We start from the raw sequence: 1153433 nt of genomic DNA on the forward strand, positions 1-1153433 counted from the left end.
GAAAGTAAAAGTAATTAAAATTTAATGAACTAGATGGTCCGCTCCTGCTCGGCAAAGAGTAGGTCTTATTTAATCCCGAAGGACGACACGATATCTGGCCCCAAATTGTTGCTTCTCATAAATAATAATGAAAAAGCGATAATCTCTTAACCTCAAAGCAGCAAGTTCTAATGGGAGAATTCTTTTTTTTTTTTTTTTTTAGTTCTTTTTAATGTTTATTTTTGAGGGAAAGACAGAGTGTGAGTGGGGGAGGGGCAGAGAGAAAGGGAGACACAGAAGCTAAAGCAGGCTTCAGGCTCCGAGCTGTCAGCACAGAGCTCCATGCAGGGCTCAAACTCATGAACCGTTGAGCTGAATTGGACGCTCAACCAGCTGAGCCACCCAGGTGCCTGTCTAATGGGAGAATTCTGATCTTGGATGAGAGCACACTTGGATTGGCATCTCTCCAGGTGACCCTTGGAATCACGTGTCTCCTTCTGACACCCCCAAAGGGGGAAATGCTCGTGTGAACAACTCCCTTTGACTCAGACCCACCAGAACCACAGCAAACAACTGCCTGACAGTATTGAGTTGGCGGTCACTGGACGTGTTCAGGGATCATCGGCATGTGTCGAAGTTGGGGGCCAGAGTCCCTGCTTTGAGAGGATTACGTGATCCCCGAGTTTCTGTGGCTCATGAACCTAGTTACTGCATCATTCACGGAGCGACAACAGGGAACGGTCATTACCTCCTAATGAGGGCTCAGCATTACCGGGGAAGCAATGAGAATGTTTTCCAACGCCGAGTGTGAAATGCTTGTTGCTGCTAGCTGGGATGCTCCAGCACATAAATCAATTCCTGAGTTAATTAGTCAGTGTCTGCTGAACACCTTGAAAATGGAAAGAGCCATATAACAAAAGTTATATAACAACTCTCCAGCTGCAGCCTGTTCCCCCCCCCCCCCCAAAAAAAATCTTTGGAATAACTTTGTTCTGACGATTCATCTTTGCCTGTCTCCGAAATTGTGAACAAACAGATTAAGGGAAACAATTAACAAGAAAACATTTTGAAACCTCTCCTCTGCTAGAGGATGTAATTTGGCTGAGTGTTGTATATTTACTTGAGTTGATTGAAAGAGGGAAAAGAAAAATCATCTAGCCCCATATGCAAATCAGCCAGTGAAGTGTCGAGAGGGTGTGATATTTTTACAAAACAGTCCAGCTGGCTTACACTGTTGGTTTAGGGAAAAAAAAACGTTCTACCATTTTCATTCCTAAGTTTAAGGTTTGTTTTGGAGATGGAAGGAAACTTCACGACTTGCTCTCGTTCCTGGCTAATGCTGACATGGAAACGGTGGGACGAAGAGAGAAATGGATGGGTGACAAAGGTAAATCGAGAGACTTGTGTCTCATGGGTGAGGGAAAGAGAGTTTGGTGGTGAACAGTCCCACTTCTTCCCCCATGCCTCCCATATTCTGTGATAATGAAGCATTTTGTGTGTCTGCGGTAGAATTTAAACTCATAATGTGACTTGGTACTGTGAGGAAAAAAATAACGTCCGTCCTGGTTTAAAAATTTCGTCTTATCTGGTCATTTGGTTGCGCCCAGCTTCCCTTGACTAAAAAGGCTCAGCCTGTCAGGTATGTTTTCTCTCACTTTCCATCTCAAAGATGGTATTTGGGGACGCCTGGGTGGCTCAGTCGGTTGGGTGTGCAACTCTTGATTTTGGCTCAGGTCATGATCTCACGGTTCAGGAGTTTGAGCCCCAAGTTGGGCTCTGTGCTGGGTGTGGGGCCTGCTTGGAATTCTTTCTCCTCTCTCTGCCCCTCCCCCGCCTTAGAATAAATAAACATTTTTAAACAAAAGGAAAAAATAAATGGAATGGAGTGAGGCTTACACACATCTTGCTCGCGTGGTGGGGAATTGGTGAGATGCTTAGCAGTGCTCTGATCTTCAGGGGTGACCTCTCTTGTCCATCCGGAAGCTGCTCGCCTTGCTAGGGCTTGCAGCTGAAGCTTCTGTCTGGTTGGGGCCCAGTCTAGACCAAAGCCGGGCTGTGACTCCCACTGGGCTGGGCCCCCATGGTGGCCCTGGAGAGCCACCACATCACCGCTACTGTGACCTCCTCTGGTCCTCTCCCACCCTTCAGACTCTGTCAGTCACTGGGGGTCTTGTATTTTGAAGGAGTGCAAAATACATACCCCAGGATGTGCCTCTTTGGCATAAGGATTATCTTGAGTCGGTTATTTTTAAGAAACAGCAGACATAGGAAAATCTCTAAAAAGGGAGTAGAAGTTACCATGTTGTGAGGGACATTAACATTTATAATGGAAGTCTCTGTTTGTAAAGTTGTCTTTCTCTCTCTGTCAGGCAGAAGAGAATAACTAAATCTCTGGAAACTTTTGTCAATGGAGAAGGAACTTAAATCTGCGTAACAACCATACCCTGGCCACCCTGCTTTGCCTGGTCACCTCCCATAACCTGCCTTCCTCCCCCCTAACACCTTCTTTTGTCTCTAACTGGAGATGGTATTTAAGGTGGTGGCTTGGGCCACTTTGGGGAGTTACATGTTGTTAAACTTCTGTTTGTTTTTGTCCTGTTAATCTGTCTTATTTGGGGGTGGGTGGGTGGGTGTAGTGATGGTGTCACAGCCTCGAAACCCAGATAGGCAGAGGGAAAATTATTTTTCTTCCCCTCCAGTATACCCCATTTGAACTGAGGGAAGCTGTCAAGATGTGCCCAAAGCCTGCTCACCTGACTCTGTGACTCTGTGGCCAAGTTCACTTTGAGTGGCAGCATCCTGGGAATGGATGTACAGGGAAGCCTATTATTGTGATCTTCTTCCAGAGCCCTAGATGGGGAGAGAGGAAGACACACCTTTCCTCTTCTTTCTATGGCCCCTCAGAGTGGAAAAGAGGGATTTGTCTGTCCTCTTCTTTTGGTTACTATATGAGTGCCCTAGGGCTGCCATAACAAAGCACCACAAAGTGGGTGGTCTAAACAATGGAAATGTATTGTTTTTCAGTTGTGGGGCTGGGAGTCTGAGATCAAGGTGTTGGTAGGGTTGGTTCCTTCTGAGAGCTGTGCGAGAAGACTCTGTCACAGACCTCTCTCCTTGACTTGTTGATGGCCATCTTTATGTTCATAGGCATTCTGCCTGTATAGCCGTGTCCAAATTTCCCCTTTTTATAAGGACGCCAGTCATGTTGGATTAGGGTCCACCCTAATGACTTCATTTCAGCTTCATTACCACTGCAAAGACCTACCTTCAAATAAGATCACATTCTGAGGTACTGGGGTTTAAGATTTCAACATATCAATTTGAGAGGGGAACACATTTCAGCGTATAGCCATATTCTGCCTCTTCCATGGAGGAACCCCGGTCATGGAATTATCTCCATGAAGTGGTTGTTATGGGCAAGTGGGTTACCTCTTCTTCATTGTGTGGATGCCTCCGTGACCTGAATCACTCAGGCTTGATGGTTAATATTCCAACGGAGGAGAGAAAGGTGTTTAATCTTTTATTAAAGCTGCAGCCTTATTGCAAGACTATTACTGCCTTTGTAGTTAATCCTACTTTACATGTCAGAAGCTGAGTATTAAGCTGTATTTATCTTTATACTTTTTCTGTGACATGTTTAATCTTCCGCATAAACATCCCCTCCTCCCAATTTGTGCCTTCCCCTAGGAAAATGGATGCCCCAGACCAACTAGGACGAAGGTCATGCAATGAGAAAGGTAAAAATATCAAATATTGCTAAGTTTTAAAATATTATCCCCATTCCAATACATTGATGGATGAAGCCAGTAACCTTTGGAAGGAAGTTTGCCAAGCTGATTTTTAATCAAGTATTTATTGAAACCCATGGATCTTGATTGAAGAGAGAATCTGGTGTTCAGTTTGTAAATATGAAATTGGAAAAAAAAAATGTAATGCAGGGGAGGAATTGATTCCAGAAGCTGAAGAGGTAAGCTCAACTTAAGACAAAATGTTAAAAGCAAACATAGATGGAACATGAGGTGGTTGTAAGTCTTGGTCCCTTTTCTCCCCTTCCCCCTCCTTCCTTGATTTTCCTCTCCTAGCCCCTTCTCTCTCTTTAATTTGCCTTCTGCGGAGCCTGTCTGCAGGCCCTACAGCTGGGGACGGAACATTTAGTACTGGGATTAACTGCATATGAGCTGAAAGAGCTTTTACGCATTGCTGCAGAGCTCACTAAAATTTGTGTTGCTTTTGGTTTCCGTTTTTATTTTTAAAATATTAAGTGCACCACTGGGGGCACCTGGCTGGTTGAGTCCATGGAGCGTGCGACTCTCGGTCTCAGGGTTGTGAGTTCCAGCGCCACGCTGGGTGTAGAGATCACTTAAAAATAAAATCTTAAAAAAATATATAATATTTCACCATCCAGAGAAAACTGTTTCTCCTAATATCCCTTTTACTCCTATTTTAATACAACGCATTTCATTTTTCTATAACATGCTCTTGACATACCCGTATACATAAATATTTCTGTGATATCGTAAGCTTGGGCCACATACCAGATACATCTCCTGATTCCCCACTTCTCATTCGATTTCCTATGCGACAGCATAATTGACATCATAGTCACTTTTAATATTTGCATCATGTCTCAACACACTGATTTCTTCTCACTTACCATTTTTCTCTGTGGCACAATTTGATAGTGTCTAGTTCGGCAGTTTAACGATGACAGCCTTCCTCGAACATCAAGGCTTTCATCCTCCCACCCCCATTGAGTTGGTGGCTTAGGACATATTCCTTGCAGTGGGATTCTGGGGTCAATAATTATAAACACTCCCCTGGCTTCTGATAATTAATTTAATTGGGAAATGAATACTGAATTTTACAAACAAATGGTCATGCAGACCAGCTATCCTGAATCACGTTCATGCTATATAAACCTAGCCTTCCAAGTACATGTTTGCTAAATGTGTCAGTCTTCGTGTGAGTAGCGTGTCCTTGGCTTTGGAGAGCGACAGTATTTTGCCTGAGGGCAGGATTTCTGCTCTACTTCTGCTCCCTTTCAGTCCCTGGGACATTCATTCTTAGCCGGCTGGGAACTCTGATAAATGCATCCAGCCGGATTCTGGCTGCGTGAGGTGGAGCTTGGGAGGAGAGGTGGTGTCTCTAGTGTACTCGTGTCTTTTTCCAGAATATTTCTGTAGGCGGAAGGAGTAGGTAGTGTTGTCAAGGCCTGAGAAACAGGACGCAGCTGCTTCTCAGAGCTCTGTGAGGAGACGGGAGGTTCACTTGTGAGCTGCTGTCTTTCCTCTTTCAGACGAAGCCAGAGTTGAGATATCTCGCTAATGGAGTTCTCTGGAGAAACAGAGGTTGCCTTTCACGCTGCAGCCTGCAGCCGACTCTTAGATACTCGCAGCAGCTGGCAGGGCTGCTGACAAACATGTCCAGAGATAGGTTTGAAAGAGAAGGGAGATAGAAATGACTCTTCTTGCCGCCCTTGCTTCCTTCCTTCCTTCCTCCCTCCCTCCCCCCTACTCTCTTCTTCCTTCCTTCCTTCCTTCCTTCCTTCCTTCCTTCCTTCCTTCCTTCCTCCCTCCCTCCCTCCCTCCCTCCCTCCCTCCCTTCCATCCTCCCTCCCCCACTCCCTTCTTCCTTCCTTCCTTCCTCCCTCCCTCCCTCCCCCCCACTCCCTTCTTCCTTCCTTCCTTCCTTCCTTCCTTCCTTCCTTCCTCCCTCCCTCCCTCCCTCCCCCCCACTCCCTTCTTCCTTCCTTCCTTCCTTCCTTCCTTCCTTCCTTCCTTCCTTCCTTCCTCCCTCCCTTCCATCCTCCCTCCCCCACTCCCTTCTTCCTTCCTTCCTTCCTTCCTTCCTTCCTTCCTTCCTTCCTTCCTTCCTTCCTTCCTTCCTTCCTTCCTATTTTATCTTTCTCCTTTTTTAAGCATTAAAACACTCAGAACATTTTCCTTCATGGGACGAGCCAATTCTATGCTGCACACTTAATAACAAGACACGTAGCTCCATTACAACGAGCAGTGGGAAAATTCCAGCTTTTAGGCCCCTCCCCAAAGCTGGATGCAGGCAGCTCCCCCCCTCCCCCCCCCCCCCCCCCCCGCCCCAGACTTTCCCAGCTGAGATGGACTGAACCCGGAAGCCGGCATGGAGCCAGCAAGTGATGAAGGCAGGTGCTTGGTCTCACAGTATGACACCTGCTTTCTAATCAGCTGTGGAAGGAGAATGCTGTTGTTCATCTTGAAGTGATAGGTGATGAGGCTGGGTCTGGCTCTATTAAAGAAGCAGCAGTGTCTTATTCCAGAAGTGCTTCCAGGTTGGATGGGCATGGCCACATCCCCCGGGTATACTATAAACCCTATGGAAATAGGCTTAGAACAGTGCACATAGGAAGCACCTGATAAAAATGAGGCACGATGGAATACTCCTCAACAATAAAAATAATAAACTGCTAATACATGCTGCCTCATGGAGAAGTCTTCAAAACATTATGCTAAGAGAAAAAAAGCCACACAGGAAAACCCACATGTTACATGAGATTTCCAAAAAAGGAAAAGATATAAAGATAAAAGCCTATCAATGAGGACCTCAGGCTGGGATGGGAAGATTGAATACGAATGGCCATGACAGAACTTTTTCAGGTGTTGGCAATGTTCTAGAACTGGATGCTTCTCAATGGTACTGATGTTGCACCATTCTGTACATTGATTAAGAACAATTGTAGTGCAATCCAAAAAGATATATGCATTCCTATGCTTACTGCAGCATTATTTGTAATAGCCATTATTCGTAATAGCCAAGATATGGAAGCAGCCCAAGCGTCCACCAGTAGATGGATGGATAAAGAAGATGTGGTATATATACATATGTACCAATATATATATAATATATATGGAATACACACACACACACACAGACACACACACACACACACTGGAATATTATTCAGCCATAAAAAATGATATCTTGCTATTTGCAACAACATGGATGGAGCTAGAGGGGATAATGCTAAGTGAGATAAACTAGACAGAAAAAGACAAATTCTGTATGATTTCCCTTATGTGTGGAATCTAAAAACCAAAACAAACAAGCAAACAGAAAAAACAGACTCTGGAATACAGAGAACAAACTGGTGGTTGCCAGAAGGAAGGTGGGGGATGGGGAATGGGCGAAAGAGGAGAAGGGGATTGGGAAGCATAAATTTCCAGTTATAAAATAATTAGGTAACGGAGATTAAAAGTACAGCATATGGATCATAGTCAATAATAGTATAACACATGGTGACAGATGGTGACGACACTCACCGTGCTGAGCACTGCGTAACATATAGACTTGGTCACCATGTTGAACACCTAAAACTACTATAATATTGTATGTCGACCATACTTCAATAGTAAATTTTTAGAAATTGTAGTGTACCATTAGAATGAGTGTATTTTTATGGAATGTACATGATACTTCAGTAAAGCATCACAGAAACTAAAAAGAAAAAAGCAAACTTAAAATTCTCGAAGGAACGAAGGAGGGTGTCACATCCATAAAGCTGTTGATCATGAAGTGAGGACACGTGACTTTGAAGAAAGCCTATTTGGATACCTTGAAAACAGCCCAATTTTGCAAAAGCAATGTATTTTTCTTTGGCAACACTGGAAGTCAGAGTATGGGGAAGGAATATGTATAAAGTGCCGAGGGAAAGAATGTGAGCTGTAATTCTATCTCTGGCCAAATAATCACTTAAGAGTTGGAGTAACTGGCATTTTATGTCCTATAAGGTCTTTATAAAGTTGTCACCCATAGATTTTGTATGGTTGTATTCCGGTTAGCAGATAGGAGAGTCCAGCAGCAAGACGTGTTATACAAGGTGTAACAGTGGGAACATGTAAGTAAAGTGTACTTTTTAAGCATGTTTATGCATTTATTTTGAGAGAGAGAGTGCAAGCAAGGGAGGGGGGCAGAGAGAGAGAGGGAGAGAGGGAATCCCAAGCAGGTTCCATGCTCAGCGTGGAGCCGGATGCAGGTCTCTTAATGCAGGGCTTGATCTCATGACTGTGAGACGATGCTGTGAGCCAAAATCAAGAGGTGGACGCTTAACCAACCGAGTCACCCAGGCACCACTGTACTTTTGTTTCAAATTCAGCCTATATTAGAAAGGTAGACCTCCGTTTGCAGGCTATGCATGTAGTGTGTAGAGATGAAACGAGAAAAAGTGTGTTAAGGATCCTGGTTCATCGTGGGGGAGACTGTTGAACCACATAAAACTACCATCTTCTGCAAATAAGAAATGACCCAATACTGGCAATTTTACATGGTTCAACCAAATCAGTACTGATTTACCCTTTAAAAGTATCCACAAAAAAGAATAGAAATGGAATAAATATTCAAATCAATAGAGGGAGAAAGGGGGTGTTTCAAAAAACAATAAGCAGGGATGTGGAAGCTGCTTTGGGTGGGAGCCATGCCTGGCTGACTTCAGGACCCCCACTTTCACCGTGGGGTGCTAGGAGCCCACCCTAGTGGTCCATGCTGGATGCTGCGACTTCCTCCCTTCTGACCAGAAATGTATGAACAGTGCAGATTGAGAAGCTGATACCCATTCTAGCCTCTAGGAGACCTTCTGGTTCTCAACTCTCTGCCCTCTAAGGGGTGGAAACTCAAACCCGTGTTAGGGATGAAATGGGATCTGTGGTCATGGACCCCTCCCACCCCCATACAATAGGTGGAACTTCTAGCTACAGGTGCTCAGGGACTCTCAGCCTCTGTCCTGTGCTCTCAGGTGGCTCTGTCTCACAGCCAGTGCTCTGAACAGGTAGAAACAGGCTCTGGTTTGGGAGGAGGGGCCCTCCAGGCCCCCATCCCCAGCCCAAACAAGGAAGGCCAAATGGAGCCCAGGGTGAGGTCCAGAGAAAAGAGACCTGGGGTGCTTCTGAGGAGGCTTCTGCTCTAGACTAAAAGGGGCTCAAGCAGCTCACCCCATGTTCATTAGCTGGGGCTCTCCAGAGAGCCAGAGCCAAGGGGGGATGCAGAGGTAAGAGGGAGAGTCTGAAATTGACTGTATGGAATTGGCCTACTTGACCATGGAGGGTGGCAAGTCCGCAGTCTACAGGCTGGAGACCCAGGGAAGCATTCATGCTTGCAGCTGAAGGCTGAAAGCCATCTGGAGGCAGAAGTTCTTCTCCTTCAGGGACCTCTTCTTTGATTGAATGACCTACCTTCATGATAGAGGGGGATCCACTTAACTCAAAGCCTGCCCACTTAAATGTTAATCTCACCTGAAAAAAAATACCTTCATAGTGACATCTACCCTCATGGCTGACCAAATGTCTGGGAACCGTGGTCTAGCCGAGTTGATACATGAAATTAACCATCACCTTAAGGTTGGGGCCAGCTCCTCCAGGGACAGGGCAGCTGGAGACTCCACATGTTAATTGTGACTTTGGGGCTGCGGCAGATGAGAAGATGAGATCCCATGCTTCTGAGTCCTGCTTGGGGGTCCTTATGTGAATACCAAGTACACATGACTCTGCCTCCCTACTCCCTCCTCCCTGCCTTTTCTGAAATAACATGGGAAATGTTCTCTAACCCTGTTGGTATTAGGAGGTAGTTTGGTGATGTGCAAAGTCCACAGGATTTGGAGACAGGCAGGCGGACCTGGCTTCAAATCCAAGCTCCACCATTTATCAGTCATTGTAGGGCCTTGAGTAAGTAACCAAACCTCTCAGAGAATCAGGTTCTTGAAAATAAATCGAGAAGTTCTAGTGAGATAATGTGGGTAGGCCATGACAAATAATAGTCAGTCAACAAGAACTGGCCTCCCCACTCAAGGCAAGAATAGGGGAGCTCTCACAGGCCCAAGCGGGGGCACATCAAGATTATTTGGCTGCTTTAAAGCAAAAGATAACAAATGGAATTGTTAACTCAGGTTATATAAACACTCGTCTTTGGCAATGAATACAATTTCTTGGATACTTTCCTTCTGATGGTCTGTGTTTCCATGGGATGTGTACATTAGACACCAAAAAGACTTTGAACGGAGACTTCCAGGTTTGTAGGCAAGCTCTGCCTGGAGCTGGCAGTGTAGTCTCAGCTGAGCCATTTCACTCTTTGTGGGGACATCTGTAAAGACGGGATTGGGCCTTGGTCTTACTTTCCTTTTCAGCTGTAATATTCCATGATTCTGCAGGCCAGTGTTTGTGTTCTAAGATGTACAGTAAGGTGTGCCATTTTATAGTTGGCCTCAAGCTGTGTTTAGGAGAGTTACAGTGCGATGTGACTCGGCCATGGGACTGCATAGCTTACAGGTGGAACATCAATCATTCCCAAGAGCAGATGCCTGGGTTTTAATGAATTTTGCCTCTTAGTTCTCTTTTTTTGTGTATTGGCACCCTGTTTTCTCCCTAACTACTTTTAGTCTGGACATATTCAGAGTCTAGATTCTATTGACACAAGGTATACATTCTGAAGCCTTTAGAAATTAATTTTTCAGTTTGTTTGGAACTTCTGAATGCTAAACTGTTTTTTTTTTTTTAAATCTTGCAGAGTACTTTCCTTCCTTCCCAAAAAACCTTTTCAATTTTTTTAAAGTTTATTTATTTTGAGAGAGAGAGAGCATGAGCAGGGGAGGAGCAGAGAGAGAGAGAGAGTGAGAGAGAGAGAATCCAAAGCAGGCTCCACACTGTCAGTGCTGAGCCTGACGTGGGGCTCAGACTCACGAACCATGAGATCATGGTCTGAGCTGAAATCAAGAGTCAGATGTTTAACCAACTGAGCCTCCTAGGCACCCGTTAACCTTTTCGATTTTTCATTTGAAAGCATAAATTCAAAATTATGAAGAACAGGGTATTTTCTTGGAGGGAAGATACCATGTGTCTAATCTTGTTTTCTACATGGTTAAAATTCATGGGAATTTGTCTGAGATGTCTCTGCTTTTAAAGTAGCCAGGACTCAGCCTTGATGTCCTGTGGTTTGAGTGGGCTCCATCTGGTAGTGCCATGTTAGGGCAGGTTGTCTGAGAGAAGGATGTGTCCGTGGTTTGAAAGAGAAACTCTCCCTATGCTACTACTGCTCATGGGCTATGCTTCTAAGACACAATCCCTAGGCCACAGAATGAGAACCATGGACACTTAAATCCATGGGTAAATGAGGTGTAGACTCACAGTTGGATCTATTTCTTGTTTTTTTCTATACTTTATTCCCTCCAAAAAAACACTGAGCTAGTACCCAGAACACCTGACTTCCAGTTTGTACCCTGCTTCTAACTGACTGTGTGGCCTTTAGGATGTCACTCTCTAGACATTAGTTTCCTCATGTGTGAATTAGAGCAATGGAGTAAATTGGGAACAGCAAATACACTATGCACACATTACCAGTCGCCCAACTCATGCAAGGAGCAGACATCACTAATCAATTGTAGCACTGCCAGCTACATAATGGTTAATTGATCAGCATGGAAAAGGGCATCTATGTGTTGTCCTTGCATGAAATGTTATCTAAGGTCTGTGAAGGCAGTTTGTTTGAAATGTCAGAGAGTGGAATAGGTTGTCAGTGGGCCAGACTCTCATCTACCTAGAATTAGGAAAGTTGTACTTGAAGCAAGGGGGAATGGCTAAAATGACCTTCAGATTACCCAACATGTCTCTAATCCTGTAGCAATTGAACTCAACCAAGACAACATCTATTAAACATCTACTTTGATAAAACCCTCTGCAAGTGACACTGGGGTGCAAAGACAGTTCCTGGCCTCAAAAAAGTCAACTAGAGGAAGCAGGTAGAATGGTCTAAGCATGAATAGCCCTATAAGTAATGTGTGGGAAGTGTTTTCTTGCCCAGTTCTGAATGCTTTAAATACAAAATCTTGTTTAGTCCTCTCAACGACTATGAAAGGAGGTATTTTTATTATCCCTGTTTTTCAGGATGAGGAGACTGAGACCCAGCGAGATTCAGAAAACTCCCTAAAGTCACACAACTAGTTAGTAGCAAGCTGGGACTAAAACTCAGGTTCTCCCGCTCTGGAAGGGGATTCTAAGGAGATTAGGCTCATTGTTAGAGAGGGCAACATCTGCCTCAGGAGATGAGAATGATTTTAATAGGCGAGGAAGAGAGTAGGGCCTTTCAGGCTGAAGGAATGGAGCCAGCATTGGGTAGAGTCATGGAAGGGCAAGGAGAGCTCCAGGGCCAGCACTGACCACGTGCTCATGTTCTGTTTACCAACACTCCTGAGCAGATGCGAGTCCCCTGCTTGAGTGCAGGCTCAGTAATGTCGGTTCTGTGATGGCTGGTGCAATAAATTGTCAGTGCGTGCAGCGGGTGATGAGGTCGGAGGTACCACTCCTGTGGGACTAAGAAGACCCATGATTGGCTGACCTGATTTAAGGGTGATAATTCAGGCATTAATGTGATGAGGGCAAGTGGTGCAGGAGGCTGGTAGAGTTGTCTGGGTCAGAGGAAAGGAGGAGACCCCAGATAAAGAAAGTATCTGTGGGACTGAGGGAAGAGTATGACTTTTAGGGGGAGCCAGTGAGTGTGGATGGGCAACCTGAAGACTGCTCTTCATGGTCTGGGTGATGGAGATGATGGGACACACACATACACACGTGGATGTGCACCCACACTCACACTTGTCTGTCCTGGTCTGACACTGTTCTCAAAATCATTCAATGGTTAAGTGAATTATGCTTTAGGGCAATGAGATTTGACTGCATAATATAGTGGCTCGTCAGATTCACTACATAGAAAGTGGATCCAACCAAATATGACCCTCCAGTTATTGAGTTATTGAAGCAGATAGCATGTAAAGGGAGGCAGATATGCACCAAAACAAAGCTGGAGGGTATTGCGAACCAGGTATCCCTTCCAGAAGGTGCAGACTGTTGCCTCTGATCCCAGAGTTATTGATCTCAAACAGTGCATTTCCAAAGCATTAGGGAAATATTCTGTCTGCACACACAGTCAAGGCCAGGAAGCAGTGACATGGTGCAGAGATAAAGGTGATGTGAGAAACTGTCAGAATCAACATCAGGAGCAGAGAAAACTTATGGGCTCGGCAGCTCCAGCCCAGTCACCATGACGAAGTCTGGGTGCTTGTCGTGGGGAAGCTGCAACCAGGGCCTAGGAGCGGGTTCCTTGCTGGGACTGGTTTTGTCTGACAGTAACCTGATGAGGTGGTCAGATGGGCGTGACACGGATAGGAAGTTCTTGCTCCCTTACTTATCGGCTTTGACTTTGGCATCAGCCAAACTCTGGGAGCCTCCATTTCTTCATCTATGACAAGGACATGAAGGATCGTTCCTTGTAAGTGGTGCAATTAGCACGTAGTTAGTGCTCAGGAAACATGAGCCGCGGTCATCTAACCATTAGACTCATTTAGAATTCTCCTGTGTCTACGTAGATTCTGTGCTTTAGATCTCAGACGATTCCAGGTAGACTTTTTATCCATCAGATTTTGGTTTATTTACAGTCGATTCTGGCAGGAGTCTTAGAAGTCATTTACTCTAACCTCCAGAAAGAATTCAGAGTATAATGCGTGTGCTTTCGTTTGTATTTCTTACACCAAGCAAAGCCTCCCCACTGGGAGTAGATGTGTGACCCATGCAGAAATCAAACCAACAGCAAGTCCCAACCAGGCGGCAGGTGGACAGTTTTCAAAGCGGCTGCTCACGCCAAGGTGGGTGGCTGTGGTAAGCACAGGGGGCTCTGTGGGGCGCAGGCCTTCTGAGTCATGGGGAGACTTTCCAGTAACATTCAGGCTGCTGTTTATTACCAGTGAGATCTGGGACAGGAGAGGGAGGGGGTGGGAGCCAGCGGAGAGAAAAAGAGATCTTTTACTCCCCCAGCAGAAACAAGTTTGCAGCACAAACATTGAAGATGGGCCATGCCGCCTTCTCCTCCTCCTCCTCCTCCTCCTCCTCCTCCTTCTTTTAAAGTTTCATCCATTTATTTTGACAGAGAGATAGAGCAGTGCAGAGCCCAACGTGGAGCTCAATCCCACGACCGTGAGATCATGACCTGAGCTGAAGCCAAGAGTCAGACACTCAACCGACTGAGCCACCCAGACACCCCGAGCCATGCCTTCTTGAATTCTAGGATTTTGACAAAAATTCGCAGCAGATAGGAGCAGATGGAGCCAGAGCGATGGAGGTAATGATGAAAATTCTAGATGTAGCTTGAAGACCTTCACCTGTTAGTTAGGCTCTATTTGCTGGGCTGTTCTAATGCATCCGTCACAGCAGGTTTGGGTGTGTCCCCACTGGTGGCTGGAGGGAGCTAGCCCCGGGGTGGGCAGGCACTATGGGCCACACAGGAAGGGAGGACAGCAGCTTCCCCCCCCCCCCCCCCCTCCTCTGTATCTGCTAGAACAGTTCATGGCTACCAGTCTCCGGCTCATTTCCCAGCCGGGCAGGGGTCCAGCCCTCACCCTGGCCTGGGTGGTTGGGTCCCTGAACTTCTTGGCCAGGTTTTGCGAGCGGCTGCTGCACAGGGTCTGAGCCCTGCTCCCAGCGGTTCCTGCTGCGATGTGGACAGAACTTTCCGGCTTCCGACCCTTGTCTTCTGAGGCATTGACTCCCTGCTGCCGCCCGTCATGTGTCTTCCCAAGCTCTTGGTGAGGCAGGTCCGGGTGTGATTGTAGGTTAGCTACCGCCCTTGGATTCACTGATGGCAGCTGTCCACCCTGTGTGACAAGGAGGCCCTCCGTGTTCAGGTTGGTGCCCTCCACCCAGCTCTGTCTGGTTCCTCCCCCTCCTCCACTGAGAAATCCCTATCTCCTCCTCTGAATTACTGACCTGGAGCCTGAGAATTTTCTGCAGTTTATACCTTCGCTCTGTGATTTGTGGGGCCCAGCACAAAATGAAAATGTGGAGTCCCTTGTTCAAAAATTCTGAAACATTTCAGGATGGAGAAAACTGAGCGGTAAACCAAGCACGGGGCCTTTCTCAGCTCCCCGTCCACAAACCCAGCCCTGGCCTCACTGAACGAGGTGTGACACAGCCGAGGCCAGGGGGCTCATTCAGAGCTGGTGCTGGGCCTACAAAAGGGACCTGTCCCTGTCCTGGGCAGTGGGACAGAATTGGCTCCCACACTGTGGTCGTCTGTTCTCTACCGTTGCATGTTGTATGTGTGACTGTGCACTTAGGAAAACTTTATTAAATGATACACTGCTCGTTTTATAGTGGGGGAGGGGGCTGTCCTTAGTAAATAGCTTTTACTATCGTTGTCACTCTAAGTCCTATTTTGAAGGACCTCTTCAGGTACTGTTACAGTGAAAAGTCTAAATTAAGTGACTCTGCATGAAGTTGTACCTGAGTTTCTGTTCCAGACGGCCAGCTTGGTGAGTGGCCACCCAAATTCTCGAATAACACAGGAGGAGCTTGGCCAGATGGATAGCAGTGACCACCTGAGGAGTTTGACCAGGTCGCTCGTGATCCTTGTATATACCTTGGATTAATGTAGACCTGGCTTTGGCAAACAAAACAAAGACAAAACAAACGGGATCATACTGACTCAGTCAGCAGATGTTCTGTTCATCTAGATAAGTCTCTCCATCAGGTGTTTCTAGGGCTTTGAGGGGGACCAAGATGCAGTTCTGGCCCCCAATCTCTATCCTAGTTGGGGTAGAGATTGCGGTGTGATACCGCTGGGTTAAGCGGTGGTTTGGCCCTGTGTTCCCGAGAAGTCCAGCTCATGCCGGCTGCGGGAGGCTGCATAGTGGTGGGATGAGCGAGGTGCCCAGGGTGGACCGCAGCAACCCTGGGCGGCCAGAGACATTGTCTTCATGGGTCTCGACAGTGTCGGGTCTGAGTCTGGGCTCTGGGGTTGCTGGCCTCGAGCAACGCACGCATCTTTTCTGAGATTCTGGTTCCTCCTCCACAAAATGGAGAACTCCTCTCCCTCCCACAGTTGTCAGGATGAGATGCTGACGTGAAAGCACTTTGGAGCCACATAATCCTCCATAAATGTCAGGTGTGAGTGCTGGCATGATCTCCCTCCTCCCCGTTCTGCAGCTCTTCCTTCCAATCCGACACACCATCCTTCCCACGTGCTCAGCTCGTAATTCCTTGGGAATCTTCTCCAGACCTTTCCCTTCTTGGGAAGAACCTATTTCTCATCTCTCCTCCAAACTTCGACTAGTCGGCAAAGAGCGGAGAATCAGATAAACTAATTCACATTAAGGTGTGCATTAGTCTGCCAGTGTTGTCGGGATAGAATACCACAGACCAGGAGGCTGAAACGACAGCTACTTGTTTTCTCATGGTTACGGAGGCTGGATGTCCAAGATCAAGCTGCTGACAGGGTTAGTGTCCTTGGAGGCCCCTCTCCTTGGGGCGCAGATGGCTGCCCTCACATGCTCTTCTCTGTGCTCGTGTGTCCCTGGCATCTCTTGTGTGGCCATATTTCCTCTTCTCGTGAGGATGTCAGCCGGGTGGACTAAGGCCCACCATATGATATCATTTAACTGTAATTGCCCCTCTAAATGTCCCTTCTCGAAACACGGCCACATTCTGAGCTTCCGGAGGTTAGAGCTTCATCATAAGAATTCTGGGAAACACTATTCAGCCCATAACAAAGCGTTAAGGATCAATGATCTCCTTCTAAAGCGCCTTGCATTGATGAAGAGGATGCCGAAGGAGGAATCATAAAGGAAGATTCTAGCATCTCATGACCAGTTGGGTGTGGTGGGGGGTGGATTTCTGGCCGCGGATTTTCTTATCACCCTTCACAGACCAATATATAGGCAGCCACCTGCTCTGCCCGTGAACACAGCTGACGCCGAGTAGATGGACCGCATTTCATTTTCTTCCTGGATTCCAGCGAAATATGCCACTCTCACCTCCCCGCCTCTAAGGAACACCAGTATTTTTTAAATAGTTCCTTGAATAGCAGCTGTTTCAGCCCTGCCTGGAGGATTGAGCCGTCAGCCTTGCCAACTGTTGAGTACTACAGGGAGAGGCGTTCTGTGACTCTGAGAAAGGAAGAACTCCAGAGTGCCCCCTGGCAGGGCACAGCCGCGAAACAGCCACTTTTCACAGTCACGAAGCCGGCCCTGCTCCAGCCGCAGCGAGTGCTAGAGAGAAATTACTCGCTGTGGTTTTGGGGGGAAGCAACAGAGGGGATTTGTTTCTTTTTTTTTATTTTTCTTTTTTTTTTTTAAGCTTTCTGCAGAAACAGCAGGGTTCTTGCCGTGGGTCATTCAGAGACTCGGCGCGCTAGAATCTGGATACGTTGCTGGCAGAAAACAGCAAGCTGAGCCCAGCGGCTACCACTGTCCTTTGTAGGGGGTGTTAGGAAGTCCACCTGTTCCCCCAAAGAGATGGGACTTCTTCACCTATCTATGACTCCCCCTTTCATTATCCCCTTGCTTGTAGAAAATGGGTATGAGTGAGTGAGTGTGTGTGTGTGTGCACGCGCGTGTGCATACACAGGCACACTAACAACTGTGCCATTTGAATTCAGAGATCTGCTGGAGCTTTTAGAAACAAAATACTCAACAAATGCAAAATAATTTTATCTTGCTAATCAGAAAGGATGTCCTTAGCCCTTGTTAATGTGGGAGGAATGCCCTTTCATGGCTACACACACACACACACACACACACACACACACAGCTAATTTTATGCACTAAGAGATACATGAAATATTCTCCAGCCTCTCTGTCCTTCTTTCACAGAAACTGTGATGCTCGCTGTGGCCTCCAGGCCATCGTCATAAGCATTGCTTTCTCTAGTTTCATCCAGCTCTCAAGCTATCATCCAAAGCCTGTTGTCTGTTTCCATTTGCAGCACTCCGGCAGCCTGCTAGGGGCTGGCCCAGAATCCGTAACTAACTGTAGCCTTTGCCAGTAGGAGTCACCGGCTGAATTCCCCGGTCAGACAAGACCTGGGGAAGCTTCTCCATCTGCCTGCAGTGGGGATCGGCCCTATGCTGGCAGAATGGCGGCAGTTCAGAGAAGACTGGGGCCAGGCAGCTTTCCGCTAGGATGTGATCTGTAGTCATTTGCCAAGAAGCTTCCCTTGCCGTGCTGAGCTGCAGCTGTCTGGAACAAAGGAGTAGAGACAAGGTACATTCTCGGGGATAAAGAAGGTCACCACCTTCAGCAAAGATAAATAGGGGATGAGAAAAGGTACAGAAAAGCTAAGGGGAAAGTAAGATTCCATCACCCAAGAGACAGAAAGGAAGCAAAGGTCTCCTGGTGCCTGGATTGAAATAGGAAGTAGATGGTGAGAGCAGACTGAGTCACACGGTGGTTGGTGACAAAGAGCCCCAGTGTTCAAGCGACAGGTTAATTTCTTGTGCGTGTGGCTTATTGCTCATAGATCAGCCAGAAGCTCTGTCTCTTGTGATCATCCAGGAACTGGGCCCACGGAGGCTCCGTCTTGACTTCTAGGCAAGGAGACGAGAACGTGTGTTAAGTTTCTATTGAGCGCTGGGTCTTTAAGCTCCCACACCAAATAGACATGTGACACATGTGACTGTCACATGTCACTACTAAGGTGACAGCTGGCTCACACCTAACTTCCAATCCTACCATGCTTAGAAGGAGAACAGGAGGGGCATCTGGGTGGTGCAGTTGGTTACGCGTCCAACTTTGGCTCAGGTTATGATCTCGCAGTTGGTGGGTTCGAGCCCCACGTCAGGCTCTGTGTTGTCAGCTCGGAGCCTGGAGGCCGCTTCAGATTCTGTGTCTCCTTCTCTCTATGCCCCTCCCCAACTCATGTTCTAGCTCTCAAAAATAAATAAATATTAAAAGAAGGAGAACCAGAAATTCGGGTGAACACTAATGACTACCGGAGTAGTCAGAGAATGAGAGAAGGACAGAGGGAGACACAGTGAGTGGGAACCAGGATCACACGCATCAGCAGAGCTGGGTGGGCTCTGGGTAGGGACATCTGCATGTATCATGGAGGGCAGAAGTCTGGCAGGCAAGTGGTGTTACCATGTTCCTACACATGGAGTCTTGAGGTCAATATAACCTTGCTCCTTTCAGCTGCTACATTGCTATGAGGGGACACACACACACACACACACACACACACACACACAGCCATGAAATCTCATCAGCTGAGTAAATTCACCTTTGCCCCATTCTCTTTGTGTTTTCCACCTAGGACACCAGTTCAACTATGTCAGAACTTTTCACAATGTCCTATTTGTCTTGTCTCTTCTGTCTCTTTCTGTCTTTTTGTCTCTCTTTTGTCCCTCTATTTTTTTTCTTGCTTAGCTTCCAGTGTACCTATTTTCTTTTCTGCTGTATCTAATCTGACACTAAACCCATCCAAAGTGGTCTTGATTTCAGTTGTGTTATTTTTCCACACTAGAATTTCCATTTGGCTCATCTTTTCTAGTTTTTAGTAGTAATTTCTTGTTACCCACTGAAATCTTTCATCTTGTCTTTTCTTTCTCAAACATATTTGTCCTGGCTGTTTTGAAGTTTGTGTCTGTTTTATTATCTGGACCTCTTGTGGGTCTGTTTCTGTGGTCTATTTTTGTCTCCATTTTTCGTCATGTTTTATCTTTCTATGCACCAAATTCTCTTCTAATGAGTGCCAGATATTGTATATGAACATCTGCAGAGAGAATTTGAGGCTTTTAATGCTGTGATATTCTTCCAGAGAGGATGCACTTTTGCTTCTGGCAGGCATCTGGGCTACAAACACTCATAATTCCAAGTTGCCTTAATTCAATCAAGGATTTAGATTATTTGAAATTGAGCTTCAGACCCTGAGGGGGCTGGTCTGTTGGTTCACACTTATTTCAAGGGCAACTGATAGCCTAGGGTATTTTCCTGGGCTCCCCTCCCCAGCAGTCTCTGAAACCCATAGTGTCTCTGTCTCTCTCTGTCTCTTTCTGTTTCGTATTGAAGTATAGCTCGCAAAACGTTACGTTAGTTTCAGGTGTACAACACAGTGATTCGACAACTCTATAGGTTATGCTATTATGATATCATTGACTGTATTCCCTATGCTATAACTTTTATTCCCATGACTTATTCATTCAACTGGAAGCCTGTGTCTTCCCACCCCTCTTCACCCATGTTTGCCCATCCCTCCCCAGCCCCCTCCCCTCTGCCAACCATCGATTTGTTCTCTGTCTTTGTAGGTCTGATTCTGCTTTTTGTTTGCTTTTCAGATTCCACCTATACACGCAATGATGTGTGGAGAACGCTGCTCAGGGTTGCAGGCTCTCAGCTTCCACCTGCAGAATTTACCAACGCCTCTAGGGGCAAGTGGTCCCAGATGCCAGACTCGCCCCTGGGCCTCCTTTCTTCCTTAGAACTGTGATTCCTCGCTGCTTCGGTGGCTCTCTGATGCCTCCCAACAGATGTAGTTCTGGTTGCCCCAGCCTTGCTCGCTGTTCTTGGGGGAAGAACCACTTCCAGAAGTGGAAATTTGGGAGGTGACATTTGGACCAAGACCTGAGTGAGAAAAGGCTGGCATCGTCAGGACCCGGGATCTGGGGAAGAGTGCTAAGGCCAGGAGATATCAAGAACAATAACTTGCAGTGAGTGACAACATGGCTGTCTGTGTCCAGGGAGTAGACAGGCCATTGTGGGTGAGGATCAGTGAATGAGGAGGAGAACAGTAGGGTGAGAGGCCAGCTAGGTAGCCGGGGCCAGACCATGTGGGTGCTGGAGGTCATGGAAAGGAACACAGACCCTTCCCTTAAAGAAGATTCAGAGGGATGTGGACACATGTGTTTGTGGAAAGGGCTCCTTCTTCTTGGAACTGCCATCGTAGAGTGGCTCATGGATTGTGTTCAGTTCCCAAACACTTGAAATAAATGATCCAGTGGTCCTACTTGTAGATCTGAAAACCAACCAGAATTCCTAAGTTTTTGGCTTATTCATAAACCAGGCAGTTCCCCTCCATCAGAGCACATTGCTAGAGAGAGCAAATGGGAATAAACTCAGAAATGCCATTCATTGGCAGATAGTAGCTGCTGGGATGCTAGGGAAATGGCCAGTTGATTGGATGCTTTTCCATCCTCCTTTTCTCTTTTCCTTCTCCCTCCTTCTTTCTCTCCATTACCTGTTGCTTCCACGCCATCCAGTGTGCCATCCAAAGTCCCCACGATGTCCAGGCCTTCCAGAAAACTCAAGCTATGCCTCCTGTTCCCTGAGCTTTATGACTCCATTTACTGATGGACCTCTCTGCCTTGGAAGGTAAGAAATACACATTGAGTAAGTGTGTGACTGAGTGTCTAGGTAAAGCAATTCACAAAAAGGTCTAACTATACTTGACTGTCTCTGGACAGCACAGTTTACCTAAATGAACTTATTATTTCTAGATGATGTATTAGAGCTAATTTTGAGCAGGATTTCAACATAGTTTTCTTTCCTTAAGAAACCTTCCAGGGAATAGAATGCCTGTTCTCAGCCCAAAACCCCGACAAATTATCTCCGTTCCTCTCTCACTGTTTGGAAGTGGCTCGGCACCTCACGAAACTTAGGAGACAGAGGTTACTGCTTCTGGGGACATGCCTTGGTGTGGGAAGGAAGGTACTAAAACATTCAAAACTGGAAGTCATGTCTCCATAAATTCGAGGGACTCACATTGTTTTCAGTTCATAGGAACTTGAAATCAAGGACTCAGAGTCCTACTTGTAGATTGAAGATGTTATCCTTGGTTCTGAAGTTTTGGTGTTTTCAGAAACCAGGGAGCTTAGCTACAGAACCTCCTGCAATACGTACCTGGCAGGCCAAACGTGAAAGAGAGAACCTGTGTCCTAAAGTTCCTGCTCCTGTTTAGCCGGTGACACTTAGCAGGGTCGATCTCCTTCTATATGCTTGAGGATCTTAATTTCATATGGTCATATGATTGGTCTGAATCCAGGAATGGATGGCTGCAGGAGTTTTCCACCAAAAAATATGTCTGAAAGAGTGAGGGGGGAAAAAGGACAAGAAAAACATCTCTGTTTATATTAACATTTTCTCAAATGGCATTATCTAATAATGTGTCCTTTGGGCTCATCCCACCCATAGTCAAGATTTCTGGGCCTATGAATGCATCTTGTGCAGGAAGTTCCATCCATTCCATTTAAGGGGGTACAGCATGCCTTGTCATGCTCAGCTAGGTGTTTCCTGCCTCCCCTGTCTGACTGATGATGTGCCCTTGATACAGCTGTGTGTGCGATCCACTGTCCTTTCTGGAAGCGCTAACTCATTTTCACTCCAGAGCCCTTCGTAGAAGACATGTCTACTTGCTTCGTTGTTTCCTGCGACATGTCCGATGAGCTGAGCAGCGTTCTGATCGTGTCATTCCAAACTTACCAGGAAGTTATCTCCATACTGAGCTCTTTGACAAGAGAATTCAGTGACAGCAGTATGCAAGAACAACAGCTCTGGGCTCCAGAAATGGCTCTGTTTTCCTTCCCCATAGCTTCAGCTCAGGCAGTTAGGCTCACAGATGGAAGCACAACAGAGGGCCCTCCTGGGAACATTCTTAAATCTGATTCTAGAATCAATACACATAGCACAGGAAGTGCCTGCAAACAAATGCCTTGCATCCATGAGGATGAGGCTCTGTTCCCCGCCTGACCTGCATCATCGGAACATGGCCCGTCCATCTGAGCAGAGCTAGGTGAGAAGCATCTCATGGGAAGGAAGTGAGCAGTGGATGAGGCAAAGTGATTTACTTGAGGTTACTTCACAAATCAGTGCCAGATTTTCCTGAGAGAACCTAACCTCCTCTTCCCCAAGCTCAAGACACGGAAGCCTGCTGCTAGCCAGCACGAAGGGTCTGAGGGGCCAAGAATTGATTCACTGGTACATTGAGTGACTCTTTTGGGAGGGAGGTAGGGGCATCTCTCATGCCAGGAATTGAGAACACAGCTGCCGACAAGCTGATGTGGCCCCGTTGTCACAGAACTTTCATCCTATGGGGAAAGACAGACAACAAAAAGCGGACACACAAACAACGTTGTGATCAGTACTGCGAAGGAACCCCACAAGGTGAGGCTTGAGAGTTTCAGAGAGTGGTCAGGGAGGTGCCTCTGAGGAAGGAACATTCAGGACTCCCAAGATCAAAGGAAGAGCTGGAGCCAGCCAAGCACAGGTCAGAGAAGTAGGGGAACAGCTTGGCATGTTCCAGAAACTGTCACAATATCAGCGAGCCTGGCAGTGTGGGGAGCAAAGGGCAGAGTGGCAAAAGATGAATGGAAACAAGGGAGCTGCCAGCCTGGATTCTATAATAGGTTAGGGGCTTTGATTTTACTCTGGGCACCCACAGAGGCTAGTGAAACTTTCCAAGCAGGAGTGGCTGGCCACAAGTTGATTGGTCCCTTTAAAAGACCATTCTGGATACATGTGGAAAACTTAGACTTTGAGGGGCCAGAGTGGCAACGGGAACTTCTTGCATCACCGAGAGATGGCGGGGGTGTGGTGGACCAGGTGGTGGGCCATGGGGTGGCGGGAGTGGGCAGAGTCTTGTTATATTTTGGGTGTAGAATTGGCAGGGCATCCAGATGGTGGGCTGTTCGGTGGGCAGGATGAGAGGATGGAGGAGCCCAGGGTGTTACCTAGATTCTTGGCATCAGCAACCGTCTGAATCGAGAGAGATAGCAGAGGCCACTCTCAAGGCGGGGAAGACGCGGGGAGGGACGGGTTTGCATCTCCTCTCCAAACGCACAGGTGAAGAAAGCTGTTGAATGTATACATTTGGCGCTGAGAGGCGTTGTCTGGGTTGAAGATAACAATCTGAGAGTCATCGAGATATAAACGGTATTTAAGGAAATTGGAATCGACTAGACTGCCAGGGAAGAAAGTGTAGCGAGAAAGCAGACACGAACCTGCAGCACGTCAGAGTTTCAATGTCATACAGGGGAAGGGAAGCCCATGGGGTGACTAAGCATAGTCTGTTCATTTCCTGTTGTACTGTAAGCAGTACCACAGACATGGTGGAAAGGCATGTGAATGGGAGAAAATATTTGCAAGCCACAAATCTGGTAAGGGGTTCACATCCAAAATGTACAAGGACTCATACAACTCAATAGGAAAGAAAGAAAGAAAGAAAGAAAGAAAGAAAGAAAGAAAAAGAAAGAAAGAGAGAGAGAGAAAGAAAGAAAGAAAGAGGAAAGAAAAAAAGAAAGGAAGAAAGGAAGGAAGGAAGAAAGAAAAAGCGAGAGAGAGAGAAAAAGAAAGAAAAGAAAGGAAGGAAGGAAGGAAGGAAGGAAGGAAGGAAGGAAGGAAAGAAAGAAAAAGAAAGGAAGAAAGGAAGGAAGGAAGAAAGAAAAAGCGAGAGAGAGAGAGAGAGAGAGAGAGAGAGAGAGAGAGAAGAAAGAAAGAAAGAAAGAAAGAAAGAAAGAAACACCCAAACGATCCAATTAAAAAATGAGCAGAGGAACTGAAGAGGCATTTTTCAGAAGAAAACCTACAAAGGGTCCAGGAAAAGATGCTCAACATCCATGATCGCCAGGGAAACACAGATCGAGACCACAATGAGGTATCACCTCTCACCTGTTAGCACGGCTGTCATAAAAAGACAAGAGGCAACAAGCTTTGGCAAGGGTGTGGAAGGAAGGGAACCTCGTGCGCTGGTGGTGGGAATGTGAGTTGGTGCAGCCACTATGGAAAACAGTATGGAGGATCCTCGACAAATTAAAAATAGCACTACCATATGGTCCAGCTCTGGGACAAGCCATGTGCCAACGTGACTATGCCAGGTGGAGAGGACCTGGCGAACAGAGCCTCTGAGGTTTGAGAAACTGTAAGAAGGCCAGTATAAGTAAGGGGAATTAGAGAGAGAGAGAGAGAACGAGGAGATAAGGTCAAAATGAGAGGTTTGCCAGATCACAACAGGACCGAGTAGGCCATGATAACGATTTACCCAGGGTGTGATGTGAATTCCATGGGGCTTTTGAGGAGTAAAATACAACTTGTGATTTTTAAATTAAATTTTGAAATTTTGAAATGATTTCAGATTTACAGAGGAATCGTGAGGATAGTAGAGAGAATTCCCGTACGCTCTCTGCTGGTGTTCAGCCCAGATTGCTCCTAACGTTGGGGTAATTAAGAGGCACACAGGCATTGCTATGGTATTGGGACACGGTGATCCAAGGGATAGTTTCATGGAGGACCCCACTAAGTACAGGTCAGGATTTGCAGGTAGATTCCCAAACCACCGTCACCCACTGATCCTTAGTTTGCCCAAATTCCCAACAGGAAGGGGCACATTGCTCAGCAGTGTCTACCCCACCTGCCTTTCTCAGGGACTATGTGGTCGGAACTCTCTTCCTACACTCCAAGATGCCAAGGTTTCAGAAAAGGAAAATTTTTTCCTGAATCATCAGGATTCTCTCGTTGGTGGCGCCTTGTAAGAGGTGTTATTCTACTCCGCACTTGTCCTCTTCTGTGCCCAATGCCTCCCTGGGATTCTGGACACGATTCCTTCTTCCTTCTCTGTTTCCTCCCTTCCTCCCTTCCTCCCTCTCTCCTTCCTTCCTTCTTTCCTTCCATCTTCCCTTCCTTCCTCCCTTCCTCTCTCCCTCTCTCCCCTGCTCCTTCCTTTCTTCATTCCTGGGATTCACATGCTCATTGGGATTTTCTCTGCCATCTGCCGTTGTGGGTGAGCAGGAGTGAGCACCCACCCAGCCAGTTGTCCGGCTGCCCCACCTTGCTGGCAAACAGGGCCCATCATGGCACATTCGTGAGGAGAGGTCACGGTGACCACAGGAAGAATTTCATCTTCTAGCATCATCCCCCATCTCACAGCTTGGATCAGTTGCATGCATTGCTTTCCTGGCTTTTGTCAATCACAAACTTCGAGGGCTCTGTTTCTGGTAGAAGAGGGGGAGGCAGTGGAGGCCGGGAGAAAGACACCCTGCATTCCACAAATATAAAAACGTAAAAATATCTCTCCTCAAGACAGAGTGATAAGAAACTGCAAAACCTGGCGGCAGAATTCCTTTTAGGGAGGAAATGGTTTTTAGCACAGCAGCGTGATAAACCTTTTGGCCTGTGAAATGATAGCTGTCAGAGGTGGCTTGGGTGGGTCAAGGGAGCTGCAAGACATTTGAATACCTCTGAGGGAGGGTTTCAGAGAGCTGGTGGCAGGGAGATAGGGGACATCCAGGGCGAAAGAAGGGCCAAGAACCAAGGCAGGATGCTGGCACCTGGGGAGAAGGGGCCACTCATGGTGGGAACAGCTGAAGAGCTCTGAAGGGCAGGGATGTCTAAGGCTCTACTCTACATGATCTGCTAAACTGGCTGACAGTGTAAACACCTGCCCTAACTCCCAGAATCCTCAGCAAAGTCCACCATGTAAATGGTGTGGGTTGTAAATCAAGGAAAGGGGCTGCTTTTGCTCTCTGCTTCCTCTGTAAAGTTCTCTGCGTGCCATTTTCCTGGTCCTGAGAAAGAGGAGAGGGTCAGCACACTGATTTGTATCATGCCCCCCAGTGTCTCACGTCTGTGGTAATTCTTCCCATATTAATTTTTTTAATGTTTATTTATTTCTGAGAGAGACGGCATAAGCTGGGGAGCGGCAGAGAGAGGGGGGGACAGAAGATCCCAAGCAGGTTCCGAGATGACAGCAGTGAGCCCGATACAGGGCTCAAACCTGCAAACTGTGAGATTATGACCAGAGCCAAAGTTGGATGCTCAACTGACTGAGACAGGTGCCCCCCATTACTTTATTTTTAATTTTTTAGGTTTATTTATTTTAAGAGACAGAGACAGCATGAGTGGGGAGGGGCAGAGAGAGCAGGAGAGAGAGAACCTCAAGCAGGCTCTGCACTACCAGCACAGAACCAGCTGTGGGGCTGGAACTCACGAAACCACGAGATCATGACCTGAACTGAAACCAAGAGTCAGAAGCTTAACTGACTGAACCACCCAGGTGCCCCATCCCCCTTTTAATTTTAAGATAAGAGCTTTGCCCTTAACAGGAGGAAAGCCTACCATTTCAGGTTGCCATTATTTTTTATATCATTTGGTAAAGAAAGAGTTAAAGCTTCGTCGGTGAGTATAAAAATCAGTAAGTTTTATGATCTCATAGTCAGATCTACCAGAGAGCCCCAGGAAAGGGAGAAGGGCTTAGACGTTAGTGATGATTTTCCATCACAACAATCCAGTTAGATAGAAGTGGGAGGCGGGGCAGCGGCTTGGTTCAAAAGAATGAAAATGAGAAATGGATTTTGAGCTGAGTTTAATGAGGCTGCTGCAAAGGTTGGCTTTAGGTCTAGGCTAACTTGACATTTTAAGGAAAAAAAATATCTGGGAAGAGAATCAGCAGCAAAGTAGATGTTGGTAGTACTAGGTTCTGGGGGGCGGGGGGAGGCCCACTAGGGAGATCAAAGACAGACTACAGAAAGTTAGGATGTTTGGTGGTCATTGGCCAGTAAATAACCAAAGAGGAGGAAACTACAACTAATCTGATTGTAAATTCCATGTGGAATGAATTAATGCTTCAAAGATCACTGGGGAGGGGTGTGGGCAGGATGGTGATAGGAAGGTTTGCCTCCAGGTTTGCCTATGGTGGCTCCAGAGAAAATCCTTACCCTTCGTGGGCAGGGGGAGCTGGTCTTGACTTCCTGAGACGGAGTCCTCTGGGAATGGGCTACGATACCTTGAGGGCTCAGGAAAGTGACTCCTATTGCTTTTAATTCCTTTCCCTCTGGAATTTCCAGCAGCTGTGGAAGCAGGGACTGTGGTAGGATAGCTTTGTTTTTAAAAATGAGATTTAGATTTAGCTCCAACTCCTGCTTATCAGGATTTTGAGCAATTCAATCTCAGTCATGCATTTTGGAGGAGGGGAGGGAAGGAGGTGGGTGGGGAGGGTGACCACCTCCTAAGATCATTCAGGAGTTCTTAGGGTTGGAGATAAATGCTTTCCAGAAAATCTGAAGGGAGACCGTATTAGTTTCTTGTGACTGCTCTAACAAATTAACCCAAACTCGGTGGCTTCAGACAAAAGAAATGTAGTCTCTTACTGTCCGTGTGGCCAGAAGATGTAAAGCAAGGTTGTTGGCAGGGCCACATTCCCTCTGAAGGCTCTAGGGGAGAATCCTTCCTTGCTTTGTCCAGCTTCTGGTGACTGTGGTGTTCCTTGACGTTCTTTGACTTGTGATTGCATCGGTTCATCTCTCCCTCTGTCTTCACATCACCTTCTCTGTGACTTCTCTTCTCTGTGTTATTTTCTGTATCTCTTATGACGATATTTATGATGGTGATTAGTGCCCACCAAGATAATCCAGGCTTGTTGCCTCATCCCAAGATCCTTAACCACACCCTCAAATATCCTTTTTCCAATTGAGGTAACACTCAGAGTTTCTAGGGATTTGAGATGGGTATTTCCTGGGGAGCCACTATTCAGCCTGCCCCAAGGACCTTCTGGTTTTCAGTCTGCTTTTGCATAATTGAAATGCTACATTGCCCTGGGGCATATGGTTCTTACTAAAGCTGGGGCTCAGAGACCTCTCAAGGAGGCTCCCAAGCCTTGATGTTTGGCCATCTCAGGTCTCTTCAGGCAAGAAAATTCTACTCTATCCCCTACTCAGTCTCAAAGATCTTTCTGTGGACCCTAGACGTGTTATTGCAAGCCCAGTCTCCATCCTCCAGCCAGCTTACTCCCAAAAAAGAACAGATTGCCAAACAAATTGACTGTTGTCCAGCCACAGACACACAATCTAGAGGTTGTGGGGGTTACTGGGGTCAGCCAAGAAAGATGTGAGCTAGGAAGTGACAGTAAAGGTTGGGTTATGGAAAGGCTAAAAGACATAGCAGTGATGTGTTGGCCTATGGGTCCTTGAAGGTGTGGAAAACAAGCCAGCATGGAGAGTAATTACTTACAACAGATGGATGGGAGCAATGGAAGGAAGTTCATAATGATCATAGTAATCAATAGTAATAATAACAGCACCCGGCAGGTGTGGGCTATTAATTATGACTATACACTATGCTAAGCACTTTACAGGCAGGTACTTTGTCATCAAAACTTCCCATTTTACAGAAGAGAAAACTGAGACTCAGCAAGACTGGGTAATTTAGTCAAGGTCATCTAGTTAAGGCAGAACCAGGATGGCCATTTAGGTTTGTCTAGTTCCATACACTGTACTTGGCTAAATATAAAGAAAACTGCTTTCCTGTGAAAGCCATTGCTTTGTTTCGAACATATAGCTGAGCAAGCCAAGCACTTTCCTTACTGTTTAGATGGTTTCTGAGTGCCTAGGAAGCCCTGTAATGATGTGATATGGACACAACTCATTCACATTCTGCACCGAAGCTCTGAACTTACAGCTTTTCTGTCCAGAGTTCAAGCTCCTGTGGGAAAACAATCAAATCTCCCAACTCACTGAGGAAAGGAGAAGCTCACACATACAGAGCTTCTAGAAAATGCTACTGACTCTGTAAGCATCCCTTTCCCTATCAGTATGAGAGTCTAAAGGTCCTCTTATGGAAGAATAAAATAGTTGTGCTAAGACTAATACTTAGTCTTAATAAAGATGTAATAAAATGTGATAAAGAAATACATTTATTGGGAAATTACTCACCAGCATCCTAAGTTCTGGAACGTATCAGAACATTTTGTGGTTTTGTCTCTGACCTGCTCCTGTAAAAGATCATGTGGCAGACCTGAGCTTTGAGCTCCTACTTTACCTTTAGTTGTTAGAAAATGCTTTTATTACAGAGTAAAGGGAGGAGTGAGCCTTCACCAATCGCAATCAAGGCATTTCACTCTCTTACAGCAAGACCTCCGGGGTCCTCACCAAGTCCTACAAGGAAGGCCCTGGATGGTGCTCTTGGCCCCAGCGTCCACGGACCCTGTGTAAAACAGGACCTGCAAGCTGTCTCCCTCCTTTGCTCTGTTTTTCTTCAGGGCACTCCTCTCTTCTGAGCCTAGCACAGAGCCTGGCACATAGTGCTCAATACAATCTCGTTGACTAAATAAATGAAGGAAAGGATAATTAACATATATTCACTCTTCATGCTGAAGAGGATCCAGGTTGTGCTGGTGTTTTCTTCAGAGAAACACCAGCGTGGACTCATCCTCCACCAGAGAAGACAGAGAAATGGAGCAAGTGCTGAGTTCTCCAGTCCCGGAGACGACTTTTGCTTAAGTGACCTAGAAAATTGAGATCAGACTCTGTTTTGACCCAAATAGAACAAGAACTGCTTCAAATTACTTCCTCATTTTGTCAGTGACAGCCACGCCCCAGTTTGCTGAGATAAATTAGATTTTATCCCAATGCTGTCATGGATCGCTGCCTAACTAATGATAAGTAAATGAAGTTTCCAATTTATCTCTTTTAAAAATGAGCCCAACTTACCAATTTTTTAAAACTTAAGACTATGATTTACATGCGGAGTTCTTCAGGTACTCCAAACAGATAACTGTTCATAGGCACCAAATTCTTTCAACAAAGAGCTTTTGTTTTAGGGCTTATATAATCCTATTTATACACTATATGCTTTGTCTAAGTATCAAAAGAGCTCCTGGTCTTTGCTTATTTGTTGTATATGTGATTTAAGGTCTGCCCCTTCCTTATTTGGATGATATTTTTCTCAGTTTTATTTAAAAAGAAGACGTTTGTCTTACGTCCTCACCTGAGTCACCTCCTTAGCAGCTATTTCTTTCTGCCTCATGCTCTATTCCTAAAAGAATAGACAACCATAAAATACAACATTCAAAAAATTAACCGGAGAGATCTTTTATGTTCATAGATAGGAAGACACTATCGTTAAGATGTCACTTCTTCTTCCTTGATTCCATGTAATTTTAATCAAAATCCCAGCGAGTCCTTTCATGGATATAGACAAACTGATTCTATGGTTCATGTGAAAAGCTAAAAGACCCAGAACAACCGATACAATCCTGAAAGAGAAGACAAAGCTAGAAGGCTGCCTGTTGGACATCAAGACTTACTATAAAGCCACAGTCATTTGGACAGCATGATACGGGTGAAGGAACAGACTGTTGGATCAGTGGAACAGAATAGAGAGCCCAGTAATAGACCACACAAATGTTGTCAACTTATTGACATAGGAGCAAGGGCATTGCAATGGAGAAAAGATATTTCAACAAATAGCACATGACCATATGCAAAAATACACACGTACACGCGCACACACACACACACACACACACACACACACAAAGCCTACCCATAGACTGTCCAGCTTCCATATAAATTAACTCAGAATACATCTTGGACTTGATACATAATGCAAAATGAAAAAAGTTCAAGAAGACAACATAGGAAAGAAATCGAGTGACCTTGGGTTTGGCGATGAGCTTTTAGATATGCCAAAAACGTGGGGTGCCTAGGTGGCTGTCAGTTAAGCGTCCGACTTCATCTCAGGTCATGATCTCACGGTCCGTGAGTTCGAGCCCTGCATCGGTGTCTGTGCTGACAGCTCAGAGCCTGGAGCCTGCTTCAGATTCTGTGTCTCCCTCTCTCTCTGCCCCTCCCTCACTCACGCTCTGTCTCTGTCTCTCTCAAAAATAAATAAAGATTAAAAAAAAAATCTTTAGATATGCCAAAAACGTGATCCGCAGAAGAAAAACGTTGGTAAATTGGGCTTTATTCAAATTAAAAAAAAACAAAAAAACTTTCCTATAAGAGATACTGTCAAGGGAATGAAAAGAGAAGACCCAGCCTGGGAGAAAATACTTGCAAAAATGACTTGTATCCAAAATATACAAAGAAATCTTAAAACTCAACAATAAGAAAACAAAGAACCCAAGTTACAAAAACAATGGGCAAAATATCTGGACACCTCACCGAAGAAGATTCACAGATGGCAAATAAGCATATGAAAAGCTGCTCAACATTATTCGTCATTAGGGAATTGCAAATTAAAACAAGATACTATTGCACACTTACTAAAATGGCCAAACTCCAAAAAGCTGACAATACCAAATACTGAAGTCTTTCTTAATGTGTATTTAGAATATATTGTTTCTCAGAATAATTGTGTATCCTTGCAAGAGAGGAACCAGAGAGGATATTTGCACCACAAAACTAACCAATAAGGTTACTCAAGAATAAGAGAGAATTTGGGGGCGCCTGGGTGGCGCAGTCGGTTAAGCGTCCGACTTCAGCCAGGTCACGATCTCGCGGTGCGTGAGTTCGAGCCCCGCGTCAGGCTCTGGGCTGATGGCTCGGAGCCTGTAGCCTGTTTCCGATTCTGTGTCTCCCTCTCTCTCTGCCCCTCCCCCGTTCATGCTCTGTCTCTCTCTGTCCCAAAAATAAATAAAAAACGTTGAAAAAAAAATTAAAAAAAAAAAGAATAAGAGAGAATTCTTACATCTCAGTAGGAAAAAGAAAGCAAACCAATATAGAACACTGGGCAAAAACCAGAATAATGTATTTTATCTAAGAAGAACCACATGTGGCCAATAGACACATAAAAAGATGGTAAGCCCCCAGGGGATTGTAAAGCCTGTGCACAAGTAGAACCCTATTTGATACCCATGTGATTATAAAAGTTAAGAAGTCTGACAATGCTAAGTATTAGTGATAACACGGTCATTGGGATCTCACATATAATGCCAGTGGGAAAATAAAGGAGCGACCGCTTTGTGACATAATTTGGCATTATCGTGTCCATTTCAGTGTTTTCACATTTGCAATTCCACTGTAGGTAAATATCCACCAGACCTTTGAGCGCTTGTGCATTAAGACGCACGTGTGAGACTGTTCATGGGAGTCTTGTTCTATACAGTAAAACAATGCAAACAACCGATGTCCTTCGACAAGAGAATAAATTGTGGTATATATGCACACAATGGACTATCACAGCACAGCGAAAAATAGATTAGCTCCAGCCACGTGAGACGACTTGGATGAATGTTAACTACGCTTGTTAAGTAGCAAGCGAAATCAAACAATGTATTGGTGGACAGACATATAGATGGGGTAAAACACAAAAAAGGAAAAAGGCTAAGAATGATCAACACAAAACCCAAGGTGTTAACTTGCTGCAGGAAGCAAGCGGGGAAGTGGGATAGTAGATGAGCATATGGGTGCGTGCGTGTCATTGGGAAATTTTTAAGTCTTTGGTGAGGTTGGCTTGGCAGTTTGTTATATAAGAAAAATAAATCTGAAAGCAAGAGGGGTTATGTAAGGACCAGTGATGATTATGCATCAGGAGCCAAGGAAGACACTTGGTACAGGGCCATGCACTTAAGGAGCAAAACTGAACAAAACAGAAAGCTTGCTGATAACTTGTGTGATAACAAAGAATGTCCAGCCTACTCGTGGGAATAAGAGCTGCGCTTGGGGACAGGCGAGGGGTAGGTGACAGTATCCCAGGGGGAAGCCTTTCTCCTCCTCAGAGGGTCTCTCTGAGCCCCAGGATCCCCTCATCTACCCCCGCCGGGCCCAGTTCTCTGTCCTAGCCTCCCCGTGTCCGCCGGTCGGTACACCTGCTGGCCCGTTGTCCCCGTGCCCACGGTTCTCCTCATCACATATTTGTCATATTTTCATTCTGTTTCCACTCCCAGATTTATATGATTTTGCTTTTGCCTCCGACGTGTGCTAATTATTGTAATTCGAAGAACGAACCACCGCAAAGCAAAGTGGTGGAGGCAGAGGACAAGGAATAGGACATGCCAGCCGAAGTGTGCTGAACCCCCTGTGGCACCCCATGCATCTCGCCTTTGCGCCTTGAAGAGAATAATAACCGGTGCTTTGGGGCGCCTGGGTGGCTCAGTCGGTTAAGCGTCCCACTTCAGCTCAGGTCATGATCTCATGGTTGGTGGGTTTGAGCCCCGCGTCGGGCTCTCTGCTGACAGTTCAGAGCCTGGAGCCTGCTTCGGATTCTGTGTCTCTCTCTCTCTGCCCCCCCTCCCCCCCCCCCCCCCCCCGCCGCTTGTGCTTGCGGGCTCTCTCTCTCAAAAGTAAATAAACATTAACAAAGAGAGAGACAGAGTAACTGTTGTTGGTGGCAAATTGCACAAAACAAGGAATCTGGACATGGGCATTTCCAGATGGTGTTGATGCACTGGTTCAACCAAGTCAGGACCCTGGATCAGCACCCGAGTTGCTCTTGGCTTTCCCTTGCCGGGTGCCAGAGGGCAGCGGTAATGCCCAGCACCGTTGCCTCGAGTGGCGACATCAAGCAGAAAGGAGGAGGGCTCCTCCTCACATGGCTTCCTCCTCATGTCAGCGAGGGCTGTCTTTCCCACCACCCCTCACTGCACCGTGTTCCTGCAGGTGTCATGATTCTGAACCAGATCACATGCTTACTTCAAAGTAGCAAAGAGGGGATAGGATTTCCATGATTCCTGTGGTTCAGTCGTGATCCCCTTGTGCCGAGCACAGAGCCACCCTCCACCTGCACACAACTGGGGTTCGGGGAGGAAGGACTGAGGAGGACATGGCAGTCAAGAAGGTAAACAAGGGTGCCTGTCCCCCTATCGGTCTCTTGTGTACTTCAGAGTTGGTACCGCAGGGGTGACAACAACGCTGTACGTCCACTAACACTTCTCAGTTTGCAGAGTGTTAGCGTACATTGTTTCACTGATTCTCACCATGAGCGGGAGAGACAGGAGAGCCGTTCTTCTTTGTCTTTCACAGAGAGGGGGACTGAGGATCGTAGGTGGTGAGTGATTCACCCATGATCTTGCAGCTTCTGGAAATAGAACGAGGGTTTCCGACACTGGCATCCAGCGTCTTCCACTATCTTCTCCATGGGCACGTGGCAGGGTAACTGACAACCCACGGATGTGGCTGGACTGTGAGTTCCCTATGAATTTCCTCTAGGAGCCACTGATGCCCCACTTGTGCCCAGCAGATGTCGCGTGATGGGTGCTGGTTTGGGGACAGGCAGTTGCGGAGAAGGAGTGGGTGAGGAAACAGCATTTTTACACAGACACATCTTGTGCAAAGTAAGCGATGCCAGAGCAGAGGATGAGGTCCCGCAACAGAGGAGCAGATGTGTGAAGGCTGTGTTCAGCCCACGTGGTAGGCAAGAGCTCCAAAAAGCGTCCCTGCAGTCCAACTTGCTGTCAGCATCAGCATCAGCGCCTAGCCTCCTCTTAGTGATTTAAACCAAGAAAGATAGAGGTGATGGCTTTCAGGAAGCACTTGGGAACATGCACAGAGGACAAGAAAAGCATCCGGTTACTCTGAAGCCGAGGACCCAAGGCCATGAGATCCCACAGGTGCTCCTAGCTCCGCCCCTAGGAATCAGCCAGAAGCTTCTCCAATGACGCGTGCTCAGGACAGGCAGGGGACTGTCTTCCCTGGAAGAGTAATTTGGAAATACATGTCAAGAGGTATAAGAATGTTAAGACCATTTAAACCACAGACAGCCCTCTTGAGACATCATATTAAGGAAATAGCTAAAGGGGAGGAAAGTGGAGGCTGGAGGGGTGGAAAGTGGATACCTATTTTGTTATACATACAGTTTTTCTACATATGTTAGAGAAAAGTTGGAAGCAAACACTCAACGGCAGGAAATAACCATATGATCTACTCAGTGGTATCCAGGCAGCTGTTAAAAAGTATAATTGTAAAATTTAGGTTTATTCAAGAAAAATATTTATTGAATGCTTGCAATATGCCAGACCCTGAAACAGTGAACCAAGCACACTGGGTCCCCTGCTTCTGCTAGTTTCTGCTGTGGTGTGCGTGGCACAGAAGGGCAGATACGGCAGGAAAAAGAATTGAAGGTTCGGAATTCAGGGAAAAATACAGAAAAGAAAGATCGTAAGTACAACATGGTCCTTTCTACGCAATGTATGTTCCAAGTCTGTGAACAAAGACCGGGAGGAAACAAGGAAAAAAAAATACATGGCCGATAGAATGATGTGATTATGAACAAGTTATTTCCTTTATTGTTCCAATGCTTTCAATGCAACACTACAAAAAAAAAATCTAAATGGGAACACAAATTATCTGATATTTTTAGCATTCACTCTGGTGTTTCAGAAGAAATGTGTTTATCCAATTGTGTAGAAGTCAAAGAGAAACTATAATAAAAACATATTTGAGGAAGGAAGGAAAGAAAGAAAAAGAGGAGGAAGGAGGAGAAGGAGGGGAAGAGAGAAGAGTAGAGGCAACGTTTGTGTTTGTGTCTGGTTTTAAAAAGACCCTCTTTCGTTCGTACTTGTCTCTAGGTCCCAGGCCCATGAGAATCAGGCAAAAGATCTAAAATGCCCTTCTGACCTAAATTCTGATTTGCTTGGGCAAATCAGAACCTTCTTACTCTTACCACCACAGTGGACCAGTGAAATCCAGTAAAGGCACGTTCTCCGAACAACTGCAAAACCAGCAAGCATTTGGTGGCCACCTGTAGCCAGCTTTGGTCACAACCTTGAAATTGCAAGTCTAATTATAAATATGGAAACTGTGTTTTCATGCATGTTGCCTGCGTCCTAGCCGCCCAGCCCTCTAGACACAGATGGCTTCAGGTATCGAAGGGCTATAATGTGTTTCTTTAAAATATCTTCCCCCCCCCGCCCCCTTCTTGTTTTCTAGGTCCAGCCATAATCTGTTTCAGGTTTCAGGCATTTGGGGTCGTGAAGGAATCCACAGCACTTTGGGTAAAGAAGCCCTTTTTGGCTGCTGCGTTTTTACCATCTGCTCCTTCTATTCCGGCTGCTTGGAATCCCACCTGCTGCTTCACTTGCCGTGTCATTTGTCTTCAGGTCCTGCCCCGGGCTCTTCTGTGCCATTGCCCTGCGCTGCAGAACAGATGATGTCTTGGAGCAGGCTGCATTTTTGTGAGCTGCAAGATGGTCCTTGCAGGTGTCTGGTGCATGAATTTTCAGCTTGCCAAATGCTTTGAGATAGGAAGCTAAAAATACACATGTGCGTGCGTGTGTGTGTGTGTGTGTGTGTGTGTGTGTGTGTGTGATTCTTCTTTGTGATTATGAGCAGCAAGGAAAAAGTGACAAGGGGATAAAGGCTGTGGATGGCTGCATTGTCATCATCACCATCGTCATCAAATAATATTTAGTAAGCTTCTTCTATATGGCTGACGTTAAGGGCAACTGTTGTCATTGTTGGACAAACGCTGTCACTCACTGGCATCCCAGTTGACACGCTGCAACAAGAATCACTGAGAAAGAAAGGAAGGGAATCTTCTACTAGATTTACCAAATCAATAACAAGTGAACAAGTGTCCGCTCTCACAGCTGGGAGACCACTACAAAAAAAAAGGCCGAGCAGATTTCCAACAGGAGAGGCTAAGGAGCAGATTTTTCGGGACATTGTGTTTCGATTGCTTCCTCTCTCTCACTTCTTAAAGAGCATTGGAGGTTGTTTTGCAAAGGTGAGTGATATTTTTGGTGGAGAGACAGTGGCAGTAAAGGAGGCAGGGATCCTTAGGTATGGAATTGGCTCTTCCACCGGGAGAACTTCCTTGGGAAAATTAATTTAGCCCCATGTGGAGAATTTAAAATTTCTTCGTCTAAAAATTGAGAAGGTTGGACGGGGTGGTGCCCTGCTTGTTTTAACACGGACATGCCACGTCAATTTATGGAATTTGAGAGAGCCTTTTGGTCTAACGCTGGCTCTCGGGCTGGAATATTCATGCACGGTGCTCTATTCCGCAGTGGAGTGTCATATATTGTGAGACTCTGGCTTTGTTCTTACGGGAAGTCAAGGGCAGTGAATAGTATTGTGTTGTCCCAGCACTAAGCTTTCTCAGTCTTTGATCACAGAGAGGACTCTGGATCCTACTCGTACTCCTTGCAAAGAACTATTCCTTCTGAATTGCTGCAGATCTCATAATTTTCCAATAGCCTGTTAGTAGGTATGATTTCTGTGGCAACACATTATACCGTCGCCACCCCTTTTTGTCCACGGAGCTCTCCCATCCTGTGGCTTTTCTGATGCTTTTTCCGCAGAAGCAGACATTTCTCAGACTTCTGCCCTTGGCCTTCTTTCCTCCTTTCCTCATTGTCTCTGTAAGTGAGATTATCCACTCCTGCAACTTCAGCTGCTATCTTTGTGTATTTCTTCCCCAGAACCCATCTGTACCTCTGACCACTTTCTGGAATTCTCAGTATCTAACTGCCTGCTAACCATTTCACCCAGATGTCCTGCCCATGCATTGAGTTCAACATATTTGAAATGGACCTCATCAAGTCCTCAAATCGGTCCTGGTTCCTAACCAGTGTTCCCCAGGTATTGTGTCCAAATTCCAAAGGCATCTGTCAATTACCCTTGGTGCCTACCTTCCCCTCAGGCCCCACAACCAATCTGGCCTCTGTAGTGTCTTGGCAAGCCTCTAACCTTCTGGACTTTCTGCATACTCACTTAGCTGTATGTCTGCAGCTCTCATCCTTCAGTATCAGTATTGTAACATCCTTCAAGTTTATGCAGAAAGTGTTGCCTATACTGCCTTTATCAACCTCTTCCTCCTGTCAGTTTCTTAATTGAAATATAATTCACACACCATAACATTCATCTGTTTAAAGTATACAGTTCAGTTTTTAGTACATTCACAAGGTTGTACAACTATCACCCCTATCTAATTTCAGAACATTTTCATCAACCCGACAAGAAACCACGAACCCTCCAGCAGTTACTACCTTCTTTCCTTTTCCCAGCTTTTGGCAAACACTCATCTACTTTCTGTGTCTATGGATTTACCCATTCTGGACATTTCACATAAATGCATGGATACAATATGTGGTCCCTGTGAGTGGCTTCTTTTACTTAACATAATGTCATCAAGGTTCATCCGTGTTGTAGCATGCATTGGGACTTCATTTCTATTTTATAGCTGAATAATAACTCCATTGCATGGATATACCATATCGTGTTTATCCTTCTGTTCATTGATGGACATTTGGGTTGTTTCCATCTTTTGAATATTCTGAATAATGCTGCTATAAATATTTGTCTGAACACTTGTTTTCAACTCTCTTGGCTGTCTTGGATATATTCCTAGAATAGGAGTAGAATTGCTGAGCCCACATTCGACTTTTTGAGAAACTTCCAACTGTTTACCAAACTGGCTGTACCATTTTACATTCTCACCATCAATGATGAGGGTTCTAATTTCTCTACATTCTGCCAATACTTGTTAATGTCTTTTTCGTTCTAGCCATCCCAGTGGATGTGCATTGGTATCTTATTGGGGTTTTGATTTGCTTTTCCCTAATGACTAACGATGTTGAGTATGTTTTCATAGGATCATTGGCTTTTTAGGTATCTTCTTTGGGATAATGTCTAATCAAATTGCCCATTTTTTCCATTAACTGTTTTTTAAGTACAATGTTTATCTTATATTTTTGTTGGTTTTTCTTTTTTCATTGATACATAACTGACATTTAACATTATATTAACTTCAAAGGTACAATGTAATGATTTTGGTGTTTGTATATATAATGAAATGATCACTGCAATAAATTTAGTTAGCTCCATTACTGCACATAGTTACATTTTTTTCTTATGATGAGAATTTTTACGATCTGTCTTAGCAGCCTTCAGATACGCAGCACATTATTAACTATACTCACCATGCAGTACATTGTATACCCACATACATATGTTACATACATACCAGTATTTACACCTGTTTTATTCTGGATCATTTTTAAAAATATAAATTCAGGTTTGATGATTTTTCTCCCTCTGCTGTATCCAATAGCCCATCAAAAAAATTCTTAGTATCTGTTATTATGCTTTCCATTTCTGGCATTTCTATTTGACGTTTTAAAAATAGGGGCGCCTGGGTGGCTCAGTCGGTTAAGTGTCCGACTTCTGCTCAGGTCATGATCTCACAGCTTGTGAGTTCAAGCCCCGCGTCAGGCTCTGTGCTGACAGCTCAGAGCCTGGAGCCTGCTTCAGATTCTGTGTCTCCCTCTCTCTCTGCTCCTCCCTTACTCACACTCTGTCTCTCTCTCTCAACAAACAAACAAACATTGAAAATAGTTTCTGTCTCTCTTCTTACATTAAGTTCATGCACTGGTCCGTCTTTTTTTTTTTATTAGATCCTTTAACATTTACATCACAGTTATTTTCAAGTCCCTGTTCCTGTTATAACATCTGGATCATCTCTGAATCTGATTCTATTTATTACTTTGTCTCTTGACCATGGGTTGTGTTTTCTTTGCTTTTCTATGTGTCTTGTAATTTGTTATTGAATGATGGGCATCATTTATAGAACAGTAGAGACTTGGGTAAGCAGTATTTACATCTGGAAATACAAACTCTAGTTCATTTGTTAGGGTGTGTGCGTGGGGGGGGGGGGTGGGAATGAGTCAATCTAGTTGAGCAAGATTTGAGTTTCCTTGCTGTTTGTTACCCTCAGTGTACCATGGCTCCATATTCCTTCAGGGTTGGGCTGCCAGAGGGTTTTCCTCAGTGTTCTCATTCCACTTTCAGCCTTCAGCTATCTTTGCACATCTAAGCAAATGTGGATTCTCTCTCCACATTCATTCCTCTTCTCCATTGGTAAACTGTTACTGTTGATTACTCAGTACTGAATTTATTAGGAAGGGGTAGAGAGGTTCTCATGGTCCTATTGGTCCAACTTCAGTTTTAGGCTTAAGGTTTTTGCTTCTTGTGAGAAGAACGTCTGGGGAAGCAGATGATGTTTTGTGACTGGCCGCTAAAGGCAGCATTCACCTGCCACACACCTGTGTCGATGAGACGAGCTCTCTCAGGTCCCCAGCCCTGCCACCTTCAGTCTTTCTTGTGAGTACCATGTGTAGGTTCATGGAAAAGTCTTGGGATGAGTGCAAATTTTCTGTGTGTCTGGGGCTCCCAGTTCTAAACTGATGGACTAGGCACATGTGGCCTTAAGGAATTTGTTCACTTTTTAGCTGATTTCTATTTCTCCTCCTCCTCCTCCTCCTCCACCTCCTCCTTCCCCTTCCCCTCCCTCTCTTCCCCCCCCCTTCTCCTTTTTGTACTTTCTAAGTAAGCTCCACCCCCAGCATGGGGCTTAAAGTCATGACCCTGAGATCAAAAGTTGGATGCTCTATTGACTGAGCCAGCTGGGCTCCCCTTAGCTGATTTCTTACCCACTTCTATCACAGCCTCTTTTTTGACCCATGTTCCTCCAGTGGTGAAAGAGTTACTATGTCCCAGTATTCTTGGAGGGGCTTGCCACTCTTTGGAATTCAGCTCCTTTGGTTGCCTTGAAACTGCAGCTCTCTGTTGGGTTCAAGACAAGTTAGGATTTTGTAGACTATCCTGCTTTTTCTCATTGTTGGGATCAGAGCAACATTCTCCTGGAGCTTTGCACAACATAGATAAGGAAAGGGCTCCCAGACTCATCTCCTTTTGTCCTCTCCTCTTTGTGTCTCTTTGCCTCTTCTCCTCTAAGCCTTACGCAAGCACAACATTCTGTGCTGCTGATACAATGCCACGCCATTTCCTCTGCCAAGGATATCTTGTCCTATCATTACCTTTTGCTTTTATTATTTATTTATTTATTGTTGTTTTATTCAATTTTTAAATTAAAAACAAATATTTTAAAAGGCTTGCTACTGAAGGCAGACACCCCTTGCTCCTTCTCTCTCCTCTGAGCCCCCTTTCTCAGAAAGAAACACTTTAAATGACACTGCTGGCTGGTTATTTCTGGATTTTTTTAGTTTTAGACAACATCAATTTATATTCCTCTTCCACCCTTCCCGCCTCACCCCCACCCCAAACATCCAACTATTTGGTCCTCCTACTCCAACTTCCAAAAATATTTGCCTATATAATAATTTTGGTAAGATCAATATTTAGAGTTTACTTTAATATGACCTTTGAAATGGTATTCCAAACTGAGCCATGGAGTAAACTATAATTATTTTAACTTTCCTGAAAAATCTTCTGCTTCCTCTAGAGTAATGAATTGTCTTGATTGCTTATTTGCTTAGTTTGTGTACTAATCCGGTACTGGTCATTAATTCAACCCCAGGCTCTGTGTTTATGTCTCCGTTTTCTTCTCCATACATTTAGATGCAGCCAGGTATTTTATCAATTTCATATTCTTTCTCATGTGGTTCAGCCTGACCCGACTGGCTGTGTTCTGTGCTTGGTGCCTCATTGATCTTGCTTGAGTCTTGCTTCTCTATCAGTCAACCTCTTGAATTCCGTTTCCTCTGCCATTTTTTTTTTTTTCTCTTTTGGTTTATTTCATTGTTTTGATGGAGAATATACTCAGATTGCTTCCTCGGGTAATTATAGTTTCTAAGGTTTTTGTCATGTAAATTAAAGGTAGTAAAGCTACCTTTGAAAAAACTACCTTTACCTTGTCAGAGTGATCATTTGATTGGATGTAGTGCTCTACCTTGATGATAAGGCTCCTTTCAAAAGCTTAAAACATTGTGACATTAGTTTCTGGTGCCATTTTGATCTCTGCTTCATTGTTTGTCTTTGGTATTCCGAAATTTTATGACATTATCCTGGGCACTTCTCGGGCCCTTTCGAATGGAAATTCATGTCATTTGGTTGTAAGAAATTATATTCTTTCATTAACAATTTCTTCCCTTTTCTCTCTTCCTCTCTGACTTACCCTTTGGGTGTTAGACCTCCTAAATTGGTACTTCAAATTTCTTATCATTTCTCTCTTGTAATGCATCTCTCTTTCTTTCTGTTTCATTTTCTGAGAAAATGCTTCAATTTTATTTTTCATTGCTTCTGCTTAATTTCTCATTTTTGCTCTTACGTTTTTAATTTCCAAGAGTTTTTTTTAATTCTCTGAATATTCCTTTTTGAAAAAGCATCTTGTTTTTGGTTAGTGGAGTAAAATCCTCTTTCTGATAAAGAAATATTTTTGAATTTTCTTCTTACATAGACTTTGTTTCCTCCAAGTTCTTTTTTTTACTATTTAAAAATTTTTTTTGGATTCTTGCACCTATTTTAGAACTTTTCTTAAATGTCTGGTGATGCTTAGTTGTCTGTTCATATTTCAGAGTGGGATGTTAAGAAGACTATTGGAAGCTCTGAGTTTGTTGATGGGGCATGAGGAATTTTGGGATTCGCTGCAGGGAATGTAGCTGGCTGCTGCATTGGAAAACTCTGCCAGTAGACGTTAATTCTTTCAGAGCCGTCCAGATTCCCCAAAGGTCTTCCAATCTCCCACCTCCCGGCATGCTGGGAGCCGATTTGGGGAAGAAGGCTGGGGATTTCAGCATCTGTAAATAGATGTTCACTTAATCCCCTTGCTTTCAGTATGGCACTTCATCCCCAGCTGGGCGTGCCATCACTAAAGTAGGGACCCTTTTCAGAATAAGCCCTTAGTCTTTCATTGGGCTGGGAAGGGCCATCCACTCATTTGTATGGAGGCAGTTGGCGGAGTAGGTCTCGGGCTCTCCTTTGTAAACAGTTTAGCACCATTTTACTTGGTCTTGCTTCTCTATCAGTCAGCCTGTTGTAATCCCTGTGTCCCATGCCTATCTTTCTCTTTTTTTGATTTATTTCATTGTTTTGATGGTGAATATACTCAAATGATATTTACACTGTCCCTACACACACACACACACACACACACACGCACACACGCACACATGCACATCTTCCAGAGGTAACCATTGCCACCCATTCGTCAGCTTCTGGCCATTCTCTGATGTAAACCAGATTGAGTTTTGGCTTTCTCCACTACTGGTTTAGGATTCAGCTTTCTTGGATCTTGCCAGCTCCCACTCTTCTCCCATCATCTTATTTTCTTGAGAATTGTTGCCTTCAAAAAAATTTCCTTTTGCTATCATTTTGGACGGAACAAGAGTAAATGTATAGGCTCAAGCTGCCATCTTTATGCAGAAGGCTCCAGCCGCCTGTTTTTACTTGAGTAACGTCCATTAGGCCTCCCCTTGAGCCTTCTCTGGTTCTTCTCCTCCATGTCTTCCCTGCCATTCTGGGTCATGTGCTTCCGTAATTCCTCCTGTGTGCTTCCGTGACATCGCAGTGCTCTCTGCAGGTAGTTCCTTTATCCATCCATTCAGTAAATATTTACTGAGCACCTACTATGGGGCCCATGAGGGCGCTAGGGTTACAGCATTGAATTAAGTATGCAGCCTTCACGGAACTTTCATTCTAGGGGGTGAACCAAACAACATGCAGGTGAACATACACACAAACATGATGATTTCAAGTAATGGTAAGTATTATGAAGAAAATAAAACAGGGTACCAAAGAGAGAGACGTGGGGTGAGAGAATGGTAGGACCCTTTTATAATGGGTCTAAGCTGTCTTTTCTGAGGTGGTTAATTCGCTCTCAGTTTGAGAGCGTGCAAAGTAATCAGGGTCCTCATTTAGAGCCCAGAGGCAGATGGATAGGTGAGAGAAGGGTCTGAAGATCCAGAGGAATGTTTTGACCACAGACTATAATTCCCCAAGGCCCCTGGGGGGGGGAGGTGGGGAGGGGTGTTGGGTAGGTGAGAAGGGCAGAGGACCAGCAGTGCAGGAGCAGGAGTCAGGTGATGCTGAGAGGAAGGTTTGAGCTGCTTGTGGTGGCTGAGGCGAGCAGGGGGGAAGGGCCCGATGGGGTAGTTCTGCTGACATTTTTTTCTTTTTTTCAACGTTTTTTATTTATTTTTGGGACAGAGAGAGACAGAGCATGAACGGGGGAGGGGCAGAGAGAGAGGGAGACGCAGAATCGGAAACAGGCTCCAGGCTCCGAGCCATCAGCCCAGAGCCTGACGCGGGGCTCGAACTCACGGAGTGCGAGATCGTGACCTGGCTGAAGTCGGACGCTTAACCGACTGCGCCACCCAGGCGCCCCTCTGCTGACATTTTTAAACGGAAGGTGAGGCAGACATCCACGCTAGAGCCCAGTGTATTTGGCCATGGTTTGTATTGGGATCACCAGCCTCCACTGGAGTCCTCAGGTGGGGACTCAAAAGCAAGCACGTGGGGCTGCACTATCTTCTTTGAGGGGTTCTCATGAATGTGTGTGGGAGCAAAGGTGGGCCCCCATTATTCATTATGACTGGTGATGGTGATAAGGCCTTCGGGAGGCAGAGGTTTGGGGAAGAATATTCTGAAAATTGCAGATTGTGAGAAAGCATCTGTGACCCTTTGGTGTCCTTCTCTCCTCTGTGACTGTCTTTCTGGCCTGGTCAGTCACACTAGTTAGATGATCTCTTGCCCAACATCCTTGAATGGAGACACACAGGGCTGTCAGTGTCAGGAATACCTGGCCAGCCTCTCCTGTGGACGTCACCCTGCTCTGTCCTTTGTCCTCTCCCCTCTCCCCTGCCCCTTGCTGACAGGACTGTGCTCACGAGTTTTGGCAAAGCTGGCAGAGAGAATCGCTTTGTGTCATGCTGCTTGTTGAGATGGCTTCTGTATAGGGTGGCCTTTTGTCTCCTTGGCTGTGGCCCTTTTGATAGGTCAGTGTCCTCATTTCCCCCATGAATTTGAGGGTCACTGACATTCTGTGTCACTCAGTGACTTCACATGCCACCACCAGAAGGGAAATGGGGTCAGGCACTCTATGTTTGCTCTGATGTCAGGGTTGCCCTTTTACCCCCAGAGCACTTTGTGGAAGGATAGACTTTTCTCCAGACTCACAGCTGAGGAAGGAAGGAGGGACACCCTACCAGTTAAATAAAAAGCCTCAAAAAGCTCCATAAATTCAACACCAAGAGTGAACCCTGATGTGAAAACTATGGGTTCTGGGCAATGATGATGCGTCAACGTAGGTTCGTTGATGGTGATGCATGTGCCGCTCTGGTGGGGACCATTCATAATGGGGGAGGCCGCGCATGTGTCGGGGCAGGGGGTGTATGGGAACTCTCTGTACCTTCTTCTCTTTTTTGGTGAACCCAAACCGCTCTCAAAAAATAAAGTCTTTAAAAAAAAATAAAGCGCTGTGAATTCCCAAAGCAGGATTTTAAAAACATGGTTTAAATTATAGGACGAAATAAGGTTACCTGACCCATGTGCCTAGAAAATTCGACTGAATTCTAAAGAACTTTGTTTTTATTTCCTCATTTGCAAGCCAATTAGCCTGGGCAGGGTCCTGGATGTGCCTTGCTGCCCAGAATGCGTGGGGACTGTTGGTTTAGCGCAGGCTGAGGCTCACTGGCTGTGGTTTCCCCCCAGGCTCTCCCCAGCCACCAGATGGACACTGTGCAGGCGTCCAGTTCTTATTATCTCTGTCGTTACCCCAAAGACAGAGGAAACCAGTGGGCCCAGGGGTCCAGGCAGGGTCAAGGCAGTGGGTGAGTCTGGGTATACTTCCTTCTCTCCATTCCCACTTGAGGGTTCTTTTTGAGAGCAAGGAGGTTGGGGTTTCTCTGCACCATGTCACCTCTTGGCCTGTCTCCGTTACTTTGTGAGGCCAGTGGGATTCCTGATTGTGACTTGTGTCGGCAAAGCCTGTTCAGAGAGATGAGTCTGAACCAAGACTCTGCTTACCAACTTGCTATGTTAGTGGCTAAATCACCAGAATTCTGGACATCCGTTTTCCTCTCTGTACAGTTGGAGGAACTTTCAGAGCCTTACAGCTCCAAATATTCTGTAGTTCTAATGGTTTTCTGGATGTCCATAGGTGATGCACGCTTCTTTTTGCCCTTTACTGGCAGGAGCTGAGGCTTTTATTGATTTGGTTTGGTCTGAGGAGAAAGGAACCCCAGGCACTCATATTCTCCTCATTAATTTTTCATGTTTCACAGGCAGCTCTTACTCCTCCCACCAGGAAAGAAAGGCTGAGCAGTGGACCATCAGTAGCTTTTGAGCATCAGCTATAAGCTGAGCTCCCTCACCTAATGGTCACTGAGTCCCAGTGGGTGACTGGGGGTGGAGGCACAATGCTTCCCTTCGGTCTCCTCGGAGGTAGTGTGGCTGAGAGAAACTGGGGAAGGAGAACAGAGAGACAGGGGAGAGGCAGGGCAGGGTGGGTGGGGGAAGAGAGGGCAGAGGGGTGGCTTGAATAATTGAATGGCAGTTGCTCTCCCCACAACGAAGCCACACCTGCCCTCCCTGGGCCCAGAGGATGGAGGTCATTTCCCAGCCAGTGCGGGGCTGGAGCCCAGGGTGGTCCAGTGGCTCTCTCCAAGTAAGAAACGGCAGCATTGCAACTTGAATTCCTACTGGTTTCTTCCCTGAAGCAGAGCTGGCTTCTGTCACCAGGGTACGTTTTGACCTTTCCAAATCGTCACTGAAGATAGTACTGTGTGTGACTGTTCGCTACTGGAGGACTCTTTTTCTCTTATCAGGGAAGTTCTGTGCGTCATGTTCCACAGGGCTATGGAGACCTGGTTGGCCTGGGGCACGCAGACATGGGTGACCACAGCGCCCTCTGCACACTTTGTTAAAGCACACATCACAGTATTGGGAATTGCTTGTGTTGAATTCCTTCCCCCTGGATTCTGAATGCTCCGAAGAGAGGTCTTCCTTACTTGTCTGGTTCCTGGGATCTCATCCAGAGCCAGGCACACAGGAAGTGCCCATCAAATAGTTGTCCAGTGGGTGGGAAATAAATATGACCCTGGCTCATATCTTCCCCTGGGGGTCCTGAGCTCTGGCATTTGGACTGAATGGTTACGGTTTATGGAAGCAGATTCTGTAGAGCGGCATCAGGGAATAAAGGGGGTCAGCCGAATTAAAGCCTTTCAGTGTATTAAATGCCCTGGCTTCATTTCCAGGCTTTTTGATGTAGCTGGGAAAATCCACACTGAAATTCAAAATGATCTCCTTGGAGATCATCTGATGCAATTCCCTCATTTTCTTAAACAAGGAGATTCAGAGAAAATAAATTTATCGAGTTCCCCATTGGTAAGCGCCCCTGCTAACTGCCTATTAGAAATCCTGCTTTGCAGTCCTATATTTTGACCAAATTATCTCGACTCCCTGTTTATTCACTTCTTCTAAGAATAAAAATGGCATGGAATTTAAAGAACAGAAATTGGAAAACTAGCATAGTAAATGCATGGTAAGGAGAATATTTAGGTGGCTTGCTTCAGAATGCAGATACTTATCTTTGTCTTGTTCATTGGCTGTCCACGAAGGACTTATTTATAGATGTATTTTCTGGAAAGGACAAAGGAGACCAAAGTCTATATTCTCATATCTCTTCCTTTCTTTCTCTTATGCTTAAGGTTTCCTGGGGGAGTTTTTTGTTTGTTTGCTTCGTTAAGTTTGCTATGTCTATTTTGAAACATAGAAAGTAAGCTAAGCCTCTCTCTCTTTTCTCCATTCTTGCCCAGGCTGTGTCTCTGTTCCCAGGTGAAGACTGGCTCTTGAGCTACATTCTTGGTGGCCTTCCCTTCTTCCTCTGATCACCAGTGAGGACACTGAGGAGGAAGAAGAGGAGAGCGAAGATGAGGAGGAGGAAAAAGAAGAGAAAGACAAGAAAATCAAGCACGGTCCAAGTCAGGAAATGAGCCAGCCAGGCTGCCATTGACATTGTGGTGAGTGTGGGTGAAACCCTCTGGAGGTATGCAATGACAGCTGCCTACTATGGGGGCCTTAAAGTTAATAATCCTGGAACAAAGGACATTTTTTTTCCCAGTAAAGGACCGTGGCCTCCCTTCTACAGATACCCACCAACTTGACCTCCTTTTTCTCCTTCTGTGAAGGACTGCGGGAAACTTCATCATGGCCCTGCGTCTGGGGACAGCACCCTCAAAGGAACTGCCGAACTTCAGAATCCAGGAGAACTTGACAGATAAGCTCTCCAGGGGGTTTGGGGATCTGACTCCACCATGATTACTCAGGCCAGTACTAAAGCTGATACTTTACTGAATCCTTTCCCTTATTAACCCTTTAATCCTCACGATATCCCCACTTCACAAATGAGGAAACTGAGGCAAAGTCCCCACAGCTGGCAAATCTGATGTGGCTCTACCACAGCCATTTGCTAGGGTGCATGCCTGGCCCCCCATGGTAAGAGGGTTAGTTCTAGTGGCCGCTGTCTGGTGGACCCCAAACCCCCTTTCTCTCCCTCACTGGCTAGCCCTGGCCTGCTCCCTAGTGCCTGTCATGATTCCCTCTCAAATCCTTGCTCTTTCCTCCAGCCACATAGTTTCAGCAACCTGGGGCTCTGGGTAGCAGGTTGGAACAGTTTCCTTCAGGAAGGGACTGAGGTTCCTTAACCCCGCTTAGCAGTTGTGCGGTGTTGGTCTTGATCTTTTGACACCCATGCTATCCCCTCAGAATGCCTGGGCCCATATAATGTATCTCTCAGCGAGGCCCCGAAGACATTCTCTCACCAAAGCAAGCGCTGGGGCTGGCCCAGCCTTGTGGTTCTTGCTTTGGCTTCAGGATGCACTTTGGCACAAACCGTCAGGGACCTTTGAGGAACAAAGTTTATTACTCACAGATCATTACACGGCACATCCGAGGGCCGCACAACAAAGTAGAGAGAGGGGATGGGCCTGGAATTCTGAGGATAGGGTGTCTTGGGTTTCTTGGGTTCACTCTTTCTTGGATCATTTAAGGCCTAAGAGTGGGAATTAAGGCACTGGCAGGAGAAGCGGAGTCACTCAAACTGTCATATGTAGCTTACCCAGAACCTTCTGAAAGAGGGGACTTTATGGGTTGGGGTGGCCTCATTCCTTATCTGGCTGTTTGGCCAGTAGCTGTGTCTTACAGCTGGCCACGTGTTTATTGGAGGTGGATGTCTTTGCCGTGGCTATCTCGGCAATCAAAAGCTTCACGTCAGGCGCGTACATTACAATCAGAAAGCTCGATGTCGTGCCTACGCTGCACGTATTTTTATCAATTATTTTTGGTCAAATATTGTGTCCCACGAGAGACTCAACACACTGGTCATGTGTAAGGTGGCTTTTTGCTGATGGAGAAAGTGGGAGCATGAGAGGTGGGGGAGGTGAGGGCTGTGCGGTCTCCTGCCTGCCTGTCTCTGGTGCTTTCTCTCCCAGGGACAGACTGAGCTCTGGAGGGACATCTCCTACTCGCTTCCAGCCAGAACGGCAAAGAGGAGCTCTCCGTCCACCACGGACCCCCGAGTTGGAGACAGAAATTCATTTTTTAGCCTAACTGGATGACTGGTCTTAGTTTCTACTTTTCTTTTTTTTAATTTTTAAATTGTTTATTTATTTTTGAGAGAGAGAGAGACAGAGCATGAGCGGGGGAGGGGCAGAGAGCGATGGAGACACAGAATCTGAAGCAGGTTCCAGGCTCTGAGCTGTGAGCACAGACCCCGATGTGGGGCTCGAACTCACCTCGAACTCACAAGATCATGACCTAAGCCAAAGTCGGAGGCTTAACCAACTGAGCCACCCAAGTGCCCCTGGGTGCCCCGGTTTCTACTTTTTAATCTCTTGATGGTTTCTGAATGTTCCTTTCTCTTTTTGCAGCCCTGAAATGCCATGCCATTCTTTAACGTCCAATTGAACCGGTGCACAATAGAATATTTCTTACCATTTGGGTACACATCAGCTCTGAGGGCTAATTTTACGGCTATGCTTTCTGACCAGACATTAGTAATATTCTGAAGCAAAAAGCGTAAAAGAGAGCTGTTGCCATTGAGACAGTACATACGCATAAACACATTTTTAGAAGCCAGTGATTTTGTTTCAGGCTTTTGGGAAGTCTGGCTTGTTATTTTCCGATTGTAACACAATGGAGGACTAGGTCTGAAATTATACAAGAATGCCTCAGGAGCGCCGTGCCTATTTTGTTTGCGTGTTTAATGCCATTACGAGGACTTATCATAAAGATTCGAATTTCTGTCCCAATTGAGTTTCCAGTCGCTGAACACGCCTAATCTCCCGTCTTCTCTTGAGTTCAAATCTTTATCTCATGTCTTCCTTAATGTAAATAGTAGTGCTGGGAAAGAAAACACGACGCACAATGTTTCACACATTGGACGCTGGTGAGTTCGGCTCTGAGGGGCAGGTAGCATGTCGTCCTGTGCACAGCTCTGTCTCGGCTCTATTTTTAAATAAAAAATACCTTTTTCTGTAAGAAGGAAAAGGCCCCCGGTGAATATTTGTTGAATGATTAAATAAAGGAACGAGTGGATGAATGCAGTGATGCTGATATGTACCAGTAAAGAAGTCACTTAGTCATGAAGCATATTTTTAAGCATCTGCCCATCCCCCCTCACTAGGATGAGGCCAGAGTTTTGTCTCACGTGTTCACAGGTACATCCCAAGTGCCGAGCACAGTGTCTGGCCCATAGAAGGCACTCAGTAAAGATATATATATATATATATATATATATATATATGTATATAAACATTTTTTAAAATGTTTATTTTTTAATTTTATTTTTAATTTTTTTTAACATTTATTTATTTTTGAGACAGAGAGAGACAGAGCATGAACAGGGGAGGGTCAGAGAAAGAGGGAGACACAGAATCTGAAACAGGCTCCAGGCTCTGAGCTGTCAGCACAGAGCCCGACGCGGGGCTCGAACCCACAGACTGCGAGATCATGACCTGAGCCGAAGTCGGACGCTTAACTGACTGAGCCACCCAGGTGCCCCAAACAATGTTTATTTTGAGAGAGAGAGAGAGGCAGAGTGTGAGTGGAGGAGGGGCAGAGAGAGAGAGAGAGAGACAGAATCTGAGCTGTTAGCACAGGGCTCTAATGGGACTTGAACCCACGAACTGCGAGATCATGATCTGAGCTGAAGTCAGACGCTTAACTGACTGAGCCACCCAGGTGCCCCAGTATTTCTTGAACAATTAGTGAATCTGAGGCTGTCACCCCAGACCACCCTCCCTCATCTCAGCCGGCTGGTTCCTAAATGTATAATTTTGGTCTCAAAGGGAATTGGGAGAAATATTTCAGGTGTGTTACAGGATCAGAGCAGGGTGCTTGCTGTTCCTGGTGCTATGACACGAATGTCTGTCCATGGGAGCCCTTGCTCGAAATGTATGGAAAGCAGCTGCAGACAGCAGCCTGAGCTTATTCACGTTTAAGGATTCTTCCAGATGACTTCTAACTTGTTTACAGTTTCCGACCAGTGATTTTGCACTTTCTGATTCCTCAAAATAGTCAGTTCTGGTGACTGCAGGGGCTCCAACGGATACTTGGCCACCCACGTTCCAAGCAGCGTTCTTTACAGTAGCCAAAAAGCGGAAGCAGCCCTGGTGTCCACCGACGGATGGAGGGGTAAACGGTGGTATTCACTGTAGTACGGCCATACCATGAAACACTCTTCAGCCTCAAAAAGGAAGGGAATTCTGACACAGAGAGCCTAGGTGCTGAGAGCCCCAGACGGGCCCAGCTTTCCAGACGACTCTACCACAGCCCTAGACACGTGATGGAAACCATCCTGGACCCTCCTGAACAGGCCCCCTGCCAAGTGAGTAGCACTGAGAGACCCCCTGGAACAGGAGAGTTGCCTGCTGAGCCCTTCCTGAATTCCTGACCCACATGGCTGTGAGATACAGTAAAATGGTAGTTGTTGTGTTAAGCCACTAGATTTCGGGCAGTTACATTGCGGTAGATAACAGCTTTGCCACTCAAAGTAGTTTCGCTTTTGGAGATTATCTGCTGTCGTTTAAGCTAACAAGGGTCAATTAACTAGGGAAATTCTCCTGCAAAGCTGCTCTGAGTCTTAAGAAATCTCTGGGTGGCTAGATTTCCTCTATCTAAGCCAAGTGAGCACCATTGCAGTTACCAGGACGATTGAGAAAACCCTACCCTTTCTGCTGCTACTGGCCATGCATTTGGGGGTGGTCACAGCCTACTGACGCGGGACCGCACCTTTGCTAGTGGAAAGACCTGAGCAATAACACTAATGGAACTGAAGAAAAAAAAAGAAAGAAATGGAATAAAACTCCTATTATATCTTGAAAAAAAATTAAGCTCCCGAACCATTTTGTTGTGGTGTTTTGGTTCTTGTTTAATCAGAGTAATGTGTTTGTATGTTTCAAAGAAATTCAAGTGCTAAAGGAAGGCATTCAATAAAAAGCATCTCCATCGCCGTTGTAGCGCCATGTTGAATAGACATGGTGTGAGTGGGCACACTTGTGTTGTTCCTGGTCTTAGAGGGAAAGCTTTCAACCTTCCTCCATTTAATATGTTAGCTGCGGCTTTATTATATTGAGGTGTGTTCTCTCTACACCAATTTTTTGAGAGTTTTTATCATGAAAAAATACTGGATTTTGTGACATGCTTTGTCTGCATCTATTGAGCTGACCATATGGTTTTTGTCTCTCATTCTGTTAATGGGTATTATCACATTTGTTGATTTGCGTGTGTTGAATCTTCGTTGCATCCCAGGGATAAATCCCACTTGATCACGGCGGATGATCCTTTTAATGTGCTGTTGAATTTGGTTTGTTAGTATTTTGTTGAGAATGTTTGCATCTATGTTGATTAGGGATATTGGCCCATAGTTTTCTTTTCTTGCACTGTCCTTGTCAAGCTTTGGTATCAAGGTAATGCTGGCTTCATTAAGTCAGTTCAGAAGTGTTCCCTCCTCTTCAATTTTTGGAAAGAGTTTGAGAAGAACTGGTGTTACTTCTTCTTTAAATGTTTGGTGGAATTAATCTGTGAAGCCATTTGATCCTGGAATTTTCCCTGTTGGAGGGTTCTTCCTTACTGATTCAATCTCCTACTTATTATTGATCCGTTCAGATTTTATATTTCTTCATGATTCAGACATGGTAGAAATATCCATGTCTCTAGATATTTATCCACTTCTTCTAGATTGTCAAATTGTCGGCATATAATTTTTTATAAATCTCTTATAATCCTTTGTATGTTTTGTGGTACCACTTACAATGTCTCCTCTTTCATTGATAACTTTATTTGAGTCCCTCTCTTTTTTCTTGGTAAGTCTAGCTAAAGGTTTGTAAATTTTGTTTATGTCTTCAGAAAAGAACATCACTGCATTTTCTTGATCTTGTCAATTGTTTTTTCTATTCTCTATTTCATTTATTTCTGTTCTAATCTCTCTTCTACTAACTTTGTGCTTAGTTTGTTCTTGCTTTTCCTGGTTCCTTGGGTGCTAAAGTTAGGCGGTTTTTTTGATATTTTTCTTTCCATTATTTGTTCAGGAGTTTATTCTCCACATATGTGTGAACTTTCCAGTCTTCCTCCTATTATTGATTTTTAGCATCATATTATTGTGGTCAGAAAAGATACCTGGTATGATTTCAATATTTTTAAATTTGCTGACTCTTTTGGTAACTGAATACAGTATATGAATGTATATATTAAGGTAATGTATGAATAAATGTAACTTAATATTCTCTTATTATGGAGAGGTCCATTTAGTCTAAAGTGTAGTTCAAGTCCAATGTTTATTTATTGGTTTTCTGTCTGGATAATTTATGCATTATTGAAAGTGGGGTATTGAAACCCCTGCCATTATTGTATCATGGTCTCTTACTCTCTTCAGGTCTGTTAGTATTTGCTTAATATAATTAGGTGCTCTGATGTTGGTTCCATATAGTTTTATATTTAATTTTTATATCATTTCGATGAATCGACCCCTTTATCCTCAGAATTATCTTGTCTCATACTCCCATTTTTGACTTAAAGTCAGTTTTGTCTTATAGAAATATAGCCACCTCTGTTCTCTTTTGCATTCCATTTGCATGGAATATCCCTTTCCATCTTTTCTTTTTGAGCCTATGTGTGTCCTTGAAGTTTAAGGGTGCCGCTTATAAGCAGCATATAGTTGAGTCTTCTGTGTGAGTATATGTGTGTATTTTCTCTATGTTGTTTTAAAAAATATCTATTCCTCCACTGTGGGTTTTTTTTTGTCTTTTTTAAGTAGGCCTCATGCCCAGCATGGAGCTCAGTGCAGGGCTTGAACTCATGACCCCGAGATCAAGACCTGAGCTGAGATCAAGAGTCAGATGCTTAACTGACTGAGCCACCCAGGTGCCCCGCCCTAAGCCTTTTGATTGGAAAATTTCATCCATTTATACTAAAAGTAATTATTGGTAGGTAACGACATACTATTGCCATCTTGTTAATTGTTTTGTAGTTCTTTTGTTCCTTGCTTCCTCTTTTGCCATCTTTCTTTGTGAATTGATTTTTCTGTAGTCGTAGACTTTGATTCCTCTATCTTGTGTATATCTACTATAGGTTTTTGTTTTGTGTTTACCCTGTGGCTTGCTTGAAACATCTCATGATGTGATAGTCAATTTTAAGCTGATAACAGTTTAATTTCGATCACATACCAAAACTCTATCCTTTGGGGTGCTTGGGTGACTCAGTGAGTTAAGTGTCCAACTCTTGATTTTGGCTCAAGTCATGGTCTCACAGTTGTGAGACTGAGCCCCACATCAGGCTCTGCACTGGGCATGGAGTGTGCTTAAGGTTCTTTCTCTCCCTCTCTCTCTGCCCCTCCCCCACTCATGGATACTCTCTCTCGAAAAACATTTTTAAATATAATTTATTGTCAAGGGGCTCTTGGGTGACCCAGTCAGTTAAGCATCCGACTTTGGCTCAGGTCATGATCTCACGGTTTGTGAGTTCAAGCCCTGTGTCAGGCTCTGTGCTGACAGCTCAGAGCCTGGAGCCTGCTTTGGATTCTGTGTCTCCCTCTCTCTCTGCCTCTTCCCCACTTGTGCTCTGTCTCTGTCTCTCTCTCAAAAATAAATAAAATGTTTAAAAAAATTTTTTTAATATAATTTATTGTCAAGTTAGCTAACATAGAGTATATACAGTGTGCTCTTGGCTTCGGGAGTAGATTCCCATGATTCATTGCTTGCATACAACACCCAGTGCTCCTCCCAACAAGTGCCCTCCTCAATGCCCATCACCCATTTTCCCTCCCCTCACCTCCCTATCAACCCCCAGTTTGTTCTCTGTATTTAAGAGTCTCTTATGTTTTGCCTCCCTCTCTGTTTGAAACTATTTTTTTCCCTTCCCTTCTCCCATGGTCTTCTGTTAAGTTTCTCAAATTCCACATATGAGTGAAAACATATGATATCTTTCTTTCTCTGACTGATTTATTTCACTTAGCATAATATCCTCCAGTTCCATCCATGTTGTTGTAAATGGCAAGATTTCATTCTTTTTCATTGCCAAGTAGTATTCCAGTGTGTGTGTGTGTGTGTGTGTGTGTGTGTGTGTGTGTGTGTGTGTATCACATCTTTACCCATTCATCAGTTGACAGACATTTGGGCTTTTTCCATAATTTGAGTATTGTTGATAGTGCTGTTATAAATGTTGGGGTACATGTGCCCCTATGAATCAGTACTCCTGTATATTTTGGATAAATTCTTAGTAATGCTATTGTTGAGTTGTAAGGTAATTCTGTTTTTAATTTTTTGAGGAACCTCCACACTGTTTTCCAGAGTGGCTGCACCAGTTTGCATTCCCAACAGTGCAAGAGGGTTCCTGTTTCTCCACATCCTCTCTAGCATCTGTTGTTTCCTGAATTGTTAATTTTAGCCACTCTGACTGGTGTGAGGTGGTATCTCAATGTGGTTTTGATTTGTATTTCCCTGATGATGAGCAGTGTTGAGCATCTTTTCATGTGTCTGTTGGCCACCTGGGTGTCTTCTTTGGAAAAGTGTCTATTCATGTCTTTTGCCCATTTCTTCACTGGATTATTTGTTTTTCAGGTGTTGAGTTTGGTAAGTTCTTTATAGATTTGGGATGCTATTTATCCCATATGTCATTTGCAAATATCTCCTCCCATTCTGTTGGTTGCCTTTTAGTTTTGTTGGTTATTTCCTTTGCAGTGCAGAAGACTTTTATCTTGATGAGGTCCCAATAGTTTATTTTTGCTTTTATTTCCATTGCCTTCAGAGACATGTCAAGTAAGAAGTTGCTGCGGCTGAAGTCAAAGAGGTTGTTGCCTGTTTTCTCCTCTAGGGTTTTGATGCTTTCCTGTCTCACATTTAGGTCTTTCATCCATCTTGCATTTATTTTTGTATGTGGTGTGAGAAAGTGGTCCAGTTTCATTCTTCTGCCTGTTGCTGTCCAGTTCTCCCAGGACCATTTGCTAGAGACTGTCATTTTTCCATTGGATACTCTTTCCTGCTTTGTCAAAGATTAATTGGCCATACATTTGTGAGTTCAATTATGGGTTCTGTATTCTGTTCCATTGGCTTATGTGTCTGTTGGGTTTTCCATGTAGAGTATCATGTCATCCGTAAAAAGCGGAAGTTTGACTTCTTTGCCAGTTTGGTTGCTTTTTATGTCCTTTTGTTGTCTGATTGCTGAGGCTAGGGTTTCCAACACTATGTTAAACAACAGTGGTGAGAGTGGACATCCCTGTCATATTACTGATATCAGGTAGAAAGCTCTCAGTTTTTAAAAATTAAGAAAACTCTATCCTTTTATTCCCTCACCCCCATGCTTTGTTTTTCATATGTAAATTTATATATTTTTATATTGTGTAACCATAGTAAATTATTGTAGTTATAATTTTTTTGTTTCAGGTGTATAATGTAATGATTTGATATTTGTATACCTTGCAAAATGACCACTGCAATAAATCTGGTCAATATCCATCACCATACATAGTTACATATTTTTCCCCTTGTAATGAGAACTTTCAAGGTCCACTCTCCTAGCTACTTTGAAATATACAATATGGGGGCACCTGGGTGGCTTAGTCGGTTAAACATCTGACTTCAGCTCAGGTCAGGATCTCACAGCTCGTGAGTTTGAGCCCTGTGTCAGGCTTTGTGCTGATGGCCCAGAGCCTGGAGCCTGATTCAGATTCTGTGTCTCTGTCTCTGTCTGTTCCCTACCGCTACTCATGTTGTGTGTGTGTGTCTGAGTCTCAAAAATAAATAAAAAACATTAAAAAAATTTTTTTAAATGAAATATGTAATATGGTATTATTAACTACAGTCAGTCTGCTATACATTATTTTGTACTTTTGACTCCCTTTACCCATTTTGCCCTCCTCGGGGAACAGGGCAAGTAGCAAGGTCTGAGGTCAACTGCAGGCTCCCTGGCATCTTCAGGGACCCTGGATATTGGTGTGAAAGACCACGTGTGCTAGTTCTCAGCATGGGTGCATGGCATTGGAGGCCGGTGTCAGGAATCAGGCTGGGGGCATGTAGGTGCACTGCTGAAGGGGCTGTCCGCAGGTGAGCCTAGCGCTACAGGCCCACGACAGGAGACGGGGCCAGACCCAGGCCCGCCAAGACTACAGGGGCCCTGGCTGTTGCTGTGTCCTCTGTGACTGAAGACTCTCTCCATGGGTGTGCACACGGCAGTGGAGGCCCGGGTTGGGCATCACCAGGAACTTCCATTACTTCCATCGTGTGTCTGCTGTTGTCGGCTGCTGCTTTTCCTCGCTCCTAGCCGTCTCTGTTCATCCGAGCTTTGCTTGTCCAGGTGGAGTGAAATCAAAGCAGGACCTTTGCGCTGTGCGCCAAAAGGCTAGAGAAGCTCAGCAGTCACCCCGCTCCCCCTTTCCTGGTGAGGGGAATTCTTTCCAGCTGGAGAGGTTCCTCTTGGTTCGGAGTAATGTTGGCTTTGGGGAGGGGATGATGCAGGCGAAAGGAGGTTGCCTTCTCTTCATGTGCAGTTATTCTTTTTGTTCCATTGTGTTGCTGAAGTGTCTTAAGTGGACTCCAGAGCTGTCTCAGAGCTGTTTTCACTCAGGGGCGGCTATCTAATTATTGACCTTTGTGGGGGGTCGGAGGCTGGGGTCTCCAACTCCATCATCTTGGTGACGTCACCCCCTGCCCCCCAATCCACTCTTGAGTTTGGAGCCTTGACGGATGGAGCTCCCCTACTGGCATCCCCTGCACTCTTCCCTAATGCAACTTCTGGACAGTAGCTTCTTCCACTCTTTTTTTTTTTAAACTATTAAAATATTGCACATATGTACCATATTCTAGAATTTGTCAGATTTATAAAAAATCTTAATAGCTTACTTTTCCCATTTCTTGCACTGTTTGGGGTTTAATTCCATTTGTATCTCTTCCCCACCCCCCCAGGTGAACAGGATTTGGAAAGAAAAGAGCAGTAGTCATGTATGTTCCATTTGTTCATCATCTTGAACCTAAAGCAAATAATACACTTTTGGATGTTGTCTTGGTTGAACCCAGGAGCCAGCATATTAGAGCTGTTTATTCTGGGTTTGGGATAGCCAGTTAACATTATTCAGGTCTCCACCAAGGAAGGAGAAGTTGAAAAGGTTCATGGAAGCAGTTACTATAGATTATAATTATTGTACTATGAAGGCAGTATTGCAGATAGGAAGGAAGTAAATATTTAAGTAGAATACATATATCTATGTACACCATATACCTTCGAGTCTGTATATAAATAAGTAGGTGATATATACGTTTGATTATTACTAGCTTTTAGCATGTAAATTTAGGAAGGCAGGAGTTTTTGTGTCTGTTGTTCATTATTCTATCCCCAGTGCCTGTTATGAATTAGGTGCTCAGTTAACACTGATCAAGTGAATGCATAAGTGAACTTACACACACACACACACACACACAGCCATTGCTGCTCTGGCTTGTTGCCAAGAAGTATTATATATATAGAAATTCAAATCTATGGGAACATTTAGCATTTGATAGGCTTTCCTTCTTCTTGCCAAACCATGACTGTGTACGGTTGGAAATGGTATTTCCACTCATTCTTTGGAAAGTTGTCTTCATTTCTAAACTGTTTCATCATCTAAGTTAATTCTCCCTTTCTACACTGTGTGCATACTTTCAATTTTATGAGCAGGTTGAAGATAAATTTTAAGGATGTTAATGACTATGTTTTGAGGATATAAAGCAGGAGAGCACTGAAATTTTCTTTGTACAGTTTTTAATGCTTGAGGATCCTTAGCAATTTAACAATGACTATTTAAGCAGAATGTAGAAAGTCATGTAGATGTTTTGGATGTAGTAATGCGATAATTGTGGGTGTTAGTAATACATGTTTATTTTTTATTTTTTTTGAAATTTAGTAATACAAGTTTATATGCAACACCAATATTTGTTAAACATTTTGTGATTAATTATGTTCATCCCCTTCGGGTCATTCCTGTGAGCAATATACGTGACTAAGTATTGCTAATCCTCATAACATTCTTGGGAGCTAAATACTATAGCCTGAAGGTAACACATGTCTCAGATATTAACTGATTTTCCATTGAAGAAAAAGGCTAAGAAGTCAGGAAAATGGGAGATTATGGTACAAATATTATGAATTGCTCTGAAAGTACGTGAAATGCTGCACAGTCCGTTCTGTCCAGCAGCAATGCTGTATCTTTTCTAAGCTTTTAGCTTTTCTTTCAAGGCAAAGTCAAGCTAGGTTTTGTTCCCCGCCTTCAGGCAGTGAAGCTCAGCCTCTTTGAGGACAGGGTGCCCGTGCTCAGTTTTAAACAACATGGAGATCTGGCACTTTCTGAAAGCCAAGGGAAAATAGGGAAAGGTGGAAGTGAGTTCCATCCTTAAATTCCTACTTTAATGCCAAGGCACTTCTTTTTTAAAAAAAAATTATTTATTTTGGGGAGAATGCAGGTGGGGGAGGGGCAGGGAGAGGGGGACCGAGGATCCAAAGTGGGCTCTGGCTCTGACAGGCTCACCGCAGTGAGCCTGATGTGGGGCTTGAACTCAGGAACTGCAAGATCATGACCTGAGCTGAAGTCGGATGCTCAACCCACTGAGCCACCCAGGTGGCCCCCAAAGGGACTTCTGAGGGCTCAAGCAGAGAATGAAGAATAAGAATCAGAAATGATATGGGGAGAAGACAAGAGCTGGATGAGCAGGAAGGAGCTGGGTATGTCCCTGATCTCTCTCGTTTCCCTAGTTTCCCAGCATGTTGCTTCTAATCTTCTTACTCCTTGCCCCCGCCCCCCAGCCCCCTGCCATCCCCTCCATCTTTACTGGAGGATCCACCTCAGCAACAGGAAAGGGAAGGCAGGGTGGGAGTACCGGTGAGCGCTGAGACACCACAATAGGGGAGGCAGAAGAGGAGGGCTTGGTTCTCACTCAAACTATTCAGTTCCTTCTCTCTCTGCTCCTTTTACTGGTCCATTTCACTTTGACACACCACTGGTCTTTGCCAATACAGCCACAGAGACTCTTTAATACAGCATTAAGAATCCGGTTACAGGGGTGCCTGGGTGGCTCAGTCGGTTGAGCGCCCGACTTCGGCTCAGGTCACGAGCTCGCGGTCCGTGAGTTCGAGCCCCGCGTCGGGCTCTGTGCTGACTGCTCAGAGCCTGGAGCCTGTTTCCGATTCTGTGTCTCCCTCTCTCTCTGACCCTCCCCCATTCATGCTCTGTCTCTCTCTGTCTCAAAAATAAATAAACGTTAAAAAAAAATTTTTTTTAAAAAGAATCCAGTTACCAAAAAAAACATCCCGTTACTAAAAGTGAATTGGTCTGTGCAAACCAGGTATACCAGATAGAGAGGGTGCTCAGTCTCCAGCTACCGGAGCATGATGACAGAAAAAGTGGAAATGCCACGGGGCTGCCCTGACATCCAGTATCCGTCACATGATGATCCTTGTCCCAGTGGTGAGTGGCAGAATTAGACAGAACAACTTGACCTAGCCAATCAGGGTGAGAGAAGCCCTTTCGAGATTAGGAACCCACAAGGCAAAGAGATAAAACTACAAATAGAACATGCTTCACACACAGTAACTGTGGCCTTTGTGCATAAGCGGTGGGGCTGTGGCTTAAGCGTTGGCATTGATTGTTAATGTTTCTAAAAATGGTATAATCTAGAGTCAGAAAGCAACTGTGCATGTCTGAAATGAATAATGAAGACATGAAATCACTCCTAAGAGGACAGCAGCCCCCTGATTAGCATACTAAGTCCAACATTTTCTGATTCTAGGTGAGATACACATCTTAGATGATTGTTAAAACCATTTCTCACATCATCTTACAATAATCCTGTAAAGTAGGAAGGAAATTCTTCGCACCCTCATTTGACCAGTGGGTCAGCCAAGGGCCCTGCCCTGCTCAGGTGACAACTGTTTCTGTCTTTGGCACCAACAATCACCTGCTCACCCGGTGATTCTGAGTCATTTAAAGTTTGTGTCTCCCGTGTCCGGGCAATATCTCTCACTTCTTTTGAGATATCCCACTTTTCTCTTCCATATTCCCTAGATCCTCACCAGTGTAGTCCGGAGTCCCCCAGCTGAGCCCACTTGCTTCCTACTGCCTTCCCCCAACCCAACCTCAGTTTCACACCACCTTCATGCCTCCTGATGTCAACATCATTTTCCCATGTCCCTGCAGTGCCTGGCCCGTGGCAGGTATTGGATGAACCCTTGGGGCACAGACTCCTTCCACACTCTATTGAGACTCCCTGGTCTGGCTAACTAGTTCTCTGTGCGTGGTCCATTCCCGGGGTCTCCCAGAACCCCACGCTGGCTCCCACCCATGCTCCCGTGAGGGGCTCCTGATCCAGAAGGTGCTCTGCATTTCCCCTTTCCCGCCCGGCAGTTTTCCTAACAGTCCAGGGCCAGCCTACCATCTGCCCCATGGAGGATGCCATGGGCTCTCCCTTTCCCTCATTCCTCTGAATGGTGCATCACTGTGGAACCTTCTTGCAAACTGTCTTACTGGTATCACTGTCCTTCGGTTGCAATTTTGTGACACTAGCTAGATGCTAAATCACTTGAGGGAAAGGACCAACCCTCTCTTCTCCCAGAACACTTATTTATTCATAACTGTGCTTTAGTGCATTCTCAACACTTCTAGTCGTCCAGGGCAGGGGAATAGGACTCAAGTCTCCAATTCTCTCTCCACAAACCCATTGTTCTGGAAGTTACAGCACTTATGCCCTAATTCTCTATTTTCTATGTTCACCCAGACAACTTGGCAGACAGTTCTATTAGTCAAGGAAAGTCAGAATTGTATCGTTTCACTGGAGACCAGATAAAACCACTTGCCTTTAGTTGTTCTTTTTTTTTTTTAATATGAAATTTGTTGTCAAATTGGTTTCCATACAACACCCAGTGCTCATCCCAACAGGTGCCCTCCTCAATGCCCATCACCCACTTTCCCCTCCCTCCCACCCCCCATCAACCTTCAGTTTATTCTCAGTTTTTAAGAGTCTGTTATGGTTTGCCTCCTTCCCTCTCTGTAACTTTTTTTCCCCCTTCCCCTCTCCCATGGTCTTCTGTTAAGTTTCTCAGGATCCACATAAGAGTGAAAACATATGGTATCTGTCTTTCTCTGTATGACTTATTTCACTTAGCATAACACTCTCCAGTTCCATCCACGTTGCTGCAAATGGCCAGATTTCATTCTTTCTCATTGCCAACTAGTAGTCTATTGTATATATAAACCATTTCTTTTTTATCCATTCGTCAGTTGATGGACATTTAGGCTCTTTCCATAATTTGGCTGTTGTTGAAAGTGCTGTTATAAACATTGGGGTACAAGTGCCCCTATGCATCAGCACTCCTGTATCCCTTGGGTAAATTCCCAGCAGCGCTATTCCTGGGTCATAGGGTAGATCTATATTTAGTTTTTTGAGGCACCTCCACACTGTTTTCCAGAGCGGCTGCACCAGTTTGCGTTCCCACCAACAGTGCAAGAGGGTTCCCGTTTCTCCACATCCTCGCCAGCATCTATAGTCTCCTGATTTGCTCATTTTAGCCACTCTGACTGACGTGAGGTGATATCTCAGTGTGGTTTTGAATATAACCAATTTGACCACATTTGGAAAAAGTGATTATTTACATTCAAAATCACTTCATATACTTGTAGAGATTTGAGTTTTTGTTTTTTTAAGAAATTGACAGATGGGAACATTTTTGTCTCATTCTGTGATTAAAAAAAACAATCGAATGTTAGTATTGTCTACTTTCTAGATAGGATAGTCTGAAAGTTGAGGTAATCTGGCCTGGCTTTATGTTATAATTCATATTTTCATTTCAGTGCATGTGGAATATTTTTGAATACTTACGGAGTCACACAGTTCCATAGTTAGCTCTTTGGTGTATAAATAGAACACTATCTTAAAAATAATTGTAACTGGGTGACTAATCTAACAGAGAGGTAGAACGACTTCTTGTTCACCCAAGTTGATTTCTCTGAGTTTCAGGGGCCATGGCCAAGGGCAGCCTCCTCACCGCATTTCTCGTCACCCCACGTTTCTTTTGCCCAGCTTCCCACACCTGGGCCCTGGACCATTCTTGTGAAGATCCAATCCAGTTTCTGTTTCTAACTAACCTGCATGAATGGTTCTGCCCCTCCTCTATCAGGATTCATAATGAAGACTGTGAGGTGGGGTCCTGAGTGACACCAGGGCCCCCAGAGGAAACCAGCTTCTTCCATGTGTGGCGACTCCTCCCTATACTCCTCACTTTTTTTCCTCCCAACCTCGGAGCGTTCTATGGAGTAGCTTTGGCTGACCCCACCCCGGCCATGTTGTCCACCCTCTGACAAGGTATCTAGTGCAGTAGTAGGCACCCAGTAAGTTCCGGGCTAAGTGGTTGGAGCCAGGCACCCTACTGATTAGGTCCCAGCTGACGACCGAATGTCTAGGTTGTCTCTGACCTTGATGATCCAATCATTGTGCTTTCTCTCTTCCAGAAGGCTGGGTCTTAGGAGTTAGCTTCCATAGCCTCCTGGTGATCCCAGCTCCTGGTTATTCCTGCCAGCACCATCCTGCTGGCAGCAGGCCACCATACCTGGGCCCATGTCCTAAGTTATGACAAGGGTGGGAGTGAACCTATGAATGATGACAATAGTGACAATTCCATGTATTGCGTATCAGTGATATGCCAAGACATTGTATTAGTGCCCGTGAAATGCTTTCTCATTTAATCCTCACAATGCCCTCATGAGGTAAGAATTTCCCCCTCCTTTTTGCAACTGAGGGAACAGAGTCAGTAAGTATAGGTGACTTGCAAGGATATATAACGAGTAAGGGAAAGTTGGAATTCAAATCCAGGACCACGCTTAGTGGTCAAGCTCACACGCTTAACTATTAAGACATGTTGACTTCCAACAGGGTTTCGGATTTTCTTTCCTTCCCACGAGTCCTTTTTTTTTAGACTTACGGGGTAAAACGTGTGAATCACACAAGCATGAATTTATTGTTCATTTGCATTATATCTTTGTCCAGTTTAGGGTAGTTCTTTTTTTTTTTTTAATTGTTATTGATTTATCTTTATTTCCGAGGCCTCTGGTTCAGTGCTGTGCGTGTATTGGGTCCCCAGTAGACAGGGACTGACTAATTAATGGTAGAGCCATGTTTCCTAAGTGTAGAGATACTAGACATCGTAGAACCCATCTCAGACTTTGTCCCAGAATCCAGTACCACTGGCAAAATCAAGTCCCTGACAGGGCGTCCGCCTCTGTGCCCTTGGTGACGCGTGTACCTGGTGCCTACAAGCAGCCGGGCTCCCAGTGACTGCCCTTCATGTGCTGACGTCTAGCCCTGTATAAACAGTTCTTTTTTAGAACAAGTTCTTAATTCCTACACCCTTTGGTTTATCACTAGTTTCTTGAGAAAGTAATCTGTCCGCATTCTCCAGTCATAGGATGATGATTCAGGCCAGGGATCTGGGCCATTTTCCGGGCAGTAGCTGGACTCCTGGCCTCGTCCTGTGAGGACCAGAGCCAGCACACCACAGAGAGGTGCTCCTTCCACCCTCTGCTACTGATGCCAAGCCTTCTGCTCCCTTCCGCCTGCCCACTCATGCCTCTGTGGTTGCCAGAGTAACCATAAAAATATTACTCCACATGCTCTTGGAACAAAATGTCAGTGCACTTTACTATTGTTTTAATTTAAAAACCGAAGTGTGAAAATAACTCCAGCCTGGAAGAAATTCCCTGTCTGGCAGACAACTCCCTTTGGAAATCAGAGATACAAAATCAGGATGAAGAACTCAAGAGTAACAGCAATACTTAGGTTTATTAAAAGGACCCACACTCCTATGTCTAGTGCAATAGTCAACGTGCAATAAATGCTTGTTCAGTGAGTGAATGACCCACACTCCTATCTCTAGTGCAATGGTCAATGTGCAGTAAATGCTTGTTCAGTGAGTGAATGAATGAGTGGAGAATGTGGCAAACTTTGGTGAAAATTTTAGGGAAAAAGTATTTGAAATTTAAAGTAAAAGTGCTAATCCCCGAATGCTATTATATATTTCAGGATGGTAGGTAGAGTCCACCAAGAACCTGAGAATGTGACTTTATTTAAACATAGAATCTTTGTGGATGTAATTACTTAGAGATATCACAGTGAATTGTTCTGGTTTTAAGGTGGACCCTAAATCCAATGCCCTTATAAAAAGAGAGGACACCAAGATATCTATATATAGAGAGAAAGGCCATATGAATATCATGTCAAGAGAAGCAGAGATTTGAGCTTTGCCGCCATGAGCCAAGGAACACCAACAGGAACTGGAAAACGCAAGGATGGATTCTTTTCTAGAGACTTTGGAGGGAGCATGGCCTGCTGGCACCTTGATTTCATACTTCTGGCCTCCAGAACTGGGTGAGAATACATTTCTGTTGTTTAGGACACCCAGTTTGATATAATTTGCTATGCAACCCTTAGAAACTAATACAGTGGGATTTATGAGATTAATATTGATGTTTCCTTATTTACTTATTAGTCAGAGAGCATGTCATGAACTCCCAAGGTGTGTGGAAAAGTGAACTTAGCATAATTATCATGGTAAAGAAAGATAATCTCTTTTCTACCTATTTTCTGTTCTTTGGTACACCTTTTCTCCATACACTTATAGTTGCTCAGTGATACAGATGTAATAGGAAGAAAAACAATGGGAAGTTTTGGCTGACTGGCTAAGGAGGAAGGTGGGATAGTAAGGGAGAGGATCTTATAGGTCATCAAGATTGTGCCTCTGGAGCCTAGTCTGGATAATCAATTTCTTGGCATGAGAAAGTGAGAAGAACTTAGAGTTCTTTTGGTTGGTCCCAAAGAGGACAAAGTCTTGAAAAAAACAGAGAAAAGGTGACGTATAAAGATGTCAAGGGAGAGAGATTGGGGAAAAAACGTGAGGAGACAGAGAAGAGGTGAGGAGAGAAATGGAGGGGAGAGACAGAGTGGAAGAGGTGAGAGAAGGGAGGAGAGAGGAGAAAGTCCTTGGGGGCAGGGGATGGGGGTTGAGGAGAGAGAGAAAGAAAGAGGAGGTGGGAAAAAGGGAGAGGAAGAGGAGTTAGAAAGAAAGGTAATTTTATCCAATCTGCCTTTTAATTGGAATGTTTAGACCATTTATATTTAATGCATTTAGTGACTTGTGTTTAAATCACCATCTTGCTATTTGTATTGTTTGTCCCATTTGTTCTTTCTGCTTTCCTCTTTTTTTCCTTCCTTCCTCTGGATCAGTCAAGGTTTGTTTTTTTTTTTTTTTCTTTTTTCTTTTCTTTTTTTGTTTTTTCCTTTTGAAAGAGAGCAAGTGGGGGAGAGGGGCAGAGGAAGAGAAAGAGGGAGAATCCCAAGCAGGCTCACGCTCGGCATGGAGCCCCACACAGGGCTCCATACTATGACCCTGGGATCGTGACCTGAGCAAAAATCAAGAGTCAGATGCTTAACTGATTGAGCCACTCACGTGCCCCAGGAATTTTTATTATTGTATTTTGTGTCTTTTTTTTTTCTTTTTGGTATATTAGCTATGCCTCTGTTTTACTCATTTATTTTCTGTGGTACCTTTATGATTAAAAAGATAAATCTTTAACTTTCACAGTTCAGACTGCAAATAATATCACACCACTTCATATCTAGGGTAGGAACCTTGTATACTTCCATTTCCCCCTCCCATCCATTGTGCTACTGTTGTCAAACATTTTACATAACATTATAACATGTATTATAAACTTCACAACACATGGTTATTAGTTTTGCTTTTAAATAGTTTACCACCTAAAGAAATTTAACAATGAGAACGATAAGAAAAAAATGTGTCTTATTATACAAAAAAGATCATATCATGTTACTTTCTTGCTTAAAACCTTTCAACAGTTTCCTCTTGTGCCTTGAATTAAATCTAAACTTAACATGTCCCAGAGCTTAAATCTAGCTAGGGGGAAGGAATGTGTTTTCAGCTGGTTCCATGTTCGTTTCATGAAAAGTTCTCAAGAAATGATAGCTAGCCTTATGATTATTATGATGATTATGATTATGATTATGATTATTTTAGAGAGCCAGCACAAGCAGGGGGGAGGAGCAGAGAGAGAGAGAGAGAGAGAGAAAGAGAATCTCAAGCAGGCTCCATGCTCAGTGTGGAACCTGCCCCAGGGCTTGATCCCATGAACCATGATATCATGACCTGAGCCACAATCAAGAGTCAGACACCTAACTGACTGAGCCACTCAGGCACCCCAACTAGTTTCATCATTAATTTAATTTCTGTCTCAGTGTAATTTACATAGCCCCAAAGAGGAGTCAACTAACCTAGCTATAAAAGCTCCTTTCTCTCCTTTCCTTTCCTTTCCTTTCCTTCCCTTTCCTTTCCTTTCCTTTCCTTTCCTTTCCTTTCCTTTCCTTTCCTTTCCTTTCCTTTCCTTTCCTTTCCTTTCCTTTCCTTTTTCCTTTCCTTTCCTTTCCTCTCCAGCCCCTTCCCCATCTCATTGGCCATACTCTGCCACCTAGTCCCAAAGGATTTTTGTTACAGAATATAACCTTTTGGATTTGTCATGTATCTCTTACATTTACCTTATGTTTTTACTAAGATATTTTGAAAATATGAGATTTCTGCTCTAGTTATTTGCTCTTTTGTCAAAGACTGCTTTCTTCATTGTCAGTGCTCTATATTCTGATGGGAGGGACAGGCTTCTTCTCTTCTTCAGAACACTGAATTTAATTGTACTGTGATTACTGTTACACTGAGTTTCTCAGCACCCATTTCTCTTAACCCTTTGGTAAACTGGCAGGTTTCCTTTTCTTGTGGTCTCTAAAATGACTGGTTTTGGGGGGCGCCTAGGTGGCTCAGTCAGTCAAGCATCCGACTCCTGATTTTCACTCAGGTCATGATCTCATGATGGGATAGAGCCCGCTGGCAGCACAGAGCCTGCTTGGGATTTTCTCTCTCTGCCTCTCACAGCTTGCACTTTGTCTCTCTCAAAAACAAATAAATAAACATCAAAAAAATAAAATGACTGGTTCTTATCCCCAAACTCATCTATATCTGTGCGTGGGCTATTGAAGTTCTCCATTATTGCTAACTCACCTAATTTGACATTTCCCCAGGGCTGCTAGCTTTCCCTGCTCAGTCTTGTGGCTGCACTCCTGACATGGTATCACTCCTCATGGTTCTACTTTGTCCCTGTCCCTATCTTTCTGTGTCTTTCTGGCCCTTCTGACTCACCTGCTGAACAGAAGAACACAATCTTGACACAGAAGACCTCCTCTTCCCAAATAGCCTCCCCATACTACCATTGCAGGAGAGCTCTTTGTTCACTTAGTAGTTCATTCATTGCTTCTTTCAATCAATGTCCACTGACTCCCTCCTATGGACCAGGCACTGGGAACGAGAGTGCTCTGTGTGCAATGAATTAGGTCACTCTCAGCGACCTATTGGCTTCTTACGGCTGATAAGTGTTCTAATTAAGAGACTTGGATAAGGAAGTTTGGGGTAGGTCCTTTCCTGATTGTACTGATGACGCTACATGGTAATGATGGGGTTACTTCAAGGTTTTTCAACTCTCACATCAGTCTTCCAACTGGTCCTTGTTTTCCCCAGTACTGCCTGCCCCTCCTTCCCCTGGGGCTTAATGGGCACGTTGTTATCAAACAGAAGACGCTCTCTTCTTTTAGGTAGAGCTCAAACACGGTGGAGCCAATACTCCTCATGCTGCCTCAAACTCTCTACTTGGACAGTTCAGTTCTGTAATATGGTTTGATAATTTGCTCCCTTTATTTCCTTCATTCTTTTCTCTTTTAACTACTATGAGCTAGATGCCATATCGCCTAGATTGAGACCCCAGGTTTTTCCTCTTTCTCTCCTATGTTTCAATTCTGTCTTTTTTTTTTTTTTTTTTTTTTTTTTTTATTTTTGGGACAGAGAGAGACAGAGCATGAACGGGGGAGGGGCAGAGAGAGAGGGAGACACAGAATCGGAAACAGGCTCCAGGCTCCGAGCCATCAGCCCAGAGCCTGACGCGGGGCTCGAACTCACGGACCGCGAGATCGTGACCTGGCTGAAGTCGGACGCTTAACCGACTGCGCCACCCAGGCGCCCCTCAATTCTGTCTTTTTATTCCACTTCCAGGAAAGCCCCTCAGTTTTAACATATAACACTTGGTTGAACTTTTAATTTTGGTTAACATTTGAATTACTAGGAATTCTTATGGGTTTTCTTATTATTCCTTTTGCATAGGCACTTGTTCTTGTTTTTTGGGCATGATATCCTAAAATGAGTGATGATATTCCTTGTTACTCTTGTTATTATTTAGCTTTATTCTACACCTTGTATTTCTTGTATCTTGAGGTCATTTTTCCTGTTTTTGCTGGTTTCTTTTTTTCTCAAGGTAGTGGCTTTGCTAAAACATCTGCTTTATCCTTGGCTTTATATTCTTATCTAGTATTAATGTATAGTGTACGTTAGGGGTCAAGCCCAAGCTGTGGTAACACAGAAGTTCCCAAACTACAACCGCCTAAACCAAACAGGTTTGTTTATCTCTCTCAGAGAGGAGAGGGGTCCTGATTGGTGAGGGGCTCCACTCTAAGGGTCAGTAGAGCCCAGCCAAAGGTGACCGCAGAAGTTAGTAGTGCTGCGGGTTTGGGGAGGTGTGGTAGAGGGAGGAGATAGAGAATAGAGAGCCAGGACATAACAAAAATCTCTGACACAGGATAGAGGGAAGATGAGTAGGGTTGGTGGCAATTACAGACATAGGTGGGAGCAACCCCTGGCCAGTGCATGATTTAGGGACAAAGTTCCTGTGCCTGGGGTGGGACCTGACAAAGGTCAGGCAGACTCTCAGTCTAGAAAGAGACAAGGAGTCAGAATAGGACCCAGGACAGAGCCTGAGGTGCTGTGCCCAGAGGGACTTAGAACCTTCTCCATTAAAAGTTTGCTTCAGACTGTGAGGCCACAGCTGCAGGGTTCCTTGCCTTAGGCTCTGTGACGGGGCTGAATGTTTGTGTCACGCCCAAAATTCATATCTGAAATCCTAACCCCCAAGGTGATGGTGTTAGGAGGTGGGGCTTTGGGGACGTGATTAGGTCATGAGGGTGGAGCCCATAAGGGATTAGTACCCTTATGTAAGAGACCTCAGATGGCTTCCTCATTCCTTCTGCCACATGAGGACACAGTAAGACGATGATCGTCTGCAGACCAAGTAGAGGGTGCTCAGAGATCTGCCAGTGCCTTGACCTTGGACATCTTAGCCTCCTGAACTATGAGAGGGAAATGTTTGTTGCTTAAGCCACTCATTCTCTGGTATTTTTGTTGTAGTGTGGCAGCCCAAATGGACTAAGACAGGCTCAGACTGATTTAGGGACAGAGGGGAGAGACCCAGCATACGTGTGGGATCAAGTGACTCCTTCTGTGGTTGCCTAAATAATAGGCTTTTGTTGTTGACGCCCTGGATTGACTTTCAATGTTTGGAAACAAGAAGGGTCTGTTTTTTTTCCTAAGATATTTTATACTGAACAGACTAAGATTTGTGAACAAATAATTAAAATGCATTTTGGGGTGATTCCAAATCAATGCCTGGGTGATTCCATCAGTTAAGCATCTGACTCTTGATCTCAGCTCAGATCTTGATCTCAGCATGATAACATCAAGTCCCATGTCGGGCTCTATGCTGGGTGTGAAGCCTGCTTTAAAAAAATGAAAAATATAAAAAATGAAAAAAAAATACAATTTAAGGATATACGAATTGAATTTGTAGAAACTGAAAATGAAATATAAAATGAAGCCAGAGCAAGAAGCCTGGACATTTTTTTGCATATACGTTTAAAAGAACAATATAGTAATTTCCATATATGGAAAAACAGAAAAAACATAAAAGGAAAACTAGTTGACTAAGCAGAATACTTTATAGGATATGGAATATAAGAATAATACGGGGCTGAAAGTAGGGCAGTTTACAAGGAGAACCATGAAGAAATACTGCCATTTAGTAGGTAAAATGTTCATAGAGCAAAGTTCATAGAGGAAAATTTAAAAAGACTAAACGTCTTAGTAATGAAATATGTAAATGAAAGATTTTTGTTCATTGGACAGACATAGAAATCTGATCTTAAATGATACCTACAGGGTGGAGGCATTTAAAAACAATTTCGTATCCATCCATGTATTTATCTCTATTGGAATAACACTATGTGATTTGACTTTGGAGGTATGAATTGAATCTAAGACTAAGGGGGAAAACATCTGGGGCATCCGTGTCCACAAGTTTTGCTTATTGACAATTTTATGTATGGGGAAGCATTGGTTTTTTAGAGAATTTGTGGAGAAGCTTGAACATTAACAAAAACAGTAAGTTGCCTATTTACAAAAAGAATAGTCCAGATGTCTTCAGGCTGACAGACACAACCTCCATATCAAGAAAGAAGCTGGAAGAAAATAATTGCGAAACCTTTTGATGAATATTTGAACAAGAGCAGTAGTGAACAGCATGGCTTTGGGAAGAACAAATCCTGTCAGACTAAATTAATCTCCTCCTATGACAGAATGACAAGTCTCTGGTTTGAGGGGGAGGTAAGAGATATTCACTATCATGACTTCAGCAAGGATTTTGATTTCTGCTTGGGAAGCAAGTAAATAGGTTAATTCCAGGCAATGGTGACTAGTGAAGAAGGAAATAGGACAGAATATCGAGAAGAGAGGCGATGGCCGCATGTGCCTTGGATGTGGCGGTCGGGGGGGTTTCTTGGAGAGGATGCTTGAGCAATCACAAGGAGCCAGTCATGCAGCGGTCCAAGGGGGAGAGCCCCATGGAGCGAGCAGCTGGTGGGTGACCTTGCCCTCTTTGGTGGGTAGAAAGAAGTCCAGTGGGGTTGAAGTGTAGTGAACAAAGGCGGAATATGGATGACAAGGGGGCTCAGAAGAAACAGAGGATGCAGGACCTTGAGGGTGGGGGATAGAGGGTACGGATTTTATTTAAGGGCAGTGGGAAGAGGTTTGAAGATTGTAAGCAGGGAATAACATCCATTTTACTTTTGTGAAGGGTCCTCCTGGCTGCTGTGTGGGGTGACAAGAGTGGGTGACAGGGGAAGTAGAGAGAGGCTACAGAAGGAGAGCAGAGGGCGAAGCCTTGGACTAGGATGCTGGTTGTGGGCATAGTTCAGAGGACCAGACCTGGAACACAGTTAGAGGTAGGACTTGCCATGGATTACACATGGGGAATGAGAAAAGAGAGTTGACCCAAGGGTTATGCCTGGGTCTTTGGCTTGATCAACTGTGCACCACCATTAGCCCAGATGGGAGAAGACTCAAGAAGGAGTGGTTTGGGGCAGAAATTTGGGGAATTGTTAGTTCCGTTAGGGATATGTCGTATCTGACTGTCTGCGCTCCATCCACATGGTAGTTGGATACTCCCACCGACTACTCTGGAGCTCAAGCAGCAAGGTTAGTGTTGGAGACAGACCGTTTATAAGTCATAGCATAGAGATGATATTGAGATGACTTCATTTCGATTCTCATGATTTCTCTGTGAGGTAGCTATACCCGGCAGCAATAGGTGAGTGGTGGGTATGTAGTGGTCCAGGTGTGACCAGATGTGTCTGTAGAACCCAAAGTCCAGGCAGAACAAGAGCAATAAGGAGGACAGATTACATCAATAAGAGGGGTTCCAGAGGCTCCTGGGTGGCTCATTTGGTTAGGCATCCGACTCTTGATTTCGGTTCAGATCATGATCTCAGGGTTCATGGGTTCGAGCCTTGCATTGAGCTGCACGTTGAAGGCACAGAGCCTGCTTGGGATTCTCTCTCTTCCTCTCTCTGCCCCTCCCCTGCTCGCTCTCTCACACCCTCTCTCTCAAAATGGATAAATAAACATAAAAAGAGAGGGGGGGGGGCTCCAGGGCCAATCTCTGTCCCACGAGCATAGCTTTACCAGATTTAGCAAATAAAAATATTGCACGGGACAATCTTATACTAACACATTGATTTGTTATTTATCTGAAATTAAAATGTAATTGGATGTTCTGTATTTTATTTGGCAACCCTAGTTGAACATCTAAAAGAGTCTGAAGCCTTCCATATATCTTCCTCTTTCTCCATCACATACGTCCCCCCCACAGTAGTTCTACTTTTTAGTACGTTGGGTTATAATGCTGTAAACCTGTTTCCCCTCTTAGACTTTGTGTGTTTCCTTCTACAACCTTGTACAACCCTTACACTGGAAGACCAGAGCTGAGTAAAGGACATTCCAACATTCATCTTGTGCTTGTTTGTTTGTTTGTTTGTTTGTTTTCTCCTGTTCCATGAATGAAATCTCAGGCCCCTAATGGGGCCCCTCTTGTCACTTTTAGTCATAAGATCAGTCTTGGTTCAATACCAGAATGTTTAGGCCAGTTTTATAGTCATGACTTTAAACTTCATCTCCTCTCTTGGAACTTAGGAGCATCTGGCAGGGAATCCTAAAGGTGGGGATGATGGGGTCCGCTTCTCTCTTATTTTCCTACCTTATCCCTGTCCTTCTCCCCTCTCTCCTCCTCCAGGCTTGGAAAGTGTCACCGAGAGGGAGAAAGAACTGGAAGGAAGCATGAGTAAAGTTACTCCCATTTGGCAGATCCTTAAAGGTGATTCTCTCTCTCTGAGATGCCTTCAGGGGTTTTTCAGAGGGCCCACCCCGCCTTCCCTCTGCTCCCTATAAGCAGCCATGCCCCTCCCCACTTCCCCCTCCCCTCGTAGTTTATGCTTCAATCTCTAGTCTCTGTGCTGTGGTCGTCTTGCCCTGGTGGGAAGTCCTCTTGGGTCAGGTGCCCTTAAAAAACAACAACAACAAAAAACCCTAACTTGCAGGAAAATGCCTCTGATTGTGCTAAATGCATCAGGCTGCTGGTGTGTCCTTGTCCCTTCCTCAGGGGAAGCCTCTCACTATTTGCCTTTCTCAGACAGGAATCAGATACGAATCTCTAGGGGACCCACATCACACTTTCTGTATCCCCTCATTGGCTTTGAGTGAGGGATGCACCTGTCCTCTCCTCCCCCAGACAGGGTGATAGATCCAGGATTTTGGGAGCACTCCACCTTCTCCAAAGATGTCAGATCTCTCAGCCACTTCAGACTCAATCCTTTTATATCCACAAGCACTAAGGGCTTCAACGTCAGTTTCCAGCACCTTCTCTGCAAGTCCTACATGGGTGTTCTGGAACTTCTCTTTATTATGTGGGAGTCTTTGCCACTTATTTTGTTGCTTTTGGCTTTGGTGCCTTAGCTGAAGTGGTAGATGAAAGATTATCATCTTACCATCTTTTGTTATATTTGTTTCTTTAGCCCCTAGTTCCATGCCTAGTATAGAGTAGACACCCAATAACTGTTTTTTGAACCAATTAATTATTAATACGAAACTACAGTTAGGAAAGGAGGTTGGCAATTCCCAATCCAGACAATCCATTGGTCTAGCACATGCAATTCCCTGAACCCTGAGATTTCACAATCAAAATGAGATGGGACAGGAGGGAATTCAGAGTGTCTGCTCAATTCCTGGCTCTCCTAAGCACAATATGAAAGAACATCAGTGACGGGCTCTTATGTAATGCGTTGGGCCATTTCAGTTGAAGTGGATCTTACGATGGGGCCACCACTTTTCAGCTTCTTAGGTCCACCCCTGAGATCTCTCCTTCTGCCTTGATCCTTCCTGTATTCCTCAATCACGAGGACCACTCTTTCTGTGTTCACCCATCCCCCAAATCTGGATGACACCTTCTTACCATTCAGCCTACAAATCACTTCCTCCCTATCACCCTCATCAGCCTGCCCCCCCCACCACCCCCAACTCCTCATCCTAAGTACCTGCCACAGCACTTACCTTTCTGCATTGTGTACCCCTGGAAGCTACAGAAAGGCCAGCACTATCTCATTCACTCTGCATTCCAAGAAGAGAGCACAGAACAAGGCAGTAAGTAATAATGAATAAGTGAGTGAACGAGTGAATGAATGAATGAATGGGCACTAGAGTATCAGTTGTAAAGCCTCCTAGGTTGGGTTTCACAGTGGATCTGTCCTGGCCTATAGCCTTCAGCTCTCGTCACACCCCAACATATGTCAAAGGGAGGGTGTTGGCTTGGGCAACCTCCTCCTTTATGACTCCCATTGGTGGCACAGTGCACCGGCTAACTGAAGTTTAAGTAGAGAATTGTGCCCAAGTATCACATCACAGAGCTTGATCAATGATTTTCATCTTGAGGTCCATAGATCCTTTTCTCAAACTCATATTCCTTAGTTCCACCATCGTTAGAAATGTCACCGTGATCATGGCATCCAATGGCAAATTAAAAAATATAATTCTGTTTGTATCATAACACTGTTACTCAGTTAGTATGTAGTTGAGCACTGTAGAAGTCAGTGTTTAAATTCTTCTGGACTTTCTACTCTTCCAAAAGTATTACAGCATTGGATGAGCATGTCACCTTCTCTTTTCCCAGCACCACCTGTGCCCCCAGACAAATGGATCTCTTATTGTCAAATCAAGTTGAAGCTAGAATATGGTAAGAACTTGTAGCTTAAAAAAATCAGTATGTTTTGTGTAGAAGAAGTTTAGTATGTGTGACATACTAAACTGAATATTAGCAAAATAGCAAGAGGCTATTTTGGTGAATTACATATTAATTTTCTTAGGTTTTGGCGAATGCCTGAAGTATTTCCATTTGGGAACTAAGCAAATGGATGTCTTGATTTGATGACATAAAATATATTTCTTAAGGGATTGAGGACGTTCTTGAGACCACCCTCTTAACCATAAAGTGGTAAAAGTATGTACTTATCTCACACATAAAGACAATTGTAAGGAGGTTGAGGCCAAATATATTGGTTATCTACCCAATGTTCATGTTCGTACACTTTCTTACCAACGGATCCATGATTTTGTAGAGGCTGTAATGTAACCAGCTAAAACCTGTATTTCATAGCCTCTCATATAAAGAGAGAAGACCACATTCTGGTCAATGAGATAGAAATGAAGGTTATTTGTGGGGATTCTAGGAAAACTCCTTACAGGGTGGGTTAACTCATATGGCCTGTGCCCTTTGTCCCACCATACACCCCTTATTCCCATTTGGAATGGTGCCACAGCAGCCATTTGCGACAATGAGGCTTGATTCCATGACCTAAGGATGATGCAGCTGAAACATACAAGGACGACAGCACACTGATAACATCACAGGAGCCACTGCACCAGTTTTGGATTGCCCACTTTTAGATTTGTTAGTTTCAGGCATGTTACATGAGAGAAACAATCCCCTATGTTGCTTAATCTCCTGATTTTTAGGTCTTTGTTCCTTGTAACCAAAAACGTTCTAAAAGACAGTGGCATATTTGTGGGAATGTAGTTCATCTACCAAAGAAACTCTTTACATATAAATAAGCATGACAAAATTAGAAAAATTTTTATTTTTGAAGTTGTTGCACTGAACATACCATCTGATTGATTTTATTTCAGAGAATATAAGTAATTTTAGTTCTAAATTTAAATCACGTACACACACACACACACACACTCTTCAGTGACTGTGTCCATATTCCAGGCATTGTGTTCTGCAAATTATATTCATTATCTCACATGATGTTCACAGTAAGCCTGTGAGGTATTATTATTATGATGCTCATCTTATACATGGGGACACAGAAGTTTAGACTATCAAGTAACTTCATAGTAAGTGGCAAAGAAAGGCCTGGAACTGCGTTCGTGTAGCCTCAAAGCCCACACTTATGATTGCTACCTTGTCCTACTTCCTGGAACGTGAACAGACGAGCATGAGCCCCTTTGTTGGAGACAGTCACCAGCTCAACAGCAAGGGTGATGGAATACAGGATGCCTTTGTGTGTGTGTGTGTGTGTGTGTGTGTGTGTATGAAATTCATCAAGTTGTACCTCTGGGCAAAATTCAACAGGTAAAGATACTCAGATGATTCCTAACACCCCAGAAGCTGACATGCATAGAGCATGGAGATTCAGGTTAGATGTTAAAGTGTGTAGCCAACTAGGCTTAGTTTAAGCCAGACTGAGCGTGTTAGGGCCTTTTCCTGAAAACAACGGTGGGCGTTCCCTCTTGGAATGGGGCACGATACGTACCATGTTTCCTGCCTCCCTGGCCTCATTGCCCACCACTCTCCCGCTCTTTTGCTCTATGTACTACACGGCCCTTCTTGCCATCCTACTAACAAGGCAGCTCACCTCAAAGCTTTGGCACACACCAGTCCTTCTGCATGGAATGCTCAGCCTCTAGAAAGCCACGAGGCACATTTCTTCACTTGATTCAAGTCACTGCCATGTGACTATACCAGCCTTCCCTTGACCACTTTATCTGCAAAATGGTCTCTTCTGTCACTCTCTGTCTCCTTATCTTGCTTTATATTTCTTCATAGCATTGAATGTATCTGACATCTAGATTTATTTATTTAGATCTATCTCCTTCCCTAGAAGAAGCCCCATGATCATGGACCTTATGCATTATTCACTAATACAAGGCCTGCTCCAGTAAGTATTTGTTGAATGAATGAATTAATGAATGAATGAGTGAAGAGTGAGTTCAAAGAACCTGCTCATGTGTTATGTTATTACATGAAAACATGGAAGAAATTAGGGAGATTGGTCCTATTTGGGGGTAGATTCTAGATTCACAAAGGTTTCTGGGTTACTTTTGTGTTGTGAGCACATCAAGGTGGTTAGTACCTTGCAACTCATGAATGACCTCCGGGTAGGGGAAGAGATAGAAGGAAGAATGGCGTTTCCAAATTTTCTCAAAAGGAAAATAAAGCTGGAAAATTGTGTACGAAGTGGTAGCAGTGACCTGCAGTCTATGACCATGGAGAATAGAGATTCTTAATTACTACATGTGAAGAATGAGCACAATAAGAAGTAGAAGCCTCTAGATGGTTGTTAGTGCATTTGGGGGATACTATCCTTAGACATGTGACTAGAATCCTGGACAATATGGGATGAAGGGCCGTGATTCACAGAAGGGAGTTACCATCTCCTGCCAGGGTAATCCAAAGCTCAGAAGTGGGCTTTGAATTACTCCTTGGAGGATGGAACAGATCTTGACAAGATTTTGTGGCCCTAGGCAGCAGAAGAAACAGCAAAAGAAAAGGCATGATTGCTTAATGCCCATATTTTATCTGAAGAACGGTAGCTTGGTTTGGGACCAACACAAGAGAGTACTCGAAAGTAAATCTTGGAAAGGAATCTGGAAGGCTTTATCATGGAGACCCTCAAACACGAGACTGAGGGGTTTGAATGTAATATGGTAGGTATCTGGAAGTCATTCTTCAATGGCTCCAATTCCTACTGTGCAAGGAAGTGGCTAGTTGTAGTATCGTTGTAGGAGGTTATTCTGGTAGAGTCTGGAAGATGGCTCACGGTAAAAAGAACAAAACCCAGGAAGACTAGTTAAAAAGTTAGTGAAATAATTGGGGACCTAAAGACAAGAATCAGGAAGATGTCTCTTGACCCAGAAAAGGACACTGATGTTAGGTGGCGAAGGTCAGGGAGTGTCTTAGTCTGCTCTGGCTGCCATAACAAAATCCCACAAACTGAGCAGGCTGCCTAACCAATAAAATTTTATTTCTCAAGGTTCTGGAGGTGCTCCCAAGGTAGGTTTCATTCTAAGGGCTCTTTTGGCTTTAAAATTTTTTTTTTTAATGTTTATTTATTTTTGAGACAGAGAGAGACAGAGCATGAACGGGGGAGGGGCAGAGAGAGAGGGAGACACAGAATCGGAAGCAGGCTCCAGGCTCTGAGCCATCAGCCCAGAGCCCGACGTGGGGCTCGAACTCACGGACCGGAGATCGTGACCCGGGCTGAAGTCGGACGCTTAACTGACTGAGCCACCCAGGCGCCCCTCTTTTGGCTTTTAGGTAGCTGCTATCTCACTGTGTGCCCACAGGACCTCTGTATTCTCCTTTCCTCTTTTTATAAGGGCATTAATCCCATCATGGGGGCCCCCCTCTCTCATGACTTTATCCAAACTTCATCATCTCCCAAAGGCCCCACCTCCAATATTGTCATACTCGGGGTAAGGCTTCAATGCATAAATTTGGGATCCCACAAACATTCAGTCTATAGTAGGGAGGAATCAAAGAGGATGATTAGCTTTTGGATCATAGTTTTGGTACAATAGGCATAGGCAAACCAGGAGGAAGACCCGCCTTAGGGAGTATATGACAGCCATAATGACTACTTGTGCAGGCACTGAGGCAGTTTGTGGTGGAGAGGTCTCTGGGGAGCCCATGGCTCCTCAGCAACCCTTTTACAGCAGAGAAGGGCTTAATTAGCAAACTTTTAGTCATGTAAGGTCAACCCCCTCATGGTGTCAGGGGCTCTGCTGACCCCAAGAGATAGATCATGTTCACTTTTATCATCTGTATGCAGTTTAGTCTTGACCCTGGATAGCAGAATACTAATTTTAGTTTGCGACTTCCAAATGGTAAGCTCAACTTAGGGAACTGATACGATAGTGACGAATAACTTTCAAGTCTTGAAAAACTGATCTCCCCTAAGAACCCAAACTACAGGCCAGGACACAAGTTGGATTTTATTTCTGATCACATCATAATCCCTGTTTCCTTTTCCAGAACTCATTTGGCATCCCATGAGCTCACAGGACCCCTAGGGTTGGTATGAAATCAGGAATAAATCTCCAGGGGCTGCCGGGACCTTTTTTAGTTGATGTTAGTCTAGACTCTTCTGTTCTGTGGTTTCTATGCTGGGTGGGGGAGGGCCAATGGCATGAAGCAGTGACAAAGATCTAAGGTTTGGAGACCCCTGACCCCGGCCTCACCACTCAGCAGCTGGATGATCTCAGTCTTTACTTAGCTTCTATAAGTCTTGGTCTCCTTTTCTCTAAAATGGCGCTGCTATAAAGATGGAAAGAAACAATAAAATTAAGTGCCTGGAGCACTTGCTCTGGGAGTAAATGCTCAGTGAATGAGCCTTTATCATCATCACCATCAATCACCATGACCATGGCCATCACCATTACTATCATCATTTTGATGCCATTCCTGACCACCTTGCATCAATGCAGACCCAGAGATTCAGGCTATGCCCTCCAAGGATTTGCTGGAGTTTGTTTTTAGTTCAGGTCTACATCAGAACGGTACTATTTTAGGATGCATGTAATAAAGATGGAAATACAGTGGACATTTTCTAAACTTTTGCTTTGTCAACTTCTGGAACAGGATAGGAAGAGATGCTGTGAAGACCTCCTTAGGTATTGACATTGGGAATCTGAGTTGATAAGCAGTAGGCTCACCCTTCAGATCCTGGGTCCTCTCCAGCCCAATTTCACCATGATCTAATGACAATGGCAGAGGCTTTCCCCTCAGCATTAGGGTCTTTAATTTATAACTGAAAGAAGGTGAACTAAAACGATAACCCTGAGTATTTTAGCTCATTTTCTGTAGAAATCTTCAGCAAGAAGTTACTTTTTCTAATGCTCATGTATATCATTGGTGAGTTTAGTAAGTTGTACATGTAAATGAAAAATCTCATTACTTGTCTTAGTTTTTTCTTCTTTAAGGATGTCTAGAGTTCTGCCTAGGGAATAGTGGGCTACACTGGCCCACTCTGAGTTGATGATTGTAGAAAAATTCTAATTGAAAACAAAATAGGAAGTGATGGTTTCCCCCCCCCCCCCACTTGCAGGATATAATATTGATCATAAAGTAAAACACCATTCAGATATGGACTAAAACATATGGAGATAACATCCTCTCAATGATTTTATAAAGTCCTAAAATGGAGTGTTATGGGAAACAGGTATGTTTCTACAGAGTACAAAGACTCCAATAAAGCAATATTAAGATGACAAATTTCAGTAACAAAAAGCAAAAAAAAATATATGTAATATTGATATAAAAAAAGAAACATTTTCATAAGAACTACAAGAACCAGGGGGAACCTGAGTGGCTCTGTTAGTTAAGTGTCCAACTCTTTTTTTTTTTTTTAATTTTTTTAATCTTTATTTATTTTTGAGAGAGAGAGACAGAGTGTGAGCAGGGGAGGGGCAGAGAGAGAGGGAGACACGGAATCGGAAGCAGGCTCCAGGCCCTGAGCTGTCAGCACAAAGCCCGACTCAGGGCTCAAACTCACGAACCGTGACATCGCGACCTGAGCCGAAGTCAGACGCTCAACCGACTGAGCCACCCAGGCGCTCCAAGTGTCCAACTGTTGATTTCAGCTCAGGTCATGATCCCAGGGTCGTGGGACTGCGCCCCACGTGGGGCTCCGTGCTGAGCATGGAGCCTGCTTAGGATTAACTTTCTCTCTCCCTCGCCCCTCTCCCCCACTCACTTCTCTCTCTCTCTCTAAAATAAAAATAAATAAAGCACTATAAAAACCAGAGATATTAAGTGTTGGATGCTTATGGAAGTTCTAAATAGACAAAATCTTTTTTTCTATTTTATGGAGTATAATTTTGTGCCTGTGAAAATATGTACGAACTGCCCCCAATATGTTAAGTCTACAATAAGAATTAAAGACATTGAACGTAAATTTTAAGCTGTAACCAAAATAGTTCCTTTTCTCAATTAAAATTATGGTCAAAATGGAGATAAGTTCGCATTCTATCATGCCATGATACTTCCAGTCAAAATCAATTTTTCTTGCCATGGTTGTTCACCAGAAGAAACTAGGAAATCATATCCGAACAAACTGAACCCGTCAGCTTTTTTTAGTTTTAATTTAAATTCCAGTTATCGATCATACAGTGTTATATTCGTTTCAGGTGTCCCGTTTAGTGATTCAGCACTTGCATACATCACCCTGTGCTCATCACAAGTGTGCTCCTTAATCCCCATCACCTGTTTTACCCATCCCCCTACCCACCTCGTCTCTGGTGACCCATCAGTTTGTTCCCTGTAGTTAAGAGTCTGTTTCTTGGTTTGCCTCTCTTGTTTTTTTTTTTTTCTATGATCATTTGTTTTGTTTCTTAAGTTCCACACATGAATGAGGTCATATGATCTGACTGACTTAATTCACTTAGCATAATACTCTCTAGCTCCATCCATGTCAGTGCAAATGGTAAGATTTCATTTTTTTATGACTGAATTATATTCCATTATATATACGTATATATACCATATACATACACCATTATATATACATGTATGTGTGTATATATATATATATACATATGTATATATATATATACACACACACACCACATCTTTATCCATTCATCAGTCAGTGGACATTTGGGCTCTTTCCATAATTTGTATTATAGATGATGTTGCTATAAACATTGGGGTGCGTTTATCCCTTTGGATTAGTGTTTTTGTATTCTTTGGGTAAATACCTGGGTAACCCAATTGCTGGATTATAGGGTAGTTCTATTTTTAACTTTTTGAGGAAACTTCACACCGTTTTCCACAGTGGCTGCACCAGTTTGCATTCCCACCAACAGTGCAAGAGGGTTCCTTTTTCTCCACATCCTCGCCAACACCTGCTATTTCTTGTGTTGTTGGTTTTAGCCATTCTGACAGGTGTGAGGTGTTATCTCATTGTAGTTTTGATTTGCATTTCCCTGATGATCAGTGGTGTTAAGCATCTTCTCATGTGTTGAAACAGTTTTAAAAAATATTTCAAAAATTCCCCTAGCTTTTAGTAACTTATTAGTGTTCTTGTGAAAATCATATCAATTTTTATAATTACGAAATATAGAAAACATATCAGAGTACCAAAAATAGTATTCATGCATATACTTATCACCAATATTAGATCACATGCTGTATTTCCTTTAGTTCTTTAAAAAATGAATATTATGATCATTCTCAAACATGTTTTTATCCTTCTAGTACAGATTAGAGATCTATAAACCTCATAGTATTGTATTTTTATGTTCAAGTCCACACAAATGTATGTTTTACAAAAGTTCTCTGCTCGGTTTGCTACTGAAGACTTACAATATGGTGAATATTAAGTACTCAGGCCATTTAACATGCTATCACTTGAGAGAATTAAAGAAGTAAATAAAACTCTTGGTAGAAAAATGTATAGCTTAGCTAATATGCCAAAATGTAAAACCAGTGAGTGAGAGTTTTTATATTTTACCTACTATGTGCATAGAATGGAGTAATTCCCAAACATACAATGTGCATGTTCAATCAAGAAATGGTCTGTGTAGGCGTAGTTATGCATAAAATACAGAAAAATTCAATTTTATGTCATAAATTTGGAAGATCAAACTATTTAATGTGAAATTATGAGCCAACTTCAGAGTATAGTCATCCTTCATGGAGGACTTTTACCTTTTGTGAGGACTCTGCTCATTTACAGATTCCTAGGAGTAAAAATACGCATAAATAGTAACCGTTTAAGATTTAGTTGTCATGGATCACTGTACAAGAATATGTCAAGCACTTTAGGTGACTAGTATCATTAAATATAACAGAACATTCCTGCTCTTACAGGGGAGGGAGAGTATTTATCACACCTGTTCTTTTTGGCATTCATTTTACTGGAAACAGGCAAAACCAGCTTAGCAAGTATAAAGTTGAGGAAAGCTGAAAATAAGATGTACGCTGCATAGAACTTGCTGGTAGGTTTTAGTAGCTCATTCGATGCCGCAAAATGTGTGATGTTAGGTAAACTGATGCAAAACCTTAATTTTACAGTTCTTTAATCTTTGTAGGACTGACGTTTGGAAACTTCGCGTATACTTATTAAGTATCTTAGGTGGCTGCGGTGGGCTAGGGACAAGAGATTAGTGCTTCTTGTCCACATCGTCTCAGACACCCTGCATTGTGTTAAGTCACAGCCCTTTGTCAAATGGCGACGTGGTGAGCTATTGGGTGGATTTGTGCGAGGTAAAGATACTGTGATATACGGTGAGGTGTTCAGATGTTCTGAATTTCTTCAGAAATAAATGGGTACCAAAGTCAATTTAGCTCATCAGCGATTCAAGTTTATTTTATCCCCTCCTTTCCTGCAGTTCCTAGTCGAATCAGAGTTTACACTCTGTTGTCTGCCTTGCACAACAGGTGTCTGCCATAGGCACTCCCCACATACTTGCGGAATGAATTTGTTCCAGTTCTGTGCACCGCGCACTTTGTATGGATGGCCTGTGAAAAGCAAGGTACACCGAGACTAGATATTGCAGAATCCCCTTGTCGGTCAGAAGTAGAGGAAATCCAAGTTTTAAAATACCCTGCCTGTGTGGGGCGACTTAATTTTCGATTACCCCCTCCGTGCGTCCAGCTGAAAGATGATTCTTGCGCGCCGCCCGGGGTGCCGCGCGAGTTACCGCCGCAGTCCCCTCCGGGAGGAGAGAACGCTGAGCCCCGGGTTTCACCGAAGGTCAGAGGGGCGGGCGGACCCGCGGAGGTGGAAGGCCGCGCGCTCCTCGGTGCTCGGGGCCCCGATACCCAGGGCAGCCAGTAAGCGGCGCTGGGCCTCGGGTTTGGCGGGCCCGAGCGGCGGGCTGCGGATTACCTGCAGCAGAGGGGAGCCGGCGAGCTCCTCCCCGCCCGCCGCCCCCACTCCCCGCCCCCACCGCGGCACCAGCCGGGGCTCCGCGGGCTCGGCGCACTCGCTCGGAGGAGCCGGGGCCGAGCAGTCGGCCGCCGCGGGCAGGGAGCGCGGGGCCGGCGCGGCTGGGCTGCGGGGTCGCCCTCCTCCCGCACAGTGCGGCGCAGGGAGGCTCCCGCCTCGGCCGCCCCCGCCCGCGCCTCCTCCTCCGCTCTGCAGGCGGGGACCGCCCGGCGCTCGCACCCGGCCGCCGCGGCCCCCTCCGCCCCCGGCTCCGGGCGGCGCAGCGGCAGCGGCGGCGGCAGCAGCAGCGGCGGCGGCGGGAGGCAGCGCGAGGGGCCGCCGCCGGGCTCCGCGGGGCTCGGGAGCCAGCCCCGGCGAGAAGGCGCGGAGCCATGGCCGATGGGGGCGAGGGCGAGGACGAGATCCAGTTCCTGCGAACTGTAAGCGGCACGCAGCCCGCGTTTCCCCCGGGGGGCCGGGGCCGGGCAGAGCGGCGGGGGGCGCGCGGGCGGGGCGGGGCGGGGTGCCCCCGGGGCCCCGGGGGAGCCGTGTGGGGGCGACGGGAGGGAAGGGTGCGTGTCCGTGCGCGCGTGGGGGAAGCCGGGGCCGGAGCGCGGCGGGAGCGCTGAGAGCGGGCGGGAGGCGCGCAGCCTCCGGTCCCGGGGCGCCGAGGACCGGCGCCTCGCAGCCGCCGGAGTCCCGGAGGAGGGCCCGTCCGGCCTGACCCGTGGCGGGGCTTGCGCCTTCCGGATCGCCGCTGGGGGTGGTGGTGGTGCGGACCGGGGGGCCGGTCGGGCCCCGGGACGAGGGCTGTCGCCGGGAATTCCGCCGCGGCGCGGTTTCCCCGGCTTGCGGGCTGGACCCGCGCGCTGTCGCGCAACCCCGGGACTCGCCTACTTGGCGTAGAGCGCGCCGCGGTCGGCTGGTCCCGGAGGAGGTGCGGGACGCGCCCCCCCCCCCCGCCCCCCAATCTCCCCCAAGTCAGGGTGCTGCGGAGGGGAGGAGGAATCGCCCCGGTGGTTACCGAGCTTCCCTGGCACGCGGGTCACGGTGCTGCGACCGTTTGCAGAACGTGGAAGGGATGGGAAGCGAGTGTGTGTGTGTGCGTGTGTGCGCGCGCGCGCACGCGGGGGTGGCGGGGACATCGTGAACGTGTCGTTCTCTCAATGCTGGCTTATTGAATGCCTAGTGCAGCAAAGTGTGAGCGCGTGTGCGTGTGTAGGGGCAGGGTGACTGCCCGGAATTTCCACACTGGGTGGCAGCAGGGAAAGGTTGGCTCCACACTGATAGAATTTTTTTTTCTCCTTAAGTACCTCCTGGCGCTGCTCCTTCCCCTCGCTGATTTGTTCGAACGCTGCAGATACTTCCCAGGCTGAGGCATTGCTCACCTCAGAGCTGGGACTGGAGAGCCTCTTGGCAAAAGAAAATGCCGTAACTTCGCGGTAGGAATAACCTAGTTAGCATTTGCAGCATCCTTTCTTTCCGTCGTTCCTTTCCCGGCACTTGTTTCCTCCCCTCCGAAAGATTTTTCCTTCCAGGATTCCCCCCACCCCCTCCCGAGGACTGCAGCTTCTGCTTCTTTTCCTCAACGGTGCAAAAGAGATCACTTCCCAATTACCTGCACAGTCACGAAAATCATAGATTTAAATTTTGAAATATTAGCCAGACAGTAACTTTTAGGTGTGAAAATAGTGTAGATGATGTATACAGGAGCAGAACAAGCGAAAATGGTCAGTTTGTTCAGGAACGTTGTAAGTGGCCATTTTTTTTTTTCTTTTGGTCTTCTAATTTTTGAAGGCATTTATTTTTTCCTTAATATTTACGGTGGGGGTGGAAAGCCTTTGTAAAGGATAAGATCTAGGGTCGGCCTCAAATGGGGAATGATCTGAACTAACGGCTACACGTTATGCACCATTATATATGCTGTTTGAAGTACAGCTGGCCCACGACTGGACTCTGAAGAGCCTGTAGGCTAAAACCTTGCTCGTGGGGAATGTTTTAAGCCTACTCATAACACAGTTTTTTTTTTTTTTTGTAAGTGAAAAACTGTCCATAGGTTTTAAAAAAATTAATAAAAGACGCATGGAAATAAATATGTTTCTCCAAACCACAACAGCTTTTGTTCAAGTGGACAAAGCATTATTTCCTGTGTAATTTTTAAAATTTTTTTTTTTTTTTCCCAAACCCCATAGGGTTAAAATCAGCTAGAAAAATTTGGAAGGCTTCACACATTCAAGGGCTTCCTGCAGGCTTAAATGTTAAGCCACGCTGGTGGACGTGGTGTTATCAGAATACTTAATAGAGACTGGGGTAATGTGCGTGCTGATGGGGTTCTGCACATATAAAGTAATGTTAACTCCGTGCCACTCAACAGCTGCCTTTCAGCTGGTGCGACACCTTTGATAAGTGGGTCCTGTGTAGAGATCTGGCAGTCCTAGGCTGGGATTTTTCTTTTAATAAAACATCCGTAGGTTGTGCTGATGATAAATGACCTTGAAGGAGGTGGCACAGTGGAGCAGGGGAATATTTTTGGTGTCGCTTAACGTTTAAAAGGAAAACATGCCGGTGCCTCTAAATTTTACAATTTTACGTGGCAATTCTCCAGTCCTTTACCACCAACTCCACTGCTTTCTGCCCTTGCTCCTTTCCATTTTATTCTCTTAACCTGAGACTGTGTTAATGATTCAGAGATGGTAATGGAGTTATTAACGGAGAGAATGTAGTTCTTACAGTAAATTCATCTCTCTCTCTCTTTTTTTCTTTCCCCAGGGCATTTCTCTGTTGTGTGCAATCTTCTCATTATGAGTTATTTCTCCTTCTCCTTCTGTTTTAAAGGAAATGGCCCAGAGAGGGTTAATAATCTGCATATTAGATGAAATAGTTATAGATCACAGTTGAAGCTATTGTGTTTAAAAAAAAATGAATATCAGTCATTAGGAGACCTTAATTGTGTAGTTGATTGATCATTTCATATATCTGATTAGAGCACCTTAAGTATTTTCTTGGATTCTTATTTAAGCATGGCTCATTGACACATCCTTGGGATCCTTCTGTCCACAGAAAACTTGATTTCTTCTTCTTCTTCTGGAAGACATCGGTGATCACTGTTAAGGGAAGCAAAGGTGAAATCTTTAATGAACTGTGTCCATGAGTTATGTCCACTGCTGTGAATTAACTCGTCATTTGTGAAGGGGAGTTTTGTCACTGGTTAGCCTGTGCCAGGCTTTATCATTATGCACTTGTGAGTTTGCTGACATTTCTTGCAAGTGGTTATGTGGATGAACGATCATCTTTGATTCAATGACTACCCCACCAGCTGGAAGCTTGCCCACTCTGATGTGTTTATCTTGGAGAGAAAGTGAGAATGTGGACGTGTAAACCCTGGATGTGCTAAGGACCTAATCCTATCGTAAAATAAGCCTTCAGCCCGTGATGGATTTGTTCAGTGTCCTATCCAAACATGCCTGTGATTTGGAATGGGTGGTTTATTTTATTTTAAAATTCTCAGTGAACTGTAATTTGGTACTAAAACCATGGATCTTTTTAGTAACACTCCTCTTATTTTCCTAGCAATCATAAAATTTTATAGAGGGAATTTCTTGACTTCAAGAAAGCCACGATGGAAGATGACCTTGGTCAGGGGTTAATTTTCCCAAGTACTTTGCTTTTCCTTCATTTGTGTCGGAAAGTTCAGTTACTCTTTTTTGTGTTTATGCGTAGATCGAGATTGAAAACTTAATCCAAGCTGCAGACATTATTCCTATGGGGATGTTTTGGCTTTCCTCCGGCCTTCCTTTGCAGAATGAGCAATTTAACTGTAGATTTCTTTGCAGGACGTGTACATCTTGCAGATAATAATAATAAGAATTTTAGAAAGTACTCAGCAATTAATAGTAAGAATCCTAAAGTATCAGGTCCAGCACCCAGCAGTGTGAAGTAGATTGAGCCGGAATGTTTAGCCTCCTTTGTGGAGGTACAGGAAGGTTAATTGTACAAAGTCAGTGACTCAACAGTGCGGAACTGAGACTGAAATTCAGATTTTAGGCTAATGTCCTTTCCAGGAGAGAAAGGCTGCATATCAGCAGTTCAAGTAGGTTTCAGCGCTCCAGCAGACAGGGTACCCAGTGGCTTTTGTCAGCTGTAGGAATGTCATGGAGTACAAAGGAAAAGACTCTGAGTGGGCCATGGGAATTTGCACCTTTTGTTCACTTGATAACGAAGGCATGACGATAGATGTGCACTGTGGTATTTTGTCAAGGGACTGATAGAAAGTGCACCCAGGCTTACATAATCGGACTTTTTTTTTTTTTTTTTTTTAAATTTGTGTGTACACATTCACAGGAAGGGCAGGATCTGAAACAATTAGGGCACTAATTTATTTGACATTCAGTCTTATTTGTACTTGGGCTTTAGGTAAGTGTTTTTTTTTTATCAAGGCTGAATTAGCCGAGAAAAGATTACAACTTCTGGGACTGTCCTTGGAGACAGGAGGAAGGCACACATTTGGCTCCTGAAACTGTGACATTACGGGACTTTTATTAATTCAGAAAAACATTTGTTGAGCACCTTCCGCATGCAGGGCGTGATATTCAGTGTGAAGGAAGCATCCAGAATACGGAGAGAGATGTGGTTTGCAATTATAATTGCAAAGAAGTGACTTAGAGGCTGGTGTGAAATCAGAAGGGAAGAAAACAGATGTAAAAATTCTAGGATATTAGGGTAGGAGGAGACCTTTAGAAAACGACATCTCGTCTACCCCCCTCCCCTCCCCCCACCCCCCACGGTCATTTAAATAAGGACTAAAGCTCAGAGAGCTGAGATGCTTTGGCCCAGTGTCCTACTCCAAATTAGGGGCTATCTTGGTTCCTGCTGTTATAACGAGACCATACAGTGGGGGAGGGGGGCTTAAGCAGATACTAATGGCCACAGTTCTGGAGGTTGGGGAGTCCAAGATCCAGGTGCAGGCAGCTGCCATGTGTGACCTCTTCCTGGTTTGCAGCTGGCCGTCTTGCCGTGTCCTCACAGGGCTGAGAGAGAAAAATCTTCTGCCCTGTGCGTCTTCTTATCAGGACACTCACTCCATTCCTAAGGGTCCTAGCCTCCTGCCCTAATGACCTCCTAAAGGCCCCACTTCCTGATGCCGTCCCATTTGGAGTTGGCATTTCCCCGTAGGAAATTTAGGGGGTTGCAAACATTCGGTCCGTAGCAGTGGCGTAGAGTCAAGGCAGGTGCGTGAAAATCTCTGCGGAACGGTCAGGGAGCCGTCCTCCCTACAGAACCCACCTGCCCTGTCGTATCCTTCTCTTTCCCCTTCCCAGGGTTCCCTGTCCACATCCGCCCCTGGCCTTCCAGTCACTGACAAGGACGCCGTTTTCCTTTTCTCTGAAGCTGCCGTTTCTCGCCCGTCCTAGACCTTGGCCCCTGCCCCCTGGTGCCGGGCCGGAGTCCGCACATTCTCCTCCTTTCCCTGCCTCCCTCTCCGCCGTTCTTCTGGTCCACCTTGATGCACTCGGATTTCTCCCGCCCTAAAGTTTCTCCATTTAGCCGCTCAGCTCTTCCAAATGTGGGCTCCACCCACAGCTGGTCTCTGCCTCTCCTTGTAATTGCTACCTAGCTGCTTTTACCCCGAAAACCGCTGAGCTGGATGTTTCCGGTAGCCCCCTCCATGCCCAATCGAGATGCGCCCCTCCACCCCTGTTCCTGTAGTCTCCACACGCTCTGCTAGACTCACCCTCCCTCCCGAAGTTCCTCTGTGCACTTTTGGAGACCTGGCACATTTGGAGTCATTTTGATATATATTTCTGATCAGGCTGGATCTTTGGAATAATAGAGTTTGAAAAGACTTCACGATGACCTCATCCAACTCTGAGAGCCAGAGCAATTATAGGAACTTTGTCAAAGTCATTCCTTCCTGTGGGAGCAACCCACCTCAGAACTGACCGTGCTCTGCCCCTCGCTGCCAGCTCTCCCATCCTGAGCTCATGTGTATTCAGCCCCCTAAGTGGCTCTTCCTCCAGTGGCTCTGTGTCGGCCAGTGGCACTGCCATTTTGAGCTCTTAGAAACACCAGCGTGGTCCTAACCTTCATAGACCTGCTCTGAGGTCTTTCTCCAACAGTTACCTAGCTTATGTACTTGGGGAAATTTTTTTTTTTTTAAATTTCCCTTATGGCATAAAGATAATATTAGGCATCTCAGGGGGATTTTTGAAGATCATGTGATAGAATTTATGTGCAAAGCCTATTCCACTGCCTGGCTCATGTAGGCACTCCATGCATCTGTTGAGTTCTTTTCTCTTCCGTATCTTACTTGTCATCATCTCCTGGGGTGTTTTCCTTGGCATCTGGCTCAGATTTAGATTTCTTTCACACCCCAGTACTTGTTGTGACCCTTCATTGTCCCTCTACCCCACCAGCCAACAGCAACCCACCTTGAATTCTCCTGCCACTTGAATCCTCCTAAAACCCTGTGTCCGTGATGCCACTCCCCAGTTCCACGTTCCTGTCACATGCGGTCTAGTTGCTCTGCCTGGTTCATGACTTTCTATAATCTGATTTTTTTTTTTTTTTTTTTTATTTATTTTTGGGACAGAGAGAGAGACAGAGCATGAACGGGGGAGGGGCAGAGAGAGAGGGAGACACAGAATCGGAAACAGGCTCCAGGCTCCGAGCCATCAGCCCAGAGCCTGATGCGGGGCTCGAACTCACGGACCGCGAGATCGTGACCTGGCTGAAGTCGGACGCTTAACCGACTGCGCCACCCAGGCGCCCTATAATCTGATTTTTGACACCTTACTTAAGTTCCCCATCCTCTTGGAGCCCCTGGGTCACTCTAGCCAATTGTGATTTTACCTTTCTTGAACCATCTCTCGAGTGTCCCCATTCCACACATTTTATCACTCATGTGTGGCCCTAATATTGCTCCCCTGAGGCTCTTTGGGGGGTTTTGTGACTGTTGGGGGCATTCATTTCCCATGATGCTTAGCGCAGTGTTCCCTACAAGGACAGGTTTGAGAGGAATCATGGAAATGGAGGACCAGGACAAGAGAAGAGTTCCTCCCTCTCTCCTCCTCCTAATACTTGTGAAGATCACGTGAATGTGTTCGAATGCAGAAAGAAGTTATCTGTGATGAGAGAAGTAGACAAACATCGTGGGGGTGGGAGAGTGTTAGTAAGATCCCTCCTACGGGCAGAAGAGTAGGAGGTTAGGGGAGGTGTGTGGGTGAGACAGACGAGGTGATGGTGGGCTGTGGGAGGGCTGCGGGGGCTCCTGGGCCATCAGGGGAGGGCATTTGGTGCTAGACATGTGAGGAGCATTCCAGAGAGGGAAGTTACCGAGACAACTGACCTAAGGAGAGAACGAGACTAAATGGAGGCCTGAGTGAGTCTGAGTGAGAGACACTGGGTCCCTGTCAGAATTTGCATTTCAAACGAGATGCTTCTAGATGGTGAGGTGACTCTCAGGGCGTCACAGGCGCTTCTGGTGGGGCAGTTGCGTCCACTTATTTTCATCTCTTGAATCACGGGAAGAATATTGGAACATGAATGGTTGTGTGACTTTGGGGGTGGAGGTGTCCTATGAAAATTCTTCTGGGAAAGGTCAAGTGGGCACTTGGCTCTGAGGGGCCCTCTGAGGTTGCCGTGTTAGGAGTTCCTGGGGTCAGCCAAACTCAAATCATTTAGAAGGATGAGTATAACAAAAAAACCTTACCCTTTTGGGGCACTTGGGTGGCTCAGTCGGTTAAGCTTCCAACTCTTGATTTTGGCTCAGGTCGTGATCTCATGGTTTGTGAGATCGAGCCCTGCGTCGGGCTCTGTGATGACAGTGTCCAGCCTGCTTGGGATTCTCTCTCTCCTTCTCCCTCTGCCCCTCCCCTGCTTGTTCTCTCTTTCTCTCTCTCACTCTCAAAATAAATATTAATAATAAAAAACACCTTGCCCTTGTGCCGGAAGTACATACTATCAGTGCCTTTTGAGGTCCTTGAAAATTCCCATCCTGGTAGATCACAGGGTCAGTGACTAAACTCCTAATCAACCTCTTTTTTAATCTTCTCTCCTGGCTTAGTGAGGACATCTCGGGCTTCCTGTTCTTACTTGGGTTAGTGAACAAGTGAGGATAGTTCTGGAGTTTCCTAAAACATTACAGTTGGCCTCAAAGCCCAGATAGGAGGTATATTTCTTGGTTCCTGTGGCCGAATGAAAGTTCTGTAGTGATGTTATTTTGCAGTTAAACAGAAATTTGAAGTTTTCCACTCACTAGGAGTGTCCAGAGGACCTGCGGGTCGTTGCCTCCGGGCTCGTTAACCAGGCAGAGTTGATTCCAGAGTAAGGGACCAAGAGAAGAGCCAGGGCCACCGAGTGCCCCGGTGAGACCTCCGCTAGGCGGCTGTGCGCAGGCACTGACCGTCGCCGACTGGAGACGAGGATTTGCCAGTTTACCTGAAGAAAACCTTAAATCTAGCTGGGGAGCCAGGTGAATGCAGGGCAAAGTGAGGAACACCGCGGAAAGAGCTATAGGAACTCACAGGGCGATGGGGCCTTGTTGGGTCCGAGGGGGGCTGAGGCAGGAGTCACCCAGGGGGCGCCATGAGCACACATTTGTTCACAAGGACGCACACTTATTCAACGTTTTTTTTTTTTTTTTTTTTTTTTTTTATTTATTTTTGGGACAGAGAGAGACAGAGCATGAACGGGGGAGGGGCAGAGAGAGAGGGAGACACAGAATCAGAAACAGGCTCCAGGCTCCGAGCCATCAGCCCAGAGCCTGACGCGGGGCTCGAACTCACGGACCGCGAGATCGTGACCTGGCTGAAGTCGGACGCTTAACCGACTGCGCCACCCAGGCGCCCCAAGGACGCACACTTATTAATGTGCGTCGGAAGGTCACGTGTGGCTGGCCAGTGAGGGTCACGGGTTCTACATCGTCATCAGCACATCAGGAAGAGCAACCGAGTGTGGTCCGCTTAATGTTTCCTTCGACAGCAAACACTGTTTTCCCCTGTGAAACTTTGTGATTTAAAAAACTCCCTGCAGGGGCGCCTGGGTGGCTCAGTCGATTGGGCGTCCGGCTTCGGCTCAGGTCATGATCTCGCGGTCTGTGGGTTCGAGCCCCGTGTCGGGCTCTGTGCTGACAGCTCGGAGCCTGGAGCCTGTTTCAGATTCTATGTCTCCCTCTTCCTCTGACCCTCCCCTGTTCATGCTCTCTCTCTCTCTGTCTCAAAAATAAATAAATATTTAAAAAAAAATTAAAAAAAACAACAACAACAAAAAAACAAGCAAAAAAAAAACCTCCCTGCACATGTGTTCCCCTTCTAACGAAATTTTTAATTATTTCATTTCTCTCTGAATTTAGAATCTGACTCATAATGGTCACATGAACCCGTGAATTTTACTTGTGTTTTAACACGTAACCAAAGATATAATACATAAACCAAAGATATAAACCAAAGATACGTGTATGGTGCCTATAAAAGATATGTTTTTGGAGGACAAAAAAAGAAAAATACGGGACAACTCAAATCCTTGAGTGTTGAGTAAATCGGGACATTGTTAAAGTCAGTACTAAATGTCACACTGAGTTTATAGCCATTGAAAGTTGTGTTCACTTGCTTTCCACAGCAGGTTTCCGATTATCAAATTAAAAGGAATTATGATTTAACTTCTTTGAGATTTCGGTGGAGTTTGTATTTCTTTCACATTCAAAGAAATTTTCATTAAGAAATTTTGGTCTCACACACACACATACACACGTATAACGCACTCACATGAGAGCAAGATAGTACTCCATATATATTTTTTCAAATCATTGTTTTAAGCCACTAAGCTTTGGGGTGGCTTCTTCTTTTTTATTTTTTAATGTTGATTTATTTTTGAGAGAGGGAGAGGGAGGGAAGGGGAGGGGCAGAGAGAGAAGGAAGACCCAGAATCTGAAGCAGGCTCCAGGCTCCAGGCTCCGAGCTGTAGGCACAGAGCTGGACGTGGGGCTCCAACCCACAAATTGCGAGATCGTGACCTGAGCCAGAGTCGGATGCTCAACCGACTGAGCCACCCAGGGGCCCCACTCCATATTTCTTTTTTTACCAAATTTTGACCCAAAAGTGAAATTCTATTAAATTAGTTCGGGGTGGCAGTGAAATGTTGTTCTCTGTTACTGCTTCTCATACTTGAATATCTCACTTTTGTTCTTTTGAACGCGGTAAGCGACAGGGCCCACGGGTGAGCCGTCTGTGAGAGATGCCATTTTGATGGGGGCAGGGCCAGAGACAAACCAGCATCATCCCATGTGTCTCTTGAGGTTGTCTGGGGGAATTCTTAGGGACATCTGGACAATTCTAGAGACTGACGGAAGTCACTTGAAGTATGGTGGCAGCCCCGAAGGGCCATCATCTCTCTGGTGTGGTCAGGAGACCAGGGCTATTTTACGGAATTATCTACCTACCACTGTTGGTGACTTCATTTCTCGTAGGTATATTCGTAGTCACTATCCAGAATGTCTGCTCTCGGTATTTCACTTTTATCTCCTCATGAAATCCGTACAAAATCCCTCAGAGGCAGGTACAAAGAAGTTCAGTCACTGGCCCCCTATTGCCAGACACAGGCTGTGGAGCTAGGGTTTCAGGCCCAGGCAGGTGGCTCTAGAACCTGAACACTTAAAGACTGTATGGGGTCCCTTTCGGCTGGAGATTAATTTGTTTTAAAACCAGAGGGAAGCTTGATGCCTTGCTTTTCTCTGTGGGAATGTACTTTATAATATCGAGTGTGAATTTCTTAAACTACCAGTGCCTCACAGGGTATGTGCCACATGAGAGGCCCTCCTTAGATGTTTGTGGAATCGAAGTGACTGGATTCTGTGAGACAATACGTTGATAATATGTTGACGATAAATACAGAATAGAGCAATCGCGTGCAAAGTTGACTAGGCTGTCCTAACTCAAGAGGCACACATCGGAAACTGAGTTTGTTCACGGTATAATAATACCAGGTACGTGGGAGACACTTGGCAGGCAGAAGCCAGCCCCGCAGAACTGAGGTGTCGAAACAGCGGAACTTTGTACGTGTCACCTGGGGACCGGTAGGCTCGTGGTCCTGGAGGGTTGTGCTCTGTAAATTCAGAGGAGACAAAAGGTGAAGAGTGGTGAATGTAGCCATAATGGGAGGGCTCAAAGGCCACCTCCGCGAGGTGGGGTAAATTGCCACGAAAGTAGGTTTGATTTTATCTAAGACGTGAAAAGAACGCACAAAGGGCAGCATCCAGAATGTAGAACAACGTGTCAGGCAGGAGCCGAAGCTCAAAATGCCACATGATCTCTGAAAATGCCCCCATCCCGATTCCTCTTTAGGGTTTCTGAAAGTTTGGATTCATTTTATTTTTGGAACAGTGGACATTTGGGGGAATAGGCTGAGGGATGAAAATACATATCGAAGCGCCTTTTTGAAAGGAGAGAATATTTTAAAGAACTGCCCTTCAGGGACACGTACAGTTATGAGCCTGTAGGGCAGAACATATTTTCTTTTCTTTCAGAGAAGAGCATGATGGAAGGATGATTGAGGCACCTGAAAAAGTTCGCAGACACACGCACACACACGTGCTCGCACGTCTTTACTGGATTTAATCCCCGATGGCATTTTATTTTTTCCCTTATTCTCTCTTAGCATATCCCTTCCATCCCTTCTGGTCTGGGACACCTCTGTCATGATTTGTCTTCACGGACAAGCCTCACGGTTGGGAGTTTTGCTCAGCTTACAAGTTCTGGCTTGTAGGTTCAATGAAACATCAGGAGAACGTTTCTTCCCGAGTCACAGACGAAATGAAAAGCTGAGCTGAATGCTTTCTGATTGATGGCTGTCAAGGAAGCCGGAAGCATCCAATTCTTCTGCTGTCCTCTCTGTGACAGTAAAGGGGGCCACTGTCTCCTGAAGACGGGGTATCATTATGGAGTATAAAGGTCCCACAACTGCGGCTACGGAGAACAGCATCCTTCAGGAAAGCCTGCAAAATTGGCCCAACTTAAGTCCTTTGCACACACATGAGGATACAGAAACTGCAAAGGAGAAGAGAGAATTGTGGTTTTACCTCTTCCTTCTCCTGTTTACTGTCTTGTCTCTCCCACCCCGCCTCCCCTGCAAGACTGCTTTGTATGTACGTATGTATGTAGTTACTTATTTGAGATATAATTGACACATAGCATTATATTAGTTTCAGGTGTACAACACGATGATTCGATATTTGTATACATTGTGAAATGATCAGCACGGTAGGTAAGTCTAGTTAACGTCATCCCCACGCATAGTCACAAAATATTTGTTTCTCCAGATGAGAAATTTTAAGATCTACTTTCTTAGCAGCTTTCAAATATGCAATACGGTGTTATTATCTGTAGTCACCATGCTGTACCTCACATTTCCAAGGCTTAATTATTTTGTGACTGGAAGTTTGCACCTTTTGACCCCCTTCACCCATTTTGCCCACCCCCCCCCCCCCCACCCATCCCCCAGCTCTGGCGACCACCCATCTGTTCTGTGTATCTGTGAGTTTTCATTGTGTTTCTGTTTTTGTTTTCAGAGTCTACATACAAGTGAGATGAGACAGTATTTGTTTTTGTCTGGCTTATCTCACTTGCTGTCATGCCCTCGAGGGCCATCTATGCCATCACAAGGGGCAAGATTTCGTTCTTTTTTATGCCCGAGTAACAGTCCATGGTGTGTAAATGTATACCGCGTTTTCTTTCTCCGCTCATCCTTCTGTGGACACTTACGTGGCTCCCATGTCTTGGCTGTTGTGGTCATACTGTCGTGGACGTGGAGGGTGCAGGTCTCTTTTGGAATTAGTGTTTTCCTTTCATTCAGTTAAATACCTAGAAGCGGATCCTGTGATAGTTTCTATTTTTAATTCCTTGAGGACCCTCCATACTGTTCTCTGTAGTGGCCGCCCAAACTTATATCCTTGTTAATAGGGCACGAGGGCTCCCTTTTCCCTGCATCCTGGTGAACGCTTGTTATCTTTGATCCTTTTGATAATAGCCATTCTGACAGGTGTGAAGTGATAGCTCGTGGTGGCTGTGACCTGTATTTTCTTCTGGTTCATTTTGAAATATTTGTTGACCACCTACTATGTGCCGAGCACCATGCTAGGTGCTGGGACTCAAATCTCTCTGGGCCTGTTCTGCTTCAAGGAGTTTATTGTATCTCTGGTGCGTGGGATGGGGAATAAAGAAACAGCAAATGTCCTACCGTGGATCAGATGCAAGAAGGAGATAACTGCTACGAGCCAGGATGTTGAGGAGGGAAGGATGTGTGTCTGATAATTATGGTTGCCTAGGGCTTCCTGGAGGAGGCGTTTATGGTCACAGTGTTTTCAGACTCAAAAGGAACGTCAGGTCCAGCTTAAGGATTTTCTAGTGGAGGCAAATGAAAGTTCCTCAAGAGTTTTGGCTCAGACAGGATAGCCACCATTCATTCATTCAATTCCCCCAGCAATCCATTACGTCTGCAGGGCAGTTGACTGCTTTCGTGCAGATCAGAAGATAGATGTAGGGCAGTGACTTGCTCAAGGGCAGCGAGTGAGGACATGATGTGGGTGGTGAGCCCAAGGTCTTTGTGGCACTAGACCCCGTTTCTGTCCTTCCCTCTCTCCCTCCTCCTCCTGTCCTTGCCTTCTTTCTTTCCTTCCAACAGTTGGAAAGAGTTGGGCAGGACTGTGGATGTGGCCGATGAAAAAAGAACTGTGGGTGTCCTGTCCGCCTCACTCTCCTATTTGGGTCATCTCTGCCTCTCCTTGGTCTTTTGAGCTGTTTTACAATTCCTTAAGTTGTGGGAAACACAGAGCAGTGATTCCTGAGTGTTTGGTTGTCGATCACGGAAAATGCAAAGTGTCTGGTGGAACGTGGGCACTCGGCAGTTTTGCACATTGCTAGCAAGTTCAAGTTCATTTTTCTGGAGGACTTTGATATGCACACGTCCTTCGGATTCTCCTTTGAACCTGCTCTCTTGTCATACTGGTCCTTTATTGCTTAGGAATTCAGGAAAACCTCAGACGTGCGTTCATTTTATGTTTGCTTAAGAGTCGTGTTTTTACCTCTTTAAAAGAAATCTTTGATGTCACCAGTGCCTTTTAAAGATGGGTAGAGAGGGAGGGAGCTAAAACACAAGAGACTCTTTTTTTTTTTTTTTTTAATTTTTTTTTCAACGTTTTTTATTTATTTTTGGGACAGAGAGAGACAGAGCATGAACGGGGAGGGGCAGAGAGAGAGGGAGACACAGAATCGGAAACAGGCTCCAGGCTCCGAGCCATCAGCCCAGAGCCTGACGCGGGGCTCGAACTCACGGACCGCGAGATCGTGACCTGGCTGAAGTCGGACGCTTAACCGACTGCGCCACCCAGGCGCCCCCACAAGAGACTCTTAAGAACTGAGAACAAACTGAGGGTTGGTGGGGGGTGGGAGGGAGGGGAAAGTGGGTGTGGGCATTGAGGAGGGCACCTGTTGGGATGAGCACTGGGTGTTGTATGGAAACCAATCTGACAATAAATTTCATATTAAAAAAAAATAAAGATGGGTAGATTTTGATGACTTGGGTGAGGAGGGTGAGCAGACAGGATCCCAGGTGAATCGGAACACGAGTGGAGGCAGGGTGTGGGTTTTCTCTGTCTTCCCCATCCCCGATGCGTGTTTACTCCTGTCTGCCCTGCTCCGTGTCCGGGAGGCTCCTGTTCTCCCCGGGCACTGGGAACACGCTCCTCCCTTGCTGCCTCCGGCCCAGGGCTGGTAACAGCTCCCCACCATTGCTGGCCCCGCTCTGTTGGACCCTGTCACCCTCCCTAGCGACTCCTTGCTCCTTTCATTAAACACCTTGCAGTGGAACCTTCTGGAGGGGCCGTCTCTTTTCTTGCCCAGGGCTGGTAACAGCTCCCCACCATTGCTGGCCCCGCTCTGTTGGACCCTGTCACCCTCCCTAGCGACTCCTTGCTCCTTTCATTAAACACCTTGCAGTGGAACCTTCTGGAGGGGCCGTCTCTTTTCTTGCAGGACCCTGGACTGAATAGCCGGGAGACACATGGGGCCACGTCTGGTGAAGAGACTGTGTGAGAGTGTGGGCTGTGGTAATCCCAGAAGGCTGGAGAGCCTTGACACCAGCAGGGGCAGGGATTTATCCTGAATCGGGAAGGTCAGAAGTGCCTCTGAAGTTATTCTTCTGTTTTCTTTTTCTTTCTTTTTTTTCCCCCCTCTCTGGGGAGGGAACTGGGTCAGAGCCTCTGTTAGGAAGATTAATATGGCAGCAATTTATAAGATGAATTGGTGTATGGAGAGATCAGATGGAGACTGCAGGTCGGAAGCCTGTTAGGGGACGGTCGCCGTGGAGTTGGCGTAAGATAATTCGGCCCGAATTTGTGTGCTGGCTGTGGGAATGCAAAGGAGGGGAGAGGTTTAAGAGATGCTGTGGAAGAAGGAGAGGAAGAAAAGGAGGAGCTTAGGAGACTCAGCGACACGTGGCCCAAGTGAAGGTTTCAGGGGAGGGCTGTGGGGTTAAGTGTGGACATACTGATTTAGAGGTACATTGTGGACTACCTTGCATCCTCCCCGAAGTGATGCATGGGAGTCCTAACCGGTGACTCAGAGCGCGATCTTATTTGGAGACACGGTCAGTTAAAATAAGGTCGTTAGGGTCGGCCCTAATCCAAGGTGATTGGTGTCCTTATAGAAGGGAAGTGTGGGCTCAGGCACGTACAGAAGGAAGATGATGTGAAGATACACAGGGAGAGTGCCGTGTGCGGACAGGACTGGAGCCGTGTTCGCGCAAGCCAAGGGATGCCCGAGGCCCTCAGAAGGACCCAACCCCGCTGACTCTCTGATCTCGGGCATCTGGCCCGCGAGACGACAGATACTGAACCACCCAGTTGTGGCTCTTTGCCGCAAGGGCCCCAGGAAGCGAATACGCGGGCAATGCTGGAAATGTGCATTTAGCGTTTGAAGAGAATGCGCCGGAGGGGGCCGATTTCGACGCCGTTGGCCTGACAGCAAAGGCGGGCGGATGGTGGTGTCCCATCAGGAGCACGAAGGGCGCCTGGTAGCCAAGGCTTGATGCGGTCTCTCCGAGGAAGGTGAAAGCAGATGCCGGGTGCAGGAGAGAGGTGAGGGTGGCCGGAGCTGAGGAAGACGGTGCGGACGGACATTTTCATCCCGTACGTTGGTGATGAGGAGGAAGGAGGGAGGGGGGGGTGGGAGCCTGGGGGGTGGGGAGGACACGAGCTTGGAAGAAGTTATTGATTACTTTTTTCTCATGGGCGAGACCATAATCTAAGTTAAGGAGGATGAGGGATAGTTGCTGGACCAAGACTGTAGGTGCTGGGCAGGAGAGCGGCCGTCCTCCCCCTGCTGCCGTCCTCCCCCTGCTGCCGTAACCGGGCACACGGGGACACTGATGCATCATCCCCTTATTGCAAATCCTTCATCACTGCTTTACCTAATTCGAGAGCACACGCTCTTTTCATTTGGTTTTAGGTTAGCTTTGCACAATTGCATTTTCAGCCGGGGACCTTTTGGTACGCGGTTAAAGTCAGAGCTTTGTTGGCTCTAAACTGGGCGTGTTTTGTTTGGATGTTGCATGGCGTCGTAGGTGATGGAATGAGCCACCTGGGCTTGAAGCAGGCCTATCTCAGTGGGGTGTGTAGAAGTCCCCAGTGCTGGTGTGTTTTTCTTTCCTTTTTTTCCCCTTTAGCTATGGACTCAAAAAGATTACAGGGCTTGTATAGGTATTTACAAATAATTTTTTAGCAAATGGACAGCTTAGGAGCATATTAAAACACTTCTCTGACAGTTCGGATCAGGGGAACGTGTTGAAATACCTTAGGAAACAAAAGGATTCTGCTGCTCGCAACTGCCCTTGGCTCTCCTAGTATGATAAATAGCTTAGCCAGCTCAACAAACTTCAGTAATTTTTCAGAAAATTAAGCAATTTACACTTTTGAGATATTTTAATTTCCATAAAAATTACATTTGTATGTAATTGGCACTCTACGGCAGATATAATTTGTAGCTTGCAAAACTGTGTTTTGTTGTAAATCTAAGTAGTAAATGCATATAGCATTTAAGCGTGCACATCCCAATTTGTCTCATACTTGAACACCAGGGATATAAAAGTAAAAGCTTTCAGCAGATGTCTGTGCTTAACAACAAAGAATGTATCTTAATCTCTTTATTGCCCTCAATCACTGCCTGCAACACTTTCTTAAAAGGAAGCTGCTTTTGAGATGACGATTATTGTAGGATCTGCCCCACTAGCCAAAGCACAGGCTCGCCCCCATGCATCGATACAGAATTAAGATAAAAGTATGTCACCTTTTGCCGCTATTAAATTAGATACATCTGACCTTGTTTAATGCACATAGGTGTGTAATGTATGTGTGATAAATATGTATACGTAATAAATATGATATGCCACATATCAAGCAAAGTTATACACTTTGCAACTTTTTAAGAACCTCTTCAATCAGTAATGTACTAGGTGAAGAATTCAGACACGCCCTCTGTCTTTTTGGTCTTGCTGGGATGTGCCTGGGGTGCCAGCATTTGCTACACAAACAAGTTCAAAGACTCTACCTTTCCATGTGCCAGGATTAAATTTTAGAACGAGCCCAGACTCAGACGTAGCAAGCCACGCATACCCAGTTCTCACTCCTTTCTTAGGAAATGGAACCACTCCGGGTGCCTGGGTGGCTCAGTCGGTTAAGTGTCCAACCGGCTCAGGTCGTGATCTCACGGTTGGTGAGTTCAAGCCCTGCGTCAGGCTCTGTGCTGACAGCTCAGAGCCTGAGCCTGCTTCAGATTCTGTGTGTCTCTTTCAGCCCTTCCTCTGCTCGCTTGTGTGCGCGCTTGCTCTCTCGCTCTCGCTCTCTCTCCCCCCTCTCAAAAATAAATATTTTTAAAAAGTTATAAAAAAGAAAAGAAAATGAAACCACTCTTGTGCAAATGTAAAAGAGGGTTTGGGCATGCCATGGGGGGCAAAGAGGAGCTGGACCAAATGATCTAGAGGCTTCTTCCTGTTGTCCCTGGGACTCTGTCATCATTTCATCCGGTTGCAGTGCTTATGGATGCTGATCCAGAGAGAAGGGGAGATGAGGACAATGGTAACACTCAAGCACAAACTAGAAGGTGGGAGGGAGGTAGCCACCCAACATTTTTATTTTAAAGTGGTAAGAAACTGCCATATCTACTGTGAGTAGAGCATTTTCTAGTTTTAGTCCTGCCAAGGACATTTTCTGCAGAACAAAATCTTGAATTTTGGATTGGCAGGATCGGCAGAGCAAGAAACAGGGCATAAGTTATATCAAAAAGAAATATTGTTCTGGAACGGCCCAAAGCAAGGACTGATGTCAGTAGGGAGTGGCACCAGTGATCCTATAAATCATACAGGGGTCATGCAGTCACACAGGAGGGAACAGAGAGACATTTGTCCCTTCCCTCTGCAGATGGGCAGCTTGAAGCCCAGAGTTCTGGAAGAGGGGGCATGTATAGAGATAACCCTGATGACTCAGGTTATAGAAATGGGTTTAAAATCTCAGCGTTAATAATGGTGATGCTGTTGCCCTCTGCCGTGAATAATGGAGCAAACTAGAATCTGACTAAAATGGAGCCTGGTGAATAAATCAAGGAGAAGGGCTTGCGATCTTTGCATAAGAGAGAAAATGAGTAATGGAACCCTCTTTTGCTTATTCAGGCCATCAGAAGTCAACATAATTTAATAGTACAACTTCCAAGATGGGGGCCAATATTGTGGATAAATGGAGTCTATTTTTTAAGGTTAGATAAATCCAGCCTATTTTTATGGGCAGAGGAAAATTATTGCTGACGTGATTTGATAAGGTTCTTCTGTGCCATAAACTGAACTACTGAGAACATAACAGTTTTTCACATGAAGTAGAAGAAAAACTACTCTAAATTATAGGAGACTAAGGCTGTGTTTATATTTGGGCATTGAATTAATATGTTTTGGGGCACTCATTTTTATTTAACTACACGATTGGCTTTGGGTTCCTTCAGTTCCTTATGAATCCCATAAATATCGGATTGACCATTTTTTAGATTGATGTTTTCACTGAATGGTGATATTATGAATATACTGGGTGGGAGGCACCATGATTATTTATGTGCGTGTGTTCCTGTTTTCAGCAAGGATGTATTCACTAGCTTCTATGTATCAGGAATTTGTGGGGTGCTGGGGGTTACCCTAGAGCTTCTTTCTTCATTTGTATTTTCAATTCGTTTTTATAGAGTCACTAATAAATCTCCTAAATAGCAAAGGGCTGAGTCTACAACCCAATGCACCAACCTAGTAAGATTTCCTTCTAAGTCTGTGTCAAGTCAGTTGTGTATTAGAATCATCCGGTCTGCATTTTCCCATTTTGTCCAAGGGGAGATTAACAAGGATTATCACATGCTGGCTGAAAACCCTCGTATTTGTAACAGTGGAGATAGAAAGTACGTGTAAATTTATATATTACTATTGTTATTATTATTGCATTCTTAGCGTTTCTAAATAGCTGTTATGTATCTGCCAGGCATTTTGCTTGACTCCATGGATATAATGAGATATATAAGACATAGTTCTGGCCTATAGGCAACTTTTCCTAAGACTGATTTATTGGTCTTCCCTAGATTCTTTTTCCTGTTGAATTTTTCTTAAGTAAATGAAAAAAAAAAAAAACTTAAATTCACAGTGTAATTAGATTATACCTATAGTAAAGCACGTAAGTTTTGTTAAGCTGGTTTAGTGCATTTTTTATTTGTTTTTAACATTTTTTAAAGTATAGTTGACACACAGTATTATGTTTCAGGTCTACAACTTAGAGCTTCGACAAGTTTATACATTATGCTATGTTTACCACGAGAGTTAACTGCCATCTGTCCCATTATGTTGCTGTTGCAATATCATTGGCCATAAGTCTTAAGTGCACAGCTTGATGAATTTTTTTCAGTATGAACACACCTGTGTAACTACCACTCAGACCGATCTGTAGAATGTTGTGTGCAATTAGAAACCTCTCTCACCCCTCCCCCCCCCATGGTTACCGCCTCTCCAAAGGTAACCACTGTTGTAACTTTTAGAAAAATAGATTAGTTCTGCCTGTTTTTGCATTTTATGTAAAATGGAATGTTACAACATGTGGTCTTCTGTGTCTGGTTTCTTTGCTTAATATTATGTCTGTGGGATGCGTCCATGTTGTTGTATCGAATGGTGGCTCATTATTGTCATCGTTTTATGCCACAGTTGACTGAATCATTTGGTTGATAGATACTGGCTTATTTCCAGTTTTTACTGTTATGAATAGAGCTGGTATTATGAATAATGCTGGTGTTCTCAAATGTTGAATGATCACCTGAAATACAGGTATGTGTACGTTTCTCTTAGGTGTGCGCCAATGAGTGAAATTGCTTACTGGGGATACTTGAGGCTCAGGCTCTGAAAACTTAACCAAAGTGGTTTCACCAGTCAATGCTCCCACCAACAGGACTTAGTCAATGTTAGTTTTTCTAATAAAAATTAATCCCTATGGCATATATCATTGTGATTTTAATTTTCATTTCATGATAACTCATAACACTGGACACCTTTTTGTATCTTTAATGGCCATATTGGATATTTCCTTGTGAAGTACCTATTCAACTGTTAACCCATTTTTAAATAAAATTATCATTTTCTCATTAATTGTTGACTGTTGTATATGCTGCCTGTGTCAGGCCTTTTGTCAGGTCTGTTGCAGAGATCTTCTCCAGCACGGCTGCTTTCCCCCTCTTTCATGGGCATTTTGTTGTGGTAGTTGAACGGTAGTTTTTCATTTCAGTGAATTTCAAGTTACTTTTCGTTCATGATGTGTTCATGTTATACCTTGTTTAAGAAATCTTTGCCTACCTAAAGGCCACAGAGATTTTCTTCCGTGTTTTCTTCTGGAGTTTTATTATTTTAACATTGACCTTGAAGTCTATAATCCATGTAGAATTGATTTTCCATTATAGCTTGAGGTAGAGTTCAGTTTCCCCACCACACCGCCATGGATGTCCACTCGATCCAGCACCAGTCATTACAAAGACCACTTTCCCCCCACTTTTTTGCTCTAATCCCGTGACTTTTAACTTGGTCCAGTTTTATATTGACTTGTTATGCGCTGGTGTTAGTCCCTCTGACTTTGCTCTATTTCCTTTTTCATTTCAGTTTAAATTTTGGAATTGGCTTGTAAATTCCAACAAAATAAACTGCTGGGACTTCTTTTTTTTAATTTTTTTTATTTTTATTTATTTATTTTTTTTAACATTTATTTATTTTTGAGACAGAGACAGAGCATGAACGGGGGAGGAGCAGAGAGAGAGGGAGACACAGAATCTGAAACAGGCTCCAGGCTCTGAGCCGTCAGCACAGAGCCCGACGCGGGGCTCGAACTCACGGACCGCGAGATCGTGACCTGGCTGAAGTCGGACGCTTCACCGACTGAGCCACCCAGGCGCCCCAAACTGCTGGGACTTTTAATGAGATGACATTGAGTCTATAGACTAATTTGGAAAGAACTGGTATCTTCACGGTGTTAAGTCTTAAATTTCTCAGGGATTATACTTAGTTTACTATGAGAGGCTTTTTGGATCAGATATATTCCTACGTTCTTGAAACTTATTGATGTTAATGTAAATGGTATCATTTAAAAATTATTTTCTAGAACCTAAGAATATAGTTACCTTTACATATTGACCTTGTATCCAGCAACCCTGCCAAGTTTACTTATTAATTCTAATAGACTACCTGTTGATTCTTTTGGATTTTCTCTGTACCCAATTATGTCATCTGTGCCTAACGACCCTTTTATTTTTTGCTTCCCCATTTTATTTCTTGTTCTTGTCCCATTGTACTGGCCAGGACCTCAGTAAATGACAACTGTAAGACATGATGGCAGATCTTTGATCCTTTTTCCCCAGTTTCAGAGAAAACTTAGAGAATTTCATCAACTATGATTGCTGTAGTTTGGTAAGAGGTTTTGTCGTGTTTTATTTTTTTGAGAGAGAGGGAGAGAGCGAGTGAGAGTGCAAGTGGGGGAGGGGCTGAGAGAGAGGGAGCCAACAGAATGTGAAGCAGGCTCCAGGCTCCGAGCTGTCAGCACAGAGCCCAATGCGGGAGTCAAACCACGAGTCCAGAGATCATGACCTGAGCCAGAGTTGGATGCTCAACTGAGCCACCCAGGCGCCCCCATATTTTCCTTCTTTTAGATTAATCATGATTGATCGGTTTGTAATTATCTTGGTATGTTAAAATCATATTTAACTTTCAGCAGATGAAACACGATCTTTGAAATGTAGAGATCCATGGTGAATATATATCAATTGAGGAGCGTCTGGACTGGGACCAGAGAAGGAAGGGCAGAGTGGAAAGTAAGGTGGCGGGGCAGTGATCGTCTCCCTGTGTGTGGCCAAGTTCAGAGGTTCCCAGTGGTGGCGGCAACGGTGTCCATCGGGAAATTGGCTATAATCAAGTATTTATTAACACTAGCTTGTGAGTTATATGTTCTTTTATTGCTCTTTCAGTGTTTATGGTAGAGATGATAGCATACATTCTTATTAGTATCTACCGTAAATGAGAACTTTTCTATTGTACTGGACACAAATAGTGCTGTAAAGACCCCATAACATTTTAACTTCATTTACCCCCTCCTGATTTTTTGTGCTATTGTAGTCATGTATTTTTTTTTTTTTTTATAAAATTTTTTTTTCAACGTTTTTAATTTATTTTTGGGACAGAGAGAGACAGAGCATGAACGGGGGAGGGGCAGAGAGAGAGGGAGACACAGAATCGGAAACAGGCTCCAGGCTCCGAGCCATCAGCCCAGAGCCTGACGCGGGGCTCGAACTCACGGACCGCGAGATCGTGACCTGGCTGAAGTCGGACGCTTAACCGACTGCGCCACCCAGGCGCCCCTGTAGTCATGTATTTTAATTCTCTCTCTCTCTCTCTCTATATATATATGTGTGTGTGTGTGTGTGTGTGTGTGTGTGTGTATATATGTGTGTGTGTATATATGTGTGTGTATATCTATCTATCTATCTATCTAGATAGATAGATAGATATAAACTCCACAGGACATTTTGATTGTTCTTTTAATAGTGAGTACTCATTTAGATTGATTTGTATGTGAGGCTGCCTTGTATCTTACTTTCCTTCTTGAATCACCATGCTTAAATCTGGGATCGTTATTCTGCTATCTGAAGAACTCCCTTAGGATTTTTTTTTTTTTTAAATCATAGGTCTATGCAAAATAAATTCTCAGTTTTTGTTTGAAAGCATCTGTATTTCTCCTTGTCTGAGAATAGAATTGGCAGTTGTCGGTGGCTCTTTTTTTTTTTCCAGCATTTGTAGCTTCTGTTTCTGTTTGAAAGGTCAGCTGTAAGTCTTATTTTTTTTCTTTTCTTAATGTTTGTTTATTTTTGAGAGAGAGAGACAAAGAACATGAGGAGGGGAGGGGCAGAGAGAGAGAGGGGGACACAGAATCCAAAGCAGACTCCAGGTTCTGAGCTGTCAGCACAGAGCCCCACGGGGGCTCCCAACTCACCAACTGTGAGATCATGACCTGAGCTGAAGTCAGACACTCAGCCAACTGAGTCACCCAGGTGCCTCTGGTTTTATTGTCAAAGATGATATTTGCTTTTCTGTTTATCCCTGTTTGGGATTTGTGAAGTATCTCAAATTTGTGGCTTGATATTTTTCATCCATCTTGGCTAGTATTTCTTCAAATATTGCTTCTGCCTCATTTTCTCTCTTCCCTCTTTTTTTGGACTCCAATTACATGTATATTTCTCCTTTTCCCTAAGTCTGTTTTATATTCTTGTTATGTTTTTACTTTTTTTCCTCTTTGTACTTCAATCTGGATATTGTCTTCTGACCTTTCTACCAGTTCCTAAATGTCTTTTGCTTTGTCTAGTCAAGCTGGTAAACCTATGTACTGAATTCTTAAATTTGCAGTTATTTTATTTTTTACTAATAAGATTTTGCCTTGATTCATTTCCTACATGCTTACTTTCTTGTCATAGTCTTCCTCTTTTTATCTGTTTTCAAAAATATGTATCACAGCAGTTTCCTAATAGATAATTCCAATGTTGATATCACTTGCAGATTTGTTTTTATTGTCTTTTGTTTTTTCTCTTGGTTTTTATTCATTTGGTCTCAGTTTCTGGCAGCCATGTTTTTTTTTTTTTTTTTTTTTTTTTTTTTTTTTTTTTTTTTTTTGGACAGCTGGGCATTATGTAAGGAAAATTGTAGAGGTGTGGGTGATGTTCTCTTTTTCCACATGTATTATTCCACAGAATATTCCCTATTCTTCCATAGATATATTAATATCTGGGAGGTAGGTAGAGTACGGGCACATCCCACTAATCTACCTGAGGTTTGTTTGTTTCCAGATTGCTTATATTTATAAGTATCTCTCTTCCAGAGTCTTATCTGAATGCCTGAAAAACTCTGACCTGCAGAGACTGGGCTAGTGGTTGGGATCCCACTTACTAATAGGCAAAATTTGTGCCTTGGCCAAAATACTAGTTTTATAGGTTACGATCCATGGACATGGCTTAAGAACAGTTGAGGGTGCTATTGTTACACAAACGCTGTTGAAACCTATTACAGTAGACAGGACTATGTTCACTGTCCACTGTCCCTTACCATTGTGGCTGTTTATGTAAGTGAATTCTCTGTCTTATTCTCCAGTTCCATATTTTCACAGGTGGATGGATGTTCTTTATTCTTAGGAATGAAAAACCAACAACTTCCCATTTGTTAATTCAATGTCATCCAACCTATATTCTTATTAGGATTACATTTGTCCTGAGTTCTGCAAAAATGGGCTTGGGTATGGGAATTCTTGAAGAAAGTCCTACTCTGTTATGATTGAAGTGAATGTTTAAATGAATTCTTGTTCACCAAAATCCATTTTTACTATGAGCTTAAGTAGTTTCATTGCCTTTGTTTTCTGGCTTTTGATGTATAAAACGAAATTCGTGGGCGTGTTGGTGGCTCAATCGGTTAAGCATCTGACTTCAGCTCAGGTCATGAGCTCATGGTTCATGGATTCGAGTCCCGCATCAGGGAAGCACAAGGCTTGCTTTGGGTGAACATGAGCCCTGCTTTGGGTGAGCCCCTGCTTCTCTCTGTCTGTCTGTCTCTCTCTCTGCCCCTTGCTTACTTGCACCCCCCACCCCCCCGCCCCTTGCTTACTTGCTCTCTCTCTCAAAAAAAAAAAAAAAAAAAAAAATTCTGTTGCTGTTTTTAGAATCTCCCTCTACTGTGGCCTTTAACTGACCTTGTCTTCCAACCTGCTCCTAGGTGAGCCAGTTGAGAAAAAATATATACAATGGAGACATTGTACTGGGGCAAAAATCTCTTCTAGCTCTTAAACTTTGGCATAATCATGGCAACCCCAGGAGAAGTGCCTTTTTTTGAAAAGAGTTTATTTTTTTTTAAAGTTTATTTATTTATTTGGGGAGGGTTGCGGGGGGGGGGTGGGGGGAGAATCCTGAGGACACTCTGTGCCATCGGCGCAGAGCCTGACATGGGGCTCAGACCCACAAACTGAGGTCATGACCTGAGCCCAAACCAAGAGTTGGATGCTCAACTGACTAAGCCACCCAGGCGCCCCTCTGAAAAGAGTTTATTAAAGTAAGAAAAGTTTAATGATGGATGGGGATAAATGGTCCTTTAGAACATTGTGATCTTGAACTGCTGATATTTTGTAAATGGAATTAAAAATCTTGTCTTTAGAGGCTGCTCTGGAAGAGTGTTAGTGAATGTATTCTAGGCCCTCAAAACCTTGATGTAATATATTTGCAGCTTATCCTGGTTACCCATCGTTTACTGGTGATCTGGCTATCTTTTGTGAGAAGAGGAAAAGCGAGGGGAAAGACAAGAAAACCACTCAGATGTTTAGCAATAGAATTTAAAGGGAGTGATTTTAAAAGGCTAATTGTCTCATGTGTATTGATACATAAACTTACTGTTTATGGGATTTAATCATTCTTGAAATTATTTGTGTCTAGAATAAGTAATACACTTCAAAGTGGGTGCAGCAAGTTGGACATTTATAACTTGCACGATGGGTACACAGTGGACTTTTGTACTGGACTTAATTATTAATGTTTGTCATCTGGATGGCTAAAAGTAGCCCAGAGAAATCGGGAATGTTTATATAACATTTAACTTAAGAGAGAAATATTTCCCAAGGAAAATCCGTGATGATGCTTTTTGTCAGTCACTGCTGTTGCCTTTCACAGTTTTTTTTTTTTTTTGAACTTAAGAAAGTACTGAATTATCAGGAGTGAATAATTTTCTTCAAGTATTTTGACAGAGTCCAATTCTTTCTTGTAAATAGTGTTAGCCAAGAGTTTGGACATTTATTTATTTATTATTATTTTTTAAAATATATTTTTTAATGTTTATTTTTGAGAGGGAGGGAGGAAGGGAGACAGAGTGTGAGCAGGGAAGGAGCCTTAGAGAGAGGGAGACACAGAATCGGAAGCAGGCTCCAGGCTCCGAGCTGTCAGCACAGAGCCCGATGCGGGGCTCGAACTCACGAATCGCGAGATCATGACCTGAGCCGAAGTCGGACGTCCAACCGACTGAGCCTTCCAGGTGCTTTTGTACTTTTTAATGTTTTATGTCGCATGCTGACCTAAAGCAGAGTAGGCCGCACATCCTGTTCACAGTCGGTCGAGAGCAAATCACCCGAGGGAATTAGAAGCAGTGAGATACGCGGGCCCTGCTCAGGGACCCTCCGATGTGGGGGAGGGAAAGCTGGCCACCTAACTGTGTTAAGCGGGTATTATCGATGCCGAGAGAACCGTGCGGCTTTTGAGGTCGGGTGGAGTTTGGGACGTTCTACTTCGCACCAGTCAGGATGGGCTTCCTGACTTCCTCGATGAGCAGATAGGGTGACGGAGAGACCGGTGAGGGGGCATTGTCAGCCAGGGAACAGAGGCGAGGAGGCGTGAGGCGTGACCAGCTGGCGCCCGGCAGCCAGGGCTTCAGAGTATTTCCATCAGTGCGCCAGCTGGCGGGAGGGGAGCACGGGCCAGCAGGAGTGCTTGGACGTTGGCTGCCGTCAGCTTAGAAAAAAAATTTTTTTTTGTAACATTTACTTTGTTTTTGAAAAAGAGAGGGTGAGCAGGGGACGGGTAGAGGGGGAGGGGGACAGAGGATCTGAGGATCCCTGCTGTCGGCACAGAGCCCGATGCGGGGCTCGAACTCACAAACTGTGGGATCATGAGCTGAGCTGAATGTAGTTGGACGCTTGACCGACTGAGCCACCCGGGCAGCCCAGGCTGGTGTCAGTATTGAAGCTGCGTGCTGTAAGCACAGAATGTATTTGGAGACTTGTATTTACTCTTAACAACCGTTTGGGGTTTTAGTCTTCTCTTGCGTTGTATATCAGAGCATTTCAATATAAAAACATATTTTTTAAGTTTATTTATTTTGAGAGAGAGAGAGGTGCTCCTTAATATAAAAATAATTTAAAATACTCAGCAGGTAGTTTAACTAGTGCTCCAGGAAGATGTAGCATGTTCACTCCGTGACCTTTTACGACCTCCACCCCCCTTGCACTGCTACAGACATCTGGGGCCTGGGGAAGAGGCTTTACAAATAGGAAGGTGGGGCAGCTAAGGAGTTAAAGACTAAACCACAATGTCATTTGAAGGAATTTGGATTTCATCTTGGAGTATTTAATTGATTGACTGTAGAACAAACATTTACCGAATGTCTAATTTGTGGTAGGTGTTGACAGTACAAATATGGCTCCTCTTTGGGCGGGCCCCTACCTTGAGCGAGTGAGTCAGACCGTGATAGGTGGATTAATCCAGCTACAACATGGGACATGGGTGGTAAGAGTGGGTCACGGCCAGAGAAGAGCTTCAGTGAGAGAACTTTCAGTTGGAGGCCCAGGAAGCAAGTTCGTGGCATGGTCTGTATTCAGGATAATCGTTAGAATGATTGTTGTCCAATATGGCAGCCAGTCACCACACACGGCTGTTGAACACTTGAAACATGGCTAGTGGGAACTGAGATGTGTTGTAAAGTGTAAAACACACACCAGGTGTCAAAGACTTAGTGGGGCCAAAAAAAAAAAAAGAAAAAGTAAAATATTAATACTTTTGCAAAAGTGATTGCATGTTGAAAGAATACTTGGACATATTAGATTATATAAAGTATACAGTTAAAGTTAACTTCACCTTTTTATTTTCACCTTAAAAAAATTTTTTTTTTAACGTTCATTTTTGAGAGACAGAACGTGAGTGGGGGAGGAGCAGAGAGAGGGGGAGACACAGAATTGGAAGCAGGCTCCAGGCTCTGAGCTGTCAGCAGGGCTTGAACCCACCAACCGTGAAATCATGACCTGAGCCGAAGTTGGATGCTGAACCGACTGAGCCACCCAGGTGCCCCATCAAATATCTCATTTTAAACGTAAAGGACACCGAGGGACACAAACAGCTTAGATGCACTGTCCAAAGTCTCACGGCCGCTCCTCATTCCTTCGGGTGTAATTCGTGCAAGCATTGCCCAGTGCCCGTCGCGTGTCAGGCAGAGTGTAGGACAGTTACCCAGACTTCTTGTCCAGGGCTCTCCTTTTATATTCTTTTAGTTACGTAACTCAGAGGCATCGGCCTGCCTGTCATCTGTATGAGGAGCTCGAAGAGTGAGCGAATCACTTGATAGCAACCTGTGTCTTCTCCCTGAACATGCGAGCATTTGATCAGTTGCAAAATATGGAGAAAATAGTTTATCCTCCAAAGATGAAGCTCTTGTGAATGTTAGGTTTGCAGCTTTCTTTTTTCATGTTTATTTTTGAGAGAGAAAGAGAGAGAGAGAGAGAGAACAGAGAGAGAGGAGACAGAGGATCTGAAGCAGGCTCTGGGCTAACAGCAGAGAGCCCAGAGCGGGGCTGAAACTCACAAACCATGAGATCATGACCTGAGCCATTCAGACGCTTAACTGACTGTGCCACCCAGGTGCCCCTTTTCACCTTTTAAAAAAAAATGTGGCTGTAAGAAAACTTAAAATCATACGTGTGGCTTGCGTTACATTTTTCAGACAGTGCTGCCCGGAGCTATGTGATAGTCTCGAGACCAGGAAGAATGGGTGGGTCCTCGGGGAGGCAGATGTCTCAGCGATAGGACACAGATGAGGCTCCTTTAAACCATAGGGGCCTCGAGCAGGATTCACCGTTGGGTCATTTGCATGCATCCTGTGTCACTTGCTCCTTTTCCCATAACCTGTTTCAGATGGTCTGCGTTGCCCCAACTTCTCGCTGCTCAGATGTATTTATGCTGTCGCCCGATGACTAGTCAGTGGCTCACCGTGGGTATAAGGCGTATTCAAATGCAGCATCGGCTGGGACCGGTGTGGAACCAAGGCACGCACCTTCTGTGTCCTGTGTAGAGTCTGGCCCGTGCCTGGTCACTGAGGATTGGGGAATTAAGTCCTTCAGAGATGACTCGAGAGGTTTTACCCTTGAGATGTGAATAGAGATGTGGTTGTCTTAATAGAGGTTGCAGGTGATGGTGATGAGTCCTTGACTTCACAGCTGTAGTCATAATCTCGCAGTTTGTGGGTTTCGAGCCCCACGTCGGGCTCTGTGCTGACGGCTCGGAGCCTGGAGACTGTTTCAGATTCTGTGTCTCCCTCTCTCTCTCTCTGCTCCTCCCCTGCTTGTGCTCTGTTTCTCTCTTAAAAATAAATAAATTACAAGAAAACAAAACAAAACTACATTGTTTAAAAAAAAAAAAAACTGGACCCTCCCTGATTTAGGTTGCATGCTTAGATGTCGGCACTGTGATCGTAAAATCTGAGGCTCTAAGCAAAATTTTGGAAAGCCTGTTTCATGGTTCTCCTTCTTCAGGGTTTTCCACCTTTTCTGCCCTTGTTTTTTTTTTTTTTCCCCCTACCTTCGAAAGAGGGTAAAATGTGGGAAGCAAGTTTGTGGGAAAGGAGGTCAACAAAAGTTCTGAGCCACAGATGTGATGTGTCTCCATTGGCATTGGTCCAGGATGCTCTGGTTTATTCCTTAGTCCCTGTGTGTGGACACCCCATGTGTGTAAGTTATAAAGGGACAACCTGGACCTCTGATCTCTCCCTGTGTACATACCCATATACACACACATATGTGTCCCCATATGTATATGCACCTACCTACATACATACATACATATGTCTGTGTACAAACGCACTTGAAGTTACCAGATAAAATTCCTCATGACAGTTTAGAACTTTCTTGATGAATTTATGCTAAGATGTGTTACATATGCCACACTTAGGTTGCATGTATGCCCCACACGTCTCTCGCCATACTATTCCACCCCCCAGTGACCCATGCAGATAGAAGGATGGTTTTGTTGGTGATTATCTGGAAACTTGCACTTCCTATTGGCTTCCCTTGCTTACAGCGGTAGGAGACCGCCACCCAAGGGCTAAAGACACAAAACCGTCACTCCTAAAAAATCGGCCTTTCCTTCTCCCAGTGCAGCTGTTCTTTCCTGGCTGCCATCACTGGACTCTTGTTTTCTTTTAAATACTCCCTGGAAGGCAGGACTTATCAGGGTCTTCAAGAAGGGAAAAACCAACAGCTGCAAAAGTCACTGTGAATGTTTGATGGTGGGGGGAAGAAGTGGAGACAAAAACTGACTGGAGGTGAGGCTTTCCCGCCCCATCACACACTGTCTCTGAGGTCACCAGCTGGAATGCTGGCTTGCTAAGATCAGGTTCTCAGAAGCTTTAATTGTTTAACATGGTGGCTAACGTTGGCGAGCACTTAGTAGGGGGCAGGTCCTGTTGTGAGCAGGGTTAGCTCATTTTCTCCTCCTGTGACCACGTGAGGTCTGTACTGTTATTGTCTCCATTTTAATGGAGGCACAGGGAGGTTAAATCACGCGGCTCGTCATTTTGAGCCAGCTCTCAGAGCCTGCATGTTCACAGCTTTCCCAGGCCGCTTTAAAACAAAAGGTATGTTGTAGGGGCCATCAGTGAGCTAAGATGCCACATCTTTCTAGTGGTCTGGAAGTGGAGTATTAAAAATGTTATTGTCGGGGCGTCTTTGTATGTTAATTTGTGGGTGCCACTTTTACGCACGGCCCCATTATCTTGTGGAATTAAAACCCTCGTGTTATGTTTCTTCAAGTATGAAGAAAATTACATAGGTATCATCTATATGATATATATACTATATATAGATATATTTATCTGTCCATAGGAAAACCTTAGATTGCGAGTGACTTGTTCTGCGAGCGTTCCACAAGACGACCAAACATTTCTAATAAATTGTAACTTGATCAATGAGTGACGTCTTGCCGTACGAGTAGTACGTGATGCCCGGTGTCCCATGATCCCAACAGAGCCGATGGTTCTTGAAATCCGCTCTGATGGACGAGTGCTTCGGTTTACAAGCATGTTTCTGGAACGAATTATGCCCGCAGCCGAGGTTTCACCGTATGTATTGTATGCATCTAGTACCCAGGAGAGACTTGCCTCTTCCAGCTGCCCCCTCCTGCAATCTGTAGTGCTATCAAATTCATAGTACCAGAGGCTTAACCACCGAGAGCTCCGATAAGCAGACGTGTGTGGGCCTCTCTGTTTCTTCTCTATGGAAAGAGTGTCAGGTTGGACCCTGCTATTGTTACGGTCCATTATTTGAGGAATGAAATAAGAAGGGAAATAAAGAGCAAGTTTATAATGGACTCGGTTCACATGTGACAGGCATGAGAGTCCAGCCACACCTGCATTGTCCGGTGACCTTGATTCTTGTGTCTCCTTGCCGTCCTTATAAGATACTAGAGAAACCGCAGGAAGCATGAGGAAAATCTAGCTGTTCTATGAACTGAAGACTGGATGTTTCCACAAGTTACCACATGACTTACCTTCTGTAGCCACTTGAGCTCTTTCTTTTTCCTGTGAGCGTTTTCAATGTTCTGTGGGGATCAGAACGTGAATTTGGGAGGCAGCGTGTCTGTGTCTTGCTGGGAAAAAGGCAAGGGGGCCGGCACACTGTTTATAAACATTCACAGCTCTTACCTTTCGTAAACAACAAACAAAATATTTTTGGACCACACTCCATGATTTCCCTGCCAAAAACGTTTGGAGGCAGCAATGCTTTATTTACTCACTGCCCCTGCTGTAGTACGGCTCACCACTCTCCAGGACAGGTGCCTGAAAGATTCCTGGTGGCCAAACGCTTTCTCTCAGCATTAGTCACCTTGAACTTCCCTGGTGGAGATGGGACCGTCTATTTAGGCCTCAAAACCCAGTGTATGTCTTATACACAGGACATCTCAGTGTGGACTGGCCACGTTTCATGTGCCCACTAGCCACATGAGATGGGTCGTATGGGATAGTGCAGCTCTACGCAGAGATTATCTCACTCTCCAGCCTGGTTTCCTTTGCTTCCCACGCTCCTCCCACTGCCCAGACGTGAATGCCTCAGGAGTCTGGTCTTCCCTCATCCGCACACTCTTTCTCCCCTTTGACCATCTCATCTGCTGCCGGCCCCCGGCACACAGCATCGAGGATGCTACCTCAGTGGGCCAGGGTGCTCCGTTGTTACCTCCAGTTCGGCTTGTCCAAAGTCAAAAGCTGGCTTCTCTCCTTTCGTCTGTTTTCCTGGCCTCTAATGTTGCCTCTGATTTTATAAAGCAGTAAGAGAACAATCAGGCCATGTAAGCAGACTGAATACTCAGAACCTGAGGGCTGAGGGCATCGTGGAAATTGAATGGCACTTACAAGAAAGCCCAACATACTGAATGACGTGCATAATTCTTACGGGCAGCAAGGTGACGACGTATATATAGCCATTCGCGAACATTAAGGTGGTGATTGCTTTTTTTTTTTTTTTTTTTTTTTAAATTTTTTTTTCAACGTTTTTTATTTATTTTTGGGACAGAGAGAGACAGACCATGAACGGGGGAGGGGCAGAGAGAGAGGGAGACACAGAATCGGAAGCAGGCTCCAGGCTCTGAGCCATCGGCCCAGAGCCTGACGCGGGGCTCGAACTCACGGACCGCGAGATCGTGACCTGGCTGAAGTCGGACGCTTAACCGACTGCGCCACCCAGGCGCCCCTAGGTGGTGATTGCTTTTATTCATGGGCAGAGCAAGCATGTTGGGAGCAAATGGGCAAGCGGGGGAGGGAGTGGCTCACGACCCTCTTTTTGGAACCTCCTTGCTGCCGGTGGAGTGGGGAGGGGAGTCGTGGTTGATGCCCTGCTTTCGTCAGTCCACGTCCTGGGAGCTGGTCTCGCCATTTTTGGTCACCCTTCGCAGTTTTAGTGCTTAGGGACTAGTGTTTTGCTTTTCATCAGGCACTTCCGGGATGAAAGAAAATTAAGAGCCGATCTGGGGTTCATGATAAGGTGAAATTAAGTGCTGGCTTCACCTGCTGCACCCACTCAGGAGGCCGGGGCTGACTTGCTCACGGACCCTGACCTCTGAGAGCCCGGAATAACCTTGTCACCGGAGCTGTAGCCTCAAATGCTGAATAGTGACAGGAGAGCTCGGGGTTCATGTGGCCTTTTTATTACTCTGTATTTTAAAAGTAGGTATTTCCCTGAGTTATCTTTCAGTCAAAACTATTCAAGGGTGCTATTGTCATTTTGAGCATGATTTGTAAAATTTGAAGGGAAATCTTAGTTTCTCTACAAGCTTGTGTAGTAGAGAACATCTAATTCATACCATTTTTTAAAAAAGTTTATTTTTGAGAAAGTGTGCATGCTCATGGGGAAGGGGGGGGGAGAGAGAGAGAGAGAGAGAGAGAGAGAGAGAGAATCCCAAGCAGGCTCCACACTTCCAGTGCAGAGCCCGATGTGGGGCTTGAACCCATGAACCGCGAGATCATGACCTGAGCCAAAACCAAGAGTTAGATGCCCAACCGGGTAAGCCACCCAGGTGCCCCTATAGCAGTGTAATAGTGAGCTCTAGGCCTGTTTGAATACTGTTTACAGTGGCATTTCCACCCCCTCCTCATGTAACTATTTTTTTTTTTTTTTTTTTTTTAATTTTTTTTTTCAACATTTTTAAATTTATTTTTGGGACAGAGAGAGACAGAGCATGAACGGGGGAGGGGCAGAGAGAGAGGGAGACACAGAATCGGAAACAGGCTCCAGGCTCCGAGCCATCAGCCCAGAGCCTGACGCGGGGCTCGAACTCACGGACCGCGAGATCGTGACCTGGCTGAAGTCGGACGCTTAACCGACTGCGCCACCCAGGCGCCCCTCATGTAACTATTTTATAAAACATTCGGCCATCTCAGCTGCGGGAAGGAAACTCTCACATGGTGGAAAAAACAAGGGCTTGGCGGCCAGAAATATCTGGGTTCAATTCCTGCTTCCACTGTTGGAAAAGTGACTTTCATCTCTCCGAGTCCCTTTCCTTTTGCATCAAGTAAAATCTGCCTCAGAAGATAGAATTCTTAACTTGCTCAATAAACGTTAATATCCTCTCTGCTCTTCCTGGGGGCTGGAGGGGGCAGAAGGAAGCCACAGGGTGTACAATAGCTGTACCTTGGAAATGGTGCAATTTGTGTGTGTGTGTGTGTGTGTGTGTGTGTGTGTGTGTGTGTGTGTGTGTTTAAGCAGATTGCTTTTCTGACATCACGAGCCAGGAGTGTTTGGAGTGAAATGCTCTGTTACTTGATTTCAGGTGGGGGCAGTATGAGGCTGATGGGCTCCTGGGGACTTGAGGGGAGAGAACAGCAGGGGGCAGGCTGCTGTGTAGACAGGGGCAGGAAGAGCGTAAGGCCCCTCAGACACTTGAAGGCGTGCTCTGTTTCTTTCCGTGGTAGCCTGCCAGGGTGACCGTAAGAAAGGACCACAGGCTGAGGGGCCTAAATAAGTGTCCCACAATTCTGGAGACTGGAAGGCCAAGATCAAGGTGTTGGGACGTCTGGCTTCCCCAGCAGTATCTCTGCTCTGCTTGTAGAGGGCTGACTTCTCACGGCCTCTTCACACGGTCTTTCCTCCGTGTGTGTGTCTGCGGCCTAATTTTCTCTTCTTATGAGGACACCAGTCAGATTGGATTAGGGCCACCCTAATGGCCTCATTTTACCTTAATTACCTCATCATAGATTTTGTGTCCAAATACGGTCACAATGCTGGTAGTTAGGGCTTCAATGTATACATTTTTGCGGAGGACACAGTTTAGTCCATAACACTTCCCATCTTAGCGACCAAGTTTTTTTTTTTTAACTCTTCTGTGTTCTGGATTCATCCTTTCCTCCTTCCCCTCTGTCACCTTTATCTTACTAAGGCTCCCTCGGTGGGAAAGGTGGGGAGCCGACCTCAGTTTGAGCCGGGGCTTGCTCATTGGCCATCCTACAGTGTCCTCGGTATTGAGGATGGCAGGCGGCAGGGGGTGGCCAGGAGCTCTGGTCGGGGCACGTTGCTTGGCTCTGTGAGGCTGGGAATGCTGGGGCCTCGGGAGGACAGGTCACGGGCATTGCTGTGGTTCGAGTGTGTCAAGATACAGGGCCTCCGTTCTCTCGCCGCAGCGGACCCTCGTTGGCTGAAAGCCCTAGACGTGATGCTTGTCACTTGGATAGAGCTGATGACAGTGGGCGAGTTGACACTCAGCCTGGAGGACCATGGATCGCCTGTATTGTGTGTGGACGTGTACCTGCACCTCTCAGATGGCAGTGCTAGGCGTGCTGTGGCGTGAGTTCTTCTCTTTCCAGAGGGCGCAGTGCATTTGCACGGCCACTGGCCATGAGAAAACTTCTCAGCTTGCACTGGCGAAAGATGGGGGGGGGGGACTTTAAAGCTTTAATTTCCCTGCAGGAGGGACTGTTTTAGGAACAACTTACGAATTGCCAACCGGTTGCTGTTGCTTTCCAGTACCACCTGAACTAGCACCTGGGCCGAGAGAAGAATGTACTGACTTAGCTTCAATCACTGGGCTTGGCTTTTACGGGGTGTATCTGTAGGAGAGCGTACCCTTTCGCTTACTGTTTTGCTTCAGGCGCAATCCTTGGCTTAGGATACGCTGCTTTTTTGGCTTCTGTCCTTCCTTCTCTTCCCCTCCTCTCCCTCCTTCCCCACCTTTTTTTTTTTTTTTTTTTTTAAACGTTGCTAACGTGATTACCTACCTGTGATGAATCATCCGGTTTTATAGTCTAGCAAAGTCAGGATAAAAAATGTAAATGTTTTTGTCTAAACAGAGATGCAAAGTGTGAGAACTGTAGTGAGTAATGACTCATGCTTCAAGTACCGTGTGTGGATGTAGATTTATTCCTAATACCAGATGCACCAGGACATGTTTTTTTCCCCCTTCAGCCCACAGAGATGTCAAGAAGCAGAAAATGGGGTTCACACATTTTTTTGTGTACAGGGGTGAAACTGGCCGGATCTCACCACATTCTCCGATTTGAGATGTTGACAGAATTGACGTCCCTCTCTGGGTCCGGCTGGCCATCTTCGGTTTCTCTTCTCATATTCCTCCTACCACCGTGGGGCTTGGACGTGTTTCTGAAATGAGCCTTAATAAAAATTTGAGATCTCCATTCAGCTCTCTGTGGTTTTCATCTCAGAGATTCTTCTCGGGGCGCCTGGCTGGCTCCATCGGTTGAGTGACCGACTTCGGCTCGGGTCACGATCTCACGGTTCATGAGTTCAAGCCCCGCGTTGGCTCTGTGCTGACAGCTTGGAGCCTGGAGCCTGCTTCGGATTCTCTCTCTCTCTCTCTCTCTCTCTCTCTCTCTCTCTGCCCCTCCCCTACTCACACTCTCTCTCTCAAAAATAAACACTAAAGAACAATTACAAAAAAGGAAATTCTTCGCATTATTTAGAATAGAGAACACACTCTGGACCACTTTAAATTTTTTTTTTTTTCAACGTTTTTTATTTATTTTTGGGACAGAGAGAGACAGAGCATGAACGGGGGAGGGGCAGAGAGAGAGGGAGACACAGAATCGGAAACAGGCTCCAGGCTCCGAGCCGTCAGCCCAGAGCCTGACGCGGGGCTCGAACTCACAGACTGCGAGATCGTGACCTGGCTGAAGTCGGATGCTTAACCAACTGCGCCACCCAGGCGCCCCTGGACCACTTTAAAGAGACAGTATTCCCTGCCCTTATTCCTCTGTGAATGCTGCTTTAAGTCACTGGTATGTGCCATCCATTTGGCATCTGCTGACACGAGGGGAGAACTGTGTCCAGTGACACCTTCACATCTAGAAGTGCAATGATGGCCACATTTGCTGTTTCTGTCTTTCAGAGAATGCTGGAAATTGATGTAACTAGATGGCAGATGTCATGCTCCCTGAATTTACTCCTCCCAATCCCAGATCACCTGGGACTAGCTACCTACAGATACGTGCCTGGGATACATACCTGGCATATGTACATTCATGGGTTGGTGGCCTTTGGGATTTGGTCAAGATGTGGACGGTTAGCGAGGTCCTCCTGGCCACCACCGCACTCTTTGTGACCACGACTCAATAAGTCTCGATGGCTGGTCGGGAGAGATGGGAAGCAAGCTCTCTCCTCTCCTTCTCGTCCTTTCCTTGCAAGAGTGGATCCTGTTGAACACACGTGCAAACATCTATGACGTGTCTGCTAGGTGCTGGGCAACAGGACATAAATGCCTTTCGTGACCTGTCATCGCAAACACCTGTGCCGTATGAGACCAAACAGAAACAAGAACAAAACCAGGGGTGTGGATGTTGTCCCTGACTTTTCTCAGCTAGTATCATTCCGTGATTTTGGGTCCTGTTACTTCATCAAAGAATAAAACTAGGGACTCACAAATGAGTCTGTGTTGGTTTTATGTTGCAGAAAATACTGAAGGGGTGAAGTCACTTTTCTACCCATCAGATTAATTCTTTCCAGCCTTGTTCCTGTGGTAGGTGGTATTTTCCCCGTAGTACTTGATGTGTTTAGACGAAGCTGTCGTGTGAAGGACACGTTACGTGCAAAAGAGGTGGCAGGTCAGTATTCTGAGACACAGCATTGTATTGGATTTCAGTTAAGTGTTTGTATTATTTATGAAGCCAAAATAACCCTTTCTTGACTGAGTTTTTACTCTAATGGGAAAAACGCTTTAGCTCGTTAATAGCAGCCAAACCTGTATGGTTGCACGAAACTGAATCGCTCATTCTCGGGTTAAACTCGCAGAGAGTCACCGTCTACTTTCTCCACCTTTTCACTGCTGAGCGCTCCCTTTGAAGTATTTCAGACCTCAGGAGGCATCTGCTCAGTCCGTCCTTTTCTTCTGCCTCCGTATTAGCCTGTTCCTGATAAGGAGTGGCTTTATTCCATCACTGATCTCAGACTAGTGTTTCTTAGGTGTAAATGAAGACAGCTAACATTTTGGTAGGCATGTCTCAGAATAAGCAGAATCCTTTCTTCCTATCCATCAGATTTTTATGTGCATTTCCAAAGAAGATAGTGGTTGTTAGAATAACCATCTCTTTTCTCTTGAATGCTTTTATTGTTGGAAATCATTTTTTGTTCAGCCCAGTTTACATTTGTCACTAAAAGGTAGTGAATCGCTAAGAAGTAACCTAAAGCCACGTGATTTTTAAGAGCTGAGCTCCTGAGCATGAATTAAAACTACAGTGTATCATGTCAGGTTTATGTATGACCTCACATTTTATCACAAAAATCTCTGAAAGGATACAACAAAATCCACACTAGCTTTGGCAAATGAATATTACATATTAGTTTCAGAAATGGGTGAAGATAAATAGGCTACAGTCTAGAAAAATAATTCACATGCCTTAACTCTTCCCAATGTATCCCATGTGATAGTGAAATGCGTAATACAAACGTAAAACTTAAGTTGGTAAGACTATATAATGAATTAAAAATTTTTTTTTTAACTTTTACTTCTTTTTGAGAGACAGAGAGAGACAGAGCATGAATGAAGGAGGAGCAGAGAGAGGGGGAGACACAGAATCCAAAGCAGACTCCAGGCTCTGATCTGTCAGCACAGAGCCTGGTGCGGGGCTTGAACCCACGAGCTGTGAGATCATGACCTGAGCTGAAGTCGGATGCTTAACCGACTGATCCACTAAGGTGCCCCTATAATGAATTTTTAATTAATCCCTGGCACTTCAGAAGATTACTCTTTTTTAAAAAAATAATTTAGAGAGAGAGAGAGAGAGGAAGAAAAGAAAGAGAATGCTGTCCATGCTGTCAGCACAGAGCCCAGCTCGAGGCTCAGTCTCGCGAACTGTGAGATCATGACCTGAGACGAGATCAAGAGTCAGGTGCTTAAGCCACTGAGCCACCCAGGTGCCCCCAGAAGATTACTCTTAATCAGGTGGTTTGCGGAGATAAGTTTATAAGGTTGGTGTGCTAGATAGGAAAATCCCCCCCCCCCCCCCCCCCCCCCCCCCCCCCCCCCCCCCCCCGCCGCAATATCCTGTCCTAATCTGTGGAACCTGTGAATGTTCCTGTACAGGCCACGGGGATTTAGCAGGTGTGATTCAATTAGGGATCTCGTGATGGGAAGATTATCCTGGATTATTTGGGTGGGTCCAACATTATTACAGGGTTCTGAGAAGAGGGAGGCAGGAAGCGGGGGAGATGCTACGCCACTGGCTTTGAAGCTGGAGGAAGGACGCCACCCAACAGATGGGTGCTCAGAATTTTAAGAAAGAATACAGCCTGGCCAACCCAGTTTAGACTTCCAACCTCCAGAACCGCGTGATAAATTTGAAACTTTAAAGACAACAAAGGGCACAGGGTGTGGCAAGGGTATCTGAAATAAAATTTATGAATCTAATCAGTTTGCCTTTGCAAAGGGAAGCCTTGGCTTCAACTACGAGACTTGGATTACGTAAGCCAGAGTTGGGCACTGCATATTTCTAGAATTTGGTCTTCAAATGGAATCCTATAAATACTCCCAAGTATGTACCACATACTTCCTCCGCGGCTGCCTCCGTGGGACCGTGCAGTGCTCTTCCAACAAAGCTGATCCAGACGTTACAGGACGGCTACCCTCTGCGTGTCGGAAAAGCGTAACATTTTACTGGGCCCTTGTCTGAAATCACTCTGTAGCCAAAAAGTGCCACACAAAATAAAAAAGCGTTATTTTTCATAATTTTAGCTGACCGCAGGTACCACTGACACCTCCTTCTCACTAAAGGGAGACAAATGCCCCCGAGGCACGCCGTAGTGCCTCCCCCTTAGCCTGGTATCTGGAGATCAAGGACTAACAGTGTTCCATCTGCAAGGGGGATTTACTTTGCTTCTGCAAGGCTTTGGGAAGCATTAACCAGCCACCGCCAAACAGTGCTCCTGGCTGCGGAGAGGTTCCAGGCAAAGGAGATCAACCAGAGAACGAGATGGCATACAATAGGCTTGTTATGAACTACTCAATGCGTGGCTCAACTTGGCTCAGGCAAGAGGAATCAGCAAGTGATAAGGCTGTCAGTTGGTGATACGGGAAGGTAGACTTATGGTTGACCTTGAACTCTGGACATTGCACGCAGGAGGGACAGCATGAGCCCCGAGAAAACTGGGTTTCCCTTGAATTGTTCTACTGGTTTCCCTTTTTTCATGCAGAAGTCTGCATCTTCAAATAAATTATTGTGACAAGTTGGACTTCTACACTGTCACAGGAAGATGGTAAAGGTCACGGCCCCCTGCGATCCTGAAAGTTGTTTTGTGTTTTCATTGACCTTCACAGTGTTGGATTTATGGGAAGGGGGAATAAAAACTGGATTTGACAGTCTATTCCTTCAACAGAAGGGACATGCCTTTGAGTTTATGACATTAAACAATGCCCTATTTCAAATACTTTCCACGGGAGAAAGAGTGCCCTTCGCTGTTTGACTACCAGTCTGGGAAATCTCTCCTTGGACTTGTTTTGTTAGGGATTAAGTCACGTGCAACTCTCTTCTCCCTCTTTTGCCATTGTACTCAAGATAATCCTGCTTCCTCCCTTTGTGATTTTTTTTTTTTTTTTTTTTTGTAAATCAGAAATTAACACTTCTAGTTCACGGTTCCTATGAGAATAGTTTCTTTACAGCACCTTGTGGAAGATAACAAGATTTAAAACTTAAAGTCTTGGGACTACATAGTTCTCAGTTCTCATTTCCCTGAGCAGCTTTGCTTCTTGGCAAACGGAATATACATTGGTGTTTTATTATTCTAACCGTGGTAATGGTATTTGGGAGTAGTATTGACTCTTATGCTGGTTCCTCTATCATCGGGAACCTGCTTCAGAAAAGAAAATATGGAGACCTTGACTATAAAATTAAGTAACTATAAAATTACTTGGACTAGAGATGCACATTCCAGAAGAGTACTGAGTGAGCTCTCTGGCAAGTTTGGAACATGTCTTCTGTGACCTAGACGCTAGAGGGCAACAGCTCGTGCCCCCTTTCAATCTGTGGGGGTGTGTTCAGAAAGCCTTTCTCCTAACAAATATCTAATTAGGAGTCCTCCACCCCCAAGGAGCTGGAATGGAGGCCTGTCCCACCATCGGCTGTGGGAGGAGAGCCCCAAGTGAAAGCTGTCCAGTCATACTTGTGATTTTAGTCTATTTTTGTCTAGCCTGTTTTTTCAAAACCGTACTAAAATTGGGATAGACTAATAGCCCTCTCTTAAAATTGGATTGATTTTAGCTTGAATATATGTTTTCTTTTCTTTCTCAACTTCTGGATGGCTCCTATTCCAACTGGTATGATTCAAGTATTCCAGTGCAGTCAAGGATCCAAACTATGTCCCTTAGGTAGATAAATAAATAGAGAGTGGAATTCTTTAGAGCTGCCAGACTGACCTTTTCCATCAGCGCTAAACCCTGAAAAAGAGTACAGAGATTTAAAGCCTTGAGTTAAAAGGGGAAGAGATTGAGCTATTTGCGTTAAGGAATCTAGAACACTCTATCTTGTTGGGTTCTTCATTCTTACGTATGAATTCATTTTCCTTCTGCTCAGCCGGCACGCTTATTAGCATTGAACCCAAGACCCCTGGGGACCCCAGGAAACCACACCCACAAGATCCCAGGTTCCCAGAAGCAGGGTCCCTCTGCCCCATTTCTGAACCAAGCTCTCAGGCCTTGGCAGTGGCCGGAGCTGTCCCCAGGGCTGGGAGCCTCGGGGTCTTTTGGCTCATCATCTCCATGACAGCCTGCTTCACGGCATGCTTCTCCTGCAGAACTCGCTGGGGTTTCTCCATTTGGTTGGTGAGGAAGCCTGTCTTCCTCTCGAAAAAGCCCTTGGCTTCCTCGGCTGTCTGCTCCCCACCAATGAGCACGTGTTCCGCATCATGTAGCTTCCTGGGGACACATGTAGAGCTTGTCGGTGGGGCGAGTCATTCTTACCTCTCTTGCTTGTGTTGGACGCGTTCAGATAGTCCTGGGCTTCCACATGGTTGGTCTGTACCACCTTGAGCTGGGTGGCGGGCACGGGCAAGGTCTCCGCTTCCTGGTCCACTGGGTTCTTGAACATTTCTAGCTGTGGTAGGTTTCTCTTGGTGATGATCACTGACTGTGAGTTTTTAATAAGGAAGTGAACCCCAGATGACAGAACTGATTTTCTTTTATGGGGTGACTGTTGAGATCTCTTCTGTTACTTAAATCAGGTTAAATAAGAAAATTTTGTTTTGGTAAGTCTGGCCTCTGGGTCTCTGGTATATTCACGATTTCTACTTAAAACCTATTTCTCTTTCTCAGGGATCCTGGTGATACCACCCTCTACTCTAAGAGATTGAAAAGATGAGACAAAAGGAAAGTATCTTTTCATAATACAATCAAAGCAACTTTCATTTTTGTTGGCAGGTAGGATATGGGTTTTAGGTAAAATACAAGTGGATGATGGGCATTAAGGAGGTCACTTGTTGGGATGAGCACTGGGTGTTATATATAAGTGATGAATCACTAAATTCTCCTGAAACCATTATTACACAATATGTTAACTAACTTAGATTTTTTTTTTAATGTTTATCTTAGTTTTGAGAGAGAGAGAGAAAGAGAGGGAGAGAGAGAGATTGACAGAGCGTGAGTGACAGGGGCAGAGGGAGAGGGAGACGCGGAATCCAAAGCAGGCTCCAGGCTCTGAGCCATCAGCACAGAGCCCGATGTGGGGTTCGAACTCACGATCTGCAAGATCATGACCTGAGCCGAAGTTGGACACTTAACTGATGGAGCCACCCAGGTGCCCCTAACTTGGATTTAATTAAAAAAAAAAAAAAAAAAAGAAAAAATATATAATTCGTATATGTATATATGTAAATTGATAAATATATAAATTTACATATGTAAGATTTACATATATATAATTTATATATGTATAATTTATATGTAAATCTATACATATATAAATTATATATATATATATATATGTATATGTATAAGACTCCATCTTACTCCTTCTGGGAATTTATTTTTCTTAACCAAGTATGTACTCCATGTACATCTGTTAGCAGTGATGTTAGTGATCATCACTTGGGCTGGAGACCTGGAGAAACGCAGCCTTACATTCTGTGGTATCTTGGCTAGCAAATGCCCCCAGGCCCATTGGCATTGGTGTTGCTCTGGTTTTGTTGATGCACATTTGTATTTTAGATAAATAGATTGGGTCATGAATTTCCAAGTGAATTTCCTTTTCCATTTTCTTTCTTAAGATGCACGCATGCATTAAAATTTTTGTACTTCAGATAAAAATCAAGATCAGCTCTGATGGTCTCTTTGGCTCCCTCTTCATTTCCCATAGGAATGGTAAAAATTTAATTATTCATGCATGAAAATGGCATTTGAGACCTTGAAAATGGAGACTATTTGGAAGGGAAAGTCACTTGTGGCATAAGAGCTCTGAACACAGAAGAAGGGTGAGTGGTGTAACCTTGACCATAGGAGAAGTCCAGGAGACCTGGAATGGACCCTGCTCTCTAGTCAGCAGGGCCCGAGGTAGCCTCTCCCTCCTGCACATCGCCGCCCCTGAGTCACATGCCCTGTGCCACACGACACGTGATGCAGAAGGGATCCGACGGCCACCAGGGTTCCTTGCCGGCATGGACTCTGAGTCCCGTTACCCATCTGATAAATGAGAAAATAGTGTGGGTGTTAGGGAACAAAGAACTCAGAATATGCAATACCAATATAAAGACCGTATTTAGGTTAACTCAGCCCAGCTGGTCCACAGACATTGCCGTTCTCTCCACATTCCAGAACCACAGATGGCCAGCCAGCCTCAATGGCTTCCTCTCCAGCCCTGTGCCATCGGTTACGGGATGAATCCAAGGACAGGGGCATAACGTGTAAGGACAAATGATAAGTTAATACTCCTGCTCTGTTTCACATCCCCTGTGGTGGATCAATAGGATCTTTTGTTCTGATAAACATTGTGTTTTGAAACATATTTAGGTATTTACTGGGGGGGAGCAGTGAAAGAAAGAAGAGGTGAGTATTTAGTGCCACTCACTATTCTGAGTATTTATTTAATTCTTCCCAAAATACTATAAAGTAAGTGCTCTTATTTTTTCTGTTTTACAAATATGGAAACTGAGGCAGGGAGGATTTTTTTTTTTTTTTTTGTAACTTTCCCCAGGTGAAGCAGCCAATTAGAAGCAGAGCTGGCCTCAGAGCCCAGCCCCTAAGCTCAAGTGCAGTCCGCTTCTGCCCCGTCTCAGCCTCAGTTCCTGGGGTTAGGGTAGCTGCACATCCATACTTTCCTCCCTGGGCTTCCCACCTGCCCTCGCTAGCAGCGTAGGTGAGAAATGGGGTAGTTTCCATTTTTCTTGGGTCCCCATTGGGATCAAGTTTGGAGCTTTTTCGAGGAATGCTTTCTGAAAAAAACCAGGGGCAGGGGGAGGATATGAAATGAGGAAAAGGAAAACGGAAAAGCAGAGAAGGAAATAGATGAGGTTGAGGAGAATGAATTTCTTTCCCTCATCCTGACATTCTGCACTGAGCGTCTCCTGGACACGCCTGGGCTTTCAAGGAGTTTCCCCGATCGATCTAGAATGTAAGTAGGCAGTTGCTGGGTGAACAGAAGCCACAGCAAGAGAGGCGTTGTGTACCTGGAATTCTTGGGGTTTTTGAGTCAGCCACTGATTCTTATCTTTTTGTGTGTGGGGGCTCTTTGGTGTCCCTCTGAAGTTATCCCGGCCCCTGAGGACAGAAGATAGTTCCTCACGTGGCCCTGCCCCACCTCTTCCCTCCCTGCTGCACTGACCTCTTAGTCACCCCTTCCATCCCATCCATCCAGACCCCATAGTGTCCCCTTCCCCCAGAACCCATTCTCTGTCCTGCCTGGTCTGTCCAAAGGGGACTGTCCCCATGGCTTATGTCTGCCACCTCCCCTCCTAAGCCGACAGAAGGCTCTCCTGGGGGCTGCTAACTCATTGCTGCATGACGGTGCTTCCTTTCAGCGTCCAGAAGCTTCTCTTTTGGTGTCTGGCCGATTGCCTAATGGCCTGTTGTCTGCGGTTCAGCTCTCTCCCTTTCAGCTCACTGGCGTGACTTCCGGGTCCGTGGCTCAGTGAATAAGCAACTTCAGACGCTTGGCTCTGGCCCCTTTGTTCTTGTAGACTCATCCCCTTATTGCGTCCAGGAAAATTACCTGCCAGATTTGACTTAAGACAAACAAATAGGACCTCCCAAACAAAACTCTGTTTCTTTAGGGTCGATGCAACAATACGTGGTCCCAACATTAGCAAGGGGAGCTGTCTCATTTCTATTTTTTTCTCCTTTTGGCTCATCAATTACATATTTATTGAGCACTTACTAGGCTCTGTAGAGGTTGAAGACAAACATACGGACACAGCGTGCGAGAGAATTCCTGCTCCTATAATGTTTTCAGTCTTGGTTAAAGCACATATACACAGGGGGCCTGAATGGCTCAGTCGGTTAAGCATCCGACTTTGGCTCAGGTCATGATCTCGTGGTCCATGAGTTCAAGCCCCGTGTCAGGCTGTGTGCTGACAACTCAGGGCCTGGAGACTGTTTCGGATTCTGTGACTCCCTCTCTCTCTGCCCCTCCCCTGGTCACAGTCTGTGTCTCTATCAAAAATAAACATTAAAAATTAAAGCACATCTGCACAGAAGGGGCTAATTAATAGTGTAAGGTAAGTGCCAAATGGGCCTCCAGACTGGTTTATAAATACCACAGACCTTTATTTGTACAGAAGCAAAAGCAATGCCCCATCGTTAATAGAGGAGTTACTGTCCTACACACCCAGGAAGCTCTTAAAGAATTCTACAAAAGGCACTTTTCATGTGTTTTTCACTACTTCTGTTTTTTTCACTTCGTTAGTAGCCTGGGGCTGTGGTGAGCCCCCAGAGATAGGATTGAGGCAGGTTGGTGGGGAACAGGACAGCAGGCGGGGAGAATACCCAGAGAGGACACAGAACAGGAGCGGGAATAGATCAGTGTACCCAGAGTCGAGGGTTCGTTTAGGGCCAAAGGTGGTGCTTTCTCGCCTGAGAAACACCCAGAAAGGTCAAAAACAGATTTCTGTCCCCAAACCCCACCCTGCGTGCACACACATACACACACATACACACACACCAACAGTCCTTCCTCCGTCAGTGTGTCTTCCTTCCAGATACAAATACAAGTATGTGCACTGCTCATTTAGGAAAGTAGTTACCACACCCAGGGCATTGACCTGACCTCCACACAATCAGGCAGACTCTGGCCTGGGCCTCGGGGCCTGAAGCGAGTGATGTGAGGAGACAGGGGACAGCGGAGAGCCCAGTCGGGTGTTGGTGCTGGGGTGCCCTAACTGCTCCCGTGTGGCTCTTGGCTGTGGGCCTCGTTTTGGCCCGCAGCTTGCTTGGGTTCCTTCCGGGCCTGGTGTACCATTCTCCCTGTCAGTCCGTGAGCACGCCGGCCCTGTTGACCTCTGTGTTGTTTGCAACCAGGAGCTCTGGTCTGGTTGTCCATCTGTGGTCACCCAGGCCTTTCGTGGCCTACATCATCCCGGCGAGGATCCTCCGTGGGTTCCCCACCTCTTGTGGCTGTATCGTGACCTTTAGTGCCCGTGCTCCTTGTCACTTATCACCTGGACCCGGACAGGGCTCCCTATCTCCAGCCCATCTCCCACCCTTGTTGCTTGCAGTAGGACCTGGAGGGGCCACAGTGACCTGTCATCCCTGGCAGGTGCCTGCTTGAGGCTTGGCCCGTGGGGATTTGTGTCCGTCTTGCATTACATCTGGTGCTTGGAACTCCCCTCGCTGGCGGTCTCCAGCTGTGCAGGCCCTGCAAGGGGTGGGGGGGGGGGGGGTTGCATCATGCTCTGGGCCATTTTCTTCTGTTCCACCAAACTGCATGCCTTTTCCCCGCTGCCCCGAGTCTTCCTAGGTGATTGGCGGGATAATTCTGGCTCATAAGTACCTTCGAGGGTCCTCCTTCGTCTCCTCGTTGTTCCTGCCTTGGTTCGAGCATGCCTGGTTTCTCACTGGGGCTCCTGTGACGGCCTTTTCACTCAGGCTCCTCCGGTGAGGTCTCTTCCCTCCGCCACCCCCTCCTGCCTGCCCCTGGGTCCCCCCCAAAACTGCCCTGTTCACACACCCCACTGCTTTCCCCAACCTAGAAGGCAGCCAGTGCTTTCTCCCTTCGGCCTCCTCTTCCTCTGCTCCTTCCAGGTGATGTTCTAGGGCCGTGAGTTTGCCAACATTGTTGTTTACATGTGCTGTGCCTTTCACAGCTTCGTGGCTTTGCAGGTGCTGTTGCCTTTCCCTCCTTTCTTTGCCAGGCAAATTCTGCTGGTTTGTCAGCCGTCTTTCTCCTCTCACACTTCAGGATGCCGTGCACAACTTGATTGCATGTTTAACCACAGACGGTTCTTCGGTTGTCTGTGAATGCACCTCTTTCTCTGCTGAGACCCCAGCATCTTGGAGGGTGGGGACGGCGTCTCCTCTAGCGTTAGCCCCGAGTTTCTAAGCACAGCGCTGGCGCACGGCAGGCCCTGTATACATGCTTACTGTTGTAGGATGGATTCTCAAGCAGACTAACCTGTGCCCTGATGGTAACGACTGTCAAGATCTCACCACATTCTCTCCTCTGTGGAGGCCCCGTCAGAAGTGTCACAATATGCTGAGAGTTTCGGGCACTCTGGCCAACTGGGGGGAAATGGTGCAGAAGGGCCTTCTGGAACCTTCCAAGTAAGATGTCAGAGAAAGGTTGCTGCTCCCTCCATGTGGGTCATCCCTTCTCCCGCGAGAAGGTTGCCAGTCTGGTGCACATGGTTGGGGGGAGTGGAGCGGAACCCCGCGCTAGCTCAGGGGCTTGGGGAAGGCTCCGGGGTTTATTAGGCACCTGCTATGCTCTAGACTTTAGATGACTAAGCTACATTGTTAATAAACACTGTGTCCTCATGGAGCTTAGATTCTGGTGGGGGAGACATAATGAAAGATAAACATATTACGTGAATTGCACGGTATGTTAGAAGGTACCGGGGCGCCTGGGTGGCTCAGTCGGTTAAGCATCCGACTTTGGCTCAGGTCATGATCTCGCGGTTCGTGAGTTCGAGCCCCGCATCGGGCTCTGTGCTGACGGCTCAGAGCCCGGAGCTTGCTTTGGATTCTGTGTCTCCCTCTCTCTCTGCCCCTCCACCGCTTGTGCTCTGTCTCTCTCTATCAAAAAAATAAATAAAATGTTTTAAAAAATTAAAAACAAAAACGTACTGTGGGGAAAAAATGAGAAGTAGACCAGGATAAGGGGCCTGAAGGAGGGAACGAGTAGGATTTTAAATAGGCGACAGTCAGGATGGGGCTGCTTTAGATGGTGCCGCTTGGGCAGACTTGGGGGAGGTGAGGCTATTTGTCCCAGGTCGTCCCGGCGGAAGGGGCAGCCACGCACGGAGACCCAGGTCGGGGGGTGTGCCCGGGGAGTCTGAGGAGGAGCAGGAGAGCAGGGCAGAGGACCCGGCTTCTGGCTGGCAGCGATCAGGGAATCCCTGTGGGGCTCTGAGCAGAGGGATGACTCCTCTGGCCGCTGTGTTGAGAACAGAGCAGGGGAGGTGAGAGGGTGAGGAACACCAGCTGCCCCAGAGCCACTCCCGCTGTGCCCCGGGGTCCTGCCGGGCTTGTCCCTGGTGGCAGCAGGTGGAAATGATGCCGAGGGGCAGGGCTCGGTGCACTGGGAATCTGGAGGCGGTGCAGGATTTCCTGGTGGTTCCCATGGGGGCTGTGAGGGGAGACGAGGGCTCAGGGTCTCTGAGGTTCTGCCGGGCGCGTGGAGCAGGTGTGGCCAGGAGGTTGGTTCTGGATACGTGGACGTTTTCCACCCCTGCCGGGGAGTCACGTGGAACAGCTGGGAGGTGGTTAGTTCGGGGGTCCAGGAGAGAGGTCTGCAGATACAGACTTGCCCTTGGGGACAAGGATTTCTCAGCATGGGGTATGTAAGGCGTCTCTTCCCCAAATGTGTGGAGGTGAAATCAGAATAAGACATCTGAGAATATGTGGGAAAAATAGGGTTGGAGGACTCACGTCAGGAGTGAACCAGAGGAGTCTCATGAACATTCTTATGTTTCTTTATATTATTAAAGTTGTTTTTAATTTTTATATTTTTTATTAAGAAAACAAGTGTTTTTAAACGTTTGTTCGGTTTTGAGAGACAGAGCATGAGCGGGGAAGAGGCAGAGAGAGAGGGAGACACAGAATCGGAAGCAGGTTCCAGGCTCCGAGCTGTCAGCACAGAGCCCGACGCGGGGCTCGAACTCACGAACCGCGAGATCATGACCTGAGCCCAAGTCGGATGCTCAACCGACTGAGCCACCCAGGCGCTCCTATTAAAATATTTTTTAATGTTTGTTTATTTTTGAGACAGAGCGCACATGCGTGAATGGGAGGGGGCACATTATGGAATGATATCAGAATGTCAGTGTCAAGGGACCCGACCACACAGTGCTCTGTCCTTCTTAACTTAGAGGTCATGGGTGCTGTGCTATAAATCCCCCGTTATGATTCCTTGCTTATTAGAAAGCGTTCCCTGCAATTGTAGTTTATCTGAGATGCTTATAAACTCACCTTGCCCTGTTACAGGTGATACGTGCCTCGTTCTGATTTCTGGCTCAGAGCTCCTGGCTTCCCTCCCTGATGTCCTGTTCCTGAGGCACAGTCTCTGTTATGGTTGTAGAGATGCAGAGGGGAGTGGGGCTTGGGGTGGAAGACACTTCAGTCTGAACTTGACCGTCCTTAGCCTTTTCTTGTGTCCCTGGAGCCATCCCTGGAAAACCTCTCCTCCTCTGCTAGGCTGCTTTACCTCCTGGCAAAAAGGTTCGAGCCCAGAGCTCCCAGCTTCTTTCATTTCCCCCGTGGGAGTGTTTCAGACTGACCTGCTGGATGGTGCTATAAACCTCAGTGCAGCTGGCTTATACATACCCAAATTTTGCATAAGCGGGACACCTAACACTACACTAATCATCAGGTTCGGATTAGGATTACTCACCTAAACAGCACCCCTGGGGAGGAACCGGGAATCTGCATCATAAGACCACACCCAGGGGAGGTATTCCAAGGGCCCAGTGTCCCCTAGTCCTCTTTCTCGCCCAGGTTCTGAGCAAACTGAGAAGAAAAACAATAACTAGGACAAAAGGGAGGTCAAAATGTCATTTCTTCCCTAATAGAGGCTTGGCTGGAGGATGTTGGGTTAAGTCAGCCCGCCTAGAGGCTTGCTGATTGAATTCTTGGAATGAGGCTTCTTTGCCTGGAGGCCCCAGCAGACCCTCCCTTGGGGCAGAGGCCTGGAGCCCCACAGAACCGCACAGGCTGCAGAAGTTCACTTCCAACGAGAGAAGGGGGCCCGGCTGGGCTGAGCTGAGCAGGGTGGGCGATTCTCCCAGATCTGTCAGTCTGAGAAGTTACTTCTTCCAGCAGGAACATAGGTAGAGGAGAGACCGAGAGTCCAGGAGTGTGCTGGGGGTGGGGTGGGGGGAAGTCCCTCCTCTTGGCAGTCAGGAGTGAGAAAAGCCTTCTCCCTCCAAACGCCCCAGGTGATTTGCAGGGTCTGGAAAATCTGGGAAGCCTGTCCTAGGATTCCTACAGTATTGTCTCCGGTCTCTGATTTTTCTCTGGAATGCTTCGCTTTTATGCTTTCAGGATCTCTGAGCTAACTCAGTTTCTGTGTTTTGGGGTGCTGGCTCCCAAGTGCAGCTACGGTGTGCGCCCCATGGTGGTTAGATGGGGACCTGCCTCACTGGGTCATCCATCACCAGTGGCCATGCTGGTGATGCTGTTGTTTCACACAGACCTGAGCAAACGGGTTTAATTTTGAAATCACCAAAAAGTTTTTGGCTTGTGAGTACTTGCCCGTATGTATGGAACAGAATAATCAGGGGAAAACCTAACTCTCTTTCTCTATAAACTATATATATACATATATATATATGTATGTATATATGTATATATACTTGCATTTTAAAATAATTATAGATTCACAGGGGTTGCAAAAATGTGCAGGGAAGTGCCACATGCCCCTCTATTTTTTTAAAATTTTTAAAAAGGAAAAATATTTTTTTTAAGCTGGCAAAAAATACATGCAGTGAAATTCAAAAGAACATGCAGTAAAATTCAGGCATGGTTTTACTCAGAAACTGGACTTGAAAAGGAAGACATTTTGTTTTGCATTGATTTTTGTCTGCGATGTTAACTGTATGTTTTGGAAAAATCTGCAAGCAGCATCTGATACCTGTGCTTCACACCCCCTGAACGACCAACACGCCTGTGGATTCTCCAGAAGGGCCTTTGTGGTGGGCCCGGTCAGGGAGGGCAGCAGACAGGATCTCCTGCCTCCAGCAGGGGTGAAACTCATTTAAAAACTATGCACAAGAGGGGTGCCTGGGTGGCTCAGGTGGTTAAGCACCTGACTCTTGATTTTGGCTCAGGTCTTGATCTATCTCAAGGTTTGTGGGTTCAAGCCCCCCATTGGGCTCTGCACTGACAGTGTGGAGCCTGCTTGGGATTCTCTCTCTCTCTCTGCTCCTCTCCCATGCTCTCTCCCAAAAAAAGAAACCAACAACAACAACAAAAACAACAACAACAACAACAACAACAACAACAAAATGTGCTAGGGCAGGTGGGGGAATAGGGAAAGCTAGATGATTGCTAGCCTACCACCGTTTTTTGGGGAAGGTTACCTCCCGGAGGACTTTTGCTTTAAATGTCATCTTCATGGCGTTCAGCGACCTTTATGGGGCATATAACCCAGCTTTGAGCTCCAGAGGAATTGCACAATATTACAGGTTCCAGAGTTTGGCTGTAAGATACACACATGGTCAGCTGCACTCCTTTGCTAAGCTGAGAAAGTCTAGTCCCCCTGCTGTGCCTTCCACGGGTAGGAATGTTGGAGACCCTGTATCCTGTATTCATTTTCCTTCTAGAGATGGAGAGCCCTAGAACTAAGTGTCCTGTGCTCGCTAGTGCTTCTCAAACTTAAGCACACATTGGAATCTTCTGGAGGGCTTGTTAAAATGTCTGGGGTACATTTCTAGCAAGTTCCCAGGTGATGCTGCTGCTGGTCTGGGGACCCACTTTGAGAAGCACTGCTGTAGACAAAGCCTGCAAATTCAGTGCACCCCAGGCACACACCTTCTACCTTGTGTCACTCTGGGTCTTTGCTGCCCTTCCTTCCTCCCTTCCGTGTGGTGCTCAGGAACCTCCTGGTATGTGCAATCTAACTTTCTGTTTTGATTAATTTGAACTGAGATTCAGTGTCAGCACATCTTTATGTTACTGCTGCTGGGCCATCGGCTCTGATGCTCTGTTTGTTATGTGGTCTCTCCCACAACCTCCCGGGGGAACTCTTGTGAGTCTCCCTTCATTGAGACTAGAGTTGGGTGGCTTTATCGAGGTCCAACGAGATCGCGGGTCTCAAATTCACAGCCTCTGTGAACAGTGCTGGGCCCGCTGTTCTCCCTGTAGCTATCATTAAAAAGCACCATTCAACCGAGTATATTTGAAGGTCTAATTGGCTTTATTAACTGATTCATGAGTCGAGCAGCATCCCATTTTGCAAGTAAAGGGGAGCTCTGAGGAGTTGTAAGTTGTACAGAATGGAGGGTTTTGTAAGAAGGAGGGTGGGAGGTCACGATCTCGCGGTCCGTGAGTTCGAGCCCCGCGTCAGGCTCTGGGCTGATGGCTCAGAGCCTGGAGCCTGTTTCCGATTCTGTGTCTCCCTCTCTCTCTGCCCCTCCCCCGTTCATGCTCTGTCTCTCTCTGTCCCAAAAATAAATAAAAAACGTTGAAAAAAAAAAAAAAAAAAAAAAAGAAGGAGGGTGGGGAAAGAAAGTATTTGCAAAAGAAAAGACTTGTTCCAGGCCAAGTAGCTTTCCCTTAGCAGGAAGGGCAAGGGGTGTTATCATGCAGATGACCTCATCATCTTCTAGGGGATGGACAGGGACCCTGTGGCCAACTCATCGGTGCTTATTGGAAATTTCCAGACTGACCTTAAGATTATGTTTCTGGGGGAGGTTGAAACTGCAGTTAGATTAGGTATTAAGCCCTGGTTTGGGGACTTGGCCTAAGGGACACCAGTTTGGGTCTGGGGTTTTCTTCTCAGAGGAGCCCTGGGAAGTCCTAACCTGGAGCATTTGCATCCTGTGTGAGGAATTGGAGGGTGGAGTGTGTGACTGAATATTTACTGTGAACGTGCATTTGGTGAAATTTCTGACACTGTTATGTCAGGCTGCTACAGGGAACAAATTTGGTTAGATGGACATTCATGGCACTGTCCTTGTTGAATCAGTTGTAGGACTGTCTATTCCAGCTGTTAATATGTTGCTGTCCTTTCTGTCAAAAGTAGCAGAGAATGGAGGAGAAGTTATTCTATTTATTTCTGAGAGGAAATGATTGTATCTCACTCCTTGCTGGCGACTTCCCACACACAATGCCTTCCACGCATGACAGAATTTCAGTGGTCCTGGCCAGTGGCCACTGCTGTGAGGATGTGGCCTGTCAGGCAGTTCTTGAGGGAAAGTAAAAATCTGAAGTCCTGTGTGTGAAGGGCGCTTCAGGGTAGGACTTGGAAATCCAGTGGAAAACATCAAGTAGAAGACCCTGCCACCTTTGGGATTCCCTTTTGCGGTGCTCATTTTTGCCTCTCCGTACAGGGTCACAGAAAACTCATGAATTTGAGGTCCTGTAAACCTGCTTGGTCTGTGCCCTGCTTCTGCCCCATGAGAGCTCTTCTGTGGGCTGTTGGGTGAGTTGTGGGGTTAGATGTCTCAGCCTGTAAAACTGGGATGATAAAATGTAACTCATGCCACGGTAAGGTCCATGGAAACAGGTGCCATATTTGTTGGTACCCTGGTGGCATCCCCCTGTCCCACCTAGCGGCCATCAGATGGACACCTCATCGGTCATTCCGCCAGGGGGTCGCGGGTAAGGGCTGGCTCCAGTGGCTGGTCAGGAGGATTAAGTGAAGTATGAGGAAAACAGGGGTCCCTCTCACTAATTATTTCCTCTTCTTCTCCATCTCTACCCTTTTTGGTTCCTTTAAAAATTTTGTTTACCTCCGCTAATATTTTTTGCCACGCTTATTATGCCTTAGGCAAGCAGAAGTCCAACCCACCTCTTTTACCTAAACTACACCATTTAAAAAAAATTAGTTGATGGCTCAGTCCTTCCAGGCAAATTTCTAGGATTCAGGGACTTAATGTTTTCTTCCTCTGACAACAAGCGCTCACCTTTCCAGCCCACATGTAACAGTCATCATAGTTTTACGTTTCTGGGGGGGGATCCACGTTTGTTTGATTTATTTCCCTATGAGGATGCGAACCTCTTAGGAATGGGGCCCATGATTGTTTCATGACACGTAGCTGACTTTTAAAATAACAGTTGAGTTTCTGGCTCATATTTAGTTTATGCTTCTTTGTGTAATTTGCTGTCATTCTTGTGTTTAGCTGGTTTATCCTTAATCCTGTATCTTGGTTGTTTGCTTTTTTATCCCTAAGTGCCCTAAGTCGCGGAGGCTCGGCATTATATAAATATTTGTTAAATAAGCTTCCTAGAATCTTACCAGGGCTGTGTTCACATATCTCAGCAGTATGCTGCTTCTCACATGTGCTGGGCACTTTCTGCATCACGGACCCAATACTTGGTAGGATGGAGAACCAGGCTCTGCTCTTGGGGTGTTAAGAATTCCTAAGGTTCAGCTTTTATAAGCCTGGAAAGGGAACTTTCCCCCCTCCCTCTGGTAGTAGGACCTTGCTGGTTCCTCTGTTACAGGACTCTGTCCCATGGTCATTTAAGGATGTGCCTGATGCTTGGAAGGTAGGATCATGTTGTACTAATGCATCTACTGGCACCCTGCGTAGTTAGTTGCCCGTCTGGAGGAGGGCACTTCCTAAATGTTTGTGGAGTGGAATTGAAACTTCCGTGGAACGGGGTAGAGAAGCACGCAGCACACTTGGGAGGAAAGGAGATAACCGGAACTTTGCAGGCAGAGGAATAGACAGAGCTAGAAGGTGGAATTCAGTAGGCTAACACCTGTTGGCCGGTAGAGGGCTGAATTTCAGTCCCTTTTATCTCGACATCTCAGAGTGCATTATTTTTAAAGATCCCATGAGGATAAACACTTGTTAAAAATATAGTATTGAGGGGCGCCCTGGTTGGCTCCGTCGGTGGAGCGTCTGACTTCGGCTCATGATCTCACGGTCTGTGAGTTCGAGCCCCGCGTCGGGCTCTGTGCTGACCGCTCAGAGCCTGGAGCCTGCTTCGGATTCCGTGTCTCCCTCTCTCTGCCCCTCCCCCACTTGCACTCTGTCTCAAAAATAAACATTAAAAAATAAAAAAAACCCAAACATATAGTATTGACATGCTGGTTCACCCTTCTTTGATGAAGTGAGGGAAATGGAAATGGAAAGCTCGGGAGGGCTCTCAGCTCGGCAGAACAGCTAGATCTTGGCAGGACACATGCTCTGTGTCATTTCTTGTTGCAAACAGGCACAACCATTTGCTTCTTCCTCTCGAGGCCGTTTGCTCAACCAACACGCGGTCAGCCGGGCACCTCTTTGCGAAGGGAGGAGAGACATTTATCTCACAAGTAGAGTATTTAAAGAAATACAGATGTCCCCGGGAAACCTAATGATCCAGCTGATCTCAATTCCCATCTAAATTGTACAGAAGTGATTCTTTTTGGTGAGACATTTTTCACAGGAGTGTGGAGAGAGGGAGAAAAGTCAAGAGGCCGGGGTCCCCCAAGACAGACCTGGTCTATTCACTTTGCTAGGATGGAGCTAGGTGCTAACAATTCTTTCCTCTTCATTGTGTTTACAGTTTCTTATCAAAAATATTGTTAAATTTGATCTGTAAAATATGATTTCTCTTTAAAATTTTAACCTCTGCAGATGACATTTCCCTGAAAAGTATTTTTTTTTTAATTTATTTTTATGTTTGTTTATTTTTGAGAGAGGGAGAGAGAGAGAGAGAGAGAGAGGGAGACAGAGTGTGAGCGGGGGAGGGGCAGAGAGAGGGAGACACAGAATCCAAAGCAGGCTCCAGGCTCTGAGCTGTCAGCACAGAGCCCGAGGCAGGGCTGGAACCCACGAGCCGCAAGATCATGACCTGAGCCGTAGTCGGACATTTAACAAACTGAGCCACTCAGCCGCCCCTCACTGAAAACTATTTGAATAACAGAAGATGTTCTACCACGTGAAGGTTTTCGAAATGACATCTGCACCTTTAGTGTGTGATCCTGAATTCTAGAAGTTTCTATTGTAGAATGTAAAAGTGTCAAGTGTTTGAATTTGGACACTGCAGGTCTGTTAGAGCTTGTAAAAACAAATACTTTTTAATTTTTTTATTTTTTTTTAACGTTTACTTATTTTTGAGACAGAGACAGAGCATGAACGGGGGAGGGTCAGAGAGAGAGGGAGACACAGAATGCGAAACAGGCTTCAGGCTCTGAACAGTCAGCACAGAGCCTGACGCAGGGCTCGAACTCATGGACTGCGAGATGGTGACCTGAGCCGAAGTCGGACGCTTAACCGACTGAGCCAGGCGCCCCCCCAAAAAAAATTTTTTTAAAAGCTGCCACTCTTCTTTTTTAATTATTATTTTTTTAAATTTTATTTTTAATTTTTTAAAATTTACATCCAAATTTGTTAGCGTATAATGCAATGATTTCAGGAGTAGATTCCTTTGTGCCCCTTACCCATTTAGCCCATCCCCCTCCCACAACTCTTCCAGTAACCCTCTGTTCTCCATATTTTTGAGTCTCTTCTGTTCCCCCCCCCGTTTTTATATTATTTTTGTTTCCCTTCCCTTATGTTCATCTGTTTTGTCTCTTAAAGTCTTCATATGAGTGAAGTCATATGATTTTTGTCTTTCTCTGACTAATTTCACTTAGCATAATACCCTCCAGTTCCATCCATGTAGTTACGAATGGCAAGATTTCATTCTTTTTTGATTGCTGAGTAATACTCCATTGTATATATACACACCGCATCTGTATCCATTCATCCGTCGATGGACATTTGGGCTCTTTCCATACTTTGGCTATTGTTGATAGAGCCACTCTTCTTCTACATCACTGGAAAATCCTTTTAGAAACCCTGCTCTGAAGGGAAAAACACCTGAGGGTAGATAGAACAGGATTCCACTGAGAGATGCCAGTTTAGGGGAGTAATGGGGGTGAGGGCCGGTCTGCCCTAGAGGGTAAGAGCCCATGCTCTGGAGCCAGACTTTCTGGAACCTGCACTGTGGCCTTGAGCAAGTCGCTTGGCCTCTCTGTGCTTTGGCAGCCTCTTACTGTAGAAAGTGGGAACTCAGGAATGGTGTTTGCCCTCAAGGGTTGTCTGGAGGATTATTGGAGCTGATGCCGATCCTTGGGGTTTCTCGGTTTATACGTGCTTAATATTCATGGGGACTAGCGATTGATGCCCGATATACATAGTATGTCTTATGCAATATTAATAGATTATTGTACATGCCTAACATTCATGGGGCTGATAATTAATATGCCAGTTTTACATGTTTTATGTAATGGTAATAGGGATTTCGTGCATGCCTTGCTACGGGGAAAATGAAGACATTGGGCCAGCACGGTACGAGAATATGCAATGTTTGAATTATGAAAGTTGTGGGGTTAGTTTCTGGTATTAGCAAGGAATAGTGTAAAAAGAATTTCAGCTTTGGGTGCTGAGGGTGGGGCTGTTGCTTCTTCCTTGAAGTCTTAGGGAGGGCATCTATTCTCCTTTTTTGGTTTACAAGACCGAAACACTACAAGGACTCTTCATTTGAAGAGGCGGTAGAGGTCCTCGGAAGGTAGTGACTGAATGTGTATTCAGCTGTGGGCCGTTTGGTGGCCAAGATCATCCAGGAAAGCAGCAAGGGTAAGGTAGTCACCACCAAGTGGCAGTAGTGGGGGGAGGGTGCCCAGACTTGGAGATCCAAATTCGAAGGGGTTGGGAAGGAAAGGAGGGCCAGCAGGGAAGGCCAGTGAGGACTCGGGAGCGGCTGGCAGCCCTGTCCTCTTGAGGTTTGTCTGCTTCCCTGGCACGGTCCACTGTGCAGGAAGCTGGGTTCTCTGACACATGCGGAAACCCTCCAGAGCCCCCAGCTCAGCCCCACCTTAGCAGGAAGGAAGACTCCCCGTGGTGGGTTAAAAAAGAATGGAAAGTGTTGTGGAGGCTTTCTTTAGGAAATGGGATTGATTTTTCTTTTCCTTGTGAGGACGAAAGCATTCTTTTTGGAAACGAAGTTGATTTTGTAGTACCTACTCCTAAAGACAAAGGTTCATTTTCACACAGAAAACGTGAAGCCCCAAACATCAGAACTGGGCTTTGATGACCATCAGAGGTGTGAAGTCTCCTGGCGAGAACCAACTTCCAGGCCTTCACGCTTCCAAAGGTGTGAAATGTTACTCTTCAAAAGCTGTAAAGATAACTTAATAACATCTGAAACTTGCTCCATAGTGTTTTGTTTTTTTTTGTTTGTTTTTTGTTTTTTATCCTAGTCCATAGATGGGAAGGTGGAATGAATGTGATATTGATGTTAACCTGTTGCCCTTTTTAGTTTTAGCGTATCAATTAGTTCTGTACTTGGAACAAAACCTGTCTTGTGTTTTCTCGCCTATAGCTGACAAGTGGAAGAATGTGTGGGCCTAGAAGAAAAGAGGAGAAAACTCTCATTTTGATAGGGTCAAAAGATGATTTCAGTTGATCTTAAAGTCTGCAATTAGGATATCAAATCTGAATACCTTCTGTTGAAGAATTAGGATTCTTGCCTAGTGACTTTGTAAGCCTTCTGGGTTGACCCTCGCAAGAATCTGCAAAGACAGGTCAGGTGTGATCATGGTCCTGGTTTCCTAGGGGAAGCTGAGCCCGGCTAAGTGACCCACCCACCTTGCATGGACTTGTCACTCAGGGAGAGAGGAGGCAGGTGGGAGATATGTTCCAGCACTTTCTTCACTGGGGACCTGTTCCAAGCCAGGCTTTGGAGAGTGGCGGCCGGCCAGAGCACCCCGCCTGTACTCTGGGAGTCTGGTCTGGTGGAGCAGGCAGACATAATGGGAGACTTTCTGATCTCGTGAAGGTGTGAGGAGATGGTCTGTAGTCCTAGAACATCGAGGCACACATCCGTGTGTGTGAGTCCGGGAAGAGCCGGGTCACGGGAGTCTGCATCTTGAAGGGTAAATAAAAGCTTCTCAAAGAAGGAGATGCTTTAGAAGGAAGAGAGAGTAGCACATGTAAAAGTGGACAGAGAAAACGTAGAACATGAGGTATTGATTGGGCGGGATGGAGGAGTTAGGTCGGGTTCATATCACAGGAGACCCTCTCTGTTGCACTGAGGGATTTTGACCGAATTCTTCAGGCAGGGGAGGTCAGTGGAGGTTTGTAAATAGAGGAGAAACATCAGGTTGTGTTATTAGGAAGATAAATATGGTAGCAGTGTGGAGGATGGACAGGGTGGGTGGAGGGATTTGTTTTTCTATTTGATTCTCTACTTAAATTGTGTGTTTTGGATTTCTGCACTGAGGTTAAGGAAGGCTTCATGCTGAGGCTGAGATATTGGACATCCTCAGGGAGAGCTGGGGTCTGTGACTGATGGGCTATCGTTTCAATCAGTTTTCATTTTTCCAAATTTTTATTTAAATTCTGGTTAGTTAACATACAGTGTAATATTGGTTTCAGGAGTAGAATTTAATGATTCATTACTTTCATATAACACCCAGTGCTCACCACAAGTGCCCTCCTTAATGCCCATCACCCATTTAGCCCATCCCCTACCCACTTCCCTCCATCAACCTTCAGTTTGTTCCCTGTTGTTAAGAGTCTCTGATGGTTTATTTCCTTCTCTTTTTCTCTTCCCATTTGTTTATCTGTTTTGTTTCTTAAATTCCATATGAGTGATATCATATGGTATTTGCCTTTCTCTGACTTATTTTGCTTAGCATAATACATTCTAGCTCCATCCATGTCATTGCAAATGGCAAGATTTCATTCTTTTTGATCAGCAAGTAATATTCCATTGTGTATGTATGTGTGTGTGTGTATCACATCTTTTTTTTCAACATTCTTTTTTCTACTAATTTTATTTTTTAAATTTCAATCCAAATTAGTTAGCATATAGTGCAACAATGATTTCAGGAGTAGATTCCTTAATGCCCCTTACCCATTTAGCCCATCCCCCCTCCCACAACCCCTCCAGTAACCCTCTGTTCTCCATATTTAAGTCTCTCATGTTTTGTCCCCTTCACTGTTTTTATATGATTTTTGTTTCCCTTCCCTTATGTTCATCTGTTTTGTCTTTTAAATTCCTCATATGAGTGAAGTCATAGGATTTTTGTCTTTCTCTGACTAATTTCACTTAGCATAATACCCTCTAGTTCCATCCACGTAGTTGCAAATGGCACGATTTCATTCTTTTTGATTGCCGAGTAATACTCCATTGTATATATATACCACATCTTCTTTATCCATTCATCCATCGATGGACATTTGGGCTCTTTCCATACTTTGGCTATTGTTGATAGTGCTGCTATAAACATGGGGGTGCATGTGTCCCTTCAAAACAGCACACCTGTATCCCTTGGATAAATGCTTAGTAGTGCAATTGCTGGGTCGTAAGGTAGTTCTATTTTTAGTTTTTTGAGGAACCTCCATACTGTTTTCCAGAGTGGCTGCACCAGCTTGCATTCCCACCAACAGTGCAAAAAAGATCCTCTCTTCCGCATCCTCGCCAACATCTCTTGTTGCCTGGGTTGTTAATGTGAGCCATTCCGACAGGTGTGAGGTGGTATCTCATTGTGGTTTTGATTTCTGTTTCCCTGATGATGAGTGATGTGGAGCATTTTTTCATGTGTCGGTTGGCCATCTGGATGTCTTCTTTGGAGAAGTGTCTATTCATGTCTTTTACCCATTTCTTCACCGGATTATTTGTTTTTTGGGTGTTGAGTTTGATAAATTCTTTACAGATTTTGAATACTAACTCTTTATCTGATACGTCGTTTGCAAATATCTTCTCCCATTCTGTCAGTTGCCTTTTAGTTTTGCTGATTGTTTCCTTTGCTGTGCAGAAGCTTTTTATTTTGATGAGGTCCCAATAGTTCATTTTTGCTTTTGTTTCCCTTGCCTCTGGAGATGGATTGAGTAAGAAGTTGCTGCGGTCAGGGTTAAAGAGGTTTTTGCCTGCTTTCTCCTCAAGGATTTTGATGGCTTCCTGTCTTACATTTAGGTCTTTCATCCATTAAAAAAAATTTTTTTTTTACTTTTTTTTTTTCTCCGAGAGAGAGAGAGAGAGAGACAGAGCACAAGTGGGGGAGGGGCACAGAGGGAGAGGCAGGGAGACACAGAATCCGAAGCAGGCTCCAGGCTCTGAGCTGTCAGCATAGAGCCCGACACGGGGCTCAAACTCACAGACTGCGAGATCATGACCTGAGCTGAAGTCAGGTGCTTAACCAGCTGAGCCACCCAGGTGCCCCTAGGTCTTTCATCCATTTTGAGTTTATTTTTGCTTACCGTGGAAGAAAGTGGTCCGGGTTCATTCTTCTGTATGTTGCTGACCAGTTTTCCCAGCTGAAGAGACTACTTGCTGAAGAGACTGTCTTTATTCCATTGGAGATTCTTTCCTGCTTTGTCGAAGACTAGTTGGCCATACATTTGTGGGTCCATTTCTGGGGTCTCTATTCTGTTCCATTGATCTGACTGTCTGGTTTTGTGCCATATCGCATCTTCTTTATCCATGCATCAGTTGATGGACATTTGGGCTCTTTTCATGGTTTGGCCGTTGTTGACAGAGCTGCTATAAACATCCGAATCTGTATTTTTGTATCCTTTGGGTAAATACCTAGTAGTGCAATTTCTGGATCATAGGGTATTTCTATTTTTAACTTTTTGAGGAACCTCTGTACCGTTTTCCAGCGTGGCTGTACCAGTTTGCATTCCCACCAGCAGTGCAAGAGGGTTCTCCTTTCTCCGTATGCTCGCCAACACCTGCTGTTTCCTGAATTGTTAATTTTAGCCACTGACAGTTTTCAACCTTTGTGATTTTCCAGCACACACACAAATAACTGCAAATAACTCTTTCTCCCATTTCTAAAGAATTTAGGGGAATGTGCACACATGTAGGTACATTTTAAAGGGGAGTTGATTGGAATTTATCACCCCCCTCCCCTCCATTTTTTTAAAAGAAATTTCTTGAATTAGACTCCCAGGTGCATCTGAAACTACGGTCGGGAACTGCCACCATGGAGGACGATAGTTCTTCCTACTGACTTAACACAAAGTGCTTTTCCACATTGTGGAAGCCACATAATGGAAGCCACAGACATTTCCCAGATGTAGCAAGGCGCTTGCTGTTTTCATCATTCAGTAATTTGTTTCAGCTACATACTGGATGCTGTGCTTGTCCCTGGGGAAGCAAAAATAAAATTATTCATGGTCACTGCCTCCAAGGGACAGGCTCATTAGTCAAAAATACTTAGCCTGTAGTCAAATTAATAGGTTAGAAAGTAGGATGGAGGTTGCCAGGGGCTGGGGGAGGAGAAAATGGGGAGTTCGTTTAATGGGCGGAGTTTCAGTTCTGCAAGATGATAAGGGTGCCTGAGGTTGGTTGCACAACAGTGTGGATATACTTAACACGACTGAACTGTATACTTAGAAGTGGTAAAGAAGGTAAGTTTAATAAGGTGTGGATTTTAACCACAGTTAAAACTAAAAGAAATGCTTTTGTGTGTATGTGTGCATGTAGCTTAATTAGTTTCAAAGCTGGTTTTGAATATGTTGGCTAGGAGTATTTCAGAAAGACTTAGTGTCTTCGCTTCTTAAATGAGAAAACTTTATGGGGCGCCTGGATGGCTCACTTGGGGTAGGTGGCCGACTTCGGCTCAGGTCATGATCTCCTGGTCTGTGAGTTCGAGCCCCATGTTGGGCTCTGTGCTGACTGCTCAGAGCCGGGAGCCTGCTTCGGATTCTGTGTCTCCCTCTCTTTCTCTGTCCCTCCCCTGCTCACGCTGTGTCTCTCTCTGTCTCTCAAGCACTGAATAAATGTTAAAATATATGTATATATGTATAAAATGAGAAAACTTTGTCCCCGAGACCTGGAGTGCCTACATCACTATCACACGGCCAAATGAAAGGAGAAAGATTAAAAATTTTTTGTAAGAAAAAAAATTTAAAAAGCTAACAAAAGCAATAGATATTCCCTAACCCTTCTTGAGATAATGTTGGTGTGTATGTCTGTGCCTCTTATACTATGTATAAATATACTTTATTTTATTGGTCTCCTTTTGAACACCATCTCATAACTCACCCTTTTTACTTCATGGTAGGTGGTGAATTTTTTCTAAGTCCTAAACCTTCCTCTACTGTATGATTTCTTTATTTTTTTTTTGTTTTTGTTTTAGAGAGCACGAGTTGGGGAGAGGGCTGGAAGGAAAGCAAGAGGAAGAATCTTAAGCAGACTCTATACTCAGTGAGTAGCCTGACACAGGGTTCGATCCCATGATGTTGGTTTTGTGACCTGAGCCAAGATCAATAGTTGGATGTTCACCCCACTGAGCTACCCTGGTGCCCTTCTACTGCGTGATTTTTAAAGCCCGTATAAGATGCCATAATAAAATGTATTCAGCCAATTATTATTATTTTTTTTTTTTTTTAATTTATTTTTGGGACAGAGAGAGACAGAGCATGAACGGGTAAGGGGCAGAGAGAGAGGGAGACACAGAATCGGAAACACAGCCAATTATTTAAACGTTTAACATTTTAGGTTGTTTGTATAGTTTGCGAGTACAAAGCATGATAGGATGAGCTTCCTTTTATATAAATATTTAGAATACTTCTATGCAAGTGGAGTTGTCGGGTCAAAGGGATGCTGTATTTCTAAGGATTTTTTTCTTCTCTACTTATTAACATTATTGAAGTAGTTATGACTGAATATTTAAAGGAACTTAAATTAATTTTTTGGACCTAATTCATGTGAAAAAGAAAAAAAAAACTTTTATAAAAAATGAATTTGGAATGACATTGTTCTAACTAGTTATAAAGTTTATTTCTAGTGTGGGTATTATGGGTCGAATTATGTGGCCCCAAAATACATATGTTGAAGTTCTAACACCCGATACCTCAGAATGTGACTGTTTGGAGACGGAGCCTTTAAAGAACCAGTTAAGTTAGAATGAAGTCATTAGAGTGGGTCCTAATCCAACATGACTGGTGTCCTTGTAGGAAGAGATTAAGATACAGACACAGAGAGGGGCACACGGGTGGCTCAGTCGCTTAAGCGTCTGACTTCGGCTCAGGTCATGATCTCATGGTCCATGAGTTCGAGCCCCGCGTCGGGCTCTGTGCTGACAGCTCCGAGCCTGGAGCCTGCTTCGGATTCTGGGTCTCCCTCTCTCTCTGCCCATCTCCTGCTCGCATTCTGTCTTTCTCTCTCTCTCAAAAAAAAAAAAAAAAAAAAAAAATCAAAAATGTAAAAAAAGATATAGAGAGAGGACCACGTGAAGGCGTAGGATGAAGACTGCCATCTGCAAACCAAGAAAAGAGGCCTCGGCAGAAACCAGTCCTCTTGACACTTTCATCCCCAGCTTCTGACCTCCAGGACGTAAATCGTTTTTGCCACGTAAGCACGCAGCGTGCTCCACTTTGCTGCGGCGGCCCTCGCGAGCCAAGACGGTGGCTGCTTGTTGCCATCGCATGCTGCACACGTGCTCGCGTCGCGGTGCACCTGAGTGAACACCGCGTGCTGGGCTGGTCGGAACAGCCTGGACTCCAGGTGTCCAGAGATGCACCTACAGGTGCTGTGTCGAAGGGGCCACCCGGGCTCCAGCGGGTCCCTCTCCAAGGATGACCAGTTTGTTGAGGGGGTCCACACGCATTCGGTGAGTGGAAGGAAAGGCTAGGTTGGCCTCTGTGGGTGTGAGGCTATTCTGTTCGTGTCTTATTGGTTGAAGTCGGGGTGAGAAAAATGGACTGGACTCCGTCAAGGTCCTGCAATTTGTGACCTTTCGGTACCAGAGCCACCTGGAGGAAAGCCCCATTCACCTGGATCTCTGAAATCTGTCTGTTGGAACCACCTCTTTGCACTGGATCTCATCTGTGATCACTATTCCTTTTTCATTCGTAGTCTTGGGTTCAGTTCGTAGCATGTATGCTATTAAGTGATGAGTGATTTCTCCTAACACGGGTTATCCAAGGACTGAGAAGTCCCCTCTCTCTGAGAGTCCAAGCGGATGCTTTAGGCTAACTACCCGGGTGCTTGTTCTTAAAAGCAGAGGTAATATAGTGTGGCGTTTATTTGTATGATCTCTGGAGTCAGACCACTTGGTTTTAACTCTTGTGTCCTCTGTTGACTTTGTATCCTTTAGCAGATTTACCAGCTTCTCTGGCCCTCCGTTTCCTCATCTATAAAATGGTTTAATAGTAGTTTTTTAATCACAGGGGCATTGGGAGGATTAATGGGGTGATTTTTCTGTGGTCCGTGTTACATTGCTTGACACATAGTAAAAGGCTGATAAACGTTGGTTACTATTATCCTATTGTTTAAACATCCCATCAGAAAGTACCTTAGGAAGTGCACTTTGAGTTCCAACAGTCCCGGACTACTTAGCTCCACGTAAGCGTGTGTCCGAAATCTAGTAGATTTGCCGTAGCTGAGTCATCTTTAAGATGCAGTCGTTAGGAGTCTGAAAAGAGACAACGTGCGCACAGTGTTGAACATGTGCCTGGAATCTTCTCAGTGCGCAATAAATGGAGGCGGTAAATGTGCAGCGTAGAGTCAAGAGGCGGGTCTGGGTTTGATTTGGGTCCACCTCTTCCCCTAAGTAGCTTTGTGACCGGTGAGTCCCTTAAGCTCTTCGAGGCTCATTGGTCTCCTCATTGGTAAAGTGTAAATAGTAGAACCTACCTTATTAGGTTTATTTGAAGCTAAATGTGCTTCATGGAGCTTTGTATTAATGTTTTTGCTGTTGGCATTGCTGTTTTCCCTGATCTGGCTCTCTTACATATATTCTAGCTAAGGAGGGATAAGGGCCTTCCAAAATGGAGTTCTGAGTGGCTGTGACACCCGTCTGTGTGGTGCATCTGTGGCCCTGCTGGTTGCCAGGTGATCTGGAGATCTGCGAGGCGTTCTTTCCCTTCATGCCTTGCGCATCCCTCCTGAGGCTGTGGGCTCCATCCAAGAAGATGACCTTTCTAGATGGGAGGGCAGCTCTGCAGGTGAAGAAAAAGGAGGGGCTTCCTTCTCCTGTTAGAACCCACAGATCTGTTAGAACTGCAGGTGTGAACTGCAGGGCGTGTGTGTGTGTGTGTATGTGTGTGTGTGCACATTCAGTTAGACCACTAACACATATGGGTGGTATGGAGAAGGCGTGGGACCAACTTATAAGGGTCAGAAGAGGAAATCTCTGAGAGGTGAGGCTCATACAATTTGCAAGGTCCAGACAAACCCACAAACGCCATCCTTTTGGGGTTGTATTTAGGTCAAGGAGAGGCATGAAAGGATTACTCAGGCCTCTGGTGAAACAGGGAAAAGAAGATAGCAAATGTTTGAGTACCAGCTTTGTGCCAAGCGTTGTGGCTGGCATGTTACAAATATTCTCTCCTTCAGTTTAAGAGTAACTGAAGCTTGAACACTCAACTCCTTTTTTTTTTTTTTTTTTGCTTCTGTTGTCTCCTTGGTCAAGGAGAAGCCTGTAAAAACTTACTTGTAAGAGAATTGAAGCCCAGGAAAGACAAAGAGAAAGTAAACTCCTAATAAGTTGCTTTCCTGATCCAGACCAACTACCTACTAGGATTTTTCCAGAATTTGTAGTGAAGGTTGCTGAACCACTGTCATTTGTCACTGAGGTTCTGTGGAAAAAGGAGAGGTCGTGGAGGACCGAGAATGGAATCTTACACACTTCACATTGGGGTTTTTGATGTTAGTTTCAGATGAAGTTCTGGCTTGATCGTCAAATACGGTAAAACCTTGGATTGCGAGTAACTTGTTCTGCGAGTGTTCCACAAGAATGAACGTTTCTAATCAATTGTAACTTGATAAACGAGCGATGTCTTGCGATACGAGTATACGTGACACCAAGTATCACATGATCACAACTGAGCCAGTGTTTCTTCTCTCTCTCTCTCTCTCTCTCTGTCTCTCTGTCTCTGTGGGATTATGGGTAGTCATCTCCCATGGTCGGATGCTTGGTCTCAGCCTGTGGTGTTTGGCAGAAATCAGTGATCTTTCAGAACGTTGAAAGGTGCCCACGACTGATACTAGTGTGTTTTTGGTCGCTTCAAAGCACCTATGGACAGTCCTTTTCTGTTCCAGACAAGAGTGAGCTTACGAATGCTTGCTTCATTCTAGGTCAGGCTGCCTGCAGATATAGACCCTTTCCTCTGCCACACTATTGCCGGTTACACGAAATACAGTGTATGACAAGAGTTTATTAATACCGCACTGTAGTCAACATCCATGTGAGCGTATGCAATGGCCTCCATGCAGAAAAAGATTCCATTGAGTGAATAGATAGCAGCGATTCCATTAGCGATAGTGAAGGTCGTCCTACACGATAACCCTTCTCTCTCTTGTCTCCTTCACACCAGCCATGAAACTTTTTGAAGGTAAGTGCAGGTTAATTTGTTTTTTTCTTTATATTTTCTTTATTATTTTGTATTATATTACAGTATTGTAATCATTTTTATGTGAAGATCTTTGGGTTGTGGAACAAATCATCTGAGTTTCCATTATTTCTTATGGGGAAATTCGCTTTGATATCCAAGAGCTTTGGATTATAAGCATGTTTCGGAACGAATTATACTCGCAAACTAAGGTTTTTTTGGATGCGTTCTGTGTGAAAGGGAAGCAGTAACCACCAGAGTCCCTCATGGGTTCACGTTCAAGCCACCATAGCGGGTGACCTCGTTGGATTCCTAAATATCACTACACTGGAAACTGTTTTAACTGTGCGGCATATAGATTCAGACATGGTGTCCTTGATAAAGTGTCTCTTGGTATCTTTGTGGGAAAAGGAGTGAGGTATAGGACAAAGTATAATGGATGATGGCTCATGAATGTGGAGACAAAGCTAGTTCAATGGCTGTTTTCTCAAAGTGCTAGTTGGTGAGTTGGGGTCCCCCACTTCCCGCCGGGAGGGAAGCCTGCCTTAGTAGCTTTGGGTTCAACTGTTCATCAGTGCTGTGAATGATGACAGGCTTCCCAGATCTGTGGAAAATTTAGTGTGAGTTAATGGGAGCTGCCAGAAAAATGGGATTGCACTTGAAGGTCAGGGATGCTGATGGGAATGATCCATTCAGGAGGGAGGTAATTCAGAGGAGAGGGGCATACTTTTAGCAGTGAAGTAGCTTCACATAAACTTCACTGATTTGAAATGAAAAGTGGGTTCCTAAATAAGGAAAGACTTAAGAGAATCATGACCTTTCCTTTTGCAAAAGCTGAAAGGGGATGTGCACAAAATGATGGCCGGTGTTGGATGAATAAAGACTTACTCAGCAAATTCTCTGATCCTCATTAAGAGACAGGAGAAGCACTTAGCTAGCTTTCTCGTAGGTGTGCTGCCTGATTTTTGTTCGGGATTGCACAAGTACTCATTTTGTCATTGCATACAAGTTGAAGCTATGTGTAAATGTGCTACTGCTTTCTCAAATATTTTTTATTGGAAGTTAACACTTTTTCTCCTTAAACATTTTTTAAAAATGAAAAGCTTTATATGTAAGGGCTAACGTGAATTTTCCAGAGACCCAGAGATAGAAAGACATTTAAATCTTCCTTGAAGTTAATTAATGAACAGGTGTCCATGTGCTGGCAATTGGGAATGAAGTAGCTCTGTTAAACGTTGTCTTGTAATTTGTGTGTGTGCCTTTTATTTTATTTAAAAAAAAATTTAATGCTTATTTTATTTTTGGGAGAGAGAATGAGCAGGGGAGACAGAGGCAGAATCCAAAGCAGGCTCCGGGCCCGAACTCATGAACCGTGTGACCTGAGCCGAAGTTGGACACTTAACCGACTGAGCCACCCAGGCGCCCCTATCCTATTAGTCTTGAAGAATCCTATAAAGGTTGTCAAGTGAGATACTGCTCGATAGCTGGGGACTTCTGTTTTACAGATGAAGGACAATTACAGTAGTGAGTGAGTGGTGAGTGACATTCAGGAAATAAGCTGGAGTCTGGTCATTGGTATATGGCCCATTTTGTGATAACCCAAACCTGTCAGCGACCTTGTGTTTGGAAATTTGGAGAAAATACTAACTTCTAGATTGTTCAAATCGGAATCGGAGAAAATATCGGAATCGGAGAAAATATTAGCCTCTAGATTGTTAAAATCAGAAGGAGTTGGAGAGGTTTGTTATAGCTTGTCACTCAATTCAGGGGCCACTTCTGTGGTGTCCTCGCAGTTGACCAGCATCTGCTTGGTTACCTTCGGGAATGGGCAGCTCACTGCATGTGTTTTCTACCGCTATTGTAAGAAATCACCACAAATCTGGTGGCTGAAAAACACACACGTATTTACTGTCCTGCTGGTTTGGGATTCAGAGGTCTGGGATGGGTCTCACTGGGCTAAATTCGAGGTGGTGGTAGGGCTGCCTTCTTTGGAAGGTCCTGGGAGAGAATCTCTTTTTCCTGCCTTTCCAGCTTCTATGGATTGCCTGCATTCCTTGGCCCCGTTCCATCTTCACATCCAGTAACGGCGAGCTGAATCCCGCAGTCCATCATTCTGACTCTTAGATCTGCTTTCCTCTTCCGCTTTTAAAGGACCCTTGTTGGGGCGCCTGGGTGGCTCAGTGGGTTAAGCGTCCGACTCTTGGTTTCTGCTCCGGTCATGATCTCACGGTTCGTGAGGGCGAGCCCTGCCTCAGGCTGCATGCTGACAGTGCAGAGCCTGTTTGGGATTCTCTCTCCCTCCCTCCCTCCCCCCCCCCCCACCTCTCTCTCTCCCTCTGCTGCTCCCCAGCTTGCTCTCTGTCTCTCTCTTAAAAAATAAACTTAAAAAAAATTAAAAATAAAGGACCCTTGTGATTACATTGGGTCCACTCAAATAACCTAGGATGATTTCATTTTGAGTTGTGCTGATGAGTAACCTTAATCCCACCTGCATCCATGATTCTCCCTTGCCAGGTAAGGCAACCTGTTCCCAGGTTCTGGGGATTCCACTGTGGGCTTCTTTGGTGGCTGGCCCTTTGCCTGCCATACTCACTGTCTTCTGAGCTAGTCTGTATTGTTGTCTTTTGGTTCTGATTTTGGAAACACCTGTGTGCTGACTTAGGACAAGGACTTCTATTTATGCAACAGATGAATTTTTATAAGTAGAATAAGGAGGGGCACCTGGGTGGCTCAGTCAGTTTGGTGTCAGACTTGATTTTGGCTCAGGTCAGCATCTCCCGGATCGTGAGATCGAGCCCCAAGTTGGGCTCTGCACCGATAGCATGGAGCCTGCTTGGGATTCTCTCGCTCCCTCAGTCTCTGCTCCTCCCTTGCTCTTTCTCTGTCTCTCTCAAAATAAATAAATCAACTTAAAAAAAAAAAAGTAGAATAAGCAAACCTGGGAAATCTTCAACCTTGAGCAAACCCACAGCATTGAATGCCGAGACTGAGAAAAAACTACGGTGGAAATTTAATTCATAGGGAGTAGGGTCTTGTGAGTGAGGTAATTTCTTGGTGTTTCCCAGACACAGGAGAAACTCTGAATCTTGAATGAGGAGCACAGAAAAATCTGTAAAACTTTGGGCTGGTGACTTCATGTTAATTGCACTGCTTTACTTAGCTGAGGTTGGAAAGGTATTTTTTTAAAAAATGTTTATTCTTGAGAGAGGGAGAGAAAGAGAGAGGCAGAGTACGAGCAGGGAGGGGCAAAGAGAGGGGGAAACAGAATCTGAAGCAGGCTCCAGGCTCCGAGCTGAGCCATCATCATAGAGCCCGACGCGGGGCTCAAACTGACGAACCGCGAGATCGTGACCCGAGCCCAAGTTGGCCACTTAAATGGACTGAGCCACTCAGGCGCCTCTGAAAAGGTGTTTTTAAGGTGACGGCCACCAGACCCGGGGGTCGGTTAGTTGTGAGTGATTGTAGGGAACTCTTGGACAGTTCTGACTTTTTAGAGATTCGAATCTGCTGAGCCATGTGAACTTGGTCTGCTCTCGGTGACTCCCAGCCACAGGGGAAATCACGAAGCAAAGTGATGACTTCATAAAGCCTGTTTAAAAAAACAAAACAATAATCCCCAAACTCGTAGGTCCTGTGATACTGCTTCATTCTGTTCACGTGGTAATTACAACAGCCGACTAATCCTTTCAAGGTGTTCTAGTGTGGTGGGAATGGCTTCATTTGGGGGACATTAAAATGCAATCACAGACTGAAAAGAGACTAATTAAGCAATGATATGAAAGTGTTAGCAACACTGTTCTTACATTAAGTTTGTCAAGTGGCAGGTAGAAAATTATCAAACCGAAGGAGAAATTGGTTTAGACAGTTTTTCCCACTAAGGCCCTTAGTGAAAAGCAAAATAAACATGTACTAAGTGGAATTTTGCCTTTTCCTTTGGTGCTTCTTTTGGTTGGGCAAGAAGAGACCTTTGTTACTGGCGAATTAAAACCCCTCTTTTCAAAAGGTCACCTTCTCTAATGAACGGAACAAAGTGAATGTTGGCAGAAAGCACGTGGCAGCCATGGGGGGGGTCTGCCACTCCCCTCCCCACTGCAAAAGAGTAGGTGGTGACACAGTGTTCAGCTGCTGGACCTTCCTATGTGCTGTAGGTCATGGCCGGCCCACTCTCTCGCTGGCCCGCTTCCACCCAAGGACTGAGTCTGGCAGAGGGAGACCAGGGCTGGGCTGTTCCTGCCCCACGGAGGACTCTTCTGATGGATAGTCTTTGCTGTCCTTCCTCTACCCCCCAGCCTCCTTCCTTCTCTGCCCCACTCGCTCCCCTTTCACAGGTGTCAGATCTGCATCTGGGTCTGAATGTTCTCCCTGCCTTGTCCTGCTTCATATCCCCTTTGTCCTTCATGGGTGTCTCCCCAGAAAATTGCTTGTATGTCTAAATCTTCCTTGGTGTCTGTTCTTTGGAGGACCTGAAGTGTTACACATGTAAAGAATCAGTGAATGAAATATAAGGTCACTTGAGGATGATGTTGAATTTCCCTTGCCAGGCTTGGGGTACGGTTGACCCAACTCCTCCAGGTCTGCCCGAGACCTTTTGGGTTTTAGCACTGAAAGTCCCATGTTTTGTGAACCTTACCCTGGGTAAACCTTGACGGTTGTCCACCCCAGTTGTGGGTGCACATGTATCTACTGACTGACATTTCCAGTCTTTTCCCTCAAGGGTTTGGAGTAACTCTCAGTCAAGGACTTACATAAGTTAATGTTAAAAAATTTATAGAATCAGGATGAAGCAAAGGAGGAAGCAAATGTCTTACCATAAGCACTGATCTATTTTGGGGAAACACTGTTTTTCTTGGCATTAAATTTTTAAAGGAATTTTCACATGGGGCTTCATATAAGGACAATGAGTAATGTAAACATTGTCCTTCTCAGTAAATCTTCAGTAAATCAAAAAATGTTTTTCACATGGTCCTTTCTTTGAGGGTTCTTTCCAAAACCAAGGGTATGACATTTAGGTGTGCCTTGCACAAATGTTGATTCGTGTTGATTTTATGAAGTTCTGGGCTAATGAAGTGTAAGTATACAGTGTTCTGTTCATCTAGAGTTATCCGAAGGAAAAACTTAGAATTTAGGAGGAGTAGTTGCATAGATGGTCTTATACCTTAGAAAAGTAGCTCTCAGAGAAGAAGCAATGGGCTCAAAATTTGCTCCTACTAAATATATCTGGGTAATGCCCTTAAAATTGACTATAAATGACAAACACAGTAGCAGAATGGTTAAAAACAAATACCTGATTTAGGTAGAAACGGGCTTTTTGTTTTTGTCGGTGCATAAGACCACAGAATGTTGAGATGATGATTTATGGAGTGCAAGGTAAAAGGTATGGAAGTTTAACGACCACAGCATTGATTCATGCAATAAATCTTGGTTGGATTCTTGTCAGGGTACTGGAGGTATACCAGTGGACACAATCTCTTCTCATGTGGAGCCTGTATCCTGGTGGTGGGGGGGGGGGATGTATGTCAGATGGCAAAAAGTGCTCTGGAGAAAAATAAAGCAAGGAGGGAAGTTTTCTTTTTTTTTTTTTAAAACTTTAAAAAAAAAATTTTTTTTTAACGTTTATTTATTTTGGAGACAGAGAGAGACAGAGCATGAATAGGGGAGGGGCAGAGAGGAGGGAGACACAGAATCCGAAACAGGCTCCAGGCTCTGAGCTGTCAGCACAGAGCCCGACGCGGGGCTCGAACCCACGGACCATGAGATCATGACCTGAGCCGAAGTCGGACGCTTAACCGACCGAGCCACCCAGGTGCCCCATGGAGGGAAGTTTTCAATGGGATCCTTGGGGAAGGCCACATGAAGGAGGTACTGGGAGCACTGGGTACTTAGGAGAAGGCCTGGGAGCAAGCCAGATGACCAGGTCTTGCTCTCTACTTGGTCACATGTTCTGAGGAGAGCCATCTCACCGTGTGATGAAGACACTCAAGCGGTCGTAGAGGGGCCGTGTGAAGAGGAACCAGGGTCTTCTACCAACAACCAGCACTATGTGAGTGAGTCATCTCGGCAGCACATCCTCCTGCTTCAGCCAGTCCCTTCAGATGACTGCGGCTCTGGATGGCAGATCGATAGCAACCTCATGAGAGACCCTGAGCCAGAACTATCGCCTAAGGTGTTTTGAACTCCTGATTCACAGAAACCATGCTTTAAGCCACTTAGTGTGGGGTTAATTTATTATATACTCATGGATAACTAATGTGGATGGCCTTACAAACAGGCTGGACACTTCAGAGGACAGAATCTATGAACTTGAAGACGGGTCAAGAAAAGTCAAACCATGGGGCACCTGGGTGACTCTGTCGGTTAAGTGTGTCTGACTTCGGCTCAGGTCATGATCTCACCGTTCATGGGTTTGAGCCCCACGTTGGGCTCTGTGCTGACAGCTTAGAGCCTGGAGTCTGCTTTGGATTCTCTGTCTCCCTCTCTCTCTGCTCCTCCCCCCACTCACACTCTGTCTCTCTCTCTCAAAAATAAACATTGAAAAAAATTAAAAAAGAAAAGTCAAACCAGAATATAAAAAATGAGAAGAATTGGAGAAACAGAACCAAATTAAAGAACAATACATCTGAGGTAATGTGGGGCAAATATCAAATACATGCAGTTGGGTTCGCAGAAGGAAAAGAGATAAAGGTACGAGAGAAATGTGTTTAAAAATTATTGGTAAGGACTTTACAAGATGAATGAAAGACAACAAACCTTAGAGCCAAGAATTTGAAAACTCCAAGCAGGATAATTACATAGAAAAACATACGTAGGCACATAGTAGTCAAACTGTTGAGAACCGAAGGTAAAGAGAAAAATTTTGAGAGAGTGCAGAGGAAACAGAACTGTTTCGGAGGAATAAAAGTTTATTGATGTCTGCCTTCTCATAGACTATCCCAGACAGAGGACACCTGAGCGCGATCTTTAAAGTACTGAAAGAGGGGCGCCTGGGTGGCGCAGTCGGTTAAGCGTCCGACTTCAGCCAGGTCACGATCTCGCGGTCCGTGAGTTCGAGCCCCGCGTCAGGCTCTGGGCTGATGGCTCGGAGCCTGGAGCCTGTTTCCGATTCTGTGTCTCCCTCTCTCTCTGCCCCTCCCCCGTTCATGCTCTGTCTCTCTCTGTCCCAAAAATAAAAAATAATAAAAAATGTTGGAAAAAAAAAATAAATAAAGTACTGAAAGAAAGAAAAAAAGTCAGCCTAGATGTTTTACCTAGACAAAAAGCTTTCAGAAATGAAGATAAAATAAAGACCTTTTCAGACCAGAAAATCTGAGCAAACTCATTATCGACAGACTAAGAGTATATGAGATCTTAGATGAAGTTCGTCAGGCAGATGGAAAATAACAGATGGAAGATCTACAGAGGAGTGAAGAGTGCTAGAAATGGTAACAATGTGGACAAATAAAAACAGACCTTTTTCTCTAATTTTCGATCTCCTTAAATAATAATTGGCTGCCTAAAGAAAAGTGTATTGGGGAGCTTATAACATGTAGAAGTAAAACGTGTAACGACAATAGCACAAAGGGCAGGAGGGTGCAAACACAAGGAGACTGTACCTTATGTGAAGTGGAATAATATAGACAGTGATGTTAACAATGTATATTATAGGGGTGCCTGGGTGGCTCGGTTGAGCGGCTGACTTCAGCTCAGGTCATGATCTCGCGGTTTGTGAGTTCGAGCCCTGCGTCGGGCTCTGTGCTGACAGCTGGGAGTCTGGAGCCTGCTTGGGATTCTGTGTCTGCCTCTCTCTCTGCCTCTCCCCTGCTTGTTCTCTCTCTCTCTCTCTAAAAAAATACATAAACATTTAAAAAATGCGTATTATAAACTCTGGCGCAATAACAAATTAAGGGATATAGTTAATAGCTATAGCATAGCATAGAGGTCATAGAGGAAAAAGTAAGAATTATCAATAAGAAAACCAGGAAAGGGGAAAAAAGATAAAATAAGTAAAAAAATGAATAGCAAAGTGGTAAATATACATTGAGCATATTGATAATTACATTTAGTATAAATAATCTAAATACTTCAAAGGCAGAGGTTGTTAGGATGCTTAAAAAAACAAGAACCCAACTCTATGCTTTCCATGGGAAGCCCACTTTAAATATAACGATACAGATAAGTATTGAAAAAATACTCAACTCAAACACTAATTAAAAGAAAATTGGAATTCTAGATAAATCTTCATCTAGATTCTAGATAAAGAAGAATTACAAGGGATAAAGAATGATATTACATGATAAAGGCATCAATTCATCAAAAAGACAATTTTAAGTGTACATTCATCTAATAGAACTTCATATGAAGGAAAAACTGATAGACTTGAAAAGATAAATTGACAAATTCACAATTACAGTTGCATAGTTCAACTCTCCTATCTCTATAATAAATAGGAAAAATTGAAAATCAGTAAGGATATAGAAGATTTCAACAGCATTTTCCATTCACAACATACATAGAACACTTACTCCAACCACTCAGTAGTACTTTGCAATTTTTTTTTAATGTCTATTTTTGAGAGAGACACAGAGCATGAGTGGGGGAGGGGCAGAGAGAGTGGGAGACACAGAATCTGAGGCAGGCTCCAGGCTCAGAGCTGTCAGCACAGAGCCTGAGGCAGGGCTCAAACTCACAAGCCATGAGATCATGACCTGAGCCAAAGCTAAACGCTGAACCAGTTGAGCCACCCAGGCTCAATAGTACTTTTCATGGATATTCATCAAGGGTGACCATATTCTGGACCATTAAAAAATTCAAATTTAAGAGGATTGAGATCCCAAAGTAGTTCTTCTATTCAAAACAGAACTAAACTAAAAATGAATACAATAAAGGTATCTACAAGATATCCAATATTTGGAATTAAATAACTTTTTTTTTAAATCCATAAAGAAGAAATGACAAGGGAAATTAGAAAATATGAAAAAACTTTTTTTAAAATGTTTATTATTGAGAGACAGAGCATGAGCATGAGAGGGGAGGAGAGAGGGGTAGACACAGAATCTGAAGCAGGCTCCAGGCTCTGAGCTGTCAGCACAGAGCCTGACGAAGGGTTCGAGCTCACAAACTGTGAGATCATGATCTGAGCTGAGTTGGATGCTTAACTGACCTAGGCACCCAGAAAATATTTTTAACTGAATAAAAATCAAACAATAAATCTTCCAAATCATTTTAAAATAAGGCAACAAAGGAGGGAAGTAGAGATGGGACAAATAAAAAACATATGGAAAGATGCTATATTTAAACCCAAATATATCAGTAATTATATTAAATGAAAATTTTCTAAAATTGCCAATTGGAAGATAAGGATTGCCAGCCTGGATAAACGAATGCAACTCAAGTCTGTACTATTTACAAGAGACATATTTACAACATAAAGACACACATATAAGTGGAATACTGACTAAAGCTATATTATGTAAACACTATTTTAAAGATAGGTGGTATAATGCAAGGTGAAGCAAACGTTAAGGCACAAAACATTAGTAGAGCTAGGGAGACCTTTTATAATGATAGAAGATTCATTTAATAGTTCTAAACTTGTATGTAACTGATAACATAGACATAAAAAATATAAAGTAAAAATTAGCAGAACTTTGAAGAGTAGTTACCAAATTGACAATCATAGCAGAGTTTAACACATCTCTCTTGATAACTGCTAAATAAACAGACAAAAGTTAGTAGCAATAAAGATGTGAACAATGATAGCAGAATTGACTCAAATGGTACCATGAAAAAACATTTCCATAGTACCAGGAAAAATATTTCCTATAGATTTTTGTCAGTACTCCTTTGCAGATAGAGTCTGTTCCTTTTTATTCTCAGTGTTTCAGAAGTTTTTTTTTTTTTTTTTTGTGAATGGATATTGAATTTTATCAAATATTTTCTCATCATCTTTGAGATGTTATAGTTTTTTATCTTTATCCTGTTAATGTGATGAATAGTACTGATTCTTGAATGTTAAACCAAGCTTGCATTCCTAAAATAAACCCAACTTGTTTGTTACGTGTTATGATTTTTATATATTGCTGATTTTGGCTCGTTCACATTCTGCTTAGTAATTTTGCTCATGACTGAGATTAAGCTGGAGCTTTTAGCTTGTCTCTCTTGTAATGTCCTTGTGGGTTTTGGAGGGAGTTTAGAGAACATTCGCTTAGCTCTTAAGGTTGAAGGTCTGATTCAGTTTACCAGCGGAGGAAGTGCTTGCACATGTATAGAGAGACATGTAAGAATTTTTACAGTAGAGTTCTGTGGGTAAGTTGTGGTTTTGCTACACAATATGATAGCGTATTTCAAAGACAACTAACTACAACTGGAGACAACAAAATGGAACATGATGTGTTGAGTGAAAGAAGCCAGATTTAAAGAATGTGTAGTGTATGTTGCTATTTTTAGATTTAAAAATTAGCAAAAATAAGCTAGTGTCAGAGATACATGCTTAGATGTTAAGAGTATAGAGAGAAGCAAGAAAAGGAAGTGAGATTATGCTTCCATTCGTAGAGAAAGATGAGGGATCGTCCTTAAGTTGGGTCATGATGGAATTTTGGGAGTAATATTTTATTTCCTGACCTGGATTGTGATTTCAAGCGTGTTTCATTGAGGGCTACGTATTTGTTTTGTTACTTTTTTGCCTGTTTAAAGTGCCTTGAAAAGGTACAAGTCAATTCATGTTACTCCTGTGCATGAAACCTGCACAGGCCTCCACACACCCAGAGAAAAAACCCTTGCAAGTCCTTGCAGTGGCCTGTGACGCATAACAGAGCCTGGTCCCCTTGATACCTGTGGGTACTCCTCTCTTCCTGGCCTTCCCCTCTCACGCTGCTTCAGCCACCCTGATTCCTTGGTGTCACTCCCCCACAGGCCAGGCCCGGACCTGCCTCAGGGTCATATTAATGGCATACTCCATCCGAACCATCACCCTCACTTTCCACGAGGCTCTTCCATACTTCCTGCAGGTCTGGACTCAGCCATGACCTTCTGAGTGAGGCCACCACTGTAATTCCTTCGGTAACTGGAACTCATTCCTCTCCCCGCATACTTTCCCTGGCTCCCTTCCCTGATTATCTTTTTTTCTAAGTATCCTCCTCATCTGATCCATTATGTTTTACTTACTTTGCTTATTGTTCATCTTCTTCATGAGCCCAACAGAGCCACGAGGGTGGGGTTTTTATGGTTTCTATCTCTACTGAACCCTCAGTATCTATGCACATGAAATATGTGCTGAAGAATATCATCGAGCGCAAACATAGGTGAGACTCATGAATTTGGAGTTCAGAGCAACGGTCTACGCTGGAGCCACACGTTAGGTCATTAGCTGGATGGAGGGCACCAAGAAGGGGTGAAAAAGACTGGAGGATTAAGGACAGAATCCAGGGAATTGAGGATCTAACAAAGGACTGGAGGAAAAGTAGGAGCCTATGACATTTTGAAAACCTACTGAAGAAAATCTTTCAGGGAGGATGTGACCGATAACAGTAGCCACATATTAGCCAAGTTTCCTGAGCCCTTTAGATATCATCCGCTTCACAAATACTCATTCGTAAACATTATTCATCCTAACAATAGCTTTTATGAGATAGATACTGTCATTCCCATTTTCAAGAGAATGAAAGTGAGATGTGGAGAGATTAACTGATTTATCCAAGGTCACCAGGAAGTTAAGTGGGGATCTAAGATTTGAACTCAGGAAGTCTGCCTCCAGAGTTTATGCTCCTAACCAGTTTGCCGTGCTACCTGTCAATTAGGTTAAATGCTGCTGATCTTGTAAGGTGGTGATTGGGAATTGGACTTATCACTCTGCAGCTTATTAATGACCTTGACATGGGGTCATGGGGTAAACTTCTGATGCCAGTGGTGTAGGAACAAATGGAAGGAGGGGAATTGAGTGTGGATAACTCCTTAAAAAACTCGGCTCTGGGGTGCCTGGGTGGCTCAGTCGGTTAAGTATCCTACTCTTGATTTTGGCTCAGGTGATGATCTTACAGTTCATGAGTTTGAGTCCCATGTTGAGCTCTGGGCTGACAGCATGGAGCCTGCTTGGGATTTTCTCTCTCCCTCACTCTCTCTTTCTCTCTCCCTCTTCTGCTCATGCTCTCTCTCAAACATTTTAAAAAATAAAAAAATAAAAAATTTGGCTGTGAAGGAAAGGAGAAAACGGAATGATAGCCGGATTGGGAAGCAGGGTCCGAGAGTTTTAATATGGGAGGAACAAAAGCACGGGACTATGTTCATGTAGAGGATCCACCTGAGAAGGAATATATGATGGTGCAGGAGAGAGAGGAGAGCAGTGTCCTTGAATAGGAGAAAGGAAGGGACGGGACCTTGTGTTTCTAGCTAAGGGTTGGCCTTACCTAGGAGCTAAGACAATCATCCATGTAAACAGGAGAGAAGGCAGAGAATATGGGCACAGTTGCACTTAGGTGAGTGAATGGCTGGGAGTTTGTGCAATTTTTCTGATTGCTTCTGCTTTCGTGGTAAGATAGGAGGCATGAGCTTCCACTGACAGGACTGGGGGAGAAGTTGAGTTTCAAGGAGAGAGGAAAAATGAAATACCCCAGGCTGTTGTGAGATCGAAGAGGGAAAGGTCCAAGCATTCCCTGTGGTCCTACTTAGTTTAGGGTTCAGGTGGAGTTGGGCCATTAACCACGGTGGTTTTCTCGGTCAATGTGGAGAGAAGGAAGGGATGACAGGGGATGAGTGTGTTGTGTCAGATGTGCCCTGATGTTTGTGCCCTGATGGTTTGTACTTAACCTGAATGAGGAGGGAAGAGAGGACTTTGGAGGAATAGAGATGGGGTTGGGAGGCAGGGGGCTGGTGGCAGGATCAGGGGTTGTAGGGTTAAGGGTATCAGACAAGGCCTCCAGGCAAAGGACTAGCAAGAATGTGAGGGAGATGCTTAAACGTGGGCTTCTGGGGGCACCTGGGTGGCTCAGTTGGTTAAGCGTCCGACTTCGGCTCAGGTCATGATCTGACACTTTGTGGGTTCGAGCCCTGCATCAGGCTTTGTGCTGATGGCTTGGAGCCTGGAGCCTGCTTCAGATTCCGTGTCTCCCTCTCTCTCTCTCCTCCCCTCCCTCGCGCTCGCGCTCTCTCTCTCTCAAGAATAAATAAACATTAAAAAAAAGAAAAACAGTGAGCTTCAGGAAGAATTAACCTTAGTAAGGTCTGGGGCATGACCTTAGTTACGAGGGTTGGACATCTGGCGGAGAACCAGATCATTGGAAGAGAAGACGTTGTGGGCCATTTGCTTAGATGTACCATGAGGCCATTGGTTTAAAATGCATTTCCATGACTGCTTTTCCTACTTGAGATTTGATAGGCATTAGTGGAGAATTTGTTGAGTCTGATAAGGACCAGAATATTTTGCTTGCAACCAGTTGAAAGAAGAGGTACAATGAACCCTCTTATAGAAATGGAGACGCCTAATGTGCACACCCATTCAGAATGCCTTCATTTTTAATGTTTTTATTTATTTTTGAGAGAGAGTGAGCGAGCGCAGGGGAGGGGCAGAGAGAAAGGGAGACACAGAATCCGAAGCAGGCTCCAGGCTCTGAGATGTCAGCACAGAGCCCAACGCGGGGCTCGAACTCAAGAACCACAAGATCCTGACCTGAGCCGAAGTTGACTTAGCGGACTGAGCCATGCAGGTGGCCTTTATTGTAATGTAGGCATGAGAAGAAAACGTGTGGAGTTGTATGTATCTCAGCCTTTTAATACTGTACGTTCAGGCTTGGACTGCCTCTCACAGGGCAAGTAGACATTCGTCAGTTGTGTGTGGGGAGTGAGTAGGGGGGAGCCCCTGTGTAGGCGGTGATCGTCCATTAGTCAGGAAAGGCAAGAAGGGATGTGCTCTGTTGGTCGTCCACATTTCCATTTGCAGCTGTTGGGGGCGCTTCCTGGGATTGACTTGTGCACGATCCCTCCGTGGCTTGGACGGAGTCGGCACTTGGGATGCGTGAAAGGTATTGGGCTGCTTCTGGGATACCGTGGTGGCGGAGGCCTAGGAGGTTCCTGGCTCAGAATACTGCTCTGGACGCCACTGCTGGCCCCCTCTGGTTTGGCGGGCTCTGAGCCAGTCCGACCCTGCGGTGGGCGCCCTCCCTTGGAGGAACCAACAACTGATATTTGGTGTCGAGTTGTTTTTCAACAGGGTGATCTGATGTTCTCTTTTTAATGGGTAAAGGCGAGCAGGGTAAAATAGAATTTAATACTTTCAAAGCAAGCAGTCGAGGGGCCGTCAACATTTTTGATCTGTCCTAATGTATACAATCATAAATAGCTGTAAGAAAGTGGCAGGGACTGGAGCGCTTGGGTGGTTCAGTCAGTTAAGCGTCCAGCTTTGGCTCAGGTCATGATCTCACAGTTCATGAGTTTGCATCCCGCATCAGGTTCTCTGCTGTCAGCACAGAGCCTGCTTCAGATCATCTATCTGTCCCTGCCCACCCACTCCCCCCCCCCCCGCCCCCCGCATCTCCCCTGCTTGTGCTCACTCTCTGTCTCTCTCAAAAATAAATATTAAGAAAAAGCGTCAGGGTCAAGGGTTCTGTTAACTCCTTTCACCCTTGAAACGCTTTGTTGTTGTTTTCATTCCCATTCTGCAGGTGGGAAAACTGAGTCACAGAGCCAGAAAGTGGCAGGGCTGGGCTTCAAAGCCAGATCGTTGGCCTCTAAACTCTTTGCCCTACTTGCCATCCTGTGCTGTCCTGTGTTCTCACGGTGGCAGGAAGCCGGCAAATGATGGAGCACAACCAAGCCAGCGACTTGAAAGTGGAGGCTGAGTCCAGAAAACCAACGACCTGGATCCCTTTTAGTGAACAAGTCCGCCGTCTGTAACATATCTGGTGTGCGAGCTCTCAGAGCTGGATGACTCATGCCATCGATGCCTTATGTAAGGTTACTCAGTTCCTTTAGTTTATTTTCAGGTGTCTTCAAGAAATCTTAGCAACGGCAACCAAGGATGGGTAGCATCACTTTGGATTTATCTTTGCCATACAGTAGCGTGAGGCAAGTAAAAAAAAAAAAAAAAAAAAAAAAAAAAAAGTTCGTGTAGTAGAATTTCATGGCGGGGGGGCAGTTTTCCCGATATTGTTCTGGCTTAGACGTTCCAGTGTACGCTCCGACTTCTACCAGGTTTTCTACCAGGTTCTTCTTGCTGCTTGTGTTTTATGTCAAGTTTTGACATATGACTATTTGAGCCTCCTTAACTGTGATGGCTTTGTCTCTTGTCCAGCCTTCCATTTCATACATCACATCTCTTTGGATCCCTCAAAGGGTCTTTGCCGTGACCAGCGAAGTCTTTCAAGTTGATAACTGTGCAGCAGAGAGAAAGGGCAGGGCCTCCCCCGTGGAGGTGGATACGCAGGCGTATTGGCTTGTGGCCCCTCCTCCCCTTGGTCACAGCGTCCTGGGGAAGGAGGGAAAGCTGCCCCCTCCAGCCTGAGGGACAGGGAGCAGAAGTCCCCAGTCAGTTCATGTTCCTGTGCTGCCTGCTGGTTCTTGGGAGAGAAAGATGTGTACGCTTGCCTTCCGTAACTTGGGTGTCCGTGACAAACTACCCTTCTGTCTTGACCCAATGGTCAACTTTGCCAACTGAATTTCATTAACGGTCTCTGCCGCACTAACGAAGTAGGAGCAGTCGTCTGCTACGTGCTCAGAACGCAGCTGCCATGTAAAGACAGTAACGTGGAGAATGCTCTCGCTACGGTACAGAGGCTGTTGGAAAGCTATCGAGCGGAGGGCAGGACGGTGGAAGGTGCTAAATAACCTTGGCTCATTCTTACTGTGAACGGTCCCGTCTCCTCTTTCCTGTCGTCACCTGGGCTGTGTGACAGCGTGCGTGCTGGGCAGGAGGGCTTCCAAGAGCTCCAGACGACGAAGGGCCAGATCAAACCTTTCTCTCTCGCCTTTCCCCGCCATCTAGGCCGTGAGACTCCCAACAAGCTTATAAGGAGCACATCCTGCTTCCTGCAGCAGGGGCTCAGGAGGCTTGGCATGTTGCACAGTGGTGATCATTTAGAATGTGTACTCAATGCCTTGGAACTCTCGAGAGCAGACCGTGTGTGGGAGGGACAAGTACTGAGCGGGGGCAGAAGCTTTGCCCGTTCTAACGCACCACGGTGCAAAAGCCAAGTTCTTAGTACATCAGAGGTTATAGAGTGGAAATTAAAAAAGAATACTGGAGGAAATATTGTAGATCCCTCTAACCGGTGGTCTCCAACTTACCCTTCATGAGCCTGTACTAGGGACCTTGCAAAATTTTACTTTGCCTTGCGAGTCACCAACTGATATAATTGTGTGTGTGTGCGTGCACACCCATTGCAACCATTAATTTCACTTCCGTTAATGAAAGATTCTCTGCCAGTGGTGTCGGTCTGAGTCAGCAAGAGTGGGAAGCATCACTTACCCTGTCATTGTCTAGCAGCTCGTTGCATGCGTTTGTTCTGCTGGGCTGACCTCGAATTCTCCAGCTCTAAAATAATTTGCTAGAGAGCGGGCTCTGGGCTGCCAAACAGTGTAAATATTAAGGCTTTTAGTGTCTAATGTGAGAATGTCCTTGCCACTGCTAATCTTTTCCTGGTGAAGAGGAAGAACAGGTGTGACCCTTGGGTTGTGGGTCGTTGAGGGTTGTCAAGAACGTCAAGGGTTTTATGAGGTTGCAATCAATGTAATTTTCAGTAAATTGGCAGCGAATGATGTTTAGTAAAGGGCAGTCACTTTGAAAAATGGGTTGTCTTTGAAGGCGATGCTTCTGTTTATCCATAGAGAATAAATTGAGATGTGCCGTGTGGTCTCCATTCAAATAAGTGTGAAAGACCAAAGGAAGAGAATTCCCTGCCTTTAACTGTCAGCTTTGGATGGATTTTAAGTAGTTTGTTTTGTAAAGGAAAATCTCCCCCTTAACTATCCGTAAGTTTGCATGAGCAGAAATTGATTTTTAAACTGTTTATTGTGAAATACAGTGTCCACACGTCTAAGAACAGTTAAATAAAGAAGCCAGTGCTTGTATAATCCCGACCCAACATAGGACCCTGTCAACACCACAGAAACTTGAGTGTGCTTTGCCCCTTCCAGGATAACCTGACCTTTTTGATAATCATTTATTTGCTGTGCTTTCTAGTTATATTACTCTTAGGCCGGGTGTTTTTGTTCTTGTTCATCTCATTTTGCTGGAAAGATCTATTGTCTGGGAGATGAGAGACTTATTTACTTATTGCTTGTTTACTTGTTTACTTGTTTTTTCCCCTGGCTTTCCCCCCTCCAGTCCAAGATGGTTTTTTCATTTAGAGTCTCTGGGATTATTTTTCTTAGATGTGGAAAAAAAAAAAAAGAGATTTGGTTAGATTAGCAGTTTTGTAGTTTGTTGTTTTTAGGTCACATGATGTTGTTTCTGAAACTGTGATAGAGAAGCAAATGAATTAATCTTATGTAAGCTTAGATTTATAAAACTTAGTCATTGTAACACCCATAAGTGAGAACACATGAGTGGTTGGCAGTATTTAATGTGTTAAATTTGTAATCTGGAGGTCCTCTATTTTGAAATGTTTATTTGTTTTTGAGAGAGAGAGAGAGAGAGAGAGAGAGAGAGAGAATGAATGAGTGGGGGAGAAGCAGAGAGAGAGGGAGACACAGAATCCAAAGCAGGCTGCCCGCTCCAAGCTGTCAGCACAGAGCCTGATGTGGGGCTTGAACTCACAAAACTCACAAGCCGTGAGATCATGACCTGAGCTGAAGTCGGATGCTTTACCGACTGAGCCATCCAGGCACCCCTCGAAGTCCCCTATTTTGAATTAATCCCATAATCCCATGCATAAGGTGTGTAAAGTTGAGTGTGTAATAGCCAATAAGCACATGAAAAGATATTTAATGTCACTAGTTACTAGGGAAATGCAAATCAAAACCACCCTGAGATACTACTCCATACCTCCTAGGATGACTATAACAAAAAACACAAGTGTTGGTAAGAATGTGAAGATATTGGGACCCTCCTATACTGCTGGTCACCATGTACGATCATTCAGTTAGTTGCTTTGGAAAACAGCCTGGCATTCCTTAAATGGTCACACCTAGAGTTGTCATATGACCCAACAGTTCTCCTTTTAGTTGTATACCCAAGCCAAAGGAGAACATATATGCCCACACAAAAACTTGTACACAAATGGTAATCACAGCATTATTCACAACAGCCCCCCAAAAGTAGGAACAAGGCCAGTATCTATCAACTGACATATGGGTAGACAAGACATGTATGCACACAATGGATTATGATGTGGTTGTGAGAAGGAAGCCCGTATGAGGCATGCCGGGACGTGATGGCTCTTGAATACGGAGTGAAAGAAGTCAGACGCTCAAGACCACATGTTGTGTGGTTCCATGCATATGAAGTATCCAGAATAGGCACATCTTTAGAGACAGAAAGTAGATTAGTGGGTGCCAGGGGCTGAGAGTGCTGGGAAGATTTGGAGGGTGCCACCTAAAGGGTGTAGGATTTCTTTTTGGGGTGGTGAAAATATTCTTTTTTAAAAAAAATTTTTTTTTGAGACAGAGAGAGAGAGAGAGAGAGAGAGCAAGCAGGGGAGGGGTAGAGAGAGGCGGGGGAGAGAGAGAATCCCAAGCAGGCTCTGCCCTGTCAGTGCTGAGCCTGACCTGGGGCTTGACCCCACGAACCGTTAGATCGTGACCTGAGCCGACATCACGAGTTGGCCACTCAACCGACTGAACCACCCAGGCGCCCCTGGGGGTGGTGACAATATTCTGAAATAGATTGTGGTATACGGAAAAGCCCTCAGCTGTATATTGCAAATGGATGAATTGTGTGGCAAATGAATCCTCACTCAATAAAGCCATTGTGAGAAAGTTAAATACGCAAAAGCGAGCTAATGATCTTGCATGATACACAGCAGGGGGTAGAAAAAGGACTCTGTTCCTGAGAGAAAAATGCCATGATAAAATCTCTGTGAGCAGCGTGTGATCAGTTATCCAGTCAGATACAGGATACCTTTCTATACTGACCATGACTTGGAGTCCTCTCGTCCGGTATTCCTAGTGACTTTGTTTCCATTATCACTAGACATTGCATTTTCCTAACATTTATAGTCATTCTTTTTTTTTTAATGAATGCCAAGACTGAAATGCAGTAACAGTTTCCAGTAATTTCACCAATGCTATGATACTTCGTTTTGTCAGTACGAGGATGTTAACAACACGGCATTGCTGGGAGGCACTGCTTGGGCAAGTGATGGCCAACATGTGTGGACAGAGATGTGTGCAAGTTCAAACTCAAGAACGAGAAGGCGGGGTGCCTGGGTGGCTCAGTTGGTTAAGCGTCTGACTTCAGCTCAGATCATGATCTCACAGTCTGTGAGTTCAAGCCCCGTGTTGGGCTCTATGCTGACAGCTCGGAGCCTGGAGCCAGCTTCAGATTCCGTGTCTCTCTCTCTCTGCTTGTGTGCGTGCTCTCTCTCAAGAATAAATAAAACAAACAAAAAAAGGAACGAGAAAGTGATTTTTATATGTAAGTGAGGTTTATTCAGAAGCTGAACACAAAGTTGATGACGGAGGACAGTTTACATTGGAATGCATATATTTCTTTAGCTTTGAAACCTATCAGGAAAAGAAATCAGAATCAAATGTCATGGAACCCTGAAGCACTATTGTGGTACATAGTTTGTAAACCACAATCACTAGATAATATTTTTCAGTTCTCTGATTTTGCTTTTTAGTTCCCACGTGAATATCTATTGACCTCCATCCAAAGGACTCCTTGGATTGATTTTTTTTTTTTTCTTTTTACTATGTGCCAATTGAGTAGAATAATCATTTGTGCTTGATTATTTGCATGGTCAAGTTTAAAATTATTTTTAGTGGTATTGCATGACAGAAACTTTTTGAAAAATGAGCACATGCAAATTTATTATTAAGCCAGTTATCACAGGTTAGATTTTGATTAATTGTTCTCCACACTGCTCTGTTAAACTGAATTTTCTCTGAAAAAAACTTAAAACACTGATGTCCCATCGGAGGGCATCTGAAAAACCCCAGCACAGAAGCCATTTATGTACAGCTTTGTATTCTCACAGGAGACAAGGGAGGCTGTTCGAGATGATCTCGTCCAACTTTCTATTTCCAAACAAACAGTTTGAAATTAGGAACTTCTAGTTGGTGGCATTTCTTGGTGAAGTCTATGGGGTAATAAATGTTAAGAGATTTGAATTCAGGGCATATTAAAACATTTTAAATAGAAAGCTCTGGAAACCCATGGAATTTCTGGGTCCAGACCATGTCTGTGGCCATGGAAGTAGCTTAATTATTATCAGGTCGCTTTGAACTGTTGTAGCTGAGTTGACTCGCTTTGGACCATCGGATATCTTTGGATTATCTGCATAAAAGCATCCATAGTATCAGGGTTTAGCCTCACCTTTCCCAGCCTCTTTGTGTCCCCTAGATATACAGAGCCAGGCTGAGTCAGCTTTTTCCCTATCAGCAGCTGCAGGTTAAGGAACGCACCTGTTCTGTTTTTATTCTCCCTTGTAGAAATATATTGCAATTTTTAAACACATTTTCCTGTTGGTAGACACTTAGACTGTTTCCCTTCTAAAAATTTCTGCTCACAAAACAGTTCTGCAAGGGACAATCTTGTCCATGTCTCACTGTGTACAGTGTGAGAACATCTTCCAGACATAAATTACGAATGGGTTGGCTGAGAAATAGAGCATACACCTATTTTATTTCTGTTTATTGTCTGACTGTGCCTTCTAGAATTTCTGGTACCATGGTGAATGCAACAGTGTTGGTGGATGTCCTTTTCCTGTTCCTGACTTGGAGGGGGATTTCTGATGTTTCACCATTAAGATGTTTGGTGTGGGTTTTTGGTAGACCTCTTTGTCAGGTAAAACAAATTCTCTTATTCCTTGTTTGGAAAGATTTTTTAAAATTATAAGTGGTGGATGAGTTTTATCAGATACCTATTTGGCCAACTTTGCTTTAATCCAGTGTCCAAGATGTTTCAAATGGGGCATCCTTCCAGTTTCCTAGTGTCTCCTATTTATGGGGTAATCTGGGGACCTCCAGTGACTTAAATTGAGCCTCTGTGTCTTGGGGAGGAGTCCTATAACTTTCAGTTAGCCACAGTCTGCCAGGAACCCCTGCTCTCCCATTCCCCTAAAGCGTTTGTGGGATTTACCAACAGATTCCTCCTTAAAACCAGCCAGTCAGATGTAGTCTTAAGCTTCTCAGTGGAGGGGTGCCCGGGTGGGTCAATCAGTTAAGCATCCGACTCAGGTCATGAGCTTCTGTTTTTTGAGTTCAAGCCCTGCATTGGGCTTTCTGCTGTCAGCACAGAGCCCGCTTCAGTTCCTCTGTCCCCCTCTCTCTCTGCCCCTCCCCAGATTGTGTTCTCTCTCTCCCTCCCTCCCTCTCTCTCTCTGTCTCTCTCTCTCTCTCTCTCTCTCTCTCTCAAACAAAGATAAACATTAAAAAAAATTAAAAACAAAAAAGAAGCTTCGCATTGGAGACACCTTCTGACCAGGTAGGGGCCCCACACTGCACTGATGAGTTGGGTCCTGCCCTCAGTCTTTGAGGGTATAGGGTGACCTCAACCTCCAGGGGAGGTGTGCACCCTAAGGGATCTGAGCACCCCTTTCCTCTATTTGTTGCATTTTTGGGCATTTGGACAGTTTATCAGGTGTTTGTATGAAACCAAAGTGCCGGTATCTGTTATTTATGGACAAAACGGGAAATGCTGTAAATTTCATGACATTTTATGTCCAGTGTCCTATTTGCTCTAAAGGAAAGTCCAGAAAGGCTGGCAGCTGGAGCTGTGAGTTAAGAAAATGAGAAAATGACCTCCTGTTCCATTTATCTTAGGTAAATGTGAATAGCATCTCTGGGTGTGGAGCCCAGGGAGGGAAGCGATCTGGTAGGATTAAGGCGACCACTCGGTGACGTGGAGTATTCCACAGACGCGTGGAGGACAGAGGAGTGCAACACCATTGCTGGTGGCATTGCTAGAGCAAGCTGCAGCCAAGAGGAGCACACCCATATCTTGGGGGCAAAGAGATTTTGCAAGCTGGGGTCTTTGATCTCATCTGCTCAGTGAGCTCAAGGTCAGATGCACGGAAGGGGCTCTGACCCCCAGAGCACAGTGCATTGCTCCCTGTTGACGGCTTATATTATTTTATTTTCTCTTCTCCCTGTGTCACTGGAAGCTGTGAACTGGGGAGAGCCCGTCAGGCTTGTCCCGCCTGGTCGTCTCCAGGACAGGGGGCGACCACTGCTGCGGGTGATGTCTGCTGCCTCTCCTCGCTCCCTGCTGGGAGAGACCCCCGTCAGCTCCAGGTGGCTTGAGACTACATTCCTTCTTCTTTCAGTGCCTCCTTGGCATTCTGAAATTTAATGTTCGCAGTTTGTCTTTGGTGAGTAACTCCTAGAGTCTGTGGCAGCACGTTTGTAAATGTGCCGAGGCACAAACATTTCCCTCTTGTTGGGTGGTTCTGATTTGATGGTGCAGAAGTGGAATGACTCTGCAAAACGTAAAATCAGGCCATTCCATTCAAGTTCTCCGGTAGCTTCCCATGGCAGCCAGGGTCGACCCCAAGCTCCCTCCCAGGGACTCATACCCTGGCCTCAGGGTCCTGCCTGGCCCACCAGCTTTCTATAAACCTCACTTTGGAGGGTTTTGCTTCTGAACGCAGACGTCCGCAGCCCTTCCTTGGAAGAGATTCCTTTACCATTGTACGTAGCTGCTTTGTACCAGCGAGTTTATGCCTCTGGTCACCCCCTAGCCCTCTCCATAGAGGTTCAGGATGGAAACAGGAAAGCCTAGCTTCCTGTTGAGGCAGAACGAACACTCTGGAGTTCCCACGTGGAATCAGGAACTTTGGCTGCAACAGCCTTCTTAGCTTGGCTTCCCTCTGCTCCCGGATCCCATCCCCAAGCCCCTACCAGCTTCCTGGGAGCTCTTCCCTACTGCCCCCCTGCATACAACTCTTCCTCCAAGAGTCTGCTCCACGGGAATCCAACCAAAGACCCAAGTTTAGTAGCCTGTCTCCAACCACTCTTGGGGAAATGGAATTAAAAACTCAATCTTCAAAAAAATCTTAAAAAAAAAAAAAAAAAAGTAAATGTTCTTCCAGTCCAGAAATCCTCTCTGCAAAGGTAGTAGAGGAAAAAAAACGTTTTATTATTGAATAAGCATTAAACCGGAACGTGATTACACGTGGGCAATCTGCTAAAACAGTAAAGACGAAGAAATCTCACTTTCGTGTATGGTGACGTAGACCCAGCCCATGGCATGCATGGTCTCAAGACAGACAATAACTAGTCCCCAGGTAAGACGACGTGACCTCACCATTTATTATACACAGTTCATTCTAAATTTACCTGGCCATTGGGGTGATCATCAGTATTAACTGGTTTTATACAAAGAAAAAGTTTATTTTTCCCATCTTTTAAAAGAAATTTTAATGTTTGTTTTTGAGAGAGAGGGAGCAGGAGCCAGAGAGCCTGAGGGGGGAGGAGCAGAGAGAGGGAGATACAGAATCTGAAGCAGGCTCCAGGCTGAGAGCTGTCAGCACAGAGCCCGACGCGGGTCTGGCTCGAACCCAGGACCTGTGAGATCATGACCTGAGCTGAAGTCCGACACTCAACACACTGAGCCACCCAGGTGCCCCTGTTTTTCCTGTCTTTAGGACAGGAGGTAATTGTGCAGTTGGAGCCAGGTGCAGCCCGCGAAGTGAGGCTCCTCCCCACCTCCAGAGGCTGGGACGTGGGGGTGCTCCCTCCCTTGGATGGTTATGTTCTGAAGAGATGGTTCTCAGGTCCTTGAGAAAGACCCACGTGGGTCATGTAGCTGGTAGAGCCTTTCATTAGCTGTAAAATAACTTACATAGATTTCAAAGAGACAAGAAAAAATGTACAATCACTAATTTTCTAAAGCAAATACTCAAAGGGGAGGTGGCACATCACTTCCCATATTTGTAACTGTGGGAATTAAGCTTATTTCAAATTACTTGGTCTTCCATCATGTGTCAGTCCTAGCTGCCTTAGAAACTGTCATATACCTTATGTTACTTTCTTCATAGCTTTCTGAATGCGCTATTTGATACATACACAATAGTATATGTAACACCTCGCTAAGTTACAAAGCCTAGTAATAAAGTGAATACTTGTGACCCTAGCACCTGGCTTGAGAACTAAACCATGGGTACCCTGTTCTACCCTTTTTATTCCCTTCCAGAGACTTCCTAACCTGAATTTCATGTTCGTTTTTTCCTTCCTTGTATCACATATTGCGTGTTTCCCTAACTGAGAGTTCTAAACGAAACCACTAATTTAGCTCTGCTTAGTTTCACACTTAAAAAAAAAAGGGGGTGGTGCACAGGTACCTGGGTGGCTCAGTCAGTTAGGTGTCTGACTCTTGGTTTCAGCTCAGGTCACGATCTCATAGTTTCATGGGATCGAACACACATCGGGCTCTGCACTGACAGTGAGGAGCCTGTTTGGGATTCTCTGTCTCCCCTCCCTCTGTCTGTCCCTCCCCAACTTGTACCATCTCTCTCTCTCTCTCTAAATAAATAAATATATTAGTAAGTAAGTAAATCAATAAAACTTTAAAAGGCACCCTGTAGGTTGTTTTTGGGGACTAGACTTTCACAATTAGCGTTGTGTTTCTTTTTTATTTTTAACGTTTATTCATTTTTGAGAGAGAGAGAGCACAAGCAGGGGAAGGGCCGAGAGAGACAGAGACACAGAATCCGAAGCAGGTTCCAGGCTCTGAGCTGTCAGCACAGAGCCTGACATGGGGCTCGAACTCACGGACCGTGAGATCATGACCTGAGCAGAAGTCGGACGCTTAACCGACCGAGCCACCCAGGCGCCCCATCAATTAGCATTGTGTTTCTGACACTCAGCTTATTTTTGCCTGAAGCACGTACATTCATTTTTGCTACCATCTAATACTTGGTGATGTGCACCTTTAAGCACGTACGTATCCATTCTCCTGTCTGTGGGCAAATGGGTAGTTTTCCTCTTCGGTGAAAATCTATGAACATTCTCGTGTCTCCTGGCACTGTAATCCGGAGTTACTGATGTGCACTAGGGTTGAACTACTAGGCACCTGTTTTTATTTTCCTTACAGCACGGATGCCTCTGAAGCTGCCTCGTTCATCTGTTTGTTTCCCTGTTTATCGTCTGTCTCCTTCTCTCCTGTTCCAGTGTGAGCTGTCAGAGAGTCCTCTGTGTGTTCCCGTTGGGTCGAGATCTGCTATACATGGGAACACCAGTGGCCCAAATCCTGAATAGTGGTTTTTTCTAAAAAGACCCTCCAGAGAATACCAACTCTCCATTTTGGTGATGGCAGCGAGGAACAAAAATGAGGAACACTAGGACACTGATGGTTGCTAGCCTGAAAATAGAGAAGTTTTAAGGGAGAAATTATATGCCTTGGCTGTATCTTTGAGTGTAGGGGTTTCTGACCGTCAAGATCTATTATTAAAGTTTGAAAGGGTTTTCTCTTCCAGCTGCCACTGTGTTGGAGTAAACAATCATGGTTAAGGCATTGAGGTCTCGGTCAACAGAGCAATAATGTAGGTATTGGTAAGAGTGTTAGGTTACAGTTTGCCAAGAGGTGGGTATGCTGATAATTGATACTGACTGAAGAGGGGTTTCGGATTAGCATCCGTTTGGATAACAGATGTGGTATGTGGTGCTATCTTGGGTGTAATGAAAACAGAATCAGTTGCTGGATTTCTCTTGAAAAGCCATCTTTTCAGAAGGAGCGGAAAGACTTCATCAGACGGCAGGGTTTGGAAATTTAGGGAGATGTCCAAGTAGGATTTAAAATCTTCGTGGATTTCCCTGTTTTTAACCCCACCTTCTAATCTGGTGTGTGGTATCTATGGACTGTGAGAAAGCTTTTCTGAGGGGCACGCCAGTTTTGCAAAGAGTTGCTTCTGGAGTCAGCGTGCGGTTTGTGTCTTTGAGAAGGTTGTTCAGTTGACACAGGAATGCATGAGAAAACAGTTCCAGGAGTCACTGACGCGGCCCTCCTGGGAACCCACTTCAAATATGCAGATAACGTGGCGGCCGCATTCCTGGAGGAAACCATTCCCACCGCGCGTAGGATCCTAGGGTTCCTTCCTTCTCAGAGCACTTGGCTGTATTGGCAGCTCTTTCCCCTGACCAGTTCATTGGTGACAGCTTAAATCCTTTGAGAACTCCTTTTCTTTCTTAACCAGTTTCTCTCCACTAGTAAAAATACTTCTTAGGAGTTGGGCTGTTTTGAATTGTCATTTTGCCAGTTTTTTTTTTTTTTTCCTTTCACTCGGAGAATGTGTGAATCTATTTCCAGAATGCATTGCCCTCATTTACTCTAGTAGTTTAATTTTTGAATTTTAAACTACAGATGCATCCTCCTGTTGAATCTTTGAACAAAGACACGGTAGTTTGCAGACCTACCTTCTTTTGGAGTGTTTGTTTTGTTTTGTTTTGTTTGTTTTTTGCACTTAAAATCTAGAATAATCACCCATTTATAATTAGGTTATCATTAAACATAACACTTAGCAAAAATCTAAATTTACCCTTAATCTTATGCCAGCTTTAAAATTTGGGGGGGGGGGCTGTAAATTCCCTTTATTCTGGACTGGGGATGACTAATGCCTAAACAAATCTCTTAGTAAGAGTCTTGGGGGTCAAGCAGACAACTTGGAAATAGGGATTTGAAATTCCAGGAAACTCCTTTTAGCTAAAAAAAAAAAAAAAATACTGACTGCCAGAAAAGATCAAGGATACCATGCTGAATTATATATTTACATAAGAGGCATTGAGAGATCTTTCTTTTTGATTAAAAACTGAAAGGGCTTTTAAAGCATTTTTAGCGTAGCTTAATTATTTTTTTTTTTATTATTTTTTTTTAACATTTATTTATTTTTGAGACAGAGAGAGAGCATGAACGGGGGAGGGGCAGAGAGAGAGGGAGACACAGAATCGGAAGCAGGCTCCAGGCTCTGAGCCATCAGCCCAGAGCCCGACGCGGGGCTCGAACTCACGGGCCGCGAGATCGTGACCTGAGCTGAAGTCGGACGCTCAACCGACTGAGCCACCCAGGCGCCCCAAGCGTAGCTTAATTGTTAAACAAACAAGCACCTAGTCAGTCTTGCGAATTTTGATACATTTCCCTTTTCTGTTACCTTAAGAGGGAAGGGGGTCTGTAGCTGTTCTCGTAGCATTAGCAGTATCCAGCGAAATCCAGCATTTCCAGCGGGCAGTGATGGGACATACACACAGTGACCTGCTGCTGAGGGCATTCTTTCTTCCCTCTTTGCAGCTGAACTTTTCCTCCTCACTGATCAACTTCCTCCTGCACAAGTGATGAGCCTCTTACACCTTCAGCATTTTGAACGTGTCTAGGGGCAGCCATGCAACGTTGAGATTCCTTCCGTGATCGCATTTTCAAATTTTATTGTAGTTGCTGCCTCTTACGTTATGCATAATGTAAAAATAAACTCCTCGACACGAGGGGCCATCTCTTAACCACTTGTACATTCTCCGCTGGTGTATCTGGCACATAGTCCTTGTGCCCTATTTGCTGAGCTGAATGTTGTGGAATCTTGGAGTGCTGTGGCTGTCAGAGAATCCGTTTTAACCGAATACGGCAAGACCGAACATGCGGTCAGTTATTGCAGAGTCGTCTTATATTGGGAGAGTAACCGAGTAAGGGGTGTTGGCCAGTTACAGTGGTGTTTTCTTTTTCTTTTTTTTAAATGTGATTTGACTTAACAAAATTTTAAATATTCTATGAAAAAATATTTAATGCTCGTTTTTGAGAGCGCGTGTGCACATGTGTGCATGAACAGGGGAGGGGCAGAGAGGGAGGGAGACACAGAATCGGAAGCAGGCTCCGGGCTCTGAGCTGTCAGCACAGAGCGTGACACGGGGCTCGAACCCACAAACCTTGAGATCATGACCCTAAGTTGGATACTTTGCTTAACCACCCAAGTGCACCTCAGTGGTGCTTTCTTAAAGACTTCTGCTACCTTGACTTGACCTTGGTCTCCTTACAGTACTCCTATTTGGTTTTATTCAGGACAGACTTTAAATATTTATTTTTGAGAGAAAGTGCATGAGCAGGGGAGGGGGCGGGAGAGAGAGAGAGAGAGACAGTGGGACAGAGGATGTGAAGCAGGCTCTGGGCTAACAGCAGTAAGCCCAATGTGGGGCTCAAACTCACAAGCCGTGAGATCACGACCTGAGCCGAAGACGGACGCTCAACCAACTGAGCCACCCAGGTGCCCCAAGGACAGACTTAACCCAGCCACTGGGCTTGTTAACTGTAATTATCTGAAAATTGGATGGCACGGTAGTTCTCTTGTGAACCGTGTTCTATAAGCTGTGGAGACGACATGGGTGTGTAAATGGGCTTTGGCTGAAGTGTTCAGGGTCTAATAAACATGAGACTGTGGGATAAATAATTTGAAAAACCCCACCTTTCCTTTCTAATCTCCTTTTCTTTGGGAAATTGGTTTTCGTCTCTCTCTGTATGTGGATGATCGTGTGGGTATTCTATCTCTACGCAGAAGTGTATTAGAAAAGACAGCGTGGTGTAAGGGGAAGAACATGAGTTTTGAACCCATGCGGGCTTATTTTTGAATCTAGGTTCTGGCTGTGCGATCCTTGGACAAATTACTCTGAGCTTCATTTCTTTATATAAAATGGTATGAGTTATATCTACCTTGTAGGATTGTTACACTGATGAGAGAGGATGAATGAAGTGACTGGCACACAGTAGGTATGAAATGGTAATAGTTACTTTTATCGACGTTGGAATTGCCCTGCCCTTTAAGATTGCCTAGATAAGATTTGGTCCCACCTCTATCCAGAGGCTTGAATTCCAAGAACCTCCCATCCCGTGACCTCACATCATCATGACATTGCTCGTTAGAGGTCAAACCATGGTCCAACACGAAATCAAATGCTCTCTTTCTCTGTATGCTTTTAAATATGAACGTGTCAGTAGGCCACTGTTACAGAAGGAGAGATACAGTAACAATCAAGAGCACGGGCTCTAAAGTAAGACACATCTTGTTCAAGTTCCAACTTGCTACTTCCCTTACTGTATCGGGAAAGTGATTGAATGTCTCTAAGCCCTGGGAAAGGTGAGCACCCTACCGGAAATGTTGTGAATTCTTCAGGTTCTTACACTTATGCACTTATTGCTGGCTCCAAGCTCTAGCTTCTTCCAGATTGGGTTTCTCTTTCGAGTAGACAAATCTAGTAGAGACACTGTTCAAAGCATCAGTGAAGTGTTCAGAGAGTCCGATGTACTGGGAGATAGTACGTCAAAAACTAAGGCAATAATTGTTTCCAGATGTGGTTGAGGGTGCATTGTTAGATCTGGGGAGTTTATTCAAAAGGTGTCTTTTGCATTATTTTCTATGCCTATATGTGCCCTTGAAATATTTGAAAATTAAGAAAGAAATTCAAAGGAGGAAGGATAGGCGTGTAATTAGTACGTGATACGGCTAGCTAGGTTTAGAGATATTTTGGTGAGATTTAGCAGTTAGGTCCCTCCAAACATACTTGGAGTCCTATCAGCAAATAAAGTAACTGACTCATTATAGAAGTTCATTTGATAAAAGTTAACCGTAGGCAACACTCTCTGCGGAGAGTACAAGTAGCAGGGTCCTGTTAGATCTCATTAAGAGTGAGATATGGGATGTCTTATTCTCCTTCAGAATGCAAAGAAGCTCACCCCACACCTGTTACAGACAGCCACAGTATCCTGGATTAATTTAACTTTTGACCTCTCCATGAATTTGATGGGAGCAACAAGATAGCTCATAACTGGTCTTTGGTGATCATATTACTTTGTTTCCTGATGAAATGAAACCCAGGCTCCCTCAGTGAAGTAGTGAAATGGGGCCCCTCTGGGAATTTTTATGGAGAGGAAGATCGACACCAGTATTTTCAAATGTAAGAGACATTGCCATCATGATTCACGTGCCGGCCTGTTTTCCACTCAAGAAAGCTCGTTAGTGGGGTTTTGAGGACTTAACGTGTGCTAGGCCCAGTGGCTAAGTATTCTCTATACATCCTTGCTTATGAAAGCCTTGTGAGGTTATGTTCTTTCATTATTTTCCTTTGTTCCTCACCTTTCCCAGGGCTTAGAGACATTGAATCACTTTCCCGATACAAGGGAAGTAGCAAGGTGGAACTTGAACAAGATGTGTCTTACTTTAGAGCCCGTGCTCTTGGTTGTTACTGTATCTCTCCTTCTGTAACAGTGGCCTCCTGACACGTTCATATGTAAAAGCATACAGAGAAAGAGAGCATTTGATTTCGTGTTGGACCATGGTTTGACCTCCAACGAGCAATGTCGTGATGATGTGAGGTCACAGGATGGGAGGAATTCAAGCCTCTGGATAGAGGTGGGACCAAAGCTTTTATTTTTGTGTCTTCAAGCAATTAACACTAGCATGTGGAAAGCCCCTGAATATAGGTTAAGGCAGGTAATTTTCTTGGACTTGTAGTTTGAAAGGTTATTTATTTATTATTTATTTAATGGCATGGTTCACACAACTGCTTTCTTTTCTATGAAAGAAAATACTACAGGTAGAACTTAGGCTAATGGAAATATTAAACCTATGGTACATTTTACTGATTTTTGATAATATATTTGGGGAATTTGAAAATGCAGGGATGAAGCTCTTGAGTGTTTCAACGGGAAGATTCTAGAAATCCTCCTAGATTTCATGTCTGGAGGCATTAGTAGAAAATCCCACAGATTTTGGCTTCAGAGGCTTTGCATTTGCTTTTGATTGTCAGGGATCCACTTCCCATACTACTGGAAGAAAATTCTGATTTGCTGGCATGAGAGTGCAGGGTTTAAGTCACAGTGCTTTTAGTTTGGCTCTGATTACTTCTTTTAGATCTCAGGGTCATGATTTTGAAGGTGAAATTTCACAAATAAACAGGAATCACAGGAGAAAATAGATAGGGTTGATTAGTTTTCCTCTTGAGTTTTACTTCTGATTAATTTTAGATCTAGGCATAATGATGATGCTGTCAGGAAAATAGTTTTAGGGGCCATTTAACTTTGCATTAGGATTGTACTGTGCTTGATTTTTAATTTTAAGCTTAGTATCACGACATTAGTATTCACATGCCATTTTGCAATTGCCAGAATTGTCCAGAGACCAAAGTGTACTTCTTCTTCTGAAAGACATTATTGCTTGAAAACTGGGTCTCTGCCTGCTCCAGTGATGGAGAAACGACCTTAACAGAGGGAGCCGCCCAGACTTTTGGTATTTTGACTGTAAAGAAAATGACTTTCAGTAATGCACAGGGCCCCTCTCAAAATGCTCTATGAATGGCTACTTCTAAATGTTACTTAGAAGTAACAAATGAAATGGTGTGTCCTGTTACAATGGATCTTTAAGCAGGGTGGTTAGTATATGATTGCAGAGTTCATTCAGAAAGACCTGAGTTCGAATTTTGCTACTCTTGCAATCTTTCTGTATTTCCTTGCAAACCCCCTATTTTCTCATCTGCTAAGTGAGCATATAAATAGTTTCAAAAATATCCAAGTGTATGGATGTTTAGCTCAGTGTGGGATCATTATTGTTATTGATATTGTATTGTTGCTTATGATAATGGAAGTGTCAAGGCGATTGCTGATGGAGCAGGGCAAGGGCCTTGTAATTGATGCCCTTTGGGAACTGAGGTGGGCTAAGTGTGGAGTCCGAGGTTTTTAAGCAACAGGACATGACCTGTGTTGATCTAGCATATATTTACGAAAGACCTTTACAATAGTCACCGTGCTGGGTGCCGGATCACATTCACTTTTTTAAAAGGTGATTCAAGGGGCACCTGGTTGGCTCAGTCGGTTAAGCATCGGACTTTGGCTCAGGTCATGAACTCACAGTTCATGAGTTCGAGCCCCGTGTCGGGCTCTGTGCTGACAGCTCAGAGCCTGGAACCTGCTTCGGATTCTGTGTCTCCCTCTCTCTCTGCCCCTCCTCTGCTCGCACTCTTCTCTCTCTCTCTCTCAAAAATAAGCATTAGGGGCGCCTGGGTGGCGCAGTCGGTTAAGCGTCCGACTTCAGCCAGGTCACGATCTCGCGGTCCGTGAGTTCGAGCCCCGCGTCAGACTCTGGGCTGATGGCTCGGAGCCTGGACCCTGTTTCCGATTCTGTGTCTCCCTCTCTCTCTGCCCCTCCCCCGTTCATGCTCTGTCTCTCTCTGTCCCAAAAAAAAAAAAAAAATAAATAAAAAACGTTGAAAAAAAAAAAAAAAAAAAAAAATAAGCATTAAAAAAAATAAATAAAAAAAGGTGATTCAAGGGGTGCCTGGGTGGCTCAGTCTGTTAAGCATCTGGCTCTTTGGTTTTGGCTTAGATGGTGATCTCACAGTTGCTTTGTGGGTTCCAGCCCCGTGTTGGGCTCCACGCTGGCTGCATGGGGCCTGCTTGTGATTCTGTCTCTCCCCTTCTCTCTCTGCCTCTCTCTCAAAATAAATAAACTTAAAAAAAACTTAAAAGGTGATTCAAGGTACAGACGCAGAGAGACTAGAAATAGAATGCTTAGGATGATATTGTGTGGATGCCAGTGGGAGATGATGAAGGTTTGGACAAAGAGTTGATGAATGACAGAGTATTTAGAGCAAAAATGGAAGTGAGGCAGATGAATTGGTCTGAGGAATGCTAGGATGGGAGAAGAATGAATTAGGGATGAATAACATGTTGGTACTTGGGCGAACGATGACTTTATTAATGGAGAGGCGACATATAGGAGAATAGAAATAGGTTGATAAGAGTTGGGAATGGAGACCGTGCCTGTCTTTCCTAGGACTTCTTTAATTGAAATCTAAATTTTTTTAAATAACGATGGGTCTTTATTACCGATAATTTTTCTGACAGTTCAAATTAGGTAATAATATTTCTATCAAATAACTCTTGTGCACTGTTGCAATACATTTGGTTGGATAATGAATTTAATGTTGAGTCAGCTGGCATGAAACAGTTCTAGATAGGACGAGGGATGTGTATGCAGAGCATATTTTTTGTGTAGTTCTTGAAGGTTATAAACTACAACTCAATAAATGTCTTTTAGTTTTTCAATAAGTTTGCAGGCAACCTGCAAAACCATTTTTAGGCCACGGGTAGAAAATGAACATCGTAAATTTAGATGATGCTTCTTTGAGTTGTTACATATTTTTTCATTTAAATCACCCCAAGGCTGTGTTTGTATTAGAAATAAAAATGTAGTCTTCTACTGTAGGAATTCTGTGGGCTGTGGAGTGGTGTTTCAATTCTGCAAAGGACAGATTAAAATAGTGTGTCTCTTAAAGTTTTCTGGGTTGGTACTTATTACTTTCAAAAAGTTTCATTCTCCAGGGAAGTAGATTTAAAGGGTGGATGACCCTGGGAAGCACCTTTGTCGTAAATTAATAAATGCGATTTAAGGAGAGGAGGACCACACACACATTCACACACACACACACACACACACGCACACACACACACCAAAAAAACTGCAGCCTGGGAGAAGGGCTTTGGGTTGCATTGCTGGCGCCAGATAACATTGGTAACCTCCAATTATAGCCCCCAAAGGGAAGAGGTCACAGGAGCTGTGGATTATGGATGGTGCACTTTTCTCTGCAAATCTGATTCTCGGCTTCTCTGCGCCTTTGGTTTCTGAGAGCGCCTCATGGGGCTGGCTTGTTCCTTCGTTGTTACTCTCCAGGGACACAAATAAAAGTGCTCACCTACTGATCAGTGAGTGATGCATTGCCTCTCTGAACAGAGTATTACTGGTGGGGCAGTCTGAGATCTGGAGATGTGCAGTGATTTGATGATGAAAATTTCCAGCTATTCTGCGATGAGGTTGTCCCCCTGGGCCCTGTGAAGATCTGTGGGCTAGGAAAGTTAGGTGCAGCTTGCTTGCTTGCTTGCTTGCTTGCTTGCTTGCTTATTTATTTATTTATTTATTTATTTATTTATTTATTTAATGTGCTGCAGAAGTTTCCAGAGTGTTTAGCATGCATCTACAACTAAGAATATAGAGTATATGGCTTTTTATACAATTACTTGACTTTTTTTTGTTTGGATTTAGGATCTAAAATTTTTATTTATTTTTATTGAGGTATAATTGACATGCAACATTTTATTAGCTTCAGGCGTACAATAAAACGTTTTGATATTTGTATAGATTGTGAAACGATCACCATGGTAAGTAAGTCTGGTTAGCATCCGTCACATACACAGTTACAGATTTTTTTTCTTTTTTTTTTAGATGTTCTATTTATTGTTGAGAGAGAGGGCACGAGTGGCAGCGGGGGAGGGACAGAGAGAGAGGGGGAACAGAGGATCCAAAGTGGGCTTTGAGCTGTCGGCACAGAGCCCAATGTGGGGCTCGAACTCACAAACTGTGTGATCGTGACCTGAGCCAAAGTCGAATGCTTAACCAACAGCCACCCCGGTGCCCCAGGAGTTTTTTTCTTGCGGTGGGAAACTTCAAGATCCACTCTCTTAGCAACTTCCCACTATGGATTACAGTATTACGTTGTGCAGTGCGTTACCATTCCCAGGATGGATTTTATAATTGGAAGTTGGTACCTCTGCATCCCCTTCACCCGTCTCATCTACCCCCGACCCTCCACCTCTCACAACCAACATCTGTGTTCTGTGTCTACGAGCTTAGCTTTTCTGTTTGTTTGTTTTTAGATTCCACATGGAAGTTATTTTCCGTTTCCGATTGGCCAGTAGAACACTGTTAAAGTGCTTACCCAGCTTTCTGAAGATTTAAGCAAAAAATAGGATTTAAGCAAAAGAATTCAGTAGTGACCTTTGTGGATTTGGACCTTCTTTGTCTTCCTAAGAGGTTTTATAGACTGCAGTGGGCATAACATATGTGGTTTAAAGTATATTATACTTGTATATATTTTTGCTTTTACTCTCTCCCCATTGGTTTCAAGAGTGAAGTAGGATTTTTATTTTATTTTTTAAATGTTTATTTTTGAGAGAGAGAGAGAGAAAACAAGGGAGGGGCAGAGAGAGATGGGGACAGAGGATCCCAAGCAGGCTCTGTGCTGCCAGCGCAGAGCCCGATGTGGGGCTTGAACTCATGAACCATGAGATCATGACCTGAGCTGAAGTCAGACGCTCAACCGACTGAGCCATCCAGGTGCTGCAAGAGTGAAATAGGATTTTTAAACGTGTGTGAGTCCCTCTATAACAAGCTATCATTCTTGTCAGCAGTGAAGATGGATGCTTGGAAGAATACTTCGTCACTCTTCATCCTTTCCTCCTGCTTTTGAGAAGTCTCAGGTGCCCCTGGGGCCACTTGGCATTTCATGCCTCAGGGGTCTTTAGGTCTTTGGGGATTAACTTTGGGCGGCAGTTTTCTCTTTCTTTCCTCAGATGAAACTCCCTGATAAAACAGGGGACCTGAAATAAATCAACACATGAAACTGATAGGCAGGCAGTGGGTTATGAAGCTAAAGACAGAGACCAGAATTTGATTTAGGGGGAAGAATAGATGGTTTGATTTGAAACAGAAGGTGGATGTTTGTGGTTTCGTATTGGAAGAGAGCTTAGCGAGTTTAATTTTTCACGTTTACTTGTTTTAAATTTTTAACGTTTATTCATTTTTGAGAGAGGGAGAGAGACAGAGCATGAGTGGGGAGGGGCAGAGAGAGAGGGAGACACAGAATCCGAAGCAGGCTCCAGGCTCGGAGCTGTGAGCACAGAGCCCGACGCAGGGCTCGAACTCAGGAACCGCGAGATCATGAGCTGAGCCGAAGTCAGACGCTTAACCAGCTGAGCCCCCCCATGCGCCCCTTAGTGAGTTTTTACTAAGTAAAGTAAGTGTCCACCTGCATGTTCCTGTGGTTTCTATGCAAATGATTTAGTAATTCAGGAGCGTGTGCCCGGCTGAGTATTTAACGGTCCTTCATGCAGTTCTAGATCTGATTGGGAGGAATAGGAAGGGTTAGTGTTGCGACTACTCTGCAGGGAGAGTGGAAGTTGAATTCTGAGTGTCTGGAAATTATAAAAGTTTGCCATGACCACGACATTGAGGGCGACAACACAGGCATAAACTAATGCTCTTGTCTAGTCCCCTTGCCACTTGACCAGCCGTTTGCTTATGTGGCACTCCTCTGCCCCTGGGGGCCTGTAGGGATCTTCATAGCCCTGATGGTGCCCTGTCACCTCTCCCAGCTGGGCCTTTACACGACTGCTCATTCTGCCCAGCCTCACATTCTGTCTTTTTCGGCTTTTCACCTGCAGGTGTCTGGTTGGACATTTAGGTCTCTGGGTTGGAGAGACCTGCCCTGGTCCTTTACTTAGCGGTGTGGGTCCTGTGTTCTCACAGCGTCTGGGGCACCCCTGCCACATCCCTGAGCATCATGTCACAGGTTTATCCAAGTGTGTTCTTTGCGACCCTCCTTCCCCCACTGGTGGTACTTTCCACAAAATCTGTGGTCAGAAACTTCTGGAATGGATGGTAATGATGTTTGCACAGCATTGTGAATGTACGTAAGGCCAGTGAACTGTGCACTAAGAAAATGCTTAAAATTATAAATTTTACCAAACAAAAAAGAAAGAAGTCTGGGAGAATACTCATTTATACTCACTTCCTGGAGATTTTGCATTAAAGAATCTGAGAAGTCTTAGGGCACCTGGGTGGCTGAGTACTTTGAGAGTCCAATGTGGGCTCAGGTCATGATCTTGCCATTCATGAGTTCGAGCCCCACATCTGGCTCGCTGCTGTCAGTGCAGACCCCGCTTCGGATCCTTTGTCCCCCTCTGTCTGCCCGTCCCCTGCTTGTGCTTTCTCAAAAAATAAACATTAAAAAAATATGAGAAGTCTTTTTTTTAAAAAATGCTTATTCATTTTTGAGAGAGAGAGAACATGAGCAGGAGAGGGGCAGAGAGAGAGAGAGAGAGAGAGAGAGAGAGAGAGAGAGAGAGAATCCCAAGCAAGCTCTGTGCTGTCCTCACAGATCCCAGTGTGGGGCTTGGGCTCACAAATCACGAGATCATGACCTGAGCTGAAGTTGGACCCTCAATTGACTGAACCACTCAGGCACCCCAGAATATGAATATGATAAGTCTTGAAAACCTGTTTAACTTTGCTTGACTCAGTGTTCCCAATGCTGAGATATTTTTTTTAAAAAACGCAATTACCTGTTAATGTCTGGAAATGATATTGTCATTAATATTAATTATTAATTTTAATATTGATATTAAAATGCATTTTTCCCACTTAACTGTGGCTCTCCCACACTATTTGGTGATCTTCCTGAGAGTACGGGCAGGACCGCTTTTGTAGTCCCAGAATAGAGGCCAGAATAAGCCTTCAATAAGTATATTGTCTATTCAACTATATTGTATATTCAATTCAGTAAGTATATTCAACCAGTACACTGACGTATAGAGTGCAGTGGGGTCATGAAAGGAAGGTGGAGGTCTGGACCACTGTCACGTTTACTGTGTGGGTTCCGCGACCCCTTGGACTCTGATTTCTTCACCTATGAAATGCAAGTGAAAAACAGCTTATGAAGATTACAAGCGTTGGTGCACTTTGAGTATCTGGCATCGAAGGTAAACAAAAATGGTAGTCGGTTTCCTCTCCCTGTGGAAAGTTAAATCATCATAAAGTACTTATAGACGAAGTGGTTCAGGTGTTCAGGATGAGATTCCTTCCCGCTGTGGGGAGTCAGGGAAGGTTGTATTGTCGTGGGGGGCTCAGGGATTGGCGGAGTTTGGACTGTGGAGATAAAGGGAGGAGACATTAAAGAGAGCAAGAAGAGTCAACGTATGGAGGGGAGAGAATGGAGCACTCATGGACTCTTGAGAAAAATGTGTCACCTGCACAGTGTATCCCTCCCAGATACTCTTTCTCCCTGACTCTTAAGGAGGAAATTAGCGATGTTTACCTGTATCTATCAAGATCGGACAGTTTTGCCTTAGTTTCCTTTGTCTCCCTTTTTTCTTGTCCTCCTACTCCTAAAAGTGCCTCGGCGTTTGCTTTCTCAACCTTCAGCTGGTCGCATTTTGGTATGCTGTGTCTTTGTCCAAAATATTGTCTACTGACAGCTGAACTCACGGGCTGTGAGCTCTTTTAGGGCAATAATTATATTCTTTTTCATCCCTTCAGTGCTTAGAATTGTGCTCAACCCAGAGTAGTTAGGGACTAAATGATTGCCACCTGAATGCATGAACGAATGAATGAATGAAGAAAGAAAGAATGGATCTAGCTCTGTGTGTCTGAGACAGGCTCAGGATCTCTCATGAGTTTATGTGAAGTGCTAGGCGGTAGCCAGAATTGGAGAACAAGGCCTTTCTTTCAGACTTGATGTGATTGGACAGAGCAGCATCCTTGTGATACATAATATATGGTCCAGGTTACTCAGTGTTGTCAGAAAGGCGTGAGCCGAATTGAGAAAAGAGAAGTGGAAGCTAATCGGTAGTCATGTTAGGTCCGGGACAGGGCGTGGTGTCTGGGGACCGCACCTAGGAGGAGGAACAGTGATCAGTAGACAGGAGAGTTCTGTGCAATGTGTGAATTGCTTTTATGACAAATACACTTACATATACACTAAAAAAAATTTTTTTTAATGTTTATTTTTGAGAGAGAGAGAGACAGAACATGAGCAGGGGAGGGGCAGAGAGAGAGGGAGACACAGAAATTGAAGCAGACTCCAGGCTCTGAGCTGTCAGCACAGAGCGTGACGCAGGGCTCGAACCCACGAGCTTTGAGATCATGACCTGAGCCAAAGTTGGACGCCCAGCTGACTGAGCCATCCAGGGGTCCCAATACACTTATATTTTCATGGCACTTGTGATTCGGCTCGTTAAACACTTTATTGTGTACTCTGCAAGGAGCTGGGCATCAGAGGGATACAAAGACCTTATAATAGATTGATCCTTGGGGAAATTTTCAATTTTATAGAGAAAACATACACATTTGAGCTAGCTTTTAAGGCCCAAATCAATCACCATCTCATCCATAACCTCATCCCCAATGAACACACGAGCTTATGAAATTATTAATGTGAGTTGGAAACTTAATTCTGTGTCCTGTTATTTACTAATTGCTTCCTATGTGGGGATTAGTTTTATTTTCCTCTCCAGAATGAATATTAGAGGCCAGGGACCATGCCTTACTAATGGGAATGATGAATACACCCTGTTAATAGAATAATTTTACAGGATCCTAAAGTCTCTAACAATCAGTACTTGACAAACACATACCGTATTAGTAGCAGAGTATATTATCTTACCAATGAAGAATACCTTAGTATTATGATAAAGCCATTCCATTTATAAAACAAGTTTATTATTCATATTGATTGCATCAGAGTCTGGACTGTGTACACAATAATATATTTTATAAACAAAAGCTTGTCAGTTTTTCAACCAGATACCAAAATAGTTCACTTTCATCATGGTCTTCAACTGCATTTTCTTCCCTATTTCCTTTAATATTGTTTGTAATTCTTAAGTTGTACTGTATGAAGTGATGCTCTTTTCTACTTGGTTAACCAGATTTTGCCACCCTGAAAGACAATGAAATCTTCTTTTTCCCTCTGATTTGAGTCCTTGTTTTGAACTTGAGACCAATGTTTGTGATTTTTTTTTTTTTTTTTTAATGGAAGGGATGTTTGAGAGTGTAGCCTTGAGTGTCTGAATATATCTTCATCCTGTTGTTAATGGAGTTGTCCATTTTACTAATGTCTACTGACAGCCTGTCATTGATGTTTATAGTTCTTTTCTGGGAAGGTAAGATTTTACAAGCTCAAGGTGATTGGACTATACTTGGGATTTCCACCACCTCCCTGCCTCCCCAGTAGATGATAAAGCAAAACAAGAAACTAAGAATTGATTCTGAAAACTGGTAAGAGAAAGAATTTTTCTTTGTAACAATTATAAACCATTATAATTTATATGTTATTAATTATTTGTGCAGGTAGAAACATAATACTCCAAGGGGCTGATTCACATTCCTGGATGTTAGACTCGTCATGGGGTTTTTGCTTATTTAAAGTTTTATTGCCCAGTGCATTGTTGCTATAGAAGCATTTATGAAATCCTATAATTTAAACTTGCTTAGTAGATAACTAAGTTACACATTGAACGGAGTGCTGTATTAAGAGATTCTGGGGGTTGGGGCACCTGGGTGGCTCAGGTGGGTAAGCATCCAACTTCGGCTCAGGTCGTGATCTCACGAGCTTGAGCCCCTGGCTCAAGATTTTGTGTCTCCCTCTCTCTCTGCCCCTCCCCCATTCATGGCCTGTCTCTCTCTCTGTCTTTCAAAAAAAAAAATAAAATAAACGTTAAAAAATTAAAAAATAAAAAGTAAATTTAAAGAAATTAAAAAAAAAAAAAGAGATTCTGGGGAACACCTGGGCAGCTCAGTCAATTAAATATCTGACTCTTGATTTTGGCTCACGTCATGATTTCGCGGTTTGTGGGATTGAGCCCCGAATCGGGATTCTCTCTCTCCCTTTCTATCCCCCTCTCCCAAAATTAATAGAGAAATTTTAAAAACAAAAGAGATCCTGATAATTGTAGATTAGGAATCACCTGTTTGAGCTGTGGACTATGCAAGCAAATATTACGGATAAAAAGAATTAAGTGTCTGAAGACAGTGTGTGACCAGATGAAATTGTGGTTGTACCTCCGTTAGGATTTTACTTGTCGTTACAAACCAGATGAATTTGAAGCATCTTCGGAGGCAGTGGAGAAGCCTTGGCTGTTTTGTTCCTCCTTAGTATCCTACCGTGTTTGAACTGGTTTTCTGAACTGGTATACAGCTTCCTTTGGGAGGATGAGGTGTGGAAGCAGGTCACCCCGCTTATTCTTTTCGTGGATCATTTATGAGTCTGGCATTGGTAACTAAATACAGTCTGTTACTACGGAATAATCATGCCGTCACGTAATTACGTAATTCATCCAAGAGATCTTTATTGGACTTCCTGTGTGTCCGGTAACACTCCCCTTCCCCCACTGCCACAAATAACCTTAACCTCTGTCATCAGGGAGCTTTAAAAAAGGCTAAATAGAGAGACTTAGGCATGTGATGACCAAAACCCTCTTTGAATTTAACAAACATAAGTAACTTAAACTTCACAAATATCTGATGGCCACAAGCATGTTAATGAACATTGGTGAGCATTAATGAACATCAGCCAGCGGTTTCTGATCATAAGTTGCTGTTGTTTTCCTTTAATAAAATGCTTGGGTTGCAGGAAAAAAATGTTTGTTGAGTAGTCGAATTTTACTAGGGAGTGAAATCACACACTGTAGGAAAATGCCACCATAACCATTCTCAAATATTTGAAATGTTCAAGTGCCACGATTCACAATTATCTGAGGATCCTAACCATCTGAATGATGCACAGCATGGATGACTTAATGTTTTTCATATTTAAATCAATGGCATCATTAGTTGCCTTTATTACAAAAATGTCTTAAATGTACTTGGCCCCAGCCTTAACCTTTTAGCTGGGTATGGTACTTGGATTGTGTAAGTATGGCTTAAAAGTCACTTCACCATTTCAAATACATAACCTCACAAAGGCAGAATTCTTTGAAATCCTTGTTTTATTCTTTTTACTGAAAAGAAGACGAAAAAAGAAGGAAGGTAAGAAGGAAGGAAACACCAGCGTTTGATGCCCCTCTGTTTTACAGACTCATAGTCTTAAAGACGTGGAAACGCCAATAGGCTAATTTTCTGGACCAGAATATGCCAGCGAGCAGGCTTCACTTGGAGTAGAGGTGTTTCCGGTCAGCAGTTCTTAAAGTGCTTCTTTTTTTAATGCTAAGAAATTATTGAGCATTTTGAAGAGCTTCTGTTTATGTGAATTGCACTTATCAAAATATTAAATTTATTAACTTATAACTTTTAATTATTTAAAACAATTATATTAACATAAGTAATGTCTTTTTTTTTTTAATGTTTATTGTAAGTGTGAGTGCACCTACGAGTGAGGGAGGGGCAGAGAAGAGGGAGGGGGAGAGAAAGAATCTTAAGCAGTAGATTCCACACTCAGTGCGGAGCCCTATGTGAGGCTCAATCCCACAACCGTGAGATCGTGACCTGAGCTGAAATCAAGAGTTGGATGCTCAACGGATTGAGCCACCCAGGCGCTCCAGTAACATATTTCTTTTTTGTTTTTTTAATTTTTTTAATGTTTATTTGTTTTTTGGGGGGGCGGAGAGAGAGAGAGAGAGATAAAGCATGAGTGGGGGAGGGGCAGAGAGAGAGGGAGACACAGAATCCAAAGCAGGCTCCAGGCTCTGAGCTGTCGGCACAGAGCCCGACGCGGGGCTTGAACCCACAAACCTCGAGATGATGATGTGAGCTGAAGTCAGATACCTAACCGACTGAGCCACCCAGGAGCCTCATCCTAGTAATGTATTTCTTAATGAAATATTAAAAAAAATAGTGGAAAGAATAACACTGTAGATTTTTGCTCATTTCTAATGTTTGGCTTCAGAGAAGACAGCTGGATTCTTCTATCTGCTTTTGTATTCAGTCTCCCGTGGTGTGTTCCTTAAGGTAGTTACTTGCTGGAAGTATTTGAAGAAAATACAGCCTCACATACATATGTGGTTGGAAAAGAGATGACTTGTGGAGTCCTGGGGCCCCTCTAGCGGTCCTCGGATCACATGTTGGGAAACCATGATTCTCACCTACGAATTGTTGAATCTTTACACTGTCTGGTACTTAATTTGACCAAAGATTGCCACCATTAAAGGCTCCGGGCTTGGTGTATCAATAGAACATCATGAATGCATTTAATATTTAGTAGATCTCTGGGGGTAGCTTAGGCTAGAATTCCAGAACACCCTCTTTATTCACTTACCTATTAAAAAGGGAGTTAGGCGTGTGCTCAGTATAACTCTGGGGTCCTTTTAAATTAGAGAAACAGGAATATTGAAAAGCAGAAGAATACTTACCCTGCCGTGTAGTGCAACAGTGTTTCAGGAAGATGGTTATGCCAGTTGGAAAAATAAAGCACAGGGGCTCCTGGGTGGCTCAGTTGGTCGAGCGTCCAACTCTTGCTTTTGGCTCAGGTCATGATCTCACGGTTGTGGGATCGAGCCCTGCGTCTGGCCCCATGATGAACGTAGAGCCTGCTTTAGGGATTCCCTCTCTCTCCCTCTCCCGTGCTCGCTCTCTCTCTCTCAAATAAAAAATAAAGTGCAATGAATATCCCATCATCTAAAGCATCTGTAGGTAGAGTTACGGTTTTCTCCAGGAGTCTAATCTGGCTGTTACAGGGGGTGGCTGAGACATGGTTTTAGAATAAATCCCCAAGGAGCAGAGGCTTCATCAGGCATAAAGGTTACTCATTTCTCCAGCTGCTACTTCGGTAGAAACGAGGACCAGGCAGAAATGCTCCATCATCTCCTTACCCAGAGGTAAATCCAGTGCTATTTGATATTCTCACCTACACATTGTGTTTGATAGAAGTAGAGATTGAACAACAGCAGACTCTGGCCTGAGATAGGTTCCTCTTTCAGCTTTTCGAATGGGAACACACAGGCACCCGTACCAACTACCGATGTTGGGAGCCCCCAGGGACTTCTAAGTACTTTCAACCCCGCACCTATGCTCAGAGTTAACCAGTGGTTCCTTCTTTTCAGACACCTAAGGGATATGCCGTACCACACTTCCAACAATAGCATCTCCTTAGAAGTTGCAAAGGATCACAGCTGCAAACTGCCCCCCACCCTCGCCCCTGCCTAGTGTTTTCCAGAATCCACAAGGTGTACGTGGGCAAACGCCAGATCCCTTGGGTCTCCCTTAGGAGTTGAGGACATAAACACTGCAGGTTTTATGACTGTACTTCACTTGATACTTAAGTAATTCTCTTGAATTCCTTTTTTCGTTCTTTTTAAAGCGCTTTTTACCCAAGGAGACCCAGTTCTCAAAGTCAGATTCGTGAGTGGTGGTTGGCGAATAGGTCTTCCCTTCTGAAAACCAGAGACAGAAGAGGGAGCTGAGGACAGACTACTGGCTTGTTAGCTGCTGAGTGTATCAGCTTACCGCACAGATTTGGTTCACGTTTGAGAGGTCAGGAATTTGGTATAGGCTTCAGCCACTGGATGTGAAATACAACCGTTTGTCTGCGTGCACGTTGATAGATTGAAACATGGAGGAGGCCAGCTAAGGGGCTGTACTAGCCTGTCACCTGCTCGCCAGGTGGCTGAGGGAGGCAGGTGGGGGTGGGCGTCTGCCTCTGCCCCTTGCAGGATCCGAAAAATAACTTTATAGGAATGTCCTGGAGTGAATCAGATTCACTGTCTCAAATTCAGAAAGCTCGCAAAACTGACGAATCCCATTAGAGCATGGACTTGTTATTAACTGATGCAGAGAAATGTTGCCATCGACCGGCCTGGGGTTTTGCGAACCCCATGATTCCTTGGTTCATCAGACAATAATTTTAGGCTCTTGGGGTATAGTGTGAACAAGACACCATTGTGTTGGGTGTGTTGGGAGGGAGGCAGGGTGAGGGAGCAGACATAGGCCACAAATAAATACAAGACTGAGAAAACGATCAGATAATGATGCATGATGTGCAGAAGGTGACCTTGGGAGGCTGTGGCGGCAAATGGCCTGATTGGGGGCCCACAGCGCACTGGCCAGCCCTTCTGGCAGTTAAACCAATGGGTGCTTGGTGAGGTTGGAATCAAAGACCCCCGGGATTCCCTCCCTTTTTGACAGAAAGGCTGTCTGTCATCAGGTTCATAAAGACAATCTAGTTCATGCCAAAGCGCTCTAAGTTGATTTTGCTTATCTTTGTTTATAGCTTTCTTCTACTTTGCGTGCGAACTCTCAGAAGGCAATTCCTCAACCCCCCTGCCCTGCCACCTTCCCCCCCCCCCCCCCATCCAGAATCCTCTGAGCTCTGTCTAGCTGCTGTCTATACCCCATGTGCCAGTTGTGAGGTATTGAAAATCATGGAATCATCTGGCCCTGTGTAGGAAGGTATTTTAGAGAATTATTTGCAGTGTTCGTGTTTTCAGGTCTCATGTCACTTACTGCTCATTTTGCTTTTTATTCCTGGAATGAACGTACTGATAGGGAGGGCGAACACTGAGGGGAAGCCGGAGATGGTTGAAAGTCAGTAACATTATGGCAATGAATTTGTTTTCAGGAGAACATCTTAGGGATGGATTATTAACAAATTCATGTGCACATTCCTGCTGAGTAGAGCGGAACCTTCTTGAAATGGATCAGAATCTTTTTGCTTTTGACTAACTTCATTTGAAAGCCCTGTAGAAACAGATCTGTGAATTATACATTTTTGAGACTGTCAAAAATGGGATTTTCTTAAGGTTGGGGTAAACTGTGAACTGCCTGTCCCCAAATTACCTAATATTGTTAATGTATTTTAATTAATATTCTTTCATTTATTATTCAAACTTCAGAATGGGAACCTGAGGGTGATCTTAATGCCCCACCTACCACACAAGAGTGAGTTTCCCTTGGGGGCCCTGGTTGGCTTGTCGTGAGCATGTGTTTTTATGGGGCCTGCCCACTCGACCCTGGGGACTTAGCTTCTTAGGGACAGGTTCCAGTCCCCTCACTACCTCACCTAGAACACCTGGGTGTTTTGCCACCTTCCCCTTGATTCTCTGATCTAATTTGTGAGCAGTGTTTTGAAAACTATTAGACAACACCAGCAATAAAAACAGATACTTTCTGCATGAATGTTTTTGGAGGCAGAAAGATGGGCCCATTAAGCATTTTGTTTTCCGATTCACATGAAACATTTGTACACATGGATGGTCTTTTTGAAATTTGTGATTTGCTGTTGTGGTTAGTGATATTTAGACTGAAGTCTCTCAAGGAGGGAGCCCAGGTTTTAAAATTACTTGGAAAATCTTCTTGTGACATTAGCCATATAGTGAAATTAGCCATATGTTATAAAATCAGTGCACAGAGTGGACTTTTGAGACGCACATACAGTCTAACCATGTGTGTGTATTTATTCTTAGACCTTGTTCCATCGCTGAGTCATGTGATGTGTATTTAAGAGAACAGCAATTCCACGGAACACTTACATTTCATGTTGCCCATTGGGCAGAAGAGAGCGTTGATGATTCCAGTTACAGATCACACTGCAGTGTGGAAGGTCTCCACGAGCTTAGAGCCTTTGCCACCTCACATATCATCAGTTTGGAGTTGAGAGCACAAAAACATCAGGGCGTACCGATTGGGTTCTAGAGCTTTAGGTCCGATCTCTGGATAGCAAGACTTAACGAGAAAATGCGTAGTCACCAGAGACTGTCCTTGGCGTGAAATTGCTTGAGATGAAGCTAGATGTCTTTATTTGGGTTCGAACAAAAACATTCAGAAAAGTAACGAAGCAACAAAGAAACTTAACACACAAAACCAACCTCGTCCTTGCACACTGGCTCTTAACACTTAGCATTCTAAGATCGTCCAAGGAAGCTATAACCAAAGCCTTTCTCTTCGATTTCCAAAGCCTGCTGTGTTGCATATTTGATGAAACAGACTGCAGATATCTGCAGTGGTGTTTGGGGGAATCCCTGCTGGCAGCTTTAGGAGTCTGTCCTTCTGGAGATTTCCAGGGGTGGACCCTCTACCTGCAGAATAGGGGAGAGAAGCATGATGATTAACCATCACATAAGTAGGCACCACAATGATGTGTGAACCCTCAGAATTTCCCGTCTTCAAGTAAAATTCCATGTAGGGTTAGAGTAGGGACCTCCCATCCAACAGAATTGTGGTCCAGCTTTTTGTTTTTTGTTTTTTTCCCGGAGGAACAAAGACTGCTTTAGCAGTTTGTCTCCGGTGAGGACAGTTTTGCTGAGTAATATCTCTGGGCACGATGGTGAGGATCCTTTTGTTTGCTCTAACTTTTCGATTGGATGGATTATGATAGCTTGATCCCTCTTACCTGGAAGACCAGGAGTAAGCAGTGCGGTCTGTCAGTGGTTGTTTTCTCTAAACTAGGGCATCATTGAAGCCCTGTGATGGTTTGCATGTAAGGAGCCCATGGCGATTTTGTTTGTTTTGTTTTTGTTTGTGCTTTTGAAAGCTGTGATTCTAAGTACAGGATGACTTTCTTTCTCTCAAAACAAAACACAGAAACAAACAGCAACAATAGTTCCTCATTTTCCTGGATACCCATCCAGCCTAAGGGAACCGAATTTGATTGGGATACTGACCTCAGGAGACCAGGAGTCCCGGGGTTGTGTCAGGCTGCAGCCAATGGCAGCACGGGCTGTCTTGGGAAAGGTCCGATGTTCCCTCCGTTGACCTGTCGGTGGTCCGTGTGGCTCCCGCCTGGGAGGAGGGGAACGTGGCCAGCTTCCACACAGAGGGTGGATGTTAGCCCCACTCTGTGACAGCGCTGTCCTTCTCAGGTTCCTGGGCATGACTCGTGAAATATTTCATTAGGGATGAAGCTTTAAGCAAAATGGCTTTGATCTTGATAGATTTCCAGGACGTCTCTGCATCGTCTTTTCTTCTTCAGCCTTTCTGGGGGAGGACTGTCAGCGCCTTACGAGGATGGAGGTGGAATGTGTATTGCATAATACTTGCATGTAGTTATGGGGGAAACCTAACATGGGAGAATTTAAAATCTTTAGATTTCATTGACCTGTTTTTGCTAATTTTGTAAACTGACTGCCATTAGGTTTGCCCCGCTTTCCAATGTTGAATGCTCTATATCTAGCTATAGATTTAGTTTGCTGGTTAAAAGGAATTTTGCCTTTTGGTATTTTAGGATGTTAATCTGGATATACTGGGAGTATGTTAGCCTTTCCAATTCTTTCCCCGCCGTGGTGTCCATGCGATTGGAAAAAACTTGGCTATTGATGATTCTGTTTTTGTTTTATTCTTTAGTCTTCCAAAAAGAACAGAGGTGATAAAATGTCTCATTTGAGATATTTTACTGTACGAAAAATTTTTTTCTTTAATCTTTGGGTCTTCCATAATGGGAATGGGAATTTTGAGTACCTTGGATATGCCATGGTGATTTCTGTTTTCTTTTGATGATGATAGGCTGAGCTGTTTGTTATTCATAAAATATTAAATTGTTATTAAATTATAGTTAGCATGAACATGCATTCATCACTTTCTAAATGTCATCTAATCAGATTTCTAATTTAATTTCCCCCCACACACCGAAAGATCATTTTGTTTTTGTCTTGGCTGCTTATGATACAAATAGGCTTCTGTGTGTGATTGCCTTCTTACCAGGCGAAATATACTTCTAATTTCTTACTGGTTTTTTAGAGTAAATATGGATGGAATGTTCCTTTTCTATTTCTAAATGCATAATGTAATTGAAATAATGTGAGCAAAAAAATGATAAAGGAGATCTGCTTGGAAATACTTGTACCATTTTTACTCAGGTAGCTTTTTGGTGTTTGGATAATTCACGTACTCTAGGCATGAATATGCTTTTTAGTGAAAATTGTCAGAGTGGATACTACTTAAAACCCTACCATTGGTGAACTGTTAGACACCGCTTAAAATTTTTATCACTAAAAATTGCTCTAAAGTCAGCTTTAGGTATTTAGGTATAGTTTGGACATTTCCCCCCTCCCTTTATTCATCTGCTGAGTGCTTAATGTGTTAAGTCATTACTCTAGGTGCTGGGGTCAGACTGAATGGTGAACAAAATAGACAAACGCCCTTCTCATGGGAAGCTTCTCTTGGAAGACAGGAAGATTCCCACAATAAACAAAATGAGCGAACCAGATAATGGAAGACCGGGATATCGCTTTGAAGAAGAAAAACAACACAGTAATGAGAGACAGAACAATATAGAGTTTGGGGGTAAGAGGAGGAGGGTGTCTTAGGTTGGTTGTTGGTTGATTTTTATGGCTGTGCTATTTGGGTTGAGTCATGAGTGATGAAAACGAGCCAGCCCTGACGGCATCTAGGGGAAGAGCCTTCCACACAGAGCAGCAGCAAGTGCCAAGCTCTTAGGTGGGAAGAAGCTTGGCAGGTTGGAGGGCACTGTGGTACAAGTTGGCGGGGGGGTGGCAGGGCTCACTGGTGGTCTCAGTCTCAGGCAGGTGGTCTGGGGATGTCAATGGCTAACAGCAGACTGGCAGGATAATTCTAAAATGTGACTAATACTGGGGTGCCTGGGTGGCTCAGTCGGTCAAGCGTCCGGCTCTTGATTTCGGCTCAGGTCATGACCTCATGGTTTGTGAGTTTGAGCCCCATGTCGGGCTCTGGACTGACAGAGTGGAACCTGCTTGGGATTCTCTCTCTCTCTCTCTCTCTCTCTCTGTCTCTGTCTCTGTCTCTGTCTCTGTCTCTCTCCACCTCTCTCCCTCTCTCTCTCTCTCTCTCTCTCTCTCAATATAAGTAAATTAAAAAAAAATGTGAATAGAAACAACTAGAAAGTTGTTTCTATTTAGTTGGAGTATATACTTTCATTAAACTGTATATTTCAGGGGCATCTGGGTGGCTCAGTCAGTTAAGCAGCCAGCTTTGGCTCAGGTCATGATCTCATGGTTTGTGAGTTCGAGCCCTGCGTCGGGCTGTGTGCTGACAGCTCAGAGCCTGGAGTCTGCCTTGAATTCTGTTTCTCCCTCTCTCTCTCTCTCTGCCTCTCCCCCCCCCCTCAAAAATAAATAAACATTGAAAAAAAATTAAAAAACCCTATATATTTCATTTCTTTTCACCCTCAGACCTATGTGGGTTTTTTTTTGTTTTTCAATCTTTGCAATAAATACTTGTTAAGGATACAAGAAAGAAATGAAAAAACTATCTCTGGCTATAGAAAATTTTTCCAAAAACCCTTGAGTAAGTACATGTGACTTACAGGCAGGTGTTGAACTTCTGTGTGGAGGGGTCGGGTGAAGACACAGCTGATGTAAGACACAAAACCCGCCTTAAAAGTGGTTCTGGAACACAGAGTAGCGTCAGGGTACGTGTGGGGGAGGAGGAGGAGACACAGAAGGAGGTGCACGTGTGGGTGCTGGAAGAGGAGGGGACATTGGTGGCACTGGCGATTTTAATCTGTACTCTTGCCTAGTTGTGGCATGTCTTGGAGGTTCCTGGCGGGGGGCGGTGGCGGCTATTGGGTATGATGGAGAGGAGAGTGAGGCCAGATGGGCCGACTGTTCTTGAAAATAGGTTGTCCTAGTAAGAGAAAAAAGTGTTCTTAAAAACAGTTTTAAAATACTCTGCCCTAGAATGTCCATCTTTGTCATGAAGTAATAACCGTATGAGTGAAGCAGAGAACCATGTTGATGGAGGTCGAGGACTTTTCTCATTTCTAACCACGCATTTGGCCGCATGTTTACAACTCACTAAAACCGTCCCGTGGATGACCAGCTACTTCCAGGGAAAACACGGGAGCGATGGAAACATCTGGATTTTATCTCCCTTCCGTGGACTCATTTTCCTTACTTGGTGTTAGAAACCTCTGGAGCTCAGTGCTCTAGGTAAGCTGCCAATTGATATTTTTGGCTGTTAGCCCCTTGCACTATCCGAATAATATCAGATCTTATCCGGGGAAAATCTCTGAGACTCCTCTGGAACTTCTCATTCAAAGTCTGCTTTCATCAGGGTTTCTCTCTAATCATGCGGTGCAGTGGTTTAGAAAAGGCTGCGGTAGATTCATCTGTCCCTCCCTCCTTGCTTCGCAGTTTTTATATTGTACAATCAGTAGCGTTGTGCCTTGCTTCCCAGAGCTCTATGCACACAGAAGTGGTTTCCATGCTCTTGCTTCTGGGTTCGTCTGCTTTGCTCCCATGAGGTTAAACGCACTTGGCATTCTTTTCCACGTCGTGCGTCCTTGGCTACCTTTGCCTCCATATCAACGGCTACTAAGCAGCAGGCTGGCTGGGCTGGGCCCTTCCAAGTATGAAGACCTTAGAAAAGAGCATAGCAGGTTCATCAAAGTCTGAGTTAAATGGTCTCTCTGCCCCTCACCACTAGTATTTGGGCATAATTAAAGCACTGTTTAATTTGTTTCGGGAGAAGAGATCTCGTTCCTCTTTAAGTCCAAGTATAGCTATAAAAGATGCATTTAATCAGTAGGCTCTTTCACTAGACTTCGGATTTTGTTTGCTGTTGGGTAGGTGAAACTCCTTTTGCTCCCCAGGCACGGATCCAGACACACAGCTTTCCGTCGTTAACCTAGCTTCCGTCATGGGAACCAGGTTTAACCAGTTTGGGGTTAGCACCTGTGACAAGCCTTATTTAAGTGATCGCCGGTGAGATCTAGTGGCTTCTAGGTCTCCAGTGGGTGCTGGAAGAGGAGGGGGACATATGTGGCACGGGCGATTTTAATCTGTACTCTTGCGTAGTTGTGGCGTGTCTTGGAGGTTCCTGGCGGGCGGGGCCGGGTGGGGTTGGTGGCTGTTGGGTATGATGGAGAGGAGAGTGAGGCCAGATGGGCAGACTTTTCTTGAAAATAGGTTGTCCTCGTAAGAAAAAAAGTTTTCTTAAAAAACAGTTTTAAAATACTGTGCACTCTGCCAGCGTGCACAGGAAGCAAAAAGAGATGATGATTTTTACAACTGCTTTCCTCTTAAATAACCGAATTTGAATTCTCTTTTTAAAGAGGAAAGCCACTGCTCCAATGAGTCTAACATCCTCATAAAGCCAGTGAAGCGAAAATAGAAAACTTTGATTAGGAGGGGTAACAAGAGATGTGAAACACAAATGCTTTCAGAAACTTACCCAGTCTTCTTTTGCCCTGGAGATGTTTTTGGCAAGACCAGTTTTATCGACTTATGCTCTTTAAGTACTCACTGCGCATAGAATGTTGGGGCAGGAGAGATTGCTGCGTCATCTAGGTGTGTGACTTCGGGGCCCCAGGGAGGTTCCCAAGGAATCCACATTTCCCCTTTCTGGGATGGCCGTTTGCATCATGCCATGCTGTATACACAGCATGATAGGTAGACTGGGGTGCCTGGGTGGCTCAGCCGGCTCAGGTCATGATCTCACAGTTTGTGGGTTCGAGCCCCGCATCGGGTTCCCTGCTGTCGCTGCAGAGCCTGCTTCAGATCCTCTGTTCCCCTCTCCATCCTCCCCTACTTGCGTTCTCTCGCTTGCTCTCTCTCTCTCTCTCTCTCTCTCTCAAAAATAAATACACGTTGAAAAAAAAAAAAAGGTAGACTTATAGCCTAGGTAAGATTGTTCACTGTGTTCAAGTAATGGGGGAATCAGATGTAGAGACCTGCTTAGTGGGCTGTTGGCTGCTTGTTGGGAATCAAAGCAATCCTATTGCCCACTTAATCCTCACCGTAACTCTCTTAAGGTTATCACTACTACTAAGGTGTTGTTGGCCCAACTTTTCAGACGAGGTTTAGGAAGACGAACTTGACACTCGGTGCCTTGTTCTAGATGTTACAGGTTCAACTAATGACTCTCTACTTAGCAGCTACGTGTCCCTAGCTGGGGTTCCAAGCGGTTCGGAGAATAAAAAAGGAAGCCTTAGCACACTTTGCTGGTGTCTGTCTTGCTTCATGGCTCACTGCTCCCCCCTGGGGTTTGGGCCTAAAGACCATTGGTTTGAGGCCTGGCACTCTTGATTATTGGCCCTGTGTCCCGGGCACATGACTGAATCTCTCCAAACCTGAGTGGCCTCGTTTGTGAAACAAGAATGGAGAAGGGTAGCAGAAGAGAACCCTTCGCACTGGGTTGTGGTGAGTTATAGGAGGTATGTGTAGGATGGGGTCCTGCACAGAGTCAGCTCCCCACGACGGTTAGCTCGTAATGTTATTGTGGTTACTTCATTGAGAAAACACCGAGTGGTAGTCCAGAAGTTGCAGGAGAGAAAAGCAGGGTCAGGTGGTAGTCGTCCCCCTCAGGAGTTACTGGTCTCGTTCTCTGTGCCTTAAATTTTGCACATCGACAGGCTGGGACGTGCCATCCACACAGACTCCTTGTCTGTATAGAAACACAGACACTTTTTCTGCACATTTCTTTTTGTTTTGTTCTAAGTTTGTCTTTAAATTCCAGTTAGTTAACATACAGTTTATATAGACATAAAACATACAGTTGTATGTATATATAACATATATATACAGCATATAACATACAGTTTATATAAGGTTTAGTTTACAATTATAGTTTACATTTATAACGTTTACAGTAGTTTCAGGCATACAATACAGAGATTCAACACTTCCATACCATACCACACCTGGTGCTCATCTCAAGCTCACTCCTCAGTCTCTTTCACCTATTTCACCCTTCCCCCCACCTCCCTTCTGGTACCATCAGTTCTCTATGGCCAAGAGTCTGTTTCTTGGTTTGTCTCTTTCTTTTTTTTCCCCCTTTGCTCACTTGTTTTATTTCTTAAATTCCACATGGGTGAAATCATATAATATGTGTCTTTCCTTCTCTGACTTGTTTCACTTAGCATTATACTCTCTGGCTCCGCCCACCCATGCTGTTGCAATGAGCAAAATTTCATTCTTTTTGATGGCTGAGTGATTTTCCATTGTGTATACGTACCACATCTTCTTTATCCATTCATCAGTCAATGGACACTTGGGCTGTTTCTGTAATTTGGCTCTTGTAGATAATATGCATGATTCTTTTTTTTTTTTTTAATTTTAATGTTTATTTTTGAGAGAGAGAGAGAGAGACATAATATGAGTGGGGGAGGGGCAGAGAGAGAGACACACACACAGAATCTGAAGCAGGCTTCAGGTTCTCAAGCTGTCAGCACAGAGCCCAACGCAGGGCTCGAACCCACAAACCATGAGATCATGACCTGAGCCAAAGTTGGACGCTCAACTGACTGAGCCACCCAGGTGCCCTGATAATATGCATGATTCCTAATTGCTGTGTAGGCATTGGTAAATTGGACAGAGGGGCGCCTGGGTGGCTCAGTCGGTTAAGCGTCTGACTTCAGCTCAGGTCACGATCTCACGGTCCGTGAGTTCGAGCCCCGCGTCGGGCTCTGGGCTGATGGCTCGGAGCCTGGAGCCTGCTTCTGATTCTGTGTCTCCCTCTCTCTCTGCCCCTTCCCCATTCATGCTCTGTCTCTCTCTGTCTCAAAAATAAATAAACGTTAAAAAAAAAATTAAAAAAAAAAAAAAGAAAATTGGACAGACTCACTGAAAGAGTCTACCTTTGTGATAAAAGATTAACATAGTTAATTTAAGACAGCATTCCAAGGATACTTAATTATGGTAGAGTATTCATGAGAATTTAAAAAAATGTTTCATTTTTGGGACACCTGGGTGGCTCAATTGGTTAAGTGTTTGACTCTTTCAGCTCAGGTCATGATCTCATGGTTGGTGAGTTCAAGCCCTGCATTGGGCTCTGTGCTGACAGTGTGGGGCCTGCTTGGGATTCTCTTTGTCCCTCTCTCTCTGCCCCTCCCCCACTTTCTTTCTCTCTTTCTCTCAAAATAAATAAAAATTAAAAAACGTTTCATTTTTATTCATTCAATATAGTTTAATATTTAATATTTAAGCGGAATATATTTAATGGGTTAGACCTTTATAATAAAGCAGCATGCCTCGGAGTTGTCCTTGAGTATTTTGAGTTTTAATCTTCCTTGAGGTTAGTGGTAGTATTAAAAAATCATAAACAACCACTATATTCTTGCTTAAATCAAGTTGGGTCGTAACTTGTGATCTGGTTTCTGGCCAGCTCTAAGGCATCACCTTTAGTCGCTTGTTCCTAAACGAGGTTCCCTTTGAACCGAACTTGGAGTTCAGATGCACCTGCTCTCTTTCATACTTGTGAACCTGCCTTCCTCATCACCCACCTGTTGCACCTACCCCTGTCCTCAGCCTGTGCTGACCTCACTGCCCCATTTGGGGTTCACCTCCCCACCTCTTTCTGTGATAGCACCTGAGAGAATGAACTGTAGTCACCTACTTAGTTCTGTATTTTAACTTTAGACCAAATCTGAAATTTATTAATCTCATGCTCTTTCTAAAATACACTTGTTGCTTTTAGCAGTCAGCACAGTGGGGAGGATGCACTTAGTTTGTGCTAAATAGCTAGGAGTAATCTCATAATGGGGCTGTTTTATTTTTTTTATTTTTTATTTAAAAAAAATTTTTTTTTTAACGTTTATTTATTTTTGAGACAGAGAGAGAGCATGAACAGGGGAGGGTCAGAGAGAGAGGGAGACACAGAATCTGAAACAGGCTTCAGGCTCTGAGCAGTCAGCACAGAGCCCGACGCGGGGCTCGAACTCACATACCACGAGATCGTGACCTGAGCCGAAGTCGGACGCTTAACCGACTGAGCCACCCAGGCGCCCCATAATGGGGCTGTTTTAGACCAGGCTGTTAGAAATACCCCAACAATGATACAGGATCACGATTGAGCAGCATTGGTGAAATCTTTTGATGACTTATGAGGGAAAGGTAATCCTTGTGATGGCTTCCACTTTAAAAAGAACCAAGTGACTGACTTACCTAAGTTAATCAATGAAGGCTAAAGAAACAATTAGTTAAAGTTTTCTCTTTGCAACATTTATTAACAAATATTTTTCTCCAGGTTTTAAGTGTATGATCATGAGTCAATCTTTATGATTGCAAAACCTTAGTCTTATTAATAATACATCACTTCTAAATGAATCATGTGCTTCTGCATAGCTTTTGAATATGTAAGTCTTAGAATACTCCTAATCTGAAGGCTCCTATTTTTCTGTTTATTTAAAAAATGTTATGTCTTGCATTACATTTTATAGATAGGTTGTTTAGCATATATTCTCTGCATACCACGTTCAATCTGGATAGTGCCCTCTAGGGCACCTTAACTGTATGCTATAGTTCTTGAATTTTTAACGTATTTTTCAGAAATACTTTTTTTCCCCTCTTTATTTTCCTCATGGTGGATCTTAAAATAGCAAATGGTTGCTCTGGAATCTGCTGTTATGCATGCCAGTCTGCTGGAAGCGTTCCAGGTTTATCTTCTCGTTTGGCCTTCAGAACATTTTGTATTTCTTTAGAGTCATGCCCATAACCATGTATGATTTCTCCCTTTCAGCATGTCTCTCTATACCTGCCTACTTGTAAGGCACAAGCTTGTATGTGCATCTATGATACATTTGGAAATTGGCTGTCTTGTACTTCATGTAGTAGAGCTAATGGAACCACTGATGTGAATTCTTTTGGAATCTAAACGTACCGTTCTTAATGCCTATGGCACACTTTATATATAATTTTGAATGCCTTTGAAAAGAGCCTTAAGATCAAAGTTGCTGTTCTATCATGTCCTAAACCACAGAGCAGTTCCAAAGTAGACAGCTGACTTTATCGTGTAGTGACCAATTCAGAAGGACCTGGGCAAAGACATTGGCGGCAAGAGAGCAGAGAAATACTCTGTCACCGACAGTAGAACAAATATTTTGAAGCTAAGAGTATTTCTGATTCCAGGCAGAGTGCCCTGCTAACTAAGACAGTCCTAGCCAGCACAACATCTGTTGGGTTCCAGATTCATCCTGGTCTTTCCCCTGTATTCCTCCTTTAGAGACAAAAGGGCCTCTTAATAGGACCTCTTTCCTTTCTTGACAGCCGTAATTTGGAAAGCCCGTAGCTGGTCTTCTCCGTCTGCTGTCTGTAGCGTTATCACTGTCAGTGTTAGGCACATTGTAGATACGATAGGTTAGAGAGTTAATTTTTAAATTATAATAATTTCCTGTGCACTCAGACAAATGGCGAATGTTATTTCAGTCACATTCAGCTTGTAAAGTTTGCTCAGCTAATATTGTCTAATTTCAATGGACAGTGGTTCCTACTTTAAAATATACTATTATATATAAACATTTATGGTCCTTACAAGAATCACAGAAACGGCTGTGAGGTGATTTTATTGGAGTCTGTCCCTTAGTTGGACTGAGCACTGTTTGAAATAAGTCAACCCTAGGTTTTGTGACATGCAAGTCTTACTATCTAAAAAACCAGACAGAGACCCAGCAAAAAAAGAGAACTACAGGCCAATATCCCTGATGAATATGGATGCAAAAATACTCAATGAGATACTAGCAAATCGAATTCAGCAGCATATAAAAAGAATTATTCACCATGATCAATTCATTCCTGGGCTGCATTCCTGGGATTCATTCCTGGGCTGCAGGGCTGGTTCAACATTCGCAAATCAATCAGTGTGATACATCACATTAATAAAAGAAAAGATAAGAACCATATGATCCTGTCAATCGTTGCAGAAAAAAACATTTGACAAAATTGAGCATCCTTTCTTAATAAAAACCCTCGAGAAAGTCGGGATAGAAGGAACATACTTAAACATCATAAAAGCCGTTTATGAAAAGCCCACAGCTAATATCATCCTCAATGGGGAAAAACTGAGAGCCTTCCCCCTGAGATCAGGAACATGACAGGGATGTCCACTCTCACCGCTGTTGTTTAACATAGTGTTGGAAGTTCTAGCGTCAGCAATCAGACAACAGAAGGAAATCAAAGGCATCAAAATTGACGATGAAGTCAAGCTTTTACTTTTTGCAGATGACATGATATCACACGTGGAAAACCTGAAAGATTCCACCAAAGTCTGCTAGAACTGATACATGAATTCAGCAAAGTCACAGGAGACAAAATTAATGTTCAGATATCAGTTGCATTCTTATACACTAATAATGAAGCAACAGAAAGACAAACTGATCCCATTCACAATTGCACCAAGAACCATAAAATACATAGGAATAAACCTAACCAAAGATGTAAAAGATCTGTATGCTGAAAACTATAGAAAGCTTATGAAGGGAATTGAAGAACATATAAAGTAATGGAAAAACATTCTGTGCTCATGAATTGGAAGAATAAATCTTGTTAAAATGTCAAAACTACCCAAAACTATCTACACATTCAATGCAATCCCAGTCAAAATTTCACCAGCGTTCTTCTCAAAGCTAGAACAAGCAATCGTAAAATTTGTATGGAACCACAAAAGGCCCCGAATAGCCAAAGTAATTTTGAAGAAGAAGACCAAAGCAGGAGGCATCCCAATCCCAGACTTTAGCCTCTACTACAAAGCTGTAGTCATCAAGACAGCATGGTATTGGCACAAAAACAGACACATAGACCAATGGAATAGAATAGAAACCCCAGAACTAGACCCACAAACGTATGGCCAACTCATTTTTGACAAAGCAGGAAAGAATATCCAATGGAAAAAAGACAGTCTCTTTAACAAATGGTGCTGGGAGAGCTGGACAGCAACATGCAGAAGAAAAACTAGACCACTTTCTTACACCATTCACAAAAATAAACTCAAAATGGATGAAGGACCTGAATGTGAGACAGGAAACCTTCAAAACCCTAGAGGACAAAGCAGGAAAAAACCTCTCTGACCTCAGCCACAGCAATTTCTTACTTGAAACATCTCCAAAGACGAGGGAATTAAATGCAAAAATGAACTGTTGGGACGTCATGAAGATAAAAAGCTTCTGCACAGCAAAGGAAACAATCATCACAACTAAAAGGCAACCAACAGAATGGGAAAAGATATTTGCAAATGACATATCGGACAAAGGGCTAGTATCCAAAATCTATAAAGAGCTCCCCAAACTCCACACCCAAAAAACAAATAATCCAGTGAAGAAATGGGCAGAAGATATGAATAGACACTTCTCTAAAGAAGACATCCAGATGGCCAATAGGCACATGAAAAGATGCTCAACGTCGCTCCTTATCAGGGAAATACAAATCAAAACCACCCTCAGATATAACCTCACACCAGTCAGAGTGGCTAAAATGAACAAATCAGGAGACTATAGATGCTGGAGAGGATGTGGAGAAACGGGAACCCTCTTGCACTGTTGGTGGGAATGCAAACTGGTGCAGCCGCTCTGGAAAACAGTGTGGAGGTTCCTCAAAAAATTAAAAATAGACCTACCCTATGACCCAGCAATAGCGCTGCTAGGAATTTACCCAAGGGATACAGGAGTGCTGATGCATAGGGGCACTTGTACCCCAATGTTGATAGCAGCACTTTCAACAATAGCCAAACTATGGAAAGAGCCTAAATGTCCATCAACTGATGAATGGATAAAGAAATTATGGTTTATATACACAATGGAATACTACGTGTCAATGAGAAAAAATGAAATCTGGCCTTTTGTAGCAATGTGGATGGAACTGGAGATTGTTATGCTAAGTGAAATAAGTCATGCAGAGAAAGACAGATACCGTATTTTTTCACTCTTATGTGGATCCTGAGAAACCTAACAGAAGACCATGGGGGAGGGGAAGGGAAAAAAAAAAGGTTAGAGAGGGAGGGAGGCAAACCATAAGAGACTCTTAAATACTGAGAACAAATTGAGGACTGATGGGGGGTGGGGGGGAGGGGAGGGTGGGTGATGGGTATTGAAGAGGGGGCACCTGTTGGGATGAGCACTGGGTGTTGTATGGAAACCAATTTGACAATATCATATTAAAAAAAATAAAAATAAAAACCAAACTTTAATATCAGATTTATTTTATAGTCTTACTTTAATAATTTCCATTGGCTGTCCAATTTACCCAATTTGTGATCAAGCTGTTAGTACTTTGTGTACCTGGAGAACCATGTGTTTTTTAAAGAGTATAAGTCTTTAACATTGCAGGGTGTTGCCTTTTGCTGGGATCTCAGTGAAAATATCCACATTTGATGCAGTTGGTCGCAAACCCTTAATTTGCCTTGGACTGCCCTGTGTCTGGTGAAGATGTTCTTGAAGTTGGTACAAAAGCTTAGTAAAAGGTTCAAGAGCACAGTGGTTCAGGAAACTGTGTCTGACACAAGTTAATACTGGGAGGACACGTGTCAGACGTTTCATTAATACGGGAGGAAATAATATCTTGGTATTTACTGAGATTACCGGGGCTTTTCCCAGATGAACTAACTAGATCTTTTCATAAATAAATCGTCTTTAGTATATGTTATGCTGTCCTTCAAAATAATCTCTCCTCATCAACCTCATAACGCATGGATCCTGGTTTTGGTGACTGTTAAAAGAGTATTTCTTTGCTCTCCTACTGGTAGTATCTTTTGCGTGTGTCCTTCTGAATTGACCACTATGTGATAAACTCAGCTGCCTGCTTTGGAATTGCTCTGTCATTTTGGGACATGATACGAATAGCAAATGGGATCTTGAAATTCTTTCCAAAATGATCAAGCTTTAGATATTTAAAATAATGTCACAGATACGTAAATTATGAACACTAGCAATACATTGACATTATGTGAGCACACCCCTCAGCTTAAGAACCATTGCCAGCTTCAATTGTTTCCTGGGATCTTTTTCCTGATAGAAATTCTCATTTCCCAGTAGATAATCTCTATCCTTATTTTTTTTTTCTCGTTTTCTTGCTTTCCCATGTAAAGAAAAAAAATTTTTTTAACGTTTACTTACTTTTGAGACAGAATGGGGGAGGGGCAGAGAGAGAGGGAGACAGAGTATCCAAAGCAGGCTCCAGGCTCCGAGCTGCTAGCACAGAGCCGGTCGTGGGGCTCCAAGTGGGGCTCCAACTCTGGAGCCTGGAGATTATGACCTGAGCCGAAGTTGGATGCTCAACCTACTGAGTCACCCAGGTGCCCCGCTTTCCCGTTTTTTTTGTTTTTTTTTTTTTTTTAAATTTTTTTTTTCAACGTTTTTTTATTTATTTTTGGGACAGAGAGAGACAGAGCATGAACGGGGGAGGGGCAGAGAGAGAGGGAGACACAGAATCGGAAACAGTCTCCAGGCTCCGAGCCATCAGCCCAGAGCCTGACGCGGGGCTCGAACTCACGGACCGCGAGATCGTGACCTGGCTGAAGTCGGACGCTTAACCGACTGCGCCACCCAGGCGCCCCTTCCCGTTTTTTAAAAACACACACCAGTGTGTTATTTGCTTGTTTCTGAGCTTGAAAAATGATTTCCCATGCCATCAGTGTGCTCTATTGCAACTTGTTAATGTCACTGAACATTATGTTTCTCACTGATTCACACCAGTGCTGGTAGCTGTAGATCATTTATTTGTGCAAGTGTACCGTATTTCACTTTGTAAATAAATAACCATTTATACAAACTATTGGTCATTAGACTCTTCCCTTAAGATTACTATTTTTTTTAATAGCTTCTAGGAACAGGCTTGTAAATGTCTCCTGAAGTACACGTGCCGGAATTTCTTCAGGATTTACACGGAGGAAGGAACTTACTGGGTTGTAGGGTATGTGTTCGTGTTCACGAGATCATGCCAAGTTGTTTTCCAGCATCCTCTCTTGCTGGGGAAGTGTAAGAATTTGACTTGCTGTATGTCTTTGCCGTACTTGACATTGTCAGACATTAGTTTTTGCCAAGATGAGGGATGTAAAATGAAATCTCACGGTGACTTTAATTACCATCTCTTTGATTCATCATGTGCTTGAATATCTCTTCGCGTGGCTATTGGTTGTTGGTCTTTCTCCTTCCAGAAGGTATGTCTTATTTGTCTTTTCAGCTGTAATTTTTCTTACTTTCTTTGCATATTCAGTTCTTTGTTGGTCACATGTGCCATCAACCTTGTCTTTTCCACTCTTCTTTCTGGAGTTTTATAGTGAACAGGCGTTCTTAATTCTTACAGTAGGAGAAATTTGTCTAGTTTTCTTCATAGTTAGGACTCTTCTGTGTTTGAAGAAAGCCTTCTCTCCTTCAGGGTCATGGTTTTGTTTTTGTTTTAATTTCCTTCTGAAAAATCTCAGCATTTTCCTTTCTAACCTTTGGGTTCTTTATTTTTTTTAATTTTTTTATTTATATTTTAATTTTTCAATATATGAAGTTTATTGTCAAATTGGTTTCCATACAACATCCAGTGCTCATCCCAAAAGGTGCCCTCCTCAATACCCATCACCCACCCTCCCCTCCTTCCCACCCCCCATCAACCCTGAGTGTGTTCTCAGTTTTTAAGACTCTCTTATGCTTTGGCTCTCTCCCACTCTAACCTCTTTTTTTTTTTTTTTCCTTCCCCTCCCCCATGGGTTTCTGTTAAGTTTCTCAGGATCCACATAAGAGTGAAAACATATGGTATCTGTCTTTCTCTGTATGGCTTATTTCACTTAGCATAACACTCTCCAGTTCCATCCACGTTGCTACAAAGGGCCATATTTGATTCTTTCTCATTGCCACGTAGTACTCCATTGTGTATATAAACAACAATTTTTTTATCCATTCATCAGTTGATGGACATTTAGGCTCTTTCCATCATTTGGCTATTGTTGAGAGTGCTGCTATCAACATTGGGGTACAAGTGCCCCTATGCATCAGTACTCCTGTATCCCTTGGGTAAAATTAAAAATAGACCTACCCTATGACCCAGCAATAGCACTGCTAGGAATTTACCCAAGGGATACCTTTGGGTTCTTAATAACCACTTAATGTAGGGCGTATAGTGTGAGGTGCGTACCCAAGGTTTTTAAAAATGTACATAAATGATTGTCCTCGTACTGTTTATTTACTAGGCTATCTTTGCCAGTTGCTACCTTTGTTGTACGTATGTTTCTGACTTCTGTGTCCTGTAGATTTGTCTGTCCCTCTGCTAACACTCTCTTGCCTAAATGACAATAGCTACTGTAATAAAATTGATATCTTTTAGGGCAATCTTGCTCTTCTTCTCCAAGAGTGTCCTGATTAGCAAGTTTTATCTCTGCCATGTGACAGGTCACAGTGACACAGAAACAGCACTGGGGCATCTACATTGCTTTTACTCATTTTCAGAAATAATTTCAAATAGTCGAGAGATATACTTGTAGAGCTTGTTGGACAAAGATTCACCAGACTTGCCGTCTGCTGATAAGGTTAATCACACTGTGACTCAGCTTTTCCTATTGTAGTTTTTACAGGCAAGCTTGAAGATTTGTCAAGACATTCATAAGCTGGTATTAGATTCTACTTGTGATCCCCCAGGGAGATCTTTTAGGAGCCCTTCAGAATCCTGCAGGACAGTCCTCTAGGAGGGGGAAAGAAGAGGAACAGCTAATATATATTGGAATCTATGAACTGTAGCTACTCCATTAAGCCCTTTGTATTATTTCATTTCCCTTCTCAGCACCTCTGTCCTGGGATCATACCTCTTGTCCTACGTCTGAGAGCACAGACTTGGAGGGTTAAGCAACTGCGGGGAAGTCCCATGGCTAACAGGTGTCTGAGTAGGGCTCCGTTCCCCTTGTGTTCCCACCCGGAACCCACATGCATCTCACTCACGCTACCTGCCCAGCAGCACCTGGGCACTGCCGACCGGGCTCTGGGATGTGACAGAGAGGGATGTACAGAGTTGGGCTGCGTCCTGTGACTGTTCTCGCCGAGCTCCACACTGGCACTGGATGTTGCTTGACCGACCAAGAGGAAGCAAAGAGAATCAAGAGGGTCATCGTGCCCTCTGTGAGCCTGGCAGACAGAACAAGGTGCCAGAATGGCCCTGGATTTCTGACCAAATTTCAGGTCTGTGGTACCGAGTGCTGAGGCTTTGACTGTGGGTCTGCGGATGACGGGAGGTCCAACCTACTGAACCTCGTCCTTGTCGTCCGCGATGGGCACAGTCCAGTGCAAGGGCAGGTCAGGATGCCTGACGGGCGAAGGCTGGTGGGGAGATAGTCAGGGACAGTGGCCAGATGGTGAACGCTGCATTTTGGTCCCCAGGTCTGGAAAGCGAGGCTCCTGGGGGGCAGAGGGGCGGGCACCGCACTGGTGGTGACCGACAGTGGATTCCAGGCTGCCTGTCCCCAGTTTCGGCTGCCCTCCTTCCCCTTTCAGTGGGAGACCCTGGGCTGCTGTGCAGCCTGTGTTTCCCAGTTTTCTGTTTGGACCTTGCTTTCTCTGTTGGCTCTCTGGTAACTGACCCTCTGGCCACTTCATTTGTGATACGCCACATGACTGAATGTCGCTCTGAGACTTTGCTGACTTTTGATCTTTCAGAGCGACCTCTGTTTTTATGCTTTGTCTTTCTGGTCAGCTCAGATAACGAATAATAATAATAATAATAATAATAATAATAATGATAATATAGTTACATTATTATTATTATAATCATCATCTCTGATCAGCGCAGGTCATTATTATTATGATATGCTAACCCTCACCGAGCAGATCCAGGCACTGCTGTAGGTGCACTGTCTCATCTAATCCTTAAAACAGCTCAAGTGAGAGGTTCCAATGGTTCTTTCCATTTTAAGTCCTTTGCTCAAGGTCAAGCTTCTGGGTGAGTGGGGGAGCCAGGATTTGAACTGAGGGAGCCCTTTGACACGTAAGCATCCCCCGAGAGACCAGCAGACGTCAGAATGGCCCAGGATGTGTCGGGTGATGGGGCAGCGCTGGGGACCCCCAAGACTCAAGTTCATGCGGGTTGGCCGTGGCACGTGTCAGCTAGGAATAAAGTGGGACATGGGGTACCGAACCAGCCAGCCCACCAGCCTCCGTGTCCTGGGGAAACAGCCACTGTTTGCAGGGAATTGCAGGTTTGCTAAACATGCCGGATGAATGCAGAGTAGGTTCTGTGTGCAAAGGGTTAAGAAAGTACATGATAGGGTTTTGAAAAAGAGAAGGCTTAGCGGTGACATAATTTTATTCAAATTTGCAGTTCCTGTTAACAGCCGACTCGTTGTGGGGCGCTAATCCAGAAGGACTAGGAGCTTGGCAGTGGAGAGCCGCGTCTAGCTGTTGTCAGAGCCGGGGACACAGTAAACTGAATTGCAGTTGGGTGCAGGCAGCCATGGTGTGGCCCAGCAAACTTGGTCTTACATTTCTTCTAAAATCATCGGGGCGCCTGGGCGGCTCAGTCGGTTAAGCGTCCGACTTCAGCTCAGGTCACGATCTCGCGGTCCGTGAGTTCGAGCCCCACGTCGGGCTCTGTGCTGACTGCTCAGAGCCTGGAGCCCGTTTCAGATTCTGTGTCTCCCTCTCTCTCTGCCCCTCCCCCGTTCATGCTCTGTCTCTCTCTGTCTCAAAAATAAATAAACGTTAAAAAATTTTTTTTGAAAAAAAATAAAATTATGAAATGCCAGGTGCATATGAAAGAACGCAGGTTATGTATGTATAGAGTATGTAGCTTAAACATAAAATACAACTCCCTGGGGCTTCTGCCTGGCCCCATCCTAGGCTCACCTCCCTCTCCTGGAAACTGCTGCCCTCTTGCCCTTAGTTTCTCCTTCACTTTGTGTCCTTGATTTTTACCACAGGATTCACAACATGCTCCTAAATAACATATTTTTAGATTTGCTTGCTTCTGAATTTTATAAAAATGGTATCCCGTGCCATCACACATATATTCTCCAGTGACTGGAACTGTGCTATTCTGCCGTGTGAACATACACAATGTGATTGGTTCTGGATTTGGAGTTTGGATCCTGGTGGGATCGAGGGACCCTCACAGAAGCCGGGAAGATTTGAAAGGTAGGCAGGGACCAGACATGTAGGCATTGCGGACCAGTGTAAGGGGTGTAGGTGGATTTCTAAATATAGCGAGATTCCATCAAGGTGTTCTAGGTAGGGACCTGAATACGACAGAACTTGTAATGAATAACCTCATATTTATATTTTAGGATATGCCGCTTTTCTGAGGGAACAGCCAGGAAAACAGATAACTCTGGCATGGTGCGATATGTGAAAACATTAGTGGGACAGCTGGACCGCCATTCTCTTTACCGGGCTCTTGCTTTGCTGGTGGCAAGGCACAGCTCTTCGATGCCAAAATCCTGACTCTGGTCCTTCTGGACCAACCACTATATCACATGTCGGTGGTGTGGGAGTTGCAGATTCGAATGAAGTTATAAGGCTCCACTAATCCCTGTCTTTTTCAAAAGCGTATCATCCCCAGTTTTGTAACCTTTTGCACGCGGGACCTCCGTGGCATCCATCTGTATATTTGATAGTGGAATCCTAGAGCGAGCCTTGGTCAAAAGTTTGGTGGAGGGTAAAGACCCTGGGAAGGGACTTGAGAAAGGTCAGTTGGAGGATGAGAGCCAGGAACAGGAGAGAAGAATTGAGGAGAAGGTGGAATTTGCCCTGTGTGTGAAGGAGGCAGTGGTAGTGACCGGCAGGATCACTGTGGGGGTGACAGCTCCCAGTGGATCCGCCAGTTAGGGGGCCACCTGTGACCTTTGATGGCAGTTTTAGGAAAGATGAGGGTATAGAAACCACCCAGTACCTAATGAAGGAAAGTGTATTTATTTATTTATTTATTTATTTTTAATTTATTTTTAATTTTTAAAAAATGTTTATTTATTTTTGAGACAGAGAGAGACAGAGCATGAATGGGGGAGGGGCAGAGAGAGAGGGAGACACAGGATTGGAAGCAGGCTCCGGGCTCTGAGCCATCAGCCCAGAGCCCGACGCGGGGCTCGAACTCACGAACCGTGAGATCGTGACCTGAGCTGAAGTCGGACGCTCAACCGACTGAGCCACCCAGGCGCCCCAAGGAAAGTGTATTTAAATGTTAGTATGGCATATTCACGTTAGGAGAAGGAGAGAATTTCCAGATAGGAAAGTTAAGGAGCATACCTAGACATGAGTTTTGGGGACTCTTCTAAAGTCACCTTAGAAGGAAAGTCAAATGTTAGTTAAAATTTAGGCTAACGGAGAAAGACAGGGATGGGCTTCCCAAATGTGGATACAGTGTGGTCTCATCCTTTGTTCCATTTAGAGACTCCCCTTGGCTAAAATACCAGTGATATGGGACAGGGGTGGAAGAGAAGGGAGGGTTTTCCTCTGCAAATGAGGGCAGCTGGTACTCATTAGATTCTCCATGATCCCTTTGAGTTCCTCTGATGACTGAAGACCCAGCTTTGTGTTGCCTGTTGCTTTTCTGGGAAAGTCCATGGTTAGAACTCTCTAATCCCATTTACTTAAGGGAAGGAGGCTCCAAACACTATAAGATCTTATAGTGAATTGACTGGGCTTCATGACCAATCCTTCCCACGTAATTTGTTGCTTTAGGAAGCCGCCTGTGTCCCTGTACCCTTCTGGGAGTTACCTGTGCTGGTGTGATGCCTAATCAACAGGGGGTGTGCTGGGAACCAAAGTGGCAGAACATCAGGGTCACTGCGGCAGACTGGGCTGGCACAGCCCGTGGGGCCTCTGGGGGCACCCTGCCTCCCCCAGAAGAGCTTATTTCCCAAGCCTCAGGAGGGCTGTGGAGAAGGATGGTGGGTGCAGAGCCGGGGGAGGGGGCCAGAGTGAGGGGGAGACTGAAGAATGAATTCTCTCACTGCCGTCTTGGGAGGACACGTGGCTCCTTCCCTTTCTCCCGATGATGAGATGAGAAAATGCTGACTAAGCTTTCTCTGCTCTAGATGATGCAAGTTTTCTCAGGTTATGGCATATAATTTACAAGAAAAGAACGACTTTCCAGGAACCATTAATTTAATCAAGAGTGTGTTTTTTTCAGAGGCTTACGTAATTTGTTTTCTGTTAAATAATAGATGTAACTGTATGACTTACAAGTTCTTGGCAGAATAGATCGCCTTTGACAAAAATAATACATAGTGTGCTCATATTTAAAAGTTAGGTCGTGATTGACTCCAACTATCGCTGAAGTGCCATTTGGGGTAGGTGGTAGTCCATAAATGATCTGGGAGATGGGGCGCCTGGGTGGCTCAGTCATTTAAGCATCCGACTCCTGATTTCGGCTCAGGTCACGATTTCACGGTTTGTGCAATCAAGCCCCACATAGGGCTCTGTGCTGACAGCTCACAGCATCCTTGGGATTCTCTGTCTCAGTCCTTCCCCTGCTCGCTCTCTCCCAAAATAAATACATAAACAAAAAACCCCAATGATCTGGGATGTTCACTGTTTATTTATATTTTTTTTATTAAAAGTGTGTGGAGCCTCCCACAGTCTCCCTGAAAGCAGGGCCAGTTTCTTTTTCAGTTGAGTTGAAGGCTCTCTTTCCTGTCTTTGTATAAAAAAAAAACAAAAACAAAAACCAGTCCCAAGCATCACTGTTCTGTAGGTACAATTAGCATGACATATTTAGATTTCGGCACGTCTTTTCAGATTTACTTTAGTTAGGTGTTGTGCTCAGTCACAGGCTGGATGTTTGTGTCCTCAAAATTCATAGATGGAAGCCTTATTCCTAAGCTGATGGGGTTAGGAGGTGGGGTCTTTGGGAGGTGATCAGGTCGTGAGGGCAGAGCCCTCCTGAAGGGGATGCGTGCCCTGAGAAGAGCCCCCAGAGGGCTCACCGTGCTCCCTGCCATGTGAGGACAGAGTGAGAAGTCAGCAGTCTGCATCCTGCCAGAGGTATTCATTTTCACCAGAACCCTACTCTGCTGTGCCCCTTACCTCAGAAGGCAACCTCTACAGCTGTGAGGGGCAAATGCCTGCCGTCTACAAGCCACTCAGTCTGTGGCACTTCAGTGTAGCAGCCCCAAGCAGACTAAGAAATGCCCCCTAGGCCTAAAGTAGAACTCCTTGCCTTTCCAGAACAAGGAAATCCACAGATTCCGCGTTACCAGCCCCTTCACCTTTGGGTTTAGAACAGGGGTCTCAGTCCCTCTCTGTCTTCATGCTGTTGGTCCTATAACTCACGACAGACCTCCAGGCCCATACTAGGGGTGGGGGGGGGGGGATACAACGGTGGAGAAGACGGATCCCCTCCCTCTGGAGCCTCATGGTCTGGTTGGGAAGGTCAGTGATGGCACGTGGCTGCGTGTGGTCAGGAGAAACCGAGTGGAAGTTCCCAGGCAGTTGTCAGGATTGGTTTCTCTGGGGGCCATGAGACTCGTGTGGTTACCACGTGGCTCCAAGGCTACAGAAAACCAAAGAAGCATAAGCGTTTGCTTCTTCTGCTGCCGTCTGTTTACCATAGTTGGAACGCAGCACGGTTTCTGGCAGTTCTACCGGACAGCCTTCCGTTTACCTGAAGTGCCTACGCTCGGAAAACCACAGAACGTGTTCCCTTTGGGGCCTGGTGAAGGGGCTGTTGTATTGCCGGGATCGTATTGCCACAATCTGTCTCTGGGTCCTTGGGTCCTTGGGTCAGGGGTCTGAGGGCCGGGGCTCCAGGACCTCCTGGGTCTACAACCCGGGAGCTGTTATCCAGCACCCCAAGAAATGTAAAGCCATCTTTGGGTAAACGATGCATCATGATTCATGAGAGGAGGTCTTGTCCTGCAGGGCTTTGGAGTTGGGAACTAGGAAGACCCTTTTCTCTCTCTCCGTCTCTTTCTCTGTGTGCAATTTCCAGACATAATTACTGCCTGTGGCAAACTCTTCCCATTAGTACAGATAGTCCATTTGGAGCTATTTTAATGCAAGCATTGTGGTTATGTTCGCCTCTTTTATAATCTACGGTTGCATATGCGAGAACAAATATGTGGTCCTTTCAGATCCTTAGGATAGCGATGAGAAGTCTGGATTCTACCGCCCAAGCCCTTGCGGTGGCATCTGGTTTTAGCTTAAGTGGATCAAACTGAACACGTGAATCTGGATATTGAAGTTGCTTAAACTTTTTTTTGACTTTTAATGTGCCCATGATCCTGAATTTTTGGTCCGGTGCTTTGACTTCTGTTTGTCTCTTTTTCCCACTTGGGATTTACCAAGATCGAAAGGCGTATTCTGGGTGACGATTCTGGGCATCCCTTCTAACAGAAGGACAGAAACACATAAGATCTAGTTGTTTAACAGGGCACATCACCGTGCCTGAAAAGTACGGGCTGTCCTTCCCCATACTTCCCCAGAAATCCCGTTGTCTTGATTTACTGTCGAAACTAGAGAAAGCCTTTAAAAACAATAATCATTTGCTTCTCCCTGTGGTTGTATCACCGAAGCCTGCAGTTAAGTTTTCAGCATCTGGATGTATTTTTGTCAAACAGCGGCAGTGCTAATAGGCTGCAGAGGACACAGCCCACACCGTGGCTGAGCCTCGTTCCAATGCAGCACTTTGGCTGTGGTCTGTGCTGGCTGGTGAAGGGAACCCGAGGAAAGGAGACCCGCTTTCTGCCACTTCCAACAGCCAGAGGCGGAGCTCACTGCCGCCTCGCCTAAGGAAGCCTGACTCCTTGCTAAGTTTGCAAAGGAAAATCAGTGGGAGCCTGAATTCCAGTCGGCGATATAGGAGGAATGGAGTGGTAGGGCTAGGATAGAGACTGCAACTGTGACAGTGCTCTCTTGGCAAAGGCAGGTGGCAGAAAGGCACAATCATCTGTGGACCAATAGACAGGGATTGTTTTAGGAACAGCAGGTCCTCCCCAGACCTAGAGGGTCCTCCCCAGACCTAGAGGGTCCTCCCCAGAGCAGGGATTGCTTCTACTTGGTTTTTTAGTTGCAGTTTGCTTTTCTGTTATGTCCACAAAAAATCTTCAAGCCCTTTGCTCCTTAGTGTTATGCATACTTGTAAACAATCTCCTTTCATACTTGGATGTAACTTCTTCTTCTCTTTGCACTGATCAGTAAAGCCATGTCACCCAGCCAGCAGCCTTAGCTGTGTCTCTCAGTCCTTAGGCCTTGAGCAGCTAGTTTGAGATGAGAAAGCTGATAGCGATCTGGTCTCACGGACTGTTCTCAGTGAAGGAATGTAATAATATATGCCTGCTGCAATTTTGCTGTGCACGGTTGGGGAATGAGCATGCTTCAGCTGTAAATAGGTTTCCCCAAAGGGTGTTTGCTAGCATTTATTTATAAATGTAGGTCAAAAAGAAGGGAGCTGAGTGAGGGACTCCTCAGCTGGGGCAACTCTGGGAGGCTCTATGATAAAAAGGGAAATTGACACGGGCCCCCTCTATTCCGGCAATTTCTCAAGCCCACAATTGCTGGTCGGCTATTTATTTCTGTTTAATTAGGAAAAGATGGCATCTGTGGTGAGTTTCACTCTGTGGCGCAGGTTAAGTGTTTAACCAGAGAAGGTACTAGATCATACAACGTGCAGCATCCTACTCAGTGGCACAGGCTGGGAGTCCTGCAGCCCTTACCAGAGTGTGACCTGTCTCAGCCTCGATATGTGTATAAATTGGACATAACCGTTCTGATCTAACTGTTGGGATTATTAACCGAGAAGATACATGTAAAGCTCTTAGCCCTGAGCCTGGCATCTATGTTCATTAAATGTTAGCAGTCATCATTATGTTATTTAGAATAGATTCTTACGTGACTTTATTTGGGGAGTCCAACATTGCAGTCTGGTTGAGTAAACTCAATATTATTAAGTTCCTTAGATTTTTTTTAACAGGATTTTTGTTTTATGTCTTTTTTTTTTTTTTAATTACGGTCATAAACACATAGGATTAAAATTTCCATCTTCACCAATTTTTATAACTTAAAAAAAATGTCTATTTATTCTTGAGAGAGCCGGAGCATGAGCAGGGAAGGGGCAGAGAGAGAGGGAGACACAGAATCCGAAGCAGGCTCCAGGCTCTGAGCTGTCAGTACAGAGCCTGATGCGGGGCTTGAACCCACGAACCATGAGATCATGACCTGAGCCGAAGTCTGATGCTTAACTGACTGAGCCCCCCAGGCACCCCTCCATCATCACCATTTTTAAGCGTCCAGTTCATTCGTGCTCAGTATATTCACATTGTTGTGCAGACACATCTCTAGAATGTCTTCATCTTGCAAAACTGAAACTCAGTAACCATGAAAGCCCTAATTCTTTATTTTCTCTTCCCCCCAGCTCGTGGAAACCACCTTTATACTTTCTGTGGCTATGATTTTAATGATATTAGAGACTTCCTATGGGTGGAATAATGTAGTATTTGCCCTTTTGAGACTGGCTTATTTTGCTTAGCATAATGTCTGCAGGGCCTCCCTAAATGTAGCATGTGACAGGATTTCCTTCTTTTTTGAGGCCACATGATATTCCATTGTATGTATAAACCACATTGTATTTATTTGTTGATGGATATTTGGATTGCTTCCATACTTGTATAGTGAATAATATACTACAGTGGATGTAGGTGTGCAAATATCTTTTCAAGATCCTGCTTTGAAATTTTTTTTGGTTAGTTACTTAGAAGTGGAATTGCTGAATCATATGGTAATTCTATTTTTAATTCACTGAGGACCCTCCATGCCATTTTTCCATAATGGCGGCACCATTTTACATTCCCATCAGCGGTCCACAGGGCTCCAACTTCCTCATATCCTCACCAACACTTGTTATTTTCTATTCTTCTGATAGGGCCCATCCTGATGCGTGTGAGGTGGTATTTCTTCGTGGTCTTGATTTGCTTTCTCTTGTGATTAGTGGTGTTGAGCATCTTTTCATATCCTTGTTGACCATTTGTATATCTTCTTTGGAGAATTGTCTACTCAAGTCCTTGGCCCATTTTAAAATTTTATTTTTATTTTTAAATGTTTGTTTAGTTATTTTTTCAAACTTTATTTAAATCTGAGCTAGTTTGCCTACAGTGTGTAATGGTTTCAGGAGTAGAATTTTGTGATTCATCAGGTAAATGTAACAAGTGCCTTCCTTAAATTTTAAATTGGATTATTATTATTTTTTTATGTTGAGATGTGTAAGCTACTTATATATTCTAGATATTATCCTCTTAAATGATACATGATTTGCAAGTATTTTATCCCATGACATAGGTTGTCTCCACAGTCTGTTGATTTTTTTTTTTAATGTTTGTTTGTTTTTGAGAGAGATTGTGCACCAATGGGAAGAAGGGCAGAGAGAGAGAGGGAGACACAGAATCCGAAGCAGAGAATCTGAAGCAGGCTCCAGGCTCTGAGCTGTCAGTACAGAGCCCAACTTGGGGCTCAAATTCACGAACAATGAGATCATGACTTGAGCCGAAGTTGGACACTTAACCGACTGAGCCACCCAGGTGTCCCGATTGATTCCTTTGGTGTGGAGAAGTTTTAAAGTCTGATATAGTCCCTTTTATCTGTTTATCCCCCCTTTGGCTGCCTGTGCTTCTGGTATCCTATCCAAGAAATCATGGCTAAATACTATGTCCTTAAGCTTTCCTCCTGTTTTCTTCTAGGAGATTTTTTTAGTTTTAGGTCTTAAGTTTCGGTCTTTAATCCATTTTCAGTTAATTTGGTATACAGTGTAAGGCGGGGGCCTGCTTCCTTCTTCTGCATGGGGTTGTCCAGGTTTTCCGACACCATCTGTTGTCCTTTTCCCATGGTGTGGTCTTGGCATTCTTGTGGATAATTGGCCGTATGGGCAAAGGTTATCTTCTGGGCTCCGTTCTGTTTCGCTGGTCTTGAGGCCAGTCCCTCACCACCTTGGTTACTCCTGCATTTGTAGTAGGTTTTGAAATCAGGAAGTGTGGGGCCTCCAACTTCATTCTTCCTTTTGCAAGCTCGTCCTGAAATGATCTCAAGGGGGCCGGTGAGATTCCATATGAATTTTTGGATGTTTTTCTGTTTCTGCAAAGACTATTATTGGAATATTGATAGGGCTTTCATTGAATCTTGACCGCCTTAGGTTTTATCAGACAAAACTTGTCTTGGCAAGAAAACTGAGTTGTCGGCTACAAAACATTTCTTTGGCTGTAGGGTGGCTTGTGTGGCTGAGTTTGAGTTCTGATTGAGGCCAGATGACAGAAAAGAGCAGCAGCATCAAACCAGGCAGACCTGTCTGTATCCAAATGGTTTCTCTCCCTAATTGATGAAAAAACTTTTTTAGCAACTTTTTGATTTAATGATAAAGGCAGTGAGCATTTATTTTTCTTTTTTTTTTAATGTTTATTTTTGAGAGAGAGGGAGAGGGGAAGGGGCAGAGAGAGAGGGAGACAGAGAATCTGAAGCAGGCTCCACGCTACCAGCTCAAAGCCTGTCGTGGGGCTTGAACCCACATATCGGAGATCATGACTTGAGTCAAAGTCAGACACTCAACTGACTGAGCCACCCAGGCGCCCCAGAGCATTTATTATTCTTGCTGACAAATATGTTTTATGTGAAAAACTCTCAATTAACTTACTTCAAAGAGCAATTGATTGATGGAAATGTTTTATAGAGGAAAAGGTAGGTGATAGTTTTCTTTTGTTGTTGCTGTTGTTACTGTTACTTGCTGAATAATATTTTCCACATTGTTGGGCCACATCTCTTCAGGGAGACGAGGTAGGTTTTGCGTATGTAAGGCCCATGTCTTTGAATACATTTTTGAATTTCTTCCATGGTCTCATCCCAACACCCACAGTGAGATAGGCAGAACAGAAGTTTCTAGAAAACATTCAGTGTGGGGAGGGAGACAAGACTCGTAGGATTTGGGTGATGTGTCTAAGACCTGGTGGCCCTGAGGGGCAGAGCCAAGACTTGACCCATGCTCCATGATCCCACGCCTGTCATTTCAGATGGTGTTTGGTGAGTTTAGTTAGTAATCTCAAATTCTGCGAACTCCGTTACATAACGGAAACGATAACAGAAACATGCATTTGACTACTAGGCTGGTTAATTAGCCTTTGGACAGTGCTTTTACATGGGGGTCAAAAGCTCATGGGAGACGTTAATTGTTTTAAAATCTAACAAAACGAAGAGGCCAGAGGGCAGTAATTTCACCTTCCAAGAACCAGAGACATGAGACTTGTAAACATAACTTACTAAAAGCCAATTTTCTTGATTTTTGTTTTACTCCACTTAAATGTGCTTCTTCAAATTAGGAATAACCAAATAGCCATTGATAATGCATTACCTGTAACAGTATTCTAGATATGATATGTCGTTAATTTATTCTATGTTATTTAGAACCCAAACATAATGGTAAAGCAGACATGACCGTTAAGTACCCTCTCAAATCCAAATGCTGTGGATACCATGACACCTGTTTGGAGCTTCTCTGAAAATGACCTTTTTCTGCCTTTGAAAAAGATCTTGAATGGTTTTGAGAGGCTTCTAACTGGTTCACATCATCACTGTGACATATTAAAATGATTTATTTAAGGGGAATTCATTGCTACCCCCCCCCCCCCCCCCCCCCAAAGATCAGTACCCTTACTCCCTCTGGCACTAGAGGTTCAGTATTGCATTCTGGGGAAGGTGTGGTTGTAAATTATAGATGAATTTGGATCTCATTTTTATATAACTCATTTGTTTTTAACATTTATTTATTTTTTTTTTTTTTCTTTTTTTTTTTTTTTTTTTTTTTTTTAATTTTTTTTTCAACATTTTTTATTTATTTTTGGGACAGAGAGAGACAGAGCATGAACGGGGGAGGGGCAGAGAGAGAGGGAGACACAGAATCGGAAACAGGCTCCAGGCTCCGAGCCATCGGCCCAGAGCCTGACGCGGGGCTCGAACTCACGGACCGCGAGATCGTGACCTGGCTGAAGTCGGACGCTTAACCGACTGCGCCACCCAGGCGCCCCACATTTATTTATTTTTGAGACAGAGAGAGACACAGCATGAACGGGGGAGGGGCAGAGAGAGAGGGAGACACAGAATCGGAAGCAGGCTCCAGGCTCTGAGCTGTCAGCCCAGAGCCCGACGCAGGGCTCGAACTCACGGACCGCGAGATCGTGACCTGAGCTGAAGTCGGACACTTAACCGACTGAGCCACCCAGGCGCCCCAACTCATTTCTTTTTAAAAACTCTGAGAACTTTGTGGAAATGATATGCACATTTTCTACTGGTGTCAAACTGAGAAGTCCTTATAAAGAGGCACAAAGTTGTTATAAAACTCTACAACAAAATTCGAGGCATCAGGACTTTGACCAAATTCAAAACGGATATATTTGTGACATCTCTGTCATGTTCTTCCTCACTGCGTTTCTAGTAGTTTAATAAAAAACTCGAATGAAGGGGACGTTGTCTTTCTCTTGAGTCAAACGTTGCCTCACAACTGCTGTTCCATCTTTAACTTCTCCTTTTTTCCTCAAAACTTTGAGGAAGCAGGATCCTTTTGATGTCTTTGAGCACTTGCCATTGATTGAGCCCTTGAAAAGAAATTCTGCTTGGAAATGTCTTTCTTCTGCATTCCCCAGCATTTCCTTTGCATAAATGCATTTAATTTCTTCTTCTCTTGACCTTGATGTAGTTGCTGGCAGAATACAGATATGATTTCATAGTTCTTTGGCATTCACTGGTTTCCTTTTCTTATCCTAGACACCCTGGCAGGGCTGGCTAGGACCTGGAATAGAAATCCAGAGAAGAGGGTGCCTGGGTGGCTCAGTCGGTTGAGTGTCTGACTTCTGCTCAGGACATGATCTCGCTGTTCATGAGTTTGGGCCCTGCCTTGGGGTCTGTGCTGACAGCTCAGAGCCTGGAGCCTGCTTAGGATTCTGGGTCTCCCTCTCTCTCTCTGCCCCTCCCCCGTTCATGCTCTGTCTCTCTCTGTCTCAAAAATAAACATTAAAAAAATTAAAAAGAAATCCAGAGAAGAAAAGAGATTCTGTGGTGATGATTGCAGTTCTTTCAGGCACAAAATCAAGGTCATTAATGAATTGATTATTCCGAAGTACTTTATGGAACCCCACTGTGTACTGTCTGTGAATGAGACATGGCACTGTAGTGCTAACCGACTAGTCCTGAGATTCTTGCACAGGAGAGGTACCTCTGGAAGCATCGAATGCTGATGGCAAGTTTGGGGTGGGGGGGGGGTAAGGGGTGGCTGGCTGAGCTAGAAAGGTACCGTACGGCAGGGCCCATGGCATTAGGCGGGCAGGTGCTGAGGTCAGAGAGTTAAGGAGATCAGTACTGATCACTGATGCAGACCCCATCCCCTGGCCCAGAGGCAGGCCTGCACTCATCTTCCGGGTTGATGTAGGGAGAGAGCAGGGCCCCCAGAATCAAGCTGTTGCTGGAGAGAAGGCTGACAAGGCATCTTTGCCCCTTGGGTCTAAGAACCGGGAGTCTGGATCGGTGTTAGCTCCTGGTTTGCAGATGTCACAGTTGTCCCCGTTTGACGCTTTCCTTGATACAATGAGAGGCAGCAAAGGACTGGTGGGAAGAGCGGGGAACCCTGCTCCCTTGAGAATCCTCTGAACCCCAATTTCTTCCCAGGGAAAGTGGGGCTCTTCTCGGCACGCACATAATGAGGTGATGTTTGCACAAGGGCCTCACCTAGAGCCTCGTACCTTTCCCGTGGTCAGGAAGCGTTTACTGAATCTGAACTGTGAATAGATATTTTAACGTTTACCCTGACTCTTTGAACTTTTTTTAAAAGTTTATTTATTTATTTAGAGGAGAGAGAGAGAGCGTGAGCAAGGGAAGGGCAGAGAGAGAGGGAGAGAGAGAATCCTAAGCACACTCCATGCCACCAGCACAGACCTCGATGTGGGACTTGATCTCACCATGAGATCATGACCTGAGCCGAAACCAGGAGTCAGATGTTTAACCAGCTGAGCCACCCAAGTGCCCCAAACTCTTTGAACTCTTAAGCCATTACTCAAGCTGTTAGGTTCATGCATGTAGGTATATTTTCTTGTTATTTTTCCGATATGTTTGTTTTACTACAGAATTTGAACTTGCTCACTGTATAAATTTCGGAAACTACAGGAAAATCAATTAAAAACCTCAGTTATTCAAATTAATTGAACTTGAAATAAACATGAAATCACCCAACATTGCGGCACTTAGAAGAGCCAGTATTGGGATTGAAATCTCTCTCATTGGTTTCCTTTAGTGTTTTCTTTCCGTAATTGGAATGTACTCTCCTGTCTTTTGCACACACAAATCCATATATTGAGGCAATCCTGAATAAGTGGTTAAAAATACAGATTTGGCACCAAATGGGACCTACCTTCTGGTGCAAGTCTACTATTAGTCATCGCATAACCTTGGGTTAGCCATTTGACCTCTTCATAGTGGTTTCCTCACCTGTGAGAGACCCAGTATTGCCCACCTCATTGTGTAGATTGGAGGAATCAATGAATTAGGCTCTGTGAAGGGCTTAGCATAAGACCCAGGAAGTAGCGAGCCGTCAGTAAATATTAACTGTGCTGCTTAATAATTACTGAGTAGTGAATATTAATGAGGAAATAAGACAGTTTTTTAGGAAAAGTCCTTCATAATTTTAGTCTTCAAATACCTCATTATTAAATTTTTTCTTTTAATGTTTTATTTATTTTTGAGACAGGGAGAGACAGAGCATGAACAGGGGAGGGTCAGAGAGAGGGAGACACAGAATCTGAAACAGGCTCCAGGCTCTGAGCTGTCAGCACAGAGCCCGACGCGGGCTCGAACTCACGGACCGCGAGATCGTGACCTGAGTCGAAGTCGGACGCTTAACCGACTGAGCCACCCAGGCACCCCAAATACCTCATTATTTAATAGTTCCCACTTGTCTGGCAGGTTGTGGAAATCCTTGGATACTGAAAGGGATCTGTTCATTTCTTTTCCAATCTCAAGAATCACCTTTTTTCAAAGGCACCATAGAAGTGCTTTCTTTTTTTCATAATGCAAAGGTCTTGATAAGCTAAGAAATCATTAATTACAAGTGTCAAATAAATGTCAGCTTAAGGAACAACTGAATATATTACGGCTTAAGAATACTTACTGACATGGACTTTTGGTAGGCTACTAATGTTCTAATAACATTATTTTTACTGGCATTATTTATTAAAAGTTTTTTTTCCTTTTGTGTTTTTATTTATTTTTGAGACAGAGAAAGACAGAGTATGAGCAGGGGAGGGGCAGAGAGAGAGGGAGACACAGAATCTGAAGCAGGCTTCAGGCTCTGAGCTGTCAGCACAGAGCCTGACGTGGGGCTCGAACTCACAAACTGTGAGATCATGATCTGAGCTGAAGTTGGACGCTTAACTGAACGAGCCACCCAGGTGCCCCTATTTATTTTTTTAATGTTTACTTATTTTTGAGAGACAGAGCATGAGCAGGGGAGGGGCAGAGAGAGACGGCGACACAGAATCCTAAGCGGGCTCCAGAGTCCGAGCTGTCAGCATAGAGCCTGATGTGGGGCTTGAACCCACAAACCGTGAGATCATGACCTGAGTTGAAGTTGGATGTTTAACAGACTGAGCCACCCAGGCACCTCTTTACTGGCATTTTAACCATATTAAATAGATATATTGAAACAAGGAAAAAAAACCCACAAAAACATTTCTTGAGTTGGGTGACCTGCATAGAATAGTTTACATATAGAGGCATACTTACCTGGCTTTATAATACTAACAATATTGCCTCTTTATATATTTAAGATATGCTTTGTGCCTTTCAAAACATTTTCATGTGTGTTATTAGACTTTCCATGAAGTTCTAATAGGTAGTTTAGCTAGATTAGAACTAAAGCCTTCTCTCTAATTCAACCGTCTTTTACTGAAACCATTGTATGTGGTTATCCAGGGTAGGATGTTTGTGATTTGGCTGCTAGGAATTGTCTACATGGAGAAAAATCTTCCGGCTTTAAAAACAAAGAAATTCCTATTTTTGATTCTCTCTTAATTAATGAGTTAATAATTAACAAAAATAAACTTTTCAGGTTTTATTTATAAAAATTAATTTAAAATTCAGTGGTTATATCTAGACTTCTATTGGAAGTCTATGAGAAGGAGACACAGAATCCGACACAGGCTCCAGGCTCCACGCTGTCAGCACAGAGGCCGATGTGGGGCTCGAACCACGAACCGTGTGATCATGACCTGAGCCGAAGTTGGACACTTCGCCGACTGAGCCAATTCTAGACTTATAAATGAACTCCTGCTTTCTGTTTAAGGATTATTTGCTCTTTTTAGTATTTTAAAAGATTTTACTTGGTGTGCCTGGGTGACTTAAGTCAATTTAGTAGTCATTTAATCCATATTCTCATAATTTGACCCTGGGGCTCAACTGTCTAAACTTGAGTGGTGTCCCTATAATTTCATTCCTGCATCTTAGTGGGAGAAGACCCTTTAGCGTTGAGTGAAAGGATGGAGGAGACCTCTGTTCCAGATTAGACCACAGATGATGTGACCAAGCTAAAACTACCACAACGGCAAATGGTATGAGTTGGAGGGCAGAAGATATCCTTGGGTTGAAAAAAGGGAAAACTAGCTAATTGCACTGTGAAGAACTTACTTTTGATTGACAGGCAAAGCTGCATCGATAGTATTTCATAGAACAATTTCAAGCCTTTTTATGATCACTTGACTGTTTAAGAGCTCATCCTTTTTTTTTTCTTCAATGTTTATTTTTATTATTTATTTTGAGAGAGAGTGAGCATGAGTGCAAGCAGGGGAGGGGCAGAGGGTGGGGAGGGGAAGAGAGAAAGAGAGAGGGGGGGCAGTGAGAGAGAGAGAGAGAGAGAGAGAGAGAGAGAGAGAGACTCCCAAGCAGTCTCCATGCTGTCAGCTCAGAGCCTGATGTGGGACTCGATCTCATAAGCCGTGAGATCATGACCTGAGCTGAAATCAAGAGTCAGACACTTAACTGACTGAGCCCCCCAGGCACTCTGCTCAACCTTTTTTATGGCAGTCAGTCTTAAGGAAACTTATGAACCACTTTGGTTAAAATTCAGTGAGGGGGCACCTGGGTGGCTCAGTTGGTTGAGTGTCTGACTTCGGCTCAGGTCATGATCTCATAGTTTGTGAGTTTGAGCCCCGCATCAGGCTCTGTGCTGACAGCTTGGAGCCTGGAGCCTGCTTTGGATTCTGTGTCTCCTTCTCTCTCTGCCCCTCCCTAGCTCACACTCTGTATCTCAAGAGTAAATAAACGTTACAAAAAAAATTCAGTGAGGGATAATTAAACATCTTTTCCACCCGATTCTGCTATTGCGGAGATGTTTACACAGGTTTGAATCTGATTCTGTTTTGTAGCGTAAAAGGTAAATAGCCTTGGTCTGATCTAGAGTATGTCTTCCTTCCTGTCAGTCTGGGCAACTTCTATGTATTCATTTTTAAGATCCAGGTTTTATTTTTAGTGAAATCTTCACTGGTTACTGTAGTCCCCACTTAACATATTTTACCTTCAGATTTGTCCATTTTTTTCAAAGATTTTAAAAAGTAATGAAATATTTTAAGCATACAAAATAGTGTCAAGACTGTTATAACAAACACTTATGTACCCACTCCCCAGATTAAGGAAATGATTCACAGCTACGGTTGAAATTTACCATGCACTCCTGCCAGATAACGTTCCCTCCTGTCTTCGCAGAGGAAGCCCTTCTCCTAAATTTGATGTTTATCATTCACATGCATGTTTTCCTTACGTATCCATACATTAGCAATATATGGCATTTTGCATGTTTTAAAACATGATAAAATGATATGATATTTTTTGTATTCTTTTGTAATGTGCTTTTTCTCTTTATTTTTTTATTTAAAAAAAATTTTTTTAACGTTTTATTTATTTTTGAGACAGGGAGAGACAGAGCATGAACGGGGGAGGGGCAGAGAGAGAGAGACACACAGAATTGGAAGCAGGCTCCAGGCTCTGAGCTGTCAGCCCAGAGCCCGATGCGGGGCTCGAACTCACGGACCGCGAGATCGTGACCTGAGCTGAAGTCGGACATTTAACCGACTGAGCCACCCAGGCGCCCCTTCTCTTTAATATTGTTGGGAGATTTTTCCAGATGGGTCCAGATATTCCACCTCACTGATTTGTCATTGTGTGGTATTTCTGCATTGTAAGCACATTGCATATATATCACAGTTTATTCATCCATTCACCTGTCTTTGTGTATTTATGTTGTTTTCAAGTGTTTTCCTTTTTTCTTCTTGAGACACCGTTCCAGTGAACATCCTTCACGTTTCCTTGGGCACAGGTAGAGAGATTCTCTAGGGCATAAGCCCAGTGCAGGAATTACTAAATTTGAGCTTGTGAGTTTTCAGCTTTTCTAGCTGTTAACAAGTTGTTGTCCTGAATGGTTATGCTAATTACTTCCCCATTTATGGTGAATAAGAAAGAATTCCTGATTCTTCACATCTTTGCCCAAAGTTTCTATTACCAGACTTTTAATTATTTTGCCAATCTGAAGGGGTATAATAAAGTTATCTTGAAGTTTTAAATTTACATTTTCCTGACTCTTAGTGACTTCACACATCTTTCTGTATATTTATTTGATGTTGGGTTCCTTCTGTGAGTTTCCCATTTATATTCTTTGTCCATTTACCATTGGGTTGTTTTCCTTGGTTTATTTCATGCTGTGGATATAAACATTTTTTCTTCCATATTTTGACTGTTTTCTCTCAGTTTCTGGCTTGTCTTTTAACATGGTATCTTTTGATGTATAGACTTTTGCACTTTGAATAAGTCAGGATTCTCAGCCTTTTTATGGTTTGTGTTCTTTTATCTAAGAAATTCATTTTATCCTTGAATTCATGAAATTTTCTCCTGTGTGTTTTTTTTTTTTGAAGTTTCTATGTGTTGCTTATCACAATTACTCATTTAATTCACCTGGAATTTGTTTTAAAGTTTATTTTTTTTTCTCGTATTAATGATTTATTGCTGTTCACCTTTTCCCCAATTATTGATACTTCAGCTCTGGTATATTTCAAGTTTCCATATACTTACGGGTTTTATTTTGTCCTTCCAAGGCTGTTCCGATTCTTTGCCATTGTCACGTTGTCTTAACTATGGTTTTATAATAAGTCCTTTCTTTATCTTTTCATTTTTAACACGTTCTTAACTATTCTGGGTACTTTGCATTTTGATATGGATTTAAGAATCAGGTTGTCAAGGTCTGTGAACTATACTGTTGACATTTTAATTAGAATGACATTGAATTTATGGGTCAGCTTGGGAACAGTTTTCATCTTTAAAATATTGACCTTTCCTATCCATAAAAATGGTCTCTCTCTCTCTCCATTTATTTTGTTTCCCTTTAATGTATATCAATCAGGTTTTATAATTCTCTTCCTAAAGCCTCATATGTCTTTGGTCACTTTGATTCTTAGATACTTATTTTATGTTTTCTTGCTCTTGGAACTTTTAAAGACTCCATTTACATGTTCTGTTTGTTCTAGGTGTGTATGAAGTAAATTGAGTTTTTTGTCAACTGATGTGATATTAGCCACTTTGCTGAACTCTTACTCAAATATTTTGAAGATTCTGTAGTCAATTATATGGTCTGTGAACAGTATGTTTTGTAATTCTCATATATATTTTTTCTTGTCTCATTGCATAGCTTAGATCTTTGGCACAGAGTTCAGTAGAAGTGGTATAAAGTGGGTGTTTAACTATGATGCTTGCTATAGGATTTTTATAACATTTTCTCAAGTTGAGAAATTCTCATCCATCCCGCTTTCACTAGGAGTTTTTTTTTTTTTAATCGATACTGAATTTTTTTAAGTACTTTTTTTTTTTTTTACTTTTATTGTTTGACCATACTTTTCTGTCTCTTAATCAAGTCTTATCTGTATTCCCTAATTATATAACTACCTAGCCATATTGAGGCCAAGTCTTTTCTGGATGAAAAAGACTGGGCTATTTTTATCCCAACCAGGAAATTGAACAAACATAATTAATCAAGCAAGTTTCTGAAAGATACATTTGTGTAGGTGTGGACACATCACAGAACTGATGTGGACGGAAGGGGATGTCTTCTTGTGGAAATGAGAGTGGTCGGGGTTGAGTGGAGGGCTGGAAGAAGGGGTGAACTTTTAGACTTGCAGTTGGGGGAACAGGAAGTAAAATGAACACACAGCTAAGGTTAAAATTACCTTTTTAGTAGTGCTACTCAGCCATTCTCTGAATTTAATGCCGTAGTGCTCCATAGCTGGAGTTTGGGGGCGGAGTACAGGAATTCAGGTAGCTGGACTGATCTAAAGATGTGGGTGTGCAAAGGGGTTGTCGCATAATGGCACTGGCACGTAGGGAATTAAGGAGGGAATTGTCCAAAAGAGGAGTTGATTTGATTCATCCCGGGCGGGTGGGATCGGCACTAAAGAAGGAAGAGAAGGCGGGAGTAGGGTTGACACTCCTGGACAAATAGTTGGTAATGGAGCAGCGGGAAGGATGGAAGGAGGTTGTTATCTGATGGGGAAATTAGAGTATATGACTTAAAAGAGGACTGCTTTCAGGTATTGACCAAGGCCAGGCTGTGGTCGTGCATTTTTCAAAGCTGATGATAGAGGGGTTTCCAGAGAGCACTGTAGGTGAGTCTCTTCTGCAGCTTGTCTGCAGAAGGAGTGGCCCACTTGTTCCCATCCAGGATAAAGGCACTTTTATCACCACAGCGCGATTTCGTTCATGTGTCACCTCTTCACAGGTGTCAAGCTGGTTTTCTGTCATCATACAAATGTGTTATCACCTGAACTGTGGTACGTTTTCGTGGAATGGAGTGTGGTGTTAGGCTGTTTAATCTTTGCATTTTTTCTGGGTTGTTTTTTGGTTTTTTTTTAGTTTATTTTGAGAGAGCGAATGAGTAGGGGAGGGGCAGAGAGAGAGAGAGAGGAAGAGAGAGAGAGAATGTAAGAGTGTGGAGCTCGAAGTAGGGCTTGAACTCACAAACCCGTGAGATCATGACCTGATCCAAAACCAAGAGTCAGACGCTTGACTGAGCCACCCAGGTGCCCCATAATCTTTGCATTTTAAAGGATATAGAGTTATAATCTTCTTTATTAAGGATGTTTGGGTACATTTGTGACTTATATTTTTGCAGATGGTGGTCTTTTTCCTTAGAATTCTTTGTGTGTTAGTTTGTATCCCTTTCATATTTATAAATAAGAAGAAACAAAGATTTCATTTTTTCAAATAGCCTTCTGCTCTGAGAGGTGTCAAAAAAATGCGGGGCACCCGGGTGGCTCAGTCAATTAAGTGTCTGACTTGGTTTCAGCTCAGGTCACGATCTCGTGGTTTCATGAGTTCAAGCCCCATACATATCAAGCTCTGCACTGACAGCAGAGTCTGCTTGGGATTCTCTCTCTCCCTCTCTCTCTCTCTTTTTTTTTTTTTTTTAATTAAAAAAATGTTTATTTATTTTAGAGAGAAACAGAGGATGAAAAGGGGAGAGGCAGATAGAGAGAGGGAGACACAAAATCTGAAGCAGGCTCCAGGCTCTGAGCTGTCAGCACAGAGCCAGATGCAGGGCTCGAACTCACGAACCCTGAGATCATGACCTGAGCGGAAATCAGAAGCTTAACTGACTGAGCCACCCAGGTGCCCCACCCCCCACCTTGCTGCCCCTCCCCTACTCTCACTATCTCTGTCTCTCTCAAAATAAATAAGTAAACTTAAAAAATTTTTTTTTTAAGTGTGAAAAGGTTTTCAACTTGGAGGATGGATTTGTTTGTTCCTGGTGTTTTGGAAAGAATCAGTGTCCAGAATTTATTTTGTCATCCACAGTTTTTAGGTTCTTGAAAAACTAGAAAAGGATTCAGAAAGTCACCATGGAAGGAATGTTTTTTTGGAAATATATTTGCTTTTTTTTTCTGTGAAGTGATAGTTCATTTATGACTTAAGGAAGATTTTCAACAATTTGAAAGATTATAGTGTAACCAAATTGGCCAGGTTTTCTATATTTACAGTAAGAATTTAACAAACTTAATTAAATTTCAGGCCAGCGCCATAACTGTTAGATTAATCCAATTAGGGTTAATCCAGTTAACTTGACAAGTGCCAACTTCATGGCAGATAGTTTGCAGGGTCCTGCAGAGCATATAAAATGAAAGTCTGACATGGCTTTTGTCTTCAAGGCAATTTTGCTTTCGTCATAGAGGCAAGATATTGTGGGATTAAAAATAATGCTGTGGAACAGCATAGGGTTACATTAAGTTTTAGGCTTCTTTCAACCCTCGATCTACGAAAAATAATATTATGTCTGTAGACATCTCTGATGCATGGAAAAAAACTGTATAGAAGAGTTTCCTACTAAAAATGAAATGATATATCCATATTTCCATTATAGTAATTAGATTCAAAAATATGCTAATTTGAATGTATTTCAGAAATTTATATTCACGAACTGATTTTTGTTTATTGCAATAAATATTTTTTAAGTTTATTTATGTATTTTGAGAGAGAGAGTGGGCGTGGGTGCGAGCAAGTGGGGGAGGGGCAGAGAGAGGGAGGGAGAGAGGAAATCCCAAGTAGGCGCCACACTGTCAGCGCAGAGCTAGATGCGGAACTCCAGCCCACGAACCATGAGGCCATGACCTGAGCCCAAAGTCAGATGCTTGACCAACTGAGCCACCCAGGCACCCCACAGTAAATATTTCTATAGCACTCATTCTGTATCTGTACTAAGTGCCTTACAACTGATAACTCATTTAACCTGTCAGAGGAACCATAGGTCTGTGGCTGTCCTCTCTCTTTTAAATATAAAGAAACCAGAGAGGTGAAGTAACTTGCCCAAGGTCACAGAGCGAATGTACGTACCGCAGAGCTAGGATCGGAATCCCAGTAGTGGGGCTCCACTGTGCCTCTTTATTTTTAGTTTCTTCTGTTTTATTCTTTACCTCCTATTCATGTTGTTATCCTTTAGTGAATGAAGTGATACTCCTCGGAAAAGAAGTGGGAAACTTGAAAATTTGGGGGGATTACTTTTGCTCTTCTGGACATCTTTTTAATAGTTGCCAGTATGTTGATGCTGTAGGTTTATAACTCTTCCATCCTTCACAAAAACATGCCATGGAAATCAGCAAGTACATTTTATTATATAATGATAATATCAGTTTTGAGTGCTTAGTTCTCTGAAGTCGGTTCAAAGGAACCTTGATTTTTCCCATCAGTAGCTGAAGTTATACGTGCCGTGACCATCTCTTTGAGCTTTTACTCCCTGAGCCTGATTGCTTAGGGGTCTTGGCCGATAAGGAATGTGGTGATGGGGCTGGGATGGCAGCCGCTAAGGACTCTGACTCTGTCAGTGTGTCATTTATATGAGAGTAATCACTGAAAGCTTCCCAATCTAGTTATTTCTGTCCCTCCTGCCATTCCTTCCCACCTAGATTTTAATGATCCAGGGTAGCATTTGTGGGAAGATGATAATTTTAATGATAAACATCACAGTCTCATCTTCTTGAGGTATGTTTTTAAAAGACGTCTGTTTCGGCTCGCCTGGGTGGCTCAGTCGGTTGAGCGTCCGACTTCGGCTCAGCTCATGATCTCACGGTCTGTGGGTTCGAGCCCCGCGTCGGGCTCTGCGCTGACAGCTCAGAGCCCGGAGCCTGCTTCGGATTCTGTGTCTGTCTGTCTGTCTGTCTGTCTCTCTCTCTCTCTCTCTCTCTGCCTCTCCCCACTCATGCTCTGTCTCTCTCTCTGTCAAAAATAAATTAACATTAAAAAAAATAAATAAATAAAAGAAGTGGGTTTCAGCCAGGGATTGAAAATGACTGGCCCAAGACATGTTGGCCTTGAGGCTGTCATAGCCTTGCCTGCCAGGCACTGAAGGAAAGAACAAAACCAACCCAACTTGATGCCTGTTTACTTCTGCTCTCTATTAGTGTCCCTTTGAGGTCCTGACACTGCCCTGCCTATTCCTCAAGGCCTAGTTTTATGGCAAGAACTGGTCTTGACAGCTGTCATTTTGCCTCCTCCTAACAGTTCTGGACAGATACGTTGATTTGTAGCGTCAGATGAGATGCACACCTAAGACAAAAATAGCTTTGTGATTCTTGCTGTGAAATCTCATTTGTGTTTTTCTGGCTGTTCTAGGGACATTGCAAGCAGACGTTTGCAAGTAGATGTTCTTTCCCCAAAAGCTTGGTGCACTAGGTATGAAATTAATGGTTGGTTGGTAGGTTCATTGTTGATGGGAATCCAGGCCAGCGCCTTCCATAAACTAGCATCAGTATCCTCCTCACCTAGCCCCCCACCCTGTTCTTCATCTTCGTCACTGAGGTTTCAAGGAAGGTCCCTTTGCATGTGGAATTCTCAGTGGATGGTAGGCCCTGGAGGCTGCTGATGTCTCTCCTCCATTAGCTGCGTGACTCTGGCATTGAACTGTGGGGAAGCTTTATCTGACAAGCCTGTGGTTGCTAACACAATCTGGCAGGTGATGGGCTGAGAGAGAGTATATTCAGAATTTGTTTGATGAGCACCATTTGGTTCTTTCCAAGCTATTTCATCTCATCTATGGATTTGCTGACTTACCTGCCAGATGCCAGAAAGACGGGCAATCACGACTTGGCTGGATTTTCTCAGAGAAGGCAGCTCCAAATGAGTGTGAGCGGAAGCTATAAAACGTCGATAATACACAAGTTGGGGAAGTAAGCCTGACCTACACAGAAACTCTTATGGTTCTTGTGAATTCTATACACAAGGAGAGCTTTTCATTTTCACGTCATCAAAATCCTGGATTTCCTTATAAACTTCGCTTTATGAAATTTTCCTCAAGATAGACGCGTGCGTGATGTGACGGATACGTTTTTTTTGTCTGATACTCGGTTCTCATCTCTTTGTCACTCATTTCTACTTTCAAGACTTCCTCCCACCAGGTTTCGATTCTGAGCATTTCCACATCAGGAGCAGGTTTGGTGGGCTCTAGGCATGATTTAAATTTTACCCTGGTCCCTTTCCTTTCTTTGCAGATGACACGTGGAGTTTCCTTTAAAAAAAAGTTTCCTTTGAAAAAGAACTTGTTGACTGAACAGTATTCATTCAGAAATTTTGAAGATGGGTGACGACATCTTTTAAGTGCTGCTTCTACTCAAATTTTCTTCTCTGAAATGTGGGGAAGGCAGGCGGGTGGCAGGCGGGTGAGGAGGGCCACATTGTGAATGCTCAGCCCTCCTTGATGAAATGTCTACTACAGGACCGACTTTTTAAAGTAAAATAATGAAAGTTTTCTTTAAAGAAAGCTTTTCAGGGGTGCCTGAGTGGCCCTTGGTTTTGGATCAGGTCATGAACTCAGTGTTTGTGAGTTCGAGCCCCAGGTGGAGTTCTGTGCTGACAGCGTGGAGCCTGCTTGGGATTCTCTCTCCCTCCCTTCCTCCACCCCCCCCTTCTGTCCTCCCCGCACCTCTCAAAATAAATAAATAAACTTAAAAAAAAAAGAACTTGTAGTTTAAAAAAGAAAGCTTTTCATCACCCTTTCATGCTAATACACCAACTACCTTTGCATGTGTGTTTAATTATAGTCTATATAGCTACAGTAATAGATGTATTTTCATATATTGACTTGTACACTTAATATCATGTCATACTATTATATTCCTCCCATGATTTAAATCCTCAATAAGATCGTATCCCATAGGTGCGCCTTAACGTAGGAAATTATTCCCCTATTGTGAGCTATTTAGATCACGTATGTTCTGTAGCTATTTCAAACAAGGAAAATTAGTTTATTCAGAAAACGCTTGTCCAAGCAGCCATCCATCTACTGTTGGATGCTTTCCTGGGCATATTGTATATTTATGGAAGAAGCCAAATATTTGAAAGATCAGTGGTGATGAAGTCGCCGGTGGGATAGCTCTTCTGGGAAAAGTTGTTTTTGTGAAATATTTTGTTAGTTTGCCTAACTCCATATAATGCCTATTTTTTCTAAATTTTCCTAAGATGAACCACAGAAAAAAATTCATTTATCCACTGGTAGGATGCAAGACTCTAAAAGGTTTCCATCCACAGGGTGCCTGGGTGGCTCAGTCGGTTAAGTGTCCGACTTCAGCTCAGGTCATGATCTCATGGTTCACGAGTTCGAGCCCGGCATCGGGTAGCCTGCTTTGGATTCTGTGTTCTCTTTCTCTCTCTGCCCCTCTCCTGCTCATGCTCTGTCTCCCTCAAAGATGAATAAACATTGAAAAATTTTTTTAAAGGTTTCTATCCTTTTTGACTTTGTACATAATTACAGATCTATAGTAGCATATTAATTTTTCTTATTTTGCAACTTAGGATCTTTGAAAATAGTTGAGGTATATGAGGTTCTAGAAAGATTTTATGGATTCAGATTTGCTCAGTGAGGCCCATGTGGCCATAGCCAACTGTAACACCTGGGATGGGTTGACACTAAGTTAACCAGTGAGAATCATGGGGAAAAGCTCACACACTACTAGGGCATAAATGCTCTATTGCAACTAGCACGAGGGCAACATATACGTGCATTTTGTAATGATTTTTATCTTGGCAGATGAAGTTATGTGTAGAGGAGCTAAACCTTTCAGAGTGATCTCTGACAACCACTGAGCCTGTGACAAAAAACGGGTTTGGAGTTTGCTGCCTCCACAGTGTCCTACTGTTTTGATTACTATCGCTTTGTAATATAACTTGAAATCCGGAATTGTGATGCCTCCAGCTTTGTTTTTCTTTTTTGAGGTTGCTTTGGTTATTTAGGGTCTTATGTTGTTCCACACAAATTTGGATTGTTTATTCTAGCTCTGTGAAAAAAGCTGCTGGTATTTTGATAGGGATTGCATTGAATATGTAGATTGCTTTCGGTAGAATGGACATTTTAACCATATTTGCTCTTCTAATCCATGAACACGGGATGCATTTCCATTTCTTTGTATCTTTAAAACATTTTTTTTAATGTTTGTTTATTTTTGAGAGAGAGGGAGAGAGAGAGAGAGAGAAACAGACAGACAGACAGACAAAGTGACTGGGGGAGAGGCAGAGAGAGAGGGAGACACAGAATCCAAAACAGGCTCCAGGCTCTAAGCTGTCAGCACAGAGCCCAATGCGGGGCTGGAACCCATGAACTGCGAGTTCATGACCTGAGCCAAAGTTGGATGCTTAATGGACTGAGCCACCCAGGTGCCTAGCTCTTTATTCTTGAATGCTCCTAAAACCTCCCCTCAGGTCTAGAGGCCAAATTGATATGCCTAGCCCTGGCTGATTTCTGATGTTGAGCGTGTGTGGGTCTGGGGTTGACCTTGGACTGAGTCAGCATTTCCCCTTGATCCTCGTATGCAGGTATGACCCTGTTTTTTCCCTGTCTCCACCATGATATGGGGCAAATAGACTTCTGTTCCCCCTGGGTTTGCATTCCTGGGTGCAGAGAGGTTGTGCTGACAGCCAGAGCTGTGAGGAAGGAGGGAACTGCTCCCCCCACTTCTGAAAGCAGGCTCTAGGGTCCGTAGTTCCATTCTGTTCCTCCAGGAGGCAGGACGAGGGCACCTGGGCCAAAGGTGGGAGTAATTGCTCAGAGATGGGTAACTACTTAATTGATGTGTTTTTGTTTGTTTGTTTTTTTTTTGTTTTAATTTGCAGCGCTGTTCTCTCTTGGCAACTCTTATGTGTTGTCATGGATATCTCTGTCGGAAGTTGTGGGAGAGCAAATGAAGCCTAGTGAGTTGGCTCTGGTCACAACAGAGGTGTACATGCTGGGAGGTGGGTCTGATCCAGCTCAGTGTTCCCTCTCAGCCATGGCCCTGGATACTGCTGGGGCCCTCCGATGGCATTCCTGGATGAAGACACAGATGTGGATGAGTGTGCATTTCTTCCCTGTTGGAACAGGGCAAAGAAACTCTCAACTTTAGCCCCAGTTTCAGGCATGCAGTGCCGTCCCATGGCATGGACTCCAGAGCTTGGGCCACGCCCACACTTTTATTTGATCATATCTATCCAACCAATCAGTTTGCTTGGTGATGATGGTAATGATGCTACAGTTTGTAGGGATTGGTTATGATCTTTGAGTCACGCTCTCTGGCATGATGATTTTTTCATTGGTACCCCGGATAATCCTGATAGTTTTTCAGAGTTCATATTCTTTCAGGCAAGGAGATGAAGCCTAGACATAGGCTTGCAAGAATTCTCCTTGCTAGTCGGTGGTCCATTTGGGATGAAAACCTGGTTTTCCCTGTACCAAGTCTAGTGCTCTTTTCTACCATTGTATCGATTCTTAAACCAAATCACTGAATCGTTTGCTTTGGGGAAGGCATTTTTCATTGCACTGGATTTATTCTTTGCTTTATCATTTATCCATTTGACAGGTCTCTGAAGCATGACTGGCCCACTTTTAAGAAATATCAACAGTGCCATGCTTGATTTACCTGAATGCCAAAGCGCTTTCAGTGTGTAGTGAATAATTGTGGTGTGTGTTTAAGGATTATTCTTAATATCCTTATTAAGGATACTCACCCCCTCAATTTCACTCCAGCTAGACTGATTTATTGCACCTGAGGAAGGATGATAAGTAGGATACCCACTTGAGGGAAGTGTCACCTTTTATGTGGGACATACTTAGGATAAAATTGATGATCGAAACAAATGAAGTTAATTAGATGAGGGAAATTAAATAGATAAATAAGATATCTGCAGTCAGATTTGCACAGAGCTATGAAGATATCTGCAAATTTTATGATAGTGCCATGTTAAGTCCCTTTGGCAGGTGACCAAGCATTAAAATAAATTGCAGACACCTGCCTTGTTTCTGCCTGCTCCTTGCAGTGTTTTTTCTTGCATTGTTGTTTATAAAGAAGTTTCTTTGAAAAAAGTTCAGAAAATATTAAAAATGATAACAGAAAAAAACTAAGCTCACTATGAACCCTATAATCCAGAGAGAAGTACCTCCATGTTTCTTTTTTTATACTATGCATATTAATTTTTTTCTCAATTAAAACTACATTGTGGACATGTTTCCTGGCTAGATGTTAATAAAATCAGTTACCCACCAACACTTTCAATGAACATTTAGGTTTATAAATAATGTTACAGGGAATATCCTGTTACATGTACCTTATTAAATTCTTAAGAAAATTTCTAGAAATAGCATTGCCAGACCAGTATGCACATTTAAAAAATTTTTTGAAACATCATGCCAAAAAAAGGAACCTTGATGTGCGGTCCCAGCCAGGTAAAATAATGCTCATTTCCCTTTGTTTTAACCACCATTGGCTATTATTACTCCTTGTCATTTGGCAGCCTGATAGGCTGCAAAAAGAAACCAAAGCTTGATTGGTTTATTTCCATAGTTTTGTATTTTGGTAGTGAGGTTGGGCCCTCTCTATCGTTGAGCGTATTGCTTCTTTTGTGAATGTTCTACTTAGTACTCTTTACCCATTGTTTCTGTTGAGAAACTCCTCAGCATGTAGAGCTGTTTATACGACAATATTCATCCTCAGCGAATCATATATGACTGCTCTTCCCAGTTTGTAATTTACCTTTAATTGGACTTATGGTGCTGAACTTTTGTTGTATTACTGTGTAGTCACGTTTTTATCTTGTCTGCCTTTTCTTAAAATACTTTGTCTTTTCTCCAAGTTTTAGGACTTACATCTTCAATCCATCTGAAATTTATTCGGGCGAAGCTTGAGGTAGAGCTTTATTCTGTTTCCAGATCATTAGTTAGCTGATTGTCCCAATCATCATCTCATTGATTTTCACCGCTTTAATGTCTATGCACAAACTTAGAAACTTTTTTCATATTTCTTTAATTAAGTTAACTTTATATTCTGTTTCAGTATGCAGGAGTAGAGCTAGTTTCATTCAAGACAGTTCTTTTTCCAGTATGGTGTTTGGTGTTTTCTTTTTGCTTTCTCGTTAATTTAATCATCCAGATGAACTTTAAGAATAAAAATATTTGGGGCTCCTGGGTGGCTCGGTCAGTTGAGTATCTGGTTCTGGATTCTGGCTCTGGATTTTGGCTCAAGTCATGATCCCAGGGTTGTGGGGATTGAGCTTCTCTCTCTCTCTCTCTCTCTCTCTCTCTCTCTCTCTCTCTCTCTGCACCTCTTTCCCTTCGTGCGTTCTTTCTCTAAAAGTAAATAAATAAAATACTCATTGAATATATTTCCAAAATAAACGTGAGAACTATACTTGGAGTTAGACAGTGTTCTTATAGTAGAGGCATCTTGGAGCACATGCCTAGCTAGCAGTTTGAAAATGACTTTAGAACTTGGCAAGAGCTTGCGGTTCTTGAGCAGGGAAAAAGAAAATGGCCCAAGGACCGCGCTCCTCACATGAGATGATATCAGCCTGGGGAAGGTGAGGATCCATGCGGTTTAAGTTCTTTCTCTTCTGTCAACAAGAAATGGCGACTGAATTCTGACACCCATGGTACTTTCGTTTGGTCCAAGAATTGAGCCGGCAATCCGTGGGTAAAGCGACCTTAAATTTTTTTTTTTTTTCCCCACAATCATTTGAGAAACTTCCCAGGAGGAAAATCTGTAGCGTTGGCAAGATCTGAGTGAAATACTGCTTTCTCCTTGTAAGGGTGCACATGAAAAGGTAGTATCTCCCATTCATCAGCCTTCAGTGTCAGGGTCTGATTGGTTTCCTAGGCATTCTTGAGCCAGTGCTTAAAAAAGAACATCACGCTTAAAGAAAGGTCTGCTAAGTAATTGCAATTAAGCTAACACCTCTAGTAAGTTACTATCTTGTCAGATCTTCCAATTGCACTTTCTTTCACCTCCTTTTAGGTCCTACTGTTTGTGAAGTTACTGTGAATCCTTTAGTATTTTTTAGCTGCCCTGTCTTTTTTTTTTTTTTTAAACACTTTTAGTTTTAAAATATCTTCTAGGTGTTTTGCGTGTAATGTGTAAAAATTTAACTAGAAGTTAATAGATGAGACAACTATTTCTTATTGTCATTTTCTTCCCTTAAGGATTACAATATTGTTGCCATTTAAAAATTTTTCATATAAATGAAATCAAAACCAGAGAGAGAAAATATGGTAGAATTTAAATTTGGGGAATGAAATAGCAAAGGCTCAGTTCAACCTCAACCTCACAATTATTTTTGATATTTCATAAGCCTACAAGTCCGAAGCATTTTTGGTACAGAAAACCAACACGTATTTTAGAATCTCGCAGAATGCTATCTTTGCAGGTTCTAAGCTCTTTAAATATTGATTAGCAGCAGTGGTGTGACTGTGGGTTTTTACACCTTGTTTTCAGGACGTTGATTTATTATTTATCATTCTTCCTTTTCTAAAACAAATTGAGATGCCGTACATGAGGATTCTTTTTTATCGGTAGTCCTGGAATCATATGGAGTATTTTTCTTCATGTAGTTATGTGTGTAAATTTCCCTGTATTGTTTCATGTTTCCTTTATATTCTCCTTCTAACTGGGTGTTTTGGCTCAGTGCTAATTATTTTAAACACATCAAAATACTTTTACGGGATTCGCACAAAAATGGGTAAGAAGGGAGGAAACAGACTAGGTTTTGAAGACCAGTGGATGCCAGTTTATTAGTCTTATAACTTTGGAAAATTATTATATTCTCATCTGTCTACTGAAGTCCTGTGTTGCCAAAGTTTCATATTTTAATAGATTAAAATTTTAGTAGAAGTATGGACGGAATGTTACAGATTATTCATTGAAAGCTGTCCACATACTTTCTATTAAAATCTCGTAATTATATCATTAAAATTGTATTAGGTCGCAAAGTTTAAGGAATTACAAATACAGAACTGTATAATGCCATCTCATGCCAGTGTTACTGACACTTTGGTTTATGTAAGTTAATACATCAATATTTGAAGTTTAGATGACCATGAATAAATACACGTAGTGAGGGGTATCTGAGTGGCTCAGTCAGTAAAGTGTGCGCCTGTTTGATTTTGGCTCTGGTTATGATCTTACGGTTCGTGAGTTCAAGCCCCACATTGGGCTCTGTACTGACAGCATGGAGCCTGCTTGGGATTCTGTCTCCCTCTCTCCCTGCCCCTCCCCGCTTGTGCTCTTTGTCTCTCTCTCAAAAATAAATAAAAATTAAAGAAAAAGAAAAAGAAAAAACTATGTAGCTAAAGAAGGAACATGTTATATCATTCTCAATATAAATCCTGTAATAAAATATGGAATGAAAAATATTTGTCCAATAATATCAAATATTAGGGCCTCTTGCCTTCAAATTTAACTTCAGTTCTGGTTTTTGAAGACTTTTGTGGTTCACAGATGAATTTTAGATTCCATATGATATTTGACTGTCTGAGTTTGTAATTCTATTTCTCCTATATATCTGTTTCAGTAGGTACATTAAATGCCTGTCATACTCAGCCTTCAATATTAGATTTTAAAAGAAAAATTTCTATGCTTTATTAAAAAATCAATAAAATAATAAAATACCTTAGGAACCTAAAATAAAACCTAGAAAAATAAAGATTCTTAGCCTTATGTTGGGTGCTAAATGATTGTATCTTTCAAAAACTGTAATGTATTCAATACATTATATAGATAGTGCAATTTAAAACATTCAACGTAAGGACACCTGACTGCCTCAGTCAGTAGAGCATGCAACCCTTGATCTCAGGGTCATGAGTTCAAGCCCCACGTTGGGCATGGACCCTACTTAAAATAAAAATTAAAAAAAAATCATTCAGTATAGGGCCCAGTGTACCACATACTCATGAATGGTTAGCGCAGTGCCCTGGGCATTATAGGTATTCAGTTGATGTTTTTGTAAGTGAAGGACTGTTCCCCAAATCTTTCCTGCCCCTCAGGAGTACCTAGAATTCCAACTCCAGGACTGCATAGTATTTGGTTTCTAATAAAAAGTAGGGTTGTCATACATTGGGGGCCAGGCTGATGAGAAAAGACCTTCTGCACTCTGCCCAAGGAGAGGGTAGGGGTGGCTTTCCCCATGGGGACCTTGACTTCCAGGTCACTGAGCCTCCCGGGTGGAGAAGTGGTCTCCAAAAGAGAGGTGAGGTTGGCCCCACTGTCTGTCACAGTTCTGACATGTGGAATTTACTTGGTCTTTCTTTCAAAGACATCCCTTACGATCCTTTGCTCTGTGTAATGCTAGTTCTGGTGACATTATTATAATAATTTCTTTTCCTTCTGGTGACTCGAGCTTCAGGTGGCTCGTTTATCTACTTGTCCTCTTGATGTTCGAATCTAAAAGACTTTTTTTTATTGTTGCTGAAGAACATGGGTGGAAAGTGAGATGTACCTGTACCCCAATGTTTATAGCAACACTTTATACAATAGCCAAATTATGGAAAGAGCCTAAATGTCCATCAACTGGTGAATGGATAAAGAAGATGTGGTTTATATATACAATGGAATACTACTTGGCAATGAGAAAGGATGAAATCATGTCATTTGCAGCAACGTGGATGGAACTGGAAGATATTATGCTGAGTGGAATAAGTCAGAGAAAGACAGAAATCATAGGTTTTCACTCGTGTGGATCCTGAGAAACTTAACAGAAGAACATGGGGGAAGGGAAGGGGAAAAAATTGTTACAAACAGAGAGGGAGGGAGGCCAACTCCTCCCTTCGTTTTTAAGAGACGAGACTCTTAAAAACACAGAACAAACTGAGGGTTTACGGGGGGTGGGAGAGAGGGGAAAATGGATGATGGGCATTGAGGAGGGAACTTGCTGGGATGAGCACTGGGTGTTGTATGTAAGCGATGAGCCACAGGACTCTACCCCAAAAACCAAGAGCACACTGTATACACTGTATGTCAGCCAACTTGACAATAAATTATCTTAAAAAAATAAAATAACCATAGGAATATCTAGGCAAGTTTAGTTTGGATAGCAACTGTTTGTTTCCAGGGACTTTTGTTAGCGGTTAGAAGTAGAGAGACTGGTGACAGAGGGCCTGACTGAATCCTGGCTGCATCCCGCATACACAACCCTGGGCTTGTAACTTCTCTGTGCCTCCGTTTTGTCCTCTGTCAGGTGGGGGAAACAACAGCACCTCGTGCCCAGGATTGCACACAGAGTACTTAAGCAGAGGCTGGTACCCCGTAAGAATCAGCTCAGTGAATGTTAGTGGGCGTGCCAACGGCAAGGTGTCATGCTGGCTCCAAGCCAAGAGGTTTGTGTCCTGTGATTAAATGGGAGCCATGACTGCTGACCCCCATCCCCTGTGCCCCCCCGAGGGGACCTCCACTTTTTCCCCTGCACCCTGGGTCCCCACTAGGAGAGAGCAGTGATTTGTACTTAGGATTTGTGGTCTGCATTTGCAGGCTTTGCTGTATTTGTTTTGCCCAAAGGGCTATTGCTGTGGTTTCAGAATGTGAAATAATAGATAATGGGGACAAGGGGATTAATGGCAAGATTTAAAATCACTTAGTGACTAATATCATGGTGGCCTAGGCGATCTGTATCTCCTAGATAGTGGTGGGGCCACTATCCTATTAACATTTCTAAGCTATTTAGAAATCGGCTGGATGCTTTTCGTTGCACGTTCATTTTTCATCTTTGCTCTTCCATTCAGGAAATACCAGGAGGGTGTAATAATTCCTTGTCATTTCTGGAAGGATAAATCAGATTATAGATTATTAGGGGTCATTTTTCATCTTGACGGTGGATAAACATTAAGAAGAATCCTTGGTGAATGGAAACTGATGGATTATGATCACAGGATTAACGAGACCACTCAAAATATTTCAGTGCTCAGCGATTGTTTTCTAGCATTACTGGAGGTGGATTCAGGAATATTGTGATTATGTACTGATTATTGAACACCTACTATCTCACCTAAATTTCCCAGAATAGGTGTTTTATACTTGGGGGAATGCAGGCTAGGAGAGGTTGAATAACTGACTCAGGATGTTATGGATTTCCACTCCTAACTTCATTTTCTTTCTTCCATACTTTGCAAATCAAAGCTCTTGATATAATTGACTGCTTCCTATAAACATTGTTTCTAACTTCAATAAAATCTAGCCTTCCATAGGAGTCCATTCACTGTGGCGAATTTGGCATTTGAGTCCTAGAGGCCAGTGTTGAGCTACAGGGATTAAATTAAATAATGTACAGAAAGTATCTAGGGGGCACCTGCCACATAGTCCCAGTGCTCTATCTTTACCCTGGTCTCTAGCATTGGGAGAGGCTCCTGTGGGACCTTTTGAGGTCTGCTGGAATGCAGCTGCCAAGAAAGCAAGCTGGGGCGTCAGACAGACCTGGGTCTGGGTATGGTACGCTCTAACTTTGGGCTGGAGACCACTTGGGGGTGCTTTCGGTTGCAATTAAGAGACTCTTATTTCTGATTGCCTTCCACCAAAGTGGGTTTATTAACTTAAGTCTAGAGGTAGAGCCTGTCCAGAACTGGATGCTCCAGGAGATACATCTCTCTGCTCTGCTACATCGGATGTTAATCCGTCTATTAACTCATGGCATGATGGCGGAAGGACTTGAAGTTATGCTGTGCAGATGTGGCACTGTCCAGAGGAAGAAAACACGCTATTTCTTCTGGGAGCCCTTTCCTAGTAGAGAGGAATATTTTTCCAGAAGGCCAGCTTCTCTTGTGTCTCAGTAACTAGAGGTTGGTCCGATGCCCATTTCTGAAATAAATTGCTCACCAAGTAAAAATAACCTCTGCAGCTCAGAGTGGGGTGGGTCCCCTTGGAGCACAGTGCTTTGTGGGGGAGGAGTGGGTAACTGCACAAAGCTAAGATCCCGTTAGACAGGAAGGAGGGAGGGGATGCTGATCTGCTAAGTCTCGATTTCCTTCACGTGTGAATGAGGGAGGCTAACACTTACCTCACATGGTTGTCAAGTGAGACCAGCATCAGAACAAGGGATTACCATGAATTTGAAGGTGCGGGAGACCAGGGCTGCCCTCCAGCCTCTACTTAGTCTTAAACTCCTCTACTTACTGAAAACTGTGCAATTTTAAATAATCTTGGGCTCTCCTTTTTTTAAAAAAAAAAAAATTTAACATTTTATTTATTATTATTTTTTTTTTTTTGAGAGAGAGAGAGAGCACAAGCAGGGGAGGGGCAGAGAGAGAGGGAGACACAGAATCCAAAGCTGGCTCCAGGCTCTGAGCTGTCAGCACAGAGCCCCATGCGGGGTTGGGACCCATGAATGCAAGATCATGACCTGAACCCAAGTCAGATGCTCAACCAGCTGAACCACCCAGGTGCCCCGGGCTCTCCTTTTTTAAAACTTTCTCAACAGCTATCTTTTGAGAGCCTGCCATGTGGCAGGCATTGTGCACGGAACCACACAGGACTTACCTGCCGTGTGTGTGTGTGTGCGTGCGTGTGTGTATTATTAGCTATGACTATGTGTTACACAGTCTGGATGATGGTTAGTGAACACCTATCGTGTCCTACCCTCTGTCACACACGCATCGTATGTATCGTCCACGGTCCTCACACCTGCTTCTCAGAGCAGGTGTTTTACAATTGAGGAAATGCATGTGGGGATGTCAAGCTTATATCATCAGGCGCTGGTTGGGGAACCACCTGCGGGGTCAAAACTACTCATTGTTTTGAAGCAGTCCTGGAAGTTCAAGTCTGCCTGGCTCTCCATTAATAGACATTGGAGATCTGTCTGCTTACCTTGAGAGCGGGTGGCTGAAGTATCTCACACATTTATGTCCCTTCAAATGTATTGCTTTTCTGTTAACTTATTATTATGGTTAGTAAAAGACTTGAATGAAAACACAGATTTGGTGAAACGCCACACCAGCTCTTCTTCACTTTTGTTTATTTAAGACATTAAATTTAGCCTCTGCAATGTGCCAGAAGCAGAGTGATTTTTCTGCAGAAAGTAGTCCGTGTTAGTAATAATGATTTGATTGACTTTGTTTTGGTCACAAGCGTGACATTTCTAACACAGCAGACTTTCCAGGAATTAAGATCTTAGGGAAAGAATTGGTTTTAAAAAGCGAAGGGCATAAGACTATTGGGAAATTTCAGGACCTCTCAGACATTCTGCTGATAGCGCCTGTATTTAATTTAGTCACATGTACTGCCAGCTTTCCAAGAAGATTCTTCTAATATTTGCTTTATTCAGCACATATTCAGAAGTAGAGTTAGTAACTGGTTTCTTAACCTGTTTCTGGATTAAGGCACATTTAAAGCATCTGTCTGATTTAACAAGGAAGGAGGTGTTTCTGTCTCTTTACCAAGTGTCTCACTGAAGTGACATTGTCCAAGCAGTGGTCGGCACAGACATGAATTTTGTCTTCCATGCCAGAGGGCCAGTATCAGCCCTGGGCCTAGGGGGATGTTGCATTAATGTTTTCCATTTTGTCAATGGCATCATAGTCTTTCAATGGGATGGGTAGTGACCCTCCTCTTTTCTTTTTTCTTTCTTTCTTAATTTCTTTCTTTTTCTTTCTTTCTTTTTTCTCTTTCTTTTCTTTTTCTTTCTCTCTCTCTTTCTTTCTTCTTTCTTTTCTTTCTTTCTTTTCTTTTTCTTTCTTTCTTTTCTTTCTTTTCTTTCTCTTTCTTTTTCTTTCTTTTTTTCTTTCTTTCTTTTTTCTTTCTTTTCTTTCTTTCTCTTTCTCTCTTTTTCTTTCTTTTCTTTCTTTTTCTTTCTTTTCTTTCTCTTTCTTTCTTTTTTTCTTTCTTTTCTTTCTTTCTCTTTCTTCTTTCTTTCATTTCTTTCTTTCTCTTTCTTTCTTTCTTTTTTTCTTTCTTTTCTCTTTTCTTTTCTTTTCTTTTCTTTTCTTTTCTTTTCTTTTCTTTTCTTTTCTTTCTTCTTTCTACAAATGTTTGGAATGTAAGGAACAGCTTTGTCCAGAATAGATGATGTGAGAGGTTTGAGAATAACCATTAGCAGATACTATGGACAGAAGAAGCCAGTGGGCTTTGGAAAGACCTGTATTATTCCAGGAATATTGCATTTATGTGAGGTTTTCTGTCCTCTTTCAGATGTATGAAAATGGAGGTGTGGGGCCGGTGTTGGGGATATGTTGGTGCATAATAAGTTGGTGTGTAATTAGTAGGCTAGAGAGAAGCTGTCCATAGTATGTCTTCAACCATACTCTAAACTTGTTGGGTTGCCACAGTCCTAGCTTTTTGCTGTTACTGTCCCTTTTTTCCTTGGAGTTTTGGTAGTACACTGGAAAGAAATGTCTCTCTTTTTCCTTGAAGTTTTCAGTCTTTATTTAGGGTTTTGATAGTAGCTGTGATGTAGTTAGAGCCAAGCTGGGGAAAATGTTTTCATAGCCCAGTAGCAGCAGCGTTTTCCAACCCCACACTTAACGTTTCTTCTTCATTGTACCATTTTAAGGGTACATGTGAGAGCAGGCTTGCCCTAAGTTAATTGTGCTTTTCTAAAAATGAGGTGCATCCCCAAGCTTCCATTTGAACAGTGGCCCTTGCCTGTCATAGAGCAATTTGAGCCCTAAAGGTAACATGTAGCCTGAACGCGAGTGCTGGGGACTCATCTGAGCCCGTTACCAACGCTCTGTGTGGCTCTGTGATAGGCAGAAGTCACCAGTGTTGCTAAGGTAAGGCATACAATCAATTTCAGTTACTAATGAGATGAAAGGTCTCTGATAGCCCGGTTAGCCTTTTAGCTGTAGGTATATTTGGTCAGTTAAATGCACTCTGGTATGTCAAATAACAAAATTTTCTTCTCTCCTGATTTTTTTTTAGGGTACATGATAAAGGGGAGAAATAACTGGTTGTTGGTCATAGAAAACCCTGGGCAAAAAGGACTCCTGGGTTTTCTTCTGTTACCCAAAAACATTTGATGGGGCCATGGGTTGGCCTCCATTGTTCTATCATCAGGCATATTCGTGCACATCAAAAACTTGGAGACCAGGTGATGCATGATTACTGACATGAAGGACAGCAACAGAAACACAAAGATCTTTTGTGTGTGTGTGTGTGTGTGTGTATGCTTGTGGAGTTTCGTCTTCTTGTTGAAAGGCAAGACCACTTTTTCAGGTGACAGTGCCCACAGTGGGCCAACTGATTCATTTTCTCACAATTTCTCCATTATCGTTAGTTCATCATTCTTGGTGTCCTACTGGAGCCATGAATTCATAAAATGGAATCTAACCTAACATGGGCAAGTCTTATCTCGTGCAATGAGGTAATAATAATAGTGATAATAAGAAAAAATGCTTATATTAGTGACACTAAAATTTTAGTTTATTATGTCCAAGCATTGTTCTAAGGTCTTTACATATATTAATCGTCCTATGAGTTACTATTATTGTCCCCATTTTACAGATGAGAAGACTGAGACCCAGCAAAGTTAAGAATTTTGTGCACGCTCTTGTAGTCGGCAGAGAGGGTTTCAAACATTGTCTCTCAGTGTCAGATTCTCTACTCTTAACCACTGGGCTGTGTTTCCTAAGGTTAGATTTTGTTTGAGTCTTTTCAGAAGGTGGTAATGTTTCAGTCTCTGTGAGCAGGCCCAGCCAATAGACTCCATTTTCTTGCTTGGGTTCCAAAGACCTTGGGAAATACAAGAGGAGAGGGGGAGAGACTATGACATCACATTTATTACTGATTGGGTGGCCCATTCTTCTTGTGGGCAGCGTGTTCCCAAGAGGAGGAAAGGCCAGAGCTGAGTCCTGAGTGCACCAATCGGCTAGGTTAGGAAGGGACACAAAGAGGCTCGAGAGGATCCTTCCTAATGGAAACAGGGGTGGTAAGAAGGGTCTCCCTTCTGCCCTCAGAGTTAGGAGTTGATGAAGTCTGGAATCTAGCAGAAAGTTAACAGTACCAGTAGAGGGGTTGCTGTGATGTCAAGTAATACTTTTGTGGTTTGGTGAAAAAAATTGCACGATGGTATGAATATAGGTGGAAACCTCCTGAGCTCGTATTAAATTGCTGCATATTTCACCTCTCCCTGATTTCTGGAACTACAAGTGTATCCCTCTGGACCCATGTCCTTTCATTTCCTCTGTGGTCCTTGAAGTGCTCTGTCTTTTCCCTTCTGTTTTCAAAGGCATTGCTTACCTGTTTTTTCTTACCGACGTGACCAGTTCTTAGGCTTCGGAAGGCATTACTGTCTTAGTGAATGTTATGATATAAATAGTAATTCTATTCATTTGGAAAAACACCTCAGCTCTCGAGGCACTGTAGAACTCAGGAAGCAGCATCTAAATAGATGGTTGTGAGAGAGAACTTAATAGATCATTAGACTTTAACTTGTTCCCCGTTGTCATAACCATTTAGGAGTGTTTAAAACTCAAGTGCTACTTTGCGGTATCGACAAGAAGGGATTCGTGGTGAGATCTGTGTTTCTTCAGAGTGACAAGACAGTGTAGGAGGCCAGATATTAATTTTGTAGGGTGCCCTCTAGAATGGAGTGGGGGAGGTGTGTATGTCACATGGCATTTAATAATAATTATGTGTAAACAGTGAGGACTTGTACTGTCCAGAACTTCTATAAAATGTTTTCTAAAACGCATCGCAGCCATTCTCTCCCTTTTCGTGGTTTTCAAATGCTGTTTGGTGTGGAGCTTGAACGAGAAGCCTGCAGTGATATGAGGGAGGCGGGGGAAAAAAAGAACAGTGATAGCTAACATTTATTGCATCTGACAGCGTGCCACGGACTGCTAACCACCTTAATCATTGCTTCCTTGAATTCCAGGAGGCATTTACCCTGCTGCAGATGCAGAATCTCGGGCTTGCAGTAGCGAAGTTAGCTCTGCACGGGCCTGCAGGTGACTGGGGGTAATGCTTTAAGCTGGGCTCAGTCGTGAGCATGCTAGGGTTTCATCGGGGTGTTGAATCTGCCTGCATCCTGGTGCTCCAGCACGCTGGGTCTAGCATGCCTGCCTGGGGCTGGGGAGGTGGTGTTTTATGCCAGTTAGTTCAGAGAGAGACAGAGGGAGACACAGAATCGGAAGCAGGCTCCAGGCTCCGAGCTGTCAGCACAGAGCCCGACGCGTGGCTCGAACTCAGGAACCGTGAGATCATGACCTGGGCCGAAGTCGGACGCCCAACCGACTGAGCCACCCGGGCGTCCCCATTTAGTTCACTTCTTAAGATTCATGTGCTGAGAGGTTTTTGTTCTAGCTTGGTGGTCAAAACACATTGAAGTAAAAACCAAAAGGCTTTGGACTGAAATTCACCATGCTCCTAATGTCGACTAACGTGGCTCAGTGCACCTTGGTGGGTTCTAACTGTGACGAGATTCCCCCACCACCCCTGCATCTGCTCCCAGGGCGCTGAAGGGTGTTGAAGATCAGCTGCCCCCAGCACCATCCCTGTTGGCTCCTGTGGAAAAACTCCAGCCTACAAAGGCATTCTTCATTGTTCTTTTTAGGGGGAGGGAGGGAGGGAAGGAGAATCTCAAGCAGGTTCCACACTCAGCATGGAGCCCAGCGTGGGGCTTGATCCCATGACCTTGGGATCATGACCTGAGCCAAAATCAAGAGTCAGATGCTCAACCAGCTGAGCCACCCAGGTGTACCAGAAGACATCCTTCTTTTTTTTTTTTTTTTTTTTTTTTTTTTTTTTTTTTTTGTTTTAAGTTTTTAAGCTTATTTATTTTGAGAGAGAGTGAGAGAGCTTGCACGTGCAAGCAGGGAAAGGGCAGAGAAGGAGGGAGACAGAATCCCGAGCAGATACCGTGCTGTCAGCTCAAAGCCTGATAGGAGCTCAATTGCACAACCGTGAGATCATGACCTAAGCCGAGATCAAGAGTCAGAAGCTTAACTGACTGAGCCACCCAGGTGCTCCCTTCCTTTTTGTATTTCAAATTTTTTTTTTAACATGTTTATTTTTGAGACACAGAGAGAGCACTAGCAGGGGAGAGGCAGAGAGAGACAGAGACATAGAATTTGAAGTAGGCTCCAAGCTCCTAGCTATCAGCACAGAGCCTGACGTGGGGCTCAAACTCATGAACTCTGAGATCATGACCTGAGCCAAGAGCCAAAGTCGGACACTTAACTGACTGGAGCCACCCAGGCAACCCTCCCTTCCTTTTTTAAATAGAACTCTCCCGTCTGCCTCACATGTCCTCCAGATGCTTTTCTCTATGTCATGATATCTTGTTAATCTGAAAGGTGAATAAAATGGTGAAATACTACATTACCCTAAGAAAACTACAATGAATTATGAAAAGCAACTATCTTTTATTTATACTGGGGGAACCACTGAATGGAAAAAAAAAACAACAAATTGTGGCTGACATAAACAGAGAGGGAAAATCAGCCAAGTTTTAGTTTCAATACATCTAAAAATATATATTTCTAATATTATCCCTAAGGCTACTTGATTTTTTTTTTTAATTTTTTTTTTTAACGTTTATTTATTTTTGAGACAGAGACAGAGCATGAACGGGGGAGGGGCAGAGAGAGAGGGAGACACAGAATCGGAAGCAGGCTCCAGGCTCCGAGCCGTCAGCCCAGAGCCTGACGCGGGGCTCGAACTCACGGACCGCGAGATCGTGACCTGAGCTGAAGTCAGACGCTTAACCGACTGAGCCACCCAGGCACCCCAACTTGATTTATTTAAAAGAGGATGTTGACTTAAACCTCTCTTCTATATGATATGAGTTTGAGACTTGTTATCAAGTCATTTAATGCCAAGTAGCTTTAGAAAAGGACAAAACCAGCCAGCAATCACTTGACTAATAAGTCTCAAAATTATGTTAATTTTTTTCCAAATGGAGGTATTTAAAAAAATTATCCTTGAAAGTGGAGACAAATTCAGTTTTTTAAAAACATGCCTGTCGACAGCTCTTTCTGCCCATGCGTCCTGTCCTGGTGCTATAATAAAATCACCTTTTTACACCAAAAAAACCCAAAACAAGTAAAAAGAAAACAAAACAAAAAAACCCTGAAAAGAAACAAACAAATAAAATGCCTGTCTGTTAACCAACTGTAGATTTGTTCTGCCCCTTGATAGATGGCTTAATAGAAGTCAGTTGTATAGTGGGATGTTTTTGTTTTTAAAATGATATTCCTAAAGTTATGACTAGTTGTAATTTAAAGTATACTTTTCCTTACATACAAGTTAAATCTGGTGAATTTCAGACGAACATGATTTTAGCATAACGAGTGAGGATTATGAGATTTGTTTACATAGCTGATTGTTTTGTCTGTAGCAGCTTTATATCAAAAAAAAGGTCGACTATATATTTTTATTTTTTGCATCTGTTTCTTCCTGGTTTAAAAAAAAATTTTTTTTTTAATGTTTATTTATTATTGAGAGACAGAGAGAGACAGAGCATGAGCATGGGAGGTGCAGAGAGAGGAGAAGACACAGAATCCGAAGCAGGCTCCAGGCTCTGAGCTGTCAGCACAGAGCCCGACGTGGGGCTCGAACTCACAAACCATGAGATCATGACCTGAGCCAAAGTCGGATGTTTAACCAACTGAGCCACCCAGGCCCTGTTTTTTTTTTTTTTTTTTTTTTTTTTTTTTTTTTTTTTTTTTTTTTAAGCCAGTTAAATGCCTTGCTGAGCAGAGGTGTAATAAAGCAAATTAGAGCTTTCTAAAAGTTCATCCAAAATTTAGTTGATGCTGATGATATGTATGTGAATCTAAGATGGAGAGCCCAGACTTAGCAGTTCACATGGCTCGTTAAAATATGTATCTACCTCTTCTGTATTGTTTTACTGACATGAATTTCTCCCAAGGCCGAAACTTGGTTAATCTCCGCATAACCCACTACATGGTTATGAATACAGAAGATGCTTTTTCACGTTCCCCAACGAAGGGGATTGTATATGGTGCTAGGAGACTCCGCAGTCAGGCACTCGGGACCTGACTGGCTTCTAGGAGGTTTATGTCTGCAACACTGCGGTTATGGCTTACGTAGGTCATTGTGTGTTGTCCAGCCTTTTCCACCTGCCCGCGCCCTCCCACCCAATCTTACACTACTTTGTTTTTTTATGTTTTATTTTTTTATTTAAAAAATGAATGTTTATTTTTGAGAGAGAGAGAGAGAGAGAGAACATATGCGAGAGGGAATGGGGGGGAGCAGAGAGAGAGGAGACACAGAATCTGAAGCAGGCTCCAGGCTCTGAGCTGTCAGCACAGAGCCTGACGCAGGGCTCAGACTTGTGAACTGCAAGATGATGACCTGAGCCCAAGTCCGATGCTTAACTGACTGAGCCACCCAGGTGCCCCTACTTTGTTTTTTAAAAGAGATGCCATAAATACTTATTTTCTTTGCCGTGGATTAGGGTGGTGAAGGACAACTCACTTAGCATCTCTAGGCCTCGCATGGGATTTTGCTCTGAGGGGATGAGGATGCCCGTTTTCCCCACTAGATGCCAAATAAGATGAGGCCTTTTCACTTCTGACCCAGCGTTCTGTAGCTTGTTTCTAATTAATTACTGTTTTTCTAATTTTAGGTAGGTAGCACCTTCTGTATGCTACGTGATGCCTATCTGTTCAGGCTGCTGTAACAGATTACCGCAGGCCTATAAGCCACACAATTTATTTCTCACAGTTCTGGAGACTGGAAGTCAGAGATCAAGGTGCCCGCACGGTCGAGTGAGGGCCGTCTTGGGGGGGTCACAGAGTTCTCACTCTGTCCTCACATAGGGGAAGGGCTAGGGAGCTTTGTGGGGTCTCTGTTTTTTTAAAGTTTATTTATTTTTGAGAGAGACAGAAAGAGCATGAACAGGGGACGGGCAGAGAGAGACGGAGAGAGAGAATCCCAAGCAAGCTCCATGCTGTCAGCACAGAGCTCAATAATACGGAGCTCGATCCCATGAATTGGGAGATGGTGACCTGAGCCGAGACCAAGAGTTGGCCTCTCAACAGACTTAGTCACCCAGGCGCCCCTGTGGGGTCTCTTTTATAAGGACACTAAGCCCATTCATGAGGACTTCATGTTCATGACCTAAGGCCCCACCTTGCACACCATCACTTGAGTGTTAGGATTCCAATGTGTGAATATTGGGAGACCTGAACATTCAGACCCTAGCACATTATAAAATGTGAATGGAGAAGAGAAAGTTTCGGATGCCAGGATAATAGGAAATTTTTCATGAATGTATTTCAAGACCGAAGGCATTTTTGTTCACTGTATCATCCATAGGACGTTTCAGATAAGCCCTGTGTAACTGATATTTTTATGAGCTTTGCATAGCAGGATAAGATATTGAGAGAAAAATCTGGGAAGCCTATAGGAAAAGGATGTGAAGATTGAAGAAACACCAGTTTGTTGTTAGGCAAGGCATATTTGTTTAGAGGAAGTACTCTGAGATAATTCCTGTATTTCCATGAGTATTGTAAATTCCCCTTTGGTAAGGGTCTCCAGTTTTCATGCCCAAAAGCTTTTAATTCTGAGAACACATTGCTGAATTGGAACCTAGACTGTTCTTAGAGGCTTGCAGATTGCTTTATGCATCTCAACTTCCTCTTTATGGAACCTTAAGCCCATCAGTTGAACAGAATTTTTTGTTCTTTTGGAGAGAGAGGTTTATGGTGTAAATAATCATTTTAGGTATTTAGGTAGCTTTTTATTTTTCTCTTGGTCTTATCCACTAAGTTTGTATTAGTTACTGATGGACCCCTTCTTGGTGACCTTTTATACTCTATTTCCATTGGGTGAATTTCTGATTAACGTTTACTGTATTTTTATGCATGTATCGTGGCTAGAAATGGGCCTGTGCATATATCAGTCAAGTGTAGTGGCTATTTGTCTTGCCATTCCCAGCTTGGTATTCTTACACTTATTTATTATTTTTGTTTGTTTGCTTATGCATTCCTTGGAGTGTTCCTTAGGAAGGATATGCCCTTTTAATATATCTCATTTAGGAATTCTGAGAATCAAAGCTTCAATTTATTTATTTATTTATTTATTTATTTATTTATTTATTTTTATTAAAAAATTTTTTTTAAACATTTATTCATTTTTGAGAGACAGAAAGAGACACAGTATGAGTGGGGAAGGGGCAGAGAGAGAGGGAGACACAGAATCTGAAACAGGCTCCAGGCTCTGAGCTGTCAGCACAGAGCCCGATGCAGGGCTTGAACTCACTGACCATGAGATCATGACCTGAGCCAAAGTCGGACGCTCAACCGACTGAGCCACCCAGGCACCCCTCAAAGCTTCAATTTAAATACATGACACAGTTCCTTCTCTGTTCACTAGCAAGCAAAGCTGAGATGATGAAGCGAAGCTATTTATTGCCTGGTTATCAAACATTTGGAAGTTTTGGGTTTGTCCACTGCCATTGCAACATTGATTTGTTCCCCAAGCATATGTGAAGACAGCAACGTTTTGATCATTCATATCATCTAAGTAACAAGAGATCTAAAAGAAGGATAGATCATTGAGATGCTTTCCCATCATCCCTTAGGGCTAGAAACCATGATCATTAAAATAGTTTTTAGGGCAAAGGTGAGGGTAAAGATGTACCATCATTTAATAGGCAAATACTAACTTTCAGCATGTCATGTGTATGTATATTTGAGGAAAGCATTTCAAACAAACCTTGGTGTTCACTCCATACTTACTTTATCCCACTATTGTTTTGCATTTTGAGTAGGAATTTTCTCAAACCTGCATTCACTCCCACATATTCTGAGTGAATATGGCATGTCTCCGTGCACAAACCTCTCTCTTCCCTTCCGCGGTGTTCTGTCATCCATTAACTTTTCAAATTAAGAATAAAACACCAAAGGGGCGCCTGAGTGGCTCAATTGGTTAAGCGGCCGACTTCGGCTCAGGTCATGATATCGCGGTCCGTGAGTTCGAGCCCCGCGTTGGGCTCTGTGCTGACAGCTCAGAGCCTGGAGCCTGTTTCAGATTCAGTGTCTCCCTCTCTCTGACCAGCCCCCCCCCCCCATTCATGCTCTGTCTCTCTCTGTCTCAAAAATAAATAAACGTTGGGGCGCCTGGGTGGCTCAGTCGGTTAAGCGTCTGACTTCAGCTCAGGTCATGATCTCGCCGTCCGTGAGTTCGAACCCTGCGTCGGGCTCTGTGCTGACCGCTCAGAGCCTGGAGCCTGTTTCGGATTCTGTGTCTCCCTCTCTCTCTGACCCTCCCCCATTCATGCTCTGTTTCTCTCTGTCTCAAAAATAAATAAACGTTAAAAAAAAAAAAAAAGAATAAAACACCAAAAACGTGATTTACAAATTGGAAAGGTTTATTCCTAATGACCAGTTGATGGCTTTCATTAGCCCTGATACAAGGATGTCCCCTCCATGTCTCAGACACTTAGGACTTGCTGTTTCAGCTCACCTCCCATTCACTTGTAGTGGTTATTATAAGATAATAGGTCAGTGCAAGACATTGAAATTTTGTTTTGATTTTTTTACTTGCATCGTTATCATTTTTTTTTTTCTTGCAAAGTTCCAGGAAAGAATTAGGAATTTAGGATAAATGCATGTGGGGCACATATTTAAAGAGCTAGAATAGAGTCTAAGGAACCAAGCGAGAGGTACAGGATGAACATCAACTTAGTAAAAGCCTTAGGTATCCACAAGTTTGTTGTGATATTTTAGTTTGCAGAGGAGGAAAGTTAGGTCTAGGAAGATTAAACAGTTTATCCAAGATTGTAAAAGATAGTTACTGGTAAAGAAAGAAAGTCTGAAGTTCTTCTGAGTGTTAAGAATAAGAAACAAAAAGTTCTGAAGATAGCAGGCAGTAAGCTCTTTACCCTTTGAGCAGTAAACTAGAGAAAAAGAACTTAGGCTGAATTTAAGTAATTTAATATGGAGTTTTTGACGGTAGAAGTTTTTACTAATAGAATGTGGTGCTTTGAGATGTTGTAATAGAAAATGTGTTTGGTACGGTTCTTTCCTGAAGGGTGGGAGGGAAATGATTGGAGGTCTCGTCAGTATCCTTTATTTATTGTCGTGCTCTCTGAAGATCCCATAATTCAGCAAAGGAAAATATTGATAATCAGATATTGAGAATTCTAACCTTTCCCTTGGTCCCCTGGCCTTGGCCTCTTTCTCCACTATGTGAAGCCAAGATGAGGTCTGTGGAACCATCCACGAGACCAGTGGTCCTGGAGTTCTGTTCTTTTCATCTGTAGTTGCCTGGTATGTCCAGGTTAATAATAGACCTGCGACTCACTTCAGATCTAGAAGAGATTCACAGTTGACCTTTTGCAGTTAATGGTTTGACTTTGTTTTGAAGTGGATAATGACGTAGTCTATAGAATATTTACCAGCATTTGTAAGCGGGTTGTGAAAAACAACAGAAAAGGGCACTAAACCAATCAGGGTGACTTGGGAGCATTCAGGTGAATGATCCTTCTACCTGGGTCCACTCAGCCTTCTACCTGGGTCTACCTGGGTCCACTCAGCCTCAGCGCTTTTCCCAATCAGACTCTCTTCTTGCCTTCTCTTTCAAGTAGACACATACATACTTAAAAATACTATAGTTTAAAAGATGGGGGCGCCTGGGTGGTGCAGTCGGTTAAGCGTCCGATTTCAGCCAGGTCACGATCTCGCGGTCTGTGGGTTCGAGCCCCGCGTCGGGCTTTGGGCTGATGGCTCGGAGCCTGGAGCCTGTTTCCGATTCTGTGTCTCCCTCTCTCTCTGCCCCTCCCCCGTTCATGCTCTGTCTCTCTCTGTCCCAAAAATAAATAAAAAACGTTGAATGAAAAAAAAATTAAAAAAAAATTAAAAATAAAAGATGGGTCCACTTTTGCCTATAAATGGAAATGTGTGTATTTTTGCTGTTGTTGTTCTTTTGAAAAATGCTTCTGAACCTATGCATTTGGGCGTGCCCAGGTTTTGACGGTCCTAGAGCAGTGCACTTGAGCCAGGCTCGTAATTTTTCTTTCTTAACAGTTGCTGCACTCTGTAACATATACACCAAGAAAGCATCTCATTTTTTCATCGGCAATTTACCCTGCAAGATTGCAAAGACTCTGAGGAATAATTAAGATTTAAATATTCCCAGCAGGGAGGGAGGGAGCTTGGATAAAGAAAATCTTTTTCTTTCTCTTTTAGGATTGTATCATGAGAGATCATTTGGTTTGCTCATTAAGACTGCCATTAATGCTTAAGCACAACAGAAAGTCACAGGCTTTTGCTGTATGTAGTTGTTTTCATCTGGGTTTAGTTCTCCAGTGTCCTAAAATCATTGAATGCTAGATGTTTTGAAAGGTTTGGAAGTTCTCCTGCTGTTAAGAGGTCACCACTGTCATGTTACTATGAAGGGTAAAGGATCAAGAAAATAGAGAACATAGATTCTTTTTTTTTTTTTTTAATTAAAAAAAAATTTTTTTTTTAACGTTTTATTTTTGAGACAGAGAGAGACAGAGCATGAATGGGGGAGGGGCAGAGAGAGAGGGAGACACAGAATCGGAAGCAGGCTCCAGGCTCTGAGCCATCAGCCCAGAGCCCGACGCGGGGCTCGAACTCACGGACCGCGAGATGGTGACCTGAGCTGAAGTCGGCCGCTTAACCGACTGAGCCACCCAGGCGCCCCGAGAACATAGATTCTTACAGAGGAGCAGTAACCTTATGGAAATCACCTTAGTACAAGGTCCCGTGGACATTTCCTACAGAAAATGACCTCCTTTCATTGAAAAGGTTTGAGGTTTGAGGTTCTGTGAATTTGAAGTTCTAATGTCGCCAGTATTGGAGGGATTTACTCAAGTTGCTGGTGGAACTCTTTTGGATGTATGTGGAGAAACCCAACTCCTATTGGTACCAAGAAATAAATAAAGGAGGGTGTGTGGCTGACTCGTGTGATTGGAAGGTCCAGGGCAGGTCTCAGTTCACGCATGGCCATTTCCAGGGACCCGAGTGATGCTATGAGGACAAGTCACCTTGGTTCTTGGCTGTGTTTTCTTTAGTATCGGTTTCACATTCAGAGAGGTTTTCCCTCTGACACGGCCGGATGGTCACCAGCAGCTCCAGGCACGCGTTCTACTAACTTGGAAAGAAAGAGAGAGCTTTTCCTTCCTGATAATTCATTGCTGTGATTGAGTCTCATTGCACCAACCTGGGTCATGTCACTAGGATGGAAGCCATTGGTCACAAGTGGGCCCCTCAGAGGCGTGGGAGTGCATAATTCATTTTGCCCAGATCACCTAGACTGAGAGTCTGGGAGGAGAAGTTTGCTCCAGAGAGGAATATCACGGTATCTCCCCAGAAGGGGCAGCGACTACTGGGCCATCCAGATGACAGATGGCCACTCCCTTCTGCTTTAAATGTACTGCCCTTTGCATTCATGTGCAAGGTGGTGTTTGAAAATTTGGAAGAAAAAATAACCTTTCCATGTTTAGTGCTTCCAGTCTGATTCCACTAGTTCGGGGTGGGGGGGGGGGCTCCCTCCTTGAAAGCCGTTCATAGCGAAGCTTTGGAAGTATGTATTTTTTAAGTTTATTTATTTTGAGAGAGAGAGAGGGAGGGAGAGAGAGTCCTGAGCAGGCTCCACACCATCAGTGCAGAGCCCCACGTGGGGTTTCGAACCCACAAACCGTGAGATGGTGACCTGAGCTGAAACCAAGAGTCAGACGCTTAACCGACTGAGCCACCCAGGTGTCCCGTATTTTAAACATAGTTTTTAAATAATTCATTATTTTTAGGTTTTATCACCACTAAAGATAATTTACGTATGTTTTATGATGGGGCCATTTAGACACCCTTTTGGTTCTGTTGGAATGCTTCTCTTTGAACTTTGGAGCTTGGAGAGGGCACAGCTCACCATGCACTGAGGAGCAGCTTGGGACAGTTTTTACATGGGCTTCTGAAGGCGAACACGCTCCTGTTAATGTGGAAGTAAAATTCAGCTGTATTTGCGTACCTGTCAGGAGTGTGGAACAGTAAGGATATAGGCTCCGTTAGCACATGCAGGGAGAGGTTCATTTCCATTAAAACATATAAATAGATGGAGGCCACAGACTGTCCAGAAAGAAGACTTGTACAAATCGAGGCTCAGGTTTGAAGTCAATTGAGGAGTTTTAAATACTATGTCAAAGTGGGAGGGAAGACTCAACCAAGAGAATATTGAGAAAGCACGGGGCTGGTCAAACATCCAGCTGATCTTGGATTCTGGATTGGGAGATCCCTGTTCGCTTTCTTCTCGGGGTCTAAACAGGTGTGTCCGTCAACACTGTTGACCATTTGCTTTAATTTTGGAAGCAGCTTTAATCAGAAGTCACATCACACCCGGAGTGTTTTAGTCTGTTTTCCTTCTTTGCCTGCTGTTCTGTCCCTCCAGTTGGCCCCTGTCTGTGCCAGCAGCATTACTGAATTATCTGGACCTTGCCAGTGCTGTTCGTTTTCAGGCGGTTATAATCACTTTCTGGACACCAGTGTTGTTCATGAAGTATTTGAATCCTCGAGAAGAACATTAATGAAAGTAATTGAACCTCACTTTTTTTTTTCCAGCTTGGTTGTTTATGGATTTTGGCTTATTATATTAGATTTGGTTTTTGCTCAGAAATAGGATTATACATGATAATTATTTTTTATTTTTTAAAAATGTCTTTTGGTGTTTTATTAATTTTTGGGAGAGAGAGAGAGAGGGAAAGAGAGCGAGTGCAAATGGGGGAGGAGCAGAGAGAGAGGGAGACATAGATCCCAAAGCAGGCTCCAGGCTCTGAGCTGTCAGCATAGAGCCGGACACGGGGCTTGAATTCATGAACCATGAGATCATGACCTGAGCCGAAGTCAGATGCTTACCCAACTGAGCCGCACAGGTACCCTGATAATTCTTACTTTTTAAATGCTATTTGTTTTTAATGGTTTGTTTCCATGATTTAATGACCACTGTTTTTTTTTTTTTAATTTTTTTTTTAACATTTATTTATTTTTGAGACAGAGAGAGAGAGAGAGCATGAACAGGGGAGGGTCAGAGAAAGAGGGAGACACAGAATCTGAAACAGGCTCCAGGCTCTGAGCTGTAAGCACAGAGCCCGATGCGGGGCTCGAACCCACAGACCGCGAGATCATGACCTGAGCCGAAGTTGGACGCTTAACCAACTAAGCCACCCAGGCGCCCCTAATGACCACTGGTTTAATTTGTTGATTCAGCCAAGCCATGGAAAATGTAAAATATTTGATTGCGAATTTCAGTGGGAGATGAACTGTGAGATCATGACCTGAGCCAAGATCAAGAGTCAGACACTCAACTGACTGAGCCACCCAGATGCCCTAGAAGAGAAAAATCTTTAAATGATTCACAATTTGTCATAAATAGTTCCACAAAATGTTTTTTTCTGTGAGATTTCTTGAGAAGAAGGGAAAAGAAAAAGCCCTCAAAACTATTAAATAGTGCAGGAAGAATAAAGCATTTGGGCTTCTGAAAAAAAAATAATGGTTTCTTTAAAATGAGCTTTTTAGCTACAGGTTCACTTTTCTTGTCATTTCCATCTGCTATGGAGTTTTAAATTACACAGACTTTCATATTCAGAGTGCCCACTCTTCCTGTCCTGCCCCTTTATTGTGGAAGGGCCCCTGTGAGGGGCAATCTTTGAAGAAAGAGGTTGTTACAATAACTACTAGGTGAAGGAAACATTAGAAATGGAGCCCACTCAGATGTCACAGACCTTCAAGGTGCTGCTGGGTTGGAAGCTTCATTATTTTCTGTCGCACAAGAGACTTCGTCTTTTCAGAGCTGATTAGGAAAAGGGACTCACATGACAGCTTAATAAGCTGTCCTTGCTGGCCATTGTAGATAAGTCACAAGTGTGCTGCACCATGGGAAGAACACACAAAGGAGAAACATTTTGTAGAACAAAGACTGTGCCGCGGGGTGTTTGGGCAGCAGGAGAGAGGTGGATAGAACCTTCTGGTGATGGAGGGGAGAAAAGATAGTTTCAAGAAGAGAACCTGCTGCTGGTTATGCTAACAGCAAAAGTAAAAGGCAGAGTCCAAGATATCTTAGATGGGTCTTAAAGTTGACAACTTAAACTGTAATTGACCCACAGAGGGGCAGAGCCAAGGATTCAGAGGTTTCTGTAACCTTGAACTGTCAACTAGAAATCATGATGCTTTGGGTTTTTGCAGAATCTGATTAGCACAAAGATGATACATAATTTGGAAAATCCGTTTATTTCAAAAGAGAAATACTGCTTCAGGTTGTATTTCAGTTATTGTTTGGCTAAATCATCTTTTGCCAAGACACCTTCAACATGAACTGGGGGGGGGGGGGTATTTTCTTGGTTTTTATTTTTCCTCATCAGTAATAATCCAAAGAATCCCAGGCAGGAAATTCTTTTTCCTTATTCACATGAAATTTATTTTTTGCTTGTAATATGCACTTGACACCTTTTGATTACTAGAAAGGACAGAAAAGGATGTTTTAATATATCTATATTTGCTCTAAGGAGCATGCAAAGCAAGAAGGGATGAACCCAATTTTCGTGATAAAGACTTAAGAAACTAGTCAAGAGACCATCTAAAAAATTCCATTTGGACTTTAATTTTTTAAAAAATATTTTGTAATGTTAGTTTTTTTTTTTGAGAGAGAGAAGAAGAGGGAGGGAGAGAGAGAGAAAGAGAAAGAGAAAGAAAAAGAGAAAGAGAAAGTTGGGGAGGGGCAGAAAGTGAGGGAGAGAGAATCCCAAGCCGGCTGTGCACCGTCAGCTCTGAGCCTGACGCAGGGCTCAAACTCAAGAACCGTGAGATCACGACTTGAGCTGAAGTCAGACTCTTAACCCACTGAGCCACCCAGGAGCCCCCCCCTCCCCCAATTTGGATTTTTAAAAGACATACAAAGGCGGTAGACATCGAATGTCCTCTTAGGCAAGTTTTTAACCTAAATATTTAAAAAAGTTGTTGAATTGAGCATTTTTGATAGTTTTTGATTGAGCATCCTTGACAGGATATCAGAAACCAGTGATGCTTTAAGTGCCAGGTACCTGTAGATGAAAGTATTGGGGAATACCTTTGGCAGGTTCATAATTTCTTTGTCCAAACCAAGTGTGGTATTTGTATTCCTCATAATATGGTTTTAATTTGTTAAGCTTTTTTTTTTTTTTTTCCTCTTAACACCGCGGTCTTTCATGGATGATATTGACCCAGACTAAGCTCTTACAGGTGATCAGATCTCACCTCTAGTTGGTTTGCCACACTGCTAAAACTGTGCGTGACCTTGTTCATGACCTGTGTTGCTTGTCTGGTTACCAGTTATGTGGATATTAGTACTAACCAAGTGTTACATAGTACTTCCCAGTTTACAAAGGGCTTCATGTGTTTAATGTTATCTTTATGATAATCGTTGTGATATAGCAAGGGTAGGGTTTTTTTTTTTTTTTGTATGAATAAGATAATTGAGTCTCATTGAAGGGAATTATTCTAAGATTAAGTAGCTAGAAAGTGAGAGATTTGGTATTTCTTGGTATTTTAACTTATCTCGACTAGACTTTTGTTGATATATTTTTTTTAATGGTTATTTATTTTTGAGAGAGAACAAACACGAACAGGGAAAGGGCAAAGAGAGAGGGAGACACAGAATCCAAAGCAGGCTCCAGGCTCTGAGCTGTCAGCACAGAGCCTGACGCGGGGCTCGAACTCACAAACCATGAGATCATGACCTGAGCTGAAGTCAGACGCTTAACCGACTGAGGCACTCAGGCACCCCTGATTTTTATTTTTATTTTTTAATTTTTATTTAATTTTTTTAACATTTATTTTTGAGAGATAGAGACAGAGCACGAATGGGGGAGGCACAGGGGGAGAGGGAGACACCCAGTCTGAAGCAGGCTCTCAGCTGTGCTGACAGCTCAGAGCCTGACATGGGGCTTGAACCCATGAACCATGAGATCATGACCTGAGCCAAAGTCGGATGCATAACTGACTGAGCCACCCAGGTGCCCCTGATTTTTATTTTTTATTGGCACCTTTTTATTCATTCGCTGGTCTATCACTTATTGAGAAAATCTGTAATATTCCAGGTATGATGCAGCAAGAATAAGGCATCGTCCTTGCCCTTGAAGAGTGTAGTCTAGGAAAAGAGAGGCATAGGCCCTTTTGGTGTGATGGATGCTGTGAATCACGGTCCCAGTGAGGACTTCCATCAGTGTACTTCAGGATTTACATTGTAGTTTATACCTTGACCCTGTGGAGGTACGTTTTTTTTGTTTTAAAGATATTTTTTAATGTTTATTTTTGAGAGAGAGAGAGAGACAGAGCACGAGCAGGGGAGGGGCAGAGAGAGAGAGGGAGACACAGAATCCGAAGCAGGCTCCACGCTCTGAGAAAGCCGTCCACACAGAGCCCGACACAGGGCTCGAACCCGCAAACCATGAGATCATGACCTGAGCCGAAGTCAGACGCTCAACTGACTGAGCCACCCAGGTGGCCCTAGTTTGTTTGTTTTTTTTAATAGGCGAATGTAGCAGCCTTTCCAGCATGCCTCAAGTAGTATTGGGATGAATTAAACTGGATAGCAGGTGGGGACGGGCTCTACAGAGGTCTATTACACATGCAGCAGGCCGGGACTACACTCGCAGGTGGCTCACCCCTTTCTGCTCCTCTTCTGTCCTCTTCTTGTTTGGTCATGATGCCCGAGTACAGGTATGCTCCAGTGTAATCACACACCTACCTGTTCTGCCTTCTGTCTCCCCAGTGGACTCTGAGTGCTTTGAGGTCGCTGGCTGCAGACATTGTCAGGATGTTTAACTCCACCTTTGCCCCTGCCTGAGGCCATGACCTCTCCACCTGTGCTCTTGACACGTGGACGTGCGCCTGTGTCCCCTCTCCCCACAAGCTTTTTCCTCTGTTGGATGTTTTCAGGACTATTCCCACCATCCTACAAACAGCTGATAATATAGTTTTCAAACATGTCAACAGTACCTCTCCTAGAACTTTCTCGTAGATATATATCGTCATGGCCTGGCTTCATCCAGACAAATGTCATCACAGAGCTTTTCCCTATATGGCTGTATAAAATATCAACTCTCGTTATATCTTTGTCCTCGCCTGCTTTGTTGTATTCATATCATTTCCCCGGCATTACTGACGGACCGCAGGAGTTTTGTCTGTTTTGATCACCTCTCTCCACAGTGCCCAGAAGAATGCCAGAAATATTATAGGAGCCCCAAATATTTCCTTCCTTTATTCCATATTCCCTTTCTGCTGCTGTACCATTTGCTGCTCCCCCCCCCCTTTTTTTTAAAAAAAAATTCAGTTTATTTATTTTGAGAAAGGGAGAGACAGAGCCAAGCAGGGGAGGAGCAGAGGAAGGAGAGAGAGAATCCCAAGATGGTAATCTTTAGCCTTTTTCTCACTTGGTGCTTGACTTCCGCTGTGCAACTCACTTATCCAGCTGGGTCCTGGTGTTCCTCCTCCCCTACAGCCCATTGGCCCTGATTCCCTAGGATTCTGCCTTGTCAAATTCCATCTTCCCACCCTCCTCATGTTCCCCTCCCAAGCTCCTGGTGTTGGCGAGCCCCCAGGATTCGGGGTTCATGTTTAAATTTTTTTTTTTTTTTTTAACATTTATTCATTTTTGAAAGGCAGAGAGAGACAGAGTGTGAATGGGGGAGGGGCAGAGAGAGAGGGAGACACAGAATCCAAAGCAGGCTCCAGGCTCCGAGGTGACAGCACAGAGCCTGATGCGGGGCTCGCACCCACAAACCGTGAGATCATGACCTGAGCCCAAGTCAGATGCTTAACCGACTGAGCCACCCGGGCGCCCCTAGCGTCAGGGTCTTTAAATACCTTGTCATACAGGTGACTCTGAAGTGTTTATCTTCAGCTGTCACATAGGACCTGACTTCCAGACTCCTTTCTCCAGCTGCCTGCTTGAAGTCTCATCTGGATAAAAGTCTTCCCAAACCTAATGTGTCCAAAGTTGACTTGACACCCGTCTTCCCTGCCGTCTGGCAGGCTTTCCCCCAGCATTCCCTGGTCAGGCCTCGAAGCTTGTAATCGTTCTCTTCACCGTCTCCATCCCACTTTCTGTCGGCGCTACCTTCTTATATTCTGACTGTGGCCACTTCCCACCGTTTACACAGGCAGCACCCTGACACAGGACTCCATCCTCTTTCGCTTCAGCTTCAGTAATAACTCTCAACTGGTAGTGCTGCTCCCAGCACGGAAGCCGGAGTGCTTCTTTTCAAGCGAAATGAGCCATGTCACTCCCCGGATCACAGCCCTCCATGGTCCCCGTGCTGCTTGGACTGAACACCGAAGCCCTTCCCATGGCCGGCAAGGCCCTCTGGGTGCTCCGCCCGGTCCCTGTGCCCGTCTCCTCCTCTCCACCCACCGGCCCCCTTGCTTTTCCTGAGCTCACCAAACCCTTTCCCATTGCAGACTTGTTGTATTTGCTGCCCTGGAATCTCTGCCTCGAATATGCCACAAGCTAACTTGCAACTGTCTGATCTTGGTTCAGTGTCCTCTCAGCAGAGAGGCCGATCCCGACCCCCTCCGTTACTCAGGGTGTCAATCCCTGTCCTTCTGTGTTCTTGGCTCTTATCACTGCCTGGTGTTCACTTCTGTGACGGCTCATCTGCTGATTATTCCCTGAGGAGCGTAAGCTTTGCAGGTACAAGAACTCGTTCTGTCTTGTTGATGGAAGCCTGTCTTGAGTGAGTGAACTTAATCCTTACAAAAATAGAAAGGATGAAGCAACAAGTATTTTTTTAAGTTTATGTATTTATTTTGAGAACTGGAGACAGCATAAATGGGGGAGGGGCAGAGAGAGGAGAGAGAGAGAGAGAGAGGGAGAGAGAGAGAGAACCCCAAGCAGACTCCATGCTCAGTGCAGAGCCCAACGTGGGACTGGAACCCACAAACTGCAAAATCATGACCTGAGCTGAAAGCAAGAGTTGGATGCTCAATCGACTGAGCCACCCAGGTGCCCCTGACGCAACAATTATTAATTAATAATCTTCTATATTCTGAGTACTCTGTCCTGGGTAGTTTGTAAATATATTTTTGATTAACTTAATGTCTTGCAACAACCATCTAAGGTGGGTGTTCACTTCATAGATGAAAATACTAGTCACCATGACTAGTAAAGAGAGCTGGTAACTGGCATTTAAACTCTGAGTTTATTTATTTAAAAAATTTTTAAAGTTCATTTATTTATTTTGAGAGAGCAGAAGCAGGGTGGGGGGGGGGAGAATCCCAAGCAGGCTCTGCACTGTCAGCTACCCAGGCGCCCCTAAACTCTGAGTTTAGCCCAAAAGTAATGCTCCCCCCACTTACATTTTTTATTATTCTAAATTAAATTGTGTGTTTCGGACAACTTATTATAACTGACCATTCGGTAATGTTATTGTTTGCACCTCGTAGATGAAAACCATTGAGGATGAAGGGTAGTGAATCACCGGGGGCCGTGCAGCCAAGAAGTGCTCTGAACAAGGGCTTCCCAGCCTGGGTGTCTGATTAGGGCTCCAGCGGGCTCTTCCTGTGCAGCTGGTGTCTGTGACAGGCATTTTGTGTGGCTCCCTTTATCCAGGGAGCGTTTGTTTGCCACCTCTTATGCTTGACCCTTTGTAAACTGGCATTTGCGAGTTCAGCGCTAAGCCTTCCGAAATCTAGCCCGAAAACTTACATCATGAATTTGCTTCATGTGCACGTTAACCTTTTGCCGATCGGTATGATGCTTGTGTAGACAGCGTGAAAGCAACACAGAGGCTGACGTTTGCTACTTCATGCGTACTCAGTCTCTACAGCACGGATGTACTGGACTCTTATCGGGAAGAGGTTCATGCTCAGGTTGAATTTACTGGATCGTTGATTCATTCCCAGGTCAACGAAGAGCTCTCAGCTGAGATATTCACTGATGGCAAGAAAAGTGAGATAAATTACTGGAAGCCTATGAAAATAGAGAGGTTTGGGGGCCTGCTACGCTGGATGGTAATCTCTGTTTTCATTAAAGGCTTACATTTATTATAGTCAGCAAGAACAGAATTTAATAGGTTTGCCAATTACCGACATAAATCGGAGGCTGAAACTGTCAACTACTATTTCACTGTTTTCCAAAAGGAATCTATAAATCTGTAGAAAAATGTGATACCTATACATTTTGCACTATGAGCCCTTGTATAAACGTGCAGGTGGGGAGGTCCCTATCAAACAAAACATATCTCAGAAACAAGATTGAGATAGTTTCTATGAATCGTATTATTACATGTTCCGTGATTTTGCTAAAAACTGTCTTGTTTACTCTCCTCTGGGTGGTTTACGTTCAATATATCTGTCCGGCCTGCTGTTAGCTTTTTTTGATCAGTCTGGAAAATTTGTCCTGGGTTGTGCAGTACAGGAAGAATGCACTTACTGGAGGTCATAGAGATGTCTGTGTAACACCTAAAGAGGGAGGGAGGGAAGGACAGAGAGAGAGAGAGAGAGAGCAAGTGATTGCATGCACACAAGAATGCATAGTGTCTGAAATTTCCTTATCTTGAAATAATATATTTGTTATTATATAATATATAATTACTATATATACATATATGTGTATATGTATGTATGTGTGTGTGTGTGTGTGTGTGTGTGTATATAGTGGGCATGTAGATTCAGATCTTAAAATTGCCTCTGAAATTACTTCTCCATCTTTTGGTATTCTTCCTTAGTGTTGGGATTATTAGTACCCAGTAGTTTTCTGTCCAGGGTCTTAATGTGGTTTATACAATCCGAGTCTAGTGTGGATCTGTGAGAATCTGTACCGCTGGCTCACTGTGGCCTCTTCCATTCTTCAGAGAAGAGAAGGTAGACTTCGAATATTCTAAAATATGCAAGCAATCTCAACCAGTATATTATGCATGATGTGTACCTATATTTATACTTCTATATGGGTCTCATCTGCTCTGCATAGATACTAAATATTTCAGACCAGTAGGACTGAATAAATATATTTAATTTTTCATAGAGGCATAACGTCTCATAAATGGCTTGTACGGTAGGTAGAACACTCTGGTATAATTGCAGAATGAATCCTAAGGGGTCAGCTCGTGGGGCGCTCTCTTTGGTCTCTTAATACCTTATGCTTTAGCACCAGCCAGGTGACAGGGGGAGACATTATTGAGTGCTAAGTTACTCTGCTTGTCTCCGTGTTTGATTTTCATGTTTTAGGTGCAAATAGGAGCTCTCGTTTTCTTTAATAGCTCTTTCTTTTATTGTGTTCCACCAAACCCATGTATAGGTGTGACAGAGAATAACATTCTTACACTTAGCACACATATTAAGATGCATTTTAACAGGGATCTTTCTATATGTGGCAATCTTCAATGCCAAGGAGAAGTTTCAGATCATTTCAGAGCTGAGAACGTAGGCTTCGACTTTATGCATGATATTTTCTAAGTGGAAAAGAGAAACAGATACATTTCTGTTGACGTTACTGTTGGTGAATATATCTGTCAAACCCAATCTCTATCTGGCATGAAGCAGACACTGAGAATGTCTGAAATATGTTGCCTTTCCAGATCTAATTTTTTACTTCCAAGTCAGCCTTCTTATGATAAACGTTAAATTTAATGCTAAATTTTTGTCAGCGGTTTCTACTGTTAGGATTCTGCATATATGACCTCATATCTTTTCCAGGCCATGTTAGACCCTCTTTAATTTCCTTTATCTTTTTTTAATTCCAATTCTTGTTCTATCACAGCTCTGGAAATATTTCAGAGATTTATTTTCAAAGATCTATAACAGGAACAAAGAAATTTCCTTTACCGCATGGTTTCTCAGAAATTCTTATTCTTCTAGGTGATATTCGTAGTTTCAATGTCCCCCCCCCCCCCCACACACATTTTGAAACAAAATTTCACCAGAGAATAGAGGGGATACGTCGTATCAGGATACTGGAATGGATTTTTCATGTGGTCTTATGGGTGAATAGGTCCTGATATGAGATATATATATATATATATATATATATATAGGAGAGAGAGAGGGAGGGAGGTAGGGAGAAAGGGAGAATCCCAAGCAGGGTCCGTGTTGACAGACAGATCTGTCCCTATGTAGGGGCTTGATCTCATGAACCGTGAGACCATGACCTGAGCTGAAAGCAAGAGCTGGATGCTTAACCAACTGAGCCACCAGGTGCCCTGCTCCTACTTTTTACTCCCTCTGCTGGGTGTTAGGATAGTGTGGAAACTGAGGCAAGTGATAATTGAAGAGGAAGGTACTCTACTGAGTCCTAAGCCAACACATTTATTTTATCACGTATTTTGATGAGTTTCAAAGGATATGGCAAATGTCAGTACGTTATTTTTTTCCTACAGTAGCCCAGAAAAAGTTTTAAACTGGTATTATTACATCTCCGATGTGGACGTTAAACGGGTCCATTTTCCTCTTCTGTCCTGTCTTCTACTTTGTTCTTTTCTCTGTCCTTTCTTAAAAATCTATTGAGTGGCATTACTTTAGACTGCCCTTTCTTAGTCTCACTTCTGACTATTGACTGGCTTTTAATTACTTATTAATGATACATCCAGCCTTCTTTCTCCTCTCACCGCTTCCTGCTACTCCTCCATTCAAACTAATTGTTACTTTCAATACGTTTTTCATTTGGTTTTGTTTCTAACACAGTTCAGTCCGCGTATGATAACTTCGTTCAGTTTACCTATAGCCACATCATCAGACATACATATTTTTTAAAGTTTATTTATTTTGAGAGAGCGCACAAGCAGGGGAGGAGCAGAGAGAGAGGGAGAGAGAGTCCCAAGCAGGTTCTGCACTGTCCGTGCAGAGCCCGACACGGGGCCTGAACCGAAATCAAGAGTCAGGCGCTCAGCTGACTGAGCCACCCAGGCACCTCCAGACATATTTGATGAAAGGGAAATTAGAGGATTAGGTTCAGTTTCTTGGTAGATTCCTACACTTGCCCAGCCAGACTCTTGGTGCAATGATTTTACATCGGTACATGCAGAAGTTTGAGGATAGGCTTTAGAGTCAGGCGGACCCAGATTTTGGCCCCATTCCACCACACCCCAGGGTGGGTAACCGCGGGCAGGCGATTTACCGTCAGGATGCCTTTTTCTTATCCGTAAAGTAGCTGCCTTAATGGCACTTACTCATACTCAGGAGCATAATGATAGTACTTAACTCCTAGAGCTCTTCCTTTTCTCATTGGTTGACTGTGTTCTGAGCCAGATGCTGTGCTCTGTGATGAGTAGAAGTTGCTAAGTAGAACTGACATATGGCTTGCCTTGATGTGTCACTGAGGAATTGCGCGGTACCTGGGATGTAGGTGCTTCACGGTCGTTAGGTACCCCTCGGGAAGAGGTAGGTAATACGTGGTGGTTCCTTTTCCTTTTGAAGGCATAGAAAGAATCCATTCATTCTTTTATTCTTCAGATATCCTTTATGAATGCCTACTATGTGCTGGGCACTGGGGGTCAGTATAAACAAGGTAGGCAGAAGACAATGAACAAGAAAACAGTTAAATAAGACAATTGCAGAACATGAGTCGTGTGCCTGGGGTTGGGTAGGAAGGGACGGAGAGGACTCTAAGGTAAGACCTCACTAATGGGAAGGAGCAGGCTTTGTGAAGGTCTGGAGGAAGAATATTTGTGCAAAGGGAAAAACAAGCAAGGCAGAACAAGAGGACTCTAAGGTAAGACCTCACTATTGGGAAGGAGCAGGCTTTGTGAAGGTCTGGAGGAAGAATATTTGTGCAAAGGGAAAAACAAGCAAGGCAGAACAGGGCTTTTCACGTCCGAGAAATAGAAGGGAGACGTGTGGCTGGATTGTAATGAGCAACGTGGAGAAAGACATGAGAGAGAGTTGTAGAGGTGGAGAAAATCGAGGGTGCAGGGCGTGAGATCATGAGAATGGGTTGACTTGCATAAGGCCTGGGTGGTGGGAGGGCAGGTTGAAGGAACACAGGAGTTAGTAGAAGGAAGTTAGATGTCTGCTTTTAATTACTTTGATGGACAGCGCTACTTACGGAGATGAGAAACAATGGGGGATGGCAAAAACTGGGGGGGATTTAAGAAAGGTTTACGTGTTGGGTATGCTAAATTCCAAGGGGCACATAGACCTATTGCAATGTGCTCATTATTTGTGACTATTCCTAAGGGTAAAGGCTTACCTATACCTTGTTTGATGTTTCTGTTGGTTTCTGCGGCATTTAAGAAAGGCATTCAAGAGCTCTGTAGATGATTCCGGCTTTTATTTTTGCTAAGTCATAGTTCGTAGGAGGCTGAAACTTCGTGTCATCAAGGCTTGCTGATGGCCTGTGAGACCAGCAGAGTCTCCATTGGTTACAACAGTGCAGGTCCTGCAGAAACTGGATGGTTTCCTTAGAGCTTACTGGTGCACCAAATTTACTCCGCACCGATGGCCGGCCTGCTGTAGTGTATCAGGATGAAAAAGGTAAAGTTCCTCTCCGATAGCAGTGTTTATTTCTCCCAAGCTGGGACCAGAAAGGCATCGGTGACATATTTATATATTCAGAGGAAACATTCTGCCTTGCGCCTTCTGTTTGCGTAGTACCCCTAGTGACTCGGAGATGAAGAAAAGGTCTCATGTCTTGACTGTCTCCAGTATCTGGGTGTTTCTGTCCAGCTCTCTTTCAGCTGACATTACCCAGGCACATGCTAACGCCGCCCTCACGGCTCATCAGCTCTGACATGCCATTTGATGTATGCACTTTGGCCCGACAGTCATTAGCACTGAGCAACAGACGACTTCTGTAATAGGTAAAAGAGACGAAAAACAAAGCGTCACTGTCATCTTGCATAAAACCACACACGCAGCCTAAACAGTTAAGGATGTTAACAAGGTATCTGTTAGTTTCCTCTACCAAAAAAAGAAAAAAAAAAAAAAGAGGAAGCTAGCGATAATTTATGCGGTAAGAGCGTACAAGGTATGCTTCATTTCTGTCTTTGAATTTCTACAAGAGCGGAATTCTCCTTTCTCTGTTTCATCTTTTCCATGGAACCATAAAATGTGAGTGCTGGAAGGGGCCTTGAAGGACATTCGGTTCATTTACCCGTAAGGAACGGAGGATCGCGTAGTCATTCTGCAGTGCCAAAGGGCTCCTGTTGCTGCAAATAAAACTATTACTCAGGAGAAGAGATTTTTCCCAAAGCTTCTGAAGCACTGAGTCACTGGTGCTTCCCATGCCTCAGTGGGCTTTGACACACCCTCACGTTCTGCGTGTGTGAGAGATTGTGGGTCTTTAGTTTTCCTTCAGTGACTTCAGTTTTAGTACAAAGCATATGTCTTGTGGCCAGGAATCCATAACTAGTCGCGTATGGAATCTGGCGTCCTTGAGGAGAATTCGATGTGATGGCTCCTCTCTTTTTCCAAGACTTGGGACCATTTTACTGATGTCCAGCTCAGTGTGGCCCCTTGAGATCGCCATGTTTGCTCCTGAATCTCATGATAGGCCCCACAGAAGAGAGTTTTTCCAGCACACGTGGACCGTTGATGACCTCGTTCCGAAGTGCCTACCTCAACCCATTCCTTGCGGCTGAATACCTTGGTTTCCAATCTTATTGCCGATTCCGTTCCTCTTCTTGCCTCTTCTGTCGAATGTGATGGTTGGTGCCATTTCCCATTCAGGATTCTGGTGCTGTTATGCACATTATTATGCGTGCATTCTCAGAGGAATAAATAAGGTTCTTCTCTGGGGAATTTATTTGGGAATGGAGCTGCCAGGTTGCAAGGCATGTGTTTTCGACATCAGTGCCAAATTGTTTCCTAAAATGGTTTTTAACGATTTATTCTTCCACCAGACATGTATAAGAGGTCCTATTTTTCTACATTGTTGCCATCACTTGGTTGAACCTCTTGTCCTGTAATTCACCATTTGTATTTCATCTTCTGAAATGCTATTCGTGTTTTGGGCCTTTTTTCTCTTTTTTTTCCCTCAGTGATTTTTAGAAGTCCTTTATGTGTGCATTTGTTTCTAGTATGAATTTCCAAAGTCTTCTTATAGTTTTGGGGTTGTTGTTTTACTTTATGGTGACTTTTATTGAATAGAGGTTCTTAATTTTAATAAAGTTGAGTTTCTTAATCTCTTCTTTTGTGTTATTTTTGTCTTGCTTGAGAAATCCTCATTTATTACAAAATTATACGGATATTCACCTGTATTTTCTTCTTGAAGTCTTAAAGTTTGCCCTCACAATTTAAGTCTTAAATCTTGGGGCGCCTGGGTGGCTCAATGGGGTAAGCATCCAACTCTTGATTTCAGCTCGGGTCATGATCTCACAATTTGCGGGATCGAGGGTCGCGTTGGGCTCTGTGCTGACTGCGCGGAGCCTGCTTGCTGTTCTCTTTCCTCCCACCTGTGCCCCTTCCCTGCTCACACTCTCTCATAAAAAAATAAACTTAAAAAAAGGAATCTTTAAATCTTACAACTGATTTTTTTTGTGTATGACATGATACAGGAATCCAATTTAGTTTTTTAAATAAATTATGTATTTATCTAGGCTTCTCGTCACTCTTATGTTACTACTCTAGCCCTTCTCTAATAAAAGTGCATTATTTTGTATTCTACATTTTCAGTTGCAAAGAGTTATTTTCCGATTAACTTAAGTATTTATGATTATGTTTAGTGTTGCGTAAATGGCAGGAGCCATCTAACTGATCAACAGGGAAGGATTATTAATGGAAAAAAATGGCCCATTTTCACTCAGCATATTTTTGTGGTTTATATCAGAATAAAAATCACCATACTAGGTTTTCAACAACTTTTACTGCCTTCCTAGAGTACCAATTTATTGCGGAGCATGCTTTTAATTGATTATTACTTAATATTATTATAATTTTATTATTATTTGTTACCAAATTCCACACTCAACATTTCTTAGAGCCCTTCATCTTTATTTTGCATCTTTGCAGTAATATGTCAGCAATTATTGGTAGCACTGGGTTCTTCATAGAGTGTCTTCCCTGGATGGGTTTTCTGTTGTGAGCTCCAGCTGAAGACTCGATGTTAGGATCAGTGTCTCCTCAGGTGAGATCTTTAATGTTGATTAAGGAACGAAGATTGCTCTTCATTCCTGACACTGAGGTGGTCGTGTGCCTTGCCAGCCCATCCATGGTTTTTTTTTTTTTTTTTTTTTTTTTTTTTTTTAACGTTTATTTATTTTTGAGACAGAGAGAGACAGAGCATGAATGGGGGAGGGTCAGAGAGAGGGAGACACAGAATCCGAAACAGGCTCCAGGCTCTGAGCTGTCAGCACAGAGCCCGACGCGGGGCTCGAACTCCCGGACCGCGAGATCGTGACCTGAGCCGAAGTCGGCCACTCAACCGACTGAGCCACCCAGGCGCCCCAGCCCATCCATGTTTTAGAAGTGTTGCTCTATGAGTAGTGGATTTCAGATGCTTTCTTCACTGATATGCTTTTCTTTTAAAAGTTTTTTTGATGTTTACTTATTTTTGAGAGAGAGAGAGAGATATAGTGAGACAGAGACAGAGTGCAAGCCTGCAGAGAGAGAGGGAGACGCAGAATCCGAAGCAGGCTCCAGGCTCTAAGCTGTCAGCACGGGGCCCAATGCGGGGCTCGAACTCACGAACTGTCTGATCATGCCCTGAGCGGAAGGTGGATGCACGACCGACTGAGCCACCCAGGCACCCCATTGATATGCTTTTCTAGCAGGTATTACCTGGCATTCTCCAAGAGAGTTGTACCTCCTGGTAAACATCATCTTGCCCTCTTTCTTAAAGATTATGATTTTTGGGGGCAATAATCTTGTTTACACCAGGCCTGGAGCTCGCCTGAAGGCCCTCTACAGTGATCACAGAGATAGACCTTGTCTCAAGTGCAAATTTGCTCGTTTTTCAATTAAAACCTTTCCACACAGACAAAGGGCACAGAGTTTCTCTATCATATGAATTCTTTTTTTTTTTTTTTTTTAAAGATTTTTAAAATCTTTATCTATTTGAGAGAGCGTGCGCACAAGCAGGAGAGGGGCAGAAAGAGGGTAGGGTGGAGGTGAGCAGAGGATCTGAAGCGGGCTCTGTGCTGAGAGCAGAGAGTCTGATGCGGGGCCCAAACTCACAAACTTGTGAGATCATGACCTGAGTCGAAGTTGGATGCTCAGTCGATTGAGCCACCCGGGCACCCTGTCTATCATAGGAATTCTTTAGTATGAAAAAAGGCTAGCCTTCTGGCTGAAATATTCCCTGTAATCATTATATTCATACAGTTTTTCCCTCTGTGTGGATTCTCTGATGTCCATAGAGGTAATATACTCTGGGTGAGGGCTCTTCCTTATTCACTGCATTTACAGCATTGCTCTCCAGTGTGAACTCTCCGATGTTATCTAGGGACAGAGTATGCATTAAAGGCTTTCCCACAGAAAGAAGGTACTCAGTGTGTCTTTTTTTTTTTTTTTTAAACCAGTGTGGATTAAAAAAATGTACTCTTAAGGGCTGAATGATGACTGAAGGCTCTTATACTAAGAATATAGTCATAGGGTGTTTCTCCATTCGAATTTCCAGATGGGCATAAAGGTTAAATCTGTGGCAGGGGACCCTTCACTTTATTTATAGGGTTTCTCTCCAGTGTGATGATTTTTTTTTTTTTTTGGTTGTACAGCTATAATTTATTCAATAGTAGCTTTCTGGTTTCTTTTCCTACAATCTGTCAGCAAATTCTGCCAATTCTACCTTGCAAATATACTATGTTTAAGTCGCTATGTCTTTAGTAGGTTCTCAATTAAACATGGGTGGCCTGGGCTTTGCATCCTTGTGATAGGCACCATTTCTGTTGGCATGGCTTAGTTAAACGGCATCTGTACCCCAACATAATGGTTCAGATTTCATTTACCATGATAGCTTATGAGTAACTGTGTCAAATACAGACGTCACTGCTCACTCTTCGGTGTACGAATCCCCATCAGATAGGTACCAGATGCACAGCATGATCAGTGACCAGTCACGTGGCTTCTTCCCGAGTCCGTGGGGATCGGTCACCACCCGTGTGTTCTTCGTGCTCTGCAAAGACCGTAGGCGTGCAGGTGCATTAGTTACGTCCTCGTCTCCCTTTCATCAAGGCATGGGACATTTCGCGAACATGGGTGAGTGGGAATTGGCTAACGGAAATGGAGGTGCGGTAAAGAAACGAAAAGTGGGGAACCTGGAAATGAAATTCGCATTGAACAGAAGAGGAGTTGTAGATGCTGAGTCTGAGTGTGGGAGTGCAGACACAGCTGCCACTTGACAAACCGTGGATGTGCAGCCAGAGGGACCGAGCGGAGGCGAGCTTATCGCCACGAATGAGGAATGTGGTTGTGACACAGAGGATGAAGATTGTTGCCGAGGAAGTAACACTGGCAAAGAAATTCACATTAAAGGAACTCTCAGAGATATTCTAGAACCCTGAAGATGCTGGAGAATGAGCCAAATGTAGGAGTGCGACAGTTTGCTGAGACATAGAGGGGGGTGCTCGTTCCACAGGGAAAATTACATAACCAGCAGGATAAGGCAGGCCCCGTTCAGACTGCTCCTGATGAGTGTTTTACAAAGAACAAAAATACTTTAATTCTCAGTGTTCTTAATGTTTAAAATTATAGGGAGCTAAATATTTTACTGTTTTTTTTTTTTTTTCCATTTCTCTGTACTTTTATAACTGGTAGAGTTTTTAATGTCTGGACCAAAATTTTCAAAGGTACAATCGTAAATAGTTTCCCCAAAGATTTGCTTTGCACAGTCATTTTTCTGGTTGTACCATTGTGTGAACTGAGGACTGTCTGTATTTTTTAAACAAATGACTGTAAACTCAGTGCAAGACCAGAAATATGGGCTGCTTCTTTTTTTAAATCGTCTCAGCTCATTTGCGCTGATAACCACATATTTGCTGTAAGAAAAACCAATAGTATAGATAGCATTTTATTTAGCCAATTGCCAGAAAAGCTAGAAGTGATGATGATGTCAAGGAGACAGACCAGTGACCGCTTATCACAGTTCCCGGAACGTCGGAAGTACTCGATGAATGTAACACGTATCTAGAATTTGCTCACTTCCGTCCACCTCCGCTGCTGCACCCTGGTCTGGATCACCTTCATCTCCCTGAATGGCTGAAGTCACTCCCCTTAGATCCTTCTGATTCTTTCTTGCCTCCCTGAGGTCTGCATTTAGTACAGGACCCAGTGGCCCCATTCCCTTAGTAGAAGCTAAAGTTCAGACACTAGGCTCAAGGTCTCTCAAGGTGTGGCCCCACCCACTACCTCCCACCATCTTCCCCCTGACTACTCTGCTTCAGCCCCAAAGACATCCCCCTGACTATTCTGCTCCAGCCAGAAGGATGTCCTCTGTTTCCTTGAACATGCTGGGTTCAAGGTCTTTCATGGTGTGGCCCCACCCAGTACCTCCCACCATCTTCCGGCCACAAGGCCATCCTCTGTTTCCCTGAGCATGCTGGGCGTTCAATGAACATGACTTTCATTGTCCATCCCCCCCAGGCAGTGCTCCTCCCGAAGATAGTCACGTGTCCCTTCTCCTTCCCTGCTTCAAGTCTTTGCTCAGAATTCATCCCCTCAACAATATCTGACAGTTGTGTTCATATTTTTATGCTTCCGACCCATAGCAACACTCCTGATCCCCCTTACACAGTTCCATTTTTTTTTCCATGGAACTTTTTACCTTTAACACGATTGACAAATTGACTGTGCTTTTGTTTATTGTCCCTCTTCCCCTGCCAGACTGTAAGCCTAATGAGTGCAGGGATCTTGGATTTAGTCAATGATTTATCTCAAGCGCTTAGGGGATATCCTATCATGTATATCCTCGGTAAATATTTATTCAATGACGAATGAATGTTTGAAAGAAGCTATTGATGTTGTTTGGTAATTATTTCCCATTTTGTACTACTTCAGCACTCTTGGCAGCATTTGTTAGAGAAATCATGTCTTATTTACTCATCACAGAATTGCCTGGAATGCAGCATTCTGGGGCTGGCTCCACCCCCACCCCTCATCCCTGCCTGCCCCAAATAATCTCTGTTCTTTTTTTTATTAAAAAATTTTTTTTAAAATGTTTGTTTATTTTTGAGAGAAAGAGAGACAGAGCATGAGCAGGGGAGGGGCAGAGGGGCAGAGAGAGAGAGGGAGACACAGAATCTGAAGCAGGCTCCAGGCTCTGAGCTGTCAGCACAGAGCCCGACACAGGGTTTGAACTCACAAGCTGTGAGACCATGACCTGAGCCGAAGTTGGACACCTAACCGAGACTGAGCCACCCAGGTGCCCCAAATAATCTCTGTTCCAAAGAGTTGTCAGGTCACAGGAAGACTACAAGAGCACCTAACAAAAGGAATTCAATCCAGCATATACTTATGAGGCATTCGCTGTGTCTACATTGGCTGATGCGATTGCCTCGGTTTTCATTAAAGAAGTTATTTGATTGGACACCCTGGTTTCTATGAAATTCAGTCTGCCCTGCTTGACCATAGGATACAAGGCATGTAGTCTTTTGAGTTGGAGCCAGTTGTGGAAAAATTATTAAGACATAACTGAGAAACAAAGACCAGTTACAGAAGGTCTAGACCTGGATAAACATTTCAAAATGACAAGCATTGTAAGCATCTAAGGAAAACACCTGGTGTGATGTGAGGGACTTTTTAATGACCAGGGTTGTGAAGAACATTTTTTTGACTTTTCAAGGGGGCAGTATGTTTGATTTGCTTAGATTGTATATGAAAAGAGTTGTAATTGAAGTTTTATTATGTTTATTTGGAAATGGGGAAATTAGGGACTGGACTGCTTTTATTTATTTTTTTTAAATCCAGTGATCTCATTGGGTTTTATATTGATGCTACGAACGCTTATGATACATTAACATTTGTCACAGATATAATAGGATCAGCAGTTTTCCTCAAATATTGCCCTTTATCCTGGCTGCATATAACCAGAAAATCGCCTAATGGAATCCTGTAATGCTGTCTTTAATTGGAAAGGTAGGATCTTACCTTGGCAATTCTAAAAAGCATCCCTATTTGTCAGCATGGTAGCACTTATTCATGAGGTAGTATAAAGTGGATTAAAATGATCATTTATTGGGTATATTTTCCCAGTGCAGTGTTAGATGCTGTAATTTAATAATTACATAAGTGAATGCATAATGACAGCTAAAGGGAATACAGTGGTATAGGAGCCCAAAACAAAGGAAGTGACATAGCCTGGTGGGTCGGGGAAGGCTCACCTCAGGAGTGGGTGCTTGAGTTAAGTAAGATTTGAAAGATAAATGTGTCTTAACTAGAGAGAGATAAAGAGTTTAATAGCATGTGCAAACTCCTGTAGGAATGAAGGAAGGTCGGCTGGAGGAAGTGTTGGGCTGGCACTCTTCTGTGCAGTGTGGAGCCTTGGACACTAAAAGAGTCTTTTGGTGTTTTTCCTTAGAGCAGCGGGAGGCCATTAATAGATTTGAAGCCAGGAAACATTACAGTTGGTTGATGGTTGTGTCCTCAAGTTGAAGCGCCGTTGGATGGGAATTTGCAGTGTGGAAAGCTATTCAGTGGGTTTTGAGGCTGACTAACCATGATGGTAGCTGGTGTGGTGAGAAATGGGTGGATTGGACGTAGAAGCCATAGGACTTGGGGATGGTAAGCTGGATATCACTCTCCCAGAAGCGCCATTTATCTTCATGAATCTCATGAAGTTGCTCCTAGAATATTTGGTTTTTACAATTTCATATTTCCAAAATTTGTGAAAAAAGAGTAGTAGTTGTGTCTCTTCAAGTTTGTTTTATATAAAATGGGAAATGGTGTCAGTTCAGGTGTTTCCAGGAACAGGCATGATACTCGTGTCTCATTATTGTGCTAGACATTCACGGTTAATGAACAGACTTTGAAATTTTAAAAAAATGAAATGATAGAATATGAGCAGAATGCACTTTTGTAGTGTTTTGATTATGGAAGATGAGTTGCTGTGAGTTGAATCAAAATTTGTTGCACTAGGTCCTAGGAATGAGACATGGGAACTCAGAAAACCAAAAATACCCAAAGGCAAATACTTAAGGAGGGTTTTAGTTGTTATGGGCTCGGGCGGCAAAAGTGATGGTCACAGTGTGCATTTAGGCACTCGGGTACACCAACGGCACATGCAGCTAAAAGGTAAAGGTCAGTGATGAGAGTTAGGAGCCTGGACCTCAGGACCAGGTAGCAAAGACTAATTCCGAAGCCTTATGACACAAGAGACACCCTTTCACTATAGCCTTATTGTTCTGTTACCTTAGCAGTATTAACTTTCTAGATCCCATCAGTATTAGGCTGTGCTTGGTTTGTTCTTGGAAAAGAAAATGGATTGTGTGTGTGTGTGTGTGTGTGTGTGTGTGTGTGTGCGCGCGCGCATGTACCTATATCCTTACGCACACATGTATATGTCGATAAAAACCAGATTTACTGCACATGGGTTATAATAAATAAAAAATAAAGCTACTTATTGAGACGTCTCAAATGCATAGTCAGTAGGCTCTCAAACCACAGTGGTTCTGGAGAAAAATTATGCTTTGAGATGAATGATGGGTAAATTAAAGGGAACTGGCAGGTATTTATGAATTGGTCTTTGGTCCATCCATGCTCAGTATATTTTACTTTCTGTCAGAAAGGAACCCTGTGCTTACTGGAATATAAAATGAAAACAGCTGCCAGGTAAACTGGAAAAAGCCTCAAAAGTCAGGCTAGGTTCTGTCATTCAAAGTGGAACCGTGATCTAACGTTCTAGCAGTAGCCTCTCTCCTTGGTGGGGTGGCCGAACTCTTTTGAACTTAAGGTTGCTTCGTGGCCAGGCACTCCATCACAGTGTTAAGGCACTAGGTGAAAGGGAAACTTGGCATGAGTAAGTTAGTTTTATACACTTAGTAGGGTAGTTATTAAGTAGTTATTATTTAAGTTGGTTCCTTTCCCTGATATTTTGGTATGGACCACATATTAATGAGCACCTTCACATGTACTCTTATTTCTGGTTCTGTCCAAAGTATATGGACTTGTTTTAATATTCATCTGTTATTGATTGCCTCCAAGCTCTTCTAAGAGACTACTCACGTGTCTCCTGGGATTTATATGCTTTCTGGGACCCGTTTGGGATCCTAATTCCTCGGATCCACTAGTTAGAAATGTAGGTTCAGCCTCACCCAAGACCGATAGAACCGGAATCTGCATTTCAGCAAGACTCACAGGTGATAAGATGTGCATTAAAGATTGAGAGGTACTTTTTTAGATAATGATTGTAGTAAAAAACCAATTGAGCCTCTAGAAGCAACATGGGGCTGAGGACTTTTAGATTCAGATCAGATTTAATGATCAGTTCCTAGAACTAGGTATGATCAGCCCTCTGTCAGCAGCAAGTTATTTTGAACCTCATTGTCTTCATCTGTGTATTTGTGGATAATCTTTATATAATGAGATGTGGAGAATAAGTAAGTTAATGCCAGGACTGACATACACTGTTCTTTTTGGTAAATATGGTGTGCCTTCTTTTCTTGTGTGGCTTACTGAATAGCACTATTATTCTCACCTATACCTTTCCATTTTCTTATTCTCATTCCCAAAGTGTCTTTAATGAGTGCATCAAAGTAATTATTTACTAAATGGTACTTAGATAGACTCCAACTTCCAAAGGAGCCCATTTTACCCAAGAGTGCGGTTTGCATGCTGAAGTTAGTTCCAGCGGGTGTGAGTGGGACCAGATAGCAAAAGGCTATGGGGATTTGGTAAGGCACTGAGCACATCAGCACAATTCAGGTCTTTGTTATTACACTGCCTCTTTGGAAAACACAATATATCTTTGATTTTGCAGATTATATAACCAACAGAAACACTTCATTATTTTTATTATAGCCATGCTGAGCATGAATTAATATTCAGATGTACTCATTATATGAAAATAATGCTATTTTTTTTAGCAGATGACTTTTAAGTTGTAACAATTGAATGTTCACTGGAAATTAATGGGCACCTGGAGGGATAGTCGGGAGGAAATTATTAAGAAATTGGACTTTGCCTGTGACTAGAGCTGTAGGCCAGTCATTAGATACTGCTTCACCATATAGGAAATAAAGCAAATGCATAGGATTATGAAGGCTTTAAATGCAAATTAGAGTTGTACTTTTCCAGTTGATACAGCAGATTCTTTGGGTTAACCCAAACGGCTTGTCTTCTGCTTTTGAATTTTTATCGCAGCTCGTCACCCCCCACTCTGCCATTTTTCCTGGGTAAGGGTCTTCTAGGATATACTTGTTTGTTCCTTTTCTCAGACTCTAATTAAAAGGGTCAGTGAGTATATCCTTTTACTACCCTGTTAAGTGTCTTGTTGCCTTGTGTTTGAAGTGTCAAAATGTAAGTGGTTAGACTTGTTCGGTATTTGCTACCTAGAACTTGTTAAAGTGAGATATTTTGTTTGAAAATGACAGTGGTATCAGGCACCTGGGTGGCACAGTTGGTTAAGCGTCCAACCCTTGATTTCAGCTCAGGTCATGATCTTACGGTTTGTGAGATCAAGCCCCGCATCAGGCTCTGTACCGACAGTGCAGAACTTGCTTGGAATTCTCTCTCTCTCTCTCTCTCTCTCTCTCTCTCCCTCTCTCTCTCCCCCCCCCTCCTCCTCCTCCTCCTTCTCTACCCCCCTCCCCTACTCAAGATCTCTCTCTGTCTCAAAATAAATAATCTTAAAAAAATGACGATGGTATCTCCCATTTATTGTCTATTTGGTGCCTTTTGCAGGTCAGTCATGGTGTGACTCCATTACCTTATCATCTTAGAGATGCAATACTTTGTCTAGGATCTTCTAACCTCTGCATGGCAGAGCTGAGATGGGAATCCAGCCATGGCTAGTTCTCAGGCCTGTGTTTCTTGCAGTCCTCGTGTTGCCTACACGGAGTCGTCCATTTACTGTCCTCCCCCTTGTATAACTTGTCCTGTAAGGCTGCTTAGTTAATTGGAAGCCAGTGTTGGGTTTCACAGGACTGAACTAGCAAATCCTCTCTGCCCATTTCTAAGCAACCAAGGGTCCTTTCAAACGTGGACAAGTAGCCTGTGTGTGGATGAACTGGGGTGACTTTCTAGGTTGGTCCGTTCTTGACCTGTTTTCCTCTGCTGGTTTTGGAGCGACGTGTGTGCCTGCTGTTGGAACCCATGTCGTTCTTGATGATTCGTGATGTCCTAGGCGTGTGTCAGGAAATCTCTTTGTAATTTGGATGATTAAAGCGGCGTGTAAGAGTGCTAACGTGGAAATTTTGTATTTTACCTTTTCTCACGTGGGTTGCCTCTGGGGACCAGCAATGAGAGTGAGAGAACTGTTGGCTGAGCTGAGCGGCTGCACCCTCTTTCTCCTGCTACCCCGTTACCTTTTATACAAGTAGACATTCTCTAGGGATCGACTCTGTGGGTCTTTTTGGCGAGTTGTTGTTCCCTTTGTCTCTGCTTTTTAATATGCACTAAAGTAATAGCGTCCAAGATCTGAGTTAGACCGCCTCGTCATGTCAGATCTCTAACTTTTTCTCCATTTTCTCTTTTTGCAGGACGATGAAGTGGTCCTGCAGTGCACTGCGACCATCCACAAAGAACAACAGAAACTGTGCTTGGCAGCGGAAGGGTTTGGCAACAGACTTTGCTTCCTGGAATCTACTTCGAATTCCAAGGTGGGATAAAGCCCTGGGAGGCTGTTCAGATATTGGGGTTTTACTCATGGCAGTCAAGTTATTGACGGGCCCTCTGTAATTGCCTGTGGAGCAGAATAAACGAGAGGGGGTGTGGAAGATGTTTTGACTCTTCACGAAACAAGTTTCTAGCTGGACCCCCACTCTTTGTAAGGAAGTCAGATAGGGTTGTTGGCAAGAATCAGACAAAGCCTTCGCCCCCGTTGTGGTGTTTATATCCTCGCGGGCAAGTAAACAAGTAAATAAGTGGTGTGATTTCAGAACGAAGCGCTATGGAGAAAGCCGAGTGATAGGGTAGAGATTAATGGGGCAGGGACTCGCCCTTTCACAAAGGGTGTTTGGGGAAGGCTTGCTGAGGCAGTGACATTTGAGCAGTTTGGAGTGAAGTGAGAGAGTAAGCAGTACTAAGTACTCTGGAACATTCCGGAAAGAGGAACCAGGTGGTGCAGGGGCCCCTGGTTAGGAAGAGGAGTTGTCAATGGGGCCTGGTCATGGAAGGCCTTCCAGGCCACAGCCAGGAGCTGCGGTTTCTCCCTGGGATGAAGGGAGGCCATTGGAGCAGGTGAGTGATGAGATCTGATGTAGACATTGCCAAGATCGTCCTGGCTCTCGTGGGGATTGGAGGGTGTTGAGAGAGCAAGCATGGAAGCAGGGAGATGGTCGGAAGGTGTCTGTGGAAGTCTGGATGGGAGCTGCTAGGTCTTCGGACCAGAGCAATGGTGGGGGATCTGGAGGGGGAGATTGAGAACTTGCTTTGGGGACTCGCACCATGTGCTGAAAGATTAGATTGTGTCGAGTGAGGGAAAGAGGAAATGAAGATGTCTCGTGGGTGGGAAGTCAACCAGAAATTGGTCAGTGTAGTCGTTTTTTGCGTCGTACTTCCTGACGTCCAGAACCCTTTGACGGGCAGTCTTACTCCATTGTTGTGGGAAGAGTGTGCATGGCTGTTGCTCTCAAATTCACTGCACAGGGGAGGATTTGGAAAGCTAACAGAGGCCAGGTCCCATGCCTAAGATGCTCGCCGGGCCTTGACACAACAGTGTCAGGAATGATTCTTCCATGCTTTGACCTTGGCCATTTGACTTCAAATGCTTCATTCTTTCCTTTATACCACAGTACTTCTCTGGTGAAATAATTATAATTCTGTGAAATAATACTGAGCACTGTGTACACATGATTCATTGATATAATAATAATAAATTGCAATTATTATAATATAATTATTAAATTATAATTGAATTATAATAATTCAACGTTAGTAACTTTACTACCACTTTAATAGTCAGTGGCAAAACGTGATCATGATGCATTTTATAGCTCTCCATAGATTTATTTACTTATTTTTAAATGTTTATTTATTTATTTTTGAGAAAGAGAGAGTGAGCAGGGGAGGGGCGGGGAGAGAGGGAGACAGAATCCCAAGCAGGCTCCATGCTGTCAACACAGAACTGGATGCGGGGCTTGAACTCATGAACCATGACACCATGACCTGAGCTGAAACCAAGAGTTGGATGCTTAACTGACTGAGCCACCCAGGTGCCCCTGTTACTTAGATCTGTTTTAATTTTACAAGTGTTTATTCAGCATTCTCTTTGTATTAATGACTGTGACACTTGTCAGTCGTGAAAAATGTTCTTCTTAAAAAGAAAATATTAAGCATTTTAACATTTAGGATGTTCCCTGTGGTTTCTGCTATTTTGTAGTGGCTGGAACCAGGCACACCATTTAGTTAGCTGGTTCTTGATTTTTCCCTTGTGTGGAACACAGTACTGGCTATTGTTTTCTTGTTCCTTTAACGTAAGAGCTGGTTTCCAGCACTAAAAATGAATGCTTCCTACTCAGTAGTGGGCATCTCATGTGGCAGGGCACTAATCCATTTAAACTGGTTACTTCCTCGGAGGCATGCTTAACTATCTCATTGTTAACTGATGACCTAGTGAACTGACCGCCTGAACCTTTTTTTGTTGTCATTTTGTTTTATTCTTTGTTCGTGTATTTGAAAATTTGCCTGAAGGATGAGATACTGAGGTTGTTCATCAAGCATAGAATGAAGTAGCAATTGAAGTCCAATAAACCAATTTGAACTTTTTTCTTTCTTTTTTAAAAATCTTTCTTAATGTTTATTTATTTTTGACAGAGAGAGAGAGAGAGAGAGAGAGAGAAAGAAAGAAACGGAATGTAAGCAGGGGAGGGGCAGAGAGAGGGAGACACAGAATCCGAAGCAGGCCCAGGCTCTGAGCTGTCACCACAGAGCCTGATGCGGGGCTCGAGCTTACACGTGGTGAGATCATGATCTGAACCAAAGTCAGATACTAAGCCAACTGAGCCACCCAGGCGCCCCTTAAGTTCTTACAACATAAGTACAGTCTTACTTGAAAACCTGCTACAATGTCAGGTTTTTGTTTTGTTTTTTTCCCCCATGTTTCCATTTGCCTTTGTTCTCGTATATCCTTCCTGTACTTTTCTGCCTGCTGAAATCCTGCTTGTCTTTCAAGAGCTATTTCAAATAGTCCTTATTCTGGGCTGCTTTTCCCCAAGTTCCTGAATTCTCTTCTCTGTGCTTCTTAAGTGCTTTGTTTATACTTCTGTTTTGTTGCCCAGTGGGATTCATTCTGTATAATATCTGCACCACTTTCTCTCCCTGACTATATCCATATGTATGTATGCTCCCAGACACATAGACCAGCTTCTGAATTCCCTGAGGACCAGAGCGTATTGACTTATTTTCTTAACTCTTACTGCTCGGTAACGAGCACAGTGCCTTGACCTAGTAAGTGATCCACAAAACTTAGTGGACCATTAAGTTTGAGGGGAGACCGCTGATCAATTATATTTTTTATAGACTTTTAACTTCGAGTAATAATGGAGTCAAAGCTCTGGATCTCTGTTCATGTTTAAAGTATGTAAGCCTGGGTACAGATGTGGTTTGTGCAGATGTATCTGGTTTTGACTTTCATTGGTGGAAAATGGGAGATGGTCCTTTTTCCCCCTCTCGAGTTTGTTGTCTCCTGTATTGATTATAAAAGTGGAGAGAACAAAGTTATCATTGGCAGTGAGCAAGGAGTCGGTCACTGTAAATTACATATGCATTCCTGGAAATGATCCCAGAAATGTCTTAAGCTGCAGAATCTTTTAATCAAAGACAGGGCTCTCTTGTCCAGAAGACTGTTTCATGCTGCTAGGATATCTCTCCATGCTGATTTCTGCCTGAAAGAGAATGGCTCGGAACTGCGGCGTAGGTTTTCCTGAAGAACATGCAAACATCAGATCTGATGCTACCTCAGTTTAGTCATTCCTAAATTAGGATCACGGATATTTACTGCACATTCTTTCTATGAATGCCTTTTCATTTTCTTTATTTTACGGTTGAGAAGTCAGGCTTTTGCTTTTAGGAACCCAGTCACTTTGAGATAGACCCACCTGCTCTCATTCAGTTTGAGGGGAAATGAGAAGCTCTCAGAGAGGCAGAGGGTTTCATTTCTGCGAGTCTTTACGTAAAAGTAGGCAGAGCTTGGAAGAGAGCAGAACTTCACGTACACACACAACACAGTGACACGTTACTAGGTGACACGTTATCCCCACATATGTGTTGGGACATGAATGACAGGAAGTGGAGGAAAGACAGCACCATTTCTGTCGTACCCAAAAATCAGTTACAAGTACTCATGGAGAGCATAGTGGGCCAGTGTGGAAACAGCAGCTGAAACCAAGAGGGAGCAAAGGAGATATGGTAAGAACGAGTATTTCTGGAACAATCTTGGCCCATGAATTTGGAAGCTAATCTAGTAAAACCCCTTCCAGACAAGCCTTATGTTTTTTTTAATAAATATTTTTTTTACTGTTTATTTTTGAGAGACAGGGAAAGACAAGGCACAAGCAGGGAGAGGTAGAAAGAGGGGGAGACCCGGAATCCAAAGCAGGTTCCAGGCTCCAAGCTGTCAGCACAGAGCCCGATGCGGGGCTTGAACTCATGGACTGTGAGTTCATGACCTGGGCCGAAGTCGGATGCTTAACCGACTGAGCACCCGGGCACCCTCAGACAAGCCTTACTTTGAGAATAAGCTTTTGAGAATCAAATATGGATTGAGCAGGGTGATAGGGGCAAAGAATAGACAGGGATCAGGTAAAAGGGAGGGAGGGAAACAGAGCCACCAGATCTCAGAAAAGAAAGGCTGTGTTTTAAATACTGGGTAAAAACAGAAGAACAAGTTGCCTAGAGCCGTGCCGCTAGAGAAGCTGACCCATTCTCCTTTTGTCCAAAGAAGCTCCTTCCAGCCTTATCTGTTTTTCTGAAATGTTTTTGTTACCTGTAGACATAATTCTGCTCCTGGTTGGTGTCTCTCTTTTTATTATGTATTTATAAATATATAAAAATATTTCTATATGTTATTTATTTCATATATGCTCTTTTATATAATTATTTTTATATTTAATATAGAAACATATGATACATTGATATATACTATATTCATATATTTAAATATATAAATATTTACATATTAATTATTTTATATATAAATTGTATATAAATTACATTATACGTATACGCATAAATGTATAGTGCACATATATATTATATGTGTAATTATACCATTTATGTCATGTACATAAAATTATGCTATATGTAAAACAGTTATATATACACATAATTATATAAATTACATGTAATTTATGTATTTATATATTTATATAAAGATATATGTTATATGCATATAACTATACTTTATATAAAACCATATATGTGTGTATATATATATAATTATGTATAATTTATAATAATGGGTGGAGTAATCTAGTTTATATTTATTTACATAGTTATTTGAAGTTAACTTTTATATATTATATATATATATATGTATATACAGGCATATATACAGGTATATATATTTACAGATATATATATATCTGTGTATATATATACACAGATATATATATATGTGTGTATATATATATACAGATATATATATGTGTGTATATATATATATATATATATAGATAGATAGATATAGATATATATATGCTTTTATATGTTAAAGAGACAGAATAAAGAGCAGAATAATTTTGAGTCAGGTCCACCAGACTTAAAACTGTTACATGATGTTTCAAAATCAAATAAAGAAATTCAGAGACAACAGCATAGATTATAAACTCAGAAAAAAGGTGAGTAGAGAAGAGAAAGATTTGAAAAGAGCTGAAAGATCACAGGACTGAATTGTAAACCACAGACACACTAACTTTAGGAAAGGACACCAGAGCGTATAAACCCATGGTAATGCCTTAAGAGTAACAGAAGAGGGAAAAGTGAAAACCTGTTAAAAAAAAAAACAAACCCAAAAACTAGAGGAAAGAGATGACAGCACCTGAGAGGCTTCCAGGTTCTTGTCCAGCACGTAAGATGCTTGGAAGTTGCCACTCTGTCCTAACAATAAGTAAAAAGCTGGGCAAACTGAAAAACCAACAACCCTTCTTAGATCCGTGAGGCAGTGAGGTCACAGGGCAAACTTCTGCCCCCAAATCGGAGAGAGTGACAGGCAGGTGCACAGAATCACAGCTCACGTGAGCAGTGACCTCTAAGGAGCCGGTGCCTGATGGGACAACCTGAACTGAACTGATGAATCGCCGGGGCTCCGTATGGACGGCTCTAAGCATTAGAAAATCCTGGGGCCCCACAGTTTTGGGAGTTTTCCCTCCTGGGGCTCCCCCTGGTTCTCACAGTGAATATTGGAAGAAAATTCCCTGGTGCTTCTGCCAGGGAGAGGGAAAAAGAACCATTTTGAGATATTCCAGAGGATTATGTTTTTAACAAGATATGCCCTCTGGAGAACCTGTTTTACCAGAACTCAACCTGCTGCAATTATGTCAGTGACTGACCTACCCAGGGGAAAGGAAATTCCTAACTCCAGCCCGCCTTAGCCATCCCGTGCCACCTAAGAGGGGGGAATACTGAGAAACTTGTGAAATTCACAGTCCAGAAGAACAGGCTCACTGAAAGACTGAGACCTAATAACAGAACCAGAAAACACTTCCTCTTCCCGTACCTTACCAGCTCGTTACTAAAGGGTTGTTTACAGCAGTTCCCTTTACCCAGTACCTCATGCGTGGCTATCAAGAAAAAACAAACAAACAAACAAAAAACCCAAGTACTGAAAGGCAGTAAACACATTTGGAAGGGACAGAACAGGGATCAGAACCAGACTCCGATATGGCAGCAGTGTTGGAACTACCAGACCAGGAATTTAAAACAACTATGATTAATATGCTAAAGTCTCCAGTTCATAAAATAGACAGCCTGCAAGAACAGATGGGCAATGTAAGCAGAGAGATGGAATTCAAAGAAAGAAAAAAAGAAATGCTGGAGCACAAAAACACTGATGGAAATTAAGAATGCCTTTGATGGGCTTATTATTAGACTGGACTCGGCTGAGCAAAGATTCTGTGAGTTTGAGGATATCTCCATAGAAACCTCCAAAACTGAAAAGCAAAGAAAAAAGTTGGATTGAAAAAAAAACAGGACAGGGGCACCTGGGTGGCTCAGTGAGTTGAGCATTGAACTTCTCTTCAGGTCATGATCTCAGTTCGTGAGTTCGAGCCCCGCATTGGGCTCTGTGCTGACAGCTTGGAGCCTGGAGTCTGCTTCAGATTGTGTGTCTCTTCTCTCTCTCTCTCTCTGACCCTGCTGCCTCTCTCTGTCTCTCAAAAATAAATAAATGTTAAAAAAAAAAAAAAAACAGGACAGAATACCCAAGAACTGTAGGACAACTACCAAAAAATTCTAGAACCATGATGAAAGGAATAGAAGAAAAATTTGAAATAATAATGACTGAGAATTTCTGCAAGTTATTCTACAATATCTAACCACAGGTCCAAGAAGTTAAGACAACGCCAAGAAGAGTGAATGCAAAAACCCCACTACACGTAGGCATATCATTTTCAAGGTACAGAAAATTAAAGATAAAGAAAACATCCTGAAAGAAGCCAGAGGAAGAAACACTTTATACCTGTAAAAGGGCAAAGATAAGAATTGCATCCAATTTTTTGGAAACTATGCAAGAAAGAAGGGAATAAAGTGAAATATTTAAAATGTTGGGAGGGAAAAGCTATCAACCTAGAATTCTGTATCCTGCAAAATTGCCCTTTAGAAGTGAAGAAGAAATGACTTTCTCAGACAAAAATTGAAGAAATTTTTTGCCAGTAGACCTGGCTTATAGGAAACATTGAAAGAAGTTCTTCAGCAAGAAGGAAGCTCAGAAACTTGAGTTTACATAAAGGAAGGAAGGAAGCATTGGTGAAGGTAAAATTAAAGTTTTTTTTAATTTTTCTTATTCTTAATTGATATAATAGATAAAAGTTTGTTCAAAATAGTAACAGCAACACTGTATTTGCCTATGTATGCTTATGTGTAAGTGAAGTGAATAATAGCATTTCTACAAAGGATGGGGAATGAATTAGGATTGTTTTGTTAAAAGGTACTTTCACTATCCATGGAATAGCAAATATAATGTTATTTGAAAGTGGACTCAGATTGGTTGTAAATGTATATTGCAAACTCTAAGAAAACTACTTTAAAAAAGTAAAAAGAAAAAAAAGAAGGGGGGGAATGCCTGGGTGGCTCAGTTGGTTGAGCATTTGACTTTTGCTTTCAGCTCATGTCATGATCCCAAAGTCATGGGATTGAGCCCCGTGTTGGGATCTGCACTGAGCGTGGAGCCAGCTCAAGATTCTCTCTCTCTCTCTTTCTGTCTCCCTGTCTCTCTCTTTCTCTCTCTCTCTCTGTCTCTCTCTTTCTCTCTCTCTCTCTCTCTCTCTCTCTCTCTCTCTCTCTCTCACCCCTCCCATGCCCCTCTCCTCTGCTCACACTCTCTGTCTAAAAAAGAAAAAAAGTATAACTTATATGTGAAGAATGGAGAGAAAATAAAATCATATGAAATATTCAGTTAAAGTCACCAAAGGCAGAAAAAGAATGGAACACAAAAGTAGAGCAAAGAATAAGGGCAACACTGTTTCCGATTCTGTGTCTCCCTCTCTCTCTGCCCCTCCCCCGTTCATGCTCTGTCTCTCTCTGTCCCAAAAATAAATAAAAAATGTTGAAAAAAAAAATTAAAAAAAAAAAAAAGAATAAGGGCAACAAATAGAAAACAGAAACAAATATGTAGATCTTAATCCAACTGTGTCAAGAATTACTTTGAACATCAACGGTCTGAATGCATGAATTAAAAGACTGAGATTGTCAGAGTGGATCAAAGATGACACCCAACTATTTCTTGCCTGCAAGAAACCCACCTTAAGTATAAAGACACATAGATTAAAAGTAAGTGGATGGAGAAAGCTATATCATGCTAAAAATAATTGAAAAAGTAGGAATAGCAGCCTTTTGGGTAAGGAAAATTATCAGGGGAAAGAAGGGCGTTATATGATTATAAAGGAGTCAATTTTCTAAGAAGACATAACAATCAACATGTATGCGTGTAACAACAGAGCATCAAAGTATGTGAGGAAGAAACTAATAGAACTACAAGGAAAAATAGATGAATGCACTGTAATAGTTGGAGACTTCTGTCCTCCTTTATCAGAAATGGGGAGATCCAAAAGGCAGAAAATTAGTAAGGGCATAGTTGAACCACACAACACTATCCATCAACTGGATGTCATGGGTATGTATGGAATACTTTATCCAACGGTAGCAGAATGCATATTTTTCTCAAGCTCATATGGACACATTGACCAAGATAGACCATACTCTGGGCCATAACATACAACTTAACAAATTTAAAAGAACAGAGATCATGCAGTGTCTGATCTTAGACAACAAGTGAATTAAAACAGAAAGGTTGAAAATCTCAAAATACTTGGAGATTAAGTAACGCCTTTAAATAACATTTGGTTAATAAATCTTAAGATAAATTTAAAAATATTTTGAACTAAATTAAAATGAAAACACAACTTACCAAATTTGTGGGATGCAGCAAAAGCAATGTTTAGAAATTTAAAGAAATTTAAAGGACTGGGTGCATCTATTAAAAAAGAGGAAGATCTAAAATCAATAATCTAAACTTCCATGAAAGAGAAGAACAAATTAAATCCAAAGTAAGTGGAAGAAAAGAAATGAAAAGAATTAGAGCAGAAATCAATAAAATTGAAAACAGAAAATCAAAATCAATTTTAAAAAGCTGTATTTATTGAACAGACCAATAAAGTTAGTAAGTTTCTAGCCAGGCTAGTTAAGAAAAAAGGAGAATACAAATTACAAATATCAAAAATAAGAGACATCACTATATATCCCACAGACATTAAATAGATGATAAAGCAATACTATAATTCTCTGCCCCAAAATTTGATATATTAGGGGGAATGGACAAATCCCTTGAAAGACACAATCTGCCAAAATTCACACAAGAAGATATAGACAACCTGAATAGGCTTATAGGTATTAAATTGAATCAACAATTAATAACTTTCCATACTAAAAGCAGCAGGCCCAGATGAATGGTGAATTTAAATCATTTAAACCATCAAGCATTTAAAGAAGAAACTAGACCAGTTAACTATAATCTCTTTCAGAAGCAAAAGAAATATTTCCTAACTCATTCTCTGAGGCCAAAATCATTCTAAAATCAAAACCAGACAAACACATTACTAGGGGAAAAAAAACCCTGAAGGTAAATACCTCTCATAAACAAATGCAAAAATCCTTAACAAAATATTAGCAAATTGAATCCAACAGCATATAAGAAGAATTATATGCTGTCACCACATAGGATTTATCCCAGTTGAGAAAGGCTGGTTCAGATTCAAATATCAACTCGTATAATTTATCACATCAACTGAGAAAAAATGAAAAGTCATACAGTCATATTAATAGGCTCAGGAATAGCCTTTGACAAAACCCAACACCTATTCATGATAAAAACTCTCAGTAAAGAGGAATAGAGGGAAACTTTCTCAACTTCACAAGAACTATGTATAGAAAACCTATAGCTAACATCTTAATAGTGAGAAAGTTGAAGTTTTCCCACTAGGATCAGTAACAAGCCAAAGATGTCCCCTCTCACCCCTGATTTTCAACATTATCCTGGAAGTCCTAGCCAATGCAGTAAGACAAGAAAAATAAAAAAAGGCATACAGCTGGGGAAGGAAGAAATAAAACTGCAGATGATCTTTTCATCTATGTAGAAAATCTGAAAGAATCAACTAAAACCTTCTAGTATTAATAAATTATAGCAAGGTTGCAGGATACAATTCTAATATACAAAACTCAATTGCTTTCCTATGTACCATCAGTGAACAAGTAGAATTTGAAATTTAAACACAATACCATTTATATTAGAAAGCAAAAAAAAAAAAAAAAAAGAAAAAAAGAAAAAACCCTAGGTATAAACCTAACAAAATACCATAAGATCCAAAATAAAAACTCAGATGAAAGATATCAAGGAAGAACTAAATAAATGGGGAGATATTCTATGTTCATGAATAGGAAGACTCAATGTTATCAAAATGTTAGTTCTGTCTAACTTGACTTATAGATTTAATGCAATCCCTATCAGAATCCTAGCACGTTATTTTGCAGATATTGACAAACTGTTTTGAAGTTTATTTGGAGAGGCAAAAGACCCAGAATAGCGTAATATTGAAGGAGAAAACAAAGTTTCCTTATAAAGCCACGACATTAAAGACAGTGTGGTATTGGTGAAAGAATATACCAGTAGATCAGTGGAACAGAATAGAGGGTCCAGGAGTAGACTTACAAATATAGTCAACTGATTTTTGACAAAGGAGCAAAAGTAATACAATGGAGGGAAAATAGTCTTTCCCAATAAGAGGTGCTGGAATAACTGGACATCTTAATTAAAAAAAAAAAAAAAGTAAATCTAGACAGAGACATTATACTCTTCACAAAAATTAACTCAAAATGGATCACAGATTTTAAAATGTAAAACTACAAAATCCTAGAAAATGACATAGTAGAAAACCTAGGGAATGTTGGGTATGGTGATGCCTTTTTCATATAACACCAAAAGCACAACCCATAAAAGAATAAATTGGTAAGCTGGACTTCATTAAAGTTAGAAACATGTGCTCTGAGGAAAAATAGTGTCATAAGAATGAGAAGATAAGCCTCAGACTGGAAGAAAAAACTTGCAAAAGACACATATGATGAAGGATTGTTACCTAAAATATTGAAAGAACTCCTAAAAGTCAGAAGTAAGAAAGCAAACAAATGGATTAAAAAATGGGCCGAACACCTTAACGGACTCCTCACCAAAGAAGTTATCCACATGACAAATAAGCACATGAAAAATTGCTCCAAATGATATGTCATCAGGGCAGTGACAATGAAAACAATGAGGTACCGCTAACTCTATTAGATTGGCCAGATTCCAGAACACTGACACCACCAAATGATGGTGGGTGGGGAAGTGGAGCAACGGGGATTCTCATTTCTGGTTGGTGACGATGGAGAATGATTCAGCCATGTTGAAAGACAGGTTGGCAGTTTCTTACCAAACTAATTATGACCTTACCATGATCCAGGAATTGTACTCCTTGGTATTTACCCAAAGGAGTTGAAAACTTAACGGCCATGCAGAAAGTTGCACATGGATGTTTATAGAAACTTTATTCATAATTGCCAAAACTTGGAAGCAGTCAAGGTGTGCTTCAGTAAATGAACAGTATAAACTGTGGTATATACAGATGATGGAATAGTATTCATCACTAAAAGAAAATGAACTCTCAAGCCACAAAAGGACATGGTGGAAACTTAAATGCATATTACTGAGTGAAAGAAGCCAATATGAAAACGTACATACTGTAGGATTCCTGCTATATGACATTCTGGAAAAGAGAAAGCTCTAGAGCCAGTGCAAAGATCAGTAGTTGCCAAGGGTTAGGAAGGAAGGGAGGGATGGATAGGTGGAGCATGGAGAATTTTTAAGACAGCGAAACTATTCTGTATGATAGTATAGTGATGAATATGTCATTATACATTTGTCAAAATTCATAAAATTCACAGCACCGAGAGTGGAAACCTAATGTAAACTATGGACTTTGGATGATTAGATGCATCAGTGTAGTTTCATCTGTCATAACAGATGTCCCAAGCACTGTGGTGGGGGATGTTAATAATGGGGGAGGCTATGCAGGCAGAGAGTGTATGGGCAAATCTTTGTACCTTTCATTCAGTTTTGCTGTGAACCTAAATCTGCTGTAAAAAAATTGTCTATTCAAAAAAGCACAACAGAACATCTTAGAAGAATGTCTAATGTACTTAAAATAAAAGATCCTGGCAAATACCAAAACTCAGGAATGCTTGCTTGAAACTACACGTTGCAAAGCATGGTGCATACTTTGGAAAATCGATTTCTTTGTTGTTCAAGACAGATATTCTCATAAAGTATATTAATTAAAGGTAAAGAAGAAAAAATATGTTGAATCCAGGCAAAAGGATAAGTCACTTTTAAAGGAAAGGAGGTCACGTGTCATCAGATTTGTCAACACCAATGCTTAAGAAACTCAAGGAAAGGAAATAGGAGTCAAGGATTCCAGCCAAACTGACTTTTTGTGGAAAAGCTATAAACAAACTGCTATGAATATGGAAAAAATTAGGGATATTGTTTCCATGAGCCCTTCCTTAGGAATTTACTGGAGAATGAGCTCCAGTAGATACTCCGGCATGAGGACTGGTTGTGAGCAAGCAACGTGCTCAAGAAGCAACTCAAGAAGCTGAGACTCCAGATGATTTGAAGGAGAGAGCATCACATGTAGTGGTCCCATGCTTGACTCTGTGAAGTTGGTATACGACCAAAACATGGGAGAAAAATGGGGAGACTTTATAAATATTATATTAAACTTCCATATCAATAGCTGTAAGTGGACTTAACCTATTGAAATAAGAAGAACTTACGATTTTCAGGTTGATTAACATAGCCAAATATGACATTTTGTATACTAAAACAGAGATAAAGAAAGTACAGATAAAATGTTGGACAGGGGGATACTAAGAAGCACAAGTAAAAATAAAGTGACTTTCTCAACCCTCTGACCAGGTGTAATTGAGACCAAAAACCTTGAAAAGAGACAAAGAAGGCTGTCTAACCAATGTTAAGGGGTATGCTTCACAATGAAGACGAAGTAGGTGTATGCACCCAGTAACAGAAACCACTTCCTGAAGCCAGAAACTACAGGTGCCAAGAGGAAAGAGAAACTCAGTACTAATAGGAGATATAACACACTTCAAGTGGAAAAAATAAGTAAAATGCTTCGTATAAAAGGTCGATGAGGTCGACCTTATAAAGACTTGTCAAAATCTGAACCTCAGAGAGTATACATTTTAAAAAATTTTATTTATTTTTGAGAGAGAGAGCACGCACGAGCACGAGTGGAGGAGGGGCAGAGAGAGACGGAGAGAGAGAGTCCCAAGCAGACTTTGCATTGTGGGTGTGCAGCCCAGCGCAGGGCTCCATCCCACGAATCCTGAGATTATGATCTGAGCCAAAGTGGGATGCTTGACTGACTGAGCCACCCAGGTGTCCCGAGAGTATACATTCTCAAAAGGTTCACATAAAACAGTAAAGTATATTGGGGTGCCTGGGTGGCTCAGTCTGTTAAGCGTCCGACTTCTTCTCGGGTCATGATCTCATGGTCCATGAGTTTGAGCCCCATGTCGGGCTCTGTGCTGGACAGCTCGGAGCCTGGAGCCTGCTTCAGATTCTGTCTCCTGGTCTCTCTCAGCCCCTCCCCTGCTCATTCTCTCTCTCTCTCAAAAAATAAATAAACATAAAAAAAATTTAAAAAAAAACACTAAAGAATATTGACCATATCTTAGGTCACATAAAGAGAACCACAGTAAATTGCAAAGAGCAGCAGTAATACAAACATGACTCTACAGAAATAAAACCAGAAGTAATTTTTCAAAGAAAAAGACAAATCCCCATAAAGTCCCTTCTACCTAAGAATTAAAAAGCCACACTATTAAATAAATGTTGAGTGAAGGTAGGAGCCTCAAATAAAAATTGAAGAATTTCTTGAACATAGTGAAAATGAATACATGATATTGTGACATGTAGAATATGTGAGACACAGCTGAGGAAGTTCTGAGGATAAGAATTTTAGCATTAAATATATAAATTAGTGAAAATGAAAGAAAAGAAACCCACAAATGACTTCAACAACCACCTAAAAACTAGAAAATAAAGTAAGCAAAAGAAAGCGATAGGATGCAATTAACAGAGTAAGAAGGAAATGGATGAATTAATTTAAAAATTGGTTCTTTGAAAAAATCAATAGGCAAACCGCTAATTAATCCAATCAATACAAAGAAAAAAAGCACAAATATTCGAATATTAAAAGTTACATAAAGGAAGGAGGGGGATAATGATCAAAACAGAGGAAATTAAATCATAAGAGACCATTTGCTCAATTATATGCAAGTGGATTTGAAAACCTTCATGAAATGAATCATTTTCTAGGAAAAAATTAAATTTAGCACAGAAAGTCTGAGCAGACTAATTATTGAATAAAATAAGGCAGTAAAAGAATTTCCTGACAAGAAATGCGCCGAGTCAGATAATCCCTACTTACCTATACTACTTAAATTATTCCAAAACATAAGAAAAGAAAGAAAACTTCCAGTTTATTTCAAGTAAGTATAACACGGATTCCAAAATCTTAAAAAATTATTTTGGAAAACAGTGGATCAATTTCACTTACGAATATTGATACAGAAATCTGAAATAAAATATTTTTTTAAAGAAACCAATGTTGGGACACCTACGTGGCTCAGTCAGTTAAGCATCTGACTTTGGCTCAGGTCATGATCTCGCAGTCTGTGGGTTCGGGCCCTGCATGAGGCTCTGTGCTGACAGCTCAGGGCCTGGAACCTGTTTTGGATTCTGTGTCTCCCTCTCTCTCTCTGCCCCTCCTCCACTCACACTCTGTATCTCTCTCTTTCTCTCAAAAATAAACAAACATTAAAAAAACAATAAAAAAAAATAAAGAAACCAATGTTGCATTAAAATGTGCATTATGACCCAGTGGTTTATTCTAGGAATCCAAGAGTGGCTCAGTACCCTCCCCCCCCCCCCCCCCGCCAAAAAAAAAATCATTAATAATATTCTTCATGTCAGTTGTCCTAAGGAGAAAAATCCTTTGGATATCTCTGAAGATAGGGAAAAGTCAGTAACAAAATTCAGAGTGTATGTTTCAGAAATTTATAAAATAAGAATTGATGGATAGCTCACAAACATTATGTACAAACACTTGTGCACATACACAGACTTCAATTAAAAAGTGAGCACTTTATTTACAGGGAAATGCTCATGATCAGAATTAGGTATAAGTTAAAGAAGGATGGTCAGCATCTCTCTTGTGCAAGTGTGTATTGTAGGTTTGAGCTGATGTAATTAGACATAGAAACTTAAGTTTGGATAGGAAGAGCTCATCGCCGCTGATTGGTGGTAGTCTAAGAATTGCAAGAGAACCAGTGGAAAAACTGCAAGATGGATGAGGAGAGAAATCCATAAAATAGCTGGTCATAAAACGAAGGTATCAAGAGCCTCTCTATACATTGACCCGTTCGAAAGTATACTGAAGCATATACGTACATGTCTGGAGTGATACCTCATATGCACGTGCAATCTACACGTGTGTGAATACAAATTCAAGTTTACCTTAAGTTAGAAAAGGGATCAGTAATAGTTTGGGGCCAGTGTTTTATCAATAAAGTCTCCCAAAAGGGAAAATTCATTAAAAAAAAAAAAAAAAGATTCTTGGCAGGCCTATGTGGCTCGGTTGGTTGAGTGTCCGACCTTGGCTCAGGACGTGATCTTGTGGTTTACAAGTTCAAGACCCACGTCGGGCTCTGTGCTGACAGCTCAGAGCCTGGAGCCTGATTCAGATTCTGTGTCTCCCTCTCTCACTCTCTGCCCTTCCCTGACTCATGCTCTTTCTCTCTCTCAAAAATAAATAAAAACATTAAAAAAATTAAAAAGAATTCTTGTATCATGATCTTATTGCTACAAGCTTAGTTTTCTGGTGTTAACTTTTTGTGGATGCAGGAGAGAGAGAAGAATTTTTAAAATCTGTTTCAGCCTAACACTTCAGTGATTCTGGATTTCCAAGACTGGTCCATATCTACTGCATGTATAAAACAACACTGTTGGTTTTTATCAGGCTTCCAAAAAGCAAGCTGAGCCTTGTAGATAGAACAGTATCAAGAGCTCTTTCCATTTCTTCCAATTTCTGTGGCATCACTTTAATTAAAAGTATTTCTTCCCTTAATGGAACATGGTAGAGCAATATTTTATCTTCAGTGACTTCTCATTCCAGGATATTATTCACCATCATAAATAATGCATTAGGATATTAATGATGCATAATAGTTGTGATACTCCAGATGAACTACTCTTCTTATTCAAGTGAGAAATTTTGAATAATAAAAATGTCAGTATGGAATAAATTCTGGATGATGTAAGAAAGATTCACTTTAAAAATAAAGTTTATGAAATATTTAAAAAAATTTTTTTATATGTATTTATTTTTGAGACAAACAGAGCGTGAGTTGGGGAGGGGCAGAGAGAGAGAGGGAGACACAGAATCCGAAACAGGCTCCAGGCTCCGAGCTGTCCGCACAGAGCCCGACGCGGGGCTCGAACCCGCCAACTGTGAGATCATGACCTGAGCCGAAGTCAGACGCTCAACTGACTGAGCCAGCCAGGCACCCCAAGTTTGTGAAATATTTTAAACATGGTAGTTTGGTGGTTTAAATATGGTAGTTTGTCAGTGTGTTTCTTTTACAATTAATTGAAGTAATACAATTAATACAAGAATTCTCCCTTAATACAAGAATTAAGGGAAAATAAATATTAGCATTCTTGTTTTTTTTGTTCTATTTACTTTATTGTGATTTTCAGAAAATTTTATTTTGGGCAAAAGGAAGGAAAAAGGCCAGTGTGGTTGGGAAGGAATGTACATGACCAGTAGTCATAACTTGTTTCTCAGAATCATCCTGCTTTGGTCATATAATCATTTCTTTGCCAATACTTTAAGAGGAACACATCCAGTTTATAAAGAATGAACGATCAACGATCGCATACTTACACAAAGTTTTGCTAGAACAGAAACATTAGGAGAAGATGCCTAACAGTTTTTGGCAGATCATGGCCAGAGGGGAACTATTTGTTAACTTATAATTTGTAAGTCGTGTGGAAATAGTTATTCTTAGCATCTCACGTATACATTGATGCTGCCCAGTTAAGAAAGGGTGGCGATACAAAAGGACAAAGATGATGTAATTGAAATCCCTCAAGGAGGCAACATGCTAGGGGATACGTGAATAATACAGTAGTGATGCGTTGTCTTATGAGGTAAAGACTCATTCTGGGAATATTTGTAAGTTTTTAAACAATTCTCGTTATAGTAAAAAATTCCCGTTATGTTTCTTTTTTTAAATTTATTTAAAAAATGTTTAATGTTTATTTGTTTTTGAGAGAGAGGGAGAGGGAGAGGGTGAGTGGGGGAGGAGCAGAGAGAGAGAGAGGGAGACACGAATCTGAAGCAGGCTCCAGACTCTGAGCTGTCAGCACAGAGCCCGACGCGGGGCTCGAACTCACAAGCCATGAGATCATGACCTGAGCCGAAGTCGGATGCTCAACTGACTGAGCCATCCAAGCGTCCCCCATTGTGTTTCTTGAAATGAAATGAGAACTTGAGAACATATGGACATCTAACACTGGAAAACAGTCTAAAATCTGGGAGAGATATTCACTAATTATAAGGTAGATGGAACCCGTTGGATAAAAACCTACCTGGAGTTCACGCCTGACACACACAGGTTCACTGCAAACACCGTAGAAAGGTGGGCAGATGCTGTAATCCACCTAAGGAGCCTGTGTGCCTTTGCTCAAGGGGCTGTGCTCACAAGGAAAGTGAAAAGCAATGTTGTGTCCCCTCCGATGACTCCATCACCAAATTCACACTCCTGGCCAAATGGTGTGGGTGTTGGTAGACGCGAAGCTGGTGATGACCCATTGCATTCTTAGTCCTCACAAATAAAGTACTGAAGGCATATGCAGAAGAGGGGAACAGCATGAGCAGACACAGAGCTGAATGAAATGAATGCCTGTGAAGAAACTGGAAACTGCAGTAGGGTCTTGTACACTGTTCTACCTTCTAGATCTGAAAGTCTGGTTTAGCCATCACTGGAGTGAACACAACTGTAGCAGATGATGATCTCCCCTAGGTGTTGACCCACTTTTTCTGTAAAAAGCCAAATAGTAAATACTTTAGGCTTTGTGGGTTAAAGGATTTTCTTACATCTACTCACCCATGACACTGTAGCACAAGAACAGCCATAGACAGTATATAACATGGTTGTGTTCCATAAAAACTATATTGACGGGCACTTAAGTTGGAGTTTCTATTAATTTTGTGTCATAAAACGTTATTCTTGTGATTTTTTTTCAACCATTAAAAAATATTGAAGCCACTTTTTGCTCAAGGGCTGTACAGAAACAAAAACAGAGCCAGATCTGGTCCATGGACTGTAGTGTGTCTATGCCTGATATAACACATGGAAAATATTATATTTCTTTTTTTAAATTTTTTTTTTTTTTCAACGGTTTTTATTTATTTTTGGGACAGAGAGAGACAGAGCATGAACGGGGAAGGGGCAGAGAGAGAGGGAGACACACAGAATTGGAAACAGGCTCCAAGCTCCGAGCCATCAGCCCAGAGCCTGACGCGGGGCTCGAACTCACAGACCGCGAGATCGTGACCTGGCTGAAGTCGGACGCTTAACCGACTGCGCCACCCAGGCGCCCCAAAATATTATATTTCTAACGGAGAAGCTACAACAAATACAACAGGGGTGACAATCGAAGATATGATGGAAGAAAAATGTTCTGTCTGCAGGTTAAATGTCCTCGCACTATCCTAAAATTTGGAAAGGGAGTGCTTCTGGCTGGAAGCATGAGTGAAGTTTTATGAAGGCAGAGGCATGGAGTGTGAGTGGACTTCTTGACAGATGGTGATGAAGAGTTAATGAGTATGTTTGACATATGAATAAGGGAATAAAGGAGTAAAATAGGAGTATCCATAAATACAGTGTGATGTGGAAAGAAGCATTTCACAAGGAGGATGAGGACCAAGGAAGAGGAGGAGAGGCATTTGTCTGTGAAGAATTCCTAAGTGTTTTTGTGGGGGTTGAGGCAGGCCTTCAAATGCCAAGTAACCTGTGCAACTGTATTTGAAAGATAAAGACCGCTCCTGAAAGCTTTAGAACAATGGACTGTGTTATTCCAAGCTTTGCTACTATCAGAGGCAATCAAAGCCAGACACTGGTTAACATGATAAGGACAGATTTTAATCAGTAACACACTACTGCAGTGGGGAAGGAGGTCCAGTGGGAACTGAACTCAATTTTGATTTGTGCAGAGGCCATTTGGTCTGTTAGAGGAAGAATGAGGGGGTGAGGAGGGGGGAAGATGAGGGCTTGGTAGAGTAAAGGGAAGTGAAAAATAATGAACGAATGGTCAAGGTAAATGCTGTTTAGTCCAGCTGTATCTACTAGCTGGCAGTTATTGAAGTTAGGATTCTCTTCTGGGGAGACGGGAACAGAGGCCCTGTCCTTCCTGATGATTACATTTCAAGGAATGGCTTTCAGGTTTTCAAGAAAGGCACTCTTGAGTTGCGGGAGATATACGTATATCCCAAAGGGACAGAGGAAGGATTCACAGTTGTAAAGGCTTTTCAGTAAATGCTCTGAGAAAGGGTAGTAGGTCCTAGTGCCAGGTGTCAACTAGAGCAAAATATAAATTCTTTTGGGGGTCTTGAGCTTGCTCAGACAGGCTGTTTAAGGGTGGCAAGGGTCATCCTAGGGGTATTGCCTTGAGCTATTAGAAACTGTGTTAGTGATTAAGTCTTCCAGTGTGGAGGGGAGAGGACGGACAAAATCATTTTTGTTGAGAGTGAAGTTTTTATAGGCCAGTGTTGAGGCCTAGTTGAAAAGAGCGTTCTGAAGGGCCTGTAAGAGTTTGGTCAAGGAGCAACTCTTTGTCACTACTCATCGATGTGTATATTCAGACATGTATAACCTTCCCTGGAGGTATGAACGAGCCTGACTGAGTTTACTGGAAGAAGGCATGCCCTTGTGTCTGCTTAGTTCTCTCTGCTCCTGGAACACCTTTGCTCAATGCTTCCCTTGAAGGAAGCCTTTTCATCCTTTAGGCCACTGTCCAAATAGGTCTTCCTTTGTAACACTTTCCTGCATTTCTGATGCATCCTCCTCCTCCCTGCAAAAGTAACTCTCTCCTCTCATGCTCTCTCCTCTTCCCCTCTTTTCCCCCCATCCTCCTCTCCTTCTTTCTCTGTCAAGCAAACTGAATTCCTTCTACTGTACCTCTTGCTGCTAAATCACATGTCTCTGTACATTTACTTTTTCAAATTACTGTGAAATAATAATCATTAAAACACCTTCAGGCAGAGAGTATCTCCTTTATCTTGTGTTTCAGGCACATAACACATCTCTGAAGGAAGTAGATGATCAATGAATGGTAGTTGATTTCTACTGATTCTGTTCTTTCCTTTGGACCAATGGCTTAATTAATATTGATGTATCTATTTTGACAGTTCGCCAGTTTGTTTGGCTTTTTTAGTCCTGCTGTACCTTCTAAAGAATGCATAGACTCTGTCCTCCTGACTTAAGGAATTAATTTAATGGCTTTGATTTACCAGGGTAAATATTCATACTTGTGACTATAATAAAGCTTAATCCTGTACAGATTGATAGTGGATTTGGTACAGTGCATTGCAGGAATAATTAATTTACTACTTTATGTAAAGAATGAATCTTTGAGCATCTTTGCTCATACAAAGAGCATCTTTGTCAGCATGCTCATACATAATTAAAAAATATAAATTGTTGTTGACAAAGTTGATCAGAATGAAATGCTAGGATTTTATTTTTTTTTTTGCCAGAATAACTATCTTGGCATAGAAATTTTTTTATTTCACATATTGCTTTATAGTAAGTGATAACTTGAGATTACATTTCTGTTTATTTTGTTTAAATTATAGGTCAGGCAATATTACTTATAAAATGCTTAGCATGTATTTTACTATTAAAATATCCTCTTTCTTGAAAAATGTAATCAGGCTCCCACTGGAGGGGAAGAAAAGAAACCTAAAATAGCCAGAGAACAACATAAGCGATTTATTTATTTTTTTCTTCTCTTTTGTTTTGTTTTGGTTTCTTTTCTTTTGAGAGCACGAGTAGGGGAGAGGGGCAGAGGGAGAAAGAGAGAGACTCTTTTTTTTTTTTTTTAAATTTTTTTTTTTCAACATTTTTTATTTATTTTTGGGACAGAGAGAGACAGAGCATGAACGGGGGAGGGGCAGAGAGAGAGGGAGACACAGAATCGGAAACAGGCTCCAGGCTCCGAGCCATCAGCCCAGAGCCTGACGCGGGGCTCGAACTCACGGACCGCGAGATCGTGACCTGGCTGAAGTCGGACGCTTAACCGACTGCGCCACCCAGGCGCCCCGAGAGAGACTCTTAATCCACGCTGCATGTGGACAGAGCCTGATGCAGGGATCGATCCCATGACTCCAGGATCATGACCTCAGCCAGAAGTCAACTGACTGAGGCACCCAGGTGCCCCATGAGAGATTTATTTAATCAGATGTACTGTGAATCAGTTAGGAATAGTGGCAGGTTCTATAGAACATCAAATAAGGGAAAGACCACTATAAGCTGGCTTGTCAGGAAAGATTTCAGAGCTGAGATACGCTAGAAGCAGGCCCTAGTGTAGTTGTAGGGCTTGGATTGGTGATGAATATATTTGTGTCCTGTGCAGAAAGGGAAGAATACTGAGCTATGAATGAACTTGAAGATGGTCAGGAAGGGGAGAACAAGGACAACAAGGAGAGTGCTAACAAGAGGACAGGCTAGTTCAGAGTCAAAAGGCCAAGGGAGGAGAGCATTTTTGGTGGGAACAAAGTGACAAACCATATCATGTGTAGCTGAGGGGCAGAGCAATGGGAAAATCCAACGGGTATGCGTAGAACGCCTTTGGAGAACTTCAAGTCGTTTAAATGTTGCGCTGAAATTGAAAAACATGTTCATGAAGGAGGTAAGTAAGCACATGAAAAGGTGATCAACACCATTAGTTATTAGGGTAGTGCCTATTAAAACCACAGTGGTGTACCACTGCACAACCAGTAAAATGGCTGAAATTGAATGGACACATAGTACCAAGAGTTGATGATACCAAGAGCAGTTTTCTCCTTCCAGTGTGGATGACAATGCAAAATGGCACATTTAGGAAACAGGTTGGCAATTTTAAAGCGTAAATTTATGTACAGTACACCAATCCGTTCCCAGCTATTTATCTGAGTTGTATACCCACGTTTCTGCCCAAACTCTTAGACTCCTATGTTTGGAGCGGTGTTATTTATAAACAACCCAAATTTCCACAAACTGATAAAGCGTTACCATTTAGCAATACAAAGAATAGAATTTTTAATCTCTTCAACAACACAGGTGCATCTCAAGAGCATTAAGTGTCAGAAGCAATACACTAAAGACTACATACTGAATGATTCCATTCATATGAAATTATAGGAAGACCAAAGCTTCAGTGACAAAAAGCAGATCAGTGGTTGGCAAGGGCTGGAGGAAGGAGGTGGGAATTTATTACGGAGACATGAAGACATTTTTATTCCATGAAATATATGGAAATGATTTTTTTTTATGGTTGAGGTCACAGTTACATGGATGTAGACAAGTATTGAGCTCATTAAATTGTATACTTAGAAGTGGCAAATTTTATTGCACTAAATTATATCTCAGTAAAGCTGATGTTTTAAAAATCCAAAAAGGCAAAGCCATGAAGCCGGATAAGTATATATTTGATTACATTAAAATTAAAGACTACTGCATGTCAACAGAAGCCATTTAGAAAAAAGCCTCAGATGGTAGAGATTATTTTTAACATGTTTATATAAAACTGGTAAGATACTACTGTTCAGAGTATATAAGGAACTCCTACCAATTAATAAAGAAGAAAGAATATTCAAGTACAAAAATGTTCAAAAGGTTTGAAGAAGTAGTTCATGGAAAAGAAAACTCAAATTGCTTCCAAATATTTAAAAAGATGCTGAAGATCATAACCAGGGATGTACAAATTAAGAACATTCCAGTTCCTGTGCATGAAATTGGCAAAAGTTGGTAAGTTTAGCAGTGCCAAATGCTGGAAAAGATACGGATCAGTGGAAATTTTCGTATAATCCTATTAGGAGTATAAATGGACACAACCACTTTGGAGAGCAATTTTACAACGAATTATTTTAGGCCTTTTTGTATTAATTAAAATAATTATACCGACATTAGACCTAAATGTTGGTTTAAGATGACACTCTCTAGGACCTGGCAAATACACTCCAAGAAATATACCTGGCCTAGACCAACTCTTGCACATAGCCTCATGAAAATGTGTATACATACTTGTTCATTTCAACATTTTTGTAATAACAAAAGCAGTCAAAAGACCACCATTCACCTGTTAAAATGGTGAAATCCAAAACCCCGAAAACACCAAATACTGGCAAGGATGTGAAGCAACAGGAATTCTCATTCATTATGGGTGAAGATGCAAAATGAAAGAGCCAATTTGGAGGACAATTTGTCAGATTCTTGTAAAACGAAGCATCCTCTTAACCATACAATTGAGCAGTTGTGCTCCATGGTATTTACCCAGATGAGCTGAAAATTTATATCCACATGAAAATCTACACACAGATGTTCGTAGTGGCTTTATTCATCGTTACCGAAACCTGGAAGCAATTCAGATGTCAGTAGATGAGTAGATATACAAACTGTAGTCCATCCAGAAGATGGAATATTAGTACTAAAAAGAAAGGAGGTATCGAGCCATGAAAAGACATGGAAACCTTACAGATCTATTACTAAGTGAAAAGCCAATCTGAAAAGGTTACACACTGTAAGATTCAAACTAGATGACATTCTGCAAATGGCGCAACTGTGGAGGTCAAGTTAGTGGTTGCCAAGGTGTTAGGAAACTAGGATGAATAGGTGGAGCACAGAGGATGCTCTGTATGATGCTGTAATGGTGAATCCATGTCATTGGATATTTTTCAAAACCCATGGAATATACAGCAGCAATAGTGAACTCCAACGTAAACTGTGCACTTTGATAACGATATGTCAGTGTGGATTCACCAATTGTAGCAAATGGACAACTGTGGTGTGGGGAGGTTGTCTGTGTTGGTAGGGATGGGGGGGGGTGGAGGGCTATATGGGAACCTTTTGTACTTGCTGATCCATTTTTTGTGAACCTGAAACTGCTCAAAAAAATTTATTTTAAAAACATACAAACAAAAGGTCTCAGTAGGGAAATTGTCAGTAGGGAAATTGATAATTAAATAGTATATTTAAACGACTTTGGGGCGCCTGGGTGGCGCAGTCGGTTAAGCGTCCGACTTCAGCCAGGTCACAATCTCGCGGTCCGTGAGTTTGAGCCCCGCGTCAGGCTCTGGGCTGATGGCTCGGAGCCTGGAGCCTGTTTCCGATTCTGTGTCTCCCTCTCTCTGCACCTCCCCTGTTCATGCTCTGTCTCTCTCTGTCCCAAAAATAAAAAAATAAAAAAAAATAAAAAAAAAAAAAAAAAAAAAAAAAAAACGACTTTATATATATATATATGTATATATATATATGTATATACACAAATATACATATATACATATACATATACATACACATACATATACATATACATACACATATATATATGTGTATAGTATATATATGTATATATATATACAGTGAAACTATAAACCTAAATACCAACAAAAATAAACCCCAAGAACATAATGGTGAGCAAAAATAAAAATCAAATTGTAGATAGAGACACAGAGGAGGATACCATTTATTCATGTCATGTTACAATATGATAAACAAGTCTAATTAGTATTAGAAAATAGACATATGTAGTAAAATTCTAAAAAAAATGCACTTGAATAATAAACACTAAGTTCAGCCGAATGGTTAGTCCTTCTTCAGAGGAACAAGCGGGATAAAATCAGGGCTGGATTCCTAGCTGGCTTTAGCTGTGTATATAATAATTTATTTTTTATTTTTTAAAAAAAAATTTTTTTTTCAACGTTTTTTTTTTATTTTTGGGACAGAGAGAGACAGAGCATGAACGGGGGAGGGGCAGAGAGAGAGGGAGACACAGAATCGGAAACAGGCTCCAGGCTCCGAGCCATCGGCCCAGAGCCTGACGCGGGGCTCGAACTCACGGACCGCGAGATCGTGACCTGGCTGAAGTCGGACGCTTAACCGACTGCGCCACCCAGGCGCCCCAATAATTTATTTTTTAGCTGGTTATTGCAACATGGGTGTTTATTATAGTACTTTTTACTATTTTGTACTTCTGAAGTTCTTTATTTGAAAATAGCTTATGGAAGATGATACTTGATTTGTAGCTAGAACATTTTTTTAAAGTTTTTATTTAAATTCCAGTCAGGTAACATACAGTATAATATTAGTTTTAGGTGTACAATATAGTGATTCAACACTTCTGTACAACATCGTGTGCTCATCACAGCAAGCACACTTCTTAGTCCCCATTGTCTATTTAACCATCCCCCCACCTGTCTCCCCTCTGGTGACCATCACTTTGTTCTCTGTAGTCGAGTCTGTTTCTTGGTTTGCCTCTCTTTTTTCCCCTTTGCTCATTTGTTCTTTTTCTTAAATTCCACATATGAGTGAAATCATATCATATTTGTCTTTCTCTGGCTGACTTATTACACTTAGCATAATACTGTCTAGCTCCATCCACATCATGGCAAGATTTCATTCTTTTTTTTATGGTTGAATAATATTCCCGTGTGTGTGTGTGTGTGTGTGTGTGTGTGTGTGTGTGTGTTTATCTTTTCTTTTTTATCCATTCATCAGTCAGTGGACGCTTGGGCTGTTTCCATAATTTGGCTTTTGTTGCTAATGCTGCTGTAAACATTGGGGTACATATATCCTTTGAATTAGGATTTTTGTGTTCTTTGGTAAACACCTAGTAGTGCAATTGCTTGATCACGGGGTAGTTCTGTTTTTAACTTTTGAGGAACCTCCGTATTGTGTTCCATAGTGGCTGTGCCAGTTTATATTCCCACCAACAGTACAAGAGGGTTCTCCTTTCCCCACCTCCTCGCCAACACCTGTTCTTGTATTGTTGATTTTAGCCGTTCTGACAGGTGTAAGGTGATATCTCATTATAGTTTTGATTTGCGTTTCCCTGATGATAAGTGATGTTGGGCATCTTTTCATGTGTCTGTTGACTATTGCCATCTCTGTGTCCTCTTTGGAAAATGTCTTCATGTTTTCTGCCTGTTTTTTTAATTGAATTATTAGAACATTTAAAAAATAGTAAACCCTCAAGTAATTAATCTGGGAAGTTTCGATGTTATGAATAATAACTTTTGCCTTTTTACATTTACATTGTAAAGGTTGTGCCTTAAGGGGTACCTGGGTGGCTCAGTTAGTTAAATGCCTGACTTTGGCTCAGGTCATGATCTTGCAGTTCGTGAGTTTGAGCCCCACATCAGGCTCTGTGCTGACAGCTCAGAGCCTGGAGCCTGCTTCAGGTTCTGTGTCTCCCTCTCTCTCTGCTCCTCCCCCACTCACACTCTGTCTCTCTGAAAAATAAAATAAAATTGTAAAAAAAAAAAAAAGGTTATGCCTTAAAAGCCTCCAGTAGAAGTTGATTTCCTGGAAATTAATTGTAATCGAGGGTTTAGTATTGGGGTAAGATAGTCAACTTGGTGAATAGAAATACAGGGATGGACAAGAGCTAAGGATATTTGCACTAAAGAACCATACTGCATCTGTTAGTTTTGCCAGACTACTGCTTGGACTTAGCGTTCAGGCCACTAATAACTAAAGTTTACCACCAGTCTTTTAGTTCATAAGCTTCAATTTGCATAAAACATATGACCTAAAATAAGGTTCCAGATTTCATCCAGTCTCTCGTAGTTCTGGAGTTGTTGACTGTGTATAGGATTCTTTTCTAATTTTCCCAGATGTAGCTTCTTAATATATTTAAGATCTATTATTTTAGGGAGCTATTACCAATTAGTTGTACCTGAAGTGAAACGGATTGCCCTCCTGGGTTAATCAAAATAGGCTAAATTATGCTTAACGAGAAAAAAAAAACAGGAACCCCCAAATCTCAGTGGCTTTGTATACATGGAGGGTTTAACACACACATGTTACATGTCCAACACTGATTAGAGGGCTCTTCTCCAGATGTTCGCTCAGGAACCCCAGGTAACTAACACTTCACATCTAGAATGACTTCATTTGTCAAAGTAAAGTAGTAGGAGAGAAGAGTGTGGAGAACTAACTTCCTTTTCTTGGTGGGGGGCGCGATTTGGTCCCAAGGAAACACACATCATCTCTGCTTATAGCTAATTGCTCAGACCTAAGGGTCTGACACAATTACAAGGGAGCTGGGAAATTTGAGGGATCTCATGTCTGTTCAGTAAGTATTAGGTATTTCTGTCACTTGGGATTACTTAAAGAGGAGTAGGCTTACTATGTTTAGAAGGGCTCAGTCAAAAGGAACTGCATTGCAATTGCTGGGTTGTAAGTAGTTCTGTTTTTAATTTTATGAGGAACCTCCAAATTATTCTCCAGAGTGACTGCAGCAGTTTGCATTCCCACCAACAGTGCAAGAGGGTTTCCCTTTCTTTGCATCCTTGCCAACATCTGTTGTTTCTTGTGTTGTTAATTTTAGCCATTCTATAGGTGTGAGGTGGTATCCCATCATAGTTTTGATTTGTGTTTCCCTGATGATAAAAAAGATGTATATATACACAATGGAATATTACTAAGCCATCAAAAAGAATGAAGTCTTGCTGTTTGCAACCATGTGGATGGGACTAGAGTATACTATGCTAAGCAAAGTAAGTCAGTCAAGAGAAAGACAGATGCCACCTGATTTCATTCATATGTGGAATTTAAGAAACAAAACAGATGAACATATGGGAGAGGAGAAAAGAGGGAGTGAAACAAACCATAAGAGACTCTTATTTTTTATTTAAAATTTTTTTTAACATTTATATATTTTTGAGACAGAGACAGAGCATGAACAGGGGAGGGTCAGAGAGAGAGGGAGACACAGAATCTGAAACGGGCTCTAGGCTCTGAGCTGTCAGCACAGAGCCCGACGTGGGGCTCCAACTCACGGATCATGAGATCATGACCTGAGCCGAAGTCGGACACTTAACTGACTGAGCCACCCAGGCGCCCCCATAAGAGACTCTTAAAGATAGAGAACAAACTGTGGGTTGCTGGAGGGAGGTGGTAGGGGATGGGCTAGATGAGTGATGGGTTTTAAGTAGGGCCCTTGTTATGATAGGCACTGGGTGTTGTATGTAACTGATGAATTGCTGAATTCTGTTCCTGAAACAAATGTTGTACTGTATGTTAACTAGAATTTAAAAAAAAAAATTGGAGAAAAAGGAACTGCATTGGATGAAGATCAGGACAGAATATAACATGGTGTTGTATGTGTATATAATATAATTTAGGGAATTTAGAATAATGAACACTTAAAAAATTTACCTGGGTCAGTCATTTCATTTTATAAATGAATAAAATAAATCCTAGTCACTTGCTCAAGATCACATAGATAGTGGCAGTGTTGGGACTAAGTTGAAAAAGAAACCAAACTGTCTTAATATATATAGACAATATTATTATCTAAAGGGAAAATATAAGAGAGTCTCTAGATTAATTAGGACTAGTAATATCATTCAGCAAAGTTGCTGGATATACGATAAATATATAGTAACGTTACTATATTCTAGCAATAACAAAATAGAAAATGCATTAGAAAATGTGAATGCGTTATTCACAAAAGGCCATATTTCATTCTTTCTCATCGCCAAGTAGTATTCCATTGTATATATAAACCACAGTTTCTTTATCCATTCGTCAGTTGATGGACTTTAGGCTCTTTCCATCATTTGGCTATTGTTGAAAGTGCTGCTATAAATATTGGGGTACAAGTGCCCCTATGCATCAGCACTCCTGTATCCCTTGGGTAAATTCCTAGCAGTGCTATTGCTGGGTCATAAGGTTGATCTAGTTTTAATTTTTTGAGGAGCCTCCACACTGTTTTCCAGAGCGGCTGCACCAGTTTGCATTCCCACCAACAGTGCAAGAGGGTTCCCGTTTCTCCACATCCTCTCCAGCATCTATAGTCTCCTGTTTTGTTCATTTTAGCCACTCTGACTGGCATGAGGTGATATCTCTGTGGTTTTGATTTGTATTTCCCTGATAAGGAGCGACATTGAGCATTTTTTCATGTGCCTGTTGGCCATCTGGATGTCTTCTTTAGAGAAGTGTCTATTCATGTCTTCTGCCCATTTCTTCACTGGATTATTTGTTTTTTTGGGTGTGGAGTTTGGTGAGTTCTTTATAGACTTTGGATACTAGCCCTTTGTCCGATCTGTCATTTGCAAATATCTTTTCCCATTCTGTCTGTTGCCTTTTTGTTTTGTTGATTGTTTCCTTTGCTGTGCAGAAGCTTTTTATCTTCATGAAGTCCCAATAGTTCATTTTTGCATTTAATTCCCTTGTCTTTGGAGATGTTTCAAGTAAGAAATTGCTGCGGCTGAGGTCAGAGAGGTTTTTTCCTACTTTCTCCTCTAGGGTTTTGATGGTTTCCTGTCTCACATTCAGGTCCTTCATCCATTTTGAGTTTATTTTTGTGAATGGTGTAAGAAAGTGGTCCAACGTGGATGGAACTGGAGAGTGTTATGCTAAGTGAAATAAGTCATACAGACAAAGACAGATACCATATGTTTTCACTCTTATGTGGATCCTGAGAAACTTGACAGAAGACCATGGGGGAGGGGAAGGGGAAAAAAAGAGAGAGGGAGGGAGCCAAACCATAAGAGACTCTTAAAAACTGAGAATAAACTGAGGATTGATGGGGGGTGGGAGGGAGGGGAAAGTGGGTGAAGGGCATTGAGGAGGGCACCTTTTGGGATGAGCACTGGGTATTGTATGGAAACCAATTTGACAATAAATTTCATATTAAAATAAATAACCTATGATTTAAAAGTCTAAAAAAAAAAAGACAAAAGTTATTCACAGTAACACCAGAAATAATAAGACATATGAAAGCAAATGTTACAAGGATGTTTGAGACCTCTGGTGAAAATGTCATTCTTATCAACAGATGTGAGGGAAGAACAGAATAAAAAAGATTGTATTCTTTAGGCAAACACATAGATAATCATAGAAATTGTTAACAAAACTTATAAATAAAACATATGTAAAGATGTTAGAGATTTGTAGAGAATGATTACCTCATCATTGAATATGTATTGTCAGTGTTAGGCTAGTATTTTGAAAGAGGAAATCATTTTTTTTAGGATGTGTTAACCTGAATATGATGTTTTAGAACTGCATAATCCTTTGTATGTAGTCTTTATCTGCTAGCATTATATCAATCAAAAAAATAACCAGAGGATATGAAAATGATTAAAAGAAAATAGATTCTACTAATAGGTCTCATAGAAAAACAGATAAAAGTTTTGAGTGTGCCTTGTTTGTCCAAGAAAGTCAACTTATTAGCATTAAAAATACCAAGTGGTATTTATACTTCTGTGGTACTTACAAGGTTTGTGGTCATGGACCATTATTAGCACAAGTCCTGTTTCTCAATGCCTTCAGCTGTGAAGTAATTGTCCTTCCCTTATGCTATTGTTATAATGACTATATGAAATAAATTAAAAGTGCTTTGAACAGTGTGCTTTTTAAGTGCGCAGTAAATGTAACCAGTGGTTTGTAGCAACTATTTCTATTTCTCTTACTGAGATGCTAATTGTTTTCCATTATTGCATAAAATGAAATGTGCATATATTCTAAAAATTAGTTTGGATAGATTTACTGAACGCTTTATCATAAAGTTAGTTAAGAGTCAAAACAATCCCTGTAACCAGTATTGTAGATTTTATTATTTTTCAAAGTAACAAAGCATGTCTTGGATAGTTGCGAAATCACTGGAAAGGACATCCTTTCCCCCTTTAAAATTTCATCTGTGTTCTGTGGCTTTTTGAACAGTTTGTTAGTTAATTCAAGAAACATTTGTTGAGCATTTAATAAGTTTTAGACTCTAAGGATATGGGGCGCCTGGGTGGCTCAGTCGGTTGAGCGTCCGACTTCGGCTCAGGTCATGATCTCACAGCTCATGAGTTTGAGCCCCACGTCGGGCTCTGTGCTGACAGCTCGGAGCCTGGAGCTGGCTTTGGATTCTGTGTCTCCCTCTCTCTGCCCCTAACCCACTTGCATTCTGTCTCTGTCTCAAAAATAAACATAAAAAATTTTTTTTTTTAGAATCTAAGGATAAAGTTGTGAATCGCTTAACATGAAAACAACATCCCTTTAACATGAAGACGACAGGATCCTTACTGTTGTTGAGCTTTTATGACTGCTCTGGGGATGGGAGGTAAATATTTGTTTACATATGGTAAGTGCTATCCAGGGTCCAGAATAAGATACCAATGGAGCCTATAGGAAGGTCATCTTGCTCACTCTTAGCATTTTGGATAAACTGATGCCTAAATCAAGCCCTAAAGAATACATGAGCTTCTTTGGGGAAGAACCTATAGATTAGTAGACCATGGCTATACAGAAAGCATATTATAGCCACACAGAGGGTAGGTCAGCCCCTCAGAAGGGGATAAAACTTACTTATGTTTTAGTTGTCTTTCAGTGTGCACTTTTTTGGCAAACACAGAAATTTCTCATAAATATGGAGCTTACCTACTATGTAAGATGCACTTTAAATTTTATTTATTTGTTTGTTTGTTTGTTTGTTTATGAGTGCAAGCAGGGGAGGGGCAGAGAGAGGGGGACGGAGGATCTGAAGCCGGGCTCTGTGCTGGCAGGCTGACAGCAGCAAGCCCGATGTGGGGCTCGAACTCACAAACTGAGAGATCATGACCTGAGCTGGAGTCGGGCTCAACTGACTGAGCCACCTAGGTGCCCCTGAGGATGCACTTTTAAGGTTTAAATAAGCTTTTTATATATTTGGAAAGATTTTTGAATGGAGTTGACTTTTGAGAATGGTTTTTAAAATACTGACATGTTATATCCATTGAATATATTACATTTCATTATTATTTACTCAGTGAGTTGACTGCTTGCATTGAGTGATTTTTATTTATGATGAATAAAGATAAATTGGTAATAGGTTAATAAACAATAAGTAGTTTAACATGAACAAGTTGATACATTTACTATGGTATGTTGATGGCTTTTCTTATATATCTAAGGGTAAAAAATGATCAGCCCTGAGTTCTAAAAAATTGTGTTTCATTTCATGTTTAAATTGTTTTGTTCATTTTTGGTTTAGAGATCCTCTCGAGTAATTTTCCATCAGTGTTAATGAGAATAGTATTGGCAGTTTCCAGGCTTATCATGGTAAAGCATTAGAGGTTTTTAGAAATATCCTTAGTACTTTTTCTAACTGTTTAATATTTGATGAGTAAACGGTGCGTCTAGTTAAAATACAAAAATTATTTCCCTTAATTGGATCAAATTGATGGCCCAGTAATGATTAAATTGCCTAATGGGCTGATGGTTAGAAAAGCTTACTTTATGGGGCACCTGGGTGGCTCAGTTCGTTAAGCGTCCGACTTTGGCTCAGGTCATGATCTCCTGGTTCATGAGTCTGAGCCCCGCATTGGGCTCTGTGCTGACAGTTCAGAGCCTGGAGCCTGCTTCGGATTCTGTGTCTCCCCTTCTCTCTGCCCCTCCCCTGCTCATGCTGTGTCTCTCTCTGTTTCTCAATAATAAGTAAACATTAAAACAAAAGTTTTTTTTTTTTTTTTTTTTTTTAAAGAAAAGCTTAATTTATGAAGGGGATTTCTAAGTGCAATATACATTGATATTGCTTTGGAGTGGGAGGCACATAGGTTGGAAATAGAGTGTATTTTAAGTTCAATTAAAGAAAAAGAGGGGTGCCTGGGTGGCTCAGTCGGTTAAGTGTCCGACTTGAGCTCAGGTCACAATCTCGCGGTCCGCGAGTTCGAGCCCCGCATCGGGCTCTGGGCTGATGGCTCAGAGCCTGGAGCTTGCTTCCGATTCTGTGTCTCCCTCTCTCTCTGCCCCTCCCCCGTTCATGCTGTGTCTCTCTCTGTCTCAAAAATAAATAAATGTAAAAAAAAAAAAAAAAAGAAAAGAAAAAAAGAAAAAGAATGTGAGAGAACTTCTTAAAATATGAAGCCCTATCTAATATCAAAAGCTTTTAGGACTTTAAAGGCATTGTAGTTCTATATTTGATGTCCATTTATTGAGAAAATGGGGCATGACTGAAAATACTATGAATTCAGAAACACTACTACCTATTTAGGTAAAATGTCTTATTGGATTAAGCAAAAACATTTTGATTTTTTTAATGTTTATTTATTTTCTGAGAGAGAGTGAGAGTGAGCAGGTGAGAGACAGATAAAGAGGGAGACACAGAACCCAAAGCAGGCTCCAAGAGCAAAGTTGTCAGCACAGCTGGAACCCATGAACCACGAGATCATGACCTGAGCCAAAGTTAGATGCTTAACTGACTGAGCCACCCAGGAGCCCCTAAGCAAATACACTTTAAAATAACATATGCAGTTGCAAATATGTGTGTATGTATTTACACATATACCTATATACGTATACAAAGACATACATTTTAAGATGTGTGAATTATTCAGTATACAGACAGTATACAAACATTTTAGAATGTTTGGTGCTTTTCCTGATTTCTTCCTGTAATCCATAATATTTGGCTTGCAGATTGGTAACCACTGAATTATGTGTTGGGAATTTCAGGGAGAATTCTTAGAGCATGGAGTCTTTGTGAGAGAGTTAGTGAAATAATATTAATGAATGTGAGTCACTCTTTCTCTCTCTCTCTCTCTTTCTCTCTCTCTCTCACTGTGTGTGTCTCTCTTTCTTTCTTGACAAGGGAGTGGCCTAAATAAAATGCTTTATAAATTGTACTTGAAGTGTTGTGAATAAAAATGGAGTGAAGGACGTCAAAATAAGGCAGGGAGGATTACTTCTTGTAGTATTATGTATAAGGTAGTGACAAACTGATTTGCATTGATATATATGGAAAGGGGTCCAAAAATTTGGAGAGAAAGCCATAGCAGGCCTTGGTGATGATATATTTCACATTGCCAGTAAAAGTCTTGTAACATTGAGATTAAGTTCCTTAAACCTGGAGAAACATGGGTATTTTAGATAACTTAAAGAGACATTGAGGTTTTGGGCTATCAGCATTTCCTTTTTTTTTTTTTTAAGTTTATTTATTTTAAGAGAGCAACAGAGCATTCAGGGAGGAGCAGAGAGAGAGAGACGGAGAGAGAGAATCCCAAGTAGGCTCTGCAGTGTCAGCGCCGAGCCCAATGTGGGGCTTGAACCTGTGATCCATACGATCATGACCTGAGCTGAAATCAAGAGTCAGCTGCCCAACTGACTGAGTCACCCAGGCTTCCCTGGGCTATCTATATTTCTATTAGTTATTGAAAGTTAGTAATTTAGAATGTATAATTAGCATCATGTAGGATTTGGAGGTACCATAGTTTCTAGAATATTTTAAACACTGTAATGTAATATTTTAATATTCTTTATTGGCTAAAATTTCCACAAAAATTATCTAATATGAAGAAACTTAATTGAGATATTTTAGTATATGTGATAACTTTGTATCAAAAGGAAAAAAAAAAACAGTGCCATGAAATTCATACAGTGTGGTTTGTGTTTAAAATAAATTCCTAGCGGCACCTGGGTGGCTCAGTCGGTTAAGCGTCCGACTTCGGCTCAGGTCATGATCTCGTGGTCTGTGAGTTCGAGCCCCACATCGGGCTCTGTGCTGACAGCTCAGAGCCCAGAGCCCGTTTCAGATTCTGTGTCTCCCTCTCTCTCTGACCCTCCCCTGTTCATGCTCTGTCTCTCTCTGTCTCAAAAATAAATAAACATTCAAAAAAAAATTTTTTTTTAAATAAAATAAATTCCTAAAACTCATTCATTCAATAAATACTTTGAGTTACCTACCTCCTATATTCCAAGCAGTGCCCAAAATCATGGAGACAGGGTAGTGATTGAGACAGAGTTCATCATCTCATGGATCTTTCATTTTAGTGGACAAAGACAATAATTTTGTTACATTGGTGATACACGCTATAGAGAATGTGAAAATAGGCAAGGTGATAGTAAATGACACGATAGTTCCATTAGATTGGTTTGATTGTAAAGGCCTGTCTGATTGCCGAGTCACAAGAAGGAGCGAGCCATCGGATGTGTAGAGGAAGGAGCAGTGTAGGCAGACAGAAGAGACGGTGTGAACACTCTCAGTTGGGGATGAGCGTGGACAGTTCAAGAAAGAGGCTGACATGGTTGGAGTCTAGCACATGAGGTTGCTGAGACGAGATGAGATCAGAGAGATAGGCAGGGGCCAAATCATCAAGGGCCTTGCAAACTAGAGTTAGAGATTTGGTTTGTATTTTAAGTTCAGTGGAAAGCCATCCGACGGTTGTGAACAAGCGTGTTACATGATTTCTGTTTCTAATTTTTGTGCTGGTTGCTGCAGGGAGAGGAGATGGGAGAGGACAAGAGAGGACACTTGAACTGGGGTGGTAGTAAAGTCAATCAAAGTGGCTGAATTCAGGTTCTTTGCCAGATGGAGGGCAAGAGCGGAATTAAAGCTTTTGGATTTGAGCGTATTGTTGAGATGAGGAAGGTTGGTGGAGAGCACTGAGAAAGGAAGGTATTAATATTGAATTCTATTTTGAGGAAGGTTGGTGGAGAGCACCGAGAAAGGAAGGTATTGATATTGAATTCTATTTTGACTGTCCAGGTTTGTGACATCTGAGTAGGGATGTCAAATATGTGGCTTAATGTTAGCCTGGAGTACCAAGGAGAGGTCAGGTTCAGCGACATAGACTTGAGAGTCATTGGGTGGTGTCACAGTCACAGGTTTGGGTAAGAATCATCAGAGGGATTTGTAGTTATAGAAGACAAGGGGTCTCCGATCAAGCACTTCCTGCATTTAGAGGTTATGCATCGGGGAGCATGACTCAGCAAAGGTGACAGTTCTTTTGTCTTCCAAGAATATCAGAATCTTTCTTAGAATCCTTATTGTCTGAAAAACTGGAAGAATGGGCTGGGTTTAATATTTCAGAAGGCGTATCAGAGATTATAAAATGTGCACACTTCATCTGGTTGCCTTTAAGTGGTAAAAGTTGAAAAGTACAGGATGAGCCCCAAAATAAAATCACACTTTTGGAAACTATTTAACAGATGATTGTATTTGGGAAAAGTAAGGAATGTGAAAGGAACAAAATAGTTGTCAAAAGTACAAGCGATGAAAGCAAAGATATAATTATAGTCATATTTCTTTTGTGGGAGAGGAACAAAAAATGAAACTAATGGAAAACTCCATCCCAGAAATAGAAATACTTGAGAGGGAGAAGAAGATTGATTTGGAAAGAAAAGGAGGGAAAAGAACAAAGAAGACAAAGCCACGAGGCTCTTGCATGGATTTAAATAATTAGAGGGAAAGGCTGAACTTAATCCTTGTGCTCTGCCTTAACAAACTGCAGGAATAGGTAAGACATTAGCTCATTAGTGTGTTTTAACACAGAGTGATGACTTCCATAAAGGTCAAAACCACCATCCTCCATGTGTACAACAGCCTACCTACCGAAAAGTAAGGTTAAGGTGGCTGTTTGGCTTAAAGACTTCAGTGCACTGGTAAAACCCCGGAGGAATAACTATTTCAAACAGTTTAAAAGTATTTTCAGTAGAATCGAGTCCCTGGGGAGTATAAAGTGATGGCTTGGTTCCGAAGAAGTTGAGAGCAATGTAGTACCTTTAAATTCCAATAACCTCAGTTTTGAAGCTAGTTTTTAGTTTTAAAAAAGTACTCTGATCAAAATAACACCAGCATTCTTCACAGAGCTAGAACAAACAATCGTAAAATTTGTGTGGAACCAGAAAAGACCCCAAATAGCCAAAGCGGTCTTGAAAAAGAAAAGCAAAGCAGGAGGCATCACAATCCCAGACTGCAAGCTATACTACAAAGCTGTAATCATCAAGACAGTATGGTACTGGCACAAGAACAGACACTCAGATCAATGGGACAGAATAGAGAACCCAGAAATGGACCCACAAACGTATGACCAACTAATCTTTGACAAAGCAGGAAAGAATATCCAATGGAATAAAGACAGTCTCTTCAGCAAGTGGTACTGGGAAAACTGGACAGCGACATGCAGAAGAATGAACCTGGACGACTTTCTTACACCACACACAAAAATAAACTCAAAATGGATGAAAAGACCTCAATGTGAGACAGGAAGCCATCAAAATCCTTGAGGAGAAAGCAGGCAAAAACCTCCTTGACCTTGGCCGCAGCAACTTCTTACTCGACACGTCTCTGGAGGCAAGGGAAACAAGAGCAAACATGAACTACTGGGACCTCATCAAAATAAAAATGCACAGTGAAGGAAACAATCAGCAAAACTAAAAGGCAACCAACAGAATGGGAGAAGATATTTGCAAACAGCATATCAGATAAAGGGTTAGTATCCAAAATCTATCAAGAACTTACCAAACTCAACACCCAAAAAAACAATCCGGTGAAGAAATGGGCAAAAGACATGAATAGACACTTCTCTAAGGAAGACATCCAGATGGCCAACCGACACATGAAGAAATGCTCAACATCCCTCATCATCAGGGAAATACAAATCAAAACCACAATGAGATACCACCTGACACTGGTCAGAATGGCTCACATTAACAACTCAGGCAACAACAGATGCTGGCGAGGATGCGGAGAAAGAGGATCTCTTTTGCATTGTTGGTGGGAATGCAAGCTGGGACAGCCACTCTGGAAAACAGTATAGAGGGTCCTCAAAAAACTAAAAATACAACTACCCTACAACCCAGCAGTTGCACTACTAGGCATTTATCCAAGGGATACAGGTGTGCTGTTTCGAAGGGACACGTGCAACCCCATGTTTATAGAAGCACTATCAACAATAGGCAAAGTATGGAAAGAGCCCAAATGTCCATCCATGGATGAATGGATAAAGAAGAAGCGGTATATATATACAATGGAGTATTACTCGGCAGTCAAAAAGAATGAAATGTTGCCATTTAACTACGTGGATGGAACTGGAGGGTATTATGCTAAGTGAAATTCGTCAGTCAGAGAAAGACAAAAATCATATGACTTCACTCATATGAGGACTTTAAGATACAAAACAGATGAACATAAGGGAAGGGAAACAAAAATAATATAAAAACAGGGAGGGGGACAAAACAGAAGAGACTCATAAATATGGAGAACAAACAGAGGGTTACTGGAGGGGTTGTGGGAGGGGGAATGAGCTAAATGGGTAAGGGGCACTAAGGCATCTACTCCTGAAATCATTGTTGCACTATATGCTAACTAATTTGGATGTAAATTTTAAAAAATAAAAAATAAAGCTAAAACAAAAAATAAATAAAAAAATATTCTGGAACTCATGGTGAGAATTTCAGTGTGAAAAGAGTATTCAGAAGCTATTGGGACCACTCAAGTATAAATTTAGTAATTGCTTCCTTTCAAAAGGCCGAGCTTTTTCTTTATATATATTTTTTATGTATTACAATGATGCTACTAATGCATTTAAGTCATTCATTTCTTCAGGAGCAAGCAGTATCATTTCCTTAACCAATCAGATTATTCTTTGTGGTAATCATTCATCCATCCCTTGACCTTGGACACACGTTCCCTTATCAACTCTGCTACCCTCTGGACACAGGCTTAGTGCTGGGTGCTGGCATAGAAGGATGAAGAGGAGAATCCCTGATCTCAGGAGCTCATGGTTTCTTACAGTGACCTAATGGTTCAAAGATATCATAGAGGATTCACACTCCTTTGAAGTTGTGTCCTCAGTTATGACTGTGTGCTTTTTTCCATCAGATTAACAGTGAGGTCTGTGATCAAAAAGAAAAAAAAAGGAGTAATAATGGTTGACCTAGGCTCTCAAATAATACTGTGTAACTGGGAGACCTAGTGTTGTTCTTGGTTTTGTTTTCTTCTTAAGGAATCGAAATTCTTAACTGTGACATCATTAGTTCCTTTGTATTTACTTTGGGGTTTCCATCAGCCTGAGAGGCCAGTGCCACTGCAGCAACGTAACAGGGTGAATGAGGCTAATTTTTATATATATATAAGAAAAAAGTCATTTTGTGACATTCACTATTCTCTTGTTTTTGTACCATAGGTGAACCTCTGATTGTTAAACTGTTCAACATTTATATGAATGCACTTAGAGGTATCTTTCCTGATTAAGATTATGACTGCTTAAAGTACAATTCTTAGAGGGTTTTTTTTTTATTTGCATAGATCTACATAGATTTTGCTCTAAACTCAGGATTAGTCTTAGCTTAAATTCTTAAAATGCTATCGCCTTTTCTGTTTCCCCCTCTTTATTCTGCTGCTGGAACTGAGAATTCCCATTGATCAGAGTGGTTTTATCCTAATGTGGCTCCTAGAAGGTGACCTTCTGCTAGAGAGAAGGGGGATGATGAAACTTGCCCAAATTTGAGTATGGAAGAAGAAAAGTGTAAGATTTGAGTCACAGAGGGTTCATAATAAAGAGAAGGAGTGGTACAAAACAAGGTCATTAGGCTGGGGTCTTTGAGCATGCAGCGTCCTTCAGAAATGCAGTGGAAAATTCTCAGCCCTGCGATGACACTTTGGTGTGGTGGAATTCTGGGGGTGTGGTGGAATTCTGGGCCAGAAGATATGTTCTGAGGGACCTGTGATACTTTTCGCACTTCCATTAGTTCACAGTCATAAACAGTACTGGCTAGATCTAAGTATAGTATCCCTGAGTGGTGAGTTACGCCATCTGCTAATAAAAAGTTTTACTCTTTGACATGTTCTGCTAAGTTTTTATTGTGGGTTGTGAATGTTTAATGTCCTCCTAGGGACTTTTAGGAGAATATGTTTTCACAGCACATGTGGTGCCATTATCCTGTGAACCAAACTAATGGGTTTTAATTACGCCAAGGCTGTGGATCCTGGGGCTGCTGACAAATCCATAATGTGTTTGAAAATTGCTAGGATGGAAAGCACAGACCAGAGATTTAACCCAGAACAATGTCTGGAAAATAATTTCCTTTGCAGAGATGCTGCCTATTATTTTTATTTCTCAAGTTGAAGAATATGGTTGACTCAGGCGGCATTCACATCTACATGGTGGAGGGGAGAAAGGGGATTCTCTTGATTTCGGGAGACCCAGATTGCAGGCCAGGTTTTTCACTTCACTTTCTGTTTGGATCTGAACAAGTCACTTGACGTTAAGTACTTTGTGGAGCCTTGGCTGTAACACAGGTAAGAGCTATAACCTAGGGACTTACTGAAGACTGTTGATGGAACCCAATAATTCAGTAATTCACGGACAAACAGTGGAAATTTGAGAAAGCACCTCGGTGTTTGTTTTGGGCAAGGGGGTTTAAGTGAAAACAGAGTCGTTAAGGGTTCTCTGCCTGGTTGGGACTCTGGTTGATTTTGTTAATATTTTCCCCTTTGATTACTATTACAGCCCTCTCATATTCTGTATTCCCTTAGTCTGTTAAACATGGCTGCCTGGAGGGGGGTAAGTTGTGCCTTGTTTTGCATCCCATTTGATATATAAGTATATGTAATTTTGGCCTTTATCTGATCTCTTAGTTCTAAGGATGGGAGAGGATGAAACATTGCCCTTGTTGCTGAAGTACTGAATAGAGCTCTGTTCTGCTACAAACTTTTCAGCGGTCATATATGTTTGCTGACTGTCATGGGTTGCTAACAACTCACAAAACAGAGGTCTTGGATGCCGACTTAGACAAAACACTTCTAATTTTCCTGGTAATGCTTCTATAATTTGTCATGGGATGGTTATACTGATGGTAGGGAATTAATTGGTGCCAGCAGGGCTATATGTTGACTTTTCCATTTTTTTTTTAAATACTTCTAAACTTTCTGGAGAGTCCCAGCCTAACTCCCTCGGTGCTGACAGGGCACCATGCCATCCATGAGGTCTGTTGAGTTTTCTGCCTGTCAGTCCTAGGTGTAACTGAGTCTTTGTAATTGTCTTATAATAATTGAAGTGAATTTAATGGAAAAGTACTCATTAAATGTTTTTGGAATTGAATTGATAAGGACTCTGTTCCCCAAGGGGAAGGGAGGGGGTATGCTGTGTTACAGGAAATGTGGATGTTGTGTCATATGGCTTTGATTTAAACATATGCCAACTTTGTACTGACCAGTCGATTGCCTTACATGCCTTAAACACCAATAAATAGAATCAAATAATTAACGGATTAAAAAAAAAACCCTATAATCTCAATTAAAATTCTACTTGGAGCCTGAAGAAAAGACCTCTGCTTTTCTCTACCTTATACATAGCTGAGAGCTTCCACCATTGAATACATACTTCTTATCTCTGTAAAACTCAAGCCTGCAGATATTTAGAATTTGTAGTTTCTTGTCCTCTCAAAAGAGATATACATATTGTTTATAGCATACTGTTTGTTAAGGAATTCAAGACAAAATGTTGTGGTAAAGCTATTGCAGGAACTCTATTTAATATGGATGGTAGAAAAGATATTCCCAGTCACCATGGGAAACAATTTGTAATCTTCATAATTCCAGAACTTTCCAAGTAGTTGATATGTGCTAAAAAAAGTTAAGTAGCCCTCTTTGCTAAGATCAGAGCTTCCTTGTTACAATTAGAAATGTTCTTATTTAGGATTTTTCCCTCGTATTTTTAAACAGTACTGATTTCTTAGTAATGAGGTTGGTATTTTCTTCTAGAATTTTCTTCGTTTCTTATGTTTCTAATCTTTATGGAATTAATTTTGATATGAGATGGGAGAGTTTTGTATTATATTTTTTTCTTTGAATAGGCAGTATAATTGCCTGGTACAGAATTTAGAAGATACAGTGACAGTCTCCTTCCTACCTCTGACTGATATGAGTATCACTATATTAAAGTTCCCGAGAGTTTAATTATTTAGTAATTAAAAATATTATGTAGTCATTTGAAAATGGCTCTGCGGTTGTCCTTTTAAATTTTATTTTTATTTTTTATTTTTATTAAGTTTCTTTTATTTATTTTGAGAGAGACAGAGACAACGTGACTGGGGAAGGAGCAGAGAGGGAGGGAGGGAGAATCCCAAGCAGGTTCTTCTCTGTCAGCACGGTGTCCAGTTCAGGGCTTGATCTCACAAATCATGAGATCATGACTTGAGCCCAAATCAAGACTCGAACACTCAACCGACTGAGCCATCCAGGTGCCCCTAAATTTTATTTTTAGAAGAAAACTTGTGTTTATGTGACCTGAAAACTTTATGCATTCATGGTATCAAATACACGTATGTACCTAATCCTTGCTTCTTCCCACCAGACATATAAATTAGGATAGTATTTGCAGTCATAGGGAGTGTAGAGGTTTTGTCCAGTTTTTAAAGCTGCCTCAGGGATGATTCGGATACATTTGGTGTGTGCTCTACTTTATATGACTGACATATTGCTTGAGAATATAGACTCCCGAAGCCCACTCCACGTATCTTTTATCCAGCTAGATATTCATACCCCATGGCCATTTTTTCTGTGTGTGTGTAAATCTTACGCGAGGGGTAAGAGATCTGTGTGTAGGGAAAATCTTGACTTAATAGAGTGTTAGTGGTGTGGGAGGGATATAGATTGTGCCAGTTCTATCTCTGTACCTATAGTGGACCTCACTTTACAATACCGTTCTGAGTACAATATAATCCCTTTATAAGAAGTAGCTACAAGTACATTACATGGATGAGTCGCACTTTCAAAACATGCCCTCTCTCCTGCTTTGGCAGCGTTCATTCCTTACGGGGAAGATAATACGATGTTGAGGAAGGCATGGTGGACTGGAGGTCAGGAGACTTGGACTTGCCTCCACCCTCTTTGCATTTTGGGCACATCCCTTTATCAACTTATTTTCTTAGGTGTAAAATGCCAGTGATTGTTCATTTTCCTCATCCATCACAATTGTTGTGAGCGTCACATAAAGTACCTAAAGTACGTTGACAATACGTAAAGGACCACACAGATGTAAATTGCTGTTAGGGAAAGAGGAAAACTCCCCTCTGCTGCGTATGTGTTCTGTCACTTGGGCTTTCTGATTCCAAGGCTATTTATTATTAGATTGTTCTGTGCATCCCCAAGGTCATTTGGCTATCATCTTAGGGCTTCTTCCATTTCTATGTGTGGGGAACAGACCACTAAAGGAAAACCCAATTTTACTATTTGGTTTGCTGTGTGCCAAAACGTAAAATTTAAGACTTAGAAGTGTCCAGAATACATTGAGTACTGCTGCTAATCAATATGAGAATGACAAATACCCTAACAGGAAACAAAAGGGGTGCCTGGGTGGCTCAGTCGGTTAAGCGTCCGACTTCAGCTCAGGTCACAATCTCACGGTCTGTGAGTTCGAGCCCCGCGTCGGGCTCTGGGCTGATGGCTCAGAGCCTGGAGCCTGCGTCCGATTCTGTGTCTCCCCCTCTCTCTGCCCCTCCCCCGTTCATGCTCTGTCTCTCTCAGTCTCAAAAATAAATAAACGTTAAAAAAATTAAAAAAAAAAAGAAAACAAAAAAGATGCACAGGAATAGGGGTTTCATAGAACAGGAAGTACAGATGAACCATGATACTATGAACACGTTATCAGCCGTATTAGTAACTGGGGACCTGAAAATTAAAAGCACAGTAAATTACCATTTTACAGATTGGCAGTATCATTGTGGGCAAGAATTTGGAGTGGCAGGAATTTTCGCCCACTGCTGGCAGGAATGTATACGGGAAAACTGTAACTAGTAAACTCGAATATGTAGGAACACTGTAATTTATTTCACTCTTAGGTACATACTTCAGGAAAATGTGTGAGCACAAGGAAGCACATATAAGAATATCTGTTGTAGTATTGTTGATATGAAAATAATTGGAAATAGCATCAGAGTAAACAAATTGAGCTATAGTTATAAGCAGGTTAGAGCAATAAAAAATGGATGAACAACATGTATTGCCATCAATCAACATGGATGGATCTCAAAAATGTACTATTGCACCACCAAAAAAATTATGAAAGAATATATAATCCATGTTTTTAATTATTTAAAGGGCAAATGCCAGCAACCAAATTTAAACAATATATTGTGTAGGTTACAGAAATTTGTGATAATCTTATTTAAAAAAGCAAGGGAATGCTATTGGGTAAAGGTACACAGGGACCTCTAAAATCACTCATAATGTGTATTTTGTTTTTTAGTTTTTTTATTTCAGAGAGACAGAGACAGCGTGAGTGGGCGGGGGGGGGGGGGGGGGAGAGAAGGAGAGAGAGAATCCCAAGCAGGTTCAGTGCTGCCAGAGCAGAGCCCCACACAAGGCTCAAACTCACGAAACCATGAGATCATGACCTGAGCCAAAACCAGAGTCAGCCGCCTAACCAACTGAGCCACCCAGGCGCCCCACTCATAATGCGTATTTGAACCTACTTGATGGATTCATGGGTTGGGTGTTTATTTTATTTAAAACGTATTTCTTTACATATGTTCTTTTGAGGATATGCTACTTATTCAGTAAAACTATGAGGGCCTAGAAGATAATGGTGGGAGCCTAGTCTGCAGACTTTGGCCATAGAGGAAATGTTAGCAATAAATAAAACATTTTCTTGACTATTTTACTAATGCTGCCCTCGTAAATGGAGGAGGAAGTGTGTGGATGAAGACACTAATGACTCACAATTAACCGAGGCAAGAAACTTAAAATATTTATAAGACTGGACTATGGAGTAATCAGTTATAATCACCTTTAGTAGCGGATAGGATTAAAAGCCATTTTACTAATTTTCTGGTCATCTGTTTACATCTATCAAGACTGAAATGTGGGCCTTCTGAGTTCTAACACATATTTTCCTCTGTATCCATCATGCCTTAATATGATGATTCATTACAATAAAAATATATCATTTAATGAGTGGAGAGATAATTTTGACTTCTTTGAGATACACGGTTTTACCCCAACACTTTCATTAACTTGAACCTAAGAAAAGAGCAATCCTTTGGGAGCCATGTTGAGTTTAATTTCTCTATAGTTTTTTCCTTGTGATAAGATACCATTTGTCTACTGTACTTGAATCCAGCCAGTGTTTTCTTTTCTACCTTAAAAGCTTTAAAATAGGGGCGCCTGGGTGGCTCAGTTAAGCGTTTGACTTCGATTCAGGTCATGATCTCACAGTTAGTGAGTTTGAGCCCCATGTTAGGCTCTGTGCTGACAGCTCAGAGCCCGGAACCTGCTTCAGATTCTGTGTCTCCCTCTCTCTCTGCCCCCTCCCCTGCTCATGTTGTGTCTCACTGTGTCTCCAAAAATAAATAATAAAAAAATTATTTAAGTTTTAGACTAGTAACATTATTATTACTTTTTGCATCACTTGGTATATCGGGAGTTCTGTATTCTTTCACTTAGTGTTTACATCGTGAGGAAGCATCCGAAGTTCAGAGGGTTTTGGTGATTTACCCAAGGTCCCACGGTAGCTGAGTTGAAGAGCTAGAATTCTAATCCAGTTCTAACTACAACACAATGAATTGTCTTTAGCAGGAACTAAATGGTCAACTCAACAGTGAATGTATCTTGTGTTCTTCAGTGGAAAAGCAATGTGGAATGCTGGTCTAGATTTTCATAGTGTAATGGTGACAAGGTCATATGGAACAGAGGTAGAACTTCCACAGAAATTCTGAAATTGCAGTCATGAATATGTTCAATATGATTTTAGTTTCTGTGTGTATTTATTGGTTTATTTACTTATAGAACTTTGTCATCTACCTTATTTATTAAGCTCATTTGTCCTTTGTTCCTGTTTTCCATCTGGGAGCATTCTGTCAAATTTCATGGCTCCTGAAATGTTGCGTGCTTTAACCCTAGAGTCTGCTTTGTTCCTTCTGATATTTATACACATTCTGAGAACTCCTGATCCCAGTACTATATACAGTGTAATACCACATTATATATTATATGTAATATATAATATTTGTAAAATAATATATGTATAATGTAATATAAATAGATATATTTGCAAGTTATATTTGTACTATTAATAGTTACGTTGAAGTATGAGCCTTCCGTCAGCTGTACTGTCTGCTCAGTATTATTTGTCCCTTATTGTGGTCTGTAGAATAATAGACTTTTACTACTATCTCTGGTAGTGGTCTCCACTCTAAAATGTTGCCTCTGGGAGGTACAGGCAATTTAGTGGGTGTGGGAAGATAATAGAACATGTTTTTGTATTATTTTTATTCAAAAACAAGTAAGAAAGAAACCAGATTTTATCAACAAACATGGCACAGTTTGAAAGTCTTGCAAGATTAATCCTGAAGATGAACAAGAGTTCCACAGTTAGGATTTGTTTGATTTTAGTGAATCATAACACAGTATCAGTTTAGTAGTTACCTATCTTATACGAGTTCATAGATGAATTGGCTTAATAAATGTAGGGAAGCAAAAATAAGATAAAAACAGAGAGGGAGGGATGCCTGAGTGACTCAGTCGGCTAAGTGTCCAACTTTGGCTCAGGTCGTGATCTCACTGCTTGTGAGTTCGAGCCCTGCATTGGGCTCTGTGCAGACAGCTCAGAGCCTGGAGCCTGCTTCGGATTCTGTGTCTCCCTGTCTTTCTTCCCCTCCCCCGCTCATGCTCTGTCTCTCTGTCTCTCTCAAAAATAAATGTTAAAAAAATTAAAGAAAAAAACAGGGAGACAAACCATAAGAGACTCCTTAAATACAGGGAAGGTGGGTGGGGCATGGGCGAACTGGGGGATGGGCATTCAGAAGGGCACTTGTTGGGATGAGCACTGGGTATTCTATGTGATGAATCACTAAATTCTATTCCTGAAATCATTAATAAAATAAATAAATGTCAGATGCTTACAGCAGCAACAGGCACAGAGTAGGGGGCAGCTGAGTGTTAGCCATGATGATTATTTACTATAATTACTATTAAATATTCTAGTTCTATCTAAATTAGCTCAAAAAGTGAACAGTTGTCATTTCGATATTCTGTAGAATACAAATTGAAAACTATCCTTGCAATGTAGGCACAAATAAAAAGGTGAAAGTAAGAGTTGGTATTTTCACTTCCACAAACTCTTTAGCTTCCACAAACTCTTTGCCAGCTAGCTGTATTATGAGGTAAAACAACAGTAATTAGATCTGATAAGAAAACGGTCAAAAACACTCAAGTCTATCAGAACATTTATTTTAATTACAAATCTTACCCTATGGTTTACTTGTTCCTTGAGCCATATAAACTAGTCAGAGTATATAGTCATCACAGTGAGACTTTTCAGAACTGAACTATTTATTTAGTTAAAGATTTTTTTAATGTTTATTTTTGAGAGAGAGAGAGAGAGAGAGAGCATACGCAAGTGAGAGAGGGGCAGAGAGAAAGGGAGAGAGAGAATCTGAAGCAGGCTCCAGGCTCCGAGCTGTCAGCACAGAGCCCACAACGGGTCCTGAACCCACAGACTGCAAGTTCATGACCTGAGCCAAAGTCAGACAAACTTCAACTGACTGAGCCTCCCAGGCACCCCTCTTTTTCAGCTTTAAAAGCCTTTAAACAAATTACTTTTGAGATTAAACTTCACTTGAAACCAGCCTTTCATAGTATTACAAATTTTTAACCCATGATTTAAAAAACCATGAGCCATATTCAGCCGTATCACATTGATAACCTGAGCAAAATTTGTTCTGTTCAAGTAAAGTAAGTTATAGAAAATGTTTTAGCTTGATTTGTAATATTTTATAATGTATATTAGTACTGGAGTTCAGATGTATGATGAAAACAGTATTTTAATACGTTCTGTTTTGTAATTTATGTTCAAAATATTTGCTGATGGAGTTTGTGGTAGGCTCCATTGATGCCACAGGTACCTGGGTCCTTATCCCTGTAACCTGTAAAGGCATTATATGGCAAAGGGGATTTTACAGATGTGGCTAAACTGAGCATCTTGACATGAGGAGATTGTCCTGGATTAGTTGGGTAAGTTCTGATTGGAATTAGAAGTATCCTTCTAAGAGGGAGGGTCAGAGAGATTTGACTACAGAATGGGAGAAGAGGTTGTGGTGAATGAAGATTGGTATTGGAAGGATATGCTTTGAAGGTGAAGTCAAGGAATACAGGTGATGGGTAGCCCCCGAAAAAGGCAGGGAACCCTCCCTTCGGTGCCAGGAATACAACATTGCTCATATGTTTTTTTTTTTTTTTTTTTTTTTAATGTTTAGTTTTGAGAGAGAGAAAGAGCACTAGCAGGGAAAGGGTGGAGGGAGAGAGAGAGGCAGAATCTGAAGCAGGCTCCAGGCTCAGAGCTGTCAGTACAGAGCCTGATGCAGGGCTCGAACTCATGAACTGTGAGATCATGACCTGAGCTGAAGTCAGATGCTTAACTGACTGAGCCACCCAGGCACCCCTACCGTTACTCGGATCTTGATGTTAGCCTAATGAAACAGATTTCAGGTTTCTGACCTCTGTAGCTGGAAGAGGATAAGTTTGTGTTGCTACTGAATTCGTAGTAATTGGTTAAGCAACATTAGGGAAGTCATACAGGGTATACAGTGAGAGAGGTTTGGAGACCAGTAATCTCTACTCCAGTTTCCAACTTGATGAAATGCTCTTGCTTGAGGTTACAGAAATTAGGTGTTTTACACCATCGCGTTTTAATTCATTTTTCTTCCTTCAATGGCTTCATATTGTTGATTTTTATGAGATCCTGATATTCCACTTTTAACACAATTTTCAGAAGTTCTTTTGAGAGGTGTCTGGGTGGCTCAGTTGGTTGAGCATCCAACTCCTGATTTCAGCTCAGGTCATGATCCTGAGGTAGTGGGATCGAACCCTGCATCTGGCTCTGTGCTGAGTGTGAAGTCTGCTTAAGATTCTCTCCCTCTCTCCTCCTGAACTTTTTAAAAAAGTTTAGTTCTTTTGAAAGATGATAATGAATAATTTAATAGGAAAAACCAAATTTAAAAATCAAATTGAGAAGGCAAAAATGTATTTCATATTTCAGCATGAATTTTCAAAGGCAAAAATATGTTCAAACAGGCATCCTTGAAAAATAAATCTTAGTTTAAGGAGCTGAGTTTTTACACTGTTTTTTGAAATGTGTTCATGGCTAAAGTTATATATGTAAAAAGGAGTGCTAGCTTTGTGGGTGCTCAGTTTCCCAATTTGAATTTGAGTATTCTGTGATAATTGAATTGTTAGTCCATTGAGCATGCATCAATTCAGTGTGAGCTGTTTAAGTTGGTTAGTGTTTCAGGCGTATCATAGACTGGAAAGGTTTGAGTAGTTTCACGCTTAAAGTTGAGAATGTTTTCTTCAACAGAGATGGAGACTTTCCTCAAGTCCTGATAAATTATGTGCTTACTTTTCACGGGCGATTATGGCCTGGTGCTCTGCAGGAAATGAGATCAGTCTAACGAAGATGTATTTCAGCAGGCACTGAAAACTTAACTAGATCATTCATTCTTTAAGCAATTATGGGTATAAACATAAAGTGTGGTTAATGGGGGTGAAATTAATATAAACTGGGATTAGCTTGTAGAAAATAGATGGATGGTTATTTTAATGGACGTTTTTATCATTAAATCTTTTTACTAGGATGAAACATGTCATCATTCGTTCAATTTTATTATGTTATTTGCCAAATAAAAGATTTACAAGTGTGTAATTTTATCACCAAAGAATTTACTTCTGTAAAGGTCCAACAAATTTTTCAGGTTAGTAACCTACCTATGAATGGAGTAGGTGTGTATGAATCCATCTAATTTCCTGCAAGAAAGGGTCCTGAAATAACGTAATTAAATTCTGTGCAGAAAATTTTGATTTTTTAAGTGTTCTTCAATCTTAAAAACATTATTCTTAAAATCAGCATGAATTAGAATTTTTAAGGCTTCACAGAAATGTTAGATTTTGCATTGTTTTAACATATTTACCTTGGAAAGATCACATCTACCTTATTTAAAAATCTTTAGTTAAAAATTTAAAAGTAATACAATTTAAAAATATTTCTAGGGCTTAATTACAAATATTTTTTCAGTGGTTCATTTGCAATGAGATGGTATATGTATCACAGAATTGTTTTTCTTTAATGGGCCTTGCCCATGGAGCACAGACAGTACTATTCAGACTTTTCAACAAGATATATCACAAGTGAAGCATAGTGGAGGGTAAGGAAGTCTCTAGGTTACTAAATAGTGAGAAAAGATGTGTTGCGTACAAATATGCATCATACAAGGCGGTTTGAGTCAGAAGGAGATGCTGCACGGATGTACTACTTGAGCTTGGCATTGAAGGATGAGTAGAAATTGGACAAAGGACAAAGATAGGAATAGGAAATAGGTTTATGAAGAGTAGAGAGTTATCCAATGTAGCCCAATCGTAGTAAGCATTAAATATAGGCTGGAAACTTAGGTTGGATCTAGAATATGGACACCAGGCAGGGAGCTTGGATGTAATTTACTAGGCAGTGGGATTTACCCCCTAGTTTTATTGAGGTTGTAATTGACAAATTAAAAAAGTGTATATATTTAAGGTATAAAATATATACGTATAAATATATATCTATATACACATATATATCTCACATATATGCACACACACATACACACACACATTGTGAAATAATTACCACAGTCAAGCCGTTTAACACGTCTCTCACCTCTCACAGTTAAAATTGGTTTTTATGTGGTGTGAACCCTTGAGATGAACTCTCAGCAAATTTCAAACAGGCAATACAGTATTGTTAGCAGCAGTTACTGTGCTGTACATTAGATCGGCAGAATTATTCATCTTGCAAAACTGAAATGTGGTGCCCCTTGACCAACACCTCCCCATTTCCCCCTTTTCCCTAGCCCCCAGCCACAGTCATTGCGCTACATGCTTCTGTGGGTTTGACGATTAGAGATTTTACCCATAAATGAAATCATGCAGAATTTGTCTGAATCCAACTGATTTCACGTGACATAATGCCAGGTTCACTGATGTTGTCACAAACCACAGGATTTCCTTCCCTTAAAAAAAAATATTTTATCAAAATTATTTTTGATAGAGAGTGAGAGTGCACGAGCAAGTGGGGAAGGGGCAGAGGGGGAGAGAGGGAGGGAGGGAGGGAGGGAGGGAGGGAGGGAGAGAGAGAGAGAGAGAGAGAGAGAGAGAGAGAGAGAGAGAGAGAGAGAGAATTCCAAGCAGGCTCCAAGCTGTCACTGCAGAGCCCAGTGTGGGGCTCAAACCCACAAACCATGAGATCATGACCTGAATGGAAACCAAGAGTTGGACACTTAACCGACTAAGCCACCCAGGTGCTTCTATTTTTTTTTAAAGGCTGAATAATATTCCTCTGTTATTCCTCTGTTTGTATTTTATATATTATTAATTTTTTATTCAAGTATAATTTATAATATCCATCCCAATAATAATGTTCTATTTTTGTGTATGTATATACATCATATTTTCCTTGAAAAATATACAGGGAATGGTTACATTGATTTTTGTCATTTTATTTTTTGTCTTATGCCTCCTCTTTTTTGTTGTTGTTTTTGTTCTTTTGTTCCTTAGTCATTTCCTTCTTTTGTGTAAAATGGTTAGTATGCCATTTTGAAACCTCTTTTGCTTATTTTTTGCTATGTATTTTTTTTTAATTTTTTTTTAACGTTTATTTATTTTTGAGACAGAGACAGAGCATGAACAGGGGAGGGTCAGAGAGAGAGGGAGACACAGAATCTGAAGCAGGCTCTAGGCTCTGAGCTGTCAGCACAGAGCCTGACGCGGGGCTCGAACTCACGGACCGCGAGATCATGACCTGAGCCGAAGTTGGACGCTCAACCGACTGAGCCACCCAGGCGCCCCTGCTATGTATTTTTTGAGTCATGTTCTTAGTAGTTACTCTAAGAATTGAAATATGCATTATTTTAATTTATTGTAACTCATCAATGTAACTTCACAATATACTTAAGGTTAATACTAATTTAATTCCAGTAAAATAAAGAAACTTTGTTTCACATAGCTCCATTCTTTTTGTACTATTTTAAAATCATATATGAGTGTCGTAAATCCAATTATACAGTTTTATAACTGTTTCTTTATATAAGCTTATGTCTTTTTCCACCTTTATTGAGGTATAATTGACATAACACTGTTGTGTAAATTTAAGGTGTACAGGATGTTGATTTGATACACTTATATATTGCAAAAAGATTGCCACCATAGCATTACGTAACACCTGCATCACATCACATAATTACCCTTACGTTTTTGCGGTGAGAACATTTAAGATCGTCTCTCTTAGCAACTTCCAAGTATATAATGCAGCATTATTAACTGTAATCACTGTGCTGTAGATTGGAGCCTCTGAATTTATTCATCTTAAACTGGAAGTTTGTACTCATTGATCAGTGTATTATCTTGTCCCCACCCCCTTGTCCGTGGTAAGCACCATTCTGGTCTCTGAGTTTGGCTTTTTTAGATTCGACATATAAGTGATATGCCGTATTTGTCTTTGTTTGACTTAGCTCACTTAGCATAAGGCCTCAGGTTCAATCCTGTTGTTGCAACAATTGTGTTGTTGCAAATGGCAGGATTTCCTTCTTTCTTACGGCTGAATAATGCTCCATTGTGTATGCCCCACATCTTCTTTATCCATCCATTCATCGATACTTAGATTGTCCCTATATCTTAAATATCTTGATAAATGCTGCAGTGAATATGGGAGTGCAGATCCTGTTTTCATTTCTGTTGCGTATACACCCAGAAGTGGAGTTGCTGGATTGTAGGGGATTTCTATTTTTAATTTTTTGAGAAATCTCCATACTCTTTTTCATAGTGGCTGCACCAATTTATGTTTCCATCACATGTAAACGTATTCCCTTTTCTCCACAATGTTGCCAATATTTGTTATTTCCTGTCTTCTTCATAATAACCATTCTATCAGGTGTGAGGTGATGTCTCATTATGGTTTTTATTTGCATTTTCCTGACAGTGATGTAGAACACCTCTTTCTGTACCTTTTGGCCATTTGAATGTGTTCTTTGGAAAAGTATTCAAGTCCTCTTGCCCATTTTTGTTAAAAAAATTTTTTTCAATGTTTATATTTATTTTTTTTTTTTTTTTTTTTTTTTTTTTTTTTTAAATTTTTTTTTTCAACGTTCTTTATTTATTTTTGGGACAGAGAGAGACAGAGCATGAACGGGGAAGGGGCAGAGAGAGAGGGAGACACAGAATCGGAAACAGGCTCCAGGCTCCGAGCCATCAACCCAGAGCCTGACGCGGGGCTCGAACTCACGGACCGCGAGATCGTGACCTGGTTGAAGTCGGACGCTTAACCGACTGCGCCACCCAGGCGCCCCGTGTTTATATTTATTTTTGAGACAGAGACAGAGCACGAACGGGGGAGGGGCAGAGAGAGAGAGGGGGACACAGCATCCGAAGCAGGCTCCAGGCCCTGAGCTGTCAGCACAGAGCCCGACGCGGGGCTCGAACTTGTCAACCGCAAGATCGTGACCTGAGCTGGAGTCGGCGCTTAACCGACTGAGCCACCCAGGTGCCCCTCGTCCATTTTTAAATTGGATTGTTTGTTTGCTGTTGAGTTGTATGCGTTCTTCATACATTTTGGGTTTAAATCCCTTATCAGATAAATGTTTTGTCTTTTCATTTTGTTGATGGCTTCCTTTGATGTGTAGAAGCATTTTAGTTTGATGTAGCCCCATTTATTTTTACTTTTGTTGCCTTTGCTTCTGGTGTCAAATCCAAAATCTCATTACCAAGACTGATGTCAGGTTTTCTTCTAGGAGTATTCTGGTCTCAGGTCTTGCCTTCATGGATTTAATACATCTTGAGTTAGTTTTGGTGTGTGGTGCAAGAGGGTGGTCCAGTTACATTCTTTTACATGTGGCCATCTGATTTTCCCTATATAGCTTATTGTTTACCCATTGTATATTCTTGGCTCCGTTGCTGTAAATTAGTTGACTATATATGCATAGGCCTATTTCTGGGTCTCTGTTCCATTCTATTGATCTACGTGCCTTTTTTTTTTTTTTAATGCCAATCCTGTCCTGCTTTGATTACTGTACCTTTGTCATCTAGTTTGAAACCAGGAAGCACGATGCCTCCAGCTTTGTTACTCTTTCTCCAGATTGCTTTGGCTTTTGGGGGTCTTTTGTGGTTCCATACAAATTTTACGATTGTTTGCTCTCTTTCTGTGAAAAATGCCATTGGAATTGTGCGCCCAACGTGGGATTGGATCCCACAACCCGTGAGATCATGATCTGAGTGGAAACCAAGAATCAGATGCTTAAACGACTGAGCCACCCAGGTGCCCCAGAAGAACACATTCTGATTGCCCCATTTCAAGGTTGTGTTACTTTTCTGCATTTGGCTTTTCTTTTTTTAGGAACTTGCCTGGACTAAATCTGGGTAATATGTCTCCTCCGTGGTGTTTTAACACTGATGTCAGTGCTCAAATTTTTCTCTTCATTCTTATTTTTATTTCAGCCTGGATTCCTGTAGGTTGCCCTGTTCGTGTGTAGCAAAGAGTTAGGGCAATGGTTGCACATGCATACTTTGAACAGTAAGGTTTCTGTCCTCAGCACGTGGACTTGTGTGTGGGTGGAGAAGTGCGTGCGAAGTTCAGGCCATTTGAACCCTGCTTCAGATTTACTTTCTGCTGGGTCCTTTGTGTCTCTTTGTGCGCGCACTACTCAGGGTTAGCCAGGAGTCTCTGAAGAGCTTGGGACTATTTTGCATGCTGGCAGCCTCACTCAGGAATGTATGGAGTCAGACTAGAAGGGCTGTTGGGTCTTCCTGGAAAGGGTCACTTTCACAGACAACGTAGGGTACGTGACATCTGCTCCAAATCAGATGAGCTCCCTTCTGTGATGTGGCACAGCTGCTCGTCCTTACAGAGGACAGATGCTTGGGCCACACATTGTTTTTGTTTTAGTTATCAGTGTATACTTGCTATCGTGACACTGCCACATGCTTTCTACATATGTGATGAACATATATGTATTTTGCTAATCCTTAAGAATATCTCTTTGGTGCAGAGTGAAACTTTGCTCCAAAATAATTTATGGTGACTTTCTTCTTGGGCTTGTGTATTCATCCATTTACTTACGTATTTACTCCAGCTGTAAACTCTGAATTGAGTGGGGACCCTAGAGTTTTTTAATGGATTTCTCAAATTGGAGCCCAACTTCCTGGAACATCGTCATGTATTTATAGGACTAGAAATTATATGCTTTAAATTCGAATAACATAGTGGGCCAACACCTAGAGTCTGGAGAGTTAGGCTTTGATAAAGATTGTGACTGATACGTGTTTGACTTAGCAGTGTTTAGAAGTAGGGGGCTATATCCAGTGAACCCTTAACAGCATGTATGGTTTTTAAGATACCTTCATATTGAGTCTTAATTCATAGCGGAAATCTCTCTTTTGGTTTCTTTTTGAGTGTTTTGCTTTCAAAATATCATGTACTTGTGTTCTGCCCAACTATGGCTCCCACTCAAGAGGTGAGAGCAGATTCGACCTGAGATCATATTCCTGGGTGTTATTAGAATGGGAGAGGTAATGTGTGATGGAATGTCAAACTAGTGGACCTCTGTATTTGCACTGACGCCTTTGAGTCATCTGAGTGTTAAAGTAATTGTACAAATAAGATAGATTGGCGTATCTACTTAATATGGTGTTTAAAGGACATTGTATAAAAAGATACGTGCCAGTGGGTGAAATGAACACCCGAGCAAATCATATGAAACCCTATGAAGTCACTCGGGATTTTCATGATAAACTGCTGAATTGGTAGAGCTATGGCTCTTTGTAGTGGTGATTTACACTAATTACCAGTCATTTAAACCTCCTAAAAGATCCTTCTCCACCTGGACCCATGTTGTCAAGAACGCCAAGTGGAATGGCTTGAGTTTTTCTGAAGAGATTCAAAGCCTTTAGACCCCGGGAAACCCAGACATAATCAGTTTTATCTGTTAGGATCACATTTAGCCTTGTCTATTACAAAGCTGAAAATTAGTTTACATAGGATAAATGTTTCTTTCTCTAAGGCAATTGCATGTTAATCTTTGGTGCAAAGTGGGATGAAGGGAAAAAGAATATGACAAGAAAAACTACCCAGACCTGTGAACTCTCATAGAAAGGTGTGAAAGTCTTGTAATAACCACATTGGCAGGTTGGGGATATAGTGAAGTGTTATGATTGGAGTTTTGAAGACATATAAAGAGGAAAAAGTGAACCAGGATTTTTCTTATATCCTGCTTGATAATCCCTTTTACAGTACTTCATGTAAGTCAATGGGATACAACACCATAATTTTATTGGAATGGTGGAATATGTAAACATTTTAAAGAATATTATTCCCCATCTGGTAGGTGAAATTTTGTCTGTTTCCTGTTTCTACTTGGCAGCTTAAAAAAAAAAAACAACAACTTTATTTTTTGGAGAAGATACATTTTGGTACCTCCATAGTTCATGGAGAAGTTGACCCTCCGTGGTTACAGTCCCTTGCCAAAGGCCACTCAGCAGATGGGTAGCTGAGCAAAAACAAATCTGTCTCAACTTCAGACCATCTGCTCCACTCTAAAATATACTGTCTTCACATTTCTTGATAGAATGTTGGTTCTTCTCTTAATTTACATCTCTGCGATTCTGAGCTTTCTATCTGATTTAGGTTTTTCTTAAATTAGTCAGATAAAAATGATATTTTATTGGCATTTTTCGGTTTATAATGCGCTGATCTTCTTATTTGAACCTCAGAACAATTCTCTGAAATATGAAAAGCATTTTGCCACTTACACAGATGGGAGAGCTCAGACTGATTTACCTACGGTCCCTTGGCTAGCTACGCCCTGGGTCTGAGCGCCATGTCCTCTGATACAGTGTCTTTCTCTTTTTCTTATGCTGTCAAGTTGCCATGAGCTAACATCTCATTGATTTTCAAAATACATTTTGTGATATCTGAGTTACCCCACAGGTTATGTGGAGCACACTTGGAAGTCACTGCATAAAGGTGAAGAAGCAACCTGTCTTTGTGTCAGGAGTACTAAAACAGAAGCAAAAGTGGAGATCTGTCATTTGGGCTATAACTACCTACATCCCTGTAGGCAGAAACACTTGGAATCAGAGGTTGAGGTCAACTCATTGAACAGTGAACACTGTGTGTTGTAAGCTACCACATCAGGCTGGTCAAGCGGTGGCTGGGGGGGTGAGGGTCCAAGTTGAGTGACCGTGTTACATGGCAGAGAACTTGAACCAGTCTTCAGAAGGAATATGATACATGTAGATTCTCTGGCAGTCTTGGAGGAGCCTATATGGATAGGCTCATAGACAATGATCTCTAAGACATATTAGTAATTTAAAATACGTAATTTGGACAAAGGGAGCCCGTTAATGGGAAAAGCCATTCTGTACGCTTCTGTGTGAGCATATGTGTAAGTGTACAAAAAAGACCTGGAAAGGGGCACAGCCAAAAGGTCATCAAGCTCCATGTGATGACACCTGGGAGGAAGGATAAGGGAGAATGAGTATAATTAAATTCGGGAAGAGAGAGCTTTCAGTTTTTTAGTATGGTTTGAATTTTCAATAAGGAAAATGTTTTCATATGTAATTCTATTTATGTGTGATTCAAAAACAACATGAAATCGTTTTCATAGGTGGAGACCTGGAAATGGATATTTTAGGCCAAAGGAGGAAAAGCATGAGCAAGGGTATGAGAATGCTAAAATGGAGTGATTAAAGGGCTCCTGGGTGGCTCAGTCATTTAAAGCGTTCGACCTTGGCTCAGGTCACCATCTCACGGCTGGTGAGTTCCACGCCTGCATCAGGCTCTGTGCTGACGGTTCAGAGCCTGGAGCCTGCTTCAGATTCTGTGTCTCCCTCTCTCTGCCGCTCCCCTGCTCATACTCTGTCGCTTTCAAAAATAAATAATAAAGGGGTGCCTGGGTGGCTCAGTCGGTTAAGCGGCCGACTTTGGCTCAGGTCATGATCTCACGGTCCATGAGTTCAAGCCCTGCATCGGGCTCTGTGCTGACAGCTCGGAGCCTGGAGCCTGTTTCAGATTCTGTGTCTCCCTCTCTCTGACCCTCCCCCATTCATGCTCTGTCTCTCTCTGTGTCAAAAATAAATAAACGTTAAAAAAAATTAAAAATAAAAATAAATAAATAATAAAACCTTAATTTTTTTTTTTTTTTTAAAAATGGAGTGGTTAGTTGCTATGTAGTTTTTATACAGCGATAAGAGATGAGCTGTGACTTACGTAGTCCCAAATAACCGGTTGCAGTTCAGTTAAGGTAATGGCATGTTTCAATAGGTTTTTTAAGTGGGTTAGGCAGATATATCTGTGGAAGCCAAATGGTTTGATGGGTACCTCAGTTGGAAACCTAATTGATTTCACACAGACTGTCCAGTGCCAACAAAGCCAGATGCCGTATGTGGTTATTCTGGAGAATTTTCTTCCCTTAAGGCCAGGTAGCTGTTAGGCAGAGGAGAACAGCGACCAATTTGTATTTTAAAAAGAAGAAAAGATACCCAACCATGCTGCTAGCTTAAGGTTTGTTATTCTTGTGAACGTACACATGTCCTCATCGAATTGGGGTTGTCTCTACGTGAAGAGTATTGCTAACCTTTCGCCTGCCCGCTTGGGGTACTGTTCTGGGCAGCCCAGGTAGACATTCAGACAGAAGCACTTTGAGTTAATTTCGCATGGGAAAGAAATGTGTGTGTAATGTGTAAGAGGTAGACAGACGTACATGCTGTGCTGTCCTTCTTAGTGTTACATTCTGATGTGGTCTCTTTTGAAGTCCTTATAATGGAAGGCATACAGCATAAGGGTGGCTTCCACGATTTACGAGCACACTCATTGTAAGGACAGCAGAGCCCCTTGTTTTAAAATATTTACTTACTTTGGGGAGAACGCAAGTCGGGGAGGGGCAGAGGTGGGGGCAGAGGATCCAAAGTGGGCTCTGTGCTGACAGCAGCGAGCCCGACGCGGGGCTCCAGCTCAGGAACCACGAGATCATGACCCGAGCTGAAGTTGGATGCTCAACCCACTGAGCCACCCAGGTCCCCTGTGAAGTTTTCTCATATTGCAGTTTGAAAACTCAGATTTCTTGGTAACAGGACTTTAAAACATAAGAGATGGAGGACAAGATGATAGCTTGCAGATGTTTGTGGGTTGAGACTGTCATGCCTGAGGTTTCTAGAACATAGTACTTTATTTCTTGTGCCTGCTGTTAGGAGTCACTTTGATACCTGGCCATTTAGTTGGTTTGTAACTAAAGAACAAGACCCTTTATTTTTCACTGACTCAACTTTCTTTTTGGGAAGTGGGAACAAAGGCTTAACATAAATACTATGTTATGGTTTAGCTATTATAAAACATTCAAGGTTATTTGAAGAAACATTCATCTACATTAAGGAATACTTTTGGTGGTTCACTTAAATTTTCTTTTTTTTTTTTTTTTAAATTTTTTTTTCAACGTTTTTTATTTATTTTTGGGACAGAGAGAGACAGAGCATGAACGGGGGAGGGGTAGAGAGAGAGGGAGACACAGAATCGGAAACAGGCTCCAGGCTCTGAGCCATCGGCCCAGAGCCTGACGCGGGGCTCGAACTCACGGACCGCGAGATCGTGACCTGGCTGAAGTCGGATGCTTAACCGACTGCGCCACCCAGGCGCCCCTCACTTAAATTTTCTTTTTACATTTATTTATTTTTGAGGGACACTGAGAGATAGAGCACAAGCGGGGGAGGGGCAGAGAGAGAAGGGAAGACACAGAAACAGAAGCAGGCTCCAGGCTCTGAGCTGTCAGCACAGAGCCCGACGCAGGGCTCGAACTCACAAACTGGGAGATCATGACCTAAGCTGGAGTCGGATGCTTAACTGACTGAGCCACCCAGGCGCCCCTTGGTGGTTCACAAGTTTGGGCACCTGGGTGGCTCAGTCAGTTAAGCAGCCAGTTAAGCAGGTCATGATCTCACGGCTTGTGGGTTCGAGCCCCACATCAGCCTCTGCGATGACAATGCAGAGCCTGCGTGGGATTCTCTCTCTCCCTCCCTCTCTGCCTCTCTTCCACTCACACTCTCTTTCTCTGTCTCAAAATAAACTTTTAAAAATAAAAATAAAAGATAACAAGTTATAGTAATGATTCTGTTGCGTAAAATAACCAGATGATTTTTCCTCAGAACGAAACAAACATGATACTACAGAGCTTTGATTTGTATCGTTTCGCATTTTTGTGAAAGGGGTAAACAATATTTTCTTCTCAGCTTTTCTATTATATCTGTGTGTATTTTGAGGAGGAGAGGGGCAAAGAGAGAGAGAGAGGGAGAAGAGAAAGATGGGTCAGAAGAAAGTGGGTTGAGTCTGAGAGAGAATTACTTTTGTGGATTGTCTGTTCCTTTACTCCTGCTAATTCCTACTGTCTAGAAAAACATGTGTAACAGGCATGTCATGCTGTGGCCAGATGAAATTAGTGTGGCAAGATTAACACATTCCAAATTCATGTCTTTCCATGTCATTCCATTTTCAAGGGTCTTTAAAATAAATGCAAGCTGTTGTAGTGATCCATCCTTTTAACATTTTGATCAAATGAAGCATGAAACAATTTAATAAATACATCCAGTGTATAAACTTTTGAATGTTACCAGAAACTACCTTTTCCTGAAAATACTAGAACATTTTGGATATTATGAACAGGTGCATAATTAATGATTTTTTAAGTGTATTTGTTTTGAGAGAGAGAGCACGAGTGGGGCAGGGAGGGAGGGAGAGAGAGAGAGAGAGAGAGATAGGGAGGGAGAGAGAGAGAATCCCAAGTAGGGATTCTCTGTGCAGAACCGGATGCAGGGCTTGAACTCACACTATGAGATCATGACATGAGATGGAGCCACGCAGGCACCCCTGATTTGTGATTTCAAACACTGTTTCTCCAGAGCAGACTCCATCCAAGAGTCAGCTTTAAGACATGAGTGGTACTCCTGAGTGCCACAGAGAGAAAGGACAGTATACAAAACTAATGACCATAGCTCCCTTATTTTGAGCTCTTGACATTGTGATGCGCCTTTTTACTTACTTGTATTTCACAGGAACTCCATGGGGATGGTGTAGTTGTTGTAATTCCTAAACCATTTTCCAGGGAAGGAAACCAAAGATTAGAAAAGTTAGCAGCTAGTAAGTAGTGAGGCCAGGATTATTGCTTAGGTGACTGTGTATAGAATCCAAGCTCTTAACTGTTTTAATATAGTCATTCTAAAGCAACTAATGGATGTGGGTCTGAAATCAGTCCAATGGTACATTGGGAACAGTTCTTGTAGATTCCTGAGAGCTATGTGTTACATATTTAGGAATTTTATGAGCTGATTTATAAACTTTGACTTCGAGACCAGCAATTATTAGAGTATTTGTGTCACAGAAATGGGCAAATGCTACCCATCAAGGCATTTTTCCCCCTGAGAAATTGGTTTACTAGCACACCATTTAATAACATGGTAGTCTATCCGTCCTGTTGGTATAGCTTCCAAACTCTCACAATTAAATGGATAAGAATGGAATAAATGCTTTGAGTAACAGATTTTTTCCCCATTGGCCTTTGTCTTGGTCCGATAAATTGCAGTTAATATAGTTAGACCCGAGAAAGTTAAATTTAAAAGAATTTTTCCTAATGTCATAGTAAAAGAGAAGTTGTGGCCTAGCCTCTAGTCTTTCATCTGGGCGTTTTGGAAAGGGAGCCCTTGTCCAGCTGACTGCAGACTGGGAAAGCAGTAGCTATGCCCAGATCTGGGTGTTTGCTTTGATGACAACTTGAGGTAGTCTGAGAAGGAATGGAAGGAAATTTGGGGGCATCAGAAGCCCTGAATAGGAGAATAGAGGAATCCAACGAAGGGAATTTCATTGAAAAAATAAAGAACAGTTGGGATGAGCACTGGGTGTTGTATGGAAACCAATTCGACAATAAATTTCATATTAAACAAAGAAAAAATAAAGAACAGGGGTATGTGGGTGACTCAGTCAGTTAAGCATCTGACTCTTGATTTCGGCTCAGGCCATGATCTCACAGTTTATGGGATTGAGCCCCATGTCAGGCTCTAGGCAAACGGTGTGGAGCCTGCTTGGGATTCTCTTTCTCTCCCTCTCTCTCTACCCCTCCCCTACTGTGTCTTTCTTTCTCTCTCTCAAAAATGAATAAATAATCTTAGAAGAAGATAAGTAACAGGGAGGCCTGGGTGGCTCAGTTGGTTTAGTGTCCAACTTTGGCTCAGGTCATGATCTCACGGTTCATGTGTTTGAATTGGGCTCTCTGCTGAGAGTGCAGACCCCACTTTGGATCCTCTGTTTCTCTTTCTCTCTCTCTGCCTCTCTCTCTCTCTCTCGAAAATAGATTAACATTAAAAAAAAGATTTAGGGAGGAAGGAAGGAAAGATAGATAGATACATACATACATACATACATACATACATATATACATACATGGGTGCCAGGAAGGTTTGTGGGGTATGAGTAACCTTAGTGACCAAGATTATATGTTCATTTCATCCACAAAAGAATTTTAATTCTGGAACTCTGGTTCTCCATTTTCCTTGAAACCATCAAGTATCATTCTCTGATGATAAGAATCATTTTAATGGTAGTGATTCAATTTAATAAATATTTAGACATGAAAAATTGTAATTTTGATTCGTTACATCAAGTTAGAATTGTCTTCCTAATGTTCGTTTTGTGAAGAAGACGTTGTGTCACTTGCATGTACTGGTTAATGTATTCATAATGGTCTATCTGTTAGGAAAATCCTCCTTTGAGCCTCTTCCCAGACCCGGTTGGATTGCCCACTGGATCCTGCTTATCTAAAGCAAAAAGCATTCATGAACGATAATATACTTGCTCCTGATTGGGATAGTTGTCTCTAACTCGCCAGTCAGTTCTTACCCTGTTTTCTTCACCACCTTGATAGTTAAGCTTTTGGGATTTTCACAATTTATGGAGTTATTGATTGGAGTGGAAGTTTTAAGGGAAGGAAAGAGAAAGGGAAAATACACACTCCCCACCCCACTCCAAGACAGAGCAGAAGTCAAATTGCCACATCTCTAGTTAGAGGCCAAATATATATCCAACTTGAGTAAAACAAAGTAACTGTCTTTTTTCTGGATGAAGAGAAGCCTGTGTAAATGGCTATTTTGTACCAATTCAGTTTTATATTTATTAACTTGGATAGTTTGAAGCAAGTATTATTCTGTGGTTTGTGTTTTTTATCAGCTGACTGCTCGGTAGGTTAGAAGAATGCTTGGAAGTCCAAGAAATCAGGATTTTTAATACTGCCTTGAAAAACTTGGTAATTGTGACTTTGGAAAAGTAACCTAACTTCTCTGTTTTTTTATCCACATAACAATAGTAATCATCCTTACCATGGATGACCACACAGGTTTCTGATAAAGCTCTGAGTGCAGTGCCTAAGTGAGTAGGCACTCGGTACACCATGGCTGTTGTTATCCATAAATTAAAATGTGGATTAAGTGTGAGCAGATTAGATAATGTATTTCAGTGATTGAGGAGCTGATAATAGAGAATTTATAAGTAATCTTTTTTTTTTTTTTTTAATTTTTTTTTTTTTTTCAACGCTTTTTTATTTATTTTTTTTGGGACAGAGAGAGACAGAGCATGAACGGGGGAGGGGCAGAGAGAGAGGGAGACACAGAATCGGAAACAGGCTCCAGGCTCCGAGCCATCAGCCCAGGGCCTGACGCGGGGCTCGAACTCACAGGCCGTGAGATCGTGACCTGGCTGAAGTCGGACGCTTAACCGACTGCGCCACCCAGGCGCCCCAAATCTTTTTTTTTTTTTATGAAAGAAACTGAAGTTTAATAAAGTAAATTGGGTCCGACTGCTTGATGATGATGACGACAATGACAATGAAGATGATGACAATGGCTTCTCTCCCTCTTTCCACACAGAATGTTCCCCCAGACCTCTCCATCTGCACTTTTGTGCTGGAACAGTCTCTCTCTGTCCGGGCCCTACAGGAGATGCTGGCTAACACAGTGGAGAAATCAGAAGGGGCAAGTACTTAATTTATGTATACTTAACGGTATTTTAATGAATGGTTTCTTTCATAGGTATTGGATATCTTCTTTTTGCTAAAGTAAGCCAATGTGTTTTACTTGTGATTTCCTTAAATTTGACTTCCTGCTTTATCCAGCAGTCCTGTGATGTCTTAAAGAACTTAAAAAAAAAAAAAATCCAACCTCAAGATGATGTGTGTCATTGAACCTCATGCTTATGTCTGTGGTTTAAAACAGAATCTTTCTTTTAGCATTTGTGTGTTTTCGTACATTTTCAGAGCTGTTATTGTTACCATTTTAATGAATTGCTTTATGCATGGCTATTTGTCATTAATCTTCATGTCATTTTCAAATGCCGCTAACCATGTTGACTATGTTCCAAGCTTCTTTATGGCAAGTAAAATTTCATGGCACTCTTCTATACTTTAAGAAATAAAATTAGGGTGATAGGGCTTTAGTCAGTCGGAGCTTTGCAAGCAGCTAATAATTTTCTTCTGAATATTGGAATTCTTATTCTGTCCCCTAATGAAGACATTTTTCTTTGTAGCATATTTGGCAATTTAAATTTTTTTCCATGCTATAACTTGCTATGACTGATTTCTTCACTACTTTCAATTCTTAACCAATTCATTAAAGTTCAAAATTAAGCCAGAGGATGGATGGCCAAATTCTGGTTTCTTGTGGTTTTCTTGTTTGTTCATTTATTTATTTATGGTGCTATAATTACTGCAGTGTATAGTTTAAGAAAGTACACCATTTCCAGGACTGAAACTGAAAATTTTCTCTTGCCATTACTGTTCTATGTGTTACTGCTATTGTTTTCAATCATTGTTCCAGTTTAGATGAGTAAGAGCGTTGAAAAATAACACCTAGTTCTACAGAAAATGAATTATGATGTGATGCATTTTCATTAGCCTTGTAATTTTTAAAAATTTAGTATTACACAAAATTTAATTGGTTTGTGCATCAATTCTAAATTTGTTTTAAATGTTAATAGTATACCAGTAACTAGGGAGGACAAACTTTAGTGATTTGTGTTTGATGGTAGAATAAAAACTTACTTTACAAAAGGTCCAAGTGTATTATGTGTGTTTTAACTTTTTTGAGTTCATTTTTGGTTACAAAAGTTTGAAATTACTGTATTAAACTATATAAAGTTTTTTTTTAAATTCTGTTCTTTATTGCAAAGCTTTTAAAATAGGCTTACAGAGGAGTAAACCATTTCTCAGTTCAGCTAGGTTTGTTTCTACCTGGAATAACCTCTTCTGATTTTTAAACAGCACTGAAGCATGTCAGCTTTGAAATTCAAGTCTATTTTTAAAAGGAAAAATCATTTTTCTTTTGCCTCAGCATCTAGGAAAGTATATTTTTATATTTTTACTTATATTATATATTACATATGTAGTATATTATCTTTTTACTTATATTTGTAGATACCAGCTTATATATATTATATATAATTAATGTATATGTATAATTAATATAATATAGTATAGTATATTTTTACTTATCTTTGTAGATACCAGCTTATGATGAAAGGGTCATAAATTTAAATTTTATGTTGCTAAACTCACTTTTATAAATTTAACATATTTGAAACGATGTCTTATCCCTCCCAAATCATGGGGTTAGACTAGGTTAGCTCTAAATTTTCTGCGTGTATAGGAAGTATTGGAACTACCATTTTAGAAGTTATGTGTTTAAGGTATTTACTAGAATTTCTGTACCCCCACCTAATAATTTTATTTAGCTGTATTTTATTTTGAATTGTTCCCCCTCTGCAGGTTTCTCTCTGTTTCTAAGGTAGCAATTTATGTGATTTGTGAAACACCATGTTTTAAAGATCAGCGTAGCTGCCATAAGGCGTTAATTCAAAAGTATAAATTGAGAAAAATTTGCTATAGGAAAGGGACCCATTTCATTGACCTCAGTGTCAATTTTAGATGAGCAACTTTTAGGAGGAAACCACTGTCCTCCCCTCAAGGGGATCCTATATTTTGTAGGAAGAAAGACTCTTCCAGACCACAGAGAAGTTTTGATGATACCCTGAAGTGATACTCAGAATATTTAACAACTAATTTGGCACAGGTATCATTTTCTCAGAGTGGACCCCAGCTATAATGCTAGAGGCTAAGTCCTGGGGAGACTTGGGGGTGGTCCCAGTGATTTGGGGGTATTCTGAGGTAGCCCTGGAATTTTCAGAGTTAGGGAACACTCAGGATTTGGTACCATGACTATTTACCAAGAAGGATAGAAATTCTCCATGTTATCAACCATCTAATGATAATACAAGCTAAATGGCATGTCTGATTGATCACATTTGATAGGTGGATGTTTCTGGCACTTGTAGGAATCAAGTCTTTTGGATTCCAAAGGTACCCATAGCCTCATAACTAACTAGTTCTACTTTGAATTCATTATAGGAATCTATGGCAAATCCTTTTGTCAAGCAAATTATCATCTCCAGCTTCATAAACTGTGCAGATTTACTTAAGGAAAGACCCACTGTTACCAGGAGGAAGTATGTCAACAGAGTAATGCTGATTTTTCTCATAATCAACAGAGCCTTGTTCTTCTTCTAAAAAATAATTCTTTCTAAATTCCTTATGTGATTCAGTAAATTGCATAATACCATTTAATGTCCAAAATGCTGTCATACGCACATAGCAATCTGAACACACTTGAAGATAAGGAAAAAAATTTCCATCTAAAGCCATCCTTTTTCATTTTCGCTCATATTCTTGAATCTCTCTGAATAAATGCATGGTTTTCATAAAGCTTCAGGAAACTAGCAAGAAATTCCCAGCATCATTTGTGCCAAAACAAATCATGAAAATTACTGATAGCAAAAGGGTATGTGTAAGATGAAACAGGGCAAAAATATTACCTAACTTGTGAAGGTTTGATTCCACAGAGTTGCTTATTGTGACTATTCGTAAAAGAAGTAACATTTTTGTGGCACAAGAGCATTCTGAGGGATTTTATCTAAAGGGATTTTCTGAAGTATCTGTTTAATAAAAAAAATGTGTAATAAGACAGATCTAGATCATGTATTTATCCATTGACTATCATTCAGCTTTTTATTCTTATTCAAAGCATATCGATATTAAATAAACTAAGACCTGTTGATCTGAGTAGCTGCTCATAGAGCCTTTAACATTTTGAGGGTGGAGATGAAATATGTAAAACAAGAAAAGGAAAATGATCGCTGGAGCAGTGCCCATCCCTGGGCTTCTGTACATGTACATCCTCGCTTCTGTTGCTCCTTCTGTCCTTCTCCTGGGTCTATAACTTGTCTGTCTGTGAATCCACATCTGTCAATGTCTTCTCACAGTTCAGATTTATTTTGCAGGCTGGTGGTATAGCACAGGGCCAGTAGCAGGGCTTCATAGAATTAGAGAAATATTTTAGAATACCACTCAGCTACGTATCCTTCTGTGGCTTTGGGGAAGGTAAGTCTTTGCCATCAGGTTTGGTGGTTATTACATTATGGTGCGTGTAGAGTGTTTAGCGTACATTTAACAGTGGCTATTGATATTCTTTTACTTACTCTTTTTCTCATCCCTGTGTACTCCCTTGGGAGAACTGGTACTAATTTCTTACTGCCTTTTCCCTGGACTTGGCCTATTCTTTGCAATCGTGGTTAGTCTGGCTCTGGGTCCCTCTTCCTCCGACATTCCGACCCCCCATAGTTCTGCCAGTATACTGATGGCACAATTATGTTAAACTGGAGTCTGTGATAGCATTCGCTACGTGTGTTGTGGTTAGTACAGTTTAATGAGTTAGGTGATCTTACGCTTCTGGCTGTTTTATTATACCGTTGTTAATTCACAAACATTTTCAATGAATACTTTCTCCATACAGTTGTACTTGTTTAATGTATACTTTAAGGATTCCATTTCACAGGAGAACAGACAGGAACTTTCCATATAGAATAGTGGAAAGAGAAAAAAAACAAAAACAAAAGGCAACTAAGAACAACCCCGAGATGATCTTACCAGTCAAAGGTTTAAAGTAGTTATTGCAACTATGTTCAATGAAATGGAAGTTTCAAATACTTAACATTGAAGAATTATTCAGAGGAACCAACTGGAATGTCTAGACCTGAAAACCACAATATCTGAAAAGATCACCTAGCTAGCATGTGGTAGGGCTGGGGCACAAATCTCTATCCTTTGGGTTCTGAAGTCTATGCTTTTAAGCTCTTTACTATGGAATATCCATGTAATAAGAGCAGTGGCAGAGCCCGAGGTGGTATCACTGTTAAATCAGCGGGAAGAAAAGGGATGGACCCCATGGAAGGCTCTGGGAAGATAGAGTCTGAGAGATGAGGAGAACCGGGAGAAAATAGTCACAGAAGCCACATATATTGGTTTCTGTAGCTGCTGTGACAAATTACCATGCACCGGATAGCTTGAGACACCATAAATTCATTCCAATTCTTGAGGTCACACATCTACATTTATTCTCAGTGGGCTGCAGTCAAGGTGTCGGCAGGACTGCAGTCCCTGTAGGACTCTGGGGAAGAATCTGTTTCCTTGCCTTTTCTAGTTCACGTTTTTCATCTGTGGCCAATCCTCTATCTTCAAAACCAGCCACGTGTATCATGTAACATACTTACAGATTCTGGGGATTAGGATATGGATGTCTTTGAGGTACCATTATTCAGCCTGCTACTTCTGTGATATCGTTGGAAGATGTTGTTAAGATCAGATGAAAATCAGAGAAACCTAGTTGGATAAGGACTGAAAAATATCCTTTTTTGCAAACCGATCAGTGTCCATTTCAGTCTTATATATACGTACCAATTCATATTGAAGACATATTTAAAATATTTAAGACATATTTAAAAGACTGTATTCTCTGAAGAGTTTTTTGAGTTTTTAATATTAATTGGGCATTCCAAAAGTAGATCTTAATGTTTCTTTTATATCCTTATTCTTGTATTTTGGTATATGCTCAGTGCACTGCATATAAAAGACTTATTTTTTCAAACTATCGGGCAGGTCAGAAATTAAAAGAGCTCATGTTGTGTCCACCCTGGTTGAGTTTTATTTCCATATTGATTTTTTTTCCTTTTGCTTTCCTCTTCGTTAAAGTGGTTTAGGATAGTGTGGTGGAAAGATGAAGGGTTAACAAACCATGCTTAGGGTTCATATGAGGTAGATTGTGTTCTGTACATGTTTAAAAATGAGTTTCTCAGATTGCTAAGCTAGTGACTCATTGGAAAAAAAAGTGAAGTTGACTTAAACCCTTGATGTTCATTAATTTTTAAATATGTTACTGCTCTGCATCTCCTAAGTCTTTATTAAAACACAGAATGAAATGGATGATTAGTATTACACTTTTAAATAGTGTCATGGCAGTAGATGCTGAAGAGACCAGATCCAAAGACTGGACCAAGATACTTTTCAGTACAGAAAAATAATACCACACTCACAATTTTTATTTTTATTATTTTTAATTTTTTTAATGTTGATTTGTTTTTGAGAGAGAGAGACAGAGTGTGAGCAGGAGGGTGGGGGGAAGCTGACAGAGGGAGACACAGAATCCAAAGCAGGTTCCAGGCTCTGAGCTGTCAGCACAGAGCCTGACATGGGGGCTCAAACTCACAGACTGCAAAATCATGACCTGAGCTGAAGTCGGACTCTTAAACAGCTGAGCCATCCAGGCGCCCCACAATTTTTATTTTTGCTTCAGCATGATGCCTGCCTGGAATATGGTAGGGAATAAATAAATTTTATAAATATCGATAAATATATATGTCTTCATTTGTTTATTTACTTGCTTGCTTAATGGTATGTTAAAAGTAACTTCTTTGACATTAGCTATAGCAACTTCTTTCTAGATATGTCTCCTGAGGCTAGGGAAACAAAAGCAAAACTAAACTGTTGGGACTACATCAAAATAAAAAGATTCTGCACAGCAAAGGAAACAATCAACAAAACTTAAAGGCAAGCTATGGAAATGGAAAAGATATTTGCAAATGCCATATCCAATAAAGGGCTAGTTTCCAAAATATATAAAGAACTTATATGATTCCACATCTAAAAAACAAATAATCCAATTAAAAAATGGGCAGAAGACATGAACAGACATTTCTCCAAAGAAGACATACAGATGGCTAAATGTATAAAAGATGAAAAGGTGCTCACCATCATTTATCATCAGAGAAATGCTAACCAAAACCACAATGAGATATATCACCTCACACCTGTCAGAATGGCTAAAATCAAAAACTCAAGAAACAAGTGTTGGCAAGAATGTGGAACAAAAGGAACCCTTGTGTACCTGCTGGTGGGAATACCAACTGGTATAGCCAGTAAGGAAAATAGTGTGGAGATTCTTTCAAAAGTTAAAAATAGATCTACCTGTTATCCAGCAATCACACTACTGGGTATGTACCCAAAGAATGCAAAAACACTAATTCAAAGGGATACATGCACCCCTCTGTGTTTGTAGCAACATTATTTACAGTAGCCAAGATATGGAAACAGTAGAAGTGTCCATCAATACATGAATAGATAAAGACGATGTGATACACACACACACACACTCACACACACACACAGTGTGGTGGAAAGATGAAGGGTTAACAAACCATGCTTGGGGTTCATATGATATAGATTGTGTTCTGTACATTGTGTGTGTGTGTGTGTGTGTGTGTGTGTGTGTGTGTGTGTGTAGGAATATTATTTAGCCATAAAAAAGAATGAAATCTTGCCATTACAGTGACAGGGATGGAGCCTAGAGCCAAATAAGACATGCAGATGGCCAACAAGCACATGGAAAGAGGCTCAACATCACTGGTCATTCAGGAAATACAAATAATCAAAACCACAATGAGATACCATTGCATGCCCGTTAAGATGTCCACCATCAAAAAGACAAGAGATCACAAACGCTGGCGAAAATGTGGAGAAAAGGAAATTCTTGTACACTGTTGGTGGGATTGTAACTTGGTGCAACCACTGTGGAAAAAAGTGTGGAGAGTCCTCTAAAAATAGAACTACCATATGATTCAGCAGTTCACCTTCTGAGAATATATCCAAAGGTAACAAAATCAATAACTTGAAAAGATATCAGCACCCATTTTCACTGCAGCATTATCTACAACAGCCAAGACATGGAAACAACCTAAGCATCCATTGATGGATGAGTAGGTAAAGAAGTTGTGGTACGTGTGAGTGTATGTGTATATGTATAATAGGATATTATTCATCCATAAAAAAGAATGAAATCTTGCCATTTGCAGCAGCATGGATGGAAATTAAGGACGTTATGTTAAGTGAGATAAGTCAGACAGAGACGAATACTGTATGACTCATTCATATGTGGAATCTACAAAAACAAAATAAAAACACAGTCATAGAAAAAGATCAGATTTGTGTTTTCCAGAGGTGGGATGAGGGAGAACTGGAGGAAGGTGGTCAAAAGATAACAATTTCCTGGGAGTTCTGGGGAGCTTAATTGGTTGAATCCAACTCTTGATTTCGGATTAGGTCATGATCTCACGATTGTGAGTTCAGACCCAAAGTTGGGCTTCTCGTTGGGCTCCGTGCTGGGCATGGAGCCTGCCTAAAGATTCTCTCTCTCCCTTTCACTCTGCCCTTCCCCTGCTCATGCACACATGCTCTCTTTCTCTCTTAAAAAATTACATTTTTGGGGCCATCACCACATATACACGTACACACAACACATATATACATACACACACCACACACACAAACACCCACACACAATTTCTAGTGATAAGATAAATAGGTCCTGGGGCTGTAATGTGCCGTATGGTGGCTAGTTAACTGTGCAGCTATGGCGTATAGGAAAGTTGTTAAGAGAGTAAATCCTAAGGGTTGTCATCACACAGAAAATTTTTTTTCTTTTTTTACTTTCTTTTGTTACTGTATCTATGTTGAGATGATGAATGCTAACTAAACTTATTGCAATAACCATTTCATAATTTGTGTAAATCAAACCATTGTGCTGAACACCTAAAACTTCTACTACAGTGATGTATATCAATTAATATCTCAATAAAGCCAGAAGGGGGAAAATGTAATTAGTGCCTGCCCATGCATGCAATATAAAAATACACTTAAATTTTTTTTTGGATGTTTATTTATTTTTGAGACAGAACACTAGTGGGGGAAGGACAGAGAGAGAGGGAGACACAGAATTTGAAGCAGGCTCCAGGCTCTGAACTGTCAGCACAGAGCCTGACATAGGGCTTGAACTCATGACCCGTGAGATCATGATCTGAGCTGAAGCCGGACGCTTAACTGACTGAGCCACCCAGGTGCCCCCAAATACACTTAAATTTAAGTTAAAATTTATTTTTTTATTTAAATTAAAAAAAATTTTTTTTAAACATTTATTTATTTTTGAGACAGAGACAGAGCATGAGCAGGGGAGGGTCAGAGAGAGAGGGAGACACAGAATCTGAAACAGGCTCCAGGCTCTGAGCTGCCAGCCCAGAGCCCGACGCGGGGCTCGAACTCACGGACCGTGAGATCATGACCTGAGCTGAAGTTGGCCGCTTAACCGACTGAGCCACCCAGGCGCCCCATTTTAAGTTAAAATTTAAATTGCAGCACCATTTCAATCTTTTTCAACGTTTTTAATTATTTTTGGGACAGAGAGAGACAGAGCATGAACGGGGGAGGGGCAGAGAGAGAGGGAGACACAGAATCGGAAACAGGCTCCAGGCTCCGAGCCATCAGCCCAGAGCCTGACGCGGGGCTCGAACTCACGGACCGCGAGATCGTGACCTGGCTGAAGTCGGACGCTTAACCGACTGCGCCACCCAGGCGCCCCACCATTTCAATCTTTTATTCTCATAACAGTAATATAGAAGAGTATTGAGTGCGAATATTCTCTTCATAATCCTCTTTTGCCCTGAAGATCACTTTGCTCTAAGATGGGTCTATAGCCATCTGGAATGTCACGTATAAATATATTTTTCCATAAACTGGATCACATTACAGACTATTGTGTCACCTTTTACAACTGAATCATATATGGTTTTGAAAAAAAATGACACACCAAAAAAATGACACACGGGCCTATGGTCCAGTTGTAATTGATCAGGGGTCTGGCTCGGGTTTTCTGTTGTTCTCTCCCTTTGTTGTCTCTGTTTGCTTGGCTCTTAGACTAGTTTCCCTTGGGATTACAACACGGCTGCAGCGATTTCAGACATGATACCTCTATTTAACATCTTCCTTAGGCAGGCAAATGAGCTGACTTTCTGTATTTTTGTGCATGACAATGAAGAAACCTCCCAGTAGACTTTCTCTCATGCACATTGCTGCATACTTATGACTGTGGTATTTATTGGGGAACTGTGGTCAACACAGCTGGTTCCGAGCATAGGGAGGGAGAGAAGAAAGGTACATCCTACAAAATTAGGTTCTGTTTTTGGAAGAAGGAAGACAATTGCATGTGTAAATAAACATTGGATAATTTCTAACGTTGTTTGCTACAGCACATAGCAGACACGGGGTTAACATCCTTATGGCTTCATTGGAAATATTGACTTATAGTTGAGGTTCTCCAGAATCTAGAGCCAAGCAAGTTAAATCTTTATCTAGGAAAAGAGATCAAAGTCTCTGCTTCATTTGTATCCAGAGTTCAGAAATGGAAAAGCCATATCCTTTTCTGCCCAACTGATTCACGTTGCATTCATTCCATGAAAGGGTAGTGAGTTGCTGTCGTGAATTCTGGGCTGCAGATTCAGAGATAAATAAGAATGACTCTTTGCTCTCGAGAAATTCAGTGATCTAATAGCGACGAGAACATTTTCTCAACGAGTACAGAGGAAGGAGCCTCTACTCACTTTTCCAGCACTGTTCCCCTATACATAATCCTATATTACACCATAAATGGCTGATGTCCTCAGTAGGTAAAAACTGTGGAAAGCTTAGTGGATTGGTCTGTTTATATTGAAGACAATTTGATGTTATTATTTGTATTGAAACTTCAATTCCCAAATAGCTACTATAACTTAACATTTTCTTTGAAGAGGCTGACTTCTTTTTATCTTGCTGTCCGGGAACATCCATTTGTTCGGGAACAAATACTGTTTTGGGAATGGGGTTATAATGCAAATAAATGAACAAATCACCAGCTTTTTGTGGTCATTACCCAGCATCTTGTCTAAAGCCTCTGTACATAGCCATGTACCTGTCTTTCCTCTGTGAACTTGGTGCAGTGATTTAAAAGATGAATCTGATTATAATCTAAAGGGCTGAGCCACAATTATTTATCTGTCACTTTTGTGAATGTGGATGTTTGTGGTTAAAATGTGCATATCTTCTTTCTGTAGACATTTTCTGTTCTGTCTTTCTGTGTCAAGAAAGACTACTTTCTACTCCGAAGCTAAGGATACTACATATTTCTATGTATTTGAATGATGTGGTTTCCAAAGACTCCAGCATCAAACTCAATAAGGAGGCCAATTTAATCCACATATAATTGAATCACAGTGGCTCAGTTATGCACTGTTTTAGATTATGAATCTTGAATGTATAGATTATTTTATTTGATTACTCTCATTCAATTTGGGCATCTTCCTCAATTTTTTGTGCGTTTAGAAGTTTAAAAATATTTTTCACATGGAAACATGTGATAGCAGATGAATCAGATAATAAATTCACAGGACAAACTATTCCTGAACTGACCAGCGATTTAAAGGTATTCATAAACTATCAAGCCAACTCTCCCTTAGTTTTTATTCTCTTAAAGTTCTACCTTATTTTCTTAAAACATTCTAGTCTAATTTGATAGAATACCTCTTTCTCTTACTGCTCCTTATCAGACTATACTGCCTGTTCCTCTCCTCATTCCATAGCTAATTCTTTTCCTTCCCTTGCTTGAGTGTTCTCCAAAGAACTGTTACCTTTCGGCATACTATATACTTCTGTTTTTTTCTTTTCCTTTCTTTTCTTTTCTTTTTTTTTAAATTTATACCCATGTTAGTTAACATACAGTGTAGTCTTGGCTTCAGGAGTAGAATCCGATGATTCATCTCTTACATATGACACCCACTGCTCATCCCAACAAGTGCCCTCCTAAATCCCCATCCCCCATTTAGCCCATCCCCCCACCCTTCACTCCCTTCAACCCTCAGTTTGTTCTCTGTATTTAAGAGTCGCTTATGGTTTGTTCCCCTCTCTGTTTTTATCTTAATGTTTCCTACCCTTCCCCTACGATCATCTGTTGTGTGTCTTAAATTACACCTATGAGTGAAATCATGGGATATCGGTCTTTGTGTGGCTTGTTTCACTTTTATTTTCGTTTCTATTGTTTTTCAAGACCACCTGTCCCTACTAGATAGTAAACCCCATTGGTCTGTTGTGTTCACTTGTTCTATCATTAACACCTAGGATGCGTGTTACGAACCAGATGTTCAGGAATATTGCCAGCTTGAGGAAGGGCAAGATAGACTTTGTAAACCAAAAATCAGGGGGCTGAAAAGTGCCAAAAATTCTGTTCTTGCAGCTATTGTAATGGTTTTGAACAAAAGGGAGGACTTTTGCCTGTGATGTCCCGCCTTTTGTCCCCTTGCCCCTCTCTGTTGTGGAAGAAAAAGGAATGTTTTCAGAAGGGAAAATGAGAAAATAACCTTTGGAGTCAGGTACCCACACATTCTTGTTGGCCTGGCACAATCCAGGTTAAGCTCTCTTGTCACCACTCACTTTCTGCCAGTTCCCCTTTTTCCTGTCCACAGTGCCTCAGTCCGGGTGGGACATTATATGGCCATCCCCACGCATGGTGCCTTTGTGAACCAGATAGAAGGTCTAGAACCTTTCACCAGATGAAAATACAGATAAAATGTGTGCATACAAAATCTCGCACATAGTTTCAGATTTGAGGATTTAAATTTTTTTAATGTTTATTTTTGAGAGACAGAGAGACACAGAGCCCAAGCAGGGGAGGGGCAGAGAGAGGGAGACACAGAAGCCGAAGCAAGCTCCAGGCTCTGTCTGAGCTGTCAGCACAGAGCCCAACGTGGGGCTCAAAGTCCTGAGCTGCGAGATCATGACCTGAGCCGAAGTTGGACACTCAACCATCCAGGCGCCCTCTCAGATTTAAAGATTTAGAAGGAGGCCAAGTGGCTCCCCTGAGTTGCAGCCACATACTCTCATAAGCTGTCTTTTGTTGTGATGGTGGTGATGGTTTTGTTTTTGTTTTTGTTTTTTTGAGGGTGGGAGGGGCAGAGGGAGAGAGAGAGAGAGAGAGAGAGAGAGAGAAACTCTTAATCAGGCTCCACACTGAGTATGGAGACTGACACAGGGCTTGATCTCATGACTGTGACATCATGACCTGAGCCAAAATCCAGAGTTGGATGGTTAGCTGACTGAGCCACCTAGACGCCCCAGAAGCTGTCCCCGTTTGCAGCTAATCTCAGAGCTGTGAGAGAAAGACAGAGACCAGTGGGACCTGAGGATTCGAGAGATCAGGTGGAACGTTTAAGCCAGGTCTGGGGGTACAACCAGATTATGTTCATGAGGCTTCTCAGGTCATGGTGAAGCCAGTATCTCCAAGACTGTGTGGAGCCGTGGGAGAGTTCGCTACTGGACCAGAAACCCTCAGAAACGCCCCTGGAGCATTCACAAAGCGCAGAGAGAAGCACCCAAGGGTGCGCGGTATGGGCTCCATATTGTAGTGCACTGATTCCCTTAGTTCTGGAGAAAGTGTGCCTGGTGAGAGACAGGAGGAACATATTGTAAACACTGCATTTTCTCGCATGAGAGAAAAGTGTCCTGACGAGATGAGACCATGCAAAGAGAAAGAGAAATGGTAGGTAAGTAACAGAAGGAGCCACAGTGAGCCGGGAAAATTGACTACTTTGTAGGCTGGGATTGGTTGCATTTGCTTACTCTAGGGATGAGTAACTATGGTCCAGGCTCTCTGCAGAGTAAATGGTGAGAGAGAGCCTGAGGAGCTAGGATTGTTTCTTCCAGGACAGGATGTGAGTGGAATGTGTGAATTGCAAACACTCAGCAAATGCTTTTTTAGGGAGTGTAGGAATAAAAACCGGGTTTCAGGGTCAAAGATTAAAACAGGATTGTCTGCACACACCCCATGACCTGGAAATTTCATCTTGTTTCTTACGGCTTACACGATAGAAGTATTAGTGTGTATGACAATTATATGAGTAGGGAAATGAATTATGTCGTTTATTCATTCTCGAGCTCTGGTTGCTATACTTCCAGGATGGATTTGAGGTGGATGCTACGAGATACTTAAATATGGCTGAATGGTTGGTAGTTTCCCCACAAGGAGTTTTTGGTTCCTCTGAGCATTGAGTAGGAAGGAGTCTGTGCCCTTGAATGGATCAAGCCAATAAGTAGGTCACCCTCATGCTGCTTTGTCAAGGATTGCTTTATGTCCTCTTTCTAGTCCTTTAACTTGCTTATCAATGTTGTACAACGGTCCCCTGTCCAGACCGCTCTTAATGTAATTGTTACCATGTGACCTTGGTGTTTGTGAAGGAATTTAAGGCTCCAGTTTTCCTTTCTTTCTGCCCTTAGTTCTTCATTCTGTCCATTTTCTATCCAAACTGGACTCGCTCCCTGAATATGCTCTATTTTCCGCAGACACCTATTCTTTTTTTTTTTTTTTAATGTTTTATTTACTTTTGACAGAGAGCACATGAGCAGGGGAGGGGCAGAGAGAGAGGGGGCAGAGGATCTGAAGCAGGCCGTACCCTGACAGCAGCGAGCACAGCATGGGGCTCGAACTCACGAACCGTGAGATCATGACCTGAGCCGAAGTCGGACACTCAACCGACTGAGCCACCCAGGTGCCACATGCAGAAACCTGTTCTTATATACTTAGCACACACATGCCTCAATGTACAGTCCTGGGCCTTTCACCCCATCCTTCTATGCACACGTTCAAGGTGTCATCCTCCTTGAGTCCTTTCCTAATCCTCCCAGCCAGAAGTAATATTTCTCTCCGTGGAGTCCCCTATCACTGGGTTTTCATGTTTTCTTACATTGCTCTCATTTTATATTACATAGTAAATATTTAGTGTGTGTTATATACAATTTATATACATACAATATGGTTTAATGTCTGAAATGTTTGTATTTCACTTATTTTTTTAATAATTGTTTTTTTTCATGCTTTTTAAATTTATTTTTTAATTTTTTTTTTAACATTTATTTATTTTTGAGACAGAGAGAGAGAGAGAGAGCATGAACAGGGGAGGGTCAGAGAAAGAGGGAGACACAAAATCTGAAACAGGCTCCAGGCTCTGAGCTGTCAGCAAAGAGCCCGACGCGGGGCTCGAACCCACAGACCGCGAGATCATGACCTGAGGCGAAGTCAGACGCTTAACCGACTGAGCCACCCAGGCACCCCTCATGTTTGTTTTTGAGAGAGAGAGAGAGAGAGAGAGAGAGCAAGCAGAGGAGGGGCAGAGAGAGAGGGAGACACAGAATCTGAAGCAGGCTCCAGGCTCTGAGCTGTCTGCACAGAGCCTGATGTGGGGCGTGAACTCACAAGCTGTGAGATCAGATCTGAGCCGAAGCTGGAAGCTTAACCGACTGAGCCACCCAGGCACCCCCTCCCCCACCTTTTAAAATAATTTTTCTTTGTTTTTTTTTAATGTTTGTTTATTTTTGAGAAGCAGAGAGAGACAGAGCGCATGTGGGGGAGGGGCAGAGAGAGAGAGGGAGACACAGAATCTGAAGCAGGCTCCAGGCTCTGAGCTGTCTGCACAGAGCCTGATGTGGGGCGTGAACTCACAAGCTGTGAGATCAGATCTGAGCCGAAGCTGGAAGCTTAACCGACTGAGCCACCCAGGCACCCCCTCCCCCACCTTTTAAAATAATTTTTCTTTGTTTTTTTTTAATGTTTGTTTATTTTTGAGAAGCAGAGAGAGACAGAGCGCATGTGGGGGAGGGGCAGAGAGAGAGAGGGAGACACAGAATCTGAAGCAGGCTCCAGGCTCTGAGCTGTCTGCACAGAGCCTGATGTGGGGCGTGAACTCACAAGCTGTGAGATCAGATCTGAGCCGAAGCTGGAAGCTTAACCGACTGAGCCACCCAGGCACCCCCTCCCCCACCTTTTAAAATAATTTTTCTTTGTTTTTTTTTAATGTTTGTTTATTTTTGAGAAGCAGAGAGAGACAGAGCGCATGTGGGGGAGGGGCAGAGAGAGAGAGGGAGACACAGAATCTAAAGTGGGCTCCAGGCTCTGGGCTGTCAGCGCAGAGCCTGATGTGGGGCTTGAACCCACAAACTGTGAGAAATGACCTGAGCTGAATTTTGCTGCCTAACCGACTGAGCCACCCAGGCGCCCCTCTCTTATTTTTTTATAGAGCAGTTTTAGGTATAGAGGAAACCGTTGAGAAAGCGTTCATACTCTTTGCCCCCAGTTCATCTATTATTACTGTCTTGCATTCATGTGGTACATTTGGTATAATTCATGAGCCACTGCTGATGCACCACGATCTCTCAGGGCCCAGAGTTTACTTGAGGCTTCACTCTTCACGCTGTACATTCTGTGGGTTTTGACAAATGTGTGATGTCATGTGTGTACCACGATTATGTCATACAGAATGGTTTTACTGCCCTAAAAACCCCCTGTGCTTCCCTCCCTCCCCCAACCACTGGAAACCACTGATATGTACTGTCTCCATAGTTTTGCCTTTTCCATGATTTTATATAGTTGGACTCATACAGTACATAGCCTTTTCATACTAGCAATATGCGTTTAATGTTCTTCTGTGTCTGCTCCCAGCTTGATAACTCATTTCTTTTTATTGCTGCATAATATTCCATTTTGTGGAACTCCAGCGATTTATCCACACACCTGTTGAAGAACATCGTGGTTGCTTCCAAGTTTTGTCGATGACGTATAAAGTTGCCGTAAATCTCGGGCTCCAGTTTCCATGTAGACAGGAGTTTTAAACTCCTCTGGGTAAATACTAAGGAACGTGATTTCTGGATCATAATGTTAGCATGTGTTTCTCGTAGCGTCCACCTCAAATCCATCCTGGAAGAAACCCTATGTTTCTTTTTTGTAAGAGACTTTCTTCCGACGTGGCTGTACCATGCCGCATTCCGAGTAACAGTGAATGAGAGTTCCTGTGGCTGTGCCTCCTCGTTGGCATTTGCTCTTGTCAGTTTTTGGGTTTTAGGCGTTCTAATAGATGTGCAGTGGTGTCTCATTATCACTTCAATTTGCAACTCCCCGATGGCATATGATGTTGGGCGTCTTTCCCTGTGGTTGTCGCTGTATATCTTCTTTGATGAGGTGCCTATGAGATCTTTTGCTAAGTTTTCAAGTGGGCTGTTTGTTTTCCTGTTGTTGAGTTTTAAGAGTTCTTTGGATATTCCAGGGCTTCATCGTGTATGTATCTTGTGAAGATTTTCTCCCATTCGTGGCTCGTCTAACCATTTGGCTAACAGTATCTTTCACAGAGCAAAAGCTTTAATTTTAATGAAGCCCATCTTAGCTTTTTTTTCCCCCCCATGGATCAGGCTTTGGTGTTGTTATCTAAATAGTCATGGTCAAACCCCAGGTCAGGCAGATTTTTGCCCGTGTTGCCTTTTAGGGGTTTTATTGTCTTATGTTTTATATTTAAGTCTGTGATACATTTTGAATTAATTTTTCCCAAGAGTTTAAGGTGTGCATCTAGATTCATTGTTCCAGCATTATGTGGTGAAAAGATCATCTTTTTTCCATTGAATTACCTTTGTACCTTTGTCAAAGATCAATTGACACTATGTATGTGAGTCTGTTTCTGGGCCTTCTGTTCTGTTCTAGTAATCTGTTTGTTCTTTAGCCAGTCCTATATTGTCTTGATCGCTATCAATTTATGGTAAGTCTTGATGTTGGGTTGTGTCAGGCTTCTCAATGTTTCTCTTTCAATGTCTTGTTGGCTCTTGTGGGCTTTTTTCGCATTCCCGTAAAAGCTTTAGAATCAGTTTGTCAGTACCCACAAAATAACTTGTTGGGATTTTGATGGGAATTGCATTGAATTGTTTTGTTAAAATCAGGGCATCCCTCTTTGCATCCCTCACTTTTTTATAATAAATGGATCTAGAATTTATTTATGAGCTTATTGTTACATGGGACTTATTATTACTCAGTGTCGATTCATCTGGAATTTACTTAAATTAGTATGGAAGTTGATTTTTTTTCCCCTGTAGCTAAGCAAAACTTCCATCATTGTTCATGACTGATGATTCCCTGTTTCATTGATTGCGAAGCCTTTTTAGTCATTACATTAAATTACATTACATTAAATTCATACATAACCAAATGTGTTACTCTGAATTATGTATTTTGTCATACATGTCTGTCCATTATTATGCCCAAACAGCACCGATTTGATCACTGTATTTTGGAAATGTTTTAATATTTAATAGGACTAGTTTCACCTCACTACTTTCTTCCCCTCAAAAATTGTTCATACTCTTCTTAATTATTTATTTTCCCAAATGAATGTACTTGTGACATTTAATCGAACATTATAATTCTCATAAGAACCTACCTGGAAGAGAGCCACTCTATTATTTCTTAGCACCTATCTTGTTTAAATCATGTTAATATTAACATGAGAGTCATTTTGACATATTCTGGCTTAGAGAAAGTAGGTGTTCCTAAGGATTTGGACAAATTCAGAAAGCAATTTAAACAGTATTACAGGAACTGTTCCTTTTCTAAAATGGGAGTCATTCAGAAGCAGTAAATCTTAGTCCTCTATTATCTAGTTTAAATTTTAGAAAAAAACCAAATTAAACCTCAAGTAGGTTTTCTAAACTCTTTCCTGGAATTAAGTTAAAAGTGCTGGTGTAGGAAATTGCTAAGTTACTGTATTGTGTTAAGTCCGTTTCACTGTTTCACAGACTCCCCAGAATGTGAAGTTTCTGCCTGATTAATACAAAAATCAGAATAAAGCCAGGAAATTTGACTAAAGTGTAATACAGTGAATTTTACTGGATTTTTGTGACTTCATTTGCTTAATTAAATTTATGATGAATTTTTTTTTGCCCTTAAACTAATGGTAGAAAGGACTTCAGGGTCTCATGTGGTTTAAAATACAAATCATGGGGTGCCTGGGTGGCTCAGTCGGTTAAGCGTCCGACTTCGGCTCAGGTCGTGATCTCACGGTCCGTGAATACGAGCCCCGCGTCGGGCTCTGGGCTGATGGCTCAGAGCCTGGAGCCTGCTTCCGATTCTGTGTCTCCCTCTCTCTCTGCCCCTAACTCACTCGCATTTGGTCTCTCAAAGGTAAATAAACATTAAAAAAATTTTTTTTAATTAAAAAAATAAAATACAAATCACATTTGTATTTGAACTGTGGAGACATATTGAACTGTGGAGACATACTTCTTTATTTATAACTTATATACATATGATTTATATATGTATAATTTATTTTTTATTTATTTATAATTTCCTTAGCATTAGCACCACATCTATTCTAATTTAATACTTTGTATTTTCCATTTTAAAATTACGTGGCTTGCTCCTAAAGGGTTTAAGTAAACACCTCAGTTTGAGGTCCAGCAAATCTGCAATTCTATTTATTTATGTATGTATGTATGTATGTATGTATGTATTTATTTATTTATTTAACGTTTATTTATTTTTGAGACAGAGAGAGGCAAAGCATGAACAGGGGAGGGGCAGAGAGAGAGGGAGACATAGAATCTAAAAAGGGCTCCAGGCTCTGAGCCCTCAGCACAGAGCCCAACGTGGGGCTCGAACTCACAGACGGTGAGATCATGACCTGAGCCGAAGATGGATGCTTAACCGACTGAGCCACCCAGGCCCCCCATGCAATTCTATTATTTATAAATATGTATGAAAATTAAAAAGAAAAGAAAAGAAAAAAAATCCTTTCTGTTGAGACTAATATTTATAGGAGAGAAAGCAAGTATAAATATAATATAAAATATAAAAATATAAATATAAAAATACCTAGCACAGGTAGTAGGTTCTTAATGATATTAGTTTCTTTCCCCTCCTGCTGCCAAGGGATGAGCTCATTGCTTGTTGAGATGTGATTGACCTACCTATATGTCGATATTTAATAAAAGCATATAATGTGGCTTTCTTTTAGTTCCTTATTAAATGGCAGTCTGGTAACTTATTCAATAAATAACTAGGCACCAAGGAATCCATGTTTTGTGTGGGGAGGCAGAGGAAGGAAACATGTAAGCCAAAACAAAGCAGTTTTAATTTATTTTGAATCTTTTATTGTTTGCGTGAGGTCTTGTTGAAAAATGAGAGAAAATTTCATTAGTTCCCTTTCCAAGTTGCAGTAGATCACTAATTGCTCCTTCAGCTGTTGAATGGATATGCAAATTGTGATATATTCATACAAAAGAGTGTTACAAAGCCAGGAAAATGAATTAATTCCTACTACCCACGACAGTGTGATGAGTTTTACAAACTTAATGTCCACTAAAGGAACTAGATAAAAAGAGAACATAGTCTATATTTTCAAAATAAGAAAAGTAAAACTTGGGCGTCTGGCTGGCTCAGTCAGTTAAGCATCAAAGTCTTGATCTCAGCTCAGGTCATGATCTCACAAGTTCCTGAGATCGAGCCCTGTATCTCGCTCCACTGACAGTGTGGAGCCTGCTTGGGATTCTCTGTCTCCCCCTTTCTCTTCCCCCACCCTGCTCATCCTCTCTCTCTCTCTCTCTCTCTCTCTCTCTCTCTCTCTCTCTCTCTCTCAAAAATAAAATAAGTAAATATTTAAATTAATAGTGATAGAATAATTGCTCTTTGGGGAGGGTGTGAAGGAAGTTTCTAGGTCATGGTTGTGTCCTCTGTTTAGATCTGGAGCTGATTACATGGGCTCATTTACTCAGTAAAATTTCACCAAACTCTATACTCATGGCTTGCATATTTTTCTGAACTGAATATATTCATTATTCAATATATTCAGAATTCAATATATTCTGAAATGAATATATTCATTAAAAACATGGCCTCTCCAAATCATAATTTGCTTTAAAAAATCTAGATGACTTCATCGTGTTTTGAATGCTGGAACACAGTGTGCGAATTTTCATGTCCCTGCTCCCCTATTCCAATCTTAATAATAAACAGCCTGTGTGGTGGAGAATTATTTGTAGGGTAGAGAATTTCTTTTTCACTTTTCTCTAATTTATTACTCAAAAAAATTTAACAGCAGGGTGGTGGATTGTCGGCATGCATTAAAGATTTTGATTACTTGTTTGTGTTATGCCTTGATATTAAAAATTCTTGGGGCACCTGGGTGGCTCAGTCAGTTAAGTGTCAGACTTCAGTTCAGGTCATGATCTCATGGTTCTTGAGTTTGAGCCCCGTATTGGGTTCTGTGCTGACAGCTCGGAGCCTGCTTTGGATTCTGTGTCTCCCTCTCTACCCCTCCCCTGCTTGCTTGCTCTCTCTCGCCCCTCCCCTGCTTGCTTGCTCTCTCTCGCTCTCTCTCTCTCTCTCTCTCTCTTTCTCTCTCTGTCAACAATAAACAAACACTGTAAATATATCTATGCAAAAAACCAAACATGCTTTGAACAAGTGATACTAAATAACATGTTTGATGTTACAGGTGCATTTTACTTTCTCTCATCTTGATGTTAACATATTATACTGGGTGGCACTTAACTAACAAATAGGCTGTTGAGTCAGATTCTTGATTTCAGCTTGGGCCATGATCTCATGGTTCCTGGGTTTGAGCCCTTTATTGGGCTCTGTGCTGACAGTGCAGAGCCTGCCTGGGATTCTCTCTGTCTCTCTCTGTCTCTCTGTCTCTCTGTCTGTCTGTCTCTCTCTCTGCCTCTCCCCTACTTGTGCACGGGTGCGCTCTCTTTCTCTGTCTCTCAAAATAAATAAACTTAAAGAAGAAGAAATAGGCTGTTGAGCAATTTCAGATTGAATGCAGAATAAAAATTTGAGACAAGAAAAAAAAAGATGATGTAACTTGGATATGGTGTACCAAATAGTGACATGGGAGTGTGGGGCTTTGCCGTTAGAGACACAATGTCAAGGTCAAGTTCCATTGTTTAATAACAAAGTGACATTTTTTCATTGTGGAGGATTTGTAACACCTTTATATGTCATTTGTATCTTCATATATAAAATGCAGATAAGAAGATTACATGTAAAACATTTAGTTCAAAGCCTGGCACATAGTAACTGCTTAATATGTGACTTACAGATTTAATGATAATAAAATTCTTCACCTTACACCGTAAGGCTTAACTCAAGCAATTTGAAAGAAGCAACCAGAATTTTTTTTAACGTTATAGAATAGTTCGTGTTTATATATCCTGAAAGTATTAATTAAAATATGAATACAAAGAGATGTCATATGAATATTTCATCTTTCATATAATGATACAATTTAGAATTAATTGTTTTTATGCTATATTTTTAACTTCTGTCCTTTGCTAAATCAACTTGGAATTTAAACTACTCTTTTATTTTCCTTAATGGCAGTTTTGTTTTCTTTGAAAAATGAGGTTGCCATTTTTTTTAGTCTTATTATGATAGAATACTTAATGTAATTTCCTAGAGATGTTAATATATTTATTTTCTCTAATGTAATTTCTGCATATTTTTAAAATCCCAAATATTTGGGTAATAAATGATTAGAATAAATGTTCATTTGTCTTATATGCTTTATGGATTTGGTAATTATTTAAACTATAAAATTAATCAAGGTTATTGTGAACTTTATATTTCCCTTCCTCAATTATCTCCACAGAAATCATTCTCCTCTTCACCTTTTGCAGACATTTAATGAAATGGTTCTTGTTAACATTAGTAAGAGATGTGTCATGAAATTGCTCTGCCTTGCTTATGCATAATTACAACTTTATTGCCCTTTAGTCTTTTAAATCTGTGGGCCATTTGTCTTGTCTTTTGTGTTGATGTGATAATTCACCTCCAGCACATGCTGTTGCTAAGCCTTTCTTTGGGTATTGGGATACTGAGTTTGTTATATTGCTACTAATTCTTGCTACTTTTAAGAAATTGTTTCTCCTTGTAACTATAGATCAGTAAAGAGCTTCTATTACTAATACTAGTTACTGACTTTTGATTACAAGTTCTTTCTTCTAGAAAAATCCTACAACACTTTATCTTTGCAGTGATGCAAATGTGTGTGTGTGTGTGTGTGTGTGTGTGTGTGTGTGAGAGAGAGAGAGAGAGAGAGAGAGAGAGAGAGAGAGAGAGAAAATGTTTAACATTTAGAAGTGAAAATGATGGGTTAATAAACTGTCTTGGCTAATCAACGGAGTCACTGCAAGTATGGTATATTTTGTTTTCCCGACAACTATTTAAAGGAAATCATTTCACATTTTCTTGAATTACTGCTCTTGAAAGAGAACAAATACAAGGATTTGTCCTTTGGAGGTAAAAAAGTAAATGGTAACTATATTACAACTAGTCACGATTAAATTGTTTCCCTCTGCCCCAGTATCTGAAGAAACAAAGTCATCCCGTTGTAAATAAGTTAAAGTTTACAATGAGGACTTGAACTTTATATCACAGCCAAGTATCTTAAAAATTTAGAGTGAAAACCAGGTCTTTCCATTCAGTAAGTTGTTCTCTCTTAAAAAGCAATTGTGTGTTTTTAAAACTTATAACAGATTTTTCAGAGGACTAAATAAATTATTAAATAAACCAAAATGCTCTCTTGTAAGTAGCCTCCTGGGGCTTCAAACCAATTCCACCTGTGTACTTAAGTTGATATTTTTCTATCACTGTCTAATATTTTAAAAATAACCACTGTGTGTTACCTTTATGCACATTTCCTTCCACAAGCTTGCTTACTAAGGGATGCAGATTCCTGGCCATGGCCCAAGATTTCTGCCTAACTAGCCTTAGATCTTCCCCAATTAATAAATTGCCTAAGGAAAAAAGTTACAAATAAACTTAGTGTATGAAGAGTCTGAAACAAACCTCAAGTCTCACAATATACCAATCATAGGTGTTATATTGGGGGGGGGAGTTTGCAAACAACTCTGAGAGGGCGTATGCCCCTTAAAGTTGACTTTTTTTTTTTTTTCTGATTGATTTGCTAGGAACCGAGGGCATTGTAGAGACAGACAGTCTTTGTTGACATACGGGTTTTTTTTTAATTCTATTTTATACTTTGGAATATAATTTTATTCACTTATATTTTTAAGGAATCTCATAATGATTATGAGACTAACATGCATTCATTAATAAATGCAAGAAAAAAAATTGATGCTGATACAATTTCAGGATTTTTTGGCAAGGCATGCCTTTTGTTATATTGTGACATTTTATACAATGTGAGGAAGATTGGGGTAAGAGAAAGTTTACTTTTATTTCATGAAAGATTTTTATGGTTAGATGCTGTATTTCTAAATTGACCGCTATATTTCTATTTTCATTAAATAGATACTTACAGTTAGAGGAGAAGACTGGTCCCTAAATCTGGAAGCCTATTAGGTTTGAGAATCAGATCAGTGTTCATGTTTGCTTTTGAATATGTTGGATTGTTATGATTTCGTGTACCTGGTGCTTTTCCAGCTTCATAACTTTAAAAATTCCGATTAGTAAGTTAATTGACTTTTTCTGGTTTGTTTGAGATTAAATGTTATTAATTACAATTTGAGTACTTTCATTTTACATTAGAAATGGAAGATTCTGGTGCAGGGACCATTTATTTAAATGACAGTAATTGAAACTTTGCCAGGCATTTATTTGTTTGCTTGTTATTTATTTTGGCTTTTTCTTTCCCCAGCAAGTTGATGTGGAAAAATGGGTATGTGTTTCCATGTATTTACAAAGAAACTGTGATCTTAAACAAGTGCATGTTTCCTATTGCCTCTAATCTTTTTGTTTTGCTTCTGAGTGTGGCTTGTACTATGAATATTCAAACTAACTGCTATCTTGTAATGAACGCATATTTTACTGGTCTCTACGTAGAACCTTACGAAGTTTTGGTTTTGCTTCGTCTGAAATGAGGTAGATTGGAAAACTCTCCCTACCTAGAAGTGTATGCTTTCTATATAATTTGTAATTATGATATGCTTCTGATCAACAGGAATCACAATTGTTTATCTCTTATCCAACAAATCTCGACTACTTAGTCTTAAAGCCCTCCTGCTCAGCTTAATGGAATCTTTAAAAGTACAGGTGTTGTCAGTATCGTGAGGAAAGATGCAGGTGACAAGGTTCTGGAGGCAAAGTCTGGACCAGCATTGTGACAAATCATGTAAGGTGGCCATGTTACTACTCAGATGTCACTTTCCTCATCTGCTAAAAGGAGAGAGGAATCCTTCCAGTCCTGAACACCCTGAATACTTTTAATTCTGAATGGAAATTAGAGTCTCACCAACACTTTTTTTCCTGAGCATGCAAAACAGTGAAGCATGTTTTATTATTTTTGTTGTATTATTTTGTTTTTATTTGCTTTGTGACTTAATATATTGACTTAAAAATTTTTTTTAAATATTTGTTTATTTTTGAGAGAGAGTGAGACAGAGCAGGAGCAGGGGAGGGGCAGAGAGAGAGGGAGACACAGAATCCGAAACAGGCTCCAGGCTCTGAGCTGTCAGCCCAGAGCCCGATGTGGGGCTTGAACTCATGAAGCCTGAGATCATGACCTGAGCCGAAGTCAGAACCTTAACCGACTGAGCCACCCAGGCCCCCCAAATATTGACTTTTATTTTTTTTATTTATTTATTTTTTTAACGTTTATTTATTTTTGACACAGAGAGAGACAGAGCATGAACGGGGGAGGGTCAGAGAGAGGGAGACACAGAATGGAAACAGGCTCCAGGCTCTGAGCTGTCAGCACAGAGCCCGACGCGGGGCTCGAACTCACGGACCGCGAGATTGTGACCTGAGCCGAAGTCGGCCGCTTAACCGACTGAGCCACCCAGGCACCCCAAATATTGACTTTTAAAGATTGGCTTAACTGATGGCTTCATTCTATATTTATTATTTTCCCCGATCCTGGGATATGAGTCTCTTGATATTCCCAATATTTTTGAGCCTTTTGCTACCTGATTTTCAGTAGCCTTTCAGTGGTGTTTCTACCACTGAAACGAATGCATGTTCACTTGGCTTTTTGTGAATCTTGGCTCTTTTTCACTTACTGGATCCCTCTATATTGATGGAAAGCTTTTTTGTTTTTTTTAATTGCCATTTCCATGATGATGATACCCACATAATTTTGAGAACTGCCACTTCTGTATTATATTTCTGGCGAGAATGTAAATTCATCATCTGTCTCTTCGTAGCTAAACGATTACTAATCCTGTTCAACTTTTTTGTTGTTGTTGTTTTGAAATTTCATGTCTTCTGTGCCTATAGTTAGAGTTCTGGTCCAAGCTTTACACTCTTCTTGTCTTGGGAATAAAGGCCTGTCTCTACGAACATGTTGGCCATCGTTTGGTGACTCCCTGCCAATGGCAGCTGTCCTAAAATGAGTCTGTCTTTTCTCATTTCGGTGCCCCTTTACTTCCATTAGTCAACTTAGGTGCTGCACCCAGAGATCACTTTTTCTTGAACCAACCAGTCAAGCCACTTTCAAATCTGGAAATAGAATTCATGAACAAATGGGAACCCTCTCTTCCTTTGTCTGTAAGTGTTTCCCTCTCTTCCTCCCTGTGTCTGGTTACTCTTGACCTACCTCACCCTGTGGCTTTTCTTTCTCTCATTTTCGTAAGTTTCACATCTCAGACTTCATTCTTATCAAGTTTATTTGTAAATCTTCACAGTTGAGGTTGCTTTCTGGATCTGAGAAAGAAAAGGAAGTAACATTGAGCTGAAAATCATGCAGTTCAGCTTTGCAAGTAACTAGCTTTATAACCTTATGTAGGCTATCTGTGGACTGTTATCTCCTCATCTATAGGATTAGAATCTGGACCAGTCCTTTCGTGTTCTAAGATAGTACCATTATATTAAGAATAAAACATTGATGCTGAAATATACTGCCATTTAGATATCATATAATGAAAATTCCTGCTGGCATTTTTTGAGGAAACCGGTAATCATTATGAGTATATGACTCGGTAAATTTTTGGTTTGAGCTCTTCCTTTCTTTGAAGACTCATGTAGTTCAAATCTTACATATTTTCCATTAGAAGTCTGAAATTCGGCTGTAACCGGTACCTTGAAGGGTAACAGAAAAACAGTTTAACCCCCTGCCTACCCACCTGCTCTATGGGGCCTCCACTCCTTTGTCCCATTCCTTAAATTAATATGGGTCCCATGACCTCTCTTCTATCCAGACAGAAAGAACCCCTCCCCCAGTCATTTCAAGTCACAAAAGTCTCATTTTGGTAACCAAATCACGCAATCCTGTGTAATCGGGGGGGTCTGAGGTTAATGTAGGTTAACCTGTGTTGGAGCTCGGGCCACCCCAGGCTGGAACCCAGGAGGGGAGGGGGGATAAGGGGTGGGAAGCCGCCTCTTACTTCGCTCTGCCAGGGTCCTCACACCCTTGCCCATTGCCCAGCACTTCTGCCCCTGTCAGGGTGCAGCAGGAACATGGAAGAAGAGGGAAGTTGGCAGGAAGTCTTTTTTAAAAAAAATTTTAGTGTTTATTTTTGACAGAGAGAGCGAGCGAGCTAGCAGGGGAGGGGCAGAGAGAGGGAGACACAGAATCCAAAGCAGGCTCCAGGCTCTGAGCTATCCGCACAGAGCCCGACGCGGGGCTCCGACCCACAAACTGCGAGATTATGACCTGAGCCAAAGTCGGATGCTTAACCGCTTAACCAACCGAGCCACCCACGTGCCCCTGGCAGGAAGTCTTTCTTGATGACAGTGACCTTCACTGGGCTTGTCAGGTGTTAAGGCAAGTGCTCTCTGGGGCACTTGGGAGGGTTTTCGGGGGAATGCCCATCACCAGAAATCTGACCTGTGGTTCTCTTGCCTCAGCCAATGATCCCCCAGCTGGTCAGTGATGACGACTGCCTTGTCCCAAGGTCTCTTGGGGGCATTACGGACATCCCCAGGCCGGCTCTTTCTGGGGCAGCCTGTCTCTAGCAGCAAGCCCCCTCCTTGCCCTCTGCTGCCACAGCCTGCCTAGCCCATCTCTTCGTCTTCATCTCCAGGCACAGTCAGACACCGGTCTCTTGTGTCCCACCTCCTGGGGGACACAGGTGTCCCCAAAGCCACTCTCTCTAGGCTTGAGGTGAGGCCAGGCTTGAGTGGGCAAGAGCAGGACTCAGAAGCTCCCAAAACCTCCTTCCAAGAACCATCCTTTTGCTCCCCGACCGCTTCTGGAAGACCAGAGCTGGGGGTCAGCCAAGGGCAGCAGGCTGATTTTCAGCCGCCCCTTTTGGTGGTATAATAGTAAGTTTGGAATGCGGTGCTCTTTGCCATCACTTTGTTCTGAGACAGGTGTCCCATTTTAACAGTTATACTTGCTTAACTACACAGGGCATTTACCAACCGCAGATTAAGACCTTTAGGAGCCCTGTAAAATTTACATATATATGGAAAGGCAAATGGCTCCTTTGTGAATTTTCTGATAGTATAATTCCGGATAGCTTCATCAAAGGTCAATCAGTCTTAATCAATCTCTTCCTCCCCCCTTCCCGCCCTTCCTCTCTCCACTTGTTTCCCAGTGTCTCTTTGAGCATCTTTGAGTATTTTGCATTTAATCATAAGCCCATTGAGTAATCAAATGTTGCTCTTCATACACGAAGGGAGAATAACATTGGTGGGTCTGGAGTAGCAGGTGATAGATTGCCTGTTATTTCTGTCTACTCCACCCCAGCCTTCTGGCACCCCTAACCCATAGCATCGGCCTCTAGCGTGGTGCCTGGGGTTGCAGGCCTCTAGCGTGGTAGCCTAGTGCATGGGGTTGGGTGGAGCTGGGACGAAGGGATGGAAAACAGTGTGATATTTGTCAGATGTGGAGCAGTGTCTGTAGACCGAATGAGGTCTCGTACATATACTTGCTCTTTTCAGGAATACGTTGATGCTGGTGTAATTGTTAAGATACAAAATTCTTTCAAATGTTCCTAACTGAATAGCAGTTTAAAAACAGTAATGTGTTTTCATGTGCGTGTACTGCTATGTGAGGGCCTGTGAAATGCTTTCATGTTTTCAAGGTTCATACGTGTTTGAAATGGTTTGGAAAAAGATAGAATGTTCTATACTTTGATATACACAATTAAAATTTTTGGGGGGCACCTGGGTGGCTCAGTCGGTTAAGCGGCTGACTTCAGCTCAGGTCATGATCTCACAGTCCGTGAGTTCAAGCCCCGCGTCGGGCTCTGTGCTGACAGCTCGGAGCCTGGAGCCTGCTTCAGATTCTGTGTCTCCCTCTCTCTGACCCTCCCCTGTTCATGCTCTGTCTCTCCCTGTCTCAAAAAAAAATAAACGTTAAAAAAAAATTTTTTTTTTAACGTTAATTCATTTTTGAGAGACAGAGAGCATGAGCTGGGGAGGGACAGAGAGAGAGAGGGAGGCACAGAATCTGAAGCAGGCTCCAGGCTCTGAGCTGTCAGCCCAGAGTCCGACATGGGGTTTGAACTCGTGAACCATGAGATCATGACCTGAGCCGAAGTCAGACACCCTGATATATATAATTTTTTTATATGTAGGTGGTGATCTGAGTATAGGTGAGGCTTTATGTATCTTCGGGTCATTGTGATCCATACATTTTGTGCACAGATCAATTTGTTGGTTTTGATTTAGAGAAATTTTTTTCACGAGACAAGCTGCAAAAAGAGGCAAGCCCTAAATAGCTCTTTTACTTCATATTTTAGGCGTTCATGCAGCTCAGTGATTTATAAACCTGTGTCAGTGAGCCAAAATGGGAGGATTTATGGTAGCCTTTCAGAAGCATTTATTTTTCTTCGCCCTTCAAAAGAAGAAGGGGATAATTACACACATATATATTGTCAAATTCATTACACTCAAAAGAAAAGGCAGTTCACGTAAATCCTTTCTGTACAGAATTGTCAATAGGTTGAAAATGACAACAGTGATGACCAATCTGCCCCCAAAATATAGTGAATTATTTAAAAGATACGAGCATGCACCTGTAACCAGATAGTTATTGTTATGAGCCATGTGAGAGCATAGCCACAGGCTCAATGATTACAGGTATCACTGCTCTTTCATGGTAATGGAAGCCATGCCCCTTTTAGATGCTCTCTGGGCCTGCAGTCAACATGCCTGTCAATCAGTTCAGTTTTGGATATTTTCAGTGGAGAATCCCTAGAAAGTTAAGTATTTACATACGGTATTTTTATCATAAGAGAAATAGTTGAGGGTTTTGTTATTACAAATATGTGTACATATATCCTATTAGATAGTATATATTGATATACACTTGGACCTTGGAGTTGTTACTTTTAAACTTCTTTTGGTCCCTCAAATATATTGGGAACATTATTAATTTAAAATAACCACCAACATGGGATGCAAATTGGTGCAGCCACTCTGGAAAGCAGTGTGGAGGTTCCTCAGAAAATTAAAAATAGACCTACCCTATGACCCAGCAATAGCGCTGCTAGGAATTTACCCAAGGGATACAGGAGTACTGATGCATAGGGGCACTTGTACCCCAATGTTTATAGCAGCACTCTCAACAATAGCCAAATGATGGAAAGAGCCTAAATGTCCATCAACTGATGAATGGGTAAAGAAATTGTGGCTTATATACACAATGGAATACTACGTGGCAATGAGAAAGAATGAAATATGGCCCTTTGTAGCAACATGGATGGAACTGGAGAGTGTGATGCTAAGTGAAATAAGCCATACAGAGAAAGACAGATACCATATGGTTTCACTCTTATGTGGATCCTGAGATACTTAACAGAAACCCATGGGGGAGGGGAAGGAAAAAAAAAAAAAAGAGGTTAGAGTGGGAGAGAGCCAAAGCATAAGAGACTGTTAAAAACTAAGAACAAACTGAGGGTTGATGGAGGGTGGGAGGGAGGGGAGGGTGGGTGATGGGTATTGAGGAGGGCACCTTTTGGGATGACCACTGGGTGTTGTATGGAAACCAATTTGACAATAAACTTCATATATTGGGAAAAAAAATAAAATAAGGTAACCACCAACATGGATGGACCTAGAGGGAATTATGATAAGTGAAGTCAGACAGAGAAAGATAAATACCATGTCATTTCACTTACATGTGGAATCTAAGAAACAAATGAAGAAACAAAAAACCAGAAACAGACTCATACATACAACAAACTAGTGGTCGCCAGAGGGAACGTGGCGGTGGGGCGGGGGCGATGGTCAAAATAGGTATAAAGCGGGTTAAGAGATACACACTTCCAGTTATAAAATAAGTCACCGAGATGAAAAGTACAGCATCGGGAATATAGTCAATAATATTGTCATAATGTTTGGTGACTGCACTTACAGTGGGGAGCTTTACGTAATCTATACATTGGTGAAGCAATGTCATACACCTGAAACTAACAAAACATTGCCTGTCACTTATACTTCAGTTAAACAGATAGCCACCAATAACCTCAAGTCTTTGGTGGTGAGAGGTCTTTTTCTTTTTTCAACATCGTGAAATTTACCAGATGTATATCCCCACTTGCAAAGTAGAGGATACCAGTTGGGGGATTATGGAGAAATCCTAGCATCTTGCTACATGCAAGAGAAAAGATGGCAAACAAATTCAGTGGATAGCCTGTGTGCAAAGTAGGACGTTTCCTGCCCTCAGTGGAAACTTCGTTTTAAAAGGTCCTCCTGCATCAAAATTTTGCCCTATCCTTTCAGATTGTTGGATTGGATAATTCTTTTTAGTGACAAGCCCCCAAATGTTTATTTTGTGCTAATTCCAGATCTATATAATTTTTGAGAAGATTATTTCAGTAAAGGTTCTTTTAAAACGTCTAAGACGGGGCGCCTGGGTGGCTCAGTCGGTTAAGCGTCCAACTTCGGCTCAGGTCATGATCTCACAGTTCGTGAGTTCGAGCCCCGCGTCAGGCTCTGTGCTGACGGCTCGGAGCCTGGAGCCTGTTTCAGATTCTGTGTCTCCCTCTCTCTCTGCCCCTCCCCTGCTCATGCTCTGTCTCTCTCTGTCTCAAAAATAAATAAATTTAAAAAAAAATTTTTTTTAAATAAAAAAATAAAAAAATAAAAAATTTCTAAGACAGGTCCATGTATGGAAGTATTACATTTTTAAATCAGTTATCATTTCATAAAACTGAAATAACAGCTTGTTTTAGTTTATTTAAAATTTTTTAATTTTTATTTTTGAGAGAGAGAGAGGGAGAGAGAGAATGCAAGCAGGGAAGGGGCACAGAGAGAGGGAGACACAGAATCTGAAGGAGGCTCCAGGCTCTGAGCTGTCAGCACAGAGCCCAACATGGGGCTTGAACTCACAAACTTGTGAGATCATGACCTGAAATGAAGTCTGATGCTTAACCGACTGAGCTACCCAGGCGCCACTGAAATAACAGTTTAAAAAATTCAAAGTTGAACTGAAAGGCCTAGTTATGGTAGAGGAGCTTTTTCGGTCTCCCGAATCACTGCTTCTTTCTTTATACCAGCGTGCAATTATGCATTCTCTTGATGTCCCGTGTTTGATTACAGTTTTCCTAATGGAGTATTGCTATTTGATTTGTTTTCCTACTCATAATCATTTGCATATGCCAAGAAAGCCCTTCAGGTCTCTCAGCTGTGCTAGATCAAATGACATAAACTTACAGACCAACGACTATTCTGCTTCCGTTTGCCATCCATTGGCCCCCCTCATGGCCATCTGTCTGTGAGTTACAGCTCAAGGATGTCTAATTCTCTTCCTGGTTCATGTGAACGTAGCGTAATGGGGGCTCTGCCTCCAGCTCTTGCTCACGTTTGAAGCTTCATCGGACCTACCAATTCAGAAGTAAAGACCTAAAATCTCCCCCTTGTGTTTCATCCTCCACCAGTTTCTTCTAGACAGAAAGCAGCGTCAATTCACCTTGGTGCCTGGACTCTTCCTTCGTTTATAGTCCTCTGTTTCCGTATCTTGTCTAATAGAATTTTAGCTTTTATCTAATGACCTTTGCATGAGGGAAATAAATAATTCTTTCAGTAAAGTGGAAGCATAAGGTGATACTCTCTAACCTAAATCAAGCCTATTCTCTTCAATATTTATCTTTAGGCATGAGTTTCTTCTTTTAATCATGTCAGCACCTTTTAAAGGATTTTGTTACTCTTTTTTCTGTTGCTTTTTATCATATCTAGGCAGTGTTTACATTGAGATTAAAATTGCGTATATATCCTTTTTGTTTTAATGTATCTTGCTTGCTTTTTCATTCCCCAGTGATCCCCTTTGAACTTGTCATAATGTTATCACTTGGTTATCAGTAGTGCTTGAGGCAAATGGACCAACCAGTGGTTTGCACAGAAGGTTAATGTCAGTAATGCCACAAGTAATCTTTCATGTTTTTGATTATCTTTTGATAATGTGTGTCTGGTACATGAGCTGTTCTTTCTCATGCTGCAGATGGATATTTTGGCCTTTGCTAATTTTCAGTATTTGTTCTCTTTTATCATATATCTGGATTACTCTCCCCAGTGACTCGCCCTTCTTGTAGTTAAGACACTCCTTAGGAATTGTAAATAGCAGCCCTCTGTTCTGACTCTCCTGACCGTTCTTTTCTCTATTTATTACAGTTCTGATGTAGTTTAACCTAGAAAACAGAAAATCAGCCTGAGAACATTTCTCAAGGAAAAATCTCCGAAACTGAGCTCAATTAAAAAAAAAAAAAAAAAACAAAAACTCATGAATAAAGTATCTGTTATAAGCTATGATCTGTACCAAAGTTTGGAATTGTGTTTTTCTTTTAATTAAGGCTTTAAAAAGGATTCTTCCTAATTCCTCATCTGGTGATATTTACATCACTAGAGATCTCATAATAGGATCTGATTGGCCAGTTTCATCCTGGAAAATAAATTTTCTGATGTCATTTACCATTGATATCACTTACAAAATTGTAACCAAACAGCCTATATTTTTAAAGCTAAGAATGAAATGGTTCTTTACACATTTTCCTTAAATTTTTGATATTAAGGAGTCACCTGTCTGTCTCACTCAGAACAGCATGCAACTCTTGATCGGGGTTGTGAGTTTGAGTCCCACGTTGGGTGTACAGATTACTTAAAAACAACATTAAAAAATATAATATTAAAAATGAAAAAAACAGTCAAAGTAGAGTTTCCATTTAGTAACATGTAAATTACTATGCATGTATGTTTCAGGAAAATAACTGTGGTATTTACAAATACTATGTTAGATAACTTCCCCTTGCTGTTGTCTTTAAAATGAATGTGAACGTGTGTATCTTTTCTCTTTAGGACTTAAACACTGTGACAGCTAAATTTAACCCTAAGTTTGGAAATATATTGTTATTTTTCCTTCTTAGCTCTTTTGCATCTGTGAACCTCTTCTAAGAGGAGGCAGTCAAATTTTATGGGTCTAAGGAAAAATGAAGAAATGTATGTACAAATTATGTTTTGCAGAAGTAAAATGAGATATTATTATATATGCAAATCATAAGAGAAATGTTTTAAGGGAAAAAGAGAAAAGTTTTTGTGGTTTTTCTTTGAAATACACATCTCGGAATATGTAGTGTCTAGAACCTGCTTATTGTTGTTTTGCATGACATATAAACAGCTTACCACGGCATCTTAATTTACAATCCACCTTACCTGTTTCTAATCCACTATTTTTACTAAACTTTGTTGGGTTGCTGTTTTATATCACTGCATTTTTATGCAAGAGACAAAATAAAAAAAATTATAAAGCCTTTTTGAGTATCATTTTCAGAATATACTTTTGGTTCTTTTGGTGCTTAGTGGCTATGTTATAAATCGAATCATGCATTAAAGTACAGCAGCATGTTTTCACAGAAGTAGGAAAAACCGATATAAAGACAATTTCAAAGAGAGTTTTGCCTGCTACAGCTTTCCTCTAGCATGTAGTTGATACTAATTGTGATCCCACAGTGAGTGTGGTAGTTTTTTTATTGTTCACATAACTCTATTTTGAACAGTGGAATCTTTATAAATAAGAGATATTTTTAAGAAGTCTTTGCAAAAATGTATAATATTTTCTCTCTTTTCCTTCTGCCCCTACAGAAATTCATGATGAAGGTAAGACATTGGATCATCTGGTCTATATGTAATACTTGGTGCGTTTTAAATTTGGTTACATGGATTTGTTTTTTAATTCGTGGCACTTTTCTTCACATTTTCAAGTTTTTAAAAATTAAATCAAACTTTGGAACTTGTAAATTTAAATAAATCACACATTTAAATTTGACGTCTTAATGAACAACGTTTGACATTTTGGGTCATATTGTACGACATTAAGTTTTATTTAGCCGATGTTAGGAATTTCTCCTATCAAAACTTGTTTTTTTCACAGCTTTCCATTTAGAATTTTCACTCTGGGGATCATATTGGCTGTTTTGCTTTTAAAGCTGTCTTGCATGAATACAATAGGAAATTTATACTCTGGGAAATTGGAAGAGACACCTGCTACAGGAGAAGTGAAAATAATTTAACCCCTTTTCATTTCTTAACCAAATTACAAAAATGGAAAGATCTTAAAAGACAAGTTGAGAGAGGAGACAAAAATACGTGACATGTTATTGAAGGAAATATGACGAAGAAGAGCAGAATGTCATTCTTTCGAGATATAAACTAGAAGTTTTTTGTTTTATTTTTATGTGCCTACCATTTTTTCTCATATAACATTCATGAAATTTAATTTTTTATTCGAAAAGCAAAGAAACAATGTGTAGAGAAATTTATTGTATTCACTCAGTGAAGGCTTAATATAATTTAAAAATCCAAAAGAATGCCATTTCTTTTTAAATTTCTTTTTAATATTTACTTATTTTTGAGAGAGAGAGACAGAGTGTGAGTGGGTGAGGGGCAGAGAGAGAGGGAGACACAGAATCCCAAGCAGGCTCCAGGCTCCGAGCTGTCAGCACAGAGCCTGACGTGGGGCTCAAACCCACGAACTGTGAGATCACGACCTGACCTGTGAGATTACTTAACCAACTACGCCACTCAGGCACCCCAAAAGAATGTCATTTCAAAAGATATAAAGTATGAAATCTATTAAGTCAAAATTCTGCATGTAGATTTAAAGGGTCGCATGGAAGAAAAGGAAGCAAAGTGTCCATGGTTGAGTGTCTCTTGAGTCTATGTCTGTCATTCATATTTTCGAAAACTCTGTACTATGAGTGTTGTGGGGTCCTCACAACTGGACCTATTCATTAACATTAAGAATTTGACAGTTTGGTTGGGGGTGACAGAGCAGATGACTTCTTTGAAGCCATCTGTCATCAAGGACATAAAACATTTTCCTAAATTTCAAATAACAGAAGATACTATTATAACCTTAACATTGGGAAGAGAGGACATTAACCACTTAATTAAACATCATGAAACAAGCATTTTAGTTGAGAAATGGTATAAATAGCAGCAAAACATGAGTATGTCCTCTCCTTGCAGATATGAATACATACCTAATGAAATGGGGTTTGAAAAATTCAGTTTTTCTTGCCAAATCTGCATTTACACTGCTCTTTTTTCCATCTTGCCGTTTTATCATACCGGTCCCTTATCCAATGCCATATCTACTTCCCCTTGGAAGAGGATGAATGGGATGGTTACCTTAAACTTCTCTTTCAAGCGTTTTCATGAGAGCAGGTTCATAGAAAACTCAGTGCAAACAGAAAGATGATGTAGATTGGAGGAGGGCACGTGTGGGGAGCACTGCGTGTAGGAGATGAGTAGTGACCAGACAAGTTCTACTGCTGAAACCAATATTGCATGGTACGTTAACTACCTAAAATGTAAATTAAAAAAAATAAAGATGATGTAGAATCCATTTAAACCAAGTAGCATACCTGGAATAATTTGATTAGGGTCTAATTCCCTTTAACTGCAAAGCCAGAAGCCCGATGGCTTATTTTTGTACCTGCATTGGATGATCCAGAGAGGTTAGAATCTAAGCAGAGGGTGTATGTGTGAAGTTATAGCAATTTAAGCCACTTAAACGGGAAAAGATGCCAAATTTTCTTTAGCTTTCATCTTCCAATCGTGATTTGCTTTGGGTTTCATACCTAGACAGGCATTGTTTAACCTCCCAGAACCAGACAGATGTTTCCTTGTGGTGAGAGCCCATTTCTACTCTTGGCGCAGTGGTTGGTTAATAGACCTTCGGTCTGCTTCCCCAGGAGACCTTTAGGTTAAGACACCCATCAGAGGTACACCATCCAATGCGAAATGGCCATCTTGACAGTGTTCAACTGGCTTCGTCAGACACATTTACTCTGCACCGAAGACAGATTTCTCATCAGTTATTATAATCTATTATGTGATTCCCTGTTAAAGAAGGCAGGGCTGCGAGTGTCTGTGTCCTGCTGCTGGGGACCCATAGGTTGACCGAAATACCAGGCCCCCCAATTCTGTGTGATTCCTCTTTGATCTTGTGCCGTTCACAGTTGCATTTTTTTAGGTCATTGTCAGATGATTTAAAAGTTTAAGCATGGAGATATTTTTCCATTTTTCTCCCTGGAACAACTCATTTCCCAAATTTGACTATTAGGATTTGAAGGTAAACTTAAAAGCTTCTCTGCTTAAATATCTGAGCACAATGAAAGAAGTTCTCTAATACAAATTTCTTGTTCTTGTCTGTTGTTTCATATTTTGGCGTGTACTCAAGGATCACCTGCAGTAATAAATCTCTTTTAAGATTTCATTGTTTTACTTCTAAAATGGCATGTTATGTCATAGCAGTCAAGGAATACAGAAAAATGCTGTGGTCTGACTTATTACAAAAACAACCTTTTTGCATAATAAGGGCCTGGAATTATGACGTCCTACATTTATTAACATAGCATTTTTATACAGAAAAAAATAGAAAAACAGAAAACTTAAAGTATTTAGATATTATACAGTTAGTAAATTAGATAGTGTTAAAGAGTAATAATAGGGGAGACATGCTAATAAGCCAATATATAATACAAACACATATTTAAAGAACACAGAGCCAAAACAACAACAACAACAACAACAACAACAACAACAACAACAACAACAAAACAACAGAAACACAGTGCCAGTAAATTTTTTGTGTGTATAAACCTCTTCAGTATCTTAGTCATTGCTATTATGATTTTATGTTTCGTGCTTTTCTGCTCTTATACATCAAATGTAGTTACAATGATCCAATTTGTCCCTCTTCCCACAGAGGGTAGCATGAATAAATTATACCCCGTGATGGCATATTGTTCTAAATAAATGTAAACATAGAAGCATGTACATTAAAGCTTTTACTTACAATATGGGTCCCCTAATTGGACATCTTTAGTAAGATCCTGGCAAGCCAGAAGCATAGGAATGCCTAATAATACTAAATTGATATTAAGATTTGTATAAAACTTGAAGTGAGGCTGGTTTAGAACACATACAACAGTGTTGATTAGATTTTGTTTGAATGTACTCTGGACTCTTTTATCCACTTATAGCTCATGAGGTCATGTTTTTTACACTGTTGTGGAACATTAACCGTGTCAGTCATTTCAGGGATAATGGGTCCAAACCCACACACAGAACTGAAAACATGCTTTCTTTGTTTTTGTTTTTGTTTAATCTTAGAGAGAGAGAGAGAGAGAGAGAGAGAGAGAGAGAGAGAGAGCACGAATAGGGGGAGAGAAGTAGAGAGAGCACGAATAGGGGGAGAGAAGTAAAGGGAGAGAGAGAGAGAGAGAGAGAGAGAGAGAGAGAGAGAGAGAGAGAGAATCTCCATGCTGAGTGTGGAGTCAGACATGGGGCTCGATCCTGTGACCCTGGGATCATGACCAGAGCCAAAGTCAAGAGTCAGGTACCCAACTGACTGAGCCACGCAGGCGCCCCTGAAAACATGTTTTTAGCTGATATTTTCAGAAAGTCTAATTTCACCTTTTAATAACTGATGGTTAGCTCTCCAACATCAGAAGTACTGAGAGAGTTTGGAAATGATAGTTGTTGATATTTTTGTTATTTTTTCCACCTAAAATGGCAGTAGCACCTTAACATAGACCCTCATCATCTACACGAGACCACAGTAGTCTAGCCGGAGCTGATTTCCAGATCCTGGTTCTGCTTGGGGGGGGGGGGGGTGGCCATGAAGGGCTGATGACCAGCAGCTCACTAAATACATCACAGACTCAACCAACCTTAGAGGCAGGGCTAGGGTACCAGCAGCTGCATTTTCAGGGACAGGTAGAACCTAAGTCATGCTTGGAAATGTATTCAAGGACTTGTAAGTTCCAGGTAATATTTTTACGAAAAGGATCTGATGATAATGCATCCCATAGTTGGAGGCATTAAGAATCATACAAATAATTAGCTCCTTAAATGCTTTAAGGTTTATTTATTTTTGAGAGCACAAGAGAGAGACAGAGTGCAAGCAGGGGAGGGGCAGGGAGTGAGGGAGACACAGAATCCGAAGCAGGCTCCAGGCTCTGAGCTGTCAGCACAGAGCCCGACGCAGGACCCGAACTCACTGGCTGGGAGATCATGACCTGAGCCGAAGTTGGATGCTTAACGGGCTAAGCCACCTAGGCACCCCACAAAGAAGTAACTCTTAAACTTGTTTTCTTTGTTGTTCGTGTGCAAATATTTGAAGGAAACTACGTAGGATCCAGTATATAGTTGTTGAGTAAATGAATAATTAGAGCTTTCAGTTCTTATTGAAAATAAGAAAATATTATGCGTGCTACCCTCTCAGACAGTAGTCTTCCAACACATAGGAAAGAGTGTTTCTTTCGTGTGATACTTACTGGAGAATTAGCAGGACTAGTTAGAGTATAGATGGCTTTTGTGGGAACTAAAAGTCTATTTGTCTCACATAAAATGTCATTTTTCTACTTTTCTAAATTGGTACAATTGAAAGCAATGCTTACTTTGCCCATATGTCAGAGTCCAAAAAACGGTTAATAGGTTAACTTCAAAAACCACTAAGATTATTTTTTTCCTGTGTATGTTCTTGAAAGGGGGCCAGCCTTGAACTACATTAGCTTGATTGACTCTTAACCTAGTTGGTCCTGGTGGGATTCCCAAAGCATAATATGGTTATACAGCTGAGTCCTTATAGGTTTAGGTTTGGGAGGCTAAAGGGAAAATGGACCTTTGTTCTGGGGTCCTGATGCATCACCCAGCAGTGATGATCTTTTTCTCATTGAAATTCTCAAGGGAAGTCCATCAGTCTACCTGAAGCACAGTGTTGTAGAGTGTTGAAGGAAGAACTCTAGAACTGGCTAGTATTCGGTATAGCCACTTCATAAAGCACCAGAAGTTCCCAATATCAGAGGAAGTCCCTAAATATTTGTTCACTTAAATTAAAGCAAGGACCAGGCCAAATTTAACAAAAATATTGACACAACTAACCAAATCAAAAAACAAAATAAAAAAACACAGAAAAGAACCAAGGTACCTCTTTGAATCAATCTCACATACATAATTGTTTTCATATACGTTTGTTGAATGAACAATTATCCAATATATGCTCAAGTATGGAAATTACACACTTTATTTTTTTCTGATTTAGAGGCAATTGGAGTAGTACGATTTAAAATGACACATTAGAGGGGTGCCTAGCTGGCTCCTTCTGAAGAGAATGCCACTCTTGATCTCGGGGTCGTGAGTTCAAGCCCTATATCGGGGATAGAGATGACTTAAATAAATATAAAAAATAAAATGAGACATTAGAGAAAAAGTAGTGTGGACCATGTGACAGAAATTGCATTCACTTTGTGTTAATTGTGCTCTCTTAAGTAACAAAGTTAATTTAGTGTGGGTTATTTGCATACTTTTTCAGTTCTATTAAAACTAAATCTGCAGCATAAATTTGTATTTAAGTGGTGAGGAAATCGATAGTGTAAAATCTATAATTGTCTAGTTGTATAAAATCTGTAATTGGAATATCTCCCTTAACCAATTTGAACATTTACATATATGTGTGTGTGTGTGTGTGTGTGTGTGTGTGCGTGTGTGTGTGTGTGTGTATATTATATATAAGTGAACTAAAGCAAAGCGTTAGAGTAAAAGGATCATTTGCCACTTTTGGGTTAAATCTAAGGCCTTGTCCTTCATTTTTAAAAAATCTTATTTTGATTGGTGTGACTGTTAAGTGTTACTCAAGGTCAGTTGTATTTTGTGGCTGTGGAACCTGTATGTGGTATGAAAAGGTAAGCTCCTATCAGAGTGATCCACATCAGGCAAGCTGAATAAAATTGTTCTTGGCTACACGAATCAAACATTATTTTAAAAGAAATGAATACTTTTCAAAGAGTGCCTAGTTCTGAGAAGGAATATGATTTTGCAAAGTAGATTTTTCCCTTTCAGTGTATGAAAAAAGCGATTCTCCTTTTTTAAAAGCAGGTTTTCTTATTTGAATCCCTTTCAAGACCTGTTTTAAGAATGGTTCTGAGGTCTTTTGAGCATAACATGTAAAAAAAAGTTATCCTAAGGAGTTGTACGGAACAGTAGGAAGCAGGTATCTTTTGAGTGAAAAGAGCTATAGTAGTATAATATATTAACGTACTTTCTTGGGGCACCTGGGTGGCTCAGTTGGTTAAGCATCCAACTCTTGATCTTGGCTGAGGCCATGATCTCATGGTTCATGAGATCGAGCCCCACAATGGACTCTGCGTTGACAGCATGGAGCCTGCTTTGGATTCTCTCTCTCTCCCCCTCCCCTACTTGTGCACATTCTGTCTCTTTCTCTAAATAAATAAATAAACTTAAAAAAATATATTAATGTACTTTCTTCACTTCTTGAAGTATAAATAAGTCAGTATCCTCACTCCTTATCCTAGTAAGCTTTCCCAGTGATTTGTAAGTATGCTAAAATTTGAGAAGCATTTCTCTATTTCATATTAAAAAATTTGGACTCTTGGGGCACCTGGGTGGCACAGTCGGTTAAGCGTCCGACTTCAGCCAGGTCACGATCTCGCGGTCCGTGAGTTCGAGCCCCGCGTCAGGCTCTGGGCTGATGGCTTGGAGCCTGGAGCCTGTTTCTGATTCTGTGTCTCCCTCTCTCTCTGCCCCTCCCCCGTTCATGCTCTGTCTCTCTCTGTCCCAAAAATAAATAAAAAACGTTGAAAAAAAAATTAAAAAAAAAAAATTTGGACTCTTAAAAAAAAAAAACAGTTGGAAGGCATGAAACAATTTCAAACCTGTAGATGATTTGATCCATTCTGGGCTTTAGGAGTTCTCTTTCATTGAACAGATATTTATTTAGTCCTTATTGTGTGCCAGGCATTTTGCCAGGAACCTGGGGTACAGTGGGTGACTAAGGTACCGTAGTCCCTGCCCAGTGCAGCTCACAATGTAATGGGAAATAGAGACAATAAATAACTATAAATAAGTAATTACAAATTCTGGTAAGTACTTACAGTTACCAAAATCAAGTTCATTCTTCAAGAACTAGCTCAACTGTCAGACTCTCAGTAGAGATTTTTCTTGGTAGCCTTATTCCAACTTAAACATTCTTATCACAGCACTTTGCTTACTTTTATTTTATTCCTTCCTATTGAATGTTTCCTTGATAGCAAGAGAGTATTTTATTGACGTAGTTAAGTTTACTCTTCTTTTTTTTTTTTTTCTTGTTGACCCTTTCTTCTTTCTATGTAGACTGCTCAAGGTGGTGGTCATCGAACACTCCTGTACGGACATGCCATATTGCTACGCCATTCCTATAGTGGCATGGTGAGTACGCATTTTGATTTCATCTCTTACAGGGCTCATTTAGATATACATCAGCAGGAAGTGTTGGTACTAGCATTTCATTGATGGTATTAATAAATTGGGATGGATGCATTCTTTAATATCTTTGTACCTTATTTATTTTTTCTCATTTAAAAAATGAGAGTTAGCTTAGATGATCTGTAAAGTCCCTCAATTCTATCATTTACGACTCTTAGTTTTTATTATCTTAATTTTTGATAGACTGGTTTTAAGAAGACAGAGGTGTGAGAGTCAAATAAATATTTCTCATTTCTGTTTTTGTTTTAAACAGTTCATTTATTAGAAAATTAAATTTTATAATTAAAGAAATTAAACAGTTCATTTATTAGAAAATTACTGAAGGATAACATTGAAAAAGTCTATATCCACAGTGTTATCCGTATAGGTATAGATACTCATATACATATCTATCTGTCTATCTAGATACATACTTGATATACTTCTATATATTTTTATGTTATATAATATGCATTATTATTTTATATAGTTTGTAAAATGCATAAAAGTTTTATTCTACTCTTGTAAAAGCATTATTAGGTTATAAAAGCAATACATATTTATTTTATAAGATTTGGAAATTACAGATGACACAATTCTTCATGATCATGTTAATGGGAGAAGAATGTGTAGGGACTTTAAAAAAATTTAATCCTTGGGGTGCCTGGGTGGCTCAGTCGGTTAAGCGTCCGACTTCGGCTCAGGTCATGATCTCGCGGTCTGTGAGTTCGAGCCCTGCATCGGGCTCTGGGCTGACAGCTCAGAGCCTGGAGCCTGTTTCGGATTCTGTGTCTCCCTCTCTCTCTCTGACCCTCCCCTGCTCATGCTCTGTCTCTCTCTGTCTCAAAAATAAATGAATGTTAAAAAAAAAATTAAAAAAAAATTTAATCCTTTCTGTTAATTTTTTTTTTATTTTTTTTATTTTTTTTTTTAAATTTTTTTTTTTCAACATTTTTTATTTATTTTTGGGACAGAGAGAGACAGAGCATGAACGGGGGAGGGGCAGAGAGAGAGGGAGACACAGAATCGGAAACAGGCTCCAGGCTCCGAGCCATCGGCCCAGAGCCTGACGCGGGGCTCGAACTCACGGACCGCGAGATCGTGACCTGGCTGAAGTCGGACGCTTAACCGACTGCGCCACCCAGGCGCCCCTCTGTTAATTTTTTACATAATTGAGATCTTACTACATAACCGAATTTATATCCTGATTTTCTAAACATATTATTGTAGCATAAGCATTTTCCACATTATTTAAATTCTTCATCAATATAATTTTCATGATGGGGCGCCTGGGTGGCGCAGTCGGTTAAGCGTCCGACTTCAGCCAGGTCACGATCTCGCGGTCCGTGAGTTCGAGCCCCACGTCGGGCTCTGGGCCGATGGCTCGGAGCCTGGAGCCTGTTTCCGATTCTGTGTCTCCCTCTCTCTCTGCCCCTCCCCCGTTCATGCTCTGTCTCTCTCTGTCCCAAAAATAAATTAAAAAAAAAAAAAAAAAATAATTTTCATGAATACATGATGGTCCAACATTTAGAAGTATAATATAATTGATTGTTTCTTTCATGAAGAAAATCTGTTTTAGAGATTTACATAATTCTGATATTATGTAAATCACTTCAGAACAGGTGACCAAGCATAGCCTCAATATCAGTACCCAAAAACATATAAAAAATTGTCAGTCAGGGCACGTGGGTGACTCAGTTGGTTAAGCGTCAAATCATGATCTCACAGTTCATTGTGTTTGAGCCCTGCATTGACAGCACAGAACCTTCTTAGGATTCTGTCTCTCTGCCTCTCTCTGCCCCTCCCTGCTCATGCTCTTTTTCTCTCTCTCTCAAAATAAACTTAAAATTTTGAGTCTTATTCATGATTACCAGTGTGAAAACCTGACCTAAAGTTCTGGTGAATGGAATTCAAAAGTATAGGAAGAGAAGTATAGGAAAACTGTAGATACCATTTTAATGATGACTTAATAATATCATTTCTATTAATGTGCTACATCATATAAATAGGCCAGATAAGAAAAATTGTGATCATCTTAACAGGTATTGAAAAAGGTTTTAATAAAACTCGACACCCATTTCTAATAAAAACTAAGCATTGATGATTAATTTCTCAGTGATAAAATATAAACATCGATTCAGTAATCAACATCAATCTTAATTGTCAAACACTAAGGTGGTTCTTGACAAAACCAAGTCCAACAAATAAACAAAACCAAAAGTACATTAACATGGTTCTGGATCTCTTGGCTGACACAGCAATATAAGGAATAAAATTTAGGAAAATACTCTAGTAAAGTGGCTGGATACTAGATAAATACATAAATACAACCTATTTGCATACAGCCATCATACATTAAAACTTCATGGAAAGAATTCTATTCTAGAACTTGGTCGGTCAATCTGGGTTCAGACTCACTTTCTCAAGTGTGCTAGGTACTGTTTTAGGTGCTGGGTATAGTAGTGAATAAGATCATATCCTTGTCCTCATGGAACTTAATGAACATTTAGTGGAATAATTATATTACCTACCTCATAGTTGCTGTGAATATTATTGGAAGAGAGAATTTATGGTAATATTTATAGTACCCAGTACTATAATTATTGCAGGATGTAACAGAAGACTTTAATAAGATAAAGGAAGACACTTAATATGTTTAGAGCTAAAGTCTATGAACCTCAGGTATCACCGTGGGCAGCCTTTCTCAAGGTGAGACTCACAGTCCTACACTGGCTCAGAACATTTTTGAGGACCCTCAAAGCAACTTTTGTATAATTTTGGGAGCCAGTGTTTTGTAGACAAAAGGCAGAATTGGAATCTCCATGTTAATTTCATTTTACATCCCCATGGCACTGACTTCCACTTAATGTGCCGGCACATCTGTCCCAATTGATTCACTCTCGCCTCTTCACAGTTACTGACTCCCACTGAGGTGGGTGGATCCTGTTTCATAGAAGGAATTTTCTAGGCTTTGCCCTATTTGTTCGGTAACTCTGAGAGGTCTGGACTTGCTCCATCCCCAGAATCGTCTCTGAGTACTCTTTGCAGGGCTCCTGGTCTTGCTGGCAGTGCACTTGTTACGTAGATGATAGTGTATCTAGACCTTATACTACATTCATCCTTGTGTCCTCATTCTTATACCAGTTTGCAAGATTTCTGAGGTTGGGGTACGGTTCAGGAAGGTGGACTGAAAAATTATGCTAGGCTTTATGTTCGAGCATATACAGTTAGGGAAACTTAAGGGGGAGGGGAGATGGAAGGAGATGATGGTGTTGCAAGAGTTCAGTTACTCATAGGGAATCACACACTCGTATACACGTGATAGAACCTCACTTCAGTGAGGTGACATGTTGCACACCAAAATGAATTCAGATGAATTTCAGAGAGTGAAAATTTTTTATTTAAAAAAAATTTTTTAATGTTTGTTTGTTCGTTCATTCATTCATTCATTCATTCTTTTGAGAGAGAGAAGTAGGGAGACAAGGGCAGGGAGAGAGGGAGACACAGACTCCGAAGCGGGCTCCAGGCTCTGAGCTGTCAGCACAGAGCCTGACGTGGGGCTCAAACTCATGACCTGTGAGATCATGAACTGAGCCAAAGTCGGACGCTTAACCGACTGAGCCACCTAGGTTCCCCGAGAGTTAAAATTTCAAAAATGAAACCAGAGCTAGAAGATGAGAGTGAATAGTTTTCAAATTTCTGTTTGGGAGAAAGATTTCTGTCAGATCAGGTTGTACTTTTGCTTACGATCATGAATATCACATGAAGGGAGATATACAAACATATCCCCAGTTATGTGTTTTCTTTTACTGACAGAACACATTTCCTAAGTCTTTTCATGAGGAGAAAAAGGACTGCATCTCCCTTAGAGCATTGCTCCTAATGAATGCCATATGAGTGTTGTTCTCCCTCACAATGAAAAATCGGGGCCGTGCACAGAAGCATCCAGATGTGAAGAAGACTGATAGAGCAGAGATAGACTGATGATAGCAAATGACGCGTCAGAATTAAACTCCCACAGGACCGTAAATGTTTAGCAACAACTACTGACTCTCTGTCTTTCAGTATCTGTGCTGTCTGTCCACCTCCCGGTCTTCAACTGATAAACTGGCCTTTGACGTTGGCTTGCAAGAGGACACAACAGGTGAGCGCCTTGGGCCCCAGTGAAGCCGTGCTCAGAGAGAGTATGGCAGGGATTGGACTGGGAGAAGTTGTAAGCCATGGAGATCCATTAGATAAATGTTCTTATGGATGGAGTCAAGAAAAAAACGAATGACTTTCTAAGGAAGATTTTTAGTAGAAGGAGGAAGTGTATATTGTATCTATTGGTTGGTTGTTCCCACATAATTAACTGGTTACTCAAACTGTACCTCAAACATTCTTCTTAGGGATTTGGATACAAATACAATATTTACTACACTTTAAGTCTAAAAAATGTAGCATGCTTCATGTCAGGATTCCAACAAAAAGGTCAAAAATGAAAGTCTGCCTCATTTCTCCGTCCATAGGGCTACATATCTGTCCAAATACACATATATTTTTATATTTTGAAACAGAAAATGCATACATTAACACAATTTACCCTTGGAGAGAATCAAAGTAGAAGAACATAGACTCTATTGGTGTTTCTGTTCTCAGTGCTGTGAGGACTTTACTCTTTATATGCCTCTGTACAATTTGATTATTTTCTTTTACAATGAGCATGCATTAAAAATAAAAAAAATTAAAATTAAAAATAAATCAAAACTTTATGGAATTAAATGAAAAATTGGAATTAAAAATAAAAATAAAGACCAAGTAGAAAACAAAGGAAGGAAACAGACCAACTCTTATTGAGTACTTCCTTTCAGGGGAGGGATCAAGCTATCCCCTCATACCTCTCCCCTTTCCTCCTTTTTAAATAATTTCCCAGGGGCGCCTGCATGGCTCAGTCACTTAAGCCACTGACTCTTGATTTCAGCTCAGGTCATGATCTCACAGTTTGTGGGTTTGAGCCCCACATTGGGCTCTGTGTGGACAGTGTGGAGCCCGCTTAGGATTCTCTTGCTCACTCGCTCTCTCTCTCTCTCTCTCCCCCCTCTCCCCCTCAAAATAAATAAATAAAATAAATTTTAAAAAATAAAATAAAATACCACCTTCTAAAATTTTCACAGACAACCAGTGGATAAAGATAAATATTCACCAACCTAATTAACTTTTCATAGACCAACACATCACCATGCATGACAGATTCCAGAACCCCAGGCACCAAAACGAGGAATATTACTTTTATTTTTAGAAGCTTGATCATTTCTCTGCATTTTTGCTAGTTTGAAATGTTTCCTCATTTTAATTTACTTCAGCAACATTGACATGAAAAAGTCTTTAGTTCTGTCTCTCTCAAAAAGAGTCAAATACATGTACGATCTAGAATTTGTTTTCATACACTGAGATGATTATATAATCATCAAAACAACAAAATAAGGCAGTCCCTTTGCCAGTGTGTGATCCCTTTATGGTGTACTGTGTTCCCGTAGCTTTTTACATCATCTGAATTGCTGAATTATTATATTTATTGCTTGTTGTCGGCCTGCCTTGTGAGAATTAAACTCACAAGGCAGATAACTTTTCATTCCTTGTTTACTGTGTATCCCCAACTTCTAAAGCAGTGATTGACAGAGTGTGGTTGCTTGATAAACATTTGAGTGAATGAATGAAAAACTCCCGGCAACCCTAAAAATGTGAACTGAGTGAATAAAGATAAAGAACCCTGCAAGGTGACATTCAAGTAAGACTGTGGTCCATACAAGGAAAGCATCTTAGGGCACATGACATGTTGGCTGTAAGAATGCTTAAGAAGTGGTATTTGATGATTAATTTACACATTTATGCAAAGTGAATTTTTATTTAGTGCCTACAATATGCTAGTAGCAGCTGGGGAAACCCCAGTGAACAAAAACACAAAGCCCCTGCTATTATGGAACTTATTCTGGCATTGGGGAATTGGTGAAGAAGAAAGAAAATAAGTGTTCTGAAAAATAATAAAGCTGGTCAAAGGGGAAGAATGAGTATTAGGTAACAGAGATCACTAAAACCCTACTCGCAGTTTTGGATAGAACTTAGATTTAGATTTTAAAAGGAACTTTAAACAGATTGAAGAATTGTTTGCTTAAGTTTATATTTTAGCTAATGAGACTGAAGAATGGATTGATGTGTGGCTCAGGAGGCTTATGCTTGACTTGTTCTGGAAGAAATTATTTGAGTTAATGTGTACCCAGATATTTTTAAGATGTATCCTTCTATAGTAGGATTCTCTTATATTTTACCCTTAGATAAGTAGAAACTACCACATTTGAAAATAAAATATAAGGGGCTCCTGGGTGGCTGAGTTGGTTAAGCATCCAACTTCGGCTCAAGTCATGATCTCATGATTCGTGAGTTCAAGCCCCGCATCGGGCTCTGCGCTGACAGCTCAGAGCCTGGAGCCTGCTTTGGATTCTGTGTCTCCCTCCCTCTCTTTCTGTTCCTCCTGTGCTCACTCTCTCTCAACCTCTCTCTCAAAAATAAATATTAAAAATTCTTTTAAAAAGTAAAATAAAAAATAAGACAAGGCACAGGATAGTAACATTTCAGTGACAACACTTTGCATCTACTTTTAATTAGCATCCCCCCAAAGTACAGAGTTTTTAAAATGCTATAATGCAACTGTCACATTGCAAACGCCAAGTCCTTTTGAAAATCATGTGCCGGAAAACTAGAGGTTATTACAGAGAGCAAGGAACATGTGATTATAGAAGGAATGCAGTAAGACCAGCATGACTGGTAGATTTGACCATATGGTACAATAAATAAATACCTTGTAAGCAATTCTCAGTGTGGGGGGCGGCGGGGTGGGGAGGGAGGCACCAAACTTCCCAAAATGTCACAACCGGGTTCCATTGCAGAGAATCTGCGCATTTTACCATGTGTTTACCCTAAGCTAATTTGGCCTCGGTCTTTGGAGTTCCGTGGTCTACCAGACGAACTTGCAGTAAACTGCAAGTGAACTTTCAAACTTCTGAAAGCTGGGTGAGAAGAACCATTTTATTTATTTATCGGGAGACCGACTTGAAGACTTGTTTTATGAAAGACTCTTTGATTTTGGAGGCGCTGGCAGACAAAATCGATTTTAAAATAAGAGGCATCTCTTCGTGTTTCCCCTTTCCAATCGTCCTGCAGGTGAGGCTTGTTGGTGGACCATTCATCCTGCCTCCAAGCAGAGGTCGGAAGGAGAAAAGGTGCGCGTTGGAGATGACCTCATCTTAGTCAGTGTGTCCTCTGAGAGGTACCTGGTAAGTGTGGCAGGAGGGGTCGTGTGTTGGGTGTTGGGTGTTGGGTCCATGAAGTTTTCACCGTAAACCCAAGACTGCAAATTCCCTAATGAAATTGCTTAGAGACAAGGCTGTATCTCTCTTTGATGAGTTATGAATAACTTTAAGTAAGGGACTCATGTGACCTGTGTGCAAGTGTGGCTTCCCGGCTTTATTTAGACAGGCTTCCCTTGTGCCCTTAGTTTGTGTGTTCATGATACTGACAGCACCTGTTCTCAGGTTATTTTATTAATGACATGCAAATGCAGTCTAATCAGGAATTCAAAATTCCATGGACTTTATTTTGTGCCCACCGAAGGCTGTGTTAAGGGGATTGTGATTACCTATTTTGACATGTACGAAAGCAAATTAGTATATGAGGAACTTGTGCCATGTTGACAAAGGAGAAATAGATGAAATAAAAACCAGTTCTGGTCTCTCATTGACACGGCATGGTTTCAGAGGGTGGGGGTTAGAAATGGGAGTGTGAAAAAAGAAGTTTGTATTGTATCATTGAAGGTGTATTTTATTTTTGTGGCGAGGCCGTTATATATTTAATTTAACTTACTTAGTAAATTGTATTTTTGCTGCACCCAAGTTTTCAGAAGAGTGAAATCAATGGAAGTGTGAAGGATGCCAATGCAAAGTGTTCTTTTTATTTCGAGGTTGAAAAAGGAACTCAACAGAGGCACCTGACTGGCTTAGTCGGTGTACCATGTGGCTCTTGATCTTGGGGTTTGTGAGTTCGAGCCCCACACTAGCTGTAGGGATTACTTAAATAAATAAATAAATCTTAAAGAGAAAAAAAGTAAGTATAAATTATAAACTTTCCAAGAATATTTATATAAAAAACTTCCAAACATCACAGCGGATGATGATAGAAATAAAAATCAGAAATGGAACATTGGAGCAGTTAAGCAGACACTGATTTATAGCAAGTGTATTCCCATTGCTATAAATGAAAAGAAGCTCTTTTTGCGCAGTCGATTTAAGATCAAGAAGGTAGCTGGTGCCCCTTGCTCTGGGAACATGGAAATAGGGTGGGTTTGGGCTGTTGGGAGTCAGACTGTGCTTATCAACACATTTCGTTCCAATTTTGAGATGTATCTCGGAAGAATGGTTTTGTTTCACTTGCTCTGTGGAAAGAGGTAATGATAAAGACCAGGAAATGATGGAACAGTGATGGTCTAACTCACAGGACTGTTACATTAAGTGGAACATCTAATGTTGAACATACAAAGGGAGGCCTGGGAATGTTTCTCTCCTTTTGTCTCTTGACCAGTGTGGGTGGAAGCCGGCACCATCCATGCTTCTGGGGTAATACAGACATGTCAGCTCCTCAAAGAAGCATTTATTAAGCCCTTGCTGTATGCACATGCTGTGTCTGTGAAGGTGCTGTACATCTTGATCAGGAGATAGATATTTGGAGTTGTAAGTTTACTTGGAAACCAGTAGCAGCTAAAAATAATCATTGCATGCTTTTAAATGTATACATATCTTATTTTGATTTGGACATGACTGTGCATGTTTTTGCTGTACAATTTGTACTTCCCACGACATAGCAGAGTTTACCTGACGGGATGCCATTGTTAGGTACTGAAGGAATAGAAAACTCGGAATCTCACTGGGGACAATGCTTCTTAGCATCCCTTCTGCCACTAATTCCCTGAACTCCCAGAATTCTGGCTTTCCCACTTGCAAAATGCTGGTGCTTATATTTAACACAAGTTTACTAGGATGAACCAATCAGATAATGAATGTGAATAAGGTATGATTTCAAAAGTGCTTAGACGAATAGTATCAATAATCATAATGCATGAGGTTCACCTTCTCTTGCCTTTAGAAATAAATCTCATGATAAATGAAATTCACGAATTATTTTCCAGCTACAGTTTAGCCAATTCACCCAGGTTCCTTTTCTGGTATGCTTTTAGTGAGCTACAAACAGTGGTCACCCGGACTGTTCAGATTTCGCTTTTATTTGGGCACGGAGTCAGTGCTTTTAGTGTTCATCTCTGTGTACCTAGCGTGTCATAAAAACTGCAGGAAAGACCAAGGGCACATTGCACCTGCTTTCTGCCCTCAAAGCATTAGTGGAAGAAGCGAACCAAATACATAGGGAACTGTAGAAGAATATTGTAAGGCAGTAAGTATGTGTTACAGTTTGGGTTATGGGTATAGGGTATAGGGATGGTTAATTATTTCACACTCTTGCTGTCGTTGATTACAAGGATCTGGAGAAAGTGTGATAAGGGTAAATAGTGAGGGAGCAAAAGGATTTTGGAATAGCAGCAGCTGGAATAACCCATATACTGCGCCTAAATAACTAAAAATGGGCTCTGTGTACAAATATCTGTTTATTAGTGTAGGGCCTGGTAAGTATGAGCCTGGGCCAGTCATGGAACTTCTTAAAACCCTCACTTTCCTCACCTGCAATATGGTGATAATAAAGAACGTAATTCACAGGGGTGTTAAAAAGATGAAATTCTTTGATCCAAACCAGAGAGTTGCTTAGTGAGTTACTATCACTGTTTACTTGGGAGATTTGTCCTTGTGGAGAATGGCTAACGACACTGCAGATACTTAACCAGAAGAAGAAGAAGTCGGGAAGGCAGGAGTAAAGGGAGTAATATAGCTGATTTTAAATAGAGGTCTACCGTGGAAAGCCTCTATTCTGAGGCTTCACATTCTGAGAAGTTGCTGATGTGTTTCAAAGGAAATAATTTAATAACTTTGGCTGCAAACACATTCGTTAAAAATAACTACTTAAAATAAACTTTTCCAGCCATTGATTTTATAACTTTCTAGTCATTAGTGCCTGTGGACCTTTGATCTGGTTTTCCTCCACTAACAGAGATGGTTAAGCTGAATTGGGCTTTAGGTACTCTAATAAAGCTTACAACTGCTGGGGTGCTAATGGGTAAAATTGACTTTACACGATTGATTTTCACCCTGTCCTCTGCAGCCATGCCCCGTGGACAGAAGAGGGCGCTGTGTTGGACACCAAGCAGCCCAGGCTGTGCCCTCTACTTTGTATGTTGCTTCTCTGCACATGATTTCCAAGGAATAAGGGGTCTTATTTCTAGAAATAAGTTGTTGCCAACCGCTCATCCAAATATGGTCTTTTCTCACCTTGCTGTTTCATATTCTCATATGGAATGATACCTTCGTCCTCTTTTCAGGATATTCAAGAAGAAAAACAAAATCCCTGTGTCCCTATTGGAACTGTTTACTTTTTTTCTTTTAAGAAGAATTGACAAAGCAGCTTAAATGTAAGACAGATACACAACTTCAAATAGAGAAAACATGGCCGTGTAGGTAGTGCTGACTGTGAATCTATTTCAAACTGAACAAATAAAGCATACACCACAACTTTTATTGGTTTAGAAAGACATCAGATCACCCTGGTACACACAGAAGTCTTCAATCCATGGATTGGATTACTTGCATTGGACACATAGATTTTTTGACTAATTTTTTCTTAATTAGGTCACCTATAGAAACATACACATTTTTTAAAGATCCATGAAAACATTGCCATTGTCTGAAAGTAATTAGGCAAAGCTGAACCCCACAATCTAAAGAATGGTCGGCAGATGCTTAAATAAGGCATTCTCGGGTTCATAAGAATTTCCCCACCATTCCCCTACCCATCTCTGAATTTCTCATAAGAAGTACAAGGTGTTTTGACTACATAAGAAGTTGCTGAATTGCCTCAAGTTGCATAAAATACTGATAACTAAGAAGGACAGCGATCATAAATCTTTTCAAGCTAATTATTTTGCAGCAAACATTTTTATTTACTTTGAGCCTTTTTTTTTTTCTCTCTCCGTGGCTCCAATGATGGAATCATAGAATATTCCTTTCGGAAAGAGGGTCTATTCTGTGCCCCTCATTTTTTCTCAGAAGGAGAAAATGAAGCCCGAGGGGTGATATGTCTTATGTACTTGTGTTTCCTGTCACTGGATGCTAATGTATCCAGAATGTTGCTCACGAGGACCCAAGTGCCTGACACTTAAGAGAGAAATATTTGTGTTGAATGAATGCATCCCATAAGGGTTGCATTCAGATATTCCTAAAAATTTATGGGCCATAGACCCCTTTGGTAATCTGATGAAGCTTATTGACCGCTTGTCATCAATGTTTTAAAATACATGAAACATATACATAGGATTACAAGGAAAACTAGACGTTCTCTAAGTGGAGTTTTGGTTAAGAACTCCCATAGGGGCATGTGGGTGGCTCAGTCGGTTAAATGTCCAACTTCAGCTCAGGTCATGATCTCATGGTTTATAGGTTTGAGCCCCATGTCGGGCTCTGTACTGACAGCTCAGAACCTGGAGTCTGCTTCAGATTCTGTGTCTCCCTTGCTCTCTGCCCCTCCCCTACTCAAGCTCTGTCTGTGTCTCTCTCTCTCTCAAAAATAAGTAAATATTAAAAAAAAAAAAAAACAAAAAACTCCTATAAGATGATTTATAATATCCTCTCTTAGTTCTGAGATTTTGTGATTCTATCATACAATGTCCTGTTACTCAAAACACCGTTTTGGGGCCAGCAGCCTTGGTTGGCCCCTCCACACTTCCTGGGTTCAAATATGCGTGTTTGGACAAGATCCTCAGCTGACTCCTGTGTGTATTCGATCTGGAGAGTCACTAACACAAAGGTCACGGTGACATGAAGGAGTGGAGGGGGCCCCAGGCCCCTCCACTTCTGCTGGTGGGTTGATGCTACTGTAAGCATGTAAATTCCAGAATAGTTACATGTTTCAGCCTAAGGCCAACTTTGCTTTCAACCTCTGACAACATCTGTTTTGCTTTAAGGACAACTGGTCTTAGTTTCAGTAATTGCAACTGTTACTGCTTTCTGAATATTTCATCCAACAGGTCTGACGACGTTGTGTATCTTTAGATTTCCCTTAGCTGTTTAAGCAGCAAAATTAATTAGAGACATCCAGAAAGTTATGCCCAGAGAATATTTTCTTGAGAAGAGTGGGCATTATTAAGTAAGTTTATGTGCTGCAATACGATCTTAAGGACATGTTTTGGACTTTATTCAGCAGACTGAAACTTTCATATTTTTATGGTCCTCTCGTACATATTATTTATCTTTAGGTTTAGATAGGATTTGAAAATTGCATCTTAACCCTCCTCCCCACCCCCATTATTTTTCACTACAGCAGCTCCTTACTATAATTTTTTTAATGCTTATTTTATTTTTTTATTTTTATTTTTATTATTTTATTTATTTTTAAAAAAAATTTTTTTTTCAACGTTTTTTATTTATTTTTGGGACAGAGAGAGACAGAGCATGAACGGGGGAGGGGCAGAGAGAGAGGGAGACACAGAATCGGAAACAGGCTCCAGGCTCCGAGCCATCAGCCCAGAGCCTGATGCAGGGCCCGAACTCACGGACCGCGAGATCGTGACCTGGCTGAAGTCGGACGCTTAACTGACTGCGCCACCAAGGCGCCCCCCCTTTTTTTTTTTTTAATTTTTTTTCTCTGCTTATTTTATTTTTGAAAGAGGGAGAGAGAGAGAGAGAGAGAGAGAGAGAGAGAGAGAGAGAGAATGCGGGGGAGGGGCAGAGAGAGAGGGAGACACAGAATCTGAAGCAGGCTCCAGGATCTGAACTATCAGCATAGAGCCCCACACCGGGCTCGAACTCATGAACTGCGAGAGCATGACCTGAGCTGAAGTCAGATGCTTAACCTACTGAGCCACCCAGGTGCCCCTAGCAGCACCTTATTTTTTAAAAAAATTTTTTTAATGTTTATTTATTTTTGATGGGGGAGGGGGCGCATGGGTGGGGGAGGGGCAGAGAGAGAGAGGGAGACACAGAATCTGAAGCAGGTTCCTGGCTCTGAGCTATCAGCACACAGCCCGACGCGGGGCTTGAACCCACAGACTGCGAGGTCATGACCTGAGCTGAAGTCAGATGCTTAACCAACTGAGCCACCCAGGGGCCCTCAGCAGCTCCTTACTTTTTTTTTAATTTTTTTTTAATGTTTATTTATTTTTGACGGGGGGGGGGGGCATGGGCGGGGGAGGGGCAGAGAGAGAGGGAGACACAGAATCTGAAGCAGGTTCCTGGCTCTGAGCTATCAGCACACAGCCCGACGTGGGGCTCAAACCCACAGACCATGAGATCATGACCTGAGCTGAAGTTGGATGCTTAACCGACTGAGCCACCCAGGTGCCCCCAGCAGCTCCTTATTGTCTGAAGCATAAGGTGCTCCCATGTTCTGGTACCTGTTTATCTGCTGATCCATATCTCACTGTATTACTAAGTATCTGGTCTCAGCCCCCAACATGGAACTCTCTGCTGTATCCTGTGTTCCCATATGTCTGTCCCTTTGGGTACCCCCTTCTCTGTGTCATAACATTCCCCTTATCAGAGCCTCTTAGAGGAACAAAGAGGTCCAGGCCACTTCCATTTATGAGGTTTCTGGCATATTAAAAATGAAAACCTCCAAACTGGCTTAATGTTTCATAAAATGTAAATTGTTTCATAAAAAATTTTGGCATGTTTTAAATATTTACTTTAGCACATTAACCTACTAATATACATACCCAAACCCGATGTATGTACAAAGTCATTCGGAGACAGCGTCTCTAAACACAGAAATGTGAGGCCCAGACCAAGCAGTCCTACTGGCCCCTCATGCTCTCATCCCACGTGGAATGCCTTCTCTCTTGTGCAAGTGCTGTCTGTCCTCAAGGCTCAGTGCAGCGAGCTCTGTTCCGGTTACGTTGGCCAAGGTGCTGTCTCATTTCAATTCCTGGACCACTTCAATTACAGTTCACCTAACATTGAAACGTATATGTATTTTACCTTAAAGTATTACCTCAAAATATGCACGTACTTTACCTTCCCTTCCATGTTACAAGTGTACTTAGGGTACAGCATGTGACCTACTGATATTTAACACAGTGCTTGATATGTAGCGTATTCAGTGAAACGTGTTGTGTTGACAGACGACGATAATTTATCATCATATGGTATGAGCTTTCACTTCAATTCAAATAAAGATATAGGCATTGGTATTTTGAGTCATCTTCTCATGGTTTGGTAAAATCCATATGGATATGTGTCTGTGTGTGTGTGTGTGTGTGTGTGCTGTTACTTTGACTCAGGTCATTGAAATGGGGATATTCATAGAATAACTTCAGATTTTTTTTTTGTTTTATGCTACTTTGATTTTAAAGGTTTGGGTGACTTCACATTCTTGCTTAGTGAACAATGCTGTTCGATATGAGGTATACAGTTGTGAACCTGTGTCTAATAGCTTATGAGATGGGGAAAGAAAAATACACAGAACAGTTACATCACTCTGACTGCTCTGAAGGAAAATATGGCTTCCTTAGTTATGGAAGCAGAGCATGTACGAATTTATCTGTAAGTAGTTAAAGGAGTCTCATATTGGGGAAGAAATTCAGTAACGAATGTCCACTGGGATTTGGTGTCCAAAGGACAGGCTGAGGTGACAAGGTTCTAAAAAGGCAGATGGTGAGCCAAGACGAGAAGATCAGAGCAAGTTATTGCTAAGTATGATGCATCAACAGGGAAACTTTGAATCTTATTGATTGGAAAGATTATTGAGGGGCGCCTGGGTGGCTCAGTCGGTTAAGCGTCCGACTTCAGCTCAGGTCACGATCTCGCGGTCCGGTCCGTGAGTTCGAGCCCCGCGTCAGGCTCTGGGTTGATGGCTCAGAGCCTGGAGCCTGCTTCCGATTCTGTGTCTCCCTCTCTCTGACCCTCCCCCATTCATGCTCTGTCTCTCTCTGTCTCAAAAATAAATAAACGTTAAAAAAAAAAAAAGATTATTGATAAGATGACCACCTAAGTGTCAAATGTCAAAATTTTCTTTGATTTTGTTCCCAAGAGAACGATAGTGACTTACCTGTTTTTGCCGGTGACTTGAGAGTATGTTTAGGATATTCAATGCCCTGTGGAGCACGGGAACGCCCCGTGACTGCTTCGTGATTGTTCTTCATTTAACGAAGCGGGTCAGATTTCTGGGGAAAATCTGGCACAATTAAAGACCTTAAAAGCTTAGGCTGTCATCAGCATTGGAAAAGTGTTGCAGAAACATTACAGGAATATTGGTGATGTTTACCCAAAATGACTCTAAGGAAAAAGTGGTTGTTCTATGTGTATTTGAAATTCTAGAATCAGCCAAGTAGTGATCAGTAAAATGAGCAAGGTTACCCATAATTTTGTTTTTCTTTACTAATTATTTGAAAACTCATATATTGTGACTCTTCAATGGGAAATATGATATTATTTTAGTACATTTCTGTTTTTAAGAAGGAAAATCTGAAATTTGTAGTATCTGAATTTTGGAGGAAATGGAGGGTGCTGGTTAGCTACCTATTAGGAAATATTGCCACTTACTGGCTGTCATACCAAATTGCAGATAAAAGTTCTCCAAGGACCCCGTGAAAGTCCCTTAGAATTTACCTATTTCACCGTCCAAAAGCTGTCACAGTGTGATATGTAGAAAAATTAATTATAATTTCAATGGTGAGTGACTGCTCTCTGTCAAGTTTTGTCCATCAGTGAACTGCAAAGCAAAATGGTCTGTTTTAATGCATAAATTGATTTTAGTAGTTTTGTTTGTGTGTTTCTGATTAGTGGCTTCCGTTAGTCACTCTTAGAATGAAGCTCAAAAATACCTAAAGTCAAATAGGGGCTCTAACTTTTTTTTTTTCCTACTAGTCTCTTAATGCCTGAGTGACAGGTTCGAAATAGATGTTCTCAGTGGACATTCCCAAATCGGCAGTGTTAAGTTCGAGCTGCCAGAAGCACTTACGTAGTAAGACTTTCGAAAAGCCTGAAGAGATGCCCTCTTTTGCCTCTCCCACAGCATTTGTCTTACGGCAATGGCAGCTTACACGTGGATGCCGCTTTCCAGCAGACTCTCTGGAGCGTGGCCCCAATCAGCTCAGGAAGTGAAGCCGCCCAAGGTAAAAAAAAAAAAAAAAAAAAAAAAAAAAACCAACAACAAAAAACTCCACTTCAATTAGAGGGCTTGTCCTTGATCCATGGTTGACAGTCATCCTTGGAATTGTGATAATGAGCAGATTGTTAATCAGGGCATTTTGTGTCAAAATATTCTGGAATGCAGATACGTGACATTTAAGAATCTTGTTTCGATTGCTTTTTAAAAGTGAAGTTTGTGTTAAGATTGATTTTCTTTTTTTTGTGCCGCCACCTTTCGCTTATCTGTGTGTGCTGTACGTGCTCGCTCCCTAGATGTTGTTTTCTCCAGTGTTTTGGCCTCAGAGTATTGTTTAGTGAGACTAATAGGGAGGCTTCTCACCTTCCAGGATTGGGGGATTTAGAGCCAGACCACGGCAGTGTTTATGCGTCAGGTTAATCTCTGCATCTGTTCTGATCATCCTCGTTTACATAGGTTCAGCTCTGAGCCTCTCCATGTTTGTATGTGGAACGGAGGCTTTTCTGGGATTGAGGTCATGTTTTCTAGCGGGAACATCACGGACGGTGGGACTTGGGAACCCTGCGCTCAGAGGCGCCAGGCAGATTTTGGCTAGATACTTAAGCCTCACTGAACTTCTGTTTCTCTGTCTATGCAAATAGAAGATTGGACCAGATGATCTGCCTGGCTATCGGCATGTGACCATGACAGTTCAAATGTGCCTGAATTTCAATCCTTACAGGGTATCTAATTGGTGGTGACGTCCTCAGGTTGCTGCACGGACACATGGATGAATGCCTCACTGTCCCTTCAGGAGAACACGGTGAAGAGCAGCGGAGGTTGGTACCAAGCCTGGTGTATCTGAGTCTTGCCTTGATGCAATTTTTAATTTTTTAATTTATTATTTTAAAAAGTTTTTTTTTAAAGATTTATTTATTTTTGAGAGACAGAGTGAGACAGAACACAAGCAAGGAAGGGGCAAAGAGATGGGACATAGAATCCCAAGCAGGTTCTAGACTCTGAGCTGTCAGCACAGAGCCTGATGGGGGGCTTGAACTTACAAACCACGAGATCGTGACCTGAGCTGAAGTTGGACGCTCAACCGACTGAGCCGCCCAGGCGCCCCCTTATACAATTTTTAAATTAAGACCATTCGCTTAATAGAAAATGGGCCACTAACACTCCTCTGTGCACTGAAGCAATCCATGTGTTGGCCTCTATAGAAGTTTTTCTCTTATGTTTTATTTTTTATTACCTATTGATAGAATTGCTGAAAATTTTGATATAAATAAAACATGGTCAGAAGTTTGGACTAAAATACACTGAGTGGGAGGAGTGAACACATTAAACTACTTAAAACTTCATTACATGTTCCTTAATTTTGATTTCTTTCTGGCATGTTTAGTCTCAAATTCAGTTTTAAAGTCAGAGTTCTCACATTGCACAAAAGTTTGGGACCTTTTCCTATTACCTCCCACTTACTGACATACACGATAAAATTTGTATGCGGAACGGAGGCTTCTCCCTAATATTTTATGTGATTATAACACCTCTCTGATGGTAATATTTGTTGGTACTGGGCTGAGACTGAAGTCCTCTGGGGAGTCACTGGGGAAAGTGCAAAAATAATCCAAAACCATAGAATATTTAGGATGGTTTGAATGTCCTGCTTTGCTTTATGAATTAATGGATCCATAGTGAGTTGAACACACATATATGAGAGTACTATGAGAGAAGACGTTGTGTGGATGGTTTATTATGTGTTTTTAAGTCTTTGAGTGGACATTTCTCATAATATGAACCTATATAGTGAGGCAACTATTATTTAATACATGTTCATGGGGCGCCTGGGTGGCGCAGTCGGTTAAGCGTCCGACTTCAGCCAGGTCACGATCTCGCGGTCCGTGAGTTCGAGCCCCGCGTCGGGCTCTGGGCCGATGGCTCGGAGCCTGGAGCCTGTTTCCGATTCTGTGTCTCCCTCTCTCTCTGCCCCTCCCCCGTTCATGCTCCGTCTCTCTCTGTCCCAAAAATAAATAAAAAACGTTGAAAAAAAAATTAAAAAAAAAAAAAAAAAAATACATGTTCAGTTTTGTAACTTTGATATAGAGAACATTTAGAAAGTTAATACTCACTTTTTTTTTTTTAGTTTATTTATTGGGAAAGAGAGAGAGGGGTGGGGAGGGAGAGAGAGCAAGTTGGGGAGGGGCAGAGAGGAAGAGAATCCCAAGCAGGCTGCCCAAAGCTGGTGCAGAGCCCTACACAGGGCTCGATCCCACCATCCACAAGATCATGACCTGAGGCAAAATCGAGAGTCAGATGCTCAACCAACTGAGGCACCCAGGCACCCTGAAAGTTAATACTCATTTAACTAGCTGTTTAACCTTGGGAAAAGTCATTTTGAGGCCTCGGTTATAGTTGTACCTCTCTTACCAGGAAGACCTGGCTTATGGTGAAGAGTGGCATGCACAGCCTGGAAAATTCCCTAAATGAAAAATGCCACTGGTAGTAGGTTGGGAAGAAGATGTTGATGGTGTTGATAGGGTTTGTCTACAAGATGAGAGGGAATTCAAAAGGCACTCGGTTTGAGGAATTAATTCCAAACAGAAGAAAACACAGAAGACTCAAAGGGATGTAGTGTATTGTGGAAATAGCTGTTCTTCTAGAGTGACCGGGAGCAGGATGGAATCGGAGGTACAGACCAGACAAGAGAGAGCAGTGTGGTCAGCTTTTGAAGGATCCTTGGTACCATTACCATGGGCTCGCTTTTACTCTGAGGTAGTTAGGAAGGAGTGTGGGGTGGGGGTGAAATGGTCAGGTCTCTTGTAAAGAAATAGTAGGTCTTAACAGGCAGGAGGAGGTTGGGTCACCAATGAGGAGAGTCCAAATCAGGGAAACCAGGAGAAGGCTGTTGTAGGCACTCGTGCAAGAGGAAGGGAGAAACTTTACCTGGAGGGTGGCGATCAGAATGGAGAGCTCTATCTGGAACAGAGACATTTTAGGTCATGTTGACTGGTTTAGAGATAAACCAGTGTGGAGCATGAGGGAGTGTATCTGATCCGGGGTGTCCTGCTGTTTCTGGCTTGAGTAAAGAGAGATGGTGCTAAAGATTATTAGGAGACATTCAGTTTTCATAGTAAGGATTGAGTAAAGTTTGGATACTGGTAACTACAGAGGGTCCGTGGGACATTAAGCAGGAAGTTGGAATTTTTGAGTCATTTACTTAGAGCTTGACCTGGATGTAAAGTCCAAGTGCCCAGGGGACAGTTGAAGGAATGAGGGTCCTACATAGGGAGGGCAGAGCTGGAATTAGGGGGATGTGTTGATCAGTTTGGGGCATTGCTTTAAAAAGGCCGCAAAGCCTTGGAATAGGCTAACCAGAGAGGAGGCCGAGGGTGGTATCCCAGAGCACGCTGACGTTTGGGATGTGGACAGGCAAAGAAGAGTCTGCATGGTAACCAGGTAGAGAACCAGGGAGGTTAGTCATGGAAGCCAAGGGAAGATTGGGGGGCAGGTGTGTTAAATGAGGTGATATGTTTATATAAACTTAGGAGCAAAAAGAGGTCCTGTCTTAGTCATTGGGGAATTTATTCTCTGATTTGTTAAAGGAAGCACTTAGAGCAAGTGATGCTTCTTAGAGCCCTTCTATTGTTTCTACAGACGCGAGAGATTGGTAGTTAAGGCTCTGGAGCTACACACACGTGGGTTTGGGCCTCACCTCTGCCACTTCCTAATTGGGTGACTTGTGCGGGTGACTTAATTTCTTTAAGAATTGCTTTTCTCCACTGTGAAATGCAGCTTAAGTATGAGCTGGGAAGATTCAGTGGGACAACGCGTGGAAAATACTTGATGCGCAGTAAGAGATCAGCAGATTTCGTTGTCGCTGTCATTATTATTTAGATGGAAGAGCAGGATTTAGTCAGATATGGGAGGATCTGAGGGACCCTGGGCATGTGGATGAAAGCTTACTAGAGCATAGGCTTTGGAGGAAGTGAGGCTAAACTGTATCGAGGAAAATCCTCTATTCTTTGAATTGAATGGAGTAGGTGTGGGGTGAGGAAGGACTCCTGATTCTTGCTAAGGTTTAGAAGCCAGAAATGGATGAGCATAGTTTTTGTTTGAATAGTTGAATATTTTCATCCTCCGATGAGAATATTCAGTGGCAGAGAGACCCCAGAGTTCCTCAGCTAAGCTCACTGGCAATGACTATAGTTTTCCGGTTCTCCTGGACACTAGAGAACCTGTAGGTTAAATAGGTGTGTGTTTGTTTTTTATTTAAGTTTATTTATTTATTTGAGAGAGACTGAGACAGCACAATGGGGGAGGGGCAGAGAGAGGGAGACAAAGAATCCGAAGCAGGCTCCAGGCCCCGAGCCGTCAGCACAGAGCCCGACGCGGGGCTCGAACTCACAAACCGCGAGATCGTGACCTGAGCCGAAGTCAGCCACTCAACGGACTGAGCCACCCACGCGCCCCTAAATAGGTGTTTTCTTGAACGGGGCATTTATAGGGTGGATTTTCTACTGATTCTGTAGGTAGCTGGTTATTACTGCAGGGAAAACTAGCGGGCATTTCAAAGATATTTTATTATTGTTCTGGATCTGCTGTCCCATTGCATACATGTTGACATCTGTCCTTTCTCATATCATTCTTGAGTTAATGTTGTTAATGTCTGTGTGTCACATTACTCTCAATATGTATTCAGTTCAGCAAATCACTGCTCTTTCTAGGGAGTGATGTCAGTAAGAACACATCCGTTTGTGCCCTGTGCACAGTATGTTTATGCGGGTGAAATTAGATTTAAAGAGATGTCAGATCATGGCTTGAGGGAGAAAATGAGTCAGAAATAGGCAGCAGCAACCTAAGGGGTGTTGCTTAAGGAAGGATAGTTAGACTCGTCTTGATGAAATAGTGAGATTGGGCATTTAGTTGCATGTCACAAGAAAAATGATTTCTTAAATTTTACATTCGCACTGCACTCAAGTCTTGTTACTATCATTGTGTAGAAATGTCTCTATCCCCCTTTGTTCTGACCCAGAGTCATTTCAGTCTTTCAGTGACTCAGGGGGCGGGGGGCGGGGGGCAAAGGGCAACTCAGTCTGGAGGCAGTAGCTCTTTAATTGATTTGAATCTCTACTGGGGGAGAAATGCATCATGATAACCGAAGAACATATATTTTGATTCGTTTAAAAAAAAGAAGTGGAAATAATTTGATTTTTGGACAGCCACTTGAAAGCTGGAGGAATTCTAGGGAAATATGTGAAAGAATTCTTTTACCTCACAGCTCTGTGCCATACTTGTGATCTGCTTACGCTCAGTAATCGCGTCACGTTGCGAAAGTCAAAGAACTAAGGTCAAACCAGATTTGTCATAAGAAGTAGTTGAAGTAAGGAGATGGCCAGAAGCGACATTTACTTTCGAGTAATTTAGGAACATGTCGGTCATCAGTGCCTCGTTCCCGAATGGATACGTCGTCCTGCCTGTGCCCCATTCCGTTGACGGTTGTTGAATAGACACAACTATAATTATAGCAGTTGAACATGCAGTTTGGGGACGGTTCTGTAATACCAGAGACCAATGGAGTGACCTTTAGTTTCCTCCTCACATTTAGACTTGTATGTGGAAGTAATTACCTAGGCATTCTCATGAGGGTATTAATAAAAACTCTTAGAACGAAGATCAGACAGTGGCCCATACAGTTAAGTGGAACTGAGTGGGGGAATGAGCTCCTACTCAAGCTAAACTAAATTCATAGTTTTCTTCATTCTTCTTGCTCATCTTATGTTTATGGATTGATTTCTGACATTACGCATGAAATACAGCATCACGATAGTTTTATTTGAAATTTCTTTAAAAAAGATTGTTTTGGGGCGCCTTGGCGGCTCAGTCGGTTGAGCTTCCGACTTCGGCTCAGGTCATGATTTCACAGTTCGTGGGTTCGAGCCCCACGTCAGGCTCTGTGCTGACAGCTCAGAGCCTAGAGCTTGTTTCAGATTCTGTGTCTCCCTCTCTCTCTCTGACCCTCCCCCACTCATGCTCTGTCTCTCTCTGTCTCAAAAATGAATAAACATTAAAAAAAATTTAAAAAAAAGATTGTTTTGTTTATTTTTTGAGAGAGAGAGAGAGAGAATGTGTGTGTGTGTGTGTGTGTGTGTGTGTGTGTGGGAAGGGCAGGGAGAGAGGGAGACACAGAACCCGAAGCAGGCTCCAGGCTCCAAGCTGTCAGTACAGAGCCTGACGCAGGGCTTGAACTCATGAACCCTGAGATCATAACCTGAGCCCAAGTTGGAGGCTTAACCGACTGAGCCACCTAGGTGCCCCTTAAATTTCTTGAGATTTTTCCAGGAAGACCCTGTGGTTCTAAAGTCACAGGTATGCGAGTTGTCTAAATAACAGTAAAAATATAATCTATAGAGGTTGTGAGCATTTGGGTTGAAGGGGGATACTTTGAGTATCAGCTTTAAATTGTAATTTTTTAGTTCTGACCCAGACTCTTTAGATAGTGAGACTATATTAAGGAGAGACGGGGATTTGTCAGAGCAATATCGTGTTTTAATTACTTACTTAAAAATAAGCTTTCATTCTGGAAGCTTGAAATCTGATTACCGGTTTTCATTTTGAGCATGACATATTTTACATGGGGAGTATTTTCTGCCCTGGATTCTATCACTGGATTGCATCCTATTCAGTCCATTTTTATGTGTTTTTTTTTTTTCAACGTTTTTTATTTATTTATTTTTTGGGGGACAGAGAGAGACAGAGCATGAACGGGGGAGGGGCAGAGAGAGAGGGAGACACAGAATCGGAAACAGGCTCCAGGCTCCGAGCCATCAGCCCAGAGCCTGACGCGGGGCTCGAACTCACGGACCGCGAGATCGTGACCTGACTGAAGTCGGACGCTTAACCGACTGCGCCACCCAGGCGCCCCAGTCCATTTTTATGTGAAGCGTAATAAAATATCAGCAAAGGCATTTCCTTTATGTGCACATACACTTACTTATGCATGAAATACGCACTATCTGAATTAAGTATGGCATACTTTTAAGTTAGTGAATTTTAGCATTTCCTTTGAGTTTTATTTACTTTGAGAGAGAGAGAGAGCATGAGCACAGGAGGGGCAGAGAGAGGGAGAGAGAGAGAGTCCTGAGTAGGCTCCACGCTGTCATTGCAGAGCCCGACATGGAGCTCTGACTCCCAGACCATGAGATCATGACCTGAGCTGAAATCAGGAGTCAGACGCTGACTGAGCCACCCGCGTGCTTAAATTAGTGAATTTTAAAGTGGAAAAATCGGGGGAATATGATTGGGAACTATTATTTGGGATCTCTGACTTGGATACCGGTTATTAGAGGAACGTTTTCTGAAAAGCATCATTTGTATGTTAAAACCGGTTATGCGGCGTAGCTCATGGGTAGTTTTATTCATTCAGTAACAATTTGTGGAATGACTATCGTGTTGTGGGTGCTGGGGTTATAGCAGTGTGTAAAAGGATGCAATGTCTCTTTTCTCAAGGAGGTTACATTCTAGTGGGGATATGAGGCAACGAAAACATAAATGCACTTATTTCTAAATGCAGCCACGTATGCATACACCCACAGATCATATACAAGGTGGTGAGAAGGGCTTTGGAGAAAAATAAAGGAGACAAAGGAGTGGAGAGGGTTTGTGTTTGTGTGTGTGTTCGAGGGAGGGAGAGAGGGAAGGAGAGCGGGAGAGGAGAGAGGGAGAGAGCGGGAGGGAGAGCTTGATCCGCAGAGAGAGGTGGTTCTGTTTCTGTTTTATCAGGCATTACTGTTGCGTATGCTTGCTCTGTCTTTCTACTTGCCAGTGGAGGACAATTAAGTTGTTGTTTCTGACAGTATCTGGAAATAAATGCTGCATTTGCTTTCCAGCATGTGACTCAGCAGGCAAAAGCTGTGCCATATGTATGCATGACAATATTTTTTGCCTCCTTGCCCCTTTTATGATATTTTGATGATTTAATGAGCTTTAGTTGTAAATAATTGATAAGAAGTGAGATGGGTTTGATACCATGAATTAAGTGTCTCGCTGTCTGGTTTGGAAAGAGATGCATGGTTTATGTCTGTGTACACAATCGGATGACTAATATCCTTGCCGGGTTTGTACGCCCTCGGTCACCACCTCGGAGGAAGCTTATAAAGCTGCCTTCTGTGCTCCTAAACGTTCAAAGAGATAAAGTTATCCGAAGAGGGCTTCTCAGGCACCTGTTCCCCTTCACGACCCGTATGTACCTTTGCAGCCTGGCTATGGGAGCTGGATGGCTCTGCTAAGCAGTTTTGATGAAAGAGTAAACACATATCGGGAGACCTATTTTCTCTTCTGTGCCTCTACTCCCTTGAGAGAGGTTCACTCTTTTCCCCAAATTTAAACTCCCTGCAGACTGCAGACAGCACAGGGCCTTATTTCAGCCTGCCCTCATTTAGCAGCCTGACTCGGTCTATAACCCACATACTCAAGGAATGACGGGGCTAGCATGCACTATTTGAAAAAATATAGGTCTTGAAGGCAAAAGATTAAAAATATTCACAGGAATTGAAACGATTGGATTTCAGGAAAACTTAAAAATAACAACGACAACAGTAATTGAAGTGTTCTATACACTTAAAGTTAAGTGAATTAAAAAAGAGACAATAGAATTTAAAAAATCAACATTAAAAGAGAAATATCCTCAGGGGTGCCTGGGTGACTCAGTGGGTTAAGCATCCGACTTTGGCTCAGGTCATGAGTTCGAGCCCCGCACTGGGGTCTGTGCTGACAGCTCAGAGCCTGGAGTCTGCTTTGGATTCTGTGTCTCCCTCTCTCTCTGCCCCACCTCTGCTCATGCTGTCTCAAAAATAAATTAAACAAAACATTAAAAAAATACTCCAGTTATTTTCTCGATGAAATTCAAGACAATTTTTCACTTGGCCCTGTTTTGTTTCTTCACTTAATCTGAATGTTAGCAGTATCTTTCAAGAAAAAAAGAAAGAAAGAAGGAAAGAAAGGAAAGCTTCTTTTCCTTTTTAACTTCCAGATGACTTTGTGGTTGTAATTTGGGTGGAGTGAAAGGTAAGAGCAGCAACATATTTTTGCTGTTTTCCTGCTCTAGTCCTATTTACATGCTTCTCTATAGTATCAATACTGTTTTTAATTCGCGACGATTCATGTGCATTTATTCTGATGTATCCTCTCAAAACATCCCTGTTTTCTCTTGGACAGCAACTTGAATAGACATATCGTCACAGACTCAGCCCCCAAGCGGAGACACAATGCTACTCTCAACACCGGGTAGACGTGTACTTCCTGAGGTCACTGTTGCTGTATAGACACTTTTGACAGTTTGCTTTAGCACCTGCGGCCCAGGCAAACGCCCTCATAGGCATGGAGGAGACTGCAGCCAACGCCCAAATTCTACTGTGAAAAATGCGTAAACTCCAACACGTAGGATTTTATTCTGAAATCACCTTTTAATCCTGGGCCTGCTTTTCAGTCCCTTCCACTCAATGCCTTGAATGCTTATTGAGGGACTTGTATGTTGTTGGCATTTGAATGAGAGCCAGCCTGTGTCTTTAAGGAATTCACTGTCTGGTGAGATCTCAATACTACATTCAGGAAGAAGTGAGTGTTAATCTGGGAAAGGCCAACACAGTCTATTCAAAAATTGCATCGTAGAAAGCATCTCTTACCATTCTGCCCTTGGAGGAAGGTTAGCAGTCTTCCTCAAGGAAGGAAGGAATCTTTCTCCATCTCTGATTTTGAAGCAATAAGCTTGTTAGCCTGTACGAGCTAGTCAAACATTCTTCTCTTTCCACTAATGGGTTTGAATCTGCTATTCGGTATCAACTGTCAGTAACTCTGTGTGAGTAATTTTTTGGTGAACCTGATTATTTTGCAGAGGATTCATAGAAGAAGCCTCAGTCTCCAGGGTCTCGTAATACATTAACATAGCAGAACTTAATTTGGTTGAGGCCATGCTGGTGGTGGGACTGTCTTTAACTGCCCCATACAAATAATGACGCTCGTCACATACTGCCATTTATTATCTTTATTGGCGATCAGTGTCTCCTATTGTTCGTCTCTTCTATTTACTTTTCAACCAGGGTAGCATCCTGCATTCTTGTACACCTTTTAGATAGTGACATGTATGTGGGCATCTGCACACAAATGCTTATTCTTTTGCATTTGTGAAAGAAATAAATGGAGAAAAAACAAGTCGTGTGCTTTGGGTTGTTTAAGGAGAGCAGCGGGGTGCCTGCATTGACTCCCACTCTGGCTAACTCAGCAGGGTCAGAGGTCCCCCACTTGTGTTATTTTGGTGACTCTTGAAAGACTGTTACCTGCTTTGCTTTGGGGAGGGGAAGAAAAGGTGTCTTAACTAGACCAGCTTACCAACCTGAATGAGCAGAATACTGTTTCAGCGCCTGGGAGTCCCACATCCTTGGCTCAGTCTTCTCTAACGGAAGCGCCTTGACTTCAAATCAGTCCATGGAAGGAGACCCCGTTCTTGTAGCGGGCATCTGAGCCTTGAAAACCGTGATTTTCAAAACATAATTGGGTGGTTGTGGGTATCTTTGACAATCTGATGCACATTACAGATTCTTCCTAGAAAATTCACACACTTGCCAATGTGGAAAGATTTTTGTCTGTGGGGTGATTTCTGTGATGTTAATTTTTTTTTGAAGTATGTTCCCTTATTCTTCCCCACATAAGCAATCAGTGGTGCCTGTGTTTTTTTTCCCCCAAAGGGGAGGTTTGTGACTTCCCAGAAAGCTTAAGCTTTGTACAAGGCACTTCCCTTTCTGACTTGTATTCCCTAAAGACTAAGTTCAAGGAAGTTGTTGTGCTTTAGTGTCTTAGAAGGGAGAGAGATTGTTTCTGATAGAAAAGAAAATGAGAAGGGATTTTTTCAACTTAAAAGACATTTGGATGAAGCAAATGGATGCCCAAGGGGGAAAAATAATAATAATAATAATAATAATAATAATAATAATAATAAAAAATAGCCTTGACCCAAACCTCACACTTGACACAAAAAAAGAACTCCAAGTGGATCAAAGACAGAAATGTAAGACATAAAACCATAAAACTTTCAGAAAAAATAGAAAAAAAATCTTGAGGATCATGGCCTTTTAAAACTTGACATTGAAACCACAACTTCATGAAAAGAAACCATTGATAAACTGGACCTCATCGAAATGAGAAACTTTGTATTCGTTCTATAAATGCCCATGTGGAGAAGATGAAAAGACACGTTCTAGAGGGGCAGAAAATATTGGCAGGTCATAATTCCAGTGAAGGACTAACATCTAAAAATACATAAAGAACTCTCAAAGCTTGGCAGTAAAAACCAAAACAACAACAACAACAAAACAACGTAATTTAAAAATGGGCAAAATACAAGAACGGCTATTTCACGAAGAGGGCATATAGATTGCAAGTAAGCTCATGAGAAAATGTATAGCATCATTAGTCATTGTGGTAAATGACTAATCATCATTAGGCATAATCAATATGCAGATTGACCAAAACCAACAAAAATATTGATAGCCAAGTGCTGGTGAGGATGCAGAGAAACTGAATCACTCATAAATGGCTTGCAGAGTGGTACCCCTGCTCTGGAAAACATTTTGACACTTGCTTTAAAAACTAAGCATACACTACCACGTGACCTAGCAATTTCACCCCTGGGAGTTTATCCCAAAGAAATGAAAACTGTATTCACACACACACACACACACACACACACACACACACACACACACGTGTGTGTGTGTGATATATATGTATGTATGTACACACATATATATATTTACATACAGTATTGTGTATACATGTAATATACAGAAATATTTAGTGTAAAGTAGCTTTTTTGTAACAGCCAAAAGCTGGAATCACCCCAAATGTCCTTCAGCTCATGAATTACTGAACCATCAGTGGTATAACCATAGCAGAGAATATTACTCAGCAATTAAGAGCGGTGCCCTGTTGATACAGCAACTTGGATGAATCTTCAGGCAATTATGCTGAGTGAAAAATATCAATCCAAGCATCTTACATACTCTAAGATTCCATTTTTCTAACATTTTTGAAATGTTAAAGCTTAGAAATGGAAGGGAGTGGTTGTCCAGAGTTAGGGAAGCGAGAGCAGGGAGAGAGAAGGAAGAGCATGTAGTTATAAAAGGGAATATGAGGAATCTTTGTGGCACAGGACCTTCCCACTGATGAGGATCAGGAACTAACACAAATGACAACATGGTGTAGAATGTAATAAAAACAGGACTGGATAAATACAAGATTGGGGATTGTATCAAAGCCAATATATATATATATATTTTTTAAAATTTTTTAATGTTTATTTTTGAGAAAGAAAGAGACAGAGCATGAGCCAGGGAGGGGGAGAAGAAGGAGACACAGAATCCGAAGCAGGCTCCAGGCTCCGAGCTGTCAGCACAGAGCCTGATGTGGGGCTCGAACTCACGACTGTTGAGACCATGAGATCATGAGCTGAAGTCAGACGCTTAACCAATGGAGCCACCCCGGCACCCCTCAAAGCCAATATTCTTGATGAGAGACTTCTATATTTTTAAAAACATTATTGTTAGGAGAAACTAGACAAGTTCAAGAACAAAATGTTCAGAAATACTTTATTCTTTCAATGGCATGTGAATCTACAGTTATCTTACAGCAAAGTTTTTTTCACCCATCCCCTCATCCATATCCCCTCTGGCAAGCACCAATTTGTTCTCTGTATTTAAATTGTTTTTTCAACGTTTTTAAATTTATTTTTGGGACAGAGAGAGACAGAGCATGAACGGGGGACGGGCAGAGAGAGAGGGAGACACAGAATCGGAAACAGGCTCCAGGCTCTGAGCCATCAGCCCAGAGCCTGACGCGGGGCTCGAACTCACAGACCGTGAGATCGTGACCTGGCTGAAGTCGGACGCCCAACCGACTGCGCCACCCAGGCGCCCCTGTTCTCTGTATTTAAGAGTCAGTCTTTTGTTTGTGTGTGTGTGTGTGTGTGTGTGTGTGTGTGTGTGTGTGTGTGTGTTTGTCTGTCTCTCTTTTCTTTGTTCATTTGTTTCTCAAAGTCTATACGAGTGAAATCATATGGTATTTGTTTTTCTCTGACTGACTTATTTCTCTTAGCATAAAACACTCTATCCATCACATGGTTAGAAATGACAAGATTTCTTTTTTAAGGTTGAGTAAGATTCCATTGTGTATATGTATCGCATCTTTATTCATTCATCTGCGGATGAACAATCACAGATGCTTCAATATCTTGGCTATCATAAATAATCCTGCAATAAACAGAGAGGTACATATATCATTTCAAATTATATTTTGGGTTTTTTTTTTTTTTTTGTAAATACCAAGTAGTGGAATTACTGGACCATATGATAATTTTACTTTTAACTTCTTGAGGCACCTTCATACTGTTTTCTACAGTTACTGAACCAGTTGGCACTTCCACCAACATTGCACAAGGGTTCCTTTTACCCTATATCCTCACCAACACTTGTCATTTCTTGTCTTTTTTGGTTCTAGCCATTCTGACAGGTGTATGGTGATATGTGATTGTGGTCTTGATTTGCATTCCCATGCTGATGAGTGATGTTGAGCATCTTTTCATGTGTCTGTTGGCCATTTGTATATTGTCTTAGAAAAAATATCTGTTTACTTCCTCTGCCTATTTTTTAATTGGATTGTTTGTGTTTTTTTGGTGTTGAGTTGTACAAGTTCTTTAAATATTTTAGATAGTAGCCCCTTATCAGATATATCATTTGCAAATATCTTTTCCCATTTAGTAGGTTGCCTTTGTCATTTTGTTGATGATTCCTTTCACCGTGTGAAAGGTTTTTATTTTGATATAGTCCCAATAGTTTAATTTTACTTTGGCTTCCATTGCCTTAGGAGACATATCTAGAAAAATGTTTCTTTGGTTGATGTCAAAGAAATTACTGCCTATTTTTCTTCTAGGATTTTGATGGTTTCAGGTCTTACATTTATGGCTTTTTAAAAATTTTTTTTCAAGTTTATTTATTTATTTTGAGAGAGACAGAGACAGCATGAGTAGGGGAGAGGCAGAGAGAGAGGGAGAGGGAGAGACAGAATCTTAAGCAGGCTCCACACCATCAGTGCACAGCCCGATGTGGGGCTCGAACTCATGAAACCGTGAGATCACGATCTGAACTGAAACTGAGAGTCAGATGCTTAACTGACTGAGCCACCCAGGTGCCCCTTACATTTATGTCTTTATTCCATTTTGAGTTTGCTTTTGTGTATGGTATAAGAAAGTGGTCTAGTTTCATTCTTCTGCATGCTGTTGTCCCATTTTCCCAGCAGCATTTGTTAAAGAGACTGTATTTTTCCCATTGGATATTCTTTTCTGCTTTGTCACAGATTAATTGACCATATAATTGCAGGTTCATTTCTGGGTTTTTTATTGTTTTGTTGATCGATGTGTTTGTTTTTGTGCCAGTACCATACTGTTTTGATTACTACAGCATTGTGATGTAACTTGAAATCTGGGATTGTGATACCTCCAGCTGTGTTCTTTTTCCAGATTCCAGATAGCTTTGGCTATTCAGGGGCTATTTCAGGAAAATTTGTTCCATACAAATTTTAGGATGGTTTGTTCTTGTTCTGTGTTGGTGTTTTGATAGTGATTGCATTGAGTCTGTAGATTGCTTTGGGTAGTGTGGACATTTTAACAATATTTGTTCTCCTAGTCCATGAGCATGGAATATCTTTCCATTTGTCTGTGTCATCATAAATTGCTATCATCATTGTTTTATTGTTTTCAGAGTATAATTCTTTCACTCTTTTGGTATTTTATTATTTTTGGTATGATTTAAACATTTTTTTAATGTTTACTTACTTTTGAGAGAGAGGGAGACAGAGCACAAGTTGGGGGGCAGTGCAGAGAGAGAGAGAGGGAGACACAGAATCTGAAACAGGCTCCAGGCTCCGAGCTGTCAGCACAGAGCCCGACGCGGGGCTCCAACTCATGAACCGTGAGATCATGACCTGAGCCGAAGTTGAAGGCTTAATCGACTGAGCCACCCAGATGCCCCTATTTTTGGTATAATTTAAATGGGATTGTTAATTTCTCTTTTTTTGTTTCTTTATTATTAGTGTATAGAAATGCAACATGGGGCGCCTCCATGGTTCACAGTCACTTAAGCGGCTGACTCTTGATTTCAGTTCAGGTCATGATTTCAGTCATGGGATGGAGCCCTGCTTCGGGCTTCTCAGTGAGCATGGAGCGTGCTTGGGGCTCTTTCTGCCTCTTCCCTTCTCCCCCTCTCCTCTGCTTACATATGTGCTCTCTCTCTAAAATTAAAAAAAAAATGGAAAAAATGCAAAATATTTCTGTATGTCAATTTTGTATCCTGTGACTTTGTTGAATTCATTTATCAGTTCTAGTGGCTTTTTTTTTTTTTATGGAATCTTCAGTTTGCTGCATCATGTCTTTTGAAAATAGTTCTACCTCTTTCTTACCAATTTGGATGCCTTTTATTTCTTTTTCTTGACTGATTGCTGCAGCTAAGACTTTCAGTACTATATCGAATAAAAATGATGAGAATGTGCATCCTTGTCTTGTTCTTCATCTAGGAGAAAAAGATCTTAGTTTTTCCCCATCAAGTATGATGTCAGCTGTGGGTTTTTTATATATGGTCTTTATTATGTTGAGGTGTGTTTCCTCTGTATCTACTTCGTTGAGTTTTTATCATGGATGTTGTACTTTGTTAGATACTTTTTCTGCATCTGTTGTGGTGACCATATGGCTTTTATCCTTTCACTTCTTAATGTGATGGATCATATTGATTGATTTGTAAATATTGAACCACCCTTGGCATTTTTGGATTAAATCCCACTTGTTCATGGTGAATGAATTTTTAAATGTGTTGTTGAATTTGACTTGCTACTATTTTGTTGATGATTTTTGCATCTATGTTCATCAGAGATACTGTTATCCTTTAGTTTTCTTCCTTTGTTTTTCTTTGTAGTGTCTTTGTCTGGATTTGGTAGGAGGGTAATGCTGACCTTTTAGAAGGAATTTGGAAGCTTTCCTTCCTCTGCTATTTTTTTGGAATAGTTTGAGAAGAACAGATATCAACTCTCCTTTGAATGTTTGGTAGAAGTTACCTGTGAAGCAATCTGGTCCTAGACTTTTGTTGGTTTGGAGGGTTTTTTTTTAATTTTTTGTTTTTTTTAATTTTTTTTAAGTTTATTTATTTTGAGACAGAGAGAGGAAGTGAGCAGGGAAGAAGCAGACAGAGAGGGAGAAAGAGAATCTCAAGGAGACTCTGTGCTGACAGCACAGAGCGTGATGTGGGGCTTGAACTCACAAACCGTGAGATCATGACCTGAGCTGAAACCAAGACTTGGACGCTTAACTGATTGAACCACCCAGGTGCCCCGGTTCGGAGTTTTTTTAATTACTGATTTCAATTTTGTTGCTGATAATTGTGGTCTGTTCAAAATTTCTATTTGTTCCTAATTCAGTTTTGGAGGGTTGTATGTTTCTAGGAATTTATCCACTTTTTCTAGGTTGTCCAGCTTGTTGTCTTACAGTTTTTTAATAATGTTTTCTTATAATCATTTGTATTTCCGTGGTGTTAGTTCAAAACAAATTTTGAAGACATTTGCAGAGACTGGGGAGGGAGTATTTTTACTGGGTTCCACTTTCAGGATGACCAGCCGTCTATTACCTGATAGCTTTCTACGCCCCATTTCATCTTAGCTTATAAGGAGATGGCAAGAAGTCAGAGGGGAATGGCTCTGGGTTTTTTTTTTTTTTCACTTTGGCAAAATGTCATGCCGCTCCAGTGAATAGAAATCAGTAGCCCTCAGACTGGAAGGGAGCATGTGTGTACAGGAGATCTAACAAGTGAACCCGTCTTACCCCATGTCTGAAATTGCTGCACCACTCTAGCAAGAATAATGAGCTCTTGAATTCCCCATTGGCCGGATGGACTCAAAGTTGAAAATAATTGTATTTTAAAGATAATTTTTAAAAGCGAAATTGGTAATAATAGTAGATAGGTTATTTCAAACCAAGGTCCTCCTGAGAAAAACTAAAAAAGGTAAACCACCCCCTAAAATCTGTTTGAAGATAACTCAGAGAAAAAAAAAAAAAAAAAAAAAAAGCAGTCAAAATGTGAGGGTCAGTGTCCCAAAATACAAGGAGACCAGAGAACTGAGTTTAGCATTTGGAGCAACCTCATCTCTCCAGGGGGTTTCAGTGGCTGAGGAGCTGGGAAGAGGAGCAGGGCTGTGGGAAGAATCAGAGTAGAGGAGGATGAAAGCCCCAAGACCCTCCCCCCACCCCCGTCCCCCCCACCGAGGAGAGGCACTTTCAGAGGTATAGGTATAGCTTCCAGAGCTGTGCCCTTGAAGGTGAACCAGAAATAGACCAGCCCTCACAAGTATTTAAGACTCAGCCTCAAATAATATTAGTTGCTATTTGGATTAAGATGATGTGAGATTGCTGGTAACCCTAGATCATTTTACCTGCCAGAAGCAAAAAAAGTACATCTTTTGGGAGAAAGTAACACATAGAACTCAAATGACCTCTATAATTTTACATAACGTCTGATAGTGAAAATTAAACTAGCTCTTTTGCCTCAACCCCAGCTGGTAGACTACAGTGAATTTCTGGTACTGACTACTCAGAGTTAGCAGGTCCTACAAGTTAAGAGCTTAGTTCTCTACAAAACTACCCTTATCTCAGACTCTAGACACAAATTGGGGGTGGTGTCCTCACATCACCTGTGCTTCTAACCAACCGGCTACAAATTTGAGGGTTCCCCTCAGCCAACTCCTTTAGATTCAGGAAATCAAGAAAATGCTATAATTATTGCACGATTTTTTTTTTTTTACAATACCTGGGATTCGTTGTCTCATCTCCTCTGAAGAAGGAAGAAGTGGACACAGAATAAAATGAGCAGCAGGCAAATGTTTATTCGCGTATGAGATCAGAAAGTAAGAACAGTAGGAAAGCTCTCTTTACGTGGAGTCGGGGTGGGGGGGCATTCAAAAGTGAATGCTCGTGACTGCAGGCAAAGGTGTTTGTTTAATAAGGTTCTGGTTAGTCCCTTCCATTCCCCCTTGTTCCTTCTGAGGTTCTACCCTTATTGGCTAGGTACTTCCAAATGCCTAGTCATTCCCTTTTGATTGGCTCATTTCCATTGTATGAGGGGTGGTCTATGGCCATACCGTTCCTTGTGGGTCATATGTTTTATGAGGGACTGCTTATTTTTAATTAGGTCTCTTGTCAAATTCTTGAGGGAAACCTGAGAGGGGTGGGGGGTGTCTATTGCATTTTTAGGAGGACCCTTACACCCGAGGGGGTTTGCTGTGGTCACGCTCCCAGCATTGTTCTAAAATATGTGTTTTTCCCCCAGGGATGTCAGGTCCTAACCTTTCCCTCTCTGACTATTTTATCCTGTCTTTCCCTATCATATTATGATGCCAGTCCTATTGTAAGGCATACACATCATACCAGCCAGCTAAAGGGATGTGTAAGGTGAGGTCTGGGAGGGCCTGATTGCACAGCTGCTCTGCCCTTTCTCTGTGGGTCAACATATCTAAAATTGATGTGTCTGCTGTCCAGGAATCTCCACTAGGCTTTGGTTCCAAAGTGTTTTTATCAGGGTTTTATTATGTAGCAATGATTGATTAAATATTTGATGGCATGATTGAATTCAGTCTCCAGCACCTGTCACTCCCCACAGGGGTCAGGCTGGATTCATCCTCCAGCTCCTCGTCCTCTCATTGGTCTTTCCAGCATGGCCAACCCCCACAGTGAAGCTACCGAGGGGCTGCTATGAGTGCACTTGGTAGCCTACATTGAGTTGTAATCCGAAGGGCTCATGAATAACAAAGCCACTTCTGTCACTTGGGAAATTCCAGGGGTTTAGGGTCTCTCTCCTAGGAACAGGGACATAGGTCAGCCAAATTCTTTGTTATATACAACACAGGTGTATAAGATGGGAGTTGACCAAGGTGCGAGAGCAAACACACACTGTAGAAAAAGGCACACGGTTCGTGGATACATAGATAATAGAATGATCACAAATAGAATTTAAACTATTTACAGGGCACCTGGGTGGCTCCGTTGGTTAAGTGTCTGACTTTGGCTAAGGTCATGATCTCACTGTTCGTGAATTCAAGCCTTGCGTCAGGCTCTGTGCTGACAGCTCAGACCCTGGAGCCTGCTTCAGATTCTGTCTTCCTCTCTCTCTGCCCCTCTTCCACTTACACTCTGCCTCTCTCTTTCAAAAATAAAATAAACATTAAATATTTTAAAAAATGAAATAAAATATTTATGATTATTATGACCTAAGAATTAAAAGAGAAGATGAAGAAATTTGGTAGAGAACTGAAAACTATAAAAAGGGATCCTTTAGGCATTCTAAAAATGAAAGTTAAAATAACTGATATTAGACACTCATAGATGGATTTAACATCAGCTTAGAAGTAGCTGAAAAGAGAATTAGTGAATTGGAAATCAGGTCAGAAGAATTCAGACTGAAACACTGATGGCTAAAAGACTAGGAAATATATAAGAGAATAAGAAATAGATAGGAAATAAAGAATGTTCTCTCATACATGTAATTGGAGTCCCAAAATAAAAGGGCATAAAAGGGAAGGGCAACAGGAGAAGGTGAGAGGAAGACAGAGGAAGAATAAGAGAGCTTACAAATACACAAATACACAGTGCACAGGCAATATTTAATACAACTTGCTTAAGGATTCTCCACAACTGATTAGGTATATTAAGCCACGATTTTTTTTAATATATATTTTAAAAGTTTATTTTATTTTGAGAGAGAGAGAGAGGCAGAGAGAGGGGGGAGAGGAAGACTCTCAAACAGGCTCTGTACTGTCAATGCAGAGGCTGATGTTGGGCTCAAACTCTAGAACCATGAGATCATGACTTGAGCTGAAACCAAGAGTTAGCTGCTCAACTGGCTAAGCCACCCAGCCTCCCCTCAGCCACAGGTTTAAGAAGGACTGTGAACCCTGAGTAAGACAGATAAAAAGTAAAAATACTTAGGCCGACAAAAGTAAAACTGCTGGAAAGTAAACACAAATTGAAAAACTTTTTAAAAATGTAGAAAAAAGGTATAGTACCTTTAAAGTGACAACAGTAAGATTTACAGCTCACTTCATATAAGAAACATTCAGAGACTTTGGATAGAAACATAAAAGTGCTGAAAGAAAATGACTACCAGCCTGACAACCATTTTATCTAGTAAAATGGTGATTTTTTTTTAAAAAGACTGAGCGAAGGGAATTCGTCTTCCCTTCGTGGGAAGACGTGGCCTATTCGTCCACAGTCAAGGACATATTATTAAATGATGTTCTTCAAGTAGAAGAAAATTATCTCAGAAATAATTTTGGAGATACAGAAAGGGAGAAAAAAAAAGAGCAGAAGGAAGGCAAATATGAGGAAAACTTATAAAGACCATCAGTTAAGCAAAATGTTGATGATGCCAGCTGTATATAAATCTTGGATTTAAAAACTATAGTGAACAAAATTCACTGTAATAGTAGCACACAAGTCAGGAGAACAAATAGAACTAAATGGCAATTCTCGTGTTGTCTGGGAAGTAGTAAAATTAGCAATTAAATAATTAAAAAAAATTTTTTTTCACATTTTATTTATTTTTGAGAGAAATAGAGACAGAGTGCAAATGGGGGAGGGGCAGAGAGAGAGGGAGACACAGAATCCAAAGCAGGCTCTAGGCTCCGAGCTGTCAGCACAGAACCCGATGCCGGGCTCGAACCCACGAACTGTGACATCATGACCTGAGCCGAAGTCAGTTGCTTAACCGACTGAGCCACCCAGGCGCCCCATAATTAAATAATTTTTAATAAGCAAGAACACATATTGTAATCTTTATAGTAATCACTGAAAACATAGTAAAAGAATGTAAAATATTAAAGGGAAGCCAGAATGACAATAATGAAAAAATATTTAATTCAAAAGAAAGGAGGAAAGTTTTGAAGGAGAGGACAAATAGAAGATTGAATTCTGAGGTGGCCCCTAAGATTCCTGCCCTCCTGCTGTACACACTCTGTAATATCCCCTCCTTTTTTGTGTGTGTGGTGGGACTATGAATATGGTGGACTTTACTCCCGTGCTGAGGTTACATTGTATAAAAACCTGGAAAATGTGTTGCAAATATATTTTCTCAATGGGCTGACCTTGACTTAATCAAAGGGTGGATTTTCCTCGGTGGGCCTGACCTAATCAGGTGAGTCTTTAATGGAAGGGACCGAGCCCTGTTGAAGTCAGCGATTAAAAGTGTGAAAAAAGGGGCGCCTGGGTGGCGCAGTCGGTTGAGCGTCCGACTTCAGCCAGGTCACGATCTCGCGGTCCGTGAGTTCGAGCCCCGCGTCAGGCTCTGGGCTGATGGCTCGGAGCCTGGAGCCTGTTTCCGATTCTGTGTCTCCCTCTTTCTCTGCCCCTCCCCCGTTCATGCTCTGTCTCTCTCTGTCCCAAAAATAAATTGAAAACGTTGAAAAAAAAAATTAAAAAAAAAAAAGTGTGAAAAAAAAAAATTCTCCTGCCAGCCTTGAACAAGTAAGATGAGATATCGTGAGAGGGTTGATGGAGGGGGCCATGTGCCCAGGGTCTAAGGGCAGCCTTTAGTTATTGAAAGAGGTCCCCACTTGAGACCTGGCAAGAAAATGGACCTTGGTCATACAGCTGCGAGTAACGACTTCTACCAACCAACCACCAGGGAGCTTACCCTGAGGGGCGCCTGGCTGGCTTAGTTGGAGGAGCATGCAACTCTTGATCTCGGGGTTGTGAGTTTGAGCCCCACATTGGACATAGAGATTACTAAAAGAAATAAAATAAAATCTTACGAGAGAGAGAGAGAGAATACCCTGAGCTGCAGGCAAGAATACAGCTCCAGCCGACATTTTCATTTCAGCCTATGAGGCCCTGAGCTGGAAACCCAGCTATGCTTCCCCCAGACTTCCAGCCTGCAGACCACGGGATTGATAAATGCATATTGTTTTCAACTAGTAAGTCCGTGGTCAGTTGTTACACAATAATAGAAAACAAAGAATTCCTGAATGATATCATTTTAGGAACGAGGATCACGAAAGAAAAGAAAGACAACCAGATACTGAAAATAATTATTCTTTTTATAATTCAGATATAAGATGGCTGTATTGCTCATACTTCACTAATCAATCTCAAGTGGTTGGGGATGAGTCATGTGCTCTGAAACCCTGAATTTATCTGTAATTACCTTGTGAAGAAGAAGAATCACTCACAATGTAGATGTTAGTTCCAGAGTTAGTAATGTGACTGAGGATTGGGGCACCCGGGTGGCTCAGTCTGTTAAGCATCCGACTTCAGCTCAGGTCATGATCTTGCAGTTTGTGAGTTCGAGCCCCGCATGGGGCTCTGTGCTGACAGCTCAGAGCCTGGAGCCTGCTTCTGATTCTGTGTGTCCCTCTCTCACTGCCCCTCCCTTCCTCACGTACTGTCTTTCAAAAACAAGCAAGTGGTAACAGAAGTTAAATGAAAAAGAAATGTGATTCAAGATAGTTTGGATTTTCTCTCATTTCCTTATTTTGTTGTTTAATTTTATGTGTCAACTTGACCGGGCCACAGAGTGCACAGATTATTTGGTCACACATTATTCTGGGTATTTCTGTGAGGGTTTTTGGGGATGAGTTTAATATTTTTTTTTAATTTTTTTTAACATTTATTTATTTTTGAGACAGAGAGACAGAGCATGAATGGGGGAGGGTCAGAGAGAGGGAGACACAGAATCTGAAACAGGCTCCAGGCTCTGAGCTGTCAGCACAGAGCCCGACGCGGGGCTTGAACTCACGGACCGTGAGATCATGACCTGAGCCGAGGTCGGCTGCTTAACCGACTGAGCCACCCAGGCGCCCCAAGTTTAATATTTAAGTTGATAGAGTGAGTGAAGCAGAAAACTGAAATATCAGGTCTTCTTGGGCCTTGAACCTGGCACTCTTTGGAATGGAACTATGCAGTTGGCTCTCCTCATTCTCAGCCCTTTGGACATGGACTAGAACTTATACCATACAGCTCTCCGGGGTCTCCAGGTACCAACTGTAGATCTCGGGGCTTGGCAGCTCGAGCCAGCTCCTCATATAAAAATTCTTTCTATATAATTAGATATTTATATATTCTATTTATTTTCATACTAATGGTTACTATATCACATTTATTTATTATGCATGTGTTATATATAAGCATAATATATATAAAAATAAGCCCTATGTACATATTAGGAGTTATCTATATCCTATTGGTTCTCTTTCTCTAAAGAACCCTAATACGGTGATGAAAATCTCCAGACCTCAGATTTCATCTAGCTGGCTCTTTCGGAGGTTAAAATTGCCAGTAATGTGGGCAGGATCTTTTAGATCAGGCTTTGTAAACTATGGTGTGTGGGTCAAATCCAGCCCACTGCTGGAGTGCCCAGGTGACTCAGTTGGTTGAGAGTCCGACTCTTGATTTCAGCTCAGGTCATGATCTCATGGTTCCTGAGTTTGAGCCCCACATTGGGCTCTGCACTGACAGTGCAGAGCCTACTTGGGAGTCTCTCTCTCTGTTCCTCCCCTGCTCTTTCTCTCAAAATAAATAAAACTGGAAAAAGAAAATCCAGCCCCTTGCCTGTTCTTCTAAATAAAATTTTATTGGAACATAGACATGTACATTTTTTGACATATTACCCATACTGCTTTCAGAGTTAAGTAATATGAAAGAAACCTTAAGACGCATTTACCCCCAAGTATTTACAGTCTAGCCCTTTACAGAAAAGTTTGCCAGACCCTGTTCTAGAATTCCTTTTGATGGTGGAAGTGAAAGTGTCGATGGGCTGTCCCCCAGCAGTCCTGGCAGCCCCCCAGCAGTCCTGGAAATCCTGTGTGGAGAGCCAAAGTTAGGATGCCAGAGTGGGTGCCTTCAGAAGTAGATCTTTGCGGGGCGCCTGGGGGGCTCAGTCAGCTAAGCGTCCAACTCTTGACTCGGCTCAGGTCACGATCTCAAAGTTCATGGGTTTGAGCCCCACATTGGACTCTGTGCCCAAAGCACGGAGCCTGCTTGGGGTTCTCTCTCTCCCTCTCTCTCTCTCTCTCTGCCTCTCCTCTACTCACTCTCTCTGTTTCTCAAAATAAAAAAAAAAAGGAGTAGGTTTTTGCAAGAGGGAGAAGGTAGCTAGGGCAAAAAAAAGTATCTCTTTGATCTGTGTAATGTATATTTGATTTTCAGAGCTTGACTTTTCTATAGGATCCTACAGCAGATGCCCAAAAAAGTCCTACGGAGTTGTTTGTGAATTTCTTTGCTTCTTATCTTGTTCTGAGCAGTTTCATAACTTAGGACTTATCATACCTTTGCATATAAACAAGTATACGGTCCTACAGCAGTTCAATTCAACAAGCAATATTGAGTCTTTAACACCATATTTAGAAACAGTCAACACAGCGTCATATTCCTCGTCTTCCTGCAAACCCCCAGAGCTACATTTGCCGTGCAAAGGCTCCTCCATGATGCCTAGGTGGGTTCTGTCTTTCATTCCTTTCTCACCAACCCAATGACCATTAGCTTCGTTTTGCATGTGAAGACATGAGGCACGGAGAAGTTCAGTAACTTTGCATCCTCACACAAGGTCACACAAAGAAGAGACGTCTTCAGAAAGTTAGTTTCAGTCCAGCCTGAGAGTGATTTGTCAACTTCTCGGGGCCTTGTCATAGACGTGAGCGACTGTGATATCACCGAGTGAAGACGCTCCGGGACAGCGCTCACAGGGAGAAAAAGTAGTTTCCTTGTAGGGTGAAGGCTTCTCTTTACCGCGTAGAATCTTTTACTGATCGTGTTTTATGATTCTATGCTAAAGTCCACCGATTGGAATTGGGTATCTTATAAAATCCGTATAAATAAATGCCAATATATGCCAAACTGTTACACAGTGCAGAGCTTGGAGGGGCTGTGCTTTTATTACCGTGCTAATGCTCGTTTTTTTCTGGGCCTCGGATGGACCCATCCTGGCTGTCAAAGTGCGTGCGTTCTACTGAGAAAGAAATGGTCCAACAGTTGAGATTAGACTTACATTGTATTTTATCGCTGAAAACACAAAAATAGCTGACTACTTTTATTTCAGTGACACTATGATAATACTGATGAAAAGTGGAATTGATGACATAATAGGGAAAGTTTGTACTTATTACAAGAATAACCTTACAGGGCCTCTCCAGGCAGTTTTATGTGATCAACCTGAGATATGAGCTCCTTAATGAAGCGTGTTATACTGGGAGATAATGTGTTATGTAGGCATAGCTTGCAGTCTGCAGCCTGGAATTTTTCAAAGTATTGTCAAATAAGGCACACACTGTCGGTTATTAGGTGCACATTTTTTTTTAATGTTTATTTATTTTTGAAAGAGAGAGAGAGACAGAGCATGAGCAGGGGAGGGGCAGAGAGAGAGAGGGAGACACAGAATCCAAAGCAGGCTCCAGGCTCTGAACTGTCCGCACAGAGCCTGATGCGCAGCTCGAACCCACAAACTGTGAGATCATGACCTGAGGTGAAGTCAGACACTTAACTAATTGACTGAGCCACCCAGACGCCCCTGTTAGGTGCACTAAAAATTCATAGTCAGTGCAATTACAGTGACTTTGAAGTTTTTTTTAAGACTTTTTAAAATGTTTTATTTATTTTTGAGAGAGGGAGAGAGAGAGAAAGAATACAAGCAGGGGAGGGGCAGAGAGAGAGGGAGACAGAATCCACAAAGCGAGCTCCAGGCTCTGAGCTATCAGCAGAGAGCCTGACGCAGGGCTTGAACCTGTGAACCACAAGATCATGACCTGAGCCGAAGCTGGACGCTTAACTGACTGAGCCACCCAGGCACCCTGAGTGACTTGGAGTTTTACTGATTCATGAGGTGGAAGATTCTTTGAAAAAAAAAAAAATTCTGTTACAAGGGATACCAATGGCCAGTTATCTTAACACATGTTTTTCTTATCAGCTGTAACATTGTTTTGGTTCATTGCAAAGATAGTCTTTCAGTGAGCAGAGAGTTGCACAAGCACTTTGTTGTTTCATATCCTCATGACCTTCCCTTGCATTTCATGTCATTGACGCTGTTTGCATTGAAATCTCATGTGATGCTGACTGAGGCCATAGGTGCTGTTGCTATAGGTCTGTTTGCTTTCTTAGAGAATCTTTCTCTTTTCTTAGTCTTCCTGTTGACAAAAACACTTGCTATGAAGATGATCATTTAGTTGTATGAGTTTAAATATGGTCTCTAATACCATTTGGTAAACTTGTGGATCTTTAAACTTGAGACATATTACAGGGAAAAGGGATGATCGCTTCATAGAACAGGTGGATTTCTCCAAGTGGACCAGTTTTTAAATAAGTTTACATGTCCTTAGTGTCATTTATGATGGACTGAGATCCTTAGTACATTTAGGATTTTGATATTGTAAGGTTACTTTTCAGTCTGAAGTAGCCAATGCCTACTTGATATGACAACCAGTGACATTCAGCACTTGGCATGTATTTATATGGCAGACTCTGTATAAAAGCAAAGATTTCCCCAGTTTTCATTGAAGAATTGCAGGTCATTGGATTTTCTACACTTGCTGATGAATCATTTAAAAAAAATAGAGAGAAATAATGAAAGGCAAGAAGTCCCTTCAGGAGACAAATATCCAGAAAGGAGGTTCCAACTTTCCTTTAGACTTTATATTTGTGTTTTAAATGTTAATTTTCCCCCAAATTAAAATATCATTAGATTTCTACTTATACAAATAACAAAAGATCATTGTTAAATTCAGTTAATAAAGGAAAATTGATGAGAGTAAAACATTTGAAGGATAATTCTTCCTATACCTTGTTATATATAATATATACAACTGTACATAAACATTACTTAATACTGTTTTTATCTTAGAGTACATTTTAGTTTCAAGCTTAGTTCCTACATAACTTTTATTATGTGATTAACATTACTGTCTTGGTGTTCATTATTCAAGAACTTTCTCCATGTTCATATAGAAAATACCTCTGCATAGATACACATATACATACATACATGCAATAGATTTATTATGATTTACTGTTGTACAGAAATTTATATCATTTGCATTCTTGCATTTTACTTATCTTAATAATACATCATAGAATCCCTTCTTTATTTTCTGTTGGTTTATTTTGTTCACTACTTAATTTCTTCAGACAACTCAAGGTTTGTTTTTTTTTGTCATTACTTTTTTAATAATCAAGGGATTTCAGGCCTAAATTTTTCAAAGTTTACCTGTGAATCATAGATTTGTTCTGAAGTACTCTTGTCCTCATTACATCCTAGATAAGTTCTAATTTCTATTTCCTCTCTGACCCATGAATTATTTATAAGAGTTACTGAGTTTTCCAAGTTGTTAGATTTTAAAAATCTTTTTAGTATTTATTTCCAATTTTCGTTGGTTATAATTAGAAAATAGGATGAGTACATGACTTTACTTTTAAAAAAATCTGATAAAGGTTTTTTTTATGGCCAAGTACAAGATCTTTATTTAAGGTCATGATTGAGTTAAAAATCTGTGTATCTATATACATATATATACACATTACATCTATATTTTATTATTTGTTATTTTTAAGTATATATCCAGAGATGCTGATTTAATTTGAGAATTGTCTGTGCGTTGGAGTTTGTAAAGCTTTTCAGATTATTCTAGTATACAACCGAGGCCAAGAATCACTGCCCTAATAAAATAATGGTTCTAGCCCAGTGATTCTCAGAATGTGGACCAGTTGCATCAATGTCACCTGGGAACTTATTAGAAATACAAATTCTTCTCCTTACCATAGATCTACTAAATCGGGAACTTGGGGGTAGCAACAGATTGGGTCCAGCAATCTGTATTTTAAAAAGCCTGCAGTGTAATTCTAATACTACAGATTGAGAGCCACTAATCTAAACCAGTAGCTTGACAGTGGGGATGGTTTTGTCCCCCAGAAGACATTTTGGTAGTATCTTGGGAACATTTTTGGTTGTTACAACTGGGGAGGAGGAGTAGAAGAGACAAGTGCTATTGGCATTTGGTTGGTAGAGTCCAGGAATCAGTGAACATCCTAAGTGCACTGGACAGCCACCCACAGCAAAGAATTAGCTGGCCCAAAATGTCAATAGTGCTGCTGTGTAGAAACTGATCTGGACCATGATTTCCACACTTTAGCTTCTGATTACCACCAGTTGGAGAACTTTTAAAAATCCTGACTCCAGGGGCACCTGGGTGACTCAGTCAGTTAATCTTCTGGCTCTTGATCTTGATTCAGGTCATGATCTCACAGTCTGTGAGTTTGAGCCCCATATCAGGCTCTGCACTTAGAGTGTGAAGCCTGCTTGGGATTCCTGTCTCTCCTTCTCTCTCCCCCTCCCCAGCTACTGCTCTCTCGCTCGCTTGCTCTCTCTCTCTCTCTCTCTCTCTCTCTGTCAAAATAAAAATAAACTTAAAAAAAAATCCGGACTCCAGATTTGGTTTAATTGGTCATTGTTGAGGGCATAGCATCACGTTTTAAAAAGCTATCCACATAATTGTATCTGCAGCCATGATTGAAAATCACTGCTATGGCACTGTTTGTAGGTATACCTAAAACTCTTATAATAGATGGATCAAGGTGATTCTAAACCTACTGATCAATTTTAATATTAAAAAGGTAGACCAAGTAGTCATTATTACCACCTGATGTGATGTATTAGGAAGTATAAAACACTAGACCTAGAAATCCAACTACCATTTTAGAAGTACATGTTAACACTATGAGCATGTCATCAGAAAAATACAGAATGTAGAAACTCCAAGACAAATGGTACAGATTTTTGTCAAGAGATAATGCCAACAAGGAAAAAAGAAGAAGGGAAAACTGTGAGTAATAGAAATTTAAGATATTTAACCAATTTGTGCATCTTGTTTGTATCTTGATTTGAAAGAGCAACAGAAAAACAAAACATTTTTGAGAAAATGGAAAATATGAACAGAAGGGATATTTCATAAAAGCAGATTTTACATAGGAGTGTGTGTGTGTGTGTGTGTGTGTGTGTGTCTGTATATCTACATATCTATATCTACATATGTATGTATGTATTTTTGGGGGGGAGTTGTATGTGAATGGGTTACTAGAGGTTATAGGTAAAACAAGGCTGGCCCTGTGTTGATTGTTGTTGACACTGTGTGCTGGGCATATTGAGATTTATCATAATACTCTCTCTACTTTTGTGTCTATTTGAAAATTTCCACAATAAAAACAATGAGAAGGAATATCTCAGTAAGTGAGAAGAAAAGTAGGTGAGAATGGTGTTAGAAAAACTGTCAAGATAGTAGGTATTTCTCCAGTGTAAAAAACCATCAATAGTCCATTAGATTTTGGACCACGGATGTCATATGATGGCCTTAGCAAATGTGTTTCAATGGAGAGGTGGATCAGGAAGCAAGTGGAGGCACAGAGATCTGACAGGAGGTGATCCATGAGGCAGATATGGGGCAAGCAGGAGAGGAGAATATGGTCAATGGTCTTATTATGTTTGAGACAGGACAGGGTTGTGTGTGTTTGAATGATTGCAAAGATTCAGTAGACAGAGAGGGTGAGTCTCAGGGAATAAACAAGGAGCACGTATAAGCATTGGTTTCCTTAAAACCATCTCAACAGGTTGGCACAGAGCTCAACTTGGATAACATATGTAAATTACCTAGCATTACTTCTGTCATAATTATCGTTATGAGAGCTTTGGAATTTGGGTGTGTGTGATGTGCATTCAAAGATAATTCTCTCCTTGTGTGTGAGACTTTTTTGGTTGATGTTTATATTTTCGGTGATACTTTTCTATCTTTAGTAATTTTGCAGATTGTTATAATATAACATTAAAATTAATGTGTTCTTATATTTCTTTACAGTGTTTGATGTATCTAGAACAGAATATAAACTGCAAATAATTATATGCATGTGTTGAAATAATAAGATATTAAACTACACATAAACTCATAGCTGAGTACTTTTATGGACCTAAGTTAAATAAGTAAGGTGAATGTATTCACTGGAGGAGAGGGAGAGGGAGAGAGAGTGAGAGAGGAGGAGAGGTGGGCTGGGGAGAGGGAGGGGGAATAAATGGGAGTAGAGGGAGAAAATGATGTGAGAATATGTTTAAGTTAAATGTTTATTCAGGGCAAACTTAAATTGATCACTTACTGTTACTTTTGTTATTTTTATTTCCAGCTGTATTGTCTCGTGCCAGAAAGTATGACCTTATCCAAAGGCTTTCCCTTGGCTTTTTTTCTTGTAATTGCCTTGAGAAAATAGAGTCCAAGAATGACACTTGTTGAAACTGGGCTTTTTTTTTTTTTTTTTTAACCAGAACTGTTCACTATGAAGGCGGTGCTGTATCTGTCCATGCACGTTCCCTGTGGAGACTAGAGACACTAAGAGTTGCGTAAGTAGAAGCCGTAAATACAGCCGAGTGCTCCAAGTGTACAAAATCCTGTGGACCTGTGCTTTTATGGAAAATACTCATGCTAACTACAGTAAACAAGCAAATGAAACACTGAAGAAGTGGTGGAGAGTTTCTACTCTTTCCCTTCTGCCTACCTTTCTTTGGCTTTTTTTGGCCTAAATTCACCAGGCAGTACACAATAATTCTATATAGTCTGCTCTTGTCTTTAGCCTTATTTGTTTTGGTGACATCATGTCATCTTGGTCTGTGAATCTCCTGGCAGAAGGTGCTCCTAGGAGAGGGTGACATAAGGTTTGGAAACAGGACAGATGGTTTGCGAGCCTGTTACACATTTCAGGTCTGATGGACTCTGGATTTAACCTTCTAAAGGCATATGTAAAACAGGAAACTTGAACTTGAACGAGAGTACAGGAGTCTTACTGTCAGTCACTGCCTTTATTTACAGACATCTTGATAGCTGAGTGAGAAATTTGGACTGTAATACAAAGTCACTGTGTGTTTTTTATGGAAACAAATATACACATATATATATATATACACACACACGTATATATATAGGTATATATTCTAGACATATATATATATATATATATATATATATATATATTCTAGACCTATATATATATATGTATATATATGTATATATATATACATATATATATATACACATATATATACATATATATATATATATATATATATATATATATATATGTATAGGTATATCTTCTTTTTTTCCCCTTTCTGGTGACTTCAAAAAGTTGTTCAGAGATTGACTTATAGTTCCTTTATATAAATTCAATATTGATTATAAAGGTGTCATTTTGAACTATTTTAAATAGAATATTAGATCTTTTTTTTTTTTTTAATGATTGGAAGGTTCAGTCCTTTGCCTAAAAAGTGCTAAGTTTTCATGTATCTTTTCCCTATTTTATTATACTTTTGGAAATTATTGATTTAAGATTATAGCTTCCATGGAGGGGTATAGGGAACTGTCTTGGTATAGAGTAACTACCTTTGAAGACCTAACATTTTGAGATTAATGCTTATCTAATGATGATTAAGATAGTTTAATAGTCTTGAAGTGCCTGGGTGGCTCAGGTGGTTATGCCTCTGACTCTTGGTTTCAGCTCAGGTCATGATCTCACGGCTCATGAGTTCGAGCCCTGCATCAGGCTCCATGCTTGGCAGTACAGAGACTGCTTGGGATTCTCTCTCTTTTCCTCTCTCTCTGCCCCTTTATGTACACTCTCACTCTCTCTTAAACTTAATAAATAAACTTTAATAATAATAACAAAAGATAGTTTGGTGATCTTTAGTTGTTTTTTCTTATATATCCTATACATTAATTTTGAAAAAATTTGAAAATGTATCCTTGAACATTGTAAGTTTTGACATAGACAGTTTCTACTGTCAGTTTAAATAGATATGTAGAATATAACTTATAATGTGTTATAAGTAGCGACGTCTTAAAATGAGCATACCATTTTTTTAAAGTATCTTATTGATTACAAATACTGATGTGATTTACTACCCATCTTTGTTTATTGAAAACACTTGAACATAGTCTTTATTAAACAGTAAAAATTATTTAAAAAATTATTAAATCATTATTTTTGTTACTCAGTCATGGCCATTTTTTTTATCCCAGTCATCTTTTTTTTTATGATTGAAAGACTTTTTTTTTTTTTAACTCATGCTATCATACACCTATGCAACAAAAATATGTATGTAAATTAAATTGATTTTTTATATTTCTTTTCTTTAAATGTTTATTTATTTTGAGAGAGAGAGAGTATGCAAGCAGGGGAGGGGGGAGAGAGAGAGAGAGAGAGAGAGAGAGAGAGAGAGAGAATATCCCAAGCAGACTCCTGATGTGGGGCTCGAACCCATGAACCATGAGATCATGACCTGAGCCGAAACCAAGGTTCAGATGCTTAACCGACTGAGCCACCCAGGTGCCCCTTATTTTTTACATTTCTTATGATAGTAAGTCTATAACTTCAAAAAGTTCTTCTATATTAACCTCATTAATTATTAATTAACTGAGGATATGTTTCTTCCAAATAAATACCTACTTGATGAAATCCACGTGAATATTAAAGCTTTTGGTAAATATTAAAATTCAATGTAAAATTTTATTCGAAATGCATCTCTTAATGAGATGGAAAAAGGAGTGTCATCCTCATAAAACAAAGGGAGAGAGACTGAGCTTTCATGTGCTTTATAGATTTTTCAGAGAATTTAGGGAAAGAGATTTTAAATATGTGTATGTATTTCCTTTACTTTGTGTTTTATAAAAATGCAGCTTAATTAAAGAAGTGAAATAGTCGACAGAAATGAAGCTTAGAGAGGTGGCATTGCCATTGGAAAACAGATTCCAGATGGGTTTTCAAATTCATAGATATTCGTACCCTTCGTGATTGTGTGCTTAAAGAAATGGAATTTTTTTTTTTTTTTGAGGAAACGAGGCCCTAAATCTGTCTCATTTTATAGATTAAACAAAACAGAAAACAAAAGGAAGGATGTGAATTCCTGAAAACCAGACAGGGCTTCCTTTTTATATTGTCACCCTTGTAATTGATGAACTGTAATTACATAATTCCAGATCGTTCTGGACATCTGGTCTGGATTCTGTCTTTACTGTTGCCGAATGTTTGAAGTTTGAAATGGGAAGTGTGGGCTTTGTTTTAACTTTGAATTCGGATGACTGATAATATAGAAAGAGCCTGGTCTTGTGGTCAGCCAGAGGTGAAAGGGGGCGCTTCCGAGCCTCAGGTATGCGGCTGTGCGGATTGTTTCAGAGTCTAAATGGCAGCAAGGGGAGCCTCACACCAGAAGGCAGAGCAAGTAGCTTTTCAACCACTTAAAAGATGAGGGGCGCCTGGGTGGCTCAGTCGGTTAAGCGGCCGACTTCAGCTCGGGTGGCGATCTCGCGGTCCGTGAGTTCGAGCCCCGCGTCGGGCTCTGGCCTGATGGCTCAGAGCCTGGAGCCTGCTTCCAGTTCTGTGTCTCCCTCTCTCTCTGCCCCTCTCCCGTTCATGCTCTGTCTCTCTCTGTCTCAAAAATAAAACGTTAAAAAAAAAAATTAAAAAAAAAAGATGGAAGAGAGATTTTTTTTGTACTGTGTGACCCTCGATTTATACCATGTCATCCTCTTGTACGGTAGGAAAGCAGGTTCACTTGTAATGAATGTAATTATGTTAAAGTGTTTCTTCAGGTTCTGTTGAATTTTTGAACTACTTTGACTTCACTGTTAATGTGACTGCATTTAGTTTCCGTGTCTTATTGTGTACCTTGGCCATGCAAATACTCATTTTTTTCTTTATACTTAGGAAATGAGAGTCAACGATTCTCCTTATGCATATAATGGAATTTTACACCCAAAAGTCAATATTTATGTTACAATATTTGGGGTGTTCTTTTTTTTCCTAGAAGAAGGTCTCCAACTATGTATTTGTTGCAATTTATACAGCCTAGTACTTAGATATTTTGTATCACATACTCAGTAATGTTGTCATAAGTTTTTCAGTAGCATGAACATTTTAATAAGGTAAGTTTTAGTTTTGGGAGTTAAATAAGATGGAACACACTTTGCTGTATTTTACCCCAACGTGAAGTTGTAGGAACATTTAAGTACGATATGTGCTGGTTTCTGTAGTGGGAATGATCACTGCAATGAAAAATATGCCTTATGTGTCCTTCACATTCAGCTTTCTTGTATGTCACAAAAACCCCACAAAAATCAAAGATGGATGTGTCATGAGGAATGACCAAATACTCCCCATTCCTTTGAAGTCATTTCAGGTAAATGTAGATAAGACATAGGGAACAGGTTTCTGCTATGTTACCATAGGAAATTGCTTTAATGTTACTATTCCTATTTTCAGTTTTTACTAAATATTGTCTTGCCCCCTTGATTCTCCTAGGCTTTTCCTCTTTTCTTCTGGGCCATGGGCATTGCAGGCCAGCTAATTTGAGTGGCTTTAAGCTAAAGAAAATGTGCTTAGACTTTACAGTTTTGCCAGTGATTGTCCCAATTCATTCCATCCCTGACATAATCCTCTTGGTGACTTGAAAGGAGTGCTTGTAAATATGTGTCCTAATCAGTAGATTCGCACATAATATCCAGAATACCTTCTAGAAGTTCTGTTGCAAAGTATTACTTTGTCAAAATTTGGAACTATTTTGAAAATGAATTTTTTATGGTAATTAAGATGAGTCATTGCTTAGAAAAGCATTCAGATGCTTCTTCAAATAATGGAAATGAATATTAAAAATAATTGTGTTTTCCAAAGCATCTGCCAAGGATATACTTAATTTTATAAGAAGGGAATGAACAGAGCTGGTTTATTTACCAGACTAGAAATGATTTAATATTCTGTTGTTGGTAACCGAACTTTAATTGCATTTAAAAAAATGTTTATTTTTGAGAGTCAGAACATGAGAGGGGGAGGGGCAGAGAGAGAGAGAGGGAGACACAGAATCTGAAGCAGGCTCCAGGGTCTGAGCTCTCAGCACAGAGCCCAACGCAGGGCTTAAACTCACAGCTGTGAGATGGTGACCTGAGCGAAGTTGGATACTTAACCGACTGAGCCACCCAGGCGTCCCTGATTTCATTTTTAACAATACTGTGTTATTAGTAGGATTTATTGGCACATGGTTATTAATTTAGTTGGTGGATTGTCCGAATTCTCTTTATAAACAAATCCGTGTAATAATGACCTTATCACAATATCTTTCTATTGTTAGTTTTCCCTGCCGATATTTGAAGCCAAAAATCTAGGTTAGAAAAACAGCATAAAATTGACTTAGAGTTTACTAAGATTGGCAAATTTGAAAAAAGTATTCTCAATTTGTAGAATAGGAAAAAAACTTTTATAATTTTTGGTGACCTTTGTAATGACCCTATATTAAAGTAAGCTTATTGATTAATTCAATCACAGAAATCCTTCATTTCTATATTTTTTATCTTTTCGATTTAATACATAGTGATAAAAAGCTTCCAGTGTAACTGTCTTTATAAATCATTATCTCTGTTTCTTTTGTTTTCTTTTTTCCATTGACATGGGAAGCTTCATGACATACATTTTATGTATGTATGTATGTATTTTAATGTTTTTATTTATTTTATTTTTGAAAGAGAGAGAGAGTACCAGCAGGGTAGGGGCAGAGAGAGAGGGGGAAACAGAATCCGAAGCAGGTTCTGGGCTCTGAGCTGTCAGCACGGAACCCAACATGGGGCTCAAACTCATGAACCGCAAGATCATGATCCGAGCCGAAGTTGGACGCTCAACCAACTGAGCCACACAAGCGCCCCACAAACATTCTTTTTAGAGTTACATTTTTTTCTCTTTATAAAGTACATGACGGTATCCCCTTTATGTTTTTTGCCTTAAGTTCTAATTTGTTTAATAGCAACTTTACCATCACTATCTCCTTTTGAATTTATATGCATGGTAATTGCTGTCATTCATTTACTTTTAGTTCTTTAAAACATTATTTGATTGTCAGCATACTTCTTGTCAATGATAAGAGACTGTCTTTCCTTGCACATCACCATATTAACTGAACGTCTTGCATATCAGAGCCTTGTTTCCCTACCTTACTTTCGTGAGTCCAAGGTTCAGATACACACGACTCAGCTGACACAGCACTGTGCAAAACAAGGATGGTCTGCATCTTGAGTTTTCTTTTCGACCTGTCTGAAAGTTATTTCGAAAAGCGGGTTTTAATGATCATAACTTTGCTTTTTACCTTTTTTTCTGCAACCTTAGTTTGCATGTTCCGATTATTGTGTTTTACTTTTTTCTCTCTTGACCTTTTTAGAAATCTTTTCTTGGTTTGTCCTTTTTGCTGATGAGCTTTTAATGATATAACTGTTTCACATTATTAAAATTCAGTGCCTAGGAATAGGTTTCTTTTTTCAAGTATGTACTTTGTATATATGAGCTCCAATTAATCAGACTTAAGCATTGACTAAATTACCACTGTTTTTCAAGTCTGTGCGAATCCAACAAAAGTTTTATTTTTCCAACAAAAGTTTTTGAGCTAGTGAATCTAAAGTATTATTTAAACTTAAAATTTCTATCCTAATTTCTGTATCTGTGACTCACGATTAGATGTTAACTTGGAACATAAGTCCTTAGTCATCTTTGCATAGAGTAGTATGTAGTGTGGATGGTGTTCTATTTACTTAAAGGTGAAGTCCTAGAGTTAAATTTCACTCCTATTTACTTTTAGGTATGTAACATTGACTGTTAGTTAATCGTTCTGGATAACCATTTTGTTATGTGTGTGATGAAATTAATACCACCAACGTCCTAAGGGTTTTGAGAACATTAGGCAACATATTCAAAGCAAATTTCAATGTCCGACACACACGTTTTAATTGCCTTTTCTCCTGTGATTGTGGATGCTGTTGGATCAAGTCTTAACTGTGTTTGTCAGGTGGAGTGGAAGCCACATAAGATGGGGCCAGCCCTTCCGACTACGCCATGTCACAACAGGAAAGTACTTGAGTCTCATGGAAGACAAAAACCTTCTACTCATGGACAAAGAAAAGGCTGATGTAAAGTCAACAGCATTTACCTTCCGATCTTCCAAGGTAAGAGAAAATGTAATTTCGGGCTACGTGTCAGTATATTCCTATCACATTTCTTTCAACGTTAGAAATGCAAACAAAGAAATGATGTAAGAACATTTTACACGTCTTTCTAAATTTCCAGTTCCTCTTCTATCCATTCCTTTCAGTAAAACTCTGCTCACGTGTCTCACCTGGTTTATAGTTCTTTGGTTGTTTACATAAAACGCATTCATCGGGCTTGTTTGTTTTCTTAGACTTAGGCACAGTTAGCACAAACCTCGTGCTGTTGTCATATAACAATATGACGGTAAAACACATCAAAACTTTTTCCTCAAAGACACATTTGTTTTCACGTCTGCTCTTCTATGCGGATCTTTCTTCTTATGTCTTTTGAATCATTTGTAGGAACAAGACGTCCTAGAAAACTCTTTATTTATTTATTTTTTTTTTATTTTTTTTTATTTTTTTTTTTCAACGTTTTTTATTTATTTTTGGGACAGAGAGAGACAGAGCATGAACGGGGGAGGGGCAGAGAGAGAGGGAGACACAGAATCGGAAACAGGCTCCAGGCTCCGAGCCATCAGCCCAGAGCCTGACGCGGGGCTCGAACTCACGGACCGCGAGATCGTGACCTGGCTGAAGTCGGACGCTTAACCGACTGCGCCACCCAGGCGCCCCCCTCGAAAACTCTTTAGATCTCTAATGAGAATCCCTTTGAACCAGATGATGAGTAAAATAGAAAAAAAATACATGTGCATCAAAGTCAAGGTGGAATGCTGGTGCTCCAGCACAACTGGGCCCCTCAGTACCTCATGGCTGGTCCCCAACTGATCAGCCCCACAATGCAGTGGATTCCCAGTCATGGTTCAGCAAAAGAGCAAATGTCCTGACCAGTGAGGAGTCTCAGGAATGGTTGAAAAATCACATGTTCAAATGACCAATGCCGAGCACCTATTGTATTCATTTTTATCATATATTTTTGTCCTTCAGTGAATGAAGGATGAAACTCGAGCATAATGGTAGGAATGGGGCTGATTACTGGTTAGTTTTGTTGCAGAGATGTAGAACCTGATGCCCCTGTTGTAGCTAATGGTTAAGTTTGGGTGAGTCCAGAAGTAACCGAGAGAAGACAGTAGCCTGGGTACCCGTCCGTAGTGCCACTCTGTTAGTTCTTCTGCTCTGCAACATACGGAGTGGTGGAAGATACACCGGACTCTTGACTTCCTCAGAGATCTCTGGGAGAGACAGCAGTGTAGATAGCTATTCCGTGTGGTGAAAAATAGACAAAACTGCTAAACCTGAATGGACAGTCTCAGACAGGACCTGCATCTGTGTATTTGTTGTATGGGCCCCACAAAGGGCTCTGAAAGCTGTGTCTTGTGGACCTCTGGTGGACAGTTGCTCCTTGTCTCCGTAGTTGGGAAGCACAGTTGATCTCATTGTGAATGAGCTTGGTGTTGAGGGGCTTCTTCCTCAAGCCTACCTCAGCAGAAGAGGGGGAGGGTGCTGGTTTAGCCACTGATCGCACCACAGTCAGAAAAAGACAAAAAAATCAGCTCACTAAAGAGGGATCAGTTATCTGATGGTAGAAGCTCTTTTTTTAAGTAAAAAAAGATGGTACCAGGGGCGCCCGGGTGGCTCAGTCGGTTACGCGTCCGACTTCGGCTCAGGTCACAATCTCACAGTCTGTGAGTTCAAGCCCCGCGTCGGGCTCTGGGCTGATGGCTCAGAGCCTGGAGCCTGCTTCTGATTCTGTGTCTCCCTCTCTCTCTGCCCCTCCCCCATTCATGCTCTGTCTCAAAAATAAATAAAAACGTTAAAAAAAAAATTAAAAAAAAAAAAGATGGTACCTATTACAATGACATACAGCTTTATTGCAGAAAATGAGAAAAACTAAAGGGAACACATGACATGCTAGCAAAATCTAATTTAGCAAAATAAAATCCCAGAGAAGTAGAATAACCTGAGCAGTCATATCGCAGTGAAAGACACTGGAAAAGTTTTCCACACTGTAGCATTTGCAAAGCAAAAATCGAACAAAAATTAGGGGCAAAAGAGAAAAAGTGAAAAAGAGGTGCGCTGATTGCCTCCCATAACACATAAGGGCAAAGAATATTTTTTTTAATTGAAAAATCAGGTAATGGAAGTATAAGATATTTAACAGGGAAAAGGCAAACACTAAAGTATAATGAAATTTACTAAAATAAGGTGGTGGAAAAGAGGGAATTTGGTGAAAAAAAAAAAGAGGAAAATACTACCATTCTTATTGTACACAGACCAGTCCAGTAGAAAGAGGACAAGGCAGGGGCGGGGCACTTGGATGGCTCAGTTGGTTAGGCATCCAGCTTCAGATCAAGTCATGATTTCACGGTTCATGAGTTGGAGCCCCACATTAGGTTCTCTGCTGATGGCAGAGAGCCTGCTCAGGATCCTCTGTCCCCTTGTCTTTCTCTGCCTCTCCCCAGCATCGCACACACACTTTCTTTCTCTGAAAAATGAATAGACATTTAAAAAAATTAAAAAAAGAAAGAGGACAAGGCAGAAATAATAGGCTGTGCATAGCCACAGAAACCCACAGTCAACAAAGACCATAGGCCATGTAGCAAACAATTAGAAAACAAATAAACGTAAAAATAGAAAATCTAAAATGTTGACAGGTGGAGACTCAGTGTATTTGCCTTATCATTACATAAAAATGGGCTAAAATTACAATTTAAAACAATTTCCTATTGGATCATGAAGTATAAATAATGCTGACATAATGAGACACTTCTAGAACAATTTTATCTGGAAAGTTTGTAAATTACAAGATGGTTAACTGAATACCAAGAAAATACAAACCAGAACAAAGCAGGATGTCTGATTTAATATCAGATGAGGAGAAATTCAGGCATTGAAAGTGTTGAGTGAAAAAAAGAAGGGTACTTCCTAGTATCAAAGAGCAGAATTCACTGAGGATGTAAACAGTTACCAAATCTTTATACCAAATAAAATGACATAGTATTAATATTCAGTAAGCAAAACCTATAGGAGATACAAGAGGAAATAAAGAGAAAAACCACTGGTAGGATACATGAAGTCCCTGTTTGTCAGTTCATGATGGGTAGACAGAAAATAACATACAGAAGATGCAAACAACATGTAATAAGGGATATATACATATTCCACACCACTGAGGGCCTTAGAGTGTCTGAGCCTGGAGAGCCTCCCCAGCGAACCTGCCACTAAGTGGACACTTATCACTCAGGAATGTCTGAGGGCTGACTTGACCTGGGCTGGGAGCTGGGAACACACAGGGACCCTTTCTTTCCCTGCTCCTTGTTTTTTTACAGACAGTAATTGCTACGTTTCTGTGATCTCTTGTAAGTCAGCCAACAGAGATGAGCACTCTCTGTAATTGCTCTTACTAAGTATCAGGAGACCCATTTTATAGATGGGACAACCAAGGGAAGGAGGAATGAGTCACTTGACCAAGTCACTGGGCTGGGAGTGTGGAAGAGCAAGTAGACAGGAGGTTATCTCTGCACCAGAGCCCCGGTCCAGGATGGGTTTAAGTAACCACACCTAAGCTCCAGGCTTAGAACCCTGAGGTGGCTAATTGCCTCATCCCCCTTCCCTCCTTGCCCTACTGCCACAAGAGCCTGAAGGTGTGCCCTTCACCTTCCAGGGCCTCACACAGCTGAAGTGCCACCCCAACCCGCCATAGGCTCCTAGGTAAAAAATCGCTTTTGCTGTAGAAATCTGAATACTGAGTTCATCTTTCTGTTTTCATTACTTCCAGAACAGCCATATTTCCGCTGTCTCCAAGAATCTTGTTGCTGTAGAAATCTGAATACTGATACTGCCTTTCTCCTTTTGTTCTTTCTATAGCAATCCTGGTAGTCTAGGAGGTAAACGGATGCCTCTGGCAAAATGGGCTAAGGTTATTCAAATGAACATTGAAAATACAAAAGGGAAACATATTTTTTAACATTCTTGCATACAGATAGCCATGGAGCTGTAATTTAATTGTTGTTAGTGGGGGAATTGTTTTACTGAAATAAAATAAAACCTGTGCAGGTAAGTTTCATCATTCTTTGTTATGGCAAAAGCTTGGAAAAGACTCAGATATTCAACAAATATAGTTGATAGGTAACTGGTATTAGGTATTAGAATATACAGATCTGGAAAAATATCCATCATAATATTGTTGAGTTAAAATAAAAAGCAAATCGTAATGTAACTTAAAAAAATTATTTATTTATTTATTTTTTACTTAAAGAAATCCTTGGGGTACCAGAGTGGCTCACTTGTTTAGGCATCCGACTTCGGCTCAGGTCATGATCTCGCGGTTCATGAGTTCCAGCCCCATGTTGGGCTCTGTGCTGACAGCTCAGAGCCTAGATTCTGCTTTGGATTCTGTGGCTGTCTCTCTCCCTGCCCCTCCCCTGCTCACACTCTGTCTTCTCTCTCCTTCAAAAATAAATAAACATTAAAAAAATGAAAAAGTAATTAAAATCTATGATGCAAATTGTTGTGCATTTACATGATAAAGAAGCATTGAATTTACAACCAACTAAAACAGAATAAAAAGTCTTTAATTATAGATGAAATTATTTTTAAAATAAAGTATTTTTTATATTGTCAAGATTTTAGAGAAAATAGTGTAAGTTGATTCTCTCATCCCTGTGTTCATTTCTACATTTGAACATGGCCCCTGGTCTTTGAAATAAAGACACTTAAAAGTGTATATATGATGGAATACTAACCTCAAATAAGGCTGCCATTGAGATTAACGATTATGGATCAAATGGCAGAAATAGAAAGAACAAAACATTTTCGGGATGTAGTTTTTATTATGTCATTTTTACTTGGAATTTTTTATTCTTAGTTCAAAAAATTTTTAAGATGTTTTAAAACATGCACACTTCTGCAATGAAAGTAAGTATAACAGCTAATAACTTATTATATGCCAAGTAGTGTACTAAGCACCTTAAGTGAATTATCTTGTTTAATCCTAGATCAAGCCTATGAAGCTTAGATACTTTTTTCATTTTCATTTTTCATTTTAATTTTTTAATTAATGTCTTATTTAGAGAGAGAGAGCAAGAGCAGGGGAGAGGGGTAGGGGGAGAGGGGCAGGGGGAAAGATAGAGAGCATCTCTCTTGGGGGAGTTGATCCCATGACCCTGAGATCACGACCTGAGTTAAAATCAAGAACCTGATGCTCAATCAACTGAGCCACCCAGGAACCCCATTATTTTTCATCTTCATTATGCAGATAGGAAACAGTGGCTTGGGTGAGTTGTGTGACAGCTCCAGATTTTGGATGCAAATACTAAAACTAAAACTCTCTTTAATAAGAAAATTAAAGATGTAATAATAATAATAATAATAATAATAATGGCAGGTAGAAAATATATGTTGCTTGTATGGAAACCAATTTGACAATAAATTTCCTATATTAAAAAAAAAAGAAAATATATGTTGCTCACTTGGAATAGTCTGACTATTATGGTTGTTTAGGGATTGATTAAATATCTAAAATATAAAAACAAAGTGGAGAATTTTTTTTCTTATCAAAATAGTTATGCAAAGTTATGGAGATAGATTTTGTATCTAATCAGGATTAAATTCAAAATAAACTTTTTCAGTTACCTTTTTTCAACAATGTTTGAAAGCATAATAGAAAATAATGCCAACTATAATTTTACAGAAAATAGAGAAATTCAGTAATAGTTTTTATGCTGATTCTTTCTAGTGGCAATCTGCACAAGAATGAGCTCACTGAAACCTTTTGTGGTTAAGATAAGGTGTAGCAGTCAAAGTTCAACCAGAGAAGCGGACCCAGCGTGAGACATGTGTATATTAAGGGATTTTTATTATGTGGATTTGCTTTATGAGATTGTGAGGGCTGGCCAGGTAAGCCTAGAGGCCGTAACGCAAGTGGCTGGAAAGAGAGATCATGATTGGGATGGAACACCATGGGCCCTAGCTGCTTAGGGAAGGCCTAAGCCTTCTTTAAAGGGTTCACCTGATTAACTGTCACTCACCCATAGTATTTGTTCACAGTCAATTCAATACAGACTTTAATTACATCTGCAAGATCCTCTCACCTTTGCCATAGAACATAATCTAATCACAAGTGCTATCCCATCATATACACTGGCCCAGCCCACCCTCAAGGGGTGGGGTTTATCCAAGATATTAGAGGACTTCTAAGGCACTGTGACCTTGTTTGCCGCGAGGGAAACCCCTCAAAGATCCTTCCAGCACAAGAAATGTTTTAAGGCCTTTCTCTCTACAAACACACCCACCAGTGTATCTTCGTGAGATTTCTAAACAAACACCAGGGACAAAGAAAGCTATGCATTTTTTATACACCTGCCTTGGATGGACGGAGCTTGGCCTGGCATATCGGTTCCAGTAATTTCTCTGACCCCGTTACATTTTTAGATTCACGTTTTTCAGTGACCAACCCTTTTATGTTTAAGTATGGCACCATATAAAAGCAAAAGGGTATATATATATTTTGACGTTGAGCTTTTAGTTTTCCTAACTTTAACGATTATTTGTTTAACGGAGAACTGGCTGTTACAAAACAAACACACCGTCCTCTAAGGATAAAGGCCTTTTTTTATTTTCCTTCCTATCAGCCACTTGGTAGAATAATTTGGATGGATTTAAGGATGGTGTAATTGGAAGAATCTCACTGAACTACCTGGTTCATATAATGAGAACATAATCCTGCATGACTAGCTTAAATTTCTTAATGGGCCTCATTTGGTATATGTAATGCCTGTATATCACTTCGTATGGACAGTTGATCACAAATAGTTTTGGCTTTACTAGTCAGTTTCATATGCCCAATGCCAAAATGTCACTTAATATTTTTCACGCTGATCTTTTTTACTTCTAAAACTCTTTTGGTATTCACTAGGAAATCATGTTTTCTAAGCATTCGTAAGTGGAATTATTTGAATGTTAGACTTGGGAATGGTTTCTGAAGGGGTATGCGCTTTTTTTTCCCAAAAATTTATTTATTAATTTAGTAAATCTTTGTTGAGAATCTAGGATTTGCAGGGACTGTTCTGCTCCTGGAATATGGGCCACTGAGGTGAAGGAACCAGACATATGATTCATGCCCTTGAAAAACTAATTAATAGTCAATGGGAAAGAAGGCAGTTGAGAAGTAATTTCAGTGAAGTGCCAGTATCTCTCTCTAGTTAAAGTATTGTGACTTATGGTTGTCCATGAATCACAAGAGAAAATGTCCAAAAGTTCACCTAACAGTAAAAATAGAATCCTTTTCAATAACTCTAGACTGTGTCAAAAAAAGTTGTTTTCTTTCTGAGCATTTTTATGGTCCTCAGATCGCAAGATTATTCTTTATAGGATGGAAAATTAGACTATTTAAAAATGTATGGATGTTAATGAATGCTAAAATAATAGGATCTAAACACTTCATCAATTAAATGCAGAAGGTATGGGAATTAAATCTTTATCTGGTCTTTTGAGGAAAGTTTTTACCTAATGGCAAAGTACTTACTATGTCAGAGTGCTTTTAAAAGCATTCTGATCTTGGGGTGCCTGGGTGGCTCAGTTGATTGAGCATCCACCATTGGCCTAGGTCATGATCTCACGGTTCATAAGTTTGAACCCCACATGAGGCTCACTGCAGTCAGCCTGTCAGTGTAGAGCCACCGAGCCTGCTTTGAATCCTCTGTCCCCCTCTCTCTCCCCTGTCCCTGCTTGTGTTCTCCCAAAAATAAATAAATATTTAAAGCATAAATAAATAAAAGCAATCTGATCTTGAGATTGGAAAATTTCTACTGACCTGCTTTCAACTTCGTTGTCTCCTTAGTAATTCCAATTTAATGTTAAGCTGATCCAATTAATTTTATATTTCAATTACTGTTTTAATTTTGCTATTATATTTCATTTTATGTAGTTTATATTTCTTCACCTGAGAGTCCCATCATTTTATTCATTATGCGTATATTTTCCTTTATGTCATTGAACATAGTTTATATTTATAATGGTCACTTTGAAGAGTTTGTCTGCTGGGTTGCCTGGGTGGCTCAGTAGGTTGAGCATCTGAGTCTTGATTTCGACTCAGGTCATGATCTCACGGTGGTGGGGTCGAGCCCTGCATTGGGCTCCCGCGCTGAGCGTGGAGCCTGCTTAAGATTCTCTCTCTCCTTCTGCCTCCTTCCCCCTAAAATAAATTAACAAAAAATAAAGTCCTTGTCTGCTAATTGTAAGGGCTATCTGTGCATCATTTCTATTCCCTATCGTTATTCTGTTTTCTTTGGCATGGGTCACAGTGGTTTTGTTTTCTTAATTTAGTATGATCACTTTTTCTTCTGTTTCACATATACTAATTTTTGACAGTATCTATTGGGTATTAGAAATGGTAGGTTATAGAGACTCTGAATTTTGTTAAGAACCCCCCCCCCCCCCCCCCCCCCCCCCACCGAAGAGTGATTTTAGTTTCAGCAGGCAGTTAACCCTGTTGGACTGAAACTCCAGTTTTGTTCTCTGTTTTGCAGTGGGCAGTTGCTTGTATTTTTGCACAGTTACATCAGCTTTCATCTGCTTTCATTCCGCAGGGCATAGTTTAGTGGTCAGCAAGATTTTGGGTGAATTTTATAAGCAGATTTTGCAGATAACTTTTCACTACAGGATTTAGCTCATCTAATTTTCCAGCTGCTTGTGAGCCTTATGGTGTATTCTCTGATATCTCAAGCCAGTAAGGCAGCAGATTCCTTCTGCATGAGCTGCAAGCAGATTGGGCAGGGTATGTCCCAAGGCAAAAAGCAGCCTTTAAAGTTTATTTATTTTTGAGAGAGAGAGAGAGAGAGAGAGAGAGAGAGAGAGAGAGAGAGAGAGAGAATTCCAAGCAGGCTCTATGCTCTCAGCATGGAGCCCTATGCGGGACTGCCCTACACAGGGCTTGATCTGAATTGTGAGATCATGACCTGAGCCAAAATCAAGGGTCAGATGCTTAATCAGAGGAGCCACCCAGGCATCCCAAAAGGCAGCTTTAAAAAAATCACATGGGTACTATTTTTCTTTAGAGAGGAAAATATTCTCCAATTTCTCCCTGCTTTTGATCCCTCTTAAGGATCTTCAGATAGATTCTGGAAAGTATGTCTTCTAAATTTTACAATTGTTCTCTCTGGGAGGATTAGTCCAACTCCACTACTCTATCATTTCCCAAAGCCAGAATAATTAAAAAAAAAAAAAAACATGTGTTGAGTGAATGCAGAGTATTAGTAAAATTATTACTTGTCTAATCTGGATACGTTATTTCTAGTAAAACAGGCTAGTTTTATGTTAGGTGCTTTTCGTAGCTGTCATATTCTTGACTCATGTTTTGCCTCTGCTTATAGTTGTTCAAAGCATCTGGATTATTTTTACCTGAATTTCTCCTTCCCCCTAAGTCTGAGTTACAGAAAATGACAGGAAATAAGAGAAAGAAGGAGCATGAATGGCCTTTATTCTTTCATACAGCAAATAATCACTTTACTTTTTTCTAATGTTATTTTAGCCATTCTTGCCTGACCTGAGGCTCAGAGATAGTCACTAAGACACTCTACATGACGTACCATGGTTAAAACTAATTCAGAGAGAGATGTGAACTATTTAATAAAAAGCAAACAAAGCATAACTTTACAATTAGTAATTGTGACTTCTCAAAACACAATCCGCAGTCTGTAAAAGTAGGCTACCAACTAACTCCCTTGGATAAAAAACAAAAAAACAAAACAACAACAAAAAACAAGAAAGTTAGAATGTTAGAGGCTCATTGTTTTATTTTGAGGAGATAATTACATTGTTATATTTTCCCCTAGAAGTTAATTTTCCCATTGATATGGTTGGAGCAAGTAGATTAGTAGTTTATCTTGTTTGATAGAATGAAATTGGAATAGCTTAATTATCTGTTTTATTGCAGATTCTTGGAATAGTGTTTCAAGTTATTTGCATAATGGTTAAATCAACTTAACATATAATTGTATTCATTTTCTTACATGACCTTGACCTTTTGTATTAAGAATTTCAATTCATTTTAATTTTCAATTGTTGGAGTGTTCATAATCATGTTAGAGTTATTAGTATTAGTACAATGTGCAGATCACATGAAAAAATCTTATTAGAATTTTGTTTTGAATTATTTTTATTTGAAGTATTCCTTTCTGTATAACAGCCATAAAGTTTACTCCAACCTAATATTCAAAAACATTTGTGTAACTATTAGTAATTTTCAACTAATTGTGTAACTATTACATCAAGCTAGTCTCCAAAAACATTTGTGTAACTATTTTGAAAGTTGAATAAGGAAAGGCATAGATGAATTTGATAGTTAAATTTATCAACAAAAGTTAGACCAAAGAGAAGAATAAGGAACCACAAAAGGAGATCCAGCAACCAAAAGAGGATTAGATTATTTTGCTGTTATTTTAAGGACTATACAGAACTTCAAGACCTCACATGTGCCTGAAGACCAGAATTAAGCATGGGAGGGAAAACTGAAAGTGCATGTTGAAGAAGGAAGCATTAAAAGAAATAGGGACTTATATATTTAGTTGGTGTCAGAGGATTGGCTGTTCCTTCATGGCACAGGGCGCTTACCCTCGTAGCCCTAGAGGAGTGAATACTTCCATGGTCCACGTTGGAAGTGGCCCTTGTGGAATATATATCTTCGATCAGTTCAAAAGAAGCCATCACTGGTATTAACATCCTCAGCAATATCCTTGTCAATATTATCAATACCATTTTCATGGTCAGAATCATTAAAATTTAGGTAAGTGTTTATTTTATCCCAGGAACTGGGCTGAAAACTTTACATGTATTAGCTCATGCTGTCTGATACTATGGTGCGGGGGAGATACTTTTGTTGTCTTTCTTTACAGATGAGAAACCCAAGGCTTATAATGTTTAATTAAGTTATCCTAAGGTCACAGAGGTAGTAAGTAGCAGAGATTGAACTCAAAACAGGATTTTCTGTTCTTCAACGTTTTTTTTTTTTTTTTTTTTTTTTTATTTTTGGGACAGAGAGAGACAGAGCATGAACGGGGGAGGGGCAGAGAGAGAGGGAGACACAGAATCGGAAACAGGCTCCAGGCTCCGAGCCATCAGCCCAGAGCCTGACGCGGGGCTCGAACTCACGGACCGCGAGATCGTGACCTGGCTGAAGTCGGACGCTTAACCGACTGCGCCACCCAGGCGCCCCGATTTTCTGTTCTTCTAAATATATGCTGTTAACCATCAACGATGAAAAAATAATCTGGAAAGAACATGAAGCCTAAGCTACTAATTTTAAGATCTCTGGTTTGGAGTTTGCCATTAAGCAATATAAAATGTTATAGCCAAAATAATGTTCTATTATTATGAATAATTCAGGGTATGTTTATCTTTATAACTTCCTACTTCAATTTTCAGTACAGCTTGAACTGCTGGAATGGAATATTTGACCATTAGTATTTTAAAGGATGTCAGAGGGCTGAATATTTCAAGGGACATATTTACAGTAAGGCAAAGTTCTTTCAATATAAACTAGTATTTTTACAACATTTGCTTACCTTTTTTTTTTTTTCTCTCTCTCTCCTTAGGAAAAATTGGATGTAGGGGTGAGAAAAGAAGTCGATGGCATGGGAACATCAGAAATAAAATATGGAGACTCAGTATGCTATATTCAACATATAAATAGTGGCCTGTGGCTTACTTACCAGTCTGTGGATGTGAAATCAGTGAGAATGGGATCCATACAACGTAAGGTAAGATTACATAAAAACGCGATTTATAGCCATCGTTTTTTGTGACGATAAAACACCAACAGAAGGTAAGAGGTAGCTAACACTGTGGGCCACCTACAAAACACTATTTACATGCAAAAGGTCAAATCCCACCATAATAATCTCTTTGGTTTTTGTGGGGTGAACAATGCCAGATGTTACATAATGACTTTAAATATCAAGTGAAGAAATACACTCTTTTCTGGATTCTAGCATAGTCTACCTACTTCACTCTGTTCTCCCTGTTCCTGCCTGAGTTGTATTTCTAGAAAGCAGGAGAGCTCATACACTGTTACGGTTTAATCCTCTGCTGACAGTCTGTTTCTCATAAGACAAGTACTATACTTCTTGATAGTGATATGATACCCTTCCTGACCTGCCTCTTATCTCATCCGTGCCCCATTCACCTGTTCATTGTCCAATCTCTGGGCATCGTCTTTGGTTTTCTCAGCCCACCAGTTGTACCACATTCCTTGTTTCTTAAAAAATCATGGCTTTGAAAAAAAAATGTCAATTCAGATCCTCTACCCATTTTTTGAATCAGATTATATTTTTGTTGTTGTTGCTATTGCTTTGGATGAGCTCTTTATGTATATAGGATATTAATCCCTTGTCAGTTATATGGTTTGCGAATACCTTCTTCCATCCAGAAGGTTGACTTTCATTTTGTACACATGAAATTGATATGCTATGTTTGTCAACTGTACTTCAATAAAAAGCCAACAAACACACACAATGTGGATTATACACAACTGTGCTTTTGCAAACACGGTTAACCCTTGAGCAACATGGGACTAGGGGCACCAACCCACAGTCAAAGTCTGTGTTTAACTTCTGACTCCCCCTAAAACTTTACTAGTAGCCTACTATTGATGGGAAGGTTCACCAATAACATAAATAATTAACACATTTTGTGTGTTTTATGTATTATATACTGTATTCTTACAATAAAATAAGCTAGAGAAAAGAAAATATTAAGAAAATCCTAAGAGACAATGTATTTACATTACTGTACTGTATTTATTGAAAAAAAGCCACGTGTAAGCGGACCTGCGTAGCTCAAACCTATGTTGTTCAAGCATCAACTACGGTTGGAATGCCCTTTAAAACTTTTTTTTCTCCACCCAATTTCTATCTGTCCTGCAGGGGTTACGTTTAAAGATTTTAAAAGTTCTTCTTGAAAGTCTCAAGTTTATCTCCTGTGCCTTCCTTTATGTTTTCATAGCATTTATGTATAACTTATTAAATTTTATATGTAGTCCTGTGCTATTTCATTTACTAGGGTACCGCTCCCTTCCCTTCCTCTCTCTTCCTCTCTCCACCCCTCCCCTCTCCTCTCCTCCTCTCCCCTCCCCTGTCCTCTTCTCTCTCTGTCTTTCTGTCCTTCCTCTCACCCTCCAGCTCTCCATCCCACACTGTTTGTGAGCTCCTTTAGTACTATAGTACTAAATTGTTCATATGTCATAATTTTACACAGAACCAAATAACACCACAAATATTATTTCTACTGATGTGAGATGTTGCAAAGACTGTAGTGGGGCAGAAATCTTTATTTCCAATAGACTTACTAATCATAACATATCTACATTCCAGAATGGATTTTTTTAGGGTTATTGTGATCTCTTTGGAGTGACCAGTGAGGTTGGAGGCTGATTCTGCTTTGATTGAGTTGGGCTTAAGTCATCTCTCTCCTAACTTAGAGCTTTGGATGGAAAGCCAGGGACAACTCTCTTGTAGACCCATATGATCTTTGTGATGAGATCATCTCTTGTCTTTGAGGTCTTTGAGAGAGGCTCATACATTTAAATGCATTTATTCATATGCAGTATTGTAAACCATTTATTTCCTGTGACTGCGCTTAGCTGTTTTTAACTTTTCATGATGGAAAATCAAATATGTTGCAAGGAAACAGAATAATACGATGAACCCTTGTGTCTCTGTCCCTCACCTTCATTCTTCTCAATGCTTTTGTTTTTATTTATTTATTTATTTATTTATTTAATTAATTTATTTTTTTATTTTTTTTTAACGTTTATTTATTTTTGAGACAGAGAGAGACAGAGCATGAACGGGGGAGGGTCAGAGAGAGGGAGACACAGAATCTGAAACAGGCTCCAGGCTCTGAGCTGTCAGCCCAGAGCCCGACGCGGGGCTTGAACTCATGGACCACGAGATCATGACCTGAGCCGAAGTCGGCCGCTTAACCTACTGAGCCACCCAGGCGCCCCTCTTCTCAATGCTTTTGTATTCTTGTTTTATTTATACTCCTACCCCCCTTGCTATGTCCTGGTAAATTATTACCATTATTTTCAATTTTTAGAGGTAGACTTTAAATTTTTTTTTAATGTTTATTTATTTTTGACAGAGAGAGAGAGAGAGAGAGAAAGAGAGACAGACCGAGCATGAGTGGGGGAGGGGCAGAGAGACAGGGAGACACAGAATCTGAAGCAGGCTCCGGGCTCTGAGCTGTCAGCACAGAGCCTGACGCGGGGCTCGAACTCACAGACCACGAGATCATGACCTGAGCCGAAGTCGGATTCTCAACCGACTGAACCACCCAGGCGCCCCTAGACGTAGACTTTAAATACACTGAAATGCCAAAAGATTATGTGACCCACATGCATGACAGTATGGCAGAACAAAGTTCCATTTGTGCAGAAAGTTGTACAGCATTCCTTTCCAGGTTGTCCCCGCCCCTTCTCCCCCAGGGGCAACTGCTTTTTGTAATCTTTTCCCACCACAGGTTAGTTTTGCCCGATGGAGAAATTTGTGTAAAGGAAATCATGCAGCATGCACTCTTTTGTACAAAGCGTCTTCCACTCAGCAAAATGTCTCTTTTATCCAAGTTGTTGCGTATTTGGAGCCAGCGAGTTGAAGCTGCTTTTTGAGGTCCACAGGAGACAGAGCCGGAGGTTAGAGTAAGTTCAGCTCACAGGCTAATGGGGAGAGACAGACAGGAAAGGGCGCGACAGAGGTATATATTCATGACTTACTATCTGTCTCCATTACTAGATTCTTTGGGACTGGAGCCATGTCTTTCATTTTTGTATTTGTCATATCTAGCACAGTGCCTGAACTCTGAAAGATGCTTGGGGGTTCTTGAATGAAACGTGTATTTTCAAGGGTGTGGAGTTAGAGTTCATGAGATCCCACGCGTGCACCTGTTGGCTTGGTCTCTGGCTACAGTAGCATTACAGACTTTTGAGCCCACAGAGCACTGTCTTAACGTTTGGAAGGTAAATGGCTAATGGGCAAATTGGGGCAAGAGAGGTTGATTGGATTCCAAAGCAAACTTTTTTTTTTTTATAATGATCTTTGAGCTGACCCAATAACTACCAGATTTAGCAGATATTTTCTGTCTCTTTTCTCCTGAACGTTTTATTTTGAAATATTTCAGACAGAAAGAGAAGACTAATCCAATGAACATCCATATACCATCAAATTAGATTCAACCATTATTAATAATTTACAGTATTTACTTTCTTTTACTCCTTCCCTCCTTTCTTCCTTCTCTCTCTCTTTTTCTCTGTATGTGTGTGTGTGTGTGTCTATATGTGTCTATAGACACATACATATGTGTATGCATATGCGTATATATACATATAGACACACACACATCAGTAATACCATTCTTGTACCTAATAAATAATGAGAATTCCATTATATCATCTAATATCCTGTTTGCATTCATATTTCTTCTCTTGTCCCAGAATGTCTTTTATATCTCATTTCCTATCAGGATCCAATCAATGTTCACGCATTTTTTGGTACTTCCTCTCTTGTTTTTATCACTGACTAAGAATCTAGGCCAGTTGTAGAGTGTCCCGTGTTCTAAATGTCTCTGAATTATTTTTTCCCCATCGCCTTTGTCCCTTGTAATTGCCATAAAGTTGAAATTCGGTCTGGGGCTATGCTGTCCAAGTCAACAGTTCTTAGCCACATGTGGCTATTTGGTACTTGAATGTGGCCAGAGCTACAGGAACTGAATTTTTCGTTTTGATTTTAATTAATTTAAATTTTAAAGCTTATGCTTAATTAAGTTAGTAGAGAATTTTTGTGCATGTTTGGAACAGCTTAGGTATGTGAATGTACTCTTCCAACTGTAAATGTCATCAATTCTAAAACAAATCAAGTATTTTCACTAACAGTTTGGTATCTAAATCAGGATACTCCAAGTATCCTGGATTTTGAAGGCAAAGAAGAATGTTAAATACTTAAATATTTTGGATACATTGGGGTAAATCAAATATATAATTAAAATTTTACTTGAAAAAAAAAACTCTTTGAATGTGGGTTCTTGAAAACTCAAAGTTACAGATTTTAGGAACACTTTCTGCCACCCCTCCCCCCCTCCCCCATGCTTCCTTCTAATTACTACTACTCTTAAGGATAAATACCACATTGCTTGTGATACTGGAGATGAGTTTTATGCAGGGCTTTTTATTTTAATTTATGATAGTGGTTTTCCTGGATTTGCTACACTGCGTCCTGTATTATTTATAGCACAACATTCCCCAGAAAGGTTAAAGTTCAAAATATGATTGCACAAATCATCAGGAACAGAGTGAATGAAGCAAAATTCTTAACTCAGATATTACTTTCTAAGAGTTCTAGTCTAGTATCAGATTTTCCTTGTATCTTTTCTTAACAGTTGAATATGATATATGGTTGTGGGAAAAATATGGGTAGAAATGATACCATGTAGACACATTTTTGTAAAGACAGAAATAAGTTTCCATCAGGAAATCAGTAGAAACTTCAGGTATTATTTTGCCATTCTAAATACTTAAGTGGTAAATGCAAAAAAAAAAAGTGTTTATATATATATGTATAAGTATTTATATAAGTATATATATATATATATAATATTAAAAAAGTATATACCACTTAAATGAGTTATTATAAATCATGCAACTCAAGGGGCACCTGGGTGGCCCAGTCAGGTAAGCATCCACCTCTTGATTTTGGCTCAGGTCACGATGTGACAGTTTGTGAGTTCGAGTCCCGCCTCCGACTCTGTGCTGATAACACAGAGCCTGCTTGGGACTCTGTCTCCCTCTCTCTCTGTCTGCCCCTCCCCCACTTGCGTGCTCTCTCTCTCTCTCTCTCTCTCTCTCTCTCTCTCTCTCTCTCTCTCTCAAAATAAATAAAAATAAACTTAAAAAAAAAAACCACACCTCACAGCATAGTTTTCATTATAAATCTGAATAGTTGCACATAAAACCACGTCTGGCTCACTGTAAGTATGAACCGTTATTGTTACGGCTCACCTTTGAAGTGTGCATCTTCTTAGATGGAGATGTTTAGAACGGAGATGGTGGGAGTAATGGCAGGGTTCTTTTGCATTTGTCCAGGCTATTATGCATCATGAAGGTCACATGGATGACGGCTTAAATCTCTCTAGATCTCAGCATGAAGAATCACGGACCGCACGAGTCATCCGGAGCACTGTCTTCCTTTTCAACAGATTTATAAGGTACGTTTCCTTTTGTTGTGGTGGTTTGATGTTTTATCTTGACCTCTTTATTGGCTTTACAAATACACAAGTCTAAAATACACTACGGTGGTAAACCTACAATTTGGTGGGTTGGCAATACACATTAGAAAATGGGAGCTAGGTGGTTTTATGTCTTTATTTTAAATACACTTTTAAAAAGGGAATGTAATTTTATTATTTTTTTTTAATTTGAGAGACGGCATGCCAGCAAGTGGGGGAGGGGAGGGGCAGAGAGAGAGAGAGAGAGAGAGAGAGAGAGGGAGAGAGGGAGGGAGGGAGAGGGAGAGAGAGAGAATCCCAAGCAGGTCCTGTACTGTCAGTGGCAGAGCCCGACACAGAGCTCGATCCCACAAATCATGAGATCATGACCTGAGCCAAAATCAAGAGTCAGTGCTCAACCGACTGAGCCACCCAGGCGCCCGTGCAATGTGATTTTAGAAATTGTGTGTGTAACTTGTATTTGATAGCTACAGGTTAGGATTATTCTATAACATACCCTTGTTCTGGACCTGTTTATATTCCTTTCACACTGAGGGTAATGAAGCCTACATACTTTGTGAGTTTTGAACGGTATCAAAAAAATAAAATGATTCTTACAGTAACTAAGTTTCGTACCTTCTAATGGAAACAGTTATATATCTTCAAACTAAATCAAGCTTTTGCTCAGAGTGCTTTCTGTAACATTATACCAACATACAGTCTGGCTTGTGATGGGTATCATACATCTCTTTAAACTTGCCAATTTGAGGGGCATCTGGGTTGTTCAGCTGGTTAAGTATCTGACTTTTGGTTTCGACTCAGGTCATGATCTCATGGTTTGTGGGTTCGAGCCCTACATCGGGCTCTACACTATGCCTGGGATTCTCTCTCTCCCTCTGCCCTTTCCCTGCTTGCTTGCTTGTGCTCTCTCTCAAAATAAACAAACATTTAAAAAAAGAAAATAGAGGCACCTGAGTGGCTTAGGCAGTTAAGCGTCCAACTTTGGCTCAGGTCATGATCTCACTGTTCATGAGTTTGATCCCTGCGTCAGGCTCTGTGCTGACAGCTCAGAGCCTGGAGCCCGCTTTGGATTCTGTGTCTCCCTCTCCTCTCTCTCTCAAAAATTCTGTGTCTCCCTCTCCTCTCTCTCTCTCTGTGCCTCTCTCTCTCTCTCTCTCTCTCAAAAATGAAAAACATTAAAAAAAAATTTTTAAAGCAAATAATTTTTAAAAAATAAGTAAACTTGCCAATTTGATGGAAAAGTTTATGTATGTATATACACATGTGTATGTATATACATATATGTGTATGTATTTACAATAATTTTTAAGTTGAATTTATTCAAGAATTGTGAAAATAGGTATATTTCATGTTTGTTGACCATGTATTTTTTTTAAAGGTTCAGGCCTCTTTTTTCTTAATTTTTAAAAATGTTTATTTAGTTTTGAGAGAGAGAGAGAGAGCATGAGTGGGGGAGGGTCAGAGAGAGAGGGAGACACAGATTCCGAAGTAGGCTCCAGGCTCTGAGCTGTCAGCACAAAGCCTGACATGGGCTTGAATGCATGAACTGAGAGATCATGATCTGAGAAGTCAGAGGCTCAACCGACTGAGCTACCCAGGCCTCCCTGTTGACCATATTTCTTTATTTAATTTCTCTTCGTGATTTACCCGTTAGTTGATTACTTAATTATTTTAATATTATTTAATTCATCACATTCATGTATTTTTTATATATGTGGGTTTTACTTACATGCTCATTAGTATTTGCTGCACCTTTAGACTTCCTGAATTTGTACAGTTCTTAAATATATCTCAGAAACTTTGGAATGTTTTACATAATTACAGAATATTATAAAGGGTACATTATTTTAAGTAAAATAATTTGATTCTTCTGTAATATTCATGAAAGCACTAAAATTCTTTAAAATCTCCAGGTCTTTATAATATTGGCACCTGTGTGTTTTCCAAAGTAAATTATTTTTTAAGTATTCATTTTATTAATGGAGATTTATTTACTATTAAGAACCTAATTTTTAAAAATGCAAGGACAGACTTCTCTTTTTCACTGCTTACAGTGAAGGTCAAGGCCATTTAATATATCTTCATTTGTGTGTGTTACGCAGTTTGTTTTCTGTGACCCTTCTGTTCCTTTTTTTCCAGGTCAGGATAGTGGTGGTGGTGATGGTAGAAGGGTGTGTGGGTGTGTGTGTGTTTGTATTTGTGTTGTGAGAGGGATTCTATTCTTCTGGACTGTACAAAATACATATGAAGCCTTCTTTTCCTTTAGGTATATTAATGAATGTATTCTTTTTTTATTAAAAAAAATCTAGCGTTTATTTTTGAGAGATAGAGACAAAGCATGAGCAAGGGAGAGGCAGAGAGAGAGGGAGACACAGAATCTGAAACAGGCTCCAGGCTCTGAGCTATCAGCACAGAGCCCAATGCGGGGCTCGAACCCATGAACGTGAGATCATGACCTGAGCCGAAGTTGGACGCTTAACTAACTAAGCCACCCAGAAGCCCCATGTTAATGATGTATTCTTAAAGGAAATTATAGAAGGGAGGAATCTGTGGTAGTAACATTGTTTAATCTTCAAATTAACAAAATATAGACATGAATTTAAGGCTTTTTGTTTGCTCTGGCATAGTATAATTCTACCACCTTTGGATTTCCCCAATTATTTTTTTCCCTTCATTTTTTTGTTATTGATAAATTAAGATGGTAAATGTCTCTGTAGAGATGGAAGTTATAAACCTTAACATAATTAACAATTTTAGGGTCTTGGATTGTATTTGTCTGACAGGAGGCTTCTGGAAAGTAATTAAATGGTTACATTTCTGATAGTGAATATATTCAACTTAATAACCTAAAAGCTGACATTTATTATTGCTCCTTTTTAGGTTTAAAAATGTAGATGTTATATTTGAATCACCTTTGAATTTCATTTACTTCAGTATGATGAGAGTTGAGTTTCACTTTATTATCAATATATTTATGATTCAACTAAAGTTTAATAGGACAACAGGTTTAGAACAGGAATACTTCATTGCATATAAATTTTTATTTTAAAAGAGGAGAAATAATTTTCTTCTGACAAGTCATTTCTATTACTTTTTGGGCATAGAAAGACTTATCGAGATAATAAAACTAGGTAATAGATAAGGCTGAAGTCAGCTCTTCAAAGTTTATTTGTAATCCTTATATAATTGATGATACATTTTAAATTATATTTTTGAGCATTGTAAACTTAAAGAAAAGCTAATTCTCTTACGAGGCTCTTATTGTTTTTAAAATGTGAAGTCTAAAATACATAGCTAGCTAGAAACATTTCCTTGTAATAACATATTGCCATTTGATTTGGCTTATGCAGAGAGCAGGAAAGGAAGTATAATATTGTATGCATTAAATTTTGTCTTGACTAATATGAATATTACTATACCAACTATAGTACAGGCATTCTTACATTCTTTTATGGTGTCTGTTGTGTCTTTTTAAAAATAAACTTATTTTGGGGGAGCCTGGGTGGCTCAGTCGGTTAAGCGTCCGACTTCAGCTCAGGTCACGATCTCGCGGTCCGTGAGTTCGAGCCCCGCGTCGGGCTCTGGGCTGATGGCTCAGAGCCTGGAGCCTGGTTCAGATTCTGTGTCTCCCTCTCTCTCTGTCCCTCCCCCGTTCATGCTCGCTCTCTCTCTCTCTCTCTCTCTCTCTGTCCCAAAAATAAATAAACGTTAAAAAAATTTTAAAAATAAACTTATTTTGGAAAGATGTGGTTTACAAATAGTCTATTTTAAAGTTCTTTCCAGATACATTCAGAACTAGGAATTTTAAAAGTCTGAATGTCAGGAAGCTTAACAAATTAACCCATTTTTTTGCCAGTAATATGTTTTTCTTCAAAGCTTAGAAAATGCAACGTTTCTTAGTCTGATTTTAAATGCTTTTTTTTTTTTTCAGATAAAAGCATTTTAATTTCTTGTTTTCTGATCAATAAGAAAATTTTTTAAGTTAAAATCATTGGAATATATTTTTGAACAGGCAGGAATTTACAAAATGACAGTGAGGGTCAGTGATGTAGCAGGTAACAATTCCCTCTCTAAAAACAAAAAGTAGAACATAGAGCCTGATGCGGGGCTCAAACTCAAACTGTGAGATCATGACCTAAGCCGAAGTCGGACACTTAACCCTATTTTTTAGGGCGCCCCTATATTTTATTTTTTAAACATATATTTATTTACTTTCTGGGAGAGCACAAGCAGGGGAAGGGCAGATAGAGGGGGACAGAGGATCCAAAGTGGGCTCTGTGCTGACAGCAGAGAGCCCAATGCGGGACTCGAACTAAGGAACCCTGAGATCATGACCTGAGCTGAAGTCAGACACTCAACCAACTGAGCCACCCAGGCACCCCCCCCCCCCAATACTGGTGTATTTAATATAGCATCATATATAGTTGGCGAAATTTAGAATTTTTTATTGGAATATATTAATTATTGCTGTTTGAGGAAAACTAGGACCTTTCTTATGGGTTCCTTTTACAGGGGTGTGGGAGGAGAGGGTAAAGCTTTAACTCATCCGTGGTCTAAAAAACAGTAAGATTGCAGATCGCTGATGTCGAGAAATGTTTGCTGTGTATTTTAGGGGCCTTGATGCGCTCAGCAAAAAAGTGAAGGCTTCCACTGTAGACCTCCCTATAGAATCTGTGAGTCTGAGTCTGCAGGACCTGATTGGTTACTTCCATCCCCCCGACGAGCACTTAGAGCATGAAGACAAACAGAACAGATTACGGGCTCTAAAGAACCGTCAGAATCTCTTCCAGGAAGAGGTGAGTTTCCACCAACATTCATTTCCTTTATGCTGCTGTCTTCGGAAAACCGCTGCTCTGGGGGGAGATTCTCTGACAAGGTTTGCATTTTGAGTTGGATGAGCAGGTAAACAGTGGCATAAGGGAACCGGGCCTTGGAGGAACCCTGCGATCATTTTTGTGTCTCTGTCAGCGAGTGCTAATTTGAAACAGTGAAACTCTTCACTCCCCTGGCAAAGGCATTTTATTTTACTGTCGGCTCAGCCTTCTGCACTGATCATTCAGTGCACTGCAGTTCGCTTCCCGTTTGTTACAGACACACAGTATCTCAAAGTGTCCGAATGAACACAGGCTTTGAAAAGCTGGAGGGTTTTTAGACTCGTCAGCAGGTTCTCGAGGCTCTTGGGAGGTGCCTGGTCCCCAGGGAGCCTGGTGTTGAGAGAGAGAAACTGCCCAGGGGAGGTCAGGTCGCCTGTGGAGAGACAGAGCTCCAGCCTCTCTGCTTGGACAGAGCAGATGCACTTCTTACTTTTACATGGACTGAGTTTTCGCGTGTGATTTTATTTCACGCACCTTCCAGTAAAAAAGGAGTTCACGTGCCATATTTTATAGACACAATTACAGAAGGACCAAGTGATACGTCTAATGCTCCTTTAAAAAGAGTGTTGGAATTACTGCCATAGAGAAGAATTTCGGTGGGAGGATGTCAGAGGTGAGCTGGCAAATGCCACCGGCTCAGTCCGTGCTCCCCTTCCTCTGAGTGCCCCTGTGTGTGGAATAATGAATGTTTCAGAGTAAAAGTGTCTAAGAAAGAAAGGTTAGAGAATATTGACGAGTAGCCACAATCCCTACCTCTACCTTCTTCTAGTTTGAAAACGGTTTCCTAATTTTCCATCAACAGCCTTTGAAATTAACATTAACTTTTGAGGACTTTTTAGTGTATATACAAAAAAAAAAAAAAGGTGGGTCTAGAGGCTGTAGTGGTATGAAAGCACGGAGACCTGTGGACGTGAGCCAGTGACAACATGGACTAGTTTGATGGGACATTTTCTTTTTTTCTTTTTAAGTTTTGAAAGTTTTTATTTATTTATCTTTGAGAGAGAGGCAGAGAGAGCAGGGAAGGGGCAGAGAGAGAGGGACAGAGAGAGAATCCCAAGCAGGCTCCGCACTCTCAGTGCAGAGCCCGATGCGAGGCGCGAACTCGCAAACCGTGAGATCGTGACCTGAGCCGAGGCCAAGAGCCGGACACTTAACCAACTGAGCCACCCAGGTGCCCCATGTTGAGACCTTTTCATCCTGCATCTGCCAAAATATTAGACCGTGCTGAAATACTGGGCTATGAAAATTCCAAGGATTGATTTTGGATTTTTTTTTCAATTTCTCGCATAAGACAATCCGGACGGGAACTGACAAATGTACTTAGGGCTGTGGTCCCTCTTACAACTCTGTGTGAAATAGGTTCCCTTGATTAGTCAACTCTTCCTTTTGTGTGTTTTGCCTCATTTTGGCAACCTTGATCTAGGAATAATAATACAAGCTTAATTTCAAATTTAGATAGCATCTTTTTTTTAAGTTTATTTATTTTGAGAGAGACAGAAATGGCACAAGTGACAGAGGGGCAGAGAGAGAGGGAGACAGAATCCCAAGCAGGGCTTTGCTTGGAGCACAGAGCCCGATGTGGAGCTTGAACCCAGAAAACCATGAGATCATGACCTGAGCCAAAACCAAGAGTCAGACGCTCAACCTGCTGAGCCCTCCAGAGAGAGAAACTGCCCAGGGGAGGTCAGGTCGCCCCTGGGAGCCCCAGATTTAGATAGCATCTTGCACAGTGGTATAACGCATTTTTGATTTGCTTCAAAGCTATCTTTTCATGAGCTTGTCTTTATTCGTTTATTAGATCTTTAGCTTAATATTAAAAATGATGATGACAGTGCCTACCCTAAGAACTAGGATTCATTCATGCTGTTACAGGGGAGGAAAAGAAATATTTTTCCTCCACTCATCTCAGGTTTGTTGGTCGAGGCCCTGCAGATCAGAATGACAAAAGACAGCTATATGAGAGAAAACACGTGGAGGTTTATTAACTGGTGAACCCTGCATATCCATGGAGCACTCTGTGATGAGCAACTCAAAGGAGTGGTTAGAACTTGGGCTTGTACAGCATCCTAACAAAAGGACAGTAAGTTTGTAGAAAACGAAGAGACAAAGGAAAGGAATTTTGAGCGTCTGGGGCAGCAAGTTGTGGGAAGGTAAATACAGACGGAAACTAATGGAAGGTGAGGGTAAGTTAGTAAAGTTTCTTAGGTAGATTCCTCTGTGAAGCCTCTGGGCTGATAAGCGTTGGGCATTGTTTCTTGTGATTAAACATCTCCCGCCCTTCCTGGTGGAGAAGAAAAAGAGAATGTTTTCTTAGTTGCCTTCAGCTCAAAATAATCCTTATGCTAGGGACACCTGAGTGGCTTAGTCGGTTAGGTGAAGGACTCTTGATTTTGGCTCAGGTTCGTGAGTTCAAGCCCCACATCGGGCTCTGTGCCAGTGTGGAGTCTGGTTGGGATTCTGTCTCCCTCTTTCTGTCCCCCTCCCCCACTTGATCTCTATCTCTCTCTCAACAGATATAAAAATAAACTTAAAAAAATAATCCTTGGGGTGCCTGGGTGGCTCAGTTGGTTAAGTGTCCAACTTGGGCTCAGATCATGGTCTCGCAGTTACTGAGTTCGAGTCCCACGTTGAGCTCTGTGCGGACAGCTCAGAGCCTGGAGCTTCGGATTCTGGGTCTCCCTTTCTGTCTGCCTGTCCTCCTCCTGTGCTCGCTTGCTCTCTCGTTCTCTCTCAAAAATAAATAAACGTTAAAAAGTTAAAAAAAATAATCCTTATGTCAACGTGGAATATTTTTTAGTGAACCTTTGTTTACTCATGGTAGAATACAGTTGTGATCAATTCCTTAATCTAGCAGTAAACCTTGCCCGTGCAAATATGAAGCACATATTTTGATTTTGTTCTTCTGTTTCTGAGAACAGCCCGCAGGATTTAGAAGCCACTTGCATTACTTCAAGAACATTTTATTTCCCATACAAATGTGTTTCTTCCTGTCATGTAAATACATGGCCTCAATTTTCTTTATGATTAACAGGCTTACTTCAAGCCAGGCATTTTTTTTTTTTTTTAAATTAATCAACTTAGCATCATTTCTCGTCTGTGAGCAGCATCGCTGTTTCTCAGGGTAATTCTTGTTAACTTTCCAGGGCATGATCAACCTCGTGCTCGAGTGCATCGACAGGCTGCATGTCTATAGCAGTGCGGCGCATTTCGCGGATGTGGCGGGGAGAGAAGGAGGCGAGGCTTGGAAGTCGATTCTGAATTCTCTCTATGAGTTGCTAGGTAAGACGTCTGATGGTTTTTGAGGCAGCCAACGCACGCCCGTGTAGAACGATCCCATAAGTTTTATGACCTGCTTCTTAATCGAGGCTCAATGTGTTTCCTGTTGTTACACTAAATCCTAGTGATGTTTGGTATTTACATCCATCCCTGAATGTGTACCGTGCCCAGAGCAGATTTGTCTTCAGCGTGTGGAAGGGAGACATCAAGGGTGTAATTGGGGGGGGGGAGGGGCCCCTGAATGCATATGCAGGAGATATTTCCTTTGTGATTCTGAAGTTAGTCCCCCAAGACTCCTCTTTCTCCCTCACCAGAGTCCCGTCAGGGACCTTCATCTTCCTTCCGTCCTTTTGAGATTTGTGTTTGCAACTTACATTTTTTTAAAATTGTTTTTTTAGCATTTATTTATTTTTGAGAGAGAGAGAGAGAGAGAGAGAGAGAGAGAGAGAGACAGATTGATTGCCAGCCGGGGAGAGGGAGACACAGAATCCAAAGCAGGCTCTAGGCTCCGAGCTATCAGCCAGAGCCTGATGCGGGGCTCGAACTCATGAACCATGAGGTCATGTCCTGGGCCGAAGTCAGATGCTTAATTGACTGAGCCACCCAGGCTCTCCATGCATTTGCAGCTTCTAAGTGTGCTTGACGTATGTTAAGCAACACTTGTGGTTTAGGAGCATTCCTGTCGACTGTATGCAAACATACGTCCTTATTGGTTTTGGTCTGGGCTATTCCAATAGCTTCTCCATGTCTGTTGTCATGAACTATGAACTTGGAAGCTACTGAGCTGGCCTCAAATTAGGATAAAGAGGGATAGTTTGTTTCTCAAAGCAATGGACGAAGCCAAGATATCAGCATCTGGGGGGCCAGTTCCCCAAACCCCACTTCTCACAGGATAATATGAAGGGGACATTTGACATGCAGTGCATTGAGTTACCGGTAAGGGATTGTGACTCCCAGTCAGTCATGTTGGAAATACGCTTGCCTGCCCTTTTGCTTTGGGTGGAGACACCATCTCTCTCTTCCAAGGCTGCTTGCTACAAACATCCGTGAAAAGATGGACTGTGGAAATACTTTTATTTGTATAATGTTATTAGTCTAAATATCCCAAAGATTGTACTTTCTTTGACTGAATATAGAAATAGGTGTATTCATTCTGTCATAATTTATCGCATTGAGCTTTATTTTTTTTTTTATTTTTTTAATAATTTTTTTTTTTAACGTTTATTTATTTTTGAGACAGAGAGAGACAAAGCATGAATGGGGGAGGGGCAGAGAGAGAGGGAGACACAGAATCGGAAGCAGGCTCCAGGCTCCGAGCCGGCAGCCCAGAGCCCGACGCGGGGCTCGAACTCACGGACCGTGAGATCGTGACCTGAGCTGAAGTCGGACGCTTAACCGACTGAGCCACCCAGGCGCCCCTATAATGCATTTTTCTAAAATCATAGAAAAAGTCTCATCCGGCAAAGTCAATATTTCAGTTTTATCCTTTTGGGCCACATATCCCTCAAGCCTATCTTCCTTTTACTTGACAGAGTTCGTTGGGGATTAAATTGGATTCTTTTAGAACCTACTGAAGGAGTAGTAATAAACCCTACAAAATGCTGGGTGGGAGCACACTCTTCATCAGAAGTGGTTTTATGACTTAATTTTTTTAAATTTGTTAAAAAAATTTTTAATGGTTATTTATTATTGAGAGAGAGAGAGAGTCAAAGGAGAGCAGGGCCGGGGCAGAGAGAGGGGGAGACACAGAATCTGAAGCAGGCTCCAGGCTCTGAGCTGTCAGCACAGAGCCCGATGCGGGGCTTGAACCCACGAACTATGAGATCATGACGTGAGTCAAAATCGGATGCTTAACCGACTGTGCCACCCAGGCGCCCCTGACTCGATTTTTCACGGGAACATGGCTGAAGATCTGACTTTTACGTGACTTACCTACTCAGAGAGGAAGGGGAGAGAAGCAGTTGTTGTAGGTGGAATGATGCATCTCTTAGGATGTGTCCACATGTGGATTACAGCCTCTGGTGCACACAGCAGAGGTCGTTCATTAGCTCCCAGAGCTGGAAGTCTACCAGTGGGTGTGACTCAGTGGCTTTATCATTGCTTCCGGAACCAGTTTCTTTATGTGTGTTGTGCCTTCCGCAGCAGGGTCTGCTCCCCCCAGTGCTGGCTGCCCTCGTGTGGCCTCAGCCGCCTACTGTCCTCTCACAGTGCTGCACAAGTGTCTCTGACGTGGAACAAGTGAAAGAGGGCCGCTGTTGGAAACTGTCTCTTAGGAAAGAGCATGCCGTTTCTTAACCCCTTGCAAATCACCCCTTTCATCTCAGTAGACACGTCTGTAGCTCTTCCTGCAAGGGAAATAAGGAATTTCACCAGCATTTCACGGGGACTGCTCACGTCAGAAACTGGGGCCAAGCCCATGGACTGCCCGGCTGCCATACGGAAGTGAGCATCGCAGAGAATTCTGGGAAGGAGTTGAAGTGTCCAGCTCAAATGTTAACGTGTACGCTTCACTCATCCAAAAGGTTTTATGGACTGAATTCTCATCTGAGTGCTTTTGTCCACCACCTAGCACCGTGTGCAAATGGGGTTGGCGCTCAATAAATAGTTGTTTGAATTATTTAATAAATGTATTAGAGATTCCCACGGGGCGTAGGTTTCCCTGTAACAGATTAGATGTGGCCATCAAGTTGGTTCATTACACATCACTGAACCCGTTATTCTGTCACCATCATGTCTTTTTCTTGAAAAACCAAAGCTCTAATCTTTAATCCATAGGCAACAGCCTCTGAGGAAATGACCCTTCTTTTAGCCCAGAAGAGTCTCAGAATTATAGCTCTACCACTTACATGACCTTGGACAGATTACTAAAGCCGAGCTCGGTTTCTTCATCTTCAATGCCCACTCTAGAGTGCCTCCTTTTTAGGGTCGTTGTGCAATTCCATGAGTTGATGTAAAGTACTCGGAGGAATACCAGGCACATAGTGAGTGACGCCTATTGTTATTATAAATATTATCTGTAAAATGGCAATACTAATTCCCCTCATAAGATTGTTGGATGGCTTACCTGTTGTAATGTGTGCAAAGGCTCAGCTCTCCCTCTTCTCATTAGTCCTGTTTTTTTTTCTTTTCTTTAGGATACATTTATCACCATCCTCTGTGTCATCAATGTAGTAAAACTTTCTTCTTCAACTTGTTTCTGTTCTTGTTTTTGCCTTTTAACTATGCCTTAGAAAAGAAACTTCACTTGCAACGATTGGCTCTAACAAGGCAAGTTCTGGATTTTGAAAATACAGAAGACGCAGAAGATACAGCAGGGTGCTTATGGTAGATACACAGTGGCCCTTGATTTCCTCATCAGAAAATGGAGGAAATAAAGTGTTCTTCATAGTTTCCTCCAGGCCGAAAATAATTTCCTATTCCATTTTTCTACCCGTTCTCTGAATACAGTCATGCCCAGCTCTTACGTCTGTATCTTCCACATCTGGTGCATAGGTGATATTCAGTAAATACTTGCGATCATGCTCATAGCTGGATGCTGTATGATTTCTCTCTACCAATCTCCATGGGAGGCATCAGGGAATCCTTGCACATTTCCTTCAAGAATTGCCATTGACTTTCAGATACTTGGTATTCACCTTTCCCATTCCAGTCTTTGGAGCCCCATGGCTGGGGTGTCTGCCTTCTCACCTGAGGCCTCACTCACTTTGTTCCTGCTCCCTGAGCATTCGGTCCTTCCAATGCTTGCCTTTTATCCACTTCTATACTTTCAGAATGTTAGACTTAGTTTATTTATATCAGAGGTTTGATAGGCAGTAAATATTATCTATGTTATAGATTAATATGGAGACATAAAGTATACGTTTCTTAAATGTATGTATGTTTCCTTAATTATTTACATCCCATTTGATTAAGAAATGATTGAGGGAGCTATTACTTAAAATTGATGTAATTAGAATTCTCTAAAACTCACATCTTAAAGGAAGTTAACAGTATAGTAATCGTGTATGTCATAAGGTAATACACACTGATTTCAGACATGTGCATGCTTTTGTGGCTTTTAAACTAATTTTTTCATGCAACAAGAGATATAAGTTCCGAATATACTTTCCAAATACACACACACACACACACACACACACACACACACACACACATGTTCTTTTTTTTTTTTTTTAATGTTTATTTATTTTTGAGAGACACAGAGACAGGGCATGAGCAGTGGAGGGGCAGAGAGAGAGGGAGACACAGAATCCGAAGCAGGCTCCAGGCTCCAGGCCTCGAGCTGTCAGCACAGAGCCCGACGTGGGGCTCAAACTCACAGACTGTGAGATCATGACCTGAGCCAAAGTCAGATGCTCAACTGACTGAGCCACCCAGGCACCCCTCTCTCTCTCTCTCTTTTTTAATCTCTCTCTCCAGGGAAGCTTCTTTTTCCATTTGTTTTTCCCAAGTGTTTTGAATCTCTTTCCTTTTACAGTCTTCTGAAGAGGCATCCTCTGTAATAGAGACTGTGTTGTGTTGGGAAAACGTGGACTTTGAGTCCAATGGGCCTGCATTTGAATAAGATTCTCATCCGTTCAGAAAGATTAATTGAATACCTGTTATGGGAGATGCCCTAATCTGGGCAGTGAGGGACAGCTATGACCAGGATCCAATCCCTGCTCTCATGGAGTTAATGGTTGAGTAAGAGACAGAGTGAATAATAAAGCTAGCCTAGCCATAGTGCTGTGCAGCTACAGACTTTGCTGCCTTGACCATCCCAATACATGTTGTTGTTAAATCCTATCAGAAAGCGATCAATAAAAGACTGATAAATTTGACTACGCAAAAATCAAAATGTTTATGGTGAATGATATCATTACAAAATAGAAAAAAAAAACAGGTGGGGATTTTATAAAATATGCCACCTGTGTGAAAGACAAAGGCCCGGTTTCTATCATATGTAGAGCTTTCATAAATCCATAAGGAAAGGACAGACAAATAGAAAAACAGACAATACAATAGAAACAGACAATAATAGAAAAACAGACAAAAGATGGGGACAGGTAGTTGCCAGAGCAATAAATAAAATAATAAAAGATATTCAACATGACAAATAACTGCAAATGAAAATGATAAAGATCATTTTTCACTTAGGAGATGAGCACAGATAAACGATTTGATAATACTCGTTGTTGGGGGAAATGTTGGGTAGTGTGTTTCTTTCTGGTGGGGGTGCAAATTGATGGAATTTAAAAAACCAAACAAACTCTGGTTGGCAGTATACATAAAACTTTAAATGTATTTCCTTTTACTCTAGAAATTCTACTTTAAGAAATGCATTCTAGAGATATATTTGTACAAGTGTGGAAAGGAGGTCCACTGCAAAATTGTTTATAAATTGCATAAAATTGAGAGCAATTTTTCTATCAACAGGGGATTGGTTCCATAAGTAATAGTGTAGTACTGTGTTATCATTGAAAATTGAGATAAACGTATCATCAGGAAAACTGTATAAAACACGCCAGATGGCTGTTCTTTTTTAGCATGGCCATCTAGGATATGGTATTGAGCGAAAAAAAGCAGGATGCTTGCTGTATTAAGAATAAGATTACTGTATTAACATTAAGATTCCAACTGCCTTGCATTAGAAATATGTAGAGAAAGATACATTCTTGTACACACTGGACACTTAAGGAAGGATGCACAGAGAAGGGCTAGGTGGCTGCTTCTCAGGAGACAGGACTTCTACTTTCCCATTGGATATTTGTTCTATTTACACACATTACTTTTATAACTGAAAAGAGTCGTTAATGCAAATGGCACCGTGCTACACAATTGAGGATGAAAGGGAAAGCTAGTAAATTAATTCCAGTCGAGTGAAGAAATAGACTATTTATGTTAGTGCATGCATCTAAAGAGGCTCTCTCTCTTTTTTTTAATGTTTATTTATTTTTGAGAGATAGAACGTGAGTGGGGGAGGGGCAGAGAGGGGCAGAGAGAGGACGACACAGACTCAGAAGGAGGCTCCAGGCTCCGAGCTGTCAGCACAGAGCCCGATGCGGGGCTTGAACCCATAAACCATGAGATCATGACCTGAGCTGAAGTTGGACGCTTAACCAACTGAGCCACCCAGGCACCCAGAGACTCTCTTTCTTTTTTAATGTTTATTTATTTTTAAGAGAGAGAGGGAGACAGAGCACAAGCGTGGGAGGAGCAGAGAGAGAGAGAGGGAGACACAGAATCCGAAGCAGGCTCCAGGCTCTGAGCTGTCAGCACAGAGCCCAACATGGGGCTCAAACTCACGAACCGCGAAATCATGACCTGAGTCGAAGTCGGATGCCCAACCGACTGAGCCACCCAGGCGCCCAAGAGGCTCTTGTTCAATATACACATGGTAGGGGGGCGCCTGAGTGGCGCAGTCGGTTAAGCGTCCGACTTCAGCCAGGTCACGATCTCGCGGTCCGTGAGTTCGAGCCCCGCGTCAGGCTCTGGGCTGATGGCTCGGAGCCTGGAGCCTGTTTCCGATTCTGTGTCTCCCTCTCTCTCTGCCCCTCCCCCGTTCATGCTCTGTCTCTCTCTGTCCCAAAAATAAATAAAAAACGTTGAAAAAAGATTAAAAAAATATATATATACACATGGTAGGTTCTCTGGTGGGTGTTCGGGGTACACAGAGCGGTGAGAGATTTTGTGGTTTAACTGTTCCTTTGACTACTCTTGATTTTCTGTTTTTGTTGTCAGGAACACTGATTCCATGATTAGAAAAAAATATATAATCTCATGTTGACTTAAGAACCATCTGCCGCCAGTAATTTTCACTGAAGTCAGTGTAATCAGAAGATAAGTAGCCGTCTATACGTGAGCAGATACTTCAGTGTGGCTGTGAAAGCCTCAGATCTGTAGCAATATCTGGAGGTGATAAGATATTTACATCTCAGTGTTCTATTTTTTTTAAGTTCATTTATTTATTTTGAGAGAGAGAGAGAGTGAGCGAGCGAGCAAACAGAGGCTGGGTGGGCAGAGGGAGACAGAGGGGGAGACCAAGCAGGCTCTGTACTGTCAGCATAGATCCCAATGCAGGGTTTGAACTCACGAACCCTGAGATCTTGACCTGAGCCGAAACCAAGAGTCAGACTGACTGAGCCACCCAGGTGCCCCTCACTGTCCTTCTTTACCCAGGTATCAGGAAGTGTGGCCCAAGTATCATTAACTCCAAGTCTGTTAAGCTTCCTTCCCATGCTTCCAGCTCGGTAGACAGTAGATCCCGTCGTAGACTTTGGTGTGAAATAAGCCACCTTCTTTTTCTTCAGCAGGTTTATTTAGCATGGAGAGAGCAGGTGGGAATGATAATCTATAACAATTTAAAATTTGACACAGATCTATTTAATATGCGTTGTAGGTGGAGAACGACAGAGGCAGACTGATGAGCCCGCCTCCTGGAGGGAGTGGAGTGTTCCGGAGACACCAATATTTATAGTTTGAAAGCATTGCCATGGCTGGCTTTCATATGTCTTTTCTGAAATCCACACAATTAATCTGTAGGAGGCTTGCAAGCCAGGATGATTTTCTAAAGATGTTTGAGAAATGGCTCTTTGGCAAACCCTCCCAATGAATACTCATTTAATGAAGGTTCAAAGTATGAAACAAATAGGATAGGCTGCAGCCCGTTTAAGGAGGCAGAAGTTACCAGCTTTTGTTCAGAGCTTAGCTGACTGAGCCTCTCAGGCACCCCGAGATACTTTCTTAATCTGTTGATGTTGACCGAGACCCCTCCTCCTAATCTCTTCTAGAGCAGGGGTTCAGGCAGAAAGAGACTGGTGGGGAGCAGCGTCGACTGGCCCCGAGCGTGGACTCTGGAACTGAAATTGCCTGTGAGGCATTGGCCCCAGTATGAGCTGTGCCAGCAGGAACACACGGCTGTCTCCCCTCACCGTGTCCTCCACCAGCCAGCTGTTCGGCTGCCTCCTGATGAGGGTGGAGAGGGAAGAGAGAACATAGCCTAGTTTTTCTTGGTTGTGTGGCTGCCCGATCTCTGGCTCTGGCCAGAAGGTTAAAGCTGTCCTCCTTGGTGGGGGGGAGTGGAACAGCTGGCAGGGGGTGGGAGCTGCCTTTCTCTGGGGGGCATGTCAGATGCCTTTAGCCAAGGCCCTGCTCACGGGACAGGACAGCTGCAAGTCTGTTCTCAGGTGGCTGTTTGTGGCTCCTTGCTCAGCCATGCGTGTCTAGTAGCCTGCCTCCAGCCTCTTTCTCCTGAAGTCTTCCTGCTGCTCCTGATGGCTGTACTGAGTAGACTCAGAATGAGTCCACAGAGATGCTCTTCCCCCAGGATCCATGAGAAGTGCTCGTGCGTTCTTGGCCCAACACAGTCATCGAGACCCATCCACACAAAACACTGGGTCGGTGCCTCTCCCACCCCGTCCACTTCCTGGGCAGGCGGTCCTCAAACCTGAGTTCGCACAGTCCCCCAATGGCAGGGATGCCTCCTCAAGCTCTCCGAGAAGTTTCTGTGGCACAGCACTCTGAGATTTGTCAACGGCATTCTCGAGTTTTTGTGTGTTTGTGTATTTGTTTTTTAGGCTTTTCAGGATTTAGGAGCAACCACTTGTTAATCTGAAAATTTTAAAAATCTTTGTGGATTCTAGTTCTTTGGTCCCTCATTTGCCTATGTTATAACCGTTCGCTTGGTATTTCCATACTTTGCATGTAAGCTCCAAAAGAGAACCTCATTTGATTTCCTGCTATATCTCTTACTCCCAGAACAGTGCCAGATGCAAAGTAGGTAATCACTATTTGTTCAGTAAATTTTAAAAGGGAGAGTACTCTTGGAAGATCTTTGCATCTTAACCTGCCTGTAGTTTTCTGATTCTCCAAGTATTTTGAGAAGTTGAGTCTCAGAGTTTAAAGACACTAAAGCATGGGGACACAGCGATGTTACAAAACGAGTAAGAGATGCAGAATGGAGTCTCTTGGACATTAATAATTTTTCGGTGGATGGCCAATATTGCGTTTCATATTCTGGTTGGATAAAAGTTGAGAGGTTTAGTTAGTTATTCAACATGAAAAAATGTGATAAAAGAAAAAAAGGTAGAAACTACGTTTAAAACATAACCACCCATTTTAGCATATAACCTTTTCAAAATATTTCTTGGGGCACCTGGGTGGCTCAGTCGGTTGAGCGTTCGACTCTTGATTTCAGCTCAGGTCATGACCTCACGGTCGTGAGATCGAGTCCTGCGTTGGGCATGGAGCCTGCTTTGGATTCTCTCTCTCTTTCTCCCTCGACCTCTCCCCCATTCATGTTTGCTCTTGCTGTCTCTCTCTCTCTCTCTTTCTGTCTTTCTTTTTCTCTAAAATTAAAAAAACTTAGGAGCTCAGTTGGCTAAGCATCAGACTTCGGCTCGGGTCATGATCTCACGGTGTGTGAGTTTGAGCCCTGCATCAGGCTCTCTGCTGGCAGCACTAAGCCCACTTTGGTGTCTCTCTCCCTCTCTTTCTGCCCCTCCCCAACTCGTGCTTTCGCTCTGTCTCAAAAATAAATAAAAACATCAAAAAAATTAAAGATAAATAAAAACACTTCTGTGAATCTCTATAACATTATACACATATAAAACACTTCACACACCCACATGCACACACATACAATAATTGCATGATGTGTTCACACCCATGCACATCCCGCATCACTGTGACATCAGTTGTGGCCCTCTGCTCCTGAAGGCTTAGGTAGCTCAGTCCAAATTCCAATTTTAGGGATTGAGACAAGCTCAAGGCTTCGGTTTGATGTCTCTACGTTTTGGGGGATTATTTGGATACATTGTTTTCCATTTCATGCTTCTTCATTATCATCTGTTGTCTCTCCAGGGTTATGTAGTACCTTGGCGTGCTGAACTTCACCTCTTCACAGGTGCATGCAAACTGCCATTCGTATTGACCGTTTGTGATTGTTTTGGGATGGAAGTTGTTGTGACTCCAGAGGGAGTCCTTGTGAAGGAAAACGTCACGGAACATAATCCTTTTTTCCTCCTGGCTCCATTCATCTTCCTTCCTGTTTTAAAATAAGAAGATGTCCCTTTGGGTTTTTTTCTTTTTTTTTTTAACATTTATTTATTTTTGAGACAGAGAGAGACAGAGCATGAACTGGGGAGCGTCAGAGAGAGGGAGACACAGAATCCGAAACAGGCTCCAGGCTCTGAGCTGTCAGCACAGAGCCCGACGCGGGGCTTGAACCCACGGACGGTGAGATCATGACCTGAGCCGAAGTCGGCCGCCTAACCGACTGAGCCACCCAGGCGCCCCGAAAATGTCCCCTTTGGATGCAGGATAGCAGTCCTACCTTTATCAGTGTTCCTTAAGGTCTCTGTTTTCTGTCTCAGGAACTTATCAGGATATAGTTCTCAAAGAAGCAGCTCTCATTTTCCAAGAAATATTCTGAAAAAAAACACCATTTTTCCATGCTTTGCATATACTTGTACATATACATGTATACATATACATTGAATATACGCACTTCACAAAAATGAGATCATACAACCAATATTCTATAGCATTTGTTTGCACCTGTCTTCTGTATTGGGGGCATCTCTTCTTGGCAGTAGCTATAACCCTTCACCAGGTTTTAGTGGACATATACTACCCTACTGAAGGGTAGGGTAGTGCACCCTCAGACTGTTTCCAGTATTTTGCTCTTATAAACTGTATCATGATGAACTTTCCTATAATTCTCAGCACAGCTTTCAATTACTTTGGAAACTCACTTAACTGATTTCTTCTTAACTAACTTGCTGAACTGTAAGATTTTACACCCTCCGTTTATCTGTAAGCCATGTTACATACCTGCACACACGCATCTACCCACACACTGATAACGTTCAGGAGGCACTCGATTTTATGGAGTTTAATTGTTTTCATTAGAAATATATATATTTTTTCAGAGTCTATTGAGATCATCACATTTCGTCTTGGACTTATCAACAGACATCCTAACACATTTCTGTCTCATTGGAGGAATGAACCCCTACTTGAGTTAATGTTGCTAATGCATTGCTGAATATGATTTGTAAATACTATCCTTATAGAAGATATTTGGATTTGTATTCGTAATTAAGAGTTCCCTCTAGTTTTCTTATATGCATACTTTCTTTCTTGGGTCTTGATATCAAAGTTATACTGTCTTTATAAAATAATTAGGGAGGCTGACTTTGGCTCAGGTCCTGATCTCACGGTTCATGAGTTCGAGCCCTGCATCAGGCTCTGTGCTGACAGCTCAGAGCCTGGAGCCTGCTTTGGATTCTGTGTCTCCCTCTCTCTCTGCCTCTCCCCTGCTCACACTCTGTCTCTCTCAAAAATAAATAATCATTAAAAAAAAATCTTGACTTTGTGGATTAATTTTACCATTTTAATTTATTACATAGATCACATTTTCTATTTCTAATGTAGTTCTTTTTGGCTGTTTATTTCTTTTTCCTATTTTACTTATATTTTTTGATGTTCTCTCTTACATTTTGAAAGGCTGTTTAATTAACACGTTTCACCCTGTTGCTTAGCAGTGGAAGTGGTTAATTTTTGAGTACAGTTTTGACCATAGACCACTGATTTTATTAGGTTAACATTTCTGTTTTTGCTATTTACTAGATATTCTGTAATTGTGGCATTGATTTGTTACTGATTCAAAAATTATTAATGAGAGAGTTTAAATTATTAAGTGGCTGGGTTTTATTTTTGTTTCTACTTTTCTTACTAATTTCTAGTTTTGTTACATTGTTGTCAGTGGGCTGTCAGTTACAATGTCATGGGATATGCCATTTCTGTTTGCAGTAAATTTTTTTAAGTTTACTTATTTACTTTGAGAGAGTGTGAGCAGGACAAGGGTGGAGAGAGAGGGAGAGAGAGAATCCCCACCGTCGCCAGTGCAGAGCCTGATGCAGGGCTCAAACTCACGAACCGTGAGATCAGACCTGAGCCCACATCTGACACTTAACCGACTGAGCCACGCAGGTGCCCTGTGTTTGCAGCAAATTTAATGAAGGTTTTTTTCTGTGTGTGGCTTACTCTATGATTTTCTTTGATGTTTCATGGTTTATTAAAAGGGTTGATTTTTACGTTGTAGCTTCTTCAAGAATCACCTTATCTCTAACATCTGTCCTTTAAAGAAAACATTTACTATCTTCAGGTTTAAAAACCAGAGGTAAAATTAAAAGAGTGAGTTAAATTTTAAACAAATGAGACTCTGTAAAGATTCAGAAACCTTACCCTATACCCTCCCTCAGTGGCTGTTGTAAGTCATGAACAGATATTCTAATGGGTTAAAATTAGAAATCCTGCCGAACACATTGGACTCCTTATCCTTCTATGACACTTCATCCTTGACACTTGTCCCTGGCACTTGTCACGTGTATGTGTGTGTGTGTGTGTGTGTGTGTGTGTGTGTAGCTGATTGCTGGCTCTTGCTGGACCTCTGGCCCCAGAGCGAGAGAGGAGTCTAAGTAATTAAGCACATCATTGTTTACTCTTTGTGCAAATGTCCTGCGGCTCTGTGCACAGAGCTCTTCTACAGTTGTAAGAATAGACCTTCCTGTCTTTGCTGTCACTGTTTCTTTTCTTACTCTGAGGTCAGGTACCAACGTTTAGTTTATGTGACAGAAGTCTAACATTAATTATGCTCTGTCACCACAGGGGCTCTGAAACTTGCGTTCTTCAAACTGCTTTCTGGCACTAGCAGAGTTTAAATAGTGATTGTTGGGGCATCTGGGTGGCTCGGTCGGTTAAGTGTCCGACTTCGGCTCAGGTCATGATCTCACAGTCCGTGAGTTCAAGCCCCTGGAGCCTGTTTCAGATTCTGTGTCTCCCTCTCTCTCTCTGCCCCTCCCCTATTCATGCTCTGTCTCTCTCTGTCTCAAAAATAAATAAACGTTAAAAAAATTAAAAAAAAATAAATAGTGATTGTTTTCTTATGGCGACATCTTTTTCCCATTAAATGCCCTATTCTGTCACCATCTCACTGACCCTTTGTAGACAATTGTAGTTTCTGAACAATCTCATGAATTAACGTAAAATATTCACCAGATTTGCTTTGAAAGAATGGCATGATTTTGAATCATTGGAAGTTTTAAATGGATTATGTACATTGGATTGAAGGAGATCCTCGAGGTCGCGTAGGAGTTTCATAGAAGATGGTTTCTTTTGTCAAAGGTGTGTCAGAAACAGTAGGTTAAACACAGAACAGGGGATTTGACTGCATGTCAGAATCCTTCAAGTGCACGGTGGTGAATCTTTTTTAAAGGAGAAGTGGAGATACAGGGGAAAAGCAGAAGGTTTCAGACTTACTAGTCATCTACCCTCCCATCCTTTTTTCTAGGTAACATTTTAATTAATTGTATCTGTCTATGTGCCTATTACAGTTACCGGGGTGTATCTCCTAGTATTTTGTGCTCCGTTTTCAGGAAAACTGATGTGCTCTTAACTTCTTCATTGTAGAGGTGAGAATGTTGAGCTCTAGGGAAATTAAATGATTTAATCTCCTGGCTAATTAAATGCAAAGAGTATTAGAGCCCAGGTGAGGCAACTCCCAGGACACTGGTTTTTCCATTATCCTTTATTATTTCCTCCCAATATGAAATGTAACTTTCTTCAAGATGTATTCTTTCTAATGAGCTGTGTTTTGTTTCAGTCCCTATTAATAAATATCAATTCTTTCAAAAAAGTATCTCAGTTTTGTCCACGTAGGTGTGTCTATATATTTATGTTTTAAGCCAAAGCATTTTCTTCTTGATCCACCATTTCAGGGCCACTAGCAACTTCCCTTGCATTTTAACCTGGAAAATCACATAACTGTGAAGTCTGCTCTTTTTCTTTTGCAGCGGCTCTAATTAGAGGAAATCGTAAAAACTGTGCCCAATTTTCTGGCTCCCTGGACTGGTTGATCAGCCGATTGGAAAGACTGGAAGCTTCTTCTGGTATGTTTTCCGATTATCTCCTTGTCATGATATATCATTCCTATCTTCTCCTGTTTTATGTCCTTTAAGACATAAAAGCAAATTGAAGATAAAAACAGAGCGTCGGTGCAATGTAAGTGTTTTCCTTTTAATAGGTTGAAGTTTTTACTTATTGACAAAATCGTTTTTTTTTTTTTTAAGTTTATTTATTTTGAGAGAGAGAGAAAGAGAGAGTCAGCAGCAACAGCCAGGGAGGGGCAGAGAGAGAGGGAAAAAGAGAATCCCCAAATAGGCTCTCTGCTGTCAGCACACAGAACCCAACATGGGGCTTGATCTCGTGACCATCAGATCATGACCTGAGCTGAAATCAAGAGTCGGACACTTCACCAGCTGAAACACCCAGGTGGTCCAGTCGTTGGTATTTTTCTTAGTTATTTCTGAAAAGCAATTTTACGATATCTTGTTCATTTACATTAAAAAAAAAAAATGAAGCCCTGAAAGCTTCTAAAGAGCCAGAATTCTCACTTTTTCAAATCATTCATTCCAAATGTACTGTACAAACAAACAAACAAACAAAAAAGTGGTTTGGAACTTCTATTTTTGGCTTGTGTTTAAAGGATTATTTGGACAGATTTGGAAAAAAAATTAGTTTTCCAAATCACACAGCATAATATTTTATTTTAAAATGTTCCAGTAGGGGCGCCTGGGTGGCTCAGTCGGTTGAGTGTTTGACTTCGGCTCGGGTCACGATCTCACCATTCATGAGTTCAAGCCCCGCATCGGGCCCTGTGCTGACAGCTCGGAGCCTGGAGCCTGCTTCGGATTCTGTGTCTCCCTCTCTCTCTGCCCCTCCCTAATCTCTCTCTCTCTCTCTCTCTCTTTCTCTCAAATGAACTTAAAAAAAAATTTTAATGTTTCAGTAGATACTAATAAACTGTCTGTATAATCATAAAATAGTTATAAGCACTCAACCTGATTTCTCCCTCTCTAACATAGTAAGTATGTTATTCTTATTTTGGTGTTGTAGAAACTTAACTCTGATAACCAGGGCTTCCTGAACTTATCCAACACCACAGTTTGTATCAGCAACACCCCAGAATGAAATTGGTTGCTTCTTCCTCTCTTTGCACAGTATTTTATCAGCTGCCCTTCTATACCACCGATGCCCCTTTATGTTACTTATTTTTTTTCTCTCAGTCTCCTACACGAGCAATGAACGCCTTGAAGCTATAGACACGATTTCATTCATCTTTGGGATTACCATCCCATCTGGCACCTAGTGGATGTTGGACAGTTTTTATTAAACAAACGAAGAAATGAATGTATGAATGGATGTTTGGATTCACTTAAGAACATACCTGTCAGTACAGAAACAATTTCATGACTCTTGCATGAGAAAGACCCATTCAAGGATAGGTTTGTTTGTCGGAATGGAATGAATAGGAGAACAGTTGGTTGTGGTCAAAGGGGGTAATTTTAAGTCTCCGAGTAAAGTTTTAATGATGAAGGTTTAGGAGGAGGAGAAATTTGAGTCACAGACTTTGAGTTTTAAGGCATTGCTGGATTCTTGGGTGGCAGATATAAAGAAGGAGATTGTTGAGCTAAAGTAGGTGCAAGAATTGTAAATGACAGCTTTCATGGTATCACAGCACCAATGGCATGACTGTGGACCAAGACAGAATATCCTGAATAAGGAGAAAACTGAATAACTCTCAGGAGTATGATCAATTGATGGTTAACAAGGTGATGGCATATTTTTTGGGGCCCCTGGGTGGCTCGGTTGAGCATCTGACTTTGGCTCAGGTCATGACCTCGCAGTTGATAGGTTCGAGCCCCGAATTGGGTTCTGTGCTGACAGCTCAGAGCCTGGAGCCTGCTTCAGATTCTGCGTCTCCCTCTCTCTGCCCCTCCCCCACTCATGCTCTGTCTCTATCTCAAAAATAAATAAATACTAAAAGAAAAAAAAAAGGTGATGGCATTATTGCATAAATGGATAGGTTCTTGGGTCAACATGTCCAGAATTGTTGGCAATCTTCAGTCGATACATAAAGGTATGCTGACCCCTTTTTCTAGCCATGGGGAGGATCTGGAAAGAGAGAGAGCCCAGCAACCTTCAGGACAGTATTAATGTTGGGTGAATCAACTGCTTCACTTGAAACACACACACACACACACATACACAGGGGCCCCTGGGTGGCTCATTCAGTTGAGCGACCAACTCCTGATTTCGGCTCAGGTCATGATCTCACAGTTCATGAGTTTGAGTCCTGTGTCAGGCTCTGCGCTCACAGTGTGGAGCCTGCTTGGGATTCTCCCTCTCTCTGTCTCTGTCTCTCTCTGTCTCTGTCTCTGTCTCACAAAATAAATAAATAAGCTTTTAAAACACACACACACACACACACACACACACACACACGCACAGAAAAAAAAGTGCTCAGCAAAAAAGGAGAGAGACAAGGAAAGAACAGAATGGAGCATCCTTTAAACTGAGCTAAGTAGAGCCCAGTGTCTGGAGTCTTCTGTATGGTTGTTTATAGGCACATTCCCACTGGATGCAAATCACTATTTGCTGTTGTCTTTGTCCAATCCAGCTGTTGGTCACAGGCATTTCCACTTCACGTAGAAGCCCCCATGCTCTCAGAAAACACAGTGAAAGTCAGGAGTAGGAAGGACCCTTGGAAAATGCTGAACCTAACATGTCACCTTAAAGGAAAGGAAATTGAGGGGTGCCTGGGTGGCTCAGTCGGCTGAGCGTCTGACTTTGGCTCAGGTCGTGATCACGGTTCATGGTTTCGAGCCCTGTGTTGGGGTCTCTGCTGACAGCTCAGAGCCTGGAGCCTGCTTCACATTCTGTGTCTCCCTTTCTCTCTACCCCTCCCCCACTTGCTCTCTCTCTCTCTGTCTCTCAAAAGTGAATAAATATTAAAAAAAAATAAAAATGCTCTCTCCCTCTATCTCTCCCTCTCTTTCAAAAATAAACATCAAAAAAATTAAGGGAAAGGAAATTGAGGCATAGAACATTTAAATGAATGATTGTAGATACTAGAATTAATTGTTACAGCAGAGATGAAACCCTAGCTCATAATCATACGTCAGACTTGAAGCATGTTCACTATGCTTTGTAGCCTCCTAGTTTGTACATCTCTGAAATATTTTTCACTATTGTCCTTCCATTTATGCTTTTAATGAACTACTTTTCTTCTTAGAGAAGGTACAATGTTGCTTAGTTTTTAGAGACAGTAACAGTAACGATATGCATATCATTAGATCATACCGTATACACACATGCATAAGATAAATTTATTTCATTCGTACGTAACTGTTTCCTGAGTGCTCATTTATGCATCATCTTACTCTCAGAGACTGCTGAACATGATCACCTCAGCACTGCTAGTCTCTGTGTCTGTATGTGAACAGTAGAGCAGAGCGAGGGGTAACCCTAGGAACTTTAGGTTTCCTTTAGAAGAGGTCAGTGGACAGGGGTGCCTGGGTGGCCCAGTTGGTTGAGGGTCCAACTTTTGATTTTGGCTCAGGTCATGATCCCAGCGTCCTGGGATCAAGCCCCGTGTTGGGTTCCATGTTGAGAGTGGAGCCTGCTTAGGATTCTCTCTCCCACTCTGGCCCCGCCGCCTCCCCAGAGCTCATGTGTGAGCATGCTCTCTCTCCTCTCTCTCTTTCTCCAAAAAAGGGGGAAAAAAAGTCCAGTGGACAAAAGTCAAATTGGTACAGACTCAAATGGAAATCTGATGAAGATCTGAAAAGGCCAGCCAAAGGTTGTGTTAATGAAGTACATTTGTCTGGTACCACCAGACGCAAACCTTGAGAAAAGGACTGGAGGTTTATTTGGGAAGGGAGTCACCGTGAGACTCGGTAGAGAAGGGGTCAGAGAGGGTGTGTTGACAAGCGAGTTACCACCGTGTGTAGCTGGAGCTTTTCCCTTGGGGAATTGTGGGAAACTGAGCCCTACAGTTCTCCCACCTGAGGGCTGAGACAAGATGTTTACAACCAACTTTTCTCTGTCACTGAGCAGTGCTGCTCCCAGGGGGTGTTAATTCTGTGGCTTTTCCAGCTGCCGCTGTGATCGGAGCAAATCCTCAAGCAAAGAAATGCAGAACTTGGCTGCTGGAATTTCACTGAATGCAGAGCGTGAGGGTTTGATCAGGGCCCTGGCAGTGTCTGCTCCCCAGCCAACCACTATTTATCTCCTTACATGTTAGCAAGTCTCAGAAAGAGCGGTGGACACAACCTTTTGTACACATTGTGCGTCATCAAAAGTTGACTAGTATCTCTAGTGCCTAAGGCTCTATCGGAGCATCGGTAAGAACAGCCACTATGAATTTCTTGAGAGAACAAGAGATAAAGTAGACCTTTCCCCAGGCTTCATGTGTGACTATGTCTCTGGGCCAAATTTAATTGAAAAGACAAAAGCTTTGCACGAGCAAGTCCAGTTGATTGAGTTGATGTATTTCTGAAGGCCAGGTTCTCCTTAGGATGTTCTTAGCACTTGGAACGCTATTTGGGAACTTCAAGGAATAGTTGACTGAAATGGTCTGCCGGCCAGGGGGCTGCATAGTTTCTCTGAGTCTTACTTTTGTACAGTGTATCCCACACATAGCTTTGCAGGGATGAACGTGGTCTTCTTTGAGATTCCTGCCCATTGTTCTCCACTCTGAGTAAGTCCCATGAAGGGAGGTCCCTCTGGGCTTCAGCAGAAGAAGGAATATTTCAGGGGTCTTGAATTGCCTAAGCCTCATGCTCACGTACCATACAGCATGTGGTACCTAGGAATATGATAGTTTATTTTTTTAACCTTATTTATTTATTTATTTTGAAAGAGAGCGAGCTCGAGCATGTCAGCACAAGTGGAGGAGGGGCGCAGAGAGAAGGAGAGAGAGAATCCCAAGCGGGCTCCGTGCTGTCAGCGCAGAGCCCAACATGGGGCTCTATCTCAGGATCATGACCTGAGCCGAAATCAAGAGTCAGATACTTAATGGACTGAGCCATCCAGGCGTCCCGAAATACAATCGTTTAAAGCTTCCAAAGATGTCACAATTATTTCTTGGAGAGCATAAGCTCATCATTTCTCAAAGGGAAAAATGTGTAACCTGTGAATAATCTGTCCCAGAATCTTGTGTGCCAGGGTCCTCCCCCTAAACACGTACTTAGGTATGAACAATCGAGTTAGAAAATGCAGGAGGTCACAGGATATTGTTCTCCACTGTTGGCAATGCAGAAATCATAGCTAACCTTTTGGAATGATACCAACTGTTTAGGCAACACTTAATGATATCACAGAAAGGGAAGGTTTTCCAGGAGGTAGCTTTGAAGAAGGCAACTTCAGCCGTTGGTTGATTCAGATCTTTCAATTGTGCAGAAAGCCAGCTATGGGTATAGCCAGGACATTGTGCACCTGACTCTTACAAGAAACATTAAATCAGAATCACCACGATATTGCAGACTGTGTAAAGACAACCTTTTGTGATAGCTGTTGGGGTCGGTACCCATTGACCCTACCACTCCTTCATAACTTATTCATTCATTTACTTCTGTGGCTTCGTCTAGAGCTCATTATAATGACTGGTGTTTTTAATAATGATCTGGGTCATTACAATATGTAAAATCATGTTTGATGCTAATGGGTCATTTAAGACAGGGAAACTGAGTGTACATTTCCAAAGATACTCACTCAATGTTTAAAATAATGTATTAGCGGTTAAAGGTTACTAATTTAATAGTTAGCTAAGTCCCTGGTCAAAAATTACTCCTTTTTGAAGGATGCTGGAAACGTCCACATACAGCCTTTCTACTTCCTTTCCCAGCAAAGCATTAAGTTATGGCTGGAAAGAAAAGGAGGACAGAGAGCGGAGAATCTAGATTTGGAGGGCTTTTTTTTAAATCTATTTTACCAGCAGTGTGAAAAGTGGGGGGGGGGGGGGAAGTCCCTCAAAGTAAAGTCCAAATGAAACAGAACATTCCTTTCTGAATGAGACAGGTGATCAAAGTTGCTGGGTTACCCAGAATCTGTATCCATTTCAGAATGCGTTTCTAAAAGCCTGTGTGTGGGATAGATGGCAAATTGTGTTTTCAGAAAATGGTTTTTTAGAGATGGAAAAAAAAAATCTTCAACTGTCTCACATTTGGGAAGAACGCTGTAGTGCTTTGTGGCATAGTGCTGATTGATTTTATTATCTCTTCCCACTTATGCTCATTTAACCATATGACTCATTTCTGGCACCTGATGTTAAAGTTTGAAGGAGGCTGGAAGGGACCGGGCTCAGGATTTCATAGACAGGTGGGGTCTGGTGGCCTTGTTCCCGGGTGGTGGCTCTCCAGGTTGTGCAATGGATCTGCAATCCTCTCCTGTGTTTTGACACTAAATAGGAAGCTCGGATTCACGGTGGGCTTTTAATTCTTAGATCTGTTTGCCATGCTTACTTTGCCTTTTTGGTCTGTTTGACAATCCTGCCTCAGTGGTCCATGAACGTGTGTTGTCCTCGGAGCGTCAGCTCCTCAGATAGGTCCTGTGGCGGGGAGTATCAAAGGCAGGCTCAGTCTTTGTCACCCAGTCTGTTTAAGGAGTGGGGAGAAGGAGAGCCTCAGTCCAAGAGTCACAGGTGCCATAGCGCTGCTCACTCCATTTCTGCCAACATGGCGGGAATGCCGGCCAGGGCTTTCCACCGCCGAGAGGAGTGTAACTTAACAGAGATCATCTCCCCAGACTCTGACTAACCAGCCTCCTAAGGATTTGGGTAAGGAAGGTATGAAAGGTTGAAAGCCCAAAGTCAAAGTCAGTTGGTACCTATATTGGACACTTCCCTGCCCTTGGGGGTGTCTATTGTTCTCCCGACATTCCATACTGACCCCAATGGCCAGCAAAGGGCAAGGAATTGTCCTAAGGCGATGGGGAGAGGGGTTGATAAGTGAAGCTTGCCCACATCTGTCCCGTGGACGTGCTCTCTCTCCATTCTACATCCCCCCATCCAGCCTCCCACGAATTCACGAGAGCTTTTGTCCCCTGGGGGTGTTTTTGGACAGTTCCTGGAATCCACACTCCCATCCTGCTTCCTTAGATCCCCCAGGGTTGCTGTGCACGTAGGAGCATTGGCCCCTTTTGCTGATGTTATTTCTTCCCACACACAGCTGGTTAGATGCCACCCTCTAAATGTCTGCTTAGCTGGAGGAAGAGAAGAGGAGTCTAATCTCAGAGAAACTATGTTATCTGGGAAGGGCTTGCTTGAGGAAAACCTCTTATTAAAAACAAAATCACAGCCAGTGATTTCTTCCTTTGACCTTGACTGTTTCTTGTCCTCTCTGGGTACTAAACCTATGTTTTACTGTCATGGACAAAAGTGAAGGTTCAGCTCGTATGTGCTGCTACCAACAGATGGCTGCTTAATGCCAGTGTCTGCTCTGATAGGGTTTCGTTCCTACCACGCTGGATATTAAATACTTTTAGCATCATCTTTGGTGAAATAATTGTGCTGTGTCACTTGCTTTCCGTCATGCTTGAAGTCCGGGGACCCTATCATGGCTTAAGGACTTCATCTGGAACTGAGTTCATTAAAGTTTCTTTGCATCGTGTATGACATAGCTCAGTTTTCTCAAGTCAACGTGCCTCTTGATTGAATCAAGCCTTTTGTTTTAGTGCCTTGGCTTTTAAAGTGGGTTCTACTCACTCGGGCATGGTAGTCAAAAGAAAGAAGCCAGTCACTACCCACCTGAGGGGTTTATCTTCAGTGTCAAGGCAGGATGCATCACAGGTGTCCTCCCTTAGCGTTGATGTGATACAGGAAACATAATCTTGATGGGCCATGAGCTCAGCCGCCTGGGTGCCCGCCGGAGGCAGCTGCACTGGAGAAGGGAAGTGGTGTTAGGTCTCAGGGTATAGTTGATGCAGTGGGAACTGACGTCTCAGCTCAGGCTGTCTCATGCCTCTGGTCTCCTAAATGGGTTTCCTACCATTTCATCAGCAAAGACAGGGTTGAGTGCTCACTTTGGCATCACACAAACTAAACGTGGAAAGATACAGAGAAGATTAGCGTGGCCCCTGTGCAAGGGTGACATGCAAATTCGTGATGCGTTCCATATTTTTATGGGTTAAATGGGCGGTGGGCATTAAGGAGGGCACTTTTGGGGATGAGCGCTGGGGTGTCATTTGTAAGAGTCGAATGACTGGGTCCTACTCCATAAGCCATGACAATTCTGTATGTCAGCTAACTTGAATTTAAGTTAAGGGGCGCCTGCGTGGCTCAGTTGGTTGAGCGTCTGACTTCAGCTCAGGTCATGATCTCAGGGTTCATGAGTTCGAGCCCCACGTCAGGCCCTGTGCTGACAGCTCAGAGCCTGGAGCCTGCTTTGGATTCTTTGTGTGTGTGTGTGTGTGTGTGTGTGTGTGTGTGTGTGTGTCAAAATAAGTAAACATTAAATTCAAAACAAAACAAAAACAAAAAACAGGGTTGAACTCTGCCAAGACTACCTCATCAGAAATGGCAGCTCACTTTTTAATCATCTCTTGTTTTCCACGTACTTTTATACTGTGTTAAGGAGAAGCAGAGAACTTTTAAGACTGATTACAAGGATGGATTCTGAAATGGACTGCTTAAGTTCCAAGCCCAGCTTCATCCTTTATAGCTGCACGACTCCAACCCTTTGTGCCTCATATTTTTGCCTGTAAAATGGGCATTGCCCAAAGGACTGTTAGTCGACACATTTCATTGCATTAAATGAATAAAAATGTCCCAATAAGAACCTAACGCCTTTTTAAAAAAATAAGTAGCTGTTGTTAATAACTACAAGATTATTTGCGTTCTCTTAAAAGGGCATTTGCATTATAGAAATAAACTAGACAGGTGTTCTGTGTTCGGCAATAAAACTAGGGAAAACTGTTGAAAAGTCCAGATGAAAAGTGTGCCTCCAGCATGCCCCACGGGTTGCTGTGGGATTGGGGGGGGGCTGTTAGAAATTTGATGCCAAATGTGTACATGAACGTACTCTGGGCACCATGCAAAGACCCTCAGCCAAGAGCTTCTTATAAAAAAACTTGTGCAAACCGTTGAAACATACAAGGAGTAAAGTGATAAACGATGTTGCAGATCATACGCTGGATTCTTTGGATCAGACAGGATCTGAAACGAGAGAGCCTGGCTGCTGTGTGACCACAGGCAGTGTCAGAGCTCCCTGATAAAACTGCATAATTCAGTTTAGAGAAATACGGTTTTTTTGTTATGGTTTTGTTTTTCCCCATGTTGAGATGGCTCCGACTCAGGATGAAGAATTGCAGGTGGAAAAGCTTAATATTAGCAAGCACTTACCTTTACTGGGTGCCAGACAGTGTTCTGAGCCCCTTAAGTATGTTAACTCATGGGCCGCCTCGGTGGCTCGGTCCGTTGCGTCCGACTCTTGGTTTCATCTCAGGTCATGGGTCTCAGGGTTGTGGGATTGAGCCCCATGTCGGGCCATGTACTGAGCAGGGGGCCTGCTTGAGATCCTCTCTCTCTCTCTCTCTCTTTCTCTCTCTCTCTTTCTCTCTCTCTCTCTTCCTCTTCCTCCTTCACTTCCTCCCTCTCCCTCTGTCCCTCTCCCCTGCTCACATTCTCTCTCTTAAAAAAGAATAATAAATATATTAAGTCTCTAAATCCCCACAATAACTCTATGAGGTAGATAGCCTCAGTATCCTCATTTCACAGATGGGGAAGTGAGGCACAGTACAGCTATTTTTTCAAGGTCATACAGTGTGGAAGCAGCCAAGGCAGAACTCAAACTTTGGCCTTCTGGCTCTGAACTTGATCCCCTCTATCCCTTCATGATATATGCTGCTCAGGTGCAGGGAAGCAACGAACTGAGTGTGCCCTTCTGTGTTCTTCCAAGGTCATGAGGGAGAATATCTCCTGCATGTAAACGAGTAAGCTCTACTGACCTACGTCCTAGAGTGTCTGAGCTGGGAGTGACTTCTGGAGTATTCCAACCCAGCCAGCCCCTCTTGGCCATCACAGCACCATGTCTCCCCTCTCTCTCGTTTGTTCTCTTGAACCACACTACATAATGGAGGTTTAGACACACATGATTTAAAATACTAGTCTTGGGGCACCTGGGTTTCCGTCACTTGAGCATCCGACTTCGGCTCAGGTCATGACCTCGCTCGCGGTTCATGAGTTCGAGCCCCACATCGGGCTCACTGCTCTCAGCACAAAGTTTGCTTCAGATCCTCTGTCCGCCTCTCTCTCTGCCCCCACCCCTGCTTACGTTCTCTCTCTCTCTCTCTTTCTCTCTCTCTCTCTCATTCTGTCCCTCTCTCAAAAATAAACATTAAAAAAATGTTACTCTTCACCACATGACAAAGTACATTCACGTCTTCGGGGATTATTTTCTGATGTTTTCAGGCTTGGAGCAAGTTGCTCAGTTTCCTAAAATTGTATCCATCTTTAAATGCATCTCAAGGTGGACTCTGTACATACTGTTTCATGTCAGGACCACCGACCATTCTGCACATAATGCCCTGTGAGAAACTGGTGTGTTTTTGGGGCGCCTGGCTGGCTCAGTCGGTAGAGCGTGTGACTGTGAAGTTCAAGCCCCACATCTGGTGTAGAGATTACTTAAAAAAAAAAATCTTTAAAAATAAATAAATAACTAAATAGGATTTGTGGGTTTTGTTAAACAATGTGTAACTTTTCTCTTTCCCCTCTTCCACACGGACCAAGTACCAGAATTAGGTTATTCTGTGCACATTTCTTTTGTGCTTATTGGAAATGATGCCCCTGGGTTGTCGTCGTCGTCTTCTTCTTCTTCTTCTTCTTCTTCTTCTTCTTCTTCTTCTTCTTCTTCTTCTTCTTCTTCTTCTTCTTCTTTTTTTTTACATTCATCTTTGAGAGAGACAGAGCGTGGGTGGGGGAAGGGCAGAGAGAGGGAGAGGGAGACACAGAATCTGAAGCAGGCTCCAGGCTCCGAGCTATCGGCAGAGAGCCCGACGCGGGGCTCAAACTCACGGACTGTGAGATCATGACCTGAGCCGAAGTTGGACGCTTAAGCGACCAAGCCACCCAGGTGCCCCAACCCCTGGGTTGTCTTCGTACAGCAGGAGACCTCCCCCCACCCAATTGTATAGAGATACAGTTGACACACTCGTGGTGTAACTTTAAGGTATACAGCACGATGGTTTGGCTTAGGTGATTGTGAAATTCGTACTCCAACAGATTTAGTTTGCATCCATCATCTCAAACACACACACACACACACACACACACACACACACACACACACATACACACATATATATATAAATTTTTTTTTAAGTAAAAGGAACTGAACCAAAAAGACCTCCCCTTGTGATGAAAACTCTTAGGATTTACCCTCTTACCCACTGCCTTGTGTAGCACAGGGCAGAGTTGGCTTATCCTCAGCATGTGGTAGCTTATGTGGCTAGTGAGCACCGATCTTTATCCAATCCTCTGCCGCCACTCCTTGCCTCTGGAAATCACAGGTCTGATCTCTTTTCCTGTGAGGTTTTTGGGTTTTTTTGTTGTTGGTGTTTGTTTTTGTTTTTGTTTGAGATCAGACAGTGGTTGTCTTTCTCTGGCTGACTTACTTCACTCAGCGTAATCTTCTTTATCCCCTCATCCATCAGTGGACACTCAGGTTGTTTCTATGTCTCAACTCTTGTAAATAATGCTGCTGTGAATGTGGGGGTGCAGATGTCTTTTCGAGTTAGTGTTTTCATTTTCTTGGGGTGTATTCTCAGAAGCGGAATTACTGCATCAGGTAGTGATTCCATTTTTAATTTTTTGAAGGCCCTCCATCCGGTTTTCCAATAGCAGCTGTACCAGTTTACAACCCCAGCAACGGTGCATGAGGGTTCTGTTTTCTTCACATCCACCCCAGCATTTGTTGCCTCTTGCCTTTTTGATGACAGTTACTCTAATGGGCGGGAGGTGATATCTCATTGAGGGTTTGATTTACTTCTCCCTGATGACTAGCGATGTTGAGCATCTTTTTATGTATCTGTTGGCCATTCATATATCTTCTTTGGGAAAGTTGTCTATTTGGGTCTTTTGCCCATTTTATTTTTTGTTTTATGTATTTTTATAAGTTTTTTTTGATGTTTATTCATTTTTGAGAGACAGAGAGACAGAGCATAAGTGTGGGAGGAGCAGAGAGAGAGGGAGACACAGAATCCAAAGCAGCCTCCAGGCTCTGAGCTGTCAGCACAGAGCCTGATGCGGGGCTCAAACTCAGAAGCTGTGAGATCATGACCTGAGCTGAAGTCGGACGCTCAACCGACTGAGCCACCCAGGCACCCCAACTTTATTATTTTAATGTTTATTTATTTTTGAGAGAGAGAGAGATAGAGAGAAAGAGCACGAGTGGGGGAGGGGCAGAGAGTGAGAGGGAGACACAGAATCGGAAGCAGGCTCCAGGCTCTGAGCTGTCAGCACAGAGCCTGACTCGGGGCTCGAACTCACAAGCTGTGAGATCATGATGTGAGCTGAAGTCGGATGCTTAACCCGTTGAGCCACCCAGAGGCCCCACTTTTGCCCATTTTAATTGGATTGTTTTTTTTTTTTTCTCCCTAATGGGTTCTTTGTATATTTTGGATATTTACCCTTCATTAGATACACGGTTTACAATTTTTCCCCATTTTGTAAGTTGTCTTCTTTTTTTTAACATTATTGATGGTTTCTTTTGTTGCGCAGAAGCTTTTTAGTTTGATTTAGTCACACTTGTTTATTTTTTATTTTGTTGCTTATGCTTTAGGTATCATATCTGAAAGATCATTACCAATTCCTGGGTCAAGAAGTTCTTTTTCTAGGAATTTCCTGGTTTCATTTGAGTTAAGTCCTTAATTCATTTTGAGTTAATTTTTGTGAGTGTTGTAGAGCAGGGGTCTAGTTTCATTGTTTTACTTGTGAATATCCAATTTCTCTAGCACCATTTCTTGAAAAGACTGCCTTTTTAAAATTTATACAAAGCTTAGGCAGATGCTATGATCATTTTACATTTCTGGCCAAAATAATAGTTCTCAATAAATATTTGCCGCTTTGAGGTGTCTTTTTGAAGAGCTCATTAATCTGTGTTTCTCTTGCCCTGGAGGATTTATTTTAAAAGTACTCAGATGTATATATCTTTGAACATTTTATTTAAAGGCCTTTAGAGCAATTAATTGCATCTGCCAGTATGTTTGTAGGCACTAATATTTCACAGAGAGGCATACCTTTCTTGTTTCTTGAACACTATAATGAGCACATTGTGTGGCCAAGGGAATATTTTTTTAAGTTTCTTTATTTATTTTGAGATTAAAAAAAGAGAGAGAGAGAGAAACACACAGAATTGGAGGGGCAGAGAGAGAGAGACAATCCCAGCAAGCTTCATACTGTCAGCCAGAACCTGAGGCAGCAGCTCAAATTCAGGAGCCGTTAAGATCATGACCTGAGCCAAAAATCAAGAGCTGGACGCTAAGGGGCTCCTGAGTAGGTCAGTTGGGTCACGATCTCACAGTTTGTGGGTTCGAGCCTTGCGTCAGTGTGGAGCCTGCTTGAGATTCTCTTTCTCTCCCTCCTCTCTCTGCCCTTCCCCTCCCCGTGCTCTTTCTCTCTCTCAAAAGAAATAAACTTAAAAAAAAAAAAAAAAAAAAAAGGAGTGGGACGAGTGAGTTTAGGCCACTGTGATGAGATGTCATTTGTATTACCTCAGTGGATTCCCAGGTACTTTGTGAGGTCAGTTCCATTATAATTTCCATTTTACCAATGAGGACTTTGAAGCTAGGAAGCTAAGAGGTATGATCTTTGCAAGGCCAAAGGAAAGTAATGCAGCCAAGACTGAAGTTTCGCGGTCTGGAAAGTTCATAAGAGCAGGAATGATGTCAAATTCTGTTCCTCTTTTTACTCCTATCTAGAACCTCACACGGCAGATAGCCCATTTAATGAACTAAGTGATAATTGAACAAATAAATGGGGGGAAACACCCAACAGTAACCAGCAAGATAAGAATATCTTCAAATTATTTGTGATTTCGTGTCTGGTGCTCAGCACTCCGTGGGTTTTGAGATATGGCAATTTATACAAATAAATATTTGTATAATGTCACATTTCTAACATTATTTAACTATGGTATCATAACTACCTTTAACTGACATTTTCTTTTCTTAACCATCTTTTACTCTTCTAGTTTGTCTGTCTTCGTAAAATATTGCTAAATTGAGAGCAGCACACCATCAGGAGCCTAGTTAAGTCTGAATGTACATTATAATTGCATTGCTTATTTTATGTGTTACTTATTTTAGGTAATATACCCCAGGAAGCTTTTGACTCCCATTCGTCTTGTCTTCCAGTAAAATACCCTGAGTCTGTCTTTTTTGCCTGTTTATTTTGCTAATGCATTCCTGATATTCTGCCCTTCTGTATACGAATAACAATGCGGTATACCTTTATCTTCATGAACTTCCACTTTTATTGTCCTAATCTTGTCACATTGTGTTATATTTCAATCCTTGTCCCTTTTTCTCTCCCTTCTCAACTTCCTGTTAGCTCAAGATTTAATGAGCTCATTTTCTTCTGAAGCCTCAAAACCATTATAAAACTTTGAAGTATAGAAAATGATGTGTTTTCTCAACTTGGCTTGAGGCCGCATCTCTTGGCATTGTTATTTTCAAGACATGATATTTTCAGATTAAAAAAAAAAACAACACTTTAATGTTTATTTTTGAGAGCGACACAGAGTAGGAGTCAGGGAGGAGCAGAGAGAGAGGGAGACACAAGAATCTGAAGCAGGCTCCAGGCTCTGAGCCGTCAGCCCAGAGCCGGACGTGGGCTCAAAGTCACAAACCGGGAGATCATGACCTGAGCTGAAGTCAGATGCTTAACTGAGCCACTCAGGTGCAACACCCCCCCCGCCCCCCGCCCATGACTCTATATATTTTCATATTGAAATCAACTCAGTCCATTTTTTTTGAAGGGGGGTGAGATATGGAAACCCTATTTAGTGTTTTTCCTTTACAAGTTAGTGCTGTGTTATAGAAAGAAAGCAAAACGTACATTGCTTCTTTTGTCCCTTTCTATTTGCTTACAAAAGTTAAAAAGCACATTCATCAGTTTATCTCACGCTGAAACTCAAATAGTTTCTTGACTTCAAGTTTGTACCCATTTTATTTATTATTATTATTTAATTCTTTTAATGTTTATTTATTTTTGAGAGAGACCGCATAAGCAGGGGAGGGGCAGAGAAAGAGGGAGACACAGAATCTGAAGCAGGTTCCAGGCTCTGAGAACAGCGAGATCATGACCTGAGCTGAAGTTGGACGCTTAGCTAAGCCACCCAGGCACCCCAATTATTATTATTTTTTTATGTTTATTTATTGTTGAGAGGGAGAGAGAGAGCAGAGGAGGGGCAGAGAGAGAAGGAGACACAGAATCTGAAGCAGGCTCCAGGCTCCGAGCCATCAGCACAGAGCCCGACACGGGGCTCGAGCTCACGGACCACGAGATCATGCCCTGAACCGAAGTCAGACGCTTAACTGACTGAGCCCACCCAGGCGCTCCAAGTTTATACTCATTTTCAACAAACCACAGATTACTCTTACTTCTCTCAGTGCTTCAGTCTGTAACATGCAGAATTCACTGTTAACATTAAGAAAGATGTGTTGTAATTATGGTCTGTCTATTTTGATTGGTTGCTCACCTCCTGCCATTTGCTCGGCACGGGCCTAACACTGATTAGGGAGAGCAAACTAACCTCTCCACTGGCTCAAACTAGAAGTTTCTGCTACTTCTAGGTCCACATTCATGCCCAACCACCAAACAAGGACAGCTTGGTCGCAGTACATGATTATATCACTCATTGGCAGTTCCATTTAAATGAATGGAACAAGGGATGCCTGGGTGGCTCAGTCGGTTAGGCTTCTGACTTCGGCTCAGGTCATGATCTCATGGTCCGTGGGTTCGAGCCCGGCGTCGGGCTCTGTGCTGACAGCTCCGAGCCTGGAGCCTGCTTCCGATTCTGTCTCTTTCTCTCTTTCTCCACCCCTCCCCTGCCCATGCACTGTCTCTCTCTGTCTCTCAAGAATAAATAAACCTTAAAAAACAATTAAATGAATGGAACAGAATAACAGAGACATGCCTTTAAAGGACTCCCTCAAGTGCACGGGCCCAGGAACAAGTTAATATGTTTGTACATAACTCAGATTGTTTCTCTTCTGGCCTCACCTTTGGTATGTTGCAAAACTCCTCCCAAACTACTTAGATCTTCTGTCAACATGGAGCTAGCTGAACTTTTCTTCTGCCGTCTCCAACCGCTGCCCACTTTATTTTCATGTGTTTTTCTTTTTTTTTTTTTTTCAACATTTTTTATTTTATTTTTGGGACAGAGAGAGACAGAGCATGAACGGGGGAGGGGCAGAGAGAGAGGGAGACACAGAATCGGAAACAGGCTCCAGGCTCCGAGCCATCAGCCCAGAGCCTGACGCGGGGCTCGAACTCACGGACCGCGAGATCGTGACCTGGCTGAAGTCGGACGCTTAACCGACTGCGCCACCCAGGCGCCCCCGTTTATTTATTTTTGAGACAGAGAGAGACAGAGCATGAACGGGGGAGGGTCAGAGAGAGGGAGACACAGAATCGGAAACAGGCTCCAGGCTCTGAGCCATCAGCCCAGAGCCCGACGCGGGGCTCGAACTCACGGACCGCGAGATCGTGACCTGGCTGAAGTCGGACGCTTAACCGACTGCGCCACCCAGGCGCCCCTCATGTGTTTTTCTTTTTCATAATCTTAATACCCAGAGAAGGGGTTCCTGTCAAAGGAGTGCTTTCTGCCTTTTTGAACATTGATTAGACATTAAGTCTACTTGGTATAATCTTTCATGGTATTTTTGGCTCAGCAGTCCTGTTGTTCCCAGAACGTAGAGCTGTCTTACAGTTTTGTCTTTGCCCTAGTTGTGTCTCCCTATCTTTCCCTCGGTGTCTAACAGACCAGTCTAATTTCCCCTGGATTTCCTAATTTAACTGTTTTATTTTAAAATCTAGCATCGATTTCATTTCTTCATGCTGATCAATAAATATATTCCCTGAACTTTGCTGGTGATCAGTGTTGACCATTCAGTGTTTCCCTACCTTTCCCTGATTTAAAGTTTTTAATCTCTGTTTCAAAAGAAGCATATTTCTAATGTTTCCTTGATGATCCTTTTTCTAAATTTCGTTTCTCATTTATGTTATTTTGTTGCAACCATAAAATAATTGCAGATGCTTATATAGCTTTCTAAAAGCTTTCCGTGTGTTACTCCTTAAAACAGCCCCCACCTCCCCCCTCCAGAGTGGGTACCATTATTCTAATTCTATTTTAGAGATGGGGGCTCTGTGTAGCTCCTGGGTAGCTCAGACGGTTAAGCATCCAGCTTCAGCTCAGGTCATGATCTCATGGTTTGTGAGTTCGAGCCGTGTGTCGGGCTCTGTGCTGACAGCTCAGAGCCTGGAGCCTGCTTCGGATTCTGTGTCTCCCTCTGTCTCTGTCCCTCTCCTACTCATGCTCGGTGGCTATCTCGCAAAAATAAAAAATAAAAAGTAAAAAGTTAAAAAGAAAGAAATGGTGACTCTGGAACACAGAGAGGTTAAGGAACTTGCCTAAAAATTTGCGAGGACTCCACTGTGGCACATTGGCTGGAGTCCATGGTTATAACCACTATGTAATATGACAGGATAATAGTAATACCTCTTACTATTATAATTCTTCATTAAGCCTAGTAAATATCCAGTGCTCCAGTCCCCTTATCAAAGGATAACTGTCCATAACATACGTCATTATTGCATGCAGGAACAGTCTCCTGTAACCCCTATAGAGAGCTCTGGCTTGTGTGTTTCATGTTCTGTGTTGTCATGTTATTTCCCAGTGTCTTTCCCCCACGTCTTTTTACTTGAGTCACTTTGTTTACATTTAATTATCCAAGGTGGAAAATACAACTTCCCTTATTTCCATTTGCCCTCATTGAGCCCTGGGGATATTGCTAATAAGGTCTGACCAAAAAGTTACAAAGGATTTTGTGGGGCACCTGGGTGGCTCAGTTGGTTAAGCAAGCGACTTCAGCTCAGGTCATGATCTCGCCATTTCTGAGTTCAAGCCCTGCGTCGGGCTGTCTGCTGACAGCTCAGAGCCTGGAGCCGGTTTCAGATTCTGTGCCTCCCTCTCTCTTTCTCTGCCCCTTCCCCACTCCTGCTTTGTCTTGCTCCCTCAAAAATAAATAAACATTAAAAAAATTTTTTTTAAATGTTACAAAGAATTTTAACTCCTAGGTAGGGAAAAAAATAGAAAAGCAACCTATGATTTGAATAATGTGGAATTTGTGGTTTCTCTAATCGTGACTGTTGCTGACCCTGCAAGTGGATATTGCAGTTCTGTGTGCGTTGCCTGCGCTGTGTCCCCAGTGTTTCTGTCACTGAGGGACAGTCTGATTCATACCGATTAGCACCCAGGTTGAAGCCTTCTCTTTGCTCGCCTCTTAGACTAAGAGGCTTCCGTGTAGAAATTGTCAGGTGAGGCCGTGTGCTCTGTCAGAAAGCTGTCCGGGATCCTTACCCATGCGTAGAGCAGAGATGTAAAAGAGAAGTCCTTTCCCAAAGCTGAATAGTGCCCACATGTGCAGTGACAACTAGGTTCCCTCTAAACCCACATACGCCTCAGTGTTCTGAGATTATAATTTTTATTTTTGCAAAACACGCGTGACTGTGGTTGAGAAAACACTTTCTGGAGAGGGCGTGTCAGCATCGTCTCTCCATTCTTCACTGGTCTTCCTTGCCCCACACTAGCCCCCTGTGCCTGAGCGGCTGCCGGTCTGGTTCTGTATATATTTTGCTCAAGTGTGCAAGACTTACCATGAACTCGTGCCTACCGAGGATGGGGCGAGATCCCTAGGCTCGATTCTTCCTGGTATGTGACGTCAGGCCAAATATAGCACTTCTGTTCCGTGGTTTGTTTCCGTACAGACGCTCAACAAGTTTTGTTCAACCTTGGACCACCCTGCGCATGACCCATGGTAGCACTCGGATGCTTCCAGTACCATGAGGTTCTTTCCAGACATTTTATTACACCCTCAGAGATCTTTCTTTCTCATGAACCCTATAAAAAAAAGTTACAGCCACAAAAGTTTTAAGGCAAATAGCTAAATATTTCACGTATATTACATATAGGGCTTACACCATTAATTTTGAATTTTGTGTATGACCCCCACAGAAATAGACTAAAGCCCACAAAAATTCTTGTTATTCAGTAAGTCAAAATGTTCCCTATTGAAATTAAAGCACAAGTAAAGTAATCCTGGAACTAAGAAATCTACATTTTCCATCTGCGTTCTGTCATCTGTCTTCCTACCTTAAAAAATGTATTTTAATATTAAAGTTTCCAGATGTAAAATATGCCAAAGTAGCTATTTTATATAGTGTTCACAATAATGACTCTTGTTATATTGGGTAAACCTATCATGGGCTTATTTAGTTTAAACTGAAGGTGTACACTAATAGTCCGTTTATATTCATTCACTTATTCAGTTGGCAAACATGAGATGGGGCTCCCTGGGCCAGAGTGTGATGGATGAGCAGGAAGCAGATTTCAACACATGTCCGCTCTCCAGAGCTCGTTCTCCAGTGGGAGATTGAAATGAGCATAAATTGTTTTAATACAGTGTGATCGATCCTACAAAGAGAGAATAATTCATTCTAGGGTGTTGCTAAAATCCCACTGAGTGAGGTGACTTTCTGACTTTGCAAGATGATTCCCATTCTGCAGCCCCAGAAGAAGGGAGTGTATTTTAGTCTGAGAATAACATGTGAAAACATGGAAGGTGGGGCAGAGCCAACAGGCTCCCCCTGGGCCTGACAGGCCTTGACTGCCAATGATGTTACTGCCTAGAACAGTGCCTGGTAGCTACAAAATAAACGTTTATAACGTGCAAATGTATTGTAAATATCTGAGCACCTAAGCATATTTATAGTATGTAGTTTGAAGTAAGAGTATATTTTAACCGTCCTTTGTAGGAGGAGTTGGTGGGAGTTGAGGCAGTAGAGGAGGGTTGGGTCATCTAGGGAAGGAGCTGGCATACAGGGGAATGGGCTTTGACCTTAGATGGAACTGGAAGCCAGAAATTCAGAAATGAGGGAATTTTTTAGCTTGGACTTAGACTTGGCTTTTAGAATGGGCCGTGGACCAGAGAAGCAGTTACATGTATAGATACAAAAACGGTATCGTATATTCAGTTTGGGAAGAGTTGAGTTGGAGGCACTTGGAGACCATTCTGGTTGAAATGTCCATGAGATGATTAGGAAGTGGTACTTGAAGTCAACTGGGAATAGTTAACCTGAGTTCTGGTTGCCCCTCACTAAGCCATACCATACATAGTCCTTACGTAAACTCTTATAATTCGGGTGCTCTGTGTGTGGGAAAGGGTAGGTTTGTTTATGCTTGTTCTAAATTTATGAAATGAGGGACACCTGGGTGGCTCAGTCGGTTAAGCGTCCAACTTCAGTTCAGGTCATGATCTCACAGTTTGGGAGTTCAAGCCCTGCATCGGGCTCAGTGCTGACAGCTCAGAGCCTGGAGCCTGCTTCCGAATCTGTGTCTCCCTCTCTCTCTACCCCTCCCCTGCTTGTGCTCTGTCTCTGTCTCAAAAATAAACAAACATTAAAAAACATAAAAAAGAAGCTCTGTGTACTCATTTCCTGGAATTCATGAAATATGGGAAGAGAAGTATCTTGATCCAGCAGCAACCAGCACGAGCACTCTGGTGAACTAACTCCTGGTGTTTTTTTAAAGTACGTATTTTATACATAACATATTTGACATAGTTGCAGTCATAATGCATATCCCATTGGGTGTCTACTCTTGAAAGTTTACATTATACGTTATGTATTTTGCATGTTCTTAAAATTTTCACTAAAATCATTTCTGTGAACTTATTAAAACTTACAAATTCAGATCGCTTTTTCTTATTAGTTTGCATATGTGTATGTTTGACAACGTATTGTATATTCTGGTAATATGGTTATGATCTACCAAGCTTTAAATTTTTTCCTTGAGAATCTGGCAATAAGTGTTATGCACTGTTCCCATTTCTGGGTCTTAGTCAGTGTGTTTAGAATTCAGTCATCAAATCATCTTTAGGAAAGTGTTGCCATTATAATATTTGTTAAGCCTTGTTCCTCTGTCTCTTTTTTCCAGACATATGTTGGCATGATTTACATATACACACAATAGAGTCCTTCTAGCTGGTCTGTTTTTTTTTTTTTTTTTTGAAAATGAATCTTTTGCTATTTCCAAATTGTTATCTTTTAGGAATTTCTTACCAAAAAAAATAAAATTTTTTATTTTTATTCCATAAAATATTTGCTATTAATTCCAACGGTTGAAAATAAAAGTCGTTTCCTCTGACCTTTCAATATCAGACTTGAAGTAGTCAATCCTTTCCGACTAAGTAGATTATTTGTTGGATATGATGTAGCAGCATTAAAGAAACATATTTGATTGAATGTTAAGCCCCAAACTCTGGAAGCCTTCTATTAAAGTCTGCAGAATATGAGAAGAATCAGATTTATTTTCGTATGGCCATTCCTGCATTTTGTGATATGTGCTGTGCATTTTCAAACTCTAGTCTTAAATCTTTTCTCATATATTCAAGGTTTTGAATGCTGTTGGTTTTCACGCGTATTTACTGACAAAGAGAATTTATTTTTCTTGGTCTTTTACTTGCCAGGAAATATATGATACTCTATGGACCGTAGGGCTCTGACTTCGCAGCCTCAGCCCTACCTCTTTAATGCAAAAGCAGCCATTGAGGAAATGTGAATAGATGAGTGTGGAGACACAGTACAACTTTCTTTTTTTTTTTTTTTCTTTTTTTTTAATGTTTATTTATTTTTGATCGCTTCTCGGCCTTTTGGCTAAGACCAAGTGTAGTATCTGTTCTTATCAGTTTAATGTTTATTTATTTTTGAGAGAGACAGAGTGCGAACGGGGAAGGGGCAGAGAGAGAGGGAGACACAGAATCTGAAGCAAGCTCCAGGCTCTGAGCTGTCAGCACAGAGCCCGACGCGGGGCTCGAACTTACAAACAGCGAGGTCGTGACCAGAGCTGAAGGCGGACGCTTAACTGAATGAGCCCATTTGCAAATACGGGCAGCTGCCATGGGTTCTGCAGTAATAGGTAACAGGGAACAAACAAAGACGTCAGGCTAAAATATGACCAATCTACTAAAAACGCTCTTCCCTCTCTATTATTTTAGTTTATTTTAGCTCAGAATGAATGAGTTTTATTGCTCCATTTTTGATACCAGAAGCTTTCAGTTTAAGTACCCTTACAGAAACATCTTCTTTAACTACCCATCAGCTTGTATTATTTTCTCCTATCTTGGATTTTTAACTGGCATGGAGTGTTGGAACACAGAGGTCGATTTCGAACTACACCAAAAAATGAACTCATATTTGGGTGTTTTTGTTTTAACTGAACATACATTCATACCTCAACAAATTAAGTCATTAGTGTAGAAATTAGCATTAATAGCCCTTGTCCGATAATGGATTGGGGTTTGGATCAAGTATAAGTTGTGACAGCCACGTTCGACCATTACTTCCACATTCTGCCATTTGTAAGCCTGCGCGCTTTTCTTTTCCAAGAAAGTGAACTCCGCTGGAGATATATATACCTTTCTGCAGATTTCCCTTGGGCCCTTCGTGACACCTTGTATCTCTCAGATCACATTTCCTCAGTGTTCTATCTAATTACTACAGGTGGCCTGCACTCTCATTAGCGACAAAGCAAGCTTGCTCAGAAACCATGAATACATATGTACACATTCAGCTTTCCAAATTCACACTAAACATTCCGATCCAAAAATTATTTTCTATTCTCTTTCTTAAATTTTAAGATAAGAAAGGGTAAATTCCATTTTATCTTCTCTGATGGCTAACACTTTAAAATACCGCCATCCTTAATCAGGTTTTGTATGTTGTATAGTTCTCTGTGTTTTTGTATTCTGTTGTTTTGCAAACTAAGAAACGTTTTCTGCCATTTACCTCCGGGGGAATGTAATGATCTGTGTGGGTTAGAATGCATTGTTGTAGGGTTATATTTTTAATGCTGGGAAACTTCACGAGCTGGTCCTAACCTACCATCTACCTGTACTGTCCTCTACTTGCTCTGTACTCCAGGCACCCCAGGTATGCCCACCATTCAAGAATTCACTCAGCCTTGTACCACCTTAACCTTCCTGTCTGGAAAATGGTCATGAATGTGTTCTCTGAGGCTCGACTTAAGGATGCTTTCTTTTGTACCTCCCCAGGCAGAGTTACCTGCTTACTCTGCTAACACTGGCTTTTCCTCATTAAACTAGGACTTCATCATCTTTAGTCATCAGTCCCCTGTCACAAACATCACCTGTCCCTTATCACAGTGCCTTGTGACAAGCACATTGAGTGCGTAATAATTACATTTTGCAGAATGAACACATGAAGGAAAGGCAAGACACTGCTCATCGCAGACTCTTTAATCATATTTTCTTTCTTGATTTTCTCTTTAGGTATTCTTGAAGTTTTGCACTGTGTGTTAGTAGAAAGTCCAGAAGCCCTAAATATTATCAAAGAAGGACACATTAAATCCATAATCTCCCTTTTAGACAAGCATGGAAGAAACCACAAGGTAAGGGAAGCATTTTACTGCCATGAATGAACTCTGGCATACTTTTAAATACATTTTTAAAATAAGAGAACTTATAAAAGGTGTTTCAAGTGATTCATGAGTATTTTTCATTTCTCAATTGCAATCAAAATATTATTTAGCGCTTATTTTTTTTAGCACCAGTGGGGCACCATGCAATTCTCAGTTGGTATGTAAGAGAAACTTGTAAAGTCCACTTGTGAGTGGACTCATGGCTGCCATGCTCAAACGGCTGGGTCAGAGGGAATGTGTTTGTGTTCACAAAAAGTGCTGGGGTACTTGAATCTGAGAAGGGACTTAGTCAGCTGGAAGTGATTGCTTTTTTTCAGGTTCTGGACGTCTTGTGCTCTCTCTGCGTCTGCCACGGAGTAGCGGTCCGTTCCAACCAGCATCTCATCTGCGACAATCTGCTGCCGGGAAGAGATCTGCTTCTGCAGACACGTCTTGTAAACCACGTTAGCAGGTAGATTCACAAGGACAACGTCACCAAATAGGCGGCATAACAGAGCGATTCATGTTCTGGCTCTATAGCTAAGGCATCGTACGGTCCATTTGTTTTATTAGGATATTTTACGTATTCCCCCAGCGAATAGTGCAGTTTTTCTATCAGTCAGATGGTATCATAATCATAATCATAATCATAATCATAATCATAATCATAATAGGTGAACCAAGCAGAATATGCATTTACCCCAAAGATGTAAGCTTTCATCCACTCTCATGGTTCTCACTGATGTCCTTGGGAGCAGGCTGGCCTTTATACAGGGACAGAGTTGTATATACTTATGTTTTGTGCTTTCTTAGAATATGAACAAAAACACTACACTTCGATGCCAGTGTTGAAGTGGCCACTGTGTATAGTAAAAAAGTTGAATTGGGATGTCCAACATATGATAAATACCATAAAAAAAAATGAAGTTGCGTTTTTGGTTAGACATTCCCTCCAGGGTTATCACACATCCCTTGACTGCTGTATGCCAGACACTATTCCATGGACTTTCTATGTATTCCACACCGTGTTTGTACTAGGTTCAACTAGTCCAGTGGGGTACCGCTATGTGCATTCCGTAGATTAAAATGTTGGACTGGAAATGGAGCTCAAGTCTAACTCTGGAGACTGAGCTCTTAAACACCAAGCCATGCTGCCTTCCTTATACAAAGTATAATAAAAATAATAATAATAATAAAAATAATAATAATAATAATAATAATACAGATTACAATTAAGAAAATAGTGTGTGTGATAGTAATAATTTTGATATACTGTATCTAGCAGCTATCTGGGAACTATCCCCCACCTTACCCTGTTTGAAACAAAAATGTAGGGTTTGGTGTATATTTCTATATTGTGTTTTTTAACACAAGTGATTTAAGAACTTTCTGAGTGGCTGCTTGTATAATAGACATGCTGTTATTGAGAGGTATTTCCTGAGATTGTCGCTAATCTTTACCGTTCACATAGGGTCTAAGTCCCTCAGGAAGCAGAATTAAATGCAACTCCCTAGAAATTCCTCTGCTCTCAGCGAGGCATAGAGAACAACAAAGCTGATTATCACTCTGGTTCCTTTACCAACAAGATGGCTTGCTTCAGCCTCGTTCCCTATCTGACACAGAGCTTAGTTAGGGAAAATGTCTAAGTGTCCTGAATTAATAATGCCATGGATCCAAAAGGCCTGTGATACTGAGTGTCCCATCTTGAACATGATCAGTGATATGAAATATGCAGAAAAGCAATGAAGAAACAATAATCTTAGACTCCTGAGCGATACTTCCAAGTAATCCGAAAAGCAAACACCAGTTGCCGACTGTTAACTCTAAGGCTGGCTGTCACCGCCTACCGAATCAGTGACTTAGTAATTTTGTAGTACTGAAGGAAAACATATATTTAACATATTGCATCTTGGAGAAAGGTTTGTCCGGAGTTTCTCATGTGCTGTTTGTCTCTCTTTAAAAGCATGAGACCCAATATTTTTCTGGGCGTCAGTGAAGGGTCCGCCCAGTATAAGAAGTGGTATTATGAGCTGATGGTGGACCACACGGAGCCGTTCGTGACTGCCGAAGCCACTCACCTGAGGGTGGGCTGGGCGTCCACCGAAGGGTACTCTCCCTACCCTGGAGGCGGTGAGGAGTGGGGTGGCAATGGAGTTGGAGATGATCTCTTTTCCTACGGATTTGATGGCCTTCACCTCTGGTCAGGTCAGCACCCTCTGTGTCTTCCCCCCGCATCCGCATGAGAAATCTGTTGCCCTTGCTCTGTGTTTCCAAAAGCTATCGGTGCTGTGTGTATAATCAAATACGTTTATTATTCAGAAATTTAACATGGAGGGGCGCCTGGGAGTGGCTCAGGCGGTTAAGCGTCCGACTTCGGCTCAGGTCAAGATCTTAGGATCTGTGGGTTTGAGCCCCGTATCAGGTTCCGTGCTGACAGCTCGGAGCCTGGAGCCTGCTTCGGATTCTGTGTCTCTCTCTGTCTCTGCCCCTCCCCCATTCACAGCCTCTCTCTGTGTCTCAAAAATGAATAAACGTTAAAAAAAATTAAAAAGAAATTTAACATGGAAACAATGAGTGAGAATGTTAAACTCAGAGGGAGAGAAAGAAAACTGTTACAATTATAGTACATTTCCAAAAGACTGTACTGTTGATGAACAGTATGTTAGAAAAGTGGGGTTTGATTCACAAATCAAGTGCAAAAAAGAAAAAAAAAAAACCAAATGTATGTGTTTCCTACTTGCTTTAGCAGGTGTGTGCAAAGCTTCAGCTTCCGATATAAAAGCCAAAGAACAGATCCCAGAAAATAATTGGGAGAAATAGACTAAGTTCCACCTCCTGGTAAATAATGTTATGTCAGGAATCCATCATCTGTGAAGTGTATTGTGAGGAGTTGGTTTATTTTTATTATCTTATTTATTTATTTTTAGCATCTATTTATTTTTGAGAGAGAAAGAAAGAGCACGAGCGGGGGAGGGGCAGGGAGCGAATGGGGGACAGAGGATCCGAAGTTGACTCTGGGCTGAGAGCAGAGAGCCCAATGCGGGACTCAAATTCATGAACTATGAGATCGTGACCTGAGCCAAAGTCAGAAGTTTAATAGACTGAACCAGCCAGGCGCCCCAAGGAGTCAGTTTATAATCAAATGACACTTTGTGTGGAACTGTTTAAAAATAAATAGATAGTTCATTTCACCAGCTGTCAACCTGAACTTGGATGGTTGAATGTACATTAAACATGATATTCATTTATTAATGCTTTAGAGTTCTGTTAGCTTATAAAAACTTAAAAGTTGAATTAAATCTAAGAGTTTATGGTAATGGGTTTGTGAATCAAAGCACTTTGTGCAGCTGTAGTTTGTCATGAATACTTACTGATTTATTTCCTTTATTCAGTGCCAGTAGCTTAGTAGTCTGGAAGACCTGAAGCTGCATTTCGGATATTTTTTTTTTGGAGTCTTTAAGATTTAGTATAAAATTAATACATGATCAAAAACTCAAATAGTACAGAAGTGAAAAGTCCCTAATATGTCCTTCCCTTCACATCTACTTCCTAAAGGCGTCCCCCGTTAAATTTTGAAATACCTTTCTGAATTTCTCTATTTATAAACAAGCATATGTCTATAAGTGGCAGGCATGATTATTTTCAGGATACCACATTTAGGAGTGCAAAAATATAACTGAAGAAAAAGAACATCTTAAGCAACAACAAATAAAAAAATAACATCTTAGTCTTTGAGTACTAGTTATATCAAGTGGCAGAAAATATTTGTCAATGCAAGGGAAATGCAGGCATTTCAGGGTTTTCTCTGTCAAGTAAGGAGCTTGGCTGAGATTTTTCATCCTAACGTGGGGGCCTGTAGTTGGGGCCCAGGGAGCAGTGCGCCTGTCTTGACACGCAGTTGATTGTTCTGGCCCGACTGTAGTCAGAGCTTCTGTTCCTGTAGTATGCTTTTCCTGCTGACCATACGAAGGCAATGACCACTAAGTGCAGAAGGCCTAACAAACATAAAACAGGGGTAATGTCTCTCTCATAATACATTTTCACTCTCACCCTTCAGTTTTACTATCTTCTCTCTTTACTTCCTGGTATGCTTCCGCATGACTTGGGTACTCAGGTGAATGAATGAAACGTGTTAACTTGTTTTCCCAGTACACAGAGATTAGGGGAGAGGGGAGATTACTCTGATAAAACAATGCTGAATTGGTTCTAATTATTTTAGCCGTATAATGCCACCTTACCATTTTCATTTTTGCATTTAGCTTGAAGCTTTTTCTTTCAACACACAAAAAGAACCCAGTGCTCATGGAATTGACCTGTGATGCATTATACTTTTTATTATGCAGTCTCTGTTAAATAAAACAGCAGCAACAACAACAACAAAAATATTCAGTGAACCTGTGAACATATATCACTGAAAGGAGGATAGGTTGTAGAAGTTCAGGAGAAAATCATTTGAACCTTTATATCAGGAGAAAACATTCAATTGCTTTTTAAATGGCAAGGAAGTACGCACTGTGTCTTGCCTGTAGTTGAAAGGTGTGGGTTTTTTTCAGCTACTGGGATCTGTCAGTCAACAACAAAAAGAAATAAAAGGCATCCACCTTAGTAAGGAAGAAGTCGAACTTTCACTGTTTGCCGATGACATAATATTATATATAGAAAACCTGAAACATTCCACCAGGAAAAATACTACGACTGATACATGAATTAAGTAAAGTCGCAGGATACAAAATCAACATGTAGAAATCTGTTGCATTTCTGCACACCAGTAATGAAGCAGCAGAAAGAGAAATGAAGAAGACAGTCCCATTTACAATTGCACCAAAAGCAGTAAGATAAAGCTAACCAAAGAAATAAAAGACCTGTACTCTGCAAACTGTAAAAATTATGAAATAAATTTAAGATGACACGAATGGAGAGACATTCTATGCTCGTGGAATGGAAGAGCGGATATTGTTAAAATATCTGTACAACCCAAAGCAATCGCATTCGGTGATATCACTATCAAAATACCAATAGCATTTTTTCCACAGAACTAGAAGAAAAAAAATCCTGGCATGTGTATGGAATCAGGAAAGACTCCAAATTGCCAAAACCATCGTGGAAAAGCAAAGCAAAGCTGGAGATATCACAGTTCCAGACTTCAAGCCATATTACAAAACTGTAGTGATCAAAACTATATGGTACTGGCACGAAAATAGACACATAGATCAGTGGAACGGAAGAGAACACCCAGAAATGAACCCATAATTATATGGTCACTTAATCTTCAACAAAGCAGGAAAGAATATGCAATGGGAGAAAGACAGCCTCTTCAACAAATAGTGTTGGGAAAACCACACAGCTACGTGCAAAAGAGTGAAACTAAACCACTTTCTTTCACCAGATACAAAATAAATTCAAGATGGGTTAACGACCTACATGTGAAACTTGACACATCAAAAATCCTAGAAGAGAGCACAGGCAGAAATTTCTCTGACACCAGCCATATTAAATGCTTCCTTTTTTAATTTTTTTTTTTTTTTTTTAGCATTTATTCATCTTTGAGAGACAGAGACAGAGCGTGAGTGGGGGAGGAGCAGAGAGAGAGGGGAGACACAGAATCCAAAGCAGGCTCCAGGCTCTGAGCCATTAGCACAGAGCCTGATGCGGGACCCGAACTCACTAACTGCGAGATCATGACCTGAGCTGAAGTCGGATGCTTAACCGACTGAGCCACCCAGGCGTCCCTTAAATGCTTTCTTAATTTTAGATTCAGAGTCAACAAAGACAAAACTAAATCAGTTGGCTTCTGACTGATTTATTAAGGTCAGAGTCATAGTAATTCAGATCATTTTCTTGGGGTTACGCTCCTATTCTTTTTAATAGTGAAAGTAGAATTAAATCTGTGATTTCTGGTATAGAGCATGTTCTCTACCACTCAACTTTCTGTAATTAAAGACTGGTGACGTTTTCTGGAATGAGAATTGGGCTCATCAGCAAAAGTTTGGAGCTGTGTCTTCACTTATTCTTTTCCAATTTAAACTTTGCACAGAGTTGCTACATTCTGTGAATGCAGAACTGGGTTTTCGGCATCCAAGTCCCAAGTGTTTGTAAGGGAGGGCCAAAAGTGAGATGAGTCTCGGAGCATTTAAATACGGAAGTGTGGAGGAATGTCATAGAAGAGTGGAGGAGAAAGATGGGTACAGATTTCTAATCCAGGACCGGTAAATCACACTGCTGCTGTCTTCCTTTGTGGCTAATGCGGAGGACAGGAATGTAGTTCTAATATGGATATGATAGGTTTGCTTACATTAAACCTGAAAATGCTTCCCAGTGGATTCAACAGTGTGAGTGCCATTTAAATTGTGGACCTCAGGTTGTGCACTAGTGATCCTCTCTGTCTTTCCTTTTTGTTTCAGGCATCACAAGAGAGTTTGCCATGGTGACCTTTAGTCCTCAGCATTAGCATAATAATATCCCTCAGTCTGAGCAGTATATTTGGTGTATAGTAAATATCTGTGTAATAACATTTTCACCTTGATACAAAGAAGGGTGTAGATCTTTTGACGTGAGTTACATTGCTTTTATATGATGTTTTTAAAAAGCTCCCTTGGGGCACCTGGGCGGCTCAGTTGGTTAAGCATCCAGCTTCGGTTCAGATCATGATCTCACAGTTTGGGAGTTCAAGCCCTGCATCGGGCTCTGTGCTGACATCTTGGAGACTGGAGCCTGCTTTGGATTCTGTGTCTCCCTCTCTCTCTGCCCCTCCCGTGCTCACGCTCTCTCTCTGTCACTCTCTTTCAAAAATAAATAAACATTGAAAAGCTCTCTTTAGGGAATTCTAAAAGTACCACTTGATAATGAATTTATTGCTTGCAGATTTGATTACTGATAAAAGTCAAAACTTACACAAAATTTAAAAAGTCTATATCTTCTGCCGGTGGCATTTCAGATATGCTGCTGGTAAAAAATTTGGCATGCTGGAAATTCAAAAAAGGTCTTATAAAAATGCAAATCTTGTATCATGACATCTATTTTTGTCTTTGCTCAAATTGGGAAATTTTGTATGCATTTGTGAGCATTTGTATTTGAGAAAGCCTCACCTTCTTGTCTGCCTGTGTGCCCACGGAGACTAATTAGCAAAGGAGTTTTGACATAGTCAAGAATGAGCGTAGGCCACAGGTTGGCTGGGGCAGGAAATGACATTTATCAAATAATCATTTCACGCCTCAACTTGCATCCTGCTGTATTTAGGAAGCCAACCAAGATCTTGTGTGAAATCAATTGTAAAAACAAACCAGTTGGTATATACTTGCCTCTCAGCAAACAGTGCACGAATGAACACATTTTCTGCTTTCATTATCCTCATATATTTTTATTTTATAAAACAAAGGGGATTTAATATTTGGCAAGGGGACTGACATGCAAGTCCTAGTGTTCTTTTAAACCATTGATTTAATCATTATTACAACTCTGCAAGGTTATGGCATTTGGCTTTATAAGAAATCAAGGTCTACAGAGGTTATGTAATGGGCTGATGGTCATACAGATGGTAGTTTGTAAAACATCTGTTTGAACTCAGATCTCTCCCTGGAGCTTTTTCTCTGACATCATCATGTTATCAGCTCTGAGATGATTTGTGCATCAAATGCCATTCATCTCCATGCAGAATTCTCTGCATATGAGAAGGCCCGTTTTATAGTAAAGATAGCAGCATGGCTCCCCCCAAAAAGCAACAGCTTTTGGACAAAAGATTTAATATATAACATTAATATGCATTCAAGACTTATTCCCTTCCAGTATTGTGCATTGATTTGTCACTACCGATTCAGATCTTTGGCTCTGAAGATGATGCTGTGAGGAAAAAAAAAAAAAAAAAAAAAGAAGTCACCTCTGTTACTGTTTTTCCTCCATAGGTTGTATTGCACGTACTGTAAGCTCACCGAATCAACATCTCTTGAGAACTGACGATGTCATCAGTTGCTGTTTAGATCTGAGCGCCCCAAGCATCTCATTCCGAATTAACGGGCAACCTGTTCAAGGAATGTTTGAGAATTTCAACATCGATGGCCTCTTCTTTCCAGTTGTTAGTTTCTCTGCAGGAATAAAGTTAGTATTTCTGTGTGTTTTTTGGTCTGTGTCCCTTTTGACTTCTCATTCTTTGACAGAAGACTCTGTACTGCCATCACCCACACTTCCCTAACCTTCTCTCTCACCCCTGGGGCATCTGCCCCCGGGGCATTTTGCTAGTGCCTTGGAAGAAGAGGTAAGATTCACCCCAGAGGGGCATCTCGAGGGGCTGAATGCTCTGTCCACCTATTCTGCCATTTAGACGGAGCCATCTGCTAAACCTCTCCCAAATAGTGTTCTGGAATATTTCAAGGCAATTTAAGTTTACTTTTTATTTAATAAAGGAAAATGAACTATATTATGTAAGAAAGTACCACTTATTTTCTTATACTTATTTTCATCAGTTTTTCTTTTCTTGTCATCATCTTCCCCCACCCTACTCCAAACCCCCTGATTCTACAGAAACTAAATGGATTTTTTTTTCATCAGGTTGAGATATCTCCTCTGTGTTACCCTCTACCTGTTACACTTGTAAATTATCTTCCTGTGATCAGCTGGGTCAAGATGGTTTCTTCTAACTTTCTGCCTTCTTGCTATTACCAGATGGAAAGAGATAAATGATAATTCTTTGGAGTTCTACAAAGAACACTTTAACAAGCATCGGTCTGTTGTGATAAGGGGCCACGTTGTCACCTATTAATATATGCATATAGCTAACTGATGAGAATGGCTCTCTTATTACGACTGCCCATCGAGTTATTCTGGTTATTCTTTCCATTTGAATTCTATCCACATGAATAATTCATGGTTACAGAAGCACCATATTGAAGAGGGGACAGAGAAAGCATGAATTATTAGCTATCCACACACCAGTGACCTTTGCTGGTGTATTCATACAAATTATATTTCTTTTTATAATTTTTAAAATTTAAAAATTTTAGTTTAAAAATTTTAGTTGTCCTCATTTTTTGCTCTTTGCTTTTTATTTTATTTACTAATTTATTATTCCTGTTATTTGTGGCCTAGAACTGAAGCAGAGAAATTAGAAAAAAAATTGCAAGGAAAAGGAAATTTTGATTTTCCTTTTTTTAAAAAAAATTAATGTTTATTTATTTTTGAGAGAAAGAGAGACAAAGCATAAGCAGGGGAGGGGCAGAGAGACAGAGGGAGACGCAGAATCTGAAGCAGGTTCCAGGCTCTGAGCTGTCAGCACAGAGCCGGACGCAGGGCTCGAACTCATGAACTGTAAGATCATGACCTGGGCCGAAGTCGGATGCTTACCTGACTGAGCCACCCAGGCACCCCTGATTTTATTTTGTAAGCTGAGCACCCCATCATTTAGCTATGCTTCGAAAAGTGTTGTTCAATGGAACTTGGATTAAATTATTTTTGATATAATCATTTCGATGTATAAAAGATTTTAGTAAGACTTTTTTGTCGTCGAATAAGAAATAAGGTTACCTTCTTTCTTTTACACATGAAATATCATTTGAGTTCCCTTTAAGGAATTTCACGGAGAAGTTGGACGCTGGAAAGGGACTTTTTTTTTTTTTTTTTTTTAAATCAGACCTCACCCAGTCCTGTAATTGAAAATACATAGATATTTAGATAATGTCTCCTCTTTCTCAGTTGACTGTTTTGGCCCCTTGAGGCATTCAGTGACCCATTACTGTGTACAGGCATTTCATTCCCAAAGGAGTCTGTTGTGTGTGATCTTGCTATTTCTTCAGTGAATGATAGTTTTCCCTGACCCAGCAACATCGTTTAATCCATTTTTTCCTGTGATCCCATTTTATCTTTTGTGCTTAGAGGCTCTTAGGCTCTATGGTACCCACATTATGATGGTGCTTGGGGGAAAAGTGTGGTGTGTGATAAAGTTAATTTTGTGCTGAGAATTTACTCCTCGTCTTTTGCTGATGAGGCGACTTGCTATACACACCAGAGCTGTCACTGACCCTGGCACGCATCCTTTTTAGGGTACGCTTTCTGCTTGGGGGGAGACATGGAGAATTTAAATTCCTTCCTCCACCTGGGTACGCTCCTTGTTATGAAGCTGTTCTGCCAAAAGAGAAGTTGAAAGTGGAACACAGCAGAGAATACAAGCAAGAAAGAACTTACACCCGAGACCTGCTGGGCCCCACGGTTTCCCTGACGCAGGCCGCCTTCACACCAATCCCTGTGGACACCAGCCAGGTACGCGGAGCAGGTGTAATGGCGGCCACTTGTACCGCCACACTGTTGTACTGTTCTCATGTGCCATGGTTTTCCGACGCTTTTGTCCGCAACCCTCAGGAATGCATCTGACAGTCATACGATTCATGTGTATAATTGAAGCACATTTCATAAAAACAATGCTTACCTTTACTACTTCCTCTCATCTATTTTCTGTTTGATTTGATTCTATTTTTTTTAAGGGTGGTCTCAAGCCACTACATTGATTTCCTGATGCTCTAATGTGGGTCACACCTGGAGGTAATGGATGCTAATTTTAGGGTGTAGTTTTTTTAAATTTCTCCTCCCATCTCGATACACTATTATTTTAAAGCAATTTTTAAAGCAATTTTTCTTAGGTCGAGATTGAGATTGTGGGCTTTGAAGTGAGTCATAGCACCCAGGGTCAAATGCTTTCTTTGGGACCTTGAGGAAGTTACTCCCCTCGTCGATTAGGATCCTAAGGGTATGGTTAATAAATAACACGTTAGCACAATACTTTGCAAACAGGCACCCAAGAAATATTAGCCTTCATTCTTGCTTTTCTGTTTCATACATGTGTACATATCCCAACACAGACAATGAATTAACTAAATATGGCTCTATCTTGACACTGAAGTAACTTCAATAAGGTTAGTTAGATATTCAAAGTTTGTATTACTTTCGAAGATCCAAGGGATTGCTTCTAGATCCTGAAGTAGAATTAATACCAGGCCTCAGAGGGTCCACTTGTTTGGCGAACGCTTGCTTAGCTCCTGGCATCCTCTTTTCTGTCTCGTCATGCTGAATTTTTATATTATTTAGTAAAAGGAGCAAGCTTTGTTCATGCCTAAAGCTTACTGTGTGTTGTTTCTGGCTGCACGGTGGCAGGATAGGTGTGGTGCTTCCAAAGTGTGGTAGTAAACACGATTAGGAGGATGGAACTGGGCCGGGAGGGACGGTTGGATTCTGCGGTGAGAACACATTGAGGATTTCCCGAGACCTAGAGTATCTCTACTGTTGTGGGGAAAGGGAGCAGTGGCAGCCTGCATTTCTGGGGCAACTGCCTCATCAGCGAACGTTGTGGGCAATCGCCTGCCCTCTGTTAGTGGAGGGGACTGGCTGTGGGGTGACACGGAAGTGCGTCACCAGACGTGAACAACCAAGCCCTCTCCTTGAAAACCATTCGTGTTCTTTGTGAAGAGGTCATTAAACTTTCTCTTTTTAAAATATTTATTTTTGATAGAGAAAGTGGGGGAAGGGGAGAGAATGGGAGACAGAGGATCTGAAGCAGGCTCTGCGCTGACAGCCAAGGGCCCAGCGGGGGCTTGAACTCATGAAACGTGAGGTGATGATCTCAGCTGAAGGGTGCTTAACTGACTGAGCCACCCAGGCACCCCTAAACGTCCTCATTTTAATGAGAGCATGTAAAGATAGTTTTCCCTTAGAAGCTCATACTTGGAAACCAATGAGAGTTAAGGGAAAACATACATCACTACAACCAGATATGTACAGACTCAGAGAGCCTATGGATTATCCTTTGGCCACTGAATCGCCTTCATTCTGGCCTATGGGGAATGGCCAGGTTGGTTTAAGAAGTTCGAGGTGATTTCTCTTTTAAGTGATGCACACTTTGGTAGCTATATCCCACGCCTATGAAGGCATCTTTCTTAATGGTGACTGCCCCCACCAACACTCTCTTTTCCTTCTTCCCAACTTCTCATATATTCCCTTGGAAACATAAGCTGTCCCACCCAAAGTCTCCAAATTACCTAAAAAATGTTTAGCTATACCTAATTATATTTTAATAACTACATTAGAATGTTTAGAACCTCGTTATATTAGTTTTGATGGTTTATGATGGTTTTATTTGGTTCAGCTCACTGTGAGGATAGTTAGCACTGTTTTATTGCATTTGTTTCTGATATGTTTCTTTCTTTCTTTCTTTCTTTCTTTCTTTCTTTCTTTCTTTCTCTCTCTCTCTCTCTCTCTCTCTCTCTCTCTCTCTCTCTCTCTCTCTTTCTCTCTCTCTCTCTCTTTCCTTTTCTTTTCTTGTAATTTTAGATTGTGTTACCTCCTCACCTGGAGAGAATAAGAGAAAAACTGGCAGAGAATATCCATGAACTCTGGGTTATGAATAAAATTGAACTTGGCTGGCAGTATGGTCCGGTAAGTAATTTTGAAATTTATTTTCAGACTTGTTAATACATCTTTCCGAAAACCTAACTTTTTCTCACTCATCCTGCTATGTGGCAACATGAATCGATTAGATTGATTTTTCCCCTTACATATTAGTTTTTGTCCAGTTTTTCATTACGAGAGGGGACAACATTATTGGCGTGTCTGTTGAAGGATGGGTTGCTTGCATAGACAATTGAAAAGTTGTCATTCTTTAGGCTGAAAGTTATATTTTTAAATCAAGGTTAACATATACAGACAATAAGCATTGATTTCTAAGCCACTTGGAAAAAAAAAAACAAAACCTCATTGAAATTGAGAGTGAAAGCTGAAAATGAAAAGAAATCAGTCATTTTTCTTTTCCCCTCCCTGGTGTTTTACTTCTTTTAGTTTTAACTGTGTGTAGCGGTCAGTACGGAGCCTGTGGGCAGAGGGTCATAGTTGATTTCATAGGTGGAAAATAGGCTGAGATACAATGATTGAATATATTTCCAACTTCGTATGTAAAGATCTGCGTTTATAGTTTGTCAGTAGAATTTAGATTAAGGAGAAAAAGCACTTCCTATGCGATTCCATGTATCCTAGACTTATTTTTAGCAGGACTGTGGAAATACTTTTATTTGTATAATGTTATTAGTCTAAATATCCCAAAGATTGTACTTTCTTTGACTGAATATAGAAATAGGTGTATTCATTCTGTCGTAATTTATCGCATTGAGCTTTATTTTTTTTTATTTTTTTTAATAATTTTTTTTAACGTTTATTTATTTTTGAGACAGAGAGAGACAAAGCATGAACGGGGGAGGGGCAGAGAGAGAGGGAGACACAGAATCGGAAGCAGGCTCCAGGCTCCGAGCCGGCAGCCCAGAGCCCGACGCGGGGCTGGAACTCACGGACCGTGAGATCGTGACCTGAGCTGAAGTCGGACGCTTAACCGACTGAGCCACCCAGGCGCCCCTATCGCATTGAGCTTTAAATAAAGAACATTTAGGATTAGTGTTAGTGGTGATACCGCATGATACCCCATGTTAGCGGTAATGCTGTATGATACTCTACTTCCTCACATTTATGTATTATTTAGATAAATACATTTTCACTTTCCATTTTCACATACAATCTCACAGGTTCCTGGATTAAATTTTCACAACAGTGCGCTGGGCTATGTGTTATTTCAGTTTTACGGGTGATGATGTCTCCTCTGAGAGTCCTCACAGAGGGAAGGGCCTTGAGAGCAGTCACAGGGATTGTCAGGAGCTAGGACTGGGATCCAGATTTTCTAGCTTCTAGTCTGGAACTGTTTGCACTGTAAGATCTGCCGAGGCTCTTAACAGTCCCTGAGGTAGGAGATGGTGAGTTTCACAACTGTGTGCCTGGCAGTGGGGAAGGAGAGACATGATTGCAAGACGTGTTTTAGAGTTCAAGTATCGGATGTGGATAAGAGAGGGAGGGAAGTCTGGGCAGATTTTTGGTTTTAGCTTGGACCTTTGAGAGGACAGTAGTGTTATTCTCTGGTATAGATAGTAGAGGGGAAGAGGACATAACGTAAATGGGGAGTAGAGTATCAGGACTTGGACACATTCACTTCTACTTTTATGGTTAGAATTCATATAAAATCCTGTGATTCTAGATTTCATTTCCAGAGTCACACATTTAGTCAAGTACATATTGTATATGCTTTTGCCTAAGTCCTGTTCATTTGTAAAGACCACTAGGAAGAAAAAACCAATATGTTATTTTTAACATAGTGATGCCTGAAGAGTTTTTTAAAACAATTTTTGCTCACGTTTGCACACTTTTTATGTGGCGTTTCTAGAACCTGGTAATTATTCCCATGGAGTAATTTGTACCCTAACAGCATATGACTGTCATCTAGTGCTACGATGTACCAATGCCCGTGTCACTTGGGTCTCCAAGAAGATTAAAAAAAAAAAAAAAGAAGTATTTAGTAATGTCAGGATCTAGAACAGATTTCTTACTAATTGATTCCTAAAGTCTTGAATTTTGTTTACTCTTATTGCTAATATACACTTTTAAGGATTAATGTGAAAAGTGCCTGTATTAGGCTGATTTTGTTAAGGTGAAGGAATGATTTGTGTTATCTGGAGGTTGCAGCAGGCGAGATTGACAACCGGAACCATCTTCAAAGATCAGTCATGCTGCTGATTGACGTCTCCAGTCCGTTTGGCTCTAAACACATAAAATGACTATACATGAAAACTAAATCATCACTGCACCTTCTTACATAGAATTCATTTCAATTTACAAAACATTTGTTAAGTGCCTGTCACGTGTCAGGCATGTTCTAGGTGCTGGGAATACAGCAAAGAACAAAAGAGAACAAAATCCCCGTTTCTTTGGTCTTACTTTCTAGTGCCAGGAGATAGACAATACAGTAAAGATTCCGGTCCGGCAGACCAGAATTTTTTAGCAGGTGGAATTTGTTATGGAAGAAAAAGAAAGTGTAGGGTGAGCAGGCAGATGGCCGCATTGGGAAGGTGGATAGGATAAACCTGGTTGAGAAAATAAGATTTAAACAAATGTGGGAGGGGGCTGAGGGGGCGAGCTCTGGGTGTCCGAGTAGAGCAGGCATGGGACCTGGGGCCAGGAACTGTGACAAACAGAACAGGGGGCCCAGAGAACGCCAAGTTTTACCACTGACCTCAAACATTAATGTGCCAGGGGGGTTCCAGGGCGAATTTGCTAGGGTGATGAGCTGGGGCTTCCTTCTTGCTTTCCCCCTCCACTTTCCCCCTCCACTTTCCCCCTCCACTTTCCCCCTCCACTTTCCCCTGCCACTTTCCACCACACAGACGGCTTGCCGTTGCTAGTGTCTGATATTGGAGACTATTACATGAGGATTTTCTGCCCTGTTCCAGGTTAGAGATGACAATAAGAGACAGCATCCGTGTCTGGTGGAGTTCTCCAAGCTACCGGAGCAGGAACGCAATTATAATTTGCAGATGTCGCTTGAGACCCTGAAGTGAGTTTCTTAACTTTTCCTGTTTTCCTATCTGCCTTACGTGGAACAAACAAGGTATCGATATAGTTTATAATTCAGCGTTGAAGTTAGAACTTTTCACAATGCACAGGTGGATTGGATCAATATTTGTTGGGAATTAGACTTTGACCTTGTCATTTTATGTCTTTATAAAGTATCTACCAAAGAGCATTCTACAGATGGGTGTTACAGAACACAAGGGCTCTGTGATCAGATATAGTGGTGCTCAGAGTGTGGGCCATGGACCAGGTCAGTCACAAATTGTTATTGATTTGTGACAAGATAAGAAAAGCTACTAACAATAAGTGTTTAGAAACTTTTATACCAATTCAAGGGAGCAATTTTATGTCTTACTGAATAATTTATAAACAGTAATTTATAAATAATTTACAAAATGTAAGCTTGTATTTTATGTCTTCATTTAAAAAGTTTAATTTTCTTGGGGTACCTGGGTGGCTCAGTCAGTTCAGCGTCCGACTCTTGATTTCAGCTCAGGTCATAATTTCATGGTTTGTGAGTTCGAGCCACATTCAAGCACTGCATCAGGCTCTGAACTGACAGAGCCTGCTTGGGATTCTCTCTCTCTCTCTCTCTCTCTCTCTCTCTCTCTCTCCCCCCCCCCCCCTTTCAAAATACATACATACCTACATACATACATTTTAAATTAAAAAAAAAAACATGATTTTCTCTGACAAGTTTTTTTGTATTTTATCAGAGAATCAGACCACTACAGACTAGAAATTAAAAGAAAATTGGTCCTTCATCACAGATAGTTTGAGAAACACTGCTCTAACACATTTTAAAGATGCCGAGTTAAAATAATTAAATAAGTTTTTATTTTTTACTGATGGATTTTCCAGTACTATGAATCTTGAAATTGGGGTGGAATCCATTTATATTTCCCCAAATTACTGAGCTACACCATCTTTTTTCAGAGGATACCTCAGGACCATTTGCCACACTTTGAGAAAGGCTACTGTAGACTGTTTGCCTGCCATCTTAAAAAAAATTTTAGGGGCGCCTGGGCGGCCCAGTCGGTTGAGCGTCCGACTTCAGCTCAGGTCGCGATGTCACCGTTCGTGAGTTCGAGCCCCGCGTCGGGCTCTGGGCTGATGGCTCAGAGCCTGGAGCCTGCTTCCGATTCTGTGTCTCCCTCTCTCTCTGCCCCTCCCCCATTCATGCTCTGTCTCTCTCTGTCTCAAAAATAAATAAACATTAAAAAAAATTTTAATGTTTATTCATTTTGGGAGACAGAGAGCGAGTGATGGAGGGGAAGAGAGAGAGAGTGAGACACAGAATCTGAAGCCTGAAGCAGGCTCCAGGCTCTGAGCTGTCAGCACAGAGCCCAATGCAGGGCTCCAACCCGTGAACCATGAGATCATGGCCTGAGCTGAAGTCGGACACTTAACTGACTGAGTCACTCAGGCGCCCCTTGCATGTCATCTTTAACGGCAGATGTGCTTTTCAGTGACTCTTGCCAATTGCTGTCATGAAATGTGCCACTTAACCATTGCAAACGAAAGAATGAGGTGGTATAAAATAAAGGAGGGAGGATAATGTTACGTTTTAATACAGCAAAGTTCAGAAAATATTTTTGAAAGCACTATCATGTTTCTTTTATTCCTTTTCTGTCCTCAATGACCCTCTAGGACTACATTTGTTCAAATGGGTCACTTATTCTAATTCATGCTTATAGTAGGCTTATATGCTGCGTCTGTTTTTGTTTCAGTTTTGTGAAGGGTAAGGAGTTACTTCCGTTGAACTGATTTTACCAAGGATTCAGAACATAAAACTTAACCACCTTGTCACACTCTAGGTTTTGCGTTCAAGTATATTTCTTCAAAGATGTGATAGTAATTAACATTATGGAAATTAACATATTGGGCATAGAATGAGTTTAGGTTCTACTATTGATTTAAAAAGAAAGGGAAATATGGGGCGCCTGGGTGGCTCAGTCGGTTAAGCGTCCGACTTCAGCTCAGGTCACGATCTCGCGGTCCGTGAGTTCGAGCCCCGCGTCGGGCTCTGGGCTGATGGCTCAGAGCCTGGAGCCTGCTTCCGATTCTGTGTCTCCCTCTCTCTCTGCTCCTCCCCCATTCATGCTCTGTCTCTCTCTGTCTCAAAAAAAAAAAAAGTTAAAAAAAATAAAATAAAAAAATAAAAAGAAAGGGAAATATATACAAATCAGGTAAGTTGAGAACCCACCAAAGATAAAAATTTGCAGCTTGTGCCGGTGATAAAGAATGCATAATGCATGGCTGTGACCTGTGTACCCCGGGTTTGGGATGCCCTGCCTTCCTTTGTATTCTTGATGAGAGGCTTGTACATTTCAATAAGTAATTCACAGCAGCTCACCATTTGCCCATCTTTTACAACAAAATGTTTTATTGAAAGGTCATGGTCGAAGATAATTTAGTTAAATTTGCAGTACACTCCCTATAATTTTAGTGATTGGCAACTCGGCCAGCTATTGCAAAGGGCGAATCCTGGGAAGCAGTGAGGTGGAGAAATCTCTGTATTTGCATTTAGTGTGTTGAGTTTGACTGCATGTAATCTGATCTCATTCCTAAGAGCCATTGGTGGCTGGTTTGATTAATCATCAGAGTGCATGTACCATGGTGCTGTTGCCCATGGTGAATGCTAATGACCTTTTTCATGAGCTAATTCTCAATAGTTTATGGTTTTACAATGAGCTGATTTAATCTATTTCTTTAAAAAAATTTTTTTGAGTGTGTTTATTTATTTTTGAGTGAGAGAGATACAGAATGTGAGCTGGGGAGGGGCAGAGAGAGAGGGAGACACAGAATCTGAAGCAGGCTCCAGGCCCTGAGCTGTCAGCACAGAGCCCAACACAGGGCTCAAACCCACAAATGGCGAGCCCATAAACTCCAAGATCATGACCTGAGCTGAAGTCAGATGCTTAACTGACTGAGCCACCCAGGTGCCCCTAACCTATTTCTTTAAAAATTTACCTTAGAACCGGAAGAGGCCCCACCTCTCCAAAGTTTGGCCCAATCTCAGTAGTTTAGAGAAAGCACAGTAGTTTCTTTCTGTATTTTCTTTAGTCCTTTGTTTGAAAGTCTTCAGAGCAAAGAAGGTGAGAACAACTTTGACTTTGGTTGGTATAGGTTCAAGCACTTGCTGTTCTAAAGGAATCTTAGATTTTTCTGAACCTTAGATTTTCTTCCCTCATTGAAATGGGGGTCATAGTGCATCTACCTTGTGGAATTGTTGTGGGGACTAAATCGTAGAATACTGATGAAGCCTTGAGCACTACATGTCTGACACGCCATAAGAATATCATGGGGGTGATTAACCCTTTATTCATTTGAATTCTGAGAAGTGCCAAGTAACAGAGAAGCAAAAGATTACTCCAGCATATCCCTTATTTGGGGTTAAAGGGTTATTTTAAGTGAATTTGAATTTTGGATGCTCTTCTGTGAATTTTTTGTTGTTGTTGTGCCAATTGTTGAGAAAAGACAACGTCAGATTTGATAGTCGTCTGTGTACTGTAGAGTTCTGCAGACTTCTGGCACCTTCTCTCAGGACGGCACAGTGGTTACAGCATGCCTGCCAAGCCCTGTCCCCAATTTAACCAGTGTTCCTAAAATCTTAGTTTCTGATTTATTCCCAGTATTTTCTGAATTCCAGATATTAAATTTTTTTAAGCTTATGTATTTATTTTGAGAGACAGAGATGCATGGGTCGGGGACAGGTAGAGAGAGAGGGAGAGAGAGAATCCCAAGCAGGCTCTGCACCATCAGCACGGAGCCCGATGTGGAACTTGAGCCCATGAAACTGTGAGATCATGACCTGAGCCAAAACCAAGAATCAGATGCTAAACTGACCAAGTCACCCAGGCACCCCGATCTTAATTATTGAATAAATGACTTATGTTTGGGAAGTGAAAGTTATAATGATTTTTAGTCAACATAGTGTATACTTGCATAGAATCTTTCTTTGGAAGGGGCGCCTGGGTGGCTCAGTTGGTTAAGCGGCCGACTTCGGCTCAGGTCATGATCTCGTGGTCCGTGAGTTCGAGCCCCGCGTCGGGCTCTGTGCTGACAGCTCAGAGCCTGGAGCCTGTTTCGGATTCTGTGTCTCCCTCTCTCTGACCCTCCCCCATTCATGCTCTGTCTCTCTCTGTCTCAAAGATAAATAAACGTTAAAAAAATTTTTTTTAAATAAAAAAAAAGAATCTTTCTTTGGAAGTCAACAAAAATCGAGGAAGACTATGACAGTGTTTTCCTTCTGGTCAAGTAGTTTTTTCCTTAAAATTATTTTTGGGAAATGTGATTTGTTTGCATATGTATGTAGCGAGGGATGAGATGAGGAATCGGGACACAGGGACACCAAGGGGAGCAATATGGAACCAGGGGAGACAAGTAGCAGTTAAGAGAAGAGGAGTGATTTTTGTTTAAAAGAGCATGTTTTCTGGGCGCCTGGGTGGCTCAGTCGGTTAAGCATCCGACTTCAGCTCGGGTCATGATCTCGCGGTTTGTGAGTTTGAGCCCTGCGTCGGGCTCTGTGCTGACAGCTCAGAGCCTGGACCCTCCTTCGGATTCTGTGTCTCCCTCTCTCTCTGCCCCTCCCCCATTTGTGCTCTGTCTCTCTCTGTCTATCAAACATAAATAAAATGTAAAAGAGCAGGTTTCCCTTCTAGTTTTGTATCTTATTTTAGTTCAGTCTCTTGCTGGCAACAGTTTTCCCCATCTCTAAATATTGTGACTCTTCTTACCGTTTGTTTATTTATATTTGAGAGAGAGGGAGCACAAGCAGACAGAGACAGAGAAGGAGGCACAGAATCTGAAGGAGGCTCCAGGCTCCAAGCTGTCAGCACAGAGCCCAACATAGGGCTCGAACCCACGAAGTGTGGGATCATGACCTGAGCTGAAGTCGGACACTCAACCGACTAAGCCACCCAGGTGCCCCTAAATATTGTGATTCTTTCTGTTCAGTCCTGGGCTCAGTCTTCTCTCTGTTGCAAAGTCTTCGGGCATTCTCCTCCCACACAGATACCACACAGGTGCGGACAACTCCCTAGATGTACATCTGTACCCCAGACACCTGCCCTGTGTGTCTCCCGTTCTTCAATTGGTATTTTCCCTGTTTGCGTCTGAGGCACCTTGACCTACAGACTTTCGTCCCCTGTGAATGGCATCTCCACTCATCCTGCTGCATAGACTAGAAACTTAGGAGTCATCCTGGACTCCTCCTTTTGTTTGATCCCTGCATCCAACCCATCATCAGGTCCTCCCAAGTGTATCTCCATTCTTTCCCCTTCCCCGATTTCCACAGCACTCCTCTCAGTCTGAGCCATCATCACGTGTCACCTAGACTGTCACGGGAATCTCCTCACTGCCCCCCCCCCGCCCCCCACTTGGATTTTCCAATTCATTCTGTGCACAGCGGCAGGTCTCAGCTGCCCGGATGCAGTCATATACATGTTGCTGAGAACTGTTCGGTGGCTCCCCACTGCATTTAATCAAATGTTCCAGCCTCATGGGTCTGTATAAACGCTGGGCGATCGGACACCTCCCACTTCTCAGTGTATCTAATTCCTGCCCTTGTTCCAGCCCCGTGGTTTCTTCCCTCCACTCATTCACATTTTGTCCTGCCTCCTATATGCTGTTCCTTTGGCCTGGAAAGTTCTTTGCCTTACTCCTAGATAGGCCCCTCCCTACCCATTCCTCACCGTTACGCTTAAATGTACTTCCTTGATGAGACCTTCCCCATGACCTCCCCACTCTCTCTTATAACACCTTGTAGTATTTTTTATAGCTCTCAACACAATTTTTAGTATTACTTTCTGAGTTATTTAATACGTTAATATTTACTATTGGACCGGAAGCTCTATGAAGGTAGGGGCCGTGATGTTTTGTTTTGTTTCGTTTTCATTCACCATCATAATACCCGGTTCCAACAAAGCATCCAGCACAGAAAATTTACTGTGTTGCCAAATTGCTTGGATATTGCAGGTGTACCTCCAACTTTGTGATGTGTTTAACCCCTCCAATCTCAGGATTTTAAAAAGCGTTCTTCCCCTCGAATGGTGAAGCGCCCCCTGTAACACACACCAGCTATCTCAGAGTTGCTTCCGAAGCTTCTCTTTCCCCTCACCCAGGGCCTTCTAATGATCCTCTAGTCCATCCACTTCTTTCTTTTCTCCCATCGCTAATGATGCGATTAGCCCTCCAGCCCCTCCCGTGCTACCGGCATCCTGTACCACATTAACCTAAGCTACCGTTATTAACCATCTGAAAGTGGCATGCACTCCCCACGGGTCCAGCGGAAATGTATACATTCTCCTCTCTTCTCCTTCCGTGCTTGGTAGCCAGCTGGTCGTTTCTGAACACTTAGGCCTCTGCGTCATTCTCCCAATTTACATTCTTTTTTTTTTTTAATGTTTATTTATTTTTGAGAGTGAGAGAGAGGACGGATGAGCAGAGAGAGAGGGAGACACAGAATCCGAAGCAGGCTCCAGACTCTGAGCTGTCAGCACAGAGCCCGATGGGGGTGGGGGCTCAAACCCATGAACCGTGAGATCATCACCTGAGCTGACGTCGAGGCCCAACCGACTGAGCCACCCGGGCACCCCCACAATTGACATTCTTTTAAAGCAGCTTTCCACCGATCTTTAGGTGAAGACAGTGCCTTAATTTGTAGAAAAGTCTACAAAGTCTGGCCTCCCGTCTAACTAGCTTCATCCTATGGGAGGGCTACTCTCTCTCTGTCTTGCCATCACACTAGCCTTTTCTGAGTCACCTGTTTGCATATTTCTTTCCAGCACAGGGCTTTCTATGTGTCCTCTTCCTGGGAGGTTCCTCTCTGGGCCCTGTTCCCATCCCTTACATCTCCGATCGCTCCCTCAGGAAACATTTGCGGTTTCAGTAAACATTCCCTGACGCAGTAAGGCCCCCTTTCGTGGACACGCGCCCCTTCTGTATCTCTCAGCGTAGACACTTCCTTTCCTGGTTTGTGTCATCACAGGATGGCCTCTCCACCAGACCCTGCATTTCTTGGAGGCGGGCTTCTCATTTACCCACCATTTTTCAGACTTTCCCCAGAACCTGGTAAATGTTCTTTGAATGAGTGAAGCAATGAATAGGCAATAAAGCTCAGTCTCTAACCAGGCTTTTCCATGCCAAGTGCTCGTCATCTGCAGGGTGCCTCGTGTTCTCTCCGTGGCTCTATGCCAGTCTGTTTACCCGTTTCCTGTGGCTGTCTGCTGTAAGTACTGCAGTGCCACATGGACCAGTTTCGGCTGTTTAATCTAGTAGTATTTACTGAAGACGTGTGCAAGTTACTGCAGATATCTGCGGTTACTAAGACAGAGACAGGGAACCCACCGTCGGGTAGTCTGTTTCTGCCCCGTTATTCTGTTCTTCTCTGGCGTGGACTAGGACACCTAGCCTCACCCAGGCTTCCCTGGGCACGCTTTGTAGTGTGCTCTCCTCTCCTCATTCCTCCGCAGACTCTTTTTTTTTTTTTTTTTAATATTTTGATAATGCATTCCAATATAATCCTTTTATTTGTTTTTAAATGGTTATTATTTTTGAGGGAGGGTGTGAGTGGGGGAGGGGTGGGCGAGGGGAAACAGAGGATCTGAATTGGGCTCTGCGCTGACAGGAGCGAGCCCAGTGTGGGACTCAAACTCAGGAACCATGAGATCATGACCTGAGCCAAAGTCAGACGCTCAATTGACTGAGTCACCCAGGTGCCCCTGCTCCTCAGCAGACTTTTAAACGTCTTAAACATGTGAGTTAAACAGCATTAAACCAGATACAGTGGTTTTAATACAGATAATACAGAGACCAATTCAAAGAACTTGGGGTGGTTGATAATTTCACTAAATAGATTTTTTAAATGATCTGTTGCTCTGATTTTAAAACCTCCTTGGATTAGGTATAGAATTCTTAGATATAAAGCCAAAACACATGATCAATAAATTGCATTTTATATACAGCAAAACCTTTTGTACTTCAGAAGAAACTATGAAGAAACTTTTGACGAGAAAAGCCACAGACTGGGAGAAAATACTTACATGTCATATAAATTATGTCATGTCCTATATATCATACATTATATTTGTAGACTTTGTAGAAAATAAGGGGAAGTCCTGCTAAAGGATTTGTATTCAGAATATATAAAGAGTTCTTACAACTCAACAATAAGAGTACATACAGCCCAATTAAAAATAAACAAGGCATTTGAGCATCTGAGATCTTCTTGAGCATTTGAGATCTTCTTACCAAAGAAGATCTATGAATGACTAGCAAGCACATTTATAAAATGCTTAACATCATAGCTCATTAGGAAAATGCAAGTGAAATCATAATGAAATGCATCACATACATTCCAAGGGCTATGACATAAAAGACAGACTGGAAAACCCCCATTAATTTACCAAACAACCTAGCAATTCTACTCCTACATATGTAACTAAGAGAAATGAAACCTTATATCCATGAAAAGACTTTTGTATGAAGGTCTGCAGAAGCATCTTCATAGAAGCATTATATGTAATAGTCAAAAGGTTGAAACCATGCAAATGTTCATAAACTTATGAAAGGATAGACAAAATGTGATGCAGCCCCACAATGGGATACTTTTCAGCAATAAAAGGAGATAAGCTACTGATAAACATTATAACATTCATAAACCTAAAAAACATTAATCTGAGTCAAAAAAGCCTGGCACAAAAGATCCTAATTTATATGATTCTTTAAAAAAAATTTTTTTTAACGTTTATTTATTATTGAGAGACAGAGAGAGACAGAGCACGAGCATGGGAGGGGCAGAGAGAGGAGGAGACGCAGAATGTGAAGCGGGTTCCAGGCTCCGAGCTGTCAGCACAGAGCCTGACGCGGGGCTTGAACTCACAGACCGTGAGATCATGACCTGAGCCAAAGTCAGACGCCCAGCCGACTGAGCCACCCAGGCACCCCTGTATGATTCTTTTTATATATAATTTTTAGAAAAGGCAGATCTACGGAGACGGATTATAGATTAGTGGTTGCCTGGGGGAGGTGGGGTCGGAGTGAGGAATGAGTGCAAACAGGCATGAGGAACTTGGTGAGATGAGATGAGATATTCTAAAACTGGATTGTAGTGATGGTCATACAACTTTGCAGGTTTATTAAAACAGTAATAAATTAACCTTTTCGAGGTACATTTCTGACCTGACAGCTTCTAATTCTATCTTTCTGAGCATAATCCTCAGTAACCTGTCCGTTGTCCATCCACCTAAGTGTGAGTCCCTCAGTGTGGCATTCAAGGCCCTCACTTAATGTATAGTCAAGTTCTCCATTCATTGTAATCAGAAGATTTCTCAGTGGGTGTGCCCTCGAAGATCGAATTGTCAGAGTTTAAGATAGATCCTAATATTATTGTCACCTTGAGTTCCCTCAGAGCTGGGTCTGGCATCCTCCTGATGATTTCATAGCTTTCTATGTATCTCATTGGACACAGGACACTGAATTGTAATTAACTATTGCTGTAGTCCCCACTGACCAGTAAGCTTATCCCCAGAATTTAGGACAGGGCCTGCCACTAGTGATGTTCAGGAGATATTTATTGAATAGTTAAATGAATGAAGGAATAATGACAAAAAACTTCCTATCCTATGGACACTGATTGAATACGTGTAACCCATGTTTGTTCTCTGAGTGTGTTTTCTATTCTTCTATTAATGATCAGTCTCATTTTTTAAAATTGTTTTTAAGTTTATTTATTTTTGAGAGACAGACAGAGAGAGTGAGTGGGGGAGGGACAGAGAGAGACAGAGAGAGAAAATCCCAAGCAGGCTGCATACTGTCAGCACAGAGCCCGATGTGGGGCTTGAACTCACAAACTGCGAGATCATGACCTGAGCCGGAACCAAGAGTCAGACGCTTAACTGACTGAGCCGCCCAGGTGCCCCATGCTCGATCTCATTTTAATTGGCACGTTCTCTAGGTAATTTTTACAGCTTCAGTCAGTTCTTGATCTGTCCATACTTATGCAGGTTGACACTTGAAGGGTAATTTCACAGGATCATCTGAATTTTACCACGTTTAACCTAAAATTTAACTTGATGACAGTTGATGTGTAAATATGCATAACTGTACCTATCTATGCCATCTATCTATCTCCAGATTTTCATTTTTAAGATGTTGTGGAGGATAAGTGTAAATGAATTGTAGATACTTGCCACATCCCTTCTGGAACTGACTAGAACCTAGAAATTCTGTAATCCAAAAAGGATTAGCCATTGTCTCTTATTCTGTTGGGATAGGAGAAACCACTCATTGTCATGGCTACTAAAGGCACATTGTTCCGTATAAACCTGGAGGACTTTAAAGGTTGAGTTCTACATGTGAATGGTAAGGATATTTCTCAGGAAAAGCAATGAAGGGTCATTCAGGGGAGGAAAAGATACAGAGTATCTTAAAAAAAAATGGATAAACCCTTCCTGGCAAACAGGGACCCCTGATAGACATTTGAAAACGAGATTTTTTTTCTAGATAGAAAGTTCAGTAAAGGATTAAAAACATATGGGGCATTTGTGTCTACTAAAGGTTGCATTTCAAACCAGTGGTAAAAGGTGAATTATTTGGTAAATATTTTATGAAGAATTAGGTATCCATCTGGAAAAAAAAATAAAGTTAAGCTGTGCCTGAAGCTAATAGACCCCTCTGACCATCACCCCCACACAGGAAAGCATGGACATTTTTCTTCAAATGACTTTACAAATGGGGTATCTCTCAGTGCCACATAAAATTCAGAAGCTATAAGAAAAGATGGTAAGTTTCAGTTATATAAAAACATATTTGAGATTCTGCATATAAATAGCACTAAATAAAGGAAAAAGACAGACTAGAGAAAAACATTTGCAACTCCTATCTCAGACATAGGAAGAGCTTCTAAAATGCAATAAAAAACCCAAATCTAATGGAAAAGTGAACAAATAATATTTTCAAAGAAAAAAAGTACAGGTACTCTTAAGAATATGAAAAAAGCACTCAGATACACTTAGAATATGAAAAATACAGGAGCGCCTGGCTGGCTCTGCTGGTAGAGCATATGACTGTTGATCTCGGGGTTGTAAGTTTGAGCACCATGTTGGGTGTAGAGGTTACTTAAAAGTATAATCTTAAAAAAGCAAATCAAAATGGTAATGAGATACCCTTTTAACCGACTAATTGGCAAAGCGTAAGCGGTTTGGTAACTGTGTATGGGAAACAGGCGATGTTGTAGACTGCTGGTGGGAATGTAAGTTAGTAGCGACTCTGTAGACATTTGATAATATTTATGAATCCTTGTTTTATCTGATTTATGTTGAGAGCTAGAGAGAGAACCAGTGGAGGAGGGGGAGAGAGAGAGAGAGGGACAGAGGATCTGAAGCAGGCTCTGCACTGACGGCAGAGAGCCTTATGTGGGGCTCAAACCCACGAGCTGTGAGATCATGACCTGAGCCGCAGTTGGATGCTCAACTGACTGAGCCACCCAGGAGTCCTATAAATCTTTAAAATGCATATACCCTGTGACTCAGTAATCCCATGTCTAGGAATTTTTAACCTACAGATGAAGGATACAGTACATGTACTAAATGTATGAGGTTATTCATTGTGGCATTGTTTATAATAACAAAAGACTAGGTATGAACAGAGAACTGGGTAAAAACATTCTGATACATCCAACTAATGGAGAACTTCAAAGTTGTTGAAAAATAAGGCAGCTTTATATGAAAGAACCGTATATCAAAGTTATGGTGCAAAGTCAAGATAGAAAATTGCAGAGAACTATACTCATTGTGTAAAAGGGAACAAAGAAACAATACACACGCACACACACACACACACCCACACACACCCATACACCCATACATGTGTGTTAGAGACTGCACAGACTAGAGCAGGATATTCAAGAATTGGAAGCAATCAGTGCCTTTAGGGAAAGAAACAGGACCACAGGGAGGGGTTTGGAGAAAGACATACTATTCACTTGTTTTTTTGTGAGGTTTCAATTTACAATGTCTTACTCATTACTCAAAACTAAATACTTTATAAGCGTTTTTCCTTTGCATTAACAATTTCTTCTCTGCTTTCAAGGTTGACTGTCCTACCTTATTCCCATCTGCTGTTGTGTTGGGTTATTCCAGACATAGAGAGGGAGTTGTTACAGCTCATCTCTGGTTTTGTTTTCCAGGACTTTGTTGGCATTAGGATGTCATGTGGGAATAGCAGATGAACATGCTGAAGAAAAGGTGAAAAAAATGAAGCTGCCCAAGAAGTAAGTTGAACGTCTAAACAATATTAGCCTATGCATCAATTTAGTGCACACAAATAACTCTTTTTTTAATTGTATTTAAATCCAAGTTATCATATAGTGTAGTAACAGTTTCAGGAGTAGAATTTAGTGATTCATCACTTACATATAACACCCAGTGCTCATCTCAACAAGTGCCTGCCTAATGCCCATCCCCCATTTAGCCCATCCCCCTACCCAGCAGCCCTCAGTTTATTCTCTGTATTTAAGAATCTCTTATGTTTTATCCCCCTTCCTGTTTTTATATTATTTTTGCTTCCCTTCCCCTATGTTCATCTGTTTGACTTCTTAAATTCCACATGAGTAGAATCATGTATCTGTCTTTCTCTGACTGACTTATTTCGCTTAGCATAATAGCCTCTAGTTCCTTCCATGTTATTGCAAATAGCAAGATTTCATTTTTTTAAATCACTGAGTAATATTCCATTGTATACATACCATATATACACATTGTTTTTAACCATTCACCAGATGATGGACATATGAGCTCTTTCCATAATTTAGCTATGGTTGATAGCTATAAACATTGGGGTGATGTGCCCCTTTGAATTAGCATTTAAAAAAAATTTTCTTTAATGTTTATTTGCTTTTGAGAGAGAGAGAGAGAGAGAGAGAGAGAGAGAGACAGACAGACAGAGTGCAAGCGGGGGAGGGAGGGGCAGAGAGAGAGACACAGAATCCGAAGCAGGTTCCAGGCTCTGAGCTGTCAGCACAGAGCCCAAAACGGGGCTCGAGCCCATGAACTATAAGATCATGACCTGAGCTGAAGTCAGATGCCTAATCAACTGAGCCACCCAGATGCCCCTTGAATCAGCATTTTTGTATCCTCTGGATAAATACCAAGTAGTGCAATTTCTGGGTAGTAGGGTAGCTCTATTTTTAATTTTTTGAGGAACCTCCATGCTGTTTTCCAGAGTGGCCGCACCAGTTTATATTCCCACCAGCAGTGCAAAAGTGTTCCCCTTTCAACTCAGCCTCACCCACATCTGTTGTTTCCTGAGTTGTTAAGTTTAGCCATTCTGACAGCATCCAGATAACTCCTGATGGATACCTGGGTGACTTCCTCAGTAAGGAAATAAAGCTCAGGAAATATTTGGGAGTATTTTATAAAAAGTATGTTATTTTCTCTGTGTGTAGGTGTGCGTGTATACACCTGTGCCTATATTCCTAACTGCTTATCTATGGTTTTCTACTTTCTACAAAAAATATTCGTATAATTTAACTTGGCTTTTACTAAAAGAATATATATATTTTTAAATGTTTTTTAAGGTTTATTCATTTTTCAGAGACAGAGAGAAAGAGTGGGAGTGGAGGTGGGGCAGAAGGAGAGGGAGACACGGAATCTGAAACAGGCTCCAGGCTCTGAGCTGTCCGCACAGAGCCCGATGCGGGGCTCAAACTCATGGACCGTGAGATCATGACCTGAGCTGAAGTTGGATGCTTAACCGACTGTAACACCCAGATGCCCCACTAAAAGAATATATTTTAGGAATAGTTATAAAGTTGGCATTATTATCGACATTTTACGATGAGAATCTGAGACTATGAATGCTTTTAGGGGTGATTTTACCTGCTGGGCTACAGCCTCTATTCTGTGATCCTGTTTAACTTCTCAAAACCTCACCTTTCTCAGCTGCTAACAGATGATACCTTCTTCATAAGGATATTTGGGTATTAAATGAGGAAGTGTTAAAGAATTGATTGCTATATCCTGTTATTATTTTTGCTTAATTTCAGTTTCCAGGAGGTACACATTGTAGATAGGAGGTCTGGAAATGTGGTCAGTAATATCATGAAGATTAAAGCAAAGCAGCCACCCCGTAATCTCCATCAGTCACCCTGGCTTTGTGTTACCCCAGATAAACACAAAATCAAAATAGAAATAGTGTGGGAAGCCCCAGTGACTCAGTGGGTTAAGCATCTGACTCTTGATTTCTGCTCAGGTCGTGATCCCAGGGTGGTGGGATGGAGCCCGTGTTGTGCTCTACTCTGAGCTTGGAGCCTGCTTAAGGTGCTGTCTCTCTGCTTTTGCCCCTTTCCCCTGCTTGCACGCTCTCTTCCTTAAAGAAACAAACAAACAAGCAAACAAATAAATAAATAAATTTTTTAAAAGGGGGATAAAAAGAAGGAACATCAGGCGAGTCATGTTGCTGATGTCATGCTTGTACCCGGCATTTTAGAAACTAGGAGCATTGCGGGGCGCCTGGGTGGCGCAGTCGGTTAAGCGTCCGACTTCAACCAGGTCACGATCTCGCGGTCCGTGAGTTCGAGCCCCGCGTCAGGCTCTGGGCTGATGGCTCAGAGCCTGGAGCCTGTTTCCGATTCTGTGTCTCCCTCTCTCTCTGCCCCTCCCCCGTTCATGCTCTGTCTCTCTCTGTCCCAAAAATAAATAAAAAACGTTGAAAAAAAAAAAAAATTAAAAAAAAAAAGAAACTAGGAGCATTGTAATAAACAAAGCCCCAGCCCTTATTGAGTGTACATCTACAGAAGTTTCTTCCTCTTCTGTTAGATTTATTCCTACGTGTCTCATCTATCTTAGATATTAAGGATTTCTTTCTTTTTGTCGTTGCACATGATGTCTAAATGATATTTTAAAAGATATCAATCTAGCAATATTACTAAATTTATTGTTAACAAATACCTCTGCAGATTCTTGGAGTTTTCCAGGTAATAATAATATTACCTGTTATTGATGGCAGTTTGTTTTCTTCCTTTCCAATACGCCTACTGTTTTTCTTGTCTCATTGCATTGGCTATGTTGAATATCTCAGGTAATAGTAGCTTATAGTGTCTCGTTCCTGAATCTTTAAACAAACAAACAAAAAAAAACTTTGGGGTTTAAGTACCTTGTAGATTATTAATGGATCCCATTATTATTATTATTATTATTATTATTATTATTATTATTGTTTATTTGAGAGAAAGAGAGAGAGTGCTAGTGGGGAAGGAGCAGAGAGAGAGGGAGAGAGAATCCTAAGCAGGCTCAGCACTGTCAGTGCAGAGCCCGATGCAGGGGTGAATTCCGGGAACCATGATATCATGACCTGAGCCAAAATCAAGAGTCGGATGCTCAATTGACTGAGCCACTCAGGCACCCCTTATCCCTCCTTTTAATCAACAAATTAGACATTCATACAGAAACGAGAGCATCTTTGTGGAGGTTTCCGGATTTTGCACCTTACTCCAAGAGACCCAGCAGGAATCTCACTCATCAGTTCAGATGGTAGGAGACAGACAGACCCCAAAGAAACCTTAGAACCTGATTAACAGGTGCAACTGCCCAGATCCCTCTTGTGGCTGTTTGGGCAGGAATTGGGTGAGTGCTGAACTGAGCAGACACTCACCCACCACAGAGAGCTTGCAGAAATCTAGCCCTTCGAAAGGGAGATTCCAATACACCATTGAAGAAGAAAGGAAAAGGAGGGGTGTCTGGGTGGCTCAGTTGGTTAAGCGGTTAAGTGTCCAACTATGGCTCAGGTCATGATCTCATAGTTCATGAGTTCGAGCCCCATGTCAGGCTCTGTGCTGACAGCTCAGACCCTGGAGCCTGCTTTGGAGTCTATGTCTCCCTCTCTCTCTGCCTCTCCTCTACTCATGCTCTGTCTCTGTCTCTCTGTCTCTCTGCCTCTCTCTCTCTCTCTCTCTCTCAAAAATAAATAAACATTAAAATAAAAAGAAAGGAAAAAGGAGAAAATGAGTTTAGTCATGGTGAAGTGGTAGGAGAAATTTTCTGGACACTGCCCTACCTCCAAGAAGGTGCCTTTTGGGGCTGATTTATCTAGTGAAGGTGACCTGTCCCACAGGCAAAGAGGAAGATGGTGAGAGAGGACCCAGCTTCCCCAGCTGGCAAGATGCAGCTTGAGATACCCATTTCTGTCCATCAGCACCCAGTGTACTAATGTGGGAGCTTAGTGGGTGGAAGCTTAGGGAGGATTTGGGGAAAGAGGAAGATAATATTTGCAGACAATGAATCTGGTCAGCAGAAAGTCCATCTAGAAGCCTTTGGGAATGACATGCCCTACCCCATCTCCCTACCCAGTCCATGGGCCTCCCCAGCTCACTAAGGGCTAAACCCATACTTCTCCCCCACTCCGCTGCCGGCTTTGTGTGTGTGTTCCCAGGTAACTCCAGGAGACAGGGAGTATGCTCAGAGAACAGGCCACACATGGTGGGCAAGGAAGTAACCATAAACTTGAAATATAACACTCCCCTCTGCAAATCAAAAAAAGAGGTTTCTAATTACCCGCCTGGCCAACTCTAAGAACCAGAGAAGACACAAGAGCTGGTTAAGAGGGTCTTGGCAATTTCAAATGCAAAAGCAAAAATGCATACCTGTAAGCAACGTGAAAAATCAAGAAGTGTAGAGTCACAAAAGGAAAATAATTCTCCAGCAACCAAGCTCAAAAGCATAGAGTATTAGGATCTGATAAAGAATTTAAAGTAACCGCTCTGAAGAAATTCAACATGTTAAGAGGAAACTCAGAAAGACAATCCGGTGAAATCAGGAATCAGGAGTAACATTAATAAACAAAAGGAGATCTTTACCAAGGCAATTGAGATTTAAAAAAGAACTAAAGGGAAATACTAGACCTGAATAAGTCAGGGAATGAGATGAAGAATGCAGAGGAGAAAATCTGTCACAAGGCAGTCCAGGGGTAAGAAGGACACGTGGCTTGGAGGACATGAACATAGAATTAATATAGTTAGAAGAAGAGCGGGACCTGAGTTTAAAAAGAGTGAAGAGGGGCGCCTGGGTGGCGCAGTCGGTTAAGCGTCCGACTTCAGCCAGGTCACGATCTCGCGGTCCGTGAGTTCGAGCCCCGCGTCAGGCTCTGGGCCGATGGCTCAGAGCCTGGAGCCTGTTTCCGATTCTGTGTCTCCCTCCCTCTCTGCCCCTCCCCCGTTCATGCTCTGTCTCTCTCTGTCCCAAAAATAAATAAAAAACGTTGAAAAAAAAAATTAAAAAAAAATAAAAAGAGTGAAGAAAGCCTAAAAGACCTCTCAGATTCTATCAGAAAAGCAAATATCTGAATGATCAGGCTCCAGAAGGAGAAGGGAAGGTGAAGGGGACAGAGTTTATTTAAAGAAATAATAGCCAAGAACTTCCCAAACCTGGAGAATGACTTGGATGTACAAGTCCACGAAACTAATAGCACGTGCTATTAGCTGGGTGTAAAAAGACCTTCTCCAAGACACATTAAAAAAAATTTTTTTTAACGTTTATTCATTTTTGAGAGACAGAGCACCAGTGGGGGAGGGGCAGAGAAAGGGAGACACAGAATCCAAAGCAGGCTCCAGGCTCTGAGCTGTCAGCACAGAGCCCGATACGGGGCTCGAACCCACGAACCGCGAGATCATGACCTGAGCTGAAGCCAGATGCTCAACCGACTGAGCCACTCAGGTGCCCCTCCAAGACACATCTTAATGAAACTCTCAAAAATCTACCATAAAGAAGGAATCTTGAAGCCAAGGAAAAAAGAAGGTAACTGACAAAGGAAGCCCCATTAGGCTACCTGCTGATTTCTCAACAGAAACTCTGACAGGCCAGGAGAGCGTGGAATGATGTATTCAAAGCATTGAAAGATAAAAATTGCCAGCCAGGAATATGCTGTATGGCAAAGGTATCCTTCAGATACGAAAGAGAAATAAAGGCTTTCCCAGACAAAAGCTGAGGGAGTTTACTGTCTCTAGACTGGCGTTACAAGAGAGGCTGAAAGGAATTCTTTGTGCCGAAATGGGAAGACGCTATCCCAGAAACATAGGGTGTGAAAGCTCACAGCACGCTGGTCATGGGAAGGAACAGTCACACTTAGAGAACTGTAACTCTACATTCGGTTGGTGTGTTAACCACACAACCATGGTATGAAAGTCAAAGGAGACGAGTAGTAAGAACTATAGCTGCTATAAATTGTTAACAAATGCACGACACAAAAGGAGATAAATTATAACATCAGTAATATGTAACGGAGCGTAAAGGTGGAGCCTTTTTAGGTGTTCAAAGATAAGTTGCTATCAGCCTAAAATGGACTGTTTTATCTGTAAGATGTTTTATTGTAATTCACAAGGTAACCACCAAGCAGAGACCTTGAGTGGATCCTCAAAAGACAAAGGGAAACAGAACATACCTCCGTGGAGTATAACCAGTTACAGAAGTAGGCATAAACAGAGCAGGGGGTGGGGGTGGGGGGTGGGAAACAATGGAAATGCAAAAGGACCAGAAGGCAATGAATAAGATGGCATTAGTAAGTCCTTACATATCAATAATTACTCTAAATGTACATTGATTGAATTTACCCATCAAAAGGCACAGAGTGGCTGAATGGGGAAAAACGTAACTCCTACAGGCTGCCTACAAGAGACCCATTTCAGATTTAAGGATGCACACAGACTCAAGTGTCATTTGCATTACATGCTACATTTCCTCTTCGAAAATAGGCCATTTGAGTGTGAGTGTTTTCTGATACATAATGCACACCATTTCACTAAAAATCCTTAAGGACTTCTGTAGAATGTGTGATTCATGGTAGTTCTTTTCTCCCTTTCTCCTTATTCCTCTGCAGAACAAACAAGCAGACAGCTGAAGAGTGTAACACATTATATTATCGTCAATTCTTAAATTCACAAATCTTTGTACATTTATTGTAAAGTGAAGCTCTGGACCCACTGCATAGTTTGATGAACATAGAGTCCATTTACTGTAGGAATAAAGAAAAAACGCAGTAGAAATAATCCACTCGGAGAGTTTATGATTGCCGATTTCTAATATGCCCAAGTAATTGAGATTTTGAAGCAAAACTATAGGTTTACTTTATATTTATTTATTTAAAAAAAATTTTTTTTATAGAAAGAGAGAGAGTGACAGAGTGGGAGAGGGACACAGAGAGAGGGAGACAGAACCTGAAGCAGGCTCCAGGCTCTGAGCTGTCAGCACAGAGCCCGATGTGGGGCTCAAACTCATGAACCATAAGATCATGACCTGAGCCGAAGTCGGATGCTTAACTGACTGAGCTACCCAGGTGCCCCCAAAGCTATAGGTTTAAGTGAAAAGAAAATCCTTGTCTAAATACCAATGCCATTTATTAAAACTTTTCTTTAGCACTCATGTGTGTTAATAAATCAGCACAGAACATAGGACCAGGAACTGGTTGTCTGACTGTATCACTGGGAATAATAGGTAATGTTGAATTATGAATTGGTAGTGTTTAGATTGTCTGAGAGGTCTTTAAATCCAGTGACAAATCCCCTCCATACCCCACTACCTTCTTACCACTAATGCTAATGAAGCCCCTGGTGGTGATGGGAAATGGAGGGGTAAGTGGTGTCTCAGGCATATTGAGCCACATAAAAGGCTAAGAATGATAACCTAAGGCTAAGAATGCATATATATAGATACAAATGACATTTTGAGATGAAGGCTTGGATGCTGAATGTGTGGACCCATGACATAGTACATGTACCAAATTCAGTTTGTGTAAATAGTTACTTAAGTGAAAGGCAGTGTTACAAATACCATTGGATTTTTTCTGTAATGGTGAGGCACTGTGGTCACGAAAAAACAAAACCGGTTTATAGACTTCTTTTCTGTGTAAGGAGTAAATTTCACAAACCACAAATTAAAAAATGCACTAGCGTGCAATGTTCTTTATTTTCTCTGATCAGGTTTAATCTTGCATTCAAGCCCAATGGGCCTTGCACCAGAATGAAGCTTAGTATTAGAAACTTAATCCTAGTCTTTTCAGGGAAAACTCTGTTAAAATCATTGTTTTCTGTGTTTATTCTCACCTTTAAATTTTTGATTGAAATGTCATATTCTCAAAGTGGTTTTTCTTGGGGCGCCTAGGTGGCGCAGTCGGTTAAGCGTCCGACTTCAGCCAGGTCACGATCTCGTGGTCCGTGAGTTTGAGCCCCGCGTCAGGCTCTGGGCCGATGGCTCAGAGCCTGGAGCCTGTTTCCGACTCTGTGTCTCCCTCTCTCTCTGCCCCTCCCCCGTTCATGCTCTGTCTCTCTCTGTCCCAAAAATAAATAAAAAACATTGAAAAAAAAATTTAAAAAAAAAAAAGTGGTTTTTCTTGACATCTTAAAAAAGATAAAATAGTTCCCTATGTAAAATTGTACTTTTCCCCATGTCCCCTCTTCTACTTTATTTTTCCCCATAGCACTTACATCTTCTAACATACTATTGTTTTACACTTTGTTTCCTGCCTACTTGCATCCGAATATAATTCCTATAGACTTTTTTGTCCATATTGTTCAGTGATATATCATTAGTTCCTGGAATAGGGCCTAAAACATTCTACCACCAAATGAATATTTGTTGTTGAATCTGAATTGAAGGTCTACCCTCCTCTCGCTCCCAGGACCACCTGTGTTTAGGACACTCACCCAATGGGGAGCGAACACTGGATCCATCGTCCACCTCATTTGACTGTGCTGCCAGGACTGATTTATGTCAAAGAAAACCAGAGCTGGACAGGAGTTAAAGCCATAAAGGCAAATTGTATTCAGGAACTTTTGCAAATAGGGAAGAGAGACCTATGTATGGAACTGGACTCCATTCTGAATACAACAGTGATAAGTGGGGATTTATAACCAAGGAGCAGCAGGGCTGCAGGTCAGTAGATAGAAAATTACTTAGGAAGACACATCAAGAAGGGGGATTCTGCAAGATGAACTTGATAGGATTCTTGCTGAAGGCAGACCAGGTGATGGGATAACAAGGTAGGGGATGAGGGATGCCATCCGATAGGAAGGTTGGAGGATTTTCCTTAAACTGATTGATCAGTAGGATTCTTGCTAAAATGGAACTAATTGGAACATGACAGAGCCCAAGGTCAGAGTCCTAGACAGAAAGAGGATTCAGAGGAGCCTGACTCAAGTTTGGTCTGAGTGTCTTTGTCTTTTGTCTTCATTCACCTCTGCTGGCATCTTATGGGGTGCCTGTTTTCTGCACTGGTCTTGGTAATGAGTCCACACAGTGGGTTTCTCCTTCTCATTTCTGTGAGTCCTCCAGGTCACTGCTCTTCTTTTTGCCTCTTCATTGCTAGAAACCTGAGAATATTCTCTCTGGCAACTTGGGGATTGCAGTCGGTTGGTGGAGGGAGGTAGGAGACTTGGCTGGCTGCCATATCTGTTTTTCTGTAGTCGTGATGCACGATGAAGGGCTTGGGTGTGGGAGATTCTAGGACCTGGCCATTATCCTTGGTACACTCTGGGAACAAGACAGAAGTTCACTTTGGCCGCGAGATCTACCTGGTCTCTTCCTGGGTGGGGGTTGGAGAACTCTGGCTTCCCTCTAAATCCTCCTGTTCTTCTAGGCTCTGTGGAACCTATTTGGGCAGGGCATAAGAAGTCTTTATCTGGTCTTCCTTCTGTCCCAAGGCATCTGGGCCTTGCTCTTTTGATACTCAAAAACCTAACTTTTACTGTCAGAAGGCCTTTATCTAAAAGACTATGGTCTCTGCAGTGAATTTTCAAAGTCTATTTTAAAAATCCAAACCAAGAATGGCTTTCTTTGGTCTCTCTCTTGAGATGACCCCTTCTTAGGGCACTGGATACCTTGTGGTTTTGTTTGAAAGGGGCTTTGGGGTAGGGGAAGGCCTTGGAGTAAAAAGAAATTGATAAAAGGGAGTTGGGTGGTGGGGGCAGGTCTTCAGGGCACTTCATCATATTACCTTTACTTAAAAACAAAGAAGTGAAGTAATAGAAGAAACATATCCCTTGTCCATTTCCCTCCTAATTTGTACATTGAAATTAATTCTCCTGTATTTGTGCTCTGGAGGAGTTTTGAATTCTCTTTCTGTTCTTTCTGTGAAAATGTCAGCCCAGGATGCATTTTTAGTAGATGTGCTTCCAGCAAAAACTTGTCCTGAATATCTCTGATGTGCAGTCATCTGAGATTTTCCCATTTGTTCCAAGGTACTTGAAGGGCGGATTTGGTTTTGAAATTTACACCTCACATCCACTGAACTTGGACATAATCTTTTCATGTTTACTGCACATCTTTCACAGCATAATGACTTCCAAGCTTCATTTAACCTGATTCATCCTAAACAAGGAAGCTTGAGAGGTGGGAGAGGCTAGAAAAAAAAAAAAAAAAAGAAAAGGTTTTTCTCTTTAGTGTTTTTGGAATTCTGCCATGTTTTTGATGCCACCACTTTAATAATTGCCCCTTTAGTGATGTTATACTGAGCACTTTATTCAGAGGCTCATTTAGAATACCTGCTTCAGAAAAATGCGGGTCAGGTGGGAATGAAGCCCAAAGTGAAATTGCTACTTCACGTGACAACTCATCAGCGGGGTCAAGTGCTGTCATTTTTTGTTTACATCTTCGATAATTTGGTGCAGATGACACTGGCAGTTTGCCAGTTTTGTTTCATTTTGTTTTATTTCTCCAGGCACAGGGGTGTTTTAGAAAAGAAACTGAAGCCCTATACACGTAGTTTATTAATCTCACTGTTGTTTTTTTTTTAAATTACTGGATTTTATGCCACGTCAAAATAAATTAACTGAGAGATAAGAACTACAAAAGAATTTTGATACCTTGGAAGGTCAGTATATTGAATGTATTTATTTAATTCCATATATATTCCTCTTTGGCTGGATTTCAGGATGATTGATGGAACAGGGACTTTGCATATAAAAGTAAAGGAAGTAAAACGATACCTACTAACCAGACTGCAGGAGAAACAGATCTATTGACTGATTCTGGCAGAATTTTCCCAGGAAGGTCAAAAAGGGAGAATGTAACACATCAGCATCAACATCTTTAACATGAGATATTTTGTATTTGATGCATATGATGATGTATTTTGAATTAATAGAATTACTATTCATACAACTTTTCCCTATTATTTGAGCTACGAAATTCTACTCCCCAAGAATTATAATGGTAATCTTTCTTTCCTTTATTTCTTTTAAATTTCTGGAACTTAATCTGAAACTTTACTTGAAACCACTTAGTTTCCAGTTTACATGCAGTACAGGAAAGCTTTGCTTTTTGTTCTTTTTCAACCACAAGAAGAGAATATTTCATATAAGCAGTTGGTTGATCTTTATGTACCTACTAAAATTACATTAATAAGGTGAAATGGACAGTATTTACCAAAGTTCATTTATGCTCCTTTAAAAAAAATCCTATTTTTATATAATGATTCGATTCTTACTTTCTCAACATGTACTCCAAACGAAAATAGTTTTAAAAATCATTGTGATACTACTAATTCATATTGGTTAAGCATTCATGATGTCACCATTTTTGTTAAGTCTGTGAATTTCAAAAATATCTGTATTTATTTTTACTATAGGTGATTTGAAGTACAACAGTATGGAAATAAGGGTCGGGGGAATGGGAGTCAGTAACTTTAATTTGGATGGGATTATTAGCCATTTAAAAGAATCACTTTATTGTTATTTTTTGATGTTTATTTATTTTTAAGAGAGAAAGCATGCACAGGAAGGGCAGAGGGAGAGAGAGACAGAGAATCTGAAGCAGGCTCCACATAGAGAGTCAGGTATCGCGAGATCATGACCTGAGCCAAAGTCGGATGCCTAACCGACTGAGCCATCCAGGTGCCTCTAAAAGAATCTCTTGAAGCTTCAAATCCTTTCTTGCACAGGGTTATGAAGAAAAGTAAAATAAATTATAGTCTACATCTGAAAACGAGCATAAACCAATTATTGTGCCATGTTAAATCAACAGATGCAAATACATCTCCAAGGGTTTTCATTATGATCACAGATTGAAGCCAGTCTAGTAGACATTCCATGTAGGAAGAGGAAATTTTAGAAGATAAAGAGAAACGCTTATGTCACATATTAGCCAGCTTTATACATTAGTAGAATTTATCTATAATTTTTGATATGGAAGGACCTCCTTCCCATCTTCCCCCCTTCAAACATCCCTCCGCATTCTGTATGAGATATTGCTGGAAAGCCTACCATTAGAATTGGTTGTCAGGGGAAGGATTTTTTTCACTTCACATGCACATACCCCTCATTAAGGTGGGTTAGGCTCTAATCGATTTTTCATAGATTAGTTTCCAAACTGTATCCAGTATGTCTCCTGCCTGACAGTTAGGAGGTCTCAGGGCCATTACAAAATGGGAGGAGAAAGACTTGTGTGCTGTTATGCTACCTCCTGCTGGGCGATGGTGGGGAAGCCAGGAGGAGGGTGTCAAGCAGAGGTGGGAAGACTGAGTTCTTGATCACTGATTCTAACACTGCCTCCAGCTGGTCATGTTAAACTTGGAAATTAAACTGTGCTAGCTTGATCATATGTTGGTACTTGGAAAATAAACTCTGTTAGCTTGATCATCTGTTGGTACGTTAGAAATCTATTAGGAGCTCTTTCTTGAAGAAAATATTTTTTGAATGAGTGGCACCTGGCTGGCTCAGTCAGACGAGCATGTGACTGTGGATCTCAGGGTTGTGAGCACAAGCCCCTCGTTGAGTGTAGAGAAAACCTTTAAATGTACATATTTTCTGAAAAAAGAACTTGTATGTAGACTGTGCTTCTAGTTTACAGATTTATCTATTTATAACCAGAATTCTATAACACACAATGATTTGTATGAGTGGTTAAAAAATCCCATGTGATTTCTTTATATAAAAAAAAAGACAGGAAAAAAAAATATTGTTAATTACCCAAACCTTCAGAGTGCTGATTTAAAACAGAATGAAATTTCTTGTCTATAATTATAGCTTGTGACTATAAATTGAATGACATAAGGCAGGAATTAACCTTAACTGTAACAATTGCCAGAACAATCTAATCCACTTAAACAAAACAAAACAAAATATTTCTCATACTTTTGTCTATAGATAAATGACTTATAAAATACTAGAGGTCTCCTAAGGAAATAGAAGTAACTAAGGCAAAGTCAACTGTATTCAACCTTAACATTATTTATTGCTGTAACACATCAATTCATTCAACATATTTTTATTGAATGCTTACCATGTATCTGGTACTATTCTCCGTTTGACAGATAGTGAGGAATACGGCAGTCAAGCTCTCTGCTCCAAAGAAGGTTGCCTGCTAATTCTGAGAGCCATAGCCCAGAATACTTAAAAGAAAAACGATGACATAGTTTTATCTCAAAGAGCATTTTCTCATGTTCTAATAATTTTTTTTTTTAACTTGGTATAGTTAGCTGGTTTTCTTTGTACAAAGGAGAATCTTTGAGATGAAGCTGCATGTACTGGGGTGCCTGGGTGCCTCGATCTGTTAAGCATCCAACTTTGGCTCAGGTCATGATCTTGCAGTTCATGGGTTTGAGCCCCGCATGGGGCTCTGTGCTGACAGCTCAGATCCTGGAGCCTGCTTCCGATTCTGTGTCTCCTCTGTCTCTGCCCCTCCCCACTCATGCTCTGTGTCTCCCTCTCAAAGATACACAAACATTAAATAAAAATGATGCATGTACCTTTATATTCAGTATATAAAGTTAATTTTTGCAAACACTACAGATCATCAAAAGGCTGCTTATCTGCCATGCCCTGTTTCAAGTATAAAGACAGTTAGAAAAATGGATTAGAAACAGATCCTGACCTCAAGGCATAGTTGATTATAGGGAATAGAACAATGACAGAAGAATGGCAGGGAAGCAGCTATAAAATAGGCTTTGTTCAAATCTCAGTAGTTAAAAAAGAGAATGAGGCAGCTGTGTGTCTGTCTGTACAGAGAAGTAGGGCAGTATTATTGCCCTAATACGTGCATGTTTAAATGTTTATATTTTCAATTTTATATTTCTTCTGAAACATGAAAACTTATGCTCGTTTTAGTACTTTCTTTCCATTTCAGAGTATGGAAGTAGTCTCTGATAAGAATTCCCTAAAATCCAGGCCTTCCTAATATTTTAGATGATTATGCACCTGGGATTTCCTACTCTCTGTCTTATCCAGAGGCTTCCTAAATTATATAACCAGGGAAGTCAAAAAGGGGGAATGAATTCATAAATGCATTAAAATCTCCCTATGCAATAATGAACACCTAGTATCTGAAAGGACCCACAGGTTTATTAAATAAATATATGAATTTACTATAACATTTGAAAATTGAAGAAAATATAAACGGGAAGAGAAATCTGTCACATGTTTTCATTGGTAACCAGTATTTTCGTTAATACTACAAAAAAGCCTCAAGTATTAGGAACTCAGAAACACTAAGTCCTTCTCAACTTTGAGAGATAGGTAAGGTGTCTTATTTTAGTTTTATTGACATAAAAATGAAAACAAAGATCGCGTGGCCTTTGTGCCCAGTGAGTTATTAGCGTGCATGAAGGGCTCCAGGCTTGCTGACCGACCGACCAGCGGTCACCAGTGAGGTGTCTGGAATCATTAGAAGTGGGTGGGGCCATAAAAAGACCCTTAGAGGGATTTCTAAGCCTGGACTTGTTTTTGAAAGGCCAATTACATATCTCTTTTGTTTTGCCTTGTAGTTACCAGCTGACAAGTGGGTATAAGCCTGCCCCGATGGACCTGAGCTTCATTAAACTCACGCCGTCTCAGGAAGCGATGGTGGACAAGTTGGCGGAGAACGCGCACAACGTGTGGGCCCGGGATCGAATCCGGCAGGGCTGGACTTACGGCATCCAGCAGGTACGTGGGCGTTGAGCTTTACGGCACGTGGGCTGCGATTTACGGCATGCAACAGGTTCTTGGGAATTTAGCTTCATGGCGTGGGGGCTGAGATTTACTTAAGTGGTCATCAGCATGATTCCCAACAGGAGGGATTAAATAATGACCATTTTGAAACTCATATACATTTCTTTTTTTTTTTTTTTTTTTAACGTTTATTTATTTTTGAGACAGAGAGAGACAGAGCATGAACGGGGGAGGGTCAGAGAGAGGGAGACACAGAATCTGAAACAGTCTCCAGGCTCTGTCAGCACAGAGCCCGACGCGGGGGCTCGAACTCACGGACCGCGAGATCGTGACCTGAGCCAAAGTCGGCCGCTTAACCGACTGAGTCACCCAGGCGCCCCAAAAACTCATATACATTTCTTAATGTGCCTATGCACTAAGGCCCCTCTTCAATGCTAGACTCAAGAAATCAGATGACCATAGCTCTGAGTGTTGCCGTGAGGCACTCAGCGAATGTTAACTAAAACAGAGATTTATAAGGCAGTTTTGTGGCATTTGTCTCTCTGAGGTCGTGTTTAAGGAGAAACTTTTGAAATAATGAGAAGGTGGGGATAAAATAATAATAAAAGAGGTCCACAATTCCTTATTCGAATCCCCTGCGGCCAGATGAATTCCAGAATCGAGATATTTTTTTGGGTTTCTGGGACGTTGATGTGGTGACATATTACGTGTTACTTAGCACTCCCAGCAGGGCGGCAAAATGCTGCTACTAATTGTTCAGCACGGCGTAGGCATGATAATACCAGGAGGGATAAATAAAGACTATAAACAGGCTCGCATCAATTCAGATCATGTTTTACCACCAACAGAGTTTTTGTTAAACTTTGGTAAAAACTGAGTTTTCAGCGCTTTATGGATTTCAGAGCCATGGATCTCCATTCATGGGTGGCCCCCATGGGAGTGACTGTCATTGAGTACCTATTGGAATAAGCATGGCAGAGGGGTGAAGAGCAAATTTTAGCTTTACCTCCTTGTCTCCATGTGACCTTGGGAAGGCTACTTAAATTCTTAAATTCTCTGCGTCACTGTTTTCCTCATCAGTAAGTGATTTAACTTCATTACATAACTTCTGTCTGAGAAAGGCTGATAACAGTGCCTGCCTTCTAACACACACAGAGAGCAGTTTGCTATTATATTAGGTCACCACGCCCAGACGTTTACATCTATTCTTTTTAACTCGCAACAACAGTTACGTCTGGGAGAATGGTTTTTATTCCCGGTTCACGTGTGTACAGGGGGCCTTATTGAGAGCACTGCGCTCAGTGCTGCACAGCTAGCAGGTGGCAGACACAGCTTGGGATCAAGGCTTCTGACTCCAGAGCCAAAAATTCTTCACTTCCTTGTTCCTTGTTGCCTCCAGCCAGCTCGTTTTGGGGCTGCCGTGACTTAAAAATTTTTCGGGAATAAAATGGATTCTTACTTATAGGCTTAGACTGTGGTTTGATATTCAGCCTCAGTGTTGACTTGAAAAAATGAATTTCCCAAATCCTTCTAAGCTGGTGACTTTTTGCCATTGGGAAGACTAAAGAAAACTTGAATAGCCTTGAGTGGCCTCATAAAATATATGTTTATATTGAATTAAGCTGGCTATAACAGAGGAGAATGTCGGCACTAAATCTGCTTAAGCATTGTGTGTGTGTGTGTGTGTGTGTGTGTGTGTGTGTGTGTGAGAGAGAGAGACAGAGAGACAGAGACAACCTGATTCTTACACCCCAGAGGGCTAAGGGGTCCACACTGGCTCTCTGCGAAAGGAGGGCTTACTTGCCTTGAAGGCCACATGGCGGTGTCAGACAAACCAGGATTTCCCTGATGTCCGTCTCTTCCTCGAGGGTTGTTCTTTCCTGTTCGTGCATTTCCTCCTACAAGCCTAAGGCTCTGTTTGAGCTGGCCAGAGCTCTCATTGAAATCCTTTCCCCATTCCCTCTCCCAGCTCCCACCCCTTCCCTCCACCGAATTCCCCACTGACATAACTCATGTTTGCTGGATTATTTGAACGAGCATTGTCTTGAATTTTCCATCACCTTCTTGTTAGCGTAATCTAGTTCAGACCTATACTGAAAGTCCTTGAAAACAGCTTCATTGAATTACCTCTTCTCTGTCTGACTCTAGCACAGCTGGTCTCAAACCTGAGTATGCGTGGAGTCCCCTGGGGAGCTCCTGTGAACACTCAGAATCTCAGGACATCTCTAGAGAGGATGATTCATTGAAGGCTTCAGAATTTCTGTAGAAAGTTTGGGGACAAAAACCATGTTGAAAAACAGGGGTGCTGGGTGGTGCATCTCACAGCTGGGCTGGCAGTGTAGGCGCTCTGTTTACACTGCTGGTTTATTTTGGGGGTGGCTTTGGAGTGGTGCCCCCCACCAAGCAACCTAGGTGCTCTTGACCCTAATGGAGCAGGTATTGGTATGAATTTGCTAGAGTGAGGGGAGAAGAAAGTAGGAAAGACTTTCCTTGCTCCTACCCACCCAGAACAGACCCACCACAGAACTCATTTTTTCTCGAAAAGGTTTGGGAGGAACCACAGCCTCCTAATTCTTCTTCATGCTGGGGTTATAGTGAGAGTTGAGTATGCTGCCCGAAATATGGAGAGTCTGACAAAAACTGCAACGGAATCTCAGTGAGTGGATGGAAGGGAGTAATTTCTTTGCCAGGACAGTAGGATAGCCCACTTTCTTGCTTTGCTGATACCGGTTTCATCACATTTTTCAATTTGGAGCCTCTTTTGTAACAGCCAAATTGTGAGTTTTGTAGTTCTTTCAGTATTTCTGTTATTAACTGGTCTCACAGGTTAATGGAGTCACTTGAGTGTGTATTTTTCAAGCTAGTTGAGTTCATAGAATGGCTGCCTATATCACACTGAATTTTTCTGAGAAAGGGACCACAGCCTTATGTTGTTTGTAGACCGATGTCACTGAGAGGTGACCAGTGATCATTTGACTCTTCTTGGAACAAAGACTTATCAGTCAACTGTGCAAGGAAATGCTGTGTGCCCCAAATTAGCCCATTGCCCTGTGACCCCAGCAGATGAAAGATGGTTACAGAGATCCTTCCAGTCGGCTTTTGTTACTGCTGTTTTTACTTTGTGTTACTGCTTTGAATGGACGCAGTTATTCATTGGATTGAATCTTTTGTATTGATAGTGGTTCAGTAACTTACCTGAGAAGACAAAGAAGGTGGGGGAGAGGCAGCTTTTAACTCAGGGACTTCACATTTCTGTTGTATCTGGTGGCTGTCTCATTTCCAAAATGATTGCTTCAGCACCGCTTTGATGACCAACACCTTTTCTCTTCCCGTAGGATGTAAAGAACAGAAGAAACCCTCGCCTGGTTCCCTACACCCTTCTAGATGACCGCACCAAGAAGTCCAACAAGGACAGCCTCCGTGAGGCCGTGCGCACACTGCTGGGATATGGCTATCATCTGGAGGCGCCAGATCAAGATCATGGTATTTGGGTTTTCCTTGCTTCCTCTTGGGTTGCAAAATTATGTAGTAGTTCTTTAAAGCCAAATAATTGACTGAAAGCGGGGGAACGTACGAGATGGAGTCCTTCAGGATGTAATTTAGTTTGTAATTTAGGCCAGTAGTTGGAGCATTTTTTTTTTCCTGAGGACACGAAGGATTAGGCTCATCTCTCAGTAGAATGTCTTAGGACCACAGTGATTCTGCAAGGGGAAGAAATGGGTTTACCTTCCCAGAGAGTCTGAGGTTAATTAACCCTCAGATTGCCCCTGTTTCCATCCCACAGGCTTTCCTTTAGCTCTCCTTGTTTAGTCTGTGGGAGTAAACCCATAGCTACTGTCTTCGGAACCTTCATTATTTTACTCATACCTATAGATACTATTCATTAATTAGTGCAACATTTTGCTTTAAGGTGAGCACATTAGAGGAAGCACTCAAGAAATATGTGTTGAAGAAATAGATTTTCAGAGGTTTTATAAAGAACACATTCCCCTTAAATAATACCTTTCAAGAATATGGTTTAAAATGATTAGTTCCTTAAAGCTTTGCCTGAAGTCTGAGTTGGTGTGAATATCCATATTTTAAAATTGGCAGAAATGAAATAAACTGTGCGTTTCCTTATAGTGGCTATATTTTTTGATAGAAAGCTTTTAAAAATGCATCCTAAATATTCTCTGATGACTACTATTTTCAGTGTGATAGCTGTGCAAAGATGTCCAGACCATAAATAGTAATAATAGCTAATGATTTTACAGTGCTTATCAGGTACAGCAAATGTTTCTAAGACCTTAGGCAATTACTTACTCCTCACAGTAGTAATCCTGTGTGGATGGTTTCTCCCACATCCTGGCCAAGAATTGGTAGTGAATCTTTCTGATTTTAACCATCCTGATAGATACAAAATAGGATCTTATTAATAGTTTTAATTCTCATTTTCCTCAGAGTAATAGTGTTGAAATTTTTTCTTGCACTTATGAGCCATTGGGATAAGTGTTTTTTCAAATCTGTATCCATTTTTAAAAATTGGGTTGTTTTGTCTTCTTTTTATTGAATTGTAACTATATGTCATTGTAAATATTTGTACATACATGTAGATTTTCTGGATATGGAGACTGTGTCAGATATTGGAAATAACTCCTCCCAGGACCTGAGTTGTGCTTCCATTTTCTCAGTGAAATCTTTCAAAGAGCAGAACATTCTTAATTTTGATGAGGTCCATTTATGATTTTCCCTTCATGGTTATATGTTGAAATCTTGAATAGGTTGAAATCTTGGCCTGTGCAAAAACAAAGATTTTCTCTGGTGCTTTCTTCCGGAAGTTTTATGATTGTAACGTTTTCATATAGATCTATAATCTGAATTGATGGAGTGTTATTTGTGATGGGAGACTAAGGTCGAGGTTCATTTTTGTCCAGATGGATCTTCAGCTGTCTCAGCACCATTGGTTATGACAAATTGTCCTTTCCCATTAAGTTACCTTGCCACCTTGGTCAAATCTCTATTGACCATTGTGTTCTATTCATCCATATGTCTATCTTTAAGTCAGTGCCACACTGCTCTCTTTGTTATTGCCACCTTATAACAAATCCTAACATCAAGTAGGGTAGGTCCTCTAACTTCTTCTTTAAGAGGTTTTTCGGGCTCCTTTTTTCTTTGCATTTCTTTATAAATTTTAGATTCCAGTTGTCGATTTGGTTTTGTTGGGATATAGTTGGCTTTATAGGTCAGTTAGGGGAGAATTGACATTTTAATAATATTTAGTCTATCAGTTCATGAACGAGAACTATCCTTCCATTTATTTTGGTCCTCTCTAGTTTATCTACCACTTTCAGAGTAGAGGGATTGCCCATTATTTTTAGAGGTATCTGATATTTTGGAAACTATTATAAATGAAATTAGTTTTCATTCATTTCATCTTCCAGTTGAAAGATGAATATGTTGAATATGAGAAACACAAATGTTATGTATATGTTGATATTACATCCTGTGGTCTGGCAGAATTTATCTTACTTTTCTTTCTTTCTTTCTTTCTTTCTTTCTTTCTTTCTTTCTTTCTTTCAGGATTTTCTACCTACATAACCATGAGGTCTCCCCCCAACGCCCCAAAAAGTTTTACTTTTTCCTTTATAATTATCATGACTTTTTGTCTTTTGACTTACTGAACTGGGAAAGAATTACAATGTTTAATAAAGTGGCAAGGGAGATTATCCTGCCTTATTCCCAGTCTTAAGGGAAAAATTTTTATTGTTTCATCATGAAGTATCATGTTAACTGCTCTTATCACCATGAAGAAGTTCTCTTCTCTTCCTAGTTTTCTGGGAGCTTTTATCATGAATCGGATATTAAATTTTACCAAATAATTTTTTGCCATTTATTGAGAAGATTATATATTCTTCTCCTTTATTCTGAAAATACTGTGAATAACATTGATTTTTGAATGTTAAAACAAGGTTGCATTTCTAATACAACTCTACTTAGTCAAGGTGTGTTATCCATATTTATATATACCTGGATTCTCTTTGCTATTCTATGAAGGATTTTTATATCTAAATTCATAAGCAATATCTAAATTTATATCTAAATTCATAAGGTATGTCATTTCCTTTTCTTGCAACATCTCTTTGTCAGCTTTTGTTATGAGGGTAGTCCTGGCTTTGTGATACAAATTAGGAAATGTTCCCACTGTTTTCTGAATTTGAGATAGTTTTGTATTATGGTTTGCTGAAATGTCGTATAGAATTTATCATTAAAACCATCTGGACCTAGTTTTATATTTTAGGAAAGGTATTTGATTATGAATTCAAATGTCTTTAATAGCTATGGGAGATATTTAGATTTTGCTTCTTCTTATGTCAGTTTTGATAAGTTATGTTTTTTTCAGTAAGTTAGTAAATTCACAAATTTCATGAATTCGGTAAATTCATTTAAGTTGCCGTATTTATTGGCATAAAATTGTTCTAATGTCCCCTTATTATTCCTTTAATGTTTGGAGGGTCTGCAGTGCCACTTCTTTCCATTTTTGGTATTCACAGTTTATGTTTCTCCTTTTCTGTCATGGTCAGTCTTCTTAGGGATGTATTGACTTTACAAACCTTTCAAAGAGTGAATCAATCTTAAATGTATTTTTTGGAGATTAAACTTTTTGACATTTATTTTACCACCAATCTTGGATTATTATAAGTCACTTGTCACAATTATGAGTGGCTTTGCATCACGTCTCCTCAGAAAGATGGCACTGTCGAATGACTGTGACGTCCTGTGGACAACTCCATTCTTTGATCAGTGTTAGAGCTCCTGGTTTCACAGCCCCATGAACCCCCTTTGCAGTGATCCATTAAATGTAATTAAAAAATACTTTTGATGTTTATTTATTTTTTGAGAGAGAGACAGACAGAGAGACAGAGCGTGAGCAGGGGAGGGGCAGAGAGAAGGGGAGACACAGAATCTGAAGCAGGCTCCAGGCTCTGAGCTGTCAGCACAGAGACCAACACGGGACTTGAACCCACGGACCTGAGCTGAAGTCAGACACTTAACCAACTGGGTCACCCAGGTGCCCCTAAGTGTAATTTTTAATGAACAACTAGGTATATCAGGCATATAAATATTTACTAATAACATAGCACTATGTTAACTAGACTTGTAGTGATCATTTTGCAATATATATAAATATTAGATCATTCTGTTGTAATATGAAAATAATACAATGGCATATATCAGTTACCTTAATAAAAAATGGACAAATAGGCAATATATGTAAATAGTAAGGGAAACTGCATCGATTTAAAAACACATGAAGATATTTCATATCTCCCTAATCATTAGAGAAATGCAAAATAAAATATTTATAGGTTTATATCCAACAAATTAAAATAATTAGAAAGCTATATGATACCATGTGTTGACATGGATGTGACACAATGGGAACCCCGTGCATCTCAGTTGAAAGTATAACTTGGCAAATTTGTTGCGTGAAAAGCTTGTATTATGTAGAAACCATGAGTATGACCCAGCAAATGGCACACTTGGGTGTAGAAACACTCATGTGTAGGTCTAGACACAGGTGTGGAGGAATGTGTTTATTGTAGCATTATTTGTGATTGTGAAAGCTGAAAGTATCCTATGTGTCCATCTCTGGGAAATGTTGATAGATAAAAATAATAGAAATGTTAAAACCTAGCATGCAGCAATTCAGAAGCAGTGATCATGAAGAATGGAACAGAGCAGGGATACAATACAATTAATATAATTTCTGAGTACCTTACCGCTTACAAAAACACAAACCTGTCCAAGGCAAAACAGCATACACATCGGAGTGATGCCAGTGGTGGACACGGAGTGAGGAAATGCATTTCAGGATCAAGGATTAGGGAAAAGGAAAAAAGTAATAGAGGAGACTTACACAGTCCAACAGAAAAATATAAATGACATGAATAGTGTAGTGGCTTAGCTCCCCAACACATCCGCATACACACACACACACACACACACACACACACACACACACACCGTAAAGTAAAACAAAGCACCAGATTAGACAACACTCTGGCGCATGGGAGCTGGTTAAAAATATCATGGTACACTCATACGATGGAATATTATGAAGTTCTTAAATATAATGAAGTGCCGATAGGAAGCAATCTCAGATGTATCATATTAAGGTAAAGTAGCAAAGTCCTGAGCTCTGTGAAGAACATGGTACTATTTGCATTATAAAAAAGAATATATGTAAATGCTTGCATATGCACAGTCTGACTCTGGAAAGACACAGAAAACAATGGTAACAGTGATTGCTTCCAGGAAAGATAACCAGATAGCTGACAGACAGCTGTGGGAGGGGAGATTTACATTTTGCTGCATATCATTTTTTAAAAAATTTTGTACTCTATTTGAATTACCCATTCAAACAAACAAAAGAAATGCACTGTTTAAACACTATATATGGTTGGTATCCAAGAGGGGGAGTCCGTTTTACCCTGTACAAGATGTGCAGTATATGCCACAAAAAAATAATCAGTGATGATTATATTTTAAAGACATTATCAGTCAAGGGCATAGTCTGTGTCAGTTACATCTGTTGTATTCACTTTTATGGGTAACCTTCTTTGGATACTGCATAAGATGTTATCTTTATGACATATAGTTTTACACTATTTACAACCATAATATAATTTTATCTTCTTAACACCCTTGTGAGGCAACGTATTGCTACCTTACAGTTACCTACTTTCTTGTGACTTACGTGAATTTCAAGGAGAAAGGGAAGGAGTTCATGTTTATAAAATCCATGTTTGGGTTTCATGTTACTTCCATATTTCAAGTCATCTTCATGTCCACTTGACTCTAATACATAGTTACTGAACATCTACTCTGCCCAGGTCTGGGGATTCAAAAATGAATAAAACAGTTTTTGCCCACAGGTAGCTCTCAGGGTAGGCAAGGAAGATAGACTGAATTGTCCACACTACTATATGGTGTAAGTGTTAACGCTCAAGTATCATAGCACAGAGGGTTTAACTCAGCTTAGTGATGTTAGAGCAGTCTTCATAGAGGAAGTGTATTTGTTATCTATTGCTGTGTAACAAATGTCCCCCTAAAATTTAATGATGCAGCGAACATTTGTTATCTCTGTGGTTAGGAATTTGTGAGTGGGTTAGTCAGATAGTTCTGGATCATGGCCTTTTTTTGAGGTTGCTGTCGAGTTGGTCAGGGCTACAGTCATCTGAAGACTTCAGTGGGGCTGGAAGATTTGCTTCTAAGAACTCATTTGCATAATTATTGGCCAAAGGACTCAGTTTCTCTCTGGCTGTTGGCCAGAGACCTAAGTTCCTTGCCAGCAGACCTCCTCAGAGAGATGCTTGAGTGTTTTCACAGAGCAGATGACTTCCCCCCGCATGAATAAGACATAGCATGACGGGGAGACCTCAATGCCCATTACATTTACTTCTGTCGTATTCTGTTTGTTAGATGTGAGTCACTTAAAGAGCCCGCACTCAAGCCCACGCTTTTTGAAAGGAAATATGGCAAAATATTTGTAGTCATGTTTTAAAACCACCTACTTAAAAGTAGGCAAAGCAAGGGTAATATTTAGAAGGATGCATAGGAATCAACCAAGTCCCGTGTATTCCAGGCCAAGAGTATGGTATGTAGAAGAGTCTGGAGCTACAAACGAGCATTACACATGGGGACTTCAGTGTTGCATAGCTGAATTTAGAGTTTGAGAAGTGGCAGGAAATGAAGTAGAGGAGGCAGAGATTGAAAAAAAAAGATTTTTCTATTAAAAATAAGTGACTCTTGGGAGAATGGGTTGAATGTGAACAAAAGTGGAGGTGAGGACAACAGTTTGGCGGCTACACAAGTGATGCTGAGGAGTATTGACGGCCCGAGCTTAGGCAATACTGTGAATAGAGACAATAGGGCAGAATCGTTTGACATTTAGAAGTAGAATCAGCAGAAGGACAAAGCGGGTGGCAGGGATGGTTTCTGGGTTGGTAGATGCCAAGTACATCCACATTCACAGGGAACACAGGATTCAGAGCAAATAGAGGTGGGATTTTGGGGGAGATTCCAAGTTTAATTGTAAACACTTTGAGTTTGAAATGCCTGAGAGACCCTAGACACTACCACGACGCAGTTCTGGATATAAACATAAAGCTGAGGCTACCGCAAGAGAGGAAGAAAGGATTAAAGAGTAAATTTTTTTTTTTTTTTTAAAGGGAGGCATTTGGACATTTTTATATGCTAAGGGAAAGGACCAGCAGAAAGTGGGAGGTTGAAAATAAAGGGGAAGAGCTGGATCAAGTGTAGCCTCTGCAAGGGCCGGGGTGAAATCAGAGCACGGAGGAAGGGACCCATCTAATATAATAGGGAGAACACCTGCTCCCCTAAATTTAGTGTGAAAGAGGTAAGGGTTAAAGAGAAAGTAGAAACCTATGTTCACGGAAAATTAGGATGAAACACAGGGAATTCTTGTTATGTGCTTACTGTTTTCTGTTGAAATAGAAAATGAGCTTATTTGCTAAGGGGCGAGCGTGAGAAAGGGCTGGACTGTGTCAGAAGACTTGAAGAGAACAATGAAGATTTGCTGGAGGTAGAATTCTAGGCTGGCTTTTTCTTTTTCCTTCAGCACTATGTATATGGCCTCCCGTTGCCTTCTGGCCCCCATGTTTTCTGATGCGACACTGGCTGCTACTCTTATTGAAGATCCTTGCATGTGATGTGTTTCTTCTCTCTTGGTGCTTTCAAGACTTTTTGTCTTTCAGTAATTTGATTATGATGTGCCTAGTTTAGATTTCTTTGAGTTTATCCTACTTAGATCTTGTGGAGCTTCTCAGAACTGTAAATGAATGTCATCAAATTTGAAGAGTGGTCAGTGTTTCTTTAAATATTCCTTCTGCCCTCGGGGCGCCTGGGTGGCTCAGTCGGTTAAGCTTAAGCGTCCGACTTCAGCTCAGGTCACGATCTCACGGTCCGTGGGTTCGAGCCCCGCGTCGGGCTCTGGGCTGATGGCTCAGAGCCTGGAGCCTGCATCCGATTCTGTGTCTCCCTCTCTCTCTGCCCCTTCCCCGTTCATGCTCTGTCTCTCTCTGTCTCAAAAATAAATAAATGTTAAAAAAAAATTAAAATAAATATTCTTTCTGCCCTATTCCTCTCTTCTCTTGTTGAAATTTCCATTAGACATGGGTTGTCACACTTGATTGTATCCCAAGGGTCTCTGAGGCTGTTTATTTTTCTTCATTCCTTTCCCATGCTGTTTTCCATACTTGATAATCTTGGTGGATCTATCCTTAAATTCTTTGATTATGTGTTCTGCTAGTTTAAACCTACAGTTGAGCCCCTCTAGTGGATTTTAACTTCAGTTATTTTACTTTTCAGGAATTTCTGTTTTTTTGGGTTTTTTTTTTTTTTTTTTTAATAATCTCTGTCTCTTTATTGATAGGTTCTTTTTGGTGAGGCATTGTTCTCATAATTTCCTTTTGTTCTTCAGACATGGTTTCTTTTAGTTCTTTGGACATATTTAAATGAGCTAATTTAGGCGGTGCGTAGGTGGCTCAGTTGATTAAAGCGTCTGACCTTGGCTCAGGTCATGATCTCATAGCTCATAGATTTGAGACCCGTGTCGGGCTCTGTGCTGACAGCTCAGAGCCTGGAGCCCGCTTCAGATTCTGTGTCTGCCTCTTTCTCTCTCTGCCCCTCCCCTGATTGCTCTCTCTTTCTCCTCTCTCAGAAATAAACATAAAAAAATTTTTAAAAATAATTAAATAAAATAAAATAGCAATTTAAAATCTTTGTCTAATAAGTCCAGTATCTGGGCTTTCTCAGGGACAATTTCTGACTCCTTTATTGCCCTTGTTGGAGACATACTTCCTTGTCTTTTTACATGTCTCCCTATTTTTGGTGAGAATCACATATTTTAAATAACATAATATAGCAACTCTGGAATCTCCCCTCCCCCATGGTTTGTTATTGTACTTGTTGTAATTGTCGTTTGTTTGTTCAACGGCTTTCTTAACTAGCCTTGTATATTTTGTTTTCTTTGTCGTTTGTAGTCCCAGGAGCCTCTGTTTCATTAGCCTCATGGTCAGCTAGTGATTGGACAGAGACTTTCCCAAATGCTTGGCGCTTATAAGTCTCCCAGTCTTTGTTGAGGGAGGGGCTCTGTGTGCATGTTGAGACATAACTCCAACACACAAGCAGGCAGTCCTCACCTTAGCCTTCACTTACCGCTTGTGTGGAACCTTAAGGTCCCAGCGGTCAGAACTCAGGACCTTCTCAGGTCTTTCTGAACACGAACACACACACACACACACACACACACACACACACACACACACACACACAGCCCTGGGTGTGAGCGTGGCTTTCTGGATTCCCAGGATTACACTGGAAGTTTTCACAACCTACTAAGGACATCTCATTCCTCAGCTCTTCTTCTGAAATTTTCGGTCAGCGTGTTGGTTGCCTCACTGTTATTGCCACGTCACGCAGCTGCAGTGTTAAAAAATTGCCTCTGATTATTTTCAACAAATGCCTTTTGGGAAATGATGGTTTGCATTGGGCCAACAAAGTCAGACCAGATAAAGAAAAGCCTTGCAGTGGGATTTTCTGACAAACTACTGTGAAGGGAAAATAATGACAGTTATCTGTGAATTGGGCTTTGGAGGGTTTCCAGCTCCATTCTGTTCCCTCTAGAAGCTTCTAGGTTACTGATTTACACTGTAATTGAGAGGCTGTTGATTTCCACTATGCCACATACCTAGCAAGAAGGGGATATCACTAACATAAGTTAAAATACCAGTAAGCCTGCTGCTGTCCTTACAAACATTCATCCATTTTGATCGAGTAACACTACCCAGATTTTTGCCAGACTTTGGTTAATTTCCAGAGCTCTGAAAAAAAGTTGATTTGGACAGTTTTTTCCAGTGTTGTCACTGCTTTTATGGAAGGGGATTTTTGGAGGTCGTCACTCGGCCATTCCTGCTGATGTCACACAGCAATAAAGATGAGACATGGCTGTTTTGTGGGATGGAAAAGAGAGCTAGCTGCAAACAGATGAAACAGTTGCAGAGAAACATTAATGATCCAGTTGAGATTGGAGACTATGAGGTGGTAGTGGTGCCTGCCAATCTCTTGTTTGCCAGCAAGGTCAACAGAGCACGTATAGATGTTGAGAAGAATGAAGAACCCGAAACCAGGCAAAGATTGGGGTGAACAGCAAATAAGAAGAGAAATAGGGCCAGGAAATCTAGAAAGCTATGCAGATAGGGGCACCTGGGTGGCTCAGTTGGTTGAGTGCCCGACTTCAGCTCAGGTCATGATGTCACAGCTCATGAGTTCGAGTCCCACGCCAGGCTCCGTGCTGACAGCTTGGAGCCTGGAGCCTGCTTCAGATTCTGTGTCTCCTTCTCTCTCTGCTCCTCCCGTGCTCACACTCTGTCTCTCTCTCTCTGTCTCTCTCTCTCTCTCTCTCTCTCTCAAAAATAAATAATAAAACATTCAAAAAAATGTAGAAAGTTATGCAGATAAGGAAGGGAAGCCCAGGAAGAAGTTAATGTGTTTAAAAAGTGAATATGTTTGCAAAGGAAATGAGAAAACCAGGAGGAAAAAGTGGTGATCGGAGGATGGTGTGGTTTCTGAACATTAGGAATTTAGAGAGAACCGTTGATCGTTGATGGACAAGGTTGTCCCCCTGAAGTTACATGAGCAAGGAACAGTGAGGCTAGGATAGTACACTCCGCGGTGGAGGCTGAGACCCTGTTTCCTGCTCACCAGTGTGTCCCAGTGCCCAACAGCATGCCTGCTTCATAGTAGGGAATTGACTGATCTTTATAGAAAATACATAAGAAAGATTTGTTTTCTGATTGAGGGAATCAATAAGGGGAGAAAATGACATCTGAGTTAGGTGTTGAAGGGATCAAAATGTCAACAAGTAGAGAGTAGGTGCGACAGGGCATTTCTGCCAGAGGGCAAGCGTATCGGATGTAACCAAGCATAGAAAGAGTTGACGGATGATTGGTAGTCTAGTTAGGCTAAATTAGAGGGTATAAGTAGGTAGAAAACACTATTGGTCGCAGGTGAAGGATTAGGACAAAATATGGAATATCTCGAAAGCCCAGATTAAAAAAAAAATGTGGGTAGATGTGTGCAAGGAGTTCCAGCCCCAGGAAGTTTTAAAGCGAAAGCTTGATGTGTGATCACAATTTACAATAGCAATGTAACTATGGCAACAGTGGGAAGGAACAGATTGGAGGGGGAGAGTGCTCAGAGATAGAGAGACCAGTTGGGAGGCTTTGGAAAATTTGTGATGTTCAGAACAAGGGTGGGGGAAATGGAAATTAAAAGATAGATGGGAGAGATTGTGTGGAATAAAGCAAAATAAACCTGGTGATCACTGAGATAAGATTAAAAACGTAACTGGCTATATACTGCCCTTGCTGGTATTCAAAAAAAAGTTAAGGGCGTAAAAATTTAGATAAAATGGAATCTAACCCTATGCAGTTGTTTTTTTTTTTTTTAAGTTTATTTACTTATTGTGAGAGAGACTGAGAGCACGCATGAGTGGGGTAGGGGCAGAGAGAGAGCAACAGAAATTATCCCACGCGGGTTCCATGATGTCAGCGCACAGCCTGAAGCATGGCTGGATCCCAGGAGCCATGAGGTCATGACCTGATTCCAAGTCAGACGCTTAACCGACTGAGCCACCCGGGTGCCCCTAACCCTATGTAATTAAATCAGGGCTCCAATTTATTTTCCACTCATCAGCAGAATGCTTACGTATTCCAGATTGAATATGAACTCAGTGGTATCTTTGGAGTATTGTTCTAAAAGAACATTTTAAAACATTTGAAAAACTAAGTTATTCTTATTGCAAGGTTTTATCAAGGTTTAAATTGTTTGATTAAACATAATACCAGGAGGCTACAAGGATGACTGGTTAATCTCAATCATTTTAGAAGTTATTATATGAGCACACTTGAAGGATTTTAGGTACATGTGAACATTTTAAAGAGACTAGCCTGCCTGCCTTCCTAGCATATGGTAAATAACTTACATTTTCAATACATAATTAGACCTTGACTGCCCTCTAGCGCCAGAATCTTCTAAAAGTACAGTTTGCAGTACAGCACGTATGGGTGCTTAGGCTCCGTTTGATCAGTCACTGCTGTGTGGCCTCTCTGTGCTAGGATCTGTGGGGTACTGGGAACACAGGATTTTCTCAGACCTTACCCTTTATCTTGAGGTCGCTTGTTAAAGGCATAATCCCTTAATTTCTTCTTCTCTGGGTATCACTATTCTTGGTAAAATTCGCTGGGAATACATCTGCTCACTGTGCCTGTTTTTAATGCCAATTATCATTATGTTCATTGTGACAATATAAGAAAATCACATATACACATTTACATGAGCTAGAATTACCTACCAAGCTTCTACGAATGTCGAGTGTTGAACATGAAGGAAAGCGTAAGAATTGCGTATTTGGAGGAACGCTCTTTGCCTTTGAGACTGGTGCTTGCCCATTGGGTATCTGCCTGGATTCCCGTGTCCAGGGCTTGGAATAGTCTTTGTTCCTAGATTCAATTTCGCAGGCCCGTGAAGAGCATCTCCTTTGTGTCCAGGTGATCGATGCCCCAGAATATGCAAAAGAAATTTCTTGCAGATTGCCTGGATCTTTTTTCTTTAAACTTCTGTAGATCCAGATTTTCATTAAATATTGGAATTTCGTCAAGAAACAGAATGCTGAACCATTGCTTCTATAAACCCTGGTTGTCAGCTGCCCTACACTAATGTGAGAAATACTGAATAGGAGCTATGGATCACACAGGCATTCCGAGGAAGATCCATGGAGGTTACAAGTCCCGTGCATAATGGTGTCTGTGAATAGCATGTGTGTTTCCATTTCAGATTGAGTCTCATCGGGGAAGTATAGGTGCAGTAGCTAAGGTCAGGGGAAATAAAATACCAGGACTAAGAAATCCTGCATTGTTACCGTGATTGCCACGTATTTTCCATATACTGTTCCCTATTTTCATTACCTGTATTAGCGGAGAGGATTCATAGTGTTATTACCAAGGGTAATTTGTAGTGGGCTTTTAAGGAAATTATCTGTTATAGTTTTTATATCAAATTTGCCTTCCAACCTATTTAAGCTGATAAGAAACTTTGTTTTCATTCCATGATTATACAGTGTGCATATGAGTGTGGTCCAATGTCCTGGAAACATAAAAAGGAAAAAAGAACGTGTGAGTTTTCTAGTAGCTTAGTTTTCTAAAGAATGGAATATTTTATGCTTAGAAAATTGGGAGTTTAATTTATTTGTGCATACTGGAACATAATGTATGATTTTATTTGAAAATATGACATAACGAAAAATAAGGATAACTACAGGATGGCTTTTTTCTTTCATGAAAATTAATTTCCAAATGTTTGTATGGATCATGGCTCATGTTCTGTATGTCTTAGATTAGTTCAGGGAGGGTTGTAACCACGATTTAAGGAAGTCATGGATCAGTGTGCTGTTTCTTCAGGAAATACTAAGTCTGAGAATCTGACTTCCATCTTTTTAGTACTGCAATATTTAGAACTATTTTCTTTTCTTATTTTTTTTTTCAGTAGGCTCCACACCCAGTGTGGGGCTTGAACTCACAACCTCGAGATCAAGAGTCACATGCTGTACCGAATGAGCCAGACAGGTGCCCATAGAACTAGTTTCTTAATACCAGTAACTGCCTTCAAGTATAAAATCTGATGATTTTTTTTCCCTCAAAAAGTAGTTTGCTGTCCTGTCTTTCAAAAACCATTGTTACTAAGTAACAGACATGAGAATTTTTTATCTTTCACCATAGAGATGTTTCTCTCTCACTCAGGCTCCTGTCCACCCCCAACTTGAATGCATTAGAAGCAAACATTTTCCTCTTCAGAGGATTTTGTACGTGCAGTGTCCTCCATATGTTATTCTAAATGTCTGACTTTTAAACTCTATTAATGCATTTATTCTTCAGTATGATGTTTGAATGTAGTGCATGACGTGTGTGTGCACGTGTGTGTGTGCACATGTGAGGTACGTACGTGAGCACTCATGTAAGGTGGCATTTCGAATTTGAGGCTCTTGCTGCTGGAGACACGACCCTTGCTTGGAGCCAACAAAGTCGTTAGGTATATGCGTATGGGTGTGTTTGTGGGGAAAAGATGAAACAACAAAGCATTGCTCATTCAGAAACTTAAAAAGCTTTTGAAAGCTTTGTCAATAGATACAGTTCACCTCTATGTCCTGCAATCGATGGAAATATCTTAGTCCATTGTCTCTTTATGCCAGTCTCATCTTCAGTAGACGGTCTAGCTGTGTGTTTACTGGTGCCCTTTAAAGCTTATGTGGATCATGTTTATGGTTGTTGTTTGTTCCTATCAAATCCGTGGCTAAGCTGGTATTAAACTTCTGTTATTTACGATGTCTTTCCCGACTCTTAAGAGGACAACAGATGAGCACCTGGGTGGCTCAGTCCATTAAGTGTCTGACTTTGGCTCAGGTCATGGTCTCAGGGTTCATGGGTTTGAGCCCTGTGTCAAGCTCTGTGATGACAGATCAGAGCCTGGAGCCTGCTTCAGATTCTGTGTCTCCCTTTCTCTCTCTCTACCCCTCCCTTGCTCTCTCTTTCTCCAAAATAAGTAAATACATAAACATTAAAAAAAAAAAAAAAAAGGAACAGATGAGAACAAATACTTAAGCAGTACCTACTGACTCTGCCAGCTACTGGAGGCAGGGTGGAAAGAACACAGGCTGCAGCATTAGGCGGCTCCGGAATTCTGCCATTTGTCACTTGTGTGACTTTGGTCAACGTCACTTAAATGTCGTCTTCCATCTAACCCAGGTCTTAGCTGAGCTGATGGTTTATCCTTTGACTTATCAGTTCAGTGGACCCTTGTCTCCATGCCCCATTGATTTCCTAGGGACTTATGTTTTCATGGCTGTCCTGTACTCCTGGCATTTTCAATCTATGTGTATCTTATTTTTACACACACACACACACATATAGATATAGATATAGATATAGATATAGATATAGATATAGATATAGATATAGATATAGACATAGACATAGACATAGACATAGACATATATATATATACATATATATATATATGAAGTATATATATGTATATATTTGCACCACTGATCCTGATGTTGGACTTGACCCTTTTTTTTCCCCCTCAAAACTTAAACACAGCATTTGTATGTGTAGCACATTATGATGCAAATGTGAGATACTGGAAGAGTTTTGTCCTTAACCATCTTGTCTGGGAAATCTGTCAGTGGTTACCCTTCTGTGCCATTTATCTCTTTACCTTGTGGCTTTCTCTCTGTCTTCGTCACCTCCTGGCAGCTTCTTCCTTCTCTCACATACACAAGCGTCTACTCATTTCTTGTGCACAGCAGTTCAGATCTCTTTTATTGGCTTCTTTCCGGCCATGTCGTCAAGTTCATCTCAGATTCTGTTGGCAAACCACCAAGAGGCTGGTAGGTGTTTTTCCTGCAGAAAGATAATTCCCTGCTGAACAGGGGCTGAGGGAGGAAGCATCACCCACCTTGCAGTGTAACTGAGGTTTGATAACCCATCTCTCCCTTGGAAGCCCCTTGTCTTTTCCCCTTCTCGAAGCTGGTTCCTTGTGACAGTGGCTGATCATATGTATAAAAACACTTCATACAATGTGAACCAGAGTAAGAGAGATGGTATTATTACCAACTTCACGGTAAGTTTGGTTACTGATGTTGTGTGGTGTCCTGTCTCCTCTTGCAATGTCCTATCCAGTGGTCACCGGAATCTCTTTCCATTCACAGCTGCCCGAGCCGAAGTGTGTAGCGGCACCGGGGAGAGGTTCCGAATCTTCCGCGCTGAGAAAACCTATGCCGTCAAGGCAGGAAGGTGGTATTTTGAATTTGAGGCTGTCACTGCTGGAGACATGAGAGTTGGATGGAGCAGGCCAGGTTGTCAACCTGACCAAGAGCTGGGCTCAGACGAACGTGCCTTTGCTTTTGATGGCTTCAAGGTGAGCAGACGTTGCTGAGCACCAGACACCGGAATTTGTAGGCTCTGGGTATTGTAGGCTGCTGTGTCCCAGGCATCTACATACTGTGTGTGTGTGTGTGTGTGTGTGTGTGTGTGTGTGTGTGTGTGTGTGTGTGTGTGTGTGTGAGAGAGAGAGAGAGAGAGAGAGAGAGAGAGAGAGAGAGAGATTTTTCCACTGCCATTCTTTGGGTAGGGCAGTAAAATCAGGACTTTCTGGAGCACCCACTCAGCAGAAATAGTTCCAAGAAAATTTTGTCCTTGTAATCTCAAAACATTTCCCCCACAGGGAAATTCAAGAAGTAAAACATTGCTACCCAAAAAATGAATCATCCTTATCTATCAGAAGTGTTAAAATGCATATGCTAATTAAAAATACATGTACTTTGGAGCGCCTGGGTGGCTCAGTGGGATAAGCTTCTGACTCTAGATTTCAGCTCAGGTCATCATCTCACAGTTCATGAGCTCCAGCCCCGTATCAGGCTCCGTGCTGATGGCTGGAGCCTGCTTGGGATTCTCTCTCTCCCTGTCTCTGCCCCTGCTTGCACTCGCTCTCCCTCTCTCCCCAAAATAAATAAACATAAAAAAAAACTATTAAAATGCATACACTTTGACGTAGCAATTCCATAGAAGAAATTTATCAATGATAGGTAAACACATTTAATAGCCACAAGAATGCTGGAGACTGTTGTTTATAATGACAAAAAGTTTTCATTTTCAGCATTATTAGTAATATTTCTTAAGGTGGATGGAAGCTGGTCAGGTGCTTATTTTATTATTTACTTACACATTATATAAATGTTTAAAGATTATTTTATGTACATAAATTATTTAAAAATAAAAAAAATAATATGTATATGAACCTAGCCACAATAGAATGATAGTCATTTTTTGATTGAAAAATTATAGAAATTTTAGTCTTTTCTATTCTGTGATTTTCTTCCATGAATTTACATTCCTTTCATATGAAGGGGAAAAGTTATTTTAAAAATTTTTTTTTTTCAACGTTTTTTTATTTTTATTTTTGGGACAGAGAGAGACAGAGCATGAACGGGGGAGGGGCAGAGAGAGAGGGAGACACAGAATCGGAAACAGGCTCCAGGCTCCGAGCCATCAGCCCAGAGCCTGACGCGGGGCTCGAACTCACGGACAGGACCGCGAGATCGTGACCTGGCTGAAGTCGGATGCTTAACCGACTGCGCCACCCAGGCGCCCCAGGGGAAAAGTTATTTTTAATTAAAAGGAAAGTTAGAGTAAATAAGCAATCATGAGGAGACTTGACATTTGAGTACTGAGGTAGGCATGAGTGGGACAGCATTTCTAGGCTAGAAATTAATAATGTGTCTTCCAGGGGACAACAGACCCACTTTGTTGTGAAACACCACATTTCCTGAACCTGTTTTTTATTTCAGATAGAATATCTAAACACTTATTGAAAGCTAACACTTTCTGAAATAAAATTTTTAAAAGTAGAGTGTATTATACTTGAAAATAATCATATCATTACTTTACATTGGTGACTATACCCCCTGACATATCAGTTTGCAATGAAGGCGACGATTGAGGGGAAAATGAGAAGATTTATCTGACAAAATAATTGATGTAACTAATTTTGATCCCATAAATCAGTGGAATGTACTTACAGATTCACAAGTCACATTTATCAAAAATGTGTTTGAATTGTATTTATAATGTGAAATTTTACCTCTGTATACAAAACATTGTTGGCACATTTAATTTTTGGTGTATTATTTCAGTAAACATCCTAAGAATATTTTTAGGTTTGATTTGGAGCTTTTTAAGTTTTAGTATATCTTGAAATGCTTCAAGATGTCTGTTTTGTTAAAGTATCCATGCCATTGGTTCCAAGGAATGGAATTTTATTTTGAAGTAGACGAAAACTAGAATGTCATTTTCAGTGATAAATTCTCAGCCTTATTCTCTACTCATAATTCTTTGCATTTTGGAGGAATGGAGAAAAACAACCCAAATCCTGAGAAGCATTCATTTTAGTGAGAAAAAATAACCTCTAAGGACACAGAGGTTTGTTTGTTTGTTTTAAATAGAAAGTGTGTCGGGTTTGATTTTTAAAGTCATTGTTCCTCAAAGTAATGACATAGCATTTGGGTTGTTCTTCAAGATTCCATAGCATACAGTGTTAATCAAAGGGACGTAGAATTCCCAGGCACCTCCACATCGCTTAGGGTGTGTGACCCGCTGGTGCGTGGGGTGGCACTGAGCCCTTCCTCCTGCTGTGTTACTAGAAGGAGCTGCTGTGAGTCCTACCAGTAGTGGTGGGTGGGTGCTGTTCTCCCGGCTTTGTCTGTGACAAGAGACTCTTCTGTCCCTTAGGCCCAGCGGTGGCACCAGGGCAACGAACACTATGGGCGCTCTTGGCAAGCGGGCGATGTTGTGGGATGCATGGTGGACATGACGGAGCACACCATGATGTTCACACTGAATGGCGAAATCCTTCTGGATGACTCGGGCTCGGAACTGGCGTTCAAGGACTTCGATGTTGGTGACGGTAAGTGGCCTTCGGGTTCGCAGCACAGCAAAGGCGATTGTTCTAACGTTTCATAAGCAGCCATCTTCGACGGTGAGTGAGCAGATGAGTTGCAGCTGTAAATTGCCAGGGTGCCATATGGCTTATTTGATCAGACACCCTTGAAATTACTTTAGCAGAAACACTACCTCTCCTGCTTAGCTAGGATTTCAGTAAGGCAGAAATGGCTTTTATGCATGTGAATCAGAAAATAAATGGCAGGCAAAAGGATAGTTTTCCACAAACGTTAAATTTTCATTTAGAACTTCCCCGTTTAATCAGCTGCTTATAGCTTCTTTCTGTTCATTCATTTCACAAAAGTGTAACGAGGACCTGCCACATGTCAGTCCCTCCGCTGGATGCTGAGATGACAAAGATTAATAAAACGCTGTCCTGTTTTTATGTAGATTACAGTATACCGGGGAAGTCAATACTCGAATAATTTCTGTTCAGTGGGGAAGCTCTAAATTGAAGAAACGCAGAATGTTCCATGGAAGCACAGTGCAGGGCTTTGAGGTGACCTGGAGCAAGGTTGTGAAGGAAAAGTGAAAGCCCTTTGGAAATAAATGAAAAATTCATTCTTCAGAGCTGCCCTTCCAGGAAGTTGGCCACTGGCCGCATGGGGTTATTTGAATTCACGTTAATTTAAATGAAATAAAGTTACAATTGAGTTTCCCAGAGGCATTTGCTCCATTTCAAGTACTCAGTGCCCCCCTGTGGCTAACTGGTGCCTCTCCTGAACAGCTCAGACTTAGAGCCTTTACATCATCACAGAAAGTTCTTTTGGATAGTGTTGCTCTAGAGCATGTAAGCAAGACAGTACTTAACAAAATACTCTACAAATATCTCATTTTAAAATGAGCAAACACATTTTTCTTTCAAAATGGCTTTGGGATATAACTTATTATTTGAATATATATATATAGTCATGGATTTTAAGAGATATACCTCAGTCGGTATTTTTAGGATTTATAAACCGGTCCCTGATCCTCAAAAGTTATCCAGTTCATTCCTTGATTTAAACTCTATATTCATTCATTCAACAAGCTTTTAATTAAAAAAATTTTTTTTTAATGTTTATTTATTTTTGAAAGAGAGAGAGAGAGACACAGAGTGTGACAGGGGAAGAGGCAGAGAAAGAGGGAGACACAGAATCCAAAGCAGGCTCCAGGCTCTGAGCTGTCAGCCCAGAGCCTGATGCTGGGCTCAAACTCATGAACCGTGAGATTATGACCTGAGCCGAGGTCAGATGCTTAACCGAATGACCCACCCAGGTGCCCCTTAAATTTTTTTTAATGTTTAGTTATTTTTTGGCGGGGGAGAGGCAGAGAGAGGGAGAGTCAGAGAGAGAGACACACACAGAATCCAAAGCAGGCTTCAGGCTCCAGGCTCTGAGCTGTCAGCACAGAGCCCAATGCGGGGCTCAAACCCATGAACTGTGAGATCGGGACCTGAGCCCAAGTCTGACGCTTAACTGACGGCCTGGGTGGCCTGGGTGGTGTCTGGGTGACACCCCATCATTCAACAAGCTTTTGATCAGGCACGTCCATCATTTCTCAAACACAGATTTGTAAAAGTAATAGGAATCTTATTATTTTATAACTTAATTTCTGTTTTGCACACGTGTATCTCTGGGTGGAGAAACTGGTACTCTACCGACCCATCACCCATCTCCCTTTCTCTGGGATTATGTTTATGACTGCTAATGTATCTGGGGGCCAGGTGGGAGAGGGGCTTTTTCTGTGTTATGTATCTGTACTGGCCAGTACCATGGGTACGGCCTGAGATTTTATTGTTTAATTGGTTGTTATTTAATAATTGTTGCATACTATGCCTCCCTTCATTGGAAGTAAATGCCTGTTTGAGTTCTTTTGTTAAATTTATGCCACATAAATCTATGTGTAATGTTAGAGTTATAAACCATGTGGAATGCTCATCCATACTGTTTAAGCATGTAACAAATGTTCATGCCACAGGACTGTTGCACAGACCAATCACCATCGTGGTGATGAACTGGACTGAGTGAGTCTGGCTGGCACAGTCATGTAAACAGCATTTTTGATTTTACACCTCATAGCATTTCAAAATTTTTTTAAATGACTTGAACCCTATACTGGTACATCTGCTGTAGAGTTAATACAACATTCTGATGGATTATCTGAAAATTTTATGGTGCATATCGTTGGGCTTTTGTTGGAGGTGTTGGGGAGGTGTCTTTTGGTCCCTAAGGCATGTTGCAAGTTTCATGTAGCCATGATCATTAACGATTAACATTAACAATTAGCAAGTGGTCATAATTCTAGACTTTCTTCCATAAAATGGAGTTTTATGCCTATGACTTTAAAATACTTTTTAGAGGGGCGCCTGGGTGGCTCAGTCGGTTGGGCAGCCGACTTCGGCTCAGGTCATGATCTCGCGGTCCGTGAGTTCAAGCCCCGCGTCGGGCTCTGTGCTGACAGCTCAGAGCCTGGAGCCTGTTTCGGATTCTGTATCTCCCTCTCTCTGCCCCTCCCCTGTTCATGCTTTGTCTCTCTCTGTCTCAAAAATAAAATAAACGTTAAAAAAAAATTTTTAAAAAAAAAATAAAAAAAAATAAAAAATAAAAAAAAAATAAAATACTTTTTAGAGTGGAATTTTCCATTTCTCTCTCAATTATCTTTACATAGCTTACTAAATAGGAAATTCGATGGGTATGCTCTGGGTATAACTATAACGGGAGACCCTGAGATGGGCTCCTTAATTGACCCACCACGACTAAGAGATAGCCCTTGAGACAACTAGGGTTCAAAAGAGCAAGTGTGAGAAACCATTTATTTAGTTCAACAGATTTTTTAGCACAGGAATATGTTGTAGCTGCCAAAGCACTACGGAGCCCATCCTTGGATCCTGTCTACTCAGAAGGATAGAGGAGGGGAACTCTAACGTGTGCAGGGCATCCCCAAGCATTCCTCTTCATCGGGCATCATTAGAAGTATATATAATTCTCCCCGTGTGTATGCAGTTAACCCATCAGGAGTCATTTTTATCACAAACCATGTTGTGTATAGTGTGAATGTTGATATTCACGCTTTTACACACAGAGTTGTGGTAGCCAGACACCTGCCCCTTTGCAAGAACCTGAAAGGAGTTTTGACTAATCCAGTCCATCTTTGTAAAGCCAGAGATGATTATCCCATATCAACTTTAGGACTCAAGCTTTTTTTTAAGTAATCATTTTTTATATGGAGTGTATATACTTCCTCTTTATATACTTCCTCAAGAGCCTAGTGGAGGTGATTCTTACCATGTTAGGTAGGGGACAAGAACCAGGCCTAGTAGAAATTTGAAATATATGTATTTATATTATTTATATATTTATAACTTAGATTTATGATATATAACTAATATATATTATATTATACAATATATAATACATTACATGTGTGTATAATTTATATAACACATAATATACTTATAATTTATATTTATGTTATATATTACAAATACACATAATTTATATTATTTGTATATTATTAATACGTATTTTTTCATTTATCTTACCACATAGTTCTTTTGATTGCCTTAATAATCACTATGTATGTGTCTAAGCTCACTGTCTCTGTACCAATAAGGAGGAATTAGGATAATGGTAAAACATGCCAAAAGAAGCATGGCACAGATACAAAGATAGGTTGTAAGAAGAATGTAAACCTAAAACACTTACAAAATCTTTCAGTACTTTAGCAGCCGTGGTACCTTCCTGCCCTAAGCAGTCTGTTGTCATAAATGGTTTTCAAACTTGTGATATGGCAAGAAATGAAATCGGAAATGATGAGGATGAGAATGAGAATAAAGGGAACAACAAATCTATCATTATTTGCCGATAATATGATTATTTGTCAGACAGTAATAGGAATCATTTAGCAAGGTAGCTAGATTTCCATGCTAGATGCACATGTGAAACTGAATTAAAACGAAGATACCATTTACAGTAACATCAGGTATTTTCAGTAACTAATTTTCACTCTAACCTAAGGTGTACAATACCTTTACAGAGAAAAATCACTGAGCTTTATTGAGAAATTAACTGTATTAAGAGATTTATCATATATAGTCAGCTGATCTTTGACAAGGATACCAAGACTACATAATGGGGAAAGGTTAGCATATTCAATAACAAGTACTGGGAAAACTGGATATTCACATGTAAAAAATAAAATTGGATCCTTCATCCAATTCTGGACCATACACAAATGTTCTTGTGGCTATACACAGAATGATATTGGATGGACCATATACAAAAATCAACTCAAAATGGACTGAAGACTTAACTCTAGGACCTGAAACTGTAAAGTTCCAAGAAGAAACATATGGGAATAGCTATTTGGCAGTGGCCTTGGCAATGATTTTTTTGGATATGATACCAAAAGCAGTAAAAAAAAAAAAAAAGGAAAAATGGATAAATGGAGTTATATCAAATTAAAAACCTTTTGCACAAGAAAGGATGCCATCAACACAATGAAAAGGCAACCTATGCAATGCGAAAAACATATTTTCAAGCTGTATATCTGATAAAGGGTAATTTCTTAAATTTATAAGAAGCACCTGCAACTCATTGGCAAAAACAACAACAAATGACCCGTTTCAAAAATGGACAAAGGAACATAATAGATATTTCTCCAAAGAACACATACAAATGGCCCTCAGTTATATGAAAAGGTGCTCAACATCACTAATCACCATGGAAATGCAAATCAAAACCAGAGTGAGATATCACTTCATACCTATGAGCAAAAAAACTAAAGATAGCAAATGTTGGTGAGGGTGTGGAGAAAAGGAAACCCTCATGCACTGTTGGTGAGAAGGTCAACTGGTACAGTCACTATAGAAAACTATATGGAGATTCTTCAAAAAATTAAAAATAGAACTGTGTAATCCAGCAATCTTCCTTCTGGGTATTATCCAAAAGAATTGAAATTAGGATCTCAAAGAGATCTCTGCAATCCCACATTCATTGAAGGATTATTCACAATAGGCAAGGTAAGGAAACAACCTAAGTGTTGACAGATAAATGAAGAAAATGTGAAATGTACATACAATGGAGTATTATTCAGCCTTAAAAAAGATGTAAATTCTGCCATTTGTGACAACATGGATAGCTGGAGGACATTATACTAAGTGAAATAAGCCAGATACAGAAGGACAGATCCTAAGTACTACATGATACCATTTACATGATGAATCCAAAATAGTCAAACTCATAGAAACAGAGAGTGGAATGGTGGCTGCCAGGGGCTAGGGAAAGGGAGAAATAGGGAAGTGTTAGCCAAAGGATAGAGACTTCTAGTTATACAAGATTAGTAAATCCTAGAGAGCTTCTTCCTTTAGTTAACTATAGGCCTGAATTATATGTCTAAAATTTTGCAAAGAAGGTAGATCTTATGTTAAATGTTCTTACCTCACACCACGCACATGCGCGCGCATACACACACACACACACACACACACACACATTGGTGATGATGATGATGATAAAAATAAGAGAGCAGGAGGAAGCTTTTGGAGATAACTGATATGTCTGTGGCATAGATTGTGATGATTTCATGGATGTATACTTATCTCAAAACTCATCAAATTGTGTACATTAAGTATGTATAGCCTTTGATATGTCAATCATACCTTAGTAAAGTAGTTTTTTTTTTTTAAACATTTATTTATTTTTGAGACAGAGAGAGACAGAGCATCAACGGGAGAGGGTCAGAGAGAGAGGGAGACACAGAATCCGAAACAGGCTCCAGGCTCCAGGCTCCAGGCTCCGAGCTGTCAGCACAGAGCCCAACGCGGGTCTCGAACCCACAAACCGCGATATCATGACCTGAGCTGAAGTCAGATGCTTAACCGACTGAGCCACCCAGGCGCCCCAGTAAAGTAGTTTTAAAAAGAGATTTATTACTGAATAAATGAGAGCTGTATTATGTTCATGGAGGAGACAACAGCCTTAAGATATTAATTCTTCCAAAATTGATGTATGGATTCAATCCAAACATCATGCTTCATTCATCAAAGTCTCAACAAGTTTTTCACAGAGCTTGACATGATGTTTCCCAAATGTATATAGAAGAATAAAGGGCTCCAGTATCTAGATCATCATGATAAAGAAGAGCAAGGATAGGGTGTATGTCCTACTATATTTATTTTAAAGGATAAAATAAATGGATTTATTGTGAAGCTATCATCATTGAGACAGAGTAGTATTAGTGCAAGGATAAGCAAGTTAATCAGTAGGGTATAATACAGATGACAGAACACCAGCACATGTATGGAACCTTCTATTTATTTTATTTTATTTCATTTCATTTCATTTCATTTCATTTCATTATTTTATTTTAACATTTATTTTTGAGACAGAGAGAGAGCACGAGCAGGGGAGGGGCAGCCAAAGAGGGAGACACAGAATCTGAAGTAGGTTCCAGACTCTGAGCTGTCAGCACAGAGTCCATCATGGGGCTTGAACTCGCAGATCGCGAGATCATGACCTGAGCCGAAGTTGGATGTTCAACCGACTGAGCCACCCAGGTACCTCTTTGTATGGAGCCTTCTAATGTGATGGGTGGAATGTCGCAACGGTGGGGAAAAGAAGATTGTGAAAAATGGGATCTGGATGGAAAAGATGAGATCAGAGAATTTCCTCACACCATATGTGTGACAGCCAGCCCCAAATGGATTGAGGTCTTAAATGCCAAAAGGAAAACTTTGCACTCCTAGTAGGAAATATAGACAAATCTTCTAGACTGTGGGGATAGGAAACCTTTCCTTTAGAGTAGAACAAACAAATATAAACAAAAACCAGTGACTATAAATGACTCGTAAATCTGTACAAATTTAAGAATTTCATTAAAAGAACAATAAGAAAACCTTAAAGAAAATGGAAAAACAATTTATTAGTGGGGTAGAGAGACTCAAATGCAATGTAAACAACTGAAAAAAAAAGTATTAAGAGAACATGAAGAACTGAAATCTGTTAAAAAAAAAAAAGGATGAAAAGCCATGAGTTGACATCTCATAGAGGAAATTCAGGTGGACAATAAACATTTGAGGAAATGTTTATTATTATTAATGATCAGGGAACTGCAACCCCATAATTAGATGCTATTTTATGTCTGTTTTCTCTTGACAGTACACATTGGTGCCCTTGCTGAAAAAAAAAAAAAGTTTGACAGAATCACTGCACGTTGAGTATTTACATACCCATGACCCAGAAATTCTATTCCAGTTGTCCCAGTGACATTTATACATGTCTACAGCAGGGGAGAGGAACAAGAATGTGCATAGGAACACTGCTCACAGTAGCCAAAGCCAGGGACCCATCAGGTGCGCACCTGTAGGAGAGTGGATGAGTAAACTGGGAAACTGTAGTGATAGATGACAAGAGGAATATTTCAAGGAATGAAGTAAGTCATGAAAGAGAACTATGGCAGGCAAAGACAGTGCCCCGCAAAGACGTCCATGTTCTACTCCCTAAAACCTCTCAATAGATTACCTTGCCTGGAAAAAGGGATTTTACAGAAGTGATTAAGGTAAGAATCTTAAGATTGGAGGATTATCCTCGATTATCTGGGTGGCTCCAATGTAATCAACTTGCAGGTCTTTTGAAGGGGGAGGCAGAAGTTGGGGGTGGGTAGGAAAGAGAGAAAGAGTGAAGAGATTTGAAGATCTTGGCTCTGAAGAAGGAGTAAAGAGCCAGGCATCAGGGGCAGTAGGAAGCCTCTAGAAGCTAGAAAACGCAGGGAACAGATTCTCCCCCAGAGTCCAGAGTCCCCAGAACGAACACAAGCCCTGTGGACAGTTTGTAGCCCAGTTAAAATCCACTTTGGACTTCTGGTCTTCAGAAGTATAAGCTAATACTTAATTGGTTTTATTTTAAGCCACTAAATTTGCCGTGTTTTGTTACAAAAGCAATCGGAAACGAATACAAGAATAATATAGCATGTTACCATTTTTTGTAAAAGTTTTAAGCAACCAAAACTTTCTAAGTCTATTTTAAAAGTACATATAAAGAAAATAACAGAGTGCTAATTTTAGGATTTAAGGCGATGATGGTTTCCTCAGGTGGAGGGAGGCAGGGAGATGGGAACATCAGCATGATATGGTTGATGTAGGCTATTGTGAAGGCTTTAGTTTCTCCATTGGGCGGTGGGTTAGCAGACACTTATTACAGTATTTTTTTTAATGTTTATTTATTTTTGAGAGAGAGACACACACAGAGCACGAGCTGCGGAGGTGCAGAGAGAGACAGAGACACAGAATCTGAAGCAGGCTCCAGGCTCTGAGCTGTCAGCCCAGGGCCCGACGCAGAGCTTGAACCCATGAACCACGAGATCACGACCTGAGCCGAAGTCAGACTCTTAACCGACTAAGCCACCCACGCACCCCACTTAATTACAGTATTTTAAAAAGTCCAACTAAAGAAGCAAAAGCAGGTCATGACAAGAGTGCGTCAAGAACAACAGTTTGTAATTAATCCACCTTCCACTTCTGTGCACTTGAGATCCTTAAAAAAATACGAGATTCGTGAGCATGTCCATAGAGCTTTGGGGAATGACCGAGTAGAGGGAGAAATTGATGGTTAAAGTCTGAGAGACGATATTAACTGAAATGAAGTTCCTGATAAGGTGAAGAGGGGTGTGATCTCCAGCACAAGAAATCAGGAAGAATCTTTCCTTTTACAGCAGAGAAGCTATGGGTATGAGTATAAGGAATAGTAATGGCCTGTGTCTGAAGAGTGTGGTGCCTGTGTTTATGGGGGGGCCCTCTGGGCAAAATGAATGGCTTCGTATTTCCCACAGCCCCAACTTCTGTTCTCTGTTTTCTCCATCTTCTTCAGCTTTCTTATATTTCATCGCCTTGTGTCCCACATGTTACCTTGGTCCCTCTTGTTGCTTCCTTCTCTGGAATCCTGTCTCGGGGAGAGGTCTCCCTGTCCACATTCCAACATAACATCTACACAAGAGAATTCTTTTGAAAAGATTTCTGAATTCTAATGGTGCCCCAGCCCTTTTGGGGAGGTGCATCTCATTGGAATCTCTTCTCCCAGTCTGCAGTTATGATGAGGTAGTGGGAATGGTCTTCAATGGCCATGTTCTTTCCCCTTCAGTGTTTCCCATCCTTAGGGTCAATCTGAGGCCACCTCAGGGAGGGAAGAGCCCTCCATCGAATACCTGTAGCCGCTCCAGGCCTCAGGGAGAAATGACCTTTTCCTCGGTAAGCTTTTGGATTGGGTTTATCTCTTGCTTTTTGGTGTCAGCAGAATGCAAAATCTCAAAGGCTGAGATCTGTTTATTAGCCTGGAGAAAAGAAGCCAGGAAGACTACTAACCAATGGCTTTTTCTCTAGGTCTCTGGAGGGACTGAAGGAAATCTTGTGGTTCACACATTATCTAACCAAGTGCCCCAATTAAAAAAAACAGAATCTTAGTCCCAAGTACCAGCTCCTCGCAAATTGCACTTTTATTTTGCTCTTTGCCCTCTTCCCTGCCTTATGAGGATATTTTATTACTTAAAGCACACTCATAGGGCAAATTTCCATAGGTCAAAAACTAATCATCACTAATTTCAATAGGAAAAATAAGGGTGCATCCCTGAGCCTCCCAATTAAAGCTCGTTTAGACTAAAGAAATACCAGGTCCCCCTAAAATTATGTCAGTATTGAACATGGTTATGCCCTAACTTAAAAGACATTCCCTCCTTTATTCGTTCTTTGATTTGGTTGTTTATGGCTCTCAGTCTTTCTCTTAACTCTCAAGTAGTATAAACTTCAGATTCCCTCACAAAATATAAATGTAAAGAAAAATGTAAATGTAAGAAAAGCAAAATAAGGGGCACCTGGGGGGCTCAGGTGGTTAAGGATCTGACTCTTGATTTCGGCTCAGGTCATGATCTCATGGTTCCTGAGTTTGAGCCCTGCATCAGGCCCTGCACTGGCAGTGGGGAGCCTGCTTGGGATCCTCTCTCTCCCTCTCTCTCTTCAAAAATAAATAAACTTTAAAAACAAAGGAAAGAAAAACAAAATAGTGACAGTAAAGCAAAAAAGAAAATAGAAAGACAAAGGAACGTTGGTGAAAACATGGGAATAGTACGACGTTTACCTGGCACATTGAGGTCACAGGGACGATGGTGCACAGAATTTTCTGGAATACATAATGTGTGTCCCACACTTCTTTCAAGAATGCATGCAGTATGAGCCAGTTCTTACTACTATGAAGATGAATGCATATCTTCTGCTGGGGCTTGCTATCTCCCAAAGTGTGTGAAAAATCAGTTTTGCTTCCTTATAAAAAAAAAGAAGAAAAAATGCCTTGTGAGAGTATTAAATGAAATTCCTCCTAGAAGTCAGATTCTTCTAATCCACGGATTCCTTCAGGGTCCCTTGGGACTCAGCAGGCACGGCTTCAGAGAAGATATGTCTGCTGGTGAATACAGCATTCTGAATGCAACCACGTCTGTGTCCCTGTTATGGACTGAATTGTGCCTCACCCCCATCCAAATTCATATGTTGAGGCCTTAACCCCCTAATGTGACTATATTTGGGCCTTTAAAATAATAATTAAGGGGCACCTTGGTGACTCCGTCGGTTAAGCATCAGACTTTGGCTCAGGTCATGATCTCATGGTTTGTGAGTTTGAGCCCTGCACAGGGCTCTGCACTGACAGCTCAGATCCTGGAGCTTGCTTCAGACTCTGTCTCCCTCTCTCTCTGCCCCTCTCCTACTCGCAGTCTGTGTGTGTGTCTCTCTCTTTCTCTTAAAAACAAACAAAACATTAAAAAATATTTAATATTTAAAAAAAAATAAAGAACTAATTAAGGTTAGATGAGGTCATAAGGGTCAGGCCCTACTCCACGATGACTGGTCCTTATAAGAAAACAAGGAGATGTCAGGGGCGGGGTGGGGGGGTGCCCATGCACAGAGGAAAGGCCGTGGATGGTGGCCATCTGCAAGCCAAGGAGAGAGACCTCAGGAGAAACCAGACCTGCGGACACCTTGATCTTGGACTTGTGAGAATCAGTTTCTGTTGTTTAAGCCGCCTAGTCTGTGCTATTTTGTTATGGCAGCCCCAGCAAACTTCTTTTTTTTTTTAATTTTTTTTTTAATGTTTATTTATTTTTGAGACAGAGAGAGACAGAGCATGAACGGGGGAGGGGCAGAGAGAGAGGGAGACACAGAATCGGAAGCAGGCTCCAGGCTCTGAGCCATCAGCCCAGAGCCCGACGCGGGGCTCGAACTCGCAGACCGCGAGATCGTGATCTGAGCTGAAGTTGGATGCTTAACCGACTGAGCCACCCAGGCGCCCCAGCCCCAGCAAACTTCTACGCTGCCCCCCTCTACATGTAGCCCCTGCTCACCTAGTACCACTCTTGATTTACTCCTGAGTGCCGAGCCTCCTGTTATCCATAGTTTGAAGAGCTCATCGTACCCTTAATTTAAAGCAAGTAAGAGTCATTTAAAATCTTGCCATATGGTGAAAGAGCAGTTATTTTGTCAGATTACCTGCATTTTACAAAGTTGGCTGTAGGTGCCTTTCTTGTGTTGTGTAAGTGGCTCATCACACTGGAGCTTTTTCAACCTTGTCGGCTCTTCTGTAACTAAAGATCAGTTCGGAGTCCTCGGGGTCTGCATCTGTAATCATTATAATCAAATCCAGAAGTGAGGCTTTCCATGTTGTATCTGCCACCTGGGAGGACAGTGAGCAGAATTCCTGGTGCTGAGTCTGCATGGGGTTTAGACTCGTTTAGACTAAAGAAATATTGTCGGAAGCAAAAGAGAAGAATATTGTCGGAATTAAAATAATCACATAGCTTTTGGTTGAGAAGACCTCTAAGGAGAGGGAAGGAAAACTTTCCATTACTGATGATACCATGCTACCTTTAAAAAAGAGGAAGAATATAGAACTGTTGGACTGTACTTAACAATATTTTCACACTCAGTGGAAATATTACAACAGATTAACTGCTCAGTGGAATCATGTGGCTCATTAAGAAGATTTTCAACATGACACAAGAGTATAAGGATTGCACCACCCCAGATCCCAGCCTTCTGGCTCCCCCGTAAGTCCTTTCTGTCACTAGTGTCACTCTAAAAAACCTGCCATTGATAACAGACCTGAGATGCATATCTGTTATCAGACCTGGGACAGTAACTTATGAAGGATCTCCCTAATTAAAAATCAGTACTCATGGGTAGAAGTCAGGACTTTGAGTCACTGCCGTGGGGCCGTCCAAACAGCCAAAGAATTGTGTTGGGACATTGGATATTTGGAGTGAAGATAAAGCCATCCGTTATAAAGTGGTGGACAAATTCTAGAGTATGAAGATGTCAGGAACTAGCATAATTGGTTTCATAGTTTTGTCTAGAATCAGAAAGAGAGATCCTCGAATTCTCTGGACGTGTCCAGGAATAAAACTCTTCACTGTGTGCTACATTAACAAATGAGGAGAATGTTTATTTTGATTGCCTAGAGTTAAATTTCAGATGATCTAATTTCTGTCTTTTGAGTTTACATGTCTATTTTCTGTACATGTTACATGGAGCATCGGGAAATGATTGATGAGCTCAGTGAAAACCAAACTCTCCTTAAACTGGGCAGTTAATTGACAGTGACATTGTATACCTTGGTGAAGAGGGACATTTGCTAGTATTCAGGGTCAAAAATAAAATTCCTAATGACCTTGATGATCCAAAGTGAACCAAGAACCAGGAAGAAAGTATGGGGGTGTCCCTATTATGCCAAAGCTGATATTACGAAGTCTGCACACTAAAGAGCTTAAAACATAGTAAATTCCCTATGGAATTTTGGTGTATTTGTTAATACACTTAGTTTATTTGTTAATTCATTTTCCAAGCCAACGTGGAATAGAAGCGGCAGATTTCATGTGTGAAGCCCTGGATTCTAGACCCAGTTCTGAAAATTATAATTCTTGTGTGACGTTGGGCAAATAGCTTCTCTGTTTTCATTTCCCTAAAATAAAAGCTCTGACTGGAAGTGATTGGTTTATGCCCCTTCCAGTTCTTAAGATCCCAGAAATCTAAGGCAAGTGTGTGTTGTTTTTATTTTGTCCTCCCTCCTGCATTCTTGATTCAAATTCTCACTTCCCATTTCACTAGCTGTAGGGCCTGAGACAAATGTTTTAACGTCTTACTTGGTTCCTCATCTTGAAAAATGGGGTTAATATTTAATAATAAATGGAAAAGTGTTTACATATTACCTGGCACATACTAAGGTGCTATTAAGTGTTATCCTTTCTTCTTTTTTTTTTTTTTTATTTTTTTTATTTTTTTTATTTTTGGGACAGAGAGAGACAGAGCATGAACGGGGGAGGGGCAGAGAGAGAGGGAGACACAGAATCGGAAACAGGCTCCAGGTTCCGAGCTGTCAGCACAGAACCCACAGAGCCCGACGCGGGGCTCGAACTCACGGACCGTGAGATCGTGACCTGGCTGAAGTCGGCCGCTTAACCGACTGCGCCACCCAGGCGCCCCAGTTATCCTTTCTTCTGAGCAAATAATTCAAACTTACATTTTGGTGTAATGTCAGCCATTTTTACTGGTTTTGGCCATTTGGTTGGGTTATAAATGAGGATCCGTATCTGTAGTCCAGAAATTTCGAAGTCTGAAACCATATGTTCTTACAACAAGCTGGTATGCTTGTGATCTGCTTTATCTTCTTTCATTTTAGCCCCCGCCACAGATTTCACGCCTGCGTCACACCCCCACATCCTTGTGACTGCCAGTGCCTTGGTGGACATGCACACTCATCACACACCCCTCTGCTCCGGAGCAGGGTGGCTCGTCAACGGAGAAAGTTAAAATTTGCTGAAGCCATCTGTCTTTTGTTGAAGGAAACAGTTGAACCATACGTCGTAGCTGCTGTTTTAACAAATTTACAAATGGTTAGGGTGGGTCTGGCACAGCCCCAGGAAACCAGTTGGACTCATGGGTACTAATTTAAGATCCCCGGCCAGGAAGAAAAGTTCCCTTAGATATCATGAGGCTTTGTTATTCGCAAGATGTCAGTTAAGGTGACTGGAATAGAAGATTGGGAACATAAAACATAGGAAGGTAGGACCAAACTTTACGTCTGCCTGAGCGTGTGCTGGCATATGTAACTGCGTGGATATCTGTTTTATTGTGTTGGGATGTTTGTGTGTTCAGCTTATTTCAAACTAACAAAGAACTGAACCTCAATCATCATGTTTTGCTACGGGCAGTTATTAAGAGTGATGTCATTTATCAACCCATCTTGTTTAATTTATGGCAAACATTCGGTCAGTCTTGATTGCGTTTGTCATTTCCTGACATTATATTATGTATGGTTATATATTATATCATATTATATTACATCATATTATATTATATATACGTTATATATACTTTGTATTATATACTTTGTGTGTGTATATGTGTGTGTTTGTGTGCATAGTTATATCTATATCTATATAAATGTATACTCTGTAAATATAGATATAACTATTTACTTGTTATGCCTACACAAAGGTAAGCTCCAGAGGGTTAGGGACTCTTCCATTCTGCTCACAGCTATATCTCCAACCAAGAACAGATCTTGGCACATGCCAGGTATTCATTAAATATTTGCTGAATGGTAAGACCTGATACTAAATGGAGACAGGGTTGAATAGTGACTTAGAGTAGGGGTTGGCATACTAAGGCCTGAGAACCAGATCCAGCCTGCCACCTGTTTCTGTAAATAAAGTTTTATTGGAATACAGTCATGCTTATTCACTTCTACACTGTCTCTGGCCACTTTTGCACTTCAACTGAGGTTTGAGTAGTTTGGCCCACAAAACCTAGTATCTCTACTCTCTGCTTATTTATGGCCCTGGCTTAAAGTATCGATCGTAGGATCTGGCAGGCCTGGGTTTCCTTTCCGGCCACCCAGTTGTGAGCAAGTGATTTCAGCTAAAATGTGGGTTGCCTTGTCTAGAAAGTGGTAACGATTCCTGTCTCACCAAATGGTTGTTCGTGTTCAGTGAGATGCACATCAGATAAACACACAGGGAACATTAGTCACTACTTGGGAGCCTCGTGTGATGGCCATGTCATCCATTGTCTGCACCTTTATTTATGGTCCCCTTTGCCAAGTACTGGCCAACCGGAAGTGACTGAGCTCTGGCCCTTTTGTCCCGTGACCAAAAAGTACCTGTAATTTTCTTCCACTCTTTGTTCTCTGATGTCATTGCCGTCTAGTTGTTCTTGCTGTATGTATGGTAATGTAAAAACATATAATTTATAGAAATATTGGTTCTTATTATCACAGAAGTTACTAAAACTCCATCTTCAGAAGTCACAGTATGATTTAATTTTTATTCAGTTCAGCTTCATCTAAACTAAAAAGAAAAAAAAATTCTAATTCTGGGTAGACTTTCTTAATACCTTCCTTTAAAGAGGACTAAGATAGCAAAGTAGTAAAAATATCATCTACAAAAGTAAAAATATCATCTATATCTGCCATAAATTAATGAAAAATTATATCTGTTTATTAAAAAGTAACAAATTCTTGTCAAATATTTGGAAAATACAAAGAAGTGTAACAAAAATGGCTAAAAGCTGTATATATCCCCACTACCCAGAGAGAAATTTGGCTTTCATGTACTTTTTCCCCATTTAAAGCATTGCTTTGGAAAAATAAATGTCCACAGCCACCTTTTTAACTTAATATTATATATGTTGTTCCAAGATATAAAAACATTTTAAACATAACTTGAAAAAAAAATTTTAATGTTTATTTAATTTTGAGAGAGAGAGAGAGAGAGAGACAGAGCGCAAGCAGGGGAGGGGCAGAAAAAAAGGGAGACACAGAATCCGAAGCAGGATCCAGGCTCGGAGCTGTCAGCACAGAGCCTGATGCGGGGGCTTGAACCCACAGACTGTGAGATCATGACCTGAACTGAAGTTGGACGCTTAACCAACTGAGCCACCCAGGTGCCCCAAATACGGCTTTTGATTTTTTTTAGCCAACTTTATATTTTGAGAAATAGCCTTTCAGAAAAGGGCAAGAATAGTGCAATGGACACCTGTTTACCCTTCACATGGAATCACCACGTGTTATTATTTCCCCGTTTGGTTTTCTTCTCTCCCTACAATTTCCTCTTGATGAATCCTGTACATACTTAATTTTGTGTATATATCAAAATTATCCATTCTCTTATTATGAGTATTTAGTTTCTTTAACCTTTTCTTTTTTTCCCAATTTAATTTTGTTCACCGAGCCTCCATGTTTTAAGCACTGCTCATAGAGGATCTCATTTTTAAAACTGGAATCTATGGGGCGCCTGGGTGGCTCAGTCGGTTAAGCGTCCGACTTCGGCTCAGGTCATGATCTCATGGTCCGTGGGTTCGAGCCCCGCGTCGGGCTCTGTGCTGACAGCTCAGAGCCTGGAGCCCGTTTCAGATTCTGTGTCTCCCTCTCTCTCTGCCCCTCCCCTGTTCATCCTCTGTCTCTCTCTGTCTCAAAAATAAATAAACGTTAAAAAAAAATTTTTAAACAAAAATAAATAAAAAATAAAAAAATAAAACTGGAATCTATGGCGGGAGGGGGGAGGTGCCTGGTGGCTTAGTCGCCTAAGCATCCAACTTCAGCATAGGTCGTGAACTCACGGTTTGTGAGGTTGAGACCCGTGTCAACCTCTGTGCTGACAGCTCAGAGCCTGGAGCCTGCTTCGGATTCTGTGTCTCCCTCTCTCTCTGCCCCTCCCACACTCACATTCTATCTCTCAAAAATAAATTAAAAAAAAAAACAAACCTGTAATCTATGGGGTAGATGTTATAGAAGAAAGGATTAAAGCTTAGAGAATTTAAGTAACCCGTCAAAGGGCAAATAGCTGAGAAGTGCTGGAACTAAGATTTTAATGCAGGTCTCTCAGACTTGACACTGTGATCTAAGTCATTTCCTAGTATCTAGGCCTGTCTACCATCTGAGGTGACAACTCCTCTAAGAAACCTTCCTGAATTTTCTCTCTCTCCTTCTCCTCTGCTCTTAGCACCCCATCTCCAGAGATGGGTCGAGAGGTATGATGTCTTTCCTTGTCTTCCCGCCTCATTAGGCTGTGAGAACCTTTGGGCTGATGTCTGTGTGTCAGTGAGCTATTGTCCCCAGTTTCTAGAGCATGGTAGCTGCTCATAAATATTTATTGGATAAGGAAATGAATGGTTGAAAGTGTCTTAATGCACATTACTAAATTGCTCTACATAAATCTTGTACCAGTTTAATTTTATTGGCAAGATTTCTGGTAACTCACTGGACACTCACCAGCATTGAGACTTTGTGCTTTAGCAGGCTGCCCTTGTTGTTGGACCATCCACACTACCCACACGATTGTACACATTTCTGTATGAGGAAGACGTAGGTATATTCCAGTGTTCCAGTTTATTAAACGATTAGTTTATTTTCACAAAATCTGTCAGTTGTTTTTATAGTAAAATGCATATTCATTGAAGAAAATCTGTTGAGAGACAGAAAAAGAACAAAGAGTGTTAAAAATTCCACCATTTTATAACATTTTGTTAAGGTTTATTTATTTTGATAGAGGGGGAGGGAGAGGGGCAGAGAAAGAGGCAGAGAGAGAATCCAAAGCAGGCTCCACACTGTCAGCCTGGAGCCCAGGATGGGGCTCGATCCCAGGAACCATGGGATCATGACCTGAGCCGAGATCAAGAGTTGGACACCCAACCGACTGAGCCACCCAGGTGCCCCTCTGTAACTTCTTTTAATTAAAAAACTTCTAATGCTTTCCCATCTATTTTTAAAATAATTTTTTACTGTTTGTTTATTATTTTTGAGAGAGAGACAGGGAGAGCACGAGTGGGGAAGGGGCAGAGAGAGAGAGAGGGAGACACAGAATCCCAAGCAGGCTCCAGGCTCTGAGCTGTCAGCACAGAGTCCGACATGGGGCTTGAACCTGGGAAACCATGAGATCATGACCTGAGCCGAAATCAGATGCCCAACCAAGTGAGGCACCCAGGCGCCCCTTGCCTTTCCATCTTTAAAAACTAATCATATGCTATATCTTTCTTTCTTTCTTAAAATAATATGTACTATGAATATTTTTGTATATAATAATGACCGTTTGAAAACCAGATTCGAAAGCTAAATAGTATTACATATCAATGGAAAAACATATTTAGTGTGCAAAATATTTTCTGTGATCATAAATGCAGCCATAGTGAACAGTTTGGGACATAAATCGTTGTGTGCAACCCTAGTTACTTGGTTTTTTAAATGAAAAGATTTCCTGGGGCTCCTGGGTGGCTCAGTCAGTTGAGCATCTGGCTCTTGATTTTGGCTCAGGTCATGATCTCACGTTTTGTGGGATCATGTCCCGAGTTGGGCTTCCCACTGAAAGTTGGGCTTCCCACTAAGGGCCTGCTTAGGTTTCTCCCTCCCTCTCTCTGCCCCTCCCCTGCTCGTGCTCTCTCTCTCTCTCTCTCTCTCTCTCTCTCAAAATGAATAAAAAGAACTTAAAAAAATAAATGAAAATATTTCAAACATGCGGAAAAGTTCAGATATTAATATAACAAACACCCAGGGATCTATGTGGGTATTTATAACTTCACTTATAGGGTAGGGATTCCTTCTACATATAATGTGGCTAGAAAGAAATGCGTATTTACAATCGGAGATGTTTCTGTCTTGGTATCCCCCAGTTTATGTCAAATGGATGTTAGATATGCCAGTTTGTGCAAATGTATTTCAACCTGTCTCAGATCTATTGTATTTATGCAGTCATTTTCTTTGATTCCTTTCTAGACACTTATTGAAAACAATTTCCCTTGACTGACACTTCAAGAGCTGTCACAGCTGTACACACAGCTGTGGGCTTTAGTTTTAACTAGAAACTCATCATTCACGCTTCCTTGAACACAGCTGGATGTGTTCTTGCTTCCTGGCCGGTAACACTGTTATACCACTGTTTATTTGGGTATATATTGATGAATACAAGCTGCGTGAAATCATTATGAATGATAGGATGTAATTTTTATTGTCTTGTGCTATTTTGAGGATTATATATTGCTTTTATATTCACTAATTAAAAAAAATTAATGTTTATTTTTGAGAGAGAGAGAGAGAGAGAGAGAGAGAGAGAGAGAATGAGTGGGGGAGGGGCGGAGAGGGAGGGAGACACAGAACCCCAAGCAGGCTCCAGGCTCTGAGCTGTCAGCACAGACCTGATGCAGGGCTTGAATTCACAAGTCATGAGATCATGACTTGAACCAAAGATGGATGCTTAGCAATCTGAGCAACCCAGGGGCCCCTACATTGACTAATTTTAACGGAGGATGAAGCGTAAGTCATCATGGTAGACAGTTGCTGGCTTATTCGTAGGATCCACTGCTTCTTTGATCTGTAAGTTACATCCTCTGCTCTGTAGTCTCCATTCCAATACTGACCTTGTTTATTATGCTACTTGAATTTCTGTGTAAAACACTATAGAAGGAAAGGAAGAGTACCTAGGCAGCCCCCCAACACTGAAAATGATCATCACAGCCCTTTGCTAAAGACCGTTTTTCCAAAGAATTCAAAAAAACAATTAACAATGTTAATATGTTTTCCCCTGTTCATTCAGTAGCAGGAAGATGTACTAACCTTGCAACTCATTACATTAGCTGATGAAATATTTTGGCTTTCCCCCGTCGCTTATTGCTGTTGCTTTTGATTTCGTTTCTTGTTTACTTTGACTTACATTTTGAATTTCATGTCTTAATTATTTAGGTTAGGTGTGGATTGCCCTGCTTAATCTGTAATGGCAGTGACATCAAAGGGTAAGGGACAGATGGAGGAGTTTCAGTGGGATTTTTAGCAACTACATCTGAAAATTTATTTACTTATTTATTTATTTTTATTTTAATTTTCTATGCTTAGGTGTAGTGTACCCCAGAAAAAAGGGGGGACACAGTTTTCTTCATAGATCGAAAGCAGCTACAAGCAAATGAAAACCTTTAAAAATGTTGCTTCCCAGGGGTACCTGGGTGGCTCAGTCAGTTAAGCGTCCGACTTCAGCCGAGGTCATGATCTCATGGTTCATGAGTCCGAACCCAGCGTCGGGCTCTGTGCTGACAGCTCAGAGCCTGGAGCCTGCTTCTTCGGATTCTGTCTCCCTCTCTCTCTGCCACTCCCCCGCTCGCACGCACATGCTCTCTCACTCTCAAAAATAAACATTAAAAAAAGATTTAAGGGGTGCCTGGATGGCGCAGTCTGACTTCGGCTCAGGTCATGATCTCACAGTTTGTGGGTTCAAGCCCTGTGTTGGGCTCTGTGCTGACAGCTTGGAGCCTGGAGCCTGCTTCAGATTCTGTGCCTCCCTCTCTCTCTGCCCCTCCCCCACTGTCTCTCTCTCTCTCTCTCTCTCTCTCTCTCAAAAATAAATATCAAAAAAATTTTTTTAATTTGTTGCTTCCAATCCTTTTTCCCTTGAGTTATGTGCAAAGAAATCTGTGGCTTAGGCTGTGTTTGGTAGTTGCACGTTTTCAAGTGCTTGTGCTAGATCGAAGGACAAACCCACTTGGGCGTTTCCCTCCTTCTCACCTTCCTTCTGAGAGAGTCCCATGCACTCCTGAGCTAAGAGGCTGTGTGATGGCGACATCCTTCCATTGCCGTACACCCTAAGATCCCTGGAGGACGAGGGGCTGCTGAGCACCTAACCTTCTTCACAGGAGTCCAGGGTAAAAGAAGAGCCTTATCTAGGGGCCACGTTCAGTAAACCATGAGCAAACACTGGTCTTTTGACCCTTGCATGTAAAACTTAATAACAGTGGTCTCTCTCTCGAACTACTCTTTTACTTTATGCCGACGACTCTCTCAGAGATGAGAGTTCCAGAGCGGTGCTTTTGGAAATTCCAAACAAACAGGCTCTTATACCAATGATACGGAACATTTTGTTTTTTTCTTTTCTTCCCAGGATTCATTCCTGTCTGTAGCCTTGGAGTGGCTCAGGTGGGCAGGATGAACTTTGGAAAGGATGTCAGCACCTTGAAATATTTCACCATCTGTGGCTTACAAGAGGGTTACGAACCGTTTGCTGTGAACACAAACAGGGATATTACCATGTGGCTAAGCAAGAGGCTTCCTCAGTTTCTCCAGGTCCCTTCAAACCATGAGCATATCGAGGTTTGCTTTTTCTTTAAAATTCATACCGTTGCCAAAAGCCAGGGGTGGAATGTCTTTACACTTGGGAATTCCCACTTGGACAATTATTGCCACTTACTTAGAAAGGTGGCCCTACTGTGTTACACAGTAATGGAGTCTGAGCACAGCATGAGGCTCTGATTATAGGTACTTTATGAGCACCTGATTAGACTGATTAACAATAATTAATTCTGTTTTTATATAGGCAACACCAGGCTCAGTCTGAATGAATGTAATTTTAACATGAATTTTCCAAACTATGTTTTGAGTTAGAAACAACAGATGAACATGGGGGAAGGGAAGGAAAAAATAAGATAAAAACGGAGAGGGAGGCAAACCATAGAGACTCTTTTTTATTAAAAAATTTTTTGTTTTAATATTTATTTTTGAGCAGAGAGAGAGAGAGTGAGTGGGCGCATGAATGAGGGAGGAGCAGAGAGAGACAGAGACACAGAATCCAAATCAGGCTCCAGGTTCTGACATCTGAGCACAGAGCCTGACTCGGGGCTCAAACCCACAAGCCATAAGATCATGACCTGAGCCGAAGTCGGATGCTTAACCGACTAAGCCACCCAAGCACTCCAAACCATAAGAGACTCTTAAATAAAGAGAACAGACTGAGGGTTGTCGGAGGGGCAGTGGGTGGGGGGACGGGCTAAATAGGTGATGGGCATTAAGGACGGCATTTGCTGGGATGAGCAGTGGGTGTCATATGTAAGTGATGAATCACTGAATTCTATTCCTGAAATCATTATTACACTACATGTTAACTAAATTGAATTAAAAAGAAAAAAAGGCAGAGCTATGAGTCTATCTGGAACACAGTACTCCCTGTGTTTAATCTCATCATTTACAAAATTATGCCAAGTGTGGGCCGTGTTTGGGGTTTTAAAGACGTGATGTGTGTTAGCAATCTTTAGCATCAGGAGGTTGACTGCGTTGATTCGAATTTGAGCTATCACTTCTTCATTCGCTAGGTGACCAGAATAGATGGCACCATCGACAGTTCTCCGTGTTTAAAAGTCACCCAGAAGTCCTTTGGCGCTCAGAACAGCACTGCCGACATCATGTTCTATCGCCTGAGCATGCCAATCGAGTGTGCCGAGGTTTTCTCCAAGACGGTGGCAGGCGGGCTCCCAGGCGCCGGCCTCTTTGGGCCCAAGAATGATCTGGAGGATTACGATGCAGATTCTGACTTTGAGGTTCTAATGAAGACAGCTCATGGCCATCTGGTGCCAGACCGTGTTGACAAAGACAAGGAAGCCACAAAACCAGAGTTTAATAACCACAAAGACTATGCTCAGGAAAAGCCCTCTCGTCTGAAACAAAGGTCATTGATACATGGAACATAATTTCAAATATGCAGTTATTTTGTGGGGAGAGGTACAGAGCGAGGGATTTCCCAGGGTCCATTTGTCCTTCCCTCTCCTTCTCCTTTACATATAAAGGATTGGACAGGCGACAGGAACGCAACCTGTTTGTCATCGAATTTGTTACCACAGACATAATCTATCCCAGAAGTTACTTATTTAATGCACTTTTTTTATCGTGGTGAGAAACACCTAACACAATCTACCATTTAAACCATTTTTTAAGTGTATGGTTGCCTAGTGTTAAGAATGTTCACATAGTCGTGAAACAGGTCTTCAGAACTTTCTCAGCTTGCAAAATTGAAACTCTCTACCCATTAGACAACTCTCCTTTTCCACCTCCCCCTAGCCTCTGGTAATCCCCATTCTCCTTTTTATTTCTATGAATTTGACCACTTTATAAATGTGGATTCATACTGTGTTTTTCTCTTCTGTGTGGGGTTGGCTTAACTCAGCCTAATATCCTCAGGGTTCATCCATGTCACTGCACGTGCCAGAATTTCCTTCCTTTGTAAGGCTGAGTAATACCCCACTCTGTGTGTACATATTTTGCTTATCCATCTGTCCGCTGATGGATATTTGGGTTGATTCTTCCTCTTAGCTATTGTGAATAGTGCCGATGTGAACTGCGTGTGCAAATGTATTTTTGAGGCCCTGCTTTAAATTACTTTTGATACATACCCAGAAGTGTGGTTGCTGCTAGTTCTGTGTTTAAGTTTGTGAGGAACCTTCATGCTGTTTCCCACAGCAGCTACGCCATTTTACATTCCCACCAACAATGCACGAGGGTTCAATTTCTCCACATTCTCGTCAACACTTGTTACTTTCTTTTTGATGATGGCCCTCCTAATGGCTGTGAATTAGTGTCTTCTTGTGGTTTTGATTTGCATTTTCCTGATGTTCAGTGATCTTGAACATCTTTTCATATACTTCTAGGCCATTTGTATATCATCTTTGGAGAAACGTCTTTTCAGGTTCTTTGCCCATTTTTTTTTATTGGGTTATTTGCTTCGTTGTTTTTGAGTTGTAGGATTTCTTTATATACTCTGGATATTAACCCCTTATATATAATTTACAAGTATTTTCTCCAAAGAGTTTTTAAGATGTTTATATTTACGTTCTTGGTTGAAACTTAAAGTATTCTCTCTAAATAGTATTTTTTATAGACACAAGGCAAGTTATTTCAGCATCCTTTTTTGCACTAAATCTTAATTTCTCCAGATCAGCGTGATTGACACTGTAGTTCAGATAATTATTTGTTGTGAGAGTCCGCCATGTTAATTGAAGGATAGTCACATCCCTGGCCTCCACCCGCTAAATGCCAGTGGCACACCCCCCCCCCAACCCCGCACCCCCAATGTGTCAACTAAAAGTATCTCCAGTTGGGAGATAAAGGCATAGTTTAGGGAACAAAAATAGCCCTGGTTGTGAACCACTCTACTAGATTGATGATATGCACATGTTTTAAGTAGGCAGAGATTTTTAATGTTGCTGATCCCCAGTCCTGTACTATATTTCAGATTTTTGCTTAGAAGAACAAAGCCAGATTATAGCACGAGCCATTCTGCAAGGCTCACCGAAGATGTCCTTGCAGATGATCGGGATGATTATGATTACTTGATGCAAACGTCCACGGTATGAGGTTGAAGCTTTTGTCACTTATTTCTCTTTGTCAGTTATTGTGTGTTTCATGTCAAAGAGTTCCTTTTCATTCATCCTCTGTAGCCGACTTATTTTAAAATAAATCTTTGTTTCTATTTTGGGGACTGAAAGTTGAAGAAAATACAGGTATATTCTGAGGTGTATTATGTGGTAAGAGAAGTGTTTTAGGCAAAATAACTTTATGACATGCTTAATCCTGATTTTGCTATCATGTTTCCTGGGAAAATTTTAATTTCCACTTAATTCTTCCAAGTGCATATAATTTCCTTCATCTTAGTGATATATCTAAAGGAAGATCATTTATCATACTTTGTTGGAGGTCATGTTTTGCTCTCTGCCAATTCATGTTTAAACCGGGGTGCTTGGCTGACTCGGTAGATGGAGCATGCCACTCTTGGTCTCAGGGTGGTGAGTTCAAGCCCCATGTTAGGTGTAGAACCTACTTAGTAAATAAATAAAAATTTAAAAATTAGGGGCGCCTGGGTGGCTTGGTCGGTTAAGCGTCCGACTTCGGCTCAGGTCACGATCTCGCGGTCCGTGAGTTCGAGCCCCGCGTCGGGCTCTGTGCGGACAGCTCAGAGCCTGGAGCCTGTTTCAGATTCTGTGTCTCCCTCTCTCTGTGACCCTCCCCCGTTCATGCTCTGTCTCTCTCTGTCTCAAAAATAAATAAACGTTAAAAAAAAAAAAAAAATTAAAAAAAAAAAATTTAAAAATTAAAAGAAAAAAGGGGAACCTGGGTCGTTCGTTCAGTTAAGTGTCTAACTTTGGCTCAGGTCATGATATTGCAGTTCATGAGTTCGAGCCCCATGTCCAGCTCTGTGCTGATAGTACAGAGCCTGGTTGGGATTCTCCCTTCCTCTCATTGTGTGCCCCTCCCCCACTCGCACGCGTGTGCATGCTGTCTCTCTCAAATAAATAAATAAAACTTTAAAAATAAATAAATAAATAAACAAACAAACAATGCTTTAAAAAACAAATTTTTCAAAACAACTTTTCCTAAAACACCAAATGGGAAAAAAATGTATAATTTTTTACATTTTTTTTTACATTTTTACAATTTTTTACATAATTACATCCCTTATAGAGTGCCACCATGTTTGAGCTAGATTTTTACATATTAGATCTGAGCTATTTCAAAGTGATTTTTTTAAATTTTTATTTATTTTGATAGAGAGAAAGAGAGAGAGATTTGGGGGGAGGGGAGGAGAGCGAGGAAGAGAGAGAATCCCAAGCATGTTCTGCGCTTTCAGCACAGAGCCCGACCTGGGGCTCAGTCTTCTGAATCGTGAGATCATGACCTGAGCCAAAATCAAGAGTTGGATGCTTAATCAAGTGAGCTACACAGGCGCCCCTCAAAGTGATTTTAAGGTATCAAAGTATTATTGATAGGAAAGGCAAAGCATATTCAAAAAGGTGGGTGACAGGTATAAAACACTAGCATAAATTAGTGTGCTTGTATAACTTTCCAGAATTTGAAGTTTATCTGCCTGAATGGATTGGTGATTTTATTACATAAATATGCTATGTATGTGCACATACAGTTGTACTCATATTTTAGGAGTATGAAAGACCTCAAATTATTTAGTGTGTTTGCTCCGACAAGATCATTTCTCTTCTTCCCATTATTTCTGATTTCCTTTCCATTATCTCTGCTTTAAGACTTATCTTCTTCCAGTGTCCGCTCTTTGTTCTTGTTACATTTTAATTAGGCCGAATGATTTTAAGCAAAGAAATGCAGTCAGGCAATTCAAAAGCATTGCGTATCAAAGTTTTGTTTCTTTTTAACTTTGCCAACACTTGCTTTTGCTGTCTTGACAGTACTATTACTCAGTGAGAATCTTTCCCGGCCAAGAACCTGCTAACGTCTGGGTGGGCTGGATTACATCAGATTTCCATCAGTATGATACAGGCTTTGACTTGGACAGAGTTCGTACAGTAACCGTTACTCTAGGAGATGAAAAGGGAAAAGTACACGAAAGGTCGGTTTTTCTCAATTTTTTTTTTTTCTTATGTGAATGACATCTGATAAACATGTTGATAAACCTAGGTGTTTTTTTTGTTTTTTTGGGTTTTTTTCCCCCCTTGGATTTCATGTCCAGGATCGCGTTGTATTTATAGGAACAATATCATGAAACCATTCATGTCAGTGTCCGTTTTGTTGTGCATACAAGCCAGTAAGGAATCTGAATACGTTAAAAGTGAAAAACATTATAAAGTAAGAGCAGTGCATCCTTTGTGGGTAACAGTCTACATTCCTTCAGGTGACCTCGTACGTGACTAACAGCTTGGGTTGCCAGTACTAAGCCTTTGTTTTAGGGATTAGAGATGGGTGGATGTGAGGCTTTTATGGTCTGAAATGTATCTCGGGAACGGTTTACGTGGTGGGGAGAAAACTGTGAAGACAGTGTGGGCTAGTAGTTTAGACCAGGTGGACGCATTTTAACTCAGACTGAGGAGAAGTGGGTTCTTTCCTCAGCTTTGCCATTGACTCGCTGTGTGGCTTTGGGTAAGTCAGTTCCACTTTCTGTGCCATCCTTTTTTCATTTGTAAAACAAACCAAACTCAAACCAAACCTTCAAAAAAGTGAAGAAGGCTATCTTCCTTGTGGAATAAGACAAGAAAAGATCTGGCCATTTGCATCTGTCTTTTGTGCCCATGCATCCTCTCTGATCTGCTGTGACAGGTGTCATAGAGGGAGTCCGCCATAATGTTGCTTTTCTTATATACCTGCATCATCATTTTTGGTGACCAGAAGCTCACTCTCCTGCCTTCGGGTTGTCACACTTAAAACTGTGGAACTTAGCCCTTGAGACCTTGGGCCAAGCCAGAATGTCCAGGAAAGAGTGCTTTCTTTACAACAGTATGGGAGCCCCATACCCACCTGTCTCTGGGAACATTCTTGAAGGACACATTTGATTTTCAAAGATGGCAACGGTACAAGGAAATAACCCAACAGAGGGACGGGATACCTGGATAGATGATCTTAGTGTAAGAAATAGAGGGCAGGGAAGGGTTGTTGTATGTTTTGTAAGGAGTGCAAAGAAACACAGCCAACCTGATTATTCCGAAACTGATTTTTATCTCAGCCTTCTTTTTCTTTTCCTCCTACTTGCCTGCCTTTGACTTTTTTTTTTTTTTTTTTTTTTTTTTTTTTTTTTTGCCAGCTTCATTAACATTTTCACTCTGCTGTGGCAGAGAAAGGGAAGGAGGCAAAACTCAAGTCACTTTAGGTTTATTACCATCTCTGGGAAAGGTTTCGGTGGGGGTGAAACTCAGGTGGGGGTTTGTTGTTAACGTCAGTGATGTTATGCATATTCTAGCTAATTCTTTCTCTCATAACAGATCACCAGGAATTGTCCACAAAGGGGCATAATGTTAGCCAAATTTTAAATATGTTGAATCACTGATGGCTCAGGTAGAATTTGCCTAAGGACTTTGACAGTGTTCGGAAATGACTGCTTCTCATCTCAGAACAAGTGATTAAAAAAACAAAAACATGAGAATGAGGAGAATGAAAATTGCAAATTTGGATGATTATTAGTTAAACTTTTTTGAACCTCAGAACAGGGTCCAGTTTGGTTTGAGATTTTGGAGGGGTAGGCGCAGGTCAGTTTTTACTTGTTTCCGACTTGTTGACCTGTCTCCATTAGGTGCAAAATTTAGAAACGTGTAAGACCAGATTCAGAATACCCACGACATCAGTGGACTTTTTGCTCCGAATCACAGAATCGGCCCATTGTGCACCTCTCCCATTACAGCATGAGCTTGTTGCTTGCACAGCATAATTTAGGTTTAGTTTGCAAGATATACATGCTTTCTATTGTATCTGTGGTCGTACAAAGATAAAAATGTGTTTTGTTTTTTGTTTTTTGTGTTTTGTTTGTTTTTTTTTGAAATCCAGCATCAAACGCAGCAACTGCTATATGGTGTGCGCGGGCGAGAGCATGAGCCCAGGGCAAGGACGCAACAATAATGGCCTGGAGATCGGGTGCGTGGTGGATGCTGCCAGTGGGCTTCTCACATTCACCGCCAACGGCAAGGAGCTGAGCACCTACTACCAGGTCCGTGGGCAGGGATGGTGGCGTGCTTCTGGGAAGAAAGCGTTTTGTCCCCGCGCACAAAAAGCACATTCTAGAAGATCGAAAAGTACCTTAGAAAATAGACGAAAATGAAAACCGAAATGAGCCTAATTGGGCCTTTTTAGTTCTCTTTGAATAATAACACTGCCCTTCGGGGGGGAAACAGTACAGGCCTCCAAAAATGTTCACATAACAACGAAATGAGATACCCTGAATATTTGTTGAAAGAGGAGATCCATCTGAAAGAACACAAAAGTGTCTGGGCCCCTTCTGTCAGGTGTTCCTTGGCCATTATAAAGAAAATATTTTTTCTTGGTGTTCCTTCTTTGACTAATACTTCCAGATTCATTTCTTTATCTAAGGTGGAGCCAAGTACGAAATTATTTCCTGCAGCTTTTGCCCAAGCTACAAGTCCCAACGTTTTCCAGTTTGAGCTGGGAAGAATCAAGGTAAGAAAGATTCATTGCTGGTATTCTGTTTGGGGTCTTCCTCTTAGGGAATAGCGGCTACTTCTCCTTAAATAAATTCAGTATTTTATTTTAGCAGCGATGTTAGTGACAGAAGTGACTCTTTTAAAAAAAGGTAAGCCATGCTTGAAAGTTCTATAATTTCCTTCAGGTGGCTAAGGCCATGTTAATTTATTAGAAAGGGTTTGTGCCACAATTTAAATTACTTATTAAATATTCTGTAAGAAGAAGAACAAAAAAGGCTTTCTCTGTGGTCATCAAAAATATATTACTCAATGAAACTAGGCTTATTTGGAACAAAAATGCCAAATAACATACCACTTGATTATCTGGAACTCACAGGTGAGCTAGTAAATGGGCTTAACGACACGAAACTGGTACATTGTGGTAAGTGCTAGAATAGTGCACATATAGAATACTCCAGGAACAAATGAAAGAACAAGGTGGAGGTTGGAGGGGGATGGATCGGGTAAAGCAAAGAGAAGAGGAGGCATTTAGGTTGACTCATAACTGTTGAATAAGAGATCTCAGAATACACTTAGTAAGAGAGGACATCCTAGGCCGAGGAAGGGCAAGAGAAAGCAAAAATATTTGAGTCAAAGTGCTAAAGGTTAAAGAATTCAATATGGCTGTAACAAAAGGTGACTTCCAGGATGTGGCTGGAGATTAACATTGAGAGAAGGTGGACTGAAGCCAACCTGGGAAGGCCTTGAATGCCTCTCTAAGAGGTTGGTACCGGGGCGCCTGGGTGGCGCAGTCGGTTAAGCGTCCGACTTCAGCCAGGTAACGATCTCGCGGTCCGTGAGTTCGAGCCCCACGTCGGGCTCTGGGCTGATGGCTCGGAGTCTGGAGCCTGTTTCCGATTCTGTGTCTCCCTCTCTCTCTGCCCCTCCCCCGTTCATGCTCTGTCTCTCTCTGTCCCAAAAATAAAAAATAAAAAACGTTGAAAAAAAAAAAAATTAAAAAAAAAAAAAAAAAAAAGAGGTTGGTACCTACTGTATAGGCAGTGTTGATCCCATTGGAAACTGGAAGCTGGGGACTGAGCATAAGTAAACCAGTTTTGGAAAAATACATTGGCAGTAATATGGAGGTGGAAATGTGGAGAAGTATCTGTTCTCACAAGAATGAGAAGAGGCAGTAATGCTGAGTTATTGATGATTTGATGCCATCCGCATGGGAGATGATGAGAGCCTGAGAAGTCATGTTGGAGAGAGAGAGGGGTAAATGAGAAGATGTTTTAGAAGAGAAATGAATAGAATTTGACGGTGAGTTGGACAGATAGTATTCGTTGATGAATTGGATTCAGGTACTCAAGGAGAATGAAGAATCAAGGATTAAATTAATTTTTTGAGTTTGGTCAAACTAAGGGATGCTAAGACAACAAGCGGAAGAGCTTGTTGAAATTCAGGAAAAGGAACTGAATTGAATTTTGCGGTTGTACAAGTTGAGATGCCAGCTGCACGTCGGGGTGGAGTGCGGTGGGAGGTTTTACAGTGTTGGCTCGGTGACTTTGGACATGCTCCTTAAACTGTGTGAGTTCAATGTCTACTTTTGTAAAATGAGATGCTCAGCAGCCACAGAAAAGCAAACATAATATGGGTGAAAGGAATCCATGATTCCTGTTGGTTAGGATGGCTTCTGACCTTGCCAGAAGAATTTGGGCAAAATGATGGACGAAGCTATACTATAGTGAATTCAAGGTTGAAAATTAGAGAAAGACAGCAAATTTGGGTGAATAAATATATAGACAGAAAGATCGATCTGGCCTCCAGCTCTTCCTCAGACTTGCCAGGCAGACTTCCTCCTTGGGTCCTTTGCATTGACTGTCCCTTCTGCATGGAAGGGATGTCACCTTCTCAGCCATACCCATTATGATCATCCTCCTTATTATTGCTGTCCTGCATTCTGCTTCCTCTATCCTGGGTCCCCACCGTGACCTCTTTTGTCATATGCTATTTAATTTGCTTTTTAACTTTGTCTATTTTATGTTTCCAGTTTAAAAAAAAAAATGGAAGCTGGATGAGAGGAGGGGTTTTGTGTGTTTTGTTCACTCAGGGCCCAAAGCAGTATCTGGCTTTCCTCCCCGCCCTCTCCATTATCAGAAGAGAATAGGAAGGTAGCTGGAGGATGAGATAGTCTGAAAGTACGCAGTAGACAAGACTTTATGGGAGAGGGAGACACTGAAGGTAATGGGAGAGGTGAGAGTGTTGTTTCCATATGGCCCATGACGAGCAGGCGGAGGGGGTGTCAGGGTCATGAGTGAATGAATAAGCTTCGGCCAAGTAGAGACCTGTGTTGCCCTGAGATCAGACTGAAGGCACTAGGAAGGCTGAAGGTGATCCATACTGAAGCTGGAGCAGGGTGAAGAACAATTAGATTGTGTTAATGTCTGATGAACTCTGTTGTCTTGTGTGATGGTGCGGTTTGTCTGTTGAGCTGTCTCCGGTGTAGAACTGGCTGCTGAAACCTGACAAAACTGACTTGTGAGTGAGGGAGCCAGTGAGTGAGCACTTGAAGGATAAGGTGGGCTACAGAGGACAGACCAGGAGAGAGAGCCAAGTGCGTGCAACTCTTCCAGGAGTTTGGTACCGCAGACAGCCGCAGGCTTGCCGGATTTGGCGAGGGCCCAGCTTGGTAAAAAAAAAATACGCAGATTACGTGGTTCTACTTGGTTGTAGCTGCATTCTCAGCGTACCAGGGAGTGTTTGCAAAAGAAATCTAGCTCCCCAAGCCTGTTTGCCACCCTGAAATTTTAGGTATGTTCTCTCAGGATGTTTTTGCCTCTTGACCTTTCAGGAGCCATTCATCCCAAGTTCTGTTATTTCTTGTATTAACATTGCTGGACACAGAGGGTATCTCGCTTCCAGGATCTCTTTCCTGTGAAGAACTGTGGTCATTACGTTATTAACCCCACGGATTGTTACAAATTAGTTCTTTTTCTGCTCCCTAGAATGTGATGCCTCTCTCCGCGGGATTATTCAAGAGTGAGCACAAAAACCCTGTGCCACAGTGTCCCCCGCGTCTCCACGTGCAGTTTCTGTCCCACGTCCTGTGGAGCAGAATGCCCAACCAGTTCCTGAAGGTAGATGTGTCTCGAATAAGTGAGCGCCAAGGCTGGCTGGTGCAGTGTTTGGATCCTCTGCAGTTCATGTCTCTCCATATCCCGGAGGAGAACAGGTCAGCCCTGTGTGCCCTTTACTGTCTGATTAGGGCCCTTTGAATTAGACCATTGGCCGGGAGCTCAGGTGTGCTGCTGGGGAAAGAAAATGAAGCTTAAAAATATCTTATTTCTGGGGTGCCTGGGTGGCTCAGTCGGTGAAATGTCCCACTTCAGCTCAGGTCATGATCTCCTGGTTCGTGAGTTCGAGCCCCGCATCAGGCTGTGTGCTGACAGCTCAAAGCCTGGAGCCTGCTTTAGATTCTGTGTGTCCCTCTCTCTCTGCCCCTTCCCTACTCATGCTCTTTCTCTCTCTCTTCCTCAAAAATAAATAAACATTAAATAAATGAACTCTCACTATAGATCATGAAGAGTTTGAGTCATTTTCCCAAAATGTATGAAATACAAATGCACAAAAAAGAGTCACTAGAACCAGATATGCAGGCAAGGTGAGGACAGGAAAATAACAAAGCCCAGGGCGAGACTGACACGGGGTCACTCACACCACATCATTCTGTGTGGTTGGTAAAGTCCCACAGTGGCTTCAGGCTTCCTAGAAGCCAAAGAAAAATCTGATGAGTTCCCAGATTCAGAATAACAAAGAGATATGCCAACTAGTGGCTGAGTAGAAGCTTTTTCTCATGCCCCAATGACATGGCCAATAATTAATACTTAACAATTTGGGATGGCACTACATACATGTTAGTTCTCTGGTTCCTTCGTGACACGTATCACTGTTCATAATTTACGTACTTTTTGGTTAAGATTTCCCTCCTCAGCTAGATGGTCAGCTCCCTTAGGGCAGGAATTGTGTCGATGTTGTTCACCATCGTATCACCAGTGCACAGTGCTTCATCCATAGTAGACCCTCTGTAATATTTGATGTATAAAAGAATGATATTGACTTATGAAAAATATTTCTCCATTGAGGACTGTTGAAGAGTGTAAGGTATTATATTAGCTTTTAATGCAATAACAACCCCCACGTCTCAGTGGCTTGTGAACAGACGTGAATCTTTTGCTCACGTTACGTGAGGTTGTTGGTCCGCTGTAGCTCTGCTCCAGGCTGTGGTGGGCTATGAGTGCGGACTTCCTCCTTCTTACCCTGAGACCCAAATTGATGGGGCAGCTCCGATCTGGGACATACAGTTTCCACGGCCAATGGTGGATGTACAGGAGGGTTAACAGACACTTCAGGTCTCTTAGAACTTCTTTTTGCTTGTGGCAGATGTTACATTCACTCACAGTTTATTTATTTTATTTATTTTATTTATGACCTGCCTAAGCAAGTCATAGAGTCAAGCCCAAGCTAAGTAGAGCAGATCAGACTACCCCATATACAGGACAGACGGAAGAAGAGGGAGAATATTTACCAACAACAGTATGGCGTGTGCTAAGGAGGTGTTATATTTTATATTTAAACAGATAAAATAATGTCCTTGTAACAGATAGAATAACAAGTTATTTATTTTGCTATCCTCCCAAGTAAATCCATAGCTTATTAAAGTATGAATATTGCTATAAGGAGTTGGTGTGGAAAGACAGATTAAAGTAGTTGAGGTATATGCTTTGGTTTGCCCTGACCTAAGTGTAGAGTCATGAGATGGAGACTATAGATCCTTCCAGAATTCTCTTATTCATTCATTCCAGACATATATTAGTTCTCATTGTGTCCCTGGCATTGGATACTAAATGGTGTACAAAACAGATGGGACCCTTACCTTAAAAGATTTCATGGTCTAGTCGGGAAGAGAGGTGCTTTAAAGGAAGTAACAGGGTGCCCTAAAGTGAATAATAGGAGGTGGGTTGGAAGGGGCAGTAGCTAATGTAAATTGTGGAGTCCTTAGATGTTTTTTCTAGAAACTGGCAGTCTGAGAGGAATTAGATGGTAGGCTAAGTTGTGTTCTTCACTAAGAAGCTAGAATGCAGAGGTTCTGTGTTGCTACGGTGAACAGGTTTATATATTTTGACCATCAGCCAGGCTCATAGTCTTCTTGAGAGCCTGGAGGGCCTAGGTAAGACATGGGAATCATTGTCCACTATACTTTGAGAGAGAAGGCCTGCTTAGATATACCTTCCCAAGAATTGGGTGCTAGCAGCCGGGCCCCACAGTTGTGTGGTTTCCCGGAGGCCTAGGTGAGTCATCATTTGCTTTGAATTTCTCACTCAGAATGCTTCTGATGCTGAGATTTGGGCGGTAGGGTCTGGAATAACTTTGCACCATCAAGCCACAGTGGCTTTTCATAGAATACCTGTGACCCGGGAAGCATAGACACAGTGGATGGGCATGGACAGGATGATCGAGTATGGAGGACGGTGACAGAGCTTAACAGCAAATAATCACAAGTAATTACTCAGCTTCTACTGTGTAGGGGTTAACTGCTAGACGAATATTAATGAAGTCATATAATAACCCATGTTCTGATGAGTTTATATTATAGTCTCACCAAGGACACTTTTCTAGATGAATGAGTCATTCCTTTTATTGTGAATATATCAAGTTTCTACTTTCAATTCTACAGTGTCACCCATGGGCAATCTTAATAATTTAAATAAATAGTGTAGAAACATTAGCACATCGAAAGGAATTACGTCCTCTTAAAATTGACTTCGTGTTGAAAGGAATGGCTTTACTTTAGGCATATTCTGGCCATTTTAAGTTTTTTATGGGTCGGAAGGGCATGATACATTCTAGAAGCAAAATGGCCCAGCGTAGACTCAGCTTCCCAGTAGAAACTTTGCTACGCGAAATATCACAAATAGTATTTGTTTCACAAGCCATACATGCCCGATGGAAACCAGGGCTGCACTGGTCTAAGTCTGGGGCCGTGAGGGATGTGTAAGAAGGTACATCACTTCAGAAGCATTAGTCCTCCATTCTCTTACTTCCGACTGGTGTCAGGCGAATCACTAATCATAGGTCAGAGACAGGGACAACTTAGCCTAAGGAAAAGGTCTCTGGCTTTCTGGGGCAGCTTTGCCAAGTTGGAAAAGGAGATTCAAGATTTTCTAAGGAGGGCTCAAATTCTGAAAGGAAAAGAGACACGGGTGCAGATCGAGACTCAGTGCCTACGAGAGGTGCCCCAAACCTGAGGGTGATTGATGGAGGATGAAGCAGCTTCAACCACTAGTGGTTAGAAATTTCCCACGTAAAATTGCATACGGAGGAAAACTTGTAAAATACCTAGTACTGACGGACAAAAAAAAAATACACCATCATGAAACCTGTCATAGAAAATCGGGAACAAAGATATGTTTCCGTAACTTTTTGAAATTCATGAGGTACTTAGATTTCTCCTGTGATGCGGAGTTTTTTAGAACTTTTCCCCACCTGACCTAGCTACCACTCTCCTCCTGTGTACAGATCCGTGGACATACTGGAGCTGACAGAGCAGGAAGAGCTGCTGAAATTCCACTACCACACGCTCCGGCTTTACTCCGCCGTCTGTGCCCTCGGGAACCACCGGGTGGCGCATGCGTTGTGCAGCCACGTGGACGAACCCCAGCTGCTCTACGCCATCGAGAACAAGTACATGCCCGGTTTGCTGCGGGCCGGCTACTACGACCTGCTGATTGACATCCACCTGAGCTCCTACGCCACTGCCAGGCTCATGATGAACAGTGAGTTCATCGTGCCCATGACGGAGGAGACCAAGAGCATCACCCTCTTCCCTGATGAGAACAAAAAGCACGGCCTCCCGGGGATTGGCCTCAGCACCTCCCTCAGGCCACGGATACAGTTCTCCTCCCCCAGTTTTGTGAGCATCAATAACGAATGCTACCAATACAGTCCAGAGTTCCCGCTGGACATCCTGAAGGCCAAAACCATTCAGATGCTGACAGAAGCTGTTAAAGAGGGCAGCCTGCATGCCCGGGACCCCGTGGGGGGCACCACTGAATTTCTCTTTGTACCTCTCATCAAGCTTTTCTATACTCTGCTCATCATGGGGATCTTCCACAATGAGGACTTAAAACACATCTTGCAGCTGATAGAGCCCAGTGTGTTCAAGGAAGCCGCCACTCCGGAAGAAGACACTGAGGCTCTGGAGAAAGAGCCCTCCATGGAAGACTCCAAGCCAGAAGGAGCTGGAGAAGAAGAAGCCAAAGGGGGTAAGAGGCCCAAGGAAGGACTGCTCCAAATGAAACTGCCTGAGCCAGTTAAATTGCAGGTAATCAGAAAACAAAACAAAATGAAAAAACAAACGACAACAACAAAATTTTTTTTAGTGAATTTCAGGGTCACTAACTATTTAGGTATTGATATTTGCCTTTGTCTCTTTTCCTCTTGGTGGTGGGGGAGGGGTGTGTGTGTATTTTTGTGTTCGTGTATAATGATCGTTTTTCATAAAATTAACCAACTTCCTGTTGTGTTTTGGGATGTGCCAGTATAATTTTCTTGCATTTAGAATGGAATTCACGAATGGGGCGCCTGGGTGTCTCAGTCAGTTAAGCGTCCGACTTCAGCTCAGGTCATAATCTCACGGTTTGTGGGTTCCAGCCCCGCACTGGGCTCTATGCTGACATCTCAGAGCCTGGAGCCTGCTTTGGATGCTGTGTCTCCCTCTCTCTCTCTGTCTCTGTCTCTGTCTCTGTCTCTCTGTCTCTCTCTCTCTCTCAAAAATAAATAAGCATTAAAAAAAAATTAGAATGAGGGACGCCTGGGTGGCTCAGTTGGTTAAGCGTCCGACTTCAGCTCAGGTCATGATCTCATGGTTCGTGGGTTGGAGCCCCACGTCGGGCTCTGTGCTGACAGCTCAGAGCCTGGAGCCTGTTTCAGGTTCTGTGTCTCCCTCTCTCTCTCCCTCTCTCTCTCTCTGACCCTCCCCCGTTCATGCTCTGTCTCTCCTCTGTCTCAAAAATAAATAAACGTTAAAAAAAAATTAAAAAAAAAATTAGAATGGAATTCATGAATTTTCTAATGGTGTCAGTTGACAGTAGTTGATAAGAAATACATGTAGTGATTTGAGTGTGTGTGTCAGGCACTTGTTCTCCTCCTCTTCGTTAGCAATTTCTCTTTCCTCTTATTTCTGCAGATGCATTCCACCAACCATTTGTTGGAACGCCTGAAACAGAAGGGACCCCTTACCCCCTTCCTACCCTGCCCCCATTCTACTAGCCATAGAACACTTTGTTACCAGTAGGTGTGCCCATTTTCACACGGCAAGATTTTGCTTCCTGCATGTATGTTTCTAAGGAATTAAAGACATTGCCTGTTTCTTGTGCTTATCAAGATGTCTGAGGGGCGCCTGGGTGGCGCAGTCGGTTAAGCGTCCGACTTCAGCCAGGTCACGATCTCGCGGTCTGTGAGTTCGAGCCCCGCGTCAGGCTCTGGGCTGATGGCTCGGAGCCTGGAGCCTGTTTCCAATTCTGTGTGTCTCCCTCTCTCTCTGCCCCTTCCCCGTTCATGCTCTGTCTCTCTCTGTCCCAAAAATAAATAAAAAACGTTGAAAAAAAAAAATTAAAAAAAAAAAAAAAAGATGTCTGAAATATCCTGTCTTTTTTTTTTTTTTTAGCGTTTTATTTATTTTTGAGACACGGAGAGACAGAGCATGAACAGGGAAGGGTCAGAGAGAGGGAGACACAGAATCCGAAACAGGCTCCAGGCTCTGAGCTGTCAGCACAGAGCCCGACGCGGGGCTCGAACTCACCGACCGCGAGATCGTGACCTGAGCCGAAGTCGGCCGCCTAACCGACTGAGCCACCCAGGCGCCCCTGAAAGATCCTTTCTTAACATGTCTTCAGTCCATAAGAGTCCATTTGATGTTTGCATCATTGACAGGCTCTTTTACTTTTCAGTCCTCAGTCAACATTGATTGAGGTCTTCCTTTGAGCCAGACGTGTGGTTCTGGGTGGAGGAAAAACTTGCCAGCTGTACCTTCCAGACATTCACAGTCTCTAAGGGAAATATACATGTATTTATCTATTTCTGTTAAAACATTTTATTGATAATTGCGTTAAATGATCTGAAGGAAAAGAATGAATTACTAGAAAAAAGAAAATCTCAACTGGATTACCGTGAGAAAGGTGAGGGAGTCGTCTGTGAGATGGTGACTTTTAATTGGAGTTCAGATGGATGAGCTGGAGTCCAGTAGATGTAAAGAAGGAGTAGGAAGAGTGTTCTAGGAGCTTTTAGCACAGAACACAACAAAGGTTCTGAGGCAGAAAAAGGCCATTTAACCTAATTAGCTAAGGAAAGAGGGTGAGATAGGCAGGAGGCAGGTAACAGAATCCAGGCATTTGACAGACTTTAGATGTTATTCGGAGTTCATTTAAAACCATTAAATAATTTTAACTTTTTTTAATGTTTATTTATTTTGAGAGAGAGAGAGAGACAGAGCATGAGCAGGGGAGGGGCAGAGGGAGACACAGAATCAGAAGCAGGCTCCAGGCTCTGAACCGTCAGCACAGAGCCCGATGCTGGGCTTGAACCCACGAGGGAGATCATGACCTGAGCTGCAGTTGAATGCTCAACCGACTGAGCTACCCAGGCGACCCAACCATTGAATAATTTTAACAAGGGAATTTGATTCTAAAAATTTAATTGTAGCTGCTGTGATGAAAACTGATAAGGAGAAGAGCTAGTCCTCCAGAGTCCACTCAGTCGAGAGGCTGTCACGCTGGTCCAGACCCAAGGGGACGGGGCTTGCACTGGGGTGGGGTGAAGGAGATGAAGAGGGGAGTGGAGGCTAGGGCTACGTCAGAGCTGGCATTGGCAGAAATGTCCCTGTTGTGGTGTTAAAGTTCCCTTTAACACTGCTTTGTATTTATATCGCAGTTGGTATTAAGTATATTTAAATGCTTTCCGAAACATAGGCCGAGCGTTCTCTTGTAGGCATATTCCTACCAACATATTCTCTCAGTTAAAAATCCTTTTAGCTGAGGTGCCTGGGTGGCTAGTTGGTTAAGCATCTGACTTTGGGTTTCATCTCAGGTCTTGATCTTGCACTTTATGTGTTCAAGCCCTGTGTCGGGCTTCACACAGTGTAGAGGCTGCTTGGGATTCCCTGTCTTTCTCCGTCCCTACCTTGTTTGTGCTGTCTTTCTCTTTCTCTCAAAATAAATAAATACGCTTAAATCCTTTTGACTTCTGGTTGAATACCCAACTCGGCATTTAATGAATGAACAGTGAAACCACTTAATTAATTTACATGCAGAGTCTGGAGGTGCAGAGTTCTAGAATTAGTATAGGAGCTCAATAATGTCCTCGGGAAGCCAGCTCTTAATATTTTCCTGTGCTCCTTAGTGTGCGGTTTTCATCCTAACGTGAAACAGTCATGTCACTCATTACCCAGTTAAACCCAGTTTGAAAAGAGAGTGTTCTAGTCTGTTATTATTGGTGTGAAATCTTTCCCACAAGACTCCTCACTGAGTTCGCCTTATATATCTCATTTGCCATAGCCCCGGTAGCTGCCGAGGAGGCCAGGGCAGTTAAGTGTCCACCAACGGGGCATGCATTTACCCTTTTAAGCTTAGAAAAACTGTAGGTTTCATCCCCTGGGACCAAGCACAGTGCTGCCTACACAGAATCAGAGTTCTGTTCATAGAAGAGTTGATACTAAGCGTGTCTGCCACAGGTACACATTAACTACTTAAGATTCCTGAATTCACCCCTGATGTCTTGTTCATCATCTTCTCAGATGTGTCTGCTGCTCCAGTACCTCTGTGACTGCCAGGTCCGACACCGGATAGAAGCCATCGTGGCCTTTTCAGATGACTTTGTAGCCAAGCTCCAAGACAATCAGCGCTTCCGTTACAACGAAGTTATGCAAGCTTTAAACATGTCGGCCGCGCTCACTGCCAGGAAGACAAAGGAATTTCGATCCCCACCTCAGGAACAGGTACAAGAATGAAATGGAAATTCTTCCCTTTTTACTTTGGGCTTTAGTTCATTCAGGATCCGTACATCGTGAAATTACAGTATAAATTACAAGTGGGTTTTTTTTTTTTTTCCCCTGTTCTCCTTAAACTAGCCAAGTGGATTTAGTAATTCTTAGTTTCACCAAAGGAAAAGAAAAATCTTCTCAGTTTAAACAAATGAGAGATGTATTGAAAGGTATCATGTGTATCATAGACTCTTCGAGGAGACCTGTGTGCCAGACTCTGAAGTTCTACATGTAGAGACAGTACCCAGGGGCGCCTGGGTGGCTCAGTCGGTTAAGTGTCTGACTTCGACTCAGGTCGTGATCTCACAGTGGGTTTGAGCCTCACGTCGGGCTCCGTGCTGACAGCTCAGAGCCTGGAGCCTGCCTCGGATTCTGTGTCTCCCTCTTGCTCTGCTCACACTCTGTCTGTCTCTCTCTCAAAAATAAGTAAACATTAAAAAATTAATTAAAGAAAGAAACCGTATCCAACCACACAAGCGGATCTTCTTTGGCTGACATGGCACCACCCAGTGAAAAAGAGCCCTTCGCTTCTGTGACTCAATGTCAGACCTTTTCTGTTTGGTGTCTCCTGAAAGACCAAATGTCACTACTGCTGCCAGGCTTGCTGAGAGCTTGATCACCTGTTTATGATATCCAAACCCAGATCTGCCTAGGTACAGCAGAATCAAGGGCACATGCCTGAACTAAACAATTAGCTGGTCTAGAATCTACTTCCCGATGGGATGCACACTATCTTCAGTATCTTACCCTGACCTTTTCTCTGTGTGTCAAGATATTTCCAAATGAAAATGTTTGTGGACTAATTGAAGAATTTATGTTTTCTCACCAGAATGCAGTTTCTTTGAGGGAAGGGACATGGAATTTTGTTTATTGCCACAAATAGCATTTATGGAGCAGAAAACAAGACCAGGCTCCCCCAAATCAACTCCATTCGTTACACCGCTATTGGGAGCTCCTGCTTCTAGAAAAATGGAGTACTTGTGCCTTTCCCTGTTCTTCTAAGTACAACTGTCACCCTGGAAATTACATAAAAGACAACATACAAAGACTCTGAAAGATAGAAAACAGGAGACTGACTATGGAACTTGGGACTTGAGAAACAACATGGCGGTGAGTCCCCTGGATTTTCTTTTCCCCTCATCTATGCCAGACTTGGAGCTAAAGAAGCTGGCAACCCAGAAATGCTGATGGGCACCGACAGGAAAAGCCCCAACAAAAGCCTTCTTTGTCCAGCCAGAAGACCAAGAAAACCATCTCTCTAGCAAAACTGAAAGCTTTTAGGTACTAACCGTACTACATCAGCCAAACACCAGTCCAAACTGCCCCACCCAGCGAAGACTGAGTGAGAGCCTAGCCTGCCACCCTCATCAGGCTGTAATGAGGTGCCCCGGCTGGAACTGTGAGGAGCTGAGACTTTTCCCAGCTGGGTGGTAACGAGGGTTGCGTCGTCCAAAGTGTCAGGAGAGGCTAGGGAGGGAGAAGTACCAAGGCACTCTTGCCCTTTCCAGTCGGGGTTGTGTGGGTACAGGTCTAGGGGGAACTGGTCTCCCAAACTGCCCAGTGGGAACAAGACCTTCTTTCCTCAAGTGCTCGCGGAGGCCGAGTGGGGAAATGGTCTTCCGCTCCCACCTGGAAGTAACAAGGAACAGGGCAGGTTAAACTCTTCTCCAGAAGAAGCCAGAAATTTAAGATCGAGAAGTCTCATAGTACCAAAATGCCCAGGTTTCAGTTTAAAAAAAAAAAAAAATCACTCATCATATCAAGAACCAAGAAAACCTTGAATGAAAAAAGACAATCACTAGATACCAACTCGGATGATCTCCAGCTCATGAAGATTTCAATTTCTCTGACAAGGCTTTTGAAGCAGCCATCATAAAGCTTCCAAATGGGAAAAAAAAAAAAAATTCTTCACAAAGAAAGAAAGATAGGAACAAGAACCAAATGGAAATTTTAGAAATGAAAAATAGCCAAAATAAAGAAACCTTTAATGGATACACTGAACAGCAGAAAGGAGACAGAGAAAAGAATCACTGAACTAAAGAGGGAATAATCAGAATCACCTACCCAGTCTGAAGAACAGAAAACAAACTGGAAAAGAAAATAAAGCTTTAAGAACCAGTGAAAATATAACAAAACATCAAACGTTTGTGACACTGGAGTCCTAGGAATAGGAGAAATAGGGGGAACTGAAAAAAAAAAAAAAAACCTTGGAAAAAATAAAAGTTGAAACTTTCCAAGTTTGGCAAAAGATACAAAGAAAAAGACTCAAGGGGCACCTGGGTGGCCCAGCTGGTTACGTGTCTGACTCTTGATTTCAGCTCAGATTGATTTCAAGTTTCTGAGTTTGTGAGTTCAAGCCTTGAGTTGGGCTCTGTGCTGTCAGCGCGGAGCCTGCTTAGGATTCTCTCTCTCCATCTCTCTCTGCCCATCCCCCACTATTTGTCTTTCTCAAAAATAAATAAAGAAACTTATAAAAAGAGAGAGAGAGAGAGAGAGAGAGAGAGAGACTCAAGAAGCTGAATAAACCCTAAACAGAATACCCGAAGATATCTAAATCAAGATATACCATAGTCCAACTTCTGAAAACTAGAGACACAGAAAAAAATCTCACAAGCAGTGAGAAAGAAATGACACTTGGAAAAAACAATGTGAGTGACCGAGATTTCAGATCACAAATCATGTAGGCCAGATGGAGGCAGCACACTGGTTTTCAACTGAAAAAAAGACTGAAAACCCAGAACTCTATAGGCAATGAAAATATGCTTCAGGAATGCAGGAGAAATCAAGACATTCTCAAATGGAGGGAAAGAATGAGATTTGGACTACAGCAGGCCAGTCCTGAAGGAAAGCCTAAATGAAGTCCTTTAAATGGAGAGAAAATGACAATAGAAGAAAATTTGGAAAATCAGGAATGAAGAAAGAACAATGGAAGGTGTTAAAATAGGAATAAATACAATGTATCTTCCCTTTTCTTTTGGGTTCTCTGTTTTTAAAAATTTTTTTTAATGTTTATTTATTTATTTATTTATTTATTTTTTGAGAGACAGACAGACATGAGCCGGGGAAGGGCAGAGAGAGAGGGAGACACAGAATCTGAAGCAGGTTCCAGGCTCCAAGCTGTGAGCCCAGAGCCCGACATGGGGCCCGAATCCAAGAACTGTGAGATTATGACCTGAGCTGAAGTTGGACGCTTAACTGACTGAGCCACCCAGGCCCCCCAAGTTTCTCTCTCTTTTTTTTAAAATGTTTATTTTTGAGAGAGAGAGAGAGAGAGAGGGAAACAGAGGATCTGAAGTAGGCCCTGCGCTGACAGTAGAGAGCCTGATGAGGGGCTCAAACTCGCAAACTATGAGATCATGACCTGAGCCAAAACCAAAAGTTGGACGTTTAACCAACTGAGCCACCCAGGCGCCCCTCCTTTTGAGTTTTCTAAATTATATTTGATGGATGAAGCAAAAATGATAAAGCTCTCTGCTGTGTTCTAGATGTATTTATAGGTAATATTTAAGACATTTGTATTTTAAATGAAGGAGGATAAGGGGTATAAAAGGGAGATGAGTTTTCTGTGCTTCAAACTGGTAAAATGTTGATGCCAGTAGGCTGTGATGAATTATGTACATATATTGTTATATCCAGAGCAACCACTAAAAAAAACTATGCATAGAGATATACTAAAAAAAATGCCAGGGATAATTCAAAACGAGATCCTAAAAATAGTTCAAGGAACCCACAGCAAGTTGGGAAAAATAAAGCAGAACAAACAAAAAACATGAAATTACAGACTTAAGTCATATCAATAAAGGCTTGAACATTACTCCAATTAAAAGAGGTTGGCCGAGTGGATTATATAAAACTTGGCCTAACCATCTGCTGTTAGGGTTACATCTATGAGATGTTTCTCTGATGAGGTATTTCTAGGAGAAGTTTTATATCACATAGAATGATGTAGATAGGTTGAAAGTGAAAGGTTGAAAAAAGATATATTATGAAACACTGAAAGAAAGTAAGAGTGACTCTGTCAGAGTAAAGAAATTACCAGAGGCAGACAGGAACATTACACAATGTTGTAAGAACCTACCAAGAAGGCAAATGCACAGGTACTGCGTACAGCCGAAAAATATGTGAAGTCCACACAGAACTGAAAGGAGAAGTAGGTAAATACACAATGATAGTTGGAGACCTCAGCACTCCTCTTTCAGTAATTGATAGAAAGCTAGGCAAAAGTCAGCAAGAACATAGGAAAATGCGACTCTGTCATCACCAAACAGGGTCTTTGGGTATTTGTATAACACTCCATCCAACAACATCATACATAGTTTTTTTTTCAAGCATCCATGAAACATTCTCAAAGATGGACTGTATGCTGGGCCTTAAACAGCCTAAACGGATTTAAAAGCATTTACATTTTTTTCATACAGAATCTTTTTCCTGACCACGGTAGAGTCAACTTAGAAATCAATAAAAGACAGAAAACAGAAAAATCTCCAAATACTTGGAAACTAAACAACACAATTGTAAATAACTCATAGTGTAAGGAGGAAGTCTTAAGGAAAATTTAAAAATCATTCAACTGAGGGGCGCGTGGGTGGCTCCGTTGGTTAAGTGTCTGACTTCGGCTCAGGTCATGATCCTGCAGTTCATGAGTTGGGCTCTGTGCTGACAGCTCAGAGTCTGGAGACTGCTTGGGATTCTGTGTATCCCCTCTTTCTCTGACACTCTCTCTCTCTCTCTCTCTCTCTCTCTCTCTCAGATAAATAATAAAACATTAAAAAAATGTTTAAATCAATGAACTGAAAAAAATGAAAGTAATCACATATCAAAATTTGTGGGAACAGCTAACACAGTGCTGAGAGGATAATTTATGACATTAAATATTTACATTTAAAAAGAGAAAAACACTCAGTAATCTCAGTTGACATCACAAGCATTTGGGAAAAAAAAAAAAAAGGGGGAAGGGTGCCTGTGTGGTTCAGTTGGTTGAGTGTCCGACTTTGGCTCAGGTCATGATCTTGTGGTTCGTGAGTTTGAGCCCCACGTCGGGCTGACTCCAGAGCCTGGAGCCTGCTTCAGATTCTGGGTCTCCCTCTCTCTCTACCCTTCCCCCAACACCCTCTCAAAAATAAATAAACATTAAAAAATTTTTTTAAAAAAGAGTGAAATAAACCCAAAGCAAGCAGAAGGAAGGCAATAACATAAAGGCAGAAATCAATGAAAATGAAAACAGGACAACAACTGAAAAAAAATTAATGAATCCAAAAACTGGTTATTTAAAAATACCAACAAAAGAGAGCCAAAGCATAAGAAACTGTTAAAAACTGAGAACAGACTGAGGGTTGATGGGGGGTGGGAGGGAGGGGAGGGTGGGTGATGGGTATTGAGGAGGGCACCTTTTGGGATGAGCACTGGGTGTTGTATGGAAACCAATTTGACAATAAATTTCATATATTGAAAAAATAAATAAATAAAAAATAAAAATATCAACAAAATCTACAAAACACTGAAAAGACTGACAAAGGTAAAAGACACAAATTATCAGAAATGAAATGAGGGATCACTACAGACCCTGAGGACATCAGAAGGATCATATAGCAATATATGCATGCATTCTGTGTGATTCCATTTATGTAACGTTCTTGAAATGACAATAATACAGAAATGGATAACAGTCAATTAGTGATTGACAGGAATAAGGGATGAGGAGCAAATAGGAGGGAAGTGGGTGTGGTTATAATGGTATAGCAGGAAGGATCCTTGAGGTGCTAGAATTGTTCTCTATCTTAACTATCAATGTCAGTCTCCTGGTTGTGATTCTGTACTACTGTTTTGTAAGATGTTACCTTTGGGGGGATTGAGTAAAGGGTGTATGTTATCTCTTTGTGTTATTTCTTAAAATAGCATAGGAATCTACAGTTCTCTCAAAATAAAAGTTAAACAAAAAATTCATGTAAAAAATTCTAAAAAGAAAACAGTTGTTTCTTCGGGGGAATTTGCGAAACAGCAACATTCCTTTCTTTTCTTCATTCAGAAGTGTAATAGTTCTATGTCTGAAGCTAAAACCAATTGAGGATTGTTTCTTGAATTTGGTTAATTGAATTATTAATGTTATTAAAAAGCAAGTTATCCATTATATTACTTTTCTATCGTATTTAGAATTTTTTTTGCCTTTGCTACTATATCCTTCTCAAAAAGAATTCTTTAAAATATTCAGTAAAGTTTAGAAATTAGCTAGAAAAAAGGAAATCTAGGAAAAGCACAATAAAATATTTTTAAAAATAACATTTAGATTTTAGTTGATTTAAGAACCCTAAGTATACAAGGGTCTAACATACTGTGGATTTGAGAAAGAGGAAGCAAATTATATAACTATGTTGCAACAAGCGAGGCTTTGAATAGTTCTATTTATTTTGTGGGATTTGTTATACTGAGTGATAATGACTTTTCATCTTTTGGACTGCAGTTTATGAATATTCAAAGATTGAACATCTTTGGTGTTTATGATCTTTGCTGTGTCTTTCCTGATTTCACTTTTCTTTTACTCTTGTTCTTCCTCTTTCTTGTTTGTCCAAACTTTCAGATCAATATGCTTCTCAATTTTAAGGATGACAAAAGTGAATGTCCATGTCCTGAAGAAATCCGAGACCAGCTCTTAGATTTTCACGAAGATTTGATGACACATTGTGGTAATGTCTTCTTGACTTACAACTCTTTTTAAATGTGTTATTGATTGATTAATTGATAATTGACATACCACCACTATATAATTTTAGAATATACGGTGTGATGGTTTGATTTGCATATCTTATGAAATGATTGCCATAATAGGTTCTGCTAAGCTTCCATATTCTCATATGGATGCGTTAAAATTTTAGAAGGAAGAATAACGGGAAAAATGTTTTTCCTTGTGATGAAAACTCTTAGGATTTACCTTCTTAACAATTTTCCTGTATTTCATACAACAGGTTTAGCTATAGTCATCATGCTGTACATTGCATACCTAGTACTTATTTAACCTATAGCTGGGAGTTTGTACCTTTTGACCAGTTTCCTTCAATTCCTGTCTCCCCACTCCCCACTTCTGATAACAAGTCTGCTTTCTTTTTCTCTGAGTTTGTTGTTTGCTTATGTGTTTGTTTTGGTTTTTAGGTTTTATACATAAGTGAGATCATACAATATTTCTCTTTTTCTGTCTGGCTTATTTCTCTTAGCATAATGCCTTCATGTTCTGTCTTTGTTATCACAGATGGCAGTATTTCCCGGTTTTCTGGCTAAATAATATTCCATAGTATGTATATACCACAACTTCTTTATCCATTCATTTCCAGGTGGACACTTACATTGTTTCTGTGTCTTGGCTATCGTAAACAATGCTCCTATGAGCATGGAGGTGCAGATTCCTTTTCCAAATTAGTGTTTTTGTTTCATTTGGATATGTTTTAAGAAGTGGGTTTCTGGATCATATGGTAGTTCTATTTTTAAAATTTTGTGAGGATCCTCTATACTGGTTTCCACAATAGCTGTACCAATTTACAATTCATCAGCAGTGTGCAAGGTGTTCTGTTCTCCACATGCTCACCAGCATTTTGTTAATCTTTTGCCTTTTCAGTGGTGGCCATTCTAATAGGTGTGAGGTGCTTTGCTACCTGATTATGGTTTTGATTTGCTTCTCTCTAATGACCAGTGGTGATGTTGAGCATCTTTTCATGTACCATTTGGCCTTTCATATGTCTTTTTTGGAGCTGAAGAAACATCTATTCAAGTCCTTTGCCCATTTTTTAATTGAGTTGGGTTTTTTTGTTTTGTTTTGTTTGCTATTGAGTTATAGAAGTTCTTTATATGTTTTGGGTATCAACTCCTTATCAGATATATAGTTTGAAAACATTTTTCCCCATTCTGTAGGTTGTCTTTTCACTTGGTTAGTAGTTAATTTGATGTAGTCCCATGTGTTTATTTTTGATATTGTTGCTTGTGGTTTAGGTGTTATATCCAAAAAATTATTACCAAGACCCATATCAAGGAGCTTTGTTGCTGTGTTTTTTTTCTAGAAGTTTCATGATTTGGGGTCAAACATTTAAGTCTTTAATCCATTTGTAGTTAATTTTCATGAGTGGTTAAGATATGGGTCCAGTTTCATTCTTTTAAATGTGAATATCTGATTTTCCCAGCACCATTTATTGAAGACTGTCTTTTTCTCCATTGGGTATTCTTGGCAACCCTGTCAACTGACAGTAAACCATGTATGCTTGGGTTTATTTCCAGGCTCTCGATTCTTTTCCATTTATCTATTTGTTCATTTTTATGCCAGTTCCATGCTGTTTTGATGACTCTAGTGAAATCAGGAAGTGTGATACTTCTTGATGTGCCCTTCTTTCTCAGAATTTCTTTGGCTATTGGAGGATTTTGTGATTTCATATAAATTTTAGAAAGGTTTTTTTCTACTTCTGTAAAAAATGCCTTTGAAATCTTGAGAGGGATTGCATTGAATCTAAGAAAGCTTCTGATAATATTACCATTTCAACAATATTCTTCCAAATCCATTAACAGAAGATACCTTGCCAGTATTTGTGCCTTCTTCTTTTCACCAATGTATTATAATTTTCAGCATAGAAATCTTTTGCCTCCTTAGTTAAACCTCTTCCTAAGTATTTTATTGTTCTTGATGCTATTGTAAATGGGAATTATTTTTTTTTAATTTCTCTTTCAAAAATTTCATTTTCGGTTTATAGAAACACTACATATTGTTGTCCTGCAACTTTAGTGAATTCATTGATTAGATCAAACAGGTTTTTAGGTTGAATCTTTAGGATTTTCTATATAAAAATCATGTTGTCTGCAAATAGAAACCATTTCATTTATTCCTTTCCAATTCATGTACCTTTTATTTCTTTTTATTCCCTAATTGTTCTAGCTAGGACTTTCAGTACTGTGTTGAATAGGAATGGTGAGAGTGGGTAACTTTGTTCTGTTCCTAATCTTAGAGGGAACATTTTTAATATTTCACCATTGAGAAATAAAAGCTATGGGTTTGTCATATTGGCCTTTGTTATGTTGAGATATATTTCTTCTGTGCCTAATTTGTTAAGAGTTTTTATCATGAATGCATGTTAAATTTGGTTGAGTGTTCTTTCCAACGTGCCTACAGAAATGATCATATGATTCTTTTCTTTCATTCTTTTAAATTTTTTTTTTCAACATTTTTTATTTATTTTTGGGACAGAGAGAGACAGAGCATGAACGGGGGAGGGGCAGAGAGAGAGGGAGACACAGAATCAGAAATAGGCTCCAGGCTCCGAGCCATCAGCCCAGAGCCTGACGCGGGGCTCGAACTCACGGACCGCGAGATCGTGACCTGGCTGAAGTCGGACGCTTAACCGACTGTGCCACCCAGACGCCCCTTCTTTCATTCTATTATTGTGGTGTATCACATTGATTGTTTTGCATATGTTGAACTATCCTTGAATCCCAGGGATAAATCATGCTTGATCATGGAGAATGATCCTTTAAATATGCTGTTGAATTCAGTTTCCTGGTATTGAGAAATTTTGCATCTCTATTTGTCAGGGATAATGTCCTGTGGCTTTCTTTTCTGGTAGTGTTCTTTGCAGTTTTGGTGTCAGGATAATGCTGGCCTAGTAAAATGAGTTTCGGAGTGTTTCCTCCTTTTTGATTTCTTTGGAAGAGTTTAAGAATTGTTGTTAATTCTTGGGGCACCTGGGTGGCGCAGTCGGTTAAGCGTCCGACTTCAGCCAGGTCACGATCTCGCGGTCCGTGAGTTCGAGCCCCGCGTCAGGCTCTGGGCTGATGGCTCGGAGCCTGGAGCCTGTTTCCGATTCTGTGTCTCCCTCTCTCTCTGCCCCTCCCCTGTTCATGCTCTGTCTCTCTCTGTCCCAAAAATAAAAAAATAAAATAAAATAAAATAAATGAAAAAAAAAGAATTGTTGTTAATTCTTAAATGTTTGGTAAAATTCACCAGTAAAGCCTTTCTTCATTGTGAGATATTTGAGTACGGATTCATTTTTCTTAAATTGCTCTATTCAGAGTTTCCATTTCTGTCTTGGTAAGGTGGATGTTTCTAAGAACTTTTCCATTTCTTCTAGGTTGTCCACTTTGTTTACTTATAATCTTCATCGTAACCTTTTATAATCTTTAGAATTTCTGTGGTATCTTTTTCATTTTTTCATTTACAATGTCTCCTTTATCATTTATATTGTTGTTAACTTTAGTCCTGTTTCCTCCCCCCAGCCTTTTTAGTCTACCTAAACGTTTGTCAATTTTGTTGGGTTTTTTTAAAGAAATAACTCTTATTTTGGTTAATCTTTTCTATTGTTTTTTGATCTATACGTCATTTATTTCTGCTCTAATCTTTAATATTTCCTTTCTTCTGCTAACTTTAGGCTCTGTTCATTCCTCTTTTTCTCGTTCCTTAAGGTTACACTTCGGTTTATTTGGGATCTTTCTTGCTTCTTAATGTAAGCACTTATGTATTGCTATGAACTTCCCTCATAGAACTGCTTTAGTTGCCCCCATAAATTCTGGCATGTTGTGTTTCCAGTTTTATTTGTCTCATTAAGTTTATTTCCCCTTTAACTTATTCTTGGATTCATTGGTTATTCAAGAGAATGCTGTTTAATTTCCCTGTGTTCATGAATTTTCCAGGTTTCCCCCTGTCATTGATTTCTGATTTCATGCCTTGTGGTCAGAGAAGATAACCAGTATAATCAGCCCTCTTGAATTTAACTAAGACTTGTTTTATGGCCTAGCACGTATTCTATCCTAGAAAATGTTCCATGTGCACTTGAGAAGAATGTGTATTCTGCTGTTGTTTAATAGGATGTTTTCTATATGTCCTCTAGGTCATTTGATCTGCACTGTTGTTAAAATCCACGCTTTCCTTATTGATTCTGTCCTGGATGATCTATTCATTGTAGAGAGTGGGGTATTAAAGTCCTCACCTATTATTGTATTACTCCTTATTTCCCCATTTAGTTTTGTTTTTGTTTTTGTTTTTGTTTTTTACCTTTTGCTTTATACATTTAAGTACTCCAGTGTTGGGTGCATAAATATTTATAGTTGTTATATCTTATTGATGTATTGACCTCTTTATCATTATATAATGACCCTCTTTGCCTCATTTTACCATTTTTAAAGTCTCTTTTATCTGATGAATGTATAGCTTCCTGTGGTATTTTATTTTGGTTTGATAATGTTTTGGTGGGATTTGTTGGCTTTTATTATTATTATTATTTTTAGTTATTTGTTTGAAATGCCATTTTTCATCCCTTCACTCTTGGTCTTTGTCTTTAAGGCTAAAGTGAATCTCTTATGGGCAGCATATGGTTGGATCTTATTTTTATTCAGCTATTCTGGGTCTTTTGGTTGGAGAATTTTATACATTTACATTTAAAGTAATTATATTGCAAATAAGGACTTACTACTACTATTTCATTATTTTTTGGGTTGTTTTGTAAATCAACTTTTCCTTTTTATTTATCCTGCTGTATTTTGTGTTTTTGTGTTGATAACTTTTGTTATGAGTATGCTTGCCTTTTTTCTTGTGTTCTTTTGTATAATTATTATAAAATTTTCCCTTGTGGTTACCATGAGGTTTATGTAAAATACCGTAAAGTTATAACAACATATTTTAATTCATTTAAAAAAGCTAATTTTAAAGAAGAATCGTGAGTTATGCACCACTATTACCTTACTGTAAAATCTAATTTTGATTATATGCTTACCATTACTGGTAATATTTATGCTACCTTTTGTGTTTTTATGATCTTAATTAGAGTTTTTTGACTTCCATTCAAAGAACTCCCTCTGACATTCCCTATAAGGCAGATTTGGTGGTAATGAACTTCCTTAGCTTTTGTTTATTGGGGAAAGTATCTATCCCTCCTCTTTTTCTGAAGGACAGTGTTGCTGGGTATGGAATTCTTGGCTGATAGTTATTTTCTTTCAGTGTTCTGAATAAGTGGTCCCATTCTTTCCTGTCCTGACAAGTTTCTGATGAGAAATTTGCCAGTGTTCTTATGGGAGATTCCCTTTTACATAACTTCTCTCTTTTGCTGCTTTTAAAATTCTTTTCTTGCCTTTGCTTTTTGACATTTTAATCATAATGTGTCTCAGTGTAGCCTTCTACAGGTTCAACACCTTTGGGGTCTTTTGGGCCACATGGATCTGCATGTCCATTTCTCTTCCCAGATTTGGGAAATTTTCAGCCATTATTTAAATATACTTTCTGGCCTTTGTGCTTTCTCCTTTTGGAATTCCCACAATGTGAATATTGTTTCTTTCCATTTTGTCCCATAAATCTCATAGGTTTTCTTCAGACTGCATGATTTCAATCGACCTATTCTTCAGGTTTTTGATTCTTCTTCTGCATATTGAGTCTACTTTTGAAACTCTCAAATTCTTCAGTTACTGTATTTTTCAACTCTAGGATTTCTGTTTATTCGTTTTAATGATTACTGTTTCCTTGTCAAACTTCTTGTTTTGAACTGTTTTCGTAATTTTGTTGAGCCGTCAATGTGTATTTTTCATACACATGTACTGATACCAAAGTTAATATAAATGTAAATAGGCTCAGAAATATACATGATGCCTGTTAGGAGTCCATATAAGAATATTTACTATGCCAAAATGGTTAACTGACCCTGTGTGGGAAGTCATAAAAAGTAGAGAGATCACAAAGGCTTTAGTACTAAGCAGGAGATAATCAACATCTTATTTTTATTTTTTCTCTTTTCTTCAGTGGCAGGGAATGGGAAGGGGGGATTGGGACATGTAACCAGATGCTTCTGGCAAAGAGATGAGAGTTAGGTTGATTTAGTCTAAAGATATTTGATCACAAATAGTTGTATTTAAACCAGTTGTGGGGCACTTTTTAGGACTGGCCTAAGAAATGTGGCACATATCTTTTGAAATTAATTAATGCTTAAGGAAATCCTTTGCTAAGTTATATGTCAGTAGCCCAAATCTATTAGGGGAGCTTTCCCCACCTTTCATTCTAAGAACTTTTAAAATAGAATTGACTTGTTCTCAACATGTGGTGCTTTTTCCCTTTAAGCAGTGATACGAACAAACTGTCCCAGTGAAAGAGAATTAATTAGTCATTTATTAGTCATTTGTTAAGTGATATATAGCACCAGTGGCATTATTTTTATTTTAGTTTAGTGAAGAGAATACAAGCATCACCTTGCATATTGATTTAACTTATGAATGAAGAAGACGAAATGAGTGCCAGAAAAGTTATACTATATATCTGTTATAAATAAAGGGATGCTCTAAAATGATAGGATTATTGCTTAAGACGTAAAGCATTTTGCTGGGTTAGGATAGCTAATTGTGCCTACCATCTTTTCTCTCAATTTGTTAAAATACCACTGTGATTTTTAGAGGCAATTGAGGTGGCTGACAGTTCAGGAGATTTTTTTGGGAGGGCAAAGCTGTAAGTTTGTACAGATAGCACCTGAAGTCAGACATGCCTGAGGGTCAGCCTAAGGGTCAGACTAAATAGCAGAATTGATCTGGACTCTTAAGAGTGTTTTTTTTTTGTTCTCTGTCTCATTTTATAATTTGTCTCAGCTGCTAATAGCCCTGGGCCCATTGGAACAGGAGAAAAAGAGAAAGGAGGACGTAGAGGCCGGTGTGTGGATTTTACCTGAGAGCTAGTGAAAGAGTGCTTAACTCTGTCTTGTCAAATGTTCTTGACATGACAGCATTGCTTTAAGCTATGTGTGGATAAGTTGCAAAACCAGAGCATTTTTCTCCTAAATGTATTTCTTTCAAACACATTTTTCTTTTCTTCGTTCTCTTTGCTTTTCTCACACCAGGAATTGAGCTGGATGAAGATGGGTCTCTTGATGGAAACAGTGACTTAACAATTAGAGGACGCCTGCTGTCCTTGGTAGAAAAGGTGACATACCTGAAGAAGAAACAAGCCGAAAAACCAATTGAGAGTGGCTCCAAGAAATCCTGTAAGCAGTATGGAAGGAAACTGGCAAAACAACCCAACTGCTGACATTTATTTCTCCTTTGAGCTAACATCATACTAGATGAGCCAGTGAGAAAATTGAGTTTGCAGCTTCTCAGAATCAGATTCTTTTTCTTAAAGTTTATTTACTAATTTTGAGAGGAAGAGAGAGACAGAGAGCAGGGGAGGGGCAGAGAGAAGGACAGAGGATCCGAAGCAGGCTCCAGGATGACGGCAGAGAACCCAATGCGGGGCTCGAACTCACGAACCGTGAGATCATGACCTGAGCTGACCTGAGCTGAAGTCGGGTGCTTAACCGACTGAGCCCCCCGGGCACTGCTAAGAATCACATTCTCAAGTAGATGTCTATGGCCGCCAGAAGTAGATAGGAGCATCCAACTGTATTTGTAGGAACAGATGGAGAGGTAGCAGTATTATAAGGATGGATGGGCTCCCTAGAGGACCAAAAATTTAGGTATTTGATCAGGGACTATCAAGAGAAGGTACAAAGTGGGTAATTTAGCTTTCATGTCTAAATATTATGCTATTGACTTTCAAATGTTCTTGCACCAAATTAAACTTTTTTGTTAAAGTTTAGATAGTATCTGTAACTATATTTTGGTTCTGTGATATTTCCTGAACCGTTACGCATTTCTGATGTATTTTTATCCTATTTAACTGAAGAGTAACAGCCGATACTCAGAAAATGAATAAGCACACTGGGGCTGTGAGTCTCAGGCATGGCACTCGCCCAGGAGGGGTTCAAGTAGTGGGTTGATGAGATCCTTCTTACTCGCTACCTCACATCGAAGTCTCTGTTCATTCTGTGAGACAGCACTGGTTTATGAACAGTTTTTACTGAAAGAAGAAAAATAAACTCATGAAGATTTTAGTTGTTTTTCGTTTCCCTTAACTTACAGTGAAAATCCTTCATCCATACAGCTACTTCTAAATGTTCAGTGTCACACGCAGATCTGAATCATGCCTTCTTCCAAATAAGAGTTCAGGATTTCCTATGAAACACTTTTTGTTATTATCTGGTTTATGGTTCTGACGTACTAAAATTATCAGCCTGGTTTTGAGACATGTGGAAGTATACTGGCTATTTATCTACATTTCCTGTTTGGTTAAAATTGGTAGGTTTTGTTTTTCCTTTACTTCCTGTGTAGATTAAAGCAGGTAAAACAGCTTCTTTTGAAAATCTGCCAGTGTGTTAATGCCAGGAATTGAGTACCTCTTTGTGTATAAGTTGGTCGCATCTTTCTACTTAGCTTTGATATTTTTATTGTTTATTTTTAGGAGGTTTGGAAGTTCTGTTGCTTTTGTGTGTATTACACTGTATGTTACATTGCAAATTTACATTAGAATAACTTTTCACTTGAATACAGCTTTACAATCAAATCCTTTGAAGACATTTTAACTGACAATTAGGGATCCAAATTATAGTAAAAATATAATTATATGAGGTCACTATTACAAATGGCTCAAATGAGGAGATAGAAAAATAGATAGTTCCTTGAGTGCACATGACTGACTTTATAAGGATGTATGGTGATGTCACATCTGGGAGGAAAATAATGGGACAAAGAAAATAAAAGTGGAAGTAATAGACAGTTCATATTGATTACCCTATGGATTGCCAACAATAGTTTTGAAAAAGTGGCCATAGTTCTGAAACAGCTTAAATTCTTTAATTATAAGAATGAGTGTTAAGGAAAAGCTTGTGTGTTTTTGCCTTTTCATGTTCATAACTCATTTTTATTGACATATGTATATATACATATATGTACATACATACATATGACATATGTATATATACACATATATGTACATATATACATATGACATATGTATATATATATATATGTATGTATATATATATATATAGCGTTTAAATGAAGTTTTTCTTCAAAGAATGTTCCTAGCCTTCTCATTTCTGGTATTAGGCTGGGGCTATGAGAGGTACAGCTGAAATGCCCAACTTACTTGTCTTCTCTCGTTTTGTTTTTTTTTTTCCTTTTAAAAAATATCCGTAATGACTGTGCAGCCACTCTTCAGCAGTTGATTTCTGAGACCATGGTCCGATGGGCACAAGAGTCTGTCATTGAAGACCCTGAACTGGTGAGGGCCATGTTTGTGTTGCTCCATCGACAGTACGATGGCATTGGGGGTCTGGTCCGGGCTCTGCCAAAGACCTACACTATAAATGGTGTCTCCGTGGAGGATACCATCAACCTGCTGGCATCTCTCGGTCAGATTCGTTCTCTGCTGAGTGTAAGAATGGGCAAAGAAGAAGAGAAGCTTATGATTCGTGGATTAGGGTAATTTATTTAACTACTACAACCTCTGTCTTATAAATGTCTTCCTTCTAATCGTTTATTCCAGTAGGTACACTGTATGTTTATTAATATAGATACACTGCTTAGATTACAGGCACACCGCATCGTATTGTGCCTTGCTTTATTCACTTCACAGGTAGTGTGTTTTTCACAAATGGAAAGTTTATGACCACCTTGCATCGAGCAAGTCTATGGGCAACTTTTTTTTTTTTTAACATCATTTGCTCACTTTGTGTCTCTATGTGTCACGTTTTGGCAATTCTCACAATATTTCAGGCTTTGTTATTATATTTGTTATGATGGCCTGTGATCAGTGGTTACGACTCACCGAAAGATCAGGAAATGTTAGCATTTTCAGCAATAAAGTATTTTTTAATTGAGGTACATATGCTGTTTTGTAAAACATAATTTCCCTATGCTTTTAATAGACTCTAGCATATTATAAACATAACTGTTGTATGCACTGGGAAACCAAAAAATTTATTCGATTTGCTTTATTGCAATATTTTGCTTTATTGCAGTGATCTGGAACCAAATCTGCAATATTTGTGAGATACACCTGTAATATGATCATTAAATGAGATTGTTGCTTTTCTAGACATTGTATTTTACAGCTCACTAGAAAAACGGCTAATTTTACAACTAGATGCTAAGGTGGCAATGATACAGCACCTATCTTAGAGGGTTTTTTAAATTAATTTTTCAGTAATGTACAATAATATATAAAAATACAGGTTAATAAAAACACATTAAACTCTGTGGGGAGACAAACACTCACCACAGGAATAAGGAATTTTGTCTGTATTTACTGGGCCTTGAAAAAAGAATGGGGAGAGAATTCAACCTTATAGGTGCGCTTTGTGTGAATTTGGGGATTAACATTTATACCTCATGTGTAGCCTAAGGATCCCAAAACTGAGAACATAAAAATTGGCCTCGAATCACTGTGCAGTTGTCAAGGAAAAACCTAAATACTACCAGTGGTTAACTTACAATCGAAAATTGCAAAGTACGTAAGGAAACAGTCTGCCTTAAGCAAGGGTCTGCAGATACAATACTGGTGGAGTCAGAACACCTATTTCAAAACTTCAGATAATACAGTGCCAGAAAGAGAACATAAAGTTACTGTATTTAAAATGGTAAAAATACAAAGGATAAATCAATTCTCCAAAAATAAATCATGGAAAAATGTCCATGAAAATTTGAAAAGGATCCAAAGATCTCTCTCTGCCCTCCCCTGCTTGCACTCTTGTCTTTCTCCCTCTCTCTCTCTCTCAGAAATAAAAAAAAAACATTAAAAAAATAAAGAAAAATTATTTAAAAAAAGGGGGGGGGGTGTGTGTGCCTGGATGGCTCAGTCAGTTAAGCTTCCAACTTCGGCTCAGATCTGATCTCACAGCTTATGAATTCCAGCCCCGTATCAGTCTCTGTGCTGACAGCTAAGAACATGGAGCCTGCTTCAGATTCTCTCTCCCTCTCTCTCTGCCCACCCCCGCTCACTCTCTCTCTCTCTCTCTCTCTCTCTCTCTCAAAAATAAACATAAATAAAAGAAAATATAAAAAGGAAAAGATCCAAAGAAAACTTCCAGAAATGAAAGATACATTAAAAACAGTGAGTTAGTTAAATTAGGAAAGATATAGCTGAAGAAAAAATTGGTAAGTGGGATCATAGATCTGAGGAAATTATTTAGTACTGTAGCACTGAGAGGTAAAGATAAGAAAATGCAAAAAAGCAGTTTTGTGACCTAGGGGATAGTATAAGAAGGTCTACAATATGGTAAACAGGATTTCTGGAAAAGACAGAATAGATCTAGAAAATGGGGACATTTGAAGAGCTAGCTGTTGGCTTGAGTTTTTCAGAATCAATGAAGAACACAAGTTCACAGATTATCCTCAAGTACAGGTAGTTCCATATCCCCACCTGGATGGAATGTAGTGAAACTGCATAAAACCAGTGATAGACTATCTTAAAACTAAGTTGAAAGAAAAGCCAGAATACTTACCGAAAACAGAACAAAACAAAAACAAACAACGACGACAACAACAGCAACAAAAAAACAGTATTTGGAATTCTTAATGGCAAAACTAAAGATCATTACTCAATGAGAAACCATATTCAAAATTCAGAAACCATATTCAAAATTCAGAAAATAACCATCAATTTACAATGTGTACTCAGTTGAGAATTCTTCACAATGAACTTGTGCTTCAAGGAGACTTGGAGATGAGAATTTATAGCCCATATTTAAGAATTAGGGCAATACAAAGATATTTCAGAATATTTACTTACAGTTCCTCATCAAAAAACCTTCTAAAGGCTGTGCATTAGAGAAAAGGAAATGGAATTCAGAGAGAAAGAATGAGAAGCAGTAAGTTTTATTGAGTGTGTTACTGATGCATACATGCGTAAATATAGGAATCACTCACAAGATTACATAATTCAGGAATATGAAAATACAAAAATAAAAGTTTAAGCTTTATCATGTCTGCAAGAATAATACCCAAACATTGGATGTAGAAATTGAATGTAAAATGTTGAAAAATGATAGAGAATACAAACATTCTGCCAAAACAGTTAACCTAGTTATATAAATATTAAAAAGGAGAATGAAAATAACTACTGACATGGGTAAAATAGGGTATAAAGAAACAATAAAAGGGTTGAACCTAGAGTTCTTAAAACAAAACAAAACATTAACGGAATAGAATAACTACTGTTTTCTTTGACCTAAAAAATAACATGGTGGGTAAAAAAATTATAGAAAGACTCAGATTGTGTAGTGTTATTTACGTGCATTCTAAGTTCAGAACATAATACTGTATATTGGTCTTGGAACTATCAAGTACTTGAGATCATTAAAATAACGCTGGAAGGTTCTATTCCAAAATCATTATCACTGCACACTAAAAATAAGTATACTAACAGGACAAAAGAAGGAGAACAGAAAAACCGAAACAACAAAAGCAAATTCGATGGTCTTTGTAATCATATGAACATGAATCTTATTTTTTTAACGTTTATTTATTTATTTATTTTGAGAGTGAAACAGAGAGACAGTGTGTGAAAAGGAGGGGCTGAGAGGGGGAGACAGAATCCCAAGCAGGCTCCCAACTCAGCACAGAGCCCAGCATGAGGCTCAGTCTCACAACCGTGAGATCACGACCTGAGCTGAAATCAAGAGTTGGACGCTCAACTGACTGAGACACCCAGGTGCCCCTGAATCTTGTTTTGAATACTAATACTTATATCTACCCAAAAGTGCCTTGCATATAAATGATCTTAATTCACCAAATGAGAAAGGAAGCCTTCTAGGAAATGAACTCTTTCTTGTCAAATGAACATATAGTGATGATATATGCTGTTAACACATAAATCAGTAGTGATAAAACAAAATATTTCTGAAACAAAAAGTTAACGTCTTTGTGGTATGAGACATACTTCTCAAGGGACACGTTTAATGAGTGACAACCTGCCTACTGAGTGGTAGAATTATAAATCCACTCAACTTACTTGGAACTAAAGGCAAACAAGAGTTTTCAATTAAATATTTTCCAAAGTTCGGTCATGCAAAATGATTTCAATTAATGAAAGAACACATCCTGTGATTACAAGTGTGGTTTGAAAATGGAAGGTTCTCCTGCTACATGTGTTGCTGTCTTCCGTGAAGGGAAAGGAGTCCTTTCTTTACCCCATTTGTTCTTGCACGGAATAGATCTGACCTATTTTAGTCTTTGGCCCCCACGTCATTTTTGTGAGTTGTGCTATCTAAAGACTCTTGTTATTGAAGATAAACCAAACCCAACTAAAAGTGAAAAACTAGGAGCACTTGAGTGGTTCAGTTGGTTGAGTATCGAACTCTTGATTTTGGCTCAGGTTGCAATCTCACGGTTCGTGGGTTCAAGCCCCACATTGGGCTCTGTGCTGACAGCACAGAGCCTGCTTGGGATTCTCTCCCTCTCTCTCTGCCCCTGTCTCACTTGCTCTCTATCTCTGTCAAAATAAACATTAAAAAACAAAAGTGAAAAACTAAAATTAAAAAAAAAAAAAAAGCAAAAGAAAATCATTATACAAGATTCGTACTATTTCATTGTCTTGATATGCCTGGAGTACCTATAAGTTAGCATATGACTAAATCAAGAGGTGAGTGAGTCAAAGGAGATCAGATATGAAGGGAAAGTTTGTTTCCCTGCAGGCTGTGCAATATAATTTTCTTGTTACATGCACGATAGGAGTGTTTTGTAGAAAAAATCATATTGATTTAATTTACGTTCAAATAAAAATCAAGAGTTCTTTATTTTTAATGACTACTAAACATTAATATCCTTAGGAATGCCTTTACATACATATTATAAAAATATGTAATGGAATAGTAATAATGGGAAACATTTTGGGTATCATCTGCTGCTTTTTTTTTTTTTTTCAAATTGAGTGTCCATTTTAATTTGCTGGATTTAGATTAGTTGTACCTGGCCTTGATGTGTATTCAGTTTCTCTTTGAGAATATGTTTCCTTTAAAAAAGCATTTCTCTGGAATGATAACACAAAATGTTATTAAACATACAAATATTGAATATAGTATGAAAAATAACCTACATGAAAAGCATAGATGTTTTTATATCAATAATTTATATGGGAATTTTCATAGAAACATGGTATAACAGTGACTCATATTTCTATACTAAAGAAGGTTGAACAGATGTTTGGGTATATGTAAAATTAGGAATAAGTGTCCAAAAGTATATTTCATATAGATGAATGTTTACATATTTAGTACCTTTCTTGTAATGGAAAAAAAATAGATAACTTGTATACTATTTTTGAGAGACTATCATTATTTTTTGAGGAAAACTCAATTAATTATGCTTATTAGCTTTTGCTTTTCTTAACTTTAATCATGATTTTGCTTACTTTTTTGTTCATGCCAGGAATTATTTCCAAAAGATTTATCAGGACCTCAGATAAATTGTCATTTAAATTTTTCTCTGACCTTTGTGCTCCCCTCCCCCTACCTATATTGTCCTTTCTAGGGATATCATGAATAATAAAGTATTTTACCAGCACCCTAATCTCATGAGGGCACTTGGGATGCACGAGACGGTGATGGAGGTCATGGTGAATGTCCTTGGAGGTGGAGAGTCCAAGGTAAAGGAAAACCTTTGATTCTTAAGATGCGAAGAAATATGACTCCCGAGGGCATCCATTACATATTCTTAATGAGGATTTCTTAAATCTTCTTAGGAGGACTGTTTTTTAAAGAATAGCTTTCGAAAAAAAAAACATAATAAAACCTTATAGATTGAGAATTGAATATGCTAGTTATTTTCTTCCTTTGATATTGGCAACAGTTTCTATCTTATACCGTGTAATTTTCTGTCTCCTAAACTGTTCCCATTTAGTGGTTATTTAGAAACTTTAAACGTTAATACTATGCTAACTTTTCGAAATTCTGAATTATAAATTAATGTCCATTACATAAAAAGTCCAAAATACAAAACATGTTCTTCAGACCCAGACATTCCCCTTGATTTAGACAACAGTTAGTTCCACTAAATTCCTGATCCAGGCCAAGTTTTGAAGATGGTGCTCTGGAGTATTTGTTTTAAGACTATAAAGTTAATTTTTTAAGTGATTCAAAATTAAAATAAAGTTCTTTAAAACTAAATGAACAAGAGTAATAAAACAGGCAACTTCATGTGAATCAGTATAATTTCATGACCTATGATTTGCAAAATATATTTCAGTATTTTTGGAAATGTTAAGATATATTCTTCAAAATATGGAAAAGAGTCCATATTTCTCATGTTCAGTTAGACAGACTTACAAAGATATTTATAAAGTATTCTGTTAGGGAGGGACTCAAGGGATTCATCTGGGGTATATTAGAACAAGATTTGGCCCTCAGGGAAGATGTATTTGATGGGATCTAGCATGCAGACCTTCTGGTCAAGGGGCTCATCACAGTGACAAGTCGGGCAAATCAGGGAAGGTGTGAATCCTGGAAACTTAAAAACAACAATAATAACACCTATGGTAAGAACGGCTTTCTGTGGTTCCAGGTAGTGGAACTTTTCACAAGTGGTCTCATTGAACTTTCCCTATCTTACCCCAAGTAAGTATTATCATGCATTTTAATCCAGTTTTACAGAACTGAATCATTGAGACGGAATAGCATCCCAAGGAAGCACAGCTAACGGGTAGTCAGGATTCACAACTGAGTCTGCCTGAATGCTGACTAGGTTTGTGCTGCCTGTAGATGTAGGGCTGTAGATTAGTTCCAGATCAATTCATTGACGATAATGAGGTTTATAAATTAGTTCTGGGCTTGTTCTTCAATGGCTCAAAGACTAGGTGAGTTAAAGTCGAGACAAATGATGATCTTCAGTCTCGAAGGCTTGGCACCCATGGGCACCCGTGGAATGACAGTGTGATTGGATCTCAGCTTCTGAACTCAGTTTTCTGAAGACCATTGGCTCTCACCGCTAACTAAATGCTCTTTATGTAGGAAATCACTTTTCCCAAGATGGTGGCCAACTGTTGCCGTTTTCTTTGTTACTTCTGTCGTATAAGCCGGCAGAATCAAAAAGCTATGTTTGACCATCTCAGCTATTTATTGGAGAACAGCAGTGTTGGTCTTGGTAAGTAAATCCGTGGCTTTTATTTCATCTTTAAGATAAAAAGAATATATTACAGTTAAAAATTAAACTTTAATGGAAATTAATTTTAGATTAGTGCAGTATGTGTCGTATTTAGAAATGAAATTTTGAGGGAAAGTATGTTTTTATATAGCCTTCATGGTTGCCGCACAATCTGGGTTTTGTCTCAATGTTGTTTGAATTAACAGCCTCACCAGCAATGAGAGGTTCAACACCACTGGATGTGGCAGCCGCATCAGTGATGGATAATAATGAACTGGCCTTAGCTCTGCGTGAGCCAGATTTGGAAAAGGTAAGCAACATCCACACCCCTGTGTGTGTGTGTGATGCTTGTTTGTAGTTGTTTCTCAAGATTATTTAAATATAACTGTAATGGAGTCATAGTTACATTGATACAGTCACATCTATTGTGTACTATAAACATGTTACATATATTACATATAGCATATAATTGTAAATTACACAGAACAAGAAACTTGAGATAAAGTGTTTCCTCTGATCACGTGCATTTTTCTCTGGAAAGGGAATGAACAAAAAGTATCTGTTGTTCCTTTTGTTTTAGTCGTACAGTTTCAATTTCTTCCAAGGTTGTTTTAACATCCCAAAATACATTTCATATCCTATAGACATATATTCCAGGGCAAGGCATCCGTGACATATTAAGACCTTGTACTGTAACCAAGCACTTGAAACCCCATACATGTTTGCCGGAACATAGATAAGTTTCCCCCCCCCCCCGCCCCCCCAGTGTTGTCCTTGTGATTGCACTCTAAGTAGTCTCCCCGGTCCCTCCCTTGCTCCCCTATTTAGCAGCCAGAGTGAGCCTCCTGAAAGGATCTTATTAATCCTGTCTACAATTCTTCCAGAGACTTCCTGCCTCACTTCAAGTAAAGGCATTGTGATAGCTTCTGACTCATCTGATTTCACATATCCGTCTTATTTCATTTCCTGCAATTCTCCTCATCTTTTCTGTTTGCTCCAGCCATGCCGATTGTGTTCCTGCCTCAGGGACCCTGTGCTCACTGCTCCCTCCATCTGCAGTATTCTTCTGCCTTATGTCTTCCTGGCTCTTTTCCTGACACCCTTCCACTCACTCCAAGTCACCTTTTAGTCTAGCCCTTCATGCTCATGCCATTTAAGATTGAAACCTCTTCTCTGTCTCCTTTCTTGTCTTTGCTGCTTTCTTTTCAACAGTTGAAAAAAAACACATTTGTAGGGGCATCTGGGTGGCTCGGTCAGTTGAGCATCCAACTCTTGATTTCAGCTCAGGTCAGTGATCCCAGGGTCCTGGGATTGAGCCCCATGTCAGACTCCACACTGAGCGTGGAAACTGCTTAAGATTCTCTCTCTCTCTCCCTCTGCCCTTCTCCCGTGCTCACTCTCTCTCTCCAAAGGAAAACAAAAACCACACAACAAAAACATATTTGTATATTATAGAGATGAATACACATTTTCATATTATTTATATTTCTGTAAATACAGTTTAATATTTATAGTCTAAAATCATATTTTAAAGCAAATATATTTTACTAAAATCTGTATGTTTGCATATTTTTAGAAACCAACTCCTTACCATAGCAATAAGTTCAGTGAGTCGCGCACGCTCTCTCATTTTTTGTTTTTTTTTTTATTTTTAAAAAATATTTTTTAATGTTTATTTATTTTTGAGAGATAGAGGACAAGCGGGGGAGGGGCAGAGAGAGGGAGACACAGAATCAGAAGCAGGCTCCAGGCTCTAAGCTGTCAGTACAGAGCCCGACATGGGGCTCGAACCCATGAACTGTGAGCTCATGACCTGAGCTGAAGTTGGATGCTTAATCGACTGAGCCACCCAGGCGTCCCTAAAATCTTTTTATTTACACACGCATTAAATTGGCTACTATTTAAAAAGTTGACCATACCAAATGTTGTGGAAGATACAGAGCACCTGGAACTCTTACCTGTTGCTGTTGAGATGAACAATGGTGGAGTCAGTTTGGAAAGCGGGTTGGCAGTTTCTTCACAAATTAAATGTATCCCTGTCCTAAACGCACACCTAGCCCTCTCACTCATAGGTACTTGCTCATTAGAAATAGGAATGTATGTCCACACAAAGGTGTGGACATTGCTGACAACATTGTTCATCTTAGCCAAAAACTAGAGACCATGCCCATCAGGTGATGAATGGATAAAGAAACACAGACTATTTCCATATGCGGTGGAAGGCTGTTATGAAGCAAAGGGAAGGAATGAAGTCTTGACATGTGTTGCAATGTAAATGACTCTAAAAATCATTATTCTGAGTGAAATAAGCCAGGCACAGAACGACATACATATCTTTATATATATATATATATATATATACAATTATATACTTATATGCATTTATACATTTACATACTATATATACATATATATATATACACACACACACACACACACACACACACACACATGCATGTACATATATCTTTATACATGGATTGCATGTTCTAGAATAGACCAGTTAATTTGTAGTGACACCAAGCAGATTGTCAAGGCATCCACATGCAGGGAGGGATGGATGGGTCCTGAAGAGTGATGGAAATGTTCTATTTTTTTCTTAAGTTTATTTATTTATTTTGAGAAAGAAAGCGGGAGAGGCAGAGAGAGGGAGAGACAGAATCCCAAGCAGGTTCCACGCTCTCATGAAATCATGACCTGAGCTGAGATCAAGAGTTGGACGCTCAACCAACTGAGCCCCACAGGGTCCCTGTGATAGAAATGTTCTGCATCTTGACTGTGCTGTGTTTTCACCAATGCATAAATCTCTCAAAGATCACTGAACTTATACTTTAAATAGATGAGTTTGTTGTACACAAATAATACTTAAATTTGGTACAAAATATTTTTAGCTAGATTGTTTATTTCTTTTTCAAGCCGATTTAACTTGATCTGGGTTAATTTGGTTGATAAGTTGCTTGACTGGCAATCTACTGCCATTGATAATAACATAGGGATTTCTTTTAAAACTGGACCAGTTATGAAATTTGCCAAGGATCAACATTCAATTAAAATGGTAATTTAAAAGGCAACGATAATGTAATGTGTTAAAATCAGTAATACTGAAAGGTAAGTAATACTTGCCCAAATTTTATACACAGTGAAACCATGGTTCAGAAGGATCTAGTAAATAATGCAGAAAAGATTTGAACCCAAGGTATTTGAATATAAACTTAAATTGATAATACCATGTTGAAACTAAATTCACTTTTCTAAATATCACTGTATCTCAGATGGGTCTTTCAGTATCTCCGATGGATTCAGGTTTTATACTGGGTGAGGGGTCTTTAGACATTTTTAAAGTTTATCAAATATATCATAATATATATATATATATGTATATATATGTGATTTATATATAATGTATAATACATATATGGTATATAATATAAATGTGTATACATATATATATATATATATATATGTATACACATATATATGCACACACAATTTTTTAAACATAAGTTCTACATCCAATGTGGGGCTTATCTCACAACTGCGAGATCAGGAGTTGCATGGTTTACCGACCGAGCCAGCCAGGTGGCACAAATATGTTTATAGATAAAAGTCTCAAATTAAATGCTGTGAAACTTAGGAACATTTTCTTTCATAGAGTTGATTTATAAATATTTTTATTACGATAGCACTTTGTTATGATTTATAAATATTTCTTAATTCTAAGGTTTTGCTAAAGAGAGTTCATGTGTTGTCATGAGGTTAAAAACAACTTGCAGGGGCGCCTGGGTGGCTCACTCGGTTAAGCTGCCTACTCTTGATTTCGGCTTAGGTCATTAGGTCACAGTTCATGAGATCGAACACCGAGCTGGGCTCTGCACTGGCCCCATGGAGCCTTCTTGGGATTCTCTCTCCTCTCTCTGCCCCTCCTCCCCCAAAATAAATAAACAAACATTTAAAAAAACAAAAACTTGCAAAACCACATTCTTTTTTTTTTTTTTAACTGTTTTATTTGCTTTTGAGAGAGAGAGAGAGAAACAGAGCACGAGCAGGGGAGGCACAGAGAGAGGGAGACACAGAATCTGAAACAGGCTCCAGGCTCTGAGCTGTCAGCACAGAGCCCAATGCACGGCTGGAACCCATGAACCATGAGATCATGACCTGAACTGAAGTCAGATGCTTAACCGACTGAGCCACCCAGGCACCCCAAAACCACATTTGTTTTAAACTGTCCTTTGAGAATATCATGTATTATATATCGTATTAGCATCTAATGACTTCTGACCCACAGGATAACACATTTGCTTATCATTGTTTGTAGGTAGTTCGATATTTGGCTGGTTGTGGACTGCAGAGTTGCCCGATGCTGGTATCTAAGGGTTACCCAGATATTGGGTGGAATCCAGTTGAAGGAGAGAGATACCTTGACTTTCTCCGATTTGCTGTCTTCTGTAATGGTAAGACTAATTGCTTTGGGTCTTTTTTTGGTCATGATTAAAACTGCATAAAAATAGATGTATAAAATAATAATATATCCTAGCATTTTCATATAAGAAGCAAATATTAGTAAAGAAAAAGTTAGTAAAATATTTTATAATCAGTAGTTCGTTCACAGTAATAATTTAATTTCTAATATTTCTCTTGAATGCGATGCTTTTATTATTAAACTAACATTTTTAGACAGTTACAAGTTCTTGTAAATTTTAATAATTGGGTCCTAATTAATAGGTAGGCTTATGGCTTCATTTCCTATAATGAATTAACAAGGGTGAAAAAACTATGCATCTGTAATGCTTTTTACTTTCCAAATTTTAAGTACAAGAAGCTTTCTGAGTCTTGTATACATAAAACTAGTGATTTAAGTCGAATTCTAGCTTTATTAGTGACTATGTCCTTTGGTTTTAGTGATTTTTCTTTAAATCTAAATGAATTAATATAACATCTATTGGCTCAGAATGTCCATATAACCAATGTTTGTTTGTTCTTGTTCCTCATTTGATTTTAGGGGAGAGTGTGGAAGAGAATGCTAATGTTGTGGTGAGGTTGCTCATCCGGAGGCCCGAGTGTTTCGGTCCTGCTTTGAGAGGGGAAGGTGGGAACGGTCTTCTTGCAGCAATGGAAGAAGCCATAAAAATAGCCGAGGATCCCTCTCGAGATGGTCCCTCACCAACTAGCGGATCCAGTAAAACACTGTAGGTCTAATATATATACTCTTAGGAGCAAATTATACTCCTTGTCTTGAAATTTTACAAAATATGATTTGCATTCTGTCAATTGCAATAGAATCCTCTGGTACCCATGATTTCTGCCCTTGAAAATCCACTGTGTTAGACTTGGAAGAACGGATGCAGGGTGCCTGGGTGGCTCCATCGGTTAAACATCCGACTTTGGCTCAGGTCATGATCTCAGAGTTTGTGACTTCGAGCCCTGCATCAGGCTCTGTGCTGACAGCTCAGAGCCTCGAGCCTGCTTTGCATTCTGCCTCCCTCTCTCTGCCCCTCCCCCATTCACACTTGTTCTCTCTCAAAAATAAACAAACATTTAAAAAAATTAATGAAAAAAGAAGAATGGATGGAATTTGCTGTGGGAATAGCTTGAATAAAGAGAAAATAAGGAAGATGGGGTGAATGTAGCAGGGAGAAGTTTAGGTTGTTTGGAGGAGATGTATTTTGTGAATTTTTTCCCGGGGGGGTGGGGTGGTATGGCAAAGCGAGTCATTATAAACCATGGCAGACAAGATTCTGAAATTGTAGGAGGGTTTGGTGGGAAGCTAGCTGGAATGAGTTTTCAAGATAATAGTAAGAAATTAAGACCTTTAGCAAGAGAATGGGGGACTTAACTGGCATAGTGGTAAAGCCCAGAAAAGGGGGCGTTGTCATTCTGAGGAGCAAAATGCTTGATTAAGGTACAATGGCTGATATGGGAGGCAGTAGCTACCTTACATTTCTACATAGGAGACATTATTAATACTTGATTCCAGTAACGGGCATGAGTCAACCCAGGCATGTTGCTTCACAGTTTTTATCTGTGGGGGTGAGTGTCTTGCTAACAGATCCTACTCCCATGCAACTGACCCCCCCTGGAAAAGATAGAATGTAGGGCTTACTGGAGGCAAATTTCCAAGCAGAGTAGTCCTGCAGACCCTCATTCTTGCATACACAGACTAGGCCTAGATGTTTTGTCTCTGTCAAGTCCAAGGTGGTTTCAGACTGGGAGTCTTCTGAGATCATGTTACATGTTTATCAATTAGCCACAGAGGAGCTAGGTGGCCCTCAGTTTCTCTAAGTAGTGGAAAATATATCAAGAGATCTCTGGCCCAGGACCACAACAGTGAGTGTGCACACAGCACCCTGGGAGCAGCATTGCATGCCAAGAGGATGTGGTCAACAAGGCCTTGCTGTCACCCTGCAGACTGCTAGGTCCAGCTGAGCCACCTACCAAGGGAGGGGTGAATGATGTGATCTTCCAAGGCCATCTAGATTGGTCCCTCATTAGCAAGATAATGAAGTCTTTGTTTTTCTCACACAGATGGGCAGGGAGACATGTTGGATTATTTGGGAGTGGCTGGGTGGGGTAGAGTACATGGCAAAGAGATAGTAAGTGAAAGATAATCACATTTCTAAGTACTTTCTCTGAGCCGAGCACTGTCCTAGGTGCCTTACATTTGCTATCTTATAGGACAGATCTTAGTCACCTTTTTTGTAGATGTAAGCTATTTATAAAAGTCTTCTAAACAGGGGCACCTGGCTGGCTCAGTCCATTAAGCTTCCCACTCTTGGTTTCAGCTTAGATCTCACAGCTCATGATGTCACAGTTTGTGAGTTTGGGCCCCATATTGGACTCTGTGAGGACAGTGCAGAGCCTGTTTAGGATTCTTTCTCACTCTCCTTCTCTTTCTGCCCCTCCCCTGCTTATATGCGCGCGCTCTCTCTCTCTCTCTCTCTCTCTCTGTAAATAAATAAATAAATAAGCTTAAAAAAAAGGTAAGTTTAAACTTACCAAGTCTTTCCATTAGTTATTTTCTTTGTTAAAACAAAGGTTGTCTGCCTCTAGAAATAAGCAGATTCCATCAAATTAGCAATTCTTTTTTTCGTTTGAGGGATTCTCAATATTAAAGTTCCCACAAATGTATTCTTGGTGTCTGGTCTTTAACTCATTGTTACTTCCCTTTAAAAATGTCAAGCTACAAATTAATCACATACATGAAAAGTAGCAGAAGAGGCAGAATGAATTACCTTGGGGATCCCTTTTCTCCAAGAAGTATGTAATAAACGTAAAGTGTCATTTTATCATCATGTTTCCTTTGCTTTCTGTTTCTTTTGAACAATCTACAAAAGTGAGACAGAAGAGGAGGAGGATGACACTATCCACATGGGGAATGCCATCATGACGTTTTATGCAGCTTTGATTGACCTCTTAGGACGCTGTGCTCCTGAAATGCATGTAAGTGCTTTGGGGCCCAAGAACAGCGATCCTGGCTTATCCATCTATGTGAAGAATCCACAGGGCCACCTGGGTGACTCAGTCGGTCAAGTGTCCGACTCTTGGTTTTGACTCAGGTCATGATCTCACGGTTCATGATTTCGAGCCCCGCGTTGGGCTCTGTGCTGGAAGCAGGGAGCCTGCTTGGGATTCTCTCTCTCTCCCTTCCCCACTCACGCTGGTCTCTGTCTCTCCCAAAATAAATAAATAAAAACAGAAAACAATCCATAGCCGGCAAACATCATAACGGCATCCAAAACCAATAATCTCCACGCTCCATTAAAAATAATAGCAGCCGCCTAATTGCTGAACAAGTGTTTATTTAGTTGGAAATGCCTTGGTTGTAAAATTAGTAATGAGATTTCAGTACAAGTCATTAGTGGAATAGCCAGTTACATCTATATCTCTCAAACGCATTCAGCCTCCCTGTACTTTAAGAAGAATACATTTTTCCTATAAATTTCCTCTGCTAATTTAGTGCATGCAGAGAGAGAGAGAGCAACAGCTCCCGACCAGAGTCATTTTCTTGGTGCGCAGTATCTCGTCTCTGAGGAGCTGCCATATGCCCGTCACTGGTTTAGGGGAAAGTGGGAGTGTGGGTGGTCACAGAGATGGAAACAGCTATTCAGGCCCTATGGATTGGTGTTTTCTAAAATGTTCTGACGGAGAAGAAATTAGAAGCCTCCTGGAACGGTACTTACTTTTACTCCGTAATACATTCCGATGTTTTGTACTTTACTTTACCCTAACTGGCTTTGTTTTATTCTATCGTATTCATTTTAAAAGTGCTAGCTTTTAAAGGCTCATAAAACTAGCTTCACGGCCTGGGAATGGGAAAGACCACAGAGATCGAAACACAGTGAACAGTGCTGGGGCATATGGCAGATACACGTCTAAACTGAAAAGCCCTTGGGACTGTTGCTTACAGATCACATCTTTCTACGTATGCTTAGGATCTGTGGGGGTTTTGTGCATTTGTTTCCGTGTTGTGTTTTATTTTTCTCTCCTTCTTTTTTCTTTCTTTTTCTTTTTGTTTTTTTTGTTTTTTGTTTTGGTCTCCTTCTCTCATGGCTGTAGGTTAAAATCTTCGTGTTTTCTTGGGGCACCTGGGCGGCTCAGTCGGTTCAGCGTCCAACTTTGGCTCAGGTCATGATCTTGCGGTTCCTGAGTTCAAGTCCCGCATCTGGCTCTCTACTGAGAGCTCAGAGCCTGGAGTCTGCTTCGGATCCTGTGTCTCCCTCTCTCTCTGCCTGTAACCCCCACCCTCACGCTCTGTCTCTCTCGAAAATAAACATTAAGAAAAATAAAATCAGAGAAAGCCTTTAAAAGAAAAAAAAAAAACTTTCATGTTTTCTTGACATAACTTTTCGTTGTGAACAGAGAGGAATCCCAGCGTGGAGAAATGTCAGAATGTTAGAAGGACTTGGAGCCTGTTTGTATGCTGGAGGTGATTGCATACACAAAACTTCATGCTCCCAGTATCTGTTCTTTTCTCAGTTGACATGAAAGATCAAAGGAACCAGGAAATGATGCCAATAAATGGAAATTTTGTGCTCTATTAAACTAGGAGGAAAGAAACCAAGTGACTCAGTAAGGCGCTAAAGTTGGCACTTCTGAAATTTATTCATGTTCTGTATCGATTGGTTGAAGACCTCCTATGTGACAGAGATTGTACTTGTGTTTCTCACCTTGTGGGGAAGGAAACAGGTGCCCCCCCCCACCCCCCACTCCGAAAGCCCGTGGTCTGTTCCAGAGCTTTGCTGAGGTTCTTGACATGTCGCATCCAGTCTTCACAGGTCGTCCATTAGCCAGTGACAGCCTCAAAAACCTGTCATGATTCATATTCACGTTTTCCCCACTACATCCTAAACCCTTCCTTGGGAGAAATTAGTATGGAATATGGATAAGGATACAATTACATTTTCATCCCAAAGCAAGAAAGAGGCTAAATCAATCATAAATATTACTATGTGTTCTGGGTCCGAAGATAATTATTTCATTGTATTTATTGTTCATGTTACAATAGGTACTTATATATAATTTTGCGACGTAAGCCTTCGTAGCCTTATCAGATTTTCAATGTATTTTAGTACCCTGCAGGGGATAAAAACTACTGTTTTGATGGTTAAACCAGTGGGCCTCTGCGGTAGTACATGATTTGGCCTATGCTGATGTCAGCAGTACTGTGTGGACGAGTGAATATCTCTCTCTAAGCCTGAAATAACAAATTCTGTGAGAGGTCTAAGTTTATACGCATAATTAATTAGCAGAAAATTATTTTAGATGGGGAGACCCATTCTTCAGATTTTCTGGATGGAATTGTAACACTGATTTCACGAAGCTGTTCTAACGTTCCTTCGTTTTCCTTCATGTAGTTGATTCATGCTGGTAAGGGGGAAGCCATCAGAATCCGGTCCATTCTGAGATCCCTCATTCCACTGGGAGATTTGGTGGGAGTAATCAGCATTGCTTTTCAGATGCCAACAATAGCCAAAGGTAAGGCCAGCTTCTTTGTACTTCAGTGGGGCATTGGAGGACATGATGTTTTAAATGCTACCATCGGCACTCGACATTCCCCCCAACACCTCGCCCCCAGCCCCCACTGCCATGCAGCACAGTTACTGGGTTTACGTTTCTTCAAGGAAAGCAAAAAAACGTGGGGCACCTGATTGGTTTAGTGGGTTCGGCGTCTGACTCTTGATTTCGGCTGAGGTCATGATCTCACGGTTTAGGGGATAGAGCCCTGCATCGGGTTCTGCGCTGGCAGCACAGAGCCTGCTTGGGATTCTCTCTCTCCCTCTCTCTCTCTCTCTCTGCCTCTTCCCCGCTCTCTCTCCCTGTCAAAATTAATAAATAAACATTTAAAAAGTTAAAAAGGGAAAAGCTATAAAGTACATATTTTTCATTGAATTAAGAAAAGCTCTATTGCCATATTCTTCTACACAGACATTTACAAACACACGTATATAAATGAAAAGGATGTTACTATTTTGTAAAGTATTTTCCGGCCTCATTGTTTTTAAACGGCTGTTTTCAATGAGATTTTTGTATATGACATTTCAGACAATTTCCAGAGAAGAGCAAATATGTACCTCAACCGTCTTACCTAATTTCTTTCCACTGGTTTTTGTTTTTTGTTTGTTTGTTTGTTTGTTTTGTTTTTTTTTGGCCCTCATTCTTCTCTGTCTTTCTTGCCTGCAATTCCTTTCTTCACTCTTTTGGATAGTTTTCATTGTCATTTACTTATAATATTTTTTTTTTCCCCAGAAATGACCATAGCTTCTGACTTAGAGATTTATAAATTCCCAGTGTGTTGAAAGAAGTGCTCTTATCAAGACAAAGGAGAGAATTAAAAAAAGAATTTTTTTTTTTACCGTTTTGATGAAATGTTTATTGCCGTTCTACAGTATGTCATTTTGGTTTAGCAACTGCTTGTGATTAGTTTTTAATATTAACCCAAAAGCATGGAAAATAAAGGTATAACCTACTCTCTACATAAACCTTTGTCCAACAACTGTGGCCCCTCCCCTGGGGCCAGATTGGGTTGGGGAAGAGGGAGGGCTCAGGCATTGCTGGATGAAGCACAGATGCCTCACAGTTTGGGTGGTTTACACACACACCGATCCCCCGCAGTGCCCCCAAACCACAGCAGAAATAGCACATGGCGTCAGCCCGAGGCCAATTCCCTGTTGGTGGTTCACTCTGCCTACCATGGAAAAAAAGATTTAAGAGTTCTTGAAGATTTGGAGCACTTGGGTGGCTCAGTTGTTTAAGCATCCAACTCTTGATTTCATCACAGGTCGTGATCTCACTGTTCGTGAGTTCAAGCCCCACATTGGGCTCTCTGCTGACAGCACAGAGCCTGCTTGGGATTCTCCATCTTACTATCTCTCTGCCCCTCCTCTGCTCATTCTCTTTCTCTCTCTCTCTCTCTCTCTCTCTCTCTCTCTGTCTCAAGATAAATAAATTAACATTTTTAAAAAAGTTATTCAAGACCATTAAGGGACAAATTAGATTCCAAATTATACTTAGATTTCCTTTTTCCGGTTTCAATTTTGTTCAGTTTTCAATTTTTTATTGGATATTCTTACATATGTCATTTTTATATAAACTTCTAATTTTAGAAGAAGTGTAGTCTAGAATGAAGGGACCACTGTGTAACTGAACGTGACTTACCCTCCTAGCCAGCCTTCTGATGAAGAGAAAGTAGTTTCATATGTGCCCAGCTTATAAACCCAGATCTTCCAGCCATAAGAGTTGAATATTCATTGTGATTTTCGAGAAAGCATGAACTGAATAATTGTCTGTGGCTTTTCATCTTCTCCACTTGAGGCAACTTCTTTTTTTTTTTTTTTGTATACATATAGACTGTTCTCTCTTGCCTTCTTTCCACTTCTCTTTCTAACTCATGTTCATTTACTTAAGTACAATGTCCTTTCTTTTCCCTATATTTTGAGCCATAAAATTGGTGCTGTCAGAAGAAAGATAATAATACCAGTGTTACGCAGATTAGGAAAGAGAGAAGTGCTACATTTTTAGGTAAAATCAGTTATCATGAAAAACCAAGAACATAACCCCTAAGAATATCCAGATGTCTCATTCAGAATTCCCCCAAAGTATATATCATTTTGCTCCAGTTATCTGCCATTAGCCTTCAAGATTTTTCAAGGTGGTTTCTTTCCTGTTCCATTTAGTTGTGCTGTAATGATATTTGGTGGTGTTTTCCTTTATAAATATGCACTATATTGTCTACCTTGGGGTTTAAAGGATTTTTTTGTGAGCTCTCACAATCACGATGAAATTAATTTTTAAAACCCAATCCATTGGTTATTATTAAATTTCTACTTTTTTATTACCACTTTCCTTTCATGGAAAATATACACAGAAAACTGTGTTTTTGGGGCGCCTGGGTGGCGCAGTCGGTTAAGCGTCCGACTTCAGCCAGGTCACGATCTCGCGGTCCGTGAGTTCGAGCCCCGCGTCGGGCTCTGTGCTGACAGCTCGGAGCCTGGAGCCTGTTTCTGATTCTGTGTCTCCCTCTCTCTCTGCCCCTCCCCCATTCATGCTCTGTCTCTCTCTGTCCCAAAAATAAATTAAAAAAAAAAAAAAAAAAAAAACGTTGAAAAAAAGAAAACTGTATGTTTTTATTTTGAGTGGTACGCATTTAAGTCAACTTTAAAAGCTAAACTGGTACTTTTTTGTATGTTTCTGTGACAAGTCAGTTGCCCATTTAAGCATCACCCATTATCAATAATAATTGTTACTGTATGTTATATATTTAGGACGTGAAGTTTGCCTCTAATGATCAGTTCTTCCTCCCTTAGTGATGGCTGAGGCCTTTCTCAGAAATTATTTATCATCTTTTAGAACTACAGCATGGCCCAGAATAATAATGAAAGAGGGAGGGTTTTGGAAAACTTGAGGGACAAACACACAGTCTCAAAAGTTGATATTCATGGTTTGTGAGATCGAGCCCCACATCAGGCTCTGCACTGACAGCATGGAGCCTGCTTGGGATTCTCTCTCTCTCTCTCTCTCTCTCTCTGCCCCTCCCTGGTGCACTCTCCCCCCTCCCCCCTCTCTGAAAATAAATAAATAAATTTTAAAAAGTTCATGTTCACTTCCTGCAGTGCTTGGCCCCAGCAGATTTGGACAGACTATCTAAGGCAGTAACTGTAATTGTAGGCAGATGAATATTGCAGGGACCACAAGGTAAGGCCAGTATACCTGGCCTTCCTTCTTCTAATTCAAAAGCCAGCAATTTGACAGGAGGCAGTCTCTCAGCTTTATTGTCTCCACTGTGTTTGAGGAGATGGTAAAAGTGAAACAGCAACTGTGGCAACTCAGTGAGTCTTGAATCCCAGGTATGTGTAGCTGTAACATTCCTTAACATGAACGTCTACTTGATTGAGTGTTTAAAACACAGATCTTATTTTAGGATCAGCAGGTTGCTTGACATTTCATTAGTCACGACTGTATATTAAAATCTTAGAATCTTAGGGCACCTGGGTGGCTCCATTGGTTAAGCGTCTGACTTCAGCTCAGGTCACGATCTCACAGTTCGTGAGTTCGAGCTCCGTGTCGGGCTCTGGGCTGACAGCTCAGACCGTGGAGCCTGCTTCAGATTCTGTGTCTCCCTCTCTCTCTGCACCTCCCCTGTACATGTTCTGTCTGTCTCTCTCTCAAAAATAAATAAACATTAGGGGCGCCTGGGTGGCGCAGTCGGTTAAGCGTCCGACTTCAGCCAGGTCACGATCTCGCGGTCCGTGAGTTCGAGCCCTGCGTCAGGCTCTGGGCTGATGGCTCGGAGCCTGGAGCCTGTTTCCGATTCTGCGTCTCCCTCTCTCTCTGCCCCTCCCCCGTTCATGCTCTGTCTCTCTCTGTCCCAAAAATAAATTAAAAACGTTGAAAAAAAAAAATTAAAAAAAAAAAAAATTAAAAAAAAAAAAATAAACATTAAAAGAATTTTTTAAAAAATCATAGAATCTTATAAATTTGAATTCCCTATCATGCAATTTTTTAGGAGAATTAAACTGGACTGGAATTTCATATGGATTTTTAATTAAAAAATATAACATATATTTTTTATATGTTATAATATAATATATTATAATATATTATGTTATAATATGTTATATATACATATAATATATATACATATATAATATATATATTATGTTATATATACATATATAATATATATACATATATAATATAATATGTTATAATATAATATATATAACATAATTTAAAAATATAACATATATAACATATAACTGATTTAACATTAAGGATTAAATCAGTTTTGGTTGGATTTGAAAGCTGATTTTCTTGGTTTAAATCTAACTTTGCCAATTACAGCGTATAACACTGGCAAGTTATTTAACTTCCTTAAAGGTCAGTGGTCATCTGTTAAATGTAGCTAAGAATACCAGCCTCACAGTGTGCTTGTGAAAATTGTTATCGAATGGTGTCTGTAACTTTCCTGGCATAGCGCCTAACACCACAAACAAGCTGTTATTCCCATTATTTTAATGATAGGAAGGAAAGTAGTAGGTATATGGGTATTATTATCATTTAATAAGGAATGGAAGCTATTTGGTATTAACCTTTAATATAATGTCCCTGAAAACATTGTTACTTGTTTATTTTCACGATTCAGATATGAAATCCATTCATTAATTACGAATGAAAACAAACAAGTTGTGACTTTATGTTTTCAGGATGATTGTGGTCACGTAACCTCTTCCCTGGATCCTTGTTTTTTCGACATTGTATCAATATTAATGATTCTGTGATAGTCTTTGTAGATTCTCATAGTGTATTATCAGTAGCAGGATGTTATTTGGCATAATTACCACATGGCCAAACAGGAAACAGATCTGTCCTCCAGTTTTTTAAATTGGCACATAATCCCCTAATTCCATATCTCAATGATTCCCAGTGTGTGGATCTATGGAATTCTAATGAGATTCCCTGATCTATACAGGCATCAAATAGTGACTATTAATAGAGAAAATAATCTGATTCTCAAATATGTCTTAAGTGTTGTTAAATGCTATTATGATTCATGAAACGTATTTCATTTGATAGTCCAACTGATTCATAGAGTTGCATCATTTTGTCCAAGCCATAAATATGTAAATGAACCATGATTATCACATAGGGATGCATGAGTGTTATTAGTGTTTAAAAGAGGCTCTCAGGGATGCATGAGTGTTGTTAGTGTTTTTGAAAACACTGATTTTTTGAAAACAGTGAAAACTTTGCAGTTTAACTTGTTATGGTATTTACTAGTTTTCACAATGTAGATTTGGGATGCCTTTTTGTTTCTTTCACATTGTCTAGCATAATGCTGTGTATTGAATCAAATGCGCAGCTAACAAATGGATATGCCCAGATCACATTTCGAATGACCTTGAATTTACATTGCCCTGTGGTAATTCTTAGGCCAGTTCCTAGCACTTGCTTGTGGGTAGAAGGACAAAAAAACATTCAACTGATAATTTTACTTGAATGTGAGAAGGCTGGAGAGAAGCCATTTGTAATCTGTCCATTAACAACAACATGTTACCTTCTCTCTTTTAGATGGGAATGTGGTGGAGCCTGACATGTCTGCGGGGTTTTGCCCAGATCACAAGGCAGCCATGGTTTTGTTCCTTGACAGGGTCTATGGCATTGAGGTTCAAGATTTCCTCCTCCATCTTCTCGAGGTTGGCTTTCTGCCTGATCTCCGGGCTGCTGCTTCTTTAGATACGGTAATGATTTTAACGATGAACATTCTCAATTCCTGACATGTCCTCCTCTGGCTTATTCTCCATAGATGTATTGATTCGTTTATTTATTGTCACCAAATGTCTATTGAGTACCAATTATACTTTTAAGCCGGCAGTGGGTAAACATAAAATAGACTGTATCCTAAGGAATTCATTGAACAGTGGGGAACACTTACAACCTCAGGATTAAGATAAGAATTCTGATCAGGTACCACGGAAGATAGTAACCCTGATTTGGGAGGTTGGCTGAAACAATCATGCTTCTCAATGAAAGCAGTTACAGTATTAAGAATGTTTAATGGACACTGTTGAGTTGTGCCAATAACAGTATCATCCTTATAATACTTATAAGGATACTATATTATAATATAATATCATCATTATAACATAATGTCATCATTACAATATAGTATCATCATTGTAATATAATATCATCATTATAATATAATATCATCATTGAAATATAATATCATTATAATATAATATCATCATTATAACATAATGTCATCATTACAATATAGTATCATTGCAATATAATATCATCATAATATAATATCATCATTACAATATAATATCATCATTATAATATAATATTATCATTACAATATAATATCATCATTATAATATAATATCATCATTACAATATATCATCATTATAATATAATATCATCATTATAATATTTAAAGCATAGATAAGGCTGTAATATTCCCTGTGCCTCCTGTGGCCCGCACTGAGAATCTGTCATTCCTGGTGTAAATACTCTCCTGTTTGAAGCATTGTAGAGTAAGCTGAAGCTCTAAATGTCATTTCGATAGTTATAATGCCTCCTTTTCTCAATTAAGTGGGTCTTTTTGATTCCAGAGAAAACCAGATCTTGAGGTGGTAACAGCTTTTTCATGAAAATCTTCAGAGGAGACTCCTAAAAATACACTGAATTTTCTTTTTTCTTTGTTGGGGGTGTTCACATGTAATTCTGAACCTAATAGGATAGTCGAGAACACAAGAAGACAATGAACCTTCCACTATCGATTCCGACAGACAGGAACAAAACTGTAAACGTTATTAAGTAGAATTATGGAAGAATTTTTGAACATGAGATTTGTTATGGGAATAAGCTTCTTTCTCTTTTTCCTCCCCTAGTAAAGTACTCACATTCTTGGATATCATTAGCGTCTTCAACTCACACTCATCTTACCATTGATATTTTATTATAGATTGTGAGCCTCTTGGGCTTCTTGAGGAGGTAGAGATCACTATAGACATCACTTCATTTTTATCTATTTGTGAGCAATCGAAAGTTGATTGTTACTAGTGGTAAAAAAAATCATATGAACCACATTTAAAGGTATAACTGAGGAATACATCTTCACTTTTCATATACTGTAACACCTTGGATTGCGAGTAACTTGTTCTATGAGTTTTCTGCAAGGCGAGCAAACATTTCTAATGAATTTTAACTTGATCAGCGAGCGATGTCTTCTAATACGAGTCGCACATGACGCCAGACGTCACATGATCCCACCTGAGCCAATGGGTCTTGAAATTCGGTTTGATATATGAGTGCTTTGGATTGCAAGCATGTTTCCAGAATGAATTATGCTCACAAACCCAGGTTTCACTGTATTTGTCATTTTCTAGATAATGAAATTACATGTCAACACGTTCATCCCTTTGAGAGTTGTCTACTGCCAAACACAAATGACTTTCTACTCTCACGATTTCTTTTTAGGCTGCTTTGAGTGCCACAGACATGGCCCTGGCCCTCAATCGGTACCTTTGCACAGCCGTGTTGCCTTTGTTAACAAGATGTGCCCCTCTTTTTGCGGGCACAGAACACCACGCTTCTCTCATTGACTCGTTACTGCACACTGTGTACAGACTTTCGAAGGGCTGCTCACTTACCAAAGCTCAGCGGGATTCCATAGAAGTTTGTTTGCTCTCCATTTGTGGGTAAGTGGGAAGCCAACTCCGAATCCAGTTTCTTCTCCTTTAAGGAAGAGCATTTACTATATGGACCTTGACAAATAGTTATGAATTTTGGAAACACTTTCTGTATCAAAAAATTAATTCACTGTAGGTAGTCGCCTGTACCCAAGGTCTGAGTCTTATCAGAGCACCCTTGCTCCTCGTCAAGTTCTGGAGTGTTCCTCCAAGCCTCTCTAGGGTATCTGGCCATTGGATACAGTGCTGGATCAATTTTACTATTCTGGATGTTGGTGGGTAGGGTGACTGTGTGAGGAGTCTCTGGCCACCGTAGTGTAAGATTAATAGATTCTCCCCTTTTGACTATGTGTGATGATTTTAACTCCTTTTCCAGAAGAGAAAAGAAAAAAGAGACTTCTTAAATATATAAAAAATGATATAGTATAATATTAAAGCATTACTTATGTGTGGCAATCATGAAGGCTGACTTTATTTCCTCCAGCCTAGAAAACCACTTCCTGTAAATGGAAGTGTTCAAATGTCTTACTGTGAAAACCAGAGCATACCTTCCCCTGTTGGAGTTCTGACAGCTAACATGAGAATTTCTCAAGCCCCCTAGCTGGGGTGATGGCTCCTTTCTGATTTCAAGAGTGGGTGAAAGCACGTGGCTCGGCAGTCCACTGATGAAGAAAAGTTTGCACTCACAGTAAAGTGTATGTATGGCTTAGAAGCCAGATGGGACTGAAGGAGGTGAAAAATTAGGAGGTTCTGTCTGTAGCTCCCCTGACCCTCAAATTCTGTAAAAATGAAATCAAAATACCTACCTCATAGAGTTTATCTATTAAACAAAGTGAAACATTCAGGATGACCCCACATAGTAGACGTTCACTGTATGTTGATTTTTGTTCCCTTCTACCTCTGGCAAAATTTGTCTCTGCCTTTTTTTTCTCCCCCCTGTTGGGATACTTCTTCTTCTTTTTGCTTCTAATTCAGTCACTGAAGACCATTCCCACCCAGTAGAGTGGAGAAAGAAGTATTTCTGGAGGAAGGGTCTCAGGAAGCATTAGGGTCCGCCACTGTGAATGGTGGGAAAGTGAAGGAGGAGAAAAGAGGGCCATCTCTAAGGAATGCTCTTCAGATCTAGGGAGTAGAGATGAGTTGGGATGTAACCTTTTGTATAGTTGTGTAGCCTTTTGTTGATCTTTGGATTGGGGCACCTAATTAACCACCATCTGAAGAGAGGTTCTTGGCATATATAATTTAGTCTAATGAACTATTTACTTAGTTTAGACACATTTCCCTTCATTATTTAAATGAACTTTGTTCCACCAGCCAATTGAGACCTTCTATGATGCAGCACTTGCTCCGAAGATTAGTGTTTGATGTCCCATTATTAAATGAACATGCGAAGATGCCTCTTAAGGTAAGGATAGGAAATGTTTATAGTTAGTTGATTACTGAGTCCTCTGACTTTGCTCCTCTTACAATATGTACAGCTCTTAGAAACGCCATGTTTTATTTTTGATGAGGAAATTTTCTTCCAGTTCTTGAAAAGGGACATATAAATTTGAGAAATGTGTATATCACAATAAAATAAGTAATAAAAGATCATAGAATTTCCAAGATTGATTTCCTTTAGGTGAATGGAGATAGAAATCACTGGGAAAAAAGATGGGCAACAAGGAAACGATGCACTAAGCTATCATTAAGTCTGGAAAACATGGTGGTAGATGTGGCCTAAAATCTTAGCAACCTCAAGGGATAAAGAGCAGGCTTTTGAACCATTTTCTAAGTTGGTAATTTCATGACAGTTTCCAAGTGTAATTTCATAGAGTTCAAAGACAACTTCTGTATGTAGTTAGAGTTTGTCACCAATATGGAAAAATCACTGACAGTTTCTCTGCCCAGCTTCATTATTCTGTTCATGAATGATCTAGTCTCATAGTGTCTTACTGACCTGGGAATATTTTTCTGTCATCTAGTGTCTCAGTCAGGACTTAGCATTAGAATATTCGATGTGTCCTAGTACGTCTAATAGCATGGTCTATGGGTGGAGGTCATAGTCACGCAAGGGACTGTTTTATAGGGAACCACTCTGCACTGTCATCTGGTAAGCATCGTTTTTCCTTGTGGCCACCCAGTAAGAGTGGTGGAAAAAGAAGTTTGAGATATTAATACGTCTATTTTTTGAACTGCTGTTACTCTCACCATCCCTTGATATTTAGCAAATACAATCTTTCTCCATGAAAAATTGATTTTGGTTTAATAAATTTATATAAATTAATTAATTATGTAAAATAAATTGTATCCTTGCCCCCAATCCCATTTTTACATTTTTTATCATCTAGAGACCCTTTGCCATGCAAAATTTTCTTGATATAAATGAGCTGGAAGGTACCTGAAAAAAGAGACAGTATTACTTTATGTGATAAACTCTTTTACCTTATAGATATTTCCAAGTTAATCCAAACACATTAGGTCTCAATATTTCATCATTTGAGATTTCTAAATTGTATGTGTGTGTATTTTGTAATTGAAGGGGAGACCATAATAGAAGTATTTCTGTAGTAAGAGATGTCATTTTTTGTTTGTTTTCTAAGTTTTTTTATTTTTAAAAAATATTTTTTAATGTTTATTTATTTTTGAGAGAGCACAAGCAGGGGAGGGGCAGAGAGAGAGGAAGACACAGAATCCGAAGTAGGCTCCAGGCTCCTAGCTGTCAGCCCAGAGCCCGATGCAGGGCTTGAACTCACAGGCCATGAGATCATGACCTGAACCAAAGTTGGACTCTTAACCGACTGAGCCACCCAGGCACCCCTTAAGTTTTTTTTTTTTTAGAAAGAGAGAGCACATGCGGGAGAGGGGCAGAGGGAGACACAGAGAATCTTAAGGACGCTCCATACCCAGCATCGAGCCCACTACAGGGCTCAATCCCATGACCCTAGGATCATGACCTGAGCCGAAATTAAGAGTTGGCCGCTCAACCAACTGAGCCACCCAGGTGCCCCAACATGTAGTTTGTTTTAATAACAATAATCCTTATCAATCTGTTTCCCTTCTTAGTTACAGAAAAGAGTCCAAAAACTTATTGTTGATTCATAAAGATCATTTCATTAATTCAGCAAGTAGTTGTGAATATTTGTTAGTTTATAGATCAAAAATGAACTATCCAAAGAGCTACCAAATAATTTGAAGATTCTATCCTTGTCTTTAAATTCAGTTTAGTCCTAAACAAACAAAATATGCATAGATGAAAATGTAAGAAGCAACATAGATACTCAGAAAGATAATACGTTGCATCCATAACCACCAGAGAAATATAGATAAGGAGATTACTGAAATGGAGTAGTTTGGGATGTTCAAGCTTGAAGCAAAGCCTGAAGTGTGGTGATTAAGGATTGGCAAAAGGAAGCAAAAATATTGAGCGGTAGATTTCCCTTAGAATGTACATTTCTGGTGCTGTATCCTAGAGATATTTACTTGTGCCTCTGGGTTACCCTGAGGTCAATCCTGTCACTAAGTGTAGGTGTGCACATCCAGGGGATGGGGATTCATGAAACTGTGAGTAAATGATACCATCTAATATATAGGACTCAAGGATACATTAGTAACCAAACACTCTCATAAAGACTACTGTTCTAGATGGTTTGTTCGTAAACCTGGGTATTTGGTCCTCATACTGTGATTAGTGTTAGATTTTAAAAAGGCATAGTATAGTATTCTCCAGAAGAATTCATAGGAGATTGAGCAGTTTTGACCTTATTACTTTGGGTCAAGTCACATGGGTGGAAATGGGAAAAATCCAAATGGTACCTTTAAGTCATCACTTTTATAATTAATTGTTTCCTCACATAGTTGCTGACAAATCATTATGAAAGATGCTGGAAATATTACTGCCTGCCTGGAGGGTGGGGGAACTTCGGAGCTGCCTCAGAAGAAGAACTTCATTTATCAAGAAAGTTGTTTTGGGGCATTTTTGACGCCCTGTCTCAAAAGGTGATTCAATATTTTGTGGGCTTTGTGTGACAAAATAATTTAAAAGTTGTAAATATTCCTAGTAGAATATCATCTTTACTTATTAAGACTTGTGTAGTTTTTTTTTTCATTTTTCTAACATACAACATATTTTGAGAATGTAATTGATACCGAGTTTTCATAATTATTATGGTAGCATGGTCCTTGTGACCATAACACCATCAGAATTTAAAATGGCTAAGCATTTTAGGAAATTATGAACATGGTTGAGTTTTGGTGCATTTAAAAAAAAATGTTTATTTTTGAGAGAGAGAGAGAGAGAGAGAGCGCACAAGCACGGGAGGGGCAGAGAGAGAGGGAGACAGAGGGTCCAAAGTGGGCTCTGTACTGAGACCCGAGAGCCTTATGCAGAACTCAGACTCACAGACCGTGAGATCATGACCTGAGCTGAAATCAAGAATTGGCCACTTAACCGACTGAGCCACCCAGGCACTCCAAGTTTTGGCGCATTTGGACTTACCTGGACTCAAACCCTCCCTAGTCACCCTGATCTTAAAACCATGACAAAATCTTATCACGTATAAAAATATGCAGCCTCATAAAATTATAATATTCCAGTGGCCTTCCTGACTTTTCCCACTTTGCTGCTATGGAGATTAAAGTCACTCCATTCAGTGTTGCTTTCTATATGTGACATTCCCTAACACTTGACATATTTATAATGGATAGTTCAGATATTTTCAGAAGGCTGGAAGGGCATAGTATTTCGGAGAAAAATCAGAACAGCATGCTTTGTATGCTTCTGCTAAAATTATTAATCGAAATCAGCTTGAATTCCCAGGTGGACATTATTAGACAACCAGAGCAGGATATCCAGAAGTTTGCTACATAATAGAGTCAAGTTCATCTGTAATTACAGTTGGAAGCTACATCTTGATGCTTTCTGTTACCAAATTGCAAATGTTGAAGGTATTTTTAGAGGAACTTACAGCATTAATTTACAATTGAACACTTGAAGTGAGATAATTTTTAAATAATTATTATTTTCTATTTTTTGAAACATCTATAAATACTGGGGTGCCTGGGTGGCTCAGTCAGTTGAGCGTCCAACTTCAGCTCAGGTCATGATCTCACAGTTTGCGAGTTCGGGCCCCACAGGGAGCTCTCTGCTGTCAGCGTAGAGCCTGCTTCAGATCCTCTGCACCTCCCCTGCTCACACTCTCTCTCTCTCAAAATAATAATAATAATAATAATAATAATAATAATAATAATAAACTTTAAAAAATTAAAAATTCATAAATACTAATTTAATTAGTTATGTGATTAATATACAAATACCTCTTCCCAGAAATTTTGACTGTGCATATTCCCTATAGAATTTCTTTCTCGGTTTAGAATTTTATTTTTCATACCTTTGTATATGATACAGATCAGTTAAAATTTCTCACTCTCTGGAATGTTCCTTTATTTTTCAAGTATAGCCTTTATAATATGGTATTCTATAGTTATGCTATTCATCTACTGAATTTATGTTTCAGTTGTAAAGACATGTTATTACATTTAGAATATCCGAGTATATTTCATTTCAAGTATTGGAGAAAACCTCTTAGAGAAGCAGAGTTTGTATTCTTCTTAAGCAGCAACCCAGTAACTCTGACTTCAGCCCGTCTCACGTTTGATGGGATTTCAGGCTACATATACTTTCCATTTGCTAGAGGAAGAGTCTGCGAGGGAGTTACGTTAGCCTGGGGTTAATTCCGATCTTTTCTGACAGCGCTGTGCCAGCCACGGCGATCATTCTGACAACTTTTGCTCAACAGTAACCCAGGCTTTTGGTGTTTTGTTTTGGTCCTCCATTTCTTCCCAGAAATATGAACAAGAACTTTTCAAACTGGCACTGCCTTGCCTGAGTGCCGTTGCGGGAGCTTTGCCTCCAGACTACATGGAGTCAAATTATGTCAGTATGATGGAAAAACAGTCATCAATGGATTCTGAAGGGAACTTTAACCCACAACCTGTTGATACCTCAAAGTATGGACTCTTTCTATTGCAGCAGATTTTTATTGTAAATGATGTGTGAAGTCTGAAATTGAATAAGGTACTAATGTGAACTTTCTCTAATCCATGCCCCCTTTGAATTGGTATCCTTTTGGTAGGGGTCCCTTTACTTGACAGAATGAACAGTGGTGATAATAATGATCATACACATGTCAGAAGTAGATAACGATGTACCTTCTAGGCTACGTCACATAACCCGGATTCTGTGTGTGTGACCACATGATAGTATCTGCGGTAATGAGAATCAAGAAGGGATATCAGCTATATTTGTAGCTGAAAATTTACCCCAAGTGTTTATTAATTGCAGCCAGCCTCTGTAGCGCATCTGTGACTGGGGGTGATCCCGGCAGGGCAGAGCTGTTCTGTCAGCTGCAGGGAGTCACCGCTACATGTCAGCAGCGTCTAAGGGGTAGCACCTGGTGTTCAGCATCATAAAGCACAGCATGAGATTCCAGGGAATATCAAATGAGAATATATGTGGAAAATGTAGCATGCTTTTAGAATGCAACGTGACAGCCTTAACCGCAGATCAAATGTTCCGTCACATAAAACTGCTTACCCGTACTTAGTTGTGTAAATTGTTTTTACAAACGGGATGTCTCAGTACTTCAGGTGTTTGGAGTCTCAGCATTTTTGTTGTTGCTGTCTTTGAGTAGGACCATGGTTTCCCATTTGCGAGGAAAGCTGACTCTTCATGCCACATTATCTTATCGATTCCTTGGTGACTCCGCAAGATTATGGTGTTAGCAAGGCAGTCAGTGGTAGTTCTCATCCACGGCATCCGAATTGGCTTGGGAGTTCAACTTTCAGGCTTCTGGGTGGCCCCCCAGCTGGTTTAGCTTCCATAACAGATCAAAAATTCAACCCAAGTGGTATGCCATTAGTTTGATAATGCCTTAAATTTGCATGTTTGGTATTTGATGACAGTCCCGTGAGAAAAGACTCTACCCCCCAGTATTTGGCTTATGTGATTGATCCTTTGTTTCTCTTCCAATGTAAGTAAACCAAAATATCACATATTCAGTTCCTACATGGGTAAGTTTGTGGTTTGCTAACGTGATATAATCCACGATTTTAAAATAACATCAGAACATGTGGTGGTCTTGGTGTTGATTAATTAGATCTAACTGATTAACAGCTGTCGGGCATGTGTATTCATTTACCTAGGCTTACCCCTTTGGGGCCTTCTTACCAGACTAGGTTTACGTAGTGATATCAATCATTGCTACATCTTTGTGATTTTTATATATTGTTTCTTAAGTATTTCTGGGTCATATAGTTCAATTCCTGACTGATAACATTGTTGCACAAGAACAGTAAACCATCTCATTATGCTAGGTTTTATTTAGAAGTCAGTTATCAATGGTAATTGCGTTAATAAGTTATATGCATGAGTGAATGGAATTATATATATATTTGATTTTCCGTTCATTGATCTATTTGATATTCCCAAGTCTCATAGTTGGACTTGGTCATCAGTTGCATGCACTTATCATCTGTTGAAGAGATCAAATATTAATTAAATATGAAAGGAATTGAGAATAAATGTTATTCAAGATCACAGAGCATGAGTAGTTACTTTTCGCTATAGTCCATATTAATAGTAGAATGTTATATGTAGACCATAAAATTTAAAATCATTAACACATCTCTAGTTGTATGACATTAATTTAAAATTTTAGTACATTGAAAAAGTGTCACCGGTCAGATTTCAGGAGATGTTTTACCTACCTATAGTTGTTGCAGAAGAGACAAGTCAAAAAGGGAGAATAACTTAAAAGAATGAATATGGAAGGGAAGTATGTCTTTAAGCTCATTAAATCTAACCATATCTTGATTCAGGTTTAAAAAATTTTTTTTTGTATGATTGATTATCCTCATCTTTGAATATATTTTAATTATATTATATATAATTTTTAATATATACAACTTCTATGAAGACATAATAAGTTATGAATTAATACAAGATGAGCAGATAAGCACATTACCGGCTTGATTTATATATTATTCCTGCACTAGGGAAAAGCAATACTATGTTAAAATGATTTTTTAACAGTTATGCATCAAGTGGGATTTAAGCAATCATAAGCTGTGAGTAAATTACTGGTATGATTTCCCATAAATCCTGTAAAAATCAAGCTTTTTTTCTTTATTTTTCTCATAGCATTACAATTCCTGAGAAGTTGGAATACTTCATTAACAAATATGCTGAACATTCTCATGACAAATGGTCAATGGACAAGGTAAAAGCCAGAGTATCACATTCTCATTCAGTACTGAATGTACCCAATGAGTGGCCACCACCCAAATATTTCTGACCATGACTATTTTCTACCTTAAAGTGAGAGCTGTATCTAGATTGAGAAAGAATACTTAATTACGATTTGCTAATACAGTATTTGGTTCCGCCATTAATACGTGTAATCCAATATGAATGAGAATATCTGTTTATCAAAAGCACAGTTTTAGGAATAAAAATTCTATTAGTGAAATAATAAATACAGTTTCTAAACACATATTTGGGAGATAATCATCATCAGGGGCTTTAGGAAGAAAAGGTGACTGTGGGTCAGAAATCTTTTAAAGAAACTTTTGCTTCAAGAGTAATTTTATATTAGAGAAATCTTGAAATTATTAATCGGAAATAGTGATTGTTTATACCTTCCAGTCTTCTGTAATAGGTCTTACTGCTAAGTAGATCTGCAAGTCGCTAAAAATAAACTGCATGGCAAGTTGACATATTTTATTTGTATTGTCAGAAAAATGCAAGCTGATGAGTTAAGTGACACATGTCCTACATATCATGAAATTCTCTAAAAGGAACCTTATGGCTGTGTAGTCACATTATGTTGAGCCTGGTTAAACTTGAGAGATGTGAAATAGATTTGTCAGAGAAATTGAGCTGAGATGATGCAGGAATCTAAAATAAGCATGTACTGGTGGCGAAGTGAAAATCAAACATCAAAGGTTCCGAGGTGTTTGTGTTTATGGAGCAGCTCTGTATCATCCTGTTAGACTTTATATTAAATTTCAGTTCTTGCCTTCGCCGATCAGTCCCTTTCTCCTAAGAAACCCTCTTTTTGTGTTGATGAATGTGTGGTTCTTTGTTCACTAATTTATTTACTAGGTGAGTCAGTCCAAGATAAGTGTCTGTTTTATGTAAAGACTCTGTTAGGTACCGAGCTGGTGGTGATGGAGAGGAAATTTACAAGAAGGCTGTCCTGAGCTATTGCAGTCTAGTTACTCAGATTCCATGGGCAGATATGAAATGAGATAGGGAAACGGTGACACGTACAGAACTGCAAGGGCAAAATCATGTGGAACAAACATGTTGAGAGTTAATTGAATACTGGAGTGGACCAAACAGTTAGCATTATTCAGAGAAGCTTCCCAATAAAAACAGCACACTCCAGTTTTCCTGCTTGAACGAGCATTTCGCATACACATCTCAGATGGAGGGTCCCGAGATGTCGCAGAATCAACATCATGGGGGCCGCGCACCCCGTAGTTTGCTCAGCGGGGGAGTGCTTACTGACATAACTATAGACCTGGATCTGTTCAGGGTGTGTTTAATCTTTGGATAGAAAGATTTGTTCTCGGTAATTATTCAAAATAATACTGGTTAGGATGGAAATCTTTATATTGACTTATGCTGGGTGGAATTCAAACCTTAGCCCATATCTTGATTTATTTTTATTTTACTAGTACACACTTCAACACATACATACCTACATTCTCAAAAATTAATGCATGTAAAACAATTTTGATTTTTTTTAAGTTGGCAAATGGATGGATTTATGGAGAAATATATTCAGACTCGTCTAAAGTTCAGCCGTTAATGAAGCCATATAAACTATTATCTGAAAAGGTGAGGTTTCTTTCTTTTTTGTTATACAGTTTTAATTTATTTTGAATTTTTTTCTTTATTATGTAATTTCTTATTAAAATGTTTTCTTTATTTACATATGCTTTTTAAAAAACCTTTATTTAAAGGTTGCAATTTTTAATTTTAATCTTTTGTCTTTTTTTCCTCTATTCCTATTTCTATGAGCATTTAATAGGTTCTTCTCTACTTAATATTCTTCTGTTCCTTTTTGATATTTTTTCCTCCTCGATATTTTTAAGGTCTTTAGAAAATATTCTTACGTGCTAAGGAGTTTCTTGATGAGGGATAAAGAAGTAATATTTACAATGATTATTACTTATAATTTTGCATGTATTTTACTTCTTTGGGGGGGGAATCAATATCTTGACAAATGAAGTGAAAAGGACTTTTTTAGCTTGGTGCTTACGGAGGAAGAGTTTTTCTCATCTGTGCATTCAGATGGTAGAAAAGCCTGCACTCATGGTTCATATAATCTGGCACTGTTTCTCCTTTTTAGTTTTTATCTAAAGTATCAGAAGCTGGGAAACTAAAGAAAACTAACCTCCAACGAAATAATATGCTGAAATCCCTCTTTGTAGCATTAGCCAAATTAGATCTCAGCTCACCCTGTGCTTTTCAGAATTTTTACTTTCCTTTTTCATTTCTAAATAAATAATGCCAGTCTTCTTTTTTTTAAAGTGAAGTGAAGGTAGTCTATTTCAGATTTTTTATTTGGATTCCATGCACCTCCCTTTTTTTTTTTTTTCCTCTTCCTTTTTGTCTCTAGGAAAAAGAAATTTATCGCTGGCCAATCAAAGAATCTTTAAAAACCATGCTGGCATGGGGTTGGAGGGTTGAGAGAACACGGGAGGGAGACAGCATGGCCCTCTACAACCGTTCTCGTCGTATTTCTCAGACAAGCCAGGTAAGAACACATCGGTGAATGCACAGCTTATGTTGTTTCACAATCATTTGAATCTTTTATTTAATTAGTGGGTTTTCTAAAACAAATAATTGGAAAATTACGAAGAGTAACAGAATGTTTAGAAGAGGAAAAACGATGTTTCTTTTTAAGTGAAGTTAAGTCTTGGTTAAAACTGGAGTTTATCAGGTGATGCTTCTCCTGGTTAGTCTCTAAAGGAGTGCCCAATGGTGAGGTCTTGACATTTTACTGATGAAGCCTTACGTACAGTGAGATTGTCTGCAGAGTTCTCTTCTCCTTTCGAGAAAGAACTGAAGGTTGGTTTCTTAGGGAACAGTGGGATCATCAGACAGTGATCCCGATCTAGAACCCAGACGAATGGTCCACACAGTGAGCTTGACCACCTCTCCACTTTTCCAAGGCAATATATGCAACCATACAGGCAGAGCAAGAATTCAGAGAGGGGCACCTGCGCGGCTCAGTCGGTTAAGCGTCCTACTTCATCTCCGGTCATGATCTCATGGTTCATGAGTTCAAGACCCGCATCAGGCTCTGTGCTGACAGTGCAGAACCTGCTATGGATTCTCTATCTCCCCCTCTCTCTGCACCTCCCCTGCTCAAACCCTATCTCTCTCTCAAAAATAAATAAATAGACATAAAAAAAAAAAAAGAATTCAGAGAGCACCTTGCTAGTGGGTCACATCAAGGAAATCCAATCAGCTTAGCAAGGTGCTGGCTGTGGGGCGTCAGTGCTCAAGATACGGCACAGCCTCAGCCTGAAGAACCTGGAGTTCTAGGTGGGGAGCAAATGCTAACTATTACGTGTGGCCCTTTCATCTCTCCTGGGAGCCAAACCTGTCATTTCCCTTTTCCAGACTGCTAGGGCTACTGTGTTCGCTTCGCACAAAATATCATGTGTATTATTGCTGTTTTTTAAAGAAAATAAGGGCATTCATAGCATGTGTTTCCCATGTTTCATATTTGAAATAGATTGAGTTCGGATTTGGGCATGTTGTACATTAAATTCTCTTAAGTAAGTATCATGTGGGTGGAAGCCGTAAAAGCATATTTTACCTTTTTATCATGTACACACACATTTCTGACTAGGTTACATTTTGTTTTAATCTGTTTCAGCACATACTGAGCACAAACCCTCCGGTAGATGATAGGAACATGAAGGTGATAAGGGCCAAAGACTCACAATGTGGTGTCAGAGACAGGCAGGTTAGACCTACTTCAACATAGTACAGGAAGTTTTCGACTCGTGGTGTGTACCAGGTGGTGCAGAGTGCAGAGGGTGGAATTATTCTTTTTTCCCCTCTAAATTGGACAGGAAATCCCAAAAAAATTACTGTCTAATGGGGGTGATTTAAGCTGTGCCCAGAACAAGAAGGTAGATTCTCCCACTGCCCGTAACAGCAAGATTGTGTCCCCTGACTTAAAATTGTATGCGTTGTATTTATTCCCTGTCTTCCTTACTCCTTGCTTGTCTCGTAATATTGTTCTCTGGGGACTTTAAGCTCTCGATAGATTCTATCAACCGAGACTCGTAGAACCACGTCTTAGGCCTTACTGGTTTTAGAGGGACGTCATACATGTGTGACATGTGATGTGCGTTGTTATATCTCCTGTGTGATTTCAGTATGCCAGAGGCACAGTGCATAGATGAAGGACGAAATATCTGGAGGTAGACCGAGACTTTTTAGAAATGTACCATCAGGCATGTTACTTGATCTGTTTGAGTAAATGTTAACACCCCCATTTTTTTTTTCTTTTTAGTAAATGATAACTCTTATTGTTACTGCTATTATTTAAATATTTTTAATGCCAGAGAGCATTTCATGATAGGTAAGAGTGTTTTTGCGTTTGTAGTGCTTTGACCTAAAGAAAGAATATTTCTCTCAGTATCAGAAATGGAGAGCAAATTCCAGTCGATGCCACCAATATATTTATAATCTTGTCATTGCTTTTATTCAGAGGTTCTTTAAGCAGAAAGCAACATTACTTGAAATGTTAACGTATATTATTCCTTAATCACTAATCTTGTAGTTCTATCCTCTTTTTCAGGTATCATCGTGCCAAACTTTTTAATGTCTTTTCTTTTCTCTCCGTTGCTGGTTTCCCAGAAAGCTTATAAAGATATTTTCTATTATGCAGTAGAGAGGCTCTTTTGGATAAACTAAGGAACGCTTTTTATAGCATCAGTTTATAGTAAGGAATATAAATGGGTGAATTGAGAGAGGTCACTGGTCGATGTGATTTTGGAGCTGAATTGTCTCAGCTTCCTTTCACATGGGGCTCAGCTCTCCCTCTGCAAGGCAGAAGCAGCCTGGATTTAACCGAGCGAGGTCTGGCATAGCCTGCCTACGTTGAAATCCTGGCCTTACCACCAGGTAGCTGTGTGAGCTCGGCAAACTGGTTAACTTCTCTGTGTTACGGTTTTCTCATCTTTAAAATGAAGCAAATGAAGCATCTATTTTAAAAGATTATTCTGAGGGCTCATGAGTCACTTAAAAGAGTAACTGGCCTATATTTCAATAAATATTATACTTAATTATTACCATTATTATTTTATGTGGATCAATAACAATTTTAATGTTTTTTGTTTGCTTTGAACACCACAGGAAGACATGAGTCCTGATTTTAGGAAGTTTACTGCTCCATTAGGGTTTTGTAATTTGCATATGCAAGATACCATAAGGGCTTGGGGTGGCCAATAACAACTTCCTAGGATATAGAATATATAGAAGTACAGATAGGAAAAAGTGAGGAGATACTGATTAGAGAGGGGGCCTAAGTAGGCCTCTTGGCAAAGACAGCATGGAAGGAGGGCGTTTCTGACAATTTCAGGCACATTCCACAAGTTCTTAACCATTACTTACTTATCCCCAAATTGCAAGTTCCTATTTATCTGTTTTTCAGTATTGCAAATACAGGATATAAACTATTTAAACAAATGAAAAGTAATTTTATAACCCGGGATGAAGAGAGAGATGGGAATGAAACTTTTGGAAAGTGTGACCACCTAGAACTAAAACGCAGGCTGGGACAAAACAAAATTTCATTCATTCCTCAACGGATTCTTTATTGAGCACCTGTTGTGTTCCAGTCATTATTCTTAGCTTTTCAGGCAGATCAGTGGACAAAATAGACAAAGCTTTGTGCTCTCATGGAGATTACATTCTTGTAGGGAAAGTAAGCAGCAGATATGAGGAAATTATGTACCATGTAAAAATATGATTCATACTACAGAAACAAGAAAACAGCATGGAAAGGCAGACTGGGAGTGCAGAGGGAGGGGGTTGGGTAACATTTGTGGATGAGTTGCAGTTTTATACACGGTTGTCAGAGTGGATTTCACTGAGAAGACGAATAGAGATTTGAAAAAGGTGAGGGAATTACACGGAGTTGGGGGAAGAATGTCCCAAGGAGTGCAGCAGCAGTAAGTTGGGAGTGACACCTGATACATGTCAGGGAGATGAAGGAAGTGTGTGTATATATTGGTGCTGAGTGAGTTGGAGCTGGGCAGCCAGGAGAAAGGTGGGGGTGTCTCAGAAATCAAATCACGTGGAATGTTGGGAACAATTTTGAGAAATTAGTGAAGTTCTTTGGACTCTGACAGAATTACTTTCAAAACTTGATGCTGCCATTTTCTATGACTTTTGAAATAATTCTTTTGAAATTTTCTTCTCCTTTTGAAATGGTGAAAAGTGACCTCTACCTTTTAGAGTTGTTCTAAAGAACAAAAGACATAATCTGCCTGCCTTGTGCATAACCATGCACGTGGGGGCCGTTACTGTTGCTAAAACCACTGGAGTTAATTACATTAATGTTCAAGCCCCTCGTTCAGAAATGTGCATGTTTCGGGCAACTTGAAATTATAGCAGCCTTGGCCACTCTTTTGATTTCTCTGTATATGAAGGAGAGAAATAGGTAATGAAAAATATAAATAGAATCTGTCCCTGACCAAACAGGCATCAACTTCACATTCTTTAACCCAGTCTCAGTAACTTAATCTAAAGCTAAAATGATAAATAGTTAGACATAGTCAAAGAGGATATGAAATACTGAGAATTTTATTTTAGGAACAAATAAAGTTATTGATACCAACTCCATTTTATTCATTTATTCAATTTACAGAGAGTCTAATATTGTTTGTTTATCAGTTTTAAGACATAGGTTTGCCATCATGTCTGTGAGATTAGGAATCACTTTATCATTGTAGTGTTGGCGAAGTCTGGCTTGTGCCACAGCCTCTGGGAACATTACGACCAATAAGGCTCAGCCCATGCCCACAGATTTTTCCCATACAGTGGAAGAGTTTAGAGAATAACAAAATAAATATTTTGGAAATACAGTTCTGACAACAGAGTGGAGAATGAATTAGAGAAGGAGGATATGGAAGGCAGAAAGACAGATTCCTTGGGAGGACACCATAGACATCCCTCAAAACAACACAAATGTTAAATATCTGAATTAGAATGGAGAGAGTGGAGATGGAGGGAAGTGGACGTATCCCGGAGGGATTTTTAAAGTAGAAAAGACAGAGTTCTGTGACTGCCTGATATATGATTGCAGAGGAGGAGGAGTAATCAAAGGTGGTCACCACGGATCCGGGCTGGACTGCCAGGTGGGTGTTTATATGAGGAAAGGTAGGGAGCACTGAGATGGCTACTTGCTCAGAGATGGCAAGGAGGGAACAATGAATTTGATTATGGATGTTGTGTTAGGCAGAATTACGGCTTTCAAAGATGATCCCCAGTTGCTGGAATCTGTGGAAGTGTGACTTTACTTGGGCTTGGCCAGTGTGATCAAGGCTGAAGACCTTGAGACGGGGGAGGTTATACTGAATTATCAGCGAGTCCAGTATAATCTCAAGAATCCTTAAGAGTGGAATAACTGCTCTGGCTTTGGGTAAGGGAAATGTGACTTCCAAAAAATGGCCAAAGAGGTGCAGTGTTGCTGGCTTTGAAGATGGAGGAAAGGGGCCATGAGCCAACAAATGTGGGAGATCTTCAGGTAATGGATAGAAGAGTTGCCAAAGAAGGAATCTGAGGAAATGGAGTCAAGAGAAGTTGAGCACAGAGACAGGAGGGTGGTTTCCTGGAGTTCATGAAATGAAGGGCTGGAGAGCAGTGATTCCTGGTGTCAAATCTAGATGGACTGGGTTGATGGCAGCTGGAAAGCTTGGAAACTGATAACATTTGAGAGGACGGTTATATTAGATTTGTGGGGAAAGAAATACACTGCAATATGTTGAGGCCATAGGAGGTGATAGGGAGAGGGAAGTGGCCAAGGCATCAGATAGCTTGAGTTGGAATCCTGCCAGCTCAGATTTTTAGCTCTGTGACCTTGGGTAAGTCACTAGTGTTCTTTAAGTTTCAAATTTCCTTTTAGGAATATTTAATTTAAAAGAGGAAAAAAATGTGATTTCATTAAACATTCCATTATTAGATGGTACTGAGCAGTGGTGAAGGCTCAAAAGCCAAGGTTCAATCAAAACTAACCAATAGGTTGAGAATAGCCCATGAGTCCATTATTAATGGTAACATAACGTTAGCCTCTCTTTTCTAAAAACACAGACATGAGCTGTAGTGTGCATTTTATTTTTATTTTTATTTTTTGGCTTATACGTGTCTAACAGGAGACTATACATATGAAATGTAATATAAATACATGCTAGAATATATTAAGATAGAGCTTTAGATTTAAAGCATGAACCATAGCTTATTTCTATTAAACACTGTTATATAACATATACATTGTGAGGAATGTATTGAGAGCTCAAGATAGTGCATGAAATGTTATGGTTGATGAGAAGATGTTTCGTTTTTTCAAAAGCCAAAATTCAGAAATTAAGTCTGATTGTTACTGGAGATAACTTTGTAAATCATTGACGACTGTATGGTGTTCTTTGGAAGAGTTGGTTGTACTTTATCTTCACATTTGGCCCATTGAGACATTCATAAATTGCCCTCTTTGATTAATTACTGTTTGCCTGAGGAAGAGTAAATTTCATTGTAGCCAATTAGAGTCTGTAAGAAACTGAAGAATACAGTGAGACTTTGACTAAGGTAGTGTTTCAGAATCCTGGATACAGGGGCACCTGGGTGATTCAGTTGGTTGAGCTTCCACTTCTTGATTTTGGCTCAGGTCATGATCTCACAGTTTGTGGGGTCGAGCCCCGTGTGGGGCTCTGTGCTGCCAGCATGGAACCTGCCTGGGATTCTCTCTCTTTCTTCCCATCTCCACTCATGTTTTCTGTCTCTCCAAATGAATAAATAGGGGTACCTGTATGGTCAGTCGGGTAAGAATTTGACTTCAATTCTGGTCATGATGTTGCTGCTCATGGGTCAGGCTCTGTGCTGACAGCTCAGAGCCTGAAGCCTGCTTTGGATTCTTTGTCTCCCTCTCTCTTTCTGCCCCTCCCTGACTCTCACTCTGTCTCTCAAAAATAAATAAACATTACAACAAAAGAACAAACAAACAAAAAAAAAGAATCTTGGATCCATTGCACAATATGTTGAATTCTGATCATTAGTTTTTGGGAGGGGCCATTCCTGAAATGTTGGGATGTATTATTCAGTCATAAACTGAAATTATCAGATACCCAAATACAATTTAATTTATATGCTCGTGAAGTATGTACGTACAGATACTTGCCAGTTTCATCGGAGGAAACATTACGTTTGAAAGTTTACTTGTCCTGTATTTCTAAAATTTGTCTTAAGTCTCTCTCCCCTGGGTTTTTTAATTAGACTCTATCATTTTCACATAAATTATTTAGGTTTCTGTTGATGCTGCGCATGGTTATAGCCCCCGAGCCATTGATATGAGCAATGTCACACTGTCCAGAGACCTGCACGTAAGTATTACTTTTTTAAAGTATTCTGAAAATTCCATTTTTAAAAAGCATATTGTAACACTTGCCTGCATACACTTCTCTTCATGAATTGCTTGAATATGTTGATCATATAAAGGGTCCATGGAATTTATGGATTACGGACCCTAGCTTTTTAATGCTCTGAAAGTTGATACAACTTTTTCTAGGATGCGTCTTCCAGATAACATATTTTCCTTAGAGATAACGTGCATTAAAAAAATCCTACTATAATTGAATAGCTATGAGTGAGAAGAGAATAAATCAGGAATTAGAAATGCTCTGCTCAAGGGTAACTTCAGTTACCCAGTAAAGAATATTAAATTTAAGTCATTTATCCAGGGAAACGGGTAGCATTTTGCCTGCTGCATCCATAGTTGTATCTGTTCACCTTTGTGCCTAAGGAATTTTCTTTGAAATGGCTGATTGGAGTAAACGAAAATTTGTTGCCTTGGAACAGAAATTGATAGGTCAATATCCTGATCAAACAGCGATATTGGCATTATTAGTATTATTCCACGAGAAATAAATTTATAAAGACAAACCCTATGTAGTAGGTCATGTCAGTTATGTTAAATTGTTTGACTTGCCCATTGTCTTTGCTCCCGTATGGATGCCTTAAGAATGAGATAGTAATCTTGAAACTCAAAAGGGAAAAGAAAAGAATCTTAGAGGCAATCTTACCAAAAAGCTAACGGCCACAAAAAGGTTAATGTGGCTTGTCCAAGTCTCTCCCTGAGTGTGGGGCAGGCACTGAATCTAGACTTTCCATCTAAGCTTCTTGGCATTCATTGTTTAATAACATTTAGATTGCCTTTTAAAGCTTTGGAAATTGCAATAAGAACCTGCAAATAAATAGATTTTTTTTTTTGTTAAAGTCCATACCTAATCTGAAGTTTCATTATTGAATTAATAAAACCTTTGTCTTTAGACATTACAAATAACTAGACAAAAACCATTACAAATAACAATAATCATTCCCATCAAATCATCTCTACTGTTTACTACCGCACAATTTCACAGATTGTTTCTGGGTTTCACACGTTGAATCTGGGTTTCAGATTCCAAGTAAGACCATTGTGTTTGATAATCTTTTTTTTTTTTTTTTAATTTTTTTTTTAAACGTTTTTATTTATTTTTGAGACAGAGAGAGACAGAGCATGAACGGGGGAGGGTCACAGAGAGAGGGAGACACAGAATCTGAAACAGGCTCCAGGCTCTGAGCTGTCAGCACAGAGCCCGACGCGGGGCTCGAACTCACGGACTGTGAGATCATTACCTGAGCCGAAGTCGGACACTCAACCGACCAAGCCACCCAGGCGCCCCATTGTGTTTGATAATCTTGAGATAGTTTAGCCTGGACACGCTATGATTTATTAGTTTAAAGCATGTTTTGATATTACCTATTGGCAAGTGAGGTCTTTTTCTACCCATTAAATTATAACTTATTTTCTGTTTCATTCACTTAAGGCTATGGCAGAAATGATGGCTGAAAACTACCATAATATATGGGCAAAGAAAAAGAAAATGGAGCTGGAGTCCAAAGGTAATATTTTCCAAAAATCCTGATTAAAAAACAGAGTGCAACTCTGTGAATATATGGTATGGATAAAACCATCTTTTTAAAATAAGAGCTTATTACACCTTTATTTTCTTAGAATGGTTTAGATACGCCTATAACAGTTGCAGGGTGGGAATTTTATAATTTCCTGCCTGTGAGTGTACATTTCTTCATGTCTGGGAATTCTATGACTCTCTTACCCGTTTTAACATGTAGATATCGATATGCCACATCCAAACATTCGAGGTGTTCTGTGAATTCCTTACACTTCTCCCCCTGACTTCTACCCCTAACTTAAATATTTCTCTCATGTCATCCCTTCCCCTTTTCCATCTCAACCCCTCTGCTTTGTCCAGTCTAGTTACGTTCTTATCTCTTACATGCTTTTGCTTGGTCTTTGCTGCTGTTATTCTTAAATACTAAAATGACATAATATTCTCGTAGTTGTTTCTCAGATGTTCTCTTAACTTACTTGCGTGATTTCTGCAATTTGAGGCATCCTACATGGATGGGTGATCTCTTTCATTGTTATTTATTCACTCCTGGTCTATAAACATACTGGTGTGTGTGTGTGTGTGTGTGTGTGTTCACGCATGTGCTGTCTCTACAATTACTTCCTAGAGAGACTTCTTTCCCCCAGTGAAGCAATAATTGTCTCCAGGTCAGGGCCCCAACTTCTGTTACTCTTATAATTCTTACTGTATAGTTCTAGGCATCAAGAAACTCTCTGTTTCTTATTTATTGGCCTAGGTAAAAATATATGGGAGATAGTTTTGAAGGGTGGGGATATTTCATGGTGGAAAGTACAGCTGGGGTCTTGAAGGATGGTGGCAACACCACACACTCGTGATCAGACTAGTACAAGTGAGAACCCATCACAGAAATGAACAGAGAGGATCCCTTACACCAAAATTGCCTATTCCAAAATTTGACTCAGGGCTAGGCCTGTTTTTCTAGAACCATTTTATAAACGTTTGTTAAATGAATGAGCACTTGTCTGGCCGACAGATAGTTGAGCAGATGGCTGGCTGGCTGGCTGAGCCATAGAAGCATTGAGTTTTGCTTAGTGAAATTCTTGAAGGGGCATCGTCCACATGAATAGTAAACAAAATGCCTATTTCCTGCGTAAGCAGATAGCATGAAAAATGTCAACTCTCAGGGTGCCTGGGTGGCTCGGTCAGTTAAGTGTCTGAGTAGGCTCAGGTCATGACCTCACAGTTCACGAGTTTGAGCCCCGCGAGGGGCTCTGCACTGACAGCTTTGAGCCGGGAGCCTGCTTCGGATTCTGTCTCCCTCTCTCTCTGCCCCTCCCCTGCTCACGCGCTCTCTTTCTCAAAAATAAATAGACATTTAAAAAGTCTAGTCTTTCTTTTTCCAAGGATGTTTTAGTCACTGTGGCTTGGCCATTCAATGTCCTACGGTCAGTGTTTTCTTTAAAGTAGGCCACCTGTTAATGAGACGTCCCAACCTCTGCATCCCGTGTGTATGGGTCCAGATTCATACTTTGTAGTTGGGAGACCGGTATGGTCGCAGCAGGCTAAATGGTGAGGTGGTGGTATTAGTCCTCAAAACCTTAATCCTTCTTCTTCCTCCATGCGTGCTTCCCCTTTCGAAAGAAAAAGGGAGTGGCTTAGGGTCAGAACAGCAGCCCAGTAGGAAAGGTGTTAGAATATGCAGCCCTGGCTTCTTTGGGTTTTGAAACGAGCAAAAAGCAAGAAATGAGTCTTAGAAAGAAGACGGGCTAGAGGCTGTGGACAGTTTTTGGAAGGAAACTACTTGCGTCTTTTCACAAATTTGTTCTCTCACCCAGGGACTTTGACACCAACTTGTGTGCTGACAACTCTGCTTCACTTCTGAGTTCTGGGCTGGCATGTGGGAGGTACCAGTAACCTCCCTGGCTTGGTGCCCGTGATGTGTGTGTGCGTGCGTGGGTGTGTATATGTGTGGGGGGAGGGCAGAAAGGAGAGAGGGAGGGAGGGAGAAACACCAGGAGTGAAGTATAGGAAGTAAGGAACAAGGAAACAACTATAAACAGCAAGTCATTTAGAGTCAGACACCTAAAAGCTGCATACCTCAGTTTCTACCCCTTCCTGGGCTCTTTATTTTCTCTCCCTCCCATAATAACCTATTGGTGTCTGCCCCCCAAATCATCGTGGTTGCCAAATTTAGTATATTTACTAGGAATAAAGGACTAAATGCAAAAACAGCAGATGATTGCAGGATGATCAAATTAGACGTTTGATCTACACATTTTTTTCATAAAACATCTCCACAGATCTCTGCTGATGGTAGAAGTCAAATTTGATCCTTGTGTGCTTATAACGTATTCTGTATCCTTCTTGCTTTTCACAAAATACCGGTTTCTGTTGTCTTCTGAATATTCTGTATTATACTTGATACTATGAGTACTAAAGTATAAAATGACTGTTGGCTCCTTAAAATGCTTAGCATCTGTTGGCTTTGTAGCTGTGATCTGTCCCTTTGCATTTATGATCGTATAGTGTCACCTAATGGTCAGAAAGCTCAGCGCGTGCTCACATTTTTGTAGATGGCGCTCTCAGTCCAGGCAAACTCCAGGCAGACATGGCATTTTCTCCTTTGCCTTTGTGTTTGCTTTTTTTGTGTGTAGGGCAAATTCAGTAGGATTGTTTAAGTAGCTCCCGGCCACATCATGTTGAACACTGCTATTACAGGCTCTGTGTTGCACCAACGTTCAAACCAAGTACTAATTTTTAAGTATTATTTTTTCCTGGAATTTCCATAGTAGTTGCGTTTCAGGGAATTTCAGGATTCCGTTCCAAATATATTCCCATACGTGTCTTATAAGGTTGAAATCTGGGGTACACCATGCTCGTCACACTGATGCTGATCGTGAGATCTCTACGTCTGGAATTACCAGGGCATTTCCTGAAACTTTTATAACTTTTACAAAAATTTTTACAAAATCTCTACTTTTATGAATACTTTGTTGATTATTAGTTTTTTAAAAATTTAAATATTTTCTAGAATTTTTAAATCTAGAAGGTTACTCTTTGATATTTTTCACCAAAATAGGTTAACCGGAAACCTAGGTGCCTGCCACAATTTTTAGTCGGTCACATACGTATGTTACTGTTATGAGATGTTTAAGAGAGAGCAGCTTTGAACTTAGCAACCCAAGTATGGGTTTTGCATAGAATATATGGCTATAAAGTACTGTTTGATCTGGGAGGCTTACTAAAAATTCCATATTTAAGACATTTTTTTTTCTCCTCTCTCTGTGAAGTGGAAAGTGAAGCTTAGCCCTTATAATTGCCTTATAATTTCACTAGCTCGAGCTGTGCAAGTTTTAGCGTGTATTTACATGCTCCACATCCAGAGTTCATTTGAATGGAGAGGGTAACACGGCTTCTTCTCCCTTCTTCTGTGATTGCAGGTGTCATCAGCCCTGGATGTCACAAATGTCTACATGTCCCTGTGTTTTTTTGCTTGTTTTTCATGTGTGTGCGTGTGTTTTTTTTAATATGAGAGGGATAGAACACATTAGCAGGGGAGGGGCAGAGAGAGAATCCCAAGCAGGCTCCATGCCTACTGTGGAGCCTGACGTGGGGCTCAGTCCCACGACCCTGGGATCGTGACCTGAGCTGAAATCTAGAGTTGGACGCTCAACCAACTGAGGCACCCAGGTGCCCCATTAATTGCCTCTTAGAAGACATATGCACAGTGTTTCTTTGAACAGGTTTGCTAAATTAATTGGAACATAAAAGGTGCTGGAGAGTCAAGAGCCATATATGATTTATGTATACTCCATGTATATAACTAGAAGATACCCGAAGTTCTGTAGTGTGGTCCTATTCACGTCATCTGTCATATTTCAGATTATTTGCTAATCGCGATGCTGTGTTCTTGTCTTGACATGCTATTAGGAGGTGGAAACCATCCCCTGCTGGTACCCTATGATACACTGACAGCCAAAGAGAAAGCCAAGGATAGGGAAAAAGCACAGGACATCCTCAAGTTCTTACAGATCAATGGATATGCTGTATCCAGGTAAAAACACACGTACCAGTATATACCCTTGTTATAAAGACTGACCGTTTAAATATCCCCATCATATTTAATGTTGCAAATGATTCACAACCCATTTAAATCTTAGTGCTACTATTTAGTATGTTCAAAATAAACACATCAGAAACATAAATGCCCTTGACTGTTTACCACCTACCTGATTCCTTTCACTACTTAGGTTAAATCCCGTCCATCATTTAGGCAAAAATTGGGGTCAGAAATGACCCACTGTTTCTCTAAAGTGACTCTTTTTTTTTTTTTTTTGCATAGTAATAGAGTTACTCACTACAGTTTTATATCATATGCAAAGTATTCCTTAAAAATTAAATCTCACTTTTGCCTTTAGCTACAAGAATATTAGGTAATGTTCCATATTTGTATATACCATTTATACTTTTTAAGCAAAATTTTACCTTCCAGTAGTCTGTGTAGAAACTGGTTTCCATGTTTTATTTTTGCTGCTCTAGGGGATTCAAGGACCTGGAATTGGACACACCTTCCATTGAGAAACGATTTGCCTATAGTTTCCTTCAGCAACTCATTCGCTATGTGGATGAAGCCCATCAGTATATCCTGGAGTTTGGTAGGTACCTACATCAGGGTGTAGAACAGCACAGTCTCCTGGGCTGTTTATGGTCTGTTCCCTGGTGGCATAAACACTTTCTATCCAACCTAGTACTAAACAGAATCTAGCAGTCAGTAGGCAAACACATTTTTTCGGGATGGCATAATTTACAGAACTTAAAAAAAAACGAACACATCATTTTTTTCTCCTTACAATGTTTATTGGGATTGATTTTTTATTTTGAAAGACACGTGGGGTGGATATCCCAATTTAATGTACAGTTAAATCTTCCCTTTTGAAATTAATTGCCATGCTCTTGAAAAAACGGAAACTCTGTGCATCCCCAAACTTTCCAGGCAACGTGAAGCCCTCAAGTTTATCCTGTGTAGGGATACACATTTAGAGTAGAATATCTGCAATGCAGAACACTTTACTTAGGATCTTGTTAGAGTAAAATGAAAGACCTCCTCCCCCCACGTGGCCCACCAAGTATGAAAAGAATTCCTTGTTTTAACTCTTAGATTCAGATTCTCAAGACAGCCTCCTCTCACTTCTGTTATTTCCTGATTGTCCTGAGTACCGTTGACTTAAAATTCAAGTTGTTAGTTACCCAGCTTCATGTTGGGTCGTCTTCCAGCCACCAGTTGCTATTAAGATAGAAGGAAGTAGAATCTGGCCCCTTTGGAAGAACAGAATGTTCTGGTGATTATCTTTTCAATTTCTTTTTCATGCTTTTTTTTTTTTCTGTTTTTATTTTTGTTTTTTAATCCTCATTCTTTCTCCTTTTCAATCCTTTTCCCCCAGCCCATCATCCTCGCCTTAGCAATAAACACATCCTCAACAAACCCATCCTGACGAAGGAGTCTTCTTTACTACTGTTTTCTTAGGATTTAGGACTTAGTTTTTGGCACAGTGTCAGATTAAAGTTCATAGAAATTTGAGCTCCGGAATTTACTTGTTCCTGGTCTCCTGTATCCCAAATGCGATTAAAGATTTTCCAGTTGAGTGTCCTTCTCTTAAAGAACTTCCCTTCTCAATCAGTTCTTTATCTGCAGTGCGGATGCTGTGCCTTGGCACTCTTCTTAACTACCTTTTTTCACAAAAGCCAACCGTGCAAACTAATTTATAGTATGTAATCTTTTTGTAGGTCCTGCAATGATTTTTTAAATTTTTTTAATGATTTTTTTTAATATGATTTATGAATCATTCTGAAAAGTAGCCACATTCGTCTCAGTTAATGAAATTTGATCCAAAAAACAAAAATGAAGCTATGGTGAATTTTTAAAGCTCTTATGCACACAAATTAAATATTGAAATTTCTCAGGCACATTTAAGTGTATCCGAGATGAGTGGCAACTCAAGTTTACTCTTCTTTTTGGCGAGAGAGAAGAGAGAAAGCAAAATCAAGGCATTAAGGAAAAAAAACTTTTTGAGCTCGACATGGCTAACAGAAACAGAAATTCAGAGGGTAAAATGTGTTTGGGTTTTCTCCCCACTGTGTTCAAGTTTCTGAATAAAGAAGTGTTTGTGCAGAGGGAGTATTAAGAACCTTACTTTAAATTCACCCAGTTAGGGCACTTCCTTATTTCCACAGGATAAAGGGTGTGGGCAGAAAGTGAGGCTAGATCCATAGAAAGCCCAAGAAATTAAGGTATTGTTTTTTTTACCATGGCCGAGGTCACAGGCTCCTTTTTCAGATGGCTGTGACAGAGAAAATGCAAGAATTCTGTTAGAGGAGCAGAGTTGGGACCCTTTACATTTATTTTAATTGCCAGTTTTCATTGTCACTGCAAGGAAAACTTGTAGATGTCTTCTTTTGTCTTTAAATTTACTGCCTTTGCAACACATTGGAGGCTAATGGCCGTAGTAAGAATATGCATATGCCTTTTTCTGATTTTTGTATTCCATCTAGACCACAGTTCTCTCCATCAGCATTTTGCACAGAGGCATTTTTGTTAAAATGTGTGATGTAAATGCATAATGTAAAAAGGGAAGATATTTCCAGTTTAATTCCTTGAACTGTTAACGTATTTTGTGATGTGCAGAATTCCGTCTAGACGTAGCTTATGTGGGAAAGTCCCGTACGTGGATCCAGCCACTTGGCACAATATTCTTGAGAGTAATATTCTTAATGTAAAAGTGATGCCTGCAAGTGTACAAAAGCCGTACTTTTCTTTTGCTCGTTTGCTGGAAAGAGCATTGTTCTGATATCACAAAATATTACCTCAATTTCCTAAAAGTCATCCCAAACTTAATGTATCAGATTTTAGAAAATCTGTCTCAAATTGCTTTTATTTCTATTTGCAAAAGAACTTTTTTCAAGCAGCAGTCAGTTTGCTTCTTACACAAGAAGGAAGCTCTGCTTACAAATGTTACTAAAACTGTATATCCAGTTGTGGATATATTTTGCTCTCCCGTGTGTTTGCATATCATCCTGGTTATTACAGTTGATGTCACCTCCTGCGGATGCGTGAAGGAGGCACAGAAGGGCCACTTCAAAGCTCGGTGCATTCGGTCGATCAGTTCTTAACCTTTTGAACCATGGGGAAAACTCGGGTGTCTTTGCTTTGCTCATGGAAATTATCTTGTGACATAAGTGAACTTCTTTACTCCTGAGCAGAATGTTAATTTGCCAACCGAATATTACGGTCGTGGTCCTCCTGCTCATCCCAGGCTGGCTTCCTGCAATTTTTCACTTGGCATATTAATATTGTAACTTCTAGTCCCAGCAAGAAGCAACTATTTTTATTAGAGGCTCACCAATCTAACAATCTAACCAATTTTTTGTTTACTGAGTTTATACTCACTGTTGTCATCCGTGGCGAGCTTTTTTCTTACTGAAAGAAGATGCGGGGTTTTTATGTGACTCTATTCCACTTTTCCCGCTACGTGTCAAGAAGCTCGTAAAGCTACGCCAGCGTGTGTGTGGGCTGTCCTCGATAGATTTTTTTATTACGATTTGGGTACTTTTGAAAATCCCTTTTAAAAAATTGTCATACTGCTGAATGAAGTTAGCCTTGATATTTTGGATGGGTTTCTGTGTTCGCTTTCCTGGGATAACACGTTCAGTGATGTTATAGTGATGTGTTCTACATGTTGCTTTTTGGGTGGAAGATCTTGTAATGTTTCAAGTAAACAAAACATGTTCAACAACTCTTCATTTCTACAGATGGTGGCAGCAGAAGCAAGGCGGAACATTTTCCTTACGAGCAAGAAATCAAGTTCTTTGCTAAAGTACAGTATACACTCCATCTTGTTTTTCATTCCATGTGTTTGTCGACCGAATATACCCTTTAGATCTTTGCCTCTTTACGGAACGTACTGGTCTACCAGTGTGAGTTCTACTACAAGTAAATATTCTGTGGCACAGGAATAAGTGCATGAGTCATGTAGGATGAATTTGCGCCCAGAATACTCGGTCTTATTTTCACTCCCTGCTCTTCCTGCCGTAATTCACAAATCACTTCAATCTGTAGGAATCAAAGTTCTCCTTACTGGGCTTTATCAAATGACAAAGAGGAAAAATAATCTACTTCTTCAGTTCGGTTGTTAGGATTTAAAAATGTAAGAGCATTTCTTTTATAAAGGGGAAAAGAATTCGTTTATAAATTATAAATTCAAGAAGTTGTACATGATAAGAAGCTTTACTGTGTAAGCTTTATTGTGGGACCCTCGTCCTACTCGTTTACAGCAGAGGAAGCTGAGGATCAGAGAGGGTGAATTGTTTATATGTAAAGTCTACCCAAATATCGCTCTTCATTCCATTTAATACGAATTTATCAAGAGTTTGCCCTAGGCCGCGAACATTCATGACTTCCTTTCAGCCAGTCAGGAACATTCATGACTTCCTTTCAGACAGACTTCCTGTCTCCAGTCAGGAGACACAAAGTGTTGCAGATTCTCCTCATTGGGTCCATTCACTGGCATAGCATGTGCTGCGTGTGTCCAGTCTCTGTCAGGTGTTAGACTCCGTCCCGGGGATTCCTGTCGCGAAGACAGAATATGCCCTTGGGAAGCTTTCCTGTTCAAACGATGTTGCACTTAGCCTGAGGACGTAATGCTTTCTGTCAATTTATTTTCAAAGTCCTTGCATTTGCTGGTTCCTAGAGATCATTTGCAAAATGGCGTGTTGTTTTGATTGATTCATATTTGGCCTCCTTTATATGTTTTCAGATTTGTGCCCTTTACCGTAAGGGAGATTTCTCTTGTCTTTTCTTTCCACTCAGTATAGCATTCAAATTCCATATCAAGCATCCCAAGTTTATCCTGGGATGCATATTGTTAGTTATCTATCATGCTGCATTGTAATCCCCCCCTTGATAGCCAGTTATTACAAATGCTGTATTCATGGCCTCTAATAATACATTTAAAATACATTCTTGTATTGCCCTGTGTACCCCTAGTGATTTTGTTTGCAGACACCTAATGTGGTTTAATTTCCTCTGAGTCTGTAATCCATTCATTCACATATTTATTGAGTAGCTATTATGTGCCAATCAAAATCCAGGCAATGTCACAACTTTCAAGGAAGATCACAAAGAATTTGTATGTTGCTGTTATATATAAATATGCCATATACCACGTTGTAGGAAAAATGTAGTTAGACAGACTTGAGTCTAAATACTGATAATGCCAGTTATTTTTTTTTTCATTTATTTATTCAACAAATATTTATCTAGCGCTTGCTGTAGGTCCCATAAAGTCCTAAGTACTGGTGACCCAGGGGTAAACAAAGCAGAGCAAAGAGTTGTTCTAGAAGCCAGGAGAGCACAGTAATGGGAAACAGACCCAGAAATGTGTATTGTTCTTGTGTATTTTATCGACTCTTATGGAGAAAGACTGATTCAGAATCACACGTATTAAATGCAAAATTGCAAATGATGTTCTAAGAACAGAGAATATGGGGATTTTACCCAGTTGAGGAGATCAGTGGACGGTTATCTGATGAAGCACTGAGCTGAGGTCTGCAGGGAGAGTGGAGTGGACAGGTTACGGGGTGTGGGAAGAGCATTTCAGACATAGGGAATGGCATGTGCAGAGCCTTGTGATGTGAGCACACAGGGCAAAGAAGAGGAATTCGCCAAAGGGCAGCAGGATTAGCATGCGGGAAGGGCCAGGCGGCTCTGAGAGAGGCCAGGTGAGAACACTGTGGAGGTAGGTAAGCGGCAGTGTGACTTTGAGTAGGTCACTCACTTTCTGCACCTCAGTTTAATACCTGTAAAGCGGATGATGACGCTTGCCACACAGAGTAGTTACTAGGAGCAGTGAATTGACTGTGGAGTTGCAATTCTCACCCATAGCAGAGACTCAATAAATGGTAGTCGATGATTATTTTTTGAACCTATCGGACCCCGAACTACATTATATGAGAAGACTAAGAATATTTCATTTTTAGAAGGTATTGAAAATAATTCCAAACCGTTGAAAATTTGGTGTGTTCCCCATAATTACATCCTGTCTGACACACACACACGCATGCACACACACATACACCCTCCAACTTCCCCTCCCCCCCCCCCCCCCGCCCCCGCCGGGACTAGAGATAGCAGGGTAAGATTTGAGAGAGGCATACTCTAAAATCATGCCAACTGGCAGGGCTATGGATACTGGGGGACCTGCTGCAGGCGGACAGAAGTCTGGCTGCCCCAGAGTCTCTGTCCACCGTGTAGATCTGTTTTCTTTTCCTTTCTTTCAGGTTGTGCTTCCTTTAATTGATCAGTATTTCAAAAACCATCGTTTATACTTCTTATCTGCAGCAAGCAGACCCCTCTGTTCTGGAGGACATGCGTCAAACAAGGAGAAAGAAATGGTGACGAGGTAAAGAGCTACACAAAATAAAGACTGTTGTTGAGCGAAGTGTATTTGCATTTGAGGAAGAGCATCTGGGGACCTTGAGGTGGGAGCATGCAGTGTCTACCCAGCTTCCCTGACCCTTGGCCCCTTGGGATCAAACACGGAGGAGGATGCTCTCTACAAGTTAATACGTGTGTTCTAAACGTTGAGTTTTCTTCCATTTTGCTGCTAAATATAATGCTGAATAGAAGGAATAAGACCCCCATCACAGAATCCACAGAGTCATCACTGCATTAGTATTTGTGATAAATGGTGCTTTTTCTAAAAATTTTTTAATGTTTATTCATTCTTGCTAGAGAGAGAGCACGAGTAGGGGAGGGGCAGAGAGAGGGAGACACAGAATCCGAAGCAGGCTCCAGGCTCTGAGCTGTCAGCACAGAGCCCCATGTGGGGCTCAAACCCACAGAACCATGAAATCACGACCTAAGCCGAAATCAGACACTTAACCACTGAGCCACCCAGGTGCCCCAATAAATGGTGCTTTTAACATTACTTCCTCTAAAATTTCTGAGTCTACTATATTTGCCACAATTTTGAAAAATAAAGGAGTTTTTCTGGAGGGCAAAATCCCATTTACAGAAATCAAATTTTTCAACGTTTGTGTGTAAATAATGACCTATCTTGGAAGAAAATGACGTAAAAATATGTACCTTTCTGAAGATTTGCACCACTCAAGTTGGCAATTTAGCAATGCTTTCTCATTTCTGTTTAAACCCAAGTATTCCTCATAGATTTATTTGTGATTCTTCTGGGTATTTCAAGTCTGATTTTTCAAAATATGCCAAAATTTAGTATATATGTGATCGATTACAGAGCAAATCTGTTTCTGTATTATCAAATTACACAGGAGTCCATACGAAGCTTTTAGATTGTATTTGAAAGAAGTTTCTATAAAAATGAGTAACCGAGATAAAGCAGGCTACAAGCTTTCCTTGGACTTGACTTTAATGATATGTGATGTCATGTGATGTAAGATTGCAACCGCGTTAAAAATGGCCCCAAACTTCTTCAAATAATAGTCTTCCTGTGAAGTTGGTGTAACCGATTATAGTTAAAGTAACAGAGAATCCATCCAGTGACGCACTTTGTTTCCACCCTCTTGTTACCAGAAAGAAGCGGGTGAGGGGCTACTTTCCAAGGTAGGAATCTTCTCCTGACTTCGGAGTGGTCTTCTTTCTGCTTTCCCTGGGAAAGAGAGGCCCGGCTGTCTGCATTTCACTAGTGCCCTAATCGCTTCAGCGGCCCACCATCCCCGGTGGCCAGAAAATGCCAAGGCATCAAGTTACCTTTCAATGCAGTCTCCTCACCCCCGCCCCCGTCCCCCATCAGAGTAGGATTTTGTAACAGCAGCTCTGTTCCCAGAGTTGGTAACTTGGGTATCAGTCAATTGTGTAAACCAAGAGAAATACAATCAAAGAATATAGGAAAGAATACAAATAAAAGTATGCAAATTCTATTCCCCCCCCCCCCCCCGTCATGTTTGTATCTCCATTCCATTTTCATTCTTACTCTGAGAGCTGTTCACTGACCCCAGAGGTAACTAATTTTCCTTTGCCCACTGCCCCTCATAGAAGAAATTGGAAGAGCATCGCTATTCTGTGCGAGCCTCAGTTGATGTGGTTTGGGGGCCTGAGACGCCCCCTCTTTATTAAGGCCTCACCAGAAGGTTTTCTGTAATTTCATTTTCAGATTTGCTCCACCTAGGGCAACAAGGACCGGCACATTTTATTTCTCCCGTTACCATTTCCAAAAGAGAAATGGTCTCACATTCCAACATATAAGAATGAGACGCACGCTGATAGAAGTACCTTATTTCATCACAGCCCTTGAGTACCAAACATAGGTAGATTTTAACCTCGGAAAAATTCTGGGATGAAAAATGAAGAAAGTTAATGATAAAGAAATTACAGCACATGGAAAATGCTGTCTGGTCATTAACATTATGATGGATGCAAATATATCACATCTTAGGACAATGGTTACTTAAAAAGTAAAAAATATATATATATCTATTTAAATAATATGGATCAAGATCTTTAAAAAAACCTCTAAATTTGGATGTGTAGAAGAATATTGGTAGGGAAGAAACTTGATTTTAATAGTTGTTTCCCTTGGGTAGCATAGTAGAGATGTTTTTCTTACCATTTTTACATATTTTTAAAGTGGAAAAAGTCTTACTTTTCTGATCATAAATCTATGTCTTAAAACAACCCAAATCGCCGTCACACTAACAAAAACCAACTACAAATTTTTTAGACATGTTACAATGGGATCACTGAAATTTTATAAATGTGATTTCTTACCACTTCAGTTAAATATTACTTTGGCGGGTAAAATAGGTTAAAAAAAAAAAAAGGATCAAATACAAAGAAAAAAAACCCCACTGTCCCTGCTACTGTGACTAAGCAGTCATGCCTTCACACCCATGTTGAACACTGCAGGACTACTTTTAATTCGTATTTAACAGTTGCGTGTAGCAGTACGGCATGGGTCTAAATTAACCTCCACATTTAAGAATGGGTTGTCGCCATTAGATGTTTGGATACTTCTTGGCACTAGAAATCATATGTCGAGCATTTACTGTGTCTAAAGTCCGCACCATCATGTCTGTGGAAAAGAGTAAGGTGTGCCCTCTGCTCTCTGGGAGTGTAGCTGGTAGTACCTAAGTATGTGGGTAAAAATATAATTCTAGTAGAAGAAAGCCATGCAGTGCTGTGGGATTCAAGGACAAGGAAGACCACATTGGGTGGGTATGGACAGGCTAGAGATATACAGAAGACACGATAATTCAGAATTGACTTTCAAGAATCTGTAGGTTGTAGATTAAGAGGGGGGACTATTTTCTACGTGTCGATAACGTATAGAGTGTAGAACATAGCAATTTAGGGTAAGTGTGGGTGACGTAGATTCATTATAGAACCCTGTCATTGATATTGACCGCTGGAACAAGGCACCTTCTTCCTTTTTTCTTTTTGATTTTTATAATTAATCTTTTTTACTTAATTCATGAGCCCTATGAAGCCATTGGGATAAAGGGCAGTCTGGCCACAAAAGTGGGACTGAGAAGTGTGAGCTTGCTAAGAGGCCATGACAGCAATGCAGGCTGTCGTGAGGGAAGTGCTACCTTAAAGAGGTGGTTCTACCCACAGATCCATTCAGCACGCGTTTCTGAATGCCCGCCATGCCGTGTCCAAGGTGCCGTCCTAGGACTGAGGATGATAAACACACATATAACGATGCAGTTCCAATTAAGTGCAGCTTTTAAGAAGTGCAGCTGAGTACCTGCCTACATGTAGCGCTAACCACTTAACAAGTTGTGACGAGTGCAATGGAAACATATATGAAGTACTGGGAATACGGAGGAGATGTACGTGGAGAGAGGGGTTGGATGTGGGAAGCACGGACGAGAGAAAATCACAGACCTTGGCAGTGGGTCATATGGCAGGTCCCCACGGTGCTGGAGTTTCAGTGCCGAGTGGTTGGAACAATATTGCTGGCAACAGTAAAGAAAGAAATGACGGAGACCTGGTTTTGAGAAGAAGGGGTTCAGTTTGGTTAGGTAATTACTGAAGCGTGGGTACTGGCAGGTTAGTCAGCCGGAAATGGCATATTTGGAGATTATCTGTACCCATGTTATGCTCACAGTGCTGGAAGCAGATGAAGGGAGAGTAGACAGAGAAGCAAAAAGGTCTGAATTCCAAACCTTAGAGACTCATTACATCTGAAGGGTTTTCAGAAATGGTTCTTTGAAGAACACTGAGGATGATTTATTAGAGAAGAAGGGGAAACATATCGCCGTAAAACAGAACTGAGAGTTTCCCAGATTGAAGTAGTCAGTGATGCCAAGTACCATAGGCAGTTTCCAGGACCGAGATTGAAAAAGTATTATTTGACTTACTGATCAGCAAGCACCGAGAATTTCTAGCGAGTGTTTCTGTAGAGCAGTGAGGCATCAAAGCCAAGGAATTGTAGGTGCATTATGAATTCTTTTTCTTAATTATTTTACTGCTTATTTTTGAGAGAGAGTGTGTGCATGTGTGAGCAAGCGAGCGTGGTGGGGCAGAGAGAGACGGAGACACAGAATCCAAAGCGGGCTCCAGGCTCTGAGCCATCAGCACAGAGCAGAGCCCGATACAGGGCTCGGACTCACAGACCCTGAGGTCATGACCTGAGCCAAAGTTGGATGCTTGACCCACTGAGCCACCCAGGCGCCCCAATGAATTACAATTTCTTAAGAATGTTAGTAATGGAGGGATATACATACAGAAAGAGAAGACAGTATTATGGAGAATATTTTTAGAGAAACTATAGGCCAAAGCTTATAATAATAAAACCTTATAGTTGACATACAAACTCCACTCTAAAAGTGGATGATAGCACGGGAGGAGAAATAGATACAGTTTGTCCTTTGTGAGAACCTGGTTTTCTACATATCTACATATTTCTGTTTCTACATATCTACATATTTCTATTTCTACATATCGGCTACTGATTAGGAACAACCAAAGTTAAGAAGCATTGCTATTTTAAGAAGTCATTTTTTCAAACAGATTCTCAGACATTCACTATAATCCAACAGAATCGGACACAGAATAATGCTGTGTTTTTCATCGCAGGAAAATGTCCTAGGTCTGGATGAATTGGGTTCAAACATGATCCTAGCATTGCAAATTCAACATTATCTCAGAATGTTTCACACTGATACGACAGAGTCTCAGTTCGTAAGAAGTAAAACGAGATCACTCAAAACAGGTTGATCTACATATAGGGATCCAAAATACGTACAACTCTGACAAGCGCTCACTCTCTAGAGATGGAGACAGATCCTTGTTGAATTAGCATAAGGCTCAGTGGGTCAGAGCACCTGGAGAATGTTGCTTATTTTATTACCTCTTTTTTTGTTTACATTATAGCACAGAGACAAACAATGCAGCTCAGGAGGCTAATATCTCATTTTAAATACAATATCTGCTTGAATAGATCATTGTTTTAAAAACTTTTAGAACTGCTAGGAGACGACTCAAGACCTCAAATTCACTGAGAGATTTGCCGATGCATGTTCTCTCGGAAAAGCTGTACGATACCCTTTATAATTATTTTTCATTAATACATTATTTTCCCTTGTTACAGAAATGAGAGATGATAGCCAAAACTTACTGTTAAAAAAGTCAGTGTCACAGACGTGATTCTCCGTCTCCTTTCTCCAGTCCTGCCGTGAGCTCGTGACTCCATTTTTTTTCCATGGCATCGTCCATATCCCCGTCTTGGGGAGGGCATGTCTACACACTGCTGTTTATGGGAGAGCTTTGCAAGACTGAATGGGGCAGTCAGGATCTAGCTGGGACAGTCAAGCTGGGTGTGGGTGGTGCTGTACACATGGATCATCAAGGCTAGAGCTTTCATCAAGTTCTGGCTACACAGAGCCTCTATCTGAGAGCTCAGAAGTGTTTGGGTAGATGTGAAAATAGTATCATTTGCAATATGGAAGGTTACATGTCATGGTAGAGATTTGCACATGACCCCTAGGAGAGGCTGGAAGGAACCCTTTCAGCTTGGACTGGGAGTGGTGAAGGAGCACTGGGTGTTAGCAAAGGCTTGTTGGAGTAGACATGTCAGTTGCTGAATCCTGAGGGATGGATAGAAGGGAGTATAGCAGGGAAGGGAGTGAAGGGTATTCCTGAGAAGACCTGGAAGGAGCCCGCCAGACTGCAGCCTGGGGACAAGCCGGGACAATGGCAGGTCTTTCCCAGGTTCTCATGTGAGAGTTAGTACATATCAGTGCTGTCCTGCTGACTGCAGGCCACCCTTATTTGGGATCTCCCACTGCCGATCCCCAGGAACACAGTGGCCCAGAAACTTGCTCTGGAGGAGATAAGAAATAGGCTTAAGTCAAGCATTAGCATGAAGAACCCTTGAAGTTATTGCATCTGCAACATTTTTCTGAGTGATTATCAGTTGTTCAAATTCTATCTCTACCTCACTGTGTTCAAATTCACTGGATGCTTTGGTGTATATGGGAGGGGTATGCTCACGGTTGGAAAGAAGGAAAGTTCAAATGATAAACATACTAAACCTTAAAGTGACATTTCATGCCCCAAGTGCCATACTTCTGATTTTAAATAATAATCCATAACAACAACAAAAATTCTAGAATTTCAGTGGTACATTTGGGCAGATAAAATTTTAAGCGTTTTCCTTGTGCTATTTGAGTAGTCATATTCTTATGGGGTTCATATAGATTGCTTTTATATTAATTAGCTTTGCTTTCAAATTTTTTTTGGTTTCTTTACTTATAATATGTGCTTTTTTAACCATGTTTGTTAAAGATATGCACTCAAAGATTCTTTCTTTAATACCTCTACTCCACATTCTGCTCAGAAAATTGATTCTTTCTGCGTGACATCATGTTGCTTTTTTCCTGCTCATATATCAGCTGTTTATTTTTCTTTTTTTTCTTCTTTTTTTTTAAATTTTATTTTAATTTCTCCCTGTCTTTTCTATCTTCCCTCCCCCTTCCCCCCTTTCTCTTTTGTTTTTCTTTTGTCTTCAGCCTATTCTGCAAACTTGGAGTTCTTGTCAGGCATAGGATTTCACTATTTGGTAAGGAGACCCTTGCAACAAATACTAGCATGGCCATCACTTGGTTTTCTTTGCCAATTTTGCACTGTGTTGTGTGCTGCTATGTTGCATGAATGCATGTTTGCATGGCTGCATGCATGGTTGTCATAGGCCAAGATAAGGTCCTCGAGGTCGTTTGTAAGTAGCATTCTCTATGGTGAAATTGAAGACTGTAACTTTTTTATGCTGGTCCAAAGCACATTTGAAAATCAAAAGGTTGTGTTATGAAAGAGAAAATGAATGGACATGGCGGCTTCTGCCATCTTTTATTTCGGAGGGGTGAAGTGCAACTGGGCCCTTGAATTCATTTGTCTGTTTCTGATAGATTAAAGAATGAGCTGTCATAAATCAGAAAAAAAATTTTAACTGCACTTCTTCTTCTTCTTCTTCTTCTTCTTCTTTTTTTTTTAATGCTCTTGACTACAGATTTGCATGTTGACTGCATTCCAGACATTGGAGCTTCATGGTAGAGGCAGTGAGGCAAGGACCTCACGTGGCAGGAGTGACTTTTCTAGCATCACCCACCCCATAGTTAGCTTTTGTTTGTGTCTGAGAATTCGCGTGACTGAAGTCCACACACCGCGCACCTGCTTTTGGACAGCCATGCAGGGCAGTCACCCACATGCCACAGATTGTCCTTGCCGTGGGGCTTTAGGACTCCAGAGCAGCTGGCAGAATTTGTGTTTTCATTTCCTGCATCTGCTTTTGTAAAGCACAAAAGCAAACTTCAGCTCTGTGCACTGTCGGTTTTGAGACAGTGTTGGGGTGATTTTAGTAATGAAATATTTAGTGTACTGATACAGATGTAAGTTCAGTTCCATTCACAGGAAACGCTAAGGGTTAAGTCATTTCTATATAAGACACAGTGAATATTTTTTAAAGTTTACTTACTTATTTAGAGAGAGAGAGAGAGAGAGAGAGAGAGAGAGAGGGAGAATCCCAAGCAGGGTCTGCACAGTCAACACAAAGCCCAATGCAGGGCTCAAACTCAGGAATCGTGAGATCATGACCCGAGCTGAAACTAAGCGACGCCTAACCAACTGAGCCTCCCAGGCGCCCCTGTATTTCATTTAAATTGCCCAAGTTTTTGCATTCATATTTAAGTTGTGCCACATCATTGGGCAAAATCTCTTCAAAGTAATTTCTAGTTGGCTGATTTTTGTTTGACTTTTCCTCGACATAGAAAAATTTGTATGAACATTGTGCAGACAGAATTGTTAGAAACTCTTCAACTTTCTCGTAATAACAGTGGATTCAAGTGTCCTCCATTTGTCTTCCGAGAGTGCTGTCTTAGTCTGTATCGCTCTGATGGGGACCCCTTTTCTCAAGGGCAGTGTTTACATTCTTCCTGATGAGCATGGTAATATTTCCGTTGTGCTGTTTCTAAGTTCTTACTGTAAATTCTTGGCTTCTTAGTCTATATTTCACTATAATTTCTTTTAAAAATTTTCTGAGGTGTTCCATATATGGAGCAAAGTACACAAATCTTGAAGACAGCCTGATGACACAGTTTGTTGAAATTTTCCATCCACGCATACATGTCCATTTGCTCAGATCAAGACATAAAACATTTCCAGCACCCCAGAAGCCTCCCTTGTGCCATTTCCGGTTTATAACCTCTGCAAAGGCACTACATATAGACTTCTTTTACTGTGGATAAATTTTGCCTATTCTTTAATCTCCTATGTTTCTTAAGGGACTAGTAATTGAAGATAAATGCATTGATGAAACTTGTACTACCTCTCCATGGAGACAAGCCAGACTTTAACATTCATACCAACCCTACATGATGCTGATACTCCATTTAGGCATTGTATTTTAAATCCTGTAGCCTTTAAATACTATTATTTTTATTTTTAACAGGAATTTACTGGAGAGCTACTTTACCTCAAAAGCGTACTTGTGTGTGTCTTCTTTATATTATTCTAGTGTCTCTTGTTTTCAGGGTTTCAAATTTGTTTTGGCATTTGCCTATACAATAATACGAACTTCAGGAGGCCTTTGTTAATCAAACATTTTCTAATACAGTCTTGTCAAGTTATTAGAATCTTTAAGTCTTCTCCGTATCACCTTTACACATGACCGTTACAACCTGGCTTTAGACTCTAGTAGGATGTCCCAGAAAAATGGTGGGCTTCAAGTTGGAAAACCTAGATATTAATGCTTTATTTGTAACTAGACCAGCTGAATGATTTGGACGAGAGACTTGATTTCTCTGAACCTTTGTTTTTGTTTTTGTTTTTGTTTTTCCATTTTTAAAAAAAAAATTTAACGTTTGTTTATTTTTGAGACAGAGACAGAGCGTGAGCAGGGGAGGGGCAGAGACAGGGGAGACACAGAATCTGAAACAGTCTCCAGGCTCTGAGCTGTCAGCACAGAGCCCGACGCGGGGCTCAAACCCACAAACTGTGAGATCATGACCTAAGCCAAAGTCAGCTGCTTAACCAACTGACCCACCCAGGCACCCCATGTTTTTCCATTTAAAAAAAAAATTTTTTTTTTAACATTTATTTATTTTTGAGACAGAGAGAGACAGAGCATGAACAGGGGAGGGGCAGAGAGAGAGAGGGAGACACAGAATCCGAAACAGGCTCCGGGCTCTGAGCGGTCAGCACAGAGCCCAACGCGGGGCTCAAACCCACGAACCATGAGATCATGACCCGAGCCAAAGTCGGATGCTCAACCGACCAAGCCACCCAGGCACCCCCTGTTTTTCCATTTTTAAACTGGGTCACAATCAATACTAATCTTAGAGATCAGTTGCGCATAGCTGATCGAATGTAAGATAATGAACGTTGAAGGATTATGTAAACTGCAGTCTTAACAGCTTTCAAACCTAAGGGATTCCTAGGGGAACCTAGAGGACTTGGCTCTTTAAAGTACATGCACAATTAAGCCTTTATAATTTACCCATTTCCAGAATGAAGTCGAAGTGGTATACCAACTATTTATTTTTGATGTATCAGTTCTGCCATTGCGGATTTCCCTAAAGAGAGAGACCTAATGTACACACACACACACACACACACACACACAAATACATACATAGTGGTCCTTTATAGTCATATTATCTGTGATTTTTTCCTTTCTCCCTTCTCTAACATGGTATCATTTTTTTTCCAAATTCTGGTAGACAATACGCTGATGATCAAAGTGGTTTTTACTGTACTGCTTTAAATTTACAAATTGTTTATGACTTAAGCTAAGGACAGATTAAGACAGTTAAAAGTTGAGGTTGACAAAGGAATGCCCGGGCTTTGTGTCTTAGGAGCGATGACCAGAAGTAAAGATGTAGAAAGACACACCCTCAACATGTCAGGAAGGTGTGTTTGGAGACACAAGGGGAATATTCATACCAAGAGACAAAATATTCGTCTTGGTGGTAGTGATTGTGGTGAGTTCAGGATCTGATGAGTAAGGGACTCTTTATTCCAAGCTGGCTGCCAAATTAAATTGTTGTTATACTTCCAAACTTCATCTGTAGTTGAAGGACTTTTCTGATTAATTGAAGATTCCCCACATTTGGACTTCTATATTTGTGTATATCTTTTATCGACTTAAAAATGCATTCTCTACATTGAGGCACACTATTTAAGAACTAAAGAGACCATCAGTACAAAACGTTTTGTGCTTCATATATATTTTTTTGAGGCATTTAAACCGTTTCATTTTATATTTGAAAAAGCTAAGTCTTTTAAAAGCAGAAACAGGCCCTATTCCCTACAGAACAGTAGTTCTGATGAATCCATTAGAATGCTTTATGGAAAAATATAACAATGAAGAAATTAGTATCTTCATTATACATATATATATATATATATATATATATATATATATATATATATATATATATATATATTATATATAGGCTTCCTGTTTGAATTCTGACATCCTCGTTAGTGATTATAAGTTGGTGTACTCTTGTATTTAAGGAAATTGGTTAGGACATGGACGGGACCCAGGCAAGTTGAGAAGTGATGGGAATCCCGTTTGCCATTTTCAAGGACCCATTGCCAACTAATGAAATATTGCTTTTTCATCCCACCATTTTTGCTCACTTTTGCTAAGTGGAAATTCTGATTAAAAATGCCGAGGATGGTAGAAAATACATAAGTCCTCCTGCTACAGCCTGTTTAAGCCTTTCGGTCAGTCGGAAAGGAAGCAGAATCTGGTAACTAAGCCTCCAACAGGGACAACCGTGGTGCCACAGGTGTATGCAGATCAGGACTTCATAAGGGCTTTATTTTTATATGTGAGATGAATAATAATAAAATACAATCTAATGCCTTAATAGCATTCATTTGATGCATTCATTCAATATTTTTAATTTTTATTAAAAATTTTTTTAATGTTTAATTGTTTTTGAGAGAGACAGGGGCAGAGAATGAGCAGGGGAGGGGCAGAGAGAGGGAGACACAGAATCTGAAACAGGCTCCAGGCTCTGACAGCTCAGAGCCTGACACAGGGCTCAAGCTCATGAACCAGGAGATCACGACCTGAGCCAAAGTCAGACACTTAACTGACCGAGCCCCCCCAGGCACTCCATCAATCAACATTTATTGTGCTCTGCTGTGTGGGGTCATCCTTTCAGGGTGTGAGAATAGGAAAATGAACATCTCTGCGCTTCTCCACTGTGACCATCTGAGGCCGGTCCAGGCATCGGTCATCTGTCCTCTCGGAACAAACTGACCATTCTCCCTGAATCCCCTCTTGCTCTTTCAAAGTGTGCTCCACAGCAGTTGGATCTTCCCACAATCCTGTCTTTCCTATCACTCTCCTGCAGGTTCAGTGGCTTCCCTTTTCTTGAGAAGAAAATTTCTGAATCTGGCCACATTAGTGTTTCATAGACTATCCCCTAAGTACCCCTCCATCCACCTTCCCTGCCATGTTGTGGCCTGCTGTCTATGCTTCAGCTTAAGTGGCCTTCTCTCTGCTTCTTAAAAGTATCATATCCCTTTCTGTGCAGGGTCTTTGCACCTGCTGTAATTGCCTACTAGAATGGGGTCCCCAGACATAAGTCTCCTCTCCAGTCCTTCACGCTCAGTGGAGTAAACTGCTCACCTCACCCTTCAGATTTCAACCCAAATATTACCTACTCTGTCAGGAAAACCTTCCCCAACCTCCCTGATTTTAGTCCCTCCCCCTACTCTTAGAACATTCTGTTCACTCGAGTACCTGTCCTCCATGATGTCCCCAGAGTCACATCCCTGTCTGGCACAAACCTCTCGGCTCACTGAGGGCTTATTGTTGTATCCGAAGCCTGGCACGTAGTAGGTCTTTTATCCATGTCAGGTGACTGAAGGAATGAACCAACTAGGTCTTGCCTTTAGGAAGCCTACATTCCAAAAGAGAAGAGCAGACACTTAGAACAAAGAGATAAGGGCTCTTGATTTGGAATTTTCTTACATTCAGAATAACTGAAATTTTACCTTTTTTTTTTTTTTTTTGGCTTATGAGATGATTAAGAAAAATGTATCCAATTATCCCACATTTCATTAGAATCACATATATATATATTTTTATTTCTTAAGCTGTCCAAGAAACCACTTAGGGCCCTTACACTGAAGAGGAAGTAATGCATAATTAATGACTATTCAAACAAGATCATTAAACCCAGCCAACCGCGATCCTTTCACCTAGAGGAACTATTTGAGAAGGCACAAAATAGTTATCATTTGGAGGCCTTTTCTACTTTCACACTTTCTGGTAAATTGTTCACGTATTAGTGAGATAGCAGATTGTCCAGAGAGCTGGAGAGTTTCCTAATCTGATAGCGGAGACATTTTTAGGAATGCCTGGAATCAAGCAAACACTCCAAAATTGAGCATAGTACTCCAAAATTTCTTCTGGTTTGTCCTCAGTGACCCTAGAACCCAATGTGGCACGTCATTAATTTGACTCCATTATTAGCCGCAGGGATATTAAATAGGGTAAGTATTGTCACATATTTAAAAGAAGCAGTAGTAGTTCTTGTTAAAATGTTGGGTTTTCTCCCCCCAGTAAGAGATGCCTGATTTAAAAGTTGTGTTTTTTTCTTTTTTTTTAAATTTTTTTTAACGTTTATTTATTTTTGAGACAGAGAGAGACACAGCATGAACGGGGGAGGGGCAGAGAGAGAGGGAGACACAGAATCGGAAGCAGGCTTCAGGCTCTGAGCCATCAGCCCAGAGCCCGACGCGGGGCTCGAACTCGCAGACCGCGAGATCGTGACCCGAGCTGAAGTCGGACGCTTAACCGACTGAGCCACCCAGGCGCCCCAAAAGTTGTGTTTTTTTTAACGTTTATTTTTTGAGACAGAGAGAGACAGAGCATGAATGGGGGAGGGTCAGAGAGAGAGGGAGACACAGAGTCCGGAGCAGGCTCCAGGCTCCGAGCTGTCAGCACAGAGCCCGACGCGGGGCTGGAACTCACGGAGTGCGAGATCATGACCTGAGCCGAAGTCGGACGCCCAACCGACTGAGCCCCCCAGGCGCCCCAAGAGATGCCTGATTTAAACTGCTGTGTAAATCTTAATGTTATGTTTGCAGAGCTTCAATAGTAAAGTGATACAGTAGATTCTATCAGTTGGTATCTCTCCCTGATTAACAAATTAATGTGTTAAATTTACGTTGACCCATCTGTTATCTCCCCCCCCCCAAAACCCATTCAAGTGTTTAAAATGAGGACTGCTCTCTTGTTATCAGGAGATACTAGAAAACTAGTACATGTACGTATTATCCCTAACAAGGTTCAGATCGTGCCTGTGTTTAATGACACGTAATGAAAGGAAAATTACTTAAAGCACTCAGGGTCTCTGAGGATAGTGCATATCTGAAAGTTGGACATGTCATTATGCTGGGAATTTAATAGTTCAGTTATGCGCAATGTGCTGCTTTTGCTGAGTATTGTTGAAATCACTAAAATATTGTTAAGGTCTTTCCCTAGAGTAACAGTTCTGTTGTTTCATGACAGTATACATAGCAAAGGCAAGAGTTTCCTGGATTTAACTTGTTTTATGTGCTATATAAAAAATAACGCATTTCTTGTGAAGAAATAGGTGAGAAACGACAGAATTAAAGACCTATCATGAAAATAGTATCAGAAAATAGTATTAGAGTGATACAGATATTTCTTTTCTTTGAACATACCACTTTGAGAGAATGTACTTACTTCAGGGTAAATAAATAGAATATGTAATTATCTAAAATACATTTTCAGTTTAACTAAAACTTCTCACTAGGTTAAAGTTTCAATAAGTTTTATTCTGTTCAGTGTCACAGACTTCAGAAGTAATGAAGTCATTGGCCCTTTTCAGTCTCTTTTTATCCCCTCATCATTTTGAGAGAAATGTGTGCCTCTAGCTTAGTTTTATTTCACATTATTAATGAGGATTCTGCCAAGATTAATCGTTTCTTCAAAGAAGCGAACACAATGAGGTATTGTGTCAAGAGCCACGGGAGACAAGTGAGGATGAAGAATAAAAATTAGAAAGTCTGTCACTGCTTTCCCAGTGACTCGAAACATCAGATTACAAAACAGAAGCAGGACACCACACGTCAGATTTTGAATAACATTGAAAACTCCTGATTTACAGGAACCTTATATTAAAAACCACAAAACAAATTGAGATTAAGATACAAAAAGAATATTTTGACTCTAACCTCTTTTAACTTTGTTGTTTTTATTTAGAGAGTTGTCGTGTTTTATGAGTTGGTACAATCATTGTAAAAACCAAACGCTTGCTGTCTCTTGCTGTCAGATTCAGGTATAGGTTATGATATTAGTTATGTACCTTTCATGCTTACGCACTGATGGGAACACACAACCTCAGAGACAAGTAGGCAACTAACTCACGGGTGTTTCCTTAAGTGTTGGTCAGTTATGTTTGAAGACAAGGGAAGCAGTTTGGACCTTGAAAGAGCAAAAGCTGGAAAATATCAAACTTTTGGTTTTTATTCTAGTCCGAGTAGTGAAGAAATTACATGTAGTTAAATACATGAAAATACAATCATCGCTTTAGAATTTTATCATCTTACTCCACTGTCACTAGCCTTTCTTGTTCTTACCTATAGTGTGATTGACATTTCTGGTGATGGCGATCCAGAGAGCCTTCAGAAGGGCGGGATGCACGGGGTTCTTATCTTATTTAAAGCTCTTGCTACATGCTTTACCTCTTCAAAACTAATCATAAGCTAGGCCTCTACCCCTGCTGGTAGAATTGATGCTTTTGCGTGGTCTGCCCAACAAGATGTTGAAGATTCAATTTGTACTTTTTCTACATTCCTTAGGGGCCTCCCCCCACCATTTTTTTTTTACACGGAGATGTTTCCATTCAAAGTTATACTGCGTCTAATATGGAGTATACCAAAATGTGACGATTCCCAGAGCTTATGGTGGGTTACTCTACAATCACAGAAATCTCCCATACGCCCTATGCATTTTCCTCTGACCCCCAGAACTTGTCTGGCCACTGGTACTATTTCCTATTCTTCACAGCCCACAAGATTTCACTGAATACCTGCTGTTTGCCGGACACTATTCTCCGGGCTGGCCTACACCAGGAATAGGAATCCCGCCTCAGGAGTTCATAGTGAATGGAGGTTTGCAATACCCCAGCCACTCCTTTGGAAAAGGCTCAAAGTACAAACACTGGTCCTCTATACGAGGAGACAGCAGACTGGAAGGGAAAGGGAAAAAGAACTGAGTTTTAGGACGAAGAGTGAGGGGCCAGCCTCTCTGACTGGGGGCTAACTAATAACTTCCATTAGAGTCTCACACGTTGCCTTGTGTCCCCTCTCTCTCCTGGGCCTTCTCTTTCTCATTTTCTGGGCCGTCGCCTCCTTATCTTTCACACTTCCAAACATTGGAGGCCCTGAGACCTTTTTTTTCTTCTGTATTTATGCACATGCTGGCCAATTTCATTCAGGCCCATGATTTTTCAAAGTACCTGTATGCTTATGGGGCCCAGATGTGTAGCTCCAACCCAGCTGTGTTCTCTGCCCTCCAGATTTGTGCACCGGAAGCCTATTCTGCATCTCTAGCTGACATTAATAGGCCCATCACGCTGAACCTGCCTGAAGCAGATCGCGCCGCCCCCAGCTCCCTCATTCCGCTCCTGTCTTGTGCTCTCTCTACATCAGTAAATCTTACCCCCCTTCACCCAACTGCTCATACAAGTGCTCACCCAATTTTGGAGTTATCCCTGATTCCTATCCGTCTCATTTCACGTTCAGTCCATAAGCGAAGGCTGAAAATGAATTCTTAACTTCTTCACTGCTGGTATCCTAATGCAAATTCAGTGTCATTGACTGTAGCAGCTTCCTAACCGGCTTGCACTCTTGCCCTTCCAGAGTTTCACACAGTGTGAATTAGTCCTTTTAAAATAGAAACCAGAACTCTTCCTGTTCAAAACCCAAGGATATTTTCTATTGCACCTGAAAAAAAAAAAAAAAAAAAATTCAGACCTCTTGCTCTAATTGCAAAACCTGGCCAGTCCCCTCCTCTCTACCTCATACCCCCCTTCTTTCCCCTGAATCTTGATCACACATCAGCCACCTTCACTGCCTTACGTGGAACACCAGCTTCATTTTCTGCCTCAGAGCCTTTGCACATGCTGTTCCCTCCGCCTGGGCCCTTCTCCCAGATATAGGCATGATTTGTTCATTCAAATCTCTGCTCAAATGCCACCTTCTTAGAGCCTTGTGACCACTCAACTTATTACCCTATCCAGTTGCTCTTATCCCTATTCTCTGATATATGTATGTGTGTGTGTGTGTGTGTGTGTGTGTGTGTAACTATATATATATAGTTATATAATTAATATATATAAATATATAGTTTTTACTGTAGCCTGGTATTAGGTTCATATTGATTTTTTTCTTAATATTTTATTAACTGTGTCCTCATTAAAATGCAAGTACCATGAGAACTCTGTTTCACTTATAACTGGAAGTTTCAGAATGCCTGGTATTTGACATGTATTTATTGAGTGAATGAATAATTAAATGAGTAATACTTCCATGGGCTGCAGGGAAAGCCCTACTAATCAATAGACAGGGACATAACAAATTCTGCCTTTCTGCTGATTTTGTCTTCATTATTACCAGAAATTCTGAGAATCAAAGCACGAGATGAATGGAACATTTTATCAAAGAACTCAGACTCTAGCAATGAACACCTTAGTTTTCTTTTTTCTTATGTATATCATATCACTAAACTGTCTTATCCAGATTCTAAGGCAGTTGTTAATTTTCATATATATTAGGATTTTTTTTTTTTTTTTTTGCCTAAAGAATGCAACATACTCAGATGGTATTAAAAATGTACATTCAGACCTCAGGACCCGGGAAATGACTGTATGTATTATAAATAGGGAACTATAAAATGAGGAAGCGATAATGGCAAGCTGTATTGTGAGTGGCCAAATTACTTTGTAACTTTGGATTCATTTTATTTCTTTGCTATTATGTATCTTCATCACAAAGTAAAATAGGTACAGTAATTCATAATTCATATTTCTGTACTTTCTGGTAAAATACACAGTTAAAATGGGTGAATGTCATCTTTCAAGAAAAGCCATCCCCATTTCAAATATCTGAGAAGGGTAGGATTTAACTTCTTCAGCTTCTGATGCTTATTTACGTGATAGTTTGGTGGCTCGTTTTCACCGAAGGCCAAAAACACTTGGGCAAAATAATTCATCCTAATGCAGTTGAATGGAATAAGAAAGCAGAGACACTTGGGTAATTGCAAAGGAATTCAATTTATTTATGGGACTTTTAGCCCATCTCGTTTCAGAAAGGATATGAGCTGATTTTAAAAAGTTGATACACATTATGACTTAGGAGGAAGATGAGCCAATATGGGGAGGTGACTGTATTTGAAGAGTTCAGTTAAAACACTTCAGCCTGGCACAGTGCTTTGAATGCTTCTCGAGTATGTCAGCTATTTGATGAAACATGCTTTATTGCTTTTCTACTTACATTTGCATAACCCCTTTCGAGCAGAAAAACCGCATGATTTTAAACTTGATTATCAAAAAATCTTGTTAATTGAGTTACTGTCGGGTTGTACTGTTGACTAATTTTTGGTACACAAATATTACCAGAAAAGGTCGCTGAGAAATCCTCCGGGCAATTTATATAGCATTTTGTTTGCTCTTTAGGAAATGATGCCACATCAATTGTCAACTGTCTTCATATTTTGGGTCAGACTTTGGATGCAAGGTAAATGGATACGTTTTTGTCTAAGTGAGCGTAACAGTGCTACACTTAAAAGAATATTAAGACATACCTTGTCTCTTGATTTCAGTGTTTGGAATTGTAATAAACGCTTGTGGGTGAAAACGTATTTTGTAAATTACTAATAAATGGCATTCTGTTATTTTTGTGATCATATATATATATATATATATATATATATATATATATATCGTTATTTAAATTTCAAGCAATGTCTGTAGCAGCTAGGTATGTAACTGAAGGTTGAAACGGGAATGTGTCATGTCAAGTAAAGATGATGGTAAGCTGCAACTTCAGAGGTCTCAGTAGCTTCTAGGTATGGTAACTTGTGTTCCACACTTGTGATAACATTTAGCTTTATAAGGACATGAGCTTTATTCTTATTTTACAGATGAGCGAAGTGAAGCTTAAGATTGCATAGTAAGTGTGGAAGTAGGCCAGTTCCCAAGTCCGTGTACTTTCTACTCTGCCCTCCCAGCCACAGGACTGGAAACCCAATCGTTTGCCTCAATACCAAATCCGTGTATCTCGCAGGAGTGATTCAGCCTTTAAGTCATACATTTATTTCACTTATTATCCAGGATAGATCTAAATAAAAATTCCTCCATGTCTCCTACAGAGAATATCCCATGATACTCTCGGGTTCTTTATTTTTGCCTTTAAAATTTTACGTGAGGTGTTTTGTATAATAAATGAAAAAAGTAGATGCTATTAGATCCCTTCATTTCCTACTAGAAATAGTGGCATTAGGGGGTCACTTCTGTACAAAGTTCAGCCTTTAGAGGCTCATTTAGCTGATGGCTACACTTCACTCCTAAAACATTTACATCATTTAATGACTTGGCGTAGCAGGGATTCAATGTTTCTTTCACAGCCGTTGTCTCAGAAACCGTTTCGGTTGTGTTGGATTTGGGGATTGGCTGGCTCAAAACCTGTGTTTTGCTCATTATGAAACAAATACTGAAAATTGCTAGAAAATACAGAGCATGAGCGCTGCCTCTTGATCTGGGCCCTCATTAAGTTGACGGTGAAGACATTTGGGAAAGGTTATGCATTCGCAGAGCAATATATTACTGTAAATTCAAGTACGTTGAAAAAGTTTATTGAGGGTGAATTAAAGTAATCGGCTGAGTGAAAGTCACGGATAAGTAACCAAAGTAGATGCATGTGTTATTTCTAATTCCACTTGGTCCTTTTGCAAGGTGTCTGTTCTCCCTTCTCTAATTGCTAGGACTGTCATGAAGACTGGCCTGGAGAGTGTTAAAAGTGCGCTCAGAACGTTTCTGGACAATGCGGCGGAGGATCTGGAGAAGACGATGGAGAATCTCAAGCAGGGCCAGTTCACCCACACCCGAAACCAACCCAAAGGTGTTACTCAGATTATCAATTATACCACGGTGGCTCTGTTGCCAATGCTGTCATCATTATTTGAGCATATTGGCCAGCATCAGTTCGGAGAAGATCTAATATGTATGTAAACCTATTACTTAGACTTTCACTATCTAATGGTACAATGAGAAATTGTAAAAGCCCCATCAAGCGCTGCTTATCCATTGAAATGCACTCTTTTTTTTTGCCCCCAGAACACTCGGTTGACATTTGAGTTACAGAAACCATTCTTAGAGAGGTAGATCACTGAATCACATGCATTCACAGAAGGGACCAGAAGGTAGTGGTGGTGGGCAGTCATTTCCACCTTGTTCGAGTGCAGGTTCCAAATTTTTCTGCTTCTCTGTTCCCTCTTTCCATGGAATTTTTCTAATGCAGTTTGACCACTGGATGTGCCACATTGTTTTCCGATTACGTCTGAGTCAGTGCACATTGTTCTACAAGCTGTAATTCTGACAAAGTCCGTGGCTAAACAATTGGCCTACTACAGTGGCTCACACGCTTTCTATTTGTAGGTTTTGGTCTGTTTTTATGGATTTAATCAGCTATTTTTGCATAGATTTCCATAATTATTAAAAAATATCCACAGAATGCTAGTAGCAATGTGAAACACAATGATATGCGACCTGTCCCAATTTCCGACCCTCCTACTGATGTTGAGCGTGAGAGATGTAAGCCCTTGTTAAGTGGGTCTTAATGACATGCCTACTCAGACTCTCCACCTTGTAGGTCTCCCAGTGAAGTACGGCTGTGTGTGAAAACCACTGTGTTACTCAGTGGATAACACAGCCGCTACTCGCAGCACATGTCCTTGAGCCATTGTAGGAGCACTGCAGTGCAGTGTGGACAAGGAACCAGGTCCGGAGGACAAGGATGATTTCTCCATTCATGTCATGGTACATTCTCCAGGAAATACTAGAAGAGTTGGGATTAGAAAGCCAAGGTTCTTAGATTTTCTTTCTTGCCTTTTAAACATGCCTTGTCGGGTCATAGATCACCTATAAGGTTTTATTTTAGTTTCTGGCTTCTCTATAAGATTGGCTTCCTGATGCCTTGAATGTCAGGTCAAAAACAAGTAACTCACGACCTCCTCCAGCACTCTCATTATTGTTCACTTAGGTGTTGAAATAAAAGACACAGTCTTTACATACCTTCAAAACAGGAGACACAATCTGCCTGACCTTCCCAAATATTCTTGTGCTTAATTTTATTCTTGAAGAAATCCTTTTTTCTTCCATCTGCAGAAAAATTATTTTTAAAATGTTCCTGAGAATGTTCCGAATAATTATAGTCCATTCCGTAGAATGCTTTCAGCTTCTTAAAGAAACGAATTTTGTCTGAGAAATATTTTTTTATTTCATTTTACATATCTATTTGTTCTAATTTTGCTTTAAAAACAATTTTTTTTAATGTCTATTTATTTTTGAGAGAGAGAGACACAGAGCATGAGCAGGGGTAGGGCAGAGACAGAGGGAGACACAGACTCTGAAGCAGGCCCCAGGCTCCAAGCTGTCAGCACAGAGCCCGACGCAGGGCTCAAACTCACAAACTGCGAGATCATGACCTGAGCTGAAGTCGGACATTTAACCGACTGAGCCAACCAGGCACCCCTAATTTTTATTTTTTTTAAAAATGCTAAAACATAAGTATGCCCTCAATATGGAATTTGGGTTTTATTCTAAAATTTCTTAAGACAGTGTATAAATAACAAGTGTTTTTGTTCTGTTTTTATTTTTATTTAGTGGAAGATGTACAGGTGTCATGTTATAGAATTCTGACTAGCTTATATGCTTTGGGAACCAGCAAAAGTATTTATGTGGAAAGGTAAGATTTTAAAACTAACTTTGTGTCAATATCTGTTTCAAGTGTTACAACCATTTATTTCAAGTCTTTGCTTTATCATTTTTTCCTTAGTTATACACTAAGCAACCAGATCAACATACTGAATTCCTTGGGAGTAATTGACCAATCTTTAAGCTAAATTTGAATTGATATAATAAAAGTTGATCAAGTTATGTAAAAAAAAAAAAAAAAAAGTAAAGCACTAATGGTAAAGACCATGTTCAATGTAAAGATTAAACAGAGCATTTATGAGTCCAGTTCATGAAGGAATCTGCTAGAAGAGTTCCTCATATGTATCTGAAAAGCAAATTAAGCATGAATATAGGCAGTTACTAAAACCAGCTTTATTTTTCATGTTTTCGCATTCAAGATGAAGAGATCTTCAGATGATGTGGACAGGTCAAGTTCAGGTGTCCCACTGAATTTTAAAATAAGAGGTCACTCGCAACTTCAGTAAAAAGATTTCTGTGAAAAAGAGAAGAAAAAGACGGCAGTTTTTTTAAAGGCTAGACTAAAGAAAATGACATTTGGTGAGAAGACTGATGAAATAAATCAGTGAAAGGATATTCTAGTGGAATAATACTGAAAAGTTGTAAATTCTCCCCCAGTTAATCTACTATGATACAATTTCAAGTAGAAATTTGGGTTTTGGGGTGCCTGGATGGCTCAGTCAGTTAAGCATCTGACTTCCGCTCAGGTCATGATCTCATGGTTCATGAGTTCAAGCCCTGCATCTGGCTCTGTGCTGACAGCTCGGAGCCTGGAGCCTGCTTCGGATTCTGTGTCTCCCTCTCTCTACCCCTCCTCTACTCGCATTCTGTCTCTTTCTCTCTCAAAAATAAACATTTAAAAAATTTGTTTTCTTAAAGTTTTTTAAGAAATTTGTTTTTTATTGAAATTTGGGAAATTCATTTGAAAGTTCATTTGAAAGACTGACTCACAAGACTAGCCAATAAAATTTTGAGAGAGGAAAAGGTAATGCAAGAGTACTCACTCATCTGGCCTACCAACTGTTAAAACTTACAAAGCATCAATAAGTAGGGGTGCCTGTTGGCTTCGTCAGTTAAGGGTCTGACTCTGGGTTATGATGTCACCACTCCTGAGATTGAGCTGACAGTGCAGAGCCTGCGTGGGATTCTGTCTCTCCCTCTCTCTCTGCTCCTCCCCTGCTCATGCTGTCCGTCTCTCTCTCTCTCTCTCTCTCGATAAATATTTTTTTTAAAATAATAAAAATAAAGCATCAATAATTAAAATAGGGTGGCAACTACATAGAGCTAGGACAATTAATCCATATAAAAGGACAACTGAGTTCACTCTGAATATTTTTTACCTGTATTTTCTTTAAAACATATTTTATTAACTTTATTTTTTTTTTTTTATTTTGAGAGAGAGAAAGAAACAGAGTACACAAGCAGGGGAAGGGTAGAAGGAGAGGAAGGGAGAATCCAAGCAGGCTGTGTGCTGCCAGCACAGAGACTGATGGGGAGCTTGAATCACGGACCATGAGATCTTAACCTGAGCCAAAGTCAAGAGCCGGGACGCTTAACCGACTGAGCCACCCAGGCGCCCCTATCTATATTTTCAGTTAATCTCTTTTCATATGATTTTTTAGGGCTTCAAATATTTTATACTGAGGGAGTTTTATAATTTATGGTTACCTCATTTTTGAAAAATGAATGTTTTTTTCATTTCCATAAGTAATGTTAATCTCCGTTCATAGTTTTCTATTTATTTATGTATATGTATTTAAATATATATAAAATCTATATATATTTAATTTTATTTGTTTTAGTTATAGTTTAGTTATTGTCTCAGTTTAGTTACAGTTCAGTTTATTTTAGTTACAGATTAAAGAATAGGCATATATTAAAGGATCATGATAACATCTCACTGTTTTTCCAGAAAATTGATTCACTTGACACTGTCAAGTTTACAAGAAAAGCCTTGTTTCCTCACATTTTCCTCATTTCTGATTATTATTCTTTTTACTATTTAAAAATACAATAGTTAAAAATGGGATCCAATGTTAATTTCAAAAAAAAAATTTTTTTTTTTAATGTTTATTTATTTTTGAGACAGAGAGAGACAGAGCATGAGCGGGGAAGGGGCAGAGAGAGAGAGGGAAACACAGAATCGGAAGCAGGCCCCAGGCTCTGAGCCATCAGCACAGAGCCTGATGCGGGGCTGGAACTCATCAACTGCCAAGATCGTGACCTGAGGTGAAGTCGGACGCTTAACCGACTGAGCCACCCAGGCGTCCCTCCAATGTTAATTTCCAGTGCACTTCCGTAACTCCCACTTCTCAGCCATTGTTTTGTGTTTACTCTGCCATTTTTCTTTATTTTATGAATTGCCTTTCATATCTCTTGTCCACTTTTCTATTAATGCGTTATTTTACTGATTAGTAATGAATTTTATCTATTAAAACCATTTTATTCATAGCAAATATTAACCTCTTGCCTGTTCTTTTTCCCATCTTTGTGACTTATAGCATTTTTATAACTTTATAGTGCTTCTATATGAAACTATGTAAAGATAATATCTTATGACCTGGAATTTTTTTAATATAATCTGTCAATTACTTCATGTGTGTTTATTCTTCTTAGTTTAATATTTTTAGAAAAGTGATACCACACTCATAACAGCTAGAAGTTAAAATATTTATCTCTGGGGCACTTGAGTGGCTCAGTCGGTTGAGCCTCCGACTTCAGCTCAGGTCATGATCTCGCAGTTCGTGAGTTCGAGCCCTGGATCAGGCTCTGTGCTGGCAGCTCAGAGCCTGGAGCCTGCTTCTGATTCTCTGTCTCCCTGTCTGTCCCTCTCCTGCTTGTGCTTTCTCTCTCTCTCCCTCTCAAAATAAATAAACATTAAAAAAAAAAAAAACTTATCCTTTTAGGTTTTTCATTCTTTTTGTTGTTTACATTTAGCTTTTTAATCCTTTACTCATTCAATAAAAACTTAGTAAGCACCAGGTTCTGTGATAACAACCGTAATAAGCAAGATAGATCCCTACTCTCAAAGACCTTAGACCTAATGAGGAACAAAAAACAAAACAAGTAAAGTGAAGAATGTAATATTGGCAACTTACCATGGGTCAGTAAGCACACAATAAAGAGAATGACATGGGGTGTTCAGAAATGTATGTTTTAGAATGTTTTGAAACGCAGAACTTTCCTCCATTCAACAGAAAGCAGGTAGTAGGTAAGTCAGGTATAAATAGGTGTGTGTCTCCTGGCTTCCATTTTTCTCAATGAAATATGCCTCAGCCAAGTGATGATTGAGAAAAGAAATGTAAGAAGTTCGAGGAAAGTAGTGAATGTCCGGAATGATCATCTCTGGAGTAAGAGGGGAATTTACTGGAAATGAATCTGAATTTCATGTTTCTCTTTAGATGTTATGTAGAATTCAAATTAAAATTTTAAAACCATCCTCCATGTGGGAAGTATTTATCTTTAAGTGAAATGTCGTTGACATACAATGTTATATTAGTTTCAGGTGCACAACTTAGTGACTGGACAGTTCCCTATATTACACCATGCTGACCACTCTGAGGGTAGTTACCATCTGTCGCAGCACAACATTATTACAATATTATTGACTGTATTCCTTATGCTGCACTTTTCATCTCTGTGATCTATATCTAGAAGTTTATTCCTCTTGATCTCCTTTACCTAGTTCACCCATCCCCCAACCTCCTCCCAAAGGAAAGATTTATTAAATATTTCTTTTATCTACTGATTTAAAATAAGACCTTCATTCTGTACTGTGGTAATAGATTAAATAGGTTATATTTCTAGAATCTCTATTTTGTTCTGTTATTTGACTTTTTAAATTATTAGATCAGTACCATGTAGCCTGAATTGTTATGATACATTGTATCATAACATATGATACATTTATGATACATTGTAGTATCTGGTAATCCAAACTCTCTCATAACCTCAGCAGTGCTCTCATTGTTATTCTTTTTACCTCTGGTTTTTCCTTGATAAACTTTGGGATTCTTTTGTTAGGATCTAAAAAAGATACATTTTTTTAAAATTTTTCTTGCAGTTATAAAGTCATTTGGGGAGAGTATAAAAATGAAAATGGGGGGGGGGGTGCCTGGTGGCTCAGTCAGTTGAGCATCCAACTTCGGCTCAGGTCATGATCCCGCGGTCTGTGAGTTTGAGCCCTGTGTTGGACTCTGTGCTGACAGCTTGGAGCCTGGAGCCTGGTTCGGATTCTGTGTCTCCCTTTCTCTGCACCTCCCCCTCTCACACTCTGTCTCTCTCTCTTAAAAATAAATAAACATTAAAAAAATTTTGTAATGCAAATTGGAAGATGAGTAAAAGATATGTTGGAAAAAATGAAAGAGTGTCACTGTACTAAGAAAAATGTAGGTATCTTAATAAGCATCATATAAAAAACCTGCTATTTCCAAAATACGAATAATCACAGTTGGTCTGAGAATTACTAATTGAATCAAAATTTTAAAGTAAATTATTAAATAGTTCACATGTATTATTAATAAAATAAAAGGACTTGTCCAGTCAGATGTAAGAGAATTCATTACTTTGGGGTTATATATGAAACATTTTAGGCTATTAAATTCTTAAATAAGTATATTCTCATTATTTTCAAACTTTTATTGAACTCCTATTATGTGTCAGAAATTTTGCAATTCTGCATCCCAGTTTTTAGGTAAGGAAAGCAAAACAGAAAGAGAGTAATTTTCCTAAAGTGATACAAGTATCAGGAATAAGTTTGGGACTCAGGTCTGTCTGAATCAAAGCCTGTTCCCTTTGTGATTTCTTGCTATCCTAAATTATTTTTAGTAATAAAATGTTTTTCAGTGTTTGAATTAAACTCTGTGTTATTCAGTTATTCAGTGTCATTCTATGAAGAGATATTTTCTCCTAGCTGACTAAATGTCTAGTCATTTTTAATTAAAATATTAAACTATTCGGCGTTGTTAATTTTATGTAGTCATATATTTTTCCATTAGGAATTTAAAGCTACCAAAGAGAATTGTATGATCTTTTCTTAATTAGATAGATTTTATGGACTTTTAAAGTAAAATATTTATGTAATTTCAGGAGGTCATAATATGCTGAAATAACTCATATTGTCCTACATTTAATAAACATGTGCCAGCGAATCCTTGGATTATGTAGGTAGCTAAGGGAAAGAGAGAATTTTTTTTTAATTTTTTTTTAACGTTTATTTATTTATTTTTTTTTTAAATTTTTTTTTTCAACGTTTTTTATTTATTTTTGGGACAGAGAGAGACAAAGCATGAACGGGGCAGGGGCAGAGAGAGAGGGAGACACAGAATCGGAAACAGGCTCCAGGCTCCGAGCCATCAGCCCAGAGCCTGACGCGGGGCTCGAACTCACGGACCGCGAGATCGTGACCTGGCTGAAGTCAGACGCTTAACCGACTGCGCCACCCAGGCGCCCCAAACGTTTATTTATTTTTGAGACAGAGAGAGAAAGACAGAGCATGAATGGGGGAGGGTCAGAGAGAGGGAGACACAGAATCTGAAACAGGCTCCAGGCTCTGAGCTGTCAGCACAGAGCCCGACGCGGGGCTCTCACGGACCGCGAGATCATGACCGAGCTGAAGTCAGCCGCTCAATGGACTGAGCCACCCAAGGGCCCCAGGAAAGTGAGAATTTATGTCACTGGCAGGGAGAGCCATGAGTCATGAACTGCCCTGAATCAATTGATCCCAGAATGATTCCTTCAACCTCTTCCTTCCCTTAAAAACGATGAATCAATTTTAAGTGTTATTAATAGTTTTTGGTATATATTATGTCTTAATATTTCATAGCTACCTTGAAATTACTTAGTAAATTTTCAGAAAATTGTATTAGTGTGTTGGTATCACTACTTTATTTTTTTTTAATGTTTATTAGTGCATTTATTCACCTAGTAAGAATTCTTCCTCAGTAGGTCATTATGTTTAAAAAAAGAAGATGTAAAAAAAGGAAGCAAAGCAAAAGAAATGTCCAGACTCGTGGGGGGGGATTTGACAGGGTTTTTCTTGTTATTTTGGTCTATAATGTTTTAACTTATTTTTTAATGTTTTATGTATTTTTTTAAATGTCTCAAAAATACGGATGTATTTATTTTTGAGAGAGAGACAGAGCACAAGCAGGGGAGGGGCAGAGAGAGAGACACACACACAGAATCAGAAGCAGGCTCCAGGCTCTGAGCGGTCAGCACAGAGCCCAATGCAGGGGTGGAACTCACAAACCGTGAGATCGTGATCTGAGCTGAAGTCAGACACTTAACTGACTGAGCCACCCAGATGCCCCAATGTTTTATTTATTTTAGAGAGAGACAGAGACCACAAGCAGGGGAGGGGCAGAGAGAGAGGGTTCAGAGGATTTGGAGTGAGCTCTGAGCTGACTGCAGCAAGCCTGATGCAGGGCTCAAACCCACGAACTGTGAGATCATGACCTGAGCCAAAGTCAGATGCTCCCCTGACTGAGCCACCCACGCACCCCTTCACTTCTTTTTAAACTAACGGATGATTTAGCTGTTTTTAAATGGTGGAGACTTTGCTATTGAAAGCAGATGATGTTTTGCAATGTAGAAATTGGATTTGGGGGTTACTTTTATTATTTGCATGATTATTATCCCTCTAATGTTAGTTTTTTTGTTTTTAATTTTTTTTAAGGTTTTTTTATTTTTATTTTTGAGACACAGAAAGCCAGAGCATGAGCAGGGGAGGGGCAGAGAGAGAGGGAGTCACAGAATCCGAAGCAGATTCCATGCTCTGAGCTGTCAGCTTAACTGACTGAGCCACCCAGGCGCCCCTCTAACGTTAAACTTGTTGCCTTTAGTGTAACTTCTTCATTCACTTGGAAGACCTAAAAAACAAACATTTTGCACTTGTAGGCAACGCTCTGCATTAGGAGAATGTCTTGCTGCTTTTGCTGGTGCCTTTCCTGTCGCATTTTTGGAAACTCATCTCGACAAACATAACATCTACTCTATCTACAATACCAAGTCATCGCGAGAAAGAGCAGGTAATGCAGAAGAAGCATGTTCAGTATTTGAGATATGACCTTGACACGTAATGACATCTACTGTATTTTCCTACAGTGATTTTTTTCATGGACCATTTCAATTTATTATCTCCAATGCTATTTGTTTTTAAATGTTATGATTTGGAATTCTCTGGAATGTCGTATACTATCCCCATAGTGTCTCTGCAAGAAAAGTCGTTTAATTTCTTCAAATTAGCCCTCCTAAGACAAAATAATTGGCAGAAATGGAAATAAATAGGTCAGTCTGATTTCTGATTCAGTTCTCTCTCATAGGTACAGCGAGCAGAGGGTGTTATTCATTATATTTATGGATTTGTACCCTTCAGATTGGTTTTTGTTTTGTTTTGTTTGGGTTCACCAGATGTGTCTGTCTTCTTGGGACAGATTAATTCCAAGTGATTTTTTTCTCACAGTTTAGTCCAATTTTTATCATTTAAAAAACTTGTAAATCTGAAACACAATTAATCAGTGACTCAAATTTAAATCTGACCTTAGCATGTGTATTCTTAAGATTTTTATGTACGTCTGTATGCGTACTAGGTATCTATAAGTAGTCATGCCCCGCATCGTCTTTCACTCGGGAAAATCTATTTTTCTGGGTTGGTAGGCTCATTTTTCCCACTGTCCCAGTGTTGCATCCACACGACTCCTGAAACAGAATGCTACGGGCACCAGTGACAGTCACAACAAAGTTTATTACAATGAGAGTCAAGGCCGACCGATCGGGACCAACACTCTTGATAAGAGTGCGGCCCCGAACAGCCAGGGTACAGAGTTTTTATAACCAATCACATCGTTTTATCATCACCTGGGAACAGAACAAAGAAACAGGTTCCAGATGAGTTAGAAACAGTTGCCTAATGAGGTGTTTACTTTAGACTTTCTGCCTCTAAGTTGCAACCAGTGGATCTCCTTGACCCTGCCTCTGATGCTCTTTTCTTTGAACTTTTGTTTCCTTATTTGGTGAAGCCTAATTTACAAGGGTATGAGGCATAGTTTACCAGAGCAAAGCAAGGCTGTTATCTCTTAACCTTCAGTGTCAACACAAAGCTGTTATTTTTCAAGCTAAGCATTAGCCCTACACTACAATTTAACCCTTACACCAGTTGAAAAGCTTTTAGGACCATTGCTGATGATTTCAAGGATTGGTCTGTGAGAATCTGTTAGAATTATTTAGTAGGCTTAAACATTATGTAGGTGTCCTCTCATATTACTCTTTTGTTTGATTTCTTCTAAGTCTGATATCATATACTGCATTTCATTTGCTTTCCAGTAGCCCTAAAGAGTTCTCAAAACTTAGGCAAGAACTATTTGTTGTCCACAAGTGCATCCCTCTCTGTTAATGAGATCATTTCTCTGTGTAACTCCTGTTTTGAGGGGATCTGCTGGTTATACTTGTTTTATAATGCCTTTTATCAAGTAAGGAATCTTTTAAAACCTTGAATCGTCATTATTTAATTTGCCCATTTTATAATTCTGATTTCCTATAACAGAGGAAGCTAAGGCAAAATATGTTGAATGTGAGTTAGCAATATTTCTCTGCATAATTGCCACAATATATTTGTAAATAGTAAAACACGGTTGAATTTGAGCTACTAGGCTTCTGTGTAAACCTGTCTTACTAAGTTGTCTTAGTTAGGACTTTTGACTGATTAATCCTTTTGCTGTGAATCCAGAATGAAGCAGATTTGTTATTTATTGCAGAAAAGGAAACACACAGAGCAGATAATTTACCTGCTTTTGTTTCTGTAACACATCATTTTGCATAACAAAGTAAAGGAATTGAATTGAAAGATCCCCTTTCATTCAGGTTTTAGCCATCGCACAAGTAATTGTTTGCAACATACACTGAGGGAAATGGGGGAGATTTGATAGAATTCAGAATAAAGAACACTGAGGGCACAAAAATGCAGTGTTCATTGAGGATACCAGAACGGCTTAACTGAGTTGGTTCAAGAGGAATCTTGAAGGGCCCCTGGATGGCTCAGTCAGTTAAGTGTCTGACTTTCGCTCAGGTCATGATCTCATGGTTGGTGAGTTCAAGCCCTGCATCAGGCTCCCTGCTAACAGCTCTGAGTCTGGAGCCTGCTTTGGATTCTGTGTCTCCCTCTCTCTCTGCCCTTCCCCCACTCGTGATCAGTCTCTCTCTCTCTCTCTCTCTCTCTCTCTCTCTCACTCTCTCTCAAAAATAAACACTTAAAAAAAATTTTTTTAAAAAGTTCTTCAAGGAGAAAATAGCCAGTAAAAGGAGCCTGACAAAGTTCAGGAGGGAGTCCAGAAAGACTGAATACATGGAGATTAAGGAAAAGGGAATCTGGTTAGTGATGGGAAATGCCACTGTAACAGTTAGCCATGTAAGGGTTTGTGAAAAAGGGCGATCAGTTAAGTGGTGGGAAGCACTTTATGGAAAGTTAACTTTATAGAAAGCAATTTATGGAAAGTTAAACAATCCAGGGGAGATTCGAAGCATCGCAGCAGGCTGCTGGGGAGGAGGTGGTACAGAGTATAATTATATGTTGTATGTTATATATATAATGCATATATATTATGCTGTGTACAGAGCATATATAAGTGGCTCAACATAGGGCCTAAGCATGGCCTCTGTAGTGGGGCATTGAGAACACAGGCCGAGTCCTGAACAGGGACCTCAGAGCTCCTTGCTCTGAAAATAGGTGATGGTCGCAGAAGGATGGACCACACAGAAGGCCTGTAGGCAGAGACCATTGATATTCTGGTTTGCTCTGAAGTAGAAGAAATGGTCATTTTCTGATCTTAAAGGAGTGAGACGTGGTGGTGAGATAGGAACTTGGGGAAAGGAGAGAACTTTGGATATAGCTGCCACCAGTAAAGAGAGGGAGCCGATGGAAGGCCCGCTGGGTCTTGCCCAGCTCCGAAGCCCAGAGCGAGATGGCTGCTTGTGGCTGCCATACACGGTGGAAGTGTGGCCGTCATGGTAAGTCCGTCCTTTCACTGAACGCGGTTCACTCTTACGTGTGTTTCTCTAGCTCTGAATTTGCCAACTAACGTGGAAGATGTGTGCCCAAATATACCGTCTTTGGAGAAACTCATGGAAGAAATTGTGGAATTAGCGGAGTCCGGCATTCGCTACACGCAGATGCCACACGTCATGGAAGTCATACTGCCCATGCTTTGCAGCTACATGTCTCGTTGGTGGGAGCACGGACCTGAAAATAATCCAGAAAGGGCTGAAATGTGCTGTACCGCCCTGAACTCCGAGCACATGAACACGCTCTTGGGGAATATATTGAAAATCATATATAATAACCTGGGAATTGATGAGGGAGCCTGGATGAAGAGGTTAGCAGGTAAGAATTGGAGAGGAATGCACCACGTGAATTTGTTTCATTTGCAAAACTCTTTGAAATAACAGAAGACTAGGGACACCTGACCGGCTTGGTCAGTAAAGCATTCGGCCCTTGATCCTCGCAGGTCATGAGTTTGAGCCCCACGTTAGGTGTAGAGATTTCCTAAGTAAAAGAACTTTTTAAAATGGAAAGAAATACAGAACTACTAGAATTTTCCTATCTTGGGCCTCATTAATATTTTCTTCTGTGCTCAAAAAATCTTTAAAAATATTGTTTCTGTCACGCTGTTCTTTAAATAAAAAAAAAATGTCGATTTGATCAGGCATCAGGTGACTTGTCATATTGATACAACTTTTATTCTTTTTTTATTTTTTTTCAATATATGAAATTTATTGTCAAATTGGTTTCCATACAACACCCAGTGCTCATCCCAAAAGGTGCCCTCCTCAATACCCATCACCCACCCTCTCCTCCCTCCCACCCCCCATCAACCCTCAGTTTGTTCTCAGTTTTTAACAGTCTGATACAACTTTTTTTTTTTTTTTTAATTTTTTTTTTTCAACATTTTTAATTTATTTTTGGGACAGAGAGAGACAGAGCATGAACGGGGGAGGGGCAGAGAGAGAGGGAGACACAGAATCGGAAACAGGCTCCAGGCTCCAAGCCATCAGCCCAGAGCCTAACGCGGGGCTCGAACTCACGGACCGCGAGATCGTGACCTGGCTGAAGTCGGACGCTTAACCGACTGCGCCACCCAGGCGCCCCAACAGTCTGATACAACTTTTAAATAAGTAGATATTTTCCTGATTGGACGGTCTCTGTAAGACTGATCAGGAAGTGCAGCAGGAAAAACTGATGGTTCTGTAGACAGAGACGAAAAAAAAACTGGATTTTGAAACAACCCCCTTTTAGCGATTCATCTTATCAGGAGTGGGGAGAGGATAACCAAAACACAGAGTCAAGAATCTACATTTGTCTGTCTTTGCACCTCTCACCTCGGACAATGTGGACCAGCTTCAAGGATGGACAAGATGGGTGTTTAAAAAATTCAGAAATAAATAAATGACCTGTGCAGTCTGAGTCTCCTACTGGGACAAGGCTGGGAAAGCCAACGCGGGATGGCTGTATGTAGTCTCGTGATTATTCAGTGGTGCCTACTCCTTGTAAAGAAAGAGCCAGAAGAACGTTTTCCATTTGGGGATTTTTTCTTCTTTTTGTGAAAATAATTGATTTCCAAAGTGAATGAACATTTTTTCCCCCATTCCAAATTAGCTGCCAATTAAAAAAAAAAAGAAAAGAAAGCACATCAAATTCAATTCAGTAATCATTTTTGAACAGCAACTGTGTAATTAGGTTTGGGACTAGAAAAACGCCTGAGGCATGGGCTGAATCCTGAAAGAAGCCTTGTGCTGGGGGAGGGGAGGCGGGCGGGGCAAAATCATGCTACAATTGTAATTATAATCTGTCTTCTTTTTAATGCCTGTTGATGCAGAACAGAATATTAATGTCTGTCTTCAAACAGTATTTTCACAGCCCATTATAAATAAAGTGAAACCTCAGCTTCTGAAAACTCATTTCTTGCCATTAATGGAGAAACTCAAGAAAAAAGCAGCGATGGTGGTGTCGGAGGAGGACCATCTGAAAGCTGAGGCCAGGGGGGATATGTCCGAGGCAGAGCTTCTCATTCTCGATGAGTTCACCACTCTGGCCAGAGATCTCTATGCCTTCTACCCGCTCTTGATTAGATTTGTGGACTATAACAGGTACACTGTTCCCAAGGGATTCATTTCTCCGATTCAGTCATGACCTTGCTGGGTTCATGTGTCCTGATGAATGGCTTCATTCGCTTGGTGATGAGCTGGTGCGTGATTGTGACCTAACCAGATGTGTATAGACAAGGTGATTTTCACCAAGCATCTCGAATTGACAAAGGGAGATCTCATTAGTAGTCTGCCTTCTGCAAGTAAAAGTTAGCAGTTTGATAGTTACAGTGTTTAAATTGCTTTAAGTGTAAGACAGATGTACTCCAGTGGCCATCTAGGGCCTCTGTGGACAGCACATTTGCCCTTAGTTTGCTTGGTTTGAAATTTAACTTAACGGGTGATTTTTTTTTTTAAGTTTATTTATTGTGAGAGCGAGAGAGAGAAAACAGCATAAGTAGGGGAGGGAGAAAGAGAATCCCAGCTCAGAGACTAATGTTGGGGAGCAGTGTGGCTCAAGTAATGAGATCATTAGTTGAGCCAAAATCAAGGGTCGGATACGTAACCAGCTAAGCCCCTCAGGCGCCCCTGAGTGGGTGTTTAAAAAAAAAAAATCAAGCGGAAGGAGTAACTGAGACACCACTTTATTTATATGTGATCCAGGGCAAAGTGGCTAAAAGAACCTAACCCAGAAGCAGAGGACCTTTTCCGCATGGTGGCCGAAGTGTTTATCTACTGGTCAAAATCCCACGTAAGTAGAAAAATATTGCTTCCGGTTTGGTTTATTTTAAGGGCTTTCAAGTTTTCTTTTTTTTTTTTCTTTTTTTTTTAATGTTTGTTTATTTTTGAGAGAGGGGTAGACAGAGTACAAGCTGGGGAGGGGCAGAGAGAGAGAGGGAGATACAGAATCCGAAGCAGGCTCCAGGCTCTGAGCTGTCCCGCACAGAGCCTGACGGGGGGCTCGAAATCACAGATCGCGAGATCATGACCTGAGGCGAAGTTGGACGCTCAACCGACTGAGCCACCCAGGCGCCCCAGGGCTTTCAAGTTTTCAACTAATTTTCCAGTCCCTTTAGTAAATACCTGTGACAGTGTTTCTCAACCTAGCCTCCTAGGTATCCCTTAACTGGTGTGGAGACAGGACACGTTCCCCGTGGTAGTTTGAAGCACTATAAACCTTCATTTGGAGTTTGGTAATTTGTATTAAAAAAAAAAAAAAATCACTGAGGGGTTTTTAGTTGCACTCCATAAATGCTTTTTTCTGTTTGCCTCTAAATCTTAGGGTAACGGGGACGCAGGGATGTGGCATTTTCTCCTCTAGGCTTCCCTCCTGTAGGTGTTTTGCTGAGCCCCCAGGAGCACGCCTGATGCCTAGTTTGAGAAATGGGTTGGACTTGGGTCTTTCAATCTCAAGATACATTTGTTTACTTGTTAAAGATACTACTTCTTTAAATTTGTTGCACACACTCTTGTTTCTACAGGAGTTTAGTTTCATGTATATGTTAGAATAAAATACAGTCCCTGCTCGGAATCCTGTTGAAAAAAAATTATAAAGTACATCTTTAGTGAATATTTTCACTATTTTTTTTTTTTTTTAATTTTTTTTTTCAACGTTTTTTATTTATTTTTGGGACAGAGAGAGACAGAGCATGAACGGGGGAGGGGCAGAGAGAGAGGGAGACACAGAATCAGAAACAGGCTCCAGGCTCCGAGCCATCGGCCCAGAGCCTGACGCGGGGCTCGAACTCACGGACCGCGAGATCGTGACCTGGCTGAAGTCGGACGCTTAACCGACTGCGCCACCCAGGCGCCCCTATTTTCACTATTTTGTATGCTGCAAGTGGAGCTATATGTTTTTAAGTCTGAAAAAGTTTTTAATAATAAGAACTCGAGACCATTCTATAATTATTTTGAATAACTCGCAGAAAATGGGTTAAGTGAACATTTATTATTGTCCCAGATTATTTCAAAATCTGAGAATTTTTGTCTCAGTTATGATTCTGTGGCACTTTGTAAATGTGAGACTCCAAGAAAGAAAATCCTCAACCTCAGTTCCATTATTTGAGAAAACTTCCTTGTTTATTTCGTCAGATTGTTATCCAAATCCTGTTACTTTGGAAATGTCGTATTTTTAAAAAAATAAAAATTTCCCACTTCATGTCTAGAATAATGCATAATATTTGTTGCCTGCCTCTGAGGAGTCTGTCAAACTTGATATCAAAATGTATGTAAAAACATACATCAAAAAATGTAAGCACACTGAAATAATATATGAAATAATGGCCTTTTTAATATATGCATTTGTATTTCACATTGACTTTCATTTTCTGTGGTGCCTAAAATTCATTTAGGTCTTTATGTTCCTCTAGATAAAAAGCAAATTATTTCTCATCCTATGTAACTCATGTTGAGGGGTGCATTAGATGGTTCAGGGTGCTTTTCAAGGAATATTTGAAATCCAAGGAATATTTGAAATTAAGAAAACTAAAACCTGCATATTTTCCCTTGAAGAACTGAGACTCTTCAACTTCATTAATCACCAAAATACCAAAAAAAGGCTTCTTTAAATTTATATGCAAGACATAATTTTGGAACAAGTATTTGGAGGAGTATTTATCATCATCAGATTTTTAGATGAATGTCTAATGATAATTTCAAGAATAAGAAAAAAATCTGAATATGTACTTTTGAATCTCATGGGATTTTTTTTTTTATTAAAAATTTTTTTTTAAATATTTATTTTTGAGAGAGAGAGAGAGAGAGAGAGAGAGAGCGAGCGAGCATGAGCGGGGTTGGGGCAGAGAGAAAGGGAGACACCGAATCTGAAGCAGCTCCAGGCTTCAAACTGTCAGCACAGAGCCCGATGCCGGGCTTGAGCTCACAAATCATGAGATCGTGACCTGGGCTGAAGTCGGACGCTTAACTGACTGAGCCACCCAGGCACCCTTTGAATCTCATGGGTATATTTAAAACACAAATCTGTTAGTGTGTGTCATATATATTCTTACCCAAATATTTAAAGATGAAACTCATGAGCAACCATATTGTTATGAACAGTAAGATTAGAAGGTTAACGTGAGCTGAAGGAAAGTCGAAGCTTGGTCTTTTCACTGTCCTTCACACAAAATATTTTATTACTCATCAATTGTTAACATTTTGGATGCTTACTAGGAAATTATTTTATTTGAGTTTTGCTCATCCAAAAGAGGAAGAAGCTGAGGCATCTGGGTGGCTCAGTGGGTTAAGCGTCTGACTTCAGCTCAGGTCATGATCTCACAGTTCATGGGTTCGAGCCCAGTGTTAGGCTCTGTGCTGATAGCTCAGAGCCTGGAGCCTGCTTCAGATTCTGTGTCTCCCTGTTTCTCTGTCCCACCCCCGCTTGTGGTCTGTCTCTTTCTCTCTCTCTCAAAAATAAATAAACATTAAAAAAAAAAAAAAAAGAGGAAGAAGGCATGTGCTTAGATTGTTAATTTCTGTTTTAAACCTCTGATTATTTCTACTTTCATTTTGTGTTTGCTTTCTTCACTACCACTCCTCAGTTGACTTTGACTGTGTTCTCACACTCCTGAATTGAACACGAATAAAATAACGTCAATAGTATTTGAAAAAGTAGATAAAATATCTGGCAGAATGGAAAGCTACATCATAGTTGTGCACGCCCCGTGTTTCTTCCAAGAAGCAGTCTGTGCCTTTCGCCAGCTACATTGGGATTTGAGTACTGATTCTATCCCTTGGTAGGTGTGTGACTTCGGTGCTTAAAATATTCTCGATCTTAGTGTTCCCGTCTTTGAAACATTACATATTTGTATCTAGTTCCCAGAATTGTTGCCCCATGCCAAGCACTCTCATTATATACGTAACAAATATTTGCTCCCTTTCTTATTAAATCTGTATCGAATTACTACTTCTCTTTGTAAAGACTTCTGGGTCCTGTGTAACCTCTTGATTACATGGGCTTCTTATCTGTGTGGTTTTAACTGAAATTTTCTTTGCACCTTCTCAGAATTTCAAAAGAGAAGAGCAGAACTTTGTGGTACAGAATGAAATCAACAATATGTCTTTCCTTATTACGGACACCAAGTCAAAGATGTCAAAGGTATTAGTATAATACGTTGTACTGTTCTAGAAAATGTCTGAATGGAACCTTCATTTGCTGATTTTCTTTTAGATCTTTTGAGGATGTATAACTGAGATTTTATAGATTTTGTAATATTATTTACCGATTAAACACATATGCATACACCCAGTTTTAAGGAAACCTAGGATGTGAGTAGGTATGGTAAGACAGACCCAGAAATGACTTTCATGAAGGAAGAGGTTTTTACTCACCGTTTCCTAGAAACAGAAGGCGTGTCATATGGGGGGGGGACATGTGGCAAAGCACTGTTGGTCTTGTGGCAGAGGAAACAAGGGGAAACGGTGGGCAGGAACCTGTATTACGGTTTTTGTGGGACTGGATGGGTAAAGCAGAGTTGGCTAGTTTGCATAATTTCAGTGGTCTCTGGGGTGTAAGGAGTGTCCCTAGTTGGGGTACGTAGCCCTGGGGCGATTAGTGCAAGTGGATGGAGGCCCAGGTAGAGGAAGCGGTTGGGGAATATAGGACTCTGGGCTGGTAGGTTGATCTATGAAAGGCATGCTTGCAGGAAAGTCGTTTATTATCTGTAGGAAATGACTAGCTTTGGGAGGGGCGATCAAGGATCATCAAGACCCCAAGACATCAAAGTCTCAGAATGAAAAGGCATGCTTAACATACTCACCCACCCACCTGCAAACACACACACACACACACACACACACACACACACACACACACACACACTTGGACATCAGAATAATTAGCTGCATTGTTTAAGAACCACATGCCACATGGATGGATTCCAGGTTCTCACATAGGAGATGTGGGGGGATGCCTCTAAATTTTTGTCTTCTGTGTCACTCATGTTAGGGAAGGGAGGACCTCTCCAAACACTTAAAGATCCATGCCTTTGTTATTTGAATTACCACTAAATAAGAAAATGAACAGCTTACAGACACAGAAAGTATGTAACACCGAAAGTATGCTGCCAGATGGCCAGAGATGCAGCATAGTGTGAGTCTGGCCAAGGAAATCAGTCTCTAACTCTGCAAGTTATGGGGTGGCGTTTCCTTGGCAGGGACACCTGTTCCCCTGAACCCTAGGAGTGACTCATGCCTGTCACCTGCTTTGTTGGTGACCACTGGGACAATTGAATAGCATCCCTCAATGCTCCTAGTCTTTTTTAGGGTTTTAAATGCATGCATTTGACACGATTACAGAGGAACTAAAAGCTAAGGGTAACTGAAGCTTTGCATGCCTGCAATGTCTGTCCCCAACTACAGTAGGCTGTTTGCGTGACCGTGCTCTTGCCACACACATAAAAGATGAGAACTTTTCTCCCCTCTAGACTGTCAGCAAGCCTGGAGAGTGAGCTGATGCTCTGTCAGGAGATGCTGCGCTAAAAGCACATGTCTCACGGATGTTTTGAGCCGAGAACCGTTAGTGAATTTCTCTGCTTTGACAGCATGTTGTCGATATAGGACGCCGTTAACAAAGGCATAGAGAGAGGGCCCAAGGAGTCAGTGTTAAGTTTGGGAGGATGACGGTGATTGTGGTGTATCGTGAAACTTGAGATAAGCGAAAAGTCGTAAGATCAGAGGTCTGCACACCCTTACAAAGACATCTTCCCTCCTTTTCCTCATTGTAGTCCAGTGATTCTCAAAGCATACGCTCAGTGTGCTGCACATCCTATAAGCCACACTAGGGCATCTGTACACATTGACGAAGAGTAACATTTACTCCCATTTGCAGGGGATAAAATGCAAAAATGGATAGAAGCATCTTAATGCCCACACCCCCCCCCAAATTTTCTCAAGCCTTTCAGTCTTTTTACCATATGACTGCTAACGCTCTGAAACAAGATATATAACAAATAACAGCAATATTGATGAAGTACTTAGAAATGAGTGATCATGCTTTCCCTTGTTGTTCTTACGTCTCGTCATTTTTGTCTACATGTGTGCTTGAGATTTTGTATTGCATACATACCATAAACATTTTTCCTGGAAGTAACGTTTCTAGTTTATTTTTTTTATGTGTATTTATTTATTTTGAGAGAGAGAGTGCATGCATGTGTGTGCATGAGCAGGGTTGGGGCAGAGAGAGAAGGAGAGAGAAAATCCCAAGCAGGCTCCACGCTGTCAGCTCAGAGCCCTGTGCGGGTCTTGATCTCACAAACCATGAGATCATGACCTGAACTGAGATCAAGAGTCAGACGCTTAACCGACTAAGCCACCCAGGCTGGTTTAAGACATGATTGTTTCACGAAAGGAATCATGATGTCTTTGTGTTTCAGCATTTGCACAGACTTGAGAGTCACTGTGTTGGCCAAAGTAGCATCATAATTCTACTTCCATCATATCATTGAGGTGCTCTGCTAACCCCATATGGCAGGAAGGGCCCAAAAGCAGGATGTAGCAAAGGAACGAGTAACATCTTTCCCAAAAGCTGCACTGTTCAGGTCTAGTGCCAGGAATGGGTAACAGGAAGGTAGCCGTAGGTCTTACGTCTGAAGCTGAAATGGACAGAGAGATGTTCCCCCATGCAGAGCTGGGAGCAGAATGATCCAGAAGGCTTCAGGGATTCCTCTGACAAAGCCTCAAACTGTCTGCCTGAGACTGCACAGTGGCCCATAGATCCACTCCCCTGGAGTGCAGAAGGAGAAAGAAACTCTTTTGCATGGAGATTCAGACCCAAACACAAACCAAACAACATATTGTTATGTATCAGTCTTCAAGCAGACATCCAAACAGGAACGAATGCTATTTGTATGGAGTACCATTGCTTTCTTTTTTTTTTTTTTAAGTTTATTTATTTTGAGAGAAGAGAGAGAGAGAGTAGGAGAGAGAGAGAGAGAGAGAGAGAGAGGGAACCCCAAGCAGGCTCTGCAGCACCAGCATAGAGCCTGATGCAAGGCTCAAACCCATGAACTATGAGATCATGACCACAGCCCAAATCAAGAGTCAGATGCTCAACCAACTGAACCACCAACACACCCCTGCAGTACCATTTCTAAAATTAGAAGATAATATAGAAAGCGGGTAATTATAGATAAAATATGGAAATATGATTGAAGCCAGCAGACCAATTTGGAATATGGTAATCTGGGATTGAGGACCTCATTTTGAATTAAAATGTGTGTAGCCCGTCAGGCAGAGAGAGGCCAGTGCATATGAAATCGGCCATAATGCTCTAAGGAGGGGGTGACCACCTGTGTGGGACACGGAAGCCCTGCTGTGCCTTTGTCTGAAGCTTGGGAAGTGGCCTTGTCTACAGCAAGTGCATATTAGTGTACTTCACCCAGTTGTTAACGTGCAGGGTGGTGAATGCTCCCCTCCGGTGAAGCCGGTCTCCTCCTGCCCCCTTCTCTTACTCTTAGCCCTCGGTGACAGCCCGGCCCTGAGCAGTCTGGGCGGCAGCCCCTGTGACTTCTTTAAGGCCCAACATTCTGCAGGGGCGGGGAACATATTTTATTCACATGGTAACTTGAAAGCTCAATGCAGCGCTTGGTGCATGGTGGCTACTTAATTAATATGGATAAATCTAAGATTTGACTTTAAAGAGTTTGAAATTTGGTCCTTAACCTGGGCATGTGTAGGTGTCTTATTTTACTGTTGATTTTCCAGACTCACTGTTGCATTGGTACCAATGTTGCATCATTGTATTGCCAGCATTGCTGAAGTTTTTAATGGCATGACTTTTTTAAAAACATACGCAGGGACGCCTGGGTGGCTCTGTCAGTTAAGCGTCTGACTTTGGCTCAGGTCATAATCTCGCGGTTGGTGAGTTCGAGCCCCATGTTGCGCTCTGTGCTGGCAGTGGAGCCAGGGTGGGAGTCTCAGTCTCTCTCTCTCTCTCTCTCTCTCTCTGCCCCCTCCCCCACTTGTGCTCCCTCTGTCTCTCAAAATAAATAAATAACCTTAAAAAACAAAAACACCAAAAAAACCCGTATACAGAAAGCATCCATGGGTCTGGGTGTCTCAGTTGGTTGAGCAGCTGACTTCAGCTCAAGTCATGATCTCACAGTTCCTGAGTTCGAGCCCTGCATCGGGCTCTGTGCTGACAGCTCAGAGCCTGGAGCCTGCTTTGGATTCTGTGTCTCCCTCTCTCTCTGCCCCTCTCCCGCTCACACTCTGTCTCTCTCTCTCAAAAATAAATAAAGATTATAATTTTTTTTTTTTTAAGAAAGCATCTATTACAAACTCTTGTTAGTTTGTTGATGTGAGGAAAAAAAATAGTGGGTTTTACCTATTGCGTTACAGAATTCTGTCCTGTTTTTTCTTAAGATTTCAGTTCCTGTTGAAATGTAGCACCTGGCCTTATTTATTTAAAGCTAGGCTCACTATCTTTTCCAGCTTTATTAACATACAGTTGGCATATAACAGTGTGCAGTGTCAGGTGAACAAATCAACAACAGATTGACTTGATACACTTCTGTATTGCAACCTGATTATCACCGTAGCATTGGTTAACATCATGTCATATAATTACCATTTGTTCCTGTGGTGAGGACACTTAAGATCTACTCTCTTAGAAACTTTCAAGTAGACAACACAGGATCGATCATTAGCTACAGACACTCTGCTGTATGTTAGATCCCCAGAACTTATATTTATCTTAGAATGGGAGATGTGTCCACGTTGATTAGCATGTCCCTGTTGTCCCCACCTCCCGGCCCCTGGTAACCACCACTCTCCTCTCTTTTTTTATCAGTTTGGCTTTTTCAGATTCCACATATAGGTGGTATCATATGGTATTTGTCTTTCTCTAACTTATCTACTTAGCATAATGCCCTCAGGGTTCATCCGTGTTGTTGCAAATGGCAGGATTTCTTTCTTATGGCTGAATAACACTCCACTGTGTGCATATATCCGTGCATGAATGCATAGGTTGTTTCCATATCTTGGCTCTTTTGACTGACGCTGCAATGAACAGGAGGGTGCAGACATGTTGAGACCCTGTTTTCATTTCCTTTTGCTAAATACCCAAGAGTGTAATTGCTGCGTCCTGTGGTTCTATTTTTAACTTTTGAGAAACGTCTATACTGTTTTCCACAGTGGCTGCACCAATTTACATTCCCATCAAGAATGAGCACGGGTTTCTTTTTCTCCATATAATCACCGGCATTTGTCATCTCTTGTGTTTTTGATGTGATGAGATTCACTTTTATAATTAATATATCTGATTTTTTTTTGAAAAAACATTAGTAAATATCTATGATTTTTGTTTTGTTTGGGGAGGCTATTTCACTGTAGGACTATTAGAAAAGTCTTCCCTTTTTCGTGATCCTGTATTAAATTTTATTTTAGGTGAAATTGTTAGGGCTCTGTGTGTGTGTGTGTGTGTGTGTGTGTGTGTGTGTGTGTATGCGTGTGTGTGCCTGAGAGAGAGAAAGAGACTGATTCGTGACGGGGATCAGCTGACCCTACTTTTCTGTTTAAATATGATGCCCATATCGACCATGCTGTTGCAAATTCACCTCTGATTCGAATGTTAGGAATTGGTTGCAAATGAAATATCATGCAAATTCAGTAGTGTTAGCAGTTCTGCTCAAATTATTGAGCAGCTCCTAGGGGCAAGACGGGGTGCTTGGTTCTAAATACTGGAAGGGCCCCTGGGTGGCTCCATTTGTTAAGCATCTGACTCTTGATTGTGGCTCAGGTCATGATCTCATGGTTCACTAGATCGCGCCCCGCATCAGGCTCTGCACTGACAGTCCGGAGTCTGCTTGGGATTCTCTCTCTCCCTTTCTCTCTGCCCCTCCTCTGCTTACATTCTCTCTCACTCTCTCAAAATAAATAAACTTAAAAAAAACTCTTTTGGGGCTCCTGGGTGGCTCAGTTAGTTAAGCGGCCAACTTCGGCTCAGGTCATGATCTCATGGTTCAAGCCCCGTGTTAGGCTCTGTGCTGACAGCCCAGAGTCTGGAGCCTGCTTCAGATTCTGTGTTTCTGTCTGTCTCTGCCCCTCCCCTGCTCATATTCTCTTTCTCTCTCAAAAATAAATTTAAAAAAACATTTAAAAAACTCTTTAAAATAAATAATGAGTATGTGAGTGAATGAATGAAGAGTGAATGGATGAATGAATGAATGAATGAATGAATAGAAAGGAGCAGACCAAGTTTGGCCCCTGCCCTGATGGAGCTCCTTAGTCTGGTGAGAAAACAGCCAGCAACCAACCAACCAACTAAACAAACAAACCCAATTGATAGGGGTGCCTGGGTGGCTTAGTCAGTGGAGCATCCGACTTCAGCTCAGGTCATGATCTCGCGGGTGACAAGTTCGAGCCCCGCATTGGACTCTGTACTGACAGCTCAGAGCCTGGAGCCTGCTTCAGATTCTGTGTCTCCCTCTCTCTCTTTGCCCCTCCCCTGCTCATGCTCTGTCTCTCTCTGTCTCAAAAATAAATAAACATCAAAAACCCGATTGATATAGTCGTACTATATCATTAAAAAAAAAACCCGATTGATATAGTTGTACATAAGCATATTTGATTGTAGATTTCATTTCTTTATAGTGGAAGTGGACTATATCATCACTGGAAGTGTTCAAAGATGTATTAATTTCTCTTTTCAGTTTATAGATTTCCTGTGGTATACAATGCAAGATTATTATTTGAGCATAAGGAGGAGTTCATTTGTCTAGTGTTTCTCAAAATGGAGCAGTTTATAATTGACCTTAGTGTTGATTTCAATTAGTCTTATTGTAGGGTCACTTGAATATAAATATCAAACCAGGTATAAGCCCCTTGTACTTATACAACCATAAAATCAAAAATCTTTACAAGTTAGGGTCAAGAAAACCATAACACCAACAAAATTTAGACATTAATGTATTGTATGATATTGTTTTGCTGAAGCTAAATTACCAGAATTGGATAGAAATATGTTTGCAATCATTTGTATCAATTTGTTTAATTTTTAGGATGTTGGTTCCTCATTTGGATAATTATTTTTATCACTATGGTTACATTTCCTTCATTTTTAAATGAGCAAAGAGCTCATTTAAAACCATTGATCCAGGGGCGCCTGGGTGGCTCGGTCGGTTAAGCGGCCGACTTCAGCTCGGGTTACGATCTCGCGGTCCGTGAGTTCGAGCCCCGCGTCGGGCTCTGGGCTGATGGCTCGGAGCCTGGAGCCTGCTTCTGGTTCTGTGTCTCCCTCTCTCTCTGCCCCTCCCCTGTTCATGCTCTGTCTCTCTCTGTCTCAAAAATAAATAAACGTTTAAAAAAAAATTATAAAATAAAATAAAACCACTGATCCATTATTTTTATGAGTCAATTTAATGGCACAAATAATTATTCATAGGGTTTTTTTTTTCCACTAAATATACTGAAAATCTCTTATGAATTGGTACAGTTAAGAACAGGGTCCATGCAGTAAGTCCATTTCGTTGGAAATTGAATACAATTCTTATTGCTGTGGCTCAAATATTATAGGTTTGATATATCAACATATACTCTATGTATAATATATGTCATAGTAAATATGTCATATAATATAATTAACAATATATAAGGCACCATTACTTCATGATGACTCCATTATTTTACTACATAATGTGAAAAAATTCTTTCAACATCATGTTGTGATAGCAACATAGGGAAAGCATATTGTTTGTATGTTAAGTTCTCTTCTGTTTTTTTTCTCAGTAGACCGAAACTATTACAGTATGTCACTGTCATGAAGATATCTGCAGTGTTATTGCTACAAAGAAATTTAACAAGTACAAAGCAGTGGATATGGGACAGTTATTTTCGTTTTGACATTAGCATATGCCCTGTTAATAGAAAGAATGACCCTTACTACCCAGTGAAAATTAGATTCGGCATTGAAAGTGACCCTGACACATGAACATAAAATTCAACAAAATCCCAAAAGAACCCTGAGGTAGCATGGCACTACTCAGATGTGAACAGGCCGTCCAGAGATCTAATCCTGAATATTTATGTTATACGAGTTAGTATATTACATCTGTTTCTACTAGAGAGGGGTTAATGCCCTAGGGAGACGTGTTTGAAGACTGCATAAAAGGCTAATGTATTTTATAATAGTCTTATATACACTGTGTTCATGTGTGTGAGAGTGAGAGCATGTGTATATTTCAAACCAAGCATCTATCAAACAAAAATAAGGTATATATTCCTTTTTTTTGAACAATAAGATAGTTTATTCATCAGATTCTATGTATGAGTCTTCCTTACTTGTTAAATATGACCCTATACGTTATAATTCTCTTGAGCTTCAGTTTGAACAAACCCACTGCCTGAGAGGCATCGGCAGTTAAACTGAACAGACAGACAAGGTGGCTTGAGAGGAGTGACAGGAACATCTCTAGCTGGTTTGGATCCATAGGAGGAGGTTCTTCTGAAGGCCACGTGGGATTGCATGGATTTCAATTCATCCTGCAGTGACGGCCTTCTTGGGCACAGAGGGATTGCCCCCAGCTCTCCTGCCCTGCCCCCAGCCTTTGGCATGACCCATGAGTTCCAGGAAGGTCCTAGGGGATAGAGTTGGGTGATGGGCACCGACTGGCTTGGTAGCTGGAGTTTCTTGGGATTCTTTTTTATTTTTATTTATTTAAAAAAAAATTTTTTTTAACATTTATTAATTGTTGAGACAGAGAGAGACAGAGCACAAACAAGGAAGGGGCAGAGAGAGAGGAAGACACAGAATCCGAAGCAGGCTCCAGGCTCTGAGCTGTCCGCACAGATCCTGTTGCGGGGCTCAAACCCACGAACTACGAGATCATGACCTGAGCCAAAATCAGATGCTTAGCTTACTGAGCCACCCAGGCACCCCTAAAATCGTTTTTATTATTTATTTTTTGGTTAGATTTCTTTTTTTAATTTTAATTTATTTTTAAAATTTATATCCAAGTTAGCATATAGTGCAACAATGATTTCAGGAGTAGATTCCTTAATACCTCTTACCCATTTAGCCCATCCCCCGCTTCCACAAACACTCCAGTGACCCTCTGTTTGTTCTCCATATTTAAGAGTCTCTTATGTTTTGTCCCCCTCCCTGTTTTTATATTATTTTTGCTTCCCTTCCCTTGTGTACATTTGTTCTCTGTCTTAAAGTCCTCATATGAGTGAAGTCATATGATATTTGTCTTTCTCTAATTTCGCTTAGCATAATACCCTCTGGTTCCATTCATGTACTTGCAAATGGCAAGATTTCATTCTTTTTGATTGCCGGGTAATACTCCATTGAATATATATACCACATCTTCTTTATCCATTCATCCATCGATGGACATTTGGGCTCTTTCCATACTTTGCCTATTGTTGATAGTGCTGCTATAAACAAGGGGATGCATGTGTCCCTTTGAAACAGCATACTTGTATCCCTTGGATAAATGCCTAGTACAATTGCTGGGTCGTAGGGTAGTTCTATTTTTAGTTTTTTGAGGAACCTCCGTACTGCTTCCCAGAGCGGCTGCACCAGTTTGCATTCCCACCAACAGTGCAAAAGAGATCCTCTTTCTCCACATCCTCACCAACATCTGTTGTTACCTGAGTTGTTAGTGTTAGCCCTTGTGACAGGTGTAAGGTGGTATCTCCTTGTGGTTTTGATTTGTATTTGCCTGATGATGAGTGATGTTGAGCATTTTTTCATGTGTCTGTTAGCCATCTGGATGTCTTCTTTGGAGAAGTGTCTATTCCTGTCTTTTGCCCATTTCTTCACTGGATTATTTGTTTTTTTGGGTGCTGAGTTTGATAAGTTCTTGATAGATTTTGGATACTAACTCTTTACCTGATTGTTGTTTGCAAGTATCTTCTCCTATTCCATCAGTTGCCTTTTAGTTTTGCTGATTGTTTCTTTCGCTGTGCAGAACTTTTTATTTTGATGAGGTCCCAATAGTTCATTTTTGCCTTAATTTCCCTTGCCTCTGGAGACGTGTCAAGTAAGAAGTTGCTGCAGCCAAGGTCAAAGAGGTTTATGCCTGCTTTCTCCTTGAGGATTTTGATGGCTTCCTGTCTTACGTTTAGGTCTTTCATTAAACCATATATTCTTAAATTTTTCCTCTTAAGCATTGAAAACTATTAAACATATAATATCAGAAATTACTATGGACTTTACATATATCCATCTGCTTCTCTAAAATCGCAATTTGCGTTTTCCTTCTAAAAGCATGTAGAAAGCACACCAGTGAATTGTAATGACCTGGGAATAGGAGAGTAGGACTTAAAATTAGCAAGAGATGCTAAGAAGGAGAGAGGAAAAGTATTCTCAAAAATAGGGACCAAAGAAAGAAGGAAGTTCGAACCACTATCAAATTAGAAGAGACTCCAATTTTTTTTAAATTTTGTTTAACGTTTATTTATTTTTGAGAGAGACAGAGACAGAGCATGAGCAGGGGAGGGGCAGAGAGAGAGGAAGACACAGAATCCAAAGCAGGCTCCAGGCTCCCAGCTGTCAGCGCAGAGCCTGAGGCGGGGCTCGAACCCACAAACTGTGAGATCATGACCTGAGTAGAGGTCAGACCCTTAACCGACTGAGCCATACAGGCGCCCCAAGGCTCCTAGTTCTGATTGTGGGAAAAGCAGTCACCGACTCCAAAACTTGTCTTTGTTCCCCAGGCCGCTGTCTCTGATCAGGAAAGGAAGAAGATGAAGCGCAAAGGAGATCGGTACTCCACGCAGACCTCTCTCATTGTGGCAGCTCTGAAGCGGTTGCTGCCCATTGGGTTGAACATCTGTGCCCCTGGGGACCAGGAGCTCATCGCTCTGGCCAAAAACCGATTTAGTATGGTAACTTTCCTGTTCATACCGGTGGTAATGATCACTTGACCTCCAGACTCAAATGTTTAGACTCCCTTTTTCTCACTGGTCTGTGTCAGGATTTCATTTCCGTTAGATGTTTGAGTAAGCAGTTTTTCTGTGTATGCAAAGACTGCCCATTTTTTTGGCGGGGGGTGGGGCGCTATTTTTCATTTCTAAATTATGTTGATCACCTCCAGGGAATATTCTGAAACCCAGTAGAAAAGATGCAAACAAGTTGCTGGCAGCGGGAAAAAAAATGGATTTCATATGAACTCCTATATAAAATTTGTTATGAAAAATGTATTCAAATTTAGGAGGGATAATTTTTCAGTGTGAGAAGCATCATGGACTGTGCTGATCGTGGTTAGATAAGGTGTTGACTTTCTAAGTCAACCAAGTTGACTCTTCGACTTGGCAAGCATCGACATTTCAGTTCTCAAGATTTCTTTATGACCTCTGTTTTTTCTCTTGGTGGCTACCTAGACGCACTTTTTCAAGAATATACAGCGGGATTATTATTTTATATTTATATAAATGGGAGGACATTTTCTTTTACCCCCATTCCCACGCGGAAGCACCTCTCTGAATATCCAGAATTGGATACCCTGAGATAAGCAAATCGAGGGGACATTGTGTCACCATGGGCTGCACAGATGCAGTTCTGGTGGTGGTCATTCTAGTATTTGATTCTCAGGGTATTTCCTTGTTGTTACTGGATCAGAGGGGGGTAGTATTAAATGCCAAAATTACTTTCTGGAGAGTTCAGAGAATGATGGAGATATACCCCTGTTTGATCACAAGGGAACACACCTCTGCCCCCACTTTTTGTGAACCAGAAATTCCATTCCAGTGAGTCTTAAGACACTTCCCGTAGAGTCGATGTAAGTTGGTACCTTGTTTCCGGTTCACAGCAGTATCAAGAAATAGTCTGAAAAAGAATCCCCCGCATTTGTGGTGTGTTTGAAACCCTGTACGTAGGTTTGGGCAGACATACACTATTTCAAAAGAGGCTGGAGTTACTTCTGTTGACTTGTGACAGTTGATGCATTCATGGTAAGACTTCTTTTAGGTAACATTTATTTCTTGACAGAAAGACACTGAGGATGAAGTACGAGATATAATCCGCAGTAATATTCATTTACAAGGCAAGGTAAGCCAAATTTAAGTACATAGTATTTATGAATTTAGTGAATCTCTCTTTAGAATAGTATTGCAAGTAATGTCACTTTAGCAATTCAAATAGTGGAAACAAATTATTTTAATCAGTCTTTATTCTACTTGCAAAACTCTTGGTATTAAAGACTCTCAAGATAAGTAATGTGTTTTATTTACTTTAAAAAGTCAACGTAGATCACCAAAGATTTTTAGACTTTGAAAAAAAAATATGTCACCATTTGAAATAAAGGTTGGAAATTTCCTTCATTAGCTGAGTTTGAGGACTTTTGGGACATGGAGATAGGTGTCCATAAGAATTTGAACTTTTTCATCTAGTGTCCAGAAATTAAATATATGTCATTAGAAGTCATTAGTACATAGGAGATATGTACTGTTTACTTGCTGTAACAAGTAAATTACTTGCTGTAATAGAAATAGATGAATAAATGAATTTACCTAGGGAGGTAAAGGAAAACATAAATGTGGGTAAAAACAATTGCTAGAAGTAAGTACTTTTTGTACTACTTTGTAGTACAATTATTTGGAAATTTTTCATACTAGGGGATAAATTGTTCATTTGTTTACAGAACCCGTTATGCAATGTAAGAAGTCTAGCAATTTGTTATCTTGATTCAGCCTATTTTCTTCTATTCTGGTGTCCCTTCTGGGAAATTTTTTCAATTATGACAGTGTCCAAATGTCAACAAATAGTGACCACAGCATAATGTTTGCTTTTCTGGGTATTAAAATGTTTCTTTCCAAGATCAAAACCATATTCTTCTTTTAACACTTACGAGCACAATATGATAAAGGTGAGACATACCTTTCCAATATTCACAAGGCACAGACACTGATTTAGAGCACATTTCATGTGCACTTTGATGTGTAGGTACTCATATTATTTAGTAATAACTTGGCCAGAATGGGAGATGAATGCCTTTTAGAGTTCGATCTCTTCTCAGATTGCAAAACGATTATGAGCATTTTAAAATGTACTAGTAAAGCCTCTGCCTGAACCTCAAGTGAAGGGTTTATGCTTCATATATGGGTGTTCGAGGAGATCCTGTAGTCCATGCAAAGGTCTCGGGATCCCCGGGACTCAAGACCACACTTTGAGAAACATGGTCTAGGACAACCATTACTGAGTAGAGACAGGAGATGTTCAGTACCTCTAAATGAAGGTTCTATGCTCTTCCCAGGAAATAAATAAAAAAAGGATGTCTTGAAGAAGCAGAAGGAAATCTGATTATATTCTAGAAGTTTTTTATAGTAGTACTGAGGGCAATTTATGTTGTGTCTTGGGGAGTCAGAAAGAGAGAGGAGAGCAGAGAAGGAAACACATTTATGATCAGCATTTCACTTCCAACTGAATGAGACCTGAAAATAAAGCAGTAATGAATGCATATTCTTTTTGATATTTCAGTCTATACTTGTTTTGTGAAGAGTCAGGCACATATATTATGGGGACACACAGACTTACAGAAGATGAATTCTTTTATTCCTAGCACCTTCTTGAATGTATTGTCTTGAAATTGTAGGATGGGTCATCCTGGGGGCCAAAAGAAGTAATTTTATATGAGAAAGAATAAAGGTGCTACTTATTTTACCAAATATAAGTAAAAATGTGTATTTCTGTCTGGAAGCACCAGGCACAGTCCTCAAATGAAAAAAAGTATGTGGAGGAAAAACATTTTGTCTTATCAAAGGACAGATGGTGTCTACAAGCCATTCAGTGTATAAAATCCTGTGTTTGCCCCTAGATGAGTTATTTTTCACATGACAAACTATGCTTTCTTGGGCTGGGAGTTGTGAAGTTTTAGATTTGTCCATTTACTTCTGCTTCATTACCCTCAGTCCCCCAGTTTTCATGGAGACTTGAAAGGGGAAGAGAAACATACAGGGATGACTTTGCCTATTTTCAATAATATTGTTATTCTATATTCTTTCTTTGAAGTAATGTGATCTTTTCCCTATAAAGATGTTTATATTTGTCCATTTCTACGATTTTATAATAATCTTTCTCAAAAACATACAGAATTCAGTTGTATCTCCCACTCAGGAAATTTGACAATATTAAAAAGACTCCTTTATTATAAGAATATGATTTTATATTCCTCCATTGTTTTATATTTGATATCTTTGTTTCAATGAGACTAAACTCAGTTGCAGAGTCCCTGTATTTATAGATAAATGAGATCCTGTATCATTGCCTGTAAAAGTAAGTATGTAAATCTTTCAGTGTTTGACCGTGAAAGGGGAAGAGAAAGATAGACCACTTTGCCTACTTCCTTGCCTTGATCATATCCAGCTCATCCTTACATTCTAGGTAAAACTTCACTTGTTCAGGGGAATCTTAACAGCCACCAGCAGGTTAGGTCCAAGCTCATGATACCTTATCTTTCTCTTGAGTAGCTCTCCTCGCAACTGTACATATTTAATTTCTGTCTTCCCCACTGCATGGTAAATTTCATGAATACAAGGTCTTTCTCTGTGTTGATCTCTTCATAGTGTTTTGACACTGGGCTACACCCAGTAAAGTAGGTCTTCCCTTCCTTACATCGTAACCTTGTATTTTTGAAACTTTTCTCCTTTTTCATGCAGTTGGAGGATCCTGCTATCAGATGGCAAATGGCTCTTTACAAAGACTTACCGAACAGGACTGAAGATACATCAGATCCAGAGAAGACCGTAGAGAGAGTATTAGATATAGCAAATGTGCTTTTTCATCTTGAGCAGGTTAGATTCAGCATGGATTCCATAGTATTTGCCTTAACCGTGTAAAAACATTTCAAAGATGGTATGTGTTAATTTGTTAGCTATGGGTGGGCCAAAAACATGTGTGTTCAGCTCACTCATTATAAATAATATATGATTCAGGAGTGCTTATACCTAATAAGCAAATTTCCAAGCTTGTAATTTTTGTAGCAATATATAGGTAATATAGTTTGAGATATCACGGCCTTTGTTTTATTGTCTTTTCTCAAAGTATTTCTTTTTTTAAAATTTTATTGATTTATCTTGAGAGAGAGTATGTGCGTGTGCAAGCAGGGGTGAGGCAGAGAGAGAGGGAGAGAGAGAGAATTCCAAGCAGGCTCCATGCTGTCAGTGTAGAGCCCAAAGCAGTTCTCGATCCTCACAACCATTAGATCATGACCTGAGCCGAAATCAAGAGGCAGATGCTTAACTGACTGAGCCCCCCAGGTGCCCCAAAATATTTCTATATGTATACAGATAAATAGGATTATACACTTAATTTTAAGTCATTCTAACAAAAATTTCAGGAGTTACCTGATTTCATGTTCTGTGTATCATTTTTTTATTACTGCTCATAACAGCATGTTTGAGATGCTTTCACTAGTTTAATATTTGAATTTTTTTGGTTACTTGCTTCAACTTTCCTTTTATTAGAGATATTTTTGAGTTAATTTTCTCCAAGATCAGCAATAAATATATTTAGATAAGAGCTACGGCATCGATATTAAAACTGTGTGAGAATAGTGGTTTTATATGATTTTTCAGTTGTGTCCTATTTTAAACTACAAAGTTTACTATGTTTGATTTCTGTATTCATTACCTTTGTTTAACAGTTCTCAAATTGAGAGTATTCGAAAAATTATCCATCAGTGGGTTACGTTTTTGTGTAAGGAATCTTCTGGCCTAGGTAAGACATTTGCAATAGAAGGACATTGTCCCTGTGTCTCATGAGGTCCATTCGGCAAAATGACACCAGAGTGAGGGAGTTCAGTGTGAACCCAACAGTGTGATCTGTCACTGGACTTTCATGACAGCCTTTACCTGATGTGGCAGATCTCACATTTTTACAGTACACATAAAATCATAAAATGGCCTGTGTCATCTCAGGAACTTTGTCACGTAAATGTTTTGCAGAATATCTTAGCATAACAATGACAAAGATTTTTCTTTGATTTCTATTTTATATTATCTGGTGATCTTTCATCCCTGCCTTGACCAGTTAAGTCACATGCAGATATCACCTAACGTAATATCCTTTTAATTTCCTTGTTTGCTTACTTACGTGACCCTCAAACATTAATAACTTCTCCAGTGTCATGCGATCTGTCACTATACCTGATGAGATGTAGCTAGGATACTCTCAAACCATATGGCTATGGACATGTACTCACATTGTGTAACACCACAATATTTATAATATATAACATATGTAATATACATATGTAATATGTACTATATAATGAACTTAATATTTCCCTCAATATCTCCATGAAATATTAAATAAGTACAAATTATCACTCAACAGAAGACAAAACTTAAGGGAATGAAATTTTAAGTGATATATAAAGTCCTAGAGTTGTTTTTCCAGAGTTTATACATATTTAAGAAAGCTATTGGGGAGACTGGGTGGCTCAGTCAGTTAAGCATCTGACTTCGGCTCAGGTCATGATCTCACGGTTCGTGAGTTCGTGAGTTCAAGCCCCACGTCGGGCTCTGCGCTGACAGCTCAAGCCTGGAGCCTTCTTCAGATTCGGTGTCTCGCTCTCTCTGCCCTCCACCGCTCGCTCTCTCTCTCTCTCTCTCTCTCTCTCTCTCAAAAATAAATAAACATTAAAAAAAAGAAGAAAGAAACACATATTTAAGAAGGCTATTAAATGTCAGATATTCCTGGCAGCATTGTTCTACTGTAAGGTTTTAACTCTTCCTGGTTTTTATGCATATACCTGGATTTGCTTGAATGAGTATTAGATACATGAAATGAAGCCTATTGAAATCTGATAGTTTTATTATATTCACATGTTACATATTGACACATGTATTCAATCATAATGGATGAAGTCATTTGTAAAGTAGTGAGATTCATTTTCTGAAGCAGTCATTCCTTCCCCGAACATTTTTTGAGTGCACAACCATATGGCAGCATTAGACTTCGCAGGTTCAGGGAATTGAACGTGGTCTGTCTACTCAAGTGAGTCATCCTCTAGTACAGCATGTGGATCGATAAATATGTAATAATACAGATGTGCTGGGATACAAAAGGTGCTGAAGAGGCTGTAAAAGGAGTCCAGGCTTGATCTAGTTATGAAGTAGGTGATCCCCATAATCTTAGAGGAGAAGTAGGAATTTTCTAGAAAAAGGTAAGGGGGTCAGATTTTAGTGCAGGCCAACTATTTTACAGATGGTTAAGAACATGAGTAAAAAGAAATCATCAATTATCAAAGAATAGAAAAGAGCAGAGGATGTACCACAAGAGGAATTCATGCCTTCAATACCTCTATTCTGATGTTTATTTGTAGCTCAGTCATAGAGTAGCTTGTGATGAGTATCTTCACCTGCCAAACTCAGTGCATAAACAGTGGGCGCGCAGCAAATACTTAATTCATCGTAGGTATCAGCGACCTTTGCAATTATATATTTTGTGCTGTACATCTGGTAACTTTTGTCCATGAGAGTAACCTGTCTCCTTGGGATTTCCTAACACTTAAACTCGAGCCAAGCTAACACAGCAGCACCTCCCAGCATTTGGACAGTGAGAAGAGAGGCATTAAGCACTTCTCACATATAGTAAAATGCGCTGCCAAGTGATAAGCTTCATGATGGCAGACACCTTTTCTACCATGGTCACTACCGTATCCTCAGTGCCTCACTATTGCAATGTGTTTGTTGACTATCACCCACACCCATCAGAATACCTTATTCCCAGAAAAAACTACCTCATACAGCCTGAATATCAGAATGGCACTGTAATGCTTTGAGTCTAGTTGAACGATACCAGCCTTGATTCACTTAACACAGCCACCAAGAAGAAAATCGAAGTGGACAGTTGTCACAAAGCGTTTACTGATCCTGTGGAGGGAGGACCATCGTGGATATAAATAAGTGCTTTCCAAAGACAAGTTGCTTCATTAAAATTTCTAAACCACTCTAGTCCAGACACTCTTAATGTTTTCTTCAGGCATTATAAAATTCATATTTTGACCCTTTACTGCAAAGGATAATAGACTTTAGATTTATTTTTTTAGCTAACGCAACATTTTTATTTCTTCCAGAAATCTACATCTATGCACCGGAGATATTACAGTCTGGGAAGTACAGTGCTCAATTACCTAGAGACTACTAATTAATTTAGAATTACATGTTGTTGTTTTTTTTTCCTCTCTAATACTTATAATTAATCTCTTTTTCCTCTTGGAGCTCCAAACACCATTAGCTAAATAAATAGCTTGCTTGCCTCATTTACTGCAACTTTGAATTCTCATTTGTCCCTATCTAACAAAATAATAATGTATTTTAACATTTTTGCAAAATTAAATTCTTTTCCTCACTCCTAGTAATGTGTTCCTGAAGCCTTGTCATTTTCTCCCCATCCTGTTATAGTAAGGAACAGTTGAAATTTCGGTAGAATTTTCTATGTCTGCCTCTATTCGTGTTTACTGCTGTAACTCTCATGATAAAATTGGTTGAAATGGATACATAAATAAGAATAGGTTAATTTTTTTGCGTAGGCAGAAAACATGTTTTAGAACCATAACCAGATTCTGAAATGGCTGCAAAATGATTTTATGTAGGAATGGTTTTATATTTCTTTGATTTTACAGATGACATAGCTTCTTAAGTACACACTACTGGAGAGATATTCTGTTTTGACTAAAGAAAATACATAGCATTCAAAACTATTTCCAATTTAGCATTGGGTGACTTCTAGGACACGGACTTTCCTATAATAATTGCAGGGGTACTTTGGGAATTGTAATTCCAAACGTTTTTAATGTAAAAGGCACAGCTGTTTAATACAGTATTGTTGAGGGTAAGTCGGAGTTCAACATATTTAATGTTTTGTTTGTATCGTTTTTACCTCAGGTGGAGCATCCACAGAGATCGAAGAAAGCTGTATGGCACAAACTTCTGTCCAAGCAGAGAAAGAGGGCAGTGGTGGCCTGCTTCCGAATGGCTCCTTTATATAATCTGCCAAGGTCAGAATTTTTTTAATGTCGGCAATAGATGAACGTTCTTTTTTCCCTAGTAAGCTGGAGGACCATCGCGTCTACCTTAACAGGAGTGCAGTAGTCTGAGAGAAGAATGCAAAACAGGTCTTGGCTCTTTTGTGTAATGCCTGAGCTTGTTTTTCTTTGTTGGGTGATCTCAGAGAACTGTGATGCGCAGTGTAGTTATTCAATCACTTCTGAATACCGAGGAAGTTGTGCTCACATATGTAAGGCAGGGTAGGGTAATTAGGAACTCTCTCTTTGGAGTCAGACTGCCTTGATTTGAACCCTGGCATGTCAGCTGATGCCTGCATGACCATTGGTCAAGTTTCTTACCTGACTTGGTTATAGTTTCCTCATTTGTGCCATGATGAGATTTGCCCCATGGAGTTGTTCAGATTATTTAATGGATTGAGGTATAGGGGGTGCTTAGAACCAAATTTAGCACTATTAATGTCCATTGCTGTTTATTATTTCTTGTGGTTTTCGGTCTTGGGGAAAAGAACTGGTATGGATCTAGTTTATGGGAATAGCAGAAAGGTGTTTAACAGTCCCTCAACCTTCTCTTAGAGCTACAGCTGGCATACTCGTTAACAGAGAAACTGGTACCTTTGAGTCTGACTCGGTGGCCCAGGTACCATTTCAGCCTCCTTGCAGTTTTCCTAAGAAACTGTGCTCTTTCCTCTCTGAGCTTTGTATAAGTGGCATCGTCTCCACATCTGGTAAACAGGGCTCAGCTCAACTGCGTCTCTTTTTTTGGAATATCTCTGACCAAACCATGCCCTTCAACTCCTTGCAAATGGAACACTTCCTCCTCTTTGTTTCCAGAACACTCTTACAGACCTCTCATTGTAGGCACGATCCTGTAAGGTCGGGCCTATTTGTCTCTCTGATTCAGACTTTGAGATCCTTTATTTTGGTTCTTTTTTTTTAAGTTTATTTATTTATTTTGAGAGAGAACATGCACGCTGAGCAGGGGAGGGGCAGAGAGAGAGAGAATCCCAAGCAGGCTCTGACTTGTCAGCGTGGAGCCCGATGCGGGGCTGGAACCCATGAACTATGAGATCATGACCTGAGCTGAAACCAAGAGTCAGTTGCTTAACCGACTGAGCCACCCATGCACCCCTGGACTTTGAGATCCTTTAGAGTTTTATTCAATTTTATATCCTTAGTACCTGGAACACTGACCTTCAGAACATCTTTGAATAAATAAATGAGTCAGAGAATAACAACACAAAATACAAACCCCTCCCCCAACCCTCAAACAAAGCAAACAAAGAAACTTCACACTTTCCCCTTTCAGTCAGACAGCTGGATTCCTTGCCAAGGCACATTCACTGAGTATAAAATACATTAATTTCCCCCTCAGACCATGTGCTACTTTAAATTCTCTAACTCAGTTATGGTGTCACCAGTTAGTCAATAGAACATTAACCTTGAATCCATAGTTTTACTCCTTTTCTGGTCCGTCCTGTACAGTCATTCTCCAGATTCCATCAGATTTTTCTTAGATCTCTTTTCACATTGCCATCCTTCCTTTTATGGCCACCCCTCCGGCTCACATGTTTATTGCTTCATATCAGGTTGATGGCAGCAGATTCTGAGGTGATTTCCCTGATGTTATGGAATCTGCTGTTCCACTCTCTCACGTAATCTTCTCAAAATTGTATCCTTTATTGCAGTGGTGCTCAGACCTGGCGCTTTTGGGAAATACATTCAAATTCATTTAAGAAATATCTAAGCCTCAGCCTGTTGGATGAGAATTTCTGTGAGGGCTTAGCAAGTGTATCGTTTAAAAGCCGCTCAGATGATTCTCTTGTACCAATATTGTCGAGCCTGTCCTTTGTCATGTCTGGCCCGTGCACAGGACTTTATGGTGATTTCTAGCATTCTAGATGCACTGTCAATTCCTCTCCTTGGTTTTCCAGGCCCTTCATAAACCTATCTAACCACGTGTCTCATGACTCCGTAACTCACCATTAGTTCCATTGGGCTCAGCTTTCTTCCCATCCCGTAATGACACGTCTCCTTTTAACACTTCTGACTTTCTTCTAACACTTCTAACTTTCTTATGATGTTCCCTTATGGTCATGACTTTCTCTTATCCTTTCCCATGGTGGTGTCTTATCCATACCTCTCATCGGCTTCATGATGAGTTTACTTATTCTTTTAGTCCTCGCTTATTTTTTTATTTTTTTATTTCTTAGGCCACCGTTTATCATCAGTATTCCAGTATTTAATCTTTGGATGTATACTCTACTAAGTTCATGCAATACGTTTTGTTTTGTCATCCTCAGGGCCTGTATCTAATGTTAACCACTGACTAATTCCTTATTAATCCTTATTATATTGTTTTGCCAAAGCCACTTGATGTCATACTAGCTACCACTTAATGACCATCCATATACCCCATGTGCTTTACATGGCTTATCTCATTTTAAGTCTCTGCAGACTGAAGTGCGGATGGGGTTTTCCCAGTTTTATCAATGAACAAAAAGTGAATGTTGGTAAAGTGAAGAGTTGACCAGCATTATGAAGCTTAGAAATGGCAGAGCCAGAATTTAAATGCAAGTCAGAATGTGCTACGAGAAGCCTTGCCTTATTGACTACCATGTCTTGCCTGTGCAATCAAGAGTGGGAAGTTTATTTTTATCTTCTGTCTTGGAGCGCACCGAGAGTCCAGTGATAAAGCACCTGTCCAATTTATTTAAAAACAAAAACAAAAACAAAAAAAACTCTTTGTTTGAAATTATGCTTCTTTTTTAGGCACCGGGCCGTTAACCTCTTTCTTCAGGGATACGAAAAGTCTTGGATTGAAACAGAAGAACACTACTTTGAAGATAAGCTGATAGAAGATTTAGCAGTATGTCTTAATGGGGCTATAAGTTGAAAGAGGGCTTGGGTCTGGTGGAGTAACGCTGGCGTGACCAGGTTATCCTATCATAGCGGAGAGAAAGCACCATTGCAGTGTTGGTCCTAGGAAACTTTCTATTCTTGACTGCTACTGCATTCAATGTTCAGGGAACATCTTATTCTTCTTACTTCAGAGATCTCATCAGCACCCAGCAATTCCGAATTTCAGGTGAATGATAGAAGTTTATTATAACCAGGCTTTGACTCGATTATTCTTTTAAATTCTTCTGCAGAGCACCTTTAAACACCTTAGAACCTAGCATAGAACTATAAAAGCTGAACCGTATAGAAGTTATCCACCAAAAATAAGTTGAGGATTAACAAAAGCCAATGAAAGGTAGCTGGTTTTTAAAAATATATGAGGCAGAGAATGATGGGACTAGACGCAAGAAGAACAGGAAGTCATGGTAAAATGCATTAGATGGAGACTAGATTTTTGGTCCCGCCATTTTGGACAGGTAAAGGTGCTCTCGTACTGAGAGGAGAGGAGTCTTCATCTTTTTTTTTTAAATCTTTTTTTTAATGTTTATTTCTTTTGAGGGGCACACTGTGCAAGTGGGGAAGGGGCAGGGAGAGAGAGGAGAGAGACAATCCCAGGCAGGCTCCACCCTATCAGCACAGAGCCCCATGTAGGGCTCAGACTCACGAAGCCATTAGATCATGACCTAAGCCAAGATCAAGAGTCAGCTGCTTAACTGACTGAGCCACCCAGGCGCCCCAGTCTTAATGTTTTATAAGTCGCGGACCTGATTAAATATCTGATGAACCAGGGTGCTCAGTTGGTTAAGTGTCCAACTTCAGCTCAGGTCATGATCTCGCGGTTCATGAGTTTGAGCCCCGCATCCTGCTCTGTGCTGACAGCATGGATCCTGGAGCCTGCTTTGGATTCTGTGTGTGTGTGTGTCTCTCTCTCTCTGCCCCTCCCCACTCATGTTCGCTTGCTCTCTCTCTCAAAAATAAATAAACCTAAAGTTATTTTTAAAAAATATCTGATGAAACTATCTTCTCAGGAAAATTTCCAGGCATATGGTCCTCTGGAATTTTGCAGACTAGTTGGAGGTTTCTTGATTCTCAAGTTAAAGACCTCATCTGTAAACATTTTTTTTTAACTCCCAAGTTATCAGAGAATATTGGATAAACTGATATAATTCATGAAAGCCTGACCCTGACTATCCCTATATATTTTAAATGAATTCTGGTTTGGCTTTAGAACCAAAACAACCAATAGAATTTTGGGTATCTTACAGACGTGTACCCAGTATCTACAATCTTAACCTTTAAATCCAGGAAAGAACATCATTTATGTAGAGAGAAAATCAGTCTAAATGGGTAAGGCCTTGGAGATACAAAAGTCATTAAACCATTCAACAGACAGTCAAGATTAATTAACTCTACAGTCAGTAAAAATGCTTTATAATTTTCCTCATGTTAAAAGTTCTAATAGTACAAAACTATTCTTTGTGAGTTTAAAGTAACTGAAAATAAAAAATGTAGAAGTGGTTCACACGTTAACTTTTAGCATTCTTTCCCTGTCATTGCTTGTGTAGGCAAAGACGATGCTATGTTTAATAATCAATTTTCAGTGTTGTGTGGACTAAACTTTTATACTTGGAACAACCTAGGATACTATTGTAATTCTTTATAAATTGAGCCCTCCATAAAGCTGACATCTCTGTACCAAATACACCCCCAGTTGTGAATCTGCTTCCAAGAATGGCAGTCAAAATTTGTAAGTGATGTGAGTCATCCTTGCCCATAGTGTTTTTTGGTCCAATTATTAAATAACTGTTTTTAAGCTGCATAATTTTGCATTGATTATGTAACCCACACACATATGCACAGTGTATATAAAACACACACGTGCACGCACAATGCCTCTAAAGCATGCGTGCACACGTGTGTGTGCGTGCACGCACACACACACACACACACACACATATACACACACACACACACACATACGCCAGAGCAGGAAGAAAATAGCTTTCCTTTTATTCATTGTTCCTGACCCTCACACTGCACCTGAGTTTGAGTGAACATTTCATTTCAGTGTGAAATTTTATCAATTTGGTTTTTTTGTAGAAACCTGGAGCAGACCCTCCAGAGGAAGAGGAAGGCACGAAGAGAGTCGACCCCCTTCATCAGCTCATCCTTCTGTTTAGTCGAACAGCTTTAACAGAGAAATGGTATGGTTGGGACGGTTCGTGTGAGCATAGGAAGAACAGATAAAGAAACCCATGTCTCAGTATCCCGTGTGTCACATATTCATGTTTCAATTTCATCTGACTCTTGTTAGGAGAGAGAATTGTTCCAAGATAAGACCAGTCTGCCACACACCTGTGGGCCAACATTCATGCAAGTGCAGGCTTTGATGTCTACCTGTGAGCTCCAGTTTTTCCTAACAACTTAGTCATCAGTGGATTTACTTGATCCTGAATCTTATAAAATGAGTTTTTTCTTCATCGCAAATGGCCTTCATAAATAAAAAAAAGGAACCCAAAGCAAATTCCACTACACAAAAAAATGTGGGCACCCAAATTTCCTGGGTAGATTGTGCAGTGGGTCTTAAGAAACCTTAGAAGGTGGGTGAACCATCATCTCCACAGGACGTTTCTTTGAGGTCTATTTTGAGGGCGTTCTCCATTTTCCTTGGCTTTTGCAGCCTGGTTCATATGAATTTCCCAGAGCCACAAAGGCTGACCCTCTGTGTAGTTAAGTAAGCTTTGCACTCAGATGCCCAGTAATCAAAATGGGCTCAGCGTCCGCTCCTCCTAGGGAGCACTACATAGATTCGCTCTGTGGAGGAAACCTTGGAGAGGTTTTAAAACATTTATCTGCATCCCTGCCATACAAAAGGAATCCTCCTTTGCCCAAGGCCTCCCTCTGGTTCGTGCAGAAGCCGGAAGATAATTTAATTATCAATCCTTTCCGCCCGAGTCTTTTCAGAGTCTAGATAAATTCGTGTGACCTCTATGCATGCCATAATAATGCACATTTCTCCCCCTTAGCCAATGTGATCCATTCTTCTCTCACGATGTCTCTCTCTCTCTCTTATTATTTCCTAACTAACAAAATCATCTCATTCCTAAGCATAGAGCAACCCTCTGTCTGGCCTTGTCAGGTAATGAGGTATTTTCATAAGTGAATTTTTCTGATGGCTGAAGCTTTGAACTGCTGAAATAGCTTTGCAAATATTAGGTAATTTTTGATGGAAACCTTTCTTCATGAATTAATGATTTCCATACGCTGTAAGAAAAGGATTAGTAAACATATTTCTTAATTTTTGAGAATCACTATGACCATTGTATTTTTTGGGCAATATAGTAGCATAAGAATTTGGGGAGTCTTTCCATCCAATGTCGAGTATCGCTTCTGCTGTCAAAGCCCCTACCTCATTTAAATTTGCTTGTTTCAGCTTCTGTAGTTTCAAGAAAATGAAAGCTATACATTGTGTGTAAGTCAATAGACCATTTATTTGTGAGATTTGAAGGCCTCTTCTGGAAGGTAAGGCGGGACAGGGACAGCCGTGTAGGTCTGAGATCTTTGCTGATTCTACAATATTTCTGAATGATGACTTTGCCTAGGTTTTGTGTTTATTTCATTTTAAAAGGGCATACTGGTTGAAAACTAAAGGTTATTTTACCATGATGGTAGTTCTGCTCATGACAAGCCTCCCACTTAAAAACTCATGTGTTGTTCTTGTTTTTCATAGCAAACTGGAGGAAGATTTTTTATATATGGCTTATGCAGATATTATGGCAAAGGTAAATAAATCCATCTTGACTTTAATGTTTAATTTGAATAAAGGGAAATCACTTTCATCTGACATAAGGATAAAAATCTATGTATTTTGGGGTCTAGATAAAATACTGTTAAATCCTAGAAGCCTGAAGAGGCATTAATCTTAATATTCCACTTGCTGAATGAATCTCTGTTCTAACTTCCTTGACAGGTAACCATTGTTTCCCTGTTCACATTTTATTTACGGGGAGCTAATTTTCCAAACGTTCACTCATTCATTCATTCATTCATTCATTCATTCAACAAATATTCAGTGGGCATCAAGGTATTGTCGATGACATGGCCAATAAGAAGAAAATGCATACACCCTTCCTGGAGTTGATAGTCTGAGGGAGAGAAAACAAAATGCAAGCAAGTGATCGCAAAAAGCTGTGTCGAGTTCAGTGGTAGCAGTGCTGTTAGTGGTACAGGAGCTGGTGCGTAGTTGGGAGGCCCGCTTAGTCTAAGGTTTAAGGGAGTCCGTGACTGTCCAGTGACAAGTGGAGCATGTGAAAATAGTAACAGTATTTCCTGAGTCTTTGTTTCATTTATATCTCACAATAGGAGGGTGAATGAAGGGGTGAATTAAAAGAGGAGTCAGGGTGTCTCTGAAGCTTCTCACGTGGGCAGTTGGGTAGATGGTGGTACCTGATACTGAGATGGGGAGCCCGGGAGAATTGCGGGCCTGGGGTGAAGAGGAAAGATGACCTATTACATTGTGGACTTGTTAGTTAAAAACGCCTGTGTACCGAGAACAAACTGAGGGTTGATGGGGGGTGGGAGGGAGGGGAGGGTGGGTGATGGGTATTGAGGGAGGCACCTTTTGGGATGAGCACTGGGTGTTGTATGGAAACCAATTTGACAATAAATTTCATATATTGAAAAAAAAATGCCTGTGAGACAGCCACGTGGAGATGTCAGACATGTGATGAGGCATTCGTGCCTGACATTCAGTATATCAGGGATGGCTTATACATACAGATTTGGGATTTACCAGCATTTGAAGGGAATCGAGGTCATAGACATGGATGGTCTTGCCCAGAAAGAGAAGGCGTCTGTTCCCCTCTGTAGAGGGGAAGGCCTGCGGCTGCGCCTCTAAAAACATGGGTTTATGTTTCTCCTTTTAGAAGAAAAGAAACCCGTTAAAAAAACAGGCAGGTGGAGAATCTTAAGCATGAGCATATGTAGGAGCTGTAGACCTAAGGGAGTAGTCAACAGAATCGTATGCTGCTAGGAATAGGGATGAATAAGGTAAGAATTGAAACTTCTCTAGGATTTAGTACATGGGCATCATGTGACCGTGGTGAGAACAGTTCCAGAAGATTATGGAGAGGGGCCATTGGTGGTGCTAGCGCCATATTATGGGGAACTAAGCAGAGATTCACGAGTGAGGAGATGTGGCCTAGATGTTTCTTTACTAGAAGATTGAGAGAGATGAGAAGAGAAAAAGAATATCTAGATGGAATTGCGACGTTGAAGGGGGATTATTTTTGTTTGCCGTTTGTTTACTTGTATTTAAGAGAGAGATTTGAACGTGCTTCTGTCCTGGTGGTCAGGAGCCAGTAGAATGGGCAAAGGAGTTATTTGTGGTGTAGCCTCGAGTGAATGGGAGCAGGGGGAGAGCACAGGCTACAGAGCATAAGGAAAAGTTGTTACCTTCCAGCTTTATTTTAAACCATAACCCACAGGGGTGCCTGGGTGGCTCTGTCGGTTAAGCATCTGGCTCTTGATTTTGGCTCAGGTCCTAATGTCATGGTTCATGAGAGTGAGCCCCACGTTGGGCTCTGTGCTGATGGCATGGAGCCTGCTTGGGATTCTCTCTCTCTCTCTCTCTCTCTCTCTCTCTCTCTCTCTCTCTCTGCCTTTCCTTCACTTGTGCATGTGCACATGCTCTTTTTCTCTCCCTCTCTCAAAATAAATAAACATTAAAAAAATAGAACCCACAATAAGAAGCACATTTATACAGTATATTTATGGAAACATGAAAATAGGTTGAAAGAAAATTTTCATGAAATTAATACCATTCCTATGAGCAATATATAGTCTGATATTTTCTATTTAAATAAAAACGTTATTTAAAAAATTTTTTATGTTTATTCATTTTTGAAAGACAGAGACAGAGCACAAGCAGGGGTGGGGCAGAGGGAGAGGGGGACACAGAATCCAAAGCGGGCTCCAGGCTCTGGGCTGTCAGCAGAGCCCGATGCAGGGCTCGAACCCATGAACCGTGAGATCATGACCTGAGCCGAAGTCCGACACTCAACCGACTGAGCCACCCAAGAGCCCCTGACATTTGATGTATTTTTAATTCTTATAATTTTTTAAGTTATTTTGAGAGAGATGGGGGGGGGGGAAGGGCAGAGAGAGAGGGAGAGAGAGAGACAGAATCCCAAGCAGGCTCTGCACTGACAGATGCAGGGATCAAACCCATAAACTGTGAGATCATGACCTGAGCCAAAATCAAGAGTTAGAGGCTTATTTGACTGAGCCACCCAGGCACCCCTAAATTTTATAATTTTTAACATACATGATCATTTCTTTAATTAGAGTCAGACCATAGTCCAAAGCCAAAATATTTTTAAAGTTCAGCTCTATCATTCAGTGTTAAATAGCTCTTTGCAAGTATGCCGGCCACAAGCTTGTTAAATGTGGTTTCCCTGTGTTTATGTTAGTGGCTAGTTTTGATGATTCATATCAGACTGGAGTCTCTGGAGGTTGCCTTTCTTCATTTTGAAAATCCTCATCCCAAAAACTGAGGTAACCTCTGTGGAAAACAGTGTGGAGTTCCCTCAAAAAAATTAAAAATAAGGTACTATGATCCAGGAATTATGCTACTAGATATTTACCCAAAAAAAATGAAAATAATAATTCAAAGGGCTACATGCATCCTTATGTGTATATATAGCAGCATTATTTACAACAGTCAAAGTGTGGAAGCAGCCCAAGTGTCCATCGATAGATGATTGGATAAAGAAGATGTGTATATACACAATGGAATATTGTTCAGCCATAAAAGACAGTGAAATCTTGCCATTTGCGACAACATGGATGAAGCTATAGACTATAATCCTAAGTGAAATAAGTCAGACAAAGATAAATACCATATGATTTCACTCATCTGTGGAATTTAAGAAACAAAACAAACAAAGGAAAAAAGAGACAGACAAACCAAGAAACAGACTCTTAACTATAGAAAACGAACTGATGGTTACCAGAGGGGAGGTGGGTGACAGGAATGGGTGAAATGGGTGATGGGGATTAAGGAGTGCACTTATCATGATGAAAAAAAATGGAATAAACAGATGACTATTAGTTCAATCAGCATTATGAAGTACAAATGTAGAGTCACTTTACTCACAATCCCTCTGAAGATTGTGCATGTGCATGTGCATGTAGGGAATAGTTTGAAGAGAAGACTATTTTTTTCAGTGCTGTGAATTTGCCTATTTTTTACAGAAAGCAGTGTATCTTTGGGCTGCTGTTACAGGCATTATGGTCATTATTCCTTTCTATTTTTAGCTATATGGTTAATCAGTAAAAGTATTTTTATTTTTTATTTTTATTTTTAATTTTTTTAATATGAAATTTATTGTCAAATTGGTTTCCATACAACCCCCAGTACTCATCCCAACAGGTGCCCTCCTCAATGCCCATCCCTGACTTTCGCCTCCCTCCCGCCCCCCATCAACCCTCAGTTTCTTCTCAGTTTTTAAGAGCCTCCCTCTCTAACTTTTTTTTCCTTCCCCTCCCCCATGGTCTTCTGTTAAGTTTCTCAGGATCCACATGAGAGTGAAAACATGTGGTATCTGTCTTTCTCCGTATGACTTATTTTACTTAGCATAACACTCTCCAGTTCCATCCACGTTGCTACAAAAGGCCAGATTTCATTCTCTCTCATTGCCAAGTAGTATTCCATTGTGTATATAAACCACAATTTCTTTATCCATTCATCAGTTGATGGACATTTAGGCTCTTTCCATCATTTGGCTATTGTTGAAAGTGCTGCTATCAACATTGGGGTACAAGTGCCCCTATGCATCAGCACTTCTGTATCCCTTGGGTAAATTCCCAGCAGTGCTATTGCTGGGTCATAGGGTAGATCTGTTTTTAATTTTTTGAGGAACGTCCACACTGTTTTCCAGAGTGGCTGCACCAGTTTGCATTCCCACCAACAGTGCAAGAGGGTTCCCATTTCTCCACATCCTCTCCAGCATCTATAGTCTCCTGATTTGTTCATTTTAGCCACTCTGACTGGCGTGAGGTGATATCTCTGTGGTTTTGATTTGTATTTCCCTGATGAGGAGCAACATTGAGCATCTTTTCATGTGCCTGTGGGCATCTGGATGTCTTCTTTAGAGAAGCGTCTATTCATGTCTTCTACCCATTTCTTCACTGGATTATTTGTTTTTCGGGTGTGGAGTTTGGTGAGTTCTTTCTTTATAGATTTTGGATACTAGCCCTTTGTCCGATATGTCATTTGCAAATATCTTTTCCCCTCCCGTGGGTTGCCTTTTAGTTTTGTTGATTGTTTCCTTTGCAGTGCAGAAGCTTTTTATCTTCATGAGGTCCCAATAGTTCATTTTTGCATTTAATTCCCTTGTCTTTGGAGATGTGTCCAGTAAGAAATTGCTGCAGCTGAGGTCAGAGAGGTCTTTTCCTGCTTTCTCCTCTAGAGTTTTGATGGTTTCCTGTCTCACATTCAGGTCCTTTATCCATTTTGAGTTTATTTTTGTGAATGGTGTAAGAAAGTGGTCTAGTTTCATTCTTCTGTATGTTGCTGTCCAGCTCTCCCAGCATCGTTTGTTAAAGAGACTGTCTTTTTTCCATTGGATGTTCTTTCCTGCTTTGTCAAAGATTAGTTGGCCATACTTTTGTGGGTCCAGTTCTGGAGTCTCTATTCTATTCCATTGGTCTATGTGTCTGTTTTTGTGCCAATACCATGCTCTTGATGATTACAGCTTTGTAGTAGAGGCTAAAGTCTGGGATTGTGATGCCTCCCGCTTTGTTCTTCTCCTTCAATAATTACTTTGGCTGTTCGGGGTCTTTTGTGGTTCCACACAAATTTTAGGATTGCTTGTTCTAGCTTTGAGAAGAATGCTGGTGCAATTTTGTTTGGGATTGCACTGAATGTGTAGTTAGCTTTGGGTAATGTTGACATTTTAACAATATTTATTCTTCCAATCCATGAGCATGGAATGTTTTTCCATTTCTTTGTATCTTCTTCAATTTCCTTTACAAGCTTTCTATAGTTTCAGCATACAGATCTTTTACATCTTTGGTTAGGTTTATTCCTAGGTATTTTATGATTCTTGGTGCAGTTGTGAATGGGATCAGTTTCTTTATTTGTCTTTCTGTTGCTTCATTATTAGTGTATAAGAATGCAACTGATTTCTCTACATTAATTTTGCATCCTGCGACTTTGCTGAATTCATGTATCAGTTCTAGCCGACTTTTGGTGGAGTCTGTCGGGTTTTCTATGTATAATATCATGTCATCTGCAAAAAGTGAAAGCTTGACTTCATCATTTTTAGATACATTCACAGGTATAGACCAAAAAATGAGAATTAAGGAATTAGTCCTTTGGGAAGACTGCTTTTGGGGGAAAATCCAATGACCACAAAGTCCCTAAACTAAAAATGAAAACATGAGGAGAGAATTTCTAAAGTGAGCCAAATACAGACCTTGGAATTATCAAGTTTTCTTAATTTGAATACTTATTTGCTCTTCATATTTAATTTCCCCACTGCAACCTCATTAAGATGAAGAAATAGGGTAATTATGTTTATATTTTTTTCATGATTTGAGGAAGCATTAAGAAGATTGTCTTGGTTTTTTTTTTTTTTTTTTTTTTTTAAATGGGCACCTTGGTGGCTCAGTTGGTTAAGCGTCCAACTCTTGATTTCAGCTCAGGTCATGACCTCAGAGTCGTGGGATCAAATCCCATGTCAGGGCTCCATGCTAAATATGGAGCCTGAAAAAAAGAAAAAAGAAAAGGAAAGAGAAGAAAAGAAAAGAAAGATAAATCAGCATCCCAGAGTCCGAAACTTCCTCTTGGCCTTCATGGTTTCTTAGAGTTTACCAGTAATCATTTCGCATTCACATAATGTCTATTTTTGCCTTGAGTCTTAAAAGTTGAACTCACCTTAAGAGACTTATGCCTTCATGTCTTCTTTCACCATTGCAGGATCTTTTGAAGGCACTGCTTACATATCAATTAGGTTTTTATTTTCAGTTTTGATATTTTAACCATAGGAACACAGAACTGGGTTAATCGTAACTCTGGATTCCATGTTAGACCCTTACCATTGGCCCATTATAGTGGCCTCCTTTTACTAAGTTAGTTATGTAGTCATTTCTAGTAATGTAGCAAATACCCATAAATGCACCACACGCAAGAAAAGTTAAGACCTTCATACTAACTTACATGTAGTCATGTGATCTTCCCCCTTAACCCATACCTTGTTCCCACATACAAGGAAACCATCATCCTGAATTTTGTGTTCCAGTACCCTTGCTCTCCTTTTATGTCATTTTCCCTTATCATACCTATTTGTTAATACGTACACATCACATATATGCAAATGTGTATATATTATAATTATACATATAATTATATGTGTTTTTAATTTTAGTTGTTTTTAACTTTTAAAAGGGCAGTATGCTATATATAATTTCTTGGTACTTGTTTTCCTTAATACTGTTTTCTAAGATTCATCAACCCTTCTATGTGTTGCCGGAGTTCATTTGATTTTACTATTTCATTATATTCCATTGGGCAACTACACCCTAGCTTATTTATTTACTTTTCTGTTGATAACCTTTTATGTTGAATCTATGTTTTTGCTAACATGAAAAGGGCTCAAAATGGCCTCTTTTTATTCATTTATATATTTTTTAATTTTTGTTTATTTTTAAGAGAGTGAGTGAGCATGGGGGAGGAACAGAGAGACAGGAAGAGAATCCCAGGCAGGCTCCCTGCCATCAGCACAGAGCCCGACAGAGGGCTTGATCCCAGAGGGCTTGATTTTGACCTGAGCCAAAATCAAGAGTCAGACACTTAACCAGCTGAGCCACCCAGGTGCCCCCATTTCTTCTCTTGTACAAGGGATGTAGGGTATAGGGTATAAGAATGTTCAACTTAAGGAGAAAATGGCAAACTCTTTTTCAAAGTTTATTGCATGAAATTACATTCTTACCATCAGTGTTTAAGAGACATTCTGATGATCCATATCTTTCTAGTATTTGATATTATAGGATTTCTCAATTTTTGCCAACCAAATGGGAATAAAATGGTCTTTCATTGGGGTCTTAATTTTCATTTCTCTTGGCTAGATAATGTCTGTATTTAAAAATCACTTCTCTTTCATGGTATAATCTGAAGCAAATAGCTGATGAATAGCTCTACTCTTCTTTTTTATTATTATTATTACATCTGCTCTAAATCCTGTTCTTACTGTCCCTTATTCTCTTTGCTTCCTCTAGATCGTAAAAAACTCATTTTAAATCTTTGTATTTTTTCACGCCACACTTTATTTTAAACTTGAGATTAATATTCTTTTCTTTTCCTGTGTCTCCAACCGTCAACTTCTGTCATGTATAGCACCCCTTTAAAAGTGTGTCAGAGGACTTCTAGTGCATCCACATTAGCTTACTGTTACCATCCCCATTGTCGTCATCATGACCACCCCTGCGTGAGTCTCAGAATGCTTCTTTACTACCCAGTCTCTCTCCTCAACAGTCTGAAGCTGTTTCATTCTAATGGGATGCTCCTACCAATTTGAACAAGATAACAATATGGAAGTATCTAGAATGCTGCCATCATAAGTTATTCACTCAACAGTGTTTCCACTATTTTGGCTTCAGGCTGAGAAAATCATTTTCTCGTCCTTCTCTTACTAACATAATAAAATATTTAGGATACTAGTTATGCCCAATGTTCTATCCTTTGTTGGTTAAAATTATCAAAGGCCAGGGTCACTTTCTTAGGAGATTTCTCTCACTTTGATCTCACTCATTGGCTTTAAAATTTTTTTGTTTTAATGTTTATTTATTTTTGAGACAGAGAGTGGAGGGGAGGGGACGGTTAGAGAGAGAGGGGGAGACACAGAATCTGAAGCAGACTCCAGTCTTTGAGCTGTCAGCACAGTGCCCAACACGGGGCTCGAACTCATGAGCCGTGAGATCATGACCTGAGCTGAAGTCGGACGCTTAACCGACTGAGCCCCCCCAGGCACCCCTCACCCATTAGCTTTTAGATTTACATGCATGCTAAAAGTTTCTGGTTTTTGCCTCCTCCATCTTCTGAGGCATGACACAGAAGGGCAACTTAACAATGTGTGAAATATACTTGCTTTGCAGAAAGAAATTCCCAGCAGATGCTGGCAATGTGAAGTGCCCTACTTACTGCTTATGGATTCTCATCACCAATTGTGAATTTCGATCTGGTTGCTGGAATGGCCCAAAGTATCCTCCAGTTTAGTTTTCTTTTTTTTTTTAATTTCAAAGTCCCTGGGGCGCCTGGGTGGCGCAGTCGGTTAAGCGTCCGACTGCAGCCAGGTCACGATCTCGCGGTCCGTGAGTTTGAGCCCCGCGTCAGGCTCTGGGCTGATGGCTCGGAGCCTGGAGCCTGTTTCCGATTCTGTGTCTCCCTCTCTCTCTGCCCCTCCCCCATTCATGCTCTGTCTCTCTCTGTCCCAAAAATAAATAAAAAACGTTGAAAAAAAAAATTAAAAAAAAAAAAAATTTCAAAGTCCCTTATTCCACACTTCTGCTCCTTTATGTATGGATTTTATTCACTTTTTCCTTCCTGGCATATGGCATCACTCCTTGCCTAGAATTTGTCATTTTGGTGCAGAAAGCTAATCCTGTGTGTTAGGACCATCTAATAGAACTCTATTTACTTACCCTATATATCACACGGATGCCATTTGCTACTGAAAAATGTATCTCGTATACATGTGAATCCTTCGTTTTCTTCCCAATACATTAAAAAATTGCAGATCTGTTGTAGTTTTCTTGTGGTCTCAGCATACCCTCAACATGTGCAATCAATGGAAGTTCAAAGTCGTTTATAGGTTTGATGTATATTCCAAATTGAGGCTTAATAGGTCCTAAAAATCACAAATTTTAACCTGATTGGAGCAAATCTCACTAAATTTTCATGGAAAGATTTATTAAGTAGTTTATTTTACTTAAAAACTTTTGAAAAAAAAATCTGTCAGCTAGAGCTCTAAATTCCTGAAGGAATTCTAAAAGCAAGCATATCCTATGACTTTTATAGCTTAAGAGCATATATCATTATAACCTAAAATGACAATTTTTCCGAATATATTCTTGATTTCAAGGGGCACGTGGGTGGCTCAGTTGGTTGAATGTCTGACTCTTGGTGTCAGTCCAAGTCATGATCTCACGGTGTGTGGGTTCGAGCCCTACATTGGGCTCTGGGCTGGCAGTACAGAGCCTGCTTGGGATACCTCTCTCCCTTGCTCTCTGACCCTCCCATGCTCACTTGTGCTCTCTCTCTCAAAATAAATAAATAAATAAATAAATAAATAAATAAATAACCTTTTTTTTTTTTTTTGTAACTTGTTTCTTCTTGCTATTTTTTTTTTTCTTCTTGGTATTTTTAAAGGTAATAAAACTTATATAGGAGATCATTTAAAACTCTCCAGTAAGAGACATTTCATATTAGTGTTCTAATTTGCTTAAATAGTAAACATGCTTGTTACTTGATAAAATCCCTATGCTTCACTTCTCTTTTTTTTTAATTTTTTAATGTTTATTTATTTTTGAGAGAGAGACAGACAGAGTGCAAGTGGGGGAGAGGCAGAGAGACAAGGAGGTACAGATTCCAAAGCAGGCTCCAGGCTTTGAGCTGTCAGCACAGAGCCCCGCGTGGGGCTCAGACCCACGGGCTGCGAGATCATGATCTGAGCCGAAGTCAGACACTTAACTGGCTGAGCCATCCAGGCGCCCCATGCTTCACTTCTAATTACTAATGCAGAAGAGTGAAATATTACATTGGTAATCTTAGAGGGCAGATAGGCCAAAAGTCCTCTGTGTTTAACATGAGATACATAGTAGTTATGGATGACCACAGATTTGCCTTGCAGATATGTTTTGCTAAAGTCATTATGGGTTCTTATTTTTTTTTTTTTAATTTTTTTTTCAACGTTTTTTATTTATTTTTGGGACAGAGAGAGACAGAGCATGAACAGGGGAGGGGCAGAGAGAGAGGGAGACACAGAATCGGAAACAGGCTCCAGGCTCCGAGCCATCAGCCCAGAGCCTGACGCGGGGCTCGAACTCACGGACCGCGAGATCGTGACCTGGCTGAAGTCGGACGCTTAACCGACTGCGCCACCCAGGCGCCCCCATGGGTTCTTATTTTTAAAATTCCTGGTGAACTGATTACCTGGGAGCCAAGGTGGCATTAGCACCTAGCAGATAATCCCCCACCCTCTGAATAAATAATTCACATCTTTGTTTCTGGGGGGCAGCACACTACTGAACACCTTTTCCAAAGAGCAAAATTGTCACAGGTCTGTGTGCCCTTTACTTTCTCCTTGGCAAACCATGTTGTCAGTCTTATTCTGAATTGGAAAGGGTGAGAGTCAATATTTGTTGAATGAACAACAGAATATTATTGTGTGGGTAGGAGGATCACATTCTATGCCTTCTCTCCCACCCCCTCTTCATCTCTCTACTCAAAATACAGGCAATCATCGAATTGAAAGCATTTTTTCTGATTTGTAGCTTATATTTAATTACTTGCCACCATTCACTTCACTGATACACTGAGTGCTTGCCGACCGTAAGGAATCTTTAGAAAGGCTGGAACGATCTAACATTGAAGAACTCAAGGTTTTTCACCTGCCATAGCTATTGGTTAGTGACAGCTTCCTTTGGTCAACCATAATAATAGGAGCAGTTGAGATGTATTAAATGCTTATTATTTTCAGATGCTTATTTCTAAGTGGGAAACCGTTAGCATATGTTAATTCATATAATCGTCTCAGGAGCCCTGGTCCTCTTTTTCTTATTCCCATCTTAAATATGAGGAAAGGGAGACCCAGAGAGGTAAGGGAACTTGCCCTAAGCTAAACAGCTAATAATTGGCAGCATTAGGATTTGAAGCAGACCCTCTGTGTCCTCATACAATTTATCAAACAAAAATTTTAGCTGTGGGAATTAGATTAAAATGTATGCATGGATTACTATACCTCCTTTATCATTTCTGGGGAAATAACTCAAGATAATAGAATAGTTTACTTATTTTTCTATTAAAGAGTAATATTAGCAGCAGCTAGAATTTCATTTCCTCTTTTGGATCAATTACAATAAAAATGAATTTAAAGGATTACAAGATGCACTTTGATAATGGACATGTTTTCTGTTAATTTTATTCACAATTATTGCATGTATCCGTATTACTTAAAATGGCAATTTAATATTTTGATTTTGTAAAAGCACAGCATCATTTTCTTGTAGGTCATGAATTCATTGGTCATGCCATCCACGTTTACTGTATCTGACACATCCATTTAAACAATGTCGGTGATAAATTAATACCAATGATTTGGTGTTCTACACAACATTCTTTTGTACCTCCTGCCTCAACATATTCTAATCCTGCTGACTTTTTTTTTAATGTTTTCCATGTATCAGAGTTGTCATGATGAGGAAGATGATGATGGTGAAGAAGAAGTGAAGAGTTTTGAAGTAAGATGGATCTTTCTAGATTTGTCTTTTTTTTTTCTACTTTGAAACATTGTTTCATAGCTTATAACTGACATTTATGTTTCTTGCTTCATGGCTTACTGCAGCTTATTGTGTCAAGGAACTGCATGTCAGAAGCTGGATAGACAGATCTGAGTCCTAACATTTGCTAAAGTTAAGACCAAGGAACGTAGAGTAATGAAATAATCCAATAAAACCCATATGTTCAGAATGAGTGTTCCTGAGAACCTTCCGAGATGAGATCACTTCGAATTGTTCTCATCTCAGTGAATGTTGGGATCTGAAATTTCCAACGGACATGTGAGGAAAATACTCACTGAAGAGCAACATGACATCGAGTTTTTAATTAAACCCTCGGTTTGATATTTTCTTCTGAATTGAAGAACTCCTAAAAGATTCAGCCTCTTTTGACTTCAACCCAATTAGGTCACTCATTTCCTGATCATATGTAGCTGGTGGTGCAGAACGCAGTTTGCTTGCATGAGGTAGGAATGCGTATATTCCTAGGGCTACGTTCTATTCTATGATTATTTTCTCAATGTTCTCAGCTTGTAAATAGTAGAAAGACTGCTCAATATCAGGTAGCCAGAAGGGAAGTCAGTATTATTTTCCCCCTTTGTTTAGACTTGACTTTTGTTTTCTATAGAAAAAAAAAAGGAGTTGTTGCTAACCACCCCTTCTCTGTTTCTTTTTTTTTTCTCTTTCTTTTGTTTTTCTTTATAGAATTTTCAAAAAAAAAAAAAATGAAGTGGAAAGAAACAGATTACATTATTTGTTTTTTCCTATTACATACCTGGATTTTGAGCCAGAAGTCTGTAAACAGATTAGTAGCCAGCAGTCGGTCCTTAATTACAGTGGTCCCATAAAAAGGTAGAGGTTGAGGGGTGGACAAAGAGTAGTGTCCCTTCCAGAAGCAATTCGATACAGCATCTCTGCAGCATTGAAGTCAATGTGTGGAAAGTACGAAAACTAATCTGAGAATACCCTGTGACTGTTGCTGACTAAGATGCTGTAAGATTAATTTTCCTACATGACACTATAATCTTTTCTAAAGTATATATGTTCTGTTCTCAAATCCATCTTTATTGATAAGAAACTGAGGTAAATTCGAATGAGCTCTGAGCAGCAAATAATACTGTTTTTTTCTGAAGTGCACACCATTTATGGTCTGTCAGTTGTCTTCCGAGCAATTGTTTATTGCTATTTTGCTTCTTGTCCTCATCCTTCCTTAAGGTCACAGGATCCCAACGCAGCAAGGTAAAACTATATATATATGTGTGTATTTGTCTGGGTCTGAGTTTCGGTTTCTTGTGACATTTACCTTTGTTAGACCCAACATCTTGGATTCTTTTGTAATAAAAGGTCTTGCAATCTTTCTACGAGTTCGTAGCTCTAATGCAATTGGTCCCTTCGGTGCCCGTTCCTTGATGCAGATTTATTCTTGCCATTCCAATGACTCATAATTGAAATGTTATCCTACATGTGAACCCTGGGCTGCATGCTGGGCTGGGGTCAAAGGCCAGCCGTTTAGCTGATTACCTTTCAGCTAAGGGTCTTTCAGTACAGCATTCTGGCCTCATCCCTCTTGATGTTTCTTGAATACGAGTCTTGTTACTCGAAAAGAGACGCGACAAATGGCATTGCTGATGAGATTGGAAGGAAGCCTGCTTTCCCATTGTGCTCGTAATATCCCTAGTTAGTAATCAGAGAGGCTGTTCCACAATTTTAATGTCGATTTCAGCATTTCATTACAGGGAACAACTTGATGATTACTTCTATCTCTTAATATTTTGAATAACTGAGCACTTGGAATGTTATCTAACAAAAAAACCCATCTTGATCTAGCATTACAACCATTTTCCTTTGTTATGAACCCTGTTAAGCTTACATATTATTTTCATGACACTAGTTCATAGGAAAATTGATTAGAACATCCCAGGGAAAAAATACCCATCATGGCTTTAGTTAAAAAAAAAATTACTGTTAAAATGAAATTATAATGTCATGAAGAATCTATTTAGAAGAAACAAATGATAATACTTTAACTCACTGTTATATTTGGAAGAATATATTATTCGTACATTATGATCCTTATAAATTTAAAAATTTGAGTTCATACAGCTGTCAGATTTAACTCTAATTGGATGGATATAATATAGTTAATGACATGTAAGATATGACAATAATATATTCTGGGCTTAAGTAGTAGGTAATAATGAGTGTGATACTAAGCTGGTATTTATGTTTTTATCACTGATTATCTCAGGTATAATGCTTGTGAATTATTGAGAGTTGAAAACATGAAGGGACCTCCTAGCAAAAACCAAAGATTTGATTTCCTAGCACTAAAGTTCATGCCCCAAGAGTGTATTGATATCTGTGGGATACGGGCAGATAAGGAAGGTCAGGAATGTGTTGCTGGTTAAGAAAACCATCTTACTTTGAGAGAGGAATACAGTTTCAGGGAGATCTAAAAGCAAATCCGGTTTGGTAAATAGGGTCGAATCTGGTGATTCCTTATTCAAAAAAGAAAAGTTCCCTATTCAAAACAGAAGTCTAGGAATGGCTAGTGGTGGAATCTGTCTAGGATTCAGTCAGGTCAGACCGAAGACAAGAGATCAGGTGAGGCATGGAGCCTGACCTGAGGGAAGAGGTTACGTGCCCTGGACTAAGAATGACTGGCAGGACATTCAAATACTGGTGAAGCCTGGCAATTAACCATAGGAAAGAAGATGTAAACCCCCAGGTATAACTGCCCCCCCCCTCCGAAACAGGATTTTAAAGTTGCTTATGATTGCCATTTATTCATGTGCATAACCATAGACAAGATGTGGGAATGTTCACCTCTTAACCAGATTTTTTACTGTATTTCCATGTGATTCAGGACCGTAATTTATTATATATGCCTATTTTGCATAGCATGCTACTTTTCACAAAATACGTACTCCATGAGTAAGCAATATGAACTCTTACCAATTTGAAAAAGAGACATGAAAGCAGTTGCCCATGAAGATACTCTTGTCTGAGGTTGACTCTGTGATACTAACAGAACCACTGAACATTGACCAGACAACTGGATTATTACTTTTTCTTTATGAATTTAGTAATCTCCCAGACTTTTTACATTGAAGTGTCTGGTTGTTTAACATCACTTAGAGATAGTCTAGGAGTGGAAGTTTTCATCCAAGATACAATAAATGTGAAAGCTTATTTGGCTGTTTCAATAATTCTTAAAACGAATGATGTTAAACAAATTTGGGAATAACCTAAAGTGTGTGATAGTTTAATTTTATCCCCATAACTGACTAATTATTAACATTTGGTGTATTTCTACTTAAATTCTTCATCTGTAAGTATTCAGTGAAGATACTGAGAAGAAACTAGGTCTTTTTAAAAGATGGCATTATAGGGAAAATTTTCATGCAGGGGTGAAGTAAAGTTTAAGAAATGTTAAACACAGGAGGTGGGGACTAAAATGCTGAGTATTTGACAGCTCTTTTCTTTTTCCATCACATGTGTGTTTTGCTGATACGATTATGTTAAAACTTGCTTGATTTAACTTGATAATTCAATTCCCTGCTTCATCAATAATATACGTATTCTCTTCCTGTAACTATTTAATAATTTTGTTGCATATTTAGTTTATTATATATAGCTCTTTTTAGATTTGGGACTACTTCAATACTAAAACTACACAAAAGGACAGTTAAATCTTAAGAAGAGGCCAAGAGTAACTGAAAGGGAAGAAATGTTTTAGCAATTACTTGAGATGCTTATTACTATAGTTGAACACTTTGTTTAGCTTTGGATTTTTCAAATGCCAAAGCAAATAACAATAATAACAAATTAATAATGTTGCAGGTCAAATGACTTCATTTCTCTTGAGCATGATGGGTTTTTTCACCTAGATGAACAAAGAGATTTGGTACCAAAGTAAACCACATTTTTAAACTATGATTTTGCAAAAGACACAGAAACGTCCCCCAGATGGCTGCTGCTTTTCTAATGCTGTTCTCTAAACTCTGAGCGTGTGGCATTAAATGCTAATTCAATGGAAGGATTTCTGTGGAATATTAAGGTACTATAATATAGATTTATTTCTTAATAAAACTCCAAATTAATGACAGTGGAGCTTAAGTAAGCCAGAGGAATGGAGCATTAACTTGCCTTCTAAACCATCTTTCTCAAATATTAGGCAAGTTGCATCATCCTCTGGCAAATGCCCAATTTCTAATTCACAGATGAATTCTCTGCTGAGTCCCCGAGGTCCTATTATTCTGTACTATTGATTAAAGAGAATTGCTACTCTCTTAAATGCTAAAAATGCCTATTCCAGAGTTGATATTCTGTATTAAAAAGCTTTAGGAGACTAACTTGTATCCCAGATGGGCCTCAGGCATAACTAAAATATCATCGTACCTGCTAAAGAATTCAGACCAGTACCCAGCTCATATTCCAAAATATGCATCACTGAGTGTGGAAGAATCCATTTAGGCCCAAATGTCTTTAAGGTCTGATGCTATATAGCTGTACCCAGTGATAAAATTGCCTTTGTCTGGCCCCTCCAATGATCTAATTTTGAATAGAATTCCATTCTTTGGCAGTCCTGCAAGAATGAATTGGCTATAAGATGTACCCTCCAGCAGCTATATAATTCGATCTTTGAATGGGTTCATTTAATTCTGTCCATACGAACAAAGCAATTTAAATTAGAAGGGTTCCCCAAGTCTTACCAAAGACAACCCTTAAATATAAAAAGTCAAAGATATAGCTTTGGATCTAGAACATTGAAACAATGATTCTTTTTATCAGGTAAACTTATAGTTGCCTTGTTTCTACCGCAGAAGCACCATGGTACCCAAAACGCAGGCTAAAGTGTTGAGTTGCTCATTGTACTACTGAATCATAGAGAAGGGATAAGGAATTTTGATGGCCACTGTTCTCATGTCTCTGGCTGCATTCCACTAACGGCACTGTTATATACTGAAATCATCGATCTCAAGTAATACCCCCATGTCTTAGCCCAGGTTCCTTGGAAAACAGGGCAAAGAGATTATGTGCTAACACTTTATTGGGGTTGAGGGGTGTTACAATCCCAGGGAAGGTAAGAGTGGGGGCAAAAGAGAATGGATGATCTAAGGAAGGAGAGAGAGCAAATACAAGATAGTGCATTCTTGAGCTGACCACAGCTATTCAACAGTGGTGTCAGATGGCCCTAGAATGACCGTATGCATCTTGGAACAGTGCCTAATGGGGACGAAGGATGAGCACTGGTTCTGTCCCACCTCCTACCTGTTATTGGTTACAGGGGCTTAATTTCTTCATACTTCCTGATGATAAGCAGATTTTTCATGCACCCTTTGGAAGCCAAAGCCAGCGTGGGTCCAGCCGTGTTCAGGCACTACAGCCTCTGTATACATGGGCGTGGGGCCTCCTCAGTGGGTGGTAGTGATGACAGGAGCCAGGTTTCATAACCACAGTAATGCTGTGAGCCGTTTCTAGGGCCCACTGTCTCAGAAGTATGGCAAATTGCCAAGTCTTGGAGAGAAAGGGGTATGGGGCAGGATGGAGTACAGTCCTGGTATGAGGAAAGTTCCTAGAAAGCACAGTCCTCTATATTGTATATGGTGACTCGTGCCTATTGGGTGTTGCACCTAAACAGCAAACTGTATGGAATATACATTTACACATATAATTGTGCATTTTTGCTACGCATGACAGTTTGACTTCATGTGCTGGTGTTTTAAAAATAATCTCAGTTGAGGTTTATGCTTGACTGCATTATGTACAGCAGATGCGTAACAGCAGAATCAGTCGAATGAGCCACCTGTATTTGAATCCCAGCTCTACCAGCTACCTGTGTGATCTTAAGCCTCAATTATCCTGTCTATAAAATGGGGCTGATTATAGATTCTATTTCATGGGACTGTGGTAAGGATTGAATTAGTTCACACATATAATACACTCAGAACATTGACTATCACATAACAAACTCTATAGGTATTTGTTGTTACTATTACTTTTAATCAATTCTACCTTCGTATAAAATCAAGCCGAGGAAGCCCTTAGAGAAACTTTCCCAGGAGGGTGAACACAGAACTACACAGGACAGGAGACCTGGGTTCTCATCCAGGTGACCTTCAGGGGTCATATTTAAATTACTCTGTGCCTCAGCTTTTTCTGTTTTGAACTAGATGTTCTCAGGGGTCACACCCAGCTTTAAAAGTGTTGATTTGCTTTTCATGGGTGAGTGCTTTTAATTTTTCAGGGAAATCTCATAATTCATCTAAATGCAAGAATATGGATAGAAGCACGCAAACTTTTGTTACTTTTTCTTCCAATCTTTTGTGGAGGAGTGGAAAAAAAATAAACTTCATAGTTTTTAGAATAGAAATGTCACATTAAAAATGTTTTGTAGAAAATAGCTTAGCTTCTGTACGTATATACCCGTCTCTACCTTTTTGGTTATTGTTTGTTTGTTTGTTTCAAGTTTTTATTTAAATTCTAGTTAGTTGGTATTCAAAGTATCACACAATTATACCTGATACAGTTAGATAAAAAAGGGAAAAGCGTTGAGGGATAATAGGGGTTCAGGGGCACACGGAGCCTTCTAAGAATGAGATTAATCCAGAAACCCATGCCTTAGAGTCTTGCTAATTTGCTGGAGTTGGTCAGCATTACTGATTACGATGAGCTTTCCAGGAGTCCACATTCTATCACATAAATTTCACAGTTCACTATATCAATAAAATAAACATAGTCCTCTTCTTTGGGAGAAACAAAAATTCCTGAGGATCTTCGTGAAAAGGACAGCATGTGATATAATGATAAAGGTCTTCAGAAATTCAGTATAAGTAATTATTTGAGAACATATACAATAAAGTCCAGATGTACAGGTGACATCTGAAGGTGGCTGAGCACAGGATAAGTACCCAGAGTCTGGAATAACAGAAGGACTGTGTATCCTTAAGACAGTCTCCAGAAAAAGCCCTCTCTCCGCTGAACAGGTAATATTCAAGACTGTATCGAGTACATCTGTTTCTCAAGAGTTGATCTGGGGAAGGATCAGTAATCATTTGTGAAAACTTAGAATTATAGACCCTTAAAACAACTAGCACTGAGAGAAGTCAAAACCCAGATAATGAGTTGTCATGATCCATTCTATGATAAAATGTATTCTAACTTCTCCCTTTTCCCATTAATTTTTCCAACACTCTGGGACCTTCATGATCTAACCATACCTCCATATTATTAGAGACCGCCAATCACCTTATTTTTCTTGTTCTCTCTTTCATCAGGCTAGTGGGACTGCATAGCATTTCCTTCTGTCTTCAAGGCAGTATTTGATGCTTTTAAGGCTTAAGCAACCAAATGGGTAAATGAATGCTGTTCTAAATCAATTTTGTGCTCAGGACAAACCACATTCCCTCTCATGATAACTTAATCTAACATTGCTAATTTGATACCTTCTGATTTTAGAATTGCTCATTCTCCCCACCCACCCCCCACGCCACTTTATATTTTGTTCATGGAGTTTTTGTGTGTGTGTGTGTGTGTGTGTGTGTGAGATGTAGTATACATTTTGCCAACAGGTCCCTGAAATAGATAATTATTTCAATGCGGCTGGGTTTTATTGCTTCAGCATCATAGTGGTTAGTTCTAAATATGCTGAATCCAAGGGAAATAATATTTCAACAAGTATGGGAGTATAAATGCTAAAGGAAGAAGTAAGCCATAATCATACCATATAGCACATCTAAACTTCAGACCTCCAACACATTAACTGAACGACATTTCTCTGTTTTAGTGTTTCTGTCATCTCTGATCATCTATTAATAAAAAATGTGGCATTTAAAGTTTGCTTTGGGTGAAAGCATACTTTTCTTTTTCTTCATTTTTTTTTTGTTGTTGTTAAAGAGAAAACATTAGAAACTATGCCCATCCTATTGAAAAGCAGAACTTTGGAAGATTATTATACTATTCGATATTCAGCAACAAAGAGAATGGGTAATAAAGGTACAGACAGCAAATGAAATGAGCTAAAAACCACAGTTTGACAATGAGTATTTGTACGTGTATAATTCTTTGACCAAGTACCGAAAATGGACGAAAAGAGACGTCCACGTTGTACTAGCTTTGTAGCTCTTCACGTGAAAAGATAGCATTTGTAAAATTTCAGATCAGTTGTACATGCTACCTGTTACCACACTGTTTAGTTCTGCAATTCATTCCACACATTTCCTTGAACACCTGTGATGTGCAGGGAACATTACTGCGTCTGTAGTATATGAATCCTTGTGGTTAAAACAGGCAGACAAGTCTCTTAGCCCCTGGTCTCATGGAGACTTTCTTCTCGGAAAGTCCATATACATTCATTTGATTTTTAAGAAATTAAATTTAAAGTTTATAAATGTGGGGGGCCATTGTTATTAGACAGAGTTATAATCTAAAGTGTTTTCCTAGGACTGCAAGTTGACTCTTTATAAATGTGGCCAACCTACAGTTTCAGAAACTGGAATACTGAACAAAAATAATTGAAATGTAGAACGTGACTCCCAGCTAGATTTTTGTGTTCCCTTAGTCGGAGTTGGCCTGTTTGTGTTGTAAACCAAAGGGTTAGCATCTCACTGCCTTTTGCTCTTGCCCCCATAGTCACCCAATTGAGTCTTCTAAATTTCCGTCTTCTTTTTCTTATAATGTTGAGATTCAACATCACCTTGTAGGTTGTGACTACTCTTAAGGTGCCAAATAAGAATAGGTAAGGTTGACTTATTATGAAATTATGGGAAATATTTATAGAAAGAGTTCAGCTCTTAGAAAACTCAGAACTAGCCTCTACATGCAGCTGAAGAGGAAAACATTATGAAAACCTTTTCAGCAGTTGCTGAATGCTTGGAAATGCAAAGAGAAAAAACAAAAAAAGGCAAGCCAACTGGGCTCCTGTGGCGTTATGTACTGACTGTAGCTGGGATGTCCACGCGGCCCCAAATGCCCACATAACCGAGGAGGGTCCGTCAGTTTCAGTGTAAAAGTTTTGCTCTCAAAAGGCTGACCTACTTTACTTTAAAATATCTTTCATCTCCATCATAGGGATAAACTATTTTATCCATCAAGAAGCAAGGGGCAGTTGTAATTTATTTATTTTTTTTTAAGTTCCATATTTTTCTCCTATAAGACAAGTTGTTGAAGAACTGAATGGATGATTTTTTTCTTCAGGCCTTTCAATTCCCCTCCCCTCCCCCCCCATCAAATGCTAAACGCAAGGCACTCTAGGAAAAAATGGAAGAATCTTAATATTTTATTACAAACTTCAGTCATACTAAATGCAGTCATGATGTTGAATACTTTCATTCAGTGCCTGCTGTTTATTTGATCATGGGTCTGATTTATTACCACTATTGACCTTGAAAAGGTTCATAGCAATCTTCTGAGGAAAACAGCTGATAATTCCTGGTTGCTCTTGGTAATCAGAACTTTTTGCCTAGGGGAAAATTGAAACTTTGGACCTCCTCCTCCCCACAATCTTCTTTTGTAACCTTAGACAGAATGATTTAGAGACTGAACTTAAAGTAGAAGGTATAATGTTTATTTAAGACTCAGTGGCAGTTTAGGCAGAATCTGGAATGGGACAGGACCCTACTCTTAAAAAGATGCTTTAAAAAGCTACTTTTCGGGTGCTGTTTCCCTGAGTAAAATTCTTTAAAAAGACCTATCTTCAGTTTTCTTAGAAAAACTAATCTGCAGTGAGGTTGAAATGAAATAATTGTCTTTCTTTCCACATAATCCATCATTTTATTGTCTGAAAACTTCCGGGTTTAGCTTTCAAGGTTTTATTTTATTACGCTGTGATAAAATTTCCAATGGAGGGATTAAATTACATACCCAGGAAGCACTTGTCAAAGGACAAAGTACCAGAAAGAAATAATATTAAATATCTTCCGAAGAGAAAGCCTCCAACTCAATCTGACAAAGAAGAAATTCAAGCCTAGAGGTTGACCTGATCCCTCCTTATGAAGTATGGCTTTCCTGCTTCTAGATCAGTGTATCTTTTTTAGGTCGGTAGTTGTATCAGATGAGTCATCATCTCCCCTGAAGTATTTATTAATATTGAAATTTAGATGCCGTGTGAGAAAAATGAGGGTGATCTCTGCCCAGGGAGTTTTTTTTGTTTTTGTTTTTGTTTTTGTTTTTTTTAAGAAGGCAATTGAATATTCTGTCTCTTGATCCTCTGACCTTCCTCCATCAGGAGCGATTTCAGTTACTGCAGAGGATACCAGGATCTAGAATGTATTGTGTACATTGTTCTGGCAGATCTTCGAGCTGGTCCACCTACTTTTGTAGCACAAACAGCAAAGGGTTTTCTATTTTTTTGTTCGTTTGTTTTTTCCCCCCTCAAGAATATACGGCATGCTGCTATCTTCTGTCTTCTTTGGGTTTTTCCTGATGACTGTCTTCATACATTTTATTGGGTTAGTAGAAGAATCAGTCTTTCTAACTCCCTTGCCTCTTTAGTAGATGAAAATGCTAGGGTGGTTCCTTAGGCCAATAATGTCTTCTCGCTGTCTTACTGAAAAAGTCTTCCACGAAAGGAATTGGTTACACTGGGAAGCACAAGTGCAGAGTTCGGGAAGAACGTGAAAGATTGTTGGGTCTAAAAGGAGGGATCAAATGTTGCTGTGACCAATTTCAAACCACACCTGAAGAGCAGGCGAAAGGGTCTGTCAGTTTTTCTGAAACTGTGTTGTAATGACAATATGGTTTTGTGTGTCTGTGTGGTTTTGTTTTCGTTTTGTTCTTGACTTTGCAGGAAGAGGTTTAAACATGAAGGCAACCCTTTTAGATGTTAGCATGGCTATACATATGAAGCAAAGCTGCCTTTTTTTTTTCTTTTCTCTGCTTCCATTTAGACCTATCACATAATTTAAGAAAAAAAATAAAACGTTAACCACAGGAGCTCTAACTATAGTGTGAAAAAAAACCCTGATCAATTTTGTTTTCGCAGCACGATATTATCAAAGATTTAAGAAACAAATTTGCCAGCCTCGGCGAGAACTCTCTGGTAACAGCATAAATGTCTGTGTTGGTTGCTTTTGATTTGAAGGTTTCTTTTTTTTTCATTTGTTTGAGCCCATTTCTTCCCCCCCTCCTCCTTTTAGTTTACTTTCTTTTTCATATTCTGTAACTAGCAAGCCTTCATTTTTTAAACCTCTTCCATCTTCCTGTGTCTATTTTCCGTACTTTGGATGGAAAGTTTATGGCAGCAAACTGTCACTCTGGCTACTTCTGCTGCGGCTCTTCCTGCTCTTAGGTCATATATGTTTTGGCCGTTGTGTTTATGGACATGATACTAATTGACTGTTTCATGTCCCATTGACTAAGCTTCTCTACCACGCCATTTGATGGACTCGCTGTCCTAGGGCTCTATGCAACTTCCATTTTGCAACTTATACTGCTTAGTTCCGTCTCAATTCTCCAGCGAACTGGATAGCTCAAGTGAATGATCCTACCAGTCTTGAACTTGCTGTGCCTTTATATTTTATTTTTATTTTCTTCTTTATGTTTTCAGTGGTAGTCTCAGTGGAAAAGAACCAAACCCCAGCCATTGCTCGAGCAGCACCATGCAGTATCGTTTGTTACCACCCGAGAATACAAAATATAAAGGCACATTGCTTCTTTTATTCTTGGGGGGGGGGGGGGTGACCGGGGAGATGCGTATCCTAAGTCCGCTACTTAGTTGAAGCCTACCTTTTTTATTCATATCCGCTTTCAATTTCGCTTAAACTCCAACACGTCTCAGTTCATGTTTTCCTGTCATTTAGTGATAACTTGCAACTCGAGCCATTTGCTGAGCAGTATCAAGTTATGGCCATGGCATGGGAGATGATTAAAAACGTGACAGACTTCTGCACAAATGTATCGTTCAGAAAGTGCACGTTTCAGTGATGAAGTTCAGTACTTCAAAACTGTGATACAGGCTTTGGACTAATCCAACAATTAAAATTGAGAAAATCCATCCGGATAAGCCAGTACCAAAAGTATACCAAGAAAAATATAAAGGGCAAAACCGAGAGTTGAATATTGTTAACATCTGTTGAATAATATTGTTGGTGTTGAAATGGTCCATGATGTTGTCATAGAGCCCATACATGAAGAGATGACTGAAAATATGGTCTGTAGAAAGCTGCTGTGCTTCATGACAGCCGCAACATAAATGGTTGGGATTTGTGTTCAGGAAAAAGAAATGGAGAAGCAGAAGCTTCTGTACCAGCAAGCCAGGCTCCATGACCGCGGGGCTGCTGAGATGGTGCTACAGACCATCAGTGCCAGCAAAGGTGAGGCTCGCTGCTCCCCTCACACCCCTTCAGTCTCTCGGAGCACCCCTCTTTAACTCCTCCTGATTTATCTAGTCCCTGAATCTCTTGTTCATCCCTAGGTCAGGTGACTTCAGAAATGCAGGCTCTCATTAACCCAGTCCAATGTGGATTTTTTTTTTCAGAATCTTATTCAAATATTTATTTTATTTCTGGTCCTTAAGTTTTGGAAATTCTGTCGTGACACAATAAATCAGGGGTGGGTCAATGTTTTCGGTGAGAGGCCAGATAGTAAATATTTTCGGCTTTCCTGGCCGTGGGTCTCTGTCACAACCCTTCGACTCTGCCATAGTAGCATGGAAGCAGCCAGAGACAATATGTAAACGAGCCGTGTGGCTGAGTTCTAATAAAACTTTATTAAACACCCCTCTCCCAGATCGCTAAGGTATTTCTCTTATTCTATTATTATTTCTATTTCTGTTATTTTTATTATTGTATTTCTAAGATAAGTAGAGGTGGATAATGTAAAAGTAAAATAGACTAAGGGTAGACAACTGGTTGGATTTAAATTTTTATCGTTATTGGGGCACCTGGCTGTCTCAGTCCATAGAGCATGTGACTCTTGATCTCAGCATTATGAGTTTGAGCCCCGTGTTGGGTGTAGAGATTACTAAAAATATAAATGAATAAATTTTGTCATTATTATTTGAGTGACTTACTTCAAATTAGGCAGTCATCCTAATAAAGCAATACTATAAACACAGTAAGATAAAAAGTGCTAAAATGAAAATTATAAAAGTTGTTCAAACATAATATGGAGGGGAGAGGGGGTGCCTGGGAGGCTCAGTCAGTTGAGCACCTGACTCTTGATTTTGGCTTAGGTCATGATCCCAAGGTTGTGGGATTGAGCCCTGCATTGGAGCCTGCTTGGGATTCATTCATTCATTTCTCTCTCTCTCTCTCTCTCTCTCTCTCTCTCTTCTCTCTTCTCTCTTCTCTCTTCTCTCTTCTCTCTCTCTTTTCTCTCTCTCTTCCTTTGCCCCTCTCCTCTGCTTATGTGTGCTCTCTCTCAAATAATATATATATATATATATATATATATATATATATATATACACACATATATATATATATGTGTGTGTATATATATATATATATATATGGAGGAGAGAAGGAGAGAGGAATTTTCCTTAAAATTCTAGGTAGCCCTTATTTTTTCAATATTACTTTAATATGCACAATTAGTTTTAAATCTTGACAGTTTTAGGTGTATTTAAAAATAAGTTGTTTCTGTTTTTTTCTTCAATGTCCTCATCTAGTTTCAATTCTTAGATAAATTCCACAAGATTGAGTAAAAACACTGCTGGCAAAATAAGCATTATTACTCGTTTAGTATTTTTTGACTTGTAAGTCAGTCAGTCCTACTCCATTATACAGATTTGTAGGGGGGGTGATAATAATTTTAGAAGTATACGTTTTGAGACAGAAATGGTTAATGAAGTGGGTGAAATGATATAAGGAACGCCATTTTTTATATTTTTAAGGTGATACTGGACCAATGGTAGCGGCGACTTTGAAACTTGGAATTGCAATCTTAAATGGCGGGAACTCCACAGTTCAGCAGGTAAGATCTTGAAGCCATCCACAGAATGTACTCTTCAAACAGAGGGACCCTCTTGTCATCCCATTGAGTTATTTTAGTCATCCTAAAAGCAATATTGGTTGTACAACTTTTCATTTCTGTGTAAAATAATGCCTTTATTTCATGGCCATCAGTCCCAGCATTCAAACATGTAGATAGCACCCTGCCATGCGGGGCACTGACTCTTGAGAAGTCCTATCACATGGTGTGCAACCTGCATTTCATGTGAACTAGCATAAAATGGTTTGTTTTAATAGTGGGGGGAAAAGTTAATATTCTTACCTCAGGAGCCTAGTTTGGCGATATGTTTTACAGTGTTACATGTCTTACAAGTTGATTCTCAGGATTTTGTGGTATATTTGGTGAGAAGCCTATGTCTTGGTTAACATGGAAACAGAATACACTGTTTAAAATATTTTTAGTTGTAATTATAGTCTCCCAGGGCATGAAAAAAACCTCTTCCCAGCCAAGTTTTGTAGTTATGTCCTGTTAAGAAGTTAGACATGATCTGGGCTGAATTTTAATGACTTCAACCAGTTACGACAAAGGGTATAATCTCTATATCCCACTGAAGGCCAAGGTCTGTGAGTTTGTTAGAATCAGAATGTTTGAGTGATTTAAAAAACTCTCAGAAACAGGCTGTCACAGGCTCTGTACTGCACACCCCTGGGGACACTACTCACATGGCCTGCAGTTGTGGCCGTGAGCTCAGAAAGAATTCTTACACTAATTGAAAAACAGCAAAACAAAACATGAGTTAAGCAGACCGTATTATTCTTTTTTTTTTTTTTTTTTTTTCAACGTTTTTTATTTATTTTTGGGACAGAGAGAGACAGAGCATGAACGGGGGAGGGGCAGAGAAAGAGGGAGACACAGAATCAGAAACAGGCTCCAGGCTCCGAGCCATCAGCCCAGAGCCCGACGCGGGGCTCGAACTCACAGACCGCAAGATCGTGACCTGGCTGAAGTCGGACGCTTAACCGACTGCGCCACCCAGGCGCCCCAAGACCGTATTATTCTAAAACTAACATTGATCTCATATTTTTCTATACTGGCTTCTGTATGAGAAAAAACAGTTTATGAACATGGAACTAATAATTATTCTTTCTTGGGTAAGTTTTGGCAAGGCAGGGAGAGCGCTACCCTGTTGGAAGGAAAGGAAGGGAAGGCTAGTGAAAACCTTGGAATCTTTGACTTCAGGTTTCTGGGAGCCCCAGGATCATGACAGTGGGACAAAGCCCTGTATATGTTCCCAGAAGATCTTTGAGTCTAAGGAAAGCAGAGAAAATATGAAGGTTGCCTTTTGGGTTGGTGAAGTTTGGGACTAGGTTAAGTTAGCAACACAGAATAGCTGAAAAATTCGTTTGTACACTTTTCTCAAATTGTGTACTCTATTTTTTTTCCTCCTGCAAATATAATCATAATTTTGGACTGGAGGAGTACATAATGTCATCTGGGGTGCTTAACTTTTTCTTTTTAATGCCTCTGACAGCTTAGTGAGGCGTCTGGACTCCTCTTGGTTTGACTTTTTTAAATCACAAAGTAAAACGACACCGTTTCTAAGAGAAACCAAAAATACTGAAATGTGGTTTTCAGAGCATTATAAACACATTTTTTAGTAAATTCATTTGTGCTTCTTTATGAACTCCTTAAATGAAAGATGTAGTACTTGGTCTAATTATTGAGAAGAAATGGTTTGTCCAGGTGATGTGAGATGAAAATCTCTGGAATTTCTATTGGTGACACCGTCAGAGTTACTGCTAATCTGACCCGTGTTTGTTGCTTACATTAATAGTTGAATGGAACGCTAAGTTTCCATCACAACTTTGTGAAAATAATGATGTCTTTTTTTCCCCCATCCAATTTACAGATGTCCTGTTTTCATTTCTATAGTAAATGACTACATGATGTGAAAAAAAAAGAAAATCTAAAGAAAATCTATTTAATCTATTTAATCTCCCCATAATAGTTAACAAATTCCCCTTGATTTATGTTTTACTTTAAAAGTTCTTAATGATGTAGCATTTAGATTCAGAAATCCTTGGAGTCAGAAGTAGCTGTGAGAAATCATATAATATATGCACTTCCTGTCTATACAGGCCTTTTCTTTTTTTCTGTAAACCTTCAGGTACATATTCTACCGCCCTGCTTTAATTCTCTGAGCTACATTGCTTGTGTTTAAAAGATCTAGGAATTAATAAGTGCTACACGTTTTATTAGACCAGTAAGTTATCACACTCCCCAGAAAATGGCTAGGTGTTTCGTGTTCCTATTTTTATGTATGTGTACATACATACATACATACATATGCATATACTGTGTGTATGTGTGTGTGTGTGTGCGTGTGCACAGCCTTGACATATTTGGTAGCTGTTAGTCAAATCTTGGGGGGAAAAATGACTACCAAAACTTACTGTTTGGCTAAGTCCCGTTCAGACAACACTGGTGATAGCAATTATTCACATCTATTCAAGATTCAGAGAAGAGCAGTATCTTTGTTTTCTTGAAACCTTTGGTGTGCCTTCTATCATTTTATCATCTTGTATGTACTTCTTGTTTGAAATTTCCAACACTTACTTCATCCACATTGAAAATAGCTGTTTCATTTTAGTATATAATAATAAGTTAAGGGGCACCTGGGTGGCTCAGTTGCTTAAGCGTCTGACTTTGGCCCAGGTCATGATCTCAGGGTTCATGGGTTCGAGCCCCAGGTAGGGCTCTGTGCTCACAGCTCAGAGACTGGAGCCTGCTTCCGACTCTCTGTCTCCCTCCCTCTGCCCCTCCTCTACTCGTGCTCTGTCTCTGTCTCTGTCTGTCAAAAGGAAATAAATGTTAAAACAAAAAACAAACCAACAACAACAAGAGTTAGGGGGGTGGAGCCATGTACTGCTTTAGCATTTTTTACGTTTGTGTTTCATCACAATTTTGGGCACAGAGACTGGACATCATTCTGACAAGAGAAGAAACATTTAGCGGTCAGATGATTGCTACCATTGCTTGGGTTTAGAGACCATGAAAATGGAAACTAAATTTCTGTCTTATACACATAGGTCTATAATAGACAAATAATGTCTTATAGACAGTAGCATATGGTAGTCACACCACATGGATTATAATGCCTTTTAAGAAACTCAGCTTTTGGGGCGCCTGGGTGGCTCAGTCAGTTAAGCGGTCGACTTCCGTTTGGGTCATGATCTCGCGGTCTGTGAGTTTGAGCCCCGCGTAGGGCTCTGTGCCGACAGCTCAGAGCCTGGAGCCTGTTTCAGATTCTGTGTCTCCCTCTCTCTCTGACCCTCCCCCGTTCATGCTCTGTCTCCCTCTCTCTCAAAAATAAATAAACATTAAAAAAAAATATAAGGAACTCAGCTTTTGTATGGGAATCTCTGACTAGCATCCAGGTGGGCCTTCTTCCCAGTAAACTTGAACTAAGTGTCTACATCTTCACATCCTTAAAGATTGACTAGAAGAGTTGAGAGTATTATTTCCATGGATATTTATGGTGCTTATGATGTTTATGTAAAGCAGCTGTCTTGTTCCAAGCCACCTGTATATACTGCCGACATTGAAACGTGCAGCTATCTCGTTTTGACATTCTGGTCACCATGTTGTGGTAAAGATGACAGTCGTTTTCGTATGCACTAATTTTTTAAAGTCTTTATTCCAGAACAAAAAGCATGTTTTTGATGTTTCTTGCTTAACAAAAAATAAGCCTTGTGTTCAGTGGCCGTGTGGTTTGTATATTTACCCCTAGAAAATGCTTGACTATCTCAAGGAGAAAAAGGACGTGGGTTTCTTTCAGAGCCTTGCCGGCCTGATGCAGTCGTGCAGGTAAGCCTGCTCCTTCCTTGTTCCGGCTCTACTAAGTGGTTGTGTCTTTCAAGGTGTTTGTTTAACATTACTGACAGTAATTCTACACAGAATATTTTTTAGTGATTCAGTACACGTCAAAGTAGGACAATTGATGGTGCCTTCTTTCCTGCCTTGTTGTTAGGTGTTAGTAATGTCGTAATTGCTAACTTAGCGTTAGTAATGTCTTTTAATAGTCTTCCCTATTCTTAAATAGGGACCTTGGAGAATTAACGTATATGCTGCACACTTGAAAATGAGCAGTGTGTGCATTTTAAAAGAGAAAAAGGGAAATTCTAATTAGTTTTCTTTGGGAGCTTGTGGACCACTTCTCATTTTCCCTAAACAAATGATCCCTAACCTCATTTATGGTCATCATTTTCTATTTTTTGCAGTATTTAAAATCACTCAGACAGCACCTGACAAAGGAATCTGACAGATAGTGTAATAAGCTATTCCTTCTGGGAAAACATGATTATTATAATTACATTTCAGTGTGTCTGCTAACATTACAATGTACTCCCAAAGTCGAAACCCATTAATGCCTTCTGTTTGCCTCGCCCACGGATCATTTCATTGCAGGCCCTGGGGAGGGACTGGGCTGCTCCTGGGAAAATATGGTTGGTAGACATTGAATTGGGGTATGTCTTCAGTGTATGTTAATATTTGGTTCACATTTCATGATATAGAACTTGTACACATTTGCTCTCCTGAAGAAAGAAAATTTTCTTGTCCTCTAAGCGTTTTCCTCCCTGCTATTGTAGCGTCCTCGACCTAAATGCATTTGAGCGGCAGAACAAAGCTGAAGGACTTGGAATGGTCACGGAAGAAGGATCAGGTATCAGTCACTTAAACTAAAAGGGTCACCTGTTCCCTCTCCCCACCTTTCCCGAGATGAGTCAGTTACCAATTATCTTTGCAAAACAGAGAGATGTAGATGTCATCCTACAATTTTAAACCAAAGCTCCAGGAGTTATAAAGAGGAATGGGATTGCTGGGTCCTCTCAAGAGATGGCACCAATTTTGTTAGGGCCCAGAGGACAATGAAGTGGTAAGAACATAGCCATGAGAGGGGCACTGGGACAATGAGTGAGCTTAGCAGGGACTCTCCTCTGGAGGCCAAGTCTAATGGTGGATGTCTTATTTTTACATGGCCAAAATGCTTATGTGACTCATTTAAAAGTTCACAATCGGGCACTCACTCAAATCATACCCAAAACCCAACTTTCCCAGTTGACTGTTAACTCCTTTGTTGTTCCAGACCTATTGTAATTGGCCTTTCCCCTAGTTGGTTAGTAGATCAAGATCCCTTACAAGAGAATCATCTGTGAAATTATAAAGCGTATGGATGAACCAAATTAGAGGATATTGGACTTTTTTTGGCCACTTTGGCAAACTGCCAAATCTTCAGATTCCTTGGTCTCCTTAGGAAAGTGACACTTTGAGATCCTCCGATGGACCACTATTCTGACAGTCTCCTCCCTTATAGCACAGATATCTTTGTATCTCATACATCCCTATGTCTTCACAAGTCCAAATTTGATGAAAGAAATTAAGGAGTAATTCTTAATGTTAAAATAATTCTGATCACTTAATTCACATGCACACAAATATAATAACTCACATAATCTTAGACTTTTTTCTCTGTAAATGTGTGTATAAACTAGAAAAATTAGTATATGCTACAGTGAAAGCAGAAATAACTATTGCTGCACATTCGTTTTTAGTATTAGGAAAAAAATCTTCAATATTTTTTGTCTCGATTTGTTTTTGTTCTTTTGTGTTTGACATTTTTTCAATTAATTTAGTTTCAATGAGGCCCTGTGTGTTGATCTGTTTTTGTTTGTTTGGTCTAGTTTGCAGTGGTCATATTATCAATGCATTAGTTTTGGCACATCGGATCTTTGATAAAACTAATCTTGTTGCAAAAACTAAATTTTTCTTTTTGCAAAAACTAAATTTTATCCTATCTGCCATTTGCAGTCTGCTTACCTTTCTGAAATATTTTAGAATTAACTAATCTCTCTTATTTCTGCATATTTTTGTGTTCACATTAGGTAAAAGGATTAGCTGCATATTTCTTATGTTTTTTAAGAATTATCTCTGTTTTTTAAGAATTATCAAAGATAGGGGCGCCTGGGTGGCTCAGTTGGTTAAGCGTCCGACTTCAGCTCACGTCATGATCTCACGGTTCGTGAGTTCGAGCCCCATGTCGGGCTCTGTGCTGAAAACTCAGAGCCTGGAGCCTGCTTCGGATTCCTGTCTTCCTATGTCTGTCCCTCCCCCCGCTTGCACTCTCTCTCTCTCTCTCTCAAAAGTAAAGAAACCCTGAAAAAAATGAAAAAAAAATTATCAGTTATACATATTCTAATGCTGCTGCTACACTACAGCTTCTGTGTGCTTTTATTTTCTTGTTGACATTTGAATGTATAGATTCCACCATCCAGAATTAGTCCTACAGTTACCTGTGTAAGCTACTTTTAAGAAAAAATTGCCAGCAGCACTGTAAACTTATTTAAATTTTCTGAAATGAATATCCAGCCAAATGTCTTGATGACTTAGGTTTATGTCAACAGTGAAAACACTGGCCCGAGGGCCCCATCCAGAGAGCTCAGAGCCCCTACAAATCTCAGAGCCCGTTACCTGCCTGCCTCTAGAGTCTCCAGGAAGCCTGGGCATCTCCCATTAGCTGTAAAGTGCCTAAAAGGGATGAATTCTCTGTCCAAAGCGGGACTTCCTGTCTCGGAGTTAGAAATCTGTTTCATTTTTCCCTGCAATTATTACCTGATGTTCCAGAGGCTCTGAACACAATTGCATTCATCATTCTTTGCCATTGTTCATATCCGCGCAGGAATAGTGGCTGTGCAAGGTTAGCTTTACAGGGTCTCCTACCCTTCGTCAACCAGCTATGGATTGGAATGACATTCGTGAGTCCCGAATCAGAAATAGCTGGGTGAGAATGACCATTCTGACGCGAGAATTAGTCACATCTGTCAGTAGGAGGTTGATTTGATTTGTTTATTCTTTTTCAACACACACAAATAATTGCCCAAACTGATTAACACGTTTTCTATTGTATTTCCTTACAAACAGCAAGACAAAACCAACATCTCAACTTATTTTTTCCCCGTTTCCTTTTCTTTCACCTGTAAATGTACTGTCCTCCTTTCCTCAGCCATCACACATGAGCGTGGTAATTATTACAAATGATCTGCCTTTTATTTATTTGCTCCTTCATTTGTTATTAGCTTTGTGTACAGTCTTGACAGTGAAAGTTTTTTTGTGCATTTTTTTTCCCTTTGGTAGACTGTTGAACGAATAGATGATTTAATTTCCATCATTATGCATCCTTTTATTTATAGAACTTATATACCAAGCTTTCCTTTTTCTCTCCATGAGGATGTTCAGTTATGAACATATTAGACAAAAAGGGTCAAGAATTTAAGTTACGTTTTCAGATTTGTTTCGTTCTGTTTTGTTCGTTTAAAAAAAAATTCTGACGGACCCAGTGTTTGCAACTGTCGTGTAAACGAATGAACCATAGATGTGTGCAGTAGTCTCTCTGTGGCGTTTCTGTCTCGGACGTTCTGTGGCTTTATGGCTGCACCAATGGGTGCATGGGAAATCAGTGGTGATCCAGGGGCACTGTGTCCTGCTGAGTCTCCTCTTGGCCAGCGGGTTCTGCCAGTTCCCTTCCAATTATTGAGAGATCTACAGAGTTTTTTTCTATTCCTTTGAAAACATCACACGTTAAAAACCTTCCTAACGTAAAAACTGTGTTTTCATTCTTGAGACCCAATTTGAAGAAGCAGCAGCAAACTAATAACAAAGTTGGCATTGGTATTTCAAAGTAGTTTCTAAAAGTCATTATAGGCAGTGGTAATAAAAGAGGGATGAGATTTTTGAGGAGTACCTAGAACGTCAGCACGGCTTTAGAGATTAAATTGTGCTCTCTCAGTACACACTCTTGCCTTAAGCAGGATGCCTATTAGAACACGTGACGGCAATTCATTCACTCTGTGAATAATCATACTACCTCCCAGATTAAGAATACCTACAGCAACTCTATCTTCTGGCATATTTAAACAACTTCTGTGACATGCCCATTTTTTTACGGGTCTACAGAAGTCAAGAAGAGTTTGTACCCTCATAAGGAGAGGGAAAATCAATCATCCCTCTCAGAATTCATAGAGAAAGCTGAAAACTCCCCATCTGTTAGTGATGTTGTAGCTTTAAAGCCTGAGACCCATGCAGTATAATAAACTCAACACTGGGAAGACAATCTGATGAGTTAAATTTTCTGCATCCCAACCACCTGTCTCTAATAGGCTAAAGCTCTTCCTGATGATGATAAAATGGCTGTAAATTATATAGCCATGGAAAATGTCTAACTTAAATGCAACTTTTTGAAACCTACAACCACCAGTAAGGTATTGTCCCCAGTTTATAGGTATGGAGACTGAGGGGTGGAAAGGCTACATGGTTTGTCCAGGATCACACAGTGAAGTGACAGGGTCAAGACTGAAATGCAGGCTCTCTGCCTCCCACTGTTACCAATTTCATGAGCCAATCCCTTAGCCCCATCTTTTAATACCTTCCGGGGGCTTATTTTATATTCACCATATCAGCTTAGGTGGTATTTTTTGCTTCTTATTGCTTTTTTACTCTCTTTAAAGACACAAATCTCTTGCCAGTCTTTACATTTACTGTTGAAGTTTTAAAATCACTTTGGAACTTTTATGGTTTTATATGATATTCCTAAACCGGTATTGAGATACCATTAGGAAATATGTGCCTTTTTGAGGTTTGTATATAAGGATTTCATACGATTTAATATTTATTCCTGTTCCTACCATTGTTACTGCCATGAAAGTTTGCCAGTATTTCTGTCCCTTCTTAGTAAATTTCCCCCTTTCCTGCAAAAGCCTGGACTTCTCATTTGTTAAAAAAAAACACGCAGTTTTCTTTGGCAAGTGTGTTGTTAGACTTGTGATGTGTTCAGTGTTGTCTTCTCTGCATTTTTTAATCACATGTTTTCTTTTAACGTGTAATGAAGTTCAAAACCAAAAACCTTATGAATATTTAAAATTTCATTCCATCCTTGGATTTTTTTTTTTTTTTTTAATCTCAGAACCAGTTAACCTCATTACTAAGTCATTATGAGCTTGAAAGTGCAATTTTTCTTCTTTCCCACTTCTTGGAGTGTTGTAGAAGATACTTCATTTTATTTTTTGATCATTTTGTAGCAGCCCTGGACTTCATCAACAAGATGAAATTTTGAAGCTGATACAGTCCTCAGAATTTTTTTTTGATTTTTTTGAACATTTTATATAAAACAACTAACATTTCACCTTTCTAAATTTCCATCTGCAGTTGGTAATGCGCTGAATCGAGGTTCTTACTCGGGATATTTATACTGACCTCATCAAATTTGTATGAAAATGCAGCCAAAGAATTAATTGTTAATTAGTCAAAATGATAATTTACACAATCTCTAAGCATTGGCTATCCTAATTTTTTGTTAGTATTTTAGTGCTTAATTGTTTACTGTCTATCTCCCACCCCAGATTTGCAAAGTCTGACTCAGGTGTAGTTCAGCTTAGCTCTCAGTTCTGACTACACTGCTCTGCCATTCCTCTGGATCAACCTTCTTTTTGAGGAAAGCATGTGATACTAGTTCATGGCACTAAATAAATTCTCCTAACATCCTTGTACAGTTTTTAAACATTGAAGCACTAATTGAAATTTGAGTGGCTATTATGTGCTAGACCTTGTCCTAGGCATTGGCGTTCTTTACGGACTCAGTGTTATGTAGATAGACTTGTAAACAAATAACTTCAGGACCCATGAGCTATGTGTTATGAGTGAACTGAGTTGAAGTACTTGTCTGCCAGGCTGATGGGTTAAGTTTCACAACAGAAGTAACATATGGCCTGAAGTAGGCGTTTACCTGGTAGATGAGAAAGGCGTTGGATATTCCAATGAAAGGGAACCGCATATGCAAAGCTTAAGGTACAAAGCATGACGAAGAACATTACTGACCTAGTGTGGTTGAAGAGACATGAACAGACTAGAGGCTGGAAAGATAGTTGGTGGGAGGCTGTGAAAGGCCTTTTGTGCCATGCCAAAGAATTCATACTTTCTTTCTGAGGCCATGAAGAGCCACTACGTAAGTAACACTTCAGTAGTGTTGTGTGTCGTGTGATGGTGTACCTGGCATTAAGTCCTAACGTACATTGTTCAAGCCAGTAACATTAAAGCGAACAGATTTCTCATTTCTCAGTAATGCTAGTATGCTAACTAAACACTGAGTCCTCTAACATTAGCAGCATGATTTCCTTCATGGAAGTTGGGGAGCTCTGTGGTTATATCTGATGATAGATTGAGGGGATTTTGAGAGTAGATTTTTCTCAACTGCTGTTAAAGGAGTCCATCTTTTTGTTGGGAGTGTTTTATGATTGGATTGCCTGCAACTGTCGTTGTAGGCAACAGTGTTTAAGATGGGCATTGCAGCCTGAAGGGAGGGAGATCAGTTAGGATGTTGGTTAATGGAATGGATAAAGAACAGTAAGGATTTCAGTTAGAGTAATGGGAGCTCAAAGGCATTAAGACGTTATAAGAGAAATAATCTGAGGATCACATTTGAAAGCAAAGGTATGTTTCCCTCCATAACTAACATGTGCTTTAATTCTGTTATCCATGGGACATACCTAATTTATTTCACACAGTGGTCATTTTTATTGTCTTGGGATCTGAAATAGGAATGCATTTTATGCAGTCATGTCACATTGAGTACATGGAATATGTAGATTATTTATCACACCCCACAGCCCATTGAAAGTCTTTATTTTAGAAACCTAGGTCTTTTGAACCTGTGCCTTCCTATCATTGAAAATTCACTTTTATTCCTATTGTGCTTTGCATGTTTCAAAGCAAATGTACTTGTCGGAGCCAATTTTATTCTCCGAACAACCCTTTGAAAGTAAGGGGGTGAGGAGATCGTTAATTCCCATATCAAAGTGATGCAACAAAGGCTCAGAAAGGTGAATTGACTTTCCCAAAGCCACACATCTAGGAAATGGTTTTCTTTGGGTTCTAAAATTGATAAAAAAAACAAGTAGGAGTTCACAGTTTAACTAACATATAGTACATGTAGTCGGAGGTTGTTAGCCAAAGATCTGATCAGTTACTGATGTGAATTTTGTGATCCAGAAAGACCATTTGGTGTTGAAATGACCTTTTTATTGCCTATCTTTTCCATTAGACTATGAACTTCTTTGAGTTAGGGCTTGTGTCCATTAGTCATAATTATACGCCCAGGTTCTCACAAGGTGCCTTCCATGTAGGAGACACTTAATGAATGTTCATCGAAGTTTATTGGACTCAAATCCTTTACTAGTAAATTGCTATAGGACCTCAGTCAAGCTACTTAATTTCTCAGTTGTATCCCACAAAATGGGATTCATGTCACCTGATTCATAGGATTATTATAAACCTAAAATGAAATGATAAGAAAATATATCTAGCACAATGCCTAGCACACTGTAGTCACTAACTAAATGTTAATTGTGAATCCATTTTAAAAATTGTATCCGTTGTTGGTTGAATAGTAGTATAATTTAAGTGGCCACTTAAACCATTTAAGCAGTGACATTAAAATTACCCACATGGAACCAAATACCTGACTTTTCACTATTTAAAAATATTTTTAGCCTTAATCTTTCAGTTTTGCCATTATACAAAATAGGTGTTTGAGTCCTCTAAAGATCACTGAGCAGAACTATTTCTTCCATGGCAGGGGCAGGGGGAAAACATTCTTGAGTTCCATATAACAAGCTTTTGTAGGGAGTTCTTTGATGAAACCAGTGTTAACATTTCATGCCACTCATCCTTTTAGCTTTCCATTACTGGAGATATTGCCGTGAAAAGACATTACAACAAAGAGGATCTTAGTCTTCTGATCTGTGTGTCCTAAATCAATTGTTTCTATATATCTACTCGGCATTTCACTTATTGCCTTCGTTTTATCAACAATTATTGATAATTTTTAGCAAGTAATAACAATTAAACCAAGCTTTGTCTCAAGATAAGGTTATAAATGTCAAGCTAAGACCATGGGTGTTTTAGGTAGTCAATAAAAACAAACACTTAAGCAAACATTATATACTTTTTAATGCCAATTGTGAGTAGAACAGTGGCCTTTAAAAGTGTCTTAACTTGATTAGATTTTTAAAATAGGAATTGATTTTACTGGTACCTTGCACACATAAGGTCTAATTTATATCCAAGTGAAATGGAGGTTTTTGAGATTCTTTTGGTCCATTAAAATTAAGATGGCTTTTTGGAAATAGAAACACTTTTAGTAAATATGTTCAAATGACTGTATTCATCACGTAGGCATGTTGTTCCCATGTTTATTTAGTGGTGTTGCCACTGCTACTGATAATGTTGACCTCTCCACAATATCTAAAAATGGTCACATCAATTATGAAGAGCTAGTGAGGTAGACAGTGCCCATGTTCCCCTCGTTTTATAGATGAGAAAACTAAGGCACGAAGAACTGTCTCATCAGCAGCAGCAATATTGAAACAACTCTCCCTATATTACAGTATTAAAAATCATTAGCCCCTTATAATTAAAAATGAAACCCAAGGAATGTCCTTTACAGTATTCCCATTTGACCATCATGCAGCTATTACAAATAGTAATTTTAAGAACATCAGAGCACTTTCAACTACATTTTACTCCATTTCGTTGTTATTAATCTAGTTTCCATCTTGCAATGGAATTTCTTTTGCATACATCACAAAATAGACCGTGGATCCTGTGCCTTCTGCAGACATAAAGCCACCACCCATCTCTGTTACTGTACCACTTACATGCAGCATGGGGAATGGCAGCATTTTAATCAGATAGTAACGTGTTCGTTAAGCAATAGCACCCCCGTTTATACCTCGTTGTCACCTGATGGTAAAGGAAGGCTTGACCCGCCCCCTCCCTCGCTCCTCCCCTATTGTTCTGCTGTGTGCAGCGTGTCCTTTTGTAAGTAAAGTTACTTGTATGTGTTTTGGTATACAGTCAAGAAAATACCGTGCATGCCGACAGTAAATCCTTACGTTATAAATCAGTGTGCATTGCGCAAGGCATTTTCAGGAACACAGGTAGACTGTATGATATTTATTTCCTTTTTAACTTTTCTGAATACTTTCTATCAAGGGTTACTTATTCCACATGGAGTATGTGAACATTGAAAGTACATGGTTTATTGATTCAGTTTTCTAGAGAAAAGCATTTTAGATGGGCTCGCAAGGAAAGAATCAGGAAGACTGTGTAACTCATAATATTATGTTTTAAATATCATTTTAAAGACTCGTCTGATTCAAACAGTTCATGGAAAGATACTAAGTATCATAAGTGAAGAGTTTAGTTTATTAGCCTAGACTCTTCTCCCTTTCTTTCCTATCCCGTCATGAACGGAGACACTGAGGAATGGGCTTATCAGCCATGTACTGAGAGTCAAAGCAATGTGCACTTAAACTTGAATTTGCCACACAACTGATCTATATGCATGGTGATTTTAGTTTGGTCACCAAATATCATATCTTACAGGGAAACCAGTACGGTGATTTTATGTACTTTTTTAAATGTTTATATTAGTTTTCAAAATGGTTTTGCTTCCTAACCCTCCCATTATATGAAGCCTCTCACTTTGAAAGTCACAGACTGCAGACTGGTAAGTCCATCAGCTCTCTGTCATTATAATCATTCATAATTTTAGTTAAAGTAAGCACATGGTCATTGCATAGTTTTCTTTCTCGGCCCAAAGTATTTCCAGTCTGAAAAGTTATTATCATATTTTTTAAATACATAAGTACATTCATTCACTTGCCAAACGACATTTTTGTGTCATTTTGATTTCTAAGCAACAAATTTAGATTCCAGAACATACACTCATAACGTTGACAGTTTTTCCACTGACACTCTATGCTTTCAAAATCCACTTTCATTTGTGTGGTGCTGTTTTTTTTCGTTTGTTTCTTTCTTTGTGTTTTTGCTTTCCGAGTAACTTGTGACCAAGATACATTTTGATTAAAATGTAGGTAAAATATCTGAACCCTTTTCTGAGGTGTTTAGCCCACAAATATATTAGTTTTTAATGATTCTGAGTAACTTCTATGGCTATGAGATAACCTTCTTTTCACCTTTTGGTTGGAGTGACTCATACAGCATGAGCCACCAAAGTCTTTCATTTGGTTTGATATGTAGAATTAGGTCTGTTCACTAGTTCTGTCTCCTCTGAAAGTCAAGTTCCAACCATGGCATGTCTATATCAGATTTCTGAAGTCTTTACTTTTTTAAATCCCTTAGGCAAGCTAACGAGATAGTTAATTGAAATGAATCAGACATTTTCTAGTCATTTACAATTTTCACAAGATCCTTTAACTATTCATTAAATAGAAGAAGCTCTCGGTCCTGTTTTATGTATGCAATGAATGCCTTTGCATTGAAATAATTGGTGGTTCTCTGGGAGCAAAGTAGATTTCACCTTGGCATTTGTAAGAGATGTGGACATCATTCGTATACACACCTTACAAAAAAACAAACAAACAAAAAAACAAAAACCAAAAAAAGGAAGTTTAAACCTTCAGGTTGTTTCTAAAATGTTGCCAAACCCATGCTGCTACTTTTAACAGAGAGAAATATGAGTTTTAAGATTCAAGTGTTCTTTTCTGACAAAGAAAAAGTGCATCTATCTGCCAAGCGCATGATCGTACAAGCTTCAGATAGACGAGTGGCTATGATTTGTGACTGTTTTTGGTTCAGAACGATGCTAGATCAACATGCAAGTTTTCTGGAGGTGGGGAAAGAGAGGGCGGGACCCGCGAGGATAGTTGATCATGTCTGATCTCTGGATTTTCTGCAGGAGAAAAGGTTCTCCAAGATGACGAGTTCACGTGTGACCTCTTCCGTTTCCTCCAGCTGCTTTGTGAGGGACACAACTCAGGTTCGTGAGACCCCAGACTCTATGACGGTACCAAGGAGGAAGCAGTTTGAAGCCAGTAGTGACAGGGGCCCGCTCGTTCCAATTACGCCTTGTCCCTGAGTCCACAAACATTCTAGAGTATTCCTCCGTATGCTCAGTATACACTGTGACATTTTATGCATTGCATCCCTACTCTCAAAGTCCTTTGCTGGCCGCACCACTTAATTCCTAACACTTGTTTTTCTGTTAAATCAGGTGAAAAAAGATACGAGGTCTACAGAGAGCTGTATGGGTTTATTCCTTCCTACCCCTTCTCTTTAACTGGGGAATCAACTTCATAGTATCACTTAGCATAACATAGTTCCCTTTGTTGTTTATATAACAAGCTCTCTCCCAGACTTGTGCGTCTGTGAAGGTAGGAACTGTATCTTAATTTTATCTTTGTTTCCCCAGCACTCAGGAACAAATGATTACTGAATGCATAGTTCAATTACTCTTTCCTAAACGGCAAAACTCCTTCCGGGGATGCCCAGGGCTGTAGAGCTAGCAATCAGGAAACAGACGTCAGCAACCACTTAGACAGAAATTGGAAATTGATACTCTCTGAAGCACCGAGATGTTTTGGGGGTGCTCCCTTGAAGCACTACTCTTAGCCACAGTAATTTTGCCGGAGGCCTCAGTTGCTTTTGGAGTTACTCGGATAACTCATTCAAAACTTTTGACTCAGCTTTAGTAACTTCTTTTGATCTTCCATAGATTTTCAAAATTATCTGAGAACTCAGACTGGCAATAACACAACTGTCAACATCATCATCTCTACCGTAGACTACCTACTCAGAGTCCAGGTATGTCGGCTTCTCTTAGTAACGAGTGAAGGGGGTTGGTGAGTGGATGTGATGTGGTGGAGTTATGAAACCGACGTGTTTTAATGCGTCGTGATTGTTGACCAAACAGAATTTTTTGAGATCTTTTGTCTTTGATCACAATCTTTCACCAAGTTTTAGGGGGGACCTGCCTCTGTTGTCTTTGCCTCCGATCCTGACTCCCATTTTGCTCATGATTTTCTTTCTGTAAGTGGGAATTTTTCCCCCCTTATGTTTTTTAGCTTGATGACACTTTAAATTCATGTCGTTTTGGAAAGTACTTACATACTCTGCTCCTTCTTCTAAAGTTGGTAGAGAAATTAGGAAGAATATTTGAAATATTTTTAGGAATGCGAAAGAAAGGCTTTCAAAGTACCCACAATGTACTTAAATTTGACAGGTGGTTCTTTTTAGCTGTCCCAATACTTGAATTAATTTTAAAATCCAGCTTAACACTCCATCAGGTAAAAATCTCTGTGATATTGTAGTCATCTTTCACACATTGGTGAAACTGAATCTGAAGGTGTAGGCCTACCTAGGTAATGAGAGCTCTGTACAATTTTTATTTCCCTCATCTTATTTATAAGAGTAACCAGATAGAGTACTTTAAAACCTACATGTTCAGGGGCGCCTGGGTGGCTCAGTCTGTTAAGCGTCCGACTTCGGCTCAGGTCATGATCTCGTGGTCCGCGGGTTCGAGCCCCGCGTCGGGCTCTGGGCTGATGGCTCAGAGCCTGGAGCCTGCTTCCAATTCTGTGTTTCCCTCTCTCTCTGCCCCTCCCCCATTCATGCTGTGTCTCTCTCTGTCTCAAAAATAAATAAACGTTAAAAAAAAAATTAAAAAAATAAAAATAAAGCCTACATGTTCAAACTTACAGTTTCTCCCTTAATCTTTTGAGTATGTAAAAACACAACCCTTTTTTTTTTTAACTGAGAGCTTCCGTTTTTGAAGCAAATACAAGAAATATTGCTGAAAACATATTTGTGATTTTTAAAATCCTGTCTTGAAATCCAGATGCAATTTACATGCTAGACTAAATTGTGTTATTCCTGGGGCTCTTGGTGGCTCAGTTGGTTAAGCGTCTGACTTTGGCTCAGGTCATGATCTCATGGTTGTGAGTTTGAGCCCCACATCAGGCTTTATGCTGTCAGCGCAGAGCCTGCTTCGGATCCTCTGTCCGCCACTCTCTCTGCTCCTCCCATCCGTACTGGTTCTCAGAATAAAATAAATAAACTAAAAAAAAGATAAGTTTCATTATTCCTTTAGCCAACTAAAATTCCTTCCAAATGTAAGTTATTATTGAAAACATCCCGTTCAGAAAGATTGATCTTGTTTAAGGGCGCCTAGGCGGTTCAGTTGGTTAAGCATCTGACTTCAGCTCAGGTCATGATCCTATGGTTCAAGAGTTCAAGCCCCGTATCAGGTTCTGGGCTGACAGTTCAGAGCCTGCAGCCTGCTTTGGATTCTGTGTCTCCATCTCTTTCTCTGTCCTTCACCTGCTCGTGCTCTGCCTTTCTGTCTCTCTGTCTCTCTCTCAAAAATAAACATTAAAAAAAAATTTTTAAAAAAAGAAGATTGATCTTGTTTAGATGTTTATTTATATCTGTTGTGTCTGTGTTTATAAGTAGTCCAACCAGTTTCTTGAGGGGCATTTATAAGAGCGAGGAACATTTTGGAGTTCTCATGAGGAAATGTTAGTGAACTTTCTTGGAAAAAAAAAGGAGGTCAGACGTCTGTAACCCCAAAAACATCCAGGACTTGTCTAATGTTTGTACTTACATAAAATTACATAAAATTAATTTAGCTTTGCTCAGTAGATAAATACGCATTAATCTTATGACTCCTTATGTCTGTGAAATTCAAAGTCATCAAAGACAGAGAGTCATTATTTCAAGCTAAGTTTTCTGCTTTTTATCTCTAGTTGTTATCTCTGTCTCAGGAAGACATTGCCACACTTTCTGTTTAGGAAAATCATTGAGAATAGTATTTACTTCACAGATGTTTTTGTTTGCTTCCAAATCTTGTTATTTACAATGATTTCCTATTCTAGATTTCAAAGCCAGGCAGGTCAGTGGTAGCTTTAGAATGTGTCTTAATCCTATCATCCCTCTTTTGCAGGAATCCATTAGTGATTTCTATTGGTATTACTCTGGGAAAGATGTTATTGATGAACAAGGACAACGGAATTTCTCCAAAGCAATTCAAGTAGCAAAACAAGTCTTTAACACACTCACAGAGTATATTCAGGTAAACATTTAAATATTTCTGCTGTTTCAAGAAAAAAAAGAGTCAACTTGTTACCATTAAATTCTATGGAGAAATGCAATATGCCAATTTTCCTGCCATCATTCACATTTGCTACTGACCTTTCACATAGATTCTTAACCAATGACAATTAAATATCAGGTTGAGGTGTGAATTTATATGGCATTAACTTGCCTTACCATTCGGCAGATTGAGTTATTATTAACTCCTTTCAGAGGTGAACCAGGATGGGGACTCTATGGTATCTCTAGGGCCTGGTATATCTTAAGCACTCAAATATTAAAGAAGGGAGGCAGAAAGGACAGAGCAATAAACTACTCTTTATTGTATTCCAACAAAAATGAGGAAGGAGTTTCATAGAAACCTTATATAAAAGAGAATGTGTTTAAGACTTCATTATGGAAGGAGTCCAAATGTCCATCATCACACAAATGGATAAAGAAGATGTGGTATATATCAGATATACTACTCGGTAATGAAAAAGAATGAAATGTCACCATTTGCAACAATATGGATGGAACTAGAGGGTATCATGCTAAGTGAAATAAGTCAGAGAAAGGTAAGTATCATATGATTTCACTCATGTGGAATTTGAGAAAAACAACAGGTAAACATAGGGGAAGGGAAGGAAAAATAAGATAAAAACAGAGAGGGAGACAAACGATAAAAGACTCTTAAATACAGAGAACAAACTGAGGGTTGCTGGAAGGGGACAGTATGTGGGGGAAAGGGTTAAATGGGTGACAGACATTAAGGGGGGCACTTTTCGGGATGAGCGCTGGGTGTCCTATGTAAGAGATGAATCGCTGGGTTCTACTCTTAACATACTGTATGTTAACTAACTTGAATTTAGAAAAAAAGAAAAAAGAAAAAAAATTAAAAAAGAAACCATTCAAAAAAGCCAACAACTTCATTTTAGTACATATATATGTGTGTGTGAAGGCACATACACACACATACATATAAACTCATATAATAATGTATGTTACAGGTAGAATTCCAATAACCATGAAGCAAATACCTTTTTGGGGGGCACCTGGGTGGCTCAGTTGGTTGAGCATCTGACTTTGGCTCAGGTCATGATCTCACAGTTTTGTGGGTTCAAGCCTCGCGTCGGGCTCTGTGCTGGCAGCTCGGAGCCTGGAACCTCCTTCAGATTCTGTGTCTCCTTCTCTCTCTGCCCCTCCCCCACTTTGTCTCACTCTGTTTCTCAAAAATAAATAAATGTTAAAAAAATGTTTTTTAAATACCTTTTTTTTTTTTAAACATCTATTCATTTTATGTTCTTCTTAGGCTAAATTTCTAGTCTTGACCTGCAGATTTTTAAAAGATTTTATAAAACTTTGTTTTTTTCAACCAGGGGAAACTATTATTATCTAGGGGACCAGTCAGTCATCTTTCCTTTCAGTGTTCTGTCTCCATGGCCAGTTTGACTCTGAACCAGTCAGTCTGTTTGAAGTACCATGTGCCAAGGATAAATCAGGAGGAATAAACTTAGTTTGTGTCATTAGACTAAACATAATCTTGCGGCAGAAAGAAGTTAAGTAAAAATGACAGACGGTACCCCAGAGCCTCGCATAGCTACTGGTGTTTATAGAATGACTGAGTACAAGAACACGGGGGGCCAAGTGAAGCCAACCGAGCTACTGTCGGACACAACCGACTGAGCCATCCAGGCACCCCTAAAAGCAAAATTTTAAATCTGTTTCAGCCCCTCACATTCGCATTCCCTTGTCTTCCCTGGCTTCCTCTATTGCCTTCATATTCTCATTATTCTCATCCACGCCTAGAAAAGTATCAATACAGCATTCCGTGTCAGTTCTCTTGATTAAAATATAATAGTTATCTGATAACATGAGCAAGCCAAGGGGCTTTTTAGGAAGCTAATAAATGGTTTCTAAGTAACATATGGAACTTAAATGCCTTTTAGGTAGAGAGTGAGCGTTTCCTGGTTTCTAATATAGGTGAGATTCCTGACTTTATATAAAACAAGAAGAATCCATTAACCTCTCAGTATGTGCAAAACTATTTTTTTAATTGAGCTGGACTTGACAAAACATTAAGTTGGTTTCAGGCATACAACATAATAATTTGCTATCTGTATGTATTGCAAAATGATCACTGCAGTAAGTCCGGTTAACATCTGGCACCATGCATAGTCATAGAGTTTCTTTCCTTATGAGGAGAAAATTTAAGATTTACTCTCATAGCAACTTTTGGATATGTAATACAGCATTGTTAACTATTGTCGCCGTGTTGGACATTCCAGTCCCTAGATTTATTTATTTTATAACTGAATAAATCTGTTTCAGTTTTGGCTGTTTTGTTTTGGCTCCCTGTACCCATTTCATGTCTCCCCCCCCACCACCTCTGCCAACTAGCAGTCTGTTCTGTGTGTTTATGATCATATTCTTTTGTTTATTTTTACATTCTACATATAAATGAGATCATACGTGAATTGCCGTTCTCGGTCTGACTGACTTCACTCAGCGCAATGCCCTCAAGGTCCATCCGTGTTGCAAATGGCAAGTTTCTTTTTTTTAATGGCTGAATAATATTCCATTATGTGTGTCTGTGTATGTGTGTGTATCTCATATCACATTTTCTGCCTCCATTCATCCATCAGTAGACACTTCGGTTGTTTCCATATCTTGGCTGTTGTAAGCAATGCTGCAGTGGACATAGGGTGGCATGTATGTTTTGGAGTTAGTGCTTTCATTTTCTTCGGGCAAATACCCAGAAATGGAATTACTGGATTATCTGGTAATTCGGTTTTAATTTTTTGAGGAAGGTCCGTAGTGTTTTCTGTAGTGACTGCACCAATCCCACTAACAATATACAAGGAGTCTCTTTTCTCGACACCCTTCCCGATGCTTGTTATTTCTTATATTTTTTATAATAGCCGTCCTAAAAGGTGTGAGGTGGTATTGCATTGTGGTTTCTATTTACATTTCCGTAATGATTAATGATGTTGAGCATCTTTTAATGTACCTGCTGGCCATCTGTGTGTCTTTTTTTAAAAAAATGTTTTTAAAAACATTTTTAAATCTGCTCACGTTTTAATCAGATTATTTTTTACTGCTGTATGAGTTTTTATATATCTTGGTCATTAACCCCTGATTTACATATATTTTCTCCCATTCATTATGTCCTTGCCTTTTCATTTTGTTGATAATTCCCTTGCTGTGGTGAAGCCGTTTAGTTTGATGTAGTCCCATTTATTTCTTTTTGCTTTCATGGCCTTTATATTTTGTGTCAAATCCAGAGAAATTATTGCCACTATTTTTTCTTTAAAGAGTTTTATGATTTCCAGGTCTTTCATTCAAGTCTTTAATGCATTTTGACTTAAGTCTTGTATATGGTGTATGAAGGTAGTCCAATTTCATTCTTCTATAGGTGGCATATGTTGTTTTCGCAACACAATGTATGGAAGAGGTTGTCCTTTCCCATTGTATATTTTGGCTTTTTTATCATAAATTAATTGACCACATACGTGTGGGTTTATTTCTGGGCTCTCTTCTGTTCTCTTGATCTATAGGTCTGTTTTTATGCCAGTACAATCCTGGTTCTATTACTATAGCTTGTAGTATAGTTTGAAACAGGGAGCGTGATGCCCCCTGATTTCACCAGATGGCTTTGGCTAGTCAGGATCTTTTATGGTTCCGTGCAAATTTTAGGATTACTCTCTTTCATGAAAAATGCTACTGGAATTTTGATAGGCATTGCATTGAACCAATAGATTGCTTTGGGTAGTATGGACATTTTAACAATATTAATTCTTTCAATCCATGAGCATGGAATATCTTTGCATCTATTTGTGTCCTATTCAGTTTCTTTCATCAACGTATTCTAGTTATCACTGTACAAGTCTTTTACCTGCTTGGTTAAATTTATTCCAAGGTATTTTATTCTTTTGATGCAATTGTAAATGGGATTGTTTCTCTCATTTCTCTTTCTGGTAGTTTATTATTAGTTGATACGAATACAAAATTTCTGTATACTGATTTTGTATCCTGCAACTTTCCTGAATTGATTTATTAGTTCTAACCATATTTTGGTGGACTATTTAGGATTTTCTATATCCAGTATCCTGTCCCCATGCAAATAGTAATAGTTTTACTTCTTTCTTTTTAATTTGGATGTCTTTTATTTCTCTTGCATAATTGCTTTGTCTGAGGCTTCCAATACTACATTGAATAAAGATGGTGAGAGTGGAGGCACCTGGGTGGCCGGTTGGTTAAGCATCCAACTCTTGATTTCAGCTCAGGCCGTGATCTTGCAGTTCATGAGTTCTAGCCCTACATCAGGCTCAGTGCTGACAGTGCAGAGCCTGCTTGGGATCCTTTCTCTGTCCTTACCTTCCTTATGCTGCCTCTCAAAATAAATAAATAAGCTCAAGAAATTTTTAAAAAGTGGTGAGAATGGGCATTCTTGACTTATTTCTGATCTTAGAAGAAAAGCTTTCTGTTTTTCATCATTAAAAAAATATTTGCTGTGACCTTGTCATCTTTGACCTTTATTATGTTAAGGTACATTCCTTCTATACCCACTTTGTTGAGAACTTTTATCATAAGTGGATGTTGAAGTCCATCAAATACTCTTTCTGCATCTGTTTAGATGATCATATGATTTTTATCCTTCATGTTATTAATGTGGCGTATCACATTGAATGATTTACAGATGTTCAACCATCCCTTGCATCCTGAGAATAAATCCTTCTTCATCACAGTGTATGACCTTTTCAATGTATTGTTGAATTCAAATTGCTTAAATTTGTTGAGGACCTTTGCATCTATGTTCATCGGGGATATTGGCCTGTAATTGTCTTTTCTTGCTGTGTCCCTGTATGGTTATGTTATCAAGGTAATTCTGGCTTCATAAAATGATTTTGGAAGTATTCCTTCCTCTTCTATTTTTTTTGGAAGAGTTTCAGAAAAATTAGTGTTAATTCTTCTTTGAATACTTGGTAGAATTACCAAGGAAGCCATCTGGTCCTGGACTTTCATTTATAGGGAGTTTTCAAATAACTGATTCAATCTCCTTATTGTTAATATGTCTATTCATATTTTATATTTTTTCATGATTTAGTCTTGCAAGATTGTTTGCTTCTACAGCCATTTTATCCATTTCTCCTAGGTTGTCTGGTTTGTTGGAGAATAATTGTTCATAGTAGGCTTACCATCTTTTGTATTTCTGGGGTATCAGTTCTAACATCTCTTTCATTTCTGATTTTATGTGAGTCTTCTCTCTTTTCTTCTTAGTAAGTATAGCTAAAGGTGTGCCATTTTGTATATCTTTTCAAAGAACCAGTTCTTGTCTCCATTGATCATTTTTATTGTCTTCTTAGTCTCTATTTCATTTCTTTTTGCTCTGATCTTTGTTATTTACTTCTACTAACTTTGGGCTTCAGTTGTTCTATTTCTTGTTCAACGAGATGTAAAGTTTCGTTGTTTATTTGAGATTTTTCTTGTCTTGAAGTAGGCATCTATCACGATAAATTTCCCCCTTAGAACTACTTTTTCTAGGGGTGCCTGCGTGGGTTAGTCAGTTAAGCATCCTACTCAGTTTTGACTCAGGTCAGATCTCATGGTTGTGAGATCAAGACCCACGTCAGGTTCTGTGCTGACAGTGCAGAGCCTTCTTGGGATTCTCTCTCTCCCTCTCTCTCAGCCGTTCTCCTGCTTGAGATCTCTCTTAAAATAAATAAATAAACTTTAAAAAAAGAACTGCTTTTCTTCTGTACTCCGTAATTTTTGTTACTATATTACTATTTTCTATTTTCTAAAGATATTTTTAATTTATCTCTTATTTATTCATTGGCTCATTGATTTTCCAGAAGCATGTTGTTGCTTATTTATGAATTTTCCAGTTCTCTTCTTATAATCGATTTCTCATTTCATACCATTGTGGTCAGGAAATATGCTTGATACATTTCAGTATTCAGTCTTTCTTAAATTTGTTAAGACTTGTTTTGTGACCTAATAAATATATGATCTATCCTGGAGAATTCCATGTACAAGTAAGAAAAATATACATTCTGTTGCTTTTAGAGAGAATTTTTTGTACATATTTGTCAAAGTGGTCTGTTTTAATGTGTTATTTCAAGCTGATGTTTCCTTATGGATTTTATATATGGGTAATCTATTGATATAAGTGTGATATTAAAGTTCCTTACTATTATACTGCTGTCTATTTCTTAAATCTGTTATTATTTTCTCTATCTATTTAGATGTTCCTATGTTGGGTGAATAAATATTTACAAATATTATATCCCCTTGTTGAATTGACCCCTTTATCATTATATAATGACCTTTTTCTCTTTACAGTCTTTGTTTCAAAGTTTGTTTTTCTAATATAGATATAGATACCAAGCTTTCTTTTGGTTTCCATTTGCAAGAAATATCTTTTTCCATCCCGTCATTTTCCATCTGTGTCTATATATCTGAAGTAAGTCTCTTGTAGGCAGTATATGAGTGAGTCTTGTTTATTAATCCATTCATCAATTTATGTGCTTTGATGAGATATTTTGATTCAATTATGTGCTTAGATAATTTAGTACGTTGACATTTAAAGTAATTGCTGATAGGTATGTAGTGATTGCTATTTCATTCATTGTTTCTTGGCTTTTTTGTTTTTTCTTCTTCTTTTCTTCCTCCTTTGTTTGTTGTTGTTTCATGACTTTCTTTAGTGGTATGCTTTGATTCCGTCCTCATTATCTTTTTTACATATTTACTATAGGTTTTGCTGGGTGGTTACCATGAAGCTTACATATAGCAACTTCTATTTATAGCAGTGTATTATTTTTTTTTTAATTTTTTTTAGTGTTTATATTTGAGAGAGAGAGAGGGAGACACAGAATTCAAAGCAGGTTCCAGGCTCTGAGCTATCAGCACAGAGTTCGATGTAGGGTTCAAACCCACACACCATGAGATCATGACCAGAGTCGAAGTTGGATACTTAACTAACTGAACCACTCAGGTGGCCCAACAGTTTATTATTTTAAGTTTATTTATTTATTTTGAGAGAGAGTGTGCACATGCAAAAGTGGGGGAGGGACAGAGAGACAGGGAGAGATAGAGAATCCCAAGCAGTGTCACTGTTGGAGTCACTGTCAATGTGGAGCCCAACACGGGGCTTGAACTCATGAACCACAAGATATGACCTGAGCTGCAGTCAGATGCTTAACCGACTGAGTCACCCAGGCACCCCATAATAGTCTATTTTAAGTTGATTACAACTTAAGTTTCAACACATTATGGAGCTCTACGTTTTTATTCTCCCCACCCCTCATGCTTTAAGTTCTTGACATCACAATTTACATCTTTTTATCTTGTATATCCCTTAACTGATTATTGTCATTACAGTTATTTTTACTACTTTTGTCTTTAAAACTTTATACTAGCTTTATAAGTGATTAATCCACGATGTTTGCTATGTATTTACCTTTACTAGTGAGATTGACACTTGTATATGATTTTTTTTTTATTGCTAATTAGCACCCTTTCTTTTCAGCCCAAAGCAGTCCCTTTAACATTTACTGGAAGGCTAGTTTAGTGTTGATTATTTCCTTAAGCTTTTGCTTGTTTGGAAAACTCTTGATCTCTCCTTCAATTCTGGATGACAGCTTGACCAGATAGAGTATTCTTGGTTGAGATTCCTTCTGGTCTGTGAAGTTTCTGCTGAAAAAATTTGCTGATAGTTTGGGAGTTTCCTTTTATGTAAGAAGTTGTTATTCTGTTGCTACTTTTAAGAGTCTCTCCTTGGCTTTAACTTTTGACATTTTAATTATAATGTGTCTAGGTCTCTTTGGGCCCTTATTTGGTTACTTTCCCAAGGCTATGGAAGTTTTCTGCAATTATTTCTTCAAATAAGTTTTCTGCCCTTTCTCTTCTGCTTCTGGGACCCCTGAGATGCAAATAATATTTGGCCTGCTATTGTCCCAGAAGTCCCTTAAGCTTTCTTCACTCTTTTTCATTCTTTCTCATTTTTGTTATTCTGGAGTTTGCTCCACCTGGTCCGCTGTTGAACCCTTCTTGTGTATTTTTCAGCTGGGTGAGTGTATTCTTCAGCTCTGTGATTTCTGTTTGGAACTGTCTTACATTTTCTTTCTTTGTTGAATTTCTCACTCTGTTTGTCCATTTTTCCCCCTTGATTTTGGGGAGCATCTTTATGACCGTTCCTTTGACCACTATATTGTTTCATTAATATTTTTTTTTCTGAGGTTTTAGCTTGTTCTTTCATTTGGAATATATTCCTCTGTTTCTTCATTTTTCTTGATTGCGTTGGTTTCTGTGCATCAGGTGAAACAGCCATCCCTCCTAGTCTTGAAGGAATGGCCCCCCCCTTAGGAGATGAACTTTATCGTTCAACCTTACGCTAGCTCTTGGTTGTGTCTCAAACCATTTTAATTGTCCAAGCAGTCTATTCTGTCTGAATAACTTATAGTAGTTGAGGGTGTGCAAGACCAGTCAGTGTCCCAAAGGGGAAGATCTTAGCCCCTGGAGTCAGGCTGATTGGAAGCTAGACCCCCAGGCAGCAGCTTTAAAAAAAAATGCAAATATATACAGCCCTATGGGATTATAAACATAAATCCTGCTGGCCCCAGAGCAAGGCAATCTGGGAGCAAGGCAGTTGTAAAACTCAGGGTACCAGATGAGTGTACGTGTTCCTTTCTGGGAGATGCCAGTGAGCTGTAGTGAGGCAGAGGGCGGGGGACACAATGACGGCATCCCTCAGCCTGTGTTCCCTGAGAATAGCTTCATGGCCCCTAGATGCGTGCGAAACCTGAAGCATGCCCCTAAGGTGAAAGCTCCAGGACTAGCAAGTAGGTGTTTTTCACAGAAGGACTGGAGGTATGTTTCTGTCCGCTCTCTGCAGTAGTTGGGGGTCATAGCCTGGCCAGAACTGTTTCTCCACTTACTACAGTCCCAGGGGACCCAGGAACATAAGCCACCCTGCTCCCCAGAGCCTAGTAATCCAGGGGTGTCCCGTGGGAAGCAGGTCACACAAACCAGGTACCCCACATAGAAATTAGGGTGTGAGGCATATATAAGATCTCCCCTCTGAGAGACGCTGGTGCCCTGGAATATGGCAGAAGGAGGATGCGAAGGTAATGCCCGCTTTTCGAGGTCTCTGGAGGGATTTACCGTCAGTCTTTAGTTTGTTAATGGGAAGCCTGCCCCCTCAGGCTGCAGCTGTGCTGAGAAGCTGATAGACCTCTTTCACAGAAGGACTGAGCTCCTGGGTCTGTCCCAGCTTGCTGTGGCGGCTTCTAAGAACTCTTACATCATTGGTTACAGTCCCGTGGACTGCGAGCTTAAGCCTCACTGGCCGCCAGAACCAGGCAATGTAGACTTGTTCCCGGCCAGCAGCCACAAAAATCAGGGCACCAGAGAAGACCATAAGCTTCTTTACGTAAGATGCCAGTTTGCTGGATGGAGCGAGGGAGAGGGACAGCACAAAGTGTGTGTTCACTGGCCGTCCTTCCCAGAGAGGAGCTCCATAGGCCCTTGTCCGTGCGCCACACCAGAAACCTGCCCCCAGGCCCCAACACCTACACAAACGCGCAAGCCTCTTTCTCAGAAAGACGGATGGAGTGCTTGGCTGGCTCAGTCAGTTGTGCGTCTGACTGTTGCTTGCAGCTCAGGCCATGATCTCCGCTTGCATGGATTGGAGCCCTGGGTCAGGCTCTGCGCTGAGAGTGTGGAGCCGGCTTGGGATTCTCTCTCCCTCCCCCTCTCTCTCTGCCTATTCCCTGCTCACACACTCTCTCAAAATAAATAAATAAACATTGAAAAAAAAAAAAATAAAAGAAAGACCAGGGGTGTATTTCTGTCTGCTGTCTGTGCGGTACCCTAGGAGTGACGGGGGGGTGGTCTGCTAAGAACCGCCTGTCCGATTGTTACAGTCTCAGGGGACCCAGGCTCACAAGTCTACCAGTTGTGTGCAGAAGCTCCCTTCTGGAGATACTGCTGCTCCCAAGCACAGCAAAGGAAAAACACACAGGCCTCAGTGGCCGGAGTGAGGCGGAGGGGGAGTGTAAATACGGCACACGCCAAAAAAAAAAAAAACAAAAGAAAAGAAAAGAAAAACAGGAGAAGGAGAAGAAAAAGAAAGATGGAGCCGACTGGCTTTAGTCAAGCACTGGGAGAGCATGGAAGAGAGAGCCCACAAACTGGAGAACAGAGATGGTGCCTGCTGGCATTAGTGAGACAGCGGAAAAACAGGAAGACGGCACCCAGCAGCCTCCACCCCTGGAGAATATCCCAGCGGGCCCCTGCCCCTCAGACCCACGCTTTAAAATCAGGAAATGCGTCTCTGTCACATGAAGTCTGGATGCTTTACAAAGGGCACCTTCTGCGCTGGGCGCTGGGGTGGGTGAGTCGACACAAGGGCACTTTATGAGCCTTTCTTTCCTTAAGTTCACCACAGCCCCATAGGTCTGGTGGGCGGGAAGCCCATTGGTCTTAAAAGCCAGATGTTTGCGGGGCTCGTTTCTCAGGTATTGGTCCTAACTGGGCTGCCCCACGTGGGGTACAATCGCTTTGTTCCTCAGGGAGAACCTCCAGGGTTTGAGATTTCTTCCATTTGTTGGGTGTCCTACCTGGGGTGGAGTTTGTGACGAGATCGCTCAGACTTTCCTGCCTCCTACCACGTGCTTTCTTTTTCGTTTTTAAATTTAAAAAATTTTTTTTAATGTTTTAATTTTATTTTTGAGAGGGAGAGAGAGAGGGAGTGTGTGTGAGTGGGGGAGGGACAGAGTGAGAGGGAGACACAGAACCTGAAGCAGGCTCCAGGCTCTGAGCTGTCAGTACAGAGCCCGACGCGGGGCTCGAACTCATAGACCGCGAGATCATGACCTGAACCGAAGTCGGACGCTCAACCAACTGAGCCACCCAGGTGCCCCCTCTTATGTCACCATCTTGAACTGGAACCCCAAACTTCATTCTAATTTGTTCATGTCACAGAGAACATTCTATGTGAGCATTTCAGAGATAAAGTAGCTTGGTTTATTATGGCTTGTTCATTTTTTAATTTCTTGTTACTCCTAGTTTACGTGGCATTTTTATACAATTTAATCATTTCTGAATTATATGTTTTAGTAAAAGTTATTTTGTAATACTTTTAGATATACAGAAAAGTTGCAAAGAAAAAGTAGAGAGTGGGGTGCCTGGGTGGCTCAGTTGGTGAAGCGTTCAACTCTTGATCTCTGCTCAGGTCATGATTTCACAGTTCATGGGATCGATCCCCTGTCTGGCTCTGCACTGACAGGGCAGACCCTGCTTGGTATTCTCTCTCTCTCTCTCTCTCTCTCTCTCTGTCTCTCTGCCCCTCCCCTGGTCGCACCCTCTCTCAAAAATAAATACATAAGTAAACATCAAAAGACAAAAATAGTCTGCACGTAAGATTCACCTGCCTCTCCCTAACATTGACATTTTATATAAGTATGACACGTTTATCAAAAACAAGAAATTGAAATCACAGTCTTCTGAACTAAATTATAGACTTTATACTGACTTTATCCATTTTTCCATGCATGTCCTTTTTCTGTTCCAGGAGCCAGTCCAAGCCACCCCATTGAATTTAATGAAATATATTTTGAAGAAGCTTGCATTTGCATCATATTTATGACTGTTATTAATACTGGGAATAAAAGCTCATCACTAGCTTCGTGCTTATTTTGGACTCCCTTTTAGATTACACTATTGTATACTGCTTTTGATTCAAATTTTTGCTAACTATAGAGAATTATATAAGAGGGAGATCCAAAACCAATGAAGTCAAAGTAATCATCTATAGGATTTCATTGCAGTTTTAATAAAGGGGAAAGAATAAGAATTGCTTGAATAAGAGGACATTACATTGTCTAAGTTCCTAAATTAGGATCACAAAGTGGTGAGAGAAGAGAAAGTTTTATTTGTTATTGCCAGAAGAAATTCAATCTGAAAGTAAGACCATGTTGCCCTCAGGCAGTTAGCAAAGGTTTTATATGATGCAGACACCGGGTAGATGTGGGAGATAAGACAGTTACATGGTGGGGGGGGAGGTGCCTGGATGGCTCAGTGGGTTAAGCATGTGACTTTAGCTCAGGTCGTGATCTTGTGGTTCATGGGTTCGAGCCCCGTGTCGGGCTCTGTGCTGACAGCTTGGAGCCTGGAGCCTGCTTCAGATGCTGTGTCTCTCTCTCTACCCCTCCTCTGTTTTCGCTCTCTCTCTGTCTCTCAAAAATGAATAAATGTTAAAAAAATTTTTTTTAAAAAGAAGGTTACGCAGTAAGGGAGGTGCAGGTTCCATCCAGATCAGTTATCATTTCCTGGAAGTGCAAGAGTAAAGGTTGAGCAGGTTCTAGAAAGTTCATTAAGTTTTGTTTGTTTCGGCTTTCGAAGGAAGGACGGGTACCTGGGCCTTCAGTCTCCAGCTCTGTCGCATCAGGGTTGCAAAACCAAGTCTTGGTCACCTAGAGCTTGCAGAAGATCTTAGTCCTGTGTCATTTATGAAGATTAAAATAGTAAATACCACATGGAGAAAGTGTCCTGTGGCTTGAGGAAACATCCAGGCTGTTTTCTTGGAAATGGCATTTTAGGGCTCACGTAGTGGCCCCCTGCCCCTTGCACCCTCCCAGGTTTTTGCACCACGAGGCACAATGCAGACACCGACTTGAGCCCCGGTGGAATCCTGAAGACCTGTCGCCTTGAACCCAGAGTTGTAACAGCCAGGACTGAAATACACTGTAAAAGCACTATAGCCCGGTCCCTGAATTTATTTATTTATTATTTTTTTTAAGTTTATTTATTTATTCTGAGAGAGAGAAAGAGAGAGCAAAAGAGGGGCAGAGAGAGAGAGGGAGAGAGAGAGAGAGAGTGAGAATCCCAAGCAGGCTCCGTGCTGTCAGAGCAGAGCCTGATGCAGGGCTCGAACTTGTGAACCGTGAGATCATGACCTGAGCTGAAACCAAGTCAGATGCTTAACCAGCTGATCGACCCAGGCGCCCCTGGTCCCTGAATTTATTAACATGCAGGTGAAAATAACCGGAGTCCTCCTCACCACCGTCTCGCACTTAGTTCTCTGGGCCATTTCTTTACCACTCTTTCAATGGGTCTTGTGCACTGGCCGCTCTCAGGTAAGTACAACTCCTTCAGTCACTTTGTCACAGTAATAGCACTGTGGCACACTCAACTCTTACCCTATTTGAAACCTCCCCTCGCCATCAGGCTGGAAATCCCTCCCATCTGACAGAGGGTGGAGTACGAGGGGTGCGATCTGGGATTTTCTACTGTCTTTTTCAGGATTCCTCTCTTCCTTCCTTCCCTCCTTCCCTTCAGCCTCTGGCATCCTCAGTGTCAGAACTGCGCAAGAGGAAGAAGGGAAGAAGTGGCGGGGGGGGGGCGGGGGGAGGTCTTCCTTCCTCCTTGATTCAGGAGTGCACAGTGGAGCACGGTCTGGTGGCATCTCGTGTTCGTTAGTGGGCTCAGCCCGCTGACTGCTTCCAGTGCCTGGACACGCCTGTTTGCCCACCCAGCTTCAAATTACTCCCCAGACCCTGTGCGTCCGGTGGCCTCTGTCTGTCTGCCTTGGAATCACATCACTCTTCCAGACAGTCTTGTTGGGCAAGATTCCAGTCTCGTTGGACGGACGGGATCTCTTCCTCCTTAGTAGCCCATATAAGAAAGACCAATTTTTTTTTTTTTTGGGTCACTTTGTGCCTTTCACATTTTTTTATAAGTTTATTTATTTATTTTGAGAGAGAGGGGGAGAAAAAGCAAGCATGTGAGTGGGGGACGGGCAGAGAGAGAGAGAATCCCAAACAGGCTCTGTGCTGTCAGAGCAGGTTATAACCTGAGCCGAAATCAAGAGTCGGATGCTTCACCGACTGAGCCACCCAGGTGCCCCCGTGCCTTTCACACTTTCTGGTACCCTGCTTCTGGAGACAGACACCAGGCACGTCGGGTGGCTCTCTTAACGGCTCCTGGCTCGCGGGGTGTGTCTGCCCTTGCAACACAGAAGAGGTGGAAGGGGGAGACGCCCAGCACGCAGAGAGCTCTCCCAAGTCTGTCCCTTTTCAACTTCGTCCCCTTTATATCCTTAGGGTCGAAAGGTCTTTTTAGTTTCCTTGTTTGCATGAACTTCGTCTAGCCCCTTGCTTTGGAAATGTGGAGGTACCTGGCACTTACTGTCTTTTACTGTCAGTTTTAGGAGAGAAGAGACGCTGACACAGGACAGAGTTCCGTGTCAACATCTCATCAGCATCTGCATTGTGCGCATCTCCCCTGGTCACTTGTTTCTAGAGTGAAATCTGAAACATGTTTTAATGTTCTCTCAAATTGAAACTCATTATGAGTCATTGGTCAAAAGGAACGAATGAATTAAAAGTTAAGAAATGTGTGTGTGTATGTGTGTGTGTATATATATACATGTATGTATACATGTGTGTGTATATATGTGTATATACACACACACACATATATATATATATATATATATATATATATATATATATATATATATGTATATATACACACACACACATTTTTTAAAAAAATAAAATCCCTGGGGGCACCTGGGTGGCCCAGTCAGTTCAGCGTCCGACTTCAGCTCACGTCATGATCTCACAGTTTGTGAGTTTGAGGCCCGAGTTGAGCTCTGCACTGACAGCTCAGAGCCTGGAGCCTGCTTCAGATTCTGTGTTTCCCTCTCTCTCTGCCCCTCCCCTGCTTGAGTTCTGTCTCTCTGTCTCTGGAAAATAAATAAATAAATAAATAAATAAATAAATGTGAAAAAAATTTTTAAGAAATAGACAAAATCCCTGTTATTTATTTCCCTGGTTGATGTAGGTATGTTTGCAAAACTTGGTGATTGTAGAATCTTTCTTTGGAAATAAAAATAGAAACTGTCTCCACTCAAGCTTTGTGCCTGCTACAACACGTGCCCCCTAGTATCCCATGAAGATCACTTCTGAAGTATGAGCTAAGACAGCAAAGTTAGGCTCCACTTGCCCTGGATTCCGGGTTGGCGAATGTAATGATCAACTAATAATCTTTTAAAATCTCAGTGGTTGTGCAATTGGTAAAATAGCCATACACTTACGAAAGCATTGAAGAGGAGTTTTCCTCAATGGGGATGCTTTGTCCAGGTTACTATTTCGCGATAAGAAATAATTGCCTCTTATCTGAAGCTGAATCGCAGACCCTTTTCACACCAGGTAGTAAGTCTGATTGCTTTCATCGAATAACCCAAAGACCTGGACCTTACCCTCTTCCTCTAAGTCAAAGAAACTAAAAGCCAGACAAAAATGAAAGAATTCATCATTCCTTTTTTTTTTTCTGTGTCTGTTTTATTGTGCATACAGAAACAGAACATGAATGTCTTTGAGGAACTGTCTTTGGATTTATTACACTAAACATCTCAAAGGAGAATATACTTACCCCCTGAGGGTACTCTGCCATTATCACCACTGTCGATCTTTCATTTGGGTTCCTGTTTTTCCAGATACCATGTTGGTGATATGTAAACGCTAAGTTAATTTTGTTCCTCCCTATTGTTGTAAAGTTGATTTGGCAGTTCGGTTACCTGGGGATGATCACTGTGTGTCTGTCTCCGGTCCAGGGTCCTTGCACTGGGAATCAGCAGAGCTTGGCCCACAGCAGGCTATGGGACGCAGTTGTGGGCTTCCTTCACGTATTCGCCCACATGCAGATGAAGCTGTCTCAGGTAAACTCTCTTCCCCATCGCCACGCGCAAGGGACGGTAGTCATCTGCATACTCTACCTGCTTTCCTTTGTTTGAATATGATCTTTCTTAGGTCACTTCTTTATATACCTTTCCCTCCATATTTTAAAAAAAAGTTTTCAATAGAATAATTTTATGTAAGCTGAAAATATATGGGAGCCATTATTCAAATTTGAGAACAAAAGATATTAAGGCGTTGACTATAATGGAGAAATAGAATCGTTCCCAAACACTGTCTATTTTACAATCCTTCATAGACCCACTTCTTGGTGATTACTCACTAGAATTTTCCTCCTTCCTCCAGGTAATTGAAAAAGGATTTGTAATCTGCAAATCCCTGGTGAAAGAGAGACAGTTTCCTTGCTGAGTCATTAACAAGCAGCTGTTCTCAACAGATGACGTTCATTCATTAACAGGACATTTAACTTCATGAAAGTCAAAGAGAAAAAGTATCTAAGGACAAGCACATAAAGAATAGACAGATTGTCCACCTGTGTTTTAATGTTAACTTGGGAGTGCATATTGAAAATATCAGCATATTATTTCCTCACTACTGTATCTATTTCATTCGAAGCTAAGAGATACACGAATGGAAAAATTCTCGATATAAATCTTCAGTAAATGTGTCCCTTTGATAGGGTGAACTTTGATGATCTGTCCTGAGATCTGATGTACCTGTCTGGGTGTGGGTGTTCGCAGGTGTCAGGGGGAGGAAAGAATGATGGAGTTAAGACCAGAAGACATTCGTGTGTCCTGTTAGTGTGTGCCAGCTCCCTTTCCTCCAGTGAAGTGAGGACACTTGGGCTTGCCCCCCGCCCCCCTCCACCGCGGCCTATAAGCAGGAGCGTATTGTCAAAGAGCCGCAAAGCCAGGCACTGGTTGAAGCAATGAGGGCAGGTTTTAATCAGAAATAACTATCGCAGTAGGGAAAAGAGTCCAGCGTGAACTGAGCTCCACCTGGATTTGTATGGAGGTGACTGGGCATTTTTAAGGGAGAATGAGGGAGTAGGCAGAAGGTCAGTAGAGGCTGTAAGGGAGAAATTACAAAGGGTTGATCGGTACAGACGCGATGGGGCCAGCTGTGTCTGCAGGCTGGCAGTTGCCCTCACACAGATACTGGGAGAGGAGACCCTGCCCCCGGGTGTCAGCTGGCACAGACAGGAGATTTTTTTGGCAGCCTTGAGTTTTTCCGGGCAAGCCATCTAAGGTGGGCTAGGGTCATGCTAGGGATGCAGCCTTGAGCCAGTTAACCCCTATTAGGGTTTTGTTCAGGTCTTTAAAGCTCAAGTTTGGAGTCTAGTTGGGAAGAGGATTCAGAGAAGCTTGGCTAGAGTTTTGTCAACAGCTGGTTATTGGTGACTTCCCCCGTATATAAGGGAATAACGTGATTCTTTCATCTAATCACTTTAGTAAGTAAAGGAAACCAGCAGGAACCAAATTTATACACTCAGAAGAGAGTTCTCGTTCTGGTGTATTTCCATCACTTTATTAACATCTGGTGCTACCTAGTAGTTGTTCAGTTTGTAGACCTAGTCAAGGGGACACTATGTAGAAGGAAATAACCTTATGTAGAGCAAAATCTAAATGATCAAAACGATACCTTGTATAATCTTTTACAAGGAAACAAGGCATAGTTTAAAAGTAAAATTTGATGACCCATAATGTTGTAATGTCAACATAAGTATTTTCTGTGTTGTTTGGACACAGCATACCTTTGTAAAAGAATTTTCCATGGTGAAAAATCAAAGGCAAACATAAACAAAGAAAAAATCCAGAAAATCTTAACCAGAGAAATATCAAGGAGTTTAATAAAATTGGTAAATAAGATACATTATACAGTATTCCTGTAGGTGGTACTTGAGTACATTTTTGTTAGATTTATATAAAATAAATTTATGTCCCTATCACTGTTAGGTGTGTTTTTCCAGAATAAGTTAATTTTTATAAAACATATAGCATTTCTGTGTAATAAGTTAGGAGGAAAGAAAGACGAGTACAGCCTTCAAGTAAACGAAACCTGTCTAATGCCCAGAGGCGCCTGAGTCTTCCCTGGCCCTGGAGAACCCGCTGCTGCTTTCATCCTTCTGTGCCCATGTTAGACTCGTTTGTTGTCCTCACACATACTTTAATAAAATGAGATAGAATCAGTAGTAAGTACTAATTCTGAATTGTATCTGTTTACAATTTTACAATTTACAGTTGTATCTGTTTACAATACGCTGCATATTTATGCTTGACCTTTCTTCAGTTCTACACTTCTGAAAAGTGTTTACAATTGGCAAAGCACTTCTTTTTGTGAGAACAAGTACAGTGTTCTTGCTACATAGTCTTCTCATATTATCTAAAACGCAATGTACACATTATGTATTATATGCCATGTATTATATGTTATATGTTAATATAACATATATTAATATTTTCAGGATTCCAGTCAAATCGAGCTATTAAAAGAATTAATGGATCTTCAGAAGGATATGGTGGTCATGTTGCTGTCCATGCTAGAAGGTAGTTTTGATTTACATTTTCAAGTTCCCATTAGCCTTCGATTTCAAGGATCAGTATGTGCTTGCTTATGGAGTCAGCGTACTGCAAAGCATAAAATATCAACGCTGAGATGTGACGGATACCTTGGATTTATTGCTGGCTTTATTACTGTTTTCTCAAGGTTATTTTTTAAGAGATATCTTGCATATCTCAGCTTCTATAGCTGGGAGATGAAACCAGTGGTAACTTACAGGGACACTTGTCATTTCCTAGTGATATCCTAAAGAACACGCTCTCCAGACATAGTATATATGAAGACGTTATTTGTTTTGTCCATTGGTTTGTAATCATTGGGCATTACAGGCATGTGGATAAAGTCCGACAGTATAAACCACTGCGTTGAGCTGGCTGCATGGTGACTCCTGTGGGTCCTTCATGGCCTACAAGAGAAGAAGAGAGGACACCATCCCCCACGGTGGCTGCTGGCGGCAGTCCTGTTCTCCCACGGCATGCCTGTATCAGCTCTCGTTCTCTTCTCTCTTTCCAGCTTGTCTTGCTTTCCTGCCCCATGTCTCTTCTGGGTCAGGCAGTAAACGTGGTGCTCAAGAGCTTGCGTTCAAGTCCCCGCTTTCCCACTTGCTGGCAGTGTGACCCTTGCTAGCACTGGTTCCATCTCCGTTTTCAAGTTCCTTCCTCTGTGACATGGGGGTACCAAGAGACCGATGGGCAAAATTGGTGAAATCATGTGAAAATGACCAAACCCACCTAAAACACGTTTGCTGTTGCTACCTCCCCTTTCTTCTTGAACCCCTCCTAATTTTTCTCTCCCTGTTTCTTAGTCCACTGTGCTTTGCATAACTGCACTTTGATTAACTGAGGCAGGAGGTGTGCCTTGTGCTAGGACTTCAAAGATGCCACATTTGCAGAAATGCTTACGTGCCAGCCACTGTATGCCCTCTGAGCACAGGACTCTTTTACCATGACTTCGTATCACATTTTAGTCTAGAAAATAGTAACGACACTCATAACTGCAGGAGCAGCTGTGACTGCATCCGTGACAACTTAAAATCACCCATTATAATAAACTTTAAAAAATTTTGTTAATGTTTATTTTTGAAGCAGAGAAAGACGCACAGAATGTGAGCAAGGGAGGGGGAGGGAGAGGGAGACACAGAATCCGAAGCAGGCTCCAGGCTCTGAGCTGTCAGCACAGAGCCCAACATGGGGCTTGAACCCATTAACTGTGAGGCCATGACCTGAACCGAAGTCAGGTGCCTAACCGACTGATCCACCCAGATGCCACAAATTCACCCACTTTAATATACCAGCTGCTCATTTAATCCTAATACCAAGGTTATGGCTTTGGTAGTATTACCACTGTTTGGCAGATGAGGAAACCAAGGCACAGAGAGGCTAAGAAATCTGCCCACATTGCTCAGCTTGGAGATGAGCCTGGATTCCAACCTAACGGTGTGGTTCCTGAGCCCACGTTCTCGACCACGGTGTTTATTGCTGCGCAAATGGACTCAGCAGACCTCACCACGTGTCTTTTTTCTGCTGGCTGTCTTTATGCTACATAGCACATTCTGTTCAATGGATAAAAGCTTTCTGTGACTCTGTAATTTAGGATAATATCTGATTTTCTCACGCTTATCAATGATCTTCCATTTTCCTACAATAAATATTCTCGACCATGAAGAAATGCCGGGAGATGCTTTACATTGTAAATCAGAAAGAGCATATAATTTGCTTTCAGAGGATCACGTTGATGTCCTGGCACTCACCCTCAATAATCATGTCACAACGGGCACATTCATTTAGCCTTGCTAAACCTCAGTTTCCTCAATAGTAAAATCAGAATTAATAAAAAGTATCTGCCGAGGCGCCTGGGTGGCTCGGTCGGTTAAGCATCCGACTTCAGCCCAGGTCATGATCTCACGGTCTGTGACTTCGAGCCCTGCATCGGGCTCTGTGCTGACCGCTCAGAGCCTGGAGCCTGTTTCAGATTCTGTGTCTCCCTCTCTCTCTGCCCCTCCCCCGTTCATGCTCTGTCTCTCTCTGTCTCAAAAATAAATAAATGTTAAAAAAAAATTTTTTTTTTAATAAAAAAAAAAAAGTATCTGCCTCACAAACATATGAACATTAAATCACATATTTTCTATGAATAGTGATTCTTCGGTCCTAAAATGCTGTCCAAATGCTCATTTTTATTATTAACATGAAACTGGGGGCGCCTGGGTGGCGCAGTCGGTTAAGCGTCCGACTTCAGCCAGGTCACGATCTCGCGGTCCGTGAGTTCGAGCCCCGCGTCAGGCTCTGGGCTGATGGCTCGGAGCCTGGAGCCTGTTTCCGATTCTGTGTCTCCCTCTCTCTCTGCCCCTCCCCCATTCATGCTCTGTCTCTCTCTGTCCCAAAAATAAATAAAAAACGTTGAAAAAAAAAAAAATTAAAAAAAAAAAAAAAGAAACTGGACTTCAGTTTCTGGCTTTAGGATATAAATGTTTCCCCCATTTTCTCTATCCTAAAATATATTGCCTGCTTGATCAATCTGAGGGGGAAAAAACCCAGCTTTTTTTCAAATCTTGATTTACTCCCATTAGTCTGACTACTTTGTAAATATGGTTTTGACGTGTTTATGTAATCACTCTTTTAAAGTAGGGTTTACAAATAACTATCCATCGTTTCCTGAGACTTCATGTGGTAGATGATAACCAAGGAGGCGTCCTTGATTCAGATGTCATTTGAGGCTTCTATGGTCATTTCCTGTCCAGACACTGGTTTTATCAGTAATGTTCATTCTGAACACGTGCCATTCTTTACCACCAGGTAATGTTGTCAATGGAACCATTGGCAAACAGATGGTCGATATGCTTGTGGAGTCTTCCAACAACGTGGAGATGATTCTCAAGTTTTTTGACATGTTCTTAAAACTAAAGGATTTGACCTCTTCTGACACATTTAAAGAATACGACCCTGACGGCAAGGGAGTCATTTCCAAGAGGGACTTCCATAAAGCGATGGAGAGCCATAAACACTACACGCAATCAGAAACCGAGTTTCTTCTGTCCTGTGCAGAGACGGATGAAAACGAAACCCTGGACTATGAAGAGTTTGTCAAAAGGTTTCACGAGCCCGCAAAGGACATCGGCTTCAACGTGGCCGTTCTTCTGACCAACCTTTCGGAGCACATGCCCAATGATACGCGACTGCAGACTTTCCTGGAGTTGGCAGAGAGCGTGCTCAATTACTTCCAGCCCTTTCTGGGCCGCATCGAGATCATGGGAAGTGCCAAACGCATCGAGAGGGTGTATTTTGAAATCAGTGAGTCCAGCCGAACCCAGTGGGAGAAGCCCCAGGTCAAGGAGTCCAAAAGGCAGTTCATATTTGACGTGGTCAACGAAGGGGGAGAAAAGGAGAAAATGGAACTTTTTGTCAACTTCTGTGAGGACACCATCTTCGAAATGCAGCTGGCAGCACAGATCTCAGAGTCGGATTTGAATGAGAGGCCAGCGAATAAAGAAGAGAGTGAGAAGGAGAAGCCGGAAGAGCAGGGGCCCAGAGTGGGTTTCTTTTCCATCGTGACGGTCAAGTCGGCCCTGTTTGCTCTCAGGTATAATATCTTGACCCTCATGAGAATGCTCAGCCTGAAGAGCCTGAAGAAACAGATGAAAAAGGTGAAGAAGATGACGATGAAGGATATGGTCACGGCCGCCTTTTCGTCCTACTGGAGTATTTTCATGAGCCTCCTGCACTTTGTGGCCAGCGTTTCCAGAGGCTTCTTCCGCATCATTTGCAGCCTGCTGCTTGGCGGGAGCCTAGTAGAAGGAGCAAAAAAGATCCGAGTGGCAGAGCTCTTAGCCAACATGCCAGACCCCACTCAGGATGAGGTGAGAGGGGATGGAGAAGAGGGGGACAGGAGGCCCATGGAGGCCGCCCTGCCCTCAGAAGATCTGACAGACCTGAAGGAACTGACAGAGGAAAGCGACCTTCTTTCGGACATATTTGGCTTGGATCTGAAGAGAGAAGGAGGACAGTACAAACTTATTCCTCATAATCCAAACGCTGGCCTCAGCGATCTAATGAGCAACCCGGTCCCTATCCCTGACGTGCAAGAAAAATTTCAGGTAATTGACTCTCTGGACTTCTCTAGGCATGATCAATGAAGTCTACATCAGTTTTCGTGCTAGTGCCAGAGTGGTGGTAAATACGTGAGTTGGGTTTCCAAAGGGAAATGGCTCTTGGTAGGCCAAGCTTGCCTTATGATGATACTTGGCAAATTACTGAATTATCTTAAACTGTTAGGGCGTAAGCTCAAGTCCTCACCCTAAGGACAGGAGTCAGCTGGGCAGTCGTTCCATCCACAGATATTTTATGAGTCTTTACCAGGTGCCTAATGCCGCTAGGTATCATAGGACATTAAAGGAGATAGAGGATGTGGTCATTGCTTTCAAATTGCCTGAAAGAGTTTATTACGAAGATATAACCAACACTCATGAAGGAACTAGGAAATTATGAAGTGTTAAATGGTGCGGGCACTAGACAGTAGAGGTCGTGTATGTTGACCAAATGGAAACATCACTTTGGTTTGGAGGAGCTCAGTGCAACTTAAGAGGGGGGCACTTAAGTTTGCCTTGAAGGGTGAGTAAGGATCGAGTAGGCGGATGTGGGAGGTGTGAGTGAAGAAGAAGGGGCGAGAGTTTAGACCAGAATGAAGGGCGTGCCTGGCACCTTCATCTCCGTGAAGGCAAGAGGGTATCCTTGGTAGGTTGTGATTTGTCATGGGGTCACGGGGTTCCCTAAACTCACTCAGAGGTGATGTGTAACCCCGATTTCCTTCTCCCCCTTGGCCCATTCAAGGAACAGAAGGTGAAAGAGGAAGAAAAGGAGGAGAAAGAAGAAAGCAAATCTGAACCTGAAAAGGCCGAGTATGTGTAATTTCTGTATATGTGCCTTTGTTTCAGTAAGTCTGATTTACCTGCACTCTCCCTCTCTTTGGGGGACAGTCTGTCTTGCTCCCTGATGAAGTCTGCCATTCTTGAGGTGAAGCTCTGGGGGGAGGACCTCCCCCCCCCCCCCCAGCTGCCACTCCATTTCTTCCTCCTTGTTCCATGAGGATTCCGTTTGTGCATTTCCCTTTCAGCAGAAATGGCTCCAGTGATTCCATGGGATGCTCTCCTCAAGGTCACTCAGTGCTGCAGTTCTGTGCTCAGAATCAGGCAGGACTTCTGTCCTTATGAGCCAGGGAGGAGACAAACGTTCTGAATGCCATTGCCCAAATCCCAGCAGTGACCATCCCCCCAAAGCGTAGCCCCAGAGCCACATGCACAGTGGCGAGTTTGGTAGAAACAAAGATCCACAGGGATTCTGATTCAGCATCTCTGGTGTGGAGCCCAGAAGTCTTCAGTTTTACCCACACTCCTGCTGCAGGGCGCAGTTGCCTTTGTGGCGGTAAGAAAGAAAGAGCTGGGTGTGGAGCCCTAAAAATGGGTCACTTCCCCATGACACTGGCTTTCTGTTAATCATGGAAACCTCTAGCTTTCACCCAGTTTAAATAATTTCATAGGCACACTTTTAAAAATCAACGAAGTAAAATTTTAAGTACCTCTAAGTGCTACTATGCTCACACAGCATTTTTACTTTCCCCTCCGTTGTTTTCTTTGGCGTGTTTTCGTGGGCTCTTCCTTACAGTCACCTCTGTTTATTGTAGAAGAAGCCCGCACAGTTGGGTCGGTTATAAAAACGGCCACGTAGATGATTTGTTATAGTGAAATGTAACGTCACAACCGCCGTTTCTGTGGCAATTCTTTCATGTTAAAAATAATGTTAGATATATGTCATCCAGGTTGGGGTTATGTATATGTGATAACACGTATATATGTTTATATGACTACCCATAAATATACTTTCATGAAGGATTGGTATTTTGCACCTAGAAGCTGTAGACTGTCAAATTTCAGTACTTCTGATTCCATCATTAATATGTTGACATGCTTTATGTATGTGAACCGCCAAATGCACATGCCTCTGATTTTAAGTCCTATTGGCTGGTCAGTGTTAAAACTGAACATTAAAATCACAATTTAAAAATAAGGTTATTGGGAAGTCACAGCCAAAAAAAAAAAAAGTATCTTCATTGTCATTCTGTTTTCAGTTAAATGTTTTTATTGCACATTTGGAAGGGAATGTGGTACATAGAGCCGTAAAGACACTTCAAACCTGTAAGATGCCCTGTATTTATTTATTTTTTAATTTATTGTCAAGTTAGCTACCATACAGCCTAGTCTTGGCTTCAGGAGTAGATGCCCATGATTCATCACTTACATACAACACCCAGTGCTCATCCCAACAGGTGCCCTCCTCAATGCCCATCACCCACCTCCCCTACTCTCTCAGCCCTCCACCCCCACAACCCTCAGTTTGTTCTCTGTCTTTAAGAGTCTCTTGTGGTTTGTCTCCCTCTCTGTTTGTAACTTATTTTTCCTTCCCTTCCCCTATGGTGTTCTGTTCAGTTTCTCAAATTCCACATGTGAGTGAAATCATATGATACCTGTCTTTCTCTAACTAGTTTATTTCAGGTAGCATAATACCCTCCAGTTCTGACCACATTGTTGCAAATGGCAAGATTTCATTCTTTTTCACTGCCCGAGTAGTATCCCATTATACTGGAATACCAAGCAGTGTTCCATACACACACATGTACCATATCTTCTTCATCCATTCATCAGTTGATGGACATTTGGGCTCTTTCCACAATTTGACTATTGTTGATTGTGCTGCTATAAGCCTTGGGGTACACATGCCCGAATGAATTAGCACTCCTGTATCCTTTGGATAAATTCCCAGTAATGCTACTGCTGGGTCATAGGGTAGATCTGTTTTTAATTTTTTTAAAAATTTTTTTTTTCAACGTTTTTTATTTATTTTTGGGACAGAGAGAGACAGAGCATGAACGGGGGAGGGGCAGAGAGAGAGGGAGACACAGAATCGGAAACAGGCTCCAGGCTCCGAGCCATCAGCCCAGAGCCTGACGCGGGGCTCGAACTCACGGACCGCGAGATCGTGACCTGGCTGAAGTCGGACGCTTAACCGACTGCGCCACCCAGGCGCCCCTGTTTTTAATTTTTTGAAGAACCTCCACACTGTTCTCCAGAGCGGCTGCACCAGTTTGCATTCCCACCAACAGTTCAAGCGGGTTCCCCTTTCTCCACATCCTTGCCAACATCTATTGTTTCCTGAGTTGTTATTTTAGCCACTCTGACCGATGTGAGGTGGTATCTCACTGTGGTTTTGGTTTGTATTTCCCTGAAGAAGAACGATGCTGAACAAACATCCCTTTAGATTTGAATGTCACAGAATGATCCATCAATGGGAGCCTATGATAGGCAAGGAATCCAACCCTTCATTCTAAAATTCTGGATATTATAATGCACTGGAAGAGAAACTGGTTTTCAACAGCAGTGCTGTGATTTAAATTTTTTTTTAATGTTTATTTATTTTTGAGAGAGAGACAGAATGTGAGTGGGTCAGGGGCAGAGAGAGAGGGAGACACAGAATCCGAAGCAGGCTCCATGCTCCGAGTCGTCAGCACGGAGCCCAACACGGGGCTTGAACCCACAAGCTGCGAGATCATGACCTGAATCGAAGTCAGACGCTCAACAGACTGAGCCACCCAGGTGCCCCAAGCGATGCCATGATTTAAATATCCATTTACATAATTTGGCACAAAACCTGTTTATATCTGTAGCTCCTGGATGGCTTGTATTTCATTCATTTGTGTTCACAGGGGAGAAGATGGAGAAAAAGAAGAAAAAGCCAAAGAAGATAAGGGTAAACAGAAGTTGAGGCAGCTCCACACACACAGATACGGAGAGCCAGAAGTTCCCGAGTCGGCATTCTGGAAGAAAATCATCGCATATCAACAGAAACTTCTAGTAAGATGTTTTACAATGAATATTGTTATTGATATATTGTGAGACCCTAATCATTCAGGCCCAGTAAACATTCACCGACCTCTCCTTGGGTGGCAATCAGGGGATGAGTCAGCCCCGCAAGTATGTTTTCTCTGCTTGCCTGAGCGTGTTTATATTTTCTAATAAATGCCTTTGGCCCACTGCTCCCTGTCCTCAAACCATAACCTCCACCACATCCACCTTCCCTGAAGCCATGTGATTTAGTGACTGCCAGCACAGTGCAACCAGAGTGTTCCCCAAGCCTGTAACCTGATGGATTTTTCTTCATAGCATTTAGCATCCTCTGAAATTAGATTTTGTTTTGTCTTTCATCTGCGGATGTGTACCTCCTCCGTGGTGGCCCAAACGTACTCCCTCACTGTTGCGTCTACAGCTCCAAGAACGTTACTGGATGCAGAGTAGGCGCTCAAGAAGTAGTTTGGAGCAGATGAATGAATGCTTTAAATCGTCTGCACGTGTCAATCTCTTCATTCAGTGACCTTAATTTCCATCGTTTTTTTCAGAACTATTTTGCTCGCAACTTTTACAACATGAGAATGTTAGCCTTATTCGTCGCGTTTGCAATCAATTTCATCTTGCTCTTTTATAAGGTAGGTACATCTTTATGTTTCAGGAACCAGTACGAAACCACAGATGGGTTGGATTGCGTGTGCAGAATTCACACATTCGCCAATGAGCACATGTAAATTTCTTTCGAGATCTGTTTTGATGAAAGGAAAAAACCTAGAGCTCAGGCACATCACTGACGGTCTAGTAAGGCAGGAGCAGACTTGTTCCTCCAAACTAAGTGGGAAATACCTCAACTAAAGAGTGTTTGATGTAGTACAGGGTTTACCCAGTGTCCCTCGCCTGATTTGGCTGCATACCCCCCTTGGTACCATATCTGGGTGTGGCACACCCTCATTACATTAAATTCATTTGGTACCTGAGAAGGCAGCCTATCCATCTGATTTTTCTCCTGCATGCATTAGACTCCTCATAACTCTTGCTCAGATTAGGAGGTGTTTTAAAATTTTATTTTTTTTTATTTTTGGGACAGAGAGAGGCAGAGCATGAACGGGGGAGGGGCAGAGAGAGAGGGAGACACAGAATCGGAAACAGGCTCCAGGCTCCGAGCCATCAGCCCAGAGCCTGACGCGGGGCTCGAACTCACGGACCGCGAGATCGTGACCTGGCTGAAGTCGGACGCTTAACCGACTGCGCCACCCAGGCGCCCTAGGAGGTGTTTTAAAGGGTGTGCTCGTTATAGGCCATCAGCTTCTGAAAAGCTATCTTTTTATTTTTAGCCTTTGCTTTTAGTCTTTTCATGGTACCTGAGCCTCATATCTGGCTCTCTGCTGAGAAGGCTGGGTTTCCATTGTTTCTTGTGTGTGCCGGTCCCTTAGAGGGAGTGAACTGACTCTACTTTAAATGGTTTGAATCAGGTCTCCACTTCTTCTGTGGTTGAAGGAAAGGAGCCCCCCACTCGCAGTTCAAGTGGAAATGCCAAAGTCAGCAGCCTGGACAGTGGCTCGCCTAGAATCATTGCGGTTCACTACGTCCTGGAGGAGAGCAGCGGCTACATGGAGCCCACGCTGCGGATCTTAGCCATTCTTCACACGGTCATTTCTTTCTTCTGCATCATCGGCTACTACTGCTTGAAAGTAAGATAGTAAGGCACCAAGGTACCTGTGTGTGTCCGTGTTTGCGCATGTCTTTTGCAGGTTGGACTCCTGGGGGAGCAAACTCTGAGATGGGAATTTCCTGCACAGAGATTATTAGGGAATGTTCCACGAATCAACACCCGTGGGGCAAGGAGAAGAAGCAGGGTGGAACAGAAGACAAAGTGGGGCTGTGGTTCAGATACAACAGGCCACACACACAAGCCTCAGTCCCTGAAGCTGGGATGCCCCTGCAGGGCTGGGGGACTGGAGCCTGGCCTTCAGAGCTCCATGTTGACCAGTCGTTGACTGCAGGCTGACCTGGGAAGGGCCTGTGGCCCTGGGCTGTCTTGTTATAGCTCCCTGTCACATATTGGCAATTATTTACATAATGACCCGTTTCATCAAAACTTGGCCCCATGGTAGAAATAACCTACCATGTCTCCTAGCAATGCTCCACTGTTTTAGAGTTATATAATACATCATATGGAACCTATGAGTCATTAGGCACCTACCTAATGCCATCAATGGCAGAAAGACCACAGTTTGTCACCCTTCACCCAGAGAATAATGCAGCTCTATCCCCACCAAGAGAATAATATACCAAGAGAATAATACCAAGAGAATAATATAACTTGGTGAACAGAACTCAAGATAGTCTCCGAATGCCCAGGGCTGCCCATTACCTTTGCAAACCTCTTTATTTTTTCCTAGCGAGACACCTTTTCTTGGTAATGCCTTTATTTCATTATCTCCTACCTCAGATTGTGAAGCTTCTAGAAGACTTTTGAAAAGCCAGAGCCCAGGGTGAAAGACTAGACTGTAAAATTTTCTTCAGAAATTCTTTTCCCTTCCCTGTCTTTCCTTTGTTTTATTAAGAGGGGACAGGGAAAGTATTCTTGGATTTTTCTAGAACGTCTGCCTCTTTTTTGTATCCGTGCCTTCTGTAAAATCTGTCCATATGAAAAGAGAGCCAATATGTTCTGGAAACATTTTGGCTAGCTGACAAAGATTTTTGCTGATGCTGGAATTAAAATTTATTTCAAAATAGCATATGGGCATGCTGAGTGTGGAATAATTAAAGAGATTTCTCAAATAACACTGCACTTTTTAGAAGCATGCATTTTGGAACATTAGTAACATTGCTGTATTTTATTGTATCCGTTCATGTTTCACATATATAAAGATGTATGTTAAGTATATCATAATAAAAGATATAATACATCTTTTTCTCTTTAATACATAAAAATGATTTCTTCAGTGTAGTTATCTGTGAACTTCTATGTGTTTAAAAACATATGATTATAAACTATATCTATTCTATCTTCTTTTTTTTCCTAAACCTCTAGATGTTTCTTTCTGCCTAAATATAACCAATTCATTTTCACTCAATTTTACCTTCCTGGAAGTAACATGGGAAATACTTCTTTTTCCAGAGCTGTTTTGTAAAGATAGCAACCACAGGAGATGCCAGTAAATCTAAACTAATTTTAACGTGTTTATTTTTTTCAAATGTAGGTCCCATTGGTTATTTTTAAGCGAGAAAAGGAAGTAGCTCGAAAATTGGAATTTGATGGGCTTTATATTACAGAACAGCCTTCAGAAGATGATATTAAAGGCCAGTGGGATAGACTCGTAATCAACACACAGTGAGTAAAGAATTATATGAGACATTACTGTGCTCAGAAATTTCAAGACAAAAAACAAACAAACAAAAAAACCCAACTTTGCTGGAGTTCCTGCAGATTTGTCAAAAGTTTAGCAGAGGTGAATAATAGTTATATTTTCGGCCAAGAAAATCAAAAGACTAAGCACTGTCAGCCTCTTAATGGATGCTATCAATTTTTTTCCCATCTGTGTTCCAAATTCCTTAATCAAAAATGGCTTTGGGTCCATTTCCACAGCCCTGATGGAACTTAACCTCCATTACTCAATGTTCAGAGAAGTGTGTAGCTAGAGGGGCATAACCTGCAGTGTGGGGTTATCTCATCCAAAAGACCAGACAAGGCAAAAATGATTCATTAAGGAAAGAGTTGTAGCATTGAAGGCAAAAATATTGAATTTCATACTTTCAACGTATCTAAGTTGTAAACTTTCAGTTGGTACCATAAAGCAGCCCAGCATAAAACTAGTTAAACGTTATGACATGTAAAATATAAGGCAGGGAGACAAATGCTTTTTCTGTACATTAATTATTTACCCTTGTGAGATCAAGACCCAGACTCCTAGCAGCTGTTCCAGGTCAATCCATCCCAAAAGTAGAACTTGCCACCACTAAAGGTATTAGTGATACACTATTTTTTGAGTAGTTTCTACTAGTCAAGTGTGTCAAGTGTGAAATATCTTTTTATTGTGATCAGCTTTGCTTGTTCTTAAGAAGTTAAAATTGCTAATAAGCTCTGAGTTTTCAAATGGGGATGATGTGTTTGTGCATTAAAAATGTTTACTCTAGGGGCGCCTGGGTGGCTCAGTCGGTTAAGCGTCCGACTTCAGCTCAGGTCACGATCTCACGGTCCGTGAGTTCCAGCCCCGCTTCGGGCTCTGTGCTGACGGCTCAGAGCCTGGAGCCTGTTTCAGATTCTGTGTCTCCCTCTCTCTCTGCCCCTCCCCTGTTCATGCTCTGTCTCTCTCTGTCTCAAAAATAAATAAACGTTAAAAAAAAAATTAAAAAAAAAATAAAAATAAAAAAAAATGTTTACTCTAAATGCTCAGTGTTTTATTTGTCAGCTCTAGCTGTTAATACTAAGTCAAATTAGATCTGTCCCTTTAAGTGAAGTCCATATTAGACAGGTGCCACGGTCAGTTTCCTCGAGGATAACGTGGGAATGAGATTTTTTAACTTTATAAGAAAAAAAATGACAGATTTTTAGATACCTTAATTTTTAAAGATAATTGACAGAGAAACGTATGTCATTTGACATGTTACAAATGACATGTGTCAGCATGTAAATAAATACAAGCTACTTATTAATAAATATGCTCATATTCTTCCCCGTTAAAATATTAGCCCGGAGTCTTTTTGTGATTTGCATGTATATATTGATATATTAACGCTTACATAATATTTAATGTACCTCTGATATAGGAAAATTATGGGATAAGGTGGGACAAAATTGATTATAATTTTTGTGAATGAAACAATATGCGTTTACATATTATTTTAAGTATTTTGTTTATTCCAAACAACATATTGTTATTTATCATTTTTTTAAATGATGTTATTTTACTTTTATGCTTTTATATTTTTTAGGTCATTTCCCAACAACTACTGGGACAAATTTGTTAAAAGAAAGGTAATACCTCTCAGAAGGAATGCATTCTCTATTTGTTTCCTAGAGTGCAATTCAGATTTGAATTTGATATGGCTCATATGGAGAATGAAATACTGAGGTGTGCTTTTATCTGTCTTTTAATGTCATTTCAAAGTGGCAATAGAATTCAGTATGAATTTCAAAAATTGCACGTAAAGAAGAACCCATACTCTGCAGCTATAAAATGAATAATAAGCATTGCTTCATCCACCTGTCCTCTGACTCAGGTGAATAATCGGTGCTCAGTCCGCACAGTAATAGGAATTGGTGAGAATTTTCTCTGAGCTTCTTTGGGTCCCCTGAATTGGCTAACGACCATTTTCTGATAAGACAGCTGTAAATCACTGGGGCTGGAATCCCGCTTCGCCCTGTAGGAGCAGAGTCGTTCCATGAGAACAAAGGATTGAGTTTTGTTTATTTCACATGAACTTCGGAGATCTTTTTATTTTCATAAAGTTTTATTCTTCTGATGCAGACTGCGTCATAGCGTAGTAGAAAGAACAATGATAGGGCATCAGTGATGAACTGTGGCGCCTGCTAACTGCTCTGATCTTGAAAGTCAAGGGTCTTCTCTGCTCTTCTCACCACATGGCATTTTAATGTCAGATCTCTTTTAACGAAATAATGTATGTACCGGTACTTGTAGATCATGAAATACTATTGCTTTATGTGAAGACTAAAGCGATTCACATAAAGCGTTACATTCTAGCTCCTACTTATTCTTTGAACCTTTCTAATTGCCACCCTGACTCAACTCACCTCCTTAATGAGTTCTAGCTCCAACCGGTACCGTCTGGAGTAGCCAGAGACATCTGCCCGATGAAGTGCTCTTGTTCCCTTTGATTCCGTGTTACTCAGGAGGATTGGCGACCAGCAGATTTTTTGTTAGCAATCTGAGGGGAGATAGAGGGCTTGCACCAAGAACTGAAATCAGGTACACGAGGAAGCACGTTGACCTTTTTTTAAAAATCTATTTAATAACAAGACTTTCTAGTTGAGAGAAGCCGTGTGTTTGTAGATTTTATTCTGGCGCAAGAGTTTTGTCTCCTGGTGTGACGTGAAATTCTGAGCAGCATTGCCCTCCTGCATACGAGCACATCCACATTGGGCCAGGGCTTTGAAAGACTTATTTTTAAACAATTTTAAATAGGTAACTTGAACATTTTATTCTCATTAGCTACTTAAGAAAGAAGCTTTGAATTGTTAAAGCACAGATTTCTCTGAAGGAAACTGCATATTCAGAGTCAAAGAAATACGTTGTCATTGCAGGGGCGCCTGGGTGGCTCAGTCAGTTAAGCATCGGATTTCAGCTCAGGTCATGATCTTGAGGTTCGTGGGATCAAACCCCATGTGGGGCTCTGCGCTGACAGTGTGGAGCCTGCTTGGGATTCTCTGCCCCCCTCTCCTTTGTTCCTCCCCCTACTCTTGTGCTCCCTTTCTCTCAAATAAATAAACTTAAAAAAGTAAAACTAAACTGTAATTGCAGCAGGGACTATTGGTGGCATTCCTACTATACTTAGTGCTGATTTGTTGTCCTGGGAGTGAGGCGAGAACACAGCCCAGAGGGAACCCCCATGCAGGCCACCCCAGCCCGTTTTTAGCACCGTGAGAATAACAGAACAGACCTTTGTGGGTGATGTTCATGGGCTTTTTAACTGCCACTTCTCTTTCATGTTTTCATTTACCTCGACTGTATACTTTCAGAAGAGGCTTATTTTTACTTTTGCTAATCCCTTCTTCCTTTCCATTAATGTGTTTCTTCCTTCGTTCTCTCTCTTCTTTCCCTGGGGAACCTCCTTCCTCCTTTCCCTCAAGTGCTCATTTCCTTCTTCTGCCTTCCTCGTCCTCTGCTCTCCTACCCTCTTTTCCCCTTAGTGGCCCATTCTCTCTCCTACTTTTCATTCATTGCTTTTACCGTTGTCTCCATTTTCATTGTGTGTGGGCCTCTCATGGAAGCATTAGGCCAAGAGTGGCTGTGTCACGGGGCTGTGCTTCCTGGGCTCAAGGGAGAGCTGTGGGCCCACGTCTACACCGGTCTGAAAACGGGACATGTGGGCAAAGCCAGGAAGATGTGGCAGAGGGAGAGGGGGGCCAGGAAATGGAGGACAGTTGCTCAGAAGGGATTCTGGTGGTGCAAAGGGGTCTATGCAGGGATTGCCCTGAAGACAGGGGGAGGTGATGAGGTTCCGGGGATTACTGAAGGACTGACAGCTCAAGTCAGGAAACTAGGGGAGAGTTGAACGGTTGTAACTGAGAGCCCAGAGAGGATGCTGTCACAAGTGGCCAGCCCATGGCTGGCGATGGTCAGTGCAGATCTTTCCTGAGAGTCAGATCTCGTTTGGTGGTTTCCTTATTTCATTTCCTGCCAAGCTTAGCAAGCTTGGACATGTTACGTTTTATTTTATTTTATTTTTTTAATATTTAATTATTTATTTTGTGAGAGAACACAAGCAGGGGAGGAGCAGAGAGAGGGAGAGAGAGAATCCCAAGCAGGCTCCAGGCTGTCGGCACACAGCCCAGTGAGGGGCTTGGTCTCATGAACCATGAGATCATGACCTGAGCCAAAACTAAGAGTTGGACGCTCAATACACTGAGCCACCCAGGTGCCCCAAGGGCATGTTATGTTTTCTAAGACATAACTTCTTTATCTGCAGAATAGGATGCTGATAACATAGTGTGACTTACATAATGTGACAGTCCCATGAGGGAAAGCAAGTCAAATTTCTTTACCTAATTCCTGGCACAAAGTATGAATTTGGTCAAAGTTCCCTTCATTCCATTTTTTCCACTTCTTGACTTACTTCCTTGGCCCCCCCTCTTCCTTTTGCATGCGTCCCTCTCTTAAGACATCTTGTTCTTCGGATGGGTATTACGTATAGTGCTGTAAGTTTGCTTTGACCTTAAGCATTGCGATCACAGAAGAGCCAGAAGTGAGACTTTTAAGTGAACTCGAACATAAGACCGGTATATAGTAAGTGTCAAAATAATTAGATGTTTGTACGCGCATGCATACGAGGGGTTACTGAGTGGTTGAGGCCAGTAAAATGTTTTATTTCCTGTGCCCAGGTTATGGATAAATATGGGGAGTTCTATGGCCGGGACAGAATCAGCGAGCTCCTTGGTATGGACAAAGCCGCCCTAGATTTCAGCGATGCCCGGGAAAAGAAGAAGCCAAAGAAAGACAGCTCCCTGTCAGCCGTGTGAGTGTTACCTCTTCCCAATGGCTCTAGACCCAAAGGAGAAGAAATTAATAGAATTCTGAACTTGATAATGCCTCGACTTCCTTTCCCTCAGAGCCTGGGGGAATAGAGATGAGGGAAAGAGAATGTACCTAAGGGTCTACTTCTATGCTTCTGGGTATTTTTGGGTGTGGAATGATTGGATTTTTTCCTATTAATTTTGGAAGGCGACTTTTTTGTTATTTACATAAAGCAAAAATTATGTAAATAAAGATGTATGTTCTTAACTTAATTTTCCTTTTCTATCCCTAAATGCCATTTAAGTCAAAGTCAAACATATACAAAAGCACAATATTTGACTACCTTTTCTGATGCTGTCTGAAAAGAGGTTAATCTTTCTTAGGTTTTGGAAGAGGGCTCTATGGAGCCCTTTTATTAGGAAAGTTCAAAGTTCATATTCTTTTATTATAATTCTTGTGTTTTGTTTAAATAGCAAAGACTTCACAAGCCAGAAGTACTATGCGGTCATGCTGTTACTTAGGAATTTAACTTTAAAATGAGGTGTTCCTGGAGCGCCGGGGTGGCTCATTCGGTTAAGTGTCTTTGGCTCAGGTCATGATCTCATGGTTCATGGGGTTGAGCCCCGTGTTGGGTTCTGGGCTGACAGCTCAGAGCCTGGAGCCTGCTTCGGATTCTGTGTCTCCCTCTCTCTCTCTGCCCCTCCCATGCTCATGCTGTGTCTCTCTCTCTCTCTCTCAAAAATAAATAAACATTAAAAAAATTTTTTTTTAAATGAGGTGTTCCTGATATAGTGCTTTAATGGAATAATAGGTTATAATATAGCTAGAAAGATGTGAATCAGTTGAATTGAATTTGCCTCAGGTTGAATTTCACACACACACACACACACACACACACACACACACACGCACACACATGCACACACACACTGCAAATATATATTTCATCAACTATAATTCTGGATTAAGTGTAAAGCATACAGGTTTTAAAAAATGTAATTTCTCATTGTAGCCACTTAACGATTTTAGAAGAAACTTAACAGTTACTTTCCCTTAAGAACATGTCCACTCTTCTTGTAAATTTATGGTCTTAGTTAGGGATGTGACTACTTTGGAAATATAGATACTTGAGGCTCTGTAGGGCGGTATTATTTTGTGTCAGATAAATACTTTAGCTAGCATTAAAAAAACATGTTGGCTGACCTCATTGATAATATAATTTTTTATCTATCTGAAAACTTATTGGAGCTACATGGTTTTTAAAAATAATGTGAACTCAGTTTAAAAGTAGTTAGTTCTATGGACAAATACATAACAGAAACTGTGGATTTAGATCCAAAATATCACCTGGGTACTTTAAGAAAACCCATGTGGTACATAATGAGTATGTCACTGTATAGAAGATGAAACACCTTGCCAGTGCTTAGGAATTAAGACCTTTATGTTAGAATATCATATAAAAACAAGGACCATAGAGCAGTGTTGAGCTTTCTACTAATATTTTCAGATCTCTGACAAACAATGTAGAATCAAATCGTTTTACTAAATTATGCTCTTTCCATGGTAACATTTATGATCCTAAAAAAAAAAGTCTGAAAAAAATAGAAGGAAAGTTTAGACTGTTTTATAAACAAAAAGGTGTTGTTGTTTTTTTTACTGTGACCAACAAGTTTTATTTTTTTGTTTAAAAAAATTTTTTTTTTCAATGTTTATTTTTGAGAGAGAGAAAGACAGAGTATGATGGGGGAGGGGCAGAGAGAGAGACATAGAATCCAAAGCAGGCTCCAGGCTCAACTCACGAACTGTGAGATCATGGCCTGAGCCAAAGGCGGACACTCGACCGACTGAGCCACCCAGGTGCCCCTGAACAAATAGTTTTAAATTAGTGGAATTTTCCACTTTTTTACATAGGAAATGTTTGTGAGTTTGACCCCTAGCAAAGTGCCAAGAAATTAATATGGCATTAATACCTTTAAATATGAAGGGGCACCTGGGTGGCTCAGTCATTTGAGCATTCGAATGTTGCTTTCGGCTCAAGTCGTGATCCCAGAGTTGTGGGATTGAGCCCCTCATTGGACTCTGTGCTGACTGTGGAGCCAGCTTAAGATTTTCTCTCTCTCTCAGAAAAAACATTAAAGAAAATAAAAAATAAATATGGATAATGAAATTAGAAGAATAAATTTCTAGTAAATAATGTCCATAACTAGGAAAAAGAATTACATATATTGTTCCTTTATTTAAAACATTTACAAAGATCAAATTTTAAAACATTATCTGGTTTGCATATTATCTTAATGTGAATGTTTGGGTACAAGGATGATTCATCTATTTGTGCATGTTTTATCTGTCAATCAGATATGTAGGGCTTGTCAAACAAACAGGTGGCCAGATTACCTCCTGGGGATAGAATGGCTGCCAGGACCCACAAAACCTGCATTTTTTTCATTTGTGTCTTTATGGGAAAAGAGGAGGGATTTGTATCTCAAAACCATCTAGCAAAACTCTTCAGCTTCTGGCTTATGGTCTGCCCCTGAACCAAGCCCTGTGGCCAGGTGAATGCGTGCCCAGTTGGCCTAGACCAGCTTTGGCCCATCCCTAGGGGTTGGGCCAGCTCCACCCAAACAGGAGTACTGTCGTGATTGGTGAGAAAAGAGTGTCCTACGCCACCAAAAGGGTATGCTGCTTCACGAGGTTGACAGCAAACTTGTTACCCTAATGTTTGATAGGAAGGAAAAATAATAACCATTTTTTAAATAAAGTAAGAAACTGCCATGGGGCATTCAGTCATCCTGATAGAAACACTTATTTTGTTTTAGATTGCTTTCATGGGAAATAACCATGCTCTCATGCAAATTACCCCATTATTTATTTTTTCTCTGTCTTTGGCTTTTTAAATTTAAGATAAAATAGTCTTGGGGTGCCTGGATGGCTCAGTCGGTTGAGCATCTGACTCTTGATTTTGGTTCAGGTCATGATCTCACAGTTTTGCGAGTTTGAGCCCCAAATAGGACTCTGTTGACAGCATGGAGCCTACCTGAGATTCTCCCTCTCTCTGCCCCTCCTTCCCACACACTCTGTCTCTCTCAAAATAAATAAATATACTTTAAAAAACAAAAAGAAAAAAAATAGCCTTGTATTGAAACTCATTTTAAATATTCAAGAACTTTAAAAAATGATCTCTAGTAATAGAATTGATTCTAGCTCAAAGATAACTTTATTTCCTTAAGATAAAAACTCCTAGGCTAAGGTAAATTAAAACGTAACCTTTGGGGGAGAAGTCTCTAAGAAGTCCATTTTGATTAGCGATTACTGATCCTACCACTTGAAATTTAAGATTGGCCTTCCTAAAAAAAATGACTAAAGAAATAACGTGTAAAACAGTAAATATAGAGAAGCCCTTTTGAAAAGAATACTCATATTTTATATCCTATCATATCAATTACCTAGAATATTAGATAGGCTAACAAAGTTATAATTTCTAGCACATGAATTAGTGGGCAGCTCTAAAAAAAATTAAAGTTAGAAAGTATGTTTTACTATGTATGTATTTAATCTACAAAGATCAGGAATATTTATGCTAAGATTTACTCATCCAGCACATTTATTGAGAGATATTCCATGTATGATACAATGTGCTTGGTGTTAGGGAGTCTGCAGACTAGGGAGAAAAGCATAAATGTACGTAGATACCCGCACATCCGCAACTACCAAACAAATGGGAAATTGTAGTAAGTCTACAAGGTAATTTGGGAACCAAGGGGAAAAGGTGAATGCTTTCTTGGGTAGAGATTTTTTTTTTTTTGAAAACAAGAGGAAACACAAACAAGATGAAAGAGCCCTTTCACTGGCAAATTTAGTTGTAAAGTGAATGTGGATGTTTATGCAAGTTTTTATCAGCCTAAGTAAAAATTATTCTGTCAGAATGCAATTACAAATGTATAATGAAAGCGAGGAAACTTGGGATGCACACATGTTGGTTAATGCAGTAGCATAGTTTCCAGAAATCATTCTCACATAACAAGTGGCTTTACCTTATATTTAATGCAGGAAAAGAAAGTGCTAATCTTAAATAATAGAAGTTGCATCTTTGTTTTGTTTTCCAAGATCTCACTAAAAAAGCATTACAGGATTCTGGAACACATCATCCAGATGTTCCAGATTCCCTTGACACTCTGGATGGAACTAATTTCCTGAGATGGTTGCCAGTTTCATCCCACGGAAAGAATGGGCAGCAGGCTCTTGCAAGCCTCCGAGTCTTTGCTTCACACGCATATCCACAAATCCTTCTTTTTTTGTCTTTCCAGACTGAACTCTATTGATGTGAAGTATCAGATGTGGAAACTAGGAGTCGTCTTCACGGACAACGTAAGCCCACTTCATTACCACAAAGTACGGTGCGCTCTGATTAGACAAGTCTGTTGGGATCCGGCAGGCAGATAGTCAGTGATTTAGGGAAGTCAGTCAGACAGCAATTGATTTAATACAGACCACTATCTGAGAATGACCCAAGGAAATATGTGATTAATTAGCCCCCATCTCTCAATCCATTTCTTTCAATAGCTGGAAGATTAACATGAAAATATATTTATGCAAGAAAAAGAAACTGAGATGAAAATTCACATGTATTTTCATTTAGGTTTTAGTTGGGTAATGGCATTTAGTTGGGTAATGAGTTCAAAGTTTCCTAGATGTTAAAACAGAAGTTCTAAATAAATAAAGTTTTAAAACATTAATTGTGATAAATTTAAGTTTCCCCCAAATTAAGTGCATTAAATTATTGTGGTTTTTGTTCTTGATTGATCCTTCTTTTCTCAAAGAGCCTAATAGCCCAAGTCTGTATCCAAATATAATGAAAAAAATTCACCTGGTACTAAAAGCCACCGACTGTCAGGTCGGACGATCACATTGTACTACCCTGGCTTGCTCAATAGTTTGACATTTTTGACTTAGAATTTTCAGTTTAAAAAATCATTATCAATGGTTTTCATGCTCCCACTTGCTCTCTATGGGAAGTTGCTAGGGACAGTCCTGAAACTCTGCTGAATGGATCAACTACAAATGTTTGTCTCCTCCTGCTGGTTCAGAATCCTCCTACAATCCTCACGCACCTCCTGCGAAGGGGCACTTAGAAGCAAAATCCAAAGGCCTAGTCCTAGACCCTCCTCTGGTTTTGTCTCCCTTGCACATCTCACTTAGTCTCAAAATCACACTCTAATTAGCAGTGACTTTTACAGTGAGTGGTAATTCTGTTCTCCTAAAGACCTGCGACACCCCCCAAATTCTCCTGTCTCTATCCCCACCCCTATCGTACCCAGTCATGGGCCCCGGAATACTGGGTCTTTTAGACAACTCTCCGAAGATCTCAAAAACAAGTCTTGTGAGTATCTTTTAGCATTGTCAACTGTTAATGCCTTCAGCAAATTTCTCTTCTAATAATGGAAGCAACTCCCTCAAATTAAAAGGAAACCACCTCATCTCTAGCACTGATGTTTTCTGTTCAGGTAGCCCGGCCATCTTGGCTTTTGCTAGTTAAGGTCAATCCTCCTTGACCTCCTTATATGCCGCAGTACCTGTGTCATGCAAGATACGTATCTTGCTCTAGTTTTCTTGCCTCCAGAGCATTTGGGCGTGGACAGACTTCTTCAGACTTGTTTCTGTTATATTATTCTGATATATTATTCATCCACCTGTAGTTTCATGGCTGTTTGGCCAGCTACTTGTCAACATGTCTTCAGTCCTCAATAGTGTGGTTTCTGTCTGAAACACAGCTAGGCTTACCAGATGAAGTACAGATGAGTTCAAGCCCCGCGTTGGGCTCTGCGCTGACAGCTCAGGGCCTGGAGCCTGCTTCAGATGCTGTGTCTCTCTCTCTCTGCCCCTCCTCTGCTTCTGCTGTCTCTCTCAAAACTAACTAAATAAAAAACATTATAAAAAATTTTTAATTACAGATAACTATTTACGTATTATATTTACATTTTTATATAGGTATGTATACATACCTATACATAAATATAGGTAGTTTTATATGTATAATATAACAATGTACAACGTACACACTTATATATTTATATGTGAGTATATCCCAAATATTGCATGGAGCATACTTAATCTAAAAATTATTTATTCTTTACCTAACGTTTATCTGTAACTGGGCAGCCTGTGTTTTTATTTGCGAAATCCGGCTATCTAAGGACAGCACCTGTGTCGTCTCTACATGTATCCTTGGCTCCCCTGATCACCTATATTAGTCTCCTTACTCACCTTGTGTCCACACACTTGTGCTTTCTCCTCAGCCTTTTCATTTCTTAATAGCCTGCTGGGTGTGTCCATTCAAATGTCCTGTGGCAAATGCATCTTCTCCTCTCCTCACTCTTCCCTGCTAAACGCAGTCCCCCTGTCCACCATTTCCTCTTTCTGTTAGTGTTTTTGTTCTTCTTGCTACCTATGTCCAGATGACCAGCTTGGACTCCTTTTCCTTCTCCTTCTAATATATGCATTCAATTATGTGCCCAGTTGGATCCTTTTCCTGCCCTCTGTCATTCTCTGGCCAGTTCTGCTGATAGTCGTGCCTCTTATAACCTCCCCCGCGGGGTTGGCCAGTAGTGTCCTAACGCAATAGCGCTGCCACTTACATCTTCTTTGAGAAAGTAGCTTGACCGGAGTGAGCTCGCTTTCCTCATTTGTCAATTTGGGGCTAAGGTTGCCTACTTCTCAAGAGTCTGGCTAGAATAAAAACAGAGACTGTATGTGCAAAGATACGAGACGGTATTTTCATAAAATGCTGCTTTTCGCATACCATTGTTCCGTATGATGCTCCAGGGGTTCTCCCGCGCCTGTGGGATGTGCCCATATCCCTTAACTTGGCTGGAAGGCCTTCCAACCCCGCCATACGTTTCCAGCCTCACCTTCTGAAACAGAAGCCCACTCTCAAACCAAACGGTCACTCCTCAGCACATTCTGCGTAGTCTTATCTTGGTGTCTATTTTCAAGTACTGCTTTCTTCCACCCGATGTCTAACCTCAGCCCTGAACTGCCCATAAGGATGATTTATACCACCTCAGCCCCCTTTGTCTTGTTTGTGTTCTCTATTAAAGCTTAAGATATATTCTAGTCAAAATGAAGGTTTCCTCCCTTTCCCAAAATGGGTAGCTCTTGACTCCAATGGCAAAACATTTCTTATGCCCAAGGACCCTAATCCAGAAAGCAAGCATGATCTCAGTATCTTTTATTCTCCTTTTTTTATTCTCCTCCCCTCAAAAAGTATATACACTTATACATCTAACCTCTGTAAAGCGAATCTCTTACACTGATTATAAACAAGATTCCTACAGATAGTACCAATTGTATTATTAGGTTTATTATAGCCTTCGGTGACATTAAGTAGTATTTGCATTTTCTTCTAGACTTGTTTTGGCTCACATAAAGTGAGATGCTTGGTTAATAAAATACCACACATAATTTCTTACAACTAGTAGGTCTCCACAAACACTGATTTAGAGAGTGAGTAAATGAAAACCGAAAGAGGGAAGGATAGTTGGTTGGTTCTTTGGTTGAGTGTAGAGCAGGGCTCTCAAGGGGGGAAATTTTGTCCTCCAGGTGACTTTTGGCAATGTCTAGAGACATCTTTGACGGTCACGGCTGGCATCTGGTGAGTGGAGATCAGGGTCACTGCTGGTCATCCTACGGTGCATCAGACAGCCTCCAAATCAGAGAATTATCCAGTCTAAACTCTCAGTAGTGCCAAGGTGAAAACACCTTGCTATCGAGTATTAGGTCAGTAAAATTCTCTCTATAGAAAGATACATAAGAACAGCCTCTCTGATATAAAGGAGAGAAAGACATTGAACCTCTGAGAACAAGCTAAATAACACTAAAATACATAAACCAATATAACTGATTCGAATTAAATAAACAGACAGACAAAGAAGGTAAAGTAAATGAAGTGATTATAATGGAATGAAATCAGAGCAGCTTTGGACAACAGTCAATCCTTCTGGTTTCTGATATGCTTCCCTCTCGTTTGTCTTCTCAGTCTTTCCTCTACCTGGCCTGGTATATGACTATGTCCGTTCTGGGACACTATAACAACTTTTTTTTTGCTGCTCATCTTCTTGACATTGCCATGGGATTCAAGACACTGAGAACCATCTTGTCATCGGTAACTCACAATGGCAAGCAGGTAAAAGTTGATGTTTTTTTGACTCCCTACAAAAAACCAAAAAAACAAAAAACAAAAAATACACCAATAAAAATAAAACCCAACCTCCAATGGCAACATATAGTTTTAAAGATTTTTGTGAATGGAGGATATGCACTTTTTTTATTTTTTTTTACAAACCATGAGGAATATTGGTTCAAGAGTCCCCTACACCTACATTCAAGTCTTGGCTTGACCGATTCACTGTGTGACCTTGGATAACTGATTTAACATTTTTAAATCTTAATTCATTGTGTAAAATGAATACAATAAAAGTACCTACCTTTTGGAGTTTCTGAGAAAATGAAATAACATAAATGTGGAGGTGTTAGCACAGGCCCCGGCACATACAAAACACCGCAGAAAATAAATTTTTCCTAATATGATATTTACTCCATTTGATACCAGAGGGAACTGAAATGTGTTTCAGAATCCTGATGCACTAGTTACAATAGTAATAAAACACAAGATGCTGCGTTCTTAATTTGATGTGATATTTAAAAATTGGAGATCATGTGGTCTTTTCTCCACTTTTAAATTGGACAGAATCATAATGTTTCATACTTGACAAGGTCATACTCCAAGGACTTACATACTGGCCTAGTTCCAGATGATCAATTTATGTTTTAATGGAGCCCAGTTGTAATGTGAAAACTTTAATTATTCATAAACTCATTATAGAAGCATATATTTATTGATTCATTCTCTATCACCTGTCTACTGGGAGTAACACATTCTATATTCGTTATTTGGTTTAACAGAGTCCTTCTTTTCCAGAATTTTATAATTCAGCATATTTTTAAATCCATGTCCCCCCAAACACGTGAACTATGTCCATAGTTAAGTTCATATGAACAGTTACCATGATTTTTAGTTTCCTAAATTTCAACACATTGTTGTTCTATATGTCACTCTAATTTTTGAATGTGACTATGACATCAGCAAAAAGTGTTTATTCATTCATAGTATTGAGCCCCTGACATTTAAAGAACTGGAGATTCTGAATCTCTTGTGTATTTTCACACAAAAGGTTTGGCTTGCTTTCAATTCACTTCTAAAATTTTGGGAGGATTATTCCTTCTTTTTGAGATATCAATTTTTGACTTACAGAAATATAGAGAGCTTAATAGTCCTCATAATAAGATGTGCAGAAATTTATAGTGGCATTGTACTTCGTTTACAGAAGTGAATTAAGCCCTCTATTCAGATAACATATTTTCTCCAGATAATTGTAAAATTATTTTTGAAGGACTTAATATATGCTGCCACGGTCAAGAACACAGGGATTCATTGTAATTAGAGAAGTAGACACAAAAAATAATGCATTTTAGTGTGTTTAGATTTTCTGTGATATAACCAGAAATATATTTTCACCGACTTGGTGAAATTCTTATTTTCAGCACATACATATTATGATCAATTTGGATGTGAAAGTCAATCAGAGTTTATTCATCTTCCAGCTGTAGTATGCATTCATTAACCAATTAAGTAGCCAACTTTTGCATAAAACAGTCTGACCACTTGATAAAATAAAGAGCATATGGAAATAAATTTCCCCACAGAGGGGGGTAAGAAAGGTACGGTGTGAGGTATGGATCCCATTACTTTCTCGTCAATAAATCCAGGTATGTGCTCATAGAATTCTCTCCTCCCACACTGATGTTGAACATGCCAGTCATATACGCCTTGCATTTCTAATGCGCGTTCTGTGTCACATTGCTTTCCAGCTTGTATTAACTGTTGGCTTGTTAGCTGTTGTTGTATACTTATATACTGTTGTGGCATTCAACTTTTTCCGAAAATTCTACAATAAAAGTGAAGATGGTGACACACCGGATATGAAATGTGATGATATGCTAACGGTAAGTTCATACACTTTGATCTCATATGAGTGAAAAATTCTCCTGCTTCTTCAGTGTGAGTGGTTGTGTAGTTACCCTTTAACCTTGCAGAATAGAAAATAGTGTACCCAGTAAAAAATTGTGTGGCTCTTTAAAGAATCAACAGTTTTCATTCTTTTGCAGAACGTAAAGGACCGTTTCTGCCATTTTTTTTACATCTGCTGTACCAGCCTGATAATCAGATTTTTTGCATAAAGGACCTAGAGCTGGAAGGATTAATATAAACGCTTTAGCTGAATTGGTTCATAGATTCCAGGACAGCGGTTAAAATTATTTCCTTGGAGAGTATTTTGAACCCTTAGTTATCTGTGTACTTTCATGATATTAACTGACATCACCGAAGTCCAAAATTAGATCTTTTACTAGAACTCTTAGGTTTTGCTTAAATATTCAGTACTTTAGCTTAAATTACCTTTTTGGTCTTGGTTTTAAAATCAGTGGATGTTCAAGCTTTCATATTGCTCTACCCCTGTTCCTTAACCTGCCCGTCTAATATTGGCGAATCAGAAGTTATTACAGGTGAGATCTTAGATTGGAAATATGCACCTCTGGCTGAAAGGAGATGAATTCTTCATTGAGCACCCAATCAAAATACCTACGTAGCTGGGGTTAGTGGTGTAAGAGACCAACAAAGTGACAGTAAAATTACTCTGGAAAAAATAAACATCCCAAAAGAGTAATGAGAGGGAACTACTAATGTTATAAAAACTAATCCTTAAGGCAGGTTTTGTACTAGAGAATGATACATGTGTGGGACAGAATAGAGAGTCTAGAAATACATGCAGATACACTGGGAAATTAAAAGTATGATAAAACGTGGCTTTTGAAATCATGAAATGAAAAAGAATTCAGTAAATGGTATTGGTATCATGGATATGCTTTTGGGGAAATTTTGATAAAAATTGATACCAACCTAGTTCTTTAAATCAAAATAAATTCTGAATGGGACACATATTTTAATGCAAAAAGAAAAGAATAAAAATTATAACAATTTGACTTTTGAAATAATAAACAATTTTTAAAATTTTACTCATTTTCTTTAAAGAAAATTTTTAATGCTTATTTGTTTTTGAGACAGAGACAGAGCACAAGCAGGGGAGGGGCAGAGAGAGAGGGAGACACAGAATCCAAAGCAAGCTCCAGGCTCTGAGGTGTCAGCACAGATCCTGATGCGAGATGAATCATGGGAGATCATGACCTGAGCCAAAGTCGGACGCTTAACTGACTGAGCCACCCAGGCGTCCTTGAAATAATAATAATTTTTAAATGGGGAAAGGTCTTTCTAAGTGTGTCATAAAACCTAAGATGCATGGGGTCCTAAACAATTACTTTAAAAAGGAACAACACTAAGGGTTGTCTTAAAGACAAATGAAAAACTAGGAAAAATATTAACATAGGGCCAGTGTCCTTAACTTACTAAGTACTAATCACATCACTAGGAAGTAAACCAATAGGAAAAGGAACAATCAGCTCGTGGTAAAATTCAGCCAGCTTACAAATTGACAAAGATTAAAGAAATGCAAATCAATCAACTGCCATTTCATATCTATCAGGTTTGCAGAATATTCAAGTTTGTTAATACCCACAGTTGTTGAATCGATGGAAAAGCTGGCACTTTCATGAACACTTGTAGGGAATTCAAATTAAGACAATGATTTTACAGAAAGTTTGCAATATCCATCACATTTTTCATTGTACTTACCCTCTGACTTGTCAGTTCCACTGATTGTATTGATTTAAATGTTTGTTTACAAATATGCTCCTGTGGGTTTAAGGATACTTGCTACTATCACAAATTAGAAATAATCTAAATTATATCAATAGAGTCCCGATTAAACCAACTATGGCAAATCCCTATCATGGAAAAGTAGGTAGTTGTTTAAAAATGAGACAGATCTGCACATGCTGATATAGAAAGACATACAGATTGCATTTCAGTGGGGAAGGGGGGGGGCAAGATCTTGAACAGTATTATAAGATCCTGATTGTGTGCACACATACACATGCTAGAATGTACATATTAGATACACTAGAATATGTACACGGTGTTTCTGGAAGAATACATGGGACATTGTTAACAAGGGTTCCTACAGGGAGTAGGACTACAGGTTAGGGAGAGAAGAAACTTACACGGTAAGGGATTCGTCACTGGTAGTGACGTCCCCCAGAGTCACTAAACATGTGACACTTTACCGCCAGTAAGGATCCTTCATCTCTTGTGAGAGGTGCCTTTAATACCCACCTTGCCTCTCTACCCGGTGACATCAAGACTTGGGGTAGCAGCTGGCTAGAGGCAGGGAGGGGAGCAGACAGCTGGAGGAGTCAACAAGGCACAAAAGGGAGTCAGTCATTACTAACACCAGACAGTTGTGACTCCAGGGAGATTCATTTCTCTTCCAGAAGTACCCCCTCCCCCATGGTTCTAAATCTCAAAGTCCACCTTGGTTGAGTCAGAAAGTTTAGCGAGGTGATTCACTGCCAGAGGGTGTGGTGCCCGCTGAATCGCTGAAGATTGCTGGAAAGTCAGGATGACTTCAGGTAGTACTTTTGAGTTGGCATTGGGAATGGCGGGGCCTCACTTGCCCCCCTCCTACCACAATAAGACCCCTGAAACATCCAGGTGTCTCCTTCTAATGTCATGAGTCATGTTTGACCCTATTCAATTATCCTGATAGTATCCTTGGATGACTACATTTCGAACATCACTCTTGGTATGAGTTTCCATTGCTTTTGTAAATTTTACCAATGAAATTATGAGAGGAATCCAGGCATGGTTTGAACAACAAGTGAGTTAGGAAGACAACGAACTGCCTTTACCTGGTTGGCATGACCTAGTTGCATGGGATGTGTAGGGAAGAGGTAGAGAAGTTTGTCTCACTTTAGGGTGAGGAAATAAGGCTTCTTGATGTTTCAACCGTGGCCTCAGGACTGAGCTAGAGCCTGGATTTTGTCCAGTTTAAGGGATTTCTGCCCCTACCAGTGAGACTACCTACAACCAGGTCTGTTCTGGGTGTTTCTAGCTCTACACATAACGGTAAGCTTTATACCTTGCCTTTGGGTGGGGTGAGGTTGGGGGCATCATGAGGATGTACCTTAGATGTGTCTTCTTGCAAAAGAGAAAACTCAGTTCCAAGCCACAAACAACATCTCAGCTCCCATACTGCTGCCAGGCGGATCAGGCACACAGGAGTCTGTGTAGCTTTGCACATGCTCGTATCCAGCTGATTGTTCTTAAAAACGATCACATCAGAGGCCACATCACCTAGATTTACCTTACAGTAGTTGGTCTCAAAACCCCTTTTAATTTGCCTCTTATTAATACTTGTGCAGCAAGGTTTGAACAAGCCAACATTTAAAATGTAACTGCTCACTTGTAGTAGTGCTCGTTAAAAGTCAAGGCTTAGCAAAACCCAGCAGCTAGCAAGACAGAAGTACGGCGTAGGAAGTGGTCACGCTTAATATCTTGCGTGTGTCTCTCAAAAGAGAATCTTTTGTTTACATCCGTCTCTAACAATTAGTCTTCACAGGGTGAAGTCGAGGATTGTTTGCTTGAGATGGGTTTTCTTCACTCATGCCCTGTTTTCTCGGCAACATCTGAGTTTCCAGTGCCTTCATTGCTTCTGGTAGTTTCCTGGCATATGTTAGGAACATTTTAGGTTTTCACAGCGATGTGGTTCACCTGCCAGTGTTTCATGCCTAACAGCAGGTGGCGCTGTAGCTACAGTTTTAGACTGTGATGCTTCACGCCTGCCTGCCCACCTACCACCTGCCTCCTCCTTCCTCCCTCCCCTTCCTTCCTTTTTCCCCTCCCCTCCCTTCCTTCCTTCCTACACTTTCCTTTCTTTCTTTACTTATTTATTTAGGATCATGGTGTTTTAAGCCTGAGAATCTAATTAAACCATCAGTATCCTGAGAGAATTTGAACCTCTTCTCCAAGAATGTACAAGGAGAAAGTGCAGAATGATCCAAAGTTCCAAAGCCCCAGGCAAAAAGATGATTGTAGCTAACTAGCCAGGGAGACTGACTTGGCCTATATAAAGACATTCATCTCCAAAGGGGTGGTCCTTTCACCAGGACTCACCAGGGCATCCCTTTATGAACCGCAGCTCAATGAGGCCACCCTCATATCCCAAGTCAGAAACTGCAGGGAAGGTGTCCAGACCTGTTGTGTTTTTTGGGAAAAACTTACCAGGTGGTTGAGAGAACGAGTTACTCCTAGGGAAGTACGATCCCCAGCTCAGGGGATTGTTCTAAATTACTTATTTTACCCTACCCTCCCAACAAGTAATCTCTGCCAGTCTCTGTCTCTTTCTCTTTCCACTTTTATTTCTCCCCTATTTTTTTTGGGGGGGGGGGTGGTCAGGATAAAGATCTCATAAAGATCTTCACTACTCCACCAGAAACTGTCCCTCCTCAGTATTTCCTAAAGCTGTCATAAATAGTGATTAACTCTGGAATGAACCCACTCGGGAGATGAGTGGGTAGGGGAGAAACCATAGAATATTAAATTTGGAGAATAACTGACTGCATATTCCCAGTGTTGGTAGCACCAGGCACCTTCCTTCCTCATGACTCAGATTCTCTGAACAAAGTATATGGGTTTGTGTCCCAGAATTACTGCTTTCTATTCTCCAACTCTGATGTTCAGGTTTAAGCTGCTCCTGTGAAAAGGAAGGTGAATGAGAGATTTTCCATTTTCAGGAGCAGAACGATCATCTGACAACTAAAAGCCTGACAGCCCTACGTAGGTGGATGTTCACCACCCTACCGCATATTCTAGCCACCCACCTGCTATATCTGGGGATAACCAGGTAGTGAGATTAAGGTTGGGAAAATCAGTATCAAAATCCCACAGGTGAACCTGGAATTTTATACTTTTAAAATCTGGTATCTTACTAAGCCTAAACAATCCAATGCGTAAGACTGCCTATCTTTTCAGCATGGCCAGAGTCTGTTATTGAAATATGGTGGGAGCCCTTTTGTCAGCATCAGAGCTTTCACAGAATGAAGGTGAGCAGAGAGACGTGGATGTTGCTAGATGGCTGACAGGAGGCCTGAGAACTAGGAGACATTTGCTTTGGTAATTTAGCCTCATTCCATGGTCCTATCTTCAACTGTGCATGTCTGGAAACTAAACATTCTCTTGAGGACAGACTCACATTAACCAGGCTCCTAAGAGTCAGATGTATGAGTCAGAATACCAACATCCTACTCGTTAAGAGTTCATGCCGCAGGAGAACGCATTCTCTTCCCTAGAGAAAAACTCTATGGGCACCTGGGTGGCTCTGTCAGTTAAGCGTCCGACTTCAGCTCAGGTCACGATCTCGCGATCTGTGAGTTTGAGCCCTGCGTCGGCCTTTGTGCTGACAGCTCAGAGCCTGGAGCCTGCTTCACAGTTGGCATCTCCCTCTTTCTCTGTCCCTCCCCCGCTCACACTCTGTCTCTCTCAAAAATAAATGAACATTACAAAAATGACTTTTCTGGCCTATCTGTGAGAGAGATCCCTTACCTGAGCCCCAGACGGTTCTTGGTTGGGCAGTGACAGAGCCGCCCTCTGATCCTCTTCGTTCACTGTGTGCCAGACTGACAAACCTCCTTCCTGAGTGACCCAGTCATTATTCAGTTCTGATCATTAGATTCCAGGCATCTGCTCCAGGACACTTTCTGTGTGCTGCATCTATCACTATATTAGCTGTTGAACTATGAGCATTTTGGGGTCAACTTGCTGCCTGTCCTTTGTGCTCTTTGGGGTCATCTGAGAATTTGAGGTTCATGGGCTGAGACAGTGAAGTCTCCATGAGAACACCGATCAGTCATGACTTTTCACTCTTCATTCACCGCCCCCCCTCCGCCCCAGTGATGTGGAAGTTCCTCTCATGTGCTGGACATTATTTTAGGCCCTGATAATAGAGCAGTAACCAAAGTCATTCTTCTTGTAATGAAGCCAGTTCAGTGCAGTGAGACAGATCACGAAGCATCAAAATTAGGTAAGTGGTAGGTACAGGTTTGGAATTCAGGAAAGAGACCCAAGGTGTAAACAGAAAAAAATTGTACGTCATTGGCACAGAGATGGTACTTAACTGTGAAGGTGGGGACATTCCTCTAGGAAGAACTGGCCAAGGAGGCTGAGAAAGGGTGGCCAGAAATGTAGAAGATGACCAGGGGATTGTGGTGTCTCCCCAAGTGAAGACACTGTGTCAAAGCCTTTGCCCCTTTCGTTAAGGCAGATGGTGGGTAAATGTGTTTTGTACTCATGGATGACATCAGTTGGGTAAGTCGGAGTGTCTGGAACAGTCTAAGAAGGCCTCATGGAGGAAGGCTTGTTACCTGAGGGTGAAAAGGAATGGGATAAGAAAGGGAAATAATTGTTTAAGATGGGAAGGAAATGCAAACCAAGAACTAGAATCGGGAGTTGCTTATCTGACAGGCGTGGATAGAGTGCAGGGTGGTACTTGGGAGCAGTAGCCCATCAGTGGAGAGGGATGAAGCGTCCCTGAATCTGAGGCCCCGACCTGGAGAGTCTGCCCTTATCGTGAAAACAGATAAAACACTGACGCTTGAAGCCACTGGCTCTCAACTGTTGCGATTTTGCCCTCCCGGGGATGCTTGGCAATGTCTGCAGACGTTTTTGGTTATCTACAATGAGGTGCTCTTGGCATTGAGTGGGTAGAGGCCAGGGATCCTTCTAAAACATCCTACAATGCACGAGACAGATCCCATCCAAAGAATTATCCGGCCCTAAATGTCAACGGCTCTGAGGCTGAGAAACCCTGCCCTCTTCTGCAGTGGGCACTTGGAGCTCTCCTTCTCATTGGTTGCTTTAACGTTTCAGATTCTTAACAATGAGCTGTTATTTACCCTTGCTTCTCCCCTCTGTCTTCTTTCTTGTACACATTAGAGTAGAAACATTTCAGCATCGTATTCCATACATGACGGATGAGGGGATGACGTTATTGGGTCCGGTGTTTTCCTAGCTTAATTTCTGAGATTCCATCTTATTAAATATTGAGGTTTTCCTTCCTCTCTCCTCTGTCTGTTCTGTTCAAAGAAAAAGAAAAAAAGAGCAGTGTGATTAAATATAGCTTTGTGGGCCTTAATGTGATCTTAATGGGATCACCTTATGCCAGATGCTAGTGAGGTATTTTTCATCCCCTGCAAAGTGTGACAGAAGGTGCGAGGCAGAGTGTCGTGTCGAGTTTTGTTCAAAGAACAGCAGAGTGTAAGAGCCACGTGTTTGCATCATAATCACAAACGCTGAAACAAAAAGAGGCAATGTAGAAGGCAGAGATGGTCAGTTTCCAGAGTGAGGATTAGCAACTACAGAGAGAGCCTCAACTTTGTTCAATGTGCAGATGGGCAGCGTCTCCAGGAAGTGACTGTGTCTGTCTTTTCCAGTGCTACATGTTCCACATGTACGTCGGGGTACGTGCCGGAGGGGGTATCGGTGATGAAATCGAAGACCCAGCAGGCGACGAATATGAGATCTATCGAATCATCTTTGACATCACCTTCTTCTTCTTTGTGATTGTCATTCTCTTGGCCATAATTCAAGGTGAGCATCCTCCTTACTGGAGTTCAAGAGGATCTGGAATTTGAGCCATTTATTGTTCAAGTTAACACTTAAGGGCAGGTCAGAATGTCAAGTGCTATCTGTAAAAAGGCAACGAGAACTTTTCTGTTCAGTGTTTCTCCATTAGAAATCTATAGGGGGGGATCAAAGGGGGGCCCTGGTAAAGGGGAAGTCGGATACAGATATCTCTGGACTCTTTTCCCATTACCTAATGGAAAGAGCACTTTCTTCTCTGTGACTTTCTGCCCTGCCACTTATTAACTTTATAATGTTGGGTGGGTGAGCCATTTAACTCCTTTTGAGGGGTGCCTGGGTGGCTCAGTCAGTTAAGCGGCCGATGTCGGCTCAGGTCATGATCTCGTGGTCCGTGAGTTCGAGCCCCGCGTAGGGCTCTGTGCTGATGGCTCAGAGCCGGGAGCCTGCTTCAGATTCTGTGTCTCCCTCTCTCTCTGACCCTCCCCTCTGTCTCTGTCTCAAAAATGAAACATTAAAAAAATTTTTTTAAATAAACATTAAAAAAATTGTTTTAATTTTTTTTAAAAAAAGAAGTGATGTACATGTGAGTACTCAGCACAGTATCTGATGCCTCATAAAGAATCCTAAGGCTATCGTTGAGTACCTGCTATGTGCCTGGCACATGTTATTAACTCATTTTACCTTCATGCACCCTGTGAAAATAGTGGTGTTATTTACATTTGAAGAAACCGAGCCATAATACGTCTAAGTAACTTGGCCAAAGTGCACAGTCAAGAAGTGTCAGGGCTGGAATCCGAACCCAAGTTTCTGGACCCAGAGCCCTCAGTTGAAACCAGAGAAGCCATCAGGGTGCCTGGGTGGCACGGTCGGCTGAGTGTCCAACCCTTGGTTTTGGCTCAGGTCATGGTCTCATGGTTTCCTGAGTTTGAGCTCTTTTGGGCTCTGGGCTGACAGCACAGAGCCTGCTTGGGATATTCTCTCTGTCTCTGTCTCTCTCTCTGCTCCTCCCCCACTAATGCTGTCTCTGTCTCTCTCAAAAATAAGTAAGTTAAACTTAAAAAAAAATAAAATAAAAACCAGAGAGCCATATTAACGTACCAGTTCTTCCCTTTACCCTAAGGAAACTTGGAAGGTGGCGTTCTTCTCCCTCAGAAAAATCACTCTTGTTACCTTTTTCTGTTCATACGTTTATCCTGGCTTGAATTAAATGTCTATAAATGTGTTATTATCCTCTAAGCTCTGCAGGCACAAAACGGTACTTTTTGTTTCCAGTAAAGTACACGAACAAGTCGACAAGATTCATAATCCATCCTTTTGTCTTTACTGAGTGTAACAATAACATATTTTATAAGAGAGCAAACTCATAAAACACTCGGAAAAAGATGTGCAGCCAGTAAGTCACAGGAGGCAAACGAGCTGAGAGGAAACAACGCAGTGCAGTTAGCTCCTGGCTGACACAGTTAATAACAGGCCGGCAAGTTTACTTGTGAGGAACGCGTAACCAGAATGAGTGGAGGCAGATTCCTCAGTTCATATGGTAACGTTTGATTTCCAAATCGGTACTTGAAAATGTTATCAGTAGACTTTCCTGCGCTTTGCCACCAGAAAGCTCTATTGCTCTTTCTTGGAACAACGTGGCAGCTAACATACCAGGTGCGTGTGCCACGTTAACGAGCGGTTTTTCCTGCCCTGTCACTTTGTTTTCAAACCCCCTTCTCAGGGACGGGGTAAGCACAGTACCCGCTGTGCTTCTGCCCCCCAAGAGATAACGCTGCTGCCCTAGGAGGAGTATCAAGTGTGTGCTCACTCACGACTTCTCCCAACCTGGCTGTACATTTTCTCTTTCCTTGGGAGGACTAGCCACGGGGCTGTGAGCTTCATTATTATCCTCTGGTTGATAAAGATTCGAGTGTGTTTTTATTTAACACCAGGTTTAATTATTGATGCTTTTGGAGAGCTAAGAGACCAACAGGAGCAAGTCAAAGAAGACATGGAGGTGAGTCTTGCCACGTCTGACTCAGCTGTGTTGTTGTTGTTGTGGGCATTCACTTTTCCTACTGTCTTTATCAAAGAATCACGGCCGTGGGAGAAAGTAGGAAAAGGGCATGAGCGATGTGTGACTTCCTCGGCCTGTTTTCCATCCGGGCAACGCATATCGTGTGGTAGGCAGGAAACATGGCGGACGCCGGGGGCGTGCAAACAGTAATGTCTCCTGCTCCCTGAGGAGAACCACCCGTTCAGAATGATGGATTCACTGACAAATAAGTAAACAGGAAATTGCAGAGCTGTGTGTTGAACCCTTTATAATAACTCATTGGAGAGATGTATAGTGTAACGTACAGCCTGTGGAAAATCAGAAATGGGTTTTAAGTAAGGTGATGGGGTTTGGCAGTGCATTAGCAACTAACAAGATCAGGGGCAGGAAAGTGGGCTGGAAGCATGTTTTAGGCAGTTGATGAAGCTCTTGCGAAAGACGTCCACTGAAGATGTAGGAACCAGATGGATTCAAGCAGTACGTAGGAGTTGGCATGACAAGCAGCGGGTGATTGTCCAGATGCAGAGGTGAGGTGTTTGGAGCAAGCGGGGATGCTACCCAGGTTTCCAGAGTCACAGCGATAAGTAACACAGAGGAGGGGCAGGTTCGTGGGTGAAGCTGCCAAGTATGAGCCCCTTAGTCAAGACATCAAATGGTAAAAAGACCTGTTGCCTTTCTGAATGTGGCCTTCCTGCTGTCCACAGTTGTTGATCAATAAGGCAGAGGGAATTGAATAAATTACCTTAATCATCTTGAGTCCAGGCCCTAGAATCTAAGGCATCATAAATATGCCTCCGATGGCATTAAACAGTTGCTAATTTGCAAGCACGATGAGCATCTGGAGCCACACGAGGGCAATAACTATCACATTTGCTTGAGTTGATACATGTGAAATTCTCATAATGAAACGGGAGGCCTGTTTCTCCTTAGCTTTTGTGTGCTGGTCCTGCATACCACGGACCTAAGCAGGTGCTGCTCTGAGAGATCTGGTTAGAACAAGCGAGGGGCACAAAGAGCAGGCACCTCATTCCTGGAGTAGAAAGTTCTGATGATGACTGTTCATTGGTTAATTCTGCACTTTAGCTCAGTGCCTGGCCCGTGGCAGACCCTCTCTCAGTCATTGATCGAACACCCCACAGCTTGATATTTGATTTGGCTCTCCCCAGATGGGAGTAATCTGGACCTTTCCCCCCTCCCCTGGGTCATCAGACTTTGTTCCAGTAGGTACCAAGCTGGTGGTTTCAGCTGAGGGCACATTGAGTCCCGTCTACATCACTCGAGTTAATGTCATGAACAAGGCTGATGGCTAAGTCTGGGCACTCTCACTTAAGCTGGAGGAAATAAGGAAAAGACCGTGCTTTTCGGCCATCGTGATCCTGTACGCTTCTTCCTACATGTGAACTTGTTGCTGGTGCCTATGTCATTTAAACCTCCAGCCAGATATAGTTGTGGCAACAGTTAAATTAGCGTTCGTGTGCTTGGCACAGCCTTCTGTCGTGATCTTCTACAAACATCGAGTAAGCATAGCAGCTGCCCCCTAAGTGGCGAGTTGTGTGTTCCTTTGTTTTGCTTTCTGAAATCTGACATGTAAATATTTCCCTTTGTCTTCTAGACCAAATGTTTCATCTGTGGGATAGGCAACGATTACTTCGACACAGTGCCACATGGCTTTGAAACCCACACTTTACAGGAACACAACCTGGCCAATTACCTGTGAGTGTGCCTGACTCAGACTCTCCAGCCCCTCCTTATACCCGCCAGTGCCCCCCTGTTAGCAAGCTTGAGAAGCAGAAGAGACATAGCTTCCTTTCTTTATACTGTTGAACTCAGGCTTCGTCTATCTCTTTGAGAGAAAGACCCACAGCTAGCGGTCCCCTTGTCCTCAGGAGGTATGTGTATCTGGTATGCGGTGTGGTATCAGACGGGTATGTGATAAGAAAAGAACTTGCAGCCCTTCGTGTGAATGATACCTTCTAGAACACGAAATGGAAAGGTGCAAAATGATAAGCGAAATACGTGCTCAGCCTCTCAGAGAGCCTTGGCCGTGTTTCCCATTTCAAGAAGGCAGACTCCAGATGCCTCCTAGGGACTCAGGAATCTCCATCTTCATTTTCTGAGGACATACAGATCTCTTTAGGCCCAATTATCCTCTTTAGGCACTGTGTTCGAACATGATTCAAAGTTGCATTTTTTTTAAGACATAGAAATCTGGCTGTTGCTGTAGGACTAGCCCTAGCTGCAGCTTGCTAAAAAATTATTCTTGGTTTCTAACCCAATTTTGCTATCCAACAGAAGAGAGGCAGAGTAGCGCTGTAGCAAAAAGAAAAGAAACAAAGCAGGCTTCGGCATTCACAACTGTGGGACATTAGGCAAGTTATTTGAACTTTTTAATCCCTGCTTTTCTAAATGGGGATTGTGATTCCTGCCCCATGAGCGGCTAAGTGCGATCTGACACGAAACCTGATGTACAGCAGCTCCCGAGAGGTAGAACTTGATCTGCACACGCCCACACTGTAGCTACTTTGAAAACGTACTTTTTAAAAAGGTTAAGCTTTTGGTTCCCGTGGCGTCTTTGGCCTTGCAGTGTTGATACGTTTCTCCACTCTGCCAACAGTGTGCAGTTAGCCCGTAGCCAGATCAGAAGTATCTGTGAACGCTGACATTTCCATACAACCCATTTCTGATTCGTCTCTCTGTATCTGTAGGTTTTTTCTGATGTATCTCATAAACAAAGATGAAACAGAGCACACGGGACAGGTAGGTAAACAGTGACCATACACCGTCTTCTGAAAGAAGTGACAGAGAATATGGACGTGGTGGGGAAAATGTGTGCATTAAACCTGAAGAGTTGGGATTACTTTCAGATATAGTATCTTAACAAAAAATTCCTGTTATCCCAGACGAGCGTGCAAAGATTGCTTTTGTCGAGAAAGTAAAATCGTAAGTTCACATAAAAAAATGTAAGCTTTTAATTAGCTGAAAATGCAGGGCTTTGTGTTCTGATAAGTAGAATGTCCTTGATTGCTTAATCGGATAGCAGATGGTTTCAGATGAGTTCCAGCCCACAATATTAGGATCAATTAAAAATAATTGTGTATGAAATATCTACGGTTCTCGTTAAGTATTTGAAATTCTCTCTCCACAAAAATTCACCTCCGATTGTTAGCAGTTTGAATTTGAAGGATACAATTAATAATATTTCCTTAAGAGAACCCATACAATCATATGCCACAAATAGTGTTTTTAATCATTATTGTATTATGGTCCAGATGAAGATGGATTATTAATAGAAATACAGGAGGTCTGGTATAGCTAGGCACTCTCTAGATGAACTTGGGCTTTTTGAATCATGTAATTATGTGCACTTACACAGTTACATGGGTATGTGATATATATATGCAACAAACGTGTGTTTTTATCTTTTATTTTGTGGTAATGCACAGATCCTGGGGAAAGACATGATGTTAATACATTTCCTTTACGTTTACAGGAATCTTATGTCTGGAAGATGTATCAAGAAAGATGCTGGGAATTCTTCCCAGCAGGGGATTGTTTCCGGAAACAGTATGAAGACCAGCTAAATTAAACTCAGACTCCGGTCACCTCTGAAAACCAAAACATACACATTCACTCTTTGTTTCGGTCTCTCTGTGTCTGACTCTGTCTCTCTTTCTCTCTGCTCTCTTGGAGACATCCTGCTGAATTTGTGAATTGCCAGCATTATATGCTTTCTGGGAGCAGTGAACTCTGTTTCTGAAGACCCGACTGTGCTTTTCCCCCCCACCTTGTGTATTTTCTTTGAGAATAAAGACTGAAGAATATTCTAAATTCATACACAGACAACATAGGAACTCTGGAAAGGACACCATTTCGGACACTCTCAGTCATAACGCAAATGGACCGATTTCCTTCTGAGACTCCTGGAAGTCCCCTTGAGCTATGGGACAGTCACAGAGACGCGTGACAGCCACACTCATCCGGCCCCTTTATTTCACCATCCTGAGAGGAACTCTCTAATGGTCACAGAGCACTGTAGCACTTAAGAGATTGCCGTGGACACCACTTACGAAGGGAAATAGTGCCTTACTATATGTGGGTTGAGCTATGCAGAAGATGTGTGCATGAAAAAAAACATCTTTATTTTCTTCATGTCGATCTTTTTTTTCTCAGATTGATTTTGTGGTGTTTTTTTTTTTTTTCCTTTATTCTTTTCTCTGGTGGGGGAGGGTAAGAAAAGCAGTTTGCGTGCACCTTTTTAAAAAAAAAAGACGGGTGGCCTGTCTCAGGACGAGAGGAGGCTCTTCTCATTCACTAAATTCACATTTACCCTCCCCATGTGATCGTGCTCTTATTTTGGTAATGCTCTGGTGCAACACTGCGACTTTATGAAATCTTTGTATGAAAACACAAAGACTGCAAAAAAAAAAAATACACTTTCAAAAGAAATAATTCATTGCATGTTTATTATGCAAGTTTAAAAAGAACAAAGAAAACCTCCAGAAGCAAGTTGATGAACGTGAGAGACCTTTCATGATAATTCTACTCATAGTAATAAAGTGTCGTGGGCTTAATTGTATATTTGGAGCCAGTGTCATCCACCAACAATGTGATACGTTATGAACTTGACAGTAGTTTTGGGTTTTTCTCTTTCTTTTGGCCACCTGTGATCAGTTGCTGATTAAGGACTTCTCGTCCGGCCATTTTTTTAATATCAAAGCTGAAGCAATATCCATTCAGGGAGTTCATCAGATGCATCAAAAACCACGGGTGATAATTACCAGTCACTCCATTTTGAGTCCTTTTAAATGTAATGCTTATCTTTACAAATAAAAAGACAGATTCCGAATGGAAGCAAGATCATTTTGCAAACATTGGAGCTCTTTTATTACAAGTCTGCTTGTTAATTTTAGAATTGGAAAACTGCTCTGATTAAACTATTTAACTAACTTTCTCACTCTCTTCTTTCTCCACTTCATGTATAGTTGGGAGGCATTATAAAACCTTGAGCTGTTAACTTGAGAGGGGTCTGGGGCAATGCAAACCCTGCCCTATGGCCTTTAATGCCTTCAGATTTCCTTGTGGCCCAGCAAGCTTGCTGCCTTTATGATGACGGAAACTCAGAGTCAGCAGGCAGTTTGAACCACCTAGCCTCACCCCTGCCCTTTCCCTGACTCGGGGACATCAGGAGTTCGTTAAAACCACCAATGACAGAAGGATCACTGTCTCCCAAATCATTTAATTTTTATACAGCTTTCATTCCAGAAGGTTCTTCCTTGCTCAGGGCAGTTTTTTCCCCCTGTAATAGTACGGATTCATTTTCTGCCTTCATATGAAAGAGAACTGGTACACTAGCAAGTGGTGTTATTAGATACTCAGACACTCATCGAACATTCGCCGTGTTCCAAGCCCTGGGCTGGGTATCACCTGTCATTTTTCAACTTGTTGACACAACATGAGAGCTATGGTACCTAGAGTTTGCATTTGTCTTTTGGGATCATTTTTATTTGGGAGAAGGAATAGAGTCAATTCGACCACACCATGGGAATTCCCAAGCCTGCCCAGGGAGGTGATCTTATGTTCTGAGGTATCTGAATAAAACAGATCAGCTCCATAAAACATTAAAAAGTATGTTCCCCTTTGCCACAAAACTGCAGAGGAAGCATACAGTGAAAAGGAATACATATTTCTCCAGGACATAAAATCTGATAGATTTGGGTCTTCATGAATAAAGCAAAGTCAGATTTGATGTGAAACAACAGTCCAGGTGAGAGGTGAGAGAACAAATCCCTAGTCATCTCCTGGCCTGGATTTTGCAGACTTGTTGACTCTCCTAATTGATCACTCCCGGCTTCAGTGCCTGGGAAGGTGACAGTGCTCACAGAGAAACAGAAAAAGGCTGAATTCTGGAAAAAGAGCTTCCTCCACCCTTGGACTTTGGGCATTGGCGTTGGAGGAAGAGTAAGGGAGCAAAGCCAGTCACTTTAGAAAGCCACCCACTGCCCAGCCTTATTGTGGCTGACACTTAGAGGAGATCACCTCTCTATTCCCTTCTCAAGTCCTCAAGAGAAGAGGGGCTTTTATGTATCAGCATTATTAATTCTCCCAGGAAATGTCACATGAATCTCAAACAACGTGGCTCACCACTTCTCTGATTAAACTCTGAACTGATTGACTCAAACTCAAGAAATGTCATCCCTTTCGAGATTTTGTATTAGACAATCATTCAAACATTCACAAAATAATGTTTGCATATTTGTTTTAACACAGACATTTTTCTGCCATTCTTATTTCCTCTCTCTCTCTCTCTCTTCCCAGAAATCTCTCTTGATCCTACTCCATTAAATACATTTAGAATCATGGTTGAAGATTTCCAGATGCACTAAATGGTACTTAGTCCTTGGACTGATCGTCATTTTTCTCACATAGAAGAGGCAGTTCTTAGTTCCTCAAAACCTTATTTAAAAGTCATATTGTAATGAAAATTACATTCTTCGCCATTGCAAAGGCATAGCTGTGAAAATGATTTTTTTTTTTTCTTCACTATGTTGCTTTACTGGGGAAGTGTTCCTGTTTTCTTAAACTCCAATTTTCTGGGTGAATATACCAATATGGCCTCCCTCCCCATTGCTAAAAAGGGCTTTAGGTGGCCATCAGTGTGGCCAGTGTCTTGTTTACTCTGGACACAGTAAAGGAGAACTTTAAACAAATGTGTTTAGTACATTTACCAAGCATGGAATTCATGTAAACTTGACATGGATACATTTGGTTAGACATTCTCCAAATTATTTTATAAATATTGTATGGTGAAGAGGATGACCTCCCTATCGCCTTACTGGTGATGTTTCTATCTTAACATTCTGAAATACCTGTGACAAAACCTGGAAAATATCATCTCACATTGGTACAAGTGCATGGATGGCACCTGGGTTTTTTAATAGCCATAAACGTAACACATTTTTAATATTTATTTTGAAAGAGAGCAGGGAAGAGGGAGAGAGAGAATCCCAAGCAGGCTCTGTGCTGTTAGCACAGAACCCAACGTGAAGCTCAGTCTCATGAACTGTGAGATCACGACCTGAGCTGGAATAGAGTCGGGTGCTTAACGAACTGAGCCACCCTGCCCCTGATTACACATTTCTCTTTTTTAAGTTTATTTTGAGAGCGTGAGAAAGAGTGTGCATGTGCAGGGGAGGGGCACAGAGAGAGAGAGAGAGAGAGAGAGAGAGAGAGAGGGAAAATCCCAAGCAGGCCCCACAATGTCAGCACAGAACCCAATTCCGGGCTCAAACTCACAAACCCTGAGATCATGACCTGAGCCAAAATCAAGAGTCAGATGCCAAACAGACTGAGCCACCCAGGCGCCCCAACACATTTCTTAATAGGACAAGGTCAGAACCCATCATATCATCTAGACTTCTAGTATTCAACTGTGTAGCTAATATGAGTGCTAAACAGCTGAGTGAGTCCTTAAAGTTCCATGTTCCCCAAATGGCAGAGTATTTATAATGTCACAACTCAGTATAGTGAGCAGTAGAAGCACTATTCTCTTCGTATGTATGACATTCAAGGCCTTCTAGAACGTTCGCGCTGGAAAGGATTTGAGCAATCATGTTTCAGATGAGCAATCTAGGCAGGTTAAATGCCTTTGCAGAAGTGCCCGGTTCAGTGGGAGAGCTGGAGCTTTCTCTAAAAAGCCAAGTTTCTGTTTAAACTTTTTCCTATTGTGGTCAGATTGGCTTGAAAAGTAACAGGCACTTTATGACCCAGCAGAAATGAAACAGGAAACCAGGTAGTTACAAAAGCTTTGATGAAATGTCACTGGTACTCACCTTCTGCGTCTTTGATAAGGGGAATTCTGGAAGTGATTATCACATGAAGAGCTGGTGTCAAAATGCACTATTTCTGAAAAAAAGAAACAGCATCAATTTTAATCCAAGACAGGAGGTGAAGTTTCATTCACCTCGATATTTTATTTCAGTGTCTACCTCACTTCTTGATGGAGTTCTACTGAATGTTTCCTTGGTTTTCCTAATGGTCCGTAAGTTACTTAATTGTCGCTAAAAGATCTGGACCCAGTTGTAATATTCATCATGATTAAAATACTTTGGATTCATGGGCACCTGGGTGGCTCAGTTGGTTAAGCATGTGATTTCGGCTCAGGTCATGATCTCACACTCCATGAGTTTGAGCCCCAAGTCGGGCTCTGCGCTGACAGCTCAGAGCCTGGAGCCTGCTTCAGATTCTGCGTCTCCCTCTCTCTCTGCCCCTCCCCCACTCACGCTCTGTCCCTCTCTCTGTCCAAAATAAAGAGAAACATTAAAAATTTTTTTAAAAATAATTTGGATTCATATTTTCTTAAACATTTTGGATATCCTCAGTTGAGGAAAGTTTTAGAGAATCAAAGACTCATACGTGTTAGCACGTCAACAGTGTTTTAATGGCAAAAGTGTTTTAATGGCAAAGGAGCAACGGATTTCCCTGTCTTGTCCACCATCTCCCACACACCCACAGTGTTCCAATTCCTACCACACATCATAAAATTTATTTTTCAAGAAATTTGTAAGTGTGATCTATGTGTCCTCCCTTTGCATTAAGTGTGGCTAAATGGGCCTTTCAATTTTTGTCTGTAGAGAAAAAATTTATATAGACCTGGCTAACACTACCATTATAAAGTGTAATGCTTCTAACACGAACAATACTATATTAACACACAAGTAGAAACACTAGCGTTAATAACTTTTTTCAAAAGATCACCAGACCTGGAAGTTATTGTACATGTAATTTGAATTACCTGCAGTTTTCAACCTAATTTCCAAAATCGTGTTAACATTAGGTAGACCTAATATTTTATATGCAAATTCAGAAATATAGGAAGATACAATGTCACGAAGAAAAGCAATGGATGATCTTAAGATGTCCTATTCTTTACTTGCAGAAAGAGAAATTGGAGATATCTATTTAGCTTTTTATATTAGGACCAAGCTAAGGGCCTTCCTCCCACATAAAATAAAGATGAATAGAGCAGAAGCCTAGGCAAGATATAAATTAATAAAAATTCATAGCCAGATGATTGTCATTTTATTCTTTATTTTTATATATACAGAAGAGAAAAAAATTATTTAAGCAGTTTTTCACCAGTGAGATCAACTGCTAGAAACTCTTTATCATTTTGTTTGAAGAGTATAAATCATGAAATGACTGCCTTCATATAAAATGTCATGAAGGCTAAGTTTAGAATGAGCTGTGGAAGAATGCTACACACAAAAAATAATTTATATTCTATACTAGGCATAATGTCAGGAAAGGAACGACATTATTTATGCTGGCTAGTGACTACATGGTATTGTCATAGCCTGGGTTCTCCAGAATGCAGCCTGCAGCAAGGATGGAGGTGATTATGCTTTATCAGCAGAGCCAAGCAATAAGGGTGAGTCAGGGAAGGGTGTGTAGCAATGCAAACTAATGCATGCAGGCAATGGCTGTGCCCCATCACAAGCAAGGAAGAGAAAAAGGTACCACACAGGTGTGTCCAGTTGTCACGCTAGGACCTCCCATGACATTCTGTGAAAACAAATTGTATGTTACAATAGTCCAAGGGAAGGAGATAGGGCAGGGAGTGAATCTGTCATTTCTCCTCATCTCTTGTTTCCCATCGGTCAGAATTCACCTCGAGGTGTATCAAGTACCCTTCCACCTGCCAGACTGGATCCTCTGGCCTGTAAGACCCCACCCTGAATATCAGACCCATACACTGTAGTGGGCAGGTGGATCCAAGCTGGCAGGTAGGAAGTGGGGCCGCTTAGCTCGAGTGTGGGAGGGCCCAAGGTGTCAAGAGCAAGAGGTTGGTCAGCCTTTGACCAAGGAGAAAGCAGAACTGTGAGGGCCCAAAAATGTTTTCTGGTGCAGGAGGCGGAGGCAGAACCAAAGGCTGGAGACCCCAGAAGCAAGTAGCGTGAAAGAAATCTGAACATGCGCATGAGGTTTGAGTCTGATACAAGTGTCCACCATGTAAGTTTTCATTTGATTCTTGGACACTTGAAATATTTAATAATCGAAAATAAAAGACAAGGAAAAAGTAGCTTCGAGGCGTGGTTAAACATGGCCTCATGCTAACAGGTCACAGAAAAAGAACAAACTTTTCTTAACATTTACATTACTTTCACGTTCTCCAACAAGGAGAATGGTTCGGTTAATTATTGAATGAAAGCATAGATGGTCTGCTCATCAAATCTGAAAAATACAAGTCTTTAAGATGTGAGAGGAAAAAGAAACCTTTTTTGTTCCCAAAAGTTAATGACCACTTTTCAGAAGTAATATATAGAGGTATTTCTTTCCAATGGCCTTTTAAAAAAAGTTTTTCTTTGAGAGACAGAGAGAGAGAGAGAGAGAGAGAGAGAGAGAGAGAGAGAGAGAGGCAGAGAGAGAGAGAGAGAGAGGCAGAGAGAATCCCAAGCAGGCTCTGCACTGTTAGCGCACAGCCCAACACGGGGCTCAATCTCACAAACTGTGAGGTCATGACCTGAGCCGAAATGAAAAGCCGGATGCCTAACTGAGCCACCCAGGCACTCCATTGGATGGCCTTTTGAAACTTCTGCCCAACAGTGATTTGGGCAAACTGGGGAGGCGTTACTCCCCCGAGAAGTATTTAAGTAGAGACTATAAGGCAATTTTTCAGTCTTCCTAGGAAAGATTTTCTCAGTATACGAGCATAAATCATCTGGGAATTGTTAAGTATTTCAGATTCCTCAGCCATGCCCCCAAATATTCTGATTTGGAAGGTCTGATAAGGCCAGGGTACTGATTCTGTATCTCGAATCAGTATCCAGTCTTCACTAATACACAGTACTTGCGATAAGTGGTTCACTGACTACAGTTTAAGGGAACGTTGCATTAATGATCTTGAAGCCCCTAAGGTCATATGACTATTTGACAAGGACAGGATGCGTTGGCCTTCAGTGTGATGTGTTAGAGCACGAACCTGGGAGTCAGGTGATCTGGATTTGAGCCCCAGCTCTAGAACTTACCAGCCATATATATTTGATAAATTTATTAACTTGCATTGATGAATTCATTTAACCTGGCTAAGGCCTGATTACTTTTTCTGATATTAATGGCAGAATTCTGAGGATCAAAGTTTATGCAAAGATTAAGAATTGAATAACACGATTCAAAGCAAGGGACTTGACGTTATTAACTTGCGCAATGTAACAAAATGAGATTTTTGCAAGAGATAACCACTCCTAAACCTAAAGTTTTCCTCAGACTAAGGGAAATTTTTATCAGTTCAGTGTATTCATAATTGTACAATTCAGTGCCTTAACTTTTGAATAGTTGCCTCGTTGACCAATCTAGAATGGTGCATTTTCTCTGTAATTCTGAGTTTAGTTGTTTCTACTTTATTCTCTGTGCTTATAAAAGAGAATATTTAGATTTTATGTTTATTATCTCATGATTTTTTAATTATTTATTTAATGTTTAGTTTTTGAGACAGAGTGTGAGTGGAGGAGGGGAAAAGAGAGAGGGAGACACAGAAGCTGAAGCAGGCTCCAGGCCCTGAGCTGTTGTGACAGCACGGAGCCTGATGTGGGGCTCTAACTCACACACCACGAGATCATGACCTGAGCCGAAGTCAGACACTCAACAAACTGAGCCACCCAGGCACCTCTCGTTTCATGTCTGTTTATAGGATTCTGGTTGTTTCTCTGAGAAAGTACTAAAAGGGTAAGTAATATTAGGTTTCCAGGGAACCTGAGTCCATCTAGGTCCAAGATCAAAAAGCAGTCAATTATTGACCACTTGCTTTGAATTTCATTTTTGGCTGTAATACTGGATAAAGGGGCCACTAAGGAAAAAGGAATCAGCAAGACCTTCGTTAAAGTTCCTAAGTTGGAAGGAAGGTGAGCAGATGGGAATGATGACCCTGTTTCTTCCAACCCTGATATGAAAATCAAGAGGCTAAAAGCTGATTAGGAACTAGAGAATAGGGACCATGATTATAAGGACTTTTCCACTTTTGCACATTTGTCATTATTGTTAGGCCTGTCTGCCATTTTGCCAGTTGAAACAAAAATTCTTGTAAGAGTTAAGTTGGAAATATTTCAAAAAGAATGAAGTAAAATTGAACATAGCAAAATTTATGGATGTAGCTAAAGCAATAAGTAGAGGCACATTTATAGCTTAAATGCCTGTGTATTTATAAGATTTAAAATCAATTGTGCAGGTTTCTATATTTAGAAATTAGAATAGAAATAAGAAATTAAACCCAAAGTAGACGTAAGAAAGATGTGATCTGAAATCAATTAAAAAAAAAAAAAAAGATTAATGAGGCCAAAATTGGTTCTTTGAAGGGGATAAAAAAAAAAAAAAGGTTGATAAATCCGTAGCAACACTGTTTAAGCATGAAAAAAGGGGAAGAGAAAAGCATGATTTATTAATATCAGGAATGAAAGAAACGATATCACTCTGGATACTGTAGATATCCACAGGACGTTATGTACTATCAACAACTATCTGACAATAAACTTGACACTTTAGTTTTTCTAAAATGAAATGGACAGATCCCTGAAAAACACAATACCATACTGACAAAATGGTTAAAAAATGTAAGTAGCCCTAAATTTACTGAAGTCATTGGATTTGTTATAAAAATTATTCCTTAAAAAGTAGTTGTACTGGTGAATTCTACCCAACTGTGTGTCTTCCTTACTATTTCAAGTGTCCTTTTGTTCTAGTTTCAATTATTCTTGCGTAAGAAGAGCCTTTCTATATAGTTCAAAGATGGTCAGCAATGAAGTAACCATGTCCTTGACTTTGTGATTGTTACAGGGGTAGGTAGTTGACTAAAGATGGTCCATCAGAAGGAAGCTTGGGACTCTTATTGGATAGTTATGGGACTTGATATGATATATCCCCTTGGCTATGAATCCCCTTGTATCTGAATGACAAGCACTGAGCTCTCACGGTTCAGACAGACATTTTGCTACTGCAAGAGAAGGCAGTCCAAGAATGATGCTGACAGAAGGGGAAGGCAGAGGGAAGAAGCACAGAGAAATGGAGCTATGTTCCTAATACCATCATGAACATCTAGACTACACTATCATCAGAAGCCTCCCATACATTTCTTCATTTATAGAAAACACTAACATTTTCATTACTGCTTAAGCTGGTTTGAACTAATTTTCTGTTCCTCGCAGTAAGAAGTGAACAAATCCTCATTTGGACCATGTTTAAATCACTAAAACTTCAAAATGTTTTAATCTATAATACAGCAAGCCCCCCATCCTCATTTATTATCTTTCCCCAAACTCTCGATTTCTCTAATGCTTTAATTCTTTTCAGTTAAGACCTAAATCATTTTCATGAGTTCCAAAATATAATGCCTATTGGAGTTTTAATTATAATTGTAATTATTGATTATAGAAAATTGACATCCTTATAGATATCAAACTAGAAACATGTTGAATGTTCAGTTTGTTTATTTTGTCTTCAAACTGAGTGGCTTAAACAGAAATTTATCGTGTCAGTTCATTCTGAAATCACACTTCCCCTTAAAGCTGTGAGGGACAATGCCCTATGCCTGTCCCATGGCTCTCTCACCCAGCTGCCCATGGTTGCTGGCTATCTTTGATATGGCACTATGTCAATGCAACTTTAACCTCCACATAGCATTCTCCCTGTGTGCATGTCCATATTTCCTTTTTATTATAAGGTCACCTGTCATTCTGGATTAGGGCCCACCCACTATAATGATCTCATTTTAATTTGATTACCTCCTTAAAGGCCCCATCTCGAAACAAGGCCACATTATGAGGTACTGGGGGCTAGGGTACCAACATATCTTTTGTTACAGGAACACAATTCAACCCATAACAGTCCTGAAATAACGATTTTTGATTTCTTCATCTAGATCAGTATTTCTCAAACTGATCTTCAAGGATATAATCGTTGGTGTCAGTGAATTCTTTATAAAAATTTAAATTTTAATATTTCATTTCAAACTCAATATAAATCAACTATTTAAGATCGTGCTGGTTAACTTCCCTTACTCAAAACAATGGCATCACCTTGTCTAAGTTAACTACACGTTGCCAGGAGTCCAGGGGGGCCTTTGGTGGTTAGCGTTCTGTGCGAAGAGAACCAGAGAAGGAGGAAAGCTGCAGAGAAAGAAAGCTCTGAAGATGCATGGAGGGTCCCCTCCAGTCTTTAACTGGGTAAGGATCAACAGAGGCCCGTGAGGAAAATACCTGAGGTCAGGAAAGGAAACATCTGAAAGAATTTCCTCAGGCTGAAGGCAGAAAAGAGACTCATCAGAAGAGAATGTTTAGAGAAAGTACGGCAAGAATTTAAACCAGTGGTGCTGGCTTTTAAAATTTTTCTTCTATGTTTACTTTTGAGAGAGGGAGGGAGGGGGAGAGAGAGAGAGGGAGGGAGACAGAGGATCTGAAGTGCACTGCTCCCTGAGAGTGGAGAGCCCGATGCAGGGCTCAAACCAGGACATCATGACCCAAGCCAAAGTCAGACGCTTACCGGCTGAGCCCCCCATGGGTGCCCCAGTGCTGGCTTTAAACATAGAGAATTCCTGGGACAGGAAATGCAAGTGCCCTCCAGAAGCTGAGAATGACCCTGGCCAATCGCCAGAAAGGAAATAGGAACGTTAACCTACAGCTCCACAGAAGTAAATTCTGCTGTGTCCTGACTGAGCTTGGAAGTGTATTCCTCCCCAGGGACTCCGCAGAGGAAGGCATCCCTGCCAACACCTGGAGTTCAACGTGTGAGATGCAAAGTTTATTATTTTAATATGAAATTTATTGTCAAATTGGTTATCATACAATACCCAATGCTCATCCCAACAGGTGCCCTCCTCAATGCCCATCACCCACCCCCCCCTCCCTCCAACCCCCCATCAACCCTCAGTTTATTCTCAGTTTTTAAGAGACTCTTATGGTTTGGCTCCCTCCCTCTCTTTTTTTTTCCTTCCCCTGCCCCATGGTCTTAAGTTTCCCAGCATCCGCATAAGGGTGAAAAAACATGGTATCTGTCTTTCTCTGTATGACTTATTTCACCTAGCATACCACTCTCCAGTTCCATCCATGTTGCTACAAAAGGCCAGATTTCATTCTTTCTCATTGCCAAGTAGTATTCCAATGTCTATACAAACCACAATTTTTGTGTCCATTCGTCAGTTGATGGACATTTAGGTTCTTTCCATAATTTGGCTATTGTTGAAAGTGCTCCTGTAAACATTGGGGTACATGTGCCCCTCTGCATCAGCACTCCCATATTCTTTGGGTAAATTCCTAGCAGTGCTATTGCTGGGTCATAGGGTAGACCTGTTTTTAATTTTTTGAGGAACCTCCACACTGTTTTCCAGAGCGGCTGCACCAGTTTACATTCCCACCAACGGTGCAAGAGGGTTCCCATTTCTCCACATCCCTGCCAGCATCTATAGTCTCCTGATTTGTTCATTTTAGCCACTCTGACTGGCATGAGGTGATATCTCAGTGTGGTTTTGATTTGTATTTCCCTGATGAGGAACGACATCGAGCATCTTTTCATGTGCCTGTTGGCCATCCGGATGTCTTCTTTAGAGGAGTGTCACATTCATGTTTTCTGCCCATTTCTTCACTGGATTATTTGTTTTTAGGGTGTGGAGTTTGGTGAATTCTTTATAGATTTTGGATACTAGCCCTTTGTCCGATATGTCATTTGCAAATATCTTTTCCCATTCTGTTGGTTGCCTTTTAGTTTTGTTGGTTGTTTCCTTTACAGTGCAGAAGATTTTTATCTTCATAAGATCCCAATAGTTCATTTTTGCTTTTAATTCCCTTGCCTTTGGAGATGTGTCAAGTAAGAAATAGCTGAGAGAGGCAAAGTTTAGAATCCCTGAATCAGGAGGTGCCAGGACTTCTGACCAATGGAAGTTTGAGGTAATAAATGAGGGTTGTTTAAAATGCCAAATCTGTAGTAATTTGTTCTGATACCAAGAGAAAACAAGTACCAGGAGAGACAAAGTAACAATACAGTGTCTGAGATGACGAGTAGGTGAGATGGAATTAATGAAAGCTTAGACTATAAAAGAAAAGATTAGTGAACTTGAAGAAATCACAGCAAAAAAAGAAATCACAGCAAAAAATACTGAAAGTAAGTCATGGAGAGAAAAGAGACTGAAAATGGGGACTTTATTTAAAAAATGAATAGGGGCACCTGGGTGGCTCAGCTGGTTAAGTGTCCAACTTCAGCTCAGGTCATGATCTCGTGGTTTGTGAGTCTGAGCCCCATGTTGGGCTCTGTGCTGATAGCTCGGAGCTTGGAGCCTGCTTTGGATTCTGTGTCTCCTCTCTCTCTGCCCCTCCCCCACTCATGCTCTGTCTCTCTCTGTCTTTAAAAATTTTTTTTTTCCAACTTTTTTTTATTTTTGGGACAGAGAGAGACAGAGCATGAACGGGGGAGGGGCAGAGAGAGAGGGAGACACAGAATCGGAAACAGGCTCCAGGCTCCGAGCCATCAGCCCAGAGCCTGACGCGGGGCTCGAACTCACGGACCGGACCGCGAGATCGTGACCTGGCTGAAGTTGGACACTTAACCGACTGCGCCACCCAGGCGCCCCCTCTCTGTCTTTAAAAAAATAAATAAATAATTTAAATAAAATTAAAAGAAAAACAGAAAATGAGTGAAGCACCCAAAAAATACACAATCATCTCAATAGATGCAGAAAAACCATTTAGCAAAATCCAATACGGTTTCATGATAAAAACACTTAACAAACAAGAAATAGGAATTTTCTCAACCTGATAACAACATCTTCAAAAACCTCTCAATTAACATCATAATTAGTGGTGGAAGACAGAATGCTTTGCCCCTAACATCAAGAACAAAATTAAAATGTCCATTCTCACCACCATTTCTATTCAACTTTGTATTGGAGGACCTAGCCAGAGAAACTAGGCAAGAAAAAGAAATAAAAGGCAACCAGATTGAAAAGGAAGGAGTAAAACTATCCATATTCACAGTGGCCAAACCTAGGGGATATATGTATGTTTACACACACACACACATGCACACTTACATCCACATCTACATTTCTATATTTCTACATATTGAAAATGATGAATTTAACTGATATCTCCAACTCCAGTCCAACACCACAGAGTTCATTCTAGAATGTCCCCTGTCATATTTATAAGTCTTTTGTCCAACAGTTCAAAACCTGGGTCCCTTTATTCTGAATAGATTTATTTGTTAGATTAATAATAATATGTAACCAATCTTCCACTGCCACACCATCCTCCATTTGGCCACTCTTGCCACTCCGCTCAGGCTGGGGTATCCCTAGAACGCCGTTCTTGCCTACGTAGCTATCCCCATGTCCACTCACCGCTGCTACCAGGCTGGCCACTTTCCTCCAATCTGGACACCTTTCTCATCCCTCAACAGCCCTCTCTGGTCTGCTCCCACCCCTCCCAACCCCCCAGACTTAACTCTCACTCTCCCATGAAGCTGTCCTCACTTCTTTGGGATTCCTACAGCCCACACAGGGATGCTACCACTGCCCTCTCCTCACCCAGATGCCCTACCTAATGGTTCTGAGGCTGAATTATTAAGAAAGGATAGACAGAAGAAAGGAAGGAAGGGAAGAAGGTAAGTAGGAAGGAAATAAGGACTCTGTTACCCAACTATTCCTTACTTTCTTGCCAATTCATCAAGGCTGTTTAATAAGATGAATTTTATGCATAATGATATCTATAAAGGTGATCACATGCATTCTCTGTAAACCAGAAATTCCCTTACTAGGCATATACTCAACGGCACATATGGGGGGAAATATATACAATAGTTTTCATAGAAGTATAGTCTGTAATATCTAAACGCTGCAGAGAAATGTCCTTCCACAATTCAGTAAGTCAATTCTATCTTTAGGTTCTATATTCACACAATGGAATACTACACCCCAATGAAAATGAATGAACTACTGCACATGAATAATATGGATGAATCTCACAGTCGAGTGAAAGAAGCTAGATCTGAAAACAATAAACATTGCATGATTCCCAATGGGAAAAAGTAATCTATGGTTTTAAAGTCTACTTGAGGGAAGAAGAGAGGGTTTGTGGCTCAGAGGGAGCACAGCCTGGCTTTGGAAATGCAAGTGGGGTTACTTATGTTGATATGGGTGTTTATTATCCACATGCGTTCCCTTAGGCTAATTAACTATATACTTACTGGACTTTTTCTCCAGGCATGATACACTTTAATGAAAATATTTAAGCCAAAATCGATTTTTATATTTTATTCAGGGTTTTTATTTGTCTTACCAGGGACAGATGGTGACGATGGGTAGCCTACTTCATTGCCAGAAATGAAGTCCCCTCCCTGTACTTACCACTTGACTGAAACATTTTTACAAGGCAAGATGTAATCAGACCCAGGAAACGACGATTGAACCAGGGGAACTACGGGCAATTTCTCTTAGCGCCGAGTTCCAGGCTGGATGTCTGTCTCCTGGGGGATCACGGACAGAGGACACCAGCAAGGAGCAGTGGTGAAGTCTCCTGCCAAGCGTGTTTGACTCCACCTCCACTTTGCATGCATATACCGTGTTCGGCTCCTCGTAAAATTATCGTGCGCTCATGGTGCACCAAGTGGAGACAATTTGACTGCTTAATTGAAGAAGATACATAAGTGAACGTGGGACAGGACTTCTCCTTGCTGTGGTGAGCATGGCATACATCACCTATGGTGCACCAATTCTGATTTTTTTCTTTCTCAGTTCATATTTTGAAATTTTTCTGAAGGTTCCTCACTCCTGACTCCTCTAAGCACTGTTTCTTTTTCTCCCCGCCTCGCCACCGCTTTTGAAAAAGACTGTGATGACTCCCTGATTGTTGAATACTTTGGGGTTTAATTTATTTGAAAGGATGGGGTTTTGCAGGCACTTTGTTATTATGCTTCCCCCCTAGTCATTTTTTAAGCCTATCTTGAATGTAGGCACTAATTTTTGGTTTGGAAAATGAAGGAGGGGCTAAACACCTATTTTCTCCATAGGTGTTAGGATTGGTTTGGTAGATATCCCATTGGATTAGTCATCCAGGTGTCCAAGAAAGGATGTAACTTATTTGTCTTGGTGGGTGCTTCAAGTATTAATATTATGAAACTCTCATTTCAAACTGTGTGTCACAGTCCTGTTAGTTACAAGCAATAAAGAGGTTTTAAAGATTTGACATTAGGCAGTCCAAGCTGTGAATGTAGGCATTACTCTGTTCATTCATTCATTTGTTCAGTACATAGTTACTAAATATCTTTATTTGCCAAGCATTAGACTAGGTACTATGAACATGGGGTGAATGAAACTGAATAGGATACATTTCCCAACCCTTTTAAATCTGTTTTCTCCTCTGTAGAATGAAAATAACGTCTCACTTCCTTGCATTGTCAGAAGACTTATATGAGATAAAGCATCCAACATTACTGTGTACCTGAACAATGCTCAGTAAATATTACTCTTTATCATACCTGTTAATAATCTGTATCCATGCTTCAAGCAGGTGGTAAATCAAATGTACTGAATCCTCCTTGCTGTTTTTTGTTTCTATAGTTTAAAATACTGAAACATCTAATGTGGTTAGGGTCTCTGATTACATTATAACAATCTTCACAGCGAGACTGTCATAAATTGTGTGTGCCTCAGCCTTTCTTGGTATTTAAGAGAAAGTTTATGGTCTTTCTATTCATTTATCATTTTATTGGCTTACTGGAAGCTGATAACCTCTCAAAGTTTCTCTTGTGTTCCTTGACTAAAATTTGTCTTCTATATGATCTGCATCTGATGTTCCCAAGTCAATTATAAAGCATTGTGTATTTTTAAAATTTATCTTTTTAATCCCCTTGATAAGAATTTAAAGAAGTTGATCACATATATAAACATGTTGGCAGGCTGGTTTTAAGTGGAAGCCTCCTAGAGCGTCTCTCTCTCTCTCTCTCACACCCCAATCTTTTCCTGTTATTACCAAGCTCAGTCTGAACTTTTTGCCATGTCTTCATTCCAGAACAGCAAATGTGATCTTCTCAATTATTATTGAAGCAGGAGGGGAAAGTCATAACTTTTCTTATCCTTAATCATTTTTTTGAGTTATAGCCAAACGTATCTATAGCTTACCACTAAATCCCTCATTCATACAAACATGCCTTTAGCATAACCCCCTTATCATTATCTTGTGTGCAGCTTCTAAAATAAACTTCTAAATAGCCTTTGTTTCTTAAGGCCTTGACCTTGTCTATCTCTCTCTGCACACATTGTCTTCTGTCTTTACTCCCCATACTATATAAAGATGACTAATCTTACAAATGTTCCTTTCTACTTTCTGTCCTACCTCCAACATTCTGTCTCCACCATACACACCTGCTTCACTTAATCATTCTCTCGCTGGGTCTCCCTTCTGCCTTTCTCTTTCTCCAGTGTCATCTGGGATATCGACTTTGCTCAAATTCCCATTGTCTCAGAGCAGAAATAGCAAAGACAAATACCATAGCGTCTGTTCTCCTCCAGAAATTGTAACGCACTTGCAAGATTTTTAAGGGTTACAGGCTGACTCTTCTAAGGCAAATATCCTACTACCGCATCCTAAGGTCAGGCTCTCTTCCTGAAAACATCCTCAGAATGAGAAATCACAGCTGATGAAAACTACAAGCACGTGTCTATAGTTTATATAGTTAAATAGCTCACTTTTCTGTGAGCTAGAGGATTGTTGTTTTTCCTCAGGGCAACGCGAAGTGTTCTTTCATTAACTTAGAAGGTGAAGGTCATGTTTTCTCTACAGATCTGAATGTAAACCTCTCCTGTCAGTTATCATGCGTGTGACTTTTAACCAGAGTCTAGTAATTGATTTCTGAAGACACTCTGGCCTTTACATATTTGCCCTCTTTACTTAGTGTAATTTCCTCTTGTTCTTCAAATACACGATTAGCCACAATGTGATAAGTATATAAATCAACTCCCTGCCCTCTGGAATCGTGCACATTTAAATTTAGACTCTAAATTACTTTTGTTACGCCGAAGAAATATAAAAATGCTCTGTCTGAATCACAAGCAAGCCACTTCAGAAGCAGAAAACGGTCTCCTTCATTGTCAGAAGAAAACATTTCCCCCAGGACTTTCTGGTTTGTAAGGCAGCATTCTCTCTGTGCCTCCATCATCTCAGGTTTGAAATCATCCTGCTCCCTACTCTAAAGGGGATTCAGAATCCGCGGCAGAAGCTTTCCAACCAGCCACGAGCTTCCATTGGACAGTGTCAAGGTGCTTTAAGCAAACTCCTAATGCTTTGGGGAGTGGGGATATCTCATTGCTGCTTGACTTGACTCCATGCCTCCTTCCCCAACTCAACACTCCTCTTAAATGTGTTCTGCGGTATGGTCGCATGCAGGTTCAAATGATTTTGGAGAGTTTTACAATGTTATTTGAAATAATTGATACACCAAGAGTGTCGTTAATCACTTTTGATTTTCCTTCTATCCTTTAGTTCAAAATGAGTAGCACCAGATATAGGGTTTGAGAAAGGGCTGTATCCTTTGTGAAATTAGATTGGAAGGAGAATTAAAAGGACTGATGGTCCACATCCCAATTTGATCTCTAATGCGCTGCTCCCCTTCGCTCCTACTCAGGTGTCTGCCAGCTTCAGGCTGCTGCTTCCAACAGTGCGGTGCCTGGATTACGCCATCTACCCGTTGCTTCCTGCTCTGGGCTTTTCTGGCTCTGCAGCATGACATGCCTGAGGTTTCTATCGCCTACAAGGTTACTCATACACCTCCTACCCCAAAGTGCAACCCGGGAGCCAAGTCCTATGACTGATAGGGAACCGGAGTCAATGGATGCACGCTGTCTCCTACTTCCCCGGGGAGGACAGTCAGAGACCTGTGTTGGCAAGATCCTCAGAAAATGCCACAGTGTTGCCAAACCCTGAAATCAGATTCGTGTGTCCGATGCACAGTAAGCAAATCTCTGAAACATCAAGTTTGAAGCAGAGAAAGCTTTATTACTGGAAGGGCAGCCAATGAGAAGGCAGGGGATTGGTCCCAAATCTGCCTTGTCCTGTTGAGCCTAGGAACGCTTTCTGTATGATCTGCAATGTACGTGGAGGTTAGGGAAGGACCTGGAAAGGCCTCAAAAGTTCTCGAGATTATATTCTATTTTTGGCACCCTAGCACTCTCTGGGGGTCCTGGTTTCTCACTTGTCAACCTCATGTTGGATATGGGTCTTGCAAGATAGATATTACCAATGCCATCCCAACCCTGGTCCCCGTAATTTACTGCAGGAAAAAGAGCAGAAGGACAGGATTAATAATTCTTGCAAGGTGGTGGAGAAATGTGCCTGTGTGCAGCACATGAAGTTACTATGGAGAGCGCGCAGGAAAGCTTTAAGTGAATGAAGAAACATAGACCCAGGCTCAGTAGGTTGGAACGCCTGTGCACCAGAACAGTGGTGAACTTGGCAACATGCCCGTGCATTACCTCTCACTCCATCCTTTTACCCTCACCTTGGTGTCTTACTCTTGTCCCTGGGTTTACATGTCCCGCCAACAGGCAAACTACCTGCCCAGCAGATTTTGGCTCAGTCTTCACTTATAGAGGAACCCTGCCTAAGACACCAATGGTTTACCCAGTCCAAAAATTGCTCGTTTAGACCAACTGTATACTTTGGACTTCTCTTCCTACCAGTTCTCTTCTTTGGAAAGAAAAGGGAAGAAGGACTCGACTAGCATCAGCACAGAAGGAGCCACAAGACCACCCCGCCACATAGACACGTTAGCGAACAAAAGATTCACCAACTAATCATACTCTCATGAAGGAAAGCAAATCAGTAATTAGGATAAAATCTCCAGAGAGGGTGGGGGGTGGGGGGAGGGAGGAGAGAAGGGAAATGACTTTAGCAAATGCATATTTAATGACTTAGCAAGATAAGATAATTAAGCATAGTCAACTGAACTGTGGGTAGGAGGGAGGGTGGAAAGCCTGTCACAACTGAGAAATCAAAGCTCATTTATAAAGTAATTAAGTCTCAAGTGCTGTTGTGGCCCAAAGAGATTTAACTTTAAAAAAAAAAAAAAAACTTAATCTTTGACTCAACTTTTGAAAAGCTGGTTATGTCTAAGCCTTAAGGCAAGTTAGCCAAGAGAGGTTCAGGTAGAAATCCCCATGGAGTAGGGTGTGGGCACTTAGCAGGAATTGGGCTCTCCCTGAGCTGGCAACCAGGTGGACAAGCAAGTGAACTTGGGGCAGGCTCTCTGCTAGACGTTTGAAATACATTCTCTGTTTATTCCCACAACAACCCCCGGAGCAGATGGACCTACCTCCACTGCAGAAACAAGCTGGAAGCTGGTTGGATTATTTGAACTCGGATATGTTTCACTTTGAGACTTGGGTCCCAGGGTGCCCAGCACACGTTGACATCAGCTCAACTTGAATCATTCCTTGCTGAAACAGGAAGAGGATATGAAGGAAGCACTGATGTGTTTTGTATCCTCATGTTCAAATGGCACCGGTTGTATGCAAACTGGGGGAGATATTTTTAAGCCCACAGACTGAGGTAGGACTATGGTATCGAGTGTTCTAGAGACAATCATAGATTTTATGGAAAATTAAGGAACTAATGTTCTAGTTTTCTCCCCAGAGCCTTTTGGGTTTATTTTATTTGAGTTTCTGTCAGTTCCTGAGAGATGAATCAAGTCAGAAGCACTAGATATAAAGTTTCTGGATCGCTTGTGGACCCGGAAGTGGCAGAAAGCCCCGGGTTCTTTCAACAATTCCGGGCCTGGTCAGCTGGCCATTGCCTGTCAGGCCCTCACCACAGATGCAGCCTAGCCTGGAGTCTCCAAGGCCATGAAAATGGTGAGCAATGTGGTGGGGAAGCCCCACCAGCATAGATGGTAAGACTCTGACACAGTTATATCATTTTAAATTGTAAGTCCTGTTCAGTCACATATCAATCAATGCCATGAGGAAACTATTGATTCAAAAATTATTTATTACATGGTATATATATGCTGATTGCTATATACACACAGATTAGTACTAATAATAAAAGGAATAATAGTTGGGAGCCTGGATGGCTCAGTTGGCTAAGCTTCTTGGTTTAGGCCAGGTCATGATCTTGCTGTCTTGGGATTCAGCCCCACATGGGGCTCCCTGCTGACAGTGCGGAGCCTGCTTGGGATTCTCTCTCTCCCTCTCTTTCTGCCCACTCTCCCACTTGCGCTCTCTCTCAAAAAATAAATAAATAAATAAACTTAAAAAAAAAAAAAAAGTCACTTTCTGGGGTGCCTGGGGCTCAGTCAGCTGGGCATCTGACTCTTGATTTTGGCTCAGGTCATGCTCTCATGTTTCATGAACTTGAGCCCCGTATCAGGCTCTGTACTGACATCACGGAGCCTGCTTGGGATTCTCTGTAAACCTCTCTCTCTCTCTGCTCCTCCCCCAAGTGCTCTCTCTTTCTCGTTCCCTCTCAAAAATAAATAAACATTAAAAAAACTAAATGAAAGAAATGTCCCTTTCAGTAAATAAATAAGTAAAAAGAATAATAGCTAAAATGTATACAGTGTATACTGTGTGTCAGGTACTATTTCTAAATATATGTATTCTGATATATATATATATATAAAATATATTCTAAATATATATACATAATCTCTATATTCTAAATATACATATATATTCTAAATGTATTTACTTAATCTATTTAATTCTTGCAACTCTCTCATCTTTATTTTACAGACAAGGAAATGTAGATAAAAAGAGTTTAGATAACTCAGCAGAGAGTAAGACATCCTGAAAGAGTTCACCATGACAAAGAATACAGAGACCAAGGAACCACCCAATAATGGGATGGTGCTATTATAGAAACCTATGGGAAGGATTGCTAGGAAGAGAGTGTGGTATGATTTATACTATCTTGGGGAGCTTGAAGGTTGTCAGTCCAGTGACATCTCAGTAGCTCTTGAAAAATGAAAAGCAACTTTCAAAATAGGACAGGCTGGCCATCGGAGAAAGAGGTCATACAATCTATAGCAGCTCTATTCATTATTGGAAGTAACCAAGATGTCCTCCAGTAGGTGAATGGATAAACAAACCGTGGTACATCCAGACAATGGTATTTTATTTAGCAATAAAAGGAAATGAGCTATTCGACCATGAGAAATCATAGAGGAAATTTTAATGCATATTACTAAGTGAAAAGCCAATCTGAAAAGACTACATACTGTATGCTTTCAACTATATGGACGTTCTAGAAAAGGCAAACAATGGAGACAGCAAACATTATCAGTGGTTACCAGGGGTTGGGGGGGGGAGAGGAATGAACAGGTGGAGCACAGGGAATTTTGAAGGCTGTGAAAATATTCTGTGTGGAACTGTAATGACAGATACACAACATTATGCATTTGTCAAAGCCCGTAGAATGCATAATGTCATAAAGAGTGAACCATAATGTAAACTATGGATTTATATTAATAATTATTACTATTGGTTCATCAATTGTGATAAATGTACCTCACTAATGCAAGATGTTAATAACAGGGCAAATTGTTGAGGGAACGGAGAAGGGATACAGAGGGAAATATGTACTTTCTGCTTGATTTTCTATAAACCTAAAACTGCTCTTAAAAAATTAACCCTGTTAATAGGGGCACCTGGGTGACTCAGCCAGTTAAGTGTCTGGCTCTTGCTTTCAGCTCAGGTCATGATCTCAAGGTTCGTGGGATCAAGCCCCACATCGAATTCCATGCTGACAGCATGGATCCTGCTTGGGATTCATTCTCTCTCTCTCTCTCTCTCTCTCTCTCTCTCTCTCTCTCTCTCTCTCCCCTGCTTGTTCTAAGTAAACATTTAAAAAACTAAAAATAAAAAAATTAACGCTGTTAATAAAAGAAGAGTAAGGAAAAGAACAAAAAAGCAAATACTACAGAGTGTTATGGGAAGAGGGTATCAACTTTTCAGTGTACCTTCAAAAATCTGAATTAAACTTGGGTGAGTAAATGAAACATTAAGTCATGAGTAATTTACAATTTAATATAAATTAATTATGAGATAATTTTCTTCTCTCTCATTAGCTGGCTTCAGGATGTGGAGAAAAGGAAGATTCCTCTCACTGCAAGTGAAATAAACCTAAACTAGACTCCTTCAAGCAAAAGGAAATGTACTAAGTGTTTACAAAGGTGGTATTTCTGGAGCAGGTGAATGAGTGGTACAAAGGAAGTCACGTTAATGCTTCTCTCTTCTGACTTCTTACTTCTCTCTCTCTGTATCTCTCTCTCTCAGCTGTCCTCTGATTTGATGCAATTTTCCATCAGGTTCTTTCTACTTGGCTATAGTGATAGCCACCAGCAAAACAGGCTAATATGATTCTTAGTGCCTCTGTTCTCTGAAAACAAAATATCTTCTCTCTGTGCCTACGTACCTCAGTCACAGAAAAGGGGTAGTGGCCCCTCTGGAGTCAGAGCAATCTGTGTCTAGGAGAATGGGATCATTTCTTTTAGTGTAGGCTGCATGTCTAACCCAATGGTGTGGCAAGACGTAGAGCTTTGTGTGGGAGGGAAGTAAGTGAAAGGAAACTGAGAAGCAATTGAGTTTCTTCTGGCAGAAGAAGGAGGAGCGACTTACAGGTCCAAACTAAACCAGACCAATATAAACAAAAATGGTTTTGAAGAATAAAAATGGAAGCATAGGGATGCCTGGCTGGCTCAGTCTGAACAGTATGTGACTTTTTTTTTTTTTTTTTTTTGGTTTGAGAGAGAGAGAACACAAGTGAGTGAGGGGCAGAGAGAGAGAGAGGAGAGGAGCTCACTCATGGCTTGTGTTTTACCCAAAGTGGGACTTGTGCTCACCTGCAGCAGGGCTCGACCTCACAAACTGTGAGATCACCACCTGAACCAAAATCACATGCTTAACCACTGAGCTGACTGAGACACCCAGGTGCCCAAAGAACATGTGACTTTTGATTGAGGTCAGAAGTTTGAGTCCTCTTTGGGTGCAGGAATTAAATAAATAAAACTTAAAAAAAAACAAATGGAAGTGTATTTCAGCCATGACTCTGACTTGCAAACCATTGATAATGCATCAATCAGTCTGTCCATCTAAGGAAATCAGTTTATGAGCAGGATCTTGGGGGCTCCTGGGAAGATGTGAGGCTGGAGAATTAGACTGGCAAATAGTCAGGAACCAAGGAAGGCCCCAAGGATGAAAGACCAAAGGTCACACTACAGGAACCTGCTAGTTCCCCAGCCACTCACTGCTGCTGTGTGTGGAGTATCAGTCCCCAGGTGCTTAGTGTTAGGAAGGGGACGGCCCTCTCGCCAGCGCGCCGGAAGAAACCGCAGGGCAACCAATCACCGAGCGCCAGCACAATCCAAGGGAAAGCCCCCAGCGGCTCTCCAGAACGAATTGAAGGTCAACCAATTACCGAGCAACAGCACAACATGGCACGAGAGGAAGACCCACTGGAGCCTAAACCCGGAACTGCTACAGTTTAAAAACCCTACCCGACCATACCCGGGCGCGACTTTCCTGACTCCCTCCTTGAGTCACGGAACCTCGCCCGGAACCTTAGTTCCCAATAAAGCCTTAAACTGCAAAAATTCTTTTTGACTCTAACTCCTATCTTTACCCCGCACAATGCCTGACACTAACATTTGGTGCCTAAACCCGGGAGGGAGGTGGTAGCTCGCCTCCCTCGGCTGAACTCCCCCCTCCTCACCAAGCCAGATGCCAACCACCCTACTCTCAAGAGCCTACAGGAGCCGGTAAGTAGGACAGACCCCTCCTTCCCCCCTTCCAACTACGGCTGACACCCGCGAGAGATGTCTCGCAAGTCAGTCTCCTCTCCTCCGCACACCGATAAGGCCCCTTATCGCAACGCGAGGGATGCCTCGCCTTGCCACGCCAAAGGGGAGTCACGAGTCTAAACCGCCTCCATCTCTTACCCGCCTCCAATGTCTGTTAAAAAACTTCCGGCTCTTAGGCTTAAAAGGCGAACTCCGTGGTAAACGACTCGTCCGCCTTTGCACTGTAGTCTGGCCTCAGTACCAATTAGATAACGATCCTCAATGGCCACCTGAGGGGTCTTTACAATACCAAATCTTAACCCATCTGGACAATTTCTGCCATCGGCTGGGAAGATGGGGAGAAATACCCTACGTTATGGCCTTTTGGGACCTCAGGTCTCGCCCCCACCTATGTTCCTCCTGCCCCTCTGCATGCGTGCTCCTCGCCCACCCACAACCCCCCCGACGACCCCACCTCACCAACTTCCCCGATCTCCGACCCGTTAGAGGATCTAGCCACGCCGCCCACTGGCCCTTGCCCCCCTCCGTACTCCCAAACCCCAGCCATCCCGCCCTCGCCTCCCAAATCATCCCGAACTCGTGCTCAGGCCCCTCCCAGCGAACAGACCCCAGTGGCCATCTTACCTCTCCGTGAGGTGGCAGGGCCTGAAGGCCTGGTTTGAGTTCACGTCCCTTTCTCCCTCCAAGACTTATCAGCCATTGAAAAGTGACTAGGGTCATTCTCGGCTGACCCCACCCAATACATTAAGGAATTCCAATACCTCGCCCAAGCCCACAGTCTCACAATGACATTCATGTGATCCTCACCTCTACCCTCACCCCTGAGGAGAGGGGGTGCATCCAGGCCGCAGCCAGAGAGCATACAGACCAAACCCACATGACCAACCCCACTATGCCCGTAGGAGCCGATGCTGTCCCGGCGGCCGATCCCAATTGGAACTACCAACACGCAGGCAATGGTCACCGGCGCCAGGACCAGATGATCCAATGCCTACTAGAAGGCATGAGGGCAACCTCAAACAAATCAGTAAATTTTAACAAACTTCAAGAAATAATACAGGACCCCAATGACAACCCCGCAGCCTTCCTTGGCCGGCTCACAGAGGCACTTACCCAATATACCAGACTAGACCCTACCACCCCCGCCGGGGCCACAGTATTGGCCACCTATTTTATTTCCCAATCAGCCCCTGATATTCGAAGAAAACTAAAAACGGCCGAAGACGGCCCTCAAACCCCTATGGCCGACCTGGTCAAGATGGCTTTTAAAGTTTTTAATGGCCAAGAGGAAGCTCAAGAACAGCGACAGGCCCATCTCCAACAAAAGGTACAATTACAAACCCAAGCCTTTGTAGCTGCCCTGAGGCCAGCCGCAGTAAAGCCGTCTGGACCACGGCCCCCTCTGGGGCCTTGTTTTAAATGTGGCCAAGAAGGCCATTGGTTTGGTCAGTGTCCCCATCCCAAAAAGCCTACCAGCCCATGCCCATTGTGCCAGCAAATGGGCCAGTGGAAATCCAATTGTCCTAACCCAAGGGACAACAGACTCGCAATGCCTCCACGTGGCGAGGCTTCACCCGGAATGGACTCTGCCTTCCAACTACTGGAGATGGAGGATGACGACTAACGAGGCCCAGACTCAGTAACTCTGGTGACCCACTCTGGGTAAAACTCCAGGTAGCGGGTAGTCCATCTCCTTTCTGTTGGACACGGGGGCTACCTATTCCGTCCTGCCGAGCTATTCCGGGCCCCACCACGCCGTCCTCCGTTTCGGTCATGGGCATAAATGGCACCCCCTCCATTCCCCCATGCACACCGGTATTCACCTGCTGCCTGGATGGCCTCCACTTCTCCCACTCCTTCCTAGTCATCCCCTCCTGCCCCTTCCCGCTTTGGGCCGAGACATCCTCAGTAAATTAGGAGCCTCTATACATTTACCAGCTATTTGCTCCTCTCCCTCCCCGACTCATCTCCTACTGGCTGTTATCACGGACGACACAGACCACAGCCTTAACCCACACCTGGACCTCCCAATAGACCCAATCGTACGGGACACATCCACCCCAACAATCGCCACCCATCACCAACCTGTCCTCGTTAGACTCAAAAATCCATCACAGTTCCCGTCTAGACCCCAATACTCAATCTCCCACACCCACCGACTAGGCCTGAAGCCCATCATCGATCGCCTACTCAAGGAGGGCCTCCGAATCCCATGTCATTCCCCCTGCAACACCCCAATCTTGCCTGTAAAAAAGCCAAATGGCTCATATAGACTAGTTCAAGACCTCTGAATAATCAATGAAGCTGTAATTCCCATCCATCCAGTAGTGTCCAACCCATATACCCTCCTCTCCCAAATCCCCCCACCCACGACCCATTTTACAGTGCTTGATCTCAAAGATGCCTTTTTCACCGTTCCCTTACATCCTGAGTCCCAATTCCTCTTCGCCTTCACATGGCAAGATCCAGTCACTTCTCTGGCCTGCCAACTCACATGGACAGTACTTCCCCGAGGATTTCATGATAGTCCCCATCTCTTTGGGCAGGCCTTGGCCAGGGATCTCCTCAAAGCCCCACTCTCCAGTCACTGTACTCTACTACAGTACCTAGATGACCTTCTATTATGTGGAACCTCTTTCGACCACACCAAACAAGATACAGTCCAAATCCTAAATTTCCTGGCTAATCTGGGGTATCGAGTCTCCCCACACAAAGCCCAAATCTGTACTAATGCAGTCACATTCCTGGGAGTCTCACTCACACCTACTACCAAGGCCCTAACCCAAGATCGCCTCCAAGCCCTCCAGACCCTGTCCTCACCTACCAATGCAGACGAAATCCTCTCCTTCCTGGGTCTAGTAGGCTTCTTCCGACACTGGATCCCTAACTTTGCTATACACGCAGCTCCCCTATACAAAGCCGCCAAAGAAACCCCCCAAGGCCCACTCTCCAGCCCGGGAGTGGTCGCAAGGGCCTTCCAACGGCTGGTCGCATCTCTAGTCACTCAACCGGTCCTTTCCCTCCCTAATGTTTCAAAGCCTTTCCTCTTATACACAGATGAGAGGGCTGGAATTACAACAGGTCTCCTAACCCAACCGTGTGGCCCTAAGTTACAAGCTGTCGCCTACCTTTCTAAACAACTGGACCCTACGATCAGGGGGTGCCAACCCTTCCTTAGAGCATTGCAGCAGCAGCCACTCTAACCCAAGACACACTCAAACTCACCCTACACTGCCTCCTAACCGTAATTTCGTCGCACCGTCTATCTGATCTCCTTACACGTAAGGCCCTGGCACACCTTTCCCCATCACGCATACAATTGTTCCATCTGCTCTTTATTGCAAATCCTGAAATATCTCTCCAACTCTCCCCCAGACTCAATCCTGCCACGCTACTTCCACAAATCAACTCCAAAGACACTTCACAGCCACCTTTCCACTCCTGCACTGAACTTATAGATATTCTCTCCAAACCTCCATCTAACTTAAAGGACCTTCCCCTCACTTCCCCTGATCTCACTCTGTTTGTAGACGGCAGCTCACTAGTTGACTGCAAGGGCCACTGGCGAGCAGCGTACGCTGTAGTTACATTAAACCAAACTCTAGAGACCCAGACACTACCCACAGGAACCACATCCCAGAAGGCTGAACTCACAGCCCTCATGAGGGCTCTCCAATTGTCCAGAAACAAAAGGGTCACAATATATACACAGACTCAAAATACGCTTTCCTTATTGCACATACACACTCCCACTTAGGGGAAGAAAGAGGATTCCTCACAACTGAGGGTACCCCATCATCAACGGGCCACTCAGCGAAACTCCTTGAGGCCCTCAAGCTCCCACAGGAAGTGGCCACTGTCCACTGAAAGGACCACCAACCCCTAACCACAGAGACAGCTGTAGGAAATCACAAGGCTGACAACACTGCCAGACAAACAAACAGCTCTCTCTCTCGACCCAGTTCCTATGGGCATCCTCACCGAAGATACAACTCCCGATTGTACCCCAGATGAACAAAAACAATATGTGGCCCATCCCGATGCCCACACCAAGGCAGGCTGGATCATGCTGGGCCCCCGACTGGCCCTCCCAAATAGCCTAGTCCCTTCCCTGCTAACAAAAATCCACAAAACCCTACACACTGGGCCGGAGGCCACCTTCCGCTTCCTGGAGCCCATTAGGTACCACCCCCACCTACGACAACTGGTCGCCAAAACACACCCACGATGCACCACACGTGCCGCAGTCAGTTCCCAAGGGAGGACGAGGCACCCAGGCCCCACTCCTCAGATGCGGGGCCATCTCCCGGGCAAAGACTGGCAAATAGATTTCACTCACATGCCAAAACACAAAAAATTACGGTATCTCCTTACTATAATTGACACCTTCACAGGGTGGGAAGAAAGAAGTCTTCCCCACCTCATCTGAAGGGGCCTCCACAGTGGCTGAGATCCTACTCAAGGACATCATTCCCCGCTTTGGTCCACCGAGAAGGATACAGTCTGACAATGGGCCTGCTTTCATCTCAGCAGTCACCCAACAGGTCTCCAAAGGTGTTACCTGGAAACTCCACATACCATACCACCCCCAGTCCTCGGGTAAGGTGGAAAGGGCCAGTGGCCTCATAAGACACCATCTCACTAAACTCCCCATAGAGACTCGGCTTTCTTGGCCTCAACTCCTACCTATAGCACTCACCTGACTCCGAGCCGCTCCCCGAGGACCCACAGGCCTCAGCCCACTTGAACTCCTATACGGGCGACCCTTCCTGTTACCCCAACCCCTACCAAAAGATCCTCCTCCTTTGGCTGCCTATCTCCCTTACCTCAGCCTGCTCCGACACCTGATTTGACAGTACGCTGACCTCACTCTACCAGCTCCCATCGATCTCTCCTCTCCCTCACTATCTGTAAACCCAGGAGACTCAGTGCTCCTTCGAGTAAGACAAAAACCAACCCTTGCCCCCCGGTGGGAGGGTCCCCACACGGTCATACTCACAACCCCCATGGCTGCTAAATTATTGGGCCACACCCTGTGGGTTCACACCTCCGACCTCAAACGGGCCCCCCCTTTACCCCCTATACCAGAAGAGTCGTGGACCTCCCAACCAACCGGCCCCCTCAGCCTCAAACTAACCCGACAGGCCCCTTCATGACGGACCCTTCCCCTCGGTTTTCCACCTTCACACTCACAATATTACATGAGCTACAACTCTCCCACTCATCCGACCCCATCACCCTCCCCTTATTTCTCTCCTGGGTCTCCGACTGTTGGCTTCAGGGAACTCTCTCCGATTTCTCCCCCGTCGAAATCTCCTTCTTTACCTTTTTACTAACCATACTTATATATCATGATACTTCCCTTGTTACTCCTTGTTAACATCATCCCCCTTATGCCCTCACAACCCTCCTATAGGTGGGTTTTTTACCTATCCGAAACTTTTAATGGACACACCTCCATCATACCCTCTACCCCTTGCCCCATTGTTGGGTGCCAAAATCAAGTCACCTTAAAATTCTCCTCTTTCGGGGCGCCTGGGTGGCGCAGTCGGTTAAGCGTCCGACTTCAGCCAGGTCACGATCTCGCGGTCCGTGAGTTCGAGCCCCGCGTCAGGCTCTGGGCTGATGGCTCGGAGCCTGGAGCCTGTTTCCGATTCTGTGTCTCCCTCTCTCTCTGCCCCTCCCCCGTTCACGCTCTGTCTCTCTCTGTCCCAAAAATAAATAAAAAACGTTGAAAAAAAAATTAAAAAAAAAAAAAAATTCTCCTCTTTCAACACCCTCCAAGCCTCTACACGGATTACTCCCACCATTTGCTTTTTATATGACCAAACCAACAAAATATGCTCCCAAACCTCCCCCAACCAATATGGAGGATGCCCCTAGCACTACTGTAACATACACTGGCTCAACCTATACTGCTTCACAGGACCAAGGACGGGCCGCTTCTGCTTAAAAAACGGCAACTTTACCCTTACTGTCCCTGATCCATGGGATCCCCGCTGGCAAACCGGAATAAAGGGCAAACTGTATCAGAACGGCCATTTCTCTAACCCCATCTCCTCTTTAACCATCTATCGGACCTATGAGCCCTCTATGTCTCCTTCCCTCTCCAACCTTAAAGATCTTACCCAAGTAATCATGGACCAAGAAGACCGCTCAACACACAACTACAGACACCCCCTGCACAACATCCCTTCTCATGGCTTACATTAATCAGACAAGGAGCGATCCTGCTTAACCACTCAGGCTTAACCAACCTGTCACACTGCTTTCTTTGTGCATCCTTTCAGCCGGATCTAGTAATAGCTGTCCCACTACCCACCCCCTTTCCCAACACCACTAACTCCATCAACCACCCAGAAGTCAAATCTCCCTACAGATTCCCATCCTCACTGAGACCCCTCAAAGCAACACGTCTCACCCAATATGCTACTCCTCTCATGCCTCCCCACCTTGCCCCTCCCCCCTGCCTAGGCCTAGCCACGACCCTCCCCCAGGGGGATTCTATTGGTGTAATGGCACAGCTTATAAACAAATGCCCAAAAATGCTTTTATCTGTCTCCCAGTCACCATTATCCCCCAACTCACCCTATACGGACAGGAAGAACTCCATCGACTCCTCGAATTCCGTCTCCAAAAACGAGCCGTTTTCCTCCCACTAATGGTCGGACTATCCCTAGCCACATCCTTCTTGGCCGGGGTTGGGACCGGCTCCCTTGCACACTCCATTACCTCCTCCAGGGACCTGTCAGGCTCCAAATCGCAATAGAAGCCTCAGCAACCGCCCTATCCGCCTTACAAAGGCCGATCAATTCCCTAGCTCAGGTCACACTACAAAACCGACAAGACAGATCTCCTAACAGCAGAAAAAGGGGGAACATGCCTGTTCCTGAGGGAAGAATGTTGCTACTAACTACCTCAATGAATCAGGCTTAGTTGCAACCAATATAGAACCCCTAAAGGAAATCCAAAAAACTCTATCCGCCCGCCCAGGATCCTCACACCCCCCTAACCTCCTGGTGGCAATCACCCCTCTTAACTTGGCTCCTCCCCATAGTCACCCCACTAGTTGCTGTCTGTATAATACTTATGCTCTTACCTTGTTTTCTCCGTTTCGTAGGGAAACGAATTCATGAAGTTTCCCAGGTGGCATTTCATCAGATGGTGGTCTGGCCCTATTCCTGCATTCCAACCTCAGACCCCACCACATACTATGGCGCCTCCCTTATATCTGCTGGAAGCAGCCAGATCAGATCCCTCGCCCATTATCACCAATAAGAGGTTGGAATGTTAGGAAGGGGAGGGCCCTCTCGCCAGCGCGCCGGAAGAAACCGCAGGGCAACCAATCACCGAGCGCCAGCACGACCCAACGGAGAGCCCCGAGCAGCGAGCGGGAGCAAACTGAAGGGCAACCAATCACCGAGAGCCAGCACAATCCAAGGGAAAGCCCCCAGCGGCTCTCCAGAACGAACTGAAGGTCAACCAATTACAGAGCAACAGCACCACATGGCAGGAGAGAAAGACCCACCCGAGCCTAAACCCGGAACTGCTACAGCTTAAAAACCCTACCCCACCACACCCGGGGGTGACTTTCCTGACTCCCTCCTTGAGTCACGGAACCTCGCCCGGAACCTTAGTTCCCAATAAAGCCTTAAACTTCAAAAATTCTTTTTGACTCTAACTCCTATCTTTACCCCGCACCATGCCTGACACTAACACGTAGTAAACGGCATCTCTGGTAATTTTTTGTCCAGCAAATATGAATAAAGACAGAGGCGATAGGACCCTGACCTATTTTATTGTTTTCTTATCATGCTCAGACCAAACACTGTGCTTCTAATGTGTGCATCATGCTTCAAAAACACTTTTTTGAGGGTCACTCAGAGCAGACAATGGAACCCCTGTTGGCACATAGACCCAATCTCATGGCTTTGTGTGGCTTTTCTGACAGCAACAGAAAAACCCATATTCTCATTTTCCCTCTTGTGTATCTGTAGATTTTCTTGCTGATCCCCAAATCATCGACCAGGCCACAGCTTAGCAAACAGTGTGCCTATGTGAGAAAGTGATGGCTGATGGGGTGTCACTTAGTTGCCTTATGACCCAGCAAGTACATGAGGAAAATTGGATGTCCTTTGCCTATTATATTTCTCCAAAGCCTCCCTCTAAGAATCTAGGTTGTAAGATCAAGATAGACAACAAGCTGATGAAAGAATTTTCTTTCCCTGTCATCTTTCATATTTACGAAGTGCTAGAGATACCTAATTTTGTAAAGGCCAGAACTTTCTACAATGATGGAAAATGTCCTATATCTGTGCAATTTAATGTAGTACCCATTGGTCACCTGTGGTTGCCGAGCACCTGAAAGGTGAGTGTAAATGAGGAACTGGGTTTTTACATTTTATTTCAATGAACTTGAATTTAGATTCCCATCATCTGTGGCATTTAATAACTCTACTAGAATTATCTATTACTTAGAGGCCAGTGCTATTCAACAGAACTTTCTACAAGGAAGGAAATGTTCCATATCTATATCTGTGCAATTCAGTGTCACATGAACACCTGAACTAGTCACATGAAATGTGGATAGTGCAAATGAGGAACTGGGTTTTTTAATTTAACTTTATTTCAATCAATTTTAATTTAAATGCTGCAGGTGCCTAGTTTTAGTGGCTACGGAGTTAGCACAGAACTACACTCCGACGCTAACCCCGGCTAAGGGACTCTGCCCCACCCACAGTTCAGCAGCGGTGGTTTCTGTCACCTGACCTTTCCCATCCACCCGCAGCTGATTGGACCAGGGGTGGTCACGTGCTGCAAGGACAGCCATTCAGGGGCTGCTAGTGATTAGTGAGGCCTGACTCCAAAGATGAGCTGCTCCAATCGTATTTCTCTCCACCGAGTTTGGAATGGGGAAATAGTGCATTGGCTCTGGGAGGTGAGCGTGAAGTTCTCGCAGCCGCGTCAGACTCCGGGTCGCCTCTAGGAGCTGTGCGGACACAGCGATCCCAGGGGTCTAACAGGGAAAGCAGCTCCCGCCCCCGCCCGGGAAGAGGGGACAGTGGGGCTGATGTGGTCAGGGGAGAAGCCACCAGGGGTGCTCACAGCCGCCGAGAGGGCGAGGCCACATCAGAGAGCTCGTGATGGCTCCTCGTCCCATTTCTTTCCCTGAGGCCTGGGTGAATTTCAGCCTGTGTCCCTGGCTTCTCCTGAGACTCCCTTCCTCACGCCTCCTGTCCTGACAACAGACGCCCGAAATATGAGCCAGTGTGAGCGCGACTCTGTTCCCTGTGTCTTAAACCACTTTTAATAAAGTCATGACGATTCTAATACAAATTGTCAAGCACAGTCTAGAGATAAGCATCTTATGCACCCCCCAGGAGTAAATACAGTATTCCTGAGCTGGGAGGAAATTTAGGAATCAGGAAGTTCACTCTTGTCATTTTGGACCGTGAGCAAAACTGAGCCATGAACTGCTACCGTCTGAGATCACACGGCTTGTTTCTGACGAAATTTCGTATGTTAATTTTAGTTCTGGAAGTTTATTCAAACAAATCAACAAAAACCAAAGAAAAATCCTATCAATGTTTACTTTTAGTGAGAGCAAAAATCAAATAGATTGAATAAATCAGTTTTAAGCCTAGCTGAACTTTTCCCAGCCTTGTTAGTTTAAGGAGGTTACAGTCACAGTTATAATCCAAGTTTTGTTGGCGTTTCCCCCGCATGAATATTGTGGGGCCTCTGTTTTCTGTAAATAGCCTCCTCCCACCCAGGTGTCTCTGATCTATGCTCCCTGTGTCTCCGAGATGCTGTCTTCTGCTTCCCGACCACTTGGGGGCGCTGCTTTATCACTGGCTTGTCTGCACACTTAAAGGAGAGTTTTGACCTTTGGGTCAAGGCCGCTGTTTCTGGCCTCTTCCCAAACCACAGCTGGCCTATTTGAGGTTCCTGCTTAACCAAAGCCACGTGGAAGATGCACGTGTCATCAGGGATTCCCAGTGCCAAGGTGTGGCTGGGCAGGGGCAAGTGAGGCTGGGACCACACCAGGGGGCATGTATGTGTGAGGGTGGGTGTATGTGCGCTTGAAGATGGGAGCCTGTGTTGCTTAATTTGTAGGCAATGAAGGAATGATGAATATTTAAAGTCCTGGGTTTCTGGCTTGGGAAATGCATGCATGTTGGTGCCACCCAGCAAGATTGGAAACATCCAGAGAAGAGGGTCAGAACAGGGCAATCTTGGTCTAATTACCTGTGGTGTCTATGCTTTTTTATATTAATGGGCACATGCTTGACTCAAGCTGTGATTTTATACTCACGGTGTCTTCTTTTTTCCCATTAAAGATTGTTTTTAGGGGCGCCTGGGTGGCTCGGTCTGGTAAGCGCCCGACTTAATTTCAGCTCAGGTCTGATCTCAAGGTTCCTGGGCTCGAGTCCTGAATTGGGCTCTGTGTTGATAGTTTGGAGCCTGCTTGGGATTCTCTCTCTCCCCCCTCTCTCTCTCTGCCCCTCCCCTGCTTTCTCTCTCTGTCTCTCTTTCCCTCCCAAAGTAAATAAATCAACTTAAAAAAAAAAAGATTTTTAATGATAAAGTAACCCGTCCTAATATTTTGGTTTTTTCGTAAACATATTTAATATCTTTCATTTACGATTTGTCAGATAAGTCTGGACGCTTTTTGAGGCCACTCATGGGTTGTTTTTTTTTTTAATTTTTTTTTTCAATGTTTTTTATTTATTTTTGGGACAGAGAGAGACAGAGCATGAACAGGGGAGGGGCAGAGAGAGAGGGAGACACAGAATCAGAAACAGGCTCCAGGCTCCGAGCCATCAGCCCAGAGCCTGACGCGGGGCTCGAACTCACGGACCGCGAGATCGTGACCTGGCTGAAGTCGGACGCTTAACTGACTGCGCCACCCAGGCGCCCCGGCCACTCATGGGTTTTGAGGATGACATGGGGTGGGTGGAAGAGGTTGCTTACCTTCCTGTCTGCTGAAGGCAGGGGGTACTTCCAGTGCGTATGATTGCTGAAACACAGTGTGTTTGATTTTGATTAAAGGCTGCCTAGGCTCCGATGGCAACTGGACCACTGACGATGAGCATCCTCCTTCGGCTGCTGCTCGTTCATCAGCGAGCACCTGTGCGAAGCTGCTGTCCCAGCAGCTGTGCTTGGAGACTTAAAACAGACTGACGGCACCTGTTTCCCCGTTTCTATCACGTGGCTGACGGTCCAGGGCGGGAACGACTCCTGATGAACAACTGGGATCCTCGCTGTGATGGAGGCGTATCAAACATTCATTCTTCAGTCATCAGCTGTCCATCGATTACCCGTGCGGGGCAGACCCCGTGCCGCTGAGTCAGTAAGAAAACGCTGTGGTGCCTGCCGGTGTCGGCCTGTCCATCCTGCCTGGGAGTCATTTGGCCCTAGCAGCTTCTTCCTTCTCTCGCTTTTCCTCGGTAGAGATGAATTCAACCGGTGGAGTAGCTGGCTAGCAGTTTAAAATAGGACAATGAATAAAACAAGCATTTGCCCCATGGGAACTCAGCCAGGGCTCCAGGATTGGACTCTTATCTCCCAGTACCAGATCCTGCCCCAGGTAACCCGGAGACTGCCAGCTTTTCCAGGCCTTTCTGTTCTTTAGTAGCTTGAAGTTTGTTTGCTGTCCCTTTGTTTGAAAGTGGGGAACTATGTAAATTGGCCTCAATCGTAAAGAAGATTTAATTGGTCACTTAAAGAGTCTAAGCTTTTTCCTCAATTCAGATATTGGAACTGGCTTGCTCTGGTCTGGACCCAAACTGCCTCCTCTTAGGAGTGCTAACTGAAGTGAGGCTAATCCCTTTTTTGCTAGAACCAGGGAGCCAGGTGTTTGGGTCTTTTCCTATTGTGCTCATCCACCCTTAGAGGATTGTGTTGCCTCTTTACTGAGAGATGGAGAAAGGACTAAGATTTCCTTTCCCATTCCTCCCCTGGAGGGCAGAAGAGAAGGAAATAATAGGATTGCATGCTGAAGGGGAAAACGCTAATTCTAAGCAATTCCATTAGTTAGCATAGGACTATGTACTTGGACCCTCCAGGAATGGGGGAGACAGGGCTGAGGGTTGGCGGGGAGACTGGGTTCTAGTGAGACTGAGAAGGAAGCAATCTGGGCCCACATTTTAGTTTGGGGATTGGCAGTCTGATAACACTGATTCCTTTTACTTTTCCTGTTTGGAGCTTTGTCTTCTTATTACTTGCCTTTATTATTCTTTTTTTTTTTTTTTAATTTTTTTTTTTTCCCAACGTTTTTTATTTATTTTTGGGACAGAGAGAGACAGAGCATGAACGGGGGAGGGGCAGAGAGAGAGGGAGACACAGAATCGGAAGCAGGCTCCAGGCTCTGAGCCATCAGCCCAGAGCCTGACGCGGGGCTCGAACTCACGGACCGCGAGATCGTGACCTGGCTGAAGTCGGACGCTTAACCGACTGCGCCACCCAGGCGCCCCTACTTGCCTTTAATTTTGAAGTATTGTTTCTTTCAAAATCTTTATCCAATTTTCCTACATTTTGTTCTTGCATTTCTTCTTTCTTTCTTTTTTTCTTTTTCTTTTTTTTTTTTTTTTTGAGAAAATGGGCTACATACCATTTGATCCAGCAATTCCACTTGTAGGAATTTATCCCAAAGAATTGAAAGAGAACTTGCAATTGCCTCCATTTCGACCTTAGTCTGGTACTTTCTAACTGATTAAGGTCTTTCCAGCTTAACTGGGGCAAAAGACCTGGTGGGAACTGAAACTTCCCACTCCAGCAGTAAGACTGCCCTGCAGGGCTGACCCCAAAGGACTGACCCCAGACAAAGACTGACCTGACACTTACTAACCACCTGCATGCTCCTGTTACCTACACAATAGAAATTGACTAGAGGCCAAACCGGGAAGTTCCAGGCAAGTTTTCATAGGGGCTCATGCTCAAGCACAAGCGGAACAGCACAAAGGAAAGGACCCTTCCTCCTGGGTCCCAGAACAAAGTCCAGAGAAGGATTTTAAAGACACTGACGCGGGAAGGGAATGACGTCTAAACCTCAAACCAGCAAGGAGAGAGAGACAGGAAGTTGGGCGCGCAGGCGCAATAAGCAAACCCTGTACCGGGTCTCATTCATTACGTGAAATCTGCACTCCTGGGCGTGCTTGTTAGTATTATAATGAGGGCGAAAGTCAGGGAAAGGTCAGCGCTGGGGTGCACCTCAGAGCAGACTGGTTTGGTTCTGTCTTCGCTGGTCTTGGTGGTGGAGTCGCCTTTTGGTAAACATCCTGCCCCGGGTTCCTGCAAGGCGTGCTACTCTGGCGCTTGGATTCAGGTCTCAGGGAACGCTGCGTTTTTTGGTCAGGATTGAGGGGACCCCTGTCCAGCCCCGGCTTTGTCTCATACCCACCAACCTTTGTCCCACATTCGCCTCAGATAGACGTAGAAGTATTTTCAACACTTTGGAGGTAGTTGAAATGCTAGTCCCCTGTCTTCCTCAGCGAAAGACCAAGAAAGAATCCTTGAGACATTTTCTGTGCAAAAAGGTGCTTTATGAGAGCACGGGGACAAAATCCATGGGCAGAAAGAGCTGCACCGGGATTAATGCTTTATCCCAGTAAGGATAACTGATGATATACATTTGAGGAATAACTGATTATATACATTTTACTTGGGGTTAGGGATAGCTGAGTCTCTAAGGAATTCATGCTTGTTAAAAACAAGGTCTCCAGGATCTTGGAGGGCTAGCTGTTGTTGAGGTTGGTTTCATTGTTGTGGAGTTGAACCTTAGTGGTGAGACCCTTCAGATGTATGTCATTGGGGTATGTTTGAAAGATGATCGCTGACATATATGTGGGGGGGGTGTGGGGGCGGTGTTTATGGTTATGGGAGTGAAGTTACACTAACCAGATCAAAGGGGAGTGGTAACGCATTAAAGGAAGTTCTTGAGGGAGCTGTAGGAGTTAGTCTGCATGCCTGAGGAATCCTGCCTGCAGACTAGGAGCCACAACAAAGTCTGGCCTTTGTTCCTTTTTGTCCCATCATTCCCAGCATTGGCCTTTCTGAACTCAGTTCCTTTTCTTGTGTTACTACCACTCAGCTCTCACCTTTTGGATTTTGTCAGCGTCAGGTGACCACAGCTGGTCTGTTTGGGACCCCCAGAGTCAGGTGCTCCTGCTGCTTGGACCCCCGGTTGCAGAATAATTAGAAAAGGACACGGAATGTGTATGTTAAGGGCACTCATCTCTGAATTGTTTATAAAAGGAACAAATGGGCCATGACATAAGTGTTTATTAAATGAATATGATTTGCAAAAGTCTGGCATAGCCACACATTGGAATGCTGTGGAGTTGTTTGCCATGACGTCTGTTACTTGCTTTAAAATATTTCGGGGCACCTGGGTGGCTCAGTCAGTTAAACGTCTGACTTTGGCTCAGGTCATGATCTCCCAGTTTGTGAGTTTGAGCCCCGCATGGAGCTCTGTGCTGACAGCTCAGAGCCTGGAGCCTGCTTTGGATTCTGGGTCTCCCTCTCTCTCTACCCCTTCACCACTCGTGCTCTCTCTCAAAAATAAATAAACATTAAAACAAAAAAGATTAAAAACATATTTCACCATAGGCAGTGTTTTAAGTTATACCCTATGGGCACGTGGCTGGCTCAGTCAATAGAGCATGTGACTTTTGATCTCGGGGTTGTGAATTTGAACCGCGAGTTGACTGTAGAGATTATTTAAAAAGATAAAGTCTTAATCTGGGTATAGTTATTAATTGTCTCTGAAATTTGAGCTCCTGCAGGGGTAGTTAGTTAACATTTTTTTTTTTTAATGTTTATTTATTTTGAGAGATAGAGTTAGAGTGAGCTGGGGGGTGGGGGGACGGACAGAGAGGGAGAGAGAGAGAGAGAGAGAAAGAATCCCAAGCAGGAGCCATACTATCAGCCAGCTGTGGGGCTCGAACTCATGAGCAATGACATCGTGGCCTGAGCTAACACCAAGAGTCAGACGCTTAACCGATGGAGACACCCAGGCTACCCCTCACGTTCTGGTTAGGAAGCCCCCACAGCCAGGGTTCCTCTCTCCCATTGCTTCTCAGCCCCACAGACTGTGCTAATTACCGTAATGATTGTTAGAGGTGGGCCTTATTGGAGGAATCAGTGGTATTTAAGATCATGGGTTGAATTCATTATTTGAAATACTCCCTACTTTTGCCTGAAAAGGGTGCAAGAATTTAGCAAGGCCTGTGGCCCACACCCTAAGGGGTGACACCTTGAGGCTTGATCTTAAGAATCCAGTGGCTGATTGATGCTGGTCTTTCAACAGGGCTCCATTTGGGTCTGGATTCTGGTTTCTGGTTGCTCTAGCTGCCTGAATTCTAGGATCTACTGTGCTGCCTGACTGAAGCTTTCACTCAAGACTTAACTGAACCAACATGAGTTTGCTCCTCGGTGAGTCACAAATAGAAACTTCACACAAAGGAAACTTTATATGCTGCAAATAAGGAGATGGGGGGAATAACTTCAAAAGCCATGACTCCCCAAGCAAGGTGAATGGGTTCCTCTTCTTTAGGGTTAGGATGAATATTCAGAAAGCAGAGACTTGTCATGGTGTCTAGAAATGGGATAAGGTTGCACATGGACCTTAAGGAAACATGCCTATACACACATCGCATGCTGTGTAAATGAGGCTGAGGGTCCTCCTTGGGTGGAGATTTTAGTATCATAATGAGGTAAAGGTAATTGTCGGTCATTCTAGAGGTCACCCCATGGTCCGTCTGGGCAGATGTGAGTCGGGGGTTGAGCTCAAGCTGTTCTGGATGGACTGGCCGCCACAGCTCTTCCTCTGGGCAGTCATTATTGCTTGAGTGGTCGTTTCTGTTTCCATCATGGATATGATGCCCATTGGGCCATTGGGTCCTTTGCCTCAGTTAAGAGAGAAGCTGAGTTAAGAGAGAAGTTAAGAAAAGCTTAAGGAAAAATGTGGTACAAAGGTCAATGGGCACAAGCAGGGAAGCAGTTAAGGTCAGGTCTTGGGGGTCCACCTCATGGCAAAGTTGGTAAAAACAACAAAAACCCACAGAGCTGGGCTTTCACATACCTCAACGAACAGATGGCATTGCTTTTCTGTGTGTGTGTGTGTGTGTGTGTGGTGTGAATTTCGACTGAGGCTTACTTTCATTTGTGATGGGAAAGAATTCACTCTCAATTACCTAAATGTTCTGTGGCTACCATCATCTACCAAAAAAGCACTTGAGATTTATACAAGGTCAGATTGGCTAAGGTTGGTTTGCTATCCCCTTTAATAACAACGTAGATTTACATATATTAACATTAAGGTGTTGATGATATAGTGCCGTATGTGTTACTTTTTGCTAGAGAACAGCATCACAGAAGACAGAAGCAATATCTTTTTTATAACCTGACCTTAGAATTTATACCCTGTCCTTCCTACATAGTCTATTGGTTAAGAAGTCAGCCACCAAGCCTGACCCACATTCAGGGAAAAGAATAAGGCTCTACCTCTTATTGGGAGAAATGTCAAAGAGATATTTTAAAACAACCACAATGGGGGGAGGGTATAAGGGGAACACAGGACATAAATTATAATCCTATTTTGGTGAAAAGAAAAATAATATGTAAGAATTTTGGAAGAGTATATCCCCAAGGGTAATGTTTGTTATCTCCTTATGTGTTTTCTGAATGTTTAATGCATATGTCTACTTTTATAGTCATGAAAAGGAATAAATGATTGCTATTTTCATTAAACATAAATAAGATATAAATATGTTGTAAAGAATTCAAACAATACAGAGATAGAGTGAAAAGTTGGAAGTGCTACCTTTTCCATATACAAAATTCACTGATAGAATTGGTTTTCTTTCAGCTCTCTTCTTGGTTCTATTGATGCGTTTGTCCATTCTAGAACCATTTTCACAGTGTTTGCAGATTGATAACTTTATCATGTGCTTTGGTACCTGTTAGACACATCCAGCTGTTTCTCACCTCTTCCTGACTTTGTTCATGCTTTTTCTTCTGCTGGGAATGTCTCCCTTCCTCTCCTTCTAAGCCCCATTCCTCTCTCTGTCCCTCCTACCCCAATAATACGCCAATATAACCCTCAGGTTTTTAAGCCCTTACATGTGGTCCCTACACATGGCCACAGCCAAGACCCTTCCTTGGCTCTATCTCTGTATTTCACTTACCTCAGGCATTAATCCTTTGACTGTGAGTTCTGATCCTTAATTCTTACCTCACACAGTGCCTGAAAGATAAAGAGTATTTTTTAAAATTTTTTAGAGAGAGAGAGAGAGGGCACAAGCAGGGGAAGGGCAGAGAGAGAGGGAGAGAGAGAATCCCAAGCAGGTTCTGCACTGTCAGTGCAGGGCTTGAACTCATGAACTGGGAGATCATGAGCTGAAACTGAGAGTCCAGATGCTTGACGGACTGAGCCTCCCAGGCGCCCCGAGACAAAGAGTGCCTAAGGGAATCTCTTTGAACAATGAATTTTACTTTGGCTTCTCTGAAGGAATGGGTCCCTCATTCTTGCCAAGGAAGGACGAGGTGGGTGGGAAACCAGAAAGTGTTATGCAACCTCCCATGATAAACTCAAAAGAGCCCTTTGAGTACCTAAGTAAGAGTTTGCTTTCCTGTGATGATCTAATCTTCTGCAGGATGGCAGAAAACTATATTCATCACGTTTTGCTACTTTTGCCTCTGTGTCTATATTTAACAGCTGTGGTATATTGCAGGGGTGTTGATCTTAACCAGAAAGGACATTTACTACCACATAGAAGTACAAGTCCAGAGATAGGTTGATTGCACGGCTCAAGGATGTCCTCAGGAATGCAAGTAGTTTTCTCTGCCTTTACTCTGTCCTCTTAGGTTCAGCCTTTGAACGTAGAGACCAAGCCCACAGGCTGCAGCCACACTAGGTGGCACAGCCGTACCCACAATTCCCTGCAAGAAGAAGAGGATATCCCTTCTAGCTCTCTCTTAGGAGTGAGGAGATTTCTCCAAGTTCCCCCAGGAGGAATTCTCCAGTCACAGAGCCAAGTGTGGTCACACATTCACTCCACAACCAGCTGTGAATAAAGGGAGATGGGATTCCTCTTAGAATGAAGAGGCCACCTGCTAAAGCAGGGGTGGGGTCAGCCTTTTGGAACTGTGAGATCATGACCTGAGCTGAAGCTGGACACTCAACTGACTGAGCCACCCAGGTGCCCCTCTTTCTCTTTTCTTAAGATGTTGATAATATTATTGCCTACTTCATAGGTCATTGTGAGCATTACATAAAATAATCCATGGAGATTGCTTACACAGTGTTTGGCATATTGTATGTGCTAAAAAATGGTAATGATTATTTTACGCTTTCTCAACATTTATTTCAGGGGTTAAAATGCACAAATTAATATTTTCCTTTCAACGCCATCTGTTTCATAGAATAACCTTGCACTTGGATAAGTTCATCAGGGTAGACTCATGATTAATTCTGCATCTCATTTTGTTTTTAATCTCACCCAGTGCATTGTGAACATGAAGTAAATATTTATTGCACTCCTAATATTGAAATAACACTGTTTTGTGCTCTGTCCACTTTGTCATGAATCTATTCTGGTGTAGTTTTCATCAGGCCTCAGCCGGGGAAGTCCTTCCATTGTGCTACCATGTTTCAGTCACTCAGATTTCCATATTGTATTTTTCTTTTGTGGCCAGAAGAAGAAGGTTCCTGAGGTACCAGAGATTAAAAAAAAAAAAAAAAAAAAAAAAAAGACAAAAAGAGAATTTAGGGAATTGTAATGTAGCCATCAGGGTGAAATGAGGGGAAGGACTCATTCACAGGAAACACAGAACATTAAGTCAGTTGGCCCCAAACCAAGGGCACCGAGTCAGCCCGGAGGTGTCTCAGGGCTTCGGTGTCATCTTATGGAGGCCGCTCCGATAGATTATATTAAGCTTGGCTGCTGGGTAATTGCGAAAAGGGTTGACTCATCGAATTTAAATGTGACTTTGACAGAGGGCTTCTTCCTAGGCCTTCATTATGAACGGACTTACTTACGAGTACTTTCCCATCACTTGTCTCTGTAGCTTCCTGGGTAACAGCAAATGCCAGAAACTGCACGCTCGCAGGTATAAACCATTGGAAGGAGACAGGGAAGGTAATGTGCAAAGTGTTATCAAGAGCATGGAGCCCGGTCTAATGGCCTAATGTAGAATATGATACAGGTGCCTAAAAGCACCATTGACCATGGCTTCCACCTTCCCAAGGCCCAGGATTTACTTTTTGGAGCACTGAGCAAAAAAGCCAACACACACACTGCTTCTTCACACCATGGTCAAATAAAAGTGGTCTTGTATGCTGGCTTTCCTCTACGCACAGAGCTTTCCTAGGCCCGTGGAAAGACACGGAGGGAACAGATTACTTTGCCCTTCAGGACTCCTGCTGGGCATGCTGGTCTTCCTGTGTCCTTATTTTTTGGAGACTATAGGCCTTCTGGACAAGAGGCAGATAACACATACCATAGGGAGGAGTAAATGTGACACTGTGCACAGGAGGGCAGGAAGTGGGTTGTCACTTTTGTGTAAACCGAAGCACGTGTGCACATGAGGCTTGTTTCTGGACTGACCTGTAAGACGCCATTGAAGACGGTTGCTTTCAGGAAGAGCAACTGGGGGTGAGGGGTGGGAGTTCTTTTCTTTTCTTTAAAAAAATATTTTTTTAACGTTTATTTTTGAGAAAGGGGGAGAGAGAGAGAGAGCGAGCAGGGGAGAGGCAGAGAGAGAGGGAGACACAGAATCTGAAGCAGGCTCCAGGCTCTGAGCCGTCAGCACAGAGCCCGACATGGGGCTCAAACTCACAACCCATGAGATCACGACCTGAGCCAAAGTCTGACGCTTAACTGACTGAGCCTCCCGGGTGCCCTGGCTGTTCTTTTCTTTTCATCTGGCTTTTCAATATGGTTTGGATTCTTTTTGATCATACCCTTTAGTATTTTTATTGGTAGGATTATGGGCCTTTTCATTGTCTTTATACTTTGTTTTTATTTAAAAATAGTTTATAAATGTTACCTTGTAGTGATAAGACAAAAAGACAGGTAACAAGTGTGGTGAGGATATGGAGAAACGGGATGCTCATACGTTCCTGGTTGGAATATAAAATGTAAATTTCTAACAAATTGAAATTTATCCAGAAAGTATGTTCCAGATAAATTCAGCCATTCTCTGGGAATTTTCTAGGCTCCTTTAAATCTGGTCAAATTATGTCATAGTTTGGTGTGATTCATTCAGCAAATGTTCTGTGAGCTCCAGGTCTGTGCCAGGCCCTTTGTCCTGGACAAGGACAAGGGAATTTTTAGGATGAAAGTCTGACTTTGATGAGTGTGGGTAGCACACCAGCTGTGAAGACTACTGGCACCAGAAACCACACTTCCCAGCAACTTCTTTGTCAGTCTCCGGGCACTTCCTTGGGGCAGCCTTTGCCATTTTGAGGAAATAGTGGCTGGTGGACAATGGGTTTCTCTCTTTAGGATGGTGCTGGTCTCCTCCTCTGTCCCCTCCCTGCCAACACTCCTAGTATTTAGCCTGCAGAACCCAATAAGGCTGAATAATTATGAGGGTAAGAGAAGATGCTTCTTTGAAAACTAAACTCAGATACTTTTGACCCATGCAAAATACAGTCAACATCCTGAGAGAGCCTGATGAAGGGATAAATGATCAGACAGGCACATAGGAAGAACATCTTGTAAACATGAAGGTAGTTCTTATAATCCAGCCCCTTACTCCAATGTTGAGATTAGTCAAAACTTGGTGGGTAGAATTCATTTTGTCCAATATCATTGAAGCCTGTTCTTTGTTTCACCACCATAAATCTTTATTTTATTTATTTATTTATTTATTTATTTATTTATTTATTTATTTAGAGAATGGGAGAGAGAGAAAGTGCAAGTCAGGGAGGGTCAGACAGAGAGGGGGAGAGAGAGAGTCCAAGCAGGCTTGCACTGTCAGCACAGAGCCGGATACAGGGCTCGAACCCACGAACTGTGAGACCATGACCCAAGCTGAAGTCAGGTGCTCAACTGATTGAGCCACCCAGGTGCTCCTACCACCATAAATCTTTGTACTGTCAGCCCTTTGCCCCCTACTTTCTCCCCTCCCAACTGCTTTATTCAAGACACTTCACTGGGTTTGGCCATTTCTTACCACCTAACTTAGCTACTGGGGGGCTGGGGAAGGTGACTTATTTCTCTTGGTCGTTGTCTTCAGTTCCATGTCAGCAAGAACGAAAAGAACAGTACTTCTTGGGAGAAGTGGGAAGAGAAGAGGTTGGTAAGTGGCAGAATCTCCTTATTTCTGCTCCCCCCAGGCCTGTGGCTGTCGCAGTAAGGCTTGCTCAGACTTTTATTGAAAAACAGCAAGGCTTTAGCTCTCAGAAGGCAGAAATGTGCGATGGTGTAGGACAAAAGCACATTGCCAGCTCACAGCATGAAAATCCTGATCCAGGAATTAAGGAAGTAGAAATTCCAAGCGATAGCCGGGAATCAAAACCAATGAAAATGACTAAAGGAGATTCAGGATATTCCAAGAGCCAAGGATTTAAAGTCAGAAAGATAGAAATAATTTAGTCCTTATTTCAGATGTGAGAAAGTGGAGATTGACAAGGTTAAATGTTTTACAAACAGTCATGTAGCTAGTATCCTGGTGTGAATATTTTGGGTGAAGGTGAGGGTGGCAGGAACCAACACTTTCTATTGAAAAGAATCGGTTTCCTCCAGAATGTCCACTGTGATATCAGGTTCACCTTCTGGTTTTCTACCTTTTCTCCCGTTCTCACACCATGTAAGTTCTGTGTTGGTTGTTGAAATAGATTGCTCTAATTTCAATTCCTAATACAAAAGGGAGTTTATTTAGTTGAACATGAAGATCCAAACCAGTAATTTCAAGACATAGGGCTCAAGTCAAGATGCCGTTTCCAGTCATCTGCCAACTACTTTGGGTTTTTCTTAGATTTGTCCTAAAGTGAAATTCTATTTCCCTGGAAAGTGACAGAATGAAGGAATCTTACCACTTCGTAGATCCCTAAGTGGTTGATGACAAACAGATCTCAATCCTTGCTGACTGTGAAAACGTTAATTTTTGTCTTTCAATTTTATGGGTTTTATGAATCTTTAGATATTTCGTTGGCTTATTTGAAAGCTCCCTTGCTTGTGGGCTGATTAGACAGGCAGCAAGAATCCCCCAGCTTGCTAACACTGGGGATCTAGCGGTCTATGTCCTCTGTGTGCCCCTGTAGTATACCTCTAGGTATACTCTAAGGAGGAGAGGCTGACCCTGGATCAAAGCAGATCTTCCCTCTGAAGATAGGTTTCTATACTTAAGGGATTTAGATTAATTGGAACTCTTTTACACAGCTAATAGCTATGTGAGTATAAAAATAGAAATACTTTGGAAAACAGTTTGACGGTTGCTGATGAAGTATACACTGAGCAATTCTTTCTCATTCAAGAGGAGACCTCTCCACACAAACAAAAAAGAAAACCCTTAAGTATTTATTAGTTACTTATTGTGCCTTAAGATGTCACCCCAAAACATAGTGCCTTATAAGAGCAATAATCCTTCATTTCTCATGGTTGTGGTAGAGCAGGTATTCAGAATCGGCTCAGGTGGTGGGGCTAGGGCATGGGCTTTTAGAAGGTTGCAAGCAGATGTGGACGGGGCTGGAGGAGTCTCTTCCAAGGAGGCACTCCCAGGGCTGTTGGCTGGGAGGGCCACTTCTGCTCCCTTACTGTGTGGCATGACAGCTGGCTTCTCCAGAGACCAGGCAGAAGCTGCACTGTCTTTTGTAACCTATGCTCAGTCACACTGTCACTTTTACTATGTTCTGTCGTCATAGGACCAGTTTGGTTCAGGTAGGAGGAGATTGCCTAACACTGTTGTAACCAGCCTCCTTCCTAGGGTACCAGTGTTTACTGAAAGTTTGTTACTAGTAACCCCAAACTGGAAACAACTCAAATGCCCACCAGTAAGAGAAAGAATAAACTGATGTATTTTTTTTTGTAGTTTATTTATTTTGAAAGAGACAGTGCATGAGGGGGAAGGCCAGAGAGAGTCAGGTGGAGAATCCCCAAGTAGGCTCTGCCCTGCAGAGCCTGATGAGGGGCTTGAACTCACCAAACCATGAGATCGTGACCTGAGCTTGAAACCAAGAGTCGGACGCTTAACCCTCTGAGCCACCCAGGTGCCCCAAGCTGATACTTTTATGTAATGTAGTACATAAAAACTATTCCAACTTGTAGTATAGGTCTCAGACACTAGGTCAAAGAGTCTCAACACAGAAGACTGTATAGGATTCCATTTATATGAAGTTCAAGAACAAGTAAAACTAATCTCTGGTGCTAGAATAGTTATCACCTGAAGAAGTGTTGACTGGGAATAAAAATGAAGGAACTTTCTAAGGATGCCTTTTTATTTTAATCTTTTACTAAGGTGGTAGTTAGATAGAAATAGTCAGCAAACTTTCTACAACACTGGTACACCTTATGTGCTTTGTTGTATGTGTTGGGACTCAGTAAGTTAAAAAAAGAAACAGAAATAGGAGCTGTTAAAAATCTTATCTCTTTGTGATAGGACTAGGAGATTTGCTTTTTCCCCGTCCTGACAGTGAGCAGATTGACCTGGGATTCTTGGAATTTAGGGATGTTAGACACCCTGGAAAGCAGAATCTGGTGTTTTAAACTGTTTCGGTATTACTTTGAATAGACACATATAAATGGAAAAGAAACCTGAACACTAGTAATTTTTGGCCCAGTGTTTGAACTTAATCATCTTCAGTCACGCAGAGCCTCCGGTTGGCTTTTGCACCACGTGAATAGACAGGATTCATATTTGAAAACATACTATCAAGAAAAAAGATCTCAGCAGACCATGCAGGATAAACAAATTTGTATTTCAAAAGTCAGAATATACAATATCTCTATAAGGCTCAAATCATGTGCCAAAACTCAAGACAAATCAAGGAAATGGAGAAGCAATTTCGGAACATTTCATCTGGAAATGAAGCGAGGGGATGGAGACAAGATGGAAGGGAATAAATCAGAAATGAGAATTTTTCCTTGACTTAAAAGCTGTGTACTCTATAGATTAAAAATTTCCATCAACTGGGGCGCCTGGGTGGCTCGGTTGGTTGAGCACCAGACTTCGGCTCGGGTCATGATCTCACGGTTCGCGAGTTCAAGCCCCACGTTGGGCTCTGCGCTGACAGCTCAGAGCTTGGAGCCTGCTTCGGATTCTGTGTCTCCCTCTCTCTCTCCCCTTCCCCCATTCGTGCTCTGTCTCTCTCTCAAACATAAAGAAACATTAAAAATAAAAAATAAAAAAAAAAAATTTTCCATCAACTAATCACAGAAGACCAGAGAAGACTTAGAATGGTGATAGAGAATATTGTAAGTTCTAAAGCATATGGAATAGCCCAAGGTAGGGCACTTTGCAAAAGATCAGAAGTCAGAATAATAGACTACAACACAAACATAGAAGTCAATAGAGCGATACCTTCAAAGTAGAGTATAGGCCACTGCACATCTATACTTTGGTACCTAGCTAAACGGTCAAGAGCCAGTTTGGGGATGGGCAGGGAGAAAGATAGTGTCAGGCATCTAAGTTCTTAGAGTTTGCCTTATACATCATTCTTTCTCAAATGGATACAAACATGGTATATGCTGCCCACGCTAGGTAACAAACTCAAATATGACCTAGGAATTATCCCCTGAGAAAGGGAAGACATCACAGGGAAATCTGAGGCCGGCAGCTGTGCAGCAGGCCTGGGCGAGCCCCTAGAAGGGCTATGTGATTATGTGACTACCCTGCAAGATAAGTTAATGATAGCCACACAGAGGAATTAACAATCAGCACTGATTTTATCCAGGAAAACCCTAAAGTATATAAGAGCAAATTACATTATTCTGACTAGATTTGAACAATCCTTAGAGTTGTTACCTAGAAATCAGTGTCATTGAATTGGGAAGCTATGGTGAAGGTAGGGAAGAGGCTTGGGTGGCAATCTAAGTTCATAAGAAGTTACCAGAAAAAGCCTACTTAGAATGAGACAAATACCAAAGTAGTAGAAGTTTAAGAATGTTTAATAATGATTCCACTGTGGGGTGCCTGGGTGGCTCAGTCGGTTAAGCGTCTGACTTAGGCTCAGGTCATTATCTCACGGTTCATGAGTTTGAGCCCCGCATTGGGCTCTGTGCTGACAGCTCAGAGCCTGGAGCCTGCTTCGGATTCTGTGTCTCCCTCCCTCTCTCTCTACCCCTCCCCTGCTCATGCTCTGTCTCTCTCGTTCTCAAAAATAAATAAAACATTAAAAAAATAAAATAATGATTCCACTGTGGATAATGAAATTTCTAATTTAGTGAAGAGACTATGTATTAATAAGCTACTCCAGTTAAAGTTCCCAGGTGATATTTCACTTCAGAGCAGTGATTTAACTTTAAGCTAGGTAGTTTTGGCCAGGGGCTTTTCACTTCAGAGGCACGTTGTAATTTCTCCCTGCAATATTCCTTTCTCCCTGTTGAGCTGGCCAAGTTCCAATAAGGATTTCATGGTTAGGAAAGCAGAAACACCCTAGATCTACAGTAGTGTAGATCACTACTCCTGGAAGATTCTCTGAAGAGTTTCCATGGTCAACTCTATTTGGGAAATCGTGTTTAGCTTCCTTTGGAGGCTAAGGACAATCAGTCTGAGAAGCCCTGCTAGAGAGCATCTGGCAGGTTCTAGGTCAAGGCTTAAACACCAGTATTTTCTCTTTGGTTGGATCTAGAATTAGCATAGATTTTTTTTTTTTTTTTTGAGGGAGGGTAGCAACATCAACACTGAGTAGATAACCTACATTCCAGGTACTATACTAGAAGACTCTCCTCTCGTAAATCCAAATACTTGAAATAAGCAAATTAGTTTCATTTACAGAACCCCACATACCTGCTTTGTTTTAGTGGGATAGGCCTGGAACTCCTATCCCCTTGGTTTTATCACGGAGAGAGCAGGATGGGACTTTGTAATCCCGTTCTCCCTGCCTGTCTTTTCTTGACTTTTCCCCTCACTTACCATCCAACATTTGTACGTCCTTGTTGATGGGGCATCTTTCCTGGTTGTTGTAGAATGCCTGTCACATCGTGTATCTCCAATACGTGTTTGAATTTAGCGGACTCTAGTCATGCTGTAGTTCCTAGCTTGAGCAGCTCCTAGCCAAATGTGGCTATAGACCCACAAAGTAGGGCTAAGAAATTTAATTTAGAAACCGCTAGTGTATTTAGATACTCCGAAACTTAATGTTTGGAACAATTTGGGTATGTGAACCTATTTACATACCTATTTGGGTACGTAAACATTCTAAGACCTAAATAATGGTACTTCTGGCTAATGTTTAACCTGCAAATTAAGGTGTACTATAAATATACATGGATGTAAAACTAGAGCTTAAATTAGGTTTTACAGAAGTGATAGGATTTGGATGCATTACATCTATTCATGGTTAATTACATCTATTCATGGTTTCCCAGGTCAACTACAGTTCTACTTAGTGAACAAGTTAACTGCTATCTCCACTGCAATCCAAGACCATTGCCCTTCCCCTTTAGCACAGAAGGTAGTCAGTACTCCCAGCCCTTTTCTCTAGGCATCTATTTTAGCCACATCCCCCAAGCAAGCATCAGGCCAACAGGCAAGCTTTAGAAAACCTTGTCAAGCTCAATCTATGTGCCACTGGAAATTAGTCCTATGGAGGAGCAGAGGGTTTTCAGTAGGAGATGGAGTTAAAAGCAGAATATCTGAAATTACACTAGATCTCAGACTAAAACAGGCATCCCTAATTCCACATTCATGTTTCTGCCCTCCAAGTTCAAGTTGTGTTGCCTTGGTCCTCATTTGGAGTAGGAGTTTACAAAGCACGGTGGGTGGGTGCTACCTCATGTTTTCGTGAGGCTCAAGCGTGTGATCAGGCATCTAGGACAGTTCCTGTCACATAAGCATGTAGTGTCCCTGTTGGTTAAACAAGGAAATACACAGTCCCTGCTTAGCAGTTTGAAGTGAGGTTGACTTGTCTACAAAGCAGGTATTTCAGTACCAAGTTTAATGCCTTTTACTCTGCCGAAATATAAAGCAATCTAGAAGTTACTCCCTGAAGACAAACGGGGAAACTTTGTTTAACCAGGATTAATTTCAGAAATCCCCCCTGGAGAGATTAGAGACTGCCAGATTATGGCCAACAGTCCTAGGGAGTCCTTGGAGCAGGATGTTTATTTCCCTGGAGAAGTCACCATGCTTTTCTGTTAGTCTTAAGACTGGTTCAGGCTCAAAACTAAGCTTCTTCTGATCAAACTACTTGCAGTTGACAAATCCATGATCAGATGCTTCCTTTTAGTCACTGGTAATAGACACTGGATTTCAGTGTGGGATGATTAGAATAATATCAGGGTCACTTGAGAAATGGTTAGAAGTGTAAATTCTTAAGCCTCAGCCCAGACCTACTTAAACTCGGGGGGTAGGGCCTATATGGTTTTTTTAGCAGCCTTCTTTCAGAGAACTTGTGGTCTAGAAGATTTCAGACTAGGTCTAGATTAGTTCTGCCTTAGTCTGATTGGTCTTTTGGAAGAGTTTTTTTCTACACCCCCTCTTGAGCTTGAAACCATCTCTGCTAAATCTGATGTGTTTAGTTCTTGTATCCTCTGCTCAGGTGGTCATCCAACTATGAGTCTACTGCAATGTTATTCTATTTGGAAGCTGGAAAGGCTGGCTGGAGTCAAAACCTAGGGTATCATGGTTTTTCTTCTACCATCAAGCAAAATAATGCCCCAGGCTGGAGAGAGGAGATGCCCAGAGCAGATAGAGGACTTTATAGTGCTTTTGAATGAGAGGCTGGGCACAGGCTGGTAATGCAATCTGGTTTTATTAACACAACTGGAATAATTCACCTCCGTTTCCTGATAGCCAAGTAGGACACTAACAAGAATCCAAAGATTAGGGTCCCGGAAAGGCCTGCCATCCACAGAGCTTGGGAGTCTATAGGAGAACCTGTAGGATGGACAAGGAGGTTGATGGATGCCAAAACCAAGTGATACCATAGCCTGAAAAATATACATGCTCTTTAGGAAAACCAAGCTGGTCAACTGGAGATTCACACCGGTCGTATTAGCACGGGATAAGAAGTGGGGATGAGGAAGTAGCTTTGGTTTGACTAGTGGTTCAGGTATGAGGCTTCAAATAGCTAGTTAGGTCTCTTCCCACTCACTTGAGTTTTTGTGGAGCTTCTCTGCAGAGTCCATAGTGGCTTGGAGCAGAATCATGGGACCCTTGCTAGAGATGCTCGCAGTACTGCTGTGAAGATGGAGGTCAGAGCGTCTTCTTCCTGTTGGAGAGAAGAGAGCTAGGGATTAGTCAGACTCTTTTGCACACGGTGGGGGTGGGAGTTGGAGAGTTAAGTCCCTCAATATGTACAGCTCCGTCCCATGCCTTCAGAAAACCTCGTTAAAAACCAAAACCAAAACAACAACGGGGTGCCTACGTGGCTCAGTTGGTTAGGCGTCTGACTCTTGATTTCGGCTCAGGTCATGATCTCACTAAGTTCAAGCCCCCCATCAGGCTCAGCCCTGACAGTGCAGAGCCTGCTTGGGATCTTGCTTGTCCTTTCTCTGCCCCCTGCTCGCACTCTCTCAAAATAAATTAACTTAAAACAATAAGGAAAACACAGAACCTCCTTAAGGTGTTAGATATAAATTCTTGTCTGAGTTTATGTTAACACTGCTACCTCAGTTTCGCCAGAATTTGGTAATAGAGATTAGGATATTAGCCTTTCCCCAAACTGTCATCCTCCTCTGGAAGAGTCATTTGGACAGTAACCTGTTAATACCAACACCCTTTCCTAAGCTACAAAGGTAACTGGTAGCTTATGAATCCCATTTCTATTACCAGTTATAGGACTTTGGAAAAGTCCATCTAAGTTTTAGTTTCTTTAGGAGTGTACAGAATATTTTTGGAGTTATATCCTAAGTATTTAATGCAGTATTTCAGGACTCTCATTACATTACCAGGAATATATTTTTGCCAGAAGGGGCTCACGAACCCCAAGTAATTCAGGGGCTAGACAGGTAAAATTTAGTGGACCAGGTAGGAATACAGACATGTAACAAGAGTATTGGCTCTGATAGACTCAAGTAGATACTCTGTCGGCAATCATATGCCACCTATAAATCTTCAGGTCATGTTGCCAGACCTGCCTTCGAGCAGGGGTAAACATCTAGATTTGTGAACTAGCCGGATAACAAGGGGTTTGTTAGACTGAGCCATATGTAGGTCATGAGCCAGTTTGATTCCTGGCTTAATCATAATGTATATGGAAAAAGCAAAGACTGAGAGTTACTGGAGGATTGATAGCTCCTATTTAAAAGGCTTGGAATTCTAGGAAGCTGCTTGTCTGTTCTATTGCCTGAAGATACTTGAAGCAGCCTCATTATGAAAAAATAAAAAAAAAAAAAAAAAATCAATCTTCACTTGGAATCATTTGCCCACAGGGCAAGAGAGGTTAGCGGTGGGACTCCAGATTATTTCGAGTTTGTCCTCCAGTGTAGACAGTGTGGATACTCACGCCTGGCGACAGGACAGGTTATCCTACAGGAGGAGGTCCCAGCAGGCTGGCAGATGGATACATTACAGTGCAGATACACCTGGGAGCCAACAGAATGGAGATCATGGAGGAGAACCACATCAGAAGTCTTAAAACTTACCTCCCCGGGAAGAGGTTGAAAGAAACTTAACAGCAAATCTGGACACCCCAAGCCAATATCGCAATAGCACTGAAGAACTAGAGTCTAGAGGGCAGATGACACTTGTGTCATTGGGATCAGTGATCACTTTGAGGAAGTACCAACAAGCCAAAATCAAAGGGCAGCCTTGGCCAAGGACTGGTGGGATGTGGAAAGGATTCCAAGTTGGCAGTTGGGGAGGGGGCATTCGGAGCCCTGCTAAAGAACACACAGGGCAGAATACACATCCTACCGGTCCCCTGAGTGCCCACTTTGCCATGGTGTCCACAAAGCTGAAGGTGAAAATACTGAAGCGCTTGTAGTAAGATGGAAATGGTGTATCCGGGGCCTTCTGGACGGGGATCAGCTGGGTTTGATAGTTGTCTCCAAGGTAGGGGCATCTAAGCAAAGATATCCAGCAGTTGGGATGGGCTTCCATGGGGGACCCCAGCACAGGTACACGGAGAAACCACTTACCCTCTCACCAGAATGGGCCACTGGGACGGACTCTGGGAGTTCTTGCCGGGTGTGGCCCAACAGTTATGAAGGAGCAGCGCCAGGGAGGGGTCTGTTCTGTGGCGGATAGAGACCTCCACATAAATGGGATCCCGAAGCAACTTTACCACTGGGTAGTCACCAATACTGTAGTAGGAGCCATAGTGCTTATCTGCAAGAGGCCAAAGTGGGTTGGAGCACTAAGGACAGAGCTAGAACTCTCCAGATGGCCTGAGACAGACCATCACCCATATGAGCACCTCTAGCAAGTATCTTATTACCAACTTGGTCTATTTAAATATTTTTAGTATTTATTTTGAGAGAGAAAGAGCTAGACAGAGCAAGTACACAAGTGGGAGGTGGGGCAGAAAGGGAAGAGAGAATCCCAAGCATGGTTGGGGCCATCAGCCTGGAGCCTGATGCAGGGGGCTGCAAACCAGGAGATCATGACCTGAGCCAAAACCAAGAGTTGGATGCTTAACCAGCTGAACCACCCAGGTGCCACCCAAGTTGGTCTCCTAATTGCAAGAGAAGTAATAGGTCTTTAAGACTGTAGGCTAGCCAGGAGGGTCTCACCTTTGGCAATCTTGAGTTCCAGAGTGAGGGGTCCATGCTGGGTTTTCAGATGGGGTGGTGGGATGGTAAACACCTGAACACTAAGCGGGAAGGCATTGCTCCTTACAGAGTAGCTGCAGCTAACTCGAAGCCTATGGATAAACATGATCTTTGTTAGCTCTCGTGGGTGGTAGGATGGGCCCCCACCTTTCAGGTTTTAAAGGTTTTTAGGAACCATTATACACTAGGCATGGGACGAGTTTGTCAGGATGGGTATGGTTTTGGAGCTTGTGGGAACTAGATCTTAGCTGGGGAGACTAAGACCTAGACAGGATCAGTGTTTGAGCGTTGGAGATCTAGGAACCAGGCAAGACCTAGACGTGGTGCTGTGAGAAACAGGTGCCTTTTGTAGAGAAGGTAGTCAGGGAAGATCCTGCAGGGAGTGGCTATGAAGGAAGCTAAGTGGTAACAGAGGTAAGAGGAGGGAGAGAAACAGAGAACAGAGGCCAGAGTTGGTCCTTCTATCTGGTCTCCTGAGACCACAGTCCAGGGTTGGAAACAGGGAGAGAGAGATGGCATTTCACAGAAGATGGGTTAAGACTGGGAAGTAGGCAGTGTTTCATGCAAGGTCCTACAAATTACCTTCTTATCAAGTTTAAGCTATGTCAGGACAAGGAGGAAGCTTTGAGTGTAAAATCTCATCTAAGGTGTTAAGGGATTCTTCTTGCTACAGGGTGGACTATGCAGGCAGAGGGGAGAAGGCCAAAATGAACACAAGGAAATCCCGGTCAGTGAAATAGGAGTCCAGGGGAGTTTGAGGCTTAAATGAAGTCAGTGGCAGCGATGCAGGGAGATTTGATCTGATATGGTCAGTGAGATCAGACAGCCGAGGCAGTAGATGGGTTCTCTGGTCGTGACCAGAGGTTCTGTGGATTCAGGGCTTTACCCTAGAATCCTGTTTTATGGAAGGGAAGTCATTCTGGTCCAGCAGGGTGAGGTTAACTCAGACCTTTACCTGAAGATACTGTCACGGGTAATAGAACCATGGCTCCAAGTTCTCACATCTCTAGCTGCCACCAGCTCATTTTCATATACTGCCTGGTCTCCAGTGACCTAGAAGTATGGGCAAAGAAGTGTGGCCATTCCTGCTAGCCAGGTGCCCTTTCACTCAGAATTTGCTCTGATCTAGCAGTCAGCAAGGCTACCCCCATCATAGGCTGCATTTTCTTCCCCTTGAGCAGAGGCAAGAGCAGGTGGCATTAACTGACCTGGGACCTTCTCACCTCACTTAGCTCAGGATAAGAGAATAGGGCTTTGAGCACTCCGATGAGGCAGCCAGGAACATGACCACCAAGGTCAGCCAATTTCCCTGCTTGCTTCCCAGGGCAGTGTGGCAAGAAGAACCTATTACTTGTCCTCATGTGTGGCTCAGTAGAAGTGCTCCGGCACAATTAGGATCTTAGCTGAACACCCAGGGAAGTTTTCTGCTTTCTCAGCGATGAAGCATTCTTCTGTCCTAGAGACCATCCTCCGGACCAAGAGGTGGTCAGCTGTATCCTTCCTGGCTAAGAGACTCCACCACTCCTGCCCTGTCACTAGGACATTTCTGTCTGACTTCGAGTTAGGAACATGGCCAAAACTCAGCTGTTCTTACCCATTTCGTGGTGCCACAGGAATTAAATGGAAAAAAGAACAGGGCAAAGGCACGTGTTGCTTTCACAGGGTTACATTCGTGGTCCTTCCCAAAGGCCAAGCGCAGAGAATTTAAGAGCAGCGGGGGTGAGGTCACATTCCGAGACACGGCGATGGAGAAGTGGCCGTCTTGGGTACAGCGTGAGGTCACTGAGAAATCAGAGTTGCTGTGCTGAAAGCAGGTCCTCCCTCCCGGTATTGAGCCAGCTAGACATTTAGCTACTTTTGATCCCTCTGCCCCCGGGAAGCTGCCAGTCCCGGCTAGCGACCTTGCTGCATGTTCAGCTGTCTGAGCCTAATTAAAGCACTGAATGAGCATCCTCACGAGCCCCTGGGTCTGAATGTTGCCTCCACTACTTGAGCAACTTGAGGCAAAGCATGTAACCTCCTAACTCTAGCTTCCTCCGTACAATAAGTAAGACAAAGTATTATTATACCTATCAGTCAGTATTCAGAGCTTAGAATACAGGGCTGCCTGTACGTGTTTTGCATTAGAAAACCTTAGAGTAGGATTTGGGACACACAGGGAGTCTTGAGAGGAGGCTCTGTTGACACTTAACCTATGTATTCCCAAGGTGCCTCGTAGTCTTCGATTTCTGTCAACTGGCTATTTTGCACATAGCCTTAGCTTCTGGAGTTCATTGAATATTTTGGTTTCTAGGGGAATTGGCAAGGGAAGGCTGTAGACAGGAGCACATAGGGTCAAGTATTCTAGGATGCGTTCATAGCTTATAGATTCAACTTCTGGTCATCTTTAAACATTGGTTTTCTGGTGGGGGTAAGGGGGGAGGGAAGATCACCCTTCTCCGGGTTTAGTTGCGAGTAATCCAGATTTTAACCGGTTTCAGAGATGCAAGAACTCACCTGTGTTTCCATAGTAACAGGAATTTGCCTCCGATTTGTAGCAGCAACCAAGCTTGTTGCAGGCTCCCTGAGTGATGGGTGAAGAAGCACATGGTAACCTGTCCCACATTGGGACAGAGTCACACAAGTCCGCGTTTGGAGCTTCGAGTGCCACGTTTTGAAGAGGAGAGGGACTGAAGCTCGATACCAAAGCTTGGTCTTTCAAGAAAAAAAAAAAAAAAAAAAGATAATTACCAAGTATCAAAATTTGGGGCACCTGGATGACTCTTCATTTCAGCTCAGTTCATGATCTCCTGGTTGGGAAGTTCGAATCTCACATCAGGCTCTGAGCTGTGCTAGCATGGGACCTGCTTGGAATTCCCTCTCCCCTCTCTGCCCCTACCCCATTTATGCGGTCTCTAAATAGATAATATGCAAACTTAAAAACAATTAAGTATCAAAATTCCCACAGATGCCCTGATGATCAGGGTGGATCCATATTACATACTAGTGATTACATTTCAGGAAGTCAAGTCAATATTAAGTCCCCTGGGAAGAGTCCCCGGAAACTAGTACATTTTGAAAGAAGAGAGTCCCAGCAAGAGCAGTAGGTACAGTGGGGCCCTTTATGCTTTGCTTCAAGCAAGAGATCCTTCCTTCCGTTCTGCTGAGATGCCACTCCATCTTCGAGAGCTAGGAATTACCAGGGGATTGTTCTGAAATGCAGGTTCTGGTACCGCAGGGCTGGTACAGGGACCGGGATCCTGCATTTTCATCAGTGCTATCCCTCTGGATTACATTTTGGGTACAAGGTGGGGTAGAAGAGGGGACTACAGGTTGGAATCCACTAGGACTTTGAGGGAGGGCTCGCAGAGGACAAGGCAAGATTCACCGAAGCCTAGTACGAGTCACATTTCCTGCTAATTCCCCAGCTGAATGATCCAGTTGCCTCCAGCTGAAATGGTGGAGTCCTATTTTCAGGGCACAGTTGCTTCTGGAAGGCATCTGCCAGGTGTCCTCGGTAGCTTCAGTTTTCTCCTGAAGCGGCTCAAGGTTGAGGAGCTCCAGGTTCTGGGCTAATTCTGGTTTGAATCCCAGCCCTGGCACCCACTGGGAGGGGCCCTTGGCCAAGCTTGCTGCTGGGGGCAGCGATAGATAGCGTGTAAGGCACCGGTTAGGACAAGGGAGGGGACAGTGAAGCACTGCACAGTGCCTCGTGCTGAATAGTTGCTCTAGTGGTGGTTATCCTAAGGGCTGCGTGCGCAGGGCAGCTGGAGGGGAGTCCTTCCGGAGTGGCAGGGGTCACTGTCGCTGCACAGAGTGGGTAGAAGAGGCCCAAGAACACATTCCAGGCAGCTCAGCACCACCGAGAACCCGAGAGTTTCCAGCCCTTACCTGGGGGATTCCTAGGACACCTGAGCACCTTGGTGTTGGCAACCCTGCGCCCAGCCGCATCTGTGCCTTCAACTCCGACTATCATGACATAGTGGGAGTCCTGGGGAGTCACCCTGGATGCTGGGGTGGGGGGCCTCGACGTTCCTGGGGATTGGGTCGTGCTCACCCACTCGGTGACATAGCAGCTGCTGTAAGACGCTTCTAAGAGCACGGAGCCCCCCGGGCTCTCCCTTACCCAGGTACCGCAGCCGGAGTTGTTCTGCAGCCTGTGTGGCAGCCCGCGATTGTCTGGGGGGTGATGGGGAGCAAAAAGCACAGGTGGTCAGTCTCCACACTCACCAGGGCCGGGAAAGGACCGCCAGCTTTGCCCATTGGACCCTGAGGGGCAGCAGCGAAGAGAGAGAGGGACAAGAGGGGGCTCGGATTCAGAAGAGAAGTTACATTTTAGAGGGTTTGATCTGTAGGAGTACCTGCAGAGTTCACCAAAGGGGGAAAATGTTAGGAGGGCGAGAGCGCTAAGCCTCTAAGCCGGGGGAGTTGTCCAACTTACCCCAGGCTATGAGTGCAGGAGTCGCTTTCCCAGGGCTCGGGTTTATGGTAAACCGAAGGCTCTGGAGCCCACAATGGAGTTCACTGGGATAATCTGGTACCTGGGGCTTCTGCTGGCCACGCACAGCAAGAGACAAGGGAACACAGAGCAAGAGGGGCTGCAGCAGCCACATGATGCCATCAGGAGCCCCCACTGGCTGCAAGACCTGTACTTAGTTTCCCACGAAGCAGAGCTCCCCTCGCCCCGTGAGGTGGCTTTAAATACAGAAGGAAACCGCTGTCAGGTGCACACCTGGGTGACATGCAGGTGAAGCTCCTTTGGAAAGGGTGGCTCTTCAGCCTCATTCACTTTAGGCCAAGGTCTGCAGCTGCATCGTGTTAAACACTGCAATCCAGGCAATTCTGAGCTCAGGAAAAGGGTGGTACCTTGTAGCTCAGAGAGGCTTCTCCAAGATGGCTCCCGTGTAGCACTTTATTCTAGTAGCTTACTGACTTCAGGAGACCATCTTCTAGAATTTCGCGTATTTGGGTACGAATCGAGCCCCACTGCTTATGAGCTATGTGATCTCGGTAAGTTACAACTTTTTGGAATCTCAAGTTTTCTCTTCTGTAAAATGGGAATAATATCTCCTGGTAGGAGTATGCTTGAGGGTTACGTGAGCTATTCTACGTCACGTGTCTGGCACGGTGCTCAGCCAACACTGTTGGGGCCTTGAAGGACCCCCATCACCTTCATGGTTCTAGGCTCTCACAAGAAGTTACTACACAATTGGAACCTGGCTTAAATCTCAGAAAAATGTAACCTTGATTCAAAAAAAAAAAAAAAAAAAAAAGCTGACTTAAAACCCTTCCCTGGCTCTAAGAATTCCACCACTGGAGTCTTTTCTTGACAAATTCCAAAAACTGTGTTTGCCATAGTGTCCTATTGGGCTCCCTAATAAGACCTAGGTGAAAATGTGGATCGTGACATAAATTTCCCAAACAAATTCTGCCTCTTATATGGATATTTTTAAATCTCTTACCATTCGCCTAGGTTTTAGCCATATTTTCATAAATACGTGGGAGTTTGCTATTTGTATGCTTTCCACGTTGGTGTTCTCATCCTTATGAGCTGTGGTTTGCATGTTCTGGGCACCGTTTAGGCCCTAGCACCAGACCAGGTTATAGAGGCATTCTGAGAGCTTGAGGAATGGATGGATATACTTCTCACTGCTGAGGCAAGAACTTGAAAACTGGCTTCTGATCTTCCACCAGTTTCCCCCAAATGGTCTTCTGATTCTGTTTAGCCCAATATTTATCATATGGAAACTTTTCCCAGGTCAACAAAAAGTCTCAGCCAAAGCACTGAGAATGCATATACAGGTATCTTTACTTCTCGTCAACTAATGGAGAAGAACAAATATATCTTCCTGGGGAAATTGGGTAACTCATGTAACCATGTGTTAACAGCCAACACTGAGGGATTGCAGAACTCTGCCCTCCTGGGTGGGATGTGGCTTCCTCACCTCCTCTGCACTGGGTTTGGCCACTGGCCTGACACATCCCATTTCCTTACCCACAGGACTTACCTTGTTGGATTCCAGTGGCCTCTTACTTATTTTTTATTGCGTCCTGAATGCCTCAGACAGTGTGTACTCAATGCTGACTGAGTAAAGAATGAATCAACGAATGTGCTTTCAGTAGTGGCCATGTCCTGAGGCTGAACCCCATTGAAAATGTGGCTCAAACTTATAATCTTTAGGTATTTTTCCTTTGAGTGACTATACACGTGATTGCAAGCACAAGAAAGAAGGCGATGCGTGTTATGTCTCGGGCTTAAAGGCCAGTCTCCCCGCTAGACGTACGAAGGCTGTTCTCTAAAGCAGTGAAGGATCGAGGAGGGTTGCTCGTTTTGCTAATGCTTGGGAGGCAGTATAGTGTAGTGGTTATTTGGATTTTGGCCGTGAACGAACCTGGGAACAAATGCTACATCATTACTTCCTGGCTCTGTGACCTCTGTCAGCGAGTTGCAACTTTTGCATCTGGGAAGTGAGGATACCTCCCTCATGTGGGAGCTATTAGTACGACTGACAGGTATCGTTTCACGAGACAAAAGAACGCGTGTACAGTGCTTCTGACGAAACTTGCTGCGTAATTGTTAGTCAGGAGTGTCAACAAGACCAGCGCAGTGCTTGGGAGATACAGGTGAGATGGGAGGCACTGAGAAAGCAGGTGCCATGCAGTGGCCTCCTTGGACTGAGGGGGGGGGGGGGGTCTGAGGAACAGCTTATCCTGGGGAGACCTCTAGTCAGGCTCTGTGTTTACACAGTTAACAAATGAACATATAAATCTGAAACCGGGGAAGACATCTGAAAGTCCACCCAGGCTCATACCAGTCACTCTGATGCCACGGGATCAAGGACGCATCCTAGGAGAGTATGCCAGCAGGGCTGGGATTAGGTGATTTCATGCTTGCTGCTGTGCTAAATCCCCCTGAGGACATGTTCATCCGGCTACACCGCTCAGTTTCAGGAGAGAAAATGCACTGATAGCGTGTGATCCACCTCGAGGAGCCCCACGTTTAACTTGTAAAATATCCTCTCCCCCATTCTCTCAAAAGTAATGCTCTGCTCTTTGAGTTTGGAAGGGCAAGTGCTGTTTTAGGTCAGAATCACTCGATCACTTAAAAATAATTTTAGTGGATTTACATACAGATTACAAATCACTATAACCTGTAGAGACTTACCGAAAGCCCTGCAATCATTGTACCATTTGTTTGATTCCTATTTTATAGGTAGATTTAAGGATCCATCTTGGGACACCTACCAGGGTACTGGGGAGTCCCACATGGGAGGCTATGTTGCCTGTAATGGCTAATTTCATGTGTCAACTTGATTGTGACGTGGAGCCCACATTAGACATTATTTCTGTGTGTGTCCATGAGGGTGTTTCTGGATGGCATTAGCAGTTGAATCCGTGGACTCAAGATGGCTCTCCCGGGGATGGGTTGGCACATCTGTTGTTCTAAAAAGAACGACAGATGAGGAAGGAGGAATCCTCTCCTGTCCAATTCCTGCCTGCATGCTTCAGCTGGGGTACTGCTCTTACCCTGCTCTTGCACTAGAGTTTACACTACTGACTTCCTGGGTTCTCAGGACTTCGGACTTGGGCTGGAGTTATGCCACTGGCTTTCCAAAGGGTCCAGCTTACAGACAGCAACTCATGGGACTTCTCAGCCTTTATAAACACATGAGCCAATTCCTCATGGTAAATCTCTATATAGAGATATGTAAACATGCATGTAAATATCTATTACTCTTTCTGTTTCTCTGGAGAACCTTGACAAAGACGCTGCCCATTCCTCATTCGTTGTCTGGCCACGGAGGGGTCTCTGTAAAGGGGGAGGACAGAGTAGTTTCTGACAATGGGGCAAGACACACTGTACTTTCCAAAGACCTTGTTCAGCCGGGGCATATTTTTTCCTGAACCACCTTTGCATGTTTCCGTTGAAACCAGAGAACAAAGGGAGCACCTGGGTGGCTCAGTTGGTTGAGCATCTGACTTCGGCTTAGGTCATGATCTCATAGTTTGTGAGTTCAAGCCCCGCATCGGGCTCTATGCTGACAGCTCAGAGCCTGCAGCCTGCTTTGGATTCTGTGTCTCCCTCTCTCTCTGCCCCTCCCCTGCTCACTTTGTCTCTGTCTCTCTCAAAAATAAATAAACATTAAAAAAAAAGTGTTTAAACTAGAGAACAAGGGTACATCTATGCCGTTTACTAATGTTCCCTTTATTGGAATACGGGCACACACAGCGATTTCTCCAGAGAGCGGTTGCATTCTGATAGCACCAGGATTGTTAGAAAGCTTAGGGCCGTCCCTTGGGATAGACATTTACCGTGGTTCTCTTGCTGTGACTAGAGTGTGTCCTCCTGACTGGAGGGTGAGGTATATTGGGTAAACAAAGCCCCAGGAAACCCTCTCCGAGTCTGATAAGGCAATAATCAAAATTACCCCCAAATATGGAGGAGCGATTAGGCCATTGTGTGTGCTAATCAGTAATTAGGGAGCAGTGACGGAGCACCCAGCTGTTCTCGGCATGTGGTGGAAATTAGGACACTTCTCTTCTGAAGGAAGATGGCAAACTGAATTTACTGTAAGTACTTACATGGTTTGTCTTTTCAACAAGCAAGAATGAGATGTAAGCCTGAGTCAGTCGTGAGGTGATGGGTCCCGTTGCTGGGTCTCTCCTTTCAACTTCCTGTCTCCATCCTGGGCCGTGCAACCCACCTCCCCCGCACCCACCCTGCTCTGAGGTGGTCTCGCCTCTCCTACTCCACCATTTCCTTTGCCACCAGAACTGATGGCCACCAGTGGGGAGGATGATCCTTCTCTCACAGGCAGGAAGACCCAACTGAATAGCTTTTTGGACTTTGAGAGGAACGTCAATACATTGGTGGCTCCTCCCTCTTGAAGTGGAAGGGGAGTTTAAGGAAGGTAGGAGAGTAAGTTGCTAAAGAGAGAAAAAGAGCTAAACCTAAGGACTTTGGGGTGGGGATTCACAGAAAAAGTTGCTGTTTCTGGTCCACACGGGATGTCTATTAAAATGTTGCCTCTCCTCCTCCATTATGCTCACTTCCTTAAGAGCAGGGCACCAGACGTATTGGATTAAAGCCCACACTGATGACCTCATTTTAACTTCGTTACCTCCGTAAAGACTCTATCTTCAACACGTCTTTGTTAGGCATAATTCAGCTCAAAACACCTTACAAGCCATTGTCAAGCTGCATCAGCCAAACCGATCTTTGGGCTTTTTTTTTTTTTTTTGGTTGACATGAGAACTGTGTGCATGTGGATGCCTCTATTTCTTTACTTTTTAAGTTTATTTTGAGAGAGAGAGAGAGAGAGAGACCATGAGTGGGGGAGGGGCAGAGCGAGAGCGAGAGCGAGAGCGAGAGCGAGAGCGAGAGAGAGAGAGAGAGAGAGAGAGAGAAAATCCCAAGCAGGCTCCACGCCGTCAGCACTGAGCCTGGTGCAGAACTCCAACTCATGAACTGTGAGATCAAGACTTGAGCCACAATCAAGAGTTGGATGCTTAACTGACTAAGCCACCCAGGTGCCTCTGTTTCTTGACTTTTATAATTTTCATTTACTTGTTAAAATTCTTTTTAAAAATTCCCAAACGTGCTTTGGCAAAACTAAAGAGACTTTTATTTATTGTTTTATCTGTCTATTTTTTTTAAGTTTTAAATTTTATTTCCAGTTAGTTTGACATCCAGTGTAATATTTGTAGCAGGTGTACAATACAGCAATTCAGCACTTCCATACATCATCGGGGGCTCATCACAAGTGCCCTCCTTAATCCCCATCACCTACTTTACCCCCCACCCACCTCCCCTCTGGTAATCATCAGTTTATTCTATATAATTAAGAATTGTTTCTTCATTTGTCTCTCTCTCTTTTTTCTCCTTTGCTCCTTTGTTTCTTCCACATATGAATGAAGTCATAAGTTATTTGTCTTTCTCTGGCCAGCTGATTTCACTTAGCATGATACTTTCGAGGTCCATCCACGTCAATGCGAATGGCAAATGTGATCTGCAAATAATGAAAGTTTGACTTCTTCCTTATCAATTTGGGTGCATTTTATTTCTTTTTGTTTTCTTTCTGCTGTGGCCAGGACTTCCAGTACTGTGTTGAATAACAATGGTGAGAGTGGACATCCTTGTCTTATTTTTGCCCTTAGGGGAAATGCTCTCAGTTTTCCCCCATTAAGGATGATGTTAGCTGTGGGTTTTTCATAGATGGCCTTTAATATGTTGAGATATATTCCCTCTAAACCTACTTTGTTGAGGGTTTTTATCATGAATAGTTATTGTACTTTATCAAATGCCCTTTCTGAGTCTATTGAAATGGTCATACGGATCCTCTCCTTTTTCTTATTGACTTGATGTATCACATTGATTTGTGAATACTGAACCACCCTTGCATCCCAGAAATAAATCCCATCTGATCATGGTGAGTGATTTCCTTAATGTGTTATTGGAATCGGATTGCTAGTATATCTTTGAAGAGTTTTGCGTCTATGTTCATCAGGGATATTGGCCTGTTGTTCTCTTGTTTAGTGGTGTCTTTATCTGGTTTTGGTATCCGGGTAATGGTTGTCTCATAGAATGAATTTAAAGTTTTCCTTCTAAACTAAAAGGATTTTTAAATTCCTTTTTGTTTAGAGGAAAGGGATCAGTAATGCACACTGTGGCTGAGTGGTTGGTACTAATTGGATTGTTTTGGTTTAGAGAGCAGGTGGACCTGGTAAGACAGGACGGCTGAAGGATAGAAAATTCAGGGGGAAAGATGCAGGCTACATGGAAGCCAGGCTCACTTTGGTTGTTGCCTTATGCTTGGTAACTCTTGTAGTTCAATGGCTCTCAGCTGACTGGAGTTGATTGGGTAATTAATTTACAAATGTTGTGTCTGATTCTATCGTGTATACTCATGTTTCTTATGTTCTCTCTTCAACCGGGATATAGCCTTGCTTTTCTAACCACGTGCCTTTACATACATGGCTTCCTCTTCATGTGATGCATAGGGTCCCCTCTCTGTTGGCCCAATTCCCTATGTTCACTTGGGCAAAGGTTCTCCAAAGACCCGTCCCCGGACCAGCGGTGTCAGCCTCGGCTGGGGACTTAACAGAAGTATAAATTAGGGAGCTTTACAACAGACCTGGTGAATCAGAAACTCTGGGGTGGGGACCCACAGAGTTAAGTCGTCTTCCAGGGGGTTCTGACGCATACTCAAGCTTGAGGACCAGGGCTTTTGGGTGGTGTTTTTCAGGTCCTCTTTCCCATGAAGCATTTCGTGATCCCCCATCTGGAGGCAATTTCCTCTTGATTTGGTTTCCAGCTGTCTTTGTGTTGCTCTTAGGACAGTTACAATCCAGGACTGTACTTCCTCTCCTGGTTTGTAAGGTCCTTGAAGTCCGTGTCGTACTCACCTTTGAATTCCCCCACATGATTTGCCCACGTCCTCAGACAGCATTTTTGAGACAAATGAACACTTATTACTTATTTATTTTGAGAGAGTGCATGAGCAAGCACAGGGGAAGGGGAAAGGGGCAGGGAGAGAGAGAATCCCAAGCAGTCTCCCTGCTGTCAGCACAGGGCCAGACGTGGGGCTCGATATCATGAAATGTGAGATCCCGACCTGAGCCGAAATGAAGAGTAGGGTTAGGTTGGGGCGCCTGGGTGGCTCAGTTAAGCATCCGACTCTCGGTTTTGGCTCTGGCTTAGGTCATGATCTCATTGTTCGTGAGTTCCAGCCCCACATCGGGCTCTGCACTGACAGCGTGGAGCCTGCTGGGGATTCTCTTTCTCCCTGTCTCTCTGCTCCACCCCTGCTTGTGCTCTGTCTCTCTCAAAAGAAAAAAACAAAAAAAAAGACGCTTAATTGACTGAACCACCCAGAAGCCCCAGAACTCTTTTATTTAAATGGTTTGCATCATGCTTCAGAGGGGGCCTGTTTTGCAAGTCCTACTTCCTATTTGCCACCAGCCTGTGTTTTTGTGCTTAACTCACCATGTAAGTGAAGCTTCCTGTTCTCTTCAGGCTAAGATGCAGACTCCTTGGCATGGCCCCCGAGTCCTCCCCGATCATGTCCCTGCCCGCTGGTCCAGGGAAGCCTCTTGCCTCCCGGTGGCTGGTCCAGCGGTTTCCCAGACCCAATCCTTTGTCTCTCACACTGTGCTGTGACCTGTGCTGTTTTCTCTTCTGGAACACCCTCTCCTGCTTTGTCTGCTTCTTTGCTCCTGCCTGGCTTATTTTAACTTATGTCATTGCATCTTATTCTTTAAAAGGTCTGGCTGAGGCATCACCTCCTCTGGAAATCCTTCTCCGGCCACTGGCCCCCAGGGTTGGGCTGGGGGATTTCCTCGGGACTTGTGCCTCCTTCAGCCCTTCTTGGTGCATCTTAACTGTTACTTACTGGGTCCGGGCCCTTTTTGGCCACAGAGTCTTTGAGTGCAGGCTGTGTCCCTTCTAGCTTAATGCCTTCACCATAGCAAGGCCTCAGTAAATAATTACAGAATAGGAGTGCCTGGGTGACTCAGTCGGTTGAATATCTGACTCTTGATCCCAGCTCAGGTCTTGATGTCAGGGTCGTGAGTTCAGGCCCTATGTTGGCCTTCCCCCTCGGCATGAAGCCTACTTAAAAAAAAAAAAAAAAAAAAAAAAAAAAGAAATGGGCAGATAATGTTCTGGGAATGCAGCTTAAACAAAATTTAAATAACCCATTGAACACCCCTCCTACCCTCTTGCCTGTCTGTCCTGCATGTCCCACTCCTGACTAGCAGTCCTGTTTGCATTCAGTTAAACAGAGTTTTCTTTCTTTTTTTTTTTTTAATTTTTTTTTTCGACGTTTTTTATTTATTTTTGGGACAGAGAGAGACAGAGCATGAACGGGGGAGGGGCAGAGAGAGAGGGAGACACAGAATCGGAAACAGGCTCCAGGCTCTGAGCCGTCAGCCCAGAGCCTGACGCGGGGCTCAAACTCACGGACCGCGAGATCGTGATCTGGCTGAAGTCGGACGCTTAACCGACTGCGCCACCCAGGCGCCCCAACAGAGTTTTCTTAACTTCACAACCTTCCCTAGAAGTGGGACCAGTTCAGTGATTTTACCAAAGCATATTTGTGCATCTACAAAGATATATCTTGGAGAAGGGTAGCTGCTACCTGGGTTCCTTTTACTCTAAGCAAATATCAGTGGAAGCATCACATGTTTGTGTTAAGATCTTTTTATCCAGCCTGAGCACAAGTAACTTGAGTCATACAGTTAGTGAATGCTTTGGGTGTCAGTTATGTTAATTCCACTCTCCGCATAAACAACAACTAACATTCACTAAGCATCTACTCTGGATCAGAGACTTTCCTAGATCCTGGGGATAAAACTCTGCTTTCTCCTGTCCTCATTTTCTCGTTCTCTCCTTCTATCCCAGTATCTCTTTCATCGGACATACTCTGCCATGTACTATGCTAGACTCAGGGGTCTAGTAGTAGATAGGGGGTACTCGATCTCATGGGATTTACAGATGAGATGCTTTTGAACAATAGTTAAATATACATGGACTCCTATGCCTAGCCCAGTGTCTGGCAATGGATACTTGGAAAGTGAATAAATGAATAAAACTATACTCTCATAGGCTAAACCAATTTCAAATGTTTACATTTCACTTAAGAACAACCAGCGGCTGGTTATGTCAGGGCATGTGATTTGGGGGCTGTCCTTTGAGACAAGGTGCCAAGCATTACAGAGAATCCTTCCAATATTCGCCTTCTCCATGTATTTATTTCTCACTCTCCTCCTTTTCCTTTCTTTCTTCACGTGGCGGAGGAGTTAAAGGTTAGAATCCGAGCTAGAACACCTATTCAAGGTTGCTGTTTTTCTTTCCCTTCAATGTTCAAAGGCTTCATTTTACAGAGCCTTCTCATTTACTCAGTGCTGATAGAATTTGAAGTAAGATTCCTCCAAATTCAGCAGGAGCCTCCGAACAACTAGCTTTGGGGCTGGTGTCCATGACTGGGGGACCCACAGGTCCCAAAGGCCAAGGGGGATGCCCCTGGGCATCTCCCCCTGGAAGCTGACCGCAATCCCTCCTCACCTCTTCCCTCTGCCCCTAGTGATACTTTGCACAGCTTTATCACAAAAATTTCTCCAGAAGTGATGAAAATTGTTGCAAGGACAAATTGAGGTAACAGCTGGAGAAAGATTGCTTGTGGATTGGAGATGCAAATTGGCCACGGCACCGGGTAATAAATGAGTCCAATCTGTGTAAGAGGCTAGGGTCATGCTTGTTACAGCTCCACGCACCTACACCGGCGAGAGCTAGACTCTGGCAGGGATTTATCACGGAGTGTATTAAAAGTGTCATTAGTGAAAAATTAATATTACAAAACATTTTAGGAGGGCTGAAGCAATCATCCCTCTTTAATAACACAGGACAGTTCCCATAAATACCCTTTATTTTTTCCTCAAGCAGAAAATGAGGAGTCTGCCAGGATTGTCCGTTCTCACCCTCTCTCTCCAAATTGCCAACTGAAACGGGTGATCATTTCATTTCTTTCTTCTTCAAATGGGTCACGTTGTTGGCTTGTTGTGTGACAGGCCATGCCTTTCCCTTTATTTAAAAACACAGAAGCCTTGTGGCCTTTGGAGGTAAAGGAATCGCTTCTCATCGGTTGAAAATTATAAGCTTTGAAGATGGATTTTTAGGGAGCCTTTTTCTTGCAATAAGTACTGAGCCGTGTTTATATCATCCTCTCCATGCCTTGAAGGGGGTAGAAAGACCTTTTGTTGACACTCATAGCTTTGTAGCAAAAGCCTTAGGAATTGAGGGACACTTCCAAACACCCCTCTTTCAACCCTTGGAATTCTGGCATGTCCACAGAATAGCCAGGGAGATGATCTCGTTGTCCTCATTTCAACGTTCTCCTTGATTAAGCATCTACAGTTGACCTTTGAACTATGTGAGAATTAGGAGTGCTGACCCTGTTCGCAGTCAAAAATCCATGTATAACTTTCCACTCCCTCAAAACTTAACTATTAATAGCCTATTGTTGACCGGAAACCTTACCAATGACATGAACAGTCAATTAATGCATATTTTATATGTTCCATACTGTATTCTTAAATAAAGTAAGCTAGAGAAAATAATATATTAAGAAAATCATAAGAGAAAATACATTTACATTATTGTACTCTAAAAAAATCTTCATGTAAGTGGACCCGTGTAGTTCAAACCACTTGTTGTCCAAGGGACAACTGTATGATATGCCATAATTGTGCTAGGAATTAAAGGAGTGGTAATAATAATAAAACTCAAAGGAAAAAAATCTGATTTTTTTTGAGAGAGAGAGAGAGAAAGATAGCATGTGTGTGAGTGGAGGAGGGAGGGGCAGAGAGAGAGAGAGAGAGAGAGAGAGAGAGAGAGAAGGAGGGAGAGAGAATCCTAAGCAGTCTCCACCCTCAGTGCAGATCCCAATGCTGGGCTTGATCTCATGACTGTGAGATCATGACCTCAGCCAGAAACAAGAGTTGGATGCTTAACCAACTGAGCTACCCAGGCACCCCAAATCTGAATTTTTAAACAGTAAAGAAAATCTCAGATGTACATACTATTAGAGCTGGAAGCAATTTTAAAGATCTTATGTTTTATGTAAGAAAATGGAAGATTGTTGGTTTTGCTCAGAGTAGTTGAGAATTGGAATGAGAAACTAGGAAAAATAAAAAGAAACTAGGAGTTTTGATTATATGGAGTAAAAGTTCAAAACTCGGATGGGAGCCAAGGCAAACACAGTGAAGCAATGAATAAGTAATGCAGAAAATTCCAAAACAATAACATGAGACATTATATAACCAAGTGAAAAACATGCGATACAAACAAAAGGGGCTAGGACTTCAGAGCAGGGCAAGGCCAAAGACATCGGAGTTGAAGCTATCCAGAGGTGGAATTTGAGTTCTTGTTGAGGATGGTCAGGTGGGAAAGGATAGATGATAAGGAAGGAGGCTAGTCTAGATTTGATGGATGAATGACCAGTGAGAATTCAGTGACTGAAGCCATGAATGAACATGTAGAGCAAGGAATCAACAGGATATAGTTGGGAGACAGTGAAGGGTCTTGCCCAGTGGAGAAGGTCTGGGTTGGGAGATGAATGTGATAGGAGGCACGGCTTCCGCTCTTCTCATGTGCCTTGCATTGGGAGCAAATGTACAAGGTGAGTCATTTAGATCTGGACATGTTTACATTTGAATGCCAGAGCTAGAACCAGAATCCAGCTCTCCTAAACCTAAGCCTAAAGACTTTTCCATGGAAGCAAATTTTGTCTCAGCATGGGAAAGCATTGATCAATTAGAAAAAAGGAAATTTAAAAGGGAAACATCATTGGGGCGCCTGAGTGGCTCAGTCAGTTGAATGTCCGACTTTGGCTCAGGTCATGATCTCGTGGTTCCTGAGTTCGAGCCCCATGTCGGGCTCTGTGCTGACAGCTCAGAGCCTGGAGCCTGCTTTGGATTTTGTGTCTTCCTCTCTCTCTTCCCCTCCCCTGCGTGCGCTCTCTCTCAAATATAAATAAACATGAAAAAAATTTTAAAAGAATTACAAGGGAAACACCAAGATGACAGGCATGATGATGGTGTTGTAGATGGCCTGAAGGGGGCAGTGTGTGGGAGAGAATTAGGAGCAAATACAATCCAAATAAAATCTGAGATGATCTGGGAAGAGGAGGCAAGTCTTCAGGCCTCCTATTTTATCTACATGCTAATGATACCTTTTCCTGAAATTGTAAGGAATTCACTTTGGTCAGAAATTCCAAGTTTTCTCCCAAGTGATCAGGCTGATTGCTCATGCTTCCCCTATTCCATCTGTAGCTTGCTCCTTGGCTGCTAAATGATGTGGCAAATTGACATTTCTGCAACAGCACAGGAAAAAAAAAACCCCAACAACCTGTTTTTGATTTATGCACTGCATTTTCATGCTCTGGGGCCTAGATAATTTAGCAGAGGCTTGAAATGAAGGAGAAAGCATTCAAAGTCATGTGGGGATTTGATAATACCATTGGATTCAAAGTTATTTGTATGATATTTGGAAATAATTAGTTTTCCAAACCTTCTTTATTTTCAAACACAGGTTATTCGTCTACAGGTGCACAGGTGACCCCCTTGATGGTAAGTGAAACCATCAGAGTGTGGGGACATTGCGTATTTGCTAATGCAACCAGGCATTAAATGCCATTCCATTTCAATGTCCTGAAGGAAGCAGAGGCCGTTACAACAGCCTGTCTTCCAGGGAAAGAAAGAGCTTCGGCCTGGGATTGAGGAGATGTGGGTCCTAGTTCCAGTAGATTTTTCTATCCTTGGACCTCCCATCCTAGGGCTCACGTGTAAGAATTGTCAACTAGCATGTTGCCGAATGCATGACAAGCTAGTTGTGGGATTTTGCACACTTGCCTCTCTGGATGTCCGTGTCCTCTGCTGGGAAATGAAAGCATCCTCGTTGGGCATCTTTGCACTAAAATCCCATGACTTGGGTCTTGTGAGATTTGAGCTTATTTATCACTTTGACTCACTCCAATAAAAATGTTACCTGTGGACTGTGATGTATGAATTGAAAAGCCTTGCTAATGATTTTGCTCAAGATGAAAATTCTGATTAAGCCAACCTCCATTTTTTCTAAATTATATATAGATAGTTATGAATTAGGCATAAGACATCATACCAATACCAGTGCAATAACATATTATTTTAAAAGCAAACAGTTTCCTATGACCCAGCAGTAGCACTTCTAGGAATTTACCCGAGGGATACAGGAGTGCTGATGCATAGGGGCACTTGTACCCCAATGTTTATAGCAGCACTCTCAACAAGAGCCAAATGATGGAAAGAGCCTAAATGTCCATCAACTGACGAATGGATAAAGAAGTTGTGGTTTACACATACAATGGAATGCTACTTGGCAATGAGAAAGAATGAAATATGGCCTTTTGTAGCAACGTGGATGGAACTGGAGAGTGTTATGCTAAGTGAAATAAGTCATACAGAGAAAGACAGATACCATATGGTTTCATTCACATGTGGATCTTGAGAAACTTAACAGAAGACCAGGGGGGAGGGGAAGGGGGAAAAGAAAAGTTACAGAGAGGGAAGGAGGCAAACCATAAGAGACTCTTAAATACTGAGAACAAACTGAGGGTTGATGGAGGGAGTGGGGGGTGGAGGGGAAAGTGGGTGATGGGCATTGAGGAGGGCACCTGCTGGGATGAACGCTGGGTGTTGTATGGAAACCAATTTGACAATAAATTTCATATAAAAAATAAAATAAAAATGAACAGTTTCCTGTTAACTGTATGTCAGGGCACATTGCCTTGATCCATTCAGCTTAATTTCTAATTCTAATAATTATTCCGAATGGGGAATCTTACCATTATAAATAAAGGTAATGAAAGAAAAGCTTTGTCTGACATAAGGGCTTAAGAAACCCATAGCGAGTCCATTGGTGAATGGTGAGATGCGGGCTCAGAATGCTTTATGTTATTTTTGTGTATTCTCTACGGGTACACTGGGATGCTCTTCTAGAACTTACATTTGTACCTTTTTTTCTCTGCTTTTGAAAGAAGAGCCAGGGAAGTGCTTTGGAACCCCAGAGGGGAATTGTCTATTTCTCCAGTATGGGTGTTGGTCTCCCTGGAATCCCTGCTGGGGCTCTGCTGGAAAGGGTAGGAGTAACTGAGATCTTGAAGAAGCTTCTTTTCCACGGGTATTGCTGAGTAGTGACCCTGTGTGTAGAGACAAGTGAGTGTACTCAGATTCTTTGTTTTGTGTATGTATGTATTTTTAAATGTTTATTTATTTTGAGAGAGAGGGAAATAGAGCATGAGCAGGGGAGGGGCAGAGAGAGAAAGCGAGAGAGAATTCCAAGCAGACTCCATGCTGTCATCATGGGAACCTCTCTTGGGGCTTGATCCCACGAACCGAGAGATCATGACCTGAGCAGAAATCAAGAGTCAGATGCTTAACCCACTGAGCCTGTGTTTTGTGTATTTAAAAGGAACAGCTGGGGGCCCCTAAAGCATGGATTCCCAGGAAGGGAGGGAGGGCAGTGGCCAAGAGGACAAGGTGCACGCAGTGGTTCTGGACCAGTGAGAGGCGAGGTGAGTGAACACACCAGAGCCAGCCCCGAGTCCACCTGAGAACACCAGCTGGTCCCCTGGGAGGTGGCCAGGTGTGGCAACGGAACATTCAAATCCTACAGTCTGCAGCCTCAGGTGCGCATTGGATTATTGAAAAAGTGGGTGGGCCCTGCAGTAGAGAGCCCCTGGGCAGGAAGCTGTTCCCTCCAGGCTCAGATCCTACTGTTGGCGCGGGCACAGGACCCACCTCCCACGGGGGTGAGCCTTCAAGACATGGGGAGTAGGTTCAGGCACTAGCCCTGCTTCAGTGGTGAGATCTCTGCCCTCTCCCCTAACCATCACCCCCACCTGCTTTGGGACTGCTAAAGTGCCCGGACGATTCTGGAGGTAAGGGGCATCTCAGCTGTAGATAATGGAGATCCTGTTAATGGTACAGATCAGGGCTTGAATCATGAACTTAAAAAGTGACTGTATGGGGCGCCTGGGTGGCGCAGTCGGTTAAGCGTCCGACTTCAGCCAGGTCACGATCTCGCGGTCCGTGAGTTCGAGCCCCGCGTCAGGCTCTGGCTGATGGCTCGGAGCCTGGAGCCTGTTTCCGATTCTGTGTCTCCCTCTCTCTCTGCCCCTCCCCCGTTCATGCTCTGTCTCTCTCTGTCCCCAAAATAAATAAAAAATGTTGAAAAAAAAAAAATTAAAAAAAAAAAAAAAGTGACTGTATGGCATCTTGAGTTTATGGAACAATTCATACTGGTTTTATAAGTACTACACATTTAGTACACATTTAGAAGATGTGGAAAATGCAGAGAAGCAGGAAAAGGAATAAAATCATTCAAACTCCCAAACCCAATGACAATCTCACTGTTACAATTTTGGTGTGACTATTCTCCTAAGAACAGAATATTCTAACAAGGAGACTGCAAGCAAATATTTGCGACCAACTATATATCTTCTGACAGGGACCCAGTGGTGGGTTGGGGCCACTCCCCAGGCAGTGCAGCCTGCCGGATTTTACAGGCACCTAGATTTGGTTTTCATTATGGACTAAAAGCTTGGTGAGGGATTTTTGTTGCGTTCGCTCCTGAGACTTAGCAGCTAAAAGAGAGACTGGCTCACAGTTGGCACTCGGTATAGACTTGCTGAATGAATGAATGAGTGAATGAATGAGTGGACTCTAGTCAGGGTTATCTGATTCAGCAAATAAATATACAGCACACCCAGCCAATCTGAATTTCCAATAAATGAATACTTTATTAGTATCCTTCTATCTAAATATTGCATGGCCATACTTCTATTACAAGTTATTTGTTGTTTTCCTGAAATTCAGATTTGAGTGAGTGCCCTATATTTGATCTGGCATTATTTTGGTGAGGCTCACTATTCCAGCTGGATTTCTTGCTGCCTTGTTATTGAGAGATTTAAGCTATCCTTTCGGGGAGAGGGGAGGGAGATGACTGGCATGTGACTTTCAGAAAGCAGAGGAGGCTTGTCGCAGCCTCTTCACCCAAGCGGGTCCTTTACCCACATTTCGACCAGCCTCTCAGGCAACGAAGACTTTGCACCTGCCAGATATGTGTGTGACACACCTGTGCTACCAATTCCCGAGGGAGCCATGCCTTGGGGACCTATGGAGGAAATTCGGTGATTATTGTTCTATTGCACGTCAGTGAAAACAAGTGAAGTTGGTACTGATTTTACCTCAGGCTAGAAGGCAAGTCTCTGCTCCACAGGGAAAGGATGACAGTATATCCACGAGAAATTTCATATTCTGTTCCGTTAGCAATTCAGGAGAAACGGGTAGAACTGGGGGGAAAATAAGCTATGCTAGGGAAACACCTCTCCAGAGCTACTTAAAATATACCATATTGGCGTAATCTCCTGCAACCGTAACTATCCCACACGTTCTTCCTTGGGTACCCATGAACGGCAGCTCTTTCAGGATGCTTTCTTGGATCTACTAATTCAGATATGCATCCAATAGATGTGCGAGGAACACCAGCTCTGTGTGAGCAAGATGCTGAGGGATAATTTTAAAAACCATTTTTTTGGAGGAAACAGATAAATAAAATATGCAAAATAAATGTGTAATAAATAATGATGGAAAACTGAGGGTAAATGCAATGAAGAAAAAATAGAGCGTGCTATCAGACTGGCTGAGATAATGAAAGAAGGCTGGTGTGGCTGGTGTGGGCAGAGAGGAGGCGGAAGTGCTTTGAAGACATGTCTGGGCCAGGTCACGGGGAGCCTTGGAGAACACATCAGTGTGTTCTTCCTTGTCATGAGAGCAATGGGAGTACATCATGAGGTTTTAAGCTAGAGAAAGAAATAAGCGGGTCGCAGTTTGAAAAGCTTACTCGGGTTGGTGTGTGAAAACAGATTGAAGGTCAATGGTGGGTATGGGCAGGGTGAGTTAGAAGGCTTGAGCAGTGGTTCAGATCGGACAAGATAGTAGTTTGGTCCAGGGTGGTAGGAGAGACGACAGAGCGAAGGATATGCAAATTAGGTAAGCAGTCAATGGGGCTCGTGAAGAAGGGAGTGTGGTGTCGGGACTGGCTCTTGGGTTTCTCATGGGCAGCCTGATGGTGTTAGTACCATTCTCTAAGATATGGAAGACTAGATGGAGGGAGACTAGGTTTTGGAGGAAGATCCTGAGTTTGGTTTGGGACCTGCTGAATTTAATGTGCCTTTGGCACTTCATTTACATTCAGTTGGTATTTGGATGCATTGGCGCTGGAATTCCAAGAAAAGGTCTGGGTTACATATTTAAATTGGAACTCATTGACAAATGGATGGCGTTTGCCTAAACAAAGGGTATAAAGTGAAAATAGAGGCTGAACTTATGACTAGTTTCTGAGAAGCCCCCTTTATTTAAAAGGGTATTCAGAAGGGCACCTGGGTGGTTCAATCAGTTACGTGTCTGGCTCTTGATTTTGGCTCACGGTTGTGAGACGGAGCCCCACGTCGGGCTCCACATTGAGCGTGAGGCCTGATTGAGATTCTCTCTGTCTCTCTGTCTGCCCCTCCCCAACTTGCATGCACACACTCTCTCTCTCAAAAACAATAATAAAGGTTATTCAGAGAAGGATAAATTAACCAAGGGGATTGGAGAATAGCCAGAGGAAGCCAAAAGTGTGTAGAGCCACGAGCACTGGTAGAAGAGAGCATTTTAAGAAGGAGGATCAACAGAGTCTCTTGAAAGATTAAGTGAGAAAGAGACTAGACGATTCCATGGCAAAGAGTTGGGGGGAGGTGAGAGGTAGACGTAGGGAGTTGAGACAACACAACAATTATTTGGACGTTTGTGTGTCAAGTAGAGGAGACAGGGCAGTAGCTGGAAGAGCAAGTGGTAATGGTAGAAGGAATTTTATTTTAAGATGGAGGAGACTCCAGACAGTTTAAAACACTGATGAGATGAAATCATTAACTAGAAAGACAAGAAAACAATGCAGGAAGAGAAGAGGTCATTGCTAGTGTAAGTAAGAACCCAGCAAAGACCAGAGGAAATGGGCCCACAGCATAAGCTGAGGAACTGAGCCTCCAGTGGAGAAGGGGCATAGTAATAGGAAGAAACAGACACGTTTCACCTCCAAAAAGTGTGTAAGTTTGGTATCAGAGAATTGAGATCTCTATTCTTGTGACGTAGGAGATGAGGCTATTCATCTACTGAGAGTAAAGGGAACTGGGCAGTTCTGGTTCCTAAGTGAATGAATGCCACTAGTGTTTGCCATGGGCATCCAATGAGAGGGGTACATTGGAACCCACACCTGAACTGGTGTTCTTTTGTTGGGTAATTAGCACAGAGGCTGTGCAAATACTTCTTTTGAAAAGCTTTCTGACATGTACACCATTCGTGTTTTATTACTCCCAACATTTTTTTGGCATATAATAATCTATTTCTGTAAGTAACATAGCCATCTAATACAAAAAGTTAGACCTCCCCTCAAGTATACTTAATTTTATCACAAAGCTGGAAAATCAGATCAGAAAAGTTATTTGCATTATATAATGTGGTGATGGCGTAAAAACTGCCTGCACATGCCTCACATTTATGCTTAAAGCAGGTTAGTAATTATTATCAACAACTAAAACTCTTCTGAAACCACTGAATTGGAATTAACTTTTCAATGGTGTATGCGATGTTAAGAATGTGACTAATGTTAATGAACAAAATATAACTTATTTGGACTTTTTTCTTTTTTTTTTAAATTTTTTTTTTTTTTTACAACGTTTTTTATTTATTTTTGGGACAGAGAGAGACATAGCATGAACGGGGGAGGGGCAGAGAGAGAGAGGGAGACACAGAATCGGAAACAGGCTCCAGGCTCCGAGCCATCAGCCCAGAGCCTGACGCGGGGCTCGAACTCACGGACCGCGAGATCGTGACCTGGCTGAAGTCGGACGCTTAACCGACTGCGCCACCCAGGCACCCCTGGACTTTTTTCTTAAAACGATGCCTTTCTTTTAAAAGTACAAAGAAAAGTAATTATAAATGCCCATGTTTGAGGGAAAAGTAAAAGTTGAGGCATTCATTGAATACAAATAAAGTATCTCAGAAAGGTTAGTTTTTCTTGTACTGTGTATTCGATGAAGCAGGAATTATATCAGAATTTTTTTTTTATTTAGCAATTTGCCATTCATGCAGAATATGTATATTAGGACTTTAAAACTACTATTGCCATTTGCCTTCACGTGAATGCTCTGAAGTTAAACTTGGGACTGAAAAACCTTTTGTTAACCTTGTCCAAACTCGTGTCAATACTGAATTACTGTTTGACCAATAGAATAACTCCATGAAGACTTTTCAGCTATTTTGCTGAGATCTGTGCACCAATTCTTTTCTTCAGTGTTCTGATGGTTTTTGTTTGTGTGTTTTGTGAGGTTTTTTTTTTTTTTTTTTTTTTGTTTTTTTTTTGGTTTTTGTTTTTTTGAGGCCTTTAATGGCTGTCGGTCAAATGCGAATGTGAATTTGTTTTAATCATGCTGCCAGAGCCTGTTTTTTTTTTTTTTTTTCTTTTTTACCTCAGAGAAGCGAGTATGCGTCTTCACAGCTGGGACCGCATCAAATAAGATGGTGATGGCAGAACAATGATGAGACTAAGTAACACTGTGATACATACTTAAGCATGCCATTGAAAATTAAGAATGTAGGAGTTTTTCACTGCAGAGGGTCACCAAGATTCATCAAATAATTATTTATTGAGCATGTACTAAATTCTGGGCACCGAGCCAGAAGCTAGGGAAGACGGACACATTCTTTGCCCTTAAAAATCTAGAGATCCAATAGATTGCTTGGCAGAGCAGATGGCTCGTCAAATCTGATCATTTGAGAAGACACGAAGTAGGATATGTTGTTAGCTCAATTCATTAAGCAGATCGTCTAGTGAGAAGAAACTTTGGAAATCCAGTCCTCCTTCCCTTCACAAGGAGATCTGGAAATTTCCTTGTTTCTCTCTTCTTAAAAGTTGCACAATCCTCTTCCTCACCTTTAGTGCTTCCCTTCATTCTTATGCCTTCATGAAGTCTTTCCTGGATGGTGGGATGAGGTTCTAGCTCCATAGGCGTGTTCCACAGCTGCCCACAGATGTTCCACACTTTTACCTTCCCTCCTACAGATTGATGGGTTTGTCCAATCCTTTGTTCAGTTCATAAGTTTCGTCAGTGGGCAGTTGTCTGTGCTTTCTACTTTGAACTTGAGAGCGGCATTAACAGTTTCAGACTCTAAGATGTCTGTGTGTGAACACCATGCTTGTCTGTTTTTTGTTTGTAGGGCCTTCAGTATACCATTATAAGATAAATAATAGTTGATATTTATTTACTATTGACATGAGGCTCACATTCTGAATAGAGCTCAGAATAGTACTAATGAACCACAAGTTGTAGCTACTTACTACTTTTTTAGACACAATGCTAAGTGCTTTCAATGTATGATCCCATTTAATTATTCTGACAATGCTGTGAGAGAATTAACGCCACTTTACAGATGCTAATAGAACTTAGGCCACACAACTAAGGCAGAAATGCTTGGATTTGAGTTCAAGTTTTGCTGACTCTATTCCTCAATGCACGGCCACTAAATTGGGAAGTTATTAGCACGATGCAGAAGAGCAGAGACTGTGGGGTCAGGCCATCTGACTCTGTCTCTACAGCAACTGTGTGACCCGAATCACTTAAACTCAGTTTCTCTACCTACAAAAAGGGGATAATAATAGTACTTGCTGTATGGAGGCTTTTACAAGAGATACATGAGTTCAAATATGTAATAAAATTCCTTAAATAGGGGAGCCTGGGTGACTCAGTCGGTGAATCATGACTTCAGTTTAGGTCATGATCTCACAGTTCATGAGTTTGAGCCCCACATCAGGCTCACTGCTGTCAGTGCAGAACCTACTTCGTATCCTCTGTCCCCGCCCCCCCGTACCTCCCCCGCTCATGCTCTCTGTCTCTCTCTCTCTCTCAAAAATAAATAAATGTTTTCGAAAATTCCTTAAATAGTGCCTGGTACATGGTAAGTAAGAACTATTGAAGTCAGCTATGATATGATATCATTACTATCAATCTTGTTATATAGTTTTTCTGATGCTAGAGTGGTAGAGACAGAAGAAAGAAGCAGATAGATCTATAATGCTCTCACCAGCATGGTCTGAAATCACACAGTACATATATCAATGGGAGAACAATAGACTATTAATACAGGGCTGATGAACGTATCAAAAGGATGAGCGGATTGAATGAAAGGAGAGGGTTGTGTCCCTGTCTTGGGTACACTAGGATGGAAGTCTTTGGCTCAGTGATACTTTATCGAAGTAGAGAAGGAAACAAAACCCAAGAACCCTTCAAGAGTCACACACAGAAGCCATGGAGAAGAATCCCAACTACTCGTGTAACTTGTCCTAATCTGCAGCTTAATTCTGTGCAGAGAAGCCAGAAGAGGTTCTCGGTACACATGTTGAATGCCACATGAAACAGCAGTCATTGGCATAACTGGTTGGATTGAGGATAAGTCCTGGACCCAAAGGAAGTCCATATTTTATAGGCTGGGCTTCAGGAGGGTTGGCAGCCTGTGAGAAATCCTACTGTGAGCACCGTTCCTGACAGATGACCTCTGTGTGGAGTGGGGTCATCAGATCTCCTCTCAGAATTTGTGCATAAACACTTCAAAGAGGGACACTCAGAAAAGGAAGAATGGAGAAGTCTCATGTGAGTCAGGAGAAACCACAGAGCAGCAGAACCCATGAGCTCAAAGGAGGAGGATATAGGGCAACCACGGTGCAGGCGGAACTCACACAGACTGCGACCCTGGAGTGAATCATTCCAGGGATAGTTTTCGAACAGAAGTTGGTTTGTGGATCTCTATCTGACATCCCAGGCCTTCCAGAGGCCTGACTGAACTTGGAGCTGAGACCTTGATCTTGATTCTGTGCCTTGTGATCCCTGGTTCCCTAACACCTGTGACAGGCTCATTCACAAACACACTGGACCTTTCATTCTGTCTAAAACACAAATGGCTTTTTGTGATTTCCAGTTTTTTTTTTCCTTCTGGAACTCTGCTTAAAAGTATGCTATTGCAGGAGCACCTGGGTGGCTCAGTCAGTTAGGCATCTGACTCTTGGTTTCCAGCTCAGGTCAAGATCTCAAGGTTCATGGGATCAAGCCCCTTATTGGGCTCTGTGCTGACAGGGCAGAGCCTGCTTGGGACTCTCTCTCTCTCTCTCTCTCTCTCTCTCTCAAATGTTAAAAAAAAAAGAGTATATTATTGCAATCACTTCTGGTACCAAGTAGCCAGAAACAGGCCAAATATCACAACTGAAGGGCACAGTCTATCTGTTTCTGACACCAGCCACAAGCTCAGGGGTCCTAGGCCTCCCGCACTCCTAACCAACCGGCTCCAAATTCAGCAGTTCTCACTACCTTCTCAGGTTCCATAATTCACTAGAATGACTCCTACAGCTCAGGAACAAGTTATACTTACTGTTACAGTTTTATTACAGAAGAAAGAATACAGATCAGCACCAGCCAAAAAGAGAAATGGTTGGGGTGAGGTCTGAAGGGATCCCAAATGTAGAACATCTATCTGTGTCCTTTCCTTGGGAGGTCAGGATGAGTCCTCTTCCCAGCACATCATTGTGTAAGAATATGCACAGTATATTGTTAACCAGGGAAGCTTATTCGGGTTTCAGCATCGAAGCACGATTGATTGAATCAGTGGCCAATCTCCAGCCCCTTTTCCGCTCTGGATATTAGGCAGATATCACATGGCTCAAAAATCCCCACTGACCTAACAAGGTTAGTCTTGGGGTGGGGCCGGCCCCCTTGTGAGTCTCCCGTTAGTATAAACTATGTAGGGACCCACCTCCAGCCACCATGATAATGTAAGCTATCAGAGCACACCCTAAAAACAAAGACACCCCCATCACTAGGGAAATTCCAAAGATTAGAGACTTCTTGCCAGGAACTGGGGACAAATGGCAGCCAAAGTCTTTTTTATGTAACAGATTTCTCATTCTGTTTTTCTAATAAAAAAATGTTTTTTAACATTTATTTATTTTTGAGAGACAGACTGAGATAGAGTGCAAGCAGGGGAGGGGCAGAGAGAGGGAGACAGAATCCTAAGCAGGCTCCGGGCTCTGACCTGTCAGTACAGAGCCCATTGCTGGGGGCTCAAACTCACAGACCTCGAGATCATGACCTGAGCCAAAGTCTTGACGCTTAACTGACTGAGCCATCCAGGTGCCCCAATCTGTTTTTCTAATATTTGAACCCCTCTTTCACATTTTGTATCTTCAGTCTCTCTGAGCTTCAATTTAAGTCATTATTTCACATCTGTCTTCCCATTGACTAATTCCCAGTTTTTTCCTTGGGTGTGGCTCATGTACTTTTTAACCCCTCTGCTGTGTTTTTAGTTCCAAAGATTATGTTTTTCATTTGTAATAGTTATATTTAAGTTGTTTTAATATGTGCCTTCTCATTTTTAAAAAAAAATTTTTTTTAACATTTATTTATTTTTGAGACAGAGAGAGACAGAGCATGAACGGGGGAGGGGCAGAGAGAGGGAGACACAGAATCTGAAACAGGCTCCAGGCTCTGAGCTGTCAGCACAGTTGAGCCAACCAGGTGCCCTGTACTTTTATCTTGTTTTAATTATTTTATTTTTTAATGTTTCCTACATGGTCACTTTCTGTTCTGTATCCAATCGTTTTGTTGACTGTGGTTCTAGAGGCTCTAAATATATTGTCAGCTGTTTGTCCCCATCAGATCTGTTTCCCTGCAAATTTGGGGATCTTCAGTTTTGAGTTCCTGTTTAGCTAACCCTCACCTGTGGGGTCAGGAGGGCTTAAGGTAGGGGTGCTTTCCCTCCAGTCCCTTGCCCCTTGTTCTCCCATTTTCCCCACTGGTCGGGACTGATTATAAGTAATTGATACTGTCCTACTCTTCGTACCATGACATTAAAGAATAATATGAATTAAACACAAGAAGTTTAGAAGAAAACATTTTATTTTATTTACTTATTTATTTTAAATGTTTCTTTATTTTTGAGAGAGAGAAAGTGAGCACAGCTGAGGAGGGGCAGAGAGAGAGGGAAATACAGAATCTGAAGCAGCTCCAGGTTCTGAGCTGTCAGCACAGAGCCCGATGTGGGGCTCGAGCTCATGAACCATGAGATCATGACCTGAGCTGAAGTCAGATGCTTAACTGACTGGGCCACCCAGGTTCCCCTAGAAGAAAACATTTTAAAACCTTAGGAATCCATCTCCATAAGAAATTTGGAAAGAGGCTCCTGGGTGACTCAGTCAGTTAAGCCTCTGACTCTTCATTTCAGTTCAGGTCACGATCTCATGGTTAATAGGATTGAGCCCCGCATCGGGCTCCATGCTGACAGTGTGGAGCCTGCTTGGGATTCTTTCTCTCTCCCTCCCTCTGTGCCTCCTTGGCTCATGTGCATGCTCTCACTCTCTCTAAATAAATAAACTTAAAAAAAGAAAAATCTGTGAGGAGCACCTGGGTGGCTCAGTTGGTTAAGTGTCCCACATTAGCTCAGATCATGATCTCACACTTCGTGAGTTCAAGCCCTGTGTCGGGCTCTGTGCTGACAGCTCAGAGCCTGGGACCTGCTTTGGATTCTGTGTCTCCCTCTCTCTCTGCCCCTCCCCTGCTCACACTTTGTCTCTCTCTTTCTCTCTCTCTCTCTCTCAAAAATAAACATTAAAAGAAAAAATAAAATTCTGTGAAAAACATACAGAATAGGGAAGGTGAGGAATGCCAATTAAGTAGAGAAATTGTTCTTCCTACCAAGTGGGGCCCTTGGAAAGTATCCGAACACAGTGTAGGTGAGGGGATGTTGAGCAGGAGGGAACCCCTCTCTCCCAGAACAGAGGACCAGACCTCGTCAAGAGCTGGCTTGATGGGCAGTGTATACAAGCATAGGCCGCAGACAGTGAAATCCAAGAAGCACTGAATACATAGGGTGGCCTCGTTCGTTCATTGGAGGTGGAGAGGGGACTGTGCTGAGCTGATGTCTCAGACTTGGGCCTGAATTGCTGATGCATTAGTCCCATGACCTTGAGAAAGCCACTGCCTCTTTCCCAAGAAGGTCTCAGTACACTCCTCCATTAAAAAGGGAATTCCACCACTGCCATTATTATTGCTATTAAATACCTTGCAGGGTTATTCCATTTTGCAGGGCAAATGCAATGACAGGTAGAAATGGCTTTGAAAAAAAAAAGATGCTAATTATTATTAATTCATTGGAGAGAATTCCATCTTTGACATCACCCGATCGATTCCTTTTGGCCTAAGTGTCGAAGATTCCAAATGTCAGTGTTAACTTGTCAAAGCCTCAGCCCAAATGCACTTGCTCAGTTAGCTTCTGTGGGGTTCTATCACATGGCATCAGGCCCAATGGTCATTAATGCAAGTGGGCATGGAAGATGGTCCTGGAGCTTGAAAGTAGGAAGCCAGGGGCACTAAGCACCTAGCTGTGGACATTAAGCTAGGGTGTGGTGTCAGGAGGGCTGAAGGTGGCGTGCTTCCCCTCCGGACCTTTGCCCACCTGGCCTTAGCTGAGCCCTGAATACAGATAGCCCTTACCAAATTTGCAGTTTAAAAGTAAATGGAGTAGCAACTCTTTCTGGTTACCATGCTTCCATTTCATCCCTCACTTGCCTGTTTATTTAGTTTCATTGGCTTTTAGTCAAAGATGAGTCTGTAAAATATTTGGAATAGAAAGTAAAGTAGAACAGTGAGAATTCAAAGGGACAGAATATAAAGAGTGAACATAATTTCCCTGGTCAATTATTTCTTGTTGCCTTTGTTTCTTTATCAAAGGCACATTCTCAGAGGCCTGAGCAAGTCCTCCTTGTGGTCCTTAAACCTCGATGAAGTCACAGTCCTCCATTTGTGGGATCTTTGTTACCAGGGAAATGAAAACTGGGCCAAAAATATAAATGATGCCCATTTGCAGAATCCTAAAGGAAACAGAGAAGCTGGCAACAATGGACAAGCCATTCTCACAGGCTTGTTTTTCCCTGATACACATGTTTTAATTTAAGAACCATCCTTGTTATAATATTAATTGCTTAAGATGATCAAATTTACATAAACATTAGTTAAATTTGATTAGGCAATTCTTAGAATGGGCAGATTTTTTCCCCCATTTAATTAAGCAGCAAAAATGCCAGACTAATTATTAAACAAATTAATGGAAAGGTCAGAGGATTTATGTTGCAAATTTAATATATTTGACTATCTCCCCTCTAAGAACTCATTCTTGGGATTATTTTGTTCAAACACCCATAAGATGTTTTTCTTTGCAAAAATGCTTTCCTTTCATATCAGTGGAATCTGTTGTTTCAGGCCTGGTGGGAAGGTTGCAGAAAGCAAGAGTTCGGAGAGACTTTATTTTTCAGCTTCTTGGAGAATGTTGGCAACTGATACTGTTAACGTAGGATGAGTCCGTGCCATTCTGACTATGCCAACGGGGAGAAAAAGTGGGATTAAAGAAGAAAGAAAGAAAAAAGAAATGAGGCACTTTGGTTGCCCAGAAATGGCACTAGGGTGTGTGTTTGCTGACATTGACACCTTCCAATCCTCTCAGTGTTGGAAAGGGAATTTCCAATGACTGTTTTGAAATGACCCAGAAAATGTTTTTCACCACCATTAAGTCTATTTTTTAAAATTTTATTTATTTTTGAGAGAGAGCGAGAGAGAGCGAGAGAGAGTGAGAGAGCGTGCACAAGCAGGGGAGGGGCAGAGAGAGAAGGAGACACAGAATCCGAAGCAGGCCCCTGGCTCTGAGCCATCAGCACAGAGCCCGATGTGGGTCCCTAACTCACACACCACGAGATCATGACCAGAACTGAAGTCGGACACTCAACCGGAGCCACCAAGGCATCCCATCATTAAATCTATTTTTACTATGCCAGTAACCCAAAACAAGATGAGGCAAGACAACACGACACAACACTACGCAATGAACTACTTTTTCAGTTGTAGAGTGCATCCTTTAGCCTAAAATGCAGACTTCTAAATCCCTCACCCCATGTGAGAACAGCAGAAAGACTGTATTCTGGGTTATATAGAACTTGTTCTTTGAAACGGAATTGAGATGATCGTTGTGCTGCTGGCAATCTTGTGATGTCCAGGCTAGTGGCAGAACGGGGGAAAACCCACTAAGGAAACAGAATATTATTTTGTGTTTACAAAAGGTGCTGCTCGTCGGTATAACAAGGTGTTGTGGGACTTCTCAGATCTGGAGGACATTTGTTGGGAGCCACTCACTCTCTGGCCTGACCCACCCACACACGTAACCCTGTTCGAGCACAGGATCGGTGAGCAATGTCAGTGGAGGGGGGCACTTCTGGGCTTGCATCCGGCAGGGAGACAGCTGGCATTGATCTTCGTACAAACTCTGTGACCTCAGATAGGTTATATAACCTGAGTCTCGGTTTTCTCATCTTTAAAATGGAGATAACGGTACATACTTAATAGGTTTGTTGCCTGTATGGGAAGATGTATGGGCAAGACACTTCGGATACTGATGTTTACAATGATAATGATAGTAGTTATTATAGTCATTATTTTGTCTCTTCATCAATGGTTGGACAGAGATATTGCTTCTTTCTGTGTACCGAGAAACAAGAGTGGGTGATATGGCAGATCATTCCAGGTAACGAGGAGTGGGTGGACAGCACATCATTGAAATCTAGTCTTCTTGTCACAGGACATTTCTGGACCAATATTATGAAGCATTATCCTAAAGCTGGTTGTAATTTCCCGTGGGAACACTATTAGAATTTAATTCCACAAATGTGAATTGGGCACCATTATGTCCCAGGCATTGTGCCAGTGGCTGACAAGGGAGAAGGAGGAATATGATGATGCTTTTCCACCCCAGTCCCCACCCCTCATCCGCAGATTCATGGTCAAATAAGAGCAGGCCATCCAGAAACTAGTAACCTGAAGACAGGCAGGATTCTGGCCAGTGGGATCAAGAGCCCAGGGTTTTGAGTCCCAACTCTACCTCTTAGGACAGCTATCTTCCTAATGTTTCTACATCTGTTTTTCTCTGTAAAGTTGGGATTAATAAAACCTTCATTGTGTGGGATATTGGAAAGGGTAAACAAGGTGATCTCTGTGTTGGTTTGCAACCCTATCTGGAGCTTCCAGGATGAAATCTGAAACTTCCCCCTGTACATGGAGGGCAAGGAGAGACTGAAGAAAGAGGTAGGCCACTCCAAATGGTAGGTGGCAGTTTTAATAAGCTAAGGGGACTTACATAGGAGGCTTGTTTGGGGAGGCAGCGAGACAAGTGGATCCCCACACCTGCCCACCAAATCTTACAAGTTTATAGTCTTTAACTGGGTTTAGTCATATATACCATGTAGGTGTTTTCAACATCACATCGCTATCTCAAATCAAGGCTGTGTCCTTGAAGCAGCCTCTGGCAGTGGAAAAGGCAAGAGGTACCCACATTTCAAGAACAGGGGAGGGGGTGAAGAGCCTCTGCGTGCCTAGGTCCAGCCCATGAGTCAGTCGGCAGTCATGTCTTTTTGATGACTTTCCCCAACACTCTGTAGTGTTTAGCATCAGAGTCTGCCACATGGTAAACCCTCGATATGTTAGATTTACCGTTTTTATTCAGCTGGAACACAGAGAAAGTACCCATTCATTATGATGGAGGGAATAAGAAAGAAATTTCCTTTAGATTTTGTTGCTGTTGTTTTTTAAGTTAGATATGGTAGGACTTTGAATAGTGGATGGAGAGGGAGCAAAGGAGAGAGGGAAGGGAGGGATGGAGTGGAGGAGAGAGAGAGGGGGGAGAAGAGGAAGAAGAAAGAAGGAGAAGGAGAAAAAGAAGGAAGAAGGAAGAGGAAGAAGAAAGAAGGAGAAGAAAAAGGAAGAAGGAGAGAAGAAGGAGAGGAGGAGAAGAAGGAGGTGAAGGAGAAAGAGAAGGAGAAAAAGAAGAAGAGGAAGAGGATGAGAGGGAGTAACAGGCAGAGGGAACTGTCCAGAATGGAGGAGACTGTCCTGCCTATTGAGGGAACAGCACGTATATTGGACTGGAGGGTAGAGGGGCTGGACAGCCTGTGTAGTTTAGGTCAGAATACAGAGACTTCTCTCAATGTACACACTGAGGTTGCTTTCCTGTCCAGGGGTTCAACTTCAATAAAGGAGAGCTTTGTGTTGGACAAAAGAAAGACGGCACAACTGAAAACCTGTAATTGTTTAAAATGCCAGAATGCGGTGCCAAGTCTATCACATGGGTGTGAATATACATCGACTATGTAACAGGACATCAAATATTAGGATACACTGAATAGGCAGAACAATACCAACAACAAATGGAACTAACACTAGTGCTCATATTGGTAAGGATATAATGAGAGTTTGCCTGTGTAGAATTTACAAGGACTTCACCAAGTATGATTCGCACATGGGTGTAAAAGTGGCCTTTGACATTTTAATGGAAGAATTCATAACATTCCTTTGATTTGATACATATCCTCAAAGATGGGATCTCTGATCATTTACTTCAAAGTAGCCGCTACAGAGCGAAATTGATGGGTCATAGGAAAATTCTATTTTGAGTAATTGCCTCCTTATTTTCTAAAGTGGCTGCACCATTTTACACCCCAGCAGCAGTGCATGAGGGTTCCAATGTCTCCACATCCTTACCAACATTAGTAATTGTATATCTTTTTGATTATATCCACCCTTGTGGGTATGAGGTGGTATCTCTTAATGGTTCCTATTTACACTTCCCTAATGACTAATCATGTTGAACATCTTTTCATGGGCTTATTGGCCTTTTCCATATCTTATTTAGAGAAAGGTCTATTCATGTCTTTTGGCCATTTTAAAATTGGGTCATTTGTCTTTTTGTGGTTAAAGAGTAAGTTAAAGAGTAAGTTAAAAATACATTGTGGATATAGGTCTCTTCAGTGACACGTGATTCGAAAATGTTCTTTCTCCCATTTTGTGAGGTCTTTTCACTTTCTTGATGGTGCTGTCATTTGAAGCAAAAAAAAATTTCATTGTTGATAATGCCAGATTTATTTTTTCTCTTTTCTTCCTCCCTCCCTCCTTCTTTCTCTTTTTTCTTTCTTTTTCTTCCTCTTTCTTTCTTTCTTATTTCCTTTCCCCTTCTTCTTCTTTCTTTCTTTCTTTCTTTCTTTCTTTCTTTCTTTCTTTCTTTCTTTCTTTCTTTCTTTCTTTCTTTCTTTCTTTCTTTCTTTCATCACTTGTGCTTCTCATGTCCTATCTAGACAACCTTTGCCCAATCCACAGTCATGATTATGCTATGCTTTCTTCTAAGTGTTTTATAGTTCTTACATTTAGGTCTACATATATTGAGTTAATTTTTGCATATGATGTGAGGTAGGAGTCCAACTTCATTCTTTTACATGTGAATATCCAATTGTCCCAGTACCATTTGTTGAAAAGAATTGTCTGGGTACCTTTGTCAAAAGTCAGTTGACCATATGGGAGGTTTTATTTCTGGTCTCTCTATTCTGTTCCATAGATCCATATATCTACCCAATGCCAGAACCACTTGGTCTTGATTAATATATCTTTGTAGTAAAATTTGAGACCAGTAAATGTGAGTCTTCACTCTTTGTTTTTCTTTTTCAAGACTATTTTGGTTATTTGAGTCCCTTGCATTTCTACATGAATTTTAGTATTAACTTGTCAATTTATGCAAAAAAGCAAGCTGAAACTTTGACAGGGATTGTATTGATCTGTAGATCAATTTGGAGGCACTGTTATATTTACAATATTGAATCTCCCAAACTATGAAATTTATTCCTAAGTATTATATTCTTTTGAATATTATTGTAAATGGAATTATTTTCTTACTTTAGTATTTTGGACCTTTCAGTGCTATTATATATAAATTGAATTGATTTTTCTAAATTGATCTTATATTCTGCAATCTTGTTAAACTTGCTTATTATTTTTAATAGTTCTTTAAAATTCATTCCTTGGAATTACCAATATTTAGGATCATGTCCTCTGTAAATAGAGATAGTTTTACTTCTTCTTTTCCAATTTGGATACCTTTTATTTCTTTTACCTAATTGTTTGGCAAAAATCAATTAGATATAATTTTGACCAGATCTATATTTGTCTCTGATAACCTCCATTTACTTTCATCTTTAGTATTTTGTATTTCTAGACCTTATTTTAGCTGATGCCTTCAGATAACAGAAATATGTGTTAGTCAAGCTGCAGAAAGGTAACCCTGCCAGAGATTTCCATGCAGAAGTAGACTGGGACAAATGGAATGACAATTTGTTCCCCCTCCCCCCAACTTTTTACTTTGAAGATTAGATAAAAGAGCAAATAAAGAACAACTAATATTTACTATTTGCAATGCACTAAGCTAAGAGCTTTAGATTGATGATCTTATTTAAGTCTCAAATCAGTGAGGATGTTATAAATAATATCTCCATTTAATAAAGAAAACCAAGTTTAGAGAGGTCCATTGGTTTATTTCAAGTCATATGGCTTGGATATTGTGGCTGCATAAGTGGAAAAATTGATGGATGATGGTATTTTCCAAAGAGAACAATGGTATCACTTAAGAGGAATCTTCCACACTTGGAAAATCTAGGATTTTCCATAAGAAATCTGAAGCTGTCTTATCTAGGTACATGGATCTATTTTATTTATTTATTTATTTATTTATTTATTTATTTAATTTATTATTTTATTTTTTATTTTTTTCAATATATGAAATTTATTGTCAAATTGGTTTCCATACAACACCCAGTGCTCATCCCAAAAGGTGCCCTCCTCAATACCCATCATCCACCCTCCCCTCCCTCCCACCCCCCATCAACCCTCAGTTTGTTCTCAGTTTTTAAGAGTCTCTTATGCTTTGGCTCTCTCCCACTCTAACCTCTTTTTTTTTTTTCCTTCCCCTCCCCCATGGGTTTCTGTTAAGTTTCTCAGGATCCACATAAGAGTGAAAACATATGGTATCTGTCTTTCTCTGTATGGCTTATTTCACTTAGCATCACACTCTCCAGTTCCATCCGCGTTGCTACAAAGGGCCATATTTCGTTCTTTCTCATTGCCATGTAGTACTCCATTGTGTATATAAACCACAATTTCTTTATCCATTCATGAGTTGATGGACATTTAGGCTCTTTCCATAATTTGGCTATTGTTGAGAGTGCTGCTATAAACATTGGGGTACAAGTGCCCCTATGCATCAGTACTCCTGTATCCCTTGGGTAAATTCCTAGCAGTGCTATTGCTGGGTCATAGGGTAGACCTGTTTTTAATTTTCTGAGGAACCTCCACACTGTTTTCCAGAGTGGCTGCACCAATTTGCATTCCCACCAACAGTGCAAGAGGGTTCTCGTTTCTCCACATCCTTTCCAGCATCTATAGGCTCCTGATTTGTTCATTTTGGCCACTCTGACTGGCGTGAGGTGATATCTGAGTGTGGTTTTGATTTGTATTTCCCTGATGAGGAGTGACGTTGAGCATCTTTTCATGTGCCTGTTGGCCATCCGGATGTCTTCTTTAGAGAAGTGTCTATTCATGTTTTCTGCCCATTTCTTCACTGGGTTATTTGTTTTTCGGGTGTGGAGTTTGGTGAGCTCTTTATAGATTTTGGATACTAGCCCTTTGTCCGATATGTCATTTGCAAATATCTTTTCCCATTCCGTTGGTTGCCTTTTAGTTTTGTTGGTTGTTTCCTTTGCTGTGCAGAAGCTTTTTATCTTCATAAGGTCCCAGTAATTCATTTTTGCTTTTAATTCCCTTGCCTTTGGGGATGTGTCGAGTAAGAGATTGCTACGGCTGAGGTCAGAGAGGTCTTTTCCTGCTTTCTCCTCTAGGGTTTTGATGGTTTCCTGTCTCACATTCAGGCCCTTTATCCATTTTCAGTTTATTTTTGTGAATGGTGTGAGAAAGTGGTCTAGTTTCAACCTTCTGCATGTTGCTGTCCAGTTCTCCCAGCACCATTTGTTAAAGAGACTGTCTTTTTTCCATTGGATGTTCTTTCCTGCTTTGTCAAAGATTAGTTGGCCATACATTTGTGGGTCTAGTTCTGGGGTTTCTATTCTATTCCATTGGTCTATGTGTCTGTTTTTGTGCCAATACCATGCTGTCTTGATGACGACAGCTTTGTAGTAGAGGCTAAAGTCTGGGATTGTGATGCCTCCTGCTTTGGTCTTCTTCTTCAAAATTACTTTGGCTATTCGGGGCCTTTTGTGGTTCCGTATGAATTTTAGAATTGCTTCTTCTAGTTTCGAGAAGAATGCTGGTGCAATTTTGATTGGGATTGCATAGAATGTGTAGATAGCTTTGGGTAGTATTGACATTTTGACAATCTTTATTCTTCCAATCCATGAGCAGGGAATGTCTTTCCATTTCTTTATATCTTCTTCAATTACCTTCATAAGCTTTCTATAGTTTTCAGCATACAGATCTTTTACATCTTTGGTTAGATTTATTCCTAGGTAACATGGATCTATTTTAAAGATACACTCATCGTGTCACTATTACGGGATGGTGATGTCCTTAAAAATAAAGATTTCTGCATGAATTAGGCTCTAAAAAGTGGGTTGTGAGGAAAATTAAAAATGTGACATTGCCTGTAAGTTCAATACAGTTCTTTAAATGTCTCTATCCTATTTATCTGATCTTTGTGTAGATATTATGTATATTTTGCTAGATTTATGCTTAAGTATTTCATTTTTTTGGTGCCAATATAAATGGCTTCTTTATTTAATGGTATATTTGTTTTTAATTTCATATTCCAAGTGTTCATTGCTGGTGTACAAAAATGTGACTGACTTTTGTATATTAATGTTGTATCCTGCAACCTTGTATAATCACTTATTAGTTCCAATTTTTTTGCTGTTTTGTTGTTGATTCTTGGGATTTTTCTACACAATTATATCATCTGAGAACAAAGACAGTTTTATTTCTTCATTCCAAGTCTGTATACCTTTTATTTCTTATTGCATTAACTAGGACTTCTAATACAATGTTGAACAGGGGTGGTGAGAAGGGAAATCCTTGCCTTTTCCTGATCTTAGTGGAAAAAAATCTAGGGGTGCTTGGGTAGTTCATTCAGTTGAACCTCCAACTCTTAATTTCAGCTCAGGTCATGATTTCATGGTCTCGAGATCAAGCACCCTATATCAGGCCTGCACTGGGTGTGAAGCCTGTTTAAGATTCTTTCTTTCCCCCTCTCTCTACCCCTCCTCTGCTCGTGCGCTCGCTCTCTCTCTTTCTCTCTCTCTCTCTCTCTCTCTCTCTGTCAAAAAATCTAGTTTCTCTTCATTAAATATGTTAACTGTAGGTTTTTTTCTAGAAGAGGTTGTAGAGAATTGTTATTATTCCTTCCTCAAGTATTTGGTAGAATTCACTAAGGAAACCATCTGGGCCTGATGCTCTCTGTTTTGGAAGATGGTTAATTATTGATTCAATTTCTTTAATAGGTATAGGTCTTAAAATTCACATTATCTGTTTCTTCTTGTGTGAGTTTGGGTAGACTTCATCTTTCAGGCAATTGATCCATTTCATCTAAGTTATGAAACTTGTGGGCATAGAGTTATTCATAATATTCTCTTATCATCCTTTTAATGTCCATGGTATGAGTAGTGAAAGCCCTTCTTATATTTTATAATAAAAGGACATTTTAGGTTATGAAAATTGCTTTAGAGTAATAGGATCTTCCATTTCAAATAATGATAAAGTATCAGTTATCCAGTCGACAAATATTTATTGAGCGCTCACAATATACCAGGCATAGCTTTACATAGCCATGAGCAAATCGATGTTCCTGTACTCACTGTGCCACCTTCAGTCTGTTGGGAAAGAGGGACGATAAGGGATGCCTATATTTGAATTTTTTAAAAGTTCATCATAATTAAGATGCTAAACACTTGTGCACATTGCATTTCAAACTTAGGATAACCGTGTAACGTATGTAGTGCTTAAAACAAAAATTAAACCCAGACAAAATGAGTAGTACCCTAGGTCTCACAGCCACTGATTGAAAAAGTAAAAATTTTAACCAAATACGATTTCAGAACCCTGAAAATTCTGATGTTCATATCGGTTTTTCAGATGTTAACATTAGATATTTTAAATAATAAAATTATGGTTTTCTGAGAAAGACCTCTTCAGCTTTTTCTTATAAATTAGAAACTCAAGACTTTTCAAACGGAAAATACTTTGAACCTTTCAAGAAGCTTTACTTTTGTCTAATAATAATATATAAATTTATTAGATCTATTATTTAGAATGATTGGAGCCGTAGGAGCACTCTTCACAAATCCTTTGAAACTGATAAAAATATATGCTCTAATCTGACAGCGACCATCACTTTGTTACATCATCCAAAATTCCCTGTTATTTTCTGTGACATTTCCCAAATCACCTAGAGAATTCAAGCTGTTAGAGCGGTGTCTTTTATCAGCTATCTCCAGTGGCTCACCCAACTGTGACTTATATAATTTTGGGGGAATCTATATGGACTTTGCCAGAGATAGACCTTTTGGAAGATGATAGTGCTAATGTCTAGTAAGATCAGCACTTGCTGGGTGATTTTTATATTCATAAAAGCAGCTAGCTTAATGCTAAGTCTTTGTTCTTTAAAGAGTAAAGAGGATTTTCCTAGAACTGGAGTAACCACAGATGGGGTATTATCAACTGGTATTCTTTAATGTGAAAATTCAATGATGACCGCACTTTTTTTTTTTTAATTTATTTTTGAGAGGGTGCAAGTGGGGGAGGGCAGAGAGGGAGGCAGAGTATCTGAAGCAGGCTCTGCACTGACAAACAAGGAGCCCTGTATGGGCTCATGACCTGAAATTAAATTTGGTGGTGCCTGGGTGTATCAGTCAGTAAGCATCTGACTCTTGATTTCAGCTCAGGTCATGATGTCACAGTTTGAGGGTTCGAGCCCTGCATGTCAGCATGGAGCCTGCTTGGGATTCTCTCTCTCTCCCTCTCTCTCTGCCCACACCCCCCACCCCTCCAAATAAATGAATTAAAAAAATAAAATAAATTTATTCCTGGAGCACCTGGGTGGCTTAGTTGGTTAAGCATCCAACTTTTGATTTCGGCTCAGGTCATGATCTCACAAGCCCTGCTTTGGGCTCTGCTCTGGCAGTGTGGAGAAGCCTGCTTGGGATTCTGTCTCTCCTTCTCTTTCTCTCTCACTCTAAATCAATCAATCAATCAATCTTAAAAAATATAATTAAGTTTATTCCTCATATGCTATTACCCAAATCTGTACTTTGTAATTATATATTTATAATTCCATATGCTTTTACATTGACTCAGATATCTTCACATGCAAAATAGACATATTTTTTTAAAAAGTTATGTTTTATTTAAACATTTTTCCCTGTAGGTTTGCAAAGAAATAATTAATATTACTCAGAAGACCACTTCTTTATGGTGTCTACTGTTGTTCTTTATAAGCTAAATAAAGAAATGAGAGGTTTTTTTAATGGCAAATTGTCAGCATTGTTAAAGAGTATTCAGTAAAACGTAGGTAACAACTTTCTGAAAACCCTCGCGAATCCCGACAAATCCCAGCCTGATCAACTTTATATGTATATCGATGTATGTTTCTAGACCTAATATTATGCTGGTGGAACCAGAAGTTTAGGTTTCTAGGGATTTCCAATTTTTAAAGTACTCTGTAATATGCCTCTTAAACTGTTTGCATGTGCTTGTGAAAACTGGGAAAGTATAATCACTTGTCTTCTATATGCCTACTACATTTTCCCTATGCTTTTTCTTTCTTGCTTTTATTTTCTTGTAAGCGAGACAGAATGTCAGGCCAGGTATGTTTGTGAGAGGTCTGTTGTCTCTTAAGTTGTACCTGATACCTGTTGGTGAGCGGTGTTTTTTGTTGACATCTGGAGAATCACTTCCTTACCTGATTACAGAACAACAGCACGACTGGGGCACAGAGTCTGATGCCGCCAGGCCCCATTCCAGCCGTGCCATTTACTGGTTACACAGTTGCAAGCAGGTCACTTAACCTTTCTGCTCATCGGTCTTCTCACCCCAAATGGGGGTGGAGGTACTATCCACATCAGGCACCTAGGAGAATATCAGTAAATATTAGCGTTTATCATTATCATTAGTATTTATTCTCAACACATCAGTAGGACTTAGACTATGTCCCTGCTTCAGCTGATAGAAAATTTTGTTTCTCTGGGATCACATAGCAGGGTAGGATCATGACTGTGACTTACTCTTTTAAGATTTCTAAAGCTCGTTCGTTAAAATGCTTCAGCATTTCCTTTACAGGAGGGCATAAGGATCCAATTTTTAGAAAATTAGTTTCATAGTGTTACTTGGTTCAGGAAAGTAAAATATTTTCAGAGTAATGAAATCTAAGTAAAAAAATATAGCATTGGGCTTCTTGAAAACCAAGGCCATGCCTCCAAAACATTTGGTAAATTTTCTTCACTTGCTCAGGAAGGAATGTGCCAACCTCAATTGTTCCTAGGCAGGTAATTTAAGTTAAGGGAATGTGATTCCTCCAAAGGAATTGTGGTCAAAACAAATAATCCGTACTTGTACAAAAAGTGCCAGTGGATCTACTTTGGATATTATTTTTCAGCAGCTGAGTGAAGTGAGTTTAGGAGAGTAGGAAATATGGATCTTACTTGCCTGGTCTAATATTGAAGCCTGTGAGTGGCCGCATGAACACAAATTATCCATTCTGAGCTAGAGTTTAACCATAGATGCATCCAAAGTGAACTTCTCTCCAGGTCCCTTTGCTTTGATTTATCTAGGTGGTCCCTCCAAAAGCATCAGTTTAAAATCACTCTTCCATAAAAGTAGCTTATAGAGCTGCTGGCATTAAATACAATACCTGCACTTCTTGCCTCAAGAGTCATTTCCAGATAAAGCATTACAAAGGTGATATATAGGTAACAGAAGTTTCAGGAAAGCACCTTGATTATTTGCAGCTATGAAAATTATGTGCTTCATGTGAGACTTTCTGCATTGGCAGGAGAAATACTGAAATAGTATGGGGATATAAGTTAAAATACTACAAAATTTGGCTACCCTCTATCAGCCAGAAAAGGATAGCACCAGCTTTCTGTGCCTTACAGTATTTTGGGGGAAATAGAATATCATCTTAAATAAAATTTAAGGTCATACAAAGCGAGACTCAGGTAGAGGCAAACCAGAAGTGTTCGTTGCATATTTATTACATGTGTCCTGGGAGCTGTGGCAGGTGCAAACAGGTAAATATGCCGTTTAAGCTTCACGATAACTCTAAGGAATAGAAAGGCTAAGTAATAAACCCAATGTGACAGCGCTAGAGGCGAGGTAAGACTGGAGTAGATGAATAATAAGCATTAAATAAATAGGAGAGACATTAAGGCTGTACAATTCAGATAAATTATATCTAGTTGGGGGGATGAATTCCAGGCTCTACATCAATGAGAAGATGGGGCTTTATTTTGATTTTTAAGGATGTAAACATTTTGACTAGAAAGGTAGAGGGGGGAGGATGAGAAAGAGAATGAATTGTAGGAGGGTGGTGAACAATGAAAAACAGATTTCAAAGGTAGGAAAACCTGAGCTGCATTCAGAGGATGTCGAAGGAAGGACTTTCAACCCTGAGTTGATGCAAGCTGAAAAACCTGGGAAGGGGCATCTTGTGGCTGGGCAATTGGGGTCCTTAAGGAACTGAACCTTTAGAAGGTTTTACGGGGGTAGTTTTTTGTTTTTTTTTTTAATTTTTTTAACGTTTATTTATTTATTTTTTTTGAGACAGAGACAGAGCATGAACGGGGGAGGGTCAGAGAGAGAGAGGGAGACACAGAATCTGAAACAGGCTCCAGGCTCTGAGCTGTCGGCACAGAGCCCGACGCGGGGCTCGAACTCACGGACCGTGAGATCATGACCTGAGCCGAAGTCGGATGCTCAACCGACTGAGCCACCCAGGCGCCCCTATGGGGGTAGTTTTTAAATATTCTCAGGAGTGAAATGAATTTAGGAGGTTAGGGGATATGGATTTGAATTGCCTGGTCTAATCTTGTACTCTGCACGTTGAAGAACTTTTTTAGGATTATTAACCTGTGTATGTGACAGATTAGAGGAAGGCTGGTTATGAGCCTGTGGCTGAAAACGGTCTGAGCACGGTTGGTATGGTGGTGATTGCTAATTGTGTACCTTGGCATCCATCATCCCCTTGCTGCCTAGGAACAGAAACCTGGTTTTCCACCAGGCACAGGTCCAGCCAGCTAAGATATGAATTTGTCAACCTCCTTGCAGTTGTGTATGGCACGCACCTAAGTTATATCCAGAGAGATGGAAGAAAAGCATACGCGGATGTCCAGGAAGGGATGGCCTCCTCTTTATTGGCTTCCTCCTGTTGGCTTAGGAGAACCATATGATGATGGCAGGAAGGTCACCTGCTGTACTGGACCATGAAGTGTGTCTGCAGCTAGTGGATGTGTGCAGGGATGGTGGAGCAGGAAGGAAGGTAGGTACATGGTCCCTGATCACCTCCAGGGGCTGCCCCACCAGCCCTGGATGCCTAATTCAGGACTTCTTCCTTTTTTCTCTCTTTCTTCTTCTTTCTCCTTCTCCTGATTGTCCTCCTCTTCCTTCTCCTCCTCTCCCTTCTCTTCCTTCTCCTCCTCTCCCTTCTCTTCCTTCTCCTCCTCTCCCTTCTCTTCCTTCTCCTCCTCTCCCTTCTCTTCCTTCTCCTCCTCTCCCTTCTCTTCCTTCTCCTCCTCTCCCTTCTCTTCCTTCTCCTCCTCTCCCTTCTCTTCCTTCTCCTCCTCTCCCTTCTCTTCCTTCTCCTCCTCTCCCTTCTCTTCCTTCTCCTCCTCTCCCTTCTCTTCCTTCTCCTCCTCCTCCTCCTCTCCCTTCTCTTCCTTCTCCTCCTCTCCCTTCTCTTCCTCCTCCTCCTCCTCCTCCTCCTCCTCCTCCTCCTGTTCCTCATCCTCCTCTTCCTTCTTTCTTAATGGGAGAAGGAAATAAACTCTCATCTTGTTTAGGCCACTCTTAGTTGGAGTTTTTCTGTTTTATGAAACCAAACTTGATGCCAGCTAAGGAAATTGTTGGAGAAGGAAAAGAAATGGTAGATGTTGGGGTGCCTGGGTGGCTCCATTGGTTTAGTGTCCAACTTCAGCTCAGGTCATGATCTTGTGGTTCCTGGATTTGAGCCCCACATTGGGCTCTCTGCTGTCAGCACAAAGCCCACTTCGGATCCTCTGTCTCCCTCTCTCCCCCCCCCCCCATTAAAGTAAACAGTAAAAAAATGGTAGATGCAAAAATTAATCATTAGACTTAGTTGGAGGACTGGTGAGTTGTTAGCCACCACAGCCTGGCAGACTGGTTGCCTCCTGCAGCTGCCCAGAATTGCCCTCTGTGGCTGGGTACTCCACCTGAGGTGACTTTGGTACTCAATGCATGTTTATTGATAAGGTAATGCCTATTTTAGATTTAAGTGTTTGGCGCCTTTCCCCTTCTAAAAATTGTATTTATTTAATATTCCTTTTATTCTAGAGGAAGGAAATTGGCATTAACTGAGCACTTACTATGAGCCAAATCGTGTAACGTATTTTATGTATTTTGTCTTCCTAAAGTCCTTGTAAAAGCCTACAGAGAGAGTTATTAACTCCATTTTATGAAGGAGAAACTGACATTTAATGCAGACTATGTTTACAGAAGTGCGATCTAGACCGTGGCCCATAGGAGCTCACAGTCTATGACTTTTCATCACAAGAACTAATTTGAGGGGCTTGAAAAATCCATGTGACCTCATAACCAAGTGTGAAATACGGTATGCTTGTGTACACATGTGTGCAATACAGTTTTAAAAGAAAACCAATTTTTCACATCAAAATTCTGCTACCAAATTCTCTCTTTTAAAAAGAATTACAAATAAGCAGATTTGTATCCATTTCATCTGATAGAGTCAGTGTAAATTAAATACTACTATTCTATAGTGGACACATTTCTCAAGATAATTGAATGTTCTTTGAATTAATAAGGTGAAAATTAAAAAAAAATTGTGTTTAAGGGAGAATTTCCCTGAAGCAGTAACCACAACCCCTGCCATAATTGCCAATTCATAATTGGCAATTCATAATTGCCAATGGGAGCTTGTGACTCTTGGGGGTGCGGATTGTCCATGGGTCACTGATTGCCTTTTCTGGGGATGAATGCCTCTCTTCACCACTGACCCATAGGGTAGTCTTCTGGCAGCCGTCTCTGCATCTCTTGACCCAATTTCCCTAAATACAGTTCAGGCTCAGTGTGGACACCCAACCCAGGCTGGGCCACTTAGCTTCTTTCCCAGAAATTTGGAATTGGGACTGAGAGCCAGCCCGTCAGTTTCTTTAGAGATATGGGGTGCCCATCTTCTATTCAAGGGACTGGAGCAAAGCCCAAAACGCCCTGTTGGCCAAAAGAAAATGAGGCAGGAGTGAAGACAGAAGCAGAGACGGAGAAATGTGGATGCAAAACCTTTGGGAGCTTTGCTGGTTCTGGTTTCAGGCTTCCTGAGACCCAGAAGAATTTCTCCTCTGTGGTTCCATGAAACATCCCTCTTTTCTCGTAATCAAACCTTTATGGCTTAAGCCAGCTTGATTTGGTTTCACATAACTTGCCATCAGATGGCCTTTGCGAAGAACACACAGAGCATCCATCTCCCCTGGCAGGGGTCACAAAGATCTCCCGCTGGAATGTGAAATCTGGAGCACGGTGGCATTTTTTCCAGGTCACATGGTACCCCCAGGATTTAACTGTCCCTTCCTGTGCCCTGTCAGCCCCCAGCAAAGTCTTGGGAATGGGGCCATCCCCAGAGGACAGGTTTCTGAGCACTTCACATCTACTTCGGCATCATAGATGGCTAAATGTGGGTCCGTTTGGATGTAAGACCTGGTATTTTTGTTGTGATAACTCTCGAGTAGGAAATTGGAAAGCACGCTTACCATGAGTAGGGTAACCAGGCAGCACTTAAATGATGGTGGGTTCCCCAAGGGGAATGTGCTGCCACTCCTGACACTCACTGATTTAAGAGCAGTCAAATACCGAAACAGGCATCTTGTGTTTCTCCCGTTATTACCATGCACTTACAGCTGTGTTCGCACACGCACTGAAAACGCATGGATAGGCAAGGGTTTATTTTTGCAAATTTGGGGATGAGCTAGCAGATTCTTTTCTGTTTTTAAGAATGACTTCAACTTTGTTCGCTGCTTTCTATAAACCATCAATGAGTTTTGTTTTTTTTTTTTTTAAACTTTGAGATGGATAGGATTTAAAATGTTTTGTGATTGGTGTTGTGCTTAAAATGTAGGCAGGCTGCCAAAACACTGCAGGACCCATCTAGTTTTTAGGTCTCTACTCCCCTGCCAAACACCCCTCGCACCACTAGGGGTAAGACATGGGGAAGGAGATTGCTCAAATGTTTTGTAGTTCTGTAGCCAGTAGCGAGGCAGTGAAATATATCGCAGTGAGAAATGGAATTAAGATGTTTCCTTGGTCATTCATTGTAAAAAAACTGATGATTATTCTGCCAGAAGCGCGCATTTAAAAATATTTTATGTATGATAAATTGCTTGTCGTGAAGTGCGAAGAACCACAGGAAGTGTAAACATGTCAGTATTTCCGAGAGATGAATATTAATACTGGACACAGCCTTTGTTCACATGTGTTGTCAAACCAGGAAATTCTTGGTTTGCTGGTAGTGTAGTTTAGGTGGAAACTGATTAATGGTTATTCCTCCTTATTTAAAAAAATGATCTTTGGCCTCATGGGGCTGTTGGAAGCATCCGAGGGCCACCATGATAAAAGAGCATCATTTTGGGTTGATTTAGACTTCTTTGCATGCTGCTGCCTTTCTGCATTGTAGAACATCGTTCTGCCTTAGAAAAATTTTGAAAGTTTCCCATGTGTCAGAAGGGGACGAATGAAATTGCTAGTATTCTCCGTTGGTGTGTTTGGCTGAGGCCAGGAGAAAGGGAATGGGCAGGGGCAGCTGCCTCACGGACCACCGACGTTTGGAGAGTAGCGTTTAGATACCCAGATGTTCACCTCAAATAATTGGCGCAAGGTCTGGGTCATAAATTGGGCTGGTGGATTTATTGTCGAATTTGTTTTTCTTCTCTCTTTGTTTTTGGTACAATTCGGGAAAGAAGGTTCCATTCGGTACCCGATTAAACGTAAAACTGCTATTTTCTTAGATTGCCTCTTACCAAAAGTAGGTATTAAACTAGCTGTTAAGTGTTTGAAATTACTCAAGTTCTATAAGCACTATAGTTTTATGGATATTCACAGTTCTTAAAATTAAAAGACATGTGGGGCACCTGGGTGGCTCAGTCGGTTAAGCGGCCGACTTCAGCTCAGGTCATGATCTCGCGGTCCGTGAGTTCGAGCCCCGCGTCGGGCTCTGTGCCGACAGCTCAGAGCCTGGAGCCTGTTTCAGATTCGGTGTCTCCCTCTCTCTCTGACCCTTCCCTGTTCATGCTCTGTCTCTCTTTGTCTCAAAAATAAATAAATGTTGAAAAAAAAAAAGATATGAAAGGAGTCATTCTTGTGGAGCCTGGAACAGATCTGGGACAAGGGGAAATGTTAGTTATTCAGGAACAGATTTTTTTTTTTTTAATGCTAACTGTACGTACATACCTATCTGCAAAAAAAAAAAATAACTTTTTAAGTTAAAAATGGTATGTTTTTGTAGTTAAATTATGCACTCAAAAGCACATTGAGTATGTTAATTTTGTTCTCAGCTTAGTTCCCATTTCCTCATTTGGGAGAGTTCTGGTCATAGCATATGCAATATATGGTTTTCCACCAAACAGTATAAAATAAGTTGATGAAAGTTGGTCCAAGGGACAGTGAGGTGCTCCATGAAAGATGGGGTTCTACAGTTTGAGAAGTTTGTAAAAAGTGTGATTTGTGCTCTCCCTTTGGGATTTACGAAGAGAGAAGTCTTTTAGTAAACAAAGGGGTTTAAACTGGGACTTAACAAGCAAGACCACTTTTCTAAATATTATTTGTTTAGAACTGTTATTCTGTTATCTCACAGAGCTCTCTGGGATCCCAGCCCCGGTGGAAGTTGTGCTGATTTGATCTATTGCGCTGGGGAGGGATCCTTGTAGGGCTCCAACTGTTGATGGAGCCGTCTTGGTGATGAGTCCATTCTAATGGCAGTTTTGTAGTATCCCAGTAGTCGGATTGCTGGGTGTAGTTGTTTTCCAGCTTTTTAGGTCCTGGGACTAGGTCACTATCGCTGCTCTGTAACCAAAGCCTTAACCGATACCCTGACCCTTTTAGAAATATGATTATTTTCTTTGAGCCCTTGTGCTCTTGGGACCAGATCTCTAAGGAGGACCACTGGCTATGCTAACAGATTGCTGAGGGATTGCCTACCACGTGCCTCTCTGCTCATTGCTGGCTACTCAGACTGCCAGTCATAGCCTGGTTTCCTTCTCTTTGCACAGAATCCTGGATATTGGATGTTACTCACTGAACAAATGTTTATTGAATGCCTACTTTATGCAAGACATTCTTCTTGAGTCTGAGTACAGCAGAGAACGTATCAGAGAATTTCTTCTTTCTAATGGAGCTGAGATTGGGGGCAGCAGGCAAAAACAAACACAGACATAAGTAAACAATGATGTGTGCTCTGAATAGAAATAAAGCAGGGGAAGAGGGTTGAAAATCTAGAGTGACAGAACACACGGTCATTTTCGATGGTGTGGATTAACCAAATCTTCCTGAGAATCTGTTCTACAGCCCAGCTGTCTATTTCTCCAGTGATCTGATATGGGTAACAATGCCAACTTTGTTATTAAGCAAACTTAATTGTAATACAAACGATACCGTGTTGGTAAATAGCCTCTGAGCTAGGAGGTACCACAAATAAACTCAAAGTATCTGATAGAGGTGCCATACTTTGGACTTCTGAGTCCATGAATCCTATAGCTGGTGTGTTGGTTTTGGGGACTCCATAAAATATGCCCATTAATTTCTTGTAAGAGTTATTGGCTCATGTGGGACAGGAGGCTTGTATGCCTGGCCAGCTCCCACACCACCCGAGTGGCTCTCTTCTCCTTGCCCTGGTGTGGAATGTGGCACCTGACTCACTCCAGTATCCCCACTGCTGAAGAGAAACACCTGAGACTATGGGTTGGCAGGTTTGATTTTATTCCTGTCAAATAGCCTTCGCAGGAAACTGGTGTCACGGGTGGCTATGGCTGGGACTGTCTCCTGAGACTGCATGTTTAGTTTAACTCAGAAGGTCTCTTGGTGGGCATGGCAGAACGGGAAATCCTTCTGAGCAGAAGAGGAAGGATGAAGTGAGCCAGGGTAAAAGCATTTTAGGCAAGGGAACAGCAAGTCAGGAGGCTCTGAAGCAGGAACAAGTTTAGTATGATTGACGAAAAGCAACAAGGCTAGAGTAACCTGGGCAAAGATTCTAGAGAATTTTTATACCCATGATTTCATTCACATGACTAAACTTTTGAAGAAGTCAGTATAGTCAGGAAACAGCCTTCAAAAGCAGTGTCCTCAAAGTTCCATTGTTTTTTCTTTCCTTTTAATACATGTTAATAAAAAAGGGGGGCACCTGAGTAGCTCAGTCGGTTGAGTGTCTGACTCTCGATTTTGGGTCGTGATCCCAGGGTCGTGGGATTGAATCCTGTATCGGGCTCCATGCTGGGTGTGGAGACTGCTTAGGATTCTCTCTCTTTCCTTCTCTGCCCCCATCTCCTGCTTGCGTGCTCGCTCTCTCTCTCTCTCTGTCTCTCTCAAAAAAGAAAAAACGTGCACTCATGATTCAAAAAAATGTACTTTTCTGTTGTTTTGAAGCAACTGAAGTGTGACTTGTGTTTAATAATGAACACACCTGCTTTCTGTGCTTTCATGGTTAATATCCCATTCCCTATAGCTACACATTTTTCCCCAATATGGGAAATTGGGGGAGATTGAGATCTCTCGGGGGAGATTGCTGCCTCTTGTATTACCCTCTCTTTCTGCAACTTTCCCCTCTCCCCCATATATGTTTTATATAACTGACTCAATCCTGAACAAGATAAGCATCACTGTCTATAGTTTACAGATGTAGAAGTTAATGACATAGCTAGAGTGGAGACAGGAACTCAGATCTTTTCACGGCACCCCGGTGGTTGGATTTTTGACCAATGAGATTTGTATCTGACCAGCTCACTCTTTTACCGTATAGTCTGTAGGTGGATTTCTCGGCTTTGAATCTTCCTGTGATTCCCCTCTGCCTCCCTCTGAATCTTCTATTTAGACCCTAATAGCAATCTGACTTTCTCTGGCTGCTCCTAGTTGTGGCCTCAGATGCTCCCCTTCTGCTACTGCTTCTCACACTGACCGTTGATAAGCTATCATTGGCCTGGATTGCCTACTTCTGATGCTTTACTCATCATCCGTTGGTGGCATTCTCTGAGCTGGTGTATTCCAACAGAAGGTATACTCCTAGCCAGCAGACAAAGAGATTTGGGGATCTTCCTGCTTTCCCATTCCAAATTTGATCTCTTGACATGCATCTCTAGGAGAACTCATCAGAAACTAAGGTTTCTGGAAGTGGATGGGGTTTGGCCAGAGGAACTGAAGTCCAGTTCAGGGTTCAGGGGTTTCCTGGCAACAACAGCGGGTGGGAGAGAGTGATTGCAGAGGGGAGACTATGGCAGACGGAGAGAAGGAATAGCTTCTCCGCCACATGAAAGCCAGATGCAGGCTGTGGCCCAGAGCCAGCAACTAAAGATGGAGGACCATCCAGACCTGAACAGGAAGCCAGGCAGAAGCAGGGAAGACAGAAGAACTAAAGGTGGAAACCTCCTTTATGGCTGTGGTATCGAATAGCAATACAGTGCAAGCCACGGGCGTGAACTGCAGGTGTGTTTACATTTTCTAGTAGCTACACTACAAAAAAGGAAAAAGAAACACGTGAAACTAATTTTAACTGTATATATTTTAAAAATCTTTATTTTTTTTAAGTGATCTCTATGCCCAACATGGGGTTCAAACTCACGATCCTGAGATCAAGACTCATATGACCTTCCGACTGAGCCAGCCAGGTGCCCGACAATATATTCTATTTAAATCAATTGTATCCAAAATATTATGCTGTCAGGATGTGACCAACATAAAAAAAAAAATATGAATGAGATACTTTCTCTTCTTCATACCATATCTTCAAAATCTAAAGAATATTTTATACTTAAAGTACATTTCAGTTAGAACTCACTCATAATTCATGTGGATTCATGTGGATGGTGCTCCCATATCCTACAGGGCAGCTCTAAGATCGGGGGGGGGGGGGGGGAGGCTGGGTGCTGGGGACACAGACAAGCCCTATCTGGTGGCAATTGGACTCTTTTGATAAGGTGACATCGTGAAGCTCCATTGTCCAACTAGGACTTTGCCTTTTCTAATTTATTACATGAAAATTGTAATAAAATTTTGTTTAAATTTATTTAAGATCTTTACTCTAAAAAATTATTTTTATAGTAACACTCTTTTATGGGTATGAATTATAGACCGAGTTGGAAAGTGTCTTGAAGGGGTGCATGGGCGGCTCAGTCAGGTAAGCATCCGACTCTTGATTACGGCTCAGGTCATGATCTCACGGTTCGTGGGACGGAGCTCCGCAACTCCCTCCATGCTGGCGGTGTGACGCCTGCTTGGGATTCTCTCTCTCCTCTCTCTCTGCCTTTCCCCTGCTCAGTCTCTCTCTCTCTCTCTCTCTCTCTCTCTCTCTCTCTCTCTCTCTGTCTCTCTCTCTGTCTCTCTCTCTGTCTCTCTCAAATAAATAAACTTAAAAAAAAAGTGTTTTGGAGACTATATGCTGAATTTCAAGGGTTGAAATTTATTTTCATCTCCTGAATGAACTATAATCAGTTGGTTGAAGCTGCCCAGACCACTGTGTTGAGTGGGATTCTGAGGTTATGTCTTGTCTCAGTAGGAAAGAGCACGATGATTGTCTGCCAGGGAGGTGGCACATACTCACCATCCCTGATGTGGTAAAAGGATCTCCAGGTTCTAGAGACCTAGGGGAATGCTTTGCGAATTGCTGAACATCACTGAGTTCCGTTTTCTTCTTTTGCAACAGAGGAGTAACTGCCAGTGCTGTTCAGCATACCAATAAATGCTGGTTTCCTTCTCAATTTCTGTTTTAGTATTTAATCAATATTGGTTGAGGGGCCAGTTTGCACCTGGTATTGTCTGTTAATCTGGGGGTTATGATAGCCAAAACACTGTCCTTACCTGTAAGGATCCAGGTTAAAAAATTATGACATATTAAATAGTGAATAGTCAACTATAATATGTATTTACATGCCTTATTATGTTTCAGAATGTGTTACTACTGTTAAAAGGGAAAGAAAAGGAAAGTCAGGGAAGGCTTTCTGAAGAATGCAGGTCTTGGGTTAAACAGATATATAACCACTCATGATATTCACAAGAAATAGACTATTTTAAAGGACACAGACTAAGAACTGCCTAATTAAATCCCAAAGTGAATTCTTAAGCCTTTCAGTTCAAACCCTGCCAATCTACGATCACATTTTTGAGTTGTGGCTCATGTTGGGTTAGTGGAATTAATACTGTATCTTACAGTCAGCTGTGGATATCATGTGATATCCTTAGTGTCCTGTTTCATAAAATTGTTAAGTGTCAGAAGTCAAAACAGAAACTTTCTACTGTATCCGAAATTTACTGATGCTGTGAGGAGCTGGCATGGTTCCAACACCAGTTGTCACCTCTGATTATCTCCTCTCCTGGAGACTCGTTGGATGAGCAGAGATTTGTATGAGAGCAGTGGCTGAGCCATTTCACATGTCACCTGCTTCAGTTCCTTCGTCTTTAATTCCAAATCATTTTATTTCCTGTGGCCAAAACGAGTCTTTGAACTTTGCGGTCTTTAATCAGAAGATTCATTATTCCAGAAACATGCCCAGTTTTATGATTAAAATAAGTCAGGCTGCACACATTTCATTTTCCCTTCAAGAACCCAGCAGCAGGCAGTAAAGAATCTGTCAAAGGTTTGCTTTTAACAAATATGGAAGCCAGCTACTTTGAGCCCTGAAGCTGTTGGAGGAATACCAGACTTAATGGATTTATGCATCAAACTTTCTTTTTCTTTCTTTCTTTCTTTCTTTCTTTCTTTCTTTCTTTCTTTCTTTCTTTCTTTCTTTCTTTTCTTTTCTTTTCTTTTCTTTTCTTTTCTTTTCTTTTCTTTCTTTCTTCTTCTTCTTCTTCTTCTTCTTCTTCTTCTTCTTCTTCTTGAGTACAGGGGGATTTTAGGGGGACTTTGGAATTCTGATTGTTCTAAAGGCACCTTTCTCTCGATTAGTTGTTTTCAATTTTACAATTTGTGTCCCTTTTACCTTGTGATCCAAGTCAACCTATAGGCACATAACTGAAAGTTGAGTCTCATGATCCAACACGTGTAATTACTTTGCGATGTACTTGTTATTTTTCTATTCCTTTCTCTTCTAATACGTTCCCTGGAAAATGAAATGGATTGCACAATACACTAAGGAGTTGTGGCCTACAGTCTGAAGTTGGGGTCCTGTCTAGATGTAATGGCTTTCCAAGGATGTGAAGTTCTTGTACTTAAGAGGAAACCAGGTCAAAAGTTGAAATTTACCACTAGTTGGCAGCAAAGGAGCATCATAGCTTCTAACCCTTAAAGGTAGGGGTCTGGATAGAGCCTCTGAAGGAAAATCAAGGTAGGAATGTTGTTTGGTCCCAAGCCTCAAAGCTTTGGCAATGCTATAGATTTTAGTTTCTGAAGGTCAGGAAGACTTTCTGCTGGTGACACCTGCTTCAGATGACTTCATACGATATATTATTAAGCATATTTTATTTTATTTTATTTTATTTATTTTTTAATGTGAAACTTATTGTCAAATTGGTTTCCATACAACACCCAGTGCTCATCCCAAAAGGTTCCCTCCTCAATACCCATCACCCACCCTCCCCTCCCTAGCACCCCCATCAACCCTCAGTTTGTTCTTAGTTATTAAGGGTCTCTTATGCCTTGGCTCTCTGATTTTTATGACATATCAATAAAGGAAAAAAATCTCATAACAAAATAGTATATATAGTGTGATCCTGTATAAAAATATTTGTATTTTTGTGTGTATATATGTACGTACATATATGTGTGTATTTGAGATTGTTGGGCTAGAAGTTTTATTACCTTTTTTCCAATGAGAAAAATTATTATTATTAAAATACAGATGTTTAAATGTTATTCTAACTCCACCAACTAGCCTCAAGCTCTTAGTGCCGTGTGATGTTCTGTAGGGAATACAAAAGTGGCCTAGATTGTCTAGATGGTTCCACAGTTCTATCTTCAACAGAGCATGCGGCAAGGCATAGTGGAAAGAGGAACAGAGTTGTGGTCCTGGCTTTAAATGTGACTGGTTTCGACTTGTGTAAAATATGGGCCTCACTCCTCCTCCACCGACCTTGCTCACCGGTAGAAGAAATTGGCCCTTTCCTATTTGGTCCCCTGGTGCCCGGAGAATGCTTGGAGCCCCAGGAGAATGGCTGTTCACGCTTGGGTGTTTTATCTCCAGCCACAGACTTAGGTGAAACTCAGTGGCGCACGTGGGGTAGAATCTTGACCGTGGCTCCTTAGCATCTCATACCACCCATGGATTTAATAGCTCATGTGAAATCTAGAAGTTGGTGGTAACGCTCTGTGCACAAACTTGTGCAGGCTGCTCACTGATCTTCATTTGTGCTTTTGTGTTAGATTCTGTGAAGACTGCAGTGGAACCACTCAATTCAAAACACCGAGGGGTTTGACAAGGTTATTATAATCTACAGACTAGACTTAGTTGAATTTCAACACACCTAATCTATGTTCACTCTGGTTTTTTCTGCAACAGCTTATCACATTGGCTCAGATGATTGGCACAGCAAGGGGCTGCTAATATATTCTTGTCGTGTCTCTATTTAGAGAGTCTTTAACATACAGCTGTTTGACACAGTACAAGTCAGCACCTTCATGGAAACTATGAGACTGTGGCTTAACAGTATCTACCCAGGGAATCTTTCATGCTATGCTCTTGATGTAATGTGCCATATTGGTTCCTTGGGTGCAGTTAGGGTTTATTTTGCCAATTTGTATGTAGGAATCACATAACATACTGATCCATGTGAACAGAGTAATAACAAGTACTAATGATTCCCAGGGACTTTGCTGAGTGCAGAGAGTCAATGGATGCCCTTTAGGAAAGCGGCAGTGTGTGGAGCTGGAATGACCCACACCCTTCCCCCCCTACCACCCCCGGCTGTCCTGTGACAGAGGCGTCTCATCTCTGACTCCACGTCCTCTTGCCAGTGCTCATCAACAGGCTCCCCTTTGGCCATGTGCAGTGTCTACCGCTTTGACTTAAATACATACTGATGCATTTATTACGTTTTTACTTTTGGAAGTTTATAGCAAAAACATAGCCTATCCAGTCATAAAATATAAATGAGAATACATATGTTAGCATCAGAGAAATGTAATACAAAGTAGGAATTTAAATCACAAGGAGGGGAGTGCCTGGGTGGCTCAGTGGGTTAAGTGTCGGACTCTTGATTTCGACTCAGGTCATGATCTCACGGTTTGTGGGTTCAAGCCCCACATTGGGTTCTGCACTGACAGCACAGAGCCTGTTTGGGATTCTCTCTCTCTCTCTCTCTCTCTCTCTCTCTCTCTCTCTCTCTCTGCCTCTACCCCGCTGATGCTCTCTCTTTCTTTCTCAAAATAAATAAACTTAAAATTACAAGGAGTATTTTCTCTCCCAGAAACCTCTAACCTTTCTGGTTTTAAACCACTTTCAAATCTAATAATAGCTAGAGAACTTCTGCCAAAAAAAAGATGTATGTACACACACACACACACACACACACACACACAGAGCAATTGTTGCCAACAATTCTAAAATTTCAGTTCTTCTTGCCTTCTCTGAAGTCCAAGCCTGAACCAGTAGAGGTGCGCTAGACTCATGTGAAGACCCTTGCTTAGGACTTGCTTTTGTTTGCAGGATATTAGCTGACATGAGGACACCTGTCCCAGAGAGTACCTGTCCCACAGCAACTTTTGTCAGGACGTATGTAGGGTTCTGGTGCTAAGGGGGACTGAACTTTCATGCTAAGGAATTCATGCACTGACCTAGACCCAGAGTCAAGGTGAAGACATGTAATTTCTGGAATTGGGGGCAGATATCTTAACTGTTGCCTTGATGATTTATGTGCTGAATTGAGTCAGTGGTACTTCACTGATGAACCCCGACAGAGGTGATGGATGGCTGTGTGTGGATGGTGTGAATACTTACACATACTGTGCTTTTCTTCCCCTGGTTCTTAATATACCACAGACCCAGCTTTTTCTTTCTCCATGATTACTGATTTCCCTAAGTTGTCATGAAGCCATTTAATATATTTCTTTGTATATTGAGAGACAGAGAGCAAGGCAGAGGCAGAGTGGGGGGAGAGGGAGAGAGAGAGGGAGAGAGAGAAAGGAAGGAAGGAAGGAAGGAAGGAAGGAAGGAAGGAAGGAAGGAAGGAAGGAAGGAAGGAAGGAAGGAAGAATGAATGTTAAGCTGGGCATGGAGCCTATGTAGGGCTCGATCTCATGACTGTGGGATTAGGATCTGAGCCAAAAGCAAGAATTGGATGCTTAATTGACTGGGCCACCCAGCCGCTCTGTCTTCAAGACATTTCAATTGCAAGTCCTCCAACATTCAGCCTCCCGTTTGGGATGAGAAACTTTCACTTCCTCTTCTCTCTTCTGATTTCTCCCTCCCTTAAGGGAGAGATATATATAGGCCTACACACTGTAAAGCAAGCATAAAGTAAAAGGTATTGGGATAGCAGAAAGATCACTGGCTTTAACGCCAGACAGAATTAGTTTTGAAACCCAACCTCACGGTGTACTAGCTGTGTGACCTTGGTCAATGTCATGGAACAGCTCTGAACCGTATGAAGTAATAGATGTGAACAAATGTGTACTCGGTGCCCAATAGGATAGAATAGAATAGTTTGCCAGCCTTCCTAGTCTTTCTTAACCCTTCCCCTTTGAAGGCTTAGGGCAGTTCACCAATGTCAAGGGAAAAGGATTGATTAATTCATTTGTTCATCTGTTTATTCTTTCGTTTATTCATTCAATTCTGTAAACAGGCTTTGAGTCTTTATAGGTGTTAGGTACTAAACAGAAGAGAGTAATTATCGTGTCTGTTCTCAAAGGAATTACGGCTTGGGAACATATTAACGAGTGACTAACTGTAGTAGGGATGGGATACTTCCCTAAATTCCCAGATGTGGATCTGGTAACTAAGCCCTTCCTTCCCTCTGGGGAGGTCCTTACTACATTTTAATAGCTAGGGTTTAAGACGAAAGGAACAGGGGGACTTTCAAATTGTATCTCAGTCCTACCATGTGGAGTAGGAAAAGCACAGGACAAATCCCTCAGATGGAAGGCCTGAGCTGTAAAGATGCTGTGTTGTGCCCAATAGTCTGACCAATGACTAAAACAGCTAATCATAAAATAATTCAAATTATCAGTTTAGTCTAATCATTTATGGATCTAAATAATGGGTAAGTTGAGTCTACATTATTTGGTCTGAAATCCTACTTCATATAAACATGCAAGTCCTTGGCGATAAATACAAAATATATAAATAGTAACCATTAGTGACTTTGGTTCTCAAAACTCTTTCAATTTTAAAAGACCTTCCTTTTGTTCAGATGGCTTCCTGGTAAGCAATTAGATACAAGTGGAAGAACATTAATTTAGCCCTCAGGGTTTGCCTTTTAGTCTATGTTAGTTTCTTTAGGCATTTAACTTCAAAGAAATTATATATGTTCCAGGGAGAATAGAGTACATTATTTTTAAAGACTTTAGTTGCTACTCTCTACATTTTTTTCTTAAAAAAGTCTCACAAGTAATAGTTTCCTATTTTCAAATGTTAATAAACTCAATTCCTATTCCTTGCATTTAAAATGAGAAAATTATAAAAACCCTCAAGTTGCCCCAGAGAACATGAAGTTTAAAATGTCAATGGAAATTAATGGAGATGGTTTGATTTTTAATTGTGGTAAAGCAAAAACATCTGGTATCTCAAAAAAAAAAAATTAAAAAGAAAGAAAAAGCCCTCTAGATTTTGGAGTTCAGAAGCTCTTAGAGAAAAATTGTGACTATTGAAAAGAGCTTTACTAATTTTATTGAAACTTTCTGAAATAGAGGACCAGAATTAACATCTTTTTATCCCTCTAAAATATTCTCCATATGAAGAGGGAGGTTTTAATGTCAAAACAATCTCTGCATGTGAACTAAAGTGTGGTTATAACATCATCAGATTTTTGTCATTAAATGTAGTAAGGAGGCAAAAAGAGGGAAACTTAACATTCAAGAATTTATGGGGATGCCTGGGTGGCTCAGTTGGTTGAGCATCTGACTCTTGGTTTTGGCTCAGGTCATGATTCCAGGATCACAGGATCAAGCCCACATCAGGCCCTGCACTGAGCGTGCAGGTTGCTTAAGATTCATTCTCATTCATATTCCCTCTCTCTCTCCATCTCTCTCTCTCTCCCCCTTTGCCCCTCTCCCTGGCTTGCGCACATGCAGTCTCTCAAATTAAAAGAAGAAAAAAAAAAAAGGAAAACAACCCTAAAGGAAAAAAAAAAGAATTTGTGACCATTTTTGAGCTCAAGAAAAAAAATGTTCACCAGTTCCTAATTTCTAGTTTAGTAATTCTTTAATGGCTGGCCCTTTGGACAAAGTCTCAAAGCTCAGTTTATGGGAATTTTTTTCTCACTAATATTTGATGGAGTTCTCACAATGCTCCCCTCCAGGACATTTTTTTCTTTCTGAGATAATAGAATGCTTTGCTATCTAGGAAAACACATCATTTTTTTGTTGAGAAAAGGATAGAACTTCTGTGCTTGGCAAGAGAAAGCAATTTAAAATCCTAAGATTTTTCCTGATGAGGCCAATTTAAAGGGAGGGCATTTATACTAAATGCAAGCAGTTGACATTGCCAGTAAAAATGATAGATCACTCCTGCTGTTGTTATTGCTGCTGCTGCTGTTTGAAGGAAAGTTATTCTGGTCACTATCCATCTTCCTTGTTTAGCAAAAAAAAGATCCAGTGTCTATATAGCAAGAGTCGAAGCGCCCTGCTAGAGAAGGTAGTTTTGTGCCAAATAATTTCAGCCTCAAGGGGAGGTGAGGGATCCATTGTAACTCCAATCACAAGTGTTCCTATGAGGCTAAAAGATTTTCATAAATATATACAGATCTTCCTTGACTTGCAATACGGTTATGTCCCCATAAACTCATTGTAAATTGAAAATATCCTAAGTCAAAAATGCATTTAATACACCTATCCTACCGAATGCCATAGATCAGCCTAGCTTACCTTAAATGTACTCAGAACACTTACGTTAGCCTACAGTTGGGCAAAATCATCTAACAGAAAGCATTTTTCATAAAGTGCTGATTATCTCATGTAATTTATTGAATACCGTACCGCAAGGGAAAAACAGAATGGCTGTGTGGGCACAGAATGGTGGTAAATGTATCATTGCAACTGCATGGCTTCCTAGGAGCTGCTGGTTGCCACTGCCCTCATGGAGAGCGTCGTATCACAGATCTCGCGTTAAGTCTGCCTACCACAAAACAAACACACAAAGGGACACAAGGAACCTTTGGGAGGTGGTGGGTATGTCTATTGCCTTCCTTGTAATGACGGCACCCTGAGCGTTCGCGTATATCCAGACTCCTCAAGTTGTGCACATTAAATACAGGCGGTTCTTTATATATCCATCACATCTCAATATAGCTGTCGAAGTGTTAATTAACTAAGAGAAGTAAAGTACTATTACTAACAGCAACAGTGGCAAATGTAAAGGGAAGAAAATCAAGAATATAAATAGCATTTCAGTACACTCCAAAGATGAAAATGTATGGAATCCAACAAGATAGAGAAAAACAAATTTTCACCAATATTCACTTTAGAGAAGGAACTATACCTATTGGTAAAATCTCCCTAGTGAGTACGTGGGATAAAAGAAGGGACTCCTGGGTGTGTGTAGAGTTGATCAGCACGTGGCCAATAAGAAGCAACCCTTCCAAGGCTTCTGGAAGGAAGGATGGGTGATGGCAGAGAAAGAGATGGCTGGTGGAGATTGAGTCAGAGACATGGCCAGTTCCATCCCTTCCTGCGGATCCCACATTATTAGTGCATCCGAAACATTTCTTGTGTTGCTGGTGATGGTAAACACACAGCACCAGGTATATATGGCATGGGGGGGTGGGCAGACAGAAGCGGAGGGACTCACAGACTCAGAGTGGAACTCTTGGTGTGCAGCTGTGAGCAGTCACTGGCCAAGGAATTGAATTCAGGTCAACTCTCAGAAGTTTCTTCAAGGGCAGCTAACATCTGGCTTACATGATAAATCCGACTCACATCTCCTCTCCTCCCCCCGCCCCTGAAAATTTCTGGCTTTCACTTCTGCCAGGAGCATCACAGAATTTCATGGTTTTCTTCTCTTGCCTCCGATCTAGCCAGTTCTGGAGCCCTGGCAATTTTTTTATTCAACTATCAGCAGAAGTTATACACAATATGCACAAATTGGCCATTTCTAACCCTGACATGTTTTGCCTTGCCAATTTAAATTGCTTTCTGGGGAGTCTCGACTACATTTAACATTTCGAGTTATTAAATATAGCCCAGTCATGATCTTACTAGCATCCCAGCTATTTAAGAAATATCTCTGTCATTTCATGCAGAATTATAGATACTTTGTCCACTGTTTGTTGAGGACAAACAGTGTCATTTTAATAGGCAGTCATTAGTTTTGCCTTCAGGGAAGGCTTTGTTTTATTTACCCATGCAACTGTGAGAAAAATGAGGTTGTACGGGGTCAGGGGATTGATGAGGGAGTGCCTGGGCACAGAGATCCCCAACAGAATAACCTGAGTTCTGCATAGGGGTTCAATGTCAACTCAAGGTTGTTCATAGACTAAACGACAGCCCTGGTTTTCATCAGTTGTTGGATCCTTTTATTATTGTTGTTTGCTTGTGTTGGTAGGAGACATTCTGCTTTCTTTCCTGCCTTTGTTTTAATCAGGCTGCCCAGAGAAGGGGAGGGATTAGTCAGGAGATTCTGAGGCAGTGAGTTGAACAACTAGTTGTTCCATAGATTCACCACTAATTTTCCATAAAAGGTGACAGTAACAGAACCAGATTCTCCGTCTTTCCCATCTGCTAGTTATCCTTTAAAATATCTCCAAGGAATTTGTCATTGAGATGTTGATGAGTCTCCCATAACTTCTTGTTATTTAGAAAATTTAAAAATGTTCTCATAGTCATTAATAGTATCTAGTCTCTTTTTTTAAATTTTTTATTTATTTATTTATTTATTTTATTTTGAGAGAGAGAAAAAGCATGAGCAGGGGACGGGCAGAGACAGGGAGAGAGAGAATCCCAAGCAGGCTCTGTGCTCTGCATGGGACCTGACATGAGGCTTGATCTCATGACCACAAGATCATGACCTGAGCTGAGATCAAGAGTTGGACGCTTAGCTGACTGAGCCACCCAGGTGCCCCAAAATAATCTAGACCCTTATAAATATATTCTAAAGGATGATTTTGATCAATATAAATGATTTAGTTATTCTGCCTGATTGATACTAAGTTTATATTTTCTAGTTTGGACATTTACATTAATAAAATTCATGACGAGTCAAGTAATGATGTTTGTTTATTTATTTTAATTAATTTTTTTTTTTTAGAGAGACTGAGCAGGAGAGAGGGGGCAGAGAGAGAAAGAGGAAAGAGAGAGACTCTTAAGCAGGCTCCATGCTCAGTGTGGAGCCTGAGGTGGGGCTCGACCCCACAACCCTGGGATCATGACCTGAGCTGAAATCAAGAGTAAGATGCTCACCTGGCTGAGCCACCCAGGCACTCCTCAAGTAATGGCGTTGAAAGCAGAGGAAAATGGTGGAACGGAAAACAGAAAATAGTAGGGAGGGGAACAAATTAGTGAGAGTATGGAACAGGGTGGCAGGGTGGCAGGGTGGCAGTGGGAAGTCCAAAGTAGATCAAGTTGCACCAGGAGGAGACTTGAGGGGGCAGGACCAGCATTGTCTGTGGAAGATGGGTGAACATTGGTCGTGGTCACACCGTCGAGCAGGGGGTAGAGACAGGATCAGGGGATGGATTGGCGGAGATGTGACAACAGGGGTGGGTCGGAGATCAACAGATCACATCTCGAAGAGGAGAGCAGTCAGACTCATCACCTTAGCCAAGGAAACAGACCAAACCCGGACCCCAATGCCTCCATCCAAGCAGGGACCGAGGGAGAGTTGTGAGTCTAAAAATTCAAAGAGCAAGCGACCGGTGAAGGCTCAGGCGGGCAGATGAGCAGCTTGACAAAGAGGAACCGCAGTTTGACAGAAACAGCAGCCTGGTTTATGGAGACGCCAGGCAGCCTCGGGCAACCAGACAAATGTGTGTTAGCAAAGAATTGAGGGACCAGTTAAATATTGCAGCTACTGTATGATGCTTTGTCCGTGTTCAGTCTTGGTTTGCTTGTCTCCCCTGTACCACCCCATCTTGAGAGCAAGGCTATCTTCCCCCCCCCCCCTTTTTTTTTTACCCCTCAGGAACAATTCTTGGCACAGGTAGGTATGTGGGAAATGTAATTCAGTGGACTCAGTCATGGACTGATTCAGGGGCACAAACCAGGGGCTTGAAGAAGCAGAAGTCCTAAATCAGGGGAAGACCAGTGGCAAGTTTGACGGAAGTTGGCCACATGTGTAATTGCCCTGGGGTTATGTCACCATTTAGGGTCAGAATCAGGCCTGGATTCGGAGGTACGCTCCACTTCCACACGTGTGATGAAGAACCTCCTACCTGGATTCGAAGAGTGTTGCCAGTGGCAATCTGGTCATTAAATATAAAGGTTTTTTTTGGAATGACTCTCTCGGGATAAAAACCAGAAAAGACGGTTGTATCCGTTAACTTCTGTTGCATAATGATCTATCCCCAAAGTTAGTGACTCGAAGGAACAAACGTACTATTTCCCATGATTCTGTGGGTTTGTCCACCGCTTCTTTTAATGTGGGCTGGCCCTGCCGGGGCTGGGCCCCACATGTGTGGCCTCACCCACGTGTGACGTTTGGCCCACTGGTCGGTCTGGGAGGGGTCTCAGAGCAGACAGTTTATCTCTGTTCCACGTGGCTCCCATCTTCCGGCAGCCTCACTTGGACTTTTCACGTGGCTCTCTCCAAGTCCCAAGTCTCTGCTTGCATTTCCTATTGCCCCATTGGCTGAGGTGCAATAATGGGCAAGTCTAGACGTAGGGTAAGAGAAATGGAATCCGACCCTTGAGGAGAGAAACTTCAACTTTTTTTTTTTTTTTTTTTTTTGAAACTTCAGACGTCACACAGCAAAGAAGGGAGCGTGCAGGAGTGGGAAGCACATGGGGCCGTGCTCCGTAATCTCCTGCAGTCATTTCCTAGATATTGTCTATGTTTCCGTTCTACAGGATTACGGGAGTAAAAGAGAAAGAAAAACTAAGAAGTGGAGATATCAAAGCAAAGACTCTTCTTGTAGGAAGCAAATTAAAAATCTGAAAAAATATGTTTGCCACAGAGAGATAGGCATGGTCTTTGAATCTCTTCTTGGCTAAGTAGCAGATTTGTGTTAACCTGTGAATTATTTTTATAATTTTGGACTAATTACCAGGCTTCTCCACTGTCAAATTACTTCTTTCCCTTTTCATACTCTGTTCTTTGGAATCAAGTCAGTAAGTCCTGCTGACGCTCAAGGGGAAGGGAATTAAGGTCCATCTTTTATGGGAGTACTATCCGAATATGTTATATGGATTCTTCTACAATGAAGAGTTGTCCTCATTTCTTCTTATTTTTTAAATGTCGTTGGGGTGGGGCACCTGGGTGGTGCAGTAATTTGAGCATCTAGCTCTTGATTTTGGCTCAGGTCATGATCTCACAGTTTGTGAGACTGAGTCCCGCGTTGGGTTCTGTGCTAACAGCGCAGATCTGCTTGGGATTCTCTCTCCCTCTCTCTCTCTCTGCCCCTCCTTCTTTCTGTCTGTCTCTGTCTCAGTCTCTCTCCCTCTCTCAAAAATAAATAAGTAAAAATTAAAAAAATAAATGTCTTTAGTGTTACTAACATCTCCCTTATCATTCCTAATACTGATTTTTTGTACTTTCTTTTTCTTGATTTGTCCTGTTTGGGTTTATACATTTTATAAATACTCTCAAAGAAGCTACTTCTAGTTTTAAGGAAACTACTATTATAATTTTCTCTGTTGTAGGTTTTCCATTTCGACTTCTTTCCTTTCTTGTTTTCTTAATTCTACGTTCTTTGCTTCTAATTTGCTGTTTGTTTTACAGCTTTTGGAGTTGGATCATGAGTATGTTGTTTTGTTTTTTTCCATCTTTCTTCTTTGCAAATACATTTATCCAAGTTGACATCTTTTCCGTAAGGATGGGTTCCGCTTCAGACCACAGCTTTAGTATGTATCTTCTTTGTATTAGCGTTCAGTTGAAAATATTTTCTAATTTTTGTGGTGATTTTTCCTTTGACCCATGGGTTATTTGAGATCATTAGTTCTTAAATATTTGGAAAATTTCTAGCTTTTCGTTACTGTGTTCCAGTGTATTCCACCCTGGCTGAAAAACATAATCTGTGGGATTTCAATATTCTGAAATGTTTTGAGACTTTCTCCAGGTCTAGTTAATGGCCCAAATGTGCCATGTGCAGGTTAAAAGGGCATGTATTTTACACCTACTGGCTATTCTGCTCTCTGTTTGCCAGTTTCTTAACTGTGTTCAGTGTTTCTGTGTCTCTTCTGATTATTGTCTATTTTGTTATCAGGTTATCAAGAGAGGCATGTTAGCATCTCCATAAATCTGGATTTTTCCACTTCTTATAGTTTTGCTGTTTGACTTTATATACTTTTAGGCTATGTTATTAGGTGAATATAAATTTCAGATTATTGCGTCTGTGTTTAGAACTGACCTCTCCTCTTGAGGAAATGCGCCTTTTTTAACCTAGTGACTGCATCTTCCTTTAAAGTCTAAATACGTCCACGTCAGCTTTCTTTTTGTGAACGTTTATATTAATATACCTTCTGGTTTGTTTGATTTTGCTTTCAAACTTTCTGTGTCTCTCTTGTGGGCAGCATGTAGTGAAACTGAAAAATGATCTGGTCTGAGAGTCTTTTTAATTGGGATGCGTAAACATTTATATTTAACAAACACCCAGATGCATTTGGGTTTCTACCTATTGTATGCTTCTCTATTTGTTGTATTGTATTTCCTCCCTATTTGTCACATCTGTTTTTGTTCTCTGCCCCCCCTCGTTTCTTGACTTCTTTTTATTTAATTAATTAATTGTTAAAGATTTTTTTTTAATGTAATCTCTATACCCAACATGGACTCGAACTCACAGCTCCGACATCAAGAGTCATACACTCCACTGAGTGAGCCAGCCCAGCACCCCTTGGTTTACTTTTATACAGTCTTTTTTTTTTTTTTCCAACGTTTTTTTTTTATTTATTTTTGGGACAGAGAGAGACAGAGCATGAACGGGGGAGGGGCAGAGAGAGAGGGAGACACAGAATCGGAAACAGGCTCCAGGCTCCGAGCCATCAGCCCAGAGCCTGACGCGGGGCTCGAACTCACGGACCGCGAGATCGTGACCTGGCTGAAGTCGGACGCTTAACCGACTGCGCCACCCAGGCGCCCCTTGGTTTACTTTTATATTAATCAAATTTTTATTAAAAAAATTTTTTTTTAATGTTTACTTATTTTTGACAGAGAGAGACAGAGCATGAGTGGGGGAGGGGCAGAGAGAGAGGGAGACACAGAATCTGAAGCAGGCTCCAGGCTCCGAGCTGTCAGCACAGCGCCCAACGCGGGGCTCGAACTCACAGACCGCGAGATCATGACCTGAGCCGAAGTCGGATGCTCAACCGACTGAGCCACCCAGGCGCCCCAGATTAATCAAATTTTTAAAAATCTTTCCATTTCTCCTTTTATTTGCTTCATAGGTATACATGCTTTTATTATACTTCTAATGCTTACAACAGAAAATAAAATACACATCTCCAGAAGTATTTTTGGTCCTATTTGGGACTATATATGATATATTTACAAGTGGGGTGATTGTGTAACTTATTGTTCAAACCTGTAGCAAAGAGGACACTCTTCATTTTTAATTTTTTAAGTGTCTATTTATTTATTTTGAGAGGGGAGAGAGAGAGATCAAGAGAGAGAGAGATCGAGAGAGAGAGAGAGAGAGAGAGAGAGAGAATGAATCCCAAGTAAGCTTCATGCTGTCAGCACAGCTGAGGCCAGGATTGATCCCTCAAACCATGAGATCATGATCTGAGCTGATATCAAGAGTCAGGTGTTTAACAGGCTGAGCCTCCCAGGCACCCCTATTTTTGTGAGTCAGAGGGAAACTCTTCATGATCATGTCAGGACAACAGGTGCAAACAAGGCTTTTCCTGGGCCAGCTCCTTCATATGTTATTCTCTGAACAAGAGGCCCATTGATAAAGTCACCAGATAAAATCACTGAGTGTTTATTTTAATTAAGAGGTGGTTTTAGGTGTTGGACAATCAAACAAGATATTGTTAATCAGGCACCTGTGTGGCTCGGTTGATTAAGCATCCCACAAATGATTTAGGCTCATGGTTTATGGGTTCAAGCCCCGCATTGGGCTCCCCACTGATAGCATGGAGCCTGCTTGGGAGTCTCTGTCTCTCTCCCGGTGTTGTGCCTGTTTCTCTCTCTCTCTCTCTCTCTCTCTCTCTCTCTCTCTCTCAATAAATACACTTAAAAAAAGAGGTATTGTTTCTCCCTGCATAATTTTGCATTATGCTTTTCAACCTTGAAGTCCATATATCTGAGTCTTTCCCTCATGTCCTTAAAACAAGTGTGTGGGTTGGACAGGTGGGGAGAGAAAAAGATGTTAGTGTAGACAGAGGACAGAATGTGGGACAAGGGTCAATCAAAGGATAAGGAACCCCATACATTAATGCACATTTCAAGCACTTTGAAAATCAGGATGGGAAAAAAATGCATCAAAGATAGGTGAAAGATTTTATAAGCTGAGGGAGATGCTATCTAGAAGGAAAAACGAAAGAAGCTACTGGAGCAGGAAGCATTTAGGATGCTCCTGGGGTGGGGAGAGAGAAGGGCTGCAAATAAGATTATGATCTTTTAGGGAGAGAGGGGTGGACATCAGCACTCTGAAGGAGCCCCACAGTCCGTTCAAACACAGATGATGCCTTCTCTTTGGGGTGATGCACAGCAGGAAGACTATGGACATCTTCAGAAACACTGTTTTCCTTCTGCAAATCATTATTTGAACCAGTTGGTTATGAGAGATGCTTTATTCATTACACTGGGGATAGCAAATAAGCTGTATCAATTTACAAAACTCTTGTCTGCCTCAGGGAGCATAAAGAACTTGTGATCCATGTTCAGTGTAAACAGATTGGGAAGGAGGCCTTGAGCAATGTGGTATGTTTTCAGAGTTGTAAACTGTCAGTGAGTTTTTATTGTGTGTGTGCGTGTGTATGTGTGTGTGTGTTTGTGTGTATGTATGTACTGGATTTTTTTTTAAGTTTTTGCTTCTTTTCATTCCCTATATGTCCATGCTGCTGAGGAATTCATAACAGCATTGTTTTTTTTAATTTTTAATTTAATTTTAATTTTTTTATTTTAGAGAAAGAATGAGGGGGGATGGGGACTGAGAGAGAAGAGAGAGAGAAGAGAGAGAAGAGAGGGAGACAGAGATAGAGAATATCCCAAGCAGTCTCCATGCTCAGCACAGATCCTAATGTGGGACTCGATCCCAGGAACTATGAGATCATGACCTGAGCCAAAATCAAGAGTCAGACACTCAACTGACTGAGTTGAGTCCCCAGTATCAGTTTTTATATGTATTTAATAACATTCTGAAAAACCCTGTTAGCTAAGCGAGATAAAACTCAAGTTATAAACTTTCTGATTCCACCCTGTTCCCCACCTGCCACCAGCCAGAAGGCAAAGGACTATAGTCATCCCAGTTTCTTTTGAGAAAATCCACTTTGACATCAGTACCCAGTTGAACTTAGCTTTTCTTCTCCCCCAGAAAAACTTTTGTCAGGTGTTAGAAAAATGCAATAGTCTGTAACAAATGGCTTTGTGTCAGCTCCTAGGAGGTCTGCTTGCTGCTTCAGTTCAGCCAGCTGGCAGTCTTACCTGAAGCCAGAGGTGGGTGGGGGAAGGCAGAGCTAAATGGTTTTGCTCTGTCTTGAGGCACAGAGTCCCCTGGGAGGGTTCATGAGAGTTGGTCTGGGAGATTTATACTGATGCCCACAGGCCAGGTCTGAGGACCAAGAGGAGGCCCCGCAGGACCGGCCAAGAGGGTCCCTGACCGCACATAAGATTGAAATCAAACCTGAGCCAGCAGGAGGTGAGAGCAGTTTATCGAAGGCATAGGGAGAGAGCAGGTACAGACAGAGACTAGAAAGGAAAGCGGAGAGTCTAATCTTTGCTTGGGGTCTGGCGTTTTGTAGTGAGGATCGAGGTCTGGTGCTCACGTCCCCTCAGGCATCTGGGAACCGGTTAGAAGAAAGATGGGGGCCCAGGAGTTATTCCTCGGAACCAGGAAGGTATGGTGTCGAGATGTCAAGCCCCGGTGGTCTGGAATACACATATGATAGCTTCATCTGGTCCTTCTCCCCTGGTTCTTTCTTAGATGTTCTCTATTCTAGAGAAATCATTGACTCCTGTCCCTTACGAGGAGGACGTACACCGTTTGCACTATGCCACACGTATAGAGTGGGGGTACAGGTCCCAGCAAGAGTAGAAGCAGGAACAGGAGCACAAAGCAGGTTTTAATGGAACCCTTCCGTTTTGCCATCTCCATACGGCCGAGATTCTCTCTCTCCGTTCAGATGAAATCACCTCCTGGTTCCTTCCATCTGCATTAAAGCCACTGAAATCTTAGTCCCCTCGGAAACGGTGCCACACAGAAAAGAAAGAGAAACTCCAGTTGTCCACGTTTCCATCTTCCATTTGTCTCTGAAGGCGGCTGGTGTCACGGAGAGTGGGGCGTCGGAGGGAGGAGGGGAGAGAATGGCAAAGAGCAGATGGTCTGTCAAAGCTTATGGATGCCAAGCTATAAAAATTGTACAGCTTATTTTTTCATGGCGGTATTAATTCCTTGACGGAATCCATGAGCCTCGATGTTGGCAGCTGTGGAAGTCCCTCGGGGGCTGTCACATGAGCGGCTGTTACCGGGAAGGCCCAACTGTCTCGCCTTCTCCTTCCTGATGGACACACACAGGGTTCTGTTATGTAACCTGTGGTTCACAGGGACCAGCGTCCTTTTCACCTTGGCAACTAAGCCCTCCCCCCAGAATTGTCAGCTAGGAAGCAAGGCCTAGCTAAGTCTGAAATAGGCTAAACAAGTTCCAAAATTTACTCCTTTCTTGAAATAATTTTGAAGTGACTAGAATGTGTGTTTGTGTGTTTCTGTGTATTTTGTGGTTCCTCAAACAACATGAGTGCATATTTATAGACAGTTTAGTGAGTAAAGAAAAACTGGGCCCAAAGAAAGCATAACCTGAGAGTTTGGTTTTGAAATACTTTGCTGTTTCCAGCTTTCTGAGGGACTCTTATCAGGAACATTTGTGATAATATTACTTTGACAGCGTGCAGGACTTATGTAGGAAAAAAGATTACAATAGATCACTTTTCTTTTTTTTCTTTTTAAGTTTATTTATTTATTTTGAGAGAGACAGAGCACAAGCAGGGGAGGAGCAGAGAGAGAGAATCCGAAGCAGGCTCCACACATAATCTGTGTGCAAATCCCGGCATGGGGCTCAAACCCATGAAACCATGAGATCATGACCTGAGCCGAAACCAAGAGTCAGTCGTTGCACTGACTGAACCACCCAGGTGCCCCCATAGGTTACTTTTTTTATAATGGAGTTCTCTCTTGAGGATCATACATTTTGCCTGGACACTTGAACTGTTAAAAAAGTGTGCTGTAAATTCAATATTTTATCACAAACAGTGTCTATAGTGAGGTATGAGAATACTCACATTGTAGTCCTTGTACTATTATGATAATTTTGGTTACCAATGATAAATCTCAACTCAAAACTTTGAAAAAGAGATGAATTTCTTGCAAGCGTATGTGACTGTTTCATGTATTTGAATAAAGAGTTGAACCACAATGTGATGAAATATTGAGATGTAGCTGGACTTTGGGAGTATCTGAAGCCAGAGGTTTGAACACCTCCAGAAAATTCTGTCATCTGTGTTTTCTTCTGTTTCCCTCGTTTTGCTGAGTTCTCATCTGCTGAACCAGTTTCCTTCAGATGGTGGGAAGAATGGCAATAATAAGTTCTGATGTTCACATCTTGTAGTTCTTACCACCAGAGAAGGTGGTCCTATGTTTATAAGTCCCAGGGAAGGGACCCATTCGTCCCACTGGGCAAGGTGTCCAACCCTACACCAATCAACAATGGTTAAGAAAATGAAGTCCTAGAGGGGCCAGTTCATGTGTGCGCCCTTGAACCAATGGATGTGGTTGGGGACAGAATTGGCAAGAACCTGGGAGCTCTATGGACATGAAGGTTGATACAGATGAGAGGTCCCACAAGAAGAAAGGATGCGTGAGGAAACACTATCCTAAGTGCTCCCTAAGGTCCCGTGGTATTTGACATAGTCGAAAGATAGTGAATCACACTGAAGGAAAGGGTAAAGTGTAGTTTATTTCTTTGACCTTATTCATAGAACTTCAGATCTTCACATTCTGTTCATATAGGCTCATGACTAGAGTTTCTAAACTTTGCACCACAGGAAAAAATTTCATTTTATAGTTCTCCTTTCAAGGGAAGACTGGGAGGATGGGGATTTCTACCTGTTTCTTCTGCCCTGAGCCCTACGATGATAGCCAGTTAAGGACCTTTTCTTTGTTTGCTATTGTCCTGTCGAACCTGTAAACACAAACTCCACTAGCAACTGGAGCCAGGCTGTGGAGGGATGTGTCCTCTGAGTGGTAGCCACCAAAGCCAAGTTGCCAGACCATGTACACAAGCTCCTTTCTTGGAGATGCTGATGACCTGGAACGGGATAGCAGAGAGTGCAAAGATGGTAACCCCCTTGCCTCCCTGATTTCTGGAGGGGATTGTAGTCTGCCCTTATATGTGTCTTTAGTTGGAAACCTGCCACTCTGCTCACCACTATTAAGATAAGGTAATATGGGGTACCTGGGTGGCTCAGTCGGTTGAGCATCTGACTTCGGCTCAGGTCATGATCTCACGGTTCGTGGATTCGAGCCCTGTATCAGGCTCTGTGCTGACAGCTCAGGGTCTGGAGCCTGCTTCGGATTCTGTGTCTCCCTCTCTCTGTGCCCTTCTCCTGCTCATGCTCTGTCTCTCTCTGTCTCTCAAAAATAAATAAACGTCAAAAAATATTTTAAGAAAAGGTAAGGTAATATGCCCCTTTCAAGGAAAGGCATGAGTTTCAGTTTGTTGTCTTCTCAGTGTGCCCAGGGGCAGAGGGGCAGTAGCTGATTGAGAACTGTTTCTTCCATTTGTTAAAGTCCTGTGGGGCCCATGAATATAAGCCCCACTGGCCACCAGAGCCAGGCAATCAAGTGGTGTCCCCTGCATAGCAGCCACAACAATTGGGACGCCTTGTGGGGGAAACCAGTGACCTGGAGCGAGGTGGAAGGAGGGTTGCAAAGATAGCACCTGCTGGCTTCTGTCCCTGGAGAGTATCTTGGTAAACCCCTAGATGCGTGTTAGATTAGACGCCTGCCCCTCAGCCCAAGCCTCTTTCACAGAAAGATGAGGTGGCTCTCTCTGCTGGGTCCTGGGGTGGGTGAGCCTGTGTGAACCTTTCAGGAACTGTTTCTCATAGCAATAATACCATTATGGATCTTGTGGATGTAAGACCTATTGGATTTATTTATTTATTTATTTATTTATTTATTTATTTATTTATTATTCTAACGTTTATTCATTTTTGAGAGAGAGAGAGTGCAAATGGGGGAGGGGGCAGAAAGAGAGGGAGACACAGAATCTGAAGCAGGCTCCAGGCTCTGAGCTGTTAGCCCAGAGCCTGATGTGGGCCTCGAGCCCATGAACCGTTAGATCATGACCTGAGCTGAAGTTGGACGCTTAACCGACTGAGCCACCCAGGTGCCCTACCCCTATCGGTTTTCAAAGCCAGATGTTTCAGGAGCTCATCTCTCAGTTATAGATCTTAAAGGTTGGTGTGCCAGATGGGGGTTCAAACCTTAGGCTCAGAGTTGTGAGTTCCCTCCTGATTGAGGGTTTGCAGCAGCAGGGGTGGGGTGGTTCCATAGGAGGGGGTGAGTTCAGAAACCTTCTATGTTGTCATTTTGAACTGGACTGATGTTTCTGATTTTAAGTGTTAGAGAAAGTAAACATTTAATGGAATGAAAAAAGATGGGTAGAAATTCTAAGTCAGCTGTGGATTATTGTCCCAATAATGTCAAGTAGCATTTAGGCAACCATGTCAAATAATATATTGGCAAATAAGGTCAGGTAACAAAATAAGAAAAATAATCAATATAAAGTAAGACGGAAATAATGAAATCAGATAATTAAGACCAAGTGTGAATTCTTCAACTGAAAGAAGAATCGATAGGATAGTTAAGAGGAACTAAAGAAAGCCTCCACTCCCTGTAATGGATCCGCTATTAGGATAAATAAGCCTGTGGGGGTAGTCTTAGATCAGTTCACAAGATAATGCAACATGATTCTTTTCTTTTTCCATTGTGTCTCCTTTCAGTCCGAATAAGTTCACCTCCATTTGACTGTCCTGGACCTTGTCTTTTTCTACTCTTCTTCCTTTTCTTTCATCCTCACCCATAGTCCCCTCAATCCTGCCCCCCAGGCTCTTGGCTTTGTCCTCAGCAGGACCAGCTACATAATTTGCAGGACCCAGTGAAAACAAAAATGGAAGTCCCCTAATTTAAAACAAACAAAAAAGTAAGAATTTCAAGTTGATGATATCAGAGGCATTAAACTCAATGCAGGGTCCACGGGAGTCAGGGCTCGGTGCGATTGCGCAGATTGCTTGCCCAAGAAGCTGGACCTGCTTCCAGGTTGTGAGCACTCTCCCTACTCCATCCTTTGGGACAAACAGTAGGATCTTCCCATGCATCTTAGTCTCTGAGACCAACGCAAGTAAGAGACAACTCCCTGACTCTGGCTGCCTCTCTTCCTGTAACTCACTTGCATTATTATGCTGACAATGTCTCCACAAAAGAACTGCCTCCTCACCAGGGTTGAGGGAAGAAGAAAGGAAATATTAAGATGGAGTCATAATTTTGGTTTACTGAAAAACAATGAAATTGGAGACCAAATTACAGAAAACTTTAAGCATTGCATTCTCCATTTCCTGGGGGGTCGTTAAATGAGCCATTGGAGGATGAGTCAAGTTCACTTTGATGATGATGTGTTTGGCTATTACAAATGAGATCTTATTTAGATTGTAGCAGGTGCTCACTGAGGTGAAGAGAGTACATTTCAGGTTTATAAAATAATTTTATGTCAATTGCCTTATCACTGATTAGAGATATTCCATAAAACCAATCACAACACCTGATTACATTATTTCTCCTGTACACACTTCACAGATGAAAAGCTCAATATTTAAACCCATCACAGAGAAACTTTGCTGGCAATGCCTCAAAGTAACTAATCAACTATCAAAATCTATGCTAACGCCGCCTCACTGTAGCTCTTGGCTGTATGGCAATCAGCATCCTTCAGATACTTATTTCAGTAGATTAAGAAGTGCCTGATGGCTGTCCTATGTGTTGAATCACCAAGAAGCATGCTCTTTTGCCCTACAGGTCCCAGGCAATTTTCCCTTCCTCCAGGATTTCCTGCCACGTGGCCTGATTGTCCAATAAGTGTATCACACGGTCACAGGTGGGACTGGTTTCTGTGGCAGAGGAATTATTTACAGGTCAGTCCTGCCGTGCCGACAGTGGGGTGGAGTGTAAAAACATGAACTTTAGAGTTCTATGAAATTGGCTCTGCCAAGTAACTTTCTTCTCCTCCTTTTTTATTATAAAACCAATTAGGAATTTGGCGAAAATCCAAATATCTTAGCAAATGATAAAATAAAACAGCAAAAATCACCTGTCCCCATCCGAGTCATATTGCACAGAGATGATCATCTTCAGTATTTCTTGGCTTGCTTCTACCAGTTTCCTCCAGGACCCTAAATACTATTATTATATATTTAAGTCTTCATTTGTCAGTTTTGAACACTGTCTCTTGATTGCCCCACAAGACCACTCTCCCTGATTGTTATTCATTACATGATTACATTAGTTCTCTTGGTCAACTTAAGTAGGCTTCCTTCCCATCGCAGCAGTAACTATCTGCCGTATAGAGTTGCTGTAAGAATTAAATGAGACAAGCTGTGCAGAACATTTTGCACATTTAGTATCTGGTACAGAGCAAGTATGCAAATAAACACCAGTCGTTGTGCCAGCTCGGGCCCTGGCTGTCCCTAGACCCTTCCTCACTCTCCCCTTTGAGGCTCTGCCAAACCCTTCAGGCTGTGCTCCCAGGGCTGTGGGTCTTGCTGGTTTCTGTCTGGAGTGAGAAGCCGGGTGTGTCTTCTCCTCCCCTTCTGCCTCAGCTGCACATCCGACAATTTTCTTTGTCTTTCCATACCCTTCAGCCCCAAAGGTGATGCCTGCTGTACTTTCAGATTCTTCTGGGTAAGGAGACGCCCTCAGGCTCCAATAACACCGCCTCATCTTTTTGTAGGTGGCCATGGCTTCCTGCAATTGCTAATTTGCCAGTTGCCTGATTATTCCTCTGTTGCCCATTCAGCCTCTTCCGTCTCCTGTGAAACCAATTCCCTGGATTGAATGCCCTCTGTAATAAAAAGCTCAGATGGAAACCCCAGAACTAGACCCACAAACGTATGGCCAACTCATTTTTGACAAAGCAGGAAAGAACATCCAATGGAAAAAAGACAGTCTCTTTAACAAATGGTGCTGGGAGAACTGGACAGCAACATGCAGAAGGTTGAAACTAGACCACTTTCTCACACCATTCACAAAAATAAACTCAAAATGGATAAAGGACCTGAATGTGAGACAGGAAACCATCAAAACCTTAGAGGAGAAAGCAGGAAAAGACCTCTCTGACCTCAGCCGTAGCAATCTCTTACTCGGCACATCCCCAAAGGCAAGGGAATTAAAAGCAAAAGTGAATTACTGGGACCTTATGAAGATAAAAAGCTTCTGCATAGCAAAGGAAACAACCAACAAAACTAAAAGGCAACCAACGGAATGGGAAAAGATATTTGCAAATGACACATCGGACAAAGGGCTAGTATCCAAAATCTATAAAGAGCTCATCAAACTCCACACCCGAAAAACAAATAACCCAGTGAAGAAATGGGCAGAAAACATGAATAGACACTTCTCTAAAGAAGACATCCGGATGGCCAACAGGCACATGAAAAGATGTTCAACGTCGCTCCTCATCAGGGAAATACAAATCAAAACCACACTCAGATACCACCTCACGCCAGTCAGAGTGGCCAAAATGAAGAAATCAGGAGACTATAGATGCTGGAGAGGATGTGGAGAGACGGGAACCCTCTTGCACTGTTGGTGGGAATGCAAATTGGTGCAGCCGCTCTGGAAAGCAGTGTGGAGGTTCCTCAGAAAATTAAAAATAGACCTACCCTATGACCCAGCAATAGCACTGCTAGGAATTTATCCAAGGGATACAGGAGTACTGATGCATAGGGGCACTTGTACCCCAATGTTTATAGCAGCACTCTCAACAATCGCCAAATTATGGAAAGAGCCTAAATGTCCATCAACTAATGAATGGATAAAGAAATTGTGGTTTATATACACAATGGAGTACTACGTGGCAATGAGAAAGAATGAAATATGGCCTTTTGTAGCAACGTGGATGGAACTGGAGAGTGTGATGCTAAGTGAAATAAGCCATACAGAGAAAGACAGATACCATATGGTTTCACTCTTATGTGGATCCTGAGAAACGTAACAGAAACCCATGGGGGAGGGGAAGGGAAAAAAAAAAAAAAAGAGGTTAGAGTGGGAGACAGCCAAAGCATAAGAGACTGTTAAAAACTGAGAACAAATTGAGGGTTGATGGGGGGTGGGAGGGAGGGCAGGGTGGGTGATGGGTATGGAGGAGGGCACCTTTTGGGATGAGCACTGGGTGTTGTATGGAAACCAATTTGACAGTAAATTTCATATATTAAAAAATAAATAAATTAAAAAAAAAAAAAAAAAAAAGCTCAGATGGTTTTGTTTCTCTGGTTGGATGCTGACTAATAAGGTGGTAAGGGTAGGAGCCTCTTCTCTGATTTTTGTTTTGTATGGAGAAACTTCTATTAGAGTAACGTATCTGGGCTCTTCCCCCCAAGGGGGAGCAGTGACTAATCTGATCGGTGACTTTGTTAGGAGGGACAGTGATACATAGTTCATCTTCTTCCTTTCTGTCCATTCTCTGGGGCCAGCCAACCTGGAGAGAGTATACATTTTGCTCTGCACCCTGGGAAAACTGGGAACTGGGTTGGTAGACCTTCCTAAGCTATGGGGTGTAGCACTGCAAACCCATTGCTGCTGGAGACATAATTCAGCTTTTCCAGTTGTTGGTTTTTTTTTTATTAATCAAGTTAATGTTTTACCTTCTGGTCAGACCGACTCTGTTGTCTATCCCCCAAGTGGTTCCACAATCAGGCAGAAACAGAGGTATCACTTGTGTAGCTTCTACACACAAAAGATTTTCGCTGGCATTTGATTATAGTGATGAGGATGATGGTGATGGTGATAGTGAAGACTCAGCCCTTCAGCCCACCACACCCTTCCAAGAGACTGGTGGGATTATCAAGAATTCTGTGCGTGTGTGTGTCGGATGACAAACAGGTTCCACTTGAGAGCACACTTGAGAGCAGGCAGGCTGAAGCAGCCCCAGCAGGTTGGCCACATGGCAGAGGAAAGAGGGGCCCAGATACCTACAAGAGAGACACCAACCCTCCCGTAGAAAATCATTCAGTTGCTTCGGAAGGCAGACCCCCAGGAGTCACGTGTGATAAATGTCACCTTTGCCGGGTGGTTCACATGTATGGCAGTGGGTGAGGTTTCTGGGTGGTTTGACTGTCAAAGCTCTTCCATAGACTCATCTGCAATGAGTCATGCTGCTCTCTGTCATTCTTTCCACTCCCACGTCCAATCCTGAGTATTCAGAATTGGGATCTAACTCCACAGGAGCCCTCCCACTTTGTTTTTTTGGTTCTTCTTTTGTTTGAGAAATGTATCGAATCTCTCTTCCACAGTCTCTCTCTCCTTTTCATTGTCTTGTTATAAATTTATTATCTTTTGTTCTCTCCTTTCATCTCAAAGACTTTAGAAGTGATAGAAGCTAAATGCGTGTTCTTGATATACAATCACCTCTTAAGAGATGATAAGGAATATCAGTTACATTTTATTTGGGCCACAGAGATCTGGTTTACGTACTCCTAACATTTGCTTGGAAGTTTTATCTTTATAGCTACTTTGGGTTATATTTTATCAATATTTATAATTTAAATGGATCTGATATTAGAGATAAATGATGTTCTGGCAGGTTTAATGTGCTTTGTCCTTATATCATGTGGCCAAAGAGTTGCCTCGTTTAATGGACAGTTATAGATACATTTCAGTAAAAGAGAGAGGGAAAGGAGAGAGAAAATGAGATAGAATGAAAGAGAAAGAGATAAAGGGGAGGGGGGGGGAACAAATAGAGATTTATCTGATTCTATGCATGTAGATTATAGGTGAGAATGGAAACCCTTCTTACTGTTATAATGAGGATGTGGTTCTTTGTGTCCAGCATTAGAATGCATCTGAAATTATCTGGACTCGTAGCTTGACTGTGAAAACATAGCTTTTTAGATTAGTAGAAGAAAGTCCCAATGCTATATGTCAACAGAACATACTAATTCGCTTAGCACTGTGTACAAAATTCTCTTGAATACTGCATGTGCTGTTGCCTTCCCTAGATGATAAAACAATTGATCATGATGTCTTTCAAATCAATGAACTTCTGAAAGTGTTCATTAATAAGTCAGTATAAAAGGGACTAATAGGACATCCATTAATAGGGCATTCTAAAATAAAATGCACAAGGTCAACATTGCCTTCTTAAGGAAAAACCTCTATGTGATACTTAATATGTCTTTTTGCAGAACAAAAGTAAATAACTTTGAAGGAATTTTTGAAAATAATCAAATCATAGCCTCTTTTCTTTCTTTCATCCATTCCCCCTGCCGGTCACTTATTTTCACAAAATGTATATCTCTTGCTAGGTTACTTTAGTTATTTTGTATTAATACATGTTAAATATTAAATGTATTGAGCCTGTACCAAAGCTTGGTTAATTTTATTTACATTTTCTTCATTTTGATCCCTTTTTCTTATGAGAATGCTTAAGCAGAAATACAGTAAAGGGTTTTAGATAAAGCAAAAGTAAAATATTTTGGTTTTACTGGTATTAATATGAACAGATTGAAACTGGAAGGAAAAGGAAAGGGAAGAATACAATGGTAGAAAAAAAGGACAAGAGTCTTTTGGTTCAAAATGGCATAGTGAAAAACTCTTGGAATTAATAAGCAATTATAGTAAGGTAGTAGGATACAGGATTGGTATACAAAAGCCAATCAGTTTCCTAAATACCAACAATAAACATGTGGAATTGAGATTTAAAAAATGCCGTTTACATCAGAACCTCCCAAATTGAAGGACTTAAGTATAAATCTAACAAGATATGTACAAAATCTATATGAGGAAAGTTAACCTCTAACGAAAGAAGTCTAAAAATAAATAAATGGAGAGATGCTCCATGTTCATGGATAGGAACACTCAATATTTTCAATATGTCAGTTCTTCCCAACTTGATCTATTGACACACTACAAGCCTAATCATAATCCCCTAAAAATATCTTATGGATATTAATAAACTGATTCTAAAATTTATATGGAGAGGCAAAAGACCTGGAACAGCCAACATATGATTGAAGGAGCAAAATGAAACGAGGACTTCAGGATTTACTGTACAGTTGCTGTAAAGTAATTGAGACAGTTTGGTCTTGGCAAAAGAATAGGCAAATATGCCAATGGAACAGAATAGAGAGTCTGGAAATAGACCCACATGAATATAGTCCAAGGCTTCTTTTGACAAAGAAGAAAAGGCAATACGATGGAGAAGAGATAGTCTTTCTAACATATGGTATTGGAACAGCTGGATATCCATATGCAGGAAAACAAAACAAAACAAAACAAAAACACAATCTTGACACAGACCTTACACCCTTCACAAAGACTAACTTAAAATGGATCATGGGCCTTAATGCAAAATGCAAAACTATAAAGCTCCTAAAAGACAACACAGGTGAAAACTTAGATGATGTGTTGGGTATGGCAATACCTTTTTAGATACAACACCAAACACATTCATAAAAGAAAGATTGGTTAAGCTGTACTCCATTAAAATTAAAAATGGCTCTGCAAAAGAGAATATCAAGAGAATCAGGAGACAAGACATAGATTGGGGGCAAATATTTGCAAAAGACACCTCTGATAAAGGACTGTTACACAAAATAGATAAAGAATTCTTAAAGGTCAATGATAAGAAAACAAATAACTCAGCTGAAAAATGGGCCAAGGATTTCAATAGATACCTCACCAAAGAAGAGATACTGATGGCAAATAAGCGTATGGAAAGATGCTCCACGTCATATGTCATCAGAGAAATACAAATTCAAGCAATAAGATACCACTCCACATGTATTAGAATGGCCAAAATCTAGAACATTGACAACACCAAATGCTGACAAATATGTGGAGTGATAGGAACTCTTATTCATTACTGGAGGGAATGTGAAATGTTGCAGCCACTTAGAAACACAGTATGGTGGTTTCTTAAAAAAAAAGTTAATATATTCTTACTATATGATCTAGTAATTGTGCTCCTTCGTATTTACACAAAGCAGATGAAAACTTATGTTCATAAAAAACTGACATATGGGCATTTATAGAAACTTTATTTATAATTGTTAAATTCTAGAAGCAAAGAATGGGGAATGGATAAGTAAACTGTGGTCCATCCAGACAATGGAATATTATTTGGTGCTAGAAAAAAGGCTCTATCTAGCCATGAAAAAAACATGGAGGAAACTTAAATGCATACTGCTAAATGAGAGAAGCCAATCTGAAAAGGCTTCATAGGGTATAATTCCAACCGTAGGACTTTCTGGAAAAGGCAGAACTATGGAGACAATAAAAAGATCGATGGTGGGGAGAGAGGAATAGACAGAACACAGAGGATTCTTAGGGTAGTAAACATAGTCTGCATGATATTATAATGATAAATATTTGTCATTATATGCCCAAACCCCTAGAATTACAATACCAAGAGTGAACTCTAAGGCAAACTATGAACTTCGGGCGATTATGAAATGTCAGTGTAGGCTCATCCTTGATAAAAAAGAAAAATTGTACCATTCTGGTGAACAGTGTTCATAATGGGAGATGCCATGCATGTGTTAGGGTAGGAAGTATACAAGAAATAAGAAATCTCTGCACTTTGCTCTCAATTTTGTTGTAAACCTACAACTACTCTTAAAAAAAAGTCTTTCAAAAAATGTCAGGCTAAGAGCAGCTGTGACTCCTTTCTTTTAAAAAAATTTTTTTTAACGTTTATTTATTTTTGAGACAGAGAGAGACACACCATGAACGGGGGAGGGGCAGAGAGAGAGGGAAACACAGAATTGGAAGCAGGCTCCAGGCTCTGAGCCATCAGCCCAGAGCCCGATGCGGGGCTCGAACTCGCAGACCGCGAGATCGTGACCTGAGCTGAAGTCAGACGCTTAACCGACTGAGCCACCCACGCGCCCCAACTCTCCTTCTTTCTTAAGCAAACAATAAGATGGCTTAATGAATTGACCCATGCAGTGAAGAGAACAAGTGGCAGATTATGAATTTCTGGAAGGCTGAGGCAGATGGAAGCTTGTTGGATGCAAGAAAGCAAAGAAACTGCGGCCAAGAGTAAGCAGGATGGGGAACAGAATAAAAGACAAATCTGCCCGGCGGAATTGTGGGAGGCTCCAGATCACAGCAGAGGTGGAGACAGGAGAGGCTGGAGAAGTGTGTGTGTGTGTGTTGGGGGAGGGGGGGTGGGCAGCTGTGCTCCCTTGGTACCATGTCGCTCTGCAAACAAGTAACTGGAGAACTCAATTATCTTGCTAAGTTTAGTGACTTGTCTTGGGAAAAGTGGAACAGCTAAAGCTGGTACAGGAACCCCAGCTAAAATTCTCCTCATTTAGGTATATGGAGCCCACAATATAAAGACACACTCTTGGGGCGCCTGGTTGGCTCAGTAGGTTGAGTGTCCGACTTCAGCTCAGGTCATGATCTCACAGTTAATGGGTTCGAACCCCGCGTTGGGCTCTGGTGTCAGCTTAGAGACTGGAGCCTGCTTGGGAGTCTGTGTCTCCCTCTCTCTCTGCCTCTCCCCCACTCATGCTCTGTCTGTCTTTCTGTCTCAAAAATAAACATTGAAAAAAAGAAAGACATTCTACCCAGGTGTACACAGCTCCAAGCTGACTTCTTCAGAGAAAGCAGGACCTACACAGGAAGTAGGCTTTCTGCACAGGTGTTAGCGCCTCACACCTGCTCCGGGGCTGTGACTTCTCTCAAACCGAGAGCAGAGTGCCTGGTGTCCTCTTGAGAGAAACATACCTGGTTGCAGGTTCTAGGGTAGTATTGGCCTGTCGATGACTCGGAGTGGATGGCATTCAAACCTGTAGATTTCTCAAGGTTACAGTCTGAATCTGTGTGAAGTCTCCTGCTAGAAATTGAGGCTTGTTTTCAATAATAAAATTATTAATCAGCCTTTGTGGGAAGTGTACGATTCATTGAAACAGCATTACATAAAATAGCTCTGCCTTTATCCTGAGGATAAATCTAATCAAGTGATGCAAATTAGCTTAACTAAAGAATATTGGTATCAAAATCTTCACGCTAAGCTATTCACTGATATTACCATTGGGGAAATTTTCTGAAAGCTTCAACATGATGAGATAATGTCACTAATAACAATGTGACAGCATGGAATTAATTGTAGTTAGGCAATAAGAGTGAAATGTAAATGTTAAATTGATAATATATTCATTATGACATCAGTGATATAACTGTACATAGTGATTTTACAGCTGTTTTAAAGCATTTACTAACATTAAATACGTGTATTTCTCTGAAAATCATCTAATGCAACATTTTTGTAAGGAAGTAATAGTTTGAAAATTACTTGATTTTCATTTTTTTTTTTCTGTATCATTAGTTCAAGGTGCTATAGAGGAGTGATATTCATCTTCTGGCTTTTATAAATAGGATCTGCTACAGGAACATAAGATTGAGGGACAGTTATTCATCTGGGAGAGAACTGATTTTCTAAATTCCTTTATCTCTACCTCAGCATCTCACCATCAACCCAGGGGACCTTACACTTAGGGCCCTCCGTAAGAGTTGTGTGCAGAATAAATTTTTTGTCTCGCTACATTTTGCATCACAAAAGCAGATGTGATTTACCTTTGGAAAGTCATTGGTATGCAATCAATGACAAGACAGCACATTGGCCCTTGAACAAAATGGGTTTGAACTTCACAGGTCCCCTTATCCTCAGATTATTTTTGATAAGTACAGCACAGTACTATAAATGTATTTTCTTTCCCTTATGGTTTTCTTAGTAATATTTTCCTTTCTCTTGCTTTATTGTAGGAATACAGTATACAACACATATAATATGCAAAATATGTGTTAATCAATGAATAATGTTATGAGGAAGACTTCCAGTCAACAGTAGGCTATTAGTAGTGAAGTTTTGGGGGAGTCAAGAGTTATGAATGGATTTTTGACAGCATGGGGATCGGTGGCCCTAACCCCTGCATTGTTCAAGGGTCAACTGTAGTTGTTATTTAGTTTCAGTGCTTTGCTGTACATGAATCACAATAAACATCATCAACTTCCATTGTCCAGAAAATTGTAAAGCTTCGAGGTTCCCCAGCATCAAGTTTCCACCAGTTGTCAGAATGAAGAAGACAGAGTTTTACTTTTGGGCTTTAATAAGGAGAGTATGAATCGGGGCCCCCAAACACTGTGTGGAGGGTTTGAATTGGATTCTAATCACAGATGAGAGCTTCATGTTAATTTATCTCACAAAAGGAGATGCCACACTAATTATGAAAATCTAAAAGCTAGTCGTTCCCTTATTAAGCGAAGTGAATGGAATTTTCTTTACTGGCTTCTCATCAGGGTCAACTTTTCAAATTACAGCTGAATTCTGTCAGTTTCTCTTTTCAACATTTCCTTCTTTCCTGCCTCTCAGAACCAAGCTCTTGTGTTTATTACCCACCAACCATTCAGCTAATGCTTTTAACATCAGTTTTTGCCTTCATCAATAATTTCCTTGGAATTTGAAAACGTCATATCATTTCTTATACATTTAACTGGAATTCTTGTAAAGAGCTTTTTCTTGTCAACAGGGGCATTTGGTTATCCTGAAATTCAGTTGTTGCTGAATAACTGGTTACTTCTTTCCCTTCAGTTGCCAATTTTCAGATCAAGGAGTTGATTTAATAGTTTTCTGAATGGTGAAAGAATAGATTTTTCTGGCCCTTGTGAGTATCTTCACAGACTCACGCATAGACATAGATGCAATGTGTTACATTCACCTCTTCATTCTCATGTTCGAATTGTCATTGCAGCCACTGAGCATGTCTTCAGGCTGGCCACCATGTCCTATGGAGACAGCATTTAAAGCTTCTTTGTTTTCTGATCTACCAAGATGTCCCAAGCCCATCTTTTGCCTTCTCTGTCCTACGCATGCAATTAGCCATTTATCCCAAGAAAACTCGTCCTGTGTAGTGTGAATATTATTAGGGAGAAAAATCTGCTTGAAGGAAGCTCACTGCTGCTGAGGTGATATTGCTTAGCTACAATCTCATGGAACATAGTCAGAAAAGAGATAGTTTAGAAATTTGAGCTCATACTGGTAATTTCTAGTTTCATTTGACTTGACAGTGTTCTAATTCTTCCTTGATTTCACAGTTGTACCAAAAGCTTGTTTTTGACATTAACCAAATTAATTATTTTGCTTACTTTTTTTTTTTTTTTAACATTTTTTACTTGTAGAGAGAGAAAGAGAGAAAGAGAGTGCGCACATGAGCAGGGGTGGGGTCAGAGAGAAAGGGAGAGAATCCAAAGCATGGTCCACGCTGTTAGCACAAAGCCCGAGATGGGGCTCAAACCCACAAACCATGAGATCATTACTTGAACTGGAGTTTGATGCTCAACCAGCTGAGCCACCCAAGCACTCCTTATTTTGCTTATTTCGTATAATATGAAAGAATAGTATATATTTTAAATACTATAAAAATAGTATAAAAATGACAAGAGATATTATTACTAACAATAACTCTGTAAGATTTACTTTAGTGAAACACTAGTGAAATTTGAAAACTTTGGATAGTTTTTTTAATCCTAGACAACAACCCACTAAATATGTATAAGGTACAAAAGAAAAAAAAGAAAAAAAGCTCTCTAACATTAACAATTAGATATATGATTATATTCATTTGTTTTGGGTTGTTTTTAGTTTTTAGTTTTTTTTTTTTTTAGAAGGTAAATGTTTGCTAACTTTATTTTGAAATAATTTCAGACTTACAGAAGAAATTTATAAATACAGGGGTGTCTGGGTGGCTTAGTTGGTTAAGCATTGACTTTGGGTCAGGTCATGATCTCATGGTCTGTGGGTTTGAGCCCCACATACAACTCTGTGCCAACAGCTCAGAGCCTGGAGCCTGCTTCAGATTCTGTGTCTCCCTCTCTCTCTGCCCCTCCCCATTCATGCTCTGTCTCTCTCTCTCAAAAAATGAATAAACATTAAAATTTTTTAAAAAATACTGCAAAGAGTTCTCATATATCCTTCACCCCCATTCCTTAAATATTAAGAATTCATCATTTTTGGGTTACTGGAGTGGCTCAGTTGGTTGAACGCCTGACTCTAGCTTTCAGCTCAGGTCATGATCTCACTATTATGGGATTGAGCCCAGCATCAGGCTCTGTTCTGACATCACAGAGCCTGCTTGGGATTCTCTCTGCTGATCTCTCTTCCCCTCCCCTACTTGCATGCACTTTGTCTCTCTCTCTCTCTCTCTTTCTTTCTCAAAATAAACATTTTTTAAAAAGAATTCATCGCTTTTGCTTTATTATTTTAAGAATCATACATTTAGACATTTTTTCCCCTGATCCATATGAGATGTAATGCCACTCTAACACTAAATATTTCCATGTTTATTTCCTAAGAGTAAGGACATTCTCATTCTGGGTCATGTTCACCTGTGGATCCCATTATGCCTCTGTAGTCTTCTTTCATCTGTGACAATTCCTCATTGTTTTCTTACCTCCATGACCTTGGCAGTTTTGAAGAGTAAGGTCATTTATTTTGTAGAACATCGTTCATGTTTCCTCATGAGCTGATGCATGTTATGTATCAAAACAAAACAAAACAAAACAAAGAAGTACCATACAAATGCTGTTGCATCCTTCCAGTGTATGTTGTCAGGAGGAACATGATGGTTTGTATCCCATCACAGGTGGTGCTAACTTCAGTCGCTTGGTAAGGGTTAAATCTGCTAGGTTTCTCTACCACAAATTGACAACGTTTTCCCTTTTGTGATTAAGAAATATATTGTGAAAAGATACCTCAAGACAGCCTAAAGATCCTGTTTGACGTTGAATTTTTATTTACTAGTTTTGGCAAATATTGCCGATTCTTGCCTAACATAATTGTTTATTATTTGCTTGATAGTGATTTTATAATTTGATCATTCTTTCTACATTAATTAGTTAGCACTCTACTCTAAACAAGGTATTTTTCTTTTTCTCCATTTGCTTATTTATTCACAGGTTCTTATTTTCTTCCGTGTGTCCTACTGTGTTGTCACCATTACTTATTTTGAGGACAAGGTGGTCCTAGACGGGTTAGTGAGAGCTCCTGCTCCCTGACATCTGTGACTTTCTGCATACCCCCATTACTTTTTAGCGTTTTCCCTTAAGTTTAGCTTTTTAGTATATCTTTGTTTTGAGTGAGTTTCTTTTACATCACATAGAGTTGGATCTTGCTTTCAAAGTTAAAAAAAGAAAACATTTTTCTTTTAACAGGTTGAGCCCATTGATATATTTTTTTTAATATATGAAATTTATTGTCAAATTGGTTTCCATACAACACCCAGTGCTCATCCCAAAAGGTGCCCTCCTCAGTACCCATCACCCACCCTCCCCTCCCTCCCACCTCCCATCAACCCTCAGTTTGTTCTCAGTTTTTAAGAGCCCATTGATATTTATTGATATGACTGATTCACCTTGTCTCAATCATTTCCTATATTTTATGTTAGAGTTATTGTGGTATAATTGCTATGTTTCATTGTGTGATTCATTTTCATTGATCTTTAAGAATTCTTTGGGTATTCAGGAGAATGTTTGTATTTTTGTTTTAATCATTGTCCTTGTGCTTATATAGTTTTTAGTGCCCTTGGTCCCATGTTTTTGTTTTTGTTTTTTTTTTTTTTTTCATTTCACTTTCTACTATCTGATTTGTAAATCTTTCATACAATGCTTAACTCCCTCCTCTTGTCTGTATAAATTTTTTCGTTTGAACTTTGAACATAATAACCGAAATGTCCATAATATCATAGTTTGCTGCAGAAAATATACCTCTTGAAAATTTATTCATTATTCTTTTTTTTTTGCAGATATTTATTGATGGCTCAGTGTATAACAGCCATTTTTATTTGGTCCCTTTGGGCGTCCATATTTTATTAGTCAATAAAAGTCTTTATCATTTTAGATATTACACATGAAGGAGGTAGTAACTTTATTGCAAAATTGGCCAGGATATACTTTGTCTCTTTCTGCTCCTTGAGTTTGCTCATAAGAAACCATATTGAGACCTGTAATTGTCCTTTCTTTCTCTATGAAAGATTAAAATAAGATTAAAATGATTTAATATGATCACACTTGTCATGCCTAATAGCAATGGGTAAAAGCACTGAATGAATGGCTCAAGGATAAGGAAGAAAGAATTTCATGAGGTTTAAAGCTGGCTCTTTGTTTTTAATAACTTGTGATATAAGGCTAAAACACTCAATATTATTCAGCCATGTTGAGCTTTTGGTTTTATTGAAATTATTGATGTAGCATGCAGCAAAGCCCAGGGAGAACAAAAAGCCTAATGAAGGCAGAATTCTGTTAGGATTGTCACTTACCTTGACTATTATAATATAGTGGGTGTCCTGAATTCAGGCATCAGTATGTTTTGTAACATTTATAAGCTGTTCTTTAACTTGGGATCTTATGAACATTATATATGATCTGATGTGAATGGCTAAGTCAAACTCTGTAGTAATAAAATATAAAATTTGTATGAAATGAATTATGAAAGTTGTAGAGTGGATTCTAACCACGTAGGAGTTCCAGACTAGGTCCATGTTTTTGAAGAAAATCAGGAGGAATTAAAATTTATGATTTTCTTTGAGGCTCGTGTAAGGCCGGTGAAATTTTAGCACATGGCCAGCCATCAGATAACAAGTGTGGGACAGCCTATTTGTTTTCTACAGTTTCTCCTCATTCCTATGTCCTGGAACTCACGGCTCTCCCTTGGATGGGCTCTGTTGGTGAGAGGATGGGAGGGAACGAGCTCTTCCTGGATGACCTGGTTATTGTAGCCCATATCTATTCAAAAGGCACAGCCTGGTGTTTGTAGGTGTTCTCGGACAGTCAAATGTGCCCCGTTTCCTTTTCCTGTCTGACTGAGGGTAGGAATTAAGCTTTTAATACTAAACTTGTATGTTACTCAAGATCAATATGAGACAGGCTGCATTTGTAACAGATTTTTAAAATTCTTTCTCCTGTGGAATAAATGAGATCTCGTGACAACTAGTATGAATACTATATCAGCACAGTTAGGGAAGTTTTATAACAACACTGTTATGGTTAAAAAAAAAGTGAAATCAATATGGCAACAATGAACTTAAATCCCACTGGACAGTAAAAAGTGAGAAGATATCTTAAAGATAATCTTCAGCAAAGATAATAATTTAACTAGTTTCAAATAAACGTGTTGTGTTTATTTAATAAAGTTTGTTTTCTTCTAAATAAAACATAACCCATTCTCACTATAAAAATTTGGCAAATGTAGAGATGGAAGGAGAAAGAACATGTATAATTGTATTCCTAGAAACAACTATGTTAATGGGGCACCTGGGTGGCTCAGCCGGTTAAGTGTCCAACTCTTGATTTCAGCTGTGGTTATGGTCTCATGGTTCTTGGGGTTGAGCCCTGCATTGGGCTCTGTGCAGACAGTGCAGAGTCTGCTTGGGATTCTCTCTCTCCTTTTCTCTCTGCCCCTCCCCTATTCACACACTCACTCTCTCAAAAATAAACATTTTTTTAAAAAAGAAAAAACTTTGTGGTATAGCTTGAAGTCCGGGATTGTGATGTCTCCTGTTTTGGTTTTCTTTTTTCAAGATTGCTTTGGCTGTTCAGGGTATTTTATGGTTCCATAAAACTTTTAGGATTATTTGTTCTAGCTCTGTGAAGAATGCTGGTGTTATTTTGATAGGGATTTCATTGAATATGTAGATTGCTTTGGGTAGTATTGACATTTTAACAGTATTTGTTCTTCCTATCCAGGAGCATGGACTCTTTCTCCATTTTGTTTGTGTGTGTCTTCAATTTATTTCATTAGCTTCCTATAGTTTTCAGTGTATAGATTTTTCACCTCTTTGGTTAGATTTATTCCTAGGTGTTTTATGGTTTTTGGTGCAATTGTAAATGAGATCGATTCCTTGATTTCTCTTCCATCAAGACAGTATCATACTGGCACAATAACAGGCACTCAGATCAATGGAACAGAATGAAGGACCCAGAAATGGACCCACAAACGTGTGGCCAACTAATCTTTGACAAAGCAGGAAAGAATATCCAATGGAATAAAGACAGTCCCTTCAGCAAGTGGTGCTGGGAAAACTGGACAGCGACATGCAGAAGAATGAACCTGGACCACTTTCTTATCCCATACACGAAAATAAACTCAGAATGGATGAAAGACCTAAATGTGACACAGGAAGCCATCAAAATCCTTTAGGAGAAAGGCAAAAACCTCTTTGATCTTGGCCACAGCAACTTCCTACTCAACGTGTCTCCAGAGGCAAGGGAAACAAAAACAAAAATGAACAACTGGGACCTCATCAAAATAAAAAGCTTCTGCACAGTGAAGGAAACAATCAGCAAAACTAAAAGGCAACTAACAGAATGGGAGAAGATATTTGCAAATGACAGATCAGATAAAGGGTTAGTATCCAAAATCTATAAAGAACTTATCAAACTCAACACCCAAAAAACAAATAATCCAGTGAAGAAATGGTCAAAAGACATGAATAGACACTTCTCCAAAGAAGACATCCAGATGGCCAACTGACACATGAAAACATGCTCAACATCACTCATCATCAGGCAAATACAAATCAAAATCACAATGAGATACCACCTCACACCTGTCAGAATGGCTCACATTAACAACTCAGGCAACAACAGATGTTGGCAAGGATGCGGAGAAAGAGGATCTCTTTTGCATTGTTGGTGGGAATGCAAGCTGGTGCAGCCACTCTGGAAAACAGTATGGAGGTTTCTCAAAAAACTAAAAATAGAACTACCCTATGACCCAGCAATTGCACTACTAGGCATTTATCCAAGAGATACATGTATGCTGTTTCAAAGGGGCACATGCATGCCAATGTTTATAGCAGCACTATCAACAATAGGCAAAGTATGGAAAGAGCCCAAATGTGCATCGATGGATGAATGGATAAAGAAGACGTGGTATATATATACAATGGAGTATTACTCGGCAATCAAAAATAATGAAATCTTGCCATTTGCAACTATGTGGATGGAACTAGAAGGTATTATGCTAAGTGAAATGAGTCACAGAAAGACAAATATCATATGACTTCACTCATATGAGGATTTTAAGAGACAAAACAGATGAACATAAGGGAAGGGAAACAAAAATACTATAAAAACAGGGAGGGGGAAAAACATAGGAGACTCTTAAATATGGAGAACAAACAGGGTTACTGGAGGGGTTGTGGGAGGGGGGATGGGCTAGAAGGGTAAGGGGCATTAAGGAATCTACTCCTGAAATCATGGTTGCACTATATGCTAACGAATTTGGATGTAAATTAAAAAAAGTTAAAAAAAAGAAAATGCTTTGTTAATATTTTGTTATATCTATATCCAGTTTTTTTATGTAGTTAAGATTAAAATGTACAATCTGAGCTTTTGTCATTTAATTTAGTATCACACCAGAAACCTTTCCTATCTGAATTTTGAATGGAGTTTCTTATAGTTGTTATACTATGTCTTTATAACTATTACTTCAAAGAAAAATATTAACTTGGATAACAGTCTCTGGCATATAATATGGTTAAACAAAACCCAAGAATTAATAGCAATAAAAATATGTGTGTTGAAAATTAGAGAGATCGGGCTGCCTGAGTGACTCAGTTGGTTAAGTGTCCAGCTTCAGCTCAGGTCATGATCTTGCAATTCATGAGTTTGAGCCCCACCTCTGGCTCTGACAGCTCAGAGCCTAGAGCCTGCTTTGGATCCTGTGTCTCCCTCTCTCTCTCTCCCTGTCTTCCCCTGCTCATTCTGTCTGTCTGTCTCTCTCTCTCTCTCTCTCAAAAATGAGTTAAAAAAATTTTTTTAATTAAAAAAATTAGAAAGATCAAGAGCTTACTAAAAGAATATAAGCCAAGAGCCTATGATGTACACGGTGATTTTGAGCACTGTCTGAGCAATATTAAATATTTTTGCGATGTCTTATCCTTTAATATCAAAGGCATGTTGGTTGTACCTTATATGGAAAAGATGTTTGATACTATACGACATAAACAAACAGGCTTAACTTTCATAATCTCCTGATATGGCTTAATTATAACATACTTACATAGATGACAGAGGTAGAAAAGGAGTTAATGAATTTATATATGTTTCATTCTATGGTTACCACTGCATTGAATTCCTATCTGACTTAAAGGCACTGAAGGACATTCAAGAATCTGACAAAATCAACATTCAGGGATGTAAGATTTTTGGTAAAGCTTTTTAATAAGACATGGGATACCATCTAGTTGACTATATGTTGCTTAGCTATTCATATCTTGAAGTTCATGTTCCATGATTTTCTACTTTGGCCTAAAAACAGCTATGATGTGAGGCCAGATGTTTTTAGCTAACTGCGCAAAGCAAAAACATAGCAACTCTGCTCTTTGTAAGACCTAAGAGTATAGTCAAACTAACAGGTAGGTACAATTATTTTGTTAAGTGAGAGAAAAAAGAAAATCAAGCCCTAGGAGAGAAGGGATGTTGGAAATTGTCTTTGTCAAAGAAGAGAGACTCACTGCAATTAACTGGAGAGGATGAGTCCTTCTGGGAAAGATGCTTGTAGCCCAGAACTAGAAACCATAGGCTCTAGAGCAACCCTAGGAACCAGCTTTTCCCTCATGGCCCATGTCTTTCCCTTTGTGTGTCTGTTTCATTCTCATCTCCCAGTTGGGGTTTTTTTTTTTTAAGTTTATTTATTTTTGAGAAGAGAGAGACGGCATGAGCAGGGGAGGAAAGAGAAAGAGAGACACAGAATCGGAAACAGGCTCCAGGCTCTGAGCGGTCAGCACAGAGCCCGATACGGGGCTCGAACTCATGGACTGTGAGATCCCGACCTGAGCCGAAGTCGGACGCTTAAGTGAATGAGCCACCCAGGCGCCCCTCCCAGTTGGTTTTTACGTCAACTACCATCCACATCTTTTCAACTTCTTTATAATTTCCACTTGAGAATGTATTTGGCCCACTAGAGTCTCAACTTACTTTTTGGCACCCTTTTACCTTTGATTCCACTACCAACTGCCTTAATCTCTTTCTTTCCCATTGCCTATTCCAGTCAGAGGAATATGAAGGGCAAAAAAAATCACATTTTAAAGATGGCCGCATAGATGGTAGGTTTATTGGCCATCCCATGATTTGGCTTTTTGGGTCCAGGGATAGACATACACATTATTAGGTCTTTGGAGCTATGATGGGCTGTCTTACATTACGAGAGCTATGGGCAAGCAAACCTGTAAAATTACCAGTGCAGAAGTCCAAATCAGGTCTTCTTATATATGCAAAAAGAATGATATCATGGTGAAATCGATTGATTTTGTACTGGGCAGTAGACAGACATTCAGGTGACTCCCAGTGATCCCTGCTTCCTGGTATTCATACCCTTGTATCATTTCTTCCCCTTGAATGTGGGTGGGGCTAGAAACTTCCTTCAAACCAATAGAATATATATTCCAATAGAATATATCAAAGGTGAAGGGATGCTACTTCTGTTCCTACATTATGCTGTAGAAAAATTTGTCTTGCTAGCAGACTCACTTTAGGAACTCTCTCTTTCTTGCCAGCTTTTATGAAACAGTTGGCCATATTGGGGGTTTTAGATGGTGAGGAACAGTGGATGGCCCCTAGGATCTGAGGGCCATGTCTAGTACGGCCAGCTATAAGCCATGGCCCTTGGTTCTATAGCTTCAAGGAAGCAGAATCTGCCAATGGCCTGAGTTAGAAGTAGGTGGACCCTTCCCCAAGTGAACCATTAGATGGGATCCCATCCCTGATTGCTGCCTTGCAGAGAACCCAGCTAAGCTGTTCCTGGACTGCTGACCCACGGCAACACGCGTACATTGCTTTACATTGCAAACTTTGTGGTAATTCGTTAGGCAGAAATAGCCAAAAATACACACTGCTTCCTGGTTTAAAAGTCAGCAGAGGCAATATAAGTTGGATGCTGAAAATTTCAGAATCAGAGCCATCCCAGAAAAGCCACGTTTTCTCTGCCTTTTCTGCCATTTGTAACCTAGACATGGATCACTTTCCCTTTGACTCTCCGTATCTACACCCACACTTTTCCACCCTGCCTGATGGCCCAGTAGGCTGACCCATTTAGATTGCCTTCTGACTTCTGGTTCCATTTAGGCTATGGGGGCCCCAGGAAAAGATGTATTGGCTGGGAGGAGAGTGAGCCATTTTTTTCTTTGATTCCTTTCCTCCCAGGTCTTAGCACCTCTTCCAAAGATTAGTCTTTCTCAGGAGCCTCTTGCTAAACAACAGTCTCTTTGGGTTGGGTAACCACCCCCTACCCTTTCAGGTTTAGAGGTGGTGCTGGCTCCCCGTCTTCTAAGCTCCATCCTACTGTCCCATGCCTTGATGCTTTCCTTAAACTCTGATTTCTCCTTTGTAAATAGTTAAACCCTTATTAAACTAACATCAAATTATCCAATTTGTTTTCTGGTAAATAATACAAAGTTCCACAATGTTTTCCATACAACATTGTCCAGAATTAAAAGAGGTGTCTGTATATATAGATTCTGAGTGGGAAGAAGGAGCTTTCTAAGGGAAGGACGATGAGAGGGGGAAGTGTTATATTGTTGCTTAGTGTCTGTCCAGCTTTAGGACGATATGTGAGTATCGCATGTCAAGGAATGAGCAGGAAGTGTTTTCCTAGGGATCCCATTTTGTAGACCGTAGGCCAAGGGTGGGAGGGTAACAGGCTTCAGTTGTCATTGAAACCTGCATGGAGAATGCTCCATTCTTTCATAAAGAACATTGAACACAGACAGAGATTAAGAAGAGAAATCGAAATATCTCTTTTCCAGAGACTTTTCAGAAAAGGAGAGACAACCACAGGTCTGGACAGGCAGAGGGGTAGAGCTACATGGGGGATTCTTCGATTCTTTTTTTTTTTTTTTTCAGAGATTTGAAATCAAATGTTAATACAAGATTGCTGAATACCATGCATGCCTTTCTATTTCAAATGTGTGTGACACAGAAGATGTGTCTGGGAACTCAATGTGATATTTAGATTTTAAAAGAATCTGCTTCTTCATAAATTCACTACAGGTGGGGACAAGACCCAGTCCATCTTAGAGGAGCTTCCTGATGACTTGGGAAGTGAATATTTCTCTCTAGTGTAATACAACTCTGGGATTTGAATAAACTGGGAGAATGCCATGTTGGCAGAATAAAATATTTAGGGAAGCAGATGGGCTGGGAAGACGTATGTGCCCTTGGCCTCCACCCCCCTCTCACCAGGCTTGTTACTTAACCTTGATTATAGAATACTGGAGCTGAGAGGGTCCTTAGGGATCAACTAATCATCACTTATTTATTATTTATTTAGGAAACGAAGCCATTAAAATTCACCTCACCTCACATAATCATAATGTGTACGAGCTCGGTTAAGCCCAATTTCCTATTTCTGAAAAGATTCTTCTCCATCTGAATGAACTGGACCTTTACACAGAAATGCACCCTCAGAAGTTACAGACTAAACTCAAACCAGCTTTTGTGCACCCTCTGTGTTTCCATAAATCTGTAAGGGAAGAAAGGGGAATATTCTTACGAGGAGAATAAAATGCCATAGTCGTCACCACCCCAGGCAGGCAGGTTGCACAGACCATACCAGTTATTACAGAGAGTGTCAAAGTGACCCATGGGGCCCTGAGGGAATCTAGGCCTTCCCATCCCATCCAGGGACAGTGACCACCCAGCCTTAATACCATATTTTGTCGTTGGATGGATGGTGATTGGGTTTGACTTATGGGTTCATTCGAAAACGATCTTGAGTCTTCCCAAACATGGCCTGACATTTAGGACCAGGCTGCCTTCAGAAAATGAATTCACCAATAATTTCTGAAGATGCTGCTACATGCTTGTCATATACCTAGATTTTAAACACTGTTTGTGTTTCAGTTTGAATTGATGAATTGTAATAATTATTGGAGCAAGTTTTGTATTTAGTACTAATAATACTAATATCTAATTAGTTTTGAGGGCCAAAGGAAAAAAGATTTGTCACAAAGTGGTAATTTTATGTGAGGCTTGGAGCCCCTCTCTCTGAATAAGTTACCCCAAAAGCACTTGATCAAGATGTAGCCCCAACACACTCCCCCTCACACACACACACACACACACACACACACACACACACACACACTCCCCCTCACACACACAGATATGCATACACACACAGTTCCCCTCATATACACACACACACACACACACATACTCCCCCTAACACACGCACACACACACACACACACACTTCCCCTTACACACACAGGTATCACACACACACACTACCCCTGACACACAGATATCACACACACCCTCACACACACCGACATGCACACATCCTCCCCCTTACACACATGTACATCACACACACACACACATACTCACCCTCACACACATAGACATCAAAAACACCTCTCTCACACACACACGTGTGTGTGTGTATACACACAGTCATGTCCTTGGACTCACAATTTGGTGATTTCTTCTCAATATTCTTGCTTGCACATGAGAAAAACATAATGCAGTCAAAATACTTTCTTCTTGGCCCAAGCTATATTTTCAGATAAGATGAATCATTAGCTGCTTATCTGGGTCTTCAGCCTGATCTATATAAGAAGTAGAACTTTCTTGATTTTTAAAAATCAGTTAAATTTTATTAATGAGTGCTCACGTCAGTAATCAGAGTCGGATCAGGGGGAGCCTTCCTCTGCTGCTCCCTGTGCTCCTGGGCATTAGGGGTATCTTTTTCTCTATCTTCGTCTGTCTAAGCATCCTCTTTTACATCTGCCATTCTTCCAGGCCTGCCATCCTCCTGGGTCACGGCTGTGTCACCCCTCATGCCTAACCACAAGGTCCTCTCTGCTGAGGCCCTTTACTACCTCAGGGACCCCCTCAGGGCACTTTGGTGTCCTTATGTTGTCCCCTCACCCCCCCGGGGCACATGACGTTGGTGTGGCTGTCTTAGGACCAGTAGCCTACGCTCTCCACATCTCCATTCTCTTCTAGGGCGTTTCTCTTGGAAATAAGCTCATGTATTCCTGAGAGCTTTCTGGATTTCTGTCAGATCCTACATTCCAGAAGCAGGCGTTAGGCCACTTCTCAACGTCCAGTCAGGTCTAAGCCCTGCTTGTTCCTCGCCTAGCCATCCTCTCTGCTCCTGTGCCCCAACTTGTAGAACTTTTTAGTCTCAGGATGTGAAAGTCCTGTCCTGAGGCATCAGATATTCTCCTACATCTATGCCCAGATTTATATTATGCCCAGGGTTTCTTACCAAAATTTAGACCTCTCTGTCTGTTTTGTCCTCCCTTTTTTGAGTTGCTGAATGTGTATTTGCTCAGATGCATTGGGGAAAGAGTCAGAGGTAAAAAGAAATACCCAAACCAGAGATCTTTGATAGTAGTTCAAAATGTTATATCACCACAGAGTTATCAACAAAAACATTTTATTTTGAAGAGTTCAGACTCTCAACTAAAAAAAAAAGTCTACAATAAAATTGAGATTTTTTAGAACCTCTAGAGTTGGGCATTTTGGTATTTTAAACTGATACACTGACTTCAGGTTATGCCTTTGCTTTCTTTCAACCTGGGTGCTCGACAGGCACCTTAGACTCATAGCCAAAAACCTTATTTTTTGTTGTTCCCTCAATAAACCCCTTATACAGGAATCTCCAGTTGTTGGTGAGGGTGTGGAGAAAAGGGAACTCTCTTGCACTGTTGGTGGGAATGCAAACTGGTGCAGCCACTGCGGAAGATAGTATGAAGGTTCCTCAAAAAGTTAAAAATAGAACTACCCCAGGATTCAGCAATCACACTACTAGGTATTTACCCAAAAGATACAAAAATACTAATTCAAACAGATACATGCAGCCCTATGTTTATTGTGACATTATCTACAATAGCCAAATTATGGAAACAGCCCAAGTGTCCTTTGACTGATGAATGGATAAAATGATGTGATGCCATATATATCTACATGTATCTATCTATTGATCGATCAATCAATAGATAGATGTCTGTATATCTTGTGGGTGAAATGGGTGATGGGGATGAAGGAGTGCACTTGTGATGAGCACTGGGTATCGAATCACTAACTGGTACACCAGAAACTAATATTATGCCATCTATAAACTAGCTGAAATTTAAATAAAAATTAAAAAAAAAAAACCCAGAATCTCCATCTCAAGTACTTCTTCTAGGAAATTCAATTTAGTTTGAAGATGGACAATGGTAGAATAAGGGCATCTAAAACTGAGGGGGTGTCAGATGCTCATTTTGGTGTCATTGGCATCCATCACAAGAGCGGGTGCTATCACTCAGGGCAACCATCGAGTAGATGTGCATTGAGCTAAGACACAAAGTCCCAAGGAGACTGAGCTTTAAGTAAGGAGTGAGTGAAAGGGTGACAGGCAACAAGACTCACTTAGTCAAGCCCAAGTAAGGAGGAGTGTCACAGAGGTCCGGGGAGAAGGAGATTTTAAGACGGTTCAACTTATTCATTTAAAACAGAAGAGTTTAAAAAGTGAGAATGTATGTGACTATTTGCCAAGTAGGATGTCACCGGTGGTCTTTGAGTGGTTTCAGTGGGAAGGTGGAATGCTCCAGAACCAAATTGCTGCCAACTGGACGGTGAAGGGGCAGTCAGGGAGTGGACACAGTTACGCAACAGCAGGAGCATTTTCTTGCTCCTAATCTTTGCAGCATCAGAGACACTTGCAGGCAGAGGAAACTACCATAAGAGGATTAGAACTGAAATAAGATCAACGAGACATGAATGGTTATAGGATTGGAGGAGATCAGAGAGGCTGGTGTCAGGACTCTGCTCTCCCCGCTCAGCTGGGTCTAGCACGGTCTCTTTGGTATCATATTATATTTTCATTAATTCATTCATCAAACATTAAGCATCTGCCATGTGCCATTCTGGGCATACTTTTTAAATTTTTATTTATTTTTTTAAAGTCAAGACCCCAGGGGTACCAGGGTGGCTCAGTTGGTTAAACGTCAGACTCTTAATTTCAGCTCAGGTCATGATCTCATGGCTCATGAGATTGAGCCCCGAGATTTGCGTCCAGCTGAGCTCCACGCTGACAGTGTGGAGCCTGCTTAGGATTCTCTCTCTCTCCATCTCTCTGTCTGAACCTACCCTGCTCATGCTCTCTCTCTTGCTCTTTCTCTCAAAATGAACAAATCAAGTTTAAAAAGTCAAGACCCCAATTCTACAGAAGTTCATAACTTAGTCATTATACCTTAATGGAGCAAGGGGACAGAAGAAGTATTGCAAAGCAGGGTGATAATTGCTGCAAAACAGTCAGAAAGTACAGAGAGGCACAGGGGTTAAGCACCTGATTCTGATCGTGGGCGACAAAATAATTTGCAGAGGAGACGAAGTTTGACCTGGGAATTGAAAGGTGAGTTTAAAATGTCCTTTGGGCACGAGGAGTGGGTGTCTGGATATGTGACCAGGGCCCCAACCGTATGATTAATTGGTCTGTTAAGAAGCCCGCGTTCGTGCCAGGCAGTGATTCATCTTTCCCCTTGGTATCTCCAAGTGCGAAATCTATTTGGACGTTATTTTTTAAAAAATGCTTTCTCTTAAAAAAAAAATCTATAACCAAGAACAGTAGAAAGAAGGGAAAAGAAGGAGAAAATGAGTAATTTTTTCTCCTGGCAAGAGATCTTACAGAATTGTTATCTTGGGGAAAGTAAGAGACCTGGTCTTATTTCTACTTTTGAACTAAGCTGACGTCCTTGCATGCTGCCTTCGGTAAACAACGGACAGATCTGTAAAATATTTAAGCAATTGACCGTCTCCTTCAGGCATGCCTTCTCGAATCTCTTCTGCCTATGAAAATCCCACTTGTGTTGGAAATCTGTCAAGTTTCAGGTCTCCCTGAAAGGCAGTCCAAAGGTAACTATTGGAGTTCTACTTTACCAGAACTTACTTTCATTGTTATTTTTTTAAATAACAATGTTAATTAAACATTAAATGTCTCGAATCGCTCATCGATGGGTTAGGGTGTAGGCGGTAGTGTATTCAAGAATCAGGTTTTAAACATGTTTTAATTAGAGTCAAGTGTTATTTATTTGAATATCAAATTGTAAACATTTTCTTTCCAGTGATTTGGTATGACTTAATTCTATTAAAAAGCAATATCCAAATAAGTAAGAGAAGCAACCAAGGCCAGTGTGTGTGTGTGTGTGTGTGTGTGTGTGTGTGTGTGTGTATGTGTGTGTGTGTATGTGTGTGTGTGTGTGTGTATGTGTGTGTGTATGTGTGTGTGTGTGTGTGTGTGTGTGTGTGTATGAACCATTTCCTTGGTGATTTCTTTCTTCCCTATGTCACCTTTTCTATTCTTAGCTACTAATTACTGCCAATAGCTAAGGGATTGAAGAATCGACATATTTAAGAAACAGTCACTTTGTATTGGGTGGAATATGGAAGAGGAAAAACATTTCTAGTTCTTATCTTTCTCCCTTCTTCATCTCTAGTATATTTGGTTCTCAGTGTGCAGAAAAATCACCCAAGGTACATGCAGTGCCTTGGAGCACCTGGGTGGTTCATTGATTAAGCAGCCGACTTTGGCTCAGGTCATGATCTCACGGTTCTAGCCCCACATCGGGCTCTGTGCTGACAGCTCAGAACCTGGAGCTTGCTTTGAATTCCGTGTCTCCCTCTCTCTCTGCCCCTCCCCCACTCATGCTCTGTTTTTTTCATAAAAGATAAATAAACATTATTATTTTTTTTTAATACACTGCCTTGGTTAGCATCTTGAGTGTTCTCAATCTTAGTGTGAATTGACGTCCTAGATGTTGAATTTTTAAAAATGTCTCAGAGAGGGGTTCCTGGGTGGTTCAATCAGTTAAGCATCCATCTTTGGCTCAGGTCATGATCTCATAGTTCATGGGTTCGAATCCTGCATCAGGCTCTGTGATGAGAGGTCAGAGCCTAGAGCCTGCTTCAGAATCTGTGCCTCCCCCTTTCTCTGCCACTCCCCTGCTGGCACGCACTCTCTCTCTCAAAAATAAATAAACATAAATAAAATAAAATAGTCTCAGGGGATTCTGATGTGGTCAGTCCTCAGACCAACCTTTGTGGAAACTGTTTCATCCAAACCCAAGAGACCATGGAGGCTGGGTTCTGTGGGTCTCACTTCCAAAATTCAGACATTTTATTCTTGACATTTGAAAGGAAATGGAATCCTAAATGTAAATACCATGTTTCTGCATCTTACAATCCATTCACCAGTTCAATATCTACTGTTGTAGCTTAATCTCTAGCTGGTAGAAAAGTGTATACAGAAACTTTGTTAACAGGAGGAGATGAAATGAGCTTGACATTAGTTGTAAAAAAAGCACTTGTGACATTACTTAAGATTTCTAGAACCACAGATCGGTTTGTTTTACTAAAGATGGGTTACTCTGAAGAGTCGCAAACTTCTAGCTGGGAAGGGAGAGAAACCAAAAACCAAAGTCACCATTAAAGAAAACTATGTTAAATGGCATTTTAGAAGCCCACGTGTTCTCAGCAACATCTTCATTATCTCAGTCTCACAAAATTGCCTTTTCAGTCGTCAGGGAAGAAAGGTCACGTTGTGCCTTGAACAATGAAAGCCATTTCTTGTAGAAATACATTTCTAATAAGCAGCCTTTACAACTGGAGACATTTTTAGCCTGTTTCTGAAGCCATCGCGGATCAAGTGTGATGGTAAAGTGATACAGTGCAATTCTGGAAATGACTTTTAGGCAACTCAGAATTTCTTCTTTATGCGCTTCACTTAAAAAAGTCACAGAAAGGTATTTTTCTTCTCCTTAAGTATCTTTCTCACAAGAAACTGTTGGAGGAAACTTAGCATGCAAAGCATTAAGAACTACGAGTGACCCAGTAGTAGTGGACAGACCGTGAAGAAGAGCTGAGGAGGGCCCTCCAAGTTGGGGAAGTCGAGGGGACTCGGTTTGTTTACAAGTGTAAAAAGGACCCCCTGGGAGCAGACACTTCACAAAGCAGGTTAACGTCTTGCCCTGAGGGGTCCTCTTCCCCTGCATAGTGTCAGAGGGGGTGTGTGTTTGCAGAAAGTCATAGAGTGCATTTATTTTGATGGCATTCTACTTATGAATTTATTTATTTTATTAATACTTTTTAAAGTTTATTTATTTATTTTGAGAGAGAGACAGAGAGTGTGAGCAGGGGAGGGGCCGAGAGAAGGAGCGAGAGAATCCTAAGCAGGCTCTGCGCCGTCAGCGTGGAGCCTGATGTGGGGCTCGAACTCACGAACCGTGAGATCAGGACCTGAGCCAAAACCACGAGTTGAATTCTTAACCGACTGAGCCACCCAAGTGCCCCTTTATTTGAAGAGATGGCAGAACAAAGTTCTATAGCATGTGTAAAGGTACCTGTCACATGTAAAGGAATATCTTTACCACTGGAGTTCCCCTACTTACCTGAGTCCTAAATTACTGAAAGGTACACAGAGACATTAAAACCTTTCTCCTGTGGGGTGCCTGGGCGGCTCAGTCGGTTGAGCATCTGACTCTTGATTTTGGCCAAGGCCATGATCCCAGAGTTGTGATATGGAGCCCCATGTTGAGCTCTGCACTGAGCACTGAGCATGGAGCCTGCTTAAGATTCTCTCTCTCTCAGGGTACCTGCCTGGGTGGTTCGGTCGGTCACGTGTCCAACTTTGGCTTAGGTCATAATCTCTTGGGTGGTGAGTTCAAGCCCCACGTCTGGCTCACTGCTGTCAGTGCAGAACGCACTTCAGACCCTCTGTTCCTCTCTCTGCCCTTCCCCTGCTCTCTCTTTCTCTCTCTCTCTCAAAAATAAATAAACATTAAAACAAAAAAGATTCTCTTTCTCTCTCCTTCTGCCCTTCTCCCCTGCTTACACTCTCTCTCTTTCAAAAACAACTTTTTCTCCTTTGCATAAATCTGTTCCAATTTATTGAACACATGGCATGTTCCAGATTAGAATGTAATTGCCAGGGAAACAGGGCTTTGTTTCCTTTCTTCACATCTGAATCCCCAGTGCCTGGAACAGTGTCTGGAATATTCCAATTGCTCCAAAATTTGTAAGGACATGAATTAATTGGTGAGCACAGAACTCTATGCTATGGAAGAGGAAAAAAAAGAGGTTTGTGATACATAGTTCTTATCTCTGTAAGGTTTACCCCTCTTATTTTTAGGGGCTGGAGCAATTGAAGGGCAGATTATTTTTGAAAAGTGTGCTCACGGTTTTAATATACTCACTGCAGTTTTCAGTTGTGTTCTTTGCTGACCCGTGGGATAAGTCATTTCCTTCCCTCCACCACTTTACAGCTCGCTAACAGCCATCCTTGCTTAATGTGGAGCTATTGCAAATGAGATTAGGGTCCAGAATGTGATTTGGTGGAAATGTTCAAAGAGGCCCTGCGTATTTTAAAGCACATTTAAAAGTCTTATTCAATTCAAAAATAAGAATCAACATTAGAGAAGAAATCATACTCCTAACACGCATTTCCTTCCCTTCTCATCTGCAGGGATATTGCCCTGCAGGCATTTCTGTGGGGGAAAACAATTTCTCTTCTCAGAAAAAAACCAGGAGCTCACTTACAAAATGGAGCCATCACACTTTGCTACTCAAATGGCCGTCTACACAGTGGGTGAGTGAGTGCGTACTGCTTATTAAAAATACTCCTGTTATAATGGAGCCTAACAAATTATAGTGGAATAACGAGGGCCTGGTTTAGTAGAAGTAAACACTCTTAACATTTGAATGCTAACTATTATTACTGCTGGAGAGTAGCCTATAATTTAAGCTATATTCAGAAAAGAATAAATGTGTTTTGTTCCTATGGGGTTTCTTGTTCAGTATTCCTGCCAGATTTCATTCATCCTTAGGCATCCATAAAAGATGGGTTTGCTTTAAATAATGGAGGGAAGGGGCGCCTGGGTGGCGCAGTTGGTTAAGCGTCCGACTTCAGCCAGGTCACGATCTCGCGGTCCGTGAGTTCGAGCCCCGCGTCAGGCTCTGGGCTGATGGCTCGGAGCCTGGAGCCTGTTTCCGATTCTGTGTCTCCCTCTCTCTCTGCCCCTCCCCCGTTCATGCTCTGTCTCTCTCTGTCCCAAAAATAAATAAAAAATGTTGAAAAAAAAAAAAATAATGGAGGGAAACCCAGTGTAGGAGAAGGAGAAATGGTTCTCACAAAATTAAGAGTAGCCTTGTCTTCCCTTGAACTTGAAGCAAAATGGCAACAGTGGAGGGTGGGCAGATTGTATGCTTTAAAGTGAGAAGAGCCATAGTTTTTTTAAAGTTTTTGTTTATTTACTTATTTATCTATCGAGAGAGAGAGAGAGGGGAAGAGAGAATTCCAAGCAGGTGCCACACTGTCAGCACAGATCCTGATATGGGGCTTGATCCCATGAACCATGAAATCATGACCTGAGCCAAAATCCAGAGTCAGGCACTGAACCAACTGAGCCACCCAGGGGCCCCCATTTTTAAAAGTTATAGTAAAAAACACATAATGTAAAATTTACCATTTTAGCTATTTCTCAGTGTACATTTCAGTGGCATTAAGTACATTCACACCGTGGTGCAACCATCACCACCCTCCATCTCCAGAACGCTTTCCATCCTGGAAAACTGAAACTCTGTCCCCATTAAACAACAACTCATCATTCCCCCTCCCACAACCCCTGGCAACCACCATTCCACTTTCTGTCCCTGTGAATGTGACTCTTCTTGGTACTTCTTCCAAGTGGAATCATATGGTATTTGTCCTTGTTTCACTTATCATGATGACTTCAAGTTTCATCTGCTGTAGCTTGTGTCAAGATGTCCATCCTTTTTGAGGCTGAATAATATTCCGTTATATGTGTGCACCACACATTTATTTAATCTGTCCATCTGTTAGTGGACACTCAGTTGCTTCTACTCTTTGCCTCTCTTGAATAATACTGCTGTGAGCATGCGCAGCCAAATACCTGTTCAGAATAGCCCAGAAATAGAATTGCTGGATCATATGGCAATTCCACTTCTAATACTTTGAGGATCTGCCCCGTTTCCCATACGACAGAAGGAGCCATTTTTGAGCTTCAGAGAAGCTTAAAAAGATCTAGTAACAATGAAAAATTTGCCTCCTTTTCATCTTTTTTTCCTTTTCCAAATTTAAAACTACCTTTATTTGTGGTTGACTCAACATGAGATGCCATCATCAATCAGCAGAATTGGAAGACCGTACAGGAGGTACAAAAATATGCCATTTAAGTTAATTACCCTCACATCATCAAGCCTTAAAAACACACATAAAAGTTCTACAATCTTCATGAAATATGAAGCTAAATGGAAGATTTTAGTCCCCACAAAGAGGACTGCATCACACAACTAACACATACCCACTAAACAATTAACTGTCCATAGAGAAGACATGATGGTAGAGAATTTATTTAAAAATCACTTAAAAGTGAACATTTTTACCCACATCAAAAGACCCTTTAATGACAAAACTACTGTAAGGCATCCTCTTGTGGAAGGTTGTCGTGTAACTTTTCCAGTTTCACAGTGGTCAGAGGTGTTGTCCACAACAAAGCTGATATGTTTTATAAGCAGGTGTAATTGTAACTGGATATACTTCAGGTAAAGATTAAATAAAATGTAAATAGGTTAAATATATAGGTCACTGCAAGGAGAACACCAGGAAGATTTCTCACTTCGTTCTTGGAAGGAGACATGAAGTGGCTCATGACTCCTTGGTATCACTGGTGATGTTTACATTCACTTTGCCTGGAGCATGTTGGCACCCCTCCCCCTCCCCCATCTGAAGAACTCTATTATTTATTTATTTATTTATTTTTGAACTCTATTGTTTTCTTTTTTTAAAAAAAATTTTTTTTAACGTTTATTTATTTTTGAGACAGAAACAGAGCATGAACGGGAGAGGGGCAGAGAGAGAGGGAGACACAGAATCGGAAGCAGGCTCCAGGCTCTGAGCCGTCAGCCCAGAGCCCGATGTGGGGCTCAAACTCACGGACCGTGAGATCATGACCTGAGCCGTAGTTGGACGCTTAACCGACTGAGCCACCCAGGTGCCCCTGAACTCTATTGTTTTCAAGTGAAAAATGAAAGCTAGTCTATGGGTTGCTTTGGAAAATTCTAGTTCCCACATAGTATTCTTGATAAAAAGTATTAAAAAAAAACAACAACTGAGGGTAAAATTTACTTATTGCTGTTGTCATATCACTTTTTATAAAAATACCTAACAAATATTGAATACCTACTATAGATACTATATACTGCCAGCTTTAGAAATATGGAAAATTGAAATTTATATTGTGTTTTAAGGATAATCCCTTCGGGGGCGCCTGTGTGGCTCACTTGGTTAAGCATCTGACTCTTGATTTTGGATCAGGTCATGATCTCACGGTTCATGGGTTCGAGCCCCCCCACTGGGCTCTGTGCTGGCACTGCAGACCGGCTTGGATCCTCTGTCTCCCTTTCTCTCTGACCCTCCCCTACTCATGCTTTCTCTCAAAAATAAATAAACATTAAAAAATAAATAAGTCAATAATAAAGATAATCCCTTCGATTCACCTATTTTATGTTTATGTCCATAAATGTCATACTTACAAATAATGTCTTAACTTACGAAGAGAAAACCAAGGTCATATATTATCCCAATTTCATTCTAAGATTTTATATTTCAATATATTACAATAAGATCAGTGGGGCCACAACTAGCAGGTTAATTTTCAAGATTAAAATTTTCAAGATCAAAATTTCAAGAGAAAACACAACTTTTTTTTGACAAAAGGTGTATTTCGATTGCCATTCAGATTTCTTCTTTGACTCCTAAGTTATTTATCTGAATTGTTGATTTCCAATTGAACTTTATTTGGATGGATAAGGTGGACTATTAGATACTAATTCTTGATATTTGTTGAGACTCGCTTCATGTCCTAAACCACTATTAAATTCTCAGTGGAGATGGTTTTTGACATATATATTTTTTTTTTCCATCAAGAAAGAGCTTATGTGGAGAGCAATTTCTTGTCATTTGGTGGTTAAGACGTTTTCCCTCCTTACTCCCTGATTCATTGTAAGTGTACTAATTGAGAACCCGAACTTCATGTGGAAATCTAGTTTCCAGCTCCTAACATTTTGTGTAGCCAAAATTTTGTCTTCTGTGCCTCTGAAGACAAAGACTGTGTGGTGCAAACACCACACATCAGGCTGCTGGTATGGCCACATATCCGGGGACGGCTGTAGGATCGGTGCTAATTTACCACTTGATTTTCAGCTCCCTCCTCATTTTTGGCCCTGAACTTGTTCAAATATTATCCATCATCTAGATATTTTCTAGAAGGAAGGATGATCAGAGTATGTATTCCACCATATTTCCAGAAATTGAAGATTCTTATCCTTCTAAACAACGGGTTAACTTAGTGTGTTGCACTGTCAAAAGGAGTTAGGAGTACTTTTGTTTCTCGTCGTTTGTTGTTGAAGACGATTGCTTAAAGCTTCGCCCACCATTTTATCCAGGGCAAAAATTACATTGTATTAGGTTTATGATAATGCTGCTTCATTTGATTTTGTGCCACCTAATCTCATGTTACTTAATCTTCATGCTAACTCTAGGATATTCACTTTACCATCATGATTTTTAGTTTATTTTACTTCATTTCATTTCATTTCATTTCATATCATGATAAGTGTACTCTTTAATCCCCATTCCACCCACCCCCCCCCCCATCCTCCTGGTAACCATCAGTTTGTTCTCTATAGTTAAGAGTCTGTTAGAAGAAAATAAGGGAGTTTGTTTCTTGGTTTCTCTCTCTCTCTCTCTCTTTCTCCTTCTCTCTCCCTCCATCCCCTTCCCTCCCTCTCTGTCTCTCTGTTTTTCCCTTAGCTGATTTGTTTTGTTTCCTTTTTTTAAAAAGAGGAATTATTTGTTTTGAGAGAGAGAGAGAGAGAGAGAGAGAGAGAACAAGCAGGGGAGGGGTAGAAAGAGAATCCCAAGCTGGTTCTGTGCTGTCAGCACAGAGCCTGACACAAGGCTCGATCTCATGAACTGTGAGATCATGATCTGAGCCGAAACCAAGAGTTGGACACTTAACTTATTTCATAAATTCCACATATGTGTGAGATAATATGGTATTTGCCTTTCTCTGAATAACATTTTTTTTTGCTCAGCATTATACTATAATGCATACCATTATAGCTCCATCTATCTTGTTGCAAATGGCAAGATTGCATTCTTTTTTATGACTGAATAATATTCCATTATATATTATATATATGTTATAGTATATATATCATGCAATATATATGTATGTATATATATGTGTGTATCTATCTATATATATATATATATCACATTTTCTTTATAGATATAGATAGATATATCTATTTCTTTATAGATATAACTTTATAGATATGTCTATCTATCTCTATGTATATATCACATTTTCTTTATTGATGGACACTTGGGCTGCTTCCATTGTGTGGCTATTGTAAATAATGGTGCAATAAACACAGGGGTGCATGTATCCCTCTGAATTGGTGTTTTTGTATTTTGGGGGTAAGTACCCAGTAGTGTGATTACTAGATTATATGGTAGTTCTATTTTTAATTTTTTGAGGAACTTCTATAAGTCTTCCACAAGGGCTGCACCAAACTGCATTCCCACTAACAATACATGAAGGCTCATTTTCTCTATATCCTCACCAACACTTGTTGTTACCTGTGTTTTTAATTATAGTCATTCTGTGTGAGGTGATATCTCATTGTAGTTTTGATTTGCATTCCCTGATGATGACTGATGTTGAGCATTTTTCCTTGCATCTGTTGACCATCTGTGTGTCTTCTTTGGAGAAAGGTCTATTCATGTCTTCTGCCCATTTTTTAATGGGATTATTTGTTGTTTGGGTGTTGAGTTGTAGGAGTTCTTCATATATTTCTGGATATTATCAGATATTTCATTTGCAAATATCTTCTCCCATTCAGTAGGTTGCCTTTTAGTTTTGTTGATTATTTTCTTCACTGTGCAGAAGCTTTTTATTTTGATGTAGTCTAATAGTTTATTTTTGCTTTTGTTTGCCTTGCCTCAGGAGTTATACCTAGAAAAATGTTGCTACAACCGATGTCTGAGGGATTACTGGCCGTGTTCTAGTCTAGGATTTTTATGGTTTCAGGTCTCACATTTAGGTCCTTAATCCGTTTTGAGTCTATGTTTGTGCATGGTGAAAGAATATGGTCCAGTTTCATTCTTCTGCATGTTGCTGTCCAGTTTACCCAAAACCATTTATTAAAGAGACTTTTTCCCATTGGATATCCTTTCCTGCTTTGTTAAAGATTAACTGACCATATAGTTGTGGGCTTATTTCTGGGTTTTCTGTTCTTTATTTTTTTAAGAGTACAAGCTGTTTTTTTTTAAGTTTATTTCGAGAGAGAAAGAGACAGCATGAGCAGGGGAGGGACAGAGAGAGAGAGGGAGAGAGAATCCCAAGCAGGCTCCGTGCTGTCAGCGCAGAACTCTACTCAGGGCTTGATCTCGTGAACTGTGAGATCATGACCTGAGCCAAGATCAAGAATCAGACACTTGAGCAATTGAGCCACCCAGGCGCCCCCCCCCAAATCTATCTTTAACAGCTTTCTAAAATAAGAATAAAATAAATACCCATTATGAAGTAGAATGTAAAAGAGACTCATGCACTCCAATATATTGGAAAACATTGTGTTAATAGAACAAGATGTGTGAGATTTTGTAAAACAAAGGCAGCAACAAGACTTTTATTAATTTCTTTGCCAACTGTTATTGGGACTCTGATGGTATGAGAATATCAAACTCTTCATTATGCCAAAAGACTACCACTCCATTGCCCCTTTGTTAGTCACATCTTTGGCTACTGGTTCCTTTTATAGATAAGTATTAGTAAGGAAAACACTGAATTCCAGTTCCCCATAGGTCATTGTTTCTCTACGTGAGGTCTACAGTAGTTGGGTGTTTGTATTTGCATAGATTTGATAGTCCCGTATCTAGAAGTTTATTTGTCACTATGGGGCATCTGGATTGGAAGGATGACAATTTAGGATAGAAGTCTGGGCAGTGTCTAATAATTAAAGAAAGAGAAAGATTGAAAGTGATTATGAAGATGTGAGAAGACCCAGGATCTGGGATCTTAGAAGCCTACGATGGAGGGAATAGGACTGGCAAAGCCAGAAGATAAGCTTTTCACAAGAGGAGTGAGATTGTGTTGAGAGAAGAGGAGAACAGGAGAAATGGACTGGAAGAAGGTACAGGCTAGGTTATTTGTAGATGTCACAGGAAGGAAAAATCTTGTCATTGGAGGAGAGAGTCCATGATATAGCCATGATTAGGGTTTTAAACTTCCAAAGATACATCTGTTCACCTCGTGCTATAGTATACAGATTGGGAATAATGCTCACATCTCGTGCTCCAACTAGGCACACATACCTAACATGTCCATTTTCCTTATTTAATTCTGTTTTTGTTTTCCTTCGGTGGCTGCTAGAATTGTGTGTGTTTGTGTGTGTGTGTGTGTGTGTGTGTGTGTGTGTGGTGTGAATGTGTGTTATTACATCCAACATAGAGACAGCTTGTAACCTGGATAGGATTCTATTTAACAGCCTGTTTTTCTCAAGCTACGTCAAAGCATATTTTCTACAAAGAAATCCAAATTATTTTTTGGCCCCAGAGTTGTGTATTTTGTGATCTCCAGGTTTTCTCCTATTGCATTGTGAAACTGAAATAAATTAAATTCTGTCTGTAATTTTTTTCTTTTCCTTTTTTTTAAAATTTTTATGATAATGTTACCTCTTTGGTTTTGTGCTAGCTTATCTCATGTTATGTAATCATCATCCTCGCTCCTAGGATATACACATTACATCATGATTTTTTATTTGAGTTGAGAGAAACTAGGTGTTGCCCTAATTCCCATAAGTAGTAAAACCAGCGTGGATCCCACGTATGTCTGGATTCCTATGCTATGTCCCCTTCCTTTTCCAAGTGCTTGATACCCTTCCATTTCAGTTTTGTTCTTCAAGCATTTATTCAGTTTCTATGACATGTGAGTTGTCATTTAGTGTGTTTATAGGACTGTGCTGCATGCTGGGAGATAAAGATATATTACACTTGCTGCATGTGGACTAACTGGAATGAAAATAAAAACTTTTTAAAAAGATACATTAGGAACAATTATTTTAGCATATCTCTATTCTCCTCTGGAGACATGCGAGACAAAAGGTTCAGCCATTTGTATGAATGCTGGTGCATTCTTTCCATAGTTTGAATGCATTCTTGAACAATCTTTCAGCTTAACTTTCAACTCTCTAAACATTCTGTCAATCTGTAGGTCAATTTGACTATCCGGCTCATCTGTTGCATTTTAAAAAATTTTTGACCATCCTGTTTGTAATTTCCAAATACATTACTTTTTTCTGTGTAACTGCTTCTTTTGATTTTGAATGTGTCTTGACTCTCCTTGAGGATAAAAATTAAACTTATTTTATGTTTTCTTCTGGTTAGTCTATTAACTCTGAGTCTTTCAGTTTTAGTTCTCTTTTCCATGGCCTTGGGGCCTCTCTTGCTGGTATTGATTTTTCTCAAATATTTGTATATTTGTTCAAACATTTATTTGAACCAAAGCTTTATCTCTTTTTTTTAAGTTTTATTCATTTATTTTGAGAGAGAGAGAGAGAGAGAGAGAGAACACGAACATGAGCAGGGGAGGGGCAGATAGAGGGAGAGAGAATTCCAAGCTGACAGCGTGGAGCCTCATGTGGGGCTTAAACCTATGAACCATGAGATCATGACCTGAGCTGAAATCAAGAGTTGGACACTCAACTGAGCCACCCAGGTGTCCCAAAGAACCCAAGCTTTATCTTTTAAATTACTTGCCTCATAGGACTCTTTTTATTTTAACACCAAAATCAATGAGGATATCTTTTCTGTTGGCACAATACACTAAATTTTGATAGTGTAGAGTTCAGAAAGGAGAGGATTTAGTCATTAGGGAAAAGTCCACATTTTACTGTCTGTCTGATAAGGCAAGATGTTTAATACCCACCATATAGATCACTGCCAGTGACTGTTGGACAGTTATAATCATAAGGTAGGTTATTGATGATACAGAAGAAGTTGCTTTCCTTGCCTAGATACGATTTTCCAAACCTTGAATATAGTCCATCACCACCCAATAAATTCAAAGAATTTTCAAAAGAAAATATAATTTAAAGAGAAAATAATCATTAAACCCAAATATCCCTCCACCTGATAGACAAGATACCGTTTCATTCCGGTGATGTAATCTAATTGAGTGAAACTCAAATACCACTTTCCAGTGCTCAAGGGAACTTGATTCAGCATCTTGAATGGAAATGGCTTATAGTGCTAAAAGAAATGCAATAAATGTAGGTGTTTGAAGAAGACATAAACTATATATGCAACAACTCAGGGATTCAGAGCTGAATTTATTACTTTTTGATGTAGTAACCAAGTGGCACGACTTAGCTTTGTGACAGCTCTTTTTCTCATTTCTCCTTGCAAGTGTGACATTTTACTTTTATGTGTGTATAAAGAAACCACAAACAAACAAATATACAAGTTGCAATGGGATCCCAATGCTGATAATGTTGGTTGAGCAAGCAGTTTTCAAGATATGGGTCCAGGTAGGATGGGCCACTGGGATATTCAGTTGTTGTTGTTATTGTTTCTCTAATATAATCATGGGGGGGCAACTTTATTACGTTGTGGGCCAGAAGATGCAAACCCATTGGATCCTTACTGGAATGATGAGGAAGGGGCGGTGACATTGTTTACTCCAAAAAAATATAGGGTTCTCTGCCGCTTTGTTCTTCATTGAGTCCTGGGACAGGTATGGCCACTTTCCTTGTGAGTTTAGAAGACGGGGCCAGTGACTCTGCTCTTCTGTGGTGAGACCTGTAACTCTTCTCTGGCAACCTACCTCCCTAGAAGGGGTGCTGGGACTGTATATACAGCAAATTCAAGCTCTGGGACAAGACAGCCTTCAGTCATGACATCTCCCCAAATAGTGCAGAAGATCTAAGTAACACAATTATTGAGCGGCCATCTACCACACAGATGCAGACATGCAATAGGTAAGTAAAAAGTTTATTATGGTGCTCACACATTAGCTCTAGACTGGGAGAATTTTCCATTAGCAGAATGGCTAAGGGTTGGGTGCCCCTGAAGACCGGTGTCCGTGCTGATGTTGTCAGGGACTTAGTGAGCAGCTGAGAGCACAGTCCCAGCAATTCCTTGAGACTTCTATTGAATTAAGGTGGGGGCGCCTGGGTGGCTCAGTTGGTTAAGCGTCTGACTTCGGCTCAGGTCATGATCTCATGGTTTCATGAGTTCGAGCCCCTTATTGGGCTCTTTGCTGTCACCACAGAGCCCACTTTAGATTCTCTGTCTCCCTTTCTCTTTGCCCCTCCCCCCCTCACATTCTCTCCCTCCCTCTCTCTCTCTCTCTTTCTCAAAAATAAACATTAAAAAAAGAATTAAGGTGTGTGTGTGTGTGTGTGTGTGTGTGTGTGTATTAAGGACAGGGAGTAAAAGTTTAATAATTACCTATTTCTAGAGGGATTGTGATAGGCAAAGAAGTCTATATTTGGGTCAAAGAATAATCCTCATAGAAGTGTTTATTTATAGGAAGTTGTATGGGTCCTGTTGCTGTGGCTTGGTAAAACCAATATGGTTACTTGCTGGTCATCTTGTGCACTGGATGGCCCTTTTCACACACAGTGCAGAAGCATTTGGAAATACGTAAAACCTTGGATTACAAGTAATTTGTTCTGTGAGTGTTCCGCAAGAGAAGCAAATATTCCTAATAAATTTTAGCTTGATAAATGAGCAGTGTCTTACAATACGAGTAGTACCTGATGCTAAGTATCACATGATCACAACTGAGCCAATGATTCTTGAAATTTGCTTTAATATACAAGTGCTTGGATTACAAGCATGTTTCTAGAACAAATTATGCTCACAAACCAAAGTTTTAATGTAATAGGCAAGGGTGGAAGCCAATGCTATGAACTGGAGAACAGGGGAGGGGAGGGAGAGGAAAAGTCTCCTGTAGACATGTGGGGGGAAAATATTGGCTGTAAAACCTCAGAAGGAAGCTATTCTTAGCAGCTTTCTAGATAATACCAGTATACTAATAGGTATCTACATTTAATTTCCATGGGTAGCCCTAGATTTTAAGCCTTTCATAAGAAGGAATTGAAGGTCTGAATGTAAAGCAAAGGTCAGGAGCTCAGGTAAAAAATTAATAATAGGGGCATCTGGGTGGCTCAGTGGGTTAAGCATCCAGTGTCAGCTCAGGTCATGATCTCATGGTTCGTGGGTTTGGGCCCTGCATTGGGCTCTGTACTGACAGCTCAGAGCCTGGAGCCTGCTTCAGAATCTGTGTCTTCCTCTCTCTCTGCCCCTTCCCTGCTCATGCTCTGCCCCCCTCTCTCTCAAAAATAAACATTAAAAAAATTTAAAAAATTAGTAATAATAAAATAAAATTTAAATTTAAAAAATTTAAAAAGACTATGTTATCTGATGGAGAGCTAGATGGCATGGTGTAATGCAATTTTAGGTACATACACATATGGGTGCTGGTCCCTGTATTAGCAGCTTATGAAAAATCCATTTCTTATAAGCATTATGCTTTCTGTTCCTTAAACTTCACTTTTTTCACTTTGGGGTGAAATTTAATGACTGGACATTATATATTAGTTAATTTGGAGTGTCTTACTTGTCTTGGGATCTTTTTTGTTATCAACACAGACCATAGCCACTGGTCTTTAATTGGCCAAATTCTGTCTCTGCAGGTATCAAAATACTTGAGACAATGGCTTCATAGGTGTCAGAAGCATACAGTAGCAAATGGTATTAAAGCATACATAGAAACTGGAAAAAATCATTGAAAACCAGCTTTAATGTCTTTTCTTTTGAGTTTTAAAGGTATTTTCTTTCTACTCATAAATTGCTAAAATTCAGATAATTAGAAACTATTAAGTGCCTCATTGTATTTTATTAAAAAATTTTTTTTAAACATTTTTTTTTGAGAGACAGAGGGGAAGGGAAGAGAGAGAGGGAGTCACAGGTTTTAAAACAGGATCCAGGCTCTGAGCTGTCAGCACAGAGCCTGATGCAGGGCTTGAACTCACAAACCACGATATCACAACCGGAGCCAAAGTCAGATGCTTAACCAACTGAGCCACACAGGTGCCCCTCAGTTTACAGGTGGGAATGACAGTGGTGAACTGTCCATTGTTCCAGCTCTGGGGCAAATGGAGGCAATACACACAATGGGAGGAAACAGATTTGAAAATAAATGGTTACAGTGAAATATGTTAAGCAAAACTGTTTCAGGAACATAGAAGAGGAATCCAGAAGCTTGTAGGGTCAAAGAAGACTACACAAGAGTGAGATTTTGAATGCTGAGTGAGTTTTTATTCAAAAGAACAAGGGAAAGGGAAACGAGAACACGGAAAGTTCTTTGAGGGAATGGCAGTAGGGTTTTTGTGGCTAAAGGGAAGAAGCAGGAGGTACGAGTGGAAAGGAAGACTGGGGCCAGTTTCCAAGATGTCTAAGGAATCTGGGCTTTATTGTGTAGACATTGAGGCGGTGAGACTATGATGCATGTTAGATGCACCACCATGCAAACAGAAGATGGGGTAGAGGATGGAAATGTCAGAGGAAGGGCGCCAGTTAGGAGTCTGTTGCTGTAATGTCGTTGAGAAACAATGGAAGCTCGAACCAGAGCAACGGTAGTGCAAATAGGAAGAAACGAATTTATAACCATTCGGGAGGATGAAGAGCCAACATTGGTAAAGATGGATGAACGACAAGAAAAGACTAAAAATAAGTTAGAGTTCCTTTTTTTGCCATTAGTAATTCAATGAAATAAAAAAATTCATAGATGACAAATATTCTGATTTTTTAAAAAGCATATATTCTGTTTAGAGAGAGGAAGCCAAGTGAGACTTATTATCACAAAATGCTAAAAGGACCTGAATTTAGGTGGTGGATATAGAAGACCTTATTGTATTATTCTTTTCCATTTTTCTGTAGTGTAGACATTTTTTTCTAAATTACAAAGTTGCTGATGATTTGAGCTACTGATGTGTTTAAGCCTTGTGGAACCAAGGAATCCAAGGCATTGCTGCATTGACCCTTGTGTTCCTTCCACCTCTCCTCCTGCTGTTCTGTATTTTCTGGAACAGACTAACAAAGAGAATGCAGACTCAGCACATATTTTTTGATTGAAAATTCACATAACTTCACAATTAGAATGTTTTGATCCCACATTAAAAATCACAGCGGCTTCCACATCTAGTACAGACATGTTCCCAATTATTCTATTTGTACCTGATCCTTCTCTGCTCTTTTGGCATTTCCAGAGTCCATCCTGTGTCTCATCCACATCCAGATATGGGGTTGGACCCCACCCATATCCAGATAGTCAAAGACACACCTCAAACTCTTGACGCTTCTTTGTTTTACTCTTTAGTATTCTACTGTAACCTGTCAGTTTTTTTAAACAGGCTGGCATAAATAATTCCTGCAGCTGAAATGTAATAAATTCTGGAAATAGAAGAGTCTCAAAATGTGAAGGCTTGACACGTGTACGTTTTTGAATCTTGTGTACAACGATAATTTGTTTTACACCTAATTTACTTTGTTTACAAGTCACATTAAGGTTTATAAGTCCAAAGACTTTTATCTTGGTTTCAATATGTCTACAAACTGTGTGTGTGTGTGTGTGTGTGTGTGTGTGTGTTATAAATATATCATATTTTGTATTTTTGAGATTTTTTGGTATATGTATTTTAATGTAAGAAGGAGATTTTGGTTTCTTTGTAACCTGAGATTAGGGGCATGTGTGTTTATTTGTGCCTCCTCCTTTGACTTCTTTCCCGTGCCAAACTGCAGTGCTGTGCATGTAATTGAAAGCAATGGGCTTACAGAATTCACCCAAGTCTTTTTTTTTTTTTTTTTAGTGAGAGAGCATGAGCAGAGGAAAGGGGCAGAGGGAGAGAGAGGGAGAGAGGGAGAGAGAGAGGTAGAGAGAGAATCCCAAGCAGGCTCCATGCTCAACACAGAGCCCAACGTGGGGTCCAATCCCAGGATCATGACCTGAGCTGAAATCAAGAGTCGGACACTCAACCAACTGAGCCACCCAGGCACTCCAAGAATTCGCCAAAGTCTTACATGGAAAAACAGAGTTGTTACTCACTGAACTAGCTAGGATGGCTGAACAGAAATGAACATGATTGAATGTCCTAATCAAATGAAATAAGAACAAACACACATTTGGACCATTTTTTGTGACTGAGTTTATTCCTGTGCTACCTAGTAATTAGATATTAACAGAGGAATTTTTATTTCTAGTGATTTTTATTTCATTCCTATAACCAAAGCAAGTGAAAATGAGATTTCTTGTGAGGTAGAACTTTTCCCTCCCTTCTTTTTTTGCCTCCTTTCTTGTCTTCTGCCCTTTTATGATATCTTTCAGTTAAAAAGATAATTTTTAGTGACAGTTTCCATTTGAGTGGTTGGACTGCTAAGCTATCTTTGAGCATACATCATTTGTTTGGGGGCAAATCCTACCTATTTTTGGTCCCACACAGTCCATTGGTATTGACCTAGAGCCTTGGCATCAGTTCCGAGTGTGAATAGGACTGAAGTTACTTAATCTTCATTTCTATTGATGTGTGGAGACTGGCAGGTGCTGGGGGAAAGGGTGAGCAAAATAGAGGAATCCAGGGGTCTTCTGAGAATGGCCTATGGAACCATTTGAGTCTAAAAGCTTTTGTGTGGCATGTTGAGTAAATTGAAATGGCTTATTCCAAAACTGCTTGTTGAGAAAGGACAAAAGGAACATTGGAACAAAGACTCCACTTGAGATGGAGAGGGCGGAAAGGAGGGATGGCTGTATTTGTCACGTGCCTCTGACCGAGGTCTAGGCTGCATTATGTGTCATGTTGTGCTGCCCACAGCTGGACTTCTCCTGTCTTAGTCTAGCCACTGTGGGCATGATTCTGGGAGAGTGATTGCTGTGTAAAGCTTAGGAGTCTAACATATAAAACTTTTGTAAGTTTTCATTCCGTGCTTTCATCCTGTTTTGATTGAATATTAGAAGAAATCTTAACCATCATTAAGCATCAAATGTGACCTGAATGTAGGGATTGCCCACCCTCTTCTTAGCAGAGATATTTAAATGGGGGAGCTGTTTTTTTTTTTAATGTTTATTTTTGAGAGAGAGAGTGCAAGGGGGTAAGGGGCAGAGAGGGAGGGAGACACAGAATCTGAAGCAGGTTCCAGGCTCTGAGCTGTCAGCATAGAGTCCAACATGGGGTTGAACTCACTAACTGCAAGATCATGACCTGGGCTGAAGTCAGATGCTTAATCCACCGAGGCACCCAGGTGCCCCCAGGGGAAGCAGCTTTTATGTCCCCTCTCTTGTTTCTCTGGCTTCCCTTGGGGAATTCCTGTAGCTCACTATCATGGAGACCCAGAAACAGTGAGATTTTATTAATTTTAGTGAACTCATTATTTAAGGAGCCCATAGTGGGGGTTGTTGGAGTGTTTGACTCACTCCCATTTTGGCTATGGGTTTGGATGGCCCTGATTCTACTGCAAGCTCCAGAGTTAGGTCTACGTTTTTTCTTTACCTCCCTCCCTCCCTTCCTTCCTTCCTTCCCATCCTTCCTTCCTTCCTTCCCATCCTTCCTTCCCTCCTTCCCATCCTTCCTTCCCATCCTTCCTTCCCATCCTTCCCTCTCTTCTTTCTTTCTTTCTTTCTTTCTTTCTTTCTTTCTTTCTTTCTTTCTTTCTTTCTTTCTTTCTTTCTTTCTTTCTTTCTTCATTTTCTTTCAGAGGCAAGTCTTAATTGACTTCAGAAAATTGGGACATCACAACCCCCAGTTCACAATGGCTGGTTCAGAGACAGGCATATAATCTAGCTAGAGCCAGTGAGATTTGAGTATACCTTCCCTGAAACACCTTTTTTTCCTCCCTGTGAAATCAATCAAAAGAGACTTTGCTTTTCCCAGTGCATACAAATGAGGAAAGCTGGTCCTAGGGGTAAGAGGCAGCCATCCTGGAACCAGGAGGAAATAGTCTACTTAAGATCCAAAAGCAGTGACATTGACCCCCCAAAAAAAGGACAGTAGGAGAATAGATCCTGGCTAGATTCAAGCTCTGCCTTAAGTACTGAAGTACTTTTCTGTTCAAACCATGTTTAAGCCATTTTAATTGTATTTGGATTTTCTTTTATTTGAACCATGAAGAATCCTAATAATATACACAAAAATCTTTGCTAGGCTCCACAACAGTTCACTTGTGATAATACCATATTTAAGAAAAAGAAAAATCATGGTCACAAGGAATGTAATCAATATATTTATGGTTCAGAGTTGGGAGAAAAAGTGAAAATATTTTCTGATAGTACATCTGTGCAAAGTAAGCAACTTATATTACCTCTTGTGGGGTCAACATATGGTTGTAGTTTTCCCGAGTTCAGATAAAGCATACCCTTCAAATTATTTTACCTTTGTTGTTAGAATGACAGGATCACAGAGCAGGTTTATGAGAAATAATTCAGGATTTGGGTGTCTTGTTTTGGGTGTCCTAGGTAGGAACTGAAGCTTACTGACCATGAAAAAATGATAAGGTCTATTATCAATGAGCTTTTCACTTTGTGTTCCATTTTAAGGTGTATATATACATATATATATATATATACATATATATATATATGTATATATATACACACACACACACACACACACATATATATGTGTATATATATATTTTAATAATTTTTTTAATGTTTCTTTATTTTTGAGAGACAGAGACCGAGTGTGAGCAGGGAAGGGGCAGAGAGAGAGGGAGACACAGAATCCGAAGCAGGCTTCAGGCTCTGAGCTGTCAGCACAGAGCCCAACGCGGGGCTCAAACCCATGAATCGTGAGACCATGACCTGAGCTGAAGTCGGACACCCAACCGACTGAGCCACACAGGCGCCCCTTATTTTAAGGTATATTTACTTCATGGCACTTCATTAGTGCCTAGTTACCAAGTTCCTGAAGATACATTAAGAAAATCCATTGTAGTGGACTGAGTGGCTGGGGACCAGATCTTAAAATATGGTACCCTCACAGAAGTACAGGCAAACATATCCTGTCCACTCTCCTGAGGGTGTTATTTTGACTCTAGCTTTTATGACTCTGTTTAGAAATCAGGGTATGCTTCAGAGAGAAGAGTAAAACTGAATTTGTGTGTCTCAGACACAGGAATGAATTATGACCTCACAGGCATGAACCCTTAATTTAAACTATGGCAGATGTGGGGCACCTGGGTGGTTCAGTCGGTTGAGTGTCCAACTGTTGACTTTGGCTCAGGTCATGATCTCACAGTTCATGAGATCAAGCCCCATCTCTCAGTGCAGAGCCTGCTTGTGATTCTCTCTCTCCTTCTCTCTCTCTGCCCCTCCCCTGCTCTCTCTCTTTTCTCCCTCCCCCATTCAAGTGTGTATGCATACACTCTCTCAAGATAAAAATAAACACAAAATAATAAACTATGGTGGATGTGATATATAATGTTGAGTACTTCATTAAAGACCTTTTAGAAGTTATTAACCATGTGAATCTCTTCAGAGATTGTCAGAGTTGAGGTAATGCAGACACAAAAAGATAGAAAGTTTCTTTTCTCATTGGAAAATGGAACAGTTTGACATGGTAAATACTAGTTATAAATAAGTAATAAAAACTTCTCACGGAAAAGTACATATCTGGAGTTACATTCTCCTGCTCCAACTGTCAAAGCACATCTCTTGGGTTTAATTTTAAAATTCATTAAAAGTACTGTTTCCTTAGCCTAGGCATTACTATCTGGAATAAAGTTTATTCTGGTTTGGAATAAAAGAAAAACTTTTTATTACTGAAGAGTTAGACTGAAGATTGCTAATTCTAGAGTTTCATTCTTGAGAAAAGAAATGAGGGCTTAAGTTTTTCATGATAAAGCAGTCTTATCAAGGCTGGGATTTAAAGTTCTCAGTATACACTTCCTAACTTTCCATTTTACTCTATAATAAAAGTAGTACATGTATTTGTTCAGATTTTCTAAGCAGCAAGAACTCCTCACAAGATATATGAATATCCATAGGGGCAGAGAATTTTAGAACTGGTGTCTTAACCTCCACCCTAACGGGACCAGCTACTCTTTATTTCCTTGTTCAGAATACCCAGGAAAGGCTTTTTCAAGTTTTGTTCATGGGGCACTTGCACCAGCGTGAACTGGGGAGACTTCCTTTCTGGTTGGGATGTAGGAAGCCACGAGAGACTATTGCTTTTATTTAATGATAATAAACCAGATCAATGGCAGTCTATAAAATCATAGTTTAAAAAATCCATCAAGGCCTGAGAACAGAAATGGACTTACATGAACTAAAATGTAGGCAGCCATCAACTCTTCCGGGAGCTAAGAGGCACCTTATTCCTTTCATGCCTGGCAGAGTGTTGGCAATGGAAAGAATCCACCATGGACAGGGGCAAGAAGAAACCAGTAGAAGTTTTAACAAGTTTTTAACAGTGATATGCTTGGGCTGATAAATGAGAATACTGAGGAAAAGCGGCCATAAAGTGAGCCTCCACACACTCGCTCTCTCTTTCTCATTGTCCCTCACTTAGTGGGTATGGATGCCAGATGCTGGGGACTGGCGGATCTGCTGAGATAGAACCTTTCCAGAGACTTTGAGGGTATCACCATAGATGCTTACAGGATAATCAGAGAGTGTTATGGGCAACTTTCTGCAATTAATTCAACAAATTAGATAAAGGACTTAACTAAGAAAATCCATAGGTAAGTCCCAGGCTGAGAAGAAGTAGTCATAATCCATGCATTTGGCATAGGAACCAAATCTAGAATATATTTATAATTCCCACACACAGGGGTACCCGGCTGGCACAGTCTCTAGAGCATGTGACTCTTGATCTCTGGTTTGTGGGTTTGAGCCCCATGTTGGTGTAGATATTATTTAAAAATAAAATCTTAAAAAAAAAAAGAATTCCTACACACAGAAGACAAACAAACCAATAAAAAGATAGGCAAAAGTCTTGAACAGACTTTTTTCTGAAAGAAGATATTATAATGGCCAATAAGTACATGCAAAAGGTACTCAAATTATAGTTATCAGAGGGGCACCTGGGTGGCTCAGTCAGTTGAGCATCCAACTTCAGCTTAGGTTGGGTTTGAGCCCCACATTGGGTTCTGTGCTGACAGTTCAGAGCCTAGAGCCTGCTTCAGATTCTGTGTCTCCCTCTCTCTCTGTTCTTCCCCCACTTGTGCTCTCTTTCTCAAAAATAAACATTTAAAAAATTATAGTTATCAGAAAATGCAAATTAAACCACAATAAAGCACTATTTTATACATATTTCAAAGGCCAAAATGAAGAAGACTGCTAATATAAAAGATTGGGGGGTCTCCTGGTTGGCTCAGTCAGTTGAGCATCTGACTCTTGATTTCAGCTCAGGTCACTATCTCAGTTTTGGGATCAAGCCCTGCATTGGGCTCTGTGCTGAGCATGGAGCCTGCTTGGGATTCTCTCTCTGAAATAAAACAGTAATAAAATAAAATAAAATATTGGGGAAGATGTAGAAGAATCTCATATATTACTAGTATCAGTGTAAAATGGTACAACTATTTAGGAAAAAATTTTCAGAGTATAACAAAAAAAATGCATCTACTTAGGACTCAGAAACCCTCCTCCTAGGTGTTTAAGCCAAGATTTATGAAAAACATTATGTTCACAAAAAGACATATGCAAATATTCATAGTAGTCATATTCACAATAGCCTCAAATTGGAGATATCCATGACTGGACAGTGACAAACTAATTGGTAGTACACTCATGCAGGGAAGTGCTACTCAGCTCCAAAAACATACCAACGATGGATGCTACTAAATGGATGTACCTCACAAACATCGTGAGACGCATGATGGGGTATATTGTATGATTCCATTTATATGAAGTTCTAAAACTATAAAAACCAATTTCTGGTTTTCCTCACTCGGTATGGGAAAATTGAACTGAGAAGAGTATCAGGAAGTTTCTAAAAGGGTGAAAATATTCTACATCTTGTTTGGAGTGGTAGTTACACTAAGCATCAAAACTCATCAAACCGAACACTTACATCTGTGCATTTTATCCTTCCACGTAAATTATATCCCAACTAAAAAAAAAGAAATTTCTTTGGCGAGTTTGTTTATAATGCAGATTCTTAGGCCTCACTCCAGACAGACTAAATTAGAGTCTTTAGGGATAATTTGAATGAATATTAAATTCCAAAAATCAGTGCCAAAAGTATTTGACGTAAAGGAGAACTTTCTCCTAGGTGAATACATAGATGGAGAGGGGTGTTTTTTTTTTTAATGTTTATTTATTTATTTAAAAAAATGTTTATTTATTATTGAGAGACAGAGTCAGAGCATGAGTAGGGGAAGGGCAGAGAGAGGGGGAGACACAGAATCTGAAGCGAGCTCCAGGCTCTGAGCCATCAGCACAGAGCTCGATGCAGGGCTTGAATTCATGGACTGTGAGATCGTGACCTGAGCCGAAGTGAGATGCTTAACTGACTGAGCCACCCAGGTGCCCCGAGAAGGGCTTTTTCTTAAGTAGACATAGAGACTTATTTTTGCACAAAGATGGACAATAACAAGTGACAGCTGTTCAGGATTGTCTTAACTTTTCCTGGTGCCAGAGAGAGGAAGGATCTATTTCTTGAGGAAACGGGAATTTCTAAGGATCTATTTCCTTGAGGAAATGGGAATATGAATGAATGGTGGTTTTGTGGGATGGAAATGTGCTGTACTAGATTTAGTCAGACTCTGGATTAAATCTTGTGGGCTGGCCTGGGACCTAATCAACATTAACTTAATTGCTAGTTTGAGACAATGTATTCTGAGTTTCCAGCAACTGACTTACAAATGAACTTGGGAAACATAGCCAGCATATAAATGGAGGACAGCCTATGCTGGGGAAAAAAAAATCCTTGATAACATGACCATTGAGAATGAGAAGGAAGAACCACACAAAACAGTATAAATTTGTGAAATGAGAAAAATTAGTCTATTGCAATTTTGTAAGCTAAATCCTGTCAACGGCAGTAATGACGTCTGGCTAATACTAAGTAAACTCTTTCTCTCTGTGTCAGGAAGCAAGAAGCTTCCCAGAACGATAGGGAAGTGGACAAATCTGCAAATCATCGTCATTTGATTCCCTTCTGTTCTCAGGTATGAAAAGGGTAATGGGTGATGGATCAAGCTATGGGTCGACCTTTAGCCAAGCTATGAACTTAAGAACTTGCTGTTTGAGTTTTCCCATCCAAGAGGAATTTTCAGCCTTTGGTTTGCCTTAAAGAATCTCACACAGAAAACTAGCCTCGTCTAGTACGGTAGGAGCATGGGACTATGCTCAGACCTCAGTGAGCCAAGCTTTGTGGAACAGATAGAATACTCTAAGAATTCTCTTCCTTCTTTGAGGGAAAATGATTTTACTGTGGTTGGCTTTTCCGGTAACCCTCCAGGCCATTCTCCACACTGTTTCCAGAGGATGCTTTGAACCATAGGTGTGATCGTGTGATCCGTCATCTGTCCAATGCCACTCGCCAGTGGTACACAAGTAGGCTTCTAGCAGCTTAAGCCCCAGTTACTAGCTCTGTAACTTTGCGCCTATCATTTAACCCCTCTCCCTCACTCCTCTTCCTCAATTTCCTCTCTTCAAAACTGGTTTGATCCTGTCTACTACAAAAAACTAAGAAAAAGTTCTGGTAAGTTCTTTCCACATAGGAGTTGTTCAAAAGATGGAGATGTTGACTCTTATCTCCCAAACATAGTGTCGACAGCACTTCCTAATTTGGCTGACTTCCATCATCAGTCCATCACTCGCTCCCCTAGCGGCCAGCCTGCAGAGCTATGAATGATTCCTGGATATCCCAGGGTGCTTCAGTACTCCAGGTGTCTATTCCTGCCTTCTTCCCTTTGTGTTTCTCTGGAACCCTGAGCAGACGTTTTATTAGAGCATCTGCTTTATGGCACCCATTCATTGACCTGTCTGCCATCTGTAATAGATGATGAGTCCACAGAGCAGAGGCCCTCTCAGCATTGGCTTAGTCCAGGCTCAGACCCAATATGATGTATTAGTGGCAGCAGAGGGAGTTGAAGTAGTGGTGGTAATGAGGGCAGTCATGGAAGTTATGGCAATCCTATGCCATGGATAGCAACAATAAGAACGATCGCTTATTGCCAGTGATAAGCACTTGACTTACACGATCTTGTACAGTTCTCACGACAATGTTATGAGGCATTTATTGTAATTGTCTTCATGTACGAATAAAGAAATGAGACCAAAGTCAGGTTATTTTGTGCAGTGTTAACCCCTGCAGTAAAAAGAAGCTCTGGGACTTGCCCCTGGCTGGTCCGGACCTCACGCCCCTAGTTCCTAGAGTGTACTTTCTCTAGTACTCATTGTAAGAGAATGGTGGGGGGTGAGAGGGTCAGTTGTGGGCAGAGTGACAAGACCGTTTCCCCTCAGGGCTGGCATTTAGATTCAGTCTGGGAAACATTGCTGAGCCGTCTCTTCAGGTGTCCATCTTAAACCGACGAGGAAAATATATGAGTCACCCATTTATGACAATAACCCAATAATGTTAGGTTGCTTGCCCAAGGGTAGGCCTTTTGTGGAGTTCATATTCACCTCTAGCAATGGCAGTATCGTTGTTGTTTACGATTGAAAAATTCTGATGTACGGATTTTCATCTGGGACTGGGACTCTGCCAGTCCTTGGGAGGTCTCGGGCCCCCCTTATGGCATATCCAGAGTAGCTGTCAGAGATCAGTTCAGAAGGTGTTCATTTGCACATGTTTGTGAAGTCCCTGCAGCAGATCCTCTCACTAAAGTTTAAAGGCCATCTATAGCGGGCAGTGAGGCTAGATTCCTTTATTGCTAAATATTGTGAAGAATTATGGAAACTGGATCCATTGATGTCAGAGGAAATACCTAGAGAAAGTGCAGAGGAGAGAAATGGCAGAGGACATTCAAAGTTACCAGGCGTTTGTAGCCTGGCTGGGGTTCCCTTGTTGCTCAGGTCAGAAGAATAGCAGCCCCAGTCCTGGGCCTTATGGGTTTGTAGCCCGGGTAGTCTCTGCTGTGTATTCCAAGACATTTTGATCATTGTAGTCCCTCTTAATTTTTCCCTATAGATTCAATACTTAATTAGCTAAGTTCTAATAATTCTATCTCCTCTATTATCTACAACGCACACACTCACATGCATAATGTTATAAATTTTGGATTTTATTGTATAAGAATAAGGACATACAGATCTTGTTTTCTTTGAGTGCATATTCAGACCACAACTGATAGTCTAATCGATGTTGTACTTATTGAAAACACTCAAAACAGTTCACAACACTATCATATAGCATCGTAGGCAAGGGGTCTAAAATGAGGAATTCTGTCTGAGGTCTCTTACTTCCCTCTGATCCAGACTTGGTGTTAGAATGGTCTCCACATTGTGGCAAAGATTTCCCCTCTTCCGTTGTTGACTCATCGTCTCCTCTGAATGTGTCACCGTGCCTCGCCTGCCTATCTTTCAGGAATGCTAATCCCTGTCCTTGCTTCCATCCACTTCGTTTGAAAGTAACTCAAATTTGATTTTACTTGCATTCGCCAATCTAATTATCAAAGCTCATCACATTTATTCTGTGATTCTTTAAAGATTCCATGGCTCTCCCTTTCTCATTGACTAATTTGTACACTGTTAGTTCTTACTTGTAGCCTCAATTTCCAGTATTTTATCTGTGTTTTCCTCTCCCAGGTATGTGAGTTTGATTCAGTGCTCTAGTGTTTTTGGAGGGAAATAAAGGAAGAAAAGAACCCTGAACTGAAGACCGGGAAGAATTAAGAGAAAACATTACATGCTTTAACTGTTTCTGACTTGACTAATTTCTGTCCTGTTAGCTGAATCCTGCCTTTGTTCTCTGCTATATTTGCCTGGCCAGTTGATATAAGTGAAAACTTTTATCAGAGGATGAGGAAAAATGGAAATGTTTTCGTTAATGATATATGCTTAGTATCACGATTCAGACAACAGTCAAAAAGCTCACTACGGTGTGCCAGGAATTGCACCATAGCTAGAGCATCCAGTGAGGGAAGCATGGTTTTCCCTGACTGCATCGTCTAGTGAGACAGGCAGGAAGCACAAAGGCAGTTGTAACAAAGGAGGGGAATGCAGGTGCTGGGGAAAATGTAGGAGGCTTATCTAACCAAGTACCAGGATTTCAGAATGACAGTGTCTTATAATGGCCATGAATATAAACTCTTCTTGGACAATCCTCTTATATCCATCAGTGTATTGGATCTTTATGTATAAGTAAAAGTACATCCAGATGGTTTGCATAAAACCATTGTTTTCTTGCCATGGTGTTTGAATTTTGCTCCTCCACTCATATGTCCATTCCTTCTTGCTTATTTCTTTTTTTTTAAGTTTGTTTATTTTGAGAGAGAGAGACAGACAGACAGACAGAGAGAAAGCAGGGTAGGGGCAGAGAGTGAGGGAGAGAGAGAATTCCAAGCAGCATGACAGCATGGAGCCTGATGCAGGGCTCGATCCCACGACCCTGAGATTGTGACCTGAACCGAAAACGGGAGTCAAGTGCTTAACCTACTGAGCCACCCAGGTGCCCCTATTTCTTTTTCTTTTTTTTTTTTTGTATGTGATTGTAACTCTTTAGATGTGGAGACTAGACATTTATTTCATACAAGAGCCATGAGGCAGCCACCCCAAAAGGATTATTTATGTCAGGAAAATGCACTTGGAATTCATGACTCAGTGTGAGTATCTTAATCTACTCAGAATTCTTTTGGCTAGGAGTAACTTGCTTATACCTTTCTGAGGATACATCATTGTTAGAAATGAGCTCTGTGGTGTAACAAGCCACCTCAGAACTTGGTAGTTCATGGCAGCAAATTTTTCTTTCATGCTCAGGGGTCCATGGAGCTCCTTCATCTCGTCTGGACTTAACTCTGGGTTCCAAGTGGCTGGAAAGGGTCCGGTCTCTTCCACCTGACCCTCTTTCTGTGGTCTTAGCAAGGGGAAACTGCTGTTTAAGGGGCATCCTTATCAGGCAGTGACGTGGGGATACATGTGACATCCAGGAGAAACATGGTGGTGGTGGAGAGGGAAGAAGGAGTCCTGGACAAATAATACTGTCTCCCTCAGGAATAATGAAGCTAGTAGAGAACATTGTATTTGTGCATTGAGTGTAGCGGTATGTAGCAAAACAGTGGAGGTCTGGTCAAAAAGGTAAAGATTCTACTTTTCAGTAAAGCCTGCGCAAATACTTGGAAAAATTTTCACATCAGAGTGGATATATAAAATGGATGAGTTGGCTTCTTTTCGATACATGATGCTGGTGGGTCCAGATTGCCAAGTGGCCAATATTGAAAAAAATGTCTTTTCCCCCTACTCATATGAGCCGTAAGCAACTCGCAAGCTTTGCAGCAAAACCGTTGAGGGTTAAATGAAAGCTGCCATGTCAAAATGCTATTAAATGATAGCATGAGATTTGTGATGAATGAAGCAGTGCATGTCTGCCTAAATGGCATATTACAATTTTGCCATGTGTCTGTGAGGCATGAGGACGTTATTAAAACTGATGTCTATATAACCCCAGCAGTTACAGTCTTAACTTCCACAGAAGAAACCCCAAGATCAATTTTTTGTACTTTTTAATTTGCTTTTTGACTGTGTAAATAATTTTGAGTACCAAGACAACCTTTGCAGACTACAGTAAAAGAAGTTTACAAGATTGGCCTAATTTATCTGCTAGGTCATGGCTGTTTACCACCTTAAACAGACTCAGCATGGGAGAAAAAAATTGTTCTCTTTTTTCTTGTGCCTCTTGGAAAGATTGGAGGTTGTTTGTTTTATTTCAAATAACTACCTGCTACTAATACTGTTCCTTATTATTTCATGCAGTGGGACCAGAAGTAGTCTATTTCCTTTAAAATGGTATTATGACTGCATTTTATATTATTTATTAATATTCTGAAATTAAAATAAAGTAGAAAAAAGAATCTATAATTATACAAATCTATCAGTTGCTACCAAGAGTAACTGATAACATTTCAGGGGCGCCTGGGTGGCTCAGTTAGTTGAGCATCCGACTTCGGCTCAGGTAATTGATCTCGGGGTCCATGGGTTAGATCCCTGTGTCGGGCTCTGTGCTGACATTTCAGAGCCTGGAACCTGCTTCAGATTCTGTGTCTCCCTCTCTGTCTCAAAAAACAGGTAAACACTGAAAATTTTTCTAATTAAAAAAAAAAGAATAATTGACAACATTTTAGAGCTTCAACTCCCAGATGTTTTTCTGTGTATGTGTTTAGAAGGCTTTATCTGTATATAGGTGCAGATATATTTACACAACACTAACCTGCTGTCTGTGCTGTTTTGTAATCTGTAGTATTCACCCGATCATGTGCATATCATGAATATTTTCCATATCAGTGACCATGTTTCTGAAGTATTGCTTTTAATATATTCTAGCAGTTTCATTCTTCAGATACACTTAAGTAGCTAGAAAATTTGGATTTTGTTTGCTATTTTATAAAGTGCTACTATGCATATCCTTACAGCTAAATATTTGCATGCCTCCTTACTTATTTCACTTGGGTAAATTACCGGTGGTTGAATTAGTACCTTTATTATATTCTCTTTTTTTAATATTTATTTTTGAGAGAGAGAGACAGTGTGAGCAAGGGAGGGGCAGAGTGAGCAGGAGAGACAGAGAATCAATCCCAAGCAGGCTCCGCATTGACAGTGGAGAGCCCAAAGCATGGCTCGACCTCACCAAACCACAAGATCGTGACCTGAGCCGAAGTCGGACACTCAACTGACTGAGCCACCCGGGTACCCCAGTACTTTATTATATTCTAATTCATATCTGTATGCTTTCATCTTGTGAATTTTCTAATCTGTTACATTAACCTCTCTGTCCATTTCTATGCTGGTTCCTCACTCTTTTAATTATTATCATAATTATATTATCGATACACTATTTCAAAAGTGGTTTTCTCTCAATGTTCTCAGATTTCTCAGCCGTCTCCAATAAATTAACTAATGTCAGAAAACCCATTGGATCAAGGATGCACATTTCTTTTTTTTATTTTTAAATGTTTATTTATTTTTGAGAGAGAGAGTGAGACAGAACATGAGTGGGGCAGGGCCAGAGAGAGGGAGACAGAATGTGAAGCAGGCTCCAGGCTCCGAGCTGTCAGCACAGAACCTGATGCGGGGCTTGAACCATAAATCGTGAGAACATGACCTGAGCGGAAGTCGGACGCCCAACTGACTGAGCCACCCAGGTGCCCCAACGATGCACATTTCTAATGCTTAACCTGTTTTGTTGTTGTTTTAAGCATTCGCTATTCAGTGCTCCCCCCAAAAGTGGGTAGTGACTAGTCATCAGACTCCACATGCTGTGTTTCTTTGGAAACTCCCTGAATTTTTCTTTCCTCAAGGGTGATTTCCCAGGGGTCTACATTTTGATTCAATTCTGGGGCTCATTTGTTACCAGTCGTGCTTACAAAGATGTGATTTCCTGCTTTCCCTCATCCAGTCAGTTGCTGTTACTCATTTCCACCGTGCATGCTATGTGTCTCTGCCCCTGTTATGGCATTGTTTTTGTCCTTGTCCGCAAGGCTCGTCACCTGATTGAGTCTCCTGTACGTGCACTCCTGCACAGCAGAAATCTTTTTAACATTAGGGTTTTTTTTTTCTTACCACACATCATTCCTGCATTTCCCCCCAACAGGTTCCAGTCCTTGGAGATGAATATACATTTTTAAGTACTAGCTTTTTCTTGTGGACTTCACAGGTGAAAGAAAGGCACTTAGACTCTTGGGTTCATCGTCGTGAAGATGATTTTCTTTGCAAGGAGAGATCAAAGCACTGAATATAAACAAAGCGCTCTTTTCTTAGAAAGTGGAGAACTTGAAATCTTCTGGAGCAGCTGAAGGAAAAATAAAACATTAAAAGAAATGCCTTAGGACTCACAGTAACTTTATTATTATAAATAATGTTCATTAAGCAAATGTTTGTGCCAGTGTTTGCCAGGCATTATCTTAGAAGGAGAGAATGCAGGGAAAAAGAAGTCACTGTCTCAGGAAATGCCATTTAAGAGGGAAACAGGTGAGGGAAAAGGCAGTCATGATGTGGTGTGAGAGCAAGAATGAGATGGAAAGACGTAGGAGAAAATGTAGCGGTGTGTGCATGTGAGCGTGTGCATGTAGGTGTATGCAAGCGTGTGTGTGTGTGCATATATGGGTGTGTGAGTGTGAGTGCACGTGTGTGAGTGTGTGTGTGTGTGTGTGTGTGTGAGTGTGTGAATGTGGCAGACAGTAGAGGTCTGAGAATGGCTGTGAGGCAGTGACAACTGAAATGAAGTCTTGAGGAGTCCGTTCAATGAAGCTGGACGAGAAGAAAGGATAGAATAACACGGCTCGAGATAGTGGAACTAACTTGTCGCCAGACCAGGGATGGGAGAGAATGCTTTCTAGGAAACTGCAAATAACATGGTTTATTCAGAGTACATAGTGTGTAGCATGTATAATTGTTGAGAGAGCTAGATGTACGATTGAGGAGATTTTCCTTTTGACTCCAAAATCCCATTTCTTGGCACCTGTCTCCATGATATACTGACAGTGACAAATGTCCAAGGTCTATTTTTAAGTAAATACAGCATTGTGCAGAGAGTGTTTCTCGAAGGCATCCTTTTAGACAAGAAAGTATCTGCTCATCTATCTATCCAACCTGTATGTTATTTTTTTATTGATTTTATTGATTTTTATTGATTATTTTTGATTGATTTTGTATTTATTTTTTTATTGAGTTTAGGTGTCCTAAGTGCTGAATCGGAAACTGATTTTTCTACGTATTAATCTTATAGAAATTCTCATCTTCATTCTTTTTGAAAACTATGTTTGCCAATGAGTTTGAACTTTATCCTAGCAGAAGACCCAAGCAAGGGATGAAATCTGTTTCGCTTTTTGATGCACAAGTTGTAGTTTTCCACAAAAGTGATTTCTTTTTCTACTTTTCTATGATATCAGTGAAGAATGTCAGTTTTAGGATAGATAGACCACATGCTGGTCCAGAGTGAAAGACACTGGGAATTATTTTAGGAAGCTCGATCAGCCCAATTAATGGAGGAAAACATATTTCCTTTACACCGTGATCAGCATAGGGGCACCTGAGTGGCTCAGTCAGTTTAGTGTCTGACCCTTGATCTTAGCTCAGGCCTAAGGGTCCTGAGGGATTTCAGGGTCGTGGGTTGAACCCTGTGTTGGGTTCCATGCTGGGCATGAAGCCCACTTAAAAAAAAATAAGAACATTAAAAAAATACACTACGACCAACACTATGACAGTTGATCATGTTAAAGCCTTCAGAAACAATGTCTTCTAGAAATCTGGGGCTTCACTGGAACACACATGCAAATGAAAAAGAAGAGCCAAAACATTCTTTCCTAGATCCATTTCCCTTCTTCTTCCACCCTGAGACTGTTAACTTGTTGGCTTGGCTCTGTTTTGAACTGCTGTTGAAAGCGTGCTCATCTGACAAAGGCATTTTTGTATTCACTGCACAGACTTTTAAAAAGAGATTGATTTTTTTCCACCCAAAGGTGAGAAATGAAAACCACAAAGTCTTTACCAGGGACTGCCGTGGGTAGTCTTTATAGGAGCAGGCTTTTCAGTAAGTCACTGTCAGGTTACCTCGCACCTGCCAGCTGCAAAGCTCCACAGTTTCTTCGGAGCCCACGGTCATTACCCAGCATGCTGAGGGGCCCCCACTCTGTCTCTTGAGAGTAACTCTGGAAAGAAACCGCTACCTGGGCTTCTGGGCAGCCAGACAATCCTTAGAAGTGGTGAAAGGAACATCAGAAGTTGTTCCCAAAAGTACTCTTCACTGAAAAACAGCGCCAGGGAACTAGTAGGGTGCCTGACTGAATAAAATTGGAAATTATGCACTCCAAAAGGATAAAACCCTATATCACAGGCTGAGTTGAGACGTTATGGTTTGGAGGCAGTATGTATGACATATAATTCCTTATGTTCTGTGAATGTTCAATTAACACAAGGATGGGGTTTTAAAATAGCCTTCTTTTAAGACCAATTTACATATAGTGAAATGCCCAGATCTTTTTAAAATTGTGGCTAAATATACATAAAATTCACCATTTGAGCCATTTTTAAGTATATGATATTTTTTGGCATTAAATATATTCACAGTGTTGGAAGTGCACAGATCTTAAGGGTACAACTTGACGGGTTTTGGTAAATGTGCATATCTGTGAAACCAGGAACTAACACTCTCTCTCTCTCTCTCTCTCTCTCGTTATTGAAGTATAGCTGATGTACAATATTGTAACAGTTTCTGGTGCACAACATAGTGATTAGACAATTGTGTACGTAATGTAATGCTCACCTAATGTAAACAACAAAACCAATCAAGCAAACAAACCAAAACGAGAAACACTCATAAATACAGAGAACAAACTGGTGATTTCCAGAGGGCAGACGGGTGGGGAGATGGGCTAAATAGGTGAAGGGCATTCAGAGGTACACGTTTCCCACTGTAAAGTAAGACATGAGGATGAAAAGTACAGCAGAGGGAATATAGTCAATAATATTGTAATAACATTGTCTAGTGACAGATGGTGACTACACTTACTGTGAAAATTGGAATCTCTTTCAAGATACTCACATTGTTATCACCCTGGGAAGTTCCCTTATGTCCCTCCAGGGTAAAATTTAAATAAGAACTTATTTTTCTATTATATGTTCTTTTTCATTAAAAAGACTCATAAATCTAGAAAAATAACAGAGAAAGAATCACTCACTGGGGTAAGTGCTGATCTGCTGAATCCCTAAGTAGGCCAATGACATAGCATGAAATAATATTGAGAAGAAATGAGGTTTTTACCGTTGTGCAGCTAGAAATTTCTCTTAGGGTAATAGAAGGATTCTTGAGGATGCTGTCCCACCCATGTCTCCCACTCAAGTTCAAAATAACATGAAGTCAGTGAGCCCACAATCCCAGGCTTCTCCCATCTGCAAGATTTCCCATACTACACGGGCTGCTGAGACCACCCCCTTTTGGATGTACCTCCAAGAAGAACGAGGACAGGCAGTGGACAAAGTGGATTCATAGCACCGTTTATCCATAGCGAAAATCATCCTCACTGGGTCTGATATGCTGACCTGATGATCCTAGAAACCTGGATGAGCCTTTGTTTCTTGACCTGTCTTATCTCGTGCAGTTGGCAGCATTAGCCAAGAATGACCTTGTGGCTTAAGTGGGGACCATAGAAGCGCTTAAGCAGTGGTGTGAGACATCCTCTTCTCCTCATTCCTGACCGGGATCAATAGACGCCCAGGGCTTGGGAGGTAGGGATGGAGTTGTTAGGGCAGAAGGGCAATTTATGGAACTAATGACCCCTCATGTGTGTTAGCCGGCCTGGTGATGCCAGCTCTGGAAGCTTGAGGGAATGTTGGGGATAAGGCATGGTGGAAAGTACGGTGGATGGAGGCTCTAGCTGACCAGGGGCCAGTGGTGACCGTACAAGTGGGGCCCTTCCAGTGGATGTCCTCAGCGTGGTGGGTATTGTGGTTGTCTCTGGGCCTTTTGAGAGGCAGGATCTGCCCACCCTGGGTAGACCCCTCATGCTCCCCGGTTATGCCATGCTATGTGCTCGTCCTGCCCCGGCTCTTTCCTGGCTGCCGACTTTTAGAATGGGGGTAGAACAAGGAATTCTGTTTACTAATACTGTCACCTAGCTTGGTCTTCAGGGCTCCAGCCACTAGACGGCCCCACTGAAGGGGTATAAGCTACATGAGGGTGCCCAGGCTTGAAACGCAGTCTTTTCTCTAGCAGCAGGTGATTCGAATGTGCTGACTGAAGACAAAAGAGCCTATCTGTGCCACCACTTTTACCAACGCAATTTGCAAAAATACCAGAGTGATTACAAGTAGGAGTTGGGTCAAAACTGTCATGCCTAGCAAGTTTTAACATCAGGAGAGTCACAAGTTAGTTTCCAAGATATAAGGAAGAGATGTTTTAGTCATTTTCATTTAGTAAATTAATTGCCTATCATTCCAAGTGACTCCCTTTTTAAGCATGCACTTTTAGAGGACGCCAGCCCCAAGGGTTCACTGTGGGGATGGATAGAATAGGAAATTGGACACAGTACCTGTTTACTCTTTTATCCTGGAGGCACACCTCTATGTGAGAGAGTTCTGAGGGCAGCGAGACTGGCTTCTCCTGGTGCTGATAGAGGCTCCTGATGCTGCAGGCTGGGCTGCCCCCTGAAGCCCTAATAAGTGGAGCTGCACAGGGCTGCGGGGCTAAACAGAGGGTCTGACAGAGGGGACATGGTGCCGGCTTTGCAGGGGACTGCTTCTTTTAGCTCAGCTGTATTGAGCGCTCTCAGTGGAGTTTCCCCATGACACTGCTTGCACTCGGTCAGCCAGATGGTACATTTTCCGCCTCATTGTTCATTAAATTCAGTTTGTGAGTGCTGCACAACTGAGTCTCCTTTGCCAGTGGCTGAGAGAGTATCTCTGACTCACTGGCAGGCACGCCTCGCTTCCAGGTATAAGGATCTCAGCAGGTAGTGCAGGTCAGTACTGGGCAGCCGGAGATGGTCAGTCTGAAAAGGTGGTGCTGGACTGCCTGTCCACTGGCAAAATGAATATCAGGATATTAATGAATGTATATCCAGGGGAGGTGAATAATGCAAGGCCTCTTCTCCTCAGTTGCTGCTTCCTTAGACAACTTTAAAAGACAGCTTCTGAAAGCTTTGGCTTTGAGGTAAGCAGTTAGTTTTGGCCATCAGCTTGGTACTGGAGCAGTTTCGGCAAAGAGCGGTGGATGGTCCAAACGCACATAATGGTTGGTAGAGAACACCAGAGAAATTTTCTTGAGAGACAGGATTCTGTCTCATTCTTAAAAAGGAAAAGGAACCTCCTGAATTCAAGGACATTTTCCAATGTTGGTTTGGAACTGAGTAGGGCAGATAAGTTACCCTTACCATGTCTTAATTTTTTTTTAACGTTTATTTATTTTTGAGAGAGAGACAGAGCATGAACAGGGGAGGGGCAGAGACAGAGGGAGACACAGAACCCTAAGCAGACTCCAGGCTCCAAGCTGTCAGCACAGAGACTGACGCGGGGCTTGAACTCAGGAATAGTGAGATCATGACCTGAGCCAAAGTCAGATGCTTAACTGATTAAGCCACCCAGGCACCCCTACCCTTACCGTGTCTTAATGTCCTCAAAATGAGGGGATGGACACGGGACTGTATTATAAGTACCACTTTGTTTTGTTTTGTTTTCAATTTCCATGGCCTCTACTTTGGGGACTATGGGACCAAATGTTCTTGATCTGAGAAAATGGCAGATTCTGGGCAGGGTCACATGTTACCAGTAATTTAAAACCTCCCACTATCTGGGTTCATTTGAGAAAATCCTCTTGTGCTGCAAGTCTTGGGGAGTGAGGGGTGATGGCAATGTGGGTAGGGAGATAGTTGGTGTGGAAGTTGGCCAGGGGTGGACTGTGATGATTGTTTTGATGTGTCAGCTTGGCTAGGCTGCAGTCCTCCATTTCTCAATCCAAGACTGATCTAGGTTTTGTTGTGATGGGATTTTTTTAAGTTTATTTCTTTATTTTTGGAAAGAGAGAGTGCAGGGGAGGGAGGGAGGGGGGGGAGAGAGAGAGAGAGAGAGAGAGAGAGAGAGAGAGAGAGAGAGAGAATATCTCATGGGGCTAGAACCCATGAACCATGAAATCATGACCTGAGCTGAAATCTGGAGTTGGACACTTAATCGACTGAGCCACCCAGGCACCCCATCTTGTAATGGGATTTTGCAGATGGAATTAAAATCTCTAGTAAGTTGACTTTAACTAAAGGAGATGGTTCTTGATAAATAAGTGGGCCTGACTTAATCAGTTGAAAGACCTTCCAAGGAGGGCTGAGGGATTCCCCCAAGACAGAGAAGGAATTCTTCCTGTGCATAGTAGCTTCAACCTGTACGTGGACTTCTAGCTTCCCTCCCTGACAGCCTGACCTATGGCTATGATTAAATATTCCAAGTATTGCCTCCAGGTTGAGGCTAAAATTTTAAACTCAATCTGAGTAGATTTATAATGATGTGAATACTAGCCATTGCAGTTAGGTGATGGCATTGGAACCATAAAGAAAGGAATGTGATCCATCTAAACTCCTGACAGTTGATGGAGACCTGCCCACATCTCCCACAGGTCCTTTGCTCGTTCCTTTTTCATTACCATTTATTTCTACAAGGTGAATTCTAGTGATGCTGTTTTTATTTCCCACTTTGTCCTGGTTTTTGCTTGTTAATTTTTTTCTTTTTTTGTAGTTCTGAAATTCTTTATAAGGTTTTATGTGTGGTAAAGTTCCAAGTCTATGGCTAACAAATAAAAAGTCTTGGAGTGGAGTCTAGGGCTATAAATGGGTAATTATCTAGAGAAATACAGTTGGAATAACTGGGAATAACTGGCTTGGGCTCCTGAGAGGGAAGTAAGCAAAATTTGTGGTGGCTGTGGAGCTTCACAAGAAACACAAATGAAAAGAAGAGAAGCGATGTTTGTAACTCACCTCGAATGTACGTGCACACTATTCTGTGCATGGAGCCTACCTCATACTTCAGGGACCTACGTGTATGCTTCCCACAGATTTCTGAGAGCTCATAGGACTCAGTGTTTAGGTCTGATTGACCTTTGATTTCACACCTTACCTCCCCCCAACATCTTCCCAACCCTCCACCCCTTGTCTGTCTGAGAATTTGTTAGCCTGAGTTGTACAAAGTGGTCACCAAAAAGAACACTGTACTCAATTCAATGGACTATATCCCACTAACTACATCCTTAAAAAAATGGTGTTATTCTTTTAAAAAAAAAATTTTAAACATTAATTTATTTATTTTGAGAGAGCGAGAGCACAAGTGGGGGTGGGGCAGAGAGAGGGAGAGAAAGAATCCCAAGCAGGCTCCTTGCTGCCAGTGTGGAGCCTGACGCGGGGCTCAAACCCATGAACCGTGGGATCATGACCTGAGCTGAAATCGAGAGGCAGATGCTTAATTGACTGAGCTACCCAGGCACCCCAAAAAGTTGTTACATTTTCAAGAAAAACAATTTCTCCCCTAAAGTATATCTTTATTTATGGAAATATGCTCTTTCAACCACAACAGAAATGTGATACCTAATAATTTCTTCATCTGTATAAGGAAATAAAACTTGTGGTTATTCTGTACAAAAAAAGGATATAAAAATTTATGTTAGAAATAAAATTGCAATTGCAAAATCATTTAAAACTTGATTTTAGTTTTCAAATTTAATCTGAGATATTGCAATTATTATAGCTCATAAAAAAGGGCCTTTAAGAGACTCTTCTTGCTGAAATTGTGATTATAAATAAATAAATAAGCATACTTGAGTTGATAACAAGGCTTTGAGCTATTCAGTGTAAAAATAGGCTTACCCCATTAAGATTATTAAACTCAGAGGCATATTCTGAAAAGGAGTTTGGAAAATGGATTTCTCGCAAACTGTCATCAAATATTCATAGATAAAATAATTATGTGGAAAGATAAAAGGATGATGGAGATTGAAGAGGGCTGACTATAAAGGAAACTGGATCAGATGGTTATACAAACTTTGTGAGAGGGAGGATTCTCGGATGGGGTTGGTATGAACCTTAGACATGAGAGCATGATCATCTTGCATAGCCTCTCCTAACTCTTGTTCTCCAGAATGAGGATGAGTTCAGGGACCATTACTTGGCCGTGATAGACTTTAACTCCCAAATGATGGGGTGCCTGGGTGCTCAGTCGGTTAAGCATCCGACTTTGGCTCAGGTCATGATCTTACAGTTCATGAGTTTGAGCCCCGCTTCGGGCTCTGTGCTGACAGCTCAGAGCCTGGAGCCTGTTTCGGATTCTTTGTCTCCCTCTCTCTCTGCCCCTCCCCCATTCACACTCTGTCTCTTTCTGTCTCTCAAAAATAAATAAACATTAAAAAAAAGAATTCAACTCCCATATGAGTTTGCATTCTTGTCTCATTGCCTCTCTGTGGTCAGCAGTGTTCCTTGCAGCCTCTGTAATGTGTAGCACAATTCAGGATAAGCAAGGCTGAAGAGTAGGCTGGTGGCCCAAAAGGACGCCATTCCTTGCTAAAGGCCGGTGGGCAGACATTCGAATTTTTATGGTTTTGCAGCTACTTTGGACTGGAAGGAGAAGGATTTGCAAAATTAACACTTAATTTATGCCTGAAAATTGATGGTAGAATGGAGGAAATCTATTTCCAAAGGAAGTTAGTAGAAAGTTCTTCCTTTACTATGAGGTTTTTCTCGTCATTATTTGCTAATGCCTTCTCAGTTGGTCGTTGGAAGTCCACACTGGATATCTGCTCTTTACTCATACTTGCCAAATCCCTTGTGACTCCACTTTTTGACACAATCATGGCTTGGTGAGTCAGACTGGCATTCCCTAACTGAAATAGGTGGTTGCCTCCTGTATTGACCTCCACACCAAATGGTCTAAAAGATCTGTACCTCACCCCAAGAGTCCGTACCTTGTGATACTTTTTCATCCAGACACCCAAGGCAAAGAAATATCTGAGTCAGGGCAGTGGAAATTGGGAAGTGGAAATTTCTTTTCTCAATTGGCCCAGGTACCTAATCAGTTACAGAGAAAGGATTTATATTTTACGTTGTATTATGTCTTATATAAATATTTATAAATCTATAAAATATGAATATAGTCTAGGTTGCCTACATACATACATAAATCATTATATAAAGTGGTAATGATTTAATAACTAAATTTTACTGTTTAATGGACAAGAAACTATTGATGTGTGAAGATGATCCATGCAAATTTGACTAAAAGATATTAATCATGTGGCGCCTGGGTGGCTCGGTTGGTTGAGCATCTATCTGATTCTTGATTTCAGCTCAGGTCATCATCTCGCGGTCCCGAGTCAGGCTCTGTGCTGACAGTGTGAAGGCTGCCTGGGATTCTCTCCCTCTCCTTCTCTCTCTCTGTCCCTCACCACCCCCTCCCCAAAATAAATAAAGTTAAAGAATGTGTATACTAATCATAATGAATGCAAACATGGTTTAAAAAACCCTCACAGTATTGGTCGCTACCAAAAGATGCTGTACACAAAATTTACCTGATGTTTAATAGTAGAAAAGGTATAGGTCGAAACGTTTTCCTTGATCTTTCAACAATATAGTATTGAATATCTTGTATAAATACCACCCTTGGTTCTAGGAATAAAAATTTTAAAATAGCGTAAAAATATATGTATCCAAGGTGTCAGGGAGACAAAGGGTAATAGTGCCTTAAATGCCGTAGCCTAGAAAACCCAGAGGCCAAGGGGACACTGGGAAGGCCACTTAATCCAAACAAGGTCGGAAGGCATTCAAGTGAGTTGATGTTTGAACTGTGTCCCTCTCTTTTTCTAAAGCATGAATGTCTTGGGTGCCCCTCCTATAAAGTTCTAGCTTAAGCAGTGCACTGTTTGTGTTAAGAGCCACATGAATAAATGCACATTGAGGTGTTAATGGGTGATAATGGCTTCCTGTTATCTCTTTATGCCTTTTAATAGAGAACCAGAGATCTTGTGTCTAGTTATTATGGCAAAAACATTCAGTGTTGATGATGGGCTTTGACGTTCCCAGTAGTGCGGTGAATTAATTTGGATACACTATGTTGTCTTATCTCCTTCAAATCACAGATACTCTTGGCAGGTACTACTGCCTCTTCTTACATGTTTCTCCTCTTTTTTAGCTGCTACCTCCTCTCCTAATCCCCTCTCTCACACCCCCCTTGGAATTTTAGGAAGCTTCTAGGACTCTGAGATGGATCTCAAAGTCTCCTGAGCTCAGAGATTAGCTCTTAAAACTGATTCCTAAACCAAGTAACAGATGCCCAAGGAAGTAAGGAGTTTCAAAAAACATTATTTTTAAAACTTTTTATTTAAAAATAATTTTTTATTTATACCAAAGTTTCCATTTGTCCTTCATCAGCCACTCCCCCCCACCCATATTAATATCTTATGTCACCATAGCACAGTGATCAAAACCAGGAAGTCAACATGGGTACAGTAGTGTAAACCCAAATACAGCCCTATTCCAATTTCTCCAGTTTTTCCACTAATATCCTTTTTTCTGTTTGAGGGTCACATTGACTTTAATGGTCATTTGTCCTTAGTCTTCTCCAATCTGTGACAGTTCCTCAGTCTTTCCTTGTCTTTTATGACCTTGACACTGTTAAAGGCCTTGACACTGTTGTCAACACATCAGAGGGTCGGTTGTTTCATAGAATGTTCTTCAAATGGTGTTTATCTGGTGTCTTCTCAAAATTAGATTGAGATTAAGCATTTTTGCCATGAACACTGGCTCTTAGTACATCATATCAGGGGTACAGGAAGTCTGTGTGCCATATTGCTGTTCCTCTTAAACTTGATCATTTGGTTAAAGTGGTGTCCAATAGATTTCTTTATTGTAATTTTCCCTTTCCTTTTGTAATTAATAAATATCTTGGGGGAGATACTTAGATACTATGCAAATGCCCTGTTTCTCCTTGTACTGATACCTCTAATTCCAATCCCGCACCACACATTTCTAGCCTTCCCTCATTCTTTATTTACAAGAAATACATTCCCCAACACTGTTCTTTGGCAATGAGAAACTTGGCTTTCATTATTTCATATATTTACTTATTGGCTTAATCTTACTGTAAACATAAAATGGTTTCAGAATTACTAACCGATACCCCTAGGAGAAACAAAGCTACTAATTATATTGTAATTTTTGAATAGACTTGTTTTGTCTATAGCCTCACAATATCCAATCAAAATATTGTTTTCCAAAGTGATTAGTTCTTTTTCTTTCTCAATCTGTGTGATTAAAATATCCATTTACTTAGCCTCACTTGTTATTGTTGGTATTCTACTTTGGAATTGTTGATTTTAATTGTTTATCTATTTTGTAGTGTATGAAAACCTTCCTAAGGTTTCCAGAGTCAGAGAATACAATCAATACAGAGTTGATGAGCATACAAAAAGGTATGTTCTGAGAATTGTCGCTACCTATTCTTTTTTTAAAATAAATATTTTAAATATTTATTTATTTTGAGAGGGGGGAGGGGCAGAGAGGGAGGGAGAGAGAGAATTCCAAGCAGGCTCCACACCCAGCGTGGAGCCCAATGTGGGGCTTGATCCCATGACCACGAGATCATGACCTGAGCTAAAATCAAGAGTTGTACGTTTAACCTGCTGAACCCCCCAGGCGCCCCAGTACCTATTCTTATTCCTTCCTTCTTTCCACCTCCTTAGTTCTCACCCTCTGTAGCTAGACATTCTTTTTAGATTGCAGTTTATCCTTCCTGTATGTCTTTGCACAAATGAGCAGACAGGTGTATACGTTCCTATATCGCTTTGTTTCTCACCGGAAGGGTAGCCCACTAGGGTGATATTTTGCACTTGGCTTCTTTCACCTGGCGGTATGTCACAGAACCATTCTGTATCAGTTCATAAAGATCTTCCTCATTGTTTTCTTGCAAGTGTACAGTATTCCATTGTGTGGATGTGCTATGCTTTAAAGAATTAATTAACCTCCTGCATGGAGATTTAGGTCATTCCCACTAGTTTGCAATTACAAACAGCACGAAAAGGAATACATTTGTTCATATATATTTTCATAGGGTTGGAGGTATACCTTCAGGATACATTCCTACAACCAGGATAGACACGTTGAAAGGTCAATGTCTGCTTCTTTACAGAATGTCCAGTGGAATGTGTTGTCATGCTTGTAAATTTTTACCAATCTGATAGGTAATAAGTAGCATCTCAGTGTTGTAGTAATGTGTATTTCTCTAATTATGAGTGACTTTGAGCTTTTTTTTTTCTTTCTATATTTGAGGGCTAGTTTGGTCTCTTTTCTTTTTCTTTTTTTTTTTTTTTTTTTTTTTTGGCTAATTATTGATTCATGTCTTTTTCCCCAAATTGTGTTTTCAACAGAACAGATCAGCTAGGAGAGCAGTATTGATAAGGCTTTGCTACAGTCCCGTATGTTGCATTGGCTAGTTCAAGATGGAGGGAAGTTTCACTTTCCAAACAAGTCAATGGATAGAGTTGGCCATAAAGACAATTTATGCACGAGGTAATATAATGGCACTGTCATCCTGACACTCAGACAAGTGGGGCCGCTGTTTCTCAGTCCCCATTTTACAAGTAGGCCCTCTTCCCGCTGCCATGCCCGTCTCCATGGAGCATGGATTCCATGGGGCCGGGAGGACAAGTTTCTCAGAACTGGTAGACCTCTTCTAGACCACACCAGATATGTGGGACACCGCAAGGCCATGCACAAATGATCCAGGCCTGGATCAGCCTGTTTCCTGATGCCATCCTCAAGGATAGACCTTGTGGAGCCCCAAGAGGAGCCAAAGAATGGCTGGGGAGAGTGAGGCCGACTGAGCTTAGATGTGCAGGTGTGGTGTTACACACAGGTGCATAAGGCCTCTCACAGTGTGGGATGGAGCTCGGAGTGGGAGGAGGAAGCCAGCTGCAAGCTGGAGCCCCACACCTGGATTCATCCCCAGGCCTTGTCGGTGTTAGTGGTGGTCCGTGTGTTGAGCTAGTCTTTCCAGAATGCCATGTTTTAAAAAAGTTCTTTATTCAATTACTTAAGAAAATCAATAAGATGTCTGCACGTCCCAAAGCGTGAAACATGTAGGAAAAAAAAAGAACCATTTAAAAAACTTGCAGGGAAGCAGTGTCCTCAGGGAGAACCAGGTTTAGCTAGAGCATGAACATTGAAGGGCATGTTGAGAGCAGAGGATGATGATAAAGCAGATTTTGTGATGGCCTTCCTCGAGGTCCAGAGGACACAATGAAGGAGTTTCAAGCAGAGGAGGAATGCAATATGGGGTAAAATAAGGCAAGAATAGGGTTGAAAGGTGAGTAAAGTGTAAGAAATCAGTATTGAATTTGGAGTGCTGGGCTTTCTATGCTGATTTTGAAATAACTGTTGAGATGTAATTCATGCATGGCAACACTTATCCATATGAAATATACAGCTCAGTGGTTTGTAATATATTGTACTCACAGAATGGTACAGTCCCTAGCACAATCTAATTTTAGAACATTTTTATCGCCCCAGAGGACACCCGGCACCCATTAGCGGTCACTGTCCTTTCTTCTCCCTTCTCACCTCTCGTGCGTTAGTTCAGTTATTGTAGTTTTCAGCTCCAGAGTTCTGTTCATGTCTCATAATTTTTTGTTAAAACTTGGGCATTTTCGATAATAAGTTGTAACAAATCTGGCATCAGCTAATCCCCTGCCCCACCCCCCTAGAGTCTGTTTGGTTTTTTTTTCCTCTGGGTGTTGTTCTTATTTTCATTGTTGCTGCTCATTTGTTTACAGACTTTCCTAAACTCATTCTGTAGAATATGGATTCCTTGCAATATATAGCATGTGTTCTCTGTTAGAAATTTTTTTTTTAATTCTTGTATTTATTGTTATGCCTGGCTTCCTAGGGGTCACCACTGTGTCAGTATATTTAGTGGTCAGACAGTGATTGGCAGATTTTCTTAAATGCCTTGCCTATGTTCCTTCCTTCCTCCCTTCCTCCCTTCTCTCTCTCTCTTTCCTTCCTTCCTTCTTACTTTCTTAATTTTAATTATTTTGAGAGAGAAAGAGAGTGTGTGCAGGGGAGGGGCAGAGAGAGAGGGAGAGAGAGAATCCCAAGCTGTCTGCACAGAGCCTGACGCAGGTCTCAAATTCATGAACCGTGAGATCATGACCTGAGCTGAAATCAAGAGTCAGACCCTTAATTGACTGAGCAGCCCAGGCGCCTCATTAGCCTATGTATTTTCCAGCATTTCCAAAGGTGTTCTATGTGAGAAAACAAACCTTCAAATTTCTAGCAGTTCACAAGACAATTTTAACTCTCACTTCCTCCTTTGGCAGGACTTTAAGATCAGGGCTACAGTATTGGCTAAGGACGCATTTCATTCTAAAATCAGGGAAGCTGTGGTAAGGACATTTGACTGTGGTTAATTAGATTTTGTGTTGGCAGAGTCTCACATGGAAAGGGCACATGGCTTCCTTAGACCTGGAGAGGTCGCCTTCTGTTAAAGCAGGAAGTGGGTTAAGGTATTGATTGGTTCTACCCGATTGATCATGCCAAAGTAGGCTCCTCCTTACTTGTCTGTGAACTCCATCCAAGCCTAGAGCATTCCTTGCATTGTTCTATTTCCCCTCCCCCACTTTATATTTTGAACTTGGGTTAGATGCTAATTATGCTTTGGAATTTGGAGTCAGAGGTAAAGTTCACTGCAGTGGTATAAAATATTTTATCAATGCGCAGATAATGAAAAATAGGAACCTTTATTCCACAGGGCATTTTTCATCTTAGGAAATCTCAATAGAATTATTGTAAAATTAAGTGCCAATGAGATTAAAATGACCCAGCTAAGTGGTTGGGTCAGCTTGGCTCTTGAAATCAAATTCATTCTTGATTTCAGAAGGAAACTGTACAGTAAGAAACTGAAGGCTTCAGAATTCGACATAAGTAAAGAGCTTTAGAAGGAAACACAGGAAGAAACTCAGGAAGAAAGGCTGTCTTACTCTTTCTGGCAATAAGAATATTGACAAACAGGAAATACTAACATGCTCATCACAGAAAGTCATGGGCCTTTTTTTGGGGTAGAGTAGGAAGAGGACCTTGGCTGATCTCTTAAAAGGTAGAGTGATGGTAGAAGTAAGGTAGATACCAGTGGCATCTCCCATGAGTACAGAGAAAAGTAGCAGTACACGTTTCCACTGCTGCTGAGATAGCACAAATATACCCAAGGCCTGGGAAATTAAAAGATGAATGGAAAACAAGGCAAGGGGCACGCTACTGCAGACACAGCTGCCCCCACTGAGTCCTGGAGGTGAACAGCTTCTGGAGCATCAAGTCCCACAACTGAGTGTTGAAGGTCACTCTCCATCCGGGTCACACATGAGGACCAATGAGAAGATTCTCTTAAGATGCAGCATTCGTAGGTTTATAGAAACCAGAGCAGGAGGCTTGGACAACAGGGCAAAAATGCCTTAGGATTCCAGTTGGGATATAAACCCAGAAAAAAGTGCTAGGCTATCAGAAGTGGGGTACTCTTCTTACAATAGAGTTTCTAGGGGTACCTGGGTGGCTCAGTCGGCTGAGGGTCTGACTTCAGCTCAGGTCACGATCTCACAGTTTGTGGATTCAAGCCCCACATCAGGCTTTGCGCTGACAGCTCAGAGCCTGCTTCACATTCTCTCTCCCTCTCTCTCTGCCCCTCCTCCATTTGCATGCGTGTGCGTTCTCTCTCTCTCTCTCAAAAATAAATAAAAACATTCTGTTTTTTTCTTAAATAGAGTTTCTAAAGTAGACCTCTGGGCCTTCTGGTTTTGTGGTATGACACTAGAAAGACGCTGGTTCAAGGTTATTTAAATATATGTGCTGTGTCCCATGATAAACACTGGATCAATCTGGTGATATGGGTTCTTTCATTTAGCAGTACGGTTATTTGCATTTCAGAAGTCAGGAGTATGTTAAATGCTGCCCTCTGATAAAGGAGAAACCTTGTGTAGGTGGATATTTCCCTTCTAAGGATATAGGAAGCATTGTATTACAATTTCCTAATGGGAGGCTTCTTCCATTTGAATTTCAATTCACAGGTCTTAGAATAAACATTGGCATAATGATTGGTATCTAGTGAAATATTATGTAAGAGTGGTTTCTCTTTATTTGTATATTTTTCCTTGTTTTTCCAGGTAACACTAAGTTGCTGCTATGGTGTTTAGCTGGTGATAATATATCTCCAGATTATGAAGAATATTGGTTTATCAGGATAATTTTGGCTAGAAGTAAAAGGTTGCAACTCAAAAGACATAGTGTCTCATAAAAATATATTTTTTTCTCATACATGAGAAATATGATAGTAGGATAGTCTTCAAAGTTGGTTTATCTAGCAGCTTGACGTTGTAGCCAAGAGCTCAAATTCTTCCCATCTTGCTATTTATCAATGTAGTGGATTTGTACTGGGATATAGAGAGAGAAGCTGAATGTGTGTTTCTGAGAATTCCCTTGCCTCCATAGTTCTGAGTGGGGGTTGACAACAAGGCAAAGACAAATCTGCATGAAATCTGCAAATGAAAGGTGAGGCAGCAGCCACTCAGCTTGGAAGATGCTCTTGTGGATCAAACTGGTCTCTGATCTGCTGTCTGGGGTCAATGGTGAAGAAGAAAAGCAGATAAGTCCTCAGCTTCTCTAACACCAGTCACATCTCCTTCTTCAGCGTTGCTGAGTCCTTGGGTAGATGTGTGCAGGTCTATTTGGTGAAGGGTACTATCTTCTTCTATGTCACCTGTAGCGTTAAGGCTTGGGTATTAGAGACAGATACAGATTTCAGTTTCTTTTCATGGATTCCACTCCATCTTTGATTATTCTCACTTCACTTTCAGCACTTCTTCTTAACTGTCTACACTGCTAACCTGCAGTGACTTCATACCCATGACTAGAATGAGGAGTCCCATGGACTTCTTCACTTACTTTTCTATGATTCCTTAACCGTTCCCTTCTGGGTATTTATTTCCCCTAGCTTTTCCTGGAATTGTGGTTGGTTGGCTCCCCCTAATAAATTCCTTATTCCATATCATTCATTATCAGTTTCGTTTCTCTGAATGAATGTTTACTGATAAAGCCATCATCGGTGTCATGATTGGCCCCCCTTGTGGTTGCAAGTTGGCTGCTTGAGAATCAGGCATCCCATAGAGACATGATAATATACAGTGGGAGAGGTGTGACTGGGGTTGGGATCCACGTTCCCTAAAGCTCTTGCTTTTGTAGAGAAGACTGGATACTTGAACAAAATCAGGGATCTGCCAACAAGAAGGAAGGAGTTAATGACTGTTGGGCAGGCTGCTAATGGAGTTGCTGGTACTTTGTAAAGGCTATGGAATTGGAGCTGGTACTTGCTAGCTCTATGTGTCCTTCGGGTTCTGAAATTTTGGAAATACAGGACACATGAGAGATTTGGAATTGGATTTTGAAAAAGCTACATCAGTACCAGTAGAAGATGGCATGGGCTGCTGAAGGTGATAAAGTGGGAAAGCAAATCAGCCAGGCATCCGACTAAGAATATCTTGGCTCACATGAAGAAATACAGAGAGGGGCGCCTGGGTGGCTCAGTCGGTTGAGCATCCGACTTCAGCTCAGGTCACCATCTCGCGGTCTGTGAGTTCGAGCCCCGCGTCGGGCTCTGGGCTGACGGCTCGGAGCCTGGAGCCTGCTTCCGATTCTGTGTCTCCCTCTCTCTCTGCCCCTCCCCCCGTTCATGCTCTGTCTCTCTCTGTCCCAAAAATAAATAAACATTAAAAAAATTAAAAAAAAAAAAACAGAAATACAGAGAAATTGCTCAGAGAAGATTTTGTAACTTTAATTGGTGGGGGGGGCGAATTTGATTTCCTCAGTGGAATAAGTTATTTTACTTAGGGATGTTTTCCCCCTCACTTTTGAAAAAACAAAATGAGACTTCCAGTTTTGAATTTTTAATTTTATTTGTAGGAACTTAAAGTCAGGAGTTAATATTTTTTTTCTAGTTTTAGAAAAGCATATACTACTTGGATAGTCTAGTGTTTATAGTCCTTTTCAGTGAATTGTGTTGGACAGTACAGCAAGGTATGCTTTAAGAGGGAAATAGATTATGGATTGAACTTTATGACTGGTTGACTTTAACTTATTTAAATATGAAGATTTTGTGGACTAGTACTGAACTCCCATCTCACTGGTACCAGGAGGTGCATGTATAGAACGGTAGCCCTGGAGGTCAAGGGTTGGGCAGAACATCTACAGCTCCTCCCTTGGGGGGCTGCCAGCCCCATGGTTGGCCATAGGCTGGGCTCTTACATGTATCAGGATATGGATCTGACTGTAGGAAATGTACACGTTCCTATACCTCTGACTGTTGTCCTTCTTGTTCCACCTCATCCTTTTCAAGGAAAGAAGATTTGCTGATATGTTTTATTATTTAAATACAAAAGATGGTGACAATAACAAAAAGTATGATCATTTGAGTAAGATTCCCTCTGATAACAGAAGTGATGAAGCTTATGATATCGATAAAAAAGTCTAATAAAAATGTGATGACTACATAGAACAAAAAAAGGGATGTTTAATTTTTATATTTTTGTGCCATACTCTAAACCAGCCCATGTTTACTTAATGATGCTTATATTAGGATTTTTTTTTTAAAGCAGCCTTCACACTCATGACTGGGCTTGAACTCACAACCATGAGATCATGACCTGAGCGGAGATCAGGTGTCACACACTCATCCAAGTGAGCCACCCAGGCACTCTTATACTGTGATGTTTTGGGGTTGAATGAATGTCACAGCTAGGGGTGCCTGTTGTAGGCAGAGCAGGATAACTCAAAATCTCTGTGGCTTTAACTGTAAAGGTTTATTTTTTGCTAAGGACACAGTCCAGTGTGGGTCCGTGGGAGTGGCATTCTGCTTTATCAGTTATGTGGGTTCAAGTTTCTTCTAGCCAATGGCTCTGCCATCTTTTAAAGTCTCTTCCATTGGACACAGGCAACATAGAGAAAGAGAGATATTGGAAGACTGCATGGGAGTTTCTATGTCTAGGCCAGAAGTGGTGTAAATAATTTCTGCTCTCATCCAGTCATCCAAAATGGCTTCCATGGATGTCCCTGTCTGCTTTAGAAGCTAGAAACTCTAGTGTAGCTATGTGAGGAGGAAGAGGGCATGAGTTTGATGAGTGTTATGGCATGGATTATGTTCCTAAAATGATATGTTAAAGTCTGAATCCCCGGCATCTCAGAACGTAACCTTATTTGGAAATGGACACAAACCAGATACAACTCGTAAAGACGAGGTTATACCTAAGTAAGGTGGGTCCTTAATCTAATGTCATCCTTGTCCTTATAAGAAGAGGAAAGCCACACAGGGAGAAGATAGCCATGGCGTGACACAGTCAGAGATCAAAGTGATGACCACCTCTGTATGCATTTGGCGTAGGGATTGGCGGCTATCAGATCCATATCCTGATACATGTAAGAGCCCAGCCTATGGCCAACCATGGGGCTGGCAGCCCCCCAAGGGAGGAGCTGTAGATGTTCTGCCCAACCCTTGACCTCTGTAGGGATTGGCGGCTAACATATCAGGCTGGAAAAGGCAAAGGATTCTCCTCTATAGGTTCCTGAGGAAGAATGGACCTGCTACCATCTGGATTTGACCTTCTGGCCTCCAGAACTGTTAGACAATATATTTCTGGGTTTTTTTGAGGCCACCCATTTGTGGTAATTTGTTTCAACAGCCCTAGGAAATTAATACACTGAGCGCCTAGGAAGCTCTGACAGTGCATTTTGCTTTTCCTTTGTCATTGTGTTCCCAGAGCGATTTAGACATAGGTGGTAGGATAGACGGAACAGACAATGGATATAGTAGGACAGAGACAGGAGTATATCAGTGTTGGGGGAGGAGCCTCATCTTCCCACCTTCCTCAGAGATACATGCCCCTCTGCCATGGTCTGCCATCACATGTCGCTACTTTAAGGGCTCATGAGACCCCAGGGAGACTCACCTGTGATATGTCTGCTATTCGGATTCATGGCCACAAAGAATTCTGTGTGTGAACAATTTATAGAACCAATATCATAAGAACAAGGGCAACACCTTCTGCATATAGTAAGCAAGTAAAGTTGACAATGAAAACAAAAACAGTACAAAACTCCACAATACCCTCCTGAGAGTCCCTGCTCCCGGGTTTAGTTACAGTGAGTAAAACACAGTTGAGTCCTTTGATCTCAGGAGCTTATTGTGAAAATTGCCTAAAAGATATATCCCTATTCAAATGCAAAGCATAATAATTAACCGAAACCACGAAATGAAAATTTCTGAATAGTTGTAAACAACTCTTTTACTTTTTTTCTGAAAGAAAAAACCTGTGGATCCCTATATACTTTTAAGAAACAACATATACCTATTTGAAAATTTAAAACGTTAAGATTACTTGCTGAATTATGTATATCCCCTTGCTAAAAACTCATTATTGTGTGTGTAATGTGAGTTTGAATTCTTGATACTTTGTTAAAGAAATTACAATAATTCCAGTGAATCCAGAATAGAAATGTATGCATACAGTGTTAACAAATAATATCGGTAATTCGCCAGCCCACCACGTGGCTGGTTGCAACAAAGACACACACATGATTCCTGCTCTAATGGCGTAAACATTGGTGCCACCTGTAATTCCCATGGGGATGATATAGGTGCTGCCCTGGTCAACAGACTTGATCTTTATTGGGTCACTAGAACAAACTTGTTGCTTCTTCCCATTCCTTTCTAAGAACTATTCTCTTTCCTCAAAACCAAGTAAGCACTCTGGAAAAAATAAACAAGGAAATGACCTAGTGGTACAGTGAAAGGGGAGACATTGGTCAGGAAATGAAGTGAGTAGATCCATATGATGTCTATGGTCCTGCCATTATTCCAGTGAGTTGCATGTACTTAATGCCATTAATAATTCCTGTATGTTCAATATTACCATATTCATTCATTTTAAGGTAATTTTGTCATACATTTAAAAAAGTGTTAGTGCTAAAGAACATTCTAGAGAACCCAGCATATATATGGATGCATATGTATATTTTGTCATTTAACTTTTTTCTATTTATGTCTTGCCATAAAATGGTTGAAAATATTCTGAAGAAACAGAAAGTTCTTTTTTTTTTCATATCCCCAAAGCACTTAGCACAAAGTATTCTATGTGGCAGCCTCTCAAATGAATGATATGCTTGCACCCTGGTGGGCTTTAAATAAATATTTGTTGAATGGCATTACAACACTGCAAGGTTCCAGATTCTATGGAAACCAGCTTATCTCCGCCCTGCTTCCTTGGCTGTGATATTGGCAGAGAATTTTGAAGGTATACAGAGCAATGTGTTGCCTGGTGTGTGGGCACTCTGGGTATCAAAGTTTGACTGAGATTGTAAGTCGTGACCCATCTGATAAATGAGCACCTGTTGTCCACTCTCAGTAGCCTGGAATGGTCTAGCTGGGAACAGTATTCTACGATCCATCAACCCCTTCTTTGGGTATATGTCTATGAAGACCTGCTCACACATGTCCATAAAGAAGCACGTCCAAGTTGCAGAATTGTATGTGAAAGTGAGGAGAGGCTAGGTCCTGGAAAATGGTGCTGAGTGAGAAAAAAGTAAGAGTGAGTTCCATAGTAAAATTTGCACAAATCAAATATACGCACAAATTCTACATATTTTACAAATGAAGTCATACATGTGAAATCTATTAGGCATGTACCTCTGTCTGAAAGGCTGGGGAGGCATGGCTGAATGAAAAATTAATGAAAAATATTTCTCAGGCCAGAGGTACATCTTGCACAAATGCATGAAGATTATCTGCAGTGAATTGAGATATAGGATCTATTCCAATTTTCATATCTGGGGTCAAAAGAAAGAACAGAAGGGATAAGAGATGAGAGAAGGAAGGAGGAAAAACAGGAAGACAAAAAGTTCTGTAATAACACAGGAATGGATTCTTTGCAGAACAGGATGAATCGGAAGATGCGGAACATTCCCGGTGGGAGTTTACAATTCACTGAACAGTGAACAAGAAGGCCCTATGTTTTCATTGTCTTCACTCCCTTGCTCTTGCCTCCCAGTCCCCTTCACAGAAAATAAACTACAAATAATTCTCCATCAATCACGACAGAGGGGGAAAGGGAAGGGTACAAGGGAACTATATGGGTCTAATGTTGAGCCTTTAGAAGAACTAGGTTTTGTCATTTGCTGGTGTGCTGTTACATTTTCCAGTTCACTGTACTGGTTAACATTTGTCATTCATGACATCTAAAGAGTATGTTTACCCTATCAGAGAACATGTTGGTGTACATCTCAGAATTAAAAGAACTGAAAACCAGACATCAGCTTGTTCAGAAAAGTTTAAAACACAAACTATATGCTTGCAAGTTCCGACCACACCAAATGAAAAACAGTTGGGGAAATTCTTTGGAAAATTCATAGAGAAAATGTGATGGAGGGTGTAGTGCCTTGTCTTTATCCCCCTTCAGGACAAATATACTGGTTTCCCTGTGGCTGGGAGATTATTAAAATCACAATGAATACTTTATTCCGGGTTTACTAACAGTAATCAGGAAGAAAATACCCAATACCCAAATGGTTAATACCCCATTACTAAGAGTCTCTGGGCTGAATTCTGGAGTTGGCTTTCCCAAGTGAGGTGCCCCTCCCTGGGTGAGCCTACATTCAAATGCCTGGTCCTTGAGGGCCAGGTCCCCATGTCTCAGAGAAGAGCAACTCTGAGGGTTTCCTGGCTCCAGAATTTACTATGGGATTGATCTGCTGAGATCTTTGTTGAAGCCCGACCCCAGTTCAGCTTCTTCCTCTGCCCAGTCTCTCCCTCCAGGTGTGATCCCGAACACCTGTCCCGTCCCAGCTCCTGCACCCGACTCTCTATGGACGTCTGTTTCCCTGGAGGAATCTCGAACTAAGTTAGAAACAGAAGGGCTTTCCAATGAAGACAAACACTTGAGATGACTTGATGTTCTTTTACCAACACAGCTACACCACCTTCAGTCTATAAAATAATGATGGTCATAGCAACGATACCACTAATAATAGAGTGCCTTCTTTGTGTCAGATCCCATATTAAACAAGGGAATTACAGAGACTGGCAAGACATGGCTCTTGGCCTGGAGAATCTTGGGACAGGTGAATTTTTTGCCAATCATTTAACCTAAAATTTCCTTTTATCTATGTGTAGATGTTTTTCATATGTTTATTCATATTCCCTCAAGAATGTTGAGACAGCAAGTATCTGGAATATTCTAGTAGGTTTACAGCCATCTTCTAAAGACTGGAATCAGTGGAGAAGATAATACAAGAATTTTATATTTATATTACCTGGAGTAGAAAATCTAGCATTTATTTTTGCCACCCTTGATGTGCTTTCAAATTACTTTTCGTTCAATAAGACCCTGTCAGCTTAGGTTGCTAAGACACAGGCAAAATCTTCCAGGGAGTAAAATGTGTATGAGGGATGAATAATTCAGAGGTGATCAAGGTTGAAATATTTGTATCAGGTTTTCTTCCTAAAATTTTGCACTTTGAAGGCAGCACATTCCAGAAGAAAATTCCATTGACTTTCTTGAGACTTCTCAAGAAAAATTGTTAATGAAGGTATTTCTCTGGGATATAAAGAGGAAGAAGACCTTAAGAAATTTATAATCAATCTGGCTGAAGGAACAACAAAAAAAAGACATAACCTAGAAAACTCAGAATATAGTTAGGAAACAGTCCTGATAATTGATCTATAATTATAGGTATAACATCTATTGAAATAGTTAACTTTTTCAAATAGACTTAACGTCAAAAATAGAACCAGGTCAGATTGTCACTAGGGTAGATACAATCCACGAATCCCGGAACCCTCTGGAAAAGGATGGAGGATGAAACCAGTCTCATTGTAGAAACTACAGATGATAAAAGGGGTGGTGGATGTGACTGAGATAATTGGTCATTATGTTGAGGGGACCCAGGGGAACTGGTGGCACTGTGGAGACAGGGAGGAATCTCTGAAATGCAGGAGTTCACGCCTCAAAGGGCTCCCTTGTCCAGTGGCAACCATGACAACAAAAGACAGAGGCCCCTCACGAGTGAAGGTTTTGGTCACCCTACCCTGCAAGGGACAATGACCAGCTGAGGTTCCTGACAGCAAAGGGAACATGGAATGGGTGGGGGGAAAAAAAGCAACAACTTTATAAATACTGTGACCACACATCCAGTTGTCTGGTTTCAGAATCAAGGACTAGATCAGTAGGAGGATTTCTTCCTAACTTTGCTATGAATATATTTGCATATATATTAACAATTCTTTTCTCTTCCTTCTCATTTCCTTATTATCTAACATGAGATGCATTAATAGGGATAATCATATATTGAAGATATAAGGTGTCAGGGCACCTGGGTGGCTCAGTTGATTAAATGTCCAACTTGAGCTCAGGTCATGATCTCACGGTTTGTGAGTTTGAGCCCCATGTTGGGCTCTGTGCTGACAGCTCAGAGCTTGGAGCCTGCTTTGGATTCTGTGTCTCCCTCTCTCTGCCCCTTCCCCACTTGTGCTCTGTTTCTCTCACTCTCTCTCTGTCTCTAAAATAAATAAACATTAAAAAAAAGAATTTGAAGATACCAATATCAAAAAGGGAGTGATAAGAGTGTAGGGGCCACTTGGAATACTGATCATTTTATTTATTTATTTTCAAAGTTTATTTATTTTGAGAGAGAGAGCGAGAGCGAGCATGAGTGGGGGAGGGGCAGAGAGAGAGGGAAAGAGAGAGAGAATCCCAAGCAGGCTCTGCACAGAGCCTAAGAACCATGAGATCATGACCTGAGCCAAAATGAAGAGCCAGATGCTTAAACAATTGAGTCACCCAGGTGCCCCGAGGGATACTGATCATTTTAAATAAAAGTTACTTAAGAAACAGCCAGGGCAAGGACCCTCAGACCCTCTGCTGTCTCCCTGAAAGCAGGAAACAGATCTCCCACACTGACCCATGGTAAAACACTTACTGTAATAAATGTAGTCCAATTATATACATTTTCAGGCATCCCTAGACAAATGTAACACAATGAAGAAATATGGGCATCCCTATGACATCTTACATAAAATTTAACTGTTAGTAAATTCCAGAAAGTAGTAAATTCTTGTGTCACTTCAAATATGGGCATGCCCTTGTTACAAAGGCATAGTAAAATGTGATTTCATTTCATGCAACTCCGCTGTGACACAGGGCTTTTTGGGGGACACAGTAAATGTTAAGTGAGTGACACACAATAGTGGTCCAACTGTCTACGTGGTCATCACTGGACAGTCTGGACACTCTGTCACAGGTGCACGAATCTGCATAGAAAAGTCCTGAAGTTTCAGAGGTGGGCTTGTGCGCTTTATTTCCTCTTTCTAGTATATTAGGGAAGGACATGCCCTTTAATTTGCCCAAAGCAATGCTTGTATTGTCACTTGTTTCACATGGTATAATGAATACCAGAATGACAAAGACGTGTCCTCAACTTTAAAAGCGGCAAAAGAAGAGCGTATAAGGAAACACCCTGTTGTCACAGATAGACAAGACCTCCCCAAATATATAGAAGGCTTTATCACTTTGTGACTCCCAGGCCAGAAATGTCAAATGCTTTTCCATTCAACCTAATATGTCTGGATTGCTGCTAAAAATAAATCCATTAAAAGCATAGAAAAGGTGCTTACTGAAAGGAAGCCCTAAAGAAGAGGGAAGAGGGGAATGTAGAAATTGACAAGTTGGGTAGAACACCCTTTAAATGTAATTAACTACCTTTCCATATGTTGACAACAATGTAAAACACAGACATTTGCAGAACTGGTTCAGATACTTCAATACCAGACGCATTTTAGTCTTCTGCATTAAATATTTGGAAGTTATTTATGTGTCTATGAAATGAAGCTATTGATACTTTTCTATGGTGGTAATTGTGCACCAGGATGGACAAGACAAATGTAAATCAAGGAATAGAGATTCCCCCCAAACTGCAGAGTGAAAAGTCTATATATACAGTTGATTACATACACATGAATGGCTTTCTGCACTATAGGGAATCCAAGTGGAATAAGAAATGGAGATGTGTAATAAGGTTTCTAGAAGGGTACAAGGATGCCCCCCCCCCCCCAACATTACCACATGCAACTTTAGCTGGGTACTGGGAGTAATCTCCTTTCATTTTTAGATACAAGACCTTCCTCTGGATTAATTGCATTTGCTACTAAATACCCCCAATAATTCCAGATGGGCGGGGGGGGGGGGGAGGGAGATAGATCTCAGTGAAGATGATGATGACACTTTCTTCCATTAGTCCTTAATCAGCTGCACCTTGTTGGGGGTGGCTGTCCTCTGCTGAGGGTCCCTCCAGATGCACCTGCCCCTCCCTGCTCTGGACCAGCTGGGTCTTGTTCACAGCAGGCTGGGGGAGTGTTGGGTGGCAAGAGGGAGGCACCCTGGGCAGGGGCACCATCAAGATGGGGGTGACCCTCCTCCAGAGACCACCTTTGGTCTGCTTTGGGCTCTATAGAAGGCTCCTTCTCTCTCAGACCTGGTGCTTTTAAAACGTTTTGAAAATTGTTTCATGAGTGTCTTCCAGATAGTGAAAAAAGCCCAGCTGAGGATAGAAGATGGAATTAGGTAGTAATTGTGTATGGGCAAGTAAAAAAAAATGGTCTATAAATTTTGCTGAAACCCTGTTCAGCAAACAGGGTTCTAATGAACATGCTTAGGAATGAGAAACCAATATATATGAGTATTTTTTGTATATATGGCACATATTGAATTTTTGTGTGTATATACAAGTATATACAGGCACATATACATACATAAGCACACATATATTACACACACCCATGGAAGGGCTCTGAGTCATGACCCAAAAAAGAAATTTTAAGCCCTTCTCAGGAAACACTATCTCAAAATAATTCGGAAGCATAAAAGCAGAATAGAATATGTGGCATCATTAATAAGGCCACTGAAACAATTCAAAACAAAATGATTTCATTCTAACAGTAAAGTTTGAAACATTCTAAAATGCTATACATCTATTAATTGAGCAAATACTATATGCTAAGTGCTCTTCCAGGTGCTGAGGTAGAGGGATACCCAAAGCTGATCAAATCATGGCTCTCTTGGAGCTTGGGTTCTGGTGAGGAGAGGGGAAACAACCAAGCAAATCCATGATCTGTAGGTGGTGATGTGGCCAAGAAGGCCAGGGAAGTGAATGTTAATTCCCTCAGCTTGATGAAACTTTAAACAGGCTTCTTCCTGACTCTGGGCCCCTGACCTTCCTTGTTGTTGAGCATTTACTTTTGAAAATGTATGATTGTAAATTCTTCCTCTGCCTCTTTGAGGTGGATAAATTTTTAAACACCTCTTGCTTGTTTCACTACCCACAGCTTCCTTTCTCAAGGACCAGGGAGCCCTCCCTTTGAAATGAAATTGTCAAGGCAGACAGCACCTCTAAATCTCAGTCTCTGTGGACAGAGGGAGCTGAGTCTGGGTGAGCACCTGGATCCAAATTGTAAAACCACCTCCTGTCACAAAGACGAAGTTCGCTTTTCCTCTGGCCGAAGCCAGTTGGCAAACACAGAAGGCCTCAGATCTCCTCACCCCAGCACTAAAAACTCTCCTGACCTTTGCTTCAGAGGAGATGCGAATCTCGGCTTGGTCTGCGTTCTGTCTCCCATCTCGGGAGATAGATGGCTACTAAATACCAGAGTTTAGTAGCAGAATAAAATGCATTTCTGGTTATGCGTTTTGTTCAGTGCAGTGTTTCCTTGACAAATGGAAGAAAATGGGTAAGGAGTTTGCTAGGTCAGGGTGTGTATATTGGTTTTCAGAGGGTGATCAGAATAAAAGCCCGTGACCTGTGATACTCAGAGAATTAAATGCGGTGAGGGAGTGACCTGTGCAGCTCTGCGGTGGGCAGCATTTCATACCCAGGGAACAGTGTGCAGGGGCTGAGGCGGGGGTGTATGTGGAGGCCGCGATGAATCCATCGCAGAAGGACAGAGTGAAGGAGGAAGACAGTGGTAGGTGTTAGAAGGTGAGGATTCCGTTCCCGTAGGGCCTTGCAAGCACTTGGAAAGACTTTGACTTCTATTTTGAATGGGGTGGAAAGCTATCAGAGGAGGGTTTGGGATAGAGGAGTTAAATGATCTAATATAGGCTTAAAAGTAGCTGCTATCTTGAGGAAAACCAAACAAGACTTTTGGGAGAAAAGGGGAGGATCAGGGAAGCCAGTCTGGGGCTATTGCAATAACGTAGGCAGAGATGATGATGTCTTAGAGGCTGGAAACCATGGAGATGGTGGGAAGGGGTGGTCCTTGGATATATTTTGAGGGTTAAGAGAGGTGGATTTACCACAGAACGGGACATGGAGGGGCGCATGGGTGGCTCAGTCGGTTAAGGGACCAACTTCAGCTCAGGTCATGATCTCACAGTTTGTGGGTTCAAGCCCTGTGTCTTCGGGCTCTGTGCTGACAGCTCAGAGCCTGGAGCCTGGTTTGGATTCTGTGTCCCCCTCTCTCTGCTACTCATCTGTCTATCTGTCATCTATATTATCTATCTAATTATCTATCTGCCATCTATCTCTATTATCTATCTGTCATCTATCATCATCTGTGTACCTACCTACCTATCACCTATCCAACTATTATCTATCTATCTATCTATCTATCTATCTATCTATCTATCTATCTGAAACTGAGACCGTTGAAACTAAGCAATGATCACTTTCACCATCAGCTCCGCCTTTCAAGCCTCTCTCTAGTCCCACACTGCCTCACAGCTGGGGCAGGACAATGGATTATAATGAATGAATTTGGCTACGGTTGGAAGCTCGACTCTCGGTGGGTCGCAGAGCTCCTTTAGCATGTATCCCATCTGGATGCTGGGAGTTGACAGAGATTCAAGGTGGTGATCTGGAGGATGCTTTATTCGAAGGAGGTCATTCTGAATCTCTGGGGTATCACCTTGCCAGGTCACCTTCACCTCGTGCCCTCAGTTTCCCCACCAGTAACCGAGGGGCAAAGGGACGACCTACATGATCCCTGTGATTCTAATATTCTGTCCTTCCACGGATTTCTGGTGGGTGTGCAATCCCCAAAAACTATATCTTTCGGGGCACCTGGGTGGCTCATTCGGTTGAGTGTCTGATTCTTGATTTCTGCTCAGGTCATGATTCCAGGGTGGTGGGATCGAGCCCCGTGTCAGGCTCTGCTCTGAGTTTGGAGCCTGCTTGGGAAAGCTCTCTCCCTCTGCTCCTCTTCCATGCTTTCTCTCTCTCTCTCAAAATAAAATTAAGAGATTTAAAACATGTATCTTTGTAATGACAAAGAGGAAACTTCCAAGGCTTAAACAAAAAACGGCATTTTCTGAATACTCTTTTTTATGTGGGTGCTACATTCCCAGGGAAATCCATGCATAAGCACGTGAATTATTTCCTATTGTTTCTGCAAGTTTGCCTCCTTGAAATCAAAGGCTGTGACAGCTTTGGTCACCTGTATGGTGAAAGTAACAAAAGCAATTGGAATGATGCCAGAATTTTTAAACGCTGATTATAATCACTATTTGGATACAGACATCTTTAGTTGGAGCCAGCATTTTGTCTTAAGTTAATGATGCAAACCTCCAGCCAGAAAACAAAAGCGTAGAATTTTTTTCCTGTTTTTTGTTCCCTCCCCTCTTACTCAGCTATAATCTCTGCAATTATTTCTGTGATTCTGAACATTAATCTGTTGTATCGGGGACTAGAGGTCAGGATGGCAAAACAGCATAGTATTTTCATAAAGGTTACCAGAGAAAACTGCAGTGGGTTCACACATGACAGCTTTTAGTATATTGGCATGATAGTGATTATAATATATTATTTTCAGTTAGCACCTTAGGCCAAGACATTGTCATCACCTGAGCAGGTTAAATCTGTGGGCCATTGGGTGTAAAATATGTTGTACTAAAGGCTTCAAGGAATGTTAATTTCTTCAGTTTAATTTCTAAAAGACAGCTCGGACATTTACTCGACAGGGAAGATTGCTAAGTTCAGTCAAGCAAGAAACAATTATGTATGTTTTAAAATGCAGAGGAAAGATGGATCAATTATCTCTTTGTTATTCCCGGTGGCTCTGCGTCGAATGCCACTCAGGATTCAGAAGTTCATTCCGATTGCATGAAGAGGGCATAATCTGTCCTCATAATTGATGCCTTTGCTCCATTTCTTTTCCCATCAAGATTTTATGTGAAAACCTGCTCTACAGTGCAGCTTCTCAGGGCCAACATAAAATTGTAATTAACTGTCATGTATTGGTGGCAAGGGAGAGAATGCGTGTTTCCCTTGAAGTATTCAGAGATTTCAAGGGGTAAACAGTGTGGTTTCCAGTATAAGGATGGGGCAGGATAGTGGTCTGACCAGAATGGTTTTTGGTCTTTGGTGCCAAAGGTACTTGAGTCGGCGGGAGACCCTTTGTGGATCTGGCCTTGAGATATTTGAGGGCAAAACTTATTATTTCCTCTTCGTAACTAAAATATTGGAAAAAGGTCTTTTTGGTAAAGGGTAAGATCTGTCTAAATGTGAGTGTTCTTTCTCTTTCTGGAGACTGATGATGAAGATGGTCATACAGCAGGGTGAGTGTAATACCACTGAATACCACTGAACTGTACCCTTATTTATGGTTAAAATGGTACATTTTATATTATGCATATTTTACCATAATAAAAACATTTCTTTCTCTTTTCTCCATGTCTTTTCCCAAACAACAAAGTAATGCAATGATATACGAAAACTGAGTTGGATTAAACCTACCTGAAATGCAAGAGATAGAAATTTTTATACATTTAAGCTTAAAAATTGTCATTATAGAAAGTCAGAATTTCGTGTGGTATCTTGCAGTTTTAAAAATGGAGGATCAATTTCTCTTCCGATATGCTGTTGTGCTGTGTATTCTTATAAAGATTAAAACTCTAACTTTTTTTTTTTTTTGAGAAGAACCTAACACTTGTTTCTTGAAAAGAAGGAAAACCCTGAGAAATACTTTTCTGGTTCTTACTCCAAAGGAGTAGATATAGATTGTGGGCCTGGGCAAAACAGAGATTAAAGTCCTGATAGGACCATAAACTGAAGGGATGATTCAGGTGTCTAATGTTTAAGTAACTGGTTAAACTGATAAAGATTCCAGAGAAATGTAAGAGGACCAAGGTTGTACAGGGATTTGAATATTTTGTTGATGTTTTAAAATTACAGTAATTGTTTGCCATATGTGATGCCTATAGCTAGGCATCAGTGTAATATTTTTTATTTGCTTAGAGGAAAATACTAAAATGTATTTGCTCCTACTAAAAAGGCATTCTCGTATTTGTTTTGTTGGTGAGCATTACTTAGTTCTTGGCAACCCAAAGGAGAAATGCTTACAGCATCACCAGGTAGAGAGCAAATTCTTTTTCCTCATTGTAGAGTCAGCTGTCCCCATTCAGAGTTAAATTGTTTTCGCATTGAAATTCATGGTCTTTTATTTCTGAATTTGGAGCAGAAATCTGTTGTCTGCTCAGTGCACTGCCTTCATCTGGAAACCTTGCCTTCTCTGGGAAATATCTTCTCTCTTTGGTTTATTGAAAACCGGCATGTTCCAAGTCTTAATTCCTCAACTATAGTAGATTGGCTCAGATGTGGATGTCTGCCTTGATTTTTCCTCCTGCTCATTGGCTCATGGTGGGCGACTGAAGCAGGAATCCTTCTGTGGGATTAGAAGAGAGTCTGTTTTCTCATGGATGGGATGTGTGGTGGTGGTGGTCTTGGGAGAGGTGGAAAGTTTTGTGATGTGTTTGAGACCCCACCTTCACCCTTCCTCCTCACAAATGGAGAGAACAAAGCCTGGAAGCCAAGAGAAACAGAAACAATACATGAAGATATGGAAAGTGTTCTGATGACCTGTGTGTCCCAAGTTTTAGCCACCCTGAGACACCTGTCCATCTCCTCATTGAATGGCTAATGTATTTTTTTGGTTACAACCCAGTTTTCTTCCATCACATTCCTCTGTTTTCTTGAGCTGTGTTTCAGTTGATTTCTTTCTGGCATTTGCAAGTAGAAGTCTTGACTAATTCAAAGGCAAACCTTCCTCAGGTAGGTAAGTGAGATTTGGAATCGGACTCCTTCCTCTCTTTTGTAGCATGATTGGCCATCCTTGGAAAATGGAAACATTTATTTGTATGTCCTTTGGCCAGATATCCAAATACATAGTGCTGTCCCCTCATACTGGAGGAAGCCCTTTCAGTCTTGTGGGAAGGGTAACAGGGGTGGTGAGGATTCAATATCTGTTGTTTTGGTTTCTAAGAATGGCATCAAGAATTAAGTTACGTAAAATTAATTCCCGCAATAGACAGAAAAGTAGCTTAATATTTTGACACAGTCACTCAGGGTCTGTAAAGTACTAGCAATTTTTTTTTCTGATCAAGCCTTAGAAATAAAAGCACGGACATTTGTGATAGCCCCAAAATGTTGAAAATACTCCAAGTTTTGAACAGCTAAAAGGCAACTAATGATGCATTTTTCAACCCCTGTCGCTTTAAGATGAATGCTCTTATGATGAGTAGTGATTTTCACTCCAGAAAGAAAAGACCTCTTTTCCCTTGAAAAACACTTTTGTTGAGAATAATTTTCAGTCTTTAGAAAGGAAGCGATATGCTCTAAGATTATTGTGTGCCTTTAAAGTTTGGACATAAAGACTGAACTATACAGTCCAGGATCCTTAACAGAAGTAAGATCTGGAAAAAGCAAGTCTCCTGGCCCTGGTTCTCAGGGAGCCCCACCCAGGAGCCTCTTTTTTGTCAACTCTATGCTTCGGCTTAATACCAATTAGAGCTTTTCATAATGGCAGTTCTGTTTTTTTTTTTTTAATATGAAATTTATTGTCAAATTGGTTTCCATACAACACCCAGTGCTCATCCCAACAGATGCCTCCTCAATATCTGTCACCCACCCTTCCCTCCCTCCCACCCCCAATCAACCCTCAGTTTGTTCTCAGTTTTTAAGAGTCTCTTATGTTTTGGGTCCCTCCTTCTCTAACCTCTTTTTTTTCTTCCTCTCCCCCATGGTCTTCTGTTAAGTTTCTCAGGATCCACATAAGAGTGAAAACATATGGTATCTGTCTTTCTCTGTGTGACTTATTTCACTTAGCATCACACTCTCCAGTTCCATCCACGTTGCTACAAAAGCATAATGGCAATTCTTAAGGTCTTTGAAATTTTAACTCTGTGAGATGTTTACTTGAAACAGATTAGCAAATAGGCAAAAAATAAAACACATTATTAAAAAAAAGGAAAAACTTTTACTACTAGTTACATGAGAAAAACAGCATATCAATGTGTCTACCAGTTACATAGGTTCCTTCTCATAAAGGCTTCTATAGGCGCATTTCTTTCCTCAAAATTTGCTATGCTTTGAGATATGATATGGGGACATTGACCACCGTCGTTCAGACTGGGGACCTTGACCGGCCACAGTGCAGGCAAGCTAAAACGAAATGCAAGGGTGGTGTGGGAAATCTGCCGGCAGAATGCTCCATGTTGGGAAGAGACTGATAAATGAAAGCAGGTCTCCTTTCATTGGGATTTGGAATGTGAGACCCAAAAGCACGTAGCAGGTCAGAATAGAGTGAAGTTGCACCCGTGGTATCGTGAGGACACATAGGAGTAGGCTGGGTCATGGGGATGGGGGAGCTACACTGGTAAGGAACAAGGTCTGGGGGCTCCCAGCTCCCACTCAATGGTTCTCCTGTTCTGTGTAACACTCAGTAGCCCAACTTCCAAGAAGGTTTCCTTACTTCCTTGAATATTCTTATAGTAAGTCCATGTAATGTTAAGGTATCTTGAGCAAATCTATTACGTAGAATCTGAAAGAGGTTGGCCAAGAAAATAATCCGCATAGTTTACAAACAACCACTTCCTAGAATACTTCTAGAAGGAGGTGAATAGTATAATCGGTGAAATCTATTATCTTCAATGAAAATTAATAATAAATAGCAAATATGTATATAATATTGCAGACACTATTTCTAAAGTTGTAATTTTATTTATCCTGATAACTCAGCCCTATGAAGAAGGTACTATTATTACCCTGACTTCATAGATGAGGAAACTTTAACCACAGAGAGGTTAAATAACTTGCACAAAGCTGGCCAGTGGTAGAGGTGAGATCTAACTCCAGGCAGTCTGGCTCCAGGGTACCTGCCCTTCACCGCTCCACTAAGTATCACCTGTATACACTTCTGTAGCTCTTTGATTTTATTAAAATGCTTGACAATCTGAGTCTACTACAAACCACATATTTTTGACCTTGGAGAAACCATTGAATCAACCGAGTCTGTTGCATGTAGCAGAACTGTAAAGGGGAGTAAGAGGTAATTTCTCTCGTCACCTTAGCATGGCTTTTGTGTGAATATAGTGAGATCATAGATATCAAGACCAAATCTACAAGATAGTGTTGCAGCTGTGCTTGAAAAAGCCATCCCGAGACCACGGCTCCTCTGCAGATACAAGTCGAAGCCTGGAAACACATGGCATTAGAAACCATTTACAGTTAACTTTTTCTTAAGTAGTGCGATTCAACTAAGAAAAGCTGCTCAACTGAAGAAAGAAAAGTAATTTGTTTCACGTTTCTAAAATACTCATGCACTGAGGACTGTCAGATCATAGATTCGGGTATTTATAGGTAAAAGGAGTATTGAAGATTAAATATAGAAGAAAACCCATGCCAACTAGGAGCCTCCCTGTCCTCCCAAAGATGGGTCAGACGCTCTTCCCTGGTCCTTACTTAGCACCTTTTGATCTCTCGAATTAAAGCACTTGGCACATCTTATTGTAAATATTCATGTGCTGTATGTCTCTGCGTTGGGTCTTGAGCCTCACTTGTGGAAAAGGGAGTCCCAGCGGTGATCGTAATCACATTTTGAGTTGGTGGTAAAAAGGAGGAAGGGAGTTAGATTTCTTGCACCCCTGAATGTGTGACCGAGATTGCAGTCCACTGCGTGTGGTGAACTGTGCGGGATTTCTGGAAGTACCCACGTGTGGCATTTTCTGAACCACAAATTAAACACAGCCCAGGATGAGAATTGGGTGCCAAGTTACTCGGAGCAGTGACTTTGATGCTGTAGGGAAATGATGTATAGTAGGGAGGGGCATTCAAAACTTAAAGCCAATGTGTCCTCCCTTCCATATGTCGTGACCGGTGCGACAAACACCGAGGTCAGGGTCCTGAGGGTAGGGGAATGCAAGAAAAAAAGAGAGAAGAGAAAGTTTGGGAACAGGAGGGTCCCCTGGGCTGATGGCCCAAGTGACAGCTTTATTGTTGCTGTACACAATCTTTTATAATATAAGACTCTTATGGATCAGGTCATTCTAAGAATAAACAGGTTTCACATAATCGCTGCCCACCAAAACATTTAGTTCTGTGTTTCTTGTGCATTTTCTAGATGGGTCACAAGACCTTGTTGATAAGATTGCTAGCAAAACACAATTCCCATGTTTGTTTCTATCTGACTCGGGGTAGAAAAAGGGAGGTAGCATTACTGCCAACACCTGCAGACCACAGGCTTCAGGAATTAACTTTCTTGGCCTTGACAAGGCTTTCGTATGCCCTTGAAAGTGGGGGAATGGGAGGGGGAACCACCGGGTTGGCTTGAGTCAACGGGGAACATTGCTCGACCCGGTCTCAGCCTGGCACCGGGGCCCGGCCCCCCACACCATAGGAACCAGTAAGAGCTCCTGAGCTTCTCGGGGCTGTGCAAAGGGATCCCCGCCTGGTCTTCCATTCTCCTTTCTTCTGCTTTCACGTGAATAGGCTGGGGGAAGTCTGGGGTCTTGCTAGCTCCTTGGGAAATACTCTGTTCTCTCTGCTCCGTGAGTTCCAAGAAGACCTGAAGCTCCCATCTTTATTCCTCCATGCTGGGAGGAATGGGTACAACCCAGGAAGAAACTGTTACCTACCAGTATCCATTCTCTTTTTTTTTTTAAATTAACAGAAAACTAATTTATTTGGGGAAACCATGTATCCAGCTAAAACATTACATTTCTTAGCTCCCCCACCCCTTACCCCTACCTAGAGGTGGTCAGTGAGATGTAAGTAGACAAGTCCTTGGATGAGGCTTGTGGGGAAGTAGTCAAAGGTGACTGACTCACCTGGGAGGTTTTCCTCTGCTCAGAATGCAAAGGTGATGCCTGGAATGTCAGCAACCATCCTGTGATTTTGGGGCAAACTTGAGTAGAAGCCAAGAACTAAAGAGAGAGCAGAAAGATGAAGCAGCCTCAACGCTGGATGGCACAGTGGAGTGGCCCTAACAGCCCTGCACTGCCTCCTACTTCTCTTTCTTCACGTGAACGAGTAAGCTTCTATTTGCCGGGTCACTTTATTATGGTCTTTGTTTCTGTCAGGAAAACAGATCCTTTATATTTTTTTTACTTTTATTTTTTTAAGCTTATTTATTTATCTCTAGAGAGAGAGAACATGAGCATAGGAGGGGCAGAGAGAGAAGGAGAGAGAGGGAATCCCAAGCAGGCTCTGCATTGTCAGCACATAGCCTGATGCGGGGCTCCATCTCATGAACTGTGAGATCATGACCAGAGCTGAAACCAAGAGTTGGACGCTTAACCAACTGAGCCACCCAAGTACCCCCAGATGTCCTTTTATAAATTCTACATCAGAGCTAGGCCAAGACAGACTAAATGAAATTAAGACCTACCATTAGAGAATTAACTGCATAATTAATACGAGAATTGCTCTGTTGGACGTCAGAGTTCATTAGACTAAATTCTAATAGTCATGCTTCCTACTCCCTGTCTGTCACTAAATTGCTGGGATCTGTTCCTGTTCAGAGTGGCCCCTCTCTTTCATTTCTTCCCTTCCTTCTCTATCTGTTCCTTGTGAATGGAAATGAACTGGAAAATACCTTAACATACAAATAAATTTTCTGCAGAAATCCATCCAAGCCCTTATTGGGTCATTTACATAATTTTGCATAGTTAATCAGAATACTTCTGTTCAAGTCAGAACATTTGCATTGGGATGAATTCACAAGTGCTTGGGATTCCCCCATGGACAGTAATTAAACACTTGACTTACTTCTCAATGACCAGGAGGCTCTGCCAAGGGGTCCTTTCTCAGAACAGAGAATCTATACTCAACCCTGGAAAATGCAATTTTCAGCCTTATACTCCTGGAGGCCAATATTGGTAACTTAAAGATAAAAGTTGCACGTCCTTCTAGCTGGCCAGGCTTCAGAAATAATGAAGTGCAATCTTAGAGCACCCCTCCACACCAATATCTCTGGTGGTAGGAGATCCTAAGACATTTTTATTGGGAAAAGAAGGGAAAATGGGAATAGCTGTATGCATTGATCAAATAATACATATTTAAAATGATAAAACATCACTTTGATAAATTTTGTGAAGAATATAATTATATTCCATTACACGAGAAAGAAAAACTCCTTATTGTACATGGCTGTTGGGAATCCACCCACTGTTTCTTCCCTAAGGCCCCAAAACCTCAACTACAAATTCATCTCCCACAGGTCTTTTTATTTGATGAGCTCTCGTTATACTTTTCCCCCATGAAATGTAATCCCTTCATAAAATTTTTTTTTCACATTGATTCCAGCCAAGGTCCAAGAGGGGGTAGAGGAGAGGATGACACAAGTAATTCATTTCAACATTAACAATATAAAGGGAGCACAGTGTTTTATACGCCAAGGAAATTAAAAGCAATCCTCACTGAACTTGGTTCTCCACTGAAATCTGCATCACATTAGAACGATAAACATAAAATGTCTTAATGACAAGTAGAGGGTAAGAAAAAAAAATACCTAAATTCTCTCTAATTTGCATCGTATATGGAAGCATGGTATGACAAGAAAATAGCACTGGCAAAAATAACCTAGCAGCCAACTTTCTTTTTTTTCCTTAATCTTCAGACTTAAGATGTTGTTAAAATTTAATTCAAGGAAGTTACCTCAAACGGGACCCAAACTTCTATGGAGAAAGGAAAAAAGCATGAATGTTCATTTTATTTCTTTCTGTAGGCCAGGCTTTTTGCCTTAAGTTATTCCACTTAATTTTTGCAACAATTCCGTGAAGGGGACATACTGATCACTGTCATGTGTATGAAGAAAATGAAGCTCAATTGGACCAATTTACTAAGTTCACAGAGCTGGTAAATGGAGGAGGTTGCTTTTGAAACCATGCTTTTCAGGCTCTGTAGTTCTTTACACTATTATACGGTGTTTTGGCATTTTTCCATCTTGAAGAGAACATTGATGTGTAAGATCAAATAATTGTATAAGGTGACGATTTGTTCATTTGCAAACTGGTCCTCATACAGGGAGGGCAAGGAGAGACCAAAGAAAGAGGCAGACCACTCCAGGTTGGTCGATGGCAGGTTTAATAAGCAAGGGAACTTACATGGAGGGTTGTCCTGGGAGGTTACAACATGAATAGATCTCCATACCTACCCTCCACAACCTTAGAAGTTTATGTAGAGGCCTTAACTGAGCTCAGGCAAGCATTCAGTCTAGACATTCTCAAGGCTGCATCCTCAAAACAGCTCTGGCTATGGGAACAGAGAGTAGAATGTATATTCCAAGGACAGGGGAGGGGGTAAGGAGCCTCCAGTTGCCTGAGTCCAACTCATGGGTCAGCTGGTAGACATATCCTGTTGATGACTTCTTCCAATGGATATAAATTCTTGTGGGCTAATGCATAATCCAAGAAATTAGAGGCAAAACCAGAGAATGTTGGAAGTTTTCCTTTCCAAGGGTAACTTAGCAGTTGATTCAAGGTAGAGAGAACATGGCCTTCTAGAACATGGCATAAGGCATGGTCACCTCCCTCCACTGGCTAGACACAGCAAGCTAGCAATTCCGCACAAGTCACAGAAGTAGGTAAGGCCACAGATAAGAGATTGCAACTTCTAAAGAAAGGGAACTCTACTTTGTCAAACTGGTAAAACTTTCAAAACTGAGTTCCCATGCGTATTGGGTTCTCCAGAGAAACAGAACCCATAGGAGATTATCTATCTATCCATCTATCTATCTATCTATCTATCTATCATCTATCATCTATCATCTTTCTTCCCTTGTTTTAAAATTTATTTAAATTTTAGTTAATATACAGTGCAATATTGGTTTCAGGAGTAGAATTCAGTGATTCATCAATTACATACAACACCCCAGTGCTCATCACAACAAGTGCCATTGTTAGTACCCATCACACACCTAACCCATCTCCCACCCACCTCCTTCCATAAACCCCCAGTTTGTTCTTTATTGTTGAGTCTCTTGTGGTTTGTTTCCCTCTCTTCCCTTCTCCACCCCTTGACAGAAGACATGAATAGACACTTTTCTAAAGAAGACATCCAGATAGCTAACAGACAAATTAAAAGTTGCTCAACATTACTCATCATCAGGGAAATACAAATCAAAACCACAGTGAGATACCATCTCACACCTGTCAGAATGGCTAAAATTAACAAAAGAAACAACGGGTGTTGGCGAGGATGTGTAGAAAGGGGAACCCTCTTGCACTGCTGGCAGAAATGCAAAATGGTGTAGCCACTCTGGAGAACAGTATGGAGTTTAATCAAAAAACCAAAATTAGAAGTACCCTATGATCAAGCAATTGCACTATTATGTATTTAGCCAAAGGATGCAAAAATACAGATTTGAAGGGGTATATGCATCTCAATGTTTATTGCAGCACTATCAACAATAGGCAAACTATGGAGAGAGCCCAGTGTCCATTAATTGATGAATGGATAAAGAAGATGTGGTCACACACACACACACACACACACACACACACACACACAATGGGATATTACTCAGCCATTAAAAAGAAATGAAATCTTGCTCTTTATTTATTATAAGGAATTGGCTTGTACAATCATGGAGTTCTAAGATCTACAGGATGAGATGGAAAGCTGGAGACACAGGAAAGCCAATGGTGTATGTTCTATTCTAGTCCAAAGGCTTGAAGACCAGGCAGGAGTCAGTGGTGTATGTAGTCCAAGACCAAAGGAAAGCAAAGAGACCTATGAAGAGCTGAGTTTTCAGTGAAGCCCATAGGCAGGAAAATCCCAATAACCCTACTTGAAGACAAGCAGGAGGAATTCACCTTTATTTGTAGAAGAGTCAGCCTTCATTCAGGCCTTCAACTGATTACATAGGACCCACCCACAGTAGGAAAGATGACCTGTTTTACTCAATCTATTCAAATGTGGTTTTTTTAAGTTTATTTTGAGAGACATAGGACACATGTGAGCAAAGGAGGGGCAGAGAGAGAGGGAGAGAGAATCTCAAGCAGGTTCAGTGCTGCCAGCACAGAGCCTGACGTGGGGCCAGATCTTACAAATCATGAGATCATGACCTGAGCCAAAATCAACAGTTGGATGCTTAACTGACTGAGCCACCTGGGCACCCCCTGTCTATTCAAATGTTAAATTGATCCCAAATGCCCTCAGAGATACACACAGGATAACGTTTGACCAAATATCGGGGCATCCCTTAACACATGAAATTCACCATCATATCATATGTTTACATTTACCTTGAGGTAACTTAATACTAAACAGGCACAAGAAGGTCAGGCTTGAGTTTCTCTCCACTAGTCACCAGCCATGGGTCTTTGGCCAGTTTCTTTTCTTTCCTTTTCTTTGTTTAATTTTAATTTTAATTTAATTTAATTTAATTTAATTTAATTTAATTTAATTTAATTTAATTTAATTTAATTTAATTTTAGAGAGAGTATGAGCAGGAGAGAAGGGCAGAGGGATAGAGATAATCTTAAGCAGGCTCCATGCTCAGTGTAGAGCCCAACAAGGGGCTCGATCTCACAATTTGAGGTCATGGCCTGAGCTGAAATCAAGAGTCAGATGCTTAACCAACTCGGCTACCCAGGTGCCCGGGGCCAATTTGTTTTCTAATGAGGACACTAAAGTGTAAGTTTGAAATGAGGTTATGTATAAAAACTATTTACTAAACTATGAAATTACACACACACACACACACACACACACACACACACACACTCATATACACACACTGTTATAATCAGGATGGTGTAGTTTGGAAGCATCAGCTTTTATTGCGATTGGACAGTTAGCAATTTTGTAACCTTGGGGATGATAGCAACCTCACTGTGGCTGCCAAAGAAGCCCCCTTGTCTTGTGGAGGACACTGAATCACTTTTAGGGTACCCTCAGGCATCCTAAGAGCATCACTTAAGCATGGAAATCAGAGAACAACTGTTTTGCACTTAAGTGTTCGATTGCTTGAGTGAAGAACAGCATAGGCAGAGCTTCTAGAAGAAGAAGGCACGAATACAGCAAGCTCTAGGTACAGTGGTCCTTTTACACCATCTTATAGGAGATTTCTTAGCTTCCGGATCATTCTAAGAAGCGGAGAAAATGGAAACTCTATCCACAGGAGAGAGCATGCAGTGCAATTGGATTATGACCATGAAAAGTCCGGTCAATAGCACTTTGCTGTCCATGGGTGTTTTCTTGTGGTTCCTTCTTGCATCAAAAGAGCTGAAATTAACTGTGAACCTAATCACTTTTGGCTGCTGTCAGGGTGGATATGTTTGACATCTACTAATTTGTTTTAGATCTAGTTTCAGAATTAGACTTAATTTCAGCAGACATATTCTCCCTTTGAAGGGAAAAATTCTTTAATGCTGCTTTTATCTAGGTAAAAACCACATATGATACTAAAATATGTGTTTTTAAAACTCTCACATTAGTCTGTGAGGTTCTTTTTTTTAAATGATTATTTATTTTAGAGAGAGAGAGTCCGTGTGAGCCGGGGAAGGGCAGAGAGGCGGGGGCAGAGGATCCAAAGTGGGCTCTGTGCTGACAGGAGCAAGCCCAATGTGGGGCTCGACCTCACAAACCCTGAGATCATGACCTGAGCCAAAGTCGGACACTCAACCAACTGAGCCACCCAGGTTGCCTAAAATATATGTCTTTAGAGAGTCAAGTTAAGTGGTAGATGTTATTTGTTAAGTGTAAATAGTATATTCTACCAAGTCCAAATCTCAGGAGTTCTTTCAGATGCTTTTAACATTCAGGTAGATTTTGGAGGCCCCCATTTGGCCAAGATGGCTGACTTTAGTCTCCTTGGATTTGGGTTCTAATCTGAATTTTAATTGTCAAGAGACTCATGCTTCACCAGGTATGGGCTAGGTGTTGGAAGTAGGGGTGAGGCGGGAAGGCAGAAGTGGACTTAGTCCTTGATATCTGGCCATTCAGGTGTCAGCTCAGGTGGCCATCTCCTTGTCTAAGGCCTATGTCCCATCCAGTTGAGCAATTGTCTTTCCTTTTTCTCAGTCACTCTTGGGCACTTCAGTAATCTGTGCTGAGTCTGTTTGCAAAAGTGATCATAGAAATCTTCCAAATTAGCTAAACTGTCCCTTACCAGATAGTCCATGTGGCCATTTCGTTTTTAAATCTTGCCTGGAGCTCCCGGGTTCTATCTGGGAAATGAACAGAGTTTGCCTCTGTTTTATCTGACAAGCCTAATAAAGAGATTGAAAAAAAAATTTTTTTAAATAAAAATATTTTATCTGGAAATAATTTTAAACTTTCAGAAAAATTGCAAGAATAGTACAAAGAATCTTGTGTAGTCTATCCAGTTTCACTAATTTTTAGTATCTTACCTCCCTTGTTTTATCATTCTCCCTCTATACATACATGTTTTTATTTTTTTCAACCATTTGAGAGCAGGTTGCTTGGATCATATCACTTTACCCCACAATTTCAGTGTGTATTTCATAAGAACAAGAATATTTTCTTACATGTCTATGGTTCAGTTATTAGACTCACAAAATTTAACATTGATACAAAACTTGAATCTATATTCCATATTCAAAATTGTCGATATTTTATTTTCATCGATTGTCCCAATTTTGTCCTTCATAGCACTTTTTTTTTCTAGTCTGGGATCATGAAGTTTTGAAGTCAAGATTTAGGTGTCATTTCTGTTTAATACTGTTTAATCCAGAATAATTAATCAAGTTTTCTTTGTTTCTCATGTTATGGATATTTGTGAGGAATTCGACAAAGTCATGTCCCTCAACCTGGGATTCTACAAAGTATCCTCATGAGTAGATGGTCAGTCTGTGTTTGCCCAGAATACTGCCTAGAATATGTCACATCCCTGGAGACTTGTGGTTTTCATGTAACCATTGTTGGAGATGTTAACTCTGAGCATTTGGTTAAGGTTTTGTGCCATTTCCCCACTACCTAATTGTCATTCTTCCTTCTGTAATTACTACATATATTGCAAGGAAATATTTTGAGATTATATAATATTCTGTTTCTGATCAAAACTGCCCTCCCATTCATTGATGATGCTTGCTTCAGTGTTAACCATGACAGTTGCAAATGGTGATTTTTTGATCCATCACTCCTTTTCTAAGTTAATCTACTAGAGCAAGGGAGAGTTTTCCCTTGTCTACATGTATCTATCATCTACATGTCTGTCTGTCTGTCTATCTATCCATCTATCTAAGCATCCATCCATCATCTACTTATCTATCTGTCATCTATTTGTATCAGTCATCAGTATAGATTCATGGACCTTCATTTTATATAATGGGTTATAAGCTCATAACATCCTCATTTATTTTGATGATCAAATTGCCCTACATTTGGCTAGCAAGAGCCTTAAGCTTGCTCCTGTGTTTTTTTGACATAATTCTTTTACTTCTGGAGCACTTTAAAAATTTGTGGCACAAGATGTTCAATTCCCACCTTCTACCTTCCTTTCACTAGCCCTGTAATCAGTCATTTTTCTAAGGATGATTATTTTCCATTAGGAATGATATTTAGAAACCAATTTGTGGGTCCCAGAACAGTTAGACACACACACACACACACACACACACACACACACACACACACAGAACTGGGAACTATGTAGTGTTATTACTCACCTAATCCCATTTTATAAATGTAGCTATGTTTCTTCCACAGTAAGACCTGAGTTCCAATGACATTAATACTTTTACTCAGTCTTACAATACACACAAAACAGTTTCAGAGCTGTCATTCCTATACTACTTCAAAATATAAACAAACCAACTAAGATTTGTTTGTAGCTCTTTATTCCTCTTTAGATGAGGATAGATATACTCAAAGCATAACATTAGGAAATTACTTGGACGGGGTCTATGGTTCTTCTCTCAGTGTAGTCATTCATTCATTTGAAACAATGCATCTAGTTGTGGGTTCTGTCCATTCTTGATGACTTAATGTTATTTTTTATATGTTGAACATAAATATGATTCAAACAGCAAAACTATACAAAAAATGCACTTAGAAAAGGATCTCTCCCTTTTCCAGACTTTATACTGCTTTCCCTTTATCCTGAAGGGCGAGCCCGAAAGCGTCCCCACTGGCCACATCTGAAGCAGTTTGGATAGCTTATAAATAAGGGTCCAAGGGCAAATGTGAATGGCATTCTGCTCTATATCGACAAATTCTTGTCAGAGAGGTTGTGTTGTGTTGTGTTGTGCCAGGAACACATGGCAGTGCCTACTTCTCCACTCTGACAGCAGACAGTATTGTCAAGATTTTGAATTTTTGTCATTCTGATGATGAGAATCTCACTACTGTTTTAATTTGCATTTCTGTAACTCTGGATGAGTTTGGACACCTTTTCATATGCATTTTTATGTAGTTTTTGTTAAATGTTCTAGTCTTTCCCATTTTTCTCTAGAATTTGTGGGCTCTTCTTTTTTAATTTTTAAAGTGTCTATTTGTACAGTAGGGATATTAGTCATTTACCTGACCTATGTGTTGCAGATATTTTCTTGCAATTTGTCATTTGGCTTTTGACCTTGCTTATGTCCTTTGTTTTAAAAATTTTTTGGCCATATTTAATAAGGGCCTCCAACAAAGAGCACTTACCTCTACTTACCTCAGTGATATCCTGTATATACTGGAAATCTCTCATTATTGTATAAAATATTCTTTTTTTTTTTTTTACCAGCCATGTTAAAAAAGTTAAAAGAAACAGAAAATAAGTATAATAATGTCACAGACTATGAGTCTGGAGTTCTCTCTTGTCCAGCAAGAGAGCAGAGGCAGAATTGAATACCAGAGAGGCTAATTTCTGGGAGGAGACAAGAGCCCCAAACAGGGGGTTACTCTCTGTATTTATTGAGCTCACAAGATATTACTCACGTGATGAACATGAAGAAAACAAGATCTTACACACGTGAACATGGAGAAAACAATCAGACAGTAATCATTAACTTGTGTGTGTAAGAAGCAAAGGGGGGGGGCAAGTGGAATTTGTGATCAAAGTACAATCGTATATTGGTGTCAGATGGAAAGTAATTTCCTGCAGGTGATATAACAAGTTACTCATGATCCCATTACAATATCTCACTAGCTAACCTCGGGCGCTTTTACCTCGAGGTGGTGGCTTTCTGCTCTAAGCGTGTTTCTAACCCATTTATGTAAGTAGAACCTGTTTCCCCACATAATACTTATAATACTTACTATACTTATTATACTTATTATTATTATTTTAGAGAGAGGGACAGAGCTCAAGCAGGGGAGAGGGATGGGGGGTGGGGGAGGGAGAGATTCTTAAGTGAGCTCCATGCTCAGCACAGAATCTGAATCAGGGCTTGATCCTATGACCCTGAGATCATGACCTGAGCCAGAACCAAGAGTCAGACACAACTCACTGAGCCACCCAGGTGTCCCTTTAATAATGTATTTAATTTAACCCAACATATCCAAAGATTACCATTTTGTATAACATATTTTAGTATACTAACTGGTAATCTTTAAAAAAATTAGCATAGCATAGTTTATGAAATTGTTTACCTTTTTTTCATATTAAATATTCCAAATCTGTTGTGTATTTTATACAGTTGGAACTAGCCACATTCAAGTGTCGGTGGCCACATGTAGACATTTGCCACCCTGCTGACTGGCACAGATCTAGATAATCCTGCTTATCCTCACGGAAGATACTGCAGACCAGAGCAGTCTATACAGCATCAGGAATTTGGGACACTTGGTCCAGAAGGAAGGTTTTAAATGGTGGTTCGTCAGTTCTGTAAACTTTTGGGAATCCCTGGTTGGACCTAGGAGGGCACAATTCTCCTAATAAAGGACAAAGATCATATCTGTGGGTTCCCTTTTTTGTTTTTCTTATAAGTGTTCTTAAGAGTCTTGCCATATTATAGGCAGTAGGCATGACTGGAAGATAACTGTGACAGTTGTTTGTAGTGTGAGCAAAGGCTTTATTACATGCACAATGGTGGAAGGCTTCTTTGGTGTTGTTGTGCTGGTGACATCATTAGTAAAACAGCAAGATTCCACAAACCTGACTGGTTTTTGTTACTGTGATGGTTTCAGGAAAGTTGTGGCCACTATAAACGAATCATAACATGAGGAAAAGGAGGAGTTGTATTTAAAGCAATCCTTAGGTTTTTAGACACATGATGGGGTACCATTTTCCATGTGGGTCCATTTCAGGACATCTATTTCTTCAAAAACAGTGACCAGTCATTCTTAACTGAAACACCAAGATTCTAGAATGAACAGTATATGCTGACACTGTGAAGTGTTTGTTTATGACCATCCTATTGCCCAGGACACCCTTGGGCCGTGGGTTATAAAATCACTGCAATATAAGATATCACAAATCAGAGGAAAACAGAAAAACTTGCTGCTTAACTCTAAAGGATGTTCTAAGACTCACACAGTGTACTCAGTCTTGCATCCACAATCTTTTGAGAATTAATAGAGCTAAGGACCTTCAAAAAACTGCACATGAGCACATATGCACAATAGATGTTTACAGTTTCGGGGCTGACTGAAACCTAACTGTTCAGGAACCATAGGATGGGAGGTAGGGGTCGGGCCAGGGGGCTGATCCAACATTTTATCTTACTTGGAGCAAAATGTAACTATAGTCTCTTGGGCTAAGAGAGACAGAGACAGCAGACTTCTAAGATAGAATAAACAGCGGTCTTTATTTGTAGCAGTTAAGGAACTGAAGATCAGAATCTTTAGGGGTGCCTGGGTGGCTCAGTCAGTTAAGCGTCCAACTTCAGCTCAGGTCGTGATCTCACAGTTCATGAGTTCGAGCTCTGCGTTGGGCTCTGTGTTGACAGCTCAGAGCCTGGTGCTTGCTTCAGATTTTGTGTCTCCGACTCTCTCTGCCCCTCCCCTGCTCGCACTCTGTCTATCTGTCTCTCTCTATCTCTCTCTTTCAAAAATAAATAAACATTTAAAAAAGAGAATCTTGAGGCCGTGAATCATACTTACTTCTTGAACCCTACTAGTGCCCAGCAGTGGGAGGAGAAGGCTGTTAAAGAAGAGAAGTAAACACTTCTTACCCTCAAGAAAGAAACCAGAGAGTATAACATTGTCTATAATCAAATGTGAACTGCTCTAGTGTAGATTTACCAACACAGACCAGATTGCAACATCATTTTTAAATACTAACCATATTTATATGCATACATATCCTTAGTATTTAAAAATGATGTGGCAGTAATACTATGTAAGCCCTACCAATACAGTGTATCACACTACATAGTATTACTTCTGATTTTCCATAAATAAATTTGTAATCAAGGAGCATAAATTCACCACGACATTTTGCTAAAGGGACCACCATTTAAAACTTCCTGTCCTAGTTCTTTCTTCTGTGGCAGAAAAGTTGCTTTATAGTCAGGAATGAGCGGCTACAGGCAAGCAGTCGACTTTCTGAGGCTGTCTCTGAAAGGATGCTATGTCTTTGGGCTAAGATATTCTGGGAATAAAAAGCCGGTTGACTCTGGCTACACCCTGTGAAACAATATCACTGCTGACTGCAGCATGTACTGCTCAGAACATCCACCCCAAGCGCTTGTGTTGCAAAGAAAGGCATTTTGTTTCTCTTTCTGACAGCTTTGGCTCCTAGAGACTTGGTCTCCTGGGTCAGTCCTACTGATCGAAAGGCGAAAGTATTTTCTACTCCTGGAACTTTACACAAAAAGAAAAACAGCGTTTGTATTTGGGACTCTGCCACAGAGTTACATGACAGACTAGAGTTCCAGACAATCCAAACCCCATCTCCAGTGACTTTGTATTTTCATAGAGTGGCATTTCCCCAGACGGACTTGAAGCACACATGCCATTTGTCAGAGCCCGGATCTTAAGAACAAAGAGTCAGGAGACACAGTTCGGTTCAAACTCTACCACTGACTGGCTGGGAGGCCTTGGGTACGTCTTTCACATTGTCTTGCACAGATTTAGGGAGAGGCTGAGTGGTTAAGGGGGCATAGAGGTGTTCTAAGTGAATGATGCAAAGTAAATATTAGCTGAATTTAGAGTATTTCTGGAATCTCTCTCTTTTCCCTTCTATTAATTCACTAGAATAGAAAAGCCTGTATAGAAATCTAGACATAAATGACGGTACAATAGGACCATAGTTGCTTAGAGCCGCCTGGGAGTGATATGACAGGAACACCCACAGAGGGCTCTTCCCGACTGTTTGCTTCCCAGCTTTGTGATGCATCTCCTGCTAGAGAGGCCGCCTTTCCCTGGTGGGATCACCCATCAGTGACAGCAAGAAATAAGCCACAGTGACACGAGGGCCTGGAAGTGTCAGGGTCCCCCAGCAGAGCTGTGCACGCAGGTGACATGAAGGGTCAGTCTGGAAAAGACACTAGGGCAACATGCAGGGGTGTGGGCAGGAATGAGGGGGTCTAAGAAGGGTGAAACAGATGGCAGCCAGGGGCCAAGCAGGTTATTCTTTGAGTCCTGAATGGACAACTCAGATCTGAGAGATCTGAGCGGCTGGGGACGGAACTCTGGGTACGATTCTCCTGCAGCAGCACTAAAGATTTTGCAAGTCTGGAGTGATGTTTGTGATTTTTTTTTGAGTTTATTTATTTTGAGAGACAGAGAGAGCGAGTGGAGGAGGCGCAGAGAGAAGGAGGGAGAGAGAGAGAGAATCCCCAGCAGGCTCTGCACCATCAGCGCAGAGCCCGTAGTGGGGCCAGAACTCAGGAACCATGAGATCATGAACTGAGCCAAAACCAAGAGTCAGACGCTTAACCGACTGAGCCACCCAGGTGCCCCTGTGATTATTTTTAATGAAAGTGCACATTTGGCTCTTCAGGATGCAAGGGAAGGTGACAGGTGTGGCTAGGGAGCCTCAGCACCCCTCACTGCATTGCCCCCCAAATCCCCCCATCACTGCACCGATTATTCGGGGGAACATGATGCCCTCTTGCCGGGTGCTTGGCAGAGATTTTAGTGACATTGGGAATACTGGAGACTGTCCTATTGACTGCAACTTTTTTTCTTTTCTGTTTTACTTCTTCTCCCCTTCTTGCTCAGAGGAATTCATATTTTTAGGTGAACTCGTACAGGTAAAACAATAATCCTTACAAAGGGCCTATTCATTAAACGGGAACTCTATTTTCGTAGCATGTGAATGGCCCTTCTCGAGTGCTTCCTCTATACGAGGCACTACGTTAAGTCCATTATTTACATTAACGTGCCGTTTCATCCACATGGAAGGCTATTATTATGTGCTGTTGACGCTGTGACTTCCACAGAGGAGGACGCAGGGGAGGACATCACATGAGACGTAGAGCTGGGATGGGAAGCCCTGCTCCCTGTAAACCGCCCCCTGCCCCCATTGCTCACAAACACCCAGCCTACTTGGCCGGAGCCTGTGGCTTTCTGTGGTCTCCCACATCAGCAAGCCCACCAGCTGGAGCAAAGCCATTTTCAAGCAAGTATGATAAAGCCCCACCTTGTAGCAGGCAGCAGATTCAGTGACTTTTTTTTATGTTCATTTATTTTTGAGAGAGAGAGGGGGCAGGCGTGGGCAGTGAGGGGCAGAGAGAGAGGGAGACAGAATCGCAAGCAGCCTTTGTACTGACAGCAGAGAACACTATGTGGGGCTCGAACTCATGAACCAAGATCGTGACCTGTGCCGAGCCGAAGTTGGACACGTAACCGACTGAGCCACTCAGGCGCCCCCAGATTCAGTGACTTTTAAATTTTGTTTTTCTTTTTAATGTTTATCTATCGTTGAGAGAGAGAGAGACTTAGCATGAGCGGGGGAGGAGCAGAGAGGGAGACATGGAATCCAAAGCAGGCTCCAGGCTCTGAGCTGTCGGCACAGAGCTCAGCATGGGTCACGAATCCACAAACTGTGAGATCACGAACTGGGCTGAAGTCAGATGCTTAACCCACTGAGCCACCCAGGCGCCTCTTGCATTTTTACTTCATAGAGGCATTCACAATGGATTCTTTGTTCTGCTGCTTAATATTTTGTACTAGGGCACTAGGGACATGTTGCTCACCCCCTCTACGCTTGGATGTAAAATGGCAGGAAAAAATCCTACCACACAGGGATGCTGTGAAGATAAAATCATGTGTTTAAAGCACTTAGCACAGAGTCTCACTTATTATAAGTCATCAACAAACAGTAACTGCTGCCAACGTTAATATTATAAAATTCTGGCTTTATCTAAATTTCTTATAAGCCAGAGTTTCCCAGTCTTAACAACCTCAGTCCTTACAAACACATACTGAAGATAGGTCCTCCATATGAGCCTTGACAGGAAATGCTGGATGTGAGCCTGAATTTCAGCTTCCAGCATAAACCACGATGGACAAATCATTTGGATTCTGACACCGAGGGATGTTAAAAAAAAAAAAAAATCTGTGAAAGCTTTCCACCCTAGGTCAGAATCTTTCCATCTGAGTAATAAAGCTTCCTTTCCCTTTATTGTGTGGGTTTTTTTTAAGTGGGAGATGAATGTTTTCACAATTCTATCATCTCAATTGGTTTATGAAGAATATTTTCATAAAAATGAATCTTCAGAGATTCTCGACTAGCATATAGCTCAAGTTGAAAATTTAAGAAGAGGGAGGGAAAGACGTTGAAAAGGGACTATAGTGATCCATCAAATGTATTCTCTATGAATGTGTTTTGAACAAAGCTCACTTTTTAGGTAAAGAAAATAAATTTAAGGAAAAAACACTAAGAGCTGGTGCTTCAAATAGACACCTTATGTATGGATATAGATGGACAGATGAGACACAGACAAGAGAGGGAGAGAGAGAGAGAGAGAGCTTATAGAACCCTATAGTAACATCCTGACTGTATCAGATGCTTTTCCATTTGATGTATTAAAATTACATATGACTCTGTAATGCTTATTTCGTCCTTTTCCTGACTTTGAAAAGTCTAATTCTTCTCTATCCTATGTACTTCAGGGAATATATAATGTAATGAAAACAAAAGAGGCTGCAACACTGACTTAAGGCAGACCTGTGTATATGTTCAACTTTCAGCTTATTTTTTGAATGGAAATATTGGTACACACTTCTACTTTAGAGTTAGGTAGTAATTGGTCATTTGTGAAAACTCTATAAGCTGAATCACATTGGATAGCTACATGCTTTACCTTCTTGAATGAACCCCTTTTTTCTTTTTCTTTCTTTCTTTCTTTCTTTCTTTCTTTCTTTCTTTCTTTCTTTCTTTCTTTCTTTCTTTCTTCTTTCTTTCTTTCTTTCTTTCTTTTTCTCCTTCTTCCCTCCCTTCCTTCTTTCCTCCCTCCCTCCCTCCCTCCCTCCCTCCCTTCCTTCCTCCCTTCCTCCCTCTCTGTCTCTGTCTCTCTCCTTTCCCCTCCCCTCCCCTCCCCTCCCCTCCCCTCCCCTCCCCTCCTTTCCTTTCCTTTCCTTTCCTTTCCTTTCCTTTCCTTTCCTTTCCTTTCCTTTCCTTTCCTTTCCTTTCCTTTCCTTTCCTTTCTTTTCCTTTCCTTTCCTTTCCTTTCCTTTCCTTTCCTTTCCTTCTCACCCCAGGCATGTCACGCTTTTTCCTGACCCCGTGACTTTAGTCATGCTTTCTTTTTCTGGGATGCCTTTCAGTCTCCCATCCATGTATCCAAATCTATGCCTTCTTTCAAAGATTCAATTCAAGTTCTTGCTCTACAGTAATGTCATTATCTCCCCAACTCCAAACTCGTATAGCCTTAAATATCTGAACGATACATGTCACTTCAATGTTTTTAAGATCCCATGCTCATCATTTGTTCAACAATCCTTGCTTGATTAACCCTATATTAGGCTGGTCATGCATTACACATCCCATCGGTGATTATATGGTAAAGTTGCGATGACTATTTTGCATGTTGACTATACTGTTTATTCTGTCCAACTAGATTGTCATCTACTCAAGGGTAGTGACCACATCTTGTATCTGTCCCATAGCACATACTCTACCTCCTTCAGGATTACTTTCGTTTGACAGTCTGGTAGACTTCAAGACTTTAGGTGGGTTATTCCACCCCCCCCCCCCAAGTTAATACAGTATGATAAGGGTTGAGTTAATTTTATGTTTGTTGAGATTCCTTTTGTTATTTATGCTCTAATTATCTCTGTGGACAATCCAGTCTCTCAGAAACACCATTGAGATCTCTAGCACATCTTCGACGAATGGCTAGCATACAACAGATGGGTTATGACAGACATGGCTGTGTCTTAATTAGAGTCTGATTGACCCAGGATTGATTCCCTCTATCACTTCTTAGCTTTGTAACCCCAGGCACACAGCTTAACCTTCTTCAGCCCTGTTTCTTCACCTATAAAATAAGGATTTTAATTGTATCAATTTCAGAAGGTTGTTCGTAATCTGTAAATGAGGGTTGCAGTGAAGACCAAACGAGGTGGTCCTTGAAGCATGCCAACAGTAATGAGTGCTTACTCCTGTCCCAGGGATGGTTATAAGTGCATTCATTTATTAGCTCATAAGAGAGATTAGCAGAGCTTACTACAGTGGAGATTGGTATAAATGGAGTCACATAGCTAGGAGGTGGGGGGACTTGGATGGAAGCATCAGACTCTAGAATCTGGGCTTTTAATCACTGTGTCCTCAAAATCACAGTGATTCAAACCTTGAGAGCATTAGCAGTGTTACTTTGTGCTCCTGACACTGAAAATAGAAATCTCCTCAAAACAAACAAACAAAAATATTTACTTCGAAACATCGATGTTTAAGGAAGACAGAGGATGTTTCTTTGCTCACTTTAAGTAAGAACAATGATACGAATCCTCTTAATTGGGAAGAGCAGCATGGGACATTCTGCCATGTCCTTGCCTGGCAGCCACATAGGTCCACTTTGGTTGAAGTCATCCTATTTAGCCTGTCGGTAATGATGACTTTGTAAGGCATGCTTCACTCTTTGCTTATAAAGGCGAACTTAGCTACCATGTTCTTTGAAAGGGTTGAAGAGTGAATTCTGTTTCTGACCTAAATAACCCTATTCTCACAACTTTAAAAATGTGTGATCTTCCCTGGGCTTGGCTATTGAGGTCCAAAGCAAGACCTTGAGTCAAGTTTAAAAACTGTGTCCTTAGTTGGTACGTAGCACATGTGCTCACCAAAGATGCCTTATGCTTTGGAGCTTGCTGACTTTCAACTTTTAACCCACTAAGCAAGTTTTGCCTTTGCAAATTCCTTGACAATCTTGGGGGTGGAAACAGGTTGACAGATAACCATGTTGCAGTCTATCAACTTGAGAGACACATAGTCATTGCTGACTCCATGCTGCTCTGGGGAAGTTGGGGATGGACCATTGGCCACACCCACTCTGGGATCCATACAATGGTGCAACCCTCATTTGAACCTGAAGCTAATTGGTCTTCATTATTAAGGGGCTGCTTTCAAACAAACATTTGGAATATATGTCTTAAGACTGTCCCTCTATCTCCAATTATAGGGTTTTCTTTCCTTTTTATTTATTTTTTTCCCCTTGGCTCCCCTAATCTGTTCTTTCTCATGGCACCCAGTGTACATTCCTTCAGCTAAGCATCTTCTCCTCAGGTTCATGCTCCATCTCTGGACTCTAGGTTCCCTTCCTAGCACAAAAACGGACCTGTCCTCCTTTCTCTTCCCTAGGAACATCACCTTCTGCTGGCAAATCTGATAAGCCAATAAGGATTTGATATTACTAAGTGATAGCTCCTAAGGACTTACTCTTCCGATGAACGTATTTACATGTTAACCATGGCTTTTATGTTCTTAAATACAGGTGATTAGTAGTTAAATATCCAAAGAGTATCAAGGGACAGGGAGGTGGTGGGGAGATATTTGAAGCAGAATGTAGACATGGCCCTCCTAGGGACCGCCTGTAGGATAGGAAAGAAGCTCCAGATGTATCTCAGAACTTCCCCTGCACCTAACCCCATAGGTAACTACCTATTCCAAACCACTCTCTTGGCTTCAGTTAAGCATAGTGGTCCTAAGAGATCTTCAGTAAATGATAAGGATAGACCAAAAAAAAAATACAGAAAATAAAACCAGAATCCAAATAGTCATTTTTTTTTTTCAAAATAGAGGATTCTTGGACTAAGATTGTTTCTATTCCCAAAGGACCAATGGCACTTGGCAGGCATCTTTCTTGCTAAGATAGACATGCCAGTCCCTTCCCAGCCTGCCCTTGCTATCTCCTAAGTGCCCCCGTGCCCTTGCTGAAGGGGTGGGTGCAGGTTGGCATGATTGCATCAGCTGACCCTTCTCTCTCCTGGCCTGAGGTCACTGGACCTAAGGTGATCAATGACTCAAGGATGCCTTTCAGAAGAATTTGCATAAGAAAAAGGAAATATGACAGTTGAGGTTGAACACTGAAATCACATGGCAGCATAGAGTTAATGTCACGGAAACTAAAAGCCATGGACAAATATATGTCAGACGGAAGGAATTCTATTAAAATAGCTAACATTTATTTGGTACTTACTATGTGCTGTGTCTTATTCTAATTTCTGAAAGTAACTTATTTCTTTAATTTTTTAACGTTTATTTATTTTTGAGAGAGAGAGAGAGAGAGAGAGAGAGAGAGAGAGAGAGAGAGAGAGAGAGCACTAGAGGGGGAAGGGCAGAGAGAGAGGGAGACACAGAATCTGAGCTGTCAGCACAGGCTCCGAGCTGCCAGCACAGAACTTGACGTGGGGCTCAAACCCACAAACTGTGAGATCATGACCCAAGCTGAAGTCAGATGCTTAATTGACGCCATCCAGGCGCCCCAGAAACTAACTTATTTTATCGTTATGACAACTCATTTCATCTTCATAACCACCCTATAAGACAGGCATTGTTATCTCCATCATATAGATGTGAAACCTGAGACTCAGGGGTTTCAAATGATTTTTCTAAGGTCACACACACACACACACACACACACACACACACACGACTCACTAGAGTTTCAACCCAAGTAACTCGTGGTTCCCAAGAGAGTTCTAGATACTTCTAGACTAAGTTGTCCCTCTGAGCAAGAGCTGAGAGCCTTAATGGACGGCCAACAAATAAAAAAAAAAAGATAGAGGACTCTCGCAACAAGGGGTAGGAAAGAGGTAGACTTGGAAAATCATTTAGAAGTTTACTGTAATGGTTCACATGAGACATGATGAGGGGTGGGAAGATGGAGACAAATGTGGAGACATCCTTTTGGACATAAAGTAAATGAGAGCCAGTGATGAAGAAGTCATGGGAGAAAAAAGAGATTAAACACCATTAGGAGTTTCACAGCTCCAGTGACTACGTGAATAAGGCTTATTAATTACACAAAATAGCCTTGAGCACTGATTATATGCCATGGAGGTGGCAGGGAAGAGAATGAAAGATGAAATCTCTGCCATAAGGAATTTCCCTTCTAGTGCGGGGTTCAGGTAATCAATAAACTCATCCATGAAGTGATTCCCATTGGTGACAGAAGGCCAAGTCAATTGTGCCAATGAAGGGAAGACAGTCACCACAAGGAGGGTAAAAGAACTGCTTTGGATGGGATGGTTGGGGATGGCCCATTTGAAGGTAATGGGAAAAGCCCAAAAAGAAGAGAAGCAGTGACAAATGTGAAGCTCTGAGGAAGACCTTACGACAGGAGGATTTGCAAGGGTGGCAGTGCTATGAGAAGGAGAGATGCAGTGCATTGAAGGATCCCCAAGAAGGTCAGGGTGGCTGGAGTACCATGAGTGAAGGAGAATTGGCAGCACATGACATCATTGAGGGACACAGCAGCCATGTGGGCACTCCCCATCAGGTAATGTGGGGGCTTGTAAGCTTGGGTAGGAGTTGAGTAGCAGTACAGTGGAGGACTTGAGGTAGGAGAAGGACAGGACTTGACTTATATCGTGGAAGGATCGCTCTGGCTGCACTGGTGAGGAGCAGACCTCAGGAAGGTCCAAGTGGGATCAGGGAGACTGTTTAAGAGGCTACTGCAGAGACGAGTGTGGTTTGGGCCGGTTGCTGGGAGGTGTGACATTAGAATATACTTTCAAAGGAGAGCTGATGGAACTGATAAGTCCACTGGATATTGGGGAAATGGGAGCAGCCAAAAACAGGATGCCGAGTGAAATCAATGTTGGCTTTTAGATTATTTTTAAGTTTATTTATTCATTTTGAGAGAGAGACAGAGAGTGAGTGCACATGAGTGGGAGGTGGCAGAGAAAGAGAGGGAGAGAGAGAATCCCAAGCAGGCTCCAGGATGTCAGCACAGAGCCCAACGTGGGGCTCAGTCCTACGAACCGTGAGATCATGACTTCAGCCGAAATCAAGAGTTGGATGCTCAACCAACTGAACCACCCAGGTGCCCCAGCTTTTAGATTTTTGAGCTAAGCAAACAAAGGAATGACAGTGCCACTCACTGAGTCAAGGAAGTAGTTTTAGGGGAAGAAAATCAAGATTTCCCTTTTGCTTATCAGATCTCTGAAGGGTAATGGATGATACCACCCCAAAATAATGCACTTTGGCATCAGGGTTATTTTGAGCTCAAAGCAAATGAGAAGAAGAAGATATAAGAAAAACTCTCTTTCCTCTCCTATTATATACTTATAAACAGGATATACATTTACAAAGGTGCTCTTCCTCCCCCCCCCTCTACCAGGAAGGGCAGATTTAATCCCCAAGAGAACTTTAGACCCTATCAGCCTGGAGAAGTCACCAGATGAATCTAGGTAACAAACTTCACTAACCTTTATTTCCTCCTTTGGAAGTCTACAACTGCTCTCCTTTCCCATCATTTCTCCACAAATGTATTGTTCTTTGTTAAAGGTGTTACATAAACTGGAATTCTAAGCCACTTCAGGGAGTCCCCCATTTTTCTTCCTGGGTATCTCTTATGTGGACATAAGGTATATGTGTTAATAATGCCTTTATTTTTCTCTTGTTAATCTTTTATTAAAAGAGTCTCAGCCAAGAATCAGAAGGGTAGAGGGAAAATTATCCCCCCTCGCCCCCCACTTCTAAGCAGTAGGCATTTGGATATGCCATGATACTTCTGAGAGAGGTGTGGGGTGGGAAACATCTATGTAAGTCACTAGAATATGGTTGGAAGTTCAAGTGTGGGAGGTGGATGAGTCCTGAATTAGATACAGAGAACAGCGCTTACATTGTTGCCTGGGTCATTCCAGCATTTAGAAGTCAGGAAGAGGAAGGAGTCCAGCATGGAGCTTAAGAAGGAAGCAGCCAGAGATGATGTTTCTGAGAGATGGGTAAGAGGAAATAGGGAAATTAAACACCAGAGAGAATAACAGCTAAATCTCGCATTAGATTGAAAGCATTCAGTGACAACAACCTAACAATAGGATGATAATCAGAGCATAACTCTGCACAGCTGTTATGCATGACCACACTTGTGAGTGTGAGATGCCCATTGTTCCACAGTGGATGTTTTGACAGGCACGAGGTCACACCAAAAAGGCAGTGGCTCCCCCACTTGCCACCATGCTTGCTCTTCTTGCCTGTATGGTCTATAGCTCCCTGGTGTGAACAATGAAACCTAAACTTTCCATCGTCCTACCTGGAATTCTCCAGCACGGAGGTGACAGACATAGAGGGAAGAAAAAATTGTTATTGAGGGCCGACCACGTGCCAGACATTATGCTATGTACTTACGTAGTTTATCCCATTGTTTCCCCTAATAATCCCAGAACGGAGTTATCGCTAACCTATATCTATGCATTAGGAGCTCTGTGCTCAGAGAAATTAAGCAAATTAATCTAAGGTCGAAAATTTATCAGTGGCAGAGGCTGACATTAGCATCCATCACTCTATCTCTTGGCCCAGTTTTATTTCCAACACATCATGTTACTTTTAAATGTACTCATCTCATAGGGCCCATTTTCTAGTATTTTTGCCTTGATGTAAGAGAAAGATAAAAATCTTCATTTATTAGCAGTACAGTGTGGAGTTTTGTTTTTCTACCCAAATCATACCTCAGGAGGTATTCACTAACCTGGAATAGGGCCTTTGGGTCTGGGATAATTTAGTGAGTAAGATATATAAAAATATGCCTTGCTTAGAGTAGGCTTGAGCCTCAATTTAATTATTTCTGCTAAAACCTTGAAGAACTGGGGAGCTGTCACCATAAACTACTCTCTTCCCCACTTCAGTGGTGTTCTTTGCCTCTTACCCCTGCGTTTTGACGGGAGTAGGTCTATTTTAAAGCAACCAACCTAGAATTTAACAAAGCCACAGTGGTCTGAGGGAAAGTGTTAATTTGGAAACTGAAGTTCATCTTGAAAAACTCTGAATGATACTTCATAATAATTTGTCATAAAACAAAAATTGGAAGCCTCTTAAGAGGACTGTGAAATGAGATTTCCTTTTGCAACAAAGTGAGTGCCAAACAGTATCCAAGATTATTACGCTGTGTGCCCGATGCTAGAGAAATAATAACATCTCCTCAGGTCACAGTCATGGTAAGAACGTGGGGACTCATGAGCGTGTTAATTAAATTCACTTATGTAAGTCTTTGAAATTCTGAAAGGCAAGGATGGAGGCTAGAAATCCTCTAAGAAAGTTTTTCCACCTTGGAAATTATGTAAACACGTGCAGGATGGTCATTTCAGTAAAAGCCTGGGTTGTGGGACTCCTCGAGGGAGAATGAAAGGCAGGGGATGAACCAGAAGCCAAACACTGATCAGATGGTACATTTGGCTCCAATATGGCAGTGACCACCATATCTGATTTTTTTTTTTTTTTTGCTGCCTTATATTCTGACACACAGCAAGGATTCAGTAAATAGTTGTTGAATGAATGAGGGAGGAAGGCAGTTCTTTTGAGTAAGTATATTAATATATCTAAAAATAAATCCAATTCAGAGAGAAAAATGTAGCCTTTTCAAACCAATAGAAGCATTTGCACACTCAATAAAAAATAAAACTAGAGTTTCAAGTGCTATATCATGTGGCTCACCTGTTTGGGGGCCTGAAGTGAATGGGGGCACCAACCCATCCAGTTTCCTATTTAGGGGCACGTCTCTGGTGAATGTCAGGATAGGGAAGGAAAGATTGCAAAAAGAACATGGAGACGAATTGCCCAGTTCTAAATGCAAATGGACCAAAAGACCTAAAGGGGATGTAGATCACATGGCCCCACCTTTACCTCGATCACCAACACATCCTTTATTGGAGATACTAATCTCCTAAAATTATATTTAGAAATTATTACAGAATAAAGTAGAAATCTATTGAATATGAAAGACTTTAAGTAATGCCTTTTTACAGTTCAAAATCTAATTATTTCCAGCCAAGTTAAAGATTCCTTCTTAGGATTTTCAAAAATCACTTACCAAAATGAAATGGGGTATAGGGGCAGAAAAACCTTTCCTTTCAAAGAACCTGCTAGGTTCTTTGGCTGGTCTAATAACTAAATTGATATAAGACAGTGTAGGGGCCAAGGACAGTCTGCCCAAAACATACCACAATGGCATATTGATTATTTTGAATTGAAGCTACTTGGGAAAAAGCCCGTACAAGGTCACTCTGTCTATCTGTCTGAAAGTGTGAAATAAATCTCTCATGTGGGTGGTGCCCTTCCTGTACTAAGCAATAAAAAGACATCCTTATCACCAGAGGTAGAAACTTTAAAGCCAAGAAAGCTATTGAAACAAACCTTATTACTTTTTTACTATTCTGCTATCTCAGCCCAAATTCCACTTAGAATTCCTTACTAATTAATGCTCCCAAATATCTGTTTTTTTCCTTTGAATTAAAAATCCTATCAATTCCTCACAAATTTATAGTCTCTTTGTCTGGTATAAAAACTGCTGGCCTTGGTCACTTCTTTGTCTCAGTGTCACTATTGGGCCCTGTGCACATGTAATAAAACTTTGGGTTTTTTTTCTCATGTTAATCTGTCTCATGTAAATTTAATTCTTAGTCCCCTGGAAGAACTTGAAGGGCAGAGGAAGAATTTTTTTCCCATACAACAGATTAATAGGAGGAAAACAAATTGAATTTTGTACATACAGAAACCCCATAAAAATATGAGACTCAAATATGTGACCAAAATGGGGAACTTTTGTATCTTTTAGACAAAACAAAAAGCAATAAATTTGTGAAGAATTGTCAAGACAAAGGGGTTTGGGCTTGGGGTAGTAAATTAGTGAAGTAATAAGATTTGTCCATATGGACTTCCTGGCCCCGAATTTCCTATTTCTGGTGAAAGGGATGCCCTCTTCCTTTCTGGTACAGGCAGGCTACTTTTCATGTGAGGAGTTACTTCTCAAATAACTTCAAATCAAAAGAATCAGTTTGCCAAAATGGCATTTTTGGGGGTGATATATTCTGTTCCTCTTCAGGAAAAAATTTGAAATTTATACTTAACCACCTCTCCTCATTTAGTTGCCCAGGCATGAACAGCGGCTTAACTTGGAAAGAACACAAATGACGCAAATAAGCATTTCAGAATTAAATTATTCTTCAGAACAAGATCATTTTATTTAATTTCACTTTTTTGTTTTAAAGATGAGGTGTTGACAGTTGCCATCTTACTATCTTAATGTCATTTCAGTTTTCATCACTGGTTTACAAAATACTGGGAGATAGTATTTAAAAATCGATCACTATTTCTCTATTCTAGGGCTGTAAAGCATGTGCTAAATATGTGCCGAATCATCATTCCAATTGATGCTGCAGATAAATGTTAATATTTGATTTTGTTGGAGGAGGTAATTGAGGGGACATGACCTGAAGTTCACCTGTGAACCAGACACTGGCAATTGGAGGCTCCTCACTCCCTCCCTTGTCCTTGAAATGTATGTTCCGTCCACCATTCTCCCAGTGGGAGCTGATCCAAAGACAGCCTTAAGAGAGTAAGGTGTTGTTGAGATCATCTGGATGATATACCTGACTAAACCCTTTAAAAAGGCTCCTGGCAGGCGGCTTCTAGTCTCTAAGTTCCTTTGAATATTAAGCCTGCCACCTACCAATCTGGAGAGGTCTGCTCCTTTTTTCATCTCTCCTTGTCTTTTGCATATGAGGGACAGTTTATGAGCCAACAACTTCATGTCCAGCAGTGAAGAAAGTTGTTTTTGATGCTGTTGGACCTGATGTGTTGTTGAAGTTCTCTAAATAACCTTTTGGGTCCCCTGGCTTGTCAAGATCTATTTTCTTGGGTTCAATTTCTATGCATCTTATTCTTTCCTACCTAACAAAAATCCTGGAGGAATTATCAGGTAGAATTCATAGCATTGGTTTGCCCACCTGGAAAAATGGCATTTTGGCAAGGCTTTCTCAAACCCAGGGCAAACTGATCAAATGGCGTTTTCTCAGGAACTTTGTAAGCGGCTCCCATCCCTGTCAGTGTAAGATTCTATCTCAGGATGAATAAAACCCACATTCTATGGGCTCACTTTAGCAGCAGACAGGATGACTAGGATTGCTTTTATTAAAAAAAATGATAAAGTCTCATGACAGACAAGTATAGAATTGGGGGAGAGAGTTTTGAGCAGGAAGGCTTACCCAGAACTTCTAGGGCAGCTTTTTGGCAAAGAAATCCATAAAGATGGATGTGAAAGTGAGTGAATAAATCTATACTTTGATTTTAAAGCTCACGTCACACCCTGGTGACAAAAGATGACAGATTGGGGTCCCACAAGAAAATTCATCAACACTATCAACTTCCCTCATTTAACCAACATGCCACCTTGTTGAAAAGAAAAAAAAAATACTGGATTGATGATTCTTTGAAGCCACACATTTTAAGTTGATGTGTTTCAGGAGAAGAAATACCAACTTCTGGCCAATGTTTGACTCTCCAATAATGCAGTGAGGTGTCAGGACCTTCATTACCTTAGTCCAGAGTGACCCTCTGGAGCACTAAAGCCAGTTAGGCCAACTATTTTCCACGATCCCCTCAAATACCACTATGGTGGTATCCACATCTCTAGATGGATTCAACTTGGACCAATATTCCCAAAGCTACTCTTCCTGAGTTTGAGCCCCACATTGGGCTCCGCCCTGTCTGCTTGGGATTCCCGCCCCCCCCCCCCCCACAATAAATAAGTAAATAAATAAACTTAAAAAAAATGTTCCGTTCACTTAGTACCCTAGACTTTAATGAATGGTTCTTTACTATTTCAGGCCACAGATGTTTATAGATGTAAAGTCATTGTTCGGTCTGGAAGGATGTACATTTATTCAAGCCTGACTTAGACTTATCTTTGCATGGGGCCTTTCCCTTCTTCAATCCAATTGAAATTGAGTTGATTTTTTTAAAAAATTGAATGTATGCTCCTGAGCAGGTCTATCTCTCACCATCCCTGTGGGGGCTGTCTCTACAGCTGGCAGCTGGGCTGAGAGCCAGGAGGGAAGAAAAGGGACTCTAATGTGGTTACAGTTGTTGCCCAAACCAAAGAGAAACAGTTCTTGCTTCTTGGATAGGTTAGCACTATGACAAAGACAAACAGTAGTGGTTTTGCTTGTTGGGAAAAAAAAGATAAAATAAAACAAACTAATATTTATTAGGGCAGAGGGTTGCTTTAGTGAAATGGGTCAATTTTAGTGAAATGGACCAAAGAACCCTTGTGCTATTTACTTTTTTTTACTTACTACTGTTGAAGTACTGCGTGACCCCTTACATTTTATTTGTGCAGGTGACCCTTTATTGATAATCCTCTCTTTTTACTGGTAAGATACCACTTAAAAAAAGATAGTGTGATTGTGTAATGGAGGCTTTTTCCTCCATTAGCACACATAGCTAATGTGCTCATCTAGCAACATCTAACGAATGACAGTGGCTAAGTACAGGCGATATGAGTGAATTACTCAGCTCATCACTTGGCTGGCTTTTTAGTGCTTCGTCCATGCTTACCACATGCTCTGCTTACGTCATCAGGAAGATGTACCTTGGGAAGGGAAGTTACCGTGTTTTGAGTTAGCATGTGAATTTCAGAAGATTTGTGATGTCAGACTGTTAATCAGGTCGTAGGATAATAAAAGTACTTCTCAGTCTCAAAGTCAGAGGTGAATGAATGAAATAAGCTATAGGTCTCAGAATTTCTGGTTTTTTTTTTTTTAACATTTATTTATTTTTGAGACAGAGAGAGACAAAGTATGAACGGGGGAGGGGCAGAGAGAGAGGGAGACACAGAATTGGAAGCAGGCTCCAGGCTCTGAGCCATCAGCCCAGAGCCTGACGCGGGGCTCGAACTCACGGACCGTGAGATCGTGACCTGAGCCGAAGTCGGTCGCTCAACCGACTGAGCCACCCAGGTGCCCCAGAATTTCTGATTTTTAACATTGGTCACTAAATCTACTGTTGCTACACATTCTATGACCTTGTTCATATATTCTTAAATTTTTTTAATGTTTATTTATTTTTGAGAGAGAGCGAGCCAGAGTATGAGCAGGGGAGGAGCATAGAGAGAGGGAGACACAAGAAGCAGGCTTCAGTCTCTGAGCTGTCAGCACGGAGCCCAATGGACACTCAAACCCATGAACCGTGAGATCATGACCTGAGCTGAAGTCAGACGCTTAACCACCTCAGTCACCCAGGCACCCCTGCCCCTGTTTATATTTTATCCCTCTCAACATTGTATTTGTAAAATATGGTGTTAAGAATATCACATTCTTTACATTATTTAGTCTTAGTTTGCAAATAGGTGTTACAATTGCTTGCTATGTACAGAATGCCCAGATCTTAACAGAATCCCAAAAGGACTTAGATACAAAATAGTTGTAAATTTCAACCCAGAAATTAATAAAACACATTAATTTAGCAGAAACATATTAAATATACTTTTTTCTTCTTTTGTCGTTTTCTTTTCTTTTCTTTTTTTAAATGGTTTATTTATGTGGACTTCTTTTATACCAGTCAGGACAATCAGATGTTAGTCAAAGGGTTATAAATAATTACAAGGGTAGGGGCGCCTGGGTGGCTCAGTCGGTTAAGCATCCGACTTCAGCTCAGGTCACGATCTCGCGGTCCGTGGGTTCGAGCCCCGCGTCGGTCTCTGGGCTGATGGCTCGGAGCCTGGAGCTTGCTTCCGATTCTGTGTCTCCCTCTCTCTCTGCCCCTCCCCCATTCATGCTCTGTCTCTCTCTGTCTCAAAAATAAATAAAGGTTAAAAAAAATTAAAAAAAAATAATTACAAGGGTAAAAATAACTTACTAGGGAGAGCGGGGCAGAGGTGGTAGGAGAGAGAGAAACCACATAATAATCAGATTTTAAAACTGTGGCTTTATATGGCAGGTTCAACCAAACACGAACATTCAAGTTGAAAACCAGGGCTTTTCAGCATTTTTATTTCTATGCACTAATAGAAGGTTTCCAAATGATGCAATTACTTGAGTAAGGAGCCTGAGTAAGTTCCATTATTATCAAGGGCTGATATCTACCCTCAATTAGCATGTGTAATTCTCTCAGGAAGTAATGTGCTAATCTTTGCCCTCAGATAATCAGGTCAATTTTCTGAATGAATATCTAAGGGCAATGTTTGAACCCTTATTTAAACTTTAATTGGAAAGGTATAATATGTAAAAAGGAAAAAGGAGTTAAGAAAGACATTAACAAATCAAAAGGTTCAGCTTTTGCTAAAAGAATTTTGATTGTGGAACTGCTGCATTAATTACATTTACACGATTATATGCTAACATATCAACTTGAAATGTTAAGCTATAAATTCATGAAGATTGAATAATTATCTTCACTAAATCCCCCCTAAAGCACCATTCCCAAAATATCACAGCATTGTCAGTATCTTGAAAAGATATTGTTACAGTGTAGTGATTAGGAAATGGGACTAGAATGGAACCAGGTGCAAAGTATAAATTTAAATAAAAAATCAACCTCAATCGCTCATGTTGATATGAAGCATTCTGGAAAATGTATTTGTCCTTGAAAAAAATAATTTATGTAGATCTCTGGGATTGGAAAATTCTACCTCTCTTTCAAATGTGCCTGAGTTTGAAATATTCCTTGAATATCTGAGTTTTCTGATATAAATTATTCATGGTAAGATTAATAATTTATTATGTCTATAAATATTATTCATTCTAAATTAAGCATTTTATTCTATCTGAATATTGCTTACATTTGAGGGGCTGAAAGGTGACACTTACCTGGTGATATGGTATGTTAGAATCAGAACATCCATTTGAAAATTCAGTCTTCCAATCATCAAACCAAACTACTAGGAAACCATTAAATAATGCTTGACACATCAATTTTCATCTTGGCATTATTTATCTTTAAATAGGCAGTTTTTTATTAGTTAAGTTTTCATTGTATTTATTCCATACGTGTGTCATTTTGATCAACAGACATTATCTCTAACATTCGCTCATTCTAATTTTTTCTTCTTTCTAAGGGAATAGTTAGATCTTTTCCAGGAGAATAAGATTCTTTTCTTTTCATGTATCTTCTCTGCTAAAACTTTTCTTGAAGTGGGACTTTCAGAAAAAAGTTTTTTTCTAAGTGCTTTAAAGTGTATTCTTTTAAAATAAATGTAAACATAACAAGACAGATCATATTAAAGTATTATTTTGGGGGTGCCCGGGTGGCTCAGTTGGTTAAGTGTCAGACTCTTGGTTTGGGCACAGGTCATGATCTCATGGTTTACGAGATCGAGCCCTATGTTCAGCTCTGCACTGACAGCATGGAGCCTGCTTGGAATTCTCAGTCTCCCTCTCTCTGTGCCCCTCCCCCAGTCATGCTCGCTCACCCACGCTCTCTCTCTCTCAAAATGAATAAATATACATTAAATATGATTTTTATACAATATGTATCTTTTATTAGACACAAGTGATCTGGTATTTGTAAAAACTTACACGAGAAAACCATCCAATAGATCTGAAGTAGGAAATTAAACAGAATCATTAATGTTCCATGAATCAGAAGGCTTATCCAATTGTGCTAGGGATAAATCACATAATTAAATGGTTTATATACCTGTGATTAGCACAAGGGTGCCAGATGAAGGCATTGAGGTAGCTCTCTTATTTCCATTCTATAAGTCTAATCTTCTGGGAATGAGAAGAACACTAATATTGTCCCTCAGTCATGGTCTAATGCATTCATTAGATGTAGTGTCCCAGGAGAAACATTTATGATCCCAGCACTCTTTATAGTGGTTTCCCTCACCCCTTATTTTGGGCAGAAAACAAATCACAGTAGCAAATTATTACTTTTGTCTTTGTCCTTAAATAAAATCACACTAAGATCAGATTGTAACTTTTACATTTATTAGAACAAAGGGAGCATAAAAAATATGCGCTTGCCTTTTGGGTTTGAACACTGACTAATTTCTATATTAGGGCAGGTAGTCTAAGTGCAGTAGCAAACGACTCACAAATCTCAGACATTTAACGATAAAAAAACGTAGGTGCACCTCGATGGCTCAGTTGATTAAGCATCCAACTCTTGATCTCGGCTCAGGTCATGATCTCACGGTTATGAGATCGAGCCCTGATTTGGGCTCTGCACTGACAGCATGGAGCCTGCTTGGGATTCCCTCTCTCCCTCTCTCTTTGTCCCTCCCTTGCTCACATTCTCTCTCTCTCTCTCTCTCAAAATAAATAAATCAACTTTTAAAAAATAATTTCTTTTTAGAGAGAACCCCCAACATCATTTTAACAGGCTTTATGGACTTTTCATGCCATGGTACTATTATTAAAACTAGCAAAATACCGATTTTCCTCACAAAGTTGTAGATTGTTTTATTTATTTGTGCCAGTCTATAAACCTCTTTTGTTCTGAACATAATGTACCCTTTAACAGTAAAAATCCAAGAGTCTGATTGATGTTTTAATAGTACGCTTGAGAAAGTTTGATCTTGTAAACAATTCTGTTTTCAGTTGCGACTCATTGAAAGCAGGTCTATTTGACATAATCCTGAAAGAGAATTGATGTTACTCACAGAAAAGTGAATTACATGGATGCAAATTACTATTATAAAGATGCATGCAAGTTACTGTAAAATTATATTTTTAATATAGCTTTTCAGTTTAAAGTGATTTTTTTCTTATAAAGAATCAACTCATTTGTACAGTGAATTAATATTGTGGTTTTTATACATATTTATTTGCATGTTTATTTTTTACCTTTATTTTCTTATAAATCATTTGCAGTGATTTTTAAAATGATAATGCTGGTGAAGGTGTGAATTGTAGATTTCTCCTGCTTGTTGATGAGTGGAGATGTAAGGTGTTACAGTTTTTATGGAGGACAGTTTTACAACTATATGTAAAAAGCTAAAAACATGCCCACACACTTTCAGCCCATTAATAGCTGAATTTGGAAAAATTACGAATAGTCTAACATCGGATAGACTAGATGAATTATAGAACACTTGTACATTGGAACGCTAGGTATTGTACATTAGGTTGCTGTATAGTTATTTAAATAATTATGCAGATTATGTGCATGTACGTGTAAAATTATAAGATCTCCATGATATATCACTAAGTGATAATATCGGAATCAGTATGTGTAAACACATACGCATATCCCACATCCAGCACATCCACAACTATCACTAAAATAGTAATAGTTCTAACTAAACTAAAGTTGTTTGGATGACTATATTATTTTTACTTTGTCCAATTTTTATAAGTTTCCCATGATGGACTTAGGTTATTTATATGAAGGCCAAATGAACAAATAAATATTTTAGGAAGAAAAAGAAACCTTTTATAAAATCACTTGTTGGATAGCCCTTTGCAAACAAAGCTTCCAAAGGGTTAGGTTAGGTTGTGCTTTATAGAAAGTGATTTTGACATCATAAAATGTTCCCCCACCTATGCTCATGTATTTCCTGAATTGCGAATTATTCAATTTGTCCATCATTCTATGCAATAAATGATCTTTGAATGGGGATGTCCTGATTGCACCTGTCCTGGGTGATATCCTCCTTTAAGGAGAAATCTTTGATAAAGAGAAGGTTAGGAGGATCTCAGTCTAAGTGGTGGGTCTTTCTTCTTAGCGCTTATTCTTCTAAGAATATCCAGTCTTTCTCACCTCCTAACATAAAATTTCAAATGTGGAGATTGTGATCTTGCCATATGACTTGAAAATTGAATTCTGGCCCACTATAAATACTCAATAGATGTTTTGGAATAATTATATACTCAGTAGTTTTTTGACAGAGATGACCCACGTGTTAAAGTAATCAGGGATTGTATTAGCCCTGTTAGCCCCTGAGAGATCTGCTCCAAAGGGTGGAATCCCTTTGACGGCCATAGTCTTTCTATAGACAAAAGGCTTCTGAGGCTGGAAGAGCTTTATGTGAGCCGGGAAAGGTGTATGAGTCAGAGTTCTTTCAGTTGCAAGTGGTGTAGTCTAATGAAACCACCTCAAGCAAAAACATTTAGGGGGCCTCATCTAACCAGGAAATCCAGCCAGGATCACACTTCAGTGATAGTTGGCTCCACTGGCTCAAATGACATCACTAATATTCTCTCTATGCATCTCTGGGCTTGGGTTACTTCTCTCACAAATCAGGTGGCCTTCTTCCAGGTAGCCAGGGTATTAACTAGCTGAAAATCCAATAAAATCCAATAAAAATGGGATTATTTTTCCTAAGGATCTAGTGATTCTAGGATTTTATTGGCCCTACCTGGGTATCTCATCCACTACCCCAGGTCAATCACTATTGACTAGCAAAAGCCCACCTAAGTCACTTAACCATCACTGTGGCTATAGGGAGCATGAGAAACAACTCCACAAGAGCCACATGGAAAGGGAAGCATTTACTCATCTAAGAATGCAATACAGGGCTATTCAGAACAACACATTTCCAGCACCCAGAGCACTGCTGACACATTGTAAGCGCTCAAAAGTATTAACGGAATGAATGAATATTCCTTACATAAGGGGAATGGAGAAATGAATTAGCATTTATGTGTTAGGCACTATAGCAAAAGTTATAGAGTTTACTTCCCTTTCTTTCTTTCTTTCTTTCTTTCTTTCTTTCTTTCTTTCTTTCTTTCTTTCTTTCTTTCTTTCCGCATTCCTTTTTCCTTTCTTTCTCTCATTGAAGAGACAAGTCTCCTGAAGTTCAGAGCATTATCTTGTTCCTGGTACACAGATAATGAGTGAAAAAGCTGAATTGTTAGGCATTAAATCTGGCTTTTCATAGGTTTTGTTCTCTGCCTTCTTGGTATACCCTTTTTGAAAAAAATTTTTGTTTTGAGAGAGAGAGAGAGAGAGAGAGAGAGTGCATGCATGTGCACGTGTGAACAGGGGAGGGGCAGAAAGAGAAGAAGAAAGAGGGTCCCATGCAGGCTCCACACTGTCAGCACAGAGTCTCATGCGAGGCTCGATCCCATGAACCATGAGATCATGACCAGAACAGAAATCAAGAGTCAAACGCTCTACCGACAGAGTAACCCAATCATCCCAGTGTAACATCTCTGTGGATGTTTTTCCACTTCAGTAAGTTCAGTGTCCATATATCATGCCAACTGTCTTATTTTTTCTCTGGAAAGATCTTTCTCCTGATCTCCATTTCCTTATATCCATCTGACTTTGGACATGCCTGCTTTGACACCTTAAGCACAATAAGTCCCTCACTAAACTTCTCATTTCCCATTCTTCTTAGTCCATAATCATGATGCCTGGGCACCACTGGCAAATACCGTTTCTAAACACAGAAGCTTGAGAACCATCCTGATTCCTTCTCATCCTTGATAGCTGTGTTATCCCCTGCCATATCACATCAGTTCTATCTTACAAATATCTTCCAAATGCATCCTTTCCCCTTTGTCTCCATTATCATCATTTTAGTTGGATTATAGCAAATGATGTCTCCTAATTGACTTCATCTAATTGAATCCCTAGATTTTGCAGCCAAAATGGCATTCTAAAATACAGATCTGATCTTCTCTATCTTCCCCCAAATCCATACCAATGGTGACTTTTTGTTGCCCACTGATGCAAGTCCTTAGTGTGCTGGCATACACGATATATGTGTATAGTGCCTAACTCCATCTCACCCTGCCTACCTGCCACTCTTCCTACCTCTGAACACAGTTCTCAGGCATATGTAGCCCTCGGTTTTATATCTCACTATCTTCCACCTCCTCCTCCAACTCTTTGGTAAGCTCTTGTCTTGTCTCTCATCTCAGTGTGCTCTGAGATTCAGCTTAGGTGTTTTCCCTTTTGGGAAGCCTTCCCTCACCTCTCAACTCCAGGCTTGAGAGATTGGGTATATGGGATTCCTGTGCTCCTGTAACATTCTGTGCTTGCTGAAGCAAACCCATTTCACGCTGTTGGGTATGATGTTTTACTTTGTTTCTCCTGTTGTATTGAACATGTTGGAGCAGAGATTGCAACTTTTATCCCTGTATTCCCATAGAATCAGCCATATTTGGAACATATGGCCTTACAGTATTAGTCATACGTATATGAGAATGGACTGAAATTCAGAGTCATTTTCACCAGGTTTTTTTTTTAATGTTTTTATTTTATTTTTGAGAGACAGAGACAGAATGAGAGTGCATTAGGGGCAGAGAGAGAGGGAGACACAGAATCCGAAGCAGGCTCCAGGCTCTGAGCTGTCAGCACAGAGCCCGACGCGGGGCTTGAACTCACAAGCCGTGAGATCATGACCTGAGTCCAAGTCAGGCGCTCAACCCACTGAGCCACCCAGGCGCCCCTCAACGGGTTTTTTGAGATACAATCCATGCACCATACAACCCACCTATTTCAATCATACCATTCAATGGTTTTTAATATATTGACACGATTGTGTAATCATTGTCGCAATCAATTTTAGAACATTTCAATCACCTCAGAAACCCTGTTTCCTTCATTCCTCATTTGCTACCAAACCCCCAAGCCCTAGACCATCACTAATATACTTTTCTGTCTCTATCGCTTTTCTTCTTTTGGACATTTCATACAAATGGAATCATACAACATGTGGTATTTTGCGACTGACTTCTTTCACTTTTCCAGATGTTTTCAAGATTCATCCATGTTGTGGCCTGTCTCAGTGCTTCATTCCCAGACTGACACGAATTCGCAGAGTACTGTCCAACTCCCTAGAGCCTTAAGCTGTGCTTAATTTCTGCTCAGCAAAACATTTAATGTTTACATCTCATTTCAGTCTTTTCAAGATCTCACTTTTGATCTCCTCGTCTTAAAAGTATTTTTTGTGCTGGGTTTGTTGTATGTAGTTTATTTTTAAATTTAAACTTAATTTCTGGATTTAGCCTGCTGTATAATTATTCTCTGAATTTTTGTAATTGTCCAGTCTCCTAGCTTCATAAGCTTACTATTAAAAATTATTAACGACGACTTGGGACAGTGTTTTGGTAACTTTTCAACTCTTTTGTAGTGAAACATTGGCTTTCTAACTGGATAAGAAAAATCTACTGTGGACGTCTTCAAATTCCCAGTTAGTGTTGGCACAGTTTAACTGGCCTGATCTTTCCACCTGGGAGGAAAGAAAACAACATCTTTTTTTTTTTTTTTTTTTTTTTCCCAGGGCACAGAGCTATTTCTGATTATATAAGCAAACTTGCCAAAGATTATTTTGAGATGAACAGTTACTCTGGAATTTAACTAACAACAAAAACTAACTTCTGTTGCTATTATGACAATCTAATTTAGGGAAAAAAAGGGTTATTTTATATTATTTTTTTAATGTTTATTTTTGAGAGAGAGAGAGAGAGAGAGAGAGAGAGACAGAGTGTAAGCAGGGGAGGGGCAGAGAGAGAGGGAGACACAGAATCTGGAGCAGGCTCCAGGCTCTGAGCTGTCAGCACAGAGCCCGACGCGGGTCTCGAACTCATGAACCATGAGACTATGACCTGGGCCGAAGTCAGATGCTTAACTGACTGAGCCACTCAGGCGCCCCAGGTTATTTTATATTATTTATGCCTCTTCGAATTGCAATTTGATGTAGACTTAGCTTCTTATTCATTTGCCTTGTAAGATGAATAAAACAGATGAAATATGTGTCCTATCAATGTGAAGAAATAGATTTATGTGAACATGCTGGTGTGCATGTATGCGTGTGCCTATGTGTGCATGTATGCATGTGTGTGCATGCATGTGCATGCGTGTGCACGTGTGTGTGTGCATGTATTTTAACTAGTGATGAGTTCTTGATACCGTAGAAATACAGAGCTTGGATAGAAAAAAATCAAGAGGAAATGAACTTATTTGTAACCACTACTGATTTCTAACTAGATCTTAGCTTCTTATCCTTCAATGTTTCTAAAGAAGAAATCAATAAATTGCCAAAGAGTAAAGACAAGAACGTTGTTTTTAAAATACTAATCAATTCTGGGGTGCCTGGGTGGCTCAGTTGGTTGGGCCTCCAATTTCAGCTCAGATCATGATCTCACGGTTCATGAGTTCAAGCCCCACATCAGGCTCTGTGCTGACAGCTCAGAGCCCGGAGCCTGCTTCACATTCTGTGTGTATCTCTCTCTGCCTCTACTCTTCTCGTGCTCTGTCTCTGTCTGTCAAAAATAAATAAACATTAAAATAATTTTTTAAAATCAGCAATTCTTTTTGATTCTATACTTTTGATTCAAGGTCACCATAAACAGCACATTTTAATTTATATAAATATGATTGAGTCAATATGCGTTAGGTATATCCATGGTTGATACATCCACAACTGTATAGTAAAGATAGTTGATTTCTAGGTCACTTTTGAACTTGTTGAGATAAACATTATAGGAAAGTGAAAAGCAAACGTTTTTATAAACATTCATTGCTGTTCTTTTTTTTTAATTAAAAAAATTAAACTTAAACCTAAAAAAGGTTATTTATTTTGAGAGAGACAGCAATAGTGTAAGTTTGAGCGGGCTCAGAGAGAGAGGAGAGAATCCCAAACAGGCTCCATGTTGCCAGTGCAGAGCCCAATACTGGACTCAAACCCATGAGGCTATGAGATCATGACTCTCTAGGACTAATCAACCGCAGAGCAATTTCTTTCTCTATCAGTTGCAATTCCTCATATTTTATATAAATGGAAGTATACAATATTTCGTTTTTTTGCAGATGGCTTCTTTCACTTGGCCTAATTTTCTTGAAATTTATTACTGTTGTAGTTTGTGTCAATAGTTAATTTCTTTTTATTGCTGAACAATATTCCTTTGTGCAAATCTATCATAATTGGTCTACTGCTTTACCAGTTGATGGGTATTTCACTTGTTTCCCCTTTTGGCTTATTGTGAAGAATGCTGCTTTGAACATTCACTCACCTTTGTGTGAATGTGTGTCTTTATTTCTCTTCGACAAATTCCCTGGGGTGGAGTTTCTGGGTTGCATGGTTAATTTTATGCTTAACTATTTAAGAAACTGCCAAACATTTTCAAAATTGGTTTTGTACCATTTTACACTCTCACCACCAGTGCATGAGGGTCGCAGTTTATCGACATGTTTGCCAGCATTATTTTCTGATTTTATGCTACAGCCATTCTGATGGGTGTGTGATAGTGTCATGTTGGGGTAGAATTTGCATTTCTCTATCCACTAATAATGGTGAGCGTCTTTAAAAAAATTTTTTTTTAACGTTTATTTATTTTTGAGACAGAGAGAGACAGAGCGTGAACAGGGGAGGGGCAGAGAGAGGGGGAGACACAGAATCTGAAACAGGCTCCAGGCTCTGAGCTGTCAGCACTGAGTCCTACGTGGGGCTGGAACTCACGGACCATGAGATCATGACCTGAGCTGAAGTCTGACGCCTGACTGAGCCACCCAGGCACCCCTGTGAGCGTCTTTTTATATGCTTATCAACCACTTATGTAACTTCTTTGTGAAGTGATTATTCAAATCTTTGGCTCATTTTAAAATCTGGTGGTTTGTTTTGTTATTATTTTGTTATTTATATACTCTGAATATAAGTCTTTCATCAATCAGTATATAATTTGCAGACATTTTCTTCCAATCTGTGGCTTGTATTTTTTTTTTTTAATGTTGTCTATTAGTTTTTCTTTTCTAGGTCATGCTTTTAGTTCTGTATCTTTGCTTAATTCAAGGTCACAAAGATTCTTTGTTTTCTTCTAGAACTTGTGTAGTTTCTGTATCTTTGCTTAATTCAAGGTCACAAAGATTCTTTGTTTTCTTCTAGAACTTGTGTAGTTTCTGTATCTTTGCTTAATTCAAGGTCACAAAGATTCTTTGTTTTCTTCTAGAACTTGTGTAGTTTCTGTATCTTTGCTTAATTTAAGGTCACAAAGACGTTCTGTTTTCTTCCAGAACTTGTGTAGTTTCACTCATACGTTTAAATCTGTGATCCATTTTAAGTTATTATTATTTTGTGTATGTATGAGTGAAGGACTAAGTTAAGTATTTGTGGATATCCAATTGTCTCAACACCATTTGTTGAAAAAACTAATGTCTCCCCCATTGCATTACCTTGATACATTTGTTAAATATAAACTGACCACCATGAACATAAAGTGACTATCCATTCTGTTATCTATGCCTCTTCTTACACCAATATGACATTGTCTGGATTACTGTAAGAGTATAGTAAGATTGAAACCAAATAAAGGTCTGCATTTTGTTCTACTTTTTAAAAAACTGTTTTGTCTATTCTAGATCCTTTGGATTTTCATTTACAGATTTTTTTTAACGTTTATTTATTTTTGAGACAGGGAGAGACAGCATGAACGAGGGAGGGTCAGAGAGAGAGGGAGACACAGAATCTGAAACAGGCTCCAGGCTCTGAGCTGTCAGCACAGAACCCGATGCAGGGCTCGAACTCACGGACCGCGAGATCATGACCTGAGCCGAAGTCGGAGGCCTAACCGACTGAGCCACCCAGGCGCCCCTGGATTTTCATTTAAATTGTTGGATCTAGTTGTCAATTCCTCTAAAAAAGGGTTCTTGGATTTTGATAGGGGTTGTGTTGAATTTAGAGATCAATTTGAAGAGAATTGATACTGAATTGATATATACTGATAGTATGAGAATTGATATATATTGATAGTATGAGTCTTCCAATCCATGAACATGCAGTGTCTTCTCTTTCTTTGAGAGTTTCCTTAATGATCTCAGCAAAGTTTTGTGCTTTTTAGTGTACCAATCCTATGATCATTTTGTTAAATTTATTTAAATATTTTATTATTTTTGATCCTACTGTGAATAAAATTGTTTTCTTGAATTAGTTTTGCATGTTTGAGATGCTAGTGTATAGAAATACAATATTTTAGTAGGTTTATCTTGTATCTTGTGAACTTACTAAACTCATTTATTAGTTCTAGTAGGCTTTTGTGGATTCCTCGGTGTTTTCTACATTAGGATTATGTTATATGTGCATAAAACCTGTTTTACATCTTTCTTTTCAATCTAGATGATTTTAATTTTTTTTCTTATCATAATGGTTATACATTCCAGTATAATGTGAAATAGGAATAACAAGAAGGCATCATTACCTTATTATTGCCTTGGACAAGCATTCCGGCTCTTACAATTTAGCATAAAGTTACCTGTGGGTTTTACCAGGTAATCTTTATCAGGTGAAACAAGTTCCCTCCTATTCCTGATTTTTGACAGGTTTTTTTTTTTCATCAGTGTGTATTAGATTTTTAAAAGTGAGTTTTCTGCATCTAGTGAGATGATTGTTGCTTTGTCCTTTATGTATTTTGTCCTTTGTGTAATGTATTAGTTGATTTTCACAAAACCATTTTGTGTTTATGGGATAAGCCCAACTAGGTCATGGTATATGACCCTTTTTGTGTGTTATTGGATAATATGTGCTAATATTTTATTAAGGGTATTTGTATAAGTGTGAGTAATATTCATTCATGGTTTATTTGTTATGTTTTATCTAGCTTTCCGATCAGGATAAGACTAGCCTCATATGTTAAATGTGAAAAGATTCCTTCTTCCTTTGCTTTCAGAAAGAGTTTGTGAGGTATTGGTATTGTTTGTTATTTACATATTTGATAGAATTTACTAGTGAAGCCACCTGGGCCTGGATTTTCCTTTGTGGGAAAATTTTCAGTTACTAACTTAATATCTTTACTTGTTAACTCTACTCACATATTCTGTTTCTTCTTGAGTTCATTTTGGTAATTTGCATTTTATTTTTATGAACTTTTGCATTTCCTCTATATTCTCCACTTGTTTGTGTAACGTTGTTCCTAATATTTCCATAAATCCTCATAATTTCTGTAGGGTCAATAGTGATGTCCCCTATTTCATACCTGGTTTTAGAAATTTGCATTCCATCTCTATTTTTCTTCATCAGTTTATTTAAACTAAGGTTTCATCAATTTTATTTTATCTTTTTATAGAATCAATCTTAGTTTCATTCATTTGTCTCTGTTCAATTTCTGGTTTCATTTCATTGATTTCTCTTATTTTCTCTCTTCTCCTTGCTTTGGGGTTAGCTTGCTTTTGTTTTCCTAGCTTCTTTTTTTTTTTTAAGTTTATTTAGTTTGAGAGAGAGAGCATGTGCACATGCATTCATGTCAGTGAGGAAGGGGCAGAGAGAGAGGGGGAGAGAGAATCCCAAACAGGCTCTACACTGTCAGCATGGAGTCTGACATAGGGCTCTATCTCATGAACCAGTGAGATTATGACCTGAGCCAAAATCAGGAGTTGGAAACTTAACCAATCGAGCCACCCAGGCACCCCTTGTTTTCCTAGTTTCTTAAGATAGAGTCTTATATTATTGATTTAAGACCTTCCTTATTTTCTTGAGTAGGCTTTTAAAGCTATAAATTTCCCTTTAATCACTGCTTTAACTTCATTTCGTAAATTCTATATTGTGTTTTCATTTGAATTTAGTTTAAAATATTTTCTAATTTCTTTGCAATTTTTTTGACACATGTGTTTTCCAGAAGAGTGCTGTTATATGTTATATTCCAAACGTTTGGTGAGTTCTTAGTTCATTCTGTTGTTGATTTCTAATTTAATTCTCTTGTTTTTGGAAAACATATCTTATATGATTTTAATTCTTTGAAATTTATTGTTTCGTGGGCTGGTATATGGTGTATTCTGGAGAATGTTCAATGTGGCATTTGAAAAAAAATGCATTTGTAGTCATTGCATTAAGTGTTCTATATATGTCAGTTATGTTGTTTAAGTCAACTGTATCTTTGCTGATTTCTGCCAAGTTGTTTTATTTATTTTTAAGCCTGATTTCCTAAAGGTTGCCAAATGTCTGCATAGCTGGTTGTCAGCCAGTGATTAGATAGAGGTTGTGTTCAAGTACCTCAAGACAGTAAGGCTTCTGCCCTCTGCCAGTGCAGTTACCTGTGGGCACGGGGCACGTTAAAAGTTCAGTCTGTTTTCAAGCATGCCCAGCTTTTACTTTTCCTCAGGTTCTTTTCTGTTTCCTGTGTACATTTGTGTAACTTTAGGGTAAGCCAGAAATTTGTGGATAACTTGGTACCGCTTTGGTCTCCACTGTGTAGGCTGCTTTATCTAGGTGTAGACTTGCCCCAACTATATCTAAAACAGCAAGGTAATGGAGTCATTGGTCCTGTTTGCTTACCCACTGTCAAGGTTGTAACTTTTGCTGACAAGAACCCTGGGCATAGGCCTCTTCCGCCACTCTAAGTTGAGGGAGCCCCTACTGACCAGTGCAGCAAAGCTCCTGGTCCTCGAGGCTCAGTCTGCTGTGGCAGATACTCCATGCTGACTCCCCGCGGGTTTGATGGGGAGCTGTAGGTATGAGTGCCGGAGACCCCCACTAACTCACCTGAAGTTCAGCCCTTCCTCAAGCAAAAACTCTTTTCAGATTGCTATACATCTTTGGTCAATTTCCACCACAATGAAATGATTATTTTGTTAATTTTTCTCAGCTTTATAGTTGCTCTTCGGGAGAGGATCTGCTGACCTCTTTCTTCAGCCATGGCCAGAAGTCAGAGAGTGCTCTTTAATTTGGAAGATAAAACATGAGCAGGGAAAAGGCAGGATTTTCTCACCCTCTAACCTCTTAGAGCTGTTGCAAGGGGTAGTGTGTTGACAGCAGGAACAGTGTTTACCGGAAATTAAGGAGAGCGTGGATGGAAAAATCAAAATGATGAATTCAAGATCGCACAACTATGTGAAGTGTAGGTGCATGAAGGACACAAAGAGATTCTACTGATGTATAATTCATGGCCCTCTATGTAAATGGCTATGCAAAAGACTTGGAAAAGGCAGGGAAGGGATACTTGCAAATGATAGTGTTCCTAAGCTGTCACTTGCATGACTAGTTCTTGTCAATTGGGAAAGAGAAAACATCCCCAAAGCCTGACTCTTACAGATTTTATATTCCGGGCACAGAAGCCTGCGACCTTGGGTTCCCTCCCTGTTATAGTTTTCTGTGTGACTCTTTCTATATCTTTCAAATGGGGATATGATAATATTAGTAGAGGTGATGTCAGGCTGCGTAAAGTTAATGTTAGTAAAGCATTTTTAAGACCCTGGAAAAAAATAGGTCTCGGGGTATATACTTCAGAGGATGTGGTATTTAAACTGGCATTTTTAGATGCTTCTCAGCTTCTAATGATGTGGGTTTATTTCAATATCTGAAATAAATGTCTCAAACCCTTACCACGACTTTTGTCCAAAAAAAGGAAATACAATTTAGTAGAATTAAAATGTATGCCACATCTACAGCTAGTATAAAAATACGCATCTATCGTTTATTGGTTTGTTTAGAAACTGAAACAAAATAGAGGGACCAAAATAAATGTAGTACGGTGTGAGTGTGGGGCTCTGGAGATGGGTGTGATGAAGGACAGAGCGAGGCTCTCAGCTTTACTAACTGTATCCCTTCTGGCCCTCACCTAAAGGAATCAAGTCTTTTATAATGTTTCATGAGCTCTAAAGGGTACCTTTGACCTGGAGTGAACTTCAGTGAAATTCTTCTCTCTAATGTTACTCCCTTCCCAGATGAAAATTACTTAGAGGTAGAAATATAATTACTTAGAAGTAGAAATTCTCTTGAGGGTGTGGCTTTGGGTGAAGGACAAATGAGAAAGGCAGTTTTCTTTGTAGGAGGAAGGGCATTTGAAAGATTACATGTATATAGACATATAAAGAGATTTACTACAAGGAATTGGCTCGTGTGATTATAAAGCCTGAGAAGTCCAAGATCTGCAGTTAATACACCGATGGGGGAGCTGATGGTGTACGTTCATTCTAGGTCTGAGTCCCAAAGCAGGGCAAGACTGATGTACTAGTTCAGAGACAGGCAGAGAGAACGAATTCTTTCTCTTTTATTCTACTCAGGTCTTCAATGGATTGGAGAAGCCTATCCACATTGGCGAGGACAGTCTGCTTTATTGAATGACTCAAATATTAATTTCATCCAAAAACACCTTCACAGACATACCCCAAAATAGTATTTATCTAAGTAGCCAGGCACCCTGTGACCCTGTCAAATTGACACATGATATTAACTACCACACTATTTCCTGAGTCTCAAGGGATCCCCCTTAGAGACAGTCATAGCCAGGTAATTTTCTGACCAATCCAGTATGGGTACCTCTCATAGATTGTAGGCTGTGGACACCTACCAAGCCATGGAGATTCTATTAATTATCCATTGCTGTATAACAAATTACAAAAAAGTTAAGAAGCCTAAAACAACACACATTTATTATCTCATTGTCTGTAGGTTGGGAGTCCCGGCATAGCTTACTGGGTCCTCTGCTTCTGGGTCTCCTGCAGGGCTATAGTCAAGATGTCAGCCATAACTTGGGCCTCATCTTAAGAGTTCACAGGGGAAAGGACTTCTTCCATGCTTACCTGGTAATTGGTGAGATTTGTTGCTTCAGGTTGTTGCACAAGGGCTTTAATTCCTTGCTTTTTGTTGGCCTTTGGCCACCAATTTGTTGCCTTGTGTCCTTTCCAACACGACCTCTTGCTTCACTAAACCATGTAAGCAAAGAAGGCAATAGAGAGAGTCTGCTAGAAGACAGAGATCATAGTTTTATGTCACTGAATCGTGGAAGTGACATCCATTACCTTTGTATTATTCCATTGGTTGGAAGGAAGTCACAAATCCCATTCGCAGTCAAGAACAGGAGATAAGTCAATGAATACGAGGAGGCGGGTCATTGGGAGACATCTTAGACTCTGATCCTGTGATATTATGATTTATAATAAGAAATACATATTTGAGGGGTGCCTGGGTGGCTCAGTCGGTTAAGCATCCAACTTCCGCTCAGGTCACGATCTCACAGTCCGTGAGTTCAAGCCCCGCGTCGGACTCTGTGCTGACAGCTCAGAGCCTGGAACCTGCTTCAGATTCTGTGTCTCCCTGTCTCTGACCCTCCCCTGTTTATGCTCTTTCTCTGTCTCAAAAATAAATATTGAAAAAAATAAAAAAAAAAAAGAAATACATATTTGATCACCTCTTCCAGTCCTGGGACACAGTTCCCCAAACTCTTGGAACTTCCCAAGTGGTAAGAGAGATAAAGGTATCTTTTGTTATACGTAACAAAGCCCTGTCAACCACACATCTTCAGTAAATAAGATGACTTTTGGAAACTCCCTAAAGATGGGGGCTGGCTGCCCTGGGAAGCAAACAGGTAATTAGGTAGTTGGAACTTTCAGCCTCCAAATTTCAGGGAGGGAAGAGGGGAGATTGAGTCCAATCACTGATAGTTGATGAATTTAATCAATCATGCCTATGTAAGGAAGCCTCTATAGAAATCCCTAAAATATGGGGCTCAGAGAGCTTCCAGCGTGATGAACATATTGACGTGCTAGGCAGGTGGCACACCTGGAGGGGGTGGGGAAGCCCCAAACCTCCAAACCCCTCCCCTATACCTTCCCCAATGTGTGCCTTCCACCTGCCTGTTCGCGAGTTACATCCTCGGGTAATACGTTGGCAGTAGCAACTGAACTAAGTTCCGTGAGCCATTCTAGCAAATCATCAAACCTGAGGAGGGGGTTGTGGCAATCTCTGATTTACAACAGTTTGGGCCGAAGCACAGGTGACAACCGGGACTTGCAACTAGTGTTGAAGTGGGGGCTTGGGGGTGGGGGAAGTCCTATGGGACTGAGCCTTTAACCTGTGGGTTCTATGCTAACTCCAGGTAGGTAGCGTTAGGATCGAGTTACGTTTATCGGACACCCAGTTGGTGTCTGCTGAAGAGTTGAAGAATTCTTGGTGTGAGCAAACCCCTACAGATTTGAAGAGCGGAAGTAGGAAGCCATATGAGAGTAGAGGGGAAACACAGGAGAGTGTTTTCTCCCCAACTCCCACGGGGCGTCAGGAAAGGAAAATTGCTCTGCTTCCACCTGGTGCCCCTCAACTCGTGAAGTGTGTTTTGTGTTTCTGGCAGCTTCTCCCATCTGCCACAGGCTGGGAAGCCTCCCATTGCAGCTCCTCTTGACCTGGTTGTCTTGCTTGGCTTCTCCCTTCTGCTTCTGTCGATTAGCTCACTCCCTCATCTCAAAGGAAACCCTTTGCGGTAAGCAGTGCAGGCTGTTGGTGATTTTTCGCTGCCTTGCACGAAGGAACAGGTCAGCGTCAAGTTCTGTGCTCACAGGGGGAGTGGGAGTGGTGACACTGTGTCTGTTCTGACCTCAGGCCTCCCTCTTCTGATGGGGGCGGGGAAGGCTCTGTGTCAGGGTATCTCTTCTGACTCTCTCAGGTTACCCGGGAAAGGGGGCCTAGATTTTGTTCTCAGGTGCAAATCTGTAACTCTGGTCTTCTGAATTCCCGCTTGTACCGCCTGGAGGGCTCCATCACCCTACCCACACTTTTTGAAACTCCTCTCAGGGGCATCTTTCTCATATCACAGCAGCTAGGAGTCCTCCACAACCACCCACCTTTGGTGGTGCTCAATGGTACTCTGCCTGGCGAATGGTTCCCATGACCCTGACTTTAAAAATATCCCCAGTTGTGGTCCTGGACTTCTCAGATAATTTTATCAATAGCTGCCCGTCAATAGGTCTTGACTACTCCGATCTCCAGGATCTTTCCAAGGCAGCCATGCACATATTAGCTATGCACCAAGACTCTGAGGACTTTTCAACCCACTGAGTTGAAGAAATTAGTATTTGCTGTCAGCGTATTGGGCACAAGTGTAGCGCTAATCTGTAAGTCATTTCATGCGACTCTAAGACACACTTTCATATTTATTGATTTGTTTACAGTGGAAGTACTTTTGCTTCAATCTATTTAGTCTTTGAATTGACAGGAGAAACAGGTGTGTTCCTAAGTATTTACAATAATTCTTAAAAACTACATGTAATGCCATTCTGTTTCACAATCAAATGTTGATTACTCACTAGACACAAGTCACTGTGTCAGTTGTCATGGGCAACACAAAGAGGCCATAGCTATGGTTCTGTTCTTAAGAAGGATATGATTCGTTGCGTCGTGAAAACGCACTCGTAGTAAAAAAAAGTTCACCCTATAAGTTAAGATTCTCTCCCTTGGTATTCCATACCTTCTTTGTTAACCTGACTCTCCATTAGACTCTATGCAACCTGAAGACAGGCCCTATATCTCTTCTCTCTTTTCCTTAGAGTTGAATCCAGTAGATTCCTTCTAGAAAATAGGAGAGTAATGCGGTGCAAACTAGTAGATTGAGAATATTAGCAGAGGAAAAAGGAAACTAAAGACCAAGCTTAAGGATAGGGGCTGATGTGGACTTTCTCTCTCCAACATCTTCTTTTAGCCCAACAAATGCTGAAGAAATCTGTTCTGGAACTAGTGTCTTTGATATGGCTGTGGGTAGGCATTGCCACATTGGCCCCTTGGCAACTTCCATTACAAAAATTACTGATTGACAAAAACCATGTCTAGGATTCAGGTTACTGAAAATTCAAAATGGAACTCAACAAATAATACTCTCTCCACTGATGTGGGTGGACCAGGGGGATATTCATTAGGAGCAGATGGTATGTGTCCTGATGGGTTACAGGGAGATGTCATGTAGACTTTGTTCCCTCTAACCTTTAGATAAGCCTTGTGTTGCTTTGCTGAGCTGCAAAGGTAGAATAGGGCCAGCTATTATGCTCATGAAAAGCTGTGAAATAACAGAGCCAGGTACTCGTTGGTGTATCCTTTAGAAGAGGAAGAAACATTGGGAAGGGTCAAGTGATGAAAGAAGAAAAACGGCAGCATTTAATGAAAAGAAGGTGTTTCAGGCATAATTTCATGAGGATTTTCATGTCTCCAGTGTTCTCTTTAGAGACTGGAGTTCCCTGATGGAAGGATTATATCCCCATTGGGGGACCAGAAATCAAGCATCTCAAAAGGAAAATCAAATGGCTTTTCATCTCGCAGTTGAAAATCCTTTATTAGGAACTAGGGTCTTTAGAAGTGCCTTTCTCTGAATTAATTTTCATTTCCCAAAAACATGTGCAGGTGTCTGAGTCAGACTGAGAGAAAGCAGGTGTGGGGAAAAATAATTACCTGGCACCTCTCCGCACTGAATCTCATCTCAGAAGGATACCTGCAGACGCCATTTGATAAAATTGTTTCTCAGGCCCAAGATGAAAGGTTAGGAGAGGTGAAAATCCATGATTTGATTTTTTTTGTGGTCTTATCTCTTTTCATCCCCTTCCCCCCACCTCACAATAGAACTTCAGTTATCAAAGGGCTTTCAAGTTTGAAAAGACAGCTGCTTTGGAAAAGCAAAACATTGGCTATCTCAAATGAGCATGAAAATGCTAGGCATCAGCTACCTAACTTGCCAGAGGGAGTCAGTATTATAATTGCTTCCTTCAGAAGACTCACCTGTCAGAATGCCAGAATAACACCTGAGCTGGGGGACTTTCATGATCGTCAATCTAAGGCGTGTGTTTAAAGTCTGTAGTGTTCAGTAAGGGAAAAAGAGAAAGGAAAGGCTTAAAAAATCATATTTGGGATCCAGTGCTGCATGACAAACCAAAAGTAAAGCTGGACAAGCTAGAATACCAAGATTAAGAAAAACTTACGTGGTTAGCAGAATCTTGCTAATATGGAGCTTAATTTTATGACCCTACATAAACTTACCAGGCACATTGCCACCAACAACATGTTTCCTGTATTACTTTTCAGGGGTCTGATACAGCCTTGTGTTGATTAAATATGGATCAAAAGATCCGTGGTCATGGAACCAGTGTTTGTGTCTGAATTTGCTTTAAGAAGATTAGTGACTGCTAATAAACTTGGCCTCCCTCTTGGCGGCTTGTTGCTTGTTGCAAGGTGAATCATTCAGTCATGACCGAGTCGCAGGAATAGTGCAGGAATTTGAAGAACATTTAACAGATTTATCGCAGATGAGCTAAGTATTCTAATTTGATCAGGAGGCTTAAAAACAAACAAAAAACCAAACATATAGGAGACAGTGTCTAACCTCTTTTGTATCTAACTTCATCCCTGGTGCCATAACATTACCAGGACCAACTATGGCAGTTTCTCCCTCTGGGCATTTGCTCCTGTGGTTCCCCTCTTCTCAAAATGCCCCAGGCAGTATTCACATTCTCAAATATTAATAATTTAAGGCTTGTCATTTTTATCAATCCCTTCTCAAAGCAGCCCCTGCCTTTTCATGCCCGGGTTTTCTACCTCTTCTCTCTTAGCATCTTGTACTCACCACAGCCATGCCTCTGATGCAGCTGTTTCCCTAGTTTTAAAGTTTGTTTTTTCAAAGAACAGCAAACATATCTTATGCATCTTTTTATTCTATGTCCTGGCACCTAACACATAAAAGGTAGTCAATAATTATTTGTTAAAGGAAAGACTGATTGACTGGATGAATGGATGAGACTCGAGCTGTTGAAAATTCAGCTGTAGTTGGGGCCCCTGGGTAGCTCACTTGGTTAAGTGTTGGGCTTCTACTCAGGTCATGACCTCATGGTTCATGAATTCAAACCCCCCATTGGACTCTGTGCTGAAGGTGCAGAGCCTGCTTGAGATTCTCTCTCTCTCTCCCTCTCTCTCTCTCTCTCTCTGCCCCTCCCCTGCCCTCTCTCTCTCACAAAATAAATAAATAAACCTAAAAAAAAATCAGCTATAGGTGATGGAGCAAATATCAGTTACATTTCTTTGGTCAAAACAACAAAATCTGCCCCTGAGCAGCCTGAGCAAGAAGAGAGGATAACTGGAAAGCTACAAAGACAGCTCAGGAATAGAAAAAAGGGGTGAATAATCCAGCTTTATGAAGATGGCCCTCAGCACAGTTCTGCATATTCACCCTAGAGAAGTTTGTGAAACTTTAAAAAAAAGTGTTTATTTACTTATTTTGAGAGAGAGAGCACACACGCGTCTTGTGCTGTCAGTGTGGAGACCCATGTGGAGCCTGACACGGGGCCTGTCGCAGGGCTCGATCCAGTGTACCATAAGATCATGACCTGAGCTGAAATCAAGAGTCAGATGCTCAACCGAGTAAGTCATCCAGGGACCCTGGGAAGTCTGTGAAACTTCTAATGTGCTGCTATCAGGGGGGAAGTTGTAATTACCACCTCCTGTCCGTGTGTGTTCAGTCCCAGGACAGAGAAGCTGTCTGGCCAGGGGAATCTCAAGGGCTTACTTACCACTGTGATCAGAAGAGTAAAATCTAGTGTATGTGTTGGGAAAGTATCTGAGCAGACAACAGCAATAGCTGCCAGAGGACCTTTTCCTCACGCCTACCATACAGAAGGGATGAAAGAGAAGACTTGACGTGGACACCTCTTCTGTTTGAAGATCTGTACATTTTTGAGAAGTGAGGATCAGAGATGCCTTTAAAAGCTTGAGATCTTACATGACTTTTTGAACAAATATTTCCTCCAGTCTTCCTTTTGCTTCCCTACACGGTCTCATTCATTTTGGTGTCAGTAGAATTATCATGGGAGTTTGGAATAAAAGTGTTGAAAATTCTACCAATGTTTATTTTAGCTCATTATTAAGGCCTTTTTTGCAAAATTTGTTAGATATATAATATATATGTTTATAGAATATGAATACATACATATAAGGAGGGATTTAATTCTTTTACATTCTAGCTGTGTGATAAAAAAAAAAAAAAGAATTGGAGACCACTGTTCTGAAGGATTTAAACTCCATTAAATTGAGGGACACCTGGGTGGCTCAGTTAGTTAAGCATCTGACTCTTGATTTTGGCTCAGGTCATAATCTCATGGTTTGTGACTCCAGGCCCCATATTGGGCTCCATGCTGGCAGTGTGGAGCCTGGTTGGGATTCTCTCTGTACCCCTCCCTTACTCATGCATTCACGTACTCTCTCTCTCTCTCTCCTCTCTCAAAATAAATAAATTTAAAAAATAAGGTCTATTAAATTTGAAAACGATTAAAAAGTTATCATTGGAAAACTATTAAAATAGATATTATTAACAATAATTAAACTTTGTAACATGGCAAATTGGGTCTTTAGTGTAAAGCAATATAAAGTAGCATTTTATATTTTATGTCTTTAACATGTTAATAACCATGTTAATATTTTTATTGTAAAATAAAATTTCATTTTTCTGGGGGCACCTGGGTGGCTCAGTCGGTTAAGCGTCCGACTTCAGCTCAGGTCACGATCTCGCGGTCAGTGAGTTCGAGCCCCGCGTCGGGCTCTGGGCTGATGGCTCAGAGCCTGGAGCCTGCTTCCCATTCTGTGTCTCCCTCTCTCTCTGCCCCTCCCCCGTTCATGCTGTGTCTCTCTCTGTCTCAAAAATAAATAAACGTTAAAAAAAAATTTTTTTTAAAATTTCATTTTTCTGTTTCAAGCTTTTACTGGGCTAGTATTCTATTAAAATATATGCTGCTTAATTTTTAATTTTTTTTCTTCTTTTCCCCACCAAAAAAGCCTGAAATATTACCTGTGATTGATGATAGTAACGACAACAGTTAGAGAGTAGCTTTCTTCAAGCAAATCTGTAAGAAACAGATTCTTCCAAATGATTCCACCAAGTTAAAAGTATTTTGTGGAACTTGTGAGGAGGAACGGCTTGTTTGCTTGGCGTTCATCCCAAATTTGATGTTCCCTTTCCATAACGACAGCCTTGAAGAATTTAAAAGAAGCCATGCTGTTTCTAGATGGACAACAGTCTACTCTGTGATCTGAAGTAATTAACATGCAGAGTGAAATCTTTCAAGTGAAAGAAGGCAACTGTATGGTAGCTCTCTGACAAGTAAAAAGGAAAGAGAAAAGCAAACAAGACCGTTTACTTGGTAAAAAGTCGGCAAAACAATTCATTAGTTTTAGAAGACTTAGCCATGTTTTTGTTTGTTTGGTTTTTACTGCACAAAATTCTGATTTTACCTTACTCTTCCATTTCACTTTGGTGACGTCATGCCTACATACATGATAGAGAGATCGTCTTTTCTCCTGGCATCAGGAATTTTGTAGAATGGCTTCAGGGATGGCAACACACTTTTCTTTTCTTTCTGTTCCTCCCTCGTCATTTGGGGGGGGGGGATAAGTAGCATCAGCTTTGTCTTTCCTTCGGTCTCTTAGTGGATCTGCCCAACTAAGAAGGTGTAGTCTGCATGTGGTGGATTGACTCCAAAATTGACCTCACTCTTTGCCTGTAGCCCTGTCTGTGCCTTGCAGTGTAACGTTGCATTCACCTCCCCTCAAGAGGTGGAGTCTATTTCTCTAATCCCTGGCTGTGGGCCGGTTTTGTGACTTGCCTAGGATAGTAGAGTGTGGTAGAAGTGACAGTATATCTTGTTCTCTTTATTCTCTTTGAACCCTTACTGGGCCAAAATAAGCCCAGACTAGTCAGCTGGAGGAAAGAATTTACCCCAACTGAGGGCACCCTAAACCAGTCAGCCTCCACTCTGCTGACCAGTCAGCTAGCCTTGGATGCATGAGTGAGCCCAGCCACGTTAAGCAGAGCTTTGGGCCAACTCATAGATTTGTGAGCACAGATAAATGTTTCTTGTGTAAGTCACTAAGATTTTGTGGTTATGTGTAAGTAGAGAGTGGAAAACTGATACATCCTGTGTCTTTTCTCAATTGGCTCCAAACTTAGGGATAGCAGAAATAGTTTGATGAATGATGCCTTAAAACTCACATTCAGATAATACTGTTGTGGAAAAAATATCTTGCATGAATTCCATTATTTATATAATGTATATTCTTGGTTGTCATTTAAAAATATGATTATTATTATGGGGCACCTGGGTGGCTCAGTTGGTTAAGCATCCAACTTTGGCTCCGGTCATGATCTCATGGTCCATCAGTTCAAGGTCTGTGTTGGGTTTTGTGCTGATAGCTCAGAGCCTGGAGCCTGCTTCAGATTCTGTCTCCCTCTCTCTCTTCCCCTCCCCACTCACACTCTTTCTCTCTCTCTCAGAAATAAAATAAAACATTAAAAAATTAAAAATATAATTATTAGCATAAGTTATTACAATTCGTTAATCTACTAAAATATGTTTCGTCCAATTATATCATAAAATTTAAAAAAAATTACCAGTGAACAGCAGAATTCTTTTTTAAGATTTTATTTCTTTTATTTTTTAATGTTTATTTATTTTTGAGAGAGAGAGAGAGTGAGCGAGCAAGCATGAGTGGGGGAGGAGCAGAGAGAGAGGAAGACACAGAATCCGAAGCAGGCTCCAGGCTCTGTCCACACAGAGCCCGATGCAGGGCTCAAACCCCCGAACTGTGAGATCATGACCTGAGCCGAAGTCAGACTCTCATCTACCTGAGCGACCCAGGCATCCCCAGACAGCAGAATTCTTAATGAATAATTGGCTAATTTATAAATTAGTAATTTTATATTTGTAAGAGCCTTGAACTCATCATGAGAAAAGCATTTCTTCCCATTTGTGTATATATCCCTGGAAATCCATGAGAATCAGATATTGATAGTATATATATATATATATATATATATATATATATATATATGTATATATACACACACACACACACACACACACATATATATGTACATATATATATGTGTATGTGTATAGTATATCATATATATATATGATAGTATGATATATAAAGTATAGAGAGCATAGAATCAGTCAATTGATAGTACAGGAAAGTTGTTTTGTTTTTTTTTTTTTTTTTTTTTTTTGCAGAGATATAATGTACTTCAAATCGTTCACTTATTCAGCAAACATCTATTTCTATTAAGCATCTGATCTGGGGCAAGCTTTTAGTATTGTTGTTCGTACAAGCAATACAACAGTGAACTACAGAGACAGAGTCATGGCCTTTATAGAGCTTATATTCTAGTGGGATATATAGACAATAAACAAAGCTACAAATAAACTGTGTCATTGGGTTGGGATAAATGATTTGAAGGAAAGAAATAAACAAGGTAAATTTGGGGATTCATGGAGAAGAATGGTGACTTTAGGTAGTGGTCAGGGCAGCCCCTGGGAGGAACCAATAGGTGAGCAGGGACCGTAATGAAATGAGAAGGTGAGCCATCTAATTATTTGGAGGAAATGCATCTCAACCGGTGGGAACTACAAATGTAAAGAAAGTAATGGGTATTTTCACAAAGAACATATGCAGAGATGGCTTTATTTTTGCAAACTCAAATCTTCTCTCCCATGAGATAATCTTATTCTTTGGGAGGAATGAGAAGCAACATGGTGGCCTGAGAAATAGGAGGAGACACTGGGAAGGGACAACTGGGTACCAATTCAAAAAAGAGCATTTCAAATCCTCATGGAAAAAAAAAGAAAATGGTTAGTTAGAGATAGGCTTATCTGCAATCATTGGTAGAGAGTTTTTAATACTGGAGCTATTCATATTGCAGAGCTGTGATTGAGTGGTTGTATATGATGGAATAAAAGCTGCCTATTGATTTCAAATCAACCCTTTGCACACATTCCTTTCATAAAGTTGAACTATCATGAAAGACTGTCATTGACCATTCTATTGACCAATGTTCTATCTAGTTTCTTCAGCTCAGACATACTGTTTGTATTAATGAACAAACTCATTAGTAGTAGACAAATCAATTAAGTAATCCTCTGCTGACATCAGGGTGGCAATACCAACCTGAATGCACTAACCTTCTTCGTGTCCAATGCCCGATGTCTAATCACAACATGTGAATGTGACCTTCTAGTCGAAATATGTCTTTAAGGTCAAATGAGGTGTTTGCAGATGTAATCAATTTAAGATGAGGTCCTACTGGACTAGAGTGGGTCCTAACTCCCTGACATGGATTGTCCTTCAGAGGCTGTAGAGGGAACACAGCCCTGGTGACAACTTAATTTTGCACTTTGAGCCTCCAGAACTGTGAGAAATAAATTTCTGTTGCGTTAAGCCACCAAGTTTGTGGTAATGTTTTACAGCAGCTCTTAAGATAATACATCTATAATGTAATCATGGAGATACTCATCCTTCTGGCTAAGTGACAGAGACCATACTTGGCTGATAGTTTTTAGAGCACTAAGATATGATAAAATGCACCAAACACTAAAGTGATCTTGAGTAAAATATAATATTTCTTGAAAGAATTAGAAAACATGGTAGGATGTTTTAGGATCATCATGAAGATGATGGATGATTGGATTTATGTTAAGTTTTGCTGTAAGTAAGTTGAAAGTAAAATAAAAATGTCCTTCTATAGAGCAAGGAAGATGAATAATTTGGAAGGTTCATTTGTTTAACAAAGCTTATTGAATGTCAGGCACAGTGCTCAGTGCTATGATTAACAGATAAATAAATGTTTTGGGGTTTGATCTTTGCAGATAAACTTTGACATACTTTGCAAACTCTCTTAATAATATTTTCTAGTTGTTTAGATCAGTGAAAGAAATACATTATAGTTGTAGATTTCATACTAATACTGGCTGCTCCTTTGTCTTTCCCTGTGGATAATTAAGGAATGAAATAGAATGTCAATGAATATGCTTGCTCCAGAGTGTCATGACTAATTTTATCCCAAATGCTGTGACCCACAAGTCAAAGGAATTTTAAGAGTGGGGTAAAACTTTAGACAAAGCCAGAGAGTAATTAATGTCATAGTATGTGTCATACCATACCTGATGAGGGTATTAAAGTGCTTCAGTTAAGTCAACGTTTTGACTAATATTCACACTTTTCCTGCTGGCTCTATAGCCCGAACTAACGATGTAGACCATTTGTCATTGTCAATGCCTAAAGCTGCATCGGAAAATGTCCATAGCAACAGCAACAATTCCCTGAATAAAATGCTATGCTTTCCAGCAATAATTCCAATGTCTTTACATTCTCAGTTCCTCATATCTCACCCCCTTCTCTCTGAATACTTTTTAGAGTTCTTCAGCTGCAGAGAGCATATGTGGTGCATACCATGTTTAAGGGAGGGTTTAAATATTACTAGGACTCACAAAGATTTTTTTTTTTATTTTGCTGTAAAATGTGTGAGGCTAGAAAGAATGATGGAGAGCTCTGGGGCATTTAGTGCTACTCAAAATGATTACCCAGGCATACAGGCACTCAGACATTGTTGAATGAATGTCTAAGGAGCTACACACACCATAATAATCAAGTAGAAATGGGAGAGGACCTGGGGTTTTTCAACTACAAGGAAGGAAGCTGTGCAATGTGCAATAACCTAGCACCAAGTAAAGTGCAAAAGTTTTGTGTCAAGTGTGATAGGGTAGAAAGCCTTAGGTTTGAAATACTGTCCTGCTATGTGCTGTGTGATCTCGCAAACGTTATTTAACTTTCCGTTCTTCGATGATTCCTCTTTAACTTAGGGATAATGGTACTGACACTGTAGGGCTCTGTGACTATTGGAGCTGGGCTTACATAGGGATTGGATCAATGGTGGCTACCATTATTTCCATGCTTTCCACATATGATGCAATCCTTAAGACTAAGGGTCCTGCATTACTAATCTTTGTAGACGATAGCATACTAGTTCAATGCTTGACACACAATAGGAATTCAATATATGTTAGTTGAATTAAAAAGCAATATACATGATTTACTTTGGGCATCAAAGAAGCTTTTTGTATTGGATGGGTTTTGCTCATTTCTGGACTGAATTATCATGGTGGAGAGTAGAATATTCTTTCTAAGCTTTCAGAAATATGAGATTCTAGTGTGTCTAGATGTCTAGTGTGTCTAGATAGAAACTATCTTAGTTTTCCCTCTTCACCACATAAGGCTGCATATCTATCTCAAGATCTGTGTGATGGAGGCTTGGAGCCATTTGGTCGTGTCTGCAGGAATAGAATGTAAAAAAACAGAGCTCATGTGCTACCTAGGTTTGCCATTTGAGACACCTTTGATGTCACCAACCTATTTTGCTTTTTCTTTTTTTAAAGAAAAAAAAATGGCAAGAGTGATTGCTTACCTGAGAAGTCGAATGAAAAATTCCCAGGTATCTAATATTCGTGATGTCTTTGTATGAATGTATTTTGGGTCAAAACCCCTCAAGTCTTCAAACCTGTGAGAGGGAGTGCTCTTACAGGGACCCCTTTTCTTTTGCAAGGAAATTAGGACCAAACATGAATCAGTGCACTCTGTATGTGGGCACGTTTTGAATGTGGCTCTTTTATTGCTATAAATAAATAGATTGTAGGGGGATAGAGAGATTTGAACTCCTCTGCTTTTCCCAGGCTAAAACTATTATTTCAAGTTTTAGGGGGACTGATGCTAGTTCTTGGGGCTAACATCCCAAGTAAAAGGGTGTCTTTAATTATATGGCTATAGGGTTAATAATTAGCCCAATGAAAATGTGCTTAATGGGCTTTTTCTCATGCGTTTTTAATAAAAATTCCCAAAGTTCTGGCTCCTACCGCCCCAAACCAAAGTTCTGGCTCTGCGTCTTACCTTTCTTTCTTCCAGCCAGCTGGGCTCTGACTGTTTGTTTTCTGGTTCTGTTTGTTTGCAAGCTCTTGAAGAAAATTTTTTTGTTTACCTCTTTGATTGCCCTGAATAAGATAAAATGGGTTCTGTTGAATGCCAACACTGTGCGACTCAATGGATAATTGAATGTAAGTCCAACCCCCTCCTTTTTTTTTTTTTTTTTACTTTTGCTGATAATCACTCCTCTTAACTAAACATTATAATTAGCATTTTGTGTTTCTTAACAGCTGTCTTCCCGCTAGCCATCTTAAAAAGCATAAGAGAAAACTTGTGTTTTTCAAGTCATTTTTGTCTTCAGATTCCTGGCTTTAATTGCTTTTCTCATCTGCTGCCCTTCGGAAATAATTCTGTTTTCATGTAATGCAACTTTAAATAATTTTTGAACAGAAATTGTTCTTCAGTATTTGTTTTCCTTCCAGTTTTTTGCTCTCTTATTTCAGAACATGGAAAAAAAAAACATTTCCTGAAGACACTCATTAAACAAATAAGTTCCATGATTTTAACAGCTGTATCTAACTTGAAAATATTAAATTATGAGAATATAGATGAAAGTCATGATGTACTGAACATGATTCTTTATATAAAGACCATTCCAAAAATAGTTTTAAACAGTGTCTGTCTGCTGTATATAATTATTAGAGTCATAGAATTTTAGAAGGATGTTAGAAATAGTATCAAAATTAAAACTATGTTTTCATGGAACATACTTGCTCACAGAAAAGGTAAACCATCATCAATTAAGAATTTCTGCAATAAGAGTTGATGCAGTAAACCTTGCTTCAGATGAATCTCTGCGGGTAAGGTATCCTAATGCAGTGGGAGATCTATTTAGAGTAGACATCTAGTTTCATGCTTACAGAAATTCGTTTTATGCCATGGTTTACTTTGAGAAATGTTACAGATGAATGCATTGCACTGTTCCTTAGCTTTTCCAGCTTTGCGTTAGTGTTCATGAATATTAATCACCTTACTTCCTCTTTGCCCAGTAATAGAAGTTACCAGAGGTCAGGCAGTGCAGAAGGCACATCAATGCCTAGTGGAATGTGGAAAGTGAATCACCACATAACAATCCACAAGGCTACCCTTTAGTCTGGAAAAATAATGCTTTCTGAACTGTGTCCAGATTGAACTGTCTAGAATTTATATGTATATTTATAATTGGGAATTTATATTTTCATTTCCAGACAAGTATTTCTGTGCCCTTCTTCAGCTGCCTTCAATCATTCGAATTTGGTCTACTTTCTAAGAAGCTTGTATATCTTACAGGTGATAAAAAGCATTTGTGTGTTGGTCAAAGAATGCAAAAGCAGTCAAATTAATCAGAGAAAAATTGTCATAACTATTCCTTTAGGTAACAAATACTAAAAATAACAATTACATGCATAAGACAACAAGCACAGTTCCATACTTTTGTGAATATTGTTTTTAAATATTGTTATTTGTGATTTTTTTGTCAGCTCACATTAAAGTCTATAGACATTGTGTAAAATATTAAAGTACCACTCTGAAAAACCAATATTTATAAAATGTTAAACATATAAGGCAAAGGATTATTAGTGGCCCCAGAAAGGGGAGAAACCATGTGAGATGTGTACTGCCCTTTGGATAGCCTGTAAGACCTCATCGGGGATCCTCCTTTTTGGCTGAAGGTTTGCAACCAAGCTGCTTGGTTCGAGATTTTATTTTCTTTTTTTAAGTTTATTTATTTAGTTTGAGAGAAAGAGAGAGAGGAGGATAGAGAGAGATAGAGAAAAAACAAGCAAGGGAGGGGCAAAGAGAGAAGGAGAGAGAGAGAATCCCAAGCAGGCTCTGCACTGTCCGCATAGAGCCTGATGTGGGGCTTGAACCTATGAACTGTGAGATCATGACCTTGGTTGAAACCAAGAGTTGGATGCTTAACTGACTGAGCCACCCAGGTGCCCCTTGATTCAAGATTTTCTTAATATTTACTTTGATGACACCTGAGGTATTAATCCACATCAGCCCTTTCTTTGACACCTTACATTCCTTGCTGGCTATAGTATTTTTGTGACTTACGACATCTCAATAATCAGAAATACAAGTGATGACATTATGCCAGGAGATATTAGAACTTTAGAGACTTCGTATAATTTCTAGATGAGTCATAGCACTTTCCCATACAACGTAGCCTAAGAAGGTTTATTACTGCTCAGTTGATAACACTTCCCATACCAAATAAACAAGCCTATTTAGTCAAGAAGACTTCATTTAGACTTTGAATTTGGGGAACTCTGTCAAAAAAAATACCAGAAGGTTTTATTGTGGCAATAAGAGATGCTGCAGAGGTTTATATACTTGTTTAGTTGTTAGCTAAACTTGGCTTTTTCAGTATTAAGAAGATTCAGTTTTCATACGTAATCAAAGATGTGATAAAGGCAAAGCATAGAAACTGGTTGTTTTCAAGGCAAAAAAACAAAAACAAAACTTTGTTGACAATTTCTTATCAAGGGTAGACCAACTTCCAATCTTATACCAGTGTAGTTTTTTAAACATTTTCATTTATGTATTTATTCATTCATTCATTCATTCATTCATTCACTTGGAGAGTGAGCAGGTGAGCAGGGGAGGGGCAGAGGGAGAGGGAGGCTCCAGGCTCTGAGCTATCAGCACAGAGCCGGATGCTGGGCTTGAACTCACCTACCATGAGATCTTGACCTGAGCCAAAGTCAGATGCTCAACGGACTGAGCCACCCAAGTGCCCCATATCTGTTATTTCTTTGATCTACATTCTTGCTTCTTGAAATGCATGCTTGAATGATTGACTATACTTCTTTTTATGTTTCTATTATATACATTTCAAGCTCTAAATATTCTCTTTATAGAGTGCATAGCTATATCGTACAAGTTCTGTGATATTGAAATCATTCACTGATTTATCTCTCATTCATAAATATATAGAAATAGATGCCTAAATTCCAAATATCAGAGCTTTCTTATAACCTATTGTTGCCTATTTCCAGCTTAATTATATTGTATATAATTGAAACCATGTTCTGTATGAATGAGGTCATACAGATAATTGTTTATAGCCCAGCATATGATGAATTTTGGTATATGTTCCATGTGCACTTAAAATATGTATTCTGCCATTCTTGGGTGTAATATTTTATTATTGTAATTAGGTCATGATTATTAATAATGCTGTTAGTATCTTGGATGCATTTTCCTTATAGGAGAAAATGAATGGTGGATAGGAACATACAACAATATGTTAAATAATTATCTGTATCACTGACATCACACAAATTATGCTATATTCTGTCTGTTTGGGGGTCACAAAGCAATTTAACAAAGGGCGTTGGAAGTAACTTTTTTCAAAATATGTCTTAGTAGAAGCTACTTCTGAATAGGAATGATTCTCCTATTCAGGTTTATAACCCATAGCCCCATCTTTGCAGGAATGGATGTACTGTAAATCTCTAATTTTGGGGAGGAATTTACTGAAACAACAGGGACTTGTGCTGTGGCCCAGTAGTTTGTGGAAGACCCTGAAGGTCATACATGCTGAAAGAGACCTTAGCAATGGCTCAGTCCAAATCCTTTATTTAACAAGACGAGGAAACTGATATCTCAATAGGGCAAGAAAATCACTGAGATCTCACTTCTACAGTGGGAAAGGTGGACTAGGAAAAGGTATCTAATGGTCATTCCACTGATGGAGTAGGAAGGGGATGGAAAAAGGAGTTATAGAGGTAAAATAAATTCTTAACATGGTGCTTGGCACAGAATATATTAGGCACTCACAAAAATGCCTCTCTCTTTTCTTCTCCAATGTGGCATTTCTGTCACCCCCTGCATGGACAGGTAGACTAAAGTCACTTGCCATGATTTCAGACTTCATTCTATTTATTTCTTTGGGAATATACAAGTTCACTCTTATGGTCTGAAACCATAAATAGCTTGACACTCAATAAAGGTATGTCCAAAATATAAAATCAATCCTATAGAATTCGCAAAGCAACTCTAGGTCATGCCCAATGAGAGATAAATCTAGAGCCTGGGTTTGGCAATGCTCTGCCACACACCAGAGTTAAAGTGGCTTTCCTTGGAATGCTTACATAGAAAACGTGGCATATCATTCATTCGCTTATTTTCCAGAACCGTGGTGATAATTTCAAATTGTTTTAACTGCTGAGTTGAATTGATTAGTATTTTTGATGCTTGAATAGGTTGCTAGCATGTAAACACCGGGGAAGGAGATAAACCTTGTCATGGATTGTTATGTTTCTGTTTTTGATATATCCTTAATTCTCCTTTATATTTTCTGAAGAAAGCCTCACAGATAATGCTTCTCTCTAAATATAGAATAACATATTGAATTCTGTAAGGACTTCAGAGAATGACTTTAAAGACTGTTGTTCTATTCTACTTTATTTATTCTATTTTATTTTAATATTTTATTTTTTAAAGTTTTTATTTTAATTCCAGTTAGTGAACATACAGTGTTATATTAGCTGCAAGTGTACAATATTCACCACTTCCATACAACAGTATGTGCTCATCACAAGTGCCCTCCTTAATCCCCATCACCTGTTTCACCCATCCCCCCAGCCACTCCCCTCTGGTGACCATCAGTTTGTTCTCTGTAGTTACAAGTCTGTTTCTTGGTTTGTTTCTCTTTCTCTCTTGTTTTTCCCCTTTGCTTATTTCACTTAGCATTATACTCTCCATACTAGGTAATATATTTTTTAAACTTTATTTATTTTGAGAGAGAGAGAGGGAGAGAGAGAATCAGAAGCAGACTCCATGCTGTCAGCAGGGAGCCCGACTCAGGGCTCCATTTCACGATTCCTGAGATCATGACCTGAGCCAAAGTCAAGAGTTGGAGGCTTCACTGACTGAGCCACCCAGGTGCCCCTATGCTAGGTAATATTTTAAATTCTTTTTTAATTTTCAAAGTTGAGTTACTTGTCACTTTATTTACTTTAACATTATTTTAAAATTTACACTTATTCAAAATAAGTCAAAGAAGGAATGCCTGGGTGGCTCAGTTGGTTATGGTTAAGTGTCCGACTTTGGCTCAGGTCATGATCTTGTTTTTCCTGAGTTCGAGCCCCACGTCGGACTCTGTGCTGACAGCTCAGAGTCTGGAGCCTGCTTTGGATTCTACGTCTCCATCTCGCTCTGCTCCTCCCCCGCTCACACTCTGTCTTTCTCTCAAAAAATAAATAAAGATTAAAAATTTTAAAAAAAAGTAAGTCAAAGAAAGACTTCAGATTTCACTCATATGTAGGATTTAAGAAACAAAACAGATGAACAAAGGGGAAGAAAGAGAGAAAGGCAAACCATAAAAACAGACTCTTAACTATGGAGAACAAACTGAGGGTTGCTGGAGGGTAGGTGTGGTGGGGGAATGGGTCAATGGGTGATGGGCATTAAGGAGGGCACTTGTGATAAGCACTGGGTGTTATATGTAAATGATGAATCACTAAGTTCTACTCCTGAATCTAATATTACACTATATGTTAACTAAGTAGAATTTAAATAAAAACTTGAAATATAAAAATAAAATAAAATAAAATAAAATAAAATAAAATAAAATAAAATAAAATTTAGGCTTATTAAAGAGGTAATGGTGGTCCCACTGGCCAGATATTGTTTCTTGTGGTAGTGACTTCCTTTATATTCCTCCTGCCTTTTTCTTTATCTTCTCTGTCTACATTGCCTCCACATATTTGAAGTGGATTCTGGGGGAGAGTTATTATTCTACGTCTAAATGTGAAAAGAGAATTCAGAGGGCAACATCTAGACCTTTCTATATTAGGGATGATTAGAATGGTACACTGCCAACCTGCAAAACAATAAAGAAAGCAATCATAGCCATAGTTCTGAAAGGTCAGGATGCTACAAGGAGGCAAAAAGGAACAATGGCGTAATTCTGCAAGCTAGCTACTGTGACTTTAGCAAGAAACTCCTGCCTTCTGGACCTAGTTTTTTCATCTATAAAGGAAAGCAATTAGAATTGATGATCTCAGAGACTGCTTTTGGCTCTGGGAGTCTATGATTCTCAACTGAAAATGAAAGCCAGTCACTGTTTAAGATTATAACAGGTGAGTTATACCAGACAGCACGTGTCTTACTGGTGGCATTTACCTTCAATGGTATCCTCAACTCTTTGAGTAAACGCTCAAGTAAAAACTAAGGTAAATCTCCAATATAATTTGGTTCTATCTAAAATTCTCTTATCTATTTTTTGCTTTTATGACACATAAGCAAAAAGGGAAAAGAAGACCAATTTCTTCTTGCTTTTTATCCAGTCACTGGGGAGAGATTAAAGTGGGGACATGGAGACAGTTTGATTAGCAAACATAGCCCATGCCTAACATGCCAACTGGTCTACCCCAGCCTCTTGTGTTTATGTTTCTCTGAAGCAAAAAATTCAACATTGGGCATGTATGTAGGAGATTGAAAATGGTACTCTCAAAGTTATCAGGTCCTAATCCTTGAAATCTGTAAATGTTACCTTATTTGGAAAAAGGGATCTTTCCAGATGTGACTAATGAAAGATACTGAGATGGGGAGATTACTTTGGATTGAGGATGGGCCCTAATGCCATCACAAGTGTCCTTAGAAGCGAAAGGCAGGTTAGATTTTACAGACAGAAGAGGAGAAGGTCATATGAAGATAGAGGCAGAAATTGGAGAGACATGACAAATGCTAACAGCCCCTAGAAGCTGGAAGAAGCAGGGTATGATTTTCCCCTAGATCCTCCAGAGGGAGTGTGGTCTTGCCGACCAGTGATAGGCCCAGTGATACTTATTTTGGATTCCCAGCCTCTGAGACTATGAGAGAGAAATTTTCTGTTATTTTAAGCCACCAAATGTGTAGTAATTTGTTACAGAGGCCACAGGGGGGAAAAACATACAACAGATTTGGTGCTAGGAACTGGCATACTGCTGTATCAACTACCAAAAAATGTGGTCTTCAGAACTGGGTAGTGAGCAGATCACAGGAAAAGAAATAGGAATGACAGACCTGACTGAAAAATCTAGAGACCTTGAATAAATTCAGAAGGAAACGAGGAAATTGTTATTTGAAACTGTTACATTGCGGCCAAAAGCCCAGCTGAATTGTGTCCTATGGTTGTGTGGGAAACAGAACGTGTGAGTGATGAACTTGGATATTCAGCTGGGAAGATTTTCAAGCAAAGTGTTGAAGGTACTTCTTTGTTTCTTCTTGCTTCTTACAATAAAGTGTGATAGAAAAGGATCGTCAGACAAAAAGTAACCATCACCTGCTGATATTAAAATTCCGTACCTACGCAGAGTGCAGAAAATGCTAATATTAGGTGCTTCACTGTTAGGAAAGCATGCTCTGGAGGGAAGGCCAAGGATTTGGCTGGACAACGTTTTGCGTGATGAAGGTATTAGGTATGTGACTCATGGACTCAATCAACAATGTCAGCAAAAGCCAGGCATAGAGATATGATTATCCATGAAGGATCTGTGGAGGACCCTCTTGTCTAATGGGGTAAATTCTCATGACATACACAGCAGAAGCTCAAGGATTTTGGAAATGTTACCTCATCGGAAACATTTGGATTGATTAAGGCAGGGACAAGATGAATTAAAAGAAGACTGTCCAGATTCTAAAATTTTATAGGCATGAAGCAGGTTTATAAAATAATTCTGCTGCAAACATGTGCTGTATATACATCAAAAAAAAAGGGGCAACTTCCTAAGGCGAAGTCTTGAGCCCAGATGGTGGAGCTGTTGGTAGAGAGGGCAGAGGGATGAGCCACAGAAGATTTTCCCTGGGACTTGAAACCTAATGGTGCTTTCCCTACTGGATTTTCAAATTGCTTGGGACTGATGACTCATTTCTTCCTTCCATTTTCTCCCTTTTTGAATGGGAATAGAACTGTTGTGCAACACATGTTCCACTCTTGGATTTTGGGAATAAAAACCTTGTTTTCTAGCTTCCGACATCGGCCGATAGAGAACAATTTTATCCTGTGGTGGATCACACCCAGAGTCTCACCTATATTTGGTTTAATGATTTAGATGATATTTGAGATTTTGGAGCTGATGACAGTTGGATGAGATTTTAGACTTGGGTTGATACTATAATGGTCAGAGACTATGAGGGATGCTGGCATTGGGTGAATACATTTTGCATTACAAATGGAGGTGAATCTTTGGAGAACAGATAATAAACTGGCAGGCTGAAAAATGATCCCCTTGAAGTGTCAATTCCTAATCCCTGGAACTTATAAATGTTACCTTATTTGGAAAAATGTCTGTGAAGACGAAATTCAGATAAGGTTCTTAAAACAGAGATAGGGAGATTATCCTGGATTACCTGGGTGGCTCCTAAATGCCATTTTAAGTGTCCTCCTAACAGAGAAGCAGAGATCCCACTACACAGAGAAAGGGAGGTGATGTGAAGTCAGAGCAGAGAGATTTTAAAAATGGAAGGATGTGGCATAAGACAAGGGATGCTGGAAGCCACTAGAACTGGAAGAAATAAGGAACAGATTCTTTCCTAGGGCTTCTAGGAGTATGCAGTGTGGCACTTCCAAAACTTCAATTTCAGCCAGTGGTACTTATTTCCAACTTCTGCCTTCCAGAAGCACGAGAGAATAAATTCTGTTTTGTTTTAAGCCACCACTTTGGTGATAATTTGTTACAGCAGGCGTGAGAAACTAACAGGGTGTGAAAAGAAACAAGTAATTCAGTAAGGTTTAACAGAGGATAAATGCTGAGATGAGACAGGACCCCAAGCATACTTCCGATTCCTAAATCTGTACTAGAACCCCCAGGACACCTGGGACCATTGCAAAGGGAAGAGTAAGAAGCAGGGTAGACTGGAATGACCCTTTCTAATTAGAGATATCTTGCCAGTTGTTTGATGGTTCTGGTAGTTCAGGAAACTCTGTGCAGTAGCACACTTCACGGGGTTCTTCTGGGAGTGGCCATCCGTAGTGTGCCAGTTTACGGGGTGGGGGGGGGTGGGACTACGGGAATAAGGTTTCTGAAGACCAGATGAGAAAGCTTTTTTTTCCTTACATTTCTAGAAGCGAGAGTCTGACCCAAATTCTTAAAAAAAATTATTAGATTAGACTTGGCTAATTTGTGTGTGTGTGTGTCTCAGGCCATGTGCGATATATGCAAATAGTTTTACATGGGCCGAAGCAAGTTTTCTATTTATTTTCAAGTGACAACAAATAACCTAAATGAAGGCATATAAATAATCATTTGCTGGTACAATAGAGACTGTTAGCTGTTTACCAGAAACAAAACAAATTTACTTTTTCTTCCTCTAAGAGTGGATTGATTACATTTCCCTGATTTAACTGAAATTGGATGTGCCGTATAACTCGTGTCACTGAGCTCTGTCCGATGGGATGTAAGTGGAAATGATCGGTGTCATTTTTTTTTTTTTGTATCCTTCCCTTGCTGTCTTCTCCTTCTACTGGTTGGATGTGCTTCAGGATGAGTGAGAACTGTAAGGATGCTGGGGTCACCAGGTGGACAGAACATAGGTCTCTAAATCACCATCTGGGGGAAAACCACGCATCACCAGGAACATATGCATCAGCCTATCATAAAGCAAAACATTTCTATTGCAATGAGCTATACACATATTTTAGGTCTATTTGCTCCTACACTCTAATATAGAAAGAGGCATCCTGAAGTAAGATGCTGTGCTAAATGTGATATGAGACGCTGGCCTTATTGTTGGATGGCTGGAACTGTCATATGACACATACTATACTCTGAGAAGTTGACAAAGCTTAGTCCCACATTTAGTAAAACACCCACCATCCTAACTTACAGGCAGACCTTGTGACTGCCTATAGCTCTGGGAGAACCATTTGGGAAGTGTTATTATAGTGACTTTATTTCCTGCCTTTGCTTAGATCTTTCACAGAAGGTGAGCTCCAGGAAAAAATCACGGGTTTAAGGACAAATATAGAAGGGAGAATAGAAAGTTGGGATATTGGGGGTTTTATAGTTGGAAAACCAAATGCTCCTAATTCCCAAGCAGTGGGAGTTAAGGCCCCTTCTTGCTTTGCCCAGCCTGTTCAGATGCCTTTGAGATCACCGCTGTTAAGAAGCAAGCCAGAGAGGCAGAGATAGCGTGAGGAATAAATAGAAGAATGAAGACATAATATATTTCTAGAAAAGTAATTTGATCATGGATAATGGCACGTGGGACTGATTGGAAGCACAGTTAGGAAACCTACCACACTTTAGAAAGAATTATATTTGCCACAGAGACCACAAGTCTAGCTTCAAAATCTTTTGATTGTTCAGAACTTTAAACAATCCTTAGGCCTCCACACTTGCATAAACTTAACCTGAAGAGCCCCTGAAAGTGCAGATTGCTGGGCTCGACCACTAGGGATTTTAAGGGGCAGGCAGAATAATGCCCCAACCTCCACCTGAAAGATGTCCACCAAAACTATGATCGTGTGTGGGAAAAAGGACTTTGCAGGGGTGATTAAGCGGAGTGTCTTGAGATGGGAAGATAATCCTGGATCATTCAAGCGGACACCATGAAGTCCCAAGGGTCTTTCTAAGCAGAAGGGGGAGGTGGAAGGGTCAGGGAGAGTTTGAAGATCAGTCCCGATCACATGTTGGCACACTGGACAGACTACTGCTATTATTATGCTTCTTGTGCCCTACAAGATTGGCTCAGGAGCATAGCGGCCCCCAAAAGTACAAAAGGGCCTCATTAGTAGATTCAGGTGCAGCATGATAGGGAAGAGAAATATGGACAAATAAAAGTAAGACAAGGGCCAACTGTGAAATGGGGTGGGATGCTGGAGGAATCATCCTGGGGCCTCTCCCAGCTGTCTGGTTTTATCATCTTTATAAGTTCTTTGCCTCTTGTGAGAGTGTAAAACATTCATCCACTGGAGCTTGCTGGGGGTTTCAGCAGAGGAATGGTGCAAAACGTATAAAATAGTAGATGACAAGTTTCAGTGGATCACATCCAATTATCAACAGTTTCAGAGTGAAGATAAGAATTGTTGAAAGAAGCACATCCAAGGGAAAATAAGAGTTTTCATCCATAGAATAGGTATTGTGCCCTGCCTCAACATTTGTAATAAAGCAAAAGGGACTGCTAAGTAAATAAAGTTTCCATTCTTAAGTCCAGATAGAACTTCCCTCCTTTATCTTTTCTTCTTTTTAAAATTTTACTTTTATTTTTACTTTTTAATTTTATTTAAATCCAAGTTAGTTACCATATAGGGTAATATGTTTTCAGGAGTGGAATTTAGTGATTCATCACTTACATACAACACCCTGTGCTCATCCCAACAAGTGCCCTCCTTACTGCCCATCCCCCGCTTAGCCCATCCCTCACCCAACACCCCTCCGGCGACCCCCAATTTGTTCTCTGTATTTAAGAGTCTCTTATGGTTTGTCTCCCTCCCTGTTTTTATATTATGTTTGCTTCCCTTCCTCTATGTTCATCTGTTGTGTTTCTTAAAATCCACATATGAGTGAAATCATGTTATTTATCTTTCCCTGACAGACTCATTTCGCTTAGCATGATACCCCCTAGTTCCGTCCACATTGTTGCAAATGGCAAGATTTCATTCTTTTTGATGGCCGAGTAATTTTCCATTGTATGCATATATACCACATCTTCTTCATCCATTCATCAGTTGATGGACATTTGGGCCCTTTCCATACTTTGGCTATTGTCGATAGTGTTGCTATCGACATTGGGCTGCATGTACCCCTTCGAATCAGCATTTTTGTATCTTTTCCCTCCTTTTTATAGAACTATTCTCCGCCTGATGTCCCTATACAACATCTGTTCATGGCATTACTGTATTTTCAGTTGCCCAGGCAGGAATCTTAGAATAATTTAATTTTTATTTCTTGTAAGCCTCTAATATCAGAAAAGCCATCTGTCCCTTAGATCTGTAATAGAACCCCATGCCAAATGCGTTGCATGTGTTTGGCACATATGCAGACATGCACAGGTTGCCTCTTTGCTTTTCAGCACTCTTATCCAACCGCTTATCACTTCCACGCGGCCTCTGATACAAGCTTCCTGTTTGGTGTCTTCTTACACCGATCTGTGGTTCACGCGGCCACTGGATGAAGCTTGCCGCGTGAGCTGTTTGTTTCACTTAGTGATCTGAAGACTTCAATGACTCCCTCGCGCATATTAACCGAAGACAGCCTTTCGGTCCTACGTTTAGGATCCTCTACCATCCGAATCTAACTCCCTCGTCCAGCTTCATCATAATCATGCCTAAAAATATAGCTGACATTGTACCAAGTTCGATGACTCTCAGGTTCAACCAAAATTTCTTTGCTTGCTTTGTATTCCTTGTCGCTTACTCGAATTAAATGTTTTAAATTTTCATTTAACCTCTGGAACGGTACTTGTTTAACTGTCCTAGTTTAGGTCACGCATCCTCCATAATTTTCCAAATTCCATTTATTTGAAAGAAAAGTTCTCCATCCGCACCAGTCAGTCATTCTTAATCATTCTCACTTCCATGGTAGTTGTTTGTAAATTGTCTTATCTCCTTCAATGGATTGTAACCTCTTTTTGGGCAAGCATCAGTCTTAATCATTTAAAAGTCCATCAAGGAGCCTAATGGCTTGCACAAAAAGCTTAATAAATATTTGTTGAGTAGGTTAGTTGTTGGGTGAGTAAATGAGTAAATGGAGTGAATTTAATGAAAGCTGGAATTTTATATCAGCCTATGCTTATGATTCTCAAATGCAATCAGGCATTGTAGTTGTATGTATGTGTGTGTGCATGCATGTGGATACATTATATACATACTCATATATATAGGTAGTTGGATATATACGTATGTATCCACACACACATTTCTGTATATAAACAAATACATACTTGGCTTACATGGAAACACATATATAGTTTTAAAGTGACATGCATTGAAGAAATTCAGATTTTACAGAACTCATATTGCAGAACTCATATATTAAATATTAAATATATATGTATATATATAAGTAATCAGAATGTTTTAATAAAATTTATTTTGAGAATATGCATCCTATGCATATGCATTTAAAATTTTATTCCTATTTTGGATGGTATCTTTAAACACTTATGTAAAGAATCACATCAAACACATTGGAATTGACCATTCTTCCCTGTGTCCTGCGTTCTCATTTGTTCTGAATGAGGGCAATGGGACTTATTTATCAATCCCCTTTCCCTTCTCTTTGGGGAAAATGCAGCATTTGTAGCAAATCATGATGTATCGGTAACTGAAGCCGAAACAGAACGTATAGCTCATTATGAGTAAGAGTCCAGAGGACAAGTGCAGCCTGATACAATAAGTATCAGATCGTAGTTGTATTGCATCCCGCCAAATGTGAGGTTCAAATTCCATAGGAACAGATGGGATTATAGCTTTGTTTATCACCTTGCCATTTTGTCATTCCATTTACCATGTAGCAATTGTCAAATACAATGAGAAAGAGAAAATCTTCCACTGAGCAATGCCATGCCATCACCCAGCTCTTTGCAGGGAGAGAACAGGATCAGAAGAGGTTATCGGAAGGAAATAGTGCTAATATATATGGGAAGATGGTAAATATATAGAATTTTTTTTGGCCCCATTGCATGAGTAACAGCACAAAACCTCAGGCTTTCCCCCTTGTGGAATGATTTACGTGCATGACTCATTTTTCTGGTGGTGTGTGTCCTATCTCCCCTTGTCTGCTTGCAAACAGATGACCTAAAACAGAAAAACTGGTTATAAGAGGGAGTAAATACATGTCACGATTAAGGAAAGCAAGAAAATTGAAGTAGAAAACAGACCAAGTTTACCCTTGCTTTGAATTGCTATTTCACAGAGATACAAAAATAATTTTACATTGTTTAATATGGAGAAGGAGTGTGAATGATGTGCTGTTTTCTACCAAATCTCCTAGGGCCTGTCGAATTTTACAACCCGTAAGGTATTTACATGCTCTGCCAATCTGATCCAAAACGAGGCCTTCAATCCCTCAGGAAGCATTCATTAGCATTATAAATTAGCCCAGCTCTCAATTTTTGTGTTGATTTACTTGTCTTTTTGGTCTCTCTTTACTTTGAGAGGTAATTTGAAACAATTTACAATATAAACACACATATGGAAGCTAAAAATAAGGACTGAAGTCAAGAAAACATGGAGGGGGGAAACGTATAAGAGAAATTCCAGAAGATGCTAAATTTCACCAGGAAATGAAGCATCTGAGTGAGGGGTCATCTTCTCCTCTGTGGAGGATGCCCGATGGGAGCAGGGTTCCGAGACCTTGGGAGCCAACATATTTTGGTAGAAGCTGAAACAAGAGAAATTGTTGATGTTTTCTTTTCTCCTTGCTCTCTCTGAGCATTTAGTTAACTCTTGTCATTGAAATACCCAGCACATCCAGGCTTAAGCATGGTGAACCACGGGAATAGCAGTGGTCATGAGATCATGTCAGCACTGTCCAGTCATTGTTCTCTTCCTATCTCCAGAGCCTATTTTAAGATTTAAGTACAGAAAGTGTGGATTTCCTTATGTTGCTGGAGGCCACCTTCCCCCTTGGGGAGAAAGACAACCACCAAGAGATTGGGAAGAGAGCATTTTTGGCTCAAAGTTTCCTGGTAACCAACATGGAGAAACATAACTTGCTAGAGAGTTTTCTTATCTGGTAAAATACACCAGATAAGTGTATTTTATAAGTGTTTGCTTTAGAAGAGCAAACCATTCCTTGGCTTTACATTCTAAAAGGATCTACTTTACATTTCATTTACTTTATACAGAGGATTTTAAATTTCAAATTTGACAATATCTCCAACAGCGGGTTTGCTGGAAAGGCAAACATATTGTTTGATTTTTGCTTCAAACATAATCAAGCCTAGGGTTACGATGTTAGATTATAATTTGCTAACCTCCCCTGCTTTGTGATTATTCAGTATGTCTTAGACCACCTGGTCCTAAAACCATGTGTTTCTCACACACTTTAAATATTTTTTAAGTTCATTTATTTATTTTGAGAGAGATAGTGTGTGTGTGTACAGGAGAGGCAGGGAGAGAGGGAGAGAGAGCATGAGCAGGGGAGGGGCAGAGAGAGAGAGGGGGAGAGAGAGAGAATCTTAAGCAGGCTCCTCACTGTCAGCATGGAGCCTGATGCAGGGCTCGATCTCAGGAACCCATGAGATCATAACCTGAGATGTAACCAGGAGTGGGATGCTTAACCGACTGAGCCACCTAGGCACCCTGGATTTTCCAAATATTTTAAATGGTCTTTCTCAATATTAATTATGTCAACTCAACTTTGAGACAACCTGTTTATAATGCTCAGAAGAAATCAATTGGAAAATAAACATTTCCTTAATTTTCATAAGGAACATACATAAAAAAAGTATTAGAAAAAATCAGAGAGAGAGACACTGATGGGAAACAGATTCTAGTAATATGTACATTTAAATTTTTTGTTGTCCCATGATATCCCTTTCTCCAAGTCTGTTTTTTTTTTTTCTGGGAAGTTTCCCTGGTATGACATGCTATGAAAGTAATTAATCATAATCATAAGCATAATCATAGGGGTGCCTTGGTGGCTCAGTTGGTTAAGCAGATGACTTCAGCCTTAGGTCATGATATCATGGCTCGTGAGTTTCAGCCCTGTGTCCGGCTCTGTGCTGACAGCTCACAGCCTGGAGCTGCTTCAGACTCTGTGTCTCCCTCCCTCTTTGCCCCTCTCCTGCTCATGCTCTCTCTCTCAAAAATAAAAAAACATAATAACAACAACAACAACAATAGTAATTCCAAAGTGCTATGGACAATATAAACTTCGGCTAAGTGTTGATTATTTTTGAGTGGGTACTTCCTTATTATATTGGCTCTTTCTATCACTATTTTCTGAAGCCCATTTAGATGAATATTCTTTGCTTTGATTCCCTAAAGTGAGCTGCATTAAAATGTAACAGTCCTCCCCGCCCCCCCCCCCCCCACTTCTCCAAGAGTCTCTACCAGGTGAACATAAATAAAATCAATTTAAAGGGTAATCAATCCAATTTCATGGCTTAGACTCTCTTTTCTATCAAACTTTTATTTCTTAAAGACCATAAATATTGCAGTGATCATAGTTAACAATTATTTGGTAAGGGCCGAGATGTTATGCTTTTGATATAGCCTGGGGTTAATGACAATATTATATAAAACTTGTCAAAAAAGAAAACCAAATTTATTGTCAGAGTTGATTCTCTCTCATCCAGACATCTCCTAATAAATTTCATTTTCCCTGAAGAGAGCAGTAGGATACTAGTTCCATACTAATTTTGATTCTGATTCCTCTATACCATTAATTTGTTCATCAGCAGTGACATGCCCTAAACTTCAGAGTGAATCTAGAGGTCTCCAGAGAATGAGTTAGTTAGGTCAACAGAAAGGAGAGTATGTAAGGCTGAGTTCTCCAGCTTCTTTAAAATAGTGATAAACTCTTAATTAAGCTCATTCATTTTAAGGATACTAATATCCTCATTTTTACTTCGTAGATAGATTGCACAATGTGTTCTTGAAACAGTTGGAATAATTGTTGTTGTTTCTTTCCAAAATCCTCCCAATAAAGGATATTTTTGCAAAAAGGTAGCATTTACAGAAGTTGTTGTCAGAGGCTACAATAAACAGCATTTTGCTTTTGTTCATTTTTTTCTGCCAGTGGACAATATATGACTTCTGAATGGGCTTCAGTGTGAAAGATTTGGGTATAGCTCTCTATGTGTATGTATGTTTGTGTGTGTGTGTATGTGTGTGCATGTGCATTTAACCTTATACATGGAGAGCTTTGGCCTTTGTCTTGTTTTTTTTAAGCTTATTTATTTATTTTTGAGAGACAGAGAGAGAGAGAGAGAGAGAGAGAGGGAGGGAGACTGAGGGAGGGGCACAGAGAGAGGGAGAGAGAGAATCCCAAGCAGGCTCTACAATGAGAGCTTGGAGCCTGACACATGGCTCCATCTCAAGAACTGTGAGATCATGACCTGAGCCGAAATCAAGAGTCAGATGCCTAACCTACTGAGCCACCCAGGCATCCCTTGGCCTTCGCCTTTGACCCCTGTTAGATAATCTCTAAACCCTTGGAATGTCATTCCTTGATGTGAGTGTAGCAATACAGTTGAGAGTGGGGTTTGGTCATACCAGGCAGTCTAAGAATGTGACTTGGGGTAAGAGCTTTGGGTCACTCTTTCAACTTGACCTTTAGAGTAGCTGGAGACTGAGATGAGCCATGTGGACAATTAACCATACCTAAGTGATGGAGCCCCAATAAAGTCTCTAGACACCAAGACTTGGGTGAAGCTTCCTTAGTTGGCATCGCTCCATGATTATTGTCACATAGTGATACTAGAAAAGTAAAGATGCCCATGAATCCACTCTGAGAGGACAACTGGAAACTCCACATTTAGAATATTCCTGGACTCTGCCCTATGTTCCTCTTCCCTTGGCCAATATTAATCAGTATCCTTTAGCTGTAATAAACTATAGCCAGGTGTATAACCAATTTATGGAACTCTCTATTATTAACTAAAAGCCATGCCTAAAGGTATATAATTTGACTCTAAAATAATCTTTGGTTTGGATGAGTATTGTTGAAACACTTCTATTCCTACCTCAGCAAGTGTCATAAACTAAAGATTAAAAAGAATGGCTTTTAATCTTATAGCCATTAACATTTCTCTTATAGCAATTTATACTTATGGAAAGTAATACCTTCAGTGGAAGCAATGAACATTGGGATTCCAGACATAATTTCAGGCAAATGAGAAGAGGTAGGAGATACTTCTGGTATTTGTGCTGTTTGTCAAATATTCTTGGTTTTTCTTCTTCTAAACACATGGGTTTGTTTTTTTCTCTGCCTATTGGGGTTAGGCGGTCCTGTGTAGCAGTTCTGGCTTGAGTTGTGCATTAAAGACTCATGTGTCACTTCTCAGCAGGAGCTCTTAGTTACTAGGGAAACCCAGCAGAACTCTGTCTCCCTCTTAGGTGTTGGCTTCTTCATCATTGTGGGTCCCTGAGGAGCTATAATGAGCAGCACACCCCTTCATCCCTGCAATAAACTGAAAGTGGGGACAAGAACAAGCTTTTTGACTCTGTATAACCCAGCCTATCCTGACTAATAGTGTGCGTGGGTGGGTGATGTGGTGGTTGGAGTGTGTTTAACCTCTCAGAAAGTCTGATTCCTCACCCAGGAAATGGTGGTAGCGATCCTTACCTGGCTAATAGAGCTGGTGAAGGGGTTAAATCATCACAATGTGTATGAAATGCTTAACATGGATCTCAACACATGCAAGTAATCAATAAATAGTAGTCATCAGTATGGCACAATTTGATACTATAGCAACTCTTTGTGGATAAACTATCACGGAAAGTTTATGCCATACATCCAATCATGCATTTAAGAGAAATTCATCATTTCCTACTATCATAAAATCAGTATTTTTTTCTGAGGAAGTGGGGAGAGGGAAAGGGAGGTAGATAATCTTAAGTAGGGCTCTATCTCATGACCATGAGATCATGACCTGAGCCAAAGTCAAGAGTCACATGCTTACCCAAATGGGCCACCACAGAGCCCCAGCAAATTTTTAAATATTAATGTTTGGCTGAGAAAGCAGTACTAAGTAAGTAAATCTGTTGAAAACAGTCAGATTTTCTGTGCTTTATGGACGGGTTTATGTTTTGAATCATCCACACTCATTCTCCTATTCCAGTGAATACACACTCATTCACTGGAAAAGAGCAAGACAAAGTTGAAATTAGAAGCTTCAGAACCAGGCATTCAGATTCAGCTCCCCAAATTAATAGTTTTGTGATGCTGGACAGTAAACCTAAACTCTCTGACCATTAGGTTGCTCATATCAAAAAAAAATGGCTAACACAATTTGGCTGACGAATAATGTATTTTGAGAGAGATATAGATATAGATATATAAATATAATCTATGTAATGTAATATGCATAATATATGTAATTATATATATTACATATACTAATATATTCAATATAATATAGGGAATAATATCTCAATATTTATTTACATCTATCTAATCTATCATCTATCCGTATCTATCTATCTATCTATCCATCTATCATCTGTCTATGCAATAGATATCTCTTTAATTTGCCAAAAACATCCCCTTTCTTCTGAAAGCAACAACTCTCATATCACTTTTGGGGAACGATTCCTGTTCTTAGCCCAAGCAGATGACCCCAGTGGGCCCTGCCAGTCCCAGAAGGTGTTCCCATCTCTCCCTCTCCCACCCCATCCTGGCCATGGAGATGGCACTTTCCCCCAGATTATGCAGTCTGCTTGGGATTTCACATTAGAGCCAGTAATGGAAGAGAGTCTCCTTATATCTGATTACAGAGCTAGAAAGATGAGCCAGTAGTTTGTGGCAGCCAAGTCCTAACTTCATGGGAAGAACTGGTCAGAGGATAAAGTCTTCAGATCAAGGCCAGAGGGAGAGATGGAGAATGGCCTGATGATGTGTGTTTTTAAATTTTCAATTATTCTTGAATTCTTGTGATTTCCCTAATCTGACCTCAGTTCGTCTTTGTGAACCAGTACAATCCCTTTTTGCCTTAGCTAATTTGTCAGTTTTTGTTTTGTTTACCTGTTTTCATTTTTTAATCATTTTTAACCAAATGAACTCTAATACTCTTTAGTTCCTAATATATAGTGGTTGCTCAATGAATATTATTTTTTTCTTCTGTTTCCTGTCTTCTATCTACTGCATAATTGTATATAGAATAGAAGTTCCAAAATATGATACCCAAGACTCTTTTTAGCACGTTCAAATCAAAACTGGGAATTATTTTCTCTTTTTATGACATTGGCATTTGTGCCGATGGTTCCGAAACAATGGTGGTTAAATCTGCTGGTGCCGGAGCACAAATCAGGGCAGTGGCACCAAGCTTTACAAGGAACAATTGTATTTTTTCCCTCCATACACTTACAGGGGGTAAAAAAAAAAAAAAGGTAGTTAGCTAGTTTCATGTAAGAATGTCCTCGATGAAGCAGCAAAAAATTGCTAATTTTATTAAATCTTGACTCTTGAGTCATGCTTTTTCAATATTCTGGATGATGAAATAGGAATCACACAGTGAGTATTTCTGGTCTTCTTGAGAAAAAAAACATTTGTAAGCTTGAGCTACAAGTTGCACTTGCTGCTATGTTCTGTTGGAAGAATGACTGACAGACTGACTTCAGGTATGCAGGTTTGGCTTCTTGCTTTAAGGACAATGACCAATAAAACTCAAGATTTCCAGCAAAAATTGGAATTCCAGAAAACTTGTATCTACCACTGTGGACCTTCATCATGGAATTAGTGGTAATATGAACAGATGTAAAGTTTAATATTGTGTGATAAAAAGTGTCAACATTTAGAAGAGCTACATGACTTAGTGAACCGATATCTTCCAAACTGCCAACATACGATGTTACAAAATCATTCATCGGTAAGAGGTTCATTCACAGTGCAAGACAGATCAATGGATTTTAAGGTAAACACGTATGAAAAGTCTATTAGTGTAGTCAGATTTGTCATCGCAACAAACGTTTAAGAAAGGACCACTTACTGAGTTTTTTGTGTAGTACTAAAGAAGAATATCTACAATTATCTCTAAAGGCTATTGAAAATTTCATTATTTTTCCAGTTACCTATCTGTGTGAGGCCACATATTTTTTTCATATACTTCAGGCAAAACACTATAGTGCAGCTGGTTGAATGGAGAAATAGATATAAAAATCTAATGGTGATCCAGCAACCCAGAAATTAAAGAAATATTCAGAAATACAAAAACCACCTTCTCTACTATTTTATATTGTTTAGGGCATGTAAGTATTTTCATGCAATATTTATGTTAGCACATTATGTGTGTCCTTTTTAAAATGTTTATTTATTTTGAGAGAAAGTGCAAGTGGCGGAGGAGCAGACAGAGAGAGGGAGACAGAGAATCTGAAGCAGGCTCCAAGCTGTCAGCACAGAGCCTGATTGTGGGGCTCAAACCTACAAACTGTGAGATCGTGACCTGAGCCAAAGTCAGACGCTTAGCCGACTGAGCCACCCAGGTGCCCTGTATGTGTCTTTTAAAAGAAATTAATACATAAATATTTAAAAAATATCTCAGTTTAAATTTCAAATATGGTGAATACAGATAAATAAAACCTACATAAAAGAAGCTCTTTGGGTTTTTCAATAATATTTAAGAGTGTAAACGCGTTTGAGACCGTGGAGTTTGGGCACCACTGACTTTGAATGTCTCTTCTCTGTCTGTGCCTTCATTTGATGCATGTCTAATGCCTACAAATGTATTTTTATACCTGCATATATTTGTTCCTGCTTGGAATAATACTTCCTCATTTGTGTGGCTTAATGAATTCTTTTGATCCTTAAAGACTCGATTAACAACTTGTTTTTCCACATTCTACCCTATTTTCTTTCATAATTATTTATAGAAATATATGATAGAACTTGCTACATTTAATTATTTTTTCCATGTCTCATGGCTCACTAGTCTGTGAGATCTCGAAGAATAGGTACTCTCTCAGTCATTTGTGCATCCACCTAGAAAAAGGTCCAAACCATCATGGGTACTCCACATCAATTTTATTCTTGAAGGACTGAAGTTTTAGGCTCAAGAACTCCATGCTCTTTTGTTCCTCTGCCGCAGAGCCCAGCTGATGACCATGACATTGGCAAAGTCATGTACCAACACCCAGATGCCAGGAATTGAGGCTCATGGCCAGACTTCAGAAGGAAACCCGTCACAAAAGGACTCACACCATATTGTGGCAGGAGGGAAGCTGGAGATCTTTAAGGATTTCCAGCAGTTCTCAGGTGCCTGTCCTAGGCAGCATCCACTTTCCATTGACAGCCTTTACCCACGAAGTTACAACAAACAGGAATTATTCGGAAGCGCTCAGTCCAGTTAATGAAAAGAAAACCGCCAACTGGCATTATCTGCTGGAAGGGACACAGACACATGGCATGAGGGCTTTTCCAAAACTTTCTAATTGGATGAAAATGGGAACATTTCTCAAGATTAATAAGGGTGTCAAATCATGTCCAGCTGGCAGCTCTAGGAACTCACCGAGTGTTTAATCACACAACATGCAACCGTCACGGCCATGTTAAGTAGCACCCTGTAAACTTTGTTTTATGGAAGGCAGTTCTCCCAGAATGCTGAGCCTACTTCCACCTGTGATTGCTGACCGCTACCTAAGGCTGAAACTGATAGGAAATAGCAATCCTTTTCTGCGGAAGGCTTATCCAAAAGAAGCAAATATTGCTTAGAACCACAAGCCAATCTGACATCTTCCATGCTGTTCCCATCTGTTTCATATACTCATACTGGACAGTTTTCAAATGACAACAGATGTCCCCGCTAGGAAAAAAAATTAATCAGCTGAAAAGTATGTCATTACCTAGCTAATTTTATAGTTCCAGAAGCCAGAAACTGTAGTGCTTTTGGTTATTGCCCTGATTCCTCGATTTAAAACCAATGCTCGTGTAAAAGAATGGTGTCTGCTTAGCTAGCTACCTAGAGTTTATTATATGAAACGTCTTTTAAACATAACTATCCAG

General features: G+C 41.3%; 2 protein-coding genes, 2 long non-coding RNA genes, 1 other non-coding gene and 1 pseudogene across 8 annotated transcripts; 4 read left to right on the top strand and 2 right to left on the bottom strand.

Annotated features, from left to right (window-relative positions):
* The first annotated feature begins 85503 nt into the window (after positions 1–85503).
* Positions 85504–853610, top strand: RYR2 (ryanodine receptor 2). 4 transcript variants are annotated; one of them, XM_058696266.1, is made up of 107 exons: positions 85504–85666; positions 291685–291804; positions 355962–356070; positions 379805–379821; positions 390123–390137; positions 397680–397754; positions 401856–401934; positions 404988–405100; positions 413985–414084; positions 414799–414895; positions 444479–444553; positions 451025–451181; positions 462755–462919; positions 468292–468413; positions 473047–473230; positions 476452–476587; positions 490420–490515; positions 514031–514149; positions 514497–514630; positions 516122–516363; positions 522057–522249; positions 524187–524403; positions 526465–526569; positions 529455–529558; positions 541766–541849; positions 556321–556480; positions 559822–559969; positions 575316–575524; positions 577894–578068; positions 599032–599240; positions 600236–600588; positions 602149–602263; positions 604109–604269; positions 606192–606351; positions 606732–606818; positions 609787–610013; positions 613358–614162; positions 617631–617831; positions 624451–624556; positions 631706–631849; positions 633893–634166; positions 639213–639327; positions 640688–640820; positions 641027–641130; positions 645136–645271; positions 645820–646006; positions 648152–648257; positions 650672–650792; positions 656385–656554; positions 658303–658523; positions 659829–659919; positions 662352–662492; positions 664339–664502; positions 666694–666772; positions 668308–668397; positions 669182–669319; positions 676104–676181; positions 677667–677742; positions 681663–681786; positions 682272–682387; positions 685539–685603; positions 688065–688186; positions 694773–694822; positions 705984–706044; positions 707291–707529; positions 709191–709272; positions 716178–716308; positions 719335–719655; positions 721178–721418; positions 722019–722106; positions 725359–725451; positions 736014–736184; positions 737287–737346; positions 739953–740087; positions 743375–743419; positions 744186–744298; positions 747077–747173; positions 749306–749409; positions 750936–750987; positions 762671–762724; positions 763976–763999; positions 774975–775074; positions 776598–776677; positions 780447–780523; positions 781306–781379; positions 790242–790274; positions 791466–791546; positions 792282–792370; positions 794508–794636; positions 810258–810362; positions 812804–812885; positions 815691–816988; positions 817722–817789; positions 820648–820795; positions 821338–821424; positions 822259–822477; positions 823993–824123; positions 825725–825767; positions 828852–828985; positions 833289–833349; positions 837017–837163; positions 838909–839043; positions 846478–846634; positions 848560–848624; positions 850276–850376; positions 851369–851420; positions 852154–853610. In XM_058696266.1, exons 1-107 carry the CDS (start codon positions 85619–85621, stop codon positions 852247–852249), a joined length of 14970 nt encoding a protein of 4989 aa, XP_058552249.1. In that variant the 5' UTR covers positions 85504–85618; the 3' UTR covers positions 852250–853610. The 4 variants fall into 4 exon arrangements, with proteins under 4 accessions (XP_058552249.1, XP_058552245.1, XP_058552247.1 ...); XM_058696262.1 differs by lacking the exons at positions 743375–743419; positions 790242–790274; XM_058696264.1 differs by lacking the exons at positions 743375–743419; positions 763976–763999; positions 790242–790274.
* Positions 114828–119251, top strand: LOC131492589 (uncharacterized). The gene is made up of 2 exons (XR_009252151.1): positions 114828–118087; positions 118343–119251. It is a non-coding gene; the product is annotated as an uncharacterized LOC131492589 (long non-coding RNA).
* Positions 498480–498586, top strand: LOC131494221 (U6 spliceosomal RNA). The gene has a single exon (XR_009253266.1). It is a non-coding gene; the product is annotated as a U6 spliceosomal RNA (small nuclear RNA).
* On the top strand, positions 512377–512502 carry LOC131494189 (U2 spliceosomal RNA; annotated as a pseudogene).
* LOC131492588 (uncharacterized) lies at positions 837735–856581 on the bottom strand. The gene is made up of 4 exons (XR_009252150.1): positions 856493–856581; positions 844592–845409; positions 843164–843244; positions 837735–842713 (listed from the first exon to the last, which is right to left on the bottom strand). It is a non-coding gene; the product is annotated as an uncharacterized LOC131492588 (long non-coding RNA).
* A 47850-nt stretch (positions 856582–904431) lies between these two features.
* Positions 904432–911964, bottom strand: ZP4 (zona pellucida glycoprotein 4). Its single transcript, XM_058696012.1, has 11 exons — positions 911793–911964; positions 911243–911530; positions 909869–910066; positions 908967–909154; positions 908328–908425; positions 907334–907464; positions 906740–906929; positions 906516–906663; positions 906106–906184; positions 904753–904869; positions 904432–904535 (listed from the first exon to the last, which is right to left on the bottom strand). Exons 1-11 carry the CDS (start codon positions 911962–911964, stop codon positions 904432–904434), a joined length of 1713 nt encoding a protein of 570 aa, XP_058551995.1.
* Between the last annotated feature and the right edge of the window lie 241469 nt (positions 911965–1153433).

Source organism: Neofelis nebulosa, chromosome 13, assembly GCF_028018385.1.
Source record: "Neofelis nebulosa isolate mNeoNeb1 chromosome 13, mNeoNeb1.pri, whole genome shotgun sequence".
Lineage (NCBI taxonomy): Eukaryota > Metazoa > Chordata > Mammalia > Carnivora > Felidae > Neofelis > Neofelis nebulosa.

What these genes read in the sequence shown, in the direction of transcription:
- RYR2 (XM_058696266.1), top strand. Translation starts at nt 85,619, where the DNA reads ATGGCCGATGGGGGCGAGGGCGAGGACGAGATCCAGTTCCTGCGAACT. An exon ending in AGCATGGAAGAAACCACAAG is followed by an intron (nt 514,150 to 514,496) that starts GTAAGGGAAGCA and finishes GCTTTTTTTCAG; the next exon opens with GTTCTGGACGTCTTGTGCTC. An exon ending in AGTTTCTCTGCAGGAATAAA is followed by an intron (nt 522,250 to 524,186) that starts GTTAGTATTTCT and finishes CATCCTTTTTAG; the next exon opens with GGTACGCTTTCTGCTTGGGG.
- ZP4 (XM_058696012.1), bottom strand. Translation starts at nt 911,964, where the DNA reads ATGTGGCTGCTGCAGCCCCTCTTGCTCTGTGTTCCCTTGTCTCTTGCT. An exon ending in GTGTCCTAGGAATCCCCCAG is followed by an intron (nt 910,067 to 911,242) that starts GTAAGGGCTGGA and finishes TTTTCTTGAAAG; the next exon opens with ACCAAGCTTTGGTATCGAGC. An exon ending in CTGTTACTATGGAAACACAG is followed by an intron (nt 909,155 to 909,868) that starts GTGAGTTCTTGC and finishes CTGATTTCTCAG; the next exon opens with TGACCTCACGCTGTACCCAA.